We start from the raw sequence: 850,905 nt of genomic DNA on the forward strand, positions 1-850,905 counted from the left end.
AACATGCGGTGTTTGATTTTCTGCTACTCATTGTGCTTAGTTAGTCGCTAGGTGAGAATAGACCACAGGGAGCATGGCTTTTGGTAGAAATGTGTTTGTGAATCTAGAATACCAGAAGCTGGGTACACTAGTAAATCAAGTTTCCAACAGCAGGGAATCTGACCAGCACATTTTCATAGGCAGAGCTGCCACCACTTCCTTGCTGACTAGTCTATGTAAATGTCACCCTCTAGAGTTCTGCAACACACAACCCTTAGGCATTTCTGATTTACAAACATCTACTGTACAAACTAATCTCTCTTTTCAAAATTTCAAGTTTCATCCCTTTCTTGTTCTCACTTAACGGGATCTCGCTTTGTACTGTACAGAGAAAATAGGCACCTTAAGAAAAGAACTTCCACATGCTATCACCATGTGTGTACATCTTTTTCTTGCTACTAGGAGAATAGGATTTTATACAACAAAGGCCACCTCCTTCTCTTGCCTACTCAAGGTCAAAGTCTTTCTCTCTCTCTCTCTTTCTTTCTCTCTCTCTCTCTCTCTCGCATCATCAATCCTTGTCTGTCTTGCATCATCAATCCCCCTTACGCTAGATCTCAATCACTTCCATCACATACAAATATGCTGTTGCTAATCTTTAAAAATGTTTACCCCCTTTCCCTTCTAGGAACGAATCAACATATATGTTTCCCTGTACTTTTTTCCATTTCCTATCCTTATATTCTCTCTTGAGCCAATCAGACTATTAGTCCAGTCAGAGTACTAGTCTGGCAATTTTTTCAAGACTGCTGTTTCCATGGTGTATTAGTTATCTAGGACAGCCTTACAAAGTACCACTGGGTAGCTAAAAAACGGAAACTTATTTTCTCATCACCCTAAAGACTAGAAGTCCAAGAGCAAGACATCAACAGGAGAGGTTTCTTCTAAGGGCCTCTCCCTGGCTTACAGATGGCCATCTTTTTCTGATGAGTTTCCTAAATATGAATGCATGTCTGTGTCCCAATTTCCTCTTTTTATAAGGATACTAGTCATATTGGATCAGGGGCCACCCTAATGAACTCATTTTAGGTTAGTAACCTCTTCAAAGACCTTATCTACAATACAATGCAATTACATTCTGAGGTACTGGGCAATTAGAACTTCAGCACATAAATTTTGGGAAGACATAATTTACCCCATAACACATGGTTATCAATAACTCCCATGTTGCTAAAATCCAGTGGTCAATTCTCAGGGGTCACTTTACTTCATCAGTCAACTACATTTCATATAGCTGATAACTCAGACCCCTGTGAAACACTCTTTATTTTCTGCCCTACGGGGCATGCCTTAGTAGTCTCCTTTGCTGGTTCTTCATCAGCTTGATCACCAAAGATTGAAGTGTGCACAGGCTCAGTCCTCAGAATGCTTCATCCACACTCATTCACTAGGTGATATCTTGTAATCCCACAATTTTAACGAACCTCTAGATATGAAGAGGAGTCCCAAATTTATATCTTCAGCCTAAACCTTATCCTTGAACTCTGGATCTGTATACTCAACTCCCACTCATCATTTCCAAAATAAAATCTAAAATAGGTATCTCTAATTTAACATCCACAAATTCCTTCTCCTTTCCCTTCCCCAGAGCCTAGAAGAGAGCCAGAATTATAATATTTATAGATGCTTGATAAATATTTGCTGAATAAATAAATGAACACGATTATGACTTACATAGATTTCCCTTTCTGGAAGAAATTATCAGACTTGTGACGTATAGTAAGACCAGCTAAATTGTGTTTGCTTCTTTTTCTAGTCTGTGAAATTGAAATAGCAAGAAGGAACAGAATTCTCTTTGTTTCCAGCAACATTACCTGTGCGGATCCTATTGTTAAACCGGGAATTTGTTTTTTACATAAGAAGAACTTTTTGAAAATTGTGTTCCATATTTGCATTTTAGAATTTTTTTCACTGTTTTCATGAAAAGGCTTATATGGGTACATACTAAATCTTTCTAACCCTATTGACATGCTTATACCTAATGCACATTCCCTTGTCAAATCGTTTTTGGGTTTTAGGTTTTTTTCTTCCTTGAGTGTTGTTTTTATTATTAGCTTTAAGTCATGTCATGGGTGGGGTGATTTGATTTAAAAACATTGGGTCCCAGACAAGACATTTGCCTGATAATTTTCAGCCTTCAAATTTTTGAGAAAAGAAGTGACGTATCTATCAGATATGATTTGATTAAAGGCAGTCTACACTATTGACACCTTTTTTTCCTGCTGTGAAATTATTAACAGCTTCTATTCTTCTGTTATTTGTGTGTTTGGTACTAAGGTCTGAGGAGTGGGAGATGGGTCTAGCAGGAAAATGGCAGGTGCCTGGCATTTTTACCCTTGAGAAGTGATTGTTTCAAACTCTTTTGGTGGAAAAGACATCATCTTTTGGTGCAGGGACGTCATCCCAGCAGAGCCTTCCTTACCTCTGCACAGAGGTTGAGGCAGCCTGTGGATGACTCTGAGTAACTAGGGTGGGGCAAAGACAAGGAGGCTTGGGGACTCTTGTCCTTTTTCTCTTTCTCATTTCTTACTCTTTCCCTTTTCTTAATATTTATTTATCTTCTTCTTGCTATTCTTATTTCCCTGTTCCTTCTTACTTCTGCATATCTTTTGGGTCACACCAGGGTAGCCAATGCATCCAAAGCATCCATGAGGGCTGGCACCCAGGGCTGATGAGTCATCAACCTGGTAATTGAGAAGGAGCTGGGAGATAACCAGGGGAAGGTTTCTCACAGCTCCTCAGCAGCCCGGCTCCCTCTCATTCTTCTTTACCATGTATTATTAACGAGGGATTTATTCAAAAACCTCTCTTTAAGGCAGCTGAGTTCTGAAAATGTCTTATTTCCTCAAAATATGAGCAAGGATATTTTCACAATGGGGAATCATTTATTTTTTTAAAATAATTCACTTCAGCCAGCGTGGTGGCTCATGCCTGTAATCCTAGCACCTTGGGAGGCCAAGGCAGGCAGATCACTTGAGGTTAGGAGTTAGAGACCAGCTTGAACAACATGGTAAAACTCCGTCTACAAATACAAAAAATTAGCTGGGCTCATGTCTGTAACCCCAGCTAGTCAGGAGGCTGAGGCAGGAGAATTACTTAAATCTGGGAGGTCGAGGTTGCAGTGAGCTGAGATCATGCGACAGCATTCCAGCCTGGGCAACAGAGCCAGACTTATTCTCAACAACAACAACAAAAAATACACCTCACTTCTTTTATATGTTTGGGAAAATCTCAGCTTGGGCCCCTTGTGTCTTCCACAGGAGTCAGACAAATCTATTTATAACAAGAACCTCCTAAGGAATAGCCTGAATGTGCAAGAACTGAGTCATCCCAAGTCCAGAAGGAACCAAATAGTATGTTTCTATATCCATGATTCTCAAATTTTATCAAGCATAAAAATCACCTGGAAGGTTGTTAAAATTCAGATTGTTGGTTCAATCCCCAGAACTTCTAATTCAATACATCTGAGACAGGAGCCAGGAATTTGCATTTCTAACCATTTTTTAGGTGATACTAATGCTGTTAATCAATGGGAACCACTGCTTTAGACATTAAACAAGAGAGATGTTTCTGAGATTATCATTCTATTTTAACCCCTCCCAGCCTCACAAACTTGTACTCTTTCCCTGGGAGAAAGAGGCAAAGTAATTGAAACCGCTCTGAAGCTTGGGGGTGGGTGTTGGGCATTGGTACCCCTCTAACAGAATATAACCAGAAGAAGGAGGAGAGTACTTCTCTGCCACCTTCCCACAGATCACAAAAAGCTCAGCACCTTCAGTATTCAAAGATCTCAGGCCATCACAGATAGTGCTTGGTGAGAATGATGAAAGCAGGGCAATGCCCACTGGGGTTACATACATCACCTGAATCTTAAATGCTTTGTTGGTGGTGGTGGTGGTGGTCTTCAGCTCCTTTTGGTCAGAAGTTACCTAAGGACTTTGGGTGACTTCATTTTAGTATTAAGTTATAGTTCTTGTATTTTCCATAATTTGCAATTCGCCATTTGACTAGGTACCTGCTCCCAGGGTTTCAGTAATGCATACATTCAATATATTGGAGATTAAACAAATTAGTGCCATGATTCTTATCTAAAGAATGAGATAAAAGGCAAAGAAAAAAAAATGTCTTGCTTCAGGACACACAGGTTGGTAGCAAAATTAGAAATAGGAGAAATGTGTTCTTTAGTATCATACTTGAACAACCTTGCCATTTAGTTACTATTAGATTTTCTTTTTAATGCAGATAATTTGGGAGCCATTGCCACATGAAAAAACATATCAGTTCTGATTGTTATTGGATGTTAGTAATACAGAAAGAAAATGTGTTTGCCTAATTGGAAAACATCTGAATCCACTGTTTTGTTTTGTTTTATAAATCTGTGATCGCTTTAACAAGGATCAAAAGCACAAAGCTTCATGACAGGCCTGCGGGGGAAGGAGTTCCAATTTTCAGGAAGGGGATACAAAAAGGGGAAGGCAGATAAACAAAATGTGCTGTTCCTTCTGAGGTGAGGATGAAATAGTTTTTCCCACAGTCTTGAGGGATGGTTGCAATCTTCTTCCACAGAACAGAAATATGTCCTGGGAAAAATGAGTCTGAGTCACAGGCTGAAAAGAAGCTTCTCCTACCAAATGTAGAAGGATGAGTAGATTTAGTTACCTCTAAAGCTGAATTATCTCTGGATTTATGTAACATGGGTGGCTAAAAGAGACATACAGAGTGTAAATTTTCATAGAGAAGGGTTGTTTAGAAGCCATGGCCCTACGTTTGCATAATGTGCAGGCTCTAATGCTCTTAGATAATTAAAGCACACATGCAGTTGGTGAATGCTTTGAAAAGATTGAAGTAAAATATACAGCAGTAAACATTTCATTTGAAGTCACAGAAAAGGTGTAGCTTTTCTAGAATAATTAAGATATGGTATTTGGAGATGATATCAGAAGATTCTGATCCATCCTCACAAAATTGGAGTGAGATTCACATTGCAAGTATGAACTTAGGGATACAAGTGTATTTCATAATATGGATCAACAACAATAAACAAATATTTTCCAGAGAATATGACACCCCTGTATTTCTTCCAACTGCTAAAGTCACCAAATTAAGAACTCATTCTTCCCTACAGATTATTTTCATGGCAAACATAGATGTAGTGGTTTTTAAAAATATTTTTACCACCCATGCAGGGATGTTTTTTCCCACAAAGGTAGCTCTAAAGCAGTGGATTTGAAACTCAGCTGCCCTTTAGAATCAGGTAGAGAGAAAAAGGAACATTTATACATTGTTAGTGGAAGTATAAGTTAGTTCAGCCATCGGGGAAGACAGTGTGGTGATTACCCAAAGGCCTAAAAACAGAAATACCATTCGACCCAGCAATCCTATTACTGGGCATATTCCCAAAGGAATATAAATAATTCTATTTGAAGACACATATGGATGTGTGTTCACTGTAGCACTATTCACAATAGCAGACACATGGAATCTAAACTCATCAATGATAGACTGGATAAAGAAAATATGTTACACATACATCATGAAATACTATGCATCCATAAAAAAAGAACAAGATCATGTCGTTTGCAGGGACATGGATGGAGCTGGAGGCCGTTAACATTAGCAAACTAACACAGGAACAGAAAACCAAATACCCTATGTTCTCGTTTATAAATGGAAGCTAAATGATGAGAACACATGGACATGGAGAGGAAAACAACAAAACAACACGCACATGCACTGGGGCCTCAAAACAACACGCACATGCACTGGGGCCTCAAAACAACACGCACATGCACTGGGGCCTCAAAACAACACGCACATGCACTGGGGCCTCAAAACAACACGCACATGCACTGGGGCCTCAAAACAACACGCACATGCACTGGGGCCTCAAAACAACACGCACATGCACTGGGGCCTCAAAACAACACGCACATGCACTGGGGCCTCAAAACAACACGCACATGCACTGGGGCCTCAAAACAACACGCACATGCACTGGGGCCTCAAAACAACACGCACATGCACTGGGGCCTCAAAACAACACGCACATGCACTGGGGCCTCAAAACAACACGCACATGCACTGGGGCCTCAAAACAACACGCACATGCACTGGGGCCTTTCAGAGGGTGGAATATGAGAGGAGGAAGACGATAAGGAAAAACAACAAATGGGTACTAGGCTTAATAGCTGGGTGATGAATAATCTGTACAACAAACCCCACAACACAAATTCACCTATGTAACAAACCTGCACTTGTACCCCTGAACTTAGAATAAAAGTTAAAAAAAAAAGGAAAAATTTTTTTAAAAATCAGGTGGGTGATTTTTAAAATCCTGATACCCAGTTATACCCCAGACAAATCAGAATATTAGAGATTGGATCTACGCCTCAGTTATTGTTTTTGAAACTCCCTGGTTGACTTCAAAGTGTAACTCTGACACTTACGAGCCTTTCCAGTGAGACTCAAGTATATAATCAATAGTTCCTATATGACCTATCTTTTTGTATAATCCAATTTGCCTCAGTAGTCTCAGTCTCTTCTGTCTACTGTCATTTCCCTTGTGTATGAACTCATTATTTTCATAGTTACTCAGTATAGGTGCCTATAAATTACAAATAAAGTAACACAAGAGTTTGGTTATCTGGCTCTTAGAGTTGGCGTGTGTATTGCTTTCCTACTGCCACTGCAACAAATTACCACCAACTTAATGGCTGAAAACAATATAAATTTATTATTTTACAGTTCACATCTGCAAAGTCTCAGTTGTCACATATGCTAACGTATTCACAGGTTTGGGGGATTAGTACGTAAACATTTAGAGGAACCATTATTTTGTCTACAACAGTGGGAAACTAACGTGTAATAGGGGCATGACCAGAAAGAAAGATTGAATTCAGGTTGTGTAACTTGGCACATCCATTTTACCAATCTCATTGGTCTAAATACTGCTTTCTAATACACATTTAACAGCAGTGCAGATCATGGGAACCACTCTTATCATAATGTTACATGATGATCTATGATTTAGATGAACTTATACTCACCATTTGTCTTGTTTAGTTTTGGTGTATTTGTTCAGATGAAACGCCCCAAAATGTACGTTTGTCTCTAAAAAGAAGCCAATTTGGGCACACTTAGGTTTTGGCATCTTTGCCAATTTTAGTTATTAGAATGATTTAGGAATATAATTACATGTAATAACAGTACATGTTTCTCTACTATGTTAGGAGGCTTGTTACATGATTTTCTAGGCCTTGCACTTGTAATATAGTAAGTAGAATATAGAGTTCTCCAGTCTGTTCTCCTTGTACTCATCATTCATTCAACAGATAGTGCCTACTCTGTGCTACCGTGTCCTAGTTGCTGAATCAAGAGACCTGTGAACACCCATTTATGTAGCACTTCACCTTCAAACCAAAAATTAAACCTGATTGTTAGTGTTCTCACTAAAAGCCATTGGTCTCTTATCATTCATTGAGCTTAAGTAAATATTCTAATTTCTATATAATTAATACATAATTTACCTTATATATTTTAAAATGCAGATCATTTGGGAGTCATTGCCACATGAAAAAAATATCAATTCTGATTGTTATTGAATGTTAATAATACAGGAAGAAAATGTGTTTGGCTAATTGAAAAACAGCTGAAAACTAGGCTTTGAGGGAACAGGGGAAATAAAGCTCTTTATGTCTCTTTATCTCTTTAAGTCTATATTTTCATGTACAGTTTGTACAATTTTGTCATAAATTATTCTCCCTATGATTTCCTTGAACTAGGCCTGATCTTTAAAATTTTTACTCCACAACAAATTGTGGAGTCTTTTCAAGCTCTAAAACTGGTTAACACGTGTCAAAGAGAGCTCTTTTCTTTACCTGTGGTCAGCAGTTTGACATACATGCTATCATATGCCAGTTTGAGTACCATTAGGTATTCATCCATGGAGTTGTACAGGGAGACAACTGTGAGACCACATGTAACTCCAATTTTCCCTTGTATTCTCCATCTCTACCAATGCTCCTGCAACATTTCAGTGGCTCACTCCCTTACAAACTATAGAAATGATCCCTAAAAGTATAGTCTTCCACTCCCTTACAACTTAGCATTTAACTCTCCAGTCCCTGGAACTCCATTCCATGACTATGTCACTTACTTCTGGTAGAAGAAGTGGCTCAATGCCCCAAAGAAAGGGTCCCCATGGTTTAAAAATTGGCATGCCAAAGGAGGATAGTTAACATCAACTTCCAGCTTATGGTTTAAAGAATGAATATTTTAGACTCTGATAAATTATCATAGACTTGTGGGAAAAGGCAACATTTGTATACTGTTGGTGATATTATGTTGGTGCAAAAGTAATTGCAGTTTTTGCCATTAAAAGTAGTGGAAAAAATCACAACTACTTTTGCCCCAACCTAATATTATGAATTAGTATAGCCATTTTGTAAAACAGTATGAAATTTCCTTTAAAAAACTATAAATAGAATTACCATATGATCAGCAATTCCACTTTTGGGTATACATCCAAAGGAATTGATATCCCTATGCCAAAGAGATGTCTGAACTTCCATGTTCATTGCAGCCTTCTTCACAAAAGCCAAGAAATGGAAACAACTGATATGTCCATAATAGAATACGATTCAGCCTTTAGATAGCAATAAATTGTGTCATTGATGATGACATGGATGAACTTAAAGGACATTATGCTAAGTGAAATATGCCAGGCACAGAAAGACAAATACTGCATGATCTCACTTCTATGTGGAATCTGAAAAAGTTGAACTCATAGAAATAGAGAGTAAAATGGGGGTTACCAGAGGCAGGGGAAAGCTGGGGAGGGTGATGGGGAAAGAAGAGACATTAGTCAAAGGGTACCAAGTTTCAGTTGACAGAAGGAATAGGTTCTGGCGATCTCTTACACAGCATGGTGACAATAGTTAATAATTATGTACTGTACATTTCAAAATAGCTTAAAGAGTAGATTTTAAATGTTCTCACCACAAATAAATAATAGGTATTTGAAGTGATGGAAATAATCAGTATTTGAAATGATGAATATTTTAATTAGCCTGATTTGATCATTTCACAAAGTAAATATGTATTAAAAGATCACATTTTACCTCATAAATATATATATAATTATTTTTAATCAATTAAAAACAAAATGGGATATGAAAAAAGTCTCTTAGACTAAGTTCATCTAGCTTTGTCTGAAATACCCTAAAAACCCAAAACAATGCCTCTCTCATTCTGTAATGTTGTCTGAGCATTTATGTTCATTTTGTCTGACTCTGGAATAGAATTCTAAGAAACATTCTGGCATGGTTCAGCTTGGCTTCTACTCCACTGCACGAGATTGTCAGAAATCAGAAATACTTACATTGCACTTTGGGTCATCCATCCTAGGATAATTTAATCCCAGATATAGTTGGTTATCCTTGTAAAGAAACCAAAAATATAGCTCAATCATCACATGAGCCTTTGAGATCCAGGTAAAGTTTGATAAAAATCCCAATTCTAGATTCAGGGCAGTCAGCTTTTCCAACAAGACCCACACCTCACTTTCTCGACTTTTCAAGACTGCACTCCTGAGTTCACAAGCATTTCTCAGTGGTTCCTCTCATTAGAACCGGATTCAGAGTCCCTTTCCTTTACAACTCAAAAGTATTCATATTTACGTTAGTCAGGAACTTTCTCGTAAGTTTCTTGAGTTGAGCAGAAGAATCACATGACAAAAGGCACATTTCTATTTCTTGCTGGCAAACATTTCTCTGGCCTCTCAGCACCCAGTGCTCCCTCTGTGATGTCCTCCCTCCACATGTAGCTGGGTAAAGTGTAATCCTGTTCCTTGCTCTGACTGCTTTACCTTCTGGGAATGACCAGACGCATTGATCTACTTTCCCCCAAATAAGTTAGAATGCTGGTGAATATATTTCTCTTTATATTGACATAAGGCAGATGTTAATGCTATTATTGCATATTTCACATACGAACATTTCATATCTCATCTTTCTCCCTTCTTATGTCTGGATACATCTCAATCAATTTATCTTTTAATAATAGATATTGTTTTGTCATCTCAGCTTCTGATCTTCTGTTTCTTGCATTTTATTGAGAATGCAAAGCAGATGCTTTCTTACACTTAATTCTGTTTTGGTTGTAATTTTTTAAGCTATTGCTTACCTTTCCATTATGAATTCAGTAGTTTCTTGTTTTGTCTTTAAGAATTCTAAGATTCATGTTTGCTTGCTTCTATGAGTGTCTTCCTTGAATGACTAAAGGTCAGTACAGACTCCAAGTTTATCACACGTAACATCAATGACTTTCACTTCATCTCCCTCACTAACTAGCAATTATTAGAATCATCTCTCATTTCCAAAGCCACTTATTAAATATTTGGTGTCTATTTGGAAGAGTTGTCCTGAACTGAAGGAAAATGTATTCCTTTTCTAGCCTGGTTGTATAGCTATGAAATTATTCCTGTACCTTTAGAAGAAATGTGCTTTACTAGTGGTAAGAGGGTCCTCTTTCAATTCTACCCGAGCAATGGGAGCAGTGACAAAAAAAAACCTGGCCATGTAAGATAAAACAAACAAACAAACAAACAAACAAACAAAAAACATTGATGTTAATAAGACAAGAATAATTTCCAAAATATGTGCTCAAAGCATTGGAATTGGCAGAAGAACAATAGTTAACAGGGGCAGTGTGCCGTGTTTTCTCTGCAGTTTGATTTCCCTGACTGGGGGAATTCAATGGCAGTTATGAGAGTGGCCTGTATTGGATGGAAATACTTGAAGGTCTGGGGTTCCACCAACTTTGTGGAGTTTCAGGGGAAAGACGTTTTATTTTCATTTTTATTTACTCTCACACTTTGGTTATAGCATCCACCACTGGCTGCCAGGAGGAGTGGGAAGATAGGGCTTCTGAGATTCCCTTTGGTACCTCACTCAACACAGCAGAAACATCATGTAGGACATGAATGAACAGGGAAGGATTCATCTTTCCTGTAGCTCAAATTTTAGGTTAAAAGAGTAAAGATGTCATTTAAAGAAGATTAAAAAAAAATAAGCTAAGTGCACCTCAGACAAAGAGGAAATAAACAACATGGTTACGAAATACGTATGCCTTTTTTGGAATAATCAAATCACCTCAGGAGCAGAATCCACATTTAAATAATATTTCCCTATATTTGGACGTAATAGCAAGCCAGCAAGCAAAGCATAAACAAATTCTATAGATAGGAAAATGGCAAAATTTAAAAAAGAGCTTGGGAAAATTTGCTTCCAGAGGGAGGTGTTTTCTTGAACCAGACACTGGTGGAATCAGGAACCCATTCTCTACCTGGAATTTGGTACAGAGATTCAGAGTCTTTGTCCAGGAAGATACTTTGGTGTAGAAGAATGATACCCTTCCAACTCACCATCTTCTTCATGATCATCTATGTGCTTGAGTCCTTGATAATTTTTGTTCAGAGCAGCTTAATTGTTGCAGTGCTGGGCAGAGAATGGCTGCAAGTCAGAAGGCTGATGCCTGTGTACATGATTCTCATCAGCCTGGGCATCTCTCGCTTCTGTCTACAGTGGGCATCAATGCAGAGTAATTTTTGCTCCTATTTTAACCTTAATTTTGTACTTTACAACTTAAAAATTACCTGGGAATTTTTTAATATCCTTACATTCTGGTTAAACAGCTTGCTTGCCGTCTTCTACTTCATCAAGATCTCTTCTTTCGCCCATCCCATCTTTCTCTGGCTGAGGTGAAGAATTCTGAAGTTGGTTCCCTGCTATTACTGGGTTCTCTGATGATTACTTTTGTGACAATCATCCCTTCAGCTACTGGGTATTACATTCATATTTAGTTTTTCACCGTGGAGCATCTACCCAGAAACAGCACTGAAACTGACAGACTTCAAAAGATTCATCAGTATCTGTTCCAGTATCATAAAGCAGTCTCGTTGGTTGTTCCTTTTTCCCTGTTCCTGGCCTCCAATATCTTGCTCATGGCATCACTGACCAAGAAGATGCAACATCATACTGCTAGTCACTGCAACCCAAGCATGAAAGCACACTACACTGCCCTGAGGTCCCTTGCCATCTTATTTATCATGTTTGCCTCTTACTTTCTAACCATACTTATCAGCATTTTGGTACTCTATTTGATAGGAGTTCTTGGTTATGGGTCTGGGAAGCTTTCATCTATGCTTTGATCTCTATGCGTTCCACTTCACTGATGCTGAGCAGCCCTACATTGAAAAGAATTCTAAAGGGAAAGTGCTAGGCCTAGAGTTTGCCTGAGGCACAGGGTACAAGACTCCTGTGCAATTGATATAATTAGTACCAGTAAAGAGCATTGCTCTTATCAATCAATTCATTGTGAATCACCATGAATGCAGGCCTCGTTCTCTTCCATTTTCACAGCCATCTGTTTCTAAATAATCAACCCTTTCTCTCTCCTTTTCCACTGCTTTTCTTTTCCTTTCATAATCCTCAGGTTGGTTCCAAATTTCTCAAGACCACCCCATCTTGCCTTCGTCTTTGCCAACTCTGGAATCATACCGCTGGTATATGCTACACAAGACAGTCAGAATCATGGGGTCTACACATTACTTTAACCTTTCCATGACTGCCAGTTACTTCACACATGAATATGAATACCATCCCACAAAAACTTATTGTTTGTACCCTGAATGCTTCACATACTAAGCCCTCAGTTAACTTTCTTTAGTCAAGGGGTCACTCTCTCTCTCTCTTTTTTGCTCTCTCCATCTTTTTCGCTTTCTCTCTCCTCCGGCTTCTTCTGGACTTTTATCTAATGATACAAATTTTCTTATTTGTTTTTCTTACAGATATCATATCTTTATCCTTTTACAACTCAGGTCAAAATTTAACTCCTTCATTTCCATTCACCAAAACATTATACTCTTCCCCAGAATACCAGACAATTTACCCAATCCAGATTCATACTTAATACCGCTCCAAATATTGACAATTTAATTGTGTCAACTATAAATGGTTTCCATTGGCTCAATTTTTGCCTCTCTATTGTACTATAAGTTGGAGTTAATTTGATGGAACATCTCCATATTAAGACATAGTTGGTTTTTTTCCTATATACAATCCAGATGTCAGCTGGGAACCACTCTTACCTCATAACATCTGAATGGCATTGGCCTACACTTTCTATAATCTTTTATTCTGTCCAAAGCCAAAATGAATAAGAATATAGGAATCACACAGTAATCAATGAAAAATCACTTATAAGACATACTCATTCTTTTGACATTCTTTCTGCCTCCCTATCTGACAGGTTTCTCTCATACCTTCTTCCCTTGCAGGACCCCATGTTGTCTTATCTCCAAAGCATCCTGCTCCTCATTTACCTTCTCTTCACCCTCACCTACTAGCAGCTATGTGTCTTGGTAATGTCCAACCACTAAGCCTTTGGGTCTCAGCCTCTGTCTACCCAAGATACATATTAAAGTATTTTTCCTAAAGTCAATTGCATCTCTTACACAATTTCTGGTACTAAGAGTTAATAATATGATGATTTCCACATTTTGAATATATTGGGCGTTTCTGGTGAACTGATCGTCAGTCTCTGCCATTAGAAGATTGAAACTCCTCCTGAAAGCAAACCAAACTATGGAGGAAAGGATACAAGTATCTCAAGCTTGACTGTGAAAGAATGGCTTAGTCCTGGAAAGGAATGGAAATTCTGATCTGCTCGTGGGTTTATCACTCCGATTTGTCTCTGTGTCAAATTCATATTTGAAACTGAGGGTGTGAAACGTAAGTAAAAACTGAAAGACCACTTTCACCAAAGACTCTGTGCCATATCTCAACAGCATTCCTACTATTGCACAGGGAGGGGAGTGAGGCATGCCGTCCAGCTCCACAGCAGCACCCTGTCAGCCATGGCGTCTCCCCAGCTCCAATGGTTCCACTGCAGCAGGAGGTGGGACAAAACCTGGTGGATGCAGTAATGGCTGAGGAGCAGAGTCCTAACCAGTTAAAATGGGTCTGAGAAGAAAAAAGGAAAAAAAAGGTAGATATTGGCATTGAGTTATCTGACTAGAGGCTTCCAAGAATGCTTAGGAGGCTGATGGAGACGTGGGTTACAAGGGTTTGGAATCTTGATGGAATAGATTAAACAAGAGCCATTGAAATCAGAATTCTATTGCTATTTGCCATTTGTATCCACATCCAGATGAGGTCTTGCATGTTCAAAAACCTCACATAGCTGAAAGAAATAGAAACCGTTCCCCTAATATGTGTATAAATAAAGAACAGGAAAAAAGAACACCCCCTCTCCCTGCAGTCACATACACAGACACTATTCCAGAAGCCGTTAAATATTTTTAGTACTCTCACTGTCTTCTTTTAAGTAAAGTGCAATGGAAAACTTATCCAGGATATGCATGAGGTGGGAGTGTTAGAAGCAGTTGAGGGGGTCCAGAAATCAGAAAAAAAATAAAATACAAACAGAAATAATAACTAACCTTTATATTACTGGCACCTAATTGTTCACAAAAACATTTTACATACATTTTCTTATTTTGGACTGCAAGACAAGTCAAGATCACCTACTCCAAACTAGTGGCAAAATAAACCTTGATCTTCTTAGATCAAGTGATTTACCTAAATTCACACTACTAGTTAATGCTAAATCTGAAGTCAATGGAAGAGAGAAGGCACTAAGAGATAAATTTTAAAGGAGCAATAATTTAATTTGGAAAAACATATGATTTAAAAAGCAGATGCTGGCTGGATATGGTGGTTCACACCTGTAATCTTAGCACTTTGGGAGGCCAAGGTGGGTGAATCACTCGAGATCAGGAGTTCAAGACCAGCCTGATCCACATGGTGAAACCCCATCTCTACTAAAAACACAAAAAAACTAGCCAGGCATGGTGGTGGGTGCATGTAATCCCAGATACTTGGGAGGCTGAGGCAGGAAAATGGCTTGAACCTGGGAGGCAGAGGTTGTGTTGAGCTGAGATTGTGCCACTGCATTCCAGTCTGGGCAACAGAGCAAGACTCTGTATCGAAAGAAAGGGAGGGACAGAGGGAGGGAAGGAGGGAGTAGGAGGGAAGGGAGAGAGACAGATGATTAAACCAAGGGCCAAGGAATTTAAACAGACCAACATTAAATTTGGGGCTTCATCACAATACCTTTCTATATCTAGGAAATTTTAACATAGAGTTTTCCATTCTCTTTCCATTCTGGTGTTTGGGTTTGTATTTTTTAATGGTGTTTGTTTTATTGTTCTTGTATTTTTATTGTAAATTATGGCAAATGCTTTTTGTACTTGATCTTGTGCTTTAAAAAGGAGATGAAGAAAGAGCAAAAGGAAAGAAAGACTATCAAGGATAATGATATAAGTAGCACTGCAGCAATAAAACGATAATGGCATAATTAAATGATAAACTAATTTTTTAAATTATCCAGATTTACTTTTGTTCCAGAAATGCATATTAAAGGATAGAATTTTGGAAACACTTGTAAAGTTTAGAGCATGTACTTACAATTGGTGTTATTTAATGATTTCTGTATCTATGAATATTGCCAAAATTCTCCCTAATAGAAGGGAAAATGCATCTTCTTTGGCCTTTCTACACACAGCTTTTAACAGAATCCCTGAGATGCATTTACCACCCATTAGCCATGTCTCAAACTCCCAAAGTGACATTAATTTAAGACCACTTTTTCTATTTTTAAGAAACTTACGAAACTGATGCCAAGTGTAAACTGACTTTTTGCTAGTTTGGATAGCAAAGATATAGTAGGATAAACTCAATTGCCAAGTTCCTTCACATCATTTATGGGATAAAATGTATAACAAAGTGACAGGCTATATTGGTTGAATAAAAGATAAATTTTGTATCATACTTTTTTTCTTCAAATTGTAATCTAAATGCCGAATTTTTAAAAAATAAACTTTTATTTTTAAAATAATTCAAACACAACCAAAGTGCAGTCAAAATGACTGAGAATAATCGTTCGCATTTGCAGGGGAAAGTAGATCTTAAAATTTAAGTTTAAAATTAGAGGCAAGATAAATTTCACAGGCTTCATTCTTATGGCCTAAAGATAGACTGTGTAGGTAGGTATTTCTTGAGAATCTTGGCAGATCAGTGTTGTCAGTACTTGAGGGATTGAATGAGGCTTACTCCAAGAACTTGGAAATAAGATTGTCTTTTGATGGGTAAATCAAGAAATCAACTTGCCTTCCTACTTCTGCCCTAAATGAATCAGTCTAAGAATTAACCAGAAAATGGGTGACCAGAAGGTTTTCCAGTCAAACCTTAGGACTTAGGTCAAAACAGAGTCCAGATTGTAGTAAACTACCTAGAAGGAGAAGTGAAGCATGTATTAAAGAAAACTTCAACAAGCAGATAAAAAGGTAGTAAGTTTGAACTTCATTATGCTCATCCAGACCTGCCCAGGGTAGGGCGATGCTGGGTCAACCAATTCGAAGCTTTCTAGTCCTACTGCCAAGTCCTTCAAGCTGTTATCTGAGGAGTTTGTCACAAAGTCGTATAAATTCCTTCATCTTTTACCCTGCATGCCTTCGCCCACTCATTTGATTATGATTTGGCATTTCATGTTGTGATTGTGTGTCCAGGTAAATGGAGGATGCAAACCACACGTGCATATGTGAGGATGGCACAAGAATTTTGGGGCCCAATTCAGGATGTTAGGGCTGGTGGCTGATCCCCACACAGACCGCTCTGCCACCTTTGTCCCCATGCTGACAGCATCCTGTGACAAACAGAAGGGCCACACTGCAAAGCTGCACTCACTGTGCCTCTGCTGTTACGTTTTTGATCCTTATATACATTGATATATTGGTGTCTGTGAGATTCCTTTTGGCCATCTTCACACTCAGTCCCAGTTTCCCTGACCTAGGCTTACAATCATGTAGGTTGAATTGAGGCAGAAATTTCCCTAACATCTCAACCATTTAATTAATTCATGGGTGTGTCCACTTCAGTCTTTTGTTTTTTTCGGGCTTCAGCTTCAGGCATATGCATATGTTTCTAAACCTGATCATCCTGCAGAACAATAAGAATGGTTTTCTAGGCCCATAAAGCAAAGAAGCAGACCTAGCATGTGGCAGCCTCATTTTGGTACTCATTGAGATATTCTTTTGAGAATTACTCTACCGAGATTTAGGATTATTATTCTCAGTGCCAAGGTCACAGTTCTTAGTTGTAGGTAATGAAATCTGGTCGAGATGGTCTGAGGAGAGAGAATCTACTACACATTATTAGGCAGCATATAAAGTTTCAGAAAGTACTAGGAAAATCGCAGAAGCAAGGCAACCAGAAGAAATGCCTACCCACACCACTGTGTGCCAGCAGCACCATCTGCCACTTGGCTTCTGTGACATTAGGGAATAGGCTGCAGAAGTTGCATCACAGCTGCTCCAGGGGCATCAAAAGCCTCTGACCCAAGATCACACCTCACCTGTGCAGCCACTACCCTACCTTGCCAACTTCCTCTGTGACTCCAATGGGTGTCTCTGCTTGGCTGAACCTAATTCACATATAGAACCTTAGCTCCTCTGTGTGTCTAAAGAACGTCATGTTACCTTTCCAGCTTCCACTGAAGGCTTCCAAGATTGGGGCAAATAGGGAGCAAAGTCAGACAAAGAGCAATCTCTCCACAACTTTCTTATGCAAATACTTACAACCTGTAAAGTATAGGCTCTGGTGTACATCTCACATCTATCAATATTGTTCACTTGCTTAAAAATTAGGTGTCATAAAAATGTTTTTATACCTAAAATGGATATGAAAATAAATCATGAACATTCTCAAACAATTAGTACTGGGGAAAAAAATCGAAAAGAAACAAGGTTAATTAAATGTGGCTACTTGGCAATTGCTATAATCAAGGTCCCTGAACTCTAATAATTTCAGGGCTGGTTACATAAATGCAGAAAGATCTGTAGGACAGCAGTGAGCTTGACAGTACATGTAGCAGGACAGCCAGTGTCAGTCATGCTGTTTGCAGTCTATTCAGATGGAAAAATAAAACCCAAAATTTAATGATAAGGAACAGAAGAAGAGATTATTAGCTGTAGAATATGGTCTTCATTTCTCTCCCTAATCCACTTTACCAAGTCAGCGCACTTATTTTCTAGCTGTTGTAAGTACTGACTGCTGACAGCTCCCAGGTACCTTTTCTTTTGAGAGAAGTGTCAACAAGAACAGCCTCACTTGGGGAATTATTCCCAGCCCACAATACAGCAGCCTGCAGCTAGCTAATGGCTGGATGACATGGAGGTATAATAGTCCAGCCCCCTTGAACCAGACTAACTCTGTGGTGCAGTTCATGCTCAGAACACCCCTTGGGCTCAGTTCAAAACTGGTCTCCAGCCTAGGCCAAATCCTCACATAGCTTTTTCCCCTTTGTTTTACCCAACATAACTCATTTTCTCATAAGAACATTCCCTCCATACATTACTTAAATAGGAGTCTGCTTGGGTTTGTTTCCAGAGAATATAAATTAAGAAACTGGCGAATCTCAACATTGTTTAGTAAAAAACAAATAGAAATAGCAAGAAAAAAATTTATGTAGGTACTCCACTGTCAAGGAAGGGGAGCTTAACTCTCCACACCTGTACTGTGGCTGTACTTAGCAACTCTCTTCTGAGGAGCAGAGTACAAAAAGAGAGAAAAAAAACTATAGTGGAGCCTTGGCAAATATTGCCTAGGTCAGGTGATCAAAATTAACCTTATCAGTGATATGTCATGCTGATAGAATGCACCCTTGGTATGATGTAATAGGAATGACGCTTTGCTTCTGTGGTCTTCCCCCTAAAAACCCAGTCTAACTATGAGAAACATATGAGACAAACCCACATCGAAGGATGTTCTACAAAATATCTGACCAGTATTCTTCAAAACTGTCCAGATTATTGGAAAGTCTAAAAATTGTCACAAACCAGAGGAGGCTAAGAAAGCATACTGGCCTAATGCAATGTGATAACTTGGGAAGGTTCCTGGAAGAAAAACAGGACATTGAGGAAACATTAGTAAAATATGAATAAATTTTAGAGATTAGCTAGTAGTAAAATACCAACGTTGAAGCCTTAGTTGTGACAAATGTACTATATATATTATCTCTCTCTCTCTCTCTCTCTACACACATACACACACACACAGAGTATATATATATATATATATATATATATATATATACACACATAAATAGTACATATATATATCCTAATTAACAGTAAAAGAACCAGGTGCTAATTCTCTTTGTATTATATTTGCAACACTACTTTAAATTGAAAACTATTTTAAAATGTGAAGCTTATTTTATTAAAAAAAAATTTAAATTCCCTAATATTTCCAACATAGGGACTTTTTTTTTTTTTTGGTCTTTTGAGAGTAGGTTTATTTTTCTTACTTCCATATCATATAATTTTTGGTTCAATGCCAAACATCTTGTGTAGACTAGTAGAAGCTAAAATAAATGATATTTGTGCCCAGAGGCCAACAAGCCATTTCTCTGTCAGGGTATATGTATGGTGAGTGACATCTCCTCCCCCCTGCTCTGACACAGGTGATCAGTTATACTCATCTCCTCCCCTTTTGAAGACGGTTGGTCCTCTGTGGATTTCATACTGCTCAGTGCCCTGTATCCTCAGTTACCTGATGAGCTCCAGAAAAGTTATACTTTTTGTCATTTATTCATCTCTTTCTCATTTAGAGATGAGAGCAAATTCTTTTCAGCTTTCTACATTCTAAGAGCAAGCAGAATGCCAGAGATTTTTTTTTCTCCTTAATCTGATATATACAACCATCATGTAGGAGGAAGGAAAATAATTAGAATAATATATTTTAAAACAAGATATTTTAAATGTTTGAAAGCTAACAGAATCTAAATGTTGGACGAAATATTAGAAGACATATATCTTAGTTTAAAAATATTTAAACCATGTTCTCCTTTGTTAAAACTAAATGTTATTTCTCATCTTCCCTTCAAGGGGAGACTGCTTCTAATTAAAAATGACTGTCTTCTGCATATCTCCACTAATCAAAAAAATATTTGTTTGACTTTACCTTCAGCTGAAATCATGAAAAGCATAGAAATAATTGTTTCATTTTACAAATAAAAAATTATAATATTGAGAATGTTTTCAAACTATACATCCCTTTCCTGATTCTGGTTAAAAACACCATATGGAATTTTCTTCCTCCTCAGTTTGAAAATATTTCACCTATTCCAAACACCCACCAACCAGATTTTTTTTGGTCTATATATGTACCTATAGAGAGAAGTTTATTATACATCAAATTCTTTATATAGACACTGCATATAAATATAGTAGTCACAAAGATGAGGACATATAAAATAGGCAGAATGGGGGAGGTTAGGTTTAATCTTTTCTGCAAGGAGAAGGTTAAAAGATGGATGGTATAAAACAGAACTAGGCCCCCTCTAAGAACTCAGTGCATCTGAGCCAAATGTTGCAAACACCAAACAACCCAAGTACTGAGGTGATGACACAGATTCAAATCAAACATCTGCATTCTCTCACCAGAGGCAAAAAGCTATGCGGAGAAATAAGGACCATGTTGTACATGCTCCTTATTTCTCCTTCACATAGCTTTTTGCATCTGGTAAGAGAACACAGCCCACCTTATTTTCCTGTAGTTCCCTAAAGTCAGAGAAAAAAGCCTGCAATGATTACCATTGATTAGTAACATCTAAACTTCTAACAGTGTTTTCTAAACTTTCCTTATCATAAGAATCGTCTGAATTTTTATTAAAAATACAGATTCTTGAGATCCGGTCCAGATGAACAAATTAGACTCTCTGAGAGAATTGCCTCAGAATCTGCATTATTAAGCAAAGCCCATGGTATTTCTAAAATCAAAATCCTTTGAGAAAAAGTCTTAGAACACAGTCTCTTCACAATTTCTTGTCCTGGACAGCATTTTCTTATTAGTAGCTAATCATTTCTGATGATCAAGGCATGATAATACTGGTGCTTAACACTAAAATATGAAATAATAGGAACTGTTTTTGTGCTTGTTAAACTGTAATTTCCTTTCTGGAGGTACGAGCAGAAGAAACTAAATATTGAATACAACTTACGGTAAGTAAATTTTAGGGGAAAGTTGATAGCAAACTTAACAATTATTCTATTTATTTTTTCAAAGACAAGATATAAGCTTTTAAAAAAAACTATTCTAGTGCATGTTAAATTATGTCAGCAAGAACAAATCCAAATTTATTCATGAACACATGACTGGCAAACAGTGAAATCATTGCTACAAACCTCTTGAGAGTATGTCTCAAACTGAATCTAGTTTGAGAGCCTCTTTGTGAGATGTACAGGGCTGTACTTCAATAGAAATATATTTGTTTTAGAAGAAAGGGAGAGTGTCTAATGAGGAGAATTTTGTCTTTTGTAGGAAAGACAAAAAGGTACTGAGTTTTGGTTCTAATTTGGGAAAAATGGATGAAAATACTACATAGAGCTCTTTGAATTTTCCTACAAACTACCTCTTATGCCTTCATTCTTAACTCTTCAGCAGTGTTTATCACTGTTTGGCTCAAGATTATCTGATTACTTAAAGTGTTTAAAATGTTAAACCTCCATGGACTTACTGAGATTGATATTTCAAAAAAAAAAAAAAAAAAGGAATCTATATTTTTAGAAAGGATACCAAATGATTTAGATAAAGTGGGAAAATGAGTGCCAAAAGGACAGGTCAGCAAACTTTTTCTGGAAAAGGCCAAGAGTAAGTATTTTAGCATTTTTGGGCCATACAGTCTCAGTCACGACTACTGGAATAAATCTGCTACAAATCTACAAAGCAGCCATAGACAATATATAAACTAACAAAAAATAATTCTATTCTAGTAAAACTTGATTTACAAAAACAAGTAACCAGCCAGATCTGGTCTTCCTGCCATAGTTTTTCAACCCCTTCCCTAATGGATGAATTCTTGCTCTTTCTCACACTGAAGTCTGATAAAGGAAAAGTGAGAAGAGAGATGGGTTAGGGTTGCTGAAGGAATGGGGGAAATGGAACCATTATAATCCCCTTCTGTTTCTTTCTTGATCACTTAGAATAAGTTCTAACTCTGGCATAGCTAACCAGGAGAAGGAGGTCTTTGTGGATAAAACCAGCTGTCATTAAAGTCTCTTTATAATGAAAAACAAGTCACTCAGCATTCGCTACCAATCTGTTTTCTGTCTTCCCAAGCAGCAGATAATAGGAGAAAGAGACAAAGAAAATATATCAACTACCCCCAACCCACACACAAAAATCTACACAGGTAGATAATGATCAAAACAATAACACAGTTACAGTTAGTTTTATGTTCATTTTCCTGCATGTAATACAAAACAATTTCAAATATCTGTTTTTAGGAAGATAGAGTAAAAATGACTACTTATCTTTTCTCTATTAAACTATGCCAAAACATCAGGGAGAATAAGAAGCTGAAATTGAACATTCATATTTGATAAAATTATGATTAAATTAAAAATTTTAAAACTTTAAAAAGTTTTTTTTTATTTAAGGAAAGGTAGAAAAGCACAATAAAAATCCAAACAAGGTAAGTTTAGATATTGAGACACCACATATATCTCAGCAAAGGCTCACAGAACCGAGTGCAGTAACCTATTAAATAAACACTTAGGATGACAAGGGCAACGAAATTGGATTATCTGAGCTACTTATAGAAACCTCCCTGGTAAATATCTTTATATATCTCATCTTTTTTCAATTTAATAAAAAGACTAAACAAGGTCATCTATGCAGAGTCACAAAATCTGTAACATGAAATCCATGTTATGAGCTAGATAAAACTTTTGCTAGCTCAGACCACTAAACTTGTTCCTATCACATGCAAATCTCCTATAAATAGTTAATCCAGGTAGAACTCAACAGTATTCAATAATGGAAAACAATTTAATAGAAACGAATATCTAACATATGCAAAACACACAAAAATAAAGAACAAGAATGTAGATGAAGATTACACTATTGCAAATGTCTCAATGCAGATTAAAATTATGATAAAACATATTTTTGAAAACTCAAAGAAAGCCATGAAAATATCCTTTCTATAAAACAAAAACTCAATAAGAGATATGAAACATTTGAAAAAAATATATAAGAAAGCAAACTTGTGAAGTAAATGAGGACGATAAAATCATTACAGCTAAAACAAAAAAAAAATTTTTAACTGCTGAATACAAACTAAGAAATATGGCAAACAGACTTGAAATAAGAAAACAAAATGAAATTGAAAAGAGAAAAGAGTTTAAGTTAGGATGGCCATTACTTTTGGGAAAGTAGAGGATTTGATGTGTTGAGAAATGTTTCATTTTTTGAAGAATAAAAAAGACAGTAGTTAAACAGATAAGTTCCACTGTCATTACTCATTGACTATGCATTTATAATTTGTTCACTTTTATATGAAAGCTATACTTCAAGAAAAGTGAGTTTTAAAAGAGAAGAAATAACATCATAAACATGGAAGGAGATCCAACATATGCATTATTGTTGCTTCATGAGGAAGATAAAAATCACCACTGGAAAAAATATTTAAAAATATAATTTAAAAAAATTGTTCTGAAACTAGAGAGCTCTGAAACTACAGAATGAAAAAGTACTCCAATTTTGAGAGAAATGAACACAAAACTTTCAACAATGAGGCATATTCCAGGAAAATTAATAAATTTTGGCCAGGCACAATGGCTCACACATATAATCCCATCAGTTTGAATAGCCAAGGCAGGTGGATCACAGGAGGCCAGGAGTTCAAGAACAGCCTGGGAAACATGGCAAAATTCCATCTCTACTATAATCCCAGTATTCGGGTGACTGAGGCAGGAGAATCACTTGAACCCAGGAGGTGGAGGTTGCAGTGAGCCAGGATCATACCACTGCATACCAGCCTGGGCGACAGAGTGAGACCTTGCTGCAAATAATAATAATAATAATAATAATACATTTCATGTAGAAAGAAAATGACCAGCAGAGAGCATTGAATTTTCAAAATATTAGGTGGAAAATAAAACAACCCTGAGGAAAATCATTGAACAATTATATTTATGTTTTAAACTATACGATATAGAAACAATAATATAACTAACACATTTCTGTAGTTAATGGTGAAGTAAAATTTTAAGTATTACATAAAGTTAGTTACAAAGGTAAACATTAGATAATTACGTACAGGTAACAAGCTTTTCAAATTTATAAATGCATTTACAAAAGTCAAGCAAATGTAGGTCATATATCAAAAGATAAAAAGCAAAAGAACTATTAAAATATAATGTTCATCCAAAATATACCAGAAATAAAGTCAAATGCATGTGTTACATCAATCGAATTTAAATAAACATGTACTAAAATAAAAAGTTTATCAGATTTGACTATAAAGCAAAATACAATTATATGTTAAAATCATATTAAAAACACTTAAAATTAAGTGATTCATGAAATAAAAAGAAGGGTATGTTTGTAGTAAAACTCTGTAATTTGCTTTTCCAATTTAATGATAAAATAAATAGATTAAAAACTTGGTAAAAATTAATAACATTTCCATGGATCATTCACAAAAAGTGATCACATATTAAGCAACCAAAAAACTTCTGCAAATTTCAAAAAGAAATAGCACAAACAGCACTTTTTTCTAGAATTGTAATGCTAGAAGTTAATATTAAAAACATAAAGAGCTCTATGAGATGGTGAAATTTTATTAATCTCTTCAACAATATGTAGTATAAAAGGAAAAGCAAACAAAAATTCTACAACAATAGAGAAAATAGTAATAATAGAGTACTAAACATCAAAAACCATCATATGCCCAAGGTACATAAAGGTAACCACAAATATAAATACTTATATTAACAAGAAAAAAATCAGTATATAAGTATCCAACTCATTAAACTGAAGAATTAACTCTTAAGGAAAGATAAAAATAAAGTGAAATTAATTAATTTAATAAAATGTTTTTAGTTGACAAAAATAAAGAGCTATTTACTTCAAAAATAGAATACAAACATCAGGAAGAAAATGAATCAAATAAAAGGGAGAAAGTACACATATGTTTTACATGAGTAATCTTTAAAATGCTGCTGAAGAACACAAAAGAAGACTTAAATGAAGGCAAGGACATTTTTAAATCTTGGACAAAATGACTCATACAGACGTTGATTCTCAAATAAATAAATGTAATGATTTTTCTTTAAGAATGCTGTCAACTTTTTAAAATAAGATAAGCATTTTCTAAAATTTGTATAGAAACATAATATGCAAAAATAGGTTCTAATAAATTCTGAGAGAGGAGTAATAAGAGTATATAGTCCTCCAGATTTTTTAAAAAAAACCCACTATAAAGCTATAGTAATTTTTAAAAAGTGGTACTGATCCATCAATATAACATAAGAAACAACACCCAAGATCATTTTAATGAAAAAAATAGAGTTCAATGAGTGCTTATAATATATTCTTCTGTGTCTAAAACACCTAAGGCTATGCAATCTATCTTCAACTATGCAGAAACTACCTCTGGAAGATAGCACAGATTGTTTCTGGGAAGACAATGGAAGATTAAGGCATTGGAGTAAGGGTGAGGTGATTTACTTTTCACTATATATCTTATTGTTTCTTTTAAATTTCATGTTATGATTACACATTATTTTAAGATTTAAAGTAGTTAATTACAAAAAGCAAATATTCAATTACACATTTTCATTCTAGAAAATTATAAAATTTAGGAAAGCTTAAAAATTAAAACCAAAATTAATTGCAATTTTGTTAACTGTGGAACATATTCAAGATGCAGCACCAAAATACGTTATGGTGATGAATCTATACAGGTCTGCAGTGAACTCAATTCTTCCCTCCTCAGAAGAAGGAATTCAACGCAGGTGCATAAGGCAGAAGGAGAGATGGAGGCAAATTTTAAAGTAGGAGTAAAAGTTTATTAAAAGGCTTTAAAGCAAGAAGGAAAAGAAGTAAAGTACACGTGGAAGAGGGCCTAGCAGGCAATTTGAGAGATCAAGTGCACGGTTTGACCTTTTGACTTGCGGTATTATACATTGGCATTCTTCCTGGGTCTTGCATTCTTTCTCCCTTGATTTTTCCCTTGGGGTGGGTGGACTCATGCTCACTGGTCAGCTAGCACCTGGGAGGGAAGCACGCACACACAGTGTGTTTTCTGGAGTTGTTGGCATGCTCACTTTAGTCGTTCTTCCCTTAACAGTTGAATGTCCTTAGAAGGTCATATACCAATTAAACTCTCACATCTTGCCCCTCAATACACATGCTTGAGCCCAGGCGCCCAACTCCTGAGATCTTATTGGGAAGCTGCTGATCACAAGTTTCAGGTATTTCCAATTACTGGGAGACTGCCCCTTCCTGGTGCCACCTGCAACCCACTATTATTTTAAAGAGATAGTTAACCACCTGACCATGACCTGATGATTGCTGGTTTGTGTTGGTGGGGGAGCTGCTGGGGAGCCCTCTCCTGCCTTGCTTATGTCTGACTTGCTACCTACTGTAACAATTTCATCACAAGGAGTTAACTACTGTAAAGATTTTCATTTGTTCCTCTTTACTCTTTTGTTTATATGTGTTTAATACAGGCAATATTTCCTATGCCTGAGTGTGCCAAAGAGGCAGGAGGAGATAAGCATTGAGAAACTGTGGCTCTATATAATAAACAGCTAGGAATGAGGGAAAATGAGAGAGGAAAAAAGCCTCTCTGGCCAAGACTTGAGGTTTGGAATATGTGAGACTGGAGTCGCTCCAGAGTACAAGAGAACTGAAGGAAATAAAAATTTATAGGCTGGGCGTGGTGCTTCACGCCTGCAATCCGGGCACTTCAGGAGACTGAGGTGGGTGAATTGCTTGAGCTCTGGAGTTCAAGACCAGCCTGGGCAACATGATGAGACCCTGTATCTACAAAAAATACAAAAATTAACTGGGCATGGTAGTGCATGCCTGTAATCCTAGATACTCAGGAGGCTGAGGTGGGACAATCGCTTGAGCCCAGGTCAAGGCTGCAGTGAGTTGAGATGGCACCACTGCACTTCAGCCTGGGTTACAGAGTGAGATCCTCTCAAAAAAAAAAAAAAAAAAAAAGAAAGAATTTATGAGAAGGATTGCTGTTGGCTATCTGTTGGAGCCATTACATACCATTTAAGAAATATAGGGAATTATATAGAGTTGTCTTTTTCATAAGTTGTGGTTCTAGGCCATTCTTCATTTAAAATGACTCCTTATGTAGGCTGAGCCATGTGGAGCCCTACCATTAATCACTTATTTAATGTAAAGTGTGTGTGTGTGTGTGTGTGTGTGTGCGCACACACACACGTAGGCATCTCTTCCTTAATAAACATTTATATAACTTTTTTATTTTTAATCATGTCTTAGAAGTATATATGCCTTGGGGAGAAATGACAGATACAGGTGAGGGGACGGAAGGCAGCAAACCACACTGCCATGTGTGTACCTATGCAACAATCTTGCCTGTTCATCACATGTACCCCAAAACCTAAAATGCAATAAAAAAATAAATAAATAAATAAATAAATAAATAAAATAAAAACCCCCAAAAAAAGAAGTATATATGCCTTTGCTCTTCCCACAATTAAAAAATAATTTTATAGGGATGGATGCAGCAAACCACCATGGCATGTGCATACCTATGTAACAATCCTGCACGATCTGCACATGTACCCCAGAACTTAAAGTATAATTAAAATAAGAAAAAAAAACCTTAAAAAAACAATTTTATAAAATCACAAAGAAATTAAACCCTTAATGGATCTGATATTGCTCACTGGGGAAAATGTCCTATCTCAGAGAAAAACATGGAGTTAGCATTGATGCTTAGCAAGACTTCCTGCAACAAGGCCCAAGCGGCTATGCTTATACGTAAGAAAAGGGTCACTCTTTGTAAGCTGCTACCAATGTGCCATTCTAAAAGCTCTTTACCTACTCCAGCCAGCAAACCACAATCCTCCCACCCAACCATCTAGGAATCTGAGACATTTACACATCTGCACATATCTAGTGACACTTTAGAATCAGAATTGGAGTGCGGTCACAAACCTATGACTCAGGAGTCATAGTCCTTCATCTCTTCCAAACTTCCTTCTTTGTTGACTTCTTCAGGTTGTCATGATAACTAACTTTCTGTTCCATCCAGCCTCAACCCACCACTCAATCTCTAGTAAGTGCAAGTTGCCAAAACTAAATTATTTTGGCTCTTGGTTGCTTCAGAAAGTATGTGAGTGTTAGAGAGAGCTAGTAAGAAAAAGTTGGAGCATTTTATTTTTTGCTGGCTTTTACAGCTAGAAAAAATGTACTGTAGAATGCAATTAGCTAGAGGGATAAACAAAATTGTACTTCTACTCAGAACACTTTTGTGTTGCTTACCCTTAAAAAGTTTAATTACTCTAATTACATTTTTAATAAGAAAAATCAGAAAACCTAGTTAAATTGTGTTTATTTTAGTTTATTTAGAAAATGGCTATGACTTTTGAAATTCTGGTGACAAAATATGTTCCCCATTAAAATCTCCACTCGAAGCCTTTTTGCCTAATGTCCTTTCACCATATGACTTTAATATTAAGTAGAAAATTGATAAATGTACTGTACTTTTACCTTTTTTAAAAAAACATTTATATCAAATATAAAGTTACAGAGTTTCATACGCTTTTTTCTACATAATGTGGTGAGTACTTTCTAATACCATTAAAATGCTAAAAACTATGATTTTTTATAACCACTAATTACACAAAATAAGGTTCTTCTTGTACCCTTCCCCATCCCCAACATTAACCAAGTTTCAGGACAAATTCCACAAAATCACAGCATATGGGGAAGAAATAGGCTTTTTTTTTCTCTTTAAGAGAAGAGAAACTTACCTAGGCTATGGATCAGTAGGAGGAGAGAAGGAACAGGGCACCCAATCCTCCCATCATTCCTCAAGGCCTCCTGCTGGGTCTGGTATGCCACGGTAAGTGTACATTCCAATGTAGCATTGGAATGTACTTTCATGAAAGTTCTTGGTTTTTGTTTTTTGTTTTTTGTTTTTTTTCTAGAAAAAGGATAAGAAAGCAGGCTCTTGGTGTGAACATAAGCTGCATGCCAGCCATTCACAGGTATTGTCTGAGAACAGCGGCAGCCAGGCACCTTGAGACCTGAAGACCATGGGAAACTGCAGTTCTGACTGCCAGAGAAAGAATCCACCATCCAGTCTATAAGGATGTCAGCTTGGCTGCAGCCTCTCCTTCTGGGAGGAGAACACAAATCCCAGGTACCAGCTGATTAGTTGTCTAGACAACCCAGAGTGACTCTACACAACTATTTTCAGCAATCCCGTTCATTATGCTACAAAAGCATAATAATTCATCATATGAATTATCATAGTTTTATTTAACCTTTCTTCTGATTGCTGCTATTTAGGTTATTTTACTATTTTTCACTTTTATTAATAATGTTAAAATGAACAACTTTTGCATGAATCTTTGTGTGCATTTCCAATTGTCCTTTAAGCTAAATTCATGGAAGTAACATCACAAGGTTAAAAAGCAACAATTTCATTAAGATTATTTATCTGTCCTGCCAATTTGCCTTCTAGAAAGATTATGCCAATTTATAATTTAATAAACAATATATGAAAGCATCTGTTTCACCAATTCTTCCCCAATGGGGTATTCTTTTTAAATGTTTTCTCTATTTTGATAGATAAAATATAGTATCTTGCTAATATTTATTTAGCATTTCTTTCACTACTAGTGTGAAATGAATGTGGTCTTTAAAAATTGTTTGCTTACTAATTATGTAAGTTCAAATTGCCTATTCATGATCTTAGTTTACTGTTCTATTTGGGCATCAATGTTCTATTATTGATTTTGAAGTGTTCTTTGTATATTAAATATTAAACATTTTTCTATTCTATCTGTAGCAAATATTTTCCCAGTTAATTTATATTTTAATTAAATATATAATTTAAATTATTCCTTTGAGAACTATACAGTTACTCACTGACTTCTGATCAATTATTCCTCACTTCAGACATGTTTGATATTATAAGGAATTTTAAGAAGGGGATATGTATTTATATTTGAAAGTGATTTTGTATGTGTGTCTGCATATAATTGATAGTAAAATCAACTGCAGCCTTTGAAGAGAAAGAAAATTCAAGCAAGACATTTTAAACTCATTTACTAACATTTCTAGGAAAATATTTTGCCAATGTCAAAAGCAGTCTTTCTAATCAAATTTCATCTGGTTTCCAAATACGCACTATGATTTTCTAGTTCGAAAGATATATATTATGAAGCTTACTTTTATTTATTGAAGATGAACTGAATATGTAGTAACAGTAGAGAGAGGAAGTATTAAGAAAAGGCGTACCTTGTGATTTATCAACTAGATAGTACGAACACAACACTTCTCAGAACATAAAAATCAAATTGAGGCAATTTTTCTCACATTCATTTACCTAAAGCCTGAATTGCTATGTCTGATATTTGAGACCTGTCAAATTATGCAATTGGTAATTCTGTCAAAATCGTTTAAAGCTGGCTTCCTAATTTACTTTTTTCTCTCAGAAGATGAGGAGGAAAAGTAAGTTGCCACCTATGTAGTTAAACAAACTGTAACTTTTCTGTTTCCACCTATTAATTCTTTGTGAAGAGTTTGCATTTCTGAATTACCTATTCTAAAGAAAGTCAGAGGCTTAATTATATTCTACAATATAGAGAGTCAGCTGCCTATAACTTTCTATATCCAATATCAAAACACTAGCACCATCAACTTTACTTTTATTTCATACTTAAAAAGTAAGCTGGGCACGGTGAGTCACACTTATCATCCAGCATTTTGGGATGCTAAGGTGGGCAGATCACTGGAGCCCAGGAATTCAAGACTGGCCTTGTCAACATAGTGAGATCCCCATCTCTACAAAAACATACAGAAATTAGCCAGGAATGCTGGTACACTCCTGTGGTCTTAGCTACTTGGGAGGCCAAAGGTGGGAGAACCACTTGAGCCCAAGAGGTCAAGGCTGTAGTGAGCTGTGTTCATGCCACCGTACCCCAGCCTGGATGACAGAAAAGGTTCTGTCTCAAAAAATAAACAACAAAGCACTATGTTCAAGGAGCCTAACATGCTTTTCAGGGGCAAGCTTTTTCATACCAAAGGTCTTCCTAAATACTAATGGTTCCTAACCATTGTATACTCCCTTTTTACCTTTGCTATTCCTATCCTTCACTCATCTCTCTATCAACCACACACATGTAGATAAACTCACACTGACAGACACTGCACAGTCTCTCTTTTTTCACAGACACCTAAACACTGTTACCTGGATTTTGCCTACTTCATAATTAAATGTTTGCAAAGGAGAAGATTTCACCAATAATAACAGGGAAATCGGAAGGAAATTGAAAATAATAGAAAAAGCATTGCTTGAGGAGAGCAATGAGTGAAGTAACTGCATAAGAAAGGCAGCTGCATATAAATCTCTGCCCTCATGAGCTTGAAAGAATCTGACAACATCAATGTATTGATACAGATTTGAGAGCTAAGAGAAATGTTCGAGTTCTTTATTCCAAGGACTTTAGTTAGCAGATAAAGGAAAAACAGGATCAGAAAGTGGGTGACTTGCTTCAGAAATTCAAGTAGTTGTTAGTAAAACTAAAATTAGTACCTATATCTGTCAGTTTTCCATTTTTTTTCTATACAAACAGCCTTAACAGAGTTTATTAATATGAACCCATTGCATTAGGATTCTTTAGAGGGACAGAATCAATAGGATATATGTATAGAAATATAAAAGGAGTTTATTAGGGATAATTGGCTCACATTATTACAAAGCAAAGTCCCACAATAGGGACCCAGGTAATGGCACAAAACATGGCATCCTGTGCCATGTGGGGCCCAGGTAATGGCACAAAACATGGCATCCTGTGACCTACAGATTCTTCAATGGAAGTTACAGATAATTGGCTCACATTATTACAAAGCAAAGTCCCACAATAGGCCGTTGGCAAGCTAGGAAAGAGAGGGGCCAGTAAGGGTTCTGTCCAAGTCTAAAAGCCTCAAAACCAGAGAAACCAACAGTGCAGCCTTCGGTCTTCAGCCAAAGGCCTGAGCGTGCCAGGGAAGCCACTCATGCAAATCCAAGAGCGCAAAGACTGAAGACCCTGGAGTCTAATGTCCAAGCACAGGAGGAGTGAAAGCAAGTGACCAGCCCAGGAAGAAGGAAGAGAGCCAGAAATCTCAGCAAGCAAAGTTATCCCCCTTCTTCTGCCTGTTCTATTCTGACCATGCTGGCAACCGATTGGATGGTGCTGCCTGACATTAAGGGTGGGTCTTGCTGTCTCTTCCAGTCCACCAACTCAAATGTCAGTCTCCTCTGTCTATAGCCTCGCAGACACATCCAGAGACAATACTTTACCAGCCATCTGGGCATTCCTCAATCCAGTCAAGTTGACACATAACGTTAACCATTACCCCCATGACAGACAAGACTGATATTTTCATATCCCTTCTTCCAGGATCATCATAAGCAAAGTATTAGTGGCAATGGAGTCACCATTACTCAGGGTTATAGAAACTTTGTTATATTCAGTGCACAAGGAACAGAGCTATGTTTAGCTCATGCTAATTAGTCTTGGCTTATTGGATCAAATTACAGGAAAGTAAATACAATAGTGAACAGTATAGACACCCTATAGTACTTCACAGAACACTGGAAGTTTAGTAGATAGAAATCCTAGCGACTCAATGTTTTTTGTTTCTATTCAGCGACAGGCAGCCCTTATTCCCTACTCCAGTGTTTCAATATGATGTTGACTCAGCTAATTTCTAACTATAATGCTCTTGTTTTTGCTAATAGTAGATTGCTTTTTGTTTCTATGTAAGTGTCTAATATCAACTTCCTTAGAAAAATAGCAGTCATCATTCAATAAACAATAACCCAAACAGGCCAGAACACTTGTGTGTGGCCACTTCAAAGGCAATGACTTAACTCACAGAATTCATTTCTTTTAACTGGATGCTCATCTCTGCTTCAATCATGTGGGGCCCAGGTAATGGCACAAAACATGGCATCCTGTGACCTACAGATTCTTCAATGGAAGTTACAGATATGGCAGCACTGCAGTTTTCTGAAGAGTTGTAACTGCAAGCACCTACATGGCCTAGTCTGTGCAGAAACAAACTTTGAAAAAATAAGCATACACAATGAATTTGTAGCAAATATGTATGTGTAATGTGCATAAAGTGGAAAGTTCTGGCTGAAACTGAATGTGCATAGCAAGCACTGCTTCCTCCTGAAACCACACTAAAATGATAATAAAGGTGGCAGGGTGGAGGTGGGGAGCATAAGCCTATACAAACAAAGAGGAAGAAAGAAAAGAAAACAGAAACAAGAGTTTGGAAGCTGGAAAGCAGATGTTTGGTAACTGACTTAGCATTATCGAGAAAGTCGAATCCTAAACTGGCAATATGAAAAGCCAAGAAACAAGTTTTTCATACCCATGAAAGAAATGAAGAACCAGGCACCTCTGGGAGTGAAGGTGAAGTCAGAACAGGAGGTTTTTCTAAAGTCTATTTAAGCAATAGAATCCACAGTTCCCCTGCCTCCTCTGGCAGAACCTGGAGGTTTATTCTCTAGAGAGGATCAAACAGAAGGTTCCTGAAGTGGAGGACACTGGCATAGCTGAGACAGAGTACCGTACTAAAATATGCCTCTATCAGGACTCAGCGTACAGAATCCTAGCAGCCAAGTTTATGCCTTCCAGGCAAGAGATTTCCTGAAGAATTTGACAAAAACAAATGGCCCAGCCAGACAGCTCTGCAGCTAATCCCACCTTTAACAAGCTCCAAACTGTACCCAGAGCTTCCAATCAGCCTTCTAATGCTATACCCTTTCATACCATTAAACAGTATCTCCAGGTATTTGAAGGATCTCCAGATATTTGAAGAAAGCTTTTAACAGGAAAGGCAAAGAAACAAGAACACAGTAAATAGGAACTTAGTAGAAACAAAAATTAAAAATAACTTTGCAGTAAGTATGACCCTAAGAAATTGTATTTTTGTGGTCACACACTTTGCCAGAGTATATTGCTGATTATCCCAACAGCCACCATTTCTTCACTCCCTTGAATCTGATATAGCTTGAGTGCTTCAACAAGTGGACTGATGGTAGAATGAGAGTTTGTCTACCGAGCCTGTCAGCCTCTGCTCTTGTACTCTTGCAGCCCAGAGGCTGCCCAGCCAATTCACAGAATCATGAAAAACAGTGAATAGTTGTTTCAACTCGCTGATTTTGGCATGTGATCATTTTTGTTTGCATGACAGTCATGATATTATCTTTTTAAAAACTCTACTATAGCAATAGCCAAATCTTCATCTTTCTCTAATCAAAGGATAATGCCTAAATTTATTTTTATTTATTTATTTATTTTTTTGAGACAGGGTCTCACTCTGTCACAGGCTGGATCACAGTGGTATGATCTCAGCCTACAGCACCTCTGACCACCCTGTTAGTCCCTGACTCAAGCAACCCTCCAACATCAGATTCCCAAGTAGCTGGGACCACAGGCATACACCACCATGCCGGGCTATTTTTGTGGATTTTTTTGTTTTTGTTTTTTCCACCACTATGCTGGGCTATTTTTGTGAGTTTTTGGTTTTTGTTTTTTCCACCACTATGCTGGGCTGTTTTTGTGGGTTTTGGGTTTTTGTTTTTTCCACCACCATGCTGGGCTGTTTTTGTAGGGTTTTTCTCTTTTTCTTTTTCAATAGAGAGGGGTCTCACCATTTTGCCCAGGCTGGTCATGAACTCCCGAACTCAAGCGATCTGCCCTCCTCAGCCTTCCAAATTGCTGGGATTAGGAGTGTGAGCCATAACAAAAATGTCTTTAAAGGCAAAAACAAGCATATTACTTAGAGTAATGAGGTTAATATCAAGAGAATCCATTAAAACTTGAAAGTACCATTTCTCTTAATAAATTTTGCAGAACTCTTGTTCTTCTAAGGCCTTGTGCATGTATATGTGGCTAAAAACTAAAACTAAGCTACATTTTGAGATATAAAAGCCAAAGAAGAAAGAGTAATAAGAAAATACACCGAAATGTTGATGATATTATTCGTTTTCTTATTGGTAGTTTGCAATTGATTTTTACCTTGCCATTTCCCTGTTTTCCAATTTTTCAACAATAAATACTTATTACTCACATAATTAGAAGGTGGGGGAAGGACTTGGAGAAAGAGAGAAAAAATCTATGAAAAGAAAGCTCTCTTGACCAGTTTTAACTCCCAGGCTCTCTCATGCCCCACATCCTTTCCTATTGACTTTTAGTCATTGGAATGTTTTCATGTCTCTCTTGAAAACACAATCAGCTACTCTATAAAAGTAGAATTTATTCTAGGTTCTAGGTTATTCCTGAACACATGGTTTCTCTAAAAAATAAACTGGCCTATATATTTCAGCTTTCTTTGATTTCTAAAAAAAAAAAAAAAAAAAAAAAAAAACCTGCTGGACTTTCAAGATGGCCGCCTAAGAACAGCTCAGGACTTCAGCTCCCAGTGAAAGTGCAGAGGGTGAGTGGACGCCGCATTTCCAGACGAACTCTTATTGCCCACAGACCAGGAGATACCCAGGCAGAGGGGTCGCCAGCGTCGCAGTCCCAGCCGGTGCGGCTGTTTTGGCCCCTGCGGGGCTGATTCCGCCCGCGCGGCTGCTGTGACCACTCCCTGTTGCTGCGGTTCTCCGTACAAAAGCCACTGGTCTGGGAGCCCTCTTAGCTGGCGAGTAGAGCCCTGAGAAGGCAGAATAGCCCATTCATCTGAAATAGCGAGTCAGGCCAGGAGATTCCTAGGCAAAAAATCCGCCAGGAGCCGGCGCCGCGGTTCGAGCCGACTCCGTGAGTTGCAGCACGGGAGATCCCGGCGCCTTTTCAACAAGCGACCGGAACGCGGGGTCGTTCAACTTAAAAGAAAAGACTCTGAGTCAGGGAGCCAGGTGATCAGGCTCGGTTGGTCCCAGCCTTCCACCCCCAACAACAACGAAAACAAAAACAGTAATTGGAAACCCTCTGGGTTGAGCCCTTCAAACCAAGCACAGCTGAACCGGGACGGTCCGGCTCCGTGGGGGAGGGGCTTCCGCCATTACTAAGACTCTCCACCGCTAAGGAGGCAGGCTGCCGTTGCCGAGGCAACCCGCCGTTGCCGAGGCAACCTGCCACAACAGAGAGAGTCCGCCATAACAGAGGCGGGGCCACCATTGCCCAGACAGTTCTAACTACGCCCATATAAAAAGGACTACAGGGAAGAGCTCAGGGCAGCTGGGCGGAGCGCACAGCAGCTCAGCAAAGCCCCTGCGGGCAGGCAGAGGCTAGGCGTGCTGCTAGCTGGGCGGGTCCGACCTGAAAAAAAAAAAAAAAAATCAAAAAAGGCAGTAGTGCAACGGAAACTCATAAAGCTCCAACTCCCTGGGACAGAGACAGACAACAGGTGGATAAACCCACAAAAATGGGTAGAAACCAGCGTAAAAAGGAGGAAAACTCCCGAAACCAGAACACCTCTCCTCCTAAAAGTGATCACAACTCCTCACCAGCAAGGGAACCAGACCGGATGGAGAAGGAGGGTGATGAAATGACAGAATCAGACTTCAGAAGATGGGTAGTAAGAAACTACAATGAGCTAAAAGAACATGTTCTAACCCATCGCAAAGAAAATAGGAACCTTGAAAAAAGATTGGACGAACTGCTGACGAGAATGGACAGCATAGAGAGGAGAATAAGTGAATTGATGGAGCTGAAAAACGCAACACGAGAACTTCGTGAAGCATGCACAAGCTTCAACAGCCGAATTGACCAAGCAGAAGAAAGGATATCAGAGGTCGAAGACCAACTCAATGAAATAAAAAGAGAAGGCAAGAACAGAGAAAAAAGCGCAAAAAGGAATGAACAAAATCTTCAAGAAATGTGGGACTATGTGAAAAGACCTAATCTACGTCTGATAGGTATACCTGAATGTGATGAAGAGAATGAATCCAAGCTGGAAAATACTCTTCAGGATATTATCCAGGAAAACTTCCCCAACCTAGCAAGGCAGACCAATATTCAAATCCAGGAAATACAGAGAACACCATAGAGATATTCCTCAAGAAGAGCAACCCCAAGGCACATAATCGTCAGATTCACCAGGGTTGAAATGAAAGAGAAAATGCTAAGGGCAGCCAGAGAGAAAGGTCGGGTTACCCACAAAGGGAAGCCCATTAGACTCACAGCAGATCTCTCAGCAGAAACCCTACAAGCCAGAAGAGATTGGGGGCCAATATTCAACATCCTTAAAGAAAAGAACTTTCAACCCAGAATCTCCTATCCAGCCAAACTCAGCTTCATAAGTGAAGGAAAAATAAAATCCTTTGTGAACAAGCAAGCACTCAGAGATTTCATCACCACCAAACCTGCTCTACAAGAACTCCTGAAAGAGGCTCTACACATATAAAGGAACAACCAGTACCAGCCACTCCAAAAACACACCAGATGGTAAAAGAGCATCAACACAATCAAGAATCTGCATCAACTAACCAACAAAACAGCCAGGTAGCATCAAAATGACAGCATCAAATTCACACATAACAATACTATCCCTAAATGTCAATGGGCTAAATGCCCCAATCAAAAGACACAGACTGGCAAATTGGATAAAAAGCCAAAACCCATCAGTGTGCTGTATCCAGGAAACCCATCTTACATGCAAGGATACAAAAAGGCTCAAAATAAAGGGATGGAGGAAGATCTACCAAGCAAATGGAGAGCAAAAAAAGGTAGGAGTTGCAATTCTCATCTCTGATAAAATAGACTTTAAAGCAACAAAGATCAAAAGAGACAAAGAAGGACATTACATAATGGTAAAAGGATCACTGCAACAAGAAGAGCTAACGATCCTAAATATATATGCACCCAATACAGGAGCACCCAGATACATAAGGCAAGTTCTTAATGACTTACAAAGAGACTTAGACTCCCACACAATAATAGTGGGAGACTTTAACACCCCATTGTCAATATTAGACAGATCAACCAGACAGAAAATCAACAAGGATATCCAGGACCTGAACACAGACCTGGAACGAGCAAACCTAATAGACATTTACAGAACTCTCCACCCCAAATCCACAGAATATACATTCTTCTCAGCACCACATCACACCTACTCTAAAATTGACCACATAATTGGCAATAAATCACTCCTCAGAAAATGCAAAAGAACAGAAATCATAACAAACAGTCTCTCAGACCACAGTGCAATCGAGTTAGAACTCAGAATGCAGAAACTAACTCAGAACCGCACAGCTTCATGGAAACTGAACAACTTGCTCTTGAATGTTGACTGGATAAACAATGAAATGAAGGCAGAAATAAAGATGTTCTTCGAAACCAATGAGAACGAAGACACAACATACCAGAATCTCTGGGACACATTTAAAGCAGTCTCTAGAGGAAAATATATAGCAATGAGTGCCCACATGAGAAGAAAGGAGAGATCTAAAATTGACACCCTATCATCAAAATTGAAAGAGCTAGAGGAGCAAGATCAAAAAAACTCAAAACCTAGCAGAAGACAGGAAATAACTAAGATCAGAGCAGAACTGAAGGAAATAGAGACACAAAAAACTCTTCAAAAAATCAATAAATCCAGGAGCTGGTTTTTTGAAAAGATCAACAAAATAGACAGACCACTAGCCAGATTAATAAAAAAGAAAAGAGAGAATAACCAAATTGATGCAATAAAAAACGATAAAGGGGATATCACCACAGATTCCACAGAAATCCAAACCATCATCAGAGATTATTACAAACAACTCTATGCACATAAACTAGTAAACCTGGAAGAAATGGATAAATTCCTGGACACCTGCAACCTCCCAAGCCTAAACCTGGAAGAAGCCGAAACCCTGAATAGACCAATAACATGGTCTGAAGTCGAGGCAGCAATAAAGAGCCTACCACCCAAAAAAAGCCCAGGTCCAGATGGGTTCACAGCTGAATTCTACCAGACATACAAGGAGGAGCTGATACCATTCCTTCTGAAACTATTCCAGACAATCCAAAAAGAGGGAATCCTTCCCAAATCATTTTACGAGACAAACATCATCCTGATACCAAAACCCGGCAGAGACTCAACAAGAAAAGAAAATTTCAGGCCAATATCCATGATGAACATAGATGCAAAAATCTTCAATAAAATACTGGCAAACCGATTGCAACAGCATATCAAAAAGCTCATCCACCATGATCAAGTAGGATTCATCCCGGGGATGCAAGGCTGGTTCAACATACGCAAGTCCATAAACGTAATTCACCACATAAACAGAACCAAGGACAAAAACCACATGATTATCTCGATTGATGCAGAGAAGGCTTTTGACAAAATTCAACAACCCTTTATGCTAAAAACCCTCAATAAACTAGGTATTGACGGAACGTATCTCAAAACAATAAAAGCTATTTACGACAAACCAACAGCCAATATCATACTGAATGGGCAAAAACTGGAAGCATTCCCTTTGAAATCTGGCACTAGACAAGGATGCCCTCTCTCACCACTCCTATTCAATATAGTACTAGAAGTTCTAGCCAGAGCAATCAGGCAAGAAAAAGAAATAAAGGGTATCCAAATTGGAAAGGAGGAAATCAAATTGTCTCTATTTGCAGATGACATGATTGTATATCTGGAAGACCCCATCATCTCAGCCCAAAATCTCCTGAAACTGATAAACAACTTCAGCAAAGTCTCAGGATACAAAATCAACGTGCAAAAATCACAAGCATTCCTATACACCAGTAATAGACTTCAAGAGAGCCAAATCAAGAACGAACTGCCATTCACAATTGCTACAAAGAGAATAAAGTACCTAGGAATACAACTAACAAGGAACGTAAAGGACCTCTTCAAGGAGAACTACAAGCCATTGCTCAACGAAATAAGAGAGGATACAAACAGATGGAGAAACATTCCATGTTCATGGTTAGGAAGAATCAACATCGTGAAAATGGCCATACTGCCCAAAGTAATTTACAGATTCCACGCTATTCCCATCAAGCTACCAATGACCTTCTTCACAGAACTGGAGAAAAACACCTTAAACTTCATGTGGAACCAAAAGAGAGCCCGCATAGCCAAGTCAATTCTAAGCAAAAAGAACAAAGCGGGAGGCATCACACTACCGGACTTCAAACTATACTACAAGGCTACAGTAATCAAAACAGCATGGTACTGGTACCAAAACAGAGATATAGACCAATGGAACAGAACAGAGGCCTCACAGGAAATACAACATACCCACAACCATCTGATCTTCGACAAACCTGACAAAAACAAGCAATGGGGAAAGGATTCCCTGTTTAATAAATGGTGTTGGGAAAACTGGCTAGCCATGTGCAGAAAGCAGAAACAGGACCCCTTCCTGACACCTTACACCAAAATTAACTCCAGATGGATTAAAGACTTAAACATCAGACCTAATACCATAAAAACCTTAGAAGAAAATCTAGGCAAAACCATCCAGGACATAGGTGTAGGCAAGGACTTCATGACCAAAACGCCAAAAGCAATGGCAACAAAAGCCAAAATAGACAAATGGGACCTAATCAAACTCCACAGCTTCTGCACGGCAAAAGAAACAGTCAGTAGAGTGAATCGGCAACCAACAGAATGGGAAAAAATTTTTGCAGTCTACCCATCTGACAAGGGGCTGATATCCAGAATTTACAAAGAACTAAAGCAGATCTACAAGAAAAACACAAACAAGCCCATTCAAAAATGGGCAAAGGATATGAACAGATACTTTACAAAAGAAGACATACAGGAGGCCAACAAACATATGAAAAAATGCTCATCATCACTGGTCATCAGAGAAATGCAAATCAAAACCACATTGAGATACCATCTCACACCAGTTAGAATGGCGATCATTAAAAAATCGGGAAACAACAGATGCTGGAGAGGATGTGGAGAAATAGGAACACTTTTACACTGTTGGTGGGAATGTAAATTAATTCAACCATTGTGGAAGACAGCGTGGCGATTCCTCAAGGACCTAAAAATAGAAATCCCATTTGACCCAGCAATCCCATTACTGTGTATATATCCAAAGGATTATAAATCATTCTACTACAAGGACACGTGCACACGAATGTTCATTGCAGCACTGTTTACAATAGCAAAGACCTAGAACCAACCCAAATGCCCAACGATGATAGACTGGATAGGGAAAATGTGGTACATATACACCATGGAATATTATGCAGCCATCAAAAACGATGAGTTCACGTCCTTTATAGGGACATGGATGAACCTGGAAACCATCATTCTCAGCAAACTGACACAAGAGCAGAAAATCAAACACCGTATATTCTCGCTCATAGGCGGGTGTTGAACAATGAGAACACATGGACACAGGGAGGGGAGCACTACACACTGGGGTCTGTTGGGGGGAAATGGGGGAGGGGTGGGGGGTGGGGAGGTGGGAAGGGATAGCATGGGGAGAAATGACAGATACAGGTGAGGGGACGGAAGGCAGCAAAGCACACTGCCATGTGTGTACCTATGCAACAATCTTGCATGTTCATCACATGTACCCCAAAACCTAAAATGCAATAAAAAAAAAAAAAAAAAAGAAAAGAAAAAAAAAACAAACAAACAAACAAAAAAAAAAAAAAAAAAAAAAACCTGTGTTTCTCCATAACTTTTTCCTCTAGCCTATCCTAACCAAAAGCTACCGGCTTTGCCTACCTGTTCTATCCTCATCTTCTCCTACCAGGAGATACAAACCTCAGATCCTCAATATTCATGATTTGAAAAGCAGGTTAAATCGTGATTGAACATATCTGTGTGGAATTACAATCTATTTTCCCAGGCTGTTTTCCTCACAGTCTAGCTGATGTATGCCAGAGGAGTGACAGAATAGTCACTGTCTCTGGTTGAGGGGAATGAGACATTGAATGTCATTGTTCACCCTGTAATAGTGTAGCCCAAGCCCCCCTCCACTGTTGCCCAGGTTACAAGTTGATTTGCACGAAACATGTAATATCCATGAATCTTAGGATCCTGCAGAGCCAAACATTCATGGAGACAAACCATATAAAAAAAAAGAAAGCTGTTTGTAGGGTGTTCATGCTTTCATTCTTAGAAGAAAGGCTAATTTAAAAACAACAGCCTCATGGAGACAGGGAAGGTGACAGGAAAGGGCAGATAAGCATTTGTTTTTACTAAAACATAAATATTTTATACGTGAAAACTGAAACCAGCTTCTGCTCTGGTGTTTAGGTTTTATTCTACAGCTAACATTTGCTTTCTCAAATTTTAGCAGTAATATTATAATACAATAGCATTTCCTAATGTTGCTACTATGGCTCACTCAAGCATCATGGATCACCTCTTCAAATATTGCTTCAGTTACATATATACTCGTTATTAATATTTCTGACATTTGCTTTATAAATTATTTCCCACATTTGCATTCTTAGTGTAACAAAATACTCCCTGGTCCTCTTTTCCTACCTATTATGGGAGAAGGATGGGGATTAGAAAGAGAAAATTATTATCAGCTAAGATCAGGATCACAAGTAAAGTATTCATTCCCCTCTCAAAAGTATATTTCAATCAATTGTTTGGTTAAACAACTCTAAGAGCATACAAAGGTCCTTGTATTTACATAGAGCACAGCTTGTATTTACATACAGTTTAAGGTCTTGATGTGTAAACACTAGAAGCTGATGCAGTCTCTCCCTCAGGAAATAACACCTACTTCCTTTGTGCTGAGGAACTGGGAAGCTCTCTAGTGTGAAAGGAAAAAAAAACATTCAAAGGAAGTGTATTAGGTCATTCTTGTGTTGCTATAAATGCCTGAGTCTAGGTGATTTATAAAAAAAGAGATTTAATTGGCTTATGGTTCTGCAGACAGTACAAGTATGTGCCAGCGCTAGCTTCTGATAGAGCCTCAGGAAGCTTACAATACAGTGGAAGGCAAAGGCAAAAGTAATCCAGCATTGGGGATTACTTTTCAACATCAGATTTGGAAGGGACAAATATCCAAATCATATGAGAAAGGAAGGTAAGAAAGAAAGAAAGAAAGAAAGAAAAAAGAAGGATTATGTAGTCATGGGGCGAGGGGCAGTGGAGTAGAATGGCCGGCAGACAGGCTACTAATTTAAAGTGATTAACTAACTTTGAACCACAAAGAAATCTGAAGAAATAGTGACTTATATTAAGAAAAAAATTTTTTAACTATTTGTGTGAGCAGTGGGGAGCAAATATTAGATGTGTGGCCATATCAAAAAAGATTAAATTCTATCTTATTAAGCTGTGAGCAATCACAATATGTAGTTGAGACTTTTTTTTTAAGACATAAAAGACAGCAAAAGACTGAAAAGAAAATTAAATTGATATTTTATCTCCTGAGTCTGTGGAACGGCCAACTGTGCACAGTGCAGCAGGGGCTGGAGGGGACGGGCACCGACCGGGTCAGTGTGGGAAAGGTTGGTTATAGCACACTTGGATTTAGAGAGCTTTTGGAAGATGACAATCTGGTTTTGTTATTTTTTAGTTTTTATTTGTCAGAATGTCTTAAATGTTTTTTAATTTTATGAAATAAAGTCAGACAAAGAAAACTGAATGTGATAGAGCTTAAGATATTAAAAGAACATCTATAAAGACTGGGAATGGGATGGGGAAGTTAATTACCAACATTCTGATTCTTCTACCTGTATTTTATCAGAGCTCTTGGATCTCATTTTAAAAACACCTTTTCTTTTCCTTGTAACTTTACTCCAAATTTTCCATATTTTCCTTCCAACTTTTAATATTTTCCCTTCTACTTCTTTTCATCCTTGTTTTCCACTAATTCCAATTTTTCTTTCCTTAACGTAAGAGATACGCAAAGTATAGAACAAAATGAAAGAATCATTTAAAAATTAGATGGAGAAAAATTTGCAGGAACATGGCAGAACATTTGAGGCATCAGTTCAATTCTGTTTCTACTCTCCTTTGCAAAAGCAGGACCAAAAAGAAGGAAAAAGAAAGAAGAAGGTGGAGAAGGAAAGAAATGAAAAAGAGGAAGGGTAGAAAAGAAGGAGAGGAGGGGGAAGAGGAAAGAGAAGAAGAAGAAAGAAGGAAATTTCTGCAAAGAATATCCAGTGACCTGAGTTTGAAACACTCAGGAGTAACACAGCCAAATTGTTCTGCCTGGGAGTCAAGGGAGAAGCATAAGAATGAGTGGCAATGAGGAAGGTGGGGTATAGCATTACTGTTGAATATAAAACAAAGAACACAATGTGTAAGTTGGATTGTTAAAATACATAGTCAATACTTATAGTGACGAAAGCAAAAGTAAGATAATAAATTATAAAAGTTCATTTTTTTGCCCATTGCTATCAAATAACGTACTTTTAGAAAGCAAAATTATGGTGAAGTGCATTGCTTACAAAACATGTTTTTAACAATCTAAATTATAGTACATATAAATACTGCCCACACAACTTTTAATAATTCAATTTAGCATGTAGTTGCTAGTTCAGATAAACGGTTTCAGCATAGTTATTTACTAAATAATGAAAGATCATTTATTAAGGCTGGAAGTGGCTAGAAACATATTCAAGTTGGTTTCCTTTTATATATTTTTATAGCGAATGTTAAAATCCAGTAAGTTTAAGCAAAGATGAGATTTGCAACCAATTGGAACACCAAAAACTAAGGGTTGTAATATTGTCAAACATTTATTTTCACTCCATATAATGCCAACACTATAAGGCTTCACATTTTTAAAAATTCAGTGATTATGCCACCACAGATTTTATGATCATTATGAATCCAATTGTCCTGTGGAATTTCTAAAGAATAAATTTTTAGAGAAGTGGCAGTATAGTCATTGAATAAAACATACTTTAGAATACATAGTGAAGCTATCAGTAAACTCAATTTCTATTAGTAGGAAACTGTGGGAGGGCAAACTACTTAAATGGTTCATGAAGAATAAATGTCTTTTTGAAATATATTCTCTAATTCAATCAAAATTGCTAACATCCATTCTTTAAGACTCTGTATTAAGCATTAAGTTAGATTAAATGTAACAGGCAAGAAACAAATCCAAATAATTACAAAACCACACTTGCTTTTATGAATACTTTAAGAGTTTAATAGTGTAAAGGGAGAATGGGTATGGATGAGACGAAAATAATATTGGCAAATCTGGAAAATCCCCATGGAGAAGCGAGACTCATGCAGTACTTTCCACTGACATTACAGGAAAAGCAAGTTTCAAGAAGATGGAAAATAAGGGCAAAGTCCCCTAAGTAGAAATGCTTTTACATCCAAAGTTTCTTCACTGTATCAATCTGAAATTTGTTCCCCTGTGATTTCAAGCCACTGATATTTCTCCTCTCTCTGGGATCATGTGCACTAAAACTTCATTGCTTTAAAAGAAAAAGCCATTGTGACATCTTGAGCAATTTACTAAACCTTTCTGTTCCTCACTTTATCAACAGAATCACGATAATAATAGTATTTACCTCACAGGTTTGTTTTGAGGTTTGAATTATTTTTAATGTTGCATACTCAATATGGTTCTTGGCACATTTCCTTAGTTCATTTATGTTACATACTCTGAACAGTGCCTAGGTCAGTAATGTTAGCTGTCATCATTATTATCATTATGTTTGTCATCAAAAACAGTAATGAAAAGCCTGTTAAATAAGAAAGCCTTTAATAATTGCTGATTGTATCACTGAGTCTTCTGTAAATACAGAACAAATTTTTCTTGTTATAATTTCTTTTAAACACTCATATTTTTTTCTTTTATTTTTATTTGATACATAAGTGTACATATTTACAGGATAAAGGATGATATTTCAATACATGTATGCAATGTGTAATGATGAAATCAGGGCAATCAGCATATCCATCATCTCAAACATTTATCATTTTTTAATGTTATGAGCATTCAAAATCCTCTCTTCTGGCTTTTTGAAAATATACACTAAATTATTATTAACCATATTCACCCCACAGTGCTATAGAACTCTAGAACTATTCCTCCCATCTAGCTGTAACTTTATATTACTTTTCTTTTTTTTTTTGAGACGGAGTTTCGCTCTTGTTACCCAGGCTGGAGTGCAATGGCGCGATCTCAGCTCACCGCAACCTCCGTCTCCTGGGTTCAGGCAATTCTCCTGCCTCAGCCTCCTGAGTAGCTGGGATTACAGGCACACACCACCATGCCCAGCTAATTTTTTGTATTTTTAGTAGAGACGGGGTTTCACCATGTTGATCAGGATGGTCTCGATCTCTCGACCTCGTGATCCACCCGCCTCGGCCTCCCAAAGTGCTGGGATTACAGGCTTGAGCCACGGCGCACGGCCCCAACTTTATATTTCTTAATCAACCTCTTCCTATCTTTCCCTCCCTACACACTTCCCAGCCTCTAATAATCATAATTCTACTACTTTCTTCTATGAGCTCAATTTTTTTAGCTCCCACATATAAGCAAGAACATATGGTATTTATCTTTCTGTGCCTGACATAATTTACTTAATATTGTGTTATATAGGCTCATCCATGTTGATGCAAATGACAGTACTTTATTCTTTTTATGGCTGAATAGTATTCAATTGTGTGTGTGTATCTCACATTAAATTAAACTTTTAAGTGTTTCTTAGCTGTCAACGTTTTGAATCACTTTATTATCTTTATTATTTTCTCTCAAATCTGTTCATTAATCATCGTAGTTCAAAGGGGGTTTGCAAAAAGTCTTTTTAAAGATAAGTAGGCTGGGCATGGTGGCTGATGCCTGTAATCTCAGCACTTTGGGAGGCCAAGGCAGGTGGATCACTTGAGGTTAGGAGTTCAAGACTAGCCTGGCCAACATGGTGAAACCCCATGTCTACTAAAAATACAACAATTAGCCAGCATAGTGGCTCATGTCTGTAGTCCTACCTACTTGGGAGGCTGAGGCACAAGAATCAGTTTAACCTGAAAGATGGAGTTTGCAGTGAGCCAAGATCACGCCACTGCACTCCAGTATGAGCAAAAGAATGAGACTTGGTCTTCAAAAAGAAAAAAAAAAAAAAGATGGTAAAGCAAAACTGGATTGCAACACCTCCTGCTCCCAAGTGCAAATTAAATAAACAACAATAAAAAATGACACATTTATTTAAAACAAAGAGAAAAACAGAACATTCTGGGGCATCGGTATATGGCTTCAAACTTCCAAGAAGTGTCACTGAAGGAAAAAGTAAATTGATGAAATCCTAAGGATTTTCACTAATACTGTCACTAAGAAGAGAAATGCACCATCGGGTGAACAGAGAGCAGGAGAAACGGAAAGGGAAAACTTGGAGAGTAGAAGTCAATAGGACTTACTTCTTTTTAATCTGCCACAGATATTCGCTTGGCTGCAATTCAGAACTTTATACCTGATAATTATCCCAATGTACTTCAGAACAGAGCTGCTTTTAATGACCTGTAAATATGAATCACCAGGACTACAAGTTAGGGTACTTTGTCCATAGTCCTGATTTAATGATTAAATAAATCAATGATCTCGGACAAATCATTTGAACTCTCTGAGCCTCAGGTTTTTCATCTGTAAAACACATTCTGGATGATTTTTATTCAGAGGCATGTGTCTTTTTTCTTTAAGTTTGGAGAGTTCAGCTTGTAGAGGTGTTGACGCTAAAGTCCTGAAGAAGAGGGTGGAGACGGCATGACTCTCCCTCCTACTTGTTGTGTATTGTGGGAAGGTGGTGATGTGTTCCATGGGCTCGTGCAGATGTCAGGTAAATGCCTGGTTTAGACAGTCTCTGGTTTTGCTTCAGGTTTTACAACTATCATCTGTAACCTGATACTTTTTTTTTTTTTTTGAGATGGAGTTTCGCTCTTGTTACCCAGGCTGGAGTGCAATGTAATCTGCCTACCTTGCAATCTCGGCTCACTGCAACCTCCGCCTCCTGGGTTCAGGCAATTCTCCTGCCTCAGCCTCCTGAGTAGCTGGGATTACAAGCGCGCACCACCATGCCCAGCTGATTTTTTGTATTTTTTAGTAGAGATGGGGTTTCACCATGTTGACCAGGATGGTCTCAATCTCTTGACCTTGTGATCCACCCGCCTCTGCCTCCCATAGTGCTGGGATTACAGGCCTGAGCCACCGCGCCTGGCCAACCTGATACTTTTGATCATATCAGGCTGCATTTGTTTAGGGACTCCCTCAAAATATCAGTGGATTAACACAATAAAAGTTTATTTCTTGCTCACATGAAGTCCATTCAGTGAGAAGAAGGGGAGCTGTTTATGTTCTGTAGTCCCACCATCTCCTCAGAACTCAGTCCTCAGCTGAATTCTAACACACTAGAAGGTTGACAGAGGAAGAGAGAGACAACAGGGAAGATCATGCAGTTGCCCTTATGAGCTAGGCCAGGGGGGTCCAATCTTTTAGCTTCACTGGGCCATGTTGGTAGAAGAATTATCTTGAACCAAACATAAAATACGCTAACGATAGCTGATGAGCTGAAAAAGAAAAAATAATCACAAAAAAAAAATCTCATAATGTTTCAAGGGAGTTCACAAATTTGTGTTCAGACACATTCAAGGCTGTCCTGGTCCACAAGCAGCCTGTGGGCTGTGGGTTGGACAGGTTTAGACCAGAATGAAAGTGGCATATAACCCTTGCATTCCGTTTACTAGGCCTCAGTTACGTAATATCCCTTAAGGGTGAGCAGTGAGGTCTATCTGTGAGCCCAGGAACACAGGGAAATAGATTACTATGAATACATAGCTATCTGGAACATAGGATAATCTTTAAATCATGGCGTTTTTCAAATCCAGATGAAATCTAAATGAAAACAGAAATGAAAAATTTTTAATGTTTCTTCTGTGAGGGATGCATAATATAAAGAGCTAGATGAAGAACCTTAACAAATGAAACTCACACTCCTGTGGTAAGCACTATGAAAAATGACTGTTTTGTGAATGCAAAACTTTAAATTACAAGCAGAAACATTCATAAGATGTATTACGGATGTTGAAATGCTTCGAAACATGCTCAAGCTTCCTGTTAATGACAAATCTATGCCAATGAAATTATCAGACCTTTTTCTGATAACGTTGCGTGTAGGAGAAGCCCTGTTGGGAGGCTCATATAACATCTGCCCACACCATATTCCTTTTTATAGAAAGCACTCTAATGCCTCCACTTTTGCAGGCATCACATTTACAGGCCATGTCAGCAGTAGCACATCATTGTATTCTCACAGTTTCCGAACAAGAATTACTCAAAGATTTGGAAAGTGCTCTGTAATCAGAAACCATTCAAATTAAACAAATCTGTATTTGCTTGTAAAATGACCCACTCTCTTTTCATCTTGCTCTTTAATGATGCTCATTATTTTCAGGTACAAGGTTAAATGTCCATTCATGCTTAGCCAGTTTGCTCCTGGTATTCATTTCACTCTTATACCACAGTGATGTCAGGATTTTACTCTGGGGATCACAAATTGGTTAGCTGAAGTTACTTATTAAAATTATGTAATGTCTAGTTCAAAAGCAAAAATTTGAGAAAATATAACAAGTAGCAAGGACTGCTAATGTTCAGGTAGTTGACTACCTTCCCATTTACTTTCAGAGTGATGGATTATGTAGGAAGAGAATAAAACAATACTACATGCTGGAGCTGTAATACGACTGACACTTCCGTCTCCACCATTTTTCCAATCATTATTGTCTCTTATTTGTTTATGAAAAAAAAAAAGAATCAACAGCATTTTCTGAAGTGTACAATATGTAGTCCTGAATGATTTTAGGTTTCATGAAGTGTTACATAAAATTTAATCAAACAGATATAAAGATTTTCCCTTTTAATTATCTTTCAATTGATTACATCAAAAAGAAAGTTTCAACTTCTTGCTAGCATGTCTTAAATATGCCTCTAAATCTTTCTCTTTTTTTTTTTTTCTTGAGACAGAGTCTCTTTTTTTTTTTTTTTTTTTTTTTTTGAGACAGAGTTTCGCTCTTGTTACCCAGGCTGGAGTGCAATGGCGCGATCTCAGCTCACCGCAACCTCCGCCTCCCGGGTTCAGGCAATTCTCCTGCCTCAGCCTCCTGAGTAGCTGGGATTACAGGCATGTGCCACCACGCCCAGCTACTTTTCTGTATTTTTAGTAGAGACGGGGTTTCACCATATTGACCAGGATGGTCTCGATCTCTTGACCTCGTGATCCACCCGCCTCGGTCTCCCAAAGTGCTGGGATTACAGGCTTGAGCCACCACGCCCGGCCGAGACAGAGTCTCACTCTGTCACTTGGGCTGGAGTGTAGTGGTGCAATCTCTGCTCACTGCAAACTCTGTCTTCCAGGTTCAAATGATTCTCCTGCCTCAGCCCCCTAAGTAGCTGTGATTACAGGTGTGTGCCACCATACCCAGCAAATCTTTTTTGTATTTTTAGTAAAGATGGGGTTTCAGCATGTTGCCCAGGCTGGTCTCAAACTCCTGACTTCAAATGATTCACCCACCTCGGCCCCCCAGAGGATTGGGATTAAGTCATGAGCCACCACACTCAGCCTAATGTCTCTAAATCTAACTGATCTCTTCAAATAGATAGAGATAAAGCCTCAGGTCCAAGGTCTTTGGCAGGCAATAGCAGTTTGTTTTAATTATTGTGTCATTTCAACATATTGATTTTTATAAATAATGTCTAATCCAAGTCATATAAGTTATATAAATTAGTTATATTGGGCCAGGGAGGTGGCTCACACCTGTAATCCCAGCATTTTGGGGAGCCAAGACCAGAGGATCACTTGAGGCCAGGAGTTCAAGACCATCCTGGGCAACATAGCATAACCCTGTCTCTACAAAAAATTTAAAAATCAGCTGAACAGTGTGGCATATGATTGTAGTCTCAGCTACTTAGGAGGCTGAGGTGAGAGAATCACTTGAGCCCTGGAGTTTGAGTCTTCAGTGAATTTTGATCATGCCACTGCACTCCAAACTGGACAACAGAGTGAGACTCTGCCTCTAAAACAACAACAACAAAAATAGTTACCTAAAGTCAATTTTTAAACAATGTTAAATCAATAATATTAAAAGCAGACATGTATCTAATAAGTATAATGAAGGTTATATAAGACTGAATGAACTTTGGAAAATAACACAAGGGGAAATTATGTGCTTATAGACCTATTCACCATATCTGAGGTTGTCATTACCATGAATAATACAAAGAAAGAGGCAATACCATTAGAGGTAACTTTTTTGTACTAAATCTATCGTATTTATATTTTGTATTATTCTTCATGGCAATATTCCATCCTAAAGAATAATTACATGTGTAAAACCAGATTGCATTATAATACAGGTTATGCTGCTATTACTAGTAACTAAATTTAAAAAGGGCTCGGATGTAGCCAGGCGCAATGCCTCACACCTGTAATCTCAGCACTTTGGGAGGCTGAGGTGGACGGATGACCTGAGGTCAGGAGTTCAAGACTAGCATGGCCAACATGGTGAAACCTCATTTCTACTAAAAATACAAAATTTAGCCAACAGTGGTGGCAGCCACCTGTAATTCCAGCTAATTGGAAGGTTGAGGCAGGAGAATCACCTGAACTCGGGAGGTGGAGACTGCAGTGAACCAAGATGGCACCATTGCACTCCATCCAGCCTGGGTGACAAGACTAAGACTCCATCTCAAAAAAAAAAAAAAGGCTCAAATGTGAAAGAAATTTTTTTTTTCTCCTGTAATAACCATATTGCAAGTAGCCCAGGAAATTCCCATTTTTCTTTTTGTTCCTCTCTCATCCCTGGAGCATCTACAGATTCAAAGATACATTCATATCCTGTCTACATCCCAGGTAGCAGCAGAATGAAGGAGGAGGCCAAAAGAGAGAAAGCTCCTTCCCTTTAAACAACAAATCTTGGTAAGAAATAATTCATATGGCTGCATTTAAATATGATGGAGACTGGTTGGTCAAATGGCTTACTGAAAATTCCATTAACATAGAAAAAGAAGGAAAAGCTTATTGATGAACAAATAGAAGTCTGCTTAAAGCTCCAAGGGATTTCTCAACTACAGAGCGATGAAATTATATTTAGTATACTGTTATCATTACAACATTTTATGATATGTTTGTTCCATTGCATACCAAATTAAATGCAAACCCCTTGACCTAATGTTCAAGTCCCTTCACAATTGTCCACAATATAAAGATATGACATTAAGCTGCAAAGACTGTTTGAAATGTCTAGAGCTGTTTCTTTTAAAAACCTGCACAATGTGACTGACTTGATCTAGGAAAGTCTGATAGTTAGGCAAGATGGGAATTTGAGCAATTAAGAGCATGTATTTAGGGTTTGCTTCCTGAAGATAACAACTGGCACTAAAGCCTAAAATGGTATCCTCATACTTTTAGCTCTGCTAAATGACCAGCAGGTCATAGAAGGTAAATGTAAGACTCCTACAGAAGATGCTGACACTGACAAATGAAAATGAGGCTAAACAGAGTCATTATAAAAATCCCTCTGGTAAAACTTCAGAAAAACAGAAGTTAAAGCCAGATGCCTCTATTACTCAGCTCATCCAATTTAAGTCTACTCAAGAATCGATAAGGTTCTATTCTGAAATTTCATAGCAACTGTTCAAAGTTTTGGGAGTTGCAGGAGGTTTGATTAGCATTTGTCAGTGCTGGGATAGTTTTTAGGAGCTACCCCAAATCATATCACTTCAGTTATGAGAAGTCCATGAAATATGTCCTAGATATAAGAATTTTAAATAACATCCATCAGGATATCATCATTGGGAAAATAACATCATACATTCCAATAACCTGGAAGCGACTGTGATGTGTGACAAGCAGAAAGCTGACAGATTCCTCCCCAAAAAGTAACATAAATGCTATTCCAATATAAAAATGAAAACAGAGTGAAAACAATGATTAAATAACTGGAATAACAGTACTTATCACTCAAATGATACCAGAATGTAAGAATTCACTTATATTTCCAGACAGAGCATGTTCTCATTCAAACATATTTGATCCAGCACCATTTCTTTTTCAAATCTTGGAATAGTTTTAAGTGTGAAAAAATGTTTCTATCTATTCTTCAAAATTAGTCCTGAGGCCAGGCACCTGTAATGCTAGCACTTTGGGAAGCTGGGGAGGGCATACCACTTGAGGTCAGGAGTTCGAGACCAGCCTGGCCAACATGGAGAAACACCGTCTCTACTAAAAATACAAAAATTAGCCAAGCATAGTGGTGCATGCCTGTAATTCCAGCTACTTGGGAGGCTGAGGGAGGATAATTGCTTGAACCTAGGAGGCAGGGGTTACAGAAAACCAAGACTGCACCACTGCACTACAGCCTGGGCAATTAGTGTTAGATATGAGGACATCTGCTCAGTTGTTATTGGACATAGTTCTAAGCAAAATTGCAAAGTAGGCAGAGCCTACGTCTTCACCTCCAGCCTAGCTGTTCTACAGTTTCATCTTCTTCTTGGCCTCTTCTAATCATTCAAAAAACTCCTTATGGTCTCTCCTACTGTGTTCTTGTACTTCTTTCCCCTGTCCTAGCCTTGAATCTGCACCATTCTAGTCTAGTCCTCAGAAAGGAGCTTATAGATAATGGTAACAGTATAATATAGTTATATTCAACTTTGGAGAGAAAAGACTGACTATAGACAGGGTAACTGGATATGTGTTTGATTTCATTCCTACCTCTTCCAACAACAGTACCCTGATTTCCCATGAAACAGTTTGCTTTCCACTCATTCTTGGTCATGTAATTTGCTTTGGATGGAACCCCACCCCCACCTCTAGGGATAAGCCATGAGATCACCTTTTGCTATTTGGAAACAAGTCCCTATGGAAAGTCAAAGTTTTAGTGGAAATAAAGAATACAAGAATTATGAGATTGATTGATTGCTTTTGAGGAAAGGAAGGAAGAAAGAAAGAAAGAGAGAGAGAGGGAGGGAGGAAGGAGGAAGGAAGGAAGGAAGAAGGAAGGAAGCAAGGAAGGAATGAGGTTTGGGGTATGAGAGATCTTGTCACCCAGGTACTGAGCATAGTACTTAATAGTTAGTTTTACCAGCCCTTACCCTCCTCACTACCTCCTCTTCTAATAGTTCCCAGTGTCTTACTGTTCCCAACTTTGTGTCCATTTGAACAACAACAATAATAAAAAAAAAATGCTGAGCTTTCAAGTCCCAGCTCAAGGTATAGGGAACAAACCAGAAAGCTTCAATTGTCATCCTTTAAAAAGTCCTATATCCTCTAGCTAAAGGGTTGAGATTTTTATAAACAAACCCGAAGTCCAATCCTTCAGGTGGCTACATTATAATGTACATAGAGTTCACAGCCACAGATTCTCCAATGTTAAAGCAATGACATTGATTAGATAAAAGTGAGAACCATGAAAATTGCCATGAGGGCATCTGGGCACATTCCAGAGAAGCTAGGGACTTTGGACCTCCAAATTCCACTGTGACTCCCTTGCCATAGAAACATCCCATTCTTGCAGTCTAAGGAGATTACATTCCTTTTGCCCAAATAATCTGCAATGATCCTTCCAAGACAGTTGCCTTGCAAGAAAATCTTAATCTTCCTCTTCTCATTACTCCTAACATATAATTATATTAAAATCTAGAGTATTGAACACAAAATATAAACTGTGAGGAGGTAGCTTACATACTAACTGCAAGATTTTGCCAATATACATTAACTAAAACCTGGAAAATATTTACCATAATGGATTCTAAGAGTTTCAAATCAGGTAGAAAAGGTGGCCAAATTGAATGATACAATGGAATTCACTAGATTTCATTTAATGTGTTAACTAAAGTAGCATGGAGTGGCTCTGTCGATTCAATTGCTTGACTGAAACTCAGAACTAAAGATGGTCTATGCAGACAGAAATTGAGAGATCAGAATTACCTTGGTATTCTGTAGAAAAAGTTATCAAATATTTAGGGAAATTGAATGCTATAATGACTTTATTATGTATAACTGACTTACTTATCTTCTAATTATATATCCCAGGAAGTACACTTACACTGGAAGGGGAATACCAGCATCCTTGAAGTCCTCTGTAGTAGCTATTCTCTAGAGACCAGAAGTAACAGTGGGAAATGCTGCTATTAAAATAAGTTATCTGAATTCAGTTTGGCATAATGCAATCCCAGTATAATAAGAGCCAAGTTTCAGATCTTAATTGCCAGAGTCAAAGTAGGTATGGTTATTATAATAGGAAGCAGACTAGTTTAAACAGCAATGATCTTTGGTATTGGTTTATTGATTATGGCTATCCTAATTCTAAAATATATGGCAAGGAGAATCTCTTGAACCCAGAAGGTGGAGGTTGCAGTGGGCAGAGATCATGCCACTGCACTCCAGACTGGGTGACAGAGTCCATCTCGAAATAATAATAATACATTAAAAGTAAAACATATGGCAGGCTGCAAATGTACGTTATTTGAATAATCAGAACAACTCTTATCATAGTAAACAGAAATCTAACTTAAATAACCTCCATAGAGAGCCCTAGTCCTTAAACCAATTCCCAGACTTGAGCCAGTTTATAGACAGGCCTGGGTTTCCTTGAAGAGGGACCTTCCTACATGGCCTAAATTTATCTTGTAATTTTTCCTCCTAGCCTTCCCCAAGGGGACTATGAACATTTACCAAAGTAAATGCATTGAAGAAAGCAAAACACCAAACTCTGAGGTAATTTTTGAACCCTAACTTTAAATTAAATCTAATTCGGGAGGAGTAAAAGACCACTTCTTGTCCACCGGTCTAGACAAAGTCTTACGGAAGCCAGATGATACAGCTTTGATGTATGTCTGTCTGACAGTGGCTCCGTAGGTCTTCTATTCACCACACTGCAATAATTTCTTCAGTCCCAGAAAGCAAATTTGAAATAGATATATTTAACAATTGGCAGAGTCCTCAAAGCCGTTTCCTGACTCACTAAGTGAGGGCTATTATAGTAGGAAAGGCCAAGTAGAAGCCACTAGAAATGTGAATGCACTGAATTATGATAAATTTAATCAGATGGTAACTCCAGTTGCAGCAACTATTCCATATGTGGTTTCTTGACAAGAACAAATCAACATAGCCCTTGGTACCTGGTATGCAGTAATTGAGCTAATGGGTGAATGGGTTTTTTTTCTTTTCGCTTGCTTGTAAAGATGACCAGGATTAGTTTGTTTTCAACTCTTCATCCCTCTGTCATATTTCCTTTTCAAGCACTCTGATAACCTCTTTATCCCACAGAACATGATGCTGATCTCGAACAGTGACATCACATTGATTGGAACTTTCTGGTGAGCAGGAAATGGAAACATTGATATGATACATATAGACCAAAGGGTGGGAAAGAACTCTCATGAAAATTCAGGGATCTCACACATGAGCCAAATTTCTAGGAGTCCAGTGATCTAGGCACATTGCATTGGCCCATATGGTGAAAAAGCCTCTCCTACCATGAAGAAAGAGACCTAGAGGCTTCTTTGTAATTGGGAGGCATCAACTAATTTATTTGAGTGTGCTCTTTCAAACCATTTACTAAGAAATGTGAAAAGCTGCATGTTTTGAGTGGGCCTAAAGCAAAAGACAATTCTGCAACAGTTCCAGGCTGCTTTGCAAGTTGTTTTGAAGTTGGGTCATATGACCCAAAAGATTCACCAGTGTTTGAAGTGTCTGCGGCATATATGCATGCTGAATGGAGTCTTTGACCAGCCACTACAGGTGAAATATAGCATAGACCTGTAAGATTTTGGTGCAATGTAATGCTATCCACTGTAGACAACTATTTCCCTTTTGAAAAATAGGTATGGCTTACCAATGAGGCTAAATAGAGATGAAATATCTATTATTGGCGCTAAAGTTACCATGTTTTCTGAGCTGCCCATGATGAACTGGGAGTTATCTGACCTCCAAGCTATGAAGTTGAATGGGCACAGCAATACTTCTTCATCAGGAAAAAGTAGTAGAGATGATATCAGGACTGAGTAGGTCCTGTGGTATGAGTATAAGCAAATGTGTCCAACTCCTGTAGCTCCACTAGAGCTCTATTTCCCCTCTCTCAGTCTACACAAGTCATTTTATGAGACTTTCACTGTGACCAGTTGAATGATACAGAAAATATTCAGATGAAGAAATTGTATTCTGCAAAATATTCTGGCATGACCAAAAAGTGAAGGGCTGCAATATTACAGCCCCACTTCAGGGGTAGCCCTAAAGGATGAAGGGAAATCCTTCCAGTAGGCAGACTTTGCAACAATACTCCTGATTTTTTATTTTGCTTAGAAAAAGGCATGTTTCAGTATGTGGATCTACACAGATTCATGGGCATTGATAATGGTTTGGTCTGATGTCAAAAATTTCAAATGAACACTGTTAGAAAATTAATGACATACAGGTTTGGGGGTGACATATGTGACACCTCTGAATGGGCACAGATAGTAAGAATGTTTATATCATATATAAATACTCACTAATGAGCAGTCTCGGCAAAAGTGGAATTTAATGATCAAATGGCCCAGATACCTCATTTCTAGCTGTCACTCAGCCTCTTTCCACAGCCGACTCCATCCTTGGCAGTATGTGCATGCACAAAGGAGTCACAGCAGCAAGGGTAGAGTTTTTGCTTTCACTCAGTATCATGGCCTTCCACTCACTGACACTTTATTACTTCTGGGTTACCAGTTGGTCAACAGCAGAGATCAACGCTTATTCTCTAAAATAACTCCCTGGGAGACAAATGGCACTACTCCACTACGAAAAAGAAAGCATTATGTTCTCACTGGAATAGGCACTTATTCTGGGTATGTATTTGTCTCCTTTACCATTAATGCTTCTAACAAAACCACCATTTTCAGATTTATGGAAAACTTATTTATCATTAAGCTATTCCACAGAGCATGGCTCTCTCCCAAGGAATTCGTCGTAGAACAAATAAACTTCGTCATTGGACTTACGCTAATGAAATCCAGTGAGCTGGCCTGATACTATGATATAATGGACTTTCGAAGGCTCAGTTACAGTGTCAGCAAGTTAACAACATATTGTGAGGTTGGATAATATTCTCCAGTATGAACTATATGCTCCAAATCAGAAATCAATAAACGGTGGTGATTCTCTTGTGGTAAAGATTACTGGGTCCAGAAATCACCAGGTGAAAATCCTGCTATTAGTACTTCTAGGAATCCCCTCACAAGTATTTTCCTTTTTGTCACCACATAAACTCGACTGGTTTAGGTCCCAAGGGAACACACAATTGTTCTTTAATTTTGAAGCTGAGAATGTGACCTCACTATTTTGAACTAATTATACAACTGAACCAACAGGAGAGAGAGAGAGAGAGAGAGAGAGAGAGAACAACATTAACTGGAATTTTAAATTCTATCTACCAAAGAGAATTTGGGTTCTTATTACATAATGGGACAGGTAGTATGCAGGAGATCTTTGGGGGTATGGGTCAGTTTTGATCATGCAGAAACAGATGCTAATTCAAAGTAGTATGAAAGAATTAATGAGGTATTGCTTGAGAAAAAGTAAAAAGAGAGGAAGCAGAAATACACAGCAAAGGCCTTCAAACTAAAGGCAGTTCTGATACCTGAAAAAGGAGGGGCAAGGAAGGAAGGTTGCTAGATCAAGCCTCTGCCTGTGAGGCCCCTTGAAAAAGTCTAGGTTGGCCCATTGAGGTCTTGAGCCAGGTCACCCACAGAGGAGTTCCACATTAGGCCAAAGTAGTTCCACATTAGGCCTAATATTTCTAACATGCTCAGTCATTGGCTCGGAATTGCCTGGAAGAGCAAGATCTTAGCTTGAATGCTTGTGGCAAATTCTGAAGGTATCTCAACTGGAGGCTGTCAGCTAACTGTACTCCTTTGGCAGGTTGTCTCCTGAAGGAGATCAGAATGGTACACCCCCATGGCTACAACAGTCTTCCCTCTACACTGTGCAGATCCACTTCTTCATACACACTCAAGACAAATTCCTCCATGCTTCTGTTGGGTCTCTATCTCTAAAAGAAAACTTATTAGTGGGATAAATGATAGTACTCATCCCTGCAGTTTGTCTTGGGTCTGTAAGTAGCACTCAATGTCTTTTCCTTACACAACTCTTTTTACCCTTAGCCATCATCTTGACAGTTCTTCCTGACTTACCTGGTAGTATGACCTATATTCACATTCCTAAGCAGTCTGTGCCTCATTTCTAAGGCTTCTGTCCCTATAGTCATCATACATTTCAGGTGTGGATTACTTCACTTGTCCATTGACAATACAATAAGACAAGAGGCATCTAAGTGTATCATCTGAGTTCCACAATTATCCTACCTGCCCCTATTGTTTTACTGCAGCCCTTCTTCCTTTTTCTGACTGGTGTGAATTACCCCTGCTAAGATGTTGACTACTGTTCTCTCTGACTTGTTCATAGATGAAAGGACTCTAAAGTGCTTGGGTAGCAGCAGGTTATACTCCAATGTGACCTTTGCTGTGTCTCCTATAAAAGGTGAGCATAATTTGGAGACTAGGACTTTTTACGTTATAGAACAAACCCAGAGTTGTGGAGATGAGAAGGAGAAAGTCTCCCAGTAGGTTATTGTGATTGATAGTAAGAGCAGCGAATCCTGCATCCATTCCTTGGTTTCCAGACCTATGGATTCTTATTACTGAATTCCTATGCCAGCAGGAGACAACTGGGCCTCTAAAAGCTTCACGATGTGTTCAGTTCCTTAAAATTCATAGGATTTCTCTCCTATCTTCTAGAGAGTGTGTGTCTTAGTAAGGCCTTCAGCATGCTAGCACATTGTTGCTTTTTCTTTCCAATGATGTCATCACTGTAACAAAGCATGTGCTCTTCTGCAGGTTGTACTTGTGGTCAACAATTCTGGCTAGAAGGGACAAGAGTGCTTCATTATTGCTTCCCACATGGCCTCCCTGACACATGAAAGAGGTGACCTCAATATCAAAAGGCAGTGGTAAAAGTCATTACTGTCCATTAGCCCTCCCTGGACACCAGCCCAGCAGTGAAAGGAAGGGATACCTCTTTACTGCTGGATGGGGCAGAATCTCTTCTACCAATATGGTATCCACTGACACTGTGGGGTGGAGGTCTCATTATTCCCAGTGGGAATGAAAGTTCTCACCCTCTATTGGCTTTCTCTGACACTCTCCCAGCAGGGGAATTGGAACATTTCCTTACAGCTTAGGAATCAGTGGTGAAAGTCTAGGCCTTTACTAGGATAGGAGGTGGGGAAATGAAACCACAGTTTTATTCCTGTGGCCTTCGTTAGGAGTTTTTAGCTATTGTCTAAAAGTTTTCTGTCTTACTTGGATGCTTATTTCATTGACGTTTGTCTAGAGAGAGGTGGCTTTCTTTGGGGATATTTACATCTGTGCCTATTGGCATATTCTGGTGGCTGACTTCTTTAACTCTATTGCTAGCATATACAAGGTTAATTTAAACCCAAAGGATTTACCATCATGTTGTTTCTTGAGTCCCAATGTTCCTAGACTGTCAGACTTATCTTCACCTTTTAGTGTTTTCTTATGTTGGTTTCATATATAATATCCAGGATTTTTGAGTTACCTTGGGAGTGTATTTAGCAGGAGGAAAAGGAAAAGGTACATTGGCTTCATCTTTCTGGAAGAGAAAGTCCAGTTTCTGTCCTTTTAAAATGTAACTCCTGGCCGGGCGCGGTGGCTCAAGCCTGTAATCCCAGCACTTTGGGAGGCCGAGGCGGGTGGATCATGAGGTCAAGAGATCGAGATCATCCTGGTCAACATGGTGAAACCCCATCTCTACTAAAAATACAAAAAATTAGCTGGGCATGGTGGCGCGTGCCTGTAATCCCAGCTACTCAGGAGGCTGAGGCAGGAGAATTGCCTGAACCCAGGAGGCGGAGGTTGTGGTGAGCCGAGATCACGCCATTGCACTCCAGCCTGGGTAACAAGAGTGAAACTCCATCTCAAAAAAAAAAAAAAAATTGTAACTCCTATCCTTACATCCCATACATTAAACTCTTCAATGATCACCCTTGATACATAAAGTAGAGTAAAACTCTGAGTCCTGACAATGCTAAACAACATCCTATATAGATTAGCTACCTTCTTGCCTAACAGCTTCCTCCTCACTCAATCTCTAGTACTTAGACGAGGCCTGCCCAAAATAAATAATCCATAAATACTCTTGGATTAATAAACTGATTAAGTTATCTCTTCTTACTATTGAAATCAAACACTTGGCCTGATGCCAGGAACTGTGAGTATAATGAAATATCATACTCATGAATATGGCACATTGCATGGTAAGTGGGACCTTGTAGAGGTAATTGAGGTTACTAATTAGTTGACATTAAAATGGGAGATCGTTGTGGATTATCCCGGTGATCACATCAGCCCAAGCAGCAGAAGAAAGCAGATGAGAAAGACAGAAATGTGAAGCATGAGAAAGACTTGACATGCTGGCTAATACGGAGGGGGCCATATTCAACAGAGAGTGAATTAAGAAGTTGAAAGAGATCTCCCGGCCAAAAGCCAGGAAGAAAACAATGACCTCAAAGACTTCCAATTGAAGTAAGGCTTCTGCTTCTTGAACATTTTCCTTCCACTTCATTATTCTTATTTGCAACCTACCAATTCAATATACTCTTAACATACTTTGAGTTTATTTGTTTATTAGTTCATTAATTTTTAAGAATTCCAAGAGACAGTAGAAGAGAAGTACTCTTCAAACTTCTATACTAATGCTATCTTCACTAAACCACATTCAACTAGGAAGTACCAAAGCCCCTTACCAATGTGCATCTTCCTGGGGGAAAAAAAAAAACTTTAAAATTCTAAAGAAATATTCCATAAACACGCTCAGTGCATGATATCCAAATGTTGAGTTTCGAGACTATTTTTTCATCAAAATTAGAATTCTGGTTTTGTAATTTTTGCTCTGTTACTATTAAAAGAAAGCAGAAATAAACATAACTGGTACTTAGAGACTTAGATGTTTTTATAAAATGGAAATAGCTTTGTTTCTTTTACTGATGGTCTCTTTCCTTTTGCTGGTCCTGAATAGCAAACTATTAAATTAGTTTTTATACAATTCTTTGTTGAGCTCTCTGAAGTTACAAGGGAAAAACAAACCTAATGAGATAGTAGCAGCTTATTGGAAGGATGCATTGGAAAGTAAAGCATGAGAACCATCTCAGTGACTTGACTCCTGTTCAAAGGTACATGACTCAAATCAAAACCACAACAAGATACCATCTCACACCAGGCAGAATGGCAATTGTTAAAAAGTTAAGAAATAGTTAAGATACTGGCAAGGTTGTGGAGAAAAGGCCATGCTTTTACACTGTTGGTGGGGATGTAAATTAATTCAACCATTGTGGAAAATAGTGTGGCAATTCCTCAAAGATCTAGAGGCAGAATACCATTTGAACCAGCAATCCCATGACTGGATATATACCCAAAAGGAATATAAATCATTCTGTTATAAAGATACATGCACTTATATGTTCATTGCAGTACTATTCACAATAGCAAAGGCATGGAATCAACTCAAATACTCATAAATGATAGACTGGATAAAGACAATGTGGTACGTATACCCCATGGAATACTACACAGCCATAAAAAGAAATGAGATCATGTCCTTTGCAGGGACATGGATGGAGATGGAAGCTGTTACCCTTAGCAAACTAACACAGGAACAAAAAACCATACACCGCACATGTTCTCATTTATAAGTGATAGCTGAACGATGAGAACGCATGGACATATGGGAAAGAACAACACACATTGGGGCCCATGTCAGGGGGCTGGGGGGATTGAGGGAGGGAGAGCATCAGGAAGAATAGCAAAAAGATGCTGTGCTTAATACCTAGGAGAACAAACCACCATGGCATATGTTTACCCATGTAACAAACCTATACATTCTGTACAGGAACCCCAGAACTTAAAATGAAAGTTGAAGAAAAAAGAACAACAGCAAAGGTGCATTACCTCCAGGACTAGGATTACACTGAGCTCTATGAAGAACCAGAACAGGTGCTAATTTTTAGCCAGGATATTTCAAACTAGGAATTGACTTCTTATTGGGGCAGTCTCACATTGATGAAATCACCCATTATGAAACACTCCCAATTGGGCTGAATTTTGTAGCAGGTCATCTCAGTAGCAGATGGCATACTTTTATGTTCATCCCTTACATATTTTCTTTATGCAGGCCACCTATCCATTGGTGGATCCATGTGTAGCTGTATGAGTATTTCTGCACCTTAAATAAACCATAGTTAACTTAAAGCATAAACTCATTTTTAAAGAAAGTGTCTGAAGGATGCACTTGTCCACAATTCCTTCAAGGTATCACTGCTTCTGTAGGTAGGTATTTTCTTTTCTTTCTTTCTTTCTTTTTTTTTTTTTTTTTTTTTTTTTTGAGACAGAGTTTCACTCTTGTTACCCAGGCTGGAGTGCAATGGTGCAATCTCAGCTCCCTGCAACCTCCGCCTCCTGGGTTCAGGCAATTCTCCTGCCTCAGCCTCCCAAGTAGCTGGGACTACAGGCACACACCACCATGCCCAGCTAATTTTTGTATTTTTAGTAGAGACAGGGTTTCACCATGTTGACCAGGATGGTCTCAATCTCTTGACCTCGTGATTCACCCGCCTCAGCCTCCCAAAGTGCTGGGATTACAGGCGTGAGCCACCGCGCCCGGCCTTAGGTAGGTATTTTCTAAATAAAACATCAGTTCCCAAACATGGGTAAGATTAGCCTGTGATGCTTATTTATTTTTATTGTACTGAGGTGGAGTCTCACTCTGTCATCCAGGGTGGAATGCATCGGCATGATCTCTGCTCACTGCAACCTCCACCTCTTGGGCTCAGGTGATTCTCCTGCCTCAACCTCCCAAGTAGTTGGGACTACAGGCACCTGCCACCACACCTGGCTAGTTGACTTTTAGTGGTGGTGTTTCAATTTTTGTTTGTTTGTTTTTTTTGTTTGTTTGTTTTTTGGTGTTTGTTTTGTTTTGCATTTTTAGTAAAGATGGGGTTTTGCCATATTGGCCAGGCTGGTCTCAAACTCCTGATCTCACTTGATCCGCCTGCCCCAGCCTCCCAAAATACTGAGATTACAGCTGTGAGCCACCACACCCAGCTTGTGATGCTTATTTAAAGTGCAAGTTTCAATCCCCAATGCTTAGATGTTTTGATTGAATAGAGTTAAAGACCAACACCTTCATTTTTATAAACCACCTTTAAAGTTCTGTTGAAGGTGGCAGAGGATCATTCATTGAGAAATTCTGTATAGAGAACATTAAGAAATTGATGTTTTCTCAGTGTGCTGTGCTTTATCCAGAGTTACTTGAAACTATTTAGAGCTTCACCTGGTCACATAACCTTGCACTAAGGTTCTTCAAATTCTGCTTTTGTGTAGGGCCAAGACACCCAGAGAGTGAGAAGAGAACTCATTAGAGAGAAAAGACAGTTTTAGATGTTACCTATCACATCAAAACAAGAAGAAATGCTGTATCAAAGATTACTTTATGCAAAGTGGCTATAATTCACCACCATCATCATTTCCATGCTGTTAGATGCTGTCAAAATAAGGGTCATTAGAAGATCCCACTCAGCTGGGCTTGGAAACCTGATGAGATCATAGCCCAGTAGCAGATGGAAGCAGGGAATATGGAGCAAAGCCAACTCATCATAGAAGGAAATGAGGATTCATATTGGGAGAAAGTGCACCATAATCTTTAGCTAATCAATGAGAAACTAAGTTTAGTTAACTAAGATTATCTAAGCTTTCAGTATCATACAAAGTTGACCCTTGAACAGTATGGGTCTGAAACGTGTGTCCACTTCTATGTTGATTTTTTTCAAAAAGTTATATTGAGTGTGCCTGCCTCTCCTGCCTTCCCTTTCCTCCTCCTCCACCTCTTCTGCCTCTACTACCCCTGAGACAGCAAGACCAGACCATCTTCTTCTACCTCCTCCTCAGCCTACTCAACATGAAGACAAGCATAAAGACTTTTATAATGACTCACTTAATAAATAGTAAATACATTTTCTTTTTCTTATGATTTTTTAGTAATATTTCCCATTCTCTAGCTTACTCTATTGTAAGAATACAGTATATGATATACATAATACAAAAAATTTGTGTTACCAATTGTTTATGTTTTTGGTAAGGCTTCTGATCAACAGTAGGCTATTAGTACTTAAGTTTTGAGGGAGTTAAAAATTACATGTGAATTTTTGACTCTGAGGGGTTTAGTACCCCTACCCCCAACATTGTTCCAGGGTCAACTGTAATATGAGATTTTAGAATCTTTGCAAAAAAAAAAAAAAAAAGAATAGATCATTTCTTTTATAGAGAACTTAAACATAACTGTGTGCCATCTTATATTGTTTGTTAGAGATTTTTATTTCCAAACCTTTCTTGAAATACTTTTTAATTGACTAGTGTTCTAACTAATAGGCAAGTGTTTATGGATATGATTAGAAAGAAACATAAAATGTCCCTGGAAAATGTTGCTGCTAGGTTACCATGTGAAATATATGAACTACTTTATTAGAAAGCAGTAGAGGTGAACTCTTCCCAGCATGTACCTCCCCAGAAAACATTAAATGGGTAATACTTCTGAAATACTCTTGGAGAGTTACTCAGAACTACATGATTCAGCATCTAGGAGCTGGAGAAGCAGTGCCAATAAGCAAGAATGAGAAGATGAGCTCTGTAGGAACAGTAAGAAAAGTTAAGCATGAAAGATGTTGGGGTAAGTGAGGAACCAAGGCAGCACAAGGTCAGGTGCCAGAAATGCAGTGGTTGAAAGCATGGGAATTCTACCTTTTCCCTTTTCTTGCCTTGGTTTGTAATCCTAACTCTTCTATTCACTGACAGCAAGTTTTGGGGCTTAACCTCTCAATGCTTCAGCTTCTTTATCTGCAAGTCAGGATAATGGTAATACAGTAATATCAATTACCAACCATTTCACCTTCTGTAATTTCAGTTACCCACCATCAACCACAATCCAAAAATATTAAATGGAAAATTCCAGAAGCAAACAATTCATAAGTTTTAAATTGCACACCATCTTTAGTAGTGTGATGAAATCTCACACCGTCCTGCTCTGTCCCACCTAGGACATGAATCATTCATTTGTGCAGTGGTAGCCTAGCCACACTGCACACTATTACCTGCCCATTAGTCACTCAGTACCTATCTGTGTTATCAGATCAACAGATCATAGGAGAAGAAGAGTGAGTACAGTACAACCAGATATTTTGACAGAGAGAGAAAGATCAAATTTACATAGTTTTTATTATAGTATATTGTTATATTTGTTTATTAATCACTGTTGTTATTGTCTCTTTATGACTAATTTATAAATTAAACATTATCACAGGTACATATGTATAGAAAAAAATATAGCATATATAGAGTACAATACTATCTGCAGTTTCAGTCATCCACTAGCAAGCTTGGAACACATTCTCCATGGATAAAAGGGGACTACTGCAAAGAGGCAATGAGTTAACATAGGTAAGAGGCTTAAGGCAATCCCTGACATATAGTAAGTTCCACGTAGCTCTTAGCTCTTATTAACTATAGGAGGTTCATGCTACTCTAAGATAGAAAGGTTTAACTAATAAAACCTTGCCCATAGGTAAGCCAAATCCCTTCTTCTCTTTCTATTTAAACTCATATTATCTTATTCTGTCATTCACAGCAATAGGGAAAAGTCAGATACTCTTCTCTCCATGATGACCCTTCACACGCTGAAGGCTTTCATGTAATCGGAAACATTTGTGGATGTAGAGCTCTTCAGGGAAAAGTGCGTCCCAATCTAATTTCACAAAGTAATGTCAGGAAGGAAATAATCAATGATGTTATACCAAATCAAAGAACTTAGAGAAAATCTTTTAAACCATCCTTAGTCCAGCAAAATGTGGAGAATCACTGATATCCAAAAGATGTGTGGGGAAGGATTTTTTTTTACTTCTATACTTCTTACTATGTTTTAAGGCTAAAATCAAAGGTTAAGGAAAGGTCTAATCTATTAAAATCAGAATAATTTAGAGTCAATTTCTACATTAAGATATCAGAGTATTTATATTGATTCTTTAGTTTTATAACACACAGTTTATTTTAATTTTGATTTAACTTTTAATAGCAACTTAAAGGCAGTGACATCACCTACGTATATGTCGACTCTCACAAAACCTATTAGAGGTATTCATTAAACATCATTGCTCATTGAGTTCATAGAAGTCAAATTAGAAATTTAGGAACTAACAATAATGCCTAATAATGTGTTTATTGGAAATTGCAGCAATTGGCAAACATCAGACAGTATTATAAGCATCCCATATATATATGTTTCTTCAAATGGTGTGGACAAATAGGAAATAAAATGTAACTTTCATCTTCTTTTACGTTATTTTAGGAGATTTTTTAAAGGTAAAATCTTGACTTCTGTTAACTTCTCCAACTTAAAAGAATATAGTGAAGATTTTCCAAATCAGGACAAAAATCAGGACACAAGTTATAATTTTAAAAATTATTTTCTGGTTTGGATGTATATTTTAAGTAGTATTTTCTAAAACTGTTTTTAAACCATACTCAAAAAGTAGATTATTAGCATTTAAAACTAAATGCAAATCAATCCTTTAAAAAAATAAAGTTGGAATAATTTTAGAGGAGTTCTGCCAAGATGGCCAAATAGAAACCGCTTCAGTGCACAGCTCCCAGTGAGAGAGATGCAGAAAGCAAGTAATCTCTGCATCTCCAAATGAGCTACCAGGTTCACTTCAAAGAGACTGGTTTAACAGTGGGCACAGCACAAAGAAGGCAAACCAAGGCAGGATGGGGTGCTGCTTCACCTGGGAAATGCCTCTGACAGGAGGATCGGGGACTCCCCACTCTGGCACACCAGTCCAGATACTGAGCTTCTCCCAAAACCTCTGCAACCCATAGACCAAAAGATCTTTGCCAGCTGAAAAGTGTGTGAGTTACCTGCTCAGAGTTGAATATTAGCCCCAGCTGGTGCCACAGATTGTCAGCACAGATCTAGGTGGATGCATTGACTGGCAGGGAGAGCCTGTGGAATGGACTACTGGGCCCCCGGAGAGAGGGGGTACTAAAAGCAGGGAGACAGGTGATAAGCAAGGTGGGTTTCTCCCCCCAACAAAGCCCAGCAGGATGAAGCCCTCTCACTGGAGGGTTTCACAGCCAGCATTTCAGTTAGAGCTCGACCCAGAAATAAAAAGCTCGGTGGGGGGAAGGCATCTGCCATTATATAGGCGGACCTAATCTCACTGTGTAAACAAGAAGCATAGGAAACCTACTTAACAGCCAAACTGAGTCTGTGGCAGGCCAGCAGTGCCTCGACAGGCAGATAAGGGACAAACTGCATCATCAAGTGGTTCCCTGAGATCAAAGCTAGATAAATATGCGAAGATGGGAAGAAACCAGCACAAAAAGATGAAAGCATCAAAGACCAGAACACCTCTCCTCCTCCAAAGGATCACAACTCCTCACCAGCAAGGGAACAAAACAGAATGGAGAATGAATTTGATGAATTGACAGAAGCAGGCTTCAGAAGGTGGGTAATAACAAATGTCTCTGAACTAAAGGAACATGTTCTTTTTTTTTTTTTTTTTTTTTTGAGACGGAGTTTCACTCTTGTTACCCAGGCTGGAGTGCAATGGCGTGATCTTGGCTCACCGCAACCTCCGCCTCCTGGGTTCAGGCAATTCTCCTGCCTCAGCCTCCTGAGTAGCTGGGATTACAGGCACGCACCACCACGCCCAGCTAGTTTTTTGTATTTTTAGTAGAGACGGGTTTCACCATGTTGACCAGGATGGTCTTGATCTCTCGACCTCGTGATCCACCCGCCTCGGCCTCCCAAAGTGCTGGGATAACAGGCTTGAGCCACTGCGCCCGGCCAGGAACATGTTCTAACCCAATGCAAAGAAACTAAAAACCTTGAAAAAAGGTTAGATGAAATGCTATGTAGAATAAATAGCTTAGAGAAGAACATAAATGACTTAATGGGAATGAAAAACGCAGCATGAGAACTTTACAAAGCATACACAATTTTTTTTTTAATTGCATTTTAGGTTGTGGGGTACATGTGATGAACATGCAAGATTGTTGCATAGGTACACACTTGGCAGTGTGGTTTGCTGCCTTCCTTCCCCTCACCTGTATCTGTCATTTCTCCCCATGCTATCTCTTCCCACCTCCCCACCCCCCCGCCCCTCCCCCATTTCCCCCCAACGGACCCCAGTGTGTAGTGCTCCCCTCCCTGTGTCCATGTGTTCTCATTGTTCAACACCCACCTATGAGTGAGAATATACGGTGTTTGTTTTTCTGCTCTTGTGTCAGTTTGCTGAGAATGATGGTTTCCAGGTTCATCCATGAGCATACACAATTTTAATAGCTGAATCAATCAAGCAGAAGAAAAGATATCAGAGATTGAAGATCAACTCAATGAAATAAAATGAAAAGGCAAGACTAGAGGAAAAAGAGTAAATTTAACGAACAAAGCCTTCAAGAAATATGGTATTTTGTGAAAAGATCTAATCTACACTTGATTGGTGTGCCTGAATGTGATGGAGAGAATGAATCCAAGCTGGAAAACACTCTTCTGGATATTACCCAGGAGAATTTCCCCAATCTAGCAAGGCAGGCCAACATTCAAATACAGGAAATACAGAGAACACCATAAAGATATTCCTCAAGAAGAGCAACCCCAAGCACTTAATTGTCAGACTCACCTGGGTTGAAATGAAGGAAAAAATGCTAAGGGGAGCCAGAGAGAAAGGTCAGGTCACACACAAAGGAAAGCCCATCAGACTCACAGCAGATCTCTTGGCAGAAACCCTATAAGCCAAAGGGAGTGGGGGCCAATATTCAACATCCTTAAAGAAAATAACTTTCAACCTAGAATTTCATATCCAGCCAAACTAAGCTTCATAAGTGAAGGAGAAATAAAATCCTTTATGAACAAGCAACTACTGAGACACTTCTTCACCACCAGACCTGCCTTACAAGAGCTTCTAAAGGAAGCACTAAACATGAAAAGGAAAAACCAGTAACAGCCACTAAAAAATGTACCAAATGGTAAAGACCAACAACGCAATGAAGAAGCCATGTAAACTAATGGGCAAAATACCAGTCAGTAACAAAGTGGCGGGATCAAATTCATACCAAACAACATCAATCTTAAGTATAAACAGTCTAAATGGCCCAATCAAAAGACAGACTGGCAAATTGGATACAAAGTAAAGACCCATTGGTGTGCTGTGTTCAAGAGACACATCTCACATGCAATGACACATATAGACTCAAAATAAAGGGATGGAGGAAGATTTACCAAGCAAATGGAGAGCAAAAAAAAAAGCAGGTGTTGCCATCCTAGTCTCTGATAAAATGGACTTCAAACTAACAAAGATCAAAAAAGACAAAGAAGGGCATTACATAATGGTAAAAGGATCAATACAACAAGAAGAGCTAACTATCCTAAAGATATATGCACCCAATACAGGAGCACCCAGATACATAAAGCAACTTCTTAATGACTACAGAAAGACTTAGATTCCCACACAATAATCGTGGGAGACTTTAACACTTCAGTGTCAATATTAGACAGATTAACTGGACAGAAAATCAACAAGGATATCCAGGACTTGATGCAGATCTGGACCAAGTGAACCTAATAGACAGCTACAGAACTCTCCGCCCCAAATCCACAGAATATACATTCTTCCCAGCACCACATCACACTTATTCTAAAATTGATGATGTGGTTGGAAGTAAAACTTCACCCCTCAGTAAATGCAAAAGAACAGAAATCATAACAAACAGTCTGTCATTCACAGTGCAATCAAATCGGAACTGAGGATTAAGAAACTCACTCAAAACCACACAACTACCTGGAAACTGAACAACTTAATCCTGACTGTCAACTGGATAAACAATGAAATGAAGGCAGAAATAAAGATGTTCTAAGAGCAAAGCTACAAGGTACCAGAATCTCTGGGTCACATTTAAAGCAGTAACTAGAGGGAATTTTATAGGACTAAATGCCTGAATGAGAAGTGAGGAAAGATCTAAAATCTACACCCTATTGTCAAAATTGAAAAAGCTGCAGGAACAAGATCAAAAACACTCAAAAGCTAGCAGAAGGCAAGAAATAACTAAGATCAGATTGGAACTGAAGGAGATAGAGACACCAAAAACCCTTCAAAAAAGCAATAAAACAAGAGCTGGTTTTTTGAAAAAATCAAAATAGACGGTCCATTAACCAGACTAATAAAAAAGAAAAGAGAGAAGAATCAAATAGATGCAATAAAAAATGATAGGGGATATCACCACCAACTCCACAGAAATACCACCATCAAAGTTTACTACAAAAAACTCTATGAACATCAACCAATAAATCTAGAAGAAATGGATAAATTCCTGGACACTTACACCCTCCCAAGACTAAACCAAGAAGTTGAATCCCTGAATAGACCAATAACAAGATCTGAAGTTGAGTTAGCAATTAATAGCCTACCAACCAAAAAAAAGACCAGGTCCAGATGGATTTACAGCCAAATTCTACCAGAAGTACAAAGAGGAGCTGGAACCATTCCTTCAGAAACTATTCCAAACAATACAAAAAGAGGAAATCCTCTCTAAATCATTTTAGGAGAACAACATCATCCTGTTACAAAAATCTGGCAGAGACACAACTAAAAAAGAAAAACTTCAGGCCAATATCCATGATGAACATTCATGCAAAAATCTTCAATAAAATATCGTCAAACTGAATCCAACAGCATATCAAAAAGCTTATCTATCACAATCAAGTAGGCTTCATCCTGCGGATGGAAGGCTGGTTCAACATATGCAAATATGTAAATATAATCCATCACATAAACAGAACCAAAGACAAAAACTACAGGATCATCTCAATAGATGCAGAGAAGGTCTCAACAAAATTCAACAGCACTTTATGCTAAAAACTCTCAATTATAGGTATCGATGGAATGTATCTCAAAATAATAAAAGCTATTTACAATAAACCCACAGCCAATATCATGCTGAATAGGCAAAAACTGGAAGTATTCCCTTTGAAAACTGGCACCAGACAAGGGTGCCCTCTCTCACCATTACTATTCAACACAATATTGGAAGTTCTAGCCAGAGCAGTCAGGCAAGAAAAAGAAACAAAGGGTATTTAATTAGGAAAAGAGGAAGTCAAATTGTCTCTATTTGCAGATGACATGACTGTATACTTAGAAGATCCCATCATCTCAGCCCAGTATCTCCTTAAGATGATAAGCAACTTCAGCAAAGGCTCCAGATACAAAATCAATGTGCAAAAATCAGAAGCATTCCTATTCACCAATAACAGACAAACAGAGAGCCAAATCATGAGCAAACTCCCATTCACAATTGCCTCAAAGAGAATAAAATACCTAGGAATACAACTAACAAAGGATGTGAAGGACCTCTTCAGGGAGAACTACAAACCACTGCTCAAGGAAATAAGAGAGGACAAAAAAGATGGAAAAACATTCCATGCTCATGGTTAGGAAGAATCAATATTGTGAAAACAGCCATACTTCCCAAAGTAATTTATAGATTCAACGCTTCCCCATCAAGCTCCCATTGACCTTCTTCACAGAACTGGAAAAAACCACTTTAAACTTCATATGGAACCAAAAGAGAGCCCACATAGCCAAGGCAATCCTAAGCAAAAAAACAAAGCTGGAGACATCAGGCTAACTGACTTCAAACTAAACTACAAGGCCAAAGTCATTAAAACAGCATGATACTGGTACCAAAACAGAGATATAGACCAATGGAACAGAGATATAAACCAATGGAACAGAACAGAGGCCTTGGAAGTAACAACACACATCTACAACCATCTGATCTTTGACAAGCCTCACAAAAACAAGCAATGGGGAAAGGATTCCATGTTTAATAAATGGTGTTGGGAAAACTGGCTAGCCATGTGCAGAAAGCTGAAACCGGACCCCTTCCTTACACCCTACACTAAAATTAACTCCAGATAGATTAAAGATTTAAACATAAAACCTTACACCTTAAAAATCCTAGAAGAAAACCTAGGCAAAACCATTCAGGACACAGGGATAGGCAAGGACTTCATGACTAAAACAGCAAAAGCAATGGCAACAAAAGCCAAAACAGACAAATGGGATCTAATTAAACTTAAGAGCTCCTGTACAGCAAAAGAAATAATCATTACAGTGAATGGGCAACCAACAGAATGGGGAAAAAATTTTGCCATCTACCCATCTGACAAAGGCCTAATATTCAGAACCTACTAAGAACTAAAGCAGGTTTACAAGAAAAAAACAAACAACCCCATCAAAAAGTGGGCAAAGAGTATAAACACACTTTTCAAAAGAAGACATTTATGAGGCTAACAAACATATGACAAAATGTTCATCATCATAGGTCATCAGGAAAACACAAATCAAAACCACATTGATATACTATCTCATGATATTTAGAATGGTGATCATTAAAAAATCAGGAGATAACTGATGCTGGAGAGGATGTGGAGAAATAGAAATACTTTTACACTGTTGTGTGGGAGTACAAATTAGTTTGACCATTGTGGAAGACAGTGTGGCAATTCCTCAAGGATCTAGAAATAGAAATTCCACTTGACCCAGCAATTCCATTACTGGGTATACACCCAAAGGATTATAAATCATTCTATTATAAAGACACATGCACACATATGTTCATTACCGCACTGTTTACAATAGAGAGGACCTGGAACCAACCCAAATGCCCACTGACGATAGACTGGACAAGGAAAATGTGGCATATATACACCATGGAATACTATGCAGCCATGAAAAAGGATGTGTTCATGTTCTTTTTAGGGACATGGATGAACCTGGAAACTATCATTCTCAGCAAACTGACACAAGAACAGAAAACCAAATACTGCATGTTCTGGCTCATAGTGGGTGTTGAACAATGAGAACAGATGAGCACAGGGAGGGGAGCATCACACACTGGGGTCTGTTGGGGGTGGGGCTAAGGGAGAGACAGCAGGGGGTGGGGAGGTTGGGGATGGATAACATAGGTAGAAATGACAGATATAGGTGACAGGGGGATGGAGGCAGCAAACCGCCTTGCCTTGTATGTACCTATGCAACAATCCTGCAAGATCTGCACATGTACCTCAGAACCTACAGTACAATTTTTTTAAAAAAAAAAAAAAGACAATAATTTTTAAATTTTGAATACATTTTTGACCTGTAATCAATCAATCAATAAAGTTATATGAAATTGCTTGCCTATAGCTTGGTTTGGTTATAACTGCTACACAATCATCTTTTTTTTTTGCACTAGAGGATTCCTGCTGCCCTGGAAATTAATATTAGAGTAGGGAAAGGCAAGAACCAAACGGTGAGTGAAGAATCTGGTTAGGTATGACCTAAGACACTTGTCAGCTGTGAGCTGCTGCTAGTCTCCCCTGCCATGGGAATGAAGAGGCCAGAAAAGTCCGTTAAAGTATCCATTCCCTTCCCCTCCCCAGCTGCTAAGTAAATACACTTCTAAAGTTGATTCCAGAAAAACCCAAAGTTTTTCCAGAACATATCACAGGCAAGACTTTCCCAACTTATCTAGGTATGAGCCTGTGCTTTTTGACTTATCTGAGTTACATTAAAACCAAATTATTTTTCAACTGCCTTTATATATATTTAGGAAGCATATATTTCATCTTAACTAATTCAGCATAGTTGGGTGTGAGGTATTCACTCCACAAGAATTTAGGTAACTCCTTCTTTAATATAAAACATCCAGAGAACATGAGGGAGAGAAAGGGAGGTAGACACCTTAGTGAAATTTCAGAAAATTTAAACACAAAGTCTTAAAAACCAGCAGGCATAATACAGCATACTATCATATGACTATGCCATAACTTATTTAACTGATATCCTAATTTATGATATTTACATCGTTTCTGATTTTCCATTGTGCGAAATGATCTTATGTTGGTTGTTGTAAATAAAACTTTATGTATGTCCCTTATTATTCCCTTGTAATAAATTATGTAAATTAAATCAATGGGTCAAAATATTTGCATTTTCATACATACATATAGGCCTTCATATATATAGACTAATTGTCTTCCAGAAATCAATTTATACTTGCTGTGTATGATCATTCTCATCTCTCAAAAAATTGTAAAACATACTTCAAATTGTTACATATGTACTTCATTATTACATATCCAATGTCAATCAGTATAATAAACATTTATGTTAGCAATTTCACAAACACTTATGTGGTCAACATTTACGCCAAATTGAACAGATTTTGTACCAGCTTTTAAACATATCTTCCCTTAAGTATAGGACAATAAATACAGATCTATTTTAGATCTTATTACTTTGCCTTGTCCTTCTCCCTCTCCTCTTTGTCCTTCAGAAGAATCTCCCCAATAAATCCTTTTCATGTCCATTTTGTATATTTTGTATGTTTCTATAGGTGAAAAATGTTACCATCACATACATTAACATGTTGTTCCTTGATACTTTATTGTGGAGTTTGTTTTGAGGTTTATGTTGATTATCACTTTCTCCAACAATTATTGTATTTATTTTTTACTTTTATTTTCTGCCAAACAGTTGAAGGCACTACACATAATGGATATGTGGGCTGCAAATCCATCTTGGGACCACATTTTATCAATTTTCTAAGGTGATATTCCTGCCCACCTAACCTAGAGCCAAGTTTTGTTACAATAAATTTTTCTCAGCAGTCCTATTTCTGTGTTTCCATCTTGGCTTCTTTTTGATCTAAGCTCAACAATGCATTTAAAAATTACAAATAAGGGGACAAGGTACCGTTGCTCACGCCTGTAATCCCAGCACTTTGGGACACTTAGGCAGGTGGATCACCTGAGGTCAGGAGTTTGAGACCAGCCTGGTCAACATGGTGAAACCCCATCTCTACTAAAAATACAAAAATTAGCAGGGCATGGTGGTGCGGGCCTGTAATCCCAGCTACTGGGGAAGGTGAGGCAGGAGAATCACTTGAATCCAGGAGGCAGAGGTTGCAGTGAGCCAAGATTGCACCACTGCATTCCAGCCCGGGTGACAGAGCAAGACTCTCTCTCTCTCTCTCTCTCTCTCTCTCTCTCTCTCTCTCTCTCTCTGTGTGTGTGTGTGTGTGTGTGTGTAATGTAAGTAGCATTTTATCCAGAATTTTAACTGTTTTGGTGAGCATGTCAATCAAGGTACCAGCCTCCCATATTGCCAAAAATAGAAGTCATATTTTATTTAATGATTCAATTTTGTTGCAACAACAATGACATGAAAATTATGCACAGTATATTTGAAGTACAAAAAGTAGCATGATATCAGTTATGTAAAGTCTCAAACTATAGTAGAGAGTTGTAATATCACAGGTTTGGGAAATAAATGAAACTGTAGCTCTGATACTCTTCAGTTTGTGACTTACAGCTAGTGTGGGAGTCATGATGTGTTGCTCAGACTTGCTTTCAAGAGAATTTGCTTTGAGGTATGAAGTTGGCTGACAGCTGCCCCATCAGTACATCTATCCCAAATTTTACCATGACAACAGTTTCCCCATGATAACAGTTTCCCCAGGTGGCCTCCAGACAGTATAAATGCTTGTTGTAGTGACTGGCATTGGATATGTAATAATGAAGTACATATGTAACAACTGAGTATGGCTACAGGATGAGAGCCAAGCCATTTCTCCCAAAGGCAGAATTCTCCCCTAAGAGGCAAAGTTTGCCCCAGAAAACATCTCTACACCACCCTCACCTAGAACCAAGATTTGTGACAACCTGGCTGAGATTTTCCAAGAGCTGCACTATGGATTGAGTTTCCTATACAACCGTCCGTCCTTCTCCTCCCTTTTCACAAATGCCTGAAGGCTCTCCATGCCTTCCCCCTTCCCTTCTTCTCTGGATAGTTCACAAAAATCTCCTCCAATGAATCTTTTGCATGTCTAATTCCATCCCACAGGACACAAATTAACACAATAATTTACCTAATTTCTTTGCTTTTCAGTTCCATTACGTATAACTGAGGATAATAATACCTATGTAGCTGAGATTTAATTTATTTAAAGCACTTATCACAGGGCCAAGAACATAAAAAGCACTCAGAAAAGGATGCTGCTATCATAATTATCATTGAAAAAACAACAGAAAAAAATACAAATTAGGTATTAGACTGGGGTGATTTTTGTTTTCCCTCTACTTGCTCCTTCTCATATTACCTAAATTTTTTTCAATAATTTTTAAAAGGTAAATATAGGCTCAGATATTAGATTTGGATGACCTTAAGCTCAGGATTTTTTTGCTAATGAATTCAGTAAGAAATCTTCAACTAACTGTTATACAGACATGATAGATTAAATATTTACAAATTTTCCCTGACAAAATTTTCCACCTGTATCCATACATCAAAACAGCTTTTTAAATCAAAACAAAACAAAACACTATCAAGAAAACTATGTTTCATAAGTAAAACACATTTGAAATGTCACCCAAAGGCCTTATGTTTAAAATTTTACACCTAAAGTAACGAAGAAGATTTTAAAACTATGTAAACTGTAACTCCTTAAAGGATTCTTCATAATGTTTGTGTTTAATGTATTTGCTTCAAAGGTTGCATCTTTCTATTAGTAAATAATGTTCTTAGAATTCAGGGAATTACACTTTGAGCCTCATTAGAAAAATGTACATGCCTTTAAGTTTTGAGATTTGTCTCAATTTTTTCTCTCATTTAAGGCCTACCACATGTTATTATCTTCAGAAAACAGTTTTGTTTTAAAACTATCAACCATTTTATAATTTTTGTGAAATTCTTAGGCTTCAATAATCATATATTTGCCAGTGGAAACTAAAAAGAAAATAAAACTCTAAGAAATAGTCATATGAAGATTTCTGTTCATGAATTTTCATTTTTCAAGATGCCTCATAGTATGCAGCAACTCTAGAATTGCTAACTACTTCTTTCTGTTCCTCTTTTTCTTTGCCAACAGATACCTAATTTTATTAATGAAGTCAATGTGCTCAGGTGAAAACTCACTTCCCATACTCCTTTGCATCTAATTGTGTTTATGTGACTGGGTCCTAACCAGCGAGATGAAAGCAAAAATCTTCAGGCAGGGAAAAGAGGTGGCCTAGGAAAGTCAAAGCTTTCTTGAGAAAACAGTGACAAACAAAGACAGCTTGTGGTATTCATCCGCTCTACTTCCTAGAATTTAAATGTAAAACCTTGAGTTGAAGCAGCCATTTGTGACATGAGGTAAGAAGCATAGGAGGAAAACAAAGGCATAATATAAGGATGGAAAGATCCTTTGTTCTTGATAGCATGTTAAACAACTGAAAATATTCTCTACTTTTTGAGACTGTTCTTGTTCTGTTATCCAGGCTGGAGCACAGTGGCACAATCATGGTTCCCTGGAGCTTTCACCTTCCAGACTTAAGCGATCCTTCCGCCTCAGCCTCCCCAGTAGCTGGGACTACAGGTGCATGATGCCACACCCAACTAGTTTTTGTTTTTGTAGAGATTGAATCTCAACATGTTGCCCCAGCTAGTCTCAAATTCCTAGGCTCAAGGGATCTTCCTGTCTGCCTCTGCCTCCCAAAGTGCTAAGATTAAAGTCTAAGCCACTGAACCCAGCCTGAGCATATCTTAACTGATACAGATTCCTCCCTAATTGAGAATTATACTTTGTACTGATACAGCTTCCTCCCTAATTGAGAACTATACTTTGTTTCCTATGTTCTAGCATCATCTGTTTGCATTGAACCACTACCAATCTCAGGCCTTCCCAGACTTAATTCTCATCAAGTCTGAGGTTGTTTCATTAGACTACTCTAATTCCTATAAGATAAATCAGAGTCTTTGACAATAGCAAGAGTTCTTTCTTTCACGTAGTGCCATGATAAACATTAGCATGTGTGATTCATTTGTTGTTCACAAGATAGAATTGGGAGGTATATAACAAAAGAGAATCAGAATGTTTCGGGGTGATTTTTCCTAAGAAGCCTAACGTATTTTTTAATGTTTTGTATTGCTGATAACATCTTTGCCATATGTACAAGGAAAATGGCCAAAGGGCTTTAAATTACTTGAGACTATGCAATGTGAATATAAAAAATTAGAAAAGAATGACTATTGGAATTACAGCTTTGCAATAATCTTCTAGTAATTGCGTGGGCTTAAAATGTTTCCCTTGCATTTTGAATTCTTTAAATTTATGCTTATTTTATATTTTATGTTCTATAGGATTTTACTTTGCTTTTACTTATATTTGTTTTCATTTTCTGTATTTAAAGTTTAGCCAATTCTCTACTGAATTGTAATTTCCAGATGAGCTCGGTGAGTGACTGCTGATGGCATTTGAACAGTAGAGAACATACAGGTGCCTAAAATATGTCTTACTTGCATGAACTTTATGAATTTTTATATTAAAATATTTGGTCTCCAGAAATATCCTGTTAAATTTAAATGTGAAACTTGGAATAAATATTTTAGCCATTTTCATTCACTAACAGATCTTGTAATCAAATTAGTTAATATACATAGTTCATTGAGCCTTAAGTAGATAAGCTTTATAACTAATTCAATTCCTCTGTTCATGAATTTATTATTTTGACTGCTGTTTATTAAGTGATCTGTATTTTAGCTTTTGACCACACTTATAGAAGGTTAATGTACAATTCCTGATAAGGTAATGAACATTTCTTTCAGTGATAATTTTTTTTTTTTAATAAAATAGGAGATTAGGAGGTGAAGGCAGAGAAATTAGCTTAAACCTCCGTTGTACTTACAAAGTTAATATAATATGAACTTTCAAAGTTGATGGGTTCAAAATCAAACATTAAAGCTTAAAATGAAAATTGAATATCTTCTCTTACGCTACAAATTACACAAGTAAAGAACAACTAGTGGAAGGGGGCAACTCATGAAACAAAAACTATGGTCAACAAATATTAATAATTAATGACTAAATATTTAAAAAGAAAATATACATGAAAATACCAATAGGACATTAGGGCTGTTTACTACCTCACAAGTTGCCATATATTAACAATTGATAACAAATACTGTGTTAAAAACAAAAAACAAACAAAAACAAACACAAACAGATAGTGCCTTATATTGATGGAGGCAGTGTTAATTGATATTGCCTTACTGGCAACTGGGTGATATATAAGCAAACTTTCTGGCAATTAAAAATTATATGTCAAATATCTTGGAGTATATATAGATTCCTAAAATTTTTTTACTGAGGAAATAATTACTAGTATCTATAAAAATGTAACTACATTATTAAGGACTGAAAATGTCCAGTAATTCAGGATTGGTTCATTAAGTAACTGTGTTTTGTAAATTATTGAGTAGTTCTTTTACAGTGAAGTTCTTAAGGCATGCTTGTTGACATGTAAAGTTATTCAAAATAATTGCTAATAGGAAAACCAATCTTGTAAAGAATTTTGAAAAACAGTAAGATTTACATATGAATCAATGTAATTTTGGTAATATATATATCAGTGTGGTCAGTTTGTGTGAGATCTATATCCTTTATTTCCACTAATCTATATTTATAATTTTGTGCAGTGAACATGTACTTAACAAAGTTTTTTTAAAAGTGATCTAGTAACTGTTGTACACAATGGATTATGCCTCAAATGTATCCTCCAAAAAATCTTCTTAAGGTTTGATCCCTTTTAATTTAAAAAAAAAAAAAAGGAAAACAGAAACTCTTTGAACTGTACACACAGCACAAAGTTTCTCTCTCTGACCACTGCCCTTCTTTACCCCAGTGAGGGATGTAATGACTCCAGGTGGTGAGGCCAGGTACAGACATTTCTGCAAACAGGACCACTCAGGGTCTCTTTCCTCCTGTCTGAAACTGGACTTCCAATTAACTAGTAAGCATCATTTGACTTGAAAACAAACCCAGAGCAATGATGTGTTGTGATATAAAGGTGAAGAAACTTAGGACTAAGAGACTTTTTTTTAAGGTGAGGAAATAATAGAAAAGGTGGGAGACCTATTTGTTTCAGAGAAACAAAAAGGAATAACCTTAGTTACAGATGCTTCTCCAAAGCTTACAGAGCCAAATTATACTCCCTATCCCAGGATTCCAGGGGAAGCCTATAATTTTATAACAAAGTCCGTTTTCTTCTTACCCCAGTCAAAGTAAGTTTGTTGTATTTGAAAAAAAGAAAAAGCATAGATTAAGAAATGTTCTATCAGTCAGAATAGCAGAAATCACACCAGTGAGTTTAACAAGAGAATTTAATAGAAAGGAGTGTGTTTAACAGGCACTAGAAGATGAAACAGACAAAAAAGGAATACTGAAGTATCATAAAAGCGGCAACTACAGTAAGCAAGTTACCACTTTTAAGGCTGGGGTAATAAAGGGCTGAGTGTGGGAATACTAAAAACTAGTAGTTTGAGGAGAGATTGCCTGGCAGTGCCTGTAATTCATGATCTTAGAAGAGAGGCCTCAGGGAGCCGGGATTCTGAAGATAGGATGTCCGCCAACTGGTGCCAGTCTCTTTAAGAAGGCAGAATGAGGCTGGTTGTAGGAATCTGGGGGAAACAACTGAAACCAATTGCTATTGTTACTACCATTTCCAGGGTGAAAAACCATTGCTCCGGTGATGCTGACTGCCAAAGGAAGGAAATCAGAAAAGTTTTAAGTCCTTTTTTCTTCCTCCAGGACTCCATTCTTCCTTTAGCATTTGCTATTGAGGAAGCCTAACAGGAAGGCAGCTGAAAAGGTGGAAATGTAGTCTGCAGAGCCCCAGACCCACTAAGACAAGGCAAAATATAAAACAGTGTGTTTAAAACTAAGTGACAATGGCATAAAAACCAGCACATACGATAAAAGTAAGTTTTGTTTTACTTCTTAATTTCATGTTTCACACAGTGCAAAAAAATAGTTGCAAAATGAATAAATAACATTGTAGAGAAACCATAGGAACCCCTCCATAGATAAGTTAAATTCAGAGGATGTTTGCTATTTTGGCAGCCTGTCTCATACTAAAAACATCTTTTAATTAGCTTTGCTTAGTTCTAAATATAATTAAGTTTGTGAATTTAAAAGGAATTTCATGTTTTGGTTGATGAAAAAATAAAAAATTAAGTCAGTGTATTTCTTTGTTCAAACACCAAATTTTGATAGTATTTGCAGGTTTACCTATTCTATCAACTGAGATGTATCAACTAAACTATTTTATCTTATTAAAGTCCAAAAATAAACATACAATAACACTTAAATAGTATCACATGTTTGTAACTGTGCATGGAGTTCTTGCTCCAATAGCAAGTCTTGCTATAGTAGATGGCAGTAGGCCTAGCAGTCACCACCAACACACCTAATGAAAAAACAAATGAATTTCAAAAATTATACTTTTAAGAATGTTTATGCTCTAATAGGAAGAACCTAAACTCTGCTGTTGTTGGGTAGGGTGTTCTGTAAATGTCTACTAGGTCCATTTAACCTAAAGTCCAATTTAAGTTCAGGGTTTTTTGCTGATTTTCTGTCTCCAGGATCTGTCTAGTGCTGTGAGTGGGATGTTGAAGTCCCCTGCTATTAGACTGGGTCACAAAGCAAGTCTCAATAAATTTTTTAAAACTGAAACCATACCAAGTATCCTTCCAAACAAGTGGAATAAAACTAAAAATAAATCAAGAGGAACTTTCAAAACTAAAAATACATGGAAATTAAACAACAGGCTTCTGAAAAATCTTTGGGTCGATAAAGAAATTAAGATGGAACTTTTTTAAATGTTTGAAATAAAAAAAGATGGAAATAACATATCAAAACCTCTGGGGCACAGAAAAAGCAGTGCTAAGTGGGAAAGATTATAGTGTTAAATGCCTACAGCAAAAAAATTACAAATCAATAACATAATGTCCTACCTCAAGGAACTAGGAAAACAAGAACAAGCAAAACCCAAAGCCAGCAGAAGAAAATAAATTTTAAAAATCACAGAAAAACTAAATAAAATTGAGGCCATAAAACAAATAAACAAACAAAAAGATTGCTAGATACAGTGGTTCACACCTGTAATCCCAGATCTTTGGGAGGCCAAGGTGAGAGGATTGTTTGAGCCCAGGAGTTTGAGACCAGCCTGGGCAACATAGGGAGACCCTAACTCTACAAAAAAAATTTTTTTTTGAAAAATTAGCCTGGTGTGATGATGCATGCCTATAGTCCTAGCTACCTTGGGAGGTTGAGGTGGGAGGATTACTTGAGCCCAGGAGGTCAAGGCTACAGTGAGCCATAATTGCACTACTGCACTCCAGCCTAGGTGACAGAGCAAAATCCCATCTCAAAAAAGAAAAAGAAAAGGATCAACAAAACAAAAAGTTTGTACATCAAAAATATCAACAAAATTGATAAACTGCTAGCTAGACTAACCAAGATAAGATTTCCCACCTCCAAAAAAAAAAAAAAAAAAGAAACTCAAAAGGAGACACTACAACTGATAATCACAGAAATACAAAAGATCATCAGAGACTTTTACAAACAACTCTACACTCACAAACTGGAAAACCTAGAGAAAATGGTTAAATTCCTGGAAACATACAAGGTCCCAAGATTGTGTGAGGAAGAAACAGAAATCCAGAATAGACCAAAAAGAAGTAGTGAAATTTAAGGCTGGGCACGGTGGCTCAAACCTGTAATCCCAGCACTTTGGGAGGCCGAGGCGGGTGGATCACAAGGTCGAGAGATCGAGACCATCTGGTCAACATGGTGAAACCCCGTCTCTACTAAAGATACAAAAAAATTAACTGGGCATGGTGGCACGTGCCTGTAATCCCAGCTACTCAGGAGGCTGAGACAGGAGAATTGCCTGAACCCAGGAGGCGGAGGTTGCGGTGAGCCGAGATCGCGCCATTGCACTCCAGCCTGGGTAACAAGAGCGAAACTCTGTCTCAAAAAAAAAAAAAAAAAAAGGAAGTAGTGAAATTGAATCAATAATTCAAAAATCTCCCAACAACAACAAAAAACCCAGGACCACATAGATGCACAGCCAAATTCCACCAAATGTACAGATAAAAACTGGTACCAATCCCCTTCGCACTGTTTCAAAAATTGAGGAGGAGGGAATCCTTTCTAATTCACTCTACAAAGCTAGTATCTCCTGAATACCTAAGCCAGACAAAGACACAACAGGAAAAGAAAACTACAGACAAATATCCCTGATGAACATAGAAGCAAACATGCCAAATACTAGAATATTAGAAATCCAAATCCTACAGCACATAAAAAAATAAATCATAATTAAGTAGATTTTATTCCAAGGATGCCAGGATGGTTCAATATATGAAAATCAATAAATATGATTCATCACATTAATAGAATTTAAAATACACATATATGATCATCTCAATAGATGCAAAAAAAGCACTTTATAAAATCCAACATCCCTTCATGATAAAAGCCCTCAATAAACTAGGCATCAAAGAAACATGCCTCAAAATAATAAAGGCCGTGTATGACAAACCCACAGGCAACATTATACTGAATGGGGAAAAGTTGAAAATATTCCCCCAAGAACTAGAACAAGAGAAGAATGCCCACTTTCACCACTCCTATTCAACATAGTACTGGAAGTCCTAGCCAAAGTAATGAAGCAAGAGAAATAAATAAGGTATCCAAATTGGAAAAGAGGAAGTTAAACTATTTCTTTTTGTTGATAATATGATCGTTTATCGAATAAACCCTAAAGATTTCTCCAAAAATCACTTAAATTTGGTAAATGAATTCAGTAGAGTTTCAGGATGCAAAATCGACATATGAAAATTAGGAACATTTCTTTTTTTCTTTTTATTTTTAAGACATAGTCTCACTCTGACACCCAGGATGGAGTATAGGGGGCAATTACAGATTACTGCAGCCTTGACGTCCTGGGCTCAAGTGATACTCCACCTTAGCCTCTTGAATAGCTAGGACAACAGGCATACACTACTATGCCCAACCAATTTTAATTTTTTTTTATTTTTTTTTGGTAGAGACTGGGTCTCCCTATGTTGCCCAGGCTGGGCTCAAGCAATCCTCCCATGCTGACCTCCAAAAGTGCTGGAATTACAGATATGAGCCACTCTGCCCAGCCATTAATAGCATTTTTAAATACCAATTAACAGTCAACCTTAAAACCAAATCAAGGGCCGGGCACGGTGGCTCACACCTGTAATCCCAGCACTTTGGGAGGCCAAGGTGGGTGGATCACGAGGTCAAGAGATCGAGACCATCCTGGTCAACATGGTGAAACCCCGTCTCTACTAAAAATACAAAAAATTAGCTGGGCATGGTGGCGCGTGCCTGTAATCCCAGCTACTCAGGAGGCTGAGGCAGGAGAATTGCCTGAACCCAGGAGGCGGAGGTCACAGTGAGCCGAGATGGCGCCATTGCACTCCAGCCTGGGTAACAAGAGCGAAACTCCGTCTCAAAAAAAAAAAACAAAAACAAAACAAAACAAAACAAAAAAACAAATCAAGAACCCAATCTTATTTATAGTAGCTACATAAAAATAAAACACCTAAGAATATATTTAATGAAAAAGGTAAAAGCTCTCTACAAAGAGAATTGTAAAGCACCGACAAAAGAAATTAGACATAACATAAACAAATGGAAAAACATCCATGCTCACTGTGGGAAAAATCAATATTCTTAAGATGACCGTACTACCCAAAGCAATCTACAGATTCAACACAGTTTCTATCAAAATATCAATGTAATTATTCACAGAATTAGGGAAAACAATCCTAAAGTTCAAATGGAACCAAAAAAGAGCCCAAACAGCCAAAGAAATTCTAATTCATACTGCAAGTCTATAGTAACCAAAATGGCATGGTACTGTATAAAAATAGATACACAGAACAATGAAACAGAAAAGAACACCCAGAAATAAAGCCACATACCTGCAACAAACTGATCTTTGACAAAGTCAACAAAAGCAAAAACTGGGGAAAGGATACTATTTTCAATAAATGGTGCTGGAGAAATGAACTGCCATATGCAAAAAAAAAATTAAAATAAAACTGGACATCTATCTCTCACCATATGCAAAAATCAACCTAGGATGGATTAAAGACTTAAATGTAAGACATGAAACTACAAAAAAAAGTTAAAATCAAACTAGGAAATACTCTTCCAGACATTGACCTAGGCAAACAATTCATGACTAAGACCTCAAAACACAAGTAACAAAAATAAAAATGGACTAATGGGACTTAATTAAACTAAAAAGCCTCGGCATAGCAAGAGAAATAATCAACAGGATGAACAGATAGTCTGAAGAATAGGAGAATGTAATTGTAAACAATATATCCCACAAAGGACTAATATCCAGACTCTAAAAGGAACTAAAACAATACTACTACAAGAATTGAATAACTCTATTAAAATTGGAGCAAAGGACATGAGTAAAGATTTTTTAAAAGAAGACACACAAATGACCAATAAGCACATGAAAAAATGCTCAACGTCACTAATCATCAGAGAAATGCAAATCAAAACAATGAGATAATCTAACACCAGTCAGAACGGCTATTATTAAAAAGTCAAAAATTGATGTTGGCAAGGATATGGAGAAAAGGGAACACTTATATACTGTTGGTGAGAATGTAAATTATTACAACCTCTATGGAAATCAGTATGGATATTTCTCAAAGAACTAAAAATAGAACTACAATTTGATCTGGCAATTCCACTACCAAGTTTCTACCCAAAGGAAAATAAATCATTATATCAAAAAGATACTTGCACTTGTATGTTTATTGCAGCACTATTCTTTTTTTTTTTGAAATGGAGTTTCACTCTTATTACCCAGGCAGGAGTGCAATGGCGCGATCTTGGCTCACTGCAACTTCCACCTCTTGGGTTCAAGCAATTCTCCTACCTCAGCCTCCCAAGTAGCTGGGACTACAGGCTGCGCCATCATGCCCAGCTAATTTTTGTATTTTTAGTGGAGACAGGGTTTCACCATGTTGACCAGGATGGTCTCCATCTCTTGACCTAGTGATCCACCTGCCTCAGCCTCCCAAAGTGCTGGGATTATAAGTGCAGCACTATTCATAATAGCAAAGATATGGGATCAAACTAAATGTTCATCAATGCATGATTGGATAAAGAAAATGTAGTATATATGCACAATAGAATACTATTCATCCAGAAAAAAAAAACAACAATGAAATCATCTTTTGCAGTAGCATGGATAGAACTGGAGGCCATTACATTAAGTTAACTAACTCAGAAAGAGAAAGTTAAATACCATTTTCTTATAAGTGGGAGTTAAGTATATGTACGCATGGAAATAAGAGTGTGGAACAATAGACATTGGCGATTCAAAATGGTTGGAAGGTAGAAGTTGGTGAGAAATGATAAACAACTTAATGGGTACAGTGTATATTATTCAGGGAATGTCTACACTAAAAGCCCAGACTTCACCACTACAATATATCCATGTAACAAAACTGCACTTGAACCTCTTAAATGTATACAAATACAAATAAAAAGAACATACTTTTAAGAACACTGTTGAATCAATGAAGACCATTTGATTTAAAATATCAGAATAAAAATTTCCCTTCCTTGCTGACAGTCACCAGCTATTTTCTCCCCAAAAGACATTTGCCAATTCTGGGAATCCCTTGCAGATTGTTTGCAAAAATGGTCATGATAATACATCCCATTCATGTATGCATGCCGTTGGCAATGTGACATTGACCTTCTTCCATCAAGAGGTAGAATCTATTTCTCAATCCCTTTAATAAGGGCTGGCTTTGTGAGTTGTTTTGAACAATACACTGTACCAGAACTATAGTTTTGAGTTCTGGAGCCTAATACTCCAGAGGTCTTTTTTTCTCAGAACAATGATCGGAGACTGTGATGTAATGATGTCTAGTATATCCCACTAGATTATGATAAGCCAAATAAAGGAGAATGGAGATGCCCATGTCTAGAAGCTTCACCATGTCCCAAATATGGGAATGAAGCCCTCTTGAACCATTCAGTCCAAACTGATCTGAGGGATGGTCACAGCTGCATGATGATCCCAGGTGAGGCCAGTCAATAAGTCACCTAACTGATTGGAGCCCAAATTGCTGACCCACAGAATTATGATCAAATAAATGATTGCAGTGGGTTGTTAAATAACAGATAACTGATAAAGTTGTATATGACCTAGGCAGAGGGACTCTACTGGAAGAAAGATTAACAAATGAAATTTTGATATCCATGGGAGCTGGCATGATGAATTAGAATCCTGAAGATCCCTAAATATATTCCCATGTTTCCTTATGGGAAGTTTCTGGGGGATGGGTGAAACAGGAAGGTAGGGTGTGGCTAAGCCAGACACTTCTAAGAGCAGAAAGGAAATTCTCGCTGTCTTCTAATGCTTAGAAAACAAAGTCTTGCCAGTGGGAGAGAGTTTCTGTCAAACACATGTACAGTATCATAATCAAGATTTTGAAGCTACATAATATGGAAGGACACAACTTTAAACTTCTGAAAGTGCAAACCTACATTAAACTTCTGAAAGGAAGCCTGCATCTTTTATGTGCTTCATGTCTGAGGTCACAGAGTACTACCAGCCTCTTCATCAAAAATCCAGAAGCCCCATGCTCAATAAAACAGATAAATCAGAAGTAAACTGAGGCTTAATAAAGAGCAACTCAATTCAATCTTTGAATAGATTGAGGTTATCAGTCCCTCACAATTTCTACCTGACAAAACAAAGGACAAAACCACGCTTGGAAAAATACTATCAACTGTAGCCTCTGTGATTATTTTCTACATAGTGTCTAACATGAAGTAAAGTACATCAAGGCTTTCAAAGAGTCAGAACGGGACCAGTAATAAAAAGGATACAGCAGAGAACAGAGGCAGACCTACAGGTAATCCAGATATTAAAATTGGTAAATGACAATTTAAAAATAATTGTTTTAAAAAAAATTCCATAAAATGGACAATAAGTTGGAAATTTTTCAAAAGATAATTAAAATTTATAAAAATAATCAAAAAATCTAGGATAATAAAACATAATGTATACCATTAAGAATTTACTGAATGTGCATAACAGTAAACTGGACACAGCAAAAGGTACTATGGGACAACAGAAAGTAACTAATTAGAAACACAAAGAAAAAAGAATGGAAATAATAAAATTCATTTATAATAAATATATGGGAGACACATTGTCTAAATCTGGGTAACTGGAGAAACAAAAGGAAAAAAGAGGATAGAAAATAGGTAACATTTAAAGATAATGGCTGAAAATCAACCAGGCGCAGTGGCTCATGCCTGTAATCCCAGCGCTTTGGGAGGCTGAGGTGGGTGGATCACCTGAGATCAGGAGTTCAAGACCAGCCTGGCCAACATGGTAAAACCCCGTCTCTACTAAAAATACAAAAAATTGCCAGGCATGGTGGTAGGTGTCTGTAATCACAGCTACTCAAGAGGCTGAGGCAGGAGAATCTCTTGAACCCAGGAGGCAGAGGTTGCAGTGAGCTCAGATGGTGCCATTGCACTCCAGTCTGGGCAACAAGAGTGAGACTTTATCTCAAAAAAAAAAAAAGGCTGAAAATCTTATAAAAACTAATGAATGATGTGAGTCCACAGATTGAAGATGCTTTGTAAAACCTTCACAGGATATTACAAAGAAAACTACACAAAGGCACATAATAATAAACGTGCTTAAAAAATCAGAGGAAAATGCATACATAGATAGAGAAAGATTGTGTATTTATTTCAGAGAAACAATAAGAATGTTGATTGACTTCTCAACAGAATTGCAGAAAGCCAGGAGACAACAGAACAGCATCTTTAAACTGGCAAAAGAAAAAACAAATTTGTTAAATATAATCAAGTGACCATTCTAAAACTGGGAAAAAAATGAGTTATCTACAATTAGAAACTTGTTTTAAAAATTTTACAGCAGACTAGACACAATATAAATTATTACATCAAACTGAAAATTAAACAAAAAAATGCACATAACCTAAAGCACAAATTAATAACAATGGAAAACACAGAAAAGTGTATAAGAAGCATTGGGATACAGGTAAAGGCCTTAAATATGTATAATCAAATTTCCCGTAGGAATGGAGATAGAAAAAGAGACAGAGGCAGTGTTTGGAGAGCTAGTAAGAAAGAATTCCCCAAAATAGACAAAAGAAAGTAACTCACAGATAAATAAGCAGAATAAATCCTAAGGCAAGCTCATCTAGGCATGACAGAAATAGGAAAGGGATCTAAAAGGAAAGGCACACTACATTTACAAATATCACAATACGGTTGCAAGTGCCTGTGATCCCAGCTACTCTAGAGGCTGAGGTTGGAAGATTGCCTGAATCTAGGAAGTCAAAGCTACAGCGGGCCATGATTGCACCACTGCACTCCAGCCTGGGTGACAGAATAAAACTCTGACTCAAAAAAAAAAAAAAAAAAAAAGCCTAACACTAAGACTGTTAATATATCCTTATCAAAATGATAGAAACCAAATGACAATGGAACATAATCTTTAAAACTTGGTGAATAGAAGAGGATAGCCAAGTAGAATTCTATATGCAGCAAAAATATTTTTCAAAGATTAAAACAAAACAAACAAGAATTCATTACAAACCTAAAATAAAAGAAATAGTTATTTAGATAGAAGAAAAATTATTCTATAGAGAAAAAAGCTAGAGGAAGGCATAAAGGATAATACTAGTGGAAACCGGGGGATAGGGCATAAACAAAACAACATTAGTAATGTCACTGGGGCTTTAAATACATGTTGAATTTAAATTTATGTCAACAGTGATTCTAAAAGCATCATTATAAAAATTATCAATATTAGAAATAAAAGAGCCCTACCAGAACCAAAACCATAAAAGAACATAAGAAAAATTTTACATTAATGAATTTGACAACTGAGAAGCAATGAACAAATTCCTTGGAAAATACAATACACCAAAATAAGTACAAGAAAAAATATAAAGAAATACTCCTAAATCTGTTGAAGAAATTAATCAATTTTTTTTTTTTTTTTTTTTTTGAGACGGAGTTTCGCCCTTGTTACCCAGGCTGAAGTGCAATGGCGTGATCTCAGCTCACCGCAACCTCCGCCTCCTGGGTTCAGGCAATTCTCCTGCCTCAGCCTCCTGAGTAGCTGGGATTACAGGCACGCACCACCATGCCCAGCTAATTTTTTGTATTTTTAGTAGAGACGGGGTTTCACCATGTTGACCAGGATGGTCTCGATCTCTTGACCTTGTGATCCACCCGCCTCGGCCTCCCAAAGTGCTGGGATTACAGGCTTGAGCCACCGCGCCCGGCCTAATGATTTTTTAAAAAAACAAAGAAAACTATTTTCCCCAAGAGCTTCACTTACTGAAAATTTTCAAATAATTAGGGAAGAAAATACCAATCTTAGACAAACTCTTTCCAAAGAATTAGAGAAGTGCATATTTTCCATTTTATTTTATACATACATGGATATTACAAGAAAAAGAAATTACAGGTCACCATCTCCTATAAATATAAATCTGTATGCAAGATCCTTTAAAAATTTTATCAAATCAAGTATAGCAGCATATGACAAGGATAATAAATGCATTATTACTAACTGGAGGTTATCTCAGGAATGCAGGTTGTGTAGACATGCAAAATCAATCAGTATAATTTGCTGTATTAATAGACTAGAGGAGAAAAAGACATATAATTTTAATAAATGTGAGAAAAAATGTTTGGTGAAATTCAACACCTACTCATGATTTTGAAACAAAAATTATTGGCATACTGGGACCAGAAAGGAACATGCTTGCTCTTATACTGATTGCCTGTGAAAAATCCTTAGCTAACATTATGCTAAACAATGAATGAGTAAATATTTTCACCCTGAAGCCAGGAACAAAGTTCTCACAATTTCTATTTAACATTGTATTAGATGCCCTAGCATGTCTAATAAAGCAAGAAAAAGAAATAATGGGTAAAAAATTAGAACGAAGTAAGCAAATACTTATTTGCAAATATCATGTTATTTGCAAATAACATGGATGTGTATATATTTTGAAATACAGAAAAGTATATAAGAAAACAAACCAATAAATGGATTTGTCAATGGTGCAGGATTAACAAAGTTAATATAAAATATCAATTATTTTTACATATGCCAGCAATGAATAATTGCACTGTTGGGGTGGAAATGGCCTGTGGTCCTGTCTTCAGAACCCCTGGTAGTGCAGAAGGGGCCTTGGCCATGGTGGTCAGGGGCAGGGCGATGCCCAGGCTCCTGATGGATTGCTTATGAGTGTGACTTTGGCTGTGCTGCAGTCCTCCTGCTGGGCAGGCAAGGTAGCTGCCAGTGGCTGGGGATTTAGCCATGTGACAGCAGCAGCCTGCAGCCATGGCAGGTGTGGGTGCGGTAGGCTTTCCTCAGGACACCAGAAAATGCACAGCCACCCTGTTGCTAGGGAAACAGGGGTTGCTGCTAGGGTCTCTGGCTTTGGCCCCGGAAACAGCTGCCAGCAGGGACATTGGCTACCAGCAGAGGATGTCAGTAGTGCTACAGGAATGTGGAGATGCAGGAGGTGTAGGACCTCAGGAGAGGATGCAGTCTGGTGGGGACTGGACTTTCAAAATGGCACTGTGCTAACTGGGGGTTAGGGAGATACTCAGTGTGATCTCCCTGTCTGGAGCAAAGTCCTTGTGCTGTTATCAGGCAGCTCCCTAAGTCTCAGGTGCCCAGAGGGTAGAGGGGCTCTCTTGTGTTTAGCATTGCAGGAGTCCACCCTGGGAATCCAGATCCCTGGAAGATCTCTCACTTATCTTTTTTTCCACACTGAGGAGCCTCTCTGGGCTCCTAGCCAATCCTGACCCAGTAAGCTACCTCAGTTAACTACCTCCTTGCTTCAGGTGTTTTCTGTCACTTCTCTGTTGAATTCTACTGTTCTCTTTTAGATGATCTATTAGATGTATGATTATATACTCCCTATTTGGGTTCTTTTTTGTGGAGGAAGCAAATTACAGCTGGCCCTCTAGTCTGCCACCTTGAGGTCCCTAGATTTGTATTGTTACTTTCTATTGTTTTATTAATTAATATTTTTGATTCATGGTTGGTTGACTACACACATTTGAAACTCGGAAGTACAGATAGCCAATTGTGCTTTAAATACAATCTGCATTTCTCCAAAAAGTCAAAAAGACCATAGTTGGTATTTGTGATTTTTTTCCTTCATTATCTATTCAATGTTGCTTTTGGCCTTAGCCACCAACTAGGATTTTTGACAATGAAGGAGAACCAAATTTTATTCCTTAATGAAGTGAACCCTTGATGACCCTGCCTGAATGGATTTGCTCTCATATGCCATTAACTCTAGTGGACGTGATAGTACAAGAGGGCACTAGGGGATCACCAGATTTCAGCTATAATCGGCTCAGCCCTTATTGTTTATTTTGCTATGATACACTCTGCAAATGCCTTCTGCTGCTTTTTATAATCTTGAGAAGAAACCAAAAATACATATATGAACACAAAATTGTCTTTAGACCACATAAATAATATGACTTCCCTATTGACACATTGCTATTTTTCAAAAATGTGTAGATGTACTTCTGATTAATAACATTCAGTTTTGTTCTCACATATAAGTAGGCTAAATAATGGGCACATGAAATAATAGACATTGTAGACTCCAAAAAGTGGAAGATAAGAGGAGGGTAATGGATGAAAAATTACCTATTGGGTACAATGTACACTATATGGATGATGAGTATTCAAAGAGCTCAGACTCTGGTGCTGTGCAGTTTTGTTACACAGATAACAAAACTATTGTATCCCCTAATACTCAGGTAAGGAAACTACACTTGTATCCTCTAATACTCAAGTAACAAAACTAAACTTGTATCCCCTAAATCTACCAAAATTAAAATCTTTAAAGCAGCTTATTACTTCACTCATTTAGCAATTATTTATTAAGTGCACACATGTGATATTCGCTATTAGGCACTATTGTTCCAGCTGTCTACATACACACACAAAATATAACCATAAGCAAAATAAAAACAAATACATCACATTTATGCTATACTGTATGTTGTTAATGCTATGGAGAAATATCAAACAAGAAAGGCAAGTGGGGAGGGCTGGAGTGGGGAAGATCAATTTAAATAGGGTGACCAAGAAATTCCTTGACGGGGACGATTTGGGCAAAGACCTATAGAAGAGAAGGGAAAAAGTCACTGTAGTTGTCTAGGGGAAGCACACTCTAGGAAGAAGGGAAAGCAAAGGCCTTAAGTGGAAGTGTGACTACCATTATTGGGAAGCAGCCAGGGACTCTCAATAATGATGGGAGACATGGTATCAACAGTGACTATCATGAACATAGTCCCTTGCCTTGCTTCTCGCACTGTAAAATGAGTTCCTTGGATAGAAACAGTGTTGTGCAGACTGCCATAAAGTAGGTCACCTATGCATAGTGTTGTTTATGAGAGCATGGAGGCAGGAAGTCAAATATAAATCCATAACATTTATGTGTTGCATTGAGGACATAGGACTTCTTTACCAAAATAGAAAGGATCTAAAGTAATAAACTTGTCACACAGTGGCTCCCCGCTGAGGAGAACAGCCCCCTGTTGACACCCAGCAACCTTGCACTCATCTACAAAGGTCATGTGAGCAAGGCAGGAACCACGGCAAATCTGAGACTGAACAGAATGCCTGTGATCTTCCTGGAATATTAGAGTTTGAGAAGCTCGTGAGGAGCTGCTACATGACCATTTTTCTCACTCAATTTCTTATGTACCAAGGAGACTGTCACCAGACAGTTTCTCACACTTCTGGGTTCCAATAAGGAGTGAGGATTTTCTGTCTTGCTCTTTCTGGGCTTAGCTTCTGGATGTAGAATCCCTTAGTTGCAGTCTAGAATGAACTTTTCGGCAATGCATGTCCCACACCTCATCTTTCAGTCATGTGGCCCCTTTAGTCTTAGTGCCATCTTTTTGGTGTGTGAAATAAGGACTGTGGGTAGCCGACATCTTTGGCTACCTTTGCTTTGGCTGTCTATATACGTCATAATCTGTTGAAATCAAAAAAGGGCTCACTCTTATTTGACTGCCCAAATCTGCAGTCTTGGCCTGGCCTTGCTTTGGTACATGGCACTTCCTGGACTCTGAATGTATGGATTGATGGAGGAATGGCCATGTGAGAGTAGGCGCCTTGGGGATGCAAACTACTTTCATGAACCTTCCTTCAGCCTTCATGACCTGCCTGGTCCAATCACATTGCTGGACATGCTGGATGAGTGACTTGATGAAATAATAACATCAAATTTACAGTAGGAATCTCGGGCCTCTAGAATGTATGAGACCCTGGGGAAATATTGTTTTGCTGGGACCATCTCTATATAAATAATTTCATTAAAAATATATCATAAAATAAATGGGCATAGTGAGGTACAGTGTCATAGCAAAGAAGAAGAAATACCTACTTATTTGTTTATTGTTGAATCAGTAGTTTCCAGGTAATGACTTTTCCTCGTCCAGACTAGGAAGCCTTTTTAACAGGCCCTTTTCATGTTTGTTGTTGTCAAATGTGCCATTCTTGTCTAATTTCATATCTCCCACCACAAGGTAAAAGCAGCAACTATTTATTATTCACAGGGCCATGTCTCTTTAGAATGTACTATATTGAAACAATATAGATCTTCATGTCTCTGCAATCTCCTACTATCTCCTATTAGGGATGGTTATATGATTACTTATGACACTGTGTTATTCATCTAGCTATCCCTCAATGCAGGCTTCCAATAATTTTCTTAAAAATTGTTATTGTGGGCTGGGCGCAGTGGCTCAAGCCTGTAATCCCAGCACTTTGGGAGGCCGAGGCGGGTGGATCACAAGGTCGAGAGATCAAGACCAACCTGGTCAACATGGTGAAACCCCGTCTCTACTAAAAATACAAAAAATTAGCTGGGCATGGTGGCGCGTGCCTATAATCCCAGCTATTCAGGATGCTGAGGCAGGAGAATTGCCTGAACCCAGGAGGCGGAGGTTGCGGTGAGCCGAGATGGCGCCATTGCACTCCAGCCTGGGTAACAAGAGCGAAACTCCGTCTCAAAAAAAAAAAAAAATTGTTATTGTGCTTTACTGATAATGACCACAAATGCAGGTATTAACCACAGCATGTGGGGAAATATGAACAATAATTCAATAATTTTCTTGCTGATTATGTTAAATTTACTGTCCAGGATTTTGTAGTTATCTGTTTATGTAAATATGTTAAATTTACTGTTCAGGATTTTATAGTTATCTGTTTATGTAAACATATAACAACACATCTTACAACAATTTCTTTCTTTGAACTCCTTAAGCTGTAATTGCTGCATTCCTAGAAAACTTTGTCTGTTGATACTGAGCTCATTCCTACCTTTCATAAGTCAACAGTGAGGAAAGATATGTAAAGGGACCTTGGGCAGAGTGAGAATAATGTTTCTGTGTTCACAAGGACCATCCATCTTTCAGCTTGCATTGCCTAAGACTGACTCCCGGCCAGGTGCAGTGGCTCAAGGCCTGTGATACCAGCACTTTGGGAAGCTGAGGCAGGTGGATCACGGGGTCAAGAGATGGAGACCAACCTGGCCAACATGGTGAAACCCAATCTCTACTAAAATTACAAAAATTAGCTGGGTGTGATACAACTGTAGTCCTAGCTACTCAGGAGGCTGAGGCAGGAGAATTGCTTGAACCCGGGAGGTGGAGGTTGCAGTGAGCCGAGATTGTGCAACTGCACTCCAGCCTGGTGCCTGGCAACAGAGTGAGACTCTGTCTCAAAAAAAAAAAAAAAAAGGCTGACCCTCATGAATACGACCTCATCACATTGATCAGGGGCAATAAAGACATGAGCTGAAGGGGCTTGTGAAAGTTGCAAAGAAATAGACTTCAGATGAGACAGATGTAGCCACTTGCAAAGGACTGCCTGACACCTGGTACAGAGGCTTAGGAGGAACTGTGTGCCATTGGCAGGGGTGGGGAAAAAAGGAGGGTACACAAAGAATAACTGCCATCACTCTTACTATCCTTAGATGCCACAGACCAGACACAGTACCACATCAGCGCGCAAATGAGTGAGAGGCAACACATGGGCACAGACACGCAACTCAAGAAACTGCAGTTGACTGTCAATAGCCCAGAACCCTGTGCTTGTTCTCTGTCCAAAACGAAGCTCACCCAAAATCAGCACATCAGCACTATTCTGTCGTCAATCAAATCTTAAGGGGCCTTATGAAAGAAACACTGTGTCAGCTAGTAGTAATGACTTGCTCACAAAGCCACCTTCCTGAAACCAGCACCTGGCTACACAACCGTCGCATGAATCTGGAGCTTCTCAGGGCTTCTGGTAAGATGTAGGGCAGAGGGTTGTGGAGCACACCAAAGAAAAACAGGAAATGGAGCACAGAAATCCCTGTCCAGACTCAGAGCATACCACCCAGATAACACTACAAGCTCCGGCTAATTACAGACACCGGGGCACTAAGAAAATATCACGAAAAGGAGTCCAAAGTGTGCCCCCCAACCCCTGAGGTTTAGGGCACAGCACAGAGGCCCTGCTTACCTAGATCTAGGAGAAGCATGCTCCTGGAATCCTGTGATCCAACCATTGGTCTTTATCAGAAGCCAGCAACAAATGAGAAGCTGTTTCTTAAAAGACAGATATTTTCCAGAGACAACATAAAACACGCTGTTTGTTTTATAGCATAGTTGAAAAAAAGGTAGAGGTTTGTGCATTATTTTTTATGCCATAGGTTTCATAAGTTTGCCAAAGTTTAAGTGCCAGTGCATCTGCTGGGTCATGTGTGCCAAGAGAGAGTAATTTGCACTCCATTCTCAACCAGGTAAAGAGACGTTTTGTTCCACATTCCACTCAAAGCAGAAGTCTTATGGAATATCTGCTAAATATGTTTAGAGTAACTTACTCAAATAAGATACCAATGGTTTCCAAACCTCAAAGAGGTTCACTAAGCATTGTGCCTCTTTCTTAACAATAAGGAGTGCAAATTACAGCAACTTTTAACTTTGGAGGGGCCATTTCAACTTATTTTCGATTACTGAACACCAAGAGCATCATTGAGGTGGCAGGCTACTGTACTTTTACAGGCTGTGTTTCCTATTCCCTGCATGTGTGTGTGTATCCATGACATCTGCAATACCTGATACCTGCTCTGATGATGTCAGTAATATAGTGGCCTAGCATACTGACTTGTAGGATAATGAGATGATTGAGGTTCTTGTGGATTAAACTGTAGCTTAAAACAAGGGAGTCGATATTATTTTTAGGTAGGATAACAATGTTATGTTGCTATCCTTGCTAGATAAAAGCAAACTGCTTTTGATATTCTTTGTTGGAAATAGCTATTGTTGCCAGCTAAATTGCTTCACAGTAGGCTTTGTTGATTTGGCCACATAAAGAGAATACATCTACATCAGCTGTATTTGAAGTCATCACCTCATGAAATTTACAATTAGATTCTACCATTCTCTAAGACCCTGCTGTTTTCTAAACAAACCAAATAGGCAGATCAAATGGGGATATGCTAGGAATCACCATCCCTGCATATTTCGACTTTTAGATGGTAGAACCAAACTTTGCCGTTCTAGAATTAGTTTGATTTAGGATTCAAATTTTGGTACGGGGAAGGAGTTCCAGAGGCTTCTATTTGACCCTTCCTACAATAGTCGTGACTTCATGTGGTAGGCAGCCAACACAGCAATTCTACCAGGTGTTAAGTATATCTATTAGAAATACACACACATACATACATAAATACATGGAAGCACTTGGAAGAAAAACCACTGGGCCCACTGTGAGATGGCTTTATTCAAAATTCCTTTTATCACACTGTGGCCTGGTTAAGAAAAACATTCTGAGTCCCCATGAATTGGAACTGGCTTATTATTGGCATCTAATTACCTCTCCCAATAAAGTTTTTCTCCTTCTCATTGCATACATTTTTTTAAATTTATGTCTTTTAGTAAATTTGATATTTACTAAAATATTGATTCATTTGGATTGAGCTGGGAAATTTTTTGGTACATTTTATAATGTTATTGCCTACCCCTAGTTAAGGTGTTTTAGGTCTATGAAATGCATTAAGTGTGTGAACTACCTTAAATCTAGTAATAAGGTGAGGGACAAGGTTGGGACTGGGGTGAGGCAAGAGAGATACCTAGAGCACAAAAATTCACTCTGGTTTGTGCAAGCAAGTGCTGTTACTGCATCAAACCTTGAATCTTAGATGATTTTCTTGCCTCATCCTATTCCCAGCTTTTCAAGCAATAATGGTTGCTGTGGTCCCTGTGGTTGAATGTGTCCCTGAAAAATTCATATGTTGAAATCCTAACCACCAAGGTGATAGTATTACAATTTGGGGTATTTAGGAGGTGATTCGGTTATAAGAGCAGAGCCCTCATGAAATGAAATTGCTTTCCTTATAATAAGGCCTCAGTGAGACCAGCACCCTTTTCATTATGTGAAGACACAGCAACAAAACACCATTTATGAACTAGAAAACAGGCCCTCGGCAGGCACCAAATCTGCCAGTGCCATGTTTTTAGACTTCCCGCGCTTCAGACTGTAAGAAACAAATTGCTCTTATTTATAAGCCACCTAGTCTGTAATATTTTTTATAGCAGCCTAAATGGACTAAGATGATGGTTCTTTTATTATGCTTTTTTTTTAAAATTCAAGTCTTTTTTTGACAGACCTAGAGTGTTGTTTTTATTGTTATATAGTTCAAATGAAATGTTAATAGATTACCCATACAATTTGGTCTTGAAGATCTCATCATCAGTAAACCCTATGTGTCAGATAATATTGATTTTCTCCACAACTATTGTCTTAGGTCAGAGAAATGCCAGTTCTCTTTCATGTATGATTCTATAACCTTCACAGGAGAGATTTACTGAGACTCTAAATTCAAATGAAATTACAGGCCAGGTGTGGTGCCTCATGCCTGTGATCCCAGCACTTTGGGAGGCCAAAGCAGCTGGATCACTTACTATAAGGAGTTAGAAACCAGTCTGGCCAAAATGGTAAAATCCCATCTCTATAAAAAATACAAAAGTTAGCAGATGTGCTCACTTGAACCCAGGAGGTGGAGGTTGCAATAAGCTGAGATCATGCCACTGCACTCCAGCCTGGGCAACAGAGCAAGACTGCATCTCAAAAAAAAAAAAAAAAAAAAGAAAAGAAAAGAAAAGAAAAAAAGAAAAGAAAAAAGAAAAAAATTACAATCTTATTAGGTTTTAGGGTTTGAGTTTTCTGCTATACCAATTAAATTACAAGAAATTCTTTTAGAGCAGTCATAGAAATTCCCTGATACTTTGACTAAACCTTAAACAAAAACTTAACATGTGACTTTGTTGTTTTAGTTCTTTCTTTTTCTTTTTCCACTACAGTTAGAAGCAGCCTTACATTCTTGCCACCCTTTATAAGGGTCAATGGGCACAGAGTTTTCTGTCTGCAAAGCCTTACTTTCAGTAGGCAATTATCTGTTGAGCACAGATGGTAAATAAAGTAACTTTTCATAACAGAAGGTCATGGACTTCTGGAGCCTCTTCATGGTCACTGGATCCTTGCTATTTTAAAATTTAATCAAGTAAGATAAACAGTCTCAACTTCACTTCCTTGAGGGTCCATTTCTTGCTGCCCCTTCTGGTACCAGTAAATGTATTAGTCAGGGCCCTCAATCATAACAGTCTACTATCATGAGTCTAAGTGAAAAATGAATTTAACAAAGGATGCGTAAGCTAATTTACAGACTCTCTAGAGGGGCCGGGGAGCCACACCCTGAAATCACACAGCTGGAAGCAAATGCCCATTCATGCTGTGCAGGCTGCGCTAGACTTGATACATAAGAAGCTCAGAAAGCAATGCTCAAAGCCTCCCCAGTACCATCCCATAGAATAAAACATAATTCCCCCACATCCGGCCATTTCCTCACATTATCCACATGTATATGTCTAATTGTAGAATCTAGTCAAAATCAACACCTTTTTAGAAGGCAGTCTAAGATTATGAATTTTCTGTTTTCTGTCTTGGGAAAGCACAATTCATGATAGATGGAAGTGAACAAAATAGAAGGAGAGTATTTTAAGAAGTTGGGCAATCATAACTGATAAATATCCAGTAGTTTCAGAAGCCATCATTATGTACATTTTCTTTATTTTCCAGAGGATATTTCAAATTCTTTTTTGAAGCTAGATTCTGTATCTATCTATCTATCATCTATCTATCTATCTACCTACCTACCTATCTCTGCACATATCTTGTGTATTCTCAAAAGGAGAAAATATGTTTTTCCTCTTGGTATCTGACATAGCTCCAATAATAGCACCTGGCCTATAATAGGTTGTTAACACCTGTTTGTAGAAATAATGAGTGGATGGAATTATGTCAGATTTATCAGAGTCATGGCATAAAAGCCATTCTAAAGTATGGGGATTATTTTTTCCTCCAAATTATGCCATGTCTTTTACCTCCAATTATCCCCATTACATTCCTCTGCATTTTTGGGGAAAATCTTTTAAAACTATAAGACGTTCCTCCTGTTCCCTTTCCATTAGATCTGAAAGTTAGTCTTGGTGGTCATAAAAGGAGGAAAACTAATACTGAAGCTGGCCTCAATGTTGTAATCTGGTATATAGCATGCGGGCTAGTTTCAGACAGGTTCATAGAAAATAAATAAATAAATAAATAAATAAAAATGAAAAAATGAAAAATAAAAAAAACCTATAAGAGGTTTTATCACATTATTGCTTATAATAAAGAGACATTAACTGGCAAATTGGATAAAAAGTGAAGACCCATTGTTGTGCTGTATTCAGGAGAACCGTCTCACATGCAAAGACACAAATAGACTCAAAATAAAGGGATGGAAGAGGATTTATTCACCATGCAAATGGAGAGCAAAAACAAGCAGAGGTTGCAATCCTAGTCTCTGATAAAACGGACTTTAAACCAACAAAGATCAAAACAGACAAAGAAGGGCATTACATAATGGTAAAAGGATCAATGCAACAGGAAGAACTAGCCTAAATATATATGCACCCAATACAGGAGCACCCTGATACATAAAGCAAGTTTTTAACTACCTAAAAAGAGACTGAGACTCCCACACAATAATAGTGGGAACTTTAACACTCCACTCTCAATATTAGACAGATCAATGAGACAGAAAGAGAGAGAAACTTAACAAGGATATCAAGGACTTGAACTCAGATATGGACCAAGTGGACCTAATAGACGTCTACAGATCTCTCCACCCCAAATCCACAGAATATACATTCTTCTCAGCATCATATCACACTTACTCTAAAACTGACCACATAATTGGAAGTAAATCACTCCTCATCAAATGCAAAAGAACGGAAATCATAACAAACATTCTATCAGACCACAATGTAATCAAATTGGAACTCAGGATTAAGAAACTCACTCAATGAGAACACATGGACACAGTGAGAGGAACATCACACACTGGGATCTGTTGGGGTTGGGGGGCCAGGGGAGGGATAGTTAGGGGTGGGGAGGTTGAGGAGCGGTAACATTGGGAGAAATGCTTGATGTAGGTGATGAAGGGATGGAGGCCACAAACCACCATGGCATGTGTGTACCTCTGCAACAATCCTGCAAGTTCTGCACATGTACCCCAGAACTAAAAAAGTATAATAAAAAAAAAGAAACATTAGAAACAACCTAAATGTCCAATAATAGTAGACCAGTTTAATATGTTTATGTATATTATCTCAAACAACTGACTACTATCTAATTATTAAAATTGTCACAGTGATCATCTCTTATTTTAACTGTCAGGAATTTTTCTTTCACTTAATAGTAGTATCCCAATTTTTCTTTAGGATAATATCCCTGCTAACATTATACATAACCCTGATGGTGACCACCTTCCCTTGGCCCAATGGTAAGCGTGTAAGCCAGGATTGGATAGATGTTCTGGGCATACAATTTGAAAGGCAAGAGCTCTAAAGTTGAAATTTATTCACTCTATCTTGAATAAATTATGTATTGCATTCTTCTTTCTCAATTCATGAAGCAAGATGATTCCTTAAAACTCTTTATATTTCCTTAAATATTGCAAATTTCCATGTGTTGTACACATAAATTATTTTTCTGTTTAGGATAACTAGAGCTGGTTTTTGCAAACAAAAACCCTAAATGACAAAATTGGGTTTTAGAAAAACATTTTGTTGACCTGGAGAAAGAGTTACAACAAATTACTCCATGAATAAAGTAACTTGCAAAACCATGTAATGTGTTCAATACAAATTAAGACATGAATACATGTATATAGAAAACATTATAAATGCATCTGTAAAAATATAATTAGTGTTTCTAGGAGATAGTGTTATTAATTTTTATTGTCTTGTCTTTGTTAATTATTCTTTTTCAAATATGTTAGAATACCTATATATTACTTTGTCAACCAGAAACATATTTTGAAACAGAAAAAAAACCTCTCATTCTTGATTTTAAATGTCAGTTACTTAATTTAAAAACCTAGGAAGAATGATAAATTAATTTAAGAACCAAAGGGAAGAATAAATCTTAGTTTGTTTACTCAAATAAGAACCTGAAGCTTCAGCATAGAGTAACAAGTTGACCATAGCCAGTGTGCTTGGTTTGTGACTTAGGCAGGCCTGAGGTAAGTGGGGAACATGACTAGCTCTGTTGGAGGATTTAATTCTACTGCTAACTTTGAGCATGGCTGATGAAACTCGAATATTCCTCACAATAACCCCCTAAATTCTTTCTATCCCTTCGACTCTTATATCTTCTCCTTTTTGTATTGCTTCATTACAGCTTGAGATAAACCCAATTCAAATCTCCTTAAGCAAATAAATAAATAAATTGGATTTATAAACTTCAGTAATAAAAAAGTCCAAAGATAGAAAAAACTTCATACATTCAAACAATATCTTCAGGAGTCAATCTCTGGATAGTAAATCGGTTTTCCATTGTGTTGACCTAAAATATATAAAGGCGCTCTTGGTGATGCCCCAAAAGCTCCAAATCTATGTCTTTTCTGATTAAGTGTAACATATAAGATATTTTTGTTTTCAACAATTCAAAGTCCCAAACTGAGTCTTCTGGTATAATGAGTCATGTGCCCATCTATGAACAAATCACTGTTGACCAAGGGATTGTGATTGGCCAGGCCAGACTCACCTACCCATTGGGCCAGAAGGGGAGTAAGTCTATTCCATTATGTGGAATAAGAGCAGGGGTAGAGTGGATGCCCAAGGGAAACACTAGTTCTGGTACCAGAAGGTTAGTCCATTTGGAACAGGCAAAACTAGCAAATATTTACCTCACCATTTCTTTTTAGGATCGATACAACTGTGAGAAGATCAGAGTGAGGATTGAAGTTTTGAAATTTGGCAGTTCTTTTCTCTTTGAAGCTCTGTTACAAAGAAAATGACCACCATAAAATAATAGAATGTCAGGAAATCTGTGCTTTGCTCTTGGCAATATCAAAACAAGCTTATTAAATCTCTCTGAGCATCAGTTTTGTCATTTGAAAATTGTGGGAGGGAGGAAAGGGAATACAACAATAAGATGTGCTCTAAAAGGCCCTTGTAACTTCATTGTTTGGCTTTAAATTACATTTTAAAACTTTTTTGTCTATTCTCTCATATTAGCCTCGAAATAGACTTTGAAATTCATTGTGTCCCTCCTTTCCCACTAGGAACTCCCTTGTACTCACTTGCTTTCTATGTGCTTGCTTAGAAATTCCAGGAGCTAATCTTAAAATAAAACAGGCATGGAGACCCAGCTATGCAATTCTCCCCATCTAGAGATTGCCTCAAGGATGTTAATCTACAACCAGCCATTGTCAACATGTCGTCAGCACACACTGCAGGTGGACAATGACTCAAGACAGCCGTTGGAACAAGACACACAGATGCTGCCCTCTGCCCCACTCCTGCATGTTTCGCACACCAGTTTGCCCTTTTTAAACCCTATTGTTCAGCCTAAACTTTTGAGATGGTTCTTTTGAGGCCTGTGCCCAGCCATCTCCCAACTGCTAGCATCTGATAGAGTTGTTTTCTTTCATCACACCTTACTTCTCCTATTTTGGCTTTTGAACAGTGAGCAGCCAGACCTGAGTTCAGTTACACCATCAGTTCCAAAATTCTATCTTAGGCCAGACCTGATTTCAGTAAAGATTCTTGATTAGATAAAATCTTTGTTTTTTTCCCTTTAACAAAGTGTTATTTCTAAAACATCCTGCCTTATTTAAAATATATATATATATATGTATATGAGAATAAGCTTATTGCTTGATGATCAGGTTTTGAGTAAAAACAAAACTGTACTATCTGATGACAAATACATAAGGAACGTTTTTTATAAAAGTATGAATACATATTTTGATGGGATTGCTTTTCAGATCTAACAGACTAACATATGATTTGGATGCTTTTGCAGGAAAAGGATAATGTGTTAGGAACAAATTAGAGCTCATTATGAAAACATGGTGCACTAATACCAGGTACAGAAATTATGCCATCAGAGTCCAAAGAGTGTCCAGCAAATTATAATTTTCATTTTTCAGTGCTCTCTAAAGAGGATGCTATAGAAGCTTTGATAGAAAAATTAGAGCTATCCTTTACTGAACATCTGCTATGTGTGTGTTCTCCTTAACACTCTATTATAAAGCATATTGTGGCATTATGTATAGTGACTACAAAGTAAAATACACATATGAGAAAATTAAGGCTCAAAGAGATTAAACTTACTCAAGCTCATAAATCTGGTAATTAGCAGAGATGGATATGTTCTCAGGTCTCTTGTACGTTCTGAGTGTGTTGTTTTCACTTTGAGACCATTCCTTTCTGTAATCTCCAAAGAGAGAGTGCCTTACAATCTTGCCTTGTATTTGGAAAAGTGTCCCTTAGAAATATCTCTGGCACATTTGAATTTCAGGCAAATGTATACCAATTGATGCCTATAATAATGCAGGAGGAGTTACAGCTTTTTTTCTAAATTGCTATTATCTAGCAGAGAATACAAAACTTTGACTTTAAAAAGAGTGAATTGGCTCCTATTTCTAAACCCAGACATGCAGTTAAGAGTGATTTCGCAGAAACTGTATTACTAGAATGTCTTGCAGAAACATTACATTTGGTTGCTAATGTAGGATCTTTTTTTTTTTAGATACAGCAATATTAATTTCTTTTTGTTTTTCATGTTATCCTTGGCAAAATAAGAAATAACACTAAAAATAAAACCCTCATTTGAAGGAACATAACTCTGAAGCAAGAAGCACAAACGGTCTTAGCAGCTGAAAGTTTCTTACTCTCTTAGGAATGGCGGTTGTTTTTTATTAAATCAGTGGACATAGGTCAGCAGAGCTGCCTTCAATGGTAATTTTGAATGAATCGAGCCCTAAGGCAATCAAGGCAAAGATTTCCTATGTGCATGTTAATTTGAGTGTCTCACAGTGCCAAAGGCAGTAGCAGAACCCACAGCAAAGAACATGTTAATAAAGTAGCTGGATAGCTGTACAGGGAAACAGAAGCTTAATAGGTCACTAGTCTTAGTTCAGCCACAAGATTTCTTTCTATTCTAAATTTTCACAGCAAAGTATTATACAAGGTCAGGTAAATCTCAAGAGATTAAATAATGATTCACGAGCCAATTGGAATGTTTTCATTTTAGATGTAGTCATTATTTTGGTAATGTCATTGATTGCTTAATTCTGCTAGTTTCTTTAACAGCAAAGGGAAATGGAAACCATTCCTGTAATTGCCAATATACAGCTTTACACAGGAACCAGTTGAACTGGAATGAAACCTATGCCAGGCTTTCAGTTAATGAGGTTTCTCAATCAATCCTCAATTGTTGCTGAGTGCCTGCTCTAGGGTACTCCAGGTAAATTCTGTGCCATTAGAATTTTTTATGTAGTACTATATAAGAACTTGGAGGAAAAGGAAATGAGTTTGCCTTAAGAGACCAACTTTGAAAATCAATGTATAAAGCATCAGTAAGCAAATTTGCCTCAGATTGAATAGCTCCCCTAGCTAATGGTAATCTGATTGAATGAAACATATTAAAGGAAGAATGTGTTAATGGATGGAAAAGTGAATTTCCTGGTGGTGGGTGGGGAGTGGTTGTAAGAGACTGAAAAGCAAAGGTAGAAAGTAAAAATCCAAACATCTAGAAGGAAATCCAGCCAACTCAAATATGATGCAAATTCAGCACTGAAATACCCCAACTCTAAGGGCAAATACAAATGAAAAGTAAGAGGCTTAACTTTCCCTGTTAAAAATAAGAGAGGAGACTATTCTCCCTTTCCCTTATCTTCAAGCATTTACTTTTAAAAGCTTGTAAACTCTTTCTCTTCTTTTTAAAATATATGTGTGAAACCTTTGACAAATTTAATAAGCCTCTTGCCAGCCTAATGACCCAAAAATGTCTTTCTCAAGGACCTCAGAACCATCTCTTTGAAATGTAATCTTTAAGGAACATAGTGTCCCTACCTCCCAGTTTCTGTAGGAGAATGGGAGCTAACATCAGTAGAAGCCTCATTCCAAGTTGCAAAACTATCTCCTGTCATAAATATGTGAGAAATTGATTTTTCTTTTGAATAAAGCCAATAAGCTGACACAGAGTCACCCCAATTACCAAGTGAAATGAGGACAAACCAGGTGTGACAAATGGTGCTGTTAAGTTCTCTCACTGGAAACCTAGTTATTCTTCATCTTGAGAACATGTATGAAATGGACTGTATCTGTTGGCTGTATAAGAGTGAGATCTCTTTTTGCCTTTATAGGCTCTTTAATAGATTGCCTGTGATTCACACCACATTGTGGTTTAATGCATTTTCAATAATAAACTTGTTTTCTTTCTCTTTTCATCTTTGCAGTAAGGTTTTCTGGATTGGGCAGAGGTTTTGTTTCTAATTATATTTTACCAACCCAACATCCTTTGCTATGATCCCAAGTTTATTCCAAACTCCTGATTATAAATGATTTTTCCAAAAATGAATGTGTCCAGTGCATTAAATAGGTGCAAAAGTGTTGACTTGCCTGATTATTATTTTTATTGAAAAATAATAATACTTTGATTATACAGATCAGCCTCTATGAGTTTGATTATTGTTAATACATTCTTAAAAAGAGTTTGTTCTTGATATGCTATCAAATTTCTATATTTGTAGGTCTGAGAACCAGCCTCCAGTCTCTGAAATTGCCAAGATTAATGCTATTCTGTGAGGAATAAACAGCCAACAGGCCTTCCCTAGTGAATTTAGACATGCACATTTTCATACAAAATGTCTTCAGAAACAAGAAGATATTAGATTCGAAAAATAGTCTCCCTATCAAGAATTGATAAATGTTCAAACAAATGTTACCTGGTCAGGTGTTGCTCTTACTTAGCTTTGGACTGAAAAAAGGTAAACATTGGTGAGCCTTCAAATTTCAATCTAGGATACTCAGCTGAATTTACCAAGGAATTCTGTTAAGGAATAAAGAAAAAATAAACTCATTATTGTATAGTGTTTCCTTCTTAACATCTCAGATACAGGGATTGGTAGACAGCAGATGGAGGATACCACTTTATTTTGACCTTATCATTACTGTCCAGTGTTTCACCTATACAAAAGTGTTGTGTGTTTGGTTTTGTTCTTTAACTCAACAACCTCACCACTGGCAGAATGTGATAATCTACAATTTATAAAGGTTTATGTTATGTACCTACGGAAATGCCTGAAAAGTGTGCTTGAGTATTCATAGTCTTAAGTAGTGCTGAAAGAGAAAAGAAACATCAATTTTCTGAGACACTTCAAGTTCCATCGATTATCTGGAGCTGACCTTTTAACTTGATCACATACGTGGCTCCTTTACTTGAAGCCCTAATGAAAAGCTCTCAATTTCATTTCTTCTATGCTCATTTTGTCATCTATCCTCTTAAAATAGTATCATGCTTTTTACCAGAGCAACTTGATCTTAATATATCAGCTTTTCTCTTGACAAAAAAAAAATCCATAAATATATATAGAGTTTTATTCTGAGCCAAACCTGAGTGACCATGGCCCAAAGCACAGTCTCAAGCGGTCCTGGAAACATGTGCCCATGGTGGTGGGGTTACAGCCTGGTTTAGTACATTTTTTAGGGAGATGTAAGACATCTATCAATATATGTGAGGTATACATTGGTTCAGTTCAGAAGGGCAAGACAACCCAAAGAAGCGGGGGTGCTTCTAGGCCACAGATAGGCCCGAAGATTTTCTGAATGGCAATTGATTGAAAATGTTATTTTCTTAAGACCTAAAATCAATAAAAAAAGGAGTGTCAGGTTTAAGATAAGGGATGTGGAGACCAATATTCTTGTGAAGTCTCATAGGTGACTGCAATAGATGGCAAATGTTTCCTATTTATACCTTTAAAAGGTGCTAGATGCCAGATTCTCAGTTCATCTTTTTGGGATTGGGAGGGCTTAAAGAGGAAGCATCTAGCTATGTTCATAGAGATCTTTATAGATGCAACTGTCCCCCAAAAAAGATGACTTTGCAAGGCTATTTCAAAATATGGTCAAGAAACATATTTGGTGGTAAAATATATTTATTTCTTTCATTATCTGTCATGTGATGTTATGCCAGAGTAATGCTGGAAAGTAAGACATGCTATGTAGGGATATATAAAACCCATTTGATAAGATATTATGGTTTGCAGAGCATGACTCCCTAGTCCCCTTAGGAATTTGAGCAAGAGAGAAAAAAGGTCAGAGTTTAGGCCTCATTTCTATACTATATATAACCTAAACCTATGGATATAATCTCACCTAGGCACACCCAGGCTGGACACCTATATATTGCTTAAGATAAAAAGCCACTGAAATTTATTTTTATTTCAAGTTTGAGGTACTTAATTTAGATTCTAGAGTATCTTACTCTCCAGCCTTTTAATTACTGAGTTTTTTTTTTAAACAAGAAATCTTTTAGTTTGTTTGTGAATTCTTAGTTTTATATTAGCTTAAATTTTGGTTATGAAACATTTTGGTGGTGTGCCATGGACTAAATTAGATTTTCAAAATTATTATCCATTTGAACTTTATCCAGAAACTAAAAATATTAATGAATATAGTGGCTGGTTTTATTTTAATCTCATCCCTAGTTTCCATGCTTTGTAAGAAAAAAGGTAGTAGATGACTAGGCTAATAATTTCTATGAGTTACTCCAACTTCAGTCCCCAAATGCATAACATATATAATCATTGTCCATCATACTCATCAAAGAAGAAAAACAACAAATATAGAGAAAACGGCCATTTGGCAATGGGAAGAATAGTCTATACACTTACTTCAATCTTCCATATGTTTTTAAAATGGAAATTAGGCAGAGGGGAGAATGAATGAGAATGAAGAGTGTTAAAAACTCACTCTGTATTTCCAGTCCTAAATTAAACAGAGCTTCTGAACTTCACCATAATACCTGTTTGTCTATCTATCCATCCATCCATTTATGTATATAATCACATGAAAATACATGTAACATATGTATGTGCACATATACAAACACACTTAAACTCACATACACAAGATTTCTCCTTTCTTTTCTGAATTACCCATAATATTTTATACTTTGCTTGTGATTGAGATTCATATTTGAAGTTTCCTTCCTAGAGTTTTTTTTTTAAAATAAATTCTTAATCTTTTCAAAAACTTGTTTTTAAAATGTTCTATTTTATCATATATTGTTACAGGAGTTAAGAAGAAATTACTGGTGGGGTGCAGTGGCTCAAGCCTATAATCCTAGCACTTTAGGCGGCCGAGGCAGGTGGATCATGAAGTCAAGAGATCAAGAACATCCTGGCCAATATGGTGAAACCCCATTTCTGCTAAAAATACAAAAATTATATGGGTGCAGTGGCACGAACGGTAGTCCCAACTACTCAGGAGGCTGAGGCAGGAGAATCACTTGAACCCAGTAGGCAGAGGTTGCAGTGAGCCAAGATCACACCACTGCACTCCAGCCTTGCCACATAGAGATTCTGTCTCAAAAGAAGGAGAAGGAGAAGAAGAGCTGAGCAGCAGCAGAAGAGGAAGAAGAAATTACTTAGGCAGATAGTGAGGGAACAAAAATCCTCAGTAAAGTTTTCCTTTTAATGAAAAGCAGCTCCAGATAATTTTCCTTTCTAACAATGAGCAGCTTATAAAGTCAAGCTGCAGACATAGGTGCTGGCAGTTGTGCCAATCATGTTCAAAATGGCAATCCCATCTTCCCTTCTCTTTATCAGCCATGTGTACAGTAAGGGGCAGACTAGATGGCACCAGTCATTGGGTGAGCTCATTTGCAAAATAAGATTAATGTGGGGTGGCCAGTCTTTCCTTCCTCCACCTCCCCCAACTATGTAAATGTCATACCTGTGGGTCCTACATACATCAGACACCTCCTCTCCTCTATCCTGCATATAAAATCTGCTGCTGTCCAGGGCCTTCCCCCTTTTTTTTGGATGTCTCCCTCTCTCTGGAAAGGAGCTGTTCTCCTCACTCCTTTCTTCTCTCCATTAAAATTTTAGCTCCTTTAACTTACCCAAATGCGTCCCTGTCCTAAATTCTTTCTGGCATGAGACAAGGAACCCCAGGATATATACCCTAGACAATCTAGCCGCTTCAGTGTTGGTTACTAAGGTGGCCTTTTGCTTCACTGTAAAAGGTCACAAATCTCGTTTTTTTAAAAACAGTATATCCCTATGTTCACTTTCCAACAAACCCACCTGATTTTTAGTTACGCTTCAATTGTAAGAACTCTTAATAGTAGCCTTAATTATCTTTTTATCCTACCCTTTTCAGTTCTAATCAAGCAAATTATACATAGAAAATGTGGCTATTACATTAAAATAAGATCTTTATACTATTACATCATAAGGATGTGATTTATTCAAGAAGTACAATAAAATTTGTGATTTAAATAACTAAATTATGATTCAGCAGTTAAAATGTCATTTTATCTCATATTCTAATTGGAATGCTCCATGTAATCATCAAAACAGAAAGAAAAATTGGGGATTAAATTGAATTCTGATAAATAGTAAGGTTCACTGACATTCAGTAATACATAACTAAGATGCCATGTAAAGTAAAAGACCAATTTTTAAAAATGTTATTTTAGTATACCTGGGGCTCAGTTGCAAAGAATTAAAATAATCATGTCTGATTACTTAAGCTTTTTTCCGTGCTGGCTGAGTAATGCCAGAAGAAGTTACTGAAATAAAGTGGAGTATGTTACGGTCTTTCTTAGGACCAGGGCAGGTGGTTGGTTATGCACAGCTCTAAGGGGGTGCAATTCACATTCACAGTTGTCCTGGACTTGTGTATTTATTACAGATAGAGACAGGAGACAGCCAAAGGTCTGTGGCAAAATTCTGCTTTCAAGCCCAAAACAGTCGTAAGGCTGAAAAACCAGATTGCTGGTCCTGGATGAAGCCCTCCTATCCTGATCTATTATCTCTGAACAATGCCCACCTGTGCACTGGGAGGAATGGGTGGAGTCTTGGGAATTTCAAGCCGTTTGCAGTGGGGGATGAGCTTGGCTTCTTTATTTCCAGGGTGGTGACCTGCAATGATTCAATAGGTGAGGCAGGAAACCTGCTAGCAGGCCTCTCTCTCACTTTGCTGAGAATTATTTTTCCTTTTGTCCTTTCACCCAATAAATTCCATCCCCCACACCCTTCAATGTGTCTACATGCCAAACTTTTCTGGTCGTGGCACAACAACCTAGATTTAGCCAAACTAAGGGGCAGGAATTCTGCAACATTACCATCATTGTCTGTCAGGTAGCTGTATGTGTCTTGATAAAAAGGAGGTTTTCTTCTAATATGAACAAAAGCACTGTTCAGGCATCAGCAGAGCCAGACTCTGATTCTAGATACACATGGAAATACAACAAGTTGGAATCTCTACTTGCCTACATTACAGCTTCAATTAAGCCTTTATTCCTTGTGAAAATATATGTAAATTCAAATGTAATCTTTCCTCAAGAAAACTAGTAACAATCAATGAGAATACCATATTCTGAAATAAAATAATAAAAATCGCATCGCTTTTATAGTTTAAAAAAAAGTAGAAATCTAATGAATTATTACTTGTTCTTCTCTGTTGCAGTCAATAGTTCTCATACTTTGAACATCACATCGTGACCAAGAACTTTGAACATTACATGAAATACAATTCGGCAAAATACTGAAAAAATTTTAAGTTATGTATTCAAAAAGTAATGTAATAAATAAGGTGAAAATAAAAGTACAACTAGAAAAATAATAGTATTTTGAAATAATGTAACAGAGAAAAAAGTAATTGCCTAGTAAGTGCTGTTAAAAAGAATTATATAACAAATAACTTGAACTCAAAACAATATATTAATAAAAAGCTATGAGGGAAGGTAAAATCCATATATTAACACTTATTCTCTGATTAAGAAGATATAAAAATGAATGTAACAAATGCCCCCAAACAGAAAAAGGACAGTTATAAATAGGACAATTACAGATGTTTATAATAGACAGAATAAAATATGTGGTACAGAGACCTTGAATAATAGAAAACCAGTGGAAAACCGTCCTGTGGTCAAGAGATCTTTTGGGAGCTCACTGCAAAAGACAGACAATAATGAAGGCATCAGAATAAACCCCAGAAGTAAGAAGTAAGGAAATAGTGGACAAGAAGGAGAAAAGAGTAGCCCCCAAAGTGAGGAGGAAAGTATTCTATGAGTTAGTAAGGTATAATTTGAAATAAGAGTATAGTCTTCACATCTTAGCTCACAGTTCAGTGGCCTATGTGACCTTGGGCAAGCTACTAGCCTCTAAGGATTAAATGTGTATATATATACACACATATATAATTTACTTATTTATATGTATTTATAAATTATTATTGTTTTTTTAATGTGTGGCAAGAAAAATAATGGCTTCCTAACAATGTCTACATCCTAAATGCTGGAATCTGTGCATATGCGATGTTACCTAAAGGAGAATTAAAGTTGCCAATCAAATTATGTTAAAATGAAGGATATTATCCTTGATTATCCAGGTAGGCCCACTGTAATAATAATAAAATAAAAAGGTCCTACAGTGTGGATGAGGGAAGTTTAACGGTGATTGTCAGAGTGATTTGATGTGAGAAAGATTTTATTTGTATATATACGTATATGAGAGTTTACTATATATATATAAAAGGAGAGTTTACTAAGTATTAACTTACATGATCACAAGGTACCACAGTAGGCTGTCTGCACGCTTGAGGAGCAAGGAGAGCCAATCCAAGTCTCAAAACTGAAGAACTTGGAGTCCGATGTTTGAAGGCAGGAAGCATCCAGCACGGGAGAAAGACGTAGGCTGAGAGGCTAGGCCAGTCTCGCCTTTTCAGGTTTTTCTGCCTGCTTTAAATTTGTTGCCAGCTGATTAGATTGTGCTCACCAGATTAAGGGTGGGTCTGCCTTCCCCAGCCCACTGACTCAAATTTTAACCTCCTTTGACAACACCCTCACAGACACACACAGGAAAAATACATTGCATCCTTCAATCCAATAAAGTTAACACTCAGTATTAACCATCACAGACCCCCTTTCACCAGCTTAAAGTCCGTGATGGCCTGTGAATCACAGGCACTCTCTAAAAGCTAAAAAAGGCAAGAAAATGGATCCGCTTCCTAGAGCCTCCAAAAAGGAATGCAGCACCTTGATTTTAGCTCATTGAGATATATTTAGGACTTCAGACCTACAAAGCTGTAGGATAATAAATTTATATTGTTTTAAGCCATGAAGTTTGTGATATTTATTACAGTAGCAATAGAAAGCTAATACAACGATGTTGAAGTCAATACAGTATAGTAAATGGAAATTTTTAAAGGGGAGAGTAGAAAAGTAAGATATAGTAGTGTTCCTCTATTACTGTTAGGGAGAATATATATTCTATTGGTTAACCAGGATATCCCATTTACTTATAAAGAACATTTGTAGGAAAAAAACTGCACTAGCTTAATACAACTAGATGAAAATGTCATTTGTTTGATATCCACATATATCTGAAATATTTCTGCTTTTTATTTTATTTCTAAAGTAGGTTTCAGTATTAAGAAGACACTGAATATCTCACAGCTAATTTTTCCAGGAATTTTAGAAATGAACTCTACAGGTTACTACTCAATGTATTACAAGTCAATGTATATGGATTTCTTTTTTGGTACACATCTGTCCTTCGATAATCTCTGTCTTGCCTGACAAAATAGTTTCTGAACTTACAAAATTGTTCCATGAAAGTACACTAAACCTTGGAGGAACAGCCCTTTACTCATGGTGAGATGGATGGACATACTGCACGTTATTATAGCAAACTCCAGTAGAAGAGAAGATTAATGTAGAAACCAAGAGGAGTGTTTAGAGGAATTTGAATCTGAGCCTGTAAATCCCTAGATGCAGAGGAAACAGGATGATAGATACTTCTTGTAATATGGTTAATAATTTGAATATGGTTAATAATTTGACGGATTGGTCAAGGTGGGATTTCACTCTGCAGTTCAGGCTTGAGTATACCGGTGCAATCATAGCTCACTGCAGCCTGGAATTCCTGGGCTCAAGAAATTCTTCTGCCTCAGCCTCTAAAGTAACTGGGACCACAGGTGTGTGCCATCACACCTGGCAAGAATATTATTAACTGTGATTTTTTCATTTCTATGTAGTTTTAAAAAGGAGCCATTCAGACTGTCAGCTATCTAGCACTTTCCCTTCTTGGGAGTTCCTTTTCCCAGCAATTTCCTCAAAATTCTCTTGAATATTTAGCATAGGAAAAAGACAGTTTCATCGGTGATAATGATTGTCTCTATTGTCCAGGCCTTTCTCCCTTCCTAACAGAACCCTATCACATATTATCCCTTCTGGCAGCCCCAGTACCTTAGAATAAGCTGACTCTCCCCCCAGTTCTAGGGTTTGCTGATTGGTTTAAGAAAGAAAGTGAATTCCAGTGATTGGTTCAGAGATCCAGGCCTAACCCAATCAGCACATGGCATGTCTCCGGCTACAAAATTCAGTCAGAAATGGCTATGAGGCCAAATTCTGGATTATTGGAGAGATTTGTTGAAAGCTTCTGGAGAAAAAAAAAAAAAATCCTTCCTATCATAAAATAGCTCCCTGAATCCTTGCTTTAGTTCTCTGATGTGAGGTTAGGTGATGTGCTATTGCATTTTTACTACTATGAAGGGTACAGCCTTAGGAAAAATACACCACTCAGAGGAAGGCACAAGACGGAAAACTGAAGAAACAGAGCTAGAGTTACTGAGTTAAATGGGCCTGAAGTCTGTCTGACCTCTGGACTTCAGCCACATAAGACTGAAATGGTCTTACTGCTTATGCCATTAAAATTGGATTTTGAGGTATTTGTGTGTTACTTGGGCTTACATATTTTAAGAAAGCTTTAGTTCAATTTCAGCACAGATTGCCCTTGATCCAGTCTGCTTCACCTTACAAAATAGTGTACTTTAGCCATGGGGATTGTTGGTCATAAAATCCTGAGAGCTCTCCAGATCAATCAGTCTTACAGTGATGGGTTAGCGAATGGACAAAATTTAAAAATTTCTTAGATGCTGTATTAGTCCATTTTCACACTGCTGATAAAGACATGCTCAAGACTGGGCAATTTACAAAAGAAAGAGGTTTACTGGACTCACAGTCTCACATAGCTGGGGAGGCCTCTCTCTCACCGCAGAAGTTAAAAGACACTTCTCACATGGCAGCAGACAAGAGAAATGAGCTTGTGCCAGGAAACTCCCCTTTATAAAACCATCAGATCTTGTGAGACTTATTCACTATCAGAAGAATAACAAGGGAAATGACTAACCCCCATGGTTCAATAATCTCCTGCTGGGTCCCTCCCACAACACATGGGAATTTTGGAATCTATAATTCAAGATGAGATTTTGGTGGGGAAACAGCAAAACCATATCAGATGCCCTTCTTTAAAAATGTTTTTTTTCCATTTGTTTGCATTAATTTGTTCCTTTTGTTTCAAATTAACAAGAAAACAATGGATTTATTTCTCATGCTTTCTTTTGCTAATGTAAGTGGAGCTTGAAAGTGATGCAAAGTAAAAAGATGTACCTAGTGGTTTTCTTGAGTCCTTCCTCTTTTAGATTAGTATATGGTTAACATAGCGCTTCTGTATTCAGAACTGTCATTCATAGAAAGCAATCTACTGGGAGAGAAAAGCAAATGATTAATTCAAGCCTTAAAAAGCTTTGCTTAAATTTAAAAAAGTAAAACAAATACAAATTAAGTTAAAATGAATGGATTATAAAATTTATGCTGCATTTTAGAGTGAATAAGAATGTATGCTGTGTATGTTACATTAAATATTTTGAAATTATGGCCAAATTAATAACATATTTCAAATTTTAAAAATGTACACCAGAGGAAAAACAGTTCAGAATTAGTGTCTCTCTTTTAAAGAGTCAAATACATTTTTTTTTTCACTTGGATTTTCAAATCACTATTCTTTCAAAATGCTTTTGATTTCCAATCCATATAAATGTTACCTCATTTCTTTAATTTTACTGGCATTTTTTCTTATTCTTTATTAACCAATACTCTGTCAATTTACTCTCCAGAAATAAGCTGTAGAGGAAAATTTAACAAATTTCAAAATTTATTTAGTTGCTATTGTCAGAGGCATGTGAACAAGAACAACTCCATCTTGAATAGGGGCTGGGTAAAATGAAGCTGAAATCTACTGGGCTGCATTCCCAGATGATCGAGGCATTTTAAGTCATAGGATAGATAGCAGGTCAGCACAAAATACAGGTCATAAATATCTTGCCAATAAAACAGGTTGCGTAAAAAAGCCGGCTAAATCCCACCAAAATCAAGATGGCCATGAGAGTGACCTCTGGTCATCCTCACTGCTACACTCCTACCGGCCTCATGACAGTATACGAATGCTGTGGCAACATCAGGAAGTTACTCTGTATGGTCTAAATAGGGGAAGCATTGATAATCCACCCCTTGTTTAGCATATAATCAAGAAATAATCATAGAAATGGGCAACCAGCAGCCCTCAGGAGTGCTCTGTCTATCGAGTAGCCATTCTTCATTCCTTTACTTTTTTAATAAACTTGTTTTGCTTTGCTCTGTGGACTTGCCCTGAATCCTTTCTTGTATGAAATCCAAGAACCCTCTCTTGGTGTCTGGATTGGGACCCCTTTCCTGTACCACTATGACACAGTCTTATGAGCTTGATATTAGTGCTACAGGCTCTGCTGCTAGTCAGTTATCTTTTTTGACTTATATCTTTCTTTACAGGTGTCTGGGTCACATTTGTTAGATGATTTGCCAAGAAAATAATTCATTGATGAGTTCAGATATCATTTCCTTTGGGAAGGCAGTATTGATTCTGCTAAAGCCCTTCAATCCTCACCTCTTCTGTGCTAGAACTGTCTTCATACCTCCATAGTATAAATTCAACTCATTTTCTTTTATTTAAATTTTTATATAACTGTCTCCTTCATTAGCCTATGATATCTTCAACAGTAGACTACTAGTCTTATGAAATTTTGGACTTCAGTGACCAGCACAAAATCTGACACAGATGCCATCAATACAAGTTTCTTGCACCTCTGGTTAAATTAAAGTCTTTTAAGAAACGTGCCTAGTTTCTGACATTTTTACCTAAAGTTCAGAGAGTTACCTTTCACCCCTTCCATATATTGCAAATATTTGCAATTCATAGTGGTAAAAAGACTGCATTCCAGAGTTAGACTATCTGCATTCAGATTTTAACTCTACTGCTGAGTAACCTTGAAGAATTTTACTGAACATCTCTCTAAGTATCAATTTCTTCATCTGTAAAGTTTGAAGCTAATAGAACTTACTTTGGGGGGTTTTGTAAGAATCAAATAAAAAAATTATATAAAGCTCTTAGTAGGGTGCCTGGCATGTAATACACATTTTCGTCTTTATGTAGATGACACTGTTTCTATGTTTAACATAAGCTGTCATTATTACTGTTGTTCCTATTAGCTACTGAAATATTTTACTTTCTGTGTGATTAGATCAGGCGTCCCCAAACTACAGCCCCCTGAGGCCATTTATCAGGCCCCCCGCCGCACTTCAGGAAGGGGAACCTCTTTCATTGGTGGTCAGTGAGAGGAGCACAGTATGTGGCGGCCCCCCAACGGTCTGAGGGACAGTGCACTGGCCCCCTGTGTAAACAGTTTGGGGACACCTGGATTAGATATTAAATTTTAAATAAAAATGAAGTTGTTTTATGGAAAGGAAGGCTGTGAACTTAAGGTAGCTTTGGAAAAATTCAGGTAATTTTACAGCTGAAAATTAACTGTATCAACAAGAATTTGCCAGGATTACACTTTTATTGTTCAAAGACTGTCTTTTTGCAGGAAAGCAAGTTTTATATTTGCCATCAGTCTTGGACCCCTCATTTGAATTCACTGGTGGCTGTCTGCAGGGTGTTAGCATATGGATATCTTATTGCACTAACTCTAGAATTCAAATAAGCTGTTGATAGCGATGGGAAACAATATTAATAGCATTTTGCTGTATACTCAAAATGCTGCAAACTTTTTCATATTTCTATACATGATATATTGTTGTGGATAAGATTGAATGGTGAAAAATGTAAATAATGGACTATTAAGTTGATCCACTAAAAATGCAGTTAAGAAATGCTGGTTATTTAGTATTGTCCCATAATTTTTTCCTTCCCAATTCCCAATTTCTCTTGAAAACGTATGGCTGTGGTAGGCGTGTGTATAGAGGTACATGTGTGCCAGAGGAAGATTTATTTATATGTGGCAATGTTTCTGAAATCTCTAGCTATTCAGATTCTATTGTAATTCCGAAGAATTTCATATGACTATATTTACAAAGGTCCTTTAGCTAGAATTCATAGAGACTATCTTGTTAAGAAGGTTAAGGGTGTCTTTTGGCTGTACTGCAGAAAAATCTGAGTTTATTTTAGAAACGGACCTTTAAACTCTGCTCTATTCTTTGTAGACATCCTAAGTAAGAAAGAAAAAAAGAAAAACAAATGTAAGATCAACTTTTCGCTTAAAGTGTGACAATTGTGAGGGAAAGCAACTAGAAACCAGCAATGGTTTCCCTTGATATATACTACATTAGGTCTGAATTTTATGAGCTCTTGAAAGCACTTATGCTTTACCATGACCTTGGGAGTACTTTCCCTGAATTCTGGAGATTGTGTATGAAATGTTTAATTCACTTTTTTTTTTTTTTTTTTTTTTGCTAGTACTACAATTTCTTTCATAAGATTACATGTACTACTTCTAGTATTTTAACTTTATACCTGAAAATGCTCTCCTAAATTAAAAAATAAAACCCTTTAATCAGCAGTGCCTAAAATAATATATATATATTTAAATGTGTGGAGGGGAAGGAAATGAAGAAAGAAGGAAAAAGACAAAGAGAAAGCAATGTCCATCTGTTCACTTAAGGAAGTAAGGGAAGAAAAGAAGAAGCTGGAAAAAGAATTTTATAGTACCAGAGAGTAAGTCTATTTTTAAAAATTATATTTGCTAACTGCATGCTTGTACAGTGTTAATTTTTAAGCACTAAGTAAAGTATTTTTGTTTGTTTATTTTTTTGAGATGGAGTCTCACTCTATCACCAGGCTAGAGTGCAGTGGCCCGATCTCGGCTCACTGCCACCTCTGCCTCCTGGGTTCAAGCAATTCTCCTGCCTCAGCCTCCCAAGTTGCAGTGATTACAGGCTCATGCGCTACCACACCCAGCTAATTTTTTATTTTTGGTTGAGACGGGGTTTCACCACTTTGGTCAGGCTGGTCTCAAACTCCTGATCTAGTGATCCACCCGCCTCAGTCTCCCAAAGTGCAGAGGCATGAGCCACTGCCCCCAAACTAATAAAGTATATTTTTATAGGCATTCAGCAATATTGCTTTTTCTCCTATTTTATAATAAATATTATCTGCTGATAAAAATGTTTACTCTTTTTATTTAATAAATCAACTTTTTAGGGCATAATTTACAAATGGTTAACTGCACCCATATGAACTATACAATTTGCTGACTTTCAACAAATACATGCATCTATAAAACTAGATCTTTTAATCAAGGTACAGAATGTTTTCATAATCCCCCAAATATTTCATATGGCCTCTAATAATCTTTCCTCTACCTCTTGCCCCAAGCAAACATTGACCTGCCTTCTGTCATAATAGGCTAGTTTGCAATTTCTAAAATTTTATGTAAATAGAACATATGTGTATATTTATATGTACTGTTTGATTCTAGCTTCTTTCACTCATCATGACATTTTCATGTATGTTGCATGCATCAGTAGATAGCTCATTTTATTGCTGAATAGCATTCCATTGTATGGATTTACCTTTCTTTAATGTATCCATCTGTTGATGAACATTTAGATAGCTTCTAACATTTGGTTAAATTCAAATAATTTTGATCTAAGCATTCATAAACGAGTCTGTATATGAACACTGGGTTTCATTTTCTTTGGTAAATACTTAGGAGAACTGCTGGATCATATGGTAATAATATGTCTAGCTTGTAACAAAATGCCAGTATTCCAAAGTGGTTGTGCATTAGATTCCCCTGAGTTGAGTGTATGTTCTAGTTGCCATCCCATTCTCACCAATACTTAGTATTGTTAGTTTTGTTAAAATGTTAGTTTAAATAGGTATATAGTACTATCTCATGGTTTTAATCTGCATCCCTTCTAAAGGTGAATGATGTTGAGCATCTTTTAATGGATGTAATGTGCTATTTATATATATTTTCTTGTGACATAACTGTTTAAATGCATCTGCCTATATTTAAGTTGGGTAATTTGACTTGAAATTAATGAATTATAATGGTTCATTGTATATTCTAGGAATAAGTCTTTTGTCAAATATATGAAATACAAATATTTTCTTTCAATCTGTTTTACTTCTTAATAGCGTCTTAGGAGAAATATTTTTAATTTTGATAAAGATATTTATCAGTTTTCCATTTTATGTTTCATTTGTTTATGTATATCAGGCGTCCCCAAACTTTTTACACAGGGAGCCAGTTCACTGTCCCTCAGACCATTGGAGGGCCGACACATACTGTGCTCCTCTCACTGACCACCAATGAAAGAGGTGCCCCTTCCTGAAGTGCGGCATGGGGCCGGATAAATGGCCTCAGGGGGCCACATGCGGCCCGCGGGCCGTAGTTTGGGGATGCCTGATGTATATTGTCTAAGAAATCTTTGCATAACCCAATGTCAGAAAGATTTTTCTTCTATGTTTTCTTCTAGAAATCTCATTGATTTAGCTTTGCTTTAGGTCTATTATCCATTTTATGTTAATTTTTGTGTATGGTGTGACAGGACGACTGTTCATTTGTTGTATGAGCATCCAGTTGTTCCAGCAGCATTTGTTAAAAAGGCTACTTTATGCTACCTTCCAAACTTTTCAGTACAATGCAGACTTTTCTAGTACTATTCAGTTGATGTTTTAAAAGTGTTCAGCAATATTATTAATAATTTATATCCATTTTGCAATAAATATCATATTCGAATAGTAAAAAGCATGCATCCCTTGCCTTTTGGGAACCTCTTTTTAAAACCCAAATTTATTGAGGCTTAACTTACAAAGAATAAACTGTATCTTTTAGTGAGCATCACTGTTAGAAGTAGAGAAAAAGATAAATCAAATGATTTGCTAGATTCCATTTCTGTTTTATTCTTATTTCTAGCTAATGAATATTATTGATCACCTACTTTGTGTCACGTGCTGTGTTAGGAAAGAGACAGAAATAAGAAACCATTTCTTAGGTGTTCTCACTTAGGGAGATAGGCATAAAATCACATCACCTTTAACTAGTCAATGCAGTAATAAAAATTTTGAAAAAATATATTGGCAATTAAAAAGAAAGGAAGTTAACTTCCTAGGGAAGTTGGAAAAGACTTCACAAAGGTGGTGCCATTTGAATTATGTTATCTTTATTACAATCACTTTTGTCTTCTTTCGAATAAGAAACATTCATTGCAGATATAAATATTTACTTCATTAAGCTGAACATCTGAGTGCTTGCAATCTCTGGTTCACAAAGTATAATGAAGAGATGTGCCTTAAATAAAAGGGGAAATATGTATGATTTGCCTCAGAGACATTCCCTTATAGATAAGTCATTTTGCTGATACAGTCACTAGAGGTAGCCTCACCTAAGTGTAAACATTTCATCTTGGGTCAAACAAATGTGTTTCCCAGGGCAAAGGGAATGGATATGAAAGGAAACAGGAAAGATTTGAGGGTCCTGGAGCTGGGGATCCCATTTAATGAGCAGAGAAACATAGAAATAGTAATGCCTACTGTTTACTTAGCATTCACCATGTGCCAAGCGTCCTAAATGCTTTGCTGAATTCTCACAGCAACCTTATGAGAGTTTTGCACGGGGATAAACTGAGGCAAGAAATGTTAAGACCCCTATGGTAGATTATTCTTCAAAAATGCCCACTCTCTCTTTCTTTCACTTCCCCATCCCATTGATGCTTAGTTTGGTCATGTGATTGGCTTTGGCCTTCTAGTGGACAGAGTGCACTTTTCTATCCCTTTATTGAGAAAGACTTTGGGCTTGCCCATGTGGTTTGCTTTGACCAACAGGATGTTAGAGGATGTGATACAAGCGGCCTTGAAATAATGCATGCAGCAGTTCTCCTCTTAGGTCTCTGCCATCACTGAGAGAAGAACCTGCTGTAGATAGGCTACTGGTCAAAAGAGATGAAAGATAAATGGGGCAGAACGGGAACCAACTTGTAACTTAGAGCACAGCCTGACCTCATTACCCACAAGTGAGAAAAAATACACAGTTGATTGTTCTTTATTCCACTGAGTTTCAGGGTGCTTTATTTGAATTAATAATAATTCAGCTACTTAAGTGGCAAATCAAATCCTTTTGATTTGAGCTCTAGCAATATAGGTGCAATATCTGTATTGCATTGCTACTAATACAAGAGATAATTAGCTATTTTCAGACACCCAGGTAAAACTAATCAGTTGACTAATGAAGTAAAGGTCTAGAGAGTGTCTATGAATTAATGATCTAAACCTTGCCAAATCATTTTAATTTCTCGGTGCTTTCCTTACAAGAGTATTGTAAATAATAATAATAATAAAGTAATAGCCATAGAGGTTCTCTGAAAATGTTAAAAGTATTATGCATATCCAAGATTTGTTAAAAGTGTTTTGTTTTCTGCTGTATCCTCAGTGCCTAGAACAGTGTGAGCTGTGTAGCAGGTGTTCAGTAAGCATTTGTGAAATGAAATTAAAAATAAGTTTTAAAAAATAGTATCTTCAGCTCATAAATAACAAAACACAAAGTATGTTTATAATTAGGGAAGTAATTACCTTTTATTCTTGACAAGAACTGGGGAAAAAGCCAAGGGAGTTGCTTCCTCTTACTCTCCTGTCTGACAGAGAGAGGGGGTTTGTTTCCTACCTTCACTGTCCAAACTAATGTTCTCTAAATCCTAACATTAAATGAGACTGTTGTTGCAGTCTTATATTAGGATGCTTCTGGTCTAGAGTGTTTTATTAGCAGGCAGCTATTTGATTTTAATATTTGTTCTGCAGTTTTTAAAAAATGAGCTTCATTTATAAAAAACACAGATAGTTCAGAATATGGCCAAATGGTCATCTGGATTGGAGGTCACTGCGTTAGGAAGAAAAGATCCATTTACTGTTTTTCCTTGTTTACCATAAAGCAAGATATAGTCTAATGAGATGTCTTACTTGTAAGACATCTGCATTTAATTTAGTAGGATTTAGGTGAGGGCCAAAGTTAGACTTTTGCTCCTCATAGCAAATTGCAGAAAAAAATCACACTAGAGATGTTATTTGACTTATTCTACTTTCTATGATAACATAGGCTGCCTTTTTATCTCAAAACATCACTGATGATTTCCTGAGAACATTTTCGGTGGCGTAGTTAAAGGATTATTTCAGTCGCAAACATTCTTGTTAAAATGTTAAACTGGAACATTTGAACAGTATTGCATCACTGACATGAAACTGACTAACAATCTGGAAGCAATAAATTATACTTAAGTATCCTTCATTGTAGTGAGTGCTTCATCCTGCGACAGATATTCTCTAGTGAGAGTTTCAGGTAAAACTCCTTCTGTCTCTGCTAAAATTTTTAAATAGCTACTGAACCATTTCTGGCCTCCCGTTAATATGTGCTAGTAATACAATCTGTCAGTGTCATTAGTATATTAAAAATTATAGACTAAACACATAATATTGAAAGAATAAAAGGAAAAGATCAATCCTCTCATTTTTGCTATAGATTTTCGTAATGATTTCCTTATTTCTTGAATATATATTTTATCTGCCAAATGACTATATGTTTGCAACTCTTGACTTGGAAAACATATAAGATAATAGAAGAGAAATAAATAACATAAATATAATTCATATTCTGGATTTCTTAGCAGGATCCACAGTATTATTATTTTCTTTCTTTTATATAAAGATGGGGTCTTACTATGTAACTATGCTGCCCAGGCTGGTCTTGAACTCCTGAGCTCAAGGGATTACTCCACTCCCCCAACCCTCCACACATACCACCTCACCTCACCTCAGCCTCCTAAAGTTTTAGGATTACAGGAGGCATGAACCACTGCACCTGGACAGGAGGATCCAGAGTATTAAAGCTCATTTTTCCCTACTCATCAAAGATTACTTAATATTATGTCCCTCAGATTCCAGATGAAACAGAAGCTCAATGGAAAGAATTTAGCACTATGGTGGTACATAAATCTTTTAAATAAGAAAAGAAAATAAATTGCTCAAGTTTCTATGAGAAAGATACTAAGATTAAAGAGGGTTTTTTTTTTTAATCTGATGAAAACAATGTTTTAATTTAAAAAAATTTCCTAAGTCCAAAGTTGCAGAAGGCCCCAAAATTGGGACATATTCTTAACATCTTCCTCTCATTTTTGCCTAATATCAATTTCTTCTTCAAGTTATTTCAATTGTATATCCTATATTTCTATCCAGTCATTTTATTTCCTCCATTTATATTGCTTTCATCCATTCTTGTATTATTCTAATCTCTACAGTGCAATCTGAGTGATTTTCTTTGTAAAAAATAAAACATATGAATATAACTCTGATGCCTAACGCCAATTATTGGTCTAAGAATAAAGGCCAAAACATTTAGTATGATCTGTAGGCCTTACAGTGACTGCCTTTAGTCTTCTGTTTTCCAGACACTCTGGCTTTCTTTCAGAAACTTAGAACAAACTAAGTTTTTTCTTGCCTAAGGGACTTCAAGCACATCTCACCTGGCTGGGCACAGTGGCTCACATCTGTAATCCCAGAATTTTGGGAGACCAGGGCAGGTAGATCACCTGAGGTCAGGAGTTTGAGACCAGCTGGCCAACATGGCAAAACCCTGTCTCTACTAAAAATACAAAAATTAGTCGGATGTGGTAGCACAAGCCTTTAATCACAGCTACTTGGGAGGTTGAGGCACGAGAATGGCTTGAACCCGGGAGGTGGAGCTTGCAGTAAGCCGAGATTGCAACACTGCACTCCAGCCTGGGCAATAGAGTGAGACTCTGTCTCAAAATAAATGAAAGCAAAAACAAAAAAGCTGTCCCACCTTCTATCTAAAATACTATATGTATGTATGTGTGTGTGTGTATATATATATACATATATATATAAAGAGTATATTTATATATTATATATATTTTAAGTACTTGTTAAATTTATTAAAATTAAAATTAAAATTTGTTTATTAACATTTTAAACAATATATGTGAAGTATTATTCCATCTACAGCACCACTAATCCCACCCCAACCCTAAGTAGTTTTGATGCCAATCCCAGACATACTATGAAATACTCTTCAACTCATACTGATCTTCAAGATGTCTGCTCAAGCTTTATTTAATTCCCTCCACCCTCTGCAAGACTAGGTCATATTGGCACCCTGAAACTTTTACTTTATGAAAATCATGTCAGCATGGATTATATGTTCTGTTGTATGGTTTTTGGATTAATATCTTCTCTCCTAAACTTTATGTTCCATGAGGGAGAAATTTTGTCTATTTTGCTTATCATTCTGTCACATATCAGTATGCCTGGCTCAGAGTGAATTCTTAATAAATATCTGATGAATTAAGCTGTGGGGATTTCCATAACAGAACTCCTTATGTGTTGCTGCCTTTTAAATATTTTTCATGGTCTTTTAACTGATGTCAGAATACTTCCCTAACACAGCCCTTGCCCTGTGATGCCTTTAGTCTCTCCACAGACAGACTTGCATCATCTCTTGGATTTCCTCTGAAGCATCTGATAAGATATTATTAGATGCTGTTGGTCTTTATTTTATTTTATTTTATTTTATTTTATTTTATATTTTTGAGACAGAGTCTTGCTCTGTTGCCCAGGCTGGAGTGCAGTAGTGCCATCTTGGCTCACTGCAAACTCTGTTTCCTGGGATCAAGTGATTCTCCTGCCTCACCCTGCTGAGTAGCTGAGATTATAGGTGCTTGCCACCATGCTTGGCTAATTTTTGTATTTTTAGTAGAGAAGAGGTTTTCCCATGTTGGTCAGGCTGGTCTCGAACTCCTGACCCCACCCACCTAGGCCTCCCAAAGTGCTGGGATTACAGGCATGAGCCATTGTACCGGACCCGTTGGTCTATTTCTTAAATGAATGGACAAACAAAGCTTATCAGCAATGTTCATCTTCTTAATCTGTTTAATTCTCATTAGATATTTCTTATACATCATAAAACTATTTTCCTCCAATGAATATAGAACAACATTGTCAAAGAAAGTAATTGGTGGGAAGGTACTATTGACATAAATGTTTATTATGTATCATGGCATAACAACTTTATGATTAAATGAGTCTAAAAATAGTCAAAAGGTTGATGGATCATCTTAATGAAAATGGTTAACAAAACTACTTGATTTTAGTTTCTTAATTTTAATTTTCTACTCTAAGTTAAATAAAACTGACGTTTGCTGTCTCATTTTATTTGAATAAACCCCAATATTAAAACTTGCTTTTATTTCTTAAAATTTTTAAAAGACCAATATATTTTTCTGACAGAAAACGTAGCTTAAATGTATAAAGGTTCTTGACAATAACTGTTCATTAGGTTTTGCAAGTTCGTAGTATAATGCTATACAGGATTATCTTAGTAGTACCTAAAAATGCCTACTAATCAATTAAAAATTTTCTGCAAAATTGGATAGCATCGTTTTAGGTTAAGAGATATAATGATTGTGCCATTCAGAAAGTGGCATTGTTCAAATGCAGAACATATTCTGAGCAACTGAAAGACAAATGTCTAAAATCAAGTACGTCTTGAAATCTCAGCAGTAAATATTTCTTTGGAGATTTTCATGTGGTTATGTGATGAAGATTTTGTTCCTGCCTTGGAAACATCTAGCTAGGTATCATTGCCTTTCATGACCCCAAATATTTTTTTTTCACAATCATTTCACAATTTTTTTCCTTGTCACTTCCATTACAAAATGTTAGATTGTTCATGTTAAAAATAAAGGCTTATGTAATCAGGTTTTAAGCACTTTACTTATTAGATCTGTTTGTGAAGAATAATCAAACAGGAAATGAAATACTGCTTCTCCTGACTGTATCAACCTATATTAGAAATATATTATATAATTAGCATATCTTAAATTACCTTTCCCTCACTGGATAAATAACCTTGCTAGGTACAAAAATTATTAAGTTAATTCATCTACAGTTCTTCGACATTTGAAAGTGCTTGCATGTAATGTCATTTCTGATTTCCATGGAATTGGATGTTTTGAAGGACTTTTAATACTACTATTGACCCTGCTGAAAATTGATACTGTATATAATTCAGTTGCTTCATTTGTCTAATATGGTATGTGTAAAGTGGCTCTTCTTCAGAAAATGTCAGTTGAAATGAGAATTTTAATTATTTTTTTTCAGTTATACTTGGCGACTAGATCTGGAACAAAGATACTGTAGCAAATGCATGATATGTGAGAAATAAGTTTCTGAAAAGATTCTGATTAAACTTACATTGTCAGCTGCCCAGCATAAGACTTATTAAAGATTAAACTCTAACCCAGTCTTTTAACCACATTTGTAATAGATGTACTGTAGCACCAAGTATCTGACCGGATTAAATTAAAGATACAGCACCATCTTATGGATATTTCTATATTTGTTAAATCTGGAAATATGAACATTGTTTTGAGTTTGGGAATGGAAAACTTTATCAGCAAAAAATGTGGGAGGAGAACATTTTAATGTATAAAGGAAAAATTATGCACTATTAAATAACTCCAGTGTGAGTACATGCACAAATATGTGTGCACATGTGTGTTTGTGATAGGATGGTAAATAAAGGTACAAATGAGATTTGTAATTATTTTTCCATTTGAAAGTGAAGAATTCTACTAAAAAGTAAAATAAACTTTTATTACAATCAAAATAACACATTACCATAGATGGAATGTAGAAGCAGATATGAAAATTCAGGTGAATTCTATTAAACCAGACATTAAAGAGATTTTTACAGTGTAAAAATAGTTCCAATATCCTCGCCAAACTTTTAAGTTTGGAAATATAATAGTTTTTTTTCGTAAAAATATATAATGTATGTTATATAATAAGTTATTTTAAAATAAATAACTTTCTAACTTTTCTTAGTTTTATTTTCTAATATGAGAAATACTGATAAATATAACCACACAAAAAAGTTCTTTGGGGTCATTAATAACTTTTAAGGGTGAAAATGGAGCCAGAGAACAAAATGTTTAATAATAATAGCTATAGCTTAGAGTAACAGTAAATAGTTAATAAAGACACATCTTTTTTTTTCCCACCTGATGTCCTTTTTACTAGTCTTATAATTTGTCCATAAAACTCCACTTCACTTTAGTTGAATTTTCTTGAGCATTATTGTTAAAATGGTATAAGTTATTTTGCAGTAAAATGTTCATCTCTTAAGTGAGACATTGGTTGAATTCCTAGTCAATCAATATAATTCTTTCTTTACAATGTCCTAGTGTAGTGCTTAATTTAGATCAGGCACTCAGTACATGTTATTGACGGGCAGAAAATGTGTTTAACAACAAAGTCAATATAAGTATAAAAACCTATGAAAGCTGGAGGGACAAAATGCCTCTGGCTATTTATTGCTTCATACAAGTATGAGCATAATTCCTAGGTTTTATCGATTGCCAATAAAACCTCATGTGGTTTATGGCTTTATTAACATTTAAAAAGCCCGAACATTCTCTTCTGGGCTAAATATTTGCTTCTCTGGTGATAATAATAATCACTACATATATATCTTGAATTGATGCAAGACTTTTCTTGTGACACTTTGATCACAGGCCACAATGTGCTTTTACATTCCCTTCCTCTCAGTACTTTACAAGCCAACTCATTTCTGTCCATTTCCTTCAAATTTCTCATAATCTGGAAAATTAAAGAACAATAGAACTTGTTCTTGTGTCAGTTTGCTAAGAATGGTCTGTTGGGGGGAAATATGGGAGGGACAGCGGGGGCGCGGGGAGCTGGGGAGGGATAATACAGTGAGAAATGCCAGATACAGGTAATGGGGAAGAAGGCAGCAAACCACACTGCCATGTGTGTACCTATGTGACAATCTTACATGTTCTTCACATGTACCCCAAAACCTTAAATGCAATTAAAAAAAACAGAAAAGAAATATCATATTCCATTTTCCTACAACTTATGTTATAATTTAGCTCTCTATGTAATTTGGTAATTTGTCATTATTTCAAAAAATCCCAGACCTCACATCTTTTTAATAGTGATCTTTGTGGGAGAAGTTGGCCTGAGAGTTTATAAGGATTCATTGCAATTTGAATACATTAACAAAATTTAACATCCTAGAAACCTGTAAATTCCTATTTAGATAGGACATTTTACTTCTATTTTTATCTTCATATCTACCTTAAAAAGCTTAGAGAGAGGTATGGGTAAACTTAAATATTTTTTCTATTCTTATTTATTTACTATTTTATGTACAATGGAAAGAAGTAGCTGAGGCCACAGATATAAATGGTAAATTTTACCTGCAAAAACAAACAGACAAAAAACAATAGAACTGTAATCAGTTGCTAATGAATGCCCATAGATTGAATAGGAAGAAAAGGATACTAGCTTCTTATTTGGAGTCAAGCCTTCTTATAAAAATTATAAAATCTCTGAGATCAAGATATTGTAACATTTGGGAGTTAGTCTGATTGTTTATAGGTTAATGATATAGTAATACAGATTCTGAGTTATATAAAATCCAATAAATAAATGCATAGAACAATTTGTAACCTTACCTATATTTTCTTTCTATGGCCCTATGGCTAAAAGTGAGCTTAATAATAAAGCAATTACTGTATAATAGTAAAATACTTGGCATGAACTGAGAATTTACTGTATACCAGTACTTTGTATGCATTATCAGGTATTTTAAGTACTTTGTATGCATTATCTTATTTATTCTTCACAACAACCCTTTGAGTGTACTTTGTGTGTATATGCATGTGTGTGCATGTCTGTGCATGTGTGTGTGTGTGTGTGGAACTGGGAACTACTCATTTGTCAATTTATGCTTATCATCTGCATATATTTTCACCAATTACCTGTAAAATGTATGGTCCCATAACAGTTCTTCATTACTGACTCAGATTCTAATTGGAGAGAAAAAAAAGGCAAAAGCAGACTAAAGGGAGAGAAGGAATTTAATGTGGTTTTCAAGAAGATGATTGCCTCATAAGATATAAATATTCATCATAAAATTTCAAAAAATATTGTTTGTATCTTACTTTTGTGAGAGCATATTTCTTCGTGAGCTGACAGTTTTCCCATAGATGTTACAAAATTGATTCTTCCATTTGTCCTAAAAAAGATTCCTCTTTCTGTCGTACAATCATTTTAGTTATAACTATCCTATAAAAGATAATAGACTGTCTACTTTCAAGACATTTAAGGAATATTTTGAGAATTTTTCTCTAATGGCACATGAGCATATATTATCATAATTGTTTAATTTGTTCTCATATCTGTTTCATATGCATTCTCTGAGGGGGTAAATTTTTAGTTTTTATGTACTCAGAATAATGCACAACCTAAAGTGGGTACCCAAATAATGTCTATTCTATGACAAAAAAAATGATTTCATCTGTGAGTTGAAAGAGTTAACATTTTACTTTCAGGCTAAATGCACAAACTAATTCCCAACCAGAAAACAGCCCACCTATGGTATTCAGGTCACACACCCATTTCCTTAAATATTATTGCCAAAAACACATTTTATATTCCATTTTATTACTGTGAATCCATCTTTCCTTAGCATTAGAGATCTTTCATTAAAAAGCAGTATAAATTCAATTTGTTTTTATGCTCACCTTGACAAAAGTAAAATGAATCACTGAATAAGTTTAAGTGTATTGTGTGCATTTATGCTGTGTGCCCAATGAAGCCTTATTTGAACATCATTTAATCAATTAATCCAGAGCATCAACCAACATTATAATGACTTGAAAAGTTAATACATAAGGTAGAAATTTGTCACAAATATCAGTGTAAGCACAAAATAAAAAACCTTAAAATTATTTGGGTACAATTAATTAAGGATCAGGTCTTCTTTTCAGGTAACTTTTCTTCAAACCATCCCTTAATTAGAGGAGAGGCAAGGAAGTTCCCCCAGAGACCCATCGCTGTCCCTCTTCTCACTTTGAACACAATTTCTGAACCTTTTCATCCATATGTGTTCTTTAAGCTCCTCAAAGACCTGATGCTTCTCCAAACATACTTGTCTTCTAGAAGACTTTATTTTATCAATTACTAATCAAGTTACCATATTCTGACAAGCATCTTCTATGCTTGACCCTCTTCCTCAGCACCATACATATTCTATTAATTCCTTTGTCCATCTCATCAACTTTCCTCCTCTGCTTGACCTCATTCTTAAGTTCAAAGCCCCATTGTTTCTCTCTCAGATGTCCCTAGTAATCTCTTCCTTATAGTTTGAATCTGGTTTCACTGCCCTTGACTCTTAAGAGTTATGGATTACAGTATGTCTTACCTTACTTAAAACCCCTTCTGTATTTCCCCATTTTCTGCAGGATATGTTTAAATTCCAAAGCTTGGCACATAGGACCAATCCTGAATTTGCCTATGCTTATTCTCTAGTCTCATATTCCACATTTTCATATTATATACAATCTTCCCTTCAGGCATGCCAGTTTACTTGTAGTTCTCCAAACTGGGAAACAATTTCACACCTTTGCAAATAATTATCTTCCTATCTACAGTGTCCTCATTTCAAACAGCTCTAAATTATTCTTCAACATATATGTCAAGCAACCTGGAAGCCTTCTCTTACATATTAGTCTGTTTCCACACTGCTATAAAGATAATACCTAAGATGGGGTAATTTATAAACAACAGAGATTTACTTGACTCACAGTTCCGCATGACTGGGGAGGCCTCAGGAAATCTACAATCATGGCAGAAAGCAAAGGGGAACCAAGTACCTTCTTCACAAGGCAGCAGGAAAGAGAGAGAGCTGGGGAAACAGCCACTTTTAAACCATAAATATCTTGTGAGAACCCCCTCACTATCACAGAACAGTATGGTAGAAACCACCCCCCATGATTTAATCACCTCCCACCAAATCCCTCCCTCTACACATGGGGATTACAATTAGAGATGAGACTTGGGTGGGGACATAGAGTCAAACCATATCACTTACTATCTTCTGAATGAAGTGTTTCTTCTCTGTATTGCCATTATCTTCCAGATTATTAGAATAATCATCAGATTGCAATTCAAATATTGATTTTTTAAAATAAATAATTTTTTTCATTTGTGGTTCCTTAACTGATAAACTTCTTGAGGCCTATATCTTGTTTTCCCTAAAGATATCCAGAATAGCTTTAGCATATGTTAATTTTTTCTCTTTTTGAAGGAAAATTTTTGTTTTAATTATTTTTATGTACAGAAACCTCAACAGTGTACACTTAACCCAGTTTAATGGCAAGCTCTTTAGCCTTTGCCTTTTCCAGCTTGACGATGCAAGCCACAGATTTGGGACCCAGGACATTGCCTCCCCAGTGATGGCGGATCTCATCATATCTGTCTTTGTAATTGGTCCTGATGGCTTCCACCAGCTTAGCCAAAGCGTCTTTGTCTTCCGAGTTAACCTGTGTAAGGGCGGGGCGACAGTGGTGCAGGTCTTCCTGTGGACTAGACGTCCCAGCCTTGCCTTGTCCTTGATAATACAGTAAAGGACTCCCATTTTACGACACAGGGCAGGCACGAAGACAACCAGGTCAATGGGATCCACGTCCTGTGCAATCACCACCAGCTGAGCTTTCTTTTTCTCCACCAAGGTGGTGAAGGTGTTAACTCCTGCTCGAAGGACAGGTGGTCTCTTAGTGGGGATGTTCTCCTTGCCAGCAGCTTTCTTCTCGACCCGGGCCATCAGGCTCTGCTTCTTCTGTTGCTTTGTCTCTCGTCTATACTTGTGGTCCAGCTTAAGTAGCTGAGTAGCTGTTTGGCGGTCCAGGGCCTGGGTGAATTGGTTAACTGCAAGAGGCACTTTCAGCGGCTTACAGAAGATGGCTCTCTGCTGCTGCAACCTGATGTAGTGGGGCCATTTTGCAAAGCGGGTGACGTCTCTTTTGGGCTGGATGTCCTGTCCAATGCCAAAATTCTTAGGCCGTTTCTCAAACAGGGGATTCCCCACTTTCTTGGCTTCCTGCTTCTTCAAGACAGCAGGGTCGGAAGCCACCTTCTTCCCCTTTGCCTTCTTTCCTTTTGGCACCTTGGGCGGCAGGAGGAGAGCAGCATATGTTAATTTCTTAAACTATGTATGTTTAATTAATGAACTGCTTAAACATTCTCTTTGTTCTCTTTTAGATATTTCTTTAATTTATGCCTCTTAAGCCATTTTTATCTTCATGGCGAAAACACTGTATATGCTATGCTATTCTAAATATTATTAGAGGTTTTCCTGTGGGATCTTCAAGGCTTGGAGATCTTTGATTTATTAACCACCTTTAATGGGAAAAGAATAACTGATCACATTAAGTAGTATTAATTAGTAAAAGAAACTGAAAAATATACCCATGGTTGGAAAGAAAAAGGCAGTAAAGTTGCTCTATTCATATCATACATTTATGTCCCTAGAAATTTTTATTAGTTTAGTAAACCTCAGACATTTAATATACTGACTTATCAGAGCAAATTACGGCAGACAATGACACTGTTTGAAACTAGAAAACTGTTTTGAATCCTTATTCCATTAGGTGCTAGTTCTGTACCCTGAGGAAAGGATTCTCTCTCAGGTTCCTTATTTGAACAATGGAACCTAAAATAGTGAGATAATGTATCTAAAGAGCTTAGTGCAATATCTGGTTCAAAGGGCAATCAGTAATGATATCACTTGCCTCGGAAGGTTATTACTTTGATAAAGATATGAGATAAACAATTTCACAGATCTTTGCAAAGTGCTAGATAAGCATCAGATATTAAGGCAAATGAGTAAGATTGCTATTTGTTTACCTTGGCAAAAATAAAACATTGCTTTTAAATACTCGGTGTTTGAGATTTCCTATTCCTTGGCAATTAGTGATAATGCCACAGCCATGCTCTCGCTGAAGACGTTTTATTACTAGGGGACCTGTTAAAGATTAGGCAAAGGCAGATAGGCAAGACTCCTCTGCAGTAAACGCCTCCTTGTCTTTTACCGTATCTAGAGAGAATGTCAGTTAATGCAAGAGGAAAGTCTCTCTTGTGTACCTAACTATATGAAAGTGGCCTGAAAAAGCTAAAACTGCTGTTTGACCATTGGGGTAGAGGAGCTCAGAGCTGGTCATTTATTTGCCCTGTGTTACTTCCATTGAGCTTCATCACCTCCCTGCCCACCTGGTGCTGCATACTCCACCTGGTGTTGAATGCATTGTTTTCCCTCTTTCCCTCTGTCAGGGCTAAGGACACAAGATACAGAATTACTACAAGAAACTCCTGGGTGGTTCCAGCACTAGGACTGAGAAATCTGCGCAGATAAGGCAGGCTTCTGTGCAGCTGCGAGACGCCCACTTGAGGCCAAGACCATCAACGTCTGCGTGTCCCGTGCCTTAGTGCTCCGCGGGCTCCGGAAAAGGCTCACAGTGCTGGACGCCTGGAGGGCGCTCAAATATCTGCTGAATAAATGTCTGCACTACACAACTTGTTTTGAGTCAACTGCATCGCAACCCAGAAAATCACCGAGACATGTTTGAGCGGAATCAGCGTCGTTCGCACATATAAAAATCTCTCTTGCTGTGAGTCTGCAGGAATAGAAATAGAACAGTTTAAAAAGTACGCCTTGTTTTTTCTTTTTTCCCTTTTCATTACTCCGACTTTTATAATTCAGGCTTCAGCACGAGCATCACACGGCAGCAGAGCAGAGCGAGGGAGACTTTTCAAAGTCCCGTCGCAAAGCGATTTCGTGGTGAAGGGCTCCAGTCCCTCTCGTCCGCGCTGGGGTCCAACCCTGGGCGGCAGGTTAGGGTTGGAGAGACGTGTCGGCCGCTCCACCTCACCTCTGGCTAGTGAACAGCCCCTCCCCGGCCCCCCTTCCACCTCCACCTGCGGGAGAAGAGATCCTAGGTGGTGGGGTGAGGGTACTCGGAGCAGCCCCGGCGGCCGCCCCCGCCTTTGCAAACTGTGCGCTGGGGCACTCGGGCCGGGCGGCGGCGGCGGCGGCGGCGCGCGCACGCGCACTCGGCGGCCCCGCGCGGCTCCTCAACATTCCGTTCCACGTGTTGCTCGTTGAAGGCGCCACAGGTTCCTCACCTGCGTCCGCGCGCTCGGGCCGCGCCGCCTCAGCCGGCGTGCTCCGAGGAGCCGCAGGGTCGGCGCGCCCGGGGCCGGCTGAGCGCTTCCCGAGGCGCCCGGGCGCACCCCCAACGCTAACTCCGCCTCTCCAGTCCCCGCGGCTCCCCCTCTCCCCCTCCCAGTGCTCCTCCCGGCTCCCGCCCGCCCCCTGCGCCCCGGCGGTAGGAAACACTCCCGAGTCTAACTCGACGTGTCCGGAAAGCCCTGGCCAGTTTTCCTTTCGTTCTGCGGCCGCTGCAGCCAACCCAGCGGCTCCGTCGGACCCGCGGGCGCGGCGGCGGCGGCGGTGAGGCGCCCGGTGGCCGCGGACCGAGAGCCGGGGACCCCCGAGCACCATGCTGGACCCGTCTTCCAGCGAAGAGGAGTCGGACGAAGGGCTGGAAGAGGAGAGCCGCGATGTGCTGGTGGCAGCCGGCGGCTCGCAGCGAGCTCCGCCGGCCCCGGCTCGGGAAGGGCGGCGGGACGCGCCGGGGCGCGCGGGCGGCGGCGGCGCGGCCAGATCCGTGAGCCCGAGCCCCTCGGTGCTCAGCGAGGGGCGAGACGAGCCCGAGCGGCCGCTGGACGATGAGCAGGAGCGGAGGATCCGCCTGCAGCTCTACGTCTTCGTCGTGAGGTGCATCGCGTACCCCTTCAACGCCAAGCAGCCCACCGACATGGCCCGCAGGCAGCAGAAGGTGAGTCGCGGGACCCGGCCGCCCCTTCTTCCCGGGGTTTTCTCTCGGGAGAGCTCCGCGGCTCCTCCCGACCCCCTGCGAAACGCAGGACGCCGTGTTTTTGTTAGTGTTTGAGGGCAGAGGAATCTTTGGGGACAGGACGCTGCTTGCACCCGCTGGGTATGGGGCTGCCGCGGACGCCTCGCCTCCTCCTCCCCGCCTGGGTCGGCCGGGGCCGGCGGGAGCCGTCAGCTCACCAGCCGCGGGCCGGATTCGAACGCGGCTCCCATCCACTTTGATTCCCAGCAGCACTGGTGCATTCCTGCCTGCCTGGCCCGGTGCGATACTGCCAGAGCTGGGTCTGCCGAGGGTCCGAATGAGTGCTGTAGCTAGGCGAAACAGGTGGAGCCCGAGCACTTTTCTTCTGTTAGCTAGAGAGAAAGCTTCCCTTAAGCGGGGTAGAAATTTTCCTCGGTGAATAAAAAGCGAAGTTAAATTCATGCGTTTCCTATATTGCCATACAGCCAGGACGTCAAATCCAAACACTGAAGAAGGCATACAGATTCGTGGAGTGGCTGTGGGTATTTGGGCGGGCCTAATGAATGAAACACACTATTACTGATGAAAGATAAAGGATTGGTGCATAACCACCTAATAACAGATGCTTTCCAAATGCTTTCGGAGGGGGGAGAGTAAAATGCCTTTTCTCCCTCAAAAGGTAAGAAGTTTGTTTCAGGTGAAAGGTCGGCCAACTTTGGTTTCAAAACAAGAACCCAGTTGTCCTAAGTGGTTAAATGTTTACAATAGCAACTGTCTAGGAAATCTTTTTAATGGAATGCTGAATCTGTAGAAATGGGTAACAGTTCCCTCAGTTTGTGACAAGACCTGGAGATCCAGAAAGATTGTAGTTTGCTTAAGGCGTACCTAGCTGCACAGACATTTGTTAGTTTTCTGGAATATTAACTTAACTGTGTGAGGCATCTTTAGAAATTTGCAGAGGTTTCGAATCTACTTTATAACTGTAGTTCAGGGTAAATTCAGTCTGCCTACACTCTCCTACCCTTATTTAGCTAACCTTTGTTTTTTGAGGTATGATTGACATGTGAAAAGGTATGCATACCAGTCAATCCTAACTGTTGGTGGTTTCATAGGTGTATAAGTATCATGGAGGTAAGTGTACACCTATGAAACCACCTATAGTTAACACTGTTGCATGCTTAAGATCTGCCCTTTTAGAAAAAAATTTAAGTGTTCTTACCCAACTTTTAAAAACACACGCAAACTGAGCAACTATTTTGAAATCATTTATTCTCTGAGAATGCTTGCGGGATATTTCCCTACAGCTGGAGACTAGTAACAGTTCCTTCAGGTAACCTAACCTTAGGTATTGATTCACAGAATGTTACATATGGAAGAGATCTTGAGATCCTAGGGAGACTCCTCATTTTGGAGAAGAGAAATAGGTCATAATAGCATTTCCCAATCCCAGACAAATTGCCACACAGAAAGCCACCATTACTCAGGTAAGTTTTGAATGCCCTGTGGTGTTTTTGTTAACCTGCTACTCCACTCCTGGGTGAATCCCATACTTCCTAATCAGTTGCTCCAATTGAGTCTGTTATGAGGCAGTCACCCACGGCCTCTTCTCAACTCTTCTAAAGTAAAATTTTGTATATGTTGTGGTATGAGTTCATATCATCCAGTCTCTAGTTTTACCATTCGTATTGCATTTAAGCTTATTTTTAATGTATTCAAGTGTAAAAATAATGTTTGGTATACTTAAGACACTATTTTCTCCTGGTAATTTTATCCTTGAAGATGCTTTTGCAAATTTACTACAAGTTGATTTACACTGTGAATACTTGTTGCATTTTGTTAATGAAGCAGACCCTCCCTTGGCTGTTCAAATAGTGCAGTTTTCTCTGACTCCATCTGTTTAAATATTATGTTTGTTCAAAATTATTTGAATTGGCAAGCAGGTGCATTCACAATACCATTGAGGAGATTATTGTTTTAACCTTATCTAGGCATTACAAAAGATAATTTCAAACTACAAAAAAAAGCAAAACATCACATATATTCTATGAAAAAGATAATTAGAATGCTTAGGAATTTCTGTACTCTAAATGCTGAGAGCATTGAGCACAGGTTAACTTTTGTGAATTACTTTCATTTTTTTTTATTAAGGTGGATGCCACATAGCCTAAGCATTTATTCAACCCTCCCCACTTTTTAAAAAGATGTGCTGCTTACTAAAGGGAGTTGAAGCAACTCTTGGCAGTCTGGTTTCCTCCTAGGGCAAGATGGAATGTGAATTTAACTACGTTCATGTGAATTTGATGCACAAGCTAATAAGTAATGCCAAAGCTTCCTTGAAGTCTTGCATTATACAGTTAGATTATCTAAGATAATTGCAAAATCACTAATCTATTGTACATTTTATTCTGTATCTTCAAGTAGTCTGGCATCCAGTAAAAAGATTTAATAGCTTAAATTGTTGTCATTGAAATGAATATTGCTGCTTACTCACTTCTCTCAACTTTGAGAATTCAGAGACTCAGAAATTGAGATCTGAAAGGGTTCTCATTTTCTGAAGAAAATTAATCACAATGATAAGAGCTTTACCCAGGAGGCCAGGACTCAGGTTTCTCATCAAAGCCCTTTCACTATTACAGCTGGTGAGTTTCTGTGAATCAGAGCTGAGCAGCACTGTTATTTATTTTTTTCACTTGGCTGAAATGGTCCACAAAGTTAGTAAGAGGTTGTGTCTATGAGCTATTCGAGAAAGCTTAGTAGCATTAAACACAGTTAACTAAAACATAAATTTCTTTACTTTTGTCTAGAATATTTCCATTTAGAGGAATAATAGTGGTCAGTTTATGACATTCAAGGCCTCTGATTGACCACTGATGGTTTTACAAAAAATTCTGGGGGTGCATATGGGATAGACACTGTGACAGAGTGCCTTTCCAGGTGCTACACCTCCTAAGTGAACATATCCAGGGGTTCACATGTCATAAGAGTATGAACTAACAAACAGTGATTTAAAAATGACGTCAGTAGTGATAGTGCTTGAGTCTCTAATGCTGATTACCTTTGCACCACCCCAATGCTAACAGTAATGATGATTAACTTGGGATGATTCTAGCTCTTTGGTTAAAGGTAGGATCAGTGTTGAAACTAGAAAAACAATAATACAAGTCAGGTACAAATTAATAAAGGCAATCTGTTTGTTAGACTTTTGAAAAACATTGAGACCTCAGAGGAAAAAGTATCAAAAGGATTCCTTGGTTTGAAAGTTAGAGAGACCCTGATAAGCATAATGACCAACATAGACGAGATTAAGTACCTTTACTCATAAATGTGAGTTCACAGACTTCAAGTCTAACTTTGTAACTGTATTTAACATGTATATGACTTAAAGTGCTAATAGCTTTGGTTAGTCAGAATCTATTGGTTTCTAGTCACTGATTGCTCTTTTCGTAATTTTAGTTTTTGTTTAGTTATTTTTTAACTAGAAATAATGAAGAGGGGATTAAAATGGAACCTACTAACCTTCCATATGATTCATATACCTACGATTTTTACGTTTCAGTGTGTGTCTCCACTGTAACAACACTAAATTGTGCCTTATTAAGCCATTTTGTATAATCACTCCTACCACTTGGCATAATTTTCTGTAATAATTCTAAGTTTGAGAAATGTATAAAAATAATTCTGTGAGATTGCAGATGGTGGGGAAGTAACAGGTAAAATTGATCTGGAGAAGAACATTGTGGGGAAATAGTATTGGGTGAAATAATACAGCTCCAACTCGCTCATTTGAATGTTATAACTTCCATAAAGTAGCCACTTTTATCTCCCTTTGGACATAGTGGTAGTTTCTGGGTTTTATTTTGTTTTCATCTTCTGACTACTTAGGTGGTGTCTATTGTATATATATGTAAGTGTCAGATTCAGTCCATGCCTTAAATAATTAATAAGATATAAGATGGAGTAAAGATAATATAAAGGCAATGTGAAAGAGTCTTTTACTTTTCTGTGGGAAAGTGGGAACTAGTGTTCCTAAACATGTTTTGAGACCTGTGAGATTCACTTTATTCTCCTAAAGAAAGCCATAAAAATGGTAATACCTGTTGGTGTAGAACTAATGACTTCAAAGTGACATGCTCCCAATGTTTCTAGCAAGCCCAAGAGATAGGTTAGCAGTGTTCAAACCCTATTGTTTGCCTTTCTTTCTGGCCTGCAGGTTTCCAGCAGATCTGATGATAGTCCAAAATGTCATACTCTTAGGGAGATGGGATGATTTATCTTTTGTGCTCCTTGGGCTTTGATACATTATGGTGCAAATACAGAAGGGATGGGTTGTATTATTTGCTGCTTTTAATTATAGGGAATACCTTGCCCTGTGGGGAGTGAGTTGGAAATCACATATTAAAGTAAAACCTCACACTGGACTTAAAGCAGTATCTCAGGGAAGATTGCTTGTTGCTTTGGCTGATTCTTTTAACCTTCCACAGGGTATCCTGAGACCACAGCACTTAATTTGGTGGAATGAGTTGTGCTAATGAGAACTCAGACAGATTAAGTAATGTGGGCATTTGCTTCTTTCCTTCAAAAATGAAATCAGCAGCAATTTTGATGTATACTGACTTATAAAGTGAAATAGAATATTTTAATGGTGTTTTTTCCCTTTTCAGTTTTGTTTTGCTTTTAATGGAAACAGCTCTCTTCATTCACACTCTCACAAAATAAACAGTACAGTTTGTAAGGTCATGAAAGACTTTCAAAACAAAATAAGAAAGCTGACTGCCAGATTATGAAGTCTGGGAATTCTGAATGGAAAATTATTTATCATTTGCTAGTGAGGTAGGCTACTTTTGACTGATTGTGCTACTTTATATTCATTTCAAATTAATCAAGACCTTTGGGAAGGAAGAGGTGGATTGCATAGTCATATGACATTGCCATTTCAGTTTTTAGGCTAGGAAAGACTTTATGATTGTAAATACTGGACATATCAATGGGACAAATCGCATATTTTCTAGAGTTTCAAGCGTGTCATTCAAACATCAAATTATATAATTGTTCAAAATCTGTAATATTTCATTTTATGATCCCTATGTTTCAGTGACCTAAAATTTTTGATTCGATATTCTTAAGGGGAGAAAAAAGTGTGATTCTTACCTTAACTGCACATGAGAATCACCTGGTGAACTTTAAGTCCATTATCCAGATTGTACCCCAAGGTAATTCAGTTAATCTCAGCGGGTGTAGTGTTAAAGGGTCCCGGGTGATCTCAGTGTATAGCCAAGGCTGAGAACCACCGTTCTAAAAAGAAGGTACAGCAAAATGGCTTGTTTTCACCTAGGCAAAATGAAAGTATTTGCAATAACAAGTGAGATTAGTGAGTAACTAAGCTTGGCATTCCATGTGCAGGAAAAGGTGATAGGGGTACTCTAAGGAACAAAACACACAATATTAGAGAGTTTGTGCAGTCAATACAGTGGAGAGGCTAGTGGATATTTATTTAAACTTCTAAGACATATATAGGTGATATGCTGGAGACTTTTAAATTATATTCACCGTAGTGTCATTTATTCATTATAAAATGATAGATAACTCACCACATCTGCAACAGAAAATATATGTGGAATGCTGAGGGTAAGCATGTGTGTTGCTTTCCATTCCAGAATGATCTAGGAAGAAGAATACTGTGAAATCTCCAAGTTGGGGCTGACACTAATTCCTGATTGAACACTATAGTTCACAAAGGTCCTATAAGACTGTTAGTGGACAAACTGTTTCCTCAGTGTATGTAGTAGTAATGCATACAGGTTTTCCAAAAGTAAACTTTAGTTCTAACATAATTGTCTTACTAAATAAAGTAATTAAAATGACTTAAACAATTTAAGTTTTGATGTGTCCAAAATTATAAATTGGGTGGACAGTAAGGAAAAGCTTCTATATTCCTCAATTTTTTTTTTTTTTTTTTTTTTGAGACGGAGTTTCACTCTTATTGCCCAGGCTGGAGTGCAATGGCGCGCTCTCGGCTCACCACAACCTCCGCCTCCTGGGTTCAGGCAATTCTCCTGCCTCAGCCTCCTGAGTAGCTGGGATTACAGGCACACGCCACCATGCCCAGCTAATTTTTAGTATTTTTAGTAGAGACGGGGTTTCATCATGTTGACCAGGATGGTCTCGATCTCTTGACCTCGTGATCCACCCGCCTTGGCCTCCCAAAGTACTGGGATTACAGGCTTGAGCCACCGCGCCTGGCCTATATTCCTCAAATTTTGTTAAAAAGGTATGTAGTTGGTTTGCGTTTGGGAGCCTTTTACTTTGTACAGCGTTATTGATGCTCTGATTTTTGAAATTTTTATTATAACACTTTGTAGATGTCGTGGTTTCAGTATTTTCATCTTGCAACCTTCAAATCAGTGATGGATTTTTATAATGAAAATGTTACGTGGGCAAAGAGCCTGAAATTTTAAAGGCTGTCTTTGTCAATCTAATAGCTGAGATAATTAATTTGCTCCTTTCTGCTAGTATGCGTTTCCCATTTTTCTTTTTTTCTCTCTCTCTCTCTTGAGTCTCACTCTGTCGCCCAGGCTAGAGTGCAGTGGTGCAATCTCGGCTCACTGCAACCTCTGCCTCCTGGGTTCAAGGGATTCTTCTGCCTCAGCCTCCCTAGTAGCTGGGACTACAGGTGTGCACTACCACACCCAGCTAATTTTTTTTATTTTTAGTGGAGACAGAGTTTCACCATATTTGCCAGGCTGGCCTTGAACTTTTGACTTCAAGTGATCTGCCTGCCTTGGCCTCTCAAAGTGCTGGGATTACTCCTGTGAGTGACCACCCTCAGGCCTTTTTTTGTTGGGGAGACAGAGTCTTACTCTGTTGCCTAGACAAGAGTGCTGTGGTGTCGTATCGGCTCACTGCAACCTCTGCCTCCCGCGTTCAGGTGATTATCATGCCTGGGCCTCCCAAGTAGCTGGGATTACAGGTGTGAACCACCATGCCCAGCTAATGTATTGTATTTTTAGTAGAGACAGGGTTTTGCCATGTTGGCCAGGCTGGTCTCAAACTCCTGGCCTCAAGTGATCTGCCAACCTTGGCCTCCCAAAGCACTGGGATTCGAAGCATGAGCCACCATGCCCAGCCTGCAGCCTGACTTTTGATGAACCTCTGCTTTCATTACTAAGATTTATGGCCCAATTAAACATGAATTATTTCCTTGGTAAATTATTAATTAAGCCCTTATTATGTGACTTTAACATTACCCAATATGTTCTGAGGATATAGTAAGAAAATAAAGCAAGCAGAAATCCTCTTGTGGGCTAATGTTCAATAATTATAGATTGCATGTCTGTAAGTTTATTAATTCTTTTTTCAAATTACCATCTAATTTTAACTTATGAAAACTCCGTATTTTAATTTCTGGTGTGGTTAGTTCCCTCTCTTCTACATCAGAAATTTTTTACTGGTATCATTCTTCCTTCCCTTCTACTTTTTAAAACTGGTCCACTAGCCTAGCATCTTTGTTAGGAAAGCACTGTCTTCCTACAGCCTGGGCTTCATCTTCTCACTCATTCACTGTGTGAACAAGGCACTTCATATCTCTGGGACCTGATTACTCCTTTAGTAAAATGTGGATAGTGACTTCATAGGATTCCCGTTGTGATGAATTGAGATGATGCCTGTAAAGTACATGCTCCTGATTAGATGCTATTGTTTCTAGTTGTTAATTAAACCTGTTTGGGAAACAATGATACTATTACTGTATTTAGCCTTGTAGGAGCATATGATATCTTCAATCAGTCAAGCCTTTTGTTTTCATAACTTTTTGTTGTTTTCATTATATAGCTGTCTTGCATTTATAATCAAGGTAATTTTTATATTTTATATTTTTTTTTCTTATTGTGACTTTCTTTAAAATTATTAGGGATAAATGGGAAGCTTTTTATGTTATAACTAGTCATTGATGGTGCTTAATAGTTGTCTTCAGTATTGATCCTTTTAAATTTTCTAGGTAGGCAGTTGAATCATCTGTTGGTAGTGATGGCTTTCGTTTGGTCCTGTCCAGTAGCTATACCTCTTTGGTTTCATATGTCACTATACTCTTTAGAACAGAACAGTATTTGTACTTGTTGCCAAAACCCTTGTTTTGATCCAGTATTCATTGGGGAATGTTTTTGGTGCTTTACCAGTGAATATACTGTTGGTTAGGATTCTTGCAGAGGTATTCTTTATTGTTTATCCTTTTTCAAAAATTACATTAAGAAGATAAAATATATCAAGAATTGGTGCTAAATGTCATTAAATTCCTTTTTTGTATTAATAGCAGTGAATGACTAGTTCTGTTTTACTGATGTGACAGATCAGATTATTACATCTCCTATTAGTAAAGCATATTTGCATTTCTAGGGTAATTTCTACCTCATTATGACTGTTTTTTTATACACCTTTGAGTTTGAGTTTCCTGTACTTTTAATTCTTACATATATATTTATAAGAAAAAGGTCTATCAATAATGATGTTAACAGAGAAACATTTTACCTTTATATGTGCTGTAGAATAGTTTTGTTTTTAATATGTTAAGTGTCTGATACATGGAGTTTTGAAAGAATTCACTTATGAAATTACCTACGTCCAGACCCTGTTTTCTTTAGCCTATTATTTTTTCTTCTTCAAAATTAAAATATGATTGTATGATTTCGGAAAATTGGCTATTAGATATATTAACGTATATAAACATATTTTTACTTACTTTTCCAATATCTTTTACGTTGCTTTAAGTCTTATTTTAGATTATACATATATGCATGCAACCCCAGCATTTTGGGAGGCTGAGGTGAAAGGATCACTTAAGCCCAGGAGTTGTAGACCAGCCTTGGCTACACAGTGAGACCCAGTCTATACAAGAAATAGAAAAGTTAGGCAGGCATGGAGACTCATGGCTGTGGTCCCAGCTACTCAAGAGGGTGTGGTAGGAGGATCACATGAGCCCAAGAGGTCAGAGCTACAGTGAGCTGTGATTGCATCACTGCACTTCAGCCTGGGTGACAAAGTGAGACCCTGTCTCAAAAAATAAGTGCTGGATTATTATTATTATTATTTATTTTTGACACAGAGTCTGGCTCTGTTGCCCAGGCTACCGTGCAGTGGCACAGTCCCAGTTCACTGTAACCTCTGTCTCCTAGTTCAAGCAATTCTCCTGCCTCAGCCTCCCAAGTAGCTGGGATTACAGGTGTGCGCCACCATGCCTGGCTAAGTTTTGTATGTTTTAATAGAGACGGTGTTTCACCATGTTGGTTATGCTTATCTCAAACTCCTGACCTCAAATGATCCGCCCACTTCAGACTCCTAAAGTGCTGGGATTGCAGGCATGAGCCACTGCGCCTGGCCAGATTCCCTTTTTTAAAAGTTATATCTGTTAACTTGGTAAGTTCTGCTATTTTAGAAATCAATAGTTCATATTCTTTCTTTATGTTTTCCTTCGGGTTGTCTTTTGTTGTTGCTTTTAAAGAGGACCAAGGGAATGGGAGAGAGCCATGAGACAATGGTTCTTTCATCTAGCTTCTCTTTTAAGATTATTTTTTGTATTGTAATAAGATAATGAGAATATATGAAAGCTATGGATTTATCTCTGAGTACAGTTTGACATTAGTCCTTATGTTATAAAACATTTTAATTTAAATATTCTCATTTTATATTTTACTGTTTTCCCTCAATCAGTATTTACATATTTAATCAGAAGAGTGATTTAGAAATTTCAGTTGAAAAATTTGTTTTCTCTTTAGTAATAGATTTTCAATTTTATGTTGAACAGAGAATGTTGCTTATGGCACATAGCATTGTTGTATGAAATTTAAGTTTTTCATCACAAATTAGTACACTGACTTGAAGATTAAAAGTTTGCTATACATCTAATAATTAACATTATAGTAAGCATTTCTATTACATATTTTTCTCGTCTTTGACTAAATCATCTTATTATAATTGTTTTATTTTGCATTTCTAGCCATATTTAATTCATATGTTTTGATTCCAGTCTCTTAGTTGTGTAAAGATTCATGAGTATACGCTTACAGTCAGTGAAAAGTAACTTCCTTTGATCCATTTAATGTGTGTGTGGGACAAGGATTCTAATTTGTTTAGATTTAACATAATTTTATTTTCTTTTGGTGGAGTTTGTCAGAGATACTGAAAAGTATTCATAATTCGTATAGCCCACACTCTTAGATTCACCTAGTTATGCATATAATATAAACATGTATGTATACATACGTCTTCAAATGTATACATACATTTCTGGATTGCTTTGTATTGAGGAAAATTATGCCACAATTTTTGCCTAGTGTATGCTTTAATAAGAAGGTTTAAACACTTTATTAGTAATCAGTGAGGTGTTTAATCTTATTTCCTGTTCAATTTTTTTTTAAATTTGTTTTGTGCCTTTTGCAACACGGACTCCATTTTTTTTTTATAACTTATATATATATATTTCTTATTGTACTTTAGGTTCTGGGATACATGTGCAGATTATGCAGGATTGTTGCATAGGTACACACATGGCAATGTGGTTTGCTGCCCCCAAACCCCCATTACCCACATCTGGCATTTCTCCCCATGTTATCACTCCCTGACCTCCCCACTTGCCCCCTGCTGAACCTCCCTTGGCTCCCCGCAACAGACCCCAATGTGTGATGCTCCCCTCCCTGTGTCCATGTGTTCTTACTGTTCAACAACCACCCATGAGTGAGAACACGCGGTATTTGATCTTCTGTTCTTGTGTCAGTTTGCTGAGAATGATGGTTTCCAGATTCATCTATGTCCCTACAAAGGACATGAACTCATCGTTTCTTATGGCTGCATAATATTCTGTGGTGTATATGTGCCACATTTTCCTTGCCCAGTTTATTGTCAGTTGGCATTTTGGTTGATTCCAGGTCTTTGCTATTGTTAACAGTGTTGCTATGAACATATGTGTGCATGTTGGACTCCATTTTTAATAACATGTATCTGGGAAAAAGAAATGCCAAGTACAGTAGGTGGGTTTTGCTTTCTCAAAAGATCATTCTCCTTAGGGAGGCATTTGGTTGCCTGTATTTAAGAACACTTCTACTCTCCTTTCCTGGAGCTAGGGACATGTAGGGTGAAACAATGTCACTCTTCCTCTGCCTTATGTTTGTGCTTACTATTCTGATTCAAATGGCAGGATACATGTGTTTTAAGAGGATATGTCTCCAATTTTGTGCTTGGGTTGTGAAGTCAGTGGACTTTCCTCTGGAAATTGGATTACAGTTTTATCTTTAGTCTACAATGTTGTTACCCTATTTAAAAATTTTTTTTTCTGGATCTGCATGGAATTTTTTAATAGAACATGGGAAAAATAAATTCTGCTATCATGAAACCTGTATTCTTACTAGTTTAACATATTTAGGAAAATACATTCCAAATTTTATTTAAAGAGATGAGAGCCTTAATTTGGTTCTCTAGAAAAACTAAAACTAAAAATACTGCTTAGTTAAAAAGGCTTACAAAATGCTGAATATCATCAGAAAAAATTCTGAAATGTAACAAGACAACTTTAGCCTACACTTTGTGAAGCTCTTCCTTTCTTAACCAGAAGGATTGCATATATTCTCGAGCAGTAGTGAGTAGGGAGATTGAGGTAAAGCCCATTCTTGTTCCCTTGTCCTTGCTTTAACTAGGTCCACTCTCTTTTGACATGTTTTACATCATAAGCTTCTGTATAAAGCCTTCTTTGAGAAACAAAGGTTTCTATAATAAATCTCATTGTTTTTGACTGGAACACCTGAAATGGCAGAGAGGGAGGCCAAAATGTTCAAGTAATTATGTAAATTTAAAGTTACGTGGTTAAAGTGTGCAATACCATAAGAATTCCTGTAAAGTTTGATGACCAAATCTTAGAATCCTAGGCTTTGGACTTTATTCCTTTTCTTTCCTTTAAATCACCTTACAACACAGTTTAATCCACCACAGATCCTGGTATAAGAAGCTGAAATCTCATAGGTGAGATGCTAAGTTGGTGATCCCTCAAATAAAGAGAGATTTTTACAAGTCAGTTGTTTGGAGCTCAGGGGAGAGATTTGGGCACAAGAATTAAATTTGAGTGTTGACTTATGAATGATGATTGAAGCCATGGGTTTGGATGAGGGAGTCCAGGGAAAGAGAGTCTATAAAGGAGAAGTTTTTAAGGACTGGTCTTAAAGAACTACTGGGTTTAAGACAGGAGAGAAGGCTGTGCTGGAAAAGGAAATGGAGAAGAAATAGCCAGATGTATTAGAAGAAAACTAGGATGGTCCATGTCAGAGAAACTAATCAAGGAGCTGTTTAACAGGAAGATTAGAAAACCATGTCAGGTGCTACTAAGTGATCAAGTAAGATGGGAATTGAAAATGTTAATTGGATTTAGCAATATGGAGATTACTCTAACATTGGTGACCCAAGGAACTCATTTTAGCTTCCGTTTCACACAAACCACATTTTCAGACATTGACATTCCTAAACTGTATTTTGTATGCTGAATCCAGCCTTTCTTTCTTTAGCTGAAGAACAGCTTGAGTTATTACTTTGTGGCTTTGCTGCTCAACAGTTAAGCTTCAACAGTGTTGCTCTTTTTATATCCCTTTTTTTTTGGCGGTGGGGGGAAGGAGGAATACTGTATAAATATAAATGTACATTTATGTATTTGTTATTCTTTTGTTTTATAATAATGAATTAAAAGTTGTTAGTGATAAGCATATGTTTTGAATGTGGTTCCACTGAGGCCAAGATCATGAAGTATTCTGAAAATAGAAAGTCCTTGACATTGAGTACTTATTAAGACTGGTGGTTTTTCATTTCATTTGGGAATGAAAAGAGAAAGCTCAAAGAACATGTATAAATGCTGGAATACATAAAAAGTGGGATGAAACCAGGGTATAATTTCTTTTGTTTTCTTTTCTTTCTTTTCTTTTTTTTTTTTAAGCACTGTGGCAATCTTTGCCCTCCTCCATTGTCCCCTGTCTTTGACTTTTCCATTTTCAATTTTCTATCTTATGGGGACCCTATCTGTTGTAAAGGTCTACTCTTCTTTGTCCTTTCTAAATTGCTGTATTTTCATCTGTAAAATGATTAATACTTGCTTCAGTGAGGTGGTGGGAAGGTACATAAAATAATTTCTGAAAAGCTCTTAGTACAGTGTCTGACATGGACTATATCTTCAAAAGTTTCCTCTTAACATTTTGTAATAATTTACATTCAGGGGAAAAATGTTTCCTGCTATAAAGCATACTGCATTTAATCAACAAATATTGAAGCAATATTTGAACATATTTCATATGGTAGGAACTATTTCAGGCACTGGATTATAGGCATTGGAATATAGACATGGACAAGATAGCCCTTTTTATTTTTAGTTGACAAATAATAATTATGTATATTTGGTATGGTGTGATGCTTGCATCTATGTATACATTGTAGGATGATTCAGTCAAGCTAATTAACATATCCATCACTTCACCAACTTATCTTCTTTTTGTTGTAAGGATGTTAAAAATCTATTTACCAATTTTGAAATATACAATGCATAATTAACTGTGGTCAGTCATCATGTGCAGTAGATCACTAAAATTTATTTATCCAGTTCAACTGAAACTTTGTATCCCTTGATTAATATCTCCCTTTTCCCCATCCCTCCCACTTCCTCCAGCCTTTGGTAGTCATATTTTTATTCTGTTTCTATGCATACATGTTTACAATTATTATAACTTTTTGATGAATTGATGCCTTTATTATTATATAGTGACCTTCTCTGTTTCTTTTTACAGTTTTTGACTTAAAGTCTGTTGTACCTGATATGTATAGCTATCCCTGCACTCTTAGTTTTAATTTGTGTGGAATATTTGTTTTCTTCCCTTCACTTTCGATCTGTATGTGTCCTTAGAGATGAAATTAGTCTCTTTTAGGCAGCATATAGTTGGGTAGTTGTGTCTTTTTTTTTTTTTTTAAATCCACCCAGTTATTTGATGTCATTTGATCAGAGAATTTAACCCATTTATTTCACAGGTAAGGATTTAACATTGAATTTTGTTAATTATTTTCAGGTTAATATGTATTCTTTTTTCGTCTCTTCTTTTGCTGTGTTCCTTTGTGGTTTGAAGATTTCTCTACGGTATGCTTTGAATGCTTTCTTTTTATCTTTTGCGTATCTACCAAGGGTTATTGCCTTGTGGTTACCATGAGGCTTCCGTAAAACATTTTATATTAATAACTGGCTATTTAAAGCAGGTAATAACTTTGATCACTTGCACAAACTCTATACTTTTACTCTTCTCCCCTTCACAATTTATTATTCAAGACACATTCTGTATCTTTTATTGTTTGTGTCACTTAGCAAATTATAGCTCTACCTTTTAATAGTTTGGCTATTAATTTTTATGCTAGAGATATATTTGGTTTTCACACTGCCATTATAGTATAAGAGTGTTCTGTTTTTTATTACCTACTTTTACCAGTGAGTTTGATATTTTCATATTGCTCCTTAGTGATCTTCTTCTTTAGCATGAATGACATATTTTAGCAGTTTTTTCTTTGTAAAGCAGGTCTAGTGGTGATAATTTCCTTTAGCTTTTGTTTATCTGAGAAAGATTGATCTCCCCTACATTTTTGAAGGACAGGCTTACTGGGTATAATACTATTGACATTTTTTTTCTTTTAGCTCTTTGAATATATTATCCTACTTACTTCTGGTCTTCAGAGTTTCTGTTAGAACCATCTTTCCCAGACTTGGGAAGTTTTCTACCATTATTTCTGTAAATATATTTTGTGCTCCTTTCTCTTTTCTTCCTCTGGTACTCTGATAATGCATGCTTTATTCACTTGATGATGTTCTATTATTCCCTAGGTTATCTTCACTCTTTTTCCTTCTTTTCATTTAGCTCTCAGATTGGTTGATTTCCAGTGATTTTGTCTTTAAATTTGCAAATCTTCTCTTCCTCTTGATCTAGACTGCTATTCAACCTCTCTATTGAATTTTTGAGTTCAGTTATTATAGTCTTCAGCTCAAGGATTTCAGTTTAGTACTTTTTAATATGTTTTATCTCTTCATTGAAATTATCATTTCTTGTTCTTCTTACTTTGGTGAGTATCTTTATGACTGTCCTTCTGAATTCCTTGTCTGGTAAGATATATATCTACATTTCATCAGCATAAACTTCTGGAGATGTATCTTGCTTTTTTATTTGGAATATATTTCTGTTTGTTAAGTTTCCTTGACTCTCTGTGCAATTAGATAAGAGAACCACCCCTTCCTGTCTTGTGAGAGTGGTCTTGCCTAAAAGATCTTTCTTTCCAATTAGGGATTCTGTGGTCTAAGCTCTTGGTGTTTGTCCAACCTGATGTCTTTGCTCTTAATGGCTCCCAAGGAATTAGAGAGTGTCAAGTCATGATATTGCCTGAGAGGGGTGAGAGAAGACAGTCCCTTGAGATGTAGCTGGAGAGGCTGGAATGTTAACTGTACATTTCTGTTCCTTCTTTCCTTGCAGAAAAGTGGAAAGCTGGAGTTTATCCACCACTCGTTCTGCCCTATACCAAGAAGGGAGTCTGAGGAAGAATCCTGTACTCTTGATCAGACTGTTGACTTTTATTTTGGGGAGATAGTTGCTGAAGGTTTGCAAGTTTAAAAGTCACCTTTGGGGGCTGGGTGCGGTGGCTCATGCCTGTAATCCCAGCACTTTGGGAGGCTGAGGCAGGTGGATCACAAGGTCAAGAGCTTGAGACCATCCTGGTCAACAGGGTGAAACGCCGTGTCTACTAAAAATACAAAAGTTAACTGGGCATGGTGGTGCGTGCCTATAGTCCCAGCGACTTGAGAGGCTGAGGCAGGAGAATTGCTCGAACCCGGGAGGCAGAGGTTGCGGTGAGCCGAGATCATGCCATTGCATTCCAGCCTGGGTAAGGAGTGAAACTCCATCCAAAAAAAAAAAAAAAAAAGTCACCTTTGTTCTCTGTGGTCTGGGAGACCAGCAGTGTAGAGCTCCATCAACTTAAGAGCTAGGTGATTTAGGAGTCAGTCACTCAGACGAAGGCTGTAAAAGTTGAAGCACTCGATGCATGCAGAAACTACTTACAGGAAGAGTCTGCAGGTACAGATTTATTGCTGTAGCAAGTCGGAGAAGAAAGATCGAGGAGTGCCCACTCTGCTGTTAAGGCAAGCAGAAGTCTCACACTATTTAGCAGGAAGAGATTTCTAGTTGGGAGTTATCACTGAAATGAGCCAGGGAGGAAGGCACAGAGTGTGCTCACTTTTCCCCTCAGGCATGAAGAAGTCCATTCCCCAGTTTCCTTCCAATGAGAGATTGCGGGACTGTATCTCAGAAGCAAGTCAGGAAAGAAGGCTCAGAGGCCCCACATGTTTTTTTGCAGAGAGATTTTCCATGAGTCTGGAATTGTCCCTGGGGCAAAGGGAATGTCATGCTTCCCATTTAGACTCAAATAAGCTTGTTCTTTATTTACTATGTAGGTTTATAGAAGTTGGGCTGATTCTGGGGGCTACAACTGCTGGGAATGATCATGCAGTCGAAAGTCCTTTTGTTCCTTGTGGTTGAGGGAAATTATTTGATGCCCTCTCCCTGCCATTCCTCAGACATGGTGATTTAAGAGCAAAGCCCTTCAGCAGTGACTCTGAAAGTTGGGCAGTATATATGTGGTGCAAGACCCTTAACCTTTAGGAGTAAGCTGGAAGTTGATATTTCCTTTCTATGTGTTCAGGGCGGAGTTAGTGTGCACGTATATCTCAGCTTTTTTCTACCCATTTTGACATGGGTATTTCCTTAGTTATCTGGTACACAAGAGTCTTTCAACTGGATTCTGACTTTCTCTTGGAAAGAATTGATTCCTCAGTGTGTGAGAGGAGAGATAGTCAGGAGCCCCTATTTTATCATGTTGCTCAAGAAAGCCTTATTGAAGCTTATATTCTAGTAGAAGAGATGGGTAAGGAACAGATAAATGCATATATATTCCTCCTAAGGGAGAATGACTGTGGCAGGAGGTTTGATGTCAATGGCTATTTTAGATAGGGTGGTCAGGGCAAGCCTCTTGTAGAAGCAGGTAGCTACAGGATCAGGATTAAAATGAAGGACTGAGCCACTTGGAGATGGAGGAGGAAAGAGTATCCAAGATGACACTCATAGCATGAATAAAAAGCCCTGAAGTGGAATAGAATAAGCTTTTCCTATAAAAAACAGCAAAGTGGTGCAGGATGGCTAGCATGGTGTGAGAAGAAAGTGGGAATAATTGCATCTGGAGAGATATGCAGAGGCTAGCTTATATGAATTTTTTAGGTTGTGGTAAGATGTTCAGAATTTAGGTGTGCTGGGAAGCTGTTGGAAGGTTCTGAATGGTTTCAGGATTGATCTAATTAAGATCCTAAAAAGATCTCTTGGTCTGATCTGAGGATGACAGTGCTGCTAAATGGTACAGCTCCAGGATTATTTTTGTTTGTTTGGTTGGTTGGTTTGGTTTTTCTTGAGACAGTCTTGCTCTGTTGCCCAGGGTGTAGTGCAGTGGCACAATCTCTCCTCATTGCAACCTCCACCTCCAAGTTTCAAGCAATTCTTCTGCCTCAGCCTCCTGAGTAGCTGGGACTACAGGTGTGGGCCATCACACCTGGCTAGTTTTTGTATTTTTGGTAGAGATGGGGTTTTACCTTTTTGGCCAGGCTGGTTGGGAACTCCTGACCTCAGGTGATCCACCCACCTTGACCTCCCTAAGTGCTGTGATTACAGGTCTGAGCCACTGCACTCAGCTACCAGAGGCATGGTTTATATGGAATTTAAGGCACCCTCTTAGAGTTCTGCAGTCTTGAGAATAGACTGTAGGAGCAAGAGTAGAAGGAGAAAGACCAGTTTGGAGACTGTAGCAATGGTTAAAGTTTGAATAGGTGGTAGCCTGGAGATGATATAGAACATAGCCAGAAAGTGTTTACTCAACATTATTTGAGTTTATAAATGCAGTAGGGTAAAACTGCTATTTTGAGATTGTAACATGGCTAAAAATGTTTAAGCTATTTTATTAAAATAATAAATATGTTTTTGTGGTTAAATATCTAAGTCTTGCAGAACTTAAAATAGAAAGCAACAGTTCCTGCCCCACTTTTTCTAATTCCCAGTCACATACCTAGAATAAACTCTTGTAACTATTAATGTTTTTAATTATTCCAGAAAATACTTCCAACATCAAAATAAGATGCCTACACCACTTTTCTTCATTCATTCTTCTTAGACTTTAGCCATTATAGTACTTCCTGCACAGGGTGCTGAGTGGGGAAGATTTAGCTTACTCACACAAAAATCTTGCTCCCCTTTCTTCTGCTTAGGATATGGTTATCTACTACTAGTGGACCTCCAAGAGGTTCTCACATTCTTATAAGCAACAGAACTTTTAGTTGGGTAAATGCTGTGTGGCTGAAGTCTACATTTCTCATTTTCCCTTTCCCCCTTTCACTAACAATGGGACTGAGCATGATTGTCTATAGAAAATGTGGGTCAGTAACACAACCCTGGGAAAGACCAGCTTGGTTATTTCTACCATGTGAAATAGGACCAGGTCCCATAAGACCATCAGTCTTAATGAGGAATTGCAGAGGCAATGTTTGTTTTTATAGAAGTCAAGGACATGCCAGAGGCTGCTGGTAACTTCTCTGAGGAGAATAGAAAGTGAGTCCTTGCTGGAATAGTAGCAAGAATTGGTTTACAATTGTTACCTCAAAAATCTGTCAGTAGCTGTCTGGGAACAGTCAGGGTCTCACATTTGTCACAGCATCTGTTCCATTGCAGCTAGCAATAGCCAAGACTTGAGTTCACTCTAGTGTGATATCTTAGTCTGTTTAGTGTTGCTGTAAAGAAATACCTGAGGCTGGGTACTTTATAATGGTAAGAGATTCTTCAGATTGTGCAAGAAGCATGGTGCTGGCAACTGGTGAGAGCCTCAGGCTAATTCAACTTATGTGGAAGGTAAAGTGTTGCCAGTGTGTGCAGATATTACATGTAAGAGGAGATGCTAGAATCATTTTAACAACCAGCCCTCATGGAAACTAACAGAATGAGAACTCACCACCCCACCACAGAAAGGGCATTAATCTGTTCATTAATAGAGTGATGGAGGTGTCCACCCCCATCACCCAAACACCTCCCATTAGGCCTCTGCCTCCAACATTGAGATCAAATTTTAATACAAGGGTTGATGTGACAAACATACAGAGAAATGATGAGTACACACCTATGGGGCATTTCCTAAAAGGAAACAAATGGTTCCTCTCTGGTCTCTTTCCCTTTCCTACTGCCTGGAGTATCAATGTCAGTGTGGTAGGAGTTAGAGCAGCCATTTGGAAAAATTTATTTTGCTGCTTATTGAGAATAACAGAGCTACAAGTCGGAAGGAGTCGAGGGCCCATATCTTAGCTATGGTTTGCAGTGTAATTTAAATGGTATATGTATCTCCTTGTAATTTAAGTAATATGCTTATCCCTTTATGTCTTATTCCTTCAGGTGAAGACATTATGGCCATGCATATCTTGCTGACAGTGTTAATTGCCTGCTTGATAGTCATTTTCTCTACCTCTTTCTTGCTGTGATATTTCTAGCCTTACGTAAGATACTTGCTTTTCTAACTTTCCTGAGGGCTACAGGTGGCCATAGACGTAAGATTTTTTTTTTTTTTTTGAGACAGTCTTATTTTGCCCAGGCTGGAGTGCAGTGGCAATTTCATGGCTCACTGAAGCCTTGATCTCCTGGTCTCAAGCAATCCTCCTGACTCAGCCTCCCAAGTAGCTGGGACCATGGGCACATGCCACCACACCGGGCTAATTTTATTTTTGTATAGTTTTGGTATATGACAGAGAACACATTTTTAGCCTTGCTGCCTCCATCCAACGTCTGAAGTTGTAGCAATCATATTATGACTCTGAGGAAAATACTAACTGAATTTCGGAGGTATTAAGTTATTGATTCTACAAGTTGAAAACTTGCTAATGGAGTTTATGTGGTCAAGATCCACCACATTTGTCTGCATGACATATATGTTAGTTTGAACTATTTTCTAGTTTTAACTTTTTTTTTCTTCCCTACCCATCTTGTCTTCTTTTGTTGCCTCCTTAAGTTGTTCCGGATTATAAATCTGGTTTTCAGTGGGACTATTAATACTCCCTGGCAGACATTTAAAACATCTGGGGGAGTGTTTTTAAATTTTCTCAGTAACTGGGCATTGCTACACTATTTAGTGGGTAGGGTCCAGGGATTCTAGAAATTCTGAAATGCATGATGAGTTGTTTTTCATCTTACATCACATCTCAGTCACCTCTTAGACATTATGTAGGTAAAAGCGTGTTCATAATTATTTGAGTCTAGAAATAATTATTTACTTATACAATACAAAGTATATTTTATATGATTTTAATATATGGCAAGTTTTTGAAAATATGTAGAAGACACCCAGGTAGATTGAGGAAAGACTGAAATTTTTTTATTAGCAACTTTTCTGAGAATTGCTCATTGTTTTGAAAATTAATGTCACCACACAGCAATAATGGTTGTGATACTTGTTTTACCAATACTGAATGCTTGTGTCAGCCTTCATTTTCGGTTGTCACATTCTTCTTGATTTTATGGCTATGTACAAAATCTATTAAACCCTTATTTCAAAATATCAAAAAAAAACACACCAGTGTTGATAACATTCAATTAAATATTGCTTAACTTCTCCTAAACCCAGATTTCTTTATAAGTGGGTGTACACATCTACTTTATCTTCTTGACCAGTTATATCTAAGTGTTTACATATTAAAATACATGTTATTTCACTTATTTTATTGTTTATTTCTATTTCAGTTAGGAGAATGTATTTATTTATTTACCTGAAAATATCTGTGCAGATAATTTAGCTAAACATTACATTTCTGGATAGCAAAAAGTTATTATCTTTTTTAAAAAAAATCAAAGGGGAGTATATTGATTATTACTGAGTTAGGTCCACCAGAAAATAGTTGTCACACTCCAAAGAGCAGTTCACAAATTACAGAGCATTGGGCAAGATTTAGGGAACCAATGAGGGGTGATGAGTCATTCAGGAATTGACTATGGAGGGAAGCCCTTACTCCTCCTAGGCCTCAGTGTGCAGACCGGAGCTGTGACCAGAACTGGGTGGGAACTATAGCCAAGAGAGAGAGGCTTTCTTATGGAAGCTGTGGTTTCTAGTGAAGCCTTTGGTCACTGTCCCACCTTCTGTAGAAGGGAGCCAAGGGATAAATCTCCTGTCTTCTTTTTCTTCTTTCCTCGGATTATGTGATGACATTTCACCAAAAGGGAAACCAAAAGAGAATCTGAAAAGGAAAAATGTCCACCTTTACCGTTTCTTAGCCTCCCAAGGCACAGAGCATAGAATAGAGGACAGCATGAATTTGAGGACCAAGGGAAAGTATCCAGACGTGGGATGTTGTATCTGATTTAGTTTGAGAATCACTATTCCAAAGGACCCCACTGATGTCTCCATTTTTTGCCTCTCTCTGCAGATATGTCCTTCCTTTAGCTTGCTCTAGTCTGAATTAGTGTTTGGACAGCAGGCTGAGAGTTGCTGTTATTTCTTTCATAATTCTTTTGAATTGGAGCCTCTGTTTTCTGATCTGCCACCTTTGTAGGAAATAGTGTGTGATAAATTTCTGATTCTATGCAATTCTAAAATTTTCCTCATTTTAATGGGGAAATTGGCTGGACATAGAATTCTAGGTTGAAATTATTCTCCCTTAGAATTCTGAGGTATTTCTCCACTGTCTTCTAGCTTCTAGTGTTGCTAATGAAAAACATGCAGTCTGATTTTGTTCATTTTAAAATGTTTTGTTTTAAGATGGACAAAATGGACACATAACAATACATATTTATGGGGCACATTATGATGTTTCAATATATATGCACAGTGTATAATGATCGAATGAGAGCAATTAGCATATCGATAACCTGAAACTCTTGTTATTTCTTTGTGGTAAGAAAATTAAAAATCCTCTCTTCTAGCTATTTTGAAATATATAATACATTATTGTTGACTATGGCAAAAGTAGACAAATAGGATTACATCAAATTAAAAAGCTTCTCCACAGCAAATGAAATAACAAAGTGAAGAGACAACTTACAGCATGGGAGAAATTATTCACAAACTATGCAGCTGACAACGGTTTAATATCCAAATATGCAAGGAACTCCAACAATTCAATAACAACAACAAAAAACCCCAAATAATCTAATTTAAAAGTGGGCAAACAATCTGAATAGGCATTTCTCAAGACATATAGATGGTCAGCAGATATATGAAAAAAATGTTCAGTGTCACTAATTATGAGGGAAATGCAAATCAAAACCACAGTGAGCTATTATCTCACCCCAATTAGAATGGCTGTTATCAATTAGATGAAAGATAAATGCTGGCAAAGATGTGGAGAAAGGTGAACTCTTATACACTGTTGGTGGGACTGTAAATTGGCACAGCCATATGGAAAACAGAATGGGAGTCCTGCAAAAAATTAAAAATAGGACTACGATGTTATTCAGTAATCCACTACTGGGTATCTATTCAAAGGAAATGAAATTAGTATGTTGAAGATACACACACACACACACACACACACACACACACACACACACATATTTCCATGTTTACTTCAGCACTGTACACAATAGTCAAGATATGGAAATCAACTTAAGTGTCTGTCATTGGACCAATGGATAAAGAAAATGTGGTGTATATACTCATACCATTACTATTTAACTATAAAAGGAACTACTATTTATAATAAAAAGAGAATGAAATTCTGTCATTGGTGACAACATGGATGAACCTAGAGGACCATGTGTTAAGTGAAATGAACCAAGCACAGAAGGACAAATACTGCATGATCTCTTTCATGCGGAATCTAATAAAGTTGATCTCACAGAAGTAGAGAGTGTAATAGTGGTTACTATTATAAGGCTGGGAAGAGTAGTGGGCACAGGGGTTTAGAGATAGGTTGGTCGATGGGTGCAAAATTACAGTTTTATAGGAGAACTAAATCCTGATGTTCTATTGCATAGTAGGGTGATTAGGTTAACTGTAGTCTGTTTATTTTTAAATAACTTGTTTTATTCTTTCTTAAATGTTTTAATGTTCTTTATCCTTGGGTGTTCTAAAATGTTACAGTTGCCTTTAGCTTAAAAAAATTATTATGGCTGTGCACAATGTCTCACACTGGCAATCACAGCACTTTGGGAGAATGACAGGAGAGTTGCTTGAGGCCAGGAGTTTGAGACCAGCCTGGACAACAAAGTGAAACCCTGCCTCTACAAAAAAAAAAAATAAAAAGTAAAAAAATTAGCTAGGCATGGTGGCACATGCCTGTAGTCCCAGCTATTTGGAAAACTGAGGCAAATGATCACTTGAACCAGGAGTTGAAATCTGCAGTGGGCTATAATTACACTCCTGCAATCCAGCCTGGGTAACAGGGTGAGACTCTGTCTCGGGGAAAAAAAAAAAATGTGCCAGGCATTTGTTGGTGACAATCTAGAGATAGGAGCATGTTCTTCCAACTTTTGGCTAGTCTTATTTTTCATGAACTTGGGATGGGAGGAAGTTGGGAGGTAAAAAGTGGAGTTTGCTTTTCTTTAGGGTGAGGTAGCTCTTTGAAGTTATCCTACTGTTTTTGTTAGTGCACTTATAAATCCGAGCATGTTCTATTTGTATGAATTTTCTGATCATCCTCTTAAGATTGTCATTGACAAAGAGGTGTTTTTATCTGCCTTTTGACTTTAGTGGAGGTATACAGAGGTATAAAGTTTGCTCTGGAGAGTCATTACACTGTTGGCCCTCTGCATCCATGGATCCAGGGATTCAACCAACTGCAGACTGAAGATATTTGGGGAAGAAATTACAAATAAAAAATAAGACAGTATAGTAATGGTTTACATAATATTTATATTGTATTAGGTATTATAAGTAATATGGAGAAGATTTAAAGTATATAGGAGAATATTATATGTAAATACTGTGCCATTTTATATAAGGTTCCCAAGCATCCATGGATTTTGATACTCAAGGGGATCCTGGAACCTATCCCTCATAGATTACAAAGGATGACTATAATATTATAGTCATGTGTATAATTAAAATATTGTCTACTTTTCTGTTCATTTTTTGAGTGACTTATTTGTTTTATATTTGACTTCCTGTGTCCTACTGGAGCCATTAACTAGAATAAGACCTATAGGTTCTAAAATGACCTTGATATGATGAAATAAACAATTGACTGGAGAAAGCAATTTCAAAAGCAAATTGTAACTCATTCTGCAGCATGTTTTTGCCTAGAGGCATAACCAGGTATTGTATACATTAAGACAGGAATAAAAAATTAAAAGGATGTCACCAAATTAATTATCTAATTCTGTTCAACAGATGGCTCCCATATTCAATTGTTTATAAAACTTTTAAGAGTCCTTTGGGGTATTTTTCTTTAATGTAATATGTAAACTTTTAATTAATTAAAACCCAGAGAAATTGAAAATATTAAGCAGTTTTAGGAGCAAAACAGGAAATGAAGAGTAAAAAGGATAATCAGGAATGTATTTTGAAAACTAACTTCTGAGGTTGAGAGAGACCTGAATTCTATTATAAATTTTCTGACAGAAGTTGCCTAATTCTTTTTATATGCCTAGCCCTCAGGCCCTGTTCCCTGACCATATCAATATGTAATGGTTTCAGTAGGTAGTACCATCTGTGTTTTTCCCCAAGGGCCAAATGCAAATTAACATTTTACTAGAAACTTATATTTTCTCATTAAAGATAGCTGTATGTAGCATATTTGCTTAAATACCACACTTTTTACTTGTTCTCACCAGGGACCTCACTATGCTCCCAATGTTTTCATTTATTTTAGAATTATATATTGGTGTCCATTGGCCACACAGCAGAACAATCTCTGTAATGTCATGAAAATATATAGTTTAAAATGTCAACTCAGTATAATGTTTTTCAAATATTAATGCTTACCAAGTTCTGAGATGTTGTTCTTTAGAGAATGAAGGTTAAAAGCAAGCGTTAAAACACATATGGCTTTTAGAAGAAATGAGTGTGATAGTTATAACTGACACTTGAAGTCTTAGAAGTTTGAGCTCATCTTTTTCTATTTCTGTATTTGCTCAGAGAATGTAAACAATCTGAGTAAGGTCATACAGTTTATAAATGATGGCGTTTGACTTTGAACTGAGGCTCTTGTGCCTCTAAATCCTTAGATCTTTACCTCAGGTGTTTCTCAAAGTGTCTTTCTTTTTTTCTTGCAAAGTAAGAGCTTTGTTTCTTGTATTAAAGCTCTAATTAAAACCATTTTATTAGATTACACTGAATTTGAGAGTATGTGGGTATATTGCAGGACAAATCGTGGGCCACTGAAGCATTAATACACACAGCTAAAGCCCGATGTGAAGTACCTTGAGTCTTTTTGTCATTTGCCACAGTGGCTTTATAAAGGGAGTTATTTAGGATTGTTTGGGAAACTTGTTTGAATAGGAAATCTTAAAATGTCAGGACCTCGTGATTGGGATTCTGAATTCACATAAGCTGTAATAGACTCTGTCTAAATGCTCAGGTGGTTATTGATCTTGATTGCAAGCCTCTGCCTTTAGGGGCTTCATACTCAGGGCTTCCCACTTCTTTCCCAAAGTAACATTGAATCTGGTTATGGCAAGTTACCATCATTTAATAAATAACTCAACTTGAATTTCTCTTTTACTTTTTCACTTTTTACTGTTTACTGGTTTTTTTTGTTTGTTTATTACTCATACATCTCCAGACCTGTAATTTTTTTTCTGAATGCAGAAATGCCTATAGTAAAGTGTTTGGAAAGTACAGAAACATAAAATGAAATAGAGGGGGAGAAATGTGTGAACAGACCAGCTGTAATTAATGCAGAGCAGTTCATCCTTATCATTATTGTTTGCATGCCTATTTTCCCCCATTAATGATGCCATGAAAACAATTTTGAATCTTGCTTTTCCCTTAGCATTGTATCCTAAATATTTTCCTGTTCAAAAAGCTCTAATATGTCAATGGTTATATATTCTTTCCTCATACCATAATTTTTGCCATGATGACTGTCTGCAAAAACCTTATGAGGAGAGAAGGGATGGATTTCACAATATTTCTAGATTGAGGATATTAAATTAGGAGTGTATACTTTTTGATGCTTGTAACATACTGAATAATTCTCTGGAACAAGTGTGCTGATACATATAATACTAAGAATAGTTTGTAAGAATATACACCTCAGTGCAGCATTGCTAATCTTGAAATCATATTAAAGTTGTCTTTGTAAAGTTGGCTTGTTTCATTTTTTAACAAAAACGTATGCAGTGCTTACTGTGCTTTATAGAGAATTTGTTAGATGTCTTTGTATATTTCATGAGCACAAAGGATATCTTGTTTTGCTTTGTATCTTTACTTTTTTTTTTAATGTCAGTTAAAATGTCCACTTGGCATATTTTCTTAGCTATTGTTGGGCCCCAGTATGCTGAGGGCTCTTGTGAAGCAAGCTGGGAGCCAAGACTTCAAGGTTTGAGGTGTGTGTTAACTTGTAAGTAGAGGTCTGGGTGTTCCAGGAAGATTAGTGGCAGAAAGAGGAGTTTGGTGGCATTTTAGTAGTGTAGAGAACCACACTACTAAAGTGAGGTGGTGAAGGTAAAGATGGACAAGATGGAGAAGAAAGAAAAAGGTTGGAAGAGAGATTTCAGAAATAGAATGAGAAGCAAGCAAGACCAAATGAGGAGGATTTAGAGATTATTCCTAGAATTTTGCTGGTGCCACTGGTGGGATGGGGATGCCATTACCAAGATGTGAAACACATGAGAAAAAAGAGATTTGGGGATATTCCAATGAGGCTTATGTTGGCTCTGAACAGAAATCATTTCTAATAGTAGCTTAAACCACTGAGCTTACTTCACAAGAACACAGGGACTGGGATGTTGGCTCAGTAACACCATCATAAAGCACCCTCTGCCTGTTTTCCTGCTCTTCCATCTCTAGCACGAGGCTTTTGCTTTCATGATTGCAACTGCCTGCAAAGGTATCAATGTCCCAGGCATAAGGAAAGGGGGAAGGGGCCATGGGCTCCATCACAGAGCCACTTTGTTATGGACAGGGAGCACCCCTCCCCACACCTCAACTTCTTTTTGCATCTTACTGGCAAACTGTAGCTGTAAGGAAGACTGGGATATTAATATTTGTATGACCAGTCTTTGTCCTGGAGGAAAAGAGAAAAGGGATTTGGAATGAGAGTTAAGTAACCAAAAATATGCAAACATGGAGGTAGATAATAAATTTAATTTTGACCATGTTTGTGGAAGAGATTTTGCAATAGAAAATAGTGCCTAGAATTTAAAAGAAGTTGTCAGGGCTTGAGATAGATGTAGATGCAGTCTGCATTCATTTCATATTCAATCGTATGTCTAAAGGACTTAAAAATTCCTGTTTCTAGGCTTTTCCTGCTGTTTCCATGGCTTCTCTTGTTTTCTAAATTCCATTCATTAGGTCTTATTTCACATTCTTGTTTCAAGATCATACTTTGCTCCTACCAGCCACAAGGTCAGATTCCCCATGGCATCCTACCATCCCTGTCAGATTTGCCACTGTTATTTTTTAATTCCCCTCAGAGTTTTCTTGGGTATGCTTATAGTCTGAATGGAAGGACACTATTTGTGTTTGGAAGTTGAGTTCCAGAGTCTAATTTATTAGTGATATGATAATTACCACATTTTTCAACCTTTCTCTGTATGTATCTGTTTGTATCAAGGAATGGATTGCTATTAGGATAAGTAAATATGTGTTTAGTACCTCTCACTTTCAGTGGCTGCTTTCTTCCTTTCTTCATGTCCACAATTTGATATAGGAAGAATTGGCTTCCAGGCAGAATACTGCTAAGGAATATTACTGCTGATACTAAATAAATGATCCCTCCAGGAAAATAGCAACACCTTTTTCTGGGTTCTTGTTTTTTCTCCCATCAGTGTTCTTGTCCCACCCTGACTATAGCAGATGGGGATCAAAGTCACACTTTAAAAAGCTTTCAGACTCCGCCACAAACTATATCCTCTCCAGGGAGAAAAGCTTTTAAATAATTTGAAGCCTTTTATGGGTTTTATTTGTATGGGTTATATTTTCATATATAACAAGTCAGTAAACATTATCTAATTTTTTTAGGTCTCACACAAATATAGTGATGTCCCTTTATACTATGATTTTCAAGGACGTGATTCCTTTTTGAATTAAACTAAGTGGTATCTAACAGCTGTATGCTGAAACAGTGTTTTCATGTTAGTGAGAGTACCTGTTCCTAGGGTCGATTCAGCATTTCCTTTATACCAAACACTTTTGGAAGACTATCACTTTAAGTGTTTTTCTGTGGAAGCTTTTGCCCTCTGCTCATACTTGAAGCGAAATTGTCTATCATTGTTTTGCACACTACTTATCTGCAACAGTAATAAGCATTAGTCCCGAGGTTGCTCATGGGACTCTCCCTTGTCCTTGTATGTGTGCAGCACACCTTGTTCTGGCACAGCTAGGCAACATGCTACCTGGTGAGATGTTTGGTGATATTCTATTGTAATTGAGGATGGTGTCTTTATATTGACACCTTGGTGACTCAAGTTTCTACTATCTTTTCTGTTCATCTGCTTCCTCCTCTTTGACTTTTTCATTATTGAACACTGTGAGTAGAGGGCAGATGAAGACAAGACCTTCATTTTTTTTTCTTTTTATTTTTTCCAAGACAAGATTTTACTGTCACCCAGGCTGGAGCTCAGTGGCATGATCACGGCTCACTGCAGCCTCAACCTCCAGGGCTCAAGTGATTCTTCCATCTTGCTTCCCAAGTAGCTGGGAAGCTGGGACTACAGGCACAAATCACTCACTACTCTTGGCTAATATTTGTATTTTTTGTAGAGACCGGGTTTCACCATGTTACCTAGGCTGGTCTCAAGCTCCTGGCCTCAGGTGATCCACCTGCCTCAGCCTCCTAAAGTGCTGAGATTATAGGAATGAACCACCACACCCAGCTAAGACCTTCATTTCTGGCAGCTCCAAGAACATTGTTCCAGCAGTTACTATAGCCTAGAGTCTGTTGGTGTTGACCAATTGCAGTGGGCTCTTTGAAGGAAGGACAGGGCTGGGGTTTTCTATGAGTGACTCCTAGTACAAGGAGCTTCTGGGACTTTGCCTCGGGCTCCAAATGAGAGAATGCTTGCAAAGCACTGAAGCTTTGGCATGTACTATATGCCCCTCTACCTTTTCTCCTGCTCCCTTCTCCACATCTTCTTTTCATTCCTGCCTATCTTCAAGATTTAAATATATGCCTATCTTCAAGATTTAAACAGTTATATTTATATACATTTATTTGTAACTCTTGATGTAAGGGTATGCTAGTCAGGATCTAGTCAGAAAAAATATGTATATCACCAAGTAGTTCAATAGGGGGATTTGGTATAGGGAACTAATTACAAAGGCATTGAAAAAGCTAAAAGAGCAAATAGGAATCTTTTATATAATTCAGAAGTTACCAACTGCAGGTAGCCATTACCACCCTTTGGGCTAAAGGAACAAAGGGAGGAGTTGTTATCAGAGCCAACAAGGGAGCTGCCTGGTGGGAACTCAGCTATAGCACAGGAACTTCTTGGTGAGAGCAGAACTGAGGATCTGGGCCACCAAGGGGTAATTGGAACTGTGGAGGTGGCACCCCACAGGGGGCTGGAATAATGGAGGATGTGGCCCTCTGCAAATACCACATGGAGTAGAGGAGGTAGGAGAAGAAATACCCTGACCTTTCTCTTCCTCATTTATCTGATCTCCTGCTAGTCTCTCATTAGTCTATTGACATCAGAAGCCAGCCATCTAGGACTGTAGTTTGTAGGGTTCAATCATGTGAAATGGAAGGCAGGAGAATAAATGGGAGACCAAACAGACAGAGGACTGGCACAGAGGCCAAGGCCTTTTCCTTAACTTATATAGTTCCTATGATTTTAGTCGTGCATTATTTTCCTAATGCAAGTCACTTCCCTAAGCGCTTTCTATCATTTCCATTTTAGATATTTTTATGGTGGATTTTTGGAGTGGAGATTGCAAAGCAATCTGCATGTAGGATTCTGCAGTAGCTCCTAAATTTGTTTTCCTGCTTCCATCCTTACCACCCCCAACCCTTATCTGTTCTCTATATGTAGTCAGAGTGACTCCTTTTATAACAGAAATCAGTTTGCTTCTCTATTCAGTACCTCCAGTGGGTTCTGTTTCACTGACAGTAACGTGAAAGTGTTTATAGTGGCCCACCAGACCCTACATGATCTGTCCTCCCACCTCTCCCCCTTGCTCTCTCTGTTCCAGCTAAACTTGCCCCCTTGCTGTTCCTGGAGCCTCCAGGCATGTTCCTGCCTCTGCCTTTGTTCCCCAGGCATCCATCCTTTGCCTTTAATTAACCATTAACTCAGTGAGGTTATCCCTGGCCTACACACACACACACACACACTCTCACTCTCACTCTCTCTCTCCCTCCCTCCCTCCCTCCCTCCCTCCCTCCCTCCCTCCCTCCTTCCTTTCCTCCCTCTGGCTCTCTCCCTCTCCTTCTCCCCCCCATTTAAAGTTGCATACTCTCTCTCCACCTCCCCCCACCCATCTATAAGCTTTCTACTTTCCTTCCCTGTTTTGCACTGATTACCCCATTATATACTATATAACACATTCATTATCCCCCCTCCCCCACATAAATGTAAGCTGCATGAGGGCAGGAATTTTTAAAAATTCTTCTGTCAGTTTTGTTGATAGAACAATGCCTAGTACCTGTTGTAGTTGAATGAACAGCTGCATTCAGGCATCATTGAATGACTTTCTAGATCTCCTAGGTAGAGTCCTTCCTAGATTTTTAAGATTTCGTTCCCCTAATGTTTTTCAGTTGTGTTAATTATATTTAATGTGACAGCAATAATTTATCAACTTGCTTTTAATGAGTCTTTCCAAAATGTTTAACTTAATTTTTAATAGAAAAAAACTTTTTCACTGAAATTTTTGAGTCAGTAAAGACTTCTGGATTCAAATTACAGTTCTGCTGCTTACTAGCTGCATGGCCATGGCTTACTTATGCCTCAGTTTCCTGGTTTGTGTATAGGGATAATAATAGGACCCATGTCTTTGTGGCTATGAGTATTACATAGATGCGTGAAAGATACTTTAAATAGTCTATACAGTAAGGGCTCTGATATGATTTGACTGTGTCCCCACCCAAATCTCATCTTGAATTGTAGCTCCCATAATTCCTGTGTATCGTGGGAGGGATCTGGGGGGAGGTAATTGAATCATGGGGTTGGGTCTTTTCCATGCTGTTCTCATGATAGTGAATAAATCCCATGAGATCTGAAGGGTTTATAAAGAAGTATTTCCCTGCACATGCTCTCTTGCCTGTTACCATATAAGAGGTAACTTTGCTCTTGCTTCATCTTCCGCCATGATTGTGAGGCCTCCCCAGCCCCATGGAACTGGGGATTCAATAACCCTCTTTTACTTGATAAATTACCCAGTCTTGGGTATGTCTTCATTAGCAATGTAAGAACAGACTAATACAGGTTCATTAGGTCTTAGCTATTAATTTTAGTATTGGTTTACATGCTGAGACAAGGAAGAACACACCCCTCGGGCTTCCTGCTGTGGGAAGCATAATTGACTGAGAGCTGAATGGCTGCTCCTCTGAGTCCACCTTCACTATGAGGCCATGCTTTCTGTGGACTTTTCTGAGCCAGCGGTTGGTCACAGAAGGGACAGCTAGACCCATTCCTGTCCTGTGTTGGGTGATTTTCAGCTCAAGGACTTCTTACTGGCCCAGTTGAACATCCTACAGTCCCCCTTTTCTTCCCTCTTGTAGACATCACTCCCGCACCTTGTTCTCCTGTTCCCTACTCCAAGATATCTTTTGCATGTTTAATTTTGTGTTGGTGTCTGCTTCTTGGCAACCCAAATGAATGCATATGACATTGAAATATTAGTAATTATAACTCATTATAGTGATAAGTAACTGACGTATATGAGTTCAGAAACACAACCATTTTATTGTAGGCATACAACTTAGCTGGTCTTAGTGGGAGCAGAGATACTTGACCAGTGCTCACTAGCTGCCATAAGCTGGGCAGGGTAAGCATATTGGCAGAGAACATCAACTAAACTGGCTTGCAAGGAGGAAGGCCAGCCCCTTAAACTCTGGTGTTAGGCACAGGGACAATGCCAGTGTCACAGAGGGGCTGGTAACTGGGTGTTATTTTGATGAAGGTGTAATGAATCCATGATGGAAGACAATTGATAATAAGGCTTTGTGGGCTCAAAGGCCTTAGCTGCAGCCTACTTCTCTCTCTAGGAGAGTACTAGAAGCTGGAGGATGGGGATGGGGGACCCCAGAGTTCCCTACAGAGAAAGCATCAGGAAAGGGAAAGAAAGAGTTGAGTTCCCCCAGTACCCCCTTGCCAGAGAAGTTAATGCTTCTGGTTAAGCACCTCCAAAAAGAGAGAGAGATACAGATATTGCCAATAAAATAATAAAATGTGCCCCCCTGCCCCAAGGAAGGCATCACCAAGGTTGGGGGCAGTTGGAGCACACCCCACCAGAATCCATAATTTCTTAGGAGGGCTTCAATCTCCTGCAACCCAGTGCTCTGGGGAGGGCGGGTGTCACCCCCTTAGGAGGTGATCTGACTCAGCAGGGCTGAGAAGTCCATGTCTGCAATGGAGGAGAAGTTTTTATGCCCTGAAAGGAGGCTGTTGGGGAGTCCCCAGGCCCCCAGTGGAGCAGGAGCTAGGTCAGGGGGCCTCTGGGCCACTGTCACTAGGCGAATTATAGCCTCAGGGTACTCCATCAACATGGGCTCAGTTGTATGGGGGGCCATGGGTACGCCCTGGTTCAGCAGCTGCTGAAACTCAGACTTGTTGATGGATGTCGGGTCTGTGAACATGGCTGGGTCTGTGCTATTGCCAAGCAAGGCACCCAGGTATTCATCAAATTGCAGCCGTAGCAGGGCTTCTGACAGCATTCCTTCCCCAGCCAGGGCAGGTGGGCCCACAGCCTGAGGAGAGCCTGGGGTTAGGACTGGGCCAGGAGCTGTGGCCTGGGCCAGAGCTGATGCTATGGCTGGGGCAGGGGCTGGGGCCTGGGCCAGGCCTTGGGGAGGGGCTGGGGCCAAGGCTGAGGCCTGGCTTGGGATCTGCCCAGAAGGAAACATCATGGTGGGAAACTTATCATACTTGATGGTGCTCAGGGATGATGTAAAGGGATAGGGCTGGGGGACTGGCTTGGGAACAGGGTTTTCACTGGCCATTGTTGGAGCTTCTACTGAGAAATTGTATTGGCTTTTTAAATTGAAAGGCTCTTGAATGCAAAGACCCAATCAAATGCCTCTTTTATAGCAGCCATAGCAGCTGGCTATGGTAGTAAACATATAAATGCTTAATAACAATTTGTTAAATCAACATTCCTTATGCACAGACTCTGTTTTCACTTTGCTTAGAAAGTGTGAGTAGGTGATAAAGATGTTGCCAACAGCTGGAGACTGCAGAGACTGAGAAGCTCCAGAGTTTATGAACTTTGTGACTTTACCAAGGAAACATCCTTGGAAGTGTATGGCAGTGGCATTTGTGATGTCCTGAGTACAAAAATAACCAAGCTTTCAAAATTTCTTCTATGTTCTAAGTATATTTTAAAAGAGACTTTGTAAAATGCAAATTAAAATGGTTTCTGGTGATTTTTGACTAAGCAAATTAAATGTAAGTGAAAAAATAGTTTCCTCTAGATATTTTACAGATTGAGGAGACCTTCAGAATGTTCCAATGTTTTTTTCTAAAGAAAGCTTAAAAGTTTTTGAAAAACATCAATCAGATTTGTGTTTATGAAAAATAGTGGGCAACCAACTTGCTTAAGCTAATCATTGATAGAAATGCAAATTTCTGAGTTGTCTCTGGGTAGTTTAGTAAGAGGCTGAGTTTAGGGTGAATTTTGCCCTTAGTCTTCAAATGAAAACTGTAGATGCAGAAGGTTGAAAGGTGTAGTAATTATTCGTTAACCTGCCTGGGACTTTGGAAAGCAGGTTTCATGCTTTTGCATGAAAACTCTTAATAGAACATGAAAAGCTGTTCCAAGATACCTCAAGAGTATTTTTTTCCTAGTAAAGTCTTCAGAAAGACAGCTTTTGTGTGTAAATCCCCAGGTTCCTAGATGTAGTTCCTCTCCCTTCCCCATCTTCCTTATCTCATGTGAGTTGTTTGAAGCTGTTGGTTACTTAGATTTCTGAAACTCTTGGGGAAAAAGTCACATATGTCATGGCATTTTACACACAGATGCAAGGTATTAATACAGTCCATTAATGTGGAAATATTTTAACCTGCAGTAACCTCTGAATGAGAATGAAACAAAATATAATGGGGGTAAAAACACAGGCATTTGAGGCTGTGGCGTATGTTTGAATTGCAGCTTTGCCACTTTCTAGCATTGATCCTTTTTAGCTCTATGAAAGTTCTTTATTTTTTACCAACCAGAGACAGATACCGATAACATCTGATCTTGAATGTATTAGAGCCTTTGGAGGTCCTTGCTCCTGCACTGAGAGGACACTCAGCCTAGACCTGGCCCATGGTAGCTTGTAGATAAATGGGCTTTTCTCTAGGAGGTTGTGCAAGTGTTTGTCAATTTAAGGAGGGCCCTTTTACCTCTTGAATCTCTCCTTTGCAGTTGAGGAGAGATGCAGTTTCTCCTTTCCCCATTGTTCCAGCACTGACCTCTGAGGGCTCTGTCACAGAGGAAGGGTTTGTCTTCCTGCAACACTGCCGTACTGGGTACTTCTCTCTTGGTTGTGCTGGTTACTGGGCTTGAGAGTAAGAGCATTGCTTTTATCAGAAACATTCCTAAAACTACAAGACCTTAGCTAAAGGCAAAATGTTGAGTATTCTATTAAGATTAAGACCTAGCTATAGGCAAAACATTGAGTATTATGATGAGACTTAGCTATAGGCAAAGTGTTGAGTGTTCTAATGAGATCAGGTTCAAACCTTCTGTCCTGGCAAATCACCATGCAGTTGCTCTAGAAGAGTATTTTTCTTTTGTTCTCACCTCATACTGTTGCTTTCATATAAACATGATGTTTTATGGCTTTGCTACATTGCTTTCAACCACATGCAAGTGCTTTAATATATACGATCACCATTCTAACCATTACTACTCCTATTGAGTTTTTTGTTCCTTTCCATAAGTAAAACAATTTGCATTAAGGAGATTAAAATCTAAGTAAGTATGAGTTCAGAGCAGTAACCAATAGGATGATGGTGGGTTGGCATTGCAGCTTCACAATTTTCTAGAAGTGGGAGGTAAAGCAAATTTACTTGGGAAATCTAAGTTTTCCCATGGCCAAAAGCTTAGAATCTTTCCCATAGAAATATTTTTAATGATTACAAGAAGAAAACGTCTAATTTAAGTAGATACAGCAAAGGCTTCATATGTTTTGGCCATTTTTTTTGGTAACAAACAAATGGTATGAGAACAATACAATACAATGGCAAAAGATACACAGCTCAACACATTATTATTGAAGAAAGTAAAAGACTCATCAGAGTTGAAATGAGTTTATCACAGGAGACAGGAGGAGAATGTTGAGCTAGACTAGAAGAGATGAATACAGGCTGGGCTTGGTGGCTCAAACCTGTAATCCCACCACTCTGGGAGGCCAAGGCGGGAGGATTGCCTGAGCCCAGGAGTTCTAGACCAGCCTGGCTAACATGGTGAAACCCTGTCTCTAGTAAAAATACAAAAATTACCTGGGCATGGTGGCATGAACCTTGAGTCGCAGCTACTTGTTAGGCTGAGATAGGAGAATTGCTTGGACCTAGGAGGTGGAGTTTGCAGTGAGCCAGGATCACACCACTGCATTCCAGCCTGGACAACAGAGAAAGACTCCATCTCAGAAAAGAAAAAAAAGAAGGGATGAATATGGAGAATAATGGAGAAAGCAGACAATTCAGGTGATTAGAGCTGTGGCTTTCAAATTCTAACTTGTGTAGTCACTGGTGGAATATTTTAAAATGCATGTTCTTGAACCTGCTGCCAGGCATACTGGGTCAGTAGGTTTGGTATGAAGCATAGGTATCTGCATTTTAATAAGTATATTAAGAAACTTTTGACAGATTTGCTGCAGGGTTATGCACAGCATGGCATACTTTCATAAGGGAGTGGTGCTGGCTTGAAGATCATCTCAGGAAGTGTAAGAGGGCTGTTATGGTCCTTGGCAATTAATTGGCTTTAGTACTTTTGTGTTTTGTTTCCTGGTACCTCATTTTTGCATGCTCAGCCTATTCACTCTTTCTTGCTCCTTATTGAAATGTAAATAACTGGTCAGCCACTGCCTTAAAATTATTGGCTCCTGTATTTAAAGAGTTGCCACAACATAGTCTTCTGCTTCATAACTAATATTGCAATTCCTTTATCTGTATTTATCTTTATTTGTATTATCTGTATTATCTTTATCTGTATTTTCATACTGAATCTGAATATATATATATATATATATATATATATATATATAGAGAGAGAGAGAGAGAGAGAGAGAGAGAGAGAGAGAGAAAGAAAGAGAGTTTGTTTAATCTGAGGTGGCATTCCAAACACCTCATTCTTGGCTTTAGCTTGCCTTTGCAACACCGCTTTTGAAGCTAACCAAATTCAACCTAAAGTTTACTTTCGAAATTTACAAAGCACACCTGTAAAAATTTGCAACATTTTAAAAATGTTTACAATAATTTTCTTGTTATATCAGAGATTTATACCTTTTGCTTTAGGCTGCAATTTAGTGTACAATCTTTCCAGCTATTTTTCTTGCACTAGGTTGTTAAATCAGTTTTATATCTTTTTATTCCTTGGATTAGAGATGAATACACCTTGCTTACTAGACTTTGTAGTACCTTTATCACTTAATATTTGAACATCCTTACCACTTCAATTTTAATATGGCCAAATGGAATATGTAAGATGCAATGCTTACCATTTACCTACATTGCAATAAATATTTTAGAATATTAACTATGAAGTCTTACAGATAAACAGCCAGAACTTCTCATGTTTTCTTACTCCTGATACATAGATGCTCCAGTTTTCCTCTTTGAGGTGATTTTAACCATTGTGTTGAATAAGGGGCCACACAGTGTTGATGAGCAACTGTAATGCTATTTTGTGTTTTCTTCTCTATCCCTATCTCTAACCTTTCCTTTTGGATGGAATCTCGGATTGGTGCAGTAACTTTGGTTGGGTAATAATATGGACAATATATCAAGTTCTCCTGTTGCCTGTAGTCCCCAAAAGACTCATTTCAATAATTCATGCCCTGTACTATGTCATAGTTAAAAGCCCAAACTTCATTTAACGTTGAAGATTCTTCCCTGTGCATGTGAGCCTGCTCTAGGCTAGAAACCTGTAGTGGGATAGCTCTTGTGGAGGGCTTCTCAACCCACACTTAGGCCTGGTGTCTGACTCTTGAGGGGATGTGGCAAGGAGAAAGGGCGGTGCCACTAAAGAGAGACTCTTGCCATGTGGCATTGGCATACTCTGGGCTTGGCAAGAGTTGAAGTTAACTCTCTTGTGTGGATGTTTTCCAGTTTTCATTGCCATTGTTGTTGGAAGATTTCTTCCCAGGAGCATCCAACTGTGGCCCTGTGTTGCTGACACTGCCTCATTTGTAGTTGGTTTCTATCTGACGTCAAACCTTTACCCACTTTATTTTGAAATCTTATGCTAGACAAGAAGCTGCTTTGTGTAAGGTTGCTTTTGGAATGAGTCCTGGGTCTCTTCTTAGCACAGACCTGGGTCACATCTTAGCACACACCTAGCTGGACCCAATAATGGGTGGAGGCAATTTGCAGAGAAAGGTATTTATCACCTCAAATCTTTTATGTTCACTATCCTGCTTCTGACTGAGAGCAATACCCCCTCTTCTCCCTCATTTCTGGGATTTGTGATAGAGAATGTGGGTTATTTATTTGCCCCATCAGCAGGGAAGAGTGACTAGGAAGCCTTATTTGAAATTTTAAGTCTCTCAAAAGCATCTTGATCTTGCCTATACTATGAGCTTATACAATGGTAAAAACTTGGGGGAAAATGCAAAAAAGGAGCCTTAGATTAAAATGATTTTTTTTTTTTTACCTTTTTTCATTTCGATGTTGTTTTAGGCCACGTCTGTTTTTACATCCGAGCTTTGCTCAGTCTCTTAAGCCTTATGTGAATCCTCCCTACTCACCTTGTCTCTGAAACTTAAATATTTGTCTGACATTTTTAATCACATCAGACTTCCTGGATTTCTGGTCCTTTATCTCATGTGACTTGGGATCAGCTCTTTATTATATACATTATACCTGAGCTGCTGAGCATAAACTACATAACTTAGGATACATTACTATAGAAGTATTTTTTAAAAGAGATTTTTTTGTTTATTTAATCAATATTGTTTTCTGTGCTAACATTTGAGTGCCAGTTTTCTAAAACGTTTCCTGTGCATTAATATGATAAAACAGGATATCCTGTGATATTTTTAGTTTCTCTCACAGTTTGAATATTATAGATGTTTTTTGAGAAGAAAACTCTTAGAAATAAAAAGTGATTAAAAGGATATGTCCTTTAGGTGATTCATCTCCCGGAAATGAGAGTTTTGGTAGTGAACAAGGAATCCTGATTTTTCACGTATCATTGAGTATCCCATTGGGAGTCAATGGCAAGTGGGGTGTTTGTTTTAACTTTGTGAAAGGACTTGTTTACCACTAATTTTAAAGGGTGAATTTTTATGAATGTGAAATCCAACTTAGTTACATCTGGATTGTGTTTCTGTTTCCCTGGTTCTTTCGCTCTTGCCTTGTACATCTTTTTTTTTTTTTTTTTTTTTGAGATGGAGTTTTGTTCTTGTTGCCCAGGCTGGAGTACAATGGCATGATCTCGGCTCACTGCAACCTCTGCCTCCCAGGATCAAGCAATTCTTCTGCCTCAGCCTCCCGAGTAGCTGGAATTACAGGCATGTACCACCATGCCTGGCTAACTTTGTATTTTTAGCAGAGATGAGGTTTGTCCATGTTGATCAGGCTGGTCTTGAACTCCCGACTCAGGTGATCCACCTGCTTTGGCCTCCCAAAGTGCTAGAATTACATGTGTGAGCCACTGCGTCTAGCCTTTTGCTTTGTACTTAAACCAAATCTAGGGACGTAAGTACAAGCCCTGCCTAGGGGCAGTAGCTTCATTTCTCACCCCTAGGCAGGGCTTGTCCTGTCCCTAGTGGGGCTGTATGAGCAGCTTCTGGAAGCAGAAGGCCACAGACTCACTATGGCTGGGGCTTGTGTTTGGTCCTGTACTCACCTTGGTGCCCAGTTGCCTGGAAACTGGATTCCTGCCTTACTCATCTATGATCACATCTCTGCTAGTTATCCCAGTTTCCTTTCAGATTCAGCGTGTACTCATCTTTCATTCTTTGCTTCCCTTTTTGTTGGGCCTCTCTGCTCATAATGCCTTCTAAGCATGCTGGTCCTCACCAGGATCCTGCCTTCACTTGGAACTTTTGCCTCCTGTTGACCCCTGCCTGCCCTTTGATTGTGTAGACTCATCTTCCCTTTTCATATCTGCTGCTAGACCCATGGCCCTTTTTATCATCTCTTCATTAACTACCTCTCCTTTTTTCTGGCTCTTGTGTTCTCATCAATGTGCAATTTCAAGTCAAATGTTCTCCAGTCTCTCTTGTCAGACTACTCAGTTTTATGGTAAAGTTACCTTTCTTTTGTCAAATGTCATAATCTGGCATGATAAAGTCATAGCTTCCTAAAGAACTGGACTCACTGTTTGAGAGCTCACACATCCATTGTTTGCTGTGCCAGAGCTACCGTCTATTGTCATTAAGTGCTAGTACATCTCAAGTTGTGATCTCGCTATTTGTTTCAAGTATCCCCTCATGCCAAAAGTTGGTTATCCCCTCAAGCCAAAAGCTTTTTAACAGTAGACAATGACACCACTTAGGTCAAAGTAATAGGTCAGTCAGTCCTCCTAAACTTATCATTTTGATGCTGTTTCAGTACCTTTTTTTCCATTGTGGCAGCTTTATGTGTAATTCAGTCCTGTAGCTGTCTCCAACTTTATATATTGTTAAGAAGTTTCGTCTACTATGTGCTTATATTAGGAAAGAAAAATCTCTCCTGAGGTGATTGAGTGCATGCGTTTGTCATCAGAGCTATCTGGTATTCACAAAAAGCACTGCTCCTTTTAATGAAGGCTTTTGTTTTTCCAGTTTTGGTATCCTAAGCTAATTCTGAAAATCAACACAATCTCTTAAGTACCTTAATTATTTGAGATTAAAGCATTGTTTTCCCTTGTGTCTTCTGCATTCAAATATGATAGTTTGTTTTGATTTCTGTCCTTAGTTCCGTTTTAAAAACATTTTCCTAGTATTGTGGTCACTGAAAGCTTTGAAGTCTCCCAAGCTTATTTCCTTTAATTTTCCTTAGAGCAAAATCATGATTTTCCAAAACCTAAGCATTGCCTGGGCCCTTAGTGGATAGCATAGGCAAGGGTTTTCTTTTCCTTTCGTGTTTTTTTCCTCCTTCCGTGGCATAATTATCTTTTAATTTCTAGAATATATTAAAATATACCACTTTTTAATATCAACTTTTCATTTTTTTATTTAACCCATTGTTCACATGCTTACAATTTAATAAAAATGTCATTTGTTTTTCTTATACAGTAATGTAAGCATTTTCTACTTTGGCCTTTATAATAATGAGTTTAATGATCGTTTCTATATTGTTATATTATTGGCCAATTGGATTGTTTTTTAATTTTTGATTTTTGATATTATGCATCAAAGGCTTTGTGGTGGCTAAAGAGGAAATAGGAGAAGTTGCCATATTGTCAAGGTCCTGCCACTGGATTTCAGGACAGGGTTGAAACTGGCAAGAACACAGCTGCAAACCAGAACTTGAAGCAGAAGAGAACGTTCATGAGGATGGACACCAATGAACTTACCCCGTTGTACCAGATTTTTTTCATTTGCTTTTCTAGACCCACTTTCCACCCTCTTCTGTCCTGCTTTCTGCTCCAGAGGCTTACCTATGTGGATGCCTCTAGTTGACTTTGGTCCATGGAGAGCCTGGCAAAAGTAGAGGGAGGAAAGAAGTCAAAATGTTAATTCCCCTGGGTCTCCACTTGCAAGGGCATCTGGAGTGGGCCATGTTCCTGAGCCAAAGCTCATGATTCTCATAAAGCAACCACATGTGTGACTATTCCTGGGGTTTCAGTAACTGCTCTTCATCTCTTCTTTTCCATCCGAGAGTGGTAACAGTTCAGCTGCTGCTATCCCCAAGGCCAGTGTCCCATCTCTAATGGTTCTTGTTCAACCACACCTTGTAAATCATCCTTTGTAAATAAACACTCCACATTATCCCATTTTGAGTGTCCCATCTCTTTCCTGTTGGGACCTTGAGTGGTCACGCTGGAACTTTCCTTAGAGTGGAAAATTCTGGATACTACCTCTAATAGGAATTAGGATTTAAAAAGTACAGTAGTAAACTTTGATTGCATTGACAGGCTGATGGTCTTCAGTTCTTCCTTCTTAGAATTGTTTTATAAGGAACAGCTGAAAATTTAAGGCAACTTTTCCTTTTCTTTAGTTATTTAATGGTGTGTGGAGTGTTTCTACACTTTATTGCATAATCAGATCTTTCGATCTTCTCTTTTTCAGCTTTGTGTTTTCTGCTACTCTTGCAGCAAAGCTTGAGGGAAATTAATATCTTTACAGAAACCTAATAAATGCTCAGTTTTCATTTGTCTACTTTGATAAGTTGGTTTTCAAATTTACCACTACTATATCATATTTTATACACTAAGGTATAGGTTTAAGTTGAAAGTATCCTATGGTGATACCTAGTTATTTTTCAAATAATTCTTCCCAAGCGTTTGGCTTGGTGATATCTAATTTAGCATACATTAAACTCTGTATAATTAGATTTTTTTTTTTCCTGTGACTCCTACTTTTTGTGTCAATCTCCTTTTCTAAATTCATGACAGTACACTAGGGTTTTAATGATTGGTAATTTGTAATAAATATATCAGGGGTGCTATAATGCCTTGTCTCTTCCATGCTTCTCTTTTAGGGTATTTGACAATATATTCTTTCAGGTTAAGTTTTGATTTATTTTGTCAGCAATTTGATAGTTTGGCTAATATTCCAAAAAATGTAGGCATTAGCTAAAAGGGAATTGACGTTTTTGCCATATTTACCTATTTCATGAAGAAACATGTTCTTTCTCCATTTACTTGAGTTATTTCGGAGTAATTTGTTAAATAGTATTATAATTTTGTTACATAAACTCTTGTTTAGTTTAAGCATTTTATAACTTTTATTGTTCTTGTGGGCTTTCTTGTGTTAATTTTTACCTAGTTAGAATAAGAGAATGCAGTTTTTAAATTATGTACATGGCTTCTTTACTAAACATTGTTAATAGATTTTCTGTAGATGTTTATTATTTCTGCAAAATAATCATTTATAGTATTTGCCATTCTGTTTAATATCATATTCAAAATTTTTAAAAGAACATTAATGGTGGTAGCTTCGTTTTTGAGACAGGATCTCCTTGTGCTGCTCAAACTGGTCTCAAGTTTCTGGGCTCAGGAGATCCTCCCATCTCAGCTTCTGGAGTACCTGGGACTACAGTTGCACACCACTGTGCCTGGCTCTTCTGGCTAAATTTTGTTAAATCAGCCTACCCTCAGTTTTTTCTTGCTACTTTGATGGCTTTTCTTTTTCTTGTTTAGCATTTCAGATTTCTTCAACATGGTATTTCGGGTAATTTGCCATTAGGTTAGACTTTGAATATTAGTTATTTTCCATTGAAGATTTCTATCTTTTTACCTTCTACCATCATGTTAACTGTCATCTCTACTCTTCCAAGTCTGTCTTGGTTGTTAATTTAAAGGGCACACCTTCCTGAACAGTTTATAAGTTTACTTTAACCAAACCTGTTTGTTAAGTTGTTCTCTGGTTCCTGGATGTCTGTCTTTTTTTTCACCCCAGCTGAAGCCTTGTTTAAGAACCAGCTCAAATCTATTTCTCATCTGAAATCTTTCTAGAGCACTCCAATCTGATATATATTTTTTGAATTCTTACAGCAGTTGTTATGTCATGTTCCAAGTAATCAAGGACTTTTATTATTAACTTAAACTATGCTTTAAAAAAATTATTTAATGCTGTTGGGGTGAATTTTTTAAGGATATAGTCTTTGGGTACATGTTGAACATTGAGAAGTAGAAATATACTCTTATTCCTTACCTTTTAAGAATATTTTGTTATTAACTATTTCTCTTTCTTCAACCTTAGTATTTAAACAAAGGCCAGTGTGGTGGCTCATGCCTGTAATCCCAGCACTTTGGAAGGCCAAGGTGAGCAGATTACTTGAGGTCAGGAGTTTGAGACCAGCCTAGCCAACATGCTGAAACCCCATCTCCGTTAAAAATACAAAAAAAAAAAAAATTAACTGGGCATGCTGGTGGGCACCTGTAATCCCAGCTACTTGGGAGGCAGAGAGGAGAGAATCGCTTGAATCTGGGAGGTGGAGGTTGCAGCGAGCCGAGATTGTGCCACTGTACTCCATCCTGGGTGACAGAGATTCTGTCTCATAAATAAATAAATAAAATAAAATAAAGCATGGAACATATCAATTCCTTAATTCTTTTTTGGTTAACAATTTAATGTGGTGGAAAATGGTCAATTTTAATAGTACTTAAAATGGCACAAACACCTAGATACCATTTGCATCTATTAAGTTAGCCAAAGTTTTGAATTCTATAATCACCTTTCATGTTACCATGAAAATAGTGTTTCATGTGATCAAAATTAGGTAAAACATATTATGGACAGAACAAAGGCTGGAAAGAAATACGAAAATGTTAATAGTAGTTGTGCATGGATAGTGAACCTTTTTTTTTTTCCTTCCTAGATGATTGTTTCACACAATTTTACAATTTTTCATAGGAAATAGTTGTTAGAATACCATACTGCCATTCTGCAGTTAAAGAGCAGAAATGCATTCACATAATCCGGGAAGGGAAACAAAAGTGAAGAGAAATGCATTATTTCATTATAATTAAGCTGTCTTTTTTTTTTTTTTTTTTTTAAAGCCAGCAGTCTCTTTCTCAGTATAAAAAGTGCTTTATTTCATGGGAAAGGGGGAATTTGGGTTATACTTGCAAGGCTCTATTTTATGGCAGTTCCCATATTGTACTGTGATTTCTTCACTATTACAGTTTTGCCAGATACATTTTTGAATTACTTCAGTTTATATTTGTAACCAGCATTTTAACATCTGCTCAGTTTAACATATGTGATGTTTACTTATATTACCTTTCTTTCAGTGGTTAAGCCAGACAACAATACTGCCATCCACTCCCACAGATATGCTGGTAGGTCTCTGGTAGCACAGACAAAGGAGGTCTAGTTGCTATTATTTAATACAGATGGAAGACTAGACCCAGGGAAATATGCTCTTATATCTCCAAATGACTGCTGGACAGAGATGGCTACATAAGATTAACATATAGATAAAAGACTTTTTGACAATTTGTATGCCACCGCATTTTTCTTGCACAGTTAATACAAGAAAAGGGCCACTTACAAGACCAGATCTCTAAGCTCATACTTTTAAAAAGTTTTATTTACTATTGTGTGTGTGCACACATGGGTGGGGATTTTTTTTTACATACTTTTTATATTTGTCTATCTCCAGTTTTTTTCTCTTTTTTACCTAAGACCTTAATCTTGAAAACTCTGATTTTGCCAAAATACTTTAAAGCAAGTCCTGCTGATGGTTTTGAGGAGATTACGATATTTTTTAAAATGTTCGTTCACCATGAGACCAGAACTTCATTAAGGGCAGAACTGATTTTTCATCCATGTGTCTTGACAATGCTTGGTTTGGCAAAATTTCTTTATTGGGAGAGAGATGAGTTTCTTCGCAAGTACAGGCTTTGGCCTCTGCTGAGATGGAAAGTCAGAAGTGAGATTCAGGCGGTTGAAATTCTGTTGGCAGGAATTCCAGGGACTTAATGTAAAACAGCAATTCTCTCTCTCTCCCCAGGAGAAATTGTTGAAGTACGTCCCAATTTGGGGATGTAACTCAGGTCCTTTTACTTTAAAAATGAGTTTTATTTACATGTCTCCCATTGAAATACAAGTGTGATTATAAGTTCTGATTGGAATCTCCATAATTGAAGATACTGATAGTTTTTGAAGACTAGAATGTTTTTCTTTTTCATTGTACACATGACTTAGGGTTACATTTCCATTTGAGTGAAAAAGTCCAAATGACAGCACCAGTAATGAATAATTGTTTTGTTGCTTGAGACAGTGATGTAATACAGGACTAGTTGCTTAAACCTTTCTTGATGACGTGATGTTGGACTTGGTTTCCCTTTTACAGTAAGGAAAGGAGCTGAATAATAACCCCAGTTGATTATGTTATTGCTCCCATATATAGTGCATTAGCAAAGGATACTGAATATTTTTCAACAGTTTGCATATTTCAAATTTGTAACGACTGCAGAAACATGGATTTGGAAGCTGGGGTATCTTCAATTTTCTATCTTGTAGGTTATTCTGAGAACAAACAAGAAAAGCAAAAAGTCTCATCATAAAGCAATCTGTAGACTGCAAAATTAAAAGAAGGTTCAAGATGGTTTCAAGTCCAGAAACAAAATGTCTATTTTAGCTATAAAATAAGGCTGACTTTCTAGTAGGTCTTTGAGTTTTGCATGGCAGTGCATCTTCTAGCACGTTTTCTAAACTTCTCTTTCTCTCTTAGTAGCCTAATAGCAGGGCTCCTTAATTTTATTTTCTCCATTAAATTAAATAAAACAATATTCTGATGTTGGACTTTCTTCCTGTTTGCACTCAAATCCTTTAGTTGTCTGTCTGTTTTTAAGTTTTGTCTGGTGACAGTTCTGTAATTGCTTTTTTATAATGATGACATTTTATAAGTACCTTATTACAGTTTCATGGTTTTATTACCAGATATTTGCAGATGGAAAGTATCAGGTGATTATGTTTATTAAACAGAATGAGATTGTTTTATAGCTAAAACAAATATTTTGTTTCTGGACTTGAAACCATCTTGAACCTTCTTTTAATTTTGCAGTCTACAGATTACTTTATGATGAGACTTTTTGCTTTTCTTGTTTGTTCTCAGAATAACCTACAAGACAGAAAATTGAAGATAACCCAGCTTCCAAATCCATTTTTTTTGCAGTTGTTACAAATTTGAAATATGCAAATTGTTGAAAAATAATTCATTATCCTTTGCTAATGAACTATATATGAGAACAATTAAATTTCTTTTTAGTTTATTTTTGGCACCTACTGTTTGTTTATTTTAAAATTGTTTCATATTATTCAGGAGTATTTCACTTCCTTGCAGACCTTTTGAGATCAGTGAGATTTGCATCCTTTTTTTTTTTTTTTAAGTAGTGTCAGAATAAAGAATAGTTAATTGATTTTATGCTACATTTGTTGCAGTGTCAATGAATGGAATGCCATTTATTTTGTCCTTATTCATCTTAAAATAGAATCCTTGTTTTAAAGCTTTGACATTTATTTTGCCTTTTTATCTTGCAGCCAGACATGTACTCCTTTGTTGATTTCCTAGGGCTGAAGTCTCTCTGCAGTGTGGTGTTTAGTTAACATCAGAGACCTTGGAGACAGACTGCCTGGGTTTGAATAGCGGTTCTGCCTGTTACTTGCTGTGTCACCTTGGGCAAGCCAGTTAACCTTTCTGTGTCCAAAATTTTCTCTCCTTGAAACAGTGATCCAAAGTTTTCTCCTTGAAACTTTTCTCTCCTTGAAACAGTAATAGTCCCTACTTGTGCTGTTTTTTTAAAAAAATATGATAGTATGCTATAAAGCATAATGAATAGTTATATAGTACACCTCATTTAATACATTAATAGGTATTTATTTTATCTCTCTTGCTCTTCTTACTGTATATCACAATGTTTGGAAAAGTGGCTGCTCTTTTGCTATTTTGAATTAGCTTGGCTTAAATAAATTATTTGATTGGTGGCTTTTGAGATATAGCACCATCTTTGAGGCAGCATAGAAGAACTTTGTAATTAATGAAGACTTTTAAAAGTAAATTTTACAACATACAGGTTTCATTTTTACTTCTGAGCTCAATGTTTTCTTAAAAGATGCCTTTCAAGTTATATTTTTACAGTGGTTCTAAAACACATTTAATGCATGAAATGATGGAAGCTGATGGCTTAAGTTAAAAGTGAAGTAAACCGTATAACTGTTGAAGTATGTCACAAGTTTTTGTATGCATTTTTCACATGATACCATATTCTAAAAGATAGTCGAATCTGTTACCAGTTTATTTTAACATTTTCTTTTCTCCACAGGAAAAATAAAAAGTTGATTTGAGTGTGGATTTTGCACAGAAGGGTAGGAATCTGGGGAGTTAGTGTTATAATTACCCTTATATAAGACTTATTTCTTGGGAAACGGAGGGAGTCAAGATGGCCGGTGCCAATACCCAGTGAGAGAGATGCAGAAAACAACTCTGGTGCACAATACCCAGTGAGAGAGATGCAGAAATCCAGAGATCTCCTAGCTCCACCCAAGGTACCAGATGCATTTCAACAGGTCTGGTCTGATGGTGAGCAAAGCCCAGGTAGGGCAGACGGAGGTGGGGAAGGGTGCCGCTTCACCCAGACAGTGCATCTGACCGGAGGCTCCCCCTCTGGCACTCCAGTCCAGATACAGCACCTCCCCCAAAGCCTCAGCAATACACAGAACAGGGGATCTTTGCCAGTCAAGTACCGGGAATTACAAGCGTAGAGTTGAATAATAATCCAGGACAGTGTCCCGGATTGGTGCACAGATCTAAGCAAATGCATATACCCATAAGCCAGCCAGGAGAGCTTGCGGACGAGCTATCATGCCCTCCCCCTGCCCAGAGAAAGAGGGAGCTGAAAGCAGGAGGACAGATGGAGCAGCTGGGCAGGCCTCTCCCCCATGACCAGAGAGAGGGAGCTGGAAACAGGGAGACAGGCAGTGTGGCTGGGCGAGTCCCTACCCTCCCCTACAAATCCCAGAGGGCTGAAGCACTAACTTTAGCGGGTTGCGCAGTGCCACAGTTTGAGCTGAACCCTGAATGATCCAGCCCTGCAGAGGATGGGCATAGCCCACGATTAAAGGGGTGGGAGTAGGCCTCAGGTTTTAACAAAAAACACAAGAAACCTATATAGCAAACGAACCCCAGTCTTGATCACCCAGCAGCACCTCCAGGTCAGCAGAAGAGGTGGGCCTAATCTCCCAGTATAAACAAAAAAGACACAGAAAGCTTACCTAGAAACCTGAAGGAGTCCATAGAAACCAAGATGCCCTTTGACAGGCAGACAAGCAACCTCATCAGGTAGCTCCCTGAGACCACAGCCAAGAAAACCCATGAAGATGAGGAAAAAAGCACAAAAACGATGAAACCATCAAAGACCAGAACACCACTTCTTCTTCAAGGGATCACAACTCCTCAACAACTTGGGAGCACAATATGACCGAGAGAGAGTGCCACAAATTGACAGAAACAGGCTTCAGAAGGTGGATAATAACAAAGTTTTCTGAGCTAAAGGAACATGTAACACAATGCAAAGAAATGAAAAACCTTGAAAAAGGTTAGATGAGATGCTAACTAGAATAACCAGCTTAGAGAAGAACATAAACGACTTGATGGAGCTGAAAAACACAGCACGAGAACTACGTGAAGCAAACACAAGTTTTAATAGCCGACTCCATCAAGCAGAAGAAAGGATATCAGAGATTGAAGATTAACTCAATGAAATAAAAAGAGAAGGCAAGACAAGAGAAAAAAATAGTGAAAATAAAATGAACAAAACCTCCAAGAAACAGGTGATTATGTGAAAAGACCTATCTACACTTGATCGGTGTACCTGAGTATGACTTGGAGAATGAATCCAAGCTGGAAAACATGTTCCAGGATATTATCCAGGAGAGCTTCCGAAGCCTAGCAAGGCAGTCCAACATTCAAATCTAAGAAATACAGAGAGCTCCACAAAGATAATTCTCAAGAAGAGCAACCCCAAGGCACATAATCATCAGATTCACTGGGATTGAATTTGAAGGCAAAAATACTAAGGGCAGCTAGAGAGAAAGGTCAGGTCACTCACAGAGGGAAGCCAGTCGGGCTCACGGCAGATCTCTCAGCAGAAACTCTAAAGCCAGAAGAGAGTGGGGGCCAATATTCAACATCCTTAAAGAAAAGAACTTCATCACAGAATCTCATATCCAGCCAAACTAACCTTCATAAGTGAAGGAGAAATAAAATCCTTTATGGAAAGACAATTACTGAGAGATTTTGTGACTACCAGACCTGCCCTACAAGAGCACCTGAAGGAAACACTAAACCAGGAAAGGAACAAGTACCAGCCACCACAAAAGCACACCAAATGGCAAAGACCGAAAATGCAATGAAGAAAATGAGACAGCTAATGGGTGAGAAAACCATCCAGTAACAAAATGGTAGGATAAAATTCACAGATAACAATATTAACACTGAATGTAAATGGTCTAAATGCCCCCAATCAAAAGACCATATCACACCAGTTAGAATGGTGATTATTAAAAAATCTGGAAACAATAGATGGTGAAGAGGATGTTGAGAAATAGGAACACGTTTACACTGTTGGTGGGAGTGTAAATTAGTTCAACCATTGTGGAAGACAGTGTGGCGATTTCTCAAGGTTCCAGAAATAGAAATTCCATTTGACCCAGCAATCCCATTACTGGGTATATACTCAAAGAACTATAAATCATTCTACTGTAAAGACACATGCACACGTATGTTCATTGCAGCCCTGTTTAGAATAGCAAAGACCTGGAACCAACCCAAATGCCCATCAATGATAGACTGGATGGACAAAGAAAATATGGTACATATACACCATGGAATACTAGGCAGCCATAAAAAAAATGATGAGTTTGTGTCCTTTGTGGGGACTTGAATGAATCTGGAAACCATCATTCTCAGCAAACTGACACAAGAACAGAAAACCAAACACCTCATGTTCTCACTCATAGGTGGGTGTTGAACAGTGAGAACACGTAAACTCAGGGAGAGGAGCATCACACACTAGGCACGGTTGGTGGGGGCTAGGGGAGGGACAGCAAGGGGTGGGGAGGGTGAGGAGGAATAACATGGGGAGAAATGCCAAATATGGTATGCACCTATGCAACAGCCGTGCATGACCTGCACATGTACCCCAAAACCTAAAGTATAAAAACAAAAAAATAGACTTATTTCTCCTTGTAAAACATGTTTGTGAACAAAATTCATTCAATTACTTCCTTCAAAGCATGAAGGGAGTGTGTTTCTAATCTTTTGGATTCTCTGCTTCATCCTAGTGTTGAAGGAAAAATATGGCATGTTAGAATTTGTTAGTGCTAGTAGTATAAATTTTATATATTACCTTAAAATGTGGTGAGTTGAAGATTGGCGAGAGTGAAGGACAGTACGTTTTGATGATTAACAGAATACCTAGGTTCTGTTATTATTGACCTCAGGCTGAGTACACCCAGGCAGTAATGGACCTGTTCCTTCCTAAGGAAGAACAGAATATCATCATCATATTTTTGGTATCTGATTTTATATTTTAGAATGTTCATTTAGAGATGAAACTTTTAAGTGTATAATGTTTTAAAAATGATTTAAAACATTTGCACACATTAGGTCCAGCAAAGTTTATAGAAGATAATGAAAGGAGAAGTCCAAAATGTGTTAAGAAGCTGAAACAACTTAGGACAGCACAGTGGCAGGGTATATTCTGTTCCCCTGCTCAACAGAATTCCACCCTGAGCTAGTGTTTCTTGACCCAGAGCTATCAGCTGCAGGTCTTATATTCAGTAAAACTATCATTCAGGAAAGTAAAAGGGGGAAAATCAGTCTCAGATGAAGGAAGACAAAGAACTTGTTGCCAGCAGACTTTTGCTTAAAGTTTTTGTTAAAGTTCTTCAGAAAGAAAGGAGATCCTAAAAAAAGGAATCTTAGAGAACCAGAAAAAAGAAGAAACAGATAACTTAAATATGAGTACATATAATAGACTAAACTTGTCTCCATGACTTTTATAAATTATATTTGATTTATTGAAACAAAAATTATAGTGCCACATAATACTCAAGACAATGACATTTTAAAGTGATGAAGGCGAAGAGAGCTAAGTGAAAGTAAGATTTCCAGAGGAAACTAGCAAACATGCATCACAGACTTAATACCAACATATCAATAATTTTCTTAAAAATAAAGGTTCTAAGCTTACAAAAGACAGAGAGAGAGAGAGAGTGGATTAACAAAAAAAGAACCAATTATATGGAAACGCACTTCAAATTCAATGACAGGTAAGTTGAAAGTAGAAGAGAATAATTAAACCATGCAAGCAATTAGAAAATAGTAGAAATGGCTGTATCAACACCCGATAATTTAGGCTTCAGAGCAAATAAAATGATTAGAGATAGTACTTACAGAAAAGAATTTATTAGAGACAACGTAAGCATGACCAGGTAAACCCACCAGAGAGATATGATGATCCTGAATGTATATGTGTCAAACAGTGCTTCAAAATGAAGCAAACACTGATAGAACTAAAAGGAAAAGCAGACATCCACAATTTTTGATAAGGACTTAAGCCCTCACCTCTTAAGCCAGCATTGATAGAACTACTGGGCAAAAATCAGCAAGGTTGTAAAAATATAAACAATACAAACCACCATTGAATATTGAACCAGCCTTGCTCAAACAAACTCCACTTGACCATAGTGTAGAATTCTTTTTAAGTGTTGCTGAATTCTGTTTGTTGATATTTTGTTAAGGACTTTTACAATTACAGACTTGAGTGATACTTGTCGATATGGGGTATGTGTGTGTGCGCGCGTGCGTGTGCGCGCATGTACTGTTTCTGTCGATGTTGAAATTGGGATAATGCCACCTTCATACAATGAATTATGAAGTATTTCTTCCTACCTTTTTTCCTGGAAAAAATTGTTTAGAATTGTAGCTAATTCTTTAAATATTTACTAGAATTTTCCTTTGAAACCATCTAGGCCTGGAGATTTTGTTTTTGGATATTTTTAAATCACAATTTTAAATTTCAATTTCCTTAGTAGTGAGAGGGCTGTTGAAATTCTTTTTTTTAAATTGGGTGATCTGTAGAAGATTGTGTTTTTCTTGAATTGGTGTATTTTTCTGTAAGCTGTCATATTTATGAATATCAAATTTTTCATAGTAGTCTCTCATATTTTAATGCTTATAGGATTTATAGTGATAGCACCTATCTCATTCTTGACATTGGTGGTTTGTGTTTTCTTATTATTGTCTCTTCTTTTACTCTTGCTGGAGGTTTACCAATTGCTTTTCTCCCCCAAGATCCTGCTTTTGTTTAATTGATTTTCCTCTGTTGTTTTTCTGTTTTTAATTTCATTGATTTCTGTTCTTATGTTTATTATTTCCTTCCTTTTGTTTGCTTTGAATTTATTCTTTTTCTAGGTTCTTAAGGTGAGAGATTATGTTATTGTAGACATTTTTTTTCTAATCTATACATTTAATGCTGCAAATTTTCCTTTCAGTAATGTTTTAGCAGTGTTCCACAAGTTGTAGTGTACTGGGATTTTCTCTTGTCCTATTTTCCATATCACTTATCTTTTCCCCTGTCTCATCTTCTCTGACACTGAGTCCAACCAATGAATTTTTATTCTGGTTATTGTATACTTCATTTCTAAAATTTCTAATTTGTTTTGTCTTTATAACTTCTCTCTTCTTGCTGAGACTTTCTCTTTCTTTGCTGAGGCTTTCTATTTTATTCATTTGTTTTAGGCATATCCATAATTGTTTATTTTTTATCATGGCCACCTTAAAATCTTTGTCAGATAAATCTAGTATCTCTATCATTTCTGTTGATTATCTCTTTTCATTTAGTTTGAGATCCTCTTGGTTTTGGTTATGGTTAAGTGAGTTTCTGCTGAAACCTAGCTATTTTTGTATTATGTTATGAGATTTGGAATGCTGTTTAAACTTTGTGTTTTAACTTGTGGTTTTGGATATCACTCCAGTAGCATTTCCCATGATAAAAGAGAATGCTACCTTCTTACTTCCAAATGGAGGGAGAAGTCCAGGTTCTTCACTCAGCTTTCATGGGCATGGGGATGGGGTTCTTTTTTACTCCTGGGTTGGGATGGGGTTTCTGCCTGTCTCCTGTCTACAGATGCCATCATATTCCCACTGGGTGATGATGAAAGTCCTTACTAGGCCTACTCTGTCAATGGGAAATGGAAGGGTTCTGCCTTGCTATATGGGAGCTAAAGTTATGCTCCGCATGTTGTCTCCATGGACATAGGAGGTAGGATCTTGTTATCATCCAGTGGGCACCATAGTCCTAGCTTGCTACTTGGCCTTCTCTTACACCACCCTGCTATTAATGTTAAGTACCTTTAAAAATTCTCCCCAGAGCAGAATTCTAGGCTCCCACTTGACCTTGGCTGTCCTGGAGGGGATGTGGGCAAAGTTGGATTAGATGGATGGTATAAACATCAATATACTGGTTGTAATATTATACTGTAGTATTGCAAAACATTAACATTGGGCACGTAGACATTGAATGTCTCTGTGTTATTTCTTATAACTGCGTGTGATCCTGCAATTATCTCAGTAAAAATTTTAATTAAAAAGAAGTTAAAGAATTTAAAGATAAAATTTAAGGTAAAAAGTTTGTTTTCAGAGTCAAAACTATATATAAGATATATTCATGTAAATCTTTCTTTCATCCCTGTTTCCTTTACATTATTCTTTCTCTGCTTCTGTAGGTAACCATATTAACTGTTTTTCATCAATCTTTTTTTTGTTTCTTTTGGCAATCTTTTTTGTTTTTTTTGGCCAATTTTAATTTTATCTCTCCCTCGCACTCATAAGGATGGTGTTATATCGAAACATTATTTGTGCCATGCTTTTTCATTTAGTTGTTTTCCTTGAGATCACTCTGTGTTAGAGAACATAGAGCATTTTCTCATTGCATTGAATGGATGAGCCACAGTTTATTTGCTTTTACAATTGATGGCACGATATCCTCATGCTTGGGTTACTTTGTATTTTGCAGAGTGTATTTTGGGAAATACTACAGATGGCATTTCTGAATAAACAGTAAACGTATTTGTAACTTTGCCACAATGCTTAATTGTAGAGACTTTATAACTTTTAATATCTGTTAGGGGTAGATAGCCTTCCTCCTCACCCACTTACTGTACTTTTTCTAACTGTTTTTGCTGTTTGTTTTTCAACCTTGAACTTCTTATTCAACCTTTGAAGGACATCTGGATTGTTTTTAGTTTTTGGCTATTGTATAATGTCTGTGCTACTTTTTTTGTTTCCTTCACCAAAAATTTAGTATATGAAAAGGATAGCATCTCAGATCAGCGAGAAAAGGATGGACTTTTTAATAAATAGTTTTGGAACAACCAGATAGCCATATGGAAAAAGATAAAACTAGATGTCTTCTTCACATGATAAACCAGAACAAACTCCAAATTCCAGATACATTCTAAATATAAAAAAATCAAATTGTAGGAGCACTTAGAAGCGGGGAAAACTTTCCTATATATGTTAAAAATCTGAGAAACAATTAAATCTTAATATCTCATAAGCAGAAAACCTCATAAGCAGAAAATCTTACACCTCATCATACCAATCATAGCAATCTTAATACCTCATAAGCAGGAAACCTCATGAGCAAAATTAAAGTACTCTGATAAATTTTGGGGAAAAATTACAGTCTATCATAGCTAAAGGTCAAAAAGTAATTATTTGTAAAGAACTTTTAAAAATTGAAAAGAAAATATAACCAAATAAAAAAAGAGCAAAAGATGAACACGCAGTTCAAAGAAAAACAAATGCAAATGCCCCTTAATTGTATGAAAATATACTAAATCCTAAAAAAAAAAATTAAACTATAATGAGATACCAGATTGTCAAGAATCCAAAAGTTTAATAATATTTTTTTGCTGGCAAAGCTTCAAGAAAACAAATACTCTTAAACATTGCCTTTGAGTTTAGATTCACCAGTGCCTGTGTAAGAGTTGTGTCTTGGGTGTAATGGTTAAAAGCATGGACCTTATATTGAGATGGACCTCAGCTCTTACTAGTCATGTGATCTTGCACAAGTTCCTTATCCTCCCTCAGTTTTTGTCTTTTCATCACTAAATGGGCAATCATAAAAATATTTATCTTGGGTGATTGCCATGAGAATCAAATGATATAAGCAAACACTCAGTTCATGGTATTATCTGTATTTTTTCCAATGTTTTTCTATAAAATGTTGGTGATAATTTTTAAGGGATTAAGGAATTTAGAGAAAGCCATTAACTGCAGATCAAAGGGACAAAATAATATTTTGAGTCTGGGACTTGGAAAGTACAAGCCAATGTCTTTTGCATGTTTAAGTTACTGGGTTTGGAAGATTGAAGTGTGGAAATGGGGCTCTCTTTTGAGGGGGTACAGTAGAACTCCCAGTGAGCTTTTTTAAAAAACAAGGAACACTCTCGCCCACAACCCCAAAGTCTGATGCTTACCTACTGGAATAGATGGTGAGGAATCTGGGCAGAAGAGAAGGGTGAACAGGTGCCAGGTGGAAGAGAGAGACTACCAGATAGTTGGTTTTGGAGTTAGGTCTATTCCAAGTTGTATATATTTTTAAATTTTCTGAGTTAACTCTCAGTGAAGTCTCTGTTACTTGCAATGAAAACATTCCTTCTAACTGCATCCATTCCCCATTCATATTTAATTACAGAGTCTTGGCTACTGAAAGTCCACCAACAGGCAAGATCAGCTTTACCAAAGATTGTTAAAAATTCAGATTCTCTAGTCCCACCCCCGAGCCTACTGAATTAGAATCTGCCTATAAGCAAGCTCTCCAAGAGATTTGCATGCACATTAAATCATATGAGAGGCATTTCATATCCAATACTCTTGTAGTAAACCTGTCTGGGGGTAGGGGGTGAAGTAAATGAGGGGGAGGAGGGCAGGAAGAGAGAGATTCACTTATGTTAAACACAGTATGCATATTATGCACTAAATATCTTACATTTAGGAGATAGGTTTGGATGTATACATTTATAGAGGAGGAAACCAAGGCAAAGGAAGATTTTTTTTCTCTCTAAAATAGAATGGCATTGTACAATTAAAAAATTACTATGAGATGACCATTAGATGTTTCTTTAATGATGAAGATTGAATTTTTTGAAGCATACTCCTCGCTATAATTTCTTTACAGATAATCAGAATAAAAGTGTAGAAAAGATCTGAATAGATTTTCTCAAAAACAAGAGATGCAAATGGCCCACAGGTATATGAAAAAAATGTTCAACATCACTAATTATCAGAGAAATACAAATCAAAACTCTAATGAGATATCTCACACCGGTAAAAATGACTTTTATAAAATAAAAAAAGATGGGCAATAATGGATGCTGCTGGTGATGTAGAGAAAGGGGAATTCTAGTGTTACTGAGAATGTACATTCACATAGTTACTATGGAAAACAGTATGGAGGTTCCTCAAAAATAGGACTACCATGTGATCCAGCAATCCCACTGCTAAATATATGTCCAAAAGAAAGGAGATCACATATCTAAGAACTACCTGTACTTTAATGTTTATTGCAGCACTATTCACAATAGCCAAGATCTGGAATCAACCTAAATGTTCACTGATGAATGGGTAAAGAAAATGTGACACATGTATCCACAGGGATATTATTCAGCCATAAAAAACAATGAAGTCCTGTCACGGGCAACAACACAGATGGAACTGGAAGACACTATGTTAAATGAAATAAGCCAGACACAAAAACAATTTCTCATATGTGGATCTAAAAAAATGATCCTATGGAGATAGAGAGTAGAATGATGGTTAGAAGAGCCTGGGAAGGACAGTGGGTACAGGTGAGTGGGGGTGGGGAAAGATAAAGAGTTGATTAGTGGGGCCAGGCACAGTGGCTCATGCCTGTAATCCCAGCACTTTGGAGAGGCTGAGATGGGTGGATCACCTAAGGTCAGGAGTTTGAGACCAGCCTGGCCAACAGGGTGAAACCCTGTATCTACTAAAAATACAAAACTTAGCCAGGCATAGTGGCAGGTGCCTGTAATCTAAGCTACTCGGGAGCCTGAGGCAGGAGAATCACTTCAACTCAGGAGGTGGAGGTTGCAATGAGCTGAGATCATGTCACTGTTGTAGCCTGGGTGGCAGAGCAAGACTTCATCTCAAAAAAAAAAAAAAGTTGATAATACAAAAATACTGTTAGGAAGTAAGGATAAGATCTAATGTCCAGTAGCACAATAGGGTGACTGTAGTTAATATTTTGTTGTATATTTCTACATAACTAAGTCAATGAAAATAAAGCGTGGAATTGGAATATTTGTAGCACAAAAAATGATAAATACCTGAGATGATGGATATCCCAATTACCCTGATTTGATAATTGTATGCTTGTATCAAAATTCACATATACCCCTAAATATGTATAACTATTAGATATCATTAAAACTTTTATTTTTTTATTTTTTTAATTTATTTTTTATTTTTTTATTTTTTATTTATTTTTTATTGCATTTTAGGTTTTGGGGTACATGTGAAGAACATGCAAGATTGTTGCATAGGTACACACATGGCAGTGTGGTTTTCTGCCTTCCGTCCCCTTGCCTGTATCTGTCATTTCTCCCCATGCTATCCCTTCCCACCTCCCCACCCCCCCGTCCCTCCCCCATTTCCCCCCAACGGACCCCAGTGTGGTGCTCACCTCCCTGTGTCCATGTGTTCTCATTGTTCAATACCCGCCTATGAGTGAGAATATGCGGTGTTTGATTTTCTGCTCTTGTGTCAGTTTGCTGAGAATGATGGTTTCCAGGTTCATCCATGTCCCTACAAAGGACGTGAACTTACCGTTTTTGATGGATGCGTAATATTCCATGGTGTATATGTACCACATTTTCCCTATCCAGTCCATTATCGATGGGCATTTGGGTTGGTTCCAGATCTTTGCTATTGTAAACAGTACTGCAATGAACATTCGTGTGCATGTGTCCTTATAGTAGAATGATTTATAATCCTTTGGATATATACCCAGTAATGAGATTGCTGGGTCAAATCGGATTTCTATTTTTAGGTCCTTGAGGAATCGCCACACTGCCTTCCACAATGGTTGAATTAATTTACATTACCACCAACAGTGTAAAAGAGTTCCTATTTCTCCACATCCTCTCCAGCATCTGTTGTTTCCAGATTTTTTGATGATCGCCATTCTAACTGGTGTGAGATGGTATCTCAATGTGGTTTTGATTTGCATTTCTCTGATGACCAGTGATGATGAGCATTTTTTCATATGTTTGTTGGCCTCCTGTATGTCTCCTTTTGTAAAGTATCTATTCATATCCTTTGCCCATTTTTGAATGGACTTGTTTGTTTTTTTCTTGTAGATCTGTTTTAGTTCATTGTAGATTCTGGATATCAGCCCCTTGTCAGATGGGTAGACTGCAAAAATTTTTTCCCATTCTGTTGGTTGCTGATTCACTCTACTGACTGTTTCTTTTGCCGTGCAGAAGCTGTGGAGTTTGATTAGGTCCCGTTTGTCTATTTTGGCTTTTGTTGCCATTGCTTTTGGCGTTTTAGTCATAAAGTCCTTGCCTACGCCTATGTCCTGAATGGTTTTGCCTAGATTTTCTTCTAGGGTTTTTATGGTGTTAGGTCTGATGTTTAAGTCTTTAATCCATCTGGAGTTAATTTTGGTGTAAGGTGTCAGGAAGGGGTCCTGTTTCTGCTTTCTGCACATGGCTAGCCAGTTTTCCCAGCACCATTTATTAAACAGGGAATCCTTTCCCCATTGCTTGTTTTTGTCAGGTTTGTCGAAGATCAGATGGTTGTGGGTATGTTGTAATTCCTCTGAGGCCTCTGTTCTGTTCCATTGGTCTATATCTCTGTTTTGGTACCAGTACCATGCTGTGTTGATTACTGTAGCCTTGTAGTATAGTTTGAAGTCTGGTAGTGTGATGCCTCCTGCTCTGTTCTTTTTGCTTAGAATTGACTTGGCTATGCGGGCTCTCTCTTGGTTCCATATGAAGTTTAAGGTGTTTTTTTCCAGTTCTGTGAAGAAGGTCATTGGTAGCTTGATGGGAATAGCATTGAATCTGTAAATTACTTTGGGTAGTATGGCCATTTTCATGATGTTGATTCTTCCTAACCATGAACGTGGAATGTTTCTCCGTCTGTTTGTGTCCTCTCTCATTTCGTTGAGCAATGGCTTGTAGTTCTCCTTGAAGAGGTCCTTTACGTTCCTTGTTAGTTGTATTCCTAGGTATTTTATTCTCTTTGTAGCAATTGTGAATGGCAGTTCGTTCTTGATTTGGCTCTCTTTAAGTCTGTTACTGGTATATAGGAATGCTTGTGATTTTTGCACGTTGATTTTGTATCCTGAGACTTTGCTGAAGTTGTTTATCAGTTTCAGGAGATTTTGGGCTGAGATGATGGGGTCTTCTAGATATACAATCATGTCATCTGCAAATAGAGACAATTTGATTTCCTCCTTTCCAATTTGAATACCCTTTATTTCTTTTTCTTGCCTGATTGCTCTGGCTAGAACTTCTAGTACTATATTGAATAGGAGTGGTGAGAGAGGGCATCCTTGTCTAGTGCCAGATTTCAAAGGGAATGCTTCCAGTTTTTGCACATTCAGTATGATATTGGCTGTTGGTTTGTCGTAAATAGCTTTTATTGTTTTGAGATACGTTCCATCAATACCTAGTTTATTGAGGGTTTTTAGCATAAAGGGCTGTCGAATTTTGTCAAAGGCCTTCTCTGCATCAATTGAGATAATTATGTGGTTCTTGTCTTTGGTTCTGTTTATGTGGTGAATTACGTTTATGGACTTGCGTATGTTCAACCAGCCTTGCATCCCTGGGATCAATCCTACTTGATCATGGTGGATGAGCTTTTTGATATGCTGTTGCAATTGGTTTGCCAGTATTTTATTGAAGATTTTTGCATCTATGTTCATCATGGATATTGGCCTGAAATTTTCTTTTCTTGTTGAGTCTCTGCGGGTTTTGGTATCAGGTTGATGTTTGTCTCATAAAATGATTTGGGAAGGATTCCCTCTTTTTGGATTGTCTGGAATAGTTTCAGAAGGAATGGTATCAGCTCCTCTTTGTATGTCTGGTAGAATTCGGCTGTGAACCCATCTGGACCTGGGCTTTTTTTGGGTGGTAGGCTCTTAATTGCTGCCTCGACTTCAGACCTTGTTATTGGTCTATTCAGGGTTTCGGCTTCTTCCGGGTTTAGGCTTGGGAGGATGCAGGTGTCCAGGAATTTATCCATTTCTTCCAGGTTTACTAGTTTATGTGCATAGAGTTGTTTGTAATAATCTCTGATGATGGTTCGGATTTCTGTGGAATCTGTGGTGATATCCCCTTTATCGTTTTTTATTGCTTCAATTTGGTTATTCTCTCTTTTCTTTTTAATTAATCTGGCTAGTGGTCTATTTTGTTGATCTTTTCGAAAAATCAGCTCCTGGATTTATTGATTTTTTTGAAGAGTTTTTTGTGTCTCTATTGCCTTCAGTTCTGCTCTGATCTTAGTTACTTCCTGTCTTCTGTGAGGTTTTGAGTTTTTTTGATCTTGCTCCTCTAGCTCTTTCAATTTTGATGATAGGGTGTCAATTTTAGATCTCTCCTTTCTTCTTCTGTGGGCACTCATTGCTATATATTTTCCTCTAGAGACTGCTTTAAATGTGTCCCAGAGATTCTGGTATGTTGTGTCTTCGTTCTCATTGGTTTCGAAGAACATCTTTATTTCTGCCTTCATTTCATTGTTTATCCAGTCAACATTCAAGAGCTAGTTGTTCAGTTTCCATGAAGCCATGTGGTTCTGAGTTAGAAACTTTTATTTTTTTTTAATTTAACATTTGAGAAAGCAGAACTTAGTTGTCTTTTCTTTCTGTTAACTTGGTTAATTCTTTAGCAAAATGATTTCAGTTGGAGCTGCTTTCTGAGAGTAAAAAGGAAATAACTTGTTTTTCTATCAGTGACTGCTAGTTTAGTGGTAATAATTGATGTGACTTTCCAATGATGTAGAAATTTATATGGATTTATGCTGTATCAGCTTTGTTCATGTCTAATGATTTGCTGCTATCTATTATGAATATTTTATATTTCATTGTTAGCCATGAATTTTTTTTTATTGTACTTTGGGCTCTCGGGTACATGCGCACATCCTGCATCCTGCAGGATTGTTGCATAGATATATACATGCCATGGGGGTTTGCTGTCTCCATCCCCGTTCCTCCACCCCACGCCCTCACCTTGTCACCTACATCAGGCACTTCTCCTGGTGTTATCCTTCCCCATCCTCCCTGCCCCCTGCCTCCACTGTCCCCCCACTCCCTGCTCTCCACCCCCTCACCTAGCCCTGTGAGTGTTGTTCCCTTCCCTGTGTCCAAGTGTTCTCATTGTTCATTACTTGCCTGTGAGTGAAAACATGCAGTGTTGGTTTTCTGTTCTTGTGTCAGTTTGCTGAGAATGATGGTTTCTAGATTCATCCATGTCTCTGTAAAGGACATGAACTCTTTTTTTATGACTGCATAGTATTCCATGGTGCAGATGTGCCACATTTTCTTTGTCCAGTCTATCACTGATGGGCATTTGGGTTGGTTCCAGGTCTTTGCTGTCATAAACAGGGCTACAATGAACATGCTTGTGCATGTGTCTTTATAATAGAATGTTTATAATAGCCATGGATTTTTTTCCAGGTTTATTGCTGTTGTGTTTCTCTGTTTTTCCCTCTTAGAACATGTCTTCCTTCTTGAGTGAAGCAAGTAAAAGTTTTGCTTATTTTCATTGACTTCTAAATGTGGGTTAATGTTTTTATCTTTTGGTACAAATTATGTATGAACTTTTCAGAGATGAGGCTTTGTGAAATTAGCAGTTATCAGCTTTTCCAGATGTAGGATAAAAGCATTCTCATTTGAATAAGTTTATAGCCCTTGAGTATTACTTGGGACTTAGAGCACATTTCTTGCCAGAAGCAAATTAGCTAACATTTTTGTTTAGGTTAGGAGTGCATCTCCAGTAGATGAGCTTTGTAGTCTGACTATTAACAGTTTAACTAGGGGAAACAAACCTTACATTATGTGTAGAATGAAAATTTAATAATTTACAGGAGTAACACGCTCAAACCACTTTCTTTGTTGTAGCTTTGTTGCAGTCAATATGGAAGTCTCTCTGTTTTGTTAAACCTCTTTTCTTTAGATCTTAACTCCTTGGCATTTGCATATAAAACTGTATGCTGCTGCTTTTTTGTTTTTAATCTTTCTGCCTTCTAACTTGGGTTCTTTATGCAAGGTCTGGGATTGACATAGGCATAAGAATAATTACACATTGCTCGTAATAGTAAACAGAGCCTGAATCCAAATTGTCTAAAGGAGGTTTCTACTTACCCAGAATATGGCAAATTTAATGAAACAATGTACTTTCCATTTGATGGTTGACATTATAGTTTCTTGATTCACGGTAATTCTTCACTGTAAAATCGTGAAATGCTGGTTATTTTCAATTCCATATAATGAAAACTTAATGGATTCAATTTGATGTATGTGTTAGAGTAGAGGTTAGCAAATTTTTTTTTGTAAAGGGCCACATGGTAAATATTTTATGCATTGTAGACCAGATTGTCTCTGTCTTGATGGTTCAGCTTTGCTGTTGTAACACAAAAGAAGCAGTAAATGGTACACAAATGAATGGGTACAGCCGTGTTCCAACAAAACTTTGTTTATAGACACTAAATTTTCTTATAATTTTGACATATGAAAAATGATTTTCTTTTTAGCCATTTAGACATGGGAAGATATTCTTAGCTTGCAGGACTCCACAAGAACAGTTTGCTGACCTCCAGTATTTAGAGTTTATGATTTCTACCGACACTGTTACTGATTTTCAGATGCTTCTCTGAGTAATCCATTTGATGTATCAAAAATCTGTTTTGATCTTCACTAAGTTAAGAAGATATGTCATCATTTTGCTTATGTGATCTGCTTAGTATAAGTTTCCTTAATTTAGTTATTTCTTTTAAGATTTTGCTAGTCATGCTATTACCATCAAAACTTCTGCTTGATTTTTCTTTTTCTTCAAAATTCTTACCGAGATAACATTTAGGAACCAGAATAGCTTGGGGGTAGTTAAGGACTTTGAAGTCAGCTTCCACATGCCCAGCTATGCTATCTGGGTCAAGTTATTGAAAGTTTTCTCAGACTCAGCTTATTGAGTTGTAAAATGGGGATAACCAGCATGTTATCGCCATTTTACAGCTAAGTAAACTGAGTCCCTACATCTTTGTATACACATTGACAGAGTAATTTTCAAATAAAAAAATAAAAGCTAGAATGGATAGTCAATATTATCTTAAAACTTCCATTCAGATCTCACTTCTCTCTGGTTAACATTTTATGGGAATTATTTATTTGTTCGGCATTAATTTTAGGGAAGATATTTGAAAAAAAAATGGGAAGTTAGTACATATATGGTTTAAAAAGAAATAAAATCTATTAATTAAGTATTTTCCAATATCCACTGTCTTTTATTGTGCTCTACGAGAAATGATGTTACCGTATAAAGCCTTAAAAAATAATTGTGATAAGGCTGTTCCTTAGAATCATGCAGTTTTCATGCAATGAAATAGTCAGAATGTGCTTTGCAGCTTCCATGCATTTCCAGGTATTTACTTAAGTCCAACTTGATGGTAATAAAGTTCTGTTTTAAAGAATATTTCTGCATTTGAAAGACTCAGCATAAATAAGTGAGGTAATTTACAAGTGACAGTAGTTTTGAGTGTTTTGTTCACTAGAGAACTATAAACACTCCATTGATGGTAATAAGCAGTTTGAAATGATGAGTTATGTAATTTCACAGTAACATTTTAGCAAAAAGACTTAAATGTAATTATTACAAATCAGCATAATTAAGCAATATAATTACTGTAGGTTTTTCATATAATTAAATCTAAAAATTGAACTTGTATAGAAAATTAAAGCGTTTGTTCCTTTTCATGATTTTGCTTTAAGTATGGTTTTTAATTGGGAGTGGGAAAAGAAGAAAAATATGTAAAATGTGGGTATTGACTTACTTCTTGCAGGGAGGGTCAAAAGAAGCTTGGTACTGATGGACATAATTAGCTTACACTTTCCTCTAGGATAATAGTATCAACTTTAAAAAAATTTTTCTTTTCTCCCTGTGCTGCTTTGAAATCTGATTGAGCAGGGGAACAAGAATGGGAAGTGATAGGGCCTCAGTCTTGTTACTGAAGCTTTTCCTGCCATGTCCCATATTGGGTATATCACCAAAGAATCTGTTTTTTAGATTTTGGGGTCCAGGGCACAATTGCCAAGCAGCCCATAGAGAAACAACTAAAAATGTCCAATATGTTTTCAGTGTGCATTAAACAAACAGCAATGTTGGTCCTGTAGAGTAAGTTTGTACTAGGTCACTGTAGTTACTTTAAAAATGGCCGAAATGGGCTGGGTGCAGTGGCTCATGCCTGTAATCCCAGCACTTTGGGAGACCGAGGCAGGTGGATCGCCTGAGGTCGGGAGTTTGAGACCAGTCAGACCAACATGGAGAAACCCTGTCTCTACTAAAAATACAAAATTAGCCGGGAGTGGTGATGCATGCCTGTAATTCCAACTGCTCAGGAGACTGAGGCAGAAGAGTCACTTGAACCCAGGAGGTGGAGTTTGTGATGAACAGAGATCGTGCCATGGCACTCTAGCCTGGGCAACAAGAGCGAAACTCCCTCTCATAAATAAAGAAATAAAGAAAGCTGAAATGGTAATACTAGAAGTGGGCTTTATTTTTAGCATCTGGTCTACCATAATACCTAGAAGGTGGCAGGGATTGTATTATTTGTTGAATGAATAACCATCATCTGCTGGGGGCACTGTGGAGAGAGTCTGAAGATAAATAAGACATTGATCCTATCAAAAAGAAAGTAAACTCTCCCCTCCCCCATCACACTAGTATACACACTTTTTTGAGGAGAAAAAATCACAGCCTTATTATTAGAAAAATGAATTCCAATACATATTTTTGAAAATAAAATTCAAGCCATTACCTAGGAATTCTGTTTGATCCTGTAGTTATTTCTACCTAATTCATGACAGGTCCTGGGGTAGCTGCTGGGCCAGAGCATCTACTATCCTTTTTTCTTTCTCTTTTTGCTTGCTCTCTTATTATTTTACAAACAAGTGTTTTTTAATGGTTATGATTTCCACCTTAAAAAGACATTTAAAATTTATTTTTATATTTGTTTTCTATGTTTATCATCTAATAGATATTTTAGCTCTTAGCATTTGTTCAAAATTGTGCAACATTATAGCTAACCAGAATAAGTGGTACTTATTTTTTTTTTCTTCAATTTTTTGTCAATGGGTCATGAAACTCTTTCAGAACAGTTTTTTACCAACATATATAACCTCTACGAATATACTAATTTTCCATCTTACAGTTGGGGAATTGATTTGCTTCAGGGGGAAGACGTTAGGACAAGTAGAATCTTTAGTACTTTGGGATTTCTATCTGCTAAGTTCTGTGAAAGGAAATATGGAGGAGCGAAAAAAAAATAGATGAATTCCCAGATTAACTGAGGACTGAGAATACTGAAATTATTAAAAAGAAAAAAAGGGAAAAGAACAGTAAATAAGTGATTGAGTAGGATAATTAAATGAAAGAGAAATTTCCTCCATTCAGCAAATTATCTGCCTAATCAGTAGTTCTGCTTAGCACAGTGCCATGTAATAAAATGTCCTTGAAAAAAATTGATTCTTTCATCGCCATGTCTAAGAAGCCACTTTTATCTGGTGAGGATATCAAAGAAACATGTTGATGTGCTTAGGTATTCATGACATAGGAAAACATGGTAATTTTGCCTAATGTGCACCAAAGACATCATTTGTTTTTAAAAATTACCATTATACTTATATGCCATCCTTATTTTGTTTTAAAATGTTCAGATTTAATAGCTATATTATAGATACATGAATTTTCAAATATTGGTGACTGAAAACCTTTCTACTGGTAAGTTTATTATCTTAATCTTAGTTAAATCCTAAAATGCAAATAGTTTAAATTACTTTAAAAATAAATGGCATAATAACATGTAAAAACATGAAAAATTATTTCAAAATTCTAGAATTATCCAGGTGTTCAATTTACTAGAACCAGCTACGTTTTGTACTCTAGAAAAGCATGCTAGATGTTCATCAACATATCCAAAGATAATTTTATAGCTGTGTTATTTTGCTGATGAGGAAATAGGGACATAAAAGTTAATCTGCCTTCCAGATTAACTTGGAAGGCAGCCATATGCTACTTCCTTACTAAAGGATCTTTGTAATTTATTTGTCCTTACTTTTCTCATCAGCTAAATGGGACAGCAGTCATTTACAGAGTGTTACTGGGAGAATTGAATGAGATATGTGGGTAGCACACTGCCTGTGGACAGCATATATTCAGAAAAGGGTGGTTCATTTGCTTATCTTGTCAGAGTTAAAAATAGCTACTATTTATTAGAAAATGCTTTTCTTCCCTCATTACATGTGTTTATCATAGTGATATACTCTAGTTTACCAAAGGGATCTTGCTTTCATATGTAGTTTACACAAGCACTATAATATGTTAGTTGCCAACATCTAGCACATTAACAGAAGTAGGAGGCAAGATGGATAGCAACAGCTAAATCAGTGTTAAACAGTATTTTTTAGGCTGGGCAGAGTGGTTCATGCCTATAGTCTCAGAACACTGAGAAGCTAGGGCAGGAGAATCACTTGAGGCCAGGAGTTCGAGACCAGCCTAGGCAACATAGTGAGACCTCATCTTTATAAAAATTTTTTTTTTAATTAGCCAGGCATAGTCGCATGTGCGTGTAGCCCCAGCTACTCATGAAGCTGAGGCAGGAGAATCACTTGAGCCCAGAAGACCAAGGCTGCAGTGAGACATGATTGTACCACTGCACTCCAGGCTGGGAAAAAGAGTAAGAGCCTATCTCAAAAGAAGGAAAAACAGTATTTTTCAGAGCATGACCTGTGGTTCATTTGCCCTGAATCTCCTGGGGAGTTGGCTAAAAAAACAAATTCCTGAGCCCCAGAAGTACCTAACAATGTAAATAAAACTCTGCATATAAATGGTTACATTGCTTTCTTAAACATCATTACATAGCTTGTTGGGAATCAGCTCCTGGAATCTGCATTTTAAATAGGACTTAAGGTGATTCTTTTTACTTTGAAGTTTGAGAATCCCTGATCACTGTGGTGTCCAAAATTCCTCAATTTAGGAACAACCGGTTTCTGGAGAGTTTCTTAGAGAAATGACAAATTGTGCCATGACCAATATAAAAATCATACATATGACCTGGAAGACACACACCAACTTCACCTTCTGGTCTGAGGCCAGGACAAATGCTGTGTGCACTAAATGCAAATGGGTCTTCCAAGTAGTGGAGGTAGACCAACAGGAGCCACGAGTTTCCTTATGCCCACTTACTAGAAAATATGAAGCGTTCTGAGAATGGAAGAAATAATATGCTTCTTCCTAAATTGTTTTTAGAGGTGAAGCAAAGTCATTACTTCGTAGAACATTTTCCATACCTAGTTTCCAAGACAGACAAATGCTGGATGTAAATATACTTGGGCAAAAGCTAGACTAAACAAATTTAATGAGGTTCCTCTATGGCAAGGTATAATTGAGATCTCAGAGTTTTGGGTCTTCAAGTAGAATATACCATGAACTATTTTCCAGCTCTTTTGACATAGAACACGTGTGTATATGTGTATGTGTATGTAATACCCATTAGTATCTGGTATTAGTACCTTCTGATGACTAATTTCGGAAATTCTGGCCTAGAGGTTGATATATGGAAATACAAAAGGAGAGAATCTGTTATCTTTAGAGTTGTATATATAGACAACAAGCTCTTACCCTATGAGAGTGAATTGGACACTTGCACGAACTTACACATTCCAGGTTCTGTATATCCTGGGAATAACAAAGCAGGAGGAGACAGTATTTCCCTCAGGATTTGTTAGTGTTTGACCTGTTATAATTAGTCTTTTCTTCGGCCACTATAAAATTGCCAAATTAGACCAAAATGTTTAACTTGGGAACCTCATCTTGAATTCCTAGTATTGGACAGTCTTTTAAATGGATGATTGTAGATTTAAAAAGATAACATTATCACAAATCTGATTCACACTAGGAGGTGAGGGAGCACACTTTTGCCTTAGATCCTTGCCATATTTTTAACTTTGCCATTTTAATATTATAAAACATGTCATATGAAACAATATATAATATACAGAAAACCACATGAAGCAGAACATCCTTGTTTTGGTAACCAGGTGATATAGAGCCTTGCCAAGTCTTCCAGGAGTCTGTCTGTAAGTGTCCCTGCCTGTTAAGATATAAGCAACCTGGCCAGATGCAGTGGCTCATGCCTGTAATCCTAGCACTTTGGTAGGCCAAGGTGGGCAGATCATGAGGCCAGGAGATTGAGACTATCCTGGCCAACATTGGAAACCCTGTCTCTACTAAAAAAATACAAAAATTAGCTGGGCATGGTGGCATGTGCCTAGAGTCCCAGCTACTTGGAAGGCTAAGGCAGGAGAATTGCTTGAACCTGGCAGGTTGAGGTTGCAGTGAGCCAAGATAGCACCACTGCATTCCAGCCTGGTGACAGAGTGAGACTCCATCTCAAAATTATATATATATATATATATGTGTATATATATATATATATATATATATATATATATAAAATACACACACACACACACACACACACACACACACACATAAAAGCAACCTGTAGTACTATGTTTAATGAAAATTATTAGTATGACAGTCTGAACTTTCATATATATGTATATATATATATACACACACACATATTCATATTTATCATACATATATAAAATAAAAGATAAATAAGCTCATATTTCTTAGATCTTTTCTCTTTCTACTGAAAAGGTATAGAAACAATAACCAATCTAGTAATAGTGAGCATTTCTAGCGTCTAAAGTTCTGAAATAAGGCTTTCCAGAAATTTATTCAATAACTTAGTTGTATTGAAGCAGAACATTATTGTGGTAACTGCTGGGATTTCAGAAAAAGTCATAAGGGTACTATGCCTCTGTTCAGAAATATCTGAATGAGATTTCTTTTGCACTTACAAGGAAAACTTCAGATTATGTCTAAGAAAAAGACAGTTTAACATCTAACTTCCTATGCCTCAAAGCAACACTTTTAAGTGTCTGTGTGGGTTGTCTTATACCAAGCAGGTAGTCTATGTTTTATCACTCTAGAAGTAGGTAATGACCCTGTTATCTTGTGCATTAATGTTATACCACAGTACTTCATGCTCTTGATCAACAAAGTTGTCACGGAAGAGAAGATTAATGAGGCAGAGAATTTTACTGGGCTATACTTTAATATTTCAAAACCACATTTTACTTTCTTAATTCTTAATCAGAAGGATACAAAACTGCAGAAATACCAAAGTTATAAAAACATGAACATAGAATATTGGCAGGGAAGTAGTTTAACAACATGACTCTACCTTTAATACATATGAGAAGGCCCGTATTTCCTAGCTTTTTTTTTCCCTACAGAAGATACGTGGAAGCAATAACCAACCTAGTAATCATGAGCACTCCTAGTATGAAGACTGAAGTCCTGAAATACTGCTTTCCATAAATTTATTCAATATTGTACTTGTATCAAAGCAGAATTTTGTTGTGGCAAGAGGTTTCAGAAAATGTTGCAAGGATATGTGCCTCTGTTCAGAGCTATCTAAACTGGGTTTGTTTTACATCTATGGTGAAAACTTTATATCTACATCATTTATTGAAGTCCTAAGCCCCAATACCTCAGAATGTAACAGTATTTGTAGATAAGGTCTTTACAGAGGTGATTATGTTAAAATAAGGCTCAAATAAGATCCCTAATCTGGTCTCACTGGTGTCCTTCTAAGGAAAAGGAAACTTGGGAAAACAGACACCACCGTTTCCCCCTGCCCCCCTGCCAAGATTGTGTGTGCACACAGAGGAAAGCCCGTGTGAGGATATAGCAAGAGGGTGTCCATTTGCAAGTCAATGAAAGAGGCCTCAGAAGAAACTGAACCTGCCAACACCTTGATCTTGGACTTTCAGCCTCTAGAACTGTGAGGAAATAAATTTCGATTGCTTAAGCCACCCAGTCTGTGGCATTTTGTTAGTAGCAACCTTAAAAGGAATGAACTGGGAACAGGAGCCCCCTCTCAAGGCTGGATTTCAGACCTCATTGCAGATGTTATGATTGTGGCCAACTGGATCTCAGAGAAGTTTGCTGAGTTGTCCAGGCTAGCGTTGGTCCAGTTTCCAGGAGATTAGAAAATTTATCTCCAGGTTATTTGCAACTTGAGGCTAGCAGGCCTGGAACGTGGGTTCAGGTGGGCCCAGGCTGGTGGATGCACGCATGGAGGGATTCAGGAGCAGGGGATATGCCCACTGGCTAAGTGATGTGTCTTAGAGCCTGCAGTGTATGTGTTGGGATGGCCATGGTGACATGTTCACTGGGCCAGGGTTGGGCTGTGAAAATCACCAACGGTCTGTGGTTTGGGGCATGCAGCTGGGGTAGACCACCACCGTATGCTCCCTGCATTCACTGCTTGTAGCAGGGTGGCAGGAGCATAAAGAAGCTAACACAAATACTCTGGAGCGAGGAAAGAAATCCCCTTCCTCTTGCTGTGTCCCTACAGTATGCTCTCATAACAAAGCTTAGCATCATGTTCACTACAGAGGAGGAATGCTTACCTCTAGTTTTCAGCTGTCTTTGTAGAAACAGGGAATGAACAGAGGATTCGGTGCTAAGAGGCAATAAATTGGATAGTTGTCACATGTATTCTCCTCTGTCCCATACATTAACACAGTCTTTAAGGCTCTTTGGGAATCATAAAACAAAAAATTTCCAACAACTTGTTTTAGTTTTAATATCATCCATCCTTAGATAATAAGCTAACAGATTTCTAGATTTGAATATTATTAAGTAACGATAGAGGAAGAGATTACCTAAGTGGTAGCTCTAGGGGAAATTCTTAGCACTAACTTAATCACTCATGGTTTAAATAATTTGTATTATTCACTGGGATTACTATGATAGATTATTTCATGGACTGCATTAATGTGAAGCTGTGAGAGAAAGGTAAAATCTTTAGTTAGTTGGTGGCAGGACTCTGACGATCAATTTGATGTTTTAGACTCCTTAAGGTATTTAAGTCAGTGTTAAAGCAACATTGGTGTTCTAAATCCATTAACTGTGGATGCCAATATAGTGAAGTAGCTAAATAGAGAATTAATTATGCAATAAATTCTAGATTCTGGCCCTTATTTCCCAATCAGCACATTTTGTTAGATTTGTTTTTAGTTCTGTGGGTGCGGTAGTAGAAAAAAATGTCAGAGGTCAAATTATTACCAGTTCTAAGCACTTCTATTTCATTGTAGAACTGAGAACATCATAATACTGATTTATTCATTCAAAAGTGAACACTAATCTTCTACATCCTCAGAGATAAGGAAACATTTATATAGTCAACTTTCCTAACTTTAATTTATAATTTTGTAAATTACTTATGAATAGCTTCTAACAACATAAGTCCCATTTTTTGTGACTGTGGTATTAAGAAAATCCAAAAAACCTCAAGAAGTCAGGGCTAGTACTTCTTATTTCTATTTTCAGAAATGATCATAAAACAAAGGTTTGTACATTCAGTGCTCTAATATAAATACTAATACATATATAAAAATCCATACCTTCTACTTAAAAGCTCTATTTTGTTGGCAAGTTCAAGTTTAAAAATATTTAAGACATCCATGAAGAGCTAGTGTTAATAGGTGTGTGTCTCATTTTGCTGTCCTATCTAAATTTAAGCATTCCAGGACTGTAGCAAATTAAAAGTATCCATGTACATTTTTTTCTTCCTTTTGGGATGGAAGTCTCTCTTGTGAGTTATTGGGCACATATTTTCTGGTGTCTAACTGCTGGTACCTTTGTATATACTAGCAGCATTGGCCTTTCACCAGCCCCTCACATTCAGAGGCCCTCTGATACGGCTTCTCCTGATACCTGGTTGCGTGAGTCATAACCAGGAATGGTGATTATATGACACGTCTGAGTAAAAGAGATGGCAGTTTTGGAAGGACCACAAATTAGGCTGTAAGCTGATAAATATAGAGAGTTTTGATCTTTGCTTCCACTGTTCAAATTACTAGAACATTACTCATCTGGACCTAAACTATCTAAAATATAAAGGAAGTAAACAATAAAAATAATTGAAAATGCTTTCAGCATTTATCAGAGTATTTTGCTGGGGGTTAGCTATGGGGTTAGAAAGAGGATTCATGTGGTTCTTGTTCTTAAGAAACTTGTAGCCAATAAAGGAAGTCAAGATACACAATTATTATTAAATAGATAACATATTTCTAAATGAGTATAACAGAGTTCTCCCACTAAAGTACACAGGCTTGGGATAGATAAGAATTCTCCCTACCAGTTCCCAGAGCTTATTCATTATTTCATGTACAATTTTAGTAAGCTTATTTGATTTTTAAGTATATGATATTAGATAGATCAGGATAAGAATTTCTATAGGAAGCATAGTAAATTAGCATGAAAAATGACAGCTGACTTCAAAGCCAGACCTAGGAAATCTTATGAAGCATGTAAGAATATGAAAAGGATGGCAAACTAGCTTCATTTGATATAGGGACACTGACCCTTTATGATGCTTTGTGTCCTGAGGTATCTCTGTATCATAATATTGAGTAATAATTGCCCTTCACAAGATGATTCTGCAGTTTAAGAAAGGCTTAAATTTTGCTTCTTTTCCTTAACACTACACACACTAGTTCTACCAGCATCTTTAGCATTTTCCTAAAATGTCATTTAAGAAATACTCTATTAAAAATGATAAATTAAATGAGCTCTGTCTTTAAACCAAACTGTCAGTGATTCTAAAATTATCAGCAATTCATTTGTATAGGATTTTAGAGAGCAGATGGATGTTTAATTACATTGAGTATTTTCCTGAAAGAAAAAAAAATAACCTAAATGCAGTTTATACCTGTAGTTGGAAAAATGCAACGTGGTAGTCCTCAGCAGTTGTATTTATTTTAAGTCATGACTGATAGATAATGCCTTGTCTTGACTTATAAGAAGTTGTTTTAAAATAAATTCATTAGTTTTCTCCTGTGGAAAAATACTGGTTCTGCTAATGCTTTGGCACTGATGTGAAGAAAGGAAACTGGGTTGGGCGGTGGGGGGAGGGGGCGCGGCTAAGATTAAAGCTTCACTCCTAGCCCAGTGCGGTGGCTCAAGCCTGTAATCCCGGCACTTTGGGAGGCTGAGGCGGGTGGATCACGAGGTCAAGAGATCGAGACCATCCCGGTCAACATGGTGAAACCCCATCTCTACTAAAAATACAAAAAATTAGCTGGGCATGGTGGCGTGTGCCTGTAATCCCAGCTACTCAGGAGGCTGAGGCAGGAGAATTGCCTGAACCCGGGAGGCGGAGGTTGCGGTGAGCCGAGATCACGCCATTGCACTCCAGCCTGGGTAACAAGAGCGAAACTCCGTCTTTACAAAAAAAAAAAAAAAAAAAAAAAAAACTTCACTCCTAGACTTTTCTGAACTAAGTAGAGAAGTAGAGTGCAGGTCAGTCAGGAGCCAACCATATAACAACAATGTAGTAACTGGGGATGAGGGACCACAGTGTACTGGCCAAAGTAGAGCTGTGCCTTAAGCAAAAGCTTCAGAGTGTGCTTGGCAGTGCTTTTCTCCATTCAAGGCTAGTTTTAAAAAGACAGGACAAGTACGAGGTCAAAACTAGGGTTCCTAAGTACAGGAATTTCACTTTATTAAGTAACCAATCCCCCAGAGAAATTAGAATATAAGATGTGTATTAGGAAAACCAGGACTTAACAGGACTTAAGTGGAATAACTTTGGTTATTTTAAAAAACGTTTTGATAGCTGTCTGCATTTGACTTGTATAATGCTTAGTTGCAAAGTACTTGTTTTCCTCATTAATTTTTAAAAATGAATAGAGTGGATATCAGATTTCTCAGATGTTTTTGGTTGGAGAGACCAACGATCTAAGGCATGAGCTGCCAAGCCACAAGCTCACCATCTAGTGGTGAAAGGTTCCTGTGATTTATGGCTTATGTCACATTTTCATATGGGATTCTGATAGAAAACACCATAGAAAATGGTAAGCTCTATGTCACAGAGGCAGCAATGTAGGATTCTTTCAGACCCCAAAATGAGATTCGGTCACAGAACATTCTCTCTTTTACTCTTCCTCTTACATCAGCAGGGTGAGAATTTAGGGAGGTTTTGTTCTTGTTCCTACCTTCAAAGGGAGAAAATTAGTCTTTCCGAATTGTGATTTCCCTTTACAGAACAAATACTGGCAATATTTACCCTTTTTCACTTAAGATTTTGCATATTTTAAAGCAGCAGGACAGCGATTAAGTGGGTTTTTATGAGCAGCACTGAGCTGTATTTCCAGTGTGGCTTGTTGAGTTCAAGGTTATAATTTTGAATGTTGTTTTTTCTGAGTTTGTATATGTTGTGACAAAGGTAATAAGGGAGTTGGAAGAAGTGAAGAGGCCCATTTCCTTAAAACACATACCTATGTGTACAATAACAACAAACCTATGTTGAGTTTTTCCTCCTTTAAATATAATTCATGCTATCTTTAGAAAATGTGAAAATAAAACATTAAATACAAATAAAAGTCACTTAAAATATGAGTAGAGGTAACTATTGTATTATGTGCATCCTTATATAAGTCTTTTGTGCACATAAACTTGATTACAAAAATGGAGTTGTGCTCTATGTTCCATTTGCTTTAATTATTAGTTGTCCCTGATTCTTGAGCAATATCATTTTAATGGCTGTATATTATTCTACTGTATTTATGTAATTGACTGACCTTGTAGACTTTTAGATTGTTGACAATGGTAAAAATGTAGACAGTGCTTTAAAAATTTTAAGAACAACAAGCTCATGTATCAGGCATCATGATACCAGTTATCTGGAAATGACAAGAAAGCCATAATTTCTGAGCTCTTGGAACACAGTTCTGATGAGAGTGCTAAAGGATAAACATTGTTTAGTTGTTAAGAGATTAAACATCTTGTAGATGAGATGGTCATGGTTTGAGATGTATGATTGGATAGATCGCACCTGGGGTGTATATGGCCATCTGTGTGCTTGCCTACCTTAAATAAGGAAGTTCAAGAAGAGATTTTTGGGGGCTGAGATCCGATTAGTGAGACTGTCCCTGACCAGCAATTAGAGAAGAGTGGAGGTACACAGCCTGTGAAGCAGAGGGAACAGGAAGTACATTAGGCAGCGCCTGAGGCAGGAAACGGCACAGTTTGTTCTAAGACTGGAAAAAATGTAGCATCTCTGGTATTTCTTTTATTCTCATTGAAAATGAATTGTAAATGCATGTCAGTTTTTAAGAACTAGGCTTTTTTGGGTGCATTTGTAGGGTAATCAGGGAGGATATTTCACATATTTACAGTATAGACTCCTCCAAAATAGAAATATGAAAACTCTTACTCTACTTAGGGTTTTTAAAAAATGTCCTTCAGTAATTTGTTTTTATAAATAGATTTTGTATATGTTGTGACACTATTTAGACATTTCATAGCTTTTCTATTATGAGAGATTTTTAAGTAATACTTTTTATTAGTTGAATGTTGATTTTACATTTGTATCTTTACCAGAGTCTTATCAATTCTAATAATTAAAAAAAAAATGATTCTCACCTGGGCAGAGTGGCTCACACCTGTAATCCCAGCACTTTGGGAGGCTGAGGTGGGTGGGTTGCTAGAGCCTGAGCTTCAGAGCAAGACCCTGTATCAAAAAAAAAAAAAAAAAAAAAAAAAAAGAAAAAAGATTCTCAGCTTTTATTGTGTAATTGTATAATTTTTTTAATTTTTACGTTTTTTCTTTCCTATGTATGCTGCTTTTTGATTAACATTTTCTTTTCTCAGTGCATTTACTAGCAATGTTAATAATAAGTATCCTTATCTTTTTCCTGATCTAATGGAAACATCTAATATTTCTTCACTAACTATTACACCTGGCGATTTGTGCTAGATATTTTTAATACTTTTATTAAATGAAGGACCTTGAATACTGTTCCTTGCTTGCTAATACATTTTGTTAGCAAAGTGATTTCTTTCTTAGATCAAAACCTTTCAAGCACTTATTGATATGATCACATGTGTTTTGTCCTTTAATCTGTTAATGTAACAGATTTCTTTAGAATTGTTTTAATACATATTGGACCACTTAGACATATCTGGCATAAACATTATTAGGTTTAGGATTTTTGCAGCACTTTTTATAATGTACATTAGTTTTTGATGCTGTCTTTGTCTGGTTTTGGTTACTGGATTATGTTAGTATTACAGTTGAATATTCTATTTTGATCTCTCTCTCTATATGTGTGTGTGTATATATACATGTATATATATATGTGTGTGTGTATATGTGTATATATGTATATATATGTGTGTGTATGTATGTATATATGTGTATATATGCATGTATATATGTATGTGTGTGTGTGTGTGTATATATATATATATGTATTTGAGTACTGCTTTTGTATCATTTCTAGTTTTAAATGTAGTGCTTTCTTTGCCTAGGTTTTATGTACAGTTTTCATTTTAATTTCCCCTTTAGCCCAAAAAGTTTTTCTTAATTATCCCAAGATGAGAAATTTACTTGGATTTTTTGTTCACTTTTTTTGTCCGTTGGTTGTAAATTCTCATTTACTGTACTAGGTGTATGATTGAAGCCTCTTATAATGTGTTTTTTTTTTTTTCTTTGTGATCTAGGACCCTACTATTCAAAATATGGTCCCCAGTCAGTTAGCAGCATTGCCATCTGGGAACTTGTAAGCAAATTCTCAGCCTCCATCCAATGTCTACTACTTTAGAATCTCCATTTTAAGAAGATCCCAGGGTATTCCTATGAATTTTAATGTTTAGAAGTCACTGCTCCGGAAGTTGATCAGTTTTTACAGAGGTTATAGGTTACAAGAGTGTTTTCATTTTGAAAGCATATCTGTTTATGAGGTAACATTTTCTCTCTAATAATATATTTTGGCAATTTGTTGTGTTGAACACTCTGGTTTTTATTTTGAGAATTCTGAGAGATATATTAAATTTTGGAGCATGATTTTACATTTATCAAAGTATTTCCTCATAAGTTTTATATTGTGAATCAATAAATGTTGATTAGGAATAGAACTAACATTATAACCCTGGATGTTTTTGCGTGTTATTTTATTGAGTGTGTAATATAGTCCAGGCGCCGAACTAGCTAGTAGATAGTAAATAATATCTTTTGTGTGCCATTTTTCCACTCGTTAAATACATTTATGCCATTTAAATGCCATATGCAGTGTTTGCATATGATGTGGTTTTCTACCCAGGATAACTGAGTGGTAGAGTTTACACATCTTTTTTTCTGAAGAGCTGCCAGAGGCAGGCTTTCTACAGTCGCATAGTTTGTAAGTGGCCAAGTGAGAATGCAAATTTACACCCCATGATTTGAGTTTCAGTGGCCTTTCCCCATGCCGATAGATGTGTTGACTGAAAGATGTATGAACATGAGGCACTGAACACATCTTCTATGAGAGAAAGTGAACATTTGAACAATTAAAAAACTTTTTAATTGCTAGGTGTATTTTGACTAACATGAGTGTCAGTGTTAACATTTTAATCTCCTTGTTCTGATTATTTTTGATACTTACATAGATTATAATCTCGCATATGATTCCATTTAAATTATTTAGGTGAATTGTATATTATATATTTATCTGACATAGTTATAATTCTTAAAAATATGTTTCCCACCTTTCTCAATCTAGAAAGAAAAGAATAATGTTGTGTTCCTGTTCTGTTGTTTCTTGCATTAGTCACTACATTTTAAGGTACTATTATTGCCAAGTCAACTGGCAAAATCTCAGAGTGGTTATTTAAAGGAAGTGACAATATTTTTGAATGTGCAAAGATTACAAACTTGAGTCTATTTAAGATTTGTTTATAAGACACTTTCTTATCTATCTTGTGACTGTATGAAGATGTGACAGCATTTTTACAATCAGAACACCATTTCTCTAAATGGGAGGCACACCTGAACAAATGACTGCATTTGTCCTCCTTGACACAGGGATAAGGCTGCCTTTCATTAGGTGACCATCTAGCTATCCAAGGTAACTGTGTTAATGACAGCCTTCTGCAAAGGGAGATTTCTTCCCCTTCCAACTCCCTGTCTTGCAAAAATCAAGCAGAAGTTGAGGCAAGTGTATTTAAATATTTTCTGTGAGCTCAGGAAAACACAAACATTCCTTCCATAATGTAACTCTTTTATTTTCCTTCTGGAACAAGTTCTTGAGGAAGTAGAGTTTATAGTAATATGGAAGTTTCTCTAGAGTTCTAATATAATTAAGTCTACCAAAAAAAAAATGCTTGTGATGGAGGCATTGGTAGAGTTTCCTACAGCAATTTCAGTAAGGGGCCCTCATCGAGGCTTTAGTTAGGAAGATTTCCTTGCAATATTACATATCAAGAGTAAAATAAAAGTAAGCTTTGCGAAACTAACCTTTGGTTGGCTTCGAAGCATTTGAGATAATATAGGACATCTATATAAGTTGATGTAGATGCAGAGGCTATAAGCAAATATCCTCTGGGTACTCCTGATTCTGTTTTAAATGAAGAACTTAACATCATTTTAGTTAATAATTCACACCTTAGATGGCCTAGTTAGATTGTGGTGAAGTTTATACGCTTATGTTGAACATTCATCAGGGAGAGTGGCATTTCACCTTGGTCTAGAAGCTGGGTGAACTGCAACCCTGGGCAAGCATCAATGTTTAGGTTATGGAGGAGGATGTGTTTAGGGAGGATCACAGCACCTTTTTCTCTCTTGTTTTTGCCCTTTGATAGAAAAAGGAGTTAAGGAAGGAGAGGGAGACCTCATTGATAAGAATTGTACTGTGGTGTTAAAGTGCTTTATAGACTTAAAAAGGCACAACTACATTTGAAAACTGTTATTCAGTTTCTTATAAAATTGAACTTGCTCTGTGACAGTTTTACTCCTAGATATATAACACTGAAAAGAAAAAAAAGAAAACATAACTTGCACAAAAAAACTTGACACACATATTAAATAAATGTGTATAACCACTGAAAGTAATACAAATGTCTGTTAGAGAATGAGTTAAAAATCATATGTTCATATGATGAACTATTTTATTTATTTTTCAGTTTAACTGTTAAGATCATAGGTACATATGCAAGTTTGCTGTATAGATAACCTTGTGTTATGGAGGTTTGTTGTACAGATTATTTTGTCCTCCAGGTATTATGCCTAGTACCTATTAAGTTATTTTTCCTGATTCTCTCCCTCCTCCTCACGTTCACCCAACAATAAGCCCTGGTGTCTGTTTTTCCCCTCTATGTGTCCATATGTTCTCATCATTTAACTCCTACTTACAAGTAATAATACGTGGTTGTTTTCCATTCCTGCATTAGTTGGCTAAGGACAGTGGTCTCCAGCTCCATCTGTGTCCCACAACAGACATAATCTTGTTCTTTTTTATGACTACATACTATTCCATGGTGTATATGTACCACATTTTCTCTATCCAATCCACCATAGATGGACATTTAGTTTGATTCCATGTCTTTGTTATTGGGATTAGTGAGTGCTGCAGTGAACACACACATGCATGTGTCTTTATAATAGAATGATTTATATTTTTTTGGGTATATACCTGGTAATGGGATTGCTGGGTCAAATGATAGTTCTGCTTTTAGGTCTTTTAGGAACTGCCACACTGTGTTCTACATTGGTTGAAACAATTTACACTCCCACCAACAGTATATAAGCATTTTTTTTCTCTGCAACGTTACCATCATCAGTTATTAGACTTTTTCTTAATAGCCATTTTGACTGATGTAAGATGGTATATCATTGTGATTTGATTTGCATTTCTCTAATGGTCAGTGATATTGAGCATTTTTTCATATGATTGTTGGCCGCATGTATATATTCTTTTGAAAATTTTCTGTTTATGTCCTTTGGCGACTTTTTAATTTTTTTTTTGTTGTTGTTGTTGTAAATTTAAGTTCTTTATAGACTTTGGATATTAGAGTTTTGTCAGATGCATAGTTTCCAAAAATTGTCTCTTATTTTGTAGGCTGTCTGTTCACTCTGTTGCTAGTTTCCTTTGCTGTACAGAGGCTGTTTAGTTGATCCCACTCGTCAATGTTTGCTTTTGTTGCAATTGTTTTTGTTGTCTTCATCATGAAATCTTTGCCCACTGCTCTTTCCAGAATGGTATTGCCTAGACTGTCTTCCAGGTTTGTTTTGTTTTGTTTTGTTTTAGTTTTGGATTATACATGTAAGTCTTTTATCCATCTTGATTGTATATAGTATAAGGAAGGGGTCCAGTTTCAGTCTTCTGCATTTGGCTAGCCAGTAATATCAGCACCATTTATTGAATAGGGAATCCTTTCCTCCTTGCTTGCTTTGTCAGGTTTGTTGAAGATCTGATAGTTGTAGGTGTGCAGACTGATTTCTGGGCTCTTTATGCTGTTCCATTGGTTTATGTGTCTGTTTTTATATCAGCACCATGCTGTTTAGGTTACTGTAGTAACTGTAGTAGTATAGTTTGAAGTTGGGTAGCATGATGCCTCTAGCTTTGTTCTTTCTGCTTAGAGTTGCCTTGACTATTTGGTCTCCTTACGAATTTTAAAATTGCTTTTTTCAAGTTCTGTGAAGAATGTCTATGGTAGTTTAATGGAAGAGCATTGAATCTATAAATTGCTTTGGGCAGTATGGCCAATTTAACAATATTGGGTCTTCCTATTCATGAGCATGGAATTTTTCCTATTTGTGTCATCTTCAAGCAGTGTTTCATAGTCCTCCTTATAGAGATATTTCACCTTCCTGGCTAGCTTTATTCCTAGGTATTTTGTTCTTTTTGTGGCAGTCGTGAATAGGATTGTGTTCTTGTTTTGGCTCTTGGCTTAACTGTTGTTGGTGTATAGGAATGTTAGTATTTTTTTCTCATTTAATTTGTCTCCTGAGAATTTACTGAAGTTGTTTATCAACTTAAGGAGCTTACAGGCTGAGACTATGGGGTTTTCTAGATATAGGATCAAGTTGTCTGCAAACAAGGATAGTCTGACTTTCTCTCTTCCTATTTGGATGTCCTTTATTGCTTTCTCTTGCCTGATAGCCCTGGCCAGGACTTCCCATACTATGTTGAATAGGAGTGATGAGAAAGGGCATCCTTGTCTTTTTCCAGTTTTCAAGAGGAATGCTTTCAGCTTTTGCCCATTCAGTATGATGTTGGCTGTGGGTTTGTCATAGATGGCTCTTATCTTGAGATATATCCCTGCAATATCTAGTTTATTGGAAATTTTTAACATGAATAGGTATGGAGTTTTATTGAAGTTCTTTTCTACCTAGATTAAGATAGTTGTGTGGGTTTTGTCTTTAGTTCTGTTTGCGTGATAAGTCACATTTATTGCTTTATGTTGAAACAACCTTGCATACAAAGCTGACTTGATCATGGTAGATAAGCTTTTTGATGTGCTTCTGGATTCAGGTTTTTTTTTTTTTTTTTTTTTTTTTTTTTTGGTTGGTAGGCTGTTTATTACGGACTCAATTTTAGAGCTCATTATTACTCTGTTCAGGGATTCAATTTTTTCCTGGTTCAGTCTTGGGAGGATGTCCAGGAATGTATTCCGTTCTTTTATATCTTCTAGTTTATGTGCATAGAAGTGTTCATTACATTCTCTGATATTTGTATTTCTGTGGGGTCAGTGGTAATATCCTCCTGTAGTTTCTGATTGTGTTTATTCTCTTCTTTATTAGTCTAGCTAGTGGTCTGTTTTATTAACTTTTTTCAAAAAACTTGGCTCCTGGATTTGATCTTTTGAATTTTTTTTTTTTTTTGTGTGTGTGTGTGTATCTCAATCTCCTTCAATTCAGTTCTGATTTTGGTTATTTCTTGTCTTCTGCTAGCTTTGGGATTTGTTTGCTCTTGGTTCTCTAGTTCTTTTAGTTGTGATGTGAGGTTAACTTGAGATCTTTGTAACTTTCTGATATTGGCATTTAGTGCTACAAGTTTCCCTCTTAACACTGCCTTAGCTGTGTTCCATAGAGTCTGACATGTTGTACCTTTGTTCTCATTAGTTTCAAAGAACTTCTTGATATGTGCCTTAATGTCATTATTTACCCAAATTCATTTAGGAGTAGGTGATTCTGTTTCCATATAATTGTATGATTTTGAGTGAATTTCTTAGTCTTGATTTCTAATTTGATTACGCTGTTGTCAGAGAGGTTTTTTTTTATGATTTCAGTTCTTTTGCTTTTGCTGAAGAGTGTTTCACTTCAGATTATGTGATTGATTTTAGAGGATGTGTCATGTGGCAATGAGGACAATGTATATTCTGTTGTTTTGGGGTGGAGAGTTCTGTAAATATCTGTCAGGTCCATTTGATCCAGTCCTGAGCTAAGGTCCTGAATATCTTTCTTAGTTTTCTGTCATGATGATCTAATATTGTCAGTGGGGTGTTAAAGTGTTCCACTATTATTGTGTGGGAGTTGAAGTCTGATAGACAAAATAACTAGTATAGAAAAGAATGTAAACAATGTGATAGAGCTGAAAAAAACACCACAATAATTTTATAATGCAATTACAATTATTAATATCAAAATAGACCAGGTGGAGGAAAGAATATCAGAGCTTGGAAGTCTAGGTTTCTGAAATAAGACAATTAGACAAGAGTACAGAAAAAAATGAGAAGGAAAGGAACAGAACCTCTGAGAAATATGCAATTATATAAAGAGATCAAATCTATGACTCATTGGTGTTCCCAAAAGAGATGGGGAGAATGGTATCAACTTGGTAAGCATATTTTAGAATATCATCCATTAGAATTTACTCAATCTAGCTAGAGTGGCCAACATTTAAGTTCAGGAAATGAAGCAAGAGGATCATACCCAAGATATGTAATCATCAAATTCTCCAGGTTGAAATGAAATAAGAAATGTTAATCACAGCTAGAAGGTCAGGACACCTACAGAGAGAAGTCAATCAGACTAACAGTGGACCTCTCAGCAGGAACTCTGCAAACCAGAAGAGATTGGGGATCAATATTCAACATTCTTTAAGAAAAGAAATTCTAATCTAGATTTTTTTATTCAGGCAAAGTAAGCTTCATAAGTGAAGGAGAAATAAGATCGTTTTCAGAAAGGCAAATGCTAAAGGAATTCATTACCACCAGACGTGGCTTACAAGAGCTCCTGCAGAAAGCACTAAGGTTGGAAAGGAAAGATCATTACCAGCCACTACAAAAACACATTGCAGTACATAAACCAGTGACACTACGAAGCAACCACTTAAACAAGTCTACAAAATAACCAGCTAACATTATGATGATAAGATCAAATTCATGCATATCAATACTAACCTTGAATGTAAATAAGTTAAATACCCCAATTAAAAGACACACAGTGTTCAGCTGTATAAAAAAGCAAGACCCATTGATATGCTGTCTTTAAGAGACCCATCTCACATGCAGTGACACACATAAGCTCAAAATAAAGGGGTGCAGAAAAATCTACCAAGCAAATGGAAAACAGAAATAAGCAGGGGTTGTGATCCTAGTTTCAGACAAAACAGACTTTAAACCAATAAAGGTTTAAAAAAGATAAGGGCATTACATAATTGGTAAAAGGCTCAATTCAGAAAGAAGCTCTAACTATCCTAAATATATATACACCTAGCACAGGAGCACCTAGATTCATAAAGCAAGTTCTTAGAATTTTTCAAGAGAATTAGACTCTCACACAATTGTAATCAGTTTTGAAGATATTATAATGAAAATTTGGGTTCTGAACTTCAAAAAAAAGAATTATGTTGAAAAATAGGGGTTGGAGGGATGGACCAAGAAGGTTTCAATCAATGCAAATGAAAAATGAAGAGAAGCAACCATAAAGGAGGGCCTGAATGGTCCTTTTACAGATTTGATATAACAAATCAGTGTTTCTTTTAGAAAGGCTTTTAGTGCATATAATGGTATAGCTGAAAGGTAAAGCCTTTTAATTTTTTTCATTTGCACTCAGGATGACTCAAACAAAGATCCAATATTAATGCTTTAATTTGTATAAATATGTAGTTGGTGGTGAATTCAATTAGAGCTGGACAAATTCAGGATGTATTGCACTTGGAAGTTGCCAGGAGCATAGTGCTATTAGGTGAGCAGTTAATCTGGAGAGACCAGATGCTTTGCTGTTAGCTGTTTCTTGGCCTAGGGTGAGCAGTCTACCTTTGTTTATTCACTCTATTCACTTTTAACAGTGAATATCTTATAATTGGTTAAATTTTTTTGCTTTGCTTTATAAAGGAAATACACTATTAGAAAGATCACCAAATCTAATTTACTTGATATCTATAATGCCATATTACTAAATAATTTTGTTAATCTGATGGGTATATCTCTAAAGTCTGTTGCATTTTTAAATATAGTGTCTTAGTCTGTTCAAGCTGGAACAGCAAGATTCCATAAACTGGGTAGCTTATAAAGAACAGAAATTGATTTCTAACAGTTCTGGAGGTTCAGGTCCAAGGTCATGGTGCTGGAAGATTTGCCTCTTGTGAGGACTGGCTTCTGGTTCATAGATGGTGGTTATTTCATTATAACTTCAAATGGCTGAAAGAGGGAGGCGGTCTCACTCTAGGGCCTAGGGCTTTTTTTGTAAAGGAGGCCCTAATGGCATTCATGAGTGCTCCACTCATGAACTACTCACCTCTTAGGAGCCTACCTCCAAATACCATCACTTTGGGGGTTAGGATTTCAACACATGAATTTTGGGAGAGGACACAAACATTCAGACCATAGCAGGTAGTTTAAAATGAAATGTTTTATAGATTAGTTTTTCTCAGGATGTTACCAGAATAATTGTGGTCTCCTTTGTTTACCAAAGGGAGCACTTCACAACACATTTTGCTTGGTACAAAGTTATGGCTTGATTGGCAGACATTGAGTTTGCCTTTGAGGTTCCTTCCATTTTTGTATTAATGAGAAAGCAAATGTGGTATCTGGGAATTGGTCTGTTGTTTACAAACTGCTTTAGCCACTTAACTTCGTTCTTTTAGGACATCAAAAATTAATATAAAATATATTTTCTTTACCAGTGATGAATTTTCAAAATAAGTGGATTCCTACAAATCAGACTGTTTTTAATGGTTATGTAGATGAGATAATTGAGATAAAATGTATTTATTTGTGATTTAGTCAACCCTTTTTATTGGTAATTTCTGATAGTCCTCTAATTTTGAACTAACATTTTAGATTGTGGGTTATAATTAGATCAAGTTCATTTTTAAAAATTTTAAGCTCACTCAAATTGAAAAATTTCTAAGATAGGCTGTTTTTGTAAAAATTCTTTTATCCTGTGTTGCTATGGTTAGTGTTATTAAATAGCAATGAAATAAATACATTGGTAACGTCATTAAATCACAATGCACTTGTTGATGACATCCTGTATAGTCTTTCTCCAGATTGTGTTTGGAAAACTGCTGTTAATGGGCAACTATTCTCAGTTGCTGTGCTGGTATGTCTCAGTATGCTTTACTTTCTTATCCTATGCTCAGTTCAGGAAAAAAAGTAAAGATTTAGTTTATATTGAGAATAAAAGAAATGACTCATGGAAGATTAGAATATTTAAAAGAAAATCCAAGAATAGCAAACTTTAGGAAGTCAGTGTGTGAGAGACTCTTAAGGAAAGCCCAAGGGGCGTCGTTTCAAAGGCAGGAATTTCCCAGTGCCATGCCTCCATCCACTTCCCCATTGGGGAATGTAAAGTTCTTTGTCTGACTTTCCCTTGCCGGGGCTAGGTAGAAATTCCTGGTAAGCTTTTTTGTACCAAAAAGCCCGTGGAAAACTCTGGGAGGAGCGGGCGCTGACTGTGGGCCGGGCAGCCAATCCGATATCAAAGTCGAAGATCAATCACTCCAGAGGAAGTTCGAAAGAACTCCTCTCACTGAACGAGAACATAAATGGGGCGGGAATAACTCCGAGGTTAAAATCCCCCTGCTCCTTACCTGTGCGGATATCTCCTCCAGATTCCCCTCCCACAGCAGCCTGGGAGCTCGCTCTCTCTATTTTTTTTTTTTTCCCTCTCTCTCTCTGCCTATTAAGTTGCTCTCTGCTAAACTCTTTGGGTCCGCAATATTTATTCAAACAATAAGCTCACTGTGCCCCCAGGGCGCTTCCCCATTCTTGAGGCAAGAGAGGTGAAGGACCTGGGCACATCTGGAAAACATCGAATCGGAGAACTGGAAGTATCTTTCGGATGCTCCTGCAGCTCTTATCCGGTCCCCAGTTGCGTCTTTGGCTTGCCTGGGGAGGGAGCTGAGCCCCTGGCGCCCTGCCCTGGTTACTTATCTTTGAAAAGAACTCCATCTTATACCATCTGTGGTTTCCTTAGTATTTCTTTCAGTAGTTTAAAATCTGAACATCAAACAATATTATTTCATACCTCAGAGGGAGAATAATTTATTATATGTCTGTGATGTCAAAATGAGAACTTCAGCATCTGAATCTCATACACTACAAACTGTTTTATTGTACTTTTCCTCGCCTTGCTGATACAGTGTTGTACAACTTTATTTTGCTGTGGTAATCAACCATAGCCCACAGTGTTTAAAAACAGACAATCAGACAGCTAGGGGAATTGATGTCCTTGTGCATACACTATGGGCACACTGCATATTGAAATCTGAGTTCAAAATGATTTGCACTCTTTCCCTTTGTTTTCAAATTTGGGGTATGCTACCATTTCTTTACGTACCTAATCATAGTTAATATTCCTAAATCCATTAGTGTTGAGACTTCGTGGCTAGCAAAAATTATAATGATGGGCCCTTGGGAGAGCTTGGCTCTACAGAAGCTTGGATTTTATGACTGAATTTTCAAGTGGTAGATCAATTAGGCAGAACTAGTCATGCACTGCAGTATCTTTAAGAGCTATCTTGAAACAAATTTCAGACCTGGATGGTGTTCATGAGCTATAATTTGAAGAATGACTGAGGCTATGAGTACTAGATTTAGGCACTTTGAAGAAAAAAACAATTTCATATGGATTAAATTGAATGTTTTATTCATAAGAAGAGCTGGCTTGATCTTTATATGCCTTGATATTTTTAAGTCCTATAGTTCCTGTGTTTTAAATTTATTACTATACAGTCTTTATTTTCAACAATTTAATTGGCCAGGGGTAGATGGTAGTTAGAAACATTTTCTTGGATCATAAGAACATTAATAAAATCCCATTTGAAGTAAAACTTATCCACTCAAGAGAATTTATTCCTTTCTTTTGCATTTTTAGAGAGGGTGTCTGGCTCTGTCACCTTGGCTGGCATGCAGTGGCACAGTCATACCTCACTGCAGCTGTGAATAACTGGGCCCAAAGGATCCTCCTGCCTTAGCCTCCTGAGTAACTAGGAATACAGACAGGGACACATCACTGCACTTGGCTGATTTTTAAAATTTTTCTGTAGACACAGTGACTCCCTTTGTTGCCCAGGCTGGCCTCAAACTCCTTGACGTCAAGCAATCCTCCTTCCTTGGCCTACCAAATTGCTGGGATTATAAGCATAAGCCATTGCTCCTGGCCTCTTTTCTATTTTTAATTCACAATCTTATCTTTGCCAACTTTGATACAGGGAGCTCTGTTTCTCTTTTCAAAGAAAAAAAACTTGCCTCAAATTTGCCTGCTTATTCTTATGTGAACATGTAGAATTTCTTATGTTGCTTTCCCTTAGTATTCTTTGTTTAAATATAGTTTTTTTTTTTTCTAACAAAATGGATGAGGGCTATTTTTATTTCATTTTCTATGACCTGCCTGTTTGTGTCCCTGATCAGCATTGCTCTCAGTTTAGGAAACAAGCTCTTCATCTCTCAGCCTCTCAGCATGGCAGATCCCACACTTAGTTTTTGCCTTTCTAAATGGTGTGTTATGTTTTGTTTTTGATTTTTGTAAACAAACTTTAAAGTTTTATGTAGTCAAATTATTAGTGTTTCTCTTCCGGCATCTGGGATTTATCTGTGAATAACTTTTGAAAGCATTTGTTAAATGTACACATTTATCTGTAGACATTTTTAACTGTAAGTTAATTTCTTAAAGCATATTGTGGTTATTTTGTTAGTGTGTGTGGGAGGGGGAAAATTTGTATTTGTGTCATCTAGGTTTGGGAACTAAAGATGTTTTGAGGTTAGAGTGTAATGTGTATGGTGAATGGCTGAGCTTTTTATATTCCTTAACAGATATCCCTTGCAAGACTCTTGCTCTTCCGAATGCTTTCCAAAGCAAGTCAAAGTAGTTGAGGGAATTAAATAGCAGCTCTTCCTACTAATTACCAAGGCTTTGTGGTAAATGAACCAGTTAAAGGCCAACTCTTCCTGGCAATGTGCTGGCCTTGGGGGAGATGGGATAGGAAGGCAGTAAGCCTTCCTTTCTGATAAGTCAGAAGGGGGTTATAAAAACACTGAGCCCTGAATAGACTATTCTGGGCTGCTCTAGTTGGCATTCTGCACTCTTCCAGTTTGCATGATTTTCTGATAAATGAAATCTACTTCTCTGCTGACACTCCCTTCACCTCTTCATGCTCCTGCCTCCCAGGGATAATCAGTGCAGCCAAGCTGAGGACCAGGAAAAACCATTACCATTTCCCCTGCCACCCATCACTGAGGACTTACAGTCTCTGAACATCTTAAATTCTGGGACCAAGAGTTACAGAGGGCGAGTACTGCTTCCTCCTTGTGGGCAGCATCCAACAAGAGCCAAGGTGTTCTACGTGTTGAAATCAAGGGTTAGTAAAAGGGAATGATGAACTGTTTTCATGGCTGAGGCAGGCCTTTCCTCAATGCTGGTGACTGGTTAGGGACTTAAGCCCTGAGGAGGACAAGTTCACTTAAGCCCGAATGAACACAAGGAACAAAGTGGAGCTCTGTGACCTCCAGGAGACCAGTTTTATTGTATAAGGCTTTGCTTGAATCTAAACTAAATCACGGAAAGGTGGATACCAAGATTTAACTCTTGGCATAATCCAATCAGCCTAAAACAATCAGATTGAAAGCTATAGCCCAACAACGGCAGGATGGTTGACTTATGGCAATGCGGCAGACACTTCAGTAGAGAAACCACTCATAAAGCTCCTCACTAATCAAAGGAAAATAGTCATAATTTTTGAGAAGGGTAAAGTTTTAAGTGAAATCTAAACAAAGCAATTTTTAGTAGGTTTAGGGCAAAGCAGGGTTTGTGTGTCAAGGGCTCACACACTTTGCATCACTATCACTGCAGCATGGATTAGGGACCTATTTCCTTGCAAACTACAAAGTTAAGAGCAATGTGAAATGCCATTTCTAGAACCCCCTTTTTTGAAGCTCTAGGTCATAAATCAAGGCCATTTCTCTGTGTCAAAGTAACTTAGATCCTCTAGACAAAAGTGAAATGCTAAGTATTATAATTTCAAACAGCAGAGTTTCTCATAGTCTATGATTTTAGAGCACAAAGTTTCTCAGCGAGTCAGAAGACTACCAGTAGACAAAAAGAGGGGTTATTATGACACTTTATAGTAGTAGAATGTCCTTGAGAAAAGTATTGTTTCCTATTAACCCTGAAGCTGGCTCTGTGTCTGTTATTCTCCAGCCGATGAATGACTGGGCAGATTTTTACTTTCTTTATCTATATTAACTTTTACTTTCTCAGTATCCTATAGTGTGCTCTTATTCTCATGGGTGGACGTTTATTATCAACTAGTCTTTTAGTTCTATTTGTCAGGGTCTGTGTTTCTCTAGTAGGACTGTGTAAGTGCTGCCTAAAAGCCTTACCAGTTTTTTAAGCTGGTGGCTGGACCTTGGGAGATGTTTTGTGAGGTTGAGGGATCAGATGTTTGATAATATTTTGCTTCACTCCCTGAGTGGGGTGGACTTTTGTGAGTAAGAAAAGATGTTCCTGAAGGTTACTTTAACGGCTGCTACCAAGTATCCTGGAATGCAGTTTCTTTGTTATGTTTGAATTCTGCTCCTTTGTCCTTACCATTGGGAGCCTACAGTGTGCTCTGCATTGCACTAGGCATTTAGATTAATTACTAGCGTGAATACAATGTGATTTTCATCTTCTAGGAGCCAGCTGTCTATTGGGGGAGATGTGTAGGAAGCAAATCATTGCAGTGTACTGTAATATTAGAGTAAAGATAAATAAATTCTGTTGACTAACTGCCCATTCCTAACTTCCCTTTGAAGTTTAATAATTCTTCAGTCATCTGGAATTTGGGCTTTGCAGTAAAGTATGTCTGGACTTGAAGAGAAAGATAGAATCGAGGATCATGCAGAAAGTTTTATAACTGATAACAAGTAACTGGCTGGTAGGCCTGTGGTCCCTTCTGTAATTCTCCGAGGAAGTGTGTGTATATATATATATATATACACATACATACACACACACACACACACACACACACACACACACAGAAGTCTATGATACTTCTACATTGCTGTCAAATGGCATAAAACACAAGTGATAAAACTTTCAGCTTTTTCTTAGATTGAAGGGTATAGAGGCACTTTATAAAACCCTCATGAAATTAAGGTGCAGGGTGTTTAGATATCTAGCCTCAAATCACTCATCTGATATGCACATTAGCTGTTCCTCATTACTTGAAGTTTACATTCCTTCTGGAGTGGCCTCACTAGATAATATTTAAAGGAAAGGGTTGAAAATAGTGATTTTCAAACAGTCCTGCATACTGCTACAGGATTTGTTTCTTAAATATTGAGCAAGGCCTACTACTTGCCTTATTTTCTTTTTTTTTAATTTTTATTTTATTGCATTTTAGGTTTTGGGGTACATGTGAAGAATATGCAAGATTGTTGCATAGGTACACATGTGGCAGTGTGATTTGCTGCCTTCCTCCCCATCACCTATATCTGGCATTTCTCCTCATGCTATCTCTCCCCAACTCCCCATCCCTTATTTTCTGGCACTGAGGATGTAGTTCTGAGAAATGCTACATACATGACCTGTTTTCATGGAACCTGGTTTCTAGTGGGAAGATGCTCAGGGCTGGAAGGATGGGATCACAAGCAGGTTCAGTTCCACACTCATCTTTTTTTCTAGTGTGAGCGTTTAGTTGAGCTCTCTTTTGAACAAAGCATGACCAAACAAGTCTGAAAACCACTCTTATAGAAAAAAAAATAATAGGGATATGGTGATGCTTTACTGTCCTTGACTCAATTCTTATATACTGGAGTGGGCTCTGAAAGTAGTAGTTGTAATCCTGTCTAAAACATGAAACTCATAACATTAGTAAAGACATTTACATCTCAAAATTGAAAGATAAAATTATCCACAAAAGTTGTGCCATACGAGCACAACATACTCAATGTTAAATTCATAATATCAAAGTTCTTGGTAAATTCTTACAGGCCATATTTTCTAACATTGACAAATGGTAGAAGAGAAGGAAGGATGTCACTCACTATTCATCCTCCTCCTGCTGAACATTTACAAATTTATAAATGTACTGCTTATCTATTTATATCTGTAAATTATTTTGACTTGCTCCAGACATTATCTGAGCAGTCCTTTATGCCAGTCTTTTGACTGTGCTTAATCCCACCTTCTCTCCTTTGAAACTTGCTATTTATATTCTAATGCTCATTATGAGTAGTCATTCTTCCTGACTTCTCACTCATATTCCTGATAATGCTAATTTTTCATTTACATGAACAAAGATTGTATTGAGATGTTTACTACAAAGATCAGAAGCAAGAAAATCAAAGTTCATATTATCCCTTCTAGGAGTTATAGTTTGAAGATCTGAATGTGGTTTATTTCTTCTTCTAGAACCACATTACCTGTATCTTGTGAGCCAGAAGGACTTATGGGCAACTTGTCTCAAGAAACACTTCCGCTGCATGGGCTTTCGGGAAAGGAAATGGTGTGTGGGGGTTGAGGCAGGAGGGCCTTTCTCTAAATGGTCTGAGCCCTAGTGAGAGAATAGTGTTGGAACCTCAGGATAAAGAGTTTCATGCCCTTGAGCCCAAGAGGGCAGAGAAACCTGAGAGAAAACAAGCTTTTCTCTACTATTTCTGAAGGGCACTGATAGCTTCTGGTTTTTGCACATCTCACAGATTCAGACCCTTTAGAGGTCTAGTTCAAAATTCACCTGGTGTATTTACATAAGTACTAATGCCTGGGTACCTCCTTTAGAGATTCTTATCAAACTGGTTCTAGACATTATCAGTTTAAACAAAATAAACCACAGAACAACTTCCCGAGTGATTCTAATGTGAAGCCAAACGAGAACCAACAATCAGACTTTAGCTCCCACAAAATGGCAGTCTACACGAGAAGTCCTGCAGGCAGAGAGGAACACCATACCGTCAGAACAAGTGTGATGTGAAGTAGCAATATTGGAAGAGACATATGAACATTTGAAAAAGTAAAAATAAAAGTATAATACCTAGGGACATTCAACTGTAGCACCTACAAAATCTTAAGCATGATTCCTAATTAAGTAATACAAGGGAAAAGGGGTGGCTGCCGAGACCTGATTTACTGTTCTGGTTGATCAAATGTAAAATACATCTCAAATCCCAAAGCATAAATGTGAAAATATTATTAAAAGTTACAAATCTTGAGGTGAAAAATAAGTCTTGGAGATTTGATTCCAGCGACCTGAAATGAAAATAATTGGAGTTCAACAAGGTGAAAAAAAATATAAATAGGAAATAGGAAAGGTAATAATTATGTAATAGACAATATTCTTGACCTAAGCTTATGAAACATTTTGGCCTGCAAAGTGAAAAGGCTTAGTAAGGTCTAGACTCACCTGATGAGAAAAGACCCGTGTCCAGACACTTTTTGATAAAATACTCAAGTTGTCTAATGATGGTTCCAGAAAAAAAAAAATAGAATTAAGTTACCTTAAGAAAAGGATGAAGAGTGAGAACCCACCTGGCACTGGTTTTCTCATCTGCAAGGTAGGAAGATGGGGCATCCACACACTACTGAGAGAAATAGACCACAATCTTAGAATCTTAATTTCAACTTGTATCATTTTCCTGCCTAGGTTAAAAAAAGGACTTTAGAGATATGTAATCATTCAGAAAGTATCACCCACATATTGTACCCAAGAGTAGATGTTAGCCAAACAGCAAATGAACCGGAACAGAGACTTCAAGGTAGGAAAACATGAAGAGGTAATAACCACCGTAAATCTTAGCTCATGAATACATACACATTTATAAATTAAATGGATGGAGATAGCTGTTGGGGATTTGTAATTTAGATGCAAAATAAGAATATATTCAACTTCCTCAGCAAAATCTAAAAGTAAACAGTACCCAATGACCTAAAAGTTGGGAGTGGTGAGCAGAGAAGTAGAAACATTCTAAAAGATCTTAGGGAGGAGGATGAGATAGTGAAAATAAAAATATTCAAAAAACTGAGCTTATTAGGGGATATCTGATGAAAAATAGTGGGTCATGGTAGGAAAAATAATTTTATCTTAATGGAAGTTATAATCTTATTTTCAAAGAATAGAGTTAGACCATCCAATTATAGGAAGAATGAAATAGATGTGACTACTAATGGAATGAAAGAATACGCAAAATTTCCAATTTAGTGAGGGAAAAATGGTAACTTGATCTGCCCCTCAAACATAAGGAAGAGGAACAAGAACAATATAAAATGACTAATAAACATAAGGTAAGATGGAAGGAATAAAATCAATGACAATAGTTATTATGTTAAATGGAAACAGATTGAATAACAAAATAAAAAGCCAGATATCAGGCTGGGTTACAAAAGTAAACCTAGCTATATGCTGTTGATTGCTTTATCAGTAGTGAGTTTATAAGAACGTTTCAAATACAGAAGGGCATACAAATGATACTGGGAAATGCAAAATAAGTCATTCAAGAGAGTCAATATAAGAAAAGGAGAAATAGCAAAAAAAGGAATATTGAGTAGAAATAAAAGGCAAATTTACTTTAAAGACAAGTTAAAAAATATGGATGTACCAAACAACATGCCAGCTAAAATATTTTTAAAAAATGTTACTAAAACAGAAAATCCGCATATCAGTACATTTGGTTCAGATGACCAAAGACTTTCTTAGTATCTATTGATGTGCTATAATTTCGTCTGTCATTTTCAATGAAGACTAAGCAAAGAAGGAAATTAAAAAAAAAAACAAACAAACAACTTTTTGTTTTTTTGAGACTAGGTCTCACTCTGTCACCCAGGCTGGAGTGCAGTAGCATGATCAAACCTCACTGAAGCCTCAACATCTCTGGTTCAAGTGATTTCCCCACCTTGGCATCCTGAGTAGCTGGTACCACAGACAGGCATTGCCCCACCATGCTACTGTTTTTTAAGAGAAGGGAATTCACCATGTTGCTCAGGCTTAAAAGCCAATCTTTAACATTTAGAATAAAGATTTGCTACTAGTGTTTTAGTAAAGAGCAAGATACTGAACTGCAATGTTATTTAACATTTCTTTGAAGATTTTAGCAAACGGATTAGCAAAATAGCCACAAAGACATGGCAAGAGGAGATTATCCTTGTTGCTAATGTGTTATTTTGTTCCTAAAAACCTCAAAGAGTCTAATTTTTAAAAAAGAATTATGAGAATTTGCTAAGGTTGCCAGATATGGGGTAAATACACAGTATCAGTAGCTTGTCTTCAGTCTCACACTAAGCATTTAGAAATGAAAATGCAAATAATTATTTAGAATAATATGAATACACTGTGAAATAGTGAGAAATTCAGCAAGATAAGCATAAGACCTATGTGATAAAAACTAAAATTTTTCTGACATAAAATCTGAACAAATGGATTGACATTTCTTATCCTTAGATGAAAGTTCCAGTAGTGTGTAAATGTCAAGACACCCAAAATAAATAGACAGATTCAAAGCCTTTTTATTTCATATTTCACTATAGTTATTTTTGAAATAGGATGGAAAAAATATAAAGGTTATGTGGAAAAATAAATGCCTAAGAAAGAAAATTTACTGAGAGATTAATTGGTTACCCAAATCAGATTTAATAAATACAACTCGATAAATTCATTACAATCAATATAATATTAAAAATAAGTAGGTCAGTGAAATAAAATTTAGAAATGTATTTTTGTATATAATAGAACTGAACACAATGGTGATAATTGATTAGGAAAAGGATATATTAAGAAAGGATAAATTCTTTTTGAGTGTTGCTTATATTGTTGAAGGAAATAAATGTGAATTTTCTTATGTATTACAGTACAGTGAAGTACAAATGGGATAAGTCAAATTAAAAAATAAAACAGAATCTTGGATTTAGGGTCTAGAAACACAAACTATGAAAGAGAAAATATTTGAATTTGTCAAATAAATCTTTTGAATGGCAGAAGAGGCTATAAACAAGGTCAATAGGCTAAGACAATAATACCTACCTTGCATGTGTAATGTAGATGGCAAAGTATTTATAGCAATTGCATGGAAGATCCTCTTATAATACATAATAAAAAGATATTTTAATAGGATAATGGGTAAAAACCAAAAATAGTTCAAATGTGAACAAATTGAAATGATCAAGTTTATGAAAAAATTAAATGAACAACAAAGATTATGTTCTGTCCATCAGACTAATAATATTTTGTCATGAGTGTGGTAAGAATGTGAAAATCACATTCTTACATGTGATTTTCTTTGAAGTGATTTGTCAAAATATATTGACTTTAAATGCATCTACCCTTTGACTCAGCATTCCCACATATGACAGTTAATCTCATAGAATAAAAGCAGCCTTAAGTAAGAACACATGTATATGAGTGATTTTTAGTGCATTGTTTGTAGTCACATAAAACCAAAACAAATATAAATGCTGTCAGAGGGAATGGCATATAAATTGTGGTGTAGCCACATGTCATATACGAATATACAGTCCTTAAAAGAATGGCTAACACTTTGGGAGGCTGAGGTGGGAGAACTGCTTGTGCCCAGGAGTTAGAGACCAACTGGGCAGCATAATGAGACTCCCTCTCTAAAAAAAAAATAATAAAAATTAGTAATGTGAAGACACACACATGTAATCCCAGCTGTTTGTGAGGCTGAGGTGGGAGAATTGCTTGAGCCCTGGAGGTCGAGGCTGCAATCCAGATAGAGCAAGACCTCATCTCAAACAAACAAACAAACAGACAAACAAACAAACCCAAAATGGGTCAGGACTAAATCAGATTATTGATGGGACAGGGTGGTGGAAGTGGTGGTGGTAGTTCCTAGAGGTATGTTAGATGTATAGTTTAACAAAGGCAAGGTAATTTTCCATCTTTTTAAAAGTGGTAGCTATGATGAAAAATTCTTTTATTGTAATTTATGTAGTTGGATGCATATTTGTATCTGTAGAATTATGAGTATGGAGCAAAATATTCAAAGTTGTATCATCAGTTGTTAGCAGTTGCAAGGGTGGATGTTGCTCTGGGTTAGTTAGAAGACTCAGTACACAAAAGATCAGTGAGGGACTTTCAGAGGAATCAAATGGAAAAGAAAACAAGTGCACATGGTAAAGAATCATAATTGTGGTTATGTTTATATATTTATGTAAAATTTTGTGTATAGAAATAAGATTTTAAAAATTATAGTCTCTCTTTTGGACTTAGAATTTCAGGATAAGTTGGGCTTACCTACCTCTTTTCTCCTTAAAATATGTAAAGAACCAAAAATTACATAAAAATTAGAAAATGGCAACATGGAAGGATGTCAGTAAGTAGTCTGAGAGTTTGAAGAATTTTTGGTATTTCTGCAACAGACAGAATCAGATAAAGAAATGCCTTTCAGGGCTCACTGACCTTTGATTCAATACAGACAAGGAATGGCTACCCAGGAAGTCAATGGATGGGATTCACCCAGAAGTAAATAGGTCCACAGGTATAGAGTAGCAAAATATTGGAACGTGACAGGGAGAGGGAGAGGATAGAGCATAGACAACCAAATGAAGTCCCTCAAAAGATTATCAATGGATTCTACTTGTGAGAATCCTGATTTCCTGCAATGGGCTTTGCTTGCCATGACATTCAAATCTTGAAGACATTGAAGTAATATTATGGAAGGGGGAAATAAAGTTTGTGAATCAAGAAGTCTATACTCAGTTCTACATGATGGGTGAGTATTGTAGTTTAGATTATTGTTCAGCAAATGCTCACTCTCTTTCTTGTCTATTCTGGGCAGAATGTACTTTTCTGCCCTCTTTGAGAGGGCAGACTTGAGTTTGGCCTTCTGACTTGCTTTATCCAGTGAAATGTTTGTGGGCATGATGTGAGCAGAGGCTTGAAATGTGCTATATGGTTGGGCTTGGTTCCCTGAAGTCTGCTGACCTCCACACAAAAAGAATATGTCTTGTTAGCTTCCAGTCTTTGTACCTGATCCAAAATGAGACCAGTGGAATAGTCACCCTAGTTGGCCTGCAGCCTAAAGTAGAGCTGTCCCACCTAAAGTGTGGGAACAAAGGCTTATTGTTCTGTGCACTGAGATTCGGCAGTTGGCTTGTATATTAGTCTATTATCATACTGCTTTGAAGAAATGTCCAAGACTGGATAATTGATGAAGAAAAATAACTTTAATGAATTAACAGTTTCACATGTCTCGGGAGGCTTCACAGTCACAGCAGAGGGCAAAGGAGAAGCAAAGGTATGTCTTATGTGGTGGCAAGCAAGAGAGCATGTGCAGGGGAACTGCCCTTAATGAAACCATCAGATCTTGTGAGACTTATTCACTATCACAAGAAGAGCATGGGAAAAACCTGCTGCCATGATTCAGTTACCTCCTACCATGTCCCTTCCATGACACATGGGGATTACAGGAGCTACAGTTCAAGATAAGATTTGGGTGGTGACACAGCCAAACTATATCATTCCACCCTTGGCCTCTCCCATATCTCATGTCCTCACATTTCAAAACTAACATGCCCTCTCAATAGCTCCTGAAGTCTTAACTCATTTCAGCATTAACTCAAAAGTCCCAAACCTCAATTCTTGACCTCTGTGTACCCATAGGCTCAACACCACATGGAAGCTGCCAAGGCTTGGAGCTTGTACCCCCAAAAGCCACAACCCCAGTTGTGTCTTGGCCCTTTTAGCCATGACTGGAGCAGCTGGGACACAGGGCACCAAGTCCCTAGGCTGCACACAGCAAGGGGTCCCTGGGCCAGGCCCATGAAACCATTTTTTCCTTCTAGGCCTCTGGGCTTGTGATAGGAGGGACTGCTGGGAAGGTATCTGCTATGCCCTGGAGACGTTTTACCCATTGTATTGGTGATTAACATTGGGCTCCATGTTACTTGTGCAAATTTTTGCAGCAGGCTTGACCTTCTCCCCAGAAAATGGGGTTTTCTGTTTCATTTATATTGTATCGTCAGGCTGCCAATTATCTAAACTTTTATGCTCTGCTTCATCTTGAACACTTTACTTTGTAAGGTGTTCCAACAGATACCCCAAATCATCTCTCTCAAGTTCAAAGTTCCACAGATCTCTAGGGCAGGGGCAAAATGCTGCTGTTTCTTTGTATAGCAAGAGTGACCTTTACTCCAGTTCCCAACAAGTTCCTCATCTCCATCTGAAACCACCTCAGCCTGAACTTTATTGTTCATATCACTATCAGCAGTTTGGTCAAAGTCATTCTACAACTCTCTAGCAAGTTCCAAACTTTCCTACATTTTCCTGTCTTCTGAGCCCTCCAAACTGTTCCAACCTCTGCCTATTACCCAGTTCCAAAGTCACGTTCACATTTTTGGGTATCCTTTTATAGTAGCACCCCACTCTACTGGTACCACTTTATTGTATTAGTTCATTCTCACACTGCTAATTAAGACATACCTGAGACTGGGTAATTTATAAAGGAGAGAGGTTTAATCAATTTACAGTTCCACAGGGCTAGGGAGGCCTCAGGAAACTTACAAACATGGCAGAAGGGGAAGCAAACACACCCTTCTTTATGTGGTGGCTGCAAGAAGTGCAGAGTGAAGGGGGAAAATCCTCTTATAAAACTATCAGATCTCATGAGAACTCACTGGGGAAAATCCTCTTATAAAACTATCAGATCCCATGAGAACTCACTATCATGAGAGCAGCATGGAGGTAACCCTCTGATTCAATTACCACCTACCAGTTCCCTCCCATGACACATGGGAATCATAGGAACTACAGTTCAAGATGAGACTTGGGTGGGGACATAGCCAAACTGTATCAGTCACCTTGTAGCCCATTTAAGAGACAACATTTTCCAGACTCCTTTGCAATTACTTCTGATCATACAACTAAGTTCTGACCAAGATGTAGTGCACATAATGAATGAAGTTACAAAGAGTCCCCTTCTTCTCTTATTGCCTGGAATGTGGATATGAGAGCTGGAGCTCCAGAAGCTATACTGGATCTTGAATCAGTCTGCTAAGGATTTGGTGGCAGCAAGGTAAAAAACGCCTGATGACATTGGAGCTGCCATCCCTTCCCTGGACTGCCTACTTTTAGGTTCTTTTTATGAGAGAAATAAGCTATTTTACTTAAGATATTGTTATTTTTCTTATTGTTTTAGTTATTAATTTTAAGACAGGATCTCACTCTGTTGCCTAAGCTGGAGTGCAGTGGCATGATCGTGGCTCACTACAGCCTCAATATCCTAGGCTCCAGCAATCCTTCTGCCTCAGCCTCCTGAGTAGCTGGGACTACAGGCACATGCCACCATACTTGGCTAATTTTTAAACTTTTTGTTGAGATGCGGTTACACTGTGTATTGCCTAGGATGGTCTCCTTTTCCTGGGCTCAAGCAATCCTCTTGCCTCTGCCTCCCAAAGTGCTGGCATTACAGACATGAGCCACTGTGCCCAGCCTTCTTGTTATTGTTGCTGCTAGAGTTACATGCAAGGTGCCACCAGTCTCTTTGTATAGCAAGAATGACTTATACTTCAATTTCCAACAAGTTCCTCATCTTCATCTGACAACATCTCAGCCTGGACTTCATTGTCTATGTTACTATCAGCATTTTGGTTACAGCCATTGCGCAAGTCTTTAGGAAATGCCAAACTCCCACATCTTCCTGTCTTCTTGAGCACTCTACTTCTCTAGGAAGTTCCAAACTTTTGCACATTTTCCTGTTTTTGTTCTGAGCTCTCCAAACTGTTCCAACCTTTGCCTGTTCCTCGGTTCCAAAGTTGCTTCCACATTTTTGGGTTTCTTTATAGCAGTACCCCCGCTGTACCAGTACCAATTTACTGTATCAGTCCATTTTTATACTGCTATGAAGAAATGCCCTTTACCACTATAGGTAATTTATAAAGAAAAAGAGGTTTAATGGACTGATAGTTCCACATGGCTGCGTAGTCCTCACAATCATGGCAGAAGGTGAAGGAAGAGCAAAAACATGATTTACATGGTAGCAGGCAAGATAGCGTGTGTGTGGGAACTGCCCTTTATAAAGCCATCAGATCTCATGAGACTTATTCACTATCATGTGAAAAGCAAGGGAAAAACCTGCCGCCATGATTCAATTATCTTTCTCCAGGTTTCTCTCATGACACATGAGGATTATAGGAGTTACCCTTCAAGATGAGATTTGGGTGGGGACTCAGCCAAACCATATCAGTTGGTATATAGCAATAGTTGAATGAAGCAATATTAAAAGAAAAAACTCCTGTTGTTATTATGCAGACCTAAGGAAGTATATGCCTATCTAACTTCTCTAGGAAAAAAAAAATGACCTGGAATAAATACTATGCCAAATGAAGACAAATTATAATAAGGAACAGAGAAAGGAGTGGAATGAAAGAAATCACAGCAAACACTGAAACCAGTAAAACTTGTGATTAAATTTGACTGACTTCGTTAGAATGTTGTGAAGCTTAATGCACTTTTTAGGAAGAGATTTTCAAAATCCAAGAGCTGTACTGCTAATTAAAAAATTGGAAATCTAATGTCAATATTATTCAGGAAAGTGACAGGGAAAGGAAATTAAAACCATGTTTATGGTCATATTTTATTAGAGGCTAAGATCATATATAGTATTAATTCTGGATGATGATAAATATATGTTCAGATGTGCTACTAATACAAAAGAAATATGGCACAGAGGGTGAATTTGTTTCCTAACCAGGGTACCAAATAAATATGTTGCCTTTCTCTTGGACAAAGTTTGAGTAGATTTGCTAGTAGCCCCTTTAAAATAATTGGTATTTCCTGAACTCAACATCCACTGCACCTTGAGGTACCTTGAATCACCCTTTGGGACCGGGCAGCAAAGAGAGCCCTTGAGAACATGAAGCTAGTACCGCCTTTTGTGTTGTGAACAGTAACATCTTTTATCTCTGACCCAGGAGTCTCATGACTTGTGTCAGCATCTATGAAGCCATTGGCAGACTAATTTGTTATCTTGCAAATAGTCTAAGATTTTAGTCTTAGACTCTTAGAGTCTTCACAAACATTGTGCTGCACCATTTGTTAAATGTTTTTAATATAACTGTTGGATAAAAGACACAGTGTACCCAGAATGAATATAATTTCCATAAAATTTTTATAACACAAAACAACCTAGGAACTGAATATATGGAATGAAAACTTTTAGAAGTAGGTTAATTTTGATTTAAAAAAACACACACATAGTTGAGAGACTAACACAATTCTTTGAGACTTTCACAGATAAAATGAACAAACGTAAGTAATTTTTGGAAATTTGGTAATCATCTTCAAAAAGCTTGAGTGGGTATATATTGATTATTTGTGAATACAGATTGGCACACACATACATACCATCTTATTTAAAAGGTAATGTAAATTAAGTTCCCATTAAACAGTTAGAAACATGAAATATATATTGTAAGCCCCAACGGAAAGTTAATAAATTCTCAAGAGTAGAAATAATTCAGTCTTTGTTTGCTTTCCTACATCCATTTAAACTAGAAATTCAGAATAACTAAAACTTCTAACAGAAACTATGCATTTTTCTAAATAATTTGAGGATCAGAGAGGATATCAGATGTGAAATTAGACTGCAGAATTGATAAGAAATGCACTCTATAGAAGAGATTATGGTAATTGGGCAAACCATAATTGGTAGGAAATTTATAACCTATGCTTTTATTAAACAAACTGATCCCAAAATAAATGAAGGAAGAATTCAGGCCTAGAAAACTGTCTTAACTAACTTTTTCTTGGAAATGATTCTGGTTCTCATGGCTAAATATAAGCCTGTGTTAACACATTGTTCCATTTTTAGAAAAGAAAAAAATACAGCTCTTTACACTTTAAAGGAAATAATTTGGTTTGAGATGACTTTTTTGTCTGTTATTATGTTTCCAGTGTGTGTGTGTGTGTGTGTGTGTGTGTGTGTGTGTGTGTATGTGTATTGTTTTTGTGGGAAAGACTTGAATACATTTTAGCAAAATAATTTTTAACTTCAAAATCAACTTTCAATAATTTACACCTACCTTTAGAGATTAATAAATATGGCAGTAGTCAGTGGCTGAAATTGAAAATGTAATTGAAAAGGTATTTTCTTTCTCTTTTTTATTTTAAAATCTAAAATGCTTGCAAGACTTTAGTGTCTCTGAACTACATTGATTTTTCTAGCTATTTTTCACTTTTTTGTAGCCTATTAATACAAATTTTGACCTATAATATATAAAGATTATGCAAGACAGAAAACAAACCAGACATAAATTTATAATCTGTCTAGTGTCAGAACAAACAGGGTGAAGGACAATGTGAATGCCAAACATTTAGAGAGCAAAAGTAGTAAGAGCTAGCTGTCTTCATTTCTTTAAAATGTGAAAGGTAATTTAAGGAAAGCTTTGCAAGAAAACTGGGATGATGATTTGAAGTACAGTTATGAAAAAGTAGTTTGCTGCAAGTAGAAAAGAAGGTTTTTTTAAAAAGTTCTTTTTATGCCAACCTTTTTCTGTGATTAAAGCAATGCCTGAAAAAGCAATACTTGTTTACTGCACAAGATAAAGGATGTGTGTAAACATATACAAATAGTTTGTTTGAATCCTCCAGCTCTTTTACGAAGTCTTTTCTGAACTTCTGGTCTGGGTTGTATTCTTATTTGTCAAGATAACGTCTTCATTTTTTCATAATGTTTAATGCCCAGTATTAAGGTGATCTGTTTATCTTTTCTGTAGGTATCTTTAAAGTTTAAACAGTGTTTCCATTTTCATATTATTACCAGTTTAGTGCTGATAATTTAGTGCTGTAATTAATAAATGGCATTAAGTAAGTGAACATGGATATTATTAATTACAGTAAAGATTGGTTTATTATAGAAAAAGAGTTATTGGTTTAAGTAGTATAAACAGGCTTTATGCCTTAGGCCAAGGAGTTTTTCAGAAATGTTCTATCAGTTTCCATGTTCACCGATAAGATTTGAGTTTCCATATCACCATGTCCTTTGCAGCATTTAATACTATAATTTTCAAATCTTTGTTAATTTAATCAATAAAAATAACCTACTTTAATGTGCTTTCTTTTCATTACTAGAGCAGTTGGACATTTAAAATAATTTTACAACTCGTGAATTGTTTGTGTTTTCTGACCTCCATTATAATGAGATCTAACTCTAATAAAGTTATTAACTTTTTGCTCATTTCATGTAGTGCAGTTTTCTTCCCATTTGTTTGCTTTTTAATTTTCTTTAGAATCTATGTTGATAAACAGAAGTTTTGTCTATCAATTTTTTATTTTATTTTTTTGTCATCTCCTTTGCCTGGAAAGTCCTTCTTTGTCAAGAGCTCGGATTTTTACCTTTATTTTATTGTAACTTTTTATGGTTTAAGTATCTTATCTAGGCATCGTCTGTTGTAGTTACTGATCTGCAATAACTGTGCATGTGGATTTGAGAACTGACATCAGCTTTCCATCTAGAAACATATGGTATGTCTCTCTAATTTTTAAGCCATCCTTTAAAACTCTCAGTCAAGATTTTTTTCTTTATATAGAATCTTTGAGCTTTTTTTTTTTTTTTGTATTTTAGTTTGTGATTCCTTTTGCCAGTGGATTTTTCTGTTACCTTAAACAATTATTCTTACTATACAGGAAAGCTGTTGATCTTTTGCAAATTTAACCATATATATTGAGTTTACTAGACTCCTTTATTGGCAAATAAGTAGTTACTCAGTTCATTCTGGTTTTCTGATGGAATTTAATATCTAAAAGTAAAATGGCATTTTAAAATTTTGATCTGGCTTTCAATGGGACTCTCATTAATTTTTTACCTATTAGGGATGCTGTTTATTTTTGCTTTAATATTTATTTTGTAATGTTATTCCCATGATTTCTTTAATTTTTATCAAAAATGAATATTGAATTTGATTTTAAAAAAACCTTTTGGGCATGTATTAAGATAAGTTTGTGGTTTCAAAATGTTTGGACTATTGAAGCAATGTGTTGACTACATTTTTACTATGAACCATTCTTGAAGAAATATGACAATCTTGGTGGATACCTATTTTAATATAATTGATTCCCTTTTAATTTTTAAAATGTTTAGTGTAATCACAATATTCAGGGGTTTTCATAGGCTATTGAAACCCCACTTCTGTTCTTCGGTTCTCATCTTAGTATTACATGATCACTCCAACTGAATTCTAAACTTTGTTTTCTTTCACTCCTCCATGCTAAGGGTATCAGCTCAAAACCAGTTCTTACACTAAATACATGAAATCTCTTCTTCTATCCATCTCCCCACTGTTCCTCACTATTCTTCACCTGGTCTGTTGAAACTGTCTCCTGAGTTGTCCCCACACTTGATTTTTCTCTTCCTAACACAAATATGATCATGCCAGTTAAGTGGTTAAAGTTAAGTGATGGCGTCACATTACCTTCACTGTGAAGTTGACTCTTTTTCTGAGTTATTTTCAGCTTGGACTGTTGTCAGGTCTCCACAGTTTCTCTTTTTTAGTCTTACTGCATCCCTTAACTTTACAGAAACATGATACAGAGTCCTCACACCCTAGAATGATCCACTGCTTTGTTTTCTTGGTGACCACAGCTTCCCTCTTTGGCTTGGAATCCACTTCATCCTGGGAGTGTTTTACAACACTGTGGCTATTCACACTGATTTTAGGTGTCTTTCCTTTCTACTCCCATTGTATCCTTTATGTTTATATTCTACTCATTGCACAGTATTTCAATTAATTTCCTTGCCTCTTTTTCCCCTGGGAATTTCTTTAGAGGAAAAATTGTATGCCTTATTTATCTTATTCATTGTGCCTCCTAAATAATAGAGACTCAGTAGATATTTGTTGGGTGATAGGATAGACACGTGGATGAACAAACTACCCATAGCCTACATTATTGTAGCACCCATCATCTTCATTGTAGCAGTACCCATAGCGTACATTATAGCAATATCCGTAGCCTCATATTTTCCTGTTCCTCATTGCTATCAGAGTGTTCTCTCTGAAAGATTAGTCTAATCCTTTTACAAAGCATAACAAATCCTTCAATGACTTTCAACACCCATGTGATAAAGTATTTTAAGCAATGTTTCTCCAGACTTTAACAGCCAAAGGCTGTTGTTGTGAACCCCTACTGCAAGTTATGTTTCCCTGGAGAGCTTTGAAAATTCCAAGATGTGTAGGCCTTGCCCCAGACCAATTAAATTGATCCCCGAGGTTGGACCTCAGTATGGGCATTTTCAAAAAGCCCGTGATTCTAACTCTGCAGCTGAATAAAGCTTGCCCTGTCCACAGCTTCAGAATTTCTGGCAGCCTTCAGTCACTGAGTGTATCTAGAAGTGCCTAAGTAAAGGCTTATGGAGCACTAAGAATTTTTCCTGGCTTCCTGGCTCTCTGCTGAGACCTGCTTATTACTCGACGCCTTAAAGCCCTTTTGCCCGAGTTGTCTGGAACCTGCTTGAGTGCCCTGCAGCAGCTCCCACTGCGCCTGCTGATGCTTCTGCCTCATGGTGTGGCATGGTGTGGCATGGTTGCCTCATGGTGTGGCATGGACACTGCCCTGCGGGTGTCACTGGTTAAAACACCGGCACCTTTAGATCCTAAGCATACAGAAGCTGGGCCATGTTCTTTAAAACCCTCCAGATAATTCATTTCTGCATTTGCTCCACTCAAGCTGTACTGCGCACTGGTTTGAGAGGAAACGGTGTCTTTCTTGTCTCTTCCATGTTTTACTCTGTTAAGTGGACATCAGATGAAACTAAAGTATCTTATTCTCCCGTAAGTACTGAGTTCAGGGGAGTGGGGCCAGGGGCCCTTTTGTGAGCTGCAGCAGTTACTGTGTTCTTTGTAGATTCCCCTCTAAGGAGGTTATTTTGTCACTAGCTAAAGTAGGTGATCCTTCTCGCTCTATTCTTTAAAGTGAGGTTTTCAAAAAAAAAAATAAAAAATAATAATAATAGTTAGAAGATCCTCTTAGTCTCTCATATTTTCTGTACTTTTTTTCTGTAGCAGTGATATATTCCTTTCTTATTACATTGATTTCATGATTTGCATGATATAGGGTGGATAGAGAATGGGGATAAGAAAGAAGGAAAAGAAATGAGCATTGTATGGCTGTCACTGCATAAACAGACTGTACACACAGAATTATTATTTAAGTGAGGCGAGGTGTCCTGAGAGTTGAAGTCTTCAGGCAGACTTGGTTCTAGTTCTTGTTCCTTCTGTTATAGTTGATGTTCTTGGGAGTTGCTTAACCTTTCTATATGTCAGTTTCCCTATTTGTAAAGCAGAGTTACTACTTCCTGTCTTATGGGTGGTGGTGTGGATTGAGTTAATATTTGTAAAATGCTGAGAATAATACCTGACCCATAGAAAGTGCTCAATAAATATTAGCTCTAATGAGAATCATGGCAATTGTAATTTAACCCTCACAGCAGCCGTTTGCAATTGTTATTACTGTCCCGTTTTTTGGGGGTTAAAAATTGAACATTAGAGAATTTAAATCACATGTCCAAGGTTACATAGTCAACCACTGACAGGTTCAAATCTGTGTCTGTCTCACCCTAAAGCCCATGCCTTTTGTGCTATCTCATGTTGCCCCTGAAAGAGATGGAGGTAGTTAATCCACTTTCTTTTTGAAATACATAATTAGGCTGGGCATGTTGGCTCATGCCTGTAATCCTAGCACTTTGGGAGGCCAAGGTGGGTGGATTGCCTGAGGTCAGGAGTTCAAGACCAGCCTGACCAACATGGTGAAAACTCATCTTTACTAAAATACAAAAATTAGCTGGGCATCGTGGCAGATGCCTGTACTCTCAGCTATTCAGGAGGCTGAGGTAGGAGAATTGCTTGAACCCAGGAAGTGGAGGTTGTAGTGAGCCAATATCACGCTACATTGCACTCTAGCCTGGGTGACAGAGCAAGACTCCCTCTCAAAAAAAAAAAAAATATATATATATATATATATATACACACACACACACACACACACACACACACACACACACACACATATAAATATATATATAGATAGGATATTTTTAGTTTTTATTTGATCTGAGAAACTTGAGAAAATGACCTAGCAAATGGGCGAATAACATTTGCAAACACTTGTGTTCTGTGTATAGCATGATTTAAAGGCGAAAGGGGCTGTTATGGGGTGAAGAGTTGGGGATGTAAGGGATGGGTTTGAATGAACACAAAGAGCTGGAGTGAAGGAATATAGGGATTCTGTGGCCTGGAGGGCTCAATGAGTCCTCAGAATTGTGCCCTTGCAAGTTGTCGGTCCGTGTACAGCTTTCCCAAGGTATGGAAAGCTCTACCGTGTTAGGAATTTGGAGTGAACAGAAATGATGCCATAGCTCTATCCAAAGGGGAGGGTGAGATTTTGACTCTAATTTTTAGCTGTGAATTTTTAAACCATGTGTTGGCAAAAGAATAAAAACTAAGAATCTTCTTATCTCATAATTATAAAACTAAGCTGAATTGTCTTGAGGACAGTGCTAGTAAAAAAAGCAGAAATTCACATTAGATATAGTTGCCTTACTCAATTACTTACTTGATTCTCTGAAACACTTGTGGTCTGTATCTCACATTAAACATAGACCCAATTTGACAGTACTGTTTGAATGGCAGCCTTGTTGTGATCTGGAAATATAGATCTGACAGCTGTGACCTTTTTTCTTTCTTTCTTTCTTTCTTCTTCTTCTTTTTTTTTTTTTTTTTTTTTTTTTTTTTGATAGTGGCACTTAGCAACATATGCTGTCTTTCAGGTTATCTAAATTTTCTGTCTTAAGCTCTGTGCTTTGAAACTTGGCTGTTATTCTTCCTTTGTGTTTTCTCTTTAGCATAAAATAAGTCTTCCATGCTCTCTTGTGGCTTTCTATGCATGGGATCTTTAGGCTATTCAGTACTGAAATACAAGACATAAAAGAGAAAATATCTGCTTATAAACCTAAACATAGGGCTTCCAGGGGAACTGTTATTACTTATCTAATTATCTACAGTATGATTTTCTTCACTTTGAAGAAGAAATTTTAAAAATAGCATGAATTTTATTTCTCTGAAATGCTGAAAACACTATTTTGATTCCTTTTTATGCATTTTGTTTTCAATTTAAAAAGTCAGAATCCTCTTTGTGTGATACTGTCTTAAAGATTACTACTGAGTGATCTGTGGGTAAGGTAACATGGCATTTCTAAAGCCTTTAAGGTTCCTGAACCTTAAGATTAAGCAGTCATCTATTTGCCTCCTATATTTAGTTTTAGAAATGTCTTAAATCAGGTTTGAAACAAAGTAAGAATATTTTAACAATTCTTGTTTTTCTAACAGGGTGATTTTGCTTAGATTTACATGTGACTTTGTTGCATATTTCTGATGTGGGTAACTAAATATGTTACCTTCACTTTTGGTACCCTTCTAAAATAGTAATTAGGAAGTGAAGATCAGATGAGGGTAGGAAATTTGGGCTCACTAAGATCACCTGTTTCTCTATGGCTAATTTATGTTGGGTGCTTATCTCACTCGGCCAAGTTTGTGATTAAAGTAACTTGAAGGTGTCTGCTTTAAACCTTACTTTTTTAAAGGAAGAGTTTGGTTTTCATCACATTTTACTTTGTTATTCTGTGATTGACAACTGGCTGCAGATGATAATAAAAGCAGTCTATAAGGCCAGAAACTCACTTTAATTATCTCTCCCACCTGATATCACTGATTTTTCTAGAATTGTGATCAAAAAGGAATGTAGGCTTATTGTCTCTCTAGTGAAATAACAAACAAGAGGCAGCAGATCCGTGTCACAGGTAGGACCCCAGAATTCTAGAAGGTCGATTTTTCAATGCAGATTATCTACGTTCTACTATAAAATACTTTTTTCACCTTTTTAACTCCAACCCAATGAATGACTGAAAATCTGGGAGTTCTTCAAATTAGTAATAGCTTCTATTCTCATATTTTACTAAAGGTACTTGGAATTGGATTATTTGGAATATCAATAAATGACTAGTTTGCAGTTACTAAAATTATTTATATACCATCTATGGGTAGGTCATGGGGAATAAGAGAAAGACACAAACGGGTGTGCCAGATGAGCAGAATTAGGGCCTTTGTTGGTCTAACTGCATGCTTTTGAATGCCTCTCAAATATTGACTTTTCCTTTTAGAAATAGTCACACATTAATCTCTCTCCAACTGAGAAGCTTAACGTTCCTGGAAAACACTTTGGTTGGCACAACTGTGGTCTCTGAGGAAATAAGGGATTAGGGTAGCATACTATTTCAAAGCATAGCCTTTGGAATCAAATAGACTTGGTTTTGAATCCCAGCTCTATCATTTAACTGCATGGGCAAATTCTTTAACTTCTGAATCCATGTGTTCTCATCTTTAAAATAGGAATAATAACATCGACCTCACAGTTGTAAAGATGACATAAGGAAAAAAGTGCTTTTTAGTTTAGTGTCTAAAACCCAGGAAGCATTTTATAAATGTGGATGCTTGAACTATGTAGGGGAAAAATTATAAATGACATTAACTATAATATGTATTTAGAAATGCATTAAATAAAATTTCTAGAAACATCTGCTTCAAAACAATCGATTTGATTGCACTAAAACCCGCTTTGTAAGGCAACTGTCTCTCAACTTTTTATTGTTTTAGGGAATAATGATTTTTGTATTAAGTATTTAATAAGTGCTAGACATGTTTTTTATATTTGTGTTTTGTTCTTTATATGTATTCATTAATTTCATTCTTATGTCAGTCCTGTCAAATAGATACTGCTGTTATTCCTACCTTATATATAGGAAATACAGCTTTAGACAATATGAGAATGTGTTACTTTCCCAATAACTAGCAAATGATAGAGCTGGGATTTAGTATCAGTTCTGCTGACAAGGTGACGGTTACCTGTCACTCCTTATCTTGTCAGCTAAGATGTCCTGATCTGCTGACACACATTCTCCCACATCTCTGTGTTCTACAAAGTTTTTTAAAGTTTTTAAAATAGTAATGTTTTGAGTTTTACTGTCTTTTACACTGGTATACACATACCTTTTCATAGTTGTGAGCAAGATAGCTTTTCAAGATTATCCTGATTTATTAAAGGACATGCTCTCCTGAGCTGAATCTGTCCATATATTGAAAGTGAAAGGAATGAACAGTTTTCCTACCCTGTGGTTCAATAAACTTGTTTTTTAAGGCTGGGTAACAGGTTTGTGTGTGGAGAGTGAACTAAATGGCAAATTGGTAAAATGATCAGAAATGTAGAAATAGTCTTATCAGTATAAAACATTTCTAAATTACAACTAGCTAAAAGTCACTCTATATTGTATTTATGTGACTATGGTTCAAATAATTCAGAAACCTTCTACCTGTTGTCTGCTATGGTTTGGATGTGGTTTGCCCTCTCCAAAACTAATGCTGAAATTTGATTCCCAGTGTGGCAGTGTTTGGTGGTAGAGCTTCGTGGGAGATGTTTGGTCCATGGGGGTGAATTCCTCATGAATACATTAGTGCCTTTCTCCGAGAGTGAGTACTTTTTCTCTTGGAACTGGGTTAGTTACTGTGAGTGTGGTGTTCCTTTCCTTATTTGGTCTCTTTGCATGTGCCTGCTCCCCCTTCCGTTTCCCTACCATGAGCTAAAACAGGATGAGACCCTTACTAGAAGGGCTTCCCAATCTTAAATTTCTTGGCTTCCAGAATCACAAGCCCAATAAACTTTCCTTTATATATTACCCAGTCTCAGGTATTCTGTTACAGCAACACAAAATGGACTATGACATTGTCTCTTTATCTTCAAAGAGATAGAGGAATTGAGCCCAGAAATCAAACAGACCTGGAATTTGTATAGTAGCTCTACAACCTGCCAACTCTGTGTGATGTTGGCAATGTCACCTAACTGGAATATGTCTCTTCAACTATTAAATAGTGATAAAATTACCAGATAGTTTGCTTTGTTGATTAAATGAGTTGACATTTCAGCTAGCTTAGTATATATGAGGATGTCTATTATTGATAGCTGCTACTTCAACTATAATTTTTATTGTTGTTCTATATAGTCCTCTGTGTAGATGACATATTATGTTCTTAACCAATGGAATATACTTTAGTTAGATAAATATTATAGTTTTATTTTAAATAGACATCGTAACACTGTAGTGAATTGGGTACTGTACAAAGATCTGGAATCCAGAAAAAGTTGATACCGTGGTCCTTCAGATAGGCACTTGTGATTCGTTAGTTCCTAACTGATCAGTCATTTATCCATGTACTCATAATTTTTATTTAGATTTCTCCCATGTTCTAGGCACTGTTCTGGATGATGGCTGTCCACCCTTAGCTCCCAGAGTGTGTTGATTAGTTTATCATTTTAAAAAATACAGGCCAGCAGTAGGCAGTATAAGCATACTAGGATTCTCCATAGCCAAATTTAAAACTTGAGTTAGAGGCTTAGACCCCTACTTGATGGAACTGTAATTTAAGCCCCAACTTTGCTGGAGTAAAACACAACTGTGAGCCCTCTAAATCCTGATCTGGCTAACACACTATTTGGAATGCCTGAACTTTGTTACATGCCGGAACATGTACAGCCCAGTTGGTATAATCCATAAAAGTGTCAGATGAGCCACTATGTTTGTAGTACATTCATGAGAGAATGATCAAGGTGTGACTCCATGTGTTTCAGAAAGCGCATCTACTTGGTGAACCATCTGATTGTACCAACCTCAGCTGTGGTAGAAGTACAGAAATAGCAAAGTCATTTAGTTAAGTAGCTGGGCCACAAGTGTGGGTTTAAGTATAATTGACTTCAGATTTTGCAGATGGGGAAAATAAAGCTTAGAAAGGCGAAATGGCTTAGTGGAAACTCTCCAGTTAATGGAATGCCTGCTTGCCTGCCTGCCTGCCTTCCTTGAATGCACCCAGTACATTTCCTTCTCTGGGCCTTCATGTTTGGCTATTTCTTCTACCTGGTCCATTTTTCCCACTGATATTATTTGAACGACTTATTTTTTCACTTAGGTCTCCAGTCTTACATCCTTTAAGAGTTCTTTCCTCTCTCACCATCCTATCTAAAGTAGCACTCTTTCGTTTCCCTCTCTCTTGCTATACCCTGACTGATTTTGCTTCATTCCACTCAGCACCATCTTAACATTGTGTTTATACATTGACTTCTTGTGTCTTTCTGTATTTACATCTAGACTGTAAGTTCTGCAAGGGCAGGCCGTTTGTTCTCTTTAGGGTTATATTTTCAATGCCTAGGAAAGCGCTTGGCACGTTGTAGGAGCTAAATAACTATTACTCAAATAAATGAAGAAATTTATTTATTAGTTAGATAGTTATGTGTCTACAATTATGGTTGCTGAGGATACAGTTATAAATGGGAAAGTTACTCTGATGAACATCTTATTTTCAAGTAGAGAAGAAATGCGTGAAACAGGAAATTTAGTGCATGTGCTCTTCTGTGGCAAGGATATGACTAGGGTAATGTGGGAACACATAGGAGTGTCTTCAACCTTAGGGATCAGAGAAGGCATTCTGGAGAATGTGATATCTAAGTGGAGTCAGAAGAAGCTGTGTAGAAGCAGCTTGAGTGAAGCAAGTATGTGGGGAATTGGGCGGGGAAGGCAAATGAGGCAGAGGGAGCCCCAAAAAGCATAGAGCATCTTAGGGGATATAACTGTGTGCCTAAATGAGGAAATCTTAAAAATGTTTTGTAGCCAAGTTGAATCTATACACTTTTGGATATGTCAATGAAATAAATATGTAATAAATATTTATTTGGCTATAATTAATCCCATCTTATATAAAATAGTGCATTGGAAATAGCACAGTCTACGGCCATAACACCCTGAATGTACCCCATCTCATCTGATCTCAGAAATGGTGATGTTTCTGCTTTTGTGATTTGGAAAGATCTTGAAAATATTTCATGTCTGTCTTTCATGTCAATGTTGTCATGAATAGAGCCCCTTTGGAATTATCAAAAATTTCCAGAGCTTGTCATACTTTCTGTCCTGGGTTTATTCATTTATTAATATCGTAAGAAGCATTATAGAGCAACTCCTTTGGGCCAAGCACCATGAATTAAAACAGACAAAGACCCTCATACTCAAGAATGAAATTTACCTTTTGAGTGTTTATGATACAGTCCATTTTGACGATGGATATGATAGCATTACTGACAGTATTATCCCCAAATATATCAATGTATGTAACAGCGGGAAAACTACTTTGGCTCTTTTCTCTGTTTCTTCTGACAATTACATGTGACCCCATATTTCTGAATAATATTCATATACTGCTGTAACTAACCAAGTTTGTAATTTTTAGCCCTTATTTGATGATTTCTTATTGTCATGGATTAGGATTTAGCACTCTCATCCCACTATCCCCTTTGCTTTTCTTTCTTTCTCTCCTGGGGAGGAATCCCTTAGTGTCATAGACTTGTATTCATGTTTTTGCTCAGATCACGATTCATTATTTATATTATGTACATCCAAATATTATTTTCAATTGGGAGTTGCTATACAATATGATTATATGTACTTTCTTTTGTTTTTCCTAAATCAAATAATAACTTGGTTATTTGTGTGCTTAGTTTTCTCTGTACTAGTCGTTAATTTTTCCATATCACCCAAAGTCCTCTTAACACAGCCCACTACAAGGTTAAGCATATCCAAGAAACACATTTGTGTGTTTGTGTGTGTGTGTATGTGTGTATATGTATATGTGTGTGTGTATGTGTATGTGTTTCCATCTGCTATCGAAATTGGTTGCTCTGTAGGTTACCTTTGCAGGCCTCCTGAAATTTCCCTTTGCCTTTTTTCAGAGTCCTTTTCCCTGTTACCAAGATGCTCCTATCTTTCTCTTTTTTTGGTCTTTTCCTTGTTTAGGTAGAACAAATTCTCTGTAGCTTCATCAGATTGAAAGGAAGGTAGGATGGTGAAGTGTGCTGGGATGACACTTAGCAAATCTGCCGTTTGATTCACACTGCTCCCATCTGGACTGGTGGCCTTCTATGATTGGTGCTTATCTGTCATCCTAAGATCTCTACTGTCATCTTGAAAATTGCCTTTCCCTCTCTCCTTGGTTGAAGCTTTTGTGTTTTATGGATTTATTCTTCTCTTTTCTTGAGAGAAGTACATGGGAGAAATATTTTTTAAATTCTTGATTTTGAAAAATGGTTTCTTTTTTCCTTAGGCAACTCAACTGATAGTTTAACTGGGTAAGGACTTTTAATAGCAAATCAGGTTTTTTTTTTTTTTTTTTTTTTTCTTCAAATTTTCAAGTCTTTTCTCTGTTCTTAGTTTCTGGTGAAGAGCATGAAGCTATTCTAATTCTTCATCTTTGTTTTGCCATGATGTGCTTTGATTCATACTAACTTTCATCCTTGTTGGGAACTCAGCATTCTTAATTTGTTAATTCATGTGCCTCCATTCTGGGAGATTTTATTGAATTATTTATTAATGACTTGCTTTTTATTAATAGTTTTCTCTGCTGTCTTTCTGAAATTCCACTGAAATTGCTACTGGACTGCCACCTAGCTTGTTCTCTGATTTATCCCTTCATTTTTATTTTCTATATCTTTTTCTTTTTTCTCTACCTTTGGGGGATTTCTTGAACTTTATCGTCCAGCATTTTTATTGAGTACATCTTTTCTGTTGTTTTATACATATACACATATACATATATAAATATATACACATATATACACACATATATACATATATATGTATATGTAAAAATATATGATACATGAGAGAGAGAGAGAGAGACAGACAGACAGACACAGAATCTCACTCTTTTGCCCAGGCTAGAGTGTAGTGGCATGATCATGGCTAACTGCAACATCTGCCTCCCAGGTTCAAGAGAATCTTGTACCTCAGTCTCCCAAGTAGCCGGGACTATAGTCATGTGCCACCACACCCAGATAATTTTGTGTGTTTTTGTTTGTTTTAGGAGAGATGTGGTTTTGCCACGATGACCAGGCTGGTCTCAATTCCCTGATCTTAAGTGATCTGCCCACCTTTACCTTCCACAGTGCTAGGATTACAGGTGTGAGCCATCGTACGTGGCCTATATTTTTAAGTTTCAAGAGTCTTTTTTTGTTTGCTTAATACATTTTTAGAGCTGTATATTCTTGTTTTCTGTTGTATATTTTATTTTTCAGATAAAATAAGGATATGTTAGTGGGGATTTTTATCATCTGGTCTGTTTTTAAGTTGCCTTTTTCTATTTATTTTTATTTTTACCCTTTTGTATTAGAGACTCTTATGCTTCTCAGAGAATCCTTGCTTGTCTGCACACTTTTAAGAGTTTAGGGGATTAAAAAATATTTGAAAGGTCTTAGCATATAGGTGAGGCTTATTAATTTGTGATCTTGCTGAATTACTTTGTGAACATCTCTGGGGATCAGCTGTATTTATTTTTTCGTCTTCTAGACTTAGTTTGATTCCTCAGAGATAAGTATTGTCCTGGCTGCCAGTGTTCCAGAAATGAGTGGAGGAAGAAGCTTTCTTTTTGAAGTTGCATATGGAAACATTCACTTAATTCTTTCCTTTTCAGTATTGCATCCCCACTTTCAGTTATGTCTTTGTCTCCCAGGCTGGATACCCTCTTTTTCCCAGAGAAGAAGTCTTCAGTGTTTTCCCAAAACAGTGAGGGATAGTTGCCCAGCAGTGTAGAGTTGGGCAGGAGATATAAGGATATATTTCATGAACAGTTTTCAACAAGAATCTTATTCACCTCCCTCCCTTGCTTTTACCCTTACAGTCCCAGAAGTATCAGATGCTGACAGTGTCTGATGTTTTCAAGGATTCCTTGGTATTAATCAGGGTTGGTACTTAAATCTCCATATTATCAGGTTAGGATTTGACTTTTTTGGAGTCTGCTAGTTCAGTTAATAATTAAGTTATCATTTGTTTTTCAGTTTACAAAATTTTGTTGCTGTTGACTCTTACTGATTTTATTCTTACAGTGTGTCTTAAAAATGTTTACTTTTATTGAGATGTGTTAGGAATGAATGTAATTTAAGATTATATATACATCCACTAAACATGAAAAACAAATTATTAGTTGACTATATAAATAATTATCTAAACATACATATACAGATATTTATAATTGGAGATTGTTGTACAATATCATTTCATTTTCATCTTTTTTCTCTAAGATGATGACTTGTTTGCTTAGCATATATGGTGCTTAATAATATGTTTTACATGTACAGTTAATGATAGATAATTATATAGTTTGCTTAGTAATTATACAGTGTATCTATACCCATGTATGCCTTTGTATATGAAATGTGTAAACATACTGATTCTAGTATAGTCCATGTGTAAAATTATTCATTTTACTATCAGTGTATGCACACACACACACACACACACACACACACACACCTGTATACACTCAAATACAAATTTGTGACTGAATTTAAGATTTATATTAGCTGTATAGTTGGCTACTATTTTATAGCTTACTTAGGACTAATCCTATTTAGATTTTGATTCTTCCTTTGCTAGCTAGTTTTAAGCATTTACCATATAATTTGAATAAAATTGGGCAATGTAATATTAAAATCATATTATGATAATAAGTTGCTTTCTTGAGAAATGGTGACAATTGGATTAATAGCAAAGGTCTGGGCAAGAAGGAATTTTGGATTCCTATAGTCTCATTTCTGAATACTACTCAGTTAATCCATTAAAATCATTAAAGTCCTCTATAAATCAGTATAATGACCATGTGGTCTTTAAATTAAGCTCTTCTACATAATATACAGAAGTTTCTGAAGGCTTTTTTTCTGAAACCCCAATTTCTGAGAACTCAGAAACACTACTTCTATTACATCCCTTTATGAACACTGCGATTTGCATCATGACATGTACAAAGCTAGCGCAGTCTTTTTCTATTTTACTTTTGGAAAAACTGGAAAAGAAATGTAACTTTATTCAAGTAGTCTTTGATTTCTTCCCTAACCTTTGCATTTCAATCAGTCTTGTGTCTTTAATCCTGCCTTTTGCTGGCTGACATCTACTTCGTTACTCTTAAGAGTATATGCCTTTTTTATAAAATAACTGTTACTCAGGGTCATAATAATTTCATTACATCCCTGGGACTTCCAGGCAGGTGCCTAATGATGTCAGTCAGGTAAACAAAACCAAACAGGCAAGTTCCACAGTATTTTGACAATGGCTCCTAAAACTATGGACTCTGATTCTCCACTTAGAGACAAAACGGCAATTTTTTTGTCTTACTCAACTTCATGGAAATGTGGTTTCCTGCTCTGAAACTAAAAATTTCTTGGCTCATATTTTTTCTTTAAGGACCTTTAATATTTTTGCCTGAAATAAGAAAACCTTAGATGCTGTTTTTGGTTTGTGCTAAGTAAAAATTCTTCTTCTTAACAAATGTATGCTTTAAATATGTTAACCCTGGTGCTTTCATTTATTTATTGACTTTTCCTGTTTTGTCTTCTCCCCTAAAGTCTGTTGATGAAGATTAGTTTAAAAACATTAATGGTTTGCAGCTATTAGTTTGTTTTTTTAATCCCTAAGGCTTTCATGGTAGAAAGAACCTAGTACTTTCTAATTCTGAAAGGTAGCTTAGTATCTGCTCTGAGGGCTGCTTAGGGAAAGGTCAGTAAATATATGCAAATCACTTCTTCCTTAGGGCTTTTGAAGCTTTTGCTCCATGTTCTTGGGTATCTGATTTCATATTCTAAGAGTAATAGAGATGATTTGATATGATTTGATATGATGAGCCTGTTTAAAAAGTGGCAACAGTTTATTTTTGTTTTTAAAGGCACAGATACTGAAGTTCATGTGGTTTATAGCTGAATCAGACTCTTAATTCCAGTATTTGGAATGCATCTCAAAAATATTATTTCATGTAATCATTGGTGCTTTACATCAAATATAAGAGGCCTTTAAAAGAGATGTGAGATTGCATTTGCTTTGTTTTACCCCTGTGGTCATTATAATACATATGTAATGTTTATAAGAACGTTAATATGAGTGATTGCAAAGAATTGGTTATGTTTTACTTCAACTTATACAAGGTTTGCTTTATTTTCAGCCTGAACTTTTCTTTGTTCTGCCGAGATGGATACGTAATACCAAAAGGAGTGAGAAATTCATTTCACTGAGAACCTGCAGGCAATATGAAAATGAATAAGGCTTGGCAATTTTCAGCAGAAAGAACTTATAATTTCATGGGCATGGGATGGTAGTACGTGTATATTAATAACTAAAATTTTATTAAGAAAGTAAAAATTATAAGGAGGTTATTAACAAAGTATAAAGAAAGGGAAGTAAGCTCGGCTTTTCTGGATTCTGTTTGCTGCTATTATAACGGATTTGATGTTTCTCTATTAGGAAAATATTAAACTGTGAATGTCATTTTTGTCAAATGATGTTGATTTTTTAAACTTAAATTTAACATTTTATGTAGGAAAAGTGTAATTATTTTGGAAAAGCATAGCTAGAGTTATATAGTTATCTCATACCTCTGTTGCTCTTAGTTTTTTCCCCCCGAACTATGTGAATATATTCAGAAAAACATCCATGCTAATTGAGCCTGGCCTAAAAAAGGCTTTTATCAGTTTCTCTTCAGTTTAAAATGGATTCTTTTTTGCACAAAAGCAGTATTATGTGAGTAATGACTACCTTGGGGTTTTTGGCATATTTTTGAGATGGAGTCTTGCTCTGTGCCAGGCTAGAGTGCAGTGGCCTGATGTCGGCTCACTATAACCTGTGCCTCCCAGGTTCAAGGGATTCTCTGGCCTTAGCCTCCCCAGTAGCTGGGACTTCAGGTGTGCACCACCATACCCAGCTGATTTTTGTATTTTTAGTAGGGATGGGGTTTCACAATGTTGGGCAGGATGGTCTCAATCTCTTGACCTCATGATCCACCCACCTTGGCCCGCCAGAGTGCTAGGTTTATGGGCATGAGCCACTGCACCTGGCCCTACCTTGATATTTTTAATAAAATTACAATTTTTCTTTATTTCTCATAATCTGCAAGCAGTAGTTGCTAGTTAGTTGTTTTAAAAAACTCAGCTAGAGATTGAATGTCCAAACATAAGTGTTAGTAGAGTGTTGATCAATAAGTTTTAAAATGTGGGCCTATTTTTTAGGACATGGGTGTTAGGGCTGCCTAAAATTATGACATAAATCACCACAAAGCATCTAGATTGGGAACTGGAGTTCTTAGCTTGGCAGAATCTCAACCAGAAACATTACCATACCCTGGGCTGCTAAATTTATTGTAGTACAGAACACTTTAAAAAATATTCCTGGCTGGGCAAAGTGGCTCATGCTTGTAATCCCAATACTTTCAGTGGCTGAGGTAGGCAAATAGCTTGAGCCTGGGAGTTTGAGACCAGCTTGATCGCAACTTGGTGAAACCCTGACTCAAAAAAAAAAATACAAAACTTAGCTGGGCGTGGTGGTATGTGCCTCCCAAGTCTCAGCTCTTTGGGAGACTGAACTGGGAGGATCACTTGAACCAGGTAGGTAGAAACTGCAGTGAGCCGTGATTGTGCCACTGCATTCTAGCCTGGGCAACACAGACCCTGTCTCTAAATAAATAAATAGATAGATAGATAGACAGACAGACAGACAGACAGACAGACAGACAGATAAACAGATAAGTAAGAACTATGCTTAACTTATGTTAACAGAAGCAGACCAGCATTGTTCAAAAACGTTGCCTTTTGCTCATGTTTCAGGGCTTTCCCACCTGTGTAATGTACAGGTTGCTCAGAAAGTAGTACTCACACATATTCAGTGGTAAAGATGTCCCTGGAGTTGTGCGGTGTGGCCATTCCTTCCTACACTTAAAGATATGTACTTGAAATTGGGGTCTGTAGGAGGTCTGAGGAAATAATTTTTATTTTTTTTTGAGGGAGTATTGTTGTGTCATCCAGGCTGGAGTGCTGTGGCACAATCTTGGCTCACTGTAACCTCCACCTCCCAGGTTCAAGCAATTCTTTCTCAGCCCCTCAAGTAGCTGGGATTATAGGCACTCACTACCATGCCCAGCTAAGTTTTGTATTTTTAGTAGAGACAGGGTTTCATCATATTGGTCAGGCTGGTTTTGAACTCCTGACCTCAGGTGATCCACCCACCTCTGCCTCTCAAAGTGCTGGGATTACAGGCATTAGCCACTGAGCCCAGCCCTTAGGAAAAAATTTATGCCATTTTAAAAAAATACATGATTATGACATAGCATAACAAAGTATTTGGAAATTCAGTTATATATTAAGGATACAGATATTCTTTAACATCTGTCTCTTTTTTAAAAACATAACTTCTTATTTTTATTCTTTAAATTTGACATCTCTTTTCTAAGAAATACGATTGTATACATTTCTTTTGATAATGTAAATAACTTTCAAATTGAATTGAACTTTCTTATATCAAGAATTTGAAAGTAAGGACTATTGTATAAGTATATTTAGATGTTCTACATTATTAGGATACAAATGGTAACTAAGCAACATGTGACTAGTTTTAGCCTCACTTTTTCTAAGTTGGATTTTTGTTTTGAATCCGTAAACTTGGTACATACCAATATATATTAATTCAGTCCTTGGTATAATTTTAGTTCATTGTGGTGGTCCAGTGCCAGTTAAATTAGTCACCTTTTGTAACCAGTAAGTATTCAATGAATCTGAGGGAGGAAAGTAAAATATTTTCAGCTTTCTAAGAAACTTCAAATGTTGGCTCATAAACTCTTGATTAAACCTAAACTTTTTTCTGTATGATCAATGTGCTGTAGTAGGAAACAATAACAAATGATCCCATTTCTTCACATAAAAGCTAAAAACAGATGGGACAGCAGCAGCTTGGATTTTATTATATTCACTATTTTGTTAAGATAATTTAATGTGGAATCCAGGAAAACTTCTACATCGCAAAGATTCTTTGGAAGAGAACTATGTGTTACTTGAATTGCAATGTTTTCAGAATAAGCTCTTGATGTCGAAGCCTTTACATATTCCTATCAGAATAGAACACAAACATAGGCCCTGTTTGTGAAATGTCATCTTAGTTTCCCTTTTTTTTTTTTTCAAACTCTAAATTTTGTTCCTGGTAGTTTGTTTGGGTGTTTATCTGCAAAACAAATAATGTTCTTTCAGGCATTACTTTTCAGGGATTTTCATTTTTATTTAAAAATAGAATACCTATTTTAACATGTGAGGATTCATTTTATCCACTGGAAGTTCTTTTGTTTTAATCTTTTGAATTAGTGTTGTTTCTGTCATCTGACAGCTCTGTCTTCACTAAACATTTTGACAACTGATACCTTTTTAATATTCTCTGCTTAGTTGGTCCCAAATTCAATACAGTGTTGATAATATTATGTAGCTCATAAAAAAAGAGATTTTGTAGTTAATGTGGGGCATTTTGGTTTTAGCTATTTATTGCATGAGCTTAGTTTAGTCTGATACTTATATGCCCTAGTTTATAAAATGATTTTGAAGATCTTTAACATCATAGCCTTTTAAGTTTAACATGAACTTATTAAGGAAAAGTGTCAGCATGGTTTGCTTGGTACCTTTGTTTAACTTGATAACGTTTACATGCAACATGCAAACAAGACATTTAGGCTGCAGGAAAGAATCATTAGAATATACAAATCTCAAATCTAGATTTGGTATAATCGTCATCATACTGCTCAGTGGCACATGTTTTTATTAGTTACTGTGATCTGAAGACATTCTTGATTAAAACAAAAATGAAGCTGTCTATTTTAATGGACAAAGATTTGTAAAAGTTAAATCCATTTAGATATAAATTTTTTTTTTTTTTTTTTTTGAGACAGAGTTTCGCTCTTGTTACCCAGGCTGGAGTGCAATGGCGCGATCTCGGCTCAGTGCAACCTCCGCCTCCTGGGTTCAAGCAATTCTCCTGCCTCAGCCTCCTGAGTAGCTGGGATTACAGGCACGCGCCACCATGCCCAGCTAATTTTTTGTATTTTTAGTAGAGACGGGGTTTCACCATGCTGACCAGGATGGTCTTGATCTCTTGACCCCGTGATCCACCCGCCTCGGCCTCCCAAAGTGCTGGGATTACAGGCTTGAGCCACTGCGCCCGGCTAGATACAAATTTTTAAAGGAGACGGTGAGCCATTATGAATTCTGAAACTTGATTTAAAAAAATTAAGTTCTCCTGCATTCTTAAGAATATGTTTCAGACAGACTATTTGGAAATATTTGAAAGTAGCATTAGGAGATACTGAGGCATAAATTTTCATTTAATTCAGTAATTAAAATTTAGATATTTACATTATATTGCTATTATATTCATAAGATTAAAGGTTTGAAAATTAGGGCCAGGCACCATGGCTTATGCCTTTTTCCAGCACTTTGGGAGGCCAAGGCAGGCAGGTCACCTGAGGTCAGGAGTTCGAGATCAACCTGGCCAACCTCGTGAAACCCCATTACTTCTAAAAATAAAATTAGCCGGGCTTGGTGGTGGGCACCTATAATCCCAGCTACTAGGGAGGTTGAGACAGGGGAATCAATTGAACCTGGGAGATGGAGGTTGCAGTGAGCCAAGATTGTGCCATTACTCTACTCTGGGTGACAAGAGTTAAACTCCATCTCAATAAAATAAAATAAAATAAAGTAAAAGACATTTCATAAAACAGTTTCAAAATTACATATTCTGATGCTGTCAAAGCCTTTTAGTAAATCATTTTAATTAAATTTCATTAATGATTGTTAATTACTTTAGAAGCAAACATTTTTCTAACTTTTAATCAAATTCCTTCAAGAGTCACACTTTGATTAACAAATAAGTAGTTATCTACCTCTACTTAGCAGAAGTAGATAAAGAAATACCAGTTGATAAAATGTACTAATTTAAGAATCTAGTAAGAGCAGTGATAAGGAAAAATAATAGTAATAGTGAAAATGAGCAATACTTTGTTGAGAGGGAAAGTTTTGAAAAGTAAAAGCAAAATAATTGCAGTGAAAACTAAATACTTCACATATGCATGTAAACAAAACTTTTTTGGGTTACTCAACAAACCTTACTGACTGAAGGATTTAATGGGAAGTTAAGGAGAGACACAATTTTGTGTAGCCCTGCACAAGTCCTAACTGGTGGCGAGTGCTCTATACCACATCTTCTTAGCCAAAATGAGAATTAAGAAGGTTTATGGAGGAAGATGTTTAAGTAATGCTAAAATATGATTCAGCTGTTTTAAAGTTTTGAATCATGGTTTAAAAGGGTAAAAAAAGTTTTTGGTGACCTAATATTGGTTGGGAAAATTATGGTTTGTAAAATATGCAACACACCAGTGAGTGAGTAGGGGAGTAAGTATATGTGTCCCCAAGAGCAGGCAAGCATTTGTGTGTTGATATATACACAACTGAGCTTGCTTTAGATTAGTCATCTAATTTTTGGCAGCTACAGTTGTTGGCTAAAGTGTACTGTTTTACAAACCAAGATCATAGGAAAAGAAAATTTCAGTTTCTTCAATCATAACTGTATTTGAACATTCCTTTCAAAATGTCTTCATTCATCTTACAATGGGTTGGAAAATGGGGTGTATTTTTCCCAAAATATCACTAAACCATTGTTAAGGTTAGTTTAATCTCAATTTTTGTCTCCCTCATCCCTGTCAGAGTACAGGTACTTAGTGGTTTCTCAATAAATATTTGCTGAGTTAGTGAATTACTGGATGTTTGAATAAACACTGAATTGTAACTTAGTCCCTTTAAATAAAAGTTGAGGTAGTTATGGCTTTAAAAAAGTTTGAAGTTTCCTGTTTGCATGCATTTAGAAAACTGTAGGGTGGATGTAGTAATAGAGAAGTGATGTGAAAGGCTTTAGGCTTAAACAATAAATAATGTGAAAATGAATTTCTGTGCTCCATGTGTATGTAGCATAAAATGCATCTCTTTTTTCCTAGAAAAGTAATCTTTGACTTAATTATACCCTACTAGATTTTAATTCAAAAATGCACTTGTAAGATGTGAGTGCTATTAAGAAACTAATTTATATAATAAATACTGGTTGCTTTCAGTAATAAGTACTTATTTTACCCCAGGGCCACTGAATAACTTTGATCTATTGCCAGAACATCTGCAGGTCACTTTCTTGTTGTGTCTCCCTTTGGAGAGCAGAAATTCCAATCTCAGCATCTTTTTAAGGACTCCCATTTATCCTCCATCATGTTCTTGCTTCCTTCTTTCCCCAACCATCTGGCTGCCCTCTCTTCTTTGTTTTCTTTTCTCTTTATTGGCCCTGCCCAATTTCTAAACAATGGGGGAAATTATTATTTGATGTGCCCTATTCCTTTTTGGTAGCAGGTTGTCAGCCACTTGAGCTAGTGTTAAGCTGTTATATACTTTAAAGGACTGAGGGGTTTACATATTAATATATTTCAGGAAGTTTCACAAGAAAGGAGTTCTGGAAATAATACCGTAACTGAAAGGGTCTGTCATTGTAGAACACCAGGCATTTTGGTAGGCAGAAATAAGGGTGTATGACTAATGTTTAGGAAGATGTGAGGATTCACAAACTATCACATCGATGTCTTTGAGTTATGTAAAATTAGCCCTATGTGTTGACATTTTATTCATATAATTTCTTACAGTATGCAAACAATTTTGGTGTTAAATTATATTTTTAATTGTTAATATATAACTTTAATTTTTCCATTGAGGTTATAAATGTTTCTCCACCTTGTAGCCAAATTTCACAATGTTATCCAGATACAAGGATTTATAACACTCAGGATTTCAGAAAACTCTTCCAGAAAGTATGAGAATGTGTTTATCTGTTCTTTGCTGTAGAAATAATTAGAGTTATTCTATAATTTAAAATATAAGTATATATCTTTATAGGGTAAACTGGGTTTCTTAATAGAATTTTGTGCAAGAGAAATTAGAAACTAACATTAGATAATATCTTCCAGTTTGAAAAAAATTCAGACCCACTTTAGCACAAAAATATTTAAGTTTTTCTATTCTATTTATTCACATCCTAGATTATCTTTCAGTTTTTAGCTTCCTGAATCCTTTTTGAGTTTTCTTGAATTTTCTTGGACATCTGTTTTGTGAATTCAAGTTTCTCCTGTAAAATGGAGTGGATAATACTTCTAAATGCTAACAGAGAGTGACTAAGGACTTGCTCTTCTTTAGGGTGACCTGGCCCTATTATCTGTCAGTGTGTGAGCAGCAGATGGGAGGAGCCAAAGGCATACCTTTTACCAATAGACAGGACCAAAATGCATGTACCATAGCCTGAGTTACATAGCATTTCACTGTGTAGTGGCCTTATTAATATGTTTAGTATTGTGTATGTTTTCTCTTTAGTGTAGCATGTGACAGTGTGTGGGATATGTGGTCACTATTGAAGGGCAGCATGCAGTGACCCTTCTCCATCCCTGTGGTTTCTGTTGGCTATGGAGACTTGTATGTGCCATGTATATTGTGAGACCCTTTCCATGTTTGTTTGAATTACGTTAATTTCTTACAATATGTCAGTGTTGTGTTACAAAAAGTAATTGTAGGTTTTGATAGAAGGTCATCATTTACCTTCTGCAAGATTCAGGCAGGTTTTGTGCGAGAGAGAATTGTCCTGGACGTCAGGTGAAGGAGATCAAACTTTCAGTTGCCACCAAACTGTGCTCAGTCTTCTGCTTACTAGAATAGATGCATAAACCTTAGGGAGTCCTTATTTCATTACCCATTCCCTGGACATGATTTTTTAAAGGTCATTATTTCTAATGAGAAATTTGTGTATATGTTGGCATTTTAAATTATTTTTCAAGTAGACAAAACATAAAGACTCTTAGGAAGCAGCTAGCACTTTAGGAATCCCAGGCAGGAGGATCCCTTGAGCTCAGGAGCTTGAGAGCAGCCTGGGGAACACCGGGAGACCAGGTCTCCACCAAAAATCAGCAACAAAAAGAAATGCTTACATCTTAAAATACGATTTATAATTATACAAACCAGAAAGTGAATCTTCTCATATTTCTTTGTCATGAGTGAAAGCCTGATTTAAAAATTGGTTTGAGTCTTATTCTGTGTATCCCTTTTATTTATCTTTTCATTTTATGTTGGTCCAAAAAAAATTTGGGGGGTTGCAGCAAAGCATTCTGCTATTTAAATCTACTCACTGATCTCTCCTTAGCTTTTAGTAGATTTCTTAACTCATATTTACCATCTCCAGAAAATCCTAAACCTGTCTGAACATCAGACTCCCTCAGGCATTTCAAAACTATATAGCTTTCCAGGTTCCTCTTCTTAACATTCTGAAATATTAGGTGTGGGGTAGGGCTTTCATACCTGCATTTTTTTTTTAAAGCTCTTCATGGGATTGTAATTAGCTGGTTTTGGGATTTGTTCATTTCTTCTTTCTTTAAAAATTATCACACATGTCTCTTAGTGTCATCTCATCTATTTGTCTGGTTTTAGTCTTGTGCAGCATGTCAAGTTCTGCTGTGGAAATTTCCTTTGAGCTTCTTTTTCAGACAACACTGAAACGATTAAGGATTTGGAGACGACTGGAGCCAGGAGACATTCTTAAGTCCTAAGAGACAAAGGCATTATAACTGGGCATAAAAACACAGGACAATCCAAAGAACAGAGGAAGATATTGTCAGACATAGAGAGAGGGGGCATCAGAAGATACAATACAAATGCAAATATAGGTTGCCCATTATATTTGAATTTTAGGTAAATAATGGATACTTTTTAGTGTATATCTCAAATATTGCATAAAACATATTTATACTAAAAATTTATTCTGCACAGATAATGATAATTATATAAAAGTGACATATTGTTTACCTGAAATTCAAATGTAAATGTAAATGGGAATCCTCTATTTAATTTGGCAACCCTATCTGATATGGAAGAAGGACATGGCATACTGTTGAGACTCAGCAGGGTAGCATACAATAGTCGTTCACTTAAACTAGCCCCAGAAGCAGCCTTCATTTTAAAATATCTTTATTTTTTAGTTTGTTTACTGTTTCCTTGATAATTACTTGAATGATAACTTTGTAACTGATAGAATAGACTTCTATTTTCTTGTCCCTCTTCCTGAGAAAGTTATTATATACTCTTTTTTGAACCTCACAGGTGAACAAATGTGGTAAAAATTTGCCTTTTCTTATTAACAGCATTCTCTATGTGAATTCATAATTGCTTTTAGAACAAAAAATATGAGGCACATATTTATGTCACCTTAATGTAGATATCCAGTTTTTTAAAAATGCTAATTCTGAAGAGGGCTTTTATCTGTTTAATCTTCACAGATCCTTGAATTTGCTAATATAAATATGTTAACAATGATGCCTTGAAGGTAGTGTAGTATTTTTGCCCTCTAAATTTGGTAAGGTTAAAGAAGATAATAAATATAAAATGATTTTCATTATAAAGGAAGTAATCAGATCTTTGTATTTTATGTCCCTAAATACATGAATATAAATGCAATAACTAATCAATATAATTTACTTTACTTGAAATGAATTATTTTAAAGTGGGTTTCATCTGATGTTTCTGTCTTAGGTACTGAGCATAATTTTGTTATTTGTTAGAGAAATGTTTAGTTAGGTATAAGAAGGTGGTAGTCTCAGTATTTTATATATAGTTTACTAGTTCAGGCCTCCTTACTGGAAAGGCAAGGGGAGAGCAGCAATGCTGGTTTGCCTACCCAGTGGCTGTTCTTTAGCTACCCTTCTTCTTTCACAGATCATCTGTTTTCTTCAGCTGTTAAGCACCCATTATTTTACAGGGGTGACTGGGTTCCTCTTGAGTCCCCAGAATGAATCTTGATTGGTCAGTCATGACATTCCATTTTTCTTACCCCAGTGATTTCTTCAGGAATACACACTTGAATTAATTCTAGCCAGTGATATGTGGGAGAAAATATGATAGAGGGAGGATGCTGCTTCTGGGAGAATTTTCTCCCCTTTTTCAGAATAAAAATGTTTTCTTTTTCAATCTTTGTTTATTGTTGTATAAGGATGCTTTGCACAGAGTTAATGTGAATTTCTTTGGAGGCAGTAAATTTGAAGACAAAAGCTAGCACATGGAGAATATAGACAGATGGAAAAGGCCTGGGCCCTAACATACTTCACTTAACAGTTAAATTAATTAACTCTGGAACTATTTTACTTTCAGACTTCTTGAGATATCTGATAATAAACTCCACTTATTGCTTAACAGGGTGTTTCGAGTTGGGGATTCTGTTACTTTCAGTAAAAAGCATCCTAACTACATTAAAGGTGTAAGATAGACCTTAATGTTTATCATATTGTAAGTCTGCTACTCCTTATCCCAGAAGGATGGTGCACAAAGATGATGAGCTGAAAGTCCCTTGCCTTCTGCTGCTGCTTTTCTTCCTTTCCAGATAGCCACTTCTCATTCATGTAATACCTAGTCAAGAAAGAGAGCAAAAACTTCAGATCTTTCTGAGGAAATTAATTTTATGTCATATTTTCTTCTTTGGAAAGCAACTCTGTTAAGCCACTTATCACCTACTGGAAAAGGCAATCGTGTGGCATGAGTCGGTCAGCATCTTTAAGCTTTTACACTGGCACAGAGTTATCTGCATCTGAGGTTGTCCGAATACTTTGTGATAAACAAAATCACTGTTTCTTGCAAATATGGCTTCAGCACATGGAACTGTGCCATGAAATGCCAGATGGTACTGAGGCACAAAGTTCTTCCTGCCTGAGAGTGATATCATCTGCAAAGCAGAGCTACCCATGCTGCAGCTCTACAAAGAAATCTTTTGCTGCTCTTTTGGCCTCGTTGAGTCTGTCCATGAACTTATTATTTGGACAACATACAGCCATCTTAAAATTCTTTTCTTAGGCTTTTCCTGCTCCCTCCTCTTCACTCACTTGCTTCAGTGCTAGAGTCTGCTCAACGGTTATGACAAGATATATCCTTCAAAAATAAATAGCGAATGGTGAATTTTCTTTTACTATAGATGATTCACACCAGCAAACATTATACTTAAGGTGGAGTATATTGATGGTTGGCATCTGTGTTTAAGAAATCTGCATCCTAGTAAGGAAAAGGCCACATAAGCAAGTGACAGATATATGTATGAGGTACAGAAGTGGCACAAAGAGGATAAGATGACATAATTTAGGGGCAGCAGGAAGAAAGGGATTTCTTGGAGGTATCATCTGAATTAGGTTCTAACAAACGAAAGGATATTCTAGGCAGAGGAAGCAAACTGTGTGCAAATGCACAGTGACATAAACAACATGAATGGGATGGTGTTTTGAAGGTAAATGGGGAGAAGAGCTTTTAACTCTTCAAGCTGATGAAATCATGTCATTGGCCCCAAGTGTATCCAGTGGCTAAGAGCATATCAGTCAGTTGTACCTGGTTTGGCCCCCAAGTTTTGTGAACTGGGCCACTTTTTAAATTTCTCTGGGCCTTAGCTTCTTCATTTGAAGAAATCATTGAACCCAACTTAGAGAGAGCTGACATTAAAAATCTATGTAAAGAGGTTAGAATTGGGTTGAGTGCATAGTAAACGGTCAAAAATGTTAGCTGTTATGACTAATTGTTACATTAGACATACATTAAAGGTGGTCAAGGGGAAATCATACTGTTTCTAAAGGGTGAGCCCTTTATTATTTAACTTGACATAGTCCACTGGAATTATTTGTAGAGAAGTGTTGGGTAGAAATTTTCTCTGGCTTATGACAGATTCTGTTTTCTGTTTTGCAGGATGGTAAAGGGTCACAGCATGTGTTGCACGTCCTTCCTTCTGCTTTTTCCTGTAACACATGTCTGAGAAGACTTGTTGGCAAAACCTCCTGGATTTTTTTTTTTTATATATTAATGGGTGGCTGGGTGTTGGGTGAAATGACTTTTGATTGCAATAAGAATTTCTTAGAATGGCTCATTAAAGTTTCATTTCCCTTCAACTCTATCTCCACAGTCATCTCTCAATTGCTGGTTGCAATAGAGATCACTCAGGCTGCTATTTGTGATAATTGGTTTATATTTGCTTTCAATTAGGTTAATTTGTTAGTGGGGACCTTTAGAGAGTACTATCCTGGTCCTTTTTACTCTCAGAAAAGTGAGTGAGACAGATGCCGTCAATGAATAAGAGGGTCCTAAAGCAGAATTTTGGAAGATAATGACCAGCAAAACTTGCCGGTTTTCTCTCTTAGCTACTTATCACCATGTTCAGGAAGAGTCCTGTTGAATAGCTCCTCAGCACTTATATCGATTATTGTTTTTAAGGCTCAGGTGAATGAAGACATAGAATCTAACAAGAATATACTAGTGGGTAGGGGGAATGTGGCCCAGGATGGCTTTCAGTGTGACCCAACACAAATTTGTAAACTTTCTTAAAACATGAGGGGTGTGTGTGTGTGTGTGTGTGTGTGTGCCTGTGTTTGTGTGTGTGTGTGTGTGTGTGTGTGTGTGCACACGTGTGTGTGTTTTAAGCTCATCGGCTATCGTTAGTGTATATTACATGTGGCCCGAGACAATCCGCTTCTTCCAGTGTGGCCTAGGGAAGCAAGAAGATTGGCCACTCCTGTGATAGAGTAACAGCTGTGGATTGGGGTTCAGGAGAACTAGGTTAGGCTCCTAGTTCCGTGACCTAACTCGGTTTGTACCTTAACCTCTCAATCTGTTTTCTTATCTATTACATGTGGATTGGGGGATATTTTCTACTTTTTTTTTTGTGGTTCTGAATGTTTGAAATCTGGTTATTTCAGACTTAGAATGTATGTTAACCTGGATTTGCCACATTTCAAGTGCTCAGTAGCTGCATGTGGTTAGTGACCACTGTGTTGGACAGCATAGCTGTGGATCCATCTATTGTTAATTATTCATCAGTATCCAACTTAATATTCATTTTGTTGGTGGCTTCTGAAATTGTTGAAATAAAGTGATCATGTATTTCTAAAATGATAGCAATTATAAAGCATTTAATATGTGTTATGTACTTTTATTTCATCATCTCATTTAATGCAACAGCACTATTAGATGTCAATTATTACTGTCCTTATAATGTAGATGAAGAACTTGAGGCACTGAGGTTAAAGCACTTGCTTAAGACCCTACAAGTTGTAGGAGAATCTTGGATAAAAAATGTAGTAGTCTGACTCCAGAGCTTTTATTCTTTCTACTTCCCCATTAGTAATACATAACCTTACTAATTAATTAAACAGGTTAAGATATCTATGATAGACTTTTTTTCTGATTCATTTTGGTAGGTTATGGTTGTCTGTAAATTTTATTATTGAATGATAAACTTACTTTTTTTGTGGGGTCAGGCCAGCATGAGAATAGAATATGTGGCTATCTTGGTAGGGAATTGTTTTATAGAAACCAACTTATAGTTGCTGTCCCTTACTTCATTTATTCATTCTTAAAAAATTGAGGATATTCTATATGCTAGGCCTTTTAGCTAAAACCTGAAATCAGCAGGCTAAAACCAAGTTCTTATCCTAAAGCAGCTTTCATTCCAATGGGAAGTTTTAAATAATAAGCAAATAAATGCATACAAACTGTATACAACACATTGCATAGGGATAAACACCTTTTGTTGAAAGAAGTCTGTAGCTATGAAGGAAACAGGATAATATGGTAATTGGAAAGAATACAGACTTTGGGATCAAGATACTGGTTGAAATTCTATCCCTGCCTCTTACTAGATGTGAGGTTAAGTAAGATCTTTAACTTCTTTGAGCTTAGTTTCATCCTTTGTAACAAATATAGAGAATTTTAAGAAGATTAATGAGATGTGTTAGAAAAGGACAAAGTTTCAGTTTTGCAGGATGAAAACCTTCTGGAGATCTAGTATATAGCATAGTGACTATAATTAATATATTTTATTTTATACTTGAAGTTTGCTAAGAGTAGACCTTAAATGTTCTCACCGCTTCTGCCACACGTACACACAAAAGATAACTGTGAGATGATGGGTGTGTTAGTTAGCTTAGTTTTAATTATTTAACAGTGACACTTATGTAAAAACATTGTATACCTTCAATATTTACAGTTTTTACTTGTCAGTTTTAGTTTAATAGAGTTAAAAAAATAAGATCTACACGGAATGTGGTTAATAGAGCATGGCAAAGAAACTCATGGAGTAATTCATGGATTTAACATTTGGAGCTTGGCATTCACCAGCTCCCTGCATGCCAGATAATGCCATAACGACATGTAATTTGGCTGAGGTTTGAATTGTACTGGAAGGTTAATGAGAATGTAGATAAGGAGTCAGTCATTCCCTTAGTGCTGAGAGAGCCTAGACTGGATTGGGGTCCATTTGTCCACAAAGCAATGGGATTTTGCGTTCTGTATTATCACTTAGTTTACATTTTATTATAAAATACATTAACATGGCATTTATAAATTTGGGACTTTTAAATCATCTTGTCAACATTGTGTGACAATTGAATTCAGTTTGCTAACATAACTTTGTTTTTGATCTATCTCAGGGCAACTCAGGCGTTCATGGTTTGCTGGGGCAAGTTCATTGGATAAGGAGCTTTTCATGTGAAATAGCATGGAAAAATGTTTTAGGATAAATTAAGATGAACTTTACCCATAAAAAGCCACAAAATAGTACCATGGTATTTTCCCTCAGGTTAGGTAATGGTACCTTCTTGGACTTTTTATTAGTTAGGACTTAATACCATATTACTCTTTACTGCATATTACCAATAAATCCCAAATAAGAGTGGTCAGGATGTGTGGAGGTTTTACTTCTCTCTCATATCAAGGAAATTGGGAGGTAGGTGGTCTAGGTTTGCATTGCTGCTCCACTCTGTGTGATGTCAGGCTCTTTTTATCTTGCTGCCTCACCATCTACATAAATCAAGGTGACACTTCAGCTAGCACATGGGAAAAGTAAAAAAGAAACAAAATGTGTTTGCTTCAGCCACCTTTTATGGTTTCCTGGAAGTCAGACATAACATTTGCTTACATCTGGTTGGTCTTAACTTAGTCATTTGACCATGTCTATATCTATTGAGTGAGCCTGGTATTTGTAGTCTTAGATGGGCATGTTCATTGTCCCAAATATCTGTGCTTATGGAAGAGGACACGAAAGTTGATTTGAATAGGACACTGTTAATATCAGCACATCCCACAGGATTTATAATATATGAGATGTAGCTGGAGCCCCCTATTATTCTGATATACAGCTTGGGATCCAGTGTTATTTCAAAAATATGGAAGGCACTGATGATTTTGCCAGGGGTTTGATGTAGACATTTTTGACATTGTTGGTAGGAAGGGAAGAAGAAAAGAGTACTGATCCTTTAGCGTTTTCCTGTTAATATCTTTCTTTAATTGACAAACCTTAAAGCTATGCCTTTGTGCATTTTATGAAACATCTGTGCCTGGAGTAAAAAGCCTTTTACCTTTTTGAAAAACCTTTCTCATTTTACCACTCTTTGACATGAGGTAAATGCACACCCATGGCCCAATCCTGGGGGGACCCACGGGTTTCCTGCCACGTTGCTGTGGAATCTGACTGTGATCACCTTTACTTGCTAGGATGTCACACAGCTTCTGCTGTAAGTACTGAGACTCCTGATGGGTTCTGCAGGTCAGGGCAGGCTCCACACAGCCATGGTTGCTAGGTTCCTGAGTTGTATATTGGCTGGTCTCCTGCCATAGTATAAATCCTGGCATAAGTCTTCAGTTGATTCATGATTTAGAATGAAAAGGATGAAATCTAATTTAAATATGAAGAAAATATCTAAGAAACATGAGACATCTCTGAACCCCAGAATCTAAGTGTTTTTCCAGTGGCAGTTATTATTATGGATGAAGTATCACAGCCAGCTCAGATTTATAAAAAATTAGCTTTTTCTTTTTACAAGATTAATCTGTTGGTTGTATTTAGATGTTTGCAATGATATTATGTTTTAGTTAAGTTTCTGCAATTTAGTTTTATATAGGATGTGCCTTATAAATTCCTGCTATATAATTTCTGCTGGTCAAATTTTCCTTTATATTTAAAAATATTTTATTCATTATTAAATATAGTAGTCTGAAGACAAAACAGACAAAATTTAAACATAGGCTAAATAATAATAAATCAACTGCCTCAAATAATATTAGTTGATAGATGATGTTAAACTGAAGGAGAATATATAATGGCAGGATTCAAGATTCTTTCCTTAATCCTGAACTGGTGAATATTTTTTAAATGACCTTGAAGAAGACTATGGATAATACCTTATTATGTTAGTGATTATAAAAAAGCTAAGAGAGCTCTGTAGTCATTGGGTGAAGGGATCAGAATTCTAAAAAATTCTTAACTGAAACAGTGGCCCAAATACATCTAGCAAGATAAAGCATGGCTTACTGAGGCGCATGTAAGAATGTTTTAGAAGTTTTTGTTGACTGTAAGCACAATGTGAGTCAGTTGATGTGACTGCCAAGAAGAGTTAATTGGTTTTTAGTTTGAATTAATAGACATCAAGTGCTTAGAATGTGGGAAAGTGGCCCTCCCACTTGTCTCTCTGTTGGCCACACTATCCTAGGAGAATGGTGATCAGTTTATCTAGTACATTTTAAGAGGGTCATTGCCATTGATAGTGAGTTTCATTTGCTTAATCTTACAGTTTTCAGAGTGCTTTCCTTTTGAATTGAATTTTTATGTCAAAGGACATTATTATTACATATTTTAATTAATTTAGTTTTTTTTTTTTTTTTTTTTTTTTTTTTTTTTTTTTTTTGATAGAGTCTCCCTCTGTCGCCCAGGCTGGAGTGCAGTGGTATGATCTTGGTTTACTGCAACCTCTGCCTCTCGGGTTCAAGCAATTCTCCTGCCTCAGCCTCCTATGTAGCTTGGATTATAGGCAGACGCCACCACAACTGACTAATTTTTGTATCTTTTTTTTTTTTTTAGTAGAGATGGGATTTCACCACATTGACCAGGCTGGTCTTGAACTCCTGACCTCAGGTGATCCACCTGCCTTTGCCTCTCAAAGTTCTGGGATTACAGGCATGAGCCACTACGCCCAGCCTGTTGAGATTTTTTAAAAAGCTATGACAGCAACTCTGCACATCTGTAAACTCAGAACTTATGATCCATTGGATCCAAGTATCCATCATAGTTAGTTTTATTTAACATGCTAATTTTATGGCAAACAAGTGTATCCTTAGGAGAGTACCGAGGATATTGGAGTGAACAGGCAAAATTTATTCTACAAAAGAGAAAACTCATAAATAATGAATTTTTATCTTCAGAGTCTTGAACTGCTGTATTAAAGAATGAAAGTAACAGTCTGTTTTATCTTAGTGTATAGTACCAGAGTTGTATGGAAGCCATATGGAAACTGATTTAAATTTTTATAATTGTTCCAAATTAGAATAGGATTCACTGAGGTTACAAAAGGATGTGTATTTGTGTATGTGTATTAATAGGTCCAATGGAATCTGAAAGACTACTTGCATGGATTTTGTGTAGATTAATGCATTGATTAGAATGTTGAATAGGATGATTACTGTAGTATTTTCTTGGTCTAAGCATTTTTGAAATCCTCAAAATTGAAACGTTTAAAAAGATAGACACAGAGTCAAGGTGAAGTTTTTACCTAAAAGGAGAATTGAAGAAATAGGTGTGTTGTCCAGTCTCCATGTAGGATAGGATTTAAGCTATTCACAGTGCTTCATAACTGTTTTGAGTTTAAAAATGTCCAGAGTTGCTGTTATAGCTTATTTTAAATCTAAATTAATTAAAATTTATAAACGGGTTCTTTCACTTGAAAACTCAAAATAAATAAAGTGCTACATGTTGAAAAATCTCATTTACCTAGTATTTTCTGTCTGTCCAGTTCCCACAGCCATCCTTCTTCCCTCGTTTCTGTCTATATATGGAAGCAAACTCACATACATGTTCTTATTTGCCCATTTTCTTTATGAGTGGTGACTTATTTTAACTGCTGTTTTATAACTTGCTTTCTGCTCTAAGATATTTTTAAATTCTTTAAAATCTGTACATAGAGAACGTTTACATTCTTTTAATGCAATGAATAGTATACCACTGTTTAGATGTAGCATAACTTAGTCTCCCATCTATGAACATTTAGATTGTTTTTCATATTTTTGCTGTTACGAATTATGTGGTAAATAACCTCATACACATGTCATTCTGCACATGTGCAGGTATATCTGTAGTATTCATCCAATCCCAAAGTGGATTTGCTGATTCCAAGAATATCTACATTTAAAATGGCTTTTCATACAGTTCTCATAAATTTTTAAAATGACCTGGAGGAAGACTATGGATAATACCTTATTATGTTATCTTTACTGCCCAAAACGTATCAGTTTTGTCCATTTTTCTGTTGGTTTATTGGTGATGTTCTTATCAATTTCTAGAAACTATATGCTTAGAAATGGACTCTTTGGGTAATGGGTTTTCTTTTCTAGTTAATCTTTTCCTATTTTGCTTATGGTGTTTTTTGCCATGTACAATTTATTTTTTATGCAATTAAATTTATGACGTTTAAATACTTTTAGTAGAGGTTTTTTTAAAAAAGTTTTAGTCTCACAGCAAAATTGAGCTTGAGTGGATGGTAAAGAAATTTCCCATTTATATCCTTCCCTCACACATGCATAGCTTACACTGTTACCAACAGCTGATCCTTTTACTGTTGCCATAGTTTTGCCTTGTCCAGAACATCACATAGTTGGAGTCGTACAGTATGTAGCCTTTTTTACATTGGCTGCTTTTGCATAGCAATATGCATTTAAGGTTCCTCCATGTCTTTTCATGGCTTGATAGCTTATTTCATTATTTGCTAAATAACATTCCATTGTTTGGATGTACCTGAGTTTATTCATTCATCTCCTGAAATTTTGGCAATTATGAAAAAAGCTACTCTAAACATTTGTGTCCAGGTATTTGCGTGGACATAAATTTCCAACTCCTTTGGGTAAGTACCAAGGAGTGTGATTACTGGATCATATGATAGAAGTGTATTAGTTCATAAGAAACCATCAACCTGTTTTGCAAAGTACCTATACCATTTTGCTTTCCCATTAGCAAAGAATGAGAGATTCCTGTGGTCTGCATCCTTGCCAGCATCACGTGTTGTCTGTGTTTGGATTTTGTCCATTCTCGTGGGTTTGTAGTAAATCTCATTATTTTAATTTGCATTTCTCTGATGACATGATGTTAAACATCTTTTATATTGTTTTAACAGCATTCATTGAATAGACCATCATTTACTACTGATTTGAGTTGCTATATAGGTGTTTTATAGTACATTTCTGATTGTATTTCGGTCTATTTCTTGGATCTGTTCCACTGGTTTCTCTGTCTCATGGCATACAGTATGGTTTATCTTGATAATGCCAACAGCTTTTAGAAAACACTGCTTTCTGACAAAAATACCCCCAGTGCTAGATTTTAAGTTGAGTTTTTTTTTCCTACCCCTGTCTTGCCTATGTCAAAATTTAGACTCCTTCTTTATGTTAATAAAGTATCAATTTATTTGCTTTTTGTATGTAATAGTAATATTTGATCCATTTTATGTCTTCAGTGTAACTGTAGTATCTTCTATTCATAAAAATGTTGACTGATACTTGCCCAGGAGTTTCTGGCATGTTTTATGAACTATACCAACTTTGTTGGAGCTTCCAAGAAGATGATTTGCTCAAATCTCCTTTCCTTGATTCATATCCATGAATTTCTACACTGTAATTACCAAAAAGTAACTCATTGTTATAACAGCTGAACTTAAATACTAATCATCTAGAAATTTCAAATAGGGTAGTTTAGAAGAGTTTTTAAAGAACCAAAAGAATGCCTTTGATAAAATAAAATTGAATGAAAAAATACACAGGTTCTAGCTTTTGAACAGTATGTACCTTGTTTATCAAGCCAAGGAGCCAGCACAAATGAGCAGTAAAGTCTACTTCAGTTCATTGTGATTCTTGCATACATTTCCATTGCCATCATTTCACTTGGTTTGCAAGGTGAAGCTCTTCTTGGCAATTTCCAGAGCTTAGTATAAATACGGTGCTCTTAGCTACTTCACTCTTAGCAATTGCTGTTCCATTTCCATTTGGTCCCGTTTGTGAATCATGCTTAGAGAGCTAAAGTCATGAATTTAATTTGCCTTGCTAGTATACACACATACAAAAAGTCCCTGCTTCCATTTTCTTCATATTAAAAAAACGGAGATTGTAATATATTGTTAATGTTCCTGAACCTCAGCTTGGTTTTAGCTTTCTCTAAAATAAGGAGATTAACCTTACTAAAGAAATGGAATGGTCTTCTTTATTCACTGCCCAGGGCAAAATGTTCTCCCCCCATTCCGGGTACAATAGGACACTTTTTTATTTTTAAAATCAGTCTGTTACTCCCAGCAACAGTTTCTTTACAAACTGTCTTATTTGTTAGAGTCCTAAATAGAACCCAGTTTTTGAAAGAGCCTGCCTTCCTTATATTTGAATGGCATTTTAATAAGACTTTTGAACAGATTTATACTTAATTCATGTCAGCCTTCTTTTCGAAGCCAAGTCGTACCAGTTTGTTTAGTCTTTCTAATCCTTTAATCATTTTATTCTCAGCATATTTCCAGATGCTTCACATCCCTCTGTAGATTCCAGAACTGGAATGAGTTTGTTAATAAAGTCTGATCAGGATTGAATGAAATGGAGGATAATTCCTTTGCTGTTTCTTAAGTATTATATTGTTTTTTATTGTTGTTTATAATTTTTGTTTTTTTAAATATTAAAAATTTTTTAAATTATACTTTAAATTCTGGGATACATGTGCAGAACGTGCAGGTTTGTTACATAGTATGCACATGCCATGGTGGTTTGCTGCACCCATCAACCCGTCATCTACATTAGGTATTTCTCCTAATGCTATCCCTCCCCTAGACCTCCACCCTTCAACTTAACGTATTTTGGAATTTGTTGTTTTATCCCCCCAAAACTATGGTGTTTTCTCTCCAGTTAAGCATGAAAGAAAAAAAAAAGGAGACTTCTGCGTTACCTAAGATGGCTTGCTTCTAGTGAAGTACATGCCCCTGTGTGTGTAGTTGTGCAGGGCTTAGAGCCTAGATGGGCTCTGTACTTGGCTTAATGCTCTCTGTTCCTGCTGTCTTGAAATTCTTAATAATTTTTTTACTAAGAAGCTCCGCATTTTTGTTTTGCACTGGGCCCTACAAATTAAACAGCTCACCCTGCTTGTAGTTGATGACTAGAGGACATGATTGGTAAGTCACATTTCATGTCTAATTCACCCTCTGTAATAATTAGGGAAGCTAGACCCAGGGTAAGGACCCCTGGTTGTAAACTTCCCCAATTCTCAGCTTTTCCTCCTTTGTACTCAAAGACCCATTCACTGCCTACCTGCCGCCTCTCTGTTCTCTTTTGGATTTGTCGTCTTTGTTTTCTTATTTTTCCTTCATTTATCTAACCTTGGGTGTTGATGTATGTTTGTTCATGGAATCCAAATTTTGTCATGCAATAGTTGTTCTTTCCAAAGCGATCTTTCTTAGGATCCATTCTGTCTTTTCAGTCTTTCTTCCTTTAGCTCTTGTCCAAGGCATCCATCCCTCACCTCTAAGTTATCTTCTCTACTTTCTCTGTTTAGAACAGCTGGCAATTTTGTGTAATATTAATAGTTAATTTCTTATCCAAATGTCAGATTTTCTCTGTCTATAAAGAAACCAGGATGGCAATCACAAGAATTCTGTATGGTGTAGAAATTTCCATATCAGGATTATTAAGTACATGAAATGACAGAAATGTTTTAAAGTCTAACCTTTAATGGGGGCAGTGGCTCATGCCTGTAATCCCAGCACTTTGGGAGGCCAAGGCTGGCAGATCATTTGAGGTTAGGGGTTTGAGACCAGTCTGGCCAACATGGCGAAACTCCATCTGTACTAAAAATACAAAAATTAGCCAGGTGTGGTGGCAGGCATCATAATCCCAGCTACTCAGGAGGCTGACGCAGGAGAATCCGGGAGGTGAAGGTTGCAGTGTGTTGTGGTTGTACCGCTGCACTCCAGCCTGGATGACAGAGCTTGACTCCATCTCAAATAAAGTCTAACCATTCGTACAGGTAGTAGGATATTTTAGCTTTTATTTTTCTTTATCATAAAGTTAACTCTAGGTGTGAAATCTAATATATATACAGCAGATACAACTTTTAGTCGTCATCATTTTTCATATACTGGCTAATTGATCGCCTTGTTTTTTGTTTTTCCTGTAGCTTAACAAGCAACAGTTGCAGTTACTGAAAGAACGGTTCCAGGCCTTCCTCAATGGGGAAACCCAAATCGTAGCTGATGAAGCATTTTGCAACGCAGTTCGGAGTTATTATGAGGTAAATTTGAAGAGTGTTGTTTTTGGCTTTCTGATGCATTTTAAAAGGTTTTTTATTATTTTTATGAGTTTCCCATTTTAAAGAAGCTCACTGGTCTGACAAGAAGGCTGCTAGTTTGCAACCTTTTTGAAAGCGTTGTCAGTTCTATTTTGCAATTTAAAAGCTCTAATTCCACAGCCTGGTTTTGAGATAAACAGAATTGGAAATTAGTCACATCTTTTGAGGAGAAGTAAACTATTTAGAAAAATCTCCTGGCAGTGATTGATACAGCTGAGTATAGCTATCTTTAGGTACACATGTCTAAATTATCATTTTAAATCTGGATTTCAATAGTAAATTGCTATCTTATGCAATTTTGTTCACTAAGCTTTATAATAATTAAAGCTGGTAACTAATTTCAAGAGGATAAATTGAATTCTCTTTTCTTCCTAGAGATAATGCTACCAATACCATCATGCTATTTCTTCTGATTCTAGCTTGGGACTCATAGAAATTCTCTGTGGATTTCCTATGAGCACCAGTTTTCACACATGGTCATTAACTGCTTTAGTGGGTTGCCCTAGCTCTTAGTTTAGAGAGTTCCTTTTTTGCCTAAGTGTTTCAGAGTCATTTGAGGGATTGAATTCCTTTCATTGTGCAGGTACTCAACACCTTTCAGCCAAAGAAGCATAATATACAAATATATATTAGACTAATAAGCAAGGGAAAATGTGGAGATACAATGGGTCTGAACTTACCTCAGGCAGGAATTTTTTTTGTAAAAATATTAAGTAATTGTATATACAGTTAACTGATTGGATTTGTAATAGTGATGGTATGCATTAGAAGTTAATTATTGCAACTCTAGAGAATTTTACCTTACCCCAAGCCTCAGCTTATTGAATTAAATGAAAGAATGGAAGTTTTGCTGACTAAATATGTATGTGACATAAAGCTAAAGGCAAGAGTGGGTATATTGAACTGGACATTGACTTAGAGTATCTTAACAAGTATAGGAGCCCAAAATTTTAACACATATTGGACCTTAGATTTCACCTTGTAAGAGTCAGAGGAAGATTTCATCATGTAAAATTCAGGATTTGAATCTAACAGTATTAACTGTAAATTTCTACATTTGCCTCATGTACTTTAAACTAAAGAAAAACTAAAAGTCTCTATTTGGGATGAAGGAAAAGTAGCTCAGGGAAGTAATTTGTATAAAATGATATAAAGTTTTTTTTTGTGAAACAGCAGGCTCATATTTGGTTTTGATAAATGCACTGCTGAAGTCAAAGATGATAATGTTATGGAAACTGAAATTGGGTGCGCAGGGGGATGCGGGAATTTTTTGTACTACCATTGTAACTTTTGTGTAAACCTAAAAGTATTTCAAAATAAGTAAGTTTTTAAAAGTAAGCATAATATATGATATGGCCACAGGTTAGAAAAACACACACATTTAAACAGAATACAGATTGAAAAAAAAAAAAAGACACATAAGCTGTGCTAATACAATTATTGTATTTCCAGTGAAGGAGAGAGTATCCCCATTGTGTTCTACATGAGGATTATGTTTTCTTCTGGATATGTTACGTAAATAAAAACTGTAGACAAATTTAGGGTGATCAGGCTTGAAACATACCATGTCTAAGCTGAAGGAGCTGGGGGTGTTTGGCCTGTAGACAGATTAGGTTTGTGGTGTTGTATGCAATCCCAAGAGTAAAACTAGGACTTAATTGGAAACTAAAGTTGGGAAGAGTTCAACCTAATATATCTAGAGTTTGGTTGCAGTGCCCCAAAATAGAATGGACTGGTGAGTATTTCATCACAGCTTGATTCTGATGGTCCTTCACAGTCACCTGGGAAACGTACTGCAGTATGTTTTCAGTTATCTGAAAAGAAATTTTATTTATTTTATTTTAATTTTTGATGTAACTTACTTTTGAGACAAGGTCTTATTCTATCACCCTGACTAGAGTGCAGTGATGTGATCATACTTACTGTAGCCTAGAAATCCTTGACTCAAGTCATGGGCTCTGATTTTATAGTGAAAAATTTTGCACTAGGTTTCCAGTCAGGTCCATCTATGCAAATAAAGGATTCAAACTTGCTTAGTTCCGATTGGTCAACACAACCAATTTCTGATTGGTTGGATACAACTGGGCCCTGATTGGACAGGGTAGGTGAGCTCTGATTAGTGGGTTCAGGTGAGTTCTTAAAGTCCTAAGTTAAACAGAGGTGTGAATTTTCAGGGAACTCAGAATAACATGAATGACTTCTAGTCACCAGATGGCCACTTGACTCAATTTGAGTGTAAACTGAGTTAGCCACGGGATCCATCTTGAAGAACTGGCTCTTTTGAGATCACATCCATTCACAGCTTTGATAATTTTGATTCACACTGTCATACTTGTCTAGATCTTATGACTTCTAGAATATATGTTCCATGAAAGAGCCATTTCTGTTTATCATTGCATCCCCAGTTTAGCACACAAATATATTCAATGAATAATTGTTGAGTGAGTGAATGGGTATTGCAGCAGTTGTTGCTCTCTCTAGAAACTGTATATTTTGGTCTTGTTTTATTCTTATTTTCTCCATAATTCTCTTTTTCTAAAAGTTTCACTTTTGTATTATAATAAAATTTCTTTTGAATATGATTGTTCGTAATTTCATGGTTTTGTGTTTCCTTGAAGATGCTTGAAGCATGGTTAGGCTTTCATGTTCTTTCTAAGCTAGTTATTCTGTGATTCTGTGATCTGTTGTGGCTTCTTACATCATTTGAAATCTGTGTTTTCAGGGATGTTATATATATTGTTTGTTGTATGCAGCTGTTTTCAACTATTAATAATTTTTAAGTGGTGATTTGCTCTCTAATTATGTTTACTATCCTTTAGTTGTGATAGCCATTTCTGACTGTATATAATATATATTATACACAACACATGATGTATAATGTATATTGTACAATATATATGAACAATCCTAATAAATACGTGTTACCAATTAAATTGGAAAGATATCTTCATACTCTTAGTATATATGTGTTCCTAAAATCTATTTGTTATTATTTTTCTCTCTCAGCTTTGTGATTGCTACTTCTTGAATGATTTTTATGAATATCCTTTTCCATCTTGATTGTAGGTCTATATATTCTATGGACAATTAAGAGTCATCTGTCTTCTATTCTTTTTACCTTTTTTTTTTTGGTGAAAAGATATACATATATTTAGAATTAGCCAGCTGGACTCCATTTAGATGATCCCAATTTTATTGGCAACATCCAAAGCATCATAATCAGGAGCCAGTCGAACATACGCCTTTTCTCCATCAGGCTGAATCAGAGTATTGACCTTGGCCACATCAGTGTCATAGAGCTTCTTCACGGCCTGTTTGATCTGGTGCTTGTTGGCTTTAACATCCACGATTAATGCCAAGTATGCTGTTGTCTTTTATCTTTCTGTCTTCTTCATGGCAGACTCAGTGGTCAGTGGAGACTTGATGATAGCATAGTGGTCAAGTTTGTTTCTTCTGAGGATGCTCTTCAGAGGATATTTGGGCTGCCTCCAGAGTTGTAGTGTCTTGGACCACCTGAAGTTGAATGACAGGTGGATCTTCTTTTTTCTGTGGCCGTGGACACCTTTCAATACTGCCTTATTAGCCTTTAAAGCCTGCTCTTTGGATTTGGCTTTGGCTTTAGGAGGGGCAGGAGCTTCCTGCTTCGCCTTCAGTGCCATCTTGTTTCAGGGTCCTGTCTTCTATTCTTATAGTGGTTTTACCTTCAGATATTTGGTTTACTTTAGTACCTGGGATCTTGGTGTAAAACCCAAGATACACTTCTTTTTCTCCACATTATTTGACAAAAATCATTTCTTCTTGGTACATTTTTTTGAAGGAAATAATTTCTTTCAACTAGATTATTGCAGGATTAGTTGTTTTGTTTTTTTTTGTACCTCTATGTGGTATTTTCTTGGATGGGTGTTGTCTGTGTGTGTCTATGTCAGTTATAATTAATATTCACTATGAATACTGTTCAACATGTTACATAAAAGCCTATGATGAGGAATGATACTGATTTTTATGTAATAAAATTTATATCACATTTTTAATAAGATGCCTTAAGTATTATAAGTAACAAGAATAATAAATATGTTTGTGAAATTTTATCAATATTTCTTTTCATGCAGTTGGCATAATAAGAAAACAAAAAAGACCCAAATATCTAAGCCACCTAACTGGGGAGACATGATGGTAGAGGGAAGGACCAGAATAGGAAGAGAAGAAAGAAATGGCAGGCAGCATACCTAACTACCAAATGTTGTTTAATTCTGCTGCTGTACTTTCATCATTTTTGTTAATTGAAGGGTTTTTTTTTTTCTCTTCACTTTATTTTTTCTTTAAGCATCTCATTGTCTAAAGGAAGTCCTAATATGGACAAAAATTCTACAAGTGTTTTCTCTTTGTTTTTGGCCTTTTTTTTTTTTTTTTGGTTTTGGTGTATTCCTTTTTCAATTTAGGAAACTTCAGCTGACTCTGCAGATGGGTAAACATAGGTTTATGGCAATTTGTTGCTTTCCAAGCTGTTCTTCCCATCAGATAGTTGCTTCCGTTTCACAGAACTCGGGGATTTTATCCAAACGTAACAAATGACAATGTGATTTATAGTGGACATGTGGAAAAGTAAATGGTCTTTCTCTTGAAGATATCCAAAATACAGCGTACAGTTCCTTCCTAGCTGCTTTCAGCATAATACAAACTTTCAAGTTCTGCTATCATATAAAATATGGATGATAGATCTTTTTTTTAAATTTTTTGTGACTTGGCTTTGTTCACGACTTTCAGAAAGGTTGTATAGTTTTCTCATTGTTTTCATTTGTTTATGTTCTATCTTGGCTCCAAAGAATGAATGAGAGAGAGGTATTTAATCTTTTAAAAGTTATCAAAGAAGTATTAAAGTAAACCTTGTTGCTACCACCCCCACCACGTCTTGTTGTTCAGATTTCCTGCTTTATAATGGGACAAATGAGCATTCCTTCAATAAATAAATTATTTTCAATATTTTTATTATGAAATTTGGGGAAAAGTACTTATTTTTATTCCAAAAATTTATTTCTAATTCTGGCCTTTTTTTGCAAAATGTCTTGAATTTTGAAATTAAGGAATTTTCTACTTTGATATTAAGAACACTTTTTAATAGAAGTAATATATGTTTATGTTGGAGAATTTAAGAAATATTTAAGAAATGTTTTTGTTATCCTAAAACTGCTCTAAAATAGTATATTATATAAAGAGAGAAAGAAAGAAATACCACCAATATAATTTCAATAGTTGCAGACAACTTTTAACAGTTTGGTGTTTCTGTTTTGTATGCATAAAAACTGGAATCTGTTTTATATGACATGAGCATTCTTTAACATCAAATATTCTCTCTAAACATGGTTTTAAGTAAATGCATAATAGACCATTGTATGCTGGTATCTAAATATTATTTACTATCCTTATTGTTAGACACTTATGTTTTCATTTGTTAATATTAAAAAGTAAATGCTGAAATAGTTCATATTCTTAAATTTATTATCTGTGATACATTTCTGTAAGTAGAATTAGTCGGTGATAGGTGCTGAGGATTGTTTAAATTCTTTATACAGATTACCAAATTGCTCTCAAGCAAAGTAGTAACAGTTTTTTCTACCTTAACTATAGACGAGTGCTGTTTTTCCTTGCACACTTAGTATTATCATAAAATAAATGCCAACTGTTAGGTTTCTTTGTTTTTATTTTACTATTAGTGAAGTTTATTGTTTCTATATTGGTCATTCATATTTCTTTGTGAATTAATCTGTTCATGTCCTGTGTCCCATTTACATGTTCGTTTTCTTAATACTGATTCATATACGCATTCTTTATACTCTAAGAAGATGCTTAACTCTCTGTTATGATGTGATTATTTTCTTCATTTTGTTTTTTGTATTTTGCATTTTTTGTAAGTTTTTTACATCGATATTCACTCATTTTCTGTTCTCTTAGAATGAAAGATATTCACATTTCACGTAGAGAGTAGCTTCACTCTATTTTCTTTGGATTCTATTGTCATAATTATAAATCATTGGCGACAGTGGTTTACATTATACTTCCCTCTGCTGATTATCCTCTTCATTCCAGTTACCAATCCTCTGGGATTAGTACCTCTGTGACTTAGGTTCTACTCAAGAGCTGACGATCTTGGTGCAACTTATGCCATTGCTGTGGAACCATTTCTCTATCTGTAGAAGGTGAAAGATGGGACTAATATCCAGAATATACAAGAAGCTCAAAGGACTCAACAGTAAAAAAAAACAAATAATGCCATTAAAAGTGGGCAAAGGGCATAAATAGACATTTCCCCAAACAAGACATGTAAATGACCAAGAGGTATATGACAGAATCAAAACCACAATGAAACATCCTCCTACCTCAGTTGGAATGGCTATTATTAAACAAACAATAGCAGATATTGGCAAGTATGTGGAGAAAAAGGATTTCTTATATACTCTTGATGGGAATGTAAACTAGTACAACTTCTATAGAAAACAGTATGGAGATTCCTCAAAAAATTAAAAGTACACATACCATAAGATTCAGCAATCCCTTACTTGGTATTTATCCAAAGGAAATTAAAACAGTATATCTAAAGGATACCTGCATTGTCATGTTTATTGTGGCATTATTCACAGTAGCAAAGATACGGAATCGGCATAACTGTCTATCAACAGATAAATGGATGAAGAAAATGTGGTATATATACACAATAGAATACTATTGACCACAAAAAAAAATGAAGTCTATCATCTGCAGCAGCATAGACTGAACTGGAGGTCATTGTGTTAAGTGAAATAAGCCAGACACAGAAGGACAAATACAACATGATTTCCTTCATATGTAGTATCTAAAAAGTTGATCACATGGAGGTAGCAGGTAGAATGATAGATACCTGAGTCTAGGAAGAGTGGGTGTTGGGTAAGGGGCAAAGAGAGGTTGGGTAATGGATACAAACATACAGTTAGAAAGGGTAAGTTCTAATGTTTGATAGCAGAGAAGGGTGCCTATAGTTAATAACAATGTGTTTTCAAAACAGAAGAGAGATGACTTGTAATATAATAAATACTTGGGCAATAGACATCCTAAATACCCTGAAGTGATCATTACAAATGTAAGAAAATTATCATTCGTGTTGCCTTATGCCTATAACAGAATATCACAAGTACTCCATAAATGTGTACAAATATAACGTATCAAAAGTTAAATATAAAATAAAATGGAAAGAAACAGAGCTCCTTCCAGTTGCACAAGTGTTTGAATGTTAATTTGTATCTTTGTACTTCTCCCTCCCTTTATCCTGTGTTCTTGCAGTCCCCCAAAATTTAAAGAACATGTAAAGGAGCATGACTTGATACTTTAGTTTCAGGACAAATCTTCAGGTCATCATTTTTTAATCTTTATACACATTCTTACTTTCTTCCCAAGGAATTTGGGAATATCTGCTCCAATTTTCCACCACCAGCCATCATGTTGGTATTACTTATTTTTACTTATCTCCCTTCTTCCCCTAACATTATACCTCAACTCTTCATATTTACTTAAAAATAATTGCAGTTGTTTATGGGTTTCTTTGTAGAAACTAACAGCCTTTTAAGGCTTTTTAAATTTTATGTAATTACCTAACTTTTTTTAGCCTTGATAGGTATATTGTGTTGCTTGGTCTAGTTTGTAAACTAGAGAGAGAGAGTAGCTGGGAAGATTGACAGTTAAATATTTTGATGAAAATTTTTGTCATTTTACTTTGGAATAGAAAAATTTACTTTTCATACTTCAAGGGATGTTTGACCTGTCAAAATACCTATTAAACTTTGCAATAATGCTGTGGAAAAGGCCTATTTTTTGTAGTGAGTTGGTGATCACTAAGTAAACCAAGATTGGCAGCCTATGGCAAGAGGAGATAAAAAATGTCAACACATTCATAGATGAAATCCATAACCAGTAATGAGAAGTGAGATTCTAAATTTGCACTGAGCTCTGCAGATCTCATTGTATTTGTTATTTTTGATATTAACCGTTGTATTTCACTTCATATTTTCTTATATTCTAAGGATGGCATTTTACATTAAGTGTTGTGTAAGAATTTGCACAATGTGTGTTCATGTCTGAGATTTCTATTGCTGTATATGATATCTGGGTGTCTGCTGCCCATGAATGTGTTCTGTAAAGTTGCTTGCATTCTTGATGGCATCCATTTTGTTACGAAGACTGGACAATGAATGCATGGATTGTAGAATTTTGTTGCTTGAAGATAGCCGAGGAAATCATGTTGTTTGAGCATTTTCCTCTTCTCTCTTCATGCATTTTTAGGTGAAACTGAGATTGTCGGTTTTTCATGCCTACTTAGCAAATTTATGGCAGAAGGCAGAGCTAGAACTCTTACCTGTTAACTAGTTATTCTTCTGTTTTCTTCTGCTTCCATATTCTTATAGAAGGATAGCTCATGAATATAGGTGGGGTGTGGGTAAGTAAACCTGGTGTAAATTCTCAATTTCACCAGTGGCCTAGATGTTTGACCCAAGCTAGGTAGCCACCAAGAACAGAAGCACACGCGATTTACTTCAGTAATTTCCAGGCCCAAGGAGAGGGTGCTCAGTTTAGCTAACACATTGCAAAGGTAGGACCTTGACAGATCTGAGATGTTTATGTTTGTGCTATGCCATAGTTAATACTTTAAACTGGCACCACAATTTAGAAAGAATTTATGCTCATATCTGTTTATAATCCTTTTAAGGGCACGTTTATCAGGCACTTTGATACTCTTGGTTCTTTAAACCCAGCGTCAGCAAATCTTTCATGAGGGAAAAATGCCAAGTTAGTACTTAGAGGAATTCTGAGCCATGGCACCACTTCAGCTTTCTGATGAGGAAGTCCATTTGATCACAGATTCCATTTCACAGGATTACTCCTTCATTAATCAGGGAAATGCTCTTTAACTTTAAATGCCTTTCCTCAGGAAGTTATTTAGTTTTATTTGTTTTACTTTATTTATCTTGTCAGCTTAAGGTTAAGTAACATTTCTTTGAATACCTATAGTTATCCACCTCATTAAACAAACTCTATCTTATATGTGGATAGTTTTTCTCTTTTTTGATTAAAAAAAATCCTTTTTTTTTTTTTTATCAGGAAGCTCTTCCTAATTTTAGGGTTGAAATTTTCTTTTGTGTTCTTTTTAAAAAAAGTTTTTAAGAGGGAATAATCCCATTTCTCTGGCTTTATGATCCTGAAAGCATCATAAGTGTTATACATCCTCAAATGTTACTCTTAAGTCAGTTTCATGCATGTCCTTTGCTAATCCTCTATCAGATCTACTCAACAGCTCTTTTTATCATTAAGCTTCTATTTTTAAAGGTTTTTCTCTTTTCTTTGACTTTAGGGATAGATCTTGAAAGAAAACACATGTATCTGTGTTAGCATAGTCAGGGTCGGGGCTGGCCTCACTTTGATGTATTTAAAGCTTTTCTCTCTCATTGTCATAAAAATCGATAGATTAAACTTTTTGAAAGCATAGAGCGTTAAACAAGTAACATATGCAAGCCTATGACTAGCTAAGATAGTCATTAATCATCTGTTTTCCTAGTATGCTATTTGTTTTGTTTGTAAAATTTAATTACTTTTATATTGATTACTATAAGAGTACTTATTGGGAGGATAATTTTCATTTGACACAAAATAAAACATACTAAAGACATAGTCCCCCTTACAGTTGTCAAAAATACTCATTTTTGTCCTTGACTGTTTCTGTAAGACAGTACGGAGAATCTTATTTTCATAAGATAATTGGGAAAAGCATTCTTTTGCATCTGAATCCAGATTGGAGACAGGAGTTTTATTTAGAGTGGTTAAGCTGGTGAGTTAAGATTTAGTGTCTTGAATAAACACTATTTCCAAAAAAAATTCAAGCTGTTTAGGAGATACCCAGTCTTTTTTTTTTTAATTGTACTTCAGGTTCTGGGGTACATGTGCCAATCATGCAGGGTTGTTGCATAGGTACACACATGGCAATGTGGTTTGCTGCCTCCATCCCCTCATGACCTACATCTGGCATTTTTCCCCATGTTATCCATTCCTGAACTCCCCACCCCTTCTGTCCCTCCCAACAGACCCCAGTCTATGATGCTCCCTTCCCTGTGTCCATGTGTTCTCATTGTTCAACACCCACCTATGAGTGAGAACATTCAGTGTTTGATTTTTTTTTTGTTCTTGTTTTAGTTTGCTGAGAATGATGGTTTCCAGATTCATCCATGTCCCTACAAAGGACACGAACTCATCATTTTTTATGGCTGCATAGTATTCCATGGTGTGTATGTACCATGTTTTGATACCCAGTCTTTTTAAGGACATGGGGATGATATAAAATGTGTATGAATTTATCTTGTAAATAGGTAAATGGTGTGTATGTACCATGTTTTGATACCCAGTCTTTTTAAGGACATGGGGATGATATAAAATGTGTATGAATTTATCTTGTAAATAGGTAACTACTATCTGTGAGGTGCCATCCAGGCATCTTTCAGGACGTATTGGTTCTGCTTTGCTCTTAAGTAATTTTTGTTTCAGTATGGGTTAGGGCACATTCCTGGCATTTGTAATCAACATGTGAGTCAGGACCATGGTCTTACTCTGTGGCCCAGGTTGGAGTATACTGGAGTGATCGTAGCTCACTGCAGCCTCAAACTCCTGGGCTCAAGTGATCTTCCTGCCTCAGCCTCCCAAAGTGCTGGGATTATAGTACTGAACCACTGTACCTGGCCATTGTTTGACTTTTTAGTAATAGCCATTCTGACTGGTGTAAGATGCTATCTCATTGTGGTTTTAATTTGCATTTCTCGAAAGATGAGACAATGGGATGGAAGAGAGGGATGGAATACTATCTATTGGGTACAGTGTACACTCTTTGGGTGATGGGTGTGTTAAAAGCCCAGACGAGCCATAAAATATATCCATGTTATAACACAACTACACTTATACCCCTAAATCAGTCAGTCAATCAATCTATGCTTATATACCTACTTATTTTTATGTGTTTAAACGCATAATCCTGAGAAGAGATCACAATCACTAGGCTTCAACAGACTGCCTGAAGATACATGCTTCAAAAATGGTTAGAAATCTCTTGACTTACTGTGTGGAGGTTTCAGCATAGAGGAAATAGAGTTTAAATACATGGGTATAAAAAAAAAAAAGGTGAAAAAATGTTAGAAGTTTTGTTCTATCTGGATTGGACTTCCAGATCTGTGTGACTGATGATGTTTATGTAACTTTCCTATACTTGAGTTTATTCATCTGTAAAATGGAGATAATAATGTACTTGCCTCCAAGGATGGTTGATGATTAAAGCAGTTAATGAAATTAAATTGCTATGTACACTACCTGAGCTAAATGTTAGCTGCTATTACTATTATTACCTACAGCATTGCCTTCCCACAATTACCTGCCATGGTTTCGCACAATTCACTTAATTTGTATTATCATGTGTACTACTTTCTGATAATTATAAGCTGCTTCAGTGCAGGATATCATGGCTTATACAGTACTGAACACATAGTAGACACTAAGCAATCAGTTTATCTGAGTAAATAATTAATTAAATGCACATACATTTAAGTGCTAGTCAGGTATTGCCATATGCTCTGGAAATAAAAAGATGAAGAAGACAAGGACCTTGACTTTCATGAGCCCACAGTCTACTGGGAGAGACAGATTTGTAAACAGCAATTAATCATTAGAATTGTCCTGTCCCACTTTACCATCTTGGAGTGGGGTACTGTTGAGGGTGATACCTTTCTTTTAAGTTCTCCTTTTTGTGTTGAGCAAACTTGGAGGACTTGAATGTGATGATGCCCACCTCAGAATGAAAATAGGCACATAGAAATTGATATATTAATTTCTCATGAAGCTTTGAAAATTAAGATTAAGCATGTTAACATAATTAACACGTTTCAAATGATAGCTTTTGTGTTAAGTCATATGAAACTGCCAATATTTGGCCATTTTTGATGTATAAAAAAACCCCCTCAGCTTTATAACAGTAAATTTAATATTCAAAACAGCAATAATCAGTTCAACTTGTTATCTCTCATTAGTGGTTCTATGTGTTGTTTACCCTCCTAAATCTTGAAGCTACTTCTTTTTTAACATTTACATCTGGATATGAAAGTTAGTTATTACCCTTTCAGTTCCAACATAATTTCCACATAGAAAAATTTAAGCAATATCATATGTAAGTTGTGTCATAAGTGTCTTATAATTTTTGGAAACATTTTTACATGGTCTTATCAGTTTAATGTTCTTATCTATCTAAAAGTATTTGAAAAATGAAGCAATTTTAAAGTATTTGAAAAATGCACAATAAATATTGGTAGTCTGGTTTTTATGTGCTTTTACCCTCAATTTTTACATCTTTGAAGTTGTCAGACTACTTAGGCATTGCTACTAAATATTTGTCATCTTTACTTTCTTGGTGGGACCAAATTGAGAAGAGGATGTAACTTCTTAATTGGATTTCGACAAACCTATTTGAAAAATTAACTCAAAGTTGTAACAAGTGAAAGATAATGACATGTTGAAAATAAGCTGTAGGATAAATTATACCCTGAATTCAAAAGTATGAATATAAAAAATCGTATATTAGGAAGTATTCACACAACAAAGAGTCATTGTTTTGCCATTTATTTCATGATAAAGTTCTTTTTTTAAAGTTATTTATTGCATTTTAGGTTTTGGGGTACATGTGAAGAACATGCAAGATTGTTGTATAGGTACACACACGGCAGTGTGATTTGCTGCCTTCCTCCCCATCACCTATACCTGGCATTTCTCCCCATGCTATCTCTCCCCAAATCCCCAGCCCCCACTGTCCCTCCTCTGTTTGCCCTCGACAGACCCCAGTGTGTGTTGCTCCCCTCCCTGTGTCCATGTGTTCTCCTTGTTCAACACCTGCCTATGACTGAGAACATGTGGTGTTTGATTTTCTGTTCTTGTGTCAGTTTGCTGAGAATGATGGTTTCCAGGTTCATCCATGTCCCTACAAAGGGCACGAAGTCATTGTTTTTTATGGCTGCATAGTATTCCATGGTGTATATGTGCCACATTTTCCTTGTCCAGTCTATCATCAGTGGGCATTTGGGTTGGTTCCAGGTCTTTGCTATTGTAAACAGTGCTGCAGTGAACATTTGTGTGCATGTGTCCTTATAGTAGAACGATTTATAAGCCTTTGGATATATACTCAGTAATGGGATTGCTGGGTCAAATGGAATTTCTATTTCTAGGTCCTTGAGGAATTACCACACTGTCTTCCACAATGGTTGAACTAACTTACACTCCCACCAACAGTGTAAAAGTGTTCCTGTTTCTCCACATCCTTTCCAGCATCTGTTGTCTCCAGATTTCTTAATCATCACCATTCTAACTGGTGTGAGATGGTATCTCAGTGTGGTTTTGATTTGCATTTCTCTAATGACGAGCAATGATGAGCATTTTTTCATGTTTGTTGGCCTCATATATGTCTTCTTTTGTGAAGTGTCTGTTCATATCCATCACCCACTTTTGAATGGACTTGTTTGTTTTTTTTTCTTATAAATCTGTTTTTGTTCTTTGTAGATTCTGGATATCAGCCCGTTGTCAGATGGGTAGATTACAAATTTTTTTTCCCGTTCTCTTGGTTGCTGATTCACTCTAATGACTGTTTCTTTTACTGTGCAGAAGCTGTGAAGTTTCATCAGATCCCATTTGTCTATTTTGGCTTTTGTTGCCAGTGCTTTTGGTGTTTTGGTCATGAAGTCCTTGTCTATGCCTATGTGCTGAATGGTTTTGCCAAGATTTTCTTCTAAAGATTTTATGATGTTTTGTCTTATGTTTAAGTCCTTAATCCATCTGGAGTTAATTTTAGTGTAAGGTGTCAGGAAGAGGTCTAGTTTCTGCTTTCTGCACATGGCTAGCCAGTTTTCCCAACACCATTTATTAAACAGGGAATTCTTTTCCTATTGCTTGTTTTTGTCAGGTTTGTCAAAGATGAGATTGTTGTAGATTTGTGGTCTTGCTCCGAGGCCTCTGTTCTGTTCCATTGGTCTATATCTCTGTTTTGGTACCAGTACCATGCTGTTTTGATTACTGTAGCCTTGTAGTGTAGTTTGAAGTCTGGTAGTGTAATGCCTCCAGCTTTGTTCTTTTTGCTTAGAATTGACTTGGCTATGTGGGCTCTCTTTTGGTTTCATAGGAACTTTAAGGTGGTTTCTTCCAGTTCTGTGAAGAAGGTCATTGGTAGCTTGATGGGGATAGCGTTGAATCTGTAAATTACTTTGGGCAGTATGGCCATTTTCACGATACTGATTCTTCCTAACCATGAGCATGGAGTGTTTCTCCATCTGTTTGTGTCCTTTCTTATTTCGTTGAGCAGTGGTTTGTAGTTCTTCTTGAAGAGGTCCTTTATATTTCTTTTTAGTTGTATTCCTAGGTATTTTATTCTCTTTGTAGCAATTGTGAATGGCAGTTCGTTCTTGATTTGGCTCTCTTTAAGTCTGTTATTGGTGTATAGGAATGCTTGTGATTTTTGCACATTGATTTTTTTATCCTGAGACTTTGCTGAAGTTTCTTATCAGTTTCAGGAGATTTTGGGCTGAGACGATGGGCTCTTCTAAATAACAATCATATCTTCTGCAAATAGAGACAATTTGACTTCTTCCTTTCCTAACTGAAAACGCTTTATTTATTTTTCTTGCCTGATTGCTCTAGCTACACCTTCCAATTCTATGTTGAATAGGAGTGGTGAGAGAGTGCACCCTTATCTAGTGCCAGATTCCAAATCATTTTATGAGACCAACATCATCCTGATACCAAAACCCAGCAGAGACTCAGCAAGAAAATAAAAATTCAGACCAATATCTATGATGAACATAGATGCAAAAATCTTCAATAAAATACTGGCAAACCAATTGCAGCCGCACATCAAAAAGCTTATCCACTATGATCAAGTCGGCTTCATCCTGAGGATGCAAGGCTGGTTCAACAAATGCAAGTCTATAAACGTAATTCACCACATAAACAGAACCAAAGACAAAAACCACATGATTATCTCAATTGATTTAGAGAAGGCCTTTGACAAAATTCACTAGCCCTTTATGCTGACAACCCTCAATAAACTAGGTATTGATCGAACGTATCTCAAAATAATACAAGCTATTTACGACAAACCAACAGCCAATATCATACTGAATGTCAAAAACTGGAAGCATTCCCTTTGAAATCTGGCACTAGACATGATAAAGTTCTAACTGGCAAATTTTGTTGGGTTATTGAAAATTGGAAATGATACCATGTTACAGAGTTTGTCAACATTTGAAATTTCATTTTGTGTTCTAGTAGGAAATATAATGTTCACATTCCAAGTAGGGAATAAACCCCATTATTTCCTTTGGATTCTGCTTTCTTGTTTATATATCAGTGTTTCCCTTTCTGGGCCTCCCTCCAGTCCATGCCCCTCCCAAGAACTGTATTAGTACAGTCAGTGCCCCTGGTTGCACTGTACCTTTGACTCTTTCCTTGGTGAGTGATTTACCTGGTAGATGAGGTTGGAAGGAGAAACCAGGCATGGCTGCCTTTCTATGTAGAGCTTTCTGCTGACTCAGAGGTCCCTTGCCTCTGCTCTTTTAGGCAGTGAGCTTTGCAATGGATTTTGTCTGGGATTGGAGGTGTAAGTTGTATTTGTCTGCCTTTTTAATAGTGATGGCAGCAGTGGGCCTGCCCTATGCCCATTGTTTTGGATATCAGAATTGTATCATAGTGCCTACAGCACATGTTAGGTAGTACCCCATTAAGGTCCAAGGCAGGCTTTTTTCATAAAACAAATATTCCTTTAGCAACATATATGAATAGTCACATTGAATGAATACATAGACTTCCATTACTTCAGAACAGTTTTTAAAAAATTTATTATATATTTTTAATTGACGAGTTATAATTGTATACGTTTATGGTGTATAATGTGTTGTTATGACTTATGTATGCAATATGGAATGAGTAAATCAAGATAAGTAACATATTTATCACCTCACATACTTACTTTTTTCATCATGAGAGCATTTGAAATGTATTCTTTTAGCAATTTTGAAATACCAGTTTTTTTCCCCTTCAATGAATCTGCTGCATACTTATGGGGAAAAATATTTTTAGTGTTTTCATATTGAATAGTAGATAAAAGATTACAGCTCTTAGTAAAATCTAGAACAGCAAAATCATGCCATTATTGTTTCTGTTAGGGTCAGGGTGGATGACTTTAAGCTTCAATGTGGTACCTTACTAGGAGTGGACCATGTGGAGTTTTTACTTTGGAGCTTTGCACTATGGTTAGATTTTATACTTCTTCAACTGGCTTTTTTTTTTCTTTGCAGTGCATTGTTTAGAGAGGTTTTAAGCCGTGTGTGAGGGAGAATTTTGATCATGGAAGATGAGCGAAGCTGTCTTTGTCCATAGGAAAGCAGCTCTCGTTTTAGAGGCAGACCTGTATACTCCGGACCTTATTCAAAACAGAATGACCTCTGTTTGGACTGTATATAGAAAAGAGAATCTTTTCATGTTTTTAAGGCATGAGCAGAGTAATATTTGCTACTTTAAAATTATAAGGCATGGAAATCCTATGTGGGTTATAGAAGAGCCGATCATGGATTCATGTGTCTTGTCCACAGGCTGAAGTAACCACTTTGCCATCTGGATTCTGGAAGGAGAAATCTTACCTAGGAGACAGGGTTATGAGGCCTAACCAATCCTAACTAGGCACTTTGGCTGCCAAAGTGTGAGAAAGATATTACAGTGTTTACAGTCAACAGAGGCTTAAAATCTAAGGTGTGTACAGAACTCCTGTATATCAGTATGAAAACTTAGATACTCCCTGAACAATATGAATAAGGCATATGAATAACAATCAAAGAATAGGAAATTTAAATAACCAATAAGCTCTATTAATTTCATATAGCTGCTGTCTCAAATTGCTATAATGGAATTGCTTAAAACAACAAAAATGGCCAGGCACAGTGAGTCACGCCTGTAATCTCAGCCCTTTGGGAGGCTGAGGCAGGTGGATCACAAGGTCAGGAGATCAAGACCATCCTGGATAACATGGTGAAACCCCGTCTCTACTAAAAATGCAAAAAAATTTAGCTGAGCATGGTGGCACGTGCCTGTAGTCCCAGCTACTCAGGAGGCTGAGGCAGGAGAATTGCTTGAACCCGGGAGGTGGAGGTTGCATTGAGGCCAAGATCGCACCACTGCATTGTAGCCTGAGTGACAGAGCAAGACTCCATCTCAAACAAAACAAAACAAAAACCAGAAATGTATTCTCTCACAGTTGTGGAGGCCAGAAGTCTGTAGTTAAGATGTCGGTAGGGCTGTACTCCCTCTAGAAGCTCTAGGGCAGATGCCTTCCAGTGGTTCATCCACCTAACCAGCTGTATAGCATTTAACCAATTACATGCTTGGTTTCCATTTTCTCATTAATAAAATGAGATTCTGATAGTGTCTACTTCATTGCAGTGTTGTGAATTTTAAATGAGGTAAGACGTAGAGTGCTAAACACCAAATGTTAAGTAAAGACTCAAATCAGTACTTATTAATGCAATAGCTCTGTGAGTTTCTATTATTCAACAAATTATAAGGACTATACTTGCAATATTAGCTAGTAGAGTTTCTAAGAACACTATACTAAAGTGAGTAAATGGACTTACGTGTGTCAGTGGATTTTGTGCTAGTGTTGTCTTGAAGATTTATTCTTTACTGTTCATAGCCCATCTTGTATGTATGTGTTTTGGTAAGACATAAACATGCAAAAAGCAAATTTTTCATTTTTTCCATGTCTCCACTTGACTATGGATTCTATCTGTAACTGTTTTACTCATAGCCCTACTTATTGTTTGGTTTGTTAAAAACATGGTGGTAGTAAAACATTAAAAGAAATTGTTTATCAAAGATTTTAAAATGGAAATGTAAAATGTAAAAAGTAAAATGAGACATAGGAAATCAAGCTAAAAACTTAAGACAACTCGAAACAATCTGAAAGTTGTAGATTTGTTAGAAACAGTGAATTCTATATCCACTTAATATTCTTATAGGTATAGACTGCTACTCGTGTATTTTCAGATTAACCATGTCATTTTTCTTCTAAATTTATATGGAATATCAATCATTTACTTTTCCCATCTGAGTAATCTGTTAGTATAACTATACCAATTAAATAGACACTAACCAGAACAACAGTAATTTACCTCTGCATCTTGCTAGATCTAGTTGTTTAGGTGGATTATACAAACACTTGCTTTCCCTCATGATTGCCTCCTCTTTTCCCTAAATCTCAAACTAAATTTTGAATCACTGGTGACATGAATGTTGCTCTTGAAGTTAGACATGGATTATGAATGTAATAATTAGTTGGCGAAGCCAAGCTCTTTGTCAATGTATTGAAAAATATTGTGCCAGCAGATCTAATGAAAAGCTTTATTTCTTTGTTTTACTCTTGTTTTCATGTGTGGTCTATGGATGTGAGGGAATAAAAAAAGGCCTTCTTTTTCTTTAAGTTGGCCTGTACATTATAATTATAAAATGTATCATAATTAAGTTCTAACACTGTTTTCATGCATCCTCTGCGAATCATGAAATATTTTTTCCCTAATGTGCATTCAAATATTAGCTGCTAAGCTGGAGATATTTATAGGCAGTTGCATAAAGAGATCACTAGTCTTCAAGAATGTATGTTATATATGGAAAAGTGATACCAACATATTATGTCAAAATAGAAACTTCCTTACAATTATAAGATTGAAAAAAATTGTTACAGATCTTGGCATCATCTTTAGTAAATTAGGTGAATAAGACAATGATTGAAATATAATGATGGGTGGTGGCAGTGAGCACACATCATTGTGTGTATGAGCCAAGCAGTGTTCTAAGTGCTTTAAAGACTATGCATTGTTTCTTTTAATCCTCATGGGAGTCCTAAAAATTTGGTACTATTGTTATCTCTGTTTTACAGGTAAGGGAACTAAGGCACACAAGTTAGCTAACTTGCCTAAGTTGTAGAGCTAGTGTAGGTACAGGATTTAAACTCGGGCAGTCTGGCTTAAGAATTAATTAAACTTGCAGAATTCAGCAGTTTCTAAAACTATCGAGACCTTAGACTATGAAAATTATATTAAAAAAAGCTTTTTTTAAAAAATATAAAATTTAAAAGCTTCATGAGATCTGAATGAAGGAAACTTTATGAATAGATGTGCTCTATGGACTGCTTTATTTTTCATTGCATGAAATATACTAGGAAAAATAATACATTAGGGTATCAGAACTATATGTTGATTAAACTGTCCTACCTGGGGGGCAAGATTTATTTTTCTGTGTGCCGTGATCCAAATGTTTGTGTTCTCCTTGAGATATTGAGATCTTAATCCCCAAGGTGATGGTATTAGGAAATAGGAACTTTGGGAGGTGATTAGCTCATGGGAACAGAGCCTTCATGAGTAGAATTATTGTTCTTATGAAAGAGGCCTCAGAGAGACCCCTTTACCCTTTCCACAATGTAAGAACACAGCAAAAAAGTGCTTTCTACTAGCCAGAAAGCAAGCCCTCATCAGACACCAAATCTGCCTTGATCATGGACTTCTCAGCCTCCAGAACTGTGCAAAAATAAATTCCTATTGCTTATAAGCTACACAGTTTATGGTATTTTATTATAACAGCCCAAATGGACTAAGATACTGTGCTTCTCTGGTACTTGCTTCATACCTTATTTAGCATAATATTATATCAGAAGGTCAGTTTCTTGGATAAAATACAACCATGACCTCATCTTTGGATACTGGGAACACAAAAGAGTCATTAGGACAGGAAATTGTTCCTTTGTGATCACTGCTGTGGCCCTAGAATTATAGGCACTTATGATTAAGTATTATGCATATAGTAGGCTCTTGGTAAATATTTGCATGAGTAAAATAAATAATGTAGACATTTTGAATAGATGGTTCTTAGATTGTGCTTCTAGAGTGAATATGAAAAACAATAGGACATGACAGGTCCTTAATCATGCCAGAGAAGTACCTTTGTTATATTAAATTAAATAAGAAATTGATTTTTTACAAATCGGTGCACTAGGTCCTGCAGGAATGTGAAGGAGTATAGTGAAGTTCTCCCCTCAAAAATCTTACAATTTGAGAAGTAAAAGTAGCAACTTTCGTAAAATGGGAAAAAAGTACCATTGTTTTCAGAAAAGCTTTGTGGGGATCACAGGATTCGACTGTCACTTGGGGTAGAAATAGAAAGCATTCTGGATTGGAGAGAAAGTTAGTTGCAATTAGAAATTTTTTTCTTTAAGTGTTACTCCTGATGTAATGTTGGAATTTTCTTTGAGGTACCAAGGTATACGTAATTGGTATTGTTTTCTCCTGATAATGACTATTTAGGGCTCATGACTTGTTATATAGATGTAGATCTATATTATTCGTTTACATAAAAATAATTAAAGGAGGATTTTTGTCCCTGTAAAGACTGCTTCTTATATACTAGAAATGGTTATTACTTTATGGCTGCATATTATTCCACATTTAGTCCATTTTTCAGATACAGAGATGTGGATGAAATTTATTCTTGACTTTTGGAGAGAAAATGTAAGACAGATGGCCTCTGATCCTGTGATATTAAATAAGTCTTTTTCTGGACAACTGTTGTCAATGTAATTCTTAGCTGAGGGAAGACTTGTCAAATCATTGCCTGTTCTCTCTCTCTCTTTTTTTTTTTTTTAAATGGGTAGTTGTATAAAGCAAAGATTGCAAAAGCTGCAGATATGTCTTAATATTTTGAAGAGAAAGTACTTGAAAAGTCAAACATTTTGTCAGGGACCTTGAGTAGGTTTTATTGTGCTAGTGTAGGGACAAGAGGGAGAAAAAGGGTTTTTAAAAAAATGAATCAGATAAGACCACTGCTCACAAGATATTCTAAACCAAGTGCAAGTATAGACCGATACATACATACATATATATATATATATATATATATATATATATATATATGCATCTAATTATATACAATATGCGACAAAATTAAATGACTGCCAAATAGGTACAGAAATAAAGTGTCATAGGAGCATGTGTTTTTGGCTAGGGAGATAACAATGAAATTGAAATGAGTCTGTAAAGATGTTGAGAATTAGGTAGAAAATGGAAGAAACACATTTTTCAGGATTGGGAAGAGGAAGGAAGGCCCATTTATTGAACACCTACCAAGCTAAGCTGGCAGTGTGCTGGGTAATTTACAAACAGATCTGAAATATGTCATCTAATACTCACCATGGCCCCTAGAGGCAGACTTTACTTTTCCATATTACAGATGAGAAAACTGAGGCTCAACATGGCTCAGTTCAAATGGCTAGCATGTAGCAAAAACTGGATTTCAGACAGATTTGTCACATAGCCTGGTGCTTTGATATACTGTTCACTGTTTCTGCTAGTGTCCTCGTTTTTCTCTGCTCCTTCCCAGGAGGGATTAAATTATATAAGAAATAAAGAAGGGTTTTGTGATCTGTGAATTGGAAAAACATAAGGAGAAAATCTCCTTAATCACATTTTCCCTGTTATTTCTGACTGCTAGGAACTCAGAGTTAACCACAGACTTACTCAGAGTTAACCATTATAGGTCTTGTTTTAGCAAAGCAAAGCTTATGCAAACCTTCAATGGCTGATAGTGGCTTAGGAAGATTTAGAGTCTGTTTTAAGCTTTAGGACAACTTTGAAATGATGGAGTCCCAGAAGCAGCCTCCAAACCCATTTGGTCCTCGTCACTGGATCTTAATCATGAGAGGGGCAGAATAAATTGTTACATGAATAGGACAGTTGCTGGTGGTAATTTAAAGGATTCTGTTTGGGTGAATTTTTTCCTCTTTTGAATATATTGCCTGTTCACCACCACTTCAAAAAAAAATCCAGTCTAAATGGTTTAGTTAATATTAAGATATATTTTGTTCCAGGCTCAAACAAAGATAATAATTATACTAATGCCAAATATTGTCCTTAATCTTGTGTTTAAGAATATTCAGCTCTTCCTTCTACCTTCTAGTGCAAAAACTACAATGTGAATTTTCCCCCCATTACTTCCCAGAGCAGTAATAATGAGTTTCTACTCTGTTTATTACCATTCTGTCTTCTAACTTGGTAGACTGAATGAGGAAAATATTGTTTTCAATTTATTGTTAAAGTTATGTAGACTATGACTTGAATTCAGAATGAAGAAGATAATGTAATTTATGTTTATTTATGCCTGTTACAATTTAAAGGAATTTGGTCATATTCCAAATGCTTATTTATCTTTGTATTAATGTATGGCTAAGGAATCAAGTTTTATGATAAGAGCAAGGAATACATATAAACATACATACATACACACACACATATTCTATGTGTGTATATGGAATAATTATAAGTTGAACTCATTATGCATATTCTAACTATTCTATACTCCTACTGAAATGATTACCCTTTTGAAGTAAAACTAAGTAGATACAATTTTGCATAAGGAATATTACCAGATAGAATACAGAGGATAATGACACTATAATTTTAATTCAACTTTTATTGAGAACCTATGATGTGCTAGATACTATGTTAGAAGCTGGGTATTAAAAAGACGAGAATAAGATTTAATCCTGTCTCTCAAGAAGATTAATAGAATAGGTAATTTTGTAGAGGGAATTATATTAGGATTTTTGCTAAATGGGTAGATTACAGCTGCATTTACAACAGGAAGACAGATGGATAACTGTATGAAATGACAGACATGCTTATTTGTTCCACTATAGCAAATATTGTACTATATATGTGTATCTTATAGCATCATGTTGTACACATTAAATATACACAAATTATTTAAAAAAATACAAATTAGAATTAATTAGAATTATAGTTGCTACTACCCAGAAATGCCTTTTATATAAACTAGCTTGTTACATGAAAGTATGAAGTTTTTTAACCACTGATACATTAGCTGTTAAAGGGAATGCTTGTAAATTTTACATATACATATACATACATACATATATATATATATATGTACACATACACACACATATATACACACATATTAGAAAACCTTAAAAATTGTAAAAGTAAAGATTCTGCTTTCAGAAAAAATAGTAGTAGTACTGTCTGCTTTTTTGTTGCTCTCAGTGAAGTACTTTAGAGTCAGTATTCTGTTTTCCTCAGATCTCATTATGATTCATTTAATTTCTTGCAAAAAACATATATAGTTATAATTTTTGAACCTGAATGCAAAATAGTGTTTTGAAAATTCCTAGACCTCTCTCATGATATCACAGCCCTGTATACTGACACTCGTGAGGTAGTTTATTGGTTTTCCTTACATGTTAGAGATGCTGTCTGAGCAGTACACTGTGATTGTATTTATCTATTTTGTTATCAGAGTAGAGATTTCTGGGAGTGTGAGCATTCTTACCCATAGAAAGCAAAGAATAGCAGAGGGATAGAGATCAGTTAGTTGATTTTTTTCCTTTAATAATAGTTATAACCTCCTCAGAATTTTAATTGGAACCTGGAAGTTATAGGATACACCCCCCGCCCCCCGGCACACACACATACATGTAACTTGCATATAACTCTTTAATTCTGCCTGGATAATGCCCTCCCTAAGGTCAGAGCCATGTTGTGTCCCTATTAACATAGACTCTGGCTCATGTCAGTGCCTTGTGTATAGTGCATATTACATGTTTGTTGTGGTTAATGGTTAAGTATTATTCCTTTGGGGGTACTTCAGGAATGCAGAGCCTGTAATTGCCATTGTACCTGCCTACTTACCTTCTGGTTCATGTCTTTCCCCTTGGTAACAGAGCATTCAAATCTTCACCCTTCCTCTGGCCATGTGCTCAGCCAGGGAAAGAGCTCTCTACAGCAGGATAAATCATGATTAACCTGGGACCGTCATGTTGACTCCACTCCAGTTTCCAAGGATTCCACTAGGCATGGGTTTGTGAAGTAGTTCTAGCCAAACTGACATGGAGAGAAGTCTGGTAACTTTCTGGAAAAAAAAAATGTGTGTGTGTGTGTGTGTTTGTGTGTGTATTATATAATATATATAAAATATATAATACATATATAAAAATATATATTTTATTTATATAAAACATTTTTATATATAAGAATGCACATATTTATATATAAAAATACACATTTTTTTCTTGCAAGAAAACATATAGTTGTAATTTATAGTGAAAAACCTGATTTTTTTACACTTACCTCAGTGATCAAGTCTCTCTCTCTCACTCTCTCTCTCTCCCTCCCCCCTCCCCTCCCCCATTCACATGCTGCTCCAAGAAGACTCTTAGACCTCATTCTGATAATATAGATGCAATTTGACATCATACTTAATGAACTAATAGGTAACTTGTACAGATCTCTGCTATTTCTATTCCAGGGAAAACTGGGGAAATTGAGTTGCATTGAGAACATTATCCTTGAGGACAATATTGCCAATTATAAAAGCTTATTCTGTGTCGAGAATTTATACCCGACCCATCCATCAGGGATGGAGGAGTTTTGGGATTCTTCTCTCCTTAGGCTATTTCATTAGATCAGGGTTTCTTCACCTTACTATTGATATTTTGGGCCTCATAATTTCATATCGTGGGAATACTGTGTGCATTTTAAGAAGTTTTAACAGCAACCCTGGTGTATTCTTGCTAGATGCCAGTAGCATTCTCTAATTGTGACAATAAAAAGCGTCTCCAGAAATTGCTCCTAACTTGAAAACCACTTTGTTAGAGATAGATGATTGTTTCTTATAGGTTTATTTTGTTCTAAGACTGGGGCAAAGGAGAGGACCGTTCTATCATTGCTTTAACCACTTTATTTTATAATGAGAAAAACAGAATGAATTAGCTAAGTTCTTCAAATTAGTCTCTTCAACCATACAGAGAACCTTTTGATGTGAGATACGTTTTAAAACAACATGTAGTTACAAGTTGAACTCTTCACCCCCCAAAAAAATCTGGAAAATAAAAAAGTCAGAATTACATTATTTTGTAATTCCGCTTCCAAAGGTTAAATATCACAGATCTAACAAATTGCCTCTAATATGATGATGTTAAATTGTCTTCTTAATGAGGCTTCAATTTGCCACTCTTGATAGAATCGGCCAGGAATTCAACCCATTTGAACATGAAAAAAAAAGTCTACCTGTAAGGACAGTTCAGATGTGAACTGAGTCATGCTTTAATAGAATTGTATCAATGGGACAAATAGACTGTTTGCTAGGTTTTTTTTTTTCTTCCAAAAAAAGCAAATATTAAGTAAAATACAACGGGTCAGGGAATATAATAAATGCTTTTGTTGAAATGAGAAAACTCTATCATGTCTATGATTAAATCTTCATGTCCATTTTGCACACTGGGAAATAGAGTCTTTTCTTTTTCTTTCCCTAGGACTTGTGGCCTGCTGTGCACATAGAAGATGTCCTATACATGGTAGATAATATTTGAGTGGGTGTTGTCAATTTATTGACTCCCTGAAACAGACTTTAGATAAAGATTTAAAATAAATGTAAACAATAAGGCATCTTTAAAGCAGTAAAGATTCTGTAGTTTGCAAAAATAATGTAGTGATTTGTTATCACTGTGGCCATCCTTTCCTCTTTCCAGTACTATCCTTCCAGTTACTAAATCTGTTATTCAGCCTTTGTCTATGTCTCTACATCTATACTGCTACTTCAAGTCCAAGCTACTATCTTCTTTTGCCTAAGCTCATCTCATGTTATTCTCTCTGTCCAATACATTTTCCCCATAAAGCAGCCAAAGTGAACATTTTGAAACACATTTGTCACCTCCCTGGATTAGAACCCTACAGTGTGTTTCTCTTGTCCTTAGGACATCATCTAAAATCCTCTACAAGAGTAGGGCTACTTCTATTTTCTTCTCCAACATATGCTCCACTTTCAGTATTTGCCTAGAACATAGTAGGTTCTCAGCAGAAGATGAGACTGTATCAGGCTAACAATCTGAGTTTACACTCTGTTTTCTTTGTGTTGAATTTTTAGGTGTGGGATAGACATTTAATGCAAAAAGTAGGTGGGAATGGTTTGCTCCTGCTTCCCACAGAATGGTATATTGGGTAGTGTTGAACCATACATAAAAACTGGCAGCTGGCCCAGGTACATGCACTAATACATGAATTATTTTTATCTTTGCCATTGCCTTACAGCTAGAAAAAAATTTTTGCATGACTTGGTAGATTTCCTTTGTCTATTCAGAATGAAGGAAGAAACCCAAGGCTTTAAAAAATTCCTACCAATTTATTTATTGCTTTACAGCTTATTCAAATTGTTATGTATCTTGACTACAAGCCTTTAAAAAATTCCTACCAATTTATTTATTTGCTTTACAGGTTATTCAAATTGTTATATATCCTGACTCATTGCTTAGCTTTCTGGCCAATAAGATTTCAGGATGCAATACACTATTATAAACACTTGGATTGGTTTAACTACCTCTGATGTCACAATTTCCCCATTAGTATGTCATAATTTTTTTGAAATCACATGGTACCAATCACAACTCCTGTTATTTTCTTTCACTATGAGAAAGATAATCTACCAAATATGATAATGCTGGAAGGAGCAAGATATCTTTTATCCAGGGAGACCTTTTCCATTTATGTGCGTTAGTAATCTACTGCCAACAAGCTGTCTTCTTTATGTTCTTTTACAATTGTTGTTGTTTTGTTTTCTTGTGTTTGTCTGTTAATAGACAAATGGAGGCATGAGCTTCCTTAGGATTACTCCTTCGGCTCATAGTTCTGTTCCATCTGGACTTTTGAGGCTTAGTATCTTTCTACTACTTAGCCTTCCTGACTCAAATGGAAAAGCCATTTGGACAGCTCACCTGAATATAACATTTCAGGTGGGAAATAAGATCATATCAGAATTAGTAGAGAGTGGAGTGTTCGGGAATCATTCTCCTCTGGAAAGGGTGTCTGGTGCGGTGGCACTTCCTGAAGGATGGAATCAGAATGCTTGTAATCCTTTGACCAATTTCAGCAGGCCTGAACAGGCAGACTCTTGGCTGGCCCTCATTGAACGAGGAGGCTGTACTTTTACACGTAAAATCAACGTGGCAGCAGAGAAAGGAGCAAATGGGGTGATCATCTACAACTATCCAGGTACGGGCAATAAAGTGTTTCCCATGTCTCACCAGGGGACAGAAAATATAGTCGTGGTGATGATAGGCAACCTGAAAGGCATGGAACTTTTGCGCTTGATTAAGAAAGGAGTCTATGTGACAATCATCATTGAAGTCGGGAGAATGCACATGCCATGGCTGAGCCATTGTGTCATGTCTCTGTTTACTTTCCTGGCTGCCACAGTTGCCTACCTTTTCTTATATTGTGTCTGGAGACCTAGAGTGCCCATTTCTTCCACCAGGACGCAAAGACGGATAAAGGCAGATGTGAAGAAAGCTATTGGCCAGCTTCAACTGCGAGTTCTCAAAGAAGGGGATAAGGAATTAGACCCAAATGAAGACAGTTGTGTTGTTTGCTTTGACACATACAAACCCCAAGATGTGGTACGCATTTTAACTTGCAAACATTTTTTCCATAAGGCATGCATTGACCCCTGGCTTTTAGCCCATAGGACATGTCCCATGTGCAAGTGTGACATTCTGAAAATTTAAGAAATCCTGAGAATTTTCTGAAGATGTAACCAGATCTTTCCAAATATTAAGATTAAATTCTCTTATTGTACTTTATAAAGAGAGAAAATTTCAGCTTCTCTACCCAAGTACCAACAAGTGTGAAATTCGTGTTTCAAAAATAAAACTCCCTATCATGCCCAGCTATTTGTACTTCTTGTCTTTCTAATCAGTTTTAACTGTTGCCCTTATCCAAATAAGAACATTAGTATATGTTAAAAACAATGTTTTTCTTAGGTTACTTGGATTGTGACATTGCTATAGAGAATTAGCCATGCTATTTTAAGTTTCCTTTTTTAATACGAATTCTTGTACTTTGTTTCACACTTTGACTAATTTTGGTATCTACTAATTTATATCTCTGATTCTCCATGGTTAATTAATTTTATTAATACCCAGGAAATCTAGTTTCCAAAGCTACTCATTGGATTGGTAATGTGTTCTAAATAATTATTTTAGATGATAGTACTTTGGTTATGTAAGGAAACGTGTTCTAAATTATTACAGGCCTCATTGCAAACATTCACCTTTGTTTGCCAGAGCTCTTTAAGTCCTCATTAAGTCCGTAGTGACTCAGCTATGGTAGCAGATTTCTTTCCTAGAAGTGTCCTTAGTAAATGCTTCGTTTTTCCTCTCCAAATGGTAATGTATGTTTCTCTGGGGCATTTTGATAACATAGAGCAGAGCTAAAATTTTATTCAGTTGCCTTTCCATGTTATATTCTTTGCCTTATTTTGCATCTTCCTTTTTTTCTAGTAGATGAATAAATACCTGTGTAACAATGAGAGAAAGATTTAAGTATTGTTGCATCGATGAAATTTTCTCTTTCTGGATAATATGCTAAACCTTTGATGCCTAACTCAGTGGCACTTCATGAGTATGCACACCATGTACTACCTTTTAAAAAATACAGGGACATATGGAAATAAAACTGTATTAATGGCCTTTGGGAGAGAAAATCAACGATTGTGGGTAGGTTTTATATCAGTATTCTTTTCATACTCGTTTTAGTTGGGTTCCTAGGGCCCTTTCTTGTCTCCAATTATCATGTTGTAGATTCACATTTCATAAGAAGTAGCAGCTCCATTAGTCTTGGTGAGATCCAGTCAAGACCTTTAGCACTTTACACGTGGAGGCCAGAGACATTTATGTTCAATGTCAGAATCTTTGGCCTTGGTTTCCTAGCTGGTGGGAAACAAAACAAAACAAAACACAGCACTGAGATTCACCCCCAAGACAGTGTACCAGTAGCAGCGTGGCTGCTTGTCACTATGCTTGTGAGTTCACACGTTATCCTTTAGCTTTGAGGTCATATTGTGCCACTGACATGATTGTAGCAAAAACATAGGCAGAGCAGACAGAGTGTAGAATCTTCCAATAGAGATTTGTTGAGTTCTGCAAAAATATTTGATAAGAGATCTACTTATTGCTGCTAATGGTTAAGTGTGCACATTGAAGTTTTTCTTAATAGCTGTTTTTAAAAAATGAATTGTGCCAAACTAATATGACTATATTTAGTCTTTCCCTGGACACACTTTTCTCTTCCTCTTTCAAAATATTGTTTGATTAATAACGGATGTCAAGATCTGCAGAGAAATTAGCTTCCCTAGATGTCAGTCCTGTCTTTACTCCTATCAGACATACTCCATTTGTATAGTCAATGAAAGATGGAGAAAGTGAGGCAGAAGTAAATAAGCAGGATCCCCTACTTTAAAATATCAAAACATTAAAGCAACAAACTTCTCAGCAAGCTTAAATTAAATAAATGCAATACAAGGGTTTATGTGATGAATCAAAAATTAGCACTGTGATTTTACTTTTTGGTATAAAAATAATGTCACTGAGTTCACCCCTTTGCCTCACACCTGGTCACAGCACTAATTTTTCATTATTCTTTTTTTCTTTTTCTTTTTTTAGCTTGCCACTTTATTGGCAATATCTCCTTCACTTGCTATTAAAAGAAAGTATGTAGCCTTCTTACATGTGCTTTCAGGCTTTAAAGAGCATGCCTTTTTATGAATTTTAGATTTAATTTTTAGTTTTGTGTGCTACCCACTACTATGATATGTGTAGCTCAGTATTATATCCATCTTATACAACATAGAAATCACCCATAACAGCATTTCAGTTAATAAATTCACAGTTTGCTCTAAGCTCTTATCTAATTGGCTGCCTGATCTTGCGTGTCATAATCACATCACACAACAGTAAGCAGTATGTAGAGTTAACAGTAGGGTATTTATTTTTCAATCTAAAGTTTTTCTCCTCTCTCTAATAAGACATCTGAAACTCCTAAGCCATATTTAAGAATTTCTTAGAAAAACATGCTGGAAGACAGTGGATCTTGTTTGGATCCTGAAGATTTTTTTCTCTTTGTTATTTTAAATTAATTGTCAACAGATGTCGAACTGTTGGTTGGGTTGGTTGTTAAGTCACTAGGAGAAGAGAGAGATGCATCTACTCAAGATTGGCACTTGGAGAAACAACACTGTGTCTTCCTGGCTTATAAAGTTCAGTGTTCTTTGGCTTGTTGGTCAGAACTGTTGCAGAGCAAGTGTTTGGACAGCTTACATGAACATATCATTTCATGTTGGGAATCATGTGTTGTCAAAGTTGGGAGAGACTGGAATCTTTGGAAGAAGCTCCACTTTGAAGAGAGTGGCAGGAATTATAGTACCACCAGAGGGAAATACCCAACATGCTTGTAATCCCAATACCATTTTCAGCCGATCAAAGTACTCAGAGACCTGGCTTGCCCTTATTGAACGTGGAGGTTGTACCTTCACACAGAAAATTAAAGTGGCAACTGAGAAGGGAGCCAGTGGAGTGATCATCTATAACTTTCCAGGAACTGGCAACCAGGTGTTCCCCATGTTTCATCAGGCATTTGAAGATGTTGTTGTGGTTATGATTGGTAACTTAAAAGGCACAGAGATTTTCCATTTGATTAAGAAGGGAGTTATCGTTACGGCCATGGTTGAGGTGGGAAGAAAGCACACCATCTGGGTGAATCACTATTTGGTCTCTTTTGTGATTGTTGCAACTGCTACCTTAGCATATTTCATCTTCTACCGCATTTATAGACTTTGGATAGCAAGGATTCAGAACCGAAGATGGCAGCGATTAGCAGCAGATCTTAAGAATGCATTTGGACAACTCAAACTTCGAGTGCTAAAAGAGGGGGATGAGGAAATAAATCCAAATGAGGATCGCTGCATCATTTGCTTTGAATTCTATAAGCCTAATGACATAGTTCGTATTCTGACTTGTAAACATTTTTTCCACAAGAATTGCATTGACCCCTGGATTTTACCCCATGGGACATGCCCTGTTTGCAAATGTGATATTCTTAAAGCTTTGGGGATTCAAGTGGATGCTGAAAATAGAACAGAACCTTTGCAATTTCTAATGTCAAATGAACTGCCTGAAACCTTATCACCTAGTGAAGAGGAGACAAATAATGAAGTTTCTCCTGCAGGAACCTCAGATAAAGTAATCCATGTGGAGGTAAATCCTGCTTCTCAGAATAATGACAGCCAGCCTCATTTAGTAGTGGAAGATGTTCATCCTTCACCTTGATGGCATGACTTTTGAGGAAGTGGATTAAACCTGTATGTCAAATCAGGTCCTAATACTGACAAGCAGTTTGTCTGTTTGAAATGTTTTTTGTCTCCTTTTTTTTTGTTACTTCAGTAATTTTCTGCATCCTTTGTCAAGCCTCAAAGACAGAAAAAAATTCCTAGCAGGATTTTTTTAGTTTAATTTTGGACCTTTGCTAAGTATATGTTATTCTTGTGAATGTACATATTTATATGTACACATCCATGTTAAAGCTGAGGACAAACTTATTTTCCTAATTATTTTCTGTATGTATATTGGGCTCTATTTTGGTAAGAAAATTATGGATATACTTGTATGTTTGTTCTAATACAGAAAAAATTAAGTTTGAAAACCATAAATTATCTTTTATGTGCTAGGAAGAGTAAAAATTATCTTTTGATAATATGTTTATAGTATGTCTTAGTTGTAAAGTCATTGTGCTATTTTTTTTTTAGTCCTGGCATGAACATTTTATAAAATTTTATTACTGTTGATAAACAGTTTTGTTCAAGCAATTAGTACATTTTTTTGTGATATGTATCTGTATAGCGAAATTTTAAAATACTGATGTTCTTTAAGTGAACAGCAGGTATTTCAGTGTTACATATAATAATTGTTAACATGTTCATAAAACATAGATACTCATTTGAATTCATTTGATACTTAGTCATGGCATATTTACTTCCCATGTGTTTCTCCCACTCCCCAATTTTTTTTTTTATTAAGTAAAATGTTTATGCCAGATAATTCTGGAGATAAGTAGTACAGTATAGAAATTATTGCTATAATGTCTTGTGATCATTTTTCTTTCGTTCACTGTATTCTCAGGGTCCAGCAGAATACCTGGTACTCAACTATTTTTGAATGAATGAGTTAATAGGGGAAGAAATAATGATAAATATTTGTTGTAATACAACTATTATGTGATAATCTGAAACACTTGGCGGTTTTTCCCAATTATGCAAAACAGAAAATTCTGAAAATTTTCACTCTAAATTACTTTGAAAAAATATTATAATTGTAGCCCAGAATTTATTATTATAGGTCAACATGCATAATTTTAATGAGCAGCTTTGAACTCTCTAAGACTAACAATGGGATTTGAGTTATTGGGCAAACTTGGAGGGAGACCTAGTGAAGAGGAATTTTGTGAGTTGCGTAGTATTAACAATAGTGGAATTCAGAGACACGGGTAGAAGGGCAGTAGTTGGCTATAACTGCCTCCCCGTGGAAGACTAAAGGAGGAGAGGCACTAATCTAAGGCCAGGAAGAATCAGGGCAAAAGCTGGACCAATGACCAGGTGTGAGGCATGCCTTGTTTGGTACATAAAGGCTTTTTTACATGCAACTTTAGAGATGTTTGACTGTGTTAATCACAAGAGCTGTTCTTTTTTTTTTTTTTTTTTTTTGAGACAGAGTTTCGCTCTTGTTACCCAGGCTTGAGTGCAATGGCGTGATCTCGGCTCACCGCAACCTCCGCCTCCTGGGTTCAGGCAATTCTCCTGCCTCAGCCTCCTGAGTAGCTGGGATTACAGGCACGTGCCACCATGCCCAGCTAATTTTTTGTATTTTTAGTAGAGACGGGGTTTCACCATGTTGACCAGGATGGTCTCGATCTCTTGACCTCGTGATCCACCCACCTTGGCCTCCCAAAGTGAAAAACTGTTCTTTAAAGGAACTGCATAGCACCAGGGCAACTGGAGGATTTAGCAGGAACACTATTTTAAGTGTTATTTTGAGCTTTCCCTGGGAGAATAATGTCATTTCCTGATGGATGAGGGACCACACTGAAGAGAGAGGGCACTGCTCCTAAAAGTATCAGTACCTAATCAGGATAAATTGTCATTCTTTGGTCACTGTTAATGTTTCTGCCACTAGAGGTTAGCAGCTGATGGGGGTGGGGTGGCTAAAGTGATTTCTGTCATTTGCCCAGGAAAATCACTGAAGCTATGACAATGAATCTGTAGTGTTGGCAGTCCCTGAACCTGGAGTTCCAGGGTCACTGCAGCTCTGTGTACTGTTATGTGGGATATTTGTATCATGACACCTGGCACTTCAGGAATGTGTTTGCTATTCACGCTGATAGTGCCATTGTGTTCTTCATTCTCCCTCCATATCCTCACTGGTTTTTCCTTTTCTTTTTTCTCCTCATTTTACTTTGTTCATCATTGTCAGTCTTAGATCTGAGTTACCCCCATGTGTAAGAACTTGGCATGTGCATACTTCTCTAATATAACCTTTGTTAATGTGAACATTTAACATTTAACACTGTGTGCTTTTTTGATCTGATAATTTTCTATGGTTGTTTTTTAAAGGGTGGTTAGAATCTGTATTTGGAGTGGGAGGGGAAGGGTCAAGTCAGTGAAAATGGGAACTGTCTGCTGAGTGGCTACCATGTGCCAGGTAGTGGACTAAGTGCTTTACATAGCTGTTTCTTTTATATTAGAACAAAACAGTTTTAATCTTAAGTGTTTAGAATGTTGTAAACAGATCAATAAACCTCTTTTACTCTGGGTTTACTAAATAGAACTTGGAAATAGCACTGCTACATCAAATGTTATTCCTTATAACAGATTTTCACCTATTCTGTGGGCTATACACCATTTTCTCTAGTACCTAGTGATGCAAACATATCTTGTCATAATGACATGGGACTAATAAGGTGAATTACAGTAGTGAGTTGATGTTCCTTATATGAATTAAGCTTGCTTTTTTCATCACTCCTCAGATAAATTAGGTTTAATATTTTACTACAGTGAAAAATATTCTAAAGCACTTCAACTCTTTTTGGGTGGTGCCATAGGTAAAATGACATACTCCATCTATGCAGTACCTCTTGTTATAGGACATACTACATTGATAATATCCGTATCTCTTGCTATAGAATTACTATAATGCAATTCTCCTGTAGAGAATGTTAGTCAGCTCTTTTTTTTTTGCACTAGTGTGAGCCCTTCAAAGATTTAGTAAGCCAGGGATTTGGCTTTTCTAATGAGATTTAAACTCCTTCAACACACTCATCGGGTTTTAAAGCAGCATGCTGGTATCAAGTGGGGGAAAGATCAGCATTTGGGAAGGCACTGAAACAAGCAGAGAAAGTCTTAACATGCTGGTACTGTGAAGGGGTCCTCACGCCAGTTCCATCCTCCCACACCATCATTTACTATGAGCACCTGTTTTTGTATTTTAAATATAAATTTTTTTTTGGCTTTGTACTTACTGTATTTTTTAATGTTTAGTTCTTAGAGATGAAAAATAAAGATTATAAATTAATACTTTTACCAGCACAGAAATATCTTTAAATACATACTTGGTTTTACAAGTTGGGGGAAGGGAGTGTACTTTAGAAAAAGGATGGTTTCTTTCCTACCAATGAATGTTATTCTACCACAATTTGTTACCTCCCCTTTTCATAGCCACACCACTGCTTCTAACCCCTCTCTTTGTAATTATGGTGGCATCTTTATCAGATCTCCAAGTTGCTGTGTCTGTGGATGATTTTTACATGCTGCCATGCATATTTTTCAACACCGTTGATGAGCAGGGTGACTCTGATTTCAAAACTCCTCTACAAATGTCCAGTTTAGCAACACACCATTGTTGCCATACATCTTGTTCTGTCATCTTTGAAAACTTCACAACTTACAGCATCTTTTTCAGAATTCTCTCTGCATTTGCTTGACTGTTGATCTCCACCACTTCTTCAGACTTTTTCTTGGTTCTCATTCCAAGCAGTTTCCCTTACTGTTCTCCCTTTCTTCCCAGTCTCTCTCTTCTTTTTCAACTTCAGGCTAGAACCAATTGTAAGTCATTTTAGTTTCACCAAGTGCCACGAAATTCTTTGCCTCCTACACTTTCCTACAATATCATTTGCCTACCCCGAATCACTCCTACATCTGCTTTTGATACTTCTAAACAGCCCACTATAACTCAAGTTGTAATATTTATTATTATCTGATGTCAACCAGATCTTTGTTTCTGTTTAAAAAATGCCTTTAGTAATTGCTGCTTTTTTTTTTTTTTTTTTTTTTTTTTGGTGAAGACAGAGCCCTTGCTCTGTCACCCAGTTAGGGAGAGCAGTGGTGTGATCTTGGCTCACTGTAAATTCCACCTCTTGGGTTCAAGTGATTTTCCTGCCTCAGCCTCCCAAGTAGCTGATTACAGGCACACACCAACACGCCTACATTCTTTTTGTATTTTTAGTAGCGATTGAGTTTGGCCATGTTGCCCAGGCTGGTCTTGAACACCTGAGCTCAGGCAATCTGCCCGCCTCAGCCTCCCAAAGTGCTAGTATTACAGGCGTGAGCCACTGTGTCTGGCCTCTTACTCCCTTTTATTATATTCCCCATAGAGCAGTACTTCAAAGCCTTGACTGCACATCAGAATCACTTAAGCTTTTCCAAGTTTCAATATTCAGGTTGCATTCATGACCTCTGGGCTGAGACTCAGGCATTGATAGTTTTTGAAGTTGCCCAGGGGATTTCAGTATGCACACAAGACTGAGAACCATTGCCAGGGGACTGTTCCAAAGAGCCTTTAATCAGGTCCCAAATTTCACCCTCTGTTTCCTTAAGTTTGACTTATTTTCACTTTACTGAAAAGTATCTTGATAGAACTCAAAATATCAAGGTAGAAACTGTTACATTTCATGGAGGAGGAATTGATAAAAGCCTGTGGCAATATGAAGGGAAGGATTTCAACTAGAGAATTAGGAAACATTTAAAGAAGGAAATCATACTTTAAATGAAACTGTACTTTCATTTAAAAGAAGATATTCTAGTGGAGAGGACAGTGTTAACATTAGTTTATAAAGGAGCTTTGAGTGTCGCATGCAATTTTGGTTAAGAAACTTGAAGACACAGCGTAAGGAACCACAGCTGTGCTTTGGTCAAGGATAGGCTGAGGAAAACATCCAGAATGACTCAGCGAGTTTAGAGTGCAGGCATATGATGCCTCCTGTTATCTATCATAGCCATATGGCCATAACATGGGAATGCTTATCATTTGGCTCTAAGCCACTATTGTCTGTAAAAGGTATAATTGCTCTGCTGACACTGTACAGGCAGGCTTGTGTCCAGAGAGAGAGCTGAGCTGCTGACCCTGAAGACAAAGGAGAGCAGGCAGTGCAGCTATGCATGGGAGCAGCCAGCTCAAGCAGCCGAGACAGAACGATGTGTGCGAGCTGTTGATGGGAGAGCTGCTGAATAAAACTACATGTCACCTGCTTATGCCCCCCCCCCCCCGAATGTTCTTTCAGTGATCTGCCTACCTATTTACTCCCCTTGGACCTCAGCAGGGGCTGGACCCTGGGCATGACATTTGGTGTAGTTGTGAACCTGACAATTGGCATAGTCAGCAGGATGAAGTCCTGGGTCGGCTATGTGGCCACAGCATGGGCTGTGGTACCCAGTGACAGTGGTGCTGCTGCTTGGATGGGCCCCAGTGGAAACACAGGAGGCAGTGGAAGGGTCTCCCACAAGTATGGAGAAGGTACTGAAGCACCTGTAAGTGCACAGCACTGAGGAAAAGCATGCCTTTCCTGGCAGAGTGAGACAGGTGTTTGTAACTGTGCTGCAAAAAGTGCATACCCAGTCCCTGTGGGACGCAGCGCAGAGAGGAGGAAGAACCTCCGTTGCAGGCTTGCCTGGTGATCCACCAGAAAATAGAGCATGAACAGCTGTTAGGTGAGCCTAGGAACCCTTCCCCCCACCACCGTGGTGGAACACATTTCATATGGAGCCTGCACCCCCACTATGTTGCAGGAGCCAAGCAAGTAATGTCTGCAGTCATGTATAGACTTAGTGCAAGTCATTTGGGAGAAGGACGTTGCTGTGCAACCTGGTCCTGCCCGAGCATTCCAGTTCACAGATTGCCTACTGCAGTCAGGCAGAAGTGTAAAGCCTTTTCTGTTTGATAAGAAACTGGCCAAGTTTCCTGGCTTGGGGGGCATCAGAGAACTAAAGGCTGTATGTGGACTTGGCAATCCACTGGTCCCTAAACCCAGATAAGTTTCCAGGCAGACTTGTATTTATTAAAGGTTATGAAGACCAGTCAGAGACCTTTGTCTTTGCACCTTGGCATCAGCCACTTAGCTCTCCACTTGTGCACTGTGTATATCTCTCCCATGCTTGGAGACATTCTGAGGATGGATGTTTTGCATGGCTTTAACAGCTGTTCCATCTGTCATGGACTTGCCAGACCGATTGACAATGGAACTGGGATGGTGCCACTGTGTGGTGGACTTGACCAATACATTCCTCTCAATCAACATTGTTCCAGAGAGGCAGGAAGAATTTGCCTTCATGGGAGGGCAACAATGAACTTTCACAGTGTTGCTGCAGGACGGAATGCATTGCCCCATCATATGTCATGATCTTGTTGATGTTACATGAACCTCTGATTCTCTTGCAGATTTAGAAGTGGCAACATCCCCTTTGCCTGGGATTGGATGGTGACGCGGAGATAACCAAGCAGGCTATTCAGTAGGCACAAGCCCTATGGGTAGTCAGGGGTGCCCATTTAAACTGAATGTATATGTGACCACAAATAATGTTGGCTAGGGCCTATAGCAGTGCATAGAGACCTTGGAAGTGCCAACAGGCTTTTGGTCTTATCTGTGGAAGAGAGCTAAGCTCCAGTGTTCACTAACAGAGAAACAGTAACAGCGGATGGGTGCATTCATGAGTAACAACACCCGTGACTGGCAAGGCTGTCAGTAAGTGCATATGCTTCCCCTCAGGCTCGTAAGAGCATGGCACAATGGGTTAGAGTCATCTTACGGACAACTTACCTGAAAGTGGGATGAGTGTGTTCATGGGTAATGACTCTCCAGATAGGGACAGTGCAGACATCCATTTTAGCGAAGTGAAGTGCCTGCTTAGAGCAGTGGAGTACACTGAGTACAAGTCCCTTAGCAGCAGAGCTATAAGAAGTCTTGGGACCTGTATTCCTAATGCAAGATAAGTCCATGGGCCGGAGCACCCCAGACTCTGAAGCTTCACCATAAGGAAGGGCGTACCCCTATTCCTAATGGGGCATGGTAAACAGATGGATCTAGTCAAAGTGCTACTGCTTCCTGGACTGCTGTCTCAGTCCAGCCTAGTAGTGACACTATATGGTTTAATACCAAGTGTGAGCAAAGTAGCTAATAAGCTAAACTCAGAGCAGTATGGAGGGTGATCACCAAGGAGGTGACACCTATGGTAATCTGCAGCTATAGCTGGACAGTTTATTGAGGCCTAACTTTGTGGTTAATTACCTGAAAGTTACAGAATTAGCTAGTCACCAACACATGTGGAGCCAGGCCATGTGGCTGGATCTATGAGAGAAAGGATGACCTTCTCCAACCAGTTACGGGGATGAAAGGTAATCTGTTATTACCTGCCCCAATGCCCCTACAGGTAGGGAGACAAAAAAAACCCTGGTGTTAGCCATAAATTCTCCAAGCCCCCCATTGCAGCTGGTTGGTGATTGTAGCCCCCCGTGGGGAAGGGTCTGCAGTATAACTTACATGTTACTCCTTGGGTATTTAACGTGTGATCTTCACAGCCAGTCATAGGGGAACAGCCAGGGAAGGAAACCTCTTCCAGGGAACATGTGTACTGTCCTTGTGACCTATCATAAACTTGACTTTGGCATGGGTGCAAGACCCATGGGAACCATAGAAAGCTGATAAGGTGTAGTATCATTGCCCAGGGCAGAAGCTCTTGGTGGCTGCATTGTTACCCAGAAATGAAAAGCTGATTTGTATTTTTGCTGAGGGACGTGATTTACCTGTTAGTACTCGTGCTTTCTTTGTCGTTTCGGCTGTAAGTTGGCATACTCCAATAGCATTGTGGACTGGGCCCATACCTACACCCACATGACCCGTGTCTTCACCTGTTGGATCTGTACTGCCCTTTCAGCAACAGCTGTGGATGGCTTGCCCTGGCACATGCATCAGCTTCTGTGCAGAACTGGACCTGGCTAGAAACTTGGGGCCCCATAGACAAAGGATTGGATGCAACACAGCAAGCTTTGAATAGAGGGTATTGTAAAATCCATGGCAGACCTGCCCCTTGGCTGACTCTAGTGTCCATGATGGGTGGAGCTGGCTAATAGTAGAACACATGGTGCCCCCATTGTGGGTACCACGATGGATAGAGCAGTCCCTGTGGGATGGTTGCCTGCTGAGGTTTGTGCAAACATAACACGTGTCACTACACCAAGGGTGTGGTGGAGTAAGTGACCTTACCAAGGCTGGTCCCCAGTGGACTTTGTACCCCCCTTGGAGTTGATGGGTCTGTGGGGGCACAGGATGGCCATATCTGCCAGCCAACTGGCGTGTACCTGGGGGTGGCCCTATGTGTGTGCCACTGTGCTTCCTGCATTGCCTAGTCACCTGCATGACTACAGCGTGCTCAATTCCCGGTTTTTGAGAGTGTGGTGGGCCTCTTGGTGGTTCTATCCCTTAGCAATAACTATCCCTAGAGTACATGTCATTACTGTGGAAATGCAAGTTACAGCCCTTGCAGAGCACACAGCTCGGGCCCTGAGTTATACCTGAGTTGCCCTCCTTTTGTCAACTGATAAGGTTAATCAGATTAGGAAGGTGGTGCTGCAAAACTGGATGGCCTTAGACAGAGTCACAGCTGCCCAAGGTGGCACCTGTGCCCTTGTAGAGACACAATGATGTACATTCGTCCCTGACAACCACCACAACATAATGGCAGCTTTACAGGGGGTGTCACAGGAGGTTAAAGTGATTGAGCACCTTACTGATGACTTCCTGCAGAGATGGTGTATCTCTGGGCTCTGGCCTACATTGAGCTCTAATAATCATGGGTAGCGTAGCAGGAATGTTAGTAGTAGGTTATTGCTTCCAGTATTGTTGCTATGGCATATGGGTCCAAGGTGCTGCCCTATGTGCACAGGTCCTCACTAAAAGGACTCTCTCAGTCTAGCGAGTAAGGCCTGATTGCCAATGCTGTATATCAAATCTCTCAAACCTATGTACCCAAAACTTGATTGCCAATGCTATATATCAAATCTCTCAAACCTATGTACCTAAAACTTATGTATAAAGCCTGTGTGTGTGTATATCGAGACTGTGTACCAAAGCTTATGTGTATAACCTGTGTATCCAAAGCCTTTGTCTCCCTCGGCCTAGCGGGTGCAGTGTAAGGAACATGGCTGTGCCTTGGTCAAGGATAGGCCGAGGTAAACATCCAGAGTGACTCATTGAGTTTAAAGCACAGTTGTATAATTCCACTTGTTACCACAACCATGTAACCATAAAATGGGAAGGCTCATCATTTGGCTCTAAGCCACTGTTGTCTATAAAAAGGTTATCTTTGCCCTGCTGACACTATATAGGCGATCTTGTGCCCAGAGAGACAAAGAGTTAAGCTGCTGACCCAGAAGGCAAGGGAGAGCCGGCCTGGCAGCTGTGCCTGGGAGTGGCCAGCTCAAACAGCTGAGAGAGCAGACACTGTAATAGAGCTGCTGATGAGAGAGCTGCTGAATAAAGCCGTATTTTACCTAGCTACAGCTCCTCCAGTTTTCTTTCAGCTATTTGCCACTCATTCACCCACTTTCTCCAGACCTCAGCATGGGCTGGAACTTGACCCTGAACCTAAGACATGGAACTTAGAAGGCTGTTGCAATGCTCCAGGAGTGATAAAATGAAAATGTGAATGAGGGCAGTGGCAAGTGAATTGGGTGGGTCGCCTACAAGATAATATGTTCTTTGATTTTACTTGCTAGTGTGAATTTTCTGCTTCGTTTTTACATGACCAGGATAACACTGATTTTAAAGCCTCTCTATATCCATAACCTTTATCTTCAGTTCATCTCCAGTTTAGCAACACACCATGGATACAGAAGAGGTGGGTATGGATCAGGGGGAGTAGAGGAAGAGTGAAGAGTTAAGGATGACTCCCTGCTTTCTGTCTTGGGCCACTACATTATCATAATGCCATACAGTGAGATGGAAAATGACACTTAAGTGAAGCAAGTTTGGAGTAGAAGAGTACAGATTTTGAATATGTCATAGAACTTCTGGGTGATGTTCATGGCACAGCTGGAAATGTAGCTCTATAGTTAGACTGATAAACTGAGAAAAAGGTTAGCAAAAGGCTTGATATATGTAAGTACTAAATTGTAATTTATTAACAAAATTTAACCACCCATGACACATTAGTGGTGGTTTTACTATTATATAAATTTCAGTATTACTATTTTGGGCTGCCTGAATTTGTAGTATCCCTGTGTACTATGTTATAAGACTTTTTTGTCTCCCAAGAATGGTTAGCTGGCTGAGTAAAGCTGACAGGTGTGATAGGAATAGAGGGAGGGGTGGTAATAATAATAGCTATAACATACATAGTGTTACTACATGCCCTTAACCAGTAGAATCTTTTAATCGTAACAGTCATGCTATGAGATGGGCATTATTGGTATCCTCATTGTTGAAATGAAGCAAAGAGGCTGAGTAACTTGCCCAAAGTTAAATATCTGGCATGTGACAACCTATATTTGAACTTGTTCTGGTTCTACAGCTCATGGTCTTGACCACTACCCTGCAGTTAACTTGAAACACTAGTTTTTATGTAAAGGACAAAACATTAGGATGAGTCCAGCTTTAAGAACTTAAATAAATGCACAGTGGAAGAAAAATCCCAGCTAAAGGCATTGGGAGTGCTAGCTGGAGGGTAATTGAATGATACGCGATTTCAACATAGATAGGAAAGAAAAAAGAGTTATGTAAGAGTGAAGCTGTGATCAGGCTATGTCTGATTTGAGTGAAAAGAAATATTAAACCATGGGAATGAATGGATGCTTCCACTTAGGAAGTACTGATTCTGGAGTTGGTAGCTCTCTTGTGTAAAAAGTATTTAGTGTGAAGTGTTTTGATGTAGGCTGCCTTTCTGCTGAAGTTCAAAGGGGCAAAAAAAAGTGTAATTATCCTAATAATTGATAGCAGTCTTTTTTTTTTTTTTTAAAGTTTAGGCTTAAGAAACATAGGTAGGCTGGGTCTGGTGGCTCATACCTGTAATCCCAGAACCTTGGAATGCTGAGGTAGAAGATCACAGGAGACCAGGAGTTCAAGACCATCCTGGCCAACACGGTGAAATCCCATCTCTACTAAAACTATAAAAATTAGCTGAGTGTGGTGGCACATTCCTATAATCTTAGCTACTGGGGACACAGAGGCATGATAATTGCTTGAAACTAGTAGGTGGAGGTTATATGAGCCAAGATTGTACCACTGCACTCCACACTGGCCGAAAGAGACTGTGAGAGGGAACAAAAGGCAGCACAAAGCACAGTTGTATTTTAAAAAGAGCATGTGCCTTTTACATCAGACTACCGACATTCATTTTCTGTCCCCAGGGAAAAGCATTTTAGAGTAGCATCCACATCCTCAGATCAGCAGCATCGGCATCACCTGAGAACTTGTTAGAAATTCAAAATCTTAGGCTCACTGCAGAGTTTACAGAGTCAGAAACTTGAGGGGGCAGCAATCTGGTTCACCAAATCCTCCAGCTGATTCTAATGCATACTCAAGTGTAAGCAAGTGTAAGAACCTCATTTAGATCAGATAGTTTATTTTCAGCAATAATGCATCACAATTGTAATAAAAAATAGTGTAATAGTGTAATTGAAAGTCTCAGTAGTTGCTATTATACATTAGGGTGTTACAAGATACATTTAGGCATATTTCACATGTACAATTGGTTTCTGATTTCTATGACTATGCATAGAAATCCTTCTTTCCTCTCCCAGTACTGGTTTCTCTACCCACTACCACTATCACAGATGTCAAGGAAGTTGTGAGAAAACTAAAAGATTTTAGATAATTTGCGATTTATAAATAGGACAGAAAACTGAAAAGTATGAATCGTTTGGGACAGTACACACCCTTTCCATTGTGAGGCAGTCCACAATGGACGAGAATAGTTTTTAATTCCATTATGTTCACTAAAGGTCTGATAACAATATTCTAATAACGTGGACCACAGGTAAAATTCAGAAGGAATCGTGTAAATTTCTAGGTTTGGGTTCATAAAACCAGCTTCACAGATACTGTTGTGATACTCAGTTTAGCTACCATAATAATATAGCGGAAAAAGGTTCAAGGTAAGGCCTTGGGAATGTAGGTAGGCCCTCCAGAGGTGTGTGAGATCTTATTCTGCTTTAATAGAAGGATTGCTTCTCTAACTAGAACTAATTACTTTCTTCCTCCTTGATTGTAAGATCTTACACATATGGCAGGTTCATTGATTCATTCTACAAATACTGATTGCCCAGGAAATACAGTAGTGAACAATATAAAAATGCCTGCCCCCGTGAAACTTAGGTGCTAGTGGGAAGAAAATACAATAAATGTCATGTGTTCCATAGTTATAAGTGCTGTGGAGAAAAATAGAAAACAGAATAGGGAGCTACAGAAGACAGAGATGCAGCTTTAAATAGAAGAGACATCACCAAGAAGATAAAGAGCTGAACAAAGACTGGAAAAGAATCAATGAAGGCTTTCATCTAGAACCTGTGCAGAAAAAGTGAAACACGTATTGAGGAGAGCTAGTAGGATAATAAGTGGGTCTTGTCATCTGAGAAATGTCAGGAATGTTTAACCTGCAAGACAGAAGATAGTGTTAGCTGCCATCAAACACTTGAAGAATGGACTTGGAAAGAATTTAGATTTTCTTTGTTTTTGCAGGGGTGAGTATGCAGTAAGAGAATCACAGCTACAGGGGGAGCACTGCCTCTTGGAAACAATTTTCATGATGTTGGTCCTGCCTGTAGACAGGATATTGCCTTCAGAGAGCCTAGTTTATCCTCCTTAAAGGAGTTTGATATTGTTTGGATGTCACTTTAGTGGTGGTAATGGTGAGGGAATTTGAGCTTTAGAAGGGTGATTGCATTTATGCCTTTGAGGTCTCTCACTATTCTGAGAATCAGATTCTGGGATTAAAAAGCAATAACATTGTTATTCCACACATAGTTGCCGTCTGTTAAAAAAATAAATAACTATACTGTATAAACTATAAAATCCATTCAACAAATATTTATTGAGAGCCACTGTATGCCAGGGAAATTTAGTCAACAAGTTTGGGGTTCATCTTGCTTGAACTTAACAGAATGTTTGCTTTTAAAATTGATTTACTTTCCAGACATTTTCTTTTTTCATTTTTATTTTGGAACTTCATTTCTCTGCAGCAGTCCCTTGGATTATCGAGAGTAAATAACTTGTTATCCTTAAGATTTATATTTTATAAACCTAGGATTTGAGAGGGTAGCAACTCATTCTCTGGTGCCTTGGTAGTATTGTGGAACATGAAATGGTTCAGCTTTTAGAAATATCTTTTCTCCCAACTTCCTTGTTAACATTGGCATATCACCAGTTTTCTCAAAGAAAAGGTTTTTTTTATCTGCAGCAAAGGACTGGAACTTATTGATTTCTCATCCACTGTGGAATATTTTATAAAATTAAAATGTGTTTGACTTACTCTAAAATGCATAACAAAAATAATTTGAATTGATGAAGGATTGGGTCAATATGTGAAAGAGCTAATAGAATAAAATGTTAATTGTAGAATTTAGGTGGTGGGTGTGGATGTGGGTGTGTGTGTGTGTGTGTGTGTGTGTGTGCATTTCAAACTTTTTCAACTTTTCTACATGTTTAAACCTTTTTATAATAAAATAATGGGGAGAATTATGCTTTTGGATGCTATGGCAATGTCAAATCAATTCAGATTTTCTATAAAACTATGCTTCCTATACAGTAACTACTCACAGTCCTCACTTAACATAGTTGATAAATTTCCAGAAACTGTGGTTTTTAAGGGAAATGACATGTAATGAAACTGATTTAACCATAGGCTGATTGATATAAATAAGAGACAAGTTCCTACAACCTATTTCTGGTCACAAAAATATCATCAAACTTCTCAGTAAAAACCAAAACACTTCTAATATTTAGCATGGAAAGAAATGTGAGCTCTACATACACTTAATAAAGATAAATAAAAACAAGTAAGACAATTATTTATCCACATATTTCAGTTCAGGGTCACAGGTGGTCAGAATCCAGCAGCTCAGGGTACAAGGCAAGACCCAACCTGGACAGGACAGACACCATCCCATCACAAGGCACACTCACACACACTCCCTCACCAACTCACACCAGAACAATGCAGACACAGTGAACCTCACATACACATCTTTGGGATGTGGGAGGAAACTGGAGTACCTGGAGGAAACCTATGCAGACTTGGAGAGAATATGCAAACTCCACACAGATAGTAAGTAGCCCCAACTGGGAATCTGTTTTTTTTTTTTTTTCCTCTTCATTAACACTACATCAAAGCATCCTTATTAGAGGACCACCTTCTGTACTTGCTGAGGAACAGGTAACAGTCTGGGTACTGGCACTGTTCCACAGAAAACATTTTAAGTAGCAGTGATTTAAAAATTTATTTTACTGTATTATCTCATATAATAGTAAAAAAGTGTTGAGAAAAGTATCGTTCCACATTTTAAGCATATTTCAAAACATCACGATGTACCCAATAGCATATTAAATAAGTTTTTTTAAAGTTATATTGGTACAGAATGGCTGGGCTCCCAGCCAAAGCCCCACCCTTAATCCTGGAATGGTGGCTGTTAGTGAAAACAGCTGACCCCATTTTTCCACCCAAATGTTGCCTTTTTGCCCTGCCACACCTCTGTCCTCTGCCCTTAAAAAGCAACTGACAGAGCAGCACGAGCTGCTGAGCGTCAGGGATACAAGTGGCTGCACAGTGAACTGAGAAGCAGCAACTGAGCACCAGAGACTACAGATGGATGTGGCTAACTTCAGATGGTGTGGCTTCAGGGAAAGACCACTTTCTTCTTCCCTCACCATTACCTTTCCAACTCCCATCCCGCCAAGAGCCACTTCCATCACCAAATAAAATCATCCACATACACTACCCTTCATTTATATGACTGTCTCTTCCTGGACGCCAGACAAGAACCAAGAGTGCAGGGGCTTGGAGCTGCTCCAGAGCCTGCACAGCCTTTTCCCACAAGAGAGGAGCGATTGGCCAGTTCCAGTGTTCATTTGTTCCAGTCCCTACACGCGCTTGCTCACACATTCTCTCTTGTGAGGAGTGGCCAATGGCAGTCTGAGTGAAACAGGTCAATCAGTTCCTGCCCAAAAATGGGCTCAACGTCAAGGGAATTATCCCATCTCAAGATTATCTGTATTCCATTGATGAGGAAACTGACCCAGAATGGTTCAGAGTCTCTTAGCTTGAACTCTCAGATCTCCTGATGCCTGAGATACTCTCAATTTTGTCACATTATTTCCCAGCTGATGAGAGGAAAGTAGCACAGAAGTAAGGATGAGGTAAATAGAATTCCATAATTGAAGTTGGAATGCTATAAAGCTGTAAGACAACGGGGGAATACTTTTTTTTTCCAAATATTAAACAATCATTTTAGGAATTTATTCAACATTAGATATATTATGAGACTTCAAAAGTAATACACTAGGCTGGGTGCAGTGGGTCATGCCTGTTATCCTAGCACTTTGAGAGGCTGAGGGTGGTGAATTGCCTGAGCTCAGGAGGTCGAGACCAGCCTGGGCAATATAGTGAAACCCCACCTCTACTAAAATACAAATAAATTAGCCAGGTGTGGCAGCATGCACCTGTAGTCCCAGCCACACAGGTGGCTGAGGCAGGAGAATTGCTAGAACCCAGGAGGCGGAGGTTGCAGTGAGCCGAGTGGCAGAGTGAAATTCCAACTGAAAAACATAACCAAAAAAGTAAAAGCAATACACTAAAGTTTTAAGATTTATTTTCTGTATTATTACAGTGAGGGCAAAATAAGGAAAGCATTTTCTTTATAGAATAGGTGGAACAAGGTAGCCCAACCAAGAAACATTCAGACTTTTCCATCACACTGAAACACATTGAATGAAGGTGGAAGAGATGGCTTAGGCTGAAGATACGGGCTTTGGAAAGCTGGTATCTTCTTTGACCTTGGGTCTATAAACATAGAATCTTTTCTCTAGAAATGCATATTTGCCATATCATTGCTCCATTTCCCACTATGAACAGCATGGTTTTTCTTCCCCTTCAGGGTCTCAGTCTTTGCTGCAGTGTCATATAGATTGGAAGCCCGAGTAGAGTGCAGTGATCTTTGCATTTATGCAAGTGGCTTGGTAAATCTTCACCTTCAGTCTCATAATTACAAGGCTAAGGAGAACTTGCTATTGGCTTAGAGAAATTTAAGCTAAGCATTTGCTTGGCAAATACCTAGGAGGAAAGACTCAAAGATCTGCTATTAGCTGATATTAGAAGAAAAACACTTTAGAGAAACTTCTTAATATTGATAAGATGATGGTAATATGATGTGTATAAATTTTTTTTCTTTATACTTTTCAAAGCCCATTTGTGTATTTGTGTTTATTAGGGTATTTCATTTCAGTTGAGCTAAAATGTTGGCTTAGTTTCTATAATCCCTAACTGTTCTGTAATCCTATGGCCAGAGGTCACAAGATTTGTGACTTCCCCCGATTGCTTCTATAGATAACATCACTTTGCAGAACCTAAGATTGGCATTTTGAGGTATGTTTCACATTTTGCATTTGTGACCACCAACTAAATCCAGCCAGACCCACAGTAGTGGTGCATCCCGTCCTGTGGCCCCTACCCAGAGGCTAAGTGCAGGAGGACTGTTTTCCATGTCCCTGTGATTTCATCAGGCCCCTCCCACAACATTCCCCATTCCCCAAACCTTTGACCACCAAATTATCCTGAAAAAAAAAAAAAAAAAAAAAAAAAAAAAAAAAAAAACCCTAAACTCCAAGCCTTTGAGAAATTAATTCAAGTAATAACTCTATCTTCTGTGTGGCCAGCCTTACATTAATAAAACTCCTTCTCTGTTGCACAGTCTTAGTGAATTGGTTTTGTCTGTGCAGCCATGTGGGAAGAATCCATTGGATGAATATAACAACAAAACCACATACTTACTGTTAATAACATTGTATTATAAAAAGTGACTTCTTGTACCTATAGTTTCAACTTTTAGAATATTTAATAAAGTTAGCTTTATTAAAATGTACTTTGAAATCCTTGTATTTGTTTTTTTCCACTTTGAATTCATGAAAACTTCATCCCACACTGGTCAACACACCAGCTTTTGGATTCAATAACTTTCCAAAGTTCTTTACTATAAGGACATGATGATTTCTTTTAAAATTTGAGTATCTAGCCCGGTGTCGTGGCTTATGCCCGTAATCCCAGCATTTTGGGGTAAGATGATGCTAATATCATGTGTATGTATTTTTTTCCAGAAAAAAAATTCCTTTATACTATTTTTTTAGTATATAGTATAGTAAAATATATATATGTGTGTATGTATATATATAAAGCTATTACACTAAAATAGTATAAAGCTATGGGAGGCCGAGGAGGGTGGATCACCTGAGTTTGGGAGGTTCAGACCAGCCTGACCAACATGGAGATATCCCATCTCTACTAAATAAAATATACAAAACTAGCTGGGCATGGTGGCATATGCCTGTAATCACAGCTACTCAAGAGGCTGAGGCAGGAGAATCGTTTGAACTTGGGAGGGGGAGCTTGTGGTGAGCTGAGATCACACCATTGCACTTCAGCCTGGGCAACAAGAGCAAAACTCCGTCTCAAAAAAAAAAAAAAAAAGTTGAGTATCTAATGATACTAGACACTACAGAGGTTTTAAAAGTACAGTTTGCAGTGTAAACAAGAGAGAGGTACAATGATGTATCACAGGACAGCGGTATTTTATACCTCACAGAGTATGGGGAAGTGTTAAGATGGCTTACAATAGAGAAATACCATCAAGCAGTGGAATGCTTGGTAAAGAGATGAACAGGAGCATTCTCCCTCCTAATCATCCTTACTAATTCATTTACTGCTTGGCCCTTCCAGCTCAGTCAAATAAACCATAAATTGATAAATTTTCATACTGGATTGCATGACGGTGAAGAGGGGAGCTCTAGAGTGAGTCTCGGCTTAAATCTTGACTCTTCCACACTCTGGCTGTGTGATCTTGGCCATGTCTGTTTACCTCTGTATGCTTGTTTGTTTGTTTGTTTACCTTTTAGAGAGACACTGGCACCTTCTTTATGCAGTTGTGAGGGTTAATACACATGAAGTCCCTAAAATAAATTTTAGCTATTTTCAAAATGTGATTTTTATCATGCGACTCTCTGCCTTAAATATTGATGGCATTCCATGCTCCTGGAATAAAGACGAGAGCACTTTCCAGGCCTAACAAAGCCCACCCATCCTCCTCAGGCATCTTCCATTCCACTGTACTCTCGGGCCCTTCACTGCAGCTCAGGAAGCTGCCTTAAGACCACCTTAGATAGGCTGTGTTCCCTCCACCCACTGTCCCCTGGCTTCTTGGTTCCTTTTTATTTGAAAACACTTTGTCTTCAGATTTCTAATCACCTTCTCAGGGAAGCCGTAATGACCTCTTCAACTAGATTCAAACTTTGTTATGAACTCTTCTGGCACCAGAAATTCTCACTAATATTTATCAAGCCACAGGCATATCAGCTTGTATAACCATTTGTTTGCCCCACTGTAAGCTGTAGGAAGGCAGCAAACCCTTGTCATTTTGCTTATGACATCTGATCACATTGCCTGGCATTTTGGTTTGTCTTGGTAGACATTTATTGAACAAGTGGATAAGCCGTGGGGATGGGAATGTACTCAGAGTGGAGCGCTACACAAGTATGCCCCTTTAATGGAACAGAAAATATGTTCTTGAGAACAATGGAATAGAAGGCTGGAAAGGTAGGTTGAGGGAGACTTGGATGGATAAAGAGCCTGGCACAAAACAGTACCAGCAAAGAATCCATTGACTGGCTTTGGGCATACAAAGTGACCTGAAAAAAAAAATACTGTCACCAAGCACTTAAAGTCCATGGAATGAATCTCATCCCATGTAAATGATGGTTCAGTTCACAGTCTGGAGAGGTTTCTCCACGGTAATCTGGATGTGCCTCTGCGTTGACCCCATGTCCTTCCTGTACGGTACCTCCAGGAGGTGGCTGAGCAGCTGACAGCAGGCTTCCAGATCCTCTTGTCCCTCCAGACTTGAGCTGATGGGTCGTCATGGGAAGCAGGATCTCTCTCTAGTCATGCTGTGTGAAGTGCATCTTTAACTAGGGCTGACAGCATTCTTCAAATGCTGTATGAACATGTTATCATACTGCAGTGTAGTGTGCAGTCATGATACAGCCTGGTATATAAAATGTCCTCATTTTCCAAATGAATGTCCAAGTTGAAGGGTAAGCAAACCAACTTTAAAGGCAGAAACATTTGGCTCTTGTTTTCTCACTACTAGTAGCAAAAGACATATATTTTCTGCTAAGTCCTCATTCTTTTGTCAGTCTCCATAGTGTTTACATTTAAGGTACCATTAATAAAATTTTATGAAGGACCCTAAAAAGTAATTGAGATACTTCACCTTAGTTATTATATTATATGTCTACTCTAATGTATTGCAGATATTTCTCTTAAAGAGAGTAATCAGCTAGGAACCTATTCTTTTTTTTTTTTTCCAAGAAGTTTTTGATAATATAGTCCATCAAGTTTTGGACCATGGTGTCTTTTTCCAGGGTTTACTGCTCTCCTCCCCACCCTCTTACCTTAAGTTTGTTTCCTCAGGTAAAAGATGCATGAGTAGGTCTTGTTTCTTACTTTTTGTTTGTTTGTTTGTTTTACGTTCAAGAGGTTATAGTTTCTTTCTTTTTTTTTCTTTGGGTTCTGAGATGCATGTCCAGAATGTACAGATTTGTTGCATGGGTGTCCATGTGCCATGGTGGTTTGCTGCACCTGTCAACGCATCATCTAAATTTTTAAGCCCTGCATACATTGGGTTTTTGTCCTAATGCTCTCCCTCCCTTTACCCCCCACACCCCCAACAGGCCCCAGTGTGTGTTGTTCCCCTCCCTGTGTACATGTGTTCTTGTTGTTCAGCTCCCGCTTAGGAGTGAGAATGTGTGGTGTTTGGTTTTCTGGTCCTGTGTTGGTTTGCTGGGAATGATGGCTTCCGGCTTCATCCACGTCCCTGCAGAGGACACGACCTCATTCTTTTTTGTGGCTGCATGCTATTCCATGGTGTATATATGTGCCACATTTTCTTTATTCAGACACATGCACACATAATGTTTATTGCCGCAGTATTTACAACAGCAAAGACATGGAACCAACCCAAATGCCCATCAATGATAGACTGGATATTTTTTTTAAAATTTAGTACCTGTTATCATTTAGCTCACCTTGGTGGATGATCTTTCCAAAAACACAACTTGAAAGGAGAGAATGTCCCTTTGGAGGTTTCACTTGAATCAGAGGCGGCACACTGGTCTTTCCTGGTACATGACCATTGTTCTTTCTGCACATCTAGGGTGGGAACAGGGAGGCAAAGTGTGTCCTCTTGGACAGCATAGTCAGAATGGAGCACTGGGCTCCTTTGTGTTTCTGTGTCTGTTGTCATCACAGAAGACTCTGTTTTGTGTGAGTCACAGACAGGTCCCACAGATGGACAAGTGCTGCCTAAATGTGTTTCCATCCAGTAAAACAGTTCATGTCTTGGAGCTTCAGCACATGCGAGGTTCAGATTTTCCTTTTTTAAGTATCTCTCTTTTAAGTTTGTATTACAATATGTATGAATCAGGAAATGAAATGTTCCTCTGTAAAATAATACTGGTATTTACATACCAGAAAACCAAAAATTATTTGATTTCTAGTGAGACTAAACTTCACCACAGTTACAAAACTTCATGAATTGATAACACCTGATAAATAGTTTTAAAAACTATATCACTGTTTCTCCAAGGACAGCATAGGTTATGGGAATTATGAGACAGTATATTATTTGGCATTATTAAGGAGAAAAAGGCATGTCTTGTATGTGGGACTCTTGTACTTTTCTCAACGTTTTGTTGGCTGAACACATGCTGGCAGCCTTCCTGGAAATATCTCATAGCCACAATGATTTGGCAAGCAGATAATATTTTTCTCATCATTATAAAATCTTTTTAAATCAAAGAAATAATGCATGGTTCAAATCAACAGCAATGTGTGAACAATAAGGGCTTCCATGGAAAAGTATGTTTGCTGGGCAGACTTACCCTTGGCAGATTTAGTTTCTTGTTATAGTAATCACATTCACTTTTGTTATTAGTTCACCATGACTTTGTTAAGATATTCGGTGACTTTTTTGGTATATAAGCGGAGCAGATTAATGGGAAGAGTGGCAGTTGGTGGTGCTCAGATGGAAGGATATATGTCAGCTAAAATTCACTGAAATGTAAACAAATGTAACATATATAGTATGTCAGTTTTCCAACGTGAGGTTTCTAAACCCCACACTGAATAAGTTGTGTGCTCAGTGGCATTTCATAAGAAAGTCACTGGTTGATAATTCCACGGGTGTTGGCCAGCACCCAGCAGGACATCCATCCGGCTGCCAGAGGTGCACTTTGCTGGGTGGAGGAATGGGAGAGAAAGATAGTAAAGGAGTAGTGTTTTTAGAGTCCCAAAGCCCAGGATTGTCTCTATTCTCCCTGTAGCTGTGCGACCTGGAGCCATTTGCTTACCTCCTCAGCTTAAACCACTTAAGCTTTAAAAGAGAATGGTATTGGAGAGGGTACTGGGAGATTATGAGGAATAAAAGAGATATAGGAAGAGCTCTAGGGAGACAGAATATCTGCTCCTTGGTGAGTTTGTCAGTGTAAGGAGTTCCCATGGCAGCTTCGACACCAGTATGGTACCCTGCTGGGGGTACTCCAGGCAGACCTTCACTGAGGATCCTGGGTCCCACAGCAGAAAGTTGAGGGGTGACCACCAATGCCTGGAGACCAGCTCTGGAACCAATTTCCACATGTAGCCTCACTTTACCTGCCTTTAACATGATAACTATTGTTATGAAAGGATGGAGGATTAAGATATTTTATATTTAGTGAGATTAAACCCATCATTGTGAGTTTCTTAATTGATAAGCCTGAAAGATTGTCTTAAACTCTATTATTTCTGTAAGAACACAGATTATAGGAGGTATTAGATAATATATTTATTGACAGTATAATTTATTTTACTCACAAAACTCTCACTCTCTCCCCTGGGACATTACTCATTATATTTCCGTCCCTCTGATATCTTTTCCTTCCCTTTTCATATGGACAAAGTCCATGTTTTTATACTTCTTTCCTAAAGAGCATATAATAGGAAATCAGTAAACCTTACTGGTTCATTAATTATTTAAATTATGCAAGTGCATGGATGGGTTTCACAGTTTTAAAGTCTGCCCTAGTTTTGCTCACAATTCTGCCTTCCTATCCACTACTCCTCTGCTAAATACTCTCCAAAATAATCTTTCAACATTCACTTCTTACTTCTTTCGTGTTTTCCATTGCCACCTGGATCAAATCACATCTCTGTACCTATCCTTTTTTGCTTATCCAGGGGTTCTTTCTCACCATTCTGTACTATGAGCTCTGCTCTCCAGGCAGCTGATCAGCTGCTTCTCATAAGATTAGACTCACCCTTTCCCTCTTTCCTTTGTAACATTCTTCTTCTTATTACTATTTTAATTTCTTTTTAAGCAACAGCCTTACTCTGTCAGCCAGGCTGCAGTGCATGGTTCACTGAAACTTCAAGGCTCAAGTTACCCTCCCACCTCAGCTTCCCAAGTAGCTGGGAGTACAGGCATGCACCAATGTACCTGGCTATTTGTAAATTTTTTTGTGGAGATGAGGTCTTGCTTTGTTGCCCAGACTGGCTGTGAACTCTTGGGCTCAAGTAATTCTCCTACCTTGGTCTCCCAAAGTGCTGGGATTCCAGGCATGAACCACCACGACCCAGCCCTTCCTCTGTGATGTTATTCACTTGATTTCTTCCTTCTGCAATATTGTTCCCTCTTCCTGATTCATTAAATATTTAAATTATACAAGTGCATGGATGGGGGAATCAAATAATTGGTTTAACCATCTGAACCACTCATTCACTCATCCAGTGGATATTTTCTGGGTGCTTGCTATCTATGTACTTGGTCTAGTGCTCAGTGCTACAGATAGAACGGTGAATGAAACAGTCTGATTTCATGGAACTTAACTGTCCAGTAAGTAAAGGAGATGGGAATTGAAATTTTCACTTAAATATTACAGTAACAGTGGGATCAGTATTTTAAAGAAAAAAAAGAAAAGGTCCTGTAACAGCATATGACACAGGATCCAGCCAAGCCTGGGTGACTGGGGAAGAAATTCCTGAGGAAGGGATTCCCTCCAAGGGGTAGAGATCTGAATGGTGACGAAGATAATTAGGGGATGGTGAGGTGGACAATGGGAGGTTTTTAAAAGACCTATGGGACTGGAGCATGGAGATCCAACAAGGAAGAATAACTTGTGATGAAGCCAGCGAGGAAGTTTAGAACTTTTATTTATTTTTTTATTTTTGGTATGGGGTTTTACTGGTGGAGTGCAATAGCGAGATCATAGCTCACTGCAGCTTTGTATTCCTGAGCTCATGGCTGGTTCCCGTGGCTCCCACCTGGAATCCCAGCACTTTGGGAGTCTGAGGCAGGTGTGTCACTTGAGGTCAGGAGTTCAAGACCAGCGTGATGAACAACATGGTAAAACCCTTTCTCTACTAAAAATACAAAAAAATTAGCCAGGCATAGTAGCTTGTGCCTGTAATCCTAACTACTCAGGAGGCTGAGGTGAGAGAATCACTTGAGCCTGGGAGGCAGACGTTGCAGTGAGCTGAGATAGCACCACCATGCTCTAGCATGGGTAACAGAGTGAGATTCCATCTAAAAAAAAAAAATTAAAAAAGGCTCTGAGGCTGAAGTGATTCACCTGCCTCAGCCTCCCGAGTGGCTGGGACTACAGGCATGTGCCAACACACCTAATTTTTAAATTTTTTTTGTAGAGGCAGGGCTTTGCCCATGCTGATCTCCAACTCCTGAGCTCAAGCAATCCTCCCACTTGGGCCTCCCGAAGTGCTAGGATACAGGCAGGAGCCACTGTGCCCAGCCTTGTTTGAGACATTTTTGAAGTGGGACCTCAGAGGCCATGGTGATGATTTTGGTGGAAGACCAATAAAAAATTTTAAGCTGGAGAAGAATTTAAATGATTAGTGTTTTATAAAATATATGTGACAATTGAGAATAAGTTTGGACAAAGTGGTGGTAGGAATAGGGTGGTGGCTGCCAAAAAAACTTCTGAGGCAGAGAGGCCCACTGCAAGGCTGTTTGCTGTCATCCATTGAGTCCCAGAGAAAGGGAAGGAGAGCTGTTGAGGAAGATGGAGAGGCAAAGAACGGCTTGAGAGGAATTGAGGGGACAGAATTAGCAGGGTGCAGGGACAAGTTGTATGTTGGGAAATGTATAACATGGAGGATGTGAGGAGACAGGAATAATTTCCAGGCCACTCCTGGATGGCAACTGGGATCTGACACTCAGTGAGATAGGCAAGCAGGAGGCAGAATGAATATTAGAGAAGTCATGAGCTCTGAGACTTATTTAGAGTGCCAGTGGGACACCTAAGGAGAGATGTGAGGTGATAGTGGAGATCTAAATGTGGAGCTTAAGTGAGATTAAAGGTTGATGGATCGGGTTTCATGATGGCCTTCACAGTATGTATGATGTGGAAGGCCCCACACCTAATCAACCGACTGAGAACAGAGGGCATATGCAGCTTTCTTATGATTGTGGTCCAACCTTTCATTATCCTCTACACATAGGGCCAAGATAACAGGTCTTCATTTCTGCTTTAAGATCATTACTCTTCCTCCCTCATGTAAAAGCTCATTTCCTTCTAGAGCTCATACCTTTCAATACATCACTTCTAGACTTCCATTACTGGATATTTATCCACCCCCTGGTTCTTCTCCCACAGTCATCAGTATCATAGGACACCTGTGAGCAAGATGCCTGTATAATTTTCCTCTTTACCTCTGGAGATTTCAGTGTGTGGGGTAGTAATTAGTTTTTCTCAATAAATCTTTTCTTTTTTTTTTCAAAGACAGGGTTCACTCTGTCACCCAGGTTGGAGTGTAGTGGTGTGATCACGGCTCACTGCAGCCTTCACCTTTTGGGATCAAGTGATCTTCCTATCTCAGTCTTCTGTGTACCTAGGGCCACAGGCACATGACACCACACCTGGCTAATTTTTTCTATTTTTGGTAGAGCAGGGTTTTGCTGTGTTGCTCAGTGTGGTCTTGAACTTGTGAGCTCAAGCCATCTGCCCACTTTGGCCTGCCAAAGTGCTAGGATTACAGGTATGAACTACTGTGCCTGGCCAACAAATCTTTATTAAGCTCCTACTAAGGGACAGGCTCTGTGTTAGGTACTGGATTCATCAGCAAACAAAACAAAAGTTGCTGCCAAGGTGCTTACCTTCTATTTTGGCTGGGGGACGGACAATAAATGTATGCCAGAAGATGCTATATGCAAAAACAAAAAACAGAACAAGATGAACGGGTAAAGTAGATGAATGAGGTGGTGGGAGAATACAGGGCTTCCTCTGAGGAGATGACTGTGCTGAGACCCAAATGAAGTAAGAGAGTAAGCCATGAGAATATAGGAGTGTCTTATCTATTGCATTGTATCAAATTATACTAACACTTAGTAGCTTAGAACAATAAATGTATTATTTCACCATTTCTCAGAATTAGGAATCTGGGAGCAGCTTAGCTGGGTGTTTCTGCCTAGAGTCTTTCAAGCTGTCTGCCAAGACTATGGTTATCTCAAGTCTTGATTGAGACTGAATAATTTTCTTTCAAGCTTACTGACATGGGTCTTGCAGACCTTAGTTCACTGAGGGCCTCAGTTCCTTGCCTCATGGCAGCTTACTTCCCATAAGGCAAATGATGAGGGAGAAAGAAAGCAAGAGAGAGTGCCACAGTCCCAGTCCTTTATAACCTAATCACAGAATTGGCATACCATTCCTTATTTTTCAGTGTCTTCTGTACTTTCCAGTGCTTCCCTTTACCAACTTGTCATCTCCATTGTTTGAATGTGATTTTCCAGACTAGCTTTTGCTGCTTGTTCTCCCATTTCCTTTTTCATTAAAGCATTCTAAAAGAACAGTTTACATCTGCTGTCTTAGTGTTATGGTGCCTTGTCTTCTCTTCCCTCTGCTGCTGCTGGCTTTTGCTCTTTACCACTCCAGTAAATCTTGTGTGTCAGAAAGACCTGGTGGTGATAAAAACCAACAAATCTCTCTTAATTTGACCTGATTTCTCTCGTGGCATTTGGTAATTCTGTCTTTCTCTATCTCTGCCTCTCTCTGATGATGAGATGGACAATGAGAGGTTTTTAAAAGCCCTGTGGGACTCTTATCTTGACTGAAACGGTCTCTCTCTCGTCCTGAAACCATCTTCTCCCTTGACTGCTAGTAAATCCATATTTTTTCTTCTACTCTGACACCACCAACCTGCCCTGGATTCAGTTCTTTTGCCAAATTTTAAAACGTAGACATTTCATAAGGTTTTGTCTTGACTTTTTCTGTTTTTCTGTTTTTTTTTTTTTTTTTTTTGCTATGCTTTGCCTTTAAAGCTGACCTGTACCAAAACTAAACTGATTTTACATGACTCCACCAACACTCATCACCATATACAAATGCACACACATGGGCTTTCACCTGTGTTCTTTATTTTTAGTTACTGGAATTTAGATACACCAGTTAAAAAAAAAAATGGAATTTTCCAATTTTCCCTGTCTTATATTTTTACATTTTGTAAATTACGAAGACACATTCATTCTGTCTCCCAAATCCTTCTTAACTCACCTTTCTCTCTAGCGTAGTCCTAGCTCTTATTGTTTTCCACCAGGTCTATTGTGTTTGTTTGATAACTGATGTCCCAGTGTCTGCTCTGGTCACTCATTGTCTACCCTGGTTACTCGTTGTCTACCCTTGTTGCTTCCACCAGTTGTCTAACACATGCTTCTTACCACTTTATTACCTCTACTACCCAGCTACCCTTGATCTCTGCATCTCCAGATAGAGCTCAGAGTCCTGCCTCCCCTCACATGGCCCCCACCCTTATAGTGAATGTCCCTGCTAGTATGAAAGTTCTCACATTTCCCTCAAAAGGTCTTGCTATGTTATTCTTTTGTACTTTATTGCCCTTATTCTTTTATTTTCTTTTTACTGAAGTATTCTTTGTTTCTCTCTATCCCCCTCAGACGACTCATGGGTTGTTCAAAACCTGTGTCCCTTTTCTCTGCCCTGTGATCTTCTTGTCTCCCACTCTGACCCCCCAGCAGAGTTAATAATGTCTTTTCTTTTGCCTTTTCTTTCTCTGTGTGGGTTTCCATTGCTGCTGTCATGCTATTATATTTTCGTGGGTATCCTGTCTCAGGTGGTGTGAGTGTTTAAGGGCAAGGTCTTTGGCTCATTTCTCATTGTGCTCCCAACATTTAGCAGAATTCCTGAAATGTTGTTAATACTTAGTAAATGTTGGTTAAATTACATATAACTGAACTGAGTATGGCTTCAGGTATGGTTTTGTAGGGAAATGAATTCAAAAATAGGATTCTCAGTGTCCTTGTTTCAAAAATGTGGCATGGTTACGTGGTAGAATCTAGCTCTGACTCTGTTAGGCAGAAGCACTTGGAAAAAATAAAATGCCTGACAACTTAGAGTATTAGAATTGAAGTAATTAAAAGGTTTTCTGATGTCCCTCCTAAGACATTCATATTTCACTTTATATCTTGTTGGTCAAACTTTATACACATTACTAAATTTCTCAAAGTTGGTTGTTTTTACTTTGAATATTTTCCTATAGGGACAATGTTGCACTTTGTATCAGTTAGGGTACACTATAAAGACAGGGAAAACACAATAATTGAACAGGGAATGCTTAATATAAACAATAACAAATTGTTTACTATGGTTAAATAAAACTCTAAAGAATATAGAAGTAGCAGAAATAGGGAGCCAAGTATCCAAAAAGGCACCACCCTCCTCTGCCCAGGGCTGGGATCCAGTCCTCATTGGCGAACGTGGGTCATACTGCATGGCAGAGAAGTTCACCAAAGTCTTATAGTAGTGAGACTTGCAGGGAATTGATGTTCTGGGATTCTAGGGGGAAGCTGTCCACAGGGAGGTGCCACACTGCAGAACTCACTGGGAATCTGCCAGTGGGGGTGGTGCACCGGAAGGCCATTCTCAGGGGTCTGGAGAAATGCTGCCCATGGTTGATGCCGTGTGCCTTCAGGTAAGAAGAGAACCAGGAAGAAGACCCCCTTTTCTTCTACTGTATGTTCTCTGGCACCCTCTATCAACATTGCTTGGAATTGTGTTAGCCGACATAGGTAGGGCAATGGAAAGGTGGAATTGGAGCTGAAAAGCAACAGATTGACAGCTGGCAGAGTCCATCCATTTAACTACTGAGTTTCCCTGTGTTCCAACTTGAGTTACAACTATCACAGAAATTAGGGTACAAATAGACCAAAAAAAGTGTATATATAATGTATAAGATCATATGTGTAAATACTTTAGACCAAAAAAAGTGTATATATAATGTATAAGATCATATGTGTAAATACTTTTAATATTTGTGAATATAATTCCAAATTGCATATAAATAATTCTTATGCAGCTTATAAATATCTAATTTATTTATGTTAAATGTCACTGCTCAGTGAGAGTGATTAGATGAAGTTGAGAAGGGAGATGGAGACATATCTTTGAGTTCTGAAGTAGTTCTTGTCATTCTTAGACAAAGCATATTGTTAAACATCTCAATTTTATTGTCTTTGATATAGAAATATTTAAAGCACTATTCCTATGCCTGTCACTTAAGAATTAATTTGTGTTGCCTTAAAAACATAAAAAATAAGACAGGGAGGCTTTTCAATAGTAAGTAATTGAGCAAGGGCTGGTAAAGAGAGAGGAAGTATTTTGGGAATGTGTTACACACACAGAGGGTCCCTGATTTGTGACAGTTCTGCTTATGATTTTTCGACTGCCATGGTAAAAAAGTGATATACACTCAGTGGAAACCACATTTCGAGTGCCTATACAGCTGTTCTGCTTTTCATACTCAGTTATAATATTTGACAAATTACATGAGATGTTTAATACTTTATCACAAAGTAAGCTTTGCATTAGATGATTTTGCCCAACTGTAGGTTAATATAAGTGTTTTGAGCATGTTTCAGGTAGAATATGTGTATTAAATGTACTTTTGACATGATACTTTTAACTTAAGACAGGTTTATTGGTACATAACCTCACTGTAGTTTCAAGAGCATCTTATTTAACAATGCAGAATTTACTACCCCTGTTTCAGTACATAAGTCAGTCAACCAAAATATTTGAGTTCCGGAAATCTTGTTGGCATTGAGCAAAGATAGGAAACAAGGAAAACAGTTTGTGTGAGTGATTTTAAGAGGGAGAACTAAAGTGGTGGGAGAAGGCTTGGGGTCAGATAGTTGAGCTTGCCAGTCAGTGGTTCAAGTGAGTCCATTTCAACTGTATCAAGCAGGTGTGCTTCCTGCCCCGTGCAAACAGGAATGGTAGTGTGGTGCAAACAGTGTGGTCATAACTTGGGAGTACTTCAGTATAATGAGGCAGTTCTTAGGGTAACAGTTAAGGCCAGGCATGGTGGCTCATGCCGGTAATCTTAGTGCTTTGGAAGGCCAAAGCAAGAGGCTTGAGCCTAGGAGTTTGAGACCAGCCTGGGCCACATAGTGAGATCCTATATCTACAAAAATAATACAGAAACTAGCCAGGCATGATGGTGTGTGTTTGCAAGTCCCAGCTACCTGGGGGCGCTGAGGTGGGAGGATAGCTTGAGTCTGGGATGTCAAGACTGCAGTGAGCTGTTATTATGTCACTGGGCTACAGCCTGGGCCGCAGAGTGAGACCCTGTCTCAAAAAAAAAAAAAAAAAAAAAAAGTTGACATGAATTTTTGTTCTGTAAGCTCAGTAACAGCGTATAATATATGGAGGTGGTATTAAATTGTCCCGCAGGCTCTTCTGGGAGAGTCTTTTGACATTATAGAAAGAAGAAAGCAAGAATAAAAGCAGTCTTATATGACACATAAAGAATCCTTAGGAATATTGACAACATAATAGATGTTTAATGAATCTTAACTGATACTTAGATTTGTATCTTAGCAGAATGAAGAGATTTAAGGCCAACTTGTGTCTCTTTCCAACTATAATTATTGTACTTACCTTTACCCAACTCTTGCTACCTGTCTCATGAACATGTTACTCTATTGTCATTGTTTTTATTTTCTTTCTTTTCCAGCAGTAGGGGACAATTAGAAGTCCCTTAGAGGTATTTCTTTTCAAGCCTCTATTCTTCCTAGTTTGATAAGTGTATGGAAGTTGGGGAGGTGGTAAAATCAGGGATAGGGACAGGTATATTCTAACTGCCCCCCCAGCTGTTGGGCAATTTTGAGTAAAAATTACTTATGATAAATATTAACTTGGATACTAGACTTACCCTACTATTGGTCTTCAAGTCCACATTCAAATGATAGAGGATCCTCTCCCTGCTGAAAAACCAGCTAGAACTCTCAGACACAGGTAGGGATGTTGGGTTCATATCCGCAGTTGTTTTCCTAATCATCTTTTTTCTTTTTTGGCTTATAGATGATGATCATTTATTTCTCATAGTTCCAGAGGCTTAGGCAGGACAAAATCAGGGTGTTGGCAGATTTGGAGTCTGTGAGGACCTGCTTCCTGGTTCACAGACAACTATCCTTTCACTCTGTCCACACGTGGTGGGTGGAAGGCATGAGAGAGTTCTGGTGTATGTGTATAAGAGCATGAATCACATTTATAAGGATGCCACTCTAAAGGATTCAATTGTAGAAATGGCAGACATACACAGTCAAAGTTACCATCTTATAGGTTATTTTTTTACTATATACTGTGTCTCCTAAACATTTTAACATTTTAGAGAGATTTGGGACCACTATTATATTAATTACCATGTATTATAAAACATTTTGAATCATTGTGGAATATTTGGCTGAAATATTTGCAGAAGCTCTGGCTGGATTGCTGAAAGCAAGTGGTGTTAGTGTTCACACCTAATTGTAAATGGATTTTCTTTTATTTTTCAGGTTTTTCTAAAGAGTGACCGAGTGGCCAGAATGGTTCAGAGTGGAGGGTGTTCTGCTAATGACTTCAGAGAAGTGTTTAAGAAAAACATAGAAAAACGTGTGCGGAGTTTGCCAGAAATAGACGGCTTGAGCAAAGAGACGGTCTTGAGCTCATGGATAGCCAAATATGATGCCATTTACAGGGGTGAAGAGGACTTGTGCAAACAGCCAAATAGGATGGCCTTGAGCGCAGTGTCTGAACTTATTCTGAGCAAGGAACAACTCTATGAAATGTTTCAGCAGATTCTGGGTATTAAAAAACTAGAACATCAGCTCCTTTATAATGCATGTCAGGTAAGTGGTATTTTCCATTCCCCCGTCTGACTCCTGGAATGAACATGAAGTATTTACAAGCCTATGCAGATGTACTTTACTTGCTATGATCACTTTACTGGGAAAGTTGAGCAAAATTGAATTTTAGTAAATCACATAGTGATATGTGAGAGAAGTTTTGAAAGAAGTATTTGATAAGAATTTCAGTACTTCTTATCCAGTAAATAATGATCCCCATGTGCCCTATGTTAAGACATCAGATCTGTGCCTTGGATATATGTGGGCCATGACCTGTAGAGTAAAATGAAAATCATCTCCTATCTAAAGAAGCTTGACAATTTATAAAAAATAGGCATTTCTCACTGCAAAATAATCTTTTGTAAATATATGATGCTGGTCTTCTGAGTTTCATGGAAACAATGAAATTTCAAATTGTTTAAGTCACCCAGATAGAAACAAACTGTGGGTGATTGTTGAACTACGTAATTTAAAGAGATGACAGAGTTAATACTATATTTTCTCTTCAGTTGTTATTCTAGTCATACATATAAAATTGGGATAAAGGCAGGGCACAGTGGCTCACACCTGTAATCCCAGCACTTTGGGAGTTGAGGTGGGTGGATCATGAGGTCAAGAGATGGAGACCATCCTGGCCAACATGGTGAAACCCTGTCTCTACTAAAAATGCAAAAATTAGTTGGGCATGGTGGAGTGTGCCTGTAGTCTTAGCTACTTGGGAGGCTGAGGCAGGAGAATAGCTTGAACTTCGTTGGCGGAAGTTGCAGTGAGCCAAGATAGCACCACTGCACTCTAGCTGGGCTGCAGAGCGAGACTCCATTTCAAAAAAATAAAAAAGAAATAAAATTACATTTCACATTTTTTATTTTTTAAACCCAATGAGTTGTCTAATAATGTAGTCCTTCTGTATTTATATTTTATTTGCTTATTTGGGGAGTATAAATTATTTAACTACCCCCTAATATACTACTAAAATTGATAAAATTCTGGCACTTAAAAATTTATATGTTCCTTAAGAGTTACACTTCTGTAATGTACATATGTTTATTTTTAATCTTTTTGTGAATCTTCTCTTAATTTCTGTATTATACCCATATTGGTTACTTTGCATTGGTAATTTGTGAATCATTTCAAATCAATACATTAACAGTTAATTAATAGTAAATCAATGTGGCACTTTAACCCTGTGAACAATTCATGTACTCATTGTAATTATTTCACTGTTTTATTAAACCAGGTGGTTATTTGATAATAGTGAAAGATGACTCTAAAACCAGAATCTTCTACTTTAAAAGATAACTTCAACTCGGACTTTGTATTTTCAGTGAAACTGTAGCTCACTTGTACAAATAAATGTTCATGAACATAATTTAGTGGGAAAATTCAGATTCAGACAGTCAGTAGATTACTTGTTGAGTTTTATTCAAGTCCAAGGCCTCTGTAGGTATTAGGGAATCCAAGTTAAGTGGGAAAAAAAATTTTTTTTTCCTCTATAGAGGCTAAAGTCTCTATAAGGTAAGACTTGGTAAGTCCAAGAAAAGTCATTTATTTGCAGCTTGCCTAGCTTTTGATTCTAAGGATAGGAGTGATGACTTCCAAGCTCTTTGTATGTCTCAGCAAAAGCTATAATTCCTTTCAGTTCTGAGATTTGAAAGAAAAGCTTATGGATTTTTTTAATTGATTTTAAAACACAAATAAATTTTAAGATCTCTAAATGAGTTACTACATTATTACATGTGGATTAGAGTATACTAAATGTTACAAGGTTATAAAGTATATTTCCATTTTTCTATGAGGTTATGTTATTAACTTAAAATATGTTTAGGTCGGCTGCCTACTAGAGAATCAGCTGAGGTATGGACATCCTGGTTTTAGTCTTCTGTGATTTGAAACCTACTTGCAATTGAGATCTTCAGCTTTAACAGTGAATTTGTCCTTGCTCAGGGTTGGCCTGAACAACAAATAGCAGATTTGTTTATTTGTCCTTTCAGCTCTATCAGTATTTATCTCATATATTTTGATATTCTGTTAGGTATATATATTTGTATTAGTATTGTTATTTCTTTTTGTAGAATTGACTCCTTTATCATGATATAGTATTCCTTTTTATCCCTGATTATCTTCCTTTTTCTAAAGTCAACATTGTCTTAAGCTAGTAAATCCACTCCTACTTTCTTTTTATTAAGGTTAACGTGGTGTCACTTTCTTTATCTTTTTACTTTTAACCTAAGTCTTTATTTTATTTTATTTTATTTTATTTTTTTGAGATGGTGTCTCACTCATGTTGCCTAGGCTGGAGTGCAGTGGCACAACCTTGGCTCATTGCAACCTCTGCCTCCTGGGTTCAAGCGATTCTTCTGCCTCATCCTCCCAAGTAGCTTGGATTACAGGCATCCGCCACCACACCTGTCTAATTTTTTTGTATTTTTAGTAGAGATGGGTTTCACCATGTTGGCCAGGCTTGTCTTGAACTCCTGACATCAGGTAATCCACCTACTTAAAGTGCTGGGGTTACAGGCATGAGCCACCATGCATGGCTCATCTTTTTATGGATATGTTTAGGCCATTCATATTTAAGGTGATTACTAATGTAGTTGGATTAAATTTCAAAATCTTTGCAGCTTTTACCACTTCATACATTTGTTCTTTGCCCTCCCCTACTTTTTATGCCTTCTCTAATTTTGATTGAACGCTTTATATGAATTCCATTTTTCATATTACCTTTTGGTGTACTGTTTATACTTGTTTTTTTCAAACAAAACAAAATTTTAGTGATTAACCTATAGTTTAAAATACACATTTAAAAATATTCCAAGTCCACCCTCAAATAACACTATATTATAAAGCAACTACTCCATAGCAGAGTATACCCAATTCCTCCTTCTCATGTCTTGTGACATCGCTGTCATTCACTTCACTTATAATATGCTACAATGCCCCAATATATTGTTTCTATTATTGCTTTGAACACTTATGTTTTAGCTCAATTAAAAATAAGAAAAATACAAGATTATATATATTTTATTTTCATTTATTCTCTGATGATGCTCTTTTGTTTCTTTATGTGGATCTGATATTATTTTCCTTATCTCTGAAGAATTTTTTTTAATATTTCTTGTAGGCCAAAACTAGTGGTGATGAGACTAGTAGTCTCTCAGTTTTTGTCTGAGAAAGTCTTTGTTTCTTCTTTACATTTAAAGTATAATGTCACTGGATAGAGAATTAACAGTTTTTTTTTTTCTCTTTTAACACTCTGAAAATTTTATCACACTGTTATTTTGCTTGCATGGTTTCTGATGAGACATTTGATGTAGTGCTTATCATTTACCCTTGAGAGGTAAGGTGTTATTTCCCCGCTATGGCTTCCCTCAAGAGTTTTTCCTTCTTTCAGTTTTCTGTAATTTGAATGCTTTGTCTAAGTGTGTGTGGGGGTAGGTGGGGTGGGGTAGGTGTGTATTTCTTTTGCTTGGTGTTTTTCTGAGCTTCCTGTATCTGTGGGTCAGTGTCTATCATTAAGTTTTGGGAAGTTTGCTGCTGCTATTCAAATATGCCTTCTGTCCTATCCCCTCTTTATTCTTTTTCTGGTATTCCAGATATGTTTATGTCACCCTCCTTTGATGTTATCCCACAGTTCTGGAATGTTCTGTTCTGTTCTGTCAGCTCTTCTTCTCTTTGTATTTCTGACTGGGAAGTTTTTATTGACCTGTCTTCAAGCTCACTGATTCTTTCCTCAGCAATGTCAAGTCCACTGATGAGCCTATTGAAGGCATTCTTCATTTCTTTTGTATGCAGACTTGTCTGAAATAACAGTGTTTTTGTATTTCTAGCATTTCCTTTGGAGTTTTTGGTAGAGTGTACATTTCCTGCTTGTATTATGCATGTTCTTGCATGTATTGAAGTTTTTACATTAGGACCCTTAGCCTATTAATAATAGTAATTTAAATTCCTTGTTTGATAATTCTAACATCTGTCTCACATCTGAATCTAGTTCAGATGCTTGATTTATCTCTCCAGACTGTGTTTCTTTTGTTTTGTTTTGTTTTTTTCTTTGCTACTGGCATGCCTCATAATTTTTTGTTGTAAACCAGATATATTAGGTAACGAGAACTGATTACTGAGGTAACTAAGGCTTTCATATGAATATTTATGTTAATCTGAGTAGGAGTTTAGCTATGCTTAATGTTTAATGTTTCTTGTAGCTGTAGGTATGAGAAACTTCAAATTCCTCCAGTATCCTTGTTATTGTCTCCCTTCTTGACTGGGCCTCCCTAAGGACTCCACCCCAGAGAAAGTCTATATCCTGCAGCTCTTTTAGCTGTGACCAATCCACTGTTGTCATCCTGCAGCTCTGTTGGTGTTGTGGTAAGGTGTTGGAGATATGGAGTGTCCTCTAATCTGATTGTGGACCTTTAACCTTCAAAAGTGTTTCTGTCCCTGGTCCAGGAGTGTATTGCTCCCTCCTATCACCATGTTCTTCATTCTCTTCTCTAGCTGAAGGTTCTCAGTCTTTTTTCTTGAAGTCCTGTGTCCTGTTAACTCTGCTTTTGTTTGTTTGTATTTGCTTTTCAGTTATGAGTCAAGAGAGCTGGAGTGGGGTGGTATTCTTTTCCTCTAACTGGGATATGTTTTCAATGTTTCCCTCAAGCAAAATCTTTCCCCTTTTGTTAGAGAGAAGAATTTGGGAGACTGAACAGTGGCTTTCTCCCCCTTTTATTTGCCATGAACATACAGGGATCTTATTTGGATCCTCACTGTGAGAACTTGGCAGGGTAACTGAAAGCAAAGTAGAGCAAAGTATGGGGGCCTGTTTATGATTGTGGCTTCAGGAATGTCTTACTCTCTGCAACCAGCTCATAGCAGTTTGTCAAAATTACTAGACAAGTAAGTGTTCCTACCACTTACGGCATGTAGCAATTTCTGCTCCAAGTGCTTTGTCTTTCTGGATTTGCCTATCTTTCTAGATTTTGATGAGTGATTTGCCCTGCACCATTAGTTTTCTGAGAAGTCCAAGAAAAGTCAATAATTTGTAGCTTGCTCAACTTTGTATTCTGAGGATGGGAGTGATGACTTCCAAGCTCTTTATATGTCTGAGCTAAAACTGTAATTTCTTTCAGTTTTAAGATTTGAAAGAAAAGCTTAAGGATTATTTTTGATTGGTTTTGAAACAAAAATAAATTGTAAAAAGTATTCCCATAAATAAGGACGAAGAATAATCATTTTATAGAAATTATGAAAATAAATTGTTAAGAAAGCAGCTGAGGCACCTTTTTTTTTTTTTTTCTGAATAGCATGCAAGCATACCTCGGCAATATTGTGGGTCCAGTTCCAGCCCACTGCCATAAAGTGAATATTACAATAAAGCAGATCACACAATTTTTAAAAAATTTCACACTGCATTAAGAAGTTTATGTTTGCATTATACTGTAGCTTATTAAGTATATAATAGCATTATGTTTAAAAATAACATATGTACCTTAATTTAGAAATAATTAATTGTTTAAAAATGCTACCAATCATTTGAGCCTTCTCCAAGTAATAATCTTTTTGCTGGTAGAGGGTCTTGCCTTGATGTGGATGGGTTCTTAGGTTGGCTATAGCAGTTTCTTTAAATAACACTCTTCTTTTCACAAAATATTTCTGTATAGTATGTGATACTGTTTGATAGCATTTTATCCACAGTAGAACATCTTTCAAAATTGGAATTAGTCTTCTCACACCGTGCCACTGCTTTATCAGCTACATTTATATAAATATTCTAAATCCTTTGTCATGTCAACAGTGTTCACAGCATCTTCACTAGGATTAGATTTCACCTCAAGAAACAACTTTCTTTCCTTACCCATAAGAAGCAGTTCCTCATCCATTCAAGTTTTGTCATGAGATTTTAGCAATTCAATAACATCTTTAGATTCCACATCTATTTCTAATTCCCTTGCTATTTCCAGAACATCTCCAATTACTTCTTCCGCTGAAGTCTTGAATCCCTCAAAAGCATCTATGAGGATTGGAATCAAATTCTTCCAAATGCCTGTTGATACTGACATTTTGACCTCCTCCCTTGAATCACAAGTGCGTTAATGGCATCCAGACTGGTGAATCCTTTCCAGAAGATTTTCCATTTACTTTGCCCCGATCCTTCAGAGCAGTCACTATCTGTGGCAGCTATGGCCTTACAAAATGTATTTCTTAAATAATAAGACTTGAGAGTCAAAATTGCTTCTTGATTCATTGGCTGCAGAATGAGTGTTGTGTTAGCAGGCATGAAAACAATGTGAATCTTCCTGTACATCTCTATCAGAACCCTTGGTTTATTAAGTGCGTTGTCAGTGAGAAATACTATTTTGAAAGGAATCTTTATTTTCTGGGTAGTCTCAGTATTCAGTGAACCATGCTGGAAACATATGTGCTGTCATACAGGCTTTGTTGTTCTATTCATGGAGCACTGGCAAAGTAGATTTAGCATGATTTTTGAAAGCCCTATGATTTTCAGAATGGTAAATGAGCATTAGCTTCAACCTAGACTTACAAGTTACATTAGCCACTAACAAGAGAGTCATCCTGTCCTTTGAAGCTTTGAAACCAGGCATTGACTTATTCTTGGTAGCTATGAAAGTCCTAGATGGTATCTTCCAATAGAAGGCTGTTTGATCTACATTAAAATATGTTGTTTAGTTTAGCCACTCCCTTTATTTTTTCTTTTATCATTATAAACATTTTATTTAAAAAGTTTTTTTGTTCTACTTTAAGTTCTGGGGTACACGTACAAAATATGCAGGTTTGTTACATAGGTAGACACATGTGATAGTGGTTTGCTGTATCCATCCCCCATCATCTACATTAGTTATTTCTCCTAATGCTCTCCTTCTTCAATACCCCCACCCCCTGAGAAGCCCTGGTGTGTGATGTTGCCCTCCCTGTGTCCATGTGTTCTCATTGTTCAGGACCCACTTTGTATTTTATTTTATTTTATTTTATTTTATTTTATTTTATTTATTTATTTATTTTAAATTGTACTTTAAGTTCTGGGGTGCAGATAATGCAGGATTGTTGTATAGGTACATACACATGTGCAGATAATGCAGGATTGTTGTATAGGTACATACATGGCAATGTGGTTTGTTACCTTCATCCCCCCGTTACCTATATCTGGCTTTTCTCCCCATGTTATCCCTCCCCAACTTCCCCACCCCCATGCTGTCCCTCCCCTGGCCACCCCAACAGACCCTAGTGTGTGATGCTCCTCTCCCTGTGTCCATGTGTTCTCATTGTTCAACAGCCACCTATGAGTGAGAACATGCAGCGTTTGATTTTCTGTTCTGTGTCATTTTGCTGAGAATGATGGTTTCTACATTCATCCATGTCCCTACAAAGAATATGAACTCATCCTTTTTTATAGCTGCATAGTATTCCATGGTGTGTATGTGCCACATTTTCCTTGTCCAGTCTATCACTGATGGGCATTTGGGTTGGTTCCAGGTCTTTGCTATTGTAAACAGTGCTGCAATGAACATATATATGCATGTGTCTTTATAACAGAATGATTTATAATCCTTTGGTATATACCCAGTAATGGGATTGATGGGTCAAATGAAATTTCTATTTCTAGGTCCTTGAGGAAGCGCCACACTGTCTTCTGCAATGGTTGAACCAACACCAACTTATTGAGAACATGCAGTGTTTGGTTTTCTGTTCTTGTGTCAGTTTCATCGATGATCTTTGCTAGATCTTCTGAATAACTTGCTGCATCTTCTCCATCAACACTTGATGCTTCACCCTGTACTTCTGTGTTATGTAAATGGCTTATTTTCTTTAATCTCATGATCCAACTTCTCCTAGCTTCAAACTGTCCTTCTGCAGCTTCCTTACCTTTCTCATAGCCTTCAATTTGGCTGTTAGGTGCAAGAAGCTTAGCATTTGATCTGTCTCTCCTTATGACATGCCTTCCTAAGCTTAATCATTTCTAGTTTTTGACTTAAAGTGAGAGATATGCTACTCTTCATTTCACTTAAACATTTAGAGGCTATTATAAGGTTATTAACTGGGCTAATTTCATTGTTGGTGTGTTTTAGGCAGTAGACAGGCCTGAGTGGGGGGGGGAAAGAAATGACGAAGTGACTGGTCAGTGGGGCAGTCAGAACACATATTATCATTTATAGAGTTTGTTGTCTTATATGGGAGCAGTTCATGTTGCCTCAAAACAGTTGCAATAGTGACATCAAAGATCACTCATCACAGATCACCTTAACAGATAAAATAATAATTAAAGAATTTGAAATATTGTGAGAATTATCAAAATGAGACACAGAAGTGAGCATGTGCTGTTGGAAAAATAGCACCAATAGACTTTCTTGACTCAGGATAGCCACAAACCTTCAATGTGTAAACATCATCATATCTGCAAAGTGTGATAAAGAGAATTTCTATAAAATAAGGTATGCCTGTATATTTTTTCTTTTGTTATATTCCAACAAAGGTTAAAAATAAAAGATAAGGCAAAGCAATAGAAATTATAGAAACCAGCCTGCCTTTATAGAAAGGAATAGTCTGAGAAGAGAAATAGAAGAGCAGGCCTTGGGGAGGCAGGGAGGGTCCAAAGCCAGAGGAGCTTCTGGAACCTGGCTCGGGTATATGTTAGTGAGATTTACCCCACCTTCTCCATGTTTCAGGAAAAGCTTTGGATTCCTTCTAATTGTAACAGTCTCGCTTCTGTATTTGTTTACCTTATCTGGCCCCATGTTTTTGGCAGTACAAATCTCCTAGAAAATTTGAATGATGTTGCCTCCTTAAAAGTCAGAAGCTCAGGATAAAGAGCTGTTCTGGTAAGATGTGCAGGATGGCAGCAGCCAGGCAATATCTGGAGACTTGAGACGGAAAGGACACGAATGAGAAGGGAGCCTTGTCAGGGCTGCCACGTGACATCAGTGGCCATCATTTGCTCATATTTTTCCCCAGAACTTCAGGATGAGCATCAGGAGTGGAAAAATAGGAAGCTCTCTTCGGAAAAAGGATAGATATTTACAATACTTTGAGTTAGAGCCAGTAACGTATTAATTATCAAAATTAAGGCATGAAGGACACTCCTAAAACACTGAGATAGAAGATAGCACATACCACAGTTAAGAAACGAAATCAGGGATAATTGAAAGACAAACTATTATTTTTATCAAGAAAACATAAAGAAGAATAAAAACAACCTAAATAGGTCCTAGGTTAGCTATTGTGCTATTAAAATTTCATACTTTCAATTCTTTGATTTGAGAATAATGTATCTGCTGTGGTGCACATTCATAGAACATGATATTAAGAAAAAAGTAAAGAGAGTTAACATGTACGGTCTAAAATGAGTGGCATAACAGTACAAGAATCTGAAATTGTTAGCTGTGATTTAGTTGAATCAAGATATTATAAAAAAAGAACAGGAGTGAAGGAAGAATAATCTTATCAGTGAAAAGTTTAACTTCAGAATAATTTTAAAGAAATGCAGTGCATTTCAAATAGATATATTCTTTCAGCAAAACAATGTTACATAATATTAAAACTGTATATTTTATAGTCTTAAGAATAATTTTACTTCACATTTTTTAAATGAAAATTCTGTGACTTAAGAGGTACCAGTTTATCAGCTGTCTTTCCTAAAACAAATGTGTTTATTAAAGGTTATTTTAAAATATGACATAAGGTAATGCAGTATGTTGAAATTAATTAGTTAACCCATTATTTATAATCATGCAGGGCATATATATAGTTTGCAGTAGGCATTGTGTTAAATGACAGGAACCTAGAGACAGGTAAAACCTTGGTTTTTGCAAGGTTTATAAGAAAATGCTGTTGAAATGCAACAGTGGTTTAGGAACCTAGAGACAAGTAAAACCTAGGTTTTTGCAAGGTTTTATTTTATTTTATTTTTTTAATGCTGTTGTAAATGCTACAGTAGTGTGGTTAATCCTGGTTCTGGATACATCATAAAGAGGTTCACCAAAATGAGAAGATACTAAGATATTATAGGCAGAGGGACAGGTACATGCAAAGTATGGAGGTGTGAGATGCATGGCTGTTAGGGGAACTGCACACCGCTGACTGCTGGAGTATGAGCAGGAGATAGGACTGTGTTTGAGATATTAACAGAGGTAGGTAAGCATCTTATGGACTGTAGAGACACAAGCAATCCTAAATGAACAGAGTCTGAAGACTGGGATACATAGTACCATATATACTCCTGTAACTTCTTTATCTGTCTCTTAAAAGGATTAAGTAACTGAATTTTACAGCTATCTAGATCCTGCTCTTTTCTGCCAAAAGCAGCCTTCATTAATCTTTTATAATCTAATTCCATTAACTGAAAAAAAGTGACTCACCCAGTTTTACTCAAGTTTCAAAGCAAAGTTAACTGAGATCTTGTTCACATATCCCTCCTCCCACTCAAATTCTTTGTATCTGAAGACTACACCACCCATGTTAAGCAACATCACAGAACTGTTTGGGTTTTTGTAAGGGATAAACAGAAATATTTGTGATTAGTTAAGAAGTAGACTTGTAGTTTATGATTCCCTTTGCCTAGAAGTTTTTGCTTTGGAGATTAAGTACTTTGAGTCTAGGAGTTTAAAGAAATCAATGAACAGGCAATTATTGTGGTCACTGTAGGTATCTTCCCATAGAAGTCTGGAAGCCATGAGGCATTAACCATTTTGAACATCTTCATTCAAGATGTGCAAAAGGAAAATAGGGAGAGAAATGTGAATCTTCAAAGGAAATGGAACTGCCTTCCACCACTGTCGTCGTCGTCTTTTTTTTTTCAACTAGTAGGCTGTGATTGATAATATGTTTTGTTTAACATACAGTAATTTGTCTACTTCAGCAGAAATAATAGCACATGCTCCTGACAGTTACAGTTACATTTGCTACCTTTCAAAATGACTTTCAAAAATGACTCTGAAATAAAAATAAATGCTATGGTAATCAAAATTAGGGAGGAGTAGATTTTTCTTATATAATTTAAAATCTCAAAACATTTGAGAAGACTAAGTAAATGTATTAAATAGCAGGTTTTGTGTCTTGGGGATACAGCAAGGGAAAATCTTAAGATTTTAAGAATAGTTTGATTTTTATAATATATGATTTTTGAAATTCTGAAATTAACCACTGGAGTGGCCATAATATTTATATATGTGTTCACTTTTTTGGTAAATAAATTTATCATTCAAATTCATCCAGTTTATATTAGTAAATTGGTAAATTGGATGAATTTAATTTTTTTAATATATATATTTTATTGACTTTAGGTTCTGGGGTACATGTGCAGATCATGCAGGATTGTTGCATAGGTACATACATGGCAATGTGATTTGCTACCTCCATCCCCCTGTCACCTATATCTGGCATTTCTCCCCATGTTATCCCTCCCCAACCTCCCTACTCCCTGCTGTCCCTTCCCTAATCCCCCCACAACAGACACCAGTGTGTGATGCTTCTTCCCTCCCTGTGTCCATGTGTTCTCATTGTCCAACACCTGCCTGTGAGTGAGAACATGTGGTGTTTGATTTTCTGTTCCTGTGTCAATTTGCTAAGAATGATGGTTTCCAGATTCATCCATGTCCCTACAAAGGACACAAACTCATCATTTTTTATGGCTATATAGTATTCCGTGGTGTATATGTGCCACATTTTCCTTATCCAGTCTGTCATCCATGGGCATTTGGGTTGGTTCCAGGTCTTTGCTGTTGTACACAGGGCTGCAACAAACATGTGTGTATCTATCTTTATAATAGAATGATTTATCATCCTTTGGATAAATACCTAGTAATGAGATTTCTAGGTCAAATGGAATTTCTATTTCTAGGTCCTTGAGGAATCGCCACACTGTCTTCCACAATGGTTGAACTAATTTACACACCCATCAACAATGTAAAAGTGTTCCTATTTCTCCACATCCTCTCCAGCATCTGTTGTCTCCAGATTTTTTAATGATCACCATTCTAACTGGCATGAGATGGTATCTCAATGTAGTTTTGATTTGCATTTCTCTAATGACCAGTAATGATGAGCATTTTTCATATGTTTGTTTGCCCCATATATGTCTTCTTTTGAAAAGTGTCTGTTCATGTCCTTTGCTCACTTTCGAATGGGTTGGTTTGTTCTTTTCTTGCAAATCTGTTTTAGTTCTTTGTAGATTCTGGATATTGGTCCTTTGTCAGATGGGTAAATTGTAAAAAATTTTTCCCATTCTGTTTGTTACCGGTTCACTCTAATGATTGTTTCTTTTGCTGTACAGAAGTTCTGGAGTTTAATTAGGTCCCATTTGTCTACTTTGGTTTTTGCTGCTTATGCTTTTGGTGTTTTAGTCATGAAGTCCTTGCCTATTTCTATGTCCTGAATGGTTTTGCCTAGGTTTTCTTCTAGGGTTTTTATGGTGTTAGGTCTTATGTTTAAGTCTTTAATCCATATGTAGTTAATTTTAGTGTAAGGTGTCTGGAAGGGGTCCAGTTTCTGCTTTCTGCACATGGCTAGCCAGTTATCCCAACACCATTTATGAAACAGGGAATCCTTTCCCCATTGCTTGTTTTTGTCGGGTTTGTCAAAGATGAGATGGTTGTAGATGTGTGATGTTGCCTCCAAGGCCTCTGTTCTGTTCTATATCCCTGTTTTGGTACCACTACCATGGTGTTTTGATTACTGTAGCCTTGTAGTATAGTTCGAAGTCAGGTAGAACTTATCTCAAAATAATAAAAGCTGCTTATGACACACCCACAGCCAATATGCTGAATGGGCAAAAACTGGAAGCATTCCCTTTAATATCTGGCACTAGACAAGGATGCCCTCTCTCACCACTGCTATTCAATATAGTATTGGAAGTTCTAGCCAGAGCAATCAGGCAAGAAAAAGAAATAAAGGGTATTTAATTAGGAAAGGAGGAAGTCAAATTGTCTCTGTTTGCAGAGGACCTGATTGTATATTTAGAAGACTCCATCATCTCAGCCCAAAATCTCCTGAAACTGATAAGCAACTTCAGCAAAGTCTCAGGATACAAAATCAATGTGCAGAAATCACAAGCATTCCTATACACCAGTAACAGACTAAAAGAGAGCCAAATCAAGAATCAACTACCATTCACAATTGCTACAAAGAGAACAAAATACCTAGGAATACAACTAACAAAGGATGTAAAGGACTTCGTCAAGGAGAACTACAAACTACCTCTCAACAAAATAAGAGGAGGACACAAACAGATGGAAAAACATTCCATGCTCATGGTTGGAAAGAATAAATATCGTGAACATGGCCACACCGCCCAAAGTAATTTATAGATTCTACACTGTCTCCATCAAGCTACCTATGACCCTCTTCACAGAACTGGAAAAAACCTTAAATTTCATACTGAACCAAAAGAGAGCCCGCATAGCCAAGAAAATCCTAAGCAAAAAAAAAGCTGGTGGCATCATGCTACCTGAATTTAATTTTACTAAAATGAATTTGAGTCTCTGGTAATACTAAGTTTCCTTTCTCAAAAATTTTTAATTTGTCAGTGTAACTTCAGCATATTCCTGGTAAATTAAATTATAGGCTTTATTTTATATTTAGCCCATTTGACAAAATATGATATAAAGTTAAGAGACAAAATAATGCACAGCCAAATGGAGTGTTGCTCCATTATTTTGTTTCTTACCTTTGGCTTACATGTGGAAGAATAACATAAGAATATTCTAAAATAAGGTTTCTCCCAAAATGTTTTGTTGAATTTGTCTTTGCTTTCTCCAGCATCTCACTAGATACTGAATGTAGGTTACCTTTAGTCATTTCTTGCATTTAATTCTAGAGTTTTCTTCTTTACCTAGTTCTAGCCTATTGAAATTAGGAAGTTACCCCAACTTTTCCACTTTTTAAAATAGGGGGCCAGGCGTGGTGGCTAACACCTGTAATCCCAGCAGTTTGGGAGGCCTAGGCGGGTAGATCACTTGAGGTGAGGAGTTCAAGACCAGCCTGGCTAACATGGTGAAAACCCATCTCTACTAAAAATATAAAAATTAGCTGGGCGTGGTGATGGGTGCCTATAATCCCAGCTACTTGGAAATCTGAGGCAGGAGAATTACTTGAACCTAGGAGGTGGAGGTTGCAGGTTGCAGTGATCTGAGGTTGTGCCATTGCACTCCAGCCTGGGTGACAGAGTGAGACTCCATCTCAAAATAATAATAATAATAAGAGAACACAGCTTTACAAAGAAATCGGGCATCTTTGTGGTAGTAATACTAAAAAAAAGTATTTTGCTAAAGTACTTTATTTTTCATGATTGTTTAATGAAAATTAACAAATTTAAAATTACATATTTGATATATACTTTTATTTATTCAAAAATGTTCATTGGCTGGGCATGGTGGCTCACGCCTGTAAATCCCAGTACTTTGGGAGACTGAGGCAGTTGGATCACTTGAGGTCAGGAGTTCCAGACCAGCCTGGCCGACATAGTGAAATCCGTCTCTAATAAAAATACAAACAAACAAACAAACAAATTAGCCAGGCATGGTGTAATCCCAGCTACTCGGGAGGGTGAGACCGGAGAATTGTTGAACGTGGGAGATGAGGTTGCAGTGTGCCGAGATCACACCACTGCACTCCAGCCTGGGTGACAGAGCGAGACCCTGCCTCAAAAAGAAAAAAAAAGGTTTTTTGAATACCTAAGAAAAATATCAGCTCCTAGGTTAAGCAGCGAAAATACATAAATGACAAGGTTTGATTCCTTCCCTCAAGGCATTAATGTGTCAGTAGACAGATGTATAAAATGGTCTAGTTGTATAGATGGTACAGATGTATAAAAAGTAATAGTATAGTTGATCAGTGCATTACTGGAGGTGTGTATACTATACAGCAGGAGCACATGGGCAGCAGAATCTTCATTTGATACTGGATAGTTGGCATGTATTTCTTCAGTACTATACAACTTTGTATGCACATTAGAAAGAATGTAAGAGCTTTAATACTTGAATCTCATATGATGCTCATGCAAGTGAGAGTTGAGGACCCCTGGCCTGACATCCCATCTGAGGACCTTGTCCTATGGTTACATTTAACGTAAGGGAGGCTGGGAACAATCTAACTGGGTGCCAGAAAATAAAGGTGATTTGGGAGTATGGAAGCCCAATTCTTTCTTGGATATTTGATTGAAGTTTAATGAAGGTTTTAAGAAAACAGTAATTCCGAGTTTTGGATGATAAACACAAAATTAACCATAGGGAGAAAACAGCATTCACAAAGACATAAGGAGCATGAGATGGCTTGGAATCTGTTAGGGAGGTAAGGTGTGTGTTGCTGGAGTAGCAGAAGAAGCTAAATAATTAGGAAAGGACTTGAATATTAAGGGCCTTATATGCTAGATCAAAGAGCTTAGAATTGACCTTGGTACAGAACACTTAGAACAATTCTAAGATCAAAGAGCTTAGAATTGTTCCGTGGTACAGAACACTGTTGGGGTATAAGCAAAGGAATGACAGGAACAAATGGAGGGTCTGGAAAGATCCTGCTCTGTGATCTGAAGAATGGATTGCAGGTGACCTCAACTTACTGTGGCTATGGGCCAGTGTTGTTTAAAATGACCAGAAACTACATATTAATCCTTCAAGTGATCTCTCCAGGTGCCACTGATTGTCCTGCTATAGATCTTTTGCTTGTGGGCCTGGTTTTACCTCTGTGTTGTCTATGAAGTTCTTAGGCTGCTGGACTTCATCTAGGAGACTGTTCTTGCATCCTCTTGGGTCTGCACTTTGTATTGTCCTTTGAAATTCCACTCTGCTCTCACACTTGAGAACTATGGCCTGGGTCAAAACACTGAACTACCTGCTTTCCTGTAAAGGGACAAGATGAATGTACAGGAATTTCTGGCAGAAACTAAGGATTGTCAGTGTTTACCTATGGAGATTTTATATCAACCATAGTATGATGGGGCACCTCTGATTAGAGTGTTTTTGTTTTAACCCAGTGCTCATTCTAGTCAGGCACTTTTCTAGGCTCTTGGTATATGATGGTCCCTCTTCTCATGAAGAACATTATTTTGATGAGGTGGGGAGAGGGAATCAAGAGTTCTGTTTTGTGTATGCTGAAGTCAAATATTGAATGACCATGTCGAGATTGCAGGTGATGGCTGGTTATAGAAGACTGGAATTTTAATCTGTTTAAATTTTAGTTTTAACAAATTTGGGAACCACTTAGATACTATCAATAGTTTAAACCGTGGAACACCTTGAGAACTCTTTGGGAGAGTCTAGAGGCTCAAGGAGAAAAGGAGCCCAGGACAGAGTTCTGTGGACAGAAGGATTTAGAGGTTGTACAGAGGGGAAGGAAACAGTGGGGTGGGAGAAGAAGTAGAAAGTGAAGCGTCAGGGAATCCAAGAGAAGCCATTTCAAGAAGGAGAAAGCTGTTGTCTGTACCACCTGCTGCCAACTCCAGCAAGATAACAATGAAGTAAACTTTGAATTTGTCAAGTTGGAAGACACTATTGACTTTGATAAAGGGAGACTCCTTGGTTGGTTGAGAGCAAACCTGATTGGGGTGGATTTAGAGAAGAACCAAAGAGGTAAGGAAATAGAGTTAAAAGGAAAAGGTTCAGGGAATCGACCAGTAACAAAAACACTGTATATTCAATAAATTTCTTCTATACAGTACATTCTATTTAGTTTAAAAAATTTATTTGACACTATATGCCAGACTCACAGCATTAGACTTTTTTTTTTTTTCTTGAGATGGAATTTCACTCTTGTTGCCCGGGCTGGGGTGCAATGATGCAATCTTAGCTCACTGCAACCTCCGCCTCTCAGGTTCAAGCAATTCTCCTGCTTCAACATCCCAAGGAGCTGAGATTACAGGCATGCAAAATTACATGCCCGGCTAATTTTCTGGATTTTCATGTTGGCCAGGCTAGTTTCAAATTCCTGACCTCAGGTGATCCAGCTGCCTCGGCCTCCCAAGTGTTAGGATTATAGTCATGAGCCACTGAACCTGGCCTAGACTTCATTTTTAATTTTTTCTTTCTTCTGGTCAGAACAGCTTCTCTTTTTTTAAATACAAAGCTTTTTTCAAAAGCATTTTGGAAAGGCTGTGGCAAAAGAGTTCTGTGTACTCACAAAAGAGTATCAGTGATATTTAATTCTTTTTAGCTGATTCTTGGTTCAAAATATCTTATCTTATCTTTGCTTTAGACTAGAAAAAGTTAAATGCTTCCGTTTTCCCTAATCACTCTAGATAGTGCAGGGCCAACTGATATTATTTTAGCAGAATATTACTTATGTAATAGGTGGCAACGATTACCTCTAGCTCTTTGTTACAAACTGGCAGAAAGAGTTCTATTATTACTATTAAATGTCTAGAACAATTTCATTACCTGTGTGCAAAGCATTTTCATGATTCTGATATATGATGAACAAGGCTTAAATCTCAGTCTATGAACCATTGTCAGAAGTTTGTATACTTTCTGTATACATGATCTGATACGAAGAGCAATAGGATTTGAAAAATATAGGTTCACTACCCTTTATAGTTTGAGAATTTAGAAGATATTGGGATTGTTGCACTTAGATCCACTGGAAGAAAAAACTGCAGTAATAAAGAACAGGTTCACTGTGCTTACTGTGAATATCGCTGCCCTCTGCTGTCCTCACCTTTTCAGGTAGATCAGCTCCTTATTTCACAGCATGTGTCACTTAAGCCTATGGTAAACTGATGGATATGAAACTTCTCCAATTCAATAGATTTTAGTGTCACTTTCTTTTTCATCCACTACCTAGTTCTTCTATTAATGTTAGATTCACCCTTCTGCCTCATAATCACAAGCCCTTTCTTTTTTATTGCCTTTCCAACCCAATTACTCCTTACTTCTGGTTACTCTATAATACTGCCTTATCTGTTCCTCTTGTCTTATTTCATAGCCATTTCCATAGCTGGAGACGTCATTATCTCACATATGGGGAGCATGACAGCAATCTCTTGCCTACTGTCTCCTTCCAATCCTAGATATTTTTGCTTTTAGATAAACATCATTGAAGCACCTTTCTGATCTCATCAAGACCTAACTTTGAATATCAGGGAAAAAAATGAAATTCACACTCCTTGGTTAAGCTTTCAGCAGTTGTGCTGTTCATTGTGGCCCCATCTACATTACAACTGTCCTTCCCATGTAACAATTCTTTATAGCCTGTGTTCTAGATAAAGTGAATTAATTACTCCCTGTTCCTCATTGACACTGTGTATTGCCTGGGATTTTAATTTTACCTCATGTTATTCTCTTCATTTGGAATTCCTATTTCTCCATTTTTCATGACCCAAGAGAAATTCCACCTCCTTTAGAAAGCCTTCCTGCCCCTGTGTCTGTTCACTTTTGTTATACTGGGGGAGAGAAAAAAATGTATGAAGAGTTTACAGTTCCCCATTATAATCCAAAAACCTGTCATATTGTACTTTGCATAATAGATATTTATATATGCCTCTTTTACTGAATTTTACTATCTTAAACATCAGGTAAATATTAATTCTTGTACTGTTATATAGTAATGTTACTTGTGTTTCCTATTGTGGGCACTTTCATATAGTAAATAACTGAAAGAATGAAGAATGAGGCCAGGTGCGGTTGCTCATGCCTATAATCCCAGCACTTTGGGAGACCAAGGCAGGTGGATCATGACCTCAAGAGATGGAGACCATCCCGGTCAATGTGGTGAAACCCCGTCTCTACTAAAAATACAAAAAATTTAGCTGGGCATGGTGGCGTGTGTCTGTAGTCCCAGCCACTCGGGAGGCTGAGGCAAGAGAATTGCTTGAACCCAGGAGGTGGAGGTTGTGGTGAGCTGAGATCGTGCCATTGCACTCCATCCTAGGTAACAAGAGCGAAAAATGAGGACAAGACATGGCTCTGGGGTTGAAATGAGATAATGTTTATAATGTTTGTAAGTGCTGTATAAATTGAGTTCTTACGATGAAACTAGAGTTCAAATCTGCTTAGAGAAATGTCCGGAAAAGTGATAGTGTCTTTGTTATTTTACTTAATGCTAAACTTTTTAAATTTCAGTATCATCTCACTATTAGTGTGAATACAGATTCAACTATTTTATTGAGATAAGTATAGTTAGTAAATAATTGTTTTAAAACACTAGCTCATTACTTTTTGCCAGAAGATGAAATGTTAATACCAAATGGAATACTAAAGAGTATTTCATGATGTGCAAAAATTTGCCAAGTTATCACTACTATTTTATATATATACACACATATATATGCATATATATGTATACTTAGAGAATATATGTGCATATTCTCTATGCTGTAGAAGTCCCATGGTTTTTATGTTTGAGGTTAAACTTATGTTCTTGCCTTTGAACATTTTGATCCATTATTTAATATAGTTTAGTTCAATTCACATAGGGTAATTTTATATCTAATTAACTCATTCATCTTTTCCCTTTTTTAAGTTTTCAAAGGGAAATGTGGTTTGGGAAATGCATTTTTAAGACTTTTAGTACTGTTCTACAAGTATCCATGGCAAACTACTATTTCTGAGTCAAATTTTTAATGCATAATTTAAAAGGTAGTTATAAGAGAGGTAAAAAGCTTTGCATCTAGCAGACAGAATGCTACCTGATACTTTCATACATAACATCACACAGGGAATGTGTTGCTTTTGAGAGTTGGGAAATGACTTCATTTCCTTATGTTCTTTTCCCTGGATGAAATTACAAAAAGAACATTAGTTACCTTGTAGTTGTTAGCTAATTCTCAATGATCAAGAAAAAGGAAGAGTGGTGTTTATTTTGTTTTTGAGGGGGCTGATTCTGGAAAATGGGTCACCATGGAGGGGATATTAGAATCCAATAACCTTTCAAATACAGGTGGAATTTATTCTGTTTTGGAATAAAATTAAGACAGGTTGTTCAATTCCCACCATTAAAGATGAATTTATGTTATTCCTATCATTAGGGTAAAGGGAAATAAATAAAGGGCATGCATTGCAGTTTAGATAAAGGTCATAAATACCTGAAAATTTCTACAGTGAGAAAACTGTGATGGCTGTGTCATCAGATAGTATGAGCTTTGTTGTTAAGTAATTGGTTTATCATCTTCCAAGAAGATTTGGAGATTGATATGGACAATGAAGGTATCGAAAAAGAGGTCCCAGATAACAGAAATACATGATTCAGAAAATGTAACATGTTTGGTAAACAATGAATAAATCTGTATGTGTAGGTAATGCAATTATCCAAGAGATTAGAAAGGTATATTGGTATAAAATGTGGGAGGTCCTTAATGTTAGGCTAAAGTGTTTGGTGTTTGGTCATTGTTCTTTCTAATTCATAGTCTTACATTCTTTCTTTCTTTTTTTTTTTTTTTTTTTTTTGAGACAGAGTCTAGCTCTGTTGCCCAGGCTGTAGTGCAGTGGCATGATCTTGGCTCACTGCAACCTGCACCTCGTGTCTCAGCCTCTGGAGTAGCTGGGATTACAGACGTGTGCCACCACACCTGGTTAATTTTTCATTTTTAGTATAGAGGGAGTTTTGCCATATTGCCCTGGCTGGTCTTGAATTCCTAGCCTCAAGTGATCTACCTGCCTTGGCCTTCTAAATTGCTGGGATTATAGGCTTGAGCTACCGTGCCAAGCCCATGGTTATATATTCTTATTCATTTGCTTCCTCCCACAGTGTTTTTCATCCTCCTCTTCCCTCATTCCTCCTCCCTCTCCTTCCCCCTTCTTTTCTTCTCCCATGACTCCCTGGGAAATTTTCACCTAATCAAGGGCAATGAGAATCACATGCAGAAATAGGGAAACCATATTTGGGAGTAGGTGATAAAGAAAATCAGTTCAGTTTTAGTTTGAAGTCACTGTGAGATGCCTGAAAGCAAAGGCCTGGCCTTCAGTTGGAAGTGCAAAGCTAAAGCTCAAGGAGAAAAGCCAAACTGTGTGCTGACGTATGATATTGCATTGAGAAATTACTGCAGCCACTCTGAAGTCTAGAAAAGCTGAGGACAGAGCTTGTGTGTGTTTGTGGGCTGAGAGAGTAGGGAGCTAGCAAAGAAAACGGCAGAAATGATCACAGTCAGTTGGACTGAGTTGTGCTCTATCTTTATTGTAAATAATTTTTGATTCAAGTGATGGTGGAGGATCAATACTTATTGATAAGGTAAATTAATTTTACCTTAATAAAGCTTTTGAACAGTGTTTTGAGGCTGTGTTGCAAAATCTGTGTATATTTGGCATTGCCAAATGAAACACTGAGCTGGTAGATATGGTAAACAAGAAAGTGTTAGGAAGAATGTTCTTTTGGAATCAGCATTAGGTTTATCCTGATTATTTCTTATATTATCTAGTGATTTACAGATAATTGTAATTTACAGATTGTAATATAAATCTAGTGATTTACAGATAATACAAATATAGTGGACCAGCTAGGAATTAACCTCAGGAAGACACCAAATTTACATAACATCTATATAAACCCTAGTCTACTTATATTTTCACAATTAAGGATAAAGATAAATATAAGAAAATAACAATGCAATTCACTCAAAAAGAGTATGCTGGAATTGCTGTGGGGACTAAGAGAAAAACTGATTTTTTTTTTTTTCAGTAGGAAAAGGAAGAGTGCAGTTAACTAGGATTAGCAAATACAAAGACATCATTGTGGAAAAACACAGTTATTAATCCCCCTTTTCAGTGATTGACAATATTAATATGAGGACATTTATTTTGGTTCTAGAAAAAAAGCTGTTGGGTGAAACTTAGTAAAGTTATTTTATGCTATATTTAACATTTTCTTAATTGTAAGGTAGTTGGCTGCCAGCAAGCTTCCATGCTCCCTAGGACTTCTGCAAAGGGAGATTTGCTGATCTCAAAGACTTTTGTATTTCCCAGAGCTGCTCCCAAGGAACAGGAGAGGAACTGGGCAAGGAGAACCTAGGGTTTGATATTTGTAAGGGAAGACTAACAGACTGTTACATGAGGTTATCAATTTCTCTCTCTCTCTCTCTCTCTCTCTCTCTCTCTCTCTCTCTCTTTTGTGATAGAGTCTCACTCTGTTTCCCAGGCTGGAGTACAGTGACATGATGTTGGCTAACGGCAACCTCTGCCTCCTGAGTTCAAGTGATTCTCCTGCCTCAGCCTCTGCAGTAGCTGGGATTACAGGTGCCCACCACCACACCTAATTTTTGTATTTTTAGTAGAGATAGGGTTTCACCATGTTAGCCAGGCTGGTCTTGAATGCCTGACCTCCAGTGATCCACCAGCCTTGGCCTCCCAAAGTGCTGGGATTACAGGCGTGATCCACCACTTCTGGCCTCAACTTCTCCATTTTTAATATTTCTATCTTTGCAAATCTATCCTGATGCTATCAATTCAGAAAAAAAATTTTCTTGAATACCCATAACATCTGTTTTACTGTTACTTTCTTTTTTAAACATAAAATATGAACTCCTAGAGAGCCACAACTTTTGTAGTTACTGAAAATCCTACAACAGAGTATGCTATAGAGTAGGTATAGAAAACATGTCTATAGAATTAATAAAATCATGTACTATTGAGTTTAACATTATTAAGACCCTATGTCTTAGTGTTCCTTTACAAAAATTTAGAAAATCTCTGTAAGTATAAGTTTGAAGATGTGCAGGGCTGAGGTGATTGTTTTCACTGGTTTATGTATCAAAAATCATATCGCCTTTCCTAGAATGAAATAATAGAGACCTTCATACAGAAGAGTCATGGTTCTTTATCTCTTTTCAGCTAATCACCCTTTTGAGAATCTTGGGTAAGCTACAAAATTCAAATAATTCCCCAGGGGGAAAATATGCACCTTTACAAAACTTTGCTCACAACTTCAGTAGTTTCACAGACTTCCAAAGTCCAATTCAAGAATTCCTTAACCTAGAGAATTCTGAATGTGGAAACAGTAATCCCTGTGTAATAAACAGGAGGAAAATAAAAGTATATTTTCCGTAGTAAATATTTGTCAAGCCAGTGAAATAGTTTGATAATTGAAGTGATAAAATTGTCTGTGTAATAGAAACTAGAAGCTTTGTAGAGAAAAAAGATACTGGATATTTGTCATGGTCAAGGATGAACAGCCCCTTTTTAAAATATTCTCTGCTAGGAAAAGACATCTGTGAGGAAAGTAATCTATTTTTAAATAAAATGTTGAAATCAGAAGTTAGAAGTAAAAGAAAATGACATTAAAAGATGAAATTGCCCTGGTAGAGTAAAGCCTCACCTCTGACCTCTATTACAAACCCCAGAGTTCACATATTCTTATTTTGTGTATCTCATAGCCTACATACAGCACTAGGATCTAGTGGGTCAAGAACATTTTAATTTTTTAAAAAAAAATTTTTCTTATTTGTTAGGGAACAGCATGGAAACATTTTTAATTGTAATGCCCTAGATCTGTAATTGTCTGTTCAGGTTTTTATGTATTTCTTCTCCCCTTCCCTTCTTTCTCTGTGTGTGTTTGTGTGTGTGTGTGTGTGTGTGTGTGTGTGTGTGTGTGTATACACTTATTTAAGTTTTACTGAAGGTTCAGGAAAGAAAGATAATTATTTTCACTGTTACAGAGTTTGCAACCATACTGGCAAATTGAAATAGTGCTTGAAGTGCCTAGAGAAACACTGTAATGTACACAAACACACAAAGAAAGAGAAAGGGTGCAGAAGAGGGAAAGGGAGAGAAAGAGAGACCTGGCCAGGGACTCATAATACCTGAAGATACCTGCATTCTGGTCTACCTAGGTCTCAACTATGTGGTTCTAGGTTTTGCTCTACATGAGTCTAGATGGATTGAATGTGGACTGTGAGGGAGAGAGATGTTGAAGATGATGTGTAGGTTTTGGGCCTGAGCAACTGGTACAGAGGCATGCCATTTATCACGTGGCATTACTCATGAATGATTGCTGTACAAGACTGAAAATCAAGATTCTCTTGTGGGCTTGTTTAGTGTGCCTTATCTTCATGTAAGCCAAAACTCCAGTAGGCAATGGGAAATGTAAGTCTGGAACTCTTGTAAGAGATTCGTGGTATAGATACACACTTGAAAGATCAGAGACTAGATATTGCTTATGATCATAGGCTTTGGGGAGAGCACCCAGGCAGTGAATATTTAGACTGAGAAAAGGTTAGAGGCCTCAGATGTGAAGTCTTCAATGTTTATGAGCACTCATGGGAACATATCTCCAGTTTTCTAATGACAATTAAAAGAAAATCATATTTGGCCTAGTATAATTTATTTTGAAGTATTTTATAAAATGGGGCACATCATTATTAAAACTAACCAACTGGGGACTGGCTAGAGGGAGAAGGGTGTGGGTATAAATGGGTATCATGAGGGTTTATTGTGGTGTTAGAACTGTGAAGTGTCTTGATGATGGCTATTCATGTACCTATGTAAGTATAAATTGTGGAGAACTGAACACACACACAAAGGAGTACACGTAAAACTGAGGAAATCTGAATAAGATGGACGATTCCATCACCAAAGTCAGGATCCTGCTTTTGGTAGAATACTATAGTTTTATAAGATGCTACTATTAGAGGAAAACTGGGAAGTGTATAATGGATATCTTTTTACTTTTTACCGTTATATGTAAATCTACAATTGTCTCAAATGAAGAAGTCTGCCTGTAGGAAAATGCTCATGACAATTATATAAACTTTCAATTAAATAAATTATATGAAAAAAAGTTTAAAAAACACCTCAAAAGAGGTAAAAAGAAAACATGTAACATTAAACTAAGATTCTTACATGTAAAAAAAATTAAGCAACTAATTTACCCCCTTCAATTCTAACATTACATAAAATGAAGATAACTGATTAAATTTTTATCCATTGCCTTCATTAGCTTTTTTCTTTTTTGGTAAATATGTTGCTTGGAAATCTGCTCTTCCATTTTCACAAAAATCACACCAGCAGTCATCAAAATTAGTACCCTTTCAACTCCGAAAATTTAGCTTTATGAAGAGAAGGCTACTAAAAGACACATAGGACATAGTGTTCAAGGTAGTGGACTAGAAGGAGCTAGTGTGCAGCACTCTCCTGGAGAGGAAACAGTGACGAGTAAATACGGACTCTCTATGTAGATCATCTAAGAAACCACATCAGGATATATCAAGTAAGCAATGGGACATTGAGAACAGAAAAGATTGAACCTGGGCAGCTGCCTAGCTGGGACCAGCATGGAGCCAGAAGAAGCTCCTTAACACGGGGAAAGAATGAGTGAACGAGAGTCCTCAGGGAATCCACATTTCCCACAGGGACCTGTGCAATCCTGCGAATGTGGAAATCCTGTGACCCCCTTGGACCTCTACACTGATACACAGAGCCACCCAGATTTTTTGCAGAGGCAATGCTCAGGTCCATGGGTACCCCCACAGGCCTTGGAATCCAGAACAGTCTGGTTGGTACCTGACAGAGGCTGTAGTCATGGTACTGGAGACGGTCAGATTGCACTACTCCCTCTTGATGGAAAAGGCTTGGTCCCTTCTTCCAGCACAGCAGCCCTACCTTTGCCTGAACTCTGCAGGCAGACACAGCTCTGTTTCCCCAGGGAGCACCCAAACAATGGAGTACATTACTCCACCCACCCCTACTCTTCTAGACAAGCAAGACTTGGCAGTGGGTGCTCCCACTCCCAGCACAGCGGTCCCACCTCTGAGGCCCTGTCTTAGGAAAAAAACAAAAAAATGAAACAAAATTTCTTAATATAGTCACATGCATTACAGCAGAATAGACCAAACTTAGGAAGGAATCTCAGAGCTTAAAGACCAATACTTAAACTTTGCCAGCCAAAAAGAAAAAGAATTAACAATTTTAAAAAATAAACAAAACCTTTGAGAAATATGAGTTAATATAAACACACCAAATCTACAACTCATTGGCATTCCTGATAGAGGAAAGAGAGTAAGCAACCTCGAAAATATTTGAGGAGATTGCCCATGAAAATTTCCCCAATCTCACTAGAAAGTTGGACATACAAATTTAAGAAATACAGAGAACTCTGGCAAGATAGTATACAAGATCACCATCCCCAAGGCACATAACCATCAGATTCACCAAGTTCAACAACAAAAAGTCTTTAAGGCAAGCTGGACATGGTGGCTTATGCCTATAATCCTAGCACTTTTTTTGGGAGGCTGAAGCAAGAGGATCACATCAGGTCAGGAGTTCAAGATCAGTGTGGCCAACATGGTGAAACCTTGTCTTTACTACAAATACAAAAATTAGCTAGGTGTAGTGATGTGCATCTGTAATCTTAGCTACTTGGAAAGCTGAGGCAGGAGAATCACCCGAAACTGGGAGACAGAGGTTGCAGTGAGCCAAGATTGCACCACGACACTCCAGCCAGGGCAACAGAGTGAGACTCCATCTCAAAAAACAACAACAACAACAACAACAACAACAAAACAAAACAAAAAATAGGCATACCTCTTGTAGAAAACTTAGGAGCCAGAAGAAGATGGGGGCCTGTTTCAGCTTTCTTAAATAAAATAAATTCCAGCCAAGAAATTCATATCCTGCCAAACTAAGCTTCTAAGTGAAGGAGAAATAGAATACTTCTCAGATAAGCAAGCACTAAAGGAATTTGTTAACACTGTACTACCCTTACGAGAGGTCGTTAAGGGAGTGCTAAACATGGAAATGAAACGCCAAAACCTGCTACCACAAAAATATGCTAAGTATACAGCCCACAGTTAACATAAAGCATTTACACAGTCAAGTCCACAAAACAAACAGCTAACAAAATAACAAGATCAAAATCTTACATATCAGTACTATTTCTGAACGTAAAAACCTCACTTAAAAGGCACAGAGTGGCAAGCTGGATAAAAAGACAATAAACAACTGTCTGTGGTCTTCAAGAGAGTCATTTCACACGTAATGACACCACAGGCTCAAAGTAAAGAAGTAGAGAAAGATCTTTTATGTAAATGGAAAAAAAATGTGAGGGCTGCTATTCTCATATCAGATAGAATAGATTTTAAACCAATAACAATGAGGAAGGACAAAGAAGGGCATTACATAATGATAAAGGGTTCAATTCAACAGGAAGACTAAACTATTCTTAATATATACACACCCAACACTAGAGCACAAAGATTCATAAAACAGGTTCTTTTTGACCTGTGAACAAATTTAGCCACACATTAATAGTCAGGGACTTCAACACCCCACTGACAGCATTAGATTATCCAGGCAGAAAACTAGCACATTCCAGAATTAAACTCAGCGTTAGACCAATTGGACCTACTAGACATTTACAGGACACTCTACCTAACAACCACAGAACATACATTCTTCCCATCTGTACACAGAACATATTCTAAGATTGGCACATGCTTGGTGATAACACAAGTCTCAATAAATTAAAAAATTTGAAATCCTACCAAGCACTCTCTTGGACCACAGGACAATAAAAGTAGAAAGTAATACCAAGAAGATCTCTTCGACCTACATAAAACATGGAAATTAAACAATTTTCTTCTGAACAAATCTTGAGTGAACAATTAAGACAGAAATCAAAAACTTCCTTAAAATTAAGGAAAATACAGACAGAATTTACCAAAATCTTTGGGATACAGCTAAAATAGTGTTAACAGGAAAGTTTATAGGGTGAAACATCTTCATCAAGGAGTTAGGAAGATCTCAAATTAATAATCTAACATTATATCTGGAGGAATTAGGAAACCATCCAACCCCAAAACTAACAGAACAAATAACCAAAATCAGCAAAGAAATGAATGAAATTGAGATGCAAAAGTTTATAAAAAATAATGTAATTAGGAGTTGGTTTTTTGAAAACACAAGCAAGATTGACTGCTAGCTGTATTAACAAAGAAAAAGGATTCAAACAATTGTAACCTGAAATTACAAAGATGGCATTACAGATGATCTCATAGAAATATTAAAAAAAGATCCCCAGAGACTATTTTGAACACCTTTGTATATACAAAATAGAAAATCTGGAGGAAATGAATAAATTACTGGAAACACACAGTCTCCCAAGATTGAACTAGGCAGGAAATAAAAACCTGAGCAGACCAATAACAAATGCTGAAATTTAATCAGTATTTTTAAAACTATGAACCAAAAAGAGCCCTGGAACAACAACATCTTAGCTCAGCATTCATAGCTGAATTCTACCAGATGTACAAAAAAGAACTGATACCAATTATCCTGAAATTATTTTAAAAAATCTTCCCTAACTCATTCTACAAAGCCAACATCATCCTGATACCAAAATCTGGAAGGGACACAAGGAAATAAGAAATCTGTAGACCAACATCCCCAATGAATATAGTCACAGAACTCCTCAATACAATACTAGCGAACAAAATATAGCTGCATCGCAATAATGTTGATTCACCACAGTCAAGCAGTATTCTTGGGAGGCAAGTTTGGCTCAACATAAGCAAATCAATAAACAGAATCAAAAATAAAAAACACATAATCTTATTAGATGCAGAAAAAGCCTTCAATAAAGTCCAATTTTCCTTTATGATAAAAACCCTCAACAGGCTAGGCATTGAAGAAACATATCATAAAAATAAGAACTATCTATGAAATACTCACAGTCAATATCATGCTGGATGGAGAAAAACTAGAACTATTCCTCTTGAGTACTGGAACATGTTAAGAATGCCCACTCATGCCATTCCTGTTCAACATAGTACTAGAAGCCTAGCTAGAGCAACTGGGCAATAGGAAGAAATAAAAGGCATCCATATAGGAAAAAGGGAAGTCAAATTATCTTTTTTGCTAATGATATTCTATGCATAGAAAACCCTAAAGACTGTGCCAGAAGGCCTCTTACACTGATAAATGACTTCAGTAAAGTTTCAAAGTACAAAATAAAAGTACAAAAATTAACAGAATTTCAATACACCTATAGGCAGAAGTACATAACACCGCTTAGAAAATGACAAAGATGACACAAATAAATGGAAAAATATTACATATTTATGGAATGGAAAAATTAATATCATTAAAATGGCATACTGCCGAAAGCAATTTACAGAATCAGTTCTATCCCTATCAAAATAGCAATATGATTTTTCACAGAATTAGAAAAATCTGTTCTAAAATTCACATGGAACCAAAAAGCTGAAATACCCAAAACAATCCTAAGCAAAAAGAACAAAGCCAGAGACATGACACTACTCAACTTCAAAGTACACTATATAAGGTAGGCGTCCCCAAACTTTTTACACAGGGGGCCAGTTCACTGTCCCTCAAACTGTTGGAGAGCTGCCACATACTGTGCTCCTCTCACTGACCACCAATGAATGAGGTGCCCCTTCCTGAAGTGCGGCGGGGGGCCGGATAAATGGCCTCAGGGGGCCGCATGCGGCCCGCAGGCCGTAGTTTGGGGACACCTGCTATAAGGCTACAGTAACCAAAACAGCATTGTACTAGGACAAACACAGACACATAGACAAATGGAACAGCATAGAGAACCCAAAAATAAACCTGCACAGCTGCAACTATCTGATCTTTGACAAAATCAACAAAAATAAGCCATGGGGAAAGGACTCGCTCTGCAATAAATGGTAGTAGAATAACTGGCTAGCCATATGCAGAAGAATGAAACTAGACCCCTACCTTTCATTATATACAAAAAATTAACTCAGGATGGATTAAAGACTTAAAGGAAAGACTTCAAAGTATAAAAATCCTAAAAGAAATTCTAGGAAATACCCTTCTTGACATCTGCTTTGGCAAATAACTTATGGCTAAGTCCAAAAGAGCAATTGCAGCAAAAACAAAAATTGACAAGTTGGACCTAATTAATCTAAAGAGATTCTGCACAGCAAAAGAAATTACCAACAGAATTAACCAACAGCCTACAAAATGGGAGAAAATATGTGCAAACTGTGTACCTCACAAAGATCTAATATCCAGAATCTACTAATATCCAGAATCTACAAGGAGCTTAAACAAATTAAGCAAAACCAATTAAAAAATGTGCAAAGTACACAATCAGACACTTATCAAAAGATGTACAAGGGCCAAAAAAAATGAGCAAATGCTCAATATCATTAATCATCAGAGAAATGCAAATCAAAGCCACTTGAAAGAGATATACCATCTCACAGCAGTCAGAATGGCTATTATCAAAAAGTTAAAACAAACAAACAAAAAAACCAGATGCTGGTGAGGCTGCAGAGAAAAGCAAATGTTTATATGCTGTTGGTGGTAATGCAAATTACTTTAGCCACTGTGGAAAGTAGTTTAAAGATTTCTCAAAGAAATTAAAACAGAACTACCATTACACCCAGCAATCCCACTACCGGGTATGTACCCAAAGAAAAATGACTCATTCTATCCAAAGGACACTGGCACCCATATGGTTATTGCCACACTAATGACGATAGCAAAGACCTGGTATTAATCTAGGTGCCCATCAATGGTGGGTTGGATAAAGAAAATATTTTATATATACAATATCAATATACAATATTGATAATATTTATGAATATTATAAATATGTAAGTACACACATATACCGTGGACTATTACACAGCACTAACAAAGAATGAAAGCATATTCTTTGCAGCAATGTGGATGCAACTGGAAGCCATTATCCTAAGCAAATTAACACCTGAACAGAAATCTAAATACCACATATTCTCACTTATAAATAAAAGCTAAACATTGAATACACATAGACATAAAGATAGAAATAGTAGACACTGAGAACTGATTGACCAAGGAAAATGTGGGCTGAAAACCTACCTATTGGATACTATGCTCACCACGTGGGTGATGGTACTATCTGTATCTCCAAGCTCAACCTCAACCGCAAGTAATATACCCATGTAACAACCCTGCACATGTAGCCCCCCTGATCTGAATTTTGTTTTGTTTTGTTTTAAAGACAATGTAGTATCCCAGTGCTCTACTTTTTGTTTTTTGTTTTTGGTAGGTTGTTTTTTGCTTATGTATTTTTTTTCAGGAAAAATTTCATCAAGACATTATTATTTTTTTTAATATAGAGCAGGTGCAGTGGTTCATGCCTGTAATTCCTTAGAAAGGCAGAGGCAGGAGGATCACTTGAGCCCAAGAGTTCAAGACTAGTTTAGATAACAGCAAGAATCCTGTCTCTACAGAAAGAAAAAATATGTAGTTGTAAATTGTGTCTTACAAATAAAACTCCCAAAATTCAGAAATAATTCAAACAATTTTACTTAAAATTAAGTATGAGCTATTAATCTGGAGATACAAATACATAAAGATGATAGTGTTTCTAATGATGTTTGAAAAACTATGGCCTTTTATTTAAAGATTTTAAATGCTATTTTTTGTTGGACGTGTGCGAAAAGATATAATTCCTTTATATGCAAGTAACTTTTTTATTTCTCTGTAAGAAATATGTATCAGCATTTAAGCAAAGATTATATTTCATTTTACATTTAGTGCATTTTATTGTTATAGTTTCAATGTTCTTAGGGTTCTCTTTAGTTTTTAGGGGCTTGAAATGAGAGATTTCTGTTGACCTGGAACACATGTTTATTGCATATTATATTTCTTCATAATTAGGTTTTAATTTGGATCATTTTTGTTTTAGACACAGTGAAGATAAACTCATTTCTGTTTGATTTTTAATCATATTAATCAATAAAAATTGTTTATTAGTTTTATGAGATGGCATAGAAACTCCTTTATAATGAGGATTTACTTTTAAGAAAATCTTGTCTGTTATTTTTTAACTTACTTTAAAATGAATTTGGTTTTCCAAAAATCAACTTGGGAACATATTTTAGACAGGTAATCTCAGGGCTTTTACATATGTATTTTTTTTCCAAGACAAAATGAACATGGATAGCCTCAATATTTTGTGTGTATCTATTAAAGAGAACAAAATAAGAAGACTTCCTCTGTCTCTCTGACCTATTGTTTGTGCTGGAGACAGAGTAATCTTTCCTTTCCAAAACTTAGATCTGATCATATCAGTCCCCAACTTTATTTCTTTGTTTTTATTTTTTAATGCATTTTTTATTGTATTTTAGATTCTGGTGTACATGTGCAGATCATGCAGAATTGTTGCATAGGTACATACATGGCAATGTGGTTTAGTGTCTCAATCACCCTGTCACCTATATCTGGCATTTCTCCTCATGTTATCCCTCCCCAACCTCCCTACCCCACACTGTCCTTCCTCTAGTCCCCCCACAACAGACCCCAGTGTGTGATGCTCCCCTCCCTGTGTCCATGTGTTCTCATTGTTCAACACCCACCTATGAGTGAGAACATACAGTGCTTGATTTTCTGTTCTTGTGTCAGTTTGCTGAGAATGATGGCTTCCAGATTCATCCATGTCCCTATAAAAGACATGAACTCATAGTTTTGTAAGGCTGCATAGTATTCCATGGTGTATATGTGCCACATTTTCCTTGTCCAGTCTGTCATGAATAGGCATTTGGGTTGGTTCCAGGTCTTTGCTATTGCAAACAGTGCCACAATGAACATAAGTGTGCATATGTATTTATAATGGAATGATTTATAATCCTTTGGGTGTATACCCAGTAATGGGATTGCTGGGTCAAATGGAATTTCTATTTCTAGGTCCTTGAGGAATCGCCACACTGTCTTCCACAATGGTTGAACTAATTTACACTCCCATCAACAGTGTAAAAGTGTTGCTATTTCTCTGCATCCTCTCCAGCATCTGTTGTGTCCAGATTGTTTAATGATCGTCATTCTAACTGGCATGAGATAATATCTCAATGTGGTTTTGATTTGCATTTCTCTAATGACCAGTGATGATGAGCATTTTTTCAGATGTTTGTTGGCATATATGTCTGTTTTTGACAAGTGTCTGTTCATGTCTTTCACCCACTTTTTAATGGATTTGTTTTTTTTCTTGCAAATCTATTTTAGTTCTTTGTAGTTTCTGGATATTAGCCCTTTGTCAGATGGGTAGATGGCAAAAATTTCCCATTCTGTTGGTTGCCAATTCACTCTAATGATTGTTTCTTTTGCTATACAGAAGTTATGGAGTTTAATTAGATCCCATTTGTCTATTTTGGCTTTTGTTGCCAATGCTTTTGGTGTTTTAGTCATGAAGTCCTTGCCTATTTCTATGTCCTGGATGGTTTTGCCTAGGTTTTCTTCTAGGGTTTTTATGGTGTCTGGTCTTATGTTTAAGTCTTTAATCCATCTGTAGTTAATTTTAGTGTAAGGTGTCTGGAAGGGGTTCAGTTTCTGCTTTCTGCACATGGCTAGCCAGTTATCCAAGCACCATTTATGAAACAGGGAATCCTTTCCCTATTGCTTGTTTTTGTCAGTTTGTCAAAGATCAGATGGTTATAGATGTATGGCATTGCCTCCAAGGCCTCTGTTCTGTTCCATTGGTCTATATCTCACTCCCCCACTTTAAATGTCTCAAGGAAGTTCCATTGTGGTTGGAACTAACTCCAAATTCTCTAATGTGACTTATGAAGAGTAACTTATGAAGTTGCCCTGCTTCTCTCTCCAGCCCTGTCTCCCACCCTGCCTCTTCTGGTATCCCATTCCAAAAGACCCACGGTGTGTGTCTAGTTTTACCTCCTCTACTCCAGACTTTTGGTGTTCTTTTAAAGGAACATCTTCCTTTTCTGGTGACTCTTCATATAAATTGCTATACCACCATCCTGTTAATCTGGTTTGCTTCTACTCATCTTTTTAAGGACTTTCTTATTTGAGGGTGTTTTAAAAATGTAAGCTGGTTAATTTGTAGTTCTTCAGGAAAGGGACAAACTGTTATCATCCTTGGTGTTTAATGTTCTGCTCAGTCCTAATCGAATCTTTAGGTGGTCCTTTACTAAAGTGTATTGTGCAGGCCAGGCTTCTTTGTGATGAAAGGGTAAAAGGATAAAAAACTAAAGTCAAGAGAAAAATTAATATTCACCATCCTCAATTTAATATTTTTTATAAAGGAACTAATACATATTGAGTGAATAGGTGAAAAGGTATCATGAGTAAAGTGAAGTTATAGCAAAACTTCAGGATTATTTCATGAAATGAAAATTTCCCATGTAAATGGGAGATTTCTAAAAAAAAATGATGAAAGAACACTTTTATTGTTTTCAGTCAAATTTAGAACAGGAGAATGGATTTCTAATATGGTGCCAGTCTATAAAAGAATGGAAGGATTTCTTGGTGATATTAGTCTATTGGTATTAGAATGAGGAATATATGAAGACTTTAATGGTAGAAAGTTATATCAGTCAAAGAATACTTTTATAGTTTAGCACTAATACAAACTTATTATTAAAATGAAGGAAATTTTTTTAAAGTACAAAGAAGTGAAACATTACTCAGCACCTCATCCTCCAGAAATACATGACAAGAACTTGAAAGAGCAAAACAGGAGGTTCATCTCTCTGGAACTATTTAGGATTGACCTTCAAAAGACAGAAGAATGGACTAAATAAACCGAATGACAACTTAATGTAACCTCAAGGGAAAAGGACCTCTTGGTTTAGAGTTGTTGTGGACAAGTTGCAGAAAGAATTTTTTGTAATAATTAAGATTTCTTGAAATCTAATTCAAGAAATCTAATTTCAGTTTAGAATTTACCTTCATAAAGACAGAAGGATTTCTTGATTTTGTGGTTTTGTGAATAAACCACAGTGAGAAATTATCCACGAAATTTAACTGGATTCAAATGAAACAACCTCCTGTATTCTCTTTGTAATAGATATTTGATACAATCTATTAAACATTTTTGAGTCATTTAATCTTTGCCTTAGTCTGTGGGTCACTGCCATTAAGTAATCACATATATGTAACTTCTGTTTTACTTTTAAGCTGGATAATGCAGATGAACAAGCAGCCCAGATCAGAAGGGAACTTGATGGCCGGCTGCAGTTGGCAGATAAAATGGCGAAGGTAAATTATTTACTTGGACATACTATATCCCATTCCTTTCTTTACCTAGATTTCTGTGAGCTGAAAGAGTGTTTTGTATAGGTGAAAAAGAAAGAGCCAGCATAATTTTAACATTTTCTCCTCTACACATAGACCTCTTAATCTCAAATATCTGAACGCATGTTGTATAAATGGAGCAGATTATTCATTTTACATATTCATTCTTAATATGTGAATTGTTTAATTTTAATAACTTTTATAGATTTTTTAAAGCAATGCCTGAGTTTCTCAAACTGCCATATATAGAAGTTTCGATGTTGTGCTAGGCAAAATAGGGAGAAAAAACTCCTCCCTGAAAAATCATGTAATATATTTGTAAGTATACAGCATAGTTATTGCCACATGGTGGTTCCAACTAATATTTAATTCAGTGACTAAATGCATGAAAAAATGTAATTTGAAGTATCTAGTAGAAAGTCTGGCAGATGTTTGATACAAGAAATTCACTATATTGTACTTATTTGTGTGATCATTATATATCGTGAATAGAAATAGATTTCAAGCAAAAGCCATGAGTTTTTTCTAGTACTTAAGGTTTTTAGAAAGAATGGAACCTAATTGTCTAAATCATTCTTTAGTGAATTGATTGATTAACTTACTTCAGTGGTATGAAAATTTTCATTTTTTTCAATGGACTTGCAATTACAGTGCTGTTGATTGCTCTGAACATAAGATTCTTTCCCCCTTCCTTTCTGCTAAGCAAAAACTTCCAATATTTGATGGATGGTCTCTCTTTCTGTCTCATAACATGTATACAATAAGCTGCACACATCTTCAGTTTACAGTTTGATGAATGTTTATGAATATACCCTATGCAGCTACCTCCCAAATCAAGATAGTGAACTCTTCCAGCATTCAAGGAGTTATATCCCATACTAATTTTGATGATTATTTTTGTGCTTCTGCAAAGTAAATGTGTATTTGTTAATATTAATATATATAGTTTTAAAAATGCTAAAAACATTTAAATATTTATTAAAACATGAGGAAACTTTGAGAAATTAGAGATAAACAATGTTATAGAAAAAACTTGAGAGAAATTGGTTAACAAGAATGTCAGTAAACTGTAAGATCATGGGGAAGAATCTCTAGATGAGTGAAGACACATTGTGTTATAAATCAGGGGCCAAAGAGTTACATTTGCACAAAGGGCAGTGGCTGAAAGGATACCATGCCTTATTTTTGTCCTTTGGGTTTCTACAAAGGTGCTATTTTATTCTGGAGATTTGAATGTGGACTTCATATAGTAGAAACCAAGCAGCTTGAGGCTGTTGGAACCTTTAGAAAGAAAAATGTTTTAATGCCAAATCCTATCCTGAACTGAGACGGCTGGAAAAGAAATTGCTTTTCTGAGACCTCAAGATAACAAAGAACCTGGAGAGATGTGCCTGACAGCAGCAGGCAGGACAGTGGATCTGTGTTCAGCATTTGAAAATTACCTACTTGTATATAGATTGTACCTGAGACTGGGTACATTGTCATATCTGATGCTTTAGAATAAAGTTTAAGTGACCTTCTAGAGAGTTATGAGACTGGAAAAAAAGCCTCAGACATGTTCTCAGGTTCATGTCTGAGAAGGAGAAGGCATATTCATAAACTCCTAGGCTGAGTCAGAAGAAAGGTTTAGTTCTCTCCTTGAAAGAACTCTAATTGTTTCATCAGAGATGTTGATATAGTGGGAAAAGCATGGAGAAAGAAACTGATGGGGTTGGGAAGCAAAATATACCTCTAAAAATAGGATACCTTTTGGTGAAAATATTGACACAGCAAATTCAGCAGGTTTAATTGCTTTCTGCTTGATGGTCACCAAAGTGAAGCCCTCTTAATGAAATGTTTTTAAGTCTAATAACAATTTACTGACCTTGTTGAGTTACATTCCTGTAATAATCCTAAAACCTTGTAAGGGCAAATAATATCGTGAAGTTAATTTCATAAAAGAGGAAATTGAAGCTTAGACAAGATTATTTATTTCACCATGATTACATAACAAATAAGTGGCTGAGGCAGACCTCAAATCCTGGCCTTGTCTCCAGAGCCTGGGCTCGCTCCCTTGCATCCTGTTGCCTCTGCAATCTGATAATGCCAGAAGTATGGTTAATAAATAGGTATTAGTTGGCAATCAGAAACATCCCTTTCCTCATTTCACAGAACAATACAATATAATAACAGTAAAACTGCAGGGCAAAAATCTCTGCTTCAAGGGAAATGTTGACTTTAGTACTTTAGCCAAGAATAATTAGGAAGTAGTGGGCAAAACATGTACAGAAAGACCTGTGACCAAATTCATGATTGCTATTGTCTAGATATAATAGTAAGCACATTACTTAACATTTTAGAGACTCATTTTTTCTATCAAATTTGTTGAGGAAATATTTATTGAACACCAGCTATACAGCTGGGTGCTGTCTTAGGTACTTGGGATATATTGGGTTAAAACAAGACAAAAATATTTCCGCCAGGCCCTGGTGGAGCTTACATTTTATTTGGAATAGTTCCACAGTAAGCAGTAATCATGCCATGTAACTAAATTATATATGGTGATCACTGTTACTTAGAAAATAGGTCAGAAAAAATAGGATATGAGGAGTGTAGGAGGGAGGTGGTAGGAGGTTACAGTTTTCAGTCAAGTGGTCAAGGCAGGCCAGTTCTTGATAGTACAATTCTTCCAGATACTCAGACCAAAAAACTTGTAATCATCTTTGATTCCTTTTTCTCATACCTCATGCAAAACTTACCAGTAAATCCTTTTATCTCTACCTTCACAGTATTTCCAGAATGTGATGATGGCTGCCATCCTCCACCTTCCAAAATGTGGTCTAACCATCTTTGTCTGTTGTCTGGATCATTGTTCTGTCCTTTTAACTAGTCTCCTGGATTCCACTCATCTCCATTAACACAAGAGCCAGTGATGTTCTCCATTAAATCTGTGATGATTCCCTGTGTTGCCGAGAGAAAAAGAAAAGTTCCTAAAATGGCCTGCAAAGTCCTGTATGATCTGGTCTTTGTTACCCCTTTGACTTTATCCTTCACTAAGCTCTTGCCCTTGCTCAGTCCACTTTGGCTATGGTGGCCTCATTGGTTTTCCTGCCACAGGGCCTTGGGCCTGACTGTTCACCGGCAATTATCTTCCATTGACATTTACATGGCTTTTTCCCTGCTGTAGTCAGGTTTTCCAGAGAAACAGAGCCAATAAATTTATCTATATATTCATATATCTAGACCTATATCTAGATAGATAAAATAAATGTATATAATATTAAAAAGTAGTGTTATATATACATACATATTATATGTGTATATATATTTATAAAATAACTACAGGGCATGCACGTGCACACACACACACGTGGGAGGGCAAGTAGAGACAGAGCTTGATTGAGTTCAAGGAATTGGCTCCCACAGCTGTGAGCATTAGCAAGTCCAGAATTCACAGGACAAGTAGGCAGGCTGGAAATTCAGGTGAGAATTGATGTTACATTCTTAAGTCTGAAATCTGTAGAGTGGACTGGCAGACAAGAAACTCAGGCAGTGTTTCTATGTTTTAGTCTTGAGGCAAAATTGCTGCTGCTTTAGGAAACCTTTGTCTTTGCTCATAAATTCTTCAACTGAGTGAATGAGACCTACTACAGATGTAGGAGGGTGATCTGATTTACTGAATCTACTGATTGTAAATGTTATTCACATCTAAAGAATATTTTGTTAACAACATTTAAATTCGTGTTTGGCCTTACAATTGGACACCATACCCTAGCCAGGTTGACAAACAAAATTAATCATCATACTTCCTTATCCACTACTATGCTCAAAGGGCATCATCTCCTCATTGAGACCTTCTCCAACCACCTTGTTTAAAGTTACAGCCCTTCTTAGCACTCACTCTATGTCCCTTCTAGACTTTTTCTCCATGGTACTTACCACTTTCTACCATAATAAATTATTTCCTTGTTTATGAAGTCTATAAAATATAGGTTCCATGGCAGCAGAGGATTTTTGCCCATTATCTTCATGGTACTATCCAGGGGCCTGGAGCAGAACACATAGCAGGCACTCAGGGAATGTCTGTCGAATGACAGTCTTTACATGCTGTCATACTTGTGAGAAAGCCAGGACTGTGAAGAATTCTTGAATTAAAAGGCACATTTGAATTGAAAGGAAGAGAGAGTACCAATATGGTAAGAATAACTGAATCTGCTCCAATTTGTAATACCAACAACAAAAAAAAGCTAAACACTTCAGCATTTTAGTTAGGATTGGAACCAGCTTCAAAACCAGTAGTTCACTTGATGCCATGATGCTGAGATTAGAACCAAAAATTAATATTTGGGGCATGGGAAGCAGCAGAGATCAGCTTAGAGAAACTATCCTGTGATAGGAACCCAACATGTCATCTAGAGGAAGGTTAAGAGCACTTAAGAAAAAGTGATTATATTTGAATAATGAGAAAAAAATTTTAAAGAAGACAACTTTTTTTGTGTGTGTATACCATGTGTTAAGACCACTAGTGACCTATGCTATACAGAGGACCCAATTAGAACACATGACTTATAAGAGTGACTCACAGTTTGACAACTAAGAAATAACTCTATTTCTGATTCAATTCTAGTTTAAAAGAACACATTTAAAATGAATAATTGTCTGATATACACTTGGTTTTGTTGTTTGCCAGTGAGGGACAACACAAGCAGGTTAAATAGAGGTGTTGAAATATTATCAATAAACCTCAAAGCTTTAAAACAGTATTTGAGCTTTTTCAGGGGGAAAAAAATCTGGTATAGTCTATTCCTTGAAAAGTTTGAAAATACTGATAAAAGAGTCGATTTTGGTGTTGCCTGCTTTTCTTCTCTTTGACAGATGATAGTTAATGAAGTGCTTATAGTTAAAGCTAAATACAAATAGAATATTTTTTTCTCATCCTAATGCTAGATTTTCCATAACATGTTGAAAATATGAAAGAAAAGCATTAGAAAATTAGGACTTTCAGATATATGATATGCTCATCTTTTGCTTTGTTACACTATAATTTTTTAATGGGAAAGTTATGACTTTCATACAAATATAAAATGGACACACAATAGAGATTTTATTCAATGCATAATTAATAAGCAAACAAATTGGATATTAAGACCCAGCCAAAGAGCATATGAGAAGCTAGGTGTTTGGGGGCATTACTAAGATAAGATTAATGGATTCATTAAAAATTGGTTAATTTCTAATACAGATTTAAACTGAAACTTTGACTTATTCACCAGGCAAACATTATTTACATCTCTTTCAGATGCAGTTTTACAAAGTAACATGTAACTTTATCATCTTGAACCTTTAGTCAATAATAAATAATAAGATGAATTAAGAACTTTTCTGCAAATGATCATTGGATGGCCTTCACCTCCATGTGACATTGAAAGGATCTGCCTCCTCATTGTTTGCCTTATTTCTCAGTTTTGGATGCTTTTTCTGACAGCCTTAAAGTTAATCCAAAAACATAAAATATGTTTTTTATGGATCATTTTACTTTTTTCTCCCCTCTTTGCTTATATTGAAAAATTACTCTAAAAACAATTCCTTTCCTCCCCTGCCCTGTCAAAGAAAACTCAGGTATTCTATAGCTGGGTAGTTACATGTTTTCTTAAGGATATAGATTTGCTATTTTTGAATGTTGCATCAAACTCTAGAGAAGTTTTAAAAGGATACTTAAGAATCTTCTTTGGGAAAGTTAATTTTTAATGTAGATATTTAATCTGTGACATTATGCAGTTTTAATTTTGATTATATGTAAATTAGTTTAAAAAGAAATATGTGAAGGTTATCCTGGGGGAGAAGAAAAACCGGTGGCCTAAGACTCTGGGACTGGTCTGTGAAGTGGTGCCAGATGTTCCTTCCCATCCCATGAACCAACTGGTGCAAGCAAGTCAGAGGCTAGGTGCAGGTTGACAGGAGCACACTGGACACTTTCCAATCGTACTAGAGACATGTAGATTTCTTAGGTTAGATTTTGAGTGATGTCAAGGGGGCAACAGTAAAGGCAGTGATTTTCTGGAACATTCAGCAGTCATTTGAAAGATGGTTGCTTTAGGCTTTCATCCTTCAGCCGGTTCTGAGCAGTGATGATCATTTCATACTGGGCCTTATATTATAAAACTATATACCTTTTGTCTTTAAGAGAGAAAATCTAAGTACCAGGTTGGCGAACATTAAAGAAAGAGCCAAGAGTGTGAGGGAACAAAGTGCTCTCATTTGCTGTTCTGAAGAATATAAATTTGTTATAATATTATCTAAGAACGATTTGGCACTATCTAAATATCAATATTTGGAATGTCCTTTTAATTGAGCAGAAGAAACAAGTCTGATTGCAGAGTTAAAAGTATTGAATGGTGATGCTGATATAACTTAGCAAGAAAATAGAATCTTCCAAATTGATACTGTTACTTTTTCCTTAATCATTTTTAATCATAAATTTTCCTTTTGCTTTAAATTTAACTTTATCTAAGCCTTTAGTGAAAAACTGAATTTATAGCCACAAGAGATCTTGGCACATTCATGTAATGTGAAAATTTACTAATTTTAGAAATATGACCATATCACTCTTCAATAATATGAGTTTTTAGGTTTGAATGCCTATTTATAAAAAGCGTACTCTTCCAGCAATGCATATCTGTGGTAAGAAATTGAGCTGTTGTTAAAACGTTTGTTTCCTAACTGGCAAAGCTGTTGTGTCCTCAACATTTTCTTACATACCAGTTATCCTAAGCATTGCAAAGCTACTAGTGACTAAGGTTTATCTTTACACTAAAATATCTTCCATGCTTGTTTTCAGAGTTTGTTTTTCCTTAAGCAAATCTTATCACAAGCAAAGCTACTGCGAAAATATATGTGATTTTTTCATTTTGTTCTTCAATGATCCTCAATAAGATATCTGAAGTACCTTTAGATGTGCCAGTGCCTGAGGATTTTAAAGCCTAGTGACTCAAGTAGGGTAGATATATTGAGAGTTTTGTAATTTCTAAGACAGCGAAGAATTATATACATCATATATTTTTAATGATAAAATTGAAATATGACTTATGTAACACTAATATTTTACAAATTATTTTCAAGGAAAGAAAATTCCCCCAATTTATAGCAAAAGATATGGAGAATATGTATATAGAAGAATTGCGGTCTTCAGTGAATTTGCTAATGGCCAATTTGGAAAGTCTTCCAGTTTCGAAAGGTGGTCCAGAATTTAAATTACAAAAATTAAAACGTTCACAGAATTCTGCATTTTTGGACATAGGGGATGAGAATGAGATTCAGCTGTCAAAGTCCGACGTGGTATTGTCATTCACCTTAGAGGTAAGTAGCTTTATCTCCTACCTGCCTCTGACAGCATAAATAAGTCTGCATAATAATTTCTGCTGACCTTTGTGGTAACTGTTAGAATTTAAAACAGTGAAATATATGTTGGAGATGTTAAATTATTCTTCATTTGTTGGATACTCGACCTGTATATGCAAATGAATGCAAATTTTTCTTTAAATATAACAGTATTAGGACTAAATAATAAAATAACAAAAGTTTTAAAGCAAGTCTTCTTTATGCCAGTCAGGGTAGTATAAGTTTACTGATACAGTAGGATGAGCATGGTGGCTCACACCTGTAATTCCAGCACTTTAGGAGGCCAAGGCAAGAGGATCACTTGAACCAAGAAGTTTAAGATCAGCCTGGGCAGCATAACAAGACCCAGTTTCTAAAAAACCAAAAAACAAAAACAAAAGGTATCTCATCATGATGGTGTGTGCCTGTAGTTCCAGCTACTTGGGAGACTAAGATGAAAGGATTGCTTGAGCTCAGGAGGTTGAGGTTACATTGAACAGGGATCATGACCCTGCACTCCAGCCTGGCAGGCAGAGTAAGACCCTGTCTCAAAAACACAAGGATAGCAAAAGTTCATCGATAAAGTAAGCATCAAAACGGACTGGGGTAGAAATAGCAATTCAACATATAAGTGAATTCTTTGTAATTTGGAAACTTTTTTCAGGTTTCTGGTTAACCTTTCTTTTTAAATCTACTTTACCTGTGGGATCATTTTTCTAGGATCATATTAAACCAGTTATAATGTATATTATTGGATACCATGGATGATGAGAAATAGATAATTCTTTTTCAGGACTTCAAGTTTTATTACAGGGACAATATATATTAGAGCAAGAACAAATGTCATACATTTAAAATTGTGTTCCCCAAAACTTCAGAATTTCATATTTTATGCAAATCACGGGAATCCAAACACTAATACTCTTTGTACAGCTTCCTGTTGATGCTTTACGTAATTCTTCATTGCTGAGCTATGCATATGGGCTTATCTAGTTATATGTCTATGGATTTGTACACCACCACACACAAACACACACCCCTGACAGACATCTTTAGTTCCTTGGAGAAAGAATGTATGTGAAACATTAAAATAAAAGATTATAACATAATAATTCGGACTGCCAAGTCACCATTTGGCTTAAACTCAAGCTCCCCCTCCCCGTAATTTTTATTCTATGAGTAAATACTGACACTGTGACACTTTAATTCATAGCTCTCTCAAAAATTACATTGAGGCTTATAGCTCCTTCCTTTTATCCTCTCTGCTGGTTCCCCATGCTGCCATTTTCATTTGCTGATTGACAAAGAAAAGTAAATACAGTCTCACAAAGAACAGTTTTCAATTTCTATGTTGAAACTTGACTTGCTTAGTTTATGGCAGAAAAAGAAAACTTTTATTTCTATTCTTTTTTTCCCCATATATTCAACTCTGAGATAAATTCAAACTTGAGGATGACATCTGCTTCTCACTTTCTTAATTTCAGGATTAATGATTTATTTGTAGATTAATAGATTAAACTTAGTATCAGATTAGAACTATGAGGCTTTCTTTTGACTCAAGATTCAATTCTGGGCTTACCTAATGGCTTTGCCAAATGACTTCACTACTGGCTTTCTTCTCAGACTTTTCAGGCTTATAACATAAGGATGTCTAATTTGAAACTACATAGCATGTTACCTATAGTATTTCCTTATCATTCCTGCCTCAGATCTCCTGCTAAGTGAAATATAAAAGGTCAATTGTTTTCCATTTTTTAAAACTTCATACAAAACATAATTCATTTAATTATACTATAATTTTTCCAATAAGAGTTTATCTTATGTATTTATTTAGTTAGTTTTGTGGAGACTGAGTCTCTCTCTGTCACCCAAACTGGAGTGTAGTGGTGTAATCTCTGCTCACCACAACTTCCACCTCCCAGGTTCAAGGAATTCTCCTGTTTCAGCCTTCTGAGTAGCTGGGACTACAGGCAAGCAACACCATGCCCAGCTAATTTTTTTTTTTTTTTTGTATTTTTTGTAGAGATGGGGTTTCCCTTTATTGCGCAGGCTGGTCTTGAACTCCTGAGCTCAGGCAATCCACCCACTTCTGCCTCCCAAAATGCCAGGATTACAGGCTTGAGCCACCATGCCCAACCTATCATTTAAATTTATTGATGGAAAAAATAATTTGTAGAGCAAATAACTTTTATGATGTACAAATCTACCATATCTTTATATGTAAACATTCAGAACTAAAAGCTCAGAACATTTTCTCTTTTCTCTATTGTTCAAAAATCTTAAACAATTGTAATAATTAAATTCTTATAATTATATTTTACCTACTGAAAACAAAATTAGGCATCGAGTCAATGTTTAAGTGAAATGATGAATTGTTATTCTGTGCTTTATTGCCAATATGTTTAGCAGGGCTGTTCAGTTGGCAGTAGATTGTTAGGCAGAGAATATAAGCTAAAACTTTATTTTCCATGGTCTGAGAAGCTTGCATATTTATAAAATTGTTTTGACATCCTGTGTTGCTATGTCTGTCTAAGGCAGATATTTTCCTACCATAGCATAATACAAATCTGTTCTCTGTGTCTATAGTATTTTAAGCAGGAGTTATGTGTCCAGCAACAAAGTAAAATCATGTTAAGTGATGATGGTGCAGTGCATGTTTATAGGACACCAGAGAGAACAGATATGCCACTTGTCCCAGGGCCTGTGACATCAGCTAAGCTAAACTGAATAATTATCCCTATCCCTTTAAGCAAGCCTTGCTCCTCAGACCCCATATTTCAGCCTAAGTCAACTCTGAAAGGCAAGCAGTTAATCCAATTTAAAGCTCTCACATTTCATTAGTCAGGCTTAGAAGTGGTCCAGTGGAGGAATCTTTTCTAAGAACTATACTGAGCCAAAGGAATAAGGTGCAGATTTAAAAACTCTACTTAAATTTCATCTTCTCTTTAAAATTGCTCCCACATCTCCCTTCTCTCACTCTACCTTATTCCCTTACCAAGTTCAATTTTTGCCATACTATTTACCAACTAACATATAGCTCAGTTATTTATTATGTTTATTGTTAATTATCTGGCTATCTCTACTAGAATGAAAGCTGCAGGAAGGTAATATTTCTTTCTCTTTTTTGTTTACTGAGGTATGGAAAGTAACTAAACAGTGCTTAGCACACAGTTGACTCAATAAATACTTATTGAATTAAAAGATTTTTATGGTATCAAAAAAGCAGTTAGCCATACAGGATTACTTTTAGGTCTCTGTTTATTAAGAGAGAAATATTAAAGCAACAGATGAGCTAACCCACAAAATGCTAAGCTATTAAATAATGTTAAATGCAAGCAAAACTAGAAAAACAAATGTTCACCTAAGAAGTGGAAAGTGGGGAATGATCTCAATGGCATGAATATATTTGATTTTTTTTTTTTTTTTTTTTTTTGAGACTGAATCTCACTCTGTTGCCCAGGCTGGAGTGAAGTGGCGTGATCTCGCCTCACTGAAACTGCTGCCTCCCAGGTTCAAGCAATTCTCCTACCTGATCCTCCTTAGTAGCTTGGATTACAGGCACATGCCACCACGCCTGGCTAGTTTTTTGTATTTTTAGTAGAGATGGGATTTCACCATGTTAGCCAGGCTGCTCTCAATCTCCTGACCTCATGATCTACCCACCTCGGCCTCCCAAAGTGCTGGGATTACAGGCATGAGCCCCCATACCCAGCATGCAGTTGTTTTTTTACAGTGTATTCTGTTTTCAATTTTAGGTTAGCATCCCATGACTACTTCTGTGTTTGGCACCTTATGGTTCCCAGTTTCACCATACTGTGCAGCATCATTTTCTAATAAACTACACAATGCTTAAGTGTCTCCTAACTCTGTGGTCAGTGTTTTCTTGGAAGAATGTTACCTAGTTTCACATTTTATACTTATCTCCTTTCTTTTTGCTTCTAGGACAACTTTATTTTATCCCTATGACATCAGCTACAGAGAGATTGGGGAAGAGAAGATTAAAAATAGGTCAATTTAGTTTCTGTAGGTCCATTAGCAAGTTTTGCTGGGAATTGAAACACTATTTAAAATTAGATTAGCTGATGGTCCATGGAATTCTTGGCTGTCTTTATCAGTAATTATTAAGGCCACCTATTTTTTACTTTTCTTTTGGATATCAGATCTGTAGAATCATGTTGTTTTATTTATACATATAGATTCATCACAGAATATCTTTTGAAAATGACAATTCTGCAGGATAAAACATTCCCAGCACAGTTGGAAGTATTGTTTTGAAAAGCAGAGTGCTGTTTCACAAGTTGTATGTTTTAGGAGGTCATGTTTATAGTAGCTTGTAGTAGAGGTGACAGAAATAATGTGAGGCAGATGCTTCTTTTCTTTTCTCTTGCACTTTGGTTATTTAAATACACTGCAGAAGAGATGCAGTGTAAACAATAATATTCTGAATAGGGAGCAATGCTCTTAGAATTTCTAGGCTTGTGGTACACAATTCTATTGTTTTGTACATTTTAAATGACGATCACACATTTTTATTATTAAGAAATGGCTGGGCCGGGCGCGGTGGCTCAAGCCTGTAATCCCAGCACTTCGGGAGGCCAAGGCGGGTGGATCACAAGGTCAAGAGATCGAGACCATCCTGGTTAACGTGGTGAAACTGTCTCTACTAAAAATACAAAAAAGTAGCTGGGCATGGTGGCACATGCCTGTAATCCAAGCTACTCAGGAGGCTGAGGCAGGAGAATTGCCTGAACCCAGGAGGCGGACATTGCGGTGAGCCTAGATCGTGCCATTGCACTCCAGCCTGGGTAACAAGAGCGAAACTCCATCTCAAAAAAAAGAAAGAAATGGCTGGGCATGATGGCTCACGCCTGTAATGCCAGCACTTTGGGAGGCCGAGGCGGTTGGATCACGAGGTCAAGAGATCGAGACCATCCTGGCCAACATGGTAAAACCCCGTCTCTACTAAAAAAATACAAAAAATTATCTGGGCACGGTGGTGTGCGCCTGTAGTTTCAGCTACTCGGGAGGCTGAGGCAGGAGAATTGCTTGAACCCAGGAGGTGGAGATTGCAGTGAGCTGAGATCATGCCACTGCACTTCAGCCTGGCACCTGGCAATAGAGAGAGACTCTGTCTCAAAAAAAAAAAAAAAAAAAAAAAAGAAATTATTAGAGTAATGGTGGTAAGTTCAAATGAGGTTGACTTTTAATTAATATGGTTATATATTTGATTTATCTCAGTTTCTGGTTTTATTTGTATGAGAATCTTAACAATTTTTAATATTACTAACAAAAAAACCTGAGTCATTAAAAATGCATAACTTGGTTTGCTTATTTTCCTTAATCAAGATTTAGTATTTCAGCCAGGCTTAGTGGCTCACCCCTGTAATCCCAGCACTTTGGGAGGCTGAGGAAGGCAGATCATGAGGTCAGGCGATAGAGACCATCCTGGCCAATGTGGTGAAACCCCATTTCTACTAAAAACAGAAAAATTAGCTGGACATGGTGGCACGTGCCTGTAATCCCAGTTACATGGGAGGCTGAGGCAGGAGAATTGCTTGAGCCAGGAAGTCATAGGTTGCCAACCTGGTGACAGATGAGATTTCATCTCAAAAAAACAAAAACAAAAACAAAACAAAAACAAAAAAAAGAAAGAAAAAAAAAGATTCAGTATTTCATCCCAGTTTCCCTGAGCAGTATTAGAAAAGCTGTGAAAAATATTTCTTTTCTCTATCAATTCTCCGTTAATTTTCTTAGTCTGTTTTCAGGTAAGACCTTATTTTTATTTATATGCTGGTATGCATTTTAATGTGAGAAAATGACAGATCTCTAGTTGAGGAAGAAAACTTGTTCTGAGTTTGACTTTTTTTCACTCTCTTTTTTTTTCCCCTTTTTTTAATTGCATTTTAGGTTTTGGGGTACATGTGATGAACATGCAAGATTGTTGCATAGGTACACACATGGCAGTGGTTTGCTGCCTTCCGTCCCCTCACCTGTATCTGTCATTTCTCCCCATGCTATCCCTTCCCACCTCCCCACCCCCCCGCCCCTCCCCCATTCCCCCCAACGGACCCCAGTGTGTAGTGCTCCCCTCTCTGTGTCCATGTGTTCTCATTGTTCAACACCCGCCTATGAGTGAGAATATACGGTGTTTGATTTTCTGCTCTTGTGTCAGTTTGCTGAGAATGATGGTTTCCAGGTTCATCCATGTCCCTACAAAGGACGTGAACTCATCGTTTTTGATGGCTGCGTAATATTCCATGGTGTATATGTACCACATTTTCCTTATCCAGTCTATCATCGTTGGGCATTTGAGTTGGTTCCAGGTCTTTGCTATTGTAAACAGTGCTGCAATGAACATTCGTGTGCACGTGTCCTTGTAGTAGAATGATTTATAATCCTTTGGATATATACCCAGTAATGGGATTGCTGGGTCAAATGGGATTTCTATTTTTAGGTCCTTGAGGAATCGCCACACTGTCTTCCACATGGTTGAATTAATTTACATTCCCACCAACAGTGTAAAAGTGTTCCTATTTCTCCACATCCTCTCCAGCATCTGTTGTTTCCAGATTTTTTAATGATCGCCATTCTAACTGGTGTGAGATGGTATCTCAGTGTGGTTTCGATTTGCATTTCTCTGATGACCAGTGATGATGGGCATTTTTTCATATGTTTGTTGGCCTCCTGTATGTCTTCTTTTGTAAAGTATCTGTTCATATCCTTTGCCCATTTTTGAATGGGCTTGTTTGTTTTTTTCTTGTAGATCTGCTTTAGTTCTTTGTAAATTCTGGATATCAGCCCCTTGTCAGATGGGTAGGCTGCAAAAATTTTTTCCCATTCTGTTGGTTGCCGATTCACTCTACTGACTGTTTCTTTTGCCGTGCAGAAGCTGTGGAGTTTGATTAGGTCCCATTTGTCTATTTTGGCTTTTGTTGCCATTGCTTTTGGCGTTTTGGTCATGAAGTCCTTGCCTACACCTATGTCCTGAATGGTTTTGCCTAGATTTTCTTCTAAGGTTTTTATGGTATTAGGTCTGATGTTTAAGTCTTTAATCCATCTGGAGTTAATTTTGGTGTAAGGTGTCAGGAAGGGGTCCTGTTTCTGCTTTCTGCACATAGCTAGCCAGTTTTCCCAACACCATTTATTAAACAGGTAGTCCTTTCCCCATTGCTTGTTTTTGTCAGGTTTGTCGAAGATCAGATGGTTGTGGGTATGTTGTATTTCCTGTGAGGCCTCTGTTCTGTTCCATTGGTCTATATCTCTGTTTTGGTTCCAGTACCATGCTGTTTTGATTACTGTAGCCTTGTAGTATAGTTTGAAGTCCGGTAGTATGATGCCTCCTGTTTTGTTCTTTTTGCTTAGAATTGACTTGGCAATGCGGGCTCTCTTTTGGTTCCATATGAAGTTTAAGGTGTTTTTTTCCAGTTCTGTGAAGAAGGTCATTGGTAGCTTGATGGGAATAGCATTGAATCTGTAAATTACTTTGGGCAGTATGGCCATTTTCACGATGTTGATTCTTCCTAACCATGAACATGGAATGTTTCTCCATCTGTTTGTATCCTCTCTTATTTCGTTGAGCAATGGCTTGTAGTTCTCCTTGAAGAGGTCCTTTACGTTCCTTGTTAGTTGTATTCCTAGGTACTTTATTCTCTTTGTAGCAATTGTGAATGGCAGTTCGTTCTTGATTTGGCTCTCTTGAAGTCTATTACTGGTGTATAGGAATGCTTGTGATTTTTGCACGTTGATTTTGTATCCTGAGACTTTGCTGAAGTTGTTTATCAGTTTCAGGAGACTTTGGGCTGAGATGATGGGGTCTTCCAGATATACAATCATGTCATCTGCAAATAGAGACAATTTGATTTCCTCCTTTCCAATTTGGATACCCTTTATTTCTTTTTCTTGCCTGATTGCTCTGGCTAGAACTTCCAGTACTATATTGAATAGGAGTGGTGAGAGAGGGCATCCTTGTCTAGTGCCAGATTTCAAAGGGAATGCTTCCAGTTTTTGCCCATTCAGTATGATATTGGCTGTTGGTTTGTCGTAAATAGCTTTTATTGTTTTGAGATACGTTCCGTCAATACCTAGTTTATTGAGGGTTTTTAGCATAAAGGGTTGTTGAATTTTGTCGAAAGCCTTCTCTGCATCAATTGAGATAATCATGTGGTTTTTGTCTTTGGTTCTGTTTATGTGGTGAATTACGTTTATGGACTTGCGTATGTTGAACCAGCCTTGCATCCCCGGGATGAATCCTACTTGATCCTGGTGGATGAGCTTTTTGATGTGCTGTTGCAATCGGTTTGCCAGTATTTTATTGAAGATTTTTGCATCTATGTTCATCATGGATATTGGCCTGAAATTTTCTTTTCTTGTTGAGTCTCTGCCGGGTTTTGGTATCAGGATGATGTTTGTCTCGTAAAATGATTTGGGAAGGATTCCCTCTTTTTGGATTGTCTGGAATAGTTTCAGAAGGAATGGTATCAGCTCCTCTTTGTATGTCTGGTAGAATTCGGCTGTGAACCCATCTGGACCTGGGCTTTTTTTGGGTGGTAGGCTCTTAATTGCTGCCTCGACTTCAGACCATGTTATTGGTCTATTCAGAGTTTCAGCTTCTTCCAGGTTTAGGCTTGGGAGGATGCAGGTGTCCAGGAATTTATCCATTTCTTCCAAGTTTACTAGTTTATGTGCATAGAGTTGTTTGTAATAATCTCTGATGATGGTTTGGATTTCTGTGGAATCTGGTGATATCCCCTTTATCGTTTTTTATTGCATCAATTTGGTTATTCTCTCTTTTCTTTTTTATTAATCTGGCTAGTGGTCTGTTTATTTTGTTGATCTTTTCAAAAAACCAGCTCCTGGATTTATTGATTTTTTGAAGAGTTTTTTGTGTCTCTATTTCCTTCAGTTCTGCTCTGATCTTAGTTATTTCCTGTCTTCTGCTAGGTTTTGAGTTTTTTTTTTATCTTGCTCCTCTAGCTCTTTCAATTTTGATGATAGGGTGTCAATTTTAGATCTCTCCTTTCTTCTCATGTGGGCACTCATTGCTATATATTTTCCTCTAGAGACTGCTTTAAATGTGTCCCAGAGATTCTGGTATGTTGTGTCTTCGTTCTCATTGGTTTCGAAGAACATCTTTATTTCTGCCTTCATTTCATTGTTTATCCAGTCAACATTCAAGAGCAAGTTTCTTCTAGGAGTTACAAATACATAAAGCAATATCAGTTTTTCCACCCTTTACCAGTGTACTGAATTAAATTAGTACATAGCTTTAATGAACAGAAAAATCACTTTTTTCTTATGAGATTAGTATTAAGATGTTCAGTGACAAGTTATAATTTCCATTTAGTAAGACACAGACCACAAATAAAACTCTTTTTACATGTAGTAATAGTCATCTCAAATAAGTGAATATAGAAAATTTCTGATAATCACATATCGATATCAATGAGTTGGTATGATGGCAATAGTGCCTACCAGTAATATGTACTATATTACCTTATATGGAACTTAACCATGTACTGCTGATATCATCTGCACTGAATTTTCATTTGTGATTCTGCTTAACTTCATGCAGACTTGCCTTTACTCATTAAGTATCTGAGTTTAAATTTTATTTAATTCAGTAGGGCGTATATTTATGACATTTGACTTACTTTGTTTATAGGTGGCAGGAGGTATATTTTCAGGTACTAGACTTCCTCAAAATGTTATTTACTGTACCTTCTATGAATAGAGGTGGATTATAAAGAAGATAAAATACCAGTGATGTTAACAAATAACAAATTTTTTTTTCAGTTTTGTTAGTCTTCCTTATTACAGTTCATGCTGCTATTTTTGTATATAGCTAAATGTTATCAGCTCGATGCATTATTTTAAAATTATTTTGTCTTTAGATTGTCATAATGGAAGTGGAAGGCTTGAGGTCAGTTGCTCCCAATCGAATTGTTTACTGTACAATGGAAGTGGAAGGAGAAAAACTGCAGACAGACCAGGCCGAAGCCTCAAGGCCACAGTAAGCCAGTTGAAAAAAAATGTATTGTTGTTCGTGTGTTTGCTTAATCCTCCCCAAGAAACATGCCCTATTTATGTGCATAAATGTCTGGTATTACACTCTGAAACTGCTATTTGGCTAGCTTTGTCTCAACTGTGTTAGAACTAGCGTGTGCCTTTCTGGATAATGATGCTACAATTAGAATCTTGGCAGAATCCCTGTGTAGTGCAAACAGAAAATCCAACATGCAAATGCAAAGCTAATCATTAGACAATAAAACGTTTATAAGTCATTTCTAAGTAAAGCATATTTTATCATCATGTGTTATTTGAAAGGTAATACATAATTGTATTTCAGTTGCACGAATTATATTCTAATACCCTTTTATTTTTGTTTGTTGTATCTCTTGGTGATATAACAGTAGATACCATGATTCTGCACAATGACTTGGAATACTTACTGAGCAAGCTAGAGAAACAGTTAATGACTACCACACAATAATCAGAGTATAAAGCTGCTTTTTGTTGGCAGTTTGATGTTTCAGACTCTGGCAATGAGTTAATTAAATTAGTAAGATGTTCTCTTTAACTCATTCAAACTTGGGGAAGCATCATGGACTCTAGTGGAAATAACCAGGCTGGCCTGAGGAATTCAGATGCGATTTGCTGGGCCTTTATTTGTACGTTACCTTTAGAAAACATTTCTTTTTCTTCTAGTTAATCTTTATTCTAAATGTCCTGTAAGATTTAGGATTTTGCCTTATGATAACACCAATATGTGACCTGTTCATTCAGGAAACCTCTGCTGATATCCCAGTTAGGCACTGAAGATGAATCAGAAATTTTCACTTTCCTTGGAGCAGGCAGGATAGGGAGATGCAGAGGGTTATGTGTTAACAGCAGAGAGGTGCACAGAACAATAGGGGGCTGAAAAGAAGCAAATCGAAGCTTCTCACCCTGACCTAAAAGCCCTGCAGGCCTGCCTTTGACCAATCTCTCATTACCTCTGGGACCTTGCTTTCTCCTTTTGTTCCCCCAATCTTTTGCTATTTATCCACCCTGGACTTCATGCAGTCCCTAAACACGTACCCACCTGTTCTCCATGTCACATTTGCTTTCCCCTCTGCTTGTAATCATCTTCGCTCTTATCTTTATATGGCTGTTGTGTTGGCATTGAGAAAGCCAACTTAACCATCACTGAGAATAGTCCTTCCCGTTAACCCAGTGGGAGGTTTCGGGCTCACCACTTTTTAACTTTTGGACTGCGTTTTTATCTGTTTATTTTGCAGTGTGTTTGCTCCTGAGAAAATGACAAAACATCCCATTTAGTCTTATATCTGAGTACTTAGTAGGCACTCATGTGGAATTAGTCACAGTACATATTTGGGGGGTAATAGATACGTATATTCACAGAACTGTGTAATCATCACCACCATCCATTTTAGAATATACTCATCATTTCAAAAAGAAACTGTACCCTTTAGCTGTCAATCCCCCAACCACTCTAGCCTTAAGCAACCACCAATTTACTGCCTGTCTCTTATAGATTTATCTATTCTGGACATTTAATATAAATAGAATTATATACAGTCATGTGTTAGCATCAGGGATACATTATGAGAAACATGTCATTAGGTGATTTTGTTGAACATCATAGAGTATACTTACATAAATTGATATAAATATTTTTCCTTATATATATTTTTTATATGGAAAGCTAAATGTCCCAGCTCCATTACATTTTCCCGGCCCGATGTGCAATGCCAGTATCAAGTGCCATATATCAAGTTTATTCAAGTCCTTTGCCCATTTTTTTAAATTGAGCTGTTTGTCAAGTTTTAAGAGTTCCTCTGTTTTGGATACTAGGCCCTTATCATATATGTGATGTGCAAATCTTTTTCCTCTGTGAATTTTTTCACTTTCTTGATTTGTATTTTGAAACACATTTTGATGAAGTCCAATTTATTTTTTCTTTGTTGTTTGTACTTTTGTTTTCACTGCTAAGAATTCATTGCCAAAACTAAGATCACTAAGATTTAGCTCTATGTTTTCTCCTAAGACTTTCATGGTTTTAATCCTTATATTCAGGTCACTGATCCATTTTAAGTTGATTTTTGTATGTGATGTAAGAGTCCAGTTTCCTTCTTTTACATGTGACTGTTCAATTGTCCCAACACCATTTGTTGAAGAAGCTATTCTTTCTTTATTAAATGTTCTTTGCATCCTTTTTGAAAATCAGTTGATCATAGATACATGAATTTGTTTCTGGACCCTCAGTTATGTTTTACCAATCACTATATCTGTTCTTACGCCAGCACCACACTGTCTTGATTACCATTGCTTTGCAGTAAGTTTTGAAATCAGGGGTGCAAGGCCTTCACCTCTGTTATTTTTCAAGATTGTTTTGGCAATTCTGAATTTTGATATGAATTTTCAGAACAGTTTATCAGTTTTCATGAAGATTCTGCAGAGATCACCAGCTGAGATTCCAGTAGGGATTATGTTGTAGCTGTTGGTCAATTTGGAGCACACTCGCATCTTAACAAGATTAAGTCTTCTGATCCGCAGACATGGGATATCTTTCTGTATATTTAGACCTTCAGTTTCCCTTTCAACAGTGTCTTGTAGTTTTCAAAGTAAAAGTTTTATTTTTTGGTTACAACTATTTTTATTGTTTTATTCTTTTTTATTCTATTGAGAGTGGAATTGTTTTCTTAATTTTATTTTTAAATCATTCATTAGAAGTTATTAGAAATACTATTTTTGTATATAGATTTTATATGCATCAATCAACCTTACTGAGCTTGCTTATTAACTCAAATTTTTAATGGATTATGTAGATTTTTCTATGTATAAGACCACGTCATCTGCAAATACTTGTAGTTTAAATTCTTCCTGTCTAATTTAGATTTACATTATTTAATTTGTTTGACCAGTTGAATAGAAGGGGTAAGACAAGGCATGTTGGTGTTGTTCCTGATCATAGGGAGAAAGCATATAATCCTTTATAATTACATGCGATTTTAGCTCTGGAGTTTTCATAGAAACACTTAGCAGTTTAAGGAAATTCCTTTCTATTCCTAGTTTTTTGACCGTTTTAATAATGAAAGAGTATTTGGTTTTGTCAAATGCTTTTCCTGCAACTATTGAGATGATCATGTGGATTTTGTCTTTTATTCTGTTGATATAATGTAATATATTATTTGATTTTCAGGTATTAAATGAACCTTGCATTCCTTGCACAATTCCCACTTCTTCATAATACAGGATTTTTTGAATTTGTTACTGGATTTGGTTTTCTAGTGCTTTGTTGAAGATTTTTGCCTCTATATTCATAAGAGATATTATCCTTGTAATTTTCTGTGTGATGTCTCTGATTTTGTTATCAGGGTAATTGTGACCTTGTAGAATGAGTTTTTAAGTGGTCCCTTCAATTTTTTTGGAAAATATGAAGAATTTGTATTTTTTAAAGCATTTGGTAGAATTCATTAGTAGAGCTATCTGGGCCTAAGCTTTTCCTTGGGAGTGATTCTCTGATGACTAATTTGGTCTCATGTTATAGATCTATTCATTGTCTTTCTTCTTGAGTCAGTTTCACCATTTTGTGTTTATTTATTAGGTTGGTACAAAAGTTATTGCAGTTTTTGCCTTTAAATGTTAATGCCATTAATTTTTCAATTCATCTGTGTTATCTAATTTTTCTCACTCATTTGATCATAGTTTTAGTAATTATTTTTAGTTTCTATAAGGTCAGTAATAATGTCCTCTCTTCCGTTTCTGATTCTACTAATTTGAATATCCTTTCTTCTTTCTTAGCCCAACTAACTAAAAGTTTGTCCATTAAAAAACTATTTTAAATGACGTTTCTGGGATGATTTCCTGGACTCTCTTCTATTTTTCTATTCTCTGTTTTATTAATTTTCATTCTGCATTATTTACTTCCCCTTTTTAGGTTTAGTTTGCTTGTATTTTCACAGTATGTTAGGTGAAAAGTTAGGCTTTGGATTTGAGATCTTTCTTTTTTCTTAATATAGGCAATTGCAGCTATAAATTTCCCTCTAAGCACTGCTTCAGCTGAATTCATAAGTAATGATATGATCCCTCTTCATGTTCATTCATCAAGGTGCTTTTGATCAGTAAAATATTTTGTTTCTGTAGTAAATAGAGTCAATGGAAGAAGGTTCTTAGCTGCGGGAAATACAAACCCCAGGTCCTACCATATCACTTCAGTGGCTGAGGGAATTGAAGTCCGATCAGTCTGAAACCCACTGGAAGAACACTAGTGTCCCACCACTTGTTGGGAAGCTCTTTCATGGTCCTTAGATTATTTTGTTTAATCTACTCTACTGATAAACGAGGTTTCGAAGGAGTGCAACTTCTCTAATAATCACAATGCCAAGGTTTTTTCCCCCATGTAATCTTCTCTGTTTTATTTAGGCACAGAATAAAATCCATGTATTGCAGGTTAGATGATTTTTAGTAAATTTATACATTTGTGCAGCTGTCATCAAAATTCAATTTTTAAACATATCACTTCAGAAAGTTCTGTCATGGCCATTTGCAGTCTATTCCTGCTCCCACTCTCAGTTTCAGGAAACCACTGAACTATTTTCAGGCTCTGCAATTTTACTTTTCCTGGATAGTTTATATAAATAGAATCATGCAATATGTAGTTTTTGTATCTGGATTTTTTTTTTTTTTTTTTTGCTTAGTGTACTTTCTACAAAATCTTACATTTAATTGATACTTAAATATTTGGTTCATGAGATCAATTAACTTTTATCTGAAAGGTTATGTTATTTTAACACTTTTTTTAAACAAGTTTCATGGGATGTTATTTAATTTTCAGTATGTTCATAATGTATGTGAAAGGGCTTACGATAATGGGGAATGTGTACATGAACAATGTAAGTGAATTAAAATATTTAGAAATCTGAGAGGAAGTATTATAATAAGCCCCCAGTGGTCTTCTATTACTCTTTTGATTAAAATAACCTTTCTGTGTTTTCCCATGAACACTGAGTTAACTTTTAAAATAAATTAAAAGATTTGTGTTTATTATTGTATCCCAGGAACAGATTACCTTAAAAATGTATCTCATGAATGCTGACCAACTGCAGCTTTTTAGCAGTGTCATTATTTTCATACTGAATTCATCTTGCACCACAAGAAAGAGATTCATCTCCTTCATCATCATAGTGAATTATGGCTCAGACACGTTTTCGAAATTTTAATACTTGAACAGTTTGTGCTTTGTTGGAGATCAATTCATCCTTCTGTCTGATACTAATTACAGTACCTTATTTAGTCCATATTTCCAATAAACTTAATCAAGATTTCTGGCCATTGCCTATTTAATTCCTGTAGTTCTGATTTCCTGCCAGCAATTAGAAGGAAACAGCGTGTGAGGTTGCTACATAACTTAGAATATAGGACCTGGGGTCTAATAAACATGGTGTTGCTAGACAAGTTTGAGTTATGAAGAGTGATGGTGCGGCAATCTAATTTAAGAAAGTTTCATTTTAATTTTTATTTTGTAAAACAGGGAGGGGAGTGTGTATAAACTATATTTTTTAGTTATGGAGAAAATCCTATTATTTATGGACTTTTAAGTCATTGTTTCTAATCCCTTAGTGAACCAGAAGTTTTGTATGAATGAGATACAGAGGAATTGTTGCTACATTTTATAGCATTTACCCTTTCCAGATGTTTCATTTTAGTGTTAGCCCATACCCTTGATGATACCACTAAAAAGGAAATAAAGAGATAGTAGGGGGGATGACCAGCTGTGGGGTGGAGAAGGGGGAAAAAGATTTGTTGTGGTCATATAGTAGTCCTAAATGTCCTGATATGTACTTTTTTAAAAATTCCCTACCAGTATTGAGTATCCTTTGAGTGCCTAAACAAACACAGGAGCTAATAATACCCTATGGAAGGTGAAGATAGATCGTGGTACCAGGGTAATAAGGAAATTCATTATTAAGTAAGGAAAAACATTTAGCATGATATTTAACCTCTTTTTTATTTTTTATTTGTAGATATATGACATCACTGTATTACCCAGGCTTGTCTCAGACTCCTGGCCTCAAGCAATCCTCCCACCTCAGCCTCTCAAAGTGCTGGGATTACAGGTGTCAGCCACCCAGCCTTGAAATCTAACCTTTTGTTTTGTTTTGTTTTGTTTTGAGATAGAGTTTCGCTCTTGTTACCCAGGCTGGAGTGCAATGCCACGATCTCGGCTCACCGCAGCTGAGTAGCGGGGACTACAGGCGCATGCCACCATGCCCAGCTAATTTTTGTATTTTTAGTAGAGACGGGGTTTCACCTTGTTGACCAGGATGGTCTCGATCTCTTGACCTCGTGATCCACCCACCTTAGCCTCCCAAAGTGCTGGGATTATAGGCATGAGCCACTGCACCTGGCCTGAAATCTAACCTTTTAACAAATTTTTAGGTGTCCAGTGCAGTAGCACAATAAAATATAAGTGCACTGAAAATCATAGTAGTGAATTAAGGATTCATAACATTTGTTAGAAAAAAATAAAAATACCAGGAAGCAACACTGTTTTTGCCACACCCTCTGTCTCTCCTCCATTGCATAATGCTATTTTATTAAAAGCATTTGAAGATTAATGGGTCTCTGCTGCCCATCTCCTGAAAGTAATAAAAAGACAAGAAGCAATAAGAAAAACTAATGAATTGTGTATCATTAGAGAAATATATTTATGGATATTATGATAGAACATCTTTCTGATTCATGAAAATGATGGGAAATACAGTCTCCAGTACCAATTTCTGGAGACTTTAAATTCTTAACCAGAATCATAATATCTGTCAAACTATTGAAAGAACATTGCAGCTACAAATGGAATGCTTATCAGAATGACGAGGTACTGAGACAGTGTTTAAGAAAGATTAAATACAGACTGCATATAAACCAAGAGAATCTAACCATGCTTTTAAAAGCATATTAGTTTTCATTTTACTTCAGCAGTGTCAGAATTATTTTTGAAATATAATTCATTAGTCAGCTATTACAGACTAAAGTATGCTACATTTTTGTATGATCTATCAAAAACTGTGCCTATTTTTAATGAACCGAAGGCAAAACCTCAAACCACACAAAAGTTTCCTCTCCTCTCATTTCCATCTTCAAAATCATGACAGATTGCTTCTTTTTATATAAATAAATTTACTAGAGGTAACATTTCTCTAAGACTGATACTGTTGGTGCAGAACAAAATGAAGCCTAAAGAGACAAGCATTACCCAAATACAGAAATTTACATTCATTGAGAATTTATTTACAATAAAGGGAGCAATCCGGGGATCCTTATAATTAGAGGCATCTGACTTAATGAGAAAATATGATGGATTTAGATTCTAGATGTTAGCTGAAGAGCAATCATGAGCTCCAGTGAAAAACAGTATGAGAAAATTTGGGAGAAAGTTTATAGAATTATGATTAATGATATTTATTGTGGATTTACAGCATAAAATCATCACCTTATGTACTGTGACCATTTTTTTCAGAACAATCTTTTATAGCTATCGTTATTACTTGATTTGGTTTATGTAACAAATTATCCAGTGGTCTAAATTTGAAAGGGCTTAAATAGGAAGCTTAATACTTACCACGGCACAATCCACAGGTACTCTAGGATCTCTCTCCCATACCATCCTTGAAGACATCTCAGCAGATACCATATCATTTCTGGTTAATATGGGTGAAAGATAACATGTTCAGGTATTAAATTTTTCAGAACAGTTCAAACCAACACTTACACATTTCAGAATTTTTTTTTTCTTTCGTTCTAAATCACTAAGAAACCTGTAATGGGAAAAGGGAACTGTAGTCCCTTTTATTCACTCTTGTCTTTCCTGCTCATCTAATCTTTCTACAACTTTGGTTTAGGGTTGCAGTTGGCAGCAAGGGGAGAAGGTGTGAAATCTCTGTGTATGTAGGTACTTCTGTAGTTCTCCCTTGGTTAGCAAATGCCCTTTTATCATAGCAAAGGTCCACATGTAACCCTTCTCCAATGAATTCTTAGCAGCTCTCCCACTGCCAGGGACTTCTAACATCACTCCATTCCCTCACCAAATAACATATCCTGTGGCTGCCCTCTTTCCTCTTCCCCTGGGCTACTGGTTTAATAATATAGCCTGTGTATACTCTTTCTGCTTAAATTTCATTTCCTTAACAAATAGCTCAAATAAGGTAGAAGCTCCTTGAAGATAAGGGCTGTGTATTATGCCTTCTGCTTCCGCACTAGCGCCAGCTACAACAGTATGCCTCAGTAGGCACTCAGTACTCTAGTACTCTAATCATAGTACTTTATCTACTATTTAGAGTATCAAATAAATAAATAAATAAATAACCTCCTAGTCGGTCTTAGACTATGACACTTGGGCCAGCATCTGCCCAGATTAGTAGAAAATTCAGTCCTCATTTTCCTACCCCAAACTCCAAGTTTTTAGAAATTCGATGAAAAACATATTCACCATAAAGGGCCACTTCTTTTTCTTATGTGTGCTCACTTTAGGCTGTAGTTCCATGGTCACTTTCAGACTTTTGCTACCCTAACTGGGACAACGTTTTTCAAACGGTTAGGCTGTCTGAATAAACAAGACAGCTTTCCCAGGGATACGTAGGCACATGTATATTTTTAATAGGACTGATTAGGAACCCTCTAGTTCCATAAGGACCCTTTTCTAAAGGTCTTCTGCTCATTCCCATTCTCAGCCTCCCTTTCACAGTCATCCTTCTCCCACTTTTCAAAAGAGAGGTACACTTCTCACCCAACTCAAGTCTTAACAGTAGTGGTTCTTGTCCCAGAATGGAAAATCCTTCAGGGTACCATTCAAAAGGCAAATGTGTAATATTACTGTGAGTATTGAGAAAGTGATTGATTGATGACATAATAAATTTTCCTGCAAATTAGATGGCTCATATTTTACTTTCAGTAAAGTTGGCTAAGAATTTATGCAAGTATTCAACTGCTAAATAATTAAAGAAGAATTTTTGCTTATTAATCACTGTGTAGTTTGGGGACATTTATATAGGCAGGAATTAAATTGGTGGACGTTGCTATAATCTCCCATCTACTTACTATATTAGTGCTTACAACAGAAAAAAAACCTGGATTAATGTTAATGCTGAACTCTGTCTCAATCTATGGATACAGGAACTAATTGGAAGAAAGAGCACTATCCATTTCATTGAGATGCATATCTAGTAAACTGATTTACTTTTTATACATATTACAAATGCACATTTGTGTAATATATTTGTTCTGGATCACTTGAGCATTACTATCTAACAAAACCTCAATTCAGTGATTTTTAGGACTAGAACCTTATGATCAGAGAAAAAATTAATATTTTGAATATTAATGACCCTATCATGATTACCTGTGCCAAATTTATATACATGTAATTATATGTATATAAATTTTTATATAATCATATATATAAATTTGGCACAGGTAATCATAATAGGGTCATTAATATTCAGGCATTAACATATATTACAGTAGAAAACAATTCTAAGTTTCTGGGGGAAACGAAATCAAAGTAAAGAGTTCATTGAAAAAAGAAATATTGTAAATTTCTGTAAAGAGTTTTGCAGGTATTTTTCAAAATCAGTGGTGGTGGGATCATATTGCTACAAAACCATCGTACAGTGCATAATGATGTTTTGGTCAATAATGGACTGCATATGTAAATGACCGGTCCAACAAGTTAATAATGGAACCAAAAAATATCTGTCTTTTAGTGACATCATAGCCATTGTAACATCATAGTGCATTGACTTAATTTATTTTACTAATTCAGTGTAGCCTAAGTGTGCAGTTTTATAAAGTCTATGGTAGTGTGCAGTAATGTCCTTGGCCTTCACATTTATGCACCACTCACTCAGTGACTGACCTTGAGCAACTTCCAGTCCTGCAAGCTCCTTTCATGGCAAGTGCCCTATACATGTGTACCATTTTGTAATGTTTGTACCGTATTTTCACTGTACCTTTTCTATGTTTAACTATGTTTAGAGATACACATATTTACCTTTGTGTTACAGCTGCCTACAGTATTCAGGACAATAGCATGCTATACAGGTTTGTAGCCCAGGAGTAATAGGCTATACCAAATAGACTAGGTATGTAGCATGCTATACAGCCTAGGTTTGTGTAAGTTCCCTCTATGATGTTCATGTAAGCAAGCACAAGTTTGCCTAAGGATGCATTTCTTAACGTCTATCCCTGTCGTTAAGCAATGCATGACTAGTTAGATTCCACTGCATTTACTTAAGAATGACACCACAGTTTTAGTTAAATGTCAATGTTTCAAATGCACCAGAAGTTATATTTGCAACTGTTTATGTTAAAAATTTATAGATGTCCACTTAAAATTGTGTAAAGAAGGTAAATTTGTCAGAATTATTTTGGTAAGTACATGATGAAAAGTTTGAAGGTTGCTTGTCTGGGATATGCCATTTATTTGAGCCTGAACTAAGTCCTGAGGGCTAAACACTTTAGTGTTTTCATACTTCACATGCAAACTTTTGAACCCATACAGTAGTCAGAAGAAATGCCTTTATTCTAAGATGCTGCTCCTCTTATATCTAGAGCTCTGTCCAGCAGTCCAGGAGATATACCTGGGGCTGGCCCACCCTCAGTGCTACTGGTGCAGATCCTTATCCAGAGCAGAGTTCCTTAGGGGCCAATAAAGTACAAATCTTCTATTGGGTCTTGAGCACAGTAATAACTACTTGAGAGTACTGCTGTGAAGAGAAAATGGAGATAGCACATGTAAAGGATTTGTCAAGATCTTCAGCAGTGAGTGAGTGAATAACAATGATGATATCCACAAGTTAGGAAAGACATTTTAAGAAACCTAGTTGCATAGTTCTTGGTATGAATTGGTAAATAAGTTCATGCTTTGAAAAATTACCAGAATTCATAATATTTAAAAACAGAAAGGAATACATTAAATGAAAGATAAGGAAGTAGAATTTTTCTCTTTAAAATTTTTTAATTATTTACTTAACAAATAAAGACTGTGTGTATTCCAGGTGTCCAACATGATGATTTGATATATGGATGTATTGTGTAATGATTATTGCAATCAGGTTAATACATCCATCATCCCCCATGTTGTACAGAGATTCCTAGAACTTGTTCGTCTTATAACTGATAATCTGTACTCTTTGATCAACATCTAATTTCCCTCATCCTGAGCCTCTGGCTACTACTGTCCTACTCTTCGTTCCTATTTTGACTTTTTTAGATTCCACATATAAAGACAGTAGTAATTCTACTAAATTCTTTTTAAGAATTCAGAATTTCTAGGTTTTAAAATGTTAATGGTTTTAAAAGAAAGATTGAGACATTCCAGAGTATAAATCCTAGCTTTGCCACAGGTTAGCTGTGCGACTGTGGCTAGTTACTTAAATCTGTTCGAGTCTGCCTCTTCATTATTATAAAGGAAAGAGTGGTACCTATTTCAGGGACTATTTTGTGAGTTAATTGGGGTAATATAGGTAGGAACACTCAATCTTGATATTCTGCAGGTACCTCTGCCCATACATTCACTGTTTTTTCTTTTAGCCTTTGCTTTGCATGTTTTTTAAATTTTATTTCTCTATTCATGTATTCATTTTTTCTATTTTCTCTAAACCTCTTCTTTTAGCATCCGATTTTTAAGTTCAGGAAATTTACAGGAGGAATTTCACACTTCATAAAGGGTTGAGTGCTTTTAACAGTACCAAACAGCAAACACTATTTTATGAAGTGGAATGTGCTTTTGTTTCTCAAGTCCATCTGAGATTTTTGGCTTGCGTGTTTGTATTGTCATTTAATATTTATTTGGTAAGCACCTTATAATCATTTTTTTTTTAAGATTTGAGAGGTAGCTACTCTGAAATGGAGATAGTTTTCAACATGAATAATACCTGTGTGTCGGTTATGAAGGGAAAACATTCTTTGGTTGTCATATATTCTCTATCAACATTGGTTTTGTGTCTCAGTTGATGTCATTGAAGATTTACATCTGCTGTGCTAAAGTGCAGCTGTCAAAGGATCTCCAGAACTGTGCAGCATAGCACCCTGCAGTTGTTGACAGTAACTTTGCAGCCGTGTCTTCCATGTTGACACCATGTTAATACATTACATGAAGAGCACTTGACTGTTACTTGTTCTGGAGTTATGGAATTAAGGTGCAGCTGGGAACTTCCTCTGTAACTGACATGTGGATTAGCAAAAGAAAGGATAATCTTAAATTGAATGCCACCTTATAGTGCTATTTTTTCAGATACAGAGAAATCTGGAAGAGTTCACAAAAATATCTTTTGAACTCTTTGTAAGTCCTCAGTGGTAAGAAAAGAATAGAGGAGGTTGTTTCTGTGAATCAGAGGATGCAGACGACCTCGGTAAACTAGAGATCTAAGCAGAGGGGAAGCCGGAAATGCCATACTGTCTCATGCCTTTGTATGTACATATGGTGCCTCCGTGGTCTTTCTCTGTCCAGGAGCTCTGATTGATGTCTCAAGACCAACTTGGTGAAGGTTTTGCACCCACATTGATCTCAGAACTCTCTCTTTTTATTAGCACAAAGTCAATACAATATATTGCATTTCCATTTATATATTTATTATAGTGACTTACGTATAGCTTCAGAGCAAAAATGTTCATTTTTTAGTTTCCATAGTGTGTTTCTGTATATACACAATATACACATTATATAAAGGTTTTTGGTTATGTAATCGTGTATGCAGTATAATTGCAATGGTCATAAGATGAAGATTGACATTCTTTGCAAGTGAAATGTATTTTAAATGTATGCCCTACACCTCCCATCTCACACATTCAAACTGGGTAATTCCCATCTGAAAAAATAAGCTTTCCTTCTTTTTCTTAATTTGGCCATGATTCTGATCTATGCATTATGTAATTATTTTATATATATGTGAATCTGCTACAGGTTCTCCTGCTTTAATGGAAACTTTTAGCTGAAACCACCTAAGTAACATATTTTTTCTTACTGAGACACTATTACTTATATATCCATGACAGTGATTTTTCTCCTTTTACTTATAAGATTTTTTGTCAGTAAGTTATTTAGTAAGGTTAAGGGCAAGCTGAATGTTTTTTTAAATTAATACAGTTTAAAAAAAACATGATTTCTAAGCCTTCCTGTTAAAAAGGGAGACTTAAATCTTCTATAGTACTGACAATTATCAGGTAATTTTTGCATCATGAGAGCTATTGTCCACAGTAATTTCTCCTTCTCTTTGAAATTTGAAGAACATTTTGTAAGTATAGAAACTCTGTGACCTGGAAGATCCAGCACTATTTTTTGTTAAGTTTTATTTTGTTTTCTGGAAAGAATAAGTCTTTGTAAACTTAGGATCTGGGGAGGCTTTTGCACTTATATATCTTCCAAATTAAAACTACAGGCTCTAGAAACATTGCTGCAAAGTTATACATATAACATTATTTAAAGAAATATTTTTTAAGGAAGAAAATATGATCCTTTTAATTTGTTTTGTCCCCAGAACTTCATTGACTTAAGACCACCAGAGAAGTCACAGTGGTGGTTAAGTGTGGCAGGAAAAAAATTAATAATAATAGAAATGAAGAATTAGTCAATTTTTAGACAAGTAACACTTTTGTGTTTCTGGCTCAGATTTGCTTATTATATAAAATGCAAGATGGATCTGGTTGGCGAAGATGTGAAGTCTTTTGGCTTATAAAATAGCAAATTTTACCTGAAGCAAGTCTGTGAAATTCTCACTGTGTTCTAATGTTTAACTTTCCTTTTTTGCCATAATATAACTTTGCTGGCAGATGGCAACATTTGGATCATATTGAATTTGGCAAATTCTCATAAGAATCTTCAAAAATTCTAATATTTGAATGTGAAAAAAAAAATCATGAATTTTATACAATTGTGCCAAATGGTTGAGATGAAATCTATATCTATTATGCCCTGTGTTACTTCATTTTCAAGTAGGGTAGATGTCTAGGAAAAAAAATGAAACAATATTTATGTACCATGAATATGATTCTAATGATGTAAGAACTTAACCTATCATTATCCACATTTAAAAAATTGTGTTTCTAAGGTGGTGCGTTATTTTTGTTAAAATTAATCAGTAGCTAAAGGTCAGTGTCTACATCAATATTAATTTTAGCTGTTGGTTCCTTCTGAAAACTCGAAATGTTCACATCCACTTATTTGTTTTACATGTGAGCAGTGTTTTAGGTTGCCTCATTCTCATGTTCTCTCTGTGCAAATACTGGATTCTGGGTGAAGGTCACTGAACCAACAGCTGGGCGAGGCTCATTAGTTTTTTAGTAATTGAAATTTGGTAAATAGGACTAAAACAGATGTAAGTTGTTTTAAGTTCAGCTCTGAACAAACTCATGTCATAGCAAGTTTTTATTGGACTTTACTGTTTATTTTTGCTTTTTGCTAAGCATATACCCTACTAATAGTAGAAAGAGAATTATAAATTTCTTAGAGCAAGGATCTTGATTTCTACTGTGGCAAACTCATTAAAATTGCAAAAGTAATAGTATTTCTAGAACGCTCAGAGGAAGTTTGTGGACTTAATGTGATTAGTCACTTTTGTGTTGAGACTTACTAAGAGTTTAATTTGTTTCTCCTGTAATCAGACAGATTGGTGATTACATTAAAATTTCATCATTAATATTTTCTTGGGCATATCTGTGACTGTTTCATGGCTCAGTTTTTTTCAGAGAAAGTCCCCAACCTAGCCAGTGACCTTTGCAGTTTTCCCACAGTTGGCGGGATCTTTAGAAAGAGAAACTTGTTTACACCAATCTGAGCTTGGCTTTGTTGCTTTGATTCCATGGAGCTGTTCACAAAGGGCTAATTCCTTGACTTAACTACTCCATGTATTGCTTGCTTTGTTTTCTTTGCGTCATGTAGCTTCTGGCGGCCTGGATGAAAAATGTCCACCCATTTTTATAGTCATCCTTTTCTTAAAACCAATCTGAAGATGTAAATATCAAACAGCACATTCTTATAAGTTGATCAAAATGGTTCACAGTTTTATAGCACCAGTTGTGTGAATTCAGATATATTACAAGGAAGATAATCTGATATAGGAATATTTATCCATATGGCATGGATGAGCAATAATTTCACAGTAAAATATAATCACTGTCTTTAATTAGATAGGAGACAGTATAGGTACTGAGATGATAAACAGAAAAGGAGGAGTGTGTTTAGAGGTGAAATATAAATGTTAAATTAACACAGAATATCTATACTGTATCTCATATGTGTGTATATTTTATTGTATGTAACATTATCCGTCTGAAATAAACTTTTACAAAGGGCCTAAACCTGTGAAATAATACAAAGAAATGCTTGTAAGTTCAGAAAGAAAACTGTTTGTAAAATAAACTCTACAGTTGACAGAATCTGCCTTTTAGTTATCCAGATTAATACTAGGCAGCCAATCTTTCTTCTCTCTGGATATCTTCACACGGATAACTTCAACACATTCAAAATAGAAACATTTATATTTCACCTCTAAACACACTCCTCCTTTTCTGTTTATCAACTCAGTATGTGGTATTTCTAGCTATTGGGATTCCTTAGCCAGAGACTTGGGTATTTATTATCTCTTCCTCTTTTTGATCTCTATATGTAAATTCTGTTGATTCTGCCTTCTTAATGTCCAGCAAATCTTTCTTACCACATCATCCTTGCCTGACCCTTGGTTTGGGCTTTTGCTAGGTTTATTTCAGGAGCCTTTGTCTGGTTTGACTCCCATTTACTTCTGCACCTCTTGTATCTCCAGTTTAGATTCTATGCCCTCTAGTATTTTCAAGCAGGAATTCTGTTGCATTTTGGAGGGAGCTGTTTTTATCAGTGCAACTATCCCCTGCATCTGGAGTTATTATTGAGCTTCCTTGGCCTGTGTCCACACATTTTTTAATGCTGCCCCTAACCAGGAGCAGGTCCCATCCCTGGGAAGAACACTATCCTTGCCAACAGCCTGCTTTCCTTTCATTCTGCACCTAACTACTTTCCTTTTACTTTTCTGTGAAGGCTCAGTTTAGGATGCTTTTCTCTGTGAGGCCTTCCCTGAGCCCTTGCTTCCCTCCTCCCCCAGAAGGCTTTAGTAACACCCTATATGTTCTCAGTACCCAGAACTCTCACTGTATGCTCTAGTTGTCTCTCTTTTTGTCTGCTACCTGTCAAAATCTATGGGCTCCCTGAATAGAGAGGCAGGTCTTATTCAACATCATATCCTCATTATCTGGTTCTGTAACTAACTTTATTTGATGAAGCATTTGACTTCTAATAACTGACAGCAGTATTATCTTGAATCTATTAATGAAGTATCAGTAAGAGTAGTTCATCTGTAGGGAGGAGTTTTACCAAATTAGTTATACCTATAAAACTGTAGATATTCACTGACTTGCCTACTGGTATTAATGCATGAGAAAGTTGAATGAGTCTGAATGGACCTAATAGCAACTGGGAGCCAGTTGTCACCCTAATTTCCACCCACTACACAATTAAATGCAATCTGCTAAGTGACATTGTACAAATCACTTTCTGTGGCCCAAATCTCCCTTCACAAATTGCAACATTATTATTCCATCTTACATATCCAGAATATTTTTGCAGCAACAAAAATGGTGTATATTATTTAAATTTCCTTTATATATCACATGGGGTTTCTTGGAGAAACCACTTTTAAAATGTAAGCTAGAATTTCAACATTCCTAAAGCTATTATAATATTCTCATTTAAGAAACAGGGGGTATTTTCCTTTTTCTCTCTACTCTTAAGTGTATACCCAGGGTATTTTTAAAAAAAGACATCTTTGTGGCAAAGGTAGAATATTTCTGTTTAACCAAATACACATCTCTGCTTGTTTTCAATTAAAATTTTTCTACCCACATTGCTTACTTCTGACTTTTGCCTATGGAAAAAGGACAAAAAAACAATTGCTGGAAATATATGTATACAGGGACTTTAAGAAAAAAGAAATGGTAGTTCTCTTAGATTCCAAAGTCTATGTGATTTCTGCACATCATTGTCTTGTCTCTTGAATATGTAATGTGTGCCTTTTATGTCCAGAGCTCAGTGTTGCTTACAGTGGAGAAGTAGCTTTAATTGCCGAGGGAAATCATAAGCATACATAGGGAATGACTTCTGCCTTAAAATGAAGGTCATTGTGAAGCTTTTCTCACTGCTATAGTATTTGTTTACATTTTACCCAAGTCATAAAGGCCAGAGTCTGTTTGCCTTCATCTTTGTGTTTTCATCATCCATACCCATAAATGGCTATTCACAATAGCAAGGACACAGAATCAACCCAAATGCTCATCAATAATAGACTAAATAGATGCATATTAAATATCCTTTCAGATTCTGGACAAGTGAGAACAAGAATTAGCACAGTGTCATTATTTAAATATTCCATTAAGTGCCAGGTAGGTAAATGCTGGAGAAACATAGATCATAGCAGTGATTTCCATCCCTTTAAATTCTTGGCAGAGCTCCTGTTAGGAGTATCAAGAAACTTTTTCAAACAAAATGAGCTTAAATGTTCTTAAGCTTTAAAAGCCTGTGTGTATAGCATTTTCGTTGCAATGTATCTCAAAATTTAGTTGTTACTGGCCATTGGAAATCCACAGCAGGTGGAGGTTTCCTTCCCTGAGTAACATGTAGGTAGGACTCACAGGAACCAGCAGTAGCAGGATAACTGGCAGTGACTGTCTGGTCTGTGAAGATTACCAGGTCTTGCTGTTTGACCAGACTCCTCTTGAGGCTGCTTGTGATGTGTTACTTCAGCACAGTACACCGCAGTGCTAGTATTCCTCTGGATATTCCTGGTGCTGGTTTTGAATCCTCACCTTACACTTTATTATGCACTTGCCTCTACTCTGTGCATCATGCTTTTGTTGAATTCCTGGTGTTTTTGGCTCTTTTCAACTCTCAAAAATAATCTCAAGTGATCCTGCCCTCTCTGGCATCTGGGATGTTTGTGTAATGCAGGGACTTTCCCTATTGCTTCCATACTACTTCTGTGTAGTTGGAAATTGTCTTTATTTCAACTAAAGAAACTGTCATTTAAGAAAGAAAAAAAAGTTGTTTTATCTGCAGGGGGAGACCTAAAGGACCATTCCCAGGGGAAATGCAGTAAACCCATGTGGATAGTCCATCCTGACATTCCCCCTGTAAAGCCCTCCATGTTACTGATCTGATACAGAATTAAGACTCTTTTACTTTTGGAATAGCTAGAAACAGCTGAGGAATATTTGCTTTTAGATGTAAGCAATTGAGAATAGTATGTACTGACATTATAGTACTTGACAATTCCAAAATGTTCAAATTAAGGAAATGTAAAGCAAAACATTTTTATACCCTCAAAATGACTGGCCCCAAAGAACATTAACCTCACTTAAAGTTCGCTCAAATTAGATGTTAATTACTGGAAGATATGTTATAAAGAAAGTACTGGTTATTGATGGACATTCTTACTTGTAATACACTGATTACCTAGTGATAATTATAACCTCATAGTTTGCAACCCTGTATTTTAAATTTCTCTAGTATTTTAAATCTTTAAAAAGTAATATGTTTTGCTACATTTGAAATGATTTTTTTCAGTTTATATAATACATCTAACTCTGGTCCCACAAAATGGGAGCAAGTAGGCTGAGATTTTTACTTAAGCATCAAAGTTGAAGGTATGGGAACAATATGAACATAATATTGGTAAATTTCTGTAGATGACTAATTATTGGTGTATACAGTATAGTTGAGCACATTTCCACACCATTGCATTTTATTATTTAAACCTCCTTCTGGGAGATTTGTGCAGGTTTTATGCTTTAAAGTTAAATTAACTCATGTATCGATTACTTAGCCTTTCCTATATGTAAGTTTTTAAAATCTTGGTTTTCATTTTATAAAGCACTATATACTTTTTTGTACTTTCTTTGTTTGTCAGATCTCGCATTACAATTCTACTCGACCAAATAAAATTGTAATGTGAGATGTGACAAATTGTTCTCTTTAAAATTAGATGCTTCAAGCTAATGTCTTTGAACTGTGCTGCTATAAGCAAGAGAAAGGAAAATGCTTGTGAGAGATAATTTCTTCTGTTATTTCTGAAACCTGATTTTGTGCTAACATGCTTGCTAGACTTTCCCAGAAGAAAATAGTACAAGTGTAATATGATTTTTTCCACTCTGGATGTGGAGGTTTAATGGCATGAATACTTCACAAAAGAAATACAGACTTTAAAGGACAATTTATCCCATTATTCTTGATGCTTTTGCAATCCTTAGAGCAACAAGATAAGCACTGCCTCTTTGAAGGGAAAGGGAAACATCTATGAGACAATAATGAAGAGAAGGAAGATAAAGCTTGCAGGATTTTCCCCTTATTATGAAAGTTATTTCCCACCCCAAGTCATTGCCCAATATTTTTCTGCCTTAAAGTACGAGATATCTCAGGATTTTATCTCTTCTTGTCATGTTTTTCGGTTTTGTTTCCTTTTTGATATTGGGTATCGCTATGTTGCCCAGGCTGGCCTTGAATGTCTGATCTTAAGCAGTCCTCCTATCTCAGCCTCAAGAACAGCTGGGATTACAGATGTGTGCTACTACACCCAGTTGTCATGTTTGAAGAAACAAGTAACTTTGTGTTATGTTTCCATCATAATAAAAAGTTTTACTCAGTGTTTTTGAAAGATCCTCCCAAAAGCCTAGAGGGATAACACTTAGTTACTTTAAAGGATGTTTTCTAGTTCTTCTATTAAAATTTGTGTCATTTTAGTATTATAGACTGTAAATTATTTTTAAAGGAAGGTTAAAAAGATATACAAAAGTACATTAATATTAAAAATAAATCTCAGTTTTTGTAATACTGCCTATTGTAAGTTGTCCTTTCATTAATCATCTCATTTCATCTCCCCTTTCTCTTTCTCTTCCTCTCCTCAAATTCTCACACTGCTTCTTTCTCTTCCTCTCTCTTTTTTTTCCTTTGCCATGTTTTACTGTTAGTTAATGTCTCTATTGCTCTTTCTCTTTTGATATTTTCTGGATTTTACTGTCACCATATTATGAAACAGATGAAAATGTTTGTTCAAAACTGCCAATTTTTTGAGTAGATATTATTTAGTAAAGCGAAAGTAGTACTAATATGGATGCTAATAAGAATAATGAGCATTCTGTGTGTACTTTCTATGAGACACGTGCTGTGCTCTTACGGTTGTTAACATGAATTATCTTCATTGATGCCTCAATTGTATTATGAGGAAGGCATTATTAGGTTGTGGTGAAGTTGCTTGCCCTGGGTCCTTTTGCTTATTGGTGGTCTCCAGGCCCAGATTCTGTCTGTTTGTACTTTGTAGCCCTATTTCTGCAGCATTGTACCCTGCTATGAGTGAGGGTTCATATACTAGCTCTTTTTCATTTCCTTTTGTTATTTAATCAGTCTTTTTTCACAATGTTTAAGTGAAACTATTTAGAACAATGTTGTGATATTTATATCACTAATTTCAGTTAGATTTTTATCTTTGATATATTGCTATGCAGAATCATTTTATTGGTTTTGTTGAAAATATAAAGTAGTATAGTTTGTTGTCTTAAATGACAGTGTGATTTGTGTGATAAATGTTATTTTCATGGCCTAGAAAGCCATGCCATAGTCTATTCATTGTCCTCACTGTATTGCATTCAGTATATTATTAACCTCTATGTAGTTCAATTTAGATATCTCAAGTTGGAATTTCAAATACTTTTATAATATGTCAACAACAGTGATGGTGATAAGTTAATGCAGTTTTTATAGACATTATTGATCACCCAATTTCAACTTATTTAATTAGATGTATAGAAAATTTTTAAAAAATACATTCAGTAAAAGGAGTTTAAAACCTGCTCTACAAATTAACAATTAAAGGAAATAATATTTGTTTATAATAACAATTTCAAATTCTAGCTAGTAAACTTGAATTTTGTATTGCAAGTAATCATTTACAATTTTTAACAGGATTATAACAGAGGTATTTTTTGTAAATTTTATTTATTAAATAGATAAATTTTTAATGAATCAACCTGTTGGGACAACTTTTTTATGTTTAAGAGAAGTTTAAATATTGGTCTGCCTTAGAATTCTGTCCGTGATCTTTTGTTCTTTTCATTATTTATGTAAAAACAGTTGAATATATACAAAGATGTCAGTTGCAGCACTGCCTGTAATGGTTAAGACTGTGGAAACAACCTCAAAGTCCATCATTAGAAGAGTGATTGAATAAATTGTAGCACAGCCATACAAGGGGAATACTTAGAGTTTTGAAAAGAATTACCTAAATCCATGTACTGACACGTGAAGAAGTTCAAGATACAGTGTTACAAAAACGAACATGTTATAGAACAGTTTGGATATCCCATTAATTTTTAAATGAATAATAAATATGCATTAACCTGTGATCATATGTATAAGCATTGGTTTCTGGGCTCGTTGTTTCAGTCCATTGGTTTGTATATCTGTCTTTTTGCCAGGACCATGCTATTTTGATTGCCATCACTTTTTAGAATGTTTTGAAATCGGGATGTGTGACGCTTTTCACTTGGTTCTTTTTTTCATTTTTTTTAAAGATTGTTTGGCTACTTGGAGTCCCTAGAGATTCCTTATGAATTTTAGGGTAGATTTTCATATTTCTGCAAGATGTTAACATTTTGATGGAATTCACATTGAACCATCAGTCATTTTGCATAGTCCAAACATCTTACATAAGGAAACTTTTTGGTGATGGAAAAGTTCTGTATATGTGATTGCATGCATTTTTCAAAATTCATGTTGCTATACTTGATTAAAATTTACTGCATATAAACTATCCCTCAATAAATGATTGCAAACCTTTGAAACATATATGCATTTAAGTACACATATAAGCATAGAGATACATGTATAAGCCCACACTTGTAACGTACAAGTCCCTACCTTCATGATGTATTGGTGGGCACCCTTCATAAGCTCTTTCATTTTCATAGTTTCTACAACAGTTTCTGTATTAATCATTCCCAAATCTGTATCTGGTTTTGTAACAGAAAATCAAGTGCTTGAATTTCCCAAGATAAGTTCCTTTGTCTCTTATAGTTTGGATCAATGTGTCAACAGCCACCTGTGTTCTCATGAAAACTTAGTTATTTTCACCATTTTTCCCTGAGTCTTTGGCTTAAGTTCATTAGTATTGTAAAAGCCTTTTATACACTTGGACCCTGCGTTGAACTTTTAAAATATTAAAAGCTTCTCTTCTATAAGTATTATCTTCTGCTTAGAGTTTTCCACAAGACTGTCTTAATTGCTCATATTAATCAATCCTATTTTAAAAAAATGTTTGTACAGTGCTTAGCATTGTTTTGTAAGTCTTTTGGTGTTTTAATTTATATTTATATAATTAATAATCAACTTCTTAGTAATTCTCTCGTTATACTTAATTCCCAGTTTTTAGATGTTATTACATTGTTCAATTAAAAAGAGATAGTACTATTTATTTTTAAGAGTGGGATATTGTGTCTACTCGGTATATTTTATGCATCTATTAGTACACCTGTTTTACACACACACTTTCCCAGTGGCTTCAGCATGGCTTTAGAGTACATGTGGCCATCACATACAGGACAATGACCAATAGAAAGATACCAACACATACAGGTTTCCTTAATGAAACTGAAGAATACTACAGCTCAGTGGTATAAACATAGCTGCAAGAGCAGGGACACAGTTGTATGTTCTCAGTCAGGCAAGTTTCCTGGCTCCCAGTCCTCAAGAAGGTGTAAAAAAGAAAAATGATATTGTTTGACATCCTGGAGGATACCACCAGGCCTTTCTGATCAAATCGCTATCCTAATTTCAAAAATCTTTATTTCCTCTTGATCATCATTATGATTTTGGGGAAGGTGCCCATCTACCTTCTCACCAAATATGATTGAATGAAAAGTACACAGTCCTTACTCATTTTCATGAATTGAGTGTATCCAAAGTCAATTTCTTCAGCAGATATCCCATAGGATGGCAGACATACCATAGATCTACTTAAAGTCCAGACAGGAAACTTTTGGAAAGATTTTCTACTTCTCAAGAGAATATCTGAATCAGTGCTACCAAATAAATACTGGATGTTTGAGTTTTGAACCAAAACTTTTATTCTATTCTTAGATCAATCTGTTATATCATTTTAATCTTAAAAAGACTAAATTTTGAGAATGATAACTTAACTATAGTTGGATTGTTAAAAATTTTTCAGCACAACAAACCTAATAAAAATGAGCAATCAGGAAAGAATTTTCTATTTAATAAATGGTATTGGGGAAACTAGCTAGCCATATGCAGAAAATTGAAACTGGACCCCTGCCTCACACCTTATACAAAAATTAACTCAAGTTGGGTTAAAGACTTAAATGTAAAACCCACAACTATAAAAATCCTAGAAGAAAATCTAGGCAATACCATTCAGGACCTAGGCACAGGCAAAGATTTTATGATAAATTCTCCAAAAACAATTGCAACAAAAGCAAAAATTGACGAATGGCATCTAATTAAACTGAAGAGCTTCTGCACAGGAAAAGAAACTATCATCAGATTGAACAGGCAGCCTACAGAGTGAGAGAAAATCTTTGCATTCTATCCATCCAAGAAAGATCTAATATCCAGAATTTACAAAGAACTCAAGTTTACAAAAAAAAAACCCATATAAAAAGTGTGCAAAGGACATGAACAGACACTGTCCAAAAGAAGACATTAATGCAGCCAACAAACATATGAAAAAAACTCAACATCGGTGATTATTAGAGAAATGCAAATCCAAACCACAGTGAGATACCATCTCATTCCAGTCAGAATGGTGATTGTTAAAAAGTCAAACAACAGGTGTTAGTGAGGTTGCAGAGAAATAGGAATGCTTTTACACTGTTGGTGGGAATATAAATCTCTCAAAGATCTAGAACCAGAAATCCCATTACTGGGTATATACCCAAAGGAATATAGATCATTCTATTACAAAGATACATGCATATGTATGTTCACTGCAGCACTATTCACAATAGCAAGGACACAGAATCAACCCAAATGCTCATCAATGATAGACTAAATAAAGAAAATGTGGTACATATACACCACAGAATACTATACAGCCATAAAAAGGAATGAGATCATGTCCTTTGCAGGGACATGGATGAAGCTGGAAACCATTATCCTCAGAAAACTAATGCAAGAACAGAAAACCAAACACCACATGCTCTCACTTATAAGTGGGAGCTGACCTGTGAAATCACATAGACATAGGGAAGGGAACTACATACACCGTGGCATGTCAGGGGGTGGGGTGGGGAAGGGAGAATATTAGGAAAAATAGCTAATGCATGTTGGACTTAATAGCTAGGTGGTGGGTTGATAGGTGCAGCAAACCACTATGGCACACATTACCTATGTAACAAATCTACACAACCTGCACATGTACCCCAGAATAAAAAAATAAAAAATAAAAGTTAAAAAAATTAGCATGAAAAATCTTAAGAATTTTTTTAAACAATGTATAGGCTTTCATTTATATCCCCATGTTTGGATCCTTATTTAATGTTTTCTGTTGTAAAATTGGTGATGCATTTGGAATTCTATGTCATTTTTATTTGATAATTTTAATAATCTTTGTAATAGAGTTAATTGGCCATTTGGTGACAAATACATAATTTTTAAAGGCATTCACTGGGTTGGAAATGAAAACAAAAAAATCGCTTGAAAAACCTAGAGTTTAGCCGTAACTTTCTCACATACACACACTAGTCACACGATATAGAAGAAATAGATTCTTTAGAACCCCAATGTATAAAATACTATGAAATAAATTAAGGAATTTGTGTTTTTTCTACACGAGAGAAAAAAGTTTAAGATTCCACTCGTGTATATTAGAACAGAGTTTAACAGAAATATCACCTCCCTTCCCTTTTTGTTGAATAGAAATAAGATGAAAATGTCTGTTTTCTTTGTGTTCTAACATATCATAACATCTTGCAAAGCTGCAGTAATTAAAACGGTAGCACCGCTCAGGAGAGACCTGTAGGACTTAAAGCTCAAAACCAAACCCAACTTTATATGATTATATAAATATGTTTGATTTCTTAACCAAATGAGTTTAGGATACACGAAAAATTAAAACTGTCATTTCATGTCACTATCAACTTTCAGACAGCTTGAATATTTAAGTAATGGAAACATTAAGAAGAGATGCAGGTTAATAGTCATATAATATTTGATTAAAGAGGATGTCAAAATCAAATAAACCGAACTGACTATGTTGTGCTTTTAAAGTATACATTTATAAATAAATTCCATAAATAAGAGTTAAACAGAAAATAATGGACACAATAATTTTTGAGGTTATATATGCTATAATTCTGTATTGGTGGTCATAGATCAGAAATGTAGATTTAGCCTATTTTTCTTTTTTTTTTCTCTCTCTCTTTTGACACAGGCTCTTGCTCTGTCTCCCAGGCTGGAATGCAGGGGTGGGAACACGGCTCACTGCAACCTCAACCTCCTGGGTTCGAGGGATTCTCCTGCTTCAGTCTCCTAAGTAGCTGGAACTATAGGCATACACCACCATACTAGACCACTTTTTATTTTTTGTAGATGTGAACTCTCACTATGTTGTCCAGGCTGATTTCAGACTCCTGAGCCCAAGTGATCTACTGCTTCAGCCTCCCAAAGTGCCAGGCTTACAGGCCCCAGCCATAGTGCCTGGCTGAGCCTACTTTTAAGTGCTTAACTTCTCCAATGATGGCTACATTACATGTTGTGTGGGTCTGCATTTTGAGCTAAGGGATTCGAATGCTTTTTTTTTTTTTTTTTTTTTTTTTTTTTGAGACAGGGTCTCACTTTGTCACCTAAGCTACAGAGCAGTGTTGCAATCATGGCTGACTGCAGCCTCCACCTCCCAGGCTCAGGTGATCCTCCCACCTCAGCCTCCTGAGTACTTGGGACTACAGGTGCATGCCACCATGTTTGGCTAATTTTTGTATTTTTTGTAGATGGGTTTTTATTATGTTGCCCAGGCTGATCCTGCTCGAGCAGTCCTCCCACCTCAGCCTCCCAAATTCCAGGGATTACAGGCATGAGCCACCATGCCTGGCTTGAGTTGAAATTTGTTGACAATTGTTTTACTGTTCATGATTTTCAGTATTTTCTAAAATAGAAACACTTATCATTTTTGAGAATCCTTCAGGTCCAAGTTATCTAGTGCCCTAGCTACTGTAAGAGACCATGGAGACCAATCTAACCTGTTGAGAAGGCAGGACAGGGATGAGAAAGAATATATGTTACAGTATAATTATTTATTACCTACAATCTCTTATTAGAATAGAAATTCCAAGGGGGTAGGGACTTTGGTTGCTCATACTAGAATGTCATCTGCCACATAAAAGGTACTCAGATTTTTTTAATGAATAAAAGGTACACAGTCAGTTGTGTATCCTCCCTTTTTTTCACTTTATATCATGCATGGTTTTATGTTGCCATTACAGCCTTTATTGTTAATAGCAGCAAATATTTCATCATATGCCCCATAATTTACATAATCACTCCCCTCGTATTTTTTATTTCTCTTGCTTAAGTGTTTACTGTTATACACGATGCTGTCATGAATATGTTTCTGCTTATACTTTTTAATACTTACAATTATTTCCATAGGATAAGCTCTTAGAAATAATCATACTAGGTTAAAAGATAAGAACATATATTTTGGCTTCTGATACAAATTTCCAGTGCCCTTTATTTAATAGCAACTACGTAATTAATGTCAGTTATTTCAGTTGGTATATGAATTACCCTGTTTTCAGAGCGAGGAAGTCCTGCTGTTCTCATAAAGGTACTTTGTAGATTTTTATTCATTTGAACACTTACCTTGGAATTCTGATCCTCATAAATAATACATTCAGAGAAGTGGAGAAAGGCAATGCATTTTGAGTCAACACAAACGGGCAGCAAGGTAATGTATTCTTTTATCACAGAATATTGAGAAAATGGGAAGACCATAACGGGTATTAATTACTGAGAGGGTTTAAACATGCCCATTAAGTGGGAAATAGGGAAATCTCTTGGTGAATATTAAAGATAGGCCTATTATCTTCTTTCCTCATTTCCTGCTTTTTTTTGGTGGGGTGGGGCGGGGATCAGGGGAAGCTTGTTTTTAATTTATTTATTATAGAATTTACGACTTTCTAACTGTCCATATTTTTTTAACATTTATTTCTCAAAGAATAAATTATCACATTCGTGCCAATTTATGCTTGTATCATGGAATGTTGGGATTTATAGTTTGTTTATAAATAAATTATATAGAGAAACTATAAATCCCAACATTCTGGGATACAAACATAAATATTTATATATAACTATTTATCCACCCCCTTAAAATTGTACATATTTGTTGAATGTTGGTAAAAGCTTTGTCTTCCGGCCTGCTACGGTCAGGATCTGCTGGTCTCTTTGTGCCTCAGCTTTTCCTTTGCCTGAGAACCCGTTATTTAAGCCTTCTTCATTTCATAGGAATTGGTCATTAGCATTTCCTCCCCTTGACTCAGCAGTCTTAGACCTTATAAGTAGAATTTCTGGCCCTATAAATACAATAATGTACCCATAATGGAGAGTACTTTTTTCTTTGTGAGCACTCATGGAAAAGTTACACACACAAAAAAATCTGGAAATTAAAGTCCTTTTCAATTATTTTACATGAACAGCATCATGCAGGCTATGTTATCTAATGTGATGTAATAAGAATATAACTTAATAAGAAAAAGGAAAAGATATATAGGAAGAGGAATTCCAAATCACACATGTAAACAGCTGAATGACAGTAAAAGTAGCACATTATAAATTTATGGGGTGCTGTAAAGTGTTTAAAGCAAATTTATAGTCAAATGCTTGCCCAGAATGGAAGAAAGGCTTAAACTTAATGACCATCAACTTAAAATTTTAAACAGCAGGATTAAAACAGATAAATTAGAATAATGTAGCAAAGAGCAAAATGTAATAAAATTAAAAACAATCATGAAGTAGAGAGGGTCTTCAAAGTCAAATGACAATTGTTTGAAAAGAATAATAGAAGTGATGAACCTCTGTTAAGTTTCAAAATGGGAAAGAAGAAAACATTAAGAATGAAGAAAGACATAACAGATGCTATAAGCATTCAAAGATTAAAAATTTACAACTTGTATAAATACTTTTGAAACTCTTAGATGAAATAAATAATATAAAACTAAGTGCTTACCAAAATCCACTCAAGGAGAGAGAAAAACTGAGTAGTTCTACAACTACAACCAATAAAAAAATTGCTTCATTAGCAAGTATCTTCCCGTACAGAAACATCAGGTTCAAACAGTTTAATAGTTGAGTTCTAAGAACAAATAATTGTCATTTTTTGACAAACTCTTTCAAAGAATAAAAGTATAGCACTTTTCAAGTTAATAAAACCAAACATGAAAAATCCAAGAAAATAAATTTACAGGCTAGTCTCAATAATGAACATTTACATAAAAGGCTAAACAAAGTATAGCTTACTGATGCTTGTATTAGTTTTTTTGTTTTAAAAAAAGTTTATCTCAGGAAAGGAAGACAACTTCACGTTTGTTTTTTATTTTATATGTTTATATATACACATATATACATATGTATGTGATAATGTGATATATATGATATGAACGTATGTTATATAAGTGATATTGTGATGTATATGATGTATGTGTGTTAGGATGTAATGTATATGATATTGTAATGTATATATGAAGAGATATATGTATATATGCACAGTATCTCCTTCATATATGTGTGTATACATACAATATCTCCGTCATATATATTTGTGATATATATTTTTATATATCATATATATATTTTATGCATATATTACATATATACACATTCATATATATTTAATCCTAATATATTTATGTGTGTATCTAATAAAGATGAGAATTTCTTTTACCTGTGAAAGACTATCTACCAAAAACCTAGAGCAATGATAACACTTAGAGATAAAATACTGAAAATATTCCCTTTAAGAAGAAATTCAAGGGAGTGATAAATATAAAATTCAGGATGCTAGCTATGTCAGAGTAGTGAGGGGTGGAGAGGAGAGGAAGAGGAAACCAGGGGCACATAAGGGCTTTCCTAATGCTGTAGTGCATTCCCCATCTTAACCTGAATGGCAGAAATGTTGGTTTTCACTGTACTGTTATTCTTTAACTGAATCTCGTTTTTTGGACACTTTAAAAATGTATCATTCTATAAAAATCTTTTAGTGCAGCTGAGCTTGATGGCTCATGCCTGTAATCCCAGCACTTTGGGAGGCCAAAACGATCACAAGGCGAATCACAAGGTCAGGAGATGGAGGCCATCCTAGCCAACATGGTGAAGCCCCAACTCTACTAAAATAAAACAAAAAATTACCTGTGTGTGGTGGCTCATGCCTGTAATCCCAGCTACTTGGGAGGCTGAGGCAGGAGATTAGCTTGAACCCAGGAGCTGGAGGTTGCAGTGAGCTGAGGTAGAGCCACTGCACTCCAACCTTGTGACAGAGCAAGACTCTGTCTAAAAATATGTATGTATGTATGTATGTATGTATGTATGTATATATGTATGAATGGATAGATAAATAGAAGGATAGCTGGATAGATGGAGAGATAGATATAGATATATAAATGCAAAAATGAGAAATGTGCTATAGTGATAAATATTGTAGAATAGTTTTTTAATGTAGTTGTCTGTGAAGACTCAAAGGTAAAAGGTAGTTTTCTGGACGTTCATGGAACCATGAGTGAGCAGGGGGTTTTGCCCATATTCATTGTTACTTGTCTTAATTTATCCAGCAAAGTGGAATTGAAATGCATTTCAGAAGGACCAGGTTATAAGAACAAAGCTTACTTTTCTCTTCGGGTAATCATATATTGCTGAAGGTTGGGAAACACAAATGAACATTTAGTATAATTACTTCCAAAGGATTTTGAAATTATAGGAGAAAACATATTAGTTTAATACACAGAAGTTTTATCCGAAGAATTTTAAAAATCAGCAAATTCTGTGGAAAACTATTAGACTGTTTCCATATGACTATAAAAATCTTTTACTTCAGTTATAAGAAAATGTCTCCCAAGGTTATTAGTCTTCTAAATTTAACTATGTGACACTGAATTAAAAAAAGAGTACATCCTGAGAATCAGCTCCCAGGCTGTTAACCAGATTGCCTGACTATATTCAAGGCTTAAGACTCCACACACTAAATTGAGAATTTTTCTTTATCCCTTACTTTGGTTCTGAATCTATTTTTGTTTTTATTTCTATTTTACTGTTGCTTTATGTAAACCATCTTAATTATATGAAATGGCAGAAAGACTCTTTGCTAACCCCATTCTGGAAGTCTAAAATAGAAATTAAGCTGCTTTTCTTCTCTAATTGAATCTTCTCTTCCCTCTGGCATATGATGTTTCAAAAAAACAGGCTGCATCTAGATGCTAGTTTCTTTAGTCATTGAAATGGTCCCTGCCTTACTGTACACATTTATTATAAATGGTGTGATAGGAGAGCAAGATATCACAATTATTTGTTCAATTTTATTAATACTTACTTTACTGAGTTTACTGTATGTTGTAAGCTTTCTGAATGAGATTTATAAAATAAAATTTAGACAGCTCCATGAAAATGGTGAATTGTTTTGTTTTTTTTTTTTCAAGACAGCATAAGAAAATTGATACTTATTTGTTGATTTATTTTTAACATGAATCTGTATGTTAAATCTCTCTCTCTCTCTCTTTTTTTTTTTCCTCTTCTGGGGTATTTTGCTAAATGGCATTTTCTTGATGCTGTGCTGGGTCTCACTGCATCTGATCTCTCAGAGTTGTGAAAAGTATTGATAAGATTGTTTAATATCAGGTGTGCGCCAGTTAAGTTTGTAAATAAGCTGGAATGAACTGGTCTACAATAAAGACAAGATGCTATTAGTTAAAAGATAAGCCAATAAAACCTGTTATTTTGTTGTGATGATTTTAAAAGCCAGATGTCAACAGACTTATTCCCTTCCCAAGAGAAGGTAGTGGGAAATTAATTACAGAACATTCAGATTCTTATGATGCATATTTATTTCTTTTTGACAGGAGCTTTAAAAGTCATATAAAGTAATAGATCTGAAATAATTATGCTTACTTTAAAAAAATATATAATGTTTAATAAAGACCTCCCAAAAAAAAAAAAAAAAGACCTCCCAAAAAGAGATGCGATAAAGTCTTGGGTATATAAAAATCATTTTCTGAGAAACTATCTCTTATATAAACAAACCCCTAGCAATTTTTCCCAGCTGCCAGTAAAAATGGTGCTATAATTTGCATTTGAATTAACAAAATAATAGATTTCAGTAGCTACAACTATATTGCTTTACCTTAACCTAAATTCTCATAACGTGCTATGTTTTGTAGTCCAACATGCTAATTTTTTGAACAGCTGAGTAACTATTACAAGCTGTAAAGCTTATTATTCTTTTCCTTGACTGTGCCATCTGCTAGAACAAAAGCAAAGATAAAAAGCTCATTGAGCACCAAAGATTCTGTATTGTTTAATTTGCCTTCTATGGAGACACATCTCCTTGGGGGGAAAAAAATCAATGCTGCATTTTAAGGAACATTTTTGTTACTTCATTACAGATGGGGGACTCAAGGAGATTTTACCACCACCCATCCTCGGCCTGTGGTCAAAGTGAAACTCTTCACAGAAAGCACTGGAGTTCTGGCCCTAGAAGATAAAGAACTGGGAAGGGTGAGTTGTGGTCAGCCCTGTGTGTCCACACGGTAGAACAGTTTTAACTTCTTTGAATTCATGATTAAGGTAGACCAGTATGCAATATGTGAACTTAATGTTCATGAATTACATAAAATCATTTATCATTTCCCAGAAGCCCAACTTATACCTCTAATTTATTAAATCTAATTGTCTGTAACACAAAGTATTGTGATAGGCTTTAGGTGTGTAAGGGGTACATACAAGTTCCTTGTCACCAACTCAGTCATTCTCACACATGCGTTTCACTGGCCATTAAATTTGAGTGGTGCTGGCCAACTTCTTTTTGGTGAAAGGTGATTCTCATGTAACATATTTCTGTTCCTGGGTTCAAAGGATCATCTTTATATTTTAAGTCATCTGTTCTTCATGTTCATTGTGATTAATCACAGAATATCTCCGAAGTGCATCTATCTCTTTTATGTTTTTCATTTTCCTCGAGAAAAGGTCTTTCTCTCACACCTTTTAACATTAATGATTTCTTTCTATAGTCACCTCTTCATACCTAGAATATATTTACCTTCTGATCCCAGTATGCCCTTACTGTACTCAACTTGTGCTGGCAGTAAAGGCATTAACATTAGGTAAATCAGTGTGAAAGGTCATCTTCAGACTTACAAGTGAAGTCAGTGTTCTAACTAAGTAGACTGTATGAAAGTTTCTTCTGTAATGTGAATTTTTAAAAATTTATATATTTATTTTGAGACAGAGTCTCCCTCTGTCATGTAGGCTAGAGTGCAGTGGTATGTACTCGGCTCCCTGCAACCCACCTCCCAGATTCAAGCAGTTCTCATGCCTCAGCCTCCCAAGTAGCAGGGACCACAGGTGCGTGCTACCTTGCCTGGCTAAATTTTGTGTTTTTAGTAGAGACAGGTTTTCACCATCTTGGCCAGACTGGTCTCGAACTTCTGACCTCAAGTGATCTACTCCCATCAGCTGCCCTAAATACTGGGATTACAAGCATGAGCCATCATACCTGTCCTCAGTAATGTGATTCTGTCTTACCCAGACCTGGAGACTATATTCATATATATTTTCCAGAAAATAAAACCTTCAGAAATCTTACTTGAAAATTTCTGGTATTAGTGGACTGCTTGTGCAATGCTAGTAGATGCCAAAGGATGCTAGGATCATTCTGTATACTAGAATTTTTTTAAAAATTGAAGTCAGGATTTCCATTAGTTTCAGACCCTCTTCTTCTACCTCCTTTATACTCTTGGACTTTTTCAATTTCTAGGGATTTTGTAAGTCTGTATCTACACTCCAGCGATTTTGAATCTTCATTCATAATCCAGATTTCATCTTCCGTTTTCTTGGTACATGTATTTGTTAATACCTGAGAGAGTTGTATTATACTGTTCATTCATTCCTGTGCCTATGTATTTGTGCATTTGTTTTCATTCAACAAAGGTCTGCAGATCACATAATCTAATACAAGAGGCTTGGAGGCAACATGTGGTCTTTATGGATTTATTAATCAGGGTTTTTTACTTAAACTGTTGTTATGTTAATTTTAAAGGTAAATTGTTACTTTTCTTATTGTAAAAATATTTCACTATTTAACAGCAGCCATTTTAAAAAGTCTAGTGCTGTAATTCTTGAGTTATTTTTAATTTATTTCTCAGCTGGTCAAATAATAAAGCACTTTTTAAGTTGGATACATAAGTTGACATCTATTTTATGCAATTTCATGTCTGAGAAACTGCTTATGCTCCCTTACTCTCTTCACACTAGAAAAACAACTTTTCTATCTATTACAGTAGATAGAACCTTAGCATTATTGATGTTTTGAGCAGGGTAATTCTTCGTTGTCGGGTGCTTTTCTGTATATTTTATGATATTTGACAGCATCCCTAACCTCCTGAAGAGTGGTAAAAAATCCACCCTGCCTGAGAACCATCGATCTATACTAATGATCTCAATAGATTCCAAGATTATAAGTATCATTTATATCTATTGACTTACAACTTGTTACTATTCTTCTTGTAGATTCAGATTTGTGTATCCGACTTCAGTACTCAGTATTTCCAATTGTATATTGATATCTCAAATCACATATTTTTGAAAGAGAATTTATGACTTGTATCTCATAAAGTCTTCCGTAGAGGCAGTTCTTAAATAATCCTGTGACCTAGACATCTCCCTTATTTCTCTTTTTCACACCCCAGCACCCAATCCATTTGCAACTTTTGTAAGCTTTTTCTGTATTTATTCTGAATCCATCCGTGTATTAATACCACCACTACCCTAATTCAAGGCACCATCATTTCACATAAATAGTCTGTTTGCTATTATCCCATTGATCACTTTGTCCTCTCTGATTTGACCTTCACACCTCAGTCACTATGATCTATTTAAAATTCAAAATAAATCACAACATTCTGTCCTTAAAATATTCCAATGTCTTCAAATTTATTTGGAATAAAAATCAGACTGCTCATTATAGTGTAACAGGCCCAACAGGAGTTCTCAGGTGTGGTCTTGCACCAACAGCATCAGCAGCACCTGGAAAATTGTTAGATATGCAAATTCCCAGGCCCCATTCTAGATCTGCTGAGTCAGAAACCAGTTGCAGGGCTACTGTCTGTTTTAATAAGCCCTCCTACTGATTTTACAATACGCCAAAGTTGGAGAATCCCTAATCTACATGAACCGACTTCTGTATCCAAATTCATTCTCTGTTAAAACCTCCTTGCTTACTGTCATTCTTTCCTTACACCATGCTTGCTTTTTTTTCCTTAAACATCTTAGACTCATACCTGCTTTAGACTTTAGGTCTTTACATGTGTTTTAATCTGAACATGTGCACACACACAATTGGAAGAAATTAGCATTCATCTCTGGATGCTGGAGCTATTAATAATGTCTTACACACACACACACTCTCTCTCTCTCTCTCTAATTAGAAAAAAATAACTTTTTAAGTTAAAAGAAAAAGCTTTACATGATCTGACATCTGTAGCTTAAAATTTTATGAATAGTAGTACATCTGGGGTGCTTGGATTTTAACATGTTTTTTAAAATTAAAAATTTTTTCGCTTTTAAATTTGAAAATGAACAACAGAGCACTAAAATTGGTTGATACCACAGCAAGATACTACTGTACATCTACTAAAATGGTGAAAATACAGAAAAACTGATGATAACATGCTTGTGGGAAAGTAGAACAGAAACTCTTACTCATTGCTGGTGGCGATGCAAAATTGTACAGCCACTTTGGAAGACAACTTGCCAGTTTTTTGTGTAAAGTTAAACATAGACTTACTACACAATCCAAAAATTGTACTTCTAGGTGTTTACCAAAGGGTTTATGAAGTTTGTGTCTACACAAAAATCTGTGTGTGCGTGTTTAAACAGCTTTATTCTTAATTGCTAAAACATGGAAGCAGCCAAGATGTTCTTTAGTCAGAGAGGAGAGTGAATAAAACCACAGTACATTCATACAATGAAATATTATTCAATGATAGATATAAGCTATTAAATAATTCATGCAGTGGCATATATGAATGTAAATGCAAATAAAAAAGTCAAACCCAAAAGATGACATATTTTATTATTCCATTCATTCTAGAAAATTACAGGGCTAGAAAACAGTTGAGAATTTGCCAGGGATTGAGCTGGGGCGGGTTGTTGGCCAGAAAGGGGGTACACAGGGCACCTGTAGAGTAAAGGAACTGTTCTGTATGGTACTGTGTATTATGTGCTATATTAGCCCATTCTCACACTGTTATGAAGAAATACCTAAGACTAGGTAGTTTATAAAGAAAAGACGTTTAATTGACTCAGTTCTTCATGGCTAGCTAGGGTAACCTCAGGACACACAGTCGTGGTAGAAGGCACCTCTTAACAGAGTGGCAGGAGAGGAAATAAGTGCAAGCAGGGGAAATACCAGACGTTTATAAAACCATCAGCTCAGGCCAGGCACGGTGGCTCACACCTGTAATCCTAGCATTTTGGGAGGCCGAGGCGGGTGGATCACCTGAGGTCAGGAGTTGAAGACCAACCTGGCCAATATGATGAAACCCTGTCTCTACTAAAAATACAAAAAATTAGCTAGGTGTGGTGGTGGGCACCTGTAATCCCAGTTGTTCAGGAGGCTAAGGCAGGAGAATCACTTGAACCTGGGAGGTGGAGTTTTCAGTGAGCTGAAATTGCACCACTGCACTCTGGCCTGGTCAACAGAGTGAGACTCCAACACACACACACGCACACGCACACGCACACGCACACACACACACACCCCTACGAAATTAGATCTCCTGAGACTCACTATCACAAGAACAGCATCAGGAAACCACCACTGTGATACAGTTACCTCCACCTGGTCTCTCTCCTGACATGTGGAGATTATGGGAATTACATTTCAAGTTGAGATTTGGGTGGGTACACAAAGCCGAACCATATCAGATGCATAATTGTATGTATTTGCCAAAACCTATAGAACTCTATGTTACAAAGAGTGGACATCAATGTATGCAAACTAACATGAACACACACACTCCCCAGTGCATATATCAACCAGGAGCTTTCAAAGGATGCCAACATGGAATACAGACTGAGTCAGATGAAATTAGTTGTACTGTACAGATGTGACATAGCTCCACTGATAGGGGTGATGAGAAAACAAACAGACCTAAGAAACTTAAGGGGAAAACGTGTTGCAGTACTCTCTTGATAACCGAGTGATGAAGATGACCACTACCAGTTATGTCATGTGGATATCCGGTGCTCTCTACTATGATGTTTGGAGAAGGGACATTTTGCCTCTGTGGTATTCTTCCCCCAGTCCCCTCCATAAACCCAGGCTAATCATGAGTAGAACGTCATGAAAATACAGATTGGTGATATTATACAGGATAAATGGCCAGGACTCTTCAAGACTGTCAAGGGCATAAAAAAGGAAAGTGAGAAACTGTCACAGATCAGAGGAGACTAAGGAGTCAAGACAACAAAATGCAGTGTGCTGTCCTGGATTGGACCTTGGGACAGAAAGAAGGCATGATGAAAAAACTTGTGAAATCCAAATAAAATCTGGAGTTCAGTTAATAGCAATGTACCAATGTAAGTTTCCTGGTGTTAACAAAGGTACCATGGTAATGTATGCTGTTCATTCATAGGGAAAGTGGGTTTACAGGAAATCTCTATACTATCTTTGCAGCCTTTCTGTAAGTCTTAAATTATTCTAAAATGTAAAATGTCTATAATGTTTATTATAAACATTTATAATAAAAAGGCTTTTAAATATTTTATGAAATGCCTCAGCATATATTGTTTAAGAAATGAACATTTCTGGCTGGACACAGTGGCTCACACCTATAATCCCAGCACTTTGGGAGACCGAGGTGGGTGAATCACCTGAGGTCAGGAATTTGAGACCAGCCTGGCTAACATGGAGAAAATCATGTATACTAAAAGTACAAAAAATAGCAGGGTGTGGTGGCACACTCCTGTAATCCCAGCTACTCAGGAGTCTGAGGCAGGAGAATCGTTTGAACGCAGGAGGTAGAGGTTGCAGTGAGCCAAGATTGCACTCTGTACTCCAACCTGGGTGACAGAATGAGACTCCATCTAAAAAAAAAAAAAAATTCTTACATCACTTTAGTTTCTTAATTACACCTAAGAAATTTAATATTGATTCAGGAATATATACTAGCCGTAAATATTCTCTAATGATCCCAACATGTCTATAAAAGCTGGTTTTCTCCCCCATCTAGGACACAATCTAGGATCACACATTGCATTGGGTTGTTGTGGCTCTTCAGTCTCCTTTATTTTGATGTCCCCACCATCTTTTAAAAAATTTTTTATTATAATGACATTTTTAAGCTTCCAAACTAGTCTTATAAAATGTTCTTTATTCTGGATTTGTCTTGTTTTTTTCATGAATGGTTTCAGGTAAACATCTTTGGCAAGAATCCACCTACCTAATGTTTTGTGCTTCCCATTGCATCTTATCAAGTTATAGAATGACAGTCTTCCCCAGTTTTGGGAATTTTAGTTAAGTTAAGGTGGTATCTGCCAGTTCTCTCCATCATAAGGATACCATTTTTTGTTTTGATTTTAATAAACTGTGGGATGTTACTATGAGAGTTTCTCTAAACACCCTTCTCTCAGTGTTCTAGCTAAAGATTCATGGATTTAAAAAAAATTCACATATTATAATCAGTGTCTGTCATTCTTTTTTGATAATCAGATTGTATCAGAGTTGTATATATGCTTTTGTATATATGTGTTTCTTTACTATTTTTCTTTTCCTTTTTTAAAAATTTCCCACACAGCACTAATATGTTTTCTTTTTCTTTTTTTATCACATACTTATTGAGCTTTGCTTTCCGGGACATGAAAGCTTGTACACTCCCTTCCCAAGGCCTGTTATTAGCACTGGTTGTTTTTAAGAATGTTGGAATTTAGAAACTAACATTCTACATATGTATTAACACTGCTTAGTTGAGAAATAATACTTTTTTTTTTTTTTTGGAGACAGAGTCTTGCTCTGTCACCAAGGTTGGAGTAGAGTAGCACAATTGTGGCTCACTGTAGGCTCCATCTGCTAGGCTCAAGAGACCCTCTCACCTCAGCCTCCAGAGTATCTGAGGCCATAGGTGTATGCCACCATCCTGGGCCCATTTTTAGATTTTTTTTGGGTAGAGACAAGGTCTCACTATGTTGCCAACGATAGTCTCAAACTTCAGAGCTCAAGAAATCCTCCTACCTCAGCCCCCCGGATTGCTGAGATTACTGGCATGAGCCACTATTGCCAGCCCAAGAAATACGCATTTTTTAAAATCATGAGTTTACTGCTTCTCCATAAGATCAATATATTTACTCATTTTGCATCATATAATATATGCAAAATAGTTTCACAAATATGTCAGTACAACTACCAGCAACAAACTTATATAGTAAATGTCAGCATAGTTTTTGCTGTTCGATTTGTCTTTAGAAAGTATTCCAGTAAGCGTGTATGTCTGACTACTCTGTTCAAAAGTAACCCAGTGCAATAGAAGATAAAATTTCTTATTCTTACAGTGAAACCCATTTGAAGAAATTGTAGGTTCAATCATTGCAAAGATTTTTCAGAATTAAAAATTAAACTGAAATATTTTTATACATAGTCATTTTAGAAATACGGTGTTTATCATTTTATACAATGTTTGTACTTTTATTTGTGAATGAATTGTTGTATAATATATTCCTGGTAACTATTTAGTTTGTTGAATGGTATTCCTGAGTACAAAGTACATTTTGGATATTTTACCAAAATAATTTTTTAATTTTAGAAGTGTTGCTATGAAAACATTCTTTCTGACAGCTGTTAGAAAAAGAACTGCCTGAAGAAGGGTTTTTCTTTGTTTGTTTTTGTTTTCTTTTGTTTTGTTTTTGACAATCTTACTCTGTTGCCCAGGCTGGAGAGCATGGCTTACTGCAGCCTCACTTTCCCAGGCTCAAGCGATCCTCCCACCTTAGCCTCCCAAGTTGCTGGGACTACTGGTTTGTGCCACTGTGCCCAGCTGATTTTTTTGCTTTTTTTTTTTTTTTCTTTTAATACAGATGGAGTCTCACAGTGTTGCACAGGCTGAACTCCTGGACTAAAGTGATTCTCCCACCCCAGCCTCCCAGAGTATAGGGATTACAGTCATGAGGCAATGTGTCTGGTCAGAGAAATTTGTAAAAATATTCAACTTCTAGGTCCAAACATTTCCTTTAGTTGGTTTGGGGAATGACCAGGAGGGAGTATTTTAAATGCTTCCAAGTAGATGCTAATGTGCAGAGAGTTGAGAAACACTGGCACAAATAGTATCGTTGACACTAATGTACAGACAGGTTCAGCACCTAGTGACTCTTGAATGTAAGAGAAAAAAATTATAGCATGTAGGTTTGTAAAATTATAGCTCAAATTTCATAGACCTTGGGCAGTTGAAGGTTATATTCTTTGGCAAGTACTTGGCATGCAGATTTTGTTTGTGGATGGCAGATGCAAATACCTATTTATGGAAATAGAGGTGGCATATGGAGATTTTTCATCCGAATTGGTGGCCAACCCTCTACCAGGTGCTAAGGGAATACCTGGAGGCAGAACAAGGATTTTTCTCAGGAAACAATTATGAGTATGTCCTAGCAAGTAAACAGCTGCCCAGTCAAGCATCCCAAATTATATAATTTATCGTAATGAAGGTAATTTTGGCCTGAAAATTTGGAAAAGCAATTTTTGCCTAACATAGCCATAAAAAAATCTAAATAGCAGTCACGAGAGATATCTGTTTGTGGGCAGTGTATTTTCCATTGAGTCTTTCAGACTGAAATATTCGGTAGTATACTCCTGGATCACTCTTTAACTTGATAAAGGATCTTCTTGAGTACAAAACAAATTTGAAGGGTTTGCCAAAATAACTTTTTTTTTTCATTTTAGAAATTTTGCTGTACAAACATTCCTTCAGACAGAAGGAGCCTATTGTTCATTCATAGATAGAGTTCATGGCTTTGGTACATCTTCAGTATTTACAGAAGGATGCTGCGTCCTCTGCTTCCATGGGGATGGGAAAGCATGAAAATCAGATAATCTGTTTTCTTTTTTAGTGCATTGGAGCTAGAACATACTGTTTTTCTAATTTGATTAAATAATATTCAAGAGAAAAAAGGCTAAAAGCCTGCTCATCTCTTAGATACACATTTTAACAGTAGTAATATTCCTGAAATTGTGGTTTTCATTTTATATATTTCATCTGTTTTTCCTGTGTGTCTGTGCAAGATTTCTTAATATAAAGGCATTTATACCTAATGATTCAAAGTGATATAGTCATTATGCTATTTTATAAATACAAATACTATACAGAAACAGAACCTGGTGGTGAATTTTAGATACCTTTTAAATATTAAGATAAATTAGCGGGGGCTAGGCATAGTGGCTCCCACCTGTAATCCTAGCACTTTAGGAGGCTGAGGCAGATGGATCACCTGAGGTCAGGAGTTCAAGACCAACCTGATGAATATGGTGAAACTTCATCTCTACTAAAAATACAAAAATTAGCCGGGCACAGTGGAGGGTGCTTGTAATCCCAGCTACTTGGGAGGCTGAGGCAGGAGAATTGCTTGAACTCAGGAAACAAAAATTGCAGTGAGCCAAAATCACACCATTGTGCACCAGCCTGGGCAACAAAAGTGAAACTTTGTCTCAAAAATAAATAAATAAATTAACCTGGCTGAAGGGATTGAAGGGATTATCCTTCTGAAATGAACTATTATCTTTCAAGTAGCTTTTTACATTTTAATGTGGGAAGTAAAAATTTGCCTGTATATTTGTCTTTTTCATCAAGTTATTTTGTTTGCTTTATTAAGCACCATAGGAGACCTGTCTGAGGAGTTAGATATGCATAATTTTTGTTTCTGAAATTTGATAAGTGAGAAGGTATGTAATAGTATGTTCAAACAGTTGTCTTCTTGAGAGGAAAAAGAATCATTCAGCACATTTATCCCAGAACTTAAAATATAATAAATTATTAAAAAAAGAGAACCAAAGCATTTTTAAAATAATCACAGTTGGAAAAAAAAAAAGAAAGAAATACTATTAGAAACTCTAATTGACTGATCAGTGTAATTTTTCCTTTCTCACCCTCTTATTTTTCTGGATATAATCTTTTAATTTTGTCTCATTTATATAGTTGGAAGTCTCTGTGTTTCTCATTTATGTTAAAAAAATTTTAGAAGTCACATTGTTTTTTTAAGTCAGATGTAGCCAATACATATAACTGGACAACAGAATTTTTTCTCTAATTAACTAGTTTATAAGTAGTTATTTTAGAACTAATAATAAATATGCAAAGTAATAGATCAGGAATAGGTTAAAGATATTTTATTGAACAATGATATTAATTTTTCAGAAATAATTACAAAAAATTAATAAAAATCACTTTAGGCCTTTCCTTAACTCCAGTAGACAAAATTTTATTGATGATTTAAAAAGAATGCCAGCATTATACATCTTCATGTGAATCAAAAAAGCATTAGAGGAACTGCTGGCTAAATCATAATTGCAGGTATTTTTTTTCAATTTGAAAGCAAAATTTTATGTCTAATTTTATTGAAATAGCCAGCACTGAATAACTGACTGATGCCTTACTTAGTGAATTAATATCATTTCCTGCAAGACAGAATGGAAGTTGTGTTGCAAACTGTGTATGCCTAATTCAACTCTTCATATATAGGAGACTCTTATATTTGTTGTGCAGCTTTTTTGAAACTTAAATTCACAGCAAAGTTATTCTTCCTCCTTAAAGCCTTTCAGATATGAATTTCTTATGATACTTTATAGTCCTATCTCAGTCACCACACCAGTTATGAAGCAGAACCACAGACAGGGAAAGGTCCAGGGCTAAGTCATGTAAGGTGCAAATTCTTTCTAATTAGATCTGGCTTATTAATCACATGATTTGAAGGTTACAGGTTTCTACCTGTCATTCAATGTCTGACTTTGAAGGAAAGGAGACTTGATAACACACACAGTTGTTGCTTGGTGTGTCTAACTTGGTCATTCTCTGAGAAGTTGGTCTTGGTCTTCACTGTAGAGGCAGTGGAAAGTATTTCTTTCCTTCTCATCACTGGTAGGGGCTGATCATGTTATGCACAGCATCCTCCATGGTGTCTTTTGTGGGCAATTATACTATTTCCTCAGAATAAGAGAGGTCTTCATCTGTCTCAGATAGAACAAATATTAGACATACACACTGTACTAATGCCCTCTAATAGGTATATATTGTTATTTCATTATGGTTTTAATTGGCACTTGCCAAAAACATACTAATGATGTTTAGCATCTTTTTGGCATCTGCAGCTTTTCTTTTATGAAAAATCTGTTCAAATATTTTCCCTAGTTTTTAATTGGGTTACTTGTTTTCTGATTTTTGAATTTGGAAAGATCATATTTTATGAATTATAACTTCTTTATCAGAGCATGATATAAATACTTTTCTCGCAGTCTTTGGCTTGTCTTGTTATTCTCTTAATTATATTTCAAAGAACAGAAGTTTTTAATTTTGATGAAGTGCAATTTATGATTTTTTTTTTTTTGGCTCATGTTCTTGGTGCCATATCTAAGAAATCTTCACCAAACCTAAGGTTAGAATTCTCATATATTTTCTTGTAGAAGTGGTATAGTTTTAGATTTTTACATTTAGTCTTTGATTTATTTTTAGTTCATTTTCATATCTAGAGCTACATATAGATCAGAGTTCTTTTTTTGTATATGAATAACAAATTGTTCTAGCACAGTCTGTTGAAAAGCTTTCCCCACTGAATTTACTTAACATCTTTGTGGAAAATCAATTGTCTGTATATCTGTAAGCCTATTTCTGGACTCTGTATTCTTTCCCATTTGGCTATTCAGTGTGGATGCCTGTAGCACCCTGCAATAATAACTATAGCTTTATAAGAAGTCATGAAATTAGGAGTGATAGACTTCCAACTTTGTTCTTTTTTTTTCTTCAGAGTTGTTTTGGCTATTCGATGTGATTTGCTTTGCCCTCCAAATTTTAAAATCAGTCTGTGGATTTCTACTTTTAAAAAGGAAAAAAATAGCACTGTGATTATGATTGTGACTACACTGAATCTGTAGATCAATTTGGGAAGCATACACTTCCTAACAATATTGAGTTTTCTGACTCATGAACTTAGTAATTTCCTTCATTTAGTTAGATCTTCCTTAATTTCTCATAGCAATGTGTTACTGTTTCTAGTGTACAGGTTTTACATTACTTTTGTCAGATTTATCACTGATTATTTCATATTTATATGCTATTCTAAATGATACTGTTTTGATTTTGTAATTTAAATATTTAGTATATTGAAATATGATCAGTTTTCTATATTGATCCTATATTGTACAACATTGTTAAACTTACTACATCTAGCAGCATTTTTACAATTTTTTTTTTCCTTCACAGACAATATTGTTAACTACAAATAAAGACAGGTTTGCTTTTTTCCTTTTAATCTAGGTCTTTGTTTCTTTTTGTTTCTTTACTACACTGGCTGGAACCTTCAATACAGGGTTGAGTAAAGGTGATGAAAAGCGGACACCCTTGTTCTAGACTTGATCTCATGGGGAAAACGTTCAGTCTTACTGTTTAGTGTGATATTAGTTGGTGACTTTTGGTAGATCAGATCAGTAAATTTCCTTCTGCTGATTTTTTTTTTTTTTTAAGATTGAGTTTTGCTCTTGTTGCCCAGGCAACAAGGGCAAGGAGTGCAAGGGCGCAATCTTGGCTCAATGCAACCTCTGTCTCCCAGGTTCAAGTGATTCTCCTGCCTCAGCCTCCTGAGTAGCTGGGATTACAGGCGTGCACCACCATGCCTGGCTAATTTTGTATTTTTAGTAGAGACAGGATTTCTCCATGTTGGTCAAGCTGGTCTTGAACTCCTGACCTCAGGTGATCTGCCTGCCTCGGCCTCCTAAAGTGCTGGGATTATAGGTGTGAGCCACCATACCCAGCCAGCCCTTCTGCTGTTTTTTATTTAACCTCTTTTGACTCTAATCTTTATTATTTTTTATTCATTTTGGGTTTAATTTTTGATAGTTTTTCTGTTTATCAAAGTAAAAATTGAACTCACTGATTTGAGAAATTTCTAATTTTCTGATATAGACATTTAGTGCTATAAATCCTTGCCCTCTGAAAAATATTGTCTTAATGTATCCCACAATTTTTTTTCTTCTTTCCATCCTGCTTAAAATACTCTTCTTTATTAGAAATGTGTTATTTAGTATCCAAATACTTGGTTTTCCAGAGTTTGTTTTGTCATTGATTTCTAATTAAATTTTATTGTACTTTGAGAATATAATTTATATGATTTTAATCCTTTTTAAAATTTATTGAGGCTTGATTTATAGCCTAGAATATGATCCATTAAGTCACAGTTTAATATGGACTTGAGAGACTCTGTATTCTTATATTGTTCATTAGAGTGCTTTATAAATGTCAAATAGTTCAAGTTGTTGTTGAAGTCTTCTATATCTCTACTGATTTTCTGTTTCCCTTTTTAAAATCCGTTTTTGAGACATTGGTATTGAAATATCTTGCTATAGTTTTGTATTTGTTTTATCATTTTTGCCTCATGTTTTATGAAGGTCTAATATGGCAGTTTATAGATAGATGGGATCAATATTTCATTCTCATTACCTGATATTTTATTTTTATGCAGTGACCTTTTTTATCCCTGGTAGTATACTTTACTTTAAAAATCTACTTTATCTGAGGTGCCTCAGCTTTTGTCTTTTGTTGTCATTTTCGTTTTTGTAGATACAGGGTTTTGCCATGTTTCTCAGGCTGGTCTCGAACTCCTGAGCTCAAGCAATCCACCCACCTTGGCCACCCAAAGTGCTGGGATTACAGGCACGAGCCACTGTGCCCAGCCCCTAGCTTTCTTTTGACTAGTGTTAGCATGGTATGTTTTTTTCCCATTCTTTAATCTATTAGTTTCTTTATACTTAGACTATATTTCTTGAAGGAACATATAATTATTGTCCTTATTATCCATTTTGACACATCTCTGTCTTTTAACTGGGATATTTAAATTATATTTTAATATGGTTAATGATATGGTTAAGCTTAAATCTGTCATTTAGATGTTTTTTCTTTGTGTCTTCTGTTATTCTCTTTTTCTTCGTCTGCTTTTTTTAGGTTGAATATTTTTAAAGATTCCAGTTTTTCTACTTTGTTGCCCTATTACTGATTAATGTCTTGTTACTTTATGTTGTTTTAACTCATCAGAGGCTAACCCAAGTAATATTATAGCATTTAATTGATATGTAAGAACCTTACAGTATTATGCCTCTAGTTCTCCCCTCCCATAATTTGAGTTATTGTCGTGCACTGTACTTTTACACATATTACAAGCCCACACTACGTTGTTATTACATTTTTAAATCGTTAGTTATCTTTTATACTGGTGTCACATTGTCATCTTTAGGTTCAAAAAATGTTTAGGAGATTGTATATTTCTTTAACGAATTGTTACTTTGAACAAACTTAGAATTGTTTCAGGAAGGAAAAGGGATGCTCAGGAAGCTGGTAGGAGTTTCCTGCATGTGTGCATCACACCAGAGTCGATGCTTTTGTAATCCTTAGGACAAATAAAACAAACAACCTAGCTAGAATAGTCGCTGCCTTTTTAAAATACAAATTAAAAGGTGAGAATGTAGTGGTAGGATAGTAGAGGTTATCTTTCAGGGTGCTGATGGGACTGAGTTAGCTCCAAACTGTACTTCCTAAGTCAGTGAAACTTAAATACTTAAATTTGATGTTCAGCTGAATTTTGAAGAAAAACTACTAGATAAATTATTTTAGTTTTTATATAATTCATGTGATATTTTATCTATAATTTTTAAAACAGGCTAATTGTTATTTGGGGCTATTTTTGTTTTATTGGTTAGTAGAATTTGGAGTTTACAAGGACACTGGACATTTAGTCCAATCTCTTCATTTTCTAGATAAAGCAACTGTGGCACAAAGATGCAAATTAAATTCTTCCAGTTCATAGTGGCATCTACTGTATTGTTATCCCTCAAAGGGATCTGAAATTTGCTTAAGTCAGTTTCATTTCTCCTATGCAAAGTTATGGTAGAAAGTAGAATGAGTTACTTGAGTTTGGATGCCTGAGCTCCCCAATCAAGTAATGAACTGGTACAACAATTATGGAATAATGTGCAATATGGATCCAACAGCAACTGAAGTTCTAGTATGTTTAGTCTTCTACCTAAAATAGAAGCAAATTGAAATATTCTCAAGTCTATGTCTAAGCTCTTTTAGGCACTACAGTAATAAAATAACTTCTGTGTATCTTGGAGCTATTCAGTGTCACTATAGAATATCAATCCTATTTTATTCACTCATTCTTTGATGGACATTTAGGTTGATTTCATATCTTGGCTATTGTCAATAAAGCTGCAATGAACATGGGAGTGCAGATATCTCTTCTACATACAGATTTCATTTCCTTTGAATGTATACCTTGAAGTGGGATATCTGGATCATATAGTAATTCTATTTTTAATTTTTTGAGGAACCTCCATACTATTTTCTGTAATGGCTATATTAATGTACATTCCTACCAGTGGTATGCAAGGGTTCCCTTTCCCCACATCCTCACCAATGCTAATCTTTTATCTTGTTGGTAATAGCCATTTTTACATTTTATCTTATTGGTAATAGCCATTCAGGTGTGAGTTGGTTTTATTTGCATTTCCCTGCTGATTAGCAATGTTGAGGATTTCTTTCATATATACAGTGGGATTTTATTCAGCCTTAAAAACTGAAGAAGTCTTGTCATTTATAACAACATGTATTAAACTGGGAGACATCGTGCTAAATGAAATATGCCAAGCACAGAAAGACAAATGCCACATGTTGTCACATGTGGAATATTAAAAAGCCAAACTCATAGGAGCAGAGATTAGGATGGTGGTTACCTGGGTCATAGGCTTGGAAGGGATGAAGAATGGGAACATGTTGGTCAAAGGGTCCAAAGTTTCCATTAAGATGGCCGGGCGCGGTGGCTCAAGCTTGTAATCCCAGCACTTTGGGAGGCCGAGGCGGGTGGATCACGAGGTCGAGAGATCGAGACCATCCTGGTCAACATGGTGAAACCCCGTCTCTACTAAAAAAAATACAAAAAATTAGCTGGGCATGGTGGCACGTGCCTGTAATCCCAGCTACTCAGGAGGCTGAGGCAGGAGAATTGCCTGAACCCAGGAGGCGGAGGTTGCAGTGAGCCGAGATTGCGCCATTGCACTCCAGCCTGGGTAACAAGAGCGAAACTCCGTCTCAAAAAAAAAAAAAAAAAAAAAAAGATAATCAGTTTCAGAGATCTGTTATATAGCATGGTGACTATAGTTAATAATCATGAATTATATTCTTAAAATTTTGCTAAGAGAATATATCTTAAATGTTTGCAGTGCATACAAACACAAAAACTATGTTAGATGAATATTAAAACATCATGTTATATACTGTTATCAAGTGTGTTATCAAGTATACCCTTAAAGCCAGAAAAAAAAATTTACCTTTGTTGCCTTTAGTAGTGGTACCAGAAAGCCCTTTTATTCCATGATAGTTTGTATTATATGTATTGTATGAGTCAAGGAGTATTTAGGTCAGAAGCACAAGATTCAAATTGGTTGTTCAGCATGACAAACTCAAAATTTTTGAAACCTGATTTTGAAGACATTAATTCTGGAATTGGCTCTGCCATAGCAGCCATGAGGCCATGAACAAGCCACACCTGTCTTCTTCTGCCCATGAGTCTTTCTGTGTCCTGACCTTATTCCCCACAACCCTCCCATGATATTTACTTTTCTGAATGTATTTGATTTTTTGAGCATATGAAAATGTTTCACAGAGATTTCTCAACTTCATAGTCACCTGTCCATCTTCCTTTCCTGTTTTTTAAATGACTACTGACTAGTTTGCATACATATAAAATGTCAAATTGGGAAGTTTTTTTAAATTCCTATAAATTTAGGGGGTATAAGTGCAGTCTTGTTACATGGTTATATTGTATAGTGGTGAAGTCTGGGCTTTTAGTGTATCCATTACCTGAATAGTGAATATTGTATCTAGTAAGTAATTTTTCAGTCCTTACCCTCCCTTCCCCTGACCCCTTTCAGAGTCTCCACTGTCTGTTATTCCCCTCCTTCCCATATATCCATGTGTACTCATTGTTTCACTCCCGTTTGTGAGAACATGCTGTATTTGACTTTCTGTTTCTGAATTATTTCACTTAGGATAATGGCCTCCAGCTCCATCTATGTTACTGTAAAAGATAATTTCATTCTCCTTTATGGCTGGGTAGTATTTGTGTGTGTGTGTGTGTGTGTGTGTGTGTGTGTGTGTGTGTGTATTAAAAGTTTTATTTTTCCAGTCATCTGTTGATAGATGTTTAGGTTGATTCTATGACTTTGTTATTGTGACTAATGCTGCGATAAACATATGCATGCAGGTGTCTTTTTGGTAAAGTGATTTCTTTTATCTTGGGTAGGTACTTAGTAGTGGGATTGCCAGATCTACTAATAATTCTATTTTTAGTTCTTTAAGAAATCTCCATACTGTTTTCCACAGAGGTTCTACTAACTTACTTTTCACCAACAGTATATAAGCATTCCAACTTGGAAGGGTTTTTATTATTGTTATTTTGGCATAATATTAGGTTGTGATTGTAGACCTTGCATAGATTCCTTATTTATATGAAGAGTAAGACCTCATCTTCACACTTTAAGGTGGTACAGGTTGAGTATCCCTTATCCAAAATTCTTGGGACCAGAAGCATTCTAGATTTTTTTAATTATATTTTTCAGAATGGGAATATTTCCATTATACTTAATAGTTCAGCATTCCTAATCCAATAATTTGATGTCAAAGTGCTCCAATAAGCATTTCCTTTAAGCATGGCCTTTGAGTATCAGGTGGATGCTCAAAAATTTTGTGTTTTTGGAGCATTTCTGATTTCAGATTTTCAGATTAGGAATGCACAACGTGTAGCTGGTTTTTAATATAATACCCACACCTATCAGTAGTCCGTGAATTAGCTAGCCAAGCAGAGAACATTTTGCTCTACCCGTATGTTCCATGCACTTTAAGAATACAGCTGAAATAATTGTCCAAGTCTAGACATTGTTTATACCTCCCTCTTTTCCATCCTACCACCATATGTTGTGGATTGACTGAAATTGACTTGGCTTTAAAAATTCTGGTAGTGGGGGATTGACTTTCAAGATGGCCGCCTAAGAACAGCTCAGGACTTCAGCTCCCAGTGAAAGTGCAGAGGGTGAGTGGACGCCGCATTTCCAGACGAACTCTTATTGCCCACAGACCAGGAGATACCCAGGCAGAGGGGTCGCCAGCGTCGCAGTCCCAGCCGGTGCGGCTGTTTTGGCCCCCGCGGGGCTGATTCCGCCCGCGCGGCTGCTGTGACCACTCCCTGTTGCTGCCGTTCTCCGTAAAAAAGCCACTGGTCTGGGAGCCCTCTTGGCTGGCGAGCAGAGCCTTGAGACGGCAGAATAGCCCATTCATCTGAAATAGCAAGTCAGGCCAGGAGACTCCTAGGCAAAAAATCCGCCAGGAGCCGGCGCCGCAGTTCGAGCCGACTCAGTGAGTCGCAGCACGGGAGATCCCGGCGCCTTTTCAACAAGCGACCGGAACGCAGGGTCGTTCAACTTAAAAGAAAAGACTCTGAGTCAGGGAGCCAGGTGATCAGGCTCGGTTGGGCCCACCCCTCCACCCCCAACAACAACGAAGGCAAAAACAGTGGTTGGAAACACTCTGGGTTGAGCCCTTCAAACCGAGCACAGCTGAACCGGGACGGTCCGGCTCCGTGGGGGAGGGGCTTCCGCCATTACTGAGACTCTCCACCGCTAAGGAGGCAGGCTGCCGTTGCCGAGGCAACCCGCCGTTGCCGAGGCAACCTGCCACAACAGAGAGAGTCCGCCATAACAGAGGCGGGGCCACCATTGCCCAGACAGTTCTAACTACGCCCATATAAAAAGGACTACAGGGAAGAGCTCAGGGCAGCTGGGCGGAGCCCACAGCAGCTCAGCAAAGCCCCTGCAGGCAGGCAGAGGCTAGGCGTGCTGCTAGCTGGGCGGGTCCGACCTGAAAAAAAAAAATCAAAAAAGGCAGTAGTGCAACGGAAACTCATAAAGCTCCAACTCCCTGGGACAGAGACAGACAACAGGTGGATAAACCCACAAAAATGGGTAGAAACCAGCGTAAAAAGGATGAAAACTCCCGAAACCAGAACACCTCTCCTCCTAAAAGTGACCACAACTCCTCACCAGCAAGGGAACCAGACCGGATGGAGAAGGAGGGTGATGAAATGACAGAATCAGACTTCAGAAGATGGGTAGTAAGAAACTACAATGAGCTAAAAGAACATGTTCTAACCCATCGCAAAGAAAATAGGAACCTTGAAAAAAGATTGGACGAACTGCTGACGAGAATGGACAGCATAGAGAGGAGAATAAGTGAATTGATGGAGCTGAAAAACGCAACACGAGAACTTCGTGAAGCATGCACAAGCTTCAACAGCCGAATTGACCAAGCAGAAGAAAGGATATCAGAGGTCGAAGACCAACTCAATGAAATAAAAAGAGAAGGCAAGAACAGAGAAAAAAGTGCAAAAAGGAATGAACAAAATCTTCAAGAAATGTGGGACTATGTGAAAAGACCTAATCTACGTCTGATAGGTGTACCTGAATGTGATGAAGAGAATGAATCCAAGCTGGAAAATACTCTTCAGGATATTATCCAGGAAAACTTCCCCAACCTAGCAAGGCAGACCAATATTCAAATCCAGGAAATACAGAGAACACCACAGAGATATTCCTCAAGAAGAGCAACCCCAAGGCACATAATCGTCAGATTCACCAGGGTTGAAATGAAAGAGAAAATGCTAAGGGCAGCCAGAGAGAAAGGACGGGTTACCCACAAAGGGAAGCCCATTAGACTCACAGCAGATCTCTCAGCAGAAACCCTACAAGCCAGAAGAGACTGGGGGCCAATATTCAACATCCTTAAAGAAAAGAACTTTCAACCCAGAATCTCCTATCCAGCCAAACTCAGCTTCATAAGTGAAGGAAAAATAAAATCCTTTGTGAACAAGCAAGCACTCAGAGATTTCATCACCACCAAACCTGCTCTACAAGAACTCCTGAAAGAGGCTCTACACATATAAAGGAACAACCAGTACCAGCCACTCCAAAAACACACCAAATGGTAAAAAAGCAGCAACACAATCAAGAATCTGCATCAACTAACCAACAAAACAGCCAGGTAGCATCAAAATGACAGCATCAAATTCACACATAACAATACTATCCCTAAATGTCAATGGACTAAATGCCCCAATCAAAAGACACAGACTGGCAAATTGGATAAAAAGCCAAAACCCATCAGTGTGCTGTATCCAGGAAACCCATCTTACATGCAAGGATACACAAAGGCTCAAAATAAAGGGATGGAGGAAGATCTACCAAGCAAATGGAGAGCAAAAAAAGGCAGGAGTTGCAATTCTCATCTCTGATAAAATAGACTTTAAAGCAACAAAGATCAAAAGAGACAAAGAAGGACATTACATAATGGTAAAAGGATCACTGCAACAAGAAGAGCTAACGATCCTAAATATATATGCACCCAATACAGGAGCACCCAGATACATAAGGCAAGTTCTTAATGACTTACAAAGAGACTTAGACTCCCACACAATAATAGTGGGAGACTTTAACACCCCATTGTCAATATTAGACAGATCAACCAGACAGAAAATCAACAAGGATATCCAGGACCTGAACACAGACCTGGAACGAGCAAACCTAATAGACATTTACAGAACTCTCCACCCCAAATCCACAGAATATACATTCTTCTCAGCACCACATCACACCTACTCTAAAATTGACCACATAATTGGCAACAAATCACTCCTCAGCAAATGCAAAAGAACAGAAATCATAACAAACAGTCTCTCAGACCACAGTGCAATCGAGTTAGAACTCAGAATGCAGAAACTAACTCAGAACTGCACAGCTTCATGGAAACTGAACAACTTGCTCTTGAATGTTGACTGGATAAACAATGAAATGAAGGCAGAAATAAAGATGTTCTTCGAAACCAATGAGAACGAAGACACAACATACCAGAATCTCTGGGACACATTTAAAGCAGTCTCTAGAGGAAAATATATAGCAATGAGTGCCCACATGAGAAGAAAGGAGAGATCTAAAATTGACACCCTATCATCAAAATTGAAAGAGCTAGAGGAGCAAGATCAAAAAAACTCAAAACCTAGCAGAAGACAGGAAATAACTAAGATCAGAGCAGAACTGAAGGAAATAGAGACACAAAAAACTCTTCAAAAAATCAATAAATCCAGGAGCTGGTTTTTTGAAAAGATCAACAAAATAGACAGACCACTAGCCAGATTAATAAAAAAGAAAAGAGAGAATAACCAAATTGATGCAAAAAAAAACGATAAAGGGGATATCACCACAGATTCCACAGAAATCCAAACCATCATCAGAGATTATTACAAACAACTCTATGCACATAAACTAGTAAACCTGGAAGAAATGGATAAATTCCTGGACACCTGCAACCTCCCAAGCCTAAACCTGGAAGAAGCCGAAACCCTGAATAGACCAATAACATGGTCTGAAGTTGAGGCAGCAATAAAGAGCCTACCACCCAAAAAAAGCCCAGGTCCAGATGGGTTCACAGCTGAATTCTACCAGACATACAAGGAGGAGCTGATACCATTCCTTCTGAAACTATTCCAGACAATCCAAAAAGAGGGAATCCTTCCCAAATCATTTTATGAGACAAACATCATCCTGATACCAAAACCCGGCAGAGACTCAACAAGAAAAGAAAATTTCAGGCCAATATCCATGATGAACATAGATGCAAAAATCTTCAATAAAATACTGGCAAACCGATTGCAACAGCATATCAAAAAGCTCATCCACCATGATCAAGTAGGATTCATCCCGGGGATGCAAGGCTGGTTCAACATACGCAAGTCCATAAACGTAATTCACCACATAAACAGAACCAAAGACAAAAACCACATGATTATCTCGATTGATGCAGAGAAGGCTTTTGACAAAATTCAACAACCCTTTATGCTAAAAACCCTCAATAAACTAGGTATTGACGGAACGTATCTCAAAACAATAAAAGCTATTTACGACAAACCAACAGCCAATATCATACTGAATGGGCAAATACTGGAAGCATTCCCTTTGAAATCTGGCACTAGACAAGGATGCCCTCTCTCACCACTCCTATTCAATATAGTACTGGAAGTTCTAGCCAGAGCAATCAGGCAAGAAAAAGAAATAAAGGGTATCCAAATTGGAAAGGAGGAAATCAAATTGTCTCTATTTGCAGATGACATGATTGTATATCTGGAAGACCCCATCATCTCAGCCCAAAATCTCCTGAAACTGATAAACAACTTCAGCAAAGTCTCAGGATACAAAATCAACGTGCAAAAATCACAAGCATTCCTATACACCAGTAATAGACTTCAAGAGAGCCAAATCAAGAACGAACTGCCATTCACAATTGCTACAAAGAGAATAAAGTACCTAGGAATACAACTAACAAGGAACGTAAAGGACCTCTTCAAGGAGAACTACAAGCCATTGCTCAACGAAATAAGAGAGGATACAAACAGATGGAGAAACATTCCATGTTCATGGTTAGGAAGAATCAACATCGTGAAAATGGCCATACTGCCCAAAGTAATTTACAGATTCAATGCTATTCCCATCAAGCTACCAATGACCTTCTTCACAGAACTGGAAAAAAACACCTTAAACTTCATATGGAACCAAAAGAGAGCCCACATAGCCAAGTCAATTCTAAGCAAAAAGAACAAAGCAGGAGGCATCACACTACCGGACTTCAAACTATACTACAAGGCTACAGTAATCAAAACAGCATGGTACTGGTACCAAAACAGAGATATAGACCAATGGAACAGAACAGAGGCCTCACAGGAAATACAACATACCCACAACCATCTGATCTTCGACAAACCTGACAAAAACAAGCAATGGGGAAAGGACTCCCTGTTTAATAAATGGTGTTGGGAAAACTGGCTAGCCATGTGCAGAAAGCAGAAACAGGACCCCTTCCTGACACCTTACACCAAAATTAACTCCAGATGGATTAAAGACTTAAACATCAGACCTAATACCATAAAAACCTTAGAAGAAAATCTAGGCAAAACCATTCAGGACATAGGTGTAGGCAAGGACTTCATGACCAAAACGCCAAAAGCAATGGCAACAAAAGCCAAAATAGACAAATGGGACCTAATCAAACTCCACAACTTCTGCACGGCAAAAGAAACAGTCAGTAGAGTGAATCGGCAACCAACAGAATGGGAAAAAATTTTTGCAGTCTACCCATCTGACAAGGGGCTGATATCCAGAATTTACAAAGAACTAAAGCAGATCTACAAGAAAAAAACAAAGAAGCCCATTCAAAAATGGGCAAAGGATATGAACAGATACTTTACAAAAGAAGACATACAGGAGGCCAACAAACATATGAAAAAATGCTCATCATCACTGGTCATCAGAGAAATGCAAATCAAAACCACATTGAGATACCATCTCACACCAGTTAGAATGGCGATCATTAAAAAATCGGGAAACAACAGATGCTGGAGAGGATGTGGAGAAATAGGAACACTTTTACACTGTTGGTGGGAATGTAAATTAATTCAACCATTGTGGAAGACAGTGTGGCAATTCCTCAAGGACCTAAAAATAGAAATCCCATTTGACCCAGCAATCCCATTACTGGGTATATATCCAAAGGATTATAAATCATTCTACTACAAGGACACGTGCACACGAATGTTCATTGCAGCACTGTTTACAATAGCAAAGACCTGGAACCAACCCAAATGCCCAACGATGATAGACTGGATAGGGAAAATGTGGTACATATACACCATGGAATATTATGCAGCCATCAAAAACGATGAGTTCACGTCCTTTATAGGGACATGGATGAACCTGGAAACCATCATTCTCAGCAAACTGACACAAGAGCAGAAAATCAAACACCGTATATTCTCGCTCATAGGCGGGTGTTGAACAATGAGAACACATGGACACAGGGAGGGGAGCACTACACACTGGGGTCTGTTGGGGGGAAATGGGGGAGGGGCGGGGGGTGGGGAGGTGGGAAGAGATAGCATGGGGAGAAATGACAGATACAGGTGAGGGGACGGAAGGCAGCAAAGCACACTGCCATGTGTGTACCTATGCAACAATCTTGCATGTTCATCACATGTACCCCAAAACCTAAAATGCAATAAAAAAAAAAAAAAAAAAAAATTGGATGACTTCCTTGGAGAGTAATTTAGTGATTTTACCCTTAAGTTTATAAACTAGTAACTCCATTTTGGGGAAGTTTTGCTGCAAATATATTTGTGTATATTCACAAAAAAATTGTAATAGCCCAAACTGAAAACAGCCTAATGGTTCCATCAACAGATAATTATTTAAATAAATTATAGTATGGTTGTACAAAAAAAAAAAAAAAAAAAAAAAAAAAATTCTGGTAGTACTTAATAACCAAAGAGTAAGAACAAAACTAAATTTCTCATTATAATATTTATGAAATAATTAAGGAAATAATATGTTCAATTGAGTGGGGCGTTGTAAAATTGAAAGTGTCTGTTGTTATCTTGAAGTGATTTTCCTCTAGGTATTCATTTAACTTCAGTGCCAAGTTATTTACATAACAAGGTAGTGCCTACCTTTGAAGGATGATGTAGGAATTGATTTAAATTTCACAAAGCATTTCGAGACACTCAGTTGATAGGTTCTCCATAAATGGCAGACATTATTATAATCAGACTAGTAAAAAGGAAAATGATAAAGCTACTCATGCAGTGTCCTCTAATAGAAACGTTCTGGTAAAGTAATATAAAGGTTATGCTATTCATAATTTATGTCAGAGGGCAATAGATCAAGAATAATGATGCTTCCCTGTCTATATAAGTCCTAAAAACACAGATATGGCTGTGTTGGAGAATATTGCTCTATCAAAGACGGTTGAAATCAATATCTTATACATAAGAAAAGTGATGCATGGAGATTAATAAAAGTCACTATCCTTAATTGAGCCTTGAAAAACATAGTGACTGATAAGCTTGATTATGTCTTTCAGAATCTTCTAGAAAGGCTTTGAAATAGCAGAGATAATTCTTAATCATTAGGTTGTATGGAACTTGAACTTTCTTAGTAATATAAGCATAATAGCCTTCATTCTAGGAACCAAAATACTCACTTTCATTTTTAAACCTTTAAAAGATTTTCTGGTTTATTATAAGAAAAGTCAAAACATTGTTTAACTACATTAAAACAAAATGAGATAAAATTAAACATTTTCAAAATATTTTTTACAAGCAGAATGCTTCAGGTGTGTGCAAGATGTAAGCAGACACAAAGTAAGCAAAGCTGATGATAGAAATCTATATGTAAAAATAACTTTGAATCACAAACTTACCAGGAGAAATTTAAAAGGTAAATTTAATTTTATGATGAAATCTTGGCTTTTGTTGTCTACACATTGGTTTCTTGTTGCTACTGTAACAGTTTACCGATACCTTAGTGAATTAAAACAATAAAAATTTATTATCTTGTAGTTCTGAAGTAAGAATTCAAAATGGATCTCTGTGGACTAAAATCAAGCTATTGGCAGGGTTCTGTTCCTTTCTAGATGCTCTGGAGGAGAATCTAGTTTTTGTGTGTTTTGTTTTTCCTTTTCCCATTTCCAGAGGTTGCCTGCATTCTTTGGCTCTTTTCCTCTTTCAATTACAAAGCTAGTAATAGCTGATCAAGTCCTTTTCACATCACTTCAACACTGACCCTTCTGCCTTCCTCCGCCATGTTTCAGAACCCATGTGATTGTATTAGACCCACCTGGATAGGTGGATAATTGCCTAACTGGCAACCTTAATTTCATCTGCTACCTTAATTCTCCTTTGCCATTTAAGATAATATATTCACAAGTCCTGGGGATCAGGATGTGGGTATCTTTGGAAAGCCAGTATTCTACCTATTATGTTCCAGATATGGAAGGATTCATAGATTGAAAGTTTCATAGATTTTGAGAAAATAGTAAGTAAATGACATACTGTAGAGTTAACTCTATTATTTTCTATTATCAAATTTTGGCAATAATTTCGTTGTCAAGACTTTTTTTTTTCATGACTGTGAGGTATCAATTTTAGGTTTACATTTTTATTTCTAATTTTTCAAAGTGTCCACCCACCCATTCATTCCTCCCTCGATCTTTCCAACCAAACATCCAACCAACAAATACTTGGTGAGTGTTTATAATGGACTGTGAAGGAAACTGTGGTTAAAAAAGCTTAGAAATATATATATATTTTTAATGACAACAGTAAAGAAATTGATATGTTAATTAGCTGGACTGTAGTGGTCAGTTCACTATGTGTATGTCTATCAGAACATCAGCATGCATACTTTAAACATATGTAATTTCAATAAAAATGGAGAAAAAAAGAATATTTTAAAGATACTCATTTAAGTAGCCCTATGTACTACAAATGAATTACTGTGTCTAGTACACAATAGCTCTTGCTCTCAAGGAGCATAAACTACTAAGGGTGTGCCAAATGCCCCCTTCATATTATTATTAAATAGAGATGTCAGGCAAAACTGGAGAATGATTGACACATCTTACTTTTATTTTCCTTGCTTTATCCTTAATCCTCCCATCATGCAAATAACCAAGGTTCTAATCTTAATGTTTTAACAGGCTATTGTCAAGGAAAAATTATCTATTTAGGATGATACTTTGTCTTTCTTCTACCTCATTTTATTTTTTCAAAAAAGGCCTTTCTTAAAAAAAAAAAAAAAAGTACTGTATAGAAGGAAGGACATGCTTTGTGTGGTTTTCTATTGGGCCAAGTACACATTTGGTAAGATGTTGGGAGTTTGATCAATTCCATATTGTAAATTTCAAAATTCTTTCCTACTTTGAAAATAAAGGAACTGGATTTAGCCCATGGACAATAAGGTTGACAGAAGACTTAAGGCTAATCTTGCAGTATACAAAAGAGCATTGTGTCTGTGAGAGTGAGCAGGTGTTCTTTGTTTTCACTAAGTAGGACAGGAAGCTGTGATATTAAATCAAAGAATAAATAATTTAGATTAAGCAACCTCAAGTGTATTAAAACACAGGAAACTGTTACTAAGGAATAATACAGTTTTCCTTTAAACAAATCATCTGGTCCGTCTTCACATATTATAGGTGCTCTGATATTAGGCAAATATTAATATATGTAGTTATTAACATTTGCTAAACAAATATGGAAGTGAAAAAAACTTCAGGTAGTCCTTTTGTAATATATGCTACCTCAAGGTCCTAAGCTCTCAAGAACGTACTTGAAAGATTCACTAGGCAATGTTATTATGAGTCTTTGCTAAAGTATAGAATCTATGTCAATTGAAAGAGAAAGAGAAACATCAACTAAACCCAAAAAGTCAAGGTTTCTCATAGACGTAGGCTCTACTTATCTGGAAAGATGTTCCCTCAGGCATTTGCCTAAAATATCCTTTGTCTCAAGGACACCTGTTTGTAAGCAAAAATGATTTTTTATGAAAAATTGAACCATGATTTCTGCTAATTGCATTTTTAGTTTCTTCTTTGTTTGAGCCTAAGGTCATCACTTAGCTGAATATGAGAAACCTGATCATTGAGTCACATGACTCATCTTTAAGATGTGTATTGCTAGAGAGAAGGGGATTATTCTTTACTTGAGTATGAAAATTTGATTTTCATTCTCTATTTTATAAACTTTGTTTTACTACATGTTACCTATATAGAATAACACAAAGTTAGCAAAACACATTTCTTATGGTCTATCCCTAGTCTTCCATAATTACTGGTTTTATCCATAAGCTTAACCTTCCTGTATCCCTTTCAACCTACCTGTCTCTATTGTTGTCCACCCTGCCCTTACATACACTAACCTTCCAGCCAAAATTATTTTGCCCAATTTACCTGATTTTCCTAACTTAAGCCTTAAATGAAGTCGTATTCTGTTCCTCAAACATAATGTTTCTCACATCATTGCTATCATTTTCCTGCTCAGATCTTCAGTCATCTCTGTTTTTTAACCAAGCAGTAGCCTTTCAGACCCAAAAATGTGTGACCTCATAATCTTGTGACACTGATGTCCCCTTCCTACTTCCTAAAACACTGTCCCCCTTAGATTTGGCACATCACAACCTTCAGTTTTCTTCTACCTCCTTGGCCACTGGTCTCAATTATAGAGTCTTGTTCCTTTTTCTAACTCTTGAAAAGTAGTGCCCAGAGGGTTCTCTTCTCTTCTTATCTTTTGTGAACATAAAGTAAATTGACATGGCAGAAAATGTAATGAGTGTTTGTACTGATTGAAGTTCTTTTGGTGGCGAGCAATGGAAGCTGACTGAGGCTAAGTCCAGGGAACAAAGAAAGAGGTGAACAACCAAGATTGGGGAAGAGCTTGAGAACCTAGAGTAATGTTAGGAGTGTCAGCATCAGAATTATGTGCCTTTTTCTAGGGTGCCACTCTTAAAGTGTTTGGTTTCAACAGCCTCCGTATCTTTATTTTTCATCCCGTTGTAAGCCTTATAAATCTTATGTATTCTTTTAGACTTCCAAATGAAACACTAATTCCTCTATGAAAGCTGTCCTGATTTTTTCAGGACTTGCTGAATGCACTCATTTTGAGCTAGAATTGTATCAACTGTGTGTCTATTATTTTGCCATAAGATACGGTGCAATTATTGTGGTCCCAGTAAAGTCTTCTTTCCTTTCTCTAAGCTGAGAGACATTTATGGAAGAAGGTAGTAAATTGTCTAGCCCCTCTGTTTTTCTAGCTTGTCTCCCCTATCCCCCAGTGCTGTTTTCTTTCTGGTTTTAGTTTTTCAGATGCTTGTTGCAATAGAGTTTAGCAATTTAAATAGTCTTGAATTCACAGGTCACAAAGTTGAGTTACACACAAATGCACATAGTTTGGCCTTAATCAAGTATATCAGTAGAAAAGAAACAATGTAGAAGTGACAGCTTATATAAGTATATTTTAAGAGAAAGCTACTTCTGAACCCCATATCATTCTGAACGTATCTATATGGTAAATGTGTACTTTATATTTCATTCTTTTAAGTCTTAGTTTTCTTCCTGTATATTAAATTTGATAGAATTTTAAACAAATCCTAAAAAATCATTTTGTGTTTTCCGTTACACCTTAGCAAAGATGACAAGTAACACTGACATTTTATTATGAATAAGCTACATTGGCTTTAAGTTTAAGATGAAAAATCATATTTTTTGTGTGTCATGCAGACAAGACATTTAAAGTGTTGGTGACAAAAATAAATGAGAAGAAGAAATATATATTGAAAGGTTAAAGAGACATGAATGGTAAAGAATAAAATAGCTTTCTAAATAGTATTAAAAGTTAACTATTTGTACAGACCTATACTTTAAATGTGAACTTAGGATACAGAAGGATCCTTAGTAAACTTTTATGTCTGTAGAATATTTTAATTATTACGACTGTCGACATCAGATACACCTCTCTATACATGAACTAAGTCTTACTGAAGTGTAAGTACTTCTAATATAAAAAAGAATTCTTTAGCCACTTACTTTTGAAAGCTTTTGGAACAAAACACCCTGTTAAATGTACTAGTTAGGATACTGCTAAATACTGTAACAGGAAAGTTGTTAACATTTCAATCATTCAAAATAATATCAGGTTTGTAACTGTGTACCACAGATATTCCTGAGAGAAGTATGACTTTCTTCCACATGGTGATTCAGGGCTCTGATTTCTTTCATTTCCTAGGGTACTGGTTTTCTCTGAACTTAGCTGGCAGAGGAATAAAGTGAGGTAAAGACATCATACCTGTATCTTGATTATCTTTTCTCAAGGTGACAAGTGTCATTTCTCACTCACCCCTTTAGCAAGAACTCTTATATGTCTCTACTTAGAAGCAGGAGGAGTTAGAAAACCTGGTTCTTGGCTAACTAGCTGTTTAGTAGCAATAGTTCTATACTGGTGAAAGCGTGAATCATGGCAGATAGCCAGATGATGTGCCATAGTTCACTCTTGTGGCCACCAAGTTATTTTGTTGCCCTTCTTACTACACCTAAAACACATTCATCTCAACTCAAGAGAAACAACCCGAAGTCCTACTCCATTTTTATATCCAGTCCAATACCTGCATCACATTTAGCTGTGGCACTTTGCAGCCTGGCAACTTGTGAACTTCAGTTTATGATAACTGCCTACTATACCCTCCCTCCTCATTCTGCCTCAGCACAAATCCAGTATAAGTTAACAGAACAGGGACAGGAAAACTACAGGTAAGTTTGCCACATGTAAAAAGGAACGATGGGAAATGCACAGCAGTGATTGTCCAGTTGGAATAATTAAATCCTATCTGGCAGGCACTGGGAAAATACCCTGCTCAGGAAGTGTTCAAGATCTCTTGATTAGACGTGTATTGTGTATTCTGAACTCCCTTGTCCTTTATTCTCCATGGCCCTCTGGGTTCTACACCTTGGAAGCTTCTTCCTTGTCTCTTTATTTATGGTTAAATTCCGTAAAGGACTATGACTACTTTTCGCCTGTGCAATTTGGGAGCCTGAAAACTATTTTACAGACCAATTTGAAGTTTAAGTGCAGCATTTATTTACCAATGCACTTCTCTTAGAAAAGATTTCGTATCTGTGGACCTCCACTTGTTACATCTGGCCAATTTTCACACTTTTATCAGTCAGTCCGTCCAGAAAAACAAACATTTCCAGGTCTTTCCATTGGAGGGAACATAACTTAGGGAATTAGCTGTGCATATGACAGGGAGAAGCCAAGCAGAAGACCGTGAATATTCACAGAAATTAACAAAATCAGGAAACCATTGCATACTCTATGGAAAGAAGAGCAATAGGAAGAAATGATATTATCAGAGCTAAGAGTGCTACTAATAAAAGATATTAAGTTCTTCTTTTTTTTTTTTTTTTTTTTAAAGACGGAGTTTCGCCCTTGTTACCCAGGCTGGAGTGCAATGGCGTGATCTTAGCTCACCGCAACCTCCGCCTCCTGTGTTCAGGCAATTCTCCTGCCTCAGCCTCCTGAGTAGCTGGGATTATAGGCACACGCCACCATGCCCAGTTAATTTTTTGTTTGTATTTTTAGTAGAGTCGAGGTTTCACCATGTTGACCAGGATGGTCTCGATCTCTTGACCTCGTGATCCACCCGCCTTGGCCTCCCAAAATGCTGGGATTACAGGCTTGAGCCACTGTGCCCGGCCCCAGAAGATATTAAGTTCTAATGAAGAGGAACTGAGCTCCTTGAGAGATTTGAGCCATTCATATTATTTAAACTTTGTATATCCCCACATAGTAAGAACTCAAATGTTTATTTAATTGAACAGAACTGAGCAATAAATCCTTCCACTGACTTCAGTTAGAAATACTCATTTTAAAAAAAGAATGGTATGTGATAGTGGGATAACCTTTAATTTGTGGATCAGCCAAAAGCAGTTATCTTGAGACCTCATTTAGTAAGCCATTATCAGTATTTACAAAATGAAAAATTGTCAGAAGTTTTAATTTAAATATTCTCTTCCTGTATAAGAGTTTAGAGTTTGGAACAATACCAATTTTTATGTAAACATAGAAGGAATAATTAAAAACCAATAAAGTCTGTAAGTGGCTCATGCCAAAATAATGTATTTTAAAGTTAGAGTCAGGGATGGATGTGGAGAAAGAGATAAAGCTTTCCAGACTTGTTAGAAACATAGCAGCATTAGCTACAGAAGATATAGAGCTCTATCTTAGTCTTTTATTCTTTTTTGCAATAACCTTCTAAGTTGATAATGATATTCCTTTGTTTACTGGTTTAAGCCAAAAACTATCAGCTTATTTTTCTTTACTGTCATTTAAGAAAGAATCTGTAAAATATTACATTGGCTATTTTAGCAGTTGAATTAATTCTAGAGTATGATCATAATTGTGAAAACATCACAAATGTCATTTAGTTTGTACTTAGATGTCCTTTATATACTTGAGTATATAGATATGCTGGATTCAGCACAGCTATGGCTTTTAGGAAAGGCTTGAGAAAAGTCTCAAAATAGTAGATACATTTAACAAATTGCAAGTTGAGAATAGTTTGAGAAGATTTTATGACTGTGTTGTCTTTCCTAGAGAGAAGGAGAGTCTTGCTTAAAGATTTCTCGGTGAAGATTTCTTATACTGTAAATGAAGACTTGGAGGTAGGGGAAGGGCATGACAAAGTCAGTTGCCATGAATGCTTTCAAAACACCTTGCAGCACTGTTTACAATAGCAAAGACCTGGAACCAACCCAAATGCCCATCGATGATAGACTGGATAAGGAAAATGTGGTACATATATACCATGGAATATTAAGCAGCCATCAAAAACGATGATTTCGTGTCCTTTGTAGGGACATGGATGAACCTGGAAACCATCATTCTCAGCAAACTGACACAAGAGCAGAAAATCAAACACTGCATGTTCTCACTCATAGGCGGGTGTTGAACAATGAGAACACATGGACACAGGAAGGGGAGCACTACACACTGGGGTTTGTTGGGGGGAAGTGGGGGAGGGACGGGTGTGAGGAGGTGGGAAGAGATAGCATGAGGAGAAATGACAGATACAGGTGAGGGGAAGGAAGGCAGCAAACCACACTGCCATGTGTGTACCTATGCAACAATCTTGCATGTTCTTCACATGTACCCCCAAACCTAAAATGCAATAATAATAAATAAATAAATAAAAGTTAAAAAAAGAATCCAAGAATAGAAGGCTGCCTTATTAAATTGATAAGCACTATACAACTTGAGACTGGACTTTTGTTTTGTTATATTAAAGTCAAATTGTAACAGTATTACAAAGAAATTTCAGGTTCACAATCACTTTGTGTTGCCTCAGGATTTATGCACAGGAAGATATATTGCAATATAGTTTTAATGAAAATGTTAATTTTGGTTGTAAAAAAATTTAGCATACCTGGAAATGTTTATAATCTTCCATTCATATCTAAACTTCAAGTTTATGGCTTAAAATATAACACAGTGTACTTCATTTATTTGTTTTGTGTTTTAGCCTATAATGCTCCCATTTAAAAATACTCATTAAGGCTGGAATGTAAACTGTGTCTAAAATATGTTATAACTGATTTTAAATGGAGGAAAGTACCTTGTTTTATCTGCATGGCACCTAACATCTGAAGAGTAGGCTTCTCTTTCCTGGGTTGACTCTGTGAAGTGAGGGTTGTAAAATAATCACTTGGTAATTTGACAGTTTTATTAAAAATAATTACTTTGTTTCAGTTATTATAGTATCTATAGTTTTGAAAACATGTCAGGAAAAATCCTTTCGTATTGATCTGGAGCAGAAAATGTGTTGTTTTCCATCTCTAATTGAGTTGATTTCCTTTACTACTATTTTACAATGAAAATATTCAAACGAGGCATATTTATGCTGCTTCAAATAATTGATTTTGCTTTTTAAGCATGTTATCCATAATTTCAAAGCATATCTTTCTGAACTGCTTTGCCCTGAGGAGTTTAGAATTTTCTTGAAATTGCGGGTATCTCTTGAGTATTTTTCAATGTCAGTTCAACTGTAGCTTGTTGTGCTATTAATTCATTATAAAGTGACACAGGAAGAAAACTCATTATGTGATAATGTGAAAACACATATTTGTCAAAAAATAAATTGAGTCTGTATTGATAATCCATCAGCTATGGTAGTAGGAAGTCAAATGGTTTATTAGATTCATTTGGGTGTTGACACCAGTTTTTCAAACAAGAAAACATAAAAAAGTTTGTAGTTCCAAACCATAGGCACTCTGTATCATGCATTTAAATGTATTTTCTTTTTTCCATCCAGGTGATATTATACCCAACTTCTAATAGCTCCAAATCAGCTGAATTACACCGAATGGTAGTTCCAAAAAATAGCCAAGACTCTGACTTAAAGATCAAACTGGCAGTGCGAATGGATAAACCAGCACATATGAAACATAGTGGGTAAGTGTATATTTGAGGATTTTTTCCCGAATTATTGGATTTCATTTCAATGTATTATTTCTGTCAGTTTAGCCAGAGAACCAGTATAGCAGGCTTTTGCATGGAGTTTTCTCAAAAAGTGACATACGTAAGTTATCTTATTCAGTGTTTTTAGACCGATAGATGGCTTTATAGCTCAAGACATGGGTCTTCAGTTAACTATATGTGTGCTACCACAATATTGGTACTTGATTGTATTAATATTACTTATCAGTCATATTGATGGAGGGCACTGATACCTTCTAAGAAACATTCTTCAAATTGCAGTAATAGGTGAAACAAGCTTAGTATTGAAGTCCCTAGAAATAGTTAAACTTCCATAGAATATGTGAAAACTAACACATAATTTAACTATGACCCGTAGTTTAGCTTAGACTGTATATATTTTGACAAGAGGAATATTAGTGTTCATCCAAACATGTGAGTGAGAACTGAATCAGTATTGGAGAAAACTGCTGCTGTTGCATGGAGAAGAAATTCAGGGACTGTCTCCTGGGAATCACCAGGGATCATAGTCAGACTTCATCCCTGCCAGGGTTCTTTGTCTGTTGCAGCTAGTGAGGAAACAAGTCTGAACTCTTGAATAAAATAAAGTGAATTTCCAAAACTCCAGGAGTTTCTAAGAATAACACTTTGGACTAACTGTTGCCAAATCCCAGTATAGGGGTGTTAGCCATTAGGAAAGCAAAAGAGCCATTTTTCTTTCTAAGGAGAAAAGCAGTTGTTGAAGTGCCTTACCTGAGTTTAGCACAGAGGTCTAAGAAAGTGCATCCTTGTAACAAGCAGAGCCTGCTGGCATTAGGTCCAAATCACTAACATCAGGGTGGAGCAGACTGATGATTCAAAAAATGAGGAGAATTCTTTTGACGACCATTAGGGGAAACATGGTTAGGCTCTGGGCAGGGGGCAACCCAAGGTATACATTACAGTTGGGATGGAACTAAAGACTGTATTGCTTTTAGGCAGACTGTTTGTAGGCAGCATGTACACCTCACCAAAGGGAAAGGTACATGAAAGGGTGGGCTTTTAAGAAGGGAACCAGGATTTGGATACCAACATTATGCATCTTTAATGTAGTAATATAAAATATACTATGACGCAGATGGAGTAGGTGGGATTTAATATCCATCTACCTGCTCACCAGTAATTTATGCAGCAGGAGTGTATTGAGTACTTACTATGTTCCAACTAGGACAAACTTTAATGAGATATCATTACAGGCCTATAGGAAGTGGGTAGGCAGGGATTCAGACTTGTATGCAAATAATTATGACATTGAATGATAAGCGCTGTAAGACGGAAATGGAAACCCAAGAGAAATAATATCTGATTTTGCTGGGTATAGTGAATGGAAATTTCACGGAACACCTGACTTTAGAGATAAAACTTGAAGAATAAGGTAGTCTGGGAGAGATGGCATTCCAGCTACATGACAGCATATGCAAAGGCAGGAGTCCTGGAAGGGCTTTTAGCTGATGATGACAAGTTCAGTTTAACTGTCAGAGAGTGCTGTGCTCTGAAGTGCTTAGAGATTAGTAGAGATGCACATAAAAGAGCACAGTATGTTCCAGGAACGGCAGTTGTATCTCTACTCTTTTTTACTCAGTCCCTTTTTCTTTTGATTAATGACACAATAGAAAAACAGGAACCTATAATAATGCCAAGGTGACCCTAATTTACCCATGACCAGTACCAGGCCATGGTGAATACTCCTGGAACCTTCAGCTTGTCCCAGAAACAAACACTGAATATGCATAGGGTAGGTTCTGTAAACTTTAGCTCCAGTGGGAAGAAATCCTTGCTCTAACCTGGCAGTTTCTTTGTTCAGCATACTCCAGAATAGGTGAGACAATCCAGACCCCTTTCAAGACTTGATTTTGGGGTAGAGTTTGTTTTTATCAATCCTTTCCACTAAATCAGTACCCCTGGAATGGCCCTGCAGTTGACTGCTGCCCAAGACTGTAGGTGAAGGAAAAGACTGAAAAGGATATATTATGGTCTCTTAATTTAATCCATAAGGCTCAGGCACTCACTGAAGGACTCGGACCAGAAATGCATCATAGCCCAACCATATAAATCATTATCTAACATTGCTAAGGGATACAGGCATTTCCAGATATTCAGGTATCTCTGTAGTTTGTGAAATACAAATTGAAACAATGTTAGAACTAAAAAATACCATACCTGTGATTATGTTGTGCTAAGACAGTATGTTATGTAGCAAAATTAAGAATATCATATTCCAAAATGGTGATTCAATTAAAATATTTTAATGTTATATTAGAAGTAATCTACCAGAATTAAAAGTTTTCAACATTGCTATAATAATAATTGATCCCTATTAGAGGTGCTTTAACCTAAGCATCTGTTCTGTTTTTTCAGTACCCGTGTGGTAACAGTTTTAAATATTTTGAATGGTATGCCTGTGTGTAAATATATATGGGAGAACATTTCACCTACAACATAGCTATATTTGTCTTTTTCTGAGGTATTTGGTAAATAGATTTTACTGCACTTAATTACATTCAAGAAGAGAAAGAAAGCTAATCTTTTTCTTCCAAGTATTTCATCATATACCAAAGCAATAATGTAACAGGAATAGTAGATTAATAGCATTTTGTTTTGGTCCTGGATCATGTTTTGTCAGTAATTTCTTCTATAATCAATTATTAACAGATGGATAATAATTTTAAAAGAGACAAGTCAAGTTTTTAAAAAGATTAATTTATCTTTAAAACATAGCAAACTCCTGTTTCAGATAGAATTGTTAGGTGGATTAAACAATAAATTGGAGGGTAATGGATTTTTACCTCCAGAGCACTTTAGACTTTGAAATCTTTTGGGACTTAAGTAGTAAAAACCTATTCTCTGTTTTTATAATGTGGGCATCAAATATGTCTTGTAACATGTATACCGTTTTAATCATTTATCACTTATCTATGGCCCATAAATTTTTGTATCAAAGTTATTTACATTTTTGTGTGTGTTCTCAACTATACTCTAAGTTACTTAGACCTACTTGAATTCTCAATGCCTCCTGCAGTGTATAAGCAAAGATAGATATTAATATGAATAATGGTGAGAATGTAATATTTTGCTCCCTAGAGTATTAAGGGAAAAATAATACAAATGAGGGAAAGCCTCATGTACACATTGAAACTTAAAAGAAAAGATAGATATTAATATGAATAATGGTGAGAATGTAATATTTTGCTCCCTAGAGTATTAAGGGAAAAATAATACAAATGAGGGAAAGCCTCATGTACACATTGAAACTTAAAAGATTCTAAACACAGTTTATTGGAAATAGGACATAATTTTAATGTAAAAAAAATGCCTAAAGTAAATGAAATAATGTTTAGTGCTCAACATTGCATTTTAAAATGACTATTTTTTTTAAACAAGGTAAAACGCATCCAATCTAAAGCTCATGTTTCTGATAACTAATCAGTCCATGACTATACATTATAGTTTATTTAAGCAGGACTAACTACATATAAATGAAAATAGACATTTAATTTGAATCAAATAAGCATAATGATGGTTCCATCCTTTTAAAACCAAACTGAGCATTACTACAACATGCATATTTAGCAAAAACTTGAATTTATTCTTTTGGAATATGTCATATAAACTAATTATGGCAACTAACCCTAGATAAATCTGTTAAACAAATTACCAGCTAGGTTTTGAAGGGTTAAATGATTCACATCCAGCTCTTGAATTAATTTTTCTGGTGTGTGTATGTGTGTGTGTAGCATGAAGTTAGAAGTGTTCTTAAACAAATGGGCTATACTTTAGCGTAGCCTAGTGGCTAAGTAACAGTATTAACTTAAAACTCAAATATTCTTCCTGTTTTTATTAAATAAAATCATTTCCCTAATTCAGAGGTTATTTTCTCAACCAAAAAAAGATAAAATAAAATGGAACTTATAAGTGACTGTTATGACAATTAAATCTATAACTGAAAAAGAGAAAATTGTCACAAATATGTGGAAGCATTATGATCATGATCTATGAGATGTCTGCATGCAACTGATCACTTTTATAGTAAAAAATTAATAGAGTTTCATAACTATACAACTATAGAAGATTCTTATAGATTCAAATTGGTAGGACAAAACTTTAGCAAAAATACTCTCATATAAATCTCATGTTTCTCTTTTTGTAGAGTCATGCTTGGCTATTTACACATTTGTTGAATGAATGGATGGATTAAAATATTTTGACATTGTCACAAATAAAACTCTCTAGTATAATTTCCATCATAAAGATAGAAAAGAGATTGGGCTCATCTCTTGTTGCAAGGAGAGACAATAGTTGAGCTTCCAGCAGGACAAACAAGCCCCAGGCCAGCTACATTGTGGCCCCACCCTTTCCCAGAGAGACGGCCAGCTGGGCATCCAGAGGTTGGGGCAGCATGCCTGCATAAACCACATTCACACACTAAACATTCAGACATTGTATTTTCTAATAAAGTGAAGTGACTGCACTTTAGTAAAGTTGTATTATTTAGCTTATCATTTAAGGTTTATGATTTCCAATTAATTTAGGGGAGGAAAATCTTAGCTGTGTTGAGGTAGTATTTTCTCAGAGGGTCCAGGCTTTACAAAAAAGCCAGGTCTGTTTTTTTCACAGAGAATATATTGATATATCATTTTTAAAGGCTCCTTTTAGAATTACTTTCCTCCATGTCCTTGTCTAAAATATGTTTCAACATCTGACCTTGACCTGAACCTATGTATGTGTTGGTCTGCTTGCATTCCCAGGTTGAACTTGGCCCAGCCTGGCTTATCCTGATTTCACAGAAATCCTACTTGAGTCCCTTGAACTATAATAATAATATTGTTTTTTAAATGTTTTTTTTAAATTTTTTTTTGAGACAAGGTCTCACTCTGTCACCCAGACTGGAATACAGTGGCACCATTGTGGCTCACTGCAACTCTACCTCCCAGGCTCAAGCAGTCCTCCCACCTCAGTCTCCCAAGTAGCTGGAACTGCAGGTGTACACCACCATACCTGACCAATTTTTTTGTATTGTTAATAGAGACAGGGTTTTGCTATGTTGCCCAGGCTGGTCTCAAACTCCTGCACTCAAGTGATCCTCCTGCCTCGGCCTCCTACAGTGCTGGAATTACAGGCATGAGCCACTATGCTCAGCCTTTAGATAACATTCTTCTACTCATCTAGTTTTAACTACATTATTTGACTTTATTCAAACGAAAATGCTTAAAGAAAGATGAGAAAAATAGAAATGTACAAATCATCATTAATTCCTTGAGAGTATAAAAGTTACATCCCTATTAGGGCCCTTTGCTTAATTGTTAGATTTAATTTACATTTTTATTTGACAACTATTATGGATGTAGGTAAGGTAGTTTATTGTTTTTGTGTGTTTATTTTTCTGCTAACTTTATTTTGTCTTCTCTCTAAGTCCAAGGGTGAAAAATGAAAATATTACATTAGTACTTTGAACCATGTCTGAGCAACTGACTTGAATGATTTATCTAAAAAATAAGCCCAGATTCTAAAAATAAAGAGCACCTAGAGATTATTTCATGGCAAGTGAGAGGAATAAGAAAGCACTTTCCCTTTATTTCAGTCTAATGCTGTCTAACATTTTTTAAATTACAGATATTTTCAGTGCATATTTTAAATAACCAGTGACACTTTTTGTATATTTTACTACAGTTTGCTAGTTTAACTTTTAATTTTCTTGCTTAAATTATTAAACAAGTATGATTTGGTCTGTACAGCTCTAAACAGTCTATCAAGTCTTGCTAGTTGTGGTATTAAAATTTGTCAAGTTTTATGATACATTGTTGATCTTACTAAATATACATACCAGGTGAGTTAGTTTTAATTTCATCTCAGGGTATTTTTGCTTATTTTTAATTAAAGTTTTATGTGTGCTTCATTTTTATTTTAATTTTTTAATTTAAAAATTTTTCAAGACAGGGTCTTATTCTGTCTCCCAGGTTGGAGTGCAGTGGCATGAACAGAGCTCACTGCAGCCTCCACCTCTCAGGCTCATGATACCCTCCCACCTCAGCCTCCCGAGTAGCTAGGACCACAGGTTTATGCCACCATACCTGGCTAGGTTTGTTGTTGTTGTTGTTTTGTAGAGATGGGGTCTCCCTGTATTACCCAGGCTGTTCTTGAACTCCTGGATGACTCTGGTGATCCTCCTACCTCGGCCTCCCAAAGTGTGGGGATTACAAGTGTGAGCCACCACACCCAGCTAAATTGCTTTATGAGGAGGGATTGATAAACCTGAGCAGCTGACCTTAGCTTAGCTACATGACCTTTATTTTGTAGTTACCATCACACTCAAGACATTCATGTGATTGTATAATTAAGTTATTTTAATGTTTTGTGAAAAGAATTAGTGAGAGAGATTAGTGTCATTGAGATTAGGATTCTGAAGACTTTTGCCTTTGCTAACTCTACCATAGAATGCTCATAGTACTTACCTCCTCTCTCTCTCCTGTCTCTGATCAGATGCTGTCTCTACAGCAGCCCATCCTGTTCACCCTACAAAGTACCGTTCTCTCTCTGCTTCCAACTCTACTTTTAACTGGCTTCATTCTTTTTTTTAAAGCTCTTATCATTATCTGATGTGACATTTATTGTTTATTAACTGTATCCCCACTAGAATGTTATCACCATGGTGTGATTTGCTATTCAGGAGCTTCACAATTAAACTTGATTCCCATGGGGTAGGAATCTTATCTCACTTGCTATTTTTAACCTCAATTTTTAGAACATTGTCTAGTACTTAGTAGAAGCTAAACAAATATTCATTGACTTGAAAAGTTTTTTTAAGGAAAGAACAGAATGCAGAAATTAGCTCACAGTTTTAAGTGTTGGACTGATTATTTGGATATGAACTTCAGATTATCTAATTGATACCACTGTAAGGTGGATTTGTTGGAGTGTGTTTCAAAACATTATTGCCTTTGAAGAGTTACAGGAAGTCTCCTTTTTTCACAAATTTAAATTTGACTGTAAATCTAAAGACTGTATTATAAAGACATGCATTATTTTCCAAAAATTTTAAATTGAAAGTGATTACTCTCTGCAGGGAGGCTTACTGCTTGTCAACATTTATTCTTAGACCATCCCAGTGGTTGGACTGCAGGAGAAAGTTTTAACAACATTTCTTGTTGGTAGAGTATACACCAGGGTTAATATGTTTTAATTTGTAAGAATGATGTATTATACTTATCAAAAATATAATTTTGATAATTATGCTTATCAAAATTCAAGACAAAAAATAAAAACACCCTAGATTTGACCTTTGTTCATACTATCTTTATGGACTCAGTAAAATTTGTTTGCTTTCTTTCTGCAACAGTGATCCCTGAATTTGAATAGCCATGCTATATTTATTTCAAAATGTATTCTGCCAATTCTATTTAGTGTACACTTTTTTTCCCATTTAGATAGGCTAAATAATTCATGAAAATGTTTTCCCCAACAACTGACAAAGAAAAATGAGAGGAAGTTTACAAAGAACCAGTCTTTTAATGATTAGACAGGCAGGAGGAGTCCTAGACTGTATATGGAAAGGAATGGACTGAGCAAGCCAAAGCATGGGCTGACAGTGCCAAGACTTGCAAAGATTTCAGAGTCTGAGCATGGCAGTGGGCCAAAGTCAGGATGAAACTTAAGAGCAGAAGATTACATAAACTAGAAAGCAGGAAGATATGTGGCAGTAGTGAAGGGCAATAGCAGCAAAAGTACCTGATCAACTACAGCATATGACAGCAGAGCTGACCTTACTTGTGAAAGTCTCTGAAAAAAGGAAGGTAAAGGCTTAGAGGGGATCAGCAGAGGTCTAAAGAGGAGAAAATGAGTGTTTATGGAACATAGTAAAGGATAGGACAGGGCCTAAAAGTATAGGAATGATGAAAAGGAATCTCTTCAAAAGTGGTCTAAGCTTGTCTACTAGTTCATTTAATTTTGGCATTCTCTCCATAGATGTTAACATACGGGTATAAGGTTCCTAAAGAATATTCCTACTCTTCTCTGTATAATCATAACCAGCACTTACTTGAACAGGGCATTGGTAATAGGATATAATATCACAACCACAGCCTCCTATGTGGACTGTATCTGAAGCACTTGAAAATCATAAATAAACAATAGTGGGGAAGATTATACAATGAATTTGCTTTAGTATGATAGATGTGTGTTCAGATTATAAAAAGAAACATCACCACAATTTTAACATTAATACCAATGTCAATGATATGAACAGAGAGGAGAAAGAGTTTACAAGCATATTTCTAATCATTCATCCTGCATTCATTTATATCCCTAAGGTTAGTACATTAGTAATTAAATCAGAAGAGAAAAGCAAATCTTATTCTCATGATTTAAAAAATCGGTTTGTTACTTAAAATAATACAAATGTATTTTTAATGTCTGTGTTTATTTTATATATCAATATTAATACTTTGGAAACACGTTTTAAAAATGGTTTTGACAGTGAATTAGAAGGCTATAACAGTAGTCCAAAGGTCAATCAGAAAAGTTGAATGCCACCTGTTTCCACCTTTGTGAAATTGGCAGCCTTATCTTTTCTGCCAGTTCTATTGATCTTTAGGTTTATCTTCAGTTTACCACTTCCCCTTCACTTACATTAATTTCTATCTCTCTGTAATGTTTCCCACAACTAAATTCCTTTCCATTCCTTCTGCCAACCCTTATTTAGTCTCTATCCTAACAAATAAAAACCTGTTCATTGACTTTTCTACTCATCAGAGGTACTTGGGAAACACTTGATGTTTATTTTAGTAGAGATATTACTGTATCCCTAAATTCCTAATTGGTGTGAAAAACAGGAACATCAGTAGAAAAATCAATGATGCAAATCCTTTAAGCTAGAGTTCTTATTCTTCAAAAATCTGGTTCATCTAGATTTTATACCCAACACAAACTCCCAACTTTGCCAAGTGGATCAGTTCATAGACCCTGAATATGCTTTTATTTGCTCAAATCTATTTCTTTCACTCTTTTACCCAATTCTACCACTCTGGTACCAGCTTATACATTTTCTTATACATAAGTACCAAGAGAGGCAGTTCATTTTCTCTATAACTAAGTTTCCTCAGAAGCAGACTTCACTAACTGGAAGCCACCTTGTCCCCATTCCCTTGATTCTGAGAGAACTATTGAGTCTTTTTTATACCAGTGTAATCTAAAGAGATGCCGACCCCTCTCTGCCTCATCAAGATTACTCCAATTTTTTTTTTTTTTTTTTTTTTGGAGACAGAGTTTCCATCCTGTCACCTAGTCTGGAGTGTAGTGGTGCAATCTTGGCTCATTGCAACCTCCACCTCCTGGGTTCAAGTGATTCTCCTGCCTCTGCCTCCTGAGTTGCTGGGATTAACAGGCACCCACCACTAAGCCTGGCTAATTCTTGTATGTTTGGTGAAGATGGGGTTTCACCATGTTGGCCAGACTAGTCTTGAACTCCTGACTTCAGGTGATCTGCCTGCCTTGACCTCCCAAAGTGCTGGGATTACAGGCATCAGCCACTATGCCCAGCCACAGTTGTTACCGTACAAGCTGCACAAGAGAATTTGGAATGGAAGGTAGGGCAGAAGCCCTTCTACCTAAGTCACTCTCAACTACCTGTGTTCCCTGTCTATTTCTCTTTTTTTACCACAGTCTACAGGCACCGGAAGAATGGACTTTTTCTCCCTTTTTAAATTGCTGTCTAGGACCTTATTTATGTAAAACTTTTGATTAAGTCAGCCAGACTTAACTGTTTACTGTATCAAAGTGGGAGATAAGTGATTTATAGTTATCTGTATGTGTGGTAGGTTGATCACATGAATAGAACCAATAAACAGGCTTCCTAAATTCATGCCTTGTGCCCTAAATCTTTCTTGTCCCCTCCAACTTTGGGTTTGACCATGTGGTTTGCTTTGGGCCCTGAGACAGAAGCAGATTTGAGATAAGCATATACTTGAAAAAGCACATGTGCATTTTCACTTCCTTTCTTTCTCACTTCCTTCACCTTGAGGACCCACATGGACTAGCCCACTGGTAAAGCAGAACTACATTTGCCTGGTTGTGCTGACCTGGATTTCAGGCATATGAATGAGCCCAGATGAAATGAAAAAAGCCGGCTAGCTAGCGTGAAAGTGACCACAGACCTAGGCATTGGTCATGGCCAGCTCAGCTCAGATCAGTAGAACTGCTTAATAAACTATAGGCTGGTAAGAAATAATGAATGGTTGTTATTTTAAGTCACTAAGTTTTAGGGCAGTATGTTATACAGGAAAGGTTAGATACTGTGCACTCTTGCCTTGCTACAAAATCCTATTCACTTTTTTTTCTTCCTATTATAAATCAGATGCACGGAGCTGGATTAATCATAATCCTTAGCCCATGATATATGTCACATTGATTTATACATTTATTTGTGTATAGGTATAATCTTTCCTGCACAATACGCCTTGCTACAAACATACTGTACTTTATCCATTTCATCAAAATGGACATTTGAGTCATTCCAGATTTTTGCTATTTCATATGGTGCTACTGTGAACATTCTTGTCCATGTCTCCTGGGATATATACATATATATAGTTTCTCTTGAGTGGTTACCTAGGAGTATAATTGCTGAGCTGGTAAGAATATGAATGTTTATCTTTACACGACAATACTAAACTTTTTCCAGTTTTATTAAATTGTTCTACCAATATACATTTCTTCCAGCAATGTGTAAGATCTTTCTGTCCTTCTCTTATTTGGCTTTTACCATCTACTATCTTCTTTTGAAAAATGTGAAAAACACAAACTTTCTCATTTGTGTATATATCTATAGTTTTATTATTGTCTCTTGAAGGCAGAGATCCTGACTGTTACTTCATTACTTAGTCCACATGCTTTAGAATACAGTGGATACACATTATTGTTTGATAATTGGTTGATTAGTATATACTTTCTGATTACACAGAATATCATATTGAGACAATATGAAAATTTCCTTGATACTCTTCATTTTTCCATCACAGATTGACTTGAGAACCTCAAATTGTACTCCCAGATAACCTTAAATACTCTCCACTGTAAAATTGTAACCAGCTACACTCCTATTTATCTCTCAGATTAACTCCTTGTTGAGTGGGCCTTATTGTTCACTATTATTTGACCAAGCACTGAAGGCATGCCTGGTTTCATCAAGTCAGTTATTCAACACATGTTTATTGATGTGTCAGACTCAATAAATAAGTGAATGAGTGAAATTTGCTATAAAAATAGTGGTACTTTAAAAATCATCAAATGCATTAGATGCTGTAGAGTTAATTACTTGTCCCACTGAAAAGGAACAGCTGTTAACCAAATAGCATAGACTAGAAAAATTTAAAACTGTAAAATTGAAAACAGTTTAAGCTGGCAAAACATAACATAATCTTATGTAAAAAGCGTGATGTACTCTTAGATATGAATTGCTTCTTCCATGACTATGACATCCGTTTGGAAAGATATTGTAAATAAGTGGTTCACATAATCTATTTTAATTGGTAGCTTGAAGCTGTTTCCAAAATATCCTTATACCAGAATTCACAGACAATTTAAAAAATTAACTTTCATTACTCTTCCTTGAGTGTTAATATATCTATACACGATAGTATTGCTCCAAGTCACTTGGGTGTAATTTTCATTGGTCACTCTAGTCAGGGAAAGAACAAGTATACAATGATTATTTGGAAACAGTAACCAAAAAATTCTGTCTTCGTTGGTAGTGGTTGTAACAACTGTATGTGTTTAAGGATGTTTATTAAATTAAGCAAATATCGAACATATTTAAGAACAGGAAGGGCTTTGCAGACGCTGCTGCTGCCTGGAGCCTTGTAGTATCAGCCATGTCAACCCCATCATGTCCTTCTACATTGGCGTCAATGATGAGCCCTTGGGCTGCGTCTCCTTAGAGCAGTTTGTAGACTAGGTTCCAAAGACAGCAGAAAACTTTTGTGCTCTGAGCACTGGAGAGAAAGGATTTGGTCATAAGGGCTCCTGCTTTCACAGAATTATTCCAGGGTTTGTGTGTCAAGGTGGTGACTTCGCATGCCATAATGGCACTGGTGGCAAGCCCATCTGTGGGGAGAAGTTTGATGATGAGAACTTCATCCTAAAGCATACAGGTCCTGGTATCTCGTCCATGGCAAATGCTGGACCCAACACAAATGGTTCCCAGTTTCCCATGTGCACTGCCAAGACTGAGTGGTTGGATGGCAAGCATGTGGCCTTTGGCAAAGTGAAAGAAGGCATGAATATTGCGGAGGCCGTGGAGCACTTTGGGTCCAGGAATGGCAAGACCAGCAACAAGATCACCATTGCTGACTGGACAACTCTACTACATTTGACTCGTGTTTTATCTTAACCACCAGACCATTCCTTCTGTAGCTCAGGAGAGCACCCCTCCACCCAGTTTGCTCACAGTATCCTAGAATCTTTGTGTTCTTGCTGCAGTTCTCTTTGGGTTTCATGTTTTCCTTGTTGCCTTCCATGCCTAGCTGGATTGCAGAGTTGAGTTACATTTATGATTATGAAATAAAGAGTAAATGACAACAACAAAAAAATAATAGGGCTTAACTCCTCTTATGAAATGGGAAAATCTATAGGAGGAAAGATGATAAAACTCAAGTGATCAGAGAGATTCTAGACTGATGCAGACTATGATGAACAGGACAGAAAATAATTACTGAGTACAGTGAGTGAGGATTGGACCTGAAATGCATAAAACTTTAAAATGAATCAGATAGCTACATGAAACAGGAAGGTAATGTTACAGTTGAATATACTGCAAAGAATATAGGTAAAGTTATGCTATACAATATCTCTTTGTCCGTTGGACACAAATATACATATTTATTTATAGAAAAGTTCCCATTTGTTTAGCCTTTGCTTTGACCTTAAAATGAAAGTTATGAACATTTGATAGAATCTGCTTATACTTTGCTATCTTGCACTTAGTTATAGAAAACCATGTGTTGTTTACCCAGAGATTTAACCATTAGACTTACTATCGTATCTGAGAGAATGAGGGTGTTAGGGGTGTTCATAGTAATGTATATGAATAATGAAATGTTAATACATAATTAAAATTTACTAAAGGATAGTGTAATACCCTAGCAGGACAGCTTAATTGTAGTACTTAGAGCCTGCAGCCAGTATGCCAATTATAACCTCATCACCCTGTGATCTTAAGGCAAGTTACTTAACCTCCTTGTACCTCCCTTCTTCTGTAAAATGGAATACAGCAATCACCAATTTCAAAAGGATGCTGTAAGGATTAAATGAGCTAATATCACTAAAGTGACTAAAACATTGCCTGGCATATCATTAACAGTCCATTTTAGCTGTTATCATTACACAGTAGACAATTTAAATTATGATTTACAAATAAATGTCATTTATGCTACTTTGTGATATATTCCATGTAACTTTGAGATATTCTTTTGTTGCAATGGTAATATATATATATTCTATAATGAATATGTGTGTGTGTGTGTGTGTGTGTGTGTGTGTGTGTGTGTGTGTGTAATATATAACAGAAAACTGGAATTAGAAGCATTAAAAAGAACAAAAATTGGTCAGGCCCAATGGTGCACACCTATAATCCCAGCACTTGGGGAGACTGAGGTGGGTGGATCACCTGAGGTCAGGAGTTCAAGACCAGCCTGACCAACATGGTGAAACCCCATCTCTACTAAAAATACAAAAAAAAAAAAAAAATAGCTGAATGTGTTGGCGAGCACCTGTAATCCTAGCTACTTGGGAGGCTGAGGCAGGAGAATCGTTTGAACCTGGTAGGCAGAGGTTGCAGTGAGCCAAGATCATGCCATTGCACTGCAGCCCGGGCAACAGAGTGAGACTCCGTCTCCAAACAAAATGAAAAACAACAAAAGTCATCTCATAATACCACGTTAAAAAATATTCTTAGGTATATGAAAGTTAAAAGTGTCATTTTTTCTCTTTCATTCTGAACCACAGTATCAGCTATTTGGTGTACATATTTTGTTCCTCTGTATATTCAAAGATATACAATATCTTTGTTATATTAAAATACTCAATTTACAGTAATTTTAGACATTTTCTGTTTCCAGCACTGACATGTTCTGCTAGCATTAAGTAGTCTCTATTTATAGTGTTCACACTATAAAAGTCATATCACAAATAAATAGGTTAAAAATTATTTCTTAATTAAAATCACTGCTATAACTTACATTTCTGTAAAATCAATTGGTTATTATAAGTCATATAAAATGAAAAATAGACTGTGATACAAATTGCATTAATGATTGATAGGTATTATGTGTGAAATGAAAAATTACTAGACAAGGAGAAGAAACTGTTTATCCTGCTAGAAACTATTCAATGAATGAATTATAGCTACAATCTTGTCTTTAATGTTTCCCGTGGCAATTGTCAGGAAGTGGTATGAAGAGTTGTGGGACCTTAATAATATGCCTTGCCATTTTAATTGCTGAGAGAAGCAAGATGATTTTAATTGCCAGGAGATACATTACTAATTAAAGTGTCACTCTATATTCATTCTAAAATAATTAGTTTGAATATTTGTAGGAAACGAGATATAAATTTAGTTCCAAATTCAGGAGCAATAATAAAAGGTACTACTTTCACTCAGGATATCCCAAGGATTTTAGTACCTCTGTGCTAAGAACCAAGGACAACCACCAATATATTTTATATTATAATACACCTGCACCATTGTGTGTAAGACAATTTATTGTTCCACCTCTGCTTTTATGTTGTAGAAGCACACTTTTAGCAAGTTGACTTACTTGCTCAATTCTCTTATTCTAACACTTATTTTGTTGTATTTTCTGTATAACAAAGGTGATTATGTCATCCACAGATAATTGTAGCTTTATTTTCTTCTTTTATTATCATTACCCTTTTTTTCTCTTATGCAATGGGTCAGGGCTGCTATTTAGAATTGACAGGAGGCAAATGTATTTTTTACTAGTTTTAGAAGAACTGTATGTTATATAATCATGTACCATGTAATGATATGTACAGTAGTGGTCCCTAAGATTATAATGGAGCTGAGAAATTCCTATCTCCTATTGATATAGCCATTATAATGTCATTAATGCAAGACATCACTCATGTTTTAGAGGATTTTGGTGTAAATGAACCTATGGTCCGGCCAGTTGTAGAAAAGTACAGTAAATACGTTTGTGTACCCTACATAATAAGTGAAAATGATAAATCACTGCATTACTCATGTATTTTTTATGGTTATTTTAGAGTGTACTCTTTCTACTTATTAAAAAAAAAACAAGAACAGTAATATTAAAGCAGCCTTAGGCAGATCCTTCAGGAGGTGTTTCGGAAGAAGGCATGGTTGTCATAGGTGACAGGTCTATGTGGGCTATTCTTCCTGAAGACCTTTTAGTGGGACAAGTTATGGAGCTGGAAGACTATGATGTTAATGGTCTTGACCTTGTGTAGTCCTAGGCAAATATATGTGTTTGTATTTTAGTTTAAAAAAAAAGTTTGAAAACTAAAAAAAAAATTTAAAAACAGAAAAATACTTAATAAGGATGTAAAAAAGAAAATTTTTGTACAACTATATGTATTTGTGTTTTAAGCTAAGTGTTACTACAAAGGAATTTTAAAAATGATAAAAATGTGAAGTTTATTAAATAAAAATACCATAGTTAGCTAAGTTTAATTTATTCTGGAAAAAAAAATATTTTTAAATAAATTTAGCTTAACCCAAGTGTACAGTGCTTATAAAATGGATGAGTGTACAGTGATGGCATTTGCATTCATTTACTACTCACTCACTGATTCTCCAAGGGCAACTTTCAGTCCTGAAGGCTCCATTCATGATAAGTAACCTATAGAGATGTATCATTTTTTATCTCTTGTAAAGTATTTTTACTGTACCTTTTCTATGTTTAGATATACAAATACTTACCATTATGTTATTATTGCCTGTAATATCCAGTACAGTAACCTGCTATACAGGTTTGTAGCCTGGGAGCAATAGCCTATACCATATAACCTTGTTGTATAGTAGGCTTATACCATCTAGATTTGTGTAAATATACTCTGTGATGTTTGCACAATGACAAAATCACCTAATGATTCATTTTCAGAATGTATCCCCATCATTAAGCCATGTGTGACTGTGTTTATAAGCATAACACTTGCTTTATGTTTTTGGTATATAGCCTTACTAAATAGTCTTTTAAACCACAAATTTTAGAGCTTTATCAAATGCTTCCTCATACCTATAAAGATAATGATTTTTTCTCCTTGAACTATCAATGTAGTAAATTATATTGATGGGGCTTTTTTTCATGTTAAACCATACTTACATTCATGGAAAACAATTTTTTATTTAAATATTATGAAAATTACTTAAAATTAAAATTTAAGTAATACTCTTCAATTTATCTGACTGCTAATGAGTTAAGGTAAACATTCTTTGTTTTTAAAAAAGCTAGTTAAGCTTCTTATGCGTTTATATTCTTCTCCACTGCCAAATTTCACAAATCTGCTTGTAGGTTAAATTGGTCTATAATTTTTTTTTCTTCACTGTTCTGAAATGGTTTTCAGTCTGGGAATCAAAGGTATATTAACCCCATTAAATCAGTTAGACAGTACTTTTTGTTTTTTTCACATTCACCTTTTCCCTTTGTTTCTCTCTTTTTTTTTAACTGAAATTTTGTATAAGAGGGATTTTTCTGTCATTGGGAGTTTGTTAAAAACTTATTTTTAATAATGTCTGGATTGGAAACTTGGGTTGGAGGTAAGGGGAGGTATTTTTGAATACCTTTGATGGCTGTTTCAAGTTTTTTAGTAATTCTTGGTCAGTTTAAATTTTTGTATTTTATATCAGTTTTTCCTTTGGAAAGTGTTTTTTTACAGATTACGCTTAGATTTAGCTACTAATATTTTAATAGTTTAAAATATTCTATTGTGTTTTTATCCATTTTTAAATTCTTGTTTTCATTTTTTTTCACTTCAAATATTCTTTGTTTAATTTCTATTATTCCTACAGAGGTTGGTCTGCAATACTAATTATTTCAAAGGACGAATACTTTTTGTATTAATTTCATTTCTCTTAAAAAATCTTGGTTATATTAATTTCCTCCCAAGTCTTCATTATTTTCTTTCTTCTGTTTCCCTAGGATTGTTGGGTTGTGTTATTTCCAAATTCTTGAGTTGAATAATTCAGCTTATCTTTCCCTGTATTTCTTATTTTCCAATAGCCTTGAGATTTTAATATGAAATTTTTGTCCTGGTTTTTGTTTTATTACTCAAGTAAAAGTTTTTTTCCCCAATTCTTTTGCAGTTGTTTCACATCAAAAGAAATTTTTCTTTCTGCTTATGTTGAGAGTATTTGTGTAAAATTTTCACTCAGTTTTATCTTTAATTTCATTCCTTCTTAGCATACGAAAGCATCTTTTTTCTTCGTCATAGCATTGCACTTTATAATTTTCTCAGAATTTTTTCTCTGTTGTGTGGTGCTTCTGTATTCTCTGGAGCATAATCTTTTGCTTGTGTTTATTTTTGCTTGTATTGCCAGTTATAGATACGTGTCTAAACAACCTAGAACAAATAGTTGTAGATATAATTCCTGGATAAATAGTTGTGAAAGTCTTGAAAGTCTTTTTTTTTTTTTAAACTTTTATTTTAAGATCAGGGATACAAGTGTAGGTTTGTTATATAGGTAAACTTTTGTCATGGGGGTTTGTGGTACAGATTATTTTATTATGATCTGTGTATTTAAGCCTAGTAACTAGTTATTTTTCCTGATCTTCCCTCCTCATTCTTCACCCTTGGAAAGGCCCCAGTAGTGTTGTTCCCCTCTTATGTGCCCATGTGTTCTTATCATTTAGCTCCCACTTATAATTGAGAACATGTGGTATTTTCACATATCAAACTTCCCCTAACTAAGCCCATTCATTCAGGCTTTTAATTACTCTAACCAATGAATTGTTTTGACCAGTGGTGACCAAGTCTGACCAAGGTAGCTTGAGAGCTTGGTCTTTTCCTTTAATCTTAATTAGCACCCTTCTAGACCTTTGGTGTGAGAGTTGAGGTTTTCTGAATCTTAACATGCTATCAAAACTCAACTGATAAGAGTCCTCTAGGTCCCTCTTTTCCCCTGGCATCCCATTCACATGAAAAGATTGTTTTCCGTAAGACCTACCTGTATAGAAATTTCAGACTCCAGTTCAGGCGTCCCCAAACTACGGCCCGCGGGCCGCATGCGGCCCCCTGAGGCCATTTATCCGGCCCCCTGCCGCACTTCAGGAAGGGGCACCTCTTTCATTGGTGGTCAATGAGAGGAGCACAGTATGTGGCGGCCCTCCAACGGTCTGAGGGACAGTGAACTGGCCTCCTGTGTAAAAAGTCTGGGGACGCCTGCTCCAATTAGACCCTCATCAGTAAATGGTCTCTCACCTGATTGTGTGCTTAGTTTTTTTCCCTCCATTAAGCTTCTAGTTTGGAAATGCAACGGGTTGGGTACTTTTTCATCTTTTTAATCCTCACAGATGTGATTTATACTCAAAGTAGGAAGTAACCTTGATCTTTTATGTGCTCAATTGATAGAAAACAGATTTTCATCTTCAGAATCCGATAGCACTTTCTACTATACATTTATAATTATATCTGAAGATATCTTTCTTAGCTCTCTTACTTGTAAGTGTCCTGTGGCAGTGATCTGTGTAGTTTTCATCTTTAATTTTTCGTTTTAATTCATAGCACACTGTTTTGCAACAACAGGTCTCTAATAAATAATCTTAAATACCTCTTGTCTACTCTGTTCATTATTCAGGAAATATAATTTATAACTATTCTGCAACTATTCATTTTTCTTAAAAGCAAAAGGATGTCATTTGTCTAATACTGGTTTTTTTGTTTTTGTTTTTGTTGTTTTTTTTTGGGGGGTTTTTTTTTGGGTTCTTTTTGCTTTATTTTGTGGAGATAAATTTACAACATAAAATTTAGGTTTGGAGAAACCCAATTACAAAAGACAATTTCTATGAGGATGCCTTGTCATGCTACAGGTTCTGTCTCTCTTCACAGTAACAGATCTAGTTAAGGACTGCCTCACAGCAGCCACTTAGTTCAGTTGGATAGAGCTGCTGCTAATAGTCTAAGGTTTACTCTAAGGCAGGCGTCCCCAAACTTTTTACACAGGGGGCCAGTTCACTGTCCCTCAGACCTTTGGAGGGCCGCCACATACTGTGCTCCTCTCACTGACCACCAATGAAAGAGGTGCCCCTTCCTGAAGTGTGGCGGGGGGCCGGATAAATGGCCTCAGGGGGCCACATGCGGCCCGCGGGCCATAGTTTGGGGACACCTGCTCTAAGGTCTTGTTATCCTTCTTTATACTCACTTGATCAAATGCTTGATAAAGTATCACTGGAAAATGTGAGAGTGAGACTTGTGGTGGAGTTCTTGTAAAAGCCTTAAAAGGTCCCAAGAGGCATGAGTTGCTTTCACTGTTGTGGGGCTCAGTATATCATCCCATCAACCTACAACTCTTGCCATTAGCCTTTGAAACAAGATTTATTTGTCATGGAGTTCTTATCATAAATTCAAATATATATGTGTTTTCATCAATGATACATCAATATGCTCTACCAGTTCTTACAGGAATGTGTGGTCAATATCAATAGGATAATTCTGATAAGTATGCCTTTCTGTAAAAATCTTGTGAACATACTGGAAAGATTCTTTAACAGACAGACTTTTTTTTTAAATAAAACCTGTTAATTATCTGATATACCGTTACCTTTTTAGAGTACTCAGCTATTACTCTAATTAGCAAGCTGTTGTAAACATATGACATCCAAATATAGTATATTACTTTAAATACATTTGAAGAATCTATCACATTAAATAATATTCTTATTTAGTTCTTACAACACTATGTGATAGGTATGATGATACCAATTTACAGGTAAGATTACTGAGGTATAAGAAGGTTAAGAAATTTGCCCAAAGTCATATAGTTAATAAGCGACTGTGATTTGAACTCATTTGTCTGATTCCAGAGCTTGTTCTCTAAAGTGCTAGGCAACACCATCTAATAATACAAAATACTTTTCTCTTTAAGTGTTCACACTGTCAGTTCATGGTACTCAAGTACCACCAGAGCCCAGGCAAGCCAAATACTTGTGTGAAGTGATCAGGTTAAAAGTCAGGAGGAGTGGAAGTATCAAGATTATAGGAATCAAGAGAACATGTACTGCAAAAGGGATTTCAAAATACATTTTTAAATGCTGAACTTTCAAAGCATATCTGCAAGCCAGATTTGGCCCATGAGGTCACTATTTTTTATTATTTGGTTTATATAAACATCCCTCCCCATTACTACTTTTGAACAATTTTGAGGCTCTGCTAATTTTCAGACACTCAGTATTTATTTAATTAATGAGTAAGAAACTTTAGTCACATATTTTGAAATTTATTTCATTGAAATAAGAGGAAAAAAAGGAATAAAAATGCACTTTTTTCTTTTGTAAATCTTTGTGTCATTTATTTAAAATAATTACATTTTCATTGATATGCATTACTGTTACTCTGCCATCAAATCAAATCTTTCTATTATCTCTTCTGTGGCTACCTGAGGCCTGCTCTATTATTTACTCAGTAATTTGCAAACTCTAAATATTAGGGTCTTGATTTAGGACATAAAATTTGGCATGAGTCTGACATTTATTTCTCAGAATTGCATCAGTCTGTAAGTTTGGCATGGGGCATATCTCAATTTATAACTATGTCTTCAGCATGTGACTTTGTAGTGAATTATACAAAAAGCAAATCTGCATAATATCTTTTAGCCTAGTAAATATATTTGATCTCCTTTGTGTAGTTACTTTGCTGAAATATCACTTAGGAAATATGTTGGGAGGTATTGTTGAAATAGGCTTGATATGGTAAAAACAGCCTATTTTGAAGTGATATTATCAGTTCAAGGAATTTACCTTACTACGAAAGCAAATGGTTTTGATGATTTGAATGTAAGATTAGGAAACAAAATCTCTCATGTTAAAGTCCTCTAGAGTTTACATAAAAATCAAAATCATTATTTTAAAAGAATTCAGATACAATAAATAGAATTCAGATCAGCAAATGTTCAAACTCCTAAATCATTGGCAAATTAGGTAATACACAGAGCTGGAGATGTGAATATTATATAATGAGAATAATAAAGGAGTTGAATGTGATGTGCCTCGGGTGCATGTTAGTAGCTAATTCCAATATGAATGCTTTGCAATCATTTGTCAGGAGAGATGCATGTGTTCGGCTAAATGGAAATCTTGGACGTTCTCTCATACACCACATTATTTGTAATTGAACACCTGATTTCTATCATGCAACAATTAACATCTGCACTGGATCTGTCTTTTATGCATATAGATGCACTGATTAGAATTTTGCAGATAGGCAGATACTTGAAAACATAAAGACAACATTGTGAAACACTTCCAGCCATAATTTTTGATTACATATTGAGAATCGTTTAATTATCTTACTCCATGTAATTAGCTCTTTTCTACTTAGGTCAATTGCTTTTTTTATTAACATGTTAGCAATTTGTTAATTGGCATAAATAACATGAGACTTTTCTGGATATTTCATATGAGAAATACATGTGCTTAAAGAAGCTAAGGGAAACACAAACAGGTAAATGTATTCATTAGCCCCAATATAGCATTTGCCAGTGCCACTGCTTGGTGCCACCAAAAGCAGCGTGAGTTTGTTGATTTGAGTGGTTATAAAAATTTAAGACCAAGAGTGTACATTTAAAATCAAAGAGTATTTTCTGAAATTAAAAGAATGATAAAGGAATGGGTATAAAAATACTAGTTGGTGACAGGGAGCTAGGTGGAGAGTTACATACATTCAGGTAAGACAATTATTAATTATTAAGAAAGTGATTTAGTCGATATCAAGCCTTTAAGCTCCAGGCTATTTTAACCACTGCTTTATATTATAAATAATTTTTATATATTAATAAAGATGTTATTGGTTATATCTAGAAAGAAAATTTTATTTCAAAGAAGTTTTCCAGTGTCTGGCACAAATAGACAACTACCAGTATCCTACATTTTAGATATGTAGGAATTTAAGAGCTTAAAGAGATTTGGGGGTTACATAGCCTAGCATCTCTAGAGAGCAAGAGTGATAGGCCTTTCTAAAAATGGGGGTGGGGTGGAAACATTTATTTATTAACCCTGTTACTGAATATATTCTGGACAAAACACCAGGTTGGGCATTCTGGCAAATAAAAAGATAATCTCATAACCCTATCCCAGTGAGAATATTTAGTGTTTTTTTTTTTTTGTAAGTAATGCTTGTATCCACTTGGGGGCACTATGATCAAATTTAAAAAGCAAACAAGAAAATGTTATTTTGGTTTATTTCCATTAAAATTGTTCATTATACTCTTGGGAATATAACTATATACTTTTAGATAAAATACTTTTTAAATATACAGAGACGGTTGGTTTTTGTTCATTTTTGTTTAAGTTTCAGAATAGGTAAAGATTAAAACAGTGGTTCTCAAAGTGTGGATACTGGATACCGGACCAGCAACATCAGCGTTACCTGAAAACTTGAACATGCAAATTCTCAAGCCTGATCTGTCTAATTTGGAACTCTGGGAGGTTGGTTGGGGCAGCAGTCTATATATTCAAAAGCTCTCTATGTATGATTTTGTTGCTTATTAACATTTCAAAACCCCTGAATTAGAATATGTACAATTTGAAATACTTTTTTATTTCCAACTGTTGAAAAATTAAGTTAGCAATTAGCTTATCAGTATGTTTGGAATATTGTGGAAAATGTGTTTAGGAAAGTTTTCTATATTAGCAATAGATAAATAAATTAGTCTGAAGAATAAAGGTAATTATTTTTGCCCATGATTTTACAACTGTGTCCATATGAGTCAGAGTAGTTAGTTGAATGGTCATTTTTATCTCCTCCTCAAAAAAGAACAATTTGAGATAAATCATTTGTTATATTATGTAGAAAAATCAGGCAATTGACAGAATTTCCAAAATCTAACATTTTGTGGTGATGTTGGGAGCATAGCCTAGATATCAAGATAATGCTAAGAGCATATATTTTTAACATCTCTATAGTATCTTTATACTTATTACTAGGGATAATACATATATTAGGTTATTTGATCCTCTGGATAATTCTTTGAAGCAATTAGGAAACCAATCATTACCTCCATTTACAATTAGAAAAACTGACTCAGACTCAACTGAGACCAGTTTTAGAATTCTTATCTGTAAGTGTAATATTAGTATAGGGACTCTACTCATTTTCTTTGAAATAAGTAGGTAATTTTGTTGCCCCATTCTTAAAGAGTTAGTGGGAACAACTGAAAGAGAATACTGTTGCCCTGAAGAGAAGAACTTCAGACCTCTGGTTTTAGGAAAGAGAATCTCTCCAGGTGTAGCTGACTAGACTGTGAGGCTGGAACTTGAATTCTGAGGGTTCCCCTCCTAGAGGGATTCTCACATCCTTTTCTTAATACTGTGCTGGACTGGACCTCAGATGTGCCCCTAACTTCACCTCATCTTCTGTCTCTTCCATTGTGGACACTCCTTCCTTTGACTCTTTGTACAGTTAAAGCAGTGTGGAACTTCTCAAAGTCTTTATGCTAAGGGACAAATGAAGAAAGGAATCACAAAGAAAATAAGGAACCCCAGTACAGCTTGCTGTCACTGATAGATTCTGAGCTGCTACGCTACTGTGATGTGACACTGTCTGCTCTAGATTGCTGATTTTAAATGGTACCTTATGAGGCTTCCCTACTACTTAACTCTTAGTTGTTTTCTCAATGGAGATTGCTATCTTACATCCACAAGGGATGACATTCTATATATGTGAACACTTTCACATTTACAATCAATCCAGCATCTAGCACAGGATGTCCCTCTTGCCAGAATGCAAGGAGTGGTCTTGATCGTGTTACTCTGAAATCAAGACCATTTCCTCCATATATAAGAAGTAAAAAGCTTACTTGAAGACAGTTTTATATATATAGCAGCTGGAGCCCATTGCTTCAAAATAAATTGAATGCTGAAGTGAATCTTACAGCAAAGTCAGAAAGAATAAACGTTTAATGAATATTGTGTATTAATAGTTACATGTAGTTTTTAGCATAGTCTTTGTAGTATTAAAAGTATCACAAGTTGGTTATAACTTACTGTCTGTAGCAATAATTGAACCTACCTTATAAGATTGTTATATTAACTGAAATCTGTAAAGCATAAAGCACAATGCTTATAATATAGAAAATCTATTTCTTTAAGAAGTAAGTTGTTATAAAGAAAATAATGTGATAAAATGCAGTGGGGATAGTTATTTAACAACATTAGTAGAATATGCTATGGCATATAATATTTTCTAATGTAACATAGTCTCATTTAACTCACTTTTTAAAATTTGTTTTTACTTTCAGATAAAGCTTAATTTACTTGAATGCTAGTGAAAAAAAGGTTAACTTAAGCCTAAATGGAAAGCTTTACTTGTTTCAGAGCTTATTGAGGAAAATTGTATTGAAATTTGTTAGAATTTTATGCTTTTTAGAGTTCACAAATTTGTTTTTAATTTACTAAGGATCATTTACTCACCTGTGTTCATCTGTCTGGAAGTCTCTCTTGTAGGAACTCCCACGGTAGTTTATCTTTACCTTTTATAATATCTTCTGTATTATTTTGTTATTAATGATGAGCATATAAACTGCCAAAGTTAATATTAAATAAATCAGTTACCACTGAAGAGCACTAATTCCAAAATGTGTCTTATAGTGTCTAAAGTAAGTTTTTCTTGCCAATTTTCTAATTGTAGATCAAAGGAAGGAAATAAAGAAAAACCTCTGGGGAGCTAAAGATTATTTGGATTCTAGTCTGTTAACATTATAGTGTAATTCTTGTTAACTTTCCTTTTATTTAGGTATCTCCCTGAAAAGCAGATATAAATGGTCACAATTGAATCAAATCTCATAACCAGGAATGTAATTTTGCCATGAATCTTCAAGCAAGATTCACATTTTATTTTCCTGTGGAAAAATAATCTACCTTCTTAATTGAAACTGAATAGATCTTATGTTTCTTTTCAATTATACTGTTTAGATGGTGCCATCTGAAAGAGAGGGAGGAAAAATATATTTAGAAGTCATTTTCTTCCAAGGGCTGATTTCCCCCCCATTCCAATTAATGGCTGTTACTTATTTTAAAAAATCCATAGACACCATCAGACTGGTTTTAACTCCTTTATTCTTTTCTGTTAAGTAGTCTCATTCCTCTACAAGTTCATGTAACAGATTTCTAGTCTTTTCCCCTAGTTTTATATCTAAAAGGAGAGGGATTTCTGCTTATAATAGTTTTTAAATTAGGGATGAGTATACTTTTTTCATAAACCATGAAATAAATGCATTGCTTATGTCTTTTACTCCAAATGTATTTTTTTTTCTGCCTCTTTCATTTGTATGCCTGTGAATGTTTGACTGTGAAATGATTCTATTAAAATAGGAATGTTGAGTTATTTGAACTAATATATATTTTAGTGTTGCTTTTCTGGAGTGGGAAGGTACTGATTTCCTGTGCTGAAATGTGCCTTAAGAAAAAAGAAAAAAAGGAGCAGACTTTGTTCCAGAGTTGTTTATAAGGAACAACTTCACAAGTACCTTTGGACATGGCATTGTAATTCTTGTTGGATAAAAGTAGTATGTGTGGGTCCAGTAGATGGCGCAAACATTCCCCCAAATAGAAAATTGTCTTAAAGTAGAAAACTTGGTATTAATAATAAAAGTGGCACTATTTAAGTCGAATCAAATAATCTTCAAGACATTTTCTTTTTTAAAAGTGTAAATAGAAAAGATTAAAAGGAGGTGAAATGGTAGTTCATTTTGGACATATTAAACTTGTCAAGATACTTTTTCAAATTAATATAGAAATACGTTAATGTTTAGTAGTATATGAATAATGAAAGCTATTACAAGGTCAGTTTTAACAAAAAATATCTGAGAGTTGAAATTTGGAATATGTTGTGTAAATGTCAAAAGCTATTCTTTCTACTGACTATCTTGGCTTTATTTTTATGTGTCCTGCATTTGTAAGCAGAAGCACTGTGAATATAGTTTTGTCAGCAAATAAGCAAATGGAACTCTTAAGCTTTAAGTTAAAAAGGAAAAAAAAAACATTGTACAAATCGAGCCTGATGTAGTCCAGCCTTATTGCACATTGATTCTTTATTATGATTGGCTTTACTTTGTTATTCATTCTTCTCTAAATGAATAGAGATGAATGAAAGAGAAGCTGAATGTTATAGTTTTTGTAGTAGTCTAGAATTTGTTAGTTGGTTGATAAGTAGCAATTTCTTAAGAACTTAAGAAATTCAGTAGCTTGAAACATAATACAGGTACTCTATAGAAACATTGCTTTCATCTTATGAGTAAGAAGAGCTAGTTTTTGTTGTTGTAATGTGTGTGACATTGTAGATATTCTTCGTTTTAGAAAAAGATGTACTCAAGTTTTTGCCCCATTCTTGGAAAGCTTTTTTCCTTAAATGGGACAAAGTTGAAAAGTTTATTGCCAACCCCATACCCCAAAGAGTCCTTCAAAGAAGTTAGGTTGAAATATTTTCTGTTCCACTAACTACCACCACTACTACTACTAATGCCTTGATTTACGTGGTACTTTATAGTTTAAAAGGCCTCTTTACATACATCATTCCAGCAGATTTTTGTAATGACACCATCTAATGTATCACGGCTAATATTGCTATCCCTGTTTTACACATGAGAAAAGTGAAACTTTACCTGGCACTTAGCCATTTAGAGAATCATTTGTGTTATCTGTTTCTCTCTTTCTCTCTTTTTCTCTGTTTCTTTTTTTCTCTCTCTCTTCCTCCCCCTGCACCCTCTCTCATATTTTTACCCTTCCCTCTGTTTTGGGGGAAACATTTATTCTTCATTCCCAATACTTGTTTCCATGTGAGGGACATTCATTGCCGTAATGAATGTTCTCTGTTTATTGTGTATACATCTGTCATGGGCAGGATCTTCTCATGGATAGGCCGGTCCTCTTCCCACTGTCTGTGACTGGGCTGGGGAAAATACATGTCATAATAAAACTGAACCTCATAAGGAAGCCCACCACTTGGAGGAAGAAAAGCACACACACACATTATTCAGTGTTATCTTTACCAGTATTAAAGGTGGTGTTTTGTCCTCTGTCAACACTTAAGTGAATTTGTTCAGAACTCGGGCAAAGGAAAAAGGCACTGAATTACTTGGCCTCCTCAGTGATTCCAACAGTTTTCATCTATCAGTTTTTATTTTTAACATATTAGTGAGAGTTAGAAATGTGGTAGCATTTTGAGATCTTTAGCTGTCTAATGTATTCTGTTCCATTTCGACTGAAAGGTGCTTGTGATGCTGTGAGATTGAAGCCATTTTCAGCAGAGGTTCAAGAACCCTGGGAGTTCCTTTTTGGGATAAAGGGGTTTAAGGTGCACTTAATTCCCGAACCTCTAACTGTTGTCACAGCAGTGGTTCCATGCTTCCTTAATGTCTTCATCATTTGCATTAAGTTAAAATTCAGGATAATATTCTGCTGTTAAAATTATTTAAATACTCTTGATCCAAATAAGTATAAAAATACCAACTTTATGGAAAATCCGAAGACTGTCCCAGACTTTTTAAAATTTTTGATATATGTTGTATAATTTTTGCAAAATATTTACTTTATTATAGTTTTATTACAGTTGTTCCTAATGACAAAACTAGGAACAATCATTTAGTCATTTCAAAAATGTTTATGGAGTGTCTGCCATATAAAGGAACAGTGCTGGGCAGTGAGGATTTGGTGAGTCACAACTGATATGGCCCTTGCCCGCATGGAGTTTGCAGTCTTGTATGGGGAATAAACATTAGTCAAACAATCTGCTGGCCTGACTTTGTGGAAAAAAAATGTCCACGCATCACCTAGTTGGTATAATAAGGGAATATGACCTAATTAGGGATGCAGAAAGTTCTGCTCTGAGACAATGGTAGTTGAGCTAAGGAGATGGTATTAAATGGGAAATGTGAGACTCAAGAACTAAATCAATTTAAAAGTAAGTGTTGGAAATGAGATGACATTGTACAATGTGCAGGACCGGTGGAGTAAAACAGACTACATGTGAACAATTGGAAGAGCAGTGAGAACCCAGAGAGTATTTGTACAAAGAAGTTATTGGTGTCAAAGTAAGTCCATAAAAATATCAAAGGAGGCCTGGAGAGATGGCTCATGCCTATAATCCCAGCACTTTAGGAGGCCGGGGCAGGCAGATCACCTGAGGCCAGGAGTTGGAGATCAGCCTGGCCAACATGGTGAAACCCTGTCTCTACTAAAAATACAAAAAGTTAGCCGGGCATGGTGGTGTGTGGCTGTAATTCCAGCTACTTTGGAGGCTGAGGGATGAGAATCACTTGAACCTGGGAGATGTAGGTTATAGTGAGCCAAGATCTCACCAGGGCACTACAGCCTGGGCAACACAGTGAGACTTTGCCTCCAAAAAATAAACAAAACAAAAAACCTTAGAAAAGGAAAAGTATCAAAGGATATCAACATAGTGTTTATAGAAAAGAGCAATTGCAGAAATGCCTATGACTAACTAATATGTCAAGAATTCAAGCACAGAGTATCAGAGAAAGGTTACTAAGAACAGGAGCAAAGCTGTGTCCTCAGCCTGGGGTATTGGGCAGCTTATCAAAACAACTACTTGCATACAGTTCATAATGATATTTTGTCAGTGACTGATCACACAAATGATAGTAGTCCCATAAGATTTTAACAATTTTATTCTGTATCCTTTCTATGCTTAGAAACACAAACACTTACCATTGTGTTACAATTCCTACAGTCACAAGCTGTATAGGTTTATAGCCTAGGAGCAATGAGCTATACCATATAGCCTAGGTAAGTAGTAGGCTATACCATCTGGGTTTGTGTAAGTTTACTCTATTATCTTCTCACAATTGCCTCGTGATGTGTTTTTCAGAAGGCCCCCATCATCATTCGGTGATGTATGACCGTATTTAAACACAAGGGAGCAGAGCAGAGACTAAGACACTGAAGATGAAATTATATCAGAGCTGGATTAACAGCAAGCATATTTTACTGCTCAGTTCCTCCAGCCTTGAATAAGAACTCTACAAGCCTCCTTGACTACAGACAAGATTGTCATAAAGTATAAAGCTGAAGTTCAAGTGACGTAGTTTCCATAGACGAGGGCATTGGGAAGGGAAGTCTGTGAAACACGCTGAATGTTAGGAGGATTTAGATACCTTTGTAAATAAGTTACATGAAGGTGTTACTCTAAAGATGGACATAGTTTGTTTACTAAATTTCAGAGCTCTCCCAAAATGTCCTCATTAAACAAGACCAGAGAGCTACGTAATAGAAAAGAGGCCTTTTGGGAACCAAACATAATCCATGGAAATTATGATGAAATTTTTAAAGAAAACTTTTCTTTTCAAAAAAAAAAAAAATACGTGTGTGTGTGTGTCTGTGTGTATGGTGTGTGTGTGTGTGTGTGTGTGTGTGTGTGTGTGTGTGACAGGGTCTCACTCTACTGCCCAGGCTGGAGTCCAGTGGCACTATCATGGCTCACTACAGCCTCCTGGACTCAGGTGGTCCTCCCACCTCAGCCTCCTCAGCCACCGGGACCACAGATGCATGGCTAATTTTTTTATATTTTTTGTAGAGATGAGGATTTTGCCATGTTGCCCAGATGGGTCTCAAGCCCCTCGGTTCAAGGGGCATGCCTACCTCAGCCTCCCTAAGCGCTGGAATTATAGGCGTGAACCACCACACCCAGTCTCAAACATACATTTTTATAGATTCGTAGTAAAAATACGTTAGAAATGAAGATGGCATTTTAATTATGACTAGGATATTAGCTAATTCAAACAGAACATAAAAACACAGTTATGTAATTTTATTGCTTAAAGACTCATTAACAGTAATCTAGTCAAGCTAATTTCTCAAAGTATGTGCTAGAGAACATGACTGATACAGATATTTTATGGAAGACAGTCTGTACTTTTGGAGATACCACATACACTACTCTCCCCTACCTTTGCACATGTCTGCTACAAGCTCTTAGAGGTCCTTAATATAGAACTTGCTTAGTTTTGTTTAACTGAATATTCCTCACATTTATTTGCCATTCCTTTTCTTCAGAGTTCCTTGTATACAAATGTTCCAAGACACACACTGTGGAAAACATTGTATCTCAAACTGTTATCTTAATTATTTTTTTAAGTGTATATAGTTTATAGAATGGACATTCTATGTACATCTTTCACTTGAAATTCTCAGTCTGAAAAAGGGAGACTGATACCTGCATTTCTAAAAAAGGAAATGGAGGCCTATAGTATTTGTGTTAATTCAGGATTACCTGTATTACATATAATGTTAAATAACATTTGATCATTTTGTTACGCCTTGGGAATAATGCGCCCTGAAAGAGACGGTATTTTTATTAGTCAACATGATACGGTTTGACACATACATAAAGGCCTCTGCTAAACCTTTTATTTCTTGCTAAACGATCTACATTTTCAGGGAAAGGAAAGCTTAATGGAGTATCTCGCAAAAATATCTAGGATTGCATAAGTAAACCATTCCTTTTAATTGTTGGATACCTCAGGGCCTTTTTGCCAAGATCTGCAGAATGTCCTTTTCTTTGGAATGTGTTGTAACCTTACTCCCAGATTCGGATCTTTACCTCCCAGTCCTATTCTGGATGATGGAGGCATCGACCTCTCTGCAAGTTTGCATGGTTGGGGTAGAGGGGGCTGTTCAGTAAATTCTCTGGGCATTTTTTCCACTATTTATTTATTTATGAGACATTTTATAATCAGCTTGGAAAATCTAATTTTCTTTAACTTAAATAAAATGAATTATTTTGCAAAAAGAAAAAAAGAAAAAGAATGAACTACATCACTAGTTCTTGATGTCTTACCTGTGGGTGGAATGGGGTTTTATGGTCTTATCTGGTCAGTTTGTCTATATTCGTTTTCTAGATTTTGCTATAGCAAGCCAAATCTTAGAAGAGTTTTATACTGTTTTGAACTGTTTTAACTGTTTTAAACTGTTATACTTATTTGAAAGTACTGGTATGAGCTGAGGCTTAACTCGGATTTAACTTAGGTGAAACTATCAGAAGGTAGAACTTCTCAGGAGAGGGAAGAGGGACAATTCTATAAAATGTGTTACCCAAAATAAGCAAAGAACTCTATGTTTTATGCATTTGCTTTTAGGAATCTCCTGTTTATATAGCACGGAAATTTTAAGTAATTGCTCAACAACAGTAGTTGTTAATTATATACAATAATAACAGTAGTTATTAAAAATGGTAGGGTTTTTTTTTTAGAGTAACTATATACACTCTAAAAAAAAATAATTAAGATGACAGTTTGAGATACAGTGTTTCCACAGTGTGTGTCTTGGAACATCTGGATACAAGGAGGTACTTTGAATAGTATGACTATTTCCTTTAGTCATAATTTCTCCCCAAATATTATATAATTTTATTTGATGAAGGTCCTTTCCATGCATCCCTACCTCTCTTAGACTCTTTCCCATAATAATTCCAGTCCTATCATAACCAACCAGAAAGTACTTACTTCTAAGTTTCTTAATGCCCAGGTCCCAATGTTGTCTTGAATCAGTTTCTGTTTTCATCTTTAGTTGAAACAACTCACCCCACACAACCCCCCAAAAATGTCTTAATCTTGTGAGTTGAAATAAAAGAAAGAATGTAGATTCTTACATAAAAGGAAGATTCCTTTTATGTACACGGCAGAGAACTTGTAGGGATGACTGAAAGTGCCTGAGGGCATTTGGTCTCTATTGGTTTTCACTTCAAATGCAATGGTGCCCACGGATAGCCTGTATTGTTGTCAGTTAAATGGGATCATGAGTGTCTGAAAGGTGTTTGAGAATGAACCGAAAATCATTTTCACAAGTGGATGATTACTTCTGCCACATGTTAACCGAACTCTATCCGAACGGCCCAGATTTTTGAGCCTGCATTAATTGCTCTTTCAACCTTGACTGAGGCTTCTCTTATGAAAGCCCTTTCCAGGACTAAGCTACTCTATATATTGATTTTTTTTTTCTTTCTGTATTTTTCCTTGAAAAATGAAGGCTTGTAGAAGAAAAGGCTTTATCATTCAATATGTAAATTGATTGTTGCATTTCTTTGAATAAAATGCTAGACTCATAAGTGATCCACCAAAATTAATAGTTCTTTTTTTCAGATACCAAATAATTTCCATTTTCTGTATACAATTATGTTTTTCAAATATTCATTAGTGATGATTTTTCATCATAAAGTAAAACCATGACTCTCACAGCATGGACTCGGTGCAAATAAATTGTCATATTCTCATTTCTATTAGAACTGTGTGCCACCACTCTAATTGAAACTAAACTACAATATTTAGTAATGTGTTTGGAGAATTTTTGTGTGTTGAAGTATTCTTTGAACAATCTTCAAGTAAGAAAGGTTTTATAAAGTGCTTTTAAAGTGGTTGGGTAAGCGAGTTCTTTATTTCATGTTACTATTTTCTGTTTTGAATCTGGCATAGAGAATATTAACTGTATCTTCACTATTACTGGAATAATGTGGGATATAGTTTGAACATATTGTGATATGAAGATGAGTTCAATCCCAATTCTTAATCAGAAAATTAGTTTCTAAAATGTCATTGACTTTTGTGATTATAAATGTTAGCCAAGAATATATAGTATTTAAAAGAAAATGGCTTAACAATAAAACTTACTTCTGAGGTTTTTGGCTTAAAAGAAAACAAATCAGAATAATACATGTGAATATAATTTTTTTAAAAAACACATTCAAAGGGGTACTATGTAAAAAAAAGCATTTAAAATAGTTTTGTTTTATAAGCATTGCAGCATTAATACTTGAAATTTATTTTTACTAATCTTCATTTTACTCAATAAAAGAAATCTATTGCCAAGAACCATTTTATTTGGTACTATAATACATATGTTAATGTTCAGCAAATTTTTCTAAGGAAAAGTTTTTATTCCTGCTGTCACACAACATTCTGATGGATTTCATAAAGACTATTTTTGTTCGCAAATGAAAGCTTATAGAAGTAACTCTGGTATATCTTACAGCTACCTTATTAATGATCCTTTTAAGGATCATGTTGACACAAAAAAAGGTTGTATAATTTTTAATGTAGGTACTGAGATACTCTAATGACTATATATAACTATAGATATAGAAGATTTTTAAAATATACTATTTGCTTTGTTAGTAGTAACTATTTTGGCCATTTCCTTAACAAAAGAATCACTTAGGCAAATACCATTTAAAAAACAGTTTTCTCTTGACTTTTTTCCCAAACAGTATAAAGTATATTCTACATATCTACATCATATCTTAAATGTATCATAAAACATTTGAGAGTTTAATTTCTTCATATCTCTGATAGTTGAGGATACAATATGACCTAAGAATAGCTGGAAAATTTTTTTAAGTCATAAGTGAATGAAACTGGTACATATTTAGTTGTCTTTGTGCTTTGTTTCCTAGCAATCAGTTGTGTGTTTCTTCAGAGGAAGTAGTGCTCTCCATTTGAAATAACCCAGGAGAGGGATTAATACTTTATGATTATTGCTATGTTTATACTGATTGATAAAACCAAATGCTTCAAGGCTTTACTCTTGTGTGTTAAGTCTGAGCTTTGTGTCAGTGCTGCTAATTTCTGTTACCTAATCCCATGCAAGAAGAGAAAATTTTAAAGTTAAGCAGGCAACTTTAGTTCAAAGGGAACAGCTTCTTAATACCTGCTTGAGTTGGATGTGTTCATAAAAACAAATACTTTAAATACTATCTGAGCAGCTATTTAAAAATAATCCAAAACACTTTAGTTACATGAGTATTGTGATACATTGGAAATAGTTCAATGGATAAAGTGTTATATTCAAGTTAGCTTTGGAGATATGTGCTTGTAAAAATGTTATGTACAATGGAATACCTCTTTTAACTCCATTCAAATAATTATTGGATCAAATTTAACTTTGATTAGGGATTTCCCCTCCCAGGGCCATATGCTAATAGGGCAGTGAGAATGTAGCATGGCCATGAAAACTGATATTTGTGTTCTTTCATTTTTCCATTCGTTTCTGATTTAACTAAAATAATTTGACAAAGATGATAAAAATAGAAAACCAAATTCTGTAGGTTGTTAGAAATGAATAATGTTAAAAAGCCCTTAGACACACACACAAAATCTACTTTCCTCTTCAAAATAAGGTGAAAAATATTCACAGTACGCATTCGAAAATTCTTCTCGCATGCTGTGTGATAAATAATTATTTTGTTGGATAACATTATAAATTGTAACATAAAAACTAGTTAAATATGTGTTCACAGTTTAACTGGTATTTGGCAGATCTCATTTACATACACTTAAAAAAAACTTAATTTTGAGTTACTTATACAATCATGAGGAAGCTAGTTATGACTCAGCAGGTTACAAAATATTGTAATATATTGTCTGTGCTGCAGCATAGACCCACTAGCTGAGGTATTCACTCTTCAGCATGACACACATATTTCTTAGACAATATTCTTCTCTGTGTTTATTTGGTAGACTCATACTTTATAAAGCAGTAAATTGCCAATTGCCCAGAATGCAAATGATGATAACATTAAAAACAGATTTTTTAATGCAAGTAAATAGCTGTCAAAGATCTGATAAACTAATTGTATTTCCATTATATGTCAAATAAATGGGGAGATTTAATTTTATCAGCTGTGCCTTTTCCTTTTACAGAATTATGCAGTTATAATTTATTTTTATAACAATGACTCTCAGTTCCTATTGGAGCCTTTCTAATCATTAAAGACCCAATTATATTTTTTAATCGTTTGAAGTCAACTCCATTTTTATATGCAAATTCTTTAAAAATTGGCTGTAGATATATATACAATATATATACAATCTTTCTATATAGAATAACTCATTTTTCAGTAATTAAAGATAGTAGAACCTGTAAGTGCAATGTACTATTGCCTAGTAGAGTGTAATATCAGGTTAAATGTAACTTTGACAAATTTTTCTGAAATAGAAATCCTTTTGGACTTAGATGCCATAAAAAAAATTACAACACTGTATATTAAGAAAAACAAAGATCAGTAATTCAGCAGCAATGCCAAGTATAAGATGGGTTAGGAGAAAATGCTTTTTTAGTTTTGTAGATGTTTTCTAATAAATGGATTATCAAATATTTACCAAGTAGTCAAAAGATTTTGGCTCCATTTTCCTCATTCTCTCCACATTCCAGCTCTTCTGAGGTAAATTCCATCTACCAAGAATTTAGACTATTCTAAATTCCAAAACTTGAGAATGACCTTGAAAACTAGAAAGACCATTTAAGCATGAAAGCTTATAGATGTCTCCACTGTAATCAAGATAATGAGATAAAGGACTTTATCTTTGGTCTTTAAGTATTTGACTTAGTCATACCAGAAATGTATATTTATAGTCATAATGACCACATCCCCCAAATATTTAATAATGGTAACTTATTCTGATTACAAAGTAAGGTGTACTCTTAAATATTTGCTGTTGATAACTCAAAATGATATAGGCAGTTTGGAAAAGAGTTTGACAGTTTCTTGTAAAGTTAAACATATACTTTCAATGTGACCCCACAGTCCCACTCCTATTTACCCAAAAGAAATGCACACATGCATACACAAAAATAGTTGTACGCAAGTGTTTATAATAGCTTTATTTATGATGTCCAAAGAAGTGGAGACAACTTAAATGTCCACCAACTAGTGAATAGATAAGCACATTCTTGTGAATTCCTACAATGAAATATCTATTGGTTAGCAATGATATTAATTACATACAACAACATGGATGAATCACCAAAGCATAAGGGAACTTTTGGGGAGGTGGAAATGTTCTATTAGTTGCTTGTGGTGGTGGTTACATGATTATGTCAACACTTAATCAAATTAGACACGTAAGCAGGTAAGTTTTACTTTATGTAAACTATACCAATAAACTTTATTCAAACAGAAAAAGGAAGACATGGCCAATGTAGGCATTCTGGAAATACAGAAAGGCCCAAAGAATAATATGAAATTCACCTTTAATTTCACTCACCAGATATTAACTATAATTTTAACATTTTTGTTGCATTTCTATGTTTTTCTATGCATTTAATATGAACTTGTGTGACTGCATTTATAAAACTTAACATTATAAGAATTTGCCCATATCGTTAGTAATTCTTTATTTAGTCTCACTTTTAATGGCAACCTTATAAGATTTTAATATTTGATTTTTAGATTTTTTGGGTGTTTACTCTTAAATAATATTGATTAACATTTTTATCTTCATTTTTCCTTTATTTGTTTATTTATTCTAAGAGACAGGGTCTTGCTCTGTTACCCAGGCTGGAGTGCAGTGACATGGTCATAGCTCACTGCAGGCTCCAACAGCTGGGTTTAAGGGATCGTCCCACCCTAGCCTCCCAAGTAGCAAAGACAGGTGTATACCAGCACACCCAGCTAATTTTTATTTTTATTTTTTTTATAGAGACATTCTAGCTATGTTGCCTAAGCTGATCTTGAACTTCTGTCCTCAAGCAATCCACCTGCTTTGACCTCCCACAGTGCTGGGACTACAGGCATGAGCCACTGCATCTGGCTCATCACTCATTTTTCAATGTGTTTCTTATGCTAAGAAACTGCTTTTAGGGCTAGGCACAGTGGCTCACGCCTGTAATCCCACACTTTGGGAGGCTGAGGCAGGCGGATCATGAAGTCAGGAGATCAAGATCATCCTGGCCAACATGGTGAAACCCCATCTCTACTAAAAATACAGAAATTAGGCGAGCATGGTGACAGGCGCCTGAGTCCCAGCTACTCAGGAGGCTGAGACAGGAGATTCACTTGAACCCAGGAGGTGGAGGTTTCAGTGAGGAAGCAGCTAGACAGGGATACTTGATACCTAATCCCAGAAATCATCATTTAAATGCTTACCTTGGTTCCAATCACAAATTCATTTTTATTTTGTTCTTCATAACATCTTCTGTGCACTCCTTGATAAAATATATATGTCTGTCCCCCTGCTTTCTGTCTTTAAGGAAACTATACATTTTAATTCAAACTTGTTAATCTATCATTTCGATGATGATGTAGCTGATTATTATTCTTTACGCAGGACCTTCACTGTCAGCAAGACTGACAGTAGCTTGTGGTGTTGATGATTTGTGTATCACTATCTACTTTCACTTGTGTGTGACCCAGTTGCCCAGCAGTCTGCAAAGAGAGACACTTTGAAAGAGTTGAGAAGCAGGCTGTGGTTCCAGGCAAGGTCCTTCCGCATGCTCTCTGTGGCTCCTAGCCAGCTATTTGGTGCACATCTTGGTAGTGCACTTTTTTATTGAGGGTGTCTGTTATGTCCACAGTATCTAGCTGCCAAGGTCACTGCTGTTAACCCTGAAATAAGAGTTTGGGTATGTGCATTTCAAAACAGGAAATTGCAGAGGAAAGACAGAAAGAGAGCAACTAAATATCTGTCACTAGAACCATAGAGAAGAAATTAGAAGTTAGAGCAAAGGTGGAGCAAAGGGTTTCTAAGGGGACGTCGAGAAGAAACAATGAACAGGTGAGAACAAAAGCAGTAATGTCTCAGCCAGTCATTAAATAAATTCACATTCCATCCACAAGCACAGATGATGGAAGTAAGGGTACCATGAATGCTGAATAGAAGTTCACCAAACACTTCAGTTAGCTGATGTGCTGAAATAAAATATGTAATTGTTTTGGACCATTTGGGTGATGCTTTCCAATGCAAGAACTTTGTTTTTATTCTGACTTTTAATAACTCCCCTGGATTCTAAAAATTTCTGGGAATTTTAGGGAATAAAGAAGGAAACTTAAATCTGCCATAACTCTACCACTCAAAGATACAATAGTAATATTTTGGAATATTTTTATTTATTCTTTCACAAGTTTCAAATCATTAATCATGTGTGTGGTTTTGAATCCTACGCTTTTCATATAATATTATACAATGTGATAATTTCCATATTATTAATTTTATTAAAAACATAATTTCATTGGCAGCATGGTATTTCTCTGTGTATATTGCCAGCATGTGTTGAATAATTTCACTGCTATTGGACATTTGTTATCAATTTCCAATAACATAAACAAGACTGTCCTACATATCTATATAGCATACATCTTTATGTTCATCACTTTATTACTTTAATACATTCAGGAATGAAAGAGTGTGACTATTTCTATGTAAGGACATGTCGTATTACAGAAAGATCATCTCCCGAGATGTTACACACCACTAGCAGTGGATGAGTACCCATTCATTCACCACACCTTAGCCAACTTCTTATGTCACTGTTTTTAAATATGGGGGAGCAAACAGTATATTTGTGGTGTTTTGTAAAAGAGAATTATTTAAATAATACAGAAACTAAAAATTCAGCCTAAGATTTTAGCTTTAAAAATTGTGAAAGTCTAAAAATCTTAAGCCCCTAATAAACTGTTAATCATAATGCTTTTAAAAAAAAAAAACACTCAGAATTGTACATAAATTTAGTTTGAGCAGCCTCTGCACTGTAAACCTTCCTTTCAGAATAAAGGATTGTGATAAAATATTTTTAAAAATCTCTGTTTTTAAAAGTAGGCCTCTACCTGTCATATTTTAAACTTCCAACAATATTTTCCACTTTTGTAGCAAGTGTGTGTGTAAGTTTGTGGCATAATTTTGGACTAGCTCTCCACAACAAGGTCAAACTAATTTTTAATTTCTTCTTCCTCTATGATATTTCAGTATATAATTTATATATTCAGTAAGAATAATATTCTCAAATGATTGGCTAATTGTTTCAATTCAGCTTACTAAGGTCAATGCAAAGGTTAAAAAAAAAAACCACAGCTGAAACTATATAAAACCCCACAATGGCATCTTTGTTACTATCTAAACTTTGTAGTTAAAAAATTTGCAGCAAGACGCTTTCATAGGTCATGTAAATCCCATAATGATGGAGTTAGCAGAGACCTTAGAAATCAGCAAATCCATCCTTTCATTTGATAGGTGAGGACATGGAACTTAGATTGGTGCAGGCACATTTTGGGATCACCCATCTGGACAGTGTCCCTTCACCCTGAATTCTTGGCTCTATAGCTGGTTGTTCCTCAGACCGCACTACTCAGATCCAATCATTGGAGAACTGAAGCACTGAGAACCATGTCCTCAATTCATAGCCTTCGTCTAAGAATTCTGTGTAAGAATGAAAGTCCTACTGGTTCTTTGATTATCATTTCTAACCCCTACTTTGCTCAATTTGTGTTAAGGACTGACAAACTGATAAGCCACATAAATCAATTCTCTTTCAAGATCCCAGAATAAGCTAAGCCATTTTGTTACACAGAAGCTGCATGTTGTCTCACATTCCAAATGAGCTAAACTTTGCCTTTAGCAGGCTGGTCTCAAAAATAAATACCTGTGGAAGAAATGTGATTACATGGAAGCACAGCATTATTCATCTAAAGTATTCTTCGGCTTTTTGTTTTTCTTTCCAGATATCTGTATGCCCTTGGACAGAAGGTTTGGAAAAGATGGAAAAAACGTTACTTTGTTCTAGTTCAGGTTAGTCATTTTTTCCTATTAAATAATCATTCTAAGAGCAATTCTCAAAATTTGTTTATGTGGATTATATCTATCAACGTTTACCGTTTCAGAAATTAAAATATGTTTAAGGCACTTTAAATAAAAGCAGTACATTCATTACATGCTAACACTAAATGTAACTTTTATATTTATGTAAAATAACTGTTTTCCAAGCCAAACATCTTAGTGAAATAAGTGGCATTGTTTTATGCCTTTGCACTCTTTACTCTCTGGCTTAATAGAATGTAACTGTATTCTTGCATCAGCTTCTGCATTCAATTTGTTGTAGTACCAGATAAAATGTAGCCTTTTAAAAAATCAGCTTTATACTCATGGGAGAAAAAGTATGAAAAAGGGAAATAACTTCTGAATATTCTTATAATTTTGACCTTGTAGACCCACTGAAAAGATCTTAGAGATCTCTGAGATTTCAAGACTATACCCTGTGAACCACTGCATCATTCTATATTTTATATATAAAGCATAATACATATAATCACTCATTTTAATATAAATATTTATGCTAAGTGGCATATTTAATGCAAATACGCTGCCATTTAATTCAAATATGCCACATTTAATACAAATAAGCCAACAAATTATCTGTTCACATGAATATGTTTTTAAGTCAACTTGACTGGTGTATATTTATAGATGATTGGATTCTGAATGTAGATTATTAGAACATTCAGTTTGGCTAGCTCCTCTTTTGTAATCGTGGATAACCTTTGCTCATAGGCTATACTAATTAAATTAAATTTATATCAAAGAATACCTTTCTAAATAATCGTCATTCCAGTCCATGACAAATTCAAGCTATTTTGTTGCCAATATATGAAAAGAGTATCACTCTTGGAATTTTTTAACATAAAACATTCTGTAAAATTTCATTGATTCCTATATACACATTAAACAAGCTTAACTGGGCTAGTTCAGAATGACATGGTATAATGTCAAGGAAGGAAAATTATCATTTGCTGGCTTCCAGTGATACTTACAGCCATCCATCAGTTGCTGGATAAAATTACATTATTGATATCCCATGATAGCTTGGTAACTCCATGAAAAGTGTGAAAACTCAGTGAAAAGTAGTTTTATCTACATAGCAAACAGCCAGTCTATTTTTTTTTCTGACTAAAATATAACTACTTCTTACGTGATTAGAACTAATATTTGATCCACTTTAGTAAAAGATACATACACATTCACACACAGTTAATTTTTTGATATACAACCCAAGCATTTGCTTTGAAAAAGGTCACCTGTTTGGGGTTGTGGGTGACGTATTTTTCAAAAACCTTAAGGCATCTTTTACAGTTTCCAGGTTTAGTTTTTTACATTGGTGCATGAATTGAAATGCATTTCGTAAGCAAGTTTAGTAGATATTTCTGGACATTTATTTATATCTTACAGACATATCTCACCCATATCTAATTTGACACGGTTGTGTTAGTGATTTGTCTGTATCAACTTTTTCTGAAACATCCAGCTAATTTTTCATAGAAACAGAGGTTCTTTTTCAGTTATTTTATGCATTTACGTAAAATCTCATTTAACTACATAATTTTGGTAGCTAATGTTAGCATAAACTAGTTTGGGAACAAACTCAGCTAACTTAGTAAGCATAGATCTTAACTGGTGGAAATAGGTATGAAAGAACATGGGAATGTAACCCAATAACCAGAGATGTTCAGCATGTTATTTGCATTAGTCACTGTTTTTTTTTTTTTTTTTTTGATTGTTTTTAACTAATTGTTTTAATATGAAAGTTAGGCTTTTGTAGATCAGTCTTAAGAGCTTAAATGATTCCCTCATGCTTTTGACCAGGTAAGGTTCAAAGTAATCCTTTGCTTCTTATCTTACTTTCTAGCACATGATCATAAGAATCAGAAGTTATAGGACAAATGTGTATACTTTGATTATTACTCACAAGAGAGCTTAGAAATGAAGAAAGGAATTGTAATACTTTGAGATTATTAATTGGTATGTTTTTGGGGGAATATTAGCCATGTCTTTGGGGAGCTAAAATTTTTCTCAATAACAAAAATATACTTTACATTATAAAGGCAAAATCCAACATAAATCAAAGTAGGCAAACTCATATGTTTCATAATTTAAATTTTTAAAAATACCACCAAACTGTAATGAAATTGAATTTATTCCACCTGAGGTGTCTTCTTAAAATTTGAAGTCATATTTAAGCATTACATAGTTAGTTTATACACATATATGTGCATATATCCACATGCATTCCTGCAGAGAATTCCAAGCCCAAATTTACTGAGAATACATGCCAGTATTCTGAGAAGTTTTAAACACAATTGAATTTTCCATTCAATTCAGAATGTAATGAGAAGGCAAATTGAAGGCACACACTTCAAAATCAAGATGGATATGTATGGAGATTCAATGAGAATGACCCATTGCGAGGAGCTGGGTAGTTTTATTAGTATTTTTAAAGGCAGCTCTGATTCTATCCACACACAGTTTGTAGGTCCATACCTGCAGGCTGCATTATTGAAAGGTGAAGGAATCATTTCATAAGGAGGACAGTATACCCCTGCTGTGTCTGCCTCTGCCATCGGCAGAATGGTGCTCTGTTGATAATGTGAATCTCATCACCACTTGTGAGTGTGTATTATATGAGTGATATCGCTGGAAATCCAACCATCAGCTCAAGAATTTGTACTCATAAAAATTGATTGAGAGTTAGGTTTGGCCAGCTGCAAAGTCATTGTTCAAAATGAACACTCAAGGAGCCACTGAGGTGAAAAGACTTTTCAAAGACTCTCATGTAAACATTTAAATTGGAGCCAAAAGGTGGGAAAATAAATGATTTGTTAATATTGAGTGTTTACTTGGCTTCTAAGTAAGATCATTTTGGTCTCTTTATATTCTGATGCCAATGTGGTTGTAATAATAAGTAGGTTTTAATGCTTTCCAAGCTGCAATTTTTTAATGAAGGTAAATTTTGGTTCAAGCCAAATTTAAAGAACAGTGATTTTGAAGAATATGCTTGAAATAATACCAGAATGAAACTTGTATATGTTTGTTACTAATTTTTATTGTGCTTGTTTAGTGTTTTAATATTAGATTTGGAGAATATCATTGGTGTAAAATACTTATGATACTTTAATATATTGTAGTTTACTGTAATAAAATAATTTAATACCTTTAAAACTCTGTATTTGAGATTTGAGCAAATAAATTATTACTTCATTCTATATTCTACTAATTTCCATTCAAAAATATATGTCCCAGGTATTGCATATTCTGTAGTAAATAAAAAACTATGAAGCACTTCCCTTTTAATATAATTATAGCTATATTTAATCTAATAATCATTAAGCAATTACTTTATGGCAAGCATTTATGTAAAACATTTTTAATACTTTATCTTATCAGAATAAGCCTACGAGGATAGGTATTATTATTATGCCCATTGTACAGATAAGAAAATAATGCAGGGAGGGGTTATGGGACTTAGTATATTGCAGTTTAGTAAGTGGTAGAGTCAAGCAAATCCAGTTCTGTCAAACTTGTGTTTCCTCTGCCATGCTGCTATGATTACATTGATGCACGTAACTACAGTTGATCTGAAGACAAACAGATATGTGAATAATCATATCTGTTTGGATCATTCATTTCATGAGGTACAAAACAGTGTTACTCTATTAGAAAAATGGCCAGGGAGTGATGGCATAATGAGTCCTGTGCTCATGAGACCACTGACTGTGTGACATCATTGGAAACCAAGTAGATGTCTGTGTTGTTTTGGCCCTGTATCAAAGTGTTCACTGCTTGTTGTTGATGTGTCAGAATCTTGACTTGAAGTTGCTACAAACAACAGCAGGCTATCAAGACATAATGTTAATTACATATCAGCTGAGTTGGCACAGGATGTAAACAGTCAGCCATGCCACAGAGTGATCCATACCTGCTGCAGATGTATGAGAAGCACTCTTGCTAGTGAGATGTCATCAAGATCTGCTTTCAATATAAAGTGGCTGCCCATCCTATTGATTTCTGAAATATTCAGCACACATGGGGACCCACTACAGCAGACTCCTCTCACTTACCTGAGAATGGAACTACTGCCTGAAGAACACAAAGTTCAGTTACATGCTCTAGGTTTAGTCTGGGACTCTAACTAGTGTTTGCTTATGACAGTAAGATAAAGTGAAGTGAACAGACACATTGTTGCCAATTCAAGAATATCATGGCATAAGACTTTATAGCTTTATGCTTTAAGTTGGCTTAAAATTTACAAACCCAGCACATGCTCAGTGTAGGATAAAAATCGAACTATACAATGTTTATGGTAGAAAACGAGAGGCCCCTTCAACATTCCTGCCATGACTACCATGTTATTCTACTATCCTTTGCAAAAGCAGCCAAGTAGCCATTGCTAACTAATAGTGTGGCCTTCCAAATTTGTTTGGAAGGAGTTAGGCAGCTTTAATTTATCATTATGTGAAACACACATCCATTCATTCCTAATGAAATTATTTCATATATTTTTATTTTATGAGTTGCTTTGTTTCTCCTTTAAAAATATATCCATGGGAAGTTACCATATCAAGAATCTACTTTAGGCCAGGTACAGTGGCTCCTACCTGTAATCCCAGCATGTTGGGAGGCTGAAGTAGGAGAATCACTTGAGGCCAGGAGTTCAAGCCTTCAGTAGGCCGTCATTGCACCACTACACTCTAGCCTATGGGGTAACAGAGCAAAACCCCATCTCAAAAAAAAAAGTATTTTAACTGAATAAATAACTGGATTCTATACTGTAAATTTACATAATTTATGTAACAGTCCCCTTATTTAAACATTTAAATTTTGTAACTCAAACAATGCCACTTTGAATGTGGTTTTTGTTGCGGAGGAGAAAAAAACAATGCCACTATCAATGTATGTCCAATTCTTGTATATTAATCTTTGTGTATATGTGGGAATATTCCTATAGAAATGAAATTGCTGGCCAAAAACGCACAAAAGTTTAAATTTTGTGAGCTTAATTTTTTTGAAAATTGTTCTACAAGACTCCATTTCAAAATGTTCTGAGTGTGTGCATGTGTGTATTGTGTATATGTATGTATTCATATGCATATATATGTCTTTATATCTACAGGTATGTGTATAAAATCTTCTATACAAGTAGTATGCCTGCTTCATAGTGGAGAATATGTAAATAATTTGTTAAATAAGTGAATATTCCTCCTTTAATTTGGTTCCTTCACAAATCTCTGTGAGGAATATAAAATTGACTTCTACTTCAGCATACTTACATGAAAACCTAGGTGATATGTTTGATCCCTCTTTTTTCCTTGCCCCCATGGCAGAAAAGATTGCTGTTCCATAGCAAAAACATATTCCATTTACATCCAGTCCTTCATCTTCGCTACCATCATGCTAGTTGAAACCACCGTCATCCTCACATGGATTCCTGCCATGACATCCTAGCTGGGCGTTCTCTCTACTTCTACTTCCATCCTTCATAACAATTTAATCTTCACATTGTGGGATCATCTGTTTGAAGTATAACTTACATTATGACAATTTGCTGCTTAAATTCTTCCGGGGACTCCCTTTGCACTTAAAATAACCCAGAACCATATCTTAGAGGAGGTACATTCTGGCCTCAAGCTTCCTCTTTGAATAGCCATTTCCTGTCATTGAGCCACATCTTGACTTCTAAAGCTCTTCCCTCAGGTTAATGACAGTGCCAAGAGTAGGAGTTTAGCACCTTCAAGTCACCAGATACCCCCACCAAAATCACCTCAAATAAATATATAAATTAGGGTTATTTTAAAGTAATTGTTGTGTAAATACACCTTTGGATTAAGTCCCTTACGTTTCTTCCACCTAGCTTGTCAGGCCACCCCTAAGCCCCTCTGTAGTAATTCTGAACATCCTACAGCATTTATTTTCCACATGTCCAGCTGATTCCTTCATGTCCATTTAGATACCAATTCAAATGTCACCTTTTCAAATGTGCCTTTTCCACCCAGGAAATATGAAGATATCACCAGCTCATTCCCTGTCACATTATTCTGTTTGATAGGTGCATTCATCTCCAATTAAAATTATCTTTTTACATTATATATGTATTATTTATTATTTTTGTTATCTCTTTATTTCTTCTAGAATGTATACTCCATGAAAAGAAGGACCTTATCTTTCTTTTAGTCTGCTTTATCTATGAAACTTTAAACACTGCTTGGTGCATGAGTAGAAACTAAGTATTTGTTAAGTAAATTAATATATGAAAATCATTCTCAACATTGTTGTGAAAAGCCTGACTTTCCTTTCTCTAATTGGTACACTGATTACTAAATCTTTATGCCATTTTGACAAGATATTTAACAATAAATGTCTACTCCTGTCCAATCTATCTAGATCTTGAAGATTTGTTCATTTTTCATGATTAAATTCAGCTCTAGTTTTGTTTTTATTTTTTTTATTTTTTTTATTTTTTTTTAAATAACTAGCAGCACCTTTGGCCTCTGCCAAGAACATTTCCAGCTAAGGATTTTTAAAGCCTTAATCTTCACTGAAATTAGATGGTGGCAGTTGCTAAGCTTCCAGCTGTTAACATGATCCCTGCAGTAGGAATGCAGCATACAAACCTGAATGCTGTGATCTCTAAAATCCCATAGTTAGCACTTATATGTGTGGACACAGACAGGTGTTGCGCAGGTTGGCAAATGAGAACAAAATGGGAGGTTTCCTACACCAGATGCAGATACCTTGTGGTACTGCAGCAACGTAGGTGCTCTATCAAAAGCAGTGATGCTGAAACCTGATTTAATGTCCTCAGATTAAGGTCTATTTATATCCCCCAATTCTCAACAAATCCATTCTTTATGGAGTTATTAAGAGTGGATTGGGTAAAAGATATTGAATGTTTGTCATTGCTATGCTTCCACTGGAGGGATTTTCAATTTCAATATAGTAAATTATATAAGTTTTGTTCAGTAATATGCAAGTAAGCTTGTAAATGAAAACAAATACCAGATCAGAATAGATCAAACCACCTGTTTCTGTCTAATTCCCTGGCGTGTTGTGAGGAGGCACAACAGAGGCTGCAAGACTGCCTCTAACTGGGAGCACAGGGAGCAGGGTGACCCCTGCTAATCTTTCAGCAGCATATTTTAACTGTTAGTGCCAACTGATGCAGTTCTGAGTACAACTTCTCCAGATTACCCATGAACTGGTAACTGGCTAGTAAACCAGCAGCTACGGTGTTAATCTATTCAGGAATGCCTGAATCTACCCTGTGGGTTTGTTCTAGGTCTGGCCTTGGGAATATGATTTATCATGACCTTGCAAAGGGAATGGGTAAAAGTAAGATCTCTTGGGGAACTAAAAGAAGAATGAAACATGGCATCGTTTTCTGGAAATAGAACCAGATTTCAGTGAGCCCAAAAGAGCGCATTATTAGGTTATAGCTTCTGGAGTGGATTATTCCAAAAGCCAGATTGCACCTTTTTCAGTTGTCTCATGGGTCGCATTTCCTAATTGTCAGTGACAGCTTTGTTAGTCATTGGTATTTTATTACTCTTCCGTCTGTACTCTTTGTTATATCTCTAGATCCAACTATCCATGACAGATTCTAGGTCTGTTGGGTGATATTTTAGATTTTAAACAAAATATTAAGTTAAAAACTAAAAGCAAATGTTTCAATACTTTATCAAGTAAGTGGCCATGCCTCTAGAAATGGAGTGATTCCTCAAAACCTGAAGTTTTTGAGTTGTTCTTTTTTGTTGTTGTTCCTTCAAAGACTTGTTAAATTGGTACTTAAAATTTTATATCTCCAGCATGTTAAAAAATAATGGTATCATTCAAAAACTGGCTAGAGATACAATACTTATAGCATAAAACAGCAACTTCAAGTTGTACTTCAAGTTATATGAAGAAAATACACATTAATGTAAGCATTTCACCTCACATGCCTTTTGACAACTAATTTATAAGGCTAGATCTTAAGTAGCAAGTAAATTTTTAGCATTTTGGGTAGGTTACACACATCAAGTCTGTACTCTTTAACACATGATAACATGAACATGTTAATTATATAAAGAGCTTTTGAGCATAATCAACATTGGGTTTTTAAGAGAGCAATCATTTTTAAAAGATATTTTAATGTATATTTAAGATAATGTCCATTAGAAATAGACAAATGCAGTATCTAAAACTACATTTTAGAGGTATTATCACTTTTCCTCACTTTTGTAATTACTTATACATTTATGTATTCTTCCACCAAACATTTTCATCAACACAGCCACTGTGTTCTTTATTTGCTGATAAAAATGTGAAAACAGGCTGGGCATGATAACTGATATGTCAATCCCAGCTACTTCAGAAACAGGATTGCTTGAAGCCAAGAGTTTGAGACCAGCCTGTACAATGTAGTGAGACCCTGTATCTACAGTTTTTTTTAAATTAACTGGGCATCGTCACATGTACCTGTAGTCCCAGTTAGTTGGGAGGCTGAGGTGGGAGGATCACTTGAGACAAGGAATTCGAGGTTACAATGAGTTATCATCACACCACTGCACTTCAGCTTTGGTGACAGTGAGATCCTGTCTCTAAAAAAGAAAAATAAAAGAAACATCCCCTGAGGAGTGGGGAGAGCCAAGTGAGGCCAGGAGACAGAAGACAGAAACATGGAGCATCAGCAGCCCTCATCTCATTCACAATATGGAAGCATGTGGTTTGAAGAGAATTCCATCCCCAAGTGAATCAGCTGCTCATGGTGTTATAGTAACATCTGCATCTGGTACCCAAAATGAAACGATTCTTATGAGGGTCAAAAAGAATAAAGTAAGGGAAGGATGGTGGCTCCCTGACAACCAAATTAGATTCACTGGGAGACTACTGTGCAACAGGCATGCATTGTGTAGGTGCTCCCGTATCAGTTCTCTCCAATTCTCTCAAAACCCTGTAAGTTCTATTACTGCTTTTCTTATGTTACAGAAACATTAAATCAGGTATATAAGACTTAAAGTGATTTTTCTGAAGCCTTGTCAAAAATGAAAGAATAAGGATAAGTAAGTAATTGAGGGGAAAAAAATGAAAGTGGAATTTGCATTTGAAATGGCAGATTCATCTGTTAAACCTGGTTTATCTTCCTTTCACTTCCAGTTGAAATACCTTAATATGATTGTCTTCAGAGAGGTCTTTCTGACCACACTATTGAAAATAGAATATTTTTAATGTCTGTCTCCTTCCTCTGCTTTGTTTTCCAGGAAAACAATTTGCCACCCAAAATTATTTTCAATACCTCCTTAATTGTGATTAATTTATCTCCATTTTCACTCTGTGAGATGGCTTCTTTCCCCCAATTCTGAGGCATTGTTGTGTATCCAGAGCCTGGAAAAGTTCACTGTAGATGCATGATGAATATTTGGTGAATGAATAAATGCATGGATGAATGAATGAGGGGGAGAAAGAGTATCTATAAGACCATAGGGGGAGATATAGAGGTTGTAAATACACAAGAAGCTAAATTCAGTAACTTACTATTTTGTTTAGTATGACTAATTCAGAGATCTCAGAAGACATCAAGGAAGGACCAAGTATGTCTTTCTAAAAGACAAAATAGGAAACAGCAATCATATTAGTCTTTAACTATTTTGCCAAAATAGTTAAAGTGTCCCTTAAAATAATTTTATACAACTATTTTGCCAAAATAGTTAAAGTGTCCCTTAAAATAATTTTATACAACTCTAGATCTTCCTAAGCCTTTCAGCATGAGTTTAGTTACAATGGATACCAGTTTCTAATATAAAACCACTAAATAATTCAGCAACATCTTCCATAGAATCTAAATACTTTTGTGATTTTGTATCTACTTGCAATCATTGAAATTTTTTTTTTGTTGTTGGGCACAGTAGTTCATGACTAATTCCTGCACTTTAGGAGACCGAAGTGGACGAACAGATCACGAGGCCAGGAGTTTGAGACCAGCCTGGCCAGCATGGTGAAACCCCGTTTCTGCTAAAAATACAAAAATTAGCCAGCTAGGCATGGTGGCACGTGCCTGCAGTCCCAGCTACTCAGGACTTGGAGGCAGGAGAATCACTTGAACCCAGGAGGCAGAGGCTGCAATGAGCTGAGATTGTGCCGCTGCACTCCAGCCTGGCCAACAGAGTAAAACTCTGTCTTAAAAAACAAACAAAAAAAATTATTTTAAGTTTTTTTCTCCTCGAAGTCTTATTTCCATTGTTCTTTCCCAGCAGAATTTTATTCTTATGAAGTATTATGCCTCAAAATCTTGACCACTCTGTCATGCTCCTCTACAATTAAAAAATTCTGTAAAATTGGACTTAAAAAAAATTTATGCAACCAAAAGCCTCAAAAAAAGAAAAAAAAATACAGTTCACCTTGCTGAACATATTTAAAGGAGAATTCTTGATATTTGAGGGATAAATGAGAACAATCTCGGAAATACGAAACTTAAAATGTAGAATTACAATAATCATGAAATAAACATATATAGTTTAATTTACTGTTGTAAAATATTTTGGTGGATCAATTAAACATAAACATAAAAGTGATTCCTGAAATAGGTTATAGAAATATAATTAAATAATGATTACAAATGTGAATTCTAAACTCTAGATTTTGACAAAATAATGAATGAAACAAACAGGTTCTATTCCTCATGTTATATAGAGCCAGTGAAAAATTATTTTGTTTTTCAATAAATAGAGAAAATATGGGTTATGTCTTTAAAACTTTTAAACTATTATAGTTTAAAAATTGAATGCTAAGAAAACTTTACCAAATAATAGAAGATAAAGAGAAAAAATGTACGACAAAATATATTAGTTCTTATTATGAATAAGTTAAATGAACCTGTTAACAGTCAGATTCTCAGAATGAAATAAAAAAACAAAAAAGATGACAATGTTAATTTCAGACCCAGTGATATTTAAAAGAAAAAGTATTAAACACCTCCAAAGATTACAATTTTAAGTTAAGGATATTAACAATTACTATAAAACATGATGGTGATTTATTGAACACATATCTGAGAAAAGAGAAATAATAAAGAGATAATGCCTTGAATTAGTTTCTATTCAATTCACTTTTCTCTTTCTCCAACACCTTTAGTGGTTTTTAATCATAGATTTAGTGCTATCTGGAATAATAACTTTGCCAGAAATTAAGAGGCAATTGGGTTGCTATTTGGGAATACAGTTGTTTTTAAGTTTCAGAATTAGAATGTATAAAATAATATGATATATTGAAAGGAATATCCATTGAACTATGGAGAGTTGTTTTCTAGACTCAAGGTGACCATTTTTTTCTAGGTGACCTTGGGAAGTTACTTCTTTCCTTCATGAAAGCTAGAGTTGAAACTATAATCTCAAGGGCCCAGACCTTGTCTCTCAATGCCAGTGTGAGAGAATTACTCAGAGTGTAATCTTTCATTTTCTTTCCAATGAAGCTTGGTTTTTTATTTAACTATTTATGATTTAATGAGTTTTGAATCCTCTAAACATTATAGTTTTAAATTTCCAAATGTAATATCTGCAAATCCTTGCTACATAATCAAAATCTATAATTCTATCACATATAATAATGATTTTTTGTTTTGAAGACAGAGTTAATTCTGTCACCCAGGCTGGAATGTAGTGGTGTCATCACGACTCACCGCAACCTTGAATCCCGGAGCTTAAGTGATCCTCCCACCTTATCCTCCCAAGTAGCTGGAACTACAGGCATACGCCCCCATTCCTTGTTGATTTTTAAAGTTATTTTAGAGATGGGGTCTCCTTTTGTTGCCTAGGCTGGTCTTGAACTCCTGTCCTCAAGTGGTCATCTCACCTCAGCCTCCCAAAGTGCTGGGATTCCAGGTACAAGTCACTGTGCCTGGCCTAGATTTAGAATTAAATTATATATTTTACTATGTTCCATTACAATTCCAAAGATACCACTTTTTTCTGACCAGTTTTCAGTTCACAATACCTTCCAATATTTTTGCTTTACCTTTTTCTCTAAGTACTAATATATAAAATACAAAAATATCTCACCAGTTACATGTATCAGATTATTTTTGAAAAGCTAAGACTATTTTTGTAATGTGAATGATAACCCCCTAATTAGTTGTTTCCTAAGTTATTGTTTGATTCTTTGTTAATTTTGTTTCTTCCCCCAATTTCTTTAATATTTTGATGGCTTTCTTATAACTCTAGTCACATCATAGCTATCTGTGTATCCTGAAAGGGTGAGCCTGGTTTCTCCAAGGCTCTGACCACTGTGCCCATAACATAATGGGATGCTCAAGACCTACTTGCATGAGGGAACGTTTATTGTTTCTTGAGTGTTTTCAGTGGAGCGTATGACATTTAAAATATCAAATGTCATTTGTTATGATAAATGGAAGAGGATACATTTAAGAGTACAAGTTGAGTTATGTGTGCTGTTAAACTGTTAGGTGTTTTTTATTTAACAAGATAAGTATGTGGTTTATACTTTCAAAAAAAATACATTTTCAAATATGGCAGAATAGAGTATTTACTGACTTGAACTAAATTTAATTTCATGACAAAATACAGAAGTAGGGACTCTGTGGCACACACTGTGGAAGCCATTTTATACATATTATGAAGAAACTGAGTCAAAACCAAAGAAATGACAAACAAGTTAATGTGGTTAGAATGGTTAAAGGGGACAAGTTTGTAAAAAAAACTTGGAAGAAGGAGTAGGGGTTTATTAGATTGATAAATAGATAGAAAATGGAATTTTAAACATAAAGGTGATATTTTTCTGCTTGGTAGTTCAGGTGAAGAACTGAATTAAAGTGGGCAAGTCTTGCTGAATGGTCCGTCTGGAGTACTTCACGCAGCAGTAGCTATAGATTACAGCTAGTCATTGATGGAGATGTTTGTGAACCATACAGGGTAGGCAGACCTTCTCATGCCCTTCATCTCTTTCCCAGCAGGTTCCAGATTGTTCATGTGGTGATGTGTCAGGAGACTTTTTTAGTCAGATTTTTAAGATTCTTCTGAATTAGAGAAGGAGATGTGAAACTTATGAGTTAGTTGCTCAATATATTTTCTATTATTTCAATAATTGATTATAAAAGTGTTACTTTGTAAAGGTCCCTGGTGTTGAATAATAATATTTTAAATATGCATAAGACACGTTTGACACAGTGTGTTTAGTTGCATACATTAACCCCATCATCATAGTTTCTGTTTTTCTTTTCTGAAATGTACTGAAAAAGACTTAAACAGTCTTTTTCATACATATAAAAGTTAGACTTACTCTTCGGAAAGAATTGGTCAAAAGATTTAAATTGATAATTTTGGCTAGTCTTAAAGGTAATGTTAAGAATTCCTTTTTGGCCACCTAGAAATGCTGAATAAAATGTAGTCCCCATCTTTTTAAATGTGTAGATCAACTGCAAGAAGAAAGGAAAACCTTAGAGACCAGAAACAACCAGAATGGTTAAGATTGTGAGTTGACATTGTGGCTACAATAGTGCTGAAGTATGTGATTAGTGGGTGTCGATGTTGTTATACAGGCACTTGAGATTTTGTAGCTCATGCAGAGAAAGAAAACCTACCATGAAGTATTCTTAAAGTGGATATTTGGAACAGAGATCTTATAAAGAACTTAAAAGAACTAGACCTCAGTGAAATGATGGACTAGAAAAAAAGTCTGCCCTTTGGCAATTAATCTTGTGTTTGGGCTTAAGCTCTGAATGTGCAGGAAAATTAACCCTCAGAATTTTTAACTATTAGCTTGTACTGAAAGAATGTTGAAATTTCAGTTTATTTTATTAAATATAAGGTAAATACCTAAGTTAAGAATTTAACATAAAAATATTAATGGATTCATGGTAACTGTGGAGTAGCTGGCATTTAAAAAAATTACCTTTTCTTGAAAGGTGAGCGCTTAAGCGAGGCTTTGTTGGATGTCCACAAATAGCAATGTGTTGATTATTAGCTCACAATCTAAAATTACAAAACTAAGCTGATCATTTACACCACTAAGAATTTTGGCAATAGAGCTATCACATACATAAATTGTAAAGTAATTTTATTTAAATGATGCAATCTATAAGCAGGTTCAAAAACATAAGAGAACAACAAAAAAGAAAATAACAGTATGCAAAGTGAACCAACAGATTTGGAAAAACTACAGAGTAAGCAGTAGGTTAGACACATCTGAAGAGAAAATTTATCATGTAATTAATGATGGAATATTGCTTATAATTTGAGGAAGTTGCCTATAACTCAAAATGAAGAGGTGAAAAAATATATACATAAGAAATTAAAAGATACGGAGGAAAGAATCAAAGCTCCAAGATTATTTCTGATAGAATTTGAATAAAGACATGAAATAAAGGAAAAATGGGACACAGGCAACATTTGACTAGATAATGGAAGATTTTTAATTGATGTACTCATGAATTATCAGATACAAGAAATACAATAAATATTAACCATAACTCTGTAACTTGTAGAAATGTCGTGATAAAGGTACAAAATGATAAAGATTGAGAGAATATTTAAGAACTATCATAAAGAAAAGGCAAATAAGCTGGGTGTGGTGGCTCATGCCTGTAATCCCAGCACTTTGCAAAGCTCAGGCAGGCAGATCACCTGAGGTCAGGAGTTCAAGACCAGCCTAGCCAACATAGTGAACCCTAGTCTCTACTAAAAATACAAAAATTAGCCGGGTGTGGTGGTAAGCACCTGTAATCCCAGCTACTTGGGAGGCTGAGGCACAAGAATGGCCTGAACCTGTGAGGCAGATGTCATTGTCTTCCAGCCTGGACCACAAAGTGAGAGGTCTAAAAAAAAAAAAGAAAAAAAAAGGCAAATTACAAGAAGAGAAATGCAGTTGAACTTTGAAGGCTTTTCCACATGGATGTATAAGCCTTCTGACAATGGAATATCTTCAAAAGTACTGATTGGATTGCTGGGCTAAAACACTATATAAGTAACTACTCATCATGCCTTCATGCCTCAGTAAGAACAAATTAAAGACATATTTTCAAATATTCAGATATTTCAAAAGGAGATACTTTCAAATTAAAGGAAGAAAGAAATGGAACACAGAATGATAGTGTGTGATTCAAGAAGCAGTGGTCAGCAAGAAAATGGGTAAACCCAAGGGGAAGTATAAATATTGACTTGTTGGCCAAGAGGAGTGGCTCATGCCTGTAACCCCAGCACTTTAGGAGGCTCAGGCAGGCGGATCACTTGAGGTCAGGAGTTCAAGACCAACCTGGCCAACGTGGTGAAACTCCATCTCTACTAAAAATACAAAAATTAGCCAGGTGTGGTGGCAGGTCCCCATAATCCCAGCTACTCTGGAGGCTGAGGCAGGAGAATCACTTAAACCCAGGAGGTGGAAGTTGCAGTGAGCAGAGATTGTACTGCTGTACTCCAGCCTGGGTGACAGAGTAAGATTCTGTCTCAAAAATGCACACACACACACACACACACACACACACACACACACACACGCATAGTTAAGATTATTTTAATAATGAATTTATTACAAAATGCTAATATACTAAATATTACTAAAATAAGATAGAACTAATATAATGAAGACTGACTTAACAGTTGGGAATGGGTAACGGAAGTAAAGCACTCAAAGTTTTCTGTGTTCAAGAGGAGACTTAAAAACAACATTTGAGGAATCAGTGAGAGAAGAGAAATATATGGTTTCTTTACTGTCAAGGAAATAGGGAGATTTTGTTAATGTTTAATAGAGACAGGAAATGAGAGAAAAAGAGGCATGGCAAATACAAAGAGCAAGATATAATAATAGAAATAAATCCAAGTATATCAGCATGTACAGCAAATGTAACTTATCTTTAAATCTTGTTAGAAGATTAGATTTTCAAGGCTTTAAAAATCCCAATTACTTGTTGTTTACAGAAATCTAAAATATAACACAGAGTAACTGAGAGTGAAGAGATTTTAAAAAAATTTACCAGGTGTATACCAACCAAGAAAGAAAGGTTGTATAGTTTTGTGATTGTACAAGAAGATAGACCTCAAGGCCAAAATTAGTATTAGATTTTAAAAATGCTGACTACATAAATACAAATAGAACAACTTACCAGGAAGATAGAACGGTCTGAGAAAGAAGTAACAATCTCAGGCATATGTATGAGATTATTTATCTTAAAATATATATATAAACATTTAAGAGAGTTACATGAAGAATCCATAGAGGAATAATCTTGATGGGAAATTTTAACATTTCTCAATACTTGATGCATCGGAAAAATATCAGATATAGAATATTTGACTACAGTTAGTAAATTTGACCTAATGTACATGAATTATCACTGAATAATTACAAGACTTGCATTATTTTTAAGCAAACAAAACATTGATTAAAACCTTAGTCATTTGTTAAGAAGAGCAAGTCTCAAAAAATACTAAGATTCAGAATTATGCTGATTACAGTGACATTAATTTAAAACTCAAAAACATAACCACAACCCCAAACTTAAAAACACACTTCTAAATAGCTCCAATATAAAAAATAAATAATGTAAGAAATATTTGGAATGGAACTCATAAAAATGCTGCATATGAGATAAGGCTAAGTGAACTTAGAATAAACTTAAATGCATATATTAAAAATGAATTTTAAAATGAATAAGCTAAGTATATGAGTTTAAAAAGACAATCAAGGCCAGGCATAGTGGCTCACACCGTAATCCCATCACTTTGGTAGGCTGAGGCAGGTGGATCACTGGAAGTCAGGACTTTAAGACCAGCCTGGCCAACATGGTGAAACCTTGTCTCTACCAAAAATACAAAAAATTAGCTAGACGTTGTGGATCATATCTGTAATCAAGCTGCTTGGGAGGCTGAGGCAGGAGAATTGCTTAACCCAGGGGGCGGAGGTTGCAGTGAGCTGAGATTGTGCAATTGCACTCCAGCCTGGGTGACAGAGCAAACTCTGTCTCAAAACAAAACCAAAAGAAAAAAAAGAAAAGAAAAGAAAAGAGATAAATCTCCCAAATGAAGAGATAAGAAATATGGTAGAAATTAAGGAAATAAAAAACAAACAACAGAGAGGATTAACGAAATGCAAAAATGTTTTCTGAAAACTTTAAAAAGTTGAATAAATCTCTGGCAGAATTGATTGATTATGGAAAAGGCTATAAAATGGCCAAATGAATGATACATTCAAAAATGAGCAAATTATTTCATCAGAAAGGAAGACAAAACTCCAAATGACTAATAAACAAAAGGGAATATTCTTAGTCCTATTGGCAACAAGAATTGCAAACTCAAATAATAGTGAAATGCCACTTCCCATCCATCAAAGTTGGCCAAAAAAAAAAAAAAAGGATTCAAAATACCAAATTTGGCAAAGATGTATTAATATTATTTCTGGAGGCCGGGCATGATGGCTCAAGCTTGTAATCCCAGCACTTTGGGAGGCCAAGGTGGGTGGATCACGAGGTTAGGAGATCCAGACCATCCTGGTCAACATGGTGAAACCCCGTCTCTACTAAAAATACAAAAATTAGCTGGTCATGGTAGCACGTGCCTGTAATCCCAGCTACTCAGGAGGCTGAGGCAGGAGAATTGCCTGAACCCAGGAGGCGGAGGTTGCAGTGAGCTGAGATCACGCCATTACACTCCAGCTTGGTTAACAAGAGTGAGACTCCGTCTCAAAAAAAAAAAAAAAATTATATCTGGAGTGCTCATATACCGCAGGTATACATAGAATGTAGAAATTGGAAAGCAGCTAGGCAACATTCAGTGAAGATGAAGATCTGCATGCCCTACAACCTAGCAGTTCCAGTCCTTGACATGGTACTAGAGAAGCTTTCACACTTGTGAACAAGACAAGGTGTACAAGAATGTCCATCATGGCATTGTTTATCAGGGCAATAAGTGAAAGAAAGTAAAGGTCATCACTAGGAGAGTGGTTAAAGTGTGGTAATTCAAGTAACAATATTTATATCAATATGGTTAAGGATCAGAAACACTGAACTTTTGGGGAAGAAAGTTGCAAAAGAATATGTATGATCCATTCATATGAAGTTTAGAAACACAGAAAGTACTTGATGTTGTTTATCAATTTTCTTATATGTGGTACACATTTCAAAACATCATGGAAATAATCTAATAAACAGAAAAGTCAGCATGGTGTCTGTCTCTGAGAAGAGAAAGGAAAGGGACTTGGGTGGGCATATATAGACATTAATTGTATCTGTCCTTTACAAAATACACTTTAAAGCATATATATCTCTAAGAAATATACACATTCATGTATTATTGTACTTTATGTTTGAGGTATTTCATAATATTTTTAAGATGCTGTGTAAAATAGATTTATGAAAGAATAGTGTACCTTTGGACTGTTGTTTTTCAAGAGTAAGAGAATGGATTTTTTAGAACAAATAGAATCGGACTGTTATTGTTTACCTTTCAACACCCCTACCTCCAACTCCTTAACCCTCATCCCCCAAAACACCCACACAATTATACCTTTTTAATGTAAGGAAACTGAAACCTTTAAGTGATTATAATGTATTTTTTAAAAACCTTAGGGGAGCCACTGGCTTTCATTTGTAAGCCTTAGACATATGCAGGGGAAAAAGTAAATTTATTGACAGTCTATAAGATGAGGAAAGAGACAAGAAAATTTAGTGTAGCAAGAACCACAAGTATCACAAGATATTGGCCTCAATGTCCCCTGGTAAGGCTTAATGTTGTTTTTATTTTTCAAAATAGAAATAACTTTATTCTTTGTTCTCATTTAAAATAATGTACATTCTTTAAAAAAAAAACAACACAAAAAATAAACTATCATATCACCGTTCTGTAATAATCACCATAAATATTTTAATATATATGTCTAATTCATATACATATAGTGTTTACTCACAGAATCACATTCTGCATTTTTGCTTTTAACTTGCTCTTTATGTTACAGCTTAGACATAATTCTCATGTTAAGAAAAAAATCTATCATGTCTCTTTTAATGATTCATAGTGTGATAGTGTGTAGTCATGCCATGATATATTTTAACCAAAATGCTTATATGCAACACTACAGTGAACACAATGCATATACATCTTTGAGTAATTCTCCATTTGTTTGCTTGAGATACATTCCTTGCTGGACCAAAGGAATGCATAAAAAATAATAATGCTTTTATTACTGTATCAGTAAGAGTTCTCCAGAAAGGCCAGCAGGCTAGAACTCCAGCAGAGGCTGATACTGCAGTGTTGAGGCATCACACAAAAATGTCTCGTTTTTCAGATCTTAGTTTTTGCTCTTAAGGCCTTCAGCTGCTTGTATGAGACCCACCCACATATCAAAGATAATCTCCTCTACTTAAAGTCAACTGAACAACTGTAGATGTTCACCATCTACAAACTACTTTCACAGCCACATTTAGATTAGTGTTTGATTAAATAACTGGATGCTATAGCCTAGCCATGTTAACACACTAAAAAAGTGAATAAACCTCTAACAAAATTGATTATAGAAAAGGGCACAAATGACAAATAATGTATTAGAAAATGAGCAAACTATTTGATCAGGAAACTCACAGAAAAGAAAACTTCATATGTTTACCAAATATAAGGGAAAATTCTCAGTCCTATTGTAATGGGAATTGTGAACGCAAATAACAGTGAGAGCTTTTCCCATTCATCAAAATTGGCAAAAAGATTAAAAGATTCAACATAACCACGCTTGGCAAAAATGTGTTGCATATTTGTACCTATGTACTGTGATGTATGTAAAGCATAAGTATGTCACTGGACCTGTTGCCAGAAGACCTTCCAGAAAGTCTGCCCAAGTTTCCATTTGGTCACCCATACTGTGTATGTATGGGTGAACCATTTTCATTTTTGCTAATCTAAGCAGCATTTTTTCTAATGAAGTGTTATGGTTGTGTTAATTTTCAGTTCTAAATTCAGAATTTGTCATGCAACTTAGCAGTCTCTAACATAGTAATTTTCACAATGATCTGCACCTTTTACTTTGTAGAAGAGCAGACAGGAGCAGAGAAAAGAGCTCCTCTTTGCTCAGAACAGAAAATGTATTTACTCCTTTTAAAAGTAACAGTGTTGGTCTTTGCATTACACCTGTCACTACCTCAAATCTCTCTGGCCTCAGGTACAGAGAGTGGATGTGAAAATTTAAAACAGAAGTCTCCTTTTACCTATATTTTACCATGTATTCTGAGTTTTTTCTGTTGATTTGTAGTTCTTTATATTTCTGATGTGAGTTATTGATTCAATATATGTTTTGCATACATCTTCTCTTAGTCTGTTGCATTGCCTTTTTTTCTTCATGGTACCCTTTAATGAAGATAATTCCTCAATTGTAATGGAATCCCTATTCACTGTTTTTCATAACTAGTTTCTCTTAGGGTCCTATTGAAGTAATCACTGTCTATTGAAAGGTACTATGTTTCCTTAGTTTCATTTTATGTTTAAAAACAGAAAAAGGAAATAATTAACATTAACCAAGCCTGGGTAACATAGAGAGACCCTGTCTCTACAAATGATTTTTTAAAATTAGCTGGGCATGGTAGCATGCACCTGTGGTCCAGCTACTCAGGAGGCTGAGTGGGAGGATCACTGGGTCCCCAAAGGTGGAGGCTGCAAGTGAGCCATAATTATGCCACTGTCCTCCAGCCTGGGTGACAAAGCAAGACCCTGTCTCAAAGAAAAGGGGGAAGAAAAAAAAAACAAAAACAAAAAAACAAACAAAAAAACCCACTAACACACTATTTTCCATGGACTCTGTATTGTAGGATATTTTGCAGTTTAGATATGTATCTACCAAACAGCCTTTTCTCCTGCTGGGAACAGAACCTCCCTCTATCTCTGTTGGGGGACCTTGTAAGAGCCTACCTGTTGTACAATCTAACATTCTTTGCTGTGTACGTGAGCTCTTGACCCAAACCGGGCTAATGAAACATTCCTCCCTTACAGTATTTTGTTCATATATGGCCTTATGGTCCAAGCAGACACACTCAGGGAGGTGACTTCAGAGCAGCTATGGTTCAGCACAAGGAAGTGAAGCCAATTCCAAAGACAGGAAGAAATTAAGAGGCAGAGCAAATCTTGAAAGTGTTGTCACTGGCTGCCCCAAATTTACTCCATCCTTGCTCGGTCTGAGAGTTTCATTATGTGGGCACTAAATTCTCAACTTTTACTGAGATCTTTCTTTACTTCGTTAAAAGTCTTGATAGAAATATTCTTGAGAATGTTGTCTTATGGTTATATAAATCTAGGACTACTCCTGATTTCACTCTTAGATATTTACAGTCTATGTTAGCATATTAAAAGCCATCAGAAACCATAATAAAAGAAGGATATTTATCTTCTTAATAGGCTAATGATCCCAAATGTACTAACATGAGTACTTATTTATGATGCTTCTATTAATATAGAAGCTTGAACAGCAAACTACTGACCTGGGGAATGCTGGATCATAGGCATAGAAGACCTGGCAGATGCAAGCTGATGAACAAAAGGTGCTTTAATCTCTGAGCTAGGTTTTGAAAAATGCTAAAATTTACTAATTTATGTGCAAATTATGTTATATTTTTATTTGGGAAAAGAGTGGTTTGGTAAGAAAAAATCAAAAGTTAAGTTTGGCAAATATGACCCATCTGTAAACTTTTTTTTTTCTCGAGCAGGTTAGCCAATATACCTTTGCTATGTGCAGTTACAGAGAAAAAAAATCTGAACCTCAAGAATTAATGCAGCTTGAAGGCTATACTGTGGATTATACTGATCCCCACCCAGGTAAATCTTAATTGAACCACTTTCCCTGCCATACAATTCTTATAAATATCCTGTGTCTGCTCTACATTTTAAAAGCTTCTCGATGAATAGGATGCATATTTCACTTACATACCTGGGCAAGACTTTATGAGATTCAAATTATCTCTTTTGGATGGCTTTTATTTTTAGCCGTATTTCATCATCTCCATATTATTACAGCACAAGGTTGAAATGTGTAAAAGTCACTGTAATGGAATAATTATATGAGAATAGTGATGTTTTCAGAAGCTTCTCTCAAAAGCAAAAGTTATAGCAGAAATAGGCAAAAAAAAAAAGGCAAATGAATTACTATATTATACCTACTAATTTTCTCCCAACAATAAATTATTGTACTTCTTTCTTTCCCTTCATATTAATACTGGAAAGAGTACTGGACAGCTGATACCTAAAAATAGTTAGTGAATAAATATTAATGACATTAATATCTAAGATCAAGAAATATAGACATTAATGATTGGTAAATAGAGATTTAAGAAATTGAAATCTATAACTATATTAACTAATTGTTCAATTAAAATACAAAATATCTTCTCTGTGAAAGAATTTTATAGAAGATAACATGCCATATGAAATACCATTTTTGTTTTATCATTATATATTTTTCCTGCATATAGAATGGCAAATACGCTGACAGATAAAACTTCTTTTTCTGGCATGAGATATCAGATTGTGCTATGCATTTCTGTGGAGTATGTTTATATGTCTTGCAAAATGCTACTGTGTCATGGAGCATTAGTTTCCCTAGGTTATTTTTTTTTATTTCTGAGGTTATCTGGGGGGTTAAACCTTTTTGTTATTGTTTTTCTTCAAATTTTGGATTGTGGATTTGATCCTTTAAACTAAATATTGTTTAAAACATTGAACTGCTAACATCAAATCCATTCTTATCCATAAGGTCAGTTAGTGAATGAGCCTAAAATCTGCCAATCCTATAAATTTTTAATGATGTCTTTCTTTCCTCCACAGGCCTTCAGGGTGGTCGTATGTTCTTTAATGCTGTGAAAGAAGGAGATACTGTAATATTTGCCAGTGATGATGAACAGGACAGAATATTATGGGTTCAAGCCATGTATAGGGCCACAGGTCAATCATATAAACCGGTTCCTGTAATTCAGACCCAGAAACTGAATCCTAAAGGAGGAACTCTCCACACAGATGCTCAGCTTTGTAAGTTTTATTAAAAAATAATTTGATTATCAATTAATAGCCTTAATAAGATATAAAATTAAGGTGAATTTGTTCAGTATTATAGTTTACATCATTAATTGATTCCTAATTAAATAAAAATAGTTCATATTAATAGTCATATAATCAGTTATCTAATTTTTCACATAAATCTGGAGTAAATGGTACATCTGCTTTCCAATCATGGATTTGTCAAGCATTAGGGTATTTATAGAAATCTGAAGGTCAAATAAGAAAATTCTCCAAAACTTCTCAAAGGAAAATTTATTTTAGTTTATTATGATTTTGACTTAAGTCTCCTGTAGGCATGGAAAAAGTATTGCAAAATCAAATTTGCTTTGATAGGATTTCAGAATACCAAAATGATGAACCATTACTTTCTAGAGTTGTTCTTAATAACCCAGAAGGATAATTTAAGGCTATTTTTTTGTTGTAGATTAATAAAAATATTAAGTCATAAAGCCAACTTTTTTACCCTCATGCCTTAAAAACATATCACTTTTTGAATGCTAACTTAAGTCCTTAAGAGCTGTATTTTTAATTTTAATTTACTGATGTTTAATAATTATAGAATTATGCTTAAAACATTTTCAAACATAGCTTTGATAATTACTAAACCAAATGTTTTAACTTTACAAAGCTTATCCCATTTTACCTCTAATAAATGTTTGTCCTTAACTTTAAGCTCAACTTGTGGCTTTTGATTCTGAGATTCTTCTCCAAGGGAATAACATCTTGACATGCATTATTTTCTTCTGCTGCTTTTCATGCAACAAGTGACTTTTCTCTTTCCTTTTTAGATATCCTTTAGTATCATTTCTGGCCATCCTAAACAAAGACATTTAGTTCAAATAATTAAATGTGGACCATGAGCTTTTAATTTCTTTATTTTAGAAAACACAGACCATACTACCATACTCATAGGTTATAATTAGATTGGGGTACATTTTTAATATGTAGTTGAAAACTATTCAGGACTATTATATATTAATTTTTTTGTTTATTTAAAATTTCTTCTTAAAATTAGTAGCATTGTCATCCTAAAAGGTAAAATAAAATAAAAAGAGCTCATTCTGACCTTTTCTCTGTATTTAAAAATGTAACTCACTGCTTTCACCTTTCTCTCACCCCCAGGTAATATGCGTACAGTAAAAGAGTTTTTCTTTTTCTTTTTTTTTCTTTTCTTTTCTTTTTTTCTTTCTTTATTTCTTTCTTTCTTTTTTTTTTTTTTTTTTGAGATAGGGTCTTGCTCTGTTGCCCAGGGGTGGGATGCAGTGGTGCAATCTCGACTCAGTGAAAACTCCGCCTCCTTGGTTCAAGCGATTCTCCTGCCTCAGCCTCTCAAGCAGCTGGGATCACAAGTGTGGCCATGGTACCTGGCTAATTTTTGTATTTTTAGTAGAGTCAGGGTTTCACCATTGCGGCCAGGCTGGTCTTGGAACTCCTGACCTTGTGGTCCACACATCTTGGCCTCCCAATGTGCTGGGGTAACAGGCATGAGCACCACACCCAGATAAGAATTTTTCATCAGAGCTAAGGTGTACAGAAGTGTAAATTTATTTCTCTACAATTGAACATATCTTACAATTTAATTTCCAGTGTTGCCAAAAACTTAAAACTCATCAATTCAAAACAACTGAGTCACAGATTTAAATTTGACTGATTCAAGACTTTCTTCCCACTCTTCTTCCATGTGATCCATAGTAAATTAAGTTTCAGAGGGATTACATAAAACTGTTATATCATTGAATGTAGCATCTAGTCTAAGACTATTCTCTGTTCACATGGCCTCAGGCATGACTTCTGTCTTTGGTTTCATTAATTATATGCTGGTATGCACTGCTCATCACCATGGATCTGCCAGGGCACCTGGCAGTGAAGTCCATGTTGTCCATGTCCTTCTTGAATCAACTCCAGATACCTAGGCATCCCTTACATCATGTTCATCAGGTTCTTGGCACAGTGGTATATAGTAACTTGTTGGGTATTTCCCAGCTGTGCACAGGGGTGCTCACTCAGGTGTTTCTCTCACAACACAGCTTTTATCTATTGCTTCTTTCCTACTTCAAGTGCCAGATTGGATATTTATCCCTGGGCTGTGCCTGCACTGGACATCAAAGCATAAGACCCTCTCAGCCCTGGGGAGAGCTTTTTCCCTCTGGAGCTTTGTTCATTGCTCACCCCCATCACAACATTAACTCAAGTTAAATCTCTTCCCAAAACCGTTTTCTTCCATCGGGCTGATCTACTTTTTTTCCTTCCTGTTTTTGATTCTTGATACGCAAAACCAAGTTTTTCTACATGTGTTTCCTTCCTCTCCATGGACCAGTCTCTTTCCCTTCCCCTATAAGCTACGATTCTACAGCATTTAATGTGAATTTCCTGTGTTTTTCATTTTGCGAATTTGCATTTGTATATGTGCATTTAGTATCAATCTCATAAATGGTTTTATGTTCTTTATCTTATTCATTATTAATGTTTTCATTCATCCCTGTGTTTTTAAAAATTGTCCATGTTTTTATGTACACAACTAATCTCATTCTTCTGATAGCTGCATACTGTGTAAGTGAGCTTCGTTACGTTACTTAGTCTACTGCACATTTGATTTTTTTACCTGTTTACTCCTTCAGGGATGGAAACATAGAATACCTCCAGATCCATACCTATGTAATGTTCAGTTGTCCCAGCTATGACTATGAAATATCCCTTCATTTATTCAAATCTTCTAAGTCCTTTACATTTCAATCCTTTCTCATAGAACTCTTTTTATTCTTGATTAAGCTAATTTCTAAAGCTTTCATGCTTTTGTTGCTATTGCATCTTGTATTTTTATTACATTTTCTAGTTGACTATCTCATATAGAAAAATGCTGTTTTTATGTGCTTTTTTGCTATGTATATATATTCTTTGGTTATGTATCTCTGCACATACCTTACCTAATTTGTAATTGGGTTATTTTCTTATTATTGGGTTTGAGAGGCTTTATACAGGCATGCCTCGGAGATATTGTGGGTTCAGTTTCAGACCACTATAATAAAATGAAGAGCTCAATAAACTGTGTCACACAAATTCATTGATTTCCCAGTGTGTATAAAAGTTATGTTTGGCTGATGCAGTGGCTCAAGCCTGTAATCCCAACACTTTGGGAGGTCGAGGTGGGAGGATTTCTTCAGTTCAGGAATTCAAGACCAGACTGGGCAACATGGTGATACCCTATATCTACAAAAAATACAAAATTAGCTGAGCATGGTAGTGCGTGCTTGTAGTCCCAGCACTTGGGTGGCTGAAGTAGGAGAATTGTTTCAACTGAAGAGGTGGAAGTTGCAGTGAAACAGTGAAAAATAGTGCCACTGCACTCCAGCATGGGTGACAGAGTGAAACCCTGTGTCCAAAAAAAAAAAAAAAAAAAAAAGGCCGGGTGTGGTGGCTTACACCTATAATCCCAGCACTTTAGGAGGCCAAGATGGGTGGATTAGGAGGTCAGGACTTCGAGACCAGCCTGGTCAACATGGTAAAACCCCATCTCTACTAAAAGTACAAAAATTAGATGGACATGGTGACAGGTGACTATAATCCCAGCTATTTGGGAGGCTGAGGCAGGAGAATCATTTTAACCCGGGAGGCAGAGGTTGCAGTGAGCTGAGACTGCGCCATTGCACTCCAGTCTAGGCAACAGGTCGAGACTCCATCTAAAATATATATATATTTACACTATACAGTAGTCTATTAAGCATGCACTAGCATCATGTCTAGGAAGTATTAATACATAATTTTAAAATATTTTATTGTTAAAAATACTAGCAATCATCTGAGGCTCAATGATTATAATATTTTCTGTGGTGGAGGGTCTTGCCTCAATGTTGATGGCTGCTCACTGATCAGGTTGATGGTTTGTTGAAGGTTGGGGTGGCTGTGGCAATTTCTTAGGACAAGGATGAAGTTTGCTGCAGTAACTGATTCTTCCTTTCGCAAAAGATTTTTCTATAGCATGTGATGGTGTTTGATATAATTTTGCCCAAAATAGAACTTCTTTGAAAATTGGAATCAATCCTCTAAAACCTTACCTCTGCTTTATGAACTAAGATTATGTAATGTCCTAAATCCTTTATTGTCATTTCAACAATGTTCATAGCATCTTCACCAACAGTAGATTCCATCTCAAAAACCACTGCCTTTGCTCACGCAAAGGGACCAACTTCTTATCTGTTCAAGTTTTATTGTAAGATTGCAGCAATTCAGTCACATCTTCAGGCTCCCCTTTTAATTCTGATTCTTTTGCTATTTTCATGACATCTGCAGTTATTTGCTCTACTAAAGTCTTCAATCCCTTAAAGTTATCCTTGAGGTGGATTCCTCCTTCCCCCAAACTCCTTTAAATGTCGATATTTTTACCACCTCCCATGAATCATAAATGTTCTTAATGGCATATGGAATGGTGAATCCTTTCTAGAAGTTTTTCAATTTACTTTGCCCAGATGGCTCATAGGAATCAGGATGGCAGCTAGAGCCTTAAAAAATGTACTTCTTAGTGAACTGCTGCCGGGCGCGGTGGCTCAAGCCTGTAATCCCAGCACTTTGGGAGGCCGAGGTGGGTGGATCACGAGGTCAAGAGATCCAGACCATCCTGGTCAACATGGTGAAACCCCGTCTCTACTAAAAATACAAAAAAATTAGCTGGGCATGGTGGTGCGTGCCTGTAATCCCAGCTACTCTGGAGGCTGAGGCAGGAGAATTGCCTGAACCCAGGAGGCGGAGGTTGCGGTGAGCCAAGATCTCGCCATTGCACTCCAGCCTGGGTAACAAGAGCGAAACTCCGTCTCAAAAAAAAAAAAATGTATTTCTTAAATAATAAGACTTGAAAGTTGAAATTACTCCTTGATCTGTGGGTTGCAGAATGGATGTTGGGTTACTATGCATGAAAACATTTATCTCCTTGTACATCTCCAGCAGAACTATTGAGCAACTAGATGCAGTGTCAGTTGAGTAATAATATTTCAAACAGAATCTTTTTTCTAGCATTGGGCCTCAACAGTGCACTTAAAATACTTAGTAACCTGTGTTGTAAACAGATAGATGCACCTTCATGTGGGCTTGTTCTTTATTTATACAATACAGACAGAGTTGACATAGCATAATTCTTAAAGGCTCTGGGATTTTTAAAATGGTTAATAAACATTGGCTTCAACTTAAAGTCACCAGCTATATTAGCCACTAATAAGAGAGCCTGCACGTTGAAGCCAAGCATTAACTTCTTTCTAACTGTGAAAGTCCTGGATGGCATCTTCTAATAGAATATTATTTTGCCTACACAAAAAAAATCTATTGTTTAGCGTAGCTACCTTCAGTCATGATCTTACCTGGATCTTTTGGATACCTTGCTGCCGTTTCTGTATCAACCCTTGCTGTTTTACCTTGCACTTTTATGTAATGGAACTGGCTTCTTTTCCTTAACCCTCATGAACTGAGCTCTGCTAGCTTCACACCTTTGGGAGGCTTCTTCACCTCTTTCAGCCTTCATAGAATCCAAGAAAGGTAGGGCCTTGCTCTGGATTAGGCTTTGGTTTAAGGGAATATTGTGGCTGGCTTAATCTATCCACACCACTCAAAGTTTCTTTATATCAGCAATGAGGCTGTTTTGCTTTCTTGTTATTTGTGTGTTCACTAGAATAGTAATTTTAATTTACTTTAACAACTTATCCTTTGCATTAACAACTTGGCTGTTTGGTGCAAAAGGCCTAGCTTTCAGTCTGTCTCAGCTTTTGACGTGCCTTGCTCACTAATCATGATCATTTGTAGCTTTTAATTTAAAATGAGAGGGATGGGATTCTTCTATTCATTTGAACACTTAGAGACCATTTCGGGGTATTAGTTAATCTAACTTGAATATTGTTGTGTCTCAGGAAATAGGGAGGCCCAAGAAAAGGGATAGAGATGGGGAACACAGAACACATATAATATTTAAGTTTGCCATCTTATATGGGTGCAGTTTGTGGCACCCCCAAACAATTACAATAATAACATCGAAGATCCCTTTTATAGATGACCATAATAGATGTACTAATAATGCAAAAGTTGGAAATACTGTGAGAATTACCATAATGTGACACAGAGTCATGAAATGAGCATGACTAAAAAAGTTAAAAAAGTGGCACCATACACTTGCTTGACATAGGGTTGCCACAAAATTTCAATTTATGAAAAACACATCTGCAAAGCACAATAAAATGAAGTTTGCCTTTGTGTTCTGGATATATGATGGTTGTCAGATACATGTTTTGCAAGTATTTTCTCCTAATCTGTGACTTATCTTTTCACATCTATTAATAATGTCTTTTAGAAAAAAAAAATTCTTAATTTTGATGAAGTCCATTTTATCAATTTTTTTTTCATAAATGTGCTTTTGATGTTATAACTAATGGATTTTTGGCTAACCCAAGATTGCAAACATTTTCTTCTATGTGTTCTTCTAGAAATTTTATAATTTTAGCTTTTACATTTTACAGCTTTTGAGTTAATTTTTGTATATGGTGAGAGGTATCTATTAGTATTTATGGATGGCATATTGATGTCCAGTTGTTCTAAAACAAAGAGCATTGGAAGAGCATTGTGCCCTGAATGGCTCTTACACGTTTGTGAAAAATCAAATTGACTACACATGAGTTTATTTCTGAGCTATCCTTTCCTTTCCTTTGATAAGTTTATCTATCTTGATATTATTACCACATTGTCTTGATCACTATAGATTTGTAAATCTTACAGTCAGATAATCCAAGTCCTCCAAATTGGTTTCTTTTATTCAAAGATATTTGGCTATTCTATGTCCTTTGTATTTCTCTATGAATTTTTAAAATAAATTTATTCATTTTTAATTGACAAATAATGATGGTTTATATTTATGGAGTACAATGTAAATTTTTAAAACATCTTGAGATTCCTTGCTGGGGATTTTATGGGAAAAAATAGAGGTTGATCTATAGGTCAGTCCTTGGAAAATTCTGGAAAATTGACTTCTTAATATTGAGTCTTCAGTACAATGTATCACTTCATTTTTTTAGGTAGTCTTTAATTTCTCTCTAGGATGTTTGTAGTTTTCAGTGAACAGATCTTGCATATCTTTTGTCAGATTTATTTCTAGGTATTTCATTTTTGTTGCTAGAATAAATGGAATTTTTTATTTCAGTCCAATTGTTTTGTTATCTTTGTGATTGCTTTAAAATTTAAAGTATACACTTTAAATTTATTATACAACTTTATGTATAATATGTGAACTTTACAATAGTAAACTCTATTTCTCCTCTCTTGTCTTTTGCACTATTCTTGTCATATATTTTACTTCTATATATGTTGCAAATCCCACAGTACATTGCTATTATGATTATTGCCGGAGTCAATATCTTTTAAAGAAATTAAAAGTGAAAGAAAAATGTTATATACATGTTCATGTAGTTACCATTTCCAGTGCCTTTCATAGTCTAGTGCACATACTTTTACTTCTTGAAGAACCTCCTTTGACTTTTTTTTGTAGTGCAGATCTGCTGGTAATTAATTTGTCTTCTTTTTTGGGGGGAACTTTATTTATTTATTATACTTTAAGTTCTGGAGTACATGTGTAGAGCGTGCAGGTTTGTTACTTACATAGATATACACGAGGCATTTATGCAGCCAACAAACATGAAAAAAAAAGCTCATCATCACTGGTCATTAGAGAAATGCGAATCAAAACCACATTGAGATACCATCTCATGCCATTTAGAATGGCAATCATTAAAAAAATCAGGAGACAACAGAGGCTGGAGAGGATGTAGAGAAAAGGGAAAGCTTTTACGCTATTGGTGGGAGTGTAAATTAGTTCAACCATTTTGGAAGACAGTGTGGCTATTCCTCAAAGATCTAGACCTAGAAATTCCATTTGCCCCAGCAATCCCATTACTGGGTATATACCCAAAGGATTATAAATCATTCTCTTATAAAGACCATGCACACGTATGTTTATTGCAGCACTGTTCAAAATAGTAAAGACTTGTTTAGCTTCTTTATATATAAAATGTCTTTGTTTTACCCCCATTTTGAAGATTTTTTTTTTTAGTACTTTGAAGATGTTTCTCCACTTTATTCTAGCTTGCATTTGTTTTTCCAGTGAGAAATGTGCTGTCATTTTCATTTGTTCCTCTATAAATATTGTCTTTTTTTCCTCTAGCTGCTTTAAAGATTTTTCTCTTTAACATCATTTTTGAGCAATTTAATTATGATGTCCCTTGGTATAGTTTTCTTCATAAAAATGCTTGTTCTGAGACACAGTTAAGTTACTTGGTAACAATTTGATCCTTTCAAGCTTTGCTTTCAAGTTTTGTTAGATGAGACCAAGCAATGTTCAGTCCAGGATGCATCTCCCATTTCTAGACCAGCATCCTTCTTAATACTCTAACTGATAACCTGTGAATTATGAGATTTTATATTCTTTTTTTTTTTTTTTTTTTTTTGAGATGGAGTTTTGCTCTTGTTGCTCAGGCTGGAGTGCAGTGGCATAATCTTGGCTCACTACAACCTCCACCTCCCAGGTTCAAGCTATTCTCCTGCCTCAGCCTCCGGAGTAGCTGGGATTACAGGCATGCACCACCATGCCAGGCTAATTTTGTATTTTTAGTAGAGATGGGATTTCACCATGTTAGACAGGCTTTTTTCGAACTCCTGACCTCAAGTGATCCACTTGCCTCGGCCTCCCAAAGTCTGGAATTACAGGCGTGAGCCACCACACCCGGCCGAGATTTTATATTCTTGCTGCTGAGAAGCAGTGCTATTCTAGGCTGTGTAAGTTTGGGGCACTGTCCTCTCGAATCCTTTAGATTCCTTCTTTCCCATTCTACGCATGCATGGGCTGATGGGTAATCAGCTGAATTCTTGTGGGAGGCCTTCTGCAGATCTTGAGAGTCTCTTGCTGTGCAACTCTCTTCTCTCCAGTCCTCTTTCCTACAAACTCTAGTTACTGTGGCCCTACTTAACTGTCAGCTCCATCTTCTTAACTCAGGGAGACCACTGGACTTAGTTCCTGTTCCTTGTGCCATGGGCTATAGAGCTTCTCCTGGAAGTAACCTGGGATGACTGTAAGGCTCTCCTTGTTTTCCATTTCTTAGGAATCACTCTCCTGGATTGCCCAACATGCAGCATTTAAGATTGTAAATTTTTTTTTAAATACTTAGTTCAGTTAGGAGGGTAAATTTATTCTCCATTATGCCATCATGACCAGAAGCAGAGTGAATTTTTTGTTAGTTAAAGCATGGTTTCTCAATTTCAGCACTATTGACATTTTGGGCTAATTATTTATTTCAGGGCAGGAAGTGGAGTAAAGGACTTTTTCTGTGCATTTTGTGATGTTTAACATCATCCCTGTTCTCTACCCACTAGATACCAATAGTCTCCCACCTGGAGACTGGTTTTGGTCCGACAATCAAAAATATCTCTGTACATTGCCAAATGTACCAGAGGGTAGGGTTGCTGTTGGTGAGGAATCGCCCCAATTGAGAACCACAGAATTACACTGACTTGATAGCTATTTTAAAAAATAAAATAACTATTAAAAAATAAATATTATCATCCTCCTTCACTTGTGTTCCCATATTTTTTCTTAACATCCTGAATGCAAGGAATGCCCAAGGAATGTGCTGAGCTCATGGCTATTGTTACTTGCACACAGTGGCAAGAAAAGTGGTTAGGAACCACTAATATAGAACTTTAAGACTGTAACTAAATGATACAGAACTTTTTGAGACAGAGTCTGCCTCTGGAGAGAGAGGGAGAACAGTGATGCAATCTTGGCTCATTGCAACCTTTGCCTCCAGGGTTCAAACCATTCTCATGCCTCAACCTCCCACGTAGCCTCCCAAGTAATCTCAATAGCTGGGATTACAGGTGTGTGCCACCACACCCACCTAATTTTTGTATTTTTAGTAAAGACAGGGTTTCTCCATGTTGGCCAACCTAGTCTCAAACTCCTGACCTCAGGTAATCTGCCGGCTTCAGCCTGCCAAAGTGCTGGGATTACAGGCATGAGCCACTGTGCCTGGCCCTGTAATCTGTTTCTAACAAAACTTTTCTATTATTTGATATCAAATTATAGTCAAGGCAGGATTGATCAGGCTATGGAATTATTGTGCCTCAGCCTCCCAAGTGGCTGGGATTACAGGTGCATGCTACCACACCCGCCTAATTTTTGTATTTTTAATAGAGATGGAGTTTCTCCACCTTGGCCAGGCTGGTCTCGAACTCCTGACTTCAGGTGATCTTGCTGCCTTGGCCTCCCAGAGTGCTGGGATTACAGGCGTGAGCCACTGCATCCAGCCCTGTAATCTGTTGCTAAAAAAACCTTCCCATTATTTGATATTAATTTGTTGTCAAGGCAGAATTGATTAGGCTGTGGGAACTGAACTTAATTGTTATAACTACAAAGTCAAACGGTATTAATTTGTTAACAACAGCTGACTTGTATCCAGGCTAGCAAAGTTTTTAATCAGGGCAGACCTCTGCTGCTTCTGCTTTATCTTTCTTTGAAAAAAAAAAAAAAAAAAAAAGTAAAACCTTATTTCTACTATAAATACAAGAATTAGCCAGGTATGGTGGCGCATACCTGTAATCCTAACTACTTAGGAGGCTGAGGCAGAAGAATAGCTTGGACCCAGAAGGTCCAAGGTTGCAGTGAGCTAAGATTGTGCCACTGCCTTCCAGCCTTGAGACAGAGCAAGACTCCATCTCAAAAAAAGAAAGAAAGAAAGAAAGAAAGAAAAGTGAAAAGAAAGGAAAAAAGAAAATGTTCTACCTCATCAGAATGAGATTACTGACCCTATCAGAGAAATGCCATGAATTCCTCCAGAGCGTAGTTTCACCCATAGTATTTTCCTCCCTCCATTGACTTATATAATCATTTTTTGTTTTCTTTCCTAATGATCTTTTAGAAGAACAATTTTAAAATCACAAGTAGACATTGAGCAAATAAAGTAAAATTGTAAATGTCTGGTTGTATAAATATATATAGGCCAGATGCGGTGGTTCACGCGTGTAATCCCAGCACTTTGGGAGCTGAGGTAGGGGGATCATGAGGTCAGGAGATCAAGACCATCCTGGCCAATGAGGTGAAACCCCATCTCTACTAAAAATACAAAAATTAGGAGGGCATGGCGGCACATGCCTGTAGTCCCAGCTACTCAGGAGGCTGAGACAGGAGAGTCACTTGAAACCGGGAGGCAGAGGCTGCAGTGAGCTGAGATCATGCTGCCTGGGTGACAGAGCGAGACTCCATATCAGAAAATGTATATATCTATCTATCTATCTATATATACATTCCCAATTCATTTAAATATGCTCTGTTTCTCATTTCTTTGCTGACCTGTAGCTGGTAAAGGTAAGTATTTTCATGATTTTTTAAATTAAATGTTTTTAAATAATTTTAATAATACAAAGTTTGAGGAATATCATGATCTTGTTTACAGGATCAATCTTCTACTTCCTAGCTAAACCCAGAATATTTACGTTAGCTTTATTGTTTACAAAACAAAAATGTCTATCACAGTGAAAAAAGTAGAAACAACCTAATATCTACCATTCATATAGGCACAAAGGTAATAGCCATTAAGGTGTTATAATAACATGCAAAACAAATGGTCAATATGCTAAGTGGAAAAAATACTAAATTGGACATGTATTATTTTCACTATATTAAAAAGCCATCCAATTTATAAAACAAAATATAGGTAGAATTACACCTAAAATATTCAGTGGATGTGTTTTATTGGAGGCACTAGTTGCTACTCTATTTCTTCTATATTTGATTTTTCATTGAAGTATGTATTTTTATTTATTTTTCACAAACCCAGTGCTTTAGCATTAAGTATTAATCTTAAAAAGAAGCTTATTTTTTTCTGTGCATGGTGGCGTGTGTCTGTAGTCCCAGCTATTTGGGAGGCTGAGGCAGGAGGCGGAGGTTGCAGTGAGCCGAGATCGCATCACTGCACTCCAGCCTGGCACCTAGCAACAGAGGTTGCTTAAAAAAAAAAAAAAAAAAAAAAAAAAAAACCTTATTTTTTTTAATACTAAGCATACTAATAACTAAGAAAAATAAAAAAATATAAAATCTAACTTACTGGAAGACAACCATATCTTTTTAGGACATTAATAATATGTATGTATAGATTTCTCTAATAAGCAAATCAATTCCACTTATCTCTTTTGTTGTTTGACTCTCTGGATATATAAAAATTCTAAGGGAATAGAGTGAGCTGAAGGGGTGGGGATGAGGCTGGTAAACAATTTTTCACTTCAAATATAACGTACTATCATTGCCAAATTGACTAACAGTCTTTGGTTAAACTATCCTTCTTTGTTTTCTCCAACCAAATTTCAGTGCATGTACCCTGGTTTTCACTGTCCCTCAGTTACATATGTAACGTAATACAACCTGTAGGTTACATAATACAATATCACATAGTAGTAGTTCCAATAATAAATTAATATCAAAAATTAACCAGAAAAACTGCCATCTTTTTTATTTTTAAGTTAATATTTTTACATTCTTACATTGAAATACAAACTGACATTTAATTTTGTGGACTTATTTTCCTGATTGATCTAATATGTTAAATTTCACACTTCATAGGAAATGCATTTGTCTTTCTTTTCATTGAACATATTTTTTCTAATAAATGTTCAATACTTACTTTGCTTATTTGTACTTCTAAGCTTCTGTGTTGATCAAAGTTGTCATCATGTGGAAGTATTACTTATGTGTTATTTGCTGCAGAAAACAAGATATGTTAATTCATATATCGAGTTTTGAATCAATTTAAGCAAAAGAAGCTAAACAATTATTTGGGTCAGTAATAGAGGTGTGAACAAACTCCTTTGCTTTTCAGCAGAAAATGTGTACATAAAATGTGGACATACTGTCCAGACCGATCTAGGTAAAATTTGAAAATATTAAACTCTTCCTATTAAAGCCTACATGGATGGTATAAAAAGAGAAGTGACACCTACTTTGCTGTGTCACTTTTAACTTCCTGTACCTTCTTAAGCTCTATGAGCATTTGAATTATAAAAAGTGTATAAGCAGATGTGAGTAGTGGTAAATGCAGTTACAGATGAACTCCTAAACACAGGACAGTACATTGTATTATATTTCAAAAGATTCATTTGCTGCTTAGTTCAGCTCGGTGTTTTGCAGAGAGCAATCTTGGCTGACAGCATCCTCTTAGTCCTTTTGATACTAGAGTCCCACTCCCAGACACTGGAGTGACCTCGGAAAGCTAATAAATGGCCTCCTTTTCTCCTCCAGAATGCCCCTTTAGCTTTTATTCCCCTTTTCCTTTTATATTTATGATTTTTCACAATGGGAGCAGGAACAAATGCAGTATCACTAGAATTTGTGGCAAAAAAAGAAGAAATGTTTCAGTTATTATTTTTTTTAATCTCACATTCTCTCTGACTTAGATGCCTTTCCTGGGATTTGGATTTTTGAGCACTTAAGGGGCAGGTTGTGGTCAGTGCCCACAAAAAAGCCCCCTCACCATAGTGGTGGGGTCTACTAGCTCACTGATAGTCCTCATGTCATTTTCTATACTAGCTATTTTCAAGTCTGTATTAAGTTGATACTGTCAACCTACTGCTTATTCTTTTCTCTTAACTTCCAGCAGCTGTTATCCTAATGAAAAAGTTTAATTTTTAGGTTTCACTTACATAAAGCCTCATAACTTCTTAAATCTATAGCAAATAGTAATCTTTCTCAATTTGGGTTTCATTCCATCTACTGTTAGCACACCTGGTGACAGTACCGCCTAAAGAAGCTGGAGCATATATCCAAGTGTTGCCATAGAAACTCCACCAGTATCCTCAGTTACCGTGTCCCACATCTGTAGTTAGTCCATAGGTTAATCATCACAATTTATGACAGTTTTGTAGCATATTGCTTAAGCTCATAGCTTGTTGGTTTGTTTTGATAGTTGTCATATTTTTTCAGAAGATAGATTGAAATAAAAATTTCCATCATCAGAGAAATTTTAGAAACACCACAGATAATTTTCTGTTTAAAACTAGTTACCATCATGTCGTGTTATAGTAATATTAATTGAAGATAATCTAGTATAACCCTATTTGAAGCCTTGGATTCAGTAATTGACTAAAAGCGTGTTTTGCATTTGATTTAGGTGATGCCTGTGTCTCTCAGGAGTTACATACAGATATGTTATGCCTGTAGAAAGCTATGTGAAAGTATGTCTTTATAAAAATAAGAAACTAGGTAATATTTTAATGGTATCTGATTTCCTATATTACGTTAGTTCATGAGAGAACTTTAAAGCTAAAGATGGCAGGGAGGAAATGGGGAGGTGTAAGTCAAAGGATGGAAACTAGCACGTATGTAGAATGAACAAGTCTAGAGATATAATGTACAACATAACAACTAGAATCCAGAAAATTGTACTGTTAGTGATTTTTGTTAAGTAAGTAGATTTTAGCTTCTCTGTCACAAAAAAGCAGCGATGTGACATGATAGAATTGTTAATTTTCTCCTGTATATAACCATTTTGCTATCTATATGTATCCCATAATATCATGTTGTAATGCTTAAATATATGCACAAACACACACACAATTTTATTATTAAAAAAGCATTTCAGTAGTATTGTGTCTGTTTCTCTCCTCCTAGCTTTGATGCTATTGTTGTCTTACATTTCACTTTTCAGTATGTTTTTGTTGGGGGGGCAGCAGATGGAGTCTTACTTTGTGGTCCAGGCTGGAATGCAGTTGGTGCAGTCTCAGCTTACTGCAACCTCAGCCTCCCGGGTTCAAGCATTTCTCCTGCCTCAGCCTCCCAAGTAGCCGGTGCCCACCACCCAGCTAATATTTTTCAGTACAGACAGGGTTTCACCATGGTGGCCAGGCTGGTCTCGAACTCCTGATCTCAGGTGATCTACTCACCTCAGCCTCCCAAAGTGCTGAGATTACAGGCATGAACCACCATGCCTGGCACTTTCAATATTTTAGAAACACTTGTATACATTGCTGTTATTTTGTTTAAAACAAGGGCCAGAGGGACAGCAAACTGAAACTGCCTGTTCTTGAAAATGAAACACAGCCTATCTACTTGCCTGCCTGTCTGTCTCTGTCTGTCTGTCTGTCTCTCTTTCATTTTTTCATTCAGGGAGGTCAAGAATGTTACTTTTTAATTTATTTTATATGTAAATTCATGGAAACTAAGGCTATACTGGCACATGGTGATGTATTTTTTGCATGAAATGTTCCAAATGGAGCTGATCTGATATAGAAAGAAAGAAGTATAGATGCTTGGTCTTCACAACCTGTGTTTTAAAGATAGAATGATTCCAAAGAGCACATTTCACTATCATAAAATTACAGCTCCAGAGAAATGGAAGGTTGTTGGTTTTCTTTATTTATTTATTTATTTTTATTTTCTTAAATAAAAAATTTAGTGGGTTTATTTGCCTGTTTTTTCCAAGTAGAGTCTGTATTTGTGACTCAAAGTTCTATGGTTAATATCATTTTTATCACTAATAGTAATTGTTTGAAAAATAATGTTCCATTCATGTATGTGATTTGGAAAGACTTGTTACTTTAGCAGACATATGGTTTGGAATATGTATTACCTGAGGAAAGTACTTTATAAATTTACAAAAGTATGATTTAATTATAGAAATGAACTATAGACTCTTTTTCAGAATCACATTTTTATTTAAAGATTGTATGCCCATTTTTTAATTGCTTCTGCAAATCTTTATAGTAGGCCTTTTTCCTGTGAAATTTATTACTGTCCTGTTCTCAACAAATTAACCATTAATTGGCGTTATTTTTAACTCCTATTGTAACCTTCTTGGGTGCAAGAAATAAGGTATAAAATTTAGCAGGTGTTTTATAAAACTAGTAATTTAATTTCATAATAATGATACTAAAAGAATTTTTGCTGAGATAAATGGAAAAATGAATATTCTAAGAAAATTTTTTAAAATACAAAAAAACTTCCAACTTTATGTGAGCTTTACAGTTTTAATATTCTGCCTCCTACTCATCTGATATTATTTAACATTACATTATCATATATTTAACTTTATAGTAAAAGAGACAGAAGAATAAAATACAAAAGAAGTTGAATTGTATGTTAGCTCAGGGAAAGCTGTTTAGTTTTGTGTTCATCCAGTTAATATTAATTTATCACATGTAATGTATTTAATCATTCAGGTAATTATTAAATGTAAAGTTATATATATGCTATTTTCTCCGTGGATTACAACCTCATACCCTACATATCAATAAGCTGCCATTCATTGATTACTTGCTATATTCACCTTTTCATATCTGTCATTGAGTGAGATGTACATTAGTTTGTGTATCTTTTTTTTTTTTTTTTAGTGTGATTCTGAGGACCCTTCAGCTTGAATTATACAGTTCTTCCATCTACAAATATGGCTGAAAGTTGAACTTGACATGGATCAATATGATCTGGGCTAAATATCTAAATGTGACTGATTATGTTAGCATCATGTCCACAGATCAATATTGAGTTTTATTATGAGTCCAACTCTATAATTGGGTTTAGTCAATAAACTTTTGTCTCTTTTCCTTTACAATTTTAGGATTGTACTATGTAAGTTTCAGAAACTACACTTAGCTTACATTTAGAACTCTGCTTTTCTTATGATGACCAGAAAGAGATCTATCTATGAATTTTAAGGAACAATGGGGCTTCAGTTTTACCATTGTGAGAAGAGACCACTTTTATCTTCATAACTGATTGCTTGCTCAATATGCGCTATGTTTCTTACAGAGCTAATGTAATAACACCCCAGCACTCCTTTGGGGTAGTGTGTGGCTTTTTTCCCCTATACTTAGTAAATAACTCACATTGAAGACTTTGACAAAACATACCATTAATGAAAGCAATCATAAAGCTTGCCTTTTGATAAACCCGCAGGGTCTACAGGCGTTGAAATATGCAATCTGTAAAGAACAATAAATTTGGGCCTTTGAAGTGCCATTTGGGACATTATGCTTTGTCTGCATATTTGCACAAACATGATGCTCCCTTTTTTATGTCTCTTAAACTTGAAGCTTGAGAGCGCTCATTGCCATTTTTACATTAAGGATGGTCCCATTAAAAGCTCCATACAAAAAGAAGACTGGAAGTGATCCAGCTGAAGCGTGTGTGTTCATTTCTGCCCTAGTTTGCCATTTGGAAAGCAGTCTTCTGGCCATCGTTGCTGTTTTTTATTAATAGACCTTACTTCTTTTCTAGTCAATTCCATCAGTAAATGTAGACTTAAATATAACTTTTCTCAATGTTGGAAAATAAGATTATTCCTCTGATGGATATTAGCAATAGCTTTGAATGGAAACAGAATTACTTCATTGTAAATAATTTGTAGATTTTTCACTGTCGTTTTTACTTAGGCTTCAAAAAGTTTCCCATTTATGTTAATATGCTGAATTCTTGGCATCATATTTTATGTGATAAAAGGTAATCTTCTGTTATGAGTCATACATTTTTTGTTCTTTACAACCTGTATCTGTCCATCATTAAGCCTGAAAAGTAAATATACTATACCCTAATTTACAGATGGAGATCGTTTTCAGAAACATGGCATGGATGAGTTTATTTCTGCAAACCCCTGCAAGCTTGATCATGCCTTCCTTTTTAGAATACTCCAGAGGCAGACTTTGGATCACAGACTGAATGATTCCTATTCTTGCTTGGTGAGTACAAGTCTATCTATCTAGTCCCCTATAGGTTGAAATAAAAGATTTTAGAAAGTGAGAAATATTTGTCACAAAGTAGCAATTTTATCCCTGACTCATTTAGTAATGGTAGTTGGACTGAAGGATAAAGGATTCCAATCGATTGCTTCCCAATTTGAAAATTATACACTTGAAGACCACTGCTGTGCCACTCAATAGACAGGAGAATAGACTCAAATAGATGCTAAACTGTGGTTTGTAAGTCCCTTTAAAGAAGGCTCAGTGAAAAGGGAAGGCTTTAAATGAAGACTTTTTAAAGCCTCTGTTACAGGACTTACACCTGTACAGACATGTTAAAGTTGAAGTTCTGTTCCTCAGATGTTGACACCTCACATTTCTTTCTTTTGCTCTTATAAGGATAAACTAAGTGTCAGGGGAGAGAAAGAGTGGAATTGAAAATATGACAGGAAAGTTTTAGTTTTAGTTTCATCTAGCCATCCAAAATATAACTTGAATTCCTTGACAAAAGGAAAGGAGTCAATTAAACTGAGTAAACTCTTTCTTGGTATGTGTTGAAATTGTAGCCAAAATTTAGGATATGAAGTATAATTTATTTAAAAGGAATGCTTGACACTTCAGAATATGGGGACTAAACTTTATAACCTAAGAACTATGTGTGTTTTTCCAAGCATTTATGTTGTTAATAGCAATTCATCTGAAATTTTTACAGCCAGAATATGCCTATTTCTATCACCAGTTTAATCTCTTGGACACTGAGCATAGTACAGGTTGAATATTTCTTATCTAAAATGCTTGGGACCAGAAGTGTTTCAGATATTGAATTTTCTTCAGATTTTAAAATATTTGCATTTTATATGCAAGGTGAGCATCCTTAATCTAAAAATCCAAAATCAATTTTCTTTGAGCATTGTTTAAAGAAAAACCTTAGCCAAATTAAGTTTAACCAAGCTTAATTGGGCAAAGAAGAATTCATGAATCAGGCAGCCTCCCAAGCCAGTGTAGGTTCAGAGACTCCAGTGCAGCCACACGGTAGAAGCAGCTTTTTAGACAGAAAAAGGAAAGTGATGTACAGAAAACGGAAGTGAGGTACAGAAACAGCCAGATTGGTTACAGCTCAGCATTTGCCTTATTTGAACACAGTTTGAAAAGTTGGCCACCTTTGATTGGCCCAAACTCAGTGATTGGCACAATAGTAGACTACAGTCTGTTTATAGGTTCCATTTAGTTTACAATTCATGATGTACAGTTAAACCTTTAGGCTGAACTGAAAATATGTAAGGAGGCAACTTTAGGCTAAACTTGATTTAACAGCATCATGGAAGTACTCAAATATTTTGAATTTTGGAGTATTCCAGATCTGGGACTTTTTAATTAGGGATGCTCAACCTGTAACTTCATGCAATAAAGTCACATTATCTTTAAAATAAGATTTCAGACAAAATGCCCTCCCCCACTAAAGATACTTCAGATAAGAAAAAGTGAAACAACTTATTGCCATGCTCACCCTAACAGTTCATTAATTCATTTATGGATTGTTTATTTAGTATAATTTCATCTTGATCCAACTCAAACTTTACAATCACATGGAGAGTAAAACAAATCCTTTCAAAATCCTATTCTGTCTTTTCATGGACAAACACATAGTGTCCTCTTGGATTCGACTCAAAGATATTATTCAGTTATCAAAAGTTTTGATTTTGTTGATGACCCCAAGTGTAATATGGAGTCTGAGGAAAGTGCTACAAGGTCTTCCGCTGCACCTAGAGGGGAGTGAGTATGACTTGCTTAGAAAGTGTTTGAAGTCTGATGACTGTAAATATAAATCTTGGCTCAATAGCTGATTTGCAGTGTGGTCTCGGACAATTCACTTAACATCCCTGAGCTTTATCTTATTTATCTGTGACATGGAAACCATATAACTACCATGCATGATGGTTCTTCTCTTCCTCCTTTTCTTTTCTTCCTCCTTTCCTTTATTCCTCTCACCTTTTTCTCATTATTCTTTTCTTTCTCTTACATGATTACCCTGCTCCTTTTTAAAGCTCTCTATACTTCCCTATTTTATTAAGTTAATCTATGTAAATCCATATAATTCATCAAGATGTTTTATAAGCCAGCTCCACCTAACCCTGTCCTCTAGGTTTAGCCACATAAACTGCCTATTGTGTTCAGGTGGCATGCACACACATACATCTAACATCTCATTTCAGGAGGAACAGAAACTGCTAATACAAAGCACTAACTCTGTTAGGTTAGTCATAGGAAGACAAACAAAATGAGAAAAATATCCCAGGTATTTAAGTTCCCAAATAGTGCATGTATACTGCTGCTAGACTTGATGACGTTTTCTTTTGGTTCACTTTATGAAACTTTTGGTGAGTAGGAAATTTCATCTATAATGTTTTCTTTCTTATTCTCTTTTTAATTGACTCATAAAGAGAGTGAAATTTTTGGAGTGAAATCTTTGTGTGTGATCATTTAGATCCTATAAATAAATGTGGCTAATTTTGAATGATAGTGGGGAAGCACAAGTTACCCATGCCTTGCTGTGACAGTAAAGAGAGAATAGCATTAGGTCACCAGTGTCCCAAATCAGTTTAACACTTCATGATATTATCTCTTCTGAAAATAACATGAAATGTACCACTAATGTAATAAATGTCAAGATACTTTCATGCAGCTTCTGTTTATAAGGCCCAAAAGTGCCTTCAGGAAAGCAAATCTTAGTATAGAAAGAATATATATCTATTCTTTTCCTACTTTGCAGGGTTGGTTTAGCCCCGGCCAAGTCTTTGTGTTAGATGAGTACTGTGCCCGTTATGGTGTAAGAGGCTGTCACAGACATCTCTGCTACCTTACAGAACTGATGGAACATTCAGAAAATGGTGCTGTCATTGACCCTACCCTGCTCCATTACAGCTTTGCATTCTGTGCCTCTCATGTGCACGGCAACAGGTATTTTTACTTGCAAATACAAAGTGAAATGTATGGGGTTGACTATGGAAAAGAGAGAAAAATGTGCTTTGCTATTATCATCTAGTAACAGATTTTAAATAGCAAACACTTCTTACAGGGAAAAAAATGACAGAGAAAAAAATGTGCATCAGTATGCTGTTGATTTAGGTGGGCTACACTTTATGTTTCTTTTTGCTGGTAACGCCACTTGAAAGAGAGAGAGGGAGAGAGAGACAAAGAGAGAAAGGAGAGAGAGAGAAAGAAAAAATATCTATGAGATTAGAAACTGCTTTTAGTTCTTATATACCAACTAGTAGTAGGTCTGAACAGCCTTAAGTATCCCTATGATTCCTGTGGTAATGCATACATGTGCCTGGGTAGGATGTGTTGATAGGTCTGTGTGTAACTAATGATCATGGCTTTTCCTCTGTGGAATAAATTTTCTCTGATAAAACAATATAAATAGTGGGGTGTATGTAGAGTCTCTTCTTAGGCCCTTTTCTAATCCACACTTTAGGAACAAGTACTCTTGCTTTACCAAGATGGAAAAAAAATTGCCTACTGTTGGCCTCCACAACTATGTATCTCTGAGCTTAAAAATCTGTCTATATCACGTGGGGTGTAGTGGCTCATGCCTGTAATCCTAGCACTTTGAGAGGTGAAGGAAGGTGGATCACCTGAGGCCAGGAGTTTGAGACCAGCCTGGCCAACTGCGTGAAACCTCTTCTCTATTAAGCCAGGCGTAGTGGTACATGTCTGTAATGTCAGCTATTCAGGAGGCCGAGGAACAAAAATCACTTGAACCCAGGAGGCAGAGGTTGCAAAGTCAAAATTGTGCCACTGCACTCCAGCAAATCTATCCATATTGCTCCCTTTCTCTTACTCTTGCTCAATACATATTTGATGAATGAATAACTTAATATTTGTGTTAATATTTCTTCTATTAATGGCCCATTAAGTCTTTAGTCATCTTTTTTCTTTTCCTTCCAATCTCCAATTTGCGAACATCAGTATTCTCTTCCCATAGTAACCCTTAACATTCTCTTTTTTACATTTCCATTGTTTAACGTAATTCTGACCTTCATTTTTTTCTTGCCTGTGTATCTGAATTTATGTATCTACTACCTTTTTTTTTCTGTAGTATTCTACCAATCAGTCAAAAAAATTATAGATTAACTTTTACCACACACTTTTTCAGAAAGCTTAAGTGATTTTTTGTTATTAAATTAAAAATAGATTCCAAGTGATAGCATCAACATTTTCCCATTATCCTGTTCCATCTCCCAGTTTTATCTCCACTTAATTTTACTCCAGAAAACCTGTTTATTCTCCATGTTTTTCTTTTTTCCAGTTTTAAAAAGTCAAATATCACAAAACTCATCTTAGAAGACTTATGTTAACTCATTCAGACACTAAGAACTTTTTATCTGTATATATATATATATATATATATATATATATATATATACATATATATATATATATGGCCTGAGATACACACAAAGGCATGTACCCACACTTTGTATACACAAAATGTACGAAGACATGTTTGTACATGTATCTATGTACATCTAGGGGTATGCACACTGAGTATAGTCAGGTGTATGTGTGCACATACACACATTTATTAGTGCACACATGTTGTATGTTTCCACTTCCAGCTCTCACACATTGCTGCTCAGCCTGGGCCCTGCAAGTACATATGCTACTTTTTCCCAGTCGCCTTGTTAACCCGCAGAGGCCTTCAAGTCCTTTCCACCTCCCACCCACTTGCTCACCATCAATAAGCTTAGCTTCTCCTCTTGCCACCTTAGGGACTTGGATATATGGAATAGTGAACTGGGGGTGTGTCAATTTGTTACTCACCCAAACTGACCAATAAAACCTTTATTTAGGCCATGTGTGGTGGCTCACATCTGTAATCCAAGCACTTTGGAGGCCGAGGCGGGCATATCAGCTGAGGTCGGGAGTTCAAGACCAGCCTGACCAACATGGTGAAACCCCATCTTTAAAAAAAATAAATAAATAAATAAACAAATAAATAAACAAAAAGAAAAAACTACACACAGAGAGACACACACATACCTGCTTCTGTTCTACTAGATCATATTTTAAAGGCAAAAATCAGTCTCTTTCACCTATTATCCTCCACATACCTTAAAACACTATATCGCATATTGTAGGTAAACAATAAATATTTGTTGAAGTCCCCAATGCTACCATTTCTCAGCCTACAATAAAATAAAATCGATCCTCGTCTCAGAATCTATTTAGGTTTTCACTTTATTTTGGAGTCCAGCCTTGATTTGAAACTAGGAAGATGTTGCTGATTTTAGTAGTTTTTTTCTTCTGTCTCCACTCAACCCTCTACACTTAGAAAATGTGGGGGTACAGGAGTCAGTCAGGGTGGCTAACTGTTGATACTCAGGAACTGTTTTACTAAAACTGTCTCTTGTCTCCTGACTCTGTCTCAATTCCTTCTCACTAATGGATATAAAAAAAATAGAGATTCCGGCATCAAGTAGCTCTCTGAAATGCAAGAGGATGAAAAGGTTTCAGTGAGACAAACCGAAAGCAAATTGTGTAATCAGATTATTTTATTCATCAGCACAGAAAGGTAAAATTAAATTGAGAACATTAAGTAGGGAATTCAGCTAATGTGCCTCAAAATATATGTGTTTGAGACACATTGTAATGGAAAGTTACTGAGGCAACTAGGGGCTACTGCTGCTGCCTGGGAGGCAGCCTGATTTGACTCTGTAGGTTGCCATAGTTACTTTTATTCTTTAAAACTATTGTTTTCTTTATAATGATACTCTGTAATGTGTAATTCAAGGTATGTTTATATGTTTATGCATATATTATCTTTAATATTGCACATGAAATCCATTTTCCCAAAGATTAAACTATGTACATATTCAAGTATCTCTGGTAGTATTTTAGAATAGAAATTTGAATCAGTCTCTGATTCAGCATTGAGGTGTCATATAGTATAAGAAGAAGAAGAAAAGAAGAAGTATAGGGTTGAGAGAAATTTGAACCTCAGTTTAGGATAGAAATTATCCAAGATAATCTGAAAGTTATGATGTTTCCTGTGATGTTTAGAGTCCAACAGATGTTGTTCAGAAATACTATGCTGCCACAGTGAAAGACCAGAAAGAGGCAAAGATCTTTACTCGAATCCTGGCTCTGAAATTTGTAAACTGGCCCATGTTCAGCAAATCACTTAACTTTTCTGAAACTCATATAAAAGGGCCAAATACTAATATGAAGGTACTACATAATTATAAAATATTATCAGTATTAATTACTCTTACTATTCTAATATACTTTCCTTTGCCACTTAACCCAAGAGGATATACATTGTGAGAAGAAGAAAAATGTAAAAAATATGTAGTTCGGACTGTTCCTCATGCTAAATAGAAATATTTCAATGTGTATGTAATTATACTCCTAATTTATTTGCTAAAGGAATATTCAGGTTTTGGCAACCTCCCCTTGTGAGAATGTGCTTCTCTCATTCATATCTGCAGCATCTGATATTTATACAGACTTTTGTTTGAAAATACTGTCAATGTCAAATCTGACTTTTCTGCAGTGTTTGCCATAGTCTTTTTTTATGGTCATTTTTACATCTGTCAAGACACATATTCAGAGAGTCATTTTGCTCATTACCTGAGCTATCTCTGTCATAAATTCAAAAGGAGAATAGGTTCGCTTTTGTTATTGACTGAAGTGAAGGACAACAGTGCTGTCTGGATTTGAAATTTTTCAGGGAGTACATCCTATTGCACAGTGTTGAGCTCTCTAGGTGTGTTCTTTCCGTACAGATACATCTCTGAATAGCACTCTGAGTGTTTCAGAAATAAAAGAATAGAGTTAAACAGAAAAGGTCTGGCTGGTACTGAGACTGAGGAAGAGAGAGAAAAAGAAAGGAAGGAAGAAAAAGTGAGTCAAGGACAGAAACAGACCCACTCATGCAGGATGATAGCCACACACATCAGTGAATAACACGACCACTCATTCAGCCCTAGTGCTGCTGAGGACTGACAGGAAGGAGAAAAGAGGCTTTCAGAGACAATACATCATAGGGCAAAGTTCTAGGTTGATATGTGTGGTTATACATCTTGGTTTTGTAAGTCAGGCTGAGGGTGGAGAAACTGAAGCAGCAACACAAAATGGCTTTTATGTCCCAATTTAATGTAAGAAATACAGTGTATTCACTGACTCCTCTACAGTTTCGCAGGGCCGTCTTAGAGCTGCTGCATGCCTGACAAAGGCCAGCTCAGATGTGTTTGCTTTCAAGTACAGGGCACAGGAGTACAACATGACTTGAGTTTCACATATAAAATAATCTTAATTTTCTGCAGATTCGGGCATCAGTCAAATCATCATATCATAATACCTCTGTCTCCATAGATGCTAACATTTCTCCTTGACTGTCACTTCAGAAATTATGTCTCAAACTTCCTATCTGTAATTTTAGAGACTGTGATGCATTTTTTGAGAAAAACCACAGATAATTGCATCAAATAGGATCATCAAAACTGTTCACTTAATTTTAGTCTTGGATATGTGACTATAGAGAAATTAAGTATAAATGACACACATGTTGTAAATGGAGACACTTTTGGGGCAGGTGAGCAACCAAATGAAAAGTCATAAGCAAGGTTATTCTTAGGTAATGTACCTGATATGACAGGTTTCATGCCATGTGCCAAATGAGCAAAGGCAGAAGGGATGGGTATTGAGAAGTATATTTCAAATATTACTAGAGGATTTTTTAAATTTTATCAAAAATGATAGAACAACCCTAAATCTATCTTAATCAGACTTTCCTAGCAATATCTATACTCACCCAACCTCAAGTTCAGTAGTGAAGCAAGATAATTGTGCCTTTCAAAGCAAAACAAAAATGGACAAACCAGAGGAAAAAAAAAAGGAGGGAAGGGAGAGACTCCGCGTGTTGGAAATATCTCTGAGTTAGGAATCAGAACATCTGTGTTCCTATTCTGGTTCTTCTGCTGATGAGCTACCTGACTTTGAGCAATTGGTTTTAACCTGTCTAGACCTCAGTTTTCCATGTATACCTTGTTAGTAATAACGTCATTGCTACCTACTCAATGTGGTTTCAAATAGGTCAAATAACATTCTGTAAGTACTTTGTAAATGATGAAATATTGCTTAAATTGCATGTAGTAATATTTTATATGCAGTATATTAGCTAAATGAGCTTTTGGGGATTGTTCTGTGAAACACTGCAGTACTCCGGTGAGTTTTGTTATGACAACATACCACAGACAAGTTTCAATCCGGAGAATGAGACTGGAAGAACACTGATAGTAGATAGCGTCACCTCATCTACTATCCATGATCATGGGGAAAATCCGTACTGAAGTTCTGGGACCTCCCTGCATACCACTCCCCTGTTGCTGGAAAACATTGTAGGCCCCAGGGGGCAGTGGCAAACACAGCTAAAAGCAGGAGCCAAGAACCCCATCCTCTAGGGTAAGTAAGTAGGCAGACTACAATTTGGGAAATAGTTGCTAATTAATTTCCTGTCTTCCTTCCACACCTTCCATTCAAACCAGGCAACTTGTGGATTTTTCAGAGATATTAAATAAAACAGCCTACTAAAGGTCTGGGGAAGAGACAAGACAAACAAAATTTTTTAGTATGTGTTAGACTATGTCAGATTAACCATGAACAGAAACAAGAGCCACACCTTGACATAGTTTTTCTTAAACGTCATACCTTTAGAGCCTTCTTTTCATCAGTAGTTAGATATGGGACAGAGTTTTTGGGTCTCGAGTTGGATCACTGTATCATTGTTAACACAGTAAGTTTTTCAAAACAAGTATGTGATACTGTTAAGTAGAAACAATCAAAGAAAGCTATATGCGTACATATGTGCCATTTACCACTACCATTGCCACTGTAGTTTGGTAGTTTTAGATCTATGTTGATGTACAAAATTGGCTTGTTATTTTACTTCCTCATACTGGTTTTGCCAGGATTGGGTATCAGGTTATTATATCTATGTTAAATGAACTGGAGAGCTTTTCCAGTTGCTCTGCATAAGACTTGAATGGCTTATTAAAGTTTACTAGTAACTCATCTTTTAAACCAGCCATCCCCAATCTTTTTGGCACCAGTGACCCATTGCATAGAAGACAATTTTTCCACTGATGGGGCAGAGCAGTAGGGTGAGGGATGGTTTTGGAATGAAACTGTTCCACCTCAGATCATCAAGCATTAGCTAGATTCTCATAAGGACCACATACTTGCATGCACCATTCATGATAGGGTTCAGGTTCCTGTGAGAATCTAGGGCCACCACTAATCTGACAAGAGTGGAGGTCAGGCAGTACTCGCTTGCCTGTTGCTCACCTCCTGCTGTGTGGCCCAGTTCCAAACAGGCCATTGACTGATACCAGTCCACAGCTTGGCTGTTGGGGACTCCTGTTTTAAACCATCTGGGCTTGGGGATTTATTTGTGGAAAGATTTTTAACTGTTGTATTAGTTATGTATTGTAGCTATAGAAGTATTCAGGCTTTCTGCTTATTCTTTAATCTGTTTGGACAAGTTATGATTTTCTAATAAATAGTAACTTTCATTTAAGTTATTAAATGTATTGATATTAAGTTGTTCAAGGTTTTTTTTTTGTATTTTTTTTGCTCAATCTACAATTCCCTCCTTCCTCATTATAATATTGTTTATTTTTACCTTCTCTCTCTCTCTCTCTCTCTCTCTCTCTCTCTTTTTTTTTTTTTTTTTTAATCCATCAAGTTTATTGGTCTTTTCAAATGAGCAAATTTTGGCTTTAACTCGATTTTTTTTTTAAGTATACTTTTTATTTTAGAATAAGTTTAGATTACAGAAAGGTTACTAAGAGAGTGCATAGAGTTTTTATATTTCCATTTCCTGTAATGTTATTGTCATATATTTGTCAAAACTAAGAAATCAACACTGGCACACTAGTGTTAACCACTACTAGACATCTGTTCCAAGATTCAATTCAGGATACCAAATTGCACTTAACTGTCATGATTGTGACAGTTTCTTAGTTTTTTGTTGTTGTTGTTGTTTTATCAAATGTCCCTCAATTTGGGTTTGCCTGACATTTTCATGATTAGCCTGAGATTATGGGTTTCTGTAAAGAGACAAAATACCCTTTTCATCACAGTCTATCAAGGAGTACATAGTATTCATGTTGCATCCTGGTAGTGTTTGTCACGTTTCTCTACTGTAAAGATATTATTTTTATTTTTTTATATTCTATTTTGAAGAAAATCGCTAAGTCCAACACACACTGAAGAGGAGATGAAATGAACCCCACCTCCTAGAAGGAGAACTATCTGCATACATTATTCAGAATTCTTGTGTAAGGAATATTTGCCTCTTCTTACCAATTTATTTAACCATTTGTTTATATCCATATAGATTCATGTACAGTTGCTTTATACCTTGGGATACAATCTAATATACTTAATACTTTGTTGCTCAGATTGTTCCTGCTATAGCCATTGAAAGCTCTTTTATACTGGCTCCCTTTGATATGCCCAACCCATTTGGTTTTTTAGCACTTTCTTAGGTTTATGGTAATCTGACATGCTGCAAGTTCATCTTTTATTTTCCCTACTCCAGCCCAAGAATTAATCAGTTCTTCAAAAAGCTCTGCTGCTGCTGCTGTTGTTGTTGTTGTTAGATAATGGTATTTAGAAACCAAAATCTAGGTGACATGTATGGTCATTTCTGCTGGAATGTCATGGCTTCCAGGCCCTCTCAGTGGACAGAGCTAGGTGGTATATGATGTATGATAATCCATGAGTTCATACAGACGTCTCCAACGGGAATCCAGGGCAACAACTTTCATTTCAGCATCCTTTTCTTCCTTATCTTTAACTTATCTTTTCAACAGTGAGAACTCTTAATTCCACCATCCATTTACAAATTGTTCAACCCAACCCCTGAACTACATGCAGAACAGTTTTGGAATTCGCCAACTAGGCTATAACACTTGTCTATAAAACCTTTCAGTTCCCAGTCAAAACACTGTTTTCCAAAGATCAGTAGGAAAGCAGCTTTTTCTCCTACCTTCAGTGAGATTGTGTCATCTTTCCTAACTTCTTACATTAGATGTTTAACTCAGTACTTGTCAGCTTTGCTTTTCTGAGTTTGGGGTTGTAACTTTCCACTAAATTCTGCTTGTATTATGCACTATTTGATTAAAATTCATTCTAAGTAATTGTAACTTTTCATCATAATTTTTTGACACAAGATTATTTGTAAGTACATTTTAAAATCTAAGAATGTAAAGCTTTTTGGTTATTTTCTTGAGAACTGATTTCTTACCTAATTCCTTTGTGTTTAGAGAACGTGATCTGTATGATACCATTTCTTTATAACGTTAAGATTTCCTCTGTGGCCAAGTATGTGTCAAATATTATAAATGTTTTCTGTCACTTCTTTAGCTATGTAGTGCAAACAGGATTTGTGTGGTCAAGATATTCTAAACTCTTACTGATTGTTGCCTGTTTGATCTGTGGGGTTGTGACCAAGATGAGTGGTAATCTACCACTGTAATGGTGGTTTTGCTTCCTATTTCTGAAAATTTTTGTTTTGTATACTTTGAGGTTGGTTTTTGAGTGTTTTGTTGTTGTTGTTGTTGTTGTTGTTGTCGTCATTAAGACAAGATCTCATTCTGTCACCCAGGCTGGTCTCAAACTCCTGGGCTGAAACTCCTTGGCCTCCCAAATTGCTGGGATTATAGGAATGTGCCACTGTGCCTGGACCAAGTCTGTTCTGTATTCAAGCTTAAGATTGTTAGGTATTCCTGGTGGATGGACATTATCATCATCATTTAATGATGCTCATCATAACTAAAAATGATTTTTGCATTATATGTAGGTGATTATTAATGTAGCTTTCTTTTGATGAGTGTTTGTCTGATATGTTTTTTCATATGGTTAACCTTTCTATGTTCTTGTATTTTAGTGTGTTTTATAATAGTAAACTAAATTTTGATTTAATTTTCCAATATGACTATTTCTATCTTTTAATTAGTTTGGTCCACTTAAATTTATCATGTAATTGATAAAAATAAATCACATATTAATAAAAGTAAATCCATTTCTACCATTTTATTCTAGGCTTTCCTTTTTGGCTCGTGTTCTATAACTTTTTCTTTCCTTTTTTATTGGCATATTTTTTGTTTCATTGAAGTTATTTTAATTCTATTTTTTTCTAACAGTTTATATTTTCAAACAATTACATTTGAAATGTACCAGGCATGTTGCTGAAATTTTAAAGTCTTATGCTAATCAGCAAATTTATCCTCCTAGATAGTTCAAAATCCTTAGAGTATTACCCGCTGGTCATTCCCTTTCTGGCTTACATGCTTAAATTTTGTGGTATTTTATTCTTATCCTTTTTTTTCCTAATCTTATAAATTAAATATTATTTTTATTATTTTATACTCAGTACTTGCTTAAATTTAGAAATGATTTTCCTTTTTTCTAAACAATGTTCTTTGGAATTTTCTATAAATGGACTTCTATACACTGTGAATTGTTACTGGGAATTTGCTTTGTTTCTTCCTATTTTTTCAAAGAAAGTTTTGCTAGATATACAATGCTATGTTGATGGTTATTTTATCTTAGTACTTTTAAGATACTCATTTTCTTCTGATTTTCTTTTGGCTGTTAAGAAGGCCCTTGGCAATACAAATTCTAGTCTTTTGAGAATGATTCCTCTTCTTCCTCTGGATGCTTTTTTTAAAAAAAGATTATTTTGTTGTTTTGTGTTTTGTAAGTGCACTATAAAATGTCTTTGTATGGGTTTCTTTTAATTTATTCTGATTGGGGCATATATGAATTTCTTATCTACCCACCATGATATTGGATAACTGTGAATTTCTTTTTATTTACCCTAATTGGAATATAAAGATTTATATTTGTCATCAGTTCTGGAGTAGCAGTATCTCTTTAAATGCTGTCTCTTCCACAGTCTTTTTCTTCTCATCTGAAACTCCAATTACTCATGTTCCTAGGCAGTTTTTCTTCTACATCTCTTAATGTCTGTAACGTGTATTCTGTCTACTAATTTTTTCAGCTGCATCCTACGTAATGTTTTAAATTCTGTCTTCTAGTTAAGGAGTTGGCTAATATTGTGAAGGGCTCTACAGTAAACATGACAGCTACTTTGGGCTTTGTAACTATACAAAATATTGTAGCTATTTTTGACCATATAGTCTGTGTTACAACCATACAACTCTGCCATTGCAGTGCAGAAGGTCATGGACAATGTATAAATGAATGAGTGTGATTTGTCCCAACAAAATTATATTGACAAAAGCAGGTGATGGGCCATCGTTTGCCAACCCTTACTCTACTTCTTCAGTTCTCTCTTCAGCTGAGACATCCACTTTTTTACACACTTACTGAGTTGTTAATTTCAATTAACAAATTCTTTAGTCCTGCTAAATTCTATTTGACTCTTTTTGAATGCTGTTTGATTACTTCTGAATATCTCTTATTCTTTTCTTGGTTTGATTCCATTTTTTGTTTCCTTAGATCTTTTATAATTATTTCATATTATTGTTCAAATAACTGAACTTTTTACTGTTTCTGCCAACATTTTTGCCAAGGTCACTTGTTTGTTTGTTTGTTTGTTTTTTAATACAACTAGCATTTTTTTTTTTTTGTAGTAACATTTATACTTGAGATTAATCTGTGGGAATTCTTATAAGGCCTGGACTGAGAATGCTTCCTTCTGAAGACGACTTATTCTTGTTTTTTCTTGATGTTAGGGAGTGCACTGTCCTTTCACTGATCCTATAGCCCATTCAAGGATCCCATTTTTATGCAGGCATCTCTGGCTTAGCAGCCATCCAAATTAGGTCTGTGGCCCAGTGATCCATTCCCTTGAACACGGCTGTAAAGCTCTCACAGTATCGGTATTTACCAGGAAGGCAGCCATGTTGTTCACATTCACCGCTGCTCTGCTTTCATCAGGTTCATTTTTTGTTGTTGTTCTCTTATCCTTGGGAGAATTATTTTACTTTCTTCTAAGTGCTGTAAAACATTTAACATACAATTACAGTGGCTTATGCAGTAAGGTGTTTTGTAGTGAATAAGGATTTGGGAGTATCAAGTTAGTTCACCATACTGGAAGCAGAAGTCACATGATAAAATTTGCATTTAAAAAATTATTTGAACATCTCTGTGGAGAACACCCTGGGTGCCTCCTCAAACTGCCCTCTGCCTCAGATTTCACCTAGATAACTTTTGCCCATTTATCATGTTTCAGGTTAAATATCATTTCCAAACTGAATCCTTCTCTGACACTGCAAACTAGATCAGATCTTTATACTTTTGCCCTTCTTAAATGTAATTGTATACTTGTTGTCTAATTTTTATTTTGTGTGTATTTTCCTACTATAAACTCTATTGGGGCAGAAACCATTTCTGTTTTCCTTATATTATATCCCATGACCTGACCAAGTGCTCCATGAATATTGATTGAATAAATAAATGAATGACATTGGGCCATCTGTTTACAAATTTTATAGAGGACATATTATGGACCTTCTTAAGTTTACGATTAAATGTTTTTAAATTAATCAACTGCAATTATTTTTATGGCACATGATAAGGGCCCTACCTCACCAGCAAGATAGCATCATTTTACATCATAGAAATTAATATATTAAAACAGATTCTCTTTTTAGTATATGAAATTGAAAATGATTATAACAAATGATAAAGACTACAGTTGGTGAGGTTGCAGGGAAATTAATAGTTTCATGCACAGCAGGTCAAAATGTAAGCTGATAAGTGCTTTCTAAAAAAGCAACTTTGCAGTATGTATTGAATACCTGAAAATATCCTGCATTTAACATAGCAATACACCTTTAGAAATTTATCCTAAGAAAACAATTGGATATGAGTTAAAAATATATAAAATTAATTATTGAAGCACTATTGTGATGGCAAAAAATAGAGGAAAGATGCCTACATTTCTAAATAATGGAAAATTGGATTAATAAATCATGGCACATCTATATATTAAAATATAATTATTTCATTATAAATTAGAATATTTGTATCATATTTTAAAAGTTTACAGTTTATTAAAAGAATAAAATGAGTCAGAATGTACGATATGTCTATAGATGTATAGAAATAAATTATAATTATATTTATAAAGTATTTCAGTTCTTGCTAATTGGCATATTCATAGGAAATTTTCATTTTGGTCTTTATTTTTCCAAATTTTTCTCCTCATATTATGATATATATGAAGTTCTTTAGTGACAATATATGTTGTTTTTAAAAAATATTAAATGTAGAGCAGAGGGTGATATTTAGGTCGGAGAAACTCTGTACCAAATCTCTTTACTTTTGTATTAAATTCCTCTTGGGATTTGTTTCTCTTGAGTTCTAGAATTATGTATAGCAATGATTTCAGTTCGGATTAGTTCAAGAAAGTTTTCTTATTTGTGTGTTTGGTCCCAGGAGATTCCAGTTATCAAGCACTTTTTGGTCCTTGGCCTATTTATCACCACCCTAACACAAAAACTAAGTAATAAGGTCTTACGTCTTTATAGAGTCAGATGATTGATACATACCACCAGTTAGATCAGTCTGATCAGAGTCAGAGTCAGATACCACCACAGTGGTATCTACTCTTTTTAAAATAAACATCCAAGGAGATAGAATGCAGTGTAAAATTCAGACAAGGAAGTGAGGAGTGTTTGTAAAAACATAAGAACATGTTTCAGAAATTCATCTTCTAAAATATTTTCTCATAGAAAATCTGTTTTTTTAATCTCAATGATCATGTAGACACACAATTTCTTCTTCTGGATATTTAAAATTAGAGGGGCAGTGAAAGGACACTGAGTCATATATTTGTAATATATGACCATCCAAATGATACATCATTTGATTCAAACAATAGATGACAGGTTAGGAAACAAAAAAGAAGAGATTATTGTTTTCTTCCTCATCATCTTTCGTCATTTCTTATTCTCGTGCTGTGACATCCTCTCCTTTCCATTCTGTTCACAAATGGATATTGGTAGGAAATACACGAAGTGCAAAGTGACTTTTACCTGCTGTGCTGCAGGCAGAATTGACAATTCAGAAATACCACCCTCTAGGTGTCCTTACCCTTCTCACTTTCCCTAGAGGAAGCCAAGATGTCATGCATTCCTCATAGCAGAGCAGGTGAAAAGAAGCGTATAAGAAACTCAAAAGCACCATGTATTTTGTCATTTGCCCATGCATTGCTTGTGAAATAATCTTTTACAACAAACCACCAGACTTCCAGGACAAACTTGCGTGATGAGTTGGAGATGGGGTGGGGGAGCATTTAAAAATTAATTTAACCACATTAACTTAATTTAACATCTTGTTAATTTAACCACACTTTGCTATATGGTGTTAATCCTGGTGTCTTTATTCAACCCACAAGCTAGCTAAGTACTCTATATCAGGCAATATGCAGAGTCCTATAGATTATATGGAAGAGGCAATATGCAGAGTCCTAGAGATTATAAAGCCAAGGACACATTTATCCCTCAGGTGTCTAGAAACTGTCCAGGTGATAAAAGTGACTGAAAAAAAAATAACTCTAGAATATGTTATCATTTTCATTAAGTAATAGAACGGATGTTCATCCACACTAAATAATGAATTTGAAGTAGGAATTGTGGGTATATATGACCAAATAATTTTGAAAGTGCTGTTTAAATAGAGTTAAACAGATTTCTTTACTGTGAGGCTTCTCAGACCCCTTCATATGCTGTGATTGTTCTGTGAACCTCCAAAAGGGTTGTTTAATTTGCATTGTTTACAAAATATTTGGGCACCCCTAAGGGTCATTATTCCTTATAACATCTTTTGGAAAATGTTAATAGTCATTAATTCATCTTTACTCAAATTTACTCCAAAGGAATGGATATTAAACATGCCAAATTAGTTTTTATTGGTGTTACAAACTTCTGAAGTCTTTCATTATACTGGAAAAGGGAACTATAAAATGTGTGAATACAAACTGTTCAAACGAGGGAAGTAAAGCAGTAGGTTTGCACAGATGTGAATAAGCAGATTTCCTCGTTGATATTCTTTCTTCTGCTCAAATGCCTGATTCTACAGCCCAGTTTTATACCCTTTTTCTCTTAAGATACTTCTTACCCTGTAGTGTAGTTATTATTTACCTTTACAGAAACTCAATTTTTAATTTGTTCTACCCCAGAAGCCATCAGAAATAATAGAAAATGGATTAGGATTTGTAATGCTCTATATTCCTCTCATTCCCGACTTTTCCTTTAAAAATTTTTTTTTTCAGTTTAGAGCTTATTACAAGTCACACTTATCACAGGAGGAATTAATAATCATGACAGGATGTTTTATATATATATATAATGTGTATATATATATATATTATATGTGTATATATATTATATATATATATATATATAAGTTTTTGCGTTTGTTTTAGAATTCAGTAATCTGTCAGATTTGTGAATAGCACAAATTATAAAATTGCTTAATTCATGGAGAAATTTAAGAAAATTTGTATATAGAGGCCTTATCAACTGTTTTTTGGATGAATCTCCCTTTCAAAAAGTATTGTGTGTGTTTATGTGCAAACGTATATGCAGCTTGAGGGGGGATGTACTTGTGTGTGATGGCTTCTCCGAAAACAGAATGTGACCTACAGGCAGATGTTAAGATGAGGCCTCAGTGGCAGAAGGTTCTGTTGTACAAATTCTGTTTTTTAAGATTCCTTGAAGTAAATTAACACAGACACAGCTGCGTTTGGTGTTTACTTACTTATCGTTTAAGACCAGATAGAAGTTTTATGTCATAAGTTGTTTCACTTTATATATAATTAAAAGAAGTATATCTACTTTTAATCTGTATTTTAGAATTTGTTGGTATGTATAGCCTTTTTCACAGAGCACCCTACTTTTATTGAAATCATGTAACTTCAATAACTATAGGCCCCAGAAAAAAATGAGAACATCACATCTTGGTACGTGAGAATACTCTTTATTCTCATCAGAACCACTTTAATATTTAATTATCATCATAGAGTTAAGTACCACTTAATATTTGAATGAGAAAATTGGTCTTTTATGTTAGAATTTTAAATAACCACATTTTAACAGGCCCTTTATCAATGTCAAAGTGGTATTATGTTTACTTATATCTAAGGAGAAAAGTTCTATTCTTGAGATTTAAAGTAAATTATTTTACTATTAAAGTAGAACTAAACACAAGATATTTTTCTGCTAAGTGTAAATACATACTAACTTTAATTAGAGATCTCTTTACCCAGTGTACTTAACTACAGTTCCTGCTTCTGTTTGCTTTTCACAAAATTTTCTGTTTTGCCAACTATCATATAATAAAAGATTCCAAGCCGGGCATGGTGGCTCATGCCTGTAATCCCAGCACTTTAGGAGGCTGAGGTGGGTGGATCACCTGAGGCCAGGACTTCAAGATCAGCTTGGCCGACTTGATGAAACCTTGTCTCTACTAAAAATACGAAATTAGCCAGGTGTGGTGGCACGCTTCTGTAATCCCAGCTACTCGGGAGGCTAAGGCAGGAGAATAGCCTGAACCTGGGAGACAGAGGTTGCAGTGAGCTGAAATTGTGCCACTGCACTCCAGCCTGGGTGACAGAGGTAGATTCCATCTCAAAATTAATTCATTAATTAAATTAAATATAAAAATGATCCAAATAATTTATACCCTGTTAATAAGCAGTAATAATTTGTCGTATTACTAATTCATGAATTCTTATCATCTTAAGTAATATTTATATTGTATATATCACTCATTTTTTTCCTCAGCATATATGCATTAAATATAAACAATATGCCAGCTGGTGTTCTAGCACTAGAGATACATCACAAAGGAAGCAGACAGTAAACAAATAGGTAAAAATATCATGTTAGATGGCAGCCATATGCACAATGGCCATCAATAAAGCATATTGATAAAAAGGTCTATGGGAATGGGAAATACACCTTCATATAAGATGGTTGGAGATGATCTCACTAATCCCAAATCATGTAAATAGAGGCCAGAAGAAAGGGAGTGAGCAAGCCAGGTGTGCATGTGTGCACATATGTGTGTTTGTGTACACCTAGAGAAAGTGTTCTCAGGCAGAAGCAGCAGCACTTGCAAAGGCCTTTGGGCTGGAGCTTGCTTCGTGCGTTTGAAGACTACCTAGGAGGATAGCATGGCTTGAGAGGAGGGGAAAAGGGCAAGTCATGGGGTAGATAAGGTCAGATTGTGGGAAGCAGGCCTCATAGGTGATGTAGACCATTGTAAAGGCTTTGGCTTTTACCTTGTGTGCCACCATTACAGGATTTTGAGTCAAGGAGTACTGTAATAATGACTCATGAAGAGGCTCAGAATAGTGTGTGGTCAGTTATCTGACAAAGAAAGCACTGGGAAAGAGCAAGGAGGCTGCCTGCGTATTCAGGGATAAGCTGATGGTGTGTGGGATCAGCGGATCAGAGGTAGATATAGTGGGGGAAGGTCAGGTTCTGGGTATGTTTTGAAGTTAGAGCTGGCAGAAATGAATTTCTAAACTGAGCTCATAGAAACTATAATTTTTAAATCTCATTTACTCTAGGTCTACTAAACAAACATTCATAAAATATAACTGGTTTAAATTTCTCTCTGGCAGGGCATGGTGGCTCATGCCCGTAATCCCAGTACTTTGGGAGGCCAAGGCAGGTGGATCATGAGGTCAGGAGTTCGAGACTAGCCTGGCCAACATGGTGAAATCCCGTCTCTACTAAAAATACAAAAAATTAGCTGGGCATGGTGGCAAATGCCTGTAATCCCAGCTACTTGGAGGCTGAGGCAGAGGTTGCAGTGAGCCAAGACCACACCCCAGCACTCCAGCCTGGGCAACAGAGCAAGACTCTGTCTCAAAGAAAAAAATAAATATAAAAATTTTCTCAAGGCTTTTGTGAAAACATGCTTTATAATGTATGAAATAGCAAGTTTTAGGACTTCCTTTCTTAGGGTATTCTTTACCTGCCTTGCTGATTCAATGGTAAGCATTTTATTTTAAATTTCATTGGTTTTTAAGGTCTGCACTTTAGACAAGTCAGGTGGAAAACGTCTAATGTAAGTAAGGATATTCAAAATACTCCATTATTGCTTTTCAAATATAGTTTTCATGGTTTAATCAGGGTTCTATTGCTCCTTATTTTTTTCCGTCAAAATATAGCAGGAAGAGAGTAAGGATAAAAGCATCATCTTTGAAGGGCAAGAGACCTAGGTTCAAATGCAGGCTCCTGCATTTCCCAGCTGTGTGACCTTGGGGAATTAACCTAACCTCTCTGAGCCTCAGCAGCCTTCTCTTTTGGAAAGGAGACAGGATTGCTGTGAACTTGATGTGTTATTCTGCATATAAAATAATCAGTACAAAATACCAGACACATATTTAAAATTCTCTAAGTGTTAATCATTATGTTTATTTTAATAATAACAGTGACAAGATGTTGATGACATGGGAAGTATTTGCATTTATTGGGAAGAATTATTGTAGGAGGAACTCTTGCCTTTAGACTTGACTACTGCAAAGTTACCATTTGTTACCAATAATTTAGATATAGAAGGCTGCTTCATCTGCCTACCATTCAGTACTTAGTCAGATATATATACTAAAACAAGGATGTGTAAATAAAGGCAAGTCCAAATTGCTAAACATAGTATTTAACCTGTCAGATTTGTACCTGATGTAGTGATAAATTCAGTAAAATGGTAGTCCTTCACTCTATATAACAGTCTTTTCTTAGTGAAGGTTAACACAAGTGAGCTTCCCCTGACTTACCTTTCTCACTTGTCATCACCTGACCCCCTGGCTCCATTCTGTAGAGCAGGCAATGTGCTACAGTCAAGTCTAATATGATAGGACAACTTACACTGTCACTGAGGATGACAATCTCATTTGACAGTTGAACCAAATAGCAAAGTTTACTCATATTTAATCACACGGTGTCTGCCAGGTAGCTAAGCCAAAGGATTATATCAATCAGCAGAATAATAAAGATAAGTTATTTGCCCTTTCTATCAAGTTTGCATAGACAGATTCAGTGAAATAATCACTCATAACTTTATGGTATAAGTTTTTATTGCTGTCTACATAATAATGTAATTTAGGTATAGTTTTTATCTGAATACCCAAATTCCCAAATTAATGGTTTATAGAGAATTTTCCAGTTGAACTTTTGTAATTATTGTCAATGCTTATTCATAGGTTACAGTCTGTGTTTTGTATTAACATTCGCTCAATGGAAATTGATTTTAAAGTAATATGAAAAATCCATTATTAAATTAATATAAAACATTAGGATTAGCTCATAGTTCACTGCCTTATAATTTATGCATTAGACTTTTTCTCCTTCCTAAAAATACTTGAAAGACTAATATTTGGCCATTATTTTTTTCATAGTTAACATTCAAAATGCATGCAGATGGAATAAATATGATTGATATATTATTCTGCATGTGAAATTAAATAATGTAAATAATGTTCTCCTCTTTAGAAATAAAATATTATATGGAATGTTTTTAAAGCATAAATTTCCAGCATAATGTGAGTCTCTGAAGTAAAAATTATGTATGCTATATTGGAAAAAAATCTCTTGTACTTAAGTGATAACGTCGATTTGACTGAAAGGTCATTATGTCAGTATAATTCAGGTATAAGTTTAAAATTAATTGCTTTCATCCTAATTGACTAGTTAACAAGCTTCAAACATATACACACAGACACATATGACTTTATGTATATATATAAAAAGGAACAAATAAAAATCTTATTAGGAAAGTTATTTTAAGCATTCATTTTTCTCTGTTTTCAATAATTCTTGTTTCTACCTATTTTATACATAACCATTAAAATTAGTACATTGGAATGATAAATGCACAAGTCTTTGGGAATTAAAATATAATCTTTAGAGTGCACATGTAATCCTAGCACTTTGGGAAGCCAAGGCGGGCTGATCACCTGAGGTCAGGAGTTCCCGACCGGCCTGATGAATATGGTGAAACCCCATCTCTACAAAAAATACAAAAATTAGCCGGGTATGGTGGCAGGTGCCTATAATCCCAGCTACTTGGGAGACTGAGGTGGGAGAATGGTTTGAACCCCAGGAGGCAGAGGTTGCAGTGAGCCGAGATCATGCCATTGCACTCCAGCCTGGGCAACAATAGCAAAACTCCATCTCAAATAAATAAACAAACAAACAAAGAGTTGGGAAATGATTGGTGTTAATTATCAAATGCAAAAGGCTTATTTTGTTGTTAAGATATATAAACAGGCTTTGAATTTAATATGAGATTCATATGTTTTTCCTCTGCATTAATAGAGACAGTTAAGATTTATATATTCAAAATTTTCAGTGATTGCTATTTAATCAGATACCTAAATTGATACAGATTAAATTCCAAATTTCTGTTATTTGATATATTTTATATTTTTAATCCTAATCTTAGTAAAATAAGATTTCTTTTCAATCTTTATAACTAATTTGTAAAATTCTAATGAAACTCACATTGATTTTACAGGAATATTTAAACAAAAATATCTTGAAAAGAAATAAGCTTTCTTTCTTTCTTTCCTGTATATTTGAATTCTAATATTTTGTTCATATGCCCACATATTTAACCAAACAAAAAGAGAGCAGTGAACTTCTACATGTATCCAAAATTTCTATATTTCTTACAATAATTAAATCTCCAGTTCTATGTTAGCTGAATTATTATTTGGAAGAGAAGCAGTTAAGACTTTATCTTACATTCATTATTTTTTAATAATATTTTCATTCAGTGGATTTCACTTAGCTGGTCAAATGTTTGGTACTACTTTAAATCACTTTTCATGGACATTTTCAGGGACTACTCATTGTTTTTGGTAGATCTGGAAAGTATTTATTGTAATCTTTTACCTTGAAGGCTGTCTAAAAGGGAATAATTCCATTCCATTCATTCTAAGTCAAAATATAAAGCAAATGGCTGCAAATATTTCCAGTAAATTTTCACAGTAAACACAATTAATATGTATACAGTGAACTGATATGCCTTTTCCTTATTTGCTTTTTTGAAAAATATATAAATGTACAAAATATATAAAAGTAAATGCTCTATCAATATAAATTATTGATACTTCTTTTTTCTTTTTTCAGGCCTGATGGAATTGGGACTGTTTCAGTGGAAGAAAAAGAAAGATTTGAGGAGATAAAAGAGAGACTTTCTTCCCTTTTAGAAAATCAGATAAGCCATTTCAGGTATATATTTTATTCATTAATATAAATATTTCTTTTCATACTTCACTCAACCCTTCCTTCCCCCACAAATTGTTTATTATATCATTCTACTAGTACTCAAGATCATCAGTAGCCCTCCATTACCAGCAGAGTAAGATTCACATTCTTCAGTTTGTGGTCTGCCGCTCAGCCTATCATTCAGTCTCTGCTACTCATTTAGGTTAGCCATTCCCCATACAATATACATTCCACTGCACCTCTTACTTGCCTTTTGCATTTCTCAGTCTTGCATAGTTTCTTCCCCCAGCTCTGGTGACTGTTCCTCCTGCTTTTTGTATCACCAGGTAAGGAGCCCTCAACTCTCACCTCCACAGTGGAGCCTTTCTCCATTATTCCAGCAAAGAGTATCCTGAAGTCTTTAAGCAATTATCGTCTGTACTGTTTTCTTTTCACTTATAACCCATATGGTTTTAAAGTCACTAGTTCTTTTTTTGTATACATTTGGTGAGAACACAGGTCACAGCACCTAGCACCATTCCTTGCTCAAAAACTTAGATATCAGCTGGCCACAGTGGCTTATACCTGTAATCTCAGTACTTTGGAAGGCTGAGTGGGATGGATCACTTGGGACCAGAAGTTCAAGACAAGACAGGGCAAAATTGTGAAACCCCCATCTCTATAAAATACATAAAACTTAACCAGGCATGGTGGTGCATGCCTGTAGGTTCAGCTGCTCAGGAGGCAGAGGTGGGAGAATCACCCAATTCTATAGAGGTCGAGGCTGCATTGAGCTGTAATCACATCACTGCACTCCAGCTTGGACAACAGCATGAGACCTTATCTCAAAAAAAAAAAAATAAAGATATCAATACTAAGAAATATTTCAAACATTTGCAGAGTAAAAGATAAATATCTTGATAATATTTATTTTCCCCTCGTTGTAGTTAAACAGAACCTAATGATTAAAAACAGAAATATGCCAATACGTTTTCTTTTTCTCTCACTCTTATTATTGGGCCTTATAAAATGTCACCACATAATGTATTGTGTCTTATAGCATGTCTGCCATTTTGCATGCATGTGATTTGGAACCATTTCATGTGCACTTATTTAAAATATGAAGTTAGTGAATCACAAAAATATTTTATTTAGCCTTATGAATGCTATATGACCATCCTGAGGCTGTTTCCTTATCTTATTCCTGATTCCTTATTGCCTTATTATTATTATTCCTTTTTATTATGTTTTCTAATAATATAAAGGTCTTAGACTCTGGATTTTTAAAATGATATTGAAAGGAGAAATTCTCATAGTATATACTATGAGTCTATACCCCTACATTAGTGATTTTTTAACTGGGGCCAGTAACACTACCTTAGGGTAAGTGAATGAGGCCAGATTTTCCTTGTCGTGATAACCAGGGGTAGGGACAATCATTTAGTGCTGGGTTTAAAAGTACAGTGCATGAGACAATCCCAAATTGGAGAATTATTCTGCCCAAAAGGCCAGTAAATTTACACTAGGAAATACTGTTGTAGATAGCATAGCTGAATTCAACTTAGAGAAATGATTTTTGAGTTTTCAAACAAAATGGAGACATAAAAAATTCTTTTGCATTTGTAGAAATGTGTTTCTGCATTTGCTGTTGCTCAAGCGTTGCCTTAGCCAGGTGTGGTGGCTGACACCTATAATCCCAGCACTTTAGGAGGGAAGGTTGCTTGAGCCCAGGAGTTCAAGACCAGCCTAGACAACATAACATAACCCCATCTCTACAAAAAAGAAAAACAAAAAAATTAGCTGAGTGTGGTGGTGTGTGCCTTGGTCCCAGCTACTCCAGAGGCAGAGGTGGAAGGATCACTTGAGTCTGGGAGGTCAATGCTGCAGTGACTCTGTCTCAAAAATAGTAAATTAATAAATAAATAAAAAGGAAAAAGTGTTGTCTTCTAGGTTGTATAGAATCCTTTAAATGTATTTTATGTGTCTTTCAGTGAAAATCAGTGTAATTTTTCTCTTTTTTGCTACCATTGAGACCCAGCCATCATTCAATTAGATACTTATATTAGTAACTGAATAAACCTCTATTATTATATTAATGATTTGAACTGCAAGGAATAGAAATTCTACCTCAAACAGGTTTAAACAATAAATAAATTTATATGCTCACTTGCATGCAGGTCTCCAGCAGGCAAGCTTTAAGACAAGGTTTCAGAAGCCATAGCTCTCTTTCTTTGTGATTCTCACATTGCTATTCTCTTTTATTGGATAGCTTCATCCCCAGACTGGTAGCAAGATTACATAATATTTTTATTTTTTTCTCTTTATCTCACTCCTTTGCCATTAAGCCTACAGAATTTCTTGGCTTCTCATTCATACATGTCAGTGTTCAAAGGAAATTACAGAAGCTGTATTTTTCTGTAGTTTTAAGATCATCCTTGGAAGATCCTAGCAAACTATTATTTGTATCTCATGAACCTGGTTTTGAACCAAAACCAGTGGCCAGAGGAATTCTATACATTGGATGCCTCAATCAGTCACTGACATTGACATGAGATTGCTATATTGAGTCTGACTAATCAGAACCATGCACCAGGGGATTTCAATCCCCCATACTGCCACCCAAAAACTACAACTACATAGTAGTGGACAGTAATGTCCAAATCATTTATTATATTCATTTTGTGTTGGTATCATTTCAGTTTCATTTCTCCTTTTTTTTTGAGATGGAGTTTCGCTCTTGTTGTCCAGGCTGGAGTGCAATGGCGCGATCTCGGCTTACCGCAACCTCCGCCTCCTGGGTTCAGGCAATTCTCCTGCCTCAGCCTCCTGAGTAGCTGGGATTACAGGCACGCGCCACCATGTCCAGCCAATTTTTTGTATTTTTAGTAGAGACGGGGTTTCACTATGTTGACCAAGATGGTCTCGATCTCTTGACCTCATGATCCACTCGCCTCGGCCTCCCAAAGTGCTGGGATTACAGGCAAGAGCCACCGCGCCCAGCCTCATTTCCTCTCTTAAAGTTTTGTTTCTCTATATCTCTTATATGCACATCATCTTTGGATAATTTCTCTAACTATGTACTTTACAATCCTGATATGGTTTGGCTCTGTGTCCCAACCCCAATCTCACCTTGAATTGTAATAATCTTCACGTGTCAAGGGCAGGACCAGGTGAAGGTAATTGTACCATGGGGGAGGTTTCCTCCTTGTTGTTCTCCTGATAATGAATGAGTCTTATGAGAGCTGATGGTTCTATTGGCATCTGCTATTTCCTCTGCTTGCACTCATTCCCTCTCCTTCCACCCTGTGAAGAGGTGCCTTCTTCCATGACTTTCAGTTCCCCGAGGCCTCCCCAGCCATGTGGAACTGTGAGTCAGTTAAACCTCTTCTTTTTAAATAAATTACCCAGTCTTGGATATTTCCTTATAGCATTGTGAGAACAGACTAGTAAAAATCCCTTTCGTTTTATGTCTTTAATGTACTGAGGACTAGAATTGAGATTAACCGGCATAGACATTTTGGGCTGACATTTTTCTTTTTTGATGTTCGTAGAGTTTGTAAAAATTTTTACCAATTTTATCTTTCCCAAGTCTATAAAAGACTAAGAGGAAATGGAAATAAAATGAAGTAGAAATTTAACTGACCATATAGGCAACTAGAAAACAACATATTAAAATTGTCTCTTAGAACTCATATTCTGCCAAATTACCCTCCTTAGCCACTTAATGTTAAAATTTAGAAAAAAAAATTATTTAGAATTTACCCTAAAGAAGTAAAAATATTACCATTAATAACTTTTGTATAGGAATTTATTTAGGCCCAACTGTATTCTAGAAATGGTTTTCAAAAACAGGCAAAATAGGGCAAACTAAACCATTCATGAGGAACTTCTGATTAAAGATGGGAGATTGAGCACATGTCTAGCTCAGTGTCCTCATAGAACCTAGCTAAAATAGAACAGTATTTTTCAAGAAGGTATAAACCCACAGGACAGCACGAGTAAGAGGAGAAAATGGCAAAGACAAAATCTGAAAAGAAAATAGAAAGTCAGAAGGATGATTGGTATCCAATCTAGCCATCCAGGAAAAAAAAAATAAGTCATAAACTGACTATGTGAAATCAGATAAGCAATCTGATTTATATCACATAACCACCAAAATGTTTAGGAATTACCCCATCTAGTATCAAACCCCACAAGAAAGTAAGAGTGGCCAAGCCCAGTGGCTCACACTTGTAATCCCATCACTTTGGGAGGCCAAGGTAGGTGGATCATTTAAGCCCAGGAGTTCAAGACTAGCCTTGGCAATATGACAAAATACTATCCCTACCAAAATATTAGCCAGGTGTGTCACATGCCTGTAGTCCCAGCTACCTGGAAGGCTGAGGTGGGAGGATCACTTAAGCCTGGAGGTCAAGGCTGTGGTGAATCATGATCTCACCACTGCACTCTAGCCTGAGTGATAGAGTGAGACCCTGTTTCAAGGAAAAAAAAAAAAAAAGTAAGAGTGAAGGATGGTGTATGATACTGTTAATGAAGCCTCTGGAGAAGGTAAAATTCGATGTTGCCTGGATTGGATTAGAGGAGGGGAGGAAACATCAGGTACAGTTGAAGGTAGAAACATTAAATAATTGCTTATTCTGAAATTTGAAAATCATAGACCTCTCCCAACTAACACACTTGATCTCAAATGGTGGCACACAGGCTTATACTTTCCAGGCATATTGCAAGTGTTTTCCTCTGTGTCTCTGACTAGCCCAAGAGAAAAGAACTAAAGCTATGGACAACAAAGAATTCCCAGTATAACAACCCAGCCAGATTTCCTTTCTGCAAAAACTATGGTCTACGTGTGCTACTAAAAGGCATGTAGCTTCCATTCAGTAATACCATACTTTTGAAAATCATCATGTAGCCCAGATATCAGACATTGAAGAAAAAAAAATCAATATAAAATAGCCTAACACAAGTAAATACAAAAAGAAAAAGCAATTTGGAAAGATAAAGATAGTATGAGGAGAAGAAAATCAGAGGAAAATGTATTACTAATATCCTTAGATAATTTTGAAAATACAAGTGCATTTATAAAACAAAAACAAGATGTTACTAAAACAGAAAAAGAAAACTCAGAAAACAAGAGCACTTCAAAAATTTTATGCAAATGCTGCATATGCAGCATACAAATCCACATTAGTGAAAGATTAGGTTAACAAACCTCCCAAAAAGTAGACCGGGGCTGAAAAACAGGAAAGTAGAAGCACAACGATAAGAAAAAAATGTCTGCCTATGAGTTTCATCATCATGAATAATAGGAATTCCAGAAATAAGGCTGAAGGTAGGAAATTGTCAATAAAATTATTCAAAAATTTCCAGAATTAAAAGAGGTAAGTTTTTAGATTAAAAGAGCCTATTGAGCCGGGCTCGGTGGCTCAAGCCTGTAATCCCAGCACTTTGGGAGGCCGAGGCGGGTGGATCACGAGGTCAAGAGATCGAGACCATCCTGGTCAACATGGTGAAACCCCATCTCTACTAAAACTACAAAAAAATTAGCTGGGCATGGTGGCGTGTGCCTGTAATCCCAGCTACTCAGGAGGCTGAGGCAGGAGAATTGCCTGAACCCAGGAGGCGGAGGTTGCGGTGAGCCGAGATCGCGCCATTGCACTCCAGCCTGGGTAACAAGAGCGAAACTCCGTCTCAATTAAAAAAAAAAAAAAAAAAAAAGAAAAAAGAGCCTATTGAGTACCCAGCACAATGGATTAACATATATGCACATCAGGGTACATTTTCACAATTTTTCAGAAACTTAAAATCCTAAAATCTTCCAAAAAGAGAAACCAGATTTTATACAATGAATTAGAATGACTTCTCACTCAGTGTTGATTTATTCTGCAAGTATTTATTGAGTACCTACTATGTGTCAGACAGTGAACAAAACTTTAAAAGATCCTTTTCTTCAACTTTCATTTTGATGTGAGGAACAATACTGATACCTGGAAAACAGTGATACCGTAATTCTGAGAAACAGTAATTTCCTAACTAGAATTCTATAATAAAATAGTTTCTATTAAGAGCAATGGTAGAATAATGATATTTTCAGACATACACTCAAAAAATGTGCCTTCTTTATTCCCTTTGGTGAATTGTAGAACTTACCAAAAGCAGGATGAAACAAAGAGGATCTAAGATCCCTGAAACTGGCCGGGTTTGGTGACTCACACCTGTAATCCCAACACTTTGGGAGGCTGAGGTGGGTGGCTTACTGGAGGTCAGGAATTTGAGACCAGCTTGGCAACATGGCAAAACCCCATTTCTACTAAAAATACAAAATTAGATGGTCATAGTGATGCGCGCCTATAGTCCCAGTTACTTGGGAGGCAGAGGTATGAGAATCACTTGGACCTAGGAGGCAGAGACTGCAGTGAACTGAGATTGCCTGCCTGCACTCCAGCCTGAGTGATGGAGTGAGACTGTGTCTCAAAAAAAAAAAAAAAAGATCCCCAAAACAAGAAATCAACATGACAGAGAGAGGAATCACTGGAGTGATGGTTAATGAGACCCTCAAAGTGACAGTTGATTATAGAGAGCAACCATTTCTGACTAAAGCATGACAGAAAATGCTTCAAAGTAGATTAAATTAATAAAACATATTTGGACATATTAAGAGATTTGCCCATTTGGAATAGAGTTTGGAGTTTATATTAATTGTATTATACTAATTACTAGAATTTGGCCTTATATTAGATTAAGTATATAAAGAGAGGACATCAAAAGCAAATATAAGTATGAATTATGACCAAACTACTGAGCAAGGTATAGAAAGTAATCATAGAAAATACTGTGTCTCAGTTGTCTAGGACTTTCTCATAACTAATGTAATGTAGATACTGAATTTAGATCTAACTCCTGCAAAATGATGTCACTATGTTAGAAGTAAGGAAGGGATAGGAATTTTGTTTATAGAGAGGGAATGTGGTAAAAAACAAACAAACAACAAACAAACAAACAAAAAAAAACAGGGAGCTACTTATGTCCAAGATGGAGCAGTAGGGGATTACGTTTGCCCTCCCACCAGAAACAATGTAAAAAGTCCCCAGAAGTGGGAAAATATTTTCAAGACATTAAACATAAAGCAGTGAAAGTGATTCCTGAGAAATGGAAAATAAATTAAATAAGCCCTTTAGTTGGACCAGCTTACTGCCAGAATAGCATTTCCAGGCCATGACACAGAAAGGAGGAACCTAGGTAGAACTTAGTGGACTCACTGACTTGAAGAGGCAGAGCTAGAATTCCAGGGAGGCCAAGGCAGCCAGAGTTTTCAGGCCAGAGTTCTAAAAGAGAGAGAGGAGAGAGCTACAGGTATTTGTAAATGGTTCCCTGGAGTCTCCGGTTAAGTACTGATCATTGCATATATGTGTGGAAACTATCCAAAGTCTGGCAAAAAAAAAAAAAAAAAAAAAAAAAAAAAACCACAGAAAAAGATTATGGGGAAAATCTCCAATGCTAACAAAGAACCAAGAGTAGTTCCAGTTTTCATTACCCAGAGAGGAAAACCAACTCATGGGTATCTGTAGCGTACTATAATATATAGAGTACTCATTAGGTTTTGCTTCAGCAATGGGAAAAAAATTAGCCCTAAAATAAACATGACCCTGATATCACCTAATGGAGATTAAAATCAAGATTCAAATAGATCAAACTGTTTTCAGGTAATTTAAGTGCATTCCTAAATACAGAGATCAAGCATATTTAAAGAATACAAAAATATCTAGACATCAACAAGATAAAATTCACCATGTCCAGCATCTAGTCAAAATTTTAAGTATACAGAAAAATAGTAAAATATCATCAGTGAAGAGGATTAAAAAGCCAACCAAACAAAACTGAGAAGACACAGAATATAGAATTAGTAAACAAAGATATTAGAAGGATTATTATTATGTATAGAACCAGTTAAGGGCATGTATGATAGACCTACAGCTAATATACTTAATAGTAAAAGACTGAATGTTTTCTACCTAAGATCAAAAACAAGGCAAGAATATCTGCTGTTACTACTTCTGTTCAAAATTATACCAATGGTCTAGCCAGTGCATTGATTCTGAAAAAAAATTGATTTTTTAAAGTCATCCAAATTGGAAAGAAGAATCAAAACTATCTTTATTTGTAGGTAACATGATTATCTGAGTAGAAAAATCTTATGGAATCTAAAAAATTCTACCCTAATATTGAAGTTGCAAAATCCTAGATTAATTTTTTTGAAACATGGTCTTACTCTGTTGCCCTGTCTCAGGACTGCAATGGAGTGGTGTGATCACTGCTCACTGCAGCCTCAACCTCCCAGGCTCAAGTGATCCTCCCACCTCAGCATCCCAAGTAGCTGGGACCACAGGTACATACTACCATGCACAGATAATATTTTCTTTTACAGAGATGGGATTCCCTATGTTGCCCAGGGCTACTCTTAAATTCTTGGGCTCAAGAGATCCTCCTGCCTGGGCCTCCCAAAATACTGGGATTACAGGCATGAACCACCACACCCTCTGACAAATACATAAATATTAATTTATTTCTCTATACTGACAGCAATCAGAAATTGAAATTAAATAATATATATAATAGCAACAAAAATATGAAATACTTCAGGATCAACCTGATGAAAGATATATAAAACCTGTACACTGAATAGTTAAAACTATTGCTGAAAAAAATTAAAGAAAACCTAAATAGAGGGAGAGATACTATATTTTATGGGTCAGAAGACTCAATATTATTGTCAATTCTCTCTAAATTGACCTATGGGTCCAAGGCTATTTCAGTCAAAATCCCAGTATGATTTTTTTTTTTTTTTTTTTTTTTTAGAAATTAACTTGATACTAGGAATTACATGTAAATGCCAAGTATTTACTGTAGTCAAAATATTTTTTTTTTGAGATGGAGTTTCACTTTTGTTGCCCATACTGGAGTGCAGTGGCATGATCTTAGCTCACCACAACCTCTACCTCCAGGGTTCAAGCAGTTCTCCTGTTTCAGCCTCCCAAATAGTTGGGATTACAGGCGCCCACCACCATGTCTGGCTAATTTTTTGTATTTTTAGTACACTGTGTTGGCCAGGCTGGTTCTTAACTCCTGATCTCAGGTGATCCACCCACTTCAGCCTCCCAAAGTGCTGGGATTACACCATGACAGACCCAAAATAACTTTTAAAAAGGATAACATTGGAATGTTAACACTGATTTCAATATTTATAATGCTACAGTAATCAAGATAGTATGCTATTGAAAGTCCAGAAGTAGACTCACACACATATATGGTCTGTTGATTTTCAGTGAATGTGCAAGGGCAATTTGCAAAGTATACTTTTTTCTGACGGATGGTACTGGAACTATTGGATATTCCAATGAAAACGATTGATCTCAATCCATACCTCACCCATAATACAAAAGTTAACTCGAAATAGGTAGACCTAGAAAACTTGGGAGAAAAATCTGTGTCTTTGGGCTAGGCAAAGAATCTTAAATAAATTAGAATCATAACTCATGAAAAATTGTTGCCTTGAACTTCCTCAAAATTGAGAACTTTTGATTTTCCAAAGACATTGTTAGAATAAAAAGATAAGTCATAGAGTGGGAGAAAATATTTAGACAGTGCATATCCCACGGTAAACTTTTATTCAGAATATATAAAACTTTTAAAATTTAATTCTAAAAAATTAACCCTATTTAAAAAATCGTTTTAACAGATATTTCACCAAAGGAGTATTGTAGCAAAAAGGCATATGGAAGATGCTCTGCATCATTATTCAATAGGGAATTACAATTTGAAACCACAGTTAGGTACCACTGCATATCTACTGGTATAGTTAAAATTCAAAACAAAACAAAAACTGAACATATCAAGTGTTGACACAGTTGGAGAGAAACTGGAACTCTTATATGCTATTGATGGGACTATAAAGTGATAGAACCTACTTTGAAAAATCGTTTGGCAGATTCTTAAAATTTTAAACACTTAAAAGCCGGGTACCTTTAAACGTTTTCAACCATTCTAAGCCTCAGTTTATTGATCTGAATTTCTGGCACAGAGTAACCATTCAATAAACAAGCATTTATATATGTTTATTCATTTGCTTGAGACTATATAGCTTTTATTTTCCTTAATAAAAGAGTATCATTAAAAAAATATTAAACACTTATGATATGATCCAGCCATTCCATTCCTAGGTATTTTCTCAAGAGAAATGGAAGCATGTGTCCACACACAGACTTTTATATGATTGTTCATACCAACATTATTCATAGTAACCAAACTATGAAAGCCAAATGACCATCAGCAAGGAATAGATATGCAGTGTATTCCATGCAATAGAATACTATCCACCAGTAAAAAGGAATGAACTCTTGATATGTACAACAGCATGAATAAATATCAAAATACCTATGCCAAGTGAAAGAAATCAGACTCACAAAAGTAAATACTGTATATTTCCTCTTACATAAAATTCTAGACATACAAACTAATCCAAATTATAGCAAGGAAATGAGTAGTTGCCTGTGGTCTCAGCAGAACACTTGTAGGCTGTGAATTAACATGATTATAATGATACTTTCACAAGTATATATATATGTCAAAACTTAACTATATATTTTAAATATATACAGTTCCCGAAACAAATAAAAGCTATGTACTTCTCTTCCATAGTGGAAAGTTAGTAAGATAATATTTAAAATGGAAAAATTAAGAAGTAAAAATATTAATGTATAACTGGGGGATATAAGGTTTAAATACCAAAGAACCAGCTAAACGTTGACAGCATTTGTTGTTGTTGTTTTTTTTGTTTGTTTGTTTGTTTGTTTGCTTGTTTTATAGAAAGCAGAAACTGGAACTGACATAAAGGATTTCTGGTTTTCATTTAAAAAAACATAGAAGTTTCCTCTTTAAACTATGTGCATATATCACTTCAGTGAAAAAAAAAAATACTGTATTTAAAAATAGGTAGAAAAAAAAGGGCTTAATTATAAGACAAATCTGTGCTAGTTTATTTATCTGTACAATTAATTTACCAAAGCACGAATAAGGGTGACTTCAGTTTATTCATGTTATGTATAAAATGTGGCTGAATTTTATTTACTAATTGAATGTTTTCCACTTTGCGTTGCTGTTATAGAGCTGCCAGAATAGTAAAAACCCAAAATATTTAGCCTGAAAGGAAGAACAAAATGATTCTCTTCTTTTAAAACTTGTTTTGTAAAGATTAATTAAGCTTCTGTGCAGTTATTTTCTGTACTTTATTGATTCAGGATTACTTGTACTCTGTAAATGTGTTGAATTATTTACACATCATGGGCAGCTAATGCTAATTTAGAACATACCCAGTGGGACCTCAGAGCCCTGAAATGCTAAATGTAATCTGGGGATCAGTAACATTCCATTCATAAAATGTGTCACCCACAGGTTAATGGAAATAAACAATAGGAAAGACAATGGATGGATTATGCAAATACCCTGAAAAGATTAAGCAGGGGGAGGGGACTACAAGAACTCAATTTGTGTTTTATTTAAACGTGGATTAAGGTTTATAGTATACAAAATGATTAAAGGTACTTTGCTAATTTGCTAATGCTCTTAAAAGCATCACTGCACAGGAGAAACTATCAAAATAAATTGGTTATGACTTTTTTTGTGCCTGTGGGTGTAGAGTAGCAGAGCACATAGCAGCAAGATTAAGAAAGAACATTTTTTAGCAGTAAATAAAATGATAAATGAAATATTCTGTTAAATAAAACTTGAGTGACTGGATTTATATAACATTTATTTGCATCTGTGTGAAACTAATGAAAGTTTCATGAATATAAAATTCAATCCTAATATAAATTAAACTGCTTTTGTTTTAAAAGGAGAAATCAGTCTCTTTTTTCTTTAAAAATTAGTTCTATAAAACAAGTTAAATGTAACGTGCTTTTGAGGGAAATATGTTTAAATTACAGTGTGAGAAACATAATTTTATTATTAATTATATCTGAGAAAATATGTCCACTAAGTTCCTGAATTATGCAAGAGGACGTGGAGATGCGTAAACATCTTTCCAAGTTATTAGTTTGCAGATTTCTAAGTCAGAGCAAGGTGGCATCTTAAAGACAGCCCAGCTACCTATAGCACTTGATCCTGGGATGGTAACAGCAGTCCTGGGAGAGGGGGCTTTGCTGAATCTTGTTCAACAAAGCAAGGAGCTCCAAAAAGATGAAACGGCCCTGACATTCAGTATTGTTTCAGTGGAAATTGACCCGAAGCAGGATGCCCTGGTAAAGAGCAATAAACCTGTTACCATCATGTGGCAATGAAATTCTGAGCAGCCCACTCACTCTCCAGCCTGTCTGGCATTGCTTTCAGAACATCCCCATGACCTGCCCTCCATTTGTTCGTGTGCAATAGGAATACCTGGGACAAATGGCTGTAGACAAAAGAACTGCAGAGGGTATATGTGTATTGTATGCAGAGATGGAAAAGTTAGACACCATGGTAGACAGGAAAATGTCAGCAAAGGGAAGAACTGGAATCTTCCCTTTGTGGGTATGTGGTGTATGTGCCCACCCTAAGGCACACATAGCCGTAGGAGAAAATGGGGGAGAAAGTTCATTTTCTCTTAGAACTTGAATAACAATTCTTAAACAGGAAATTATTGGAGAATGCATATTATCGCTTTAGTCATGACCCTTGAGATTCTTTTCTTTACTGTATTCGTTTAAAACATGTATCATCAAAACATACAGAATCTTTTTCATCACAGCTTATGCCTTTATTGTTTAAATCATTGAAATCCTAGGGTTAGGATTTGAACAGTTAAAACTTTGAACAGTTAAAATTTCCCTGGATGAGTTGATGCTAAAATATTTTCAGTTTGTTTCATGGTTCTCCATTAATGCCAAGTAATATAAGCAATAATTATTTTGCAGTCTTGGGTATTAAGTGTTTGACTATTGTTCTTTCTTTTGTTTTTAAAGATACTGTTTTCCCTTTGGACGACCTGAAGGTGCTCTAAAAGCTACACTTTCATTACTTGAAAGGGTATGTTTGAACATTACTTTATAAATACTATTTGCATTCTCAGTTGCTGTGTACTTTAGTTATTGAACTAGGGAGACAGAACCCATTAGCCTATACTCTACTGATTCCATCATATTTCATGGTTTCTCACCTTTTCTTACTATATTCAGATTCTGTCTGTAGCACTTCTTTCTCCCTTAAGCCTTTCTGAAGCCTGAAGCCTTTCTGAACAGTGCCATCCTATCTTCAAATTATGGCATGTTTTGGTAGTATTAATTTTTCCTACCTCTTTATTTCCATCATGAAATATTCTTTTTTCTTGCTTTTTGGACTTCACAGTTGTCTTTCATTATCCTCCAACTTTATTTATACTTCTAGTACCTGTCATAGTCCTCATGCCAACAAGTTTATCATTTACCATTCACAAACATATCATTTCTTTCATTCAGCATTCATCTCAGAATTTCTATTACTCCAATGTGTGTGTTACCTTGAATTAATTTACACATTATAGAAATCTCTTTCTCCCCTCCAAAATAACCAGCAAACAAGATTTTAAATCCAGGTGGAAAAGTCATTTTTTAAAGAAAATATATTCTCTATTTCTATTTTTATCACAATTGAGGTTTGAAAGAGCAGTATTTTTTCATCTGCCTATAAATTTATTAGTATACTTGTTAGATGTTAACAGTTAATGTCGTCAACTCCTATTTCTTACCAGAATTAAAACAAATTTCTAGACTCATCTGTAGCTCATAATTTGATTATCATGATCCTGATTTATTGACTTCTAGCACTTGCTCTTGTCCACTTTCTGCCGAATTAATTTTAGATACTATATTGTTTATTAGCATCTCTTTTAAAAAGCAAAGAGAGAAGACATTATTCAAATATTACATCTCCATTTCAGTGTTTTAAGAACTTGGGAGATGAGGGCTAGGACTGATGATTAAAATGAGATCTTAGGATTACAGATTTATTTTACTTTTATATCCCTGTCTTATCCCTGATTATTGTGCATTGTGTGATAGAAATATGATTGTAGTAATTACGTTTTATTGGAATTTTTATAATACTGAAAGCTGCACATAACTCAGATTTTTCAAAGTGTTTCTGTCATCCTATTCATTAAGGTATTATGGATAAAATAAAATATTTAAGTATTGATTTATTTTTTGGAACAACATCCCATCGTGGGTACCTATTACAGCTTCTCTGTGTCATGGTTTCCATGGCAGAGCCTCCTTTCTCCCCCCAGCAGGGAAGACTTACTAATAGCAGAGATGCCCTCGTGCCCTGCATTGACAGGTGGCAGGATGAACAGGGACCTTTATTCCAGTTAGTCACTAATCACATCTCCTGCCGAATTGAGACAGAAATGTTAAGGACCATTCCTTCATTTTTATGTCTCTTTACTCACTGATATAGAAAAGTAAAACAAAATATGTATGTGAATTCTTGAAACCTATGATACCTTGGAAGAACAAGGGAGGCAGCCTAAAATCAAGGTTGGCATTTCCCTTTTTACATTTGCTAGCCCTTTACCTGACTTTGCCAGAAAGTAAGTTTCTGGTTCCCAGATAATATGAAATTTTACCTGGGAGACATATATGCATTCTAATTTTAACAACCATTTTTGTTACATAAACTTTGTCACCATGGGAAGTATAATAGTAATGTTCGTGGTTCTACATATGAAACAAAATTAATATTAAAGTTTAGTAATAATCACATTTAATGGTGCATGTATGTTTTTTACTATGCACAAAAGAATTTTTCTGGCTGCAAAGCCTAATGTGCAGTTTTAATTAAAGAATAACTGAATTTGATAGAGAAGGAATTTTTTTTAATGATAAAGCTTGCTATTTTAAAAAAAGAAAATCTTGCCTAACAAAATATTTAAAGTATTGTAAATGAGTAGCCTTTAAAAACTGTTATCAAAGGTCACTGATATTTAGATGATTGAATAAGTCAGGGATGATAACGTCCTTAGCGCTGAGGCTGAGTTAAAGGAGAATGAAATAATACAGCATGAAATGGATGTTTTCATGTTCTTTCAGTACTCCTTTCAATATAAAAGACATAGAGCACTTACAAAAGCATTGTCTTCTCTAGATTAACATTCTGCAATATATTTTGTATTTTAAATAAAAGCAAAGCAAGAAAAAATAAATATGCAGAAAATAGTTTTACTAATAGTGTAATTAAAACTTAATGTGAGCAATTTTATTACTATGAAGGTTTTAAAGAAAATTATCTATGAGTTAGTGTAACAATGTTTATAAATACATTTTGAATCCTGGACATAATTGTATTTTTCCCTTGCCCAATACTAAAACTTTAAAAAAAAAAAAAAGTCTGAAAACACATTTTAGGAGCCCAACAGAGAATAATCAATTTTTTCAAAACCATAGAAAGTTTTTATGTATTTTAACATTTGATACTCCATCAGCATTTATTTCACTAAAGCAAAGAGGTTTTCTTCTCCCTCTTTGATAGCCTGCCTTGGTATTTCAGCAAATCACAGTCATTAAAGTTTAGTGAGATTAGTTAGAGGTCTTGATTTTTTTTTCAGAGTTCAAAGATTATGCTTATTCTTAACAGAATTTTTATTATTGTTCTCGAATATATTGCTCAAAAGATTCAAGGCTTTTAAATTAGAGATGTCCAAAACAAACTTTATTTTTTGTTCCAAGAAATGTAATCTTGATCTGAAACAGCTGCTCTAATGGTGTCGTAGGTCCCTGGAAGAAAAGTGGCAGTCACTCTGAATGATGACCTGGTCTAGGGGAGGTTTTGATATGCATAAATTAGGCTTAGGAGGAGCTAAGGTTGGAGCACTACATCCCCAGTTATGAAGTGCAGTGCAGACCCATTACTCCCCACCACGATACCTAGGACCCCTCTCCCCTTCCTAGTAATAGTCAGATCGAGGACAATTTGTGTAATTTGTCTTTAGTATTTATTTTATGCAACATCTATCTTCTTTCTTTTGTCTGTCTGTCTGTCTGCCCCCCTCACCCTTTCACTTCCCCTCTCGGTAGGTTTTAATGAAAGATATTGCCACTCCCATACCAGCAGAAGAGGTGAAGAAAGTGGTCAGAAAATGTCTCGAGAAAGCTGCCTTGATCAATTACACTAGACTCACAGAATATGCCAAAATAGAAGGTCAGTGCAGTGAGCAATTGTGGAAGTGGCAGTGAGAGCCAACAATGCCTATTAACTGAATTTTCTATGAGAAGTCCTTTCCTTTCCTGAACAATCCTGTGCCATGGCAAAGGGAAATGTCTCATTAAAATCTCAGCTGGTGAACTGAAGAGCTTTTTCCTATTCATTGCTTTAATATGCCTCCTGGGACTCTGCTTGAATGAAAGACCCAGGATTCGTGCTTAAGTTGTCCTTTGTTCTTATTTTGAGTTTTCAAAAAACCAAAAGGTGTTTTCATGGGTTGCATTTTTTGGCATTACTGTAAGTATGTCTAACATTTAAACTATAGGCATCAGATTTTTTCCTGATCAGTAACAGTATAGTATTATGTAATTTTACTTTCTGTTCTGCAGTGTCACTCAAAAAGGAAGAAACTTGTTGATTATTGTGAGGGCTGAAATAAACTCATAGAACTTCCTTCGGGTTTTTAATTGCTTGCATTGTATTGATGCATTTGAAAGATTAGATCTCTTGAGAAAACTGTGCTTTTTGTTTTTCTTTCTTCAGGCTTTATTCATTAAGGATACTGATTTTTTTAAATGTTTAGAAATAAATAGATTGGATTTGTGGCAAAGTCACAAAATCAGCTTTTATACAACAGTTTTATCTAACAACATTAATTTATATCATTAAAAGTAACAGAAAGGCCTCAAGTTTTGTGCTCAAATTATCATAAAACTGGCTTACATAATAATACGTGAAGGATTAACTAGTATAGGGAAAACATTCTGCAGTTAATGTTACATACTTATCTGAAAATAAAAGTTTCTTACCTGAAAATAAAAGCAAGTCATCCTTTACAAAACTTTAGTAACTTTTGATATAAAATGATACTTAAGGATACACAAATTTATGAGGTAGTTGATATTAGGATAGTTTTACCAAAATTCAGATAGGGAAAAATATTGATAATTGTTTGTGTTATTATTCTTCTCTCCAAATATGGTCAAGCTTTCTAACAAGCATGCGATAACCAACCTCCTGAGTGATTAACAAAAAAGCCATCTCATCACTATAGCAACCAATATTATATCACAAGAGTAACAACATGAAACCTCCTTAGTTACCAGTTTAACTTCATTAATTATGATATCATGTTGTGTTAAAGCAAGAGCAGTGTACATTCGATCATTCGGGGAAAGTGGAAAATAAGCACATTGAGTTTCAGTCTTAAATACTTATTCAAATAATTTTCATGGTTTGGGAGTATTGAGTATTCTGATACAGATTGGAAGGGATGATGTTAAAATAGACATATTAAAGCCTTTCAAATCTGGCAAAGAGAAAAGTTGTGGGAACTTAAACAAACACTATTGTTTTATGTAAATGTTATGTACCCTACCCAAAAAAACCTGTAAGAATCATTTTGCTGTTAACTGAGTTAATATTTTTGTCTATTACCTTGTTCAAGGATACAGAAAAGATACATGCAGTATACTTTATGTTTGTATTTTATAGCCACAGAATTCATTTTAAGTGGATAGAAAACCTTTTTTTATTTGTACACATAAAAACAAGTCTGCGTTAGAGAAAAGCCTATGGTAGAGCCCGAAAGACAGTGAGCAGGAAACTCTCCTACCTATTTTCTTTTCTGAAGTCACTTCTCTCATATCTCTGGTCTAACGGAAAAATATTCTGGAAAATGGATCCTAGCAATCCACTCAGGTAGGAATGCCGAGCAGTCTTCTTTAAAAAACAGCAACAACAAAATGCTTGCACATTAGTTGAGAAAAACTTCTATGCTTTTTCATTATCTCTCTCCCTCTACGTTTTTCTTTAAAAAAAAAAGTATTTTTGTTTTATTCTCAGGACCAGACCAAGAAGCAAATCAAACTTAAGTTAGAAAGAAAATGGCCTATTACATTATATGAGCAACAAGGGTAGAGTTTGCTTTTCTCCTAAATTCTCTTTTCTTATGTTTTAGGCCCAGCAGAAAAGGAAACAGGTAATTAATATTTTTGCATGCACAAGGCATTATTTCTCATGTGGTGGTGTGATATTTTTTAAAGCACTTTGTTGAGACATGATTGACAAGCTAGCTGTACATATTTAATGTACACAACTTGATGAGTTTGGAGGTAAATAACTGTGAAATGATCATTGTAATCTATACCAGAAACCTGTTCATCACCTACAAAAGTTTCTTCCTGCCTTCTTTATTTATTATTATTAATATTTTATGATAAAAATATTTAACATAAGAGCTACCCTCTTGCAATTTCTTAAAGTGTACTATATTGTTAACTATCGGCATTCTGCTGTGTAGTAGGTCCCTAGGACTTATTTATCTTGTATAACTGAGACTTTGTGTCCTGTAAATAATACCACTTCATGTTCTCTTCTCCCAGCCCTTGGTAGTCACTGGTCTACTCTCTGCTTCTATGAGTTTGACTCTTTTATGTTTCTCATATAAGTGGTATCATCATATATTATTATATACTGTGACTGGCTTATTTTACTACTAAGCCAGAAATTCCTTCTTTCCTAAGGCTGATAATTTTCTTGTGTGTGTGTGTGTGTGTGTGTGTGTGTACTGCATTTTCTTCTTGCATTAATCTCTCAGTGAACATTTAGATTGCTTTCATGTCTTGCTTATTGTGAATAATGCTGCAATGAGCATGAGAGAGCAGATATCTCTTTGAGATCCTGATTTCAATTTTTTTGGATGTATATAAAGCATTGCTGAATCCTTTGGAGTTCTATATTTTATTTTTTCAGAAACCTCCATACTATTCTCCATAGTGGCTGCACCTAATTATATTACCACCAGTAGTATACAAGAGTTCTTTTTTCTCTACATCCTTGCCAGTACTTGCTATCTCTTGTTTTGTTTTTGTTTTAAATAATAGTCATCCTAACAGGTATAAGATGATATCTCATTGTGGTTTTGATTTGCATTTCCCTGAAGAATAGTGATGTTGAGCACCTTTTCATATACATGTTGGCCATTTGTATGTCTTTTGAACAATGTCTATTCAGTTTTGTTTGTTTTTTTGTTTGTTGTTTTTTTTTTTCATTTTTAAGTTGGGCTTTTTGGGTTTCTGCTATTGAGTTATAGGAGTTACTTAGATAGTTTGGATATTAACCCTTTCTAAAATGTACAGTGTGCAAATATTTCCTTCCAGTCTGTAGATTGTCTTTTTATTTTGCTGTTTCTGTTGCTGTTGTTGGTGTGATGTTTTGTCACTGATGAATAGCTCTCTTTTTCTCAGGGCTTCTATTAGATCAGTTTGATTAGGAATACTGAAAATGCTTTGATTTTATCAGAACTGTTGCTAGTGCCTTGTAGGGAAAGTATAGGCCATTCATCTCTAAAAGTTCAGCAATATTTTTTATATAAATTTAAAGCAAAAAAAACCTGAGGCTATATGAATAGTATACATTATGTTTTAAGCATATCCACTAATCTTATTTGGAAGCTGTCACCGATATTTGAAGGGCTCTTACAACAAGAAAAGAGGACCATCTTCCTTTATCACTCTTGAAAATAACAGAATAAAAAGCATAAATGCTATTAAATAAAAAGTAAGCAGTTATTAACTTTAAAAGTTGTTAATCACAGGAATGAACAGAGGTTATGAAATCCCATTTGGAAATTGCTAGGAAAGAGTTCCCTGAGTTGCTGAAATTTTTAATGTTCTATTTTTTTTTTTGCACCCCTTATCACAATTACTAATTTAACTGCACCTGCCTGTTATTGTCTGTTTCTCCTCTCTATCCCCTCTTCAGCCCCGTGCAGGCAGGGTCCTTACTGATTTGTTCACTGTTGTATTCTTGACACCCACTGCTGTGCTTGCTGACACAAAAGTAGGCACTCTGGACTTTGGAGAGAGGTAGGAGATTAGCTAGTTCCATCCGAAAACAGTGCAACGAGAGACAAATGGTAAAACTTCCAAATCCTAGCATTCTAATTTTGGTCAAATTTTGTGTGCAATGTTAAAAGCAAGTTTACGTGGATTGTTTTTGACTGAAGTCTTCCATTAAGGGCTTTATTTCTTTTTTCTTTTCTTTTTTTTTTTGTGTGTGTGTGTCTTACCTTTTTCAGTATTTGACCCTAGAAAGTGACAGGAACAAAACACTCAGAGCCATGAAGAGGAGAAAGAACATACCTACAATGATTGCTAAGTGCACTTTAGAGAAAAATGAATTAGAAAAAAATACGGGACTGATTATCCCCTCTTATGACAGTACATTGTAATAGCAGTAGTCCCATGCTCTTTAGCAAACTTTTTCTAAACCTCTTAAGGCATTTTATCCCCCACATTCCTGTTGCAAAAACAGCTTTCATCCTAGTTTACACACAAGAAATTTAGGGTTGTTCACGGCTTTCTCACTGCCATGGAGTAAATAACTCAGCCAGCTGGAACTAGACTTAGGTAGTCCCTAACCTGCAAAAGCTATGCTTCTTCCCCTAGGAGATATGAAAGGATCAGAGTATGCCTTCTTGAAGCCTGGGGCAGAGGCACTGTGTAGAGTTGCGTGACCTCCTTAAAAAGAAGAGAGAAGAGGAGGGAGTTGTCCCCTGTGTACCTTGCTTCCATCAGACAGAAATCTGCTCCTCATAGTGACTTATCAGTCCATACCACTGGTCAACTGTACAGGTCACAACTCCAGGAAAAATACTTTTATTAAAATTAAATGCTTGTTTAGAAAAGAGAAAAATCAGCCAGGTATAGTGGCTCAGATGTGTAATTCCAGCACTTTGGGAAGCCAAGGCGGGTGGATCACCTGAGGTCAGGGGTTCCAGACCAGCCTGACCAACATGGTGAAACCCTGTCTCTACTAAAAATACAAAATTATCTGAGAGTAGGGGTCCATGCCTCCAATCCTAGCTACTTGGGAGCCTGAGGCAGGAGAATTGCTTGAACCTGGGAGGCAGAAGTTGCAGTGAGCCGAGATCATGCCATTGCACTCCAGCCTGGACAACAAGAGCTAATCTCCATCTCAAAAAAAAAAAAAAAAAATCAGTGTACATTTATGTAATTTAAATTGATTGAAGGGAAATCTAATCTTAATTTATGCATGTTCTGAAGTAACAGAAGAGGGGGTTTTTAGAAATGTTGTTATATTTCAGGGTGGGCATGGTGGCTCATACCTTTCATCTCAGAACTTTGAGAGGCTGAGGCAGGAGGATCACTTGAGCCCAGGAGTTCAAGACCAGCTTGGGAAACAGACCTGATCTCCACACACAGACACACACACACACACATGCACGCGCTCTCTCTCTCTCTCTCCCTCTCTCTCTCTCTCAGTATTAGCGATCTCACTGCAACTTCCTGCCTCAGCCTCCTGAGTAGCTAGGACTATAGGTACATGGTACTGTCAAGATCTCCTGCTTGAACTCAGGAGTTTAAGGCTGCAGTGAGCCGTGATAATGTGGCTGCACTCCAGCTTGGGTGACAGAATGAGACCCTGTCTCAAAAAAAAAGTTACATTACGGTATTAGCGTTTGGCAGCAGGTTAACCTAGCAGGGTTACCTTGTAAGTGTTCTTGGTGGGAAGATGCTTTTAAAAGTGGGTAAGAATGAAAACATCAGTTGCATGTGAAAAAACTCAAATGGCTTGATAATACTTTAACACAGTAGTTTCTTGAGCATTCTAATAATTTTCCTCAGTTTATACTCTCTGGAATAGAGTCAAGCTTTACCCAAAATTTATCGTAATTTCGTCATCTACTGACTGCCTATATGTCCCAGAAGTTTGGTTTTCTTTTTTTCTTTTTTTTTTTTTGAGACAGATTCTCACCTTTTTGCCCAGGCTGGAGTGCAGTGGCATGATCTCGACTCACTGCATCTTCCACCTCCCAGATTCAAGTGATTGTCCTGGCTCAGCCTTCCAAGTAGCTGTGATTACAGGTGTCTGCCACCATGCCCGGCTAATTTTTTTGTATTTATAGTAGAGATGAGGTTTCACCATGTTGGCCAGGCTGACCTCAGGTGATCCACCCGCCTCAGCCTCCAAAAATGCTGGGATTGCAAGTGTGAGCCATGGCACCTGGCCTGTCCCAGAAGCTTTCTATTTATACTGCTTCATTTGTTCCTTAAATAGCTCTACAAAATAGGTATTTTGTGGAGAGGTCACTGAGACTTTTGGGGAAAAGAAGCATTAACCTGTACAAGATCTTGCTGTTGCCATTAAAACTGAACAGACATGAGATTCATACTTACTTTCTCTCAGATACCAGAGCCCTCTTCACATTCTTTTCACTGGCTGCCATGCCTCCAAGACTGGTTCAAAGTAATGGCATTTTATGATAAACACCTCAGCTGCATCACAAAAGCCAAGGGTTAATATGAATAAAAGCCACTCTTTCTAAAAATAATCATAATTATTTAGTAAAAAGAGAAAATGTTTACATACCAGGCACTACTTTTTTTTAATATTTCAAGTTCTGGGGTACCTGTGCAGAATGTGCAGGCTGGTTACATAGGTATACACATACTATGGTGGTTTACTGCTTCCTTCACCCCGTCATCTACATTAGGTATTCCTCCCAATGCTGTCACTCCCCTATCCCGCCATCCCCTGCCATCCCTTCCATAGTCTCCCAACCCCAAATAGGCCCTGGTATGTGATATTCCCCTCCCTGTGTCCATGTGTTCTCATTGTTCAACACCCAGTTATGAGTGAAAACATGCAGTGTTTGGTTTTCTGTTGTGTCAGGTTGCTGAGAATGATGGTTTCCAACTTTATCCATGTTCCTACAAAGGGCATGAAATCAGCCTTTTTATGGCTGCATAGTATTCCATTGTGTATATGTGCCACATATTTTTTATCTAGTCTATCATTGATGGACATTTGGGTTGATTCCAAGTCTTTGCTGTTGTGAAGAGTGCTGCAATAAACATACATGTGCATGTGTCTTTATAATAGAATGATTTATAATCCTTTGGGTATATACCCATCAATGGGATTGTTGGGTTAAATGGTATTTCTATTTCTAGATCCTTGAGGAAGTGCCACACTGTCTTCCACAATGGTTTAACTAATTTACAATCCTATCAACAGTGTAAAAGTGTTCCTATTTCTCCACATGCTCTCCATCATCTGTTGTCTCCAGATTTTTTAATGATCACCATTCAAACTGGCGTGAGATGATATCTCAATCTGGTTTTGATTTGCATTTCTCTATTGACCAGTGATGATGAGCTTTTTTTCATATGTTTGTTGGCTGCATAAATGTCTTCTTTTGAGAAGTGTCTGTTCATATCCTTTGCCTACTTTTTGATGGGGTTGCTTGTTTTTTTCTTGTAAATGTGTTTAAATTCTTTGCAGATTCTGAATATTAGCCCTTTGTCAGATGGAAAGATTGCAAAAAGTTTTTCCTATTCTGTTGGTTGCCAATTCACTTTAGTGATAGTTTCTTTTGCCGTGCAGAAGCTGTTTAGTTTAATTAGATCTCATTTGTCAATTTCTGCTTTTGTTGCCTTTGCTTTTGGTGTTTTAGTCATGAAGTCCTTGCCCATGACTATGTCCTGAATGGTATTGCCTAGGTTTTCCTCTAGGGTTTTTATGGTGTTAGGTCTTATGTTTAAATCTTTAATTCATCTGGAGTCAATTTTTGTATAAAGGGTAAGGAAGGGATCCAGTTTCAGCTTTCTGCATATGGCTAGACAGTTTTCTCAACACCATTTATTAAATAGGGAATCCTTTCCCTATTGCTTGTTTTTTTCAGGTTTGTCAAAGATCAGATGGTTATAGATGTGTGGTGTTATTTCTGAGGCCTCTGTTCTGTTCCATTGTACCAGGCACTATTCTGAGCACTTTACATGTAATGTGTCAACTCGTTTACTCCCCACCTCCTCACCAAGGAGGAATCTGCTCAGTCACCCAGGTTGGAGTGCAGTAGCACGATCTTGGCTCACTGCAACCTCTGCCTCCTGGGTTTAAGTGATTCTCCTGCCTCCTTCTTGAATAGCTAGGATTGCAGGTGCCTGCCACCAGGCCCGGCTAATTTTTGTATTTTCAGTAGAGATGGGGTTTCATCATGTTGGCCAGGCTGGTCTCAAATTACTGACCTCATGATCCGCCCACCTCTGACTCCCAAAGTGCTGGGATTACAGGTAATTCATTTACTTCTTAAGACAATACTTTGCAATAAATGTATTATTATTATTACTCCTTTTTTAGAAAACTGAACCAGAGATGTTATATAGCGTGTCTGCAGTCCCATAGCTAGTAAGTGTGAGATCAGAGCCCACTATCTGTCTATTGATCTCTTTTTACATGCCCCACCCTTGATGAGCTTGTCTAGTTAAATTTGCACTCTATTAAAATCTTTTTATTTTTCCCCACACACTTCACAATGTCAGGTGTCAAAAGTGATTACAATTTGCAAAACTTACCCCTCCAGCCCAGATTTCTCTCCCTTTTCTGCTTTATTTTCTTCCACAGTCTTTTATTATAATCTAACACAATGTATAGTGCATTTATCCCACTTTATTGCCCTAGAATGTTAGTTCCAGGAAGACAGAGGATTTTGCATTTTAACAACTTCTTATCCACAGTACCAAGGGATGTGCCTGGCACAATTTTGGTACTCAGTAAATATTTATTGGATAAACAAATGAATTTATGGTACAAAATTTTAATCAGGCTACTTATAGCAGAAAGAACATACATAAACTGGCCAGCTGGCTTGCAAAAAGTCATTCAAACCAATTACCGAATAATTAAAATTTAGGGCAAAAACCAGCCACTAAAATAACAGGATTGGAAAAAATAAAGCTGTAATTTCATGCCCTTATCATGGCATGGAGAAGTGGGGAAGCCCTAATGCTGGATCAGAGAAGCCAGAAGCTATAAATAGCAGTTGCATTAACAATGCCCAGTAATGTAGCCTGATTTGATTGTTTTTGTAACCCAGCATGCTGGTTATTTGTGACTCATAGGTCTCTTCCATCATAGTTTTTTCCACTGAGAATTCTTCCAATTCTCCATTGGCAGCACAAATTAGCAGAATAAAAGGATTTTAAAATATTGTAATGGGTTAAATAAATCAAAGAACTTCCCTCTGAATATCTTCTTTCTTTCTTTGGAATTATTTGTATGTTTCATAGCAACAATTAAACTGGACATTTCTAGAAAGCAGCTGTTATTAATCTTGGGGTTATAAACTGATACCATTTCATTGAATTGCCTTTTTTGTGCTAAGAAATCTTTGACTTACAGTGTTAAAAAATCAACTAGTTTTTTCCTTTAATTTTATCGCTAACCATACTAGCTATATAATAGTGAGATCTTTATTTTATTTGTAATCCTAGCGTTCAAACATGACACTAAAACATCATGATCCTAATTATGTTTTAATCACGTGCCTTGTTGATGCAAGTTAGATATTATTTTAAAAGAATAATCAATTTGTTCTTTAGTTCAAAGACTTTCTTGCAGAGTACAGTCATACATCTGATAACATTCCCTGCTGTTTCCTGAAAATTATATAGCATATTGTGATTTAAGATTAAAAAAAAAAAGCCGGGCGCGGTGGCTCAAGCCTGTAATCCCAGCACTTTGGGAGGCCGAGGCGGGTGGATCACGAGGTCAAGAGATCGAGACCATCCTGGTCAACAAGGTGAAACCCCGTCTCTACTAAAAATACAAAAATTAGCTGGGCATGGTTGTGCGTGCCTGTAATCCCAGCTACTCAGGAGGCTGAGGCAGGAGAATTGCCTGAACCCAGGAGGCGGAGGTTGCGGTGAGCCGAGATCGCGCCATTGCACTCCAGCCTGGGTAACAAGAGCGAAACTCCGTCTCAAAAAAAAAAAAAAAAAAAAAAGATTAAAAAAAAGTGTCGCGGGGGAGACTGCTGCTTGGGACTTGCCTGGATGTGAGATCTTTTGCATAGATTTGGTACCTAGGCTTATGGTGAACCCAGAAACGTGGAGGTGCCCTGAACAAAAGGTAGCATGGAATGAATAAGCAAAATCTTTAGCGATAAGGATTTTTCTTGGCCCTCCGATTGCCAGGTTCCCAGGTTTAACCGCCGTGATCTTATTTTCAGAGCCTCAGTTGAATGGGGTAGAGATACTTTCCCAGAGGCCCATAGTGCCTACTTTTTTGAGAGGAGAAATTGTATTGTGGCGGTCTTATGTCATTAGAATGTGTGTTTCCTCTGGTTGGTGTTTTAATTTAACACTCCATTGTCACATGATAGCAACAAATAATAAAATCTTTTCTGCTTAGGAATGTTTGTGTCTAGAGGCCACATGTTTATAAAAAGCTACACAATTGATGAAAATGTTTAGTTAGTGATGAATAATTTTTACTAATATTTCTAAGATGATATAACAGTTTTCTCTCATAAGAGTTTTATGTGGTTCCTTATAAAGTTAATCTGAATTTTGAGTATCATCTGTGTCTATGAACTGAAGTTTCTAAAACCTAAATAACTGACCTCAAATTTCACGTTTCTGTAGGCAATAACAATAGCAAAAGGTAATTTGTATCTTAAACTGAATCCTCACCCTAAAAAGAATTGAATAGATAATTAAAGAATTTCCATTCAGACTTTTGGACAGTGTGGCTTGGATAATGAGAACTTGGCCTGAAAGTAAAACCTCTGTGACCATTTCTGCATCTAAGTCACCTGCTAATTAAGGACAAATTGATAGATACAAATTGTTTGCTTTAAAACAAAGAGAATGACCTATTGTCTTTTTCTTTAGAATATTTAGGAAATTATAAATTTGTTCAAGGTTTTAGTTTATAATGCAATATATGTATGAATTGTAAAAACGCATTGGTTGAGCTATACTGATCTAGTATTCATGATCACCTGAATCACCTGGATAGGGATATACATATATATATATATATATATATATATATATATATATATATACATATATATATATATATCTCACAAAAGTAACTTTCAATTTGAGATATATATATATATGTAACACATAGTTTATATACATATATATATATACACACACACATATATGCATGATTTTTCAACTTTGTTATTGGAAAATATTGGTTTTCTGAGTTGTCTGTATATTTTTCAATTTTATATATTATTTGGAAAATACTAGTTTTCTGAGTTATCATCCCAGTGTTAGCAAGTATTATATAATATCAAAAGTATCATCACTTTTAATATCACCCTTATCAAAGTATTGAGAAGCTATCAAGTTTATAACAGATACAAGTTTTCTAAAATTCTCACTTTCCTTGAAGACTCTAATAATAGCATTGTGGTAACAAACACTGTTTTTTTTTTTTTCTTAAAGTGACATGTTTACTTTATTTTCTTTCAGAAAATGTCTGCCAGATATCCAACTCTGAATAACTATATGTTGTCAGTACTCTTTTCAACCAAAAATGATACTGTAAGTGGAGGGAGTAGGGAGGGAAGCAGTCACTTTAGTCCTGGATGCAAATAGTCACACAAATACTTTTCCTTGAGACAGTCATTCATTGTACTTCAATATGCAAAAGTGCTTTAGACAAACTTCCCATTTTGTCACACATACTATTTAAAAATGTATATGTAAGGGCAGAGATTTAATCAAAATAATAATTTTCACTGTTTCATTAAGAACAGCTTTAAGTGACACTTTGTTTTTCTTTTACTTGAGTGCATGATAGTAAAGAATACAATGACAATTATAATTTGCAACCACAGCCTTGATTCATGCGAAAACAACAGTGATATGTAATTACATACCATTGCTTTCGCACCATTAGTGTAAATGTCAACAGGGTTTAAAAGACAAAAACATTTAGTATTACCTGTGAAAGTAATTTTGATCTTTCAGATCTCTGAAAGGTCTTAGATGGTCTGCCCAGTAGTCCATTGGCCACACGCTGAGAACTATTGCTCCATTCCATCAATCAACTAGCTGAAAGATATTAACCAAAATAAGATGAGTTTCACAGTAACAACCAAACTGTAAGGCATCCAGGAAATAGTTTTGACAAAAACAAGCAAAACTTTATAGACCGCTATGAAGAAAAACTCACAAGTCATAGAAAGTAATCTAGATAGAGGTAGAGCCATTCCATGACCTAGGAGGGATGTCTTAATGATATAAGATGTAAATTCTTCCCCCAAATTAACCTATAACTTCATTCCAGTATCTATGAAAATTCAAGTTTTTAAATTGTTACATTTACTTTAAAATTTAAATATAGTATACTGAGTAAGTCAACTTAGGAAAAAAAAAGTGTTAGAGACATGTTTTACCAGATCTAAGACAAGTTACAAAGCCATTATCAAAGCCCATGATACAGCCCACAGAGTAGAAACATAGCGTCAGATCCATGTATAAATGAGAGCCTGATATACGTCATTTGTAGCAAATGTGGAGACAAATCAGTGGTAAAAGGTGTTTGGGAGATGGATACAGATGAACTCGATAGAAACCTGGTCTCCAGAGAGATTATAGATCTAAATGCAAAAAAGAAAGTATCTACCACTATAAATTTAGTATTTCTCTTGATTGTAACTGTTCCCAATGGTTTTTACTTTCTCACTTCTTAGATGACTTTCCAAGTTTGTCTAATACCTGAGTTAAAACAAAATTGTTTTAACTTTTTTATAAAACATAGAGTGCCCCCATTTTAGTTCGTTTTCTACATAGAAAAAAATAAAACACTTAGATAATGGATCAGAAATAGTTAAGTATATCCAAGATTTTCCAGGATCTGGAAAAATTATATACTTCAAAAAACTACTCTCTAGTAGGTATATGTCTTCTATTTTAAAAAAAGAAAAATAAAAAGTTAAACACATACAAAGTATTCATGTAAAGTCTTCAGTTTATTCCTTATTCAGAACTATTCTCTTGGCCATGATCTGTAACATTCTGAACAGCATGTTCTTCCTTCCTCCCTCCTCCTTCCTCTGAAGATGCATGGAAATCTCATTACAAGTGTTCAACACCTGTTTTCTAAAAGGTCTCAAGAAAGATGTCAGTTTGCTCAGCTCACTTGACAGTGTGTCATGTGCTTGTTGTTTGTTACTTTTGTATAGAATGCGATTCACAGATAAATGCAGTCTTGAAATAACAAGGCTTCTTCCTTTCACAAGCAATTTTATAGAATTTGTCAGTCTCCAAAGACAGAATTTGAAAGCAACTGACTGGTGACCCCTCATTTACTTACTAACAGGTGCCAACAGGTACACCAAGAGACATAGCAGCATGACTTTCATGGCACCTTGTTAATCTGAGTAGGTTACATGTATGAAAAAGTCTTTTCCAATAGTACAAAACTAGAGTGATGCAAACTGACAGGTTTCTACCTCTTTATTTATCAATAGGGTTTATAAGGACCCAAAGACTGCACAAATGAAAGAGTTTGCCAAATTAAGAAGGGTTCATTACTTGTAGGCCATAGCTAAATGACTGTATAGCTTCAAGCGATAAATTAAAAGTCCTAATTGAAGTGTTTTAAAAGGCACATACACACATACACACATTTTAATTTCAAAGAGGAGCCCTTTAAAATATCCATGAGGCATCAATGCATACACATACATTCACAGTGATTGGCAAATTCGGGATGTTAGAGCTGTAGAAATATTCAAGGTGGCACTAAGCCCAACCCTACTTTGTAAACCTGGTCTTTTACACTTGTCAACTGGGAGACATTCTCTAAATCTTTGCATGCCCTAAAACTTGATTATATATAAAAGGAAACAAAGACATACATACAGACATCTAGATCTTTTGACTCACTTCTCATAATCCAAGACTGCAAATCTTTTTAACTGTTATCTTTCATATTGCCGTTACTGTCTCCAAAAATATTCTCTTTCCTTCTCCTTCACCTTCACCTTGCCTTGTAGCTGGCAAGACTCTGGAGTCCCTGTCCCCTGCCATTGCCTATTGAACAGACCATCTTCACCTTCCTGCCTTGCTGTGCCCTGCCTTGCCTGTATCCCTATTGTTCACAGGCAGATATTCTCCTGGAGTATGGAAAAAAGAGTTAAAGCAAGGGTCAGGCAGGAAGTGAGAGTGGAAGCATGATGGTGCTCCTTTTATGAATAATACAAATGGCATGGAAAGGATGTATTAGGTAAATGCAATTAAAAAAAACAGGAAGGAATAGGCATGAAATTAAAGATGCTATAGACTTTATGTAATTCAGTATTTTATTTTCAGTTTCTGAATTTGAATAATATTTAGAAGAAATGGATACAATGTATATATAAAGAACAAGATACCAGGGAGGGGACTATTCATCAGTTTCAGCTATTGAATGTGTATGTGTATATATACACATATATGCATATATTGTGTATATGACATGGCTGAAGAACAGTCTTTTTTGAGACAGGGTCTCTGTCACCCAGGCTGGAGTGCACTAGTGTAATCACAGCTCACTATATTCTCTGTCTCCCAGGTGGGCTCCTCCCTCAGCCTCCTGAGTAGCTGGGACCACAGGCACTCACCACTATGCCTAGCTAATTTTATTATTATTATTTTAGGTAGAGACAGGGTTTCACCATGTTGCCCAAGCTGGTCTCAAACTCCTGAACTCAATCAATTCACCCACCTTGGCCTCCCAATGTGCAGGGATTATAGGCATGAGCCATGATGCCCAGCCAAGATCAGTCTTTAAAAAAACATAGCTGGGTGTCGTGGCTCATGAATGTAATCCCAGCACTTTGTGATGCTGATACAGAAGGATCACTTGAGCTCAGGAATTTGAGAGGAGCCTGGGAAACATAGTGAGACTCTGTTTGTATAAAAAGAAATTTAATTAGTTGGCTATGAAGATCGCTTGAGCCTGGGAGTTCGAGGCTGCAGTGAGACATGATCATGCCACTGCACTCCAGCCTGGGTGACAGAGCAAGACTTTATATAAACAATATTTTAAAGCTATTACACAATTAGCTGGCAAAATTACCAGTGGAAAAAAATTATGTTATCATTAAAATCCTATTACATAGTTATATCCAGAGTTAATCAGAGCAAACTAAGTAGACAGCATAGAAAACTCTGTTTTCTTCTGGTGGTGAGTGCCTGTGGTCCTAGCTACTCAGGAGGCTGAGGGCGGAGGATCACTTGAGCTCACCTGGGAGATAGCATAGAAAGCTTTCTTCTTCCTCAAACCTTTATAGTCTTTGCAGCCAGCAATGCTGTAGACATATTTATCCCTGCGAGCAGTGCTGTAGGCATATTCATCCCTTAGCTTTTCTTCATAAACTTCAGGAGAGCCAAGGTCTCAATGAAAAGACAACTTTAATAAAATTCAAATTGAGATGTCTCTGTTTCCTGCCTTTCGTAAATCACGTATGAAAAGAAGCCTGTGACAAATGATAAACCAAATCATTTTTGCTTGTGGGTTCTAGAATCTTTTCTCTGTAATTCCATCACCATCATCTCCTACTTTAGAATCTTAAAAGGAAATTGTGCCTCAATATTCCACCCAAAAAAAAGTCTCACAGAGTCACTGACTTTCACCTATATCTGACATTTTATGGCTCACCGCTCATGAGTCAGCACTTACTGTTGACTTATGGAGACTGCTCAGTTTGGATTCAGTCCAGCTGCCATTGGCCTATACTCTAGTGACCAATTCTTCTTTGTTCAACAGTGGGCCATTGGCTTAAAATGAATTTACCGATATGAAAAATAATCTGGGTAAAGTAGTTAATGTGACTGGGTAAAGTAGTTAATGTCACAGAGCAGTTATTCCAAAGCATATAGCATGGTTAATTCCAGGGAAATATTAAGTAGAACTCTTACTTTAAATGACAGGGTCATTAAGTGAGTTGGTCCCAAAAGGAGCCATGAAAGTAGGAGGCCACAGACCTATTGTTTTCAAACAAATGTGGCATTAGTATTCGTGTGGATTTTAAATACCTATCAGGAGACTATACAATCCTGGGTTAATTATTTTCATTTATATATAGGATTGCCCAAATATGGACACTATCCTATCTGGGAATCAGTTCAGATTCTGCAGAAAAAGTCACGTTTTGCCTGAAATTAGGTTTATATAAAGGTATAGCTTGATTTCAGAGGAAGGGGGAAATAATCGAAGTTTACATAGGTCACCTTTGTTTTTAACTTTGTTTTCCATAACTACTGGTAGTTCTCAAAGTGCATTCCCTACACCAGTATCATGAGAATCACATGGCAACTTGTTAGAAATGCAGATACTTGGGCCTTGCCCAAAACTTACTGAATCAGAAACTTGGAGTGATGCCAAGTAAATTGTGTTTTAGCAAGTCCTCCAGGTGATTCTGATGCATGCTGAAGCCGAGAAATGGAGATCTATACTGAAGGTACTCCATTCATTGATGAAAGCAGTACATAGTCCAGTACTTGTGGAACCATAATATCATTTGGATTGCAGTCAGATAAAATCAGTGACTCCTCATTTTCTTTCATTAATTGGTAGTGCCAGGTCTTGGAGATGTCACAGATAGTGGAGCAATTATAGGCCAGTTGACTCTAAAGAACTGAGAAAGTAAGTTGAGTTTTGGGAACCCTCTCGCCCCCAGATTTTGAGGCAGTCTTCTTCCCAAGTTATATATTATCTTCTCTAGGGTACTAAGTCCAAAAGTTCCTTAGATGCATCTAGTCACAAGTTCTAAAGAACTGGCAGACAGATGGCAGGGTCAGGAATGGGTTGTTTTGTTTAATGGGTAAGGAAGTGCCTAATTTCCCACCCTCCTATCTTGGAGTAAGAAAGCTTATAAGTGTTGAGATCTGGCCAGAATTGACCTCCTGGAGCCTACTTGTCCTAGGCTTTAGCACCGTGTTGCTTACCACAGGTTGCTGTGGCTGGAACTGAAGGATTGGTCAGAAAATCTAGATAAAAGTTTAGACTTTCCAACTGAGTCATCAGTCTGGACTATGCAAAGAGGAAGGACATTGACAATCAGAGTTAAGATTCAAATTAGAATAGACTGGGGACTAAAGGGGCTTATAGTTTATAAAGGAACAGAAGGCATCTAACATTGATGAGTTACCTAAGATATTTTCTGATCTCTGTAATTACAACAATTTTTTATGTGCGCATAGCATTGTGTATACATGTGTGAGAGTGTGTAATGCAGTGCTGCCTTATATTTCTGCAGGGGAACAACTAGGGGATCAATCACTACCTACTTTAGTGGGGAGAGGGAAAAGGAGGGATCCATTCCACCATTTCTTCAGCTGGGCCTAAGGGTAGATAAGTTTTGCCAGCAAGGGGTCCACAAGAGAGGAGGCTGACGGTCCTTGTTACTGGCTGACATTTGGGGTTCCTAGAAGAAGGAATCAGATGCTGCGCCTTTTGCCCGATTTCCTTGTTCTTTACAAGCTCTCAAGGTAAAGTGTTACCTCAGAGAGTGCCCCAGGTGACTGCTTCCATGTGCTCATATTCCTGCTCTTGCCAAACTATTGTCCTGCCTTTAATTTGTTTTACTAGATAGTAAAGATTTTTCCATTTTCTCCCCTTTTCCACACCTCTTTTCTGATTTTCCAAAATTATCTCTACAGTCCCTTATTAAGATTTTTATGTTTCTCACCTCAGCTATCTCCTGAAGTTTGTTAGCTATCAGGAGTAGTTTCTCAGCTATCAGGAGTTTGTTATCATCCATCTGATTTATAGTCATTAGCTGGAGAGGGAAGCAGCAGAGGGGTGAGCGAGTGCTTTTCTCTGAAAGGGAAGGGAAGAGGTGTAAGACTTCCACTTTGGACTGTTGCTAGCTTTCTAAACTCAAACACACACCCCCACAATAATTTTGTTCTGAAAAACTCCGTATGATATATATAGCAATTTAAAGCTCTCTTGTTGATGCATCTTTGATCCTATTTCTTGCAAGCAAATAACCCTGTTCTTGCATGTGGATTACATTTAATTCACTATCTTTACCGACTTTGTAACAGATTGTCTTTATGTTGACCAAAAACGAATGATAGGTTGCCATGTTCTACCTTATAATCTGGTTAGAAAGAGATATATATGAGTTATTTGAAGGCAGAAATGTCTTAAATCATTGTATCCCCTCAGTGGCTAGAAAAGTACCTTACATGGAATAAAATATTTGTTGAATCAAATTCAGGGCCACAAAATCTGGGGAGTTTAAAAACAAACAAGAAATGAGTGCATATATAGGAATTATTTTTTTCATGCTCCCTAGCTGATCATCATGGCCTAGATGCAAAGGAGGGAAGAAGATAGACAGTATTGGGATGGGATTATTGCCATAGTCCTTCAAGCTAAAACTGTCTTCAACACTGTTTATTGTTTAGCTGCAAGTACAGATACAATCTACTCATTAAAAGTTACGGTCATGGTGAGTGGAGGTAAGGACATTTAAAATCTCTCTTCTCAAAATTAATTTGTGACAATTGTTATATAATATGTGCATCAATCAAATCATGTGACATTATTAGCAAATACTCTTTTTATTCTCCAATTAAAAATTTTTTAAAGTTAAGGCCAGAGCATGACAAGTTACTACATATCATATATGGATAAAAGGAAGGGATCTCTTGGTCTTCTTCCCACATCCTGGCATAAGCTTCACCATGAGCATCATTGTGCATCCACCACTAGGGACTTTGACAGGAAATAGCAGCAAGGGAGGCAACCCAGTACAGTGTACCAGGAGTATGCCCCTTTCAGAGGCTATGAAAACCTACAAACCAAACAGTCAAGCTGTCTTCTTATATCTTTCCATCTCCTATCCCCTGTTCCAGTGGGATCGCTTCTTAAATATACAGAGGTATAATTAAAAATTAATTGTTTCAGTGAGCCAAGTACTCTTCGGTTTTCTATTTCGGTTATAGAAAACCAAAAGTGTTCCAGAGCAACGAAGAATCATAGCCAAGAACAATGCATTGAAATTCATCAAGAAACCTTGCTACTTTTAGCATGTTTGTTTTAAATGTCACTATTTGAAATATATTACATCAATCAGCAATTTGGTGTGAAGCTTAAAGGATGTAGAGCCATCTATGGTGCTTCAGAAATGTTACAAAATGAGTGAAAGAAAACATTTTAAAGAAGAATTCTCAAATATTCCCAATGTTCAGCTTTTTAATGGAGCTATTGATAACCTTGTTATCTAATAGAGTTATGACTACAGAATGCATTAAACTTCTTGGCCATAGCCAAATGGATGAAACCAGAGACAAAATCCAGTGTACTTGATAAAAATGCTATCTATTTAAAGTATTAGAGTGGCCATTATGTTCAAGTACAAAGTTTTGATCCTCTCAATAAACTTAATCTAGGAAGAATAAATGTTTTAGAACTTTTAAAATTTCACTAGGACACAGGGTACTCTCAGAGTTTGTACTTAAGGTAGTGTCACATGTAAAAGCTGATTTTGAAAGATTCACACATAATAAGTTCTAAGGTTGGTTCTGTTATTATTTTCTATTATTGTGTATTTGTGGCTAAGGATGTGGAGTAGGGGGATTTGTACATGATTTTTATTCAGAAAGTTAAAATAGGAAAAAAAATTCAAGTATTTTAGTAACATTACTTCTGTCTGTATGACATCAGAGGTAAGATTTTAATGTCATCTCAGCCAGCAACAAATTGTATGAACTGAGACACCTTTAACCTCTCCAAGAATCTGGAAATGGAGAATCATGATTCTCTAATTTACAGAATGCTTGTGAGGATTTGGTAGAGTATGTCGGATTTATTTTTCCTACCTACTTTAGTGATTTAAAATAAGTTAAATATTCTAAACTGAAACAATGTTATACATTGTAAAATCTGCAAACATGCAGAGAGTTAGGCAAAGTTCAAATAGTGCTATTCCCTAGCACTGAAGTATGTAGGAAAAATATTCTTAATCTTTGATACATAAATAAATTTTATTGCCTTTCCCTTTCTTTAAGAAAACCATGTTATACACATTTATGGGTACATTAAATAATATAATACAATATATAAGTACAACATTTATAGGAGGCATAGATTGCCTCAGCTAGAAGGAATTTTAGAAATTATCTGGTTTGGTGCTTCTTAGCATTTGTTTGGTTTATAGACAACTTTGAGAATCTGCTGAAAGATATGGTCCTTCTCCCTCACCCCACAAATGGCTCTACACAAAAATTAGTACATAATTTAAGGAGTTCAAGAACCTTCTGACTCCCAAACTTAATACTCTTCATCTAAAAATGGAGAAATTAAGAAAGATAAGTGATGTCCTCTTGAAGCTTAAAGGTTATTTTGAAGACATTTTCTGAGAAAGTTTTCATTTCTGAAGAAAGCTTTTTCTTTAAGAATTTCAGAACTAAACATTTATCAGTTACTTGAGAAGGATTATCAGGCTACAGCTGCATTTTATCGTGAGATTGGTCTCTTACCCACCCTTGATGTATTAGATACAGATGAGATCTTTGCAATCCCATGCAAAATTTAAAAATTGGAGTATTGATTGAATTTTTTTATCATGCTTTTCCTCTCATAATTATTCTGCTGCATTTTCAGTAAACATTTATTAAATACCTGCCGTGGTCCAAAGCCTGCACAAGATAACTGTATGAATGAGACTCAGTTTCTGACTTCGATCTAATACAGTTTAGCAACAGACTCATGAGCCTGTAATAGGGAAGTTCAGAGAGAGGAGCAACTCCTTCAGTCCCAAAAGTCAGAGAAGGTCCAATTTTAAGGTAGCATTAAAGTAGAGCCTTGAAGGAGAGTGGGAGTTTGTCAGGCAGAGATTCAGATAGCCTAACTGCATGTTTGCAGATTTTACAATTCACAATTATATTTTTCAGTTTAGAATATTTAACTTATTTTAAATCACATTTATGTGGAAATGTAGTTAGTGCTAAAATATATGGGATGTTTCACTGAAGACTGTGCAGCATCATTCTCTAAGCCACGAAGTCTCCAAACCTCAGAATCACACTACTCTCTGGCCTGCAAATTCTGGCCACTCAACAGTGGCTCACAAATTCTTCCTCTGGAGTATCTGTGCATCTTTCCCTTCTTTTCTGTTCCTAGTATCATCTTTCCATAGCTCACTATTCTGTTAAACCAGATCTTCAGGATCCATGTCACACACTTTCACCAGTCCTTCTTGCACACAACCACCAAATACATTTTCCTAAAATTAATTTATTCTGAGACCCTTCTAAGAAACATTTGCCCCAAGTTATTCATAGGATGTAGTCATCTAGTCTACTTATTATCTTATTTAAAGTCTGCTGTGATCACCCATCATTCTTGGGACATTCTTACTCCAGCCAGACAAGTACAAGAGCCCACATATTCAAGTCTCACCTTCACTGCTTTTTAGCTGCTGCCTTTATCTCTTTGAGCATGTTTCCTTATCTATGATTTACATGAATAAAAACCAAACCTATTAGGAAAATGTGTGTGCTAACACATGGGAAGTGCCCTGGGTTGTGCCTGACACATAATTGGTTCTCAAGAAACTGCATTATTTCTAACCATTGTTACCATCATCTTCCTCCAAAATGTACCCCATCTGTGTCATACAATATTTCTTCTCTGAAAATCCCTTCTCCTCTTCCCCAGGTCATTTGTTATTTCTTTAAGACCATGCTTCTGGCTTACCTTCCCCCAGTGTCTCCCCTAGACCTGCATTGAGCAGTCTTCCCTCACATTTTCTGTATCACCAATAGATTTGCCTCACCTTGCTTCTGAACTTTTCCTAGGGCCCTTCTCTTCCTAACAAAGCTAGAACAGCTAGAGCTGCCCCTAAGTTAAGTACATTGTCATGCAAAATCTTGAGCCTCCTGGACTTCACCCTCATTTGAGGATGTTGAAATATTCAGGAAACAGATGAAAGATTTGATCATTGATGTCTAAGGAACTTTTCAGTCATGAGTTTCCGATTTTGAGTTGTTTGAGATGAAAGTATGTCTCATACTGCCTTTTATTTCTTACAGCTGATAACATTGAAGTCACACTTGACTATTTGGTGTTTCACACTAATTTTTCTAAAGAATCATTGTAATTTTTTATCCTTGTCACAGAGGAGCAATGGCTTTCCATTCCTCAGGGGAATATAGTAGGAAGTGTATATGGCTTGAGGATTGAGGGTTGTGAACGTCACATCAGTGCATTGCACTGTATCTGAGCTACAGTGAATGTCTAATGAATAGTTAATGAATAAATACCAATCATAAGCAGTGTTTCACTGCATCATTGTACAGCCCTTGGGAACACGTTAGAACAGAGCAAATGGAAGTGTCTCTTCCAAATTTAAAGCTGATGTTTTAGGAAGAAGTACGTCAAGGAAAAAAATCTGTTGCGGGAAAAAAAATGGCCTTTAAATTGTCCTGGATTTTACGAAAATTTGATTTTCCTTCCTCACAACCTCCTTACTGAGCAAAGAGAAAGATCTTCTGACTCCTAGACAACATTTATCTTTAATATCCTTATTGGAAACTCTGTTCTTCACATTGTTTTGGAACAGTTTCATTACACAGGGCATCTCTAATTTCTGCCAGCTAGTTGAATCTTAGAAAATAACTACTTTGCCTTCTCTATAGCAGAATTTCAGGTAACCACACTTAATCTCATTGTGGTCTCTCCTTTTTATACCAGTTCAGCTTACCGCTGAAAGAACCTTCAGCTTCAGAGAACACTTCCTCCTTTCCTCCCGCACAATTCCCTCACTTGGAAAGGTGGGGTGAGATGGTGGCTGGGAAATAGGGAGGAAATCAGTCAATTGCTAGCTGTCAGAGTTGTTTTAGGTGACTTTGTACTTCTTTTTTTTTTTTTTTTTTTTTTTTTTTGAGACGGAGTTTCACTCTTGCTACCCAGGCTGGAGTGCAATGGCGCGATCTCGGCTCACCGCAACCTCCGCCTCCTGGGTTCAAGCAATTCTTCTGCCTCAGCCTCCTGAGTAGCTGGGATTACAGACACGCGCCACCATGCCCAGCTAATTTTTTGTATTTTTAGTCGAGACGGGGTTTCACCATGTTGACCAGGATGGTCTCGATCTCTTGACCTCATGATCCACCCGCCTCAGCCTCCCAAAGTGCTGGGATTACAGGCGTGAGCCACCACGCCCGGCTCGACTTTGTACTTCTTGAATTTAAGATCAACATGAACTATAGACATTTCTGGCTGGGAATTTAAATAGCAAGAAAAAACATGGGTTTTGCTAATGCCAGGAATGACTCATCTGGTGAGAATGGTATTGTACTGATAACACAATACAGTGAGAAAGAAAAGACTGTTGTATCTGCTCTCTTTGTGCTGCCGACCTTGAGGAGAATTATAACTTGTTTGTTGCAGAAGTTGAGCATCTAATGTGCTGATGCACCTGTTCTTATGTATTAAATGGCAAAGCCCTTGCAGTTCCCTGTCATTGCTTTGTGGGTGAAATATTTTCTGTAATCTGGTGAACAGCTTTTTTTTAAAACTAAATAATGTATTCATTTGTATTTCTCGTATTCCTTATTTGTCATTCTATTTAAACATTCTAGTCTCATCATTATGTCTTCAAACATGTTTGGCTTTTTGTTTTCAAGGTAACGTGATTATGATTTTTTTTTCACATAGAGACCATGAGCCAGGCATCTCCTGCTAGAAAGCTGGAAGAGATTCTTCATCTAGCAGAGCTCTGCATAGAAGTCTTGCAGCAGAATGAAGAGCATCATGCAGAGGTGATGACCTGTTTTCACTGTAGTATAAAGCTATATGTAAGGCTTTGCTGTGGTGGGGGCTACACAGAATAAGTGGCCTGCTCATAGTCGTGATACATATCTGAATATTTAATGAATAAGCACCAATGATAAGCAGTGTTTCACTGCATCATTGTACATGCCATTGTACATTCACATGAGAGCATATGTGAATTTTCTAAAAACGTAACTTCCATATATTACAAAACAATTGTGTGTGTGTATAATTTCATGTTTATTCCTGACAACAAACACCTATGGGATCTGCCCAAGGATGCATAACTGGTAAGAAGCAAAGACAGAACACAAACCCGTCTCACAACGCCTCATCGCGTGCTTTTCCCCCTGTGCCGTGATTACTTTGGTTTAGAAATGTAAGTTGATCGACGCAGAAGTGGGAAATTTGTGATACACTATAAAACAAAATTTTAGAAGAAAATCATAATTGTATGGTTGGTAACTCTAGGCTTTCACTCTTACATCAAACTTTTCACTTGTTTAAATTTTCACCAAACCTGCATTGGTTATAATTTTTTAAAGTTCTAATTGAATATTAACATTCACTAAATATTTGGAGTGGCTTTTCACCAGGCAAACTGCTTATTCTGAGACTTAAAATTCTCACTCTAATAGTCATGAGTTTATTCACGGAAACAAAAGAATTTTCTGACTTTGAGTTGGATAGGGAGAATGTGTAGCATTAAATAAATATAATAAATGTCAGTGCCCTAACAGTGCTTTTATCCTTGAGGAAGCACATGAAATAAGCAAGAATAAAAAAGACTAGATACATATGAGTTTACAGAATATTTGTATTTAATGAAGCCTGGTTCCAAAAGATCTAAGAAACTACAGGAACTACATTGTAAGCCAATTCATAGAAAAGAGTATTCATGAATTCTTACTATAGGTAACTAAGATTTATTGTATCTGGTTATAAATATGATCATATCTGGTTATAAATATGATCATTCAAAACATCTGCTTTTAGCTCACACTGTGGAATCTAGTTTTTAACTTGCATCTGTCATGTGTGAACTTGTTATGGATATTTTATTTTAAACTAAAGAAACAGCTGCTTCAATAATTTGAAATGAATTCCCAGGAGATTCTTTTCTAGGCTGATACCATAGCTGTGTTACAATGAAAATGATTATATGATAAAATATATGTATGTTTTGTCTTTGTCTTTTGTTAAAAGGCATTATTGTCAGAGTATTAGGATTTTTTGAATTAAAACATATATTAATAATTGGATATTCAATTGCAGTATATATTTCAGCAAAACGGGTATATCTAATATTCTCAAACATTTTACAAAAACTAAAAATTAAATGTTATTTATACTTCATGCAATCACTAAAATGCTTATCAAAGTATAATGTATCCAAACACAATTAAAATGTATATATGATTTACTAATCCACAGAATACAGGTGACTTTATTTAATAGAGATATTCATTATTCATAAATATCACTATACTATATGCTGCAATGTAGGACTATTATCATGACCTTTTTTAAGATGCTTTGTAACATTATGGCAATTGTTCTACCTGCAATGCTTCCAAATTCTTGGAAACCCTCAGGGAAGAGAGGTGAGTAAATTAATTCCACTTTTATATTAGCATAGGATATCTTCTATGTGAATTTAAAATACAATCTACTCTGATTGTAGTTCATTTTAGCCAATTAGTCCTTTCTTTGAAATTAAAGAACGTCTGTTTTTCTTTGAATGTGCTAATTGTTGTTATACTGTTTGGTACATGTATCTTATAATAATTGCATGCATAATTACTGATGGCCATTATGACTGAAGGGATTTTGATATTTGGTTTGTGTCTTTGGTTGTTTTTTGTCCTTTAAACAACAAAAAAAAAAAAAAAAGAAAAGAAAGAAAAAAAAAAGAAAAAGAAAATCTCACTTTTTCTCTGAACAAGATTGGGAGTGAATTAATCTGATTTCAAACTGACTTCCAGAGTGGATTGGTGGACTGCATTCTGCACTGATACTTATTTTGCCAGATGTTCAAGCTAGAGTTCCTTTGCTCCATGAAAGAGCACCTGACTCAGCTCCCTTGGTGGAGGTTAATGTATCTGCCTCAAAGAGACCTTCAAGTGGCTCACGTGTCAGTTCCTTTTATTTTCATTCTACCTCTCTCCACAGTGGCAGTTTGCTTTACAGGGCAAAGAGGTTGTTTCTATCCTTCAACAATTTCTCAGTTAAGCAGGTTTTGTGTCCTTCAGATCTTTGACAGTAACTTATCAGGCAGTTTTCCCTTCTCTCTGAAGGCCCCTTGACCTCTCTTCTCAGGCTTTTCTGCAGAATTCCTATGTTTTCTCCTTAGAAAGATAGTGTAAGTTCCTTTCCAGAAAATCTTTAAGTCTGCCTCTACATTTCAGTGACCAGACTATCTCTGACCATATAATTTTAGGCAAATGAATCTGACAACTCTCCATCCAAAAGCTGCATGCTTTGACAGAGCTAGGAGGTGTCAGATGCCTGCTGGAAAAGCCATAGTATATCACCAGTGTACCCTTTCCACACACAGCATCTTACTGATAAGAAAACAGACCCAGGAAAGCTGAGCAACTCAGCAGAAGTGCACAGCTAGTGAATGACTGGGTGAAGACCCAGGCCAGGCTCCAGACCTGGACGTTTTCCAATAAACCACATTGTTGTTTTGTAATTTAAGTAGAAAGGCAGGAGTGATTGTCCTGCCTTGGTTCTGCTGACAGACCTGAACCGAAGCATTAAAACAGGGATGCAGAAGCATGGAGTGGTGATCACAATGCAAACCTGGAGATGTCCCTTTCCATTCTGTCATTCTCTTCTTTCCTTGTACTCTGGTATATTCCAGAACTCTGCCTAAGGGAGATGGATGGAGTGCTGAGAATATCAGTAGAAAGGATGAGAGGGAAGCCAGGTGCGGTGGCTCAAGCCTGTAATCCCAGCACTTTGGGAGGCCGAGGCGGGTGGATCACGAGGTCGAGAGATCGAGACCATCCTGGTCAACATGGTGAAACCCCGTCTCGACTAAAAATACAAAAAATTAGCTGGGCATGGTGGCACGTGCCTGTATTCCCAGCTACTCAGGAGGCTGAGGCTGGAGAATTGCTTGAACCCAGGAGGCGGAGGTTGCAGTGAGCCGAGATCGCGCCATTGCACTCCAGCCTGGGTAACAAGAGCGAAACTCCGTCCCAAAAAAAAAAGAAAGGATGAGAGGGACAGACCATGAACAATATGAGCACAACTCAAGTCATTACTTGGTTGCTTATTATTACAGCAAAATATTGACTTAAGATCCCTAAAATATTTTAAATATGATGTCACCCACCATATCCATTCCACCATGGGCGAAAAAGTTGTTTGGCAGTAATTTGGTATTTGCAATGTACACAGCTCTCAGTTCACTGCAGATGGTTGATTCATTTGCTGGGCTGGATCAACAACAGAGCCTGGACTGTGAGAGTTCACAAACATGAGTATCTGAATCAAATTATGCTTCTAATTGGATTCTGATGTAAAGAAAGAGTATTTGATTTTTAAAATTTATTTTTGCTCATGTGTATCCTTGTTCCTCTCCAACTGGCATGCATGCCTAAGGAATATATTAAAGTGTGATTATACAAAAGAATTGACCATGAACAAAATCTATTTACTGTCTACTACTGACTAGATTACAATAATCCCAACAGGTAAAATGACCTCAATTACACATCGTTTCTATCTGAATAGTAAGTGAGATAAACCGTTTTTAGGATGGGTTTAAATTTAAGGTTGTATTAGCCTCTAGACCAACAAATATCCCTCATCTTGGAAGAAGATGACCAACAAGTGGCTTTCATATGGCTCAGGTATAGAAGTAGAATTCCCTTTTCAGCAGTGATTCTCAAAAACAATTGCCTGGGCATGAATGCTCTACCAAAAATGGTTTTCATTATTTACTGATTTTTAAATATATAAGAATGAGGATAATACTTTATATTCTCATATGTTTTAAAGCATTTTCAGCTCCTCATCTCATTTGGTTATTGCTTATATCTGTTTATGTATGAACCTGATTATCAGTGAATCACAGGAGTTGTAAAAACTTACGATTAGTTAGAAAATAGTTGTGGTGTTACCTGTTTATTCTACCTGTCCTTTAAGAGAACTTAAATCATTCCAGTATTTGGCCCTCAGAATCATGTGGCAGTATATGTGAGTATGTGTGTATGTGTGTGGCAGGGGCAGGGGTTACTATAGACACTGGATTGTCTCCAGGGCCTTTAGGATCATCTATAAGGTACAGGATTGCAAACTAATCTTGTCTTGGTAAATAAGCACAAAATACATTTCAAAGTCAGCTTCACTGTTTTTGCTCATTTAGGCAGCCATCTTCCTTTTTTGTTTTAAATTATAAATTTTTATTATATTTTGAGGATAAAAGTAATCGAGGCCGGGCCTGGTGGCTCATGCCTGTAATCCCAGCACTTTGGGAGGCTGAGGCAGGTGGATCATCTGAAGTTAGGAGTTCAAGACCAGCGTGGCCAACATGTTGAAACCACATCTCTACTAAAAATAGAAAAAATGGCTGGGCATGGTGGTAGGTGCCTGTAATCCGGGATACTCAGGAGGCTGAGGCATGAGAATCACTTGAACTTGGGAGGCAGAGGTTGCAGTGAGCTGAGATTGTGCCACTGCACTCCAGCCAGGGTGACAGAGCAAGACTCCACCTCAAAAAATAATAATAATCAAAATCCTCAGGCTTTAAGAAAAATTAGAAAGTATATAAAGAAATTAGACCATAAATTAAAAGATATTAACAGTGATCTGATGTGCTGGTGATTGATGGATGGATGGATAGATGGAGAGAGAGAGATGATAGGTAATGTTCCATATATGTCTCTCTTAAGAAGGCACTATATGTGTAAGGACTTGGTCTCTAGACTCCAGCTGACTTAGATTCAAATCATTGCTTTGTTATCTATCAACCATATGACTTTGGGCAAGTTATTTAATCTCTGTTTGGTAACATATAAGGTAAGGATAATTATACCATCTACCTGAAAGAGTTGTTTCGGGGATTAAGTAAGATGATGTTTATAAAACCTTTAGAGCAGTACTTGGCATATAAATACCATTTAATTCATATTGGACATTATTTTTAAAACACTTAAGATTTGTGTGAATTTCAACACATATTTGTAATTACTGATCACAATATTCAGTTATTATGTTAGTACAGCAAGAAACGTTTATATTTATTTGATTTTCACAGCAATGCTGGGAGAGGTTAGGGTAAGTATTGTTATTGGCAATTTGCAGATAAAGAAATGGAAATCCACCTGCCCACGGAACTGATTTGCCCATTATCACTCAAGTATCACCACTAAGTTTAAAATCTCAGTACTCTGCTTCTAGGTTCAGAGTTCATTTTCACCTGCTACCATTGTAAACTACATTTACTAAAAAAACAGGCTTTCCTAGTAGCTGGGATTGCAGGTGTGTACCACCACGCCTGGCTAATTTTTGTATTTTTAGTAGAGATGGGGTTTCTCCATGTTGGCCAGGCTGGTCTTGAACTCCTGACCTCAGGTGATCCGCCCTCCTTGGCCTCCCAAAGTTCTGGAATTATAGGCATGAGCCACTGTGCCTGGCCAGTAGGAAATTTTTTAAGCTAAAGGACTTAAAACTTTGTTTTGTATTTCCCTCTTAAACAAATTAAACATTGCCTTCTGCCTCTGCCATCTCATTTATACTAATTAGTGGCTTAGCATTAGAGCCAAAAGAACTTTAACCCAGATAATCATGACTTCTGTTTAGTACTCTGTAGATGGATGCATTTCTGCAGACTGATATATCTCTAACAGATGCACCTCCCTGGTGGAGACCCTGATGCTGTTGAAACTTAGCCACCCCACAGGAAATAACACCCTAGGGAAGGAATTATAGAGCCCCTCATCTTCCTACCAACCCAGGGCGGGATGGCAAGAAAGAGAAGAGGACAGGTGGTAGACTAGACCCTATGTTCTCAAGGTAACAGTAACTGTTGCTTTCATTTTCAAGGACAATGACTGCTTAAAGCTTTCTCTAGCCATCATTAGAAGAGGCATTCATCACAGATTGGCTTACATTCATTAAGAATAGCATCATCAGGAGTACAAATTGAGGCATAAATACATACTTCTACAAGACAATGAAATTTTCTAGTTGATGGCAAAATCTTGCCAACCTTAAGCTGTTTAGTAAAAACAAAACAACAACAAAAAATGTATATTCCATTTTATTTCATTCCTCACCCTGGCTCTGTCTTCCAAGTTAACATTAAGAAGACCTTAAGGAATTTTTCTCAGAGTCCTGAAACAATCCTGAGCTAATATGACTGTTATTTTCTTAATTTTAGCCTTTTGCAAATATATTGGCTGTGAACTGGAAGTGAGATTTTGAAAATGTCTGTTTGCAGTTCTGCATTTTTCTATGCTGCTCTACTCAGAGTTGGGAATCCCAGGTTTTTTCTTTTCTTTGTCACCACCATAGGCTACAAAAGATAAGAGCAAGATCTGTGTAATAAAATCATGGGGGGAGAGAGAGAGAGAGAGAGAGAGCGCGAGTGAGTACGCGAACGTGTGTGTGTGTGTGTGTGTGTGTGTGTGTGTGTGTGTTGAGATGGAGTTTCACTCTTGTTACCCAGACTGTAGTTCAATGGCACAATCTCAGCTCACTGCAACCTTCGCCTCCCAGATTCAAGTGATTCACCTGCCTCAGCCTCCAGACTAGCTGGGATTACAGGTGCCCTCCACCATGCCTAGCAAATTTTTTGCATTTTTAGTAGAGACCAGATTTCACCACATTAGCCAGGCTGGTCTCAAACTCCTGACTTCAGGTGATCAACCCTCCTCAGCCTCCCAAAGTGCTGGGATTACAAGCTTAAGCCACTGTGCCCAGCCTTTCGTGTGTTTTTATATTATGTCATTTACCCATTTTATCAGATATTTAACCAAAAAGATTCAAAGATAATATTTGTAAAAAACAATATGCTCAATTTTCATCATGCATACCATTCTTAACAAGTTTTCACATTCATATATTGGACACAGCATTGAGCCAGGCAATAATATGTTCCTAACCCTTAAATCTATTATTTATACTACACTGTTCTTCCTTAAGTCAACTTTTACCATCTGCTAATTAATTACATGGCAATTTTTTAAAGTTACTAATTATTATTTTATATCTATTATTTTAAGGCCATATTTACTATAAACTTGAAACATGAAATGTTTATAAACATGAAAAGTTCTTAAGAAAAAAGGTGTGCCAAAATTTTGCAATTCACTTTTTTGAGGTTGGTCTCTTCCTGTTATAATCTAATTCATATTTGAAGCCAAGTGTCATGGTTCACACCAGTAATTTCAGCACTTTGGAAGGCCGAGGCTGGCAGATCACTTGAGACCAGTAGTTGGAGACCAACCTGGCCAACATAGTGAAACCCCATCTCTCCTAAAAATATGCGAAAACATTAGCCAGACATGGTGACATGCACCTGTGCTCCCAGCTACTTGGGAGGCCGAGACATGAGAATCACTTGAACCTGGGAAGCAGAAGTTGCAGTGAGCTGAGATCAACCTACTGCACTCCAGCCTGTGTGACAGAGTGAGGCCCTGTCTCAAAAAAATAAATGAAATGGGCCGGGCACGGTGGCTCATGCCTGTAATCCCATCACTTTGGGATGCCAAGGCGGGTGGATCACGAGGTCAAGAGATCAAGACTATCCTGGCCAACATGGTGAAACCCTGTCTCTACTAAAAATACAAAAAATTAGCCACGCATGGTGGCACATGCCTGTAATCCCAGCTACTTGGGAGGCTGAGACAGGAGAATCGCTTGAACCCAGGAGACGGAGGTTGTGGTGAGCCAAGAATGCACCATTGCACTCCAGCCTGGGCAACAAGAGTGAAACTCCATCTCAAAAAAAAAATAAAAATGAAATGAAATGATGACTGGATGCTGAATGGAGAATGGATGTGAGCAAACACTTTTTGTAAAGAGCAATTTGCAATGTGGGAAGACTAAAATGCATACCCATTAATCCAGTAATTATTAGAAGTTTATCCTAAGGAAATAATCAGTACTATATTCAAAGATTTTTATGTAAAGATATTTAGCACAATATCATTGAGAATAGCAAAAAATTGAAAACAGCCATTTTAATAGGGGAATATGTAAATAAATAACAGTATATCCTTATCGTAGAAAATTATGCTGTTATTAAAAGTGAAATCATATGAAAATATTATAAAGTGTGATACCAAATGTTTTAATGTTTCTATTCACAGAAAAAAAGAAATATTAGCAATAAATACATCAAAAAATTCAGAATAAATACATTTAAATTGTGAGATACATTTTTTTGTTTTATGTATTTTCTAAATGTTGTAAACTAAGCATGTATTTCTTTTATAAAGGAATTAAATGTCTTGGTACATTATAATTTTCTGTTTTATATTTCATTATTCAGTGCCGAATTTATGATTTAAATGTGTTATGTACTTATAAAATTTTTCTCAGGTTAAAACATATTACCTTTTGTTTATCATACTTGTTTGTGAAACTAAGACATGTTATCAAATATTTTCAGCTGGCACAGTACTTGTGCATGTTTCTAAAAAGTAAGCTGTTTCTGTCCTTTATGTTTTTATCCTTTTGTAGGCGTTTGCCTGGTGGCCTGATTTGTTGGCTGAACATGCAGAGAAATTTTGGGCTTTATTTACAGTGGATATGGACACTGCACTAGAGGCTCAACCACAAGACTCCTGGGATAGTTTTCCTCTTTTCCAACTGCTTAATAATTTCCTCCGAAATGACAGTGAGCACTTACGTTTTCTTTAGTATGTGAAATGGGGAGGGGCAGGAGAATGTTGAATGTCAATGTATTTTTACATTGTCCCAGCACCGCCCCAACAAGAGTTCAAATGGGTAACATTTAGGTTTGCTTAGCCTGCACAATTATGTCAGGCCAGAGACTAAGGGAGCCCAGGGACACTCCCACATCCTACTGGGCTCTGAAGTTTCACTTATTCCCATCCTCCTGCCTTCTTTGAGGTCTGATAACCTAGGCACCCTTCTTTATGAACCTTATAGTACCTTATGAAACTTAAAATCTTCAAAGGTTGGCATTTCTAAAGTACTTGAGAACATTTACATCTTTGAAAGACACCTTAATAATTCATTATTCTAGAAATCATGTTATGTTAAGGCTCCCACTTAAATCCATCTTGGTAATATTGCTGGCCTGAGAGTCAGTTCATTTCTACAGATGATAGGCAGATATTGCTATGTGGTATGACTTGCTCATTCAGTATTTAGAAGCTAAGGGCCAGGCATGGTGGCTCATGCCTGTGATCTCAGCACTGGGAGGCCAAGGCAGGCAGATCACCTGAGGTTAGGAGATTGAGACCAGCCTGATCAACATGGAGAAACCCCAACTCTACTAAAAATATACACACGAAAGAATTAGCCGGGTGTGGTGACTTATGCCTGTAATCCCAGCTACTTGGGAGGCTGAGGCAGGAGAATTGCTTGTACCTGGGAGGTGGAGGTTGCGGTGAGCCAAGATCGCACCATGACACTCCAGCCTGGGCAACAAGAGCGAAACTCCATCTCAAAAAAAACAAAAGGAAGAAAGAAAAAAGAAATTAAGTCTCTCTATTGAGACTTTTATTCTCAATTCAATAATAACTTTTACAGGTCTTCTAGCAAACAATATAAACTTTGTTTTTTATCAGGATTTTACCATGCAGATTCCTAGGCCTTTTCTGTGATGCTTTTATTTTTTATTTTTGATTTATTTTTCATTTTAGTTAGTCTCAAGTTTGGTTCCCATTGATAGTCTTTGTTTCAATACTTGAAGTGACCATGGGGTCACTAATTCCCTATTGAATAAAATTCTTGTCATGATGCACCAAGGTGAATTCTGCCTCCTCCTAGCCTCTGGTTCTGACCCATTCTCTCTGATCAATGTTACAGTCGTCTTCTATCATGTATTTTCTTCTGCTACTCTTTATTCCCATATAAAACAACTCTATCTTATGATAGGGTTTCCATGCCCATTGCCATTCTCATCACCTTAACCCTGAATAGGCCTCACTCCATTTCTCAGTGTTGTTCTGGAGTATCGTGCTCAGAAGAATAACCATGTGACCTGAATAACCCAGACCCAAATGAGAGGTGCCTTACTTCTTCTCTGTCTTCCTGCAGCCCAAGGCTGCTCTGACTCTCCAAGGAACTTTCTTTACACTGTTAATACATTTAGAATTTTTTAAATTATACTTTATTTAGAACTTTTTACATTCTAAAACTGCATATGTTTTTGCCTTTCTCTTCCCAGAAGACGACTGCTGTATCTTTCTGGTTGTAAACCTAAATTCATGTTTTTATAATTGTTTAAAAAAAAAAAAGGCTTTATTGGTTTTGTTCATGGATCTAGTCCAGAGTTTCTTAACTTTCTTGGGTCGTTCACCCCTTTGAGTCTGTGATAAAACTGGGAGGGTGGCGGGGGAATCACATAAATATGAAATCATTGGTAATACAGTACTTACCACGGACATCCTAAATTTAGGATACCAGGTTAAAAAGCTCTGTTCCAGTAAGAGAGCTATCATGTTCGAGTAATTAACAATATGAGTTTTGGTGCCAGACAGATTCACAACTCTCTGGCACTTACTACTTGACCTTTGGCAATAGCTTGACCTCTCCAAACTCTAGGTGCTTTATCTATAAAAGAAGGAAAATAATAGCACCAACAGTGTCATTGTGAGTGAGCACTAAATAAGATAACTCACATATAATAGATGATAAATAAGTATTTGAGATTTTATTAGTCTTATTCTCCTGTCCAATTTTGTTTCATTTTCAAAGATGCTATTATAAAGACAAAGAACTAAACATACAATTCTTACCTGAGATTCAACCGTAAGTGGTCCTTTCAGTGGTTGCTAATAAACCCACATGTAATTACTCATATGTTAATCATTCCGTCTGCAGATTATCCTCAGACAGGTTTTGTTTTTCGTTTTGGGGTTTTTTGTTTGTTGTTTGTTGTTTTTGTTTTTGAGATAGAGCTTGCTCCATTGCCCAGGCTGGAGTGCCGTGGCACTATGGTGACTCACTGCAACCTCTGCCTCCCATGTTGAAGCAGTTTGCTTCATGTTTTAGCCTCCAAGTAGCTAGGATTACAGACGTGAACCATCACACCCAGCTAATTTTTATATTTTTATTTGAGACGGGGTTTCACCATGTTGGTCAGACTGGTCTCGAAATCCTAACCCCAAGTCATTCACCCCTTGTGGCCTCCCAAAGTGCTGGGATTGCTGGTGTAAGCCACCACAGCTGTCCCTCAGCCAGTTTTTAAGTTCCTGTTTGGTTCCCTCCTACCAGCTAATCATCTTGAAATGACTCTCTTTCTTTCCCAATCATCTGTTATCATTCATTTTCTGCTGTGAAATTACAGTCAGGGTTTTAATATTATCTTAAGACAAATGCATAACAATAAACCTGCTGCCAAAAATATATATATATATATATATATATATATATATATATATTAGGCATCAAGTCCCCTAACTGAGAATAAATAAGTAGGATATTTTTTAAAACTGTTTTCTCCATTTGAATGAAAACTCAAGAATCAAATATACTTAGATGTATCTTGGGTATTATTTAAAAATGAGGCATTTATTAATGTTCACCATCAAGCAATTAATTAAAATGATGAGTAATTTAACTTATTCAAAATATTGTATTTTTTATAGATAAAACGAAATATATTGTGAATTTCTTGGAAGTCTTGTTGGAGAACCTCTACTACAACTCCAATGAATTAAGATCTTTTCATATTTATTTTTTAAGAAGAGTTTTTTCAATGCAATGTAAATTTGTGGGATAATAAATTAGAACTACATGACTTTCATAATTAGAACTATAAAAATATAATTTTCAACCATATTTACAAATGTTTATTTCACATATTAAATGTGTTTTATATCTCTCTTCTGATTTAACCATTTCTGTAACATTGGTTACGTATCATGTTATACTATTTTGTTGTACAGTACTCAGTCAAAATAGAGAAGCATTTATTACTGATCTCTTTCAGGCACTGTCAATTTTGAGGATAATGTAGACCTTGGCTTTTATTTTATGGTGATTTGCAGATTTTAGAAAACATCAGTTAATTCTGAGAAAAGCAGCTCCTCCATGTAGAGAGGTAAACAGAAAAGTTCCCTAGTGCCATAATTTCCTTTTGGTACTGAGAATGTGGTGTGATCTGGGGAACTGAAATAAAATGCAGTGACTTTTATCCCAAACTCACAAGTTTTTATCTAAAATTAAGAACACTGAGTAGCTGGTAAAACATAATTCTTCTAGCTATTAATATCACCTTTGGCGATAGTGAAGACCATCGTTAATCATTGTGTGTTTGTTTTATTACATTCCTTAGATACTGAGTGATTTAGTGAATTCTATTCACATGTTTAATGTCAACCTGCAGCTGCCCCAAAATTGTCCTTTTGGAAAACTATGAAAAAATACTGAACTTCTATTCTTTTAGTACCCCTTGAAAGAAAAAGAAATTCTTACGTTGTGGCTATGGCATTATGGTTTTTACCAGTTTGACCCAATTAGAGTTATTGTCTAAATTCCAAATAATTACAACTTTACAACTAGACAAAGGTAATAGGACAGAGAGCTCTGAATGTCCAGTCCTGGGAAGGGAGTTAATTTGATGAAAAATAGTGCTTGGTTACATGGGTATAAGTCAGTGTGTTACACAGAATAAGCTGCTAATTATATATGAGTTTTAACAGTTTGTGATTTATTACTAATAATGTTGCGTATTTATGTTTGCTTTCCCAAAATTTGAAATTACTAAGATCTCTCAAACTAATGAAGATATTCTTTAGAATTTGCACTTTATTAGTGACTTGAAAACTTTATATCTATGTTGGGGGCTGGTTCATGAATAATTCAGATGTCCTAATAGGTTACTTATCTTCCTTATATTAGAAGTTTTATGCTTTGATGTTTAACAATAGCTTTTTATCTTTTGGAGTATGGAAGGGATCCTAAACAAAACTCTTCATTTTCTAGCTAAGGAAACCTAATGCCTAGAGGCAGGAACTGGGGGCGGGGGCGGGGGCGGGTGCTTGACTGCAGGGAGTTAGGGACAGAGGTGAGTAGCAGCCTGACTACTGGGTCTCCTGTTCCATCTTAAGAAAAGCAGATTCTGGGGGTATTTATAAAATAATAGAACCTTTTTAAGGAAGACAAGAGAGTCCTTGAACTTTAAGTTTTTAATTAGCAAGAAAAACAGCTCCTCCATGTAGAGAGGTAAACAGAAAAGTTTATAAGGGCATTGTGTTGTCGGGGACAGGGGAAGGGAGTTGGTTATCAGAAAGGACCATACATGTGGTCTTAGCATGTGTGTTAGGAATCATCTGTGACAAGAATTCTAGGGATTGAACTAATTAGTGAGGGAAGGTTCAAGATAGCAAATTTGGTTTCTGTTTTAAGGAGGGAAAAAGATCTGCCTGTGGTGTGTGCCTTTCCTTCTCTCCTTACAGTTAGCCGTGATTAGGGAAAGTCGTACCTTTAAGAACCCTTGGAGATGACATGTGGTTTTCCTCAAGGGAAGAGCACCAGCTGCACCACAATTTTAGCAACTGTCCCCAATCTCTCACCCCTCACAGGCTCATTCACTGATTCCCAGAGCAAGACTGATGATAAAAACAAACTCAGCCTACATTTCTGTCCAAAAAAGACCAAGCTCTTCATTTCGCTCTCCACCCTGCCTTCATCCACCCCAATCCACTCCCCCTACTAAAGAGATAATTTAACGGGCAGTCACTTTAAATGCTATCTAAAGAAATAATTTTGAAAGAGAGATGTATTAAAATTGAGGGAAGATAAATGTTTTCATAATGAAGTAATTAGCATGATAGTTCAATGATACTGAGTGACTAAAGCTAGTACAGATTCTACCCTTGCACGCTATTTCCACAGCTGTTCTGTCAATAATAGATAAGGCAAGTGACTGATTCTGGCAAATGAAAGCCGTCTGCAAATGGCACAAATCATTTCTTTAAGCACTGCTGAAAGGGAAACCCTTGGAGCTAGTCACCTTTTAATCTGTGGATATGCTAGCAAGTGGCAAATGACCATTCTATTGGGAACTGATTCCCAACTGAAAAATACCACAGTGCTGCTTCTTTAATTAACAACCTTTTCACATTGCTAACACATTAAAGCCATCCCAAAGAACACCCGTGCTTATGTAATCAATGTCACAGCATCTCTGCCTAAACGAATAATAAATGTTCCAGCTCTACACTAAGTGAAAACCTATTCTCCAAGACTTTCACCTTCATAAAGATGGGCTCATAAAAATCGAAAAAGGAAAAATTGGAATGTGGTCTCATGAGGATAAAAAGGCTAGTGTTAATAATTAACAAGGAGAGTGAAGTGGAGTCAAATTAGCCATAATAGAGCCCAGAGTGACTGGCAAAGTCACCTCTCATTATCAAAAAACTCATTAAGAAATGAAGAGGTGGAAATCCCGCTGGGTTATTCTCACACTTAGGCTGTATCAGAGATTATTTTTCAGATTTCTTTCAAATGAAGAACTGTTAGGTCACCATATTGTATATTAGGTTAATCTTCAAGCTTTGAAATATGGAAGGCTGACACCTGCGTGTTATTCTGTTTCAAGTGCTTAAATGAGCTGTGCATCTGAAATTCACGACTTGGTGTTTATAGATATAACTGGATATACATATACCAGGGACAATGCAGAAAGGGTATAACATCTAGATTACAGCAAAGCTGTGTGTACTACTTTTATAAGTTTGGACTTTACAAATGATGACATAAGTGCCAAAATGTGAAAATATATTTAACTCTCATCCCCAGAGTTGATTGAATTCAGAATTGTGTGTCAGAATTTGTTTTAATGACCAGTATAGTAAAAGAAATATAAAAGCAAGGAGTCACTACCTTTTTCCCCTCAGTTGAATTCCACAGTACTGCTCAAATTTCTTCTCCCTCCCTCGCTCCTTCCCCCCCTCCGTCCCTCCTTCCTTTCTTCTTTCCTTCCTTCCTTCCTTCCTTTTCTGAGATGGAGTTTTGCTCTTATTGCCCAGGCTGGAGTGCAATGGTGAGGTCTCGGTTCACCACAACCTCTACCTCACAGATTCAAGCAATTCTCCTGCCTCAGTCTTCCGAGTTGCTGGGATTACAGGCATGTGCCACCATACTCAACTAATTTTTGTATTTTTTGTGGAGAAAGGGTTTATCCATGCTGGTCAGGCTGGTTTCAAACTCCTGACTTCAGGTGATCCGCCCACCTCAACCTCCCAAAGTGCTGGAATTACAAGCGTGAGCCACCATGCCTGGCCTGCTCTAATTTCTTTACTACTTGTAGACTTTTTAAACATTTTAATCTGCTTTTTATATTTTCTTAGGGTTTAGTGGCTTAAAGATAATAACCTACTGTAAAATGCCAGTATGTTTTTGTAACGATTAACACAAACACCTGTAACTTCTGAAGACCATGGGCATCAAGAAACCCACCTTTGAGAGAGTTACTGGTTATGATACAGGTTTACTCAATCATTCCCACGGATGGGGCAAGTATTGTGAGACATTAACTCAAAGATTAGAAGGCTGAGCATAGCTTGAGTAAAATTACAGGCCTTCCTATTTGCCTTTAATATTAAATAATCTCATATAAAACAGCATGAGGACTGCTGGACCATAGGACTTCTTTGTTTATCTTTGCCTTGTAAGCTTTGGTTAAGGTTTATATTGACTTTCCTTAATTAATCTCACAAGAAACAAGTGCTTAATGCCTATAACTTACAAATCCTAGGCCCCGTGCAAATGCGTGGATGAAGAAGAAATGATTCCTCTCCTTGAAAACGTAAAATCTAGTGGAAGAGGCACACATATATACACAAATAAATTGACACAATATATTGTAGAAGTATAACTGTGTGCCGTCCTATGAAATTTTTTCATTATAATTTTAAACTTGGATTTGTTACCCAAAAAGTAAGAAACATTGTAACAGCTGTGTTCTATCACTTCTTGTCACTTTCTCTCCCTGGGTAGACATACATGTGTATGAATATATATTAGCAAATACCCCAAGGGAAAAGGAAGAGCTGGGTATGGTTGTAGGGGTTATTCTGGTGGTTAGTGTATACACTAATATTACCAAACTATAAAATTACTTATCAAATTTTTAATTAAAAGGAAAATAGAATCCAATGTGTTTCCCATTCTACTTAAATGAGATGCTCTCAGAGTTTCCCTTAGGAGGTAGATTTTTATTAATATTTATTCAATAATCAGACATTTATTGAACACCTACTTAATTTGCCAAATTCTTAGCTGAGTGCTATTCCTGGATCTCAGGGAAGAAGGGAAGAAAGAGAGAGAGAGAGACAGACAGACAGACAGACAGCATGCAGTGTGCGCATGCAGGCAAGCAAGCATGTTTTCCTTTTACATAATGTTCTAGACTGCACTTCTCCTGGCTTTTCTTCTGAAGCCCATATTTATATTTTTTGTGATGGGGGTCTTCATTATATGCATTTGTCAACATGGAGAGCAACCTATTAATTTTCTTAGTCCGCCGTGCTTGTATTGCTCAGGGTTGATACAATTTGCAGTTTCTTAAATAATTGATTTATGGCAAAGTCTGCTGATTTGGTGGTTGGTATTGTCTGTTTGTTTTGCTGGCCATGAATTACTCATTTTCTTCTGAAATGCCTAATTAGAAGTTTAAGGAGAAAAATCATTCTTTCTAGTAATCCACTGAAGCTGGCTAATTGGAAAAGGATGGGCAATATAAAATTGGATTATATGGATTTAAGAGTCAACAGCATATTTTCACTCTAAAAACAATACATAAATTCTTTTATTTGCTTATTCTTTATTTTACCCAGTGATTATTGTCTCAGTAATTGTTATTAATTGGATCATAGTTTAAATTTTAATTCCCTGTTGAAATCTTACCACTGAAAGCCTATTACAAGTACTTTTGTAAATGTAAGACTTTTTGGTATGAAAATAATCACTAATAAATTAATCATTGGGGATTTTCAAAATAATTGGGTATATTGCATCCTGAGTTTAGCTTATATTTAAGCCATTTGTTTTCTTTTTGCCATTTCTGATTGTACCATAGGGCTCGATATCATTTATGCTTCATTATTTTCTAACAAGGTGATATTTGGAAACATGCAATCTTTTGGGAAAAAAAGTTATTATTTTTTTTTAATCAGAAAAGTGGTTGCTGGTTTTCCCCTTAGGTGGTAATCACTTTTTAAGAGTCACTCTGAGCAGCCTTTTCACTCCCACCTGCTTAGATACGGCTTCAGAAGTGCCCTCCAATGAGACTGCGTTAAGAACTGGCCTATTTGAATGAACTGTTGTAATGGGTGCCTTGTAAATGCTTGATTTGGACAGGTGACAGCCCCAAATCATAACCTATCCTTATTAAACCATATGGAGAAGATAGAAGCACTTACTCTGATGCCTCGGGCTACATATTAAGATGGGCTTTTGACAGTGTCTGATAGGAGTGGAATGTAAGCTGCCATATGGGCAACTAAGGAAGGAGCATACATTTACATAGACAAGTGTAGTGTAGTGTGTATTTCTGTAGCTTGTCTTTTGAAAACAAATATTCTCTTTCCTTTCTTTCCCTCTTTGTGTATTTCCCTTTATTTCTCCTCTCTTTTCTCCCCCACTCCCTCTCTCCTCCATCATTTTCTCTTTGTCTGTCACCCCCATATCTCCCCCACTCCCTCCTTCCCATTTCTCTCTAGTTACCAAAGAAATAATACTGCCAATTTTCTAAAACTTTCAAATGTGGATTTATAGTTTGACTTTTTTTTTCAAATAAAAAAGAACTCTTTGCTGAATTCTAAGCAAACTTTTGGCTAGAATTTAAGATACTCTGTAGTTCATAGGAAATATAGGTAATTTTCATTTTCTTTAAATTCTGCAAGATACAATCATTTGCTATCAAGAGTCATAACTGACCAGAGAAAATTCCTTTTTTTGCCACATTCATTAAAATAAGAAACATAACCAACTTTTATATTCATTAGAATTTTTTGCAGTCTGATTGTGTACATATGGGTTAAAAATAGAACTTGTCATAGCAGTATTATTTAATGCCATATTTCATACAAAGTATGAGGGGTATACATAGGCCTCAATAGGTTTTATAGGTGTCATTTAATACAAGCTCCTGAATAATAATGTAGTAATCTTAGTATTCAGGTATTCATTTATCCAACAAACACTTGATTACTTGCTCTGAGCCAGGGACTTTTCTGGAACTAAGAATACAGACATAGTTTCTGTCTTGGGAACCTTATATACCTGTGAGCAGTGAGAAATATGTCAGCAAGTATGAAGACCACTTTTGAAATAGGAACCACAGTGGAAACCTGCCCAGGGTATAGAGTAAACAACAGAAGCCAGTAATTGGGCAAGAGGACAGCAGAATGAAGCATTTCTAGAAAGGATTTGAGGAGCAAGTATGTATTGAATCATGACCATACCGCAGGAAAGGAAAGGTGAAGGAGCAGAAATGAGCACGAAAAGTAACTTGAAGACAGATTTTGGAAAGCTTTCATACCATGCTCCTGCTTTTGAAGCTTGTCATAATGAGCCACTAAAGAAGTATAATCTTAAGAGTGACATTGTTAGTTTTATGTTTCAGCAAGCCCCTCTGCTGACAATTTTGAGAAGATGGATTGGCAAAGGAAAACTTAGGATCCTAAAATTAGGTGATTATTGCATTAATCAAGACAGGAGATGAGAAGGCCGGATTGGTGCAACTGCAGTGGTGATGAAGATAGCACAATAAGATATTAAGGGTATAAGATACACAGGTCTTGATGACTAATTGGATGTCAGAGTGAGGAATGGTAGTTTTATATGCCACAGAGGTTAAATGGGGTTTTTATATCAAATTCTGTTTCCACTAATGACTAAATCACCTTAAACAAGTATCCTAAACTCTCTATGCCTCAGTCACCTTATTGATAAGTTTTTTTTTTTTTTTTTTTTTTTTTTTTTGAGGCGGAGTTTCGCTCTTGTTACCCAGGCTGGAGTGCAATGGCGCGATCTCGGCTCACCGCAACCTCCGCCTCCTGGGTTCAGGCAATTCTCCTGCCTCAGCCTCCAGAGTAGCTGGGATTACAGGCACACGCCACCATGCCCAGCTAATTTTTTGTATTTTTAGTAGAGACGGGGTTTCACCATGTTGACCAGGATGGTCTCGATCTCTTGACCTCGTGATCCACCCGCCTCGGCCTCCCAAAGTGCTGGGATTACAGGCTTGAGCCACCGCGCCCGGCCCGATAAGTTTAAAAAAACAAAACAAAACAAAACAAAACAAAAAACTATTTCCTCCTTCACAGAGTTTTTGTGATGATTAAATGAGATAAAGCCCATATAGGACTTCACATAGTGCTTGGTACTGAAAAAATACTGGGGGTGAGGAGGAGGAAGACGAGAATGAGAGTTCCCAAGTAGAGACCCAATACATTCAAATATCAGTATATTTTTTAATTTGCCTAATACAGTGAATTAGATGGTGTGAATAAGAATATTTTATCCTTAAAGTTTAGCATGCTTATTTAGATGGCATTTGGTAAAAGTAACTGAATTATTTAAGCTATAATACCTTCTAGCTTGATGATTAAATATCTAGGAATAAATAAAGCTTCTTTCAGTGTGCTAATGAAAACATCATTAAGATAATATTAGTCTCCTAAATAAGATACCAATCATTAAATATGATTATCATTTGCAATTTAATGGGAAATCTTTCAGCATATACCTGAGCTGGGAAAAGATTATTTAACCACAAAAAAAATACTAACCCATATCAATTAGAGGTAGAAAAAAATCTGTTGTATTTTCTTCTGTGTTTAGAATTACTTCCCACACCAATTTATGTGTCTGTAGTTGTCCAGCCTCTGACAAATTTCAGAAACACATAAAATAATGTATACAGGGAGTCTTCATATACATGCCACAGTGATAAATATCATATACTTTGCCCAAGATCTAAAACACTATTAGGCTTTTGGGAAGAAGATAATGTGGGAAGTTGTCATAGTAAGTATTTTATAAGACACTGCTATTGGAGTTGCTAGTAATTAGATTTAGTAACTGTAAGCAAATATAGCTATTACTGACTTTTCCCCAACTTCTTCCTTTTCACCCTAGTCAAAGTCACTATCGCCCTTTACCTAGTCCACTGCAGTAAAGAACTGAGTACTAACCTTTTTCTCTGTTTTTAGCCCTGGCTACCTACTCCATTTTCCACACAGCAGCCAGAGTGATCATATCATGTCACTCCTCTGCATAATGATAAGCATCATAAAGCTTCCCATCACACCCACTAAGCATCACTCTTTACTCACTCCCAGGATCTAGACACCACCCGCCCCCCCGCCACCCCACTCTGCCACCATGGGCTACCCATCCCTCAGCCTGTGGCAGTTACTCTGACCTTTCAACTTTCTGCAAAGACACAAGCTTATTCCTACCCAAAACTTGTTTTCTAGCTGTTCCCTCTACATGAAAATCTCCCCTTTAAGTCTTCCATGGAAGGTTCTTCTGTCACTTAGATTCAACTAAAATATCATCTCTTGGAAATACCTTTCCTTACAACAGAGTGTATTTTTAAGTTAGCACATTTTCACTTTGAGAGCCACAGTGGGACTTAGGACATGTTCTTTGAGAAATATTTATAATCTATAGTACTGGCATCTAAAATAAATTATTTGTTAAATATTACCCTTTTTCCTATACATTCTCTTTTTTTTTTCATGGTGCAACTTAGGCACATACTCACTTATATTTTTAATAAAATTGCATCATCTTCATAGAAAACATTCATTTCCTGAAAAAGGTGAGTGTACCTTGCCCAGCAGTCTTGTAGCACAGATTCTAAGACTTCTGTGACGACTTTAGGTAGAATGTTCCATAGTACCATTTATTAAAGACAAATGGAAAACTGAAAAATCCATGTGATTTGCCAAATGTTTTTATATACAGATATGAAAAATTGAATGACTAAAAAGAAAATCCACAAATAACTATAATGTTCATGAATTGAAATAGATATTCCCAAATACCCAGACACCCTCCTAGTGAATTAAACAAGAATAGCTCTTACAAGTAAACAAGCTTACCTCTTAGAATTGAGTAGGGTTAGCTCCTCTGTGATACATAGCATAGCACAGAGATTGTAACTCTGCTTAATTGCTGCATTTACATGTGTCAGGACCTTCAGGAGTGCTGGCAGCTCCCTTGAATTTCCAGCGAGTGGTCATGTGCCTATGTGTTAAACCTCTTAGAAAATAAAAACATACCACCTGCCAGGAGAATTGTAGAGAGATATAATCTACTTGTGTTTTGACAGCCATATATAGAAGGCTAATTATACTTTTTGATCAATTTCCATGATATGATACTCAGTATGGGGTATAGGATCTACTCTCATCTGCATTTTATCAGTTCTTCTGTGTCAGACTCTCTCAGGAAAAGGTTTTTTAGCCCATATTTTCCAAATGTCTGATATTATCCCTCTGACAAACACTGTTTCTGCTTGGCTATTTCAGCACTTTTGTGTAATGGAAAATTTCACAAACACTTGCAAGAAATCTTTGTACCGTTGGTTGTCCGCTACGTGGATCTCATGGAGTCCTCCATCGCCCAGTCAATTCACAGAGGTTTTGAGCAGGAGACATGGCAGCCTGTCAAGTAGGTATATTATCCAGTCCCCCTAGAGCTCCTGCCTGTTCAACCCTGACCTTCTGATTTTACACATGGCCATCTGTAGTTATTGCTTATGGTGGTCCCTTCCCACGTTGTTTGTTTCTTTACAGGAATATCGCCAACAGTCTTCCCAATGTAGCTCTTCCAAAAGTTCCAAGTCTGCCTCTTAATCTTCCACAGATTCCTAACATTTCTACTCCTTCGTGGATGCCTTCTTTATATGAGTCCACGTGTGTATCCCTCACTTATTTCCTGGTGGTGTGTTAGCTGGTGCATGGCCTGGGCTGTGTTCTGCGCAGATGTGTTTAGATTGCATGGCATTTATCATCGTTGGTTGAGGAATACTGCTTTTGGTTTTGTTTGAGTTTTTTAAGCTAGAAGCTAAGCTTAGCATATCTATAATGAATGATGTCAGTTAAAAAGAAAAACACACTAGTTTAATGTAGTTCATATTTAATCTGTGGTACAGGAATCATTTGGTTTCCCAGGTTATACATTCTACCCTAAGTAAAATAACCAGAGTTCTCCTTATGTAGACAAAGCATTTCAAGGATTCTTAGCTCCAGCTTTATTACTGCCCACATGACTTATCTTATACAAGTTGAAAACCTTTGGAAGAATGGTTTCATAAGAATATAGTCTTTTTTCTATTTTTATCCTAGTCTCAACTTTTAAAAAACAGTACTGCATCATGCAGGGAAGGGGTTGTCCTTTCATTGCCAAAACCAGAAAAAGTTCTGCTTTTGATTGGTACATCTTGCTATTTTAAAATAGTCTTTATATTATCCAAAACCATGTTTATTAACTTCACATCATGATGACCTTGTCTGTTGCAGAATCAGAAACTGAGAATCACTAAAGTGAACAGGAATGGGCTTTTAAATTGATCAGGTCTGAATTTAGATCTTAGCTTATTAATTGTAAATCTTTCTTAGCCTCAGTTTTTTCCTCAACTCTAAAACAGTTATTACACTTAATTGAAAGATGTTTTTGTGATGATTTTTTGAAAAGAAAACTGTATTGAGGCACATTCTAGGCTTTTAATAAATGATTAGTACTGTTGGCATATCCTAGGCACCCAGTAAATGATAACTGCTGCTACTCTACATTGTTGTTTTTGATATTATTACTATCATCAGGCATCATTATTATTATTTATAATGGTATACTTCTTTTTTTTTTTTTTTTTTTTTGAGACGGAGTTTCGCTCTTGTTACCCAGGCTGGAGTGCAATGGCGTGGTCTTGGCTCACCACAACCTCCGCCTCCTGGGTTCAGGCAATTCTTCTACCTCAGCCTCCTGAGTAGCTGGGATTACAGGCACGTGCCACCATGCCCAGCTAATTTTTTGTATTTTTAGTAGAGACAGGGTTTTACCATGTTGACCAGGATGGTCTCGATCTCTTGACCTTGTGATCCACCCGCCTCGGCCTCCCAAAGTGCTGGGATTACAGATGTGAGCCACTGCGCCCGGCCTAATGGTATACTTAAAACTATGAGCCTCACAGTGATCAGAACTAAGTAATAGTTCCAGTTTACAAATGGGAAAACTCAGGCAGTTACATGCTTTGCCCAAGATCTCATATGAAATGAACTAGAAAGAATAATCATTAGAGGAAGAAAAATAGGTTCCATTTATTGAGAATTTACTATGTTTCCAATACAGTGCCACGTTCTTATCTCATTTAATCTTTATAACAACCTTGCGTCATTATCCCCATTTTACAGTTAAGGAAACTAAGTCACAAAGAAATTAAAAAACAAAATTTGCTTATATCTCACAGCAAGTAAGTGACGGGGCAAAATTTGAACCCAGGTTTGTTTGACTACAAAGTCCTCACTCCTGTCATTAATTTGTTCTGCCCCCTTAGAACCTTGTGTTTAAGAACTTGCTACCTTTCCACCTATCCTACTACCAACTGCAAATCCGCACCTAGTCAGGTATGCACACAATCAAGAAAAGAAAGAGGAAAAGACCAAGAAAGAAATTAACTTGCAGGCCGGGCGCGGTGGCTCAAGCCTGTAATCCCAGCACTTTGGGAGGCCGAGGCGGGTGGATCACGAGGTCAAGAGATCGAGACCATCCTGGTCAACATGGTGAAACCCCGTCTCTACTAAAAATACAAAAAATTAGCTGGGCATGGTGGCACATGCCTGTAATCCCAGCTACTCAGGAGGCTGAGGCAGGAGAATTGCTTGAATCCAGGAGGCGGAGGTTGTGGTGAGCCGAGATCGTGCCATTGCACTCCAGCCTGGGTAACAAGAGCGAAACTCCATCTCAAAAAAAAAAAAAAAAAGAAATTAACTTTCAGGTAATTTGGCAATATTTCTACAAGTTAAACAACATCACTGTATTCATAATACTCACTAGGATATTATGTTACATGTGAATTTTTTTTTTTCCTTACAGAAAAGTGCTTTGGGCCAATAGAGTGTGTAAAGTGTTGTCTGTGTGTGCTCAGGAAATTACCTACAAAGTATAATGAACCTTTCTAAGTATATGATTTTTTTGTACTTTTTTACACTGTTCTATAATGTAACTCCTCTTCTTCCTAATTTTTCGTCTATTTAACACTCGATTTTAGCCCAGAACACTATCATGGGCATTATCCTGTGAAATTTAGCTTTTTGTTAGTACTCTTTTATTAACTTTGGGATGTGTATGAACTCTGAATCCCTTATTGAGGACACTTTTTTAAAGTATGTTAATCTCAGGACAAGAATAATGACAGCTTAGAGCTTTGTAAGTAAAATGATTGTGCTTTGACCATTCTGCAGAAAGTTAAAAATGCATTTTACAAGTTGATCACTGTTATCTTTACCTACCAAGGTTATCAACATTAGGTTCTTCCTCAGAGTGTCCAAAGTTACTCATAATGTTATGATGTTATTGCCACTTTTTTAAGTTTAAAACATTAATAACAAGAAAGATTTATATTTAACATAAAGAATTAAAGATACAACTGCTGATTAAATATCAAAGTAACCATGATTTTGAAGATACATCCCTGCCTACTACTGCATAAATCATGCAAGGATTGCTCATCCACGTATCAATCTGTATATAAAATCTTTCTTCGTTTTTTTTTTTCCTCTAGAAATGAATGCCAGTAAGGTAAGTTTTCTGCTGGCATTTTTAGGAAATTATCTCAGAATCCATTATTCACACTCAGATTCTTTAATCTGTTAATAATACCTTTAGGAATAGGTCACTGATTAGAAATAATTTTAAAATGAAAAAGCTCTGAATAAATTGCAGGTTATATGTACCAACTCCAAAGAAAGGCTACTCACATTTTTTTCATATATCTCTCTAATTATAACAAACGCTTTTTATCTTAATTACATTCCCAATTAAACACATTTATTGTCAAGAATCAAACAGAAGAAATATGTATCCATATTCTCTATGAAGATTGTTATATATTATTAGGAGACCTATTTTTAGTAGAATTCTGCCTTTATCATCAGAGATTTTGTTTTATGATGTTGTTTCTTGTTATTGTGTTGTTAAAGAACATATACATTTCAGATAGTTACATTTCTCCAAAGTAAAAAGATTATAAGAAGCAGATTTGCTTCTTTGCCAATTGTATTCAGTTCTTTTTAAAACTTAGTTCCTCCAATCTACCAAACTGCACACTGTGGATATGAAGGGAGATTTTGTTTGGTCTTTTTTTCTCTTATTTTTATGATATATATGGCAAAAGGAGAAATAAAAGTAGTGTTTTTTAAACACTTTCATGTTAGTATCAGCATGGTGTTGTCTGGTTCTCTCATTTAATGGTGCATTAGAGGCACTGAATATTAAGGTGAAGAGATTTAAGTGAGGAAAGTGCTATGGGAAGTGTTCACTGCTTTGCTGTGATTGTTCCCTAGAGAACTTAACTCCGAGGGCATTTTGGCTGGACAAGGAGATCAGGAGGAATTACTGGCAGAATGGGAATAGAAAAGCAATGTTGGTTGGTGATAGAGCTTTGACGGTGAGGCCAGGATGGAGGGTAGAAATAAGCTTTTAATTAGCCAGAGCAAGAGGTGACTTTGTTTCTAAGCTAGCTCATTAAGATATATTTAGCTAAACAATGTGGTGCCTTAAACAATTTTTTTTTTTAATTTTTAAGTTCTGAGATACATGCACAGAACAAAGAGTTTTATTACATAGGTATTTTCCACTGTACTCTTGTGATAAATAAGTTTATTTTTAAAATTTTCTTTTGTAAACTAAAAATATAAATTTTAAGTTAGTGTATGTGGAGCAATTGTTGGAAAGCTGAAACAAATGGATCCTACAGCAGCTTTTTTTTTTTTTTTGCTTTTGCTTTTATGCTCTTTTATACATAAATTTCAATATGTTTTAATGTAAGAATATTTTACTTTCAAAACATTAGCCTATGTACTTGCATAATGGAAAGTAATAGCATGACCCGTTGCCAAAATATTATATGTACTCTTCCATAAGTTATCTTCATACATGGGGTGATAGCACAGTCCTCTAGAGTAATTTTACCATAGTAGTGATTGCTTAGCGAATCTTGGCTCCACAATTAGATGTAAGGACCCGAAATAATTATTTTTCTCCAACTTCAGAGCACCCTGAGTGTCATTTCTCTGTCAGACAATACCTTGGTTTTTAATAAGCCAGAAAAGGCAAAAAATGAAAATAAAAGTTTGCTTCCCTACGTAGCGCATTTTATTTCGGGTACCTTTCTTGCCTTTACCTGTAGTTGAGAAATTCAAGCACCCTATATTCTATACACATGTAAGTAGACAGAAACCACCATGGTGACAGAGGCACATATGCATGAATAATAGCAAAGGTACTGGTTGCTAATATAAGAACTTTCTTGCATAAAATGTAATTTTGAAGGCTTGCAAGAATGTTTATCCTAGAGACTGGTAAAGAACATTTACAATGTTTGTTCTTATATATACAATATAATTTCCTTAGTAAAGTATACATATCCATTTTACCTCTTTGTATGAAACCCTACCACCATATTTATTTCTGTTTTGTTCTTCTTGCCCTGCCTTATTAAGAATGATAAAGGAAGAATTAGAAGGCTGAACAAAGAAAATATTGGATCATTAGAGATTTTATATGGTTTTTTTCACTGATAGCAATTGATACAGGAAAGGAAAAACAATGTATTAATGATACACATCATTAACGGGGAATTCATGATGTTCATTTTTTCTTTTTCTTCCAGCAATGGCTCAGCAACATCCGAAGACCTTTTTTGGAAACTTGATGCACTGCAGATGTTTGTCTTTGATCTACACTGGCCAGAACAGGAATTTGCCCACCACTTAGAGCAAAGACTTAAACTAATGGCCAGTGACATGCTAGAGGCCTGTGTCAAAAGGTAGACATGTATTTTCAAATTGCTGCTTAATGTGCCAGCACCCAAAATATCACTTCTTTTCAAGTACCTACTATATCATTGTCACAGTGAAGGTTTCAATATGCATTACTGTTCCAACATTTAATGAGCGTTAAGTTATCTTGACTAAATTCTGGGGACCCATATAATTGATGAAAATGGCTATATACTTTTTTCCAGGTCTCCCAACTATTGCCTTAATCAGTAACATCTATACCACATTAATGATTTCTTTAGGGCTTACTGTTACCTCTCTGGGAATACTGTGCTTTAAATTCCCAAAGCAATATTTCCTGAGACATATGAAAAAGGTCTGTTATGTTCTGTGTGCATTATGTACTGTGTCTGTGTGCTGTGAAATGGCATAGTAAACTCAAAATAGCGTCGGCACCATCAGTTGTTCTGGGATTACTAACCGTATTCTGGTATTTTCTGTCTACATCAGGTGAGTTCCAACTATTGGCTTAGATTCTTTAGAACTTAACAGGAAATAAGTTATGAGGTTTTGTATTCTTCCAAATGTGCTTTCATTTTATAACAGTTTTACAAAATCAGCATTGCATCCTAGTTGGTCAAGCATTGTTTTTTCATTATCCTTGTTCGTTTTATGTACAAGGACAATATGTAGCCACGTATTAGAAAAGCATTCAAGCACTGGTTAGACCAATTGGGTATTTCAGAAATCTTTCAACCAAGAAAAATTCTGTCTTTAGAATAATGTTCAGTGACCCCTTAAGGCAAGGCCGTGGATTAGGTAGATTAATGTTTTTTAAAAATCATCGTTGATTTTGATGCTTCAGATCTGTGGATGTTCATAGGATAATTTAGCAAAACAAACTTCAAATTGCCCATAATGCAGTTTCTTTCAAAAACCTGTCTGCAATTTTAGGTTTTTGAAGAATAATGTAAGTAACATAAAAGAATTACACATTGTCTGTTGTACATTGATTACCGGGTTTTAGAGTTTTCTAGACTTGTGCTTATTTTTTTCTAATTTGGTAAGCCCTTATACAGAAAATATATTCTGCTTAAATGCATAGAATTGTGTGATTTTTCTACTTGGAAATTAATTCAGACAGTTAAGTGAAATTATGAGTTTTTTCTATTAAATGTGGTAATCTGGATACAACAAAAAGCTTCGTTTGGGTGATGATACAGTCTGAGTGACTGCATGAAACTAGGCTTAATATAAAATTATCACAATCTGATCTTTCACTGAGATACCTGAAAAGAAAAGCCTCCCCACACCAGCCCCCAAACACTGCCACACTGCGTACTTCTTATTTGCATGTTTTAAATTAGCATCTTGTAGTGTTGATTTCACTTTTTACAAAACAGGTAAGGTGTATAACAGAATTTCTTACACTGAATTCCTATTTTTAAAACTAGAACAAGAACTGCATTTGAACTCAAGCTACAAAAGGCAAGCAAAACAACTGACTTGCGCATTCCAGCTTCCGTTTGCACTATGTTTAATGTATTAGTCGATGCCAAAAAGCAAAGCACCAAACTCTGTGCCCTGGATGGAGGACAAGAGGTATGTAGAATGGGCCACGTGGGAAAAGGCAGCACAGGATGCCTTGGCAGGGGAGATACTCTTTCCATAAGGCATTCTCTTGATTAGATTGAAAAGACCCAAGTTCTCCAGCACCAAATGTTTGATCTTTTCTTTACTGGAATAAAAGCATGCCCTTTATTCTTTGCTCATATCAGTTTCTCCTTTTTGATATAAGTACAGTCTAAAATTTTATAAGTGACCATGAATTTTAGATACAGCTTTTAACAACTTAAGTTGTGTCATTTACATAAACCTTGCCTTTTACAAGCAAATGAGAAAGTTGGAAAGCTACCTGTTTTGTTTATACAAATCTAGAGTATCCAGAGTTTGCATCTATAAAAGTAAGACACACACAAAAAAGTATGAAATAGTTTATTTACACAGTAGTTTCCATTTTAAAAAAATTAGGTAGAAATAGATTTGTAAATCTAGGCCTAGTTCTTATCAATAAATATCCTATTCTTTTCATTTGATTTATATTTTGTTTGGTTTTATATTCAGAAGTACAATTTTATTTTACCTCATGAGTTTTTATTGAGAGTGGTGATTGGGTGAAAATTTATGTATTTATTTTCAATTAATTCATTTAAGTTGACATTTTGCTGTCTTTTTTCCCATGGTAATTACTTTTTCTTAATTTCTTTATTCTTTCCTTTTGTTCTCTTTCATCATCTTTTTTTTCACTCCATGGCATGATCCAGTTTGGTAATCAATGGGTAAGTCTTATTTTTTTTCATAAACATATTTTCATTTGAGTTATTATTTGCAAATGTATATTTTTTATTTTTATCTTTTCAAATTAAAACTATGTAAATAATTTTATTTTCAGATTTTTGGCTTCTGTATTTGCATATGTAAGGCTAACTGCTTACAATAACATAGCAATAGCTCAAAGATTCATTAAAACACTAAATACTTATACCTTAAATAATGATGGGGGGACTGTTTCTCCCCTGTTAAACTGCAGAATTTATAAACTATCCTTAGAATTTTAAAGATAAAATCATTTAAAACCAAATTAATTCATTCTTTTAAATTGAAATCTAAATAACTGTAGAAGCAGAGTGATTATTAACATTTTTTAAGCATTTATCTACACTATACTTTTAATACCAAAAAAAATTCAAGTTTAGAACTTTAGGTAACATATGCCTTCTAAAAACTTGAAGAAGGAGGCCACACCCAAAGTCACTTTATACAGATGAACCCAATGGTGAATTTCAGTGAGGTACAAGCCTACCAGTGATACAGTCTTTCCTCCCACTCATGATGGCTTAGGATGTGACCATCATCAGAGGTAAGGAAGAGGGATGCCTATGTCATGAGATGTCTGGCCTCCTCCTCAACAGGTTGTCCTAAAATATTACCCCCTAGAATCCCTGAGGTACAAGATTAGAAAACCTCTATGAATAAAGGATTGACTAGTGTATATATTTTTTCTTTTCTTTTCTTTTTTGTGATCAGAATGTCTTTGTGTCCTGTAAATAGGTTATATCTTACAAGTCTTACAGTTGACAATTGGGAATCAAACTCAGGGTGGCTCTTCCTGGGCTGATAGTTCTCACCTAAGCAGAATGGCTTAGTTAACTATGAAAGTAGATGGGAGCTGGGTGCGGTGGCTCATGCCTATAATCCTAGCACTTTGGGAGATGGGTGGATTGCCTGAGCTCAGGAGTTCGAGACCAGCCTGGCAACATGGTGAAATCCCATCTCTACTAAAATTAAAAAAAAAAAAAAAATCAACCAGGTGTCGTCAGGGGCACCTGTAATCTCAGCTACGTGGGAGGGTGAGGCATGAGAATTGCTTGAACTCAGGAGGCAGAGGTTGCAGCGAGCCAAGACTGTGCCACTGCACTCCAGCCTGGGCCACAAACTGAACCTGTCTCAAAAAAAAGGAAATAGATAGGAAGGTCTACTACTTGTGAATGCTATATCTTTTGACCCAGATATTTACATTAGCTATTTGACCATAATTTATACTTATGCATGAATACACAATTTTATTTTTTGAGCAATTCTCCAGAAAAAAAATATATTTATAATACCATAGCATACAACCTTACAAATATATCAAGTAACCAATATGTGTTATAGACTGTTCAGTAATTCTCTGATCACTTATAACTTGATTTATTATATCTAATTATCTGAATGAGTAGGCAGCTGGCTTGGATAACAATGGCTTCTATTTACCTTCTCATGTTTTCTATTACCCAGATATAAGCCTTTGATTGTCTGCCTGAGAATATTATCTTAATTTTCTTCATAAACCCATTCTTTCCTCATCTGGTTTGTAGAATCATCTTCCATTAATACTGAGTTTATCAATTTGTTCTTATTTTAACATACACTGCAGGCACTTAGTAAATGTTTGCAGAGTGAATGAACAGATTTGTCACTGCTTTAAAAATCCTCCCCTGTAAGAAACCACTTGCTGTAGTACTTAAAAGGAAAAACAGGCAGACACACACACACAAATGACAAGCATTGTTACATTGTCAAATGATTCTTTACATTAATAGGTGGGTGGTTTTGAAGACTGATGTGCTACTGTTCATTATATATGCACCTGTACATTCACACCAGAAACAATTAGTTCCTCACAACTTTCACACAATTAACATAGTTCAAAATGTGCAGGTGTAAAACCCATTAGCAACCCTGAAAAAGTGGTAAACAAGAATTTCATTGCAAAAGAAGAATTTTATACTTTGCTTTTTCTCTTCAGTATACATACCCACATAATTGCATAGGCTTTCCCTCTCTATATGTGCCGAGATAAGTTTTGGAATTGTTGAAAATTAGTATGTATATTACAAATACAGGTGAGCCAGTGGACTCCATTTAAAAGCAACAAAGTTGTTGAAAAAGCTAGATTATTGGACAATCTGGATCCATGTAAAATATATATACTATATAGTTAAAAATAACAGCAATGTTTTTTCTAAATTATAAAGAAATTACCTCTCCCAAATGTCTAGTGAATTTGTTGTTATTATCATCGCTGGGATAAAACTTGCACAACTCCTTCCCAACAATGCAGTCCCTTCTGTGCGTCTAAATCATGATTCTGTTTTCTTACATGCTACATGATGATGCAAACATGCTCCACTGAGGCCGAGAATTGGGTTTAATGGAGTGATTAGTGAGTGAATTATCTGCTCATGTGACAGCTGTGTGAAATGAGTCAGCAATCTCAGGCCAGTCCCTCAGGGACAGATGTTGAGATCACAAAACCACCACAGTGTTTAGAATCCTCATTATCCATTACTGCACAAAAGCAGATGACTAGATGGGCTGTAGACATTCATCAGCCATCAGAACCACTTCATTCCATGGTCCCATTAGTTGAGGATGAAGGTGAAAACACATTAATATGGCAAATTCAGGGGAACAAGGGGCCTTACTTGTGTCAAATTTGTTCTCAGTTAAATTAAAATGTTTCCATTTCTGGAACTAACAATATAGTACCTTTAAAATATTATATACCCCAAGACAAAGTCCAAAATCTTTTAAGAAAACTGGAATTCAGTATCATCTGATTAGTCTTCATTTCATGAGTGTATTTGTGTGACAGCAGTCAGGTGAAATGGTGCTGTTCACCTGATTGTAAAGAGGCCAGGTTTTCAGACTGTGCCAGACCTCTGATTGCCCTGGGCTTCATGAAGTAAGGATTCCTGAATGGTTATCTTAATGTAAGTTCAGAGTCATCTGCTGGGAAGCAGGCACAGTTTGCCTTTGAGGGCAAATGTGGGGAGACTTAGCTTAAGAATGAATTGGAATCTACCAAAGCCCTAGTATCTAAGATTATCAATCCAACATGAAGTATTCTAAGAATTTTATTTTATTTTTCTCTTTTTAAATTTTAACTTTCGTTTTAGATATGAGGGTACATATGTAGTTTTGTTACACAGGGGTATTGCACCCAGATCATGAATGTAGTACCCAAAAGGTAGTTTTTCAATCCATACCTCCTTTCCTCCCTCTCCCTTCTAGTAGTCCAGTGTTTACTGTTACCATGTTTATGTCCATGTGTGCTCAGTGTTTAGCTCCCACTTATAAGCGAGAACATGCAATATCTAATTTTCTGTTCCTATGTTAGTTTGTTTAGGATTATGGCTCCAGCTGCATCCATGTGGCTGCAAGGACATGATTTCATACATTTTTATGGCTGTTTAGTATTCCATGGTATATATGTATGATATTTCTTTATCTGGTCTACCATTGATGGACACCTAGGTTGATTTCATGTCTTTGCTACTATGAATAGCATAACAATGAATATACAAATGCAAGTTGTTTTTGTTCTGTTTTATTTTGTTTTTGGTATAGTGATCTGTTTTCCTTTGGATGTGTACCCAGTAAATTGGATTGCGGGGTCAAATGGTAGCTCTGTTTTAAGTCCTTTGAGAAATCTCCAAACTGCTTTCCACAGTGGCTGAACTAATTTACATTCCCACCAACAGTGTAGAAGCATTACCTTTTCTCAGTATTTTTTCTTTTTTTGAGACAATGTCTCCTTCTGTCACCCATGCTGAAGTGCAGTGGCATATTCATAGCTCACTACAACCTGGAACTCAGGCTCAGGCGATCCTCCCACCTTGACTTTCTAAAGTGCTGGGATTACAGGCATGAGCCACCATGCCCAGCCTCTAATAAGAATTTTATAGGTTTTTATTGTTGGAAACAAAAATGTTCCAAATTCTTATGAAAAATGCTGTCTGTTATAGTAAATGGGAAGAAACGATCAATTTTAACTTATATAATATAAATGTCTTTGCAGATAAATTGTTTTTACCTGTGATCTCTTTTTGCTTGTGTTTGTCTTTGAAAGTTATCTGAAAATTTCTGTAACACTGCCTTTGTGAACTAGTTTAAGCACACCACTGAACTTAGAATGTTTTAACCAGCCTCTGAATACTCCTATCCCCGCCCCAGATGAACACACAATAACCATTGTTATTTTGGCAGTTTTTGACTTGTTTTATTTTAAATGTGTGCACACACAAATATTACTTTCACAGATAATCATTAATTACATTTATTGACATATTTCAATTTCTGGTTTTGTCCCTGTTCCTTAATTCTACAACTTGCTTGTATGTTAATTTGTCATTTTCCTGAAATGCATAATTAATCTTTTAGCAAAATTTTAAAAAACACACACACAGAAAAAGAAAATTTTTTCTGGGTCCCCTGATGAATGACTTTTTCCAGCTAACTTTGTATTATCTATGTGCGGCATATGTGGGTTATCATCGGCAGAATATGTATGTAAAATGAGAATTCTCAGGCCATCTTTTCTCTCACACTCATGCACCTATCCCACCTCCACCAACTGTGCAGCCAGAGCAGATTCTGAACGTTCTCAGCAGTTGTAATATTCGTGTAAGTCAGATCTAATCAGATACATTTACAGTAGCAGAAACCCATATTGTAAAAATCTGAAAACCTCACACTATTTGGATTTACCCCTTGGATATTAAATTTAAGATGTATACTTCTTCCCTTATTTCTTTTAACATTGTATGTTTTTGTGTTTTTGTTCATTCATTCTCATTTTCCCTTCCTCTCTCCCCGTTTCTTCTTCTTTTTCTCTTTCTCTCTGCTTATAGCTAGATCAGGTATCAAAGCAAGCAACAATCTACAGGTCTATATTATAGGAGAACTTAATGGCTCCTAGTATCTACTGACTTTCACTGCTTTTCAAGAAAAATGGGTATAAATGACCTGTTCAGTGGCTCATCACTTGATTTTAAGATATGCCAAAATCGATTCAACCCAAAAGTTTAACATGTAGAAGCTCTGTATTTTATATATGATAGCTTTCTGATGACATTTGATCACTTTGAGTTCAAAAAATGAAAGTTATGAAAATAGAGAACAACATTTGGGATATGACATATTTAAGAACCTGCTTGGAAGTCTGGATGCCTCAATGCTTGTATGCTTTGGAGCACTTTCCATGTAAGAGGGAAGTGAGATGCTTGAAGCCCAATTCCTGTATCTCTTTCCTCTTCTATCCTAAAGAGGAGTCTCACATGGGATTTAGTTTCCTCTTGCTGCTCATACTGACCTGGAGCAAGACGGATGTGAAAGGAGAGTGGCAGAGTGGGAGAGCCAGGCAGAGCTCATTTGCATAAGCTTCTCCATCACTCAGTCAGCTACACAGCTTTCAGCCAGGAGCTGGGGGGCCTTTTTTTGTAAGTGTGTCTGTAGAGGGATTACCCTGCCCATCAGCCCGTGCATGCGCTGGAATTGTTCGGCTGATCTCAGTTATGTTCATGTGAGGGCCTGCCTGGCTCAGAAAATTATTAATAGTTTAGACTGGATCAGAACTTTAACAGCCAGCCAGCTTTTTCAGGCTTTTCTTTTTCTACCTGTTTTTCTGTCTTCTCTCCCCTTTTCCTTCTCTTCAGGCTACCTCGAAAGCAAAAATATCAGCAGTAGTGGTACAGATATCCACTCTGTACGTTTCAATTCCATTTACCCTCTAGGGAGCACAAATTTGGGAATCGATAAAGGCTTTAAGTGAGACAGATATGCTTTAGTGGGTGTAATATGTGCCCAGAAAATTCCACATTCACATAGATATGGTTCATTTTAGATCACTCATCATTACACACTTAGACTCACACCCACACACACACTCGCACAGAAAAAGAAAATAATTCAGAGACTCTAAAATTCTTCCTCCTTTATTATTTATGCAGGTTGATGATAACGACTTGTAACTGTCAGAACCCTTGGGGAGAGGGGTGGAGTGTCATTCCTGAGTAATCCAAAGCAGACCTAAGTTGATGTTTTGTTCTGTGTGGAAACTTTGAGACATGTTTTCAGCACAGGAAAAAAAAAATAGCTTTCAAAAACTTACATCTTAAGAAACCATTCAGCCAGCAGTGAAGTTGGTCTAATGTTTATATTGACCTGAGTACTTTTACTCGATGCATTTTGTTAGCTGTTCCAAGAAGCCTTGAACCATCAAGATAGGGTTAGTCTTTACAAGTCACATTTTCTGTGAAGTGGCTATTGGGGACAATCAGCTGTCAGATAAATGCTTCTAAAGGAAGAATTACTGTTTAAATGGATGTGCCTTCACAAGCCTTGGAAGCCCCAGCTCCTGCTAATTTGAGAATGGAGCCCTCTAGTATTCTCTAAAGAAAGAAAAAAAAAAAAAGTCTTTCAGGTTGATTTTAAATACATCTTTTTTTGGTATTTATTTAAAGGCATCTTTTTCATGAGGAAGCGGTAATAAAACTATAGGGAGTGAGTGATGTTTCATTATACCTTTTATGGCCTATTAATTTGTTACCATCTATTCACCTTTGTTGATGAAATTTTAATTTTGCCCTTGCTCGAGCATATTGTAAGAATTGTATAAACTGCTGTTCCCTGTGCTGACAAAAAGGTCCTTTTAGAGTGAACAATTGGGAGCTCATTTTATTTCTAGAGCACATTTAAAATAACTTATGAATGAGAGTTGTCAGACATGAAATGCAGTATTAATTAAATCTTTTTCTAGTCTTTTTGCTTCTCCAGCTAAACCAACCCTTTAGAAAAATACACAGCCACCTTAATTATAGAGGAGAGACAAAAAATATCCTTCACATTCCTGTGCCTGAATAAGAATAAGAACTCAATTCATCTAAATAATAACCCCATTAGCTGCTTAACTCAACAGTGCACATGGGAAAATTTTCAATCCACATGTAAAAAGTGTTTATTGGGTGGATCATTTTCAGGGTTTTGTTCTTTAAATGTTCAAAATGATCATTTTAAATAAAACTGATAGGTCATCACTAGTAGATTTAGAGCATTTATGACTTATGACAAAAGTTTTGTGTCATGTCAACTAATGAATTTTTCTTTTAATATCTAGCAACAATACCATTCAAAAATAGATGATCTGATCGACAACAGCGTAAAAGAAATCATTTCACTGTTAGTTTCAAAGGTAATGTATTGTTTATTCACCTTTTTAAATCAAATTGAAAAATAATTTTCAATGGATACTTTTTAAAAATGTCATGTGTTTAAATATCTAATTGAAAAAATTATAGTTTAAAAGATTAATGCAGGAAAAAATAGAATTTTCAGGAAAGTTAGAAAAAAAGATTATGAACACTGTGTCAACAACATTTGATTTTTTTTTTTTTGGATATAATAAATTTTGGCTTTTCTTACCATTGTTGTCATTTTAAAACTAACTCTTCTTCCAGTAAAATCTTATTATGTTACATTCATGTTCTTGTACTATTTAACTCCAGAGCAGATTTGAGTAGTCATAAGTCCTTGAATTTAGCCCATCTGTGGTGGTGATGGCACTAAGGCTCTATATCTGGTCTTGGAGACAGACAGAGAAAGCTGGCAGGGTGACATCTGAGGTCCTCCATGCCCAGGAGTTTCCCAGGATTTCCAATTCGATGCTCAAAATACCTTTAACAAAAGCCATGATCTTTCACTGTATAAGTAGAGATGAAGCAATGGATGCATCATTTAGTGATTAGATGATTTAGATTCCAGCTAAGGTGTAACAGACAGTCATGGGTGGCATTTCAGATCAGAGGCTGATAATGAAAGGAAGAGAGAACATGAGAGCACCAGGTTAAGAGGATGAACAGAGAGAATGGGCATCTCCTAGAGGCAATTTCCTATGAGCAGATAGATTCCATGCTCTCACAAGGCTTCATCACAGAACCCCAAATCAGGATTTGTAAAGCAACTGGAAGGATGACACGAAGCAAAGGATGACACCCTCAATTTAATAAACAGACAAAAAACATCCTGTTTAGAAAAGAAAAAAAAAAAAAAAACAGAGATGTCCCACAAACATGAAAAATGTTAATCCTCATTAATAATTTAAGGATACAAAGTAAGCTACAATAATATACTATTTTTTCTAGCAAATTAGCATAAATGCTTCTAAGGTAACAGTTCTGGGTGAAGTCAGACACCATTTATATATTGGGGAGTATAAGTTGTTACAGTCTTTCTGGAAAATAGTTTGGAAATACATCAAGTACATTAATACCTTTTCACCTTTTTCTATTTTGTCATACTGATTAAATGCACAGAATGTGTATTTGTTGATATTTGTCACATTATGCCTAACCAAAATTTGGAAACAACTTTAAATTCTAATGAGGGAAAAGATAAAGTAAATTGTGGAACATCTGTATTAAGAAATTATACTTTCAAAGACTATTAATGATAAAGGAAGAATTTCATAATATAGTATTAAATGAAAACAGCTGAATATTTAAAAGTGTAAAATATAAACTGAATTTGAATCTTGTAGGAAAAAGACCACTAGGATAAACACTAGAATGGTAACAGCTATTCTTTGGGTAATGGGAGTATAGTTCATTTTTTATTTCATCTTCAATTTTTTTTTTGTATTTTTCAAATTATCTGGTTGCATGTCTTAGAGTGGAAAACAACCACAAAGACAGAGTTAGAATAAAATCATCTCACCAGCTTATTTTTGTTCTCCAGATTTTTACCACTATACCAAATGCCTACATACACACCTGTCTCAGACACTCACCAACAAGTGGATAGGAAAAGAATAATAGGAAAACCATGGAGGGAAGGGGTGAACCACTGGAGAATCAAGCTCTTTGAGGGAGAGCAGTGAGATTTCCACCCTCTGAGGAACCCTGCACAGCAGCTTGCATCACCGCATAGTCAACCCACTACAGTGAAATAAAGTTAACTTTGCACCATCTTCTCTGTGAGGCCTTCAGGGAAATGTTATCCAGATGTGACCACCCTGTGAACATAGTCCTCATGTGGAAGTTGCCTTTTGTGAGAAGTTTTCATAATCAGTATCATGATAATATACTAGCATATAGATGATCTAGGGTTAGTCAGGAAGCAAGAGAAAAATCCAAGTTTTTCTTTGGGGTGGGAAGGAAGAGGAGAGAGAAGGCAGATGGGACTGTATGTCATCTCTGCATCTATTTCTGGCAAAGTAAGACACTTAAATTTTTCTGTATAAAATACATCTGGTTAGTTTTAAAAATGGTCTATTTGAGCTAAGTAAGGAAAAGATGTTCTGAAATATCCTCACAGTACACCAGCTACTAGCCACATGTGGTTGTGGAGAATTGGAATGTGGCTAGTGAAGCTGAGAAATGCAATTTTTAATTTAATTTAATTTTGATTAAAAGAGCCTCGTGTCATACTGGCTATTACATTTAGAAATCAGGACTAGATTATAGTTTTTCTCTGGACCTCATTTCTCCTCCTGTCACAGCATGCTTATTATCTTTAATTCTTTGGCTGAAAAGTGTAAAATAAATTAACTTGATAGGTTGAACCAAACATCTCAAAGATGATAGTAATTGATGTTTTTTAAAAAGATGTTTCAAATTCATCTCCATAATTATGATATTTTAAAAACCATTTTATTGAGATATGATTAACATACAAAAAACGTGTACATGTTTAAAATATACAAGATGAGTGTGGAGAGAAGTATACAGCCATAAAAGTATACAACCATAAAACCATCACCTCAACCAGTACCATAAACTTATCCATCACCTCCCAAAGTTTCCTCCAGCCCTCTTAAATAATCATTTGTGTGTGTGGTAACAGTCACATAAGATCAATCCTCTTATCAAATAGTATTGTTTTCTATAGGCATTATGCCATGCAGTAGCTCTCTAGAACTTCTTCATTATGCATAACTGAGACTGCTCTTTGGCAGATATCTCCCCATATCTCCCTCCCTCAGCCCCTGAGAAACCAACATTCTAACCTCTGTTTCTATTATTTTGATTATTTTAAATTCCTCATATAATTGGTACTATGTAATATTTAGTCTTCTGTGTCTGCTTATTTCACAGAGCATAGTATACTCCAGGTTTATCTGTTTATCTCAAATGGCAGGATTTCCTTCTTTTTTTGAGGCTGAATAATTTTTCATTGTAGCATGTAACTCATTTTCATTATCCATTCACCTGTCTGGTGGATATTAAAGTTGCTTCCAAGCCTTGCCTATTGAGAAGAATGCTGCAAAGAAATGAGAGTGCAGATATTTCTTCAATATACGAATTTCAGTTCCTTTGGATATATGCCCATTAGTAGGATTGCTAAATCATTTGGTAGTTCTATTTTTCATGTTTTGAGAATCCTACATGCTATTTCCCATAGTGCCTGCACCAATTTATGTATCTACCAACAGTGGGCATTTTCTCCACATTCTCAGCAATACTTGTTATCTTTTGGGTTGTTGATAGTAGCCATCCAAACAGATGCCAGCTAATATCTCAGTGTGGTTTTGATTTGCATTTTTCCAAAGATTAGTGATATTAAGCTCCTTTTCGTGTACCTATTGGCCATTTATACATGTTTATTAGAGACATAGTGCTTTGCTCATTGTTCGTAGAGACATAGTGCTTTGCTCATTTTTTTTTAACTTTAATTTTTTTTTTTGCTTTGAGTTTTAGGAGTTTCTTATATGTTTTAGATATTAACTCCTTACCAGACGAATAGTTTGTAAACATTTCCTCCCATTTTGTAGGTTGCTTTTTCATTATGTTGATTGTTTCCCTTGCTGTGCAGAAGCTGTTTTACTTGATATAATCTAATTTTTTAAAAAGATTTCTTGCCTGTGCTTTTTGTATTGTAGCCAAGAATCATTGCTAGGGCCAGTGTTTTCTTCTAGAAGTTTCATGGTTTGGGGTCTTAAGTTATTTAATCCATTTTTACTTGATGGTATTTAGTTGATGATTTTGTTGATCTATTTGTTTATGGCATAAGATAAGGGTCAAATTTTATTCTTTTGTATGTGTACATCTACTTTTCCCAGCACTATTATTGAACAAACCATCCTTTTCTGTTCACACCCTTGTCAAAGATCAGTTGACTGTATGTGTGTGGGTTTATTTCTGAGCTCTCTGTTTTGTACTGTTGGCCTATACATCTGCTTTTATGCCAGTAACATTGTGTTTTGATTATTTTAGCTTTGTAATGGATTTTGAAATTAGGAAGTGTGATGCCTCCAGTTTATTCTTTTGCTCAGAATTGTTTTAGTTATTTCAAGTGTTTTTTGGTTCCAGATTAATTTTAGAATTGCTTTTTCTATTACTGTAAAAAAAATGCCACTGGGATTTTGATAGAGATTACATTAAATGTATAGATCACTTTGAGTAGTATGAACATTTTAACTATAACAATTTTTGTAATTCATGCACATGGAATTTTTTTATTTATTTGTTTTCTGCTGTAATTTCTTCAGTGTTTTATACTTTTCAGTGTACAAGGTTTTCACTTTCTTGGTTAAGTATATTTCTAAGTACTGCATTTTTTTATGCTATTGTAGATGGGATTGTTTTCTTAATTTCCTTTCCATATTGTTACTTGTTAGTGTACAGAAATATGAATGATTTTTGTATGTGGATATTTTTTTCTGCAAGTTTACTGAATTTGTTTATTCTAACAGTTCTTTTTTGTAGACTCTTTAGGGCTTTCTATATATTAAGATCATGTCATCTGCAAATAGAGATAACTTTACTTGTTATTTCCTGATTTACATGGCTTATGTTTCTTTTCTTTTTCTTTTTTATTTATTTTTATTTTTTGTCTGCTTACTCTGGCTAGGACTTCCCGTACTATCTTGAATAGAAGTGGCAAAAGTTGGCATTCTTGCCTTATGCTGTATCTTAGAGGAAAAAAATTTGTTTTTCACCATTGAGTATGATACCAACTGTGAACTTTTCATATATAGCCTTTATTATGTTGAGGTAATTTTATTCTATTTCTAATATTTTGAATGTTTTTTATTATGAAACATTACTGAGATTTGTCAAGTATTTTTCTGCATCTATTGAGATGATCTTGTGATTTTTATCCTTCATTCTATTAATGTGGTGTATCGTAGCAATTGACTTGCTTATATTCAAAAATTCTTGGATCCTTGGGATAAATCTCACTTGGTGATGGTGTGTGATTTTTTAATATGCTGTTGAATTCAATTTGCTGACATTTTGTTAAAGATTTTTTTTATCCATGTTTATCTTGGCTTATAGTTTTCTTTTCTGACAGTATCTTTTGTCTAGCTTTGGTGTCAGGGTGATGCTGGCCTCATAGATTAAGTTTGGAAATGTTCTCTCTTCTTTGTTTTTGGTAGAGTTCAAGAGAATTGGCATTAATTCTTTTTTAAATGTTTGGTGGAATTCACTTCATTAAATGTTTGGTAGAATTAACTTTTGAATCCATTTCTTTGTTGGGAGGTTTTTGAATACAGATTCAGTGTCCTTATTGGTTATTGGTCAGCTTTGTTTTATTCTTTTGATGGTGTTTTGTTTCCCTGATTTTTCATGATCCCTGTGACCTTACACTGGTATCTGTACTTTTGGAGAAACAGTGATCTCTTCCACTATTTACAGTTTGACTTCAGGAGGAAAAGCCCTTCATCACTCAACCCAGCTAGAGATTTTGTGTGGGCTAGCTGTTAGGGCCTGTGAGCAGGCCTGCTACCAGGGTCCAGAGGCAGGATAAATTGAGGTTTTATTTCATTAAGAAAAGTTAAAACATCTTGTAGGGCAATGATTCTTAAATGTTAGCACACATGAAAAAAATTAAGAGCTGTTAAAATGCAGATTTCCATACTATCTTAATCACCAATGATGCTGAGTCTTAAGTTTGGGGAGAGGGGAGGGAATGTGTATGTTTAACCAGCCACCGTGGTTATTTTGAAATAGGGGACCAGGAGCCAGATTTTGAGAAATACTCCTCTGGTGAATCTTCATCCAGACTGGCATGTAAATCTTTAAACTTCAGAATATTTTTTTAAATGGCCTATAAGACAGTTTGTTTACACTTGTTTCTTACCAAATACCTATTTTTAGCCGGGCATGGTGGCTCATGCTTGTAATCCCAGTACTTTGGGAGGCCGAGGCAGGTAGATCACATGGTCAAAAGACTGAGACCATCCTGGCCAACATGGTGAAACCTCATCTCTACTAAAAATACAAAAAATTAGCTGGGCATGGTGGTGCGTGCCTGTAATCCCAGCTACTCAGGAGGCTGAGGCAGGAGAATTGCCTGAACCCGGGAGGCAGAGGTTGCGGTGAGCCGAGATCGCGCCATTGCATTCCAGCCTGGGTAACAGGAGCAAAACTCCATCTCAAAAAAAAAAAAAAATTAGCTGGGTGTGGTACCGTGCCACTTTAGTCCCAGCTACTCAGGTGGCTGAGGCAGGAGAATCGCTTGAACCCAGGAGGCGGAGGCTGCAGTAAGCTGAGATTTTTTAAAAAGTGGGAGTGTGCCAAGATGGCTGAGAGGAGTCAACACCGGAATGCAGCTCCCAGCAAATGAGATGCAGAGGGCTAGAGGATTTCATGATTCCAAGCGAAGTGCTGGTTTCATGTCAGTGGGACTGGTAGGTCACTGAAAATAGCCCAGGGAAGGCAAGCCAAAGCCAAACTGGGGCAAGAGCAGCCCAGGGAGGGCTAACAGAAACAGGGCAGGGTGTGTCCCCATCTGGAAAGTGCAGCCAGCTTGGAGGGTCAGGACTTCACCCCCTCAGTGCTCCTATTAGGATCCTGTGCTTACCTCATCCCTCCTGCAATCTACAGTCCACAACAGCCCCACTGGACTGAGGGGCACCGTGGGTTGTTTATGCAAATCTGAGCGATAGCTTCTGCCTGGTGCTTCAGGTTGTTTGCAAGGACCTGGTTGGAAGTTTGGACTGAGGCCAGAAGGACGGAACTACCCGTCCCATAGAAAGAGGCAGAGTTGAAAGCAGGGAAACAGGCCACAAGGCCTGGCAGACCCCACCCCCACGAAACTCAAACTGAAGCTGGTGTGCTACAGAGCTCCACAGCGAATACACCAGTTTGATCCCGACAAGGAAGATCAAGCTCAGGAAAGGAGAGACGCAGTTGTGAAGGCCCGGTAATCTCACCTGCGTAAACAAACTGAGGGGGAGACCACCCACTCAGCAGCCTGACTGAATCCGAGACAGCCCAGCAGCACCTCTACAGGCCAAAAAAGATACAGCTCCAACCTCAACGGAAAGGGAGTCCACTCAGAGATTCCTCACGAAATCACCAACTTCAAAGATCAAAGCAAGATAAATCCACCAACATGGGAAGAAACCAGTGCAAAAAGGATGAAACCATCAAAGACCAGAACACCTCTTCTGTTCCTAGGGATCACAACTCCTCACCAGCAAGGGAAAAAAACAAGATGGAGAATGAGTTTGACAAATTGACAGAAGCAGGCTTCAGAAGGTGGGTAATAACAAACTTCTCTGAGTTAAAAGACCATGTTCTAACCCAGTGCAAAGAAACTAAGAACTTTGAAGAAAGGTTAGACAAAATGCTAACTAGAATAACCATATTAGAGAAGAACATAAACGACTTAATGGAGCTGAAAAACAGCACGAGAACTTCACGAGGCATACACAAGTTTCAACAGTGGAATCAATCAAGCAGAAGAAAGGATATCAGAGATTGAAGATCAATGAAATAAAATGAGAAGGCAAGATTAGAGAAAAAAGAGTGAAAAGAAATGACCAAAGCCTCCAAGAACTATGGGATTATGTGAAAATACCTAATCTACCCTTGATCAGCATACCTGAATGTGATGGAGAGAATGAATCCAAGCTGGAAAACACTTTTCAGGAAATTTTCCAAGAGAACTTCCCCAACCTAATAAGGCAGGCCAACATTCAAATCCAGGAAATACAGAGAACACCACAAAGACACACCTCAAGAAGAGCAATGCCAAGACACATAATTGTCAGATTCACCAGGGTTAAAATGAAGGGGAAAATGCCAAGGGCAGCCAGAGAGAAAGGTCGAGTCACCCACAAAGGAAAGACCATCAGACTCACAGTGGATATCTCAGCAGAAACCCTATAAGCTAGAAGGGAGTGGGGGCCAATATTGAACATCCTTAAAGCAAAGAACTTTCAACTCAGAATTTCGTATCCAGCCAAACCAAGCTTCGTAAGTGATGGAGAAATAAAATCCTTTACAGACAAGCAACTCTGAGAGATTTTGTCACTACAAGACCTACCTTACAAGAGCACCTGAAGGAAGTACTAAACATGGAAAGGAACAACCAGTACGAGCTACTGAAAAAATGTACCAAATGGTAAAGAACAATGATGAAATGAAGAAACCGCATCAACTAACGGGCAAAACAACCAGCCAGTAACAAAATGCCAGGATCAAATTCAAACATAATGTTAATGTTGAATGTAATTGGCCTAAATGCCCCCAGTCAAAAGACACAGACTGGCAAACTGGAAAAAAGTCAAGACCCATTGGTGTGCTGTATTGAGGATACCCATCTCATGTGCAAAGACTCACGTAGACTCAAAATAAAGGGATGGAAGATTTACCAAACAAATGGAGGGCAAACGCAGGAGTAGCAATCCTAGTTTCTGATAAAATGGACTTTGAACTAACAAAGATCAAAAGAGACAAAGAAGGGCATTACATAATAGTTAAAAGATCAGTGCAACAATAAGAGCTAACTATCCTAAATATAAATGCACCCAACGTAGGAGCACCCAGATACATAAAGCAAGTTCTTAATGACCTACAAAGAGACTTAGACTCAGACTTTAACACTTCACTGGCAATATTGGACAGATCAACAAGACAGAAAGTCAAAAAGGATATCCAGGACTTGAACACAGATCTGGACCAAGCAGAGCTAATAGAGCAGGCGTCCCCAAACTACGGCCTGTGGGCCACATGCGGCCCCCTGAGGCCATTTATCTGGCCCCCCACCACACTTCAGGAAGCGGCACCTCTTTCGTTGGTGGTCAGTGAGAGGAGCACAGTATGTGGCGGCCCTCCAATGGTCTGAGGGACAGTGAACTGGCCCCCTGTGTAAAAAGTTTGGGGACGCCTGTAATAGACATTTACAGAACACTCCACCCCAAATCCACAGAATACACATTCTTCTTAGCATCACATCACACACATTTACCCTAAAATTGACCACATAATTGGAAGTAAATCACTCCTCAGCAAATGCAAAAGAATGTAAATCATACAGTCTCTCAGACCATGGCACAATCAAATTAGAACTCAGGAGTAAGAAAAGCACTCAAAACCACGCAATCACATGGAAACTGAACAACTTGCTCCTGAATGATGAATGGATAAACAACAAAATGAAGGCAGAAATAAAAATGTTCTTCAAAACCAATGAGGATGAAGATGCAACATACCAGAATCTATGGGACACATTTAAACAGTGTCTAGAGGGAAATTTATAGCAATAAATGCCCACATGAGAAACAAGGAAACATCTAAAATCAATACCCTATCATCAAAATTGAAACAGCTAGAGGGCAAGATAAAAAAAATCTCAACAGCAAGCAGAAGACAAGAAATAACTAAGATCAGAGCAGAATTGAAGGAGATAGAGATACCAAAAACCCTTCAAAAAATCAATAAATTCAGGAGCTGGGTTTTTTTTTTTTTAAAGATCAACAAAATAGACCGCTAACTAGCTAATAAAAAAGAAAAGAGGGGATAATTGAATAGATGCAATAAAAAACCATAAAGCAGAGATCATCACAGATTCCTCGGAAATACAAACTACCATCAGAGATGGCTACAAACTACTTTATGAACATGAACCAGTAAATCTTGAAGAAATGGATAAATTCCTGGACATATGCACATTCCCAAGACTAAGCCAGGAAGAAGTTGAAACCCTGAGTATTCTAGTAGCAAGGTCTGAAGTCGAGGCAGCAATTTAGAGTCTACCAACCAAAAAAAAGTCCAGGTCCAGATGGGTTCACAGCCGAATTCTACCAGATGTACAAAGAGGAACTGATACCATTCCTGTTAAAACTATTCTAAACAATACAAAAAGAGGGAATCCTTCCCAAATCATTTTATGAGACCAACATCATCCTGATACTGAAACCTGGCAGAGACGCAACTAAAAAAGAAAACTACAGGCCAATATCCATGATGAACATTGATGCAGAAATCTTCAGTAAAATACTGGCAAAATGAATCCAACAACACATCAAAAAGCTTATCCACCATGATCAAGTAGTGATCTGTTATCCCTGGGATGCAAAGCTGGCTCAACATACACAAAGCTGTAAATGTAATCCACCACATAAACAACCAAAACGAAAAACCACATGATTATCTCAATAGATGCAGAGAAGGCCTTTGACAAAATTCAACAGCCCTTCATGCTGAAAACTCTCAATAAACTAGGTATTGATGGAACATATCTCAAAATAATAAAAGCTATTTACGACAAACCCACAGCCAATATCATACTGAATGGGCAAAAACTAGAAGCATTCCCTTAAAAAACTGGCACTAAACAAGGATGCCCTCTCTCATCACTCCTATTCAATACAGTATTGGAAGTTCTAGCCAGAGCAAGTAGGCAATAAAAAGAAATAAGGGACATTCAAATAGGAAAAGAAGTCAAATTGTCCCTATTTGTAGACGACATGATCATATATTTAGAAGATCCCAGCATCTCAGCCCAAAACCTCCTTAAGCTGATAAGCAACTTTGGCAAAGTCTCAGAATACAAAATGAATGTGCAGAAATCACAAGCATTCCTATACACCAGCAACAGACAAACAGAGAGCCAAATCATGAGCAAACTGCCATTTACAATTGCTGCAAAGAGAATAAAATACCTAGGAATAAAACTAACAAAGGATGTAAAAGATCTCTTCAAGGAGAACTACAAACCACTGATCAAGAAAATAAGAGAAGACCAAAACAGATGGAAAAACATTACATGCTAATGGTTAGGAAGAATCAAGATTGTGAAAATGACCATAATGCCCAAAGTAATTTACAGATTCAATGCTATCCCCATCAAGCTACCATTAACCTTCTTCACAGAACTGAAAAAAAACACTTTAAACTTCATATGGAACCCAAAGAGAGCCCACATAGCAAAGACAATCCTAAGCAGAAAGAACAAAGCTGGAGGCATCATGCTACCTGACTTCAAACTATATTACAAGGCTACAGTAATCAAAACAGCATGGTACTGGTACCAAAACAGAGATATAGACTAATGAAACAAAAGAGAGGCCTCAGAAGCAACACCACACATCTACAGCCATCTGATCTTTGACAAACCAGACTAATACAAGCAATGGGGAAAGGATTTCCTTTTTAATAAATGGTGATGGGAAAACTGGCTAGCCAAATGCAGGAAGCTGACACTGGATGCCTTCCTGACACCTTACACTAAAATTAACTCCAGATTAAAGATTTAAACATGACAACTAGCACCATAAAAACCCTAGAAGAAAACCTAGCAACACCATTCAGAATATAGGCACAGGCAAGGACTTATGACTGAAATGCCAAAAGCAATGGCAACAAAAGCCAAAATAGACAAATGGGATCTAATTAAACTCTAGAGCTTCTGAACAGCAAAAGAAATAATCATTAGAGTGAACCAGCAACCAACAGAATGGGAAAATATTTTTGCAATCTACTCATCTGACACAGGGCTAATATCCAGAATCTACAAAGAACTAAAACAGATTTACAAGAAAACAACAAACAAACCCATTCAAAAATGGGTGGAGGATATGAATGGACACTTTTCAAAAGAAGACATTTATGCGGCCAACAAACATATGAACAAATGCTCATCATCGTGGTCATTAGAGAAATGCAAATCAAAACCACATTGAGATACTATCTCATGCCAGTTAGAATGGCGATCATTAAAAAATCTGGCCGGGCGCGTTAGCTCAAGCCTGTAATCCCAGCACTTTGGGAGGCTCAGGCGGGTGGATCACGAGGTCAGGAGATCGAGACCATCCTGGTCAACATGGTGAAGCCCCATCTCTACTAAAAATACAAAAAATTAGCTGGGCATGGTGGCACATGCCTGTAATCCCAGCTACTCAGGAGGCTGAGGCAGGAGAATTGCCTGAACCCAGGAGGCGGAGGTTGCGGTGAGCCGAGATCGCGCCATTGCACTCCAGCCTGGGTAACGAGCGAAACTCCGTCTCAAAAAAAAAAAAAAAAAAAAAAAAAATCTGGAGGCAACAGATGTTGGAGAGGATATGGAGAAAAAGGAACACTTTTACACTGTTGGTGGGAGTGTAAATTAGTTCAACCATTATGGAAGACAGTGTGGCAATTCCTCAGGGATCTAGAAATAGAAATTCCATTTGACCCAGTAATCCCATTACTGGGTATATACCCAAAGGATTATAAATCGTTCTATTATAAAGACACATGCACACATGTTTGTTGTGGTGGTGTTTATGATAGCAAAGACCTGGAACCAACCCAAATGCCCATTGATGATAGACTGGACAAAGAAAATGCACATATACACCATGGAATACTATGCAGCCATAAAAAATGGTAAGTTTGTGTTCTTCGTAGACACATGGATGAATCTAGAAACCATCATTCTTGGCAAACTGACACAAGAACAGACAAGCAAACACAGCATGTTTGCATTCATAGGTGGGTGATGAACAATGAGAACCCTTGGGCACAGGGAAGGGAACAACACTCTTTGGGCTAGGTTGGGGAGTGTAGTGGGGAGGGGTGGGACACCAGAGGTAGGGAGGATAGGGCGGGATAACACTGGAAGAAATGCCTGATGTAGGCGACGGGGGCGTGGGGATGGCAACAGCAAACCACCGTGGTATGTATGTACCTATGCAACAATCCTGCAAGATGCAGGATATGCACATGTGCCCCAGAGCCCAAAGTACAATTAAAAAAAAAAAAGTGAAAACAACCCAAATGTCTAACAACTGAGAAAAGGATAAACATGGTATATCCATGAAATAGAATATGATTTTCCAAAAAGAAGAAAGTACTGATACAGACTACAACATAGATGAAACTTGAAAAAGGTATGCTAAAACCCAAAGGGCTACAAGTCATATGATTCCCTTTTTATAAAATGTTCAGAACAGACAAACCATTAGAGACAAAAAAAATAGATAAGTGGTTGCCAGGGGGCTGGTAGGGATTGGGAAAGGTGTTGAGAGGAGTAGGAATTAGCCACTAACGGATAAAGGGAGTTTCTTTTAGGAGGGACAAAAATATTCTAAGTTAGATTGTTGTGAACATATCAAAAATCACTGAATTGTCGACTTTAAATGGTGCATTTTATGATATGTAAAGTATATCTCAATCCATATTTTAAAAAAAAAATAACTTTTTAAAAATATGAAGTACTTACTGTGAAATAGCCACTGTAACTGTACATATGTGACTGTACATACATACATTTAAACCTTACCAGGTTTAAATACAGTCACATAACCTGTCTGAGGATGAGACTGCCCATTTTACAGTCACAAAACCTGTAAAATGGGCAGTCTCATCATCAGTCACTGGTAGGAGCGTAATTCCCAAAAACTGACGACAGCCAAACACTTAATTAATTAGTGAGAGTCAGAATTCAAACCTCTGAGCTTCAGATCCTTAATCCAATGGACTTAACTGATTCTAAATCTTGGGGAATCTATAAAGAGCAACCAGTCCATAAAAATTAAAATATCTAATTTCTACATTAAGTGTTTCTACCTGTCAAATTCTAAGAGTCATGTCATAGACATTTATGTCATAATAATTAAAGTCGATGAAAAGAACAGTGAATTTCTTGTATCCCAAATATTTCTTCCCATATTTTAATTTTCTGTGCATATTAATAAATATATTTGATACATCTGGATAACTAAAAAGCCACACTTTCTTCTTTTTACCTCTCCTCTTAATGCCTACCTTTATATCCTCTTCTTACCTCACATGCTTTTACAAATAACATGAGAATGAGCCCAGGTTCTCAGTCACACACAGTAGTCAACAGTGGTGTCCCTGCCTCCTATGCACACATTTTATGTGCCTAGAAAAGATCTTGGCCTTCCATCTCTATGCCCTTCTCTCTCCATTGGCAACTAAATACTGTTACTCCTTGGGCAACCATCATTGGTCCTTTTCTGAACCTTTTCTACAAATTTCTGTGACTTTCACACTTTGGGCTTTGACTCTATGCTTGTGGTTTTCAGCTCTGGATGTGAAAAGGCAGTGCATAATCAAAGTTAGAAGCCCAACTTCAGACCTGGGTTCAGATTTCAACTCCCCTACTAGCTGTCTGACCTTAGTCAAGTTACTGAAACAAGCTTTCTATGGCTCAGTTTCCTCACCTATAAAGTACGAGTAATATAATAGTAGCATTTATTATATGAATAGTAAGTGAATAGTAATAATAGTGAATAGTAAGTTAATACAGACAGTCTTAAAACAGTGGCCAACACAATGTAAGTATTAGTTGATGTTGTTATTATTGTTCCTCTCATTTTTTATCACCTAGAACCGTGTATTTCCAGTGGCTTTCTGTACATCTCTACAAGGTCAGTGTCTAAAAATATCCACATCACCTCCACCCCACCAAAAGTGCCTCTTGTTTTGCATTTGCCGTCTCCATTGGCAGTACTAATCACCCCATTGTAAAATCTCATCCCTGTCTTTCTAGAATCTGCTCAAGCACTTCACACAAGAGGACATCAGGACCTTGAGTCAGTCTCCTAAAACTCCCTTTTCTGCCTCATTCCATTCTCACTGGTACTACTACAATCTTCCAGGCCCTCATCAGTTCCCCATTTAAATTCTTGCCTCACTGATCTCCACCATGGTGCCCCACTTCACCCTTACATGGGTTGGCTCTGTTTCCACCCAAAATCTCATCTTGAATTATAATCTCCATAAATCCCCATGTGTCAAGGGTGGAGCAGGTGGACGTAATTGTATCATGGGGGTGGTTTTCCCCATCCTATTCTCATGATAGTGAGTCTCATAAGATCTGATGATTAGGCCGGGCGCGGTGGCTCAAGCCTATAATCCCAGCACTTTGGGAGGCCGAGGCGGGTGGATCACGAGGTCAAGAGATCGAAACCATCCTGGTCAACATGGTGAAACCCCGTCTCTACTAAAAATACAAAAAAATTAGCTGGGCATGGTGGCGCGTGCCTGTAATCCCAGCTACTCAGGAGGCTGAGGCAGGAGAATTGCCTGAACCCAGGAGGCGGAGGTTGCGGTGAGCCGAGATCGCACCATTGCACTCCAGCCTGGGTAACAAGAGCGAAACTCCGTCTCAAAAAAAAAAAAAAAAAAAAAAGGATCTGATGATTTTATAAGCATCTGGCAGTTCCCCTACTTGCACTCATTCCATCCTGATGGCCTGGGAAGAAGAAGCCTGCTTTTCCTTTGTGTTCTGCCATGGTTGTAAGTTTCCTGAGGCCTTCCCAGCAATGCAGAACTGTGAGTCAATCAAACGTCTTGTCATTATAAATTACCCAGTCTCCAGTGTTTCTTCATAGCAGTGTGAGAACAGACTAAGACAACCCCGAAGCCAGAGCATCTTTCCAAAATACAGATTTGATCATTTCCTGCCAATGCTTCATATATTGTAGGCAGTCCTTACTCCCTGTGCCCTCAATTCCTAAACTGGGTCTCAGGGAATCTTGTACTCCAGTTTTGTTGATGTCACATGAGAAGAGTTGCTAAGCCATCTGGAGAACACTGTATTCCTTGAAATTCAGGATGAGGTAGTGTTTGAGTGTGCAGTAATTTTACACGTAACCTGTCCTGGGGCCCTTTATTCCAGAATTCCTAATAATATCTTGCAGGAATTAATATTCCTTAGAATATAGTTTGTGAAAAGCTGACCCACAAGAAAAACTTTTTAGCATTACCTACAAGTCCCTTCGCAGTATAATTACTCTTATCCCTGCAGCACTCTCCTCCACATCTTAAACTGTAGCCATTCCAGAGTTCTATTGGTTTCACAGTTTTTCAGAACACTGTGCCTTTTCACATTCTGCCCCCTACATGAAGAGCCCTTTTTTTTTTCTTTCTTCCTATGATTCAACTAAAAAAGTCTTGGTTTGCTCTAGAAATAGAACACATCTCACCCTCCTAAGCAAATTTAGCCCTCTCCTCACCCAGTGCCTTCTGTGTCCACTGTCTCTGTCATTTTTTCGTGGTTTCATGTGTCTCTGAATCCTCTTTATCTGTTATTCTTTCTACATGCTTGTCATATAACCCAATGAGTATTTGCTGAATAAGTGACATTAAGAAAAGATGAAAGTAAATCTGGAAATGCTGAAGAAATGTGCTCTGGCATCAATACTCCAATTCTGTTGTCTAATCTAGAACATAAAGTATTTTACATAAAATTACATAATATACTGTGACTCTGCCCCTAATGAAAAAGGGCAATATTCATTTTTTTAAAATATTGCAATTCTCAGCCAAGAGACAGCACAGAGTTTCAGGATGCAGCTTTGTGCCAGGAAGTGTGCTCAATGCCAGGTATGCAGCAATAAGCAAAACAAAAGAGGTCCCTGCCCTCAAGGAGCTTGCTAACCCTTGGAGGAGTCACACAACAAGCATAAAATGCAACCCACACAAATGTGTCAGGTAGGATAAGCTGTGACAGAGTGACTCATTTAGTCAGGGAGGACAGGAAAATTTTTCCCAAACAAGTGAAGCTTGAGCTGAGTTCCTAAGAATGAAAGAGTTAACCCGGATAAGAGAGAGAAAAGGACCATTTAAGAGAAACTGCAGACACCAGGGCCTGGAGCAAGACAAGGCTGCAGAAGTGAGCAGAAGCTTGTAGGAAGTACTAAGGAGCTTAAAGTATTTATCCCAAGAGCAGTGGGAAGTCACTGAAAGGTTGGAGAGTGTGGGTAGGGAATTAATCAGATTTGCATTATAAGAAGATTCATCTGACTGCCTGTAGGAAACAGATTGGAGAGGGGGTAGTCTAGAAGCTGTTACTTGGTCTTTGGTGAACTAATCCAAAAACATTTTAAGATGTACAATGGAGAGAAAGGGAAATAGTAAGGAGTACTCTTAGGCTTATCACCTGAATGTTAGTATCATTTCTAGATTCAGGGTGTCCTGAAGAGAAATAGATTTGGAGAGAAAGACCGTAATGTCAGTATTGGACATGTTAAGATTGAGCTGCTTTTGAGACATCTGAGGGAGGAGATGTCAAGGAAGACATTTGGCTATTTGGGTCTGGAGCTCAGAGGAGGGATATAGGGTAAAAATACTGGTGTGATTATAAGATTTCAGCAATTGAAAATGATACTGTATCAGCAACAACTGTTCTCAGGCCAAGGTACTGTAACTGGAACACCTATGGAAAAAAGGGAAGGTAACCTTAAAAGAAAGGGGAAAAAAAACAAAAATTATTTTAGCCAGAAAAACCTTCAATAATTTTTACCAAGGGGAAAAAAAAAATGGGAGCATTAAATCTTACCAAGGAAAGGGTACAAGAAATGTCATATTTATTGCCACTTTATGTTAAAATTAAACCAACCGAAGTGGGGGATCATCAGAAAAACTGGGTTCTGGTCCCATTTCCTCATGTTACCAGCTGGGTCTCCTCACATGAATCATTTTCCTGATCAAAAAAGTGGGTGTATTGGTTTTTTAAAAACTAACAGCCTTTTCTCAGTCTAGAACAAAAGTCCTATGCACATATTTGCAGGGAGTTGGCTGGTAGCCTGCATCTGTTGTCTCCAGGTTCTAGAAACTCATAGCACATGGAATGCTGGGGTTAGAAGAGTCCTGAGGTCATCTACTAGGGACTTTTCAAACTTTTTAATAAAGTTTTTAAGAGATATTTTTATATGCTTTAAAAATGTTTATAAAATATATTAATGTCTCAAATATATCTTAGCACTGCAAAATGTAACACCAGTCAAAGTAAAGTGTTAATATCAGTCTGATTAAGAAGGGAAGGGAGCCCTGGGGTTGTTCCTCAGTGGCCTCACCTTTCAAGGCCAGGCTAGTCACCAGTCCAGTCTCCCCATTCATGGATGAAGAAACAGAGGCCCAAGGCCATATAATAGATGTCAGCAGAGCCAGGATTTGGCCCCTGTGGTCCCTAACCCTATGATCTCTCCACAACACCATGCAGAATCAACAAGACCAGGGAGGGGAAAAGTGGCAGCTTCACCCTCCAGCCCTCTTGTGTCTCTATAATATCTGGGTTGTTCCAGCCAGCCTGCAGGTCCCTCCACGCAGGTATGCATTCTGTGGGACCAGCTTGTAGAGTCCAGCTAATTAGAGTAGCCATGTGGGGTAACTCTAAGATAGATGAAAATGGGACACATTATATATAGTGATGAAGATGCCAAGGCTGGGTGCAGTGGCTCACACCTGTAATCCCAGTACTTTGGGAGGCCGAGGTGGGCAGATCACTTGAAGTCAGGAGTTGGAGACCAGCCTAGCCAACATGGTGAAACCCTGTAAGATAACTGAATTATTCAGGTGGGCCCAATGTAATCACAAGGTCTTTAAAAGGGGAAAGAGGTGGCAAAAGTAAAGAGCCGGAGAAAAGGATGAGATGCACCAGGTGCAGTGGCTCACACCTGTAATCCCTGCACTTTGGGAGGCCGAAGCAGGTAGATCATGAGGCCAAGAGTTCAAGACCAGCCTGGCCAATATGGTGAAACCCCATCTCTACTAAAAGTACAAAAATTGGCTGGGCGTGGTGGCATGTGCCTGTAGTCCCAGTTACCTGTGAGGCTGAGGCAGAAGAGTCACTTGAACCTGGGAGGCAGAGGCTGATGTAAGCTGAAATCACTCCACTACACTCCAGCCTGGGCAACAGAGTGAGACTGTCTCAAAAAAAAAAAAAAAAAGAAGAAGAAAAAGAAAAGATCAGATGGCAAAAGCAGGGTTAGAGACATGCTATGTTGAAGATGGAGGACAGAGACCATGAACCATGAAATGCAGGCAAGAAATTAGAAAAGTCCAGAAAACAAATTCTGCCCTAGAGCCTCCAGAAAGGAACTCAACCCTATTGACACTTCAGTGTTAGCCCAGTGAAGCCTTTGTTGTACTTCTGAACTACAGAACTATACCATAATAAACATTTGTTGTTTTAAGCCAAAAAAAAAAAAAAAAATTAGTTGGGAGCGGTGGAGCACACTTATAATCCTAGTTACTCGCGAGGCTGAGGCAGGAGAATCATTTGAACCCAGGAGGCAGAAGTTGCAGTGAGCTGAGATCACATGATTGCACTCCTGCCTGGGTAATGAAGGTTGACTGTCTCAAAAAAAAAAAAAAAAAAAAAAGGCCAAAGAAAAACTGGGGGAGGGCTGAGAGTAAGAATATGGTTAACAGAGCCAAGCGTGAAAAAAGGCCGGGCGCGGTGGCTCAAGCCTGTAATCTCAGCACTTTGGGAGGCCGAGGCGGGTGGATCACGAGGTCGAGAGATCGAGACCATCCTGGTCAATATGGTGAAACCCCGTCTCTACTAAAAAAAATACAAAAATTAGCTGGGCATGGTGGCGCATGCCTGTAATCCCAGCTACTGAGGAGGTTGAGGCAGGAGAATTGCCTGAACCCAGGAGGTGGAGGTTGCAGTGATCCGAGATCGCGCCATTGCACTCCAGCCTGGGTAACAAGAGTGAAACTCCGTCTCAAAAAAAAAAAAAAAAAAAAGTGAAAAAAATGACAACTCTCAGAAAGCACTCCTGAAGAGGGCCTCGATCAATTCTGGGTATGAATTAAGAGATAATTTCTATAATGCCCAACTTCCTAGATTCTCAATTATTGCCAAAAAATGATTTAGGAAAGAATATATACTTTTTCCCTCAACTATATTGATACAGATATATGGGTGTATATACATACACACTCTCTCTCTCTCTCTCTGTCTCTCTCTCTCTCTCTGTCTCTCTCTATCTCTTTCTCTTTCTGGCTCTTTCTGGTAACTTAGAATATTTTCCCTAAATTTCTCTTAAAAGTAGGTTAGATAGAAGACAAATCTGATCTGACTGCCTAGATTATGTAATTAAAATTTCCTATTAGCCTGATGAAGTTAATTTCATTAAATTTATTCAATTTGTTTGGATCAAGGCCATATATTCAGAAGGCACCTGTTCAAACCCAAGTATGTGCCCAGAAGGAATACCATACAATATTAAGAGCCTTTAGCAAAGAGAGAATGCAAGTAAAATAGTCCACTTTATTTATGCGGGCAAGAAGAAAAGGAACAGTGTAAGAACACAGTGTGGTAAACTCACCAACATCTGATCTAGGTGTGCTGTTTTAGGAGTTGTACTAGATACTTTGCAGAACAACATACGTTATGAATAAATACATGCTGTCAAACACTCTCTCTCCTATAGATGTGTAGGATTCTGGTAAAACCTTTTAGGAGTCTGTTGGAACAAAGCTTCAAAAAAGTTTCACAGCTGGATTCACAGAAAGAGGATGGGAAAGAGAAAATTGTATCATATTTTTATATTATGATATATTAACATTCTGATTTGGGGAAGATAACTTATTTTCTCCTAGTTCATGACATTCTGGTTCTATCTTCACTTTTTTTTGAATATGTTATCAAAACATGATTATTTTTAATTTTAAAAAGTTTTTTTTAATATAGATTCAGGGGGGTACATGAGCAGATTTTTTTAATTGCATTTTAGGTTTGGGGGTACATGTGAAGAACATGGAAGTTTGTTGCATAGGAACACACACATGCCAGTGTGATTTGCTGCCTTCCTCCCCTTCATCTATATCGGGCATTTCTCCCCATGCTGTCTCATCCCTCACTGTCCCTCTCCTATTTCCCCCCAACAGACCCCAGTGTGTGATGCTCCCCTCCCTGTGTCCATGTGTTCTCATTGTTCAACACCCGCCTATGAGTGAGAACATGCAGTGTTTGATTTTCTGTTCTTGTGTCAGTTTGCTGAGAATGATGATTTCCAGGTTCATCCATGTCCCTACAGTGGACACGAACTCATTGTTTTTGATGGCTGCATAATATTCCATGGTGTATATGTGCCACATTTTCCCTATCCAGTCTATTATCGATGGGCATTTGGGTTGGTTCCAGGTCTTTGCTATTGAAAACTGTGCTGCAATGAACATTTGTGTGTATGTGTCCTTGTAGTAGAACCATTTATAATCCTTTGGATATATACCCAGTAATGGGATCGCTGGATCAAATGAAATTTCTATTTCTGGGTCCTTGAGGAATTGCCACACTGTCTTCCACAATGGTTGAACTGATTTACACTCCCACCAACAGTGTAAAAGTGTTCCTGTTTCTCCACATCCTCTCCAGCATCTGTTGCCTCCAGATTTTTTAATGATCACCATTCTAACTGGCGTGAGATGGTATCTCAATGTAGTTTTGATTTGCATTTCTCTAATGACCAGTGATGATGAGCATTTTTTCATATGTTGTTGGCCTCATATCCTTCACCCACTTTTGAATGGGCTTGTTTTTTTCTTGTAGATCTGCTTTAGTTCTTTGTAAATTCTGGATATCAGCCCCTTGTCAGATGGGTAGACTGCAAAAATCTTTTCCCATTCTGTTGGTTGCCGATTCACTCTAATGACTGTTTCTTTTGCTGTGCAGAAGCTGTGGAGTTTGCTTACGTCCTGTTTGTCTATTTTGGCTTTTGTTGCCAATGCTTTTGGTGTTTTGGTCATGAAGTACTTGCCTACCCCTATGTCCTAAATGGTTTTGCCTAGGTTTTCTTCTATCGTTTTTATGGTGTTAGGTCTTATGTTTAAGCTTTTAATATATCTGGAGTTAATTTTAGTGTAAGGTGTCAGGAAGGGGTCCAGTTTCTGCTTTCTGCACATGGCTAGCCAGATTTCTCAACACCATTTATTAAACAGGGAATTCTTTCCCCATTGCTTGTTTTTGTCATTTTTGTCAAAGATCGGATGGTTGTAGATAGGTTGTGTTTCCTCCATTGGTCTATATCTCTGTTTTGGTACCAGTACAATGCTGTTTTGATTACTGTAGCCTTGTAATATAGTTTGAAGTCCGGTAGTGTGACGCTTCCTGCTTAGTTCTTTTTGCTTCAAATTGGCTTGGCTGTGAGGGCTCTCTTTTGGTCTTATAGGAACTTTAAGGTGTTTTTTTTTTTTTTTCCAGTTCTGTGAAGAAGGTCATTGGTAGCTTGATGGGGATAGCACTGATTCTGTAAATTACTTTGGGCAGTATGGTCATTTTCACGATATTGATTCTTCCTAACCATGAACATGGAATGTTTCTCCATCTGTTTGTGTCCTCTCTTACTTCATTGAGCAGTGCTTTGTAGTTCTCCTTGAAGAGGTCCTTTACATTCCATGTTTGTTGTATTCCTAGGTATTTTATTCTCTTTGTAGCAATTGTGAATGACAGTTCATTCTTGATTTGGCTCTCTTTAAGTCTGTTATTGGTGTATAGGAATGCTCGTGATTTTTGCACATTGATTTTGTATCCTGAGACTTTGCTGAAGTTGCTTATCAGTTTCAGGAGATTTTGGGGTGAGATGATGGGGTCTTCTAGATATACAATCATGTCATCTGCAAACAGAGACAATTTGACTGCCTCCTTTCCTATCTGAATACCCTTTATTTCTTTTTCTTGCCTTATAACTCTGGCTAGAACTTCCAATACTATGTTGAATAGGAGTGGTGAGAGAGGGCATCCTTGTCTAGTGCCAGATTTCAAAGGGAATGCTTCCAGTTTTTGCCCATTCAGTATGATATTGGCTGTTGGTTGGTTGTAAATAGCTTTTATTGTTTTGAGATACATTCCATCAATACCTAGTTTATTGAGAGTTTTTAGCATAAAGGACTGTTGAATTTTGTCAAAGGCCTTCTCTGCACCAATTGAGATAATCATGTGTTTTTTGTCTTTGGTTCTGTTTATGTGATGAATTACATTTATAGACTTGTGTATGTTGAACTAGCCTTGCATTCCCGGGATGAATCCTGCTTGATCATCGTGGATAAGCTTTTTGATGTGCTGTTGCAATCAGCTTGCCAGTATTTTATTGAAGATTTTTGCATCTATGTTCATCATGGATATTGACCTGAGGTTTTCTTTTCTTGCTGATTCTCTGCCAGGTTTTGGTATCAAGATGATGTTGGTCTCAAAAAATGATTTGGGAAGGATTCCCTCTTTTTGGATTATTTGGAATAGTTTCAGAAGGAATGGTATCAGCTCCTCTTTGTATGTCTGGTAGAATTTGGCTGTGAACCCATCTGGACCTGGGCTTCTTTTGGGTGGTCAGCTCTTAATTGCTGCCTCAACTTCAGACCTTGTTATTGGTCTATTCAGGGTTTTGACTTCTTCCTTGTTTAGGCTTGGGAGGTTGCAAGTGTCCAGGAGTTTATCCATTTCTTCCAGGTTTACTAGTTTATGTGCATAGATTTGTTTGTAATAATCTCTGATGATGGTTTGAATTTCTATGGAATCTGTGGTGATATCCCCTTTATCATTTTTTATTGCATGTATTTGATTATTCTCTCTTTTCTTTTTTATTAATCTAGCTAGTGGTCTGTTTATTTTGTTGATTTTTTCGAAAAACCAGCTCCTGGGTTTATGGATTTTTTGAAGGGTTTTTTGTGTCTCTATCTCCTTTAGTTCTGCTCTGATCTTAGTTATTTCTTGTCTTCTGCTAGGTTTTGAGTTTCTTTGATCTTACTCCTCTAGCTCTTTCAATTTTGATGATAGGGTGTCAATTTTAGATCTCTCCTTGCTTCTCATGTGGGCATTTATTGCTATATATTTTCCTCTCGAGACTGCTTTAAATGTGTCCCAGAGATTCTGGTATGTTGTGTCTTCGTTCTCGATGGTTTCAAAGAACATCTTTATTTCTGCCTTCATTTCATTGTTGATCCAGTCAACATTCAAGAGCAAGTTGTTCAGTTTCCATGAAGCTCTGTGGTTCTGAGTTAGTTTCTGAATTCTGAGTTCTAACTTGATTGCACTGTTGTCTGAGAGAATGTTTGTTATGATTTCCGTTCTTTTGCATTTGCTGAGGAGTGATTTACTTCCAATTATGTGGTCAATTTTAGAGTAGGTGTGATGTAGTGCGGAGAAGAATGTGGATTCTGTGGATTTGGGGTGGGGAATTCTGTAAATGTCTATTAGGTTTGCCTGATCCAGGTCTGAGTTCAAGTCCTGGATATCCTTGTTAATTTTCTGTCTTGTTAATCTGTCTAATATTGACAATGGAGTGTTAAAGTCTCCCACTATTATTGTGTGGGAGTCTAAGTCTCTTTGTAAGTCATTAAGAACTTGCCTTATGTGTCTGGGTGCTCCTGTATTGGGTGCATATATATTTAGGATCGTTAGCTCTTCTTGTTGCATTGATCTTTTTACCATTATGTAATATCCTTCTTTGTCTCTTTTGATCTTTGTCAGTTTAAAGTCTATTTTATCAGAGATGAGAATTGCAACTCCTTTTTTTTTCTCTCTCTCTCTCTCCATTTGCATGGTAAATCATCTCCTTTCCCTTTATTTTGAGGCTTTGTGTATCCTTGCATGTGAGATTGGTTTCCTGGATACAGCACACCGATGGGTTTTGGCTTTTTATCGAATTTACCAGTCTGTGTCTTTTGATGGGGGCATTTAGTCCATTTACATTTAGGGTTAATATTGTTATGTGTGAATTTGATACTGCCATTTTGATGCTAGCTGGCTCTTTTGCCTGTTAGTTGATGCAGTTTCTTTATTGTGTTGATGCCCTTTACCATTTGGTATGTTTTTGGAGTGGCTGGTACTGGTTGTTTCTTTCTATGCCTCATTCAGGAGCTCTTGTAAAGCAAGCCTGGTGGTGATGAAATCTCTGAGTACTTGCTTGTTCGCAAAGGATTTTATTTTTTCTTTACTTACGAAGCTTAGTTTGGCTAGATATGAAATTCTTGGTTAAAAGTTCTTTTCTTTAAGGATGTTGAATATTGGCCCCCACTCTCTTCTGGCTTGTAGGGTTTCTGCTGAGAGATCTGCTGTGAGTCTGATGGGCTTCCCTTTATGGGTAACCTGACCTTTTTCTGTCGCTGCCCTTAGCATTTTCTCCTTCATTTCAACCCTGGTGAATCTGATGATTATGTGCCTTGGGATTGCTCTTCTTGAGGAATATCTTTATGGTGTTCTCTGTATTTCCTGAACTTTAATATTGGCCTGCCTTGCTAGGTTGGGGAAGTTTTCCTGTATAATATCCTGAAGAGTATTTTCCAGGTTGGATTGATTCTCTCCGTCACATTCAGGTACACCTATCAAACGTAGATTAGGTCTTTTCACATAGTCCCATATTTCTTGGAGACTTCGTTCATTCCTTTTTACCCTTTTTTCTTTAATCTTGCCTTCTCATTTCATTGAGTTGATCTTCGACCTCTGATATCCTTTCTTCTGCTTGGTCAGTTCGGCTGTTGAAACTTGTGTATGCTTCGTGAAGTTCTTGTGTTGTGTTTTTCAGCTCCATCAATTCACTTATATGCCTCTCTAAGTTGTCTATTCTCATTAGCATTTCATCAAATCTTGTTTCAACATTCTTAGTTTCTTTGCATTGGATTAGAACATGTTCTTTTACCTTACAGAAGTTTCTTATTACCCACCTTCTGAAGCCTGATTCTGTCAATTCATCACACTCATTCTCCATCCAGCCTTGTTCCCTTGCTGGTGAGGAGTTGTGAATCCTTGTAGGAGGAGAGGCATTCTGGTTTCAGGTATTTTCATCCTGTTTGTGCTGGTTTCTTCCCATCTTTGTGGGTTTATCCACCTGTTGTCTTTGTAGTTGTCGACTTTCAGAATGGATCTCTGAGTGGACATCCAGTTTGTTGATGGTGAAGTTATTTCCTTCTATTTCTTAGTTTTCCTTCTAACAGTCTGGCGCCTTTGCTGTAGGACTGGTGAGGTCCACTCCAGGCCCTGCTTACCTGGGGATCACCTGCAGTGGCTGCAGAACAGTAAGGGTTGCTGCCAGTTTCTTCTTCTGCTATCTTTGTCCCAGAAGGATACCTGCCAACTGTCTATCTGAGCTCTCCTTTATGAGGTGACTCTGGATATATGGGGGTCAGGGAGCTGCTTCAGGAGACAGTGTGTCCTTTATAGGAACTCAAGTGCTTAGCTGTGAGCTCCATTGCTCATTTAGAGCTGCCGAGCAGGTACATTTAAGTCTGCTGCAGCAGAACTCATAAACCACTTTTTTTTTTTTCCCAGGTGCTCTGTCCCGGGGAGTTAGGGCTTTATTTATGAGTTTCCGTTGTGCTGCTGCCTTTTTTCAGGGCTGCCCTGCCCAGCGAGGAGGCATCCTAGTTACTGTCTGCCTGCAGAGGCTTTGCTGAGCTGCTGTGGGCTCCACCCAGCTGCTGTGGGAACTTCCCTGCAGTCCTGTTTATACGGGTGTAGTTAGAACTGCCTTGGCAATGGCAGTGCACCTCTGTAATGGCAGGTTGCCTCGGCAATGGCGGGCTGCCTCTGCAATGGCGGACTACCTCCGTAGTGGTGGAGTGCCTTGGTAATGGTGGACACCCCTCCCCCACAGAGCTGGACCTTCCCAGGTTCAGCTGTGCTTGCTGTGAAACTCTCAATCCAGAGCATTTCCAATTGCTGTTTTTTTGTGGGTGTGGGACTAGCCGAGCCTGATCACCTGGCTCCCTGCCTCAGAGCCTTTTTTTTAGTTGAATGGTCAGCTCTCTCCCAGGTGTTCCAATTGCCTGTTAAAAAGGCACCAGGATCTGTGTGATTTCCCGTCTGGCAACCCACTGCACTGGCTGAAACAGCAGCACTGAGATTCGTGGTGCTTTTTTGCTCGGGAATCTCCTGGCCTGGCTCCCTGTTTCAGTCCCCTTTTCAATCAGATGAATGGGCGACTCTGCCTTCCCAGAGCTCCAAATACCAACTAAAACGGGCCCAATCCCGTGTATTTTGTACAGAGAACTGCCACACCAGGGCGCCCTCAAAACAGCTGCGTGAGCCAAAACAGCCACGGCGGCCAAACCAGCTGTGCTGGCGACCTGTGGGGCTCCTCTGCTTGGGAATCTCCTGGTCTGTGGGCAATAAAAATCCTTCTGGATATGCGGTGTCCACTCACCCTCTGCACTTTCACTGGGAGCTGCAATCCTGAGCTGCCCCTAATTGGCCATCTTGGATCCCTCCCAGATATTTAACTATACTAGTTAGTCCTGATCTTAATAAACAAAAACTAAACAGCTAATGAATACCCCTCATCCCATTCTCCCCCACAGAAAACACTTAGTTTTTCCTTAGCAGTCATACTGGGGATGGTTGTGTTTTCTGTGGAAGATTTTATAACTTGCAGTGCAAATAATACAAATATTCCTTGTTTACTTCATGAAGTGTCACAGCTAAAAAAAGCAAGAACTGTGTGTTTTGAACCCTCACTGGAATCCTCCCTGTCACTTTGATTTTATGGTTATGCCATCCATATGAATTTTATATGTTGTCAAAATCAACAAGAAATGTAAGTGCACATGCCTTGAAGCACTCTTCATGTTTCTTTCTACCAGTCATTTCCAAGGGCTTCGTGAGACAGAGTCAGTAATTACCCAGACAGACTTTAGGTGTTAAATATTTTTCAAACAAACCCAGTTAATGGCATCAGTAATAAAGAGCAGGGAAACAAAGAGATTATAGTTTTTCATTCCAACCTGACACCCTCAGGAGAACAGAGAGCACAAGGCAAACCCATAAGTGTTTGTATACTCCCTGAGCTGTACAGGCAAAGTTCACAGGAAGCAGTTAAAGATGCAGCAACTAAACCCAGCATTTAACTGGGTTTCTTTGGAATCTTGCTGTTTTAGGCAATTAAAAGCCTGGTGGAAGATATATCATTACTACTCAATCTTGATGTTTATAATAGAGTTCGATTTTTAAGGTAGATCCTCTACTAGGTGTGCCTCAACAAAAATCTTACAAAGAAAACCTTCCTGCAGGAACTGTATACGACTCAGCTGGTTAATCTCAGAGGTGCCGTCGCTGCTCACTGCCATGTAAGCAATTAGATTCCCTGCTGTACTGAGCCTCCCCAGGGACCTTTAGGGATAGGGAGGAACCCAGGAAAGACTCTCCACTACTTGTGAAATGGAGACAAAGAATGCTGTGGCATGATTGCAGCAGACCATAGGTTTATACCGAGGACTAACTTGCATATAAGCCAATGATGCTTCATGCTTTGAAGAAGATGAGAGAGACAGTCTGCCAGATGCCACAGTGGAGAAACCTCTGCCCTAAATGCATGTGCCAGAGACCTTCCTAGAGAGTCATTTTAGCCACTCCATTTCTGCTATCCTTCAACTCAGCTCCTGTGCCACCTCATAAATGAAGCTGACACCATATCCTGTAGTCAAAGACATTCTTTCCCTCCTCTGGTTTCACTTATACTGCTTACCTGTCTGCACTGACCATAACACTTCTGCCTTGTGTCTTGTGCAGTTGTATTCATATCTGTCTCTCCCACTAGTTTGTATTTCCCAAAGGGAAAGGTCTAAGACTGTTGTACTTTTGTATTTCCTATCTTAGGTACTCATTAATAATTATAACAAAATGATACTTATTGAGCTATTTTTTAACTTGAGACAGAGTCTTCCTCTGTCATCCAGGCTGCAGTACAGTGGCACAATCATTTTTCAGTGAAGCCTCTAACTCCTGGGCACATGCCACCATGCCCAGCCAATTTTTAAATTTTTATAGAGATAGGATCTCACTGTGGTGCCCAGGCTGGTCTTGAACTCCTAGACTCAAACAGTTCTCCTACCTTGGTCTCCCAACATGCTGAGATTACAAGTGTGAGACACCACCCCTTAGCCCTTGTGTACTTATACGTTGGGCACATTGCATATATAGTATCATTTCTTATAATTCTGTAGCGTGATAGATAAAGAGCATGGGCTTTGCAGCAAGACCAGCTGTGTTGAAAGCCTTCCTCCTTCTGCAGTCTGCCAAATAACCTTGAAACAGGCAGAATCCCAGTGGTTTTCTGATTTATAGCCTCAGCTCTATTCTATCTCCATAGAAGCCCCATAGATTTAATTGAATTAGACCCATTAGCTTAAAGACCAAACTCATTCCTCTTTATCACTAAATAATCCTAAGGCAGCCCCCATTAACTTGTGACTTAACGTATTCAGGTTTTTAGACAAAGAGAGTGATTTTGCTAATCATATGAATAATATTAATTTTTACATTTCTTTAATATTTTGCCATTTTTACAGTTCTTTCATGTAAATTACCTTTACTGATCTTCATACCATTCTTGTAAGGTGGGCAGGATAGCTGCCCTGTTCCCACTTTACTGAGAAGTACAATGAAGAAAGAGAAGCAAAATGACTTGAAATTTATTTCATAGCCAGACAGTGGCAGAGCTGCAACTGAATACAAGATATAAATTCATTGACAGGCTTCCTGCCTCTATCTTGCTTTGTTCCTCAGCAACACACATGTGTATATGCACAGACTCACTAGCAGGCACCAAGAACCAGGTGTTGAGCTAGTGCTTCCACAGTTCAGGCTGTCTAGTAACCATAGCAATTGCCGCTGTCCTCCTGGCAAGTGAGATCACCCAGCACACACTTGCTCCAAGATTTGAGTTACAAGAGATGAGGCATTTTCCACTGAGGGCCATTAAGTTTGGAATTCCCTTGTCTTGGTCCCTAAAGTATTCATCTTCTGGGTTCTTGCAAACCATATCAAGTTGAGTTAGCCAGTCATGATTGGCAAGAAATTCTAACAGGCAGGAGGAAGGTGCTAAACTGACTTCTACATGTGAGCAATTTGCAATTTTGTGGGTGGATTATTTTTCCCTAGGTATCCTTTAGGATAGCTACCCAGGCATACATTATTCTCATTCTTTAAAAATGCATTTACAGTTCATAGTCTGCATGGTTTTGTTTCTGTGTTCTTACATCATGTCACAAATGATGTGACGGAGAAACCTATAGGGAAGTTTTTGTTTCTTTTGCATAAACTATTCTGCAGTAATTGATCAGCCATAGAGAAAAGATTATCTGCTATGCACTCAAAGCAAGTTCTCTGGTCACTAGAGACCAATAAGCTGTGTCCCTAGAACTATTATCACTTTGTTGAAGAAGCTGCTATGTGAACAAAAAACATCCTTCACTAATTTCCCTTTTTGTATTTAAAAAACCTTGTCAACATTTTCCCTTTGGGAATCTACAATTTGTCGATAGTGCATATTATTTTAGTTCTAAGGAGGACAAATGTAGGGCAGTATGTCCTTATTAAGATCTCTCATTCATTGATCTTCATGCCAAATAAAGTAAAATGCTTCACATCTTTACTGTATTATAGCATATTTTTTTTTCATTTCATAGAAATATAAATATTTAGATGTGTAAACCACTTTTGAGACTAATTTGAATTCTACGTCCTCCACCTCACCCTAGTCCATTTAACTGATGGTGAAAGGCTGGGAAGTAAGGTGGTCAAACTGAGCCTGCATTCTCCTCAGTGATGCAATCAGGATATACATTCTGAGTCTAGTGCTGTCTTCCATTGTACCCTGCAGTGTGTATCTGTTTTCTCTCCATAACTGTTATGTAAACTTTGGGAACCAGGGATGATCCTTATATATGCCAATTAGAACTGCCTGGCAAATGCTTGTTAACTAATGTCAGCCATTGTGTCATAGTTATAAGAGCCCACATGTTACACCTCTGTTTCATTATCTGTTCTTTAATATTCAACCTCCTGTGTAGATGTAGAAAAAGTTAAAAATAAAAAGTAATATATGATAGAAAGGAATCTGATTAAGCTTGCCTGCCATTGTTTCTTAGCATCCACATTGAAGCTGAAAAATGTTTTAAGGAGAAATCTTGTGGACCTAAAGTTATTTATGAATGATTTCAATGGTCTCATATATATAGTGATTAGATTCCAATGACACATTATTATTTTTTTATTGTGTATTATTTCCAGCCATAATAAAGGAAAGGATGGTAGAGTTCATGTTTAGAATGAAAGAGTAAACATCACAAGTTAGTCTGACCTCAGCTGTCAGTTTATTCATTGTGGATTTTTGTGCCATGGAAGAAATTTGTTCAGCGATTGTTTGCTCTGCTATTAGTTTGTATTCACAGTAACATTCTAGATACTCACTATAAACTGAATTATAGTTTGTTTCAGTGTTGGAAGGCGTGTTGTCTAAGCTGTCAAGGTATGATGAAGGCACTTTCTTTTCATCCATTCTGTCATTCACTGTAAGTATTTGAATGAGTTCTCTTCTGTGGTCTTTTAACTATTGTCGTACTACTTATATAGCAGTTAAAAAAAGTAATTCTTATAATTATCTCTTTCTTTCCCACTTAAGGTGAAAGCAGCTGCAAAATACGTTGATGTTCCAGTAAGTATTTTTTAAACTATATGTAATTCTTTAAAAAAATCAATAATTACAGTTCATCATGGGTTTATTTCAAATCTTTAAACCAGTGCCATTTTCTTAGGGAGTAGTTTATTTTCCTTAAGCTAGCGCTAACCTTCATAATAAGGCTTAGCAAGGTTATTTCAGTGACTTTTTCTGTTGTAACTCAGAAACTTGTACGGAGGTCATTTCATCATAAGAACATGTCACCTGAGTTGCAGAGGAAAGTTACAGCACTCTAGGATGGAATAGAAAATGCCTCACACTATTTATAGAAAAACTGCTCGCTTTTCCTCTCCTATATATGAAAGCTGTAACAGGTTTCTTACAGAAGGTAAAATAATGATAAAGATGAGCCAGTTAAATAATTGGTTTTCTAAATATAAAAGTGTTCTATAAATCAATAGTCTCTCATTTTAACATTTAGCTTTTCATAGAATTATTGGGAAATAGCTCATAAATTTGTTCCAAAATTAAGATTCCATGAGCAGAAATCATGAAACTGACTTAGCTGCAATGAGAACATTCACATGGTAAATATAACCAACAAGTTGTGCAGCATTTTTAAGCTGATCATCATACCAAATTAGTTTTTTATTTAAATTCTATTATCACATATATGATCAAGGTCTAAGGTGTTCTGTTTAATCATTTATTTTGACATATATATCAATTTTCAAAGACTTAGAGAACAATGAAAAAATTAAGATTTCAAACTAGATGGAATATGGATTTGCTGTTTGTATCTGAAGAAGATCATATCTCTACATTGCCATTATAAATGATAGCAGTTTTGAGTACTGGCAAGCTTTATATATTAATTGTAAAGAGTGCTTATTTTTAGGATGTGTATACCACATTTTGTCTCTGGCTTTATTGCTGCTGTAGTTATAAATGAATATTTAAATGAGAAGGCTCTGGACTTTTCTAGTTTTACATGGGATTTTTTGGAACCGGACTTTTCATTTGTTAAGTGATTCCCAAGGAAGTCTTCACATCCTCCTCATCTTGTACCTAGAATCAAGGAATCAGTGCTGGACAATAAGTAGAAAAAAATCACATGTGTAGAGTCCCACAAAGCAGCAGCATGAAAGGGAGAATTAAGGGGAGATTTTATATTTGATATCTCAAAAAGAAAGAGACAAATAATCTTGTATACATCTGAACTTCATTGGCCTTCCTAACAGGTGTCTTACAGTTTTTGTTTGATTTTGAATTGCAGATGGACTGTGACATCAAAATTATTAATATTCTTAGAGACTTTGAGGTTTTTAATTGACCCTGTACTAGTTTATTCTCTCCAGAGAATTTCAGAGTTGAAGGAGACAGAAAATGGTTCATTTACTTTCCTTCTCAGTGCAAGTAACCCCTCCTCTAATATCCCTTACAAAGATTCATGAGGGTTCTGTTTATTTATTTCAGTAGTTACCAGATCACTATATGGCAGCCTACTCTTAAGTATTATAAGTTGAAATTCTGTGTCTTTGTGAACTGTACCCATTAATCCTGGTTCTAATCTTTCTCTTCTGCCTGGTAGCTCTTTGCATACTCGATGACAATTTTCGTGCCTCCTCTTTCCAAGAGGTGTGGTAGCTATTCACAGGCATATATCAAGAGAGGAATGAATGTTTATTTTCTAGATTAAACATTCTCAATTTATTCACTAAACCCACTAATTAAATATTTATTTAGCTCATAACAAGTGCTAGGTCCTGGATATGCATGATGAAATATACATTTCTTGCCCTCAAATGGTTCACAATCTTAAAGACAAAACAGACGAAAAACAGACATGACATCATGCACACTGCTGTGGCAATCATACCCAGACTCTTCATCATGGCAATTACTACCCTAGAGGAGTTCTAGCTTATCAATGTCACCATTAAATCAAGTTGCCCTATAGAGCAGAACATACTATACCATAAATGTGGTTTGACCATGCCAGATTACAAAATGATGAGTTTCTCCCCAGTTGTGAACATACCACTTCTATTGTTCATGCCTGTGAATGTTAACTGTATAAGCTATGAGGTCTTATTGGCCATTATTCTTTTTTATGCTCAAACTCAAGCAAATATGCCTCTCTGAAGTTGTCTCTTAAGGAGAGTCTCATGAGAAAAAGAGTGCTGGCTCACCTTTCACAAAAATTAACTGAAAACAGATCCTAGACCCAGATACAATGCAGAAGAACTATACAACTTCAAGAAGAAAATATGAGATAAAATATATATGGCCTTGGACTTGGGGATGAGTTTTTAGATACAACCCCACATAATCCTTGAAAGGAAATAAAAATGGATAAATTGGATTTAAAAATTGCTAAGTGTACTCTTATTCACGGTTAAGAGAATGAAAAGATAAGCCACAAATGGTAAGAAATATTTGCAAAACACATATCTGATAAAGGACTTGAATCCAAAGTGTTCTAAGAACTGTTAATATTCAACAATATGAAAACAAACAATAAAACTTTTTTAATAGGCCTAAGATCCAAAGACATTGCAGCAAAAAAGATATGCAGATGCCAAGTAAGCTTATGAAAAAATGCTCAATATTATTTGTCATTAAGAAAATGCAAATTAAAAGAAGATACCACTGCACTCTTATTAGAATGGCAGAAACCCAGAATAAACTACAGCAGCAAAATGTTGACAAGGATAAGAGAGCAACAAGTACTCTCATTCATTGCTGGTAGGAATGGTACAGCTACTTTGGAAAACTGTTTGCCAGTTTCTTTTTAAGCCAATTTAAAGAGGCTGCAAACTGTATGATCCCATTTATATCACATTCTAGAAAAGGTAAAACTATAAAGACTATAAACAGATTAGTGGTTGTCATGAGTTCAAGGTTAGGGAAGGTTGAATTGTTCAAGTATAGGGAATTTTTCTTTTTTTTTTTTTTTTTTTGAGCAGAGCACCTGTTCTGTATGATATTGTAATGGTAGATACATGACACTGTGCACTTCTCAAAACCAAACTTTATAGCAAAAAAAAAAAAAAAAACCTGAATATATTCAATCATTTAAAAATCAATTAAGTGATCATAGAATCCCAGGATGGAAAGTAAACTATAATAAAATAATTCTGTTGTGAATGTATGAGATAATCTCACTGAAAGAGGAGTGGGGAAAGCACTGATCTTAGTAACTTTGGAACTTAGTGGAGTCTGTAAAATAAGGGAAAATGAAACTAATAAATAAGCATTATACTCTGGTTGATAAAGTTTTTCTCCACAGTTTAACAATTCTGAAGCCATGGTACATGTATATTGGAATTGAACAATTAAGTAAATGGATGACAGTTGATAGGAGCCAGGTTTCTCACTGCGGGAGTGAGGTTAGAGGCAAGCAAAGGAAGGGGGCTAGAATGATCCTGTAATAGATCAGAGTTGGAGATATCAGTGTGAACTTATCATTAGCTTTATACGGTTGGAGCTGGTTACATTTGACAACATTTTTAGATGTATGTATATGCATGTATTAATGTGCTCACATACATTTTCTTGCTCTTTTAACTCGGAGGGCCTAGAAGCAGTGATACCCCAGTAGCAACAAGCCCACACATCACTCAGATATTGTTCTATAATATTTAATGAAATAAACCAGGGCTCCTTGGAGAAATGGCTGATTCTGGAAAATACACAGAATGAACGTGGAGCATCTTGTAGTAACAGAAAGTAAGGAGATATTCACAAAATACACAATGATTGCAGGTGTGTCAGAGAGACACAGCAGATAATGGAAAGATCTCCCAGTGGCCTAAGCTAGGACAATTTGATCAAATACATAAAGTAATACTGGATTATAACTCAAAGTATAAAATAAATACCAATTAGTCCATACTGATACAAATAAATATTGAAGTACATAAATGGGGAGAAAAGACAGCTCTCTCATGCAGAAGAATTCCAAATAATTAATATAGATATTTCCCTTTCAAGAAGGTGGAGCATATATCCTCACTCCTTAAGTGAGGGAGATACATAGTAACTTCCTTCTGAAGAGTACCATATGCAAAGGAAAATAGGGAGAAGAAATTTACAATGGAGAAATATGAGAAATATTACCCCAGCCAGTTGATCAAAGGTCAACATCCGCAGTGATAAATTATATTGATAATATCAGCCTTTGATAGGATGTGATGAAAATGGTACTTTATGGTCTTCCTCTAAAAAACTTGTAACTACAGTCTAATTATGAAAAAAAATCAGACACATCTCAATAGATGATATACTACAAAATATGCGAGAGTACTCCTTAGAATTTTCAAGGTCATCATTAAGAAGGAAAGTCTGAGAAAGTGACAAGACCAAGAGTAGTCCAAGGAGACCTAATTATTAAATGTAACGTGATTTCCTGATTTACATCATGGAACAGAAAAAGGATATTGGGTGAAAACGAAGGGAAACTGAATAAAGTGCACACTTCAGTTAATAATAGTGTGTCAATATATGCTCATTAATTGTAGCAAATGTACCATACTCAGGTAAGATGATAATAATAGGGGATATTGGGTGTGGGTTATATGGAAACTCTATAATATTTCCACAGTGCTTCTGTAAATCTAAAATTTTCTAAAATAATGTGTTTATTAAAAAAAAAAAAAAAAGAGCACTGACCAAGGACTAAATAATACTTTACTTCAGCTGATTTTATGTGGCTATGTGCCCTTGAAACTGTATGACCTTGGGCATTACTTAAATGGCCCCAGTCTAGTCATCGATAAAATTAGTGAATATGCTATGTAACTGCCTTAGTTTTTTTTAACTGTAACATTCTGTCCCCTTCTGAGTTCCCGTCCAATTCTATGAGACAACAGAGCCCAAAACTGCCCCCTGTAAGGCAATACCTTCTTATAATACTGTTACTTATCAGAATTTGTTTTGTTTTTGTTTTTTTGTTTGGTTGTTTTGTGTGTGTGTGTGTGTGTGTGTGTGTGTGTGTGTGGTGTGGTTTGTTTTTTGTTTCATTTTGTTTTGTTTCGTTTTTGTTTTTTACAGTCTCGCTCTGTCCCCCATGCCATAGTGCAGTCACCTGATCTTGGCTGACTGCAACCTCCACCTCCTGGGTTCAAGTGATTCTCATGCCTCAGCCTCCCAAGTAGCTGAGAAAACAGGCATGTGCCACCATGCCTGGCTAATTTTTTATATTTTTAGTAGAGATGGGGTTTCAATGTGTTGGCCAGACTGGTCTGGAACTCTTGACCTCAGGTGATCTGTCTGCCTTGGCCTCCCAAAGTGCTAGGATTACAAGCATGAGCCACCACACCTGGCTGGAATGTATTTAAAGCAATAAATAAATTGATTCTATAAGGTGAAAATTACAAATGACGTTAACATTCCTGTGCAAAAAAGGAGAAATTCATATTCCTAGAACATACTTATTTGTCAGATATTCCTTATAATTATAGCACAATTCAAGATGTATGAGTTAATAGAAAATGACCCACATCAAGCCATTTAAATATAATGAACATAGTCTTTTGTATCTTTGTGATGTGTACTTCTCATGACACTTTATGAATGAAAAAATTCAAACATCAGAGAAAAATGCTTCAATATGGTCCTGAACAGAAACAAATTCCAGTCACATGCCTCTTGGCAAGAAGCTGGTAGGATTCTCCTTGATATCTTTCTGATTTAGGTGATGAATGATGCCCTTCAGTATAATTTGATAGATTGTTCTTGACTAAACAACCCTATCCTGGGGAGAGTTCTGTGGCAGTTATACAGTTTATGGCCCCATCATAGAATCTTGGAATGTTCATGTTGGAAAATACATCAGACATTTTAAAAAAAAAAGAAGACGCAGCAGCAAAACCTGGCTAAGGTGTGTCTGTCCTGTTCAACAGTAACTTACAAGGGAACCGTGATTTGACAGAAATTAGATGAAGGACGAGGATGCAAATGTTCACATTAGCTTTGCAGACAGGAATACTTAGTCAAAACCAAAAATTCTGCAGATTTAAATTATAGTAAACCCTCCTTTAAAAAGTTTTTTTGCTCACCTATGAGATAGGTAAGATGTAGCTGATAGCAATTGTATGTTAAAAAGTTGTATAAAAGATTATGTCTGACAATAATATGGGTACTTTTCTTAAAAAAAATAGGTAGTATAGATCTATCGAGGCTGCATAACAGATTACTAACAGGCTGAGGAATCAAACTGCTGGTGGTTGAATCCTTACTCCATCACTTCATCTATTATCAGTGTGAACGTAGGCACCAGTTTCTTCAACCATAAAATGGAGGTGTAATTTACACCTGTTATAGGCTTATTGTGCATATGTTAAGCACTTTTGAAAGTTCCTAGAATGGAATTAGTGCACCATAAATACTAGCTATTATCATACATTACTATTATTATTGATTAGAATAAAATCTAGTATCTACATTCTAGAAAACAATCATTTCACTTATACTGTAGTGATTGCATCTGTATTATTGTGGATAAATCACATCTGTATTCTTTTTTTTTTTTTTTTTTTTTTTTTGAGACAGAGTTTCGCTCTTGTTACCCAGGCCGGAGTGCAATGGCGCAATGTCGGCTCACCGCAACCTCCGCCTCCTGGGTTCAGGCAATTCTCCTGCCTCAGCCTCCTGAGTAGCTGGGATTACAGGCACGCGCCACCATGCCCAGCTAATGTTTTGTATTTTTAGTAGAGACGGGGTTTCACCATGTTGACCAGGATGGTCTCGATCTCTTGACCTCGTGATCCACCCGCCTCGGCCTCCCAAAGTGCTGGGATTACAGGCTTGAGCCACCGCGCCCGGCCCACATCTGTATTCTTTTAAGACAACACTTTCTTTTTACTTTACTTCCTCCTATAGAGAGCAACCAGGCTAGTTAAGGGGATCTGGAAATAATGGCTTATGAAAAGAAAAAGGAAATCTGACTGTTCTAGAAAGATGAAAAAAAAAAATCTAAGAGATCAGATAGCTCTGATTGATATGTAAACAGCTCATATTGGGAAAAAGGAACAGCCTAAGTCTGTATCAGTCAAGAAGACAGGACTAAGAACAGTGACTAAAAACGAGTAGGAGCAGAACTGAAATCAGTGTAAGGCAGAACTTAAAAAAAAAGTTATTTACAAAAGTGACATAGTAAAAGCTGCACCACTATTTTGCCAGGAGTGGTCCTGAAGATTTCTGCATTATGTGGGAAATAGAACTGAATGAATTTAAGGTTCTTTCCCACTCTGATTCTGGAATTTTGTTCTATTGTCATACTAGTTACAGGACATCTTGGGGTTTAAGGATGTGTGTGGATGTGGAAAATGCCTGCTTAGAATGTTCTTGTTAACATTATCTCACACACACTGCATACCAACTCTATGCTAGACACTAAGGTGAAACAGCTAAAGAGACTTAGAGGACACAGTAAAGATTACTGAGGCCACGAAAAGACCAAAACAATGAGGAAGGAAAGAAGAAACTGTCCCTGATCATTGGCTTAATCGTACTGATCTGGTGGCCCAGTAGTTGCTCAATTTTTTGAGAATGTCTCAGTATACTTGAAAAGAACAGGTGTTCCACTGGGTATGGGGGCTTATGGCTGTAATTCCAGCTGCTTGGGAGGCTAAACCGGGAGGATCACTTGAGCCAAGGAGTTGAGACCTGCCTGGGCAACATAGCAAGAACCCCATCTCAAAAAAAAAAAAGCATATTTTGTATTTAATGAGTACAGTGTACTAAATGTGTACATTACATCGTAATCATCTGCGATTCAAAATATCTGTATCCTTTTTTTTGTCTGCTTATCAATTACTGAGAGAGGTTTTATAATCTATTTGAATGTAAACTTGTCTGTTTTCTTATACTAAAATTTTCGTTTGACATATTTTGTGGCTATGTTATTCAGTGCATGCATATTTAATACTGGTATATCTTCCTGTTGAATTGAACCTTTTATTATTAGGAAGTGATCCTCTTTATCTCTAATAATACTTTTAGTTATAAGGTGTACTTTACATCATAGCCATTTGGTTGGAATTTGACCAATATGTCTTTCACCATTTTGCTTCCAGCCTCTGTTTCAGATGTGTCTCTTGGGCATATAGTTAGATTTTATTTTTATTCTGCCTTGAAAGATTTTTTTTGCCTTTTAACAAGATAACTTGGTATTTTGCATTTAATAAAATCAGCAATATATTTGGATTCATAAAAAAAAAAAAATCTTAATCTGCCTGATCCTGGTGGTCTTTCCTAAGATGATGGAGATGGCTAACCTTTCTCTTACCTTCATTAGGAATTCTCTCAAATATTCTCTCTTCTTTATGATACTTGCCGAAGATTTCTCATTTTCAAAATCCTCAAAAGGTGGTTCTAAGCCACCTCTGTCCTCTGCAGACCTGATGTGGTGTCCAGGATCTGAATTCACTTTCTGCCTTGCTCCTTTCTTGCTCTTTGATTTGTGGGCTTCCATTTTCCCACCCATGCAGTGAGGATAATAGTATTTAAAAGTCTTGCCATTACTTTTAATGGCAAAAACCACAATCACTTTTGCATTAACCTATAATCCCTGTACTGTCTCCCTCAGTAGGTTCTTATGAGAATTCAGAATTTAATAAGCATATTCACGTGAATGTGCTTTGTAAATGTAAAGCACTGTTGGAGTAAATTGTTTCTACCTGGAATGATGCTTCTGGCTCCCATACGTTACTCCGTAGTTTCCTCCTGCTACTTAAGAACATGACCAGTTACTAAAAGGAAAATCAGTTGCCTTCCACAGAGTGGACAATATTAGCTTTTTTTTTTTTTTCATTTATGTTCCCTTTATTTTAGAATAGTACGTACTGCGGATATCACTGGTGGCTTTTAGGGTATAATCAGCAAGTTCAGTGGCATTAGTGTTTTACCTCCTCCTTCCTTTGCTTGCTTGCTTCTGATATTGTTTACTACTTAGACAACGCCACCTGAATACTCAGAGCTTTACATCAGTGTGAGAGCCAGACAGAACTTAGGGAATGGAGTTCTTAGGCTCCGTGGGACATACTCACCTGGAGAGAGGGATGCACACCAGGACTAGATTAAAAGCCTCACTTGTCTAGAAGTGGAGGACGTTGTGTGTTGTGCTTTCCTGATGAATGTTTTGCTTCTTTATTCCTTTGTATTTTGTCTGTCTGGCTTTTCTCTCTTATGTAAGGTAAACCCATGAGCTGCCTCTGGACACTGGCCTTCTAGCACCCTGAGGCTTCACTTAAACCAAAATCTGAAAGGTTCCAAATTGAGCTGAGTAAATCCATCCCAGTCCATCTAAACTTTAAAAGCTAAAAGTGAAATAATGCCGCATTTTAAATTCACTTTTTCAAGTCCTCGTGTAGTATTTTCTAATTGACAATATAACAACTGTAGATAGATGAGGGAAAGGCTAGTGAACTGAGAGATTTAAAACCATCATCGTTAACGATGGTTACTCATGAATCTAATATAGTATAAAGCACATACGTAGTGTACATATTAGCACATTCTGTGTTTGGTGCTACTGTATTAGCAGCTATTCCTCTAAACTTTGGGATGTTGATGATTTTAACCACAGATCAGAAATAACAAGATATTTAATCCTCATCGTCCCAAATAGGGAAGGCATTGTAAACCCATAAATATTAATTGAAAATTAACCTGCCTTCTTGAGTATTTCAAACTAATATCTTAAACTATCATTCAATATTTTTTTAGTATTTAAAAGAAACTTCTCTTTGAAAGGATTATCCCTAGTGATACAATAAAATGTAGCATACTAATACTACATAATTGTTTCTAAACCTATAAATGTACAAATTATGTAACTACTTAGAAGAAATAGCGTGAAATATTCATGCAACTGTTAAGAATAAAAGTGATATGATTACCTGAGTTTTAGGAACATTAATTATAACAAATTCTGATATCAGATACTTTCATAACATTAAGATAGGATTCTGTCTATACTCAAGTAACAGACAGAAGACTTTGATCCAGGGCAAGAACTCTGCAATAATAGAACAGCTCCTTAGAAATGTGGGACTAAATGAATTGTACATACTTAAAATATGCATGTTACATGCTCCAAATCTAAAAGCTGTTTTCAAAAGGATGTGGGTGTCATTATTTTTAATTCAGAATTTTCTACTCCCAATGTGAAGTCAAAAGTACCTAAGTGTATAATAATATTAATTAATAGAATTTTGAATACTGCTAAATTTAACAAAAAGGATGTTCACTGGTTGCTTCATTTTTGAAATAATAGTTTGGAATTTTTCTAAATAACAATGAGTTTTTTGTTTTTTTTTTTTTCTCCTTTTTAAATTATTCTTAGAGACAGAGTCTCATTCTGTCGCCCAGGCTAGAGGGCAGTAGCATGATCATAGTTCACTGCAGCCTCCCACCTCAGATTCCCAAGTAGCTGGGATTACAGGAATGCACCACCATGCTTGGCTAATTTTTTACTTTTTTGTACAGACAGAGTCTTGCTATGTTGCCCAGGATGGTTTCAAACCCCTGGCCTCAAGTAGACCTCCCACCTCAGCTTCTCAAAGCACTGAGAATACAGACATAAGCCACTGCACCCAGCCCTCTCTTTATCAACCATTTCTCTTCCAATCATATTTATTAAATATTTAAGTTGACATAAATGTAGTTCATACACAGAGATTACAGAAGGCTCTGTATTTCCTTTTGGTTTTCTGTGTGAATACAATGTAATAATTTTACTTTGTAAAAACTTGTCAAACTATATTTAGTTTTTTACAACACAATAATCATGAATATATGAAAAACCATTTTTAAGTATGTGAGAACATATTTAAACTACTTCAGATGCTTTTGAAAAGTTTCAGAACATTTTTATTCAAATATAATGCCAGAACATTAAATGATATATTAAATAGTTAAAGAAAAACATTGTTTTCAACAATACCTGGGATAAATTGTGTTTGTAGAACTGTGTTCTATGATCAATTATAACCTTTTACTAAATCTTAAATGCCAGAGTTGAGATATAAATTGCTCCTACTACAATTCTAAATTTTGAAGACATGTTATTTATTGTCTTACATCTTACCGATCCTTTTTTCTCAAATGGTAATGAACGATCAGACACAGGTATTTCATTTACAAAGCATGCAGATAATCGTAAGTCAGGATATCACACTCCCACTCTTGGTTGTTTCTTCAAGGCGAGCTTTTCTAGGTTATGAGAAGTGCACTTTTAAATTAAGTCAATTACACTGTAGCTTCTAGTTAAGCTTTGAGACTGGAATAGTATATTTAAAAATTTGTCTCCTTGTTAAATAGGTACCATGACAGTGTTTGTGTAGTGTATTGTTAACCTCCAGTGGAAGGTTAAGCGGCTTCTTCTGTATCTAAATCTGTTGCCGTGAAAAATGACTGCAGTGTTGCACCCACCTACCCATGAATAGGGGAAGCAAAGACTTGCACCTGTGGGATTAGGTGTAGCAGCAGGAAGCAAGAGCGTTTGCAGCATATAATTAACAAGGATTTTTTTTCTCTTTTTTTTAAAACAGCATGTTCATCTTGCTAGGTTAACTAGTGATTAACGCTTGAAAAAAAATGCTGGAGTCTTCAGTCTTTCTTAAACTCATTCACTCACTGATGTATTTGGTTACTTACACAGTGTCAGAGGAACTCACCTTAAAATACTTTATTTCCTCCCATAGTTCTTGATTCCTTTATGTTCACGGGAGAATTTTTTTGGATTTTTGTGTTTTTTTACTATAACTTTTCTAGACAAATTCTATTATTTTCTGAATGAAATTAAAATAATTTAGGAACTGCTATTTTGATTTAGAGATTACTATTTTAATAAACAAGATGGAAGAGTTAGTGTGTAGTGAACTGAGGATCCTGGAGATCTAAATGGGAGTATGGAAAAAAAAATTACTTTGAAATGATATTTAATACATAGAGTACTTACTGTATGGTTTTTGTTATTTTTTCTCATATTAAGAAAGCTATAATTACCAATTTAGAAGAGATTTCTAAATATAGCTCTCTAGAATATAATATTCTTAATTAAAACTAATCCAAATCCACAGTTGTTGAAGTTTAACTATATCAAAGGTCACTCCTTTGATATAGTTAATAGTCATACATTTGTATCAGAATGTATAGTTATAGGTTGTCTTTACAATGCAATCATATGCATTGTTTTCATTTACACACCAAAAAAAAAAAAAAAAAACACAAAAATGTACTAGCATGCTTAGTTGTTTGTTTTTTTTTTTTTCCACTAAACTTCCTTTTCTAATAAGATAACACTAAATAATGGAATTAGATGCAGTGACTTTCAGTGTGTAAATTTTACTGCTGTAATAAAACAGAGTCTTACCACATGGGAGCACTGAACCAGTGATAATGTGTTCTATCCAAACACATTTGTACTGTATGTAGAAACTGTTTAAAAGGAAAATTACATCTTTTTCAACAATTTATCAGAGATAATTACCCTTCATACACCAATTGTAGGAAAAGTGTTTTAAAGAACTATAATTCTAATTGGTAAATGTCACCAGCTGTTGCAGTTACTCTTACGTGTGTATATTCTTTTAATGATTATACTCTCATGCCACAAACTACATGAAAATATATTCACTAGGTGTGAAATTCCCATATGTCACAGTTTCAAGAATAGGTAAACAGCTCAATGATAGAGGAAGAAATAATTCCAATGAAGAATGTAAAAATCCTGGGTTTGTTTTTTAGGCAAGTGAATCTTAATTTGCCAAAAGGAGAGAAAATGCAATTTTTAAAAGAAAAGGAAACCCTTAAACTTTATTATAACAAACTTAAATTAGCTTTGTCCCATATCTTCAACCAGAGAATTTTATTTCCTTAGAAAGTTGTGGAATTGTCTCAACTTACAGATTTCATTATTATATACCTCGGATCTGCCAAATAGGTAAAAGCATTTTGTTTTCTTTCAGGCTTAAACAGTAAAGTGTTTGTTAGTTTTAGATGGTGGAAGATAAACACTTCCTGGACAGTGTTTCATGAGAGCCTATTGTTATCTTGTAAGTGATCAAGGAAACAAAAAAGAAATTACCCTAGTGTCTGTGGTGAATATTTAAAATCATTATTATTCAGTCTTCCTGGCATAACTTAGTTTCCACTGAGACTGATGGGTCTAGTAACTGGCTGCACTGAATATCTAAGCAGTGGCCCTCAAAAGATGGAAACAAAAATGGGGTTGGGGTGGGGAGAAGTAGAAGGCCGGGCGCAGTGGCTCATGCCTGTAATCCCAGCACTTTGGGAGGCTGAGGGGGCTGGATCACAAGATCAGGAGATTGAGACCATCCTGGCTAACATGGTAAAATCCTATCTCTACTAAAAATACAGAAAGTTGTCCAGGCATGGTGACTCACACCTGTAGTCCCAGTTCCTCAGGAGGCTGAGGCAGGAGAGTCGCTTGAGCCTGGGAGGCTGAGGTTGCAGTGAGCTGAGATTGTGCCATTGCACTCCAGCTTGGATAACAGAGCCATATTCTATTTCAAAGAAAAAAAAAAGTGAACACAAGCCTCTCATTTGTCTGTTCTTCAACTCCCGGTTCACCTGGGCTGTACCCAACTTCTTTGGTATCATGTACATCACAGCATCACATCATCCTGTTTCCTGGTACTTGCCTGAAACTCAGATGCTGAGGTAACTTGCTATTGTGTATTGAAAATTGTTCTCATGTCATTTTTGTTCTGCAGCAGTAGGTTTGCTGAATGTTCTCATTTTCAGTGTTTTGGCAAAGTTCGAGAGGCACAAAGAGAAATACATATCTTATAAGTTAGTTGCTTTTAGGTATTAATAGTTATAATCTTTGTACAAATCACCCTGCCTCTTCACTGGAAAAACTAATGTATAATCTCTGCTCTCCCAAAGAAGAAAACAATCTAACTTTTTTATTGATTATCTTTGTAACCGTTTAAACTTTTAAACATTGTTCATGAGAATTATTGAAATAATGAAGGAATGGATTTGATAAGTTGCCTCCATTAGGTTGAAAATGTGTTGCCTACGTTGTTTATGAATGCTCTTGAAGGAGAGACCCGTAAAGACATTTATATAGTTATTTCAAGCTACAGTTAATGTTGTTATGTCAGGATCATGTTGAAAGATACTTGAATTTATGTGGTATATATTTACCTTTAGACTAAATATAAGAGCAGTAAGAAATTGCAGTAATTCTTACTGCACAGAAATAACTTTGTAATAAAAAATCAAATTAATTTTTATAAATGGAGTAAGATATGTTCATTGCCTATACTATATATTGGTTAAAAGGTGGACAATTTTATTATATTATATAAAATATACCCCTCCCCCCAAAAAATGGCAAGAACTTTATTTCATTGAAGGAGAAGATGTGACCACTGTCCTAACATCACTACATGTGTACCTTGAGCTGTTTTTTCCAGCAGTGGTCATAGTTAAATGAACTGTACCGTATCCTCTTTCACCTAATTTTCTTATAATATTTACTTTTGCAAATGAGTCTGCTGACAAAGGTTATAAATGTGTTCTGTGAATATGAAATGATGCAAGGCTAACTGGCTTACTTGGGCATCAGTTCTACCTGTCTATCATTAGGTAGATGGATCTACCTAATCTAATAGATCTACCTATCTAATTCATAGCAGATCTACCTAATGATATTTATCATTTTGTTCTTACTAATGTCATACTCCAATCAATAACTCAATAAAGATTAGGAACCAACCACAGGTATAGATAACACAAGTAAGTAATCCTTTCCTAGAACTGACTTTGTAGAGTCTATAGCAAGGAGAAATTTTATTACCTCCTCTGCTATTAGAAGACACCAAATGTTAGATAACTTTAAAAAGGTATTTAATGCACATCTTTGACTCTACGTAGGAAACTAATTCATTGATACTCTTATCATATTTCTGAAAGGAAATAAATTCTTCAGATAATGTTAGTAAATATTGAGTAGAAGCAATGGACAATCCACAAGGTATTTTATATTTCACTTTGTAACATATTAAATCTTTTTCCCCAATATCTTCCTCACAATATTTTACTCAGTTTAATAAAAACAATTAGTCTGTATTCCTTGAACACTCATAGTAGTTGAGGGAGGCATCTTAAGGAAAGCTAACATTTTTGGCTTGGTTTTATTTTGTTTCATTTATTTGTTTGAGACAGAGTCTGGCTCTGCTGCCTAGGCTAGAGTGCAAAGGCACAATCATAGCTCACTGCAACCTCAACCACTCAGGCTCACGCAGTTCTCCTGCCTCAGCTGCCTGGTAGCTGGGACTACAGGTGCACAACACCACACCCAGCTAATTTTTTTTTTTTTTTTTTTTTTTTTTTGGTAGAGATGGGGTTTCACCATGTTGCCCAGGCTGGTCTTGAACTCCTGGGCCCAAGCAATTCACCTGCTTTGGTTTTTCAAAGTACTAGGATTATAGGCATGAGCCATGGCACCCAGTGCATTTTTTAAATATTATTGATTAGCCAGCCAGAAATGATGCAAAGTAAATTGTATTTGCAATTAGAGAATTATAATTACAAGTGGAAATTTTTTTGAAAAAATCATTCATTTATGCTGCTTGACATACTGGCCTTTCCAGATAGCCATTTAACAAAAAAAAGATGTCTACAGATCTACAACTGTGTATTTTCAATTTGACCTCAAGTTGTGAACATCAGTAATAAATTTTTGTTTGCTCTAATTATGGAATGTATTGAAGGTGCTCACTGTTGGTTTGGTCTTATGCTCACGTTATGACTGTAATTTTCAAATTTATTTTTCAGTGTGATTAAATAATAATTTCACAGTTGAGACCTGATGTTGTTTTGTTCCCCCTGCTTTTCTTTCACAACAGAAACCAGGAATGGATCTGGCAGACACCTATATTATGTTTGTTCGGCAAAACCAAGATATTCTTCGAGAAAAGGTCAATGAGGAAATGTATATAGAAAAGTTATTTGATGTAAGTAGCTTCCCTTGCAAGGTATGCTGGCACCATAGATAAACTACAAAGAGAAAAGTTGAATTTTGATGATATGTTTGTAAAGCAGACTCTCCTTTTTTTTTCATTCTTTATCTTCTATACTAAAAAGTTGAAGCCTTCCAGAAGCAGTGGCTCACGCCTATAATCTCAGCACTTTGGAAGGCTGAGGCAAGTGGGTCACTTAAGGTCAGGAGTTAGAAAGCAGCCTGGCCAATATGGCCAATCCCTGTCTCTACTAAAAATGCCAAAAAAAAAAAAAAAAAAAAAAAAACATAGCTGGATGTGGCAGTGAATGTCTGTAATCGCAGCAACTTGGGAGACTGAGGCAGAAGAATTGCTTGAACCTGGGAGGCAAAGGTTGCCGTGAGCCAAGATTGTGCCACTGCACTCCAGCCTGGGCAACAGAGCAAGACTTTGTCTCAAAAAAATGAATAAATAAAAAATAAAAAGTTGAAGCCATTCTAGAAATAGACCATCATGGATAGATTTGTTGGTGTGTGGGCAGGGGAGCTGGTGGTGGGGTGCCTTCTGAACATCTTCAATTTTTTGTCTTGGGAACCTATTTATTGCAATTAATTTTTGCCATCAGTTTGTTATAAAGGTAGTAGTTTTTCCTCCTTGAAAATTATCCTCCATTTCCAACTCCTCTTCATTTGCAGCTAATATAGTCGATAATTTTTATACTTCTTTGACTGCTGATGGAAGCCTTAATTAGCTTCCTTTTCTACATGAAAAATATCACCAGAATTAGTCTCAAAAACCTGAGGTTTGTTATAACAAGCCAGATAATAATCATTTTACCATGGCGTTCAGCATCTTTTCACTTGCCTTTTGCAGCATTCCATAAACAGAATCCTGTTATGGAGGATGTGGTCCCTTCTATAAGATGTTTTAAGTCAGTGTGATACTCTGCAGTTAAACCAACAAATAAACTGCAGTAAAGCCAAATATCTGCCACTCCACTGTTAAACATTTTTATCTTGTTTAAAGTACTGAGGTATGCTAAAATATGCAGTAATATAGTTTTATCAGCACGAAGGTCTTCATGTAGGTATGGCAATGCCTGGAAATGAGGATCGGGGTTTTGTATACTACGATCGTCGTGTTTCATTTATTCCGTGTCTATAAAGGAGACTAAGAGAGCAGTCAATTTAAATAACCATGTTGTCATTCATTTGTAATTATCTTATAGTCAGTTCAAAGGAATTGATACTTTGCTTGTGACATAACTTTGCATAATTCATCACAATTCGGATTCCAAAATGTAATATTTGCTTTGAAGCTTATTTATTTATGTACATCTTCTCTGCATTTTAGAAATGCTTTTCTGGCAGTTTCATTTAATTATGCAAGTTACTGCAAATGTTTTCATAACAGCAATTCACGGGCTTTATGGTGACACTTCAGCTGTGGCAGTTACAGAAGGTCCCGCTATGCCATCCTCTCTGCCATGGTCTCTCGTGTCAGTGTTCCTTGTCATTTTGGGTGGTCAAAATGAATCTTATCTTGCATGCTTTATGTTTCTACCCTTTACTCAGGCCATCTTACAATAAAAAGTATCATCTGTTTTAATAAGCTAAGTGTTAATATGTGTGAAAAAAATGATTTTCCAAAAGCTTTGATGCCCTGCAGGGGTGAAAAAATTATCATTCATCCAGCTGGCTCTTTTGCAAAATACTGAAACCATATTAGCAACTTCTGCTTCTGTTTGGTATTGTTCTGAATTTACAAACATATATTTCATTTCCAAGTTCTCTTTTACTTTTCTGCTAATGTGGTGATTTTCAAAAGTGTTAAACAGAAGAGGGAAATTGAGTTGATGTTATTATGTTTCTTCTTAGAATAGCTAAAGCACATATTCTGTGATGAAAAGTTAAAGCCATTCTATAAGTAGATCATCATAGATTTGTCAAAGGGAGTGGGTGAACTTTCTGAACATCTTCAGTTTTTTGACTTGGTGACCTATTTACTGTAATCCATTCTTGCCATCAGTTTATTATAAAGGTAGAAGATTTTTTCTCCTTGAAGTTATTTACTACTTCCAACTCCTCTTCATTCACTGAAGTTCTTTGGAAGACTTTCTGTGTGGCAGTGATAACAGACAGAGGGAACTGAAGTGGCTCTAAGGAGGCCAAAATTAAAATATGACACAAGTTTTATTGTCCTGATTGTATATACTTTCATTCAGTACCTAAGCATCTGACATGGTTGTGGGTCTAAAAGGAATTCTTAATAAGTAACCATTCTGTTTTGGTTGTGAAGGTTTTATATTTTAAATATCCCCAATAGAACACTGGACTTGTTATTTGTAAAATAGTTGTAATGTCCTTAAACATTGCACATTTTTATTACTTTATTTAAAAATAAAAATAGACCCTAATTCTGTTGATTTGTCATCAAGAATAACATGTATGACGGGATACTAAGAGTCCCTAATTAGCCAAGACTGAATTTGCCTCAATTACAGTTAGAAAATGAGAGGTTATCAAGTATGTGTTGAAAGGTAAAGTAGAATGTGTATCTTAAGCAACAGATCATTACTGAGAGACATTATATAATTATTTGAAATCCACTTGGCTGTAGCTTAAAATAATATTGTTAGGTGTCGAAAAACAGTTGAAAATAATGACCCTATAAATACTGTTAGCAACCTTACTTAGCCTGTTACAGATAAAAGATTGAATAGAACAATTTAATTCAGGCATCATGACAAACTTCTGCTATTCCAATTAGAGTATTTCCTATATAAGTAAGTAAATGGATCTTGTTAACTTCAGATGCAAATGAAAACTCACTTAAACACACATTATAATGAGTTAAAACTTAGTGATTTTAACCAACCCAGATAAGAAAACAAGGGCCACAGTTTCTGAGTGATGTAACATGAGGGCTTAAAGTCTTCAACAAATTCACTTAGTTTTAGAAATACCACATTTAACAATATTTTTATATAAAACAATTAGTCTGCAAAACGATATTCACACTGCCCCCAAGATTTTTGGAAACCATGTTTTACTAAATAATCTTTGACGGTGATGTGGCTATGTTAAAAAGTTTTTGGAACTTTCCCTGGGTGTAGGAAAGTATCCCTGACCTCTATAACTTTTTGATCATTTAAACATCTTGATTGTTCCTGATTTTTGTGGTGAAATACCCCAGGGTTTGGTTTAAATAAGGTGCTGATGCCCAAGATCAAAAACATAGCATTGCCCTAGATTTGTACCCATTGTTTTAGGAATGAGAATGATATCTGCAGGAGTTTTCAGTGTGCAACCTACGCAGACATTTACCATACAAAATCTGCTCCTGGAGCATTCTGCACTGCTGCTATCATTCCCATCTCCATTAATAAGTCATTAATGTCAATGTATGAAAGAAGAAATGAGTAAAATCTGCACTGTCTTAAAGGGATCCTTAAATAGGATAATCTTCAACTTTTACATCAAATCTTGAAATATTAAAATTAAAAAGTATCCTTTGATCACAAAAGCTAATATTAGGACAAATGTGAAGGCATTATATTCACCTCATAAGTAGTTACATTTTACATTTTACTTATGTAAAAAATTACATTTTACATAAGTAAAACATTCTGTTTTAAGCAAAAAACACTTTTTGCTTAAAACAGAAATAGCTTTTTAAAAGTATAAATAAATTATGGCAGGTCCAGGATGTTAACAGAGAAAAGTAAGTTTGTTTAAGGTACACCCTTAATCTTTTCAAACTATCAAAATAATAGCTGTGGCTTTCACCACTGCCATTCCCTGGGCACTTCCGTGCCCCAGAAAATGTGCTAGGTGCTTCACCTATATCATTTCTAAGCTCCTAGGCTAGAGCCCATCAATCCCATGTTATCCCTATTTTTAGGTTACAACATCTCCCACTCAGAGAAGATAAGTGACTTGTAGATTGTCAAGTCAAACTTTGAAATCATATTTCTCTAGTTTCAAAGCCCAGGCTGTCTCTATCTTACCTCTGAATTACAAAATTTGAAATGATAAACTAGTGTTGTGGGAAGAGCTCTGGTCTGAGAATGCAGAAATCTGAGTTCCAACCACAGTTCTGCCATTAAATATCTGGGTGAGTTCAAAAAAGTTACACCATCTGTGTAAGACTCAGTTTACTTAATATATGTAAACTAAAGATGTTGGTCTGGAACTCCGGATGATTTCTGAAACTCTTCCAGATTCTAAATTAATCATTCTTTTAGTTTTTTGTTGTTGTTGTTTTGTCTTATTTTGTTTATGAGACAGACTTTTGCTCTCATTGCCCAGGCTGGAGTGCAGTGGTGCCATCTCAGCTCATTGCCACCTCTGCCTGCTGGTTCAAGCGATTCTCCTGCCTCAGCTTCCGGAGTAGCTGGGATTACAGGCATTTGCCAGCATTTCTGGTTAATTTTGTATTTTTAGTAGAGACATGGTTTCTCCATGTTGGTCAGGCTGCTCTCAAACTCCTGACTTCAGGTGATCCACCCACCTCGGCCTCCCAAAGTGCTGGGATTACAGGCATGAACCACACCACCACACCCAGCCTCTTTCAATTTTAATGTTATTAATGATGACATAAATTACTGGGTTTGTTACATAAAGGGTCTTGTACTTCAGAATAGTAATTTCTAAGTTATTTTGTGATAGCCGGGTGAAAATAAAGTGTCCCACCTCAGAAGCAATAGCACATGTAGTAGATTAATAGAAAAGAAAATCTATCTACAAGAATAGCTGTGCCATATAATGTTCTGTATATCTATCACTATAGTTCTAAAACCCAATTTTTTTTTTTTTTTTGAACGACAGCATCTTGCTCTGTCACCCAGGCTGGAGTGTAGTGGCCTGATCACGGCTCACTGCAACCTCTGCCTCCTGAGTTCAAGCAATTCTCCTGCCTCAGCCTCCCAAGTAGCTGGGACTACAGGCACATGCCACCACGCCTGGTGAATTTTTGTATTTTTAGTAGAGATGGGATCTCACCATGATAGCCAGGATGGTCTTGATCTCCTGACCTCATGATTTGCCTGCCTCAGCCTCCCAAAGTACTGGGATTATAGGTGCGGGCCTGGCCCCAATTTTTTTTTTTTAAGTTACAATCTGTATTCTCTGTATTCAGACTCAGTGTTTCTGGGTGACCAGGATGTTTTAAACAGAGGGTATCCCTGCCTCTCATGTGGCCACTGAGGCACATACTAAATTTACAATCTATATATTACATTTACTTTTTTAATTTTAAAACAATGACTGACTGGGTAAGAAAAACCTAAAGAAGTTATCCTGTAGTAGGAAAGATCATGGATATATCAAAAGAAAGTTTTTTTCTGCTTTGTAGGCTCTCTCTCTTACCCCGTGTCCTTTTTTTTAACACATAAACCATCATTGTCAGCAGTCTTTTAAAAATTTTTATGAAATCAAAACCACCTTCAGCCTAATCTCCATATAAAAAGTATGACAAAGATTTTATAATCCTTCAATTCCACTTTTAATGCCTCCTATGTTTCTTCCCAGGCAGAGTGGCTGATCACTCTCTCATGATTTAGAACATGTAGCACAAGTCACGGGTGTCCATGTGTCAGGAGAGGTGCTGGTACATTTCTCCAGAGCTTTGGTTCTCTGGGCTGGAAAGTATCACTACTTTCAGAAGTCAAAACTGACATCTGTAGTAATGACCACAACAGTACTTTTGTTGTCATTTTCTAAGGTCCAAAAATGTTGAAATGTAGAGGCAATTGACACATCTTATTTTCCAAGACAGACACTATACCTACCTAACTCTCTAAACTATTGTGCATTTATTGGGCACTGCCTAGCTTGAATCCCTTGGAAACTATCTCATTTTAGGTCTCATGTTGCTGAAGACACATCAGAGTATAGTATTTAATTGGCAAATCATGCAGATTAAACATGCTCTTTGTTATAAATTGATTAAATGTTTAATTGTGGAGGAGTTTCATCTCCACAAGATTATGTTAATGTTATGATGTCTTGTAAAATTTAAAGTAATTCTTTAAATGATAGTTAATCAGTTATATTCATCCAAATAGTGTTTTATAAGGACTAATTTCCCAGGACTTTCTGTGAAAAGAATGCCTACTTTCTAGTAAAGAAACTCTAAATTAAACATTTTGAATAAAATTGACCTATACCATATAAATGGATTCAGCAGCCTACTAATGTAAGATAAAAAGGAAATAATGAAAATATTATAAATAAATGTGCTTCTCAAAATGAAACTGATTTTGCACTTGCATGCTCTTGTTCGTCTCTGGACTCCCAAATTTTTTAAAAGGGGGAAACGTCCAGAACATTTTTTTTTTTTTTTTTGGTTAGAGTTTCGCTCCTGTCACCCAGGCTGGAGTACAATGGCACAATCCCAGCTCACTGCAACCTCCGCTTCCCAGGTTCAAACAATTCTCTTGCCTCAGCCTCCAAAGTAGCTGGGACTATAGGCATGTACCACTACACCTGGCTAATTTTTGTATTTTTAGTAGAAATAGAGTTTCACTGTGTTGGCCAGGCTAGTCTTGAACTCCTAACCTCAGGTGATTTACACGCCTCCACCTCCCAAAGGGCTGAGATTACAGAGATGAGCCACAGCACCCAGCCTGCCCAGAACTTTTGAGTTAGTGTTTCACATCAATGCCCAAATTTTTTGATGTGAGAATTTACTCATTCTTGGTAAGAACAACACTGCTATTCTTAATGTATTTAAAGATTGTTTATTACTATGTTGATTTCCCAAGAATAGTTGAAGTCAATAAAACATGCATAAGAATGACCATTAAATAGCAATTTCACAATACACTTGGTTGTATGTATTTAGAGCTGATAATGTACTTTTTCAATCATATTATTTGAGTGAGTTTCTTTGTGTATGTAATCAGCATGCTTACTAGGAATGCAGCCTGGAACTAATTGAGATGGAAGACCATCTTTGCCTTCTTGCATTTCTTATAATACTACAGTATTATAAAAGTATTCTAGGTGGGCAGGGTGGCTAATGTCTGAAATCTCAACACTTTGAGAGGCCAACATGGGATGATCACTTAAGTCTAGGAGTTCAAGAACAGCCTGGGCAACATAGCAAGACCTTGTTTCTACACAAAATAAATTATTGTTTTTAATTGGCCTATCATGAGAGTGTGTTCCTATAGTCCTAGCTACTTGGGAGGCTAAGGCAAGAGGATCAATGAAGTCCAGGAGTTTGCAGCTGCCGTGAGCTATAACCACACCACTGTACTCCAGTCTAGGCCACAGAGCAAGACCCTGTCTCAAAAAGAAAAATTGGAAACTTTCTTATACATGAATGTCAGTCTTAAAATAGCAGTTGTCTTCTTTTCAGTTATTTTTCACTTTCAAATAACTGTATAGTTGTTATATAGTTTTCATAAATTAGCATAGATTCCCATTAGAGTATATTTGTTTTGGTTTTATTTTTATATAAACGTACTCAAATATAAATCATTAACTCTTGTACTACTATGCCCAACCATGATTTTCCTGTCAACACTCAAATACTAGTATTATTCCTGTGTCATAGCCATTCTTTTCCTTTTCCATCAGAAGAAAGGGATGTATGATATGAGTTCAGTTATGTACTTGAGGCTGTTTGAGGTAATTTATTTTTATTTATTTATTTATTTATTTTTTGAGACAGAGTTTCACTCTGTAGCCCCAGCTAGAGTGCAGTGGTGCAATCTCAGCTCACTGCAACCTCTGCCTCCCAGGCTCAAGCAGTTCTCCTGCCTCAGCCTCCCAAGTAGCTGGGACCACAGGCGTGCACCTCCATGCCTGGCTAATGTTTTATTTTTTAGTGGAAACAGGGTTTCACCATGTTGCCCAGGGTGGTCTTGAACTCCTGAGCTTAGGCAGTCCACCCATCTTGGCCTCACAAAATGCTGGGATTTCAGGCGTGAGCCACTGAGCTCGGCCGAGGTAATTTATTTCTTGAGGTAATTTATTATTGCCTTTAGTATACAATGAGGTAGCTTGTGTACTAAAGGTACATTAAAAGGTTTGACTAATCTTTTGGTTATATACGTGATAGGAGCAGTGTCTCGTTCATCTCACATATTGTAGCACTGTTACTTAGCTGCTTTTAACATGTTGTTTTTCAGCTGTTGTCATTATTGTGTTTCATTGTATATCTATTTCTGCTTTGGTTTACCTGTGGTATTTGGACTCACACTGAAGTTGCTTGATCTCTTTTAAGATAGTCATAGTCAAGCCTGTTCCTATATTGTCTTCTCTGCCTCAGTAGATGCCATACAGAGCTGCTCCTCAGCCTTTTATTTTTTCCCTTAAAGTTTGTTTCGCTTTAAAACCTCTGCTCTCAAATTACAGCAGTCTGGTTCATTTGAGTCAATAATCCTCATTGTAATGTTAAGTTATTATTTGTAAGTGTAAGGATTTATAAAAGGATCAACTTTTGATGTATGGTGTATGCCAAAATAGCTTTGGCAAGTCCAGACGCAGTTCAGAGAGCCCAAAGGCTGTCATTTGAATCAGAGCTGTTGGTGAATTAAAACCTGAGAAACTTGAGATAAGCATGCCTAATTGCCTAAAAGAAACTCAACCAGAAAGTGTATTGTAGCTTGTTGATCTTATTTCTTTGAAAATTTAAAAGAATCTTCAAGAAATATGTGGGCTTCTTGGTTAGATTCTTGAAATGTGATCGTGGAACACAATTGTCATTTGGCACATTCCCAGAAATACACATCTTTGCATGAGGCACCTGGACATATGTGGCAGGTCTGGTAGAATCAGCTAATTAACAACACAGGCTTAAACAGGCACCTCATCTGGCAGTGCAGTTAGTTGCCTGATGGTGCTCAGCAGGATTTGGTAGTGCTTTTTATTTTTCTATCCTAATGGTCTGCTGCCCACCTAATTTTGCCTTATTGTCAGTCACTACTTACCACAGCTTGGGGCCCTCCCAGGAGGCTAAATTATTATCAAAGGATTAGGGAGATGTAGCCTTGCAGCTCTGACATTTCTGATTACTTGTCTATGCCAGAACACTAATTAGCTGTGACTAATTAAGAAAAATGTTCCTGCCATAGAAAACCATTTAAAAGAACTGAGAAGTAGAAAAGCAATTCAAAAGCTGAGCAGTGCTCAGATTTGCTGATGCTCTTTAGATTTCCACCAGAGCCTTAACTTACCTTTAATTGTGCTCAGAATTTAAAAAAAAGGAAATTCCAGATGCAAACTGACCAGACGTTTTTGCTTGAAAAGGAAAAAATAAATAAAAAGTTGATCACCTAAGCTCTCTTAACAATGGTAAAACTGTCTTTTATAAATGGAAGGTGTCACAACTTTCATTTTCACGGACAAATTTTTCTAAACACCAATTGCATAAATGTACATTCGCATTTATCCACCTGAGCCAGTAACAAAGGCTTAAGTCACTGAAGAAATTAGAACATTCTCTACTGATTTTACAAATGACTATTGAATTGATTATAAGGAACATGTTGAGCATTTTGAAAGTTAGTTAGCATGCTTTCATGTATCTTTCATCTTTAAGATGGTCTAGAAATTCTGACCTCTCTGTGTAGAGCTGTGACTTTGTATGCTTGCACTTCAACTGGTCACTGGTGCCTTGTTAATGGGAATGCCCAGGCTTCCCCTGAGACCAGCATTTCTATTGGTTGAGCACTGCAATGTTTTCATAGAACAGATAGCTGCTACTCTCCATCCCTTCCCTCCTAACTTCTTAAACAAATGGCATGTGTGGCTTTAAAGCCATTTTCTGTGCTGGCTTTTTGTATTCCTTCTCTGAACCACGCCTTCTGCAAGGTCAGCACCATTCACAAGTGGGTACAGTAGTGGCAGCCAGGTCACCAATGCTGAATAAATCCAAGTAAAGAAAAACTAAATCTGTGTAAGAAAAAAGCAAAACCATCCTTACATGTGATTCTTGAATGCATTGGCAGGAGACTATATAAAATAATTTTAAACTTTCTTATAAACACCTAACCTCTAAGAGAGAGCCCTCAATTTCCTGAGCTTAGCCAGCCCTAGATAACACATCATCTAAATTTTGCTATCATAATATGGATAAAATATTTCGTTTGGGTAAAAAAAAGTTCTCACTCCTACCTCACCTACATTCTTCATGCTGATTTTTAAACCCATTTCTCCTTTTTTGCCTCAGTGGAGAACAAAAGGCAGGTAGCCAGCATCCTCTAAGGATAATCCTTCCTAAATATGAAGACTGTTATTAAGGTACCTGTCATACTTGTCTACTCCAGGATAAATAATCCCTATTTGTTTAACTTCACTTCATAGGCCTATTTTCTAGCCCTTTAATCATCTTTGTGGCTGTCCTTTGAAACTTCTCAAAGTGTTCTCTCTCATGCTTAGGATTTAGAGTCAAGAATAGGATGCACTATTTGAATGTGGCTGAACAAGATTCTTTCAAGCCTTCTATTTATTCATTTTAATATATAACTTTCCTATACTTTTGCTCTACTGATCTCTTTACCTTTAGTTCCATATATTCCCTATAGTTGTTTTTGTTGACTTTTCTCTCAGTTGCTACATATCTTAAAGATAGGCAATAACCTGAGGTCAGCTGCTCAAGATCAGCCTGGCCAACATGCTGAAACCCCGTCTCTACTAAAAATACAAAAATTCGCTGGGTGTGAGAGCACACACCTGTAGTCTCAGCTACTCGGGAGTCTGAGGCAGGAGAATTGCTTGATCCTGGGAGGCGGAGGAGATTGTAGTAATCTGAGACCATGTCACTGCACTCCAGCCTTGGTGACAGAGCAAGATTCCATCTCAAAAACAATAAAAGGATAGGCAATAAATGTATAAATTTATTGATGTAGAGTATTTATCTTTGAGGCAGTAAAAGTACATGTTTATTGATGTAGAATATCCATTCTGTTGATGTTTTACATTGTAAGATCTAGAAAACAAACTCATCATTCAATTACTATGTGTAAAAATTGGTGAGGAATGTTGAGATTACGACATTAGGCCTTGGCTTTGCCCAAAGAGATGGTTATTTATGTCACAGTGACTCAGTAGGAATCTAGTGAGAATAGAAAGTTGAAACCCCTCCGATTAATTATTTATTCATTGAACCTATCAAACGTTTAACCTGTATTTATCAAACACACTTTGATAGAAGCTGGGAATACAGTATTAAACAAGGCAGACCAAGTCCTTGCCCCAAGGGCAAGGGTATTTTTGAAAATTTTTTATTTCCACATAAAATATTTTACTTTATCATCTACAGAATAGCTATCCACAATTTTTTTTTAATGGAAGCACTCTGGTGAACTAAAAGTCAATAATGTTTCAAAATAGATACTAGTAATTATCTATTAAATTATTTCTTTCTTTCTCCCTCTGCTTCAAATGGATGATTGTAAACTTGCTAAAAGTTTACAGCCAACACAAAGTTTGTATCCAGTTCTAGTGCCTGCATCAATTGACCTGACTAGGAGATAAGAGCACACTCCTGCTCTCTATTCTTCCTGGGTTCTTAGCTCAAAAGCCAGGCTTATATCAGCTCCCAGACAGGCTCTCCTATCCCTGCAGACAGAAGTCACCATTTCCACAGCAACAATATTTTTCTGCCTTTCTTTAAAAACAGCTCACAAAGCCAACAAGCATAGAAGGCACCCAGACATGTCACTTAGTAGTGAAAATACACAGGCAGCACAGCCAGCCATGCCTCCTAATACGTCCGACAGCCTCAGAATGGGTACCAGTAGACCTGAGCATGTGCTAGAGCAGCAGCTCCCTGCTTGAGGGACAGCCTCTGGAGGGCTGAGTACATCAACATCTGAACTCCTCATGTTAGCAGAGCTTTGAGAGAGAGCGAGAGAAAGAGAGAGAGAGAGAGAGAGAGAGTATGGATTCTCATATATGCACATAGATACGGAAGTTTATCAATGTATAGTACTTTCTCTTTTATTTCATTTATCACCTAAAATAAAATTAGACTGCCACATTTTAAGTACCGTTTGAGTCCTGTTCTGAAATTTTTTGGCCAAATGCAACTGTTTACTTTTCAGTGATTTCTACAGCTTTAACATGTATTAAATTATTTTTCTATTAATGAAATATGTGATTCAAGTCAACAATGAATCTGGCTCTGCTTTTCCTCTGTCCTTTGTTGAAAAGCTACCTGTGTACTATCATATATATATATATATATATATATATATATATATATATATATCATTTATATATATATAAAATTTTAAATTTACAAATATTTAAATGCATACAGTCCTTTCATGAAAATTGAATGCATGTTCTGTGCCAGACATTCTACTAAGGGCTGGAGATAGCAATACAAGTACGATTTAGTTAATGCCTTGTGTATACTCACAGCTGATTGAATGAGACATAAACTACATTGTGCAACACTTTTATAGACACCTCTGTAGAGTTCTAGGAGCAGAAAATAGGTGAGCCCCTAATTGTACCTAGTAAGAGATCGTATTGGCTAAAAAGCAGAGATAATGAATGGTTGAGCTGAGTCAGGCTAACACGAATCTGGCCAGCGGGGATGTAGTTGGGAATAAAGTCCAGACAGAGGAATGGGCATGCACAGAAACCAAAGGTATAGAGAAGCCTAGCATGTGTCACAGCTTCAGATGCGTCAGTTTGCTGAAAATGGTTCCTATGGGGGTACACCATGACTCAGAGACAGAAAGATAGCTGTCTACTCCCATCCTTAGGATACTCTTAATAAAAGATTTTGGAATGTTTCCCATTTTTATAAGGAAACTGAAGCAGAAGACCTGCTAACAGTTTACTCTCAGGCATGAGTTTTATCTCAAGACTAAATTGTAGCAGTTAATAGCAGTTCCAGGTGTCCAATATACTTTCATAAAAAATCCTACATTATTGATTTAAAATGTAATATTTACCAAAATTTTATATATTTTCAAAATAAGTTAACCAGATGAAAATGTTACACTGCCCAAACGAATCATTCCTAAAGGTGATGTCTGCACCCCAGACTAGTACACACACCATTATAACTGGATTTATCAATGAGCCAAACCATTAACCAGTCACTTCACTCAAAGATGAGCCAAACCAGTATGCATTACATCAAGGCCACTAAGGAAGGGAGGGGAGAACAACTGATTGTCTGAAATTTTCACTTCATAATTACTAGTCTTTTTAGTACTAGGAAAGGAGCCACAGAATAAACATACAGAGGCACTTGCCTACTTGATAATAAAGAACAGTATTTTTAAAATACTTTTCATGTAGTGTGAAGAAGGAGGTAGTATATTACTTTGAGGACATTTTGGAATAAAGGGTATTTTGGGAATGAGGGGAATTTTGGAAGTAGTTGTGAACTGAAAAGAGCTTGTGCAGCTCCTAATTTATGGAAATTGTCCTGTTATTTGAACTTATTGTTATATAACTGAAGAAGATCTGATTCATCTGGAAATATCTCAGTTATTATATTCACGTATGAGGAATTATGGAACTCCAAAGATAGTGAAGTTTTTTCAGCATTCGACAAGCATTTATTATGCACCTATTATATACCAGCCTTCCCCATGTTAGCACTTTTTACATTTTTTATTCTTTAATAGACTTGATACTCTTAATTTGCAAACTTCCTGATGGAGTTAAAAAATGAAAATTGCCCTAAATATGACTTTATTCAACATGAGAAAAAAAGAAAAAGCATGAATCACATAATTCTCTGTTCTGATTAAAAAGATAAAATAAATAAATAAAAAGATGATGAAGAAAGTCACATGTATATAGAGTTCCCTTATGGATGAACCAAGGATCTTCTTTCCACATTGCATTGTTTTGCTACAGTAGAACAAATATTTTCCAATGTTTTTAATCATTATGGTATACAGCACTTAAAAATGAATCTTAAGAGATATATGAGATGTAATACATAATAATCATTTGACTGGTTATCCTAATTGGGAGTATGATTCTTCAGAGAATTTATTTACATTGTATACTACATTATCGTATTTACAGATATGTTTAATCTTTAGAAATGTGGATTGCTTCAACTTGCAAAAAAAATGGAATGGGCTTTTTTGGAAATAATTAATAGGCATCTTCTCTATTTGTGCACAATTCTATGTTGTAGTGACTGTCAGTAAGGACCAAGAATGGTAACGATGCTTTTCCTAGTTTTCTGCTAGAAGTACCAAACTGCTCTTAAGAATCAAAGTTGTTATTGACAAAACAGAAATCCAGATGTCGTTCTAAAGAGAAGTGAAATAACACAGGAGTTATGAGAACAGACTCTGGAGCATAAATATAAAATATAAATCTTTACCCTACCACTTAAATCATACTTGTTGTATAAACTTGAATAAGTAAATAGCTTAATCTAAACTAAGTTTTGTACCTGTATAAACTCAGTTTCCAGATAAGCAAAATAGGAATAAGTACACCCACTTCATCAAGGTTGTCGTAAGAATTAAATAATTTTTCCCAGGCTGGAGTGCACTGGTGCGATCTCAGCTCACTGCAACCTCTGCCTCCCAGGTTCAAGTGATTCTCCTGCCTCAGCTTCCCAAGTAGCTGGGATTACAGGAACATGTCACCACACCAGCTAATTTTTTTTTCTATTTTTAATATAGATAGCGTTTCGCCATGTTGGCCAGGCTGGTCCCCAACTTCAGGCCTCAAGTTATCCACTCACCTCTGCCTCCCAAAGTGCTGGGATTACGAGTGTCAGCCACTGTACCAGCCTAAATCAAATTTTAATTAAATCACTTGAACTTCCTATGGAGGATAAAATAAGTATCAGATGCCTTAATAATTAGAATTTATAAAAATAATACTAATAAAAAACAGTATCTGTAATTCACAGGTCTTTTTAAATCTCATTCCTCAGTATACTTTATTGCTTCGTTTTTATGTCTGTACATTAAGAGGCAAGATGAATACATTAAAAGCATAACAGACAATAGAAAGTTCTAGAACTCTAGATGATTATTTCTGAAAAATAAAGCTGTATTGAAGCGACATATAAAAACAGAATGACATTTGGGTTTTTCTCTTCCATTCATTTTTACAAGAATCACAAGCCCATCATGCCTTTTCCTCTAAGGCATATTTAAACTCGCAGTATTTCTACAGAGCATTCAAATCTTAGTAGTTTAAAGCTAGATTCATATAATCTACCCCACATATTACAGATGAGAAAGCTGAGGCATAGAGAAAGTGCCTAACAGGCTCAATCAAGCAAATAGTAGCGTAAGACGAGCTAGCACTGCCTACCCTCACGGGGTCTGCATTTGTGTTCTTCTCTGGTGGGTTGACAGTCAGCCCACAGCTGCCATGTCCAGATGCAAGTCTCTTCTCTTCCCTCACCGTGAGTGCCTCTGGATCGAGCTGGGAATGTTGATTGGTGTAGGCTGGGTTCAACACTTCCTGTATTTTTAACCGTAATAGGCTGGTTTCAGTTTTCCTTAAATATAGCCCTTACTTCTATTCCAAGCCAGGAAAACATTCACACTTAAAACCTGCAAAATGCTTGTGCTTGTGGGTCTGGTTTTATGGAACCAGGTATGATAATTTCCGTGGGATGCCTTGAACAGGGTGGAAAACCCTTGACATTATTAGATTAAATTTACCATTAATATAACATTTGCATTTTAGTGTTTAGAAATGGGAAGTAAGTGAAACAGAGCCACAAATTTAGTTGCATTATTAAATCAATGTACTGTTGACAAAATGAACACTCAATGTTATAATGAAGCATTCATATTTACTTTTTAATATACTGGTGAAATTGTAGTGCATTCATGTTTCTAAATATTTTGTTGCTCTTTAAAACTACTAAATGATCCTAAAGGATGGCTCATATGTATCAAATTTATCAAAGCCTTCCAGCATTTAAAAAATATTGTTTGTTCTTTTATTTAACTTTACGTTTAAAAGGTACACATTTCCTAAGGTGAGAGTTTCTAGGCATTATTTCATTTTAACACAATGACTCAACTCTTTTCAAACATACAAATTCTTTTGAAAAAAAAAAAAAGAAATACATAATGTGGAAATTTAGCCATTTCATATCTTAATTCACTAAAATATGCTGGTTCTTTGGTTCTTTTTCTTTTCCTTTCTTTGTCACCTATTGAGACAAGCATAGCTGGAGAAGAATAAAAATACATCATCTAGTTGTACCAATTCATAATCAATAAAAAGCTAAACACTTGAGTAGAAAATATGTTACAGATTTGTGCCCTACCAAAGCAGCTATTTTTACCTTGCCATCATCATTAGAAGCCGCATTCTGACAAAAATCATTTGCTTGAAGCAGCCGTGATATATAAACCCTATGTGGTCTTGTGATTCAGATTTAGGAATATCAGCCTTGGAGGGTCTACAGGCATTGTGCATTAGTATGTATTGAGACCTCATTCCAGGTGGCAAGCAGCTGGACTTTTTAAAAATAAAACTTCCAAAATAAAGGTGAAGTGCTTATTTCCAGGCGATGCATGTTACATTTAATTTAATCATCCTCAAAATGTTATAAATTAGGCAAAAAGGAGAGTTGTGCATATTTAATATATTTGTTTTGTATTTCCACTAGTCAACAGAATAATGAAATTCCTTAACTACTTCTCTTTAACTTGCATGAAGAAAGCACGGTATGTTGCTAAATCTCTTTTCACCAGCTCTGCGGAGAAACAACTTTAATCCTTGTTAGAAAATTGCCGAGTCTGGGACTGACAAAGAGCTCATGCTTGTTCTATTGTTAGTGCTCCCCGGCCCCAAGAGCAGAGCCCTTTACAGCTGCGTGGATCCCGCCCGGCTCAGCTGCACTATTTAGGAGAGGAGGTTTGTCAATTTCTATTGACAATGGAAAGAGTTTTTCAGGGCCTGTAGCAGTGCTGACACAGTTGGGGATCAATGCCAGCCATTCAGACTGCACCCTCTTTCATTGCTTTGGTTTGTTAATTCAAGACTAAAGGTCCACTGAGGGGGTTCAGGGTGTTTAAGAAAGCTGATGAACTGTTTAAGAAAGCTGATGAACTGCAAGCGTTTATAGCCCTAGTGTGGCAATTTCCATAGTCAGTGGCAACTCCTGGCACTGAGGGAGCTGTGTCCTTGTTGACCCTCTTGTTATTAAAAATGCACAAGTGCTGCGCTTCTCAATATTTCAACACTCTTTCATTGTCAATACCACCTTCTGAGCCCTTCAGCTTGTTGCTTGCTCTAAAGATCTTCTTAGATTGGGTTTGAAAACTTCACCTTAAACACTAGATTAGACTGATGTTCTGTTTTCCGTGCTCCTGTTGATTTGTTGAACCTTCCCAGGGCTGGAAAGCAAGTAGCAGCTTGATGGGGAGACGGGCTGCTAATATGATTTACCAGTCTACAGTCATGCACAATAAGTGTGAATAAATACAGGGGTCTCACAGAGTCAACCCTAGCCTTTCCTTTTCTTCTATTTTTGCTTTAAAAGATATCTCAAGAAAATGAAGTGAATAACACATGCCCTTACAGGAGTTGAATGAACCACAAAAAGAAGAAAGAAAAAACCATATTTTTGCTAAAGCAGTAGGCTGCTGTCATGGATTGATGTAGAAAAAAATTGTAAAATATACACTTACTGCTTTATTCCTGTGTAGACCGAGGCAAAGAATAAAGCAGTAATGCCATACCCATACCTTCCGTGCTACCCTTCCTTTGCATCCCCTGAAGGGAAAAGTGAATGGTCAACCAAGTTGTTTTATAAAATTAACTTTTCCAAAGTGAAAAAGACACTTTCTAACATGCAGACTTTACTGCACATTCACGCTTTTCCAATTTTTCATTTGGTTTGGTTTGGTTTGGTTTGGTGGAGGGGGTTGAGGAATGAAGAGAACCTACCTTTGACCTTTTTCTCAGTGTGAGAAAATGGGACCTACCATATTCAGTACTCAAAATAACGACATATTAATTCCAGCACCAGAAATAAGAAAGTGCTAGAGGTTTCTCTTTGGTGGCTTTGTTTGTTTGTTTGTTTGTTTGAGGGGTGTGTGTGTGTGTGTGTGTTTTACTGTATAAAAGAAAGTAGTCAGTGGGATTTTTGTTGTTGTTAGCCTGTTCTTAGTGGCAGCAGATATTCTGAGCTAAGTTACTGCTTTTCCTTAGTCATTTGCTTTGTTTAGCTAAAATGCCTCTTGAAGATGCTTTGACTTAGGAATAAAAAATAAACATTCTTATTTGATAGAATATTTTTTCCTAGAGGCTTTTGCTTATAGAATGATTTATTGACCTTCAAAGTAAGATGATGATAAAGTAGCTTAAACCTTTTACTTAATAATAGTTCTCTTTTTCTGTTTTTACAGTAAACTTTAGATCATTTCACTCCCAAATTCTTTTTCACTAAAATTATCATTTTGGCATTGTATTAAATAAGTTATATATAAATGGTTTATGTCTTTTCAATTATCAGTTGATAAGTCTCATTATATGTAATGAGAAAGGGGAAATTAATTTTAAATTATATAAGGATTTTTAAAAACATACAGATGCATATAGAGTAATTATAAGAAAGTTTTCTCATTTCCCTCAAATTTGTACAACTTACCTTGAACACGGTAACTGCACAGTCTAACAGAGTGAGTAGTATGTTATGCTATATACTTCGTAAAATACATATGCTTTCTTCTATTTTTGCTTTAAAAGAGATATCTCAGGAAAATGATTTGAGTAATGCATTCCCTTACAGGAGTTGAATGAACCACAAAAAGAAGAAAGAAAAACCATTTTTTTGCTAAAGCAGTAGCTTTAAAGCAGTTGAAAAAAAGGAAAAAAATTCAACAAAAAAAGAAATATTTACTAGCCATTGCAAAATGACTATAATGTTTAAGAACCACTTCCATTATGACAATATTTTCACTTTCAAATTATCTAGAGTGTGGTGTGGGGGAAGGGCCTAAATTGAAGGTACTCATTCAATATCACCAATCCTTGTGAGTGTTTACCTGTATTAAAATAGAAATAAAGAAGCTGAAGCTATAAATAATTTGAAACAAGTATAGAATTTTATTTCAATAAAAGATTTTGAGATTTAACGTACCAGCAAAAGTATTGAATTTACTAGAAGTTTACTTTTTTGAGAATTTTGGAGAATGGGTGTCTTGTTTTATAAAACTTATTGCTGAAATTTTTAGATGTCCTGAATATTAAGAAGGTAATCATTAGGAAGGACCAATATTAGGTACAGGAATAATATATTTTTTAAGAAATCATAGTTCATCTCACATTTTAAAAACTTCAAGCTTTTATTTGTCCATTTGATTGTTATTATTTAGTAAATCGTTATCCATTTAAATTAACTTATGGTGTGCATTATATGTTCATTATACTAACAATAGAAAAAAGCATGGTAAAATATAAAATTTATTTCTTATTTTTACTTAAAGTACCATTTCTTATTAAACTAAATTGTATTGGAACAATATTGTTAAATATAAATCCAGATGAATTTCAGACTTGGATCCCTGAAAATTTATTTTAAAAATTGAATTTACTGTTTTATTATATTGAGAAAATATTCTTCTAAATTTGTTTTTCCATGTTTAAATTCTTAAGAACCTATACACACACATATGTGATCTGGACTGTCACTATGTTTGTGTATGCATGCAAGGCACAAAAATCTCCTGTTTTTCAAAAATTCTTTTGTCATTTCCTAAATGCTGAGTGGACATTGATATTTCTCACTGTTATCTGAATGAGTAGCATTATTCTTAGAGTGTTATCTACCTAGCTCTGAATCACTGTATCCCTTAAAAATGTCATCTGTAATGGCAGATTTTTTTTTTTGAAAATAGGAACAATTTTTTTTACTAGACTGACAGACATAGGAGCAGAAAATTGCATTAAAGAAGAATTTCAATTTTTCTCTCAAGAGGTTTGTAATAAACAGAAAATTTATGGACCCTCCAAAAACACAAAATGAAACACATCCTCTTCATTCATAATTTGGTCAACTGATAGCTATTTTGTGATTCTTACAAGAATCCAATCTTGATAATGTTCCCTCCTAAGATATCAATAAATCCTTATTTTGGGTGGTTTTAAAAGAGCTTGGTAAATGCTTAACTGATAAAGGTGTAATTGAGGATTACTGTTTAGAAAGTTGTTGATTTCTTTCTTTTTTTTTTTTTTTGCCATTGCTCCTTTAAAATGTAGTTTTTAGATATTGACTGCATGACTTATAGCATAACACATCTTTGTTTTGATTGTTACTTAACATGTAGGCTAATAGAAAATTTACCTTTGAAAATAATTTACCTCTTTTTTCTTGCTGCTTGGCTGCCCATTCAGTCCTATGACATGTATTTAGGATCCATTGTTGCCTACAAATTACAAAGCAAGCCACTAGGCTGCAAAGTGCAAAAACACTGTTTCCATGATATGTTACAGCTGAAAGACTATAATGTTAATTCGTTTAAAGAACAGCCTAGGTCAACTTAACAAAATTTCTAGCAAAGCATACAATTCTGTTAACAGGAAATTATAGCATTATTGACTTCAAGTGCTGATCTGTGGTCATTTCAGAGTGTTTCATTACCCCCTCATTACCGAATCTGTTAAATGAATACTGCAGAGGTTGTTTTCTCTTTTTTTTTTTTTTTTCTCCTCCCCTGTGCCCTAATTCTTCTTTCCAGCAATGGTACAGCAGTTCCATAAAAGTCATTTGCCTGTGGTTGACTGATAGACTAGACCTCCAGCTCCATATTTACCAGCTGAAGACGCTCATCAAGATTGTGAAGGTAAACAAAATGTATTTAGATATGAATTACCGACCAAGCTATAAGGAATAATGGCAAGATACTGACATACAAGAAAGCTGTATTTGATGAAACTAAAAAGCATCGCTTATTAGCAATGATGTGCTCCTGTTTACTTCCATTTTTAGTTAGATTACTAAATAAACATAAATTTATCTTTTTTACACTAATAAATGTTTGCTAGCAAATAATCACAGTTCGAGATTATATACACAGTTACCTGAATGAAGTAGGTTCACCGTAATTTTATGTTTATTTTCTTAAGCATATAAATGTTTTCTTGCAATACATGTCCTTCATATTAGGATCATATATCATTGTGAGGACTTTTGAACTATATTTGCCGGAAGAATAATGAGAGTCTTTGTTATTTTATTATATGCTGGTACAAAAGTAATACATTGTCATTGCCCAAATTCTTCTGGAAGCATACCTCTTCTTATATGTGAAAGGTAATCAGTTGGAGTGTTGGAGACCATCCAAAACTACTGGCATCTATGTCACTTAAGTTCAGCAAGGCCATTTTGACTTTAGCTCTTCAGGAGAGAAGCTAATAACTTACATGCTATATTTACTGTGTAAGATCTTTAATATATTTTGCAAAATTTTTCACACTTTAAAAATTCTGGTGGAAGCACAAAATTTACCCCAAGTGTAACCTTTTCTTAAAATTGGGACATAAATTTCACCTTATGGCAGAAAACATAACTCTAAGCTATTGAGAATCACCTATTTAAACAGAAGGTCTTTACTTCCATTTTAGTACCATTTATTAGTAGTACATATGTGCATATGTACCCACACCCATAATGTGTATACATGCATCTATGTGTATGTGTGTGTATATATGAGTATACACAGTAGTTTGCAAAGTGTTATTCCTGACCTACGATTATCATCATCACCTGGGAACCTGTTAGACCCACAGATTCTTGGGTCACACCCAGATTTACTAAATCAAAAACTCTAAGGGTGGAACCCAGTAATCTATAGATTAACAAGTCCTCCAGATGGTTCTAATACATGAAAACATGCTAAAGTTGTCAATGACCCACTGTGTTACATCATTAAAAGATGTTTCTAGCAGCATTAATATATTTTTGTTATTCGCTTGGTTCCTACAGTCTAATTAGAATACAAATTCTTTATGCCTGCTTGTTAATCTTGTTAGGTCCACAAATAGGAAATTCTGTTCCAAAGTCAGAAATTGGCAAATCTACTGGAGCATAGAACCAGACCTAAAATGTCACAATAATAGCAGTTATGACTAGTCATAAAAAGTAAAATTATGGCCACTCACAAAATTTTAATAGTATAGCTACACATTACATATCAATGGAGAAAATAACTTTGATCCAGAGCACTTCTTATTTGGTGTTATTTATTTTACAAAAAATCTGAAAGGACAATATGATAGGTTTATAATTGGCTTAGTTCTCCGTTGTTTCTTGTTTCTATAAACATGACTTGAAGAGCTTTGACTTAAAGATTCTTTTCCGAAAAAGAGAATCAGAATAATATATTTGCCTTCTAAATATAAATATGTATGTGTGTGTGTGTATATATATATACACACACAGTTGCACTCTATATGGTGATTAATATTAGGATTACCTGTTTATACTTCTAATAAACCATATTTTCAAGCTAATGCCTACTGTGTTCAGGATATCAGAAGTTACATATTCAGGTACCTGGTGTTAGCTGATAGATTATTAAGCTCTTTGTTTTTAGAACAAAAATCTGCATATTAGCCCATAATTTGTTTCTTTAAAAGTTATTACTCATATTCACACATCTTTATAGTTAAAGATCAAGCAAGAGTGAAATTTTTCCATTTTATCGAGGTATAATTGAAAAGTAAAAATTTTTATATACTCAAGATATACAGTGTCACTTAGTAATGTATACTTGAAATTTGCTAATAGATAAGTATTCTCACCAGTCAATATTTTAGCATAAAAGAACAAAAATTTTATGAATTATATAGTGACATTTTTATTGTACTGTAAGCCAGTGAGTATATCTTCTTTTAATATATTTTTCCTAATGATAGTCAATAGTTGACCAATAAATATGAAATTAAATTTCATGAATATGTTTGATTTTTCCATGCTTTAGTTTTTACAGGCAAGTCTCCAGTCTCAGCCAATGTGTTCTTGGGCTGATACATTTAATCAAGTCATAGGGCTCTATTTAATAATTAAAAATTATTTTCACAATAAAAATCAAAGTGATTTAATAATTTAATGTTCTAATTTTTTTTCTGCTTTGAATATAAACAGACTTTAGGTAATTTCATACATAGATTCATTCTTCTTCAGAACTTAACATGGTTTTGCTCATAATGATCACTTCCCAATGAATTTAAGAAGCTATTGAATAACACATATAGAAGATTGTGAAGACCCATAACCAGACTTTCCTTCCATTCAGATGACCCAGACTTGGCCTGAGTGGTACAGCAGAGTAGTGTCTCCTACTCAGGATCCAAACGACTTGACTCTAGCAGTCTAGTCCTTACTACTCACAGGGATTGCCATTATTCTATGCCCATGAAGACCTAGATGCCATCCAAACTTACATATGCTTTTTTTTTTTTGGTCTTTTTGTTTTTTTCCTTTTTGTGGAGAACAGGGTCTTGATATATCACCCAGGCAGGTCTCGAACTCCTGGGCCCAAGCTATCCTCCCACCTCTGCCTCCCTAAGAGCTGTGATTACAGGCGTGAGCCACAGTGCCTAGCCCAAAACTTATATAATAGCCAACTTTACCCTAAGCAAAGATACTTATATACTAATTGATACATTCATGTTGCCCACTAAGAAAAAAACAAATCCCAGTAAGAGTTACACAAAAAATTAAAGACTGAAATTATTTGTTAAGTTTTCACATCAGAATGGTTTATTTAAGGAGAGGTAAAGTAACACTCTCAAATAATCAAAATGGTTGTTACATTTGTGTTCTCCATAATGACCACATGACATTAAATGCAGTTAACATGCAAGAAAAAGTGAACAAAACCCTGTGGCAGGCATTTGTCTTAAGTAAGGGCCAACCAAACCTTTGTGGAAACCACAGAGAATGTCCAAGTGTCAGTAACATTGTATGAATTCTAAATAGAGAGAAAGAGATTGCAAGGATGTCTCTCTAGTAGCTCACCCAACTGGTTATTGCTTACTAATTGAGTAAGAAAGTAGTTTTAATTATATATAAATTGGAAAGGCTTCAGAACCGCAGATCCACAATTCAAATCTGTTCCAGCCAACTTATTGGTAATTAAGCTAAGTCAAAGAAAAGTCATTCCAATAAAATAAAGTTGAACTCACAAACTCAGTATATAATTGTCAGTGGAACAATAATGCTTTCTATTAGATACATCATCTGTAGATGAATATGTTTGACAGTTTTGATCTAATTACAAAAGAGTTATAGAAATAAACACAAATCTCTGTGGTAATAATGCCGTGTATATCAGTTTCCAGATTATCTAGACAAAACACCTTTCAGAGTAATCTCACTGGTTCTGATGCAAATTACCATGAGTTTTGGTGTAAGAGAGCACCTTAGTCATAATAATTTATGACTTATAATGTTCTTATTATGACAAAATCATACCCCACAAAATGAAATATATTCATTTGCTGTTTCCCTATTGAACTAACTCTGAACTTTTTCTCCTACTTTAAAAATCAATAATAAAATACCAGTCACGTTTAGTTGCAGAAAATTATATGTGAAGAAAATCGCACTTTAAAAAGTGAGCATAGCTGGGTACAGTGGCTCATGCCTGTAATGCCAACATTTTGGGAGGCCGAGGTGGGCAGATCACCTGAGGTCATGAGCTTGAGATTAGTCTGGCCAACACGGTGAAACCCCATCTCTACTAAAAATACAAAACTTAGCTGGGCATGGTGGTACATGCCTATAATCCCAGGAACTCGGGAGGCTGAGGTGGAGAATCACTTGAACTGAGGAGGCTGCAGTGAGCCAAGATCGTGTCACTGCACTCCAGCCTGGGTGACACAGCAAGACTCCATTTCAAAAAAGAAAAAAATGAACATGGCCAGGCACAGTGGCTCAGGCCTGTAGTCCCAGCACTTTGGGAGGCTGAGATGTGAAGCTCACTGGAGGCCAGGGGTTCAAGAGCAGCCTAGGCTGCATGGCAAGACCTTGTCTCTACAAAGAAAATTTAAAAGTTAGCCAAGCATGGTGGCACATACCTGTGGTCCCAGCTACTCAGGAGGCTAAGGTGGCAGGATTGCTTCAGCCTGAGAGGTCAAAGCTGCAATAAGCAATGATCACACTACTGTTTCCCAGCCTGGGTAACAGAGTGAGACCCTATCTTAATCAATCAATCAATGTAAACATAAGGCAAACTTTATAGATTAATATTTTAAGTGCCACAGAAAAATGTTCTTGGGTTTTGTTGTTTTGAACATCATTATAGAAACAATAACATGGTATTCTATTTTTGATATATAATACACCAAATTTTAATGTATTGTTTTAAGAAAAAAAAAAAAAAGTAAATACTTGTTTTACTGTCCCGTCTATGGAAGCTTTATGCCAGAATTTGGTACTTCACATCCCAAGGGAATTTCAAAAGAAAAGGGCAAAATTCATACTGACATTTAGATGTACACTAATTTTTACCCAGTAGTACATGTAAATAAATTTTATAATTCACTGAAATACTGAAAATGTGAACTGCTTTTACCGATAATAGGATTAATCCTCTTCTTCCACACAACTGCCCCCTAAAGTTAATGTATTTTATAAAATAAAATGTATTTTTCAGTATTAAAGGAAAGCCCCCTCAATTAAAAAAATAAAACTAAGAATGTCTTTATATTAAAAACTTACATAGGTACTTATTTTATTTTTGCTATAGGTTATTCAAAAGGTAAATTGTGTGCAATTAGTAATGTTTTGAGGGGAAAGCAAATTCATCTGATAGTCACAACATTTTGATCTATTCATAGTAATTGTTGTTTGAATAGTAATAGCCAAAGTCTGCCATTCCATTTACTCCCCAGAAATACACCAAGAAGGTGATTGGCATGGGCAGCCACATGAACCTGTCAGTGGACTCCCAAGATAATTTTTGAAATGCTAACTGATTTTATGTCTGTCTACGTACATATAAACTAAGTTATCTAAGCAAATTTTATCTTCTTTCTTCAGAAAACCTACAGGGACTTCCGATTGCAGGGTGTGTTGGAAGGAACACTGAACAGTAAGACTTATGATACCGTGCACAGACGTTTAACAGTAGAGGAGGCCACAGCCTCTGTTTCAGAAGGAGGGGGACTTCAGGGCATTACTATGAAAGACAGTGATGAAGAAGAAGAAGGCTGATAACACACAGCTTTGCAGAAGGAAGGAAGACCTTGGTTGACATTATTTTTTATTTTTATTTTTTTAACCTTGTCCTTGTAATTACATTCATTGCTTGTTTAGGCCAAATAAAAATGCTTGTATTTCTTTAAAAAATAAAACCAAATGTAGAGTACAAGGGGAAATGCAAAGTTTTTTGTGTTTTGTTTTGTTTTGTTTTGTTTTTTGTTTTGTTTGGAGAAGAGCATCCTCTTTAGTGTAGCTTGACCTAAAAATGAACCTCGGCTCTGCTTATGATTGGAATATGAACTTTTTTAAAAAAGAAGATTTGAGCATTTTTCTGTAATCACATCAAAATGATGTTTTCTGTGTAAAATGAGATACATATTTCTCATAATGCAGCATTGTGATAAGTCACCTCCAATCACTGCACCAACTCTATCGTATCTTGTTAAAATGTTGTGTACCTTACAGAGTATAATTTATGTGCCAGGTTTGTTTTGTACTTAATTTGCCATTGTTGTGATGTATATAAAATCTTTAATCATGGTTCTTAGTACTTCGAATTGACCTACAGGTATATTCCTGGGCTGAAAGGATTGCCAAACCCAAAAATAGACTAGATTCTCCAGTGGGTTTGTGTCTTTGTTCCATTCTCAACATTTCTTCTTTCAACCATAAGTAATCCCCAGATGTGGGGTAGCAAGTGTGCCTCTGTCAAGATACCGTATTCTCCTACTCCCTAAGTATAACAGCTTGCAGGCAATAAAAATCTATTTGGTCATAACTACTTCTGTATTTATTAGAATTATATAGAGTAAATGCAGTAAAAGATGTTTGCAGTGTTTCAGACATCCCAACTATCTGACTCTGTGTTTTTGTTTCTTGTATTTTTGTAGTATTTTATTTTTAATCAAATGAGTAAAAAAATAATAACACTGTACTTTGTACCTAATAGGCACACACATTGTTAAAAGAATTACTATGACAGCTTATTTCCATAGCAGAGGAAATGTGTATTTCATACTCACATATTATTAGTTAATATTAGTAATCAATGTTAACTAATAATTAGTAATATTAGTAATGTTAACTAGTATTTGGCATTAGTAGTGGTTGTTCCCGCAAAATATTTTCTTGCTAGCATTTTGAGAGATAATTGTATTATGTTTTGTAAGTGCTCTATGAATTATTTTTGTAATATTTCCTAAAATATATTGGCAGATTGTGCTACTGCATGTATTAATAAGTAATTTTTAAATGAAGTCAGTTAATGCAAAATAAGTGGAGGTATCCCTGAATTTATGAAAATGTTTGTTCTGAAACTATAGAAATGAAGCAACGTGGACCTCCAGATTTGTTCTCCCATGGTGTAATAAGTGGTCACTAGGTACCTAGACTAGGCTTAAAAATCTGTTTAATCCACAGTTACTATTTAGCATTGTTTTGGCTCATTTTCTGGGCTCTAGGGGTAAGATAACAAGCACAAGGAAATTTTTTTCTTTTTCCTGGATTAGATACTCTACCAACTAATACTTCTGAAAGGCTGTTTGTCTGTGAATGTTCTCCCTCCTTTTCCTCTCTATCCACGCACTGAATACCCTTTTCTCCAAACCCTCAAATGTGCAGTCACACTATCCCAAACTCTCCAATGGCACCCTCCTCGAGCTTGCTGTTCCACCACAGATTGCTCTGTGCTTGGTAATTACCCACCCTTCTTTTTCTTTCAATAAAATTTCCATTTCCTTGATATAATTCATCTCCAAATAATGGATCTATTTTGTTTTGAAGTGTGACTGATGACCTCAACTGTATTAAAAGTCTTCCTCTTTAAAGGAAAGTGTATTTACTCTAAGAAATGATAGCTGATGGAATTCAGAAATGAACAGATGGTACAGGGGAAGGTATTTGGGGCCTGGAGGTTCTTACTGCTGACCTGGCCTGTTTAACCCACCCCTTGGCCCACTTGGCTGATCAGCCCCTTTGAGGATCTTTCCAGATTTTTATGTTATCTGCTCCTTCCCTTCTACACCCAGGAGATTTCTAAAAGCTCATCCCTACTCTTCACTCCCAGTAGCCTCCAAAGCAAAGGCAATTGCAGTCAGAGGCAGGTAGTGGAGCTACTGGTATCCTTATGAGAAACTCCAGGACCAACCTTTCAGCCATAAAAAGGTGTATGAGAAAAAATCATAAAGTATCTGAAAAAGAATGAAAAGTGGTTTTTAAGTTTTTGCCCCAAACTAACTGCACATTGCAACTAATTGCAAAGTGCTTTAAATTACTTAATTGTTCATTGGTGTGTATAACTATTAGGATGAACACCCAAGCATCTGTCTATTAAAGGATGTCTTATGTGGTGTTACTCTTCTCAAAGTATTATTTTTTAAGAAAATGAATTTAGTCAAAAGCCTAACAGCTCTTGCAAAATTTTCTAAGTGAAACTTAATTTTAACTAAAAAGAAATAGCGATACCAGTCTAAATGATTTGGGAAAGGGACAAAGAGGTACATTCTCTGGACAGTGTGCTTAGCGTTACAGGAGATAGTAACTACCACCGTCTAACATCCAACCGGAATCGGTTTGTTAAATTATGTCTAGAAGGAAAATTTCCTCAAACACTTGGGAGAAAAAATAATAATGCCTATTCCCGGAAAAGGAAAGAACCATGCAGAGCTTAATGTAAACCTCTGGGCTCCATCAGTGGGTCGTTCTTGAATTTACTGATTTTTCCACTTGAATTCCCTTTAGTCCTTGCTCATTGTCCCTTTCTTAGAAGGGAGTTCCCGCTTTTGCAGTAAACGCCGGTGCAAAGCGTCTACGTGTTGCCATCCCGCCACCCAGGGTCACAGCCTGGCCTGGCCTGGCCTTGCGCCGCCCTTCGCCCACAGCCACCGGCAGTGAGAGGGTCCACTCTCTCCTTGAAGCTGCGCTTGAGTGGGAAATAAGTTCACTCAGCCGCGCTCGGAGATCCCCGAAGCCCCTTTGCGCTGCCGCGGTCTGCCTCCAGAGAGGGGCTGGGTACAGTGAGCGTGGGGACGGAGCGCGCGGCGAGTTCACAGGACCCCCCCGGGCCCCCGAGCAGGGACCTGGCCTTCTGATCTCCGCCAGCCTGCGTGGAAGGACCCGTGGGGGCAGATTAGCGCAAGAGCTTGGTCGGTTTTATTTCTTATTGCCAAAACAGAAAATGTAAATTTCCGGGTCCGGGTCCTTAAAGGGAGGTGATGATCGATGTTCCGGAGAGATGATCACGCGCTGCGGGGCATCTGCGCACCGGGGTAGCAGCCCAGCCGGGCAGCTTTCGCTCTGCGCCTCTGGGCTCTCAGCAACTCCAAGCCCCCGCCACGGCCCCGCGCCATCCACCCCACTTTTGTGCAGAAGTTGGAGGCCTGGCCTATGGGATTTCCTGGTGGTCGGTGCTCATCCAGTCTTTACATAGAGTTCCCCCCACGACCCACACTGCTACCCTGTGCCCTTACTATGCAGAGAAACGAAATGGCTAATGCGGCTCCTTTTCCCTTCAAGTCCTGCTCGAAGTAACCTTGGAGGAAGACCCGAGACCCATCCTCCCCCCGCCTCCCCCGCCCACCCCCGACTTTGCTGCAGATGGAGTCGTGTCCACAGGCCTGGGCAGCCGGCAGTCGTGGAAGGGATTGAGAGCAGCGAAGCACGCGAGGCGCGTGGCTGAACAAGTGCCCCAGCAGGAGCTCAGGGCGAGCCTTTCTCTGGGTTACCCCAGCTTCGGACTGAAGATGAGAGGCAGGGCTGCCTTAAGCTGTCCTCCTTTGTGACATTGAGTAAGATATTAAGAGAGTAGAGGCGGGAGCAAAGCTCTGAACCTGGGTTCTCTGGTTGACCAGAGAGTCAACCGCTCATTTGCTTTCAGGGAGTAGTCACTGGAGTGCGAGCATGTGCCACAGAGAAATGAGGGGTTAAGGGAAGAATTTAATCTGTTTCCTAAGTGAAGAAGACCTCCGATTTTACTACCCAGATTTGGATGTACCTGACAGCAGCTTGGACAACCGCAGAGCCCCGAGCCTGCAGTCAGAAAAATCTGAGTGTAGATACTAACAGCTACATCTCTTCCCCAAATCTGAGCCCTGTGGACTTTGACAAGTTACTTAACCTCTCTGTAAAATGAGCACTTCATAAGGAAGGTTGCTGGAAGGATTAGAGACATAAGTAGTGGCCATTATTAACTATTTCTTTCATTTTTTATTTTTATTTTTATTTTTATTTATTTATTTAGAGACAGAGTCTCGCTCTATCGCCCAGGCCGGATTGCAGTGGCGCGATCTCGGCTCACTGCAACCTCCGCCTCCCGGGTTCAAGCGAGTCTCCTGCCTCAGTCTCTCTAGCAGCTGGGATTATAGGCATGTGCTATCGTGCCCAGCTAATTTTTGTATTTTCAGTAGAAACAGGGTTTCATCATGTCGATCAGGATGATCTATATCTCTTGATCTCTTGATCCTCCCGCCTCGGTCTCCCAAAGTGCTGGGATTACAGGCGTGAGCCACCGCGACCGGCCAACTATTTCAACTACTTTTTCTGTATGAATGGATTCGAAAGATCGTGGGAGGCTTGCCTCTGCCAACATGCACCACGAATCTCACCAGCCATTCCCTCTGGGGTTGGCACAGGGTCCTTTTGGATCACACGCAGCTCTGAGGATCTTCAGCCTAGCCCCTGAACTGTCTGTGAACTGGCTAGAATTGTCCCGTTCTCTGGTTATATATGTGGCCAGCCCAATGGGAGGAGGAGACAGGGAGGAGCAAGCCAACTCTGGTCTCAGAAAGGGCCAGCATCGCTAACAGCAGCCCCTGGAGCTGCGGGCTGGGAAAGGAGGTAGCTGGAGATGTGTTACTGAGTCCACTTGGAGATGATATTGGTCAGGGGCTCTGAAATGGGACGGGGATGATCCAGGAGGTGCCAGTCTGCAAGCCGGGAATCTCAGGCCTCGGCTGCTGTAGCCAGTAGGTTGAGTTCAAGGGAATTTCAGATGCAAATGGTGTTCATTAGTATTTTCCAAGGCTTAAGAGAAACCTAGAACGATGTCCTGCGTCCCAAATCAGGAATGCAACAGAAGGATGCGCTTGCAAACTGCAAGCGGAACCGAGAGAGAAAGGCAGAGCGGGCCACACGCTTCAAGGTGGCCCCAGCTACTGCAACGAAGCAAAAAGAGAGTGCAGGCGCTTAGGGCGACAGCCAGCACCGAGCCCTGCCTGGAATTGCTGGACTGCAAAACTAGGCTCCCAGGAAAACTTGAGCAACGCGGTGGCACAGGGTGGGGCAAGGGCGCGCCCCCGGATCACAACCCAACACCTCAATGGCACGGGAGACGCGCGCCCCGGCGGCCCCGGGGTCCAGCTCGCTGTGGCCTTGGGGAGGTAGGAACTGAGCACTCGGGAAGGGGGAAGAGACGGTGCTCGGCATTAAGCTGGGACTGGAGCCGCTTTTTTAACCGACTGGTGGTCTCCATCCTAGTCATTTCTTTAGAGTAGCCGGCGGCAGCTTCTGAATCCTAGACCCAGTGACTCAATATGATGACGTCTTTTCTCTCCCTGTACTTAGCAATTTTACAGTGAAGATGGTTATATTTGTGTGCCTTTTTTAAAAAAAAAATAATAATAATAACCCTATTCTAGACTTGTCCCCAATCTCTGTCTACCTTGACTCTCCCTAGGATCAATGATTCTCACATCAAGAGGAAGTGAAGAGTTGATTTCAAGAACCATCAGACAAGGCAGTTACTCTTCCTATAACCCTGGCCTAGGGTTGTTATAGAGCCCCTACTCATAGATGACATCAATATTTTTCCCTGTGCAAAAATTTGAAGTGGACGCCAAATTCTTTTCTACTCTAAATCCCTGCTTTCCCCTTTAGCACTACCTCTCTCTTCTCTCCCTACAAATAACATCTCCTTTGGGTCTCCTTTAAAAGAAAGGAGATCTGATTAAATGCTGAAGAAATGCTAAAGTTTATACTGTAGGGCATTTCCTTAATATGCCAAGGAAGCAAAACCAATTGTAATGGAAGGAGATTTTGGTAGGGAGGTAGATGTTTCAGTAAAAAAAATTACATAGTAAAAGGTCAGAACCTAACAAGACTAAACCTCAAAAAGTAGAAAGTGAAACATGAAAAGGCCAACTGAGCCAGTAGATTGTGGGAGAGTAGGGCTTTCGATAGGTCCTGCCTGCTGGATGATTTTAATAATTTTTAAAAACAACTTCAAAGTTGCTATATTGAAGAAGCTTATTCATTGTCATTTATTCGAACTCGTTTCTTTCACTACTTCATGTGATTACTAGGTGTGTTCTTCCCTAAAATTAGAATGGTCTATGGAAAGTTGAATTATTTTACAAACACATAACCACTTCTTAAGAAATGAAATCTGCTTTAATCAAACTGGGATTTTTTTTTTTTTTTTTTTTGACAAGCTTTTGTCAAGGTTAATTCCTGAATCTACAGAATAAAGTGCTCCCCGGGCACACAGTACTGAAGGTGGGATAGCAGACGTCTAAGGACAAGAAAAGTACTTGATGTTGTGAAAAATACATAGCAAATATTCCTGTGTCTACTGTAACATTTTCACGTAATTAACCTGAAGTCTATCATTAAGCAGAGGAACTGTTTTTAAATACAGTTGTCTGAATAATATTTTTAAAAATTTTTACAGCTAACTTTTTAATAAGGTGATAACTTTTCATAGGTAAAGTGATTTTATTTTAAAATCTCTTTTCAATGCCAACTGAAATGAGATTTTAAATAAAGAATGAAGAGGGCTTCTTTCCTGAATGAAGAGGGCTCTGATTTAGTCCCATTTTACAGAAAAACAAAGCAAAGGGGAACCTCCACTATCCACTGCTGAACAAGGAGTTCACCAGCTGTGTGGCCTTCCTCAGCTTGGGGTACTTGGGCTGGAAGGCCAAGACAGCACCAGAAACTAGCAACATTTATTCTAGTGCTCAAAATGTCTGAGACAAATTGGCCTTCTGAGTATTTATGAAGACCTTTCTCAGAAAGGAGGGCCAATAGCTCTCAATATCAACAGCTAATTGAATAATCCAGCTTTAAATAGATACTGAGGAACAGGGTGGAGAAAGGGAATATATTTTATCCTTGATCAGGGCAGCAATATTAATGGTGAGGTGGGGGCAGAATAGATAGCATATTTTTTGGAAAAAAGTTCAGATTTTCTCATCTTAAGTTCTTACCTATATGTCTTAGTTAAAATATTTAGAAGTGTATTTAAAATAACTGCAAACTACTGATGGATTAAATGTTAGAAAATATGATCAACTTTGGGCATGAATTTCGCAGAGAAATGGGAGCCCAAAAAAGCTAAAATTCAGTAGGCAAAGAATTGAAAAACCTGTTTTCCATTTCTGACTTGCAGCCACAACTACTTCCATAATGAAACAATAAAAGTGACGGACTCAATTGCGCACCCACCATGGTGCCCTTAAGCTTTCCAAGCGATTATGGGTCAGGCTTGCTTGGAGGAGGCACAGTGAAGAAGACCAAAGGGCACCTGAACCTCTGCCCCTCTCAGCTAAAATAAGGGGATACTGGGATCCTACCATCCCTGCCCCTGGCTTTCCTTTTGCCCTGTATTCCACGGGAGGCAGGAGGTGGGGAGTGGGGTGGGGAAGAACTGCAAATGGAGCTCCAAAATTTGAATTACTGGTGGACTCTGGAATCTGGAGTTCAAATGTGGGAGGAAGGGATTGAGGGGATTCAAAAAGCAGCTACAGCCACTGCATGTATTTTTCTGCTACCGTATTTTACTTTCCCATCCTCTATTTGATTTGGCAAGTAGGAGCTGAGTTGACAGCAGGGTCTCTCTTTCAGTAGACATTGTGGCCTTCACTTATTTAGGGAAATAATAAATTGGCGTTTCCTATTAAAGGGCAATGACTTTGCTTTTAAAATGAAATGCTCATGCCAATCAAATAAAAAGGAAATAGATAATTTGGAGAATTAAGGACCCCAATTATTACCATGCCTGAGCCTTTTGTACACAGCATATGCTCTTAAGTTTTAAAAAAATCCTTCACCATTATTCCAAATCTAAATCAGCATCATTAAAGCCAATTTATCTTTCTCTCCCTCTTTTCCTCTCATTTCAACAATGGTGTGAGAGTTCAGATATTCTCCGTCGTGAATAAAAAGCTCTGGAAATCAGCTAATGTGCCAACACCGGGAACATATCCAGGCCCATGGTGTGAAAATGAAATATGTGCTGTTGAATTATTATTTTTGTCCTTTAGGTTTACATCTACACCCTTGTATTATGTAAATTTCTGAGAAGCTGTGAATCACAAGGTTAGGTAAAGGAGGGTCCCCGCCCAATCCGCTCAACTTTCCCCCCTCCCCATTCGTCTTCTAAAGCAACAGGAGCCGACCTCATTTAATCTTTGAATGATTCTCAGCCTCGTTCCTTTCTTTTTCCGGCTTTTTACCCGAGACCCGACTTCCCTTCCCAACCTCGGCCGGAGGCGCCGGCTGCAGCCCCGGGGGCCGCAGCTGGCCACGGTCGTGACGTCATCCGCTCGGCCCCTCGGGTCACCGCGGCCGCGGGACGCAGTTCGCGAGCTGCCAGCGCCAACACCCGCGCGGAGTGCTTAACGCTTCGCGTTGTTTCCAGGAGCCTTTTCCTCTATGTGGGACTGCGGAGAAACTATGAGGGCAGCCCCACTGTACGTGAAATTCAAAGAATTAACTGAACTTGAATTAGGAGATAGTGGAGAGAGAGAGACAGACAGAGAGAGAGAGAGAGAGAGAGAGAGAGAGAGAGAGAGAGAGAGAGAGAGAGATCCTTCCGAATTAAAGTGAGAAGACAATAACATTTAAAACGCTAATAAGATTCCTTAATGATGGATGAAGCCTCTTCCTGTAGTTTTCTCGGAGTGGATCTTAGAGCTCAACTCTTGAAACGTGCGCAAGGCATGTAGAATCTGGTCTCAGAGAGGCCTAAGGGCACGAAGGGAGGAAACAGAACAGCATCCACTTCCACCAAGAAAAGAGGGCCTGCTGGTGGCTGTTTCCTCTTTTATAGAGGCTGTTGAGGCCGTCAGGAGGTGGCCATGGGGTATCAGCCTCTTTAGACAGCCATGAAATCTTTTAGAGGAGATGCCGGGCTTAACTAGGAGAACTCAAGAATAAAAGGACAAATTGCAGAGTGAAGCCACAGAAGGGAAGGTAGGCCTTTCTGTTAAGGTCTTAAAACAGGAGAATCTAGTTAGAAAATTCTCTTTGCTCTGAGACCATCAAGAGTCTCTACTCTTAAGCACAGGCCAAACGGCTTCAAAGGGGGGATGCTCGGCGGAAGGAGGTCGACTAAAAAATACGTGAAAGGTTTTTGAAAGAGATACTCAGAGATGCTCCCGAGACATTCTAAAAATTTGATTTAAGAATGTATTTTCCGGGAAACTGAAAATGACAGGCAAACCTAGTAAAAAGATGCTCCAGTTCCTTCTTAGGTATGCCACACCCCCGGGCCTGTTTTCTTTCACCTTGCATCTAGATTAAATGACCCTTCAATTACACCCTCAGTCGTCAAAGCAAGTCTATTAGCGAATGCCTGTTCAAAAACTTTTCATCCAGGAGCTCTCCACCATCTGTTACGCGGTCTCTTAAACCGGATCCGGCGCCCCCTCCCTTGCCATCTCCCAGCCTTGGCGGGGGATGGAGCCGCCCCAGGACCCGCGGGGATGCAGAGGAGAAGGGGAGGAGCGCGATCGCGCCGGGGATGGGTTTCCGGGCCGGCCGGGGCCGTGGTGGTCCAGAGGCCCGAGGTCGGCGGGACCTGATCGAAGGCAGCGCCGAGCCGACCGACCCCGGGAGCCGGACGCTTGGGAGACCAAGTCCGGCCGCGGCGCCCGGTCGCTGAAGTTGAGCCCCAACTCCCAGCCGTCTCCAAGCCTCTCGAGCCACCGCTCCCGGCCCCTCCGAGGGAGTCTCACCGACGTCGGTGGCCCTCGGCCTTGCCAACGTCATTTTAACTGTTTGGAACTCGTAAGCAAGAACCTAGAAATGGAGAGCCCGGCCGGGGAGTTTTCAGCTTTTCTGTTTCTCTTCGGGCTTCTATTCAAATGGCTCTGCGTTGGCCACCGAATCCCGAATGAGGCGGGGCGCCTCTGCCCCTACGCCAGCGGCGGGAACTCGGTTCCCCTGGGCAGCCGGGGCCAGGGGGCACCGAGGCCGCGGCGATAATGAAGGCTCAGACGGCCAAGGCCAGCGGGTCGGCGCTGGGCGCTCCGGGCTGGAGTGGCCACCGGCCGGAGTTCAGGAGGTAACTGAATTTATAAGCGGTTCTTAGAGATTTCTGGGTCAAGGATTTTTTTATTTATCTCTATTGCTTCTCCATTTCTCTAAGCTCGTTCTCTGGTCTGTGTTATTTGAATTTCTATTATCGACTTATTTCATGGGATCACTTAAGAAAGGTTGAAAATAACATCAAAACTGCTTTAAACCTCGTGGGTAGTATGAAGGAAAGAGACGAACTGTGTCTTGAATATGATTGTTTTGTGAGTTTTTTTTTTTTTTTTAATTTTGACTACAAACACAAAATGTCTTTAAAATTGTCTAGGAACTGCTGCAAAACGCTAATCAACCAAGTGCAGGAAAACAGCTTTTTCTATCACTGGAGGCAAGTCTTTCAGTGTAGAGCAATAGAGCATGTTTGTACTGTCTTCTAAATGTTCACCTTCCAGACTTCAGTAACACCCTTGTAAGTGACAAGAGAAACTTTGCTGGGTTTTATTGCTTGGTGTTGTTGCTCCACAGAAAGGGTTGTAGAAACTGGGTGACTTGGCTTATAAACTTCTTTTTCCATCAGGTCCAGCCCTGAGTCGTTGCCTCTCAATCTGGAGGGACACACCTCACAGGCCTGTGGGAATGGGTGAGAAAAACCTCAGCATTAGTGGAGGGTTAGAAACAAACTGAGCCCAAGTAATCGCTGTCTGTATTGCCTGCCGCCTCATTAACAGCTCTCGCATTTGAGCTCTTCATTTTCTTTCACAAACTGATTTGCTATGTAAATTCTGTTTTGAGAGAAATAATTTCACTGGGTTTAAATGAAATCCTAATATGAAACAAAGGTCTAGAGACAAACAACAACCCGCCCTCCCACTTCTTCCTTAAAAGAGAGGAGGTCTCTGTGAGTTAACCAACACTTCCCACACTTATAACCTGTGATAGTAGCCTTCACCGCCTTTTAGGAAATTAGCAAGAATTCTTTATTTGCTACCAAACGAACTAAAAGCACATTGGTAGCCTTAAATTTGAACTTGTTGCAAATATGTTTCCTAATATGCTGGAAAGTTAGTTCCCATCACAGAGTGAGTAGTCTGAGGCACTCAAAAACTCTCTCCTTGAACCTTATAGACCCTTGCTATTTGTGTCCCTCCCATCACCCTCCCTCCATGACACACCAAAAGAAATAACAAAAGACCTTCCAGAGATTTGGACTATGAGCAGAAAATGTAGAGGAATTTAAAAATGTGTTTTTCCTTCTAGAAGGACAGTACATTGCCTTTGGTGCTGTGTATTAAACAGGAAAAAGTGTAGATGTGCTTGAACATCAGGGCTGGGGTATGGGGTGATGTCAGAATATCAATAATGTCTTCGTCTCTCCTCCCAACAAGCTAAAGCAAAGAGAAAGCCGACTGTTGTTCTTGGTGAAGAGGCTGGGGGTCAGAGATGTTGAACAGGCTTGAAAACTCTAAAAACATGATCAGGGACAAGTCCATGAACTAGGCAGAAGGTGGAATTAGTTATAATATTTCCCAATCCATTTTTAATTAGAAAAATTCAATAGTATTTTGTGACATATCAAGGAAGAAGAGATTAGAGATTATGGCTTATTTGGTAATGTATGGCTCTATATCTTATTACCCTTTATTTTGAATTGCAGTAACCATAGCCAGAAACTGCATTTTCTTGTGATAGAAACTTCAGCAAAAAGCTTGTGAAAATTACTCGTATTTTTTAGTGATAGAAAGAACCCTGTTTAAAAAGTATTGAAGTCAAAATTAGGTTCTTAGAAAAGCAAAATTTTAAATTATTTTAGAAGAGTAGCACTTTTTTCTTATTTTTAAATATATATCTTAATCCAGAGTTTGTTATCTGGCCTCGTTATATCATGAACTGTTGTGATTTCCTCGGGATATTTCATAGAGGACAAACCATATACTTAAACTTGCTTTCCATCAGGATTTGAGGTTATAAATACTGCCTTTCCGTGGATGAAAAGTGGAGGCACACTTAATCATCAGCTCTCAACAAAAAAGAGGGATTATAGGATTCTCGAAAATCCAAAGAAACTATAAGTTTCTATTTTGCCATTAACAAAACAAACAAGGCTCCTTTGCATTCTTTTTAGTAAATTAAAAAATACGCGTGTTGAATTGTTTTGAAAGCTTCCCAATTTGCTGAAGATACTCTGCTTTTATTGCCTTTTCTGTAATTTTCAGATATATTTTGGAAATAAAGTACTGGACAGATTGGACAGTAAGATAGAAACCGTTTCTGAGTACATTTTGTGTTTTAAGACAATTCTTATTTAATATAGTATTACTAATTAACACGTGTTTGTGGTTTGGTTTTGAATGGAAAAATTAACAAATGATGGATATCAAGGCCTGGAGTTGCAAAGCACCTTTTCAGTCTTTAGATTAGTTAACTCAAGGCTATCTTAAAGGAAGAGCATAGTTGATGCTTTGCCATATTTGTGTTAACTCAAATGACCATTTTCAAACACTTGCCAAAAGGGCGAATCCTGGAAAGACCAGTGAAAAGCAAACGGTTAAATATAAACTATCCAAAGCATGCATACCTCTTAGCACTTTTTTTTTTCCTTTTTAGTTTGGTATACCCCAAAGGAGAAATTTACTCTTAACTGCAAAAGAGCTCAAATAAAAGCTCTTTTGCAGTTAAGGAGAGGGGAGGAGGAGGAGAAGGGGAGAGGGAGGGACACACCATAAATGTAAAACAAACTGGTGGCATTCAGTCAAGAAGGCAGGTAAGGCTCCAAAGGCCGGCGAATTGTGGACAAGTCATCTGGACTCTCCAAAGCCTTCTGGAGCCGGGCTGTTTCGCGCTTCTTTGCTTTTTCGTTTCAACCTAGCCCTTTGACGGAGGAGTGCAGCAGGAGGGGAATTTTCGCTGTTGGGAAGTGGCAGGTAGGAAAAGGAATCTGATCCGGCCCGAAAGTCAGCAATTAAAGTCTTAACTGCGACCCATCTGTCGTGGGACAGAGACCTCCCCACACCCGCTTTGCTCCAGCAAAGCCGGTCCCGCGCCCTTTGAGCAGGGAAAAGGAGGAGCCTGGTTCTGCGGCCTCAACAGCAAAAGGAAAGAAATTTTCCAGTGTTGACCGATACTGAGTGTCTGCGCCCCCAAAGACAACTCCGAAGCGCCTCTCGGGGGTGTGGCGACTCTTCGCTTGCTCTGCGCGGGTGCTCTGCCCCGCGGCCCCAGCAAAAGGAAAGAAAACGTGCAGCCTGGACGAATCCCCAGTAGCTGCACGCGGACCAAGGACCGCTCCAAAGCGACACCCTGGCGTGTAGCACCTCTTTGCCTGCTCCGCCCGAGTGCTCTGCGATCGCCTCCTACCCTTCTCTGCTTCCTCAGTTGTCCCATCCTAAAGCCACCTCGAGACCTGAGACGAGGCACTCCCAGGCCTAGCTGCGGAGACCGGTCGCATTCAGCCAGATCTCTCCTCCATCTCGCCACTTGGCTGTCCTCAACTTCCAACAGGACTCACTCCTCCTCCCCCATTTCTTCAGCCTTTGAGTTCTCCCCATACCCATCCAGCTGCCGCCGCCTTTCAGTTAGACTTCAGGCGCGTTCCCAGCACAAGCTCTCTTCATTTCCACCCCTCTTGGCTCTTGGGGCAGAGGCGGAACTGATTTTCTCGGAAAGCTAGAGTGGGACGGAGGGGCCCGGGTCGCTTGCCTGGCATTTGCTGTGAATGGGGTAAAGAAGAGGGAATACTTTGAGGTCAATTTCCTTCGTTAAAGGCCCAGCTTCGTATCTTTGAGTGAAATTGGCCAGGGACTTAATCCTCGGGTTTCTAGTCCGCCGTTATCCAGCCTTACGCTGCCAACCCTTTTCAGGGTTCTTGCAGAAGTACGCCCACTCTACTCTTGGCCAAATATCTGACACCCGCCACCACCTGTTCCACACCCACTTGGGGTTAACTCACCAGGCAGATGGCACCCTGAGCTGCTGCTGTCGGCCCCTCATCTCAGGGTCCAGGCCCCACCGCCCTTTGCTTGCAGCTCTGCGCTCTCCCTTGGCCTTCTTACGCCTGCTCACAGCTGCCGCGTCTTCCAACTCTGTGCAGCCCTCCGTGCGCGCCTAGCTCCGGAATCCAGCTCTGGGTGATCGCAGGCTGGCAAGGGACTGCGCCGGGGAAGGTGCGCGCCGCAGCTTCCAGCGCGCTCCTGGAAGCGCTTGTCTGGGCGGCGGGGACCCGCACAGTCGGAGCCGCGGCCACAGACGTCTTCCCGGAAACCTACACCCGCACCGTCGCGCCGCCCTAGGAGTTTGAGCCGAGGCGCCACACCCGGCGGGTGTTCGGCTGGAGGGCGTTGCAGTGGAAACTGTCTCTACGCGCGCTCTTTGGGAGGCGCAAGGGTACCTGTGGACACAACTTCGGCGCCGGCAGCTCTCCTTGTGCACAGACACCCAGGCTGCCGCCTGCGCTGCTTGGGGGAGGCTCGTAGACGTCGGCAGCCGGGGTGGGAACTCATAAATTCTGTTTCGCTTCTCCGCTCGGCATTCAGCATTTAAAATGCTCCGGGAGAGCTCTAGCTGAGAGCAGGTACTTAAGAAAGAAATGCTCTTTCCAGACTCTCAATGGAAACTCTGAAGCGTGCGCGCGCTCGCGTTTGTGTGTATCCTGGGTGGGGTCCGATTGAGTCAAGGTTTCTTGTGGTGTGACACCCGATTATTCCTTGCAACTCTTTAACTTTGTGGATGGAAGTGCGACTTTCCCAGGCCTATTGCCACAGGCATTGCCTTTAAAAAACCACAAACACATAACAAGCCTCCCAAGGCTTTTAATTCTCAGGGGCGTTTTGGAAGGCCAGTTACCTGCTGGCGTCTTCTAAATGGTCCAGACTCGGTTCGGGCCGCGGAGACTCCGGGATTCCGGGAGCGCGCAACCCCGAGCCCTGGAGGAACAAGGAGGTCTGCGAAGGAGGTGGGACAGACAGGACCCCGGCCCAGCCAGGCCCAGCCAGGCCCAGCCAGGCCCGGCGGAACCAAGCAGCGAAACCTCGGATTTCGCTGCCAAGGCTTCCTGGCCGAGGCTTTCTGGAGCTTGGCGTTTGATAAATATAGCCTGGCGTTTGCCCCTGAATTAGACTCCGTTTCCTTATTTAGCCCTTGCACAATGATTTTAGATGATGTCACTTAAAGCTAAACGAGAAAATTGATCTCAGATTTGCTTGGCCTCTAAAGCCTGGTTAAGCAGATTGAGAATTAGAAAGACAGAGGAAGCAAAAGGGGGGCTGGGGGGGGGCGGGGGCGGAGGGTAGTGAAGTGTGCGCGGCAGAGTGTGTGCGCGGAGGGGAGGGCGCGCCACGCGGGTGAAAGCGCCCCCGCCTCTTCTGGGCGGAGAACCTCACTCACCAATGAAAAGTAGTTACTGACTGCAGAGAAAAAAAAAGTTTTCCTGTTGACTGTTGGAAGCGAATTGAACAATTATCTAGTTTACCTTCTCCTCTTGGAAGTTAACGATTGGCGAGATCTTGGCTGCGTTATTGACACAACACTTTCTATTGATAGAAATAAGTAGTGATTGTCCCCGAGTCATTGGTGCGCCAAGAACTCTGCGATGGGCTGGCAGGAGTCCATTGGGCTGGGCAGGCAGGTTCGGCTGGTGATGCTGGGGAGGAGGAGGAGGAGGAGGCTACTGGTGGTGATGGTGCCCGTCCCCCTCTCCGCAGGTCTGTGACAAGCAGGGAACCAGGCGACTGACGGCGCAGCCCTGCCCCGGCTGACGGACGCTGGCGACTCAGACATGGACAGTAGCTGCCACAACGCGACTACCAAAATGTTAGCGACTGCTTCAGCCCGGGGCAACATGATGAGCACCTCCAAACCCTTGGCTTTCTCCATTGAACGAATCATGGCGCGCACCCCTGAGCCCAAGGCCCTGCCAGTCCCCCACTTCCTGCAGGGAGGCTTACCCAAGGGGGAACCCAAGCACTCTCTGCATCTCAACTCGTCGATCCCTTGCATGATCCCCTTCGTGCCTGTGGCGTACGACACGAGCTCCAAGGCAGGAGTGACGGGCTCCGAGCCGCGGAAGGAGAGTCTGGAGGCCCCGGCGGCGCCCGCGGCGGTGCCCTCGGCGCCGGCATTCAGCTGCAGCGACCTGCTTAACTGCGCACTGAGTCTCAAGAGCGACCTGGCCCGCGACGCGCTGCCGCTGCAGCAGTACAAGCTGGTAAGGCCGCGTGTGGTCAACCACTCTTCATTCCACGCTATGGGCGCCTTGTGCTACCTGAACCGAGGTGACGACCCGTGCCACCCGGCAGCCGGCGTGAACATCCACCCGGTGGCCTCCTACTTTCTCAGTTCCCCTTTGCACCCTCAGCCAAAAACGTATTTAGCCGAAAGGAATAAACTGGTGGTCCCGGCAGTGGAGAAATATCCTTCCGGAGTAGCTTTCAAAGACCTATCTCAGGCTCAGCTGCAGCATTACATGAAAGAAAGCGCCCAGCTTCTGTCGGAAAAAATCGCATTCAAAACCTCGGACTTCAGCCGAGGCTCTCCTAATGCCAAGCCCAAAGTTTTCACTTGCGAAGTGTGTGGAAAGGCAAGTACTACGCAAAACGGCGATCCTTTCCCTTCCTCCCTTCCTTCTTTCTCTCCTTCCTTCCTTCCCTCCTTCCCTTTTCCTCCTCCTCTCCTTCCTCCCTTTTTGGTATTTGTGGGGTAATTATTTGCATACACTTTTTGTAAGATTCTCTTCCTCCTGCCCTCCCTCTGCCCAGTTGGATTTCAAAGTTACTTGATCAGCTAACCTGTTCTATGTGTGTTTAACTTTAAGGTCTTTAATGCGCACTACAACTTAACCCGTCACATGCCAGTGCACACAGGCGCCAGACCCTTCGTTTGCAAAGTGTGCGGAAAAGGTTTCAGGCAAGCAAGCACCTTGTGCAGGCACAAGATCATTCACACGCAGGTGTGTTCATACGTCTTAATTTCACCTAGTTTGCTTCGGAACTGTTTGCAGAAAACAGCCGATAAAGCCTAACTCTTTAGGATAAGGTTCGTTTAAAACGTGCTAGCTGAACAGGGTGAATGCCATGTATTGTTTGCCTTTGTTCTGCTTAAAAGTATTTAAGCAATACTGTGTTTTGAGTTTGCAGAACTTCACATAATAAGAAAATAACCTTAACGTCTCTGCTTTTCCTTTCTCCTGCTTAGGAAAAACCTCACAAATGTAACCAGTGTGGCAAAGCATTTAATAGAAGTTCCACTTTAAACACACATACCCGAATACACGCGGGCTACAAACCATTTGTGTGTGAATTCTGTGGCAAAGGATTTCATCAAAAAGGTAGGGAAACCAGGAAATGTTGTATCTCGTGGTTAGTCTTATGAAAAGCCATAGTTAATCTTTTTGGGGTGTTTTAGAAGAGGATGTTTAAAATGTAGTTATGTGGCGCATTTGTTGCTATTCTAACCCTCTACCCGAAGTTTGTTTAGTATCAGAGAAAGACATAGTTCATAAAACAAGGTATTTTTTAACCACATGTTCACATTCTATATAATTGGACTGATAAATGTGTATTAAGATTTAAAGGAAATACATCACTGTTGATGCGATGTTTGAAAATAAACTTGGAGAGACAAGTGCAGGCACGGATGGCAGCCCGGCACTGGCTGTGGGACCTGCAGCGGCTCTTCTGTTTGGCGCAACCTTCAACGTGTCCACTCCTCCCTTGTTAAGGTCTTTTTTTTCTCAGAACCACATCCCTGTCATTTGTCTGTTTCAGGAAATTACAAAAACCACAAGTTGACCCACAGCGGGGAGAAGCAGTTCAAGTGCAATATCTGCAACAAGGCTTTCCACCAGGTTTACAACCTCACCTTCCACATGCACACCCACAACGACAAGAAGCCTTTCACCTGCCCCACGTGCGGCAAGGGTTTCTGCAGGAACTTTGACCTCAAGAAGCACGTCCGCAAGCTGCACGACAGCAGCCTGGGGCTGGCCCGCACGCCCGCTGGTGAACCAGGCTCAGAACCACTGCCCCCGCTACAGCAGCAGCCGCCAGTGACGCTGCCTCCTCTGCAGCAGCCACTGCCACCCCCGGGGCCCCTGCAGCCCGGGGTCCACCAGGGCCACCAGTGATCGAGGCCAAGATTCCTCCCAGCCTCAGCCGGGGCCCCCACCGCTGAGACAGCGGCAGATTAGAGCTCCTGGTCCGAGTTCGTCTGTAGACCCCAGGGCATGTTGGGTCCCACACTTTAGAGCCGACCGGAAGCCTACATCCCCTGGCCTTTCGCCTCTTGCATGCACCTGCTAAATGGTTTTGTGTATTATATTCTATATAGGCACTAACAATTATGAAAAATTTGGAGGGTTTTGTTTCTTTCTATTTTTCTTTTAATTTGTAAAGACTTTTCATCTTGAGTGGAGAGATGGTGTTTGTTTTGTTTTGTTTAAACAAGTTTCTGCTATATTTATTGAGATCTGTATTATTCTACCCGGGAATGCTGCATCGTTTTAATTTTATTATTGTATATATTTCCACTGTGTTGGTTCTCCGGTCTCAAGATATCTGCTGGTTGTTTATTACCATTTCCTTCTTCCCTGAAGTAACAAAACACTGTGTGTATGTCATATATACACGCATAGATGTGTGCACCCATAAGGGCACATTCCACATTCGTGAGCACACACACATACACATTAGATAAGCGTGGTTCATTATGATGATTTTGAATTTTACTTTTGATTATTGCACGTGAAAATTGATTCATTGACTGTTGGAAATAAATACTTGGAACATGCTTATTTAATCAACAAACTTTAGGGTTCTGTTTATACAGCTAAAGATCCCTGACTCCGACCCCCTGATTAATCCTCCTTTTTAAAATCTAAAACCTGAATTAGTAACACTTAATGTTTTGGTCTGAAAATCCATCAAGTGCAAACAGTCTCTTCTAAATGGTTACACCTTTGGATAAAGTTATGAAATCTGGTAAAGTTCAGAAGCAGAAGACATGGAGTTTTCTAACAAACATAAATTTGGCTTGGACCACCTGATATGTTTGTAGTGCACGGTTAAATGGGAACAACATATTCAATAGCTGCGTGCAATGTACATCTCCTCAAATGCATTACAATCATAGATAGACAGGTATCTATTGTTTGCATCCTGAAGGCACATACTAACTTGTACACAGCTGGCAAAGGGAGCCTCCTTGTTTTTACATGGGTATATATGTTTATAAACGAATATACTTCCATTCAAGGAGGAAACATGGACGAAAACCAAACTGTGGCTGGTGCCAGGTCCTTGAAATTCTTCAAGTGTTAATCAGCGGCTCCGCTGTGAGCTCGGGCTCTGGTGTTTCTAACTGCAAGTCTCTCCTGTTTTCTTGCCAAAACAGTGAAACAACTGCTAAAGACTTTAATTAAGAGGGGTAATTAGTTCAGATTTATCAAAGCCGGGTTGTTATACTATTAGCTGCTCAGTAGAAGCTGCCAGACAAACTCACAGCCCAGCGCAGTCGTGCTGCTGCAGCGGGGCCACATCATAGGAGTGCGACTTGGGGGAGCGGACCCTGGGGTCCCCGCGTCGCCGCCGGGGTCTCCATCACCCAGTCAGGCCCGGGGCCAATGCGGCCAGCCTGTAGGCCTCGGGGGTGCATCTTGCCCCCGCCAGGGGCCACGCCCTCCCTCCAGGACTGCGGTCGGCCGAGGTTCTGCAGAGTCCAAGGATCTCCTTTCTGCACCCACTGCAGGGCGGCCTCGCCAGCTCCGGGACCGCCCCGACAGTTGCGGGGAATAAACTTAATGTGCGGCGCCGCCTCGTTTCTACGCGTCCTGCTGCGCCCAGGAAAAGGCGGTACAGAGCGGTGAGACCGAGAGTGGAGATGTGCAGCGGACACGGGGCGGGGGGGCGGCGGCGGCAGCCACCTGAACTCTCATTTCATGGCGGGGAAAGACTGACGGCTCTGGTCACCAAGAGTGGGTGGCCTGAGTGCTTTTCGACAGCCTAGGAAGCAAGGAGATGACGAACAGCCCCAGCAGGGTGATCGCGGGCGGGCGGGTGAGCGGGCCCCGCGGGGATCCCCAGCCCACGTTTGGCCTGAGCTCCTTATGGGTTGTGGGGAGCAGGTGTGGGAATCTAGAGAGCATGGACCTGGTGTGGGCTGGCAAGGTCTCCAGAACAGGGCAGTCCTGACACTTCCTGCAGGCGTCTGGTCCAGACCTTTCTCAACGCTTGTGCCGGGACGCACGCCCTTTGTGGACACGGGGACAAGTGGAGCCCAGCCATGATTAGATCGAACCCCGAAGTTTCTCTTTTCCTGACCTCCCCACTTCCCACCCTTGTCCATTGCTGAGGCCAAATCCATGTTAGATTTGACTTCAGAAAGCGATGGAGCATCTTGGAAGCCACAGCTGGCTGGATTCTGAATCCAGGAGGCCCGAAGTAGCTCCATCTCTCACTGAATATCACAGCCTTGATAATCTTCTGTCAGGCTCCGGCCACATTCCTTGACAGCTGCCTATGCCTCCGAAGGAGCTTTGAGAGATGCTGCGGAGTTTATGAATCACCTTTTCCAAAGTGGCTTAGTCAGATCTTGGAAGCATTTGGTTTGAGTAAATGAGAATGAGATCAGGAGTCATTATAATTTGCAGCTTACACATTTCAGTGAAAGAGCAGGAAATGGCCTTTGCTTCTTGAACTTGTTGTCAACACATATTTGAACTTATTCTCAAAACCCAGGGTGTAGATTCTTCTAGACATTAGAGATGATGCGATTTTGCTGGTGGAAAGCCAAGTGAACATTATTGAGAAATGTTACTAAACCATTAAATACCCCATGCCAGTGTACTTTGACATATTGGGGGTGGGGGGACTCTCCTATGGAACAATAGAATTGGTTTGTTTCAATCCAGGAAAAAAAAGGAAGAGAAAGGAGGGAGAAGAAGGAAGCAAAAGGGGAGGTTGAGAGTGAGAGAGAGAGAGAAGGGGGGAGGGGAGGAGAGAGGAGGGGAAGAAAGAAGAGAGGAGAGGAGAGGAGGGGGGGTGGAGCGTGGCAGGGGGGCGGGGAGAGAAAAAGAAAGCCTGAGAAGAAAAGGAAGATGAGAAAGAATAGAATAAGAGAATGAAGGAAACAGAAAAAATAGAGAAACCGTTATTGTAGATTCCACATTATGATGTGGAATGACTTCGTATAAGGTCTGATCTGGGATGGTGCAGTAGTTCCAGTGAAGGCAGGCACAGGAAATTATTGTCTGCTCACATGTTTGAGCAGCCTGGAGTGTTAGTGATTAAGTAGAGGAGGCCAAAAGGAAATTCTCTAAAATGAAGCACTCAAGAGAACTACTTTTCAGGAGGTAAATTATTGGTGAACTTTGATTTATGATAAAGCTATTAGAGCTTACATGAAGGAGAATCTCCTTAAAGAGAGTATCAGCTTAGGGATTAAGTTTATGGGAGAAAAAAAATTGATGAAGTGGATTACTTAACTAATAGTCAGGGAAAGACCTACAATTCTCTCCCCTCAACTAATATTGAAGGATGATTTTTTTCCCTTCAACTATCTAACCTCTGCATGTGTGTATGTCTGTGTGTACATGTCTCTGTGTTACGTGTGTCTTGTTATAGATTTTTATGCTTGCTCATGAAACAGATTCCCTAAAAGTATGAATTAAAACTTGGTTTTGTCCCAGTCCACCTTCTTTTGATCAGACATTAGCCAGCAAACGCTCTCATGTTTAGTGAGGAACAGAGGCCACTGTCAAGATTATCTGATGAGGGAAATGGTTTACCTTCCGCTCCCTCTGTTGGAATTAACTTTTGGTATAGGGAAGATGGCATTCCTCTGGACAGGGCAGCAGAGACTAATTTTAGAAACTTAGTGATTTACTGAGACCTTATATTTAGTTCAGTTTTGGAAATCCGAACATATAGCACAATTCACATTGTAAATACTGATTTCCTATCCTTGTTTTGTTTTGCTTTGTTGAATCAGGGTCTTGCTCTGTCACCTAGGCTGGAGTGCAATGGCACACTCGTGGCTCACTGCAGTCTCAATCTCTGATACTCAAGCAATCCTGCCTCAGCCTCCTAAGCAGCTGGACCACAGGTGCATGCCACCATGCCCAGCTAATTTTTGTATTTTTGGTAGAGACAGAATTTTGCCATGTTGCCCAGGCTTGTCTTGAACTCCTATGCTCAAATCAATCCTGCCTCCACTTTCTAAAGTGCTGGGATTACAGGCATGTTACATGTGTTTTACCATGCCCAGCCAAATTCCTATCTATTTTATTTTAACACAGAACCCAAATCCTGATTTACAATAATCTCTTCCAAAGGTAACAATTTGTTTAGATTTCCCAAATTTTAGTTTAAGAACAAGTTATTATGCAAGAGTAAGACTAAGTGTCAATTGTTAGTAGTGAATGAAAGCATTGCATATAGGCCTCATCTAGGCAGTTACTTGTTAATGATGTTGGAGGCTTACTGAGTTTCTTATGAAACTTTGCTCTTCTGCAAGTATAGAAGAAATTAATCCACAAGATGCAATGAAGTCGTAATTCCCAGAATCTGTGCATCCTATTTCACAGATTTCCCGCCCATCAATGTCTGGAATCCTAATTTTGCTAGAACTGGGAATACTCAGAATAAACTAAGGTATAACTGTAGAGGGTATCTTTTGTTTTGTAAAATATTTATTGTAAGACATGCAGTATAAAATACAATGATCTCAAATTCAAAATTGGAGCAGAAACAAAAATGTTTTCTTTTTTACTTTATAAACCCATGTACTGGGTAAATTCATGAAGTTTATGACTTTAAGGGCCCATGACTTATTGTTGTTACCAGAGTGCATTTTCAAAAGCATTAAAATTAAAACCGACCTAAGTTTTAGTAGGTAAAAGTATAAAGTTTTTGGCTGTTGACATAAAAAGTAATTTTGAACCCAATAAAACATCGTTGTCTTTTTGCTATATTTTTGCTAAAAACCACAGATTACTCTCACAGAAGAAGTTACTTGTGTCCATTAGGTTAATTAAAAACTGAAAACAAACTGTATTTGTGAGTAGAAAATACCTTGTTTTGAATTTCATTGCTGGCCAGGCATGGTGGCTCACACTGTAATCCTAGCACTTTGGAGGCCTAGACAAGTGGATTACCTAAGGTCAGGAGATCGAGACAAGGCTGGCCAACATGGCAAAAATCCGTCTCTACTAAAAATACAAAAAACTAACCAGGTGTGTTGGCAGGTGCCTGTAATCCCAGCTACTTGGGAGGCTGAGGCAGGAGAATTGCTTGAACCCTGACGGCAGAGGTTGCAGTGAGCCAATATTGTGCCTTAGCACTCCAGCCTGGGCAACAAGAGTGAAACTCCATCTCAAAAAAAAAAAAGGGAAAAAAATTTATTGCTTCTAGAAATTAATGCCTGTGTCCATTTCAGCTTCAGGACAAACTAAAGACAAATAGTGATATGCTAATCAACACTCTGGTTATTTGTGTAATTTTGATGTTAAAGCAATTGCCATTTAAGCTAGCCTAGGTTATCTCACTCCATGCAAAAGAGAAGAGGATGCTTAGGGTTTAAATGACCTTGATATGAAAATCTAACTCTGTTATTGTAATTTTCTCCATACACTTTTACATATTGCCTACAATGAACTTGGAGAAAAAGTCAAAATTCATCATGTAATTGAATGAGTATAAAGTTATTACAAATCATCATGTACATTTTCTGTTCAAGATTGAGGTGACATTGGTGTCAGATGAAATCATGTCACTGCGGGTCTTATGGAGATTAAGTTACTAAGTAAAGGTTAAATAAAATTCTGCCAATACAAGTCTCTAGAGTTAATATTTTGCTGTCAAACAAACAAATGTTGCTTCTGGGTACAAAGGTGTGGAAATGGAGAAAGAAAGCATGAGGTATCAGTGTCTAACTGGAGCTAGAAATCGATCACAAAATGTAGAGCAGATCACTAGTTTCATTTAACTTTGTTCTTCTTAATAGGAATAACGCAGATTGTTTTTGTCTGAGAACTCTGAAAGTTTAGATCAATGCATGACCCTCTAGTTACAATAACAAGGTGAAGTCTTTTGACAAGCCACAATAGCAATGTAACTTATCAATTAAATATAACAAATATGATAACCAAATCTGGATCATGTATCTTCGTTAGCACAGGCTGTTGTAATAGAATATCACAGACTGGGTGACTTAAACAGCTGAAATTTATTTTCTCATTGCTAGAGGCTGGAAGTCAGTGTGTGTCTTAGTTAGCTCAGGCTATTGTAATAAAGTATCACAGGCTGGGTGACTTAAACAGCTGAAATTTATTTTCTCACCATTGTGGAGGCTGGAAGTCTGAGATCAGGGTGCCGGCATGATCTTGTTCTGGTAAGAGTTCTATTTTTGCTTTGCAGATCTACCTTCTTGCTGTGCATTCACATGACCTCTTTGTGCCTCCTGGGAAGAGAGAGAGAAAGCAAGCTCAGGATTGTCTCTTCTTATAAGGGCGCTAATCCCATCAGACCAAGGTTCCACCCTCACAACCTCATCTACCTCTGCTTACCTCTCAGAGGCCTTATCTCCAAACAACACCATCATATTCTGGGTTAGGGCATCAGCAAATGAATTTTGAGGGGACACAAACATTCAGTACATAGCGTGCGATATTTCAAAGTGTACCTTATTTACACAAAGTTCTTAATAAAAGTGGACTTACACTTGTAAAATTTCAACAAAATCTGCATTTTGAGAATCTCCATAGGATAAACAACCAAGCAACAACTCATTTACTCCAACATATATCTGTAAGGAAGAGAGAGAAGTAGAGGCGTAGGGAGAGAACCAGAGAGAGAGAGAGACAGAGACAGAGAGAGACAAAGAAAGAAAGAAAACAAGAAACTTATTATTTAAAAGGCTTGAAAAACAGAATAATCAATTATTATATGTGAATCTTATTTTAATCCCAATTCAATGAATAAACTGTAAAAGTAAAAGTCATCTATGACATCTAAAACTACTGGGAGTTTGAACACTGGGTATATAATAAAATTAAGGAATTGTGCTTACTTTTTAAGATGTGAAAAAGGTATCATGCTTGTGTCTTAACATAGTTCTTTTAGAGCTCTGTATTCTGTTATTTAAGTTACAACTAGCGTCTACCTAATAGAGACCAGGGATGTTGCTGAAATTTCTTAAATGTATAGGATAGTCCATACAATAAAGAACTTTCTGGACTAAAATGGCAATAGTGCCAAGATTGAGAAACCCTTCCTTAAAGGTTCTAGTTCCCAGGGCAGGTTCTAATAGAGTCAGTTTGGCCTTTTTATCTTACCTATTCATCTGGGTGTTAATTCATGGTCCACTCAATTGTGGTCAGAGTATCAATTCAGGTTTCTAGTGACCGCTCTTAAAGATTATTGAATTTTTCTGCTGCATTGTCCAATATACTATTAGAGACATCTAGTAAAATTTTGGATTTTTCAGTTTTAGAATTTCCATTTGTTCTCCTTTTATAGTTTCTGTTTATTTTCCTGCTGAGATTGCCTATATCTTTAGATTTTTATGACAGCTGTTTTAATGTCCATGCCTGCTAAGTCTGACATCTTTGTCATATTGGGATCTATTTCAATTGCTATTTGTTCTCCAAATTATATGACACATTGTCTTGCTTTTAAAAATGTATGTTAATTTTTATTATGTTCTAGATATTATAGATTTTATGTTATTGAGACTCCAGATTTTTATAACAGTTCTGTACAGTCTATTGTTAAAATACTTAAAAGAAATGCTTCATATATGTTGCCTAATTTTGTTTGTTTGTTTGCTTTACAGTGGGAGAATATCTCTGATAACCCTTACTTCATTATTGCAGGAACTGAATGTTTAGGTAAGTTTCTTCCAAAGCACTTAGTGCAAACCATAAAAACTGTATGTAGAAAGATCTGTATGAATTTTTTCAGGGTCTATGACAAGGCAGGCAACTGGATAGTTATGAACTATTTAACTTCATGAGAAGGACACAACTTTCAATGCATGTTTTGAATCTTAATTTTTGAAGAATATTTAATTCTTCATTTTTAACCTTGTCTAACTTGTTTAGCTATTACCCCATGTCTGGAACCGTGTTTGCCACGTAGCAGGTGCTTAATCGTTGTTGAACTTAACACTGGATCATCAGCATGAGTGTGATTATTGATGGAGGGACATAGAGTCAAGTAGCTTTGAATAGGTTTAAGTTTACAAGCAGTTAATATAATATAACATTTGTATGTTATTTTATAAATAAATCAATATTATGTATTTAATATATTTTATACACACAGACACACACACACACACACACACACACACACACACACATCTTAAACAACAACAGACAGTTATTTTTTCATAGTTCTGAAGGCTGGAAGTCCAAGATCAAGGTGTTGACAGATTTAGTTACCGGTGAGGACTCTCTGTCTTTCAAAAGGCCACCTTCTTGCTGTGTGAGCATGTGGCCTTTCCTTAGTGGTTGCAAAATACAAGTAAGGTGTCAGTCAGACTGAGTTCCTTCTGGAGACTCTAGGGAAGAAATTTTGTTTTTTTCCAGCATTGAGAGGCCACCTGCAGTACTTGCCTCATGCTTACATTCTTGTGTTATCTGTTTTAAGCTTTTATGTATATAACCTTATTTGATGTATTTGATTTTATGTATTCTTATTTAATTTTAAAAATTATGAATTAGACCAAGTTTAACAGCACCATTTTACAGTTGAGAATTTTGAGGATTCTAGAGATGAAGAGACATGCTCAAAGTCACCCAGCAGTCAGAAGAAAGAACTAAAAGACAGAAGACTAGACCATGGTGATTTTAAGATGAAGACACTTTAAGCTATCATAACAGAGAAATATTGGAGTCAGCAATCCCTGACCTGTTTTACAATTGGTACACTAATGGAGTATGGCTTGTGAAAGCCAGAACCAGAACCAGAACCAGACATGGCCCAACTTTATAATAATAATAGCCAGTGGGGGGCTGGTCCTTTTTTCAATATTCCTACAATTGGAAATGAAATTACACTCTCAAAACTCACAATTGGACATTAAATATATAAGAAGAAACTTCTACTTGTAAAAAAAAAATGATTTTACAGCTGAATGCATTAGCATGACCCTGTAATTCCAGCTAATTAGGAGGCTGAGGAAGAATAATCTCTTGAGCCCAGGAAGTTAAGACCAGCCTTCGCAATACGGTGAGAGCCCATTTCAAAAAATTAAATAATTAAATTAAATTAAATGATTCTACAGTAGTACAATCAGGAAAGTTATAGAGTCTTTATAAATAGTGGTAGACAATGGAGTACTATATGATTAAGTTGGTTGCGTACTTTTTGCCTCTGAGACAATTTACATTTCTTTGAGGCATTTGTATAATCAGTATATTGAATGTGGCATATAAAAAGTTGTAAAAGTAGTATGATTAAAAAAGAAATAGGTAGAAATCAGGACTATTCTTAATGCCGTACAAAGTAATTGGCAGAAAATGTTAAATTCTACTGGATAATCCTTAGTGCATCTTGATACATAGCTATATAGTTCAAATACATGTATATTCCTACCAATTAAGTACAGATATTTTACAGGGTGAGTTAAAAATATTACATGGAAAAATCAAATAAATTTCAAGTATGTAGTACACTGTTTCAGTCTTCATCACAGAACTTAAAGGATATCTAGAATAGAAGCTTGAAAGAAAGATTTGAAAAGTACTAAGAAAGATATACCAGTCAGTCAACAAAAATGTATTTTGTGCCTACCATGAGACAGGACTTGTACTAAATGCTGTTGCAATGGTGATACAATAAAGAACATTATCTATGCTTTGATGGATCTCAACCACAATGCATTTAATAGGAAACATCCAATAAATAATTATATGCATAGAAAATAGTATGAAAAAGAAGTAAGAGTTTCTGAAAGGAGGATCTAATAAAGTCAGAGTGAAACAGGTAGGTGTTCGAAAAAGCTTTCTTGGGCCAGGCACGGATCATGCCATTGCACTCCAGCCTGGGTAACAAGAGTGAAACTCCATCTCAAAAAAATAAAAAAAATAATAAAAAAAAAAAGAAAAGAAAAAGCTTTCCTGAGGAAGTGATTTTAACAGGAGTGTTTTTACCACCATCTGTATATTTCTTGAAAATAAACCTTTTTTTTTTTCAAATAAAAGACTTAAATCTTAGGGAAGAGTATAAAATATATTTCTTGAACAAAAAGATTATCTTTGTATTTTGACTGTACTTTGAGTCTCAGAGTTAGTCTTTAGGATCCATAGTTAGATATCTTAAAATCTAGGCTTTGTAAGGAAAAAACATTTTTATTAATCTCAAAGTCCTATCTGGTCATGCTGAATATCTTGAGATAGTTTCAGATATTAGTACCAAACACATAGAAACAAATGTAATTATGTATATAAAATTCATCTGTTTGGCCTGTGTGAAAGATAAGTCAATTTGGGAAAATGTTACTTGAATCATGCAACTTAATCAGAGGATGATTCCAATTTTAGCTGTTGTCTCAGTTATGGTTTCTTCTGGAATAAACGTATCCCATGGGCCTGGCATACTGCTATCAATTTGGAAAATATTCCTTTTCTTTGGTGATGATGAGTAAAGATTGCCTGACAACATTCGCTTTACTTGGCAAGTGTAACCATACACTTTCTTCTTACCACAGAACTTTGTGAATTCTCACGATGTCTGTGCAATTTATACTGCACAATGCTCACTTCAAGTTCCAAAATGGCATCATAGAAGTAAGCTGACTTCATTCTCTGCCCCAAACAGAAAACCAAAAAAATATATGCAGCACCAAGATTATCACCAGCAATATTCCAGAACTCAAATATGAGAAGGAGATAGTTCCTAGGGCCACAGAGAAGTGAAAAACTGCAAGTAGTTGGTAAGATAATTGGATTTTCATATCTGTGATGTCCCTACCCTCAATCTGCTCAGCACTATACTAATGAAAAATTAATATGGGAAAAAGTAATATGGAGGTAGACACTCAACTTTCCCATCATCTTGGGCTACCTGAATGGATACCTGTTCCTGCCTTAGCCCACAGGCAGCATTGGAAGTGTCTGAAGGAATAAGTATCCTTGAGGATGACCAGAAACAAAGGGGAGAGGTGAGACTACCATTCTCAGCCCTGGTAACTCTGTTCTATAGCCCAATGAAAGGAGATTCCAAATTGGAGTGGCTGTCCAGCAGCACAAGCTGTAGGAGGTTTATTTGACAGGTGGCTTGAGCCTAAACCCCTAGCCAGCCTTTCCACATTGTCAGGCCAGCCCTGCTTTGGACTTATTCCATGTGAATGGGTAGTACCCTGATTCTTTCCTAGAGCTGAAGCAAACCTGGGCTTAAGATGCCATCTAGTGCCAAAAGGGAGACAGTGACCAAGTGAAAAAAAGAAAAAAATCAACACATAAATTACAAAGAATCTCTGTGCAAACATATCCATAAAAACCAAAACAAGTCAGACAGAGAAGATGGATAAATAATTCATATTTCAATGTGAAAGACCTACATCCACAGAAAATAATAGTAGACAGGAAACTATAACCTCCCCAAACGGACAAAGCATGGAACCAGTCACTGACACTAACAAGACTGTAATATGTGAACTCTCTAAGTAATAAAAATAATAACATTAAGGAATCTCAGTGATCTCCAAGATAACACAGAGAAGCAATTAGACATTTATCAGAGAAATGTAACATAGAGATTAATATTTTTTAAAAAAATCAAACAGAAATCTTAGAACTGAGAAATACATTTGCTAAATTGAAAAAAGATAAGAGAGGTTCTCAACAGCAGAATGAGTGAGAGAAAAGGCATAGGTGAGCTAGAAGAGTAGCTATTTGAAAGTACATAGAATTGGAGAAAAAAGAATAAAAAAGAAGACCAGACACATTTTACAAGAAATCCTAAGGGATTTTTAAAAATCCGAATAAAGAAAATCACTAATGTACAAAAATAAAACATTTGAACGTATATAAAACTCACTGGCAAAATTAATAATACTGTAATTGTGGTGAGCAGTCCACTCGTAACTATAGTATGAAGCTCAAAAGACAAATCTATCAAAAGCAAAAATAGCTATCACAAGCTTTTAAGAGATACATAGTATGAAAATATGTAGAGACATCTACATCAAATTGTGGGGGCAAGAGTTAACGTGTAGAGGTTTTTAAAAATTATTTTTGTCATCTAATATAAGTTGTCATCTATTTAAAATAACTCTTTATATATATAAAATGTTTTTTGTAAACCTCATAGGAACTATAATGCAAAATCCTATGATAGATTTCCTAAAAATAAAAAGCAATAAACAAAAACACACCAACAAAGAAAATCACCTTACCCCAAAGGAAGAAAAAAAGAGGGGAGTTAAAACAACCAGAAAACCAGCAAAGCAACAAAATGTCAGTAGTAAGATCTCACTTATCAATAATGCTGGATGTAAATGGTCTCATTTCTTGAATTAAAAGGCATACAGTGGCTGAATGGATGAAGAAACAAGACCCAACTATATGCTGCCTGCAAGAAACTCCCTTCACCTATAAAGACACACATAGTCTGAAAGTGAAAGAGTAGAAAAAGTTATTTTATATAACTGGAAACCAAAAAAGCAGAAGTAACTATAACTTAGATAAAACGGACTACAAATCAAAGACTGTAAAAAGAGACAAAGGATGTCACTATTAAATGACAAAGAGGCCAATTCAGCAAGAGGGTGTAACAGTTAAAAATAGCTATACATCTAACACTGGAGCTCCTGAAGATATAAACCAAGCGTTAATAGATCTAAAAAGAAGCTGAGTGCAGTGGCGCACACCTGTAATTCTAACACTTTGGGAGGCTAAGGCAGGTGCATCACCTGAGGTCAGGAGTTTGAGACCAGACTGGCCAACATAGTGAAACCCCATCTCTACTAAAAATACAAAAATTAACCACACATGGTGGTGGGGTGCCTGCAATACCAGCTATTCAGGAGGCTGAGGCAGGAGAATTGCTTGAACCCAGGAGGGAAAGGTTGCAGTGAGCCGAGATGTTGCCACTGCACTCCAGCCTGGCCAACAGAGCAAGACTGTATCTCAAAAAAATACAAAATAAAAAAAAGAAAGAAAGAAAAAGAAAAAAGAAATTGAAGTGGACATAAACAAATGAAAGATATTTCATGCTCATGGATTGGAAGAGCTAATATTATTAAAATGGTAATAATTCCCAAAGAAATATACAGATTCAATGCCATCCCTGTCAAAATACCAATTACATTTTTCACAAAACAGAAAAAATCCTAAAATTTGTATGAAATCACAAAAGATCAGAATAGACAAAGCAATCCTGGCAAAAAGAACACTGCTGGAGGTATCACACTACTTGTACTCCCAAGCTTACTGCAACATTATTCACAATAGCCAAAATGTGGAATTAACCTAAGTACCTGTCAATGAATGAATGGATAAATAAAACATGATAATAATACATGATGGAATAACATTCAGACATAAAAAGACTGAAACTTGTCATTTGCAGCAACATGGATTATGTTAACTGAAACAAGCTAAGCATAGAAAGACAAATGTCACAGACTTTCACTCATATGTAGGAAGTAAAATAGTAGATCTCATGGAGATAGGGAGTAGATCTGTGGTTACTAGAAGACAGGGAGGGTAGCAGGTAGCAGGCAATAAAAGACGGCTGAATAATGTTTGGAAATATACAGTTTAATAAAAGAAATGATACCTAGTATTTGATAGATGAGTAGTTTAAATGTAGCTTACAATAATCTATTTTATATTTCAAAGTAGATGAACGAATAATTTGAATGTTTCCAGTGTTAAAAAGCAAAGGTTTAAGATGATGGATATCTCAATTATGCTAATTTGATCATTAAAATTATATAAATGTATTACCTTATCACATGTACCCAGAAAACATGTGCATCTATAATGAATCAATAACAAATAGGCTGGGCACAGTGGCTCACGCTTGTAATCCCAGCACTTTGGTAGGCTAAGGTGACAGTATCGCTTGAGCCCAGGAGTTTAAGACCAAACTGGGCAACATACTGGGACCCTAGCTCTACAAAAAATTTAAAAATTAGATGGATGTGGTGGTGCATGCCTGTGATTCCGGCTACTCAGGAGGCTGAGGTGGGAAGATCACTTGAGCCTGGGAGGCTGGGGCTGCAGTAAGCTGTGATCATGCCACTGCACTTCAACCCGGGTAATAGAGTAATACTCTATCTCAAAAATTAAAAATTAAAATGAAGTAAAAGGATTTACTGATTAAGTTATGGCAATAAAGATAATTAAACATTTTTAAAACCACAGGACATTTGACAGTTTTGCCATCTGATATGGTTTGAATGTTTATGTTCTCCAAATCTCATGCCGAAATATGATTCCCAATGTTGGAGACGGAGCCTAGTGGGAGGTGACCGAATCATGAAGGCGGATCTTTCATGAATGGTTTAGCACCATCCCCTTGGTGATAAGTGAGTTTTTGCTAAGACAGTAATCTTAGCAGAGTGAAACTTGTCATTTGCAGCAACATGGATTATGTTAATTGAAACAAGCTAAGCATAGAAAGACAAACATCTGGTTGTTTAAAAGAGACTGGGACCTCCCACTTCTCTCTCTTGCTCTTTCTCTTGCCATGTGACATGCCAGCTCCCGCTTTACTTTCCACCATGAGTAAAAGCTCCCTGAGGCCTCACCAAAAGCTGACCAAATATGGCATCATGTTTCTGTACAGTCTGCAGAACTGTGAGCCAATTAAATCTCTTTTATTTATAAATTATTCAGCCTCAGGCACTTCTGTATAGCAACACAAGAATGGACATAACACAGGAAATTATGTTGATCCACCATATTGATTACAAGTGCAGTAGTTTGGAAGTCTCTTAGACACATGTTTAAGGTGCATTTGTCAGAAGTTTAGAGATAAACCACATGAAAATTCAGGAGCCTGTGACTTCAGTGGTGTTTTAGGTTGTGTCTGGGACATGTTGAGATAGCATCTCCAAAGTGAAAATGTTGGATCTTACAATTTCTATCTTTAAGAAAATAAAAAGCACAATGTGTAGTGCTTTTGATTCATACAGGTAATATATAATGCATTTGAGGCCTCCTCAGTGAAGCACTTTCATCTATTTTATTCACAAAGATCTAACACAGTTAATGGAGCTGAATAGGTTTTACTAGTCCATTTGCATTGCTATAAAGGAATGCCCACATCTGGTATAGGAAGCATGGTATCATCATCTCCTTCTAGTGAGGCCTCAGAAAGCTTCCACGTACCATGCAAGACAAAGCGGAACAGGTATGTTACATGGCAAGAGAGGGAGCAACCAGCTCTTGTGTGAACTAATAGAGTGAGAGGTCATTACTACAGGGAGGGTACCAAGCCATTCATGAGGGATCCACCCTCGTGACACAAAAACCTCCCATCAGACCCCACCTCCAACACTGAGGATCATATTTCAATATGAGATTTGAAGGAGATGAAACATCCAATCTGTATGCTAGGTACTCTCATACATTGCTCATGGGTAGTTTAAATTGGTAAATCTATGGAGGGGAACTTGGCAATATCACTAAAATTCTAGATGCCATTCCCTTTGTTACCATAATTCTACCCCTAATAATTTATCTTACATGTGTGAAGTGCCTTTCTCTATAATTTATTTTAGTATAATTTATAATAGTAAAGACTGGAAACAACCTATCCATCTATAGGGTTTGGTTAAATTTATTGCACTACACTTATACAACAGGAACCAGGCAATCATAGAAATGATGAAAAAGTGCTTTTTAAATGTGAATGGAATCATCTTTAAGTCAGCTTTTACAAAGTTAAGTTACACACACCCACACAAACACACACACACACACACACAGAGAGAGAGAGAGAGAGAGAGAGAGAAAATTTTAAAGTAGTCTACTAGCATGCTATCATTGTAAGAAAAATGTATTTTGCTTGTATATGCATATAGTATTCCTGGAAGGATAGAGTATAAGAAATAGTGACTTTGGTTATTTATTCAGAGAACAGAAGGGTGGGAGAGTAGTGGGGAGAGAGGAAAGAGTTTAATTTTGAGTTCTGAACCAACTGAATGTGTTACAAGAACTGATCAAATATGTTTTAAATGACTTATAAGATAGTTGAGAGAATAAAATAGCTGGACCAAGATGATACTCTCTTCTTACCAGGCACACCCTTAATTACAATTCTCAGCTTTCCTTCCTTAGATTTAATCATGTGACCTGGATCCAGCCAAAGAAAAAGGCCCGGAAGTGCAGTGTTTGATTTTGGGCCACTGCTATTAATAAGCAAATGTCCCATCAAGCAACTGTGTGCTTGATGGGTGCAAATGATGACAGGGACAGTGGAGCCTCAGAGTGAAAGGAGCATATGGATTCTTGAATAACCATGGTGATGTGAACAACTCAGATATCAGGAACCCTTATATGGACTAACACATAAGCAAGAAATAAACGTATTTGGTTGGAGCTGTCACATATTTTTCAGTCATATTTATTAGCTCAGATTTACCTCCCTTAATACAGAAATTGTAACTAATACAGGTATTGTTGTGAAAGAATAGTAACATATATGCCCTTGATTTAGATGATGTATGGCAAGAAAACAGGTACCATACGCTATAGAGTTGGAAACATGCATTTTCTTCTGCAGTGACAAAACACTTGATAGAACTACCACTGCAATAGATTGGAAGGCAAACACGTGCCTACTGAGCCAGAGTGTTAGTATATGTTGGCTTTTATCTGCTGCTTTGAAAAGGGAAGATGAAAAGAACACAGAGATCCCAAATTGGGTCCCTCACTAGGATGGAAAAGACATCTAAACCCCAAAGAGCGAGTTTGTATGCTTCTATATTTCCAACCTAGGTGGTTAGTTCAGTCAGTATCATTAAGCTGAGAGAGAGGCATACTGGATTTTATAGTTTGGGCGTCACCCCAAATCTCATGTTGAACTGCAATCCCCAATGTTGGAAGTGAGGCCTGGTGGGAGGTGTTTGGGTCATAGGGGCAGATCCCTCGTGACTTGGTGCTGTCCTTACAATAGTGAATTCTTGCAAGATCTTGTTGTGAAGTGTAGCATGTCCTCCCTCACTCTCTCTCGCTCCCATACTATGTGATGTGCTGCTCCCCCTTCACCTTCCTTCATGATTGTGAGCTTCCTGAGGCCCTCCCAGAAGCAGGCAGATGCCAGCACCATGCTCTCTGTAAAGCCAGCAGAACTGTAAGCCAAGTAAACAAACCTCTTTTCTTTATAAATTACCCAGTTTCAGGTATTTCTTTATAGCAATGTAAGAACAGCCTAATACAGTGGAGCAAAGATGAAACTCATTTAATTAAGTATAAGAGTTACACCTGGAAAATAACTTTGAATATGGTTATAGGCACAAGGAATTTTCTGGAAGCAAACAGGCCAGATGTCTACTAGTCTGAGGGTACTGTAAATCTAAAGAATCTATGAAAACAAAAACCCCAAAACATTTGATTATTTTATTTATCTATTTATTTATTGCATTTTAGGTTTTGGGGTACATCTGAAGAACATGCAAGATTGTTGCATAGGTACACACATGGCAGTGTGATTTGCTGCCTTCCTCCCCTTCACCTATATCTGGCATTTCTCCCCATGCTATCTCTCCCCAAGTCCCCACCCCCTGCTGTCTCTCCCCTATTTCCCCCCAACAGACCCCAGTGTGTGATGCTCCCCTCCCTATGTCCATGTGTTCTCATTGTTCAACACCCACCTATGAGTGAGAACATATGGTGTTTGATTTTCTGTTCTTGTGTCAGTTTGCTGAGAATAATGGTTTCCAGGTTCATCCACGTCCCTACAAAGAACACGAACTCATCGTTTTTGAAGGCTGCATAATATCCCATGGTGTATATGTGTCACATTTTCCCTGTCCAGTCTATCACTGATGGGCATTTGGGTTGGTTCCAGGTCTTTGCTATTGTAAACTGTGCTGCAATGAACATTTGTGTGCATGTGTCCTTATAGTAGAACCATTTATAATCCTTTGAATATATACCTAGTAATGGGATTGCTGGGTCAAATGGAATTTCTATTTCTAGGTCCTTGAGGAACACTCCCATGAACAGTGTAAAAGTGTTCCTATTTCTCCACATCCTCTCCAGCATCTGTTGTCTCCAGATATTTTAATGATCACCATTCTAACTGGCATGAGATGGTATCTCAATGTAGTTTTGATTTGCATTTCTCTAATGACCAGTGATGATGAGCATTTTTTCATATGTTTGTTGGCCTCATGTATGTCTTCTTTTGTAAAGTATCTGTTCATATCCTTTGCCCACTTTTGAATGGGCTTGTTTGTTTTTTCTTGTAAATCTGTTTTAGTTCTATTTTAAACTTCGAAACAACCCTTAGATCCTCAAACCTGCATGAGCAAAAAGTTCGCTGCAAAAGCTATATTCTCCCATGGAGAAAATATTCTGCAGTACCTATTTCACCTACAACATAAAAGATGAGGAACAGGGAGAACTTGCCAAAGGGAAGTGCTGGGGCAATAGAAAAGTACAGTCTAATTTCAGGTTTATCTTTTTATCCTTTTAGGCTACTCTTCTCCATTTTGGTCCTCCATATTCTTACTACCTTAAGTTTTCTGATGTAATCAGATAAACTTGAAACTTAATTTCCTCCAATTTTTCTAATTGTATTTTTGAGTTTTTCTGTGTCAAGTCGTCCACAATTGCTTAAAGAAAAAGTGTTTTTTTTGTTTTTTTTTTAACAAAGCTTCACAGGTGATTATATTAATATTATGCAGCAAAGACTGGGCAGACTCTGTCCTTCTTAGTACCTAGGTCAGTCGTAGAAAATGGGAAAACTCTGACTCAATAATTCTAGTTTTGTTATATATCCATACACAGAAAAAGAATTTTGTTGTTAATAAATAGAGGGCTCACTCCCCTCTTTAACCTGTCTCAACAAATTATTTTCCAGGTGTCCCCATACTATGGCCCACGGGCCACATGCGGCCCCCTGAGGCCATTTATCCAGCCCCCCACTGCACTTCAGGAAGGGGCACCTCTTTCATTGGTGGTCAGTGAGAGGAGCACAGTATGTGGCGGCCCTCCAACGGTCTAAGGGACAGTGAACTGGCCCCCTGTGTAAAAAGTTTGGGGACACCTGGTCTATAACAATACACAGCTTCTATCCATTGGTTTAGTCTAGGGTTTTATCTCTTACTAAAAATGCAACATGTGTGTAAGTAAAATATACTACCACTTAATTATACACTGAAGTTATAAATTAGATCATTAATTCAGTGAAAAAGTTAGTGGGTACTGTGGTTCATGTCTGAACATATAAGTATTGCAAATGTGAAATTAAAATGTTTAAAGTATCAATGCTTATATGACACATATTTAATTATATATATAAAAATATCTGATATGATAATTTGGTTATAAAGATTAAATGGTTTAATCAATGCCTGTAATTTTCTATCAGTATCAGGGTGTGACAGACAGTGTTGTTTGCCTGTCATTAGTCATTTTCATTTTCTTCCATGCTGGAAAAAAAAACTGATTCAGGTATTCATATTCCGACTTCTAACTCAAACACTTTTTTGCTTAATTTATACTATTGGATTTCATTTTCCTTACTGGGGGTTTCTTGAGAGTGGGCAGTGGTGTATTGGTAAATGTTTAACCACTAGCTCTCAAAAGAGAGAAAGAAGGAAAGAAGAAAAAGAAAGAAAGAAAGAGAAAGAGAAGAAAGAAAGAAAAAAGAAAGAAGGAAAGGGAGAAAGGAATGAAAGAGGAAAGAGAAAGGGAGAAAGAAAATGAGAATGCAGGAAGGCAGGAAAGAAAGAAGGAAGGAAGGAAGGAAAGAAAGAAGGGAAGAAAGAAAGAAAAAGAAAAGAAGAAAGAGAAAAAGAAAGAAAGGAAAGAAAGGAAGATGGGAAGAAAGAAAGAAAGTCTCTGATTTATAGCACATAACAATTTCTCTGGTGTGGCCAATTTGAGCTACCAATGTGACGTCAACTGGCTCACAAAATTCTTGGAAATTTAGCAGTTGGCTCCTTCAAGCCAGCATGAACCTGCCCCAACAGAACAGTGAGGATGACTATCTGTGTGGGTCCCTGCCAAGGAGAAATGAGAAAAGTTTGGAGATTACTTTAGAGACAGGTTATATTACTCATAAAAAAGAGACTCAGAAGAATAACACAATCCTTCTCTTTCTGGTATTTTTCCAACTTTTTATTATGAAAAAACATTCAGCAAATTTGAAATAATTTTATAGTAAACACATACACTTACCACCTAGAGTCTATCATTGACATTTTTACTATAGCTGTTAATATACATTATACTTTATCAATCCAACAGTCCACATTATTTTATAATTCATTTCCAAGTAAATTTCATTTATTAATGCCCTTCTCACTAGATATTTCAGCTTTTGTAGTATTAAATAGAGTTCACTGTATTTTGTAGTTTTTTCTTTTTTTGTGTGGTAAAATTTATAAATTAGATGTAAAAATCCTAAGTGATACATGTGTATACTTGCATAACCCAAACTCCCAACAACATGTAGAAAAAGTTCACCCCCAAAACTTCTTTTGCTCTTTTTATAAGTAAATTCCCACCTTCTTACACAAGAGGCAACAACACTTCTGATGTTTTTCTAAGGCAGATTAGTTTTGCCTTTTCTAGAGCTTCATATAAATAGAACCATACAATATGCACACTTTTGAATAGGGCTATTTCAATCTGGCGTAAGGCTTTCAGGATTCATCTACATTGTTGTGTATGTGTTTTTTTTTTTAAAGTGTGCAGCAGTATTTCATTGTATGAATATATTGCAGTTTCTTTATGCGTTCTCGCATGGATAGACATCTGGGGTTTTTTCCCAGTTTGGGCTATTTTGAATAAAACTGCTCTAAACATTTTATACAAGTCTTTTTGTGAATATGTTTTTGTTTATCTTGAGTAACCACCTAAAGTGGGATTGTTGGATCATAAGAAAGATATATATTTAATTTTATAAGTGTTTGCAAAAGATATTATAACAATTTACACTTCATCAAAAATATTTGTGAGTCCCACTTGCTTTGCATTTGGCCAATATTTGATGTTGGTAGTCATTTTAATTTTAGCCATTGTAGTAGGTGATATCTCATGTCCTTGTTGATTAATGATGTTGAATGCTTTTCCATGTGATTATTCATTGTTCATCTATTCTTTTTTAAAAATGAAAAGTTTACTCAAATATTTGACTTATTTTTTATTGGGCTGTTCATGTTTATATCATTAAATTACAGGGATTATTTACATATCCTAGATATATATTCCAATCCTTTGCCAGATGTTTTTCAAATATTTTTCTTCCAGTCTGTGACTTGCTAATTAATTTTCTTAATGATGACTTTTAATAAGCAGTTTTTAATATTGGTGAAACTTAACATTTTAATCTTTTTCTTTTAGTAATTCTCTCTAAGAAATGTATTCTTTGTCCCAATTTGCTAAAGGTTTCTTCTGTTTTCATTTAAATATATTCTGTTTTAAACTTTTATATTTAGGTCTATAGTTCATCTTTATTTAATTTTGGAATATGATTTGAGATGAGGGTTGAGGCTTATTTTTTTCATATGGAGTTCCAGTTTTCTTAGCACCATTTGTTAAAAATAATCTTTTATTTACTCATTGGATTGCCTTGGTGCCTTTGTAGAGAATCCAGTACGCATGTAATTGTGGGTCTGTGTCTGGGCTTGGTGTGCTATTCTTTTAATACATTTGTCTATCTTTGCTATAATAGTATACTGTCTTGATTATTGTAGCTTTACCTTTACTATTACTTTGCTGTTTTAAAAAATTACTTTTAATGATTTTAAAGATTATTATCAATATTCTAAAGCTTTTGGATTTCCACACACATTTGTAAATCCACTTGTCAATTCATAAACATAATTATGTTGGAACTACATTCTAAATTGCATTGATCTATGGATCAACTCAGTAAGAATGGACATATTAACAATATTGAGTCTTTCCAAAAGAAAGTGATGGTAAATACATAGCCAAGCAGAACAGTGAGTTGACTTGTTGTAGACAACTGTCAATTTGGGGGATTGTTCATCCTCAAATTGAAATAAGTAATTAAGGTATAATAAAGAGGAAAAATAGTCCTTATTTTGCATGCCACCTACCATCTGGCAATTTTTATCTAATGTCTTCCAGGCTGATCCTGGAATTTGGTCATGAACTTAAAAGTTTTGAGAGTCCGTGTAATGTGCCTTAAAATTTGTTCCGTTCCATAAATTTCAAACATGAGAAAAGATCAGCAAAAGCCCCAAACAATTTTTAAAACAGCTTTAATAAATAAATACATATATACATAAATTTCAATAACTTCCAAGCTGGAGTGCAGTGGCATTATCGTAGTTCACTGTAGCCTTCAACTCCTGGATTCAAGTGGTTCTCTTACCTAAAACTCTGGAATAGCCGAGATTACAAGCAGGAGCCACTGCTTTTGGTTTAAAGTAGCTTGATTGAGATGTAATTCACAAATCATACAATTCATCAAAGAGTACATTCGTTCAGTAAATTCACAGGGTTTTGTAACTATGGCCAAAATCTAAGCTTTAGAAAGTTATTGTCCACATGGAAAGAAACTATTCTCATTTTCATCTTCCTCCCTCAAACCCCGGTATTCTCACCCTTGCAGCACCTGAGGTGGCGCTTCCACCCTATGAATCAGAGCTACTTGGGGGATGGTAGGCCAGATCCTCTCAGTCCTAGAATAGAATTTCTGCAATATGAGGCTGGGTAGGGGTGAGGCGGGGAGAATAAATGATGGCAGCTTGTGCCTTCTAGGACAAACTGGAGCCTCAGGCTGGGAGGTGAAAAAAAGGGAACCTTGTCTTCCTGGCTGCACCTGCCTGGAGTAGAGCACCCAGGGCAGAGCTTTCATAACATGGAGCTGAATGTGGGTGACAAGGGAGTGGGTCATGATTCAAATGCCATAGACTTTCACTTTTATTAAAAGAAAATTTGGCTGATTTTCTTTAATGCATGTTTCTCCATTTGCTGTATGCCCTTAAGGACAATTTCCAGAGGTTTTAGCCATTTTAAAAAGTATACATGTATACAATTTTTACCAGTTAAGTTGTTTTGCTGAAACACAGAGGCTGCTGAACTCCTTACTATGTTATTCTGAAGTCTCAAAATATTTCTTGGTCATCCTTAAAGATATCTCTGCCAGGTTAAAGATAAAGTCTTTCACTAAATCCCTGCTCATTCACTCCATGATCCTCACAATGGTGTGTGTGTGTGTGTGTGTGTGTGTGTGTGTGTGTGTATAAACATATAAAATAAACTATATACTTATATGTAAATATATATATAATAAACATATTTTTATATGTAAATATATATATGTGTATATATATGCATACATACATACATATATTAGCTCCTTAAAAATGAAGGAAGGTGTGGTGACATGCCAAGCCCTTTCCTACCACAGGGGTTTTGCGTGAATTATTGTTCTTGTTGGAACAATCACTCCTTTATGCAAAGATCTTCCATTCTCACCTCCTTCAGTTCTTTCTTTTTGAATCTCAGGTTAAATAGCAATTTCTTGAGCAATGAATTGTTTCTTCACTCACTAACACTACATCAGTGACTCCTTTATGGTTTTACAGCTTTTTGCATGTTCACTAGCCATTTATAGATTTTTATAATTTTCTTTTGCAGCACCAACCTATCACAGAGTGGAATAAGTTCTGTGATCATTTGATTAAACTCTCTCTTCCTCACTACACTGTAAGCTTCTGATAGCAAGGATAGTTTCTACAGTGGGCATAGCATGCCATAGTAACTTGTGGAATGAATGAATTAACATGAATAAATTTGATGTGGGTTATATATATATATATGTATATATATATATACATGTATAATTACATATTATATATAAATATATGATGTTATATCTTTATTTTATAATACATAAAAACATGATGTATGTATAAAATATATATCTGTATATATGTAAAATAAATATAATAAACCTATTTCTGAATAACATTCAGAGATGTTTTCACTCATACTCTCACCATTCAATATTTGTGGAATGAATAAATGAAAATGAATGAATTATATATGGGTTATATATATATAAATAGAAACATACATATAAACTAATACATGTAGACACATATATTTCTGAATAGCATTCAGAGATGTTTTCACTCATACTCTTACCATTCAATTTGTGGAATGAATGAATAAAAATGAATGAATTATATGTAGGTTTTATATATACAAATAGAAACATATATAAATTAATATATATATAAACACATATTTGTGAATAAACATTCAGAAGTGTTTCCATTCATACTCTTGCCAGCACCATGACTGTGTATAACTCTGCCTGCATCTCATTGGGTATCAATCAAGTACCATTCTTGTAAATGTTGGGACTAGTATTGCTTTACTTATTTATTTATTTATTTGCTTATTTATTATTTATTTATTTATTTTAGAGATGGGGTATCACTTTATCACCAAGCTGAAGTGCAGCAGTGGCGTGATCATAGTTCACTGCATCCTCAAGTTTCCAGGCTCAAGCGATCCTCCAGCCTTGGCCTCCCAAAGTGCTGGAATTACAGGTATGAGCCGCTATACCCAGCTGGAACTAATATTAAAAAGCATTTTAATATTTTTTTTGTGATTTTATAATGAGTTGAATAGCTTTTGCATGTTCACTGGCCATTTACAGATTGTTGTCATCTGTGTATTGTCTTTTCATGTCTTTGTTCATTTTCGCTGCTGCTGGCTACTTGCTGGCCTTTCCTAAGTGTCTAAGGACCTCTCTCTGCCAGAGGATGCAACTCTTGCTTCTGCCCTTCTTCCCCATCCAGCTGTAATATCCCGCAGCCACTTAGCCAGTGTTGTTTAGGACTGATGCTCTTTTGGGTTAGTGAGGAATCAAGTGAAGGGCAGTACATTCTTCCCTATCAAGTTTTGTATTTTTATTTTTTGGCTTTTTTGTTTGTTTTTGATGATGCCTACCTCTGCCTGCGTGCTTCTCCTTGGCTTCCTGCATATTTCAATTCCTATCCATCTCCTGCCTTCTAGATAGTTGCATAATGTTGACGTTGGCCTGTCTTTTGATTTCTGTTGGCACCTCTATTTTGCTTCTCCTCCTTCACTAAGCTCCAGCCTCTTGTGCATTTTGCTTTTATTTCTCCTAGCTTCTTGCTTCCTTTTCCTTGATTGGCAGCCACTAAAGCTATTAGACAATAGCATTACGAGATCATCTGGCAGCATTTGTCCTTAAGTATGGAACAGAGGAGTATATCACGGTGGAGTGATGCAATGAATTGGACAAAAGGTCAGTTCACAAAATTGAAAAATCCTGGGGAAATATAGTCAAGAGTAATATTTCGTTTAGCATTACTCTTGCTATCTAATTAATGTCAGTCAGGATCAATTCCATTAAAATGGTCCCCTATAGGCTAGTGGACAGAAATTCCTTGCTGAATATAGAGGAATCTTTTGAATTACTTGCTGCCGCCAGACCCTTCGTTTCAATCCCTCATTTACTCCCCCAGTGTTTGAATTCATGGATGTGGTTCATCAATTCCGGCATTTTGAATTGTCAGATGTGGGTTAAAATTAATAATCTGAAGCTCTCCTACTTGGAGTCTAGCTAGCATTGACTTCCCTTAGGTCTGTGCTTCTTAACTAGTCTTACTTATGATTAGCAATTATTTCAGACCTCCTATTAATGCATATCCCTATTATTGATTAGCACTCATATCTGCTTAGTTTTTACTTATCAGTGATCTCTTCTGTGGCCTGCAATGCTCAGGAATATTTCTTGAAAATTTATAATGGAAGGGATCAGATTCTGAAAGGATACTAGGCAATTCTAGAACAATAATATTATAGTAATTTGATCTGCAACTTCTAGTGCTCTTGGGAAAAAGTGGGACAAGTGTGTCATTTCCAATTCCTTTATTGAACATATACTTGGTGAATATCCATGACTATAGTATAAAGTAAATAAAAATTTGGACAAAAAGTGAATTTTGCCTTCATGGAAATCACAGCTTAATATTGTATTTATGGAAAAAAATTATAATGGTATATAGACTGTGTTCTATTCTGTAATAGAAATATAAACAAATGCTTTATTTACCAGCCTGGGCAACATAGTGAGACCCCATCTTTATTAGTTCATTTTTACACTGCTGATAAAGACATACTTGATACTGGGTAACTTATAAAGAAAAAGAGGTTTAATGAACTCACAGTTCCATGTGGCTGGGCAGGCCTTACAATCATGGTGGAAGGTAAAAGGCACATCTTACACTGATGGCAGGCAAAAGAGAGAATGAGAGCCAAGCAAAAGGGGTTTTCCCTCATAAAACCATCAGATCTTGTGAGACTTATTCACTACCACAAGAAAAGTATGAAGAAAACAGCCCCCATTATCTCCCACCGGGTTCCCCCAACAACATTTAGGAATTATGGTAGCCACAATTCAAGATGAGATTTGGGTGGGGACACAGCCAAACCATGTCACTGTCTCTAAAAATAAAAAAATGTGGTGCACATCTGTAGTCCTAGCCACTTGGGAGGCTTAGATGAGAGGATCACTCAAGCCTGTTAGACCAAGGTTGCAATGAGCGTGATTACCCCACTGTACTTTAGCCTGTCTCAAAAAAGAAAAAAGACTTCATTCATTTATTCAATAAATATCATTGAGTGGTCTACCAGAATCTGAAGATAAATAAGGGTTTTGTTCATAAGACCTATAGGTAAGGGAGAGATTGCTTACATTTGCAAAAATTAGACAAGCCTTCTTTAAGAGGTGGCATTTAGGCTGGGCGTGGTGGCTTACACCTGTAATCACAGCCCTTTAGGGGGCCAAGGCAGGCAGATCACCAAGTCAGGAGTTTGAGACCAGCCTGACCAACATGGTGAAACTCCATCTCTATTAAAAATACAAAAATTAGCTGGGCATAGTGATGGCCCACCTGTAATTCCAGATACTTAGGAGGCAGAGGCAGGAGAATTGCTTGAACTCAGGAGGTGGAGGTTGCAGTGAGCCAAGATTGTGCCACTGCACTCCAGCCTGGGTGACAGAGCAAGACTCCATCTCAAAAAAAAAAAAAGGAGAGAAGAAAGAAGAAAGAAAGAAAGAAAGAAAGAAAGAAAGAAAGAAAGAAAGAAAGAAAGAAAGAAAGAAGGAGAGGTGGCATTTAAGAGGGTCCTTAAAGTAATCTTTGTCCATGTAGAAAGACATTTCAGGAAAAGGGAATAAGGACAGGCATGAGGATCAGACAGGCCAGGAATGTTCACCAAATGGCTGCCAGGTTTTTTGAGTTTGAGCTTAGAGAAACAAAGGGGCAGAATAGGAGGAAACCCCAAGAAATTAAGCTGAGGTCTGATTATGGAAAGCCTTATTGTCCATCTATCCATCCACCCGTTCATCAACCCATCTATCCATCCATCTATCCAACCATCCAGTAAACAACCTGATGTGAAGCTGCCATCAAAGAAACTGATTACAAAGCAGCAAAGGAACAAAATTTGTGGTGGAATATGTGAAGGCTTTAGAATATGTAGCTTGAATTACATGTGGCTGAGCAGGGGTCATTTTCAAGGGGGTGAGTTATTTGCCTTTACTACTTCACCCTGTGTCCTCTTTGGGGACTGTATGTTCTTCACCCTTGGAAATGAAAGACTCAGACTCATAGTCAATGCAGGATGCTGCCAATGTTTCTGAGAAATAATCAGCTTCTCTCGAGTGGGTGAAAAATTGGCAGTCTCTAATTTCAGCTTCTCAAAAAATGCCAGGTAGTTTTTCACCATCTTTTAATTTGTGACACTAAACAACAGAGACAACCTGCTTGGTGGGATTTAAGGTGGACAGAGTACATATCCTTTAAGGTCTACAGTGACTCTGCTTTAAAGCTCAGACTCAAGGCTATTCGATCTTGCTGTCTTTTCATCCTTCAATCCCCTGCTACACTCAAAACGTGAATTCCCCGTGGTCAACAGTACCCTTACACCAATTCATCCTTATCCGTTATGCCACTCTTCAATTCTATTGCTGGCCTCCATTTAATCTGTTTTTCTGAGACCTCTTTTCTCTTCTTTTCATCCATGTCATTGCATTCTTATGGCCTTGTATTAGTCTATTTTCACACTGCTATAAAGAACTACCTGAGACTGGGTAATTTATGAAGAAAAAAGATTTAATTGACTCACAGTTCTGCAGGCTTAACAGGAGCATGATTGGAAGGCCTCAGGAAGCTTACAATCCTGGAATAAAACAAAGGGGAAGCAAGCACCTTCTTCCTGTGGTGGCAGGAGAGAAAGAGACAGTGAAGAGGGGAGTGCTACACACTTAAATAAACAGATCCCATGAGAACTCACTCACTATCATGAGAACAGCAATAGGGAAACCACCCTCAAGATCTAGTCACCTCCCACCAGGTCCCTCCTCCACTTTGACATGAGATTTGGGTGGGAACACAAATCCAAAGCATAATAAGCCTCAACTCTTTCCCTACCTAGCCTACACATGCTAATGCCTTCTAGTATATTATGTCAACCAGTTGAGCACCACCATATTCAGCATCCTAATTTTTTTCTATTTCTACTGCACCCTTATCTCAGACCTTAATCTTCAATCAAGCCATATACTTGCTTTCTCTCTTTCTAAAGTGTTGATGAGAAAACCACAAAACTGGGTGGATTTATGCCACTGTATGTATATACCTGGTTTCCAGCCTTTAGGTGAGGCATTCCAATTTCCTAAAGGTATAATATCAACATAAATTATTTGAAATTCTTTTGCTTAGGAGATTTGTCTATTCTCCTTTATTAGTTTATTTATTCAATCATTTATTTATATCGCTATAGATCCATGGATGTTTGTTTTGCACTTTGGCTGATAATCCAATACTACTTAATTTTGCTCAAATTGTTTTGGCTTTGGCCATTGGGAGCTCTTTCATTTAGCTCCAGGGTCCCTTTGACATGCACCCATAATTGTGTGTGTTTGTGTGTGCATATGTTTGAGTGCTTCATTACATACTGGTATTACAAGATGTTCCAGATTCATCTTGCATATTTTCTGCCCTACTCCTAGATTCTGCCATTTTCCCCCAAGGAGCCATCTTATTCTTCCTTTTATTAAAGCATTGTATTAGAAATCAAGATTTGGGCTGTTGGTGTGCTCTCTGTTACTGGGCTATCATGGTTTCCAGGCTCTCTAATCTGACAGAGTGTATGTGTTCACGTGCATGCACGTGCATGCGCATACACACACACACACACACACACACACACACAATTTGGTGTATGTACACATACTTATAAATATTTCTAATGTATTAATATTTATCTATATTAAGCTAAACATGAGTTCATACTGATGGTCTCAAATGAGCCAAGTACCACATGGTGAATTCCAGTCCTACCCTCTTTTTTTTCTATAATCTTCTACTCCAACAACTAGTGAAAAATCTAGTTTCTACCATCCATCATCCATTTGTTTGTTTACGTATAGTGGTTTCTAAACTGCTAACTTATACATTGGGTTGGAAAAAGCTTCATCCAACTAGAGCATGGTGCTTGTATACCATTTCTTTTGCCCTTTGTTTTACAGCATCCATTTATTTCCAACATTATTTAGGTCAACACCTTTTCCCCATCCCATTCAGTAAGTCTGTTTCATTTATTTGTAATGCAGTTTGATTCTCTTGCCCCCATCTGCCTTCTTTTCTGAAATTCCAATATCTCCTAAGTGAACTTTTAAAAAAAAAATGCACAAATTAAAGTTTACTACTTGTGCTATAAAGTCCTGTTGTGTTTTCATGAGTATATGCTATTGTATATCTGCCATAATAGTATTATACAGCATTGTTTCACCACTGCCAAAATCTCCTGTGCATCATGTATTCAGCCCTTTTCCCCTTGAATTCTTGGCAACCACTGATCACATTCCAATCCATGGACACAAACTAACTTTCAATTTGTTTAGTCTTCTTTAATTTATTATGCCAATATTTGTTAGATTTTTACCTACAGATTCTGTATCTATTATGTTATATTTATACCTAGGTGTATAATTTTTTGGTGAGATTGTAAATATTTTAAAAAATTTAGATTAGAATTGTTCAAGGCTGGCAGATGTATATATGTGTGTGTGTGTGTGTGTGTGTGTGTGTGTGTGTGTGTGTATACAGCAATTTTCCCTTTGTATACGGACCTTGTTTCTAGTCATCCTGCTTCCCAAGCTTATTAGTTCCAGGATTTCCTTGAAGATTCTTTAGAGTTTTCTCTGTAGACAATCATGCCATCTGTGACTAAAGACAGTTTTCTTTCTTTCTTTCCAATCTCTACATCTTTTAATTTCTTTTTCTTTCCTTATTGCACTTGTTAGAATGTTAGTACAATGTTGAATAGAATTAGTGAGAGAATAGCCTTGCCTCATCTTCAATCTTCAGGGAAAAGCATTTAGTCTCTTGCCATTAAGTTTGATGCTAGTTGTACAATCTTTGTAGATGTTATTTGTTAAGTTGAGGAAGTTCTCTACTCCTAATTTACTATTAGTTTTTCAAAATAAGAATGAGGGTTTTGAATGTTGTCAAATGTTTTTCCCACATCAATTGATATGATCATAAGATTTTTCTTCTTTAGTCTATTGACATGATAGATTCTACTAATAGATTTTTGTACGTTGAATAAGCCTTGAATCCTTGGAAAAGTGCAGTAAGGCAAGAATCTCACTTGGCTGTAGCATTAATTCTTTTTATACATTGTTGGATTATGATGCACTGTTAAATAATTTGGGGGATGCAATTTTGGATAAAACCATCTCTTACCTTAAACAATCTTATAGTCAATTAGAGGGAGACAAACAGATAGACACACTCTTAACTATAATCCAAACCAGAACATAGCAAGTTTTATAAAGAGGGGAAAAACATCTTACAGGTTTTTAATGGAGGGAAAGATAACATCTTGTTTGGAGGAGTTAGGACGTACTACTATATATTTCTTTCTTTTTCTACATTTCTCTAATACTAGGCCTTAGGAGGCACTGATACATAAAATGTGGCTAATGTAAAATCAGACTTTGAGGGCTGGAAGTAAGCTCTAATAATCAAATGCAAAGCTTTCTCTTCTTTTTTTAATGAGGCAGCACAGTCTACTCTGTAGAACCAAGATTTGACATCAGATACCTTGTCCTTTTGTCAGTAAGCTTTACTTTGCCTCACACAGTCAACCACTTAAATAGGAAACATGAATCTGTTTTACTTGGTCTTAAAATTGCTTATTTAGAAAATTAGCATGACTTTTCCTTTGAATTTCCTCATTCCTTCATTAAAAGGAATGCTGGAGGTACTAGGTGGGTATGGAATTGCCTAATTCTGCAATTGAGTAACTCCATCATGTTCTGGTGCTTCAGACCCATAGAGCCAAACAAAGAAAACATAATCCACACCTGCTACAATCTGTAGTGACCCTGCTCCCCACAAGGGAGGCAATTCTTGGCTGATGCAGCCGTTACTGTGTGTTGTCTGTATGGACTTGCTTTTAGCATGTGAGTTAACTTGTTGTTTTCCCCCTAGATTTGTGCCAATTTTTTTTTCCAGAGAAAAACTCACAGAGGAACTTAAGTGGAAGTTCACTTGTGTTTGTCCTTTGCAATTTCAAGAGATAAATTTCACATTGCCCTGAAGACATTATAAATAAGAAAGTTGCAGTGGCTTATTTCAACCAAGGTGTGATTTTTAAAGTTGTTCAATATGAAAACAGCATGTGTCATAGTTTATTGATGATAATCGGATTCTTATATCATACCATGTACAATAATGGATGAATATTTCAATTTACTTCATAGAGAATGCAATTTCTAAAATTATTATAATGAAGATAACAATAGTGGCTAATATTTATGCTTAATCTAAAAATGGTTCTGTACTTTATGTAGATAATTTATTTAATCCCTTCAACTTCCCCATGAATTAGGAATTGTTAATATCATCCCTATTTTAGAGAAGATTAACTTTGTTTTAAAACTGATAAGTAACTTGCTCAAGGTTGCAGAGTTAGTGAGTAGCAGAACCAATATTTTAGCTGTGCTCTGTCTGACACTGGTCCTTAGGTTTTCATCATGGTGCTCTAACTACTGCCTCTTATTAGCTATCCCTGGTTATCCCAAGTCCTTGGACAATACCCATCTCTTTCAAACACACGTGCTCTCTCTCTCTCTCTCTCTCTCTCTCTCTCTCTCTCTCTCTCTTTCTCATTCTCTCATCCTAGTGGCTTCTTCCAATTTTCCTAACATTCAAATGTCTTTACAACCTGCCTCTTCTCTATGATAACTTCCTCACAGGAACACTTCAAACCAGCCAAAGGACTCACTCATTTTTTTCCCTCTCCATGAAGTCTTACCTTACCTTTGCTCAAAGAGCTCCCTTCAGCTGCAATGCCCACCCCCACCTCCTCACCAACTGTCTACATTTTAGCTGGGTCAGCTCAAAAGAAAAATTTCCAAGGATAAAAAGAAGACAGGCAGTGGGTGGCTGAGCCCAAGGTGAAATAAAATAATGTTTTCTTTTATTGATTTACCAATGTTTGTCTTTTAATTTCTGGAGAGCCTCTACTGCATGCAAAAATGTTAATAGTTGAAGGTCTCTTATTCATACAGTTCCAATCTATTCTGCAAATCAAAAGCAGTGAAAATGATTCATACATGAATAATTCCCCCAAACCTTTGCTTATTAAAATGGATCAGAGATAATTACTAGGTTGGAGAATCTGCATCCACACAATTTTCTGGTCTCACAAACATAATTTTCTTTAGAATGAATAGAAAATATTTGCTCTTTTAAAAGCTGTTGTGAATTATGAAACTGTTTTTCCTGTGTCTGCAGAAATGTGGCTATACCATCTGCGGCTGCTATTCCTCATAGCTGGGGATTTCTGACTCCCCCCGGTCTCCACCATTGTAGAGTTTAGCTGATTTGTTTAAAAACTTCCATCTGTATTCATCTCAGTATGGAAATCTGTGTGTTCTGTTGGTCATTACATCCACTAAGATAAAGTCAGTGAAAGTTTGTATATTTATAATTTTTTCCTGCAAAATGAATTCACATTCGCAGGCAAGTTGGGAGGATGAGTAATCTGTCATACCTCAGGGGTTTATGTGACCACCTAACTTTTAGTATTTAGCTGAGAGTCACAGGAAATTTTACTGGGAGTCGATCTGAGAAAGGGGCGGGGATGAAAGCTTTTTGTCTGTGATCCTTCAGAACCATCTGGAATACACATGAGATTTGTTTTCGGCTATTGTCTCTCAAAGCATCAGGCTGTCGTTCCAGGTGTGTGAAGTGCCCATGTGGCTTAGGTTTAATACTTGCTTTTCATTGTGTCCAACAGCTTGGTCCTTTATTCTCTGAGGGATGTGTTTTCAATACCGCAGGGGATCTATTTATGCCCAACCAAATGAATCTTTACAAACAGCTCAACTGGTGTAAGGCCTCAGGTGGGCTTACGGGACCCACAACAACAAGGTTTATGTGTAGGCAGAGGGAGTATTCAAATGCGGCATTATATTAAAGGCATTTTGAATTTCTCTGTTCTTGTTTTCTAGAAGAAGCACTGCTTCTTCAGAGAATAAACAAGAGATTCCAGGGTTCCTTGAACTGTGTCGGAAAAAAAAGAAGCTAGGCATATGAAAGACAATGAATAAAGTAAAAATAGAAATTGTGGAAGAAGAGAGGAGGAATAAAGAAAACATTTTGTAAAAAAATTAAAGGAATAGATAAAGGAAAAATAGTGAGGCCTATAGATGAATTTCCAGAAATGGATGAAATTTTTGTGTTTCTTAGGTTTAACATATTATCTTTAAAATAGCAAAAAAACAAAAAAAAAACCTACTTAGAATGAATGAATACAGCTGCATATGACAATATGGGCGAATTTTAGGAATACAATTTTATGTGATAAAGTCTCTAGAGCTTATATCTTATGTGATACTTTAAATAATTATTGTTTATTGTGAAATATAACACTCTAAAAGTGATAAAGATCCCCTTTTTATAAACTTAAAAACAGCCAAAAGTATATACTACTAATAAATACATCTAAGTGTAATAAAATTATATCAAAAGGACAATGAGGCAACAACAAACACAAGTTTTAAGGTGGAAGATAGAATAGAATGGACAAAGATGTTATATGGATGTAAGTTGCTGTCATCATTTTTGTTTTCTGTTGGTTGGTGATTTTACAATTGTTTATATTATTAAAACCAACAAACGAACAACAAACAAATAAAAGACAGCCTTTTATGTACAAATGACGCAAGCCTGTTAATGGATTTGAGATTATGATCAATGCAGTTCTATGCACTTGAAATCCAGTAAGAAATAATTTGTCAAATAAAAGAGGAGAAGAAATATTTGCTCTTTGAGAAACATCCTCCAGGTATGGCTGTTTGTGTACTGTGTAAGTCCTTTCCACACAATATTGGATGTTGACTACCCTCCTTGCCTTTAAATGCAGGTTTATATAATAAGTGGATCTCTAGAGAACTCTCAATTCCACCAGCAAGCATTAGCCTTTTGGGAGCTACTCATTCCTTGCTGCAGAAAAATATTGAGAAAGTAATTCATTCTCATATGTTCCAGGCGAAAGCGCCCTCTGCTTTCAGATAGCGGAGTGGCAGGTCCCACTTAAAACATCCCCATCTATGCTAGAGCTCCAGGTGTGTGTCTCCACTTTCAGAGAGAAGGAGTATTAAAAAGAGTAAACACTGGAATGGATAACTTGAATATCCAAGCAGGATTAACATTCTTTCCTGCCTTCTAACAAATTTTCTAAACTGTAGAACTTTTAATCCTGACCCATTATATTGATTATTTTTGTTAATTGTTGCAGATTGGGTTTCCTGGGAAACAGACTGAAATTGAGATTTCTGGGCAGGTAGGTTATTGGGATGTGCTCTTGGGAATACTGTTTATAAGGATGCAGGAAAGCAGGATTGGGCAGAGGGAGAGGCTGAACTGTGATGTAGTCGCAACAGAGGCCTCGGCCAATCTCACAGTGCACTGGAAAGCAGGAATAGCTCCTCAGAGATGTCCCAAATTAAGACAAGGGGGATAAGCTTTTGAAGACTCCTTCTTGCAAGACAGTCCCTATCTGAGGCTGTTTTGGGAGGTGATTTTCCTGTCATAACTTTCTTTCCAGCCTCTTCTCCCCACACCCTTTCCCCAGTTGAGGATATAGTGCAATTGCAACCAATTTTTGGCTTGGACACACATACTGAGCCAGTACATCTGTGAACTAAGATTTTTTTTTGCCTCTGTCCTCTGGTATAAGGCACCACCTTCTATAGGTGTGAACTGAAGGAGAGGCATCTTTGCAACACTGGTGGCTGTCATGGGAGTCTGGGGCATCTCCTGCAGCTTATCTGTGCCCTCTGGTCTTGCTCATCATGTGCCACTTCCATCTTATTATGGCTAATTCTTTTCTGTGGATGCTATAGCCTTACTCTAGGACTCTAGGTGTCTAATCTTAGGATTCTCCAACTGGACTTGCCGTAGAATTCACACAGCATTGTTTCTCATCACAGATACCTTTAGTGCCGTAACATCTGCCGGGTTATATGGCCCAAATGTCAAGGCTGCTTGTAACACAGCCTAAACCTGCTGCAGACTCATTTTTTCTTTGAATCACATTAAAAGCTGTCAGCCTTCCACATCACTTAGTAAAGGGATTGGAGTAGTATTTCAAAAGTGAAATATGCCGTCTCCAGAACCTGACATAAGAGAATCCTGGCACCCCTGCCCAGACCTCTGAAATCCTAAAATCCTTGACTAATATGATGAACTTCTAAATCTTTGTAAGGTTATCTCAAACTCTCTGAAAAACAAGTGTTTTACCAAAGCTTCCAATGAGCCATGTGAGCTCATCTAATCTAATTTTCATATCTTTAACATAGTAGAATAATGTTACATCTTGCTGAATGTCCAGATGGTCTAGTCTCTTTGGGCTGTATTATGATGGAGAGAAGAAGAGCTAATGTAGCTCTGGGAGGAAATCATAAATGTATAATGTTGCCCATCTCACATGGATGGATGGATGGATGGGAATTGCTTCTGGTCCTTCTTGCAACGGATGGGAAAGAATGCATTTCCCAGACCAATGACTACGTATTCTGCCTCTGAAATCATGTTAATCTGCTTCAGGGACTCTTTCACAATTGGCACCACAACTCTGCCATTTCCCCCAAAACCACAAATAATTAATTAATCAACTAACTTATTAATTAGTTTAGTTGGTTGGTTCAATTGATATATGATTCAGATACAATCAAATGGACATACTTTAAGTGTATAGTTGAATGAATTTTGACAATTGGATCCAGCTGCATAATGTATCATAATCGAAATATACATTTACACTCAGAAAGCTCGCATGTGCCCTTTTCAAGTTAATTCTTCCTTCTCAACCTTGACAATGATAACCATTGGTCTACTTTCTGCCTACATATTGTATTTGGCTTTTCTAGGGTTTTACATAAATGGAATCATACAGGGTGACTTTTGTGTTTTGCTTTTTCTCTCACCAAAATGCTTTGAGATTAATTTGACATTGTTGCTAGTATCAGCTGGTTGCTCCATTTATTGCTGAGTATACCTTCCAATTCATGGTATATCCTAACTTGTTTATTCATTCTCCTATTGATGGACACTTGAATTGTCTCCAAGTTTGACTGTTGTGAGTAAAGCTGCTATTAACATTCATGTGCAAGTTCTTTTGTGAGCCTGTTTTCACTGATCTTCAATTAGTACTTAGCAGTATAATTGCTGGATCACAGAGTACATGTTTAACTTTTTAAGAAATTTTGCCAACAGTTTTTCAAAGGGGTTATATTACTTTTCACTCCTGCTGGTCATAATATAAGAGTGATGATGCTCCACATTCTCACCAACATCACGTACTGGCAAACTTTTTGACTCTAGCCACTCTGTGAGGTAGGAGTGGTAACTGTGGTAAAATTAACTGTGGTTTTAATTTGTGTTTCCCTGCTGATTTATGATTTTGAACACCTTTTCATGTGATATGGCTATAACTATGTCTTTTTTTATTAAGTCTATGTTCAAGTTTTTTGACCATTAAAAAATTTATTTTTGTTGTTGTTGTTAATTGTTGAGTGATTGTAATTTTAAAAAAAATACATTGTGGTTATGAGTTCCTTGTTAAGCATATATTCTGAATATTTTCCTCAGTCTGTGAGTTGACTATCCATTTTTTAAAGTTCCTTTGATGAGTAGACATTTTTATTTTGTTAAAATCTAACTTTCAATTTTTTCCTTTATGGTTAATGCTTTTTGTGATCTAAAAGATCTTTTACTATGTCAAAGTCATAAAGATATATGCCTATATTTTCCACAAAAAAGTTATAAATCTAGCTTTCACATTTACGCCTATGATCCTTTTCAAATTAATTTCTGGGGATGCTTATGTAGAGACGGAGATGCGTGTTTTCTATAGGTTTATTTATGGCTTTTCTTTTCTATTGAATTGATCATTTATGTATTGACCTATTTCCAGAGTTCTATTCTGTTCCATTGATCTATTCATCTATGCTTAGGCTAATACAACATTGTCATAATTATTGAATCTGTAGAGTTATTAAGTTAGTCTGTGTAAGATATTTACTTTTGTCCTTGTTTTTAAATATTACTTTGGATATTCTAGGTCCTTTGCATTTTCATAAAAATTTTAGAATCAGCCTGTAAGTTTCTATAAAATGCTTACTGTCAGCAGCATTTCCTTGGACAAATTTTCCCTATGCACTTGGTGAAAGCCTGTGGAAAGATGTTAGATTTGGATAGGTTCAGACTTGCTTTTGGCTGAAGCTCCTTGGGATTCTGATCCACATGTGCTGCAGCATGAGGCCTGTTAAAGGTTTGGCTGAACCATTGTCAAGGGAGCATTCCTCCTCTTCCCACTGTTCTGACAAGAATGGAAGCAGCTAATCACTTTTTTTGTTTTTAAGCATAAGTTTCTTTATGTCCTCAGGTCTCTGATTAAATAAATCCCTGGTTTTTTAAAGCTTATGCTAAGACATCAGGTTGGATCAAGGTCTACTGTTGCTTTCTATATCCTAACTGGAAATCCGTTGCTTTATATTCACTATCTCAGCTAGAGAAGGATTCAGAAGCTTTCACCTGGCCTTCTTCACTATAACAGCGCTTGTCACACATGTAAAGAAACAAATGTGTTAATTCTGCCAAATACCAAGCATGTACACTACACTCAAGGATCAGAAAAGTAACCAAATGGGTGGGTCCATTGGCCAAATGGATCCAGGGGACCCACTACAAATCAAATATAGGCCAGAACACCATATATTTATTACTTTTTTCCCATATGTTCCTACTCTAATATGAGGCTCTAATGGCATTTGTCCAAAAGTTCTAAAACAAAACAAAAACAAAAAAAATCTGTTTTCCCAGTGCAGCGCTACCCAAGTAACTGGCAGTTTTAAAGAAACCCAAACCATGTTTCTTCTGCTCTCACAGCACACAACAACAATCAACAAAGAAGACTTCTGTAAGGCTGGGTGTGGTGGCTGACTCCTATAATCCCAGCACTTTGGGAGGTTTGGGAGGCCAAAGCAGGAGGATTTCTTGAGGCCAGGAGCTTGAGACCAGCCGGGGTAACACAGTGAGACCCTGACACTATGGAAAATAAAAAATGAAAAATTAGCTGGGCAGTGGTGGTGTGTGCCTTTAGTCCTAGTTTCTTGGGAGGCTGAGGCAGGAGGATCACTTACACCAGGAATTCCAGGTTGCAGTGAGCTATGATCATGCCACTACACTACAGCCTGGTGACAGAGAAAGACCCTGTCTCAAAATAAATAAATAAATAAATACATACATACATACATACATACTTCTGTGACCCCCCAAACAGGTGGGGATTTATCCCCAGCAAGCAAGCAAGCAAGTTTTGCAGTGGATACCAGCTGGGTGTCCTCTAATTCAATTTCAACATTATCTAGCTGGAGATAGTGTCAGATCCCACAGGTTGAGGACTACATCCCCAAGTCTGTCCCCACCTTCAGAAATGTGCTGTAAATCCAGGCTTCTGAAACTTCTGCCCAGCTGGCTTCAAACTGGGGTTCCTATGACCCTCACTTTGGTTAATTTACTGGAGCAGCTGTCAGAACTCAGGGAAACACTTATTTACATTACCACTTTGTCATAAAGGATATGAAAAAGGATATCGATGAATATATGCATAGAGTGAGGTATACAAGAGGCAGAGAGCTTCCATGCCTGCCCTGGCCATGCCACCCTTCAGGAACTTCCATGTTTCCAGCTGTTCAGAAGCTCTCCAAACTCTGTTGTCTTGGGCCTTTTGTGGAGACTTCATTGGGTGGGAGTGACTGACAGCCATATGGAAATGTGACTAGACAGAAAAGGTATGATCTAAACCCAGCAAGATCTGTCCATTCAGATTCTTCTTGGCCTTTCTGTGCAGTATTCCTTCCTCCAGGGTATGGGGCAATACCCCCTCTGGAATGAGGTTCTTATGACCCAGTGTCAGATTAGAATCCTGCCTTAGGGAGGTAAAAGGAGGGCAGGTAAGGTCACAGGGAGAGATTTTGTTTCTGAGGCCTACTTCTGATGCCTCAAGCGCCCCAATATTATAAAAACCTATACACATATATGATATCACACTGATCTTAGGGTCCTTTGATGTAAGATTAGAAGAATTATTACCGTGTTTACTTGCCAGAATTTGCAAGGCTCTTTCTCACCGTATTTGTCTCTAGACTACATTACTCTTTGACCCTTTAAAATTGTAATAGAATGGGAAATTGCTAAAACATGCTAAAGAGTTTCTCAGTCCATTTATTCTTTATCAAATAGAATACCATGCAATATTGAGATGTTTTATGGCTGCTTCAGCCTCTGCCTGAGGTGGGATTCTTCAATTGTTGAAGGATGCTGGGCTATGAAGTGACATGAGCCTCTCAGAATTGGAGATAGACTACCACAGAGATTCCTGAACCCTGCAATTGAATCTCTGCTGCTTGAAGTGCTTACCTCCCAAAGGAGGAGATTTATGGACTCTTTTTGTTAACTTTCCTTGGGATGCCTAATTCAAGAAAATGCTTCATGTAACCTGGTAGTCTAGCCAGCACTCATTTTCTTTGGATAACTTTTATTAGACAGGATGCTACAGGCAAACTTTCTCACTTTTCTCAAGAAGAAACCCAAAGACTAGTTTATTGCATAATTTAGAAACTTATGTATAAAATGTGCATAACACAAAGAAAGACTTGTAATAGGAAATTTCCAAATGTATGTTCTCTTCTTTCATTGCAGTATGTAGCTTATTTCCTGGAAAAGAAGCCCACAAATCTTACAGCAATAAATCTTAGTCCCATCTCAATCTATTCATTCCATTTCCTTCTCATGCATGGAATGACAGTTATATGACTATCAAAAGACATTGACCTATTAACAAATATTTATTGAGAGTCTACAATCATGTGTGCATTTCCCCAAATGTTGGGAGGTAATTTGTTCACAAAAAAATATTCCAGCTGTCATGGAACTTACATTCTGGTGAGGGGAGGTAGTCAACAAATAAGCATATATGTGAAAGGGTGATCAGTGCTCTGGAGAAAAATACAGCAAGGATGGAGGAAAGGGCTTTCTGGAGCTGGTCATGGTTGTAATGTTAAGTAAAATAATCTGGAGTTGCCTCAATGAAAAGGTAATATTAAAAAGTATCTGTGTGAGGGTGCCAATGAGTCTGAAGGCCCCATGAAGGGGGTTCTTCTAAGCATCTCCCCTAATACCTAAATTGGTAGCCAATAGGGACCAAAATCCAAGTATCGAGATCCTCTGTCCCATGCTTTTCCCATTTTGTGACACTGTAAGTAGGACTCATAAGGGATTCACTGGAGCACTTTATCAAGCAATTCGGTGTAGCTGCAAACTGTTGGCAAACAGTAGTGGCAAACAAATTAGCCTAACAAGTCCTTATTGATTACCTACTGTTCAGAGAAGATTACCAGTCCCCCAGGGAGCCCAGAGGAATACATGCTGGATTTCTTGCCTCCAAGAAGCTGACAACATGGAGTGGGGGTGGGAGTAAATCATAAACAAGTAAAGCAGATGTTCTGAGGATACCAACTGAACAGTGCAGATGCAAAAATACAACCAGGGATGCTCTTAGGACAGTGTCTTTTGCCAGAACCCAAATGACATTCTTCACAGGCTTGCTGGGTGAAATAGAATCCTGCTCCCTCACTTTCTTTTCAGCCTTGCCCCCATATGTGGATTATCATACTGTCAACGGCATAATCTAATAAGAAGGATGGCAATATATTGTCTTTTGTTAGCTGGCTGAAACCCAAGGACTGTGGCCATTGAATACAGAAGGGCAGACAGAGAGAAGTTTCATGCTGTCCTATAATTGCAAAGTGGCCTTATATTTGAGAGTCCTTTAGAGAACAGCATCTATTACCTGTGGATAAGTTGGGATGGTACATTTTAAAATAATATGGAACAGACCTACTGGCAAAATATGTTACTGATTAGATCTAGCAGAGGGAGAACTTACATCAGGCACAGTGACTTAACTAATTGGACGACAGAAATAAAACTGTCATTATAGTTAAGAGTGGGAAGGCTGTCAATATATTTGGGAAAGCAACTAGTTGTTTTAGATGTCAGATTTTATACTGCCTGAAGAATAGGGGCTAGAAACCAGTGCACTATATTACCACCCTGTGCTCTGTACCATGGTGCCTGAAGTAGCAAATAGACAACTCCAAAGGTGTTAAAAAGCAGTTCCAGCTAAAAGCAGAAAAATTCAGAAAGTCTAAGATATATCTATTTTGCAGCAAACCAGGGTATTTATTTGCTCAAGCAAGTCATTAAGGAAAAATTCAGGAAACCAGGGTATTTATTTGCTCAAGCAAGTCATTAAGGAAAAATTCAGCCAAGTCAGCCATTTCTCCTTGCATTGTCAAAATCTTATAATTAAGATGCTCTGGTATTTGTCTTTGATACTTTAAAGAAACTCAGTCTCAGTTTTTAAAATATATTTTGGTTATTTTAGATTTACTTTCTTCCTTAGTTTTAAAGAAAATATACATTTAAAATATTTCATGATTTTATTGCCCATTTGAACAATTCCTTTTTCGTCATGTTTCTTGTCTAGTAGGAATTACCAAAAGAAAAAGAGAGACAGCTATATTCTAGCTTACATAGAGCATTTGCTAGAAGGTGGTAAAGACCTAATATTTGGGATTTTAAGCTTAACTCCATCTATGATTTTGTGTTTATTTGCCATTAACATAAAATGAACCAATTGGGCATTCCTACAGAAAAATAAATACATTTAATTTATATATATAAATTGTACATATGATTTTATCTATGTACATGTATATGATTTTACATATGCATATATATGATATTTTTCTTACCGTATCATACATTTCTTGTGGGCTCTTTGTGGTCTGCTGGGTTTTCCTACTATTAAAATGTTAAGTGCCTGCCTGTTTTTAAAAAAAAGTTTTTTTGGAGGGGCACGGTGGCTCACCCCTGTAATCCTAGCACTTCAGGAGGCTGAGACGGGTGGATCACGAGGTCAGGAGTTGGAGACTAGCCTAACCAACATGGTGAAACCCCGTCTCTCCTAAAAATACAAAAAATTAGCAGGGCATGGCAGCAGGCGCCTGAAATCCCAGCTAGTCTGGAGACTGAGGCATGAAAATCACTTGAGTCTGGGAGGCTGAGTTTACAGTGAGCCAAGATCGTAACACAGCACTCCAGCTTGGGCAACAGAGCGAGACTCTGTCAAAAAAAAAAAAAAAAAAAAAAAAAAAAAAAGTCTTTTAAATTCCCAGAACTGTTCATTTAAATTAGGTATAGCATGTTGGACTTTGGAGACTTTAATTGTTTCAAGGTAATCTACTACAGGTCTCAGAAAAGGTGGTTTCTGACTGCATTCAGATCAGGTCAGATTCAGAAAAGACCTATCTATGTTTTATGGAATCAGATGCCACTAAAAGACTTGGTTTATTCTAATTCTCTATAGGCTTCGGATTTGTAGGTAGTCAGAAAGGCCAGGTTTACCTCCCCTAAAGTTGTCTTAATTAACCATGGTGAGTTGGAATAAAGAATTGTTTTGGCCTCTCCTGTTGAGTCATTCTTTCTACTTAGGGAGTAGAGGGAGGTAGTCTAGTGGCCAAGCCAGGGGCTGATTAGAAGTAGAATTAGGCTGTGTTGTGATTAGAAGTAGAATTAGGTTGTGTTGTAATTAACAAGCAATAATCAACATGTTTAGCTGTGCATGTTGCTGGTGGTGAATGTGTTATGAATTGGAAACAACTGTAGCGTATGATGGTGGTAGTGTGGAATCAGAGAGTTGGTTGGGGGAAGACACCAAAATCAACCCTAAAAGTGACTGCCCAGCAATTCCTTCCTTCCTCCACCCCCAAATGCCTATAACCAAGTGATAGGCATGGGCATAGGATAGGGCATATGGCATCACAGCCAAGAAAAACCTTCTTATTTTATTCTTCTCCATTCTCTTTTATTAAGACTTTGGAGAGTAAGTGGTGGGCTTCAAGTTAATCCAAAGAACCAAGAACCCTGCTGAGGGCTTGAAAAAATGATGCTATAGTTTCCTGGAAGAAAAAGAAGTAAGCCTGGGGAAATGTGTCAGGGGCTGAACCACTGTTACTAGGACTGATAGGAAGAATATTCAAAAGAGGGAAATATTGGAGGCATGGGAAGTTTTCATTTCTGATGTCAATAACGTAGTTAATGTCATTTGTGTTTTATCTTAAGGAAAATTTCTTTTTGTCCCTAATAGACTTGCAATAATAGTGATAGCAGGAAGATTGGGTGGGCTCTTCCTAACTCATATTTTAAATTTTTCTGAGCGGGCAGAGTGAAGATTGGGATAGGAAAGGTTTGTAAAGTAAAACACTATAGCTAGGTAATTATTCCACAAAGCTAATTAATATGAAGACTTGTAGAACACACTAATGTGGTTGTTATAGGAGAGTGTTAGTCCACTAAGCCATGGAAGCAATATCATTACCAGCATCATGAATGAAAAGTTGACAGAAACAGAGACAGAGTGGTACATGTATTTTTTCACTAATTCTCTCTCAGAATGCTATCTTACCAGCATCATGCCATGATTTAGTTCAAGAAATGGGCCTTTGGAAACTTTGAAGTTTTATTATTTATAACATGCAACGGGGGAAATTGCCTAGGTGAAAGAATAACAAGGAACAGTCTTCACAACATTGTGCATCTCCCTTCCATACTCACATAGTCACAGCAACACTTTGGCTAAGATTGTGAATGGTCATATCATTAGGATAAAGGTGAGGGAAGTTAAAATCAGGCAGGGCTTATGGAAAAGATTCGTTACTTGGGATAGGGAGGAAGGAATGTATGAGCATAAGGTATTAATTGCTAATGTTTGCTAAGTGCTATTTTAAATGTTTTATGCGTATTAACCCATTTCGTCTTTTTAACAGCAATATAGTGTAGACACAGTATGCAGTATATGCATAATCTCTATTTTATATGTGCCAAAGTAGCCACAGAGAGGATAACAAACTTGCCCATAATTACACAGCTTGTAAATGGCAGAGTCAGGATTAGAAGCCAGGAAATCTGGAGCCACAGTCTAAAGTCTTCGCCATTACACTATACTGCTATGAAGCAGCAAGATAAGGATGGGGATGAAAGGCTAAGGCAGTGGATCTATCCTAGGAGAAAGACAACGGGAGATGGATCAGAGAGAAGCCCAGGCAGAGTGCCATATATACCCATCTCTCAGGGCTGGCATATACAGGATTCTTGCCCAAGTGACAATTGCAACTGAGGGACCCCTGAGGTCCCTCCTGAGCCCAAGGTCCTGTGACCCTGTAATGAACTGGGAAGATAGAATAATGCAATATAAAGTGAACAGGAGCTGTGGAAGTGGGTAGGAAGTATATATTGGAGGTCTCAGGCAGGGATTTTGGTCAGGAATGAGTGACTCGCAGATTGTTATTCACTGAGTGGTTATTCCCTATCATGAATCTTTTCTCAACCATCCCTGGCAAGGAGTTAAAAGACCTTGCTGCAAATGCCAACTCCAGAGAGAGCTAGCTCTGTGTTTTCTATTCCAGGTATTTTGCATAGCTCCAGCGGTCACCAACTGCCTCTTTGGTTTTAACAGTGATTGGTCTCTCTGAAACCTCTAGCTGCTGGTTTTGCCTCCACTTCTTAGGATCATCAAAACAAGTCTAATCAATTTTCTATTCTGTGGCCTTTCAATCTTTCAGTTCTGTTTCTTCTGGCAAATCCTTCCCAGTTTCTAGAGTTTTCTTCCCCATGTGAAATGATGTAAGGTCTTTTACCATTCTGGTAATTTTCTCTGGAATAGTTTCAGTTTGGCAGGAGTCACTGGGAACATGGTACCTGAATTGAAATTAACATATTGTTTGGTTTGACTACCATGAATTGGAGTGAGACAATCATCTCTTTCCTTTTGGACTTCATTAATGAAGGCTGGGGTCTCATTAACTTCTGGACAGTCTCTTTACACAGTGGACTCCTAGTGAGCATGTAGTTAATGAAAACTCACAAATCATGTTTATTCATGCATTTCACATCCTACACCAAAACTTATTTTAAATTAAGGACATGACATTACCTTTTTGTGTGATGTATTTCATCATTCAGGTTTTAGATCATTGTTTAGTGTGTTTTGGATATTGATTCTGTCACATACCAATTAATCATTCCTCCACATTGTGTTTTATTCAAAGTTTGGTCAATCTGACATCAGTCTCCTCATGTAACTTATTAAAACACATGAAGAGGCAGGTAAGAGCCTTGTGGTATGATTCCATGGAACTTTGATTAGAAGCTTATTTTCTCTCTCTTCTGAAAGATAAAGCTCTCTATAAACCAGGATAAACATTTTTTTTCTTAAATTTTATCTTTTTCCTGAATTGTAGCTGAAAAGGGTCCTTGCAGGTGACTAATGCCAATGGCTTCTCCATCTTATCTCTGTGCCTGTGGAGGACTCTGACTCTGGGATGAATCACCTCGTTGTCTGTGTGTTTGTGGGTCTTGGGTTAGGTCCCTTCTGTGGTGTGGCCCTTTGGCCCTCTGGATGAATAATCACAACCTGCCAAATTGATGGGACTGTGGGCCTTAGCTTTTCTTGCCAATTTGTGAGTTCTCCAAATGAGGATTGGAGAGCAGCCTCACAGGCAAATCTTTTTAAAGTATACTTTCTGCTTTTCTGTTCCTGGGCCCCCAGCACTTTGGTGCCCCCTGAGAATACACCTGTACCTTAAAACCATTTTCCGCCTCAGACACTCTTGAGTATTGACACTCGTGACTGCAATAGCCAGAAATTTCCCTCCAAACTTTGTCTGGGGCTTTCTCACATTCCTCCTCCAGCGTCTGTTAGGAGGGGGTCTCTCAGTAATAGTGACAAAGTACTTTATGATTTGCCACCCAGCTTTTTTTTTTTTTTCAACCAGCTGGTAGCATGCTGAGGGAAAGGGAGGAAGAGGAAACTTTGTTGGGCTGCTGTGGTTCCGAGCGCAACCCCACACTGCCCCTCCAGCCATCCTTTTGGTGTTTGTACTCCCTCTAGAGACATTTTTTTCCTGTCTGTTTTCTATATCCATTAATGCAACCTGGTTTCCACCACACTCTCTTGAAACATATCACACTTGTCAGCTGTTGTATGAATCCAGATTTTCAATGAGGTTTAAGCTTTTCCCCACAGGAATCTTTCACTCCAAGCAAATCAAGAGGTATGTACAGAACACTAAGCATTCTGAGACAGGTATAGAGGAGTCATCTTCCCAGAGTCTAGAGAGAACTTCTAGATGGACACTGTCCAACAGAAATACACTGTCGGCCACAAATGTAAGGCATATTGATAATTTTAGTTTTTCTTATAGACACATTTTAAAAAGTAATGGTAGAAAAGTGATATTAATTTTAATAATATTTTAATTTATCTCAAATACCCCAAATGGTATCATTTTAACATGTAATCAGTATAAAAGTTATTGAGATACTTTGCCTAATTTTTTTTCCTTTTTCCCAAAAATTCAGTGTATATTTTACACTTACCACGTATTTTAGTTTAGATAAGCCACATTTCAAGTACCCAGTATTTACAAGTGGCTAGGAGCCACCATATTAGATAGAACAGCTCTATACTGTGGTTTAACTCAGTTTTTATCTATGCCCTATTTATCCAGCTTCCAACTGATTAATAAGTCTTAGAGACTTATCCCAAAGTGATATACTTTTCTTCTTACTGTTTATCCTAATTCATGTGATAAATTTCAGAATTCCATCTTTAGGCTCAGAGTTTTCAGGTAATCATATCTTTAATCTCTGTCACAATGCCATGTCACCTTTTCCCACGTGTAACAAAAGAAGTCTTTCATTGTTCTTTACAATTAACAATTTCATACCAACAAATACAAGTTTGCTAGGGTTGCTATAACAAAATAGCATACATGGCGTGGCTTAAGCAACAGAAATTCATTGTCTCAGTGTTCTGGAGGCTAGATGTTGAGATGAAGGTGCTGGCAGGGTTGGTTCCTTCTAAAATCTGTGGAGAATCTGCTCTCTGCCATTTCTTAGCTTCTGGTAATTTTCTGGCCCCTTTTTTATGTGCTCCTTGGGATACAGAAGCATCGCCAACATCATCTTCACATGGTGTTTTCTCTGTGTGCATCTGTTTCCAAATTCCCTCTTTTTATAAGGACATCAGTCATATTGAATTAAGGGCCCACTTTACTCCAATATGCCTTCCTGCTAATTAATTACATCTGCAATGATCCTATTTCCAAATAAGGGCACATTCTGAGGTATTAGGGGGTGAGGACTTCAACATATAATCTTTAGGAAAATACAACTCATCCCACAACATGTGTTGAACATGGGACGTGCTGTCCAGACCCCTGTTAGCTGCTGGAAATAGTGCTGGACAAGGGTCTGCAGCTGTCAAACCTCTTTTTTTTTTTTGAGATGGAGTTTCGCTCATTACCCAAGCTGGAGTGCAATGGCGCGATCTTGGCTGACCACAACCTCCTCTTCCTGGGTTCAGGCAATTCTCCTGCCCCAGCCTCCTGAGTAGCTGGGATTACAGGCACGCGCCACCATGCCCAGCTATTTTTTTGTATTTTTTTTTTTTTTTAGTAGAGACGAGGTTTCACCATGTTGACCAGGATGGTCTCAATCTCTTGACCTCGTGATCCACCCGCCTTGGTCTCCCAAAGTGCTGGGATTACAGGCTTGAGCCACCATGCCCGGCCTGTCAAACCTCTTTGGGATTACCTCAACTGAAGAAAATTGCCTTGCCCAAGATCTGGGCTCCTAGAGCAGCCTGCCTCCAGTGACTGCCTCCAGGAGGTATAATTTCTTAGCCCCTTTCTAGCAAAGAAAGAAAGGAAGGAAGGAAGAAAATCTCATAATATTTTTACAAATTTGTGTTGGGCTGCATGTAAAGCTATCCTGGACCACATATGGCCTGTAGACTGCTGGTTAGTCAAGCTGGTATTGGATAAGGACAGAGTTAATAGTGTGAATTGCTGATTTTCTTATTTATTTCTGCAAGGAATAGAACCATTTAAAGTTACTAAATTAAAAAAAAGATTAACTGTAATATTATATAAAGTGCTATAAAGTTAAGTAGAAGTTTTAAAACAGACAAAAATTGTTGAACTTACATGAAAAAAACTGCACACATACGCACACACACACAGACACACACACACACAGACACACACACACACACACACACACACACAATTCCAAGGCTGAGTGTAGTGTCTCATGCCTATAATACCAGCACTTTGGGAGGCTGACGCAGGAGGATCCCTTGAGCCCAGGAGTTCAGGACCAATTTGGGCAACATAGTGAGACCTTGTTTCTACCGCCTGCAAAAAAAAAAAAAAAAAAAAAAAAAAATTAAATAGCTGGACATACACCTGTAGTCTCAGCTACTTGGGGGGCTGAAGTGGGAAGATCACTTGACTCTAGAGGTCCAAGGCTTCAAAAAGCCATGATCACATCACTGCACTCCAGCCTGGGTGACAGAGCAAGACCCTGTCACCAAGAAATAAAGCCAATATGTTTATTGTATCAACATATATAAATGGCATATATTCATCTACTAAAAGAAAAACTCTCATTGGGTAAGCTTTTTAAATTATGTATTGTGTATATGAGACATCTAAAACTGTGATTCACAAAAGATGAAAAATAAGAATATATAAATACAGTTACATGAAGCTAACTCAAACAGAACAAGAGTTAAAATATAATCTTTTGCATAAATATTAATTAGACATCACATTTGCTGAGTGCTATGTGGCAGCAGTGTGCTTTACATAAATGATACTTTCAATCCTAATAACAACCCTCTGAAACGTATTGGCAACATTTTATAGATGAAGGAACTGAAGCACAGAGATTAAAAATGTATTCCAAGTTGTGTAACTGGTCATCAGAGGAGACAGAATTCCAACCCAAATTTTCTAGCTCTAGATCCTGTCTAGCAGCAATGTTTTGTCTTCCTAGTTTTAAAAATAAAAGAATTATTGAAAATGTGTAACTTTAGTTGCATAGGACATTTGTTAGAAAGAATATACTAGAAATTATCAAAATGTAGTTACTTTGACAGAGAATGCCTTAGAAAGAAAATAAGATTTTACTTTTTATTTATTTTTTGTGATTTATTTATTTAGTAGTGGGAGGGAGTTAAATATTGCTTTTTATGTATTATTGGATCCATACAGAGGACTCTATGTACATTTTGAAGCATATCAATACAATAAGTCTCTGAGAAACCGCTTAAAAACATAAACATGGCTAATACTATTACATCTATATTAATACTGTATTATAACCTTCAAAATTTGTGAATGTTATAGTTTAATTTTTTAAATAAAAATTTCAACTGGCTGATACAACTATTCCATTATTACGTTTTTTTCTAAATATGTTTAAAGAAACCAAAATATAAGGTAAAGTGGGGAGGTGGATCAGAATGTGATTTTCCCAAGAATATAATTGCTGAGTCCCAGTCCCACACAGAAATGTGGTAACACATTATGTACAGCAATGCCCTTGATGAAACTCATGTGTGTTTTGCTTAAGGCAATGTAAGACACTATTAAATATCTATTGTACATTTATATAACAGGTTATTTTACAACCTCTCAAAAGGTAAGTGAGTTCCAAGAGGAAAAATGCAACTTTATTCAAATACTTCACTTAAAAATAATGTGTAAGAAAAAAATTTACCCATGGATAGAGACTCTTATCACTATTAATGATAACATCAGAGCTTATCTCAGCAGCTACCATCAGCTTTTGTCACTCTACTCTTTGTCTTTGCCAACATCACTTTTAGCTTAAAAAAAAGAAACAGGAAAAAAAGCACCTGAAAGCCTTGAAGCCCAACAATCTTTCTGTGATGAACAAATACATATTGTTCAACTGTTCCATAATAAGGTTAAGGACCTCTAGTAATAATTTCAGCAGATTGACAGTATTATCAAAAGCTTTATTCTAACTCTGAACACAGGCAGAATAAGTTGTGTCGCTGGTGCTTTCAGGTGTTCTTTTAGAAATCCGTTTTTAATAATCTGGTACCATATAAAATCTCTAGCACTTAATGGAGAAGTTTTCATTCTTGAGACAGATACTTGGATGAAATAATGTTTCTTACTAACAGACTGAGTGCTGACAGAATTTTTAATAAATTCACATTTCTTAGAAATACATTTTGTATAACACATTATTTTCAAGTGATAGTTTATTTCTTCACTGCAAACTGTTGAAGTGAAAATTCAGGAAATTTGATGTGAAGATGCTATTTGAAACACTCCAAAAAACAAACAAACAAACAAACAAACAAACAAACAAACAAACAAAAAAAAAAACCTCCACAAAACTTCAATCCTTTAGTAAAATCTTGGCACTGCTAGCATCAATATGACTTCAGCAAAAGGATCTTAAAAGTATTAACTATCTACAATATCTCATGTCTCTGGAATAATCTATACATTGTTACATTCATACTTTAGAATACATATTAAATACACACAAAGGCCACTTATGATAATCATTCTACTTCCAGATAAGTAATTATTATTATCATAGAAGTACAATTTATTAAGGATATCATTAGCCAGGACTCTTCTAGGTGCCTTATATACACTTTCTTTAGTCTGTACAGTAGTATTATAATTCTTTGAGAGAAAATGAAAGGTGAGAGAAATTAGGTAACCTGCCTAAGTTCCCACTGCAGGAAAATGATGGCACCGCTTTTGAACCTGAGTCTGACCACCTTAAAAGTCTCTTTTTATTGTCTCATGCATCCTCCTTACACATTGATTTTTGATGTGTAAATCTTAGTTTTTCATCTAGGTTGAAAATCAGCCTAAAATGTAATTTGTGTAATAATTTAGAGAAAAAATTATGCTTTATTTCACCAGGCTGCATTTTAAAAAGTGATTCAGCCAATCAGTTTTTTGACAAAGTGGTATTTTTATTTCTTCCTGCCATGCTCTCCAGCAATCTGCCTTTTGTCTCTGATATGGTTTGGCTCTGTGACCCCACCCAAATTTCATTCAAATTGTAATCCCTGTGTGTCAAGGGAGGGATCTGATGGTAGATGGTTGACCATGGGGTGGTTTCCCCATGCCCTCGTGACAGTGAGTGAGTTCTCATAAGAATTGATGGTTTAAAAGTGTGAGGCGGTTCCCCTCTCTCTCCTGCCACCTTGTGAAGAAGGTATTTGCTTCTCCTTTGCTTTCTGCCATGATTGTAAATTTCCTGAGGCCTCCCCAGCTGTACAGAACTGTGAGTCAATTAAACCTCTTTTTTAATAAGCTACCTAGTCTTGGGTATGTCTTTATAGTAGTGTGAAAATGGACTAATAACAGAAAGTTGGTACAGGGGATTTGGGGAACTGCTATAAAGACACTTAAAAATGTGGAAGCAACTTTGAAAATGGGTAATGGGCAGAGGTTGGAACAGTTTGGAGGGCTCAGAAGAAGACAGGAAGACGTGGGAAAGTTTGGAACTTCCTAGAAACTTGTTGAATGGTTTTGACGAAAATGCTGATAGTAATATGAACAAGACTGAGGTGGTCTCGGATGGAGATGAAGAACTTCCCAGGAACTGGAGCAAAAGTCACTCTTGCTATGCTTTGGCAGACACTGGTGGCATTTTGTACCTGCCTTAGAAATCGGTGGAATGTTGAAGCTGAGAGAGATAATTTAGGGTATCTGGCAGAAGATATTTCTAAACAGCAAAGCATTCAAGAGATGACCTGGCTTTTTCTGAATGTGTGCAGTCATTTATGTTCACAAAGAGATGATCTGAAATACAAACATATCTAAAATGGAAGCAGAACACAAAAATTTGGAAAATTTGCAGCCTGACCGTGTGGTAGGAAAGAAAAACCCATTTTCTGGGGAGAAATTCAAACTGGCTGCAGAACTTTACATAAGTAACTTGACAATAGAGAAAATGTCTCAAGGATGTTTCAGAGATCTTCACAGCAGCCTCTCCTATTACAGGCCCAGAGGCCTAGGAGGGAAAAATGGTTTTGTGGGCTAGGCCCAGGGCTCCACTGCTCTGTGTAGCAACTCAGGACATAGTGCCCTGTACCCCAGCCTCTAGCCGTAGCTATGGCTAAGAGGATATCGGACCTTTGTCAGATGTGACTTTTTTGTTATTAATTTATAACATAATTCCATTGTCATGTGAAAATATAGTCAGATAGCAATTTTTAATTTTTTTGACTTAAACATCAAAAAACTTGCTTGTGGCCATTTTTGTTTTGTTTTGTTTTTATTTGTTTCCTATGTGCTAGAGAAAACTTTGTATTTCTTCTCTTTTAGGTGAGGGTTCTGTATATGTCTAGCCTGTTTCATTGTTCAAATCTTTTCGATCTTTTGGCTTCTCAATAACAGAGGGAATTGTGTTGACATCTTTTCCTTTAATGATGATTGTCCATTTATTATTATTATATTATTGCAATTTTATAACTTTATTTGATATATTTGACAATCAGCAATTAGTTCTCATCCACATCGACTGTAGATATTTGAAGGTGGTAACTGGTACATAGGTAATAAAAATATAGAGCTTATTTGGTGAATCTTCATCCTCATTACGTTTTCTAGACAACGGCACACCGATATGGTATGGGGCATTTTTTATTCCTTTGGCCCAGGCAGCTTCATTGAGCCTGATATCAATGTGCACATCTGGAATTCCCATCTCCTTCATGGAAAATTTCCAAATGTCTTTGAGTTCACAAGGGGCATGCTTCTTGAAGCCCATTCTGTGGATGCACTTGTGAATGTTGATGGTGTATTCTCGGCTCACCATTTTATTGATGGGCTCTTTTTCTTCTGGACACACTTCTTTGTGGGAGCCAATTGCAGGGTCCAAGTTGGAAAGCTGTCCATTTCTTATTAGTTTTAATTACATTTTCCTTGTGTATTTTGAAGCTATTTAACTATACACACACACACACACACACACACACACACACACACACACACACAATTAAAGGTTTAAACCACTTTGAATAATTGAACTTATCTTCATATAGTGAATTTTTAAAATAAATTATAAATAAAATTTTCTTTAGTTTTAAGGTCTATTTTGTCTGATATTGAAACAGCTATCCAGGTTGTCTTTTGCTGGTATTTTTTGCCTGCATAATACTGAAATATTTTACCAGTTTCTACCACATAACTTTGTGCTTTATATTTGTCTCATTTATTTTTTTTCTTCTTTCTTTTTTGCTTATTTTGCTTTTTTTTGGTATTGCATATTTTCTCTACTAATTTGGAAGTTATACATCTTGTTTCTATTTTATTGGTGAATATCCTTAAAATTTTATAGTGTATTTTTAACAAAATCCATTGATTTATAGTATATTTTTAACAAAATCCAAAATCTTCATTAATTTTCAAATAGAGATTAATTCCTAATCTCCATTTGAAACCAGAATCTTATCACATCTTAATTCTAATCAATATTTCCTTAGATTTATCTACAATTATATATTTTTAAAATTTTCTTTCATTCTTGCATGCAAATCTTTTTTTTTCTGGGCTTGTTTTCCTTCTTCCTGAATTACATCTTTAGGAATTTCCCTAGTGGAGATCTATCACTATGTACTCAGTTTTTATTTATGTTCCCACAAAGATGACACCAGGGAAAGTCATTTTTTTTTGAGAAATTTCTGAGGTCTCCACAAATCCAGGGTGTGTGTGTGTATGTGTGTGTGTGTGTGTGTGTGTGTGTGTGTGTGTTTCTCAATAAACTCTGGATATATTATTATATTATTCTTCTGTTCTCCATCCAGCATCCTTTTTTTTTTTTTTTTTTTTTTTTTTTAGGCAGAGTTTTGCTCTATTGCCAGGCTGAAGTGCAGTGGTGCAATCTTGGCTCACTGCAACCTCTGCTTGCTTCTGGGTTCAGGTGATTCTCCTGCCTCAGTCACCTGAATAGCTGGGACTACAGGCACATGCCACCATGCCCAGCTAATTTTTGTATTTTTTTAAAAATAGAGATGGGGTTTCATCATGTTGGCCAGGATGGTCTCGATCCCTTGACCTCGTGATCCACCCACCTCAGCCTCCCAAAGTGCTGGGATTCCAGGCATGAGCCACTGCACTCGGCCTCCAGCATTCATTGTTACCATTAGTTTATTCATCTTTTCTTCCTCCCTAGCTGTTTGACAAATATACAGTTTTAAGTTTGAAATGTTCAGGCCAGGAATGGTGGCCTGTGTTTGTAATCCCAGCTACTCTGGAGGCCGAGGTTGGAGAATTGGTTGAGCTATGACACGACCACTGCACTTCAGCTTAGGTGATAGTGTAAGACCTTGTCTCTAAAAAATGTAAAAAAAAAAAAAAAGAAAAAAGAAAGGCATGCTTTAATCTTCTTGTTCTCAATTTTATTATAACATTTTAGGTATGAATTTCTATATAATTGGCTTTGATTTTATTGGGTTTTTAAAATATGATACTTGATATCCTTTATCTGTTCTGAAAAAATTGTGAGTTTTTTCTCACAGTTTCTCTCTTGGGATTTTGCCTTTTCTCCATGTTCTCTATTGTCATTTTCTTAAAGCATCATATGTGAACTTCCTTATATCTTAAATTTCCTTTTATATTTTCCTTATTCTTTTCTCATTGTCTTGCAATCTGGAAAATTTTTCAGCCCTCTCTTTTGATTCTTTAATTCTCTGTCAAATATGGTTAATATGTTGCTAACCAATCCACTAAGGTATTATTATTATTCTTGAATGTAAGTTAACTGTTAATATTTTAAGTTCTCAGGTTTGGTGATGAGCTGAGGTTTCGTAATGAATTTTGAAGTGTTCATTAATTTTTTAGATGAAATAAAACAAGCCATTCTTGGTTAAATGGCTCTACTGTGTCATAATTCAATGATTATGATTAAGCTAGCTTTGTACACCTAATTTCCACCAGAAAATAAGTTTCAGATAGTCTCAGATTTTATTTTATTTTTTTGAGAGACAGGGGCTCACTCTGTTGCCAGGCTGGAGTGTGTGGCCATGACTCACTGCAGCCTAGAATTCCTGAGGTCAAGTGATTCTCCCACCTCAGCCTCCCACATAGCTGGGACTACCACCATCATGCCCAGCTAATTTTAATTTTTTTTTTGTGTGGTAGAGATGAGATCTTGGTTTATTACCCAGGCTGGTCTTGAACTCCCTGGCTCAAGCAATCCTCCCACCTTATCCTCCCAAAGTTCTGGTATTACAGTCATGAGTCACCACCCCTGGCCTATTTTTAAAGTATTTTCTATCTAGTAATTATATGTTATATATCTTAACCTATGAAGCCCTTCTCAATCTATTGTTTGTTTCTAATGTTTGTTACTCATGTGGCTTGTAAATAAAAATTTTAAAAATTGATAAATTGAACTACATTAAAATCAAGAACTTCTATAGATTAAAAATCATTAAGGAAGTAAAATACAAGGCTCAGAGGGAAAAAAATTACATCCATATATCTGATAAAGACACATCCAAAGTACAACATATTTAAAAAAAAAAAATAGCTCGGCTTGGTTGCTCACACCTGTAATCCCAGCACTTTGGGAAGCCAAGGCGAGGAGAACACCTGACATCAGGAGTTTGAGACCAGCCTGGCCAACAATGGTCAATATGGTGAAACCCTGTCTCCACTAAAAATACAAAAATTAGCCAGGCATGGTGGTGTGCACCTGTAATCCCAGGTACTTGGGAGGCTGAGGTAGGAGAATCGCCTGAACCCAGGAGGTGGAGGTTGCAGTGAGCTGAGATTGCACCACTGCACTCCAGCCTGGGCGACAGAGTGAGACTCCATCTCAAAACAAAACAAAATCTATAAATCAATGAGAAAATGATAAACTAGTAGACAATTGGGCAAATAACATGAACAGGTACTTCACAAAAGAGAATATCCAAATGATCAATAAGCCTATAATAAGGTGCTCAAGATCATTCCAATCCAGAGAAATTAAAATTAAACAATTAGATGTCATTATACTCTCATTGAAATGGCTAAAATGAAAAAAATAAAAAAACAGACAGGCAAAACAGAGTATTCACAAGCTTGTGAAATTCCCATATATTGTTGCTGGGAGTGTAAATTGTTACAACCTCTTGGAACAATTTAAGCATATGTCTACTTTATAATCCTGTAATTCCACTCCCAACAGAAATTACATTGAAGACAAATATGTATATATATGCCCTAAAAAGCATGCACAGAGAATCTTCATAGTAGTACTATCCCATATTATCACCATTGTTAATGGTCTTCATAATAGCATTGTATAGAACTAAAGAATGGACACAACTAATTTATGGTGTTAGTAGTCAAAAGACTGATTACCTTTGAGAGGGTGGCAGTGACTGGGTGGAAGCACAAGGGAGTGGGCTTCTGGAATACTGGTTTTATTTCTTGATTTGGTTATATGGGTGTGTTTATATTTGACAGATTTATTGAGCTATTGAGCTATGTGTGGTTATTGAGTTACACTTATGACTTGTGTGTTTTAGTACATGTAATTCTCAACAAGAAACTTATTTGAAAAAATGACCTGCATATTCTTGACTCTAAGGTATGGCAGTAATACATTTAAAATTTGCTTTCAATTTTTGTATGGCTCAAATTGACCACTGTGGGTTATATTTCATCTAACATTCATTCTTTGCTAGTTAGTATATTAAATGCGTTATATTCATTATCTTACTAAATCTTCACGATAATCCTGTAAATTGGAAATTACAGGTCCATTTTGTCTATGAAGAATTAAACTCAGAGAAACTAAATTACTTGCCCCAAATCACACAACTAGCTGCCGTGCTCTAACAATATTTAAATCTACAAATTAATTTTTAGAACACAAGCAGTTTGTGAAGTCTTGCCTTGTGCCTATTTGGAAAAAAAATGGGAAGGAAGAAAATGCTGATGACAAATCACAATTGGATGGGTGTAGAGACATAGATAAGTCACTTAATGGGTGTGTGTACATACTAGCTATAATATAAATTACCTTTGACAAGCAGAGGAGTGCTTATTTTTCTCTCCTTGAGTTTTAGAGCTTCGAAGAATGAGAGAAAAGTCCTAAATAACCACCAATAATGCTAAATATTTTACTTGGACATGCTCACTTTGAATTTCTTTCTGAGTAAAATACTTGGAAAATGAACATTACTCTGCATATATCCTTTGTTAAGCAAAGACTTCCATCCAATAACTGGACTTCTGAGGCTGTGATGAAATAATTGCTACTGTTTGCATATTGAAGTTTTTTTATAGAGCGGCAAACCACCTAACACTCTAAAGGGATTCTCTTTCTACTAGGAAACATATTGTCTGACATTAAATTAAATAGCTTGAAAATACTGTATCCATTGATGCACAGTTGTTGTTAAAGTATCTTAGAATCAATGAAAGAAATTAATAAATAAAAAACCCAGCCTTAAGACAGATCTCATGGTTTTCTAGTAAAGAAAAAATAAATTAGCACTCTCAGCAGGGGGAAAGCAGTAGATTATGTGGAACTCTTTTGAAAAAGGAGAACTCCAGTCTCAATGTTAATTTAATTTAAGTGAAGTTCTGGAGAAGTCATTTATCACCTTATCATGCATGTACCTTGGATAATATTTATGCTTCTATATAAGCTTTTAATAAACTATGTTACTATTTCTGGAATTCAGAACCAGTTAATGTGGGAAACATCTGAAGGAAAAGTTTGATAAGAATTTGGTACAACCCCTTCACATATCATTTTAGGGACTATTCCATTAGTGTTATGATCAAAAACTGCAAACAAGGAAGCTTTGATTGTATTTGTCCTTCCCTTGTGCCATTTATGATGCCCTGAGCTTTTTCTTTGATTCCCCAAATGCATGCTGTTATCCCTACACTGACTCTGTTTTCAGCAGTCATTAATTTGGGTGCTCAGATAAGGTAAAAAGAAGACTAAAGCTGATTTGCCATGCAGAATCTGAGCAATACTACTGATGACAATGTGAATGAGCATTTAAATATTCTTAGCTTAACTCCAGAATGAATGTGCTGAGCAATTAATCATATCAGCAAGTGAAAACCCCTGTACCTTCTTATTTTGTGTTTCACCCCTGACTAGGAGTTGCTGTTGTTGGGATGACTCTCCTGTCTTGTTCTCTTCACGAACTTGTGAGCACTCAGCTTCATGGTGCTCTCTGCTTAAAGGACACAGGGATCTAGTCTTTGCTAGACATCTTAGTGCTTTAGTCCCCTCTCTCATGTAAATTGTGCTCCCAGCACGCACCTCACTGTAATACTCTCAGTTAGTAGATCGGATTTTCAAACTTACTTCCATATCTTATAGGAAAAAGGTGAAGACCAAATATTATATTTGAAGACTAAAGGGACTGCAGATGTTTACTGTATACAAAAATAGTAGAAGACTGGCCGGATGCAGTGGCTCATAGCTATAATCCCAGCACTTTGGGAGGTTGAGGCAGGTGGGTCACCTGAGGTCAGGAGTTTAAGACCAGCCTGGCCAACAAGGTGAAACCTCTTCTCTACTAAAAATACAAAAATTAGCTGTAGTCTCATACTCAGGAGGCTGAGGCATGAGAACCTGGGAGGTAGAAGTGTCAGTGAGTCGAGATTGTACCACTGCACTCTGGTATGGGTGATGGATTGAGACTCTGCCTCAAAATAATAATAATAATAATAATAATGGAAGGCAAAGAAAAGGCTTTGACATTGCTGTCAGCAGCACAGTGTAACAGTAAAGAGGGACTTAGACTGTCTAGTTTAGGTCCCCATACCTCTCCACTCATTGGCAGTGAGATCTTGGAGGAAGTTTCTTGTTCTCTTTAGTTCTCAAAGTTATCATCTATAAAGTGAGAATAACACCTAATTCTTAGGGTTGATCTACGAATGAAAAGCAATTCTATAGGTAAAACGCTTACTAATTATATTGCTTGGCACATTTTTAAAAGTGTCTAATAAACATATTAGTTAGGTTTTTTTTGTTGTTGTTAGGTACGTTTTAAGGTCTGTTTAGAGCCGTCGCCCTTCATCTTGAGAGGGCACATGACATCAGCAAGTGATTCAGGCTGCTCAGTCAATCAGTGTCCCAACCTGGGGCAAAGGGATTAATTTAGGTTGGGCAAGTGACTAAAAGGCTCCATTACTCTGGATCTTTCCTTTTCTCCATTAACAAATGTAGTTGCTTGATACAGCTTTTATCATTAGTAAGTGTACTTAGTATACACCATAGTGATGAATAATTAGCTTATATGTTTATAGAAAATTCTGGTAAATAACAGTGAACTCATGTGGCACTTTTTATAGGTTAAAATGAGAAAATGGAAAAGCAGGTTCAGGATTAAGTGAACATTAGTTTCTTAAGAAACCAATACTTGTATGAATTTATATAGTTTCCTTTTGTTTTATTTTTTAAGCTAGTTTGAGTCAGAGTTCCAACTCTTACTATCAGAAAAGTCCTGACCTATATTAATAAATAATAACTGTAGTTTATGTCCACAGACATTATTTGATGGGCACTGGGAACAGTTCCCAGAGCAGCTGAATCACATAGCTGGGTGTAAATAAGCTGAGGGGCAGATTTGAGTTTTTAATAAAAACAGGTAAGCTGATCAGTTTGGACACTTCAAACTGTAATTGATAGTGTTTTCTTTGGGATTTTAATAACTTTCACAAATCAGTTATAGCAAACATCAAATGCCAGGATTCTAGGATAACGAACAATAAAGGTAAGATACAGCAACTCCTTCCTTTTATTGGAAAAGAGCTGCTCCCTGCCCCTCTTCCTTTGCTGGAGGCCTCAGATACTACGGGAAAGTGTCTTCTTTCATACAATGTGGAGTTCATCATTTTAGTGTTCACCAATGTTCCTGACAATTTTTTTTTTTTTTTTTTTTTTTTTGAGACGGAGTTTCGCTCTTGTTACCCAGGCTGGAGTGCAATGGCGCGATCTCGGCTCACCGCAACCTCCGCCTCCTGGGTTCAGGCAATTCTCCTGCCTCAGCCTCCTGAGTAGCTGGGATTACAGGCACGCGCCACCATGCCCAGCTAATTTTTTGTATTTTTAGTAGAGACGGGGTTTCACCTTTTTGACCAGGATGGTCTAGATCTCTCGACCTTGTGATCCACCCGCCTCGGCCTCCCGAAGTGCTGGGATTACAGGCTTGAGCCACCATGCCCAGCCTGACAAATGTTTTAAAAAATTCTGTCTCACATTAACTATAATGTAGTGTTTAACAGTTCCTTAATTTTAAATCATATTAATCTTTTTTTGCATCTGAAGTTATAAAGAAAAATATAATTTCTAATTTCAGTTTTTAAAAATTCAGTGGTAAAGCAGTTTGGACTGATGAACTGATTGACTTGCATGAAGAATTTTAAACCTCTTAAATTTTATTAATGTCATCTTTTACCCACTGGTGATCATCTCCACCTAATCTTAGCTTTTAGTACTTCATTCTAAAAACAGTGCTTGTAGGATATCTGACGTCTCGATAATCATGAGACTGGTCAATGACATTTAGCGATTGTGACTTTTTCCTTTAGCTAGTTTTCTGTTTCAGTCACACTCATGTGGTTTCATTGGTCATTCCAGTATCTAGTCCATTCATGTTTTTTTCTCCTCGACAGAAACTTGCCTGTATTAGAAAATGCTGTAAGTAGCAGTGGGCTGTGGGCTCCTCACTGACTTTTGAGAAAATAATCTTTTTTTAAATAAGAAGATTGTGCAATTTGAAGGTCACATTATAAGGACTCACTTTAGTCTTTAATATGACCAGCATTCGGAGATGGAGTTAGCAGTGAGATCTGGATAAAAAAGATCCACAATTCTGTTTTTCATCTATTCCCCTTGGCAACACTTCCTGAGAACAGTGTGAACGAAATTCCAGGGCTAAATAGCCAATATCATAACACACTTTCCAACATGCTGTGAACTAGTGAGTGAAGAAAATTAGAGCTCCAATGGTTTCCTATGAAGGATTTCATAAATTATTTTCTAGTACAAAAATGAGGCTGAAATAGCTGTCATTGCATTTTTTATACTTGTACCAGGTTCAGAACAATGACAAAAATCCAAAATTATGAAGGTATTCACATTTACAGAATACATTTAAATATGGCTAAATGTAATTTTAATTATAATTAGCATGTATTGAATAATTACTATTTTCCAAGTACTGAGTTGAGTGCTTTATAGCTTAAATGAGTGAATTAGCTCATTTAATTCTCCTAATAATCTGAATGTGGTAGGTACTATGAGGGTTCCAACCCAGGACTGTTGACTTCTGATCCTGGGCTTAACAATGCTATTTTATGGAACTATTAAACTTCTTCATTTGCTTTTCTTCTCTATAGATACCAACATATTTATCATGTCTCACAACTAAACACAAATTTTTAAAAAACTTTCTGCACATACACACACATTTATTTATTTTTTAGCGTTTTATTTTGAAACAATAATAGATACACAGTAAGCTGTGCACAACAGACACAGAGGTACTGTACACCTTCACCCAGCTTCCACCATTGGTAACATCTTGCATAGCTAAGGTACACTATCAAATAAACTGACATTGGTACTTTCCTCATAGCTAATTCAGATTTCACCAGTTCTACAAGCACTCTTCGTGTGCCACAGTTTGTCATAGGTTTGTGATGCTTTCCAACAAATGAAAGTTCCTTGTTTTATCTAGGCAAACATTTCAGTCTTTTCTTTCTATCCTCTGACTTTCATGATTTGCTTATGAAGAGTTTCCCCACCCCCAAATTATAACAATATTTCTTCAGTATTTTCTTTTAGTATCTTAGTTCTTTTAGAGTTTACTTTTGTGTATAGTGTGAAGCAGAATCTAATTTAAGTTTTTTTCTCTAAATGTACCATCAAGTTGTGATAACACTATTTATTGAATAGTCAATTCTTTCCTACTGATTGGAATGCCATTTTTATCATAAAAATTTATCTTTTTTCTACCGTATTTTGTTATATGTTTATTTTAGTCTTTGACTGCATCAATATCATACAATTTAGATGTAATTTTCAAAAGTATACAATTGCTGTACTTTTAGAAAGAAAATCACACTCATGCAAGATGATAGAGCACAAATAACTTCTTTTTTAAAATCCAGTGTGCTCTTGTGCTGGGCCCTTACTCAAAAACTTCTGGAAACCATGCCGGTGTCATAAATATGTGATAAAGTCAGTGATAAGTAAATGAAGATTGGTTTATATTGTAAAAAGGTGATTACATGATGCTTCTAAAAGCATGCCAATTCAATATTTTAACATATTTTTTCTGTCCAAACAAATCTATGTCCTCTAAATGTCCACCTCTACCCTAGTGGACATAATTCTGTATTAGAATCCAACATCTTCTCAAGCTTTATCATTTATTAACTGTGAAACTTTGAACAAATTACTTGACCTCTCCGAAACTCAGTTTCCTCTTTTGAAGAAATAAAAACAATAGTTACCCACAGGATTGGACTAATTATCACATGACATAATATGCATTACAGTATTGTGTATAGTGCCTTAGACATGAATTTTACTCGAGATGTTAGTGTAATTTAAATGACAACTTATTAAAAGAAAGCAATGTATCTTTTGATCTAGATAAAGGCCACTTTTAATACAGTAAATTGGGAAAGCTAGAAAATGTGTAAATATGAGTTTATTTATTAGCTTTTATATATAGCACTTTTTTGGGTATTATTCAATAAATAGATATTATTAGATGTAACCCTTGCTTTTGATAAGTTTGTAGTCTGATTAAGACACAGACATTGTAAAGTCCTTTTTTTTTTTTTTTTCCCATCCAGCATTCTTTCTTACCTTTTGAGAACATTCTTTCTTACCTTTTGGTCAACACTGCACTGTCAATTCATATGCTGCTGTGGGGTTCACCCACAGGCAGGCATATGTGTCACAGACCTGGTCTTTTGGATATGTCCACATTCTAGCTACTGTGATTGCTTCAAATCTGGGCAAGAGGCCAGCTCAAGGAATTCTGAGACTTTTGCTAGAGCTACTGGGGAAAAAAAAATTTCCATGAATTGTTACACTAGTAAAATTTAAACCTGAGCTGCTCATCCCTTGGATAGTCTCATTAAAACAAAACAAAACAAAACAAATACTTGAGAAGGAAGTGAACACAGAAGTGGCAGAGGTGAGAGATAAAAGGAGAGACCTAGACTGATGCCATCACTGGAGACCCTGAATTCAGCTGCACCTGTATGTTCAGCTCCCTTGAACTTCTGAGTTACTTTTTTTTATATAGTCTGAGCTGTCTTTCAGTTATTTTCAACCAAGACTCCTGAAAATATAATACAATGTAGAAATATAATACAGACATGTTTTTTTAAAAAAGAAAACACATAAGAGAGCTTACAAAGCAACATAAACCTCCATCCTCAAGAAATGTGAAAGTCCATTTCTCTTTCTAGGTAGAACTAGTCCAAGTTTGACACATACAAACTGGAGAGGGCTCTGGGAGGAGATAATAAGCACCATACAATTTTTTAGATCCTTCATGATTGAGGTCTCATTGACTCTCAGTCATAAGGAATTTCAGCTTTAATGTAATGGGAGGTTCTATTTATGACCAGCCCGTGTCATGTAACCTGCAGTTTCAACATATTTTCTGAACACTTCCAGTATATTTCTGGGGAGTCGGGGGAAAAATGGAACTGAATAAAAATATGGAGTAAGAGAACTGATTTTGGTGCAGTGTTTGGAGTAAGAGATTGATATAGTGGGGCAGTGTTACAGCAAGGCAAGAAGGGGTCTGGGGTGGAAGTGGCCTGCAGAGGGAGGCTTTCTTCTGCTGTTTCCACTCTCCCTGCTTCCCACCTTCTCATTGGGAACATCTTTTGGATGTTGTAAATCTATCTCCAAACATATTTCCTGGCCACAGAGCTGAAAGCCTAAGTAAGGCCGAATTTCTTACTTCAAGACATTACATCATTACATAAAGACAATTATATCAAATACATATAATTATGCTTGAAACAAACATTAGAATCTATTAACTGTATGCATTTTGGATGATGAGATTAGTTAATAAAACTTCCCCAACCCAGATCTAAGGCATAGAACTGGCAAATTCCTATCCAAGTGAAGTGGAAGGAATGGAAAATCTGGAACATGGAGAAGGACAAGTCATTGTGGCCTCTGGTCTCTTTGGGGCAACATAAGAGGGCATTATGAAAACAAGCACATTAAGAATCGGGCTGATGTAGATTTGAGTCATGACCCTATGTTTATCTTGGCAGTTACTAGGAACTCTGTGTTCTCGTCTGTAAAATGAGTGTAATAATGATACCTGTTTTATATAATGTTAAGAACATTTGATAAGATCATGGCCATAGGCTATGGTGCCCAGGCATATGATGCTCAGTACCTGTTAACTCTTGTTATCATCATCATCATCATCATCTGTTAACAGATGCTCAGTACCTGTTAACTCTTGTTATCATCATCATCATCATCATCTTGTGTTGACGTTGATTTTATTATAATAGGAAATGTATATACTTTAAGAAAGGGCTTGTATTGAAGGCAGATTGACTCACTTTTTAGGTTTGCTCCACACGCAATACTGTCTGCTTGAGAACCACATGGGGATTGGATGAGTAAGGTTGCTCCAGACCATAGTGATTTCAGAGAAGAGGAATAAAAGAAAATTCTGTCACAGAGAAACAAACATCTGTTCTTGAAACATGTACTACATAACACAAGGAATTTTGCAGCCTATTTTTGCCTTATCTCTACAACTATATTATAGATTACAAATACCAACAGTATCTGAGTGCTTTATCTGGCCCAAATAAATGAATGTTTTCTATTGTTACCAGCTTTTCTTCTTCCTTGAATTACAAATGCCACAATTAATAGAAACAGCTCTTTGGGAGCCCTGTACATGCTCAATCACATTCTGTTATTCTCCACCACCCCAAACATCCAGAGGAAATGTAAAATATTCATTCCATAGTTTATTACAAAAATCCAAATGTCCACTTATTGGGAAGTATTTATTTGTGTTACTGTGAAACCACAATATTTAGATGCAAGGGTGGGGATTTTCTCCTTTGTTCTTGCTCAGAAAAGGACAAACTTAACCAGAGTCTAGAACCCGAGTCCCACAGAAGCCAATTAGCTTCCATATTCAGATGTTGTCAACAGAATTATTTATATATGTATAAAAGCACAACACAGGATAATGAATGCAACTTTTGTGTTCATATGGACTTTGATTTGACTTTTATTTTGTATACTCACTAAACACGTGGAATCTGTCTACTTACCATAGCTCTTTGAGACTCATTAATCTCATCTACGAGATGGAGAGAATCATCTCTGCTGTGGCCAGGGGACACGAGGGGCATATCAAAGTACTATGATTTCCATGTAGAACCTGAGAAGAATTGGGGGTAGGAGGTGGTTTTCCTTACAAGAAGGACTGGAGAATAGATATGGCAACTAGGAGAATTAAGGCAACCACACTAATTTATGTCTCTTATATCCTGTGGCCCCAGAATTTCACTTCTAAGAGTTTATCTGCAGACATATACTCGTATGTATACAAAAATTCTTTTGCAGTGATGATCATTACAGTATTGTTGATAAAAAACTTTCTAAAATAAATCCAATGCCCATATATTGGGCACTGGTGAAACAAATCATGGCAAAATCATTCAATGAACCATTGTGCTGTAGCTAATAAAAAGAGTAGGTAGTTGTGTGTGTGTATATATATACAAGGTGGCGTAGAGCAATGTCCAAATACATAAAATTAAGCCAATAAAGTAATTTGCAGAAGAATATTATATTATAATCCCAATTGTGTAAAATGTGTATCCATATCAAACTGTCAACTGTAGTATTTACTAGGAAGAGAAAGTTACTTGGGAACTTCACTATATTATCAATTTTAGAAATGATGGATTTCATTACAATGAGGATGCATATTTTTGCCATAAGGAAATATAAAGCTTTAATCTAAAATGCCTCAATTTTTTCCAACCAATGAAGATGAGAAATCCATTGGAAGACTGAACAACAGAGTGATCTATCACATTTAACAGGATCACTGTGGTAGCTATATTGACAGTGGATGAGGGAAGCAAGGTGGTAGCAGGGAGACGAGTTATGACACCATTCAAATAACCGAGGCAAGAAGCTATTGTGGCTTAGACTGGAGTTATAGTAGAGCGGGTGGAATGAAGTGACATGTAGTGTACATGTTTGAAGACAATTCGTGAGCTCTGCTAAATAAATTGGATCTGCAATGGGAGAGGAGTCAAGGACTATTACAAATATTTTTGGTCTGCTCACTTTTTTTTTTTTTTTTTTTTAAAGATGGAGTGTTACTCTGTTGCTCAGGCTGGAGTGCAGTGTCATGATCTCAGGCTCACTGCAACCTCTGCCTCTCAGGCTCAAACGATTCTCCCACCTCAGCCTCCCGGTTAGCTGAGATGACAGGCACCCCCCACAATGCCCAGCTAATGGTCTGTCATTTGGAAGAAAGAAGTGGTCTCACAAGGTTCTTGGCTTGCCTTCCATTCTATTACATTCTTCTGGTTTTCCTCCTTCTCCCGTGCACGTATTTTTTGAGGGGTGTTATATGAAAAGACTGATTATAATGCACAATCAGCCAGCATATACAATTTGGGCTTCAATGTGTAAATTCGCTTCAGAGGGAAGAGGGAAGAGGGAAGAGGAAGCCTGAGCCAGGAACAACTGCATCTCGAAGGCTTATTACTTTCAAGTGAAGGACACACTGATATGAAAATGATAGACAATGGCAACACTAGAAAACTCACCAAGGGCAGGAAACATCAGAGTGAACTCTCAGAGTAGATTGTCCAAGAAAGTAGGTGGTTGTGGTAAACTTTAGATATCATCCAACCTAAATTCTTTTGATTGGAGCATATTTGTATAACTTTCTTTGTTTTCATACTGAAAGTTTCTTAGAATTTGCTGTGACTCATGTATTTGAATTGTTTTCCTTTGATTTGTCTAATTTCAAGTTTAAACACTCATTTTGATGTTATTACATGCAATACTTTTTCAGTCAGCATCTTAGAATTGTAATGTTCATTTTATGTACATAATTTGTTTCTCCAGTTACAAACATGTGGAACAATTATGTTGGTTTTTAGCATTGACTTGAGGATTAGGGTTTGTATTTACCTGATTACTCAGTTTTTGACTAACTTCTGTAACCTTCATATTTACTTTTCTGCTGTGCACCATTCTGTTTTAATGGACGTTAACTTTAAAAGGTAAAATTTGGTGCCATCCAGTGTCATAGTTGTGAATTGCAGCATAAGCACGATTGTGAGGAAAACTAAACACAATTCGCAGAAATACCAATAATGATTTTAAAACAGTTTAAATTTGGAATTAAATTTAACTGCCACATGAGATAATATAAAATAGAAAAAAACATGGAATTAAGAGAATTTAAACATGTTCTGAATTGCTCTATTTATAAAATGGGAATATGTTACCTACATGGTAGCCAAGAACTAGAAAATTTTTATTTTTATAAGGTCTAAATACAAAAGACATACTCTATTTGATATCTATTACATTAGACATATATTATCTTTGTATTGCACTATGTTAAATAATATCTTTATGTATTGGAGAAAAATAATATTTAGTTCAACTTATAGGGCATTATACAAGTCTGAACTTTGAAAGTCATTCCCAGGACAAAATATAAGGCACATCTCCCTAGGTGCTAAAATTAAGAATAAAAATCTCTGCTAAAAATAGACTGTTGGTCTTCTCACAGAAGTTTTCGGTCATTCAGATACAGTAGCAATGGTATGTATTTAAAACGCTTAATTGAATAAGAGATATTCCATTAGAAAGACTACCTACCTGGTCATTACTTGTGTTAGGATATAAGTTTGGCTGTTGAAAGAGACCCTGTAATAACTGTGGTTTAAATGAAGTAGAGAAATAGTTCTCTTTCATGTTAAAGCCTGGGCAGGCAATTTAGGACTATGGGACCCACAAAATTATCTGGGACCTAGGTTCCTTCTATCTGTGATACTGGGGCCTTGAACCTGTAGCTTCTATCTCATGTTCTGTGATGACTGCTCTGTTTCTCTTCTCATCTACAGCTTTATCTGCACTTTCCATCCTTAAGACTATATGAGGCAAATGGGCAGAGGAGGGTGCTCAGAGCTGATCGTATGGTTCACATCTTACTCTGCCGCTAAAATTTTTGCCTCATTTCTATGAACATTTCTACATTTCTGATCCTGATGGAATATCTGGTACAAAAATAATATTCATATATTCTGTCAATGAAACATACATACAATAATTTATTTGTTTATGCCAATATTAACAAGAAACATAAATTGATACGTCTTATTTTTTAGTTATACATAGTAATATTAAGAAGGGAAGTAAATTAGTGCTATTTGTTCCATAAGACCAGTGGCTCCAAAGCATGGTTCTCAACTTTGGTTGTATATTATAATCACTCAGGGAGCTTTTTTTTTTTTTTTTTTTTTTTTTTGAGATGGAGTTTCGCTTTTGTTACCCAGGCTGGAGTGCAATGGCGCGATCTCGGCTCACCGCAACCTCCTCCTCCTGGGTTCAGGCAATTCTCCTGCCTCAGCCTCCTGAGTAGTTGGGATTACAGGCACACGCCACCACGCCCAGCTAATTTTTTTTTTGTATTTTTGGTAGAGACGGGGTTTCACCATGTTGACCAGATGGTCTCGATCTCTTGACCTCGTGATCCACCCGCCTCGGCCTCCCAAAGTGCTGGGATTACAGGCTTGAGCCACCGCGCCCGGCCACTCAGGGAGCTTTAAAAATACTTGTACCTGGATCCAGCAATCCAAGTTTCTGATTTAATGGAGCCAAGATGTAGCTTGAGCTTCAACAGTTTCCTCCCCAGTGATTCTAAGTTCAGCAAGATTGAGAATCATTGTAGATCCAGGTACAGAACAGGGTCACCTGAGGAGCTTCTGAGCTACATCTGTGGCCTCCCTCACCTCCACTCCCCATTTCATTGTGCCACAATTAATCTGCAGTGGGGTCCAGGCATTGGTATTTTTTAAAAATTTCCCCAAGTAAGTCTAATTGTAGTTGGAGCAGAGAACCAGTGCTAAATTCGAGAGAGTTTCTTTTATGATTCTTTTTGTTACTCTGTGTATTGGCCCTTATATTTGAATTTATATAACTATTCTATCAGAGTAAATGAGCAATTTCTGGTATAGAAAAACCACATTAAAAGTTAGCCTCCCCATATGAGCATCTCATTAAAATCTCAAATTTCACCCAAATTTAACTGGAATGCTAAAGTAATGTCAAAAATAAAATTAACTATCATTTTACACATCTATGTTTAGATAGAATTTCCTAACACTTTCAATTGCTATGTATCTTTAAACATGATTACATTTAAAAGCAAAAACTTTACTTTGTCATTCGAAGATCTCATAAAGAGATAATTTTATTGTCGGAAAGGTCTCAGCAGCCATACCCTTCTCTACTATTGCAAACACTTAGTATATTCTGGGTTGGGCTGGGAGTTCAATATTCTTTCTTCCACTCACATTTCCTCTCTACATATTCCTCGGTAATAGACAGCCGAGACACAGTATCATCTGACTGCTGCAAAGCCTGTTGTACTGTACTCAAAATCTTGATCCAATCAGGAGTTTAGCCATGAAGTTATTGACTCCTGTAATCTTGTACTCCAGACAGGATTAATTTGTCTGTTTGTGCTTTTCAATTATACAAACAAGGTGACTCATGGATTACTTGGAGCATTTTCAATTTCAATCAGGATTTTATGTTCAAATTCCCTTGTTTTCTAGCTCCAGCTCTATGTAATACCTAACATATGGAAGTGTGACTGATGAATACATGAGGCAAGGACGTGCTCCCTGCCTGTGACCTATGAGTCAGGTAACTCCAACTGAGCCAAAAAACAGAAATATTTTTAGAAAAACAGATACAGTTTTAGAAAACACTTACCAGAGCCTATGGTTTCTTTGTGCCTTAGATTTCCTTTTTGGGGACCAAGGATTTTTTTTTTCTGTTGCAATACTTAAAATGAATGCCATTTGAATATTTACATAATATTCAAAACATTCAATGGTTTCTTTAAGAAGTATCTCAAAGAAATCCTGTAGTACACAGTACAAAATGCATATCCCATTGGGGCACTATTAACTGATGTCACATGTTAGGGGAACGTCTACCCCTCCTCTTCGTGTTTTCATAGAAGGAAGAATATTTTCAATGATTCCATTCCCAAGGAGAAAAAGCCCAGAAAAGAGGTATTTCCAGCTTTTCCCTGCCCCTTTGCTTTCTTCTCTGTACTGGAAGTAGATTGACTTATCTGACCGCTGTCTTTGAAGAAGACATTGAATATGCTTGGCTTTGCTCCTCCTGCTCTCTTTTTTTTCACATCTGACTGTGCACAAAAGAGCTGTATCCTGATCGTCTTCCACAGTGCAATGTACTGAAATAGGCTCTGTCCTTAAATCCATGTCTACCAAACTCAAGGGCTTGCCAGCTGTTTTACCCTTGTTCTAGTTCATCCACACTCCTTTTCTACTAGATGATCATCTCTTTCTTTATCTTCTCTTATCAAACTTCCTTCCCAAACCACATTATTAGCTGAAAACCTTGCTTCTTTCTTCACTGAGAAAATAGAATTAATCAGCAAAGAACTTTCACAGATTCCTACCACCAAATCTGCTAACCGTCTGTACCTAAGCACACATAACTGCCTTTCTTCCATTTACACAAAAACAGCCTACGTTCCGATCCAAGGCCTAACTACTTGTGCTCTAGATCCCATTTCTTTTTATCTTTCCAAGGGCGTTGCTTTAGCAGTTTTCTCCCTCTCTCCTCAATAATCAATTTCTTTTATTGATCTACTTAATCATTTATATCAGCTGATATACTTTGTATATTTCTCCCTACTCACATTTCATATTGAATTGCAATCCCTATTGTTGGAGGTGGGGCAGTGGGAGTTGATCACAGGGGTAGATTTCTCATGAATAGTTTAGCACAATCCTTTTGGTTCTGTTCTTGTGTTAGTGAATTCTCAGGAGATCTGGTCATTTAAAAGTGGTGGCACCTCTCTTGACCCACTGGCTGTCTTGCTTGCTCCTACTTTTGCCGTGTGATGGGCCTGGTCTCCCCTCACCTTCTGCCATGATTGTGAGCTTCCTGAGGCCTCCCTAGAAACCAAGCAAATGCCAGCCCTATGCTTCCTGTATAGCCTGTGGAACCATGAGCTAATTAAACCTCTTTTCTTATAAATAACTCAGGCTCTGGTATTTCTTTATAGCAATGCAAGAATGGTATAATACATCAGCATATACACATACTGGAACACCTAAAAGAAAAAAGGTGTTTTGTTTTTTTTTTTTTCCCCAGCCATATCTCCCACCAGCTTCTGCAATTTCCCTGCTACACTTGACCCTAGAATTTCTGAGAAAAGCGACTGCATTTTTGGCCTCCACTTTCCTCCTATTCTCTAATGAGTCAGTGCTAGTTAAGCTTTCACCTCCATCACTCTACTTAAAGTTGTTCCACGCAGAGTCAGAAGTGACCTTTCCATTGCTAAATTTAATGTTATATTTTTAGTCTTCAACCACCAGGAGCATTTGACATAGCTAGATACCATTTTCTTTATCTTATTGCCTACTCTTTAATCGCTGATAAATCCTATTCATATTTCTAATTCTTTTTCTTCTTTCGTTTTATCATTCTTAGATTATTTTCTTTCTTCTTCTACATTCACTTCCTAGGTGGCCGCATCCATTTCCATGGCTTTAGTGCTATCTATGATATTGGAGTGATTCCCCAGTTTTTTTTCTTAAATGCTCTTCACTGAAGCCTCTAGACTTGTAAATCCAGGTGCTTACCTGACACCTCCATCTAGATGTCTAGTAGGTATTTTAAATATAACATTGCTACATGTTTTTAATTTTCTCCCTAAGATATGTTCAATTTCAGCCATCTCAGGCTCTAGTTTCTCAGCCTTCTAGTTTCTGGTTTCCAAATGACAGCTTGAAGTCATTTTTGACCTCTTTCTTTCTCTTGGACCCTAGATCCAATATGTTAGCAAATTCTCTTGGCTCCTTATTTGGAATATATTATATCAGGGTATAATCAGAGAAGCAAAACCACGACAAGATCTATAGATCTAAAAGGATTTGTTGTAGGAATTGGACCCTATAGAACAAATGTGGAGCTGATCTAGTTAGGCAGTTTCTGTAAGACTGTTGTCATCACGTCTAATACTAAATCTTGAGTTCATAGCCCTGGTAGTTAGGAAGGGAAGATAGAGATAAATATATCTATATATACATGTATTCAGAGATACGTCTCTCTCTTCAGATATCTGAACTATCTCTGTTCAGACATCTGTTCTATCTGAACAAAGACAGAGATATTTCTGTCTGTATCTTTATCTATCTACCTATCTACCTCAATGCAGACATTTAAATAGATCATTCTGCCCCAAAGCTTTTTTTTTTTTTTTTGTACTTTAGGTTCTGGGGTACATGTGCAGATCATGCAGTACTGTTGCAAAGGTACATATATGGCAATGTGGTTTGCTGCCTCCATCCCCCCATCACATATACCTGGCATTTCACCCAACATTTTTCCTCCTCACTCCCTGCTGTCCCTCCCCTAACCCCCGACAACAGACCCCAGAGTGTGATGCTCCCTGTGTCCACGTGTTCTCATTGTTCAACACCTGCCTATGAGTGAGAACATGCAGTGTTTGATTTTCTGTTCTTGTGTCAGTTTGCTGAGAATGATGGTTTCCAGATTCATCTATGTCCCTACAAAGGACACGAACTCATTGTTTTTCACAAATGCATAGTATTCCATGGTATATATGTGCCACATTTTCTCTGTCCAGTCTATCATCGATGGGCATTTGGGTTAGTTCCAGGTCTTTGCTATTGTCAACAGTGCCGCAATGAACATATATGTGCATGTGTCCTTATAATAAAACGATTTCTAGTTCTGTGGGTATATACCCAGTAATGGAATTGCTGGGTCAAATGGAATTTCTATTTCTAGATTCTTGAGGAATTGCCACACTGTCTTCCACAATGGTTGAACTAATTTACACTCCCATCAACAGTTTAAAAGTGTTCCTATTTCTCCACATCCTCTCCAGCATCTGTTGTCTCCAGATTTTTTAATGATCACCATTCTAACTGGCTTGAGATGGTATCACAATGTGGTTTTGATTTGCCTTTCTCTAATGACCAGTGATGATGAGCATTTTTTCATATGTTTGTTGGCTTCATATATGTCTTCTTTTAAAAGTGTCTCTTCATATCCTTTGCCCACTTTTTAATGGGGTTGTTTTATTTTTCTTGTAAATTTGTTTAAGTTATCTGTAGATGCTGGATATTAGCACTTTGTCAGATGGGTAGATTGCAAAAATTTTTCCCATTCTGTTGGTTGTCAGTTGACTCTAATGATAGTTTCTTTTGCTGTACAGAAGCTCTGAAGTTTAATTAGATCCCATTTGTCTATTTTGGCTTTTATTGCCATTGCTTTTGGTGTTTTAGTCATGAAGTCTTTGCCTATGCTTATGTCCTGAATGGTTTTGCCTAGGTTTTCTTCTAGGGTTTTTATGGTGTTAGGTCTTATGTTTAAGCCTTTAATATATCTGGAGTTAATTTTAGTGTAAGGTGTCAGGAAGGGGTCCAGTTTCTGCTTTTTGCACATTGCTAGCCAGTTTTCCCAACACCATTTATTAAACAGAGAATCCTTTCTCCATTGCTTGTTTTTGTCAGGTTTGTCAAAGATCAGATGGCTGTAGATGTGTAGTATTGCTTCTGAGGCCTCTGTCTGTTCCATTGGTCTATGTTTCTGTTTTGGTATCAATACCATGCTGTTTTGATTACTGTTGCCTTGTAGTATAGTTTGAAGTCTGGCAGCATGATGCCTCCAGCTTTGTTCTTTTTGCTTAGGATTGTCTTGGCCATGCAGGTTCTTTTTTGATTCCATATGAAGTTTAAAGTGTTTTTTTCCAGTTCTGTGAAGAAGAAAGTCATTGGTAGTTTGATGGTGATAGCATTGAATCTATAAATTACTTTGGACAGTATGGCCATTTTCACGATATTGATTATTCCTAACCATGAGCATGGAATGTTTTTCCACCTGTTTGTCTTCTTTCTTATTTCCTTGAGCAGTGGTTTGTAGTTCTCCTTGAAGAGGTCTTTTACATCCTTTGTTAGTTGTATTCCTAGGTATTTTATTCTCTTTGCAGCAATTGTGAATGGGAGTTTGCTCTTGATTTGACTCTCTCTTTGTCAGTTATTGGTGTCTAGGAATGTTTGTGATTTCTGCCATTGATTTTGTATCCTGAGACATTGCTGAAGTTGCTTATCATCTTAAGGAGATTTTGGGCTGAGATGATGGGGTCTTTTAAATATACAATCATGTCATCTGCAAACAGAGAGAATTTGGCTTCCTCCTTTCCTAATTGAATATGCTTTATTTCTTTTTCTTGACTGATTGCTCTGGCTAGAACTTCCAATACTATATTGAATAGGAATGGTGAGAGAGGGCATCCTTGTCTAGTGCCAGATTTCAAAGGGAATGCTTCCAGTTTTTGCCCATTCAGTATGATATTGGCTTTGGGTTTGTCATAAATAGATTTTACTATTTTGTGATACATTCCACTGATACCTAGTTTCTTGAGAGTTTTTAGCATAACGTCTGCCCCACAGCTTTTAAAAGAAGGTCTTTCTCCTAACCCTCTCTGATGGAAAACTATTACATAAAATAGAATTCTGAAAAATGTAATTCAACCTAGTCAAGTTGACAAGATACCACAGTCCAATTCTTGCTAACTTGACATCTATACACATCTCCTTAAACCATACTTCATATGAAATAACAATAACAAGTCATATGTCTTCCTACTATGCTACGACTGTCTCACATGCAACTGAAAAACACACTAACCCTTTTTCCAGAAAAGATTACAAACCCTATTTTTGTCTTTAGATGTTATTCATTCTCCTCCTGGCTGGTTCACACTTCACTTTGATATCTTGTAACTTAAATACAGACAACCAATATTAACACATTTTATGTTAAAATTTTTATGTTAATTACAAAGAATTAAAGAAGCAATAAAACAAAAATATTCATATAAAAATAGGAAAAAGCTCATAACTATGACAGTCCTCATTTCTACAACTGGTCACATGGCATAGCCAATATTTATAGTTATAAATTGTAAGCTTCCTTAGGCCTACCTGGAAGCCGAGCAGATGCCAGCACTATGCTTCCTGCACCACCTACAGAACCAACAACTGATTAAACCACTTTTCTTGTAAATAAACCAGTTTCAGGTATCTCCATAACTTCTTCCATTGCCCCTTCTCTATTTTCTTTCTTCTAACCATGTTCCTTAACTGGTCATGATGTTTTTTTCTGAATGGGATGGCCCTAACTTTTACTCCTGAGGGTCTGAGTCATTAGCAGTTCTGCTTAAATCGGATTGTTGCAGTTTTCCATTGACTTTGCTCTCACAAATGCACTAAGAGGTATCCCAGAGCATCTTCTGTATGCCCACAATGTACTATTTGTCTCATTATATAATAGCAACCTCAATTTATCTTTCCACCAGAATATTTGACTTTTAGTCATACAGTTACCCCTTCTTTTACCTGTTGATTCAGTGTTATGCAGAGCTGAAAGTATTGAAAGCCAGTTTCAACTCCAAGTCCAATGGATTGTTTTGTCTCCTAATAGGGGCATTACATCCCCTGGAACAAAGACCTATAGGACAGGTAAACCTAAAGTCATGGGGGCAGGAACCAAAAGTTTTGCTCATGGATCACTAAGGTCGTTAGGGAGAGGAGACAGTTCCATTTTCACCTCTTGGTTCTTGGACCCACAAATCCTGTCTACAAGAGAAACAGCATCATATAGTGGTTGTTGATTTAGGGTGCTACTGAATCCTGGAGGACAGAGCTTACAATATATCACTTAGCTCATACAGTAACTGAGTCTTCAAAAGACCGTTTTACCTTTCTAACAAGCCAAGTGCTTCAGGATAAAGGGGAACACCGTATGATTCATGAATTCCATAAGCATGAGTTAATTGCTATACTTCATTTGCTATGAAATAAATGCCTTGGCTCGTTGTGATACTGTGTGGTCAGAGGTGATGCTGGATAGAATATAGGTAACCATGAATTGTAGTTTTGATGGAAATATTTCAAAAAAGAAGGAAGGTCTCTCAGAGTAAGTTTCTATTCCAGTAAGAATGCAGGGGAACATCAGCCACCTTGTAGGTCACATGTGGTTTCACTGGCTAGTTCATCTTCATAGTTACTGGGCCTATAACTGCTCCCCATTCTCTGCATCTTCCTTTAGCTTTTTAAACTTCCATGCAGGTGTGTATGTTCAGAACACATCTTCCAAACTAAATAATTATTGTGGTCAGAAGCAATAGGAGCTGTCAAGAGTTTAAGTTCTTCCTCCTGGATTCCATCTTGTGCTTTGGGGTCCAGCTTAATCTTTTTTGCCCCCAAATTTATATTTACTGTCCCTTCCCTAGTGACTGTCCTGTGAACTTCATACTCCAGCTTCAGATATGAAGACAACAATCTGACAGAGACTGTGTGTGGCTGCTTCCACAATTATATAAGATCAAATTTCTATAACAAGTATCTTGATAGATAAATAAATAGATAGATAGATAGATAGATAGATAGATAGATAGATATTCAGACAGACAGATAAATAGATACATAGGTAGTTATATACATGCCTCCTAGTGGGTCTGCTTTCCTGACTGAATCCTGATAACAGAATTGCATACTGAGAGCATTTCCAGAGAAAAGATTCTTAGGGATGATTTATCTAAATTGGTTTTGGGTTTTCTAGCATTGGCTCTATGATCTGATTAGATTTAAAGACACTAATAACCATATCTCCCGGTGGTAAAGGGAGCACTGGTAGTTCATGGCATGATGTAGTTCATGGCAATATATATATATATATATATATATATATATATATATATATATATATATATATATACAAATTATCTCCTTTAGATGCCTGCAATCAAGTGCTTATAAAAGGCATTTCAGTTCTTTAAGTATTTGCTCCCAATAGAATATTTTAGTGAAAATGAGAAAGATAGAGTTGGTTGGTTGCTTCCAACAATACTTGAGAACTTAGGTAAAGAAAATTATAAGCTCAGGGCTTTAAATTCTTAGCTCAGCATTCTCACAAGGCACCTGGAGTCTATTATGTCTACTTTGACATAAACAATTACCTTCTGTAACCACATGGCTGAAATTTATGAAAATGAAAAAAAAAAGTCTAACCTGTGGGTGGCTGAATTACAATGTCAACTGAATGCCTAACCTCACAGGACCCCTTTGCTAAAGTTATGGTATTGATTGGAAGAATGGCATTCTCAAAAACTGGCAGATTTTGATGAAGCTGGTGTCTTGAACCTGTAAATTTCATCAAACCTTCTTCACCAGAACAAACAGCCCTGTCACCTCTTCTTCAGGAAGTTAGTCACTCTTTGCCTGAAACACCTCCAATGGTTTCTCCTGAGATGGTTGCCCTATAAGATATTTCTGATCTTCCTCAGGACCTACCCCCACAAACTCTGCTTTCCTCTAGATCTGCAGCCAAATTGAGCTCCTAGCAAACTCAAGACCTCCTTACTACTTGGAATGTAGACTCTATGAGTGCAGTGACTTTGAGTTGTTCACTGTTGAATCCTCAGCACCTAAAATAGTATCTGGCCCATAATTGACATTCAATAAATATTTATTATTGAGTGAATAATGAGTGTCTCTGCAGGAAAAGCATACAGTTGTTCATTATTGCCTGTAGGAAAATTCAATGCAGAGCAAACTGTTAGAAAGGCTATTGAAGCTGAATATTTAAGCCACATCCTCCATTCTAGCTTTTATCAATAATGTTCATGCTTTAATCTCTATCAGATTCCTGCGTCGAGTAGGGTAGGGAAGAGAGGAGTGTTATTTATTAACTCCCCAAAGCCACAATCACATGTCACAGAAAAATAAAATATTTTATTAATAAAAAAATTTTAATTTTCAATGTTTGTGGGTACATAAGATGTGTATGTATTTATGGGGTACATGAGATGTTTTGATGTATTGATAGGCATGCAATGTGAAACAAGCACACCATGGGGAATGGAGTATCCATTCCTTAGACATCTATCCTTTGAGTTACAAACAATCCAATTATATTCTTTATTTTAAAATGTACAATTAAGTTATTATTGACTATAGTCCTTCGATTGTGCTACTGGACTGTATGTATTATTCATTCTTTCTATATATTTTTGTACCCATTAGCCATCCCTGCTTCTGTTTCAGCCCCACTATGCTTCCCAGTTTCTGGTAACCATCCTTCCACTCTCTATGTACATGACTGCAATTGTTTAGAATTTTAGATCCCACAGATAAGTGAGAACGTGAAATACAATGTTTTTCTGCCTGTGCCTGGCTTATTTCACTTGGCATAATGATCTCCAGTTCCATCCATGTTGTTGCAAATGACCGAATCACATTCTCTTATGGCTAAATAGTACTCTGTTGTGCATATGTACATTTCCTTTATTCATTCATCTGTTGATGGACACTTAGGCTGCTTCCAAATCTTGGCTATTGTAAATATGGAAGTGCAGATATCTCTTTGATATACTGATTTGCTTTCTTTTGGGTATATAACCAATAGTGGAATTGCTGAATCGCGTGTTTGCTCTATTTGTAGTTTTTGAAGGACTCTCCAAACTTTTTTCCATAGTGGTTGTACTAATTTATATTCCTACCAACAGTGTATAAGGGTTCCCTTTTCTTCATATCCTTGCCAGCATTGGTTACTGCCTGCCTTCTGAATGTAAGCCATTTTAATTGCAATGATATAATATCTCATTGTAGTTTTGACTCGCATTTCTCTGATGATCAGAGACATTGAGCATCTTTTCATATAACTGTTTGCCATTTGTATGTCTCCTTTTGAGAAATGTCTACTCAAATATTTTGCCCAATTTTAATTGGATTATTAGATGTTTTTCCTGTTGAGTTGTTTGAGCCCCTTACATGTTCTGGTTATTAATCCCTTGTCAGAAGGGTAGTTTGCAAATATTTTCTCACATTCTATGGATTGTCTCTTCACTTTGTTAACTGTTTTGTTTGTTGTGCAGAAGGTTTTTTAACTTAATGTGATCCCATTGGTCAATTTTTGCTTTTGTTGCCTGCGCTTGTGGGGTGATACTCAAGAAATCCTTGCCCAGACTAATGTCCTGGAGATTTTCCCGAATGTTTTATTATAGTAGTTTCATAGTTTTGAAGTTTCAGATTTAAGTCTTTAATCCATTTTGATTTAATTTTTGTACATGGCGAGAGACAGGGGGCGAGTTTCATTCTTTTGTATATGGATATCCAGTTTTTCCAGCACCATTTATCAAAGAGACTACCTTTTCCCCAATGTGTGTTATTGACAGGTTTGTCAAAAAATGAATTAACTGTAGGTGTGTGGATTTGCTTCTGGGTTCTCTGTTCTGTTAAATTGGTCTATGTGTCTGTTTTTATGCCAGTGCCATGCTATTTTATTACTATATGTAGTATAATATGAAGTCAGGTAATGTGATTCCTCTGGTTTTGTTCTTTTTCCCTAGGATAGATTTGGCTATTCTGGGTCTTTTGTGGTATGATATAAAATTTAGGATAGTTTTTTTCTATTTCTGTAAAGAATGTTGTGATGATTAATACTGAGTGTCAACTTGATTGGATTGGAGAAGACAAAGTATTGATCCTGGGTGTGTCTTTGAGGGTATTGCCAAAGGAGATTAACATTTGAGTTAGTGAACCTGAAAAGGCAGACCCACCCTTAATCTGGGTTGGCACAATCTAATCAGCTGCTAGCATAGCCAGAATAAAAGCATTTAGAAGAACATGAAAAGACTAGACTGGCTTAGCCTCCCAGCCTACATCTTTCTCTGTGCTAGATGCTTCCTGTCTTCAAGCATCAGACTTCAAGTTCTTCAGCATTGGATCTCGGACTGGCTTTATTGCTCCCCAGCTTGCAGATGACCTATTGTGGGACCTTGTGATTGTGAGTTAATATTCCTTAATGAATTCATACACACACACACACACACACACACACACACACACACGAAACTATAGTATATGTATATATGCTGTTAGTTTTGTCCCTCTAGAGAACCATGATTAATACAGATTTTGGTATTAAGAGTGGTTCTAGAGGAACAGAATATTAAGGATGGAGTTCTTTTGTTGGTTTTGCAGTTTCTGGAGTTGGCTGCTTAATATGATTGACCTAAAAATGCTAAAGACCCTACTTCTAATAGTATGGAGAACATTGATAGTCCTTGGTGTAAACTGTTTAAAGAGTTATGCAACATAAATACATTTGATGCTCCGGATTCACTGCTCATAAGAGGCAAGAAGTTTAGTGACTCTACACATAATACCTTTGACTATATGTAGAGATCCAAGGAACATAATGACATTGGTTGGTTGGTTGCTTATAAGTTCACTGGAAAAAGTGATGAAAGAAAATGATGAACTAGGGATTCTAACTCCCGGTTCAGAAGCTTCAAATACTAAGATACTAAGATACTAAGCCTCAAACTAAGATACTCAGATACTAAGCCTCAAACCTGCTAGTCTTTCCCTGAATGAGAGTCTTATCTCCTATAGAAAAGGAGTTGAAATTGTGGGAAATCAGACACAAGCTCTTATCAAATTAGTGGCTGGCCTTCAATGAAAGGTACATGTACAGCCTCACCAGATGTCTACTGCTGAAGTGAGGGCATTGATTGAAAAAGAATAGAAGCCTGCTTGTAACGGGGATGTGTGAGAGGACCCTGATGAACCTGTAGACACTGAGCTTGTAAACTCTGATGAACATTTTAGGCAGAAGAAACAGCTTCCCCATCCCCAGTAGTGGCAACATCCCATCCCTGACCCATGCTGCCATCAGCCTTTCCACCTTTGAGGAGATAAACCCTGTGCTGCCTGAGACAGCAGTGATATCCTTCCCTGATGCAGTTGCCAGGAAAGACAATGTTGATTCTCTTCAGTAGCCACCCCCAATGCCCCTGTTTGCGTCTAGACCTATAATTAGACTAAAGTCCAGGCAGGCTTCTAGAGTTGAGGTTCAGAGTAGGACCCATGAGGAGGTGGACTACAATAGAAAGAAATGCTTGAGTTTTCTAATTTATATAAGCATAAATCTGGATAACAAACATGGGAATGGATATTGAATGTGGGATAATGGTGGAAGGAACAGAGTTGGATCAGGCTGAATTTATAGATTTGGGCCCACTAAGTAGGGACTCTGCATTAATGTTGTAGCTCAGGGAGTTAAAAAAAGGTTCTAAAAGATTATTTGCTTGGTTGGCTGAACTATGGATTAAATGATGGCCCACCATGAGTAAGCTGGAAATGCCTGATTTTCTTTGGTTTATATAGAGGAAGGAATCCAAAAGCTTAGGGAGATTGGGATGCTATAATGGATTAGTCACTTTAGACCTACTCATCCCAGCTGGGAGGGTCTAGAAGACACAACCTTAAAGAGTGCTTTGTGAAATAGGTTTGTGAGGGCAGCACCTGCATTTTTGAAGAGCTCTGTGATTGCTCTTCTCTGCATGCCAGATGGGAAAAGGAGCTGAAATTGTGAAAATTCAGATACAAGCTCTTTTCAAATTAGTGGCTGACCTGCAATGAAAGGTGCCTGTACAGTGGGAACCACAATCAATAACATAATTCACATGCAGTGGGAATAACTGAATCCCAAGTTGGCAGGGGCCAAGTGGAGGCACTCAACCATCAAAAGTAAGGTGGACATAGCTACTGTAGTGGACAGCAGAGGCAAAAGAGCAACCAGACTAGTCTGACTGGTGTAGAGCTCCGGCACTGGCTAGTTGATTACAGTGTTCTTTGAAGTGAAATTGATGGGATGTCTACTGCATTCCCACTTAACTTATATAAGCAGAAAACTTCCAGGTCAAATGGACCAAAGACTAATTTGAATTATAAAAACAGAGCATCACAGCCCCTCAATCAATTTACACACTTGATCCAGTTTACAGACCCAGAGGCCTGGTCCCCTTGAGGAAAGACCCCATTACCCTACTATCAATTTATGTCGTTAATCTTTCTCCCAGCCTTTCCCAAGGAGACCTCTAGACTTTTACCAGGGTAACTGTACACTGGGGAAATGGTAATGATAAGACATTTCAGGGGCTACTGGACACTGACTCTGAGCTGATGTTGATTCCAGGGGGCCTAAAACATCACAGTGGTCTTACAGTTAATGTAAGAGCTTATAGAGGTCATATAATTATGGTGTTTTAGCTCAGGTCTGACTTACAGTGGGTCCAGTGGGTCACTGGACTCATCCTGTGGTCATTTTCCTGGTGCCAGAATGCATAATTGACATAGACATACGTAGCGGCTGGCAGAACCCCTACATTGGCTCCCTGATTGGTAGGGTGGGGATATTATGGTGGGAAAGGCCAAAAGGAAACCATTGGAGGTACCTCCACTTAGAAATATAGTAAATGAAAAACAATATTGCATCCCTGGAGGGGCTGCAGAGATTAGTGCTACCATCAAGGACTTGAAAGACACAGAGGTGTTGATTCCCACCACATCCCCCTTCAACTCTCCGATTTGGCCTATGAAGAAGACATACGGTTCTTGGAGAATGACAGTAGATTTTCATAAGCGTAACCAAGTGGTGGCTCCAATTGCAGCTGCTGTACCAGATGTGGCTTAATTGCTTGAGCAAATTAATACATCTCCTGGTACCTCATGTGCAGCCATTGATTTGGAAAATGACTTTTTCTCCATTCCTGTCCATAAGGCCCACCAGAAGCAATTTGCCTTCAACTGGCAGGGCCAGCAATATACCTTTGTTGTCCTACCTCAAGGGTATATCAACTCTCCAGCTTTGTGTCATAATCTTATTCAGAGAGACCTTGAGCACTTTTTGTTTCCATAAGATATCACATTACATTGACGACATTATGCTGATTAGATCTAGTGAGCAAGAAGTAGTAAACACACTGGACTTATTGGTGAGACATCTGTGTGCCAGAGAATGGGAAATAAATCCATAAATCTAACTAAAATTCAGGGACCTTATACCTCAGTAAAATTTCTAAGGTTCCAGTGGTATGGGGCCTGTTGAGATATTTCCTCTAAGGCGAAAGATAAGTTGCTGCCTTTGGCCTCTCCTATAGCCAAGAAAGAGGCACAACACCTAGTGGGCCTATTTGGATTTGGAGACAACATGTTCTTCATTTGGGTATGTTATTTCAGCCCATTTATCAAGTGTCCTGAAAGGCTGCCAGTTTTGAGTGGAGTCCAGAACATTAGAAGACTCTGCAACAAGTCTAGCCTGCTGTGCAAGCTGCTCTGCCACTTGGGCCATATGAGCCAGTAGATCCAATGGTGCTTGAGGTGTCAGTGGCAGATAGGGATGCTGTTTGGAGCCTCTGGGAGGCCCCTATGGTGAATCACAGCGGAGGCCTCTACGATTTTGGAGCAAGGCCCTGCCATCTTCTGCAGATAACTACTCTCCTTTTGAGAGACAGATCTTGGCCTGTTACTGGGCTTTGGTGGAAACAATGTTTGACTATGGGTCATCAAGTCAACTTGCAACCTGAACTGCTTATCATGAACTGGATGTTTTTTGACCCATCTAGCCATAAAGTGGGTCATGAACAGCAGCATTCCATCATCAAATGGAAGTGGAATATATGTGACTGGACTCAAGCAGGTCCTGAAGGCACAAGTGAGTTATGTGAGGAAGTGGCTCAAAGGCCCATGGTGTCCGCTCCTGCCACCCTGCATTCTCTCCCTCAGTCTGCACCAGTGGCCTCATGGGGACTTCCCTATGATCAGTTGATGCAGGAAGAGAAGACTAGGCCCTGATTCACAGATGGTTCTGCATGATATGCAGGCACCACCCAAAAATGGACAGCTGCAGCACTGCAACCACTTTCTAGGACATCCCTGAAGGGCAGTGGTGAAGGGAAGTCTTCCCAGTGGGCAGAACTTTGACCAGTGCACCTGGTTGTGCACTTTGCATGAAAGGAGAAATGGCCAGATGTGCGATTATATACTGATTCATGGGCTGTAGCCAATGTTCTGGCTGGATGATCAGGACTTGGAAGAAGTATAATTGGAAAATTGGTGACAAAGAAATTTGGGAAAGAGGTATGTGGATAGACCTCTCTAAATGGTCAAAAACTGTGAAGATATTTATATTTTGTGTGAGTGCTCACCAAAGGGTAACCTCAGCAGAGAAGGATTTACTAATCAAGTGGATAGGATGACTCGTTCTGTGGACACCACTCTGCCTCTTTCCCCAGCCACTGCTGTCATCACCCAGTGGGCCCTTGAACAAAGTGGCCATAGTAGCAGAGATGGAGGTTACACATGAGCTCAGGAACCTGGACTTCCACTCATCAAGACTGACATGGCTATAGCCACTACTGAGTGCCCAATTTACCAGCAGCAGAAAGCACCACTGAGCCCTCCATATGGCACCATTTCTCAAGGTGGTCAGTCAGCTACTTGGTGGCAGGTTGATTATACCGGACCTCTTCCATCATGGAAAGGGCAGAAATTTGTCTTCACTGGAACAGACACTTACTCCAGATGTGGGTTTTCCTATCCTGCAGGGAGTGTTTCTGCCAAGAGTACTATCTGTGGACTCTCAGAATTCCTTATCCACCATCATTGTATTTCACACAGCATTGCCTCTGACCAGGATACTCACTTTATGGCTAAAGAAGTGTGGCAGTAGGCTCGTGCTCATGGATTTCACTGTTCTTACTATGCTCCCATCATCCAGAAGCAGTGGATTGATAGAATGGTGGAATGGCCTTTTGAAGTCACAATTACATTACCAACTAGGAGACACTACTTTTCAAGGCTGGGGCAAAGTCCTCCAGAAGGCCATGTATGGTCTGAATCAGTGTCTTACATATGGTACTGTTTCTCCTGTAGCCAGATTTCACTGTCCAGGAATCAAGCAGTGGAAGTGGAAGTCATACCATTCCCCATCATCCCCTAGTGATCCACAGGCAAAATGTTGCTTCCTGTTCCAGTGACATTACTTTCTGCTGGCATGGAAGTCTTAGCTCCAGAGGGAGGAATACTGCTACCGGGATACACAACAGCAATTCCGTTTGTTGTAATTGTTAAACTGGAAATTAAGATTGCCACCTGTACACCTTGGTCTTTTCCTACCTTTAAGCCAGCACACTAAGAAGGGAGTTACAGGGTTGGTTGGGGTGATTGACCTGAACTACCAAGTTGAAATTAATCTACTATGCCACAACAGAGGTAAGGAAGAGTGTGTGGGTAATACAGGAGATCCTTCAGGATGTCTTTTAGTATTACCATGCCCTATGATGAAGGTCAATGGGAAACTAAAACAGCCCAATCCAGGCAGGACTACAAATGGCCCAGCCCTTTCAGGAAGGAAGATTTGGGTCCATCCACCAGGAAAAAAACCATGACCTGCTGAGGTGCTTGCAGAAGGCAGAGGTAATACAAAATGGGTAGTAGAAGAAGGTAGTTATCAATACCAGCTACAACCACATGACCAGCTGCATAAACTAGGAGTGCATGTAATAGTCATGAGCATTTCCTCCTTTGTTAAAAACATGTTTGTGCATATATACACTGGTACTAAAAAAAATCTTTATCTTATTTCCTTTTTCTTTTAACATGTGACATAATATTTATTGACTTTATATCAGCATTTAAATGTTGTTGACTTTATGAAATAGCATTTGGGTTTGGAATCGGTGTGTTTTCCTTTGCATGAAAGATAGTTGTATTATGTTAGGCATAATTATGATCTTATTATTGTTTTTATTTGAAGATTATGTATAACCTTAGGAGATGTATATGGGTTCAAGTTGATAAGGGGTGGACTTGTGATGGTTAATACTGAGTGTCCACTTGATTGGATTTAAGGATACAAAGTACTGATCGTGGGTGTGTCTGTGAGGGTGTTGCCAAAGAGATTAACATTTGAGTCAGTGGTGTGGGAAGGGCAGACCCACCCTTAATCTGAATGGGCAAAATCTAATCAGCTGCTAGTTTGGCCAGAATAAAAGTAGGCAGAAGAATGTGAAAAGACTAGACTGGCTTAGCCTCCCAGCCTGCATCTTTCTCCTTGCTTGATGCTTTCTGCCCACTAACATCAGACTCCAAATTCTTCAGCTTTGGGACTTGGACTGCCTTCATTGCTCCTCAGCTTGCAGATGGCCTATTGTGGGGCCTGGTGATTCTGTGAGTTAATACTCTTCAATAAACTCCCCTTTATCTATGTCTATATCTATATCTATATCTATATCTATATCTATATCTATATCTATATCTATATCTATATTTATATCTATCTATATGTATATATATATCCTTTTAGTTCTGTCCCTATAGAGAATATAGGGTAGAATATAGAATAAAGAATGTATCAGTCATGGTTCTCTATGGGGACAGAACTATATGGAGATATATATCTCCATATAGTTCTGTCCCCATAGAGAACCATGACTGATACAAATGTCATTGGTATTTTGACAGAGGGTGCATTGAATCTCTAATTGCTTTGGGTAGAATGAACATTTTTATTCTTCTATTCTTCTAATTCATTAACATGGTAACATGGAATACTTTTCCTTTTTTTTTTTTTGGCATCCTCTTCAATTTCTTTTGTCAGTGTTTTATAATTTTCATTATAGAGATATTTGACTTAGTATTTCATCGCAAAATTATACCCAGTTCAAACCAGTGCAAAAATATTTGTGTCAGTGTTTAGGGAGCTGTCCTTTTAGGACTTGTACTGAACTCACTGAAGCTCTGAATTTTCAGGGGCCCCTTATACATGTTTGTGTTCTTTACTGGGATCCAATCAAGTCCTTACACTGAAATAGCTGCTAAAACTTGTGTCTTAAACACTCAAAATTGCGATAACTCAAGTTCCTTGTGGCTTATAGACGTAGTCTTTTCTTACCTTTAATTCATTATAAAGTGTTGTTTTTTTTTTTTGTTTAACACAATGTAAGGAATGTTGTCCCACTGTATGTTTGCATAGAAAAAGATGATTTGTTTGGGGGAAAAAATGTACAGTGACAGCAGTCTTTTGAATTCACCTTACAGAGTATTTATTATATCTGAAATATTTTGTACCATTTTTTCAGTCATACACACTTTTGCTTTCAGAATACTTTGACAATTATAATCAGACAGAAAGAATAGAAATTTAAAAATAAAATTTCATTTATAAATCATTTGTATTAGAATATAATAAATTTCTACTGAAGTCACTTATTACTTGTGTTGTTTCAAAAACTACTGCATATTTTAATTGCTAATAACATGCTATATGACTGAAACAAAAAGATCATCTAATCCAATCTAACTTCCTTTCCAAGAAAATCAATCAATGATGTTGCTAAGAAAATGGGATAGAAAAACAGTTCACCTTGTAGCCATTATTGCATATTCAGTGCTTAGACTTCTGGTCTAGTTGCCATTGAGGGATTTTTCTTTGAAAATGTGAAAATCAAGGTAACGGTTTATCGTCAGACTTTTGTTGCTATGGAAGTATTCGTTATCTTGGAACACCTAATGCAAAGGAAACAAAATAGAATTATTGGAGACATAAAAGGAATATGAACTTGTGGCCTCCTACATTGCAGCTAGACCAAGTCTCCTTTCATATTTTGCTTAATAGATTGTTTGGAGCTGATGTGTGAAAATGCCAGATGGTTGTTGGAGGTAATGCCTGTTGAGCAATGTCTTAGGAAGCTAAACCAGGACTAGACTGCCTGTTAGTGCTCATGTAGAGTTGCAGTCTAGGGAATGGAGAGGCAGAGGCACAAAAGAGGTGAGAAGTTTGGGGATTTGGTTTGGCAATGTCTATATGAATACAGCCTGGCCCTTGTGTCTTTAGGAACTTTAAGTAGCTGATCCAAGCCTCAGGACTGGTCATTTCCTAGGTCCTTCAAGTGGATCTAGGCAACAAAGGAGACACGTCATAAAGATCATGTGAAAGCCTGATTGCTGTCACTAGTAACTGTTTCTAATATTCAGACAGTATCCCATTCACTCTTTTGAACTAATCACTTACTTGTTATTATCTTAGCTGAGAGGATTGGCCCTTGGGTCTGAATACCAATCTCAGTACAAATCTTAGATTCCATCTCCTGATTTTGAGAAACCATTTTAGTCATGCTTTTGGTTCTATTAAGTAGAATTTTGGAATCTGATTTTTAGCTTTTGCAGCTCCATAATTTCTATATGGGAAAAGCATAGGGGTGGCAAGAATGTGGGAAAGCAGGGCCTGAGGGATCTACAATGAAATTGAATGTGCATGGCACACATGTTTTTATTCATCTTGTTTGTTATAGAGTAATTAAAATGCCAAGTTTTAGAAAGTTGCTTTAAGCATAGTTAGTAAAAAATTTGAGAAAATATCCTTATCAAAGGATTTTAATAGTTCTTAAATGTGTGATGGTTTAGAAAAGAACAATTAATGGAGATTATATGGAGAAGCGGAATAAAGTCCTGGCATACCCCAGACTTCTATTTTCAAGTACCATAGCTTCTGGCAACTTGCTGTCCACCCGAATGGCCTTGACTCACCATCAGAGGGATCTGACACAATTACTAGTTGCACCCAGAAGTGACAGGGTGTATTGCCAATACCACAAAACCTTCTGTGATATATCAGATAGAGGTCTTACAGCTATGGGTGGCAGAAAATCCAACCCAGTTGGCCTAAGCAAAGAGAAATTGGTCTACTATAAGAAACGCATGTGGGGCAGTTCTAACTTCAGGTCCACTTGGCTTCTGGGGCTGAACATAATCTATTTCTGTCCCTCGGCATTGTTCTATTCCACAATTCGATGTCATTGTCAGACAGGCCCTTATCTTGCAGACGCGACACGACTGCATCAGTTCTAACTTTACTTTCTTATCCCGAAGAGACCAGGAATGTTACCGAGGGTGGGGGAATCTGGACATATTGAATATCATTGTGGTGACGTTTGTGGAAGGATGGGGAATAGATGCTGGCGACACTGCAACTGCCCTCCTCATGTGACTCACTGAAACTCAGACATTGAATATTTTCCTACTTTTTATTTCTACCTTGCTCTTAATTTACACATCATCCGTTCTATCACTTCCCCTCTCACTCTAAGTGACTACAATACATTAAATAGAATGTGCCTGGGATTCTATGCAGCACCTTAAACGCCTGTCTTAGCCTGTCATTTTAAATTCAGTAAATGTGTATTAGGTGCCTTTATGTAGTGCATTGAATGAGGTAATGCTTGACTGTGGAACAAGAAGATCCAGACTCTATTTTTTCCAGATAGTAAGTGTTTATCTCTGGGGAACATAATAATTTGAGGAAGATACTCCTAGTTGACTTTTTACCCATGCAACAAATTACGTAGCTAGGTTCTTTCCATCTTGTGGCATCACCATTCCATGGACTTACAATTATGTGACTCTAGCTGGTGGAAGGAAAAAAAGAGATAAAGAAATTACATGTGCTTCCTAAAAGTCTTGGCCCCAAAGGAGGACTGTTGGTCTCATGTTTCATTGGTGAAAATTAGTCAGATGGCCATGTTGTGCAGGTAGGTTCAGGAGCATTGGGAAATACTGTTCTTAGCCATCTCTGCATCCTCACTGCATGCGTCACAGTGTGAGGAAATGTGCAAAATATGCATTCTCTTTCTTTAGAAGGGAAAGCCGATTCCCATCGATACATAGCAGACAACAACTCAGAGGAAGAAATTTCACAATTCATTCTAGAAATCCGAGCATTTTGGTGTTGTTTTGGATTCTAACCTCCTGAGTGCTGGTTATACAATATGTTGAAATTTCTTGGCATACTGCCGTTCCCCAAACTATGCATAGGTGGAAGCTTAGTAAATGCTGCTTGAAGGTAATGTTCTTGTTTCTCATGGCAGGATCAGATTTTTTTTGAAACTCCCTGTATGTCTGATACAATGGTCTGCTCACAGCAGGTATATAGGAACAGTTAGCAGGTATCCCAGGACAGCTCTGCTTCCAAGATCTTAATCTCCTTTCTGACCTCGCCCTTTCTTTCCTTCTGGAGCTGCTCTTGGTTTTCACCACGAGCTTCATTCCCAAGACTATCACTACAATGCTGGGTTTTTTTCCCCCTTTCTTTTCAGAGCAGCCATTCAATAACACACAAAGCGGCACACTCAGATCCGTCACTCCCTTCTATAAACATTAGCAGAGTGATATTGCCTAAGTATTATTTAGAATGAGATTCCTAAACTATTGTGTGGGGATCTATTCCACCATATTAGAATAGGTTAGACGTTTTTAGCACCATAGTTCGTTAATCACTTTACTATCTCCACTGTCATATTTTTTTAAAAACTTCCCTCCAAACCAGAGCATATATCATTTCAGATTGTTACATATAGTAGAATGTTTGCTTTTTCATTTTTTAGATCAGTGCCATTTACAGGCGTCATTTATCCAAAGCAAATTTATTCTTAGAAAAATCTCATAATTATAAAATAAGGGCAAATCTTTATTTTTTGGATGTGAGTTGTTTGCAACGTTATATTAACATAGCACACGTTGAGGCACATTTAGCTTTGAGTCTTTAGGTCAAACTATTCTATAATTTCTAGCAGAGAAGATAATCCTAAAAGGATGCATATTAGAATAAAGAACAAGCTCTTGTAATTATAGATGTCTCGTTTCATATAAATAACTGCAAACACCTTATTCAATGCTGAATCACCTGACTGCAGAGCTCCCCTTTCTAATCATCTCTGCAATTCCAGCCCTGGAATTTTTGTTGCCATAAGGTTTTGACAATGGCCTAAATAATGGCTATTCCTTCCTGTTTGTGGAAGAAAAAGGAAATGGGAATTACGGAGGTGAGAGTATGTTTCCAGTGGGAAGTTCCAGGCAGTGTGATGAAGCAGGGAAAATATTAAGGGACACCAAAACAAACACACACACAAGCAGGTGGGAAGATCTTGAATTTGTGAGAATTTAAGATTATACAATTTGAAGAGCTCTCTTTAAGGAAAGAAATTCAGAATTGTAAATTCAAAATTTTATATGTAGAAAACCTAATATCTATCTAGAATGAAAAAGAAATCATAAGTTACAAATCTTTAAAAGGTTGGTAAATTCAACAAATGTCACAAAATCAATAAAAATTACATAATTATTAGCTACCTAACACACTTGTGAAATACTTTTTTGTTTGCAGTTTTGACCCTGTGATCACTTCTGTGTAAGAAACATTTTGTACAAAGAAAATGAAATGATAATTCAGTATTTCCTTAGCATGATTAATTGAAATTTATCTTTTTATTACTGACTGTTGAAAGGCATGACAGGAAATTTAGACAATACTTAAAGTGCTGCTACAAGTTTATACTCTATAAACATAGAAACTATGATAAATTCTATGTATGCAGTTTCCATCAAAAAGGAAAAAGATTGCACTGCTTATTCATGATTGTGCATACAATGTGTTATTTAATATGTTTTTGTAAAAAAAAAGGTTTCCATTTTCATGAAATGTTGATAAGCCTCATCTCCTTTGCTTACATTTTACATGCCTGACAACTGGAAAAATTTCCTATGGACCAGCTCTGGCTCATGCATTACAACTTTTTAAAATTTTCACTACCCACATATGTCTGGACCCAAATGCTGTAGGACATGTTCATGTTCTGATATGCTCTAGATACTTTGAATCAAAACCCAGGTGTGTTTTCACAGTGATAGTAGGAGTATTTCTGGAAGGTGTGGCTAGAAATAATTATTCATGAACATGACTTCGAATTATACACAAATTTTAGCAGACTCAAATTAAGCATATCTCTAACTCTACTTCTGAGCAAGATCCTCAGACTATCTGTGGCCACTGTAGTGCTACTGCACCTGTGTGGCAAGGGGCAAGTCAGAGTGTAAAGGAATAGTCTCAATTCACTGAAATTAAAATGCAACTTTTGTGAATTAAAGAAGGGGAAAAAATGTACATATTGTTAGGCCTGTATTCATCAGCATTCAGCCAGAGAAACAGAACTAGGAAGAGATATATATTAAGAGGTTTATTGCAAGGAATTGGTTTACATGCTTATGGCAAGTCCAAAATCTTTAGAGCAGACTGGACTCTCAGGCATGAACAGCAAAATCTGCTGGCCACAGGTGTAATTTCTTCTTTATTAAGGAAGCCTCAACTCTGCTCTTAAAACTCAACAGATTAAATCAGTCCTATATAGATTTCCTAAGATAATCTTTCTTACTTAAAGCCAACTGAGTATGGAATTGAATCAAATCTACCCAGTACTCTGACAGCAACATCTAGGTTAGTGTTTGATTGAATTTCTGGTGACCATAACCTAGCTAAGTTGACAAGTTCAACTGACCATCATAGGGATGTTTCCAGGTTTTAAAAGTGGTCTGTGCAAAAGAGGAAGATGTTTAAAGTGCACTTGTTTTAGATAAATGCATTTTAAACCTTGATGTTCAAAATGCACTTATTTTAGGTAAATCTGCACTTGGGGAGGAGAAAGGGAATGAAAGAAAGTATTGGAGAATACCTAGAACTGCTCAACAATTTTGCATCAGATACAGCTTACAGACCTATTTTTTTAAATCTTATTGTATTTTATATTTTATTTTATGTTATATTTTATTTGCAATGGAGTCGCAGTCTTGCTGCTTAGGCTGGAGTGCAATGGTGCATTCTCAGCTTGCTGCAACCTCCACCTTTTGGGTTCAAGTTCTTCTCTTGCCTCAGCTTCCAGATTAGTGGGAATTATAGGCATGCAACACCACGCCTGGGCTTTTGTTTTTTTACTTTTAGTAGAGACAGAGTTTCACCATGTTGGCCAGGCTGGTCTTGACCTCAGGTGATCCACCTACCTCAGTCTCCCAAAGTGCTGAGATTACAGATATGAACCACCACACCTGGCCAGACCTATTTCTTTATCCTGGGTTACATACATTTCAAAAAGTCTTCAGGGATTGAATTTATAGAAATTCTACATTGAATTTATAGAAGGAACTAATTGGATTCCTCGGAAAGATTCAGAGTTTGACCCCCGAGGAATGGAAATTTGTGGCCCTATTAAGTAGCACATTATGCAATAGGAGCATAGAGTTACTTGCTTCTATTATTATATATGTGAGAATAATAAGGGTCAATGCCAATGAGTAGCCTATTTAGGAGAAATTGTGTTCATTCCCAATGCTCACAAAATCATCTGCCTGAATCTTCGTGTGTGTGTGTGTGTGTGAAAGAATAAAGACTTTTTAGGTATGAAGAAAGCAATAACAATTACCAGGATTTTGAAACTAATGCTTTTTCAAAACCAATGTATTTGACAGCATTTTCTCATCGAGTTAAGAAAATATTCTTTTAAAATAAATACCAGAGACATCATAAATAATGCTTTTGAAATGTTGGACGTTGAATGCGAGGCACTTGTTTTGTTGTTGTTGTTGTTGTTGTTATAATTATTTTTTGTAGATAGACTCTAGTCAGAGTAATGTTTTGTGAGAGCCACAGAAATGTTTAGACCTTGGCTTTGAAATATCAGTAAAAGTGTTTGAAGGATTAAATTTTGTGCCTTTTGTCCAAGGGTAAACAGGCTCTGGGGCTGTTATGCATCAAAGGGAACAGCATCATTGTTATCTAAAGCATGTCACTGAATCTTTATGTGCATTTGCAATATCAGTTCTTTCAGTTTGCCAGAGTTTGTTTTTGCCTTAGATTCCTAAAGCAGGGTTAATTTTTTAAAAGTTTTTATTTCTAATATTTATTAGCTTATTTGACTTTCTTTGCCTTTAAATGTACATTTTAAGTTTGCTTGGTCAATTTCTGTAAAAAGGCAGGTGGGATTTCAACAGGAATTGCACTGAATCTGCAGATCTATTTGTGGGATATTGTGCCCTTGTCAAAAGCAAATTATGTTATCCTTAAATTTAGTTGTCTTTTCATTTATTTAGATCTTTGATTTTTTTCAGTTTTTTTAACTTCGCAGTGGACAAGTCTCAAATTTTTATTTCCTTCCAACTTTTATTTTAGGTTGAGGGGTTACATGGCAGGTTTGTTACATGAATAAATTGCATGTCATGACGGTTTGGTGTACAGATTGTTTTGTCAGGGTTAACTTTTAAATGTTAGACTCTTTTTAAGTGTACATGAACATGTCCTTATTACTGTTTAGGGAGAAAAAATATCTACATACATATGTCTCTAAATCCAGATTAAGACTATTACTGCAACAAGATTCCAAGCATTTCTTTAGTTGTAAGCAGATGTATATTCCAAAATCTGCAAGATGGACAGAGAAGGCATTGTTTGGGTCTGTAGTCATTTCTCAGGTTGAGACTGTCAGGGATTGAGATTCTCCCAAGGTGAAAAGATTAGAGTGGGTGAAAGCGGTGGCAATAGGCAGTAGTGTGCTGATAAACTAGCTCTCAAAAAAGAAAAAGAAAGAAAGAAAGGTCCTAATTTCACAGTGTTTGCCCATTTTCTTGATACAAATTTGAAACAAATACACTCATCATAATGAATTTCAAGCTAACAACCATTAAATATTTAGTCTCTCAAAAATCCTAAATATTTACCAATTAGAGCCAGCAACAGTTCGTTCCAGCCAGCTCTTGCACCACTATTTATTTCTTCCTCTCATTAATTCAACAAACATTAACTGAGTACGTATTATGTGTTAGTCATTATTCTACATTTTTAGGAGAAGAAAAATACTGATTAATATGAGCCTATTCCTCAAGACTTTGTTACCCACTCTCTTGAAGTAAGTAAGTTGCTTAAAATTCGGGGCATAGAACTTAGGAACAAAAAAAGAGCAGCATCTTAAGATCTGGGAAATTTATACCAGCTCATGAGGTGGAATGTGGAAACCTTTATTTGTTACATTCAAGAACAAATTGTAATAAACATCTGGTTGCTATTTTTATTGTTTCTTGATACATTGATTTCCTTGAAACCCAGGTCTGCTAACCTTGTTTTCACTTTAAAAAATTAGTACCTAATAATTAATTTTTATTATTTTGGTGTTTAAAATGAGCCTAGAAATCAGCTATGCCAAGTGCCCTTCATGCTCCAGTGTACTGTTGAAATTCTTTGGTTGGTTAGCTGCTGCAGAAGAGTGAAGCATTTCTGCTTCTCCCATTTCTGCCTCTGTTTAAAGGCAAGAGAGTTGTGTGCCACACTGCACCTCTACTCCAGAAGAACTCCTGACCTCAAATGATCCACCTGCTTGGCCTCCCAAAGTGCTGGGATTACAGACATAAGCCACCTTGCCCAGTGTGGCTGGAGTTTTTATATTTAAAGTAGGGTTTTTTTTTCAGCATAGAGTTAGGCTTTTTAAAAATGCAATTTGGCAATTGTTGCCTTTTCATTGGAATACTTAAACCATTAGCAACTAATATAATTTATAAACATGGTTATATTAGATTTATCACCTTGTTGTTTGTTTTCTGTTTATGCAGTCTGATTTTTGTTCCATTTTCCCTTTCTACTACTTTTTGTATAGATTTTTAAATTAATTTATTTTTTCTCCCATCTGTCTCATTAACAATCTCTTTGCTTTATTGTTACATTATTTTAATGATTGCTCGAGTTTAAAATGCTCTAGAGTTTACATTTTCAGCTTATCACAGTCTTCCTTCAAATGACATTATACCGTTTCATGTAGAATGTAAGAAATGTAAGAACCTTATAACAGTATGCTTTCATTTCATCCCTCCAACTTTTATACTATTACTTTCATGTAATTTACACTCACATTTTTTATAAATCCTGTAATACATTGCTATTGTTTTTGACTTAAACAGTGATTTCTCTTTAAAAGAAATTTTAAAATTAAAAAAATCTTTTATGTTTACCCTTACATTTATCGTTTTTTGTTGTCTTCATTCTTTTAAAATTTTTATTTATTTATTTATTGAGATAGTCTCACTCTGTCGCCAGGCGCCAGGCTGGAATGCAGTGGCATGATCTTGGCTCACTGCAACCTCTGACGCCCTTGTTCAAGCTATTCTCCTGCCTCAGCCTCCTGAGTAGCTGGTATTACAGGCATGCACCACCACACCCAGCTAATTTTTGTATTTTTGGTAGAGATGGGGTTTCACCATGTTGGCCAGGATGGTCTCCATCTCTTGACCTCCTGATCTGCCCACGTGATCTCCCAAAGTGCTGGGATTACAGGCGTGAGCCACCACACCTGGCCTCTTTATTCTTTTGTGTATGATTCCATTTAATATTTTTTTTCAGTGTATGTCTGCTGGTGATAAATTCTTTTGTTATTTTTTTGACAAAAATGTTTTTATTTCCCCTTTGTCTTAGTACAATTTTTTTTTTTTTTTTTTTTTTTGAGCGAGGAGAAGCTGGGTATACAATTCTTTTCTTACTGTTTTTTCCTTTCAATACTTCATTGGGATTCCTTGTGGCAGCTAATTCACCAATCTATTTATCTGTCCTGGGGTTATTCTTTTTATTTCTTCTTTCCTCATGATAATCATGCAAGAAGACAAAATAGACATTGTGTGAGTGTGGGAACAAAGCCCGCTTAGAAACTCTATGTCCTACATGAGCCAACATCTCTTCTAACAATCCTTAGCTATATCTTCCATGGTCTTGCATCTTCAAAATCCAAAATTATGACTTCTCACCTGGTGTATATAGTAATATCCAGAACTCCCAGTCAAGACACAATCTTCCAATCAGGGTTCATTGGGTTGCTTAGCATTGATGTGACATTTCATTTTTATCACATTTCCAGGAGAACAGGGTTTAAAGTTTTAAAACATCAAATTCTCATGGAAAAGAAAAAGAGGTTTTAAGCCATTACCCACATCCTGCATCTTCTCCTCTTGAAGTCCATTGCATTGTGTTCTCCAGGTGCACCTTCTCTTTACTTCTTGGTCTCATCTTTCCCTCCCACATAGGCTTTTACAAGGCTATGTTTTTAACTCTATTCATTTCTTTTTCTGTGCTCTCTCAATATCTTCACTAGTGCTTTTGGTTTGTATCATCTATGCAGACAAATGCCACATCCTTACTGGTAGCCTTAACTTTTCTAACAACTCTAGTCTTAAATTTCCCAGTTCCTCCTGTGCATTGTCCTTTAGAAATCTTGCAGGAACACTGAATTCAATTTATCTAATACAACTCTTCAGCACTACCTACTGTATTAGTCACTATCTTCCCACTCAGTCATTTTCAGTTATACCATTTTCTCTCTCCTGTTTTTCAGGCATCTTCAAAGTACTATAGATTCTACCTCTGTACTATTTTCCTTATCATTGTGGCTCCTCTTTTTCATGTGTACACACTCTTTTTCTGCCTCTGAAATGCTCCAGGCTCACCATGCTGGTTGTCATGAAAACTGTAAAAAAAAAACTTTAAAAAATATCTTTAATTGTCTATGCATTGCTTTGGAAACTTCATCAGGCCCTCTCTTACTCTTCTTCCTTCAAACATGCCCTTGTATTAGCTCCTTTTGGTTTAGGATTGCTGTGGTTTGACTATTTGTGTCTCCTTCAAAATTCATGTTGAAAATTAATTCACAATGCAACAGTATTAAGAGGTGGGGTTTTTAGGAGGTGTCTGTCCTCACCAGACACCAAATCTGCTGGCACCACGATCTTTGCCTTCTCAGGCTCCAGAATTGTGAGAGATAAATTTCTGTTCTTTTAAAATTACCCAGTGTTAGATATTTTGTTATAGCAGCATAACAAATGGACTAAGACAAGGATCATACTTTCTTCCTTTATACCTTTTTTTCTTTTCCATTACTCCAGAATATGCTGGCGTTTCCCCCAAATTTTCTACTGTCTACACAGACTTCAGCTTCATGCCAATATATCTGTTAGTAAGTCTTTCTTAACAGGTAGCTATACATTCCAAAAGAATTTGAGAAAATTAGTTATTATCACAAGGTAAATTCATCACTTGCTTCAACAATAAGAACTGTGTCAGTCAACTTTAAACATGTGCCGAGAAAGGGAAAAAAAGAAGCATTGAGGTAGAAGCAGGAATGTGGCTTGCACCCAGTGCCAGTCTGATGTTGTAGTATAAGCCTACCATCTATTACAGGCTGAATTGTGTCCCCCACTCCCCAAATTCGTATGTTTATTCTCTAACCCTGTGGATATTAAAGTATAACTGTATTTAGAGGTAGGGCCTCTAAAGAAGTAATGGTAGTGAAGCCGTTAGTGTGAGTTCTAATTGAAACTGTCTGTTAGCCTTATAAGAACAAAAAAATTGGGGAGCTGGGTACAGTGGCTTGTTTGTAATGCCAGCACTTTGGGAGGCCAAGGAAGGTGGATCACTTAAGGCCAGGAGTTTAAGATCAACCTGGCCAATATGAAGAAACCCTATCTCTATAATTAAAAAAAAAAAAAAGCAAAAATTAGCCAGGTGTAGTGGTATGCACCTGTAATTCCAGCTAATTAGGGGGGCAGAGGCACTATAATCACTAGGACCCAGGAAGTGGAGGTTGCAGTGAGCTGAGATCATACCACTGAACTCCAGTCCAGTCTGGGTGAAAGAGCAAGACTCTGTCTCAAAAAAAAAAAAAAGAAAGAAAAGAAGAAGAGAAGAGGAAGAAGGAAGAAGGAGGAGGAGGGGGAAGAGGAGGAGAAGAAGAAGGAGAAGAAGAGAAGAAGAGTTGGAGGCGGAGAAAGAGAAGAAGAGGAAGAAGGAGGAGGAGAAGGAGAAGAGGAAGAAGAAGCAGAAGCAGAAGAAGGAGGAGGGGAGAGGAGGAAGAGGAGAACAAAATGAAGAAGAAGGAGGAGGAGGAGGAGGATAAAAAATCTGGACACCCTAAGAGACATCAGGGATTTGTGTTCACAGAAGAAAGGCCATCTGAAGACACAGTGAGACAGTAACCATCTGCAAGCCAAGGAAAGAAGCCTCAGAAAAATCCAAACTTGCCACCACCTTGATCTTAGGCTTCTAGCTTCCAGAAGTGTGGGAAAACTAATTTCTTTGTTTCACTCAGCCTGTGGCATTTTGTTATGCCAACCGTAGGAAACTAATTCACCATCAGTAAAAATGCGTTTATGGCACAAACTGTCAACCTGTGTAAATCGAACGATAACGTTTAAGTGAAAGAGGAGACTCTGAATACATTTTGTAATCACAATGAAGTGGGAAAAGAAAGAAAATTCTATTTCTCCAGTTTTATCTCTTTTTCTCATTTATTGACCTAATAATAGACATAATATTTAGGTCATGTTAACATCCTTTAAAATCTACATACATTAAAATAAAGCCAAATTTACATCTTTGTAGCAGCAGCAGCCTCTGAACACAAGCCCCTTCATTCCTTTCCTCTCTCCTTCATCTAAAATGGACAGTCATGGGGAACAATGGCAGATGTTGCTTATGAAATGCTAGGATAAAGATATGCAGGAGGTAAAGCTTTGGGTTTACTCTTCCTCAAATTTCTCTTTGACTCTGTGAAGCAGATATAAATGGATGAGAATAAAGATATCCCTGGCTGGGTATTGGGAATTCTCTGCAATGCCTCAACATAGTTATTAAATTCAGATACGTGAGAAGCTGACAACCTACAGCTAAAATGTACCCAGATATTGCTTACTCTATTCTTTATTTCTGAACTATCAAAATCAGAGTCTAATTTTTAATCTAGTGATAGTTTTTTTTTAAAAAAATTAAGAATAGCAAATACTCCTGGTAGAGATGGCAGTTTTAGTGAGGGTGAAGGAATAGGGAAGTCGAATATGTTGACGACTTGCTTCTATACCAAAGGTACTATTTCTTACATTATCTGCTTCCCCTGGCTCCTCCTGAAATCTGGCAAAGATTTTTCTTTTTCTTTAAATATTGTATGAAACTGGTTTTCCATGTGGTGTTGGATTTAGAAATTAGACACTTGAACAAGTTGTGTAAAGGAGGTGTATGTGAATATTGGTTAAAATGTCAAGTCATGTTAGCATTCAGCTTGGAATCAATTATAACCTTAAAGTTGATCTGCCACACTGCCAAGTTGCTCCTCATTCTTTATGTCAGTAAAACTGGACAGCTCATAGATGTAGAAACTTATGAACATCATATTTGGGGAGATAATTTGAACTGAACAAATGAGTAGCTATTTTTTAAAATAAAATACCATATTTGTAGAACATCATACTTTGTTACTTCAGACACCCTGGTTCAAATACAGACCATCTTTTAATCACTTGATAAATGAGAATTTAAGAAAAATCTTACTTTCTGATTATGAAAGAGTGACTTCCTCCAACTCTGTGGAAATCCACTCAAACGATAGGGATATTCCACCATATAAAAAAATGTTGGTCTGGGTATAAATTGTTAATTCATTATTTCAAGAAATATTTATTGAGTACTTACTCTAAGTACTGGCTGAACATCAAGATAGACACAGTTTCTACTATATGAAGCTTATATTCTAGTGGAGGAACAGAAAATAAACAAGCAAGTAAGTTCAGACACTATTAAGTGTTAAGAAAAAAATATTAACAGGGTGAGAGTTTGTCCCCAGTGAAGACCTCGATGAGAAGGTAACATTGAAGCCAAGAACCCGATGATAAGAAGAAGCCAATCATGCACACATCTTTTAGGGGAAGAGCTTTTCTGGAGGAGGGAATAGCAAGTCTGAAGATCCTAACGTGAGAGGAACTTGGCATGTTCCAGGACAAAAAAGAAGGCAGTGTATCCGGGATATTGTAACAGGAGAGATGCAGTCAGAAACAGTGGTCGGGGCCAACTCTGGTAGGACTACTAGATCAAAGTAAGGTCACTGGGTTTTACTCTAAGTAGGAAAGGAAGCCATTGGTTTCAGGCAGAAGAGTGACAGGATCTGATTTATATTCTTAACGTGTGATTTTGGTCACTATGAGGAAAATCAGTTTTACAGAAACAGGGAGACCAACCAGGAGGTTGTTGCAGTATCTAGATGGGAAATGATAGTGCTTCAGATAGAGTGGTCATAATGGAGATGAAAGGAACCAGACTGATTCTACATGTTTTGAAGTTGAGACTTAATAGAACTGGCATAGAGATTGGATGTAAGAAATTAATGAAAAATGAAAATCAAAGATAACTCCTGGACTTGGGGGTTTAACTATTGATTGAGAGTGCTTCTATTTTCAGTGAAATATCAAGCATAATGATTAGATAGATGACAGGGTCAGAAAAGGGAAAGGAGAAGACTTAAGGGAGGTTTGAGGAGAGATGAAAAGTGTAAAAGAGTTATGGACTGTAAGAGAGAATACAATAGTCAGTATAAAAGAATTGTTGCAAAGAATTTTATCTCCCATTTGGGATTAGCTATTAGATGGTACAAGATTTATAAGATTTTCTAATAGGATTCTTGCCATTGTGACTGTCTTATCTAAGAGAAAGGATGATCAGAAGAGAGAAATACAAATAGAAAATGTCATTTTACACCAGTGTGCATGTGAAGTGTAGGATGCTCAGTCTGAAAGCCAGGTGGCCTTCTGCTAGACACAAGAGAAACATCCTTTTAGAAAAAAAAAGATCTGCCTGTAAAATGGGAACATTCATATGAGTCTTACTAAACCTGAAAGAATTTACAGCAGAGGTAAGCCAAACAGGTTTACTAACTGTGGTAAGAAGCTTCAGCCTAAATGTACCATTTCCCACATGCCAGAAGATTGTTGAATATAGGAAATGAATCTAATCCTATTTACCCCTCTCTCCATCCATATTTCCATTGATTTATTTAATGAACGTTTATCACATGTCTGCTATGTGCTAGTGATACACAGTAACAAGGTAGATGCAGTGTCTACCTTCATAGAGCTAATATTCCAACAGAAGAAACAGACAAGAAACAAGTAAAGGAAATGGAATGATGAATGGTCAGGGAAAGTCTCTTTAAGGAGATGAAACTTAAGCCATGAAAGATGAGTGTTGACAAGCTATACAAGAATCTGGGTGGGAGCATTCCAGACAAGTGTTAATAGGAAAGAATCTGGCATGACCAGAGGGATGCAGAACAGAGACAAGTGACAGGGATGTGACACCAGTGCCAGACAGAGGCCAACTCACTTAGGAAAAATCAGAAAGATCCTGTAACTTTTACTCTTGTTCCTTAATCAAATTTGTCTGAAAGTTGTCAGAATAAGCTTTTTAAAAAAGTCAATCACAGCAGTCATTTCTCTGCTTAAAAGCCTTCAGTGGTTTCTCATTGCATTTGAAATTGAATCTAAATTATTTAGCTTAGCCTACAGGACATGGAATGAATCAAGGATAAGTTTTCTTATAATTTTATACTATGTAATTACCGTATTGGTGTTTTTGTCACTTTATCACTGTACTCACATTTACGTACCATATTTAAATGTCTATATGCTACGTTTTGAGTGCTAAACCAATAATATTTTGTGTAGTCCATACAACAACCCATGAAGTAGATACAAATAGTCTCCACTGACATGAGGAAACTGAGGCTTCAAAAGGTTAAGTGATGCCATTCATACAGCTGGTGAAAGCCTAAGCTGGGGTCTACTCTGGAGGACTTCAAAGCTTGGGCTCTTAACCACTATGCCGATCCTTTCATGGAAATATAATTAGTAAAATGGAGTGTTGATTAGGTTTTTTTCTTGCTGTGTTTTATTTGTTATTGTTGTTTTAGTAAGGCAAATGTTTCTCTATAAAACTTTTATCCTTCATAGAACCTGCCTGCTACAAATGGTACTGCACCATGAAAGATTTTATCCTATGTAGGGGGTAGCCCTTTGGATTGTGAGTCCTTGTGTCTCTTACTTTCAGAATCAATGGAAAATACAGTTCCTGAGGAGGTTGAGGCTCAACAAAATCCTATCTTGGTGCTCACACAGCCACTCCAATCACAGTATCCTCCCTTTTTTTCCCAAACCCTTCATTTCTTCACTCTAGTTCATCTTTATGCTTAATATAATCAGTGTTTTAAGCTTAATTTTCATTCACCAATAGCAGAGCTCTATAAACTCTCTAAATAAAACACATTAACATCCATAATATTCTTCGGTGTTTATATTACATTGCATTTTTTTTTACAAGTCTCTGTGTTATTTACATGAATAGTCCCTACTTTTGGTTCATGATTTTGCATGCCATCATGACAGAGCCCCAAAATTCAACAAAAAGAAAAGTGTCAATTCCAAGGTCTGCTACCAGTATAAGACTTCAGTACTCATTAATGTCAGGAAATTTTTAATGTCCACATATGCTCTGGTAATTGTGTCTGCTCCAAGTGACACTAGCAAACATGTACAGTATTATCAAAGATTATTTATAGTAATAATTATATTAACTATAATTTATAATAATTTATATTGTAAATCTGATAAATTCCATTTTAACAAAATAACATCTGCAAATTATTCAAATTCATTAAACCCCAAAATGAAAATACAATCAAAGTAAAACAATTATAAGGCATGTTGGCTTTTGTCGAGTAATGTTTCTATTTAGATAGTGAGGTCCCAGGCCTCTACAACACAGGGTCTTATATACTCATGTTCATAAAGTGTTTGGTTTTTTTTTTTTTTTTTTTTGAGAGAGCGTCTGACTTTGCCCCCCTTGGCTGGAGAGTAGTGATGCAATCATGGTTCTCTGTAACCTTGACTTGCTGAGGTCCAGTGATCTTCCCCCTTCAGCCTCCTCAGAACCTGGGACTACAGGCACATGCCACCACGTTTTGCTAATGTTTAAAAACAATTTTTGTAGAGATGGGGTTTTACTATGTTGCCCAGGCTGGTCTCAAACTCCTGGCTTCAAGTGATTCTCCTGCTTCAGCCTCCCAAAGTGTTGTGATTGTAAGTGCGTTCCACTGCACTTGGCCATATAGTCATTAAAAAAAAAAAAACTGTGCAAATATATTTAATATTTGAACTAATAATACATATATAATGGTATTCAAAAACATATAATCACTTTCAAAAACTGATGGTTTTTAATTTAACAGAAAAGAGAACGAAACAATGTTTGATGAAAACAATGCAAGTATCTATGCACAGATTTAATTTTGTCTCAAACAGCAGGATATGTTGGACCCAGTGTGATGGACTCTCATATACCATCATTCAGTGAAGAAACAACAATACTCTTGGAGAATTATCTTTAGGTGAAGAATTTAAAATGTAAGAGTAAGAAATATACTGTACATAAACACGCACATGAGAAACCTAAAGATCCAACTGTGACAAGAGGACTTACAGCTGAATCAGTGCAATGAGAGAAAAGCTACAGAGCATTTGCTTTCTGTAATCTCTACATATAATTTTAGAAACAGATATTTTTGCCCTGGACTGGTATAACTAAAACATCCAAAACTTTTATTAATAGCATTTAGCATAATGGCACTGATTTTCTTGGAATAAAATTTTTTGTCTTATTTTCTTTTACTTTCTCAAATCCAACTGAGTAAATTTTGATTAAATATACTGAGTAAATTTTAATTTTTTTTCGCTGCTTTCTGAATATTCTTTAGTTTTTTCTGAATGTCCATCTTGTTCTGGAACCTCCGTTTTGATATCCTGCCCATAATTGTTTTCTCCTTCATATTTTCCTTGATTTGTATTTAATCAGTACCTTAGCTCATGTCTACCAAAATCACATGATCTAGAAAAAGTACACTGCTTGTGTCTCTCAACTGACTTCAGGGATCGTCTGCACTTGCTCGTAAAGTGAAATACCTCATAGAGCCTGGCTTCTGCCTTCTCTAGGGCTCCTTTCTTCCCTTCTACAACCACATCTCTACAACCATATCCTTTTCAAATCTACAACCATACATTTTTATCTTGTTTTTTGAATTCCTACAGAAGGAATCTGAGGAATGTCTTCTCCTGAACAAACATCTTTCTGATTTATATATATTTTTAGTGGTAGCAAAGCTTTTCTGCTGTGCTGCTACTTGTCTCAGTTTTATAGGTATTACAAAAATCTCTTGGTTCTTCAGACCTGTCTCCAAAATAATACAGTACTTTACCTGATGATGGAGAGAGTATCTATTTTTCTCTTTTACTCGTGTTTTTTGGTATTATAACCTATCCTGCTTTCCCAGTAGTTTTTCCGCTTCTTATTTTTTTGTTAAGGAAAGATGCTAATTAGTTGAAACTGGGTAGCACTTACGTTTCCTACTCTATCTACCTGATTTGAGGATACCCTAAATGAATGCCTCTTCAAATATCAAGCAGACTTTGAACAGTTCCTCTTATGTTTCTTTATATATATATGTTTCTTTATATATATATATATATATATATATATATATATATATATATATATATAAATTGTACTTTAGGTTCTAGGGTACATGTGCAGATCATGCAGGATTGTTGCATAGGTACATACATGGCAATGTGGTTTGCTGCCTCACCCCCCCATCACCTATACCTGGCATTTCTCCCCATGTTATCACTCCCCAACCTCCCTACTCCCTGCTGTTCCTCCCCTAGTCCTCCCCAATAGACCCCAGTGTGTGATGCTCCCCTCCCTGTGTCAATGTGTTCTCATTGTTCAACACCCACCTATGAGTGAGAACATGCGGTGTTTGATTTTCTGTTCTTGTGTCAGTTTGCTGAGAATGATGGTTTCCAGATTAATTCATGTCCCTACAAAGAACAGGAACTCATTGTTTTTTATGGCTGCATAGTATTCCATGGTGTATATGTGCCGCATTTTCCTTGTCCAGTTTTCATCGATGGGCATTTGTGTTTCTTATGTTTTTTGTGACCAGAAGAGAATGAGGATGCTGTAGAAACAGATTCATCAGCAGAAGAAACAGGAAGAGGTAGTAGTTGATTTTCTTTTCCTCTTTAGCCTTTCTCTCTCTCTCTCTTTCTTTTTTTTTTTTTTTTTTTTTTTTTTTTTGGTATTTTGTTTTTTGAGATAGAGTCTCACTCTGTTGCTCAGGCTGGAGTGCAGTGGCACAATCTCGGCTTACTGCAACCTCTGCCTCCCAGGTTCAAGTGATTCTACTGTCTCAGACTCTCAAGTAGCTGAGATTACAGGCATGCACAACCATGCCCAGCTAATTTTTTGTGTTTTCATTAGAGACAGGGTTTCCTTGTTGGCCAGGCTGGTCTTGAACTTCTGACCTTAAGTGATCCCCCTGCCTCGGCCTCCCAAAATGCTGGGATTACAGGTGTGAACTACCACACCCTGTCCTTTGTTCTCATTTAAGAGTTTATGTAATTTTGTTCATGTGTTTCTATTTTCTTTGTTTTTTGCTTCTCTTCCTTTTCAGCTTGTTTTTTTTCTGTGCTTATTTATGAAGGTTCTGCATAGCATTTTTTACATCTTTCAAAGTCTCATCCAAAGCCAAAGCTTTCTTCCAGTGACTTTCAGCATTTAAAAACCTTCCTTTTTCTACAAGTGTCAGTGAATTGGAGAGTTTTGTAACGCAAGCTCAAAATCTTCTGTTGCTTTGGTCAGACTTTCCTTTATTGTATATAATCCTCCATGACTGCCAGTATTTTATTTGTTTCTAGCTTTATTGTATTCATTCATGTTAATATTTGAACTAATGATACATATTCATATAGTGGTTTCTTGTTTTTTTTTTTTTTTTTTTTTTTGAGACAGTGTCTCACTTTGCCACATGGAATTTTGCTCTGTCACCCAGGCTGGAGTACAGTGGCACAATCTTGACTCACTGCAACTTCCACCTCCAGGGTTCAAGAGATTCTCCTGCCTCAGCCTCCTGAGTAGCTGGGACTACAGGTGCACACCACCATGCCTGGCTAATTTTTGTATTTTTAGTAGAGACAGGGTTTCCCCATGTTGATCAGGCTGGTCTTGAACTGCTGACCTCATGATCTGCCTGCTTCGGCCTTCCAAAGTGCTTGGATTACAGGCATTAGCCACTGCACCCAGCCCTAAATATGTTTTTCTAAGGTGGTGGATTATATTAGTCTATTCCTACTTTTTATTTTTTTATTTTTTGAGACTGAGTCTCACTCTGTCACCTAGACTGGAGTGCAATGGCATGATCTCGGCTCATTGCAATCTCCACCTCCCGGGTTCAAGCAATTCTCCTGCCTCAGCCTCCTGAGTGGCTGGAATTATAGGTGCGCACCACCACATCCAGCTAATTTTTTGTATTTTTAGTAGAGACAGGGTTTTGCCATGTTGGCCTGGCTGGTTTTGAACTCCTGACCTCGTGAAACACACTCCTTGGCTTCCCAAAATGCTGGGATTACAGGGGCAAGCCACTACGCCAGCCTATTCCTACTTTTTCTAGAAAAAAAATTCATCTACTCCTGGATTAACAAATCCCACTGAACTCTGCATATTTTTATAGGCTCCAGGGAATCGATGTTTAGTTCAACATGCTTCCTGTAGTACAAAGGAAGTTCTTCAGGGCTAATTACACCTAATTTAATAACAGATAGGTGTGGTGGAAGAGGCAAGGTATCCAAAGACAGTGAAAGCTTTGCATGGCATCTATCCATATCCTTGATTCCAACTTGAATGATGTCACCTATTTGATAGTATGATAAAGAACTCCTATAGTTATTGTGAGAAGACAATTCTTAATGGCCACATTTCTTAATGGCCAAAACCTTGTGATTTCTAAGTGGAGTGTATCTCCTATGATGTCACTTCATCAACAAACCAACATCATGAAAATTAAAAATTCCTGTATAAAACTGGTTTTTCCAATCCCTAAGTCACCATGCTCAACAGCTTCAAAAAGCAGCTCTCTCCTACACTAGGTATCTCCATAAAGCATTTTAAAGGCAGCATGGCCACATAATACTCTTCATTGTCTTCTTTAGTTTCAGAAGTTGCAGTTATCTCTGCTTTCCAGGGGTGAAAAGAGCAGATCTGCCTTTTTGAAGAAGAATTTTTGCATTTTATTGTTGTCAGCTGTCTTCTCTTTTCTGCTCTGTAGTTGCTTCTGGGGCAGAGGGCCCAGGAAGGCTTGACAGCTGACCCCAGGATCAGACTGTCCTGTTTGGTCTAGAGCAAGGACAGCAATGATGGCCCTATGGCAAATCAGTGACTGCTGCAGAAGGTCTCAGCCCATGACTAGAGATTGCTGGGCCTGACAGCCAGTGGGAAGCTGAGGAGAAGCCTGCAGAATGCTGGAGGCACACAGCACAGTCACTTAGATGATCTTTTGCATTGATTTAGAGGGATAACTATTGGTGTTTTTACTCTGTTACAAAGATTTGTCTTCTCAATCTTAAGTTTCCAATTCAGGAGTTATAAGTTAAAAAACAAACATTTTAAAAAATTCCAGTGTGACCAAGTATGCTGATTTTTATCTGAGTGCTCTATCACATTCAGATTTCTCTGCCTTGTTCTTTGTCCTGGAGGCTAACCTCTATTAACTGCATTTGCCATAGAATTACCTGCTGAAGTTGAGTTAGTGAGATGCTCTGGCCAATGTATAGAGTATGGAAATAAAAGATGCCAAGGGATTCTTTGAATGAATCATCTTTTTCCTGCTGAGACCTGGCTGATGTTGGTCCTGGAAGTGCCCTCACTAGGCAGGCTCTCAAAATAGGATTCCAGGATTAGGGCACTCACAATATTTGAATGCATAGGTAACATTTTTGCTGGGAGGAAATAGGATGCAATGTATCATGCAATGGCATCACATTACTTAAGTTGTTATTGAAAGTGACAAGTGATGAAGTGCAGGGAAAGGATAGAGTCGTGCCAGATCAAATAGATGGGGCACTTAGTAGCTACAGCAACAATGCAGTGAATCATGGGAGTGGACTAATCAATTTTGGCTACTCTTGGGAGTGTACATAAAGAAAAAAGATATCCTTAAAGCCTAGAATACATAGCTCAAAGCACATCAATGGAAAACTAATAGCTTGAAAATGTCAGAAACATCTAGGAAACATATTTTGTAGGAAGGAAGGTTTGAGTAACTCTACCAGATAAAGAATTCTTTAGAATTCTTTAGAGTTCTTTATCTGGTAGAGATAAAGGTGCTGGTGAATGATAAAAGAATGGATGTTGAAAGTGGGAAGCTATTGTTGTCAATTTAGGTCTTCTGACCAGCAATAGAACAGCTAGTTTTAAGTTCATTGTTTTTCACCTTTTCCATCATACATTTTATAAAGAGAACTAATGGTAGCTAATATTATGATTTAGGTTCCAGTAGTGTGATAGAACTGACACCACTCAGCAATGACACTGTGGGTGATGAGCCTTTATGCTTCTCCTATGTTGATGTCAAAAGTTTTTTTTTATTCAGGCAAAGGTCAAGGGTGAATGCCGAGTGACAGAAGAGGTGAACTGTCCTGGTTATTCTGTTTGCTTCCCCCTGCTTATGCCTTGATTCATAGCATGCTTTTTACCCTGGGTGTCCCAGGACACTGACCTCTATGAATTCCATTACCAGGATTTTCTTGCCCTTTTGTTTCCAGTTATGTTGACCAAAGAGATGCCAGAGCAGGTTGTTGGAGGGCAGGAGGAGAAAGAGCCTGGAGTATTTTTATTCTCTTTTCTACCATTGCGTGGCCACAGTTTTGGTAGCGGCTGCATTGTATGGTTACAGCTTCTATCAAGCAATTTCTCTTCTATGGCTCATAATTTTTTCCAGGCTCTGGAAACACTATTTCCCATTCTTGCCCCTTTAGTTCTGGGGTGACAATGATTTCTCACTATTGCTGCTCCCTAAGTGTTACATCACACTGCTTTTGTTTCCTTAACCTTGTCCATAACTTTTTAGATATTATTTTTTCTTAAACTCATTGAGTTACAGCCTTTGTGTTTGCCTTTTATTTCCTGCTATTCCATTGAGTAATACACTGTGGAAAGGAGGAGAAATTGGAAGGGAACAGATGAAGGTAACCGTTGACATTGGGATGCAGTTGCAAATCGTGGAGCAGAAGCAGCTAAGGCAGCAGAAAGAAGAATTCAGAAAATATGGGCACAGACTGGGTGCCATGGCTTATGCCTGTAATTCTAGCACTTTGGGAGACTCAGGCAGGAGGATCACTTGAGGTCAGGAGTTTGAGACCAGCCTGGGAAACACACCAAGACCTCAAATCTACAAAAAATTTTTAAAAAGTTAGCCAAGTGTGGTGGCACATGCCTGGAGTCTCAACCACCTGAGAGGTTGAAGCAAGAGGTTGAACCCAGGAGATAGAGACTGTAGTGGGTTATGATCCCACTACTGCACTCCAATCTGGGTGACAGAGAGAGATCCTGTCTCAAAAAATGAAAATAAAAAATAAAATAAAAATTTTCTTGAGAAGACAACAAGGTCTCCAGATAGAGACCTGGGAAATTTCTTAGTACCCTCAGTAACTCATTTAAAAACAATTTTTAAAGTAGGCTATTCTTCCCTTCATTTTGTTACTGTTCATCTGCTTCATTTGACAGTGATATTTTTTGACATTTCTTTACGTTTTGGAGGTTTCTGGCCCCAGTGTCGTCATCATAATGATGCTTCAAGATATGTTTTCAAGATAGTATTTACCAATTCTTTGATAAGCTTTTTGTGAGCCTACTTAATGATCAACCATGAGTTACAGACTTGTCAGTGATCCAGTAATTAAAAACAAGTTTATTTTCACTACTTTCTTTTCATATGTTTATTGTGAGATACTTTTGCTAAATGGGTCTGTAGAAATTTCAGGCTGTCTGTCCCTTTCTGTCTTTTATACGACATGTTCAATAGCTTTAGACACCACTCAAATTCAGTATAATCTGAAAAAGAAAGAAAGAGAAGAAAGAAAGAAGAAAGAAGGAAAGAAAGAAAGAAAGAGAGAAAGAAAGAAAGAGAAAGAAAGAAAGAAGGAAAGAAAAGGTCTTGCTATGTTACCGAGGCTGGAGTGCCGTGGCATGGTCATAGCTCACCATGAATCTTGAACTCCTGGGCTTAAAGGATCCTCTTGCCTCAGCCTCCTGAGTAGCTTAAACTTCAGGGTTTCATCTAGCTAATTTTTGATTTTTTTTGTAGAGGCAAGGTCTTGTTATGTTGCTCAGGCTGGTCTTGAGCTCCTGGCCTCAAACAATCCTCCTGCCTTGACCTCCGGGGCTGGTAATTACAGGCATGAAACACTATGCCCAGCTGTATAATCTCATCTTGATTCTTACATCTGCAAACACCTTATTTCCAAATATGGTAAAAATTCTAAAGTTCTGGGTGGGCATGAATTTTAGAGGAGTCTCTATGAACCCATTTCAAGGCCATTGAAATTCATTAGGTGCTAGGGACAGGGTTGCCTTCTTACCAGGCAAGCTGGGATGAGCTCAGCAGGTAGCACAGGCAGACTTCCACAAACTACAGAGTTGCCAAAGCAGCCAAGATCCTGGAGACTTAGGGAGGCAAGGGTAGGCTGTGCGCAAGGGAAGCAGAAGCAGGAGAAGTTGTTTCTAGCTGTGAAAGATGTTCTGAACTGAAAATTCAACAGAGGTATTCTAAGGTTTGGGCCTTATTATTATTATTATTATTATTTTGGTTTACAAAACCTTTGACTTCTTTCCTCTTTTTGAAATACTTTTGTTTTTGTTGTCTGTGAAGGCTCATTCTTCTTGCTCTCTCATGTTGGGCTGAGGGATCTATCTCAGATTTCTTTCCTGGCATGTTTGCCTACACCAGACCTTAAAGGCTATTGTCCTGGACCCACTTTCCTCTTCTCATGATTAGAAACTGTAGGAGATGATACATCATGTGAATGTATCATAATTTACTTAGCCAATATCCCATTTATGGTCATTTATATGTTTTGAATTTGGGGCTATTACATACTCTGATGAAAATATTACATATTTGGATGGACAAACATGTATAATATACATACACACCATACAGATCATATACATGGAAAGCATATTATTAAACATGTAATTATTTTCTTAGGATAAAGTCCTGGGAATGTCTACAGACATTCCTGTTTGTCACACCTGAGTTGTGATCTAGCAGGTAGAGCCTAGGGATACTGCTTAACATTCTGCAATGCACAGAACACCCACTCCCGACTCCTTCACCCACAACCCCAACAAAGAATGTTCAGACCCAAAATGTCAATAGTGACTAGGTTGAGAAATCCTGCCTATATCCCTGCTTGTGACAGTTACGAGGGGAAGCCCAGGAATTTCAGGTCATTCTTTGTTTCTGTACTCTAATGCACGTATGGTTTTGTACATATCCTTTTTTGCTGCATCTCCTGCCTCTGCCTATGTCCTAAAACCCTTTCCCTGTGTCCTCTGGAATTCACCATTATCAACAAAATACTCCTTTCTTCACCATCTTTTCTGAATGCTCTCTTCACCTTCTTGCTCTCATTAAACCTGGTTTCTGGTTATACTCTTACCCCTGCAACACTTTTTAGCAATGGCTGTTTTCTCTGCTACATCCATTATACCACCAGGAATGGAGTAGTGGCATGTTATTTACTGTTCTGTGAAGCTTCCAAACCCATATCACTCTATCCCTAAAAACACACAGCTTTTAATCACACATCATTACATCTTAATATTTACTATTTCTTTTTGTGGGTAGGCTTTACCTCAACCCAATTCATTGCCCTTAGTCTGTTGAAGATTCTAGCTCCTGGTTCACTGTAATTCCCGGCAATAATATTCTTATCATGATTATTGTTTATCTCAGCACCTATGCAGATAATCCTTTGAACAACCCGGCTTCTCATTTCCCTGACTTTTTCTCCTTCTCCCTACCTCAGTTACTCACTCTGAATCTTGCCATTGCCAATAATGGCCAATGACGGCAGCTCCTCCATTATTTTCCTGATAAAGATTCCACTTTCTAACCCAACAGCCTCTTTTCAGCTTTCCTTCTCCAGTACTTCAGCTCCAACAATTCTTTGGCCCCACTCCACCAGACCAAAAAAAAAAAAAAAATCATTCTACCACTTGTCTCCATCTCTTATCTCTCTCAAGTCCGTATCTCCTTCTGTGTCTGGCTTAAATTGCATAGTCAGTCATTAATATCTTTCTTTTGCATGTACTTTACATACCCTTGTTCTGCTTAATATTTATCTTCATCTACTCTCTGCCAACATCTGAGAAGCTGAACACAGATGAAGAAAAGTACAGTGTAGTTTTGATTTGCAGTATTCCTCATAGCCAATTACGTTGTGATTTTGGGCATTTGTATTTCTTCCTTGGAGAATAACAGCTCAGATTCTTCATTTTATTTTTGAAATTATTGACTTATAAGAGTTCTTTACATATTATAGATAGAAGTCCTTCCTTTATCATATATATGTTTTGAAAATAATTTTCTGCCATTCTGTGAGTTGTTTTTCAAATTTCTTACTGGTGCCCTTTGGAGCACAAGTTGTTAATTTCAATAATACCCAAATTATCTATTTTTAATTTTGCTTGGTGTTGCATTTAAGAAATCATTGTCAAATCTGAACTCATAAGGATTCGTACCTATGTTTTCTTCTAAAAGTCATAGCTTTAGACTGAATATTTATGTCTAAAGTTGATTTTGAATTAATCTTTATGTATGGTGTGCGGTAGGGATCCAAGTTCATTCTTTTGCTTGTGCTATTGAATTGTTGCTACCTGTTTTAATAAGCAATGTTTTATTGAAACTTAGCCATGCCCATTCATTTACCTATGATTTATCAATGCTTTAATATTACAACTGCAGAGTGTGTAGTTGAGACAGAGACTGTATGGCCTAGGAAGCCTAAAATTTTTATTAGCTAGTCTTCTGCAGAAAAAGCTTGCTGATACCTGTGCTAAAGGATGAATTTGTATTTTCTTGTTTCCTCAAACCTCTAATACTTGCTTTGCACCTAACTCTCACTTGAAGGCTCTGCTGATGACTCTGTGAAATTTAAAATGATTATTAAATAGAAAAGTAGTTCCACAAGTTCCCACCACTAGGTGTATCAACTCTGTTACTTCTGAGCTCATATTTTTTATCTTCCATGCTTCTATTAAGGTCAACCCTCCACTTGGGTATGAGGTTACATACCGTCAATTTTTTGCTCTCTTGAATCATGCCTATCAGCATACAGACATGCTATAATATTAATCATCATTAAGAATAACTTTTCCTGATCTCACTTTTCTTCTTCCAGTAACCACTACGTTTATCCTCCTTTACTGTAATACTCTATGGAAGGGCTGTCTCTATTTACTATGTAGTTCTCTCTTTATATTTCTTTTTTAAACGTCTTTAAATTTTTCTTCCATGCTATTGATTGAAATGACTCAAATCCACACCTCAAAACAATAAGCCATCTATAACAAACCTAAAGCCAATCATACTGAATGGGCAAAGCTGGAAGCATTCCTCTTGAAAACCAGCACAAGATAATGATGCCCTCTCTTACCACTCCTATTCAACATAGTGCTGAGAGTCTTGGCCAGAGCAATCTGGCAAGGAAAAGACATAAAAGGTACCCAAATATAAAGTGAGAAAATCAAAACATCTCTGTTTGCAGATGACATGATTCTACATCTAGAAAACCCAATAGTCTTGGCCAAAAGCTCTTTAAGCTGATAAACAACTTCAGTGAAGTCTCAGGATACCAAATAAATGTGCAAAAATTACTAGCATTTCTACACTCAATAACACTCAAGCTGAGAGCCACATCAGGAATGCAATCCCATTTACAATTGCCACACACAAAAAATAAAATACCTAGGAATAGAGCTAACAGTGAAGGTTAAAGATCTCTACAGTGAGAATTACAAAATGCTGCACAAAGAAATCAGAGATGAGACAAACAAATGGAAACATCTCATGCTCATAGATAGGAAGAATCCATATTGTTAAAATGGCCATACTGCTTGATATGGTTTGGCTCTGTGTCCCCACGCAACTCTCATCTCCAGTTGTAATACCCATAATCCCCACATGTCAAGGGAGATGATTCGATCATGAGGCCAGTTTCCTCCATTCTATTCTCTTAAGAGTGAGGAAATTCTCATGAAATCTGATGCTTGTGTAAGTGGCAGTTTCCCCTTCTCTCTTTAACCTGCTGGCGTGTAAGACATGCCTGCTTCCCCTTCTGCCATGATGGTAAGTTTCCTAACACCTCCCCAGCCATGCAGAACTGTGAGTCAATTAAACCTCTTTTCTTCATAAATTACCCAGTCTCAGGCAGTTATTTACAGCAGTGTGAGAATGGACTAATACACTGCCCAAAGCAGTTTATACATTCAATGCTATTCCTATCCAACTACCAATAACATTTTTCATAGAACTTGAAAAAATTATTTTAAAATTTATATGGAACCAAAAAAAGAGCTCAAAGAGCCAAGTCAATCCTAAGAAAAAGGACAAAGCTGGAGACATCACACTACTTGACTTCAAACTATACTACAGGGCTGCAGTAACCAAAACAACATGGTACTGGTACAAAAACAGACTCATAGACCAATAAAACAGAATAGAGAGCCCAGGAATAAGGACACACACCTACTACCATCTGATCTTTGACAAAACTGTCAAAAAGCAAGGGGAAAAGGATTTCCTAGTTAATAAATGGTGCTGGGATAATTGGCTAGCCCAATGTAGAAGATGGAAATTGGATTCCTTCCTTATATCATAAAGTGAAATCAACTCAAAATGGATTAAAGACTTAAACATAAAACCAAAAGCTATAGAATTTACCTATTTAAAGTGGAATCCTGCAAGACAAGTTAGGCAATACTATTCTGGACATGAAAACTGGCAAAGATTTTATGATGGAGACATCAAAAGCAATTGCAACAAAAGCAAAAATTAACAAATGGGATTTAATTAAACTAAAGAGATTCTGTACAGCAAAAGAAATTATCAACAGAGTAACAGAAAACTACAGAATGGGAGAAAAATTTGCAAATGATACATCTGACAAAGGTCTAATATCCAGTATCTGTAAGGAATTTAAATTTACAAGAAAAAAAAAAAAACCCATTTTAAACTGGGCAAGGCATCAATAATGGACTGGATAAAGAACATGTGGTACACATACATCATGGAATACTATGCAGTCATAACATCAATGAGATCATGTCCTTTGAAGAGACAGGGATGGAGCTGGAGGCTATTATCCTTAGCAAACTAACACAGGAGCAGAAAACCAAACACTGCATGTTCTCACTTATAAGTGGGAGCTAAATAATGGGAACACATGAACGGATAGGGGGAACAATATACACTGGGGTCTTTTTGAGGGTGGAGGGTGGGAGGAGAAAGAGGATCAGGAAAAATAACAAATGGGCACTAGGTTAATACCTACTTGATAAAATAATAGGTACAACAAACCTCCATTGCACGATTTACCTATGTAACAAACCTGCATGTGCAAACTTAAAACTTAAGAAAAAGTGGGCAAAGGACTTGGGCAGACACTTTTCGAAAGACGAGATACATGCAGCCAACAAGCATATGAAGAAAAACTCAACATCAGTGATCATTAGAGAAATGCAAATTAAATTTTCTGTCCTCATTAGACCTCCAGGAAACCAACATTTTCCTGGAAATGTGATTCTCAAGCCTTTTAAAATAAATTTCCACTCTTGCACTGAAACTAGCCTCATTCTCTTTTTCTTCCTTATACCCCTCATTTGAATTATTTCTTCTGAGGAGGCAAGAATTGAGGTTGCTGCAGACCTGTAAGGATTAGCCACCGGTAACTTGGATATTATTTACTGGTGACATAATGAGAATCTCAAAGCTGAGTTTTTCAAAACCAAACTCCTGATCTTTCTCCTACCTTGCCCTGTGTTTTCCCCGTTGCAGTTAAAGGCAACTTACTGCTTCTAAATTGTTGAGGGCTAAAATCTTAGTGTTACTCTGGACTCCTCTTTCTTTCAAATGCCACATCTGAAAATTGGCTGGGAAAGTTTTAGAAAGAATGCTCTTAATTTTTTTTTTTTTTTTTTTTTTTTTTTAATTTTCTGTCTAGAGGGCAAAGCCCTAGCTGCAGGCATTCTGGAAGCAAAGCAAGGGAGAGGTTTAAGGTTCCCCATGCACTAAGTGAACTTTGCCTTAATCCTCCTACTGTCAGCCCCTCATCCTCCACTCACTTTATTTTTATCCTTGCTTTCTCCACCCTCCCCCATTTTGTTCCTTCTTCATTTCTCTGCTTTCTCCAGGTTCAAATCTACTTCTTCACGTGACTGCACAAATCCCTCTGACCCTGCTGTGTGTAAGGCAGGTAGTTGATCCTGGTGGATTTCAAAGACACAGAATTCAAGTCTCTGACTTTTAGAAGTAAAACCTGAGGGCTGGGCAAGGTGGCTCAGGCCTGTAATCCCAGCACTTTGGGAGGCTGAGGTAGGTGGATCACCTGAAGTCAGGAGTTTGAGTCCAGCCTGGGCAACATGATGAAACCCACATCTCTACTAAAAATACAAAAAAAAAAAAAAAAAAATTAGCCAGAAATGGTGGTAGCTGCTTGTGGTCCCAGCTATTCAGGGAGCTAAAGAAGGAGAATCATTTGAACCCGGGAAGTGGAGCTTGCAGTGAGCTGAAATTATACCACTACACTCCAGCCTAGGTGACAGAGGGAGACTCTATCTCAGAAAAACAAAAAAACAGAAAACGAAAAGAAGTAAAAACATTAGTGAGGTTTTTGTTTTGACACATCTTTGACATATTAGGCATTCCATTTCTTAGGATAGAAGGAGTATTTATCTTAACTATGTTTACAGAATAACTAACAAACATTTTGAATTAACCTGTGTATAAAGGTGCAGAAAACACCCTATTAAATTGTTGACTTTGTGTGCGTGTATGTGGCTTACTGTTGTTTTGTTCTAGAAGCATGGGATTGTTCAATAGTAGTAAAGATAAGACAAAAACACCTGTTTCTATAGGTTTACCATCCAATGAGAGCATCCTCCTCTGAGATTCTTCTTCTCTCCTTTTTAAATTCTATTATGTTTGTTTCTGAGGAGCTACACAGATAACAATTATCATGAGAGTCAGTTGAATGTCAGGGATACTTTCTCCATTTTACTTTATATTTTTTTTTGCTGTGACCCTGCCTATGCTTTGATTATTTTGCCTAGCTACTACTTCTTACACTGTAATATATATATATATATATATATATATATATATATATATATATATATAATATTTTATTTCCTTCTCATCTCAATAGTGAAATGACTACTGTAAAAGGTTGCTTTCATTCTGTTGATCCAGACTGAGACTGGAAGGAAAAATCCTGATTCCTCTTTTATTTCCTGAGATAAGGAAAATAGTTCAGAGAAGTCTGAGGAATGTGAGTTGTGCAAAATTTATCAGGCCCAGAGAGGCAGGAGTATGGGACTTACCCATAGTGGTGGTGGTGGTGAAGGGGGACAATTACTTAAAGCAATTTTGTTCCTAACTAGCTGCCTTGTCCATTATCTCCATGTTCCTGGAATTTGCGTTACAAAGAACAATGTGCGGCCAATCAACAGCTCATATTATTTTAACATAAATCATTCTTAAATAACTTAGGTACTACCTTTTCCTTTCCTTTAAAAATTTACTTGTCACTGCTGCTAATGGGAGTATATATTTAGGGCAAGTT

At 36.9% G+C, this 850,905-nt stretch overlaps 5 protein-coding genes, 1 non-coding gene and 2 pseudogenes across 15 annotated transcripts; 6 read left to right on the plus strand and 2 right to left on the minus strand.

Moving 5' to 3' along the window:
- Window positions 1-11,441: 11,441 nt before the first annotated feature.
- Window positions 11,442-12,318, plus strand: TAS2R16 (taste 2 receptor member 16). Its single transcript, XM_010343579.1, is given in 3 exon segments — window positions 11,442-11,820; window positions 11,823-12,182; window positions 12,185-12,318. Coding segments are annotated over 3 exon segments (873 nt in total).
- Window positions 12,319-101,751: 89,433 nt separating this feature from the next.
- Window positions 101,752-101,880, plus strand: LOC120365494 (small nucleolar RNA SNORA61). Its single transcript, XR_005580419.1, has one exon. It is a non-coding gene; the product is annotated as a small nucleolar RNA SNORA61 (small nucleolar RNA).
- Window positions 101,881-131,413: 29,533 nt separating this feature from the next.
- Window positions 131,414-136,996, minus strand: LOC141580047 (large ribosomal subunit protein eL8-like; annotated as a pseudogene).
- A 91-nt stretch (window positions 136,997-137,087) lies between these two features.
- Window positions 137,088-715,013, plus strand: CADPS2 (calcium dependent secretion activator 2). 9 transcript variants are annotated; one of them, XM_074379138.1, is made up of 30 exons: window positions 137,089-137,803; window positions 278,844-278,957; window positions 341,455-341,787; window positions 376,578-376,658; window positions 383,793-384,029; window positions 393,941-394,059; window positions 425,781-425,892; window positions 459,425-459,564; window positions 499,306-499,372; window positions 521,070-521,178; window positions 522,184-522,384; window positions 540,011-540,147; window positions 542,918-543,105; window positions 563,334-563,435; window positions 576,404-576,467; window positions 579,491-579,614; window positions 581,578-581,598; window positions 603,108-603,211; window positions 611,925-612,081; window positions 624,929-625,070; window positions 625,196-625,315; window positions 630,292-630,447; window positions 631,855-632,002; window positions 632,725-632,739; window positions 639,903-639,977; window positions 670,954-671,037; window positions 671,148-671,180; window positions 687,035-687,142; window positions 707,793-707,897; window positions 713,102-715,013. In XM_074379138.1, the coding sequence occupies exons 1-30, from the start codon at window positions 137,465-137,467 to the stop codon at window positions 713,273-713,275; spliced, it is 3,909 nt and encodes a 1,302-aa protein (XP_074235239.1). In that variant the 5' UTR covers window positions 137,089-137,464; the 3' UTR covers window positions 713,276-715,013. The 9 variants fall into 9 exon arrangements, with proteins under 9 accessions (XP_074235242.1, XP_074235241.1, XP_039328764.1 ...); XM_074379141.1 differs by lacking the exon at window positions 625,196-625,315 and having other exon boundaries at window positions 137,088-137,803; XM_074379140.1 differs by lacking the exon at window positions 581,578-581,598 and having other exon boundaries at window positions 137,088-137,803.
- On the minus strand, window positions 170,559-171,194 carry LOC141580145 (transcription factor p65 pseudogene; annotated as a pseudogene).
- Window positions 303,231-306,728, plus strand: RNF148 (ring finger protein 148). The gene has a single exon (XM_074379145.1). It carries the CDS (start codon window positions 305,803-305,805, stop codon window positions 306,712-306,714), a length of 912 nt encoding a protein of 303 aa, XP_074235246.1. The 5' UTR covers window positions 303,231-305,802; the 3' UTR covers window positions 306,715-306,728.
- Window positions 309,181-327,180, plus strand: RNF133 (ring finger protein 133). The gene has a single exon (XM_074379144.1). It carries the CDS (start codon window positions 309,184-309,186, stop codon window positions 310,309-310,311), a length of 1,128 nt encoding a protein of 375 aa, XP_074235245.1. The 5' UTR covers window positions 309,181-309,183; the 3' UTR covers window positions 310,312-327,180.
- A 13,958-nt stretch (window positions 715,014-728,971) lies between the features above and the next one.
- Window positions 728,972-732,309, plus strand: FEZF1 (FEZ family zinc finger 1). Of its 2 annotated transcripts, XM_010343676.2 has the most exons (5): window positions 729,211-729,713; window positions 729,864-730,085; window positions 730,320-730,454; window positions 730,700-730,832; window positions 731,272-732,303. In XM_010343676.2, the coding sequence occupies exons 1-5, from the start codon at window positions 729,285-729,287 to the stop codon at window positions 731,628-731,630; spliced, it is 1,278 nt and encodes a 425-aa protein (XP_010341978.1). In that variant the 5' UTR covers window positions 729,211-729,284; the 3' UTR covers window positions 731,631-732,303. The 2 variants fall into 2 exon arrangements, with proteins under 2 accessions (XP_003921087.1, XP_010341978.1); XM_003921038.4 differs by having other exon boundaries at window positions 728,972-730,085; window positions 731,272-732,309.
- Window positions 732,310-850,905: the final 118,596 nt, after the last annotated feature.

Source organism: Saimiri boliviensis, chromosome 10, assembly GCF_048565385.1.
Source record: "Saimiri boliviensis isolate mSaiBol1 chromosome 10, mSaiBol1.pri, whole genome shotgun sequence".
NCBI classification, from domain to species: Eukaryota; Metazoa; Chordata; class Mammalia; order Primates; family Cebidae; genus Saimiri; species Saimiri boliviensis.

What these genes read in the sequence shown, in the direction of transcription:
- FEZF1 (XM_003921038.4), top strand. Translation starts at nt 729,285, where the DNA reads ATGGACAGTAGCTGCCACAACGCGACTACCAAAATGTTAGCGACTGCT. An exon ending in CTTGCGAAGTGTGTGGAAAG is followed by an intron (nt 730,086 to 730,319) that starts GCAAGTACTACG and finishes TTTAACTTTAAG; the next exon opens with GTCTTTAATGCGCACTACAA. An exon ending in ACAAGATCATTCACACGCAG is followed by an intron (nt 730,455 to 730,699) that starts GTGTGTTCATAC and finishes TCTCCTGCTTAG; the next exon opens with GAAAAACCTCACAAATGTAA.
- RNF148 (XM_074379145.1), top strand. Translation starts at nt 305,803, where the DNA reads ATGAGCTTCCTTAGGATTACTCCTTCGGCTCATAGTTCTGTTCCATCT.
- RNF133 (XM_074379144.1), top strand. Translation starts at nt 309,184, where the DNA reads ATGCATCTACTCAAGATTGGCACTTGGAGAAACAACACTGTGTCTTCC.
- CADPS2 (XM_074379138.1), top strand. Translation starts at nt 137,465, where the DNA reads ATGCTGGACCCGTCTTCCAGCGAAGAGGAGTCGGACGAAGGGCTGGAA. An exon ending in TGGCAGATAAAATGGCGAAG is followed by an intron (nt 376,659 to 383,792) that starts GTAAATTATTTA and finishes ATTATTTTCAAG; the next exon opens with GAAAGAAAATTCCCCCAATT. An exon ending in AAGATAAAGAACTGGGAAGG is followed by an intron (nt 425,893 to 459,424) that starts GTGAGTTGTGGT and finishes TTTTCCATCCAG; the next exon opens with GTGATATTATACCCAACTTC.